The sequence below is a fragment of the Pan paniscus genome, chromosome 9, assembly GCF_029289425.2.
Source record: "Pan paniscus chromosome 9, NHGRI_mPanPan1-v2.0_pri, whole genome shotgun sequence".
Taxonomy (NCBI): domain Eukaryota; kingdom Metazoa; phylum Chordata; class Mammalia; order Primates; family Hominidae; genus Pan; species Pan paniscus.
Window position 1 is genome coordinate 125,785,387 of NC_073258.2, and position 984,307 is coordinate 126,769,693.

Here is a 984,307-nt window from a genome sequence, read left to right on the forward strand (position 1 = left end):
GACCTGCAGCCCGCCATGCCTGAGCCTCCCACCCGCTCCATGGGCTCCTGTGGGGCCCGAGCCTCCCCAACGAGTACCACCCCCTGCTCCACAGCACCCAGTCCCATCGACCACCCAAGGGCTGAGGAGTGCGAGCGCACGGCGCGGGACTGGCAGGCAGCTCCACCTGCAGCCCCGGTGCGGGATCCACTAGGTGAAGCCAGCTGGGCTCCTGAGTCTGGTGGGGACGTGGAGAGTCCTTATGTCCCGCTCAGGGATTGTAAACACACCAATCAGCACCCTGTGTTTAGCTCAAGGTTTGTGAGTGCACCAGTCGACACTCTGTATCTAGCTGCTCTGGTGGGGCCTCGGAGAACCTTTATATCTAGCTCAGGGATTGTAAATACACCCATCGGCACTGTGTATCTAGCTCAAGGTTTATAAACACACCAATCAGCACCCTGTGTTTAGCTCAAGGTTTGTGAGTGCACCAATCAACACTCTGTATCTAGCTGCTCTGGTGGGGCCTTGGAGAACCTGTGTGTCGAAGCTCTGTATCTAACTAATCTGATGGGGACGTGGAGAACCTTTGTATCTAGCTCAGGGATTGTAAACGCACCAATCAACGACCTGTCAAAACAGGCCACTTGGCTCTACCAATCAGCAGGATGTGGATGGGGCCAGATAAGAGAATAAAAGCAGGCTGCCCGAGCCAGCATTGGCAACTCGCTCGGGTTCCCTTCCACACTGTGGAAGCTTTGTTCTTTTGCTCTTTGCAATAAATCTTGCTACTGCTCACTCTTTGGGTCCACGCTGCTTTTATGAGCTGTAACACTCACCGCGAAGATCTGCAGCTTCACTCCTGAGCCCAGCGAGACCACGAGCCCACCGGGAAGAACGAACAACTCCAGACGTGCTGCCTTAAGAGCCGTAACACTCACTGTGAAGGTCTGCAGCTTCACTCTTGAGCCAGCGAGACCACGAACCCACCAGAAGGAAGAAACTCCGAACACATCTGAACATCAGAAGGAACAAACTCCAGACGTGCCACCTTAAGAGCTGTAACACTCACCGCGAGGGTCCGCGGCCTCATTCTTGAAGTCAGTGAGACCAAGAACCCACCAATTCCGGACACACCAGGACCACCAAGTGGGTAGGTTAAAGCTCATGACAGTGGGCACTCCTGAAGGGGATGCTCATGATATTGATGATGTGTGGGCAAACGGGGAGCTTAGAGCGCCACGCAAGATAAAAGCCTTGCATTTCCTGGGACGTTGTGGGCTGGTGCATTAGCCAGATACACACCCTTCCACACTGAAGCAGGCTGCACAGCGCCAATGGCAACAAACAAGGAAGGCTCCTCCTGCCTGCAGTCACTTCAGCTCTGAGCGCAGGAGTCAGCCAGGGGCCTCCAACTCCTCAGCCCACAGGGGCAAGAGCTATACTCTGGCCTTATGTTCAGCATTCAGGAAAGCTGCTCTCTGCTGCTCTTTGACATTGAGAATGAAATGAAATTAGTTATTCATTTAACTTCACATTTGGTCTCAATTAAGCTCAAAATGTTCTTCCTTAGAGATGCTCCAATAGCACTTGTAATTAAGGAGTTTAAGGAGAAGCTGTGTTGCTTCTATGAGCCACTAGATGGTGACCCAATCCCATCATACAGCCCAGGGTGGGCTGTGGTTCCATCCTGCTTCCCGGAAGAGAGACAGGAGCCAAGGCCTCTTGACTTTTCAGACTTTCAGCTTGCTTTGTGCTTCAGAGGGCAGGGGAAGAGGAATGGTTCTCTCAAGGTCTTCTCTTCCCCAGCTGCACTGCTTACTAACTTTAAGCCTGTTTCATCATCAGGAAAAGGGTGACATTATCTATCTCATAGGATTGGTATGAAGGGAGACACATACTCAACACACTCCTGCCCTTAAAGAACTTGTCTAGTTAGGGGATAAATAGGAAAACACACGGAGACAGTGACTCCAGGTGAGAGCTATGCTGTTCATTAGTCCAGCCATGCAGGAACACGGCTGGCAGAAGGGCGATTCCAGGGGCAACGGGAAGAGTCCTTCTTCCTTATGAAGGCAGAATTCTGAGGACTTGGATGACTCATTTGATAAGGTAGTGAGGGGTAATGGTAAAGGGAGGAAGTTAACATGAATACTTATCCAACTCCTAGGATGTTAGGCCTTAGAGACTGAAACTGAACAAATGGCATTGGCTCCTACCAGCAGGTAAGTGTGGCACTAGACACATGCAAAAGGCATTGTGCGAGCTCAGGGTCTGGCCTCAGAAATGAGGACTTAGGCTGTGGGTAGGGAGTTGGAAAAATTACTGAAGGTTGGGGGAACCCCAGCACTGAGATCGGCCTGTCTGCACCCATCTCCCAGGTCCCAGGTTACTGGCCCTGTTTGGGCAGCTCTGGGAGCAGCCTGTTCACCACAGGCCTGGTACCTGCCTTCTCCCTGGGCCTCAGCACTCACTCACACGCGGCTAATGTAGGAGCATTATGTTAATTAGTTATTCATTTAATTTAACTTCACATTTGGTCTCAATTAAGCTTAAAATGTTCTTCCTTATAGATGCTACAATAGCACTTGTAATTAAAAAGCAGTAACTCTTTGTGTTTCTCCCTTAGAGATCCACTGGGAGGCTGGGCGAGTGTGTGTGGGGTGGCTGGGGGAGGAGGAGGAGGAGGCAAGAGGCAAAGAAAAGAAAGGGAAAGAAGCTCTTGGTCGGTCCTAGCACCATGAGGCCACCACTAAGACTGAGGCTGGCAGGAGGAACTCAACACATCCTGGGTGTCTGAGTGGGGGTGGGAGAGTTGCTGTTGGGAATCCTGAGAAGTGACAAAGGAGCAGACCTCCTACTGAAAGGTGTGGGGGTAGGGAGGATGGCAGATGGGGGTGGAAGGAGGCAATGCTTAGGGGAGAAGGGGCCCTATATTCTGTGATAGGTACAATGTGCCCCCATAAGATGTCCACATCCTAATTTTCAGAACCAGTGAGTGTTACCTTACATGGCAAATGAGATTTTGTATATGTGATTAAGGATCTTGAGATGGAAAGACTGATGGGGTAGACCCAGTGGAATCACAGGGCTCCGGATGAATCACAGAGGGAGGCAGAAGTGTTGGGGATTGGCAGATGCTGCTCTGCTGACCTTGAAGACTGAGGAAGGGTCCACCAGCCAGGGGGACGGGGGCGGCCTCTAGAAGGTAGAAAAGGCAAGGAAATGGGTTCTCTCGAGGCTCCAAAGCCTTTCCTTTACCCCCTGAAACCCATTTCTGGTTTCTGACCTCCGGAGCGATAAATGTGAATTGTTCAAAACCAGTAAGTCTATGGCAATCTGTTACAACAGTAATAGGAAATTGATAATATTCCCAGTGTAAAACTGGGGTATGACCAATTTAACGGCAGGAAAATAACCACAGGCAAACAAAAGAAATCTCCAGAGCTTAAAACAAGTGAAGGGGCTGGCCTCATAGCATTTAGGCACAGCATAAGGGCTACTGTGTGACCACCTCACCCAAGAGTTCTCCGAGGGCAGGACTTGGACCAAATGCACAGACTATATCATCTCTGGCATGATGTGATGTAAACCATTAAAAACACACTTTCTCATTCTGTCTGTGGCACTGAGCCTGATTTCGATCCCAGCTCTCATTTCTTTGGTGGCAGGAAACTGAGAAAAGAGGGTAGGGGGGGTAGGGACTCAGAAATTTTTTTTTTTTTTTTTGCATAAACAGTCACCACCAATAATCTGCTAGGGACAGAGATCAAGTAGAAAACAAAACAAAAATTCCTGGTGTGTGGCTTTGATTCTGCCATTGGCACCTCTGAAAACTGGCCCAAGTCTCAACATTCCAGCTGGATGGTGCTTACAAGAGAGGTGGCAGTGTTCTCGAAACTTGAAAACATAGTCTACTAGCAGCTCAGCTGTTTAGTATCTCTGAGCAAGGGGACAACCAAAGTCTAACAGCAGAGACCTGCCAGAAACACTGGGCTAACGGGTGAAGCTATCTCTGAGGCCTGCGTGCCTGTTCACGCTTTTCCCCAGACTCCTGCTCAATTCCTAAGATTCTGGTTTTTCCACCAGACTCAGCTACTTTTCCTTCGTATTTCTGTCAAGTGGATTTGCACTGCCTGCCCTTGTCCCTCCTTTTCCTTCGAGTTTATCCTATGGAGCAACGCTCTATAACAGACAGTAGTCAGGCTCTTAGACTCTAGAGCCAAACTGCCTGACTTTGGATCCTGACTCCTGTTTACGCCTACCAGCCCGTGCCTGTTCCCCATCTGTGAAATGGGGATATTAAGAGTACCTACTTCATAGGGCCGATATGAGGGAGACATAATACTTACAACACACTTAGAAAAATGCCTAGCACGTGTTTGCTAAATGTAACAAAAATTGTTATTTTGACATGTGGAACCCTAGACTTATTTCCAAGTATTGGGATGGAACTAGAGATTAAAGGTTGAACTTTATGAACTATAAAATCTCTTCCAATCCTGAGTTCTTATGCTCCTATGAGGATAATCAACACTTTTCTAGATTCGTTTCCATACGGTTCTGATTCTCACATCTGGAAATTCATTTCTATGTAACAGCCAGATACTTAAAGGTTTAAGCAAAGGAATTATGATTGAATGTTTGTTATTCGTACTAAAATGATCATTAGAATCCTTTAATGAAACTTTTACCTTTTTGGATATGTGTTAGGAAAATGTCAGGTACAAATAGCTAAGAAACAGTATTAACCAATGTAAAAATAAGGAGTTACTTGAAAGTCAAAAGTGATCTTTCAACTATTTGAGAAATGAGATGTCAGGAATCCTGATGTCAAGTTGGAGCCCCACTTCTAATTAACTGTGAAACTTTTTAAATCCCTTGTCCTCTCTGCCTGTTTCTCATCTGTAAAATAATCACAGCAGGTTTCTTTACACATTGAGCAAAAAATAAACCAGAAACACTTCAACTGCAACAACCATGAAATAGAGTTGATACTAAAGTTTCTGTTAAATAACAGAACAAAAAATGGATTGCTTTATGTTAGAATAAAAACATTTAAAAATAAATTGGATGCCCTCCTTCCACGAAGGAGTGAGGAGGACAGTCTAGACACCTTACAGCCTAGTTCTTTGATGGGCTTACTCCACCAGGACTAGTGCTTTACACCCTACGGGCACACAATATATGCTGAATGAATGGCAGGATTCGAGAATGAATGGCTATGTACTCCCTAGTCCCTGGACATTGGTATGGTAATTCTGATGCAGTTTTACATTAAATTTACATTGTACACAAAGAATGGTAGCTTTACTTCCATTTTTATAAGTGAAAAATTTAAGGAACTTATCAACAAATTACCCATTGTGATCTCCATTGTGGGGATTGGGTGGTATCCTGCTAATTCAGCTTTTGTCAGGATACAATTTTAAGACGCTACGAAATAACCTATTTTCTTATATAGAAACCCAGATTTACTCTCCCTCTCCACCTTCTAAACAGTGGGGATCACCAGTCTGCCACAGGATCCCCTCTGAGTAGGGAACAGTATAGGAGGGAACATGTTCTAAGGCCACTGATCACAGAATGGTTCTGAACACTAAGATGACTTCTGTCTGTATTTAAGGAATGACCTCTGAGCCCTGTCTCCAAGAAGGCCATGAGCATACAGGGTACCATAACAGACATTGACTATAGGGTTATCCCATGCCAAACTCTCAGTGAAATTCATTTTGAGCCCTCTCAGCCTTCTACGTCTTATCCCAACCCCGCGGGGCTTTTTTTGCATAACTGCATTGAGTATGCAGGTAGAAAGAAATCTATCATTCATTTCACCACAGCTGGTAATTATAGACTCCAGGTCTGTAGACTGTAGGTCAAGTCAAGCTGAAATAAACTTTGCACAGGGATTTTTTTTTTTTCCTAAAGTCAGTCTTTAATATATAAGCCTTTCATTTACATCAGGCAAAAAAACAAAAATTAGAAAACAGTAGTATTAAGGATAGAATTTAGTTTCCAACCTTAATACACTTTCCTCCATCTAAATAGTCACCCAAAACCTCATAGTTATTATCCATTGATCTAATAGTTGAATAACTTTTGGGGGGAATAAAAAAGATGGATTCATGGTCAGGAACCTATAAGAGTTTTCCCGTTTACTTTTTTAGCAAGGCTCTCAGAAGAAGGTAACAATTGGCAGCTTGTGCTTGTTAGGAGCCAAGCTTCCACTTGGGCTGCAGGGAGACTCACAGAGTAGCACAATAGCATGAGGCCCCCAGCTTGTCTCAATTCCCTCAAGACTTATGCATTCTTTTTTCTCTCCCTCAATCTGCTTAGAGGATGTTTCTTCTTTTCTTACCTGTGTGCCCTAGGCCAGATTAGGAAACTATTTCCTTTGAAGTTTTCTGTACAAAGCCTTATCTGCAAAGTTTTTCCAAACTAAGATAAAGGAAATGGTTCAATGTAGGGATAACTATACCTGGCCCTCACCAGCCCATGACTCTCAATGGTTACCTGTTCTCTCTTCTTGGAATTTAGAGCTTAGTTGCCTGTGGGGTGGCAGGACTGGGTACCTTCTCTACCCTGAAAACAGAATTGAGGAGAGAAAGTGAAGGAACAGTGTGGCCTTAACCTACCTGAAGCTCTCAATCAGAGTTCCACAAAGCCTAGTGTGTTTTCTCTCTGAGACAAGCCCTGGGGCCTACCACACCTGGGTTTGCACACTGGCTGTTAGGTGAAGGTTGGGCAAGTCAGCTGATCTCTTTAAGCTTCCATTTTTTCTACTTTAAAGTGGGGATGATAAAAATGAGACCGTTGTAAAAATTAAATAAATTAAACCTCAAAGGAATTAGTGTGCTACTGGCATAGAGCACGTACTCCATCAGTGATCTCTTTCCAACTTGTTTTCTTGGTTCTTAATTTTAAGCCAGAAGATTCTTTTTCAAATGGCTCTAGGGAGTCAGGATCAGACTTCCAAAGTGGAACCTGACCAGAGCCCCTCCATTTAATGCAAATTTCATTTGGTCTGGGAGATCAGACAGGTATAGAGTTATATCTGATGTTGAGAATATACCTTCCTCACTAGCTTTGGAGAAAGGGCTACAAAGATGAAAAGTGAAGACACCCCAAAATGGACTCATGGTAATTAAATAAGGCACACACAGCCCACCACATCATGGAAGAAAAAAACCTACAGATACATGGCAAGACAAAAAACAATATTTCCATACCTTTCCTCTAATCCCAAGGAAACCTAAAAAACTTGATTAAAAAGCCATGGCCAAGAGTTCGAAGTGAAAGTCAGCCCTTTAGCTATTATTTATTGCTTTATTAGAGCAGAGGGAAGTGACACTCATTGCCTTCATAGAGCTCTGCAGAAATATATGCACGGAGTGGTCAATGACCAACATCTGAGTAAGTCTTCCAAATTATCACATTAAAATAACCTTTCAAATTTGAGTGCCTCTCCTTTGCAAACGACTGCAACCTCATAATGAAGAATTTTATATATTATCAAAAAGAACCAGAAGCCCTTGTGCTTTTTCCCCCAAAATCCACTTACTAAGGACTTGAGTGAAAATCCACTCTAAGCAGATCACTGTTACTATTTCCCTTTCAAAACAGTTGGAAATCCTAAGGTACGGGTACTAAGAAGATAGCAATATCCTTCTTAAGCTGGTAAGAATCTAGCCCCACAGGGACAATTTGGCAATCCTGTTTCTGGAAGCCAGGACTCAAGAGATTTGTCTTAGTGATGGACGGATACTCCTCTAACCTTAAGGCATGAGGGCTGTCAAAACAAGGCTCTGAATAGTGCCTTCCTGCTCATCAATGTCATCACAATGAAGGAGAGAACAGGTTTTCGTTTTCCTGAAGAGTGGTCAGTAGGAGTGCAGTGGTTTGGCATAGATCGGCTCCAGAACATAATGGATTAAAACCAAGAAGAGGCCTCCAAGGAAGATGGCACTAAGGAAAGCCAGCAGGACATAGCGGCCAATGAAAAAGTCATCCACAATCTGGAGAAAGAAAACATCAAAATGAAATTACTACCAGTTAGGCACCCTGGCTGGGTTAACCTGAACTCCATGACGAGTGGGCCAAGAGTTAGTTCATGTGTATAACTTCCAGTAACATCCTGCCCTGAGTCTCCTCTGTACATGAGAAAGAATCTTTTCCTCAACTCCCTGAGCAGGAGACACAAGTCAAGAAGGGATTAATGAGGGACAGGGAACAAATGGCTCAATTTAGGATGTTGGTAAACACTTTGAAGTCCCTGGATGAATTCTTTTATATTCTGAAATCTGTTATCTGAAAGAGTTAATGAGAAGCTTTTGCTTGGTCCTAGAAAGGCTCATTTTTGTTGTTGCTAAAATACATTTTATTACAGAGAATTTTAAACATACATAAAAATGCAATAGTATAATAAACTCCCATGTATCTAAGACCCAACCCCCAAAATCATCAATCCATTGCCATTTCAGGAGGGTTCATTTTCAAAATGAAAGGTGACTCTTTAAAGCTATCAGCGGAAGAGTCCCATGCCACGGGGAAGGGAAAATGGCCATTTACCTGAGATACTAAAACACTAAGAGGATAGGTAACTTGCCCCAAAGCAGACAGTGGGCTGCCTGGCCTTATACTTGAGGCCCCAAAGATGTTGGTCTTTGCTGACAAAACCCTATAATTGGTGTTGGCTCTACCCACTTGTCCACTGTCCCCTTCCAGAGCTCCACTCTCCCCAGATCCAAATGGTGGTACTTAAATTTGGGCAGGAAAAAGAAATTTAATCTATAGACCTAATGGAGCAACACCACCAACCAAGTGGCTGACTGACATTACAGAAACTTTGAAATCCCAGTACCTAGGAGAATCCAAAACAGCTGAAAGGCAATTGTGGCAGACAGAATAATGGCCCAAAGATATCCACATCCTAATCTCCAGAAATTGTGAATATGTTAGATTATATGTTAAAGGAGAATTAAGATTGCCAATCAGCTGCCCTTAAAACAAGGGGTATTAATCTGGATTATCCAATCCAGGTGGACCCAATCTAATCACAGGATCCTTCTAAGTTGAATAGGGAGGTGGGAGAGAGGGTCAGAGCAAGAGAGGTGAGGATGGAAGCATCAGTGAGGTGTGATGTCACTGGCTCTGAAGATGGAGGAAGGGGGCTGTCAGCCAAGGAATACGAGCAGCCTCTAGAAGCTGGAAAGGATAAGGAAATGGATTCTCCCCTAGAACTTCTGGAAAGGAATGCTGCCCTGCCAACCCCTTGGTTTTAGCCCAGTGAGACTGATGTTGGACTCTAACCTACAGAACTGTAAGATAATACATCTGTGTTGGGAGCCATTAGTTCACATAATTTGTTACAGCAGCAACAGAAAACTAACACAGCGGCCATACACAAAATATCTCTCAGACCCGAGCCCTAGTAGGATCACTGAGGTCCAAAGACACCTCAGCTGCTCCAGAGATTACCCCAACAGTCAACTTACAACAAAGGTCAGTTTGATAAAACAGCTTTAACATAACTTTGACCTTGGCTCCGGTACTGAACAAGTCTCTTGCGGGCCACATGTTTGCTCGTTCGACACGTTTCGCTTTTTAATTAGCCAATTAGCAGGCCTTGGGTGCAGAAGGCCCAGGCCATGTATTATTGATACAGCATTGAGCCAGGCTGCTGCAGAGGCCCGCTCTCAAAACCTGAAAATGAGAACTCCAATTCTGCCGGCCATGCTGACAAAAGTATTTTGCTCAAACCCCATTCTTGTCTCCTGGGTCTGAAACTCATATGACAGACAATCGAGGGATTGATTTCAAAAATGTGTTTGCTCTGTGCCCTTCTCCCGATGTTTACATCTGCAGCATCCAGAAATGTGGCAGCCCACATCACTCTCCCCCTTAAAAGACAAGGAAAGCAGCTGGGTGCGGTGGCTCACGTCTGTAATCCTAGCACTTTGGGAGGCTGAGGCGAGTGGATCACCTGAGGTCAGCAGTTTGAGACCAGCCTGGCCAACATGGTGAAACCCTATCTCTACCAAAAATACAAAAATTAGCTGGGTGTGGTGGCACATGCCTATAATCTCAGCTACTCGGGAGGCTGAGGCAGGAGAATTGCTTGAGTCCGGGAGACGGAGGTTGCAGTGTGCCGAGATCATGCCACTGCACTCCAGCCTGGCCGACAGAGCGAGACTGTCTCAAAAAAAAAAAAAAAAAAAAAAAAAGGCAAGTGAGGTGTGAATTTGCCCCTGGCTCACACATGTGGTACCCGCACCTCCAGAGTGTTTTCCAAATACTGACAACAAACTTGTGTCCATGGAAATAATTCCTTAAGTGTGTGTGGTAAAGTACTATTTCCCTTGGAGTTTAATTTCCTTCCTCTTGCCATAGTTAATCCTACAGTGTCCATTTTAGTTCAAAAGTTACACATATAATCTTGTGTACGGTTGTTGTCTAGTGTCAAAATGCTAACCCATGAGCTCTCTGGGACTGCCCTGAATATTCTGTTAAGTTCTCAACACTGAAGATTTTGAAGACGGACCTCAGCTTGAATCCCTGTTCTGCCTCTTGCTATGTGACCTTGGGCAAGTTACCTTAACCTCTGACAGACTCAGTGTTCTTACCTATAAAATGGGGATAATAATGGTACCTATGTCATACTACTTAGGGCTGTCCTGAGGTTTAAATGAGACAGTGCAAACGAAGTGTTTGGCACAGGACCTGGCACACAGAAATCCCTTAAGGAATGTTAGCTATTTTCATGACTATCACTTAAAACATCAAAATGAAGGTTGAGAGGAAAGCTGTGAGAAGGAGTAATGGGACAGAAAAGGTCAATGTCATTGTCAAGATCCCATGGGTCTGAGACCAGCCATGCATGGTAAAGCCATGGTAAAGAACTCCAGAGAAGGATTCTGAGAGAGATGATAAAAATCCATTTAAAGACGTGGGTGCTGGCAGGTATGGTCCCAGGCATGAGGACCAAAGAACTCCCAGAAGACTGTTCGGAAAATTCTAGCACATGCAGTTGGAGAAGCATGTCCTCAGCACCCTCAGGGCACCACATCAATTTCAGCCCAGGATCTGCGGTTAGGAGCCCAGGCTGCCAGGAATGGGAACACTTCATCTTGGGTGCAGGCCTGTGACTATCCCTATTTCATTTTCTTTTTTTTCTGTCCCCATGGTACGAGGTGGCTTTCCAACAGGCTGTTTTCAACTTGATGCAAACTGAAGATGAGACCAAATCAGGCAAATAACTGCCTGGTGGGGTTGTAGATGGAGTTCAGAGTAAGATTCTTTTCCTGAGTGAAGGGGCAGGGGAACTTAAAACTCCCTCTGAACTTTCCCCGTCATTGGTTGAACTTTACAATTCTGACATCTCAGGCAACCCGATGTCAGGGAACATCAAGGGCAGGACGGATGTGCAGACCAAGAGAAATAAGAATCACAGCTCAGGAGGCAAAACGAAAGCAACAGCTTTACCTTAACTTCCACCTCTGGGGCTGGGAATTCACCAGCTCGCGGGAAAAGCAACAGAACTGATGTGATGATCACAGCACCGAAGAATAAAAAAATGACAGAGAACCTGGGGTTGAAAAGACAAATTATTAAAAGCACTGTCTACAATTTCTTCTTTGATCAGTTAGGTCTGGACAGTCTCTTCCTTGGAGCCAATATTCTATGTTTCAGTCCCTTAACAATGTCCAGAGGCCTGCTGTCAACAACCTCTTCAACCCAAAGTCCTTCTTCCTAGACAGGTACCAGCTGGGTGCATTCCCATTTATTCTTGGTAATTCCCAATTCCTAGGAATGGAAATGTGTAGTTTTTATTTTTACTTCTGCCCAAAGTCATAATCAAGAAAAACCAAAGCATCCCCTCTCCACCTCCACTTCCATTGCTTTTAGAACAGAATACTTTAGAAAATTCTACAACTCTGCTTCATACTAACACTGTCTTGCCAGAGTGCAACTCTAGTGTTTTCAGAGTCGGTTTATGGCCTAACCCTGTTCTGAAGGCGATGCCTGATATAGAAAGCAGGCCCAACTCATCAAATGTTGCTTTCGTTTTCCTGGGTCCAGGGCTAGAGCCTCGGGGACTGGACCAAGCCTCTGCCATAAATCTGAACAATTCATAAACACATACAACCTCGAGAAACTCAATAAGCAGTGAAAGCAGAATTTCTTGCCACAGTTAGAACTCAAGAACACTACTTCCTTCTCCTCCCATCTCTGCTCCAGAGCATAAATAACACAGTTAGTGTTTATAAAAAGAGGTTAAAATGCAACTCATTCAAACTGCCAGTAATTACAAAACTGATCTCTTAAATTCTAAATGTTTAGTGAGCATCAGCGATTTTGCCTCTAATTGCTTTACCTAGGACTCCCAGCTGGACAGAATGCCTTACCTCGCCGCCCCGGAGGCTCTGGACAGCAGCACACACAGCAGCAGCACTGCCACCCAGAGCAGGGCTAAGATGAACACGCCCGCACCGACTCCGAGCACAGTGCCAGCCATCCCGCGGGGAGGCAGCGGCGGCCCCCCGCCCTGCGCGCCGCACGATCAAGTGTCCTCTGTGCTCCAGTGCCGCCTTCCTGTGACACACTCCCGTGAAAGCATTCAGACAAATACAGAAAGCCTAAACTCATTACAGGTTATTTTTTGATGATCAGTGTGTTGGGAGGATTACTCAGTACAGGTCATTAATTTTCAGAAATGTCCAGTCCCAGAGTCCCTTAATGGAAACTGGAAATTTAGAACCCAAAGCTTTTCTCTTTGGTGGGGACTGAGAGGGTGTTTTCCGCTCTGCGCTCAGAAGTTTTTTCTGAGTGTTTCCTTTCAAATTTGGTACCTGAGTTCGACTTTGACCTCTTCCCCCAGCCCACGGGAGAAAGCTGAACCCTCTCTGGATACAAAACCCTACCTAAGAACTGGTAGAAGACACCAGGGCATGGGAACTCCAGGGCCAAAGCAGAAGTTGAAGCTCTCAGGTTAAATCCATGGTGTGAGCTGTGACTCACCAGGCAATCGATCACAAGACAGAAAGTTCCCACTCTGTTGTCGAGTTCTTATTCAAGAGGACGAAAACTCTCAGTCCTTAAAGAAGAGGAACAGCCATCACTATTTTTGAACATTTACTGTGTGCTAAGTGCTGTACAAACATATCTCATTGAATCCCGGCGCAAAGCTTCTGAGAAAGGTATTACTATAGCCATGTTACAGAATGGGTAAGTGAGATATAAGGGCGATGGGGTATCTATTAGTTTCCTAATTAGCAGCTCAAAATAGAAATTTATTTTCTCACAGGCCAGCAATCCAAAATAAAGGTGTCAGCAGGGCTGTGCTCCCTCCAAAGGCTCTAGGGCAGGGGTCCCCAACCCCTGGGCCATGGACTGGTACTGGTCCATGGCCTTTTAGGAACTGGGCTGCACAGCAGGAGGTGAGCAGCAGGCAAGCCAGCCTTACCGCCTGAGCTTCGCCTCCTGTCCTATCAGTGGCAGCGGCATTAGGTTCTCACAGGAGCACGAACCCTATTGTGAATTGCATGTGCGAAGCATCTAGGTTGCAGGCTCCTTATGAGAATCTAATGCCTGAAGATCTGAGGTGGAACAGTTTCATCCGGAAACCACCCCCCTGCATCCCCCTGTGGAAAAATTGTCTTCCATGAAACCAGTCCCTGGTACCAAAAAGATTGGGGATGAGTGCTCTAGGGGAGAATCTTTCCCTGCCTCTTCCAGCTTCTGGTAGCTCCAGGCACCATTCACTGGCTTTTAACTCACAACTCCAGTCTCTGCCTCCATCTTCCCATGGCTTTCTCCTGTGTCTGTCTTCACCTTTTCTGTCTCTTATAACGGTACTTGTCATTGGATTTAGGGTCTGTACAAATAATCTAGTATTATCTTGAGATGCTTAACTTAATTAAATCTGCAAAGACCCTTTTGTCAAACAAGGTCATGGTCACAGATTCCAGGGGTGAGGATGTGGACATATATTTTTGGGGACCACCATTCAACTCACAGCAGAGGAACAGCACACCGCACTACCTCTCCTGGTTTTCCTTTTCAGCATCGGAGACAAGTCTTAAGCAAACACATTCCTCTAGGTTGCTGGTTTTCTTTACCCTTATGGTTTAAATACCACGAAAATATTAGCTATGAGAAGTTATAAAGTTATTGGAAAGGAGGGTCTAAGCATGAACTGCTAAAAAAAATACGTTTATTGAATCAACATTTATGATGTTCCCGCCATGTAAAGCACTGCGCTATAAGCTGGGGATGCCAAAGGTGAATAAGATATCTTCTGACAGAAGCTCAAGGTCTATTGGAGAACATTGTCCTGAAAACAAGTGTCCATATTACATTCTGATTAATGGTAAAAGCGAAGTGCAGTGGGAAATGCAATAGTGAGAGGGGCTTTACAAAGGAAGTACTCTGCACAGGCAAGTTTAGGAAAGAATCAGAGTGAAAAGATGACAGAGTGAGGGGAGATGGGACTTGGGGCCCACCTGCACGCCTAACTTCTCTGGGGAGCAGTCTGCCCTCATTAGGGCCATATAGGCGCCATCTCGGTCACTCTAACACGCCCGGGGTTTCCCCATCTCTGGGTCTTTGTACTTGCTGTTTCCACTGCCTGGAACTAGCCCTCAACCCCAAGCACTCCTGCTACTATTTGTAGGACTGGCTTTCCTCAGCCTTCTGATTTCTGCTTAAATGTCACTCTTCAGTGAGGTCTTCCCCGAGTGTCTTCTCTAAAGTAACCCCTCAAACACTGACTCTCCATCACTCTATTTCCTTCAGAGCATTTTTCACAAAACTAGTTAATATTTTCATTTATTTGTTTACAAGTTTATTTTCTGTCTGTCCAACTAGAATAGTAAACTCCACGAAGGCAGAGACCTGATATCTTTCTCACTGTGGTAACCCCAGTTCTTAGCACAGAGATTATGCACAACAAGCATCTGTGGGAGGAATAAATGACACAGTGCTAACAAGTCCACAAACATCAGGTGAGGGAGTGAAAGGATCATATGGAGTTTTAGAAAGATGACTGTAACCTCTGGTCAATATGCTGGATGGAAGTTAACAAGGGATGGAAGTTAACAAGGGAAGTGCCTCATACAACAGCAAACACATAAATGTTCAATAAAATAGAACAAGAAGAATTTAGTACACAGCAGAGCTCGAAAGCAATAAAGAAAAATCATTAAGTGCTATAAAAAAATGTAACTCAAGGCCTGAGCTGAGCCTAAAAGACTATGAGGGTCCTGGTGCCTGATACAAACCTTCAGGGTGATTCTCTTCAGGGCAGATAAGGTCTCAAGCCCACGATGGCAAAGAACTAGCAATGAGAACAATGCAGAAAGCTGGGCCCTCACAGGATTGACCAGTTTTTGAAATAGGGTCTAAATAATTTGCTACTGACTTAGTTGGAAGGAAGCTGGCTGAGTGCTTCAGGCCACAGGTCAAAAAACAACAGCCCAAGAGAAATCTGAATCCCCACCTCACATCACATCCATGTGTGAGATTCAATACTACCAATGTGATATGGGAATCCCAAATAGAAAGATTAACATGAAAACTAGACTAAAAGTGAGAACCCATTGGATCCCAGCAGAGACAAAACTAAACCCACAGGCTGGCATGCAAGACTCCCTCAAGAGTAAGTGTAAAACAAAGATGTTTTCAGACATACAAAGGGTGAAATGTAGTACACCTCTCAAGGATCCTCAGTGAAAGGGCTACTCAGAGACATACTTCAGCAAGAAGGAAAATGAACCAAGAAAGGAGGTATGAGATACAGGAAGCATGGTGAGAAAATTATTAAGAAATATTGACAGTAAAGATTTCTGTAATAATGACAATTTTTGAGGGGTTAAAAATCAGAAAGGACTAAATATTACTCAACAGTTATATGGTAGATGGAAAAGGATAGTTCAAAGTTAAAGCATTCTACAGTGATTTTGTTTTGGAGGAGGTATATGTTTTTTAAGCTAAGTACACAAGTTAAAAAAACATACAGGTAAACAGCAAGCAACAGAAATAGAAAAAATAGCTTCTATACTAGTAAAGTGAAAAAAAAAATAAAGAAAACAGAAAGTGGGGCAAGGGTCAGTGGGTGTGAGGTGGGTGGCAGAACAAAGAATACGCAAGGAAAATGGAAAATACAAAATAAGATTGTAAAAATAAACCCAAATACAACAGTAATCATAGTACATGGAAACATTATATTTGACTACTAAAAGAAATTCTCTTAGATTTTTCTTTTTAAAAATAGCTGTGTACAAAAGCTCTACAGAAAGTATAATGAGAGGCTGAAAATAAAGAGATTGAGAAAGACATGCAAAGCAAATATTAACAAGACAAAAACCAGGGAAGGAGGGAATAGGGAGATGGTGAATGAGTATAGAGTTTCAGTTTTGCAAGATGAAAGCATCTTGGAGCTCTGTTTCACAACACTGTGAATATACTTAACACTGCTGATCTGCACTCTTAAAAATGGTTAAGACAGAAAATTCTATGTTTTTTTGTTTTTGTTTTTGTTTTTTTATAAGCCACAGTTGAAAAAAAACCAAGTGAAACAAAATAAAATATAAGCTATGAAGCAATATTAGTACCAAGCAAAACAGATGTAAAGCTCTGAAAAATATTAAGAACAGTGACAAAAGGAACCATTCAGTAAAAAGATACAACCTGAAACAAATGTGAACCTAACAACAAAACCTCCAAATATATAAAGCCAAAACTGACAGAAGTACTACAATAAATGGATAAAACCACTAATTTAGCAGGAGATTTTAATATATGTCTCAGAAACTGATAGATCAAGCAGATAAAAAAAGAATAAACACTTGAGAAAGAGGATACCTGAATGAGAATAAATATGTAAAAAGGTGCTCAACTTCATTAGTCATCTGGAAATTGCAAATGAAAACCAAATTCAGTGCCTTCATATACCCACCAGAATGGCTAACATGAAAACAACAGACAACACCAAGTGTTGACAAAGATGTGGAGTAACTGGAACCCTCATATATGGCTGGCAAGGGCCATAATTTGTTAACCACTGCTTTGGAGACTATTGGCAGTATCTAATAAAGCTAAATATAAATGCATCCTACATCCAGCTCTTCTATTCTTGGGTGTATTCCCAACAGAAATGCACACCTAAATTAAAAAAAAAGACATTGCAGCCCTACCTGAAATAGCTAAAACCTTAAACAATCCAAATATCTGCCAATAGAGTGGATATAGTACTCTACAATCTATTCATTCATACAGTATATAAAGCATTATGTAGTATAAAGCAATGAGAATAGTATAAAGCAATGAGAAAGAACACACTACAACTATACTCAACAATGTGGATGAATTTCACAAATATTAAATGAAAAAAGCTAGAGGCTAAAGAGTTCATAGTATATGAGTCCATTTATATAATGTTCAAAACAGGTCAAACTAATTTTAGGGGCTGGAGGTCAGGCGTATGGTTGGCTTGTGAAACATAGTGACTGTAGGAGGTTCAGGGAGATGCTGATAAAATTCTGTTTCTTGATCTGGGTTTTGTTCACCTGGGTTTGTTCATACGGTGATGTTGTATCTAACCATGCACTTAGGATTTATATACTTTTCTGTATGTGTATTACCCTTCACTAAAATGTTTACAGAAAGAATATTAAGAGATGTATCAGCCCTGTGTAGTATATGGACCCTTATTTGGTCCTGATTCGAACGAAGCATTGCAAAAAACTTTTATGAAATGATTGGGGAAATCTGAAGAATATTCAGATATTTGATAATATTATGAAATTACTGTTTGTATTTTCAGTAAAAAACTATTAAAAAGATGATATTATTATATTGTTAAAAGATTATTTATGATAAAGATATATGCATACACACGTAGCACATTACAGATAACAGAAAAGGGTTTCTAGGAGCTTTCTATTACCTCAGTGAGAGGAGGTGAAGGGGCTGACATGAAACAAGACTGGTCATGAGCTAGTTGTTGAAGCTGGGTGATGAGTGTGTAGATGTTTGCTAGCCTATTTTCTATATTTCTGAATATATTTTAAACTTTCATAATAAAAAGATGTGGATATGTATATATATATCTGCATAAATATGAATATGAAAGATGAGTAAGATTTGTATAGCTAAAATTATAAAACTTTATTCAAAGACAAAAAAAAAAAAAAGAGAGAGAGAGAGGACCTGAATAAAGAAATAAAGCAGACCTGAACAGAGAAATAACCTGTGTTCCCGGATGGGATGGTTCAATTAAAAAATCTCAATTTTCCTTAACCTATAAATTCAATGCAATTCTAACCAAAGTCTAAAAACAATTTTTTGTGGAACTTGAAAACGGATCCTAAATTCATATGGAAGAGCAAAAACCCAAGAATAGCCAAAACAATTTTGAGAACTAGGATGGCAACTTGCCTTTCTTGTTACCAACTGCCGCAAGACACATTGAAAAACCAAAGTAATTAAAACAGTGTGATAGTGGCACAAAGACACATGGCCCAGTGGTATAAAATCAAGAACCCAGAAACAGATCCATGCATTTGTGAGAACTTCCTACAGCACAGAGTTGGCTTTATGATTCAATGGGTAAAGAACTTCATAGATAGTGTTGGGACAAATGATTCTCCAATAGGAAAAGAATAAAACTAGATCTCTATATAATATACAGAAGTCGATTTTAAATGGAAAGTAATTCGTAATGAAATAGCATATGTTTAAATATACAAATGTTCAGGCTGACTACACTAGAATACATAATGAAGTACAGTAGTCAGATGCTTGCACCTAAACTTAGAATCACCACGAATGCAAAAGCTTCAAATGCAGACTATGCAGGTGTGTTGTTCTGGCAACTCAAATACCACGAGCTGTGCTGCCTTCAGTTATGTGATTTGCTAGAGTGATGAATAACTCTTGTTAAAGTTCCAAACCACAAATAAGGATAATTTTCCTCTGATTTACATTAGAGTTGCATTCCTGGAAATTTTACTATATTAAACTGTGCCAAAAAATACATTATGTTTATACAAAAACCGGAGTTAGGCTCTACACTCAGGTAATTATAAATGAGTATCCTGTGGGATACTCAAAAGTTGCACAGGATGCAGGACAATTCTTCGTTGTGAGGACTGTCCCATACATTACAGAACATCCAGTATCCGCAGTCCTGATCTGTAAACCCCAGTAGTGCCTCCAATCAAAGAATAACAAAATACATCTTCACAAATTCCAAAATACCCTAAAACGGGCAGCAACATCTTCTTGGGGAACCACTGTTCTAGAAACACTCTTGCATAAAGAGACATGTACAAGGTGTTTATTGCAGCTTTGTTTACAATAGCAAAACATCAGGAAAAAACCTAAATGTCCATCAATCAGGGAACAGATACAATATTATATATTCATAATGAATACTTAAAATGAATGAAATTGATCTATATGTATTGATGTGAGTATATCTCAAAAACAATGTTGAGTGACAAAAACAAGTTGCAAAATGGAACCCACAGTATGATACTACTTGTATTTTTAAAATTAAATACAATCTAAACAGTAATATATATTGTTTCTGACGAACGTATATACAGCAAAAGTATAAAAACATGGGCATAAACGATATATGACAATTTCAAAAGACTATTTGCCTCTGCAGGGGGAGGAAGGAAAGGGAATGGGGTTAGGAGTGGAAATAAAAGGGATCTGAACTAAATCTGTGATGTTTTATTTCTTTAAAATAAAAAACTTGAGCTGGTGTGCCAAAATGTTAATATTTATTAATCTGATTGGTGGAACATAGATATTATACTACCCAATGTACTATTTTCTGTTTTTAAATTTTTCGTGATAATTTTTAATTTTTAAAAAGGTAATGGGCAGCAGGATGCATATGAATTGGGTGACCAGTTAGGAAACTATTGCAATTCTCCAGATAAGAGATGATGAGGGTCTGACCTCCAGTCTTAGCTGTGTCAAGGGAGAAGGTGTTAGAAATGACACAAGTTTCTAGCTTAGTTGACTGAGCTGATGGTACTGCTCTTAAGAAAACAACTATTTAAATTTAATTTGTGCTATTCTGGATATTACACAAATAACCCAGAAGACTTGGACCAACTCTAACAGTTAGAATAGAGGGCAAATGGTAGTTGAAGCTGGCTGGCACCATTAGAAATGTTGCCCTTCAATCCCCCTTAGTAGCTTAAGAGTTCGTGAGACATTGGATTTATATATGGTATGGCTTTAAAGTAATAAGATAAATATTCCCAAGCTCTTTTAAGAATGGAGCTCATAATTTTATAAGCAAACTATACATTTTCTTACTAAGCATAGAAAAGAAGGGCTGGGTATAGTATAGAGTGCTGCTATAGGGGAAGAGAGAACATCTAGTCATTTTTATCTTATTTAAATGTGAGAATAATATCTGTGATAATTTCCTATATTAGAATAGCTAAATTATTGTTATTGAGTACAATACAATAAAATATAAAAATGGGTTCATGCCATCATTAAACCTTCTTTGAGAAGTGATGGCTTGGCCAACCCGATTTCAAGGGTAAGTCCATTTACTTAATATCTGTGGCATTTAAAGCAGGTAGATTGGAGTGGAAAAAAAATAAATTTGAACAGTTCAGCAGCTGACAACAAAAGCAACTACAGGGCTAATGTTTTCCTTCTGTGCTCAATGCTGTGAGGTTTTTCTCTGAAAGAGTTTGTTCAAAACCTTTTAGATGTGTGTGTTCATTTAATGGTTGTTTCTACATACCCTTTCATCCAGCTGTCAGAGAAAATAGGAATAAATGGACTGATCCCTGCACAGGTAACCTAATGGATTAAAAATACGGTACTCATCACCAGGTTGATCATCATGAGCGAGAATACTAACTGCCATTATAAGATGACTTATAAGATGACTTACTATCTAAGACAAATGTGGATTCCTCAGAGGGTAATGTGGCCTAAGTGCTGCTGCTGGAGGGAGATATCTCACCCATCCCCCGATTTTCACACTGACTCAAGCCCTTGAAAACAACAGAAAACAGTGGGTTACAGGAGTGAAGTGCTCCTCTGGAAGAGTCCTTTTCACTTTGCTTTATAGCTGTTTTCCAAACCTTCAAAAATAACGGGGGGGGGGGGGTTACTTTCACACTTTTATGTTTCTACTTTAAACACTTCACTATCTTTTGAATTTTAAAATATTAGAATAACGCCTCTACCTTTGTAATTAGATAAAATGCAAGCCTGGGGAAAAAATCAGTTGCCAAGCTCCCAAAATGCCACCGATGTAGCATCTGCTCTTAACACGTTGATAGAAAAAGGAGGATCAGTAAACCTAGGTCTCTTCCTTGCATCCCTCTCCTGGACGGTGTTGTGGGTTGGAAGCGCTGCAGAGCCTCGGTCTATCCGCTCTCTGCATCTCACAGCACTGCAGCCTGGGAACACCCCACTTGAACTCTAAGCTTCTCCCCAACCCTGTTGCAGATTCAAACTGGCGACAGGAAAACAATGCCCCCCATGTCTCGTCTTCAGAATGTGCACCTGGCCACCTCCCAGGAGCTAGAGAGGGATTAAGGTCTCGGTCATAAGAGATCTGAATCAGGCACTGACACTTCCTTTTCTTAAGAGCATGAAACAAAACAGTCCTTCCTTCTCTACCTCCAATTAAGTATTTATTAGCCGGGCCTTGGGTCCAGATCAGCGGTAAGGGTGGTCTGCGAGGTCCGTGCACCGCCGTCCGCCCACGCCTTCTTCCAACCACCTCAGCCCGACCCTCCACTTTTCTCCCTTCCCCGCAGCCGCCCCGCTGTCCTCACCTCTGCCCTCTTCACCTGGATCCACTCTCCCCCAGGCTCTACTCACACCTCAGATTCCGGCGCGTTCCAGCCCACCGGGCTCTGGTTTACTTAGGGCGAATCACAAGTGGGCTTTCATTTAGGTGATTTAAGATTCACTAATCAGCGTTGCTCTTTCAACGGCCAACTTCTTCCTCATTAGCTTACGCCTAGCGCGGCTCCCGGCAACGCCGAGCGCGGTGGGTTGGCTCGTCACCCTTCGTTACGCCCTCCGATTGGTCGGTGCCTGTCGGCCTTTGGACCGACCTCATTTCGGTTGGGTAGCAGCGGTCCGAGCTGCACTCCCCGCCCCCCCGCTCCACTGTCAATCACACCATCTCTCCGTAACTCATTGGGCCATTGGTCAGTCTAGCCTGAGGGCGGGTTGTTGGGCGGAAGAGAGAGACTTCTTCCGGCCTCACTCGCTGTCACCATAGAGATTGCCCATCCAGGCAGCGAAGCAGCAGGGCCAGGCAGCTCAGATCTCGAACTCCAGAGAACTGTACAGTCATCTAGACATCAATGCCTTTTCCGGGGCCTGATGAACATCTCAATCCCCAACCCACTGGCTCGAGTGGGGCGCAAGATGTGGTGGACAAGTCAGCTCAGGCCTGGTCATTAAGTGTCCCCAACAACCCTCCTGGAGGGAACTGAGGACGAAGCACCAGTTGTAATAACGGCACGCTTCATTTATCTTTATCTCGACTTGTTTTATTTGGTATTCTTCCATTAGCCTTGCGAAACAGACAAAGGCAAGGATCATTCTACCCACGGGACAGACTGGGGAAGAGGCCCAGGGTCCATCAAGTAAACCCTCTGCCGCCAGGCTGCTGGAACTGGAGCTGGCCCACGCTATTGGCAGACTGCTGTTACCTAACTGTCAACTAAAGCTTGCCATGACTTTGCTTTGAGGCTATGGCCTGTTAGACCAAAAGATGCATCAATCAGGACAACCAAAGGAAGTAGGACAGAGGCTGCGTGCTCCACCACTGAATCAAGAAGGGGAAACAAACAATAATCAATACCAAATTGGAGAGCTGCACCGTTTGAACCCTTGACCTTAAACAAAATTTTAAGAAATATCATGAAGCAACCTATTCAATCTTAGAGCACTGAATCTCTGATTTAAGGAATTCTCCTGAATCACAGCTTTATGAACCAAAAAGAAGAAGATGCTTGAATTTCATCAACTGCACGTCTCAAATTTATTCAACTTTCGAGGCTTCATTTACAATCACATAAAGTAACCAATGATTTGTTGTGCATTTAGCAACTTAACATTACTTGGCCCAGTGAGAAGCTCTGTGGCTAAGAAATCCTTTATTTTGATGAATTCATTTCACTGGAACTGAGTGTTGACTGCAGCTATGTTCTGTTAGGAACTGCGAAGATATACAAGAAATGAGATGTGACTCCCATTTTAATAGCCTGTGGTTTTGTAATGTTAGGTCAGCAACACGTGAAACAACTAGGAAACACTTTAAAGCAAGATATAACAATGGGCCAACCCTATTGTACAATTAATTTCTCCAAAATATAATAATACTTCATATTTGCAGAACATTTTGTAGTTTCCAGAGCACTTCTTCCCTTGTATTATTTGGGGGATATTTTGTCATGGCTGGAATTAATGTGTGTGTCTTTATCATAGAGCTAGAACTAATGCTGGGTCCTAGCATATGAGTAGGAACAGGAAAGGTGGAACAGAATCCAGGGAGAGAAAGTAGTTTGAGCAAAGAGGCCAAGGCAAGAATGAGCACTGAGCATCTGGAGAATAATATGGAGACAAATGATGGAAAGTAATGTGTAGACAAGCTGGTCAGAACTGGCTCTGAGACCTTAATATTTTGGAGGAAAGTGGTCAAAAGTTCAAAGTTTGAGACTGGAAAAGTTAACTTCCTTACACATCTAATGATCATACTGGCTTCAGTTAAGCTATAAATTAAAAATGGGCATGGCTCAACAGAACTTGAGTCCTGTCCTCTCGCTTTTCTCCTTAGGCAGCATGAGCTTCACCATTTGCTTTACCACCTCCACCAACTACCAGTCCCTGCATTCCATCCAGCCACACAGCCACAGCGTCCAGTTCATCAGCAGCACAGCCAAAGTCTATGCAGGCCTCAGGGGCTTGGGCTCCCGGACCTCAGTGTCCTTCTCCACCAGCTTCTGGGGTGGCTGGGGGTCTGGAGGCCTGGCTGCAGGGATGCCAGGGGTCTGGAAGGAATGGGGTACATCCAGAATGAGAAGGATACCATGCAAGGCCTGAATGATTGCCTGGATTTCCTACCTGGACAGAGTGAGGACTCTGGTGACCAAGAGTCAGAGGCTGGTGAGCAAAATCTGAGAGCACTTGGAGAAGAAGAGACCCCAGGTCAGAGCCTGGGGGCATTACTTCATGACCATCAAGGACTTGAGGGCTCATATCTTTGCAAATTCTGTGGACAATGCTTGTGTTGTTCTACAGATTGACAATGCCCGTCTTGCTGCTGATGACTTTAGAGTCAAGGATAAGACGGAGCTGGTCATGTGCCTGTCTGTGGAGAGCAACGTCCGTGGGCTCCACAAGGTCACTGATGACACCAATGTCACTCGGCTACAGCTGGAGACAGAGATAGAGGCTCTCAAGGAGGAGCTGCTCTTCATGAAGAAGAACCAAGAGAAGGAAGTAAAAGGTCTACAAGCCCTGATTGCCAGCTCTGAGTTGACCATAGAGGTAAATGCCCCCAAATCTCAGGACCTCAGCAACATCATGGCAGACCTCCTGGCCCAGTATGATGAGCTGGCTCAGAAGAACTGAGAAGAGCTGGACAAGTACTGGTCCCAGAAGACTGAGGAACACACCACAGTGGTCACCACGCAGTCCACCAAAATAGGAGCTGCTGAGACAACATTCATGGAGCTGAGATGTATAGTTCAGTCCTAAGAGATCAACCTAGACTTAATGAGAAATCTGAAGGCCAGCCTGGAGAACAGCCTGAGGTGGGTGGAGGCCCGCTATGCCATGCAAATGGAGCAGCTCAGTGGGTCCGTGCTGCACCTAGATTCAGAGCTGGCACAGGCCCAGGCAGAGGGGCAGCGCCAGGCCCAGAAGTATGAGGCCCTGCTGAACATCAAGGTCAAGCAGGAGGCTGAGATTGCCGCTACTACTACTACTGCCGCCTGCTGGAAGATGGGGAGGACTTCAATTGTGGTGATGCCCTGGACAACAGCAACTCTATGCAAACCATCCAAAAGACTATCCAGGATAGCGGACGACAAAGTGGTGTCTGAGATCAACAACACCAAAGTTCTGAGGCGCTGAGCCAGCAGAAGCAGGGTACCCTTTGGGGAGCAGGAAGCCAATAAAAAGTTCAGAAGTCATTGGATGTCAAAAATAAATTGGTAAGTAAAAGAATGGACATGAATGAGGAGGTATTCCAAAGTTTTTTACGTCTTCCTGAATGGATATAATATATTAGGTTTTCTCTCTCTTAAGAGGGGATCCACCTCCCAAGTACTCCCCAAATGCACCCCTTAACTAGGAGCAGGGTGTTATTAATAGTTTTCTGATTAAATGATATCATATCCTCTCAATGAGATTTAGAGAAGTGCCGTCATCATAGTGCTTCATCTTTGCTGTCTCAGAATCAAAACTGTGTCCCTCACTCTAAAAAAGACCGATTATTTGATCATCTAATTTTTCCCTTTTAAAAAATTGCCTTCCCTGGCCGGGCATGGTGGCTCACGCCTGTAATCCCAGCACTTTGGGAGGCTGAGGCGGGATCACCTGAGGTCAGGAGTTTGAGACCAGCCTGGCCAACATGGTGAAACCCCGTCTCTACTAAAAATACAAAAATTAGCCGGACGTGGTGGTGCACACCTGTATTCCCAGCTACTGGGGAGGCCGAGGCAGGAGAATCTCTTGAACCCAGGAAGTGGAGGTTGCAGTGAGCCACGATGGCGCCACTGCACTCTAGCCTGGGCAACAGAGTGAAACTCCATCTGAAAAAAAAAAAAAGTCTTCCCCATGCCATGTTATACAGCACCTCTACGCCTTGCTCCACATCTCTTCTGTGTATGTATTCCTCATACTATACTTGTATAATGCACATAGGTGCCATATATGAATGCATGCCATTTTGTTAACTTATTTCCTTCTGTCATAGACAAACAAAATTCAAAGCAATAATGACAAAAACCAGTGTTTCATTTCCTCCTCAAATGTGTAAAATCACTCGTTATGCTGCCTAGTAGAGGGGAAGAGTACGAAGAGGCCACTGGGGTTAGCAAGGGCATGGAATGATTTCAAGAGAAGATATAAAGTTTTCTTGCTCATTTTATAGTTATCAAAACTTTTTCTGCCAGTGAGCCCTGAATTTTTTGTACACAATTTCTTGTGTGATTACATTAACATTTCTACAGGTCTGAAAATGTAGCAAAAACTGAAGTAATTGTTGGTTATTGGCTGAGGCTCAAAAACTACTAATTTTGCTAATTCTCAATTTTGCTAATTCAGAAACCAAGTAAACAAAAATATCCTCAACGACTGTTGTCAGTAGTTGAAGCCAAATTACTGACCTTCCAAGGCCACCCAGAATTATCACCATGATTTTCTGGATCATAATATTCATCTGATGTTATAGACCAATGGTTGCCAAACTATATGGCCTGTGGGCTTAATCTTAGCTTGTACAATCTGCAAGCTAAGAATGATATTTACATTTTTAAATGCTTGAAAAAAAACAAAAGAAGAAAAACACTTTGTGACATATGAAAATGATATCAAATTTAAATTTTGATTTCCATAAGTAAAATTTGACTGGAACCCAAGCATGCTCATTTGTTTATGTGTTGTTTATGTCTCCTTTTGCTTTATAACAGCAGAATTGAGTAGTTACCACAAAGACTATATGGCCCATAGCCTAAAATATTTACTATTAGGCCCTTTAAGTAAAAGTTTTAATTCTTACTACCTTAGAGATTCCTAATGAATAATGTCTGATAAACTGTTGGAATTGAAACAAACTTTGGAAATCATTTAGTGTTAATTTAAAGATCTCACATTGATAGAGCTATGTTACCTCTTGCCTAAAACCACGTAGTCAGTAGACGGAGGTGGTATTAATACTAGAACCCCAGTTACCCTGGTCTCAGGTTTTTTTCCTCCAGACTGCATTTTTCCTCATGTAGAGTTTATTTTATGATGGGATAGGTGTTACATAGGCTGGAAGCAAGGAGAATTCATCAAAATTTTTCCAAGTTTTGATCTCATGTCTCATTCCACAACTGCAGTGCGGCATGCATCAATTTACGAATCCTTGGGCTTTCATTATTTATTTCAGCTCATTTGAACTGCCTTCTGTTTTCCATTTTTCTTACTTCTCAGAAAGTATGTGGCCATCATAAAGAAACTTTCTCACTTTTATGCTCTTTCTCTCTTTCAAAAATTTTTTCTCTTTCTCCTTCTATAAAGGATTTTGGAGGTGACTGAATTTCTATTCCAGCCTAAAGTTCTTAAAGGAAGTGAGGATGGTTACAAAAACAGAGAGCACCTAGTTTTGACGCTGGAATCCACAATGGGCCATATATGTGGAGAGGAGAGGGAGTGTCCTAAATTGTGTGTGTAGTGTACATGAGCATATATGGGCTTTTCCAGGGAGAGTATTCATAGCTTACATAAGATCTGTAAGAGTCCATGACCCAAATAAGATTTGAAACTATAGATGTAAAGGAGATATATTTTGAGGAGAAAACCGCCCAGATGTGTGGTGGTGGAGATCGATCCAGGTTCCCAGGACTGTTGGACCTCACCCAATATGAGGGGAGAGCTCTCCGCCCACTTACATCAGCCCATCCAAGCCTTACCTTTTCTGCCACATATAGAGATGATAAAAATTCATCAGATTCACAGAATGATTGAACTCAGATGGTGATGAAATCTCAGTATAATTCTTTCCAAAGAAGGTTCTGATTAATAGAAACTGCAGAGGAACTAATTTTATGAAAATAGCAAATGGGATTGTTTCATTGAAGCAAGTGGGAGAGCAGGAGCTGATGCCAAGCAGGAAGATGCAAACAACCCCATTGTGTGGAGCTGACAGCTCCAATCTTGCCGCTTATTTATTAAATGTCTTTCCGCTGTAAATTATTAAGCCTGGATTTTGGGAGATGTGGGAGCTGACAGAATAAGACAATAGAACGGAAAGCAAACCTGGAAAGCTTCCTTCAGTTTTAATGCAGTATTGTACTTTCTGAAAAGCCTTTGCCCCCCTCTGGTGTTGGAGAAGGGGGAGGATTCTCTCTTTGGTGGGACTCAGAGATGGATAAGACAAGTAACAGACTTTTAATTTCTGAATTATTTGCCAGTTCTTGAATGGTTTTCAGAGAAATCAGAATGGTTTTCAGAGAAAATTCAACCTTTTGGCTCAACATCTGAGTGCCAGATATTTTGTCTATTCTCTGAAAGGGCTGTTTCAGACGAGGAGCTTGGTTTGCCTTAACATTATGAAGTGCCGAATTACATGTTTTAGGGTGCTCAGCGGCCAGAGGATTGGGTTCATTTGGCTTATTGTGTAGCTGAGAAGGTGTCTCACTGTGGGAAAGAGTTCTAAGGTCTATTTCTTTTTTTCTTTTATTTATTTATTTATTTATTTATTTATTTTTTTGAGATGGAGTCTTGCTCTGTGACCCAGGCTGGAGTGCAGTGGCATGATCTCAGCTCACTGCAACCTGTGCCTCCTGGGTTTAAGACATTCTCCTGCCTCAGCCTCCCAAGTAGCTGGGATTACAGGCACGCACCACCATGCCTGGCTAATTTTTGTATTTTTAGTAGAGACGGGGTTTTACCATGTTGGCCAGGCTGTTCTCGAACTCCTGACCTCAGGTGTTCCACCCACCTCGGCCTCCCAAAGTGCTGGGATTACAGGCGCGAGCCAATGCACCCGGCCCTAAGGTCTGTTTCTTAAGCTAAAGAGTAGGAAAAGACTGATGGACAGAGAGGGAGCTGAACTTTAAGCTTGGCATCATTTGAAAAGCTGGAGTTCTGGTAAATGGAAGAGTAGCTACTTTATGTGAATTTTAGGTTCAATTTTTAGTCCTCTGTTTTCCTGACAGCATAATGGAGGTCAGTGGGCCATATTTCTTGGCCAGGCACCAGGCAAGTAACAGTATGTGCATTAGTATGGATGCATAAGAGGAAGGCCCTTCATTCATTGTGTGTCCATTCATTTGACAAATATTTATTAAGTGTTACTGTGTGCTTTGAATTGTTCTGGAAAATGGGGATAAAGAATGAACAAAACCAAGTCCTGCTCTCATGGAACTCACATTCTAGTGGGAGAAGCCAGATAATCAACAAATAAATGTGTCAGCTATCTGCTGGTTTTCAGTGCTATGAAGAAGTAAAGTGAGGAAAAAGAACAAAGAGTGATGAAGGGGCATGTAGGGTGAGAGGGCACCATTTTACATAAGGTGGTCAAGGCAGACCTCTCTGATAAGGTGACATCTTAGCAGTGACCTGAAGGAAGTGAGTGAGCTGGTAGCTATTGGGGGAAGACCTAAGGGTTGAGCAGGCATAAGAGGCCCTGAGACAGGCAGGCACTGGGTGTACTCCAAGAACTGCAAAGTTGGGGGAGGATCTCCATAGAGGGCCCTGTGGGCCACTGAGGGAGCTTGAACTTTCTTCTGAGTAAGATGGGAAGTTGAAGGAGTTTTGAGCAATGGTGTGACAAGATCAGACTTACCAAAAACCAAAAAGAAAATGTAAAGCCCAATAACAGTTAATGCAGTCTATGGTCAGGGGGGCCTAATTCCCACAATACCAAGCCCTTGGATGATTCCTCCCCACCATGTGGAATGGGAAGGCTCATTTCAGTTCTCTGGAGGGCAGGCAGGATTTCTCTGTTATCTGTAAAATGACATCCTTTCCTGGAGAGTGCCAAGGGTGATGATAATCTGGGGTTAATGTCCCTTTGTTATATAGAATAGGAGGAGGATATAAAGCCATCAAACATCAAAAGAGAGAATCTGTCCCCATTGGCCCTGCCCAGCCGCTGGGTTTACCATCCAGGCATCTTTTCTAGGGAGCAGATATCAACTGGCTGGCCAGAGGAAGATTCTGTGGGTTCTGATCCCTTCGGCTCTTGCAAAGGAGAGGACCTATGCCTCAGAGGCAAAATACCAGGCAACAGTTAGGGGGATCTATATTGCAAACTCGGCTGGAGCCTGTAGAGAAACATTTGGTGGTGGGGGTTAGGAAACTCATGATACTTTATGGGAAAGTGTAAGAGTATTAGAAGAACCACAGGGTTCCTGTATCAGCAGATGTCTTGAGGCATCGTTACAGCCCAAGACAAGGCTGAGCCCGCACTTCCTTATGAAATTTGAAGTTCACTGTGCAGCTGGAAAGTATTCCCATTCAGGTGGGTTCACACCAATGACCACTTTCTATCTGTTCTATCCAACAGAAAGGTATTTCAGAACAAGGTCAAGCTGAAGCTGTGAGTAGTGTGACCACTGTTCTTGAGTTGTGAGTAAGAGGACATGGCCAGACTCAGAACTGGGAGATTTTAAAATATGGGGACAAATCTTATTTGAGCTCTCAGCTGCTCAAATTGAAAAGCTTTTTTACAGATCAGTGCTGTATTCTAGGACTGAAAGGCCAAATAATTGGGATGGAGATCTAAGAGCTAAATCAGGATTAGGAATAGAATATTCGCAGAAGCTCACAAATACCTAGGTGTGGCCCAGCTTGGGAGTGTAGTCTCACAAATATTCCACTTTTTCTTTCTTTTCTTTTTTTTTTTGGTGAGTGGCACTGTCCATAAGGAAGAGAAGAAGCCTTGAAGATTTCAGTTCTGGGACTTTCTGCCCCAGAACCCTGTTTTGCTAACCTCTGTGGCATCATGCCAAACAATTCTCAATGGAAAATATTGACATTATGAGTTTGCTACAAAAACTCAGAGACCCTGAAGGCAGTAGATGTGATTTAAATTAATAAATGATGATACATGGGCTCACTGCTTTGATTACATAGCCAGCGAGGCCCCCAGGTTGAGACAGTCAAGGGGCATTAGCCAGCATGTAAGCAGGGGACAGGGAGAAGAAAGGAGGGGAGTGACAAAGGGCAGGAGACTTGAGCAATGAAGAGAATGAAGCCAAACCCCCTAAAGAAAAAAGGAAGCCCAGTGTGCAGTACTTTAGGTGGTACATGGTTGAGAGGGATCGCCATGCCTTCAACTGGTCAAAATTTCCCACACCCTCTATTTCTGAAGGTCATTGCCCACTGGGTAGACTCCAGATTCTGCCTGATCCCTTGGTCATGTTTTGACCTAAGGAATAAAGGCCTGATGCAATTCACTTCAAAAGCTGAGCATTCTCCCATCCATCAGGCAGATTCTAGAAATGGGGGATAGGGAGATAAGACACAGCCCCTTTCTTCACATTGTTCACATTCCACTGTGTGATGCAAACAAGAAAAACCAAGAGGTAGCAAATTGAGGGTGCTTCCTAGGTACAAGGAGGAAACTAGAGGGCTTGGGGATGGCTTCCAAGGTGACATTTCCAAGGTGACACAGCCTCTCTGGATGAATGCATATTAGCCAAAGTGAGCAAGTGGGAAAAGGTTCCAGGCACAAGAAATAGCATGTGCCAACACTGAGTGGTGTGAGAGAGCATGGCAGAACAGGTGCTGGGCAAGCAGCGTGGAATGTGTTTGGTATGGGGTGTACTGGGGCTGAAAGCAGGGGAGGCAGTAGAGGCAGATGATCAGGCAGGAGGTCGTTGGGATCTGGATCACAACAGCTTAAATGATATGATAAGGAATTTAGACACTATCCTGCAGATTCTGTTGAGCCACTGAAAGATTTTACAAAGGAGGGTATTTATGCTTCATAAAACAAAACAAAACAACAAAAAACCTCTTTTTCCTTGAATCGCTTATCTAGTCTTTGACCTCTGCTTGAGCATGTTCAAGGTTGGGGAGCTCCCAACCCCCCAAAGCTGCCCACTTCACTGTTGGATGACCAGAAATTTTAGAAAGTTCTTTCTTACACTGAGCCAAACTCTGTCTCCTCACAATTCCTACTCTTCCTGTCTAGTTTTACCATTTGTAGCAACACATAAAAGGCCATTTAAAAATACATGAAAATGCCTCTCAAACCTTCCCTTAGTTTTCAGTTTTTCAAGTGTCCAGGTTTCCACAGAGCTCCCTCATTCTTTGTCTATTTCATGGTTTCTAGACTCCTTTACCATTCTGGTCACAGTTTTCTGGATGAACTGTGCTTTATTAATGTATCTTCCAGAATCTTGTGGTAGAATTGCTCATAATACTTTAAATCGGCCCTGAAAGGCAGGAAGTGCAGTGATGCTACTACGATGCTTCTTCTGAGCTGGACGCCTATGACCATTAGTGATTCCAATGTCCTTAGATTGTTACTGGTCACATCTCACTGCTTTTAAAGCTTTTGATTAACCAAAGCATCTAACTCTTCTGCACATTAGTTGCTGCCATGTCAAATCTCCACCATACTTGGTATGTGCCATTTATTTTTTAAATTTACATATAGGCCTTTACACTTAGTTAAATTTTACCTTGTCAGTTGGAGCCCAACATTTGAGGCAGTTAGACTCATTTTTCAAGTCTTATTTTTCTTTCCTATGATATCAGTATGTCTCATTTCACATCTGATAAAAATTCTTTGTATGTTTTAATCCAAGTCACTAATAAAAATGCTGCCTTGGATAGAACTTGGTAGCATTGGAGACTTCCTCCCAGTATGTGTTCAGGCAGCTTCAATTTTCCTAATGACGCACTGTACAACATTATTCACAATGTTGAAGATTTATTAAACATTCTGTTGAAATCCTGAGAGATTTATTAAATATTCTGTTTAAATGAAGTTACATCATATTTGCTATTTCCTCTCATTCACATCAATAAACATATATTGGTTGGTCTCCTATCTTCTAGGTTCTTTGTTAGGTGTTGTGGAAACAAAAATGACCAAGATATTAGTTTTGTCTTAAAGAGATGACATCTAGCAGAGGCGACAGACATATAAACACCAGATCCAAATTAATACAGGTATAGTTAATGTATGTGTTACCTCTAATTTGCATTAAAGGGATAGATATAGATGATAGATAGAAATATACAATATAATAGATAATGTAACATCTCATATGTATTATATTATACAGTAGCAGTATAAACAAAGTATATTGAAAACCTAGAGAAAGAGGAGATTAATTCTTCATTGTGCAGAAAGAGAAAGGAGGGCTTCACACAAAAAAGTGACATTTGACTGAGCCTTGAAAATACAGAGTTTTTTTTAGGCCGGGCATGGTGGCTCATGACTGTAATCCCAGCACTTTGGGAGGCGGGCGGATCATTTGAGGTCAAGAGTTCAAGACCAGCCTGGCCAACATAGTGAAACCCCGTCTCTACTAAAAACACAAAACAATGAGCCAGGTATGGTGGCATGTGCCTATAATCCCAGCTACTCAGAGGCTGAAGTATGATAATCGCTTGAACCCAGGAGGCAGAGGTTGCAGTGAGCTGAGATCACACCACTGCACTCCAGCCTGGGTGACAGGGTGAGACCCTGTCTCAAAAAAAAAAAAAAAAAAAAAGGGAAAGAAAAGAAAATACATAGGGTTTTTGTGAGATAAGTAGAGAATGGAGATAGGAAGAAATTCCAGAGTGGAGAAATAGGAGAAGCAAAGCATAGAAGAGTGAATGTCTTTGGCATGATTCAGAAATAGCAAATATTCTAGTGTGAGTTAAGTACCAGGTTCAGGGAAATGAGTGTCAAGAGCTGAAAAGTGTGTGAAGGGTCTTGAATGCTATGATAAGGAATTTTGGCTTTATTCTGTAGGTGAAGGGTTTAGCTAAGTCAGAAGTATTTAAGCAGGAGAGTAAATAACACAATCAGATTGATCAACTTCATAACTCTATTGCACAAGGAAATAAGTTCAATTTAGCAAAACTTATTCTTAGTGAATCCACTTTGGTTCTAGCATGAATTGACCACTAAACATCTGATTAACGAGTACGTCAAACTGTTTGTGTGTGTTTTGCCCTGCTATTATGTTTTTCCTGACTTTCACTTTGACCTGTTGGCCTCTTGGCTTTATTTTTCCCTTAGGCATCTGGGTTCTGCATTCCCTTGATTTATTTGTCCGCCCACAGCTTGCTCTGACCTTTATTATTTAACGTGTCCTCTGACTTTGGCTCACTTACTGGATTCTGAGCCACGGCAATTCCTTGACCTCAGTCCTGGATTTGCTTCTGCTTTGGAATTCCCACCTGATTTCAGTTGCCCAATTGTGCTGTGACCTCTGCATTCTGTCCTGCCTTGGATCTAACCTGGTCTCATCCTTTGTGTTGCTGTCTCTGCCTCAGTTCTTCTAGTCTAGCTCCCCAGCCCGCAAGTTATACACACTGTTTGCTCACCTGGGCTCCAGTACTGGCAATAAAATGTAACCTGTCCTTTCTAGAAGCTGTGGTGTGGTTGAAGAGATAGTGCTAACATGCAAGAAATTATAAATTCTAACTGATTGCCAAGTTGGACGTGCTAACTGAAAGTGTTATACGAACTTAGAGAAAAGACTGAACTGGGAAATTCAAGACCCTTAGGAGGAATGTTCCTTTCTAGGCAACTTCCTTTCTGAAAGGTTTTGCTATCTGGAGCACGGGCATTTCTTTGGAAGGAGAAAGGGAAATGTAAGGCAGGACTTCCTCTGGACTTTCCTATCATTGGTTCCAAAGCTGCCTATCTTTGAGGAGCTACCTTGTCGGTGCCACCTAGTGGCTGCTGCCACCAGAAATCCTACCCGCCTCAAGGAGAGAGCAATTTAACGCCATTTCCAACTTAAGCACCATATCTACAGGGCGTGAAATTAGTTCCAGCAAGCAGCAAATTTGCTGCTAATAAAAATATTTAGCGATTCACTTGTCTTTAAATCAGCAGCAGAATATTCTTTTACTTGCATCAGTGCTTGTTTCTCCCAATTCTAATATTTGATAATCAAGCTAGACGTGTTTAGCTAAAGTTATGAAACAGCAAGTTCTTCAGTTCTGCAAAAATTTTTTAGTTTCCTGAGCAAGAATTTTTATTTCCTTTTTTCTCTTTGTCAGAAATAGGCCTGGGTGTTCCTTGGATCATAGAGATGGAGCACTTCCACTGATTTCAGAGTCTTAGAAATAAGTTTTCATTCTCTTCTGTCTGCCAACATTAGCTCCTGAGTCACTGCATGTGGAGAATCTGGGATGTTACAGGAAGACATGATCTCTAGCTCATGTTTAGACACTTCTTTTTTTTTTTTTTTTTTTTTTTTTTGAGACAGGGTCTTGCACTGTCACCCAGGCTAGAGTGCAGTGGCGTGATCTCGGCTCACTGCAACCTCCGCCTCCCAGGTTCAAGCGATTCTCCTGCCTCAGCCTCCCAGGTAGCTGGGACTACAGGCATGTGCCACCACGCCAGGCTATAGACACTTCTTTACTCTGTCTCAGTGCCAAACTCATTTTAGTTCCTTTTCTGTGTCTTTTAGCGTCTACACCAGAGCAAGAGTTCTCTGAATCCCACAGAGGTATTGTAGAATGCTAAAACTACTTTTTCATTAAAGTCGACGAGTATTTATTGGGCACTTTCCATGTGCATCCATTGTTCTAGGTCCTGTTTGGGGTCAGAAGTGTTCCAAGAAGCCCAGCATGACAGCCAGATGAGAAACTGACATGGCAGATGACACCTCTTCTCCAGGTTGCTGGAACAGTGGGTCAGATAGACTTCTATATATTTTTCTTCTCCTTAAGGAGCTCATAGAAGGAACAAAGTGCATCGGACATTCTACCTTTCGTCAGTTTATTAGTCTAAGGGTCTCTGTTTGAACAGATCACTAGTTCCAAAGACCAAATAATCTTTCTTTCTTTCTTTTTTTTTTTTTTTTTTGAGATTGATTCTCCCTCTGTCGCCCAGGCTGGAGTGCAGTGGCACAATCTTGGCTCACTGCAACATTCCCCTCCCAGATTCAGGTGTTTCTCATGCCTCAGCCTCTGGAGTAGCTGGGATGACAGATGTGCACCACCACACCCAGCTAATTTTTCTATTTTTAGTGGCGAGGGGATTTTGCCATGTTGGCCAGGCTGTTCTTGAACTCCTGGCCTCAAGCAATCCACTTGCCTCTGCCTCCCAAAGTGCTGGGATTACAGGCATGAGCCACCATGCCTGGCCCCCAATAATCTTAAAAAAGAGTATAGTGGCCCCGTGGTAACTCTGTCTTCTGCCCCAGAACAGCCCTGGCTGGATTATCCTCCTGGTAGAAATCAATTTTGATCATCCTGGCAGGAAATCAGGATACAGGGCAGCTTCAGACAGGAGTACCACATCCTTCTCAGAAATCAACCAACATGAGATGCTGAGTGAAAGCTGGTCTCTTGGTTAAGAGACGGATGTAGGCAGGGCTGATAACAAGTAGTTAGAATCAAAGACTCAAACTAAACCTGCTAGCTAACACCAGCTTCACTGATGGAGATACCAGAGCGGGTAGGTTGCAGAGAGGTAACGACATTTGACAATGGTCAAGAGACCAACATGGAGGTTCTCATTGGAGTCTCCAAAATGGAGGCTCTCTTGTTGGAGCTACAATGGTTTGGGGATCAGAGCATCTGGGCTCTATTCTTGGCCTTTTCTCTCAAGTTCATGACTCTAATACAGCCCCTTCTCCCCTTTGGCATTAGTTTTCTCATCTATAAGAAGGGGTAATGAATTTTACTCCCCATCCCAGGTCCCCTTACTGCAGTATGAGAAGGGTGAGATAGGGACTATTTTAAAGGGCTGTGAGAGAGTCTCCAGAGAGGGCTGTGATGAACATCTGTATTCCTCATAGAATGGACAGCCCAGGAGGATGGTACATTTAAGTAAGACAAAGCAAGACTCTTCTAATGGTAAGGGATGTAAGACCAGTAAATTGGATCACGTGCCCTGGATGATATGTAATTCCCTCATAGTGCTCTAGCCTCAAAATCCCAAATATTGGTGAGGATCTCCCAAAGCTGCTAATGTCAAAAACTTTGATTTTACTGTAGTTAAAGTGATGGAAATCATTAGCTTTAAATTACTGGGGAAATATAAAAGATGATTTGAGGGGTAAGCTCTATCAATTATGTACTTAAGCAAGAACCAGACTCAAGATCAGGAAAAAATAAATAAATAAAACCAAATACGTTCATAATTAGAATAAAAATGTTCTCCAGTCCTGGTCCTGTCTTTCTCACATGTCCATATGTAATCAAAAAAGGCTTTCCAAGAGTGAATATCCAAGGAAACAAGTAACTTGGTGGATGCAGATTGAACCTAAGGCATCTAGGATGGAGCAGAGCAGAAGGCCACTGGGGAGCAGGGAACATAAGCAGCAGATAAAGGAGCTATGAGAAGAATTGGAGAGAAAGGAGGGAGCTGGCAGATGAAAGCCCTGGGGACTTCTGTGAGTCCCTTGACCCTAGAGGCAGAGCTGCCAGAGGCTGAAGAGAGGAACGAGGAGACCAGAGCAAGGGTGCAAGCTCTTTCTGCAGGGCAGCCTGGTCCATTGGCAGTCTCCCAGTTGCTTCTCATCTTAACGTCCTTTAGGTCAGTGGTTTGCTTCTCCATTTCCCATTCCAGCAGCTTTACCTTAGCCAGCTACCACACAGGCAAGAGATCACAAGCCTACAGCCCTCTTGCTGTCGGGTGCCAGAGTTGGGTCAAAAGTCATGCAGATTCTGTGGATGAATTAAGGTGTCTAATTCATGTATGTTTCTCAGTCATTTCTCTTGACAGCATGAATCATGGGCCAGTCATCAGGATTCCCAGAGTTCTCCTTGCACTGATGCACATGAAAGGTAGTGCCTTAGCAGCACCTCTGCAAAGTCCTGATAAACTCAATCCTAGGAGATTGGTAATTCCAAACCTAGGCTGAGCAGAGCACATGATCAAGGATCAGTAGTCAAAAAGGCCTTTATGGATGGAATGAATAGTGCTCAGAGGCATTCACTTATTCTGCCATCTCAGAAAGGGACATGGGTAATGCGTTGGTTCATAAAACAGGCTGGGCATTTGCAGAATTTCTAAGTGGTTAGATTGCTGATCTTCATTAAAACTAGTTGTCTCAGAGGTCATAGATCAAGTACTGTAGTTTTTCTTTAAGGAAAGCTTGGTCACCTCCCTGCTCCTTAGCATCAAGGATATGGATTATTGAAATCAAGACTGGATATTGTGTATGAAGGGGAGGAGATATGTGCAGTACGAGACTGTCAAAAAAAAAAAAAAGCCTCTGCTGGGACACAACACTCAAGAATGGGAAGGTCATTTGAAGAGTGTCAAAATGAGAAATAGAAGCAACTTTTAGAGGTCCCTTAAAGGCAGCAAGGCATCCTAATAATAATACAGGTACTCTTGTCCAACTGCTTCGGTTGGAATCCTGGCTCTACCCCTTACTGGCTGTGTGATTTTACTTTACCTCTCTGTGTTTCTGTTTCTTCATCTGGAAAACTAGAAAAAAGTTACCTACCTCAAAGCTTAGTTTAAGAAAGTAAATGTTAGATATTAACACCTTTAGTGATTGACCCATTGCAAATGTTTGCAAAGCTCCTCAAAATGAACCATTCTATTTATATAGGCTCTCTCTGCTTAGTGTAACTAGAAAACTTAAAAAAAAAAAACCAATTAGATTGACTACACATTTACACTATTTAAGCTTGAGGGACAGGCTATACAGCTGCTGGAAAATTGTACCTATTTCTCGTTGACTTTTAGTGAAATTCCCTTAATAATTGTTCATCTAAAGCATGGTTTCTCAACCTTGGCACTATTAACATGTTGGGCAGAATACTTCTTTGCTGCGGGGGTTTTTCTGTGTACAGTGATCTCTCCCTTAGTTGCAGAGGATATGGTCCAAGACCCCCAATGGATGCCTGAAGCCACAGACAGTACCAACCCCTATATATACTATGTTTTTTCAATCTGTTAACTAAGACGGCTACTAAGTGACTAATGGGGCAGCAGCAGATACAGCTAGATACACTGAAAAAAAGGATGATTCACGTCCCTGGCAGGATGGAGTGAGTTGGTGCAAGATTTCATCGTGCTACTCAGAACAGCTGGCAATTTAAAACTTTTGAATTGTTTATTTTTGGAATTTTTCTCTTAATATTTCTGGACCACAGTTGACCGTGGGTAATGGAAACTGTGGAAAGTAAAACTGGGGAAGGGAAGGCTCTACTGTATTTTGAATTGTAGGGTGTTTAGTAGACTCCCCGGCCTCTGCTTACCAGATACCATGTCCCTTCCTGACAACCAGACATGTCTCCAGACATTGCCAAACATCTCTTGGGGGCAGGCGGCAAAATCACCCCTGGTTGAGATGCACTATTTTCTTTCTTCTTCAAGCTTGCAATCTCACCTTCAGAAACCCACTTTCGGTTGATAATTATGTCTCCTGTTTTCCTTAAAAAGACGTCATCTGATCTAGGTTTTAAAAATATCCCTTTCTTACCATTCAAAATTCTTCCAGATAGTCACCCAACCCTTCCTCTTCTCCTTTAGTCTAGAATTGCCCTCTTTTTCAAGACGAATCACCGCACGTACATCTTTCCTTAAAGTCCATCCCAGCCATGCTGGCCGCCCGCTGTCAGTTACAGCGCTTCTCTGCTTCTTAGTCATCTGGCTTAGACACCATTTCCACTTTTTTTCCCAAACACCTTTAAGACCTTTAGTTATCTTCATGAAGCTACTAGCCTTTTTTTCCCTCCGTTTAATCATCATGTTTATCTGAAAACTAGACATCAACAACAGCTAGTCTTTGTGGAGCACTTACAATGTGCAGGCGTCGTCAGGGAGGTGCAGGCGCCTCAGCCCCCGTGGTATCTTGACTTCTGCGTTAACTGGCTTTCCACCCCTGCCCAGCACGGTTACTTTCTCAATGATCACCGAACCGCGCAATCCGACGGCCGTTTCTTGGTCTTCGCTTCTTTACCGTCTCTAAAGCTCTTAACACTGTTGAGCACCCTTTGGTTGAAACTGTTTCTTCCCTAGGATTTTAATTTCTCTGGGATTCAATTTAGTTAGCTGTAAGTTGGAGGATTTAATTTAAGTAAGTGATTTCTAAGACCTCCTTTGGTGCCTGAATCCTATACATTTAAAAGCCTCTTGGTTTCTGTTTGCCAGACAGCTGCGCTCAGAATACCCTACTTCAGAACCCCAGAGGCCCAGGAGAGGGGCGGGCAGAGGGGCGCCCCCGCCACCGGGCACTGCTGAGGTGACCTTTATCTAGATCTTCCGTGCAAGCCTCTAACATTCTCAAGCTTTGCTTTTTTCCCCAACCACTGTCATTATTCAAACACATGCTGAAAACGATAGAGTGATTTCTTTTGTTTATGTGTGTTTTATGCTTCCCTTTCCCTTGCTGTCCACGTAATCAGCCCCCAAATCCAGCTTCTTGAGCATGTCTGAACTCCATCTCCTGATTTTCATCTCCGGCAGCCATTATCCTAACCCAGGGCTCCTTATCACCCTTTTAAAATTAATTTTTACTTACAGCATTTAACTCCATATTTTCTAAAAAAAAATTCTGCTTCTAATTGTTGATTTCCACCCCCCAACTTTGATATTATTGTTACCTTCTTCCTCTGGAAGATGATAATTTAACTCTCTAACACATATGACACATACACACATATATATACACACATAACACATACACATATATACACGCATAACGCACACAACACACACATATATATGCACATATAAGAAACACATACATATATGCATATAACATGTAACACATTTATACACATATAACACATACACATATATGCATATAACACATATATAGGCACATGTACCTACACAACACATACACATATATACACATATAACACATACATACATACACATGCAATACATACACATATAATACATACTCATAATACATAAATACACATAACATACTTATATTCACACATAATACATACATATATGCATATAACACATACATATACACACATATAATAAATACATATATACTTATAAAACATACATGTATACACATGTAATACATATATACACATAATACGTGCATATATACAAATATACATAAATATATACACATAATACATACATATATACACTTATAATACATATATACACATATAACACATACATATATACACATAAAATACATACATATATAAACATATAACACACACACAGACATATATATATATATATATATATATGCTTCTCCCTCAATCCTCCTAATTTAGTTACTCTATAATTTTTGGTCAAATTGGTATTCAGTATTCATAGTATTGTGACTATGGAAATACTGCTTATAACTAAGTCATGTGGTATACCGTGATTACATTTCCTTTCTTGTATGTTTTCTTTTTTTTTTTTTTTAGTTGGTTCTTTGTTCATTTGCTTAGTTTTTTTATTTTTATTATACTTTAAGTTCTAGGGTACATGTGCACAATGCACAGGTTTCTTACATATGTATACATGTGCCATGTTGGTGTGCTGCACCCATTAACTCGTCATTTACATTAGGTATATCTCCTAATGCTATCCCTCCCCGCTCTCCCCACCCTACGACAGGCCCTGGTGTGTGATGTTCCCCTTCCTGTGTCCAAGTGTTCTCATTGTTCAATTCCCACCTATGAGTGAGAACATGCGGTGTTTGTTTTTTTGTCCTTGCAATGGTTTGCTGAGAATGATGGTTTCCAGCTTCATCTATGTCCCTACAAAGGACATGAATGCATCCTTTTTTATGGCTGCATAGTATTTCATGGTGTATATGTGCCACATTTTCTTAATCCAGTCTATCACTGATGGACATTTGGGTTGGTTCCAAGTCTTTGCTATTGTGAATAGTGCCACAGTAAACATACATGTACATGTGTCTTTATAGCAGCATGATTTATAATCCTTTGGGTATATACCCAGTAATGGGATGGCTGGGTCAAATGGTATTTCTAGTTCTAGTTCCTTGAGGAAATTGCCACACTGTCTTCCACAATGGTTGAACTAGTTTACAGTCCCACCAACAGCGTAAAAGTGTTCCTATTTCTCCACATCCTCTCCAGCACCTGTTGTTTCCTGACTTTTTAATGATCGCCATTCTAGCTGGTGTGAGATGGTATCTCATTGTGGTTTTGATTTGCATTTCTCTGATGGCCAGTGATGATGAGCATTTTTTCATGTGTCCGTTGGCTGCATAAATGTCTTCTTTTGAGAAGTGTCTGTTCATATCCTTCACCCACTTTTTGATGGGGTTGTTTTTTTCTTGTAAATTTGTTTGGACATTTCCAGTGAAGAGCTTACTTGCTCACCAGCTCACCCATTCTATTATTGCACAGGTCTGTTTGTTAGAAGGTCCTTTCCTATATGGCACTGAAATACCACTCTTGAAACTTCCAACTATTGACCCAAATTTTGACCTGTGATCTTCAAATTAAAATTTGAATCTCTCTTCCTTATGATAGCACATTTTACAATTGAATTAATGCTACTGTGTGCTCCCTGGATATTCTCTTCTTCTAGCAAAAAATCCCAAATTCCTTCAGTCATTTTTTATCTGGCATTGCAAATTGGATAATGTCCAAAATAACCACACTCCTACATTTAGGACCTTCTGTGATATGACTCCAACCTCCTATTATGACATCATCTCTCATCTTCTACTTTTGCCATGCACTCCAGACAAAAACTTGCCTTTTCTTGTCTTTGTTTACATCCTGTTCTCCTCCTGGGATACCCCTCTCATCTCTTCCTGCTAAAATCATTTCCATCAAAAGACAAGGGCTGATGATACATACCAAACTGTTACAGTAGTTACTTTGAGGGATGGAATGGGATGGGTGAAGGGGAATACTGATATCTCACTTTATATATTTTTTAAAAGGCAGTACAATTGTTGATGCTCTTATTTTTTATGCTGGTCAATGTATTTCCCAAATATAATAAAATTAACTTAAAAATCAACAACAAATACTAGCTCTCAGTTGCAATTTATTTCAAAAGCTGTAGGGCCCTGGAAGCCTTCTTTGATTCTTCCCTCTGGAGTGAATTTCCTTACTCTGACACCCAAAGCATCTGGGGAGTGACCTTCTTATTGCTGTCATCGCGCTACACTTTCATCGTAGGTATTATGTGCAAGCCTTCCCTTTCTAGCAGGCTGCAAGCTCCTGGAGACCAGAGATCGTCTTATGTATTGCGGAAGCCCCTGCCTTATGTGCTGCATAGCAGGAGCTCCATACATTTTTGTTGAAAGAGTGAGTCGGTGAGTTCGCATTATAATTTTTTTATGCTCCTTCAAACATGCTCCTCTATATTTCTTTAAATTAAGGAGAGAGAGAATTGTGGGCACTCCAGCCTGTGATGAGCCATTCCCATAGATCACTCGGCCTCTCCGGAGGGACTAGACTTCTCTCCGCAGCCTCGTCTTCTTCAGTGCCTGGGTGTGTGAGTTCACCGAGACTCTCAGAAACCCTGAAGAGGGTGAAGGACTCTGGAAGTGGGGTTGGGGCAGTGGAGAGGAGATGGGCTGAGTCAGGGCCCAAGAAAGTGAACATGTCTCCATCACAGAAGAATATGGAACCCATGACACCTGAGAGTGAGCAGAGGGGAGAGGCGGGATGCAGGGGGTGTGGAAGGCAGGGTCTGATGTCCAGCTCTGTGAGGCAGAACAAGCTGCACCCCAGATGTGAGGAGCTGGTCCCCACAAGTGTCGGAAAGTGCCAGTCCTGGCTCCTATGGCGCTGCAGCCAATAGCAAGACCAGGATCTCTGTCTGCTGAATCTTGGGCTGTTCCCTGCCTGAGGTGGAAACACGTTCTCTGTCTCTGTCTCTCTTTCTTGCACACACACATCCCAACACACACACCACTCTACCCCACCACACATACCCCACACCCTTTTGCTTCCTCCTTCCCTGGCTGGGCAGGATGGAACCATCTCTCACAGCTCCTTGCAGCAAGAATAGACTAGGGCCAAAGGAGAACCACCCCCTCAATCCCCTGATTCTTGAAGATGTCCCCAGTTACAAGGACAAAAAGCATGAGACCTTGATCATCACTTGTTTCCAAGTCTGTTACTTCATCACCACTGGCGTGTGGGCAGAAGATTAACTGACGTTGAGCTACAAATTGAACAAGGGAGGGACACCTTGCATATGGTCACAGGCAGATGTTATGTTTCCCATCTTTTTATTTTACATTTTAGACTCTGGGGGCACGTAATGGAGTTGATCATACTCCTCATTTGATGGTGTGTTGTCATCATTGTTGATAATTTTCTGAATTCTTGTTTTCCCGAGTTCTTATTTTCCCCATCCCATTTCTGTTCTCCTTTCCCCACTAAAGGCTCTCACTCTTGATGATTTAATGTGTCTTTTAGATGGGGCTCTCTGGAATCAAGTTCTGAGATGGGAGTGACATGCAGATTTATTTGTGAGTGCCCTCAGGAGATACACTTGCACGGAAATAAGGAAGGTCAGATTGCACTGGAGGGGAAGGGGATCCCCCTGTGGTTGCAGCTGAGCTGGGCCCTTCATTGTTTTTGCACACTGAAGCAAAGGGGATCAGTGTTTCATATCTTGGAATCAGCCAGTGACCACTGGCCTTTCCCTAGGAGAAGCATAACCTTAGGCGAAGCAGTTCCTTATGGCCGAGCAATTCCCCTTAGGGACACTGCCTTGCGCCTCAGTGCAAATATTCTCAGCAGCCAAGGACTCAGGTGGATGGGCCTGAAGCAGGGCTGCGGGTCAGCACCACCTCATCCACTGTAATGTCCTTCTGATCCACCTTCTTTAAGTTTATTCTTGAGATACGTATACTGCTGCTTTGTGTCTTTTAAAAAATTCCATAATTGGTATCATGCTATAAATTTATTCTCACTCCCCCTTCCTCCCAACTCTGATTTGGAGCCCTAGCCACGTTGCTGTACATGGATCTATCACATTTCTTCATACCACTGCACAGTGTTTCATCATTTCTGTTAACTGCAATTCACCCTTCCATTCCCCTGGTGAAGAGCACCCACGTTGCCACCAATACTTTGCTACCACTATTGGCAAGGGATGAACTTTTTTGTGCTTATGTGCCAGTTTCTCTAGGGCATATAAACCCACCAAGAGACAATGCTGGGTCATAGGCTATCTGCATTTCTCCTTCCACTACGTTCTACTACACGGTGCTCCTAAATAACTGCTCCGGCATTCACCTTCATCAGCTGTTCCTGGTGAACATCTTTGCTAGCACTCGGCATCATCAGGCTTTCTAATGTTTACTAATTTGTTAGATGTAAAGTGGGATCTTATTTTTGTTTTGCGTTTTTCATATTACTCATGAAATTAAGCATCACTTCAAATACTTATTAGGCTTTAAGACTTCCCTTTCTGTGAACTACCTAATCATATACTTTGCCCGTTTTTCTATTGTTTCCCGTCCTTTTTTTTTTTTTTTTTCCCTAATTTGTTGGGATTCCCTGAACAATTGCTAGTTGCAAATGTCTTCTTCCAGGCATTACCCATCTGTTAACTCTGTCGATGGTGTACTTCACTGAACAGAAATCCTTAATTTGGGTGTAAAATTCATCCATTTTTCTCTTTATGGTTTTGCTTTTGGATCTTGTTTAAAATATCTTTTCCTGCTTCAAGGTCACAATATACTATCATATATTTTCTTCTGTTAGTTTATGGCTTTGCCTTTCATATTTAGGTATTGAATCCATATAAGGTTTATTTTCATATCCAGTAATAAGATAGATATTTGAACTTATTTCATCACTTATAAAATACTTCATCTTTTCACCCTTTGATTTATGATGCCAGATTCACCATATGCCAGGTTTTCATGCACACCTAAGTCTATCTGGACTTGCACATTGTACCAGCCCGTTTATCTGTTCTGTGCCTACCACACTCTTTCAATAACTCTGTTATTGTGATATTTCTTAGTGTCTGGTATAGTCTGATCCTTTCTTTTGCTCTTCTTTTTTTTTTTTTTCTTAAAAAAAACTTAGCATTAGTTGACTTGTATTCTTCATCACCAATTTTTAAATGATTGTCAAATTCATCCCCCTCTACCCAGTCTACTGGGATTCTTATTGGAATGAATTAAATTTACATGCTATTTTGGGGGAATTGGCATTGTATAAAGTCATCCCTTTCATAATTATGAAAGATTCTTTCATTTATTCAGGTTTTCTTTTATGTCCACTAATAGGGTTTAAAATCTTTCTCCATAAAAAGTTATATATATTATTTCTTAGACTACTTCTCATATGCTTTACAATTTTGTTGCTATTGTAAATGATATGCTATTTTAGATTGAATCTTTAATTTGTCTTTACTTGTAAAAAAGGATTGTATTTCATTCTCTATTGGTAAGATAGTTTGATATTTCATGCACTAGGCTGTAGAATACCAAAATAACCCAATAGTTGAGCAGCCTCTTACCTTTTGATGTCAAAAAACCAACTACTCTGAAATTGCTGCTGCAGTCTGGGAATAACAAGTGTCTGAACTGCCTCCTAAGATGTCACTAATTTATGTTTCCATGCTATTTTTTCAAAACATGCTTACTTGGCACCAATGCACACCCCAGTCCTCTCCACTTCTGCTTCTGCTCCTTCAGAGAACTCAGCCCCTGAAACATCTGATTGAATTGTGCCTGCCTGAGTTTTACTTAAGTGGGTCCAACCTTGGATGCAAAACTGCTGATTAGAAAGTTGGGCCAGGCCAGAGCAGGAAAAACTGACAAGTGTCTTCCCCATTAAGTGATATCATTTCTGTTTCATTTCTCAAACTAACTCAGAAGGGGGTCCTGGGAGGCAAGAGAACAGAGGAAGCAGAGAGGGGGACTGGACAGAACAGAAAGGCCTATGACTAACACCTTCATGGAGCACGGATGGACAGACTGCCCAGCAGGGTCTCTGAGCTAAGCCAGGTACCAATGGGCTAAATACAGGTTCCTTCCTCTATCCTCTTCCTCCTTCTCCTCCCTGACGTCTTCTTAGGTTAACCATGATGGAGCTGACAGCTCTTTCATCTCAGTGAGTTCAAGCATGCAAATCCAAGAACAATCTGCCTCAAAGTAGACTGCTTACCCTTTATTATGATGTGATGGAAGAACACTTTTCTTAATGGTTTCTAAATGGTTAAACTTTTTGAAATAGTTATTCCACACCATTATCTTGTTTGATCTGGAGATAATGGGTGTGGAATAACTAGTTCAAAACTAAATTTTTTTTTTTTTTTTTAAGACAGGGTCTTGCTCTGTCGCCCAGGCTGGAGTGCAATGGCGTGACCTCAGCTCACTGTAACCTCCACTTTCGGGGTTCAAGTGATTCTCCTGCCTCAGCCTCTTGAATAGCTGGGACTATAGGCACTGGCCACCACGCTTGGCTAATTTTTGTATTTTTAGTAGAGATGGGGTTTTGTCGTGTTGGCCAAGCTAGTCCCAAACACCTGGCCTCAAATGATCCACCTGCCTCAGCCTCCCAAAGTGCTGGGATGACAGATGTGAGCCACCATGACAGGGCTATAATCCCTGTTTTCAAGTTGACACTGAGTAAGTCACAGCCTTGCCTATGCTACCTAGTGAATTATGTGAGGATTAGTCCCCTGGGCATTCGGACCTTCTGGCTGAGTTCTTCCAGCCTCCGATTGTTTCTCATATTTGATTAACGTTCACATCGTTTTTAAAAAAGGAAGAATATTTCCCCAGACATCTAATATTGACCTACATTATTTATATCATAGTGTAACCCAAAAAGTACAAACCAAAAATAGGTATAACTTCCCAATGTTTGTAGCTCCATTATAACTAAGAATTAATTGAATACTAACAAAATTCTAAAGCAAAAAATTTTTAAGTTAACCATATTAGTCCAATTTGAACCATTACGTTGTTTTCCTGAAACGAAAGCATTGCTGTGGATGGGCCTGTGGCCATGGCTGCTCTGTGGCAGGCTGTGCCTCCGTGGGCTCGCCATTCCTCCCTAGTCCAACTCCTGCAGAACCTTCGTTTCTCTAAAACACCGTGACACTGGTGGGCCTGCCCTTGCCACAGATACATCATTGAAGGGGTGAAGCTGCCTCTGTCTTTTGCCCTTTCAAAGTTCATTCCTTCCTAAGGAAAAGGCAATTAGCAATTCTTATTAAACCCAGCTTTCCTTCATGAACCATGGTGGAATTAACCCTTTGCATCATGGGACAGAATTAATCATTTCTAGATTTGGGATCTTTTTTTAAAAAGTGATCAGATATTCCTCTTTGGGCAGGGGGTGTAAAGGGGGAAGATAAATACTGAAGAATTCAATTTTGCTGTGTGAAGGCCTCGTCTCTGACAAGTAGTTAATCTATTTGTTGATACTGTGAGAGGAGAGGCTCCAGCAGGGAGAAAATTAAAAAACGCTCAGCGCCAGTTGCTACTCTGATGAATCTCATCCAATTATTTAACAGGACACTGCTTGCTGGGTGTACCTTTTTTTTATTGTTTTAATTTTATTTTGTTCTCTATTATGTGTCATATCATTATAAAAGTTTTCTGGATTAAGAAACCCTTTCAGTCTGCCCTTTTTCATTTGGCCACCATTGATTTTTTTTGCTTCTGTGTTCGTAACTGAGTTTGAAATTAATGTAGGATTATTATTGATTTATGTATTTATTTATTTTCTTTCCTCTTGGAATGTAGCATCTTAGAGGCTGGATTCTGAATAGAATTTGAAAGAGCATCCGCTGCAGGAGGAGAGTTTTAGGTTAGGGAAGTATTGTTCAGAGTTGTATGAACGGGGAAAGACTGGAGAAGAGTGTTAGTTACACTCCTCAGAAGGACTGAGGCAAGCTGCTCTCCCCGGGGAGAACATGCTTATTGGTTTAGTTTAGGCCTCGCTAGCCTCCAAGACTCGCGTGGATGTAGAAAAAAGGCAGTTTTTCCTCTGGGGGAGTCGCTCTGATCTTGCCGGATTCTGGTTCACTCCTAAAGGCACTGGCAGAGATGAAGTTTTGGCCAAGCTCCCCCATGGCCCAGTGTGCCTGCAAACGATGCTGCTCTCCTAACCCCAGCTACAGTTGGGACACACTGATCGGACCTGGGCATGGGTAAAGCTCCATGGTATGTTGTAAGTCACCGACCTCTGAGGTCTATAAGGGTTCCCTGGCCTCACCCAATTTGTGACATAAGCCTTGTGGTTATCACCCCAATCCCTTGGACCCAGGGATAGGGATGCCAGACAAAATACATGCTAGCCAGTCAAACTTGAATTTCAGATAAATGATGAATGATTTTCAAAATGTTAGTGTAGTGTATCCTGAAGATCGCAAGAGACAGATGTATGGCTCTGTTCCTCTCCACCCTGCTCTTCACACACACTCAGAGTCAGAGGCTTGCCCCCTGCTCCATTTTCCCTTGAAGCCTCTAACCTTCAGCAACCTTGATTCCTTCTTCCTTCAGTCTCCTTGCCTCCAGCCGGGAAGCCAGCCTCCCCGCTGCTCAGCACTGCTGCTGATGCTTACAGGCTAGGGGAAGGGTCCACGTGGAGGCCCTGGCCTCAGGCCCCCCGCCCCACTCCAGTTCTTGGCCCCAGCGCTGTTCTGTGTTTGAGGAGCCTGTGGGCCTTGGTCTCAGATCTTTCCACACTCCACCCCACCTTCACCCAGACAGCTGTCCCTTGGCCCGCCTGCGCACCTGCCGTGTGGTCTGGAACAGGGAGGGTGTTCCTGGTGAAAAGCCTTTGTGGGCTCTCTGAAAAGCCCAGGGTCAGGCAGAGACCCAGCATGGGTCCCAGTGCAGCCCCGCTGTGGTTGTGGAGAGGCTGTGTGGCCATTCTTTTGGCCGGTGGCCACTGCTTCTGGATTTCTTCATTCTCCTTCAGAGGGTCCCGTGAAGACCAAGGCATCGGCTGGTTTACCCTCACTGCTGCGTCCCTCCTTTCGCCCTCCTTCCCCACCTCAGCTACCATCTCCCTTCCTCTATCCGGGACAGGATGTAGGGTTTCCATTCCCTTGAACACACAGGTCACTGGGGCGGAGGGGAAGTCACCAAATTTAATTTAACAAAATCTTCACAACCCAACAGTTTCAGTGTAGTGTGTTCCTAAGGCGACAGAGGAACAGATAGAAGGGAGAAACGAGCGTGGGGAGAACCATTGTTATTTGGGAAAGAATTCAACCAGTTTTCACTCCCTTCCCCCTCCCCCCTGCTTTGGGCAGAATTCAGCTAGTTATTTTCCAATCCGGTTGTGTGTATAGACACACCACAGCTTCTTTGATCCCTGCCTTTCCTCCTAATAGACAAACTGCTGCCAAAGCTTCCAGCTTCTTTCTCCATGGTGACCAAGCCCCTCATTTCCATTTAATCTCAGCCTCCACCTCCCCTGTACCGCACCCCCTCCTTCATGTGGAGCTGGTTATTTCCTTTCTCTTCTCTCATTTCTCTCCCCTTCCCCCAGCAGTTCACAATCCTCTTCAAAGTTTCAGGAGTAAATATCAATGTGTCATGGTTCCTTCCTTTCTCCCCGACCTGCCTCTTTCTACTCTCTACCCCTTTTCTCTGGTGGCTCCCAAATCTTTGCTCTTCTTGGCTCTTCAAACACATTCCTCTTAGTTCCCCCTCAAACTCCCTTTCCTGCTCCAGTCTCTGGCCTAAGAGATGTGAAGATGCAGAGGAGGGAGGCAGGAGGGACGGGCCTCCCACTTCCCTACTTCCTTTCAGCAGACCCCTGAAGAAAAGAGGCGGAAGGAACTAGGAATGGGATGAATTGGGTCCTTGCCAAGGGGCCCTCCCTCCCCTCCCTCCTCTGTCTCTGGGCTCTGCCTGCACTCGGGTTCACGCGGGAGAAGATGAATCTGCAGCACCAGCCCCTGCCAGTCTCCCACAGCCAGGGTGGCCAAGCCCTCAGGGCTCTGCAGGACAATCCTCGGCGTCTGCTGCTGCTGCTGCTGCTGCTGCTGCTGCTGCTGCTGCTGGAACCTTCTCAGGGTGTCCTCTGCTGGCAGGCAGGCTTCGCACACAGGTGAGCAGAACTCACCACCAGTGAGAAAGCTGGCCGTCTCACACCTTGGCTAGTTTGTGAAACCCAACTCATTCCACCAATGTTGCTCATGGACTGGCTTTGGAAATTCCATTAATAGCTCCTCTCTGGCCTTGAAGCCTTGCTACCCTAATCCATCAATGACCATTTCACAACCGGGGAATGACATCTGTCCATGTACTCACTTTTTATGGTCCGGTCCTTTACAGCCTACACACATTCTTCCCAAAGATCTCTTACTTGGTCCTCATGATAATGAAATTCCAACTGTGCAGAGGGAAACTGAAGCTTGCAGAAATTAAATATATTCACCAAATATCTGAACAAAGAAGTCATCGGTGGAGCCAGGGCAAGAACCCAACTCATCCCATTCCTAGTTCCTTCCGCCTCCTTTCTTCAGGGGTCTGCTGGAAGGAAGTAGGGAAGCGGGAGGCCGCACACTCTGGCACAAGGCAAAGGGGTTAACAGGAGTGCGTTGACTTTAGTCCTTCTGCCAAGTCCCCTCACATCCAATTTACATTGTTATACAATGCTGATCTGTACCATTCTTGTTAATGTTTCTTTATAGATGTTTTAGTTATGTCTGTCCCATATGTGCGTCTGACTTTTTTCATAGAATCTGAGCTAGCTCCTTGCTGCACTACTACCCCGGGAATCAGAACAGGTTTCCGCATGCAGCTCTTTGGTGAGAGTGACTTAGGGCCCCTCGAGGGACATGAGAAAACGATTTCGATACCGTGAACACTGGGGCAGGTAGAAACCCAACTTATCCCAGCTTTTCCATCTTCCTGCCAGGCCCCGGCCGGGCTTCCCAGCCTCCTCGTTAGCCTCTGAAAAATTAAAGCCCCAATAATCAAATCAACCCTTGTAAATGCTCTGAAAGCCGCTCCAGAGCACCAAGGAGCCAGCAAACCCCAGACCCAAATCCATGTCAAATTTCATAGATATAATTTAAGCAGGGATCAAAACCCACACTAACCTAGTAACTAAGGCTGCTCAAAATGCACTTTATAGTCCATCTGCCTCTCTGCTTCAGGGAGTCTGTATTAAATTTATTGCAAAGTAAAACAAATAAACCCAGGCAAAGGCAAGATGGAAATCTGCATACTGTCAGAGAATTAGCAGCCCTCTCGGGTTAGGAAGGCTGCCTCTCAATTTGCATCTCTAAGGAGTTGTGACTGGGCTGGGGGGCTGGGATGGTCGGGGCAGGACGGAGACTCGGAGCAGGCCTGCCCCCTGCTGGCTGACTGTAGAACTACAACCCTCTGGCCGCGGTGGTGGGCTCTGCAGGGCTCGCCCCGCCAGCTTTTGAAAGACAATCTGCAGCTGAAATAAATGTTGAAAAGGTGTGGAATTGGAAGAGCAGGTAGTAGAAAGAGGGGAGGGAAGGGCTCTGTGGGGAAGAGATCCTCATTTCTGAACGTAAGGCTTGAGGAAGGAAGGCGGGAACTTGAAGTGGGTGGATATAGAGTTTCAGAGCTGTCTTTTCTGTTGTAGGAACAGGAGACTGCGGTGCATTTCTTGACTCCTCTTCCCCTTCTTTTCCTTCTCCCTTTCCCTTGCTCTCCATAATCACAAAACGCAGAAGACTGGAGTGCAGGCGGCAGGGGTCCTTGCATGGCACTGTTGGCTTTGCTGTGTGACCCTTGGAGAGAGCTGTGCCTGAGACCAGGGTGAGGCCTTGCTTGCAGGGTGGTGCTGGCGGGTTGGCGCCTGTGTGGCTGGAGACGGGGTGCTTCCTGAAATTCCGCTTCACCCCAGGCCTGGCCCTGCTCAGTCGGCTCACCTGTGGATAGAGAGGGCCTCTGAGGCTCCTTTCAGCATGAATATCTGAATTTGATGACTCTGGTTGAAGAGCTCAGGCATCAGTCACAGACTTTCCAGGGAAGCTCCCAGGATCCCCGATACTCTCCTAGGATATTCCCATCATACCCTTCAGCACTGGCTCCAGTGGTACCCTCTCTAGATTGAGGCTCCCCCTGACTTCTTTAGTCAGAGATGGGCTGTCTTCCTTGTACTCCTTTTATAGGTAGGTAGATGGTAGGTAGATAGGTAGACAGATAGATGTAGATATATTGATATACTTATAATCACGTTGTAATAATTTATTTATCAACCCCATGCCCTAGAATGCAAAGTCCTTGAGCTCCATGGACAAGGGGAAGGAGTAAGGCCTGGTGAGTGTCATGGCCAGTCTCAGTATCTACCCGCTCCCCAATTCCTGCTTTTCCCAGCCAGCACCCAAAACACAGTATGTGTCAAATGAACGAAAGAATGAATGAATAAAGAATAAAGTGGCAGGCCGGGCGCGGTGGCTCACACCTGTAATCCCAACACTTTGGGAGGCCGAGGCGGGTGGATCATGAGGTCAGGAGATCGAGACCATCCCGGCTAACATGGTGAAACCTCGTCTCTACTAAAAACATAAAAATTAGCTGGGCGTGTTCGCACGCACCTGTAGTCCCAGCGACTCAGGAGGCTGAGGCAGGAGAATCACTTGAACCTGGGAGGCTGAGGTTGCAGTAAGCCAAGATTGCACCACTGCACTCCAGCCTGGGTGACAGAGTGAGACTCCGTCTCAAAATAAATAAATAAATAAATAAAATAAAGTGGCAGAAGATGATGAAGTTTTGGCTGCACAGTTGAGCTAGAAACCTGGCTTTGCCCTTGGCTTCCTATTGTATCCCATATTCTTTGATTACCCCCATGATAGTCCTAGCTTGTCTACCTCCTGAGTGGTCCTCAAACTCATCTGCTTCTCCTCCTTTCCCTCAAGAGGCAGCCCCGCTAAGTGTGAACAGCAGAGAACATGGGATCAGGAAGACCTCAGTTCTAGTCCTGGCACCCATGCTTCACCTAGCCAGGGGAACCTAGCCAAGCCTCAGTTTCCATCTTTTTTTTTTTTTTTGGACAGCACAGCGTAGTGGTTAGGAGCATAGACACCCAAGCTAGACTGCCCGGGTTTTTTTTTTTTTTTTTTTTTTGAGACAGGGTCTCCCTCTGTCACCCAGGCTGGAGGGCCGTGGTGCAATCTTGGCTCACTGTAACCTCCACCTTCTAGGTTCAAGCGATTCTCCTGCCTCAGCCTCCCAAGTAGCTGAGACTACAGGCACCCACCACCACGCCTGGCTAATTTTTTGTATTTTGGTAGAGATTTCACCACGTTGCCCAGGATTGTCTCGAACTTCTGAGATCAGGCAGTCTCGGCCTCCCAAAGTGTTGGGATCACAGGCGTGCACCACTGCCCCCAGCCAACTGCCTGGGTTTTAATCCTGCCTCCTCCGTTTGTTAGCCAAGCGGCCCTGGGCAAGTGACTGTTTAATCTCTCTGTGCTTCAGTTTCCTCATCCATAAACTAGAATTAATAGAATCTACTTCATAGTGTTGTTGTGAGGATTAAAAGAGCTAATACACATAAAGCCCCTAAAACAACACCTGGTACATGGTTAGTATTAACTAACGCAATAAACACTAGCAATTATTAATAAAAAGCAATGGAATTTTACAGAACTGAAGGCAAGCACCAGAAGAGGCTTTGAAAGGTAAGGAGGGAGCTTATGGATGAACAAGCAAAGCATTTCCACAAGGAACACACGCAGTGATGCTGAGGAATGATGCAGCCAACCAGGTGCCAGGGAAAAGCTCACGACTTCTTGGAACCTGCAGAGCCCAAGTTGGCATTTTTTCCAGCAGAATCAGAAGCATCAATGAGGTGAGTCCGAAGTGTCGAAAAGTGGAGCAGCTTGTTCTCTGGGATCTTCAGGGTGTTTGCTTATGAAATGTCAGCCACGCTGGCTCCCCCGACCTCCTCAGCCTCATTCCACCCCCTCTTCATCTCACCCTCCAGGCTCCATCCATAAAGAAACGTGTTCAGCTCCTCTGACAGAACTTGCTCCTCTTCCCTCAGGGTCTTCACACGTGTGGGTGTCCTGCCCTGAGTACTCTTTCCTGTTTGCACCTGTTAATCCTCCCTTCAGGTCTATATTTGGATGGCAGGTTCTCTGGAAAACCTTCCATCCCCCTGTAGCCAGGGTGGGGCGGCCCTAATCTGCGCTCCCATAACACTGTGCCCTTCCCTGCTTACCCTTGTATCCGTCAGCTCCAGCTATGTAGCAAAATACCACAGACTGCGGGGCTTAAACAACAGACATTTATTTTCTTACAGTTCTGGAGGCTGGATGTTCAAGATCAACGTGTTAGCAAGGTTGGTTTCCGGGGAAGCCTCTCTGTTTGCTTGTAGGTGGCTGCCTTCTCCCTATGCCCTCCCATGACCTCTTTGTGCACAGGTTGGGAGAATGAGGAGGAGGGAATCTCTGTTTTTTTCTCTTTTTGTAAGGACACCAGTCCTATTGGATTAGACCCCCACCCTTGTAACTTTTTTAACCTTAATTACTTCCTTAAAGACCCTCTGTCTGCGGGACACGGTGGCTCACACCTGTAATCCTAGCACTTTGGGAGGCTGAGGCAGGCAGATCACTTGAGGTCAGGAGTTTGAGACCAGGCTGGCCAACCTGGTGAAACCCTGTCTCTACTAAAAACACAAAATTAGCCGGGTGTGATGGCGGGTGCCTGTAATCCCAACTACTCTGGAGGCTGAGACAGGAGAGTCACTTGAACCAGGGAGGTGGATGTTGCAGTGGGCCGAGATCACGCCATTGCACTCCAGCCTGGGCAACAAGAGTGAAACTCCATCTTAAAAAAAAAAAAAAAAAAAAGAAGCCTTATCCCTAAATACAGTCACATTAGTGGTTAAGGTTTCAACATATGAATCTGGTGGGGGGTGCAATTCAATCCATAACACCCCATTAGAAGATAAATTCCATGAGGGTAGGGCCTTGTCTATGGCTATGTGTTCCCCAGCACTGAGGCCTCACCCTGTCTCCTCATGATTCTCTAATTTCTACAGAACCTGCTCATAGCAAGGGTGCCATAAATATCTGTTGGGTGAATGAATGAATGAGTCAATTACTTGTGATGATAGCAGGAGTTTGGGAAACATAAGAACTCATAATCTAGTTTTAGGTTGTCTTTTTACAGAAGAGGAAACTGAGGCATGAGGATCCTTGCTAGTTCGTGGCAGAATGAGAGTTGGCAGTCAGATTCTCTGTCCCCCACCCCCCGCTACTCTGAGTCCATGCTTTTTTCATCTGGACCAAGAGTTGTCAGATAGCTGTATAAAACTGCCGGTTAAAAAAAAAATCCTTGTCCAGAGTTTCCTTAGACAAAAAAGTCTTTGGGCTGGGGGTAGTGGCTCATGCCTGTAATCCCAGCACTTTGGGAGGCCGAGGTGGGAGGATCACTGAGGTCAGGAGTTCGAGACCAGCCTGGCCAACATGGTGAAACCCCGTCTCTACTAAAAACACAAAAATTTGCTGGACGTGGTGGCGGGCACCTGTAATTCCAGCTACTGGGGAGGCTGAGGCAGAAGAATCACTTGAACCCGGGAGGCAGAGGTTGCAGTGAGCCAAGATCGCGCCATTGCACTCCAGCCTGGGTGACAGAGTGAGACTCCATCTCAAAAAAAAAAAAAAAAAGAAAAGAAAAAGAAAAAGAAAAAAGAAAGAAAAGTCTTTGGTTTTTCATTGACAAGCAAATGAAACTGTCTCTCTGAGGGTCTCCTCTCATCCTAGCAACTTAGTCTGCTAGGACTAAGCAATCTGTTAAGGCACTTGAAATGTGTGTCCTCCTTCCCCTCTCGTTAGAGGCCTGGAATTTGGTCTGGGTGAGGGCAGGGATTTCCTTGCCACAGGCTTTGATTCTGAGCTGACTACCCAGGTGTGCGGCTCTTTAGAGTCCTGCCTCTCTGCTAATGGGTTTTGTTAACTGTTTGTCATTTGCTTATGCAAATCTACCTCTTTCTGCATTAAAATGAACCCAATTATAAAGTGAAATTTCACAATTAAACCACTTAGTGAAGGACATTAAGCGACCAGAAGGAATTGATTTGTAAAAACTTCAGCGATAATTACCAAATGTTTCTGAAATGTGACTAAGTTCTAGGTTTTTCTTTAAACAAACACACATACTTGCACATTTTCATATATGTACTGCACAGACACTTGCACGTATTTTCACACACCTGGTTTCCATCTTCTCACTATGGGACTTGTTCTTGCTCCTTCTCTGGGTCTAAATTTTCCCCAAATAGAGGAAATTCCACCAGCCATCAGATCATGTCTGCAAAGTTCTTGGAAACCTTCCAAAAGAAATGGCCACTGGGCCGAGGAAGCTGGGCGGGGCGGGGGGCAGGAAAATAGAAGAAGGCATAGTGGTTTTAATAAAGTCTCTTGGCCACCTTGGTGATTGATTGATATATTTTGGCATTTGCTTCCCTGCTCTGCTGTAATCGATAGCAGTTGTAGGCCGAGGAGCAGGAAAGGGTGGGAACGTGGGATGGGGGCAGCATTGATTGATCTTTACGGGAAACAGCCTTGCCTGGTGATTGCAGTGCTGTGGCCACAAGAAACAGGACCTTGTGGTCCCAGGGAAAGGTGACTTTCCTTATACCCCCTCCCTCCCCTGCCAGGCAGGATGGCATGGCATCCAGAAACTTGGAGATGGATAAGGATACACTGGCATCCACCTAAAAAAATGAGCCATGCTGGTGTTTGGGAGAGCCAAAGTCACACTCACCTCTCCCCTCGCACCCTCAGTTTGAGCGCAGAAATCATAGTCTCCTGGGCTGCTGCAGGACAGGGTGGGAAGAGACTTTAAGGGTGAAGAGGTGATGAAATGCTTACGGGTTCCAGGTTACATCTATATCCAGGAATGACTCCAACTCACTTGGCAGCATGCTGCTGCTCAGACCGTATAATGTAGAGGTGACTTCAGCACAGACTCTGGACCCAGCTTGCCTGCATTCAAAGCCGGCCCTCCACTTACTGTGCGACCTTAGATGGGTTAACTCACCTTCCTTGTACCTTGATTCTCCCATCAGTAAAATGGAGATGACAACAGTACCTATTTCCTAGGGTTGCTGTGATAGTGATGAGAGTTAATGCATGCAAAGGACTTGGAAGGGCTCTGGCATAAAGGAAATGCTATGTATTAATATATGTTGCTATTATTATCTGATGGTGGTGAACACCCAGGCTGGCATCCATGATTTATGGGTGGAAACTTAAAGGCACAAGTTTCTCTAATCAAACAGGGTCATCACAGCCTTTGTCTTCTGGTGCTGAGAACGCAAGGCTCAGGACTTGGCATCTGCTAAATAATTCTCTCAGTGCATCAGCCTATTAGCTACAGGATTTCTCAACCCTTTTAGATTAATACTTTTTCCTCAAAGCTTTCAAAAATAGCAGAAAAATAGGAATAATTTGGATTGGGAATGATAGTTTCAGTGTCCAAGATGTACAATTAAGACAGATATTCATTCATTTAACAAACACCAAACTCCTACTAAGTGCAAGACAGTTTCAACTGATGTGATGGTTTCCATCCATGAACCTGAACTTAGTGCAGATACATTCAGATGTGTAATCACAACCCTCTGCAATGTCATAAGTAGTTTTCATGTAACTGGAGATCCCTCTGTCAGAGCAACATGCTCAAAATAGAAAATGGTTTAAGGAGCATTTGCCACATAACATTTTTATTGAAAACATATTCATTTTTGAAGTATAGTTGTATTTTCTTCTATTGACATGGGTGAATGTTTGGTTTTTAGAAATTCATTTTAGCACATGAAGTGACTTTGGGGCTTATTTTCTTTCTAATCATAGAGCTGGATGCCGTGACTAATGGCAGCTGGCAGATTGGCAAGTGAGTACCAAGGGACCCAGGTTGAGGGGTTCCATGACAGGCTCCTAAGAAGTGAGAACTGGAAGGAGCCCCAGGGATTATTGAGGTCATCCCTTTCATTCGAAGGCTGAGCCCAGGGTGGTGGGTATGGCTTTTCACAGCTGAATTGGAACCTGGGCCTCTTGATTCCGAGCATGGTGCTATTTCCCGTGCTGTGAGCCTGTTGTTGATGCCCTCCCAGCTCCGCAGCAGGCCCTTTGCCTTCTTCAAATTGCCTTCTGATCTTAGGTTCCTGTATCAGGCTAAGTTATTATCTGATAATCAGTTCAAGTCCATGAAGATGCTCTGAGTACTTGACTTGGTGCCAAGCATTGTGTTAGGGCCAGGATATCAAAATAAGATGTGAAACCTACAAGGAGACTGTGACAGACGGTATTAGTGTGCCCAATTGTTTGCTGCCTTGCCCTGTGAAAGGCTTATACTGATGTCAGACCTGGTCATGTGGCTTGCTTTGGCCAGTGAAATTTGAGCAGAAGCTTTCTCCTCAAAGCCTGAGCAGGAGGTTTCAGGGACATTTTGTGGTTCCACTGCATTTTCTCTTTTTTATCTTCTAGAAGAGCGGCATGCCCAGAATAGGGCCAGGCCTCTCTAGCTGGGTCCCACAATGAAGAGAAGACATGGAATGCCAGTGCCACAGCCGACGTGTAACATAATGAGAGATAAACCTTTGCATGGTGAGCTGCTGTGATTTTATGGTTGTTTATCCCACAGCATAACCAGCATAAGCTGATGGCCACAGAGAGAATCACAAATCAGTTGGAGAGATGGTTTATTTACAACCGAAACACAGGGTGATGGATGCTTTGCTAGATGCATCCACAGAAGATTCAAAAATAGGTGAAAAGAGGGAATAACTCTCTCTTTGGGAAGGAGGGTTCAGGAAGGGCTTTCTAGGAGAGGAGATAGATTGGAGGTGTTTAAAGCTTGAAGAGATGTCCACCACATTAGGTGATTAGAGCTTTATTTGTTGAAGCACTCTAATCAGAGAGACCAGCATGCACAGACATGAAATATCACAGCATATTTGAGAATTGCCTGTACCCTCCACAGCTGTAGGCCAGGGTCAGGATTCTTTATCTTCGTAGCCTACTGGCCTCCAACCACTGTGTCAGGTCCCCAAGGGGTATCTGCAGAAACGCGGATAAAGACGCATCGTTTATTTCGGTCAGAGCTTTGACCACAAATCCTCATCTGATCCCACAGCCTGAAAAGCTGAGCTGGGATGTGTGCATGTCATGTGGACTCTCTTATAAAAGTTTAATTTTTATTTATCAAAGAATATATATAGATAGTTTGGAAATCAACAGTGGCCTTGCCTCACCTCTCCACGCTCCCAAGTCCTGCCCCAAGGCAGTTACCATCAACTCTTACATCTCATTTCTTTTTTGTGTATATCGCTGTGTTTCTAAATAATATGCTTATATTGTTACTACTTAATTGACCAATTTTAGGAATTATGTATTGATTTACTGCCATGTAGAGAACTTAATTCTCTCATGGTGTTGTCTCCCAACTCCATCCTTGTTCTTCCCCTCCTCCTATCTCTTCAACATAAACTTACTCTTTAGTTCAATCACTATTTGATGTTTCTATGCTAATGACTATGCAAATATAATTTGCTACCAAGTCAAGTAGTACAATGTGACCTTGTGTCCTTTTTCATACAATCCATTGTTTTTCCTGGAATTTACTTTCTATGCATTCAGGCTCATCTGTTTTACTTTTTCCCCATATAGTAATCCCTCCAAGAATCTTGTGTTTTTCTGTTTCAACCTGGATTAGCTGCTTTATAGGAATGCTGTTTAACTGTCATCCAGAGGCTTCAATTTACCATAATTTTGAGTTTTTCCTTTATTGTCTTCCTGTGGTAAATACCCTATTTCCTGAATTCCATGTATTCTATGTTGCCCTATAGTCTAACTTTATTAAACCCCATCCTCCAATAACTTCCTAAGATAGGGTGCCTAGGAGGTCATTTTCTTGAGTCATTGAATATCTGAAAATATCTCTAGACTACTGTGATAGGTGACTGATAATTTATTTGGGTATCAAATTTTAGATTAAAGAACAGTTTCTTTCAGAATGTAAAAGGCATTTCTCTGATATCTTTTAACATCTGAGGTTGCTCTTTTTAAAAGTTTAATTTTTTTTTTTTTTTTTGAGACGGAGTCTCGCTCTGTCGCCCAGGCTGGAGTGCAGTGACGCGATCTCGGCTCACTGCAAGCTCTGCCTCCGGGTTCACGCCATTCTTTTGCCTCAGCCTCCCGAATAGCTGGGACTACAGGCGCCCACCACCACGCCCGGCTAATTTTTTGTATTTTTTAGTAGAGACAGAGTTTCACCATGTTAGCCAGGATGGTCTCGATCTCCTGACCTCGTAATCCGCCTGCCTCGGCCTCCCAAAGTGCTGGGATTACAGGCGTAAGCCACAGCGCCCGGCCAAAAGTTTGATGTTTTTATGCTCGTTTCTTTTACCTGTGTTTTAGGACTTTTAAAATGTTTTATGTTCTAAAATGTCATGATAATGAAGGTGGTGGGCATTGGTATATATCTTTTCTATTCTTTGTGCTGGGCTCATTAGGAGACTAATGTCTTTTTTTCTCTCCTATTATCCATCTCTACCATTTTGCTTCACTCTTTGAAAGATTTCTTCAACTTTATCTTCTAAACTTTATATTCAATTTTTGAAAAACTTTTAGTTATATTTTTAATTTCAAAGAGGCTTTTAAAATTAAAAATTTATCTTTTCATTGTAATCTCTTATTGTTTTATGAGTACATTTTTTCCTCTTTTTGAGAGTGTTTTTGAAGCATTACTGCTCTTTTGAAACTTTCTTTTATTCCTTGCAAGAGCTCTATTGCTCCATTCCTCCTCCTTTTTTTTTTTTTTTTCTGTTTTAGTTTCCCTTTTCCATGTTTGCAAATTTCTTTAAATATCTGGTGATCCTCTGTTTGTTCATATTTGAGAAAGAGGCACTAAAAGTTGATGTGGGGAGCTTGGGATGTAACTGGGCAGTTTGTTAACCAGTGGGCTTCCTATAGGTTATTGGGTCACAAGCCAACCTTTTTATTGAGGTGCCTTTGATACCAGTAACTGCAGTTCCCTCTGGGGCTCTTCAACCCTTGCAATCTACTGGCTCAGGTTGGTGGTATTGGGGAGTTGCTAGCAAGGCCGGGAAAAGGACAGAAGGGCACACAGTTGAGCATGCAGACCGCTCCCTAATTCTTTTCACTTTCCACCATACTTGGTGTTCCCAAATCCAGTATTGTTCTTATTCAGTTTTTTCAAAGAAAAAAGTTCATTTTCTGGAGACAGAGGAGACTGGCTGAGCGGCTGTGTGGGGTGCGTGGAGCCCTTTTTTAAAAACCGGCTTCCCACCATCGTCTGCTGTCCAGCCAGGAGCCTGACCCCAGGCCACTGAGCTTGGTGCCTCAGAGGGCTCCTCCACTCAGGGTTCTGCAGAGTCGCTCAGCCCCATCACAGGCTCTGGGCTTGTGACTTCTCTCTGTGGAGCCAGTTACCATTCTTCCTTCTTTGTTTTTTTCAGAAAAACAATGGTGGAACTCTCTCGTCCACTGTTTTTATGTTTATTCTTTCCTCTCCCATTCCTGTTGCCCTTGGTTATTACCTTTGCTGTTTCCAGAGGCTGAGCTGATAATTCACAGGCTTCTCTGGGATGATAGCCACAATGCCAGAGAAGAAGGTGGGGGGTGACCGGCGCCATTCTGCATGTCACAGCACTCTGGGCACTCCTCAGTCCCCCTGGCAGGCTCTTCTTCTTTGAGTTGTCCCTTCGGTATTGGTGTTCCTCAGGCTCCTGCCCCATATGGACTCTTGCACCTTTTGCATGAGCTGAAGCCTGGGGCAGGCCCAAGGTCTGCTCCCTGGCCCCTTTCTCTGAGCGCATGTCCTGTTGTTGGCTCCTGAATTAGACAGGAGGAGGCAGAGAAGACAGAGAAGGCAAAGCTGGATGGCACCAGCTGCTCAAGGACTCGGGGCCTCACCTCCTTCGGGCCCCACCTGGTGCTTGTCTGGCTTTTGGTTTCCATGACCCCAAACAGGAGGCGCTTCCAGTTTGGCCCAGTTACACCAGCCTCCTGAGAGGGCAGAGAGGTAGAAAATGCCCCTTTTCCTGGTCCAGTTCTGTTCACTGATTCCAAAATTAATCAGACACTGCTCTTGGTGTTGAAATCATACTTGTGAGCAAAGCAGACTGGATCTTACCTTCACGGAAGTTATAATCTAGTTTCAGAAAAGATAACAATAACAATAAAACAAAAACACTCTACTCCATTGTACAGTGGCCCCATTGGGGTCACTCTGCCATCTGTGTGTCCAGGTGTTTTTTATTTTTATTTATTTATTTATTTATTTTTGAGACAGGGTGTTGTCCTATCTCCCAGGCTGGAGTACAGTAGTATGATCATAGTTCACTGCAGCCTCAACCTCACAAGCTCAAGTGATCCTCCTGTCTCAGCCTCTCGAGTAGCTGGGACTACAGGTGCACACCAACATGTTTGGTTAATTTAAAAAAAATTTTTTTTGGTAGAGATGGGGCCTTGCTAAGTTGCCCAGGCTGCTCTTGAACTCCTGGCCTCAAGCAATCCTAAAGTCCTGGGATTATAGGCATAAACCACTGCTCCTGGCCCCATGTGGTTCTTATCCGATTCTTGAGCTCCTATTTCCTAAGACAGGAATGGGAGGAGTAGGGGAAGTCATGGAGGAAGCAGGGAGCTTTTGAGTAGGTGATCAGAACACACAACACTGTTTCATGCCTCCATGCCATTTCCACCTAGACGGACATTCCAGACGAGATCGGGTGCGTTCAGAGTGGGATGGCTGTAGACTGGACGTTTTGTTCCTTGTCATTTTGGCAAATTCCATTTATTCCTCGAAACTTCCATAATCCCTTCCTGTGCAGTCTTCCCTAACCCCCTTCCCTCTCAGCATTAACCCCACGCTCTTCTGTACTCCTTCCTTACTTTGTATAATCAACTGCTCCCTGAGGTAGGCCCTGCTTCAGGTGCTGAAGGTACCCCTTGAGCAGTATGTGGAGAACAAGCCAGAACTTTGGGGCCACACCCGTTCAGGTTGAGTCCCAGCTCCACCACATGCTAGCTTTGGCCACAAGCAAATGAATTAATCTCTCTGAGCCTCAATCTTCTCATCTGTGGAATAAGAATAGTGGAACCTATGATGAACCGCTTTGGCGGTGAAGTGACTGCAAAGCGCCCAGTGACAGCACGTAATTGGCACTCGAATGTTGGTTCCCTTTCTTTTCTCCCTTTAAGGAGTTCCCAGTCTGATGAGGGGAGAAAAGTAGACAAGTCAATAAATACAAGCATTTGTCATAGATGCTAAAGGTGATAAAGAAACGTGAAATAAGCAATCCTGAATTACAAGCATGGATTTATGAGTCTGCTGCACTAGACCGTGAGAGCCTCAAGAGCAGGGCCACATGATTCTGTTCTTTTCAGCCCTGTGCCCCTAGCACCTGGCGCAGCCTCTGGCACATAGTAGCTGCTCACTAAATGTCTGAGCAAATGAAATGGGAATGGCTCCTGTTTTACCTGATCACAGTCTGATGGCCAGAGCCTGCCCAGCTGTTCCTACTTCAGAGAAGGGAAAAGTATAATTTATCAGCCAGCTGGGATGAGAATCTTCGCTCCTCACTAGAGGCAAATTTTTCCAAACATTCTCACAGTCTGGGACATGAGCACTGCCCCACGCCTCTTGTATTGTGGGAATGAGGTACCAGAGATGAGGGGTGACTCGATTCATCCACTGTCCTCTTGTGAGACCAGCCTTTCTCGGTCTCTCTGAGCACCCAGACATGCAGACCTCCACCAGCTTATCTATCCTATTCAAATGAGTCTGTCTCCCAAGAACCAAACATTTTCTCTCCCTGGCCCTGGCTTGAAATGAAACAACTTAGCCCATAGACAGTTTTATGGTCCCTCGCCCTCCATTCCTCTTGTCGAGCTGCGCTGGTGAAAGCCCAGCCCAGCCTATGATTTATACAGCTCTCCCAGGCCCCTGTTGGATTCGGAGTCTGGAACAATAAGACAGGGCTATCCATCACCCCTCTGCTCATGTCTCTCTGGACTCATTGGGAAGCAAGGAGGGGTTGGTGGCAGAGAAGACAGCCTCAGGGGTCCTGCCCAGAGAGCATTTGTCACATTGATGGAATGCACGGGGCGGGGGTGTGGTGGGGACAGTGGAGGCTTTTTATTTCACCCTAAGCCTGCCCTGTGACAGCCAGGATGGAGTGAGCCTGGGACAGGGGTGAGAATACACCTGGGGGTGGGGGTTGGTGCAGGAAGAGAATTAGAGTTCAAAGGCTGATCCTGACTAAGGATGCTGCCCCCACACCTGCTCCAGCTCAGAATGCAGCAACTGCATGGGTCAAGACCAGCTTGCCCACCCTCCCTGTGCAGCATAGTCCCCAGTGTCAGCAGGCATGCCACACAGATAGGTGTTCACTCACTGACTACATCCCTTTTCCCCCTTAATCTCTCACCTGGCCTCGGGATCAAAGCCATTCAGAGAAGTCCTTACACACTGTGTGACTGTGTGCTTGTGTGTCCCTGTGACTGTGTACCTGTGTGACTCTGTGACTGTGTGGTTGTATGATAATGTGTCAGTGTTTCCATGTGACTTTGTGACTGTGTGTCTGTGTGACTTTGTTACTATGTGACTGTATGTTAGTGTTTCTGTGTGACCTTATGACTGTGTGTGTGATGACGTGTCAGTGTTTTCGTGTAACCTTGTGACTGTGTGACTGTGTCTGTGTTCTGTGTGAATGTGTGTCAGTGTGACTGTGTGTCTGTGTGACCATGTGACCATGTATCAGCGTCTCCACGTGACCTCGTGATTGTGTAGTGCTTCTGTATGGCTGTGTGTTTGTGTGACTATGTGTCTGTTTCTATGTGACCATGTGTCAGTGTGACTGTGTGTCTATGTGATTGTGTGACCATGTGATCATGTATCAGTGTTTCCATGTGAACTTGTGACTGTTTCTGTGTGACTGTGTCAGTGTGACTGTGTCTGTGTTTCTGTGTGACTGTGTTAGTATGATTGTGTGACTGCATGCCAAAGTGACTGTGTATCTATGTGACCATGTATCAACGTCTCCATGTCACCTTGTCACTGTGTAATGTTTCTGTGTGACTGGGTGTTTGTGAGACTATGTATCTGTGTTTCTATGTGACCATGTGTCAGTGTGACTGTAGGTCTATGTGATTTTGTGACTGTGTGATCATGTCAGTGTTTCCATGTGAACTTGTGACTGTGTTTCTGTGTGATTGTGTGTGTGACTGTGTTTGTGTGTCAGTGTGAACAGTCAGTGTGACTGTATTTCTATGTGATTGTATGACTGTGTGACCATGTGTCAGTGTCTCCAAGTGACCTCGTGACTGTGACTGTTTCTGTGTGACTGTTTGTGTGACTATGTGTCTGTTTCTGCATGACCATGTGTCATCGTGACTGTGTGTCTGTGTGATTGTGTGACTGTGTGATCATGTATCAGTGTTTCCATGTGAACTTGTGACTGTATTTCTGTGTGAACATGTGTCAGTGTGACTGTGACTGTGTTTCTGTGAGACCATGTGTCTATGTGATTGTGTGACTGTGTGACCATGTGTCAGTGTTTCCATGTGAACGTGTGACTGTGTTTCTGTGTGAACACGTGTCAGTGTGACTGTGTGTCTGTGTCCTAACAGTCCGTATGTGATGAGTGCATGCCATGCGTGTGTTTGCAGCTGCACACAGGTCCACAGGAGTCCAAGCAATAAGTAAGACCTTTCTGAGAGTCAGGGGGTTTACATTCTTGAGTGGGTGACCCAAGGGAAGCCATGACTTTGGCTTCTGTGAATAATTCAATGCTCTAAGACTGGGGCTGAAGAGATGCCACGCAGCCAGGAGGAAAGGAACTGGGACCCTGTACATGGTCTTCTGTGCTTTCTGACCTTGCTCACACAAGGCAGAGAGGAGGTTGATATGTGGTGATTGTAAACAACTTGAAATTGCCATTCTTTCTAGGAGTCCCCACCCTTTGGGTTGGGGAGCCCCTCCCAGGAAAAAAAATTGTGGTGGGGATGGGGCCCAGAGCTGTGAGAACAGCGAGTCCCTGTACCCCCACCTGTGCAGAGGGAAGGCTACGATGCATTGTCTGCCACTCTGGCAGGGTGCACATACCCTGGAGACAGCATTTTGGTTGTCAGGAAATTAGAGGCTTTGTTCAAAGCCAAGAAAAAAAAATTGATGCCCAAATCCAGGAGCTGAAGAAAAGAGAATTCCAGGGCTGTGGTGCGGTTGTGTCTTTGTTGTGTCTTTTTCTTTTAGTGCTGCTGAAGCAATAACATGTAATGACCTGAGCGTCACTGCCTTTCTGCTGCCAGCTGCCTCCAGCGCCTGGGAAGTTGGCTGACCTGAGGAGAAGCCAAGGGTGGCTAATGAGTCATTAAGAGTCTTTATCAAATTAGGATTATAATCCATCTCAACATGCAGAGGAAAATGTTTCAAATTATCTACTTTCTTAATTGCAACTCAAAGATTTGGCAGGAAATTATCATGAGAGATAATGTCTGGAAATTGATGGATTGTGCTGATGTGTGTCTAAGCTTCCCTAACTCTAATAGCTGGAGAATTCATACACACACACACACACACACACACACACACACACACACGTACATATGCTTACACTGACACTTTGTATACACAAACACCCCTGCTATCCATACTGGTTCAAGTTACTACCCAGGCAGACACACGCACACTCATGCACACACAGATTATGTCTGCATAGAAGGTCAAGAAATTTGCATTTATTAGTTAATTTGAATAGGCTGAGATTGTTACCAGATGCTGAGAGACTGAGAGATTGGGAAGGAGAAGGTAGGATATAAAAGAAACACTAAATCCTTGCCTTCATGAAGTTCAAAAGCTGCTTGAACTAATGTATACGTATTTGAAATTTAAGAACACGTACAAAGGAACATACAAATGTATACTACTATGATGGGAATGTGAACACATAAGCTCTGGGGATACAAGACATAGGTGTCCTGAATGAAGTAGTTTCTGGAGTGGATGAGTTTTGATTTGGGTGTGGACATTACTACTGGGTATTGTGAAAGTAGCCAATGGGAATAAAGGCAGAAAGAGACTTACTGAGTCTGTCAAAAGGACCACGCAGCCAAGCAGTGACACGACATATATGCAAAATCTCCGGAGATGGGTGAGGCTGGAAGAAAAACCCTGATTTGTGTTGAGAATCCAAGTGGACTCTTACTTGACTGTTAAATCGGGAGAGATTTGAACACCCTTTCCATGTCCCTCCTGCTAGGCCTCAGTATCTTTGCTGTAAAATATGGGTGTGAGCTGGAGGCAGAATTAGGCTTTTCCACATCTCTCATGGCCCCTGAAAACCTTAAAGATTTCTGGGAGTTCAGGGATTCTGATTTATTCGTCTTCATAGGCCAGTGCCTTCTATGTGCCTGGACAGCCTAGACGCTGAATGGGAACCAATGAGCTGGTAAGTTTCTTAGAGGCTATCAGTGTATGCATGCTGAATGAGTGAATCAGCGAATAAATGAATGGATGAGGGGGGCAAGGGAGTGAACGTTTATGCTTTATGAAGGACCAATTCAGAATGGTGGTTTGGAGTGTGGGTTCTGATGGCAGCCTGTCTGAGTTCACACCTGGCACAAGTTCCTTCACTTACCTAAGCCACATAGGGGTGCGGTGGAGATCTGATGAACAATGCATGTTTGGCACTCAGCATGGAGTCTGGCACCCAGCCAATAAGCAATACATATTAGCTATTATTATTGCTGTTGTTCTGTTTTGTTCTTCCTTGCTAAGTAAACTGTGGTCCCTATGCGAGGTAAGCTGGGGGTTTCTTGCTCCCTCATTTGGTCACTTTTCTTCACTGTCCTTTTCTAATGCAATAAGACGGGACCATCTTCTGCAGGGCATGTGGCCTTCACCCCTTCCCAGGGTTGTTGGTTGTTTCTCTGAGCCCTGCAGTCTGGCTGCCATGGGGCCCGGCTGCCAGAATACAGTTGGGAGCCCAGCCATGCAAAATCCTTAGCTCAGGAGGGCTTAGAGTTTGGATGCAGCATCAAAGGCAGCAAATGCTGATAGGGTTCCTCCCTGGGTACAGGGAGAAGAGGGTCCACTGGGTGAGCAGAAGGATGCAGATGGTTCTGTGTGAGGTGGTGGTGATGCGAGTGATGAGAATGGAGATGGTGCTGAAGGAGAGGATGATGGCAGCGGGAGTGACAGTTCTGATGGCGAGGAGGCTACTGAAAAGGAGATAGGAGACAAGGGGCTCAGGGATGGATCCTTCAGTCCAAATGGGAGAGGTGGTTTTTGTTTGGGGAGAATAATGCTTTCAAAACCCCATGTAACCCTGGGAAGGGGTTGTGGGCAGGGAGTTCTTAGCCACCTCTGCAGTCTGAGGGAGGCCCTGAATAGCCTAATGATCTCCTTTCATGCTGGTCCTCTGTGGGGTCGGCAGAAGCAGAAGAAATGGAAGAGCTGGAGAGCTGGAGTGATACATAATAAATAATAAAGGTTTCAGCATCCAAACATAGCTTCTATCAGAACAAAAACGAAGCCTGGAAGGGAGGCTTCAATAAATGGAATGCAAGTCACATAGTAATTTTAAATTTGCTAGTGGCCACACTGAAAAAGTAAAAAGAAACAGGTGAAGATATTTTTAATGACCTATTATATTTTTATTTAACTCCATGTATCCAAAATATTACTATCTTAATATGTAATACATATAAAATAATTCTTAATGAAATGTTTCACATTCTTTTTTATAGATGAAATCTTCTAAATTTATTACACACACAGCCCATCACAGTTAGGACTAGCCACCTTTCAAGCGCTCAGGGCCTGCATGTGGCTAGTGGCTGCTGTAGTGGACAGCACAGGTTTAAATCCTTCTTTCTCAAATTTTTTTGGCCAAACTTTTGGGATGGCATTTCCCAGAAATGGCTCTTTTTGGAAATCGTCATAACATTCTCTCTTCTCTTCCTAAATATAGTCTAAATATTCTCTCTTCCAATCTCTCTCTTTCTCAGTTCTTTCAAGCTGGCTGTGATCCTTCCCACCCCTTGCTAGAACCTAGAAAGAACTTTGAAATTACTCAGAAATCTTCTTTTTCCTTTCCTGCCACCCACAGATCCTCTTATCTGGAGCTAAGGCCAGGACAGCTCCCACCTGAGAGCTGGTATCTGTGTGTCTGTGTGTGTGTGTGTGTGTGTGTGTGTGTGTGGACTTGGGGTGGGGTGGGGAGATGCTTGGGATAAGTAAGGGATGGGGAGGAGACAGTGCTTGAAGAAACTTCCCTAAAGTGCATCAGTACCATAAAGAAGATGGGTTTTTAAAAAGCTTTGGGGATTATATTGCTCCTATATTAGAGGAGCTGGTTAAAGGCATGACCCAATTAATTGCCTATCGTGTGCCCAGAGGGCAGGCTTCATCCCCCTGCTTCAGAGGGTGGGAGTGGGATGAGGGAGCTGAGAGGCTTTCCCAGGGTCAAAAAAAAAGATCAGACATGGGCAAGGGGCCTGGACATCCCAGCTTTCAGCTCAGAGCAAAATCCTGGACCCGCACTCCCTTTTGGAGGATTTCTAGCATCTGAGTTTTTATACCTCTCAGGTCTCCCCTTGTCTGCCCACCCCTTTCTCCAAAGGATGTGCCCTTCCTGCATTATTTCATCAGGAACGGAGTCTTCCTCACTTGGCCCTGGCTCCCCCCACCACAGCCCCACCTGGATCCAGGGTCAGGAAGGAGGCCTTAGGTAGAGAGAAGAGTCCCCCTGCCCTCATTTCCTTGCTCCCATTATCCGTGTTGCAGCCCTCAGGGCCTGTGGCAGCTTTCTCTGTAAACAAAATCTCCCTTCCTCAGGCCAATTAAATAAGCACTATAATAAAGGCAAAGGCAAATGCAAAGCACTGGGCAGCCCTGGGTAAAGGGCTATTAAACCTAATGCTGCCATTCATTTATCGAAGAGCCTCCCATGTGCCAGGGACTGTGCTAAGCTCGTTAGATTTGTGATTTTATTTAATCCCCATGGTCTCATGAGTTGGATTCTATTATCATCCTCATTTCACAAACACAGAAACTGAGACTTGGCACTCACCAGTAATGTCCCAGATAGCTGGCCATTTCATTACAGGGTGGAGAGCTGAGCCAGGGCCTGGTGATTCCAGAGCTGGTGTTCTCTTTTGGGGGATCCAAGGATCCTTTGAAGAGAGGTGATGTTTCCATGAAAGCTTATAAGCAGATAGGATTCGGAAGGTAGGAAAAGGGGGAATGAAAACCCAGGGCTGAAGGAAGAGTGTGAGCAAGTACAGGAAGGGCCCAGAATCCAGAATGTACTCTGGGGCCCATGAGCTGGAGCAGGAGTGCTGGGTAGAATGGAAGTGCCCAAACCTCACAACTGCAGTGACTTTTAAAATACGGGCTCCAAGGCCTTTCTCCAGACTGATTTCTCTAGGGGTGGAACCTGGAACCCTGAATTATAAAGAAGTTCCCCGGGGGTTGGGGTGGGTGTTCTGATGCAGCAGGAAGCACTGGAAATCACTAGAAGGTGGAGTTGGGGAGGCGTTGGCAGGAATGGAGCAGATTAGCCTGAAAGGGGATCAGGGCCAGATGAGGACTAACGTGAAGACCTTGCTAAGTAAGGAGTGTGGCATTCAAGGTCCTTCTTTTTATTATAAGGCCCAGTAACTTTTTAGGCTAAATCTTATAAGCAATGGAAAGCTACTGATGATTTTCAGGAGAAACCAAGGTGTGATCCAACCTTTGTTATAGGAAGAACATCCTTGTGCAAGTGTATAGGAGGGATTGGAGATACTGGAGGCATTGAGACCAGTTAGAAAATTATCAAAATATTCCAGGTGACTAGTGATAAGTCTGTCAACTAGGACTGGAACAGTGATGGAGAAATAAGTTTCATTCAGTTCAATCCAACAAGCATTTCTTTAATATGTTTTCTGGATTGGGCACTGGACCAGGTTTTAGGGATCCTAAGATGAAATAAGATATTGTCCCCATCCTCAGGGAACTCGCAATCTATCAATATTCATTAAAAATAATTAAGTTGAGAGTGAAGGGAACTGTAGTTGGGTGGTATTATGGACTAAATTGTGTCCGCCACCCCAATTAATATGTTGACACCCTAACCCCCAATGTGACCGTATATGAAGACAGGGCCTTTAGGGGGCTTAAGCGAGGTCATAAGGGTAGGCCGCAATCCAACAGGACTGTCCTTATAAGACGAGGGAGAGACCACCAGAGCTGTCTCTCTGCCTGTGTACACAGAGGAGAGGCCACAGTGAGAAGGTGCCATCTACAAGCCAGGAGGAGAAGCCTCTCCAGAAACCAACTCTGCTGGCACCTTGATCTTGAACTTCCAGCCTCCACAACTGTGAGAAAATCAATGTCTCATGTTGAATCCATCCAGTGTGTGGCATTTTGTTGTGGCAGCTTAAGCAAACTAATACAGACAGGTCTTAAATTTTTGTTCATATTGTGACATTGGCAGAATTCAGTTGGGCCATTGATCACCCACATTGGAAGATTGGAGGAGGCAGCCTGGGCTGGTGTGGGCTGCTTATACCACAGACAAAGTGCAAGTAGAGTGAGAAGAGGGCCCAGAACCAAACAGGAACTCCAAAATTTAGGAGTGATAACTAGGATTTGTAGAAACTTCTTTTTGGTTATAATGTCAGTGTGTTGATGGCTTATGCAATACAACATGTATATTCCTCTCCATTCTCTTCATCATCCTCAGAGGGATGATGGGGAAGAAATTGTAGAGTGTCTGTAGTGAATTCTTAATTTCTACTCTATCCTTTCTCTACTCATTGACAGAGCCAAAACTGAGATGTGGAACTCATGGAATTTGACATATTGACAACTCATTTCTTCATTAAGTATTTACTAGCTTGTGTCTTCTGTTGATTCCTGTATTATTGCTACTTAATGTTTTACATATTGGCACTTTGTCTTCTTCAACAAATGAATGCTTCTTGAGGACAGGAGCCATAACCTGAGCCTCTTTGCTTCTGCTCTTTATTCTTAGTGCTAGCACACAGCAGAGCTTCTGGAGGGTGCAGGGAAAATATTTGCCTTCAGTGATTATAAAAATGATGGTTATATTTTGGATAATCATTTTTTAAGCTCTTGCAAATGACAAAAATAGTCAAAGCAAGATATATTTACTTAAAACTACGATGTGCAGTTTAAAGCACCAAAAAGGTATTAATGAAAATCATAGTATTTAAAGACTCCAAAAATTAATAGCTCATGGCAATGGATCTCCCATATCAGGAAAATGTTGGGCATTGATCTAGATTTCAGAAAACGAGGGGTGTGACAGGTGTAAATCAGTGATCCAAGGCTGTTGCCTGCGGTCCTATTTATGGCTCACTGACACCTCTCTGACGGGGTGAATTCAGCCTGATTTTCCCCTCTGACTCTGCAGGCTGTAGCAACTCACTGGGAGCCATGGGAAAGAGAGAAACTCCTCCCTCCAGGGGTCCTGGGCAGAGACAAATGGATCTCCCCTCCCCCTCCCTTATCTGAAGAGGGCTTCCCTCTGAGAGTTTATGGCAGCCTGACCTCCAGCCTCTGGGTTGGAGAATCTGGCCGCTTCTGTACCACATAAAAAGGGCAAGTGCATTCATTATTATTATATTATTATACAATGTATAATATATAATAGCGATTATGCTGTCAGCAGCCAGAGACTCTGACTGCAGATCAGAGGCTAGGGTGACATAAATCCACCTAGTGAAGTTTTTGGAGGTTCTGTGTGAAGGTGAGAGGATTCTATCTGTCTATAATGGGGGCTACCACTGAAGAGTTTCTCCCACAAGCAACGTTGGTGGGTGGATTTGAGGGTATTGGGAGGATCTGGACAAACAGTAGTGTGTGTATCTGGGATGTGATATAAGAAGGGTCTCAATTGCCTCCCCTGAGCCAGGCAATGCTAACAGCTCTCATCCTTGCCCATGACGGAGGCGGGTGAGTGGCGACCCAGAGGCCTGAGAAGAGCTCAGGGGCAGCCTTCGACTTCTTGGGTCAGATTCTTTACTGAAAACTCAGCGGCTGGGTTTCACTTTCTGCTTTCCCGCTTATGTCGGTGTCTTTGTCTGGGCTTCTTCCAGGCCCCCTGCCTGGCCTGGGGTCAGAGGATCAATGGCTGCCTGACTGGCTGAAAGGGCTCCTCTATGGGGAGCAAGAAGCAAACTTCCAGAGGCAGAAGGGGTTCTCTTGTCCCTTTTTGCGGAGGGCCATGTGCTAAGTTGAGGAAGCAAGCATGTGTGCTCCTGTGTGTGGCTCTTAGTAGGACTGTGATCTCTGCTGAGTGAATGGAGGCGCTTGTGGGTCTACACATGCCTGCTTTTGTCTTCCACTGTAGAGGGCATGTAAGGAACCCATTTCCTCCCTGATGTAGATGAAGCCACCCCAGCAGGCCCAGGCTGAAACAGCCCAGCTGGTCTTTCCCTTTATATGACTGCACCCCAGCCCCCAGAAATCTGGGAACTCACTGAGTTTCTTGAGGACTTTTTATTAGAATGAAAATAGCAGTGGCTTAGAACAGGCTTGCCTGACATTTGCAAAGAAGTGCTTTACTGACAAAGCCTATCCACTCTTTCCTCTCTCCCTCTGCCCCACCTTGAACCAGACACCCCGGGAAGCCCACAGCAGAAAAAGCTCTTGAGACCAGGAATAACTAACCAGAGTGTCATCTGAACACCTTTTCTGGGGCCAGGGTAATGAGAATTATTCAAATGCAATCATAAAAATGAGGCCAGCCAGGCAGGAAAAGGGGGAGGGGGAGTGCTGGTGGAAGGAAGGATTTCTTGCCCGTTTTAAGTTTCATCATTTCTGGGGAGTTCTCTTGGGGTCCACAGAAAATCTCACCTCATCTCGGTCCCCTCAGCACCGGTGATATCTTGGAACTCGGCCCCGGTTGTTCGCTAAGGAGGACTTGGCTTGGGGGCGGGAGGGTGCTCCAGAGTTCCTGGGGGTCCACCGCACTCCCCATCCGAGGCTCCTCGCGAGCGGAGCCGCTTCTCCAGGCCGCTCGCCTCCCCGCCGCAGGAGCAGGCCCGCGCCCGCCGCCCGAGAGCCTCCAGTAGAGGGAGACACTCCAGCGGCTCCTCCGACTTGGCAGCGGCCGGGCCGGGAGTGGGTGGGGGTGATGGGGGGTGGGGAGAAAAGGGGGAGTGGGGAGAGGGGAGGTGTGTGAAGGGGGGGTCCGGGGGGCGGGTCCCTGTGCCGCTGACGTCCCGAGCAGTGCTGGGAAGTATAGGCTGTGTTGTCACGCCGGTGTCAGTCTGATGAAGATTGGCATCAGGTAAGCTGTCATTCATTTCCATGTCAGAGACGCTTTTGCAGGCGGCGGCGGCGGCGCGGCGGCGGCTGCTGCTGCGGGCGGCTGCCTCAGAGCGCGTGTGTTTTATTCCAGTCCCCAAGCCAGAGTATTATTCATTGCGACAGGGCAAGGAGGAGAGAGGGAGAGAGGGAGGCAGCAGGGAGGAGAGAGAGGGAGGCAGCAGGGAGGAGGGAGGCAGGGAGCAGCGAGGGACGGCGGGAGCGTGCAGAGAGAAGCTGGGGAAGCGCCGGGAGAGCGCGGAGCGGAGCAGCGCGAGGGGCGGCGAGGCCGGGCACGGAGGCTGCGAGAGCCCCGCGGGCCGCCCGCTCCCCTGCCCGGCCAGCGCTCAGCCCCGCCGCCACCGCCGCCGCCGCCTCGCCGCGCTTGGGCCCGTGGCCGGCCGCGCATTGTCCTCGGGTGCAAGGAGCCGGGCTGCGGACTCGAATCGCCGCGGGCCCAACCCCGTAGCGGGCGGGCGGGGAGCTGTGCGCCAGGAGCGCCAGGGGACCCGAGAATAGGAACAGGCACGCCGGCCCGAGCCCGGGTGCAGAAGGCTCCCGGCCGGGCGCTCCGCGGGGAGAGGCTGGGAACCGCGGGCAGGCTCCAGGTTCTCTTTCTCCCGGCTTCGGGCGTCCTTGGGGCCGGCGCTTACTCGGCGCCACCAGCCTGGAGCTGCTTTCCAGCGGCTGGAGGCGGGAGCGGTCCCAGGCTGGGGCCAGGTGACCGGAGGAGTCGAGGAGCCGCGGCCGCGGCCTGGGGAGGCAGGGCGAATGAGGGTTTGCAGACGGATCAGTGGAGACAGGGGAACACCGGCGGGGTCCGGGAAGCCAGGATCCGAGGGTCTACACGCAGGGACCCTCACCCAGGGAGGAGCGAGAATGTGTAGGGTCACCGGCTTTCCATGATTGTTGGGGATCTCTGGTGAGGCGGGCGTAGGGGCCCGCGCGAGGCTTGGGAATCGGGAGCCCTTCTGGCTCGAGAACTAGGGGATGAGTTCGTAAAAGAGGGAACGGAAAGCGATCGAGAGCGGAGAGCTGAGGGGGATGGCGCAGGGTCCCGAATCTGCAGCTCAAAGTTTGCATTTCTTTCGGGTTAGGTGACGGGCTTTCCTGGCTCCCGATCCCCAGGAAGAAACGAGCGAAATGGGCCGTCCTTTCCCGGGGCTCTTCACGGGGGAGCCGGGGGTTTCCGCGCGATGGGGAGACTCGGGTTGGGAATTGAGGGGTAGGGGCTTGTGGATCGGCCTGAATTAGGGCTGGGTTTTAGGACCAGTCTAGAGTTTGGTTTATAGGATCCAGACTGTTTACGGAATCGGGATCGAAGGGCCGATAAGTAGTTTACACGCCGGCCAGAGCAGAGGGCTGGAGGTCGGAGTTGGGGGCTGGAGGAACGGGTGGCGTTTTTAGGATTCAGTAACAGGATCACAGCTTTTTCTTGTGGTGGAAGCTATTGGAATTTGGGGAGGGTCGCACGAGGGGTCCTGCAGCTCCGCGTGTGAAAAAGCGTTTAGGTAGGCGATGAAAGTAGTTGATCTGAGCCATGGCAGGCGAGCCCCGAATTTTTGCCGCTCCCCCCCGAAAGTGTTTCTTTAGGAGGAGAGGACTTGGGCCACACAGGACCCGGTCCTAAGAGAGCGATTCCGGGAAGCGGACAGATCGAAGAGACCTTCTGGGCGAAGCGGCAGGGCAGCCTCGCGGGGCTGGGAGTGGATCGGAGGACCCGACCCAGGCGGCTCGGAGTGCTCCAGGAGCCACCTGGGTCTGCGGGCGCAGCGCGGCGGGGCGGGAGCGGTGGCCCGCAGGGGCCGCGGCCTGCGATGAAGGCCGGGGGGCAGCGCTAGCAGCGAGGTGCCACAGTGGGCCGAGGAGTCTGGGCTGTGGCCCAGGGTAAGACCGGCTCAAACTCCAGTGCCCTGATTGGAGCCGCTTCCTGTGCTTACCCGCGCCGGACTGAGAAGCCCACAAACCCGGCCTTTGGTGCGCCCGGGGGAGGAGGAAGCTTGGAGTGCCCTACTGTCATCTCTCCTGTCCGGAGACTTCAGGATATTAGCTTTTCGGGTTTCAAATGCTCTATAACTGGTGGCAGCCAAAAGCTTCGCATTTTAGGCAGTTTAGACGATCCTCCCCGCCCCAAATCTGAGAATGATGGTGTTCAAACATAACACGGTGTATTACCCAAAGCCCCTGCCCTTGCCCTCCTGCTCTCTCTGCCGTTCTGGCCTTCGGAGGCCCCAGGACCTTGGTGGAAGCGGGGAGGGAGGGTCCCGTTTCTGGTCTCATAATCTCCCACTCGGGCTGCATCCCCATAGCTTGGGCCTAGCTGTGGGGTGTGGGGTGGGAAGGGGTCCCGACCAGGGAGGTAGGTTATTCTCTGGGCATCTAGAGAAAGAGTGTGTGTGGGGGGTGGGGGGGGGGAGGAGGGCATTGAGGGGAGGAAGATTTGAGATTTCCTCCTTTTAATATGAAACCCACCATCCCAGCCCCCTGCACCCCTGGCAGGGAGAGCCAGACAGCCCTTACAGGACACGGAAGACGCACGACCCACGACCCACGAGTGGCCTCGGCGGCCCGGGGCGCGGCGACTGCCGCCGTGGAGCTCCAAGGCTGTTGTTTTGTAGGCTTGGAATTCGTGAGAGCTCTCTCCCGCTGAGAGCCCGAGGGGGGAGGGAGCCGTGACCCCACGGAGACTCCCTGGTCACCGCCTCCCCTTTGTGAGCGGGAAAGGCTTGAAAGCCAAGAGAAAGAGAGGCTGCTCAGAATAAGGGGCAGGGGGTTACCGGAGGGAGATGGGCCCGACCACCGCTCACAGTAAAATGCCTCGTGCGAATTGCACTGAAGTATACCCAACTTGAGACTGGCTGTTTTATGATCCTCTCTGGGAGTTTACTGCTCTCTGCTTTTAAGTCTATAGATTGCTTTAAGTTAATGAAAGTGCTGCTTTCAAAAGGGGCTTTTATTGTGTGGCAGTGGCAAATCCAGTACCTCCCCTTTACTCTTCCAAAATGGGCCTGTTTAAAAAGAGGGAGCTTGCTGGAGTTCCCACATGGCAGAGCTTGGGGGAGGGCGCCATGTGACAATGAGAATTAATAAAAGTTAATGTCCAAGTGATTCTGAAAGACGAGTTTGCTTCTTTTCCAGTTCGGTTTCATCTGTTCATTCTCGTGTTGCCTTTAGGCTTTCACTGAGTCTGCCTTTAAATGTTGCTTGGTGCCTCCCCAGCATTGCTTTAGGTAGGCCTGACCCCTGTTCAGTTAAACCCAAACTGGATTTCAGGATTTCAGCCCAGCTGCCAATTCAAACTGCAACTAAAATATTTACTTGGGACTGGGGGAGGGGCTTTGCCTCACGTTTAGTAAGATAAATGTGTTTAAATGGCTGGGAACCTTGAGAAGGAACAAGGCAGGCTGTTTTTCAGTGCTTTTTGCTTTTTCAATCTGTTTGGCACAAAAGGTGAGATGACAAGGTTTTTGACTAGGTCCTAACACAGAAACTGCAGTGGGCTCAGGCTGTGGCTTTGACCGCATGTCATAACCATTTAAACTGTGGTTAGTTGTTCAAAGCTCAAAGCTTCTCCAAGCTGGGTTTCATTAACTCTACACCAGTTGCCTGGAAGTTCAGTAGCAATAAATTGTATAAACACATTTGAAGTAAGTTAGTGATGAAATAAGGAGAATTACTGTCTTGTGAGTGGAGAATCCTGAATTCATGGAGTTCTAGCTTAACTGGAAACATACCTCCTCTCCCTTGGCCTTGAAGTTTATGGGTGCACCAGAGTGTGTGTTAAATTTCTTTCTGCCATGTCCATCTTCAACCTGGGCTGTAACTCATTAGAGACCAAGGCATGCCTAGAAAGCAAAACGGCTGGATTTTAAAGGGGTCTCTATTAGCTTGGTTTAGGAATCAAACCAAACCGATTGACCTGACTTCTTTACCTTCCGTGAATCCAACATGCAACGTAAACAGCAGCAGAGCAGGGGAAAATTAGATGTTTAAATGTTAGAGGCTTAATAATACTGCGTTGTTAGCAATTGAATTTGTTTTTATTAAAGAAACAACCAATAAAATTTATAGGCTTCCAACATGTTGCAAGATTTCCTTGCTATTTATTTAGCTTCCCCCTCCCTACTTTCTGAAATTCTATCTCTAATCTCAGACTTTTGTTCCCGATTTATTTAATCTGCAGCACATTTTCTAAATTAGTTCGAGGAGGGTGAGAAAGGCTGTTATGAGTTTTCCTTTTTCCTACGCTGTGTGGCACAAGGACTGCGATGCTGTAAGATATATATAAACGTGTGATGCAATTGCTGGAGGTGACGGCATGTGAAGCCAAGTGTCTGGATCAAACAAAACGCAGATCCGAGTATGGAGAGGGTGAAAACGATGCTGCAGAGGAAAAACTGAGGAAGTTCTAATGGAAAATGAAATCATCATGAACCACCGTTAGCCTGAGTCTAGCCAACACACCATGCTTTGTATAAAACACTTCACGTGAGATCCGTGACTTATTGAAGACTGAATTATATTGAGAAGCAGAATTTAGAGGGAGGAGCTCCACGGGCTGGGTTCTATCCAGGCAGCATGGCCAGGATTGTTGCGATGGGGATCTGCTAATTTAATTAAATCTAATACCTGGTGGGAAAGGGAGGAAGGAGGAAGGGAAGTGGCGGGCAGATAATCCAGGTTGGCAGGTCAGCGTGCTGAGCTAGTGTTTAGGCTGAAATTTAGTGGCCTGGTCTCTTTTGACTCTGTTATTGCCAGGGCTGCGTGACTCCAGTGGGTCATCTAGCTTCTGGGCCTTGGTTTCTTCATCTGTAAAGTGGAATGTATCACACACAGTTCTCACTAGGGTGAGAGGATGGGCTTGGATCAAGCCCAGGCTGCGCTCTGAGTAAAGAAAATGGGAGATAGAGGCTTCTCAGCAGCAAAGTCACGTTCTTCAGTGTGTTTTCTTTCCTCGCCTGGCTCCAGGGCCTTCCCCACAACTCTCAGGAGTTCTTAGGCTATAGTAAAGGGGCTGAATTCCTGCCTTGCATTACATCCTAGAATTTGAAAGGCCTGCTGTGATTCCAAAAACCATCTACACTTTACCAAGAGGGGCAATTTTGGCTGAGTTGGGGGATCCAGCCCGCTTCTTCCAAATGGTGTTACCTGGAATAGCTTTCCTGCATCAGACGAATGCAGAATCTGACTTATCAGAAATGCAGCCCCTTCTCTTTATTCCACTGGGAAGGCCAGGCCTGAGCCCTGACTGGTGTGTGTGACATCTGGTCGGCTGAGGGGGTTGGGTGCTGGTCTGGAGCTAGCCACGGCCTGAACCTCTCTTAGCAGTCTCTGCTGGCAGATCAAAGCAGATTCTGGGCCAGAAAGCCCAAGAAGTTACACCCGGCACTTACACAAAACTGTGTGCGCGCTCATAGACTCCTTCTGTTCCGGTGTCTGATTTGTAAAAGCTAGCTCTGATCCTGGAGATGCGGCTCTGGTGGAATGCTTGTCTTTAATACTCCCTAGTCTTTGGGGATTCCTTGGGGTAATTTTTCCTCCTCATTTCCTTCTTAGCCAATCACAGGCAACATCTTAGTCTCCATTTTGATTGGGGGTGGGAGACAGGGCTGGGGGTTGAGGGAGCAACAGTTGGAGGGCACAGTCTTTCTACCTGAACTCCAGCTTTTCCTCCCGTCCAGAACCCCCAGGAGAGAGGGAGAAGCAAGCCCGGGACAGCTCAGCTCATCTCACGCAGTCAAGCAGAGCTTGAGAAGAGCTTGCTGCAAACGCGTTGTCTTCAAGGGGATCTGCTGTTTGGCTTGGATGCCTCACTGCAGGCCCGGCCTGCCTGGGTTTCTAATTACAAGAAGGACGTTTCTGCTAAGACCTATCTCACTAAAAACACATCCCTGTGTGTAATAAGAAACCCTAAACCAGGCAGGATATTTTAAAACTGAAGCAATGAAGATTAGATTAAGTCTCCACCAAACAGCTTCGTTCTTGTATTATTTTTGGCTGGAATGTGGAGAAAAGCAGCTGGCCCTGGGGCCCAGAGCAGACTCTGGAGAGTTCGGATAGGGCCGGGGTGGGTGGCGTAACTGTTAGTTCTCTGCTTAGTAGGAACGTGGCCAATTTGAGTACGGCTCAGTCAAGGCAGTGGGGGTGCCCAGTGGGGGAGGGGGGAGGCTGGGGTGGAGGAGGGGCCAGATCCAGATGGGCCAGAAAGCGGCCACAGAAGCAGCAGGTCACAGGGCACTGAGGCTTGTAAATCCTCCACCTCATTAGGACGTAGTCTTTTGTGTTCAACTTACATCTCTACTCACACCGCCATCCCAAATCTAGTAGAGAGGGAAAAAATAGTTGTTGAGGATTCTTGGAAATAGAACCCAGTAATCTGGCATCATGGGCAGGTGTCCTGCCTTGCTGGGGAGGGGCAGCATGGCATTCACCCATTCCCTTTGTTCTTCCATTCAGCAAATATTTATAGAGCATCTTCTGTGTCCCCGGCACAGTCCTAGGCATTGAGGAGACAGCAGCAAAAACAAAGCCAAGATATTGCCATGAAGCCTGTCCTCAAGGAGCTGCTTGTGGTGGGGGCAGTGTTGAGTATGGGCTTTATTTAGCATCAGGCAAAACTTCATTTAGAGCCTAGCCCTGCTCTTTACCTGTCATATGGATCTAGACAAGTTGCTTAACATCTTCGATCCAGTTACCCCATTTGTAAATTGGGAAGTAAAAGCACATAGCTCATAGGACTATTGAGGGGCATCTGTTAAGTCCCTAGCACAGTGTCTGGCACAGAGGAGAGGCTCAGTCATGGTTGACTCTCCTCTGTCATGTTATGTTGGAGCTGATGATCCAGTTGGAGGATTACCCCTTTCCCTTTCCTTTTGCTTCTCCAGAACCTGGCTTGGGCCCTTTTCCAGGTCACTGGCATCTTCAACCAGCATTGCACAAATAGCCAGTCAATGCTGTGGCCTGGTGCTGCCCGCTGTGCACAGCCCTGGCAGAGGCTGCAGTAGAAAACAGGTACACAGACCCTGAGGACACTTTGGGGATGAGGGGTGTCTGGGGTTAACAGTAGAGAGGGCACATACAACACACAGACATGAGAGATGATGGACAGAGAGGTGACATGGAAAAAGCCACCAACCAGGTGTTAACCACAGGAGGCAACAGTGGGGCAGGATGTGGAGTGACCAGGACGAGTGGAGTCACAGGGCAGACTTCTGGGAGGAAGGGAGCCTCTGCAGAGTGTTAGAGGAGGACTGGCTGAGCGGCTGGCCAGTGGGGGAATGAAACATGAGCCTCCTAGGTCATGGTGCTCTGCGCTGTCCTGGGGACTGCAAGGGAGCAGCCTGGACTAGAAGGAGGAGCTTAGCCCCCTCTACCTATCCCAGGTGGCCAGAAGTGGGCTGTCCCTGCCCCAGGAGCACCAGGTAAGGCCTTGTTGTTTGGGTCCAGTTTCCCTTACACACTGAGGGATTTCCGAGCAGACCTTTCCATGTTGGCTTCTCAATGGGTAGAACTTAGACCAATGAGTTGGTGCATGAGGCAAACAAATCACTTCACTCCTGGTTGCAACATGGCTTTCTTACCTAAGATCCCCTTTTTCCCTAAGCAGAGAGAGCAGAGACTATAGGCCCACATCCAGCCCTCTTCCGTCTCAGGAACCATGAAGCTGATTGATATCAGGGTGATCGGGATGGTGGAGAGAAAGGGGGGACTGGTAGTCTGAGCATGGTGGATTCCACTGTGGACTCAGCCACTGACTGACTGTGTGACCTTCAACAAGGGACTTACCTTCTCTGGATGTCAGCGTCCTCACTTATCCAATGAGGAGCTTGAACTTGCTCTCAGATGTCCCCTTCTACTCAAAGTTCCATGATTCCATATTTCCTCCCAATTGGATTGCTTCGTGGCTTTGTGGCTAGGCAATCATTAAAACCACCGCCACCACCACAAATCCAAGCAAAGAATCATGATGACATTCAACAGACTGCAGGGGCTTGGCCCCTGTGGTATAGAGTCTTAAGGACAGTGGGGGCCTAGGGGTTGGTTCTGACCCTTCTGATGGCCTGCCTGGGACAAATGGATGTTCCTAGCAATAGGGGATGGCTCCATGAGGCAGCAATTTCAGTCTGAAGACTCACTGGCTTCTTCATAAAAAGCAGCATTTACTTTTCTTGTTGAGACAGCGTGGGGCTAGGGGAAGGAATACAGGCTTTGGAGTCAGATTCTGGGTTCTGACCCTGGTTCTACTACAGCTAAGCAGTGTGCACATCACTTAACCCCTCTGAGCCTCCGTTTTCTTGGCTTTATAGGTGAGGATAATAATACTACCAAGCATATTTAAGACTGCTGTGAAAACTCTGGAAGAAAACATCTGTAAGTGGTTGGCACATGGCAAGCTCATGTTGAATAAATATTAGTCTTCTCTCCTAATAAAGCTCATTCTCACATGCCCTTGTGTGATCCTCTTAGCCTTGTGAAGCAGGTAAAATGGGCATTGTATCATTTTATAGGTAAGAGAAACTGGGGCTCAGAGAGTGGCTAAAGTGGCAGGTCCAGGAAGTGGGTGCAGATGTGTCTGTGTGTAGCAATGGAGCACATTATTTAGGGTAGCCCAGGCTTATCTTCTATGATGATGGTTCTTCCTTTAGCCTTCTGGAGACAACACAAGCCATTCCTGAGCTCTACCTATTCCTCTCCCAAGATCTTTCATAAAAGAACCAGCTAAACTCATCTCCTCCATTACTCGAATCTTTGGCAAATGCTGGGAAGAGCTACTGTTGTGAAAACCAAAGTCTAGAAGATCTGTTTTTTACTTCCACAAAGTCTTCAGTGTCAGGTGGGGCTGGGAGGGCCCGCACTAAGAGGCAGAGGTCGATTTAGGAGCAGGGGATATCGCATGGCTATGAGTGGGGGCGGCGAGGCTGCAGTGTGGCCTTGGTCTGCCAGCCCAGGTGTAAGCTGGACCCCTGGGTGGAAAGAATTCCCTCGGGGGCTCATGCCCGTGGTCATCAGCTCACAATCCAGACAGATGTCAAGCCGACAAACACCAAGGGGAGTTTAGCCCGTTAGTGGTAGCATCTGTCTAATTCCTATTAGGTAAGGGGAGGGCACAGTCTCTCTGGGTTCCAGTGTAGCACAATGGGTCTGTGCTGGAGTAGTGGCGAGTGAGCCCTACCCCAGAGCTTCCCCTCACGGTCCTCAGTCCACAGTGCATTGTTAAGGAATGGATGCTCCTCTGTTCCAAGTCCTGTGCTAGGTCTAAATGTGATGTGACCCCTCCTTCTGAGGAGCTGTCCTGCCTTCCTCCCAGGAGACCTTCCTCTGTGGAGATTGTCAGTTCTATCTCCACGTCCAGGGCAGGGAGACAGACGCCCAGAGAGTCAAGCGTATGCCCCGGGCCCAGGGGCGACAGGTGCTTGTTCTCATTCTCATTTCCTCCCTAAGAATCCACCTGTCAACAGGTGTGGCCTGAACCCACTATTTAATTAGTGCCCATTAGCATGCTGTGGGGAACACTCAGTGGCCTCATCCTCTAGGAGCTACATATTTTTGATGAGGAGACCAAACAAAACGCATGTGAAATTGAGAACAAGCTATGTGACCTTGACTCATCTCTTAGCTTCTCTGGATTTCAGAATCCTCATTTTATACAATGAGCAGGTTATCCTTGGCTCTCTTCAAGCCCCTTTCAAGTCTATTCTCCTACGACTGTCTGGGCTGTACATGCGAGGTCCATCAGGCACCATGAGTTTGTAGAAGGTGATAGGACACCAGAGAATACCTAGCCCAGCAGTGGGAAGGCTGTCTACCTGTAGGCAGGTGAGTGGGTGGGAAGATATATTGCAGAGGTAGCTGGCCTCATTTATTTGTCTGCAGGGGCCGGGAGAGTGCTTGTTGAGAGGGACCCTGCAGAGTCCCCCAGCTTCCAGGAGGGTCAGGGGGACAGAAATCAGGCAGGAGAGCCTGGCAGAGTGGGAACTCAAGACCGCTGCTCCCCTGTGGCCCAAATAGCGGTGGTGGAAGGAGCTCCTCTCCTGGCCCCTCTCCCACTCTGCCCCCCACCCACCGGCTCTGGGAGGAGACAACTGGTTTCATAGTAGGGCAGCGGTCCCCTGGGGCCCTCTTGACTTGTGAGACAGATTCTGGAGGAAAGCCAAGGAGCTCGAAAGGATTCCTCCAGCCTTCCCTGAAGCCTGTTTCCAAGGAACCTGACTTAGTCTCCGGCACTGGCATAGCACCCCTTGAGAAGTCACCTCCATTCATGAGAGCCTCTTAATGGCAGCAAGATGGGGGACTGCTAACTCCTGCTGACTTCTAGATTGTAGGGGGAGCCTCTTTCCAAGCTGGACATCTGGTCTCCTGGAATACTTTTCAAAGTCATTTCCACTGGGTTTGAGGAGAAGGAAGGAAGGAAGGAAGGAAGGAAGGAAGGAAGAAAGGAAGGAGAGCTTCAATCCCAGGCAGTCCTCCACGGAGCACCATTGGCTGCTGGCAGGGGTAATGGGAACTTCCCAGCATTTCTGCTGCACAGAGTCCTGGTTCTGGTGGCCCTGACCTGGCCGTGGTGGAACTGGGCTCTGGGGAGACAGGCTGCCACAGCTAGCTTGCAGGTAAAGGCAGAAGAAGGATGTTCCCTGAGCTCTGTGATTTCTAGGTAGCTGTGCAGGACCTCCAGCCTGAAGGCCACAGACGAGTGGAGGCTCCTTTGCTATGTGGTAGGCTCTGTGCTGAGCCCTGTGCTGGGGGCTGTCACCACTATTTTGTTGAGTCATAGCTGTAGACCCAAGAAGAAAAGTGAGGCTCAGAGAAGGTAAGAGAATTTGCCCAAGGTCACCCAGCTATAAGTGAGGCAGGCCAGTGTAGAACAAGCAACAGGTATGGGTGTGGGCCTTGGTAGAGCCCTCTGCTCACTGTGGGACCGTCAGAGCTGGCCTCACTTTCCCCATCAGTCAACTGGTGGCAATAACACCTACTGTCAGGGCTGTGGGGAAGATTAAGTGAGGTAATGTATGTGGATGTGTTATACATGTTGTATAAACATAAATGACAGCGCCTACACCGTGCCTTGCATGTAATACGTGGGGGAGAAAATTGGTTGGCACAGACTATATATTTCTTATTAGTTTAAAATAGAGTATACACACAAATTCACACGCCTTCTCATACTCACTCACAGCGTGATGACAGCCATGTTTGGGTGATTCAAAGCTGGCAGGGTGGCTTTCCATGACTTCCTTGTGGCTGGGGCAGGCGTGAGTTCCCCTGGGATTCCTGAGCGCCCGGTGGTTTTGCCAATTCAAGCTTAGAGTCAACCAACCGGAATTGGGGCCTCCAAAGTGCTCGTGGTTGTTCTCAAGTAGGTTTTCCCACCTAATCCAGTGTGGGAGGCTGTCAGGGGCCTGGGGTGAGGAGGGGGTTGGCCTCCGCCAGGTCCTGTTGGCTTGAAGCAGGCCTTGGCTCCCTCCTTGCTAGTCACATTCACTAGATAGATTTTTACTGAGTGTCTTCTCTGTGTCAGACCCTGCGGAGGCGCTAGGGATATGACCGTGAACTAGACAGATGGGTTCCTGCCGGGAGGGCTCACAGATCATGGGAGAGGAAGACGTTCAAGTTCCCTGGGTAATTAGTTAAACCACAAGAGCCACCCAGACGTCCAGGAAGCCGTGAGGGCCTCAACAGGGAGCATGACCTACTGTGGGGGTCTGGGAGGATCTTGGAGGACATCCTGGAGGAAGTGAGCTTTAAGCTAAGGCATGAAGGGAGACTTGCCGTGAACTAGGTAAGAGTAGGCGCATGAACTCTAGTCACCTTGGGCTGGCCTGGCCTGACCTCATGCTGAGTTTTGTCCCTCCTGTGGGGCCCTTTCTGGGGAGAGAGTTGACTAACCCCTTCTTCCCCAGCATCTTCTTTTCCATCCCAGGCAAGGACTGAACAAGGTGAGAGGAAGACAGCTGGGCACCAGGAGAATGCTGCCAGGGATTGTGCTCTCATCCGAGCTTCCCAGTCAGCTGCATCACAGAGCAGGATGCAATTCCCACATCCCCTGTCCCCCTCCTCTGCCATCCTATGCTCCTTGAGGACAGGTTTTCAGGGGAGCTTTAGAAAATGCAGGCATCCCTTCCGCATTCTTCCTACAGCCCCAGTTGGGGCCCTGGTGATAACCTTGCAATGTTCATGTTCACGTCTTACCTGAGTCTGATTTCTGGAAAGCCCTCGTGGGCAGCAGCTGTGACGGGGGTAGAAATGACTCAGCCCATTTTGCTCAGCACCAGCCACAGGGGGACTATATTTATTACAAAAAGTCTTTGGCAGATCTGGCCTCTTCCCCTACATGGGAGGGAGTCAACTTGACAATGTCTTTTGAGGACTTGGTGCAGTGACCAGGGCTGTATCTTCCCTTTGGAAACACTGAGGAAAATTTGTGAATATTTTGCAGTCTTGTAATTTGGAGGGGGGCAGTGAGGAGAGGCAGCAGGGGGAGGTTAGAGAGAGACTGATGGGCTTAAGTGACAAGGGCTATAAATCCACGGTTACACGGATACGAAAAGGAAAGCCAGTGGCCTCCTGCCTAGGGTTTGGGCATCCTCAGAGTTAGCAAAAGGTACCTGCTTTGGGGTCAGGCAGGCAGGGGTTAAAGCCCAGCTTCTGCTGCTTGCTGGCTATGTGATCCTGGGCAACTTCTTAACCTGTCTGAGCCTTAGTTTCTTCCCTTTTGTGAAATGAGAGTAGCAATGTCCCTGTGCAGGGGATTCAGTGAGGTAACAGCAAAGATCCTGCTCCAGTCCTGGCCTCAGAGGGTTCTCATATTCATGAGTTCCTTTCCCGTCACTTCCGTCTCTCTCCCCACAGTGCTGCATGGGACCCAGATACCCCTTCAGAGGCAGGAGGCATGAAGGAGTGCAAGCAGGGAAGGCTGTGGGCTGTGGGCCTCTCTGGGGAGCACAGCTAGAATGGCTGACTAAGGATCCTGAGCTGGCTGGGACAGCAATGTCAGAGCCTGGGGAGGCTTCGCAGAAGCAGGGGAAGCAGTGCTCTGGGTGTCTTGGAAGAACCAGACAGCATAGGTGGCATCAAGGAGGGCTGTGAAGCAGAGAATCTTTGTAATAGGGAGTAGGAAGGAAGGGAGGGAGAGAGGGAGGAAATGAACATTTATGAATTGTCTACTGTGTTTTGACATTGAGCGAGGTATTTTAATGCTCATTTTTTGATTTTATAAATTTAGAAGCATAGAATCTTCAAGTCAGAACATCTCAGAACTATAAAGGACACGTGAAACCATCCATCCATCCATCCATCCCAACCACTGTATTTTATATATGGGGAAACTGAAGCTCAGAGAAGGACAGTAACTTACCTAAGGTCACACAGGAAATCAGTGGCAGAGGGTTAGAAACTGCCCAGGGCACGTGGTGGCTTATGCCTGTAATCCCAGCACTTTGGGGAGCCGAGGTAGGCAGATCATCTCAGGTTGGGAGATCGAGACCAGCCTGACCAACATGGAGAAATCCTGTCTCTACTAAAAATACAAAATTAGCCAGGCATTGTGGCACATGCCTGTAATCCCAGCTACTTGGAAGGCTGAGGCAGGAGAATCGCTTGAACCCGGGAGGCGGAGGTTGCGGTGAGCCGAGATCGTGCCATTACACTCCAGCCTGGGCAGCAGAGCGAAACTCTGTCTCAAAAAAAAAAAAAAAGAAGAAAGAAAGAAAGGGAGAGAGAGAGAAGGAAGGAAGGAAGGAAAGAAAGAAAGAAAGAGAAAGGAAGGAAGAGAGAAAGAAAGAAAGAGGAAGAAACTGCCCAGGGCAGGGCAGTTGGGTCAGAGCAGAAAGAGCATAGACCTTAGAATCAAAGACTGGGCTTAACTACAGAAACATTTGTGATATGACCCAGGAAAACGTACCTCCTGAGCCTCAGTTCTCTTATCTGTAAGTTGGTACAGTAATTCTCAACTCAGGTGGCAGCCGGGACAATGAAAGGAGATAGCCCGTGTAAAGTGCACGGTGTGGTGTCGGGCTCGGAGGGCGCAGGTCCTTTCAAGCCTTGCCCTCTCCCGTGTGTTTCATGGCTCTGGCCACACCCGTAGAACCAACCAGTGAACCCTGTGTTTGTCCCACCGTGTGTCCCCTGGGCTCAATGAACAGAAGGCCTGAGGATTTATTCATTCTTTCATTCACTTATTCCTCAAGTATTTATTAGGTATCCTGAGCATGTGCCCAGCATTATCTTGGTGCCAAGGATATATAGGTGAGCAAACTCAGGTGGCTTCTATCCTGTTAGGGTTCACAGTTAGAAGGCGAACAGAGACGTTACTTTTAAAAATCACACGAATAAATGTGAGAATACGAGTGACATACGAGCTTTGAGGAGAAGAGCCTAACACTGTGGGAGCATTCTTCAACAGGAAGATTTTATCCGGAGAGAGCAGGGCAGGGCCTCCCTGGGGAGTGATGTTTGAGGTGAGCCTGAAGGGAGACACGGCAAAACTGAGAAAAGACGGGAGAAAAATCGCGTCCCAGGCAGGGGGAACATAGAGTTGAAGGCCCCCGGCAGGGAGGAAGGGCTGTGCCTGCAAGGGCTGACAGGCAGCTGGGGTGCTGGGGCAGAGTGGCTAGTCAGGTGCGAGTCATTGAGCTGTGCCTCAGAGGAGCTTGCGAGAGAACCCCTGGAGTCTGACTCTGAAGCAGGGCTGCACCTGTGGGGAGAGGTGGGTAAACCGAGTCTGAGATTCTGAAATGGAGACCAGGCCAACATTTGGCTATAGTCCTGGACAGAGAGACAGATGTTTCTAAGCCTCAGTTTTTCTGCCCCAAAATGAACATAATGACAATAAAAATTATAAATAGATTGCAGATCCATGATGGTGGGGGTGGAGGTAAAAATGAACAAATGCATTAGGTATTTTGCCCTCAGCATATATGTGAATGGCATCAAATTCATTGACGTTAAAGCTTAGATGATCTGGGTTTGTAATTGAATAAAGGCCAAAGTCATCCCCATGGCTGAATCTCCTCCTCCCCAATTCATGTCCTGTCACTGTCCTGCTCACTACACTCACACGGGCCTTCTAGACGCCCCTGTTGTAACTGAAACAGCCATGCACGCTCCTGCCTGAGGGCCCCTGCGTGTACTGGTCCTTCTGCCGGGAGCATCGTTCCCTAGATATCTGCGTGGCTTGCTAGCTTGCTTGCTTTTTCAGATTTCCCCTCCAATATCATCATCTCAATGAGGCTTTCCTCATTTCCCATCTAAAATGAAATCCCTTTTGTCCCCTCCCTGGCTCTCCCTTTCCGTCTTTATTTTTCTTTAGAGCGATTGTTGGATTCTGTCTCTTTTCTTCCCCCTCTGCTCTAATCCGGAATAGTACTTGGCTGTAGTAAAAACCCAGGCAATGTTTGTGGAATGAATGAATGAGTGAATGAATGGGGAGAGCTGTTTGTTCGTGAAATGATGTGTCAGGTTCATTCAAAGATGCTTTTTCCCTTACTCTGAAATTGACTCACGGAATGTCAGAATTGGAAGGAACTAAGTCATTGGTCTTTGAGCAACTCTCTCATTTAACAACTGAGTAAACAGAGGCCCAGGGAGGTACTTCAGGGGCTTGTGAAAGGTCACAGAGCTCGGAGCCAGAATGAGAACCAAAGCCTCTGGGATTTACTCCAGGACTCTTCACGAGGCTTTGGCTTTTTTGCATGACACAGCTCCTGGGGAAAAAGGGGGTTTGCTCTGTGGTCTCCAGCTTCCTGGTGTTCTGCTCCTGGGGCCACATGGCCTGAGGGGCTGGAATTTCACTCCAAGATCTCTGCTGCTGCTCCTTGGGCCACCTTGCGGGATGTTGGTAAAGGCAGCTATTGGCAACTGACAGGCAGACATACTTCTCTCCCACGAGGTAAAATGAATGTTTTCTGTCAAGGTCAATCCACAGGAAATGATTATTTAGTTCTGACTTGGTAGAGTCTGCCTAAGGTGGAGAATGCAAGAAGTATCAGATTCTAGTCCTGCACTTTAGGAACTTCCAGTTTAGCTAGGGAGACAATGCTTACTAACATCGATATTAACATTAAAATAATGCTAGCAAACATTAACTGGTGCTTACCACATACCAGTCACTGTTCTGAAAACTTTATGCCTATTAACTTATTCAGTTCTCACTATGACTCTATGGGGATGTTGCCATACCTCTTTCACATTTAAGTAACCTGAGGCACAGAGAGGTTTAGCAACTTGTTCAAAGCCACACGGCTAGTAAGAGGAGAAGCCAGGATTTAAACCCAGGTGGTCTCTCACCAGCACTCATCCTCTTATACATTAAGTGAAATAATAGCACAAGACAAGAATGTGAGATGCATTACGAGACAGTAGAGTGAGGTCAAGGGAGGAGGTTACACTGCAGGCTGGAGTAGTCTGGGATGGCTTCCTGGAGGAAGTGCTGCCTGAAGGAAGCAGAATGTTTGGATAGCAGGAGAGAGGCTTTGCCTTCTTGGTTTTCCATCCTTAGGTAGAAGGGAACAGTGGTTAGGAGTGTCCGATGAGGGACTTGTGGTAGGGAGGAGTCTCCTCCCTTAATACACGCATTTGGGAGCAACAGACCTGAACAAGGTCGTTTACCAGCTGCCCAGTGAGGGCTGGGAGCAGGACTTGGCACTGGCCTGGCCTCTGTCTCCCATAGAAATAGTTCCCCATGCGCTTGTGTCATGGGGGCTTTGCCTAGTTTGGGAGAGGAATCTCTTGGTGAGCCCCTCAGGATCTAGCCTTCTTAAATGTTTGGGAGATTCGGAGAAGATCCTCTAAATGGTCTCCAAGATGCCAAGATGGCTGCTCCATCTGTAAGCTGGGCCAGTAACCCCATACCATGGGGGTGCAATCAGCATTTCATGGCTCAATGTTTTTAAGGAATCTGGCCCATTTGGCTTCAGTTACAGATGACTTCCTTTCTCTGTCCACCTCCCGAAATCCCCAGTTCAACCCAGACTGGCTACCCTCAGTCTTAGCTTAGAGCTGGGACACAGAGGTTTCGTTGATTGTGTGACCTGGCTCTTTGGGGCTGCACTAGGGGACAGGCCTAAAGCTGCTCTCCTCAGCGGAGTTACTGATAATGTCCCTCAATTATGTTTGCATTCTAAAAATACATTTGCTTTCTTTTGGAGCCATAAAGCACAAAGAAGTCTCAGTTGGAGGTTGTCTAACCTCCCCAGTTTGCCCAGGATTGTAATGACTTTCACACTGAAAGTCTGTTTCTGGGGTCCCCCCAGTCCCAGGTAACCTGGGCAGGCAGTTGGTTGCCCTGTGAGTGAGGAGAGAGGGAGAGAATGTCATGGAACTGAAGGCTCATGCACCCACTAAAGGCTGTCCCATTGCTCCTTCTACGTGGCTGAATCCCCCAGAGATAGGCAGATAGATGTCTATGGAAGACCTAGCTGAAAGGTAAAGGGCTTTGGCTTTTGACAGACCAGGGTTCAAATCTCCCATTGGCTGTGTACTATCACCTTGACTTTGGCCAAATGTCTTAACTTGAGCCTCAGTGTCCTCATTTGTAAATGTGGGGACTGTGATAACTATGTCATGGTGCTGTTTTGGGACTTCAATGGCCCAAGGCAAATAAAGTACCTGGCATATTACAGATGTTACATACAACAGGCTCAGCCATCTGAGCCATTACATTTATTCCCAGTGTTGGGTTTGGATGGGAAGAAATAGCCTCTTTCTCTTAGGAAAGCTGGGTTGTGAAACTGGCCTCCCCAGCTCCTCCAAATTCATGGCTCCTGGCCCATTTCATAGCACTGTCCTGGCCTGCCAGCAGCTACAGAGAAGGGCCTGGAGAAGGACCCTTGGATTTTTTGTGGAGAGAGAGGTAAAGATAGGAGAACTGCTCCTGTCCCTGCCTTCAAGGCTGGGCTGAGGGCCAGAATCCTGGGGCTTTAAGTGTGTCTTTTTCCCCTTTCCCTGGCTTATTTGACTTTCTGGAAAATAGGAAGGCTCATTACTGTTTGGAATCAATGAAACTTGCAAGAGGGACCGTGGAGAGCCTCTGGTTTAATTTGGCCTTCTCTGAAATGAGGACCTTGACGCCCAGGGAGGTGGTAACTCATTCGAAGCTCCACTGCTGATCAGCACCCAGGCTTTCCCAGCTCCTAGCCCAGGGGACATCCTGGTTCAATAGGCTGGGGAAGTCCTTTAAGCTCCAAGGGACAAGGCACATGGTGGCTGTAGCATGCAATGAATCCTTTTTCTGACAGTAGCTTGCCTGCTTTGTGGATCGTTGGTGACACATATTAAATCCCTGGCCAGCTACCCTCTGCCACTGTAGCACACTCTCTGAGCCACCTCTCTCTAATGGAGAGTAAACTATGCTCATAAGACACTGACTCTTTTTTTATTAACTTTTTTTTTTGCATTGACTCTTTTAAATGGTCACACTAAACTAAGAAGATAAACACCATTTCTAAAGACATTCTAAAATTCACAAAGAGAGGTGATTTTTTTCAGAGAGAATATTTTTCTGGATTAGCCACTACAGTTGACCTTACTGAGCTGAGGGCATCAGCAGATTTCATGTGCTCAATGAATGGAGTGTTCATTCAGTGCCAGTGTGGTCAGGGAACGGTTACACCCAGAGTGGAGAACATGAATGGGCTATTACTCTGAGCAAATGTGATATGTTTCCTGTGGGGGTTTCTTCTGTTGCCTGTGGACCCTCCATTTGCCTCAAATACATTTTCAATTTATTTAGCACCCACTGTGTTCTAGCCACCATGGAGGGAGATAAAAGATGACAAGATTTGGTCTCTACATGAAGGAGCAGACAGTTTGAGTGGGGAGAGAAGCATGGAAACCATGGAAAGTTTAATGATATTGAAGGAGTTACATCACAATACCTGAGGGAGGGTCATCACAAGAGATGTTACAGGACAGAGAAGACTCATTGCCAAATGAGCGACACTAATAAGAGTGATGCTCTCAGAGGAAGGACAGACTGAGTGGACTGCAAGGATAGGGGAGACTTCTGGAAGAGGTGGATGGTGTGGCAGACCCTTGACACTCATTCCCCTTCAGCAGGCTTGGAATGAGGGGATGACTATCCCCATTTTCACATATGGCAAAGGCCCAAGCCACACAGCTGGTAAGTTGAGATTTGGAATCCGGACCCATCTGCATCCAAACTTTTTCCATTAGAAACCCTGTCTCCCATGAGCCAGGCTTTGAAGGTTGGGTGGGATTGAATAGATAGAGAGAGGGGAGCCATAAACAAGAGTGTGTGTAAGGAAGATAATGAGCAAAGACCCTACTGCGTGGTGGGGCATTGAGCCCACCAGTGTGGAAAGAAGAAAGCAGCGTGCTCTACGGGAGCATAGCCTGCAGTGCTGGGCTCCTTGCTGGGTAGAGGCTGGAGCCTCTGGAACCTGCCTGTGCTGACTGCCATTCCCTGCCCTCTCCTCAGAACCTCTTCTCACACCCAGGAGCCTCTGATTGCTTTCCTGGCCTTGTGTCTGAGGCTGGCTAGGCTGGCATCTGTCTCCCAAGAAGACCTATGTAAATCCTTAGTGGTAATAGCAATGACAGCAACACCATCCCGCATCTGTAGAATACTTTTCCACCTACACAGTCTTTATGCTTGAAACCAGAAACAAACCACGAAGAAAGACATCATGATGGGTAGGCAAGGTCCAGGGCTCAAGGGACTTCTGCTCAACCCTCAGAGGACAGGCCAAGGACAAGTGCCCCAGGCAGGTTACTCACTGTTTACCACTTTGTGTATGGTACCTGGCACATAATAGATGCTCAATAAACAAGCATTGAGTCCCACGCTGTTTGCAGGTACCTGATTCCAGCACCTCTGCAGAAAGCAAGCAGCATCCCTGACCATTGCCTCCTGGCATTTCTTCATTGTCCTCAGCCCTGCAGCTCTGTGCCCAGTGGCTCCATGCCTCAGCCCAAGTCGAGGCTGTTGCAAAACCTGTGTACATTTACAGTTACTGAGTTTGAGCTTGAAAGAAGTCTGGTTTCATTTGTTTGGTTGGGTTCTCTGAGTTCAATTCATTTTACATAAGAAATTACATAATTAATTACACTCTATCCTTTCTATTGTCCTTTTCTTGGTGGTAAAACATGCATAACATAAAATTTGCCATTTTAACCATTTTCAAGTGTGCAATTCAGTGGCATTACATTCACACAGTTGTGCAAACTTCACCATATATATTTCCAAAACATTTTATCACTTCAGACAGAAAGTCTGTACCTATTAAGCAATAACTCTGCTTTCTGCCCTGGTAACCTCTCATCCACTTTCTATCTCTATGAATTTGACTATATTATATATGCTTCATATAAGCAGAATCATAATTTATTTGTCCTTTTGTGTATGGTTGTTTCACTTAGCATAATGTTTTTAAGATTCATCTGTGCCATTAACATGTATCGGAATTTCATTCCTCTTTATAGATGAATAACATTTCATTGAATGTAGATACCACATTTTGTTCATCCATTCACTTGTTTATAGACATGTGGGTTGTTTCCACTTTCTGGCTATTGTGAGTAATGCTGCAAGTATTGCATATCAATACTTACATTGATATGCAAGTATCATTTGAGTCCCTGTTTTCAGTTCTTTTGGACATATACCTAGTAGAGGAATTGCGGGTCATATTCTAGGTAATTCTATGTTTAACTTTTTGAGGAACCACCAAACTGTTATCCACAACAGCTGCACTATTTTACATTCCCACCAGCAATGCACAAGAATCTCAATTTTTTACACATGCTGACCAACATTTGTTATTCTCTGTTTTTTTTTTTTAATTGTAGCCATTATAGTATCTCATTGTGAAGATAGAATGTGAAGTGGTATCTCGTTATGGTTTTGATTTTCATTTTCCTAATGTCAAATGATGTTGAATGTCTTTTCATTATTGGACATTTGTATATCTTTTTTGGAGAAACAGCTAGTCGAATTCTATGCCCATTTTTAAATTGGGTTGTTTATGTTTTTGTTGTTGAATTGTAGGACTTCGTTATATATTCTGGATATTAAACCCTTATCAGGGAAAATATGCAAATATTTTCTCTCATTCTGGAGGTTTCTTTTTTACTTCATGATAATGTCCTTTGGGACAGGCACAGTGGCTCATGTCTGTAATCCCAGAACTTTCAGAGGCTGAGGTAGGCAGATCACTTGAGCCCAGGAGTTTGAGACCAGTCTGGGCAACATGGTGAGACTCTGTCTCTACCAAAAAATAAAAAATTAGCTGGGCACAGTGGCATGTGCCTGTAGTCCCAGCTACTCAGTAGGTTGAGATGGGAGGATAGATTGAGCACAGGAGTTTATGGCTACAATGAGCTGTGATTGCACCACTGAACTCCAGCCTGAGTGGCAGAAAGAGACCTGGTCTCAAAAAAACAAACAAACAAAAATAAATAGATAATTGTCCTTTGATGCACAAAAGTTTTCAATTTTGATGAAGTCTAATTTATATATTTTTCTTTTGTTGCTTATGCTTTTGGTGACATAACTAAGAATCACTGTCAAATCCAAGGTCATGAAGATTTATCACTTTTATTTTCTTCTAAGAGTATCATAGCTTTAACTCTTATATTTAGGTTGTTGATCCATTTTGAGTTATTTTTGCATGGGGTGTGAGGTAGGGCTCCAACTTTATTCTATTGCATATGGAAATCAGTTTTCTCAACACCATTTATTGAAGAGATTGTTCTTTCCCCATTGAACGGACTTGCCACCCTTGCCAAAGATCAATGTGGCCATAGCTGTTTGGCTTTATTTCTGGATTCTTTACTCAATTCCACCAGTCTAAATGTCCATCCCCATACCAGTATCACGTTGTTTTGATTACTGTAGATTTACAGTAAAATTTAAAGTTGGGAAGTGTGAGATTTCCAACTTTATTCCTCTTTTTCAAGATTATTTTGGCTATTCAGGGCCCCTTGCAATTCCATTTGAAGTTGAGATTAACTTTTCCATTTTTTTTCAAGAGACTGTGGAATTCTGATCGGGATTTCTTTGAATCTGCAGATTGTTTGTTAGATGTATTGACATCTAAGCAATATTAAGTCTTTCTATCCATGAACATGGTATGTCTTTTCATTTCTTTAAATCTAATTTCAGCAATGTTTTGTAGTTTTCAGTATACAAGTCTTTCATCTCCTTGGTTAAATTTATTTCTAGATTTTAAAAAATATGCTATTTTAAACAGAATTGTATTTTTAATTTTCTCTTCAGCTTGTTCATTGCTGGTATATAGAAACACAAACGGTATACTTTGCTGAATGCTTATTAGTTCTAGTAACTTTCTTGTGGATTCTTTTGGATTTTCTATATACAGGGTCATGTCATCTATGAGTAGAAACAGTTTTACTTTTTCCTTTTCAATTTGGATGCCTTTTATTTCTTTTTTTTTTCCTAATTACTCTGGCTAGAACTTCCAGCCAATATTGAATAGCAGGTGAAAGAGGCATCCTGTCTTATTCCTGATCTTAGGAGGAAAGCTTTCTGTCTCACCACTGAGTATGATGTTAGCTGTCTACCGCCCTTTTGATAATGGGTCACTCCTAGCGGCCTGGGCCAGATGGGAATGGGGGCACCCATCTGATTTATTACCCAACAAATGGGTTTCTCCTGATGGAGAATCATATTTGGAGTCTTGCTCAGAGCAAATACCCACTAATCAGAAAATACCAATTTCATGGGAGCACTAATCACACTGTTAAAATGTCAGCTGAACTGAAACCCAAACATTTGTTAAGCTCCTACTATGTTGCAGGCACTTTTATTACCTCATTTGATTCTAAAACAGCCCTTGGAGACAAGCTTTTTATTATTACCACCCCCATTTTAGAGGGGAGGAAATGAATGCTAAGAGAGTGAGGTGATTCATACAGCTGGTAAGTGTTCATAGGAAGTTAGGTGTATGTGGTAAGTTTTCTGATTTGTGAGTGGACTTATTTTCTATCCAGTCATTCTCAAGGGGAGAAAGGACTACACTCCTTTGTGGAGTGAATCAGAACCTCCCTGGGGGTGGGTTGGAGGACTGGGGAAGGCTTTCTCAAAGGTACAGCACCTCTCAGCCTGTTCTGATAGATCATGTCTTCTGGAGTCTTTCACCCCATTAGAAATTCATTGCTGCAAGGATTCACTGTGACTGACAAGAGCTTGCTGCAACCTTCACGAGTGTGCCATGGTAAAAAGGTTGTGAGCCACTGCAAACTATAGCATCTTCTTTCTTTTGTGATGTTGGTGTTAACAGATGAGTCTGAGAGACAAGTAGAGTTGATTCTATCAGAAGGTTCCAAGAGGTAACTCTTTCTGAGGATTGGGAGCAAATTGTTTGCAGCTCAAGGAGAGCTTCTGGCCCAGCAACTTTTGTCCTATCGCAAACCCCCGTGCTGTTAACTCGGTAGTAATCAACACTCTCAGGGAGATTAGCTTTATCAAGTAACTGCAGCCACAGGTACTTGGATAATTCATAGCCAATGGTTAGTTTCTGCCTCAAATTTCTGGGTCGCTGGAGCTGTGTAAGATCCTATTCTGGACAGTGATATGAGACCCAGCTAGTGGCCTGTACATTCCTCCTCATGCGCCGCCTTTTCTTTTTCTTTTAAAGTGTGAGCATGAGCTGGGAACATAGTCCCCGTGAAAGGACGTGGCACCCTGCAGGAAAGTCCTGAGGTTTTCTGAGTCCCGTGCTGGTGCTAATTCCCAGTGTGGACAGGACAACGCAGGAGTTGCTGCTGATGGTCTGATGGAAGACACCTAAGCACAAAATTCCCAATCAACTTAGGGCAAGAGAAAGCTGTGTTTTTGCTCTCTTCGTATTTTGGGGTTGACTTTCCTCTTTCTTTTGTTCTCATCTGCTGTGCTATGGTCAGGAAGAGGGGTATAGGTGAGTTAAGTTCCCTGCTTCTTCCATCCAGCTTGGAGCAGGGTTCACTGAGTTTCCTCTGCCAGTCTGGCCATTCGGTGCCACATTTATGTTTTCAGCCCACATTGGAGTTATCGGTTCATGATGAGACTTTCTGGGCTGCAGATGGCCCAGGGGATAGGAACAAGCCCACCAAGAGATACTTCTCTTGAAATTCTAATTTTATATATATATATATATATATAACAAAACCAAGGAGAGAGGGGTAGCCCTGCCCCATCACCTTAACAATCAGTCCTCTTTAGATTAAACTCAGAAGGTCTTTGTTGTCTCAATTCAATTTACAATATCTGTGTAATAATTTAGATAAGATGCAGGTCTTCTCTTTAATGAAATAAACATCTGCTTGGCCATGCAACTGGAGCAAACTCCTTTCAGAAGCAAACTCCTTTCATCCTTCTTTCTCTGCACTCTATGCCACTTTCTTCCACCATCCTCCCACCTGTCCCTGTCAACTCCAAAATTTTTTCGGTCTTCTAGGCTTGAAATCTTGCAGTCCCTCTTTCCCCTCCCTCTCCTTCCTTCCCTGGTCTATATAATAACCATACATCCCTGCTTTCCCTGGATGGTTCTGGTTTAAATCTGTTGTCCTAGTATAACTGTTAATAGCTCTCTTTTCATTCTCTCTTTTTTTTTTGAGATGGAGTCTTGCTCCGTCACCAGGCTGGAGTGCAGTGGCGCGACCTTGGCTTGCTGCAACCTCCGCCTCCTGGGTTCAAGTGATTCTCCTGCCTCAGCCTCCCAAGCAGCTGGGACTACAGGTGCATGCCACCATGCCCAGCTAATTTTTTTATTTTTAGTAGAGATGGGGCTTCACCATGTTGGCCAGGATGGTCTCGATCTCTTGACCTTGTGATTGGCCCACCTCGGTTTCCCAAACTGCTGGGATTACAAGCATGAGCCACTGCACCCGGCCTTCTCTTTTCATTCTCAAAAGTGTCTCAATTTGGGCAATAAATTAAATGGTGAACCAAACTATCACCTATCAGAGGCTGAGGCTGTCCTCCTATCCGTGCCCAGCATGTCACCGCCTTCCCAGTGCCACTAGCCTAGCTGAGATGCTGTCACCTCTTGCTGGCTCACTGAGAGTGCCTTTTCTCTGACGTCCATACTTGTGCCACTTACTTCCGATTCGTTCTGCAGATCATGGCCTGATTAATTCTCTCAAAATACGGTACTCCGCTGCTCACCCTCTTGGTTCCTTATTTATGGGATACAAATCAAACATCTTAGTCTGGCACTTAAAACCCTTTACAGCCCAGCTTCTGCTTTGGTCTCCCTCTTTTGGTTTCTCAGCATGAAGTCTCATTTCCACTCTAATTGGTTGATACTATGTCCCCTGACCCTGCCCTGTGATGGCCACCTGTGAACATTTGCTCTCGAAGGTCCACTTACCTGGGCTCTCACTCTGGCCGTCACCACAGATGCAAATCCGTGCCTGCATCCTTCAAGCCCAGCAGGGATTCCCATCTTTTAAATACAGCACTCTGTGACCAGCCCACCCCTCAGCACTCTCTCCTCCTCTGAACTCCTTGGCCTAGAGCAATTATTGTCTGCACAATTCATTTGGCATCTAATCATGTACTGCCTCATGACTTTTCATATATTGTTTCTTGAACTAGGGCTGGAATTATTTGCTGCAATTTCACTTTTTGTTCTCATATGCCTGTCTCCACAGTGAAACTGCCGGTTCCTTGAGGACAGGAGCCGCATCTTTTTCATCTTTTCATTCCTTATGGCACCAAGTGCCTAGTAGGTATAACATAAATACTTTCCAGAAATTCTTAAGAGGTGTTCATTTAGGAATCTTGGGACTGGAAAGATCCTTATAATAACATAGCTTATACTCTTATTTTGTAGATAAACAACAACAAAAAAATGAAGAGACAAGAAGTCAAGAGACTTGCCCAAAGAGACCCAGCTAATGCAGATGGCAGAGGCAGGATTCAAGCACAGATCTTTTCATTCTAAGTCCAGGACACTCTCCAGTCACCACAGGCTACTGCCTGTGTGTTGATTTTATTTTGTGAGTGGGTTGCATTCATTTTCAAGGGTGTGTAGGAATTTAGAAAGCAGAATAAACCAAAGCGAGCAAGCCAGGAGTGGAGCACAGCCTCAGCAACGTCCAAGAGGTGCAAACTTGTGTGGCATAACTCTGGTGCCACAGCAATTAGGCCACCATAATTTCACTCTAAGAAAGTGGTGGGGGTGGCGGGTCAGGGAAGACCACAGTCCCATGATTTGGGGATTGAGCAGTAGATGTCACAGTGCAGTCACCTGCCAGTGCCTCCGGCGAGCATCTCATCACTAGATTCCACTGTTGGGAAGTTGTGGTGGGCATGTGTTTGGGGTGGGGTGCATGTTTTGGGTGGGGTGTGGAGTGGAGGTGGCCAGCTCAGGAGAGCTGGATGAGGACATAGGAAATGCCTTCTCAGAGGTGGCCGGGACATACTTGCTTTGGGTTGTGATGAAACCTGACTGCACTGGCGTTGAAAAGCGTCACTGGTAATGCTGTTATATATCCCCTTTCAACTTTAATAGGGTGTTGCAAAAACTACAAAAATACATATAACTAAAATCACATTTCACCGGAAGCTTGATCTCGAATCCCTTTCTACTGCTCCAGTGTGGTGCTTCGCGCTGTCAATAGAGCTGTTAAAACACAATGGAAAGTGGGTAATTGTGCATTATATGGCTTTTGTTTTCTGTGATGAAATATCGACATCTGAGCAGAGAGAGGGATTATTGTGGCACAGGGCACTGTGAAGAGATGTGAGGGGCAGGCTGGGGACTTGCGGTAGGGGGAGGGCTGAGGGCAGAGGTAGAGGGAGCGGGAATCTGGCTTCTATTCCAATTCCAGCAGATCTCTCTGAGTCTCGCTTTTTCTCACCATAAACGTGGGGAAATTCATACATCTCACTGATGTGAGGAGGCTCTGAGCTGGTCACTAGGGTTGGCAGAAGGCTCCAGGGTCCCGGCAGAGCCGTGCAAAGCCAGGGCAGAGCTACGCACTCATTCACAGGCGCTGCGGCTAAAGAATGTGTCTGAAGGCAGCTTGGGAAGATAAGGGCAAATTAAGTCAGGAAACAGGCACTGCAACTGTTTCCTGGGGAAAGCTGGGCCAGCGTCCATCCTGTGTCCTGCTGGCGGGAATTAATAAATGATGTCCTTTAACCTGACGCTGGGGGAGCCTGGCAGGAGCTAGGTCTGGGGAAGGTGGAGACCTGCAAAAGTGCCTTCTGCTTAGAGCGCACTTGTTCCTCCCACAAGTGATAACAACAATGAAATAGTAACAGCCACCCTTTATTGAGTGTGGGGTGGCAGGTGCTTACATGCATTTTCTTAATTCTTTCAGCAGCCCTGGAAGGGAGGTATTCGCCCATTTTCTGGATGGGGAACCCAGGCCAGGTGGGAGGACTGTCTGCCTTGTCCCCCAAGTCTCAGCCTCCCTGTTTCAGAGGCCACAGGGAGGAAAGGACATCTGGGTGGCACACAGGAAATCACGGCCAGCCAGGTCGAGGGGGCTTGGTTTTGCTTTTTTGAGGGAAAGAAATCAAAAGAAGCTGGCAGGGAAACCAGCTGTGAGCTCTCAGTGAGCGAGGGGCTGTTTGCATGCAGGGAAGACTGCCCTGAGGTGACCTGAAGGCAGTCCTGGGGTCATCTGGGCAGTCCCTCACCTCCACACAGGTGAACCACTTGCCGGGTGGGACCCTCAGGGTCACTTCTGTCAGCTGTGCAGCATTGTGGGCTCTGCCATTGAGTTTGAGGGACGACCTGTCTCTCTAGATAGATTACATTTGGTTTGCTCAGAAGGCATTTATAGCTTTATAAAGCTCTTAAATTGGCTCTTTTCCCCCCTCAAAACATTTCTCCAAGCTTACAAGGCCAGTTTTAGAATAGCAATTACCAGCTCCAATATCCCCCAGCAAACTCATGCTGTGCTGTTGTATATAAACTGCTTGGGACATTTGTAATGCTGCCACACAGCGTATCTGCGCGGCAGAAAGCCCCCTCTCTACCGAGGAATGCTGCAGAGGCCCTTTCTCGGCTCTAATTTATGGGCCACATAAAACTCTGTGAAGTTGCCCTGCATCTTTCTGAGGCAAAGTTGAGGTTTTTTACTGTTTCAAGCTGCTAATTTTTTCCATTTAAAGCGAGCCTTCTGTCCGTGCCAGTGTGCATGTGTGCATACAAGTTGGCCGCTTTAATTTATGTGCCTCTTTCTCTCTGTGTAAGGCTATAACTTACAAATGTCTGCATGAAATACAGAGCCACTCTTCCTATTACAAGAGGCATGGATGCTTTGTCCCATGCGCGGGATAACCTGGACCCCACCCTGCCTCAAACCCAGGGACAAAGTAACCTCAGTGCAGAGAGGGGCATTGACCTAGGAACAGGAGTTGATGGGACTCACCATGTGAAGTGTCCTCACCAGTGTCCTCACCAGTAAGACGTGGGGCTTGATGAGAGGCAGCACGGTGGGGGGCAGACATAGGAGGTTCAGAGCAGGGGATGAGGATTTAAGGATGGAATGGAGCACATTCCAGAAGTGCTGCCTTGGGCAAGCCATGTAAGCTTTCCAAGCCTCAGTTTCCCCATTTTCAGGATGGGGGTAGGGTTACAAATTTCTCCCCGCAGTGTTGTGGTACCAAGTGTGCTACTGACTGCAAAGGCCCTTCCTCAGCTAAGACAATATCGAAGGGCTGGTTGGGAGCTATTCCAAGCTCTGAGCTGCCGGGAGGGCCCCGTAGGAGGGGTAAAGACCAAGAGCAACGTGATGTCTTTGGGCTTTCCAAAGTCAAACCTAGATGCCTTTGTGCGAGCCCTTCCTCCCTGGTCTCTGCTGAGCCCTGTGTGGAGAGCGGTTGCGTAGCACAGGGCAGGAGAGCTCTGCACATGCTTCTCCTTTTCCAGTAGGGCCCTCTGGGCTGGAAAGAGCTGTCATCCCTTGCTAAGAGCAGTTGGCATCCCCTTCCCCACCCCAGGCCGGCTCCCATTGCAGCCTTTCTTGAGAGCAATAATCCTCTCCTGGTCTTTGCTGATGCTTCTCATCAGAAGATAACACAGCGAGTGTTTTCAGGGTCTCCTGAGAACCTAGAAGATATTGAGCAGGTGCTGGGGGATTCACAGGCAAGGAGGTTTGTAGCTCCCAGTCCCCCACCCCCACCCTGCTTCACAGGAGGGTCCTCACCCTGTGTCCTCACAGCAGGACCCTTATAGCTGGGGAACTTGGCCCTCCTGCCCCCGAGTTGGGATCACACTGGCTGACAGAGAGGGGCACTCAGCCTCTCCTGGGGTTCTGGTGAGCCCCCACTGCAGAGGACCCCAAAGGCCCACTCTTGCTTCAACGTCCCTTAGGCCTCATCCCTCCTTTTAAACTGCTTGCTGCTGCAGTGCTCCCACTTGGATATTTTGCCACGAATGTAAAATGTCATGAGTTAAAACAGACTCATTCAACACATTTTTAGTGATGGGAAAGATGCTGCCGTCCATTGAGCACCTACTATATGCCAGGCTGCAGGCAAGGTGCTGTGTATGCTCCAGCTAATTTAATTCTCACCACAAACCCTCCAGATAATAATAACTAACCTGTATGCAGCACTTCCAACATGCCAGTCATGACTTTGAGCTCTTTATGTAGGTCCTACCTTCCTGACGCTCTTAGGAGGCGGGCTCTATTGTTATCCTCTTTTGTATTATGGACGGGAAAACGGAGGCATGGAACGCTTAAGGAACCCATCCAACATCACACAACCAGGAGTTTGGGAAGATGGGACTAGCACCCAGGGAGTCTGTTTCCATGTCTGAACTCTTAACCACTCCACAAGAAACATGGCTTCTTCAAGGAGGGCATTCATTATGACCGTGTTTTAATTGTACCCCACCTAAACTTACCTTTAGATATAAACACTGATTCTCAGCCTAGAAAGAAGCTGAGTCAGAATTTGAACCCAGGCTGGTCTGCTTCAAAGCATCTGGTCTTTCTGTTGTGCCTTTATCCTCTTGCTTACTCGTTCAAGACACGTGTTTTCCTACCCTCAGTTCATAGTCTTTTAAGTAAGTAGGTGATATTATAAAACGAAAAGTTTTTAGGAACATGAGGATGGCTTGGAGCTGGGAGGCCTGGGAAGCAGGAGGAGGGGTGAAGACTTTCAGCAGTCGGCAGTGAGTGGGGAGGCGGGGAGGTCTTGGGGATGGTCGAGGGTCCTGGTTTGGGTCGAGGCCAAAAGAGGAGAGGTTTGAGAGCTGTTCTGAAGAACCGAAAGAACTGGTGATGGAGTAGGTATTGGAAATCTGGTTCAGGGGGAAATCTACACCCTGAAGACTCGGTGAGCTGACACACTACTCATGAAAATGAGAGTGAAGTTCTTGTGGGGCAAGGGTCTCCTTTTTACAACACTGAGTTTGAGATGCCAGGGAAATGGCCAGTGGGGCAGTCCCATCGGCAGATGGCAATGCCTGATAATTTCTCCAACTCCAACACTGGTTTTGAATGTCAGGGTTCTTAAAGTGTTTGTGCCATGGCCTCCTTGAGGATCTGATGAAATGATGAATTCTCTCCCAAGGAATATGTACATGCACACACACACACACACACACACACACAATTCATTGGCAATATCCCACACACAGAAACTCCAGGTTAAGGACACTGGGTTTACAGCCTCAGGCCGGTCCCCTCCCCCACCACTTAGGTGGCCTCTGGGTCTGCTTGGGAAGCTGGGGAACCAGCATTCTGCATGGCTTGCCTCTGTCTTTAGGCATTGGGCATGGGGATCTGTGTCAAGATCCTTAGAGGGGCGACTTTTGCACACAAAGCATGGAGCTGGCGACAGTACAGGTGGGATTTCCTCTTGGATCCTGAGCCTGCAGGATTGTCAGCATGCTCATTTTCCCAGAGCTTGCGTATTCCCGTGGCACCCGAGAAGGGGCTGTGAGGTCTGTGCATCTTTTCTCTCAGTCACTGACTCTTGTGCGTGCTGACTGTGTCTGGGGCTGGGCTGCACATTTTGCTGGTTTCTCTAGGGCTCCCTGAGGCCTATAGCTTAGGATAGGGCCTGAAACAAGGCCTGAGCCCGGGACACCATCTTCTGTTGAGCCCACTTTCTGTCCCCATACACCAGATCCCAAGTGGTTGGAAGCCTTTCCATCATGGGAGCTCCGAACATCCTCACCGAGAAGCTTCATGCTGTGTGTTGCTAACCAGACTTTTATGGGACAAGGGTGGAAGGGCCACTGTCACAGAGAGTGCTGGTATTCAGAGGCAGTGCAGGGGAGGAGGAAGATCTGAGAGCCATGAAGCCAAACCTGGGTCAAACCCTGCTCCAATTTCACCTGTGGCCTTGGGCAAGCTGCCTCACCTCTCTGGCCCTGAATTTCCTCATCATTAGAACAAAGGCATTGGACTCGATCATGTCCAATATCTCATCCTTGTTAATTTTCCATGATTCTAAGTATTGGTAGAGAACCACAGCTGTCCTGTAGTGGCTACAGGGAATGAAATATCCCTGATGATTAGTGAAGATAAAAGGGTCCTCTCCTCATGAACAGGGACCCTGGTGCTTTATACTTTGAGAAGAGGCCTTTGTAGTAGTGCCTGGTATGCGGGTATGAAGAAGGTACTTCCCTGGGATCACTGGATTTTACCCTATTGGGTAAAGCCATAAGCGATGTGGCTACTTAAATTTAAATGCATTAAATGAACTCACATCAGAAAGTCAGCTCCTCAGTCTCACTAGCCACATTTCACAGGGTCACCATCGCTGCAGAGAGTGCTGCTGCTGTTGGAGTCGGCCCCAGCCGGGACCCCTGCTTCTCTGAGGGGACAGAGATCTTGCTTAGTTGAGGCAGGTTGGTGTTTGGAGTAGTTGAGTGATGACTCTCATGGATACCTTGGTCCTGTGTAATTCATTGCATCTGAGATGGGAGGGAGCTGACATTTATTAATGAATTCAGCCACTGTGACCCTCAGAGTCATTTAATTACTGCCCAGGCTTAGAGGGTGGCTGAGCAGTGAACCCAGAGACTGCTGCTTCTGCCCCGGGACTGCCCACCCAGGTCCTCTCAGCCTCCCCACAAGGTCTTTGAAGCCAAGGATCAGGCCACCCCTACCCTGAGTGGGGATCTCTCTTTCTGAACTCCCACTTGCCTGGGGACCCACAGAAACCTATTATTCAGCCCAACAGCTGCCTAAGAGAGGCTCTGCCCCAGTCTTCGGTAGGAGTCCTCAGCTGCCTGTCAAGGCTCTCCTGGGGCCTTAGCTGGGAGGGTCCCATTCTGGGGACCCCATAACAACACAGCTCTGCCTCAGACCCCTTCCCTGCCCCAAAGCAGAGGCAAAAAAAAAAAACAAAAACAAACAAACAAAAAACACAGCTGAGGCTCTGGCAGGGCCACCGTAGGGGTTAGCTGGAGAGTCCCCAAGGGGAAGACACACATCCCCCAGGGTCCTGGCTACGGCTGCCGGTGCAGAGCTGGTGGGACTCCTGGAATGGCGTCCTGGTGATCTCAGGGTGGGTCATCTTGGTATCTGCTCCACTCTGCCCTTCACACAGACATGCTGCAGCCACCTCTTTGGGCCACAACTGCAGCCAGGGGTTGCAGATTAGAGACCCTAGGGAAGCTAATGGTCACTCCCTGCAAACCACACTAGCAGCATAATCCTTGTCCTTGCAGGACCAATGCAGGGAAGCAGCTGGGCTTTCAGGCAGCCCTCAGAGGCAAGGCCTTTGGTGGATAGAAGCTTGAAAAGGGCTGATGGTCCCTCGTCTGTGTTTCCCAGCACCACAGTCTGGGGTGGGCCTGGTAGCCCATCCTCTTGGGACTTGTTGGGGCTCTCACATCTACTGACCAGAAAAGAGAGCAGCAGAGGGATGAGTTGTGTCAGGAGCCCAGCATGGAATCCTCACATGGAGAAGTCAAATGTTCCACCATCATTTCTATAGCTGATTTTTCTCCCCCGAAGAAGACAAGGAATTTTGTGTCTAGATGGGTTGCTCCCATCTGCTTTTTGGATAGAAAGGCCAGAAGGCGAAGGTGGGGGTAGAGGGCGATACGACACCACACCCCATCAATCAGTTTCAGCCGCGGATCCCCTCTTTACCTGAGGGTAAGAAGGACGGTGCATGGGAACAATTTCTCCTTTTGAAACTTGCTTTCAGGTTCTCCTTCGATATCTTCATTCCCCTCCATGGTAGTGAGGTAATTTGAGTGTCTCACTATATTTTCCTTCAGTACAAGTGAATTTGGAAGACAGGCTTTTCACAGGGTAGTAAAATAATCAGTGCAGGCTCATTCTTACGTACACTTCCTCGAGTTTCCGACCTGTGATAACAGGGGCCTGCTCTAAGACAATCGGTGGTCCCAACACTATAGATCTGATCTATGGGCCCCTCAGACACGGATGCTCTCCCTTATTGCCACCCGCTTCTCCTCTGATTTTTTGTTCTTTTGCAGATTCTACTCCCTCACCTCTCCCTCACCTCTCTCCTCATCCGCCTCCTCCTCCTCCTCCTCCTCTTCTTTCTTCTTCTTCTTTTTTTTTTTTTTTTCTGAGACAGAGTATCACTCTTGTTTCCTAGGCTGGAGTGTGGTGGCACGATCTTGGCTCACTGCAACCTCCACCTCCCGGGTTGAAGCTATTCTCCTGTCTCAGCCTCCTATGTAGCTGGGGTTACAGGTACCCACTACTATGCCTGGCTAATTTTTGCATTTTTAGTAGAGACAGGGTTTTGTCATGTTGGCCAGGCTGATCTCAAACTCCTAGCCTCAAGTGATCTGCCCTCCTCGGCCTCCCAAAGTGCTGGGATTCCTGGCTTGAGCCCCCACGCCCAGCCTTCTTCCCTTTTTTTCTCCTCTTTGGTAGTTGATCTCACCTGTTGCCCCAGCCCAGCCCCAGGTGGTATGTTATTTCCCTTGTGCTCTGCTGACCAGCCCCAGTCCCTCTGAGAGCTCCCCAAGCTCCTAGACTGCTCTGAGGAGGTCAAAGAGCTTCAGTGAGGGGGAGAACGGCTGCTCCCACCATTGCCCAGGTACCCCCTTCTTGTGGCAAAACATTCCTCGGTTCTCACCTTCACTGAGGTCCAGATGCTCCTGCCAGCCCCGCACATGCATTCAGTGCTAATTAAATATATTATCCATCTGAGAAAAACCAACTCAGGAAGTTAAATCAGTTACTGCAAAAGAAAACAGTGTGGCATATTTCACTCTCCCAGGTCAGCAATGTGGGCTCATGGGTTGCTTAAGATTTCCTGGGTTGGCCAGGTGCTGTGGCTCGCACCCGTAATCCCAGTACTTTGGGAGGCCAAGGCCGGTGGATCACTTGAGGTCAGGGGTTCGAGACCAGCCTGGCCAACATGGTAAAACCCCATCTCTACTAAAAATACAAGGAAATTAGTCGGATGTGGTGGCAGGTGCCTGTAATACCAGCTACTCAGGAGGCTGAGGCAGGAGAAATCACTTGAACCCAGGCGGTGGAGGTTGCGGTGAGCCGAGATTGCACCACTTCACTCCAGCCTGAGTGACAAAGCAGAACTCTGTCTCAAAAGTACAAAACAAACAAACAAAACAAAACTTACTGGGTCTCTCATTGCTATGTGTATGGACTGGACGAGACAGAAGCAACATCCACTCATTGAATGAACCCTGGTCTTGGAGCCAGATCGCCTCAGTCCATCACCCACGGCCGAGAAGCTTGGGCAGGTGTCTCCTGTCCTCTGTGATTCCGCTTTCCCATCTATAGACAGTGACGCCAGTGGCCTCTTAGGGCTGTCTGTGCTAAGAGCACCTTGTCTTGCCTTCAGCGTACAATGTCAGAGCCTGGCTGCTGGCCTTTCCCCCAGATGGTAACCGGAGCAGGGACCAGAGGGCCCCACTGCCAAAGCATTTTGTTCTCCATGGTCACAGCCATTAGTCCCATGAAGAAATAAGGCAAAGGGATGAGCAGAGAGTCCCTCCCAAGGGTTAGAGGCAGGGGAGGGAGTAGAAAGGACCAGGCCAGCTTGATTTCCTCTCCCTACACCTTAACTTGTGCCTCCCCAACCTGCCCAATCTCACCGAATAGCAGCAGAATTCACCAAGTTTCTGCAGTCAAAAACCTGGGCACTGGCTTTGACTTTGACCCTTCCCTCGTTTCCTCGTAGCCCAGTGATAGGTTCTGTGAATTCCACCTGTCATGTAAGGTGTGAATCTTGGCCCAACCATGGCTCTCCATGCACCATGCCGCCCCCTGAGCCCAAGTCTCTGCCACCACTTGCCTGGCTCATTGCAGTGCCTCCCGCCGGTTCCCAACCTCCCCCTGGCCCTCCGTCTGTTCTCTACACTGAAGCCACAGCCATCACCCATGCCCATGTTTCTCCTGCACCAAGGCCACCACAGTCTGCAGTCACATATGTATTTATGTGATGTGGAGTTTATTGTCTGACTTGCCCATGAGACATGCTCCAGGAGGTCAAGGGCAGGGCCTAGGTTGACCGTCATTGCATCCCCAGTGCCCTTGATGAGGAACGGTTAAGCAACTGAGTGAATGACCCAGGCAGGGCCCTTGTTTCCTTGCTGTCTCTTGCTTCTTTTCCAAAGGGACTCCCCCTCTAGACCGTGTGATCCTCATGGGCAGGGGGTCTCTGCCTTTTGTACACTGCACATCGAGGGACTTGGTAAAGCTTTGGTGAATGAATCGTGAGTCTCTGAAGTAGAGAACTTGATGGGGATCCCTTAATGCAGACCACTGTCCTCAGATTCAGCCTGGGGCCACCTTCTCTGTGCCATCATTGCTCATTTTAGCTCCTTCTCACTGGTCTCCCAGGACCTTGGTTTCCATGAACCCTTTCTGACCTGAGAGCTTAGGCTGGGGCTGAACCCAGATTGCTGCTTGGTTATGGCCATTCTACCCCCAAGAGGAAGCAGGGTCTTCCTTTCCACTTTCCAGTGGGGTTTGGAAGCTAGAGGAGACATGCAGGGGCTCTGAGTGAAGCCCCCTCACTGCTGATGCCTAGAGCCTTTGGCCTGATGAGCTCTTCAGAACCTCTGTGACCTCTGGAACTGTATCCTTCCCAGATATTGCTTTCTTCCTTGGTAGAAAAAAAAAAAAGCAGCCTCCCTCCAAAGTTCTGGGGACTTCCAGACGATATGGAAAATGTCCACAAGGAGTGGCCACAGAAGAGCAGGTAAAGCCCTGGAGAGACAGTCAAGGCTGGCTGGAGAAGGTGCCTGGTGCTGTGTGATTTGCTGCCTGTGTCCCTTTCCGAGCTGGAGTTTCCACCTGTGAAAGGAAGATTGCGACACCTCTGCGGCTGCCAAGCTAAGGAGTATCTGACAGATTCACTGGAAGCAGGAAGTGTGCCAGCTGGAAAATGGTGATTTTTCATCCAACACCATCAGGAAAGCCCCAGACTTCACCCCCTCCCTCTCTCCTGTTATTAATGGCCATGTGGATCAAATTCCTCAGCCTTACTTCCTTCAAGGTTTTCTTCCAGAGCCTTATCTCAGGCACTCCTGGCTCCTTTTAGTTTCTTTCCTGCTGGGTAGGCATTTCCCCCAAGAGCCCAGCGAGTTTAGCATCAGCCCAGGTTGGGGAAGAATGTGGGCTCGGCTGGGAGGCTGGGGGTCACGAGCTGCCTTGTGGCTGCTCCTTGGGGTCTGGTGGAGCCCCAGCCTCTGGCTGTGACATACAGCCCCCTTCATGAAGCCAGACAGAATTAAGCCTTTTGTTTCCTGTTTGCTAGGCCGGCTTAAAGAAAACACAGAGGGTCCGTGCGGCTGGGGCTCCCAACAAGACGGCCTTTGTATTCATTTAATTAATCAGTTAGCTGAGGGGAAGGAGAGGGGGAAAGTTCATGTTATAAATACATGTTTTTCTTTGGCTTCCCCTCCTGCAAAAGACACAGCCTGAATGGCATCCCCAAGAGAGCCCCCCATCTCGCTGCAGACATGCTGAGGGCCAGGGGCCAGCCAGGCTGCAGCTGGGACCCTCCTTGCCCCTTTGCTTGCCCTGCCCCCTGCACCCCTCACCAAGGGGCCTTATCCCTGATGGCTGTGTGTCCTGGGGGAATGTTAATGCTGATGGGGTGGGCAAGGAGTGGTGACCACTGGCTTCTAGAGCCCATCCTTCCTCTTTACCTCTCCCCTCAGACCCCATACCCTCCAGGGATGAGGTGGCTGCACTGCCATGTGGGGGAAGTGTCTGTCCCCAAAGAGGTCTGGGCAGTTGGCAGGTGCACCGTGGAGAAGTCCAGGCACACAGAAGGGCTGAAACTGGCACCAAGGTGTCCAGGCCGACAGAGTGCTGAGCACTGGCAGGGGACACTGAGGGATGTCTGGCATCCTCCATCCCACCTTCCACTGGAGCCTCTGGAGTGCAGGGGGAGGAGCCGTGGAATGTGCTCTTAGGGCTCTGGGGAGGCTGTGGGTGGGGGGGGAGGGGTGAGTGCTCTGGGACAGATAATTTCATCACCCCTTCAGGCTCCACAGAGCATTTTTAAAGCTTTGTTTGATTATATTATTTAAGCAATTATTTTTTTCTTTTTAGAGATGGGCAAATTAACTCACTATTCTCCCACCTTTCCTCTCTACCCCCAGCTGCCAGGTATTTTTAGAGTTTAAAAAACCTTTCATTATGAGGTAAAATATTTGCAGTCCCTGAATATATGGCCCTCGGAATAGAATTTCACCGTGGTAAGTTTTTCCTTATGTGCTCTTCATTTTAATTCTTATTGGAATCTCTGGTATCTGGGGACCATGGTGCTAGGCCTTCTGACTATGCTGCTCAGAAAATCCCCAGATCTAACCAAGAGGTACAGAGTTCAGGCTAGGACCTCACCTCTGGCCTCTAAATATTTATTTATATGAGACAGGCTGGAGTGCAGTCAGCTGATCATGGCTCACTGCAGCCTCAACCAGCTGGGTCCAAGCAATCGTCCCGCCTCAGACTCGCGAGTAGCTCAGACCACAAGTGCACTAATTTAAAATTTTTTGGTAGAGACAAGACAAGGTCTCGCTATGTTGGCCAGGCTGGTCTTGAACTCCCGGGCTCAAGCGATCCTCCTGCCTGGCCTCCCAAGTATGGGGATTATAGGCATGAGCCACCATGCCTGACTTTGAATATTTATTTAACTTGCCTTGTCTGGACATCAGGACAATTACAAGTGGCTCCGCTTCCTTCCTGTAGGTCTCCCTTCCTTGGCCCTTCAGGGAAGGCGGCAGAGCCAGGCAATGGGCAGAGCTGTACAGTGTTCTTTGGGGACAGGACTGCAAGGCCTCAGTTTTTTCTCCCTCCTTGGAGGACATTCTTCCCCTCTCAACTACAGAAAGAGGTCCACAGTTTCAAACCACAAACCCAAATGCGCTCTCTCTAGGGGCTTTTGGGAGCAGAGTCAAGCCAGGCTGTGCCCTGGATAGGGTGGTATTCCACTAGCCAGCCAGCAAAATGCCTGGAGTCCTGGGTGCTTTGGGTCAGCAAACGATTCACTTTAACTCACTGCATGGTGCCTGGAGAGTGTGTCCGTGTGTGCCCATGTCCCCCGAAGCAATGGGTAAAACTCAGAGCTCCAGAATCTCTGTGTCATCTCTGGGGGAGTCTTGTGTTAGCTCATTCTTCCCAAGCTTCATTTCCCCAAACCACGCTTCACTTTCACCATCTGAGTAGAGAGAAGTACAAGCCTCTGTGTCCCTCTGCTCAGAGGGTGGGGCACCTTTGTTTGGGCCTCCTGGAATTGCCTTCCCCAGAGACGTGTGGAGAGGGGGAAGGCAGGGAGAGAGGTTCGACCTAGAAAGCAAATTTCCTTCTCAGAGCTGTTTGAATGCCAGAGACACCAGAGCGGGAAAGAATCCCAGTGACCAGGTGAACAGGGTGAGAAGCAAAGGCCTGCTCCTTTCCTGGAAGAGGAAGTGTAGTTCATGGCTTGGTGGCAAGTTGGGTAGCAGGGCCTTGGTTTTGGAGTTAAGTCTCCGGGGAGAAGGGGTGATTAAAGCTGTGTTTCTCAGATGTTAAGGTACAATACAAAGGAGCCAGCTGGGCACCGTGTTAAGATGCAGATTCTGATTCAGCAGGTCTGTGTGGGGCTGAGATTCTGTGTTGAACAGGCTCCTGGTGACATCAATGCTGCTGGTCCCTGGCCACACTGTGAGTGGCACATGGCTAGCGGATTTAGCAGTGCTGTGCTCGCTCAGTAAAAAGTCATCGATGGCCTGTCGCTCAAGCTCCCAGTTTAATCCCATTGTCACAGGTTGAACGACGCATCCCAGTTTGCCTGGGACTCTCCTGGTTTTATCCATGTGAGTTCTGGGGAAGTCGATGGCTCTAATTCCAGACCTCTCTTCCAAGCCTACCTGCCTTAAAGGAGCTCGCCTCCCATTTCAATTGTGAATTGGCCACATTCCCGGTCAGAGACAGCTCTTTGCAACATTCTAAGGTTTGCCTTCTATTGTCCTTCTCCTCCCTCTGCTGACTCCTTTTCTCCCGCTGTGATCCTCTCTCCCACTCCTCCAGGCCCGGCTGAATCTACCCCTTCCTTACCCTGCTCTGAGCTCCTGGGGTATACCTGTTCTTGGTGCTTAGCAGAGACTGTCTGGTGTGATTGGCTCTCAGAGAACACTGTACACATCTTACAAAACAAGACCGTACACTCCCAGAGGATGAGCACCATGTCTGATCTTTCCTTGTATCCCCATGGTGCATTGCGCACAGTGGTTGTTGACCCTTGGAAGGTAGGGACTCTTGCTGTTGCTGCTGTAGTCCCAGAACCCAGCATCGTGCTGAGCACAGGGCTTGTGTCCGTTACGTGTTCATTACATGTTACTCCTAGAAAGGAGTGAGTTAGAAGATGCTCCATACATATTTTAATCATGGATCCTTTTTGAGGTCTGAGTTCTTGGCATTTATTTTGTATCCATTCTGTGTCTATTTTGCTTATGTGTGTGGTACATAGTGGGGCTGGACATTCTTTTTAATGAAAGTGTATTGTTGGGTGTGGAGTCCCTTCCGGGGAGGTGGGTGGGGAGCGGGGGAGAGCTGGTGAAAGGCCAAGTCTGAACCCAGGCCCAGGTGGGCTCTTTCCCCACAACCATGTTCTTCATGCAGCACATTCCTCAGTGTCTAGCAGGCCAGGCAGGCAGCTTCTTGATCATGGAGGGCAAAGATACTTTTGGCATTTATGCATACTTTGTGGCCTCTGTTTCTGAATTCATAACTGTAACTCTGTATTTTATTACATCCAAGTAAAAATTCATTTCAAAGCCATCAGGTGACTCTCTTGCTAGGGGTGGAGCTAGGATAAGCAGAGACTGGGTTATAACCCTTTCAGCCCAAATATTCTATCTCTCTAAGTAGCCCCTGTTTTAAAATATGTCTCCCCGCTTCTCTCTCATGCCACGCCTTGCCCTAAACATATACTGCAGCCCAATCTCGACTTCCCCAGACTGTGTTAAATTAAATCACTGCACATTTATTGGGCACTTAAGATCTACAAGATACTTAAAAAGATGAAAATACACATGTAACCTAACCCCTAACTTCCATCTTCAAGGACTTTACCCTCTAAATAGAAAGGCAATTTATGAAAAGAAAAGTAACAATAAAAGTTAAATAATAATGAAGATTACAATGCAGGAGACATCACCTGATGGAACAAGATTAATTAATCACTGAATGAGTGGCACAGATTCTATGTGCTAAGGGAATTCCAGGAAGAAAGAGATGGCTGTGCACCGGGGTGATCTGGGATCTGAAATGACCGGGGCCTTGGTTGGGCTGGGATGGAGCTCAGCTCAGTGCATATTTATGGGGCACTCACTGTGTTCCAGGCACTGTGTCATACTCTGCAGGCGCACAGACAAAGGAGACAGAGTCCCCACCCTCGAGGAGCCTACTGTCTAGTGGGCGGTGGGGGGGAGAACCGAGAAGGAAACTTCAAGGGCAAGGGCTGTGGGCACACTGGAGAGGGATAGTCGGCTTGGGCTGATGCTGTTCAGGAGGTTGGCAGGAACCAGCCCTGGTGCCGTCTAACCTGACTTGAGCAGAGAGTAGTTAGGTCAAAATGTAGAGGAGGGGGTGTTAAGTAGAGAGATTACTCTGCACAAACGCGTGGAGGCATGAACCAGCGTGGTGTGTGTGCAAAAAGTGAGCAGGTCAGGATTCTGGTCCAAGGAGTGGCAAGAGATGAGTGCGAAAGCAGGCAGGGCCAGGTCACAGACAGCCTCAAATGCCTTGCTAAGGAGCGTAGAGTTCTTATCTAACCAGTGGGGTCCCCTGAAGAGGCAGCATGAAATAGCGGCTGAGAAGCAGCCAGGTGCCCTGCTTTGCTATTTGCGAGCTGGTGATCTTGAGCGAAAAACGTCATCTCTTGGTGCCTCAATTTCCTAATCTGTTATGAGGGCGAAATCACAGTACTTACCTCATTGAGGTGTTGTGAGGACTGAGCGAGCTAATCAGCATAACAAGCTAACAGCCGTCTTGGAGCAAAGACAGCGCTCAGTAAACTGCAGCCAGCATTAGCATGAAGGGATTTCAGGTGAGTGACTTAGACAGGTGGTGTTTTAGAAGGATCACGTTGGCAGTATAAGAAGGCTGGATGAACGTGGGCAAGACCAGGAAGCCAGTTAGAGACCTACTGCAGTACTGCAGGCAAGTGAGCCTGAGGGTCTGGGCTGAGGGGTGGTGCTGTGAGAGAGGGAGGGGCTGGGTTCCAGAACTAGGTAGAAGGAAAAATCTTCAGGTGGCGGGGGTGAGGGGGTGGGGGCCTGATCTGTATGTGGGAGAGTAAGAGAAAGGAGGGACTCCAGGGAGACTTCCAAGTTTTGACCTCATTCTAGGGGGGTGGTGGTTCAACAACTGCCACAGGAAACATAAGAGGAAAAATAGGTCTTCTGGAAGATTGATTCTTCTTCTCTCTCTCTCTTTCCCTTCCTCCCTTCCACCCTCCCTCCTCCCTTCCTTTCCTCCCTTCTTTGTTTTTCCTTTTTTCTTTTTCTGTCTTCTTTTCATCTTGAGTTCCAACATCTATGGAACATATAGCTGGAGACGTCTAGCAGGAAATTGAATACACACATTCAAGAATATGGCTGGAGACAGAAATGTGAGCACCGTTAGCCCATGACGGGTGCATAAGCTCTCCCAGGGAGCATGTGCAGAGCGGGAGGAGCAGTGGGCAAAAGCAGAATCCAGAGGAACACTGTGTTTAAAACATGATGCGAGAGAAACCACAAGGGACACAGAGAGGGTAGGAGAGTTAGGAGGAGAATCAGGAAAGGGTGGCATTACTGAACCAAAGGAGTAGAAAGCTTGGTGATGAGGATGAGAGTCAGCTGAAACAAGGACCAAAATATCCAGTAAGGGAAAGAGTAAGAGAGTATTCCTTCGCTTGTCGGCATGAAAGCTACTGGCACCTGGGGAGAGAGGTTTTAGTGGCAAGTCAGGGTGGAAGAGATTGGAGACGGGTATGGGTGGTTGGGAGGTGAGGAAGAGATGGGAATAAGCGTGTCAGGGGCGTGGCTGGCTGTGCCAAATGACTCTTGAATGGAGGAGGAGGCCTCTGGTTGTCAGCCATCAGTAAGCAAAGCTTACCTGTGGTCCTTGGATTGAAAACTGCCAGGGAGACTTAATTTAGTCATCCATTTTTTTAATTCAACAAATATTGATTGCATCACTACTGTGGATTTTAAAATGCACTGAATGGAATTCTGTAATGAATGTGTCTAATAGAGGAGATAGGACAAATGTAAGTAGCTGTAATGCAAAGATGAAAGGTATCTTAGGCAACATGCTATGAGTTTCGATGAGGAAACATTACTTCTCCCTGGGGTGACCAGGGGATGATTCATGGATGAGAATCACTTTTGAGCTGGGCTTGAAGGAGGAGTAGAGTTCTAATAGGTATCAGTGGAAAACAGGCATTCCAGCCGATAGAAGGGATATGCAAAGGCCCTGAGGCAGGTAAATTTGGAGCATAGTCATGGGACCTGAAATACACTAATTTACTGGGAGTGTGGCCACAGAACAGAGGTAGATTGTAAGTTGAGCCTGGAAAGTTAGATTGGGACCATGTCTTGGGAGGTTTTCTATGCCAGGTGAGGGAATTTGCACTTTTCTATAGCCCGCAAGGAGCCATTGCAAGTTTTTGATACAGGAGTAACAAGAGAAGACTTTGCACTAGAAAAAATCTTGCAGACACTAATGTGTAAGGCAGATCAGAGCAGAGAGGAGTGAGTTAGGAGACTAATGTGATGGTCTGGGAGTGAGAAGTAATGAAGGATTTAGCAAGCATGTTGGTAATGGGACAGGAGAAAGTGAATATGAGAGACATATGTGGAAATTGGGCCGGTTAGGGCTTAAAATGTGCCTGTGTGGGAATGTGTGGGGTCTGGGTTGTTTGCAGGTTAAGGTGAGAGGTAGAAGGGAGTTTGAATGGTCATGAGGGATAAATCAATAAGAATTCCAAGATTAGTACAGCTTGGGTGGTTGGAAGAAAAGGGTACCATTAACAGAAATAGTAAAGACTCAAAGATGAGCAGGTTCAGGGAGCGAGAGGGGACGCATGCTGCATTCTGTGGACGTGTTGAATGAAGGAGGGCTGCATCTGAGAAATGGCCACTTCTTGGGTGGATGGGAGTACTTGGCCACCTCAATGGCAGCTGCACTGGAGTTGTGGGGCCAGTATCCGGGTTTCAGGGTCTCAGGAGAGAACGGGAAGTGAGGAAGTGGCAGCTGTGAGCGCAAATCACTCTTTCACAAGTTTGGTGGTGAAAGGGAAGAGAGAGATGGGAGGAATATAATTCCAGAGGGCTAAGAAAATAATTTAAAAATTACATAATTCTTTAAATCCATCTTATGAATTACAAAGCACTTCAAATCTCTTGTCTTACCTAGTCCTCACAACACTTAAGGGAGTCAGGGTGGGGAGACTTTAAATCCACTTTACAGGTGAAGAAGCAAAGTCTCTGAAATAGGCAGGGCAAAGAAGTGTCACAGGTGAGATCCTGTATGCTGGGCCAGTGTTCTTTCCACTTCAGTATAATGACTATGGGTCTGGGTAGATTTTGCATGTTTGTAGATCAAGGCTGGTAGCCCAAGTAGGAGATTGAAGGTACACACACATACACTTGTGCGCACACACACACTCACAATTGATGGGCATCACTATGGGATGGAGGGTCAGAGACCAGGTGGGGTCAGCTTGGGAAGGAGAAGGAGGGTTTTGCTTTTGGGGTAGTAGGAAAGAAGAGGGAAGTTAAAGATATAGCATGCTGAGGAAGAAGGAAAGAAAATTAGGAAAACTCAGAAGGCACAGAACCAATAGCTACAGAAAACACAAATGAAAAAGTTGGAGAACATTCATAAAGCAACATGCTAACACACAGTAATAGATGGGGCAGGCTGGAGGGGGAGGAGGATGACAACAAGGGAGGGCTGCAAGATATAGATCAGAGCCATCTTTGTTGTGGAAAAACAAAGAGGCAAAAGGGCGCCTCTCCCAAGGCCCTGAAAATAGAAACCTCAAAAGCAGGAGGGAGTCGTGTCCTGTGCAACCCTCATACCCACCCTGGTGTCATTCTTCACTCCCACCCTCACCTCCACTTGGTCTCTGCTGCAGTTCTGGGCTGGTATTGCTCTTGTTTTATCACTGGTTCCAGAAGAAAGACCAGATCAGCACATGCTCGAGGTCAGAGGTGGCCCAGGATGCATGCTGACCATCACTGGAGGTGAAGCAAGGTAGTGGTGGTGTGGGGGACTGAGCCCTGGACAGGTCATCTCTCTGGCAGCAGGAGAATGAAGCTATGCAATAAAGGTTCTGCCAACCTCTGGCTGGAGAATAGAAGGACAGCTTCTTGTGCAGAAAGAGGATCCCACAGAGGTGACCTTTCCCTCTGAATCCTTTGATCTGGGAGTCCTGAAGAGTCCATCCCATGGGCCAGTGGTTCTTAGGAACTTATTGGCAGTCCTGAATTTTGCTCTTTGTGTCAGAGGGAGTCTGGCTAAAACCAAAGCCTCACTGACTGGAATTCCAGGAATCTGCCCTTCTCTCTTTGGGGATGTCATCTCGCCCTTTAGGGAAGGAGCCCATGCTTTTCTTCTGAGTCCAAAGCCTGCATTCAGGGCACAGGAAGGCAATGATGCCTTGAAGCTTCCTGCTCTTCCCTCTGCTGTGGGCACAAATGTGGATGCAGGTGCAGTGTTGGATGAGTGTGCACGGGGTGCAGCACAGCGAGGCCCTCCCTTCACTGCCTGTGGGAAGATGTGAAGAAGGTGCTCCCTCTGAGAAAACTCCGTGGTCTTTGGTTCAGAGTTTTCAGGGTCTCTGGCTATGGTTGCATTCACTTAGGGAGGTCAACTGTTTCTGTTCACCTGGGACTGAGGGGTTTCCTGGAACACAGGAATTTAGTGCTAAAACCCGGAAAGTTTCAGACACACCAAGACGAGTTGTCACCCTCACTGTCCCGCCTCCTACTTCTGGGAAAGTGCAGAGTTCAGGATCTTCAAATTCCACTGGGCAGAGTGTGAATTTTCTTCTGGAGTGATGTGTCCTTTACAGGGGTAAAAGGATAAACTGCACTGGGGCGTCCTGTTGTGTAGAAGTGGCTTCCGGATCTGGGTTGAAACCTCCTTTCTATATGTGCAAGTTTGAGTGAGTTACTTTATATTTCTGGGCCTCAGTGTCCTTATCCGTAACATGTGAATAATAATGTTAATCTTGAACGAAGGTTGTGTATGGAATGAATGAGACGATGCTTGTCGGTCAGGTGCCTAGCACAGTACTTAGAGAAGACAGTGAACGTCAGTTCCCCGATTCCTCCCTCTCCTTCCTTGCACTGGAGTAATTCCCATTCTGCAGATGGAGAGGGTGAGGCTGGTAAGCAGGGATAGTTTCCTCTGGGTCAAAATGACAGTCAGAAGCAGAGACCCCTCACAGACTTCTCACTCCCAACTGCAGCTTCCTACTTCGGACTAGGCAAGGGTTTCTCAATCTGGAACACTACCTGGAAGAGACAGGAGGATGTATTTTTATGTATTTCTTTATTTGTTCAGTCATTCATTCTACAAATACTTACTGAGTACCTACTATGTATCAGGCACTGTTCTGGGTGCTGAGAATACAACTGTTGACAACACATGTAAATATTCTGCCCTCATAAATTTTAGATCCTGGTTGGAGACATATAATAAACATCTATATAATATAATGTAAACTAATAATAATTGCTTTGAAGGGAAAACAAAGCAGATCTCTGGCAGAGAGCGACTGGGGCCTGGGCATTATTCTGTTGGGGTGGTCACGGAAGGCCTCTCTGAGCTGAGCCCTGGAAGAATGTGGCCTGGGTCTTCTGGGCCTGCCCTCCTGGCCCCTGCAGCTTCCAGCTCAGGCCCAGCTGCCCGGGGTGGAGCCGGCTGCTCGGGAGAGAGCTGGTGCCTGCTTTGGGCTGCAGGGGGAGGTGGGAATGCAGCTGTTTTTATCAGTTGTCCTTCCTTGGTGCTGACTCCTCTGCTGATCTGAGCTTTGGGAATGGGGGAGGAAGCCAAGCTGGAGAATCAGTATTGAGGGTCAGATTGCAGATGACAATGATGTAAACAGGCTGCCCTGCCCTACTTGGAGACACACTACATGTGGGGACAAGTCACGATGTATTTGGTTTCCTATATGGCTCTATTTCTTTGGCATTGCCTTTTCCTTTAAGAAAAAAAATACACCTCTGTTTGGATTGTATGCTAAATGATTTATGAACATTATTCTTCTCTGTTAGTTCTATCTGTAAGAGCTCCAGCCCTCGCAATCCTTTTCATGTTGATTAAGTACACTTGAAAGCAAGAGGAGACTGTCTGAAATTGCTTCACAATATAGACTCACGGCTTCTCTGGACCCAGGAGGGATTCCTCATCTTCCCTTTGAAAGAGTTCCTTTGCAGCTGGTTAAGCAGGAGATCAGTCTAGAAACATGTAACCAGTCTTATGTGTGCTGAACGAGGTAGAGGGGAGCATTCTTTCTGGAGCTGGTAATGGTGGATTTGAGATCCTGGAAATCTCCGGGCAGGAGTGTCCTCCAGGACTAATCCTTCTGGTCCTCTCCTCCCCACCCAGGTGTGGTTATACCTGACATTGTATCTGATGTGGCCCCGACAGGTCAACACTGGACAGAAGAATAGGAGGGGATTCTTTTTTTTTTTTTTTTTTTTTGAGACAGAGTCTTGCTCTGTTGCCCAGGGTGGAGTGCAGCGGCGTGATCACGGCTCACTGCAACCTCCGCCTCCAGGGTTCAAGCGATTCTAGGAGGGGATTCTTAAAGAGCCTGTCAGAGCTCGGTGTTGCCAGGGGACTACACTGAACAGGGAGGGAAGAGAGGAGAGGGAAAAGGAACTTCACAGCTGGCCTTTTTATATCCCTGGGCTGATAGGTGGTTACTGTGGAGAGGAGGCAGGATCCATGATCCATAGAGCCAGCCCCCGAGCTGGAGGTCCTCTTGACCGGTTCTACAGTTAGGACCAATGGCCTTCCCTAGTTGCTCCCACATCCTTTGTTTATTTGTTTGGTGGAGATCCTGTAGGTAGATGGCAATTAAGGGTCTAGGCTCAGAACTCACTTTGACTTGGCCCAGGTCAACCTGGGAAGTAAGACTTCAACGGGTTCCATGTCTACCCCATATGTAGGCTCTTGCACCACCATCTGACCCAGGGCTCTCTTCCCCAGATCTTTGGGTCAGAGATGAAATAGGACAATTTTCCCTGAACTCCTAGCCTCACCACTGAAATTGTGTGAAGTTGTCCTCTCTCTCGGCCTCCTTGGCCCACAGGCACTCCTCTGAGATGCCTTCAGCCCCTGTCTTCTAAATCCGGGCTCTAGAATTTTATTCTCCCCCATCTTCAAAATGCTATCATCCTTTGTGGCGTCCCTTTGTGTCTAAGCCCCAAGTTTCTTCACATCTGTCACCTCTCCCTGCCCTTTGTAGAGAGTGTGGAGCTCACGTCTGCATCAGACATTAGACAAGCCTTGGCTCTCATCTTACCTTTGTTGTTTATCTATGGGATGGCTTTGGATCCCTGACTCTCAGTTCCCTCATCTGTTAAATGGGAATAAGACCATTTGAGGAACAAATAAGATGCTGGTTTTGAAAAATGCTTTGTAAACTGTCAGTGCTCATTGTTTCCTCAGGACAAAAGATTTTGTTGTTGTTGTTATTTGAGACAGGATCTCTCACTCTGTCACCCAGGCTGGAGTACAGTGCACAATCAGGGCTCACTGAAGCCTCTGCCCCCTAGGCTCAAGTGCTTCTCCCACCTCAGCCTCCTGAGTACGTGGGACTACAGGCACATGCCACCATGCCCAGCTAATTTTTGTAATTTTTGTAAAGACAAGGCCTCCCTATGTTGCCCAGGCTGGTCTTGAACTCTTGGGCTCAAGTGATCTGCCCGCCGTGGCCTCCCAGAGTGCTGGGATTACAGGCGTGAGCCACTGTGCCTGGCCCAAAAGTTAAAAAAACACTTAAAATGTGAACATTTCAAATTCTACGGCAATTCTGGCCACATGTGATCTGGGAGGGGAGTGAGATGGTGCGCACAGAGGAAAAAAGCCCCAAACCACATATGTGGAAAGTAAAGACAAGGACTACCTGTGCCACCCCAACCTCAGTCCTCACAGAAGGAGGGCCAGGGAGGGGTTTCCAGCACCTACTGCTTGCCAGCTGCCCGGCTTGGCCTTTTGGCTCGGCTATCTCACTTCCTCACAAAAACCTGGAGATGATGTTATCTCCATGTGGGCAAATGATAGGAATGAGACCCAAAGAGGTTATGTCACTTGCCCAAGATCACAAAGTTAGCAAATTGTATCATGGGGAATCAAACTCAGTTCTGCCTGGCCCTAATGTCCACGCTGTGCCATCCCATGTCAGGACCCGCCTCTTGGAGGGTGGCTTGGAAGAGAGCTAGGCTGTCATCTGAGTGGGCTCCATGAGCGGCCACCTCCCAGCCCCACCTACCCTTGAACCTGAAATTCTACCATTCCCAGTTTGTTCCTCAGAGCTGGCATTTCCTCTTCTGATTCGCTCTTGCTCTCCCTCTTACTCCTTTTCTGTCCCCCTCTTTTGAATGCCCTACTCGGGAGGGGGTTGCTCTGGAGCATGGATTTGTGTTGTCAGCCCCTCTTCTTCCTGGCTAAGAGTGACAGCCAGAGTAAGAGGTCTAAATCATGTACCTGGGAGGATAGCTGATCCTGAAAAGGGAAAAAAGGAAAGGCTCCTCCACCTAAGACAAATCTTATCCCCTTCTGAGTTTTGCCTGGGCTGGCCCTGCCTGGGTGCAAGTTGAGCCATACCCTGGGCCAGCCTCTGAGGTCTGCGTCCTGCTGTCAGCACCCCCTAGTTAGCATCTGCACCATCAATCGGGCAACGCAGCCCCTGCCTGAGGGGTGGAGGGGATGGGGTGCAGCCTGTCCATCTCCTTGCCAACCCTTAGACACAGAGCTCTTCCCTCTCCACCCTCCTCTTTTTCTCTCTCTTCTCTCCCCTCCCCACCTTGATGTGGACAGCTCAGCCCCTCCAAGGCTTCTGTCCACTCCGAGAACCCCTCTCTATCCACAGTGGCTCAAAGGGCTTTTTGAGTGGGGAAGCAGGCAGCCTCTGGGCCTGGGAGGAGAGATAAAGGCGTGAGATCCCCCAGGGGCCTGTGGGGTCAGGGGCTGTGTATCTGGTGACTTCTGAATGCAAGCTCCAACAAAGAGAAATCTGTGATGGGAGAGCGTCCGCGAAGGAAATAAAATCTCCATGAAAACAAACTTTTGTTGGAAGCTTTCTCCTCTTGTTTTGGCAGCGTTGCTAGGTCCTGGGAGGGGAAGGCCGTGTCTTCCGGAGCAGTTGGGAGGTTCTCGGATTGTCCAAATATCAGCTTGCTGCAAGAAGGCTGTTCTTCCCCCACCAGGAAGACGGGGCTTAGGAGTTAGTGCAGTAATCATTGGTTTTCTAATCAAGGCTAGAATGGCTGAAAGAAAGGCTGGGGGCCATGGAGAGGGCTCAGGACTGTGAGTTAGGAGAATCAGCACTGTGTGTGTTACAGTTCCGTGACTCAGGCCAACCTGAGATCCCTTCGTGCCTTGCTTTTCTCGCCTGTAAAACGAGCATAACTTGCCCAAGGTCATTCAGCTAGAAAAGTAGGAGCAGGCCCAGGATATAAACTGCTATTTCCATGCTGGGGGCGGTGGCTCATGCCTGTAATCCCAGCACTTTGGGAGGCTTAAGCGAGCAGATCACCTGAGGTCAGGAGTTCAAGACCAGCCTGACCAACACGGCGAAACCCCATCTCTACTAAAAATACAAAAATTCGCCAGGCGTAGTGGCGTGCACCAGTAATCCCAGCTACTAGGGAAGCTGAAGCAGGAGAGTCACTTGAACCTGGGAGGCAGAGGTTGCAGTGAGCCAAGATCGTGCCATTGTACTCCAACCTGGGCGACAGAGCGAGACTCTGTCTCAAAATAAACTAACTAACTAACTATTTCCCATTACCCTCATAAGTGAAAAGCAGAGGCTGGAAGTGAAAGGGTCTTTGAAGACATCATAAGGCCCCAGGAGGACTGGATGATTACATCTTCTTCAGGGCTAGGTGGTCACTTACAGCGCTCAGTCCTTTATTCTCTGCATCTGGTTTTGCCAACATCAGAGAAGCCAGGGAATGGTTAAAGAAGGGCCTTGCAGTCCATGCTTGCTGCTGACTTGAATTGCTCAACTTCATTGCTTCTCTAGATTGATTTCAGAACACTAGGTCCTCAAAAGCTTTAAAGAATGCAGAAGATGAGGCTTACCCCAGCTGCGGAGATGTTTTTACATTAAACAACGATATCTATTTTTCACCTTGGGTCAGGTCCCGTGAGATTGTCTCTTTTTGTCCTGCTCAAGGAGAAAATCCTTAGCTACAGCTGTTGTCTACCAGGGCTCAGAGGACTGCAGAGCCATGAGTAGCCAGAGGACTAAGGCAGGGAGGGGTCCGAGCTGTGGTTTCGAGTCTGTCTGCTCCTGACAGGCCACGGTGTGACCCTGGGCCCCTCTCTGGGCCCCGTTTTCCTTCCCATAGACAGTGTCAGATGGGGTAAGTTGCTCTTGCCTCCACCCAGCAGGAAGAGGACAGATAAACTCAGGGCAGTCCTGGTAGGGGGGTGAGTCCCGGCAGGTGCTGAGGGGGCCTGAGAAACCCGCCTGGGGAGGCAGCGAGGCTGAGAACCCAGCCTGCCCCTTCTCCCCTCTTTCCCTTCCCACCCCTTTCCCTCTTCTTCAAAAGGGTTGCTCCTATGAGAAGGGGTGTGTGTTTTCCCCTGTGCTCTGGTCGTCTGTGAAAACTGAGAGACACCCGGGCAGAGGTGCCTTTCTCAGAGTTCTCTCTGCCCCAGCGCTCTGGATTTGGGAAGGCCTGTCCAGGGAAGCCCACTGCATTTCCGAAGGTGCTTCCTCCCTCCCTCCTCCCTCCTCCCCTCCACTGTCCCTTCAGCAGTCTGGCCAGGTCAGTCAGGGGCTAGTAACAGAGCTGGTACCACTGAGGTCACGTGGCTGGCCTGAGCAGCCTGCAACAGGGGACCTTGTTAAAGGCGTATTAATAGGTGAAGACTCCCACTGTTGACCACACGTGGAGTTCACATGGGGCATGTTCAGGTTCGGTGTGGCCAGGATGTGCATGTGCGTGAAAGTAGGCATGAGGCCAGGCTGTGAAAGTTTCCCCATCCCCTCAAAACACACACACACACACACACACACACACACACACACACACACACACAGTCTCTCTCTCTCACACACACAAAGTCACACCCAGTCATACACACAGAGTCACACTCACACACATGCATGAACACCCACCCATGGAGTCACACACACAGGCATGTGCACACACGACCCTCCAGACAACAGCACGCTGGTGATATGAGAGAAGCCTTTTCTAGGAGCTTCTCTCTCCACTCTTCCATCCCCTCCTTTCCCACTCCTGGATCTCTCTCCTTCCACACTCCTCTCTGGACACCTTATTAGGCTTAATCAGCAGGGATCACAAGTCCTAGATTTGCCAGACCAGCTCTCACTCCACGTAGTTTGCAGGCAACATGAGACAAGGAAAAGAACTCAGGCAGGAGCCCAGTGGGGCTGGGTTCAGATCTTCACACTTCCATGTAGCCAGGATCATGGCCATGGACATTCACACTAGGCAGTTGTTAACTCCTGTAAGCCTCACTGCAAGGCCAGCTACAAATACTTCCTTGCAGAGTTGTTGTGGGGAATGTGCATGGAAACAGGTAGAAGCCACCTAGCGCAGGCGGGCACACAGGAAGTGTCAGTGCACATCGGCTGTCTCCTCTGCGTGATTGCCCCATGAATATATTTTTGCTATGTGGTCCCCATACTGCTGTTTGAGCTGGAAAAGAGACCCACCCTAGGGAAGTGTTTGGGGTCTACTTTGCATGGACTTTTCCTCATTTACCTAGGGGGTGGTTTTGAGCCTAGGAGGGGGGAATATTACAGCTATCATTTACTGAGCAATTTCTATGTGAGATAATTACGCTCGTTTCATCTTCACAATGGCCTCCTGATCCCTCCATCACAAATAAGGAAACCGAATTGCAGTGAGGTTAAGTAATTTGTCTGAATTCATGAGCTAGTAAGTGGCTAGGAACCCAGCTCCTAACCTCAACTTTCTGTTGCACTGGATGATTTGCTGTAGCGCTGGGGACCCTGGCATGAGCCCATGCAGAGACAGACGGCCCTGTTTGATCTGGTGATTCAATGGGTCATCTCCTTCTCCTCTTAGAGCAGGCAGATTTGGATAGGGCCTTTCTTCTAGCTGCTCTTTAAAGTGATGTGGACTTGGGTGGGAGGGCTTTGGTTCTGAGGAGCTGGATGCAGGAGGCCTGAGGGGGCATCTGTGGGAACAAACAGGATGAAGGGGGGGCGCTCCATTCAGGTTTGCAAATGCCATGAATACCACCTCATGCTGGCCCCCGAGCTAAGTACTGGGGATGCAGAAGTGAATAAGACCTTGTCCCTGCCTTCAAGGAACTCATGGAGAAGTGAGTGGGGTGGGGGCTCGGCCATGTAAAAACATGCATGGACACTGGGGTTTGTGCAGCCGTAGAGAAGACTCTGGGTGCTGCGTGGCAGTGATGGGGCGGGGACAAGAACTTGTTCCAAAATTTGCTGGTAGGAGGTGGTGCCAGAATAGACCGTCCTGGGAATTAGACAGCAGAAAGAAGAAAAGGGAGCTCAGGGCAGGAGGGATAGGCTGAGCAAAAGCATGGAGGTGTGAGCAAGGCTGGGAGGTGTAGGCAGGGACAGGGTGAGAGCTAAGGCACTTGGATGGTATCTTGCAGGAGATGGGGAGCTAGTGCATGTATTTAGATGGGGAGTGGCGCTGTCAGGTTTATATTTTAGAGCATTGGCCTGAGCAGCAGTGCGCATGGATTAGAGGGGACCAGACCTTTGTAAGAAGAGCAGTCAAGATGTGTATCAGTTAGAAAGCCTTAGACTGTAAGTAGCAGCAAATCCAACCCCAAAAGGCTTAAAGAGTGAGGCATTTAGTTTCTTATGTGTTACAAAGTTCAGTACCAGGACTGCTCTAGGGTTGGAGAAATTCAGGGGCTCCATGACATCCACAAGCACCCAGGTTCTTTCTCTGTCATCGTCTGGATCTTAGCTCTGTTTTCCACCTGGCTTTCCTCTGGGTCACAAGATGGTAGTGGCAGTTCCAGGCATCACACCCATGTCCAGGCTGGCAATCAAAAAGGGTAAAGCATGTCAACTGCAAAAGTATAGGGAGCAGTGGGGGCTGCAGCCAGTGGGAGGGTGTTGGCTTTCAACCTGTTGGCATTCAAACTAAACATTTTTAAACTACCATCAAGAATTATAAGTAGCCCGGGCATGGTGGCTGTCACCTGTAATCCCAGCACTTAGGGAGGCCAAGGCAGGCAGATCACCTGAGGTTAGGAGTTCCAGACCAGCCTGGCTAACATGGTGAAACACTGTCTTTACTAATAATACAAAAAAAATTAGCTGGAGGTGGTGGCGCACACCTGTAATCCCAGCTACTTTGTAGGCTGAGGCAGGAGAATCTCTTGAACCTGGGAGGCAGAGGTTGCAGTAAGCCAAGATCATGCCATTGCATTCTAGCCTGGGCGACAAGAGTGAAACTCTATCTCAAAAAAAAAAAAAACAAAAAACAAAAAACAAAAAAAATGATAAGCAAAGCTAAGAGAAAATGACAACCTGCGGAAAAATTTTTACAACTGATATCACAGGGCTACACTCCCTAATATATGAAGAGCTCCTAAAAATTAACAACAACAAAAACACAACCCAATAGAAAAAATAATGGGCAAAGAATATGAACAGACTATTCACAGAAAAGAAAATATAAATAGCTTTTAATGTATGAGAGCATGATCAACCTTGCACATAGTAAGAGAACTGCAAATTAAAACTATCCTGGGATACCATTATTCATTTATCTTTTAAATGGGCAAAAAGCCAAAAAATTTGATATTGCATTCTATTGACAAGGCCCTGGGGAAACAGACTGTCTTATGGTGTAAATCTGCACAACCCCTTTGAAGGGCCATTTCGAATATCATCAAAATGATAAATCATATGCCTTTGACCCAGCAATTTCATGTTGGGGAAATGATCCTAAAGACGTTCTTGTACCTATAGGAAATGACATATGTCTAAGTACCTTCTCTGTAACATTATTTGTAATAGCAAAAGATTGGAAAGAACCCAAATATCCATCAATTGAAGACCAATTCATTAAATTATGGAATTTCCTGACAATGGAATACTATTCATTTAAAAAGAGAAATGAGAAAGTTTTCTTTGTACTGATAAAGATCTCCAAAATATGTGTAAAAAGGAAAAAAAATAACCCACCAAGTTAAAAAAAAAACTGTGTATAAAAAGGGGAAAACAAGAGTCTATATTTGTATTTGCTTGGACAGGTGGGAGACAGGAATGGGAGGGAAACATTGCAGTGTTTACCTTCTTACACTTTTTGATTTTTGAGCCATGTTCCATATTACCTTTTTAAAAGCAAAACAAAACACAACACAAAACACTGTGCAAATCCTACAAAATATCTGCGGCTGCGTTCTGCCGAGAGCGGCTGATTTCCAACCCCTGAGCTCCGAATTATAGAGTGGCAGTGGAGACAGAAGGGATAGATCTGAGAAGTCTTTTTTAGGCATGGAATCCCCACAGGTTGGGTGTGGGATTGAGGGAGAAGGCAGAGGCAGCATCGGAGATGGCTCCAGACATGGGTACCTGGTGGAAGATGCCACCATTGTGAGATGGGAAGGCTGGAGAGAAGCATGTTGGGGGAAAAGGAAACAATGGCAGGTCACTGGGGCAATCAGCCCTGGGGAATCATTTCACCTCTTGAACCCAGTCTCTGCAATTCTCCCATCATACCTTGCCTAGGATCCGGCCTTGTTCTATTTCTCCATCCATCCATCCATACACCAAAGCAGTATTTCTGACTACAAAAGCAGAGGGGATGTTCCTCCGAAGTTTCAAAGGCCAGCATCTGTAGCACTAGGGACAGGGTGGAGGCCCAACCAGTAGACACAACAGCAAAATCCTACATTCGCCACTGGGTCAGTACATCCCAGAGAGAGGGCAGGACTTTGTGTTCTGCTCCCATTTCTGTTCTAATTCTAATCCCAGCACTTTGGGAGGCCGAGGCGGGCAAATCACAGCCTGGCCCACATAGTGAAACCCCGACTCTACTAGAAATACAAAAAATCAGCTGGATGCAGTGGCAGGCACCTGTAATCCCAGCTACTTGGGAGGCAGAGGCAGGAGAATTGCTTGAACCTGGGAGGTGGAGGTTGCAGTGAGCCGAGATCGCGCCACTGCACTCCAGCCTGGGTGACAGAGTGAGACTCTGTCTAAAAAAAAAACAAAACAAAAATTGTCACCATCTAATTGGCTCTGCAACTGCTGCTGGAGTGGACTCTGGGGCTGTGAGCCTGGCACTGGGGCATCCCAGGAGATAGTAGACTAGTGTCCACCCAGGGGCACCTTGGTACTGGTGGCAGAGGGAGAGGTGGATGGGAAAGGGAAGCCAGGTGAGGGGAACTCTAGGCAAAATAAGCATGAAGTGTGTGGCATCCATGTGATAAGTGCAGTGTGTTTGGGGCACATTTACCCCCTTTGGTGAGAACAGCAGTCTGCTAAGCAGCCCACCCTGCTCCAGGCCCATCTGCAGAGTTGGGGGCCAGAATGAAAAATGGACCCGAGAGCTAACCGCAGCCACGCCGTTTAGTGTTGGAGGCGTATAAGTCAGTATGTGAGATACAGCCACACTCTTGGTTTTAGTTGTAGCTGGAAAGGATTAGAAGACAATTAATAAATCATATAGTGCCCTGAGTTTAAGTAGCTTGTTATTATGGGCTGCATATATTTATTACGCTTCACTGAGCAACACTGGCACATTTCCTTCGACTGTCACACAATTTGTATGCAATTTGTTTCAGTAGGTTTTTTTTTTTAAATGCACATATAAATTATTAACCTGCATTCTTCAGGGCAGATGGCTGGAATCCCTCCTCCTCCCCGACCACCCCCTGTGAGTCTCATAAAAACTTCCTGTCCCCAAAATGACAGTAGTGCCATGACCTACAGCCCACTGCCCGCCCGGGCTGTAGAAGAATCACTTGCTGTCGCCTGGTTGGGTACCTGAGGCAGAGACCTAACACAGTTAGGAAGAAATCAAATGCGTATTTTGGGGTGATTGGTGGTGCCTGGAGAGGAACTGTTGATGAGAATCATGCCTTTCAAAGCTGCAGTGAAAATAAATCAGAGGGACAAGGAGAATTGGCCCTTGAACAAAGCTGGGAACTTGTTGGCCTGGAAGCCAGAAGCACTTCAGACACTGATGGCCCCAAACTGTTCCTTGTCTGAATGAGGAAGCTGAGCCCACAGAGGGGTGACAACTGCCTTGGGGCCACGGTGATGGGTCCTTCCTCATCCTGAGCCACCCCCCTTGCTCTCTTCCAGTTGGGATTTTTTTCTGGGGCTGACACGGATGCCTTTCCTTCAACCTTTCTCTGAGGTGCACTGGGGGGATCTTCTCCACACTTTCTTCAGGTTTGAGGCTATGTTGTCTTTTTGTTTTTCTTGGTGGAGCAGTTTGATGTTTTTCATGTGATATTTTTAGTTGAACCCTGAATGATTATAGCCCCTTCTCACAAAAATTCTCACCTAAGTACCTAGGGACTGGGTTAAAGAACAGTCTGACTGGCTGGCCTCTGCTCTTTCCAGATGCCTTTTCTAACATCTATACAATGTGCATCTGTCAAGCACCTAATGTGTAATAGGTGCTCCTGGTGTGTGTGTGTCTGTGTGTGTGCATGCATGTGTATGTGTGTGTACGTGTGTGCGTGTGTATGTGTGTGCTGTGTATGTGTGTGTGTCTGTGTGTATGTGTGTGCGTATGTGTGTGTGTGCTGTGTCTGTGTGTGTGTCTGTGTGTGTGTCTGTGTATGTGTGTGTGTCTGTATGTGTGTGTGTGCATGTGTATGTGTGTGTACGTGTGTGCGTGTGTATGTGTGTGCTGTGTATGTGTGTGTGTCTGTGCATGTGTATGTGTGTGCGTGTGTGTGTGTGTGCGTATGCATGTGCTGTGTATGTGTGTGTGTGTGTGTGTGTGTGTGTTGCATCAAAAGGTGTCTCTGCTTTCATCTTGCTTTCTGCATTGTTGGGGTGACCCAGCAACTGGAGGAGTCCATGAATGTTGAGTGAATGAATGAGCCTAGTTAGGAGTGAATGCAAGCAGCTTCTGAACACACCAGACAACCTACAGGAAGAGCCCAGCAGCCTGGAACCACCAAGAAGGATTCTCGTCTGGGATTTTCTAGATGGCTAATGGTTTACTTCTTCAAGTACCCTGAGGATGTTGTAAATACTACAAGTGGACCTCCTCCCTGTCTTCTTAATTATCTGGAACATGATTGAGCCTCATTTAATGACACATTGGTTTGCCCTTTAACTCTCTCCTCGGCCAACCCTCCATACCTCAGTTTACCTTCTGGGGAAGCCCACACTCTTCCTCTTTTAGTCCTTTTTTTTTTGAGACAGAGTCTCACTCTGTCATCTAGGCTGGAATGCAATGGCGCAATCTTGGCTCACTGCAACCTCCGCCTCCCTGGTTTAAGTGATTCTCCTGCCTCAGCGTCCTGAGCAGCTGGGATTACAGGCACCCGCCACCACGCCCAGCTAACTTTTTCTATTTTTAGTAAAGATGAGTTTTGCCATTTTGGCCAGGCTGGTGTCAAACTCCTGAACTCATGTGATTCACCTGCCTCGGCCTCCCAAAGTCTTGGGATTACAGGCGTGAGCCACCACACCCAGCTCTCTTTTAATACTTCTAATCAGCTGAGGCTCAAGGTACCAGGTAACTTAGTCTGTTAGATATGTGTAAAACCAGAGTAACGAAGCCGTCAGTAAGGGCCTGAGAGTTTTCCTTTTGAACAAGTTTCATAAACTTTAATGCAAAGATTTCGTGGCATGTACTTTGACTTCCAGAAGATTAAAAAACAAAAACAACTGTCCTCTTTCCTCCAGTATTTTTATACTATGTTAGATCTATGAAGCTATTGAATAGCTAAATCACATGCTGGTGAGGAAGGCATTTTTGGCTTAGAAACGGTGACATTGCAGCTGGGAGGCTGTGAGTGAAGGCCACAAGGGTTGGTAAAGGCATGATATCTCCTAGTTGGCTTTCAAGAAGGTCACACTGAAAGTTCTCTGATTCAATTATTTTAAGCCACAAGAAGGCAATTTAGCAACAAGAAGGGCCTCTTGTTACTGGCGATCTTGCACATGAGTCTTGAGAAGGCAGCGGCTGCTGCAGCCTTGCTCACACAGCTTTTCCCCTTTGCCCCTGGACGCTGCTAGCTCTTCAGTCCGCCAGAAACACAGCTGCCTTTGTGTCTTCTACTGATGGATGTCTCAGGCGGACCTTCCTGCAGCCCAACAGAGGGCTCTTCCAGCAAGTCCTGCCTCAGCAGGGCCTTCCCTGGCCTCTCCATGCCTGGGGAGTCGCCCGGGCCAGCCCATCCAGCCGGTGCCACCCACAAGCTCTGTGGCTGGCAGGTGCCAGGTGGAGACTGTCAGCTGCTCAGGAGAGAGATTGTTCAGGGTAGTTACTGCTAGCAAGGGATCCCATTTTATCTACCTGCCATCAGAGTAATCTGTCCTCTGCTGGAGCCCCTCGGAGGAGCCATGCGCAGGTGAGGCAGGCAGATGGCCGTGCAGTCAGGGCGACTTGGGTTGGAGATTGAAGCTGCCGGCCTTGCCTGGGAGGCCGAGGCCTGTGCTGTGAACTCAGGAAATCTCCCGCCCCTTGCCTGTTTATGGTGAAATCAGGCCTCCCTCAGAAAGGCAGTTTTCCTACTCCGTTTGTTCTCAGATTGGTGTTACACCCAGGAGCCAAATTAGTGGCTAAGAACAATTGGAAACAAATGCTCTTTCAGCATCCTGCTGTGATCCCAGATCCAGGTGGAGACACCAGCCTCGGCTGCCTTCTCCACTGAGCCACCCCTCCGCAGAGAATCAGCATCCCAGAACCATTCAGCACAGCCAAACTCCCTCATAATCAGCCAGCACCGTACACATCTGCCTAACCTCAGTGAAACAAGCTGGAGCCCTGTTAAGTTATTTATGAAACAATATTCAGGACCGCCCCCCAGAGGCGAGTTAGGGAATAATGAATGGGAAGTGCCCGTGGTGCCCGTTGGAGAGGCCTGTGGCAGGCCTGCTGGAGTGGGGTCCATCTCCCTCCCCCAGGGTCTGGGTGCTGGGTGCTCCCTCCAATGGCCTTCGGATGGCTGCCTGGATGGCACCTTTTCTGAGATACCAATGACTGTTAGCTTGGCTTGGATTTGATAGTGAAATTCTTTCTACTCCCTCCAGCACTGGTCTGAGAAAGTGTGGCCTACCCTCAACATGCCGCTGTCTGGATGTGCCTGCCCCAAAGGGGAGTGAATAGAAGGTTCTGAAATGCCTGCTGGGGAGAACCCGTCCTGCAGGACCTATAGAGCTGCTGGATCATACTTAACTCCCTAGTCAACTGGTTGTCTGTCCCCTCATTAGACTGTGGGCTCCTTGAGGGCAGGGAACTGGAATTGTTGTTCGTCATTGATCCCCAGCCTAGTGAAGGGTCTGATGCTCAGAAAACATTTTGTAAATGAATGAAGGGAATTACTGGCATGACTTCCAATCCTGGACTTCTCTAAGTAAGTCTCCACCACTCTCTGAACTGTTTCTTCAAATGTGAAATGAGGAGGTCAAGAGAGATGATCTCTAAGAGTCTGCCCAGGTCCATCCATCTCACTTCTAGCACTGACCTCTGCACTGAGCTGCCCCAGACTCCACCTCCCCCACCCACTGCCTCTGGGCTGGCTTACTCCTGGAGGGCACAGCCCATGGTAGCAATGTCCCCTCTGGCCTGGCGACTCTGGCTTAGTCATTATGCAGGGTTTCCAGTCTGGGGCTGGCTCTCTGGTGCCAAATACTGTCCTCTGCCTATGCTGTTTTCCCCTGATGCATCTTCAGTCTGTCACTTTTCTCAGTCACACAGTTGAAAATTTCCTCCAAAGTAAAGTTGGATGCAAAATGAGGTCTTGTTAGCACAAAGAGATGCATGTGTTCTGCCCTGGGGTGCACCTCCTGGGTAGGCTGTATTTCTTTTTTTCTCTGAGCTAGACCCTTCTCCACAAGGGGAATTAAAGGCCTCTTCATTTCCAACCAAATGAGAAAAGCCCAGGGATCAACCTGTAGCCCATCCACATCCCTTCATCACACTGCCTTTGTTCAGGAAAGCAGAGGTGTGGCATCTTGCCTCCTCCTTTCTGCCTGCTGCAGAATTTCTCTTGCTTCCTGTGAACCAACAACAGCAATATTTACTTGCACAAGACACGTAATATTAACTTTTCAAAGTATGTAATTATTTCATTTCATTTTTACAATATGTCTGCTTTGCAGTCAAGGCAGGAATAGACATCTGGATTTATTTGACCCCTCCAAAGATTTATTGGTGTCTGGTCCAAGATTTCTTGGAATTTTAGGACTTTATGGCTGAATGTGAACCCAGTGAGTATCTTCTCCACTGATTTTTAACCTCTCAGGGGATGTGGATAGCCTTGAAATCTTGGTAAAATCTGTAAACCTCTCCCCAGAAAAACTTACACACAAATACTATTCTGGATAAAATTTCCAGGGATTTGTGGACTGCTACCACCTTAAGGTTCTTCTTGCTCTGGTACAGCCGCTGGGTTGAATAGATGAGGAAGTTGAGGCCCAGAGAGTTAGGGCAATGTGCACAGAGTCATAACACTATGAGGACAAGGGCCGTCTCCTAGGTCCTGTCTACACCCTTTCCAACACGCCAAACCATTACTGACTGCTGCATCACATTAGGTGCCCAAATCCTCTCATCTCTTTCTCTTCCTCCTATTCCCCTCTTCTTTTAGATTTCCTGCTTATCGTTTTATTGCTGTGGATATACTCCTAGATGGTACAACTAGGAGCGTAGATACTCTCCTACACTCCTAATTGGCCCCCTCTCCTACCCTCACCAGGTTTTTTTTTTTTCCTTTTTTTTTTTTAATCCTAAATCGTTGCTCATTTTTCCAGTGTCAGCCTTCTGGAGTTGCCTTCCCTGTTGCAGGCTGGCCCAGCTGTCCCATCCTCAGGAACACAGTCCCTCCTCCCTGGCAGCCTCTCCTCTGACTTCTCCCCGCTGGGGCTGGGAGGCTCTGGGTTCCTTGCTCTCTCTGTCAGGCCTTGGCTCCCTTATCCTCTCCTTGGACTGATGAGCTGCTCCTTCCCCTACTCCTAAAGATCTCAGGCTCTTTATTTTTTTATTATTCTTGATAGAAATTGGGAGATATTAGTGGTGGCATATATACGTATTTTTAAATTGTGGTAAAACATATATCACATAAAATTTGCCATCTTAAGCATTTTTAAGCACCCCTGATAGCTCTCAATGACACCCTGCGCTGGCTGTCCTGGAGTCACCTGGGGGAGGGAGGGAAGGGGTTGCTAGATGGTGCATGTCAGTAATTTGCCTTAGTGTTTGATGACATTAAGTATATTCACATTGTTGTGCAACCATCACTGCCATCCATCCACAGAACGCCTTTCCTCTTGCAAAACTGAAACTCCGTAGTCAGTAAGCAACAACTCCCCGGTCCCTCATCCTCCACCTCAGCCTCTGGAAACCACTAGTCTACTTTCTATCTCTGTGAGTTTGACACTCTCAGTACCTTGTACAGGTGGAACCATACAGTATTTGTCTTTTTGTGACTGGCTTATGTCACCTAGAATAGTATCCTCGAGGTTCATCCATGTTGTAGCATGTGTGAGAATTTCCTTCCTTCTTAAGGCTGAATCATATTCCATTGGATGTAGACGCATGCATGCCACATTGTGTCTGTCCACTCATCTGTTGATGGATACTGGGTTGCTCCCACTTTTGGCTGCTGTGAATAAAGCTGCCATGAACACAAGTGTACAAGTATCTGCTTCAGTCGCCACTTTTGCTTCCTTTGGGTTTATAGTATGTAAAAAGTGGAGGCATGTTTTTAAGGTGTCTTAATTATTTTCTGCTGTCCCTTAAGTCAATATTCATTTTCTTCATTAACGCCGTTTGAGCAACTACTGACCTCACTGGGTCTGTGGCACCTGCTGCAAAAGGCAGTTTCTCACAGAGCCCCGGAGGAGCCACAGAGAACAGAAGAGACTTTCTACCAGCCTTGAAAGGCTCAGGAGGCCCCCTGCTGCCTCCACTGCTGGTCCTAGCTGGAGCAAGGCTGGGTTAGACGAGGGTTAGAACCCAGCTCAGCCGTGTATCAGTGGCATGGCATGACCTTGGGTAGTGTACTGTTCCTCTCCCCTCCTTTACTTAAAAATCAGTTAAACAAAAAAGATACAATAGCCTTAACATTCTAGAGCAACTCAGTCCTGCACAACCTTCCATGATGACAGAAACGTGCTCCATCTGAGCCGTCCAGTATGACAGCCACTAGCTACATGTGCTGTTGAGCACTTGAAATGTGGTGAGTGAGAATGAGGACTGAATTTTACATTTCATTTCATTTTAATTAATTAGAATTTGAATTTTAAAAGTCACACGTGGCCATTGGCTACCTTATTGCACCATGCAGCTAGAGAGGATGAAAACGGGTGGCAGTCATGTAGTCCATAGAAGGAGCTCAGCAAGCCCAGTGTCTGGCACATAGTAAGCACTCAATAAATGTTTGCTATTATTAGGTCTTAGGTGTCTTGCTTTCCGGCCCACCACACCTGATGGTTTTCAATGACACCCCACACTGGCTGTCCCGGAGTCACCTGGGGGAGAGAGGGAAGGTGTTGTTGTATGGTCCATGTCAGTAATGAGCCTTGCACTGAATGTTTCTGGTCTGCTACTTTCCCTGGAGGGTCATGTGAGCCGGAGTGGTATGTGGCCTGCTTTGCAAGTGATTAACATGGTGTAAGCAATCTGCATAGAGAGAAAAAACCCTCGGTTGGTATTCCATTATTCTATTAGAGTTTCAGAGCCAGGATTAAGTGGACATGATTTCTTCCTATGGGCCATTAATTTTGTTTTATTGCTGGTCTGATGGCCATTACCCTTTTTTGCCAATGCATTCCCCCATTAGGTTTGTACAATTAACAAAATATGTGCTGTTAGGGCTTTGATAGGAGGAATGGGATGGAAATAAAAGGAGGGGGTGCAACCGCTACAGAGTTGGGGGTGGGGAAAGTGTCCACAATGAAGGGAAGCCTTCAGCACCTGCCTTCTGGCCACTGGCATTCCTGGGAAACTGCAGTAAGACCTTTCCCCAGCTCTTTCCCGACTAGGAGTGGAGGAGTTGCCCAGGTGAGAGGGAGAGACACTTGGTGGGTCCATGTGGGAGCGGTGTTGGCATTTCCTGGCCCTCCTCCTCCAGCCTGCAGCTGAGTACGGCACAGCTGAGAACATAATGCGACACCCCCACCACCCCCACACTATCACCTTGAACCCGATACTGCTCAGCAGGCAGCATGAGTCAGCCTCTAGGTGTCTGGCCCCGTGACGGGGGAGACTTCTGGGGCAACACCTGCCTTCTCTCTATGGGGCAAACAGGAGGACATGTGCCCAGTTAAAAGGAGGCGGCTGATACTCTACCTCATCCAATGATCGACATGTGGAAATGCAGAATTGGCACGTTTAGGTCATACAATTTCTGGAGAAAAGTTAGGAATCCAGATTTCTAAATGTGAAATTTTGCAAGGTTTAGATGTTGGCAGATATAAAAACACTGGACAGGCAAGAGTCAACCTTGGGGCTGGTAGTTGGCAACCTCTGCCAGTCAATAAGGAGTCGTGGAAGGGTACTAAAGGAGACATGGACAGATGAAAATTGTGTTTTAGGAAGATTCCCAGGGCAGGGTTGGTAGGGTGGATGCGCAAAAACAGTGTGAGGCTGGAGACAAGGAGAGTTGGGTTAATGACAATGGGATGGGTAGAAGAGCAGGGATGCTTGTGAGGGAGAATTAGTAAGTCTTGGGTCTTGGTGTTTTAGCACTACAGAGGATGTCCATGGGGCCAGGGGGGGCTTGCTTGTGAGCAGGCCCACCCTCATGCTCGAGGGTTTACCTCTGCTGAGACCAAGCCACTCTGTGAGCCCACACCACCCAGTGTATGTGAGTCTTCCCATCCCAGGCTTGGAGGGTAAATTGCTTGCTTCTGCCTGGTGTAGAAAGGTCGTAAGTATGTCCACTTCTTCCTCCCATATGGGATAAATATTAAGGTTAACCACCAGTGCCAGCATTCCTAAGATAACTTCATATTCATACCTATACTGACAGGTCCAGGCCCAAGAGTCGAGGCTTGGCCTGGGCAGGGCCTGAGGAGTGTCACAGAGGAAGCCTTTCCAGGTCCTTTGCAACTGGGTGCCCAGCACTGCCTGTGGCACAGGGGGCTGAGGACTAGTGTGGAATTAGCATCCAGGCCCAGTGGGCTTTGAGGAAGGCCGTGCAGTACCCTCAGTGCTGGATGCATAAGAGTCTCAGAGGCAACAAGTTAGCACTAGGTAATTATATCTATTTAATTACATAACTATTGTGTCATTTAGAGCCTGCTGGTCAGGGGCCACAGTGCCTGACTGACAACCTCATGGAACAAGTGTAAGCAACTGCAAAACATTGTCAGGTGATGAGGGTGCATGGGTGGAACAGAGCAGGGACTCAGTGAGATATGGTGGGAGCTGCAGATACGCTGTTGGAGGGACGAGTGGTCCATCAGGTGTTTGCTCCTGGAATGGCCTATCTCAATCAGATTTTTCCACCAAAGTTTTGTTTCTCTTCTGGAAGCTTGGCTTATAGGCCTACAGAGGGCTTTGCAGAGGACAGGAGCATCCAGAGAGACTCTTAGTGTTCAAGAAGGAGTTGTCACAATTTGGTCCTCATCCCCAAAGTCTGGCTTGGGCAAGAATAGGAAAACTTGTCATGGGCAGCAGGATGAATGCAGAAGTCCTCAGTCTTCTGGATTTGCCTCTCTTTTTCCTATTCAGTTGCAGCCATTTTTTAATTAAGTTATTAATATGTCCTAGGCATTGCACAAATGAGATGGTACATGCACCATCTTATTTAAAGGTGCTACTGTTAGCACACTTTTAAAGATGAGAAAATTGAGGTTCATAGAAGCTAAGGTTAGGTAAATGATGGGCCCTGGCTTAAACCTGAAACTGTTTGACTCCAGCATCTTTACTCTTAACCTCAATGATACACTGTGCTAGCAAGAGACTTAGTGCCCTCCCTGGAGGATTGGTTTGGGCAATCTCAGAGATTGTCAGATGGAGTTTTATTTTAAAGATCTGGTAGTTTAACTCTACCACTTTGCAGATGAGGAAACTGAGGCATACAGCGATTAAAGTTCCTTGTCCAAGACCAAACAGTAAGTTAATAACAGAGTCAGGGCATGAACCCATGTCTGGCTGACCCCCCGGTCTGGTGCTCTCTGTGTCAGACCTATGGCTTTGCTAAACCCCCAGCTCATCTTCCTCTTTAGCTGGATATGTTTCACAGATGCCTGCACGGCTATCCTTGAGGATGCAGAGACAAGTTCTATCATGCTACCTCCTATGGGAAGCTTTCTTCTATCCCTCTCCCCGCCTCTTTTCCAAATAAGCATGACCATTCAACTCCCTCCTCATTTACCATTTCATAAATTCCCTCATATCTACAAATGTGAATCGCCAATCTCATTTATGATTCCATTTTATTTTCACGATGAATAAGACAAGCCTGAGTTCAAATTCTGGTTGCATTATTGCATGGCTGAAAGCCTTTGCCATGATTATTTGCCTGTGAGGATCACAGACAGCTGGCTTTGGAAGGCCCTAAAAACATCAGGCACATGGATGGTTCCCCAACAGGCATCCATGGGGTAGTGCCAGTCCAGGAAGACTTTTTCAGTGGTGCATATTGATGAGTGAAACATAAGTACAGTGTGTAGAGATTGCATGTGCTTACACACACAGGTGTGTGTGTGGGGTGTGTGTGTGTGTGTGGAGAGAGAGAGAAAATGATGCTCCGCTTCTCAAAGGATGGCTCTTTATTGTGAGATTTTTGCACTCTTTATTTTGGGGGAGATGAATTATTTCATGAAATGATGGTGAGAGAAGACACTATTAATGTTTTATCAAAATACAAGTTTGTCAACACTATCAGCCTTCGAATGCTGTTCAACACTTTACTGATGGCTGAAACCCAAATCAGGGAAACATGCTTTGAGCAGCTTCTCACCCAGTGCATGATTCTCCTCTCAGTGTTGGGAGTTCACTACCTTCCAAGGAAGACTCGCTCATTTCTGGATGGTTCTCATTGCCAGAGAATTCTTTCTTATGTTTAACTGCAGATTGGCTTCCGCTAACATCTAAAGTTAGTCCTAATCCTATCCTCTAGAGCAACACAGTCCCTGTCTCACATAGTTTCTTCAAATATTTGGAGGACTACCATGTGGGAGAAGGATTGTATTGCTTTAGTCACTAGAGCAAGGACCAGTGGATAATTTTAGAAAGGGACAAGGAAGATACATCTCTAGTTTTTTCTACCATATCTTCTGCCTCATAGCCTCCTAATAATACTGAAAACAGCCACAACAGCAGAGATAGCTAACATTCAGCGAGTGCTTATTTTGTGTAAGGCAGCGTTCTACGAACCTTTCAGTATATTAAGTCATTCATCCTCACCACCACCCTCAGAGGAGGAGTTAGCATTAGCCCTATTTTATACATGAAAAACAGGCACAGGGGCATTAAGTAACTTGCCCACAGTCAAGCCAGAATCGAAACCTATCCAGTGTGATTCCAGAGCCTACCCTTTGAACCACTAGACTTCTAACCCACAATTTAACCACTAGACATCTTCTCTCTCCTCTCTTTCCTATTCATCATTGTCAAAGTTCCTAAAATATGATGCTAAAACTACATATAGAACTAATACAAACTGGTAAGTTCAGAATGGAGGAGATCATTCAACCCTCAGTTGGGTGCCATATGGCTATTACTGCAGCCTATGATCACATTTAGTGAGTTTGGCAACAATATCATATCCTGGGCTCATTTTGAGCTTGGATTTAAATCAAATAATCCAAGTCTTTTTTTTTTTTTCAAACTGGGTCATCCCATTATGGTTTTTTGTTTTTGTTTTGTTTTGTTTTGTTTTGCAATACTTTTTTTAATGTAAGAGTGGGATTTGGTATATACATTCCTGTCAAATCTTTTCTACAAGAGTCGGTGAAAAAAAGTGGGTTTGCATGTGGATGTAGGATATACTAATTTGATGGTTTAGAGTAATGAGATTGTGGGCATTTTTTTCTTTATTTTCAAAATTATTTCATTTGTAGTTGTCATGATGTTATTGTGCAAGAAATAAAAACTGGTAAAGGAAAAGTGAACTTTTAACTTTTGGCCTGTTCTTTCAGCTTGCTAAAAGTTTTATAACAATCTTGAATCTATCCCTCCAGTACAGTAACTGCTTTTCTCAGCTTTGCATCATGTGCACCTGAAAAGTTGGCCATATCTTCTTTCAAGTCACAGGTGTCTCAGACAGACAGTCCCACAGGGCATGGATAGAGCATACAGCTCCATGTAATTTAATCTAGAGACTTCATGTGCCAAGTTCGTATCATGCTCAGTAGTAATATGTAAGTAGTTTAGAATAACACAAGTTGGAACCCATTGCCAGCCAACGGTTGGTTCTGAGGTGCTGGTGGTGGAATGGTTGGAACCCATTGCCAGCCAAGGGTTGGTTCTGAGGTGCTGGAGGTCTCTGGTTGGAATGATGAGAGTCCACCATTCAACTTTTCAGCAGATATTTACTGAGAACCCAGCACAGGCCGGGCACTCTGCTAGGTTCTGGGGATATAAAGATGCAGAAGACATGGTCCTTTTCCTCAGTGGTTTGTAGTCCAGTGGTCTGGTTCCGCCTCTGAGGCACCTCCCTGAGCTATGAGCCTTGATCATGCAGGTGTAAGGAGACAGCCCCTGAGGAAATGACTTTGCCTTGAGGAAGTCATCATGAACAAGAGAGAAAATTTGGTTTCCTCAGCACTTCTCACTACACCCCATGCCTGAATCTTCTAACTGAAATTCCACCTTCTTCCAAAAAGGCTTGCTTGTCTTAATTAAAGGGAAAGTGCTAAAGACTGCAGGGACATGTGAGGGTTTACATTATGTCAAGTCCTTGTTGAACATCCTTCAGTGTCTCTGTGATCCCACAGGCTAGGCTGCCCTCTATTGCCTGACACCAAAACCCCTGGATGCTCTGGCCCCACCTTACTGAGCTGGCACTATTCTCTCCTCTAGTGTCTTTCAGGCAGGCCAGTCTCTGCGTCATCCCAGGACCCTCCATGCCCTTCTGCCCCTTGGCCCTTGCTTGGATAGCCGCCTTCTTTGGAATGCCTTCTCCCTCCCTCCCACCAGCCAATTCTTGTCTGTCCAGTCCGCCAAGATCCCATTCAAATTCCACCTCCTCATGAAAACTCCCTTGAGTGCCGCAACTCTTGCAGACTTCATGTCTCTGTGGAGAGAAAATAGGCATCGCTTCTGTACACTTTAGCACAACTTCATATACAGTCTGGCCTTATTGGGGGTTCTTGTATATGGGTGATCTCCCTTCCCCAGCAATGTGGAGGCAGTGCTTTTATAACAGGACAGCATGTGTAGATTACAGAGCAGACAACTGATAAATATGTGTTGACTGTTTTTATTTTTACAAAATTGTTTTATCTCAGAAAGAGAATTAAAAGCAGGCAGATTTTTTTATCTTTCCAGTCTTGCCCCATCATTCTTCTCTATGCACATTTTTCTTCCTGCCCAATTGGACTCTTCACCTTCACTTGCAAGTTCTCGTCTGCAGCAAGACTTTCATATTCCTGAGGTAGACAACAGGGTCAGCATTGTGGTTTGCTTGCCTTTTGCAGCCTTCCCTGTCTAGATTGCAAAGTTTCATAGGGGCCCTTCTGCTCTGTTCCCCTGCATGGGGTCTTCCAATAGGTAGGAGGCACCAGTAAATGATTATTACCTTGGTCAGCTCAGGGCACTTGACAACCATGAGGCTTTTTTCTCCTCTGGTAGTCCTATAGGGAAGGGGAATACAAGCCCTATGAAATGGAGGCATCAAGCAGGTAGAGGAGGGCATGAACCTCTCGCTCTGCCCTGATTAGGTCTCTAAACAATAATGGTTTTGCACGAGGAGTCTCTTGCTAGGAAGCTTTCTCACTCAGCACTGCGGGCACATGGCTGCCAGCCCTGGCCTTTTTCCTGAGCCAAACCCACCTCTGGGTTTACCCCCTTCCCCATCCTGGCTTTCACTTCTGCAGCATCTTACACAGTCTATAAAGATGTTTTCTTTCATTGGCAGGTGAAGTCTGGAGCAGGACTTCTGAGGCTTTCTATCCTCCATGCTGCTCACTAGAAAAGGGGCTGTGAACTGTAAGTAACTTTGATTGGCGTTTTCCATGCTGACTCAATAAGGTTAGGGGTTAAAGACCAGCCCTGAACCTGATCTTTAACAGCCATGCATTGTGCAAGAGAAACACTCAACAAAGAGCTAGTCAGAATGTAAAATACAGTGGAGCTCTAATTAGATTATGTCTGAATGTGACAAAGAGGCCCTGTAATATGACATCGTATTTAATTAGACTATATTGATTGTGCATTAAGGTGGACTTGATGTGTTACATGTGTCATGAGTGCCGGAGAAGGAAGCTCTTGAGTCTGCAAGGCCGACCCAGACCCCAGCCACTATCGCCTGTGGGCTAAGCCTGGAAGGCAATGAGAGGAGGAAGTGGCAACATCAGTCCTCAAACTGGGCCAAGTTTATAGCCTGCACTTGCTTTTACATCTGGTTATTTCTGGGGAGGCATGAGGGAGGAAAAAGGAAATGCTGCTGACCGCTTCCCTTCCATCAGCCCAGTAATAGCTTGACCTCTTAGGCTTATTTGCTCATATTGGTTCTCCCCACTTGGCAAAAGTCTACCCACCTGTGGGACCCGGCCTAAGTCCAGCCTCCTCTGCGGAGCCTTCCTTGGTAACGCCAGCTGGAAGCGATCTCTTCCCCTTCTGAAATTCCGCAGCATTCACACACGCTGCCCCTGCCTGTGTCCCCTGCCTCTGTCCCCACCTCTGGCTGTCACATAACCATAACCCTCTCCAGCAAGGCCGTGAGCTCCTGGGGGGTAAAGTCTGGGATTCCTACTTCTCAGTCTGCCCACTGCACACTCAGCCTAGTCGCTCTTTAGTAAGTGTTACCTGGATGACTGAGTTGCCCTGGGCAGGCATAGTTTCCCCACGCTGCTTATGGGGCTACCTGAGGCTGAGCTGTTGCTGCCGCGACTTTGATAGTACATTGGCTTCCAACCAGTCCATGGAATTATAAATGATTAACCGTTATCAGCGCACATCTTCACCTCTGTGTAAAAATAGATTGACTGTAATGAGTATTTGAATAAATCATAAGAATGGCCGCCCTGCGATCGGCTAACATCCTGCCGATGGCTGCCCGGTGAGTGAGCAGGGCGCCGGCCCTCCCGCCTAATGGCCTGCGATTCAGCGCCGGTCGCCTCTGTGATTGACGGGCCTGGGCTCCCAGGGCACCTCCTCTGCAGGCTTGCTCAGGAGCAGTCGGATCTCCAGGCTGGGGTGTTGGGGGAAGGGTACCTCCCTCCATCCTGTTCCAGGAAAGCCTGCCTAGGAGGTGGGGCGGGGGGTGGGCGGAGGGGCAGACTAGAAGATAATGACCTTTGTGAGAATCGATGTCTCCTCGCATCAGAGGTTAGAGGGACCTCATAAGTCAAGTATGAGGAGCAAGCTGAGCATGAACCTTAATGAGAGCTGAGAGCGTGGGGGGAAATAGGCCTGCGCATCCCCCCGATCCCTGAGGGCAGCCGGGCACCTGGCTCTGGCCACCACACCCAGGAAAGCTCCCTGGCAGGGACACAGCCTTGGGCCTACAGACAGGAAGCAGGAAACAGGTTTCTTCAGGTCCCAGGCCTCTGAAATGGAAAGATTCAAATGACCTTTCAGGGAGTGTTTACCAGGGTGGCCTCAGGCATGGGGAGCCTGCCTTTTGGAGAGAAAGGAAGAAGAGGAGAGGGGGAGGCAGGCTCAGGGTGATAGGGCCCAGTTGAGGAGGGAAGGGTCTAAAAGTCTGAAGTTTCAGAGACAAGGCCAGTGAGGGCTGGATTTGAGAGGGAAACAGCAAATATTCCAAGTTAATTCCAGTGGTGTCCCATTTCTAGGCTATGTAAAAAATCACCCATAACAGAATGGCTTAACATCATTTATTCTTCAGGTCAGGAATTCAGAAAGGGCGTGGTGGGGCAGCTTGTCTCTGTGCCACCAGGTGCCACCATGGAATCTCAGTGGGGGCAGCTCCAAAGCTGGTTGCTGGAATCATCCAAAGGCTTGCTCCCTCATCATTCTGGGCTTTGATGCTAGCTGTTGGCTGAGAGGTTGGCTGGACTGTCTTGGCCAGACCCATGTGACAGCTCCATGTAGCCTGAGCTTCCTCACAATATGGCGGCTTGATTCCAAGGGTGAGCATCTAAGAGACAGCAAAAGCCAAGTGGAAGCTGTGTTGCCTTTTATTACCTGCCCTTCAAAGGCAAGCAGCATCATAGCCACTGCATTCTCTCAACTTGGGCAGTTGCAAAGGTCCACCTAGGTTTAAGAGAAGGGAACATAAATACCCCCCTTCTCCATCTCTCCAAGGAGTATCAACATCACATTGAAAGAACAGGATGAAGAATAGGAATGTATCTTGTTGCAGTCGTCTTTAGAGAATACAGTCAACCACAATTTGTACTCATCAAGTTAGTGGTCTGGCACAGCACAGCCTCATCTATTGCCCAGAAATAATAAAAGGAACCCTTCTTTGGGGGTGATTTGTTCTCCCTAGAAAGACAGGCTAAAGAACCCCCTGCCTTAGATAAATTAAACTGTCCCTTAATTCACAGAATGTTTGAGTCGAAAGGGCCCTCGGAGGCCAGGCAAGGATTCCTTCCTGGGCAGGCCATGCTGGTGTTAGTAGGTCCTGCAGCTAGCAGAAACTTCGACCTCAGGGTCGATCTCAGCAAGAGTGAGTTGAGTCTGTTACCCACAGCTTCAAGTGTCAGGTCTGGAGGAGTCCTAGACTATGAGCCAGGACTCCACAAGCCTTGAGCCCTTCACTTACATCCAGGGCTCCCTGGACCTCCATCCCCATGGACTTCTAAGCTGGGGTAGGTTTCACACAAAGATTAGGATTTAAGATGCTACAAGGGTCTGTGCTGTAGCTGGGGAATTCTGGGCAGCCCTTCCTCTCTGACCTCACGTCCCCTGCTCTCCTTCCTTCCCCTCTGCCACATACTATGTCCTGAGGAGGCTGTGCCCTTCAAGAACTATAGTCTCTTTCCTTTGCCATTTTTCTGACCCGGATGCAGCTAAATCCTGGAAGAGGATCTGAATGTCCTGGGTGCCTTGTTGTGACTTAAGGGGATAGAAAAAAAGCCCAAGCAACCAAAGAGTAGAAACAACCAGCCCGTATCCCCAAAGGGCTGAGAGCTGAGAATGGCTAACACCAAAGGGGAGGGGGCAGGGGCGAGAGGGGTGAATGGACTTGGTCTTGATAAAAAGTGCTAGAGTTTGGAGGAAGAGTCTTGGATTCTTCCACTTATTGGGCACTTACTACATGCTAGGCATCATGCTAAGCACTTAGGGTGCATTTTCTCACTGAACCCTCACACTATGTTATGGGATGATGTTATTATCTCTATTACAGAAGAGGAGAGGAGGCTTAGAGAGCAAGAGGAATACCCTAGGAAGTAACAGAATTGAAATTCAACTGAGAACTCTCTATTCTTGAGACTTACACTATTTCCTTGTATGACACTCAGTTGACTCCTCTGTAAATGGAAATGTCTGATGGCATCATCCCCAATGCCACCATCATTTCTAAGATTCTAAATGTGCAGATAAGATTTTGGGAACTTGCTTAGATATATCTAAATGGGCCTACTTGATGGAGTAGAGTCTAGGTGAAAGTATGGAATGATTTCCTATTCTGTCCCCTTTTGTGAAACTTAGGTCAGGAAACTAACATTTAATTTGGGCACATGAAGGAAACAGATGGACACAAACATAAAGGTCATTTAGATTTTCAAGGCTCCAGCTTGGGAGAAGAATGTTGGATTTGAAGTACAAAGATCAGATTTGAAGCCCAGCCTTGGCACCCCTGTGATCCTGGGCACATCTCTTTGGCCTTTGGCTTCCTCATCTCTGGAATAGAAATGGGGTTGTATATACTTCCCAGGACTGCTATGAGGACTCACTGCGATCCAGCATGTGCAGGTACCTAGAGCCATTCTTGGCACACAATAGGTACTCACTAAGGCTCCAGCCATTCACTCGCCCAGTAAATAAATAAAAAGTGGAGTTGGAAAGAAAGGCTATTCCTTTCCATTGCTTCTGACAGAGACGGTCAAGAATCTTGCCTTTAACTGTACTCTCCATAAAAGTTCACTCATAAACTATTGATATTTTAATAATACACATTAGTGTCTTGCCCTTTGACAAATGAATATTGAATGAGCAATAAAGAGGCAAAACACTAGCCAGGTATACTGCTGCAGAGGAGCTAGGATCCTGGCTGGCTGTCCAAGGGAATGCCCGCTTTCCAGAGACCTTGTAACTCACCCTTCACCCCAGTGACCCCTAAGAAAACAGCTCTCAAAAACAGCTCAGAATCTAGCCAGCCTAGCCTGGCCTGAGTAGGGTTTGTCCTCATTTTTTATTTCAGTTGGCTGGAGGGGACTTGAAAGGAGAGAGAAAAGGTCATTAAAGAACCACTAAAAGGGTGAATGTTTTACCCCATGTGAAACACTTTGGATCTTCCCACTACCTTTGTGAAAGGTGGAGGTTTCTTCTTCACATGCTCTTTCCTCCGTAGATTGCATCTACAGACAGTCAGAGTGCCCACAAGAAATCAGGCAATGAGCGTAAAAACAACAGACTCGATCCACCCCGCTCGACCAGATCTTGATGGGAACCTATGCTCGAAGGGTGTGTGCTAAGGTTTATAAGGCAGAATTTCCTGCCTCTTCTGGCTTTGCAGCCAGCTCCATGGCCCCAGCCTCCAGGTTCTCATGGCCTCCATCTAGGCTGGTAGTCCTTGAGTGTGCAGAGGGCAGTGACAGGGGCTTTTAGTTGGTCCAGCTTAATTGGTGTGATTTAATGGCATTTCTGGAGGATTCGGATTCAGGCTTTCCGAGCTGCAAATCTGCTTTCTAAATGTAGAATTTTTGTGGAGTGGTAAAAAATAATGGTTGTTCTGTGATTCCTGCCTCCTGAGCTAGGAGATTGCAATTTACATTATGCAAATAGACGTTATGCAATCAAGGCACTTTAGCAGGAGTCTGGCGGCAGAGAGGCCGATTGATGAGATGCCGAGGTCTGCAGCCCCAACTGGAGGCGCCCTGGAAGAGTGAGATGGAGTGGGGAGGGGGTGGACCGGGCAGGGGAGGAGGCAAAGAGTCTGTTTCCCTGGCCCAAGGAGGCCGAGTGGAGCCGGCCCAGAGATGAACGCATCGGGGAGCTGCCAAGGCGACTCTCTCAATTAATGGCTTTGTTTAATCATACCCCCTGTCCAGAAGAGTATTGTCTTACGGATAATTTCGTTTGCCTAACGAGATTTTGCTAATTAAATCTCCTTTCAGTTGGTGTGACTATGCCTGCAGGAGAGGGGGCTATTTGGAGTCTTCTCCATAAACCTTTCTGGAGAGGAGCTGGGAAGGAGGGATGGGAGGGAGGAAAGAGAAGAGGTGGAAAGGGAGAGAGACCCTTTCCCGCTGCAAGCAGGGCAAGAGGCTTTGAGCAGAGTTTGGAAGCTGCAAGGTGGCTGCCACCACCCAAATCGCCTTTCTTCATCCACTGAAATGCAGTTCTAAATCCTTGTCCAGCCTGGAAGGATTTCCCTCTTTTTTCTTTCTCTGTGGTGCCTGTCACTTCCGCCATTACCCATTCTCAGGTCCTTCTCAAATCCTCAGAGGGAGAACCGGGAGGCTTATAAGAAGGTTCTGAAGGGGTTCCAAGTGCTGCCCCCAGTATCCCTGGCTGTGGGGGGGCTAGTGATGGTGTAGGGTCCCCTCCTCTTGCCTTTGCAGTTAGCCAGCCAAGCTGGCTCTTCAGAGAGGAAAAATTGCTCCAAAGCTAGCCATTTCTCCAGGGATAGTTGCATGGATCAAAGAGGAAAATACCTCATTAGACCCATTTATCATCAGAGCTAGCCAAGGAGAGCCTCCCGTATCTGGAGGAGCCTAGCGCTGTGCTTGCGATAGCTGGAGCCTAATTAATGCTGCTGTGATATGCGGCCATGCCATCCCCATGCTGGACCACCTCCAGTGGTTCTTTGCTATCCACAGGTTGAAGTTCAGCTTTCTTGGCCTGGCTGACCATGGGCTTCACAGTTCAACCCTGGTCTACTTTCCTAACTTCATCTCTCACCCTGCAGCTGCTCCCCATCCCTGTAAATACAGACACTCAGATACACAGGCACACTCCTATAGCTGAAACCCCAACTATGCCGGATTGCTCAATCTCCCCCAACAAATACTCTGTGTACTTTTATGCCTTGGTGCCTTTGCACATGCTGCTTATCTGGACTATCCTCAGCCTGGGCGGCCCTTGCTCATTTATCTCCTCTGTGACTTCCTCCTTACAGGACTTCCCAGCCTCCCCCATCCCTATGCTGCTGCGTTCCTTTGCCTGTAGACCATCACAAGACTCCAACACAATTATTAGTCTATCTATCCATGTAAACCATTGAACCCCATTCTTCTTTCAATACCAATACCTTGAATCGTTCCTGGTCATAACAGGCACCCTACAAGACTGATTAAGAGAAAGGAGGGGACTGGCGCGGTGGCTCATGCCTGTAATCCCAGCACTTTGGGAGGGCAAGGTGGGCAGATCACGAGGTCAGGAGTTCGAGACCAGACTGACCAACATGGTGAAACCCTGTCTCTACTAAAAATACGAAAATTAGCCAGGCGTGGTGGTGCATGCCTGTAATCCCAGTTACTCAGGAGGCTGAGGCAGGAGAATTGCTTGAACCCGGGAGGTGGAGGTTGCAGTGAGCTGAGATCATGCCACTGCACTCCAGCCTGGGTGACAGAGCAAGACTTCATCAAAAAACAACAACAAAACAAACAAACAAAAAAAGAGAGAGAGAGAGAGAAAGGATGAAGGATGAATGTATGATTCAAGGTGAAGAGGGTGGAGTGATGGAGAGGTACTCTCCAGTTAAGCCCCCAAGCTCCAGGATGGATGGTGAAGGTGGAGGGGGATGGTGGCGGGGAGCAGGAGACTGATTTCTGCTGACACCATGCAGAGGGAGCTGCCTATCCATTCATCACCTTCATTTCACAAGATGAGGAGGGGCACTTCATCTGTGGTTCCCCGTCTATGTGGGGGCCCTGTGCTTGGTGTGTCACTGTCTCATTTCGCACATGCTCACATGTGAGGTGGGTACTATTTTTGCAGAGGGAACTGAGGCTGGCCTGTTGTCATCGGAGGACAAGGCAGTGTTGGTCTGTAACTGGGCCCACTGGGGAACCCCAGGAGCATCTCCCTGTAGGGAGGTAAAAGCTCCTATACTTCCCAGTCTCCCCTCTTCATACCCCCACCTGCCCATCCACCCATCCATCCTTACTGGAAGCTAAGCCGCTCCGGGAGTTTGCCCTACTCTCTCTCCCCACGATGCCAGGGTTCATACATGTTCTAGGATGCCTGCATGTACCTGCCTGTGTCTGTCTGCATGTGCTGGGGGCCTGAGTGGTGCACAGGCCCTGAAGGGTGGCCTCTGGTTACTGGTTCTGGACTGCTGCCCAGCTGGTGGGGGGACATCAGGGGTGGAGGAGTCTGCATTCCATGCTGGGGATAGAGCAGCCCAGGGGAAATGGCTCAGGTCTTCCTGTGCAATGCGGGGCAGGGATGGGGGGAGGGCGGGTTGTATGTGAGTGTGCGAGCGAGGCAGTCTTTCAGGAGAGTGGCGGGTGTGTCCTTCTTGGCTCCTGAGTTTTAGTGCCCTGCTTGTTGTTCTTTGTCGGGGCACGTCTGTCCATGGCCTATCTCTTCATCTAGGCTTGCAATCATCCTCACGTCCCCATCATGCTCTGCTGAGCCTGCAGTGTTTCTAGGTACACAGTAGGTGCTCAACAAATGCTCACTGAATGCAATGGATAAGTAAAGGATTGAACAAGTGTGCATTTTGGTGTCAGACAGACTTGGGTTCTGTTATTTACTTAGCTGGGAACTTGGGATTTAATTTTCTCATCTAGAAAGCAAGAATAATAATATTTCCTATTTTTTCTTGAAGGGTTGTTGGTGGGGGATTAAAAGAGATATGTGAAAGTGTTTTATAAACTATAAAGCACTGCACAAATATAAGAGGTTATTACTATAATGGTTATCACACTTGAAGTGATCACTGTGTTTGAAAATTAGGGATTCTGTTTTCAGGAATGTAAAATCATCTAGGCCTGATTTGAACTCTGGGACTTGTAGAGCAATGGTTATAGGAACTGGTTCTAGATTCAGCCAACAGTGGGAGCTTTCAGGGCCTGGAGGCTCAGCCCAGAGGCCCTTGCCCTCTCCCCTTCCGGGTGGACTGTCCCTGGGGTGGGAGGATGAGTCTGAGAAAGTGGGCCACCTTCAGTTAAGCCACCTGTCCCCAAAGTGGGCCCATGGAAATCGTCTTCCCAAGTCTCTGCCATTGTCTGGACTCCATGTCTCGTTATCTTTGCATATGCTGTTCCCTCTGCCAAAGATGCTTTTCGCCCTTTTCTCCACTGATCTTTTCACCTCTTGTGCCATAGTTGCTGCACTCTTTCCAGGCACCCAGGTTACCAAGTTTACTGCCATGAGGGAGTCTATCACAGTATACCTGGGACTTTCTTTTTTTTTTTTTTTTTGAGATAGAGTCTCGCTCTGTCGCCCAGGCTGGAGTGCAGTGGCGTGATCTCAGCTCACTGCAAGCTCCGCCTCTTTGGTTCATGCCGTTCTCCTGCCTCAGCCTCCCGAGTAGCTGGGACTACAGGTGCCCGCCACCACGCCTGGCTAATTTTTTGTATTTTTAGTAGAGACGGGGTTTCACTGTGTTAGACAGGATGGTCTCGATCTCCTGACCTCGTAATCTGCCTGCCTTGGCCTCCCAAAGTGCTGGGATTGCAGGCGTGAGCCACCATGCCCAGCTGTACCTGGGACCCTTAAAGCCTGCCTCTCTTACCAGTGTGCACTGCCAGGGGAGGTACTGGGCTTCACTCATTGCTGGAGCCCCAGAGCCAAGTGGATGAATGGATGGAAGGATGAAAGATGAAGGGAAGGGTTGGAGCTTGGTAACTGCACAAGATTGGAGCTTCTGAAGCACCCTGAGCTACAGGGCAAGGCAAGGAAGAAGAAGCTGCAGAGAGATCAGTACTGCCTTGCAAAGCACCCCCACATTTCTGAGATATTTCCCAGCCAACCTCATGCTCCAAATGTCAGCAAGGCTGATCTTCCTTGGGGTCACAGGGTCTGGGGACCCCAGTCCCCTGTAGGTGGGTGTCTGGCCCTCAGCCAGCTGGGCAGTGAGGCCTACATGCTGGAGCTGCGTCCTGAGGATGGAGAGGCATCTGCCTGTTGCCGACCTCTAGAGGTGAGCAGTTCTCCACCTGGGGATGCAGACGCTGCCTCCCCTTATCCCCAACCCTTCCAGATCTGTCTCTTGGTGGGGTTGGCCCCAGCTGGCAAAGAATCTGCTATAAACCCTCCCAGGGACCTGGCTCCCTCGCCTTCCCCCTGAGTTGGAGGCATCTTGCGTCTTGCCTGCTCTAGGCCTTTCCCCACATTGCCCTCCCACTCCCAGCTCCAGGCAGCCTCAGCAAAGTGCCAGGGGGCTGGGAGGCTTTTCATTACCAAATGCACTGAACCTATTTGTGAGTGTTTTGCAAAGTGTTTAATCCAAGGTGTTCCCTCAATTAAATTAGTGCAAACATCTGTGTCCCACATCCACCTCCATTTGCATTCTGTGCCATTTATTACAGCGGGAAATTGGAAGGCACCTTAGGAATACTTAGGACTGAATTAGGCTAGGTTGGGGTGAGCATCTGGGGGAGGGCAGGGTGCTTGTGAGACTGGTCTAGAAAGTGGATCCTTTTCCAGGCTGGGACTTGTGAGGACCCATTTCCTGGTGCAGGAGACCACGCGGTAGGTGGTGTCTGGGCTTGAGACCACCTGGTCTCATGGGGGAGACTGGGTGAATTTAATTAATGCCGCCACTCCCCACCTGGGACCATGTACCTGCAGAGGCAGGAGAAGTTCACTGTTGCTGTTTTATAACTTTAAACCCAATTTTTAAAAAAGTGTATCAAGTGACCCATCTGGGACTCTCCCTGGGGGAGACCTTCCATGCTGGAAGGTGTGTGTTTTATCCTGAAACTACTCAGCGTTGGTGGCTGGCTGAGCATGGCTGGCAGCTTCTCTTCCCTTATGCCATGTGATCCCCATGACTGTCAAGTGTTATACTTTAGGAGTCCTACTAATATACCAGTCTAGGAGGCATCAGAGAATAGTTTCTGCTGTGTGACAGGCCTGTGCCAAGTGCTTCACATGCACTATCTGTGGTCACCCTCCACCAGCCCTCTGAGTCAGGACGAACCAGGGACTGGAGCTCAGAAAGGCCAAGCAACACATTCATGTTTCCACTGCTAAAAAGCAGAGCCACCGGGATTCAGACCTGGGTCTGCATGACGCCAAAGACTATGTGCTTTCCACTGCACTTGGAGGTCTCTCTCAAATGAAGCAATTGGACTTGGCTTTGAATCAGGAATGGTGCTGCCTCCCCCAAATCCTCTGACCAGCATGCCCTGGCCGGGTTGTACAGAGGCCCTGGTCCTAGCCTGCCCCCATTAGGATGGCTTATCCTGGGACTTCTGGGGACCTATGATGGGTAAGCTCAGGCTGCTGCTGACTCACCAGGAGAAGGGGAACCCTGGCTTCTGAGGGATGGGGCAGGGAGCAAAAGGAAAAGAAGTTTGAGGAGTGAAGGAGAGGCTCATAGGTGGCTGAAGGGACCTTAGTGGTTACTGAGTTTCTCAGTACTCAGTGAGGAAACTGAAATTCAGGCTGGTCTGGAAACTTAGGACTCCCAACTACTGGGAGGGAAGTGATGCCAAGGCCTGGGAAAGTCCCGGGGGGTTTTGTTTTGTTCTGTTTTTAAGGGTGAGTGCTATCTTTCTAGATGCAAAATGTAAAATAAGATTGGAGCAAGAAACCAGGGTGGAAAGGGGATAGGAGGCTACTGTGGACCCCAGACCTCAGGAAGAAGAACCTCACCAATTCCTGGGGTTCTACCTAGAGATGTCCAGGGAACAGGAAGAATAGCCAGGAGGTGTCTTCATCTGTTTTGTGCTACTGTAACAGAATACCTGAGATGGGATAATTTATAGTAAACAGGAATTTATTTCTCACAGTTCTGGAGCCTGGGAAGTCCAGGATTAAGGTGCTGGCATCTGGCAGAGGCCTTCTTGCTGTGTCGTAACATGGCAGGAGGCATCACATGGCAGAAGGACAAAAGAGAGGGCCAGAGAGAGACAGCAAGAGGGACTGGGACACATTCCTGCAATAACAAACCCACTCCCGTGATAAAGGTGGCACACTCATGACCTAAACACCTCTTGAAGGCCCTGCCTTCCAATATAGTCATAATGGCAATTAAATTTCAACATGAGTTTTGGAAGAGACAAATGTTCAAACCATAGCAGGAATATTCCTGGGACACGCTACTGGTGCTCATCTCTGCCTTCCCCTTCCCCGGTTTGCCCTGTGGTCTGGGCAGGACCACAGCATCTGGAGGAAGATGGTACAATGGAGGGACATTGAATTTGAGCTCAAATGTCTGCTCTCCCACTTCCTCCCTATGACCATGTCTTAGCCTTAGTTTCTCCATCTATTAAAGAATAATAATGATCTCACCCCACAGGATTGTTGGGAATATTAAGGGAAATGTTAGGCATGCTTGACCCTAGATGGGGACTCAAGACATCACTGTGCATTTTGCTTTTTCTTCCACAGCTCCTGTCTACTTTTCCCTCTTAGGCCCTGTGCTTTGATCCTGGGCATTAGGGAGGCTGTGGAGATGAGGATGGGCAACCCCTGCTTCAGCTCACCCTCCTCACTTTCCCATTCTCTCTCCTCCCTCTCTCATCAAAAGACTTTAATACATGCATCTCAGCATGTGGCACTGCCAGGGGCTTTACAAGAATAAATTGCTTATCCCAGCCCTTACTTCCTAGAAATGACAATCTACAATAAAAACGCATTTATTAAGCACTGGCTGTGTGTAGTACCCAGTGCTAGGCACAGCAGGGTTAGCCTGAAAACGACCCCCAGGGCCTCTTGTCTCCTCCCAGACCCCAACAGTTTCTGCTTTCTTTGGAATTGGCAGATCCCAGAACCATCTGCCTTTCCTGGCAGGATTTTGGGCTTCTGTACCCCTTTGTTCCTCTCTGCTTATCCACATGAGGTCCTCTTTGCCTCGAATGCCCTCTACACCCCATGTTTACCTGGTTGGAACCCAGTTTCCTGATGAGGAGTGCCTCTGTGACAACATCTGTGCTGGGCTCATCTTCCTTGAGCTCACAGTGCCCACTGAGCATCCTCCTGGGACTCTTCCTCACCCTGGGTTTCTATACTGTCTCTACCAGAGGTGCCTAGCTCTAGTGAAGGGCACTAGAGGCCAAAGTATGATGTCCTAGAGCCAGCACAGGCCCTGGGGTCATCTCTTCTGCCTTGTCTGCAGGGCAGATTATGCCCAGTCCCTCCACAGCAGAAGAGAATGCTGGGTTATTGGAATGCCTTCCCCTCTCGTTAGCCTTTTGCACTCAATAAATGCTTGTTTTGTTGGACAACTTCAGCAGCCTCCTTCACTGGCATGCTTGAAGAGAGGTTGTCAGAGCAGCAGCCTCCCTCTCTAGTTTCCAGGGTGTTCAGTCTGAGAGCCCTTCCATGTTTCTGTTACTTGCAATTCTAGTAAGGATTTGCTGTCTCCCCACCCAGCCTCAGGATATGGGATCTCCAGAGGTACGCAGGATAGGCAGAGAAGAATGACCCTTAATGTATTGCCCCTGTATCTTTGCCAAGGACATTTCCTTTTCCCAAAGTCTTTTTTTTGCTCTCCACATGGCCGAATTCTTCCCATCCCGCTAGCTCCTATCCACCTCTTCCACAAAGTCTTCTTAAGAAGATCCTTCAGGGGAAAGCAATTTCTTCCTCCCAGAGCCCCTGGCCTGAACCTCCTGCCACTGACCATCCCAGGTATGTCTGTGTCTGTCCTTTTCCCCTGGGCCATGTCAGTCCTCGGTCCATGGCTGATGCTTCTGTAGCCCTCACTCTGCCTGGCCTGGCTCTTGGCAAGTGCTGAATTTGCAATAGATGTTTCCCAAATGAACAAATGAACAGGACTATTTCTTGTTTGTCTCAGAGGGAGGTGTCTGGGTTTTTCTCTCATCCACTGCTTGGAGTTTTCTGCTCCAGGGTTCTAATGAACCTGAAGGCAATTTGTCACTAGTTACTGGAAACTAGATGTTATGGCCAGCAAAAGAAAAGCAGGTGTTAAATTCTGCTTGGTATACTGAGCAGACTGGAATTACTTTTGCACAGCAGCTCTGTCGGGTCCCAGGACACTGATACTCTACAGGCAAAGCCTCCAAAACAGAGTAAACAAGATGGGCCATTGGAATAAGAGAAGAAAGTCTTGCGACTTTACTTATTTGTATTTTTTTAAAATCTTATTTTACTTAGATTTCTATTTTTGAAATGTGTTTTATAAGACACATCATATACTGGTAGAGTAGTGTGGCTTATATACAATGTATATATTGTAACATATAATATAGATGTATTATATATAAGATATATGACATATATACAACACATACACATATATGATATGTGTTATATATAATACATGTTATGTATAACATGTTATATATACACATTATATATAACACATTTATATTATATGTTATAATATATACATTTTATACAAGCCACACTACTGTACCAGTGTATGGTGTGTCCTATATGATGGGTCTCACTATGTTGCCCAGGGTGGACTTGAATTGCCCTCAAGTGATCCTCCGTCCATATAACATATATAATATATATATATAACGTATATATATAACATATATAATATACATTATATAACGTATATACATGTATATATACATACATATATACATATAATATATGTATATATAACATACATAATATATTATATATAACATACATAATATATTACCTATATAATATAGTATATATAACCTATATATTATATATAATATATATAACACATATATACACACACACGTTTATATGTGTGCATCTTGAGGGTGATTATAAATTTTTACTGGTAGAGTTTTGTAAACATCTGGGGATCCTATTCCCCTGGGAATCTCCGGGTCTTAGGACATGGCAGGCACTTGCAAATATGTGTGGCTGGACTCATACTGATTTAAATGGATACTATGGGATACTAATGGATACTATTGGAGAATCTTTTAAAGTTTTAAAATTTGACTTTGATTTGGTCCTCAATGATTTACTTCTAAATAGTATAGCTAGAGAACCATGGTGCAGCAAATAAACAAGAATAGTCAGCCCTCTGTATCCATAGGTTCCACATCCATGAATTCAATCAACAGCAGATGAAAAATATTTGGAGAAAAGAAAAATGGATGGCTGCATCTTCACTGAGCATGTGCAGACTTTTTTCTTGTCACTATTTCCTTAACAATATAGTATTACAACTATTTACACAGCATTTGCATTGTATCAGGTATTATGGGTAATCTGGAGATGATTTAAAGTATATGGGAGAATATGTGTAGGTTATATGCAAATACAACACCATTTCATATCACGGATTCGAGTGTCCATGGATTTTGGTATCCAAGTGGGATCCTGGAACAAATCCCATGCAGATACCAAAAAACAACTGTATGTGCCTTCTGTGTACCAGGTTCTAAGATAGGAACTGGGGCGACAAAATTAAAATAAAAAATTTTTGGCTGCGCGCGGTGGCTTACGCCTGTAATCCCAGCACTTTGGGAGGCCAAGGTGGGTGGATCACCTCAGGTTGGGAGTTCAAGACCAACTTGATCAACATGGTGAAACCCCCATCTCTACTAAAAATATTAGCCAGGTGTGGTGGCGCATGCCTGCAAACCCAGCTACTCGGGAGGCTGAGGCAAGAGAATCGCTTGTACCCGGGAGGCAGAGGTTGCGGTGAGCAGAGATCACGCGGTTGCATTCCAGCCTGGGCAACAAGAGCAAAACTCTGTCTCAAAAAAAAAAAAAAACAATTTAGACATGGGAGTCTCACTATGTTGCCCAGGCTAGACTCGAACTCCTAGCCTCAAATGACCCTCCCACCTCAACCTCCTGAGTAGCTGGGACTACAGGTGCATGCCACCATGCCCAGCTTGGGGTGATAAATTTGAGGTCCTTCACCTCAAGTTACGTATATTTCTTTTTTTCAAAAACAAACAAAAATAACTAAACAAGAAATTTTTGTAATGTAAATTTTCAAACAGATTTCAAAAAAGAGAACAAGCAGTAGATCACGAACTCCATGTACTCATTACCCAGCTTCAGCAACTATCAGCCCTCCCTCTTCATTGGGGTTGTTTGGAAACAAGTCCCAGGCCTTGTATCATCTCCTCTGCAAGAGCTCCAGTGCGCACAGCCTTTTAGAGACAGGCACACTTCTCAACAAATGCTGTTGTGTTGCAGGAGCTGTGTCAGACCCCACTGGAAAGACCTGGGCCTAGAGCTAGTCTGGAGGGATCACTACTCCCTGAGGAAAGCAGAGAGAGGTCAGGAATGATTTTTATATCGAGGGTGTCTAGGCTGAGTCACTAGGCTTAACTTCTAGGCTCCTGTGTTGAAATTTCAGAATGACAGAGGTGACCTGCCAGATAAGGACTGAATATGAGAGGAAGACACACCTATCGGAGGAGACTGCAGGCTGTCACACAACATAGATGGAGCACTTACAGCTCTCACAGTCCGCCTCCCTTATCCCACAATGGGGAAACTTAGGCTCAGAAAGCTGAGGCCTCCTCCCCACAGCTGCACAACTGGAGATCGGCAGGGCAGAATGGGGCTGGGCCCAGGTTCCTCCTTCTGCCTCCCCTCAGCATATGGGGGACCCCTGGCCGTGCCAGGCTGGGCTTGCCTTTTTCACACACCCAGGTTTCTGTGGCTGGGAACAGCATAACGCTGATCGCCCAACAGGCTCTGGGCTGCGGGCGCCCCTCCACCCCCTGGCAGCTTCTGGAGGGGGCCAGCGGCCTGTAGCCCCCGAGTCATCACGGGAGGCATGTGACTTCTTCTTTCTTCCTGTACAAGTTGAGCACTTGCCACCCTGCTGTCTGTTTTTCCTTGCTAAGGTTCACTTCTAATTATGTTGATTTTCTTCATCCCACCCCCTCCTGGAAGCTTATTAGGTTGAATATTTTTATTTATTATCATTTCGCCCAACTCCTGCCAGCATTTCCAATTACTCTCCCCGCTTCCTTGTAATTGTCTTTCTGTAATGGCTCTGAAACAATTGCGCTAAATGAGGTGTCTCCTGGAAGATGAGAGTCTCACTTCATTAAAGGCTAATGTATTCTCAGCTCCAGCTCTGTGGGGCTAGCTTGGAAGGAAGACATTTAAACAGCTTCTTTTATTTTATAGGGAGCAACTTTTCAGCGACAAAGATGTCTGTGGGGTATATGTGTATGTGTGTGCGTTGCCTGGATTTTAATTTAAAGAAAGTTTATGAAATAGTGTAAGTCCCTTTATTGATGAGACTCTGTTCTCAGGGAGCTGAGATCTACACAGATGGGGTGCAGGGGAGCAAGAGGGGAAGGGGCAGTTGATTCTGAGGTCCGCCTGCCTTTCTGCTGGTTCCCAACCCATCCACTCTTCCTCCATTCCTGCTGGCTCAACCCCCAGATGGATTCATGCCTCCATCCTGTGTTTCTACCTCCTCATTATATGCTCAGATTCCAATGTGGTGATGGCCTCAGTGATGTTATTTTATATCAATCAAGTTTTTTTTTTTAGTTCATATATCCTGTCTCTTCATTGTTCATTCATTTGTTCTATTGTCATTCATTCAACACCTGTCCATTGCCCACTCTGTTCAGGCCTTATTCAGGTTAGAGATATGCCTTTTGGAGCTTATAGAACGGTAGCAAAGAGAGACAGCTGACAAGTAAGCAGGCACCTCTAGCACAATATGTTAAGTGCCTCCATCAGGCAAGGCCACAGCGCTCGTCAAGCGGTGAGGAGGGCACTTTGTGAAACCTTGTGGGATCAGGGCTGATACCTGAAGTGGCCAGGGAGTGAGTGGAAGTATTCCAGGCAGAGGGAGCTTGGTGAATCACATCCTGGTAGCCAGAGAGGGCTTGGCTGATGAGGTGAAATGCAAAATTTCCCACATTTCAGGAGCATCGTGTGGGACAAAGGCTGTGGGGAAAGCTGGGGCTGGAGACTCTGGAGAGTCTCGAAGGACGTGGAAGAGTTTTAAGCAGGAGATTGATTTGGCCAGATCTGCGTTTTGGAAAGGTGGCCCCTGCTTCAATATGTGGAATAGATTGGAGGAAGGCAAAAAAAGAAACAAGGCAAGGAGACCTTGCAGGAAGCTGTTGCCAGAGATTATGATGACCTGCCTGAAGCCAGAGGCAGTGGAGAGAGAGACCTGTGTACCTTTATGAGGTGTTTCAGATGGAGAAATGGCAGGCTCAGAAGGGGAGTGGTGGGAGGTAGAGGAGGCACCAAGGATGGGCTCTAGGTTTCTGGTTTGGGCAACTGGTGAATGTTGAGTGGTGGGGTCCTGAAAACGAGGACAAAGTGTGGTACCCAATGAGAGGTCCATGTAGCTCCCCCGGGCTGCGAGATGACCAGGCACAAATCCCAGCAGACGCTGGCCACCCTGGTCACTGTCACCACAGGACCTCTACCAACCCAGCCTTTGGGTTGGAGGTGGCATCAGGGTTGCAGGTGGCATCAGCTCACTCCTTCAGGGGGTCATAGACAGCTGCATCTGTCGAGTTCTTAAAACAGCTGGATGTTGTGAGCTGTCAGCTGAGCAGGTCACCGATTGGCTCCAACTTCTGTTCCAGGCAACACAACTCATACCAAGGCCTTCGGCTGTTCACCAGCAGCTCCCAGGGTCAAAGGCTACCTCTTCTAAGGGAGTTGTCATTGCACAGTCAAGAACAAGTAGGAAGGCCCTTCCTGATATGTTTGGGTTGGAAGTGAAGAATTTAAGTACAACCAAAAATATCTTTATGCTTCTGAGGCATTTGCTTAGGGTCCCTGGAAGCTTGCCCGCAACACTCGTGGTGATAGCAATAAAAATCGTAATAAAACTTTTTCACATTTATCAGGGCCTACTCTTGTCCCAGATACTCTCTGAAGCACTTGCATGATAGCCTCTCAGTCCTATCATGTAGATACTATCATTTTTTCTGTCATAAAGAGGAGGAAACAGAGGCACAGGGAGAAGTACGAAGGCTACTGGGCCTCCCCTGTGGCAGTTTCCTTCTCAGAATGAAAGAAGGAAGGAGAGAGTCCTGCTGGCCAGAGCCTGTTTGGGTGTGAGTGAGGAGGAGAGGAGGGTGGCTCAGCCCTGCCCTCCGCTTGCTGTTCTGCTGTTCCTCATGTGCACGTGTCCTTCAGGGTCCCGTGCAAATGCCACCGACGGTCCCAGGCAGAGCTAGGACTTTCTTCCTCCCTGGTTCCCAGACTTCATACATTTCTCAGTGATAGCACCGCTGATTTGTCGTGATTCCTTGGCATGGCTGTCACCTCATTTCTACCTTGGGTTTTCCCAAGGAAGGATCCTGGCTCACTCATCTCTATCACTGGCACCCAGCACAGAGCCTGGCACCTAGTAGGCTTTCTATGAATAAATAAATGCTATTAGGGAGGCCAGGATGCTCAGGAGGGACCCTGGAGGTCGGAGTCAAAGAGGACCCCCTGGTTCCCTTCATCACAGGAGCAGCCAGGCATCTAGATATGCCCCAGATTGGACTCAGCTCTTCCCAGGGACCCACTTGGTAATAAGGGGGTGGTTGTCAGGAACACAAATCTCTCTGCACTCTGGGGAAATGTGGGGGTTGGGATAAGTGCTCCTGCTGGGTGGGAGCATCGAAGGAAGCTGCGTCTGGCTGGATGTTTATCCTGATGAGGTGCTTATGTAACACCAGGCTTCCTCCAGCTCCTAGGGACTGAAGAGTGCGCACACCAAGGAAACAAACAAATGGAGATGCGAACCGCTTGTGCCATTAGACAACTGAAGGGAAGAGGTGTACACATCTGACGTCCTCAGCAAAAATTTAGCACCAGGGCAATTTCCAAACCGCTTTTTACAAAGAAAAAAATGTCTCTTTTTATATTCCAAGTGTAAAAACTCACCAGTGGCTTCCATCTCCCTGAATCTCAGATGGTGCACTGATGGCCATTTGCCAGGGCTGCAAAGGGGCGATGGGGTTCCTGGAGGTTCTACCCAGCCCACCTCCCTGCCATGGGGCTGGTGCCACCTCCTCAGCAGCTCCCACCTCACCCAGTGGGATCTGCCTGAGGGCAGCAAGGGGAGAAAAAAAGGGAACGCAGTCCCAGGTCTGAGCCAGGAGTCCTGGTCTTGAGGCCTGATCACTAAATGGCTGTGTGACCTTGGGCAAGTGGCTTACCATTCTGAGCCTCAGTTTCACATCTGTACAATGAAGAGAACAATCAGTTCTGACCCGCCTAACTCACTGGCTTGTTTTGAATACCTGTACCCTGCACAGGTTGTGTAGGGGATCACAACCGCATTGTGACACTACCTGTCATCCAAGCTGGGTCAAAGCTGAGCCCCATGTGCAGGTGAGTAACATGGCATCCCCTGCTTGCTCTAGCCAACCTTCTTTTCCTCCTGCTCCAGAGCTGAGCCCTGTTCCCACCTCACCTTCTGTAACATTGATGACGGTGTCCAGGTGAATTCTAAGTCTGAGGTCCCAAGGGGTTCTTGGAAACAGCAGATGGGGATGGCAAGTGGCCTGCACACTGCTGGACAGTGGATGGTTTAGGGTAAGAAGTCTTAGAATCCTGGAATGGAGCTAAGTGGAAAATCACTTTACGCACTTCTTAAACATGTGTTAAAGACTTACCACACACCCGGCATTGTGCTAGATATTGAGGATGCAACGCGAATGATACACAGTCCCTGTCCTTTCAGAGTTTGCTGTCTAGCAAGTATTCCAGATTAATGCCCATTTACCACCATTTTATAGATGAAAAAATAAGGCTGCCCAGGAGGGAAAGTGACTATCCTGGCCACATGGCTGGTTAGTGCCCTCAGCAGGATCAAAAATCGGCATTGTGAAGATGAGACGAGCGAATGCATACCTAGGACTCAGAGCCGTGCCTGGAACCACCCAGTGAGGGTTCTCTACATGTCTCCATGATATCTCCAGACTCCAGGAGCATTTCCGTGATGCCTCAAGACCCCTCATTGCCCTGAGCTCTAGCCTCGCTCATATCATGAGGTTGGGCATTTGAAATGAGCCCAGGCCACCCCCCGGGATGAGACTGACAAAGGCAGGACAGGGATGACAGTGGGTCCTGAGGCCCTTGACCCTGGCTCTTATGGGAGCAACCTGGGCATTTTGTTCCTTTATTCAACCAATGCTTATGGAGAGCTTGCCCCATGCCAGGCACTGGGGCTCATTGCTGAATGGCACCAACAAGGCCCCAGCCCTCAAGGAATTTCTGTGTTAGTGGGGAAGGGGATTGGACAATCAACTATAAATAAACAAATAAACCAGATATTTTCAGAATGAGACAAGAGCTGTCCAAGTCACATGCGGGGTGACGTACTAGAGAGTAACAGGGTGGTTGTTGGGAGGTGGGGGGCAAGGTGGGGGACGGGCTTTGTTCACTTCTGGAAGTCGCCCTGCCAAATGAGCAGGGTTCTGGAGAGACTCTGCCCAGCACCAACACACCAGAGTCTCCCAAGCTCAGCATTCCAAATAAAGGTAATCAATACTGAGATGGTCTCTACCCTTCCCAGCCCCTTGCCCACAGCTAGAAGTCATGCATCTAGTATAGGCTACCTCAGTTTTCACCAGTATCCCCTTGGAGGGCTCCATGACCTCCCTTCATCAAAATCTGGAATCAGGAGTAAAAGAAATACAGAAAGACCAGGCTGTTCCTCTGATGCTCCTCGGGCCTGAGTTCTCCAATCTCAGGAAATGAGGGAACTTAGCCTGCTGGGAAGACGGTGGGGATGGACTCCAGGCTGAAACGTCAGGGTGAAACTTCCAGAACTGAGAAGCCACAGAAAATATTTTATTCCAGGGCAGTGGCAATTGCTGGGGAGCTACAGCAGCCTCCCCATTCCATGAACAGGGGAAGACCCAAGACACAGTTTCCAAGGCACTTCAGGGCCCAACTAAACAAAGCCAGGAGCCTGCCTAGGACATCAGACAAGCAGAGATAAAAAGGGCTTCAGGGACTGGGTTTCTGTATGTGGGTGCCCACTGAGTCTGTCTCTTCAGAAGTCTTCAGAATCAAGTATCCTCCTTCCTCTGGGACTGTTCCCCACCACCCTAAACCCTGGGCAGGCACCTCAGGTGAAAACCAGGAAGAAGGGAGGTTTTCCTGACCAGGTAGTACCCACTCTGTGCATTTGGGGCCGGGGAAGGGCACCCAGACTCCATCCAGTGAGTTCCTGGTGCCACCAAGCCAGTGCTGGGGTTGCCAGGCCCCAGGTACACACTTATCTCTGGGGATTGGTGGTCAGCGGTGCCTCCCCCTGCCAGTCCTCATCCTTGAGCCCCTGAACCTCAGAGCTCCATTTTTGTTCACCAACCCCCTGACTTGGCAGCCCCCTGAGAGATACTTTTTTTCCAGATAGCCACTTCCTGGTTTCTCAGTAGATCAATCCTGCTGCTCTTCTCTGGCTCAGCTGCTGTAGTGGTTGCAGATTTCTTAGTAATGATCTTCCTCCAGGAGCAGGGGAGAGAGAGGCTTCTGCTTCTGTTGCAGCCGCCTCTGTCTCGGCTGCCAACATCAAAGCTTTCCTTGTGGCTTTGGTAGAATATTGAGAATTGCGAGATAATTAAGTTGCATTTCTGTGCATTGTTTACTGTTGCTCTCAACCAATCACTATTCCATAGGGGCTAATCTGTGTAGGGTTTTTTTTTTTTTTTTCCTTCTTCTTTGCAGTGCTTGTTTGTACCACATTCTTCATTATGCTTCAGTTACAATTTTAATTTTACTATTATTAAATCTTCCCCAAAGCTGTATTATTCTGTGCCTCTGAGCTGGAATTCCTGATTTGGGGACTGTTTGCATCTGGGCCTGTTCACAAATGATTGTTCTTGTTTACAAAAGAACATACATTAAAACTCAGCACTAGAGGAATCCCTGCTCCTTTTCCTCTTCGCTGTCCCCGGCTGGCTCACCTGCTTGTCGGAGGTAGGGGAGAGGGGAGAGGGGAAGCAGGAACCATCTGGTACTTTCTGAGATTGTGCTGTTGATAGAACATCTTCATGGCCTCCAATGGTCAAACCCGCCTCCGGTGGCCAAAGAAGCCAAGTGCAGGGGCTGGCCAGTGAGCTGGAGGCTGTTTTCAAGGCCTGCAGGATCCCAGTAGGATACCTCCATGTTTATTCCAGCAATGGTTAGGAGTACGGGCTTCGGAATCGAACAAATCTGGATTTGAAATCCAACTTCTTCATTTACTAAGAATCTGACATTGGGCAGTTAGTAACTTCTCTCAGCCTCAGTTTCCCTGCTGTAAAAATGAAGAAGCAGCAGCTGACGATCCTGCCCACAGGTAAGGATGAAAAGGGATGACGTTTTAGAACAGTGTCCACCACAGGGCAAGGACTTAGTGAAGGGTAGGTAAATTTAGGTTGCCCTTTTCATCGTCATTGTCACTCTACCATTCTGTCTCCTGTCTGTTTTGTTTCCATTTTGCTGCCCCTCTGAAGCTTGTCTGCTCACTTAGACTTTGCATGAGAGCTCGGAGGCTCAGGCCTCCCTCTGGTCTCATCATTAAGCCAGTGGCGTGGAGTAGGAAGCACTTTCCCTATAGCCTTAGTGACTGTTAACGGCAGGAATTTGTTAACCTGCCTTCCCAAGAAGGAAAAGTGGCAGGCTTCAGGGCACCTGAGCTTGCAGAAAGAATTCAGCCCTGCCCCAGTTGAAGATGGCCTTCCCTGGGGTTTTAGGACCCCAGAGCCAGCTGCCAGCCCCCTACTGCCTTATTTTCAGGTCCCAACCCTGGCAGAACCAGTGCAGCCGGTCACCAAAGCTTTCTTCCGCCACACCCACCCCAGCACCCCTGCAACCTCAGCTTCCTCATAGACTTTCCTTAGCTTCTTCCTGTCGCCCTGTCCCCTCAAGCACCACGCACACACTAAAACCATAACTTTTTCCCCCTCTTTCCCATTATCTCTAACCCATATACTCCGGGAAGTTTAATTTGTTCTCGGTAGTAATCACCATTAACTAGAAATTGTCTTTCTCTGTGTAAACACGTCATTAGTGAAGCTGGTTTTCTGCAGGGTCCAGATTTCATTTTTATTAAAATGAAACACTTTCAGGCACCTCACTGTGTCCAAGGAAAGAGAGTATAATTTTAACCCATTGGGTTGGCCACAGATAATTGGGCTGGCATTTGATTGGACGATTAGGGAAATATCTTCTTTGCATGCAGTATAATTTGCATTTTTTTCCCACTTATATGAAGCTAAGTCATGCTTTCGTACACAGGCAGTTTTAATGAGCATTATAAATCCTAATGAATATATTTTCATGTTCATTTTATTGGCTTGTTTTTATTACTAGAGGTCTGAAAAACAGGGCCAGAGAGGGAGCTGCAGAGGAAATGGCAGGGGAGAGAAGCACTGTGGCAGCCTTTTGCCCCCTCCCCTGCTGCCGCCCTGGCTGCCAGAGGGTGGATGACTGGCAGGGTGGGGTCACCCAAGTCCTCTTTAACCCAAACCAGAAGTTGCTTTGGGTCCCCTGGGGATGCAGAGAACATGTCTCTTGCCTCGGGGCCAGAGGAGCTCCTGCTGCAGCCTCAGCCTCAGCTCCAACAGTGACAGAAGCCGTGAAAACAGCAAACCCTAGTTCATCATGGTCTGCCATGGAAGAGGGAGTGAAGTATTTCTGCATAGTGTCGGACACATACTAGGATCTCAATGCAGATTAATCAAATGGAATCTGATTGAATTCTTCTTCACAAGGAGCCAGCCACCACATCCAGAGTATTCATTCTCGGTCATGACACTGAAAGGCAATTAACAAGTGTACAGAGAGTGAATTTTTCCTGGATGATTCAGGAGGTTCTTCAAAATCCTAGGGTCTTTGCACATCATTGTGAGTATCAATTCTCGGTCCCAGAGTTTTGCTTATCTCTAAAATGAGAGGATACATTCATTCATGCATTCATTCATTCACTCATTTAAGATGCATGTTGGACACCCACTATGTTCTAGACAGAGGCAGGACATACATAAGGTAATCCCTAAGATTCCTGCCAGCTCTGACAACTTTTTTTATTCTGTAATAAGTGACCAATAAAGTGAGATTTTTGTTCCAGTTTGTGGCTTTGGTTCTAAAATCACTCCCCGAGTGATTTTAGAGTTGGGTCTCTTTTCATTAGGCACCCTAAGTACCTCCGTTGTACCCTGGCCCCCCTGCATATCAGCAGTCCCAGGCATCCACACCACTGAGGCCTTTTATCCCTGCTCCCCACATGAGGCTGACCTGTGGACTTCCGCATGGCCCTTTACCTTTGCCTCCGGCTGAAGGGCATCCTTGGCATGTCTTCCTTTGGGATCCTGGGGATGGCCCACCTGCCTTGGCTTTGAAGGCCTGGCCCACACTGGGCCATGGGATCTGCTATGGGCAGGCTGGCTGGGAGTCTGCTATGGCTTCACACGTTGTCTACTTACTGACCTACTGCACCTCACCACACAGCCTGCTTTCGGTTGACTGTCCTAACCCCATCCTAACTCTGCCATCCCACCCCCATTCTTTTTTTTTTAATTCTTTTTTTTTTTTAAAGAGACAGGGCCTTGCTCTGTTGCCCAATCTGGAGTGCAGTGGCACAATCACAGCTCATTGTACCCTCCAGCTCCTGGGCTCAAGCGATCCTCCTGCCTCTCTCTCCCCAACAAGGACTACAAGCACGTCACCATGCCCAGCTATTTTTTGCTTGTTTGTTTTTTGTAGAGATGGGGTCTTGCTATGTTGCTCAGGCTGGTTTTGAATTCCTGGCCTCAAGTGATCCTCCTGCCTCAGCCTCCCAAAGTGCTGGGATTATAGGTGTGAGCCATCATGCCTGGCCCAATTTTTGTTTTATGGTTTGTTTGTCTGCTTGTTTTGTGAGATGAAGTCTCACTCTGTCACCCAGGCTGGAGTGTAGTGGCATAATCTCAGCTCACTGCAATCTCCACCTCCCAGGTTCAAGCGATTCTCCTGCCTCAGCCTCCTGAGTAGCTGGGACTACAGGCACGTGCCACCACATCCAGCTAATTTTTGTATTTTTAGTAGAGACGGGGTTTCACCATGTTGTCCAGGATGGTCTCAATCTCCTGACCTCGTGATCTGCCTACCTCGGCCTCCCAAAGTGCTGGGATTACAGACGTGAGCCACCATGCCCAGCCTGTTTTATGGTTTTTTTTAATCAGAAAGGTGATTGATGCTCACATAGGTTGGGAGTTTTGAGGATGTTTCAGAAGTTAATTCAAGTAAAGACGAGTTCTGTTGCCTTTGCCACCATCTCTTCAACATGGCAGCTCAGTGCTTGGGGGTGACGTCTCCCTAGTAGCTGCAGGCTTTCGTGAGTTGCATTTGGGAGGTCAGCCCTGTTTTCCATTAAGACTACATCTTCTGCCACCCCCACCTCTCCATGCACACACACGGCTGAGGACGTCTCGCTGTGGCCTTGAGGACAACTTTATGTTTTCCTGCTATACAAGAGATGTTGACTGAACAAACACCACATGCTAGATTCTGTGAGAAACAGGAGAAACTAGCAAAGAGGCCTTGTGGAGAAGTGGGAAGGAAGCTGGCCCACAGTGGAAGGCCTCAGTGAATTTCTGACTTTGCTACTTTCTGCTGTGTGGCCTCAGGTAAGCATCTCACCTTCCTGGGCCCCTTTTTCCCCATCTATAAAATGATAATAATAATTACCTATGGCACAGTAAATGATAGGGATTTAAATGAGATACTGATTGTGGTAATGACCTGGAAACTGTAAATGCTGGTCATTTTTCAGGTGGAATGTAACCAAGTTCCAAAGCGATTTGGATCGTGGGTCCTGGGTTATAGCCTATTTCTTGTCTTGGAAGGGCTGGTGAGGGGGAAAAGGGATGTTTGCTGTCAGGATGGGATGTTGCTGCTTCCTGGAGTCACATATTTATGTTATCTGTCTTTTCCAAAGAGGAGAAACAGAGAAAGGGCTCTGGCTAGAGTTCACCATTGGGATGGTTTCATAGATCTGGTTTCAACCTCACCACCACAGAAGACCATGATTGCCAAGCGAGTGCCTGCACTTTGCCTTAAGAAATGAGCTCAAGTTGAGGCAATGTGCAATTCAGGGTGCCCTGCAGCTAAGCACTGATTTGTCTCTGCTGCATGTGGTAGATCAGCCTTGTCTTCCTTTAAGACTGCAAACTTCTGGACAGGGGTCCTTGTGGAGACTTCTTCCACGTGCTCCCTCCTCTCCACCGCACTCCCAGTGGTGGGCTCAGGGTTGGTCATTTGTTCAAGAACTGCCTTTGAGTGACCTCACTGGCCAGAAGCAGGAACACCAGTGATACTCTCAGCAGGGCATCTCACCCCCAAGTCAAGGCTAAGTGTCTGCAACTGACCAGCTGGTCTTGCTTAAAAGGGAGAACATGGCCAGAGGGAGCAGAGCATCAGCTCCAATGCTGCTCTTTCCAATCTGCAAACACAATAGAATTAACTGGCCTGAGACACCAAATTTTTGTGGAAAAGGTGGTGTAAGTGCAAAAGCAATCTGCTGGCCCATTGCAGAGCCAGGTCTTAAATTACAGAGTGTAATGGTGTTGGCACATTCCGAACTGTTCCCTGAGTCCCTTGGCATTCCTGGAGCCAAGGCTTCACAGACAGAGCAACTTCCCAACAGCCCAGGAGGGTGCGGGGATGCAGAGCAGCCCTCCAGTCCCCTGCAACCAACTATTTTAGGGCAGCTGGAGGGGAAGAGCACTAAGAAGGGTGTTAATTCATTATGAGCCGTGATGGGGCACTGGAGGGGAGAAGTGGGCCCACCTGCTCACAAGACGCCTTTGGTGTCAGATCCAGCTCTAGATGAGGAAGGGCTGAAGAGTAGGGGCCAGACAGTGAGACAGTGGAGGCGGCGGTGGGGGGGGTGGTTCTTTATGCAGCTGCGTCTCCCCTTGGGCCGGAAGGAGTGATGACTCTGGAGAGGTGGGGACGAAGGTCAGAACAGACCATGAGGAATGAAAGGACACTTGTGTTCTTGCAGCCACGCGTGAGGATGGAGGACTGGTCAGGCACTCGGGGAGGGAGCGCTATCTCACCTCTCTGGCTGAGGGGGTGTTTGCTTAGCGTCCCGTCGCAGATTAGCCCACTTGAGTCTAGAAGTGCCACATCACGGTGGGAGGCGGGCTGGTGTGTTTGCGCTAGGTCACTCAGGGAGCTTGAGGCATTGTGGGATGGCAGGAGATGCCTCCCAGAAACCGATTTTAATGCCCGCTCCACCTTTGCCCTGCTCCCCAAGCAGCCCTCCCACCCTTCCTCCCTCCCTGTCCTTTCTCTACCCCACAGGCTTTGTCTGTGCAATCCTCTCTCTACCCCACAGGCTTTGTCTGTGCTGGGAGGGGCTCGGAACTAGCTGGGGGAGGGAGGCGATCTTGTCCTTTCTTTCCACTCGTTCTGGGCACCTCATCACCTCTCTCTTTTCTTTCTCTAACTTTCTCTGCCTCTCCTTACTTCTCTGTTTCCCTCTCCCATGCGTTCCCTCCTGCTCCCCTACTCACGTACCCTCCTTTTCCTCTCTGTGTCCCTCTTTCTATTTCTATGATCCGTTTCCTAGTGCTCCTTTTGTTCAGTCATCGGCGCCCCTCGCCCTCCCCGAGGTTGTGCCGGGAGTAATGCTGGTTAAATGCTGCTGTCTGCACGGGGCAGTCTCTGTAGTGTGTGCTGAATTGCTGCAGGGAGGGCCAAGAGCACAGCACAGAGGGCCAGAGCCAGTGGTGTGGTGCTTCTAGACTCAGTTGGGTGCCAGCCCTAGCTCTAGCATGCCCTGGTTGTGTGACTGGGGACCAATTCCTATTTTTCCTTGGGCCTCAGTTTCCCCAGAAATGCAATGGGGAGGACATTGCCCTACCCTTCAAGGACATGCCTCGGTTCATAAAGGAGACCTCCTCTCTCTAGAGCCAAGCTCCCCCACCGCACCCCCATCCTGCCAGGGCAGGCTCAGCTGCTCCCTTCCCGTCCCTAGCAGTGGGGGAGGCCGCATGAGGAGGAGCGGGGTGGGAGCAAATGGAGGGGATCTGCTGGCGGGCCTAGTTTAGGCAAACAGCAGGGACTGCTGGCGACGGCTCCAGCCCCCACTCCCGCGGTAACAGCTGCAGTCCAGCTGCTGGCATCCCTGCTGGGGGAGCGTGCTAAACCTCTCCGGGGTCAGCACTGTGGTATGTCGGTTTCCATAGCAACCAGCCAACGGGCCACTTTCTCAGAACAATTCCCCTACTCAGCCGGGTTCTGGACTTAGCTCAGCCCAAGGGCATGTGGCTGAGGAGCAGCGCGGGAGGGGGAGAGCTGCCGAGGGCCAGACTGGGCCCCACAGAACGTGGCTATCTCAGTCCGGTCTTCGCACGGAGGGCGTGGAGCCGAGGATGAGCCATGCAGACTCTTCTGGCGCTGGCTCTCCCTGGCCTCTCTCTGTGCCACGCCGCCCCCACCACCCGTCCACAGACTGCCCAGCTCGGCCCAGTTGGAAGAAGTGTCAGGTCTTTGTCTGAATCTGGAGAACAGCTGCCTTGGCTGGGTTCAGAGCTGGGAGGAGAAAGTCCTGGAATGGCGTGTAAGGGGGTGCGGGGAGGGGCTTTTCCTGGCTTCCTTCTCTGCACCCTTCCATCCAGCTCTTGCAGGACCATGGGAATCCCAGCGACCTCAGGGGATGGGGGGCTAATCAGTCCTCCCCCACATTTAGAGGGTGAGAGAGGATCACCTTTCTCAAGCCCCTACAGGAGTTAACTCCCTGAATCTGAGCAAGTTGGTGCCATCCCTGACACTGTTAGGAAAAGGGAATCCTTAGAGGTGAAGATCCATTATGGGAGCTACAAGGGACCTCCATCCATTTTCTGGATAAGGAACCGGGACCCCGTGGAAAATGGATGGTCTGGGGGCCAGGATGGGTAGAGGCAGAGGGCAGCTGCTTCCCAACCCCTCTCCTCCCCTGGGCTGAGCTCACCGTATGTCCCCAGGAAACTGGATGATGCTAGAGCTCCTTCCCCAGATCCCTTGGAATGCAGCTCAGGCTATGGTGGGCCTGGGGTCCTGGGGAGTTTGTCACTGGAAGGGATTTCATTTTCAGAAAGGAGCCACTTGCAAATTGGGAAACTGAGGTCAGGGATAGTGTCTCTTTAGGCCTAATAACTGCAGGACTGGATGTTAGGGCTGGGACTTGGCTTCCTGACAGGTCACCTGGTGGTCCCTGCTAAGACCTGGGAGGCGTAGAGCATTCTCGGGTGGGGTGGCGGGGCCGGGGGGCTGCCCAGCTGTCTTGATCTTCTACTCTGTGAAATTATCTCTCACTTTCAAGGGGCCTAGTTCTCCCTTCCCCACCCCCCATTCCTTTTACCCCCATCCCCTGAAAAGGAGGAGACAGATGTCCTTTCTTCCACACATCACAGCTGCAGCCAGACACAATTTCTCTAAGCCCTGGGAACAGGTGTGGAGTAGTTCTAAGCCCCCTAGGGATGTGGGGGACTCGAGAAGGCGGCCGATTTTAGAAGCTGCATGGGTTCCCATCCTCCCCTGGCCCCATCTGTGAAATGGGAGGACTGCTCTAGGTAAGCACTTCCCAGAGTGGGCTCTGGGGGCTTAAAGAAAGTTCCAAAGCTAAGCCAGCTTGGGAAAGCCTGTGTGAACACCTTGTCTTAAAGCAGTTACAGGGCTTATGGCCGGGCACGGTGGCTCAAGCCTGTAATCCCAGCACTCTGGGAGGCGAAGGCGGGCAGATCACGAGGTCAGAAGATCGAGACCATCCTGGCTAACACGGTGAAACCCCATCTCTACTAAAAATACAAAAATTAGCCAGGCGTGATGGTGGGCGCCTGTAGTCCCAGCTACTCGGGAGGCTGAGGCAGGAGATTGCCGTGAACCCAGGAAGTGGAGCTTGCAGTGGGCCGAGATCGCACCATTGCACTCCACCCTGAGCAACAGAGCGAGACTCTGTCTCAAAAAAAAAAAAAGTTACAGGGCTCATTACAAGTTTAAAGACTTTAACTTAGGGCTTCCTAAACATGTATGACCAAGGCAAGCTGATTTCTGATTCTATGAACAAACCTCCCTGGCAAACACTGGCCTCTGCAAGAGGTTCCAAGGCCCTTCTCTCTCCGAGGTTCCTCTTCAGCACCCAGGATGCTCACGCCACTTCCTGCCACACACCTGACCCACTCGTCCTTCAGTGGACGCATCCCTGACACTGTTCTCTGCCCCGTGGCCTCCGCTGCCGCCTCACCCTGCTGGCTGCTCAGTTGTGCTTGGGTTTTCTCCATCCCAGACCTTCAGAGAGCCCGAACAGAGGCAGGGGCAGTGCGGGGCTGTCACCCGGGTTTCTGAGGGGTCTAAGCCCCTCAGCTCAGCCCCCACGCCAATGGTCCCCAGAGGGTTGCGGGTCATCTGTGGCTTTTCCGCTTCACAGGGTTGGGTAAGGGCTCTAGAGCAAGGAGAGAAGAAAATTCTGGCCACCAAGGATCTCATCAGGAGGATCCTGAAGGGGGGAGCTTAAAGAGGAATAGGCGTTCGTCTCCTCACCTCACCGTCTAAACTCTCAGAGTAGTCACACCTCACATTCCGCAACCCTCAAACTTCCCAAAGGCCCTGAGTATGCATTACGCCCGCCCATCAGGAGACAGCTGTGGTGTGGTGGAAAGCGTGTCAGCCATGGAGGAAACCTGGGCCCCCAGCTCCATAACTGGCCAGGTCTCTGCCCCAAGGCAGGTCACTTCACCCCTATGCACACTTACCAAATTTCTCAAAGAAAGGAATAGTTCCTTTCTCACTGGGTTCTCATCAGAGTTGAATGATATGATAAATGTGACAACGGCTGGCATGGAAGAGTAGCTCAGAAAGCACAAGCAGAGAGGAATTCACCACCCCCTCCCCCGTCAGTGGTAAGATTTCTCTGATTTTAGGAGAGAGAAAACTGAGGCTCAGACAAGTTAAGTCACTTGCCCAAGGTCACACAGCCAGTCACCCCCAGTCCTTTGCCTTCCTGCTTTGCTTCATTTCCAAGAAGATGCCTCTGAGATGGGAGATGTTACACTGACTTTTGGGGGCATTTAGCCAGTGTGATGTCCTTGATTCTTGAACCTTTCATCCTCCCCACTAGTGAAATGCCTGCGAGACAGAGGCTGGAAGACAGCCCTGCTTTTTTGAAGGGGTGGGATTATGGATGTGTGGAGGCAGGAAGTGGGTATTAATTGTTGTGAAAATAACTTTTTAAAAATAAAAGTAGGCTTCTGCACTAAGACAATCTCATTTCAGTTTGCAAAGAGCTCCTCCCAGTAAGAAGGGAGAACGTTTTCTCCTTACCTCCTCGTTCCTGGCCACGCAGACCCTCGATAGGCCCTGCCACCATGTCCCTCTCACTCTGCGTGTGCAGCCACAGGATGCTGAGCTGCTGTCCTTGAGCCCTTTCCTTACAGCAGCAAAACCAATCCACATGCAAGGTCTGGAGGTCAGGACAGGACTCACGGCTTCCTCCCTACTTCCCACCCAGGTTCTAAAGTCATTTTACTTAGCACAAGGAAATGAGGAAAGAACAGGGGGAAATGAGGAGAAAGAACAAGCATGCCTATCATGCGCTCCACGTTGTGCTAGGGCCTTAGAAATGTGCCTTCGGCAAGCACTGTATCTCCCTTTTGATTTTTCTGTGGAAAAATCTCCCTTTTGATTTCTCTGAGACAGAGGCTGTTTAGAGGCCATGAGAGGGAGGGGTTTTGTCCTTGCTATGATTGTCTGTTTCCGTCACCAGCCAAAGCATGGACCCTGATCGGTATCTCCATTTGGCTAACTCACCTTCTCTTCTGCTATGTCCTTTCCTCCCTCCATCATTTGAAAATTTCACAACCTGTGAGGTTGGGAAGCATAGGTAGATGTTTGGTCAAGCTGGAACGACAGTTCTACCAAACTCCTCCCCCTATGCTCATGTGTGTGTTCCCGTACTCACGTGGATCTAAGTCCTGTCCCGGGATAGTGCTCGTATCTGGAGTGAATGGAAGGGTCGGGAAGGATGTGCTTGTCCTGAAGGCTTGTAGAGAGAGGAGCTTTCATGGCAGCTGCTCTTCCTGAGCTCATTCAGGTGTTCCCTCTGCCTGGCTGGGCCATCTCTTTCCTTGCCCTTTCAGTAAGAGGCTGTGGAATTATGTGAGGGAGAGGAAGAAGCTATTGCTTAGAGGGATTCTGCTCTCCAGGCCTTAAGCTGGGGTGCTTTCTAGCTCCGCTCTTCTCGTTTAAAGGGACGGCCTGACTCCAGCAGGTATCTGGAAGTAAAAACAACAAACAACCCCAAACATCTCCCAGCGCCAGACTGATAGCTCAGATTTCTACCACAGGTGAGATTTCCTGCTCATCTTTCTGATGGAGGAAGCCTGTGTGTGTGTGTATGCACGTGTGTGTGTGCACGTGTTGTGCATGTGTGCACGTGTGTGTGCGCATGTGTGTGTGTGTTTTCTCTGCTGATTTACAGGCACTTTTTGGGTTGATAGATCTGTGAGGAACAGTAGGAATGGAGTCAGGGAATTGTCTTCGATCAGAGGCCTGATGAGAACAAGGCGCTCATCAACACTGTTTAGGAAGGTGTTTTGTGCAGGAATTTGTGGCAAGTGATGGGAGGATGGTAGGGTGTGAGAAGAAGGGGGAAAATGCCACAGTATCTGACAACTTAAAACTCAGGGAGTCACCGAAATGTTGGGGCTTTGAGAAAACTTTGCCAACAACTCTCCTTTGAGGGTCTCTGGCCTGAGGTCACTGAGAATCTCAGGGAAAACAGGAGCAAGGACACAGCGGGCCCTCATGGGAGCAGATGCAGTCCTTTGGCCCACCTGCCCCTCCCTGCTCTCATCTCGGAAAACGTCGGCCCCCAACGCAGACAGGTCACTTGGAAACCAGGGAGTGGGGTTAAAAGCATCTCTCAACCCAATGTTCCCTTCCCCTTTCACATGCAGTATTTTGGGAACCACGTGCTGTAGAAGCTGCATTGTAACAGTGGAAACATTTTAATTAAATGGGGAGACCTTAGGTCTGTCACATGACCTGGGTGCTCTCCTGTATAAAATGAAGGCTGATAACAGCTCCTTGACCGCTTCACAGGACTCTGGGGTCAAACGTGGCATGGGAAAGTGCTTTGTAAGGGAATTCAGATGTATAAGCTGTTCTTAGTAGGAGAGCAGTTTGCTCACCTGCTTAATGCTGGGGTTGGGGCAGGGCTGAAGCTGGGAGCTGGTGTTGGTGACTTCGGGAAGTTAGCTCTCCCTTGCTTCCAAGTCAATCAGTGCTGGCTTTCAGTGATATTATTGAAAGCATATAAAGCTGGTCTGGTTGGCCTTAGAATAAAAGCTTCTGAAGGGCAGGGGGGCCTGGGGCTGTGTGTGACAGAAGTCTCTTGTTTCAAGAAGACATCAGTTCAGTGGTGGTATTCTGCCTGTCCCTGTGAGATCTGGGCTCGGACAAGCACTTTAAACCCACAAGTTGGCTGCATCATCTCTGAGAATTCCGTGACCCTTTCTGGGGTGGGGGCTGAGGAGGCCAGGAAATGGCTTTGGTCCCATTAGTCATTCTGGCGCCAGCAGCCCGACAGCAATGGCTTCTTATAGGGGAGTTGGGGGAGATGCCCATGGCGGGAGGGTGCCATGGGGATGGGGTGGAGGGCAAGGGGGGCTGCTGTTCTCATGCCCCTTTTTACCTAGATGCTGCCAAAGGTGGTCCCTGGAACAGTGACCACAAAGTGTCTCATGGGAGGAAGAAGGATGAAAGAGATGGGAATTCTTGTAAATTTTTAATCTGAAAAATAAAGAAAGTGTGAATTAGAATTAATGCAGGTATTAAATATTTAAACTTTCTGTACTCACTTTCATTTTTAACATATTCCTTCCTCAAAAACCTCGATAACGCTTGTCAGATTTGTTCTCAAGATGTCCCCCTCTCTCCACCTCCCCCCAGGCCCAGCCCCAAAGTGAGACCGCAGGTATTCATCATCCTGATGGAAATGCTCATTTTGTTTCTCCTACAGGAACCGTCTGATCTCTCTCTTTATATTTATGCTTTCTCTCTGTGGCAGTGTAAATAATTAATGCTGTTACAAACACATCCTATGCAAAATATATATTAGAAAAAATAACTCTTTAATTTGGCATGTCATTTAATTCCATTTTGTAATCATAGCACAGGGGCTACAATTAATGCCAGGGCTGAGGAATCCAGCCTGACTGCTGACACTGGCAGAGGCACGACCAAGTCTCCTAGACTGAGGCCCTCTTGGACTCTCAGCTGTTTCTTCTTTGTGTGCTTTTGGTTGATGGATGGAGATGGTACCCACTGTCCAGGGCGAGGCTGAGAGTGAGTCTGGAAATGAAACAGGAAACTCACTTCTATCTTCAATAGAATGGGGCAAGGGTGGTCCAGGTCTCTTCAAGTGCACTTGGTAGCATTCATCCAAAAGGATGCTGGGACATTTAGATGTAGGACATTTGGTACATCTTCACGGGGTGGGGGGCGGTTGTCCTTGGACTTTTGGGGAGTTCTCACAAGGATTGGCTTGGGGCACAGTAGCAAAGAGTTTCCTGGAAGTTGGGTTTTATGCATGCATTAATTTAACAAATATTTATTGAGTGCCTCATATGTGCCAGGTGTTGTTGTGGGCACTGGAGATACAACAGTGACTAAGACAAGAAATGAAGATGAAAATATCCAGTTTCTGAATATTCCACCATCGCCTCTGCTCATTCCTTTTTCCATTCAATGGTCTTTCTGGCTATCTTAAGGAATCCATCTATCAGAGCCATTGCCCCCTCAGGTTTTAAGAACTCTTGGCTAGTATTTGAATAACTCAGTGTTCCTGGATTTACCAATTCCTGTGAGTTTAGCACAACCTCGCAGATAAGATTGCAACTACCAGCAGCCCTCTCTCCCCTGGGAGGAATCCTACAAACCGAATGACTGGCATCGGCATTCCTTTCTCCTGGACTCCAGGTGTGGTCTTCCCTCTGCAGGTGGGTGAATGGCTCTTTTGGGAGACTGCAGGTCCTGCCATGACATGGTGTCTTACACTGCTGATCTTGCCTCTATGTGTCATCTCAAGGGCCCAGACCTGGGGCTGAAGCCTTGGAGGTTTGAATTTCAGCTTTCATGTGGCATTTGTCAGCCTTTCCCCCTATTGAATATCTTCTGTAATTGTCCCACGCCTGGCGCCATTCAGTGTGTGTTCCCAAGCTAAAAAGCCCTCATTCACTTGTGGCTCAGGCTCTCATTAATTCTTTCATGGGGTGGAGAATAATGAGGGGACAGCTAATGCACTCGAAAAAAAATTGATTTTGTAGTTAGCAATTTGCCACTCTTTGTTTGGAAAGCCAATGTGGACTCCTCAGCCTGTAATTCCACTGAGGAGAAAATTTAAACAATTGGCACCCAGGCCCCAGCCCACCTTCCCAGAGAGGCTCTGATGCACTCTGCGTTTCATGTTTCCCAGGATAGGGTGGCGGGAGGAAACTTGGAAATCATCACGAGCACCCTGCTCTTCTCCCCTGACTCAGGCTCCTGGACCAGGGCCTGTATCAGGCATGGGCTGATTCAGGAGGTGGAGATCTGTCTGACTTGAAAGGCCTATGGGAGGAGTTTCCAGGCATCTCAGAGGCTCTTGATTGGCTAGGACCAAAGATGCTGAACCTTAGCTGCCTTGGGGGGTGACACAAGAAGTTCTGCAGGACTAACCCCTGTGACTCAACTTCTGTGTCTTTCATGGGGGCTGATGATCCTGTCTGTGGATTTGGAGGGAAGATGTTTGAATGATTTCACAGTTCCCTGCCCCACCATCCCGTCCTCTCTGCTGGGATAGCCATGGGACTGAATTCTACCCAGACTCTAGTATATACTCTGGCCTTCCTTCTTAGGAAGGATTTAAGGAGCTCTGAGTTAGTTTTCAAACTTTGCTACAAGTCCAGCTTGGCCATTTTGCTCTGCTTTTAGAAAATGGGCTTTCATCTTAGTAAAACCAGATTTCCATTTGTACACCGTGTCAATCTGACAAGACACTCATAATCTCTTTCTGGACATCTCCATTGCTGAATTCTCCCTGAATACAGTGTTCCATGCTCTCCTTTCTTGAATAGACCTCCTCGCATAATTTGCACCGGGGTTTCTTCCCTACCTCCATCCCAAGGCAGAGTGCATATTTGGGTCAGCTCTCAGCCCCACTCCTGTCTTCATTTGTTCATTCAGTATTTGCCATGCTGGCACTGTATCAGAGCACTCTGCTCACTTGGTTTTCAGAGGAGTCTCAGTTCCTGTGTTCCAGAAGACACTGATTTCAGTTCTGTCTAGACCTTCAATGTGTGTCCTGTCATGAAAATAGCAGAGTTGAGGGAAGGAGAGCAGCAAATTGATGACTTTGCCAAGAAAAAAAAAATCCCCCAGGGTCCATAAGGAGCACTTCCTCCTTGGGCCTTGCTCCAGCTCATAGCCCAGATGTTTTTCCTGGCTCTGCTCAGCCCATGGTACCCAGAAATGATGTGACTCCATTTGGAGCCATTGATGAGCCAGACATACTGATGGGGAAGCCGCCTTTGCCCACCCCCGTGACAGATGCATCATCGAGTCCCTTGGCTCTGTTAATAAAACCTGCCCTTGCTTTCCTAATGCCCTGTGCCTGCAGTGGCAGGGCCATAGACCTCTCAACACTATAGCGACAAATCACAGAACACTATAAGCCCAGAGCCACTCGGTGCCTTTTATTAAACCTGACAAATATCCAATAACCCTGGCCTCATGCCTACTCTCCTACATCATTTGATAGAAATTGCATGGAGGCTTGGAGGGAAGTGTTTCAAATGGGAACTAGAGTTGGTAATGACAGTGCTCCTGGCTGCGAAGGGTCGTGGGGGTGTGAGGAAAGCTCTCCAGGTGTTTTTCCATAAGTCTGTCTCAGCATGACTGATCCTGGATCCTTAGGTAATTGATTCACTGGTGGAATGTCTGGCTCTCGATGAATCATGATAAATGGCATCTGTGAAGCTCTTTACCAATTGCTAAGCACAGGCACACATATTATCTCATTTAATGCTCACATCAACCCTGAGATGAATGCTCTTGTCCCAGTTTTACAATTGAGAGGACAGAGATGCAGAAGGTTTGACTTGTTAAGGTCACATGATTAATATGGGACAACTGGGGCCCAAGCTCAGATCTTGATTTTGTATCCCGTGTTCCTTTGACTTTCCATTTCCTTCCGTGCCCTCTCTCCCCTTCTCCCTCTGTAACATGGAGGATTTGGGCCTTGTTCTACCCAGGACCTGGAGTAAGGATTAAAGGGATGTTCTTTACGCTTTGATCGTGTCGAGTAAAGAGGGCACAGGGACAGCTCTCCCACTTCCTCCAAGAGGAACAGCCTCCTTCTTAGTGGGGTTTCCCCTTCTTTATTTTTCCCACGGACTCCCAGTGCCTTCAGCACAGGTCCTGGTGTGAACAGGAGAGGAGCAGCAATGAATCAGTGCTTTTTTGAAGCTGTTTTCCAGAAGTGAGAGAATTGACTTCTCCGCCTGCCTCACCACACCTTGTTTCAGGCAGTGACAGAAGCAGCGTTGAGCACTGACTGTCGGGTCTGGCCGAAGCGCAGGGAGAATGGCCTGCAAGGGGAGGCAGCCAAAGCCCCTACTGTCACTGCCCATCACTCAAGAGCTTAAGCAGCCAGCTTCCTGCACCAGTCTTGGGTTGAAGAAAATTTGCAGTCTGCCTGCCTAAAAGCCCGCCCAGTCCAGGGTGAGAGGCCGCTTGTCAGGCCCGGAGAGACTGGCTGTGCTGGTCAGGAAGGCAGCCTGTGAATGAGCACACTCCCCAGGCAGGCTCAGAGTTCAGGGATGGGTGTTTACCTTTGCAGCCCACTGTGCTTCTCGCCACTTGAAATTCTCCTAAGAACCCAGAGGAGCAGCTGAAAATATCCCAGGTTATATGAAAATGAATGAAGGCTCAGCAAACAGAGCCCAGCTTCTGAGCAAACAGCTGAAAAGGCAGGCGGCAAAACAAGAAAAGGGGAGAATGCAAAAGGAGGATGGGCAGATGGGAGAAGGAGGGAAGGTGGACCGAGGGGCAGGAGGAGGCGGATCAGAGCGAGGGCTCTGGCTTGTCTTCTGTCCTGGAGATGCCTCTGCTACCCACCTCCCTATGGGGTGAGGAAAGCAGTGCCAAGAAAAAGGTTCTCAACTTTGGGCTGGATGGAGAGACTTTTTGGGGAAAATGCCTTGTGGTTTTGTGAGTTCTATGGTATTTTTCTACAGTGAAGGGAAGTTGGAAGTGAGGGTAGGTCTGGGAACTTTGCCTTCCTAGGAGTTAGGAGGCCTGGGTTCCAGACCCAGCAGTCATGGTGTGACCTTGGGCAACACCCCATGTTTGTGAGTACAGTTTCCTTATTGGCAAAATGAGAAAGTTTGACTAGACCACGTCAGGGGGATCCTTTTAGCTCTAACATTCTATAGTTTTTGTTTTGTTTTGTTTTGTGTTTTGCTTTTACCGTAACTGACAAAGACTTGGATACATATCTGACTACTGTTGAGCTGTGCTAACCACCTTTGGAAGCTTATCTTCCGAGACACATGGACACGGATGGTCATGTGAGCAGGAACCAGCAGAATCAGGATCTTCTTGGATATTGTGAGTGAGGCCAGGCTGGGGCCAAAGACGTAGCTTCCTGCCAACAGTGGTGAAGGTGGTATCACACTGGCTCTGGAACCACAGGTTAGAGTTGGAGGACCTCGTATTTATTACTTAGTGTGTATTCTGTGTCTAAAGCTGGGCTAAGTACTTTGCATTTATTCTCTCATTTACTTTTATACCAATGCTTTGAGCTAAGGCTTATTATTATCCTACTCTTATGCCTCAGAGCAATAGAGTAACTTGCCCATGGTCACATAACCTAGATGTCACCCAGACCTGAATGATGCAGGGGGTCCACACTCCTAACCACTGCACCACACATACTTTCAGAACCTTATGGTGTCAGGGAAAGACATGATGAGCCTGAAGGGTAAGGGATATCGAGCTCCACATCCCAGCTCCCTGAGGGGTTGTGTTCCCTCCACAGAGCACAGAACGGAGTCCCTATATATGAATGCTTTGCCTCTGCGGTGCCAGCCCTGTGCAGAGGTGCCCTGCCAGCTCATATCAGACAGCAACTCATGAAACCGTGGCCTTTTGTTTGTTTTGTTTTTCACCTTTTATAGACTAGAGAACAAACTGTGCAGCAGCCATAGTGCCAAGAAGGCAGGCAAGGATGCGTGAACAAGGAACACACAGGGATGGAACATGTCGGCTGCAGCTAGGAGGACTTGACCTGAGGCTGGGGGCTGGAGCAGGCCCAGGCCAGGACGCTGGGCCATGGCCTTTGTCTACTCTCTTAGATGCTAAGCTTCCTCGTAAAATATTCTAGGACCTTGGAAGGCTGAATGACCACCTGTGAGGAATGTTGGAATAAATGGGAACTCTTGCTGTAGGTGGAAAGTCAGATCAGGGGCGGTAGGATAACACCCAACTCCAAGTTGCTGCACATCCATGTGCATCTATTATGTGCTGATTATGAGCCTAGTGTGGCAGCAGGCCCAGTCCCGGGGTGCAGAGATAAGTAAGACAGCACATCTAGCCATAAATTGCTTCCTTCAGGAAGGCAGTCAACAAATGCTAGATGCCTACTGTGTGCAAGGCTTTATTGTAGATTCAGAGAATAGTGCTGAACAAGACAAGGGTCCCTGCCATCAAGGATTTCATATTCTAAGTAGGGAGGAGTAGAGTGAATAAACAAGGAAGCAACCATGGAAATAAGAAAATGTTAGGTCCTGACGAATGCTGGGAAGAAGGTAAAGCAGGCTCTGGTGGGAGAGTGTCTGGGCTGGGTGTTGGGGAGGGCTCTCTGAGGATGGGATATTTGTACTGAACCTGATGGTTGAGAAAGTGACAGCCATGGGTAGATGGGAGGGAGAGCATCTCAAGCAGAAGGAAAAGCAAAAGCCAAGTCTCTGGGGTGGACCTGAGCCAGTGTGCATGGGGAATGAGTAGACAAGAGGGAGGTTGAAGAGAAAGGAGGTCAGGGAGGCAGAGAGTGTCTTAGGAGGCCACACAAAGGCATTTCGGTCTTACCTGTCTTGGATAAGCCATGAGGACTGTAACGGGGAGAGTGAAGAGAGCTGAGTGTGCTTTAGAAAGACCACTCTGGCGGCTGAGGGAGTAAAGGGGGCTGGTGGAGGCTTTGTTGGCTTAATCTTGGCCATGGCAGTGGAGATGGAGCAGAGTTGTGGGAGTCAGGTTGTTGAGGACTTCTTGATGGATTGAATGTAGTTGAGGAAAGGAAGGAACCAAGACTGATTTCTAAATTTTTGGCACCTGAATGGAGAGTTTTACTTAGATGGAGGAGACTTGGCAGAAGGGGGTGTAGGATCTGAGGGGAGAAATTAAGAGATCTGTTTTGAATATGCCAGGCTCAGGATGCCTTTGAGACACTGAAGTAGAGGTGTTGAGTAGACAGTTGAATACAGATGTCTGGGTGTCTGAAAAGAGGTTCAGTTGGAGATGGGGATGTGAGAGACCTGCGTGTGTAAGAAGGTCCTTAAAGCAATGGGGAAAGATCACATAGGGAGAGAGAAAGGATGCAGAAAGGGAGAGTGAAGGGGATGCTCCAGTATTTTTAGGAAATGCCAACAGAGGAGGCTGAGAAGGAGTGCTTGCGAAATACGGGAAAAACCAGAGGAGCGAAGTATCAGGGCCTGGAGGAGAAAGTTTTTTGAGATCAGCAATTGACCTGCTGTGCCAAATGCTGCTGGGAAGTCAAAATGAGGACAAAGAATTGACCATTTACTTTGGCAAGATATGGTCCTTAGTAATCTTGGTAATTAGTCATCAGTGGAGCGGTGGGTAATAAAGCCTGATTGGGGCGGGTTGAGGAGAGAATGGAAGATGGGAAAGGAGAGACAGTGAGTACAGATGACTCCTTTGAATAGATTTACTGTGAAGAGGAACTCCTAAAGAGGTGGAAAATGGAGGAGGGACTTGGGTCAAGGGAGAGTTTATTTAAAGGAGGATGATATGGAGGTATGTTTATATGCCAGTGGAAGTGATCCAGTTAAAGAGGGAGAAAAGTCCTTGAAATGGCACGAGAGAATGGGTTCAGAGCCCAGTGAAGGTATTGACCTTGGATGGGAGCCAGGACTCTTTTTCTATGGTAATTGCAGGATGGCATGGCCTGAGTATTTTAGTTCTGAGACAGACACAATAAAGGGCTTGTTGATGGGAAGATGGGGTAGTTCTCATCTTATAGAAATCTGTTTTCTGTATGAAATATACTGCAAGGTCATCAACTGAGAGTGGGGTGGGGAGGAAGTGTTGGAGACCTGGGGAGAGAAGGAAGTATGAGGTTTCCCCAGAGACTGGGAAATTGAATTTTCTAGGGAAATGTGGTAGTTTTTTCTGACAGTGTTGAGTGAGATTTGTGGTCATGTTTGAAGTGAGTCTAGTCAGCAAATTTGTATCATTTTTCTCCAGTAAGGTTCAGCTGCTCTGGTACAGGCCCTGAATAAGTGGGTAGGATACCAGGGCAGGAGTTCTGCTAGACTAAGACAATGCAAGGAGAGCTGCAAGAAGCCCAGGTGGTCAGCATGGCAGTAGCTGAAGTATTGGATAGTGGAATCAGAGCTGGGCAAAGAGGGAAGTGAACACATGCAGGGAGTGATGGAAACGGATCATGAAAAAATGTTTTTAATGAAGTAGGATTGGAGAATTGCTAGAGTAAGTAGGGGTGTCAGAGTAAGCTAGGGTGGCAATGGTCAGAAAGTGGGAAGTTGGCAATGTACATTTCGTGGGTGATTCAGTTAGTGGTGTGCCAAAATCTAGGAAACGGCCACGTGAGTGGAGCAAAAGCTCATGGGATGCCAATCACAGTGGGAAGAAAAAACAATAATAATAAAGGCTCATTGAAGCTAGGAAGGACAGCCAGCTAGAGGCCAGAGTATCAGACAGGTCATCTTCATGGATTTTGGAGTCTCCAATGATGCTGGCAGAAATAATAATGGAGAAGGGGTCAGCAACCCGAATGCTAAAGTCATCCATGAATGAGGGGGAATGTCCAGGAGGTTGGTAGACTGACAGCATTTCATACGTAGGAGGGGGCATGAGGTCTGATGACAGGTGCTTCAAGTAAGTGAGCTTGGGTTTTTGAAAGAAGAAAGAGAGATGGTTTAGAAGCTGCAGTGGGGTGCTCGCTTCAGCAGTAAACAGACCAAAACGGGTGTGACACAGAGAAGATTAGCTTGGCCCTGCACAAGGATGACACACAAATTCATGAAGCATTCCATATTTTGTATAAAAATACAATTAGATAGAAGGAATAAGTTCTAGTGTTCAATAGTACAGTAGGGAAATTATAGTTAACAATAAATTATTGTATATTTCAAAATAGCTAGAAGAGAAGAATTATAGCGTTCCCAACAGAAAGGAAAGATAAATGTTTGAGGTGATGGATATCCCAATTTTACACTGATTTGATCATTTCACATTGTGTATAGATATCAAAATCTTACATGTACCCCCCAAATATACAGCTATTATGTATCAGTGCAATTTTTTTTTAAAGAAATTAGCTGGGTGTAGTTGCTCATGCCTATAATCACAACACTTTGGGAGGCTGAGGCGGGAGGATCACTTGAGCTCAGAAATTTGAGACCAGCCTGGGCAACATGGCAAAACCCCATTTCTACAAAAATACAAAAAAAATTAGCCAGGTGTGGTGGCCCATGCCTATAGTCTCAGCTACTCAAGAGGCTGAGGTGGGAGGATCACTTGAGTCTAGGAGGTGGAGGCTGCAGTGAGCTGTGATTGCACCACTGCATGCCCACTTGGGTGACAGAGTGAGACCCTGTCTAAAAAAAAAAAAAAAACTGTAGTGGGAAGCAGGGAATACACACCCATCTCCCACTTCTGAAGTATATGAGACATAAGAGACAAAGCTATCCCCAACAGAAAGGGCTTCTGAGGAAACAGGTCCTCGTGGGGAAGTCTGGGTTTCCCCTAAAGCAAGAAAGTGAAGGAGCCAGTCAGAGAGACCAGGATCCCCAGAGGGCATGGCCAAAGGCAGTGGGAGCAGCCTGGCGCTGAGTGTCTACCCAGCAGTGCATCAGCTAGGACCCTCAGACTCCCGATGATGGCTCAGGCGAATGGGAAGTCTGATGAGTGTGGTCCTGGAGGGCACAGCAGTCTGGGACTGAGGGCCTTGGGATGGCCGGGTCTTGGCTTGCGACGGAGATGTGGTGCCTTCAGTTGAAGACCGAGGGAGGGGGCCGACTTGCTGGATTAGTACAATTGATGAGTGAATATCTGGGTGGTGGACACAGCCCATCCCGGAGGTGTTTGGTTGTTGGCATCCAGTAATGGCGGGTGAGAATCATATCACAGGGAATGTCAAAGTAAAAAAGGCATTTAGATATCCCTCGCCAGCTCTTATTTTTCAGATGAAGAAACTGAGGCCCAGAGAGGTACATAACTTGTCCAAGGTCATCAGGTCAATGAGTGGGATTAGAATTTATTCAGAACAGAGGCAGGCATAGAGTTTGTGGATGCTGCCAGCCTAAGGCTGGGTGGAGGTGCAGGAGGCTGGCGGATGTCCGTTTTCCCAGCCTGGCTGAGCCGGGAGACCACTGTGGTCTGGCTGTACCTATTCTGTCCTCGTGGTCACCATGTTTGCCCCCAACAGGGGCACGTGTCTGGCTTGGCGGGACTATTGGAAACCAGAGAGCTTAGATTCCGTCCCTGACATCCCTGCGGCACCTTGGTCAAGTGCCCTGGCTCGTCTGGTTTTCACATCTCCTCTGTGCTTGTGGGCATGCCTGTGTGGCAACATGTGGGTGCCATGGCCTGTGAACTGCAGTGAGCAAGGTTGTGCCTGGACCTCTCAGAACTGGGCCGTGGTATCTCCTGGAGGGGGCTTCTGTCTGACCGAATGATTGAATCATTTACCAAGTATCTACCCTGCACTCAGCCCTGCTTCCATGAAGCTCAAAACCTAGCGGGGAGCATCAGACTGGATCTGGAGACTCACAAGCTGATAAAGGAGACCCGAGAAGTATTTTAATTCACTGGCCTCACATGTCAGATGAGGAAAATGAGGCTATGGCAGCACCAGAGTAAGAGCTTTACCCCGGCTGTGAACTCCTGGTCTGAAGCTGTGGCTGGTATGCCTCACCTTGCCATTCAACTTGCAGTGTCTGCCCCGTGGCCCCAGCATCTGAGGGGCATCTGGTGGGCCCTGCCAGGCTTCTTCCTACAGAGCACCTCAGAAGCGGAATGCAGGGGAGTCCTGGCCCCGACTCCTAGGCCAACAGCCAGGTACCCAGTCTATGGTGGTATCTTGGGGCCCCTTTTGCCACCCAGAGTAGGATGCCACTGAATGTGGCCCCAGTGAGCTGGCTCCTGCCTTTCAGCCCTTCTCTCCTTTCAGCCTGTGCAAGTGTTAAATACAGCATCAAATTAAGCAAAATTAAATACATTTCCATGCAGCATTTTTCTCTTGACTAAATCAAACAATGCGGTTGCCATAGCAACAGCCTCTTCTGAAAAGGTCACCTGCAAGAAACTGTGTTTTAGGTACAACTCAAGGAGATTATGGGGGATTAACTCATTTTATACATATATATTAAATATATATTTTTTTCCTTTAAAGGAACTGTTATGAAGAAATAATATCCAACTGAGCTGGAAGATACCCACAGAAAAAATTTTAAGTCCCTGATAAAGGATTTTTTTTCCTTTTTTTTTTTTTTAACCAGCATGCAGTGGGGTGATATCTGAAATGGCGACTCTGTTTTTACTTGGCTTTAATTAAACCTCAGTCGGGGCTGAGAAATGTGGTGAAGCGAGATAATTGCACTATTCCCAGTACAGTTTTTAAACTCCGGCTTTGATATGCACCTCGTGACAGCGTGAACCTGCACCCAGACTCCTGGGGCTTCTTGAAGCTCAGCTTATAACCACCCCTCTCAACCTGTGTGCATCTGGGGAACAGTGTTGGGGACCTTGAATGGGAAGTGTAGGCTGGGGGAGATGGGAGCCCTGGTCATCTGCCCAGGGGCAAGGAGAGGCTGCACCTTCCCTAAAAAGTTCATGTCTGGCACTCAGGGGTTCTCCACTGGACTTGAGAATCCAAACTGTCAGGGAAGGATGAACACAGCCAGTCTACTCAGAAAGAGAATGGGGAGGTCTTCTCTAGCTTTTCCTGTGAGAGGGACTGGAATATCTCCAGGAAACCCTTACTGGGTTTGAGTGAAAGCAGGCAGCCTGGCGTGGGTTCCTTTGTGAGTGTCACAAGCAGGATGAGGGGCAATGCATGTTACCGTTCAGTGCTCTCCATCAAGAACCGGTGTGGAGATCCCCCAAGAAAGAGGCTGTAGTTTCCTACATGCACAGGGCCCTACACAGTTTGTCCAGCTTACCCAGCAATGGCACAGTCGTGGCAGGGCTCTGGTTGTCACGATGCCAGGGTGATGGACATCTGTGGCTGTGGTGTATAAGGAGTATGTCTGCCCGCTTCCCACTCACCCCCTAGTTCTGCCTGCTTTCCAGGAGGCCAAGAGTCTGAGGGTGTCCAGGTGGAGGTTTCAGATATATGGGGAAACAAGAAACTGGTGACCTGAGTGACCGTCCTGGCTTCCTGGGCACCAGATGAACAGCTTCTCTGGAACCAAAGGTGGATCACACTCCAAAGACAATCCAGAATTTTCTGGGCAGGGCTGACAGCTCTCGTGTCAGGGTTTCATGAGGCTCAGCTTTGTCTGGAGCTCAGGCCGCTTGCTAGGGCCATGCCTCCCCTCTGGGCCTGCAAGAGCTGGTGGCCAGTACCAGCTCAGAGCCACCTCAGGAGGAAAGAGATTGGACTCCTGGAACGTATATGCGTGGTATGGCCGTGTGTAGAGAAGGCCCAGCTAACACAAATACTCTTAGAAATGTTCCCTCAATGCCTTCCTGGTGGCTGACCTGCCATCATGTGGAATGTCTTTCCCTTTCTGTCCTCAGATCCCCAGACTCCAGGCTCTTCTCTTAATTTATCCCAGTGCTAGACAAGGTGGGCTTGTGTGGTGCAGCAAAGAGGGAGGAACTTGCATGATAGGCAGGCCTGGATTTGAATTCTGGCTGCCACTTACCCGTTGATTGCCTCTCTTTCCTTATTTATCAAATGGGGATAATAATAGCTACTGTCTTAAATAAGAGGTCCTCACAGGGTTCTTCTGAAGATTGAATGAAATGACCTGAGAGAATGTAGCCGGATAACACAGGTGCTCAATGGATGTTTGCTGAATACTGTATTTCAGGAACATGACTTTTGTACAAAACAAACCATGTGTTTCCTTTCCTGTAAAATCCTGCTTGCCAGCCGGGGCACAACCACAGAGCTTAAAGAAGGAACAGCAATTTCTAGCTCTAATCCCCTAATACAATCACTGGAGGTTTTCTTGAACTCTTAAGAAAAGCAAATCTACCGTTATCCAGGGAAGAATTTTATTTTTAGATCAACTCAGCCCTCTGAACTCACATGAACCCTTAAAAGAAGATCCCCAAGTGCCTGGAAAGACCTAGGAAAAGACCATCGTTCCAAGTGGAGAGGGCTGACATTCGAGTTACTCAAATCCGGCTTATTTCCCCTTTAGGACAAGGTGCAGCTGCTGCTGCCATGCCAGTGCTGTTGTGGTGTCTGTCACTGAGCAGGGCTTTAGCCATGCCGCTTTTCTTCTCTGGGGTGCCACTGCTCAGCTTGTCAGATAAGATCTCCCAAGTACCTTCAGAAGACACTTGGCAAAGAAAAGCTGTCTGTCAGCTCCAAGCCAGGGAGTGTTAGCGCATAAGCTTTGGAGTCAAACAAAATTGGGTTTGAAACTGACCTCTGCCCATTTCTAGCTGCTTGGCCTTGGGCTGGTTACTTCCTACTAAGAATCTTAGTTCCTGGCTGTAAAATGTGAATATTCTGTTTATCTCAGTGTCATTGACAGGTTTAAATGAGATAATACTCATAAAGTGTTCACCACCAGGACTGGCATGTCCCAGTCTCTCAATCTGTGGTGTCATGATTATATCGAGACCAGTGGGTGGCAGGCATCTGAGTCACCTGGAGGGCTTGTTAAAGCACAGATTGCTGGGCCCTCCCTCTGGGGTTTCTGATTCAATAGGTCTGAAACGGAGCCTTGGAATTTCCATTTCGAACACGTTCCCAGGTGATGCTGCTGGTATAGGGACCACACGTTGAAAAGCACTGGTCTCTGTCATCCAATGAGGGAAATATTTGACCAAGGTCCATGACATTTGAGCTTTATAGGTATCCGGCTTTGTTTACCAAAGCTTCCAAGTGGGTGTAGAGGACCAAATTTAGACTAGTGCTGTCCCGTAAAACGTTTTGCAATGATGGAATTGTTCTATGTCTGTGCTGGCCAATTTGGTAGTCACTATTCACATGTAGCAATTGAACACTTAAAATGTGTACAGCTGAAGGAATGAATTTTACATTTAAATTTCACATAGCCAGCCGGGCATGCTGGCCCATGCCTGTAATCCCAGCACTTTGGGGTGCTGAGGCGGGTGGATCACTTGAGGTCAGGAGTTCGAGACCAGCCAGGGCAACATGGCAAAACCCCATCTCTACTAAAAATACAAAAATTAGCCAGGTGTGGTGGCATGTGCCAATAATCCCAGCTACTCGGGAGGCTGAGGCAGGAGAATCGCTTGAGCTTGAGAGGCTGAGGTTGCCATGAACTGAAATCACACCACTGTACTCCAGCCTGGGCAACAGAAGGAGACTCCATCTCAAAAAATATATAAATAATAAAATAAAATAAAATAAAATAAATTCCATATAGCCACATGCAGCTAATGCCTACCATCAGATAGCACAGACAAGATTCTCACAGATAGGGCTTAGTGAAGGCATAACTATTAAACAGGGAAATGAATGGGTAAGTGGCTGACACCTCAAGAATGGAGGTTGGGGTCAAGACAAACATTGCAGCCACCTGCCCCTTCAGTGTGTTCCCTCTACCTGAGACCTTCTCTGGAGAATTTAGGAGCCAAGTTGAAGCTTCCTCCTCCTCTCCTGTACTTCAATATCTAGGTATACTGCTCTCTGGAAGAGGCAGAAATAATTGAAATATATGACGCGTAGGGTTTAAACATCCAAGTGGAATAAACAGTGATAGACCTCTTAGGGACAGTGGCAGGGTAGAGATGTGCCAGGGCCACGTCCTGTGTGTTTTCAGGATACAATAAAGTAAAGATGTTTGGAAGGAAGTAGAAATCAGAGAGCAGCGTGATTTGTTCTGGGTTGGAAGATGGAAGAACAGAAGTGTCACTTAAAAAGAAAACTTTTGACCCAAGACAAGACTAGGGACAATTTGAAAGAGGGGAACTCATTCCTCCTGGTGGTGGGGAGTGGGGAAGAAGGGAATCATGTTTGTGTCCAGGATAGAAAGGTGCTTGCTAATTCGAGGCATTTCTGAAGGTGGAAAATCAGTCAAGTATTATAATACTATTCAACAGTCACCCTGACAGTGTTTGCTCTAAAATGTCTCATCTCACACCGGGCCTACTTCGCTTGGGAAAGTGATATAACATGGCAATTAAGATCATTGGTTCTGAGAGTCACTAAGATGTGGCTCAAAATTAGCTGTGCCACTCACAAGCTGTAGGACCTCAGGCAAATGATGTAACCTCTCTAGCCTTGGTCTCTCCATCTGTAGATGGAAATAGTAACTGAACACACCTAAAGGGTTGTTTTGAGAATTAATGAGATAGTGGATCTCAAGTGCTTCATGTAATGCCTGGCACATGGCAAGAGCTTTGTAGCAGCCATCCTCTCTTATTACGGTGCATACACCACTGACTTCCCTCCTAGTCTCTGCAGCAAGTACCCCCGTGGGCTGTCCCATTAGGACAGTAGGAGGGCTCTGCCTCTGGGAGCCCTTCCCTGAGAGTATGAGAGTGTCTTATCCTGGACCCTTTGCCAAGGTAGAGGTGACCTCTCAGCCCGCTGCTCCTCAAGGGTGCGCCTTCACTCCACAACAACAACCAGGATAGATTGTGGTGCGTGTTAGCGCCAAGACACAAGAAATAGCATCGCCAGAGAACCAACTTAAGCCTGGCCTGATTTAGTACAGAGAAAATGACAGCTGCTGTGCTCGGCTGGCTTCCACCCAGCAGAAGGCTATTTTTTGCAAATAAAATGGTAAGTTGCTAATCAGAAAGATAAATTAAGAAGCATTAAGATAATGATGGTCTAATCACCGTCCACACAGAGAATTGCTAGAGTGAGTATCCAGGCTACCGAGTGCTTGAACGCATTTGGTGATTATTTGTATTATGAAGGGAATGATGAATTCCAGGCCTGGAATCAATTTAGCTTAGGAAACCCACAAGACCAGCCTCCTCAGAGAAAGGACACTAGGGACTTCTGGAGGTCATTGGGCCCCCCTGCTGTCCTCCACCCCCAGCTCTGAGCAGCCTTTCCCAAACCATTCTTGATTTCTGGCTGTTTCCCTACTGAGGTTCCCTGGCTTCTATGGGGGCACCTCTTGGTCCACCTTGTTGGATACCTAATAAGCTTCTGCTTGCTTGGGGACTGATTGAGTGGGAGGCTTTGTTCTACCTTGAGAGCAGCAGAAAGAGCCCCATCTGGGAGCAAGTTGCCACATAGCAGAGAAGGGGATCCGGGCTTCCCTGGCCCTTTCTGTGGGCCACTGGGCAGAAATGCTGTCCCATAGCATTGTGGTGCCTAAAGCAATCAAGCCATGGAGACTTGCTCTTCTTATCCTTTAGCTGAGAACTCAAGGCTAGGGGGGTGATTTGTCCAATATCACAGAGACAGAGCCTGAACCAGGACTCAGGCTGGTGCTCCTACACACAGTCTGCTGCTTTGAAAAGGGCTCTGGTGCTAAACTGAGAAGGAACGTTGGGAAAACACACCCCAGATTCCCAGTTCTCTGCTGAAGCTTCATTGAGAATAAGGATATTGAAGGGTATTAGACATGAAATAGAATAAACAGAGAAGGCACAGTTCATAGAGTCTTGACAGTTAGGTTAAAGAGTTTAGATCTGATCTAATATCGGGCTATACATCATTTAACTTCTCTTAAGCTTCAGGGTAGCCTCAGCTGTATCTTCATCTGTAAAATGGGGATCATAAATGGCCTAACCTCTAGATTTGCTATGAGGCTTAACTGAAAGCTGCATTTAAAATGCTGAGCTTCCTATCATTCCTATTACTGTGAGTAAATTCAGTAACAACAGTAGTAGAGGTGACTGCAGCTAGATTCTAGGCAGTGGTGTGCTGGAGCCAGCTGGTGCCAGCTTGCAAGAGCTGATTGTTAAATTTTCAGAAATTTTGCAAGCCAATGGTTAAACACAGCCATTATTAACATTAAATTACACAAATTTGCATTAAATAAATTCTATTAAAAACACAGGTAATAAATACTCCAAGCTCACGGCTTCCTAAGCACTTCACTACCATCCATGCCCTTGAGGCTCTTTCCATCACCTCTGTAGGGTGGAAATCCTGGGTGATGGTGTGCTGCTTTGTCACATTCAGCAACTTCACATTGGTAGCTTGAAACTGGCCATGGTGGGAATATTATTCCAGAAAGCCAGCTGTTAAATATTTACCAGCATAGTACTGGTCCTGGTGTGTAGGGCGTAAGTGAGAGACGGGGCAGTGTGAGGCTGCATGGAGGACCGTAAGAAAGGCCCCAGCTCAGGGTGGAACACAGAGTGCACACTCCGTTCATGACGGAGGTACTTGTGGATGCACGGGAGAAAGGAATGGGAAAAAAACAGATCTGGGGCCAGGGCATGGAGGCTCACAGGTAGCCTAAAAACAGCACAGTCGTAACTAAAGGAAATAAGAGGGCTTCACAAATTTGAATTCCTGAAAACTTGCATGTCAACAAAGGTTTAATAACTCAAATCATACCCTAAAGGTATTAGGAAGCTCTCACTGAAAAATCCCATGGTAAATAATATTGTAGAGAAAAGAATCCTTTTGGAACATAAACACTTCTTCTCCAACAAAGTGAATTTGGGGTAAAAATGGATTTTTGCCCAATTTCTTCAAAGTTTTGCTAGCCTACGTAAGCCTATTGTGCCTGATGTGGGCACAGTGCAACCTCTGTCCACCCCCTTGGCCCTATGCCACCCCTTCACCACCCACTGAGGTTGCAGGGAGAAGGGGTGCTGAGCCCTCCTCCCCACTGCCAGGCCTGGTGTCGCCTGCCGGGCCCTCCTGGCCCCCAGCTGTGTAGCCTGCTGGGCTGGGCGGAGCAATGGCCAAAGCTGTGATTTGCAGCCTGTTCTTCCTCCCTTGCCCCAAAGTTCATTGTGAATCTGGGCTTGGGTTCTGTCTGGGAGGGACATCTGCAGCCGTGGACCTTGGCCTCTTCTTGTTTCAGGGCCTGGCATTGCCGTTTGGCCAGAGTCTCCCAGGCCTGACTTGGTCAGAATGTGCAGGGAAGAACAGCGTATGTTGTGAGTGCGCAGGCAGCGTATGGCCTTAGGTTCTTCTTGGCCTTCTCAAGAGGGAAAGCGTTGCTGATCCTTTCACCCAGGAAAACATGTGCTGCACGTGGGATCCTGCAGCTCACTTGATCCTCCAGCTTCTGAGGTCTCTGATGCCTGTGAATTTGCCGCCTGAGGAGGCCTTTTTTGTCTCTGACCTTTCTCTTTCTCAGGCATTTGCTGTTGACAGTCTGATGACATTAATCCTCATTGGGTACATATTTTATTATCCCCATTTTGTAGATGAGGCAACTGAGGCACAAAGAGGTTCCTCAGCTTGCTTAGGGTTGTGTAGCTGGTAAGTGGTAGAACTGAGGCTCAGCTCTAGAGCTGTCTGACCCCAGAGCCCGGGCTGAACCACAACACCGTGCTGTTTAGAAGGTAGCCATTGGAAAGAAAAGTAGCAACCCTTTGGGGAGGATTCAGGTGAACCCCAGCTCCACTAGCCTGACTTAGCAAGTCTGGGAAACTCACAGCAAAGACCAAGCCCCTTCACAGAGCCACAGTGGCTGCAACCTGGGGAAAGGGCGTGCTAGCAGCCAAATGCTCTAAGGCCCTTATGGAAACAGAGCCTGACTCCTCTGTCCCATGTGGCGGGGAGGAAGGGGTGTCTAGGGCCTCACCATTTCCTCTTCCATCTTTAGCTGGGGCAGTCACTCCCTCCCAGCTCCTTCCAAAGCTTAGGCTACAGGCAGACCCTGGAGCAACACGTGGTGTTGGGCTAGTTCCCGGCTGAGTGGGTGGGGGAGGAAAGGGGCTGGAAATTCCTGAAGACTCAGTCTTCTGGGGAACAAATGAATCTTCTTCCTCCCAGGTCTCCTCGGCAGCTGCTGAGCTGCAGAATTTATGGAAGCCCTTCACGCTTTGTGACAGACTGCTAATGAAAGAGAGGCCAGGCTTCTGTGTCTGCCTTCTTTGGTTTCTAATTTGTCCAGGGATTCTATCCCCAAGTGGGGGCAAGCGACTTGGAAGCCAGGGGGGCCACACAGAGCCCTGCAGCCTGTCAGCAGGGCTTGGCTTGAAAGGCCCCTGCTGAGGGCCACCCAGGGGGCAGAGGGTTGCTCCCAGCTCCAAGTACCTGCCAGGGATGTGAAGCATGCTCTGGGATTAATGGGAACCAGATGGGCAGGACAGCCCCTCCACCTGGCCTCCACCGGAGAAATGCTCAGATTTCTGGCATTGTGCTGAAGCTTTTCTTAGGAGTTCTCTGAGACTGTTTTTTCGCTCCAGGCCACATGCCCGGGAACAGAAGCTGGGAGTCCTGGACCTTTCTGTCCAAATGAGAAGATGAGGAAATTAGGAGGGGCCTTAGAGCTTGTACCGTGTGAGGGTTCTCAACCCAGGCTGCACATGAGAATCAGTGGGGAGCTTTTGAAAACTACCTGGGCCTGAGCCTACCCGAGATCACTACATAAAAATCACTTGGGAAGGGGTCCAGGCGTTTTTTTTTAAAAGCCTCCCAGATGTTTGGATGTGCTGCCCAGGTTGAGAACCACTGAACTCTTCTCCATCACAAACACTTCCTGATTGAGGCTGTGGTGAGCCCGAGGTCACACAGTCAGAACAGAAGACCCCGTCTCCAGCTCCCAGCGACAGCTTGTTCTCCCACACGTTCTTTCGAGTCCTCATGGCCCATCGGCCCTGCAAAGTGCCAAGTAAAGATTGTAGTCACCCTTTTATGTCTGCCTTTCCAATTTTCCTGGCCAATTTGAGACCTTCCCGTCCTTGGAACCGGCAGAGTCACGTCTCCTGTAGGAAGCACTGCTGACCACCGCAGCGACTCTGGCTTCTCACATTGTGCACCATCCCCAGCCTTGCTACTCCAAGTGTGGCCTGAGGACCAGTGGGACCCGCATCATCGGAAAGATTGTGAGAAATGCCTTAGCATGTCTCCACTCAACCCAGACCCCCTGAATCTGAATCTGCATTTTAGTGAGATCCGCAGGTGCTTTGTACGTATTTCTTAGATGGAGAAGCACTGATATTTGTTGTGAAACACACACACGCTCTATCAGATTCATTTGTATAGATTCTGTCTCCATGGTAAAATTACCTGCTTCTTGAGAAAGGGGACCATATCTTATGTGTCTTGCACATAACATATAACAACATAGCACAGTGCAAAGCACATAGCAGGTGCCTTTTACCATTTCATTGGCCTGAGACAGTCTCTCCTAGGTGCTGCGGTGTAGAGATCTCCAGAGGATGGGCAGTGGCAGGAAATCCTCAGCCTTCAAGTGGAACCCATAGCAGACCGGGGCCCTGCTGACCAGGGGAAATCTCTTAGCTCCCAGGTGGGAGACTCCACAGTGGAATGAGACCCAAAATGGGGAGAAGGAGAGGAGCCTCCCCTCATGACTGACTCCATGCCACATGCTATAGTAGGATACTGCTCTCTTCCCACCTCCACCAGTGATCCGGGCAGACAATGCAACATTGTCCTTCAGTTTTCTCCAAAATGGGAATGACAGTGTCTACTCCACAAATCTTCTGAGGTCACTTTGAATTTTGGGCATCTAGAAGGTATTCAGTAAACGCTTTGAATGAGGATCAAGTGAGAACATGGATGCACTTTGCTACCTCTAGCCTTATGTATATATCAGGTCATTTTCTTATTCTTCCCTTTCCAGTTTTTTGGGTGAGCAAACAGACTTCACTCTCATCCCTGAGCTTTCATGCTCTGGGCCAGATTTGACCAAACAATTGCCCCTGGAGTTGCAGCTGGAGTCTCCATGGAGGAAGAGATCACTCCTAAAAACAAACAAACAAAAAACCAAATGTTACCCAGGCCAGAGCAGGGGTATAGCCCAGCCAAGACCTGATGGAAAAGGAGATAAAGGTGGGACAGAAGACTAGAGCCTTAAATCACTGTTCTAAAAAAAAATTGCTGCTCACCACTGGCGTGTCACTCGGTGCTCATTAGCTGTGTAAGCACCTTCACCGGAGGCCCTTGCAGCCTGGAGGCTTCATCCTTTGCCCAATAACTGTTAATCAGCCCACAGCAGCAGCACCAGCCCTTGAGGGCTGGGTCTTTCCTGGCAGCCACAATCTGTTTCTATTTCATCTAAAAAAAATAAAATGGATAGGATGTTGTATTCACTCCCACCCCCAGCATGAAAGAGTGGAGGATCAGAGCTCCTCCCCAGCCCCAGCCCTACCTCCTGATGAAAAATTAACCAGCTGCGCTGAGTGAATGAATCCCTAAAGGGGAATGAGGTCTCTGATGTAAGCTGGACTGGGTTCCGGGAGCTCCAAAATCCTCCTGGTCATTAATTCTCCAGCCCCTGGATCCTTGGAGCAGCCGCGGACAGGTGTTGCAGCATGCTAATTGGCTACCCCTCCCAAAGCCAGCTCTGCCCAGCTACTGGTGGAGCGGAGCCGGCCTTGGTCAGGTTTTTGATGTGATGCAAGTTCTGTGTGCTTTTGGGGAAATGGAGTGGCTTGAAGCACACTTTTTGTTTATTTCTGTCTCTCTCTACTCTTCTGTGGGCTTCCTGAAGACAGAGACTGAGGGTTTTTTACATCTGAATCAGAGTACCTTCTAGATCAGACACAGTAGTGACTATGATAAAGGAATGAATAAATGGGTGAGAGAGTGAAGGCTTGACCGTGATCCAAGAGTCTACTCCACAAGCTCGATTCAGGCCTTGGGACACCCTTCACTTGTTTATTCAGTCAATAAACATTCATTACGCAGCATGGTAATGAGGAGCATGCTGTTCATTCATTCTTTAGTCTCAGTCATACATTCATTCAACAAACACTGGGTCCTGGGCCTTGTCCTAGTGTCAGGAATAGAGATAAAATGCTCATTCTCTGCCCTCAGGATGCTCACAGTGTGGTGGAGAAATGGGTCAGTAACTTGAACGTAACAAGATGCCTTTGGTAACAGCCTTGAGAGTGGATGCCTGAGGTTCTGTGGGAGCCAGGGGAGGGTGCCCAGCTCCACTGAGGAGACAGAGCAGGGTGTCATATGGGGGATGCAGATATGACACCTGAGCTGACCCTAGAAGGATGAGTAGGGGTTAACCAGGAGAAGCTGATGGGAGAAGGGTGTTTCCAGCAGAAGGAGCTGAGACAGACGCAAGACTACACCCCGATACCATGTCATGCCAATGGCAGAGGCAGAGCACAAAGGGGGTCTCTTCCCACTTCTTGCCCTGAGCTGCCCCATTTTTCCCAGACCCAGCTCTGGCAGGCTGGTCCTGCAGAAAGAATAGGGGACAGGGTCACAAGACTTCAATCAATTGTCATTGCTCTCTGGGCCTCACTTTCCTCGCATGTAAAGTTGGAGGCAGATGAGTAGACCCTAAGAATCGGTGCTCCCCATGCTGCAGGTGTACAACGGTCCTTCTCCCAGCAGCTGGTTGAGTACCATGGGGAGTGGTATGGAAAGCCAGTCCCACTAGACTTTATTCTAATACTCCTCAGCTTGGACTCATCCCCTTCTTTCCAGTCCAGGCCGGGCAGGCAGGCTCGAGTGTGCTATGTGAGCTCCCAGGACCAAGGTGCACAGAACTCTGTCTCCTAGAGCACAGACTGAGTCATCTTCTTAAATCTTAGGCTAGCCACTGTGCAAAACAGCTTAGTGGTTCCTCCAAATTGAAACATAGAATTACCATTTGAGCCAGCAATTTCACTCCTACATATAATCCCCAAAGAATCAAAACTAGGGACACAAACAGATATTTGTACACCCATATTCATAGCATCATTACTCATGGTAGCCAAAAGGCAAAAGCACCTCAAGTACTCATCAACTGATGAATGGGTAAAGGAAATGAGGTCTATCCATACAGCGGAATATTACTCAACCATCAAAAGGAATAGAGTTTTGAAATATGCTATAGCATGGATGAACCTTAAAAACATATGTTAAGTGAAGGAGAACAGACAAAAAAGGACAAATATTGTATGATTCCACTTATATGAAATATCTAGAATAGACAAATTCATAGAGAAGAAAGTAGATTAAGGTTACTAAGGGCTTGGAGGAGGTAGAGATGGGGAATTATTGATTTAAAGGGTGCAGAGTTTCTGTTTGGGGTGATGGAAAAGTTTTGAGAAGAGATAGTGGTGATGACTGCATGATAGTCTGAATATAATTATGGCACTGAATTGTACATTTAATGGTTAAAATGGCATATTTTACGTCATGGACATGTTACCACAATTTTTAAAAATCCTAGGTTAGCTTGTGCAGAAGCCCTACCCATCATACTTCACCTAATAACCCCTCTCCAGTCCACCTCCCCGGCAGGCCTTTCTCCCCGGCTTAGGTCGTCTCTCAGCATTGAGTTCTGCCAGACTGGTGTGTTTCATTTTTGTTTTTATTTCCTGCATCTGCATCTGCTACCACCAGAATCTATTATTGCTCTCTGGGGCTTGTGCCCCTGACAGCGATTATTTGTACATGTAAATCAGAAAGTCGGGGACAAAGCTTTAATGACAGTCTTTCTGGAGTGGCAGTGGAAGCAGCAGGAGACAAGCCAGTGCCAGCCCTCAGTGGGTTCCCTCTGGTGTGATGCTGGGTGGGGTGGGAGTGAGGGGGCTGACCCTATCTGGTCCAGGTTCGGGAAATTCTTTCTGGAATTAATGTTGATTCTGGGTTCTGGGGGCGCTGCCTCTGTTTCCTTCAAAGGCAAGATCCATTTGTGTATCCTTGGCTCTTGCTACAAGGCTGGGTTCCTAGTGGGTGCTGCATTGAAGACTGATGGAACGGAGCAGGTCTAGCCATGTGTGGGAAGGCAGCTTTCACTCACGCGGCTGGCCGCAGCCACCCCTTCCTTTTTCTCTTCCCTTTGCTGTTTATCGGAAACGTTGTAGTCCTAGAGAGAAGGCTGAGGTTTCCCTCAGACCGTGTCCACATTGCCGTATACCTGAGAAGTGCTTGCCCTTAAAGAGAGGAAGTACCACCTTTCAAGACTGGAGATATTCATCCCCTCTTGATGTGCATGTACGGTATGGAAGTGGGGGTCTCGGAGAACCAGAAGCCACAAAGTGGGAGACGATGCGTGTTATTTGGCTTGGTGTTTTGCGGGGAGCGTCGCAGTCAGCCTGGACCACCTAACCTTGTTCACAGGCCAACCCCAAAGGGAAAAAGCAAGATGCCGGACAGCGTGGTAGAGTGTGCTGCTATTTATGTCAAAACCATACATGCTTGTATATGCATAGAATCTCCCTGGGAGGCAGACACACAAATTGTAACAGTCATTGCCTCTGGGGGTGGGGTGGACGAATGGGGGATTCAGGGTCAGAAGTAGACATATTTACACACACACACACACAAATACACACACACACAAATATATACATATATAATCCATACTGCTTAAATTCTGTACCATATGCTTTTAATTACTTAATCACAGAACAAATTGTAATTTTTTTAGGTAAACCCATGTATGTGGGCAGGTGGATGACTAATGGGGCAAGTGGGTGAAATGTAGCTCTCCCTACCTCTGATTTCTTTTAGTGTTTTTCAGAAGGAGTTTGGAGAAGCAGAGAGTGGCTCTCCTGTCCCTGGGGAGCTCACCACAGTGTTAGATGTTACTTGAATTTCTTTCTTGGGAAGAGATCTTCCTTTTTCAACAGTCTGTTTCCTTGTTCTTTGTCTGGCTTGACAGACACCCCAGGTCTTGCATCTGGCAGCCTTGCCATCTAACCCTCTGGGCATCTAAGTTGTTATTACTTGAGACTTTCCAGAAGACATCCCTGTTTGTCTTTTGCAAATCTTGTCTCTTTAAACTCAGGGAAGAATCAGGCCGCGTTGATGATCAGCCTCATGTGAAGTTCCTTTTATTTGGAGTAGTTGACACTAACACACACACTCACACACACCCACACACACCCACACATACACTCACATACTCACACAGACACGCTCACACACACACGCTCACACACACACACTCACACACACTCACACTCACACATACACTTTATCCCTGGAGAAATGGAACATCTCCCATCTCCCTCTTACCGCTTACTCAAATGTCTTCAAAATGGCTGTAGATATTACCTTTAATCTTATTTCTCCCAACATTGATTGAAGGAGGAAAAAAAATCCAGAATGCTTTGGAACAATTTTGAGCAATGAAAAACTGTTAGGAAGGAAGTCTCAACTGAACTCTGTTGTAGACTGCCACTAATGTTATAATAATATTTTACTCAAATAACAAAACTTCCTAATATCACTATTCTATTTAACTTGTCATTTCAGACTATTATTTCCATGTTAACCACAGGAAATTAACACATTAAGCAGAAACACAAATGATTCCTGCTTGAAGTTGTTTTTGATATTCCTGTTAAGGAAGCCATTGTTATTGTGTTTTCATTTCCACAAGTATTTAGGGGGTATCTCCTTTGGGACACCCAGAAGCCTGAGGTAAGCCCCCCCATCTTATGGAGCTTGGCGAAAAGGCATGAACCAGAGCTAGAGAAGACATTCTATAGCTAGGTGGCCAGAAGAGAGGTACAGAGAGGAACCCAATTCAGCATGAAAAGAAAGGAGAAGTCAGTACTGAGTAGAGAAGGTGGGAGAAGTCGGGCTTGGAGGAGAAAGGAGACCTTGGAATTGGGTTGTAGAGGATTTAGGGAGGCAGAGGTTAGGGGACAGGGTTGGGTGGAGAGGCGGCATGGCAGGGCATTTGCCGGTGAGTAGAAAACATGAGTCAACCCTCCACAGTGGAAAGATTCGTGTGCACAAGGACACTGTGGTGAGATGGAAAAGGTGTGGGCTTGGAAGTAAAAAAGGCCTGAGCATCAGCCCCCAGTCTGCTCCTCGCCAGCTCCGTGACTTCCAGTAGTCAGGCTTATGAAGAGTCCACTTCTTCATCTGCAATATGAACAGGTTAATATCTACTGTGCAAGGCGTTGTGCAGATTACATGAGATGAAAAACAGCACAAACTAGATGCCAACAATTGCTAGATCCCTTCACCACCTGCCTCGCATGGAGTATTGGGGCTCTCTGAGAGTGAAGGGTGAGGCATGACTGTGCAGAGGAGTAAACACCAGGCGGAGGAACTGGAACTCTGCCTTGTTAGACATGAGAACCCACTTGGAGTTTTTGAACAGGAAAGTGAACTAGTCAGGGTCATGCTTTAGCCGGGTCAGTTTGGTGGTGGCCTTCTGGAGGGCTGGCCAGACAGTGAAGCTAGAGGCAGGTCCACAGTGTGGTGCTGCAGACATTCAGCCGTGGGACATAAAGGAATATTTCATATATACACACACATCTATGAGAGGAGGAACAAACCAAAGATGAATCTCAGGCTTGGAAACAGAGTGCTAGAACAACCGTGATGCCCCTGACAACAATGAACAAGGTAGCATGAAAAGTTGAAGGAGGGGGAAGGTATTGGCACAGCTTGAACATGAGATGACAGCTGGACGTCCAAAGAAAATGTCCAGATGAGATCAAAGTCCTTGGGAGAGTGGTCAGCTCTAGGGATATATAGATTTGAGAGTCAAACATTCATGTGGATCAAATCCATGTATGTACACACGTGTGTGTGTGCATGTGTCCATACACATATATGCCTGTGCATGTGTGTGTGTGCCTGTGCGTGTGCACCACTCTCAGAGCCAGAGAGCGGAGTGAGGGCTCAGGAGCGGCCTTTGCTGGATTCCTGTGGTTGAAGGATGAGGGCACAGTGAACTGGAGGACACAGTGGGAGAGGAGGGAAGCAGCAAGGAAGCTTGGGGGTGTCACCAGAATAGGGTAGACCCTAGTGTCAGATGTGATCTTCAGTGAAAGGACAAGGAGGCCTGAGACAGGGTCACTGGATTTGGCAAGGATGTGGCCTTCGAAGAGGGCAGTTTCAGAACTGGGGCTCGCATGGACTGCCCCCATCCTGACCACCCATAGCCTTTCTCATCTGTATCGTTTCGGCATCTGCTGGTCTATTCCTTCATAGACGGCTATCTTCTGTCTTCCCTCCTTCTGTACCGCCGGTAGCTCGCCCCCGTTCAATATGTTAAAAGCTCTTCAAGAATGTTCTTCTGTTCTCTCTGCCCCACAGCACGTGGAAGGCAGCCTTTCCATCTCAGTAAAGGGCAAATCCATACTTCCAGTTGTTCCAGTTAAATAAGGTGGGGTCCCCCTGACTCCTCTCTTTCTCTCACACTCTCCACCCCTGGTGTCTTCAGAAACCTCGCCAGACTCAGCTTATTTCCTCTTCACTGTTTCCACCCTGGCCCCAGTCCCACTGTCTCCTGCCTGGATTATTGCAAGAGCCTCCCGACTTCTTCCCTTCTTCCCAGCCTTTTTTTTTTCCAGTCTGTGCTCAACCCAGCAGCCAGTTTCCATTTAAAATGAAAATCAGATCATGCCACTTCTGTGCTCAAAAGCCGCCAGTGTCTTTCCCTGTCATCGAGAATGAACACTCAAAGTCTACTCCATAGTCTGCCGGCTCTACCCAATACAGATCCCTGCCAGTTCAGCCACGTCTCCTGCTCACTCTGTTCCAGCTGCACTGGCCTCCTTGCTGTGCACTCAACACATGATCCCGCCTGGGACACTCTTCCTCCATGTGCCCACATTGGTCGCCTCAAGTCTCTGTTCAACTGTCATCTCATCATCAAGGTCACCTGATGACTACCTTACACGAAAGAGTGAGCCCCTCTCCCTCCCTGACTCCTGGTGCTCTTGATCCTTTTAATTCTGGCTTATTGTTCTCCATGCGTCTCATCTCCATCCAGCATGCTATGCATGTACTTATTTATTTATTTATTTTTATTTTTGGAGACAGAGTCTCGCTCTGTTGCCAGGCTGGAGTGCAATGGCGCGATCTTGCCTCACTGCAACCTCTGTCTCCTGGGTTCAAGCGATTCTCCTGCTTCAGCCTCCCAAGTAGCTGGGACTACAGGCATGCACCACCAAGCCCAGATAATTTTTGTATTTTTAGTAGACAAGGGGTTTCACCATGTTACCCAGGATGGTCTTGATCTCTTGATCATGTGATCCACCCGCCTCGGCCTCCCAAAGTGCTGGGATTACAGGGGCGAGCCATGGCACTCAGCGGTTTATTATCTATCTCACCCAACGAGAAGTTGTCCTATGAAGACAGGGAATTTGTTTTGTTCACTGCTTTAAACCCAGTGCCTACAACAATGCCTGGCACATAGCAGGTGATGAATAAATATGAGTTAATTGAAAGAGAAAAGAAACTAACATTTACAGGACGCTTACGTGCTAAGTTGTGCCATAGCATCTGCACTTATGTCATTTACTTTTCACAACGATCCATAGAGTATTATTCTTCCCATTATACAGATGAGGAAACTAATAAATAGAGATATAGAGCAATATTTACGTATTTAAACTGAGAGTTCAGAATGGAGGCAGATAGCAGGGAGTGAGTAGATCATTTGACTTCAATTTGTTCTCATTCACTGATCCATAAAATATTTATTCACCACCTGAGTATGTCAGGCCTTCTGCTAATTTCTGGGGATCTACAATTGAATAGAAAATAATTCTCAATCTCCAGTCTAGTGGTGGCAACAGCAGTTTAAACAAAAGCTTAGAGCCATGTGCAGTATACTAGAAGTAGGAACTCATTAGTCTGACAGCATGAGTAGGAAAGTGCTTCATTCTGGAGAAGTCAGAGAAGGCTTCCTGGAGGAGGTGACATTTGCGATGACTCTTTGCAAATGAGTGTTGTGCACTTAAGGAAATTGGCTGTTCCTGGAAGGATGAAGACTAAGCTCTTGTACCTGGTGTATGGGTCCTCCACCTTCCTCACCAGCCTCATCTATGGCCAGCCCTTCGTCATAAACACAGACTTCTCATTACATCCGGCATGCATTATGCTATTTCCTGCCCTTGCAAATGCTGTTTCCTCTGTCTGGAACACAGTCTCTCTCCCCGCACACTATTTTTATTCCTTGAGGCTCAGCTCAGCGTCATCTCCTCGCCAGGATGAGCCTGGTGCCCATCTTTGAGCCCCATATCACCCTTCCCATAGATTAGCTCATTGTCACATTTCCATAACTCCCTGCAAACCATAACCCTTCTGAGGACAGTCTTAATCACCTTTGTTCTTGCTGGTGGGTGACATCATGGGACCTGTCATATAATGAACAATGAACATACAACTGATGGCCCAAACTGAGCCTGTGCCAGAGAGGAAAAGAGGACTTTCGGAGCTTGGGAGGACCCAGGCACAGTGAGGGCACTGGGCAAGCAGTCGGTTGAGTAGGCCAGGCTGAATAAGCTGGAGTGAGAGCTCTGGGTCCCTCAGAAGGTGGCGTTAAGGAAACAGGCAGAGGCTGTTGGTTACCCCTGGGGCTGTGGAGGTTCAGACAGGGGTAGATGAAGGGCCTTGCATAGGATGCTCTTAAAGCTGGGCACTGGGAGACCTGGAAAAGTCAAGCATCCCACTGAGTGACAACCTTTGTGGACCACCTTGTGTATGCGTCACCAGGGATAGAGGCCCACACAGGATACCCTGGAAGCGGCGCGTTTGTCACAGGTTTGCAGGAGGCTTACCTGCTCCCTCCCTGAACACCTGGGCTGGCCACCCCTCGGCCTGGCCACCAGAGTGGAGGGCTTTCTAAAACTGGACTGAGCTCCAAAGCAACAGCCCTGACTCTGGGGTGGGTGAAGTAGAAACTCAGCCTCCCTCTGTGTTCCCTCAGCTCCCCAGGAGCATTTATTTAGCCTGAGCTGTGCACAGACAGGCCTCCAGGCCTCCAGGCCCCCAGTTCTGAGCAGCTGAAAGGCCAGCCCTTAGCACAGTACCAGGGAGCAGACAAATACTTGGGATGAATGAATGAATGAATTGATGGATGGATGGATGAATGAATGAATGAATGAAGCCTACAGTGCAAGGCTGTCAGAAGAAGCCAAACAGTGGCCTCAGACTTTGGCTCCTGACCTTGACATATTCCCGGGGTCTCCGCAACCCATGTGGCACACTTGTAGGGCAGGCCTTCTTCGTCCCTTTCTTGTTCTTACCTGACCATTGGTTATCTTGTCAGGAGTCCAAGAGACACCTGTCACCTTTCTCCAGATCATGCCCTGTGTTAGGCTATTCTTGCATTGCCATCGAGAAGTACCTAAGGCTGGGTAATTTATAAAGAAAGAGGTGTATTTGGCTCACAGTTCTGCAGGTTGTACAAGCATGGTGCCAGCATCTGCTTGGGTTTGGGGGAGGCCTCCGGGAGCTTTTACTCTTGGTGGAAGGCAAAGGGGGAGCAGGCATGTCACCTGGCAAGAGCAGGAGCAAGAGAGATCAGGGAGGTGCCACACACTTTTACACAAGCAGCTCTTGAGTGAACTACAGAGCAAGAAACTCACTCATTCCCATGGGGAGAGCACCAAGCCGTTCATGAGGAACCCACCTCCACGATCTGAACACCTCCCGCCCGGCCCCACCTCCAACACTGGGGTCACATTTCAGCATGAGATTTGGAGGGGACAAACATCCAAACTAGGTCACACTCTAAACCCAGCTGTAGTCTGAGTGTGTAACTCTGGTTGCCTGCCTCCCCTCCCTGGGCACATGACGAGAAGCCAGCTACATGAGCCTCTCAGCTCTCTCGGTGGAGAAATGGAGAGCTGACCGAGGCCAGGGAAGGGCGGGGTGGCAGAGGAAGCTGTGCTCTGCTGGGCATCAGGAGAGGTGGGTTTGGGCACTGGCAGCGCCACTACTCCTGACCTTAGACAAGCCATTAGCATCTCTGATCCTCAACATACTTGTTGGTTAAATGGGGTTAATTATATCTGCCATGTTGGTCTCAAAGATTGTTGGGAAAAATTAAAGGATGTGGAAGTGTTTCACAAACTGTGCTGGTAGATGCCTGAAGTTGTTTTCCTGGAGTCCTCCTTCTTACCCGATTTGGAGAGGGTGAGGGTTGGGGATATGTCTGGATCCCCTCGCATCCCCCCACCTGGCTGCTCTGTTTTCCTGAGCCTCGGTTCTGAGCCAGAAGCGACCGTGGGGCTTCCCAAAAGCTGTGGAATAAACCAAAAGCAGCCTGGTCTCTTCCTCATCTCGCCGTCTGTTTCTGAGACACCCTCTCTGCTGCCCCTCACGACAGGGCTGTGCTTGATAGAAGGTGAGCCTTAGGCCTGTGGGAGGATGACTCTCCTTCTCCACAAATGGTTGGCACATGGTTAGCCCTGGTTGGTTGTCCAGGGGTGGAGTCACCGGCCTGTCAACCAGCATCCTGCACCTGTCTGGCCTTCGGGGCCGTGTGAGCGGTTGGAGAGGGGACCAAGGAGCTGAAATGAGGGCTCCCATCCTGATTTTGGAGTAGCTTCTTTGGAGAGTCTGCTTTTGAAAGAGCAAAGGTGGCCGAGCCTAAGGCTGCAGACTTCTCTTTTTCTACCCTCTTTATCTCTCTTTTGACCCCTCCCTACCAGGCAATGACCACTACTACTACTAATAATAGCAATAGCAGCTGGCAGTTTTTGAATACTGTGCCTTGCACTGTGCTAAACACATTACATGTATTACTCTATTTAATCCTCTCTAGGGATATTAGTATCCCCATTTTACAGATGAGGCCATTGAGGCAGAGAGAGGTTAAGCAGCTTCCCACAGTTCTCCAGCTGGCAAGCAACAGAACCAAGATTTAAGCCCTGGCATTTTGGTTCCCAAGCCCAGACTCTTAATCACCATTACATGAAAAGGAGGAAAGGTGTGTGCGTGCACAGAGAGAGAGAAAAAGAGAGACAGACAGAGAGACAGAGAGAGACAGAAAGAGAGAGACAGAGACAGAGAAACAGAGAGAGACAGAGAAACAAAGAGACAGAGAGACAGAGAGAGAGTCGGGTGCAGGAGAGGGGAGGGAGGGCAAGTTGAAAATACCTGCTTCTGAAACTACATATTGTTTATCCCAATAAACTCTCCCCAGATCCCAACAGGCAGGGCCCTGCATTTTTTCCTCTATAGGGAAACCTGAAAGCTAAGCTCCCAGACTCAGGAAAAGCTACTTGGAGCCAGAACACATTACTTGGCACGTTGCAGGCATTTAATATTTTTTAGATGACTCAGAGGATGGATGGACAAATGAATACACTTCTGACCTAGGTGTCAGGAGAGGAGGTCTTAAGCTCTAGCGAGATTGCAGTGTGTGGCCCTGGGCAAGTCTTGTGCTCTATCCTCGTCCCCTCCTCCAGGAAATGAAAGTGCTGATAATAGATGCTTATCTCAGCCCCAGGCCAAAATGTGCTGTACAAGTTGAGAATCTGAGCTTGAAGGTGTCACTGGCTCTGCTAACTTCCAGGGCTCTGGGCTGGCTCTGGTTCAGGGAGCACTGTTTGGAGCTCAGATCAGATGCTGCCAATCCACTGCTGGGACTGCCTAGGAAAGGACTCCAGGCAGTGGGGACAGAAGGACAGACAGAAACTATCTGGGCCCACCCTGGACACCTCAGGTGTTCGAGATCCTCCAGCCCATATGCCCCGGGGGCAACTAAAGCCAGGCTGTCCTTTGCCTTGGATAGGACTCTACCCAAAGACTCTTGGGTAGAGACAGGGCCTCCCAAGCAGGGTAGACTTCTTCTGCTTGCAAGAAAGAGTGTAGTATCTGATTTCACTTCCCACAGCTGGCAGCATCAAATCGATATTTTTCCGTGGTGCAGACAGAGTAAAGAGAGAATAAAGTGTTGAATTGTTTGGCATTATCAAGGATTTCAGCTCCCCAGGACTCCTGCATAAAGAGATGGAAATTTTAGCTACCAGAGCCAAGAAACACACACAAGTATATGAATTTGTTACATATTATCTTTCCTTCTTCCAAACAGCCCTGGAAATGTCAAAAGATCATCTATTGTTTCATTAAAAATAAAAAATAAAAAAGAACAGTTTGGGTTTGGTGGACTCAGCTTGGGCACAAGGCAGGTGGTGCCAGGCCAGTGGAGAGGAGACAGAAGTGATTTTCCAGGACAACCTTCCAGAGGCAAAGCCATCTTTCTAATTCTCCCTTTCTGGGTGTTGATTTTGCAGATGTAATTTAAGCCAGGGAAAGCGTGCTCTTATACATTTGCCCAGACTCAGTCATTTTGGCCAACATTTACTAGGCACCTACTGTGTGCAAAGTTCGGGGCATGGTCCCTCTGGAGATCCCAGCGTGTGTTAACGATAGCATCGCTGCAAGGAGTTCAGGGCCAGTGCTTGTCTGACTGGGGCTAAGAGTGGCCATGGCATCTCAGACGCAGTTCGTCAGCTGCCTGGAGAATCCAGAGCCCATGGAGGGGCTATACTGCCTGGAGGAGGTCCAGAGAGGCCTCACAGAGAAGGGGACATCTGGGTGGGGCCTGGAAGGATGAGTGGACTCCCACAGAGGATGGGAGCTGCAGCATCGCAGGCAAAGAGAAGAACAGAGCAGGTGATGTAAATTGAAAGGCCACATTCAGCCTGGACCTAGAAGTTGGGCCTGGAGAGGTGGAGAGGACAGGAGCTTCCTCTCCAGCCATGCACTGACCAGCCATGATCTGACCAGCCCCTGACAATCAAGTGAGTGACTGAGGCCACGTCTAGTCCACGATCTGCTATGCACACTCTCCTCTGATGCTGATGGGTGCAATTTCCCACCTTCGGGCTGCACACTACCCCTCACAGCCTTTAGCCGGCTGGCCCAGCTCACCTGCTGCTGGACTCACAGGCTTCTAGAGAGGAAGCCAGCCTCTGGCTGTCAGGAAGCTCTCGGCCACCCCCATGTACTGGTGGGGCCATGCAGCCAAGGGGATTGAGTCAGGCCCTCCAGAGTATTGGGGGTGTTTAAAACAAGGCTGTCCCCAATTCCACCCTGTTGCCAGGAGTCATCAGCCCCATGTGCATCCCATACCTAACGGGGAAGCAGAGAGCAGGCCCTGCCGCCAGCCCTGAGCACCCAGTTTTGCCTCTTCTGGCTGGACACCCCTCAAAGGGAGGTGCTGTGTTCCCTCCTCCATGCCCTCTCCACCTCTTTTCCCACTACAGCCTCGGAGGGCAGAGAAAAGTCAGGGAATACCTGAGCTGGGAGAATCCCTGGAGGCGGCAGAAGCAGCCAGTGCAGTGGTGTGCAGCTCCACCCTAGCTCACTGCTCCACACAGTGGACCATCTCATGGCTAGTCTGTTCTTCCTTTTGCTTCCTGAGAGCTTAGGGCCCCAGCAGCCCCAGCCCTCTAGAAGGCCAGAAGCCACAGTGCCTCTATTCCTCCATGTCCCCAGGAGCTCTTCTTGCTGTTCCCATGCTGGGTGCTGAGAGCCAGGTGGGAAAATTCCCATCACACAGACCACTGTGTCTCCGCACCCTCCAAAACCTGACCCGCAGCTGGGACCCCAGGCCACAGAAATAAACATAACCTAAATCTCATACTTTTGAATTTTGCTTTTCAATTTTCATAGCCTTTTCACATTTATTTTTCTTATGGCCTCCAACCACCCTGAAGGGATGCAGGCAAGTGTTACGTCACCCTCACTTTTACAGATGAGCAAACGGGGGTACAGGCTGAGGAATGTGCCTGGGGCCACACAGCTAATTGCTGGCAGAGTCGGCACTGGGCCCAGTCTCCAAGCTTCTGGTCACAGCCCCAGCCCCCCTGCCACATTCCCAGGCAGGCCCCAGGCTCGGGAAAGGATGTGGGGTGCAGGGTGGGTCTGCATATGTGGATGGTGAGCTCTCCGGCGCTGCCTGGGCCTCTTCCCCTGTGGATCAGGGAGTTCAGACTCATGGCCTTGGAGATTCCTGTCAACCCCAATGTTCCCCAGCTCCGTGACTCCATCACACTTGCCCTCCTCCTTATCAGGAAACCCACCCTTCAACATTTCTCTTTCCACTTTTGGGAAATGCTGGCAGAAATGGAGGACAAACTGTATCAGCATTGTAGAACTGGAGAAGGAACTGGGCTTACACAGAGGAACAGGCACTATAAAGTAACATAAAAAAAGAGGGCACTCTCCCTTACCAGTGAAGGATGTGTCGTCTAAGGGGAGAGACAGGCTGCCAGGCAGTCCTATGTAGGCTAAGAAAATAGAGGGAGGCTTATGTTTCCATGTCCATTGCAAAACCATCTCCTTCCATCAGCAAACATTCTCTTCTCTGCTTCCCCCAGCTAGATGCATGGCCGGCCTGAGCTAGGAGGCAGTTACTGGGGCTTCCTCTAGGCCAACCTCAAAAGGCTTCTTTAGGAATGCAGGGATGTTGTTGGGATCTGGATGCCACAAAGGACGTGGTTGGCAGGGACCCTCTGATACCTGCAGGGAGCTTGGCCTGATGGATCCGGGAAACACCTCAGGGCCTCCATAGGAAAGGCTGTTGGTGGGGAGGGGGCTGCTTGGAAATGGATCCACTTGGGTAGACACCTAGAAGAGGTGATGTCCTGAACTGCAGCCCCAGCCCCAGGGGCCCATCTCGCCCAGCTCTGGCCCTGAAAAGACTTTCCATTCCCCTTCCCTGGAAACCCCCTCGCTTACGGGAAGCTGGGTGTTATCTTAAGGTCTATAAACGGCCTGCCTGCTTTTCCAGCTGGAGCTGTTCATTCAGAACAATTAGCATGCAGTTTGGAGCTGGATGGAACATATGGCAGAGGGGGTCCCCAGGAGCCAGCGTGTGGCAGCCTGAGAAGGAGGGGAGCAGCCTGAGAGGCACGGGAAGGGGCACGTGGGAAGGGGAGGGCTCCCAGCCTGCTGCCTGGTCCAGGTACAGCTGCTTTTAATCCTGGAGGGAACAGAACCAAGGGCTGGTGTGAATTCCTTATGCATCTCAGGTCACAGATGCATTAAACGTCCCCTAAATCAGCATTTTATATCAAGAGACTTGAAAAGCCCATAAGCCCTGAGCAATGTCCTTCTCTGGAGAGCTTCAGGGCAAATATCCAGGGGTCTGCACAGGATGCAGGTGGAGGTACTGAGGAACTAATGTCTCCCTAGACACTCTTGGGCATTCATTTATTCACTAAATATTGAGGGCCTACTATGTGCCAATTACTGTCCTGGGTATTAGAGATACATCTGTGAAGAAAACAAACCAAGATCCCTGCCCATGTGTAGCGTCAGACAATAAATGTAATACATAACTAAACTGTTGAGGGTGTTAGCAGGAGTTAGCCTCGTGAAGTCAGCCTATGAGGTAGTATTGTGATTTCCTCCTTACACGCAAGGAAATGAAAACCAAAAGAGTATCTAAAAAGCATGTTCAAGTTCTCCGAGCTAGTAAGTGGTGGGATCCGGATTCGAACCCATCTGGCCTAATGCCACGCACTCACCTCGTCTTGAAGATGGACAAGACACCCACCTGAGCAAGCTCCAGTTTACCACTCCAGATGATCTGGGTGGGCAGTAGAATCAGAGGCTCCAGAGCAGAAAGAGCTCTTAAGAGATTGCCACTCCGGCTTCAGCCTTTTACAGTGGAGTCACAACCTCTGGAGTTGTGTCTAGTGATGTGTGTAAGGTCACACAGCCAGGCAAACTATTATAGAACTGACACCTGGAGGCCTGACTTGCAGGCAAGGGTCCTTTCTACCCAACCACACTGACCTGCTTAGGGCTCTCAGCAAGACCACAAGTGGCTCTCTCAAAAGATCCAGCCTGCTGCGAACTCCCTGAACCCCTTCATGCTTCAGAGAGCACGCATACACCCTCCAGCACCCCCTACCTGCCCCAGATCAGAGGCACTTGCAGTCTAGACAGTGGCTGGTTCTTGGGCACCCCCACCCCAGGCAGTGATCCGGCATAGCTGGAGGGGAGCCACTCAGCGCACGGCACCCACTCCAGCTCACATTTTAATGTGCTCAAAGAAATGGCTGTAAACAGGTGTCAGGTGTCGTGCAGGGTCAGGAGCTAACCAGCGCCCTGTCTGGAAGAAAAATTGCAGTAACAGCATCGGGAACGACTGCAAAGGTGGAAGGGAGGAGAGAGAAGAGGCAAACCGACCGAAGTGTGGTGGTTATGACACTTAAATTGGATCCCAGGGCAGGTAAAGAGCAGAGCTATAAATCCAGCCTCCTGAAAGAATATTCCGGAGGCAGGAGACACAAGCTCACTTAAAATATGCCTGAGATGAGAACCAAAGATCGTTATTTTTGAGCAAGGATATAAAATGCTAAACACTGCCTTTATTAGTCCTTTTTAAAAGCCAGGTGTAAAATACTGCCATTCCCCAGATTGTGTTTTTCCTTTTTTTTTCTTTAATGGCAAAAATTAAAATCTCCTTAAGCCATTAGCCATCCCTCCCCAAGGTGAGCCCCAAAAGTGGCTCTACCAGGGGCCTCTCCCCTCACCCAGGAGGCATGGTGGCCATTCACCAAGTCTCTCACACCCCTTCCCACCCCTCCCTCCCCGCCACTGGCACTGAATACCTGCCCGGCGGCAGGTGGCTGAAAAGGCTGGGAAGTTTTATGGGTCTGCCTCAGTAGGCCCTGTCTCCCACCAGTTGCCAATTTGGTCGGTTGCTCCCCATTCACAAATACCTAACGCTAAAGATATTCCACCCACTGGAGCGCTGCCAGGGCAGCCCCCCACCCCCCAGGGAGCTCACTGATGCAGGTTTAGGTGCCATTGAAGTCCACGTCTACTCCCAGGCCCGCTTCTCCTGGGCTGGCTTTTCTTTCTGCCTTCCCACTCTGTCCTTTCTTTCTTTTTTCTTTTCTTTCCATCAATGGCTGGTACTACCAGAGAAAAAGTTCATAAAAATGTTATGTCCACCATAAAACCCCTAATGTGGCATTCTGCATGATCCATGCATTAACATTAACATTTCCCAGACAGTTATTGTGAGATAATGGTCCCAGCTATAATTCAGCTGTAACGTTCCTTCGAGCAAATGTTATGGAGGAATAAATGACTTGCCGAGTGTGCTGAGGCAGTGGGGGTGGAGGAGAGGTGAACAGCTTGAAAATGCAGACTCTGGACCCTAGAGACCCCGGCACAGCCGTGGAGGGGTCTGGGACTCATTCTAGGTCGGACCATGGGCTCTCTGGGGACTGAGAGACCAGGCCCCACTACCCCCTCCCCCATTTTCATTTCACACAAATTGCATCTTTCTTCCCAGGGTTGCATTTGGAGAATTTGCTGAGAGAATGGATTTAAGGCCACAGGGTTCCCAGTAGAGTTGAGAGGGTGAGGAGGAGCTTTGGCATCTTAACCAGCCTCTTCCTCCCCGTTTCTCCTTCTCTGTGGGCCCAGCACACTTTATACTCACCTCTGCTACAGCACTTCTCAGCTTGTCTTTTTGCTATTTGTTTTTCGTTTCTGTGTCCCTTGACATACCTGTGCCCTCCTTAAGAGCAGTTTGTACATCGTAGTCTTCTTGGTGACCTAGCACAAAGCAGATACTCATTTGTTGGAAATAAGGATGGATGAATGGACAGATGGACAGATGGACAGTTGTCTGAGTGACAACAGAAGAAAAAGTTACAGAAATGCAAGCAGACCAGAAGATGGACAGGACTTGACATTAACAATAAAGGGAGGCTGGGTGCGGTGGCTCACACCCATAATCCCAGCACCTTGGGAGGCAGAGGCAGGTGGATCACCAGCCTGGCCAACATGGTGAAACCCTGTGTCTACTGAAAATACAAAATTAGCCAGGTGTGGTGGTGCACACCTGTAATCCCCAGCTACTCAGGAGGCTGAGGCAGGAGAATCGCTTGAACCTGGGAGGTAGAGGATGCAGTGAGCCGAGATTGCACCATTGCACCCCAGCCTGTGCAAAAAGAGTGAAACTCTGTCTCAAAAAAACAAACTATAACAACAACAACAAAAAACAATAAAGGGGGACATACCCCAAAACATTTATGAAGTGAAATCATAAGTGTTCGATATGTCCCTTAGGGATCTGCCACTGTATTCACTTTACTCTTTAGGAAAAAGAGGCCTAGAGACGTTGGTGAACAGGCCAGGACTAGAACTCTGGGCCACCAATTTAATGCTCTACCAGCTGCCATCTTGCTGCTAATATGCAAAGCTAATCATATGTATGCAAAGAAACCCTTTCTACCCTCAAGGAGTTTGCTCCCTAGTGGAGGAAACACATCAGCACAAATGCAACTCACCATAGGCAAGGTAGATTGCAATGAGTGCTGCCATGGGAAATGTCTTCAATTTGGAAACACAAAATGTACTGCCAAGGCTAGGGGCCTTGATGGATGAGCAAGACCCAAAAAGGCAAACATCGAGGGGAGAGGAGGGAAAACATTTGAGACAGAGAAGGCAGTGTGGGCAAAGGCACAGAGATGATTGGAGACGAGAATTTCCCACAGATATTTAATTTGTGCAGTATCAGCTGGTGTTGAGCGTATGGTCCCGGGAGACCCTTGGCCACTTGGATGGCCTTCCTTAGAATGCGCCCTATTACTGCTTCTTGCTGCCCCTTCCTGCCAAGTTTCAGCTTATGGATCATGCCCTTGGCCACGATGGGTAGCTCCTTGGCTTATGTGTGGGCTGGGCCTGGCCAGCCTCAGCATTGCCCAGCCAGCTGCCTCGGAGCTCAGGAGGAACCACCCCCAAGAATGGCAGCACCCCCAACCCTAGGGCTTTCCTTTCCCACCTCTGCTCAGTCCTGCTCATGCTCTGGGGAAGACTCAGCGGGAGCTGCATTCCTCCAGACATGTCAGGAGAAGCACAAGAGAAGATGCTGGCTCTTTTCCAAATGCCACATGTCATGGCCACCATGATCTCTCCCAAGAGCAGCTCCCCGGAATGCAGGGCCAGATTTATTACACCAGCAAAGGAGATGGCGACCTCCACAATGTGTTCACAGGACTCGGGGGAGGCTTTGCCCCAATCAGAAATATCTTCCCCACTCAGGAGTTTCATAATAACCTAGAGCTGGAAGGGGCCGTGGAGGTCACCTGGTTTAACCTGCCGTGCTGTGATGGCATCTCTGATTAGAGAGGCTTTTCTTGTCTCCTAACAACTCCTGGTGATGGCAGCTCTCCCATTCTGGGTTGGTTCTCACTAGTAGGACTCCCTCACATAAAGGGGAAATTGGTCTCTCTGTCCCTTCCACCCTCTGTCCTAGTTCAGCACTCTCGCCTGCACAGTGTAAGACCAACCATCTTCTGCATGGTAGTTCTTTAAATATTGAAGGTAACAGTCATGTTCCTCCAAGATCTTCTGTTCTGGAAGTATGTACCTTTCTTAAGCATCCTAGCCTTCCTCCACAGATGCACTCCATGTTACCAATGTTCCTCTTATGGAGTAAACACGCTCCTCCTGTGTGGTCTGAACCATTGACTCCTTCATCTGGACACCAGTCTGCAGTCATCTTGTAGTCATTCAGCCTGAGATCACAATTACCTCTTCCTTTCTTTTCTTCCTTCCTTCCTTTCTTTCTTTCTTTCTTTCTTTCTTTCTTTCTTTCTTTCTTTCTTTCTTTCTCTCTCTCTCTTTCTTTCTTTCCCTCTCTCTCTTTCTTTCTTTCCTTCCTTCCTCTCTCTCTTTCTTCCTTCCTTCCTCTCTCTTCCTTCCTTCCTTCCTCTCTTTCTTCCTTCCTTCCTTGCACATCACAACACTGGTACCTACTGAATTTTCATTCCAACATCCCTTTATTTTTTTCCCACATGACATGCTTTCAAATTCCATCTCCCTCACCCATACAGTTTGCATTTTACTCTAACAGTACCAATTTTTTTTTTTTTTTTTTTTAGAGAAGTCTCACTCTGCTCGATCTCAGCTCACTGCAAACTCCACCTCCCAGGTTCAAACGATTCTCCCGCCTCTGCCTCCTAAGTAGCTGGGATTAAGGCACCGGCCACCAGGCCCGGGTAATTTTTGCATTTTTTAGTGGAGACAGGGTTTCACCATGTTGGCCAGGCTGATATCGAACTCCTGATCTCAGGTGATCTGCCCGCCTTGGCCTTCCAAAGTGCTGAAATTACAGGCGTGAGCGACTGCGCCCGGCCTCTAACAGTACCAATTTATATTTCTCTCTACTCAACATCATCTTCTTGCTTTCAGCCTGTAATTTCTGCCTCATGAGCTCTTTCTCAATCTTAATTCTCTCTGTAAACACATTAACTATTTCTTTCAGTGTGTGGAATGATCAGCACACCTTCCATAGTGTCATGCAAATCTTTGGCAAAAATTCTCAACAGTATAAAGCTGGTTACTTCAGCATGAAACAGCTCCTTCCAGACTGAATTCTACTAACCAACATTGATTGGAGACAATCACTCACCTAGCTAAAAACTCCTCCGGTTCCCCCATTCAAGCTACTCTTCTTCATCCTACCCAGAAGGATATCATGGAAGACTTTGTTGTACTGCTTACTGAAATCAAGATATTTTTCAGAATTTTCCTTATGCCAGCCTAAGAATTCTATGTGTGTGTGTTTTTTAAAGGGCAATAAAGTTAGTTTGACATGACTGGTTTTCAGTGAAGCCATTCTGGTTCTTGGTCATCTCTTCTTTCTTTCATAAATAATCCTATTAGGCCGGGCGCGGTGGCTCACACCTGTAATCCCAGCACTTTGGGAGGCTGAGGCGGGTGGATCACAAGGTCAGGAGTTCGAGACCAGCCTGAGCAACATGGTGAAACCACATCTCTACTAAAAATACAAAAATTAACCAGGCATGGTGGCGCATGCCTGTAATCCCAGCTACTCAGGAGGCTGAGGCAGGAGAATTGCTTGAACCCAGGAGGCGGAGGTTGCAGTGAGCCGAGATCCTACCACTGCACTCCAGCCTGTGAGATAGAGTGAGACTCTGTCTCAAAAAATAATAATAATAAAAATAATAATATATAAATAAATAATCCTATTTAGAATTTTCATTAACAAGTAATGCCAAACTTACTGTTACATAGCTTCCAGAACCCTGATGCTTGCCACTTTTTGAAAAGAGGGACAACTTTTGCCTCATTTCCATCTCTAAAAGCTATTTGTTTTCATCAGTTCACAAACAGCTAACAGTGGTTTTGCAATCCTGTTCTTTCCATACTCCAAGATATAATTTGCCATTGTCCACAGACTTGAGTTTATTTAAAGCTATGAGATGCTAGTTTACCATCTCCTCACCTATCTCAAACTTGAACCCTTTTAAAATCATCTTTCTGGTTTGATGATTGTTGTCCTTGAAAAAAACAAAGCCAAGTGGGAGTTCAATCGTTTGCTTTCCTTCTGTCGTCTGGTAACCTCATATGTCTGCCCCGGGATATAGCTGCCTCAATCCCTTATTTTTTTTCTTTCCATTTTGTTTCAAGTATTGCTTTTTAAGAGAACAGGGAGAGAATGTTTGTGGTATGGGGGAGTCTGGTGGGGGAAGGTGTTTTTAGACTCCAGTTCACTCTGGTCTTTGGCCTTCCTAGCACACTTCTAACAGGCCCAGCCTACTCTTTTTTGTTGCTTTTTACTCATCCATGCCTTGTTCCATCTTTTGTACATGTACTTCTAAATCATCACAGAACTCAGATTTGAAAATTCGGGCTAAGATGTGATGTCCATGATATTTCACATTCCCCATTAGAAAGACATGGGTTAGACCTTGCCCTCTTTTGCCAACACTCCTTAGAAATAGCATCAGCAAGGAAATCCAACCCCACCCATATTTGTTTGATCACCTCTTACGCCCAAGGCACAGTACTAGATACTGCGAGCGATACAAAAGGGAACAAGAATTGTCCCCGCCTTAGACACCATGGAGGAGGCAGACACACAAGTTGCTATAGCCCTAGGTAGAAGGGACAAGGGTTAGAATTCTGGTGTATGCAAAGTGCTATGAAAGCCCCCCAGAAGGAGAGCCCATGTCTGCCTGGGAAGATGCAAGAAAGAGACATGAAGGGAGGTGACATTTTAAGCAGTTGTGCATCAGAGATGCAGAGAAGGCTATAAATTCCTTATGGAGGGCACAAAGGTAAAGATGCAAGATGGTGTTTGGAGAACAGCAGACAGCTTTGTGTGGTGATTGTACGGTGGACTAGGGGTAGAACGTAGCCTCGAACAGTCATGTCAAGCTTCCTGTTCTACCCAGCGTCCTATCAAAGCCTTGAACACAGTGCCCTCAAATAAACTCATCAGCACCTCCTCCAAGCCTATTCTTCCTCTATGATCCTTAAAAAAACATTTTTTTTAAATTTTTGACATCACTGTCCTCCCAGTGAATTGAATACTGAGCTTAGAATCAAAACATCCGAATTTGCTCTTGAACCCGGGAGGTGGAGGTTACAGTGAGTGAGATCACACCACTGTACTCCAGCTTGGGTGACACAGTGAGACTCTGTCTCAAAAAAAAAAAAAAAAAAAAAAATCTGAATTTGGACCTCAGATCCAGCACTTTAGATTGGGCAAGTCCTTTAGGTTCTCTGAGCCTCTGTTTCTTCATCTGTAAAATGGGAAAAACAGTGCCTAACTTTCCTCCTACAAGGGGGAGTTATGATGATTAAATCAGAGCTAGATGAGGGCACTGCTTTGTAAGGGGTGGAGTGCTGTGTGCGGGTAAGAAGGTTGCTCAGTATGATCGGGTCCCCATATCTGTGCACCACACAGTAAAAAATTCTTTTGGATGAAACTGAAGTTTCTTGAAGCTCACTATCAAAAAAATGGCTGGTGGAGGGGAGGACCAGGAAGGCAAGAGGCAAAAGGAGAGTGTGGAGGCCACAGATCCAAGCCCATTTCAGTTGGGGCTGAAGCTGGCTGATTTTGAGACTCTCTTCAAAGCCGTCTGAGTTCACGCTGAGCACCAGGTTCTGTGGGAAGTCACCCTGCTGTGCCCCAGGAGAGCAGGCAGGCTGTGAGGTGAATCAGGAATATTCCATAAGGTGGTGTGTGGTGTGTTGAGGCAGGAGGGCCGGGGCAGCGGGTGCTGTGGCTCTGTGGATGACTGCAAGGGCAGACCCACCGCACCCTGCCTGCCACCCCCCGAGTGTCACGCACGGCAGGCACTCTGAGCACAGAGACAAAACCACCCACCTCGAGGAGCTCCATGGAATGGAGGAGACGCACGTGCCCATAATGCCAATTCAGCAGGCTCAGCAGCACCATACAGGTGTGCTCAGGTGATGGGAGCACAGAGGCAGAAATTACTGTCCGCCAGAGGGGCCAGGATGATCAGACAAGGTTTCCGAGGGAAGATACCCTGAGTTGAGCCTTAGGAATATGCAGTGGCACAAGTAGATAAGGTAGGAAAGGGCATTTTGAACAGAGAAAACAGCATTTAAAGATGAACAGAGGCATAAGGAAGGCCTTCGCTCGCGTGCAGTGTGAGAGGCAGGGGGGAGGCTGCAGAGGAGGCCAAGCCCACTGGAGGCCCATGTCATGCTATCGCCTTCCAAAGAGGGCAACAGGGAGCTTAGACAGCAGGGATGGGAAGCAGAGAGTACTTACGGTGCACTTAAGAAGAACTATCCGTGTGTCTTTGAAAGTAGAAGGTGAAAGAAGGGAGAAAGGGGAAAGAGAAGTCGAGGGCACCCCCAGGTTTGTTTCTTGAATGTCTGCAATGGCAGTGCCATTCATCCAAACTGAGGAACATGGAAGAAAGGAGCAGACGGAGGGTGGGCAGGAGGGAGCTGCTGGAGTCCCTAATGGGGCCTGGTGAGTTTGGGGAGGTTGCTGTGGGATATCCAGGTGACATCCTACCTCATTCAGTTCTGCATCTGAACTCTCCTGTCCCAGGTAGAATTTTCTCTTTCAACTGAATTGGGAGCACCTTGAGGGCAGAAACCAGGTCTGACTCATCTTTATTCCCCTCAAGGAGTTCCTGGAATCCTCACAGAGCTCCTGCTGGCTGTGAGCACTGCATGGACTTGCTAATGCCACTCCACTTCTTTACCTTGGTTTCATTTTGCACTTGAAGATAAAGCTCAAAGGACAGCATCCTGGAAAAGCACATGTACCCAGGAGGCAGACAGCCCTGGCCTGAGTCCTGTCCATGCCCTTTCCTAGCTGTGATATTCAGCACATCGCAGGGCCTCCTCAAATATATACTGTCTAACGTGGCAGCTGGTAGCCACAAGCCACGTGTATCTATTCAAATAAAAATAAAAATGAAATGAAATTAAACATTCAGTGACTGAGTCACACCAGGTTTGAGTCAAGTGCTCAGTAGCCACATGGTGTCCATGGTACTGGAAAATACAGACAGAGCATTTCCATCACCACAGAGAGTTCTATTGGAAAGTGCCGGGCTAGGATGCAATTGGATGTTAGTACTTACCGCACAGGATGGAGTGCAGCCCTGTGAGTTCTGTGTGTAAAGCACTGGGCACAATGCCAGGCACACAAGTGACCCCCAGTAAGCACTGGCCATTATTATACTGAATGAATTAGAGGAAATAGCTGAGGCCCTGGGCTGCCGTAGCAGCATCCAAGACTTCCTTGAGGATGCAGGGCTGCGGAGCCCTGTGGGTATGCAGAGGAGACCGGCCCTGACTCTGGGGAAAGTTGATGAAGGGGCTTCACCTTCCAGTTGGAGAATTTGGGCTTGGTGTCATGGTCAGCTCATCGTGAATCACCAAAGAGAGGCACCTGGGGGATTTCAGTGATCTCAGAGCACCTGCAGTGGGGTGCCCTCACTGTGACATCACTTGCTCGCAACGTCACCATGGCCAGTTTGGATCTGCTCTGGGTCCTGGGCGGCAGCAGATGGGTTGGGAGCCAGGGTGGGTCAGGGAGGGGAGCCCTTGCTCAGAAGTCCATCTGCATCTTAATGGTGGGGAAGACTCAGAGCTCGCGTCCAGATGGCCCCGCAGTTTCTCTTCCTGGGAGCATGCTGCTTCCCCGCATGCTTTTGCTCCTCTAGTGTGCTCTGCATGTCAGGGGCCAAATGGGCAGGATCCATCACTGACCTGCAGTCAGTGGGGAGAGGACAAGGCTTCGTACTTCAGCTCCCCCAGAGCCGGGCTAGATGCCCACAGCTGGGAGCAGAGGAGGCAGTGCAGCCCCCAGCTCTGGCTGTGCTGCAGAGAAGCTTCCCCTTAGCAGGGGCCATCCCAGAAACTCTCACCTTGCCTACTGCTTCCCCAGCCCTGCCCTGCCCTGCCCTGCCCTGCCCCCGAGAGGACAAAAAACCTGGCAGAGATGTTCCGATGAGGATGCTCCTTGGACCCAGCCCCGGGGCAGCCCTGGCTGGACACTGGATTACCCCTGAGCAGCAGCCTCCTTAAGGGAAAAGGAGACTATTCCTTTCCTGACTTTGGGTCAGGAAAGAGAGTTGGGGAAAGGAATTTCCATGCAGCAGAAGCCCCAGGCAGGCTGGGTTCTGGCCAGAGGCTCTCACTGCTCCCCTTTGTGGCCAGCAAGTCACGCCCCTCTGGTCTTCCCAACCAGGAGCCGGACAGAGTCCTCTCTAAGGCCCTCTCCGGCCCTTGGTTCTACCACAGGGTGGGCTGCAGTTACCCTCTGGCTGAAGCCTGCTCAGAGGGAGGCAGGAGGTTCACATGGGCCCACCCCTGCTCTCCACAGCATCCCCCTCTCCCCACCTCCTTCCTTTTCTCCTCCCTAGTAGGATAGATGGAGGCAGTGTGGAGAAATCCGAATAACTAATCAGAGTCCTCATTAACCCCCTGCCAGGATGCTCAAACATTCACTTTACTGTTTGTGAAGCAGGAAAAAAAAAAAAAAAAAAAAACACCTCTCTCTGCATTAAAATTGATGCATTATTAATCCTTGTGCTCCCAAACTGGTGGGCGGCTCTGCCTCCTGCCCGAGGCCCAGCCCATGGGGTCTGCTACCTTGGACCACTTGGACTTTCTATTATTTATTGGCCCAGTGCAGAGAGGCCTTCTTACAGGGAGTGGGCTTGGTGCCAGCACAGAGGCAGCTGTTTTGTTTTCTCCCTGGCCTGGCCGGTGGGAGGCCTTTGCTCAACCCCACCCCAGGGTGCAGCTGGCAGGCTGCCTTGCAGGGCTGGGAGGGCTGAGTGCATGGCAGCTAATGGTGTGTCTCTCACCAGATCTGAGGGCGTAGTGACCCGCTCCATGCTTCAGATGAGCCAGCCTGGGAGTGGGCAGCTTCTCAGTCCAGTGGTGGCTGGGCTAGAAAAGCCTTAGTGTTTGGCTCAAGTGCTGACTCTTTCTGCACACCCGAGACCACAGTGCCCCCATGGCCTCCCCAGTGCCACCCCCTACCCAGGGCTTAAAGCTGTCCTCTGGCTCTACACTACAAGCAGGTACCCTCACATTTACACCCCTTGTGTAAGAGCAGGAATCCACAAATATTTATCTTGTGCCTGACCTTGTAGCAGGAGCTGTGAGGATTCAAGGACATGTAAGGCACAGTCTCTGTCCTCAAGGAGACTGCGCTGGAGTGGAGGCAAAGATGTCCATACATAAGAGGACACCATGACAACAGCAAGGGAAGGATGGAGGACGGACCCAGGGAGTGCAAAAGGCTCCTTTGCGTTCTCATGGAGCCCACGATGGTGTGCGAAGGACGCATGGAGGGAATGAGACCCACTGTGAACCCCTCATTCCCAGCCAGTTGCTACTGACTCACCCCTCTTTAGTGGTCGTCCATCCACCTGCCCCAATATGGACTTATCCGCATCTGTTGCCTGTCTTGACCTGAGAACCTCCATCCAGTGCCGGGGCCTGTGTGAACTCTCTTATGTGGCCTTCTATGCACTGGGCCCCTAAAGACAGCTTTGCATGGAGAAGAAGCTGAAAGTGCAGGATAAGAAGAAAGAGGAATTTAATCCCTAGCTTCATCTTGAATTTCACTTACTGCATCGAGAAATGATCAGAGGTAGCCTTCCCAATCTTTGACTCAGTTCCTGAGGATGATCATTCCATTACAGGCATAAACTGGGAGACATCGCAGGTTGGATTCCAGACCACCACAATAAAGACAATATGGCAATAAAGCAAGTCACATGAATCTTTTGGTTTCCCCGGGCATATAAAAGTTATGTTTACACTATACCGCAGTCTATTAAGTGTGGAATAGCATTATGCCTTAAAAAACAACATACATACCTAATTTAAAAATACTTTATTGCTTAAAAAATGCTTATGATAATCTGAGCCTTCAGCAAGTCATAATTTTTTTGCTGCTGGAGGGTTTTGCCTCAGTGTTGATGGCTGCTGGCTGATTAGGAGGTTAGTTGCTGAAGGATGGGGTGGCTGTGGCAATTTCTTAAAATAAGACAACAATGAAGTTTGCTGTATTGACAGACTCACCCTCTCACAAAAGATTTCTCTGTAGCATGTGATGTTGTTTGATAGCATTTTACCCACAGTAGAACTTTTTTCAAACTTGGAGTCAATTCTCTCTAACTTTGCTGCTGCTTAATCAACCTAGTGTATGTGATATTCTAAATCCCTCGTTGTCAACAATGTGCACAGCATCTTCAACAGGAGGAGATTCCATCTCAGAAAACTGCATTCTTTGTTCATCCATAAGAAGCAATTTCTCATTCATTCAAGTTTGACCATGAGATTGCAGCAGTTCAGTCACATCTTCAGGCTCCACTTCTCATTCTAGTTCTCTTGCTATTTCCACCACACCTGCAGCTATTCCTCCCACTGAAATCTTGAACCCCTCAAAGTCATCTATAAGGCTTGAAATCAACTTCTTCTAAATCCCTGTTAATGTTGATATTTTGACCTCCTCCCATGAATCATGAATGCTCTTAATGGCACTAGAATGGTGAATCCTTTCCAGAAAGTTTTTAATTTTCTTTTCTCAGATCCACCAGAGGAATTGCTATCTATGGCAGCAAGAGCCTTAACAAAATGTACTCTTAAATAATAAGACATGAAAGTCAAAAGTATTCCTTGATCTGTGGGCTGCAGAATGGATGTTGTGTTAGCAGGCACTAAAACTACATTAATCTCCTTGTACATCTCCATCAGAGCTCTTGGGTAATCACGTGCATTGCCAATGACTGGTAACATTTTGAAAGGAATCTTTGTTTCTGAGCAGTAGGTCTCAACGTTGGACTTAAAATATTCAGTAAACCATGCGGTAAACAGATGAGCTGTCACCCAGGCTTTGTTGTTCCATTTATAGAGTGCAGGCAAAGCAGATTTAGCATCATTCTTAAGGGTCCTAGGACTTTTGGAATGGTAAATGAGCCCTGGCTTCAACTTAAAGTCACCAGCTGCATTGGCCAGTAATAAAAAAGTCAACCTGTTTTTTTGTGGATTTGAAGCCAGACATTGACTTCTCCTTTCTAGCTATGAAAGTCCTGGATGGCATATTCTTTCAACATAAGGCTATTTTGTCTACACTGAAAAAATTTGTTGTTTACTGTAGCCTTCATCAGTGATCTTAGCTAGGTCTTCTGGATAACTTGATGCAGCTTCTATAATACATCAGCACTTGCTGCTTCACCTTGCACTTTTATGTTATAGAGATAGTTTCTTTCTTTAAACCTCATAAACCAACCTCTGCTATCTTCCAACTTTTATTTTTTAATTTTTTTGGAGACAGAGTCTTGCTCTGTCACCCAGGCTGGAATACAATGGTGCAATCTCGACTCACTGCAACTTCTGCCCCCTGGGTTCAAGTGATTATCCTGCCTCAGCCTCCTCAGTAGCTGGGATTACAGGCACCCGCCGTCATGCCTAGCTAATTTTTTTTTTTTTTTTTGTATTTTTAGTAGAGACGAGGTTTTACCATGTTGCCCAGGTTGGTCTCAAACTCCTGACCTCAGGTGATCCACCCACCTTGGCCTCCAAAAGTGCTGGGATTACAGGTGTGAGCCACCGTGCCCTGCCCCAACTTTTCTTCTGCAGCTTTCTCACCTCTCTCAGCCTTCATAGAATTGAAGAGAGTTATGGCCTTGCTCTGGATTAGGCTTTGGCTTTAGAGAATGTTGTGTTTGGTTTGATCTTCTATCCAGACCATTCAAACGTTTACCATGTCAGCAATAAGACTGTCTCACTCACTTCTCTATCACGTGTTCACTGGAGTAGCACTTTAAACTTCTCTCAAGAACTTTTCCTTTGAATTCACAACTTGGCTGTTTGACACAAAGGCCTAACTTTTGCCCTATCTCAATGATATGGTTCGGCTCTTTGTCCCTACCCAAATCTCATTTCAAATTGTAATCCCTGCCTGTTGAGGGAGGGACCTGGTGGAGGTGATTAGATCATGAGTGAGTTTCCCCCATGCTGTTCTTGTGAAAGTGAGTGAGTTTTCATGAGATCTGATGGTTTATAAGTGTCTGGCGGTTCCTCTCACCCTTTTCTCCTGCTGTTATGTAAGACGTGCCTTGCTTCCCCTTCACCTTCCACCATGATTTTAAGTTTCCTGAGGCCTCCCCAGTCATGCTGAATTGTGAGTTGGTTAAACCTCTTTTGTTCATAAATTATCCAGTCTCAGGTATTTCTTTATAGCAATGTGAAAACAGACTAATACACTCAGTTTTTGACATGCCTCCCTCACTAAGCTTAATCATTTCTAACTTTTGATTTAAAGTGAGAAACATGGGACTCCTTTCACTAGAACACTTAGAGGTCACTGTAGGGTTATTAATTGACCTAATTTTAATATTGTTGTGCCTCACACACATGACATTTATTGATTAAGTTCACCATCTTATAGGGGTACATTTTATGGCACCCCAAAATAATTACAATAATAACATCAAAGATCACTCATCACAGATCACCATAACATATATAATAATGAAAAAGTCTGAAATATTGTGAGAATTACCAAAACGTGACACACAGACATGAAGTGAGTACCTGCTGTTGGAAAAATTGTACTGATAAACTTGCTCAATGCGGTGTTGCCATGAACCTTCAATTTGTAAAAAATGCAATATCTGCAAAGCACACCAAAGTGAAGCGCAATAAAATGAGATGTGTCTGTAATATTTTTAAGTGCTACCAGGTGCTGGGGTTTCAAGAGGAGCAAAACAAGCCTGGACTCTTGTCCACATGGAGTTTTATAGCCTAATGGAGAAAACAGGCATTACTCAAATAATCACATATAATATATAATTACAACATTAATTAAATTCTCAAACTGAATTAAGAAATGCATATAACAAAGGAGGCTTACCTGAGAGGTCACTGTAGCTCCCCTGAGGAAGTGACTCTTGAGTTGAGATGTGAAAGCAAAGCAGGAGAAAGAGCACCTTCCAGGAACATGGGTAGCTTGTGCAAAGGCCCTGTGGTGGGAAGAAGCATGGCTTGTTTGAGGGAACAAAGGCCTGGGTGGATGGAGGCCAAACAGCAAGCTAGATGAGGCTGGAAAGGTGGGAAGGGCCAGACTGACCTTCTAGACCATGGTAAAGATTTTGATGTTGATCTCAAGAACAGGAAAGCCATATTGTGCTTGAAACAAGGGAGGTATAACCATGTAATAGAATATTTGCACCTTCAAAAAGATCTTTCTAGCTGTTTAAAGGAAAACAGATGGAGAGTGTCAAGAATGTTAAATGGGTCCTCATATCCCTTGCTGTTTCCTGTCTCTCATTTTAGTGAGCAGAAGTCTATAGAATGTTCCGGTGCTTTATGAAAGGAGAGGCATATTTAAATTCTGGTTACCCAGTATTCAGTCTAAAGTGGGAATCTAGGAACCATAGAAATAAGCTATAGCCCTTGAATTAGCACCCCTCCTTTTCTAACACAGCAGAGATTCAGGAGGTTACGACCACTTTGATCATTATAGACCCAGGACTGAGATGTACATGGTACCCTGTAGAACAAGAGATACACCCTAGGATCAGTGAGACCAGATGTCAGGAGGGAAAGTAGGAGCTGAGAGGATGAATGGGCTGGGCTTGGAGGAACAGGAGGGTGGGCGGCAGGGGAGCCAGAGATGCAGAAAGGTGAGGTGACTCCTGGTGTTCCAGGTACTGAAATGCCCTGTCAAGCTAGGCATACAGGCTCCATGAGACACACACAAGCCTGCAACCTCCATTGGCTGCAAGCACCTCCTCCCCATTTAGCTAATGGCTCCTCTGTCCTCTGTTATTCCAGCTTGCTACTCTTAAAGAAACTGCTTGTGACTAGCTTCGGACCAGAGCCCTTCTTTCTTTCACCTCAACAAATATGAATCGATCACATTTGCTGTGTAAAGATGCTCTGAGGGTCAAAAAAATCCCCACACTGTCCTTGCCCTTAAGCGTGCTGCCTCCTGGAGGGAGGTGGATATGTAAACAGTTAACCCTTAGGAGGCAGGATGACAGAAGCACTCCATGCTGGCAACCACACAACCTGCTTTGCCTGGCATGGTCTCAGTTGCAACCTGTAGTTGCTGTGTAATTAGTCATTGTGCTCTCTTTCACTCTCAAAATTACTCCAGTTTGGATAATATATTGTGGGGTCATCCTAACAATGTGCCATGGCTGTAAAGAGCTATGAGCAATTCTTCGTAGCAATTCAGGAGGCATCACAGAATAAATAACATTTGAGCTGAGTTCTTGAGGAAGAGCTGTATTTCAACTATTAGAGTACGGAAAGAGGGCATCCCAGTCTTGGAACAAGCGAAGGCCTGGAGGTATCTAAAAGTGGAATCTGTATAGGAGAGGGTGAGTATAGTTTAACTATAACCCAGAGCAGAGATCAGCAAACTTTTTCTGTAAAATTTCGAACAGTAAATAGTTCAGGTCTTGTGTTGCAACTGCAATCATCCCTCGGTATCTGTGGGGGACTGATTTCAAGACCACCCACGGATACCAAAATTCACAGATGCTCAAGTCCCTTATATAAAATGGTGTAGTATTTGCATATAACCTACGCACATACTCCTGTATACTTTAAATCTCTAGATTACTTATAATACCTAATACAATGTAAATGCTATGTAAATAGTTGTCCTACTGTATTGTTTAGGGAATAATGACAAGAAAAATGTCGGCACATGTTCAGTACAGATTAAATTTTTTTCCCAAATATTTTCTATCTGCAGTTGATTGAATCAACAGATGTGGAACCCACAGATACGGAGGGCTGACCATGTTCAATGCTGTCATCACAGTGGGAAACAGCCATAGACAATAGTAAACAAATGGGCGTGGCTGTGTTCTAATAAAACTTTAATTACAAAAACAGGCAGCCTCAGGATTTGGCTTGTGAGTTTATGTCTTAGTCCTTTTGGGCTGCTGTCACAAAATACCTTAGACTGGGTAATGTATAAAACACTGGAATTTATTTCTCACAGTTCTGGAGATTTGAACTCTAAGATCAAGGCATCAGCAGATTCAGTGTTTAGTGAGGGCTCCTTTCTCATAGATGGGACCTTCTATATGTCCTCACACAGGGGTTGGGCAAAAGGAGCTCACTCGAGCCTTTTTTATAAGGGCACCAATCCCATTGATGAGGGCAGAGCCCTCATAAATTAATCACTTCCCAAAAGGCCCCATCTTTTAATAGCACCACAGTGGGGATCAGGTTTCCATGCAAATTTTGGAGAGGCACATTCAGACCATAGGGTGTGGTTTGCCAGACCCTGACCTAGCGTCCTTGAAGGAGAGTCATAGGCTAGAAGTTAGGTAGGAGCCATGTCATGAAAGTTCTCGAATACCTGCACTAAAGATGTGTCTTATTCAAAAAAAAATGTATATATATGTTTTTGAGCATAGGAATGGGTGATCTGAGGTCCTAGGGTTTATTGTCAGAGTTTAGAGTGTACTGGAGAAAAATGGGGAACAGCAGTGCAGAGAAAGACCGAGCTTTGGGAAGCATATCCAAGTGCCAGTAGCCATCCCTCCAGACTCTGCCCTTTTGTTCTACAGCCCCCTCCACTCCCTGTCCTCTTCATCATTATGACAGTGCTGAGGGACCTTGTCCTCTCTTATGCAGACACAGTCACAAGGTGCTGTCCTCTGCGTTTTCCATGAAGTGAAGCCCACTAATGACCACCTTCCCCGCCCCACCCAGGATGGCGCTGCTCTTGTGGGGGTTTAATCCTGATGAGCCCAGTGGCTCCTGGGCAGCATCACGCCCAGAACTCCCCATGGATGATGACACCCTCACTGCTGAATCACTGTGGCAGATGCTTGGCTGCAGAGCTGGAAGGGGGAGCAGTTAGTCATCTGCCATCACCCCTGTGTCCCCCAGATCCCCCAGAGTGTGCAGGTCACCTTTCCATTGAATATCCCAATAGATCAACTTGAGATTTCAATATTGATTATTTTTGAGACCTTAGCCGAGACAGTTAAGTCTCAGTTTTGCTTATTCTGTCTGTAAAATGGGTATATTGATACCAGCACTACCAACCTCACAAAGTTACAGTGAAGCATAAACAAAAAGTTAATGGATGGGATTGGACATGCTTTGGGTTGTATACATCATCTTGCAGATAACCCCAGTACATAAAGTCTTATTAACACTGGACCAAGGCAGAGCAAGGAGTCCCCTGATGCAGACCATGGTGGAAGGGACCATCTGGTCCTAACCTCACTTTGCAGATGGAGAAACTGAGGCCCAGAGCAGTGACGTGCTGATGCAGGAGAGTTATGGATGGAGGCCAGGTATCTTGGCTCCCAGTGCGTTTCCAGCATCCGTGAGTTTCTCGGTGCCAATTTTGTAAGTACAGGGATCCTGGGCTCTGCTTTGAGCCCAGGTCAAAATCACCATGGCTGGAAGGGAAGTCCTAACTTTCAGATGTCCTTTCAAATCCCAACTCTTCACAAACAGCCTAGGGAGAAAGCCATTTTAAATAAAATGCTTTTTACCATGCCTTCCACTTCTGAAATTCATTTCTCAGCAGTATCTGAATGAGAATTTTACAGACATTTCATTTCCCTTCCTTGTTGCCTTCCTTTGCTGTCCTCCAGGAGCTGGTTATGACTGAAACCTCTGCAAGGCACAAGGTGTAAATCTTCCCTGAGTGGGAGCTATGCCCCGGGGTGCAGGTCATCGGATTGGCACCATCTCCATAAGCGGTGTGGTCATCACAGGAGGAAATACAGCCCTGAGAAGGGCAGGGAGGCACAGAGAGATTAATTTCTTCAATGTCATGCTTCCTCTGCGTTCCTTAATAACGAAAATTTACATGTGTGGGGAAAATCGCAATTTCTCCTGGAAGGCATGGAAGGGAAAGTCAGAGAGAGCCTTCCGACTGTTTTGCAAGTGGGTGTGAGCCTAGGGCTCTGTATCCATCTGACCTGGAATCTTCTGGCTGCTTACTGTGTGTGGCATGACCCTGAACTGGAATCTGTGCCTTTGTGTGACTGTGACACTGTTTCTGGGGTTGTGTGTGTGTGTGTGTTGTCACTGCTGTCTTTGTGACTGTGTAGATCAATGTGTGTTTCTTTAAAAAAATATATATCTCATTTCCTGCATAAATTACTCCATGTAAAAGGCCATCCGGAGCTCAGTTCCTAGCATCCTTTTTCAATAAAGCAATATTATCAGAGCCTGGTCCCAAAACTAGTCCCAAGAGAGGCTTTTCCTAGATTCTTTGTCAAATGAAATGTCACCGACTCACCAAATGATGAGAAGAAGAATTCTTCTTGTTTATTTCCCAAGAGAGGCAGAACAGAAGCAGCTCACCCTCTTTATAGCTTTTCCTGGACTAGATAGGCAGGTGGACTCCACCCTTTCCCTTCACCCCTTAACCAGTTTTCTTTGGGCCAATCGCTTAACTTTCTAACCTCAGTTTTCCCTTTTTAAAAATAGGACTAATAATAACTACTTTCCAAAGTTGCTGCAAGGCTTAAATAATAAATTGGATAATATGGTTCTTCGTAAAGGAGATCAGCATGTGGTGTGTTATACACTCCACATGTCCTCTGCTGAATGTATACATGTATTTACTCCTTTATCCAGCAAATATGCTGAACACCTTATATGTACAAAATACATCTTAGGCTCTGGGGAGCTCTATAGGCTTGAGATTCCATTTAGGATTATATAATCAAGTGGGGTGGCAGAGTAGTACCCAGACGATCACAATGTGGCTGGCTAAGTGTGAAGAGAACTGTGCATAGGATGCTGTAAGTGGCTGGAACGGTCCTCGTGCAGCCTGTGGAGGATGCAGCAGCCCCCAGAGGGATGGATCAGGAGGGAATTGCTGAGCTGAGATGTGGCCGTGGAGATGGAAAGGAAGAAAATGTAGCTCACTCTATCTGGTGGCAGAGGCAAAAACAAACAGATTGTACCAAGATGCACTTACCTTCACCTGCTTCTGGAGAGAGCCATTGGAGCTGGGGAGCCTGCTTGGAACCCAGAGTCATCAAGCAGGCTGGCTTGGGGAGAGAGCAAGGACTCAGAGGCTGAGGGTCTGACCACTGGGGAAAGGGATGGGAAGGGAGGAGTGAGAGAAGGAGGCTAGGCTGAGTTTTGTAAGGAAAGTAGAGACAGGCAGGGCCTTGCAGAGATGTTCAATGTCAAAGTCTTCTGATGGGGCTGAAGGTTCCCCAAATAAGAAAATCCTGCTGGGCAAGTGAAAGGCTTTTTCTAAAGTCCCTTTCAAGTGGGCTGGTCTTAGCTGAATTAAAGCAGACATTTGCTTTTCATGATGCATTCCCAATTACCAATCTCTCCCCCAGGCCCCTTTCTCCAGAAAGAAAATTTGTGACTGGCCAAACTCTGCCCAGGTCTCTTGACTGCTTCTGGCATTCCTGCTTATCCATTCTTTCCCTCATTTAATAGATGCACGTTGATCCTGATGCTAGGCCAGGGCTGGAAGTGCAGGTGAGGAATACAGAGTCCCTGCTCTCTGGAAACTCAGAGCTTAGTGGGAGGGACACACCTAGGAACAGATAATTCAGTGACACAGCCTGGAGTTCATGGCTAAGGACTTTGGACTTTGTCTTGGAGATATGGTCCCAGGTATTAGGGGAGCAGAAAGGAAGGAATGACAGACACCCTGTATGGGGCTCAGTGGCCATGAGAGAAAATCTAACAGAGCCGAGTCTCAGAGGATGAGTAAGATTCTGCTAGATGAGATCTAAACAAGTTATTATTGCTATCATTGTCACTAATGACAATAGTCATCATTTATGAAAGGCTTAGTCTACGTCATTGCCAAGCCCTTTGCTAACTGCTAAGCATATCACACATCTAATGTAATACTATCAAATCCCAGGAAGCATCCTGTGAGTTGGGTATTACTGTAACCATTTTACAGAAGTAGGAAAACCGTGACTTATACAGCTAGGAAAACGGAAACCTAGGATTGGAATTCAAGGTTGTCTGACTTCACCTTTCCACCCATTGTATTCTCTCTCCCACATTCACTTAGTGTTACTGCAGGAAGTATGCAAAATAATACATAGTTTAGTCAACAGCTCTCAATTCAAGAACACATTGAAATATAAAGAACTGTAATACCTTTGGCAATGAATAATAATAACTAAGTAAGCAAACCATCAACTGAACTGGTTCAGCATTGATCTGATTTAATATTTTCTAGTAGCAGCTCCTCTTCATGTGACAGGAACAGTACTTTCCATGATCTCCATGGGTACAGTACTCACCTAGGTATGTATGGAAGGAATAAGAGAAATATGAAAGTCTCACAATCAAAAGCTTATGATGACATCGAGAGGAGATTAAGATTCACGCACAAAGCAGGGGCTCACAAAATTGAGTAAGATCAAGGGTCAGTAATAGGGTGAGGAGGGCAAGAGGCTGAGTTCATTCGGCTGCAGAAAGGCAGGACTTGAGCTAGTCTTTGTAGGTTGGATGGGACCTGGACAACAGAGGAAAGGGAAGCATGGCAGGTGGGCCAGGGAACTCACACAGGGGGTGTGCTTGGCTGTGAGGCAGTGGTAGCCTGGACTGGCTGGAGAAAAGGTTCAGATTTGAAAGTAGTGGGGGATTAGGTAAGATTGGTAGGGTCAGGCTGATTATGAAGGGGAAGAATGGAAGCCAAGAAATCTCAATTTTGTCTTTTAGGCCCTGGCAAGCCATTGTAGACTTTTGAGCAGAGGAGAAACACCATAAACAAGTCGATGAATTATTTTAGCTTCCAAAGAGCCCCTCTCTTTCTAGAGGATTGGCATCTGGTGTCTTTGAGATCAGCCTCATTGCCTTGGTGAAACTTGAGGCTTTCCCTGGGATGACAGTTGAATTTAACAGCCGATCAAGCATCATCAGGGAATGAGATCAGAGAATGTCACACTGTCAGGTCCAGCCCCTTGTTTATAGATGGCAATGGTGAAAACCAATAATGATGAGGAGGAAACAGAATTTAAACCGGTGGCATGCTTCATCCAACATCACAGAGCAAATGTGTGATGAAGCTGGTCCTGGCTGCCACACCTCCATAGCTCACCCCCGCCAGCAGGGAGGTGAAGCCTGAGGATTCACAAACATCAGCTGTTAGGGACTGCTGGCGTGTCCGTGTAGGCAAACCACACTTTCATCACTGCACTCATGGAAGAAGAGGCCCTTGGTGGGCTCCAGAGTGAGAACAGATGCTTTTTTAGGCTCTCGGGCCAACTGGGACAAAAAAGCTTGGTGTTTTATACTCCTGAGATAGATACCAGAGTGGGGGTAACCTTCCCAGAGTGGACAGGGGACAAGTCTTTGGTTTGGGTCTCTGGCCACAGATTCCAGAGGCTCGGTCTTCACTTATCCAACTCATCTGCAAAAAGCCTAAGCACAAGTTGGCAAAACAGGCAAAGGTGATCTGTGGGGAAGCCAGCCCATGTCCATAGATGGGTCCAGTAGAATGAACTTGGATAGGCAGAGAGAGGCCTGTGGGAGCTACAGTGCTGGAGGTGGGGAGGTCGTGAGGACAGAGGAACTTTCTCTTCAATGTGAAGCTCTTGCTTCCTTTCTTGTTCCCTGAACCATCCAGGTCATTGGGTCACACAGCCCCGTGTCTTCCCATCCTTCCATTTCTCTCTGACTTTCTGTCTGCATCTGTGGCTTGGCCCTGCCTGCTGTGCTGCTTATTAGCTTTCAGAGAGGAAGAGCTCTGCATGGTGACAAAAAGGAGATTGTTGGGTCCCTCTGCCTGCAATCTAGAAAGGGGCACACAGCTTGAGTGTGGAGGGCAAGAGGAGGGTTGGAGACTGGGAGGATGGCCGTGGCCATCAGGGGTCTCCTCCTCCCTGCAGTCCTGGCTCTCTGTCATGTGAGTGGTCCCCCTTGTGCTTGGTGGAATTGCTGGCAGTGACAGGAAGGAGATTACAGACTGTATTTATGCCTTGTAGCTTTCTGTAGGCTGTTGGGAAACAAATGGAACTCGGCAGTTGTCAGTTCTGGGAAGGAGAATTCCAAGTGTATTGTAGCCCTGAAGCAGTGCCCTGTGTGGGGGCATGCTGGTGTCACCTCTGATCGTCCTTCCTCTCTCAAATGTGTGTTTTATTCCCTGAGTGGAGAACAGGGTCAGCTTCTTTCCCTGATATTGGGGTGATTCCTCTCTGAGTTGTAGCTCCTCTGTGTCGTCTTGGGGTGGGGGCAGCAGAGGCTCAGCTAGAGCAGAAAGACAAGGAACACATGGCTATGGCAGGATGTCGGAGGGAGCCCTGGAACCCCAGCACCAGGAGGGACACAATGAAAGAGACAGAGGCTGGAGGCCACACCAGGCAGGCAGGGCTTCCTCCCCTCCCCAGCCCTGACCCTGGCCCTGAGCCCTGCTCTGGCCATTGTGGGATCTGGAGGCTGACAGTCAGAAGCAGCATCACACACACATTGTAGGTGGCAATTATTTCTTTACCTTCTATTTTGCCCACTAGACTGTAAACACCTAGAAGACAGGGAGAGAGCGGGGGAGAGAGAGAGAAAGAGAGAGAGTGAGTGAGAGAGAGAGAGAGAGTGAGTGAGAGAGAAAGAGAGACAGAGACAGAGACAGATAGTGTGTGTGTTGTGTCTTTGATGCCCAGGCCCCAGCACAAGGTAGATTCTTAATATATGGGGACTAAATTGAAGCAATTTGTACCTTCCCAGAACAGGGCAGGAGGGAGTAGTAAAAAGCTACCAAAGAACAGATCTGTCATTTACCAAGTCAGCCTCAGACACCCGGAAGAGGCTGATGTTAGCAAAGCTCCCAGGATTGGCCCACCCCACCACTCAGGGCACAGCCACCTCTGCCTCTCCTTCCGGGAGTGCAACATTAACTTAGCACTTACTACTGCAAGCACTCTCTTTGGATTGGTAAGAAATAGAAGGGCAAAGAGAAGCAGAGAGCTTGGGAGAACAAAATGTCTGGAGTCAGAAGACACACCACTTGCTGGCTGTTTTCTTAGGCAAGCCCTGTGCTTGACTTTCCTAAGCCTCATTTTCCACATCTACAAAATAAGAGCAACTACCTGGCAAGGGAAAGGCATCTCTCATACGCTGCTGATAGGATGTAAATGGGTGTGACCTTCCTGCAAGTAATTTGTAAAAATTCCTTAAGATGAACACACCTTTGGACTTGGCAATTCCACATCCAGAAACTTATCCTAAGAAAATGATCAAGTCTGGAGCAAGAGTCCACTGCAAGAAAAGTCATTATATGTTTATAATAGCAAAAACTGGAAATAATCTAAACAACAAATGTGAAGAATTTGTCTGAGTAATTATAGTATACCCATAAATGGAATGCCATAATCATTAAAATTATAATATATTTTCCTCCTACATGAAAAGGTGTTTATGATATGTTGGTAAATATAAAAGGCTATTTAGTGAACAGTATGAAAATATGATACTGCTTTTAAAAAAGAAGCATTTTACTCCAAATATTAACTGTAGCTTATATTTGTATTGTAGGATTGCTACTAACTTAACATTTTTCCTCTTATTTGTCTATTTTTTACAAGAAGCATTTGCTATTTTTTAAAGGTAACAAAATCATCATATTAAAATACCTACTTTTAAAGGTTGCTTTAAGAGTTAAAGAAGATATTACACATGAAAGTACTTTGTGAACTGAAAAAATTATACAGATTTAAGAAAGGACTTCTGCCCATGAGAAACTTATAGTTTGGAAGGAGATGAAAGATATCTAAGATAACCATAGCATGAGACAGGATGTGACTAGAGCTTTCAGAGAATGACAAGCAGCATGTTATTTGGAAGCACAGAGGAGGAAAAATTACTTCTGGCTGTGGAGGTAGCAGCCAGAATGTTTGCGTGAACACTGAGGAATGGTTCAGGTAGAAATATCTGATCAGACAGAAATATAGAATCGGGCATTGAGGGGAGTGGGAAGTTGTGGACAGGTTTGGAGAATGGCAAGTGTTGTGAGTGGTTGGAGAGTAGAGAGCCATGGTGCAGGGTGGAAGATGAGTCTAGAAAGGCAGTCGGGGCCAGCTGCTTTCTAGACAATGAGCAGATGTGTGTTGAAGGCCTTCTCTGAGCAGGAAGTCGTTGTACTTCTGGAGGACGTGGTGCCACAGCTGTAAGCCCATCACAGGTGTGAGGCACTCACGGCTGTGTCGGCAGTGCCTGGCATGGATGAGACCTTGAAGAGCATGAATGAAGTCACCTGTCCCAGTAGCTCTGCCTGGAAGCAGCAGTGCAGGGGTGCGCTGTGGGGCCGATGGTGGGAAGGAGGAGCATGGAGGGGAGAAGGGCCCTTTGTAGCTTGTGCAGCTGGGGATAGAAAGGAGGGAAGATATCTTCAGCCCTGATTGGAAGAGGATGAGAAGTGGGATAGTGATGGGGGAGTGAAGAGGAGATGAGGCTTGGAGGAGGGAGGAATCAAGCATATCTCCCAGGTTTGCTGCTGGGGTGGCCACAGAACTGGGAGTCGGTCACAGGGTTCACAGACGAGGTCACATGGAGGAGAAGCCTGGTGCAGGGAACAAGTTAGGAGTAACTGGACCACGATGACGCCTGTGAGCCGGTCCTGATCTCTTGGGCTCTTCCCAGGGGCTGCCCAGGGCAGGCAATGGCTGGTATCTCTTATTTCCTCTTGGGAGGAGCCTGGGGTGCAAAGAAGGGAGGGGTTTTTGTTTTAATCCACAGAGCTTTTGTTAATGGAAATTCACAAACCACCCTGCTTATCCTTGCTTCCTTCAGCTCATCCCACCTCCCAGCTCCCTTGGCTTCCTCTCTTCTGCCCCCAGGAATTCAAACCTCCCTCAGGATCCCGGATGCTGTCTCTCTGCCACCCTCACCTCCCAGCAGTGCACACACACAGACACACACACACATACACACACACACCAGAAGGGAGGTGAGAAAGTCTCATTGTTCAGGCAAATGTCTAAATTTCCACCACCCCACCACCACCACCCCTTGCAGCTCCCGGCCTGGGCCACTGTTTAGCTCCTCCTGTTGTCATGTCACTGGTTAATTACATTCTTTACTGAGGTGCAAATGTGTTTTTACAGGGAGAGTAAGATGGTGTTAACTAGGAAGGAACTGTTGATGTTAAAGATGCACTTACCTCTGGTGTAGGGCAGGCCCTCCTGGCCAGCGGGTTCTCCTGATGCTGCTCTGAAAGTGCCGCCCAGGCCTCAGAGCAGCCCCCTCCCCCGACCCTGCCATCCTGGCTCCAAGCACAGCCTCACTGAAGTCCAATTAGCAACTCATCCACAAGGAGAAATTGATGGGACTGTTTGAGGAGTGTCCGGCCAGACCTTATGGCCGTGCTGACCACCCAGCCTCCATTTGCCAATGCCATGGTCCATTTCAAATATTGAGAAACAAAATTAATTCACTTTAATCTAAAAATAAAAATAAGTCATGCAGCCAAAGCCAGCTTGAGGCCACAGGTTATCCTTCAATGCTAAGTGCTGCTTTAGGCCCATTCCCCTCCAACTCTTCCTCCCTGCTGCCCTGGACACCTCCCCACCCACCCTAACCCCTCAGTGTCTCTCCAGACCCCAGTCGAAGCCCGCTATCATTTGGATCTGCAACTTATCCACACGCCTGGCAAATCTACCACTGTCCCCCCTTCCTCTGAGTTTCCCCACAGCCTTAATACAAGATGTCAGCTGTGGTCTTCCCAGCACCGCAGAAATCACTCACAGGCACCTGTCCACACTTGGGGGAGAGAGCCGCAGGCACTCCTGGTTCAGGAAGCCAGATGGACAACAATAGGGCGTGTTCAACAGTGACCAGAGCGTGTTCAACAGTGACCAGGGCCTGGCTACAGTGGCTCCATGGGCCTCAGTGACCACATTGAGAGAGAGTTGAATGGCAAATACAGGAGAAATGGCTGCAAGGGAAATTACAGAATAGAGGACATCCTGGAGAGGCCTGGAGAGGGGAGAACACAGCCCGGAAGCCCCTCTTCTCTGACCACCCCTGCACTTCTTGCCTTCCCTGCTGAGAGCTGCTCTACCCTTTTTTGCAGGTGCTTTGGCTCTAGCAGACAGGAAGAAATTCTGGCCCAGCTGGAAGTAGAAAGAGGGGAGTGAGTCTCCTGAGGACCATCTCAGAGGCCCCGGGATCACCCAAACAGTAAGAAATGCTCTTCTGTCCTTTAACATACAGTTACACCCCCCAAGCAGGATATCTTTTCTTCTGAAGGCCTCTAGAACGAGCTCAGAACATGAGCTGACACTTAATGTGAACAACCTTGAAAGCCAATCATTGTGTGATTATTCTCATGTCTTCATGTCACCTCCTTAGCTCCTTGAGGAGGAGGGCTGGGCCTTATTCCTGTCTCTTTTCATCTATTCTGTGAACAATAAATGGTTCTGTGAACAATAAATGGTGGTTGATACAGATGGGTGGGGCCTTGCTTAGTATCAAGATGATGATCACGTTTGTACCGCCCTCTGGAGCAAACATTATCACCCATGAATGACCTGGTGGTGGCGGGGTGGGGTGGGGGGGTTCCTTAAAAATGCAGTTCCAGGACCCCAAAGCCAAAGCTTCTGATGCTTTGAGTCAGGATTAGGACTCAGGAACCTGCACCCCAAATCTTTCTGATGCATGGAAACTGCATTCCAGGTGTTTCTGATGAACTCTGAGAAATGGTTCTTTTGAACGTATAAAGCATTTTGAATAGAGAATCTCATTTAATCCTCTTATCTGATAGGGTTTTTTAAATCCCCTTAAGTAACTTCATGATCCCACAGACGTAAGTATCAATATAGGCAGGGATGTAGAAATCCAGTTATCCAAAACAACCCTTTTCTCTTTCCAGTATGCCATGATAAGGGCTGGATCTGTTATGGTGAGATTGGGCCCCAACTCCAAAGGACCTTGCCCAGGATTTTGTAAGTTTCCCTGATGTCTTAGGGCCACCATGATCTTACAGTTCATCAGTCTCCATTTTGGCAGCAGAAATCATCGCCAAATTCCTCACAAAGCTGGTTTCCCTGCAGAGAGGGAACGAGGGAGAGTTAATCACAAAGATGAATGTCCCTTTGCCCAGCTCTCCAAGCAGCTAGTTAGTCTATTTAGAGGACCACATGTCTGAGGACAGACTGGCAACAATGCTCGTCCTTCTCCCTGTCTGGGGAGCTCTGTGTTCTAGGTACAACGAGGGGTGGGTGGCACGGGAGAGCTGTGGCCCCTCGCGGTGGAAGCTGAGAGGAAGGTATCTATGCAGGTCAAGTCTTCGCTGAGTGTGGGTTGGGCGATGCCCGTTTCGGGGGCAAGTTGAGCCTTTTCAACATTTGGGGTCTGTGTAGCAGAGTGATGTCACAAGGAGTTCACTGTAGACAGCAGCTGTGGGCAGGGATTGAAGAAGATGGGAAGAAGGTACAAAAAGGGACAAGGGTTCTACACCTGGTGAATCCATGTGAAGTGTGCTGATGCCGAAGTTCAGTGGCTTTCTCTGGGACTGAGAATAGAACTGAGGCTCTTCCTGCTGAACTCTCCTGTAGAGTCCTATTTCTCTGCAGGCTGAGGCTGTGGATGCTGGAGTCCAAACAAGCCAGTCTGAGCCTGGGAGAATGGAGGTGTTCCTGCCATCACCTGCATGGTAGAATATGGGTAACAGGGTTGATGGACTGCTAATCCTGCTGTGAATTATGTCTTCCTGTAGAATGGAAGGCTTCCACAGATGGGGTAGAGGCAACCTCAAATATCACCCCTGACCTTTGCCCTCTCAGTCCCGAGACACACACACACATACACACACACACACACACACACACACACACACACACACACACACTAACCACTGAACCGTCTTGCCAAGTGAGTGGCAGTATGGTCTGTTCTAGGGACTAAATACAGTTGACACTATTGCTTGGATGGGTGCAACTGGCAAGGACAATTTTTGCAGCTAATGCTGGAAGTGTGGCAATCAGAGAAGCTGCCAGCTGTCTCACTTAAATTCTTAGCTCTCTCGCTCTCTTTTTTTAAAATCGTTTTGCTTACATAATCCACCCCCTTTTTATTTTCTAATTCTCTCCTTGCAAAGCTGGCACCAGAGGGGAAGGGCTGGGGTGGAGGGGGTAGCAATTACACATCGGTTTGGGGAGCATTTACATTTTGCAATTACAATTTAAAAATAAGTCTCGTTAATGATCTCCACGTGTAAACGACAAACCCTAACTGACATATATACTCTCCTGGGCCTGCCTGCCTCCCCCAGAGTCAGGGCTCAGTGGAGGCAGAGGTGCCTAGGAAGACATAGGAGGAGGCTGGGGGCCGGTGTCTGAGGGGTGGCAAGAGCAGGTCATATGCCTTTGAGGTTGGTACAGGACAGATTCAGGACTGAAACCTTGGAAATCAAGAGTTCTGGACTCCAGCTCCTTCTCTTCCCTGCACTCATGCTAGGTCCTAGCCCATCTTCTTCTGAGCCTGGTACTGTAGGAACTCTGCTAGGGAGAAAGGGAGCCCCAAATGCTGATATCCTCTGAGGTGGGGATTTTCAAAGTCCTGTTGGGCAAACATAAACCTTAGTTCTCAAGAGCCAGCCAGTGTACCTGGATAGTCATGGATTGGGTAAAGGAGCTGATTCCATACTCAGGGTTCAGGAAGGGAACAGCATTTGTTTTATTCCCATTTAGGAGAGACATATCTCCTCTTCTCAGTTGGTGAACACATAGTTATTGGAGTCCTCTGGTTCCTTGAGGAAACTTAGGCTTTGGAACCAGACCAACCTAGACTCCAATTCTAGCTCTGCCATTTGCTGCCTGTGAGATTTGGGGCAAGTTACGTAACTTAAGTTTTCTTTTTTTTTTTTTCTTTTCATTTTTTTGAGACAGGGTCTCACTCTGTCACCCAGGCTAGAGTGAGTGGCACAGTCTCAGCTCACTGCAACCTCTGCCTCCCAGGCCCAAGTGATCCTCCTGCCTCAGTCTCCTGAGTAGCTGGGGCAACAGGTGCACACCTCCATGCTGGACTGATTTTTGTGTTTTTTTTTTTTAAAGAGATAGTGTTTTCCCATGTTCTCTAGCCTGGTATCTAACTCCTGAGTCCAAGTAATCTGCCTGCCTCGGCCTCCCAAAGTGCTGTGATTACAGGCATGAGCCACTGCGCCCGGACACTTAAGTTTTCTTACCATCATTGTCTTTCTGTAATTGTGGTAATCATATTTACCTCATGGGGCTTCTGTGCAGATTAAATGAGAGAATGCACAAGAATGCACCTCACACAATGTCTGGTGCATCAGAAATGCTCAGAAAATGCCAGTTCCTGTGCAAGCCCCTCCCCTTGAGCCCCAAAGCGCCACCTTCTACTTTATTAAAACTGCTTCTTTCCCACTACCATGGACACTAGGGAAGGGCGATGTGGTCTGATTTGTGCAGGCCTCCCCTCAAAGTCAAGCCGTCTGCATTCTGAGCAGCTCCTGAACAGGCCCCCTCTGAACTCCCTGTAGGATTCTCTCTCTGCAGGCCATGGTTTCAGGCTCCCAGGTCAGCCTTCAGCTTGTCTGCTGTTTCCTGACTCTGGCTGTTCACAAAGCCCAGTTCTGTCTTTTCTGGACATCATAATCCAACCACATGACCTTTTATTGGCCACTGCCCCTCTCTGGGCCCCACATGTGTTCCTTCTCTGTGAATGAGGAAGGAGGACTAGAGGCTCTCCAAGGAGTCTTTCAGGCCTGACATCCTGTAGTCCTTGGATTCTCACTCCCCTCTCTGCTTCCCTCCACGAGATATTTGTGTAGAAAGCTGTTCATTTCTTGTGCAGTTTCATCCAGGCCAGTCTTTGGACTGAGCACTTATAGTCAAGAACTTAGAGTTGTTACTTGAAATATGCACAAAATAGTTCTTATCTACTGCAAAAAGAGGTATTAATTTTAAAAAATTAGCCAGGCATGGTGATGCACACCTGTAGTTCCAGCTACTCAGGAGGCTGAGGAGGGAGGATTGCTTGAGGCCAGTAGGTTGAGGCTGCAGTGAGCTATGATTGCTCCACTGTACTCCAGCCTGGGTGACAGAGGGAGACTCCTGTCTCTAAAAAACAAACAAGCAAGCAAATAAGAGGCATGCATCTTGCAAAGGGAAGAGGGCCCAAGCAGGCCAGATGGCCCAGGGCAGAGGACATGGAAGTGGGTGCGTGGTCAGAAAACTCCTTGAAGGTAGGGACTACATGTTACCGGTTTTGCTGTTTATTATAACACAGTTAAATGTTATGTTTTAAATATTGTTCTAAAAACTTGCTTTTTAAACATAGGTTATATGATTGATAGCTTTCTGGGTCAAAACAAATAGATCTACTCCATTACTTTTAACTGCTGCATAGTTTTCTATTATATAGATGCATAATTATTTATTTATTGTAGTTATTTTTTAAATTAGAAGTATGTGTGAGAGGAAAAAGCAAACAGTGTAAAAGATACAAAATAAAAACTCTCCCTTCCTACCCTCACCTCTCCCCACAAGGCTCATGATCCAAAGTCAACCACAACAGCTTCTGGCTTTAGTTATTTGATGGCCAACATTTATTATATTAGATAATATGCTTAAGCGCTTTTTTCTCAGTTTATCTATTTATCCATTAACTTTCTGCTATGAAAGTTGAGGAAATTAGCACACATCCTTCCCCTCCAATTTGTATTACTTTGATAAGTTTTTATCAAATTACATTTGATATTATCTATTTTTAGTTCATAGCATTACATGTACTATATAACATATATACACCATATATAATATATCCTATATATTAATATAAGTATAAATCTTCTAAATCTTAATAATGTAACATAATAGTAATAGACTAAATAACACATACCATATAGCATTATAGATACTATAAAGATTATGTATTATATAGTGTAGCACTACATATTATATATAATATATAATGTATACTCTGTAGTATATTCTCTATATAATATAGTATATAGCATTATATATCATACATAATACTGTATACTACATGATATATAATATATAATACTATACACTATATTATATAGTATACTATATAATATATGCAGTATTTTAAAATCACATATAATAAATATATTATAATATACATTATATAATATGTAATATTATATGTTAGTATATATAATCATATGAGGTATATTATGTGCTATGTACTATAATACATATGTATGCTATGTACTATAATATATAATTATATATGATATATAGGATCTATAGTATGCCATATACTTTTATACTGTATATAATATACTGTATATAGTACTACATATTATATTTTGCATAATAATAAGTTATCTATGATTTTTACATTGTTAAGATTTAGAAGATTTATACTGTTACATTGCTGTAGTTTACCTCTGCATTCTATAGGTGATTATAAGATGGAAATCTGTTTAAAAGCATTAAAACCACTGTGGGCATGGCAATGTATTCAACCACAGAACTAAGCAGTGTGAATGGCCTGTGGAAGGGTCGTTACAACGTGGCTGCTGTGGAAGAACCTTCTGAGCCCTGTGGTGTCATGACTGGTGCCCTGAGCAGCCACTCTTTCTTGTTCAGTGTTCTCTGCCTCTTCGGATTTCTTCGTTTGCTGGGCTACAACCTCTAGTTATTTTTTATATCAACGAGTGGGAAATAAACTCCAAGTTCTCACATGTCCAACACTGGCTTTGTCTTCATACTTGACTGATAATCGGACTGCGCTCAGAATCCCAGGTTCAAAACCTTTTTCTCCTAGAACTTGCTGACATGGCTGCACCATCTCCTTGTTTCCAATCTTGCAATGAGGATCCATGGGAACGTGTGGTTCTCTCTTCTTTTCCCATTAAAGTTCTGATTTCACCACGATGTGTTGGGGCTTGAGGTTTGCTTTCTGTTCTCCTTTCTTAGCGCTGGGATCTTTTAAGTCTGAAGTCACCTGTCTGCTTCAGCACAGGGAAATCTCCATTTTGCTACGTCTTCATTTCTTTTCCTTTGTCGTCTGTTTTCTCCTTCTGGGACATCCATTGCCCTGCACAGTGCCTGACACAGAATAGGTGCTCAGTAAATGAGGCCTGGATTTGCTACTTGGGACCCGGGTTCTAATTAGGGCCCTATCTCCAACTTGCTGCGTGGACTTGGGCAAGTTTCCTTATTTGTCTCGGGAAGAAGTCAGACCTCATGATGACTCAGGACCCTTCCACCTCTGTTGGTTGTCTGACAGTCTGCCCTAGTGCCTGGAGTTCCCACTGCTTCCAGAATTGGAGAAGAAGCGTTCATTTCCTGAGGAGTGAAGAAAAGGCTGAGGCTGGGTTTCAGGTCAGCCGCAGCAGCTGGCTTCTCACTGTGGACAGCTCCTTTGGACCCTCCATCTCCCCAGCATCCGCTCTCTGTCCCCCTTGGGGAGCTCTCTGCCTGACTTTCCCCACCATTCTGAAATGGGCTTCCTCACCTCCCTGTCTCCCTCTGCCCATCTTCCCTACTCCCCACACTTCCCCAGCTCACATGCACACAGCTTCTGCTAGTGAAATCATCCCTGACCGTGGCAAGTGCCTCATTAAGTGAGCTCTTTTTCTCACGTTTATGAACTGCAGGACAAAGAGACAGCAGACTGCTCTTCGCAGTGCCACAAAGCACAGGCTCTCACTGGAGACAGCCAGGCCCTAAACAGAGAAGAAAGCTCCGAGGGGGGCTGAAGACAGCAAGGATCGTCCCCAGCCCCAGGCAAACTTGTGCCCTTGGGGAGTCATCTTAGAAGAGTAGCCCCGTTTACTTCTCCTTCCCATCCCAGAGCCTGGCTCTGGGAGCAGACATCTCACATGCAGCACCCTGCCTGCTCCGATCAACCTACTCTGGACAGAACCTCCTGATCTGGAAGTAGAGACACTTTGTTCCTTTTCCCTGGACAGGCTTGACCCTGGAAGACCCAGACTAACAAATGCTCAGATCCCAGGGGATTAGTAACCGTTCTAAGCATCCTAATTGGTCCCTGAGGGCCAGAGTCCACTGTGCAAAATTGCCTTCTTCTCCTCCTCTTCTTCCACTCCCTGGTCCTTGCCCTAGCATGAGAGATGATGTCCATCTCACTGGAGAAAGAAGAGGGCAAATTGAAGGCATGATCTTGAACATCGAGACTACAAAGATTCTGTACTAAAGGCAGGACTCTTTCTTTCCACCCAGACCATAATGATAGGAAATGGGTTGCGTTGCGCAAGTCAGAATTAAGCTTCACTGCGAGTTATAATTTTCAGACCCATTCCTAGTATTCAAAGACTCTGCTGCTAATATGAAACACTCCTCCTCTGTGTCTGAGAGCAGCTGAAAGGGCCAGCACATGACTAAAGTTTTCCCTCTTAGGAGCCAGAAAACCACAGCCCCTTTCCAAGGCTGGAGGTTGAAGGGGACGGGACCTGGCAGAGAACAACCCGAGCCAGTGGGAGGTAGAACACAGCTCCGTCCTCGCACTTCTGTTTAATAGCTGCCTGCCTCAGAGGATGTGGGTAATAACCCTGCTGCTGGCTCACTGGCTGCCCATTCAGACTGCTGCCTGGAATCTCTCTGGGCTGAGAGCGGAAGAGAAGACTCTGAAGTGAACAGGAAGGGGCTTCTTTGGCAATCTTGGACTCAGGGAGATATGACAAGAGAGGGGATGCTCCCTAACGATGGGGTGCCCTGACTTGAAAACACTAATACTGCTCCACTGGACACGCTTTCCCAAGATACAGCCAGCTGCCTCTTAGCCTGTGCGTCATGGACAGATTTCATTCCAGAACAGGGACTTCTTTACAGCTGTGGGTGGTCCCTGGAAAGCCAAGGGTGTGTGGGGAAAGGCCAAGTGGAGACCGTCACAGAGAGCAGGCTGACTGCATGCCCCCTTCTACCCCACTTCACTCCTCCTGGGCCCCAGCAGGGCCCCTCAGTCCAGTATGACAAGACAGAGACACTGACAGAATCACAGTCAATGTGATTCAGAGCCCTGGCCCCAGAGCCGCCAAGAGCAGGGTGAGGCACAGACAGCCTGGCTTTCGTATGTGCCCCATGCGTTCCCGGAGCTCTGCTCCCAGACAGCTACGACACATTATCAGATTCCAATTATACATCGCCTTTGAGATGCAGTCTTCAGCCATACATTTCCATCATTTTGTGTTCTTTAATTTTGTTCCTTCTCCTCCTAATTGAACACACAGTCCAATGAGTCCACGATGAAGACTCAAGATTTGCCGTTTTCCATCTTCGTCTCAGTCGTATTATGTTTACGAGACCCCTACTTCTTATCGCTGGGATCAGCACTTTCATTTTCCCATCTCCCGCTCATTTTTATAAAATAATAAGAGCAAAATGCAATGAAATATTTAACAAAATGTGTACACACACTGCTGTAGCAGGATGACAGGGCTGATGGAAGGAACTTCCCCACCGTGGGAAGGCACAGAGTGTGTGTCCATTAACTGATGTACAAAAGCCCAGGCTCGGCAACACAGAAGACATTTAGTGGTGTCAGTATAACATGATGCTTGGAAAATCAGGGCATAGGAAAGTCAAAGGACAGCCAGTATTCGAGGGCCCAACTCTAAACTGGCAGCTTGGTTTTATAATCAGCCTCACCTTTTCTGCACTTCTCCAGTTTCTAGGAGTCTCAGTCCTTCCCTGCTATTTCCTGCCCTCACCCTGAGACTTCCAGTTAACCCTGCAGACTCTGGGATCAGACTGTGTGTAACATCGGGAAACTTCCTCAAAGCCCCAGTTTGCTCACCCACGAATGGGAACAACCGTAATGCTGACACCATCTGGTTGTTAAGAAAAAGAGACCAGGTGACCCGTATCTACTGTTAGTGTCATGCCTGGGGCACAGGGACGGCTCAGTAAGTGGCAGTTGTTATTAATTCTATATTATCATCTCACTCACATCCAAATTGGCTCCAGAAACTGACAAACTTATTCTCACTGTTGTGTAAATGGCTGCTGGGACTCAAAGGGTTGTACTTCTTGGATTGGCTTGTTTTACATTTTAAGAGCAAGCCAGGCCAGGCACGGTGGCTCCTGCCTGTAATCCCAGCACTTTGGGTGGCCGAGGTGGGTGGATCACAAGGCCAGGAGTTTGAGACCAGCCTGGCCAACATGGTGAAACTCCATCTCTACTAAAAATACAAAAATTAGCCAGGCGTGGTGGCAGGCACCTGTAGTCCCAGCTACTCCGGAGACTGAGGCAGGAGAATCGCTTGAACCCGGAAGGCAGAGGTTGCAGTGAGCCAAGATCACACCACTGCACTCCAGCCTGGGTGACACAGTAAGACTCCATCTCAAAAAAAAAAAAAAAAGTAAGCCGGCCAGGCACAGTGACTAATGTCTGTAATCCCAGAACTTTGGAAGGCCGAGGCAGGTGGATCACATCAAGAGACCGAGACCAGCCTGGCCAACATGGTGAAACCCCATCTTTACTAAAAATACAAAAATTAGCTGGGTGTGGTGGTGCATGCCTGTAGTCCCAGCTACTTGGGAGGCTGGGGCAGGAGAATCGCTTGAACCCGGGAGGCAGAGGTTGCAGTAAGCCGAGATCGTGCCACTGCACTGCACTCCAGCTTGGTGACAGAGCAAGATTCCGTCTCAAAAAAAAAAAGGAAAGAAAAAAAGGAGTTAAGCCAAAGAAATTAAACTATAACCATGTATATATATTGAGGCTCCATAAGGAGGTAGACTTTGTGCAGTCATATTGCATAGGCTGCCCCTTCTCCCCCAGTGAACATGCAAGGCAGAGCCATGATCTTGTCTGCTGGGGGAACAGGGGCCAGTGGGCAAGATGGGACATGCGGGTGAGGAGCAGATTTTCCATAACACAGAAACATGCATGATGATTGTTCCCGCCTTGATTTCCCATGTGTAGTCCTGGAGTGGAAGGGGAAGAAAGGCTTCATGGAACAGTAGGCTTTGGAGCCAAGTGTTGATGAAGGGAAGGGCATGGCTGTGAAATACAGAACACCTTGGTAGCAGACAAGAAACACAGCAAAAGGCACGAGAGCATCTTAGGTTGGGCGATGGAGGGAGTATCTGCTGGGGTGCGAGTCTGCGTGGCCGCGCCACGTCCTCTCACATCATGGCTGTCATCTTCCCTTCCCCAGGGCTGGCTTTTCTGAAGCTCAGGAACACAGAGCCAGTGTACCCGCCCTCCTTCCAAGGGGGTGGTGAGGACCAAGGGTGGGGCAGCCTGGCTGGGCAGCCTTTCCTCCTCTAGCTGATCCCATTGCCGTGGGCTCTATTTAGAGCTCTTGTTTCTTGTGAGCTCTGCCTGGGCCACCAGGAAGGTGCAGGAAGGGCACACGTTGGCTGGGTATGGGTGTCTCAGGAACTAGTGGCTTCTCAATGATAAATTGAATGCACAGAGCCACTTGCTTCCACAACTCTGACTCTTGACTTTTTTTTTTTTCCCTAAAGGCAAGTTTTAAAAATTGGACCAAGGTATCATCTAGCCAGAGGACACAGTACAGTCCTCAGAGAGAAAAGGGGCCTGGCTGACCCTTTTAGCTCCGCTGGCTCCAGGAGAATCTGAGGTTGCACCAGAGGTGGAATGCATAGGCTTCAGGGTCCCTCGCCTCCATGCCCTCCTTCCCCCACCAGCCCCTGCTCCAGCCACCCTGCTCACACCTTACATGGTCCTCATGCCTGCTTTCCTCCTCCCCCCAGCTCCCAGGGAGCTTCAGGGCCCTCCTGACTGCCTCAGAGAAGAGAGACTTATGAAAGGGAGGGAGCCCGAGAGGGCTGCCGGAGGTGGCTCTGCGCTTTTCCACCTGGGATCCCAGCGCTGGAGCTGTTTGTCTGTCTCTGTTGAGTTGTGGGTCTCAGGGGCCCGGCCTGTGTTGTTTTCTCAGCTCAGTGCCTGAGCAGCGGCTGCTGTCAGCTCTTGACAAATAATAATAAACCTGGGAATCAGGTTTGTCGAGGGGGACTTCAGTCCCAGGTTCATTTTTAGATCTGTTTCTCTGTGAGTGTGAGCAGACGAGAGAGCACATGATAGTGTCTCGGGGGAGGGGCGGGCCGGGGCTCCCGGGTGCCCTGACACTCCACCCTAGCCACCACCGTGGAGGAGCTGGAGGGCTCTCCACTGTCCCGATCCCTGGAGCTGCTTGCATGTTGAAAAAAAAAAGGAAAATAATTGAATAAAAGGCCTCAAGCTCTCTCCTTTCCCTGGGCCTCCCCACCTCTCCCACTCTTGTTGTTTGGCTAGAGATGGAGGGGCTGGAGAGGAAAACAAAAGGGCAGAATCCCCTCTCTAGGTTAGAAGGTTCCAAGGGGGCCACAGGCTGGGGGAGGGAGTTGGCTCAGAGCACCCCAGGGCAGCAGCTGTGGCCTCCCTCCCGCCTCCATTCCTGGGGGTGAACAATAGGGGGAGGGGCTCCTGGAATGGGAGAGGTACCCTAAGTTGAACATCACTGGCAAAAGCGGGACCCAGGTGTGGTGAGTGTGAGTTTTGGGGACACAATAGTCATGGCCTCTGGGGCAGAGCAGCACCCACTTTCCAGCAGACAGGACCCACCGCAGGTCATTGCAGCTATCCCCCTGCCTCCAGGTAGGAAAAGGTGCACACCACTTCTGTGAGCAGAATGCAAGGGCTGAGCTCCCCCTTCCAGCCAGCACGCTTTTTTTTTTTTTTCTGTTTTTTGTTTTATTTTGTTTAAAGGAACCAAAGGGGGAAAAATTGCCAAGTTGTAAAGTGCTTAAAGAGGAGATGAGAATCTTCATCAAAATGCTAAAAGCTGGAGGGGAGAGTAATGTGAGAACTCTTGCCTGCTATTTATGGGATTGATTCTCAGATCAAGAAGAAGCAAGCAGTTGGATGAAAGGAATTATTGTTAAGCTCCTCGGTAGGAAGATCTAATGGACAATTGCCGCTATCAGGGGGAATTAAATTGCTGTTTCAGTTTGTAAAATATATCAGCGGCTTTTTGAAGCCAGAAAAGGTGTGACAGCGAGGCAGGGAGGGCGGTGGGGCTCCAGCACTCTGGTTCCCGGTGTGGAGAGGTGGGAGCAAGACCAGGAAGAGGGCGCGGGAGCAGGGCGGGTGTTGCTCATCTGACTCTCCTGCTCCGTGTTGTGAAGCCCAGTTAAAAAAATAGCTGAACTGGGGACCCAAGGAGGAGAGACTGCAGGCCTGGGACTCTGGCTTCCGTGTGAGTCAGAGCGGCATGGCCGTCAGCAAAGGGCAGGACGGTGGGGCTCCTCTCTGGGAAACCTGGTCGGGCTGGAGTTCAAGGAAGGCAAGTCCTGTCCATGGAGGAGGGAGCGGCTGAGGAGGGTGATGGACCCAGTGCTGGGGCCTGTCCCCAAACACTGCTTTATCATGCTGCTTGTGTGCCCACTAATCCTCCCCATAGTGAACCATGGACACAGAGGGACCCGGCACCCTCTCCTCCAGGGTGGGTCTCTAATGTAAGCTTCTGCTCATCTCTAGGCTGGGGTCAGTGAGTGCATAAGTGATCTGTTGGCCCGACCACAGTGAGGACATATTGTTGCTCCAAATAAAGAACAAACAGTAAAATGGACTCGGGAGTGGAGACGGGAGAGGAGGTTTAGGCCCTCGGAAGTAGGACCACAGGCCATTAGGGGGAGGCCACGCTCCTTGGGATGGAAATTGGGGATTGGGTGGGAAGGGTCTCTGGATTTTCTGGTCTCACAGAAGGCTCTTACCATTTCCAAAGCATTCACTCCATGTGGCATTTAAGGGCTGAAGGAGGATTGAGGGAGAGAGATCTGCACATCTCTTAGGGAGTCAGAAGCAGGCAGTCCTAGCCAAAGCTCATGCTGGCTTCTGCTCTGTCCCCACTCTGTTCCCTGGACACCAGCATCGTGATATTAGGGCATGACCTGGCACCACCTCCCAAGTTGGCTTCCCAGAAGGGTGGCAAATGACAATTAGTATGGAGAGCTATGGGTGGCCAAAGCGTCTGCTTGTCTTGGTTGTCATCTTTGCCTCCCCACTGAGTATTCCAAGGAGGACCCGGAGGGGCAGTAGGGAAGCAGGTGTTCTGGCTGTGACATTCTGCAAGGACTTGGGCTCTGTGCCGGGTGCAGCGTGCCCTGGGACCTGGGTCATTGTGGAGTCGCGGCTTATTTTTGACCTCTTAGCTGGCCTTTAGGACACAGAGTGAACAAGGATGTGAGACCTGAGTGCAAATCCCACTCAGTTCCTCTGTACCTGCCCCTCCTTCAGTAACATAGATATGTACAACCTCCCTCCCTGGCTCCCAGACCCCACTCCAAGCCTGACCTCAGCAGACTGGAGGATCTCCATTTCCCCCCATCAGCCCCGGATCAGAAAGACAGGCAGAGAGCAGCACCCACTCAGCCCCACATTCCTGCTGCCTGAATCCTCAGGGTCCCCAGCTTCCTTTCAGCGCCCACAGTCCCTGGGGTGAAGAGGCAGGCGAGGGTGTTTGCTGTGCTGTGAGGTGGGGCAGGCTCTGGGGAGCTTGCCCCTCTTCCCAAATTCCTTAGTCCTCCCCTCCAGGAGCCTCCACTTCTCCCTCTTTTTGAAACATTTCAACACAACAACTGATTTGGAGGTGACAACCCCCTGCTCACATGGTCAAGCTTCCCAGCCCATGGTGCATCCTCTCTCTCCATTCTGTCCTCCTCTGCCACCACAAATTGACCTCACCCTTGTCACTGCTCAGTTCTCGGTGCCAACTCCATCCACCAAGCCTCAGGGACCACCGAGCTCTGGCAGACACCCCGCCTCCAGCTTGTCACTTGTAGCCCTTACTGGGTTTTGCAGAGAGACCTGCTGCATGTGTGTGTTTCTATGTGTGTGTGCTCGTGTGCACACACACGCCTTTGCTTCTTTAGATAAATCCACAGAGTCACATGAAATCAGTGACAGGTTGACACCGTTATTTCAAGATTCATCGCTATGAGTTGCCAGCAGAGGAGACCTAGCCAACTCCGTTCTACCAGCAACACTTTTTTTTTCCAGGCATAATTTATAGCACTGGGGTGAATTTGTTTCCAAAAGATGAATATCACACTATCAGCAACAGCTGCCTCTCATTTTTATTTGTTTTTAAATTTGACTCAAAGTCCAATTCTCCATACACATCCCAAGCTGCAAATCCTAAGGCGACTGATTACATGATTTAGTAAACAGGTTATATTATATAATGCAATTAAAGCGGGCCCTGCGACGCCACCTACAGGCCACTTCTGGGAAGGGAGCTGGGCCAGAGAAGATCATTTTGGACGCGGTGTTGGGGCTGAGGGAAAAAGAGACGGATTGCGCCAGGGTTGAGGAGGCTGCCCCAGAGGGAGATGTTGAAGCCAGCCAGGTTACTAATGCAGCTTTTCGGTCCCTCCTGCTGAGTTCACTGTGTTATTTCAGCCTCCTGCAAATCTGTCTAGACGTCAGAACCCAGGCCTGGGCAGCTGCTCAGAGGGGACGGCTTGGGGGTGGGGGTGGAGGGGTAACCTGGGGGCGTCTGGGCTGAAGGGATTGACAGCTCCTGGCTCACTGACCTCAGGGGCCTCCTTCCCACTCTCCAACTAGATGGGAGGAAGAGAAGTCGGGTGCTGGCTGGCCTTTAGAAAGAAGCTACAATCCAACCCTTTCCGTTCCATTCAACAAGCATGTGTGCAGTGCAAATCCTGGGCAAAGGCTTCCCGAATGTTCTGGGGAAATCCCTTCATTCTGCAGTCCGAGAGGGAAAGTGACTTGTACAGGTTACAGAATAAGTGGTAGATTCTACTGGATGTGGAATCCAGAATTTTTTTTACCCCAAGGCCAGGCTTAGATCATGGGAACTGAGAACTGAGGGGTGGCCCTGTGAATTCCCTCATCCAATCCCAAAGTTTACAGATGGGGAAATTGAGACCCAGACAGAGGATGGGACTTCCACAGCCCCTACTTGTCTCAAGGGAAGGAAAATCATGAACATGCTGCTTGTATGTGTCGGAGGACAGACAAGAAGCATTCCTAGGGGCCCTCATGAGTGCCTCTTGGCTGCTATGGAAGGAAGGGAGGAAGGAAGGAAGGAGGGAGGGAAGAAAGGAGGGAGGGAAGAAGGGAGGGAGGGAAGAAGGGACAGGAAGGGAGGAAGGAAAGGAGGATGGAAGGGGGGAAGGAAGGGAGGAAGGAGGGGAGGAGGTCAGGGGCCAGAAGGCAGGCAGACCCAGGGCCACCATCCCCTCCATCCCTCTCTCTGAACTCCAGCACTCTTCAGATGAACGGGGCTCTGGGCCTGAAGGATTCTAGCTTCTCCAAAGAGTTCTTCTAAGAGGGTAACATCACTGCAAAGCAATTCCTGGAGAGAAGGGACCCACTTCCCCGGGGCTGAGAAAGAAACTTGACCAGAGGGAGTGGGGGGAATGGCGTGAAGGAAGAAAACAGGACTGTCAGAGTCCAGGAGGGTGGGAGTGTCCCCTCACCCTTGTCCTTGTGCCAGCCATGGGCCCTGTCTCCAGTTTGGGGCAGGTGGGTGGGACAGTGAGGGGCCAAGCGAGCTGGCCCTACTTTCCCTATCCCCCATCAATTTGTCTCAGCTAGGGTCAGGGGCCAGGAACAAATGCTGTCAGGCCAGCTGGCCAGAGAGTTCCCAATTAGACTTTGTGTCTCATCCTTAAGGCCCTGAGCCCCCAACCCCGGCACACTGGCCCAATTACTGCCTGGCAGCATTAACCCCTTTGTGACCCAGGCCGTTAATGGAATGTTAATTGGTCTAATGGGTTTCATGTCAACAAGTCCTAATGAGCTCCTTCCTAATGAGCTTGGTATTTTTTTTCTGAGCCTGTTTGTCAACACACTGGATTTGGGGCTCCAGACTGCAGACCTGGTGGTGCAGGGCTGTGGGGGGCATGGGTTGAGGAGGCTGAGGGAGGTGGGTGCCCAGGACTGCCCATCCCATTTCCTAAAGGGGTGTGCTTTTATGACTTTGCGTCCACTGATCCTGCCTCGGTGGCTCCTGGGCTCTCTAAAATGGCATTTTAGTTTCTTCTGATGATATCAGAGACACAAATGATTTCTTCTTGGATGTCATTGTGGGGTCAAGTGTTGCATTAGAATTTTTCCCTCCTAGATGTCATATCATAAAGGTTTTCAGCACTGAACAAAACAAAACAAAACAAAACAAATCAAAAAGCAACCTTTCCCTGTGAGCCTGTTCGCGATGGGAAACCTCTCCATGGGAGATGTTCCTCATCTGTCCTTCACTTGCAGTCTTGACTGTGCCCCCTTGAATGCCCAGGTGTCTGGTGACAGAGCACTGGGGCCTCTGGACAGGGCCAAGCAGCCTCTCAGAATCCGTGACAAAAGCTCTGAAGCCCGGGGCTAGGTTTGCAGGGGCTCAGGCCTGCTGCTCCCCTCCCTCTCCCAAAGAAAATGCAAAAAGGGCAGGCTTCCCCCAAAGGGCCAGGACCCCCGCTGTGGCTCAAAGAGTTCCCCCACACCCCACTGCAAAGTCCCAGCCAAGTCACAGATAAGGCGAGTCAGATCCCCAAATTCCTCTCCAGGATGGTTGCACGTGGCCCCTCAGGAACCGGGGAAGTGCATGTGTGGGTGGAGAGGTGTGAGGAAAAGAGCCAGTTTCCGGACATGGGTGCAGGGTCTCCAGCAGCTGAGCTCCCGGAGTGTCAAGTTGCCGGAGGCTTCTGTGCCTGAGCAAGCAGAGAAGGAAACTTAAGCCTCTAATGAAAAGGCCTCCTGTTCTCTTGCAGGAGAAGCCCCCAGAGGGTAATGGGGCAGTGGCCTAGTGGCCTGTGGTGACCCCAAGGAGGGGGAGGGGCCAGGGCCATCTGGGTCCTCAGAATATTGTTCCTGTGTCTTCTTTCGACGCGGGTCTGGCCCTGCTCCGCAGCCTGGTGGGCTCAGGACTGAACAGTCTCCTCTCAGCCTCATGGGTGGTTGTCTCTGGGCACAGACTACTCTTAACCACCCCTCCTTACCCCCACACAGGGCAGCCCTCCTGCTGCTATAAATATTTCTGGGGACAGCGCCTCTAAAATGACCCTGCCTTCCATTCACTGGACAGTGAACAAAAGAATGTGAATGAAAGGCGCCTCTCTGTAGCCTATGCCCTCCTCGTTGAGCTTCCTTTGTTTTGCCTTCATTATGACTTTCTAATCCATGGAATGAGGTTACCAAAAGACCCAAGCCCGAGGTTAAAGAGAACTAGTTGCCCCTAAGAGGGGGAGAAAGCCCTCCTTCCTGAGGCGGCTCCCACCCTGACTCTGCCCCCAGGCTCCCTCTTCTGGAGGCTGCAGGCACTACGGTGCTATGGCCCTTCACTTTTTTCCTGGCGGATGAGCACCTGTGATCGATGCTCCCGGGAAGAGATCCCACCATCCTGGCCCTTGGGCCCTATCCAAAGTTGCCTTCTCTGCCAGAGTTCCAGGGAAGGCTATGTTTAATAGGCCCCTGAAACATTCCTATTTCCTTTATTTTTTCAGGGTCCAAAAAAGAGAAATTCCACCCACTTTAATATCTCAAAAGTCTTAATTCTGGAAGTTCCTTCTGATGTCTCAAAAAGTCTATATCTTACCCCACCCCCACCTTTTTCCCTCTGCAACCCTCACTCTGCTCTTGGCTCTCTGGGATGCTGACCACCACCCAGACAAAGATCCAGCTGTGAACAGAGGCCTTGGTTCCCCTGCCTGAAGAGAGAGGCTCCCCCAAAGCCCCCTCCTGCGTCCCTTTGCAAAAGGAAATTGGATCTCAGGGACCAGCGGTGTGTGAGATGGGCGAGGCCCTGCATGCTGTTGTGAAGATATCCTGGTAGTCCGTCTTCTGAAGGAGGCCAGGCGGGGGCGAGTGACAGGCGGTGAGGCCGACGGAACCGGCCTGAAGTCGGCATTTTTAGCACCGGGGGAGCCATCCCTCCCTGTGCATTCTCCACCCACCTCCACCTCATTTTCTTTCTTCCTTTAGGACCATGACCTCCCTCTCCTAGCCATGCCTCATTCATCTGTCCCACCACACTCCTCACACTGTTCTCTGCACAGAGTTGGTAGTTGGTACACATCTATTGAGTGAAACAGGCCTTTCCAGTGCTTTTTGCAGAAGGTCAAAGCATACTTGGTATCTTGGAGACTCAGGTCAGGTCAGAGTAGATCTTACTTCCACTTCCTGAAAAAGAACCAAAAGAATCACACACACACACACACACACACACACGGCCCTGGAGGCCAGCCCCTTTAGATGACAGCAGCTCCAAAGCACTCTCAAATTCCCACAGAATTCAGGTCTGTGAACATTTTGGAAGACCCTGGGAAGGGCCAGGCTGGAAGAGGATGAAGCCCCAGGTGCCTCAGGGAGAGGGGACGGAGGGTGTGAGTGCTGTGCTCACAAAGGTTTCTACACCAACAGTGCCCTCCACCCAGGAGAAGGACACGTCCTGCACTCCACAGAGGCTCTTAGCAACCTCCTACCCTACAGTGGACAGCCCTGTATCAGGCAACTAGCCTGTGGCTTCTAGATCTAAATATTTCAGAGCATCTACTGTAGCACAACAGCTCTCTGGACATTCTGTTTCCTTGGGTGGCACAGCCGGGCTGTCTCCACTTATGGCACCACATCCTACTTCAAGAGGAAATCTTGAGGCTTCATGGGGGCAGCTCGCCTGCTTACTGGTGATGGGGAAATGATGGGGGCAACAGTGGAGCAGACCCAGAGCTGGGAATCTGGAGGTGCTGCTTCCATCCCAGCTTCACTAACAAGTCCCCCAACCCCCGCCCTCCCATACACAAGTCACCCTTGGCCTCTGTCTTCTACCAGCCAAAGAGGCAGGTAGCCCATTTGGCTCTGATAGCTCTTCTGGTATCCCCACATTCCGGTGACCGTACTGAACCAAGACTGAGGAAAGTCCTCCTTAATAGGATATGCAGGCACATCTGTGGACACGCCCATAGTCACAAGCCCGAGCCTGGGAAAGTACAGGAGTAGACCGGCATTCCCTGCCTCTTTCCCTTCCCCAAGGCCTCCAGGCAGCCACCCTGGGGCTACAGTCTGAGGACGGGTCCAGGCCGTCCTCCGTCTCACAGTCTGAGGACGGGTGAGCCCTGGGGAGGGGCGAGCTTGGTGCTTGGGGACCCTGGAATCCCGTAGCTGGCCTGAGGCCCTCCTGCCCCTGTGCGCGCTGTGGCTGCTCCAGAAAGCCTGGGAAACAGCGGGGCCAGGAGCACCCTTATCAGGCTGGAACTCAGGGTCCTCTTGGGGAAGGAGGGGTATCCAAATGGCCTCCAGTCCCCCGGTGCTGCTACCAGGCAGGCCCCCTCCCTCTTCGTGCCCCCTCCCCACACGTACAAGAGGCCGGAGCTGATGCTGAACAAAGCGCCGCTGCAGGGGTACCGGTTGTTTTACATATGATTTGAATATTGTTTCTTTCAAGTCAAAATAGCACAGCAAGCCCCTCCCCACCCAGACCTCTTCCTTAGCTCTCATTTGTTGCCCTGAAGGGCGTGCAACCCTTGCTGCATCCAGCCGGCCCAGGTGGCCCAGCGGGGGACACAGGGAGCTGCTGGGTGCCCAGGGCGGGCCTGCTCAGCGGTGTTAACGGTGCGGCCCCCTTTCTCCTGCCCACAGGTCCTCCATGTGAATCAATCCCATGATGCAACATGCCTCCCCAGCCCCCGCTCTGACGATGATGGCCACGCAGAATGTCCCGCCCCCACCCTACCAGGACAGCCCACAGGTGAGTGCGCAGGGGCCGCTGCCTCCCACCACGGGGGAGGGAGTGTGGTGGCCTTAGAGCCCCAGCTGCAGGCTGGGACATTCCAGGGGCCGACGGGCTGAGCCAGGCCTCCCGCAATCACGTCCTGGTGGCACTCCGGGCTCTTTCCCGTCAGCCTGGGGAGCGAGAGCCCTGCAAACACAGACCCCGAGGGCAGTCACCAGGTTCAGACCCCAGGACCTAGGACTGGAAGCTAGATTAGTGGTCACAGTCCTGTCCTCCACCCCATCCATCAGACAGCAGACAAGCGCAGCCAAGCCCCTTTGCTGTGACTGGGGCAAAATCCACAGTGGGGGAGACCCAGGTACCAGATGTGAGCGGAACCGCCCTCTGAGTGTTTGAGAAACTTCACACTCAGAGGTTTCTGAGTGCCAGGCCCCCCATTCTCGGGTCACTTGGGCCCTTTTGTCCTCCTCTGCCTGCCTGTCGGGAGAATCTCTGTTCTCTTCAGAACTCTTCTGGGCTTCTACTTTTAAAAAGCCAAGATTCTTTCTGTACACCCCGCAACCCTTTCCTTCTGGTCCCCAGCTTCCATCCCTCAGATCAGACACAGCCGCCCCCCAAGATCTTCTGCGCTCCCCACCCCGATTGCCTCTCCTGCAACATGCCCCTCCTCAGCAGTGCCTTCTGGCTGTCTTCATGCTGCCTGCCCTTCTCCTCCTGGAAGCCTGCCCAGCTTGTGGGGGCTGCCCTCCTACATCCTCTAGACCAGCCGCTTTTCCTTTTTGCTTCCCCCAGGTGCTCCTCTTGTCCACCCTTGGTTCTTTGGAAACTTCGAGTTTTGTGTCTGTGCTTTCACAGAAGCCTTCATTCTCCGACCCTTCCCTTCACACTCTCCTGTCAATGTGAATTCAGTAATTATTTATTGGGCACCTGTGATGTGAAATGCACCCAGCTAGAATGTCCATCCACAAATTCGCCCATGTGCAGCAGGTGCCCGCTGGGTGCTGTGGGCAGGCTACCATCTGCACTCCTCCAGCAGCCACTCTCTGCCCTCCTCTGCCATCCCTCACTCATTGGCATTTTCAAACACAGTGGTTCTCATGGGCCACACGGAAGATTTGTGCAGCATGAAAGGGGTCTTAAGATGCAGATGCCAGGCTTGTGCTCACTATGGCCCTGATGCCTCCAGCCTAGTGGGAGCATATAGTAGCTGCTTTATACATCATTGTCATCCTCTGGGAGATTACCAGATGCTGTGGGGCTTCTTTCTAGCATACCCAGCATATGGAACACCTTTGCTCTGCCCTTGAAGGTCCAAAAGCCCTGGTCCTTCACCAATCTCTGAGCACGTGTCTACGGCCCCGCTCCCACATATCAAATCATATTACTTCCCCAGCTCTCCCAGCCTAACCCCATCCTCAGCGAGCCCTCTGCTCATGCCAGTAGCTTCCATGAATAAGCCACAGGGTTGAACTTGGCCTTTACATGGCTCTTGTATTTGAAAGCTTCCAGGCATCCAACACTATGTCAAGTCCCTTCCCTCTGTAGTTTCAGCTCCCGAGACAAAGTTCAGAAGGAGCCCTCAACTGATGGGAACCTTTTGCCTCCCAAGAAAGAAGTGAGAGAAGAAGCTAGGGGCCAGAATAGGGGCAAGATCATCCTTCTTTGATAGCAGCAGACCCATTCCCATTCCACTCAGCCAGCACACATCGATGCCCACATATCGATTAAGCGGTGGGAACGTGGGCTCCACTTGTTTTGTGACTGGATTCTCTCTCCAGAAGAATGGGGAACAGAGATGGAGACCCTTCCTGTATTTAGCAGATGGTAGCTGCCAAGGCCCACACCTCCATACCCAAGGCTCAAGGATAGACCAGGGCAGGGCTGAGAGGTCAGAGAACACTGTGTTGGCATGACTGATGAAGGCCGCTTCCCTCTCACCCACCCCTCCCTGTTTTGACTGCCTGGGGAGCTGGGAGAAGTTTTGGTTTGGCAGGGATTAGCCGGAGAGCTGCAGCAAGGGCCTGTGTTGAATGCTGATCCAGAAGCCTAATTTAATGATCAGCATACAGCTGGATTAATAAATCCCAGCTATCAAGGGATGGATGGAGGTGGGCTGCAGCCCTAAGGTGCTCAGCCCCCCAGAAGTCACCACTGAGCTGCTCTAGCCTTTGTGAGGAAGAAGGGAGTCTCCACTTCCATATCTAAGGTCTCAGACAGAAGCCAGACACAGGCACTGCCCAAAGGCTCTCCTCTCTGAGGATCCGCCAGAATGTCACCATTTAAAATCTTCACATTTAGAGCAAAGGAATAATTTGCCCTGGGGAAGCTGCCATCTATTTGTAACCCTGGCAATCCATTAGTGAAATGTCTGATGAGAAGCATCAGTGTCCATGGTGAACTGACCAGGTCAAGATGTCAGGGTCTTTACGGCCTTGACGAAGGCACTAGGCAATGCCCAAATTGCCATTGGCCTTCCCCAAGCTGAGCTGGTTCCCAAGGAAACTGAGCAGGATGTGGGGCTAAGGGAAAGGAGCTAGGGCAGGGGTGGAGTGGGAGGGATGGGGGAGCTGGGGGATGCCCCCAGAACAAAGGCTTCTGACTCTAGGGGGAAAGGCTGTTCTCTCCAGAGAGTGCTGGTATTTGAGGGCCTTCTGCCCACTCTTTCGGGCTTCTAGGAGGGGCTCCCTTGTAGGAACAGCTCTTCCGTGCATGCCTGGCTGCTGGTACTTTCTGCAAACTTGCATTGGACCCCTGACTTCTTCCCTTTATCTTTTCGAGATATGGACCCCAGCTTCCTAGGGGGAGACTGCTGCATTTCCCTTCAGAATGCTCATATCCCCAAGAACCAGCCGCTCTCTGAGACTCCACATCTTCAGGGAAGCAGGACCTGATGGGAACATGGGCCAGGCACACCAGGGAATCCTGTCCAAAACAGAGCTCTCAGGAAACAAGGCCCACTCCCTCCTCATTCCTTTAGGTCTAATCTCATTACTTTTGGGCCACGTATGACTTGTTTCCTCACAACCTGGGCAGCTGAGCACACCTCTCCGTCACCTCTTCAGAAACCCAGTTTCTTCCACAGGCAACAAATGGGCAGTCTCTGATATGAAGTCCCCCAAATGAAAAAGGAAGCGAGACGCAGAGCCCTTCCTCTGAGACCCATGCGATCGTTTTAATAATGTTCCCGTTGTGCTAAGGGCTAGCAATACCGAGCATAATCTATTCAAATGCACAGGAGAATCTCACTTTGGAAAATTAGGAATCTGCATTAAAAAATTCCCAAGCCCCGGACCTTCTTTATAATAAATTAGAATTTTTTTTCAAGGCAAGTTCTTAACTTGGCAATTTCATTTTTGAAGTTTGGGGAATAAAGTTATTAAAAATGAGGGAGGCTTTTTTTTCTTCCCATTTTAGTAGAGAAGCATTCACTGTTATGGCCTCGTGCTATTTGGGCATAAGCCAAGTGATACGATGGCTAAGCGGCTTCTAGCCCCTTAGTTCTGTTGCATTCCATCCTGGAGAAACTTTGTGATTGTTTGTAAGGCCGCCACACTCTCTGTTGATTGTGCACTGAAGGATGACTATATGTTTAGAAAGTGCAAAAGCGGGCTGGGCATGGTGGCTCATGCCTGTAATACCAGCACTTTGGGAGGCTGAGGTGAGCAGATTGCCTGAGGTCGGGAGTTCAAGACCAGCTTGGCCAACACGGTGAAACTCTGTCTCTACTAAAAATACAAAAAGTAGCCAGACATGGTGGCACATGCCTGTAGTCCCAGCTACTTGGGAGGCTGAGGCAAGGGAATGGCTTGAACCCGGGAGGCGGAGTTTGCAGTGAGCCAAGATTGCGCCACTGCACTCCAGCCTGGGTGACAGAGTGAGACTCTATCTCAAAAAAAAAAAGAAAAAAAAAAAAAAAGAAAGAAAGAAAGTGCAAAAGCAACAACCTAGTGGAACCCTCCCTGTGACCTACTTCCTCTTTCTGGTGGCTTCCTGCTAAATTCTGCCAGAGTAGCAGCGCCCTCTACTGTCTTAACTACAGGACCCCAATTCCAGCATGCTGTAACTGGGTCCTTGATGCAGACCCTCACTTTATGCCCTGAAGAGGTAGGGGTAAGTCACTGGGGTAGTGGAATTCTACAATGATTGCCTAATGACCAAACTGTCTCTAGAGAGACCTGGATGTGAACTAGGTGTGTGATCCTCAGTTCAGTGCGTTGTGTTGATTCCAACATCACCCCACTTCTGTTCTGTATCTCTGCCATAGTGGGCCTGGCTGTCAGCTGGACTTTCACAGCCCCCTCCTCCCACTGCCCCAAGAATCCCCACTGACCCTTCCATTTGCTACTATTTCTGTCCTCTCCTGCCTTGTTTAGAATCCCAGCAAGTGTCACTCCAGCCTCCCTCCCAGAATTTTCTTGGGAACACACAACCACCCCGTCACTCCTTCTGGGCAAATACCTCTCATTCATGTACTCTCAGAAATGTCACTCGAGACCTTCCTGTAACACCCATATGCAACATCACCCACCAAGCGAAGTTCTCACTTCTATAGCTCCATCAGCCACTCCGGGGAGCCATCCGGGTTCACTAGCAAAGGCAACCACTTCACTCCCCTCACCTTCCCACACAAAACACACTCTCACTATCAGCACCCCCCCTCCAACAACTTTTCCTCAAACACAGACACATACCTACTGTTCCACAAATATCTTTGCCCTTGGCTTATTAGCAAGACAAATATTGTATCTGGTCTATTTGAGTATGTAGTCAATGTTTAGTATGCTTCAGTCTGCGTGTCCCTGGCATGTCAGCTGCATGAGCATTGGACTAGAAAGCAGAAATCCTGGTAGATCCTAGTCTGACCCACTAGGCACAGCCCCTGTCAATGTGGAACTAAACTCAATGGATAGTTTAGGAACAAACTGATGGGTAGGTAGCTAGGGGCTTACGTAGCATGACTTGATGATAAGTGGCATTGAAAGGGTTTGGGAAGTTCACCAAGGATGCAGCCTCATTTTTGAACAGAGAGAGAAAAGACAGGCAGTTAGAACTCGTAGTTGAGGTCCGGTTTGTGAGGCTCACTTCGGAAGGAAGTCAAGTGTTTGCTTGGGGCCCCTTTGCAAAAGCTGCGTCCCTCCCATTCCCCTCACCCCGATCCTCCAGCATCCCTCAGAGTGGGGAGAATGGTGTCTGGGACTCCAGGACATGGCACTCAGAGATCTGGGGTCAAGACAACATTGTCTCACTTACCCTGCAAGAGGAAGGCTAAGGCTGGGCCAGCCACACTGAGGAAGCCAGACCTGTCTCTCTGGGCACCTTCTTTCCCTCCCTGTCCTAGCACCATCCCCACTCCAGGTGGGGCCAGGGGAGGCAGATATCCTGGGGAAGCTGGATGGGCTTTGATCAGTCATTAGGATCCCCATGCTGGTTTAATTAACTGGAGGCAAAAGGGGGTGGCTGGGGCCCCTGGCTGTGAATGGCCTCCATCCAGGCCACACAGCTGTGACAGGCAGAAGTGGGTTCAGATGTTTTCACACTCGCTTTACATTCCTCTCATCTCTTTAAGGGCTGGAGCCCCCTGCCTTGCAGGGCCCTCTGCTCAGCTGCCTGTGAAACACATTTGCTTTGCAGCAATAGAGTTAATTCAGCAGCTTTGAAAGTTCCCCTAAGCCTTTTCTGTGATGGTGATTGATGGCTCCCTCTGCCCCTGGGGGCAACACCCCAGGGACCATATGAGGACCCACCTTCCCTTGCTTCGACTCACCAAAACAGACTCTTCTCTTTCTTTTTTCTTTTCTGCTGGGCCTTTCTTCTCTTTGTGCGCAGTGACCTCTCTCTCTGCCTGCTTGGGCCACCCATGTCTTTAAGCTGAACATATCCCTGAACTCCAACTCACTCAAGACCTGGACTCTTCATTGTGTAAAAGGCAAAAACAACCTCCAGGTCCAACCGTGGGGCCTTTATGCCCATGTAGGAGATGGTGGGCTGTCAGCATGGCTTTAAACTTGGGAAGAAACACTCTACTGGCCTGGTCTGGGTATTTTATTTGATGAACTTACTATATTCTGATATTTACCAAAAACAGAGATTTTATTGTCTACTCCCTTGTCCCCAAGCAGAACGAATGAATGCCCTAAACAGCTACAAAAATAGTTAATGGCCCTGGGATACAAAGCCTAAAATAAATCAGGGGACAGGTGATCCAAGTCAGCAGCGGGTCTGGGGAGGACCTTACATGCTCTGCCTCCCTTTCGCACGCCGTTGGTCTTAGTTGGTCTTCAGAAAGCTTTGGTGTCTGTGCGGCCTGGCAGGAGGCAGGTGGGTGAGTTAGGGCCCCAGGATGCTTGCTGTTCTTGAAGTCTGTGGTCTGAAGAGGAGGATGGAATGACTCAATCTCGTAGAAATTCAGCAATCAGGACTTGTAATAAGAATTTGTATAATTATCAGCTCCACTGCTGATGAATTATACAAATTTAGGCAAGTAATTTCAGAGCTATTTCTTTCATCCACTTATCCATTTGATAAACATTGAGTGTGTCCTGTGGGCCATGCAGACATTGTGCTGTGTACTGGGGTGCAAAATCAACGGAGTTCCTGTCCTCTTGGAGCTTAAAGTCCATGTGGGGCCTTAGTTTCTGCATTCGTAAAATGAGAATAACTCTGCCCTCCCTGTCTCACGAGGCTGTTGAGAGTGTGGGAACAAAAAGTACAGTGGTGTTCCTCAGCCCCTTTTCACCCGCACCCCAACTTCATTCTTCACTCGATCACCTGCACATCTCCAGCAGCCCAGATGGGATTTAACCTTAATTACTTTTTATTAGGAACATAGTAGGCATGTCAAATAGGTTTTACCAGCTATGAACACCCCCTTACACACAGGCACACACAGAGATGTGCACACACAGGGATTCTGGCGTGCCCTCTGAAGGACCTATTGGAAATCACTGGTTTTGGACTATTACAAAAGGGAAGGATCTTCCAGAGGGAAGCGATGGGATGGGCAGGAGGCCATCAGTTCCCGGGAAAATGCACAAAGCTGGGAAGTGGAGTCCACAGCTTTCCTCTTCTTGGCCTCCTGTCAGTGACAGCCCAGGAAATACAGTTAGGGGCAGTGAATGTTCCATGAGTCACATTGTGTAAACCACCACTTACAAACCCTTTTAAAATTAATTAACTAACTGAAACCCCCATTGTACACCACTGAGCAACTCTTCTATGGTCTGTTCTGTCCACTTGGCCTGGGATCAGAATGGAGGTGACCGAGGCCTGCTGTTCCAAGAGCCTCTTTGAGCTACACTGGGCTGTCCGGCTCTGATGCCGGCCCTTCCTCTCCCTGGGCTAACTGGGTTGGGGAATATTTTGAGGGGCCTTCTTTGGCCTCTCCCAGGATTTGGGATCCCTGAGGCCTTTAACACATCACTCAGTCATTGCCTCCTTCTGGTCATCCTTCAGTCATTTAACACGTGGGAGTACACCACGGGCAGGCGTGGGAGCTGGGAGACCAGCCCGCTCATGAGACAGGCAAAGGGCCTGGTGTTGCCGGTGTTGGGGTCCGTTCAGATGAGGCAGGAGTCCAGTCTTCTGCGGCCTGGGGACGGAGGAGAAGCAGGAAAGGCTTCTTGGAAGAGTTGAAGCTGCAGCTGGGTGGGAGGCAGGTTGCAGGGGAGATGAGGACAGTCCCTGCTGAGGCAGCTGTGGGAGCAAATGCAGGAAGGTAGACACCATCGGAAAGGCAGGAAGGTGGACACCATCAGAAAGGCAGGAAAGTGGACACCATCGGAAAGGCAGGAAGGTGGACACCATCAGAAAGGCAGGAAGGTGGACACCATCAGGTGCGCTCAGGCAACCAAGGGTAGGTGTGAGGCGATAGGGTAAGGGGAGGAGGGCTGTGCAGGTGACAAGGCTGCGGATCCGTGAGCAGCTTTCAGTAGCTTTGAAAGTTCCCCTAAGCTTTTTCTGTGACTGTTAGCGAAGGGTCCCTCTGCCCCAGGGGCAACACCCCAGGGACCATATGGGGATCCACCCTTGCTTTGACTCATCAAAACAGACTCTTCTCTTTCTTTTTTGTTTTCTGCTGGGCCTTTCTTCTCTTTGTGCACCTTGACCGCTCTCTCTGCCTGCTTGAGCCACCCATATCTTTAAACTGGACATATCCCCATACTCCAACTCGCCTGAGCAGGCCCAGGTCTGGAGCGCCCTGGACTCTGTGCCCCCCAACAATGTTCATGTCCCCTGTTGCCTCCTACCTATTAAGGCCAGACTTGATGTTTACCAAGTGACCTCAAGCCCTGACCTCTTCCTGGGTCCTTGGCTTCTCTCCTGGTTGCCAGGAAACTGATCCCATACCTGGCTTGCCCCAAACTGGAGGGAGTGCCAGCCCTGCCGGGCCCGCCTGAAGCCTCAGTGGCCCCTTGAGGGCTAGGCCTGGGCAGCCCCAGGGGGCCAGAACACAAGGTTTTGGCAGCCTAAGGGGGCCCTCCTGGGGCTGGCTGGCACCTACTCTTCCATGTCAGGTGGAGGGCTCAGAAGAGGGGATGTCCTCTTAGGAGTGTCTGTGCTTTTTTTATATTTTTAGTAGAGATGGAGGTTCTCCGTGTTGGTCAGGCTGGTCTCGAACTCCCGACCTCAGGTGATCTGCCCACCTCGGCCTCCCAAAGTGCTGGGATTACAGGCGTGAGCCACCATGCCCGGTGTAATCCCAGCTATTCGGGAGGCTGAAGCAGGAGAATCGCCTGAATCCAGGAGGCAGAGGTTGCGGTGAGCCGAGATGGTGCCATTGCACTCCAGCCTGGGCAACAAGAGCGAAACTCCATCTCAAAAAAAAAAAAAGAAAAAGGAAAAAAAGGAGTGTCTGTGCTGAGAAGGTGAAGGCTTGGGTGTTCAGCGTTTTCAGAAAGAGGCCCTGTGGGAGGCGTGTGGGGGTTTAATAGTCATCACAAGCAAGACTGTATGCAGAGGAGTGGGGGCACTGGGGCCGGATCTGAACAGGGGGTGGGATTTGGATTTGATTCAGAGGAGAAGTCTAGCAAAAGGAAGCATTAGAATTGCTTAGAAACCAAGGTTTGTGGGGCATCTGCTGCTTGCAATGCACCCTCACATATGGTCTCACAGTAGCCCTGGGAAGAGATATTAATAGCTCCATTTTTACCTCATGGGGAAACTGAGGCTCAGAGGAACTGAGTCTTTGCCTTGGGCATGACACTCAATTCCAAGCTGGTAACGCATGATGTAACCTTCTGTGACACCAGGGGCCCCCTGTTCCTGCACTTGAACTCACACTTGCCTACCTCCCAGGGAATTTATGCAGAATGGGTTCCTTCAGCAGGGGTGGCACCCACACTGGTAGGACCCCCAGGGCAGCCCACATGAGAGAAACAACAGCAGCCAGCTCTCAGGGTGTGGGCTGTAGGCTGTGTGGATTATATTAACAATAACCGCCATATGCTGAATAGCTACTGAGGGCCAGCTACTTTGCATATAATTGTCTCATTTAATTCTGAACACCCTGTACCTTGAGTATAATTATTCCCATTTTATAGATGAGGACCCTGGTTGAAAAAGCTTGAGTAACTTGCCCAAATCACACAGGCAGGAGAGAGCCAAATACAAAGCAGAGATTCATCCCAGCACAGCGTGCTCTGTCCCATTGTCTCCAGCTCTGGGCTGGACACCCAGATCCCCCCAGTCAGTTATGTGGTCAGGAACTGTAGACTTCTCTTTTGTGAACTGAGGATTCAGGGTCAAGGAGGTAAATCTGCATCTAAAATGGTAGCATTCAATCAGACCTGCCCACTCCATACCAGTCATTCCTGATTCAACAGATAGTTCAGATACTCTCTCTACCAGACACTGAGGCTACGACAGTAAACAGAAAAGCCCTGGTCCTGCCCTCAAGGATCCTACAGTCTAGTGAGGGAGGGAGGCGAGTGAGCAGACAGGTCGCAGCAGCATGCTGAGGGCCACGCAGACCTGGGGCAGAGGAGCCTGGCCTGGTTCTGGATGCTCTGCCACCATCCACTGGAGGAGACAGCCATCCCCATCATGGCGGTGGGAGGTAGGAAGCACCTCGCCTATTTTTCAGATGAGAAACCTGAAACCCCAGAAGGTAAAGTTCCATCTTTAAGGCTGTAAGTGGTAAGAGTGGGATTCAAAACTAGTTCTATCTGAAACCCACGCTTCTGCTCTCCCCAACGCCAACCATCTTCTTTTTTTTATTTATTTTTTTGACTTTATTTATTTATTTTATTATACTTTAAGTTCTAGGGTACATGTGCACAATGTGCAGGTTTGTTACATATGTATACATGTGCCATGTTGGTGTGCTGCACCCATGAACTCATCATTTACATTACGTATATCTCCTAATGCTATCCCACCCCATCTTTTATGGGTGCTGGAAAGACCTTGGTATCAGCCCCACTTCTAAACCATCTGCTCCCACCTCCCATGAGCAAGAGAGGAAGTCTGAAGGGGAGTTGGCAGGAGGCAGCAGCTGAATGCAACTCGGGCCTCAGGGCTCCAGAAGGCTTGAAGCCCCTGCAGGCAGGTTTCCTGTGGGCTCTCGGCCTCCAGGCTCCTCGTAGCCTGGGAGGGAAGTTGACCCAGCAGTGAGCCACCTTTGATTAATAAACCAGCTGTGCCTTCCTACATGGGTTCCACATGGGAGAACTGTTTCTGGCATGATCATTGTTGGGAGAATGATTTGAACTCGTAGGGGAGAGGTTTGTTGAGGGAGAGGGACAAACTGGGACCAGCAGTGAGGATGGGGTGGACTAGATGGAGACTTAGAACACGTGCAGAGGGGGAGTGAAGTTTCATTCTAATTTGAGCCCCCCTACACCTCCTGCCTCTTTTTGCACAGAGAGGGGAAAATCTTCCCATTCTCCTCTTCAAAGAAAAGTAATTAAATGCTCCAATTCACATAGTGCGATTAGTCAGAAGGCCCTCTGTGGGCTTCTGTTTTCTCATCTGTGAAATGGAGATGATGATAACCTACTGCACAGGATTATTGTGAAACATGAAGGCCCACATGGTTTTTTTCTTTTTCTTTTTTTAGAGACAGGGTCTTGCTCTGTCTCCCAGGCTGGAGCACAGTGGTACGACCATAGTTCACAGCAGCCTCGACTTTCTAGACTCAAGCAATCCTCCTGCCTCAGCCTCTCAAGTAGCTGAGACTACAGGCACACACCACCGCATCCAGCCAATTTATTTTACTTTTTGCAGAGATGGGTTCTTGTTTTGTTGTCCAGGCTGGTCTTGAACTCCTGGCTTCAAGCAATCCTCCCACTTCAGCCTCCCAGAGCACTGAGATTACAGGCATGAGCCACTGCACCCAGCCCAGAAATATTTTATTAGCTTATTAGAACAAAACATGTCACTCTTCCCCTACAATTGGAAAAAGATGGTGCTTAACAGAAAAGAAGCATCTGTGGGGGCTTTGGGTATCAGTGAGGGCAAGTTACATGCTTCCCAGCACCCCTTAAAACACACCAGGGAGCATCTCCTACTCATTTTCATGAGTAGAAGGCCAGACTGCCAGCGTGGCTGGATCTCTCAGCCCCACCCAGATTTTACACACCTGCATATACATCTGACAACCCCTGACTCTTCCCACTCCTTTTTAGAATGGGAAAAGAAGGAACCTTCAAACCAAGAATCTGGGCAGGGTTTCCTTAGCTGCAAGCTTAAGGCAGAACTGTTTCTGGCTAGATGGCAGACAGAAGTCCAGTGGTTATAGCATCTACAGGAGGGATGTGCATGGAGGTGATGGCCCCAGGGTCTTTGCCCCAAGAAAGAACCCTAGGCCAAGAGAGGACATGGGAAGCGCAGAACCCGCTTCAGCCTCTCAAAGCACTGGGATTACAGGCGTGAGCCACTCACCCACCCCAGAAATATTTTATTAGCACGGGTGTAGGTGCTGGCACAATGTCACATCTCATAGGGCCTCCCCAGGCAATGCTGCCTCCTGCCCCATCAGTAGCCATTGTCTGGTTCTCTTGATTAATCTGCACAACCTGCAGATTGAGTATTATCTCCTGCATTTTACAGATTAGGAAACCAAAGAGATCAGGAAACTTGTCCCAAAACAAGTAGCTAATAACTGGCAGAGGAGCATCAAACCCAGGGCCAGATCCTCTGCTCTTCCCATTCTCTGAGGCTTTTCTGATCTCCCAGGCAGTTCTGAGGACATCGTTCAACCTTGCCTCTCCTCTGTGCCTTAGCTTCCCCTGGTTGAAAAGGGACAGTCCTCCATGCCTACACTAATGGCCTACCTGTCCCTGTCCCTGTCCCTAGCGGGCTGCCAAGGCAGGGTCTCCAGAGTGCTCTGAGGGCTCCTTGGGGAAAAGCTCCAAATCTGGAGTGGCCAGTTCTGAGACCAGCTGTGAATGCACCAAGTGGCCTCTTGGAGTGGGTAAGACGAGTTTCTTCCCGTGCCAGACCAAAAAGAATGGAAGAAAGCTACTTGGGGAAAAACTGAAATTAGAGGTGTGCTAGTAAATATTTAACAACTTGCTCTCTGGGAGTGGGGGTGGGGAGGGCAGGGGCAAGCCCTGATTTGCAGCATTTGCCAATTTCCATGGTGTAAATGCTCCCACCATGGCCAATTTCAAGCTCTCAATGTGATGTCAGCCAATTTGCAAAATTTCTGAACATTTAACAATTGGCTTTCACAGGCCAGAACAAGGCAGTTTCAGCCCACTGCTTAATAGCCATGCCCTGCCCCTGGTCCACACCTGAGCCTACTCTTTAGGCTGTGCTGCCCAGTAACTTCCCCCAAAGAAACTTACTTCAAGCTATCCCCATCCTCCTGGCTCCCAAGCCCTGTGGACAGCTGCAGGTCCTCTCCCTTTGAGCTCCAGTTCCTGGGAAGTGGATGTCTCTGGCTAGAAAAAGAAACCTATTTGGGGATAAACACTCATTCTTCAAACCTGCAGGAAATGCAGAGTTTGCTGACTTGGCCCCCATGAGCTATATAAATTTGAGTCATCGTCCTCCTCAGACCAGCTCTGCTGTCTTCTTTACATACTTCTGCCAGTCACAGCCTCTCAGCTGGGGCCTCTTGGAACACTGGCAAGTGACCACTTTTGATTTACATTTTATTCTGAGCTTCCCTCCAGGGCCTTCCCCCCACACCTTTCCCCAAAGTCCTGCCTAGGAGGGGGACTTCATCCTTCTTCATCCCTCTTCATCCCAAGAGCTCAGCTAACAGAAGCCGCTTGTGGATTCCTTCAAGGACACGAGGAAACTCACTCCTAGTGGGCAGAGCAGAGCACACTGCTCCCCCTACATGTCACCCTCAGACGAGCTGTGCAGATGTAGCTATGCCTTGCTTTATGGCAGAAGTACATTCCGGAAATCTCGTGTTTAATAATAACAACCTCTCCTCCATCTGTGAAGCGCTCTAGAGTTTCCAAAGCACTTTTACATACTACACGTCGTCAAATTCGAGCCTCACACCAGCGCTGTGTGGTGGGTGGTGATTATTAAAACACCCTCATGGTGTCTGAGCCTGTCAGAGTTGGAGGGGCTTCAGATATCATGTAACCCAGCCACCCAGCTGAAGCTCCCATCTTCTCCACGGTGGCCCAGCTGGTCAGTCCGACTCTGCTTGGCCTCTGCAGTGGCAGGAAATTCACCTGGAAAGGGAGGCAGCCCATTCCAGCCTTAAAGAGTTGGGGGATTGGAAAGGTATTATTTAGGTTGTCTCCTTGTTATAGATCAAATGCATTGCTTGTAGTTTGGCCCTTCGAGTCATACAGAACTGATATAATCAAATCTCCTCATTCGGATATTCAAAGGGTGCTCTCATGTTTCCCCTTCTCCCCCACCCCCCAAATCTTGCCTATATATCCCACTTTCCTTCAAATATTCCTCATACAATGAAGTACCGAACCCCTTTACCATCCTGGCCAACCCTACTTTGAATGTACTTTCATGTATTTGTTTAATCAGAGTGGTGCAAGACCAGAAGTCTCTGCATGCTGTGAGCAATGCCTCTGTTAATGCATCCTCAGCTAGCATTAGTTTAGGTTGGATTTTTTTTTTTGACAGACACTTTTGATATATTGAGCCAGCTGTCAACTAAAGCACGGCTACTAAGCCATGTCTCTCCTTCCCTGCACTTCAATATTGATTTTTCTTGGCCCAAATGTTAGAAGTGTTAAATTTTAACTTATTAGATGAAGAGTAATCTTATCAGATTTAGCCCCTTGCCAAAATCTGTAAAGATCTTTTGGATCCCTGTTTCACGGCATTCATAAATTTGTTGAGCATTTTTTTAGACGTTCTCTAAATCACCGATTAAAGTGCTGAATAAGAGGAAAAGGAGGAAGCATGAGACACTCTTTTGGAAACCTGCCCCAAACTGACATTTATCCTTTAATTGTCATCCCTTGGGTGTAGTTTTCTAATCCATGCAATTGTCCACCAGGCTGCATCTCTCCACATTTTCTGCCAGGCTATCATGGAAAATACCTTGCTGAGGTCACTTACATCATGTTTTCCTGATCTGCAAGCTTAATGGTCATGTCAGATCCACGAACTGAGCTTTCTGATAGCAATCTCTCATCTTTGTGACCCCAATGCCCAGCACGGTGCCTGGTACATGGCAGGGACTCAAGAAGTATCTGAAGAAATAATCAGTTGCATTAGTGAATGAAGGAATGAATCTGGCCCAGATAAGTGTGAAGATTACTGGGTTTTAGTTTTTTTCAGAATTCACTTTATTTCTCTATTTTGAAAATTGGAACAGCATTTGCTTCTGCTTTCTTTCTTACAGCACCTCCTTAATACTCATGAATTCCTAAAGGTCACCAATTTGCTTACTGATGAGAAAATAGGAGCTTAGGAAAGTTAAAGAATTTGCCCAAGGTCAAAGGCTAATAGGGGAAAACAGTAGGAATCAAGCAATTGTCTTCTGGCTTCCAGGCACCATGATGCTATGTCTAGCCTCTTACCCACTGAGATTGGAAAGGCTCCCCCAGATCAGCCAACAGCGGCAAGGGTATTTCTGCCTAATAAACGATACAATCTAGGAAAGCAGGTACATTTCTTTTATAGTCTCAACCTCATTCACCACCCATCATTCATCTATTCATTGATTCAACAAATACTTATTGAACACCTACTAGTGCCAGGCTATTCTGGGCCCTAGGAATACAACTGTTACAATCACTCCATGAGCTTACGTTTTAGCTGGGAGTGAAGAGAAAATCAATAAGCACATAAATATAGAATATGATCATGGTAAGGGCTATGAAGAAAAATAAAGCAAAAGGCAGAGGGGCTGTATGGTACTCCAAAGAGGTAGCATCTGAGTGGAGATCTAAATGAAGAGAAGATCTAAATGAAGACATGCAAATGTCTTGGGGATATATGTATCAGCAATGCTTGTATTCACAGACATATAATACTTTTTCTTCCAGAAAGCAGGGACCTAGATTCATATGATGAACTTTGCAACTATAAAATATCTGATTCTTTCAAGGCATATTCATTCATTTATTCACTCACTCATTTTCTCCGCAAGTATTTTTATGAAGCATCAAACCTTTTTACTAAGTATGTGCTAGTTGGAAGCTGGTGATGAAGGAGTGACCAAGGCCTCAGAGGAGAAGACAGATAAGTACATGAAGCCCAACACCACATGTGGGGAGAGCTACCATCGTGCTATGGACAGGGTGATGTAAGAGAACAGTTGAGGCTTATCATCATTCACACTTTTAGAGATTTCTTTGACTGAAGGAAATAAAAAAGCATGAAACTCCATAGTGATGGTTTAAAAAAAAATGTAAACCATTGAACCATTTCTTTAAACAAAACCTTAGATAGAAAATCTAATAGATAATATTAAAAGGAGTTGCTCTGGTTGGTACAAAATTGTCGGCCTCGGGACACCTTCAAAAATGTGTCACAGATTATGAAATCCCCTGCCCTAAATATTTGTTATGGCCAAGAACAAGAATCTGTTCATTGCCCACTAAAGTCTGCTTATCTTGAAGTGGCCAGGTAAACCAAATTTGGAGAGCCATTCAGTCATCCGTCAAAACCACTGAGACCATAGCCTGTGGCTTCCATTAAAGGGAATAAATAAACCTGTGTCCAAACGACAGCTGATTCAGCTCCTGTTTTCCTGCTTTTCAAAGTCATCAAATCAACTGTATGATGGGCCAAACGACTCATAAGCACAATTTAAAGGGTTCATCCTATTGTTTTTTTCTACTTCTGGGCAAGGGTTACCATATTTGCACTAAGAGTCATCTCTTTTCAGAGTGTGCTGGGCATCTCCTGGTTTTGGATGGCCTGAAATTGTTTTCTAGAACATGCTCATTTGAAGAAAGCCTGCTTTTCTTCCCACTGTAGCACACGTACGAATGGATGCTCATTGTGTGCTCACAGTTCTCTTGGCCTCTTGCTCTCCTCCGGGCACAGCACAGGCCAAGGCGGACCTCACACTACAGCCTGGAGACCAGCACCCTGGCCATGCTAACCCACCACCTCCCCTTTCTTCTCTCTGCAGATGACGGCAACCGCCCAGCCACCCTCCAAGGCCCAGGCTGTCCACATCTCTGCCCCCTCAGCTGCTGCCAGCACACCTGTGCCCAGTGCCCCCATCGACCCCCAGGCCCAGCTGGAGGCTGACAAGCGAGCTGTATACAGGTAGGAGACACTTCAGCTGTGTCTACAGCCCTCAACCAGCTTCAGGCCCAGCTCAGCTGTGAGGGATGAGAATGCAGGCCAAAGGGTGGGCTCGGCAGAGATGACGGCCAATAGCTATTCTCCCTTGGCCTCCTTCTCTCTCTACTCAATCCAGAAACCCCTCAGCTGTCCACAGTGACTCTAGCTTTCTGGAAATGTCTAGGGAAGGATATGGAGGCCTAGGCAGCACTTCCTATCTCAACCAGGGAAATGACCCCTAATGGGTATCAGAAACCCTCCGCTCAGCCAAACAGGCAGCTGCCTCAGGACCCTTTCCTCGCCCTGTGTCCTGTTGTTGCTTTCCCTCCATCAAGCCCACCAGAGCACTGGACCTCTGACCGCACCCTCTAGAACTTGGCAGTCCACAAACTTCAGGAGGCATGAAAATCACAAGGAGAGCTTGTTAAAACACACGGTTTTGGGCTTCATCCTCAAAGAGGACAAATCAGTAGATCAAGCTATAGGAAAAGGGATAGGCATTTTTTAAAGCATTCCAGGTGAATCTGATGCAGCTGGTTATTGGACCACACTTGGATTCATGGTAGTCTCTGTTTTTAAACAATAGGTATTGTGTGTGATTGTAGGTTCTGGCACTTTTCCCCAAGAAGGGGAGTTTGCTGAGGGCAGGCAGCTTGTTTCTTCTTGTTCTGCATCTGCCCCAAGCATCCAGGGCTGAGTCTTGAATGTTGCAGAGGGTGGGATGGGGCTCAGGGAAATGCCTGTCTCCTTGATGAACTCCCATTCTTGTACATAGTTGGGGAGGAAGATGCTGTCACCTGAGAACAGGCCTGAATGAGGCTCCTACAGGGACTTTAGTTATCATTAACCACTAAGAAGAGGTGCCCAAGTCTGCACTCAGTATTGAGGCTGGACCCTTGCTCATATTCCCTTGTGGGAGCTTCTATGTTCACATGCATCAGCAAGTGTGGCTCGCCTCTGGCTGGGCACACACTGCAGCAGGTGCGAATGCCAGTAACACGTGGAATGATTCACCCAAGACTAATGAATAGGAAGATTGATTTCTTTCTGAATCCTCCCCCACCACCCCAATGACAGTGCCTTTATGGTAATGGTGGTAATTAGGGCTGTTATTCTCATTCTCATTGGCATTATTTTTAGTTCCTCAGATAAGCCGAATGCCTCTAATACCAACAGTTGGGAGTCCAGAGCAGTGGCCTCTGACCACAGATCCTGGCACCAGGGGCCTCCCAGGCCCAGGAGAGGGACAAAACACAGCACCTGTGCCCTGCCCTGTGAAACACATAGGCTAGGCCCAGCTGCCTGCTGGTGGAGAGCTCTGGCTTGGGCCCCAAAGAACTCTAGGACCTGGTCACAGTACCTGTCAGGGAGACTCTAAGAAAGGTCAAGCTAGCCACCCCAGTGTGGGATGGACCTCCTTCCCTCTGCCCTTCCCTCTTTACAGTCTCTTATTGAATCCTTACTATTCCTATGTGGGGGGCTGTGCTAGACTCCAGCGGAAGGAGGGTCAATGTATAGTCTCTTCCCTCCATCTCTCCAGGCACCGATAGACGTACAAACAAGAAACCAGAGCTACGTGGTCAGAGCAACAGGGAAGGCTTCACAGAGGAGGCAATATTTGAGTTTGGTCCTAAAGGTTGAGTAAGAGACCCCACTAGGTGGAGAAATGGGGTAGGAGAGGACCTTCCAGGACCAGCCAGTGGCCAGAGAAGCTGGGAATGGGGAGATGAGACTGCACAGACACCTGTAATTAACCTGGGCAAGGTGCAGTGGGCTGTGCTTTTGTGGGGAGCATAAGGAGGGAAGGGAGTAGCGTGGCCTCTGAAAACTGCCCGACAGCCTGATGACATATGCTTGTCATACTCTATTTGGAGAATTGCTACTCAAAGTATGGCCTGTGGACTGGCAGCGTCATATCACCTGGGAGCAGATTAGAAATGCAGGCTCTTAAGGCTCACTCAGGCCTAAGGACTCAACCTGCATTTTCACAAGATCCCAGGGGATTCCTATGCATACTGAAGACTCACCTCGCAGCTGCTCAGACCCCTGGGGCAGGGGCGTGTAGTGAGCATAGATCATGGTCTAGAAAGCCCTCCAGATGAGTGGTGTAACGAATAGTTTTTGGAAACCTAGGTTTGAGTCCCACCTCCACTGTGTCCTAGCCTCTCTGAGTTTTCATGTCCCGATGGAACCTAAGCAGCAGACTTGATAAGAATCAATGAGATGGCCCATGGAGGCACCTGGCCCTGCGTCCGGCACCAAACAGAGGGTTTACTCGGTCCCACAATGAGACAGCCCATGGAGGCACCTGGCCCTGCATCCAGCACCAAACAGAGGGTTTACTCTGTCCCACCAATGGGAACCATGGGTTCCAAAGCCCTTCTTACAATCCCAGGCTCGTACCCTACCCAGGCCAACCTGCAGGAGAGGTGGGTCACCGCCCCCATGGGAGCCACCACATAGATGTCACTTGAAGAATGGCCTAGACCTTTCTGCAATTAACACTTCTTCCTATTCCCCTTCCCTCCTGGGCTTTATCTTCTCCCACCGGGCTGACCACCCGCAACCCTTGGTGTTTGCCCAAAGTATGTCTGCAGCTGTCTGACCTGGAAGAGGGAATCCCAGGCAAACGCGGCTGCCCCAGCACCTCAGGACACCGAGCTGACAGCAGCACCATGCTGGCTTCCCATCTCTCTAGTCCTGCTGCTGCCTCCTGGCCCAGCAGCCCCAGGGTTGTCTCCTACAACCACATCTCACCCATTAGTACCAGCCGCCCTCTCTGCAGCCATTGCCCCGGGATGACCAGGGAGGGAGCTCAGCCTCCTGTAGGGTCGGGTAATTTTAATTAGATTTGCCTGCCTGGGGCAGCCTGGCTGCTCCAAAGCACATCAGGGAGTCGGCATTTTATGTCAATAAATGTAACCAGACCCTTTCCATTCAGATGAGTGCCCCACACTGGCTTTTGGGAGCCCCCATCATGGCCCCTGCTAGAACCACAGATGAAGGAAGGGTGGGTGTGGCCCCTCCCTGCCTAGGACACTGCTGGGTGGCAGAGGGGCAGTGTGACAAAGGGGGGGGAGCCTGCCAGTGCCCGGGAGGTTTTATTTGTGTATGAGGATGTGTTAATGAAATGTACTGGTTCCCTTCTGATGTGGAAACTGTGGGGTGGGGGACGGAGGGCAGCGTCTGTCTTTAATTGGATCATACCAGAGCATCATCTGGACTAATCAGCAAAGCAACCAGGGGCTCCGGCTCAGATTAATGATTGCAGTCTAATCCGAGCAGATCCCATGATTGGATGCACATCGCGGGTAATTGTGTTTGTGGCCCAGGAGCAGCACTGAGAGGGGGTCCAAAGAGGGGAGGCCGGTGGAGTGAGGGACCACAGGTTTGGACCCAGCTCAGTTCTCTCCTCCCCCAGCCCCCACCTCAACCCTGGGGTTTTCTCCCAAAGAATTTCAAGCTTAGCTTGAACCACAACACCCACCCGCCCATGCTGGTGATGGGCCCGATGTTAGGGGCTGCCTAAATCAGGGGATTAGGTTGCCAGCGGCGCAGAGGCAGGGCCAAGAGGGTGAGGTTAATCCAGCTTTCCCTCCCCCTCCTCCCCTCCAGTCTCCTTCATTCCCCTTTGAAGTGAGTGGGTTCCCATGGAAACCATGGTGTCCTGAGGAGCGGAAGAGGGGCAGGAGCTAGGCCTGGCCAGGTGCTGGTGGGGGAGGAGTTGGCTTTGCGAAGACTGCTCTGCTAAGGTGTTGGCTCACTTCCCTAAGGCTGAAAGATTCTCTCCGAGAACCAGGGACGCGGAGGTGCTAAAGTTGTTGCCCATTACTGATAAGGAAAAGCTGGGCTGGAGGCATGAGCAGTGAGAAGACAGTGAGGGCAGTGGTGCTTTGCCTTTCCATTAAGAACCCAGAGAGTGGAGCTGCAGGTCAGGGATAGAGGGTGAGGTGGCTTCCGGACTCTGCCTGTCTCCTTTGTGTAATTACTCACAATTGAATTAACTGTGTTAGCATTTGTGTCAACCTTATTTCTGTTTCCCCTGCTATACCATTAACTCCAGAGGACAGGGTCTGCGTCTGTCTTGCTCATTGCTTTATCCCCAGCACCTTACATGATACCTTAGAGTCAGCAGCTTAGACGAAGTAGCTACTGCATCAAAGCTTGTTGGACGGCTTCATTAAATGGTTAGGGAGCACCCCATAAATATACCATAGTTCTAGGTTGATGTGCCGGCAAACGTCTCTCGAGGCGGGGAAGGGGAGCAGCTCCGATTCGTAGCATTTGCTGATCCCCGTGATGTAAATACTCATACCATGGCCCATCCCAAACCGCCCACCTGAGGGCACCAAGCAGTAGGGGAGACGTGAGGCTCTCGCTGCCTCAAAGCCCAAATCCCACCTAGGGAGCCAGGTTCCAGGCGCACAGTCTCTAGATTTACATGCATAAGCCCATCTTACAGGCCAGTTCTTTAGAATGGTGTTACTGATACTTTTAGCTGCAATCCTACATTCTTGGTCCTCACTGTCCTGTCTGGTCCACTCCTGGGTTCTAAATTTGAAATGTTCTCTCTTAATCAATGAACTCTTGGAACAGCACCTGGTGTGGATAGGTGTTTTATAAGTGTCTTCAGTGATGATTTTCCACCTGAATGCCAAGGCAGTCTGTCTCTTTCCATCTGCTTCAGCACAGCCCCACCTTCACTCCAAACTTCTCCATCTTTTCCAAGTGGCTTCCAAGCCTTTCCTGGTCTATCAGTGAATGATCTCCTTCCTCACAGCTCCAGAAACCCTGCTTCAAACCATTCTTCTGCCTCCTCTTTAGTTTCTTAGCTCTGAGAATCTTGCACTTTCCACACCATGTGTCTAGTTCGTTCTGTCAGTCTCATCTCCCACACGTCACAAGCTCAGAACTTCTACCCACATGGGACCACCAGAGAGCTCATGCTCAAGTCCAGCTCTAGTTCAATAAAAGCAATGTGAGCCCTGTTTATAATGCACTTGTTTCTGTCTCATGCAGACTGGATGGCAAAATCCACAGTTGTATGGGGAGGAACAGAGCAGGACAGTAGGCAGTGTTCAGATCACTCCCTTGAGACTATCCTAAAGGTCACGGAAGTTCCCGGCATGATCCTGACAGCCCTATAGCCAGAGGTGCAAATGCAGCCATGGCTCTGTGTTGGGCAGTGGGAAATAGAATCATGCTCTAGAAATAGACTTGGTGAGAACTAGCTTTGTCACCGTCGGCTAGCTCATCTCTCTGGGACTCTGTTTTCTCAACTATCAAAAAGAAAAATGATAATAGCTAGAATACAATAAGATAATAAATGGCATACAGATCAGTGTTCAGTAGACTAGGGTATTTTAAACAGAGGAGCCAGCATATGCTGCTTTGGCCCATTCAGGATGTGAAGTCTGGTACATTCTGGGGGACAGGATCGGGGTTACGAGCACAGCCTGGTTCACACTCTAGCTCCATCACTGGACACTAAAACTTTCTGTGCCTCAGTTTCCTTATCTGTAAAATGGGGCTAAAAATAGGACCATCTCCTCATCTAGATTGTCATGAGGTTTAAGTGAGATAACGCAGGTAATGTGCTTGGTAAAGAACCTGGCAGGTGGTCCACATTCTGTGGGTGTCAGCCACTGTTGGATGTATTGGTGTCAGGCAGGAGCTTGTGAGCCAGGAGGTAAATGCTGAGAGGCGGCGCAGCAAGAGGCAGGGCTGCCAAAGGTTTCCAGTCAAGTGGTCTTCACTCTACAATTCAATTAATTATGAACTGAGCTCCAGCATGCGTAAGGCATTGTGGTAAATTCGGAAAGGGGTCCTGTGCAGGGACAGAGGGAAAGATAGGCGTAGAAAGTAGCTGTGACATAAACTTGGCACACAGTATGGGCTCAAAAAAGTGTTTGTGGATTTGACCGCAGAGCTTCAGGCCTGCAGTGTAGCGTGGGAGAGTTGCACTGCTTTTCCCAAGGGAGGTGAGCCCCGAGAGAATGACAGCCACGCTACCAATCCTGGGGCTGGGCTGGTGGATGGGGCGGGAGGAATCTCTCCAGGTTTGAGGCTAGACAGATAGGCTGGGTCCTGTGTGACTGTCCTCTGTAGCAGCTGCCTGGTCAGGACCCTGGGAACTGGAACTTCCTAATGAAGTGTCTTTGAGAGAACTCTTCCACCCTGTGACCAAAGAGTGTTCTGGCTCCAGTGAAGTTGACCCTGGGGCTTAACCCTCTGCCTTCCCTGGCATTAGGCTTGGTCATTCCTGGAATGTGCTGGGTGAGGTGGCCTGAGAATGGTGTGGGAGACATGCAGCCATTCCAAGCAGAGAAGTTAGGACCGCATGCTTCGTGCCAGGGCCTCTGGACTACTAGGTGCTGTGGGCAGATGTTCCAGGCTGTGTCCTTGGCTGGGCTTTGTGGGATGGGGGTTCTTCTAGTGGATAGTCCCTGCTTTTTGAAGCAACTGGGTTCACTGGCACCTGAGGTAACATCTCAGCTGCTGACTATAGTCAGGGGGGTGATCCTGCTGGAGCTATAATCTGAAAAGTGAAACCATGCTCAGATTTCCTCTGTACCAGGCAAAGCCTATTCCCTGCCCTTTCTATGGCATCGTAAGGCCTCCCACGTCAAGCCCAGCCTTGCAACTGATGCTGACAGGCCCAGAGGCTGCAGCTGTCTTGCTCAGGGAGCAGGTGTGCTCAGGAGTGGTGGGTCGTGCTGCTTCCACGGCTCACCTGCCTGACCTAGGTAGAGCTCCATCATCCAGGGTCCCCGCCAAGACCAGAGATCCAGGAGTCCTGAAATCTGATGACTTTTATCCTCACAAGGTTATGTTAGGATTCAATGAGATAACCAATGCTAATAGCTGGCAGTGCTTGGCACACAGAAGGCTCTTGGTGAATGGTAGCTACATTCATGAAGAAGGACTACACCGGGTCTGTCCCCCTTACAAGAAGGAAGACAACCAGCAATTGGGCCTCCTGCTAGTGCAAATGACATGGGGTGGGGTGGGGTGGGGTGGGAGGAGAACAGAAAGCTGGGGCCATGAAGGTTCATATGGCCAGTGGCTTCTCACTGGGCCTGAGCTAAGCCAGCTTCCCCGTCTTTTAACCATAGTGCCACTTTCTGCTTTTCCCGGGCACTGATCCATTTCATGGTTGAGTGGAAAGAACCTGAACTGAAAATTTAGTCTGCATTCTGACTCTACCATCGGGCAAATCTTTAACTTCTTTAGATAAGCTTTCCTACCCCACAGGGTAGGCATCAGACGAGGAGAGGAGAGATCTGTAAAAATGTTAAGGCCTCTCCAAACACACACAAGTATTATTACAAGAGGAGGTGCTTTTGGAAACTCACCGGATAAAGCAGAGATTCCCTCATACAGCAACAGTCTCGTGGCTCCCAGGGTAATCCTGGCAGCTCAGTGCTTGGACCCCAGGATGTGTATGACTCAAGAACAGTAGAGAAAAGGGGGAAGGCGGATGAAGTGAGTTCAGTAACTGCTCACAAGTAGTACATGGGAGAGAGGGGAGAGCACACGATTTGGAGTTTGAATACCTGGATTTTAAATCTCAACTCAGTTACTGCATAGCCTGATGCGATCATTTAACCACACAGCACATCTGTTTGCTAATGAGTGAAATGGGAATGAGAAGCCCGTTGGGGTATCAAAATGCAATAAGCACATATAAGAGCACTTTACAAAGTGCCACTGAGTGTGTGTGGGTGTGTGTTTAGTCCTTGACTGTGACCAAGACAACGTGGTTAGGGCTCACCTCCTCACAGCATCTCTTCCCCTTGAAGTTCTTTCTCTAGGGGGACTGGCTGAATTTCTGGTGACTTGGTTGGAATCGCTGATCGCCTTTCACTAGCTGCCTAATTTCAGGAAGGACACTTGTCTTTTCTCTTTTGTTTATAACTTTTATTTTCAGTTCGGGGTGCAGGAGCAGGTTTGTTATATAGGTAAACTCGTGTCACGGGGGCTGTCGCACTTCTCTTTTCACTGCCAGAGTCACCTCGCCTTGTTCTGAAGGGGCTGGACGCGACATCCCCACCAGGTCTCATGTATCAGGCTCTTTGTATTTTTGCCCTCGCAGAGCAGTTTTAACTTTCACTGTGTTGAGATTTCACATAGATGCGTTTAATGTGCCGGGAGGAGTGTGTGCGTGCATGTGTCTGAAGGGAGGAGGGCTGAGCAGACTGCGACCTGCCCTGGGCCCCACACTTGCCGGGAATGGACCTGTCCACCCACCTGGGGGAGGAGAGCTGGGCTGGAGCCCAGGAGCTCTGACAGATGCAGCTCCAATTTAGCAACTCGAAGAAGTCCTCTCCAAGGCAACCCAGGCGAACACACCGCCCACTGGGCAGGACTAAAAATACACCCGCATGGTTTCAACGTCACACCTGAAGTAAAAATACATCCAACCAGGGGCCGCTGGCTCGCTCCCACCCCCCTCTGTTCTCTCCATCTGGTGCTTTCAAGGGGAGGAGAAGCAGAGGGCTGGACAAGCACCTTCCTCCCTACTCCCTCCCCTCCCTCTAAGACCTCACCACCCTCTCCGCAGGCAGCCCCCAGCAGAGCCCCAAAGAAGGCAGGTCCTTTCGTAGCAACTGTGACTAGAAGCTGCCAGATGGCAAAATCTGTTCCAAGTCCCCCTAGTATGGATGGATTCTGAGCCTGAAAGAACTTGAGGATTGTGTCTCAAAACCTTCATTCCGATAGTCATTGCTTACTCCACTCATTCATTCACTCATTCCCATTCACTGATTCGTCAAAAATGTATTGATCCTCTGCGGTGTGCCATATACTGTGCCTAACCCTTGGGAGTTCAGAGAGAGAGAAAATGTGGTCACTGACTGGAGGAGCCCACCATGCCGTGAGGAAGACCATCCTGTGCACAAACAATTGTGCTTAGTAGAGTTTAAGAAGTGTCATAAAATAAATAAAAATAAATTTCTATTGGCAGTCCTTTTTCGGTTAAAAGAAAATGAGGTTCGAAGTTCTGATAAATTGTAAGATGTCTCTCCCCCTCCTCTTTCTGGGCCTCTATTTGAATTGGCATGTGGGTTTGTTTTCCCAGCCAAATGAGTCAGTGGAGATGGGAATATAAATTTATTGGAGTGGATGGTGTCAGTGTTGCCCTGAATTTAAAAAGTGCCCACGCACCGTTCCAGGGAAATGGAGCAGGCATTAATTGATAGTTTACTAAGTGCCAGACACTCTCCATGTTTCTTCATTTAATTCTTACAGGAACCTGCATGGGAGGTGTTATCCTTGATGAAAGAGGACACTGAGGCTCCAAAAATTCAGTAACTTACCCAAAGTGTAGCTTATTTCAGACCACCCAGCTTCCCACCCTAAATTGTGAGTGAGGTCAAGGAAGAAACCCCTAGCATTTGCTGTGAGGGCTCGGAGGAGGCGATGGTTTCTCTTGCTGGAGAGACCCATGAGGGGAGCCTGCACAGAAGGCATGTTGGCCTGGATGCTGAGGTCGTTGGAGGGGACATGAAGAGACACAGGGGCAGGGAATTCAGGTGGAAGGAGCAGCAGGAAGAAAGTCATGGGCACACGAGAGCAAAGGGCAAAGATGGGCACAGGAAGGCACAGAAGTTTGCTTTCCACGGGCTGCTGAAGGACAGTAGTGACCATTCCAGGGACCAGGGTCCGCCTGCCCTCTCCTTCCAGCCACCACCTTTCTCTGCTGAGTCCTTTTACAGGGGTGTCCAATCTTTTGGCTTCCTTGAGCCACATTGGAAGAAGAATTGTCTTGAGCCACACATAAAATACACTAATACTAACAATAGCTGATGAGCAAAAACAAACAAACAAAACAACAAAACAACAACAAAAATGCAAAAGAAAAAATCTCATAATGTTTTAAGAAAGTTTACGAATTTGTGTTGGGTCACATTTAAAGCCGTTCTAGGCTCCATGCCACCCATGGGCCGCAGGCTGGACAAGCTTGATCTAGGAGAGATACTGAAAAGGGTCTGAGGCCACATGATGAAGAGCCTGGAGCGCCCATCTGCGAGCGCTGGCTTCATTTCACCATCATCCAGGAGAAAATTTACTGCCCTCCTCTGAAAGGGCACTTGTTGTGGACCATCTGCAGTGAACAGATGCCCCAGGAAGGGGTTAGGGGTCTGTTCGGGAAAGTGGTTTCTAGGATATTCTCTGGTTCTGAGATCCCAGTGGTCTCTGGCCTGGGCACTAAGAAATAAAGGCTCAAAACGCCAGTCCTCAGGCAGAGTTTCTGGAAAGGCGAGCTTTTGGCAGCTTGACAACCACTCACTGTGTGTCGGTAGGGCATATGTTGGTAGCCAGAGTGCCACCGATCCCTGCGTGCCCCACCTCACCCCCCCCCACTGGCCAACAGCCTTGTGTCCTCTGAGCAGTGGGACCCTGACCAGGCCTCTGGTCCTGCTGGCCCATGCCTGAAGATGTCCACCAAAAAATCTTGTTCTCCCATGCATTCCACCTCTGGATCATCCATCCTTGGCCCAACAGGAAGAGACAGAGGCTCTGTATCCCCTGTCTCCATTGGAAGAAGCAGCAGGGGTTCAGGGATGGGGTGGACACTGACCCTGGGCTTCCCTCTTCCCACCCCCAAGAGGGTGAGAATGGCTGTAAGGAAGGTGCGGAGGGAGCCGGGGGGCTCCAAGGTCAGTCACAGGAAAGGAGGTGGATGGCCCAGGCAGGCAGCCACACACTTGGCTGGACCCATAATTGAGGTCTGCAGTCCTGGCCAAGGTCACAAGGGAAGGGATGGCTGAGAGGCTTAGAAGGGACAGAGTGGCATGACTGTGAATCACAAAGTTTATCACCCAGAAAGAGAACTCAGCATTCACATCTCCCCTTGCCGGTGACCACCCTCGCCCCCGCTCATGGCTGGTGCTGTTTCTGTCTGCATATGCGCTCTCTGGCTCCCTTGTGTTTTGCATCTTCGCCTCTCCAAAGCTCTGTATTTTTGCTTTCTTTCTAACTTCTTTTCTGTCTCTGCTTCTGTTTCCACTCCTCCCCTAAGAAGGAAGAAATGGTTTTTTTTTTTAAACCCAGGTGGTCCAAAAAGAAAGAAAGAGAAATGAAAAATGATCCAACTACCTTTTTCTACTTTCTCTTTTTTTTTTTTTTTTTTGAGACAGCGCCTCAATCTGTCGCCCAGGCTGGAGTTCAGTGGCACGATGTCGGCTCACTGCGACCTCCACCTCCTGGGTTCAAGCAATTCTCCTGCCTCAGCCTCCCGAGTAGCTGGGATTAAAGGCACGTGCCACCATGCCTGGCTAATTTTTTGTATTTTTAGTAGAGACAGGGTTTCACCATGTTGACCAGGCTGGTCTCAAAATCCTGACCTAAGGTAATCCACCCGCCTCAGCCTCCCAAAGCGCTGGGGATTACAGGCGTGAGCCACTATGCCCAGCCAAGGACCCAGCCATCTTTTTTTGAGTCCTTTTAATAAAAAGAAATTAGCCACAGCCACATAGGGGAAGTTTAAGTTATATATGAGCATAAGAGTTACCAAGGAAGTTGCGGGGTCCATTCCTGAAGGCCTTTAAAAATGTTAGGGCAATCTGTCAGCCTGATTTATGTTAAGAATATCTGTCTTGAGATGGGGAGGAATATGTGGGCTTTGTTGAATCTTGCCTGCCCCATGATGCTCTCCAAAGCTTTGGTGTTGATTGAGGGGTCTCAGCCTCTCTGTTGCTAAGAGAGAGGGTGGTGCTAACCTCTGCACAGGGCTGCAGCCAACATACTGCCCTGTCTCTAATCGCCTCTCCCGGGGACAGCTGCACACACCTTGGCCTCAAACTGGGCATTCCAGACCGGCAAATTTGGGTGATGTAAAAAACACGAAGGCAGAAATGTCAGAAGTAATTAAACCCAACCATGGCTTAAACCCCTGTAGAAATCAACACATCCGGTTTAATCACCTTCTTAAGCTAGCACAAGACTGCAATTCTGTGGAGAGGGGTTCTTTATTTCTTTGGATCGTTAACAAGAACTGCATATCTTGAGTTTGATTTTAGTTCAGATGCTCCTGGGGAGAGATGATGAGGGTAGGGGGTGGGGGGTGGGATGGGGGACTCAGAAAAGAGAAAAGAAATAATAAAATGTTATTCGCGATCATCTCTTCTTCCCCTCTCCCTGAGCTGAGCTGCGTCTCCCTCCTGCCTGCCTTGTCCGCGCTCCTGGGGAAGGCGCCCGCCCTCCCAGCACCCAGGCGGAGGCGCAGGGCTGAATGTGCTAAATTAGGCCATTAGAGAAATTCATTTCTCTTTATTAGTCTGTGTCAAATCCTTTTTATTAGTGGCTGGAAACGACCTCTCTTCTGCAGTAAAATGTCATGCCAGTTCACTCCTTTTATTTGTTCTGCACTGACAAGGCTCAAACTCTCACTGAATTAGTGCAGAGAGATTTATTTCCTCCAAATTTTGAACGGCTTAAGAGAGATTGGGGTGGAGGGGGCGGTCGGGAGGGAGGCGACATAGGGGGAGAAGAGCAAAGAAGGTGTCTGGGAGGGAGAAGGTGAGCTCTTATGGAGGTCACATGTCCTCAGCTCTTTGGATATAAAGTCTAATGACCATTCCTCACATCCCACTCATCATCATCGACACTCGGCACTGGACACCAAGTGTCCACATCTCTGCTTCTAGCCCATGGAGGACGTGGACCCACAGTGGAAGATATCTGGACAGCGGGAAGAAGCACTCCTGAAAAACCATTTTGTAGTGGGACAAACTGAGGCTCAGGGAAGGCCAAAGTCTCTCCTCTAACTGGGAATCCTTCTCCCCACCCATCCCTGGCTCACACAGGGCCATTTGTATTGCAGGTGGCTTTGATGGCAGCTCTCATGGGCTCTGCCCTCAGGGTAGACCCCCAAGCCTGCAGCCGAGACTGCTGGGAAGAACTTTTCCAAAGTGGCTGCCAGCCTCCTCTCATGCTTTAGGGGGTGATGTTGGAGGGTAGCTTAGAAAATATAAGTTAGCCTTTAGGCAGGTACAGGCTGGGCACCTGGGGAAGGGGAGGTGACTCTCCCCTAACTGTGTTGGGAACAGCTTGCAAGAAGCCCAGGACCACGCCGCAGCCACAAAACCCACGGAGTCGCTGAGAAATGGAGCCTGTCTCTCAGTGGGCAGTGCAGTGTCTCAGGGATCCCCACGCATGAGGTAGAAGGTAGTGTCTGGGTTTATCAAGTGAGCCAGGTGGATGGAGCATGGGAGCCACAGGCGCCCCACTGACCATGACCATGGATCACAGGAAAAGCTGTGGGTGATCTCAGATGCTGTCTGAGCTCTGAGAGAGCAACAGGGCTCTGGGATGGGATGGGAGGAGCCAGACGCTGGAGCATGGGGAGGCTGGGGTAGGAGAAGAGAGGATCTGGGGGCTGACAGTACCCTGCCCTCCAACCCTGACTGCTCAGTCCTCAGGTTGCAGAGCAGCTGGAGAGAGGGTGCCAGGCCAGTACCTGTGAAGTCTGCCCTATGCTCCATAGACTCTTAGTTAACTTGGAGGGAAGGATGGGCAGCATGTTTCTTTCTTCTGAGACAGCAGGAGCCACAGAAGACACCCCCAGATATGCCCCCACATACATACACATAGCCATTCTGGGGAGATCTGACACCTGGAAGTGAAGGAGGTTTAGAAGACAGACCCTGGCTGTGGTTCTGCAGAGGAGGTGCATGTTCCCTGCTGTATGTGACAATGCCTCCCACCCCATCCCTGCAAGCCCAGCTCTGTCACGAGGCACCTCATGATCTGACTCCTGCTGCCTTTTCAACTTCATCTCCCTCCACTCCCCACCTGCCTACCTGGCTTCAGCCACACTCAGCTACATTTTGTTCCAGAAACACGCAAGCTCATTCCTGTCTCAAATGCTTTGCTTTTTCTCCTGCTGGAACGCCAATCCCTTAGCTCTTTGCGTGACTACGTCTCATCATCCGAGGCTTAACTTAAATGTCACCTCCGCAGACAGGCCCTCCCTGACCACTCTAAGAAAAGCTGCTCCTCTCTGCAGAAGCAAGGACAGAAGCAGAGGAGATCACCCTCCTCTCCCTACCCAAAGCCTAGTGCTAGTAGCTGGGGGACACAGTCGTGGCAGATCTCTCGTCCTTACCCCACATGCCACTCACACTGTGTACACAGAACACACCATCCCTGTACACATACACACGTATTGCATACAAACAGCACAGAGAACATGCACACTGTGCTCACAGCACACAAAATCGGCACCCCAGTTACATACACTACCCATCTGTGCTTATATACAGCATTAGCACAACACTGCGTGTGCACACAATGAAAACACACAGGACCCCAAACAACACTTGTTCTCATTGACAGCCTGCATATAACCTTGGTGCACACACATGCATATGCACGTGCACACACACACAAGCACACACACACTTTGTCCCCTCCCTCCAACTAACCAGTGAGAAAGGAATGTGCGGTGACCGCAGCTGCCACGGGGTTGCAGGGGGTTGCAGCGGGGGCCGCACCCCCACCACCTGGCACGATGCTGCGGATTATTAGTTCCTGGTAATTTAGTGCCCTTGTACAGAGTCGATTTGTGCCTTTCATTCCTAATTGATCTAGTGGCTGTTTAAATGGCAGCAGGCATCTGTTGAGAGTAGGGAGGTTCATAAGGCGCAATAATTCATAACACCGTCTGGAATTTGCCTTTCATGTCCCTCAGCTAAACCACTGCAGGGCTCTGCTTAAATTACAGCCACTGAGGCTTTCTTTGGTATTCCACTCAGGGCCAGGAGAATCTTGCATTAAACTGGGATCAGGTTAGATTAGACTATAATATGCTGCAGTATTAGTGGCTGCAAATGAAGACTTATACTGGAGTTTAACCCCTTCACCTGGTTTTCTCTTTGTCTTCAGCCGAATGGCTAAGCTAACCCATTGTTTTCCCTACCAGCTTCCTGGTAGATCTTTCTCAATGGATCTCCTGGCAATTTGGGGCAGCAAATAGGCCACCCTTAAATATTGACTCTTTTTTTCTGCAGACTGCACACCGAGTCTGCAGCCCTGGGGCCCAGCAGTTTAGGCATCGGCTTCCAAAACCAGGGTCAGGGACAGAGTGTGCAGGGACAGGCTCTGCCAAGCCCAGCAGCTCCTCTGGAGCAGGAATTTCTCTTTTTCTCCCCCACCACCCCTGAGTCTGAGTAGAAAGACTCATAAAATGCGAGTGTGAGTGTGGATGGGGGTACGCACTTTCTGTCTTTTTGTTCAAAATTGTTAGAATTCCAAGATGGACAGGCTCCTAGGGGTTCCCCCACCCACTTACAAATACCATATAAGCTAGATATTCAGTCCTTCTCTGTGTGCTCAGTCATGGTGTGCTGGAGGGGAGACCATTGCCTGTTTGCCTTACTTGTTGTATTCTCGGTAGGACGTGGTGGCTCACACCTGTAATCCCAGCACTTTGGGAGGCCAAGGCAGGCAGATCACTTGAGGTCACAAGTTTAGACCAGCCTGGCTAAAGTGGTGAAATCCCCTCTCTGCTAAAAAAAAAAAAAAAAAAAAAAAAAAAAAATTAGTCAGGCATGATGGCGGGCACCTGTATTCCCAGCTACTTGGGAGGCTGAGGCAAGAGGATCACTTGAACCCTGGAGGCAGAGGTTGCAGTGAGCCAAGATCATGCCACTGCACTCCAGCCTGGATGACACAGCAAGACTCTGTCAAAAAAACAAACAAACAAACAAACAAACAAAGACTTACTGTTTCAGTATGGTAGCCACTAGCCACATGTAACCTCTTAAATTTAAAGTAACTACAATGAAGTAAAATTAGAAGTTCAGAGTCCTAGTTAGAGTAGCCATATTTCAAGTATCCATTGGCCTCATGGGGTTAGTGGCTGCCATATGGGGCAGTGGAGATTGCAGAACATTCCCACCATTGCAGAAAGTTCTGTTGCACAGCACTGGCTAGACCATCCCCTTGGGCAGAAGCATGGGGGCCAGGTCCAGGTCCAACACACATTCCTCCTCCTTGCCCAGCAAATGGGACTACGTCAAAAAACAAAAAAACAAAACAAAACAAAAACTTACATTGCATAGTTCCAGGAGTCTGGGGAGACAGACCAGAGAGGGCTGTGCAGATGCATTTTTGGAACTGCAGTGGAAGGGAATGGGACTCTCTGGAGTCCAGTGTCAACAACCCATGCACTCACTTGCACACATACTGCAGAAATAAAGGTGCTGTGGACTTATACATGCAAATACGCCTACACACATAAAACATATATATTTACCAAATACTTTTTGAGATCCACATACATCTGACTAGACTTTGGACATATAGTGATAAATAAGGTGAGCTAGATTCCTTCCCTCATGTAGCTCACAGTCTAGTGAGGAAGGCAGACAATAAAACAAACAACTCAGGGACTATGAGTGTAGGTTTGGCGGTGAGGGAATGGGGGTCAGGAGTCAGAAAAGCTTTCAAGAGTTGCTGATCTCCAAGATAAAATCCATAGAGCCAGGCCGGGTGGTGGCTCACGCCTGTAATCCCAGCACTTTGGGAGGCTGAGACGGGCGGATCACGAGGTCAGGAGATCGAGACCATCCTGGCTAACATGGTGAAACCCCATCTCTACTAAAAATACAAAAATAAGCCAGGCGTGGTGGCGGAGGCCTGTAGTCCCAGATACTCAGGAGGCTGAGACAGGAGAATGGCGTGAACCCAGGGAGGGAGAGCTTGCAGTGAGCCGAGTTCAAGCCACTGCACTCCAGCCTGGGTGACAGAGCGAGACTCCGTCTCAAAAAAAACAAAAAGATCCATAGAGCCATTTAGGTAAACACTTTGGCTCACATCTAGATGTCATAGAACCCCCCGCCCCAACCACCACACATACCCTCTTCACTCATTGATTCCTTCATTCACCGAATATTTATTAAGTGTCTGCTATGAGCATGCATGCCATGGTCTTAGGGATATCAGGATCACTAAGTCAGGTAGAGTCTCAGAGGGAAACAGTGAGCAAATGATTTGCATCACGTAGTTATGTAAATAATCGTTGCATCATTGTGTGATGACCTAACGCACTGGGGTATCTGACCTAAACTGAGTCTACCAAGACTCAGGACAGGTGGACACATCTGCCCACCACGTGTGGATGAGTCTTCAGGCTCACGTATGTCTCCTGCATGCACTTGCAAGCACACAAGTGTTTGTGCACATCTGCCACCCTTAGCTGGCTCCAGAAAGCAAAGAATGGATCTATGACCTACCACGAATGTTCACATCCAGGACTTCTCTGGACACTCCCCACATTTCCTTCCTAGGCTGACTCTGAGCCAGAAATGGACACCTACTTCTTGGAAGGTTTATAATCCATCATCCCTCCCCAAATATTCATGCAGTTTATCTGACCAAAGAGAAAAAGTAGGAGACCAGTGGGTAGGGACAGAAGCCTCTTAAGCCCAGAAGCTGGAAGAGTGGACCCTCCTTGCCAAGGCACAAAGTGCTGCCATCTAGATTTACCACAGGGACAGGGGATGTTATCAAGGAGTGGGACCTTGGGAGAAGTGAGGGGAACGTGGGCAGGGGAGCCTGGTGGCTTCTGAGCACAGGTAGCAGCATGGTCTCTGTGTGTGCGCATGTGTGAGCTCTTGATGTCCCCGCAGGCACCCTCTTTTCCCGCTCCTGACGCTGCTGTTTGAGAAATGTGAACAGGCCACCCAGGGCTCTGAGTGCATCACCTCCGCCAGCTTTGATGTGGACATCGAGAACTTTGTCCACCAGCAGGAACAGGAGCACAAACCCTTCTTCAGCGATGACCCAGAACTGGACAATCTGGTAAAGACCCTCCACCCTCTACCCTGGCTAGAGTCTTCCTACCCTCTGACCCCCTTCAAAATGCCCTAGAAATGATCCTTTCATTAATTTACCAACAAAAGGTTTTGAGTGCCCACCATGAGTCATGCACTAGATGCACCAGTCTTGCAGCCAAGAACCATTTCTAAGTGCCTTAAACCAGGAGTTCCATGCACAGGCTTTGCTGCCAAAGTTCTGCCCATCTATGCCCAGGGTGGCACTAGCATCTTAGCACCCACCCTTTTACAGTGCAGACAGGAGGAAAGAAGGGTCGTAACAGCCAGAACATCTGGGGTAGCTGTTCTGAGTCCTGGCATGTTAGCAAATCTGTCTTGGGCAGTCCAGAGAGGAGCTAATAGTTGATGTGCTACTGTATGGAGGATGAAGGTATTAATGTGTTGGAGCACATTAATCGAGAGAAAGACCTGACATCGATGTGCTGAGGAGACCAGTGGAGGACCCGTTCATTCTGGGGACAGGGTAGATCAGCTTCCCAAGCCTAATTTGTCAACTAGAGCATAACTACAGTTTTATAAAAATACATATTTCTAGGCCACACCGCCTGGGAATTGTGATTCAGTGAGTTTGGTGGGAGCCTGTGAATCTGCATTTTAAAAAGTTTCCTGGGCAGTTGCAATTGTCATTAGGCTTGGTAACCACTGAGTTGGATGACATCTGAATTCTCATCTAGTTCTGGAAATTCCGTGGAGAGAGCAGTAGAGAGGTTGCTCTGTTTGTCCATTACTCTAACTAGTCATCTTGGAATTATTAACCACAATTCTTTATTTTTGTGGGTGGATTACCGAGGTTATGCACAGTGAATTTGGAAACTCTGTAAAAATTCTCCCCCACAAATTGATTAATGATAGTGCTGTCCTCTTGCATTTAGAGTTTAACTGGCACCTACTTCCAAAAGGGAAACAGAATTAGAAAAGAAAATGTGGTTCCAGAAAGGAAGAAGAAGAACACACACACACACACACACACACACACACTGCATCTGCAGGACAGGTGTAACTGGCTTTGGTATTCTGTGCTGTGAATTATCCACACCACCGCTTCTCTCAAGAGCTGAATATGTGACTGTATGGAGTCCAGAAGAGCTGCCAGGAGAGCCCACCCTGGCCAGAAGCTTTGTGAAGTGTCATGTTGGGTGGAGTGTTTGAAGAGCAGAGGAGGCCCTGCCAGAGGATAAGGGCTCGCTTGCTGTCGGGAGGGTCAGTGAAGGCATCTGAGAGCCCCAAAGCCACCTTTTCTCATCCTGGGGCATCCTTTTCCCTGGCTGGGATTGGCAGCCCGCTTCCCAGGAGGCAGGCCATTGTCTCTCAGGTCCCATGGGAAAGCTGCCCTGTGCAGGTGCTCCAGTTGCAGGCTGGTTTTGCTCTGCCCTGTGCTCCGGCTGATCAGAACCATAGACTGCAGTCGGGGAGCAGATCCTCACAACCTAGACCCATGGCAGCCGGGGGGCCAGGAGATGCCGCAGCCATTTCTGTAGGAGCTGGGATGGACCTGGGGGGCGGGGCCCACTCCCTTCATTTGACACAAAAAGAAACTGAGGCCTAAGTTGGTAAGGAAATATCAAAAAGTAAACTGGGTAGCTAATGTGAAATAACTTACCCCTTCTTAAGAGGGAGGAGTTCTGGGGGAACAAATTTCTCATGCCCTGCCCACCACCACCTGCCAGGTGAGCTCTGGAAGACCCACCAAGAACGGCCTCCCATCCTAGCTCAGCCTGGAAAACGCCCAGGTGGCCACTTCCATGCTCTCTCCTGGCCAACATGACGTAGGTTCCCCAGGGTTCTGTTCACTCAAAGAATCATATTTAGAATCAATCTAACAGAACTTGGTTGAGTGTCTGCCCCATGCCAGTCCTGACCCAGGGACGTGGTTGCTGTGGAAGCTGCCCTGGTGGCCCCATACTGCCAGCGTTCCCTGGTCTTCCATCTCAGGCACTGGGCTGGGAGTGTCCAGCCAGTGGAGCAATCCTTGGACATTCCATCTACTTGGGTGCACCTGATTTATCTAGTTGAGTTAGCCATGGTCAATGACTGGTTGATTGACTGGCTGATTATGTAAATGGAGATATTTGAAAGAGCGCTATCTGAGCCTCACCACTACTGTCTGTGTGATTTGGATGACTTAACTCCTTTGAAGCTCGGTTTCCTCATCTGTAGATCTAACACACCTATCTCGTGTGATGGTAATACAAAATTAATGAGATGGCGCTGGGAAATGGCCTTTAAAAATGCCTGACATCTGGAAGGTTAATCTCAAGTGCAGGGCCCCTCCGTCAAGGTGCTCCAGTTCCTCAACTTCATATCCTGGCCACCAAAGAGACCGTGCGGCCGGGACCCTGAAACTTGATGTGGGGAGTCAAGCAGTGCCCCTTGCCACCCCCACCCCTGGTCCTGTGTCAGGAAGCGGGAGGTAAAGAGGCCAACCACCGGAGCCATCATTAGAACAAGAATCATGTAGCCAGCACAGCCAAGATGCACATAATTAGAAATTAGAAAAAGGTCAGATCGTGTCATTATCAGCTCAATCAGCTGCCGAGTGCCACAGCCAGTTAATTTGGCATCTGTATTTTTTACAACCCCGCACACGTAGCCCAATGGACTGTAACTCTTTATCCGGACAGATATACTGCGCAGCCGAGCAGGGACATAAAATGAGAGACCCCAAGCAAATGAGCTGAGATAATTGAGAGATTTATTTTTTATATATATGTGTGTCAGGGCAGCTTTCCTTTGCCCTTGAATATTGACTTTCATAGGGATTGTCAGGAGGGCACTTGGGTCCCCAAAAACTTTGTCCCTTGGAAGTTCCTCTCTCCCCCAGGGTCCTCAAGCCCCAGCTGGGCCCTGCTTTCTCCCAGGCCCTGTAAGCCTGTGGTCTCCAGCCCCAACAAGCCCCCCATTTGAACTCAAATCCTCCCCATCCCCAGCTGGCCGCCCCCCTGTCCCCCAAGCAAGTTGCCCTGTACCACACTCCCCTGTGTCCCACAGTCACCCAGGGCTGATCCGAAGATCAGAGAGGTTCCCAGATTGTAGATTTCAGTGGGAACCTCCCTCCCTCCATTAGCCACCTGCTCCCACAGCACCCCTACCAGAGAAGAAACAGATTCATCAACCATTTGAGGTAAAAGCCCTAGGGAGGGCCAGGAACCGTGGCTCATGCCTGTAATCCTAGCACTTTGGGAGTCCAAGGCGGGCAGATCACATGAGGCTAGGAGTTCGAGACCAGCCTGGCCAACATGGCGAAACCTCGTCTCTACTAAAGATACAAAAATTAGCCAGGTGTGGTGGTACATGTCTGTGATCACAGCTCCTCAGGAGGCTGAGGCATGAGAATTGCTTAAGCCCAGTAGGCAGAGGTTGCAGTGAGCCGAGATCATGCCACTGCACTCCAGCCTGGGCAACAAAGTAAGACTCCATTTCAAAAACAAACAAACAAACAAAAAACCCTAGGGAGAAGCACGCCCTATCTCCTTTTATAGCCTGGGATGTAAGTTCACAGAAGGAAGTGACTTGCCAGGACCAGAACCCAGGTCAGCTGACTCCTGATCCTCCGCTCTGCCCACAACATCACACCACCACTCCTCCTTCACTTGCAAATAAAAGTGCCCCCGATATCTCTTTCCGTACACCCACACTCTACCTCCCCATTTCCAGGGGATGCGGGTGGCTTTCCACCCTCATGGTGGTCAAGCTGCAATGCCCCTGGCTGGCTCCCCTGGGAAAGGCCGGCTTCATCCTTCACTCCCTCCACTCCAATTCCCATAGTCGCAGGGGCTCACCAGGACGATTCCTAAGCTGGGCCCACAGATCCCCTCCTTGGGCCCACCAGCCTCTGACTGGCAGTTGGTAAAGTTTGTAAAATTTGCAAGTTCCCCAAAACCCTTTGAAAGGTAAAAGCTTTCTGTTTTATAAAATCTGATTTACGGGCCCCCGGTGCAGGGCCAAGGTTTTATATATTATGCAAGATTTCAAACCGTGGCTGTAAAACGTACGGTTTCAGTTTCATGCATGGAATTTTTTTATGTGTAAATTTTTTAACATTTATGGGGCACATTTTAATGAGACTCTGGTGTGGCTCGAGGGACAGATTACGGCTGCCTGACCGCAAAGCCAGCTCTAAAATAGGGCCCCCCAGGCCCCTGGGCCCACTCTGAAGAGGCAGAGCCAGAGGCCGGAGGCTGTGGATAAGGAGGCACCTGAAGGAATCAGGCCAGAGCTCTGGGCCCAGAGGCCTCAGGCCAGCGGCATTCAGAGACTTAGCCACTTTGGCCTTCAGTCCGGGCTCTCTTTGCCTAGACAGGAGCAGAAAATCCCACAGACACCAGGAAAGGGAAAGGAAATGGGAATCATCAACGCTAGTAATAATGAACATTTATAGGGCACTTACCAGGTGCTGGGTACCGTTCCAACTGTTTTACATATATTATCTTATTTAATCCTCTTTCTAAACCCACAAGGCACATGTTACTATTATCCCCATTTTAAGAGGAGGCAATTGAGGCAAGAGATGCAGTCACCATCATGCAGCTGGTCCATGGCCCAGGCAGGAATCAAATACAGTGCAAGACTCGCGCTCCGGTGACCACACCCGAAGCAGCTCTGGAGCTAATATCTTCTTCCATCTTTCTCTGGGCCAGGTCTTGTTTCTCATTTTCTTCTAGCTACATCTTATTTAACCCACAGTGCAACTCTGAGGAGTCACTATTATTATCTTATTTTCCAGGTGAGGAAACTACAGCTTAGAGATTATGTAAATTCTTCAGTGTCTCACCGTAGGCGGAAGACCCAAGACACCCAAGACCTAAAGCCCCGAGTGTCTTCTTTGCTGTTTAATTCTCACAAGAGCCCTATGAAGTAGTTGTTATTATCCCCATTTGACAGAGGAAGAAATCAAAGACTAAGAACCCCATAGCCAATAAATTACATAGCTGAGATTTGAACCAAGTGGCTCTAACTCCCGAAGCCCACCCTCCTTCCTCGGTACCACTTCTTTCCCAAATTCTGAGGCCATCAGAAGGAGAGTGCCAGGTTATTGACTCCAAAATGATTTGACTTGTCTTGCGTGATGGTTTCCACAAAATATTTGTTTTGTCCCCGAATCATCAGGCAGTTCTCCAATCACTGGTATTCACCTTTTTTTCATGTCCCATTTTTTGTTCTAGTGACCCCACACTTCCAAATGGTCAGGCCAAGCTGGCCTGGTCTGGAAAAATTCCTGATTAGATTTGAGCGTTGGCAGGCACAGTGACCCACAGGAAATATCATAGCACGTTAAGGAATGTGTGTTTATAAATTCCTTCTGTCCGTGAGGGAGAATAGTTCCAGCTTCCCAATTTGCAAAAAGGAAGGAGAGGGTGAAAGGAATGTGCCTGCAAAACAAAGATGCCTCCCTAATTCCTGCATGGAGCTGAATAGGTTCCGTAATCTCTGAGCCTCAATTTCCTTATCTCTAGGAGAGATAATATTGCCTGTGTCCCTGTGGTGATGAGACTCAAATGAGATAATGGAGAGAAAGCATTTTGTAGATTGTAAAGTGCTGTGTATACAAACGTTTTGAAAGGCAAGAAATTATTATTATCAAGTGGAAAGGCCACGATCCTACAAGAGAGGCAACACTGAGAGAGGCATTTGATGATGGAGGGAGGACCATACCACAGTGGTATGAGGAATTGACATTTCTTGAATGGCTACTATATGCCCAACACATTTGCATACATGATCTTATTCAGTTTTCACAACAACTCTGAAGTGTAGGTATTATTGTCATCCTAAATTTTGCAGATAAAGTTCAAACTACTTGTTCAAAATATCCAGGCAGAAAATAATCAGTGTGGGACATCAGACCACATGGCTTTATAGAAAATAAGAAACCCCATTTTTGTGTACTTTCCTGGGACTGTGAGACTCGTGTACAGTGGTAGGAGACTAAAATGTGAGGTTGCATTTGTTTTGCTTTTTTGATGCAGACTTCTTAGAAAAAGAGGGCTGAATCATTATTTTGAAAGAGAAGGGAGGGAAAGAAGCTGAAAGATGGAGCAACACCTGGGGAGACGAATTAAGGATGCATTCACCGCATTTGGTCGTGATGTTGAATTAAGTGGCATTGTTATTGCTCTAGAAGATTTGGAATAAATTTTCACATGACCCCGATCATTTAGAAAAATAGTTTAATAAATCAGAATTTTCTAACTTGGAGACAAAAATCCAAAATTGTAAACACAGGATAGAGGATGATTTACTAAACACAAATATGGGAGCAAAAAAGACCCTTGGAGTTACTATTTTTTCACTGGCTGGACGTAGAATAGCAGTAGAAAAGCCAATGGGATATCAGACATTATTAGAAGAGATTATTTGTACAACTTGCATGCATTTGGTTTACTGTGGTTTATAAAGCATGTTTACATCATTATCTCCTTTAGCCCCTTTCAAATCTTGTGAGTTAGAGATGAACGTTATCCCCATTTTACACGTAAAGAGACTGAGGCTCAGAGAAATCATGGAATTTGCCCAACAGCACCCAATTAACAGAGAGCGGGCTCGGACTCAAATCCAGGCTGCCTGACAATGAACCCACAGAGTTCCTGCCCTGCCAGGCAGCCCCCTAACATTGATAGTGTTGCCTACCTTTCTAATATTGAACAGGTCCTACATATTCATTGCCTCAGAATACCATTATGATTTACTCTACCTCCTTAAATCTTTAAACCAATTCCATTAGCCCATAAAAAAGTAATCCTTCAGCTGCACTTTATTAGACCAAAGGATAAGTCCACTTTTGGTCACTGTGCACCGGACCTGGTTTAAACATGCTGTGCGTGTATTTTATTTGAGCGAAGCTCTTCTGAGTATATTTTACTTTTGTTTTACTTACCTGTATTTTCTGATTTTATAAAGTATAAATTGGTTATATATTTAAAATAAATGAATAGGTAAGTGCACTTTTCTCTGTGTATGTGTGAATATATGTATGTGTGTGAGAAAGAAGGAAAAAAGGAAAGAAAGGAGGGAGGAAAGAAGGAAGGGGGAAGGGAAAGAGAAGAAAGATTTAAGGAATGACGATCATTTTTGTCTAGAAAAGAGAAAGTTAGGCCGGGCGCGGTGGCTCACGCCTGTAATCCCAGCACTTTGGGAGGCCAAGGCGGGCGGATCATGAGGTCAAGAGATCGAGACTATCCTGGGAAACACAGTGAAACCCTGTCTCTACTAAAAATACAAAAAAAAAAAAATTAGCCCGGCGTGGTGGCGGGCGTGGTCCCAGCTGCTTGGGAGGCTGAGGCAGGAGAATGGCGTGAACCAGGAGGTGGAGCTTGCAGTGAGTTGAGATCGCACCACTGCACTCCAGCCTGGGCGACAGAGCAAGACTCGTCTCAAAAAAAAAAAAAAAGAGAGAGAGAAGAGAAAGTTAATTGAACAACTTGTTCAAGTCAGATGCCTGGTCCAATATGTGGCATATAGTAAGACTCAATACTTGTTGAATGAATAAAATTAAATTAAAAAGAAGTTGTGTTGATAGAGGTCCTAGAAGTTCCTCGATGTTCTTGGTGCCTACAGAAGGCACTTTACATTAAGGCGGTAGAGATTTCGATTGAATATAAGGAAAGACTTCTAATCAGCAGACTGAGAGAATATGGAGAAGGTCCGAGGCAACAAGGTCATCGCCCAGTGACCGGGAGAGGCTGGAGGAGAAGATGCAGCCTGTGTCCTGATGAGTTTGGACTGTGCAGCCACCTAGAGGCTGGTCCAGGTCACCGTGTGGGGTTCATTCTAACACCATCAGGCGTGAATTGAGGGCAGAAGTCCTGGTAATGTTCAGAGAGTCAGAAAACGTAAGGGACCTGACAGTCCAGCCCTCTCCATGTGCACATGGAGAAGCAGGCACCTGTGTTGGTGAGGTGTTTGGACCCCGGGGGGCTGTGCCAGGAGTGAGAGATGGGAGATCAGAGCAGCTGAGAAAAGGCACATTACCAGGAAGGGTTCTGGAAATCCTAAACTTTGATGTCTCAAAAGCTATTTGGCTTCCTAGAACCCCGTACTTGCTGTCACTGAGCCACTTTCTCCCAAACCACGCACCCTTTATACTACCACTTCCTCTACCTACATAATCCTGAGAGTCCATATTGAAAGACAAGGCACACGGGTCGGGGGTGGGGCAACCTGGCTTCATGTCGCTCACCAGTTGTGTGACTCTAAGCAAGGAAACGTAATATTTTTGGATTTTATTTTCTTCAAATGCAAAATATGAGCAATAATGGTACCTACTTAATGAGATGGTTGTGTGGAATAAATAAGGCCTGGAATGGGCTTAACACAGTGCCTGAGACACAGTCTGAATAAGAAACGTTTGGGTATTATTCACAATCCAGCAACGCGTATGTGTTAAGTACCTTATCCTGTGCTCATTACACTGAGAGACATAGACCAAGATGTTCGTGGCCAAAGTCAAGTAGAACATTAGGCAAGAACAAATCTTTATTAAGTACTTAACTCCACTTTGGGGTCCAAATGATCCATTCTAAAGTCACCATTTTCCTCTTTGCTTAGGATGGTTCAGTCTCCCTCAATCTCAGCCCCACAGAGGTGGCACTTCTTAGGAGGAGACCTTGTGACTGAGCCCTGCATGACGACACACAATTGCTGCTTTCTGTCTTTGAGTGACACTTGGTCTAATTTAGTACTCCAAAAACCCTTAATTAGTTGAGCACAATCCCTGCTCATCAGACAAGCCACAAGCCCAGCCCAGGGAATGTGGGCTCCCCACTTGAAATGCCAATGAGGCTCAGAGAAGGGTGTAATGCTGGCTTCAAGCCACACTGCTCTACACACACCTCACAGTCACAATTCTGTGGGAGAGATTTCCTTCCTTGTTTCCATCCCTTTTTATATTGTCCAAACTCTCCTCTAGGCATCCAGGAGCTAGCCAAAAGCTAGGAGGGTGGGACTAAAAAGAGATCCCATATATTGCTTGCGTCAACATAAATGGATCTGGAAAAGCAACAAGCATCACCCGCTCCTAGCGGTTACATTTAATTTTGATATAAATGTAGATTCACATGCAGTTATAAGAACTCATACAGAGAGCTCCTGATTCACATCTTGTATAACCATAGCACAATTTCACAGCCAGGAACAATCCACCAACTGTATTCAGATTTCACCAGTTTTACGTGCCCTCGTGTGTGTGTGTGTGTGTACATGTAATTAGTTCTGTGCAATTTTATCATATACTTAGATCCACATAAAGATTGTTATAGCAAAGTACAGAACAGTTCCTCCCTCCCTCCTCCACTCTACCGCTGTCAACCACTAATCTGTCTTTCTGTCTTCCATCTCTATAATTTTGTCATTTCAAAAACGTTTTGTAAATGGCATCATATAGTATATAATCCTTTGAGACTGGCTTTTGTCTCTCAGGAAAATTCCCCTGCAATCTATCCACATTGTTGGGCATATCAATAGCTCGTTCTTTTTTATTGCTGAGTTATATTCCATGATATGGATGAATTACAGTTTCTTTATCCGTTCACCCATTGAAGTACATTTGGGTTGTTTCCGATTTTTGACTATTAGAAGTAAAGCTGCTTTGAACAATTTGTATACAGGTTTTTGTAAGAACATATGTTTTTATTTCTCTGGGATAAATGCCCAAGAGTACAATTGCTGGGTCATATGGTACGCACATATTTAGTTTTGTAAGAAATTGTCATACTGTTTTCCAGAGTGGCTGTACCATTTTACACTCTTAACAGCAATGTCTGAGTGTTCTAGTCTCCAGTTCCTCACCAGCATTTGGTGTTGTCATATTTATTTCTTTTATTTTAACCATACCAATAGGTGTGTAGTGATATCTCATTGTGGTTTTAATTTATATTTCCCTAGTGACTAATGACATTGAATATCTTCTCATGTGCTTATTTGCCATCTGTATATCCTCTTCAGTGAAATGTCTAATCATGTCTTATGACCATGTTCTAATTGGGTTGCTTGTTATTTTACTGTTTTGTTTTGAGAGTTCTTTATATATCCTAGATACAAGTCTTTTATCAGGTACTTGGTTTGCAAATATTCTCCTCCAGTATGTAGTCTTTTCCTCTTCTTCACAGGGTCTTTTGAAGAGTGAATATTTTTAATTTTGACAGCGTCCAGTTCCTCACTGGATCATCTTTTTTTTTTTTTTTTTTTTTTTTTTTGAGATGGTGTTGAGCTCTGTCGCCCAAGCTGGAGTGCAGTGGCTCGATCTCGGCTCACTGTAATGTCCACCTCCTAGGTTCAAGCGATTCTCCTGCCTCAGCCTCCCAAGTAGCTGGGACTTCAGGCATGCACAACCACCACTGGCTAATTTTTGTAATTTTAGTAGATATGGGGTTTTGCCATGTTGGCCAGGCTGGTCTCAAACTCCTGACCTCAAGTGATCCTCCTGCCTCAGTGTCCCAAAGTGCTGGGATTACAGGCATGAGCCACTGTGACCAGCCTGGATCACGCTTTTGGTGTCAACTCTAAGATCTCTTTGCCTCACCCTAGATCCTGAAGATTTTTTCCTGTTTTTTTTTAAGAGGTTTATAGTTTTCTGCCTTACATTTATGTCTTTGATCCATTTTGAGTTAATCTCATCTAAGGTATGAGGTTTAAATCAAGATTCAGTTTTTTTGCATGTGGATGTCTAATTATTCTAGCACCATTTGAACAACCCCCTGTTGAAAAGCAATTTGGCAATATTTATCATAATCCACAAGAACATTCATAGCTTTTTTTCCTGTCACTTCTGGGAATTCATCCTAAAGAATAATGCAGAAACTTTAAAAAAAAAAAAAAAAGCTATAAGCTTAGAAAATATTCACTGTAACATTTTTTATAAAATTGAAAAATTGGAAGTAATCTAAATACCTAACAATAGGAGACTGGTTAAGTATGGCACACACATGAAATAATATGCAACATTTAAAAATATATTTACTCAATAACTTTCACCCATTCAGCAAATGTTTACTCCGTATCCATATGTGTTGGTGCTGAAGATAACATGGTGAGCAAATTAGACATCATCCCTGCCTTCTCAAAGCTCATAGTCTAGAAGAGAGGATAGAGAAAACAATTCTGGCACTTAGAAAGATAGATTTGCTAAACTAGAGGGAAAAAACAGAAAACAAAATTGCATGCACAAGGTTATTGAAACTATGTTAAAATATACGGGTGCAGGAAAAAATCATCATTCTTTAGGGCGATTGGATCAAAGACAGGTTTTCTTCACCCTGCTTTCCATACCTTCCATAGTATTTTCTTTTTATGATAATAACAGCAGTAAAGAGCAAAGCTTCAATTGCTAAATAGCTTCTTGCCATGAAAAGGTTAGGAATGTCCATTTGAAGAGGCAGCAGGCTCCCGTACAGCAATCCAAAGGGCATGGAAAAGGCCACAGCAGACAGTGAGGTAGCTGGTGCCCAGCTAAGTCATGCTGGATTATTCAGTCCGTCAGCAAGTATCCACAGAGCGTCCACAAGGTAACCGGTATCCCATGAGGCACTCAGAATGCTTGTTTAAGAATAGACAGTCCCTGAGCTCTAGAGGCACTTATAAGAAATTCTGATCTCCTTCTTCCTCATGCTTGCCTGGTCCTTCACACCTCACAATGTGCTACCATGTATACGCCCTCATACAACACTCACAACAAACCTGTAAAGTTGTCAGAGAGAATCTAATTATCCCCATTTGTTAGCCACTAAGGCACAGAGAGCTTGAGCAACTTGCCCAAGCTCACACAGATAGTAAATGACAGGCCCGGGGCTTGGACCTGGCCTCCCATCGCTAAGGCCAATGCTGTTCTCAGAATACCACAACTGCCTCAAGAACAGCTGTGATAACAGAGGGCTCAGAGCAAAGGAATAATTAGCAGAGAGCCATCATTAGAACTGAAGTCATGGGTATGAGAAGGCACCGCCTACCACTTCTGGGCCTTTTGGCCAAGATCAAGTGTAGGAAGCATGAGCTACGTCAGGGGGTGGGCTCCCCTCCCCTGGGGTGGTGGGGGCTGGGGGTCCAGGCAGTGAGGGAAATGGGATGCAAACACCTGGGCTCACCTCTCCTCCCTCTCCACAGATGGTGAAGGCAATCCAGGTCCTGAGAATCCACCTGCTGGAGCTGGAGAAAGTCAATGAACTCTGCAAGGACTTTTGTAACCGTTACATCACCTGCCTCAAAACCAAGATGCACAGCGACAACCTGCTCAGGAATGATCTAGGGGGGCCCTACTCCCCCAACCAGCCCTCCATCAACCTTCACTCACAGGTAACACCCAGAGCTGGGTCCCATCTCTTAAGCCAGGCTCCTAAGCCCAGCTCTGGAGCCAGGCGTGGAGGAAGGTCCCCTGGTGACCTTCACTGGGTTAGACCCACTGGGTTCCTTTGCCATGAGGGCCCTCCTCTGATGCACTCTTCTTCATATCCATTAGGCCATCCCATCCCTTTTTTACACACAATCTGCCCTGCCAGGGCATTCGTATTCCCTTGAAAATGACCAGATCGGAGAGGGACAATGTCCAAAATCATTCCTGGCTTTCTGGCCCAAGGTATCCCCCAGAATGAGCACCAGAGCTAAGGAGATGGAAAGCTCTCCTGGAGGATGAGCTGGGACAGGCTTCTTAAGAGGCCGCGGCTTGCTGAGTCATCTGCGTTTCTGGGAAAGGGCACTTGGGGAAAGCAGTCATTCCCTGAATCCTGCCCACCTAATGGGTGAAGCCAGCTTCCCATGGGCCCGCTGCTCCCTAATCATTCTCCAGGCACTCACGCTACTCTGGCATCTCTGTCCCCCTAAGGTTCAGGGCCATGGTCAAGGTCACCTCAAACCACCCTGTTCCCAGGTTCCCCTGCCACCTCCTTCCTGAGACCTGGGAAATGCAGAAATGCTGACTACACGCTTTGGGCAAGAATGGGGTTTCCCCTCCAGGGCGGGATATTTTCCCCAAACCTACAAACCGAGAAAGCTGCCTGGCAATACCTTCCCGCCCAACTCACAGGCATCTGCATAAGCCACAGGCTTGAGATTTTGTTCCCCTTCCACTGAGCTCCTGAGTCCTGGAAGACACCTGGAGGGTCCCCAAGGAGTCCTCTGTAGCCTCTTCTCATTAAACGATCAGGCATGGGGATGCAGGTAAACTTTCTAGGAGTGAGTGCCGAGAGGTGCTGGAAGTAGTGCCAAAGAAAGGCTGTGCCGTTTTTGTCCCTAGACCCCTAAGGAACCACCCATGTACTCTATCTCCCCAGATTGGTGGAGTCAGGGGAGGGGACAGGCTGACTTCTAGAAGGCCAGCCTTGCTTTGCACATTTTGACAACAAGCACAAAAGATACACTCGGTATCAGATCCAACCCACCCCAGCGGGCTCTTTGTGAGACTCCGTAGTGAGTACTGCCCAGGACATAGGGCAAGAAGTTTACTTCCTCTTCCTCTCGCTTGAAATCACCAAGTCACTTTATTACAGATCTAAAAACACCCGCCCGGGCTTCTGCCTGCTAATATTCTCTTGAAATAGACTCATTCCTTCAGAGTCTTATTGTACTTTCCCTTATGATCAAAATTAGCAAGAAACTTGCATAAAAGAGGACAATAATTGCTCAACGAGCATCTCGTTTGTAATTTATTAGTTTCTATTATTGTGGGTTACCATGGTGACGCTGCGCAGTCCCGGTGATGGGAGAGATGCAAGATAGGAGCTGAGGAGGCTGTGAGGCCTCGCCAAATGGAGATGCACATTTTTATCAGTAATTTTCATGAAAATAATAAGTGAGGAGTTAATGAGATGGAAAGCCATCCTGTGGCTATTGTGAATTTTTTTTAAGTGTTGATCTAATTAGAATGCATCGGTCAGGAAAAGTAATGAGGATTTAGTGCCTCACAGAGATGTGAGGATCATATCAGAAAATTAGCACAAGTCTTTGGAAATAATCAGGTCCTTGGAGAGGCACTGGATTTCCCCTCCTGGGCCCTCCAACTCCACCTCGAGCTCTGGAGCTGGGGGTGCACCAGGGTAGGGGGGGAAGGAAGGAGGGGCAGAGGGCTTAGCAGCCACCTCAGCCCCCTCAGGGTTGGAGGTCTGAGACTGACAAGTTGGTTGGCAGAAACCAGTCGGTCACTGGAGAAGTGGGATTTGCAGAAAAGGATAACGCGGACTCTGGATGGTTAAGGTCTCAGAGATGCTGCCACCTGCAAAAATCAGTCCCCCTGGAGAATCCCGGCACTCAGCCTTCTGAGCTTTAAGGAAAGAGAGAAGAATTTTGATTCCTATCACTGGAAGCATCAGATCTCTGCCTGGAAGTGAAGCTGGCCCTGGGGTAGCCACTGCAGAAAGGCCATTGATCAGCTGGGAAAGAGGAATCAGACAATTGGGTGGTAGGTGTGGGGGAGGGGGTGATGCAAGCGAGGCACTGAGAAAGAGAAAAGACACTAGTGAGGTATTCCTACTTGGTATTACTCAAACTTGTCCCTGCATTTTCTCTGACTGCCACCACCTGCTTTGTTCTGGCTTCGGGGGTAAATACGGTGATTACACATAGGCTATGACAGGAGCTTCCTAACCTGCTCTCCTGCCTTCTCTGGCCATCCCTCAGCCCACCTGCACACTCATGCATCTCTTAAGCTTCTGCTGCTGGATTCATCTTTCTAACTTTGCTCATGTCATTCGCCTGCTCAGAAACCCTGCTTGCCATGCCCCTGGGGGTGGAAAGGAGGGCTTTCACATCTGTCCACCTGACATTCAAGGCCCTCCTAGGTCTGGCTTCAGCCTTCCCGGGTGGGCCAATCTGACTGTTCAAGGTGCTGTAACCATCACTCCATGCCTGTCTGTTCGGGTGACACCTCCCCCACAACCCCATCATCTCTGCACAACCAAACCCAGCTTCTTCCCCAAGGGTAGGAACAAGGCTGCTCACTCAGGAGGACTCCCTGATGCCCCATCCAGAATGGACGCTTCCTGCACTCCACTAACTGGTGGAGCTTGCTGAGCCATCGATATGGCAAAAGTCACTGTGACTTTATATTATAGATCCCTGTGTTCATCTCATTTTCCTATCCTAGATAACACTTTTTGAGCAGAGACAGTATTTTACATGTTTGAAATCACCAAATCACCTTATTATAGGCCAAAAACAGCCATTTCCAGCCTCTGCCTGCTGATAGTCTCTTGAAATAGACTCATCTCTTCAGAGTCCTAGTGTACTCTCCCTGTGACCCCAGCAGTGGCTACCACAAGGTCTTGTGCAAGAAAGATGGCCGGGAAGTATTTATTGAAAGAAATAATGGAATGAGAGAAAGAAAGTTGGGGGGGGGCAGGGGCAAGGGGAAGCCAAAGGAGGAAAGGAGAAATAGGAAGAAAAATAAAGGGAAAGAAAGCCAAATATGCAGGGTCAACATTCAGGAGGGAGGCAGAGACAGGCTGAAGAATTGGAGGAAAAGAGCAACAGAGAGAGACAGGGAGGCACACAAACCCAGGAAAAGGGAGACGATACTGAGAACGATGGGGCAGAAGGACAGACGGAGAGAGGAACGGCAGCAAGAGTGACAGCAAGTGAAAGGACAATGCGTGTGGCTCAGTGCGCAGCCAGGGTACAAGGAGGCGGGAAAGTCAGGAGGATGTGCTATGTGCTGCTCCTATTGTGTTACTCAAACTTGTCCCTGCATTTTCTCTGACTGCCACTGCCTGCTTTGCTCAGGCTTCGGGGATAAATACAGTAATTACACATAGGCTATGGCAGGAGCTTCCTAACCTGCTCTCCTGCCTTCTCTGGCCATCCCTCGGCCCACCTGCACACTCACACATCTCTTAAGCCTTCCCAGGACAGGCCCCTGTCATTGTTGCACTAAGGTAGGGGCGGGGTTTGCATGGGCTCTCCCAGGAAGGAGAGGCCCAGGGCTGCTAAGAATCGGGGACCAGAGACTTTCAGTGCAGGAGGCAGGTCTTGGGTTCAAGACACAGGAGCCTGTATGAGAGAGAGAAAAGGAGCTTGTGAGTGTGTGTGTGTGTATGTGTGTGCACACGCGGGCACATGCATTCGTCATGGTTCACCCTTAATCCCCCCGGCCTGAAATAGCCTCACTGAGCACCAGCCTGGCCTGGGGAGGGGTGTCTCCCCTCTGGAACATGATCCTCTGGATCAACATTCCAGCCGCCTGCCAGCTTTGTTGCAAACTGCTGGCTCATGGTTTTCCCTGTGTGCTAATCATCCAGCCTTGTGTTGCAAAGCGGGAGACATTTTTGTTTTCAACTTGGTACCCCCACTCCCAGATGCTATGCCGTGTCCTCCATCCAGATCGATGGGTTGAGCGTTTTCCTGCTCGGCCTTCGATTTCTCTGTGTGAGTCTTCTCTGCTGGACAAAGTGGAGATGGGAAGTAAGGGAGACTGTTCCACCAAGCAGGGGACTAAAGCAGACTTTCAAAGACCTGGGCCACAGCTAGATTTTCCCCCTCCCTAGGAACCCATCCTGTGCTGCAGGCACCCAATGACACCCAGGCTTCCTACTCCTCAGAGCCCAGGCTTCTTGTGGGGGCAGCATCCTCTGTAAGGAGACTGGTTCTAGACCCTACTCTGGGTTCTCCTGTCCTTCCTAGAGGGCGCAAATAGAACCATTCCACTAGAGAGACACCTCACTCAAGTATTAGTTTGACCTGAAATTCATCCTTTTTTCTCTGTGGAGATTTAAGCCTCAGCTCTATTCCAGGCAAATTGGATTGAATCATGGTTCTCATTCAATTGCCAAGCGTTTGGGGGGCACTCACTGTACGTTCTGTGCTCGGTCCTGTGAGAACAGACACAAGCCATTGTCCTAGAGGAGCTCCGAGTCTCAGGGAGAGAGAGCCATGAGTCACAATGAGGATCTAGATAAATCATGTCAGCCGTGAAATGCTCAGGGTCAAGGGTATAGAGGAAAGGAGCAGCCAAAGAGATGGGGAGAGGAGCTGCAGGCAGGGATTCTGGATTGGGTGATCCACATGTGTGGCTTGAGGTTGCCCCAGTCTCAACTCAGCATCCTTCATCCTTCCTCAGAGGGGGACCAAGTCCCAGACCCAGCCCTCACACCTTCATGGCCAGTTTGTTCCTGCTCCACAATAGGATAAACAAACCTCAGTACAGAGTGGAGAGGCCAACAGGAGGATTTTGCCCATTGTGATTGGAGAAGTTACAGATTCATTGGCCTTGGGAGGGCTTCCTCAGGGAGGTGGCATTTCAGGCAGGCTTGGTGAGAGTTGGTAGCCTATTTGGCAACCTTTATAAAGGTGAGTGTTTCCAATGTAGCAAGAAGTCTGAAAGAAGGCGAGAAACAGAGAGAGCCAATCAGAATCCCTAGAGAGGAGATGGGGTGAAGGGGGCTCATTCATTCACGCATCCTGCATCCATTCAGGCACCTCTGGAGCCTACTGAGTTCTGGGGATATAAAAAATGGACGCGACACAGTCCCAGGTCTCCAAGTGTAATGATGGAGTACCTTGAAGCCAAATGTGTGGGAGTTCTGTTTTGGGGCTGATAGTGGTGGCCGACTGCTAAAGACTTTAATGGTAGTGGAGAATGTAGGCAACAGGGTCAGGGCTGGAGACACGCTGGAGACAAATCAATTGAGCAGCCACATCTTGTATTGGTCCAAGAAGAGCTGGCAGAAGGAGGGGAGACGGTGAACATTTATTGAGCTCCCCTCTGTCTCAAACATGGTGTGTACTAGGTGCTTTCCACAGATTATCTAATTTACTCTTCATGAGAGGCTGCAAGGTACACATGATTTTCTCCATTTTACATCCAAGAAAAGAGAAGCTGAGAGAAGTGAAGACCTTGGCTCAAAGTCACACACCTAGCAAGTGCTGGAGTCCGGGATGGGCTACTCCAGAGCCCATGTTCTTCTTGCTACATGGGGATATGTTTTTGTGACACATGGGGAGAAGAATCAGGGGTCCTGGGACCTGGGTGGGGAGGGATGACCCTACCTAGCTATTGGTCAGGGGGTTAGGGACTACAGAGGAAGAAGCCAATTGCTACGAAGCAAGAATTTGGATTTGCTAGTAGACTGGAAGTAGGGAAATGAGAGGTACAAAGTTGAGGACATTCTGAGATGCTAGGCCCAGCTGCCAGATGCGGCTCTGCAGCTCTGCGCCTCCCCAGCAGAATAGGAAGGGGGCTAATCAATGCATCCCCACCTGGGAAGGGTGGCACTTGCCTATTGACCTCTAAGGAATTTTGGATTTTCCAGATTGGCAGGGGGCCGAAGGGGTAGGGGGCCATCACCTCACAGGACCCCAGAGGTTCTGCCCAGTGGCTAAGCATCCTGAGGACAGGACCAGGGAGAAGACTGGATGGGGCTGGGGTAGGGGGCGATCTGCCCTGGAAAGATCACTACTTAGATGGACAGGGGGCATCCCTAGACTGAAGTGGAATAAAATGAGCCACACTGCCTGTCACAGGCATTAAAGCTGTCTCTTCTGCCGGTTCCTCACCCCCAGCCCTGCAGCCGTGGAGCCCAGAGACCAGAGGGTGGCCTTTGCCGCCAGGCTAGTGAAACCTGAGTGCTTCTCCCGCCTGAGAAGGAATGTTCCTTAAGAGCAGCAGCTGCTGCTTGTCCCCACAGGCCAGAACTGCCTTTCCCTTGAGACCAAGGCCCCCAACAGGAGTGGAACAAGAACAGGATTAGGTGGCTTGTTTACATGTGCTTGGCTTTCCCGAGTTTGGGAATCTGGCTTTTCTTGGTCTGAGACAGGGCCCTGGCTCTGCCAGAACGGAGGGATGCTGCCTGGAAGGGGTGTCTGGGGACAGGGACCACCTCTCCACCCTCCTAAGGCACATTTGCGCGGGCACACACACAAACACACACACATCACACACACCACACCACACACAGGAATACACCCACAGCCTTAGGCCAAAGTCAGACCACACATGTATCTAGCATGTACCACGCACTTAACATTGCGCTAAGCAGTTTCGGGGAATTCAGAGAAAGACCCCTCTTTCCCTCAAAAAGCCTGCCACCAAGCTAGGGAAAGACGACGCCTGCATTCGAGAGAACCATTCTGTTGTGTCCAGTATGTAAGGCAGATGGGAGGCTTTGAAGAGTCCAGAGGACGGGCCGCGGCTGTGCCCTGGGGAGGTCAGGACAAGCTTTCCAGCAGAAAGGAGACGTTCAGAACCGACCCCCACCCGCCCCCAGCCCAGGCAGGGGAGCCACCAGCACGGGCCTTCTGGGAGGCTTTGGTGAGTGTGGTCTGAGCCAGTGGATCAGCAGAGACCTCTAGTGGCCAGGGGGAGGATGGCAGGTGGCTGGGGCTGGCTACACACTGCACCCCACTCCGGCCACCGACTCACCGTCACTCACCCTCCCACACAATCCTTAGGAAATGGCATGGGCTCTTTTACAATCCTCAGCTGGAAGGATCTTTGCCAGGCCCTCCCATTCATTCCCCTGTTTCACAGGCATCCAAGTAAGATAAAAATTCCATCTATTTCAAAACAGCTTAAACAGAAACTTTTCTGTCATTTATCTCCTTCACTCCTTCATGTCTTTGTCCCATTCTGGTTTCTTCCAGGAATTCCTTCCTTGAGTGGAAATGAAGTCTTCCTTGAGTCTCCCAGGGCAGCTCAAGCCCTTTCCCTATTAACAATGAAGCATGGTGGCTCACAGGGACAGACAGCTCTTCCTGGGCTGACGTGAGACCGCTGTGCATTCATGTGGGCCCCTGCACCCCCCACTTCCAAAAGTCATTCCACAGCTTCTCATCGTTTCTTAGTAAGGCCTTCCTTTGGAACAAGTCATCTTTCTGCTGTTCCAAATGCAATTCGGAGTAAAAGTCCCCTGGTGACCACTGAGGTCTGTGAAGAATGAGTGGCGGTCGCAGTTCCAGGGTGTTGTAGCTGGCCGAGAGGATGGTGCTCGGGAGGCACCAGTTCTCTGCCATTCCAAACCCAAAGCCCTGCCTTGCTCTGCCCCTCCTGAGAGGCTCTTGCTTCTGAGTCTCAATCAACAGCACACAAGGAACAGGAGTGGGGCCGCTTCCAGGGGTGCCCATGGAGCCCGGCGTGTTGGTTTTCATCTGATTCCCAGGCTTCAGGCAGTTTCCAGAGGCTTGGGGACACCACGGCTGTCTTCCTAGTGGAACAAAACAAACAGAATTCTTGGGCCGGATAACCAGCTCTCATCCCCAGGTTCCTGGATAATTCCAGCAGGGATGTGAGGCTCTGGGTGCTGAAAAAAGTAACTAGAACCGTACCAAACACTCTTCTCACTTCCATCTGGGTGCTAAGGAGCCTAGAGGGGAGCAACTCTGTTTGTGTCTAGACACAGTGGCATCTACCTGGGTTTGGAGTCTGATAAGCCCTGAGGGGAAGCTGTCAAAAAGCTAATAATACTGTGTGCTTAGCCAACATGTGCTCCCCACAGGGTTTCCACCGCTGCTCTGGAAGTTCCTTCCTCAGAAAAGAGAGTCAGACCCCCCTTGTCTCCATTCTACGACTCTAGAGACTAAGCCTCGACTGGAAATCGCAGCCAAGTGGAGTTGTGGGGCTAGTCAGAGACAATGCTTAGGATCCTGGGACTCGACCATTGCCCAGGAACATCTCAGACAGGGAGACATGTAGCAAGGTTTGCACAACTCTGCCTGCGTGCGCAGCCCCAGCTGAACCCCTTCCATTGCTACGTAAAGAACTCAAGTGGCTTGAAGGCTTCTAGGACAAGTTTTTAAATCCCAACTGTGCGACTCCCTAGTTGAGTGACCTTAGCCAAGGGAAGTGGGAAATAAATTATTGGATGGCTAAATGTGCCAGGCACTGTGCTTGCATTGGAGCCTGTCTGACCCCGAAGCACATATGCTCTCTCTGTGAGCACTCGTCCTACACTCAGAGCCAGAGGCCTTAGGCTGGAGGCACAGTTATTTGACTCTGGGAAGTCACTTCCATCCTCTCTGGACCTCAATCTCTCTTCAGGCAAATAGGACAGTCCTGCTGACCCCATGGGGTGATGGTGACATTAAAATGGAACAGTGTGTTGAAAGAATGCTCTCTCATACTCAGTGTGTACGATCTTTGGGACCTTCACAAGGAGGTTTTTAGAAATATAGATTGCTAGATGATGGGTGAGGGTCTTGACCCAGTGGCCCTGAGAATCTATGTCTAAAAAAAAAAAAAAAAAAAAAAAAAAAAGCACACTCAAGGCAGGTTTGTGAAGCAGCTCATGTTTACAGATGTAAGGGATGAATATCATTTCCCCAGACCTCCGGGATGCCAAAATTTTGCTTCCTCTTTCCTGCCCCACCTAAAACGTTGCCAGTCCCAGCCCTGCCCTTGGACTCTATCTCTGAAGGTTTTTATTTTATTCCTTCACTGATAGAATCTGGCTGCCTCTCAGCACCTTCCAGCCAAAGACCCAGGGAAGGGAGAGAAGGGTAGGAAAGAGAAGGCTCTGATCCAATGCATAAATTGCCCTTAGTTACCCAAATTGGGTAAATTGGCATGGAGGGTATCCAAGCCACAAGGTGGAGAAGCAGCCAGGGTCTGAGTAAGCAGACGAAGCATCCAGGTGGTGGCTCACCCTCTGCCTTTGGCTAGGAAACAATGTGTGTTGGTTGAATCCCAAGGGACACATCTTGTATTTATTTTACTGACCTTGCTTGTATTTTTCTAACCTTGTTGGGTACTTTTTTGGGGGTGAAGAAAGTCTGGGACAACCTTTTATGTTTGAAATTCTCAAATATCCCTACCAGAAGAGGCACAGGCTAGCATGGATGATTCCAAACAAGGGATTGAGAAGTCACTTCCACTGGTTTTAAGGTGAATGGCATGGAGGTACCCACTCCCCCATTAAATTTACCTTCAAGCCTGGTGTGGTGGCTCACGCCTGTAATCCCATGACTCAGGAGGCTCAGGTGGGAGGATTACATGACCCCAGAAGTTTGAGACAAGCCTGGGCAACAGAGCAAGACTCTCTACCCTGTCTCAAAAAACAAAACAAAAAAAAAAGTAAATTTACCTTCCGAGTTTGCTTCAGCTTCAAATATAATATCAGCACGGTTTACACACCATGAGAATGGTAGGCTGGGATGTTGGAACAAGGAGAACTCAAACTCAGAGCAGTCTCATCGCTGAAAACTCAGGCGTTGAGGGTCCTGGTGTCACATGCACTGTATACATAAGGAGATGAGGCCCACAGAAGGGTGGTGACGTGATTGCCTTTCCTCCAGTGCCCACGCTGCTTCTGGACTTCTGAGTTTTAGTTGTTTTTATCTGTTCACCTTGCCTGCAATGACGATTGGTTGACCTGCAGGATTCAAGGAGCATTTGCAGCCCAGAACCTGTGTAGGGGGCATTTGTGGGTGAAGGAGATCTGTGTTCTAGTCCTCTGGCTGCTAACCGGCTGTGTGGCCTTGGGAAGTCCCAGGCATCTCTAAACCTCAGTGCCTTATTTGTACTTCAGGGAGGGGAAATGTGTGGCTTCCAGGGGCTCTTCCAGTTTCTAGGCTTCTGCATGGCAGACTCCATTTTAGACTGCGACTGCATGAACAGAAAGGCCAAGAGCTCTGCTCAAAGTATAAACTTCACGGGCTAGGCGGCTCCCACGGGGCCCCAGGAAGGGGAAGCCAAGGCAAGAGCTGCCCCCTCTGTTCCCCAAGGTCACAGCAGCAGAGGTGAGCTCAGAATAGAAGCAAGGCCTCCATCGCCCCACCCGCCCGGAGGAGCCACACCAGGAGGCCCGTGCGGCAGGTGGGTGGGAGGAGGGCGTGCTTGGCTCCTCTCCTCCAGGCGCTGCTTATTTATAGGCAATACTCCTCCGGCTCTTGGGCCAGAGACAACCCAGGAGAGTAAAAAAGGCAGCTCTGGAGGAGACGCCAAGGGGGATTTAATCAGCTGAATCGAGTGAGATGTATAAATCAGTGCCGACTTCCACTTCCTGACAGGCTCTGCCAGGTTCTGTGTTGTCAGGGTCTGGGAGGAGATTCGTCATGGCTGTCCCCCGGGCTGTAACACTTTCCCTTCGTTGCTACAGGTAGGCAGTCACTGGCTCGAGGTTTCCTCCAAACACAGATTTCCGGGCTCAAAACCCTAGACTTGCCCTGGAGGCTGAAGACCCAAGCTTCTTCAAGTCCTAAAACAAAAACCAGGAAGCTGGGGCCTTCTTTTTTGCCCCATTTTGTCTATTTCCTTGACCATTTACCTGTCTCTAAATCCTTGCAGTTCACGCCTTACGATTCCAGCATTTGAGCATGGGAATGTCGCCTAAATGGCCATTGGACCTGTTAACTGGTTCAAGCCCCGTCTTCAGATGAGGAACCGTGGCTAGGAGGAGCTAAGAGACCCAGGCAGGCCTCCTGAGGCTCCCACACTTCACTCGCTGCCTTTTTTGTCTTCTCCAAACCTAGAGACCCTAACCTCTCCCACATCCTATTCCTTCCTCACAAATTCTCTCCAAGCACCCAGCCTCCCAGTGCAGGCTCCCCAGAAAGCAGGGAGGGCTCCACAGCAAGTCCAAGGACTTCTTTACCCAGCTGTTAACTAGGAATGGTGAGGGGAGCAGAGGGCCAGGAAAACATGTCTTACCTGCCTGGGCTAACGCAAAGAAAAGCGGCAAAAGTTCCGTGCTGGTCGGCAGTGTGGGGAGAGGAGAGTCTGTTTCCAGTGGAATCCTGTGGGCAGCCTGAGGAAGAGAACAGGATCGATGCCATGTGCCGAAGGTGGCTGAGGCTCATATGAGACACCCTTAGAAGACAGGTTATGGGAAGGCTAGGGCGGCTAGGGCGGCTTTCATTTGCTTATTTAACATGTATTTTAGTATCCTGAGCTAGGTGCTAAGGATACAAAGGTGAGAGCTGGAGGCTGCTCTGTGTGTGCAGCCTAGCGTGACAGGCCTGTGATGGAGGTGTGTGGAGAGCAGCCGGGGGACAGGAAAGCATCAGGAGACAAGCGTCGCTGAAGGATGAGCAGGTGCCGACCAGGTGAAGCCAGTTTCTTAGACCCGGCTGACAGTGGAATCACCTGGGGAGCTTTTAATAACCCGGAGCCCATTGAATATGATGGATCTGATCAAGAAAAAATCCAGAGCCCAGGACACACTCCTGAACAATTAAATGAGACTCTCTGAGATTGGAACCCAAGCATCATTACTGGAGATTTCAAAGTACAGCCAAGGAGGAGACCATGGGGTTATCAGATAATTTGTGCCTTAGGTTTTCAGGGCAATGGAATGGTTAAATGGGTGACTCTTTTTGTTTTTGTTTTTGTTTTTGTTTTTTTTAATTGAGCCTTCTTATTCACTCTTTCTAGGAAACCAAGAGAGTTGCCTTCTGGACCTGGGTCTGGGGAGGAGCTAGAAGGAGGGAGGGGGGCAGGCAGGAAGGGGAAAGGACAGAAGAGGACTCTGGGGCTGTAGGGTCTAAGCTCTCAGTGTCATTGTCACAAACCACGCCTCCCTCACTGCCAGGACCTCCTGCAGAATTCCCCCAATTCCATGTCTGGAGTCTCCAATAACCCCCAGGGGATTGTGGTCCCAGCCTCAGCGCTCCAGCAGGGCAACATCGCCATGACAACCGTCAACTCACAAGTTGTGTCAGGTCGGTGCAAAGACTGGGAAGGGTGATTGTGGGAATTCCCTGGGAGGAGAAAGGGTGGCCCCGAGGCGGTTCCAGGGGTGGGGGTTGTCCTCCACCGAGGGAGGGGCTCCCAGCTCAGTTTCTTGACTAAAGTTTTCTGTAAGTTTATAGACTGTGATGGTTTAGAACAAATTTGGGTCAAAATCTCATGAGCCCCTGAGAGGACCAAGTAAGGCTGTTGTCCCTTCCCCGAAGCACCTCCCACCAGAGGCTCTGCCCTAGGCTCTAGACACCATCCCCCACCCACCCATAAAGCAGAAAAGCCATAGCTTGCTACCCAAGGGCTCCAAGTAGAGGGTCTTTACACGTGAGTGCCAAATGAACTGGGAACCCTGCTTGCCCTCGCTCCTACCCACTCCCATGGCAGGGGACCCCAAAACTGGTTGTCTCCTCAGGTGGAGCCTTATACCAACCGGTTACCATGGTAACCTCCCAGGGTCAGGTGGTCACCCAAGCAATCCCCCAGGGAGCCATCCAGATCCAGAACACACAGGTGAGTTTGTGTAGGTGTGTGCACATGTGCATGGTGTGGGCTAGGGCACCTGTAATCGCTTCTTATCTGCCAGGCACTTTACACGGGTGACTCATTGAATCGTCATCATCCTCTAAGAGGTATCATTACCCCTACTTTACAGATAAGAAGCTGGGTCTTGGAAAGGTTTTATCAACTCCTGGGATTTTGCTGCCTCCCTCCTGGGGTTACATCAAAGGATCCTGCACTTCCTATTCCTGTCTGCAGACTGAGCCGCTGTGTCCCTCAGTGGTAGAGAGTGCACACACAAAGGAAGAGTAGAAAGATCGGAAGTCAGAGTCTGGGATCTGACATTAACTCTGGGATCTCTGATAAGTCACCTAACCTCTCTGAGCCTCAGACTTCTTATTGATAAAAGGGGGATTAATAGCAACTGCACACAGCCTAGCCAACCTACAGGGCTGCTGTGAGAATGAACCACAGCGATGGATAGGAAAGTGCTTTGCGAACTGTAAAGTACCACAGAAATGCTGATAACTACTTGACAGCTTATGGCAAATTCATATCTTCTCCTGTTCTCTCTGCATGGCCCTGTTTCCTCTGTCTTTCTCTCTCGCTCTCTCTCTCTCTCTCCCTCCCCCTCCCCCTTCCCCATCTCTTCCTCCTTGTCCTTCTTCCCTTCTCCCATCACCCAAGCCTCACCTCCACTCTCTGAGGGGCTGGCATGGGCTGAGAGGGAAAGGTGACCTCCCCAGGGCCCTAGGAATGAGCCGGGAAAGGGGCTGGCAGCCGAGCCTGCCGTCGCTATGGCAACAGGTCCCCAGCCACTGGCCTCACAGGCTGCTGATGCTGATTTTCTCTCCACGTGCCCTGAAGGTTAACCTTGACCTCACCTCCCTCCTGGACAATGAGGATAAGAAGTCCAAGAACAAACGAGGAGTCTTGCCCAAGCATGCCACCAATATAATGCGTTCTTGGCTCTTCCAGCATCTCATGGTGAGTGTGTGTGTCTTGGGGGTGTGGAGTCCCGGCATGGGGTATGAATAACCCACCGTGTGGGTACCAGACTCTGCTGTCGGCTCCAACCCCACAGACAGAGGGCGCGGCCTCGGGGAGAGCTCTCTGATAGGAATGACATCTGGAGTCCAGGCCAGGGGGGCTCAGGTGGGTCCTAAAGCTGGAGACCTTCTCTAGTACCTGCTGCTGTTGCTATCTGGAAAAAATGTGGCAACACATGGGGTAACAGGGACAAGCGCATGCTCAAGAGTCAAGTACTGGGCAGGTATGTCACACTGTTTCATGAACAGAGAGAGGGTCACTGTGGGGAGTGGGTGGTTTCTGGTCCAGAGCCCTCCCCCTGCCGCAGCCACGCTCACCGTGCCCCTCTCCCATGGAAGAATGTGTTGACTCTGCCAGGACTCCTGAGTCCTCCCCGCTGGGTGAGCCAAGCGCTGTGTGGTGGAGATGGGTGCCAAGGCTGGAATCCTGGCTCCTCATGTCACAGCTCAGCTCCAGGACACAGCACTATGTCTTTCATAAGCTGCAGCAGCTCCTTTTATAAAATGGCACACTACCTCGGGTTGCAGTGGAGTGTTACTGAAGTGCATACTGTGTGAAGGTTGCTGTGTGTTTGTGTGCAGCATTAGTTGCAAAAGACGAGCCTTTGGTGGAATGTCAGGAAAGACTTCAAAATTGCAATCTCCTAACACCACTTTCAAGGGCTGTGGCAGTAAATAAAGGCCAGTGACTGTGCTGAGTGTGTATGCGCTGGTGTGTGTGTGTTCTGGGGTGGGGAGGTAGATGCTGTGACCACGGGTGGGCTTCCATTAGTCTGCGAGCTCCTGCCCTGGCATGTCAGGACAGACAGACACAGATACAAGACAAATTCCAAGGGACTGAGGATCCATTGGCTGGAGAACTGTGGGAAGAACCAGGAGGAAGAGGAAATCCTTCTTCAGGGAGGAGAAAAATCAAATGGGCCATGGAAACTAATTAGTCCATCAACAGCCCTTTATCTGAAGTGGGAGAGCCTTCAGAAGCCATGGAGACCAGGCCTCAGTGGTTCTCAGACTTGAGTGGCAGCAGAAGACTGACTGGGTCTTGGGGGCTCTGATTTGGAAGTGCTGGACCTTCCTGTGCACCCAAGAGACTGGAAGGATTACCTCCTAGCAAGAGATGAGAGCCGGAGCTCGGCATCTCCCCAAAAGTGTTCCCTCGCCTCTGGGGGCGTGGGGCTGCCCCAGTGGTTTGCTGAGTGAGTACATTTTGAAAGCACTGACTAGTCTGAACACCTACAGTTTTCAGATGAGAAAGCTAATTTGGAGAGGAGGGGCTGGAATGCTGGAGTTAAGGTGAGGAAAGGAGGCTGGAGGGAACCCTGTGCCTAGGTGATGAGGCCAGAGGCCCCGCAGCAGGTCCAGCCTCAGGCCTCTAAGGAGCAGCTCTGATTCAGTGGCTGGAGTGCACAGGGGGAACGCCCAGGTCTCCTGCCTGTCTGGTTTTCCAAATTGCCTGAGAGCCAGGGGGCTCAGATGGACTCAGTGACCTGTGGGTCCAGTGTCCATGCCACAGCTCCCAGCCTACCTGTGGGAGGAAGGATGCATCTTCTGTGCACTGACCTGGCACAACCGAAATGAAAGCACCACCCTCTCCCAACTGCTCGTGGAGCTAAGTCGGGCTGCACTCATTGTGGTGGGTGACATACGATGCAGGGTCACGGGTGTGCTAGAAAGCTCATGGGCTTTTGAGGCAGCTGAACCTGGGTTCAAATCTCAGTGTTACCTTTTACCCTGCAACTTGGTCACACTCGCCTCTTAGGAAGACTGTGATGAAGTAATGAAAGATTGCCAGGACCCTGGCACACTGAATTGCTTAATAAATGCTCCCTTTCCTTCCCCACCTCCCACCCCCATGCGTTTTTGAAGACTGTTGTGAACATACCTACAACCTCACTTCTGAAGGGGGAGAAAGGCAAGAGGAGAGGGAGGAAGCTGCAAGGCAGATTCCCCTGCCCAGGAGCCCAGGTGTCCAGGCCAGCACCTGCTCACTGACTCCCATCACCCTATCTGTGGCCTTCCCCTTCACTGCTTTCCACTCCCCACTTGCAACTTACCCCTGGGAATCATTAGCCTGAGACTGGAGGGTCACCCATCTCTGTCCCTCCTGGTCATGCCTGACCTCTCACCTGGGACCTCAGTTCATGCCCCACCCTCTCATGGATCCTTCCTTGTGAGCCTCCCTGCAGAGCTCAGGGTCCTGTCTTTCCACTCCACGGTCACTTCCACCCAGACTTGGGAAGGCAGAGGAAGGGGAGGTGGAGAAGAGAGGAGGTAGTAGCTGAGCACAGAGTGAGGCAGGACCCAGGCTGTCATCTACAGAAAGCACCAGGGATAGGGTAGAGGACTTGCCGAAATGCATGAGGAGGGGCTTTCTGCCCACACTTTCCCACCCACCCCTGTTGCCCTCTCCAGCCTGGCAGTGTGCACAGGTGCAGGTGCCATTCATGACACGCTTAACATTGGCAGAGTCCTCCCCCAGTTCATCACAGTGGCCTCTAGAGAGGCAAGGGGAGTGGCCACTGGGCCTCTAAAGTCAGAGCTCAGAACTTTGGGACTGAAGGGAAGGAAGAGAATGAGAAGTCCAGGCTGCTCTAGGGAAACAAGCAGACTCAGCTGTCCTTGGCAGGCCACGCCTGGGCCACACAGCCATGCACATGTGGACACACCCTCCCCAAACCTCAGCTGCTTCAGGAAAGAGGCTATAAAGGCTCTCCATAACTAGGTACGGTAGAAAGAAGACGGGATTTGAAGCCAGACAGATCGAGGCATGAATTGAGGCTCTCCCACTAGCAGTGTGATTACCCTGATTCTATTTCTTTGAAAAAAAAAAAAAAAAAAGAAGCTAATACTTATTTCCCATGGTTGTGAAAATTCAATGAGAAAACGTATGTAAAGAGCCAGGCCTAGCACATAGCACTTAAGAAATAAGTTCCCTTTGAATTTTTTGGAACAATGGACCAAGAGCAAGTTTTGGAGGCTGAAGACCCAAAATTTGTGAATATTAATCAGAGGTAGATAGCTGATTTGTTGTTTTCATCTGTAACACCTACTGATTTTACTATCATTTGACCCTAAGAGTAATGGACAATACTGTGACTTACTCATTCTTTGGGTAGATGTGTGTGCCTCTCTTGCATCTCTGACTCTGTTGTAAATTTCTCAGAAATAAGGATCATACATTATATTCCTCTAGGAGCCCTACAGCATTAATTCCCAAGGTACGGAGCTTTATAGGATTTATGAGGTCTTGCACCCCAAAAGAGTTTCCATGGTGAAATAAGTTTGGGCCAATCTGAGTTATACAAAGTTTAGCTTTTTTTTTTTTTTTTTGGTGGCGGGGTACAGTCTCACTCTGTTGCCCAGGCTGGAATGCAGTGGCACGATCTTGGCTCACTGCAATCCCCACCTCCCAGGTTCAAGTTCAAGCGATTCTCCTGCCTCCGCTTCCCATGTAACTGGGATTACAGGCATCTACCACACATGCTTGGCTAATTTTTATATTTTTAGTAGAGGTGGGGTTTTACCATGTTGGCCAGTCTGGTCTCGAACTCAACCTCAAGTGATCTACCCACCTTGGCCTGCCATAGTGTATTTTTTTTTATTCTTACAGGACGAAGGGGCATGGTGAATTTGCAAGAGGGGTAAGGTTCGAAGCTTCTCCCAAACTTCTGTGAACACTTTACATCCCCCTTGGTGTTTTCACTGCTGCTCTGAGGAACAACTCTGAGACTGTAATTCTTGAAAAATGCAACTCTAGGGAGACACTGTGTCAGGCCAATAGGAGCTGCTCAGCTTTAGGAAAGAAAAGCGGAAAGCGTATGAAGTAAGGACAGACCTAAATATGCCATCGATGTTCTCACATCCAGTGCAGCTGGGACAAGTAATTTGTTGTTGATTGAAAAAATTAGTTTAAAAAAGAAACAACCATTCAAAAGAGATACTTTAATTTAAAAGATGGACATACCGTATACATTCATTTGCTAATCTTTTGATACAGGACTAAGGTCTTTTTCTAATTGTTAGTCATCTTCCTTGCATAAACCTCTCCTATACTGTAACATCTATAAATTCCACCTCAATAGAAAGTGGAATTACAACTTTGACGTTTGGGAACTAATCTGTCCACGCGATCTTTCCAGATTTTTATTATGTATTCCAATCCTTTATGTTTGTCTCATCTGATCCTAACTATTCAGCATTTGTAAGCAAATTTGGGCCTCAAGACTTTTGAAAGCTTTTTACTTATCAACAGCGACTCTTTTTGCACTCATATTTCATTGGTTTACAGAAGAGTTTGTTAAATTACAGAAACTTACATACTTTATTAATAATACATAGAATTGGCATAAACCAGTCTGCATACGAGCACTGCTGACTTTCAGATAAGCAGGTAGTGTGGCTAACAGACATTCTACAAAACAGCCTACTCATCTCAAGCATTCAGAGTGCTGCGGACAGCAGTTCTAATGATTTACAGAAGAAGTGGAAACAGCATTGATTAATCCACAAACTTTGCTAAATAGGGATTGGTTGTGAGAATGTCTGTAGTAAATACTGGTTCCTGTTGTCTTCTTTCCCTGGGGTATAAGTTTGTATTCTTTGGTTCCCTTTGTCCTATGTCTGGGGCTTCTTGTCATTTCTACTGTTCTGCAGCCCTGGCAGCCACAGGAAAGTATTCAGATGATAGAAGGCTCCTGAGATGGAGGTGAAATCCCAGAGCCTTTTTGCTGTTAGGCTGCAGTGAGATTGGGATGGTTTCATCCATTAGCTGCTCGCCTCTGAGTCCCTGAAGAATCCAGTGACATTTTCTTGCTCTTGCATTTGGCTGAAAGAGGCCACACTCCTGCTGGAAGCAATCATTCCATAGCAGACTCAGGTCGGCCGAGAACCCATGGCAGACAGTCCTCCTCTTGGAGGGTGGAGAGGTAGGCACTGTTCCCCATCCCCAGCTTCTACTCCACCCCTTCTGCTCCAGATCTTGGAGTCTTCCTGACCTGCCACGTGATTCTGCTCCTTTCCATCCCAAATATGACATCTGTCTGTGCTGCTGCCAGCCAAGCACATGAGCAGCTTTTCAGAATATGCTCTGTGTGCGGGGAGATCCTGGAGACCAGGCCCCAGCAGGCCCTGCCATCCACCAGAGGAGCCGCTTCTGCATTAGCCACTGCAGCGTGCCGGGTTCTGTACTAAACACTGTAACGCATCATCTCATTTAACCCACACAACCACCCTAGAAGGAGGTAATACGATTCGCCTCATTTTGCCAGTGACAAAACTGACACTCGAAGAAGGCAACACATTTCTCAAGGTCACACGGATGACAGGTGAAACAGGATTTGAACCCGGACCTATGCAACTGGAGGCTCTAATCTCTTACCCACCACTTTGACCCAAGAAACCACAGACATCTCTTGGCTCCCATGCAAAGTCTAGGTAAAGCAAAGGGGAACCCCAACACCCAGCGGAGGCGTGGAGCCCCGTCCTGGGAGAGGTGTAGAGATTTTATATGTCCAGTCCCGGTCTTCAGACCTCACAGCGATGCTGCCTTTGATGTCTCCCCCACCCCATTCATCACATTCAGAAGCCTGGCCTGGCATCCAGCTGCACTCTGCCATCCACCACCCCATCTTCCATTCAGCCACAAGGAGCTGAGGGCTCACTCCAGGGCCCTTCTATGAACTCTGCTGTGGTCACAAAAGCTGAGTGCACAAAAAACACCCAGGGCCTTCTCTGTGTGACTTTTTAAATAGAAACGTAATTCACGTACCATAAAATTTACCGTTTTAAACCGTGGAATTCAGTGGCTTTTAGTATCTTTACAGAGTTGTGCAATCATCACCACCATCTAATTCCAGAATATTTTCATCACCCCAAAAAGAAAGACTCTACCCATTAGCCATCACTCCCCAGCCCCTGGCAACCATGAATTCACTTTCTGCCTCTATGCGTTTGCCTATTCTGGACATTTCACCTAAATGGAATTGTGGGATTCTCATGTCTAGCTTCTTTTACTTAGGACAATGTATCAGTACTTCATTCCACGTTGTGGTTGAAGCATATTCCACGGTACAGATGTAGCACATTTTGTTTATTCATTTATCAGTTGATGGACTTTGGGGTTGCTTTCACTTCTTGGCTCATAAGTCCTGCTGCCATGACGGGTATACTCTGCATGATTCTGTGCCTGTTGTTCTCTTAGACTCTGTCAGATGCCCAGCTATCCTTCCCCCAGCCTGAGAACCTCACATGCCAGGCTCCTTCTGGCTGGGGGGAGGCAGAGCGGCTGTACCCCAGGAACAGCGGGTGCACTGCACAGAGCTCCTGGCCAAGGAGGGCACGTGGAGGTGAAGCCCAGCCAGTTGCCTCTGTGCCTCGGTGTTGCCTTTGGTCACTCCACATTCTTTGCATGCCTCGCTACCTCCCCTGCGCAGAGCATTGTGTTAAGTCTTGAAGGGATTACAGTCGGCCCTCTGTGTCTGTGAGTTCTGAATCCCTGGATTCAACCAACCTTGGATTGAAAATATATCTTTAAGTGGATGGTTGCATCTGTCCTGAACATGTATCACCTTTTTTCTTGTCATTATTCCCTAAACAACACAGTATAATAACTATTTATATAGCATTTACATTGTATTCATTATTGTAAGTAATCTGGAAATGTTTTAAAATATTTGGGAGGATGTTTGTAGGCTATATGGAAATACTATATCATGTTATATCAGGGACTTGAGCATCCATGAATTTTGGTATTCACCAGGGGTCCTGGAAACAGTCCCCCACGGATACTGGAGGTTGACTCTCTCTAGCTGTATCTCTGTCAAAGGCCCACCTACAGGACCCATCCACATGCCTGACATAGGAATGGCAATGTTGCTTAGAAACCACATAGCCTATGCAAAGGACATGGTTCCTGGGGCAGGACCTGGGTTGAGTTTTCACCACCCCCTCTACCTAGCTTGGCGAGCTTGGGTGATTGTTTGACCTTGTGAAGCCTCTGTTTCCCCTGCTGTAAAACAGGAGCCACAATATCCAGCTCATAGGTTGTTGTGAGAATAGAATAAGCCGATGGGCGTGAAGGTTCTTTGTCCCTATACAGGCACCGCTACTGCTGCAAATGCCTCCAGTCTCATTGAAAGTTCCCATAATTGGCCTTCCCTTGGAAAATGCTGAGAGAAACCACAAAACTTTTGGGGAACCTATGGAGGAAAGCAAGAACCCCTGAAAAAAAAACAACAAAAACAAGAAAACGGCTTAGGGAGACTGGCCCATTTTTGTTCCAGAATGTTTTGTCTGCTACCTTTTCCTTTAACTTCCTCATACTGTCTGAAATTCCACTTGCATACGTATTAAGGATTAACTTTTTAATGAAATTCCACCATTAGAGACCCATTTTAAACTATCCAATCCCTGTAAAAAGCAATGACTATGAAAGGCTGTGAGGCCATCATTTACTCACAGCTTAGTACGAATTCGTTCAAAAGCTTGCTTTACTATTCCCACTCAGCTAAGATCAGCTTCATGGGAAGAATGGGGCCAGGCACAGTGGTAATCCCAGCACTTTAGGAGGCCAAGGCGGGAGGATTGCTTGAGCCTGAGAGTTCGAGACCAGCCTGAGCAACATAGCGAGACCTCATCTGTTTAAAAAAAGAAAAAATTAAAAAAAAAAAAAAAAAGGCCGGGTGCAGTGGTTCACACCTGTAATCATGCCAGCACTTTGGGAGGCTGAGGTGGGTGGATAGCCTGAGTCTAAGAATTCGAGACCAGCCTGGGCAACATGGCAAAACCCTGTCTCTACTAAAAATACAAAAAAAATAGCCAGGCATGGTGGTGGGCACCTGTAGTCCCAGCTATTTGTGGGCCTGAGGTAGGAGGATCATTTGAGCCCAGGAGGTCAAGGCTGCAGTGAGCCCTGATTGTGCCACTGCACTCCAGTCTGGACAACAGAGTAAGACCCTGTTCCCTCCCCACCACATTTCCCCCCAAAAAAGCTGAGTTTTTTATTTAAAAAAAAAAAAGAATGGGGGCGGGCACGGTGGCTCACGCCTTTAATCCCAGCACTTTGGGAGGCCGAGGTGGGCGGATCATGAGGTCAGGAGATCGAGACCATCCTGGCTAACACGGTGAAACCCCACTCTACTAAAAATACAAAAAATTAGCCAGGCGTGGTGGCAGGCACCTGTAGTCCCAGCTACTTGGGAGGCTGAGGCAGGAGAATGGCATGAACCTGGGAGGTGGAGCTTGCAGTGAGCTGAGATTGCGCCACTGCACTCCAGCCTGGGTGACAGAGCAAGACTCCATCTCAAAAAAAAAAAAAAAAAAGAAGAATGCTAGTGCTTGTTGGTGGTAGAAGATGAAGGTTAAAATACTTTCTAACAGCGTTTTGAGGAGCCAAGCCAGAATGGGGTGCAGAGAAGTTTCTAGCAATTGTTCTCAACCTCTCTAAGCCTCTCTATCTTTTGAGAATCTGATGAAAGCTTATTTAGATCATTGTGAACATAGTTTCAGGGCATTTGACCCTGAAGTCGGGGGTCCCAGAGGCCTGAGATTCAGCATGCTGACTCTAGGGTGACACAGAACCCAGGGGCTTCTGAGAAAAGGAACTGGGGCATCGTGTCAATAGGGCACAAAAAGGAGACGCTGAAGGTTCACTTGCATCAATCATGGAGTCTTCCCCAGTCTACTTCTGACCCTGAAAGCAGAGAGCAGTCTCTCGCCTGTCCTTCCTAAAGCCCATGGACCCGTCCCGACTTGAACACAGATCTTTAACCAAAGTGGCTTTTAGGACTGGCCAGGAAAACTGCCTGTTTTTAGAATAACTTCTGTCTATGAAAAAAAAAACATGATTTAAGTTCCAAATAACATATCTCTTCACGAACACCCAAATTTCAGGTATGAGATGTGATTTCAGCACTAAGGGGTTGATCGTGTAATTGGGGAAATAAATGATAGACATAAGCCAGGAGAGGTCAACCCACGACGTAATCAAGTGCTATTATACAAGCATGGACACTCGAGCGGCTCAAGAGCCAGAAGAGTGTGTCCAGGCCCTAGAATCAGGTTGCAAAAGGTTCTTTGACAATCATCTTCAGAGGGGGCAGGCAGGATGGGGAGATGTTTCTTCCAGTGACCCTAACAGGAAGCATGTCATGTGAGGAGCGGCTGAGGGGTCTGGGGATATTTTGCCTGCAGAAAAGAAGACTCGGGCAGCCTGTTCCTTTATGGCAGCATGGTGTAGCGCAAGGAGCAAGGGCTTTGGAGGCAGATAGGCTTGAGTTGGTCCAAGCTCTAATTTTACTTACTGTGTGATCTGGAACAGGTTAATGAACTTCTCTGATATTGCTTTCCTCTTTATAAAATGGAGATAGAAATGCTACCTATGATGAATAGGATTGACAATATGTTAGAAAACACAGTGCCTGGCGGGTGGCCACGTGTTCAGCAGAAACGCCTTCCTACCCGTCAGAGCAAAGGGCTATGCACTGAACGATGGTGGCCTTGCAGGCCAGCATGTCACATTTTTTATGTCAGCACGCATAGAAAATGATAGTAAAGCCACCAGGCTGCTTACGCCCGGAGACCAGCCGGGGAGCCCTTGCTGCTCCAGACTCTGCAAACCACACCCGGGGCCAAGGACACCGCTGTCTGCACACTTATACCTTATTGGGGTATGCTGGCTGGAAAGCGCTGCCCTGTGGGAGAAGCTGGACACAGAGACCCTGAGAGCTCTGTGTAATCTTGAGATGTTGGTTAACAGGGTTTGGTTGGAGAATCTGGCATTCGGGCTGGGCCTTATGAAGGATGGCTAGGATTTAGGATTGGGTAGGAAGAGAAAAAGGAGGGGTCATTTTGGATGACAATTATCTCTTAGATAATCATCAATGCCACTATGATTCGTACTGGCCACAGGGAGTGACCCCTCGCTCCAAGTTGTTGTGGTCATCAAACCCTCTTCACCCCTTATTCTCACTCTTGAAGCCTGGGAACACTGTGGCCCCTTACCCCAGCCACAACTGTCTTCATTCTAGACACTGTACAGGCATCTGTGCCTGAACGCCTTTAGTGTACGGCTACCAGGAGGAAGGAGGTCAGGCCAGCTGGGTTCTTGGTTACATTTCTCTCTTTGTCCCAGAGAAATCTTAGACCTCAGACTCCTGCCTGTGGGGTGAGAGTGTTTTCTCCACCCATCCTTCGCTGTAGGGATCTAGAGAGAAGCTGCCCTCCAACTCCCCAGGAGTGATGTTTGACTGTCGGAGGCATCCCCTGGTGTAGCGCTGTCCCAGGGTGTGTGCCCTGCTGGCAATGAGTCCCCAGGGAAGGAAGAATTGGATTGATGCTTCTCCATCCAAGACTGAGCCTTGTCGACAACAGGCAAGTCAGCTGCAGGGTTGCATGGAGGCGCTGAAAAGGGAAGGTGTGCAGGAGACCCCTGGGTTGCACTGAGCCCCAGGACACCCCAGAGGGCTGCAGCTCTAAGAAAGTCCACCTGAAAAATGGCTGCAGGAGATTTACAACCTCACAGCATTCCCCAAGAAGCTTAAGACTCAGGTTAGGATAAAATGTCCCCATCATAGTACATGCAGGAAATAAAACCCATTTGAAAAAATGAGCGTATTTGTATGCTCACAGAAGGGGCTGCTGGGAGGCTCCTGCCATCTGCCAGGAAACAACCTGTGGCTTCTTCAGAGACACAGCCACATGTGTCAAGCTACAGACTTATTTTATTTGTTATTTATTTAACAAACACTCACAGAGTACACTAAGCACCGTTCTAAATAGCTTTCATATATTAACTCATTTACTGATACTGATCAGTTTAGCTACACACACACACACGTATACACATACATATATACGTATGTATGTACACATATATACTCATTTAATTCTTATAGCAACCTTGAAGCAGGTGGAATTATCTCTCCCATTTTACAGAAGAAGAAACTAAGTAATTTGCCCAAGGTCTCACGCTGGTTAGAGACAAGACAAGGATTCAAACCTGGGCAGTCTGACTCTAGAGTCCGTGTTCTCACCTACTTCTAACAGTACTGCCTCCACGTCTTCTTTGGAGAGGTGACCAGTGTGCCTTAATGGACTCTTAAGTACCCCCTTTTTCTCTTCCACATCCTCCCTGAATATATGTTCAACAATAATTGAAAAAGCAGCATTATTAGTGAGTAGAGCAACCTGCCTCTAGGTGGAGCTCCTGGGGGGTCCGATCACTGATGCTTTCCCCACTCACCTTTAACCTGCAGATGCCCACAGGAAATGGTGAGAAGTAGCAGTTACTCCGAAGGCCCCGTGTTCGTTCATTCAACAGATGCGTACTGAACACTTACTACATGCCACACATTTTTCCTTGGTGCTAGTGAGGTAGGGTTGAAAAGAAAGACACGGTCCCTTTTCTCAAAACACTTGCAGCCTGCCCCTTGGGGTGACAGGTAGCTACACAGATCCAAAGCCCCTGTAGTAGGAAGAATCCTAGATAGGGCAAGTGCTCAGAGCTCATAGAAGGGGCATCCGAGAGGGCTTCACTTATCAGGGATGGGGATGGGGAGGAGGTTAAGAAGGACCCATCTTGCTGGCATTGTGAAGCATAGATTGACACAGAAACCAGAGGGAAAGAGAATAGTTTTGAGATTGCAGGAAGGTGACGAATGGGACAGCAGTGTGTCTTCACAGTGGAAAACTACACAGCGATTAAAAGGAACAATTACAGTTAAACAGAGCCAGCATGGATGAATGATTCCATTTACATCAGGTTCAAAAACCTGATGTCAACTAGGCCATCATGTTTAGGATGTAACACAGATAGCAAAACTATAAAGAAAAGCAAGAAAGTGGTTACTGTAAAAGTCAGGAGATCTTTGGAGAGGTGTTTGGGGGGACAGAAGGGGGTTTGTGGGGTGCTGGTAGTATCCTATTTTTTTGACCTAGGGGTGGTTACATGGGTGTTTGCTTTTCTTTGTACTTTTCTGAGTGTTCACAGTTTTAAGGGGAGCAGGGATAAAAATGAGAGCAAAAATAAAAGAATGGAAAGCGTGAACAAGGGCAATGACTGCAGAAAGAGAAGTTTCTCGGGTGACTTATTGTGCTTCTCTTTATTCTAAAAGGCTTTTTTTTCTTCCATTTCAACATCTCTGAAATTGGGTACATCCCACCATCAGTGGCCTCTTAGATGTGATGGAATGTGGTCGTTTTGGGGCCCCCACCATCCTGGCTGCCTTCCTCTGGGTCTCTGGCCCTCCTAGAGTGGAACCACCCCAGAGTGGTGGCTGGCAGCAGCCCATGGCCCCACAGCTGTCAAGAGGGAGAGGAGGGGAAAAGCGTGTAGTGGACTCTGGTGCAGCGCTGCTGATGGCGGGAAACCTAATGGAAGCTCGCTGATCTGAATCAGCCTCCACGCCCCGCTCCACCAGCACCTCAGTGTCTATTGACACTGACAGGCTGCGGCTTCCCATCTGCTGTGTCCCTTGGTGAACTGGCTCACCTCGTGGTGAGATCTACATGGCTAGGAGGTGGAAGGACAATTGCCAATGGGCTGTGCATGAAAGAAATATCCAGGGACCTGTGAACCAGAACTGGCTTAGCTTCCTTCTGAACCAGCCCCTGGGCAGAACTCACTCTTTCAATTGAAAGATGCTTTTAGTATCAGTTTAGTCCAGAGGAGAGTTGCGTTATGGGGCTATAAAGGGAGGTATCAGAGAGAGATGGGAAAGAGTTGAGGTCAGATTTCAGCGGAACTTCCTGGTGGCAACTACAGTGCCCTGAGACACCTACTTGGTGTAAATACCATAATTCCCTTCTCTAGAGTCCTTGAGTATTCAACTAGATGATGCCGGGAGGCTTCAGTGCATCGCACAGAGCGCGTCAATGGAGCACACAGGCTTACCCTGCGCTATCTCATTAAATCATCCCCATGTCCAAGAGGTAGTCACTGTTTTGCTACTTCCATCTAAGGATGGAAGACATAAAACAAACAAAGGTCACTTGCGTGTGTCAAGGTCACACAATGTTAAGGGGTGGGTCAGGACTTGATCCCATCTCTGAAGGTCCTTTACTCCCTGGCAGCACTTCCCAGTCGTGTGGGGCTCCAGGTGTCCCTGAGAAGGCTCTGGCATCTTCTAGTCTGTTCTGTACCTCTTTTTCTTTTTCTTTTCCTTGCTTTTCATGAACTGTATATACTTCTTTTTCAAGGAAGGATTATCTACTTCCAGAGAGCTACTGTCTGGGCCCTTCTCTTCCAAATCCAGGGAGTTCCCTCCAATAGCGATCAGAGAGCAGCCACTGTGCCTTGATGGTTTGCCGTGATCTCATTTGATTCTTCTTCCCCTCCTTGGCCCCAAGCCTGGCCAGTTGTGCTAAAAGTAGCGCTGACCCAATCGTGGTCTGTCCAGAGGCCAGGACTATTTTGACTCTGTCCTCAGGAATCATGTGGTCTGAGGCATGTACGAGCTGGACTGCTCCCAAGACCACTCAGATGTGGTGCCAGGAATGTTCTGGCTGACACACCTGTCCCCAGAGCTGCTAAACGCTGCTACTTACCCCACAGCCCCACAGCGTGCGTCCTGAGATACTGGTTCCAGGAGGGATAGGTGGTGAGGACTTGCACCAGGCGGTGGTTAGGGGCTTTCTATCCTCATTCATAAGAGAACAACCAGCCAGTTTTGGGTGGCATTGCTTCTCATAGCTCCCCACTGGACTGGAGCATGTTAATCTATGTATTTGTGACATTCACTCAGAATGGGGGCCTGACAACAGAAGGCTCCTTAGAGACAGCAAACATTATTCTTCCAAGGAAGGCTGGAGGATTTCCTTCTCTGGAGGCCGTTAACAGTGGAAGAACTTTTCATCTTACTGGCTTAAATATAAGTCCCAGTGCAAGGCTCCTGCCTGGAACACCATCCTCTCCTCTACTAGACTGGCTTTGCCATTCTTCAAAGTCCAACTGAAATCCCCTTCCCTAAGGACTTTCTTCTTTTGTCACCAGAGGGGTACTTAGCACAGACTTCCCATTAATAAAGAGGCTTTTTCCTCCTTTTTTTCTTCCCATCTAGTCTGTGAGTTCTTAACTTCAGATACCTTTCACTTGCCAGCACCCAGGATGCGGCAGATGCCCAACAGTTGTGGGCTGGTGAACCGGCACAGCCAACACGGCCACTAGCTCTGCTCAAGAAACAAGTCTGCGTCTCCTTATTGTGCTAGTTCATTCCTCAGTTCACTACACAATCCTTCGACATTGGCCTCTTTGCCTGTCTGCACACTGTGCCTGGTCTGCACACTGGAAATAAACAATGTCTAATAAGATGGGGTCCCTGCCTGAGAGAAGCTCATGGCCTAGTGGGGGACACATATCTTGCCATCTAGTGGGCAAAAAGCAATCATTCAGAGGCCACGGTGACCAGCTTTGCCTCAGGGAGTCGGGAAGGGCCTTGCAGAGGCTGTGATCTGTGGCAGGCCCTCACAGAAGCTCAGAAAGGCATGCGAGGACAGGCAGGAGGAAGCGCGCTCCAGAGGAGGGCCAGCACGTGCGAAGGCATGGAGGCATGAAAGGCCCTTGCACCCAGGAAGGCCAAAAAATCACCATATTTTTGCTGCTTTTTGTCTACAGACCAGCTGGCTATGGACAGGGAGGCTGCTTGGCTCTTTCCCACAAATAGGGAGGTTGGAGCCAGGCACTAGGGCTTGACCCCAGAAGGTGTCAGAGCTCCCAGAGTCCTTGCCCCTCTGCCCCCTGGGGCCATCTGCACCCTCTCCTCCCATCCTCCCTCTGCTCCTTCCCAATTAGAATGAAAATTGGCTCCTGTAATGCTGATGTGCCTTCTTTCTTGTTAGAATCTTAATACTGTATGAATCACAAGTCCCAGCTGCCTTGGCATGGTGGTCAGGGTCAGAGGTTTGAATTAAAGCAACACATGGTCCTGATGGCTTCATCTGGGGGATGCTGAGGTAGGGGAGAGGCTGCTCCTCCTTTTCCACCGATAATGCGAGTACCACCAAGGCTGCTGACCGCAGCCTTTTCCCTCAGAAAGTTTTAAGCACCTTGTAACAACCCCTGATAATAAGAGTATTCGTACCTTTTATTGAGCATTTTACAAGTATAATTTCATTTATTTGTCAGATGACTTGCTGATGTGTAGTTAAGTGACGTGCCTGAGATTTCATAGCTAGTCATAATAGAGCCAGATTTTGAGACCTCCCATCTCGGGGACCTTGGACAGCTCAAGCACCACTTTCTAATACCACTCCAATCAAAAGGAATGATTTTAGCCTGAGGATGCTGGATGGCTTGATCTTCTGCCATAAGAGCCCCCAAACCTCCCCTAGCTTCCAGGACAAAACTCTGACTTATTCAGACGTTCGCCACACCTTAACTGCATGCCTGCTGGGTGCCAGGCACTGGGCTGTGGACTGAACAAGTCCTAGGGATGCATAGACTCAGCCATCCTGTGGCCTCCCTCCCAATGGGGTCACGACTCTCTTCCCACTGCCACCCAGAGCCTTCTCATTCCTTAATGTGACCTGTTCAGTCTTCCCCACCACTGCATTTCTCTCCTTCTTAGCCTCTACAGTGCTCATCACCCAAACCACAGCATCGAGTGCTGTGCTTTTGCTTTCCTTCACTCAGCAGGCATTTGTATGTCATTTGTATGTGGAAGGCACTGGGGATACATTCAGTATCCCAGTGCCGTCATGAAGCACAGTCTGAGAGAGGGAGACAGATGCGTAGTCAGTGCACGGGCTGCAGCATGCGGGGGACTGAGAGAGACACCTGCCCTGCTCTCTTTCTCACCTCCACTCAGTCCTATAAAGTGGCATCGTGAAGCAATGGAAGAAAGACTGGACCCAAATCGGAAGACCTGAGCTGGTGCTACCAGCTGGGGGACACTGGAGGAGTCATTCCATCTCTTCATCTGCAAAGTGGGAATAACAATACCTAACCTGCCTGCCTTTCAGAGTTTCAATGATGTGCTTTATTAAATAAAATGATGATTTTTTAATGAATAAAATGCATGAAAGCATTTTACAGGTTATAAAGCACTATACAAGTAGTACTTTTCTGTCTCCTAGCCATGCCTAGCATAAATCTGGGCACATAGTAGATATTCAATAAATAGCAGTTAACTTAAATTGATCCATTCACCCGCTTACCACCTTCTATGGGCGTTTGAGGCCATTGGAAACCCTAACACTGACAATGCCTGCCCTGCCTGCTGGAGGCGGCAGTGAGGATCAAATGAGAAGGATGTGCCTTGGAAGCTGTCAGTACTGAACCATCTTGGTCTTGGGAAACCTCCCTGGCTCCCCATTGTGGGGGCTTGGCTGAGGACTGGCCAGCCCGGGATGTGGAGTCTCGGGCATGGGGCAGCCTTCCTCCAAGCCCTAGGTCCATTCTCTGTGGGGAGCAAACATAACACTTCCCCAATTTTGGTTCCCAAACCACTCGGGCTGCCTGGCTCAGGATAGTGCCCATGGCGTGGGCACAGTACCTTGGGGGGGCCAGATCAGCATGTGCCCAGCCCTCACTAGTCTCCACCTCTCGTTTCAGCACCCCTACCCCACGGAGGACGAGAAGAGGCAGATCGCAGCCCAGACCAACCTCACCCTCCTGCAAGTAAATAACTGGTGAGTTTGCATCACCTGCACGCAGGCTCTCAGATCCGGGGGCCACCTTCTGGGCAGGGGAATGCGTAGCAGGGAAAAGAGACTCGAATGCCAGGATCTGCCTCAATCTCAGCCCGGCTACCATGCCAGTCCCCCCATTTAGGCTAGAAGCAGAAAGCAAGAATCAACACTGGCACCTGTGGCTTCATCTGCAGCTTCTCAGCGCCCTCTGCTGGGACATTGTGTCAGGCACATCCCTGGAAGCTTCTTGAGGAAGAGAAAACCCACGCCCACCTGAGCACCCAGCCCACCTGCACTTCAGAGACAGACAGGATTGCCCGCAGCTGTGCACTGGAGGCCAGTGGTCATCTGGTCTTCCCCACCCCCATGTGAACTGAGACTAAAACTAGCTGCAAAGCTGGGAGTGGGGAGAGGGAGGAGGAGTAGCCATTCTGACCCCACAGGGATCTCGGCTTTCCCAGTCTCTGTGCCTGGCTGGGCTGTCAGGGGAGCTCAGAGAGCAAGGTCTGGCTGGATGGAAGTAGACCCCAGAGTTGAGGGCCCTGATCCGAGCCGTGGCTCTCTGGAGAGAAGTCAGAGGTTAGTGCCTATGACTACCATGCTCTCCTCCTCCGTTCAGCCTGGAAGGTCTTGAGCAGGGATTTCTGACCCCCCATGCATTCTTCCCATATGACTTTGCAGTTACCAAGCCCCAGGAAATTTCATGAACTTCTCAGCCCCCAGGGCTCTCCTCCTTGCTGGGCTTTTACATCCGGGATGGGAACCCCGGTCTGCTCTGTGAAACGGAGTCTGAAGGCAGCTTCACCCTCCCTGCCCCCACCCCAAAGCCATGCAGGTGATGACTAACCAGGTCTTCACTTTACCTCTGGGCAGGTTCATCAATGCCCGGAGGCGCATCCTGCAGCCCATGCTTGATGCCAGCAACCCAGATCCTGCCCCCAAAGCCAAGAAGATCAAGTCTCAGCACCGGCCCACTCAAAGATTCTGGCCCAACTCCATCGCTGCGGGGGTGCTGCAGCAGCAGGGCAGTGCCCCAGGGACAAACCCCGATGGTAAGAACTGGGGCTGAGTGCACCCTAGACAAGGGCTGGGGGTGCTCCTGGAGCTTCTTCAGGCCAAGCCGTGCAAAGATTCAAGGGCTATCTCCTTACCTGGGCTCCCATCGCTGCCCTGCCACAGTGATTATCCCTCCCCAAAGCCCTAAAGAAGGGGATGTTTTTGTACATAATTTAACAGACCAGATGCACTCTCATAAAGAAAAGCGGGAGTTGGTGGTCACGCAAGTCAGTGACTGCTCAGCAGAGCCCCCCATGTCCGCACCCATCTGAGTTCCTTAGCACCAGTCAGTATCTGCACAGCTCTTCAGGAGCCAAGGCCATCTATAAATATCAAGGCAGGCAGCTGGCTCGTGAACAGGGGCCAGGAAGAGCTCTGTTTTCCCAGCCTCTCCATCACAGCCTCTATATACACTTTTCTAATTGCCAGTCGCCTAGTGCACAATGAATAATTCAATGAGCCAAGCATTTTATAGCTTGGCATATGAAGATAGCTCTGTATGGGGAGTGGAGCGTAGGTGTGCATGTGTGCACACATAACCTCATGCACACGTGTATGTGTATGGTTGCGCACAGGTTCCTTTGTGATGAGCCATCTTATGGGTTATGATGGGGAAAAAAAAAAACAGATTTAGGGGGCTGGACCAGCCTGGGAGAAAATTCCAACTCTGTCATCGCTGACAATGTCATCTTGAGCTAATGACTTAACTGTCTGAGACAGAATGGGGATAATAATACCTGCCTTACAGAATTGTTAGAAAGTCAAAAGTGGCCAACACATAAAAAAAATGCGCAGTGAACGGTGGCTGGGAGTGCTGCTTCCTGAGATGGGGCAGGGAGCAGCTGACTAGTGAATGGATGGGAGACTTCATACCAGGGCATTGTCCAGCTCAGGCTTGGACAGCTCTAAAAACAAGGAGTTCACTGCTCTATGAGCCAGTCCATTAAACCCTGTCCAACACAGAGGTGCTGGCCCTGACCAGCAGCCCCTGCCTCGTTCTGACCCTTGCTTTCTCTCGCAGGTTCCATCAACTTGGACAACCTGCAGTCCCTGTCCTCAGACAGTGCCACCATGGCCATGCAGCAGGCTATGATGGCTGCACACGATGACTCATTGGATGGGACAGAAGAAGAGGATGAGGATGAGATGGAAGAGGAGGAGGAGGAGGAGCTGGAGGAGGAGGTCGACGAGCTGCAGACGACAAATGTCAGCGACCTGGGCTTGGAACACAGTGACTCCCTGGAGTAGTCGGGCAGCCCAGATGGCACTGATCACTGAGCAGGAGAGGAGTGTCGCCGGGAGGCCTTCAGGGTGGGGGGGAAGGGGACACGGGCAGGAAGCACCGAGGGAGTTGGGCCCTAGCTTCCCCAAATCAGTAGCTTGAAGAAAGGCAAAGGAGACACCTGTTCCTTCCCAACCACCGAGCTTCAGTGAGGACCCCAGCCCCACTTCCCTGGAACTGCCGAGGACTCTGTTTGGCGGGGCCAGTGGAGCAGCCTGTATGGAAAGACAGGAGTGAGATCTGGACTCACCAAATCCCTGAGGACAGATGGCACCCATGGCCCCCACCCACGGAAGGACTTGAGTTGTTTACAAGCCCTGCACTGAGGCAGATTGGTGCTGTTCGCAGAGTAGGCCTTTGCCCGGGGGCAGACGTAGAAGGAAGGGGAGAGACAAAGGGGGACTGAGTTTCATCCCCAGAAGGTTCTCAGCTCCTTTGACAGACATTCAAGGGCAGGAGGGAGCCCCAAAGCATAACCAGTGGCCAGAGGAGTGGGAGGGCCTGAGGCATCACATCTTGCAGATCAGAATGGGATGGAATTCACCGGGCTCCAGCTCATCCCTCCAAGGCCCTGTCTCTGCGCACAGCAACCATGGACATGGGAGAAAGGGATGGGAGCCACAGTGCCCTTCACTCTCTCCTGGAAACCAATTGTAAGCTGGTGGGCTCAACCTGTGGGAGGTTAAGAGGAGTCCCTTCTGGGTTGACTCCAGGAGCCAAGGAGATGGCAGACCCTGGGCTAGGAATCATATCGAGGTGACTTTGAGGCCACAGCTGTCCCTAGGTGATCACAGAACTTAGCTCCTTTAACAACAGGACAATGGTGTTTTACCCTAGATGTTCCCACCCTCAGTGCTCCACACGCTCCATAGACCTTCAGAGAAGGTGAAACCAGGTTATCTGGGAATCTTTCCACCCCGCAGGTCGCCACGGCCATCGCTTTGCTCCCAGCCTGGCTCCATCAGCCTCCAGCTTCCTTTCTTCATTCTGTCCTTCAGGGAAGGCAGAAGAAACATTGGAAAGCATCTAGTCCAGTGGGAAGCCAGGGGTTGGAGAAGGTGCTACATCCCTCTTCCCATCAATATCCTAAATGTGGGGGAGGGCCCAGAGAATGGCACCCAAGAGCCTGCGGGGATGCCCATCCCACACACCCCACCCACCCTGCTGTTCTAACCCTGCTATCCACAGCCCTGGAGGAACTGGGGCTCCTGGAAGAAAGAGGAGGCTCTCCACTGTCCACCCTAACACATACCCTCCCACCCACCTTCCAGACCCCCTTGGTTGGCACCCTCTCCTCCAGTTCCTTCTCACCCCATGGCTGTGAATGACAGGTCACACGTGTGTTTTCCATTGGGTTTAATTTAATGGACGTGCAGTTTCATTTGTAAATTGTGCATTAGCCATCTCCTTCAGTGGCAGGATGTGAGTGGCTACCTGGCTCAACTGGAGGGGACCCTCGGGGCCCTCTGGGGCTTCCCCTCCCCCACCTGGTTGGGGTAGAGCAAAAGGATGGTCACTCTTCTGAGGTCTCCCTGAAATGAATGTATTTCTCCCCCAAAAGAGCTGATATTTAATGTTTTAATAAGGATTTTTGAGAAACAAATAACCTTATTTATAATCTGGGTGATCCAATCATTTTTTACTCCCTTTTGATGCCATACATAGAGGAAAGTCTAGCTTTTTTGGCGTGAGACTTTTGCAATGTGCAGTGGGATAAAATGCATTTCCTTTTCTGGTTCGTTTTTCTTGTTAACACGCGCACACAGACACACACACACACCGTTCCACTCACCACCTGGACAGGCGTCCCCCAGCACGGACACACTGGCACACAGGTGCCCACATCTCTTCCTCTCAGCCCCTCCACCTGCCTAATGTTATGCAACCTCCTTCTGATGTATCCACCAAACCAGTACTGAATGTGGCCGAGACGTTTTCAGTAAATCTTATTACCTACCGTAACCCTGGTGCACAATTCTCTTTCTGTGGTTGCTGTGGCAATCCTTTGCTCTTTTCACGGGACCCGAGGCCAGACAAAATTTGGAGGCCTCAGTATACACCTGACTACCCAGGGAAGGGGACAAGGTAGATGTGCGTCCTGCGTGAGCTCAGCTGCCCTGTCTGGGGAGGAAGAGCCAATTTCAGCACACTCACCTTGTGTGCGGCCAGTTGTAAGGCAGAGCTAGGGAGAGAAGGCAAGGAAGCTCTGCACTGCCCTCTCCTGACAGCTTCCCCGACCGCAGCGGAAGCTATGAATCTGGTCCCTCTTGTCCACCATACTCCACCTCCCTCAAAGGCTTTTGCTTTCCGTCTCCATTCTCGGCCTTGAATCCCAGAGGTCAGCACCATAATCCCCCAGGCAAGAAGAAACTCGGGCAGCTGATCTCCACACACAAGTGAGAGGCAGGCCTTCTTGTCAGCTCCAGATGAGAGGGTACCTTCTTTAGCCACACTTGCTGAGAGGTCTGGGGCATCTGTTTAGAAGCAGGAAGGGAGTGCCTTGTTCACATTCAGGAATGCTGGAGAGTTTGCACGTACTGGCAGATCACCCCATGGCCAGGTGGAAGATAGGGAAGCCAGTGGTTGGTTACACAGGCGAAGTGGGCTCTGACCAGCTCTGGTGGCGTTCCCTGCATCACTGCCCTCGGGGAGCCCAACCTCCCTCCCGCTCCTCACACCTGGAGAGAGTTCTGCAAACTCTACAGAAACCCCGCCTCTCTGGGTAGAGGAAGAAAATCTTAAGAACTGCAAGATGATTGGAACCTCACCTCCAGAGCTGGGAAGACAACAGTCCTCTAAGACAGTGGTTTCTAAGGAGCACACTGTTGAAAGATATGCTACCAAAAAAAAAAAAAAAAAATCCATGCCTAAATTAGCCTAAGATTAACTGCATATTCTATTTTGTTAGTAGAGTTTCATCATGCACATTATTATACTAAAGGCTCTGAAAACTCCTACAGGAAAGAAACCTGTTGAACTTTGTTTCAATTGTTCCCAGATTTGCTCCACCTCCCTTTTTTTCAAGTAATATCTATTCAAGTTATACCAATATTCCACAAAACACACTTTAGGGAACACTATTCTAAAGAAATTGCAGAGTAGCCTGTCCTACACTCTCCCTGCCAAGTTTTTCTATCAAGTTCTGCCAGCCATCTTTTCAACCACGCTGCCAACTGAAAGTGGGTTTCTTTTTTCTTTTTTTTTTTTTTTTGAGACGGAGTTTTGCTCTTGTTGCCCAGGCTGGAGGGCTGGAGTGCAATGGCACGATCTCGGCTCACCGCAACCTCTGCCTCCCGGGTTCAAGCGATTCTCCTGCCTCAGCCTTCCAAGTAGCTGGGATTACAGGCATGAATCAACACACCCTGCTAATTTTGTATTTTTAGTAGAGATGGGGTTTCTCCATGTTGGTCAAGCTGGTCTCGAACTCCGGACCTCAGGTGATCCACCTGCCTCGGCCTCCAAAATTGCTGGGATTACAGGTGCGAGCCACTGCGCCCGGCCTTTTAAAATTATTATTATTATTATTTATTTATTTATTTTTGAGACAGGGTTTCACTCCCATCACTCAGGCCGGAGTACCATGGCACAATTTCGGCTTACTGCAACCTCCGCCTCCCAGGTTCAAGTGATTATCCTGCCTTGGCCTCCTGAGTAGCTGGGACTACAGGCATGCACCACAAGGCCCAGCTAATGTTTTTGTTTTGTTTTGTGTTTGCAGAGATGGGGTTTTGTCATGTTGCCCAGGCTGGTCTCCAACTCCTGAGCTCAAGAGATCTGCCTGCCTCAGCAACCCGAAGTGCTGAGGTTACAGGCATGAGCTACCACTCCCGGCTGAAAAGGGGTTTCTGAAATCACTTGAGATGTAGGTAGTTGTACTTTTAGGAGCCAACAACCTCTCTCTGTGCATGACCCAAATGCTGCCCAACCCAAGGAAAAGACACGCCATAATCCCTGTGGAAATTCAAGAGATGGATGACAGGGCAAGGGGTAGGGGAAGGTTTCCTTTACCCAAAACAGAACTCTGATATCAGGGCTCTGGCAACTCTCAGACTGACTTCTGCCCCCCACCCCCCGACCCATCAGGAAAGACCTTTCAAGCTCAGAGATCCTGCTCATGGGAGTTGGTGGCCAGAGCTCAACTTACTTGACCGAGGATCCCCTCTCCTGCCTTGCATGGGGCCCCAGGAGGGCAATGACCACCACACTGCAGCCTGCTCCAATTCATTCCTGATGAGTCATTCATTATCTCAGCATGCATTTATCGAGCCCCGACTCTGTCCCAGGCACTGTTTTACAAGGATACACCTGTGGCTAACAAGGACAGAGTTCTTTACTTCAGGGAGTTTACATTCTACTAGAAACAACTGAGACTGGGCCAGGTACGGTGGCTCACACCTGTAATCCCAACCCTTTGGTTGTCCAAGGTGGAAGGATCACTGAGCCCAGGATTTTAAGACCAGTCTGGGAAACATAGTGAGACCCCTCCCCGCACCCGCCCGCATCTCTACTATTTTAAAATGAATATACATGAGAAAAAAGAAAAAGATTGAGACTGAAAGAGTGCTCGTAGCATCCTTGTAATGGCTATAACTATGATCTCATCCTTACCACAGAGAACTCAAACTTCTTCATTCAGAGTTGCAAAGCAGGAAGCTTTCAGCTCCACTGTGAGGTTCAGGTTAAGCTCAATTTTCAGACCTGTTTTGAGCCATATATTGTCGAAAAATTGTGTGCCAACTTTTAAAAGTTAGAAGGTTACACATTAAAAAATCAGATTCCTGGCTTCTCCTGAAAGATCGGGCAATCAGGCGACTTGGGACCTATATAATCCCACTTGGCCATGATTGAGTGTAGTTGAATTAACTGCTGCCCCCTAAGGCACGTTCTCTGTGTCATCAGGACATTTGCAGCCCCTGTGGTCTCCCCAACACGGAGGCTGAGGGTTCATTGCTCATTTACTATTGGCTGTCACTATTTGGGTGGCTGGTGGCTTAGTTAAGCTTCCCCCATGCCCTTTTTTTTAACCCCCTTTTGCTGTAATATCTAAGTGGTTGTTTTTAAGAAGGGAAATATTTATCTCTACGCATTAATCCATCAAGAGGATTGCTTGGCCTCTTGGGAGGCCAATTGGGAGGCCTGAGGTCAATTGAGCTTGACCAATTGGGAGGCCAAGGCGGGTGGATCATGAGGTCAGGAGTTTGAAACCAGCCTGGCTAACATGGTGAAACCCCGTCTGTACTAAAAATACAAAAATTAGCTGGGCGTAGAGGCGTGCACCTGTAATCCCAGCTACTCGGGAGGCTGAGGCAGGAGAATCACTTGAACCTGGGAGACGGAGGTTGCAGTGAGCCGAGATCATGCCATTGCACTCCAGCCTGGGTGACAGGGCGAGACTCCATCTCAAAAAAAAAAAAAAAGAGTAAGAAAACAAGATAGTCCAAGAGGGAGGGCCCTGCCTTTGGTACAAAATATTGGAGAGAATGTATTTGTTTGTGGGCATAAAAGTACTCCTACCTTTCATTGCAAAGTATACCTGTGTCTCGTATCCAGATATCTTCACTCATACATTTTCTGCCTACCTTGCCTCCCCAGGCAACAATGAGGCTAGAGGCATAAAAATCACCAGGGTTGCTTGTTATAGATACAATGTAGGTTCCACAACCGGTGTTTGCCCCAGATAGCTAGGCAAGATGCCCAAAGACTTGGAGGAGCATTGCTCTCAGAAAATAGTTTTCAATTGTCGGCCAGGCATGGTGGCTCATGCCCAGCACTTTGGGAGGCTGAGGCAGGCAGATCACTTGACGTCAGGAGTTTGAGACCAGCCTGGCCAACATGGTGAAACCCTGTCTCTACTAAAAATACAAAAATTACTCAAATGTGGTGGCATGCACCTGTAGTCCCAGGTACTCGGGAGGTTGGGGCATGAGAATCGCTTGAACTTGGGAGGCGGAGGTTGCAGTGAGCCGAGATAGCACCACTGCACTCCAGCCTGGGCAACAGAATGAGACTCTGTCTCAAAAATAAAAATTAAAAAAAAAAAGAAAATAATTTTCAATCATCTTTTGAAGCTCCTTGCTTTATAGCTGCTCCTTTAACTTCTTTTAGCCAGATGCACTACTACCCTCAAGCCAGTGATTCATTCAGTACAAATTCCCGGGTGCCCACTATGTGCCTGGTAACCTATGAGGGACAAAGGATGATGAATTTTGCAGAGCATCACAGACCAAGGGACTGAGCACCGAGGACTGACAGAATGGTGGTCACCTCACACGCTCCATTTCCACTTTGGCACCTTATTTCCATCCCACAGATGAGGCAGGTTTTATTATACCACTTTCCAGCGTATCTTATACTTTTTATTTCTCAGCCTCTCTCTGGGCCAATCTCATTTAGCCCCTTTGCAAATTAAATGCATCTCATTAAATCGAACCCATTTAGGACAATGCCCTTCAGGTGTGTGCATCTTAGTACATCTTTCATTTTAAGACAAGTGTTTGATTTATTTTTCATCTCATTACGCTCTTTAAAATTATGTGCATCTCATTACACTCAACGCACTGAGACAACTTCTTTCTGGTATAGACATTACACCCCGTATTATCAGGCAAGAATATGATTTTTTTTCATTTCATTACAAGCCTTACAATTTATGTACATCTCATTACAATCAGCCATTTAAGACAATTCCCTTCAGTTATGTGTATCTCATTATACCTTTTCATTTTCACATTTTTCTCATCTTATTATTCAGAGATTCTACTACAGGTGTGTATACCTCACATCCACCTGTTATTCCTGTGAATTTCTAGGTTCTAGAAATTCTAGCTGTTTCCAATGATTGCAAAATTTTTATTCTACCAAATTCATTTAAGGCCAGCTCTGCCCATCTGTGGACCTCCCCTGACCCCTTTGCACAGGAAAGAACACTGGGATCCCCTGGATGTAGTTGAGATTCTGCCCGTAACTTCCCCTTACACACAGGGACCATCTGAAGCAACTTCCCTCATGTGGATATTGAGGGGATTAGAGGAGACGGCACTAGGAGCCCCTTCGGTTGATAGTCCATGAAACGCTAGTCTTGTGGATGACAGCTTAGCAGCTTCTCAGCTTCTCCTGGGAATGCAGCTGCTCTCCTTGGAAGCCACCCACCCTGCTGGAGAAGCTGACATTGACATCATTGCCCAGCTTCCAACAGCCAGACAGCTTCACACGTCTGGCTTCCTTTTCGACTGGAGAACACTGTGAATCGTGTGGGGACACATTTTGGAAGGAGGTGAAATATTAAATAACTGCTCTGTTATGATAGAATCTTCCCCACCTCCCAACCCAATGGTGTCTTCATCTCTCCTCCAACCCCTAACCCAGGGCTTCTCAGCTGGAGTGCACTTTAGAATTGCTGAGCAAGCTTCAGTTACAGGCACCCAAGTTCTATTCTCCATCTACTGAATCAGAAACTCACAGGGTGCAGCACAGGTAGGTGCATTTTTAATAGCACCCCAGAGATTCTCAACCTGATTCCACAAAAGGACCTGCAGTGAGTCGCTCTGAGCGGAAAACACCTGATGCTCTCAGTATTGCTCGTCTCAGCTGAATTTGTATCTTAACAAGAATCCAAGCCTAGAGTTTAAAAAAAAAAAATCATTTCTCAGCCCTGAAAAGGGTACTGTGGGTCAGTAATCCCCAACTCACCCGTGCCATATAGGAACCCTGCCCACGGAACACTAAATTGTCATCTCCTGGCCAGGCACAGTGGGTCACACCTGTAATCCCAACACTTTGGGAAGCCGAGGCAGGAGGACTGCTTGAGCCCAGGAGTTTGAGACCAGCCTAGACAACATAGTGAGACACCCCCCCCAACCATATCTACAAAAATAAAAATAAAAATAAATATAGCCAGGCATGGTTGCCCGTGCCTGTAGTCCCAGCTACCCAGGAGGCTGAGGTGAGAGGACTGCTTGAGCCCGGGAGGCTGAGGCTGCAGTGAGCCATGATCATGCCACTGCACTCCAGCCTGGATGACAGAGCAAAACCCCGTCTCAAAAAAAAAAAAAGTCATTTCTCTTTACCTTACACTGCGCACTACCTCCCAGGGCAAAGAAGGCCAAGTTGTTACACAGAGCCAACTGATCCCTCCAACTTCCACCCAGTGATCTGAGCTCTGCCTTCTGCAGACAGAGGGAATATGTAGGAACCCTCCAAACTGCATACTTGTGGTCTTCAGGGCTTATGTAATTTGTAGCAGCAGCAGTTCAGGAGATCTGCAGGACCTTTCTCCAACCTCTTCAACTAATCCTCATGTTCCCACCTGTCTTGCCTATCCATAAAGCACAGGAGGCTTCCCTGAGCATGTCTGCAGTGGTCTGTGTGTTTTTCTTCTGTGAACCCACCCATCTCTTTGCCAGTGGAAATAGAGTCTGTTCTCTAAGCTCAAAAATAAATGTGACTTTTCACTATCCCTCCTCCACCCCTTCCCTTGAATGAACCTGCTGAGAAGCCAGAATACACTCCCACTCTTGCCACTTCACTTTGTCTTCTTGTCCAGATGTACTTGGAGGCCGCTAGTTCCAGAATCCGCAAGTACCAGGGCTCCCTGGGCTACCACTAAGCAGGATTTAATGAGCATAAAGGGTAGGTGTAAAGCTGGTTTTAGGCCAGGCATGGTGGCTCATGCCTGTAATCCCAGCACTTTGGGAGGCCAAGGCTGGTGGATCACTTGAGGTCAGGAGTTCGAAACCAGCCTGGCCAACATGATGAAACCCCGTCTCTACTAAAAATATTTTAAAAATTAGCAGGGCGTGGTAGCAAGCAGCTGGAATCCCACTTACTCAAAAGGCTGAGGCAGGAGAATCACTTGAACCTGGAGGCGGAGGTTGCAGTGAGCTGAGATCACACCATTGCACTCCAGCCTGGGCGACGAGTGAAACTCCAAAACCCCATCTCAGAAAAAGAAAAAAAAAAGCACGTTTTAGGGCAACAGGCTAGGCTGTACTTGTCTTGTTTTGATTTTGTTTTCGGGTTTTTTGTGCCTGTTGAATTGAAAAAATGGTCACGTCCCCAAGGCTAAAGACGCAACAGAACCAGCACTTTCTCTATGGTTTTCAAAGTTTACTAGGAAAAAATAAAAGTCACACTTCATTGAGCACGTAGCATATATGCTAGACACTAAAGATTATTTAAAACAACTGTGGGAGAATTACTAGTATTATTAATATTAGTATTCCCATTTTTTAAATGAGGAAACCAAGGCTTAGAGAAATTAAGTAATATTCTAAAAAATTATTTAGCTTAATATGTATCTAGAGCTGGATTTGAACTCCAGGCACAAAGCCCATGCTCCTTTTAGGAGATAAGCTGCCTCCCCAATCGTTGGCTGACCCAGGCTGGCCTTTGGAGTCAAGGAGAGAGGCCCCCTCTGTCCTCAAATCCCAAGAGGTGCTTGTATCCCTGCACCTGCCTATGCCTTTCTCCTCCAAGGTCCTGGATGAAACAGCATCCAAGGATGTGGGCTTCAAACCCCAGTCTGCTTCTCCCATAGCAGAGCACCTACTCTGTCACCCACCAGCTCCTGACTTGACCATCTGCATTTCGGGGAGAAGGAGCAGGACTCACGTCATCTGAACTTAAGAAAATCCTCTTCATACTATTCAAGTAGCTCTGCTATGGGAGGGGGTTAGAAAGCAACTCATGAAGGAGACGCTGCTGCTGGGATAAAGGAGGGGGCAGTAGCACCGCCGTTGGCACTGTTGGTGATGGTTGTGCAGATGTGTTTTGGAAATTGGTGTGTGTCAGGAAATGTTGAGTCCCAGTGACCTGTCGGTGATGACAGCTGATATCCAAACCTTCTCTCCTGATCTGTGCAGCTGATTCCTTTCCTTTCTTGCTTGGAAGGCAAGGCTAGGTTCTTAGGTTCTTAGCCTTGACTGCTGAGAGTAAGGGCAAAACAGGTTGGAAGATGGAAGAAGAAAGACAAAGGGAAGGAAGTTAATCCCTGAGAGACAGGCATAGAATGGGTCCCCAGGCAAGAGTCGGGGGAGTCAACGGAGAGCATAGGACAAGCCGGAAACCTTGGGATGTTGTCCGATCAGGCAACACTTTGGTAGGAAAAAATAAAACGATTCTGTTGAAGGAGGAGAGAGGAGAGGCAGAAGTGGAAATACACTGGACTGGAATAGAGACACCGGGCTCCTCCATAACTTGCTTCTTTGGTTCTGTGATTCATTTTCCTGTTCTCTGGGAGACTGGGAATGGAAGAGAGTGAGAAGCAGGACACAGGGGTAGAGAAAAGAGAAAGAGAGAAACTAGATGTGCATGTGTCTCTGGGGTTTTTCAGACAAAGCTATTATCAAAATGCCAACCAGCTCCTGCATGGCTAATTTGCATATTCCATGTTGTGCTCTTTGAAGCAGGATGAATATGCATGAGGGCTTGGGCGGGGTGCAGAGCTGCTGGGCTGTGGGCTAAGGTGGCTCATTGTTCTTTTCGAAGAAAGGCATTAGTAAGAAACCAAAGCACTTTCCCAGCGAGCAAAGTGGCCTCGGCTTCCCTTCCCTGATGAAGGGAAGAGAGCAAACCTCAGGCTCAGACAGAAACCCTAACGACCATTCTCTCATCCTCTCAAGGAAATAAATAATCAGGCACCATCAAGAACGCAAGTATCTCTTCTCCAAGAGTAGCATTTAATTACTTTCCACTCCACGCATACTAATTACGGAGGCTGACTGGGTGATGAGAGTCACCTCTCCTGGCTTCCCTGGAAACGAGGCTGCCACTCCCCATTTCTTGCTTCTGCTGCAAAGAAAGCTGGGCATCCTGGGGTGCTTTTTGCCTTTGACCTCTGGTGAGACCCCTATACCTCTCAGTGAGACCCCTATACCTCTCAGTGACCGGGCTGTGGTGGGAGTGCCTGGGACATAGTGGGTGCTCAAAAGAGGCTTGGGCATGGACTCGGTGAAGTCCATTAAGACTTGGGTTATAATTAACCCTAAGACACCTGGAGGACCAGGTCTTCTCATTAATGCTCTCCATCCCTTCTTCCCTGACCACCAGTGGAAGATAGTCATTCTCCAGACATTAGTCCAACAAGTATGAAAAGGGTTTATTTAACTTTAAAAATCCAATTTGTCCCACAAACTTAGGGTCACAAAATGCTCCCTTTGGGTTTTCTTTCTGAAGTATCACATTGGTCTCCTGAAGTAGAGATGAAAGGATAGAGACTGTTGGAATATTCCATTTGAAAAATAGTTTTTCCCGCATGACCATTTGTTTCAATTACACATAAATAAAGGCTGGCCTCTGGTGCCATGGTGTTTTCCTTTTTTTTTTTTTTTTTTTTTTTTTTGAGATAAAGTCTTGCTCTGTCACCCACGCTGGAGTGCAGTGGCACAATCTCAGCTCATTGCAACCTCCGCCTCCTGGGTTCAAGTGATTTTCCTGCCTCAGCCTCCCAAGTAAGCTGGGACTACAGGCGTGCACCACTACAGCTGGCTAATTTTTGTATTTTCAGTAGAGAGGGGGTTTCACCATCTTGCCAAGGCTGGTCTCAAACTCCTGACCTCAGGTGATCTGCCCACCTCGGCCTCCCAAAGTTCTGGGATTACAGGCCTGAGCCACCACGCCCGGCCCTGTGGTGGAGTTTTCTTACCAGAACTTGACCAGACTAGGCCTAGCAAAATCCTTTAATTGATGGAAACATACCTCATTTATAGGCTGTATTTGCCAGACAGACCTCTGACCTACCTAGGAGGGCTCCCTGCAGACCGTGGCTCTCTGGTACACTTTGCGGAGTGCGGACATCCTAGACAGGACTTGAGTTTTGCAATCAGGATTGACTCGGGCCTGAAAATCAGTTAATTCTTGGGACTCTTCCCTGAGGTTTCTACAATCCAGAAAGACCAGAAGAGGGAAAAGCTGAGGGAAGACAATTGGGTTCACCTGATAATCACACTAGCCACAAATTCCCTAGGTTCAGCATTGAAGAGTCAAGGATTCAGCAACTCTGAAAACCTAGGGCAGAGTTTCTCTAATCCTTGATGCAAATACAAGTTGCAGGGAGATTTAGCTTAATATGTAGTAGAGCTGCATTTGAACTCAAGGCACAAAACCCAGGCTCCTTTTAAGAGAAGAGCTGCCTCCCTTTTAAAGGGAAACCTTGTTAAAATGCAAATTCTGACTCAGTAGGCCTGATGTGGGGCCTGAGATTTTGCATTTCTAACAAGCTTCTAAGTGCGGTCAGTGCTGCTGGCCTGGAAAGCACACTTTGAATAGGAAGAACACAGGGAAGGGCAATGCAAAACCATGAGGAATTGATTTCATATTCCCCTTAAACTCCTGATAGACGGACAAACAAGAGAGAAAGGAGGAGCCACTGTTTTCAGCCTGCCCTGCTCACCTCCTCCTAGCCAGAGTGTATCCCCAACACTCGAGATTTATTTTTAACTGCCAGCAGCTTTGATTAGCTTGTCTCTGCCGCTTCAGACACCTGCTGGCAGGATAAATTGGGGGAAAGGAGTGGCTGACCCAGATCTGACAAATCCAAGGCAGGAAGAAAAGCTCTCAGGAATTCGCTGCTTCCCCTTTGCTGAGGCTGGTGAAAAACCCCGTCGCCGGCAGAGTGCTAAACATGCTAATGACCTCACACCACTAATGACCCTGGGCATGTTCAGCCTTAGCACCAGGAACTGCCGAACTGAATCCATGCCCTTTTATCACAGGACAAGTTGTCACTTCCATGCTCCTGTGGCAGCCGGGGCTCTATCTATGGAGAAGCTCTGCTCTGGGCAGATGCCTGGACTAGAGCTTTAGGCATTGCAGCAGTTTTCCTGGGGGGATAAGTCTCCGCCACCCCTAGCTAAGATTGCTAGTGTTCTGCTTCTGGAAAAGCAGAGGCCGAGCTAGGCGCGGTGACTCACGCCTATAATCTCAGCACTTTGGGAAGCCTAGGAGGGCAGATCGCCTGAGGTCGGGAGTTCGAGACCAACCTGACCAACGTGTAGAAACCTCGTCTCTACTAAAAATATAAAATTAGCTGGGTGTGGTGCTGCATGCCTGTAATCCCAGCTACTCGGGAGGCTGAGGCAGGAGAATCGCTTGAACGTGGGAGGCGGAGTTTGCGGCGAGCTGAGATAGCGCCATTGTACTCCAGCCTGAGCAACAAGAGTCAAACTCCGTCTGAAAAAAAAAAAGAAAAGCAGAGGCCCAGGAAGGGAGGCAGGGCACTGGGAGTGCCTTCTGTGTCCCCTAGATGGATTCTGTGGCCTTCTGTGGAGCTGCTGATGTGATAAAGTATGGCTTTCTCTGTGGCATGCTTAGTTCAAGCAGACACTAAACTCCTGGGAATCAATGGAAGTCTCACTGGATAAGAAACCTAAATGCCAGCCTGACTCTACCACTTCCTACACAGCCTTGGGCGAGCTACCGAACATCTCTGCTGCTTGGTTTCCTCCTCTGCAAAATCAGGATCATACTAGCACCTGTTTACACGTGGGGATGCTGTGATGTGTGCTAATGCGCGATGAAGCCAGTGCAGGCTACAGCAAGTGCCCAGTACAAGTTTTTGCTTTCAGAGGAGGATATGGGAATTGGCAGGCTCAATGTCTTTCAAGCCAGAAGATGGAAGCCAACAGAATTCAGATTGTGGTGAGATCGAGCCAGCATCCGGGATACGAGGAGACCTTCGCCTGCTGGTTGGTCAAGGCTGGCAGCTGCCTGCCATCAATACTGGAGACAGTGCGAGGAGTCAGAGCTGCTGTTCATGGAGGGCCGCGGGAAGGGCCAGGGACAGCACTGCCAAGTCAAAGGACACTGTTGCCAGGGGTCGTTGGGGACAAACAGGGAGTGGTGGTTTCGTCAAGTACAGGAAACAAGTTGCAGTCCCCTACGTTGGGAAAGCTCAGCAGAGCTGACTCCCCGCAGGCCCTGAGCCTCCAGGTCCCCGTGGATGGCCTGGGGAGGGTCTCCAGGGCCAGCCTGGCCATCCCACCAGGAGATCTGCAGCTGTGTGGCTCCTCCATGAGGTCCACTTTCTATCTGCTAATTGCACACTCTCACCCCCGTCTCACCCACTCTGACCAGCTCCTTTCTGCAGCCCCTGGTGCAGCTCCCTTGAATGTGGCTGAGCAGCAAAAACTGAGGTTGCAGAGGGTCTCCTTCTGCCTATGCTGTATGCAGCCCCACTGCGTCCCATGATCCCACCACGACCCACAACAGGGCATGCGCCCGGTCCCTAAACACAGCACTGGCTGCCACAGGCCACAGGCCGGCGTGTAAAGAATGCTATACAGCCCGTCTCTGGAGTCTGGAGCAGAGGGCTAATGGACATCACACTCCAAAGCACATGAAGAATATTAATTAAATGAAGGTTTTATTTCAAAATTAGTCTTAAGAGTATAAGCTGTTTTTGAGGGCTGGAGCCAGACTACATAATGAGCGGTGAAAGCGGCTGCCTTCCCCTCTCCTGACACCAGCAAGGGGGAGGCACCATCACCGGCCCTGCCCCATCATGCATCCAATGATTACTAGCACTAGAAGCCAACGGCAAAGGACCCCACGCGCTTGCTCGTGTTTAATCCGGGTTAAGCTATACACGTTTAAATACATGTCGGAGGTTACATGGTCTCATGCAGTCCCTGTGATGGAATGACTCTTGCTCAGTGACCTCCTGCAGCGAGGCTGCTCCAAAGGGCAAGGTTAGGTAGGGCAGAGCACTGCAACGAGAAGAAAGGAGGGGACAGCGGTCAGAACACAGTTGCAGGTCGGGACCTCCGAGCCCAGGATAGCCCTAGCTGAGAGCAGTCACACCAGCTCCTGAGTGGTGACAGCCCCCACTTAGTGCCTAGAATAAGGGAGAGACAATGGCAGGTGGTTGCTGGTTATAATAACTAAGCGTGTAGTCTCCGGGGCCTGAGTTCAAATCCTGGATCCAGCCATCACTAACTACATGACCTTAGGGAAATTAACTTCACCTTTCCATGCTTGTTTCTTCATCAGTACAATAGAACGTACCTGCGCCTACCCCGCAGGGTTGTTGAGAGGCACGTGGCAAGTGCTGAGTAAATATTAATCACTTGTACAAATTCAGTGACAACTCAGTGGCTCGTGAGGGGTAAAGTCTAGCCCTCCGACTACCAAATTTATATAACCTGTTTCTATAATCCTCCTTTGAGAACCTGCTTTGAGAAATGTGCTGCTCTTTTAAAATCTTTGAATCACAAACCCTTTCTATGGTTTTTTGTGTTTTGTTGTTGTTGTTTTGTTTTGTGGTTTTTTTTGTTTTTTTTTTTTTTTTGAGACAGGGTCTTGCTGTGTCACCCAGGCTGGAGTGCAGTGGTGTGATCACAGCCCCCACTGCAGTCTCAGCTCCTGGGTTCAAGTGATCCTCTCACCTCAGCCTCCTGAGTAGTTGAGACTACAGGCGCGCACCACTACACCTGGCTGATTTTTTTTTTTTAATTGAGACGCGGTCTCACCATGTTGCCCAGGCTGGACAAGTTATTTTTAATGTTTACTCTAAGTTCCTCCTGCTGAAATTTAAGATTAGTCCTTCTGATCCTTATAGAAACAATATATCTCAGGATTTCTTAGCTATAGATCCCACAAATATGGTCCCTCTGCAACTGTACATAGTTTTGTGTGCATGCAGGACAAAAAACAATAAAATAATAGATCTAGACAGTGAGCAATCCTCAAGGACTATTAACATCACAAAAGGAAAGACAATCAGACAATATATGTCACCCCATGGAAGTCTGGAAACCTATAACCACCTATAATGTAGTGCTTATCAAAAAATCGGAAGCTGTATCTGATCAGGCTTCCAGTTCTATCAGTTCACGGGCAATAAAGAAGACAGGAGAACATATTAAATTACACCATGGGGATGAAATTAGCAAAAATCCACAATGAGGAAATTCTATGGCACAAACAACCTAGTTTCTCCAACAAATGCATTTCAAGAAATGGAAGAGAGAAAGAAAAGGGGAACCTATATACATCAAAGAGATGTAAGAGACATATCATTATCTAATTGCAACCTACTGATCTTTATTGGCCCCTGATTCAAACAAATAAACTGAAAAATACTTTATGGGAAAAACAGGGAATACTGATTGGATAGTCAGTACTAAGAAACTCTTGGCTGGGCACAGTGGCTCATGCCTGTAATCCCAGCACTTTGGGAGGCCAAGGCGAGTGGATCACCTGAAGTCAGGAGTTTGAGACCAGCCTGGCCAACATGGTGAAACCCCGTCTCTACTAAAAATACAAAAATTAGTTCAGCATGGTGGCAGGCGCCTGTAATCCCAGCTACTTAGGAGGCTGAGGCAGGAGAATTGCTTGAATCCAGGAGGCGGAGGTTGTAGTGAGCTGAGATCGCGCCATTGCACTCCAGACTGGGTGACAGAGCGAGACTCCATCTCAAAAAAAAAAAAGAAACTCTTAATTTGTTTTAGTTGTGAAATGGTATTGTGGCTATGTTTTCCTCAGGAGTTCCTATGTTTTAGAAATGCATACTGAAATAGTTATGCATGAAAACTATGACAGAGATTTGCTTTAAAATAACATGGGAGGGGAGAAGTTGGGTAGAGGCGTAAATGAAATAAGCCTGGCCGAGACTTAGTAACTGTTGATGCCGGCTCATCAGTACCTGAGAGTGTATTATGCCATTTCCTCTACTCTTGTATGTACAACCAGTTTCCATAAGACAAGGTTAAAAAGTTATGAAAGGGTGTAGTCAATTATGTCTCCAGCTTCCTTTCAAGTGCTTGAAAAGTATTAAATTATCATCAGGCTTTGTTTTTCCCAACTAAATACTAAGTAGCCCAAACTCTGCAGAATTTTCACAATAAGTCCTTTGTTGGTTTGCTGCTCCAAAGAAAGTCACTCTGGTGACTCGGGGGTGATGGAATCTCCTCCTGCGGCCTCCTGGCAACACCCAAAGGGAAAACCTATTACTCCAAAGCCTCTCAATTGTCCCTGATTTCCCTGGGCCCTGCCTGGTCTGGTCTGGCATGGGCAAGCTGGGAAGGTTCCCTAACTGGAGCAGGAGCTCCAGAGAACCCCTTCTGCTCCAGGAGGCCTGGGGCTGCTCTTACCTTTTAAAATGTAGTCCGTTAGCAAAGTAGGCACCTTCTCATTATCCTCCTTCATGGCAAAGAGAACTAGGAAAGGAGAGAGAGAGAGGAACTAAGATACCATCTGGTCATGAGGTTCACTTCTAGGGCCACATGACCCACCAGCCCAGAGTGAGAGAGAAATGATTCAAAGGAACCAGACATTTATTGACTATTGAGCAAAAGTCTAGAAGGCTCTATCAAGGGTCAGCATTTCAGGGGCAAGGGCTAAAAAACTACCTATCCGGTACTATGTTCACTACCTGGGTGACAGGTTTAGTTTCAGTTGTAACCCAGACCTTGAGCCCAGGCATTCAAGACCAGCCTGGGCAACATGGCAGAACCTCATTTCTAATTTAAAAAAAAAAAAGATAGCTGGGTGTGGTGGCACACACCTGTAGTCCAAACTACTTGAGAGGCATCATGCAACATGCCCCCGTAACAAACCTGCACATGGTGATAGACGAGGACACAGCAAGAGCCACAGTGTTTGTCTCTAGGTAGTGGACCTACTGGTGACTTTCTTTTCTTTTTTATTTTTGAGACAGGATCTCGCCCTGCCACACAGGCTGAAGTGCAGTGGCGTGTTCTCAGCTCACTACAGCCTCAAACTCCTGGGTTCAAGTAATCCTCCCCCCTCAGCCTCCCAGGTAGCTGAGACTTACAGGCACGTGCCACCATGCCCAGCTAATTTTTTTTTTTTTTTTTTTTTAGTAAAGATGAGGTCTTGCCATGTTGCACAGGCTGGTCTTGAACTCCTGGGCTCAAGCAATCTTCCCCACTTGGCCTCCCAAAGTGACCTGTGATCATGCCACTGCACTCCAACCTGGGCAACAGAGTGAGACTCTGTCTCAAAAACAAGAAAAAGACCAGCCTGGACAACATAGCAAGACTCTGTCTCAAAAACAAGAAAAAGACCAGCCTGGACAACATAGCAAGACTTTGTCTCTACAAAAAAAAAAAAAAGAGGAAGAGGAAGAAAAGAAAAATAAGAGAGAGCTATATGTACAAGACATAGTTATCAGTGAAGAAAGAAGGTTACAGAACATTTATTAACTTTATAATTAAATGCTAATGTTCATAGAAAAAGAAATCTAGAACAATAATACATGAAACTGTTAAGTGGTTATCTCTGAGTGTAAGACAATAGGGGATGTTCTTTTCTATGCTGCATTTCTGTGGGGTCTGGCTTTTCTCAATGAGCATGTATTACTTTTGTAAGCCGAGAAAACACTAAAGATCAACTGGCACTGATAGCTAGGGTCAGAAGGCAGCTGCAACAGTGGGATTGCCACTTCATTTCGATATCCTTGTCCTCCTTTGATTACCTTGCCTAGTTTCAAGACAGGGTAATGAAACTTGAATCCAAGAATTAGGAGTGAGTGAGGAAGAAAATCCAATGGTGGCGTGAGTCAGCGGCCAGGTCCAGAAAAAGAGACTCAACCTGAGGCCATTGAGGGGTTGGTTTGTTTCTGTTTTATTTCTTCTGTATCTTTAGACATGTATTCATCTCAGCTTAAGTGGATTCTAGGGGGTCCTGGTTTCTTCTGGGTTTTTTTTTTTTTTTTTTTTGAGATGGAGTTTCACTCTTGTCATCCAGGCTGGAGTGCAGTGGTGCGATCTCAGCTCACTGCAACCTCCGCCTCCCAGGTTCAAGCGATTCTCCTGCCTCAGCCTCCCAAGTAGCTGGGATTACAGGCGTGCACCACCACATCTGGCTAATTTTTTGTATTTTTAGTAGAGACGGGGGTTTCACCATGTTGGCCAGGCTGGTCTCAAACTCCTGACCTCAGGTGATCCACCCGCCTCGGCCTCCCAAAGTGCTGGGATTACAGGCGTGAGCCACCATACTCGGCCTGTTTTATTTTTTTCTGCATTTTTAGACATGCCTTCATTTCAGCTTAGTTGTCAAGAACACTTTGCAACTGAGCATAAGCAGACTAAATGCCACACCACGAAGATCACATAAAAATACAATAATTGCTCTTGCCAATATGTATCTAAATTAATCTCCAAAATCTAAAATTTACAAGGATTGGCTAGTCGCAGGAGCTGGTCTTTGGCCTATGTACTTAGTTCAAAGAGTAGAAGAGAGAAGAGGCATTGTTCACAAATTCATATGAGGATCTTCCAAAAAAGAGAGGCTTCATAACCTGTAGGAGAATTGGTATTCAGAAAAGATGGCAGGTTTTTTTTCTAAAAGCAATAAAATGTTGGAAGGTAGTATATCCACATGATAGAAGAGATAGCCATAAAAAGAACATTAACAAAGTGTTAACTAATGTGACTAAAATCATGACACAAAATTTTATAGCCAGTATAATCTCAACTATATAGAAAAGATACAAAATATTAAGTCTGAAAAGCACCAAAATAGTAACCATAGTGGAGTGGACAATGAGTTATTTATTTTTCTTTGTTTGCTTTTCCTTATTTCCAAAGTAGTCTAAATGATGGATATACTCTAGCTATAATTTTTTTAATGAACTTAAAAAATGTAAACAAAACCACTCAAAATAGAAAAAAGTCTGTTTCTTAATTAAAATGAAAAGATTTCACACTGAATTCCTGAATGGGTATCTGCAACAAATTAATAGCTATTTATTTTTTTGAGCTATGATAGAATACTTTACATATATCAAAATTCATAATTTGTCCAAATTACTTTCCAAATGTAACTTGTGTGAAAACACAAACATCTATAAATGTCAGTTCATCTCTATTTTCTCCCTTAAAAAAAAAGAAACTTAGTGCATATTTATGCAAATAAAGGAGTTTACAATGAGTTAAGGACAAGTCACTGTACTTTGATTTTAAAATTCCTGATTCTCAAGGACACAGTGTCTATTGATGCAGGCATGATGTAGGCAGGATTTCTGTTTGCCAGAACCTCCTGCTTTCACTCTCCAAATTGATAAAAAATGAAACGTTTGGTCACCTTCAGCACCAGGCCCCAGCAGGTATCCATCCTCCTCAGCTGAACAGAAGCTCAACTTCCCTTCTCCTTGGGTATCCAGTAGCCCCGCACTGGCCCCTTCCCTCCAGAACAGGCTGCAGTGGGCGGGGCCTCGTTAGCTGTCACTCTCTGCAGGGCACGGTTGCCAAGGAAATGGAATTTCCCTCGTGATCCTCTGGGCCTGTCACCACATCTCAGCCTAGGATTTTTCTCGTCCTAAGAGGGCCAAGCTGGCACTGATGGCTAACACCATGTGCCCCCCAGCCCTTTGGGGGTCGTACTGTTTGATGTATATAAACAGTTACTGTCTACAAAAGGCTCTTTGTTACACACTGTTTTCCCTCATAGTTCAGAATGTTTATTAATATTTGACAATAGAGCAAAGTGGAGGAGAGGAGGCAGTCACTTCCTGGAAGGAAAGCTGGACTCTATTTTTTCCAGTCAGCCTTACCCCAACCAAGAAACCTTGCTTCTCATTAAAAATACAGCCAGACCCAGAGACCAGGCGCCCTGCTTCAAGGGGCACAAGTGCCGACCAGGCAACCTCAAGTTGCAGGGAGAGAGAGAACAGGGAGGCAGAGGATGCCAAGCCTTGGGAACTGCAGGGGAAAACAAAAAGTCCCCTGCACCAGCACCCCAACCTCTTCACCAGCTCATTTTTTCCCCCCCAGCAGGCCTCTTCCCTTATGGGAACCAGGAGAAAGAAAAAACAGCTCTGGTTATCACTGCAGAGTATTTTAATTTTACACTGTGCAGGAGGATGTGACGCAGTCATTTGGAGGGTATTTTGGCCCATGTAAACCTGCTTTGAGGAGTCTCGGGCCTGCGGCACGGAGGTACAACGTACAGGCAGGAAGGGAGAAAAAGGAGCCACTGATCTGGCTGAGAACAAGAGGAACTCACTGTTTGTCAGCATCTGCAGGTCTTCCACTGAGGGAGGAGAGGCTTTCTTCTCGTAAGGAATGACTGTGTTCAGATACTGCAAGACAAACAGCATGCAGAGGGCTTGAGACAGAAGACATGCTTCCTCTGGGTAGAGATTTAGCCTTTCTCTAAGACACACACTGCAAATCTGACCTTCTCTGAAACATTCATTGTCACTGGTACGTCACTGTTTCAGAACTTCTTACCCATCTTTAGGGAATGTCTCTTTAAAAGTAAGACTTTCCCACATTTCTCTCCATCCCAACTTCTAGATTTCTTCCTACACTACAAACTTCTCTGTTATTTAGGAATCCTGGGGAGCTTTTTCTCCTTCAGACTGAGAGCAGAGAATAAATCCAAGGGGATTATATTTTCTTATTCTTTGCAGTGCAATTTGAGAAGGAATTGTTTGTCTTTTGTCAAAAAAGATGTGCAAGAGAACCTCAACCCCGCCCAGGGTCTCTGATGTCAGATTTGCTCCCTCTGCTGGATGTCAGGTGCTCCTACAACAAAACCAGCATCAGGGCCTAGTGGGCTGTCAAAGGAGTCTCAAGGCAGCCTGAGGTGGTGAGTGCCAGAGCTCTAGATCAAACCTAAGAAGCTCACTTTTTTTTTTTTTTTTTTTTTTGAGACAGAGTCTCGCTCTGTCACCCAGGCTGGAGTGCAGTGGCTTGATCTCGGCTCACTGCAACCTCCACCTCCCGGGTTTAAGCGATTCTCCTGCCTCAGCCTCCCAAGTAGCTGGGATTACAGGTGCCTGCCACCACACCTGGCTAGTTTTGTATTTTTAGTAGAGATGAGGTTTCACCATGTTGGCCAGGCTGGTCTCGAATTCCTGACCTTGGGTGATTTGCCCGCCTCGGCCTCCCAAAGTGCTGGGATTACAGGCGTGAGCCACCGCACCCGGCCAGAAGCTCACATTTTAGTCTTGGCTCTGCCACTGCCAGTGTGTGTGGCTTTGGAAAAATGCCTTGAATCTCCAGGCCATAGTTCTCACTGCCATAAAACAAGAGGACTGGGATCGATGCTGCTAAAATCTCTTCCCCTTCTCTAGACTCTCTAGAATTCTAGAGTTCTAGAATTCTAGCACTTAGAATTCAGCTACAAATATGTTTAAAACATATCCACTTTCATGTACACTCATTCCACCATCTCAAACTTTCTGTTCACGCGCCAGCTATGTCTATTAGATTATACACTCCATGAGGACAGGGGTCAGGACTTTTCACCTTTGCACCTGAGGGCTTAACAACAGAGCTTAGCACATAGCAGGCGCTTGATAAAAGTTGTGAATGCTGTCTTAATAACCAGAAATGCAAGCTATGTCACAGGGAAATTACTGAGCCAACAAAAAGCCACAGCATGGATTACAACCAGAGCTGGGAAGCTGCAGAGGCAGTCTTAGTGGGAATGGCTTGGCAGGTGATCCAGTATGGTGGAAAGTTAACTAAACTCTAGGATGGGATCTATCATCAAATGGACTCCCTTTTAATGCATTTCATCCTTAAAACAACTTAATTCTTAGACCTACAAGCAGTGTTGAGTTTTAAGTCTTGCCCATGTCCTAGAACACTAGAGCTCAAAAAACAAAACAAAAAAAAAGTTTGCCTTTTAAAAAGATATTCTCTGTTCCTCCTTAAGAGGAGAAAAAAGTGTTAGGACCCCTAACCCCCTAAATAAATGCTGGGATAATTCTGGTGAGTCACTGTCCCCCTGCGTTGTTGGGGAGGCCAAGCTGCAGGAGTCTAGGAAGACAGCTTGGAGCAGGGAGACTACGCGTACCTGTTTGTCAGTTCCTGAGGAGCCAAAGGTCTGGCGGATGCCACTCTGCAGAATGTTGGAGATGCCTTCCATGCTGAAGCGCTGTGGGGGAGAGAGACACTCAAGAAGGGCAAATGCTTCTTGCTCCATTATCACCACACCCAGGGACCTCTCAGCTACCAGGCTGTCCCAGATAACGCCCCAGGGTTCTGTGACTAGACAGTAAGTGTAAGACATTGGCTTACAGAGACAGGCCAGAATTGAAGCCTGAGCTTTGCAAGAATAAACAGAGTCTCAAGAACTCTTATCTTAGTAAGTCCCTCAGGGCTACAAGACCCCTCTGCATCCCCCAGTTTTCCTCCTTTTATCCTCTATCATGCAAATAGAAAAATAAAGCAGTTCAGTCAAACTTAGATGAACCATGATGCAAAGATCTGAGGGGAAAACAAAATGTTCAGCTATCAGAAAAGGCTGTCTTAAAGCAACTGTCCTGATGGGGGAAGTTTTTTTCAAAATGTACATGCGGAGAACTAATTCCATAGGTCTGTGATAGAGCCTAGGGAAAGGCATTTTGAAAAAAACTCCTTAGATAATTCTACTGAGCTCCCCTGATTAAGAACCATGAGTGGCTGGGAGCAGTGGCTCACACCTGTAATCCCAGCACTTTGGGAGGCCGAGGCGGGCAGATCACGAGGTGAGGAGTTTGAGACCAGCCTGACCAATATGGTGAAACTCCGTCTCTACTAAAAATACAAAAATTAGCCAGGCGTGGTGGTGTGAACCTGTAATCCCGGCGACTCAGAAGGTTGAGACAGGAGAATGGCTTGAACCCGGGAAGCAGAGGTTGCAGTGAACCGAGATCGCACCACTGCACTCCAGCCTGGGCAACAGAGTGAGACTCCATCTCACCAAAAAAAAAAAAAAAAAAAAAAAAAAAATGAACCATGAGAACCACGAGTTTGGGTTAAATCCAAAAATAGAACAATAGAACAATAAGGCATCTGGGGCCAGGCACGGTGGCTCACGCCCGTAATCCCAACACTTTGGGAGGCCAAGATGGGCAAATCACCTGAGATCAGGAGTTTGAGACCAGCCTGGCCAACATGGTGAAACCCCATCTCTACTAAAAATACAAAAATAATCCAGGAGTGGTGGCATGAACCTGTAATCCCAGCTACTAGGGAGGCTGAGACAGGAGAATTGCTTGAGCCCAGGAGGCAGAGGTTGCAGTGAGCCGAGATGGTACCATCGCACTCCAGCCTGGGCAAAAGAGTGAGACTCTGTCTCAAAAAATAATAACAATAATAATAAGGCATCTGATCATTTTCAATCACTGAAACACCTTAGCACACCCTAAAGAGACCAGTCAGGACTGGAACCTGGGACACAAGGAGGGATTTGGACCCAGAATTCCGAGGCCCATCTCAAGACTCCCAACACGAAATACCCTCACTCCACTTTCTTTAAGGTCTTGCCTACAGAGAACACAAGCCAAATTCAATTATTTCCTAATGTTTACACACTGTCTTCCTGGGTTAGACTGTGAGCCCTTTGGGGGAGTGGAGGAGACAGGTGATATCTTCTCCCTTTCTGACCCCCTGTCTGTCACAGTGTGCTGCTCACCACCACTGCTCAGTAAACGTTGATGAGTCCCCTGCAGGGTTGGTAGGGCACTGAAACGGGCAGGGCTGGAGGTTGGAGGCACCCAGTCTTCCACCTGGTTGTTCACCTACCTTGAGAGGCATCTGGTTTCCCTTCTCTATCCGGCTGCTCTGCAGGCTCAGCCCTTTCTCTTTCCGCCTCTTTTTCATCAGTTCTCGCTGCTCCTTCTGCTTGTTCTGAACCTCAATAAGCACCGTGATAAAGGAGTTCTTCACTTCCTTCTCAAACTCCAGCTCGTCCCGGCGGGCCAGCTGCTGCACCAGCTCCTCCGAGAAGTCGCGGATGGCACCCTCCACCTGGTCCAGCAGCTCGGTCAGCTCAGACCCAGACATGTGCCTCAGCCCTGCAGGGGAAGACCGTCTCCCGCATAACACCTGCATCCACACCAGAGCCCGCTGGGGAGGCTCCTGGGGCCACCACCAATCAAGATGGGACTGCCCCTCAGAGGAGACCCCTTCCAACTCCTTAAAGATCCAAGAAAGACCTTCACAATTTAGGGGCACGCCAGGAAGGCCGGGGCCTGTGTACTGACTGCAGAAGAGAACACCCCTCTCAGGAAACAAAGGAGGAAGAAGAAACAGCCCACGAGGAAGTCTGTGGACTCTATTCTCAAAAATGGGGATGGACAGACAGATCCTTTGTTCCGTCTATTTTCTATCTGTGTCCATAAGATTCCTTGTGTGAAATGGGTCAAGAACTGGGGATGGAAAAGTGATGGGAGGGAGGTTTTTGTCATCCATACTGAAGAGCAATAGAGACGTTGGTGCTTATTCCCAAGAACTGATCAAGATATAGCATACGGCAACAACAACATAAAAGCCAACCATCTGAGCCCCTCTTTACATCTCCGGTCCTGTGTCGCAGCGCATATATTCAAAAATATGTGAAACCTGGAAGACTGGTGACTATGCATGAAAAAATAAAGCCTAGCGGGTTAGCATACGGCAGTCAGCTACTTTCAAAGGAAAGAAAAGGGAAGCTGAGATCATGGGAAACATATAACTTTAAGAAGTCTCCTAAGACTTCTTTCATTTAAAATAGATTTGGATATTTTATTCCAAATTTTTCCATTTACATATTATATATTTTCATAGTTGAGATTATACTTGTATACAGGTCTAAATCATGCTTTAAAACGTTATACACTTTAGGCCAGGAGCAGTGGCTCATGCCTGTAATCCCAGCACATTGGAAGGCCGAGATGTGCGGATCACCTGAGGTCAGGAGTTCGAAAACAGCCTGGCCAGCATGGTGAAACCCTGCCTCTACTAAAAATACAAAATTAGCCAGGCATGGTGGTGCCTGACTATAATTCCAGCTATTCGGCAGGGTGAGGCAGAAGAACCGCTTGAACCTGAGAGGCAGAGGTTGCAGTGAGCAGAGATCACACCACTGTACTCTAGCCTGGGCAACAAGAGCAAAACTCTATCTTAAAATAAAAATAAATAAATAAATAAAAAATTTATGCCCTTTAAGCATTTTCTGATTAAAAATTCTTTTAAACACTTAAAAAAAAAATTTTAGGCCAGGTGCAGTGGCTCACACCTGTAATCCCAGCACTTTGAGAGGCTGAGGCAGGTGGGCCACCTGAGGCCAGGAGTTCGAGACCAGCCTGGCCAACATGGTGAAACTCTGTTTCTACTTTAAAAAAAAAAAAAAAATATATATATATATACACACACACATATATATAATTTGAAAAAATAAAATATACTTGGGAAACATCTTTTAAAATGTGTCTCCATCTAATGGTATCTTTTTGCAGCAGGGGAAGAAGAATTAATTGATTGATTGGTTTTTAATTTTTAATTTTTGTGGGTACATAGGGGGTGTATGTGTTTATGGAGCACATGAGATGTTTTGATGCAGACATGCAATGCATAATAATCACATCATGGAGAATGAGGTATCCACTCCCTAAGGCATTTTTCCTTTATGTCACAAACAATCCAATTATACTCTTTTAGTTATTTTTAAATGTACAGCGTCTAATGGTGTCCTTCACTTTCACCTCAGAATCCATTTCCCTCTTCCTCTTTGTTTCTGCTTTGCCCGGATATTTGCTGACTTGGTTGGGCTTTCCCTTTATTCTGCTCTTTGGAGCTGCCCTCTCCCCCTTCTGTTTTTTTGCCATTTCACTCTGCATTTCAGCTGTTTTCACAAGTCTTTTGCTGAACGCGTCTATCTTTGGGACCTTTGTGTGGCTGGGAAAGGCCTGACAAGGGCAGTCGGGAATGCAGCGAGGCAGCCAAGTCCAGTTCAGCACCGAGCAGACTCTCTGCCGGCCACCTCCTGCCGCTGCTATTCAAAGCCAAAGTCTGACTTGCAGGACGCAGGCCTCCAGATTCTGCCTCTGCTTTCACCACTTCTAACCCGCAGTTGACCTTTGAACCCTGACTAACCCACCTTCTCCCTCCCCTGTTTCTAAGTTCCCATCTCCCCACGGGTGGATCGACTCCTAGGATGGGGCCCCTTCTGCAGCGTGGGCATTTGATACCCTACGGCTGATGAATTGTTCTGCCTTTGCTGTGTTACACTTTTTCATTTCATGCTTCATCCAGCCGTTTCTTGTGCACAGTCATAATTACTATAAACCTGTGTCAGAGAGTTAAGAGGATGGCCTCTGGAGTTAACCTACCTGGCTTCAAATGTTGGCTTCACCCCTTATGACTTCTGCATAGACTAAGCACAAATACAAATTTTAAATGAGAGGCTTGATTCTCCCCATTGAAAATAAGGGAAGAGATTTTCCTCTCCCCCACCTCCCTTTTCTTTCAGAATTTCTTCTACCTATCCTTTTCAATCTCTCAAAGATTTAGATTAAATCTTTAAAATAAACATATGTTACATTTACATTAAATTATTGTCATGGCTAAAATAAGCCTCTTGTCATTCTTATAATTCAGGAGGGTTTCTTCAAGGGCCTGGGGGTTACTGCTTTGAAATATAATCATCGGGCCAGGCGCAGTGGGTCATGCCTGTAATCCCAGCACTTTGGGAGGCCGAGGCAGTCGGATCACGAGGTCAAGAGTTCGAGACCACCTTGGCCAACATGTGAAACCTCATCTCTACTAAGAATACAAAAATTAGCCAGGCGTAGTGGTGCATGCCTGTAATCCCAGCTACTCGGGAGGATGAGGCAGGAGAACTGCTTGAACCTGGGAGGCGGAGGTTGCAGCGAGCAGAGATCATGCCACTACACTCCAGCCTGGGCAACAGAGCAAGACTCTGTCTCAAAAAAAAGAAGGAAAGAAAGAAAAGAAAAAGAAACATAATCATCTCTCATTGTTCTGAGCAGAGGGGGCTAACTCCCTTCCGACTCCAAATTGCAAAACCTACTCAATATAATGGGTTCCATTTATCCACTTAGCTACACAAGAGTGAGACTGCTTTCTGTCTTTGCAGTCTCTTTAGAGAGTTGTCTGTGATGTGGCTCCCATCCTGGTTTAGTGCTTATTCAATAATAAAATAGTTTTCTAGGCCGGGCATGGTGGCTCACGCCTGTAATCCCAGCACTTTGGGAGACCGAGGCAGGCGGATCACCTGAGGTCAGGAGTTTGAGAACAGCCTGGCCAACATGGAGAAACCCCATCTCTACTAAAAATACAAAAAGTAGCTGGGCATGGTGATGCATGCCTGTAATCCCGGCTACTCAGGGGGCTGAGGCAGGAGAATCGCGTGAAGCTGGGAGGCAGAGGTTGCAGTGAGCCAAGATCATGCCACTGCACTCTAGCCTGGGCGACAGAGCGAGATTCTATCTCTAAAAAATAAATAAATAAATAAAAATAGTAACAAAATAGTTTTCTTTCTCACCTGTCTTTGTGGAGAGGTTTTCTGAACAGGAAGGAAATCTCATTTCTAATCGTATTTCCCTAACAGTGGCCTTGGACAAGTCATGTAACCTCTGAAAGACTCAGTTAGCTTGATCCAAATGGGGTTGGTGTGGAGATGAAATGAGATTAGGCATAGAAAGTCTTAGAATAAGGCCAGGCACAGTGGCTCACACTTGTAATCCCAGCACTTTGGGAGGCTGAGGCAGGCAGATCACTTGAGGCCAGGAGTTTGAGACCAGCCTTGCCAACATGGCGAAACCTCGTCTCTACAAAAATACACAAATTAGCAGGGCGTGGTGGCACGTGCCTGTAGCCCCAACTACTCAGGAGGCTGAGGCTTGAGAATCACTTCAGCCTGGGAGGTGGAGGTTGCAGTGAGCTAAGACCATGCCGCTACACTCCAGCCTGGGTGACAGACAGAGAGAGACTCTGTCTCAAAAAAAAAAAGAAAGAAAGTCTTAGAATAAGGTCTGGCACATAGAAAGCACTTCAGAAATATGAGCTGTTACTATTATCTTTTTTATTCATTGATTTTATGGTAGCATCATTCATTGCTTTTATATAGTAGTTCAGATTTCTTCTGCTTATTCTGCCTTAGTCTTGTTCTTTGGTTAGTTTTAACATTTAAATTTTGCTCGACTACCTTGTTCTTTTCTCAAAAATGCAAACTTCTCTCCTGATGCCGAGTAAGAAAGGTATTGCTGACCACCTAGATCTGCAAGGCTCTGCTCTGAGGCAGTCAGGGTTCTATTAGCCATGTACAAAGCACACAGCCCAGAGCCTGGCCCCGAGCAGGTGCTTCCTCCTCGGCCAGCCCAGCGCCCAGGGCCCTCACCTTCGTAGGACCAGTTGTTGTTGAAGGTCTGTGTCAACGCCTGCATCTCCTGCAGGAGGACCGAGTCTGCCTGGGAGGAAGTTTCTCCTCCATCCTCTTCTTCCAGAACCTCGTCTTCTTCCTCAGGGTCTGGGGAGTTCTGCATCATTTCCTCAATCTCCTCAATTACCTGAAGAAGGTACACGAGAGAGTGCTAACTCTGTTCTCTGCTAGAGGGGCATTCTGGCTTGAATTTTGATCAGTTAAGGATGTTTCTAATTAGCTATCTGAAAATTTCTAAAGCAATATTGTTTTTAAATAAATACTGAATAATAAAAATAGTTCCAACTGAAGGCTTGCATACACTCTTTCTTTAATGTAAGGCACTCTTTAATGTAAAACCTCTTCCAAGAGCTCCTTTTAGATAAATGACTATTGGAAATAAGCTACTCTTTCAGGAAGCAAGGCAGAGCTGCCTGGAAGGAACATTTACTTCAATTTGCTGAGCTATTTCTAAGTGGGAAAATATTTCATTCACCCAACTTTAACACAAAACCCAGTCCATTAATTGACATAATACACGTGACTGTAAAAAATAGCATGCTCCTAGAACAACACAAAATGGGGAGGAAAACAACTATTTCTCCAGAATTCACCTAGACAGGAACTGAAGCTGCCCAGCAACAAGTGAAAATAGAGATAATGAAATAATAGAAGGATAGGTGGAGTCTAGAGAGCAGCAAATAGATAAGAAACCCAGCTCTAATCTAGACTATTGACAGGAGCCAGCTCCCAGAAGTGGAGGGAAAATTAGATATCTGCCAAAAGGAACAAAAGTGAATTACTAGCTGGGCATGGTGTCTCATGCCTGTAATCCCAGCACTTTGGGAAGCCGAGGCAGGTGGATCACTTGAGCTCAGGAATTCAAGACCAGCCTGAGCAACATGGCGAAACCCCATCTCTGCAAAAAGCAGAAAAATTAGCCACTTGTGGTGACGTGTGTCTGTAGTCCATGCTACTTGGGAGGTTGAGGTGGGAGGATGGCTTGAGCCCAAGAGGCAGAGGTTGCAGTGAACTGAGATTGGACCACTGGACTCCAGCCTGGGCAACAGAGCCAGATCCTGTTTCAACAACAACAACAACAAAAAGAGTGAATTACTTTGTACATTAATTATTTACAAATAAAGAAGACTGCTGCTGAAAGCAGGTCTTTAGATGAGTTTTGTCCCAACCTTCACCTTTGTCTGTTCTCCAGGGATGGACTAAGTCCCCGAGGCCAGCATTGTACTCTTTGAGGTGGTTTCTTCACAGTGGGCTGGACCAAAGGTAAGGGGTTTCAGGGTCTCCTCCTTTAGAATAATTTCCATTCTTCTTCCCAAACCTTTTCACCTCTACTCACAAACTTAGGAAATACCCAGTCTTTGACTACTGAAAGCCATTTTACAGAATGCAACCAAATAACACAAGTCCCTGTCAGGGTCTTATGGCTGAATGTCCTTTTCTCTAAGAGGAGTTATAATTGAGTTCATATCATTGAATTGTAGATCCTCCTACAAGTCACAAGAATAGCTATTAGCCCCTCTTTTTAAAAATCTGGTTCTCTTCAGTCTCCTAATCCTCACGTGTTTCAATTCCCACCTTTCTATCACAGATATGAAAAAGCACCGTTGCTGCTAAAAAGCACTTTCTGGCACCAAAGGCTGCCAGTGGAGCTTTGCAGAAAGACTTTGTGGAAACTTATGTAGTGTTTAGCTCAAAATAAGCACCCATAAATATTTGTTGACTAAAACATTGAATAAGGAATCCAGAAACTGAACATTATCCTCTCTAAGTAATAAATTATTAAAGCTATGATGATCTCAGTTGAATGCGAAGCACTCTATCTTTTTTCACAAAGTCGAAGTGGCTCTAAGACTCCTTTCGGAAGGCCCAAAATTTTGAGTGTTCTATGAAATGTAAGAAAATATCCACCACACAAAAGCCTCATCTGTCACTTCTCTTTTTGGGAAAACAGGTATTTGGGACCCTTGTTTGAGTGTCTTGACTCCAAGTACAACGAATTTCAATAAGAAGGCTTAGCAGGATTGTAGCTACTAAACACTATGCCTGTCTCTGGCTCCTATCAGAGACTGACCCCAACTATCCCAAGTGTCAAGAATGACATTCATGTTCACTGCAGGTGGGCAACCTGAGGCAGAAAGAGAGATGAAATCCCTTATCAAAAATACTCTGAGTTGGACAGGCACCGTGGCTCATGCCTGTAATCCCAGCACTTTGGGAGGCCAAGGCGGGTGGATTGCTTGAGTCCAGGAGTTTGAGACCAGCCTGGGCAGCATGGTGAAACCTCATCTCCACTAAAAGTACAAAAAATTAGCTGGGCATAGTGGTGCATGCCTGTAGTCCCAGCTACTTAGGGGCCTGAGGCGGGAGGATCGCTTGAGCCAAGGAGGTTGAGGCTACAGTGAACCCTGATTGTGCCACTGCACTCTGGCCTGGGTGACAAAGTGAGACCCTGTCTCAAAATGAAAAAAAAAAAAGGTCAGGCACGGTGGCTCATGCCTATAATCCCAGCACTTTGGGAGGTTGAAGTGGGCAGATCACTTGAGGTTAGGAGTTTGAGACCAGCCTGGCCAACATGGTGAAACCACATCTCTACCAAAAAATTTTTTATAAAAATTAGCCAGGCGTGGTGGTGCATGCCTGTAGTCCCAGCTACTCGGGAGGCTGAGGCAGGAGAATCACTTGAATCCGGGAGGCGGAGGTTGCAGTGAGCCAAGATCACGCCACTGCACTCCAGCCTGGGCAACAGAGCAAGACTCTGTCTCAAAAGTATATATATATAAAGAAAAAAAAGAAACAAAAAATACTCTGAGTCATGAGCACAGGCACCACATGACCACATATCTTTCTTCTGCCTTAAATGGATGTGGCAAGTGTGTTCTCTTGAACTTTTTCTCCATCAAAAGAACAAAAGGTCCCGATAACCTGGAGAGATACTTATACCTGATCTGCTGTGAGCAGAGGCTCCTCGTTGATACCGGAATCATTTTCACTCTTCTCATTGAACTCTTCCTCTTCTTTCTCATGGATCTGGAGAGGAGGTGGGGAGATGGAATTCTGGGTGACCATCAGCAGAAGTGGGATTGCCTCTAGTCTCGAGAATGGATGATACTAACTGGGAGGCCACTCCAGCCAGCTGCTGTCTAAACAGTGGAGCTGAAGAGATGTCCAGAGTTTCATCCAATTCCAAACGTATCTTTGCCCCATCACTAACTCCAGCATGCCAGAAATCCAGCATGCAGCACTGAATCCAACTTGGCAGGAAAAGACGACAGGGGAGTGGCCAGCACCATTCTGACTCAAAGGGGACAGCACCGTTTTTTAACCCACAGACAGGTCATCCTGGGGTGAACAAGGCGCCTTCTCCAGGTAAGTGACACTGCAGCCAACTGCAGCAAAGGTGCCCTGATTTTGTTAAGGAGTTCCAGCCTGGGGGGTTGTTTCCAGATTTCGTCTTACTAGGCGTTTTAAGGAATAGGTTGTTCTAGTCCAAATAATGATGACTTTCAGAATTTGATGAAATGCCTGTTACTGGAATCCAGGCGTGATGTCATAGCTGATGGCAGATGTAAGAAATCTGCATACGACATGCCACTGAATAACCTGACCACATGAACTAAACAACAACAAAACTACAAAAGAGAACCCCATTTATCTCATTTGCCCTGTGGCTCTATAATTCCATAATCCCAAGTAAGATCCTCAAAGTTCACAGCCATCAAAATTCTAGATGTTTAAATCTAACAAGATATTCAAAGCATATCTGGCTTAACTGACCATATCCCAAACTGCCATAGTCTGGCATTTACATTCAAGTCCCACAGAAAAGTTAATCACTAAACACCTAACAAGCTGTATGTCTAGAAGTCTGATTTGAACGTCATCCAAGGGGGAGGCAGGAGGTGTCTCTAGGAAATCTCTCTGCTGAGTCAGCCCCCATCCAGGAATGAATCCTCCTTGCGCTCCAGTAGCTGGCACACCGATTGGCCCCTTCCCTGGGGCTTGTATTCTGCCTTTTCTCACAGGAAACAGCCCAGCTCCAATCCAAGCAATAATGTCAGAGGTAGTCTATCCTCAGAAACTTCTCCCATCTTCTGTGAGCTTTGCCTTGGCAGACATCCCTAACAGAGCACATCACCTTTTATCTCCATTTGCTTAAAACCAGGACTATGTCATTAAAAAAGAAAAAAAAAATAAGCAAATATATCTCAAATGCCATCCGCACTCAACCTAGATATGGGGTAGGACAGGGAGGTAATGGAATCATCTGAAGGGCCCGGGTACCAGATGGTGACATCTATTTCCGCTGTCAAACCCATATGCTCCTCTCTCTGCCAAGTCCACCACCTGCGATAGCCTCGTGGTTTCCACCGCTCCCCACTATGCAGAACAAAACTCCTGGAGCTACACTTTGTTCACAACTACACTCATATGGAAGAACTTTCTTCAGGCCAGAAAATCCTGCAGTAGAAGTTAGCCCAAAATTAAGAGAACAAAGATACATTTTTTCCTCCAGACAAAAATTAGGGGAGAAAAAGGAAGAAATGTATCAATATGAACCCAGCCCAAGTTAGTGTGAGCCCAAGTTAGGCTCATCCTGGGAAACAGGGTTATTTTTCATAAGCATCTAACAGCAACTGTTAGTCTATAACCAGGATTTGGCAGGGGGTAGGGGGTGGTGGGCACTAAGTCTATATAAAAATGGCATGTTTACCTTTTCTGGAATGTGGCTGATTGTAGTGGGTTTAACTCCCTGACTGTTAATATTGCTTCTTTCAACTATATCATCTCCTCCCTCCCCAAGTTCCTCACTCCTTGGGGAGTTCCAGGAAGAAGGCAGGGAGGAAGCTTCTAGGGATAGATCCTTCTTGCTGCTCAAATGCTAATAAGCCTGGGCTGTGGCCAGAATGATGCACTAGTAGAGTTTCTCTCCCCTCCCCCTCTCAGGCACAAAGCCTCCAGGTCTGAATTGTCAGGCTTGGGAAAACAGAGATGGGAAAATCAATTATAAGCTTATGAAAGGTACTGTGAGTTCCTACTATTATGGGAACCATACTCATCCCTTATTTTCTTATTTCTCAGAAGTCTGCCACTAAAAAATAAAATAACAGGAGAGGCAGACACAAAATACAGCCAAGAAAACCCTGGCTCCTTCCCTCTATGTGCGGGTTACCCCCTAATCCTTGGGCTTCCCCACCTCCATCGTGCCCCAGCCTCTTCACCTCCCTCTCCAGCGTTTGATTCTGATCCTTTCACCCTTCCCACCCTCCCTAGGCCTGGTTCCCACATTTTCTGTCCATCCTGCCAGACTTTGCTCTGTTCCAACAGCATCCATCACTTCACAAGCCCTTGCCTCTTTACGGGCACTGTTTATAGACTCCCTCCCTCCCCTCCTTGACCAGGACAGTATCTTGTGCACAGGGTGGAGAGCTGGAGGGGAAACAATGACAGAGGAAGAAAGAAAGGTTTTTGGAAAATGACAGCCCTTGTGCAGATAAATACTCTTAATCCTAGCATAAGACACTGACATAGATATCGTGGTAGAGAGTTCCTTCAGTCCCTTGTGCAGCAGTGGGGAAGATACATGTCAAAAATAACTTCAGGCCAGGTCATTTAGGGCTGAATTTCTTTGTCAGCTAAAACTGCTAGTTGTTACCAGGTGTGGTGGCTCACACCTGTAATCCCAGCACTTTGGGAGGCCGAGATGAGAGGATTGCTTGAGTCCAGGAGTTCGAGACCAACCTGGGCAACATGGCAAGACTCCGTCTCTAAAAAAATAGAAAAATTAGTCAGGCGTGATGGCACACCTGTAGTCCCAACTACTCAGGAGGCTGAGGTGGGAGGATCAATTGAGCCATGGAGATGGAGGCTGCAGTGAGGCTGCAGTGAGCCGTGATTATGCCACTGCACTCCAGCCTGGATGACAAAGTGAGATCCTGTCTAAAAAAAAAAAAAAACACCTTGCTAGCTGTTTGGATACTATTGAAGTGAACTATGCTTTTCCAAGAAAAGTCATTCTTCCAAATGATTTATTCCCAGAATTGAGAAGATTTGAATCCAGAAAGGGGTCTGGCCATACCATTCAGCAAGCTGTTTCTTCCTCCTGCTTTTGGGAAGAGTGTGCCTCTAGGACTATAACATGAAAGCTTGAAACTTGAAAAGAAATGCAGAAAACTTTCCCCAAGGCCTATAACATTGCTAAATCTTGCTGCACAGTGACGTATTCTGAATGATGATTAAAATTATGTGGAGTCCTTGATTCCAATAATGACTATTAACCGGTGTATTTTATTAAAGTGTTTCAAATGACCCCATTCATAGAAAAGGTAATTTTTACAGCATATTTAGCCCTTTGCATAATATTTTCCTCCCCTTACCACTATTGTTTGACATGAGTGGTTGCCCCCCTGACAAAAATTAAGAGAACAAAGATACATTTTTACCTTCAGACAGAAAGTAAAAAAAAAAAAAAGAAATTCACCACAACTGTGTCCCATTTTTTTTTTTAGACACAGGATCTCGCTGTGTCACACAAGCTAGAATGCAGTGGCACAATCATGGCTCACTGCAGCCTCTAACTCCTTTGCTCGAGTGATCCTCCTGCCTCAGCCTCCCAAGTAGCTGGGACTACAGGCAGGTGCCACCACACCTGACTAAGATTTTTTTTGTTTTGAATTTTTTTAGAGATAGGGGTCTCACTGTGTTGCCCAGGCTGGTCTCAAACTCCTGGCCTCAAGCAATCCTCCCACCTCAGCCTCCCGAGTGGGATTACAGGTGTGAGCCACTGTGCCTGGTAACTATGTCCCTTTTAAGCTTATGAACAACCAGGAAACATCTGCGTGGATTAAGTCAATGGCTGTGCATTCCCATAGGGAGATGCACTAGGGCATGCAGCCAACACATATTTGTTGAAAGAATTAATGAACAATTGAAAAAGAGAGGACTGAGAGCAGTACTATCATCTAGATTCAGTCCACTTCCACAGGTAACTTAGCTATTTAGTCACCTGGAAAAGAGGAAGACGTGACTGGGCATGGTGTCTCATGCCTGTAATTCCAGCAATTTGGGAGGCCAGGGTGGGAGGGTCACTTGAGCCCAGCCTGGGCAACATAGTGAAACTCTGTCTCTACAAAAAAAATGAACAAAATTAGCCAGGCATGGTGGTGCACACCTGTAGTCCCAGCTACTCAGGAGACGGAGGTGGGAGGATTGCTTGAGCCAGGGAGGTGGAGGCTGTAGTGAGCCATGACTGTTGCCACTGTACTCTAGCCTGGGTGACATAGTGAGATCCTGTCTCAAAAATATGAAAGACATAATTCACTATCCTGGACTTCCGATTTCCTCTTATCCAGACAACCACTGTCTGCTATTAAATAAAGGTTATAAGGTAAAAGGGGACTGCGTTTTACATCACAGGAATAGAACAGATTGATTAATCAAAAGCCCCAATAAAAGTGGTAAATTGTGAAAAAAATAATAATGCCTCCTACAGACATATTAACTCAAGCAAATTATTTTGACCTAAAAATGTAAATGTACATTTATTTATTCACCAAGTTCCTAGTGTAGGACCAAGCTTACAATGAAACTCTGAGTAGAGTTTCACAGTCTCTCTCGCATCATCCACATAATAACTTCTTTTTTTTCTTTTTTTAAACAGAGTCTCACAATATCACCCAGGCTGGAGTCCAACGACATGATCAAAGTCCACTGCAGCCTCCCCTTCCTGGGCTCAGGCAATTCTTCCACCTCAGCCTCCCAAGTAGCTAGGAACATAGGTGCCCACCACCACTCACGGCAAACTTTTTCATTTTTTTGTAAAGATTGAGTCCAATGCTCCCTCTTTATCTTTACCCAGGCTGGCTTCTAACTCCTAGGCTCAAGTGATCTTCCTACTTCAGCCTCCCAAAGTGCTGTGCTTACAGGTGTGAGCCACCACACCCAGCCCATAACATAATTTTTAAAATGATTTCCTGTTTCCATTTCTTTACAGTAGAAGGTGGGTACACAGGAGATTGGGCACACATTTATCAGCCCTTCCTCCTCAAACCCTACTAAAATGAGAGTCAAGGGATCAAAAAAGAATAACCCAAAAGGGACAAAGTGAACAGGAGAAAAGACAACAGCAAGAGAAATGCCAGAAAACAGACGCCGGCCCAGCAGGCTCAGCAGGGTTAAACTTGGTGAGAGCAGGCTGCCCAAGGTAAAGGGGGTCACACAGCAGATGCTGAATGGCTTAGGAATTGCAGACCCCGAGGGGCAGCATGGCGGGGCTATGTAAGGAAGATTTGCTGGTATTCTTCATCAAGAATAATGAGACCCAAGTGTCTTCTTCCAACCCAGATAGAAAGGGACTGCATCCTCTCAGCTCAAAAGGACTGTAGACTTCACTCTGAGCAGGTTGAACTGGAGGTTCTGGACTCAGAGCACCAGGCCACCTAAAAGTAAGCGTGAGGGTTCTCACCGAAAACAGAGAGAGGATGTAAGACTCTACAGAATGACTCACCAGACAGACCTCTGGCCTCCTTCCCTGAGTAGGCTCCAAGGATATTGGCAGCTGGTTTATTCTGTCCATCAAGCCATTGGAGGACACTTCTCTATGGATGCTATAAGTCTACAAATACATGCCAACTGTCAAGATCTCCAAACAAGACGCATAGGTCCTTACTGGCACTGTGATCCAGCAGGAAACAAGCCCTGATCCCATAACCTTCTAGGGCCTCACTTTCTTTTTTTCCAAGGGTTTCCCTCTGTCACCTAGACTGAAGGGGAGTGGCTTGATCTCAGCTCACTGCAACCTCTGCCTCCCGGGCTCAAGAAATCCTCCCACCTCAGCCTCCTGAGTAGTTGGGACTACTGGCGCAGGCCACCATGCCCAACTAAGTTTTGTATTTTTTGTAGAGATGGGGAACTTGCCATGTTTCCTAGGCTGGTCTCAAACTCCTGAGCTCAAGCAATCCACCTGCCTCGGCCTCCTAAAGTGTTGAGATTACAGGTGTGAGCTATCACCAGCCATTTTTTTTAAATTAATGTTTTTAGAGACAGGGGCTTGCTCTGTTGCCCAGGCTGGTGTGAAATGGTGTAATCATAGCTCACTGTAGCCTCAAACTCCTAAGCTCAAGCGATTCTCTAGCCTCAGCCTCCCAAGTAGCTGGGACTACAGGTGCATGCCACCAGGCCCAGCTAATGCTTTTTTTTTTTTTTAACTTTTTGTAGAGACAGGGTCTCACTATGTTGGCCAGGCTGGTATTGAAAATTCTGGGCTCAAGTAATCCTCCTGCCTTGGCCTCCCAAGTAGTTGGGACTACAAGTGCACTCCATACCCTGGCTACCTTTTTGTTTTGTTTTTGTTTTTGTTTTTTGGTAGAGTTGTAGAGATGGGGCTGGTCACAAACTCCTAGGATCAAGGGATCCCCCTGCCTTGTCCTCCCAAAGTGCTAGGATTATAGGAGTAAACCACCATGCCTGGCCATAAAGCCTCACTTCTAAATATGAAAAGATGCTCAAGGATTGCCAGACATTTGAGAATAACCCCCAACATGAAAGATGAAAATGTATAGAGAAGGGAAATCAAAAGCAACAGAGAGAGCAGAAGAAACCTCTTCTAAGAAACTGCTATACCTGCCTTCAGAAGGATAACAGAACACCTTGCTTCCTCAAAATGTGTCCTATTTATCAGAATTAATTTAAAAACTACAAAGATGTACACTTACTAAGACCAGAAAAAAATTTTAAAAACACATAAATTCTGTAAAAACTGGAAAGGTCTCTTAGAAATTAAAGGTATGATAGAAAATTTAGACTTTTCCATTGAGCTGAAGTCTGAGAAAGTTCCCTGGAGAGTGAAACAAAATAAGCAGATAGAATTATGGGCGGGGAAAAATATTCAGAAGATCAGCTTCAGAATTCCAATACTTGAATAAAAGAAATTCTAGAAAGCAAAAACAGAAGAGATGGCCCCTTTCAGCCATGACAGAGTAACTGGTATTGGACTTACCCCTCCTACCATAAACAACTACAATCTGGACAAAATCTATGAGCCAATTGTTTTCAGGCACTGGACACAGGCAGTGCAAGGCTGTGTGTTTTGAAAGAAGGGGAAAACATGAAATAAATGAGATAAATAAATGAAGGCTAAAGGAATCTGTCACCTGTGGCTCTACACTAAAAGAAATGCTATAAAAAGTATTTTGGGTTGAAAGGAAATGATAGAAAATCAGAATCTTCAGGAAAAAATAAGGAATGCCAGAAATGATAAATATGTAGGTAAATATTTTTAAAAGTATCTTTTTTTTCCTTCTTTTGATTTTCTTAAAAGACAACTAACTGTCTAAAGCAAAAATAATAACTTTGTGTTGTGGAGTATATAATGTAGATTGAAATAAAATATATGACAATTACAGCACAAAAGATGGAAGGAATAGACTTTATACGGTGACAAATGTTTTACATTTTATGTAAAGTGTACAATATTAATTCTAAATGGACTATGATAACTTAATAATGTATAGTGTAATCCCTAGAGAAACCACTAAAGAAAAATACGACAAGGTATAGATAAAAATCCAACAGAAGACATAAGATGCAAAGCCAAAGAATATTTGATTAACCCAAAAGAAGACAAAAAGTGTGGAACAGAGGAACAACAAAACAGCAACAAAACCAGATGGGACAATCAGAAATGAAGACAATACACTCCAACACAAATTATCAATATTATGCCAAATGTCAATGGACTACACACTATGCAAATAAACTAAACACAATAATCAAGAAGCATAAATTGTCAGACTGAATATAAAAACAAGATCCAAGTATACGCTACCTGCGAAAACATACTTTAAATAAAAAGACAGAGATAGGCGGAAACTAAAAGAATTGAGATAGATACACACACACACACACACTTTGCAAACAGTATGCATAAGAAAGCTTAAGTGGCTACATTCATATCAAACAAAGTAGATTTTAAGATAAGTATTACAGAGAAAGAATGACATTTCATAATGATAAAAGGGTCAACTCTTCAGGGAGATGTACTCAGAGCTTCAAAATATATAAAACAAAAATCAACAGAACTAAAGAAATAGAAATAAATGCACAATAATGGTTGGAGATTTTAATAAACCTTTCTCATTAATTGATAGAATAAACAGACAAAAAATATCATTTGGAACACAGAGGAATTCAACAATACTATCAACCAAGTTAACCTGGTTGACATTTATAGCACATTACAACCAACAATTGCAGAATGTGCATCATTTCCAATGGCATATATTACATCCACTAAGACGTACCATATGCTGGACCCTAATCAGTCTGAACGTATTTTAAAAGATTTAAGTCATACAAAGTATGTTCTCTGACAAAATTAAATTAGAAATCAATTTTTAACAAGATAGCTATAAAACTTCCCAAGCACTTTGAAATTCAGCAGCAAACTTCCAAATAACCTATGGGTTAAAGAAGAAATTGCAAGAAAAAATTAGAAACTATGTTTTTAATTGAATGATGAAAACATACCCAATCAAAATATGTAGAATTCAGCTAAAACAGTGCTTAAAGGGAATTTTATAGCTTTAAGTTTTTTTAAGTTTAAAATATAATCAAATTTCCTACCTTAAGAAGCTAAAAAAACGAGGGCAAATTAAACTCCTACTAAGTAGAAGGAAGGAAGTAATAAAGCTAAGAGAGGGAATCAATAAACTAAAAAGTTAACAAACAAAGGAAATCAAAGAAATAAAAAGTGGTTCTCTGAAAAGATTAATAAAGGTGATAATCCCACAGACCAGCTGACAAGAGAGAGTGAGAGAGGGATGGAGGGAGAGAGATCACAAATTAACAATGTCAGGAATAAAAAAGGGAACATCACTATAAATCTTATAGACATTTTCAATAACAAAACAAAATTATAAACAAATGAATGGTCAATACATTCAATGATTAAATAGATAAATTCCTTGAGAAATGTAACTTACCAAACCTGACTCAGTAAAATTGAATTTGTAACTGAAAATCTTCCACAGAGAATACCCTAGGCCCAGATGCTTTCACTAGTATAGTCTATCAAACATTCAAGGAAGAAATAATACCAAGGTAATACAAATTCTTTCACAAAGTAGAGATAGAGAGGATAATTTCCAACTTATTTTATGACATTAGAACAAAATAAAATTTCAGAAAAAGAACATGATGCAAAAATCTCTAATAAAATATCAGCAAATCAAATCCCACATTATATAAAAAAGATAAAATATCATAACTAAGTGGGGTTTATTTTAAAATAAAATGCTGGTTTAATATTTGAAGACCAATTAATGTAATTCATCACATTAACATGATAAATTGATCTACATATATAAATTGGTCTGTAGATTCTACACAATCAAAGTCAAATTTCCAGCAAGGTTTTTTCCAAAAATTCATCTGCTGATTCCAAGATTTATATGGAAATGTAAATAACCTAAAATAACTAAAACAAATTTGGAAAGAAAAAAAAAGGACACAGTTGGAGAACTTATATTACTTTATTTCAAGACTTACCATAAAGCTACAGCAATCAATACAGTGTGGGATTGGCATAAAGATAGACACATTTTAAAATAAATTAGGGATGATAAAAACAGACACACACATATATATATCACTGAAACAGAAAAAAGAATTCAGAAGTAGATCCGCACATACGTGATCAATTGATTTTCAACAAAGATGCCAAAACAATTTAATGGGGAAGGGATAAGATTTTCGATGAATGGTACTGGAATAATTGAATAGCCATATGCAGAAAAATAAACCTTGAAGCCCAGCACTGTGGAGTGCCTCGGTAGTCCCAGCAATTTGGGAGGCTGAAGCAGGTGGATGGCTTGAGCCAAGGAGCTCAAGACCAACCTGGGAAACAGCACGACTTTATATCAAAAATTTTAAAAAATGAGCCCTGACCCTTACTCCATACTACATACAAAACTAATTTGAAGGCTGGGCACAGTGGCTCATACCTGTAATCCCAGCACTTTGGGAGGCCAAGACGGGTGGATCACTTGAGGTCAGGAGTTCAAGACCAGTCTGGCCAAAATAGTAGAACTCTGTCTCTACTAAAAATACAAAAATTAGCTGGGCATGGTTGCAGGCACCTGTAATCCCAGCTACTCAGGAGGCACAGACAGAAGAATTGCTTGAACCTGGGAGGTGGAGGCTGCAGTGAGCCAATATTGAGTCACTGCACTCCAGCCTGGGCAACAGAGCAAGACTCCATTTCAAAAAAAAAAAAAGAAAGAAAGAAACTGATTTGAGATGGATCATAGACCTAAATACAAGAGCTAAAATTATAAAACTTCTAGAAGAAAACTTAAGAAAAAAATCTTAGTGACCTTGGGTTTAACAAAGATTTCTTAAATACAACATAAACACAAAATATAAAAAGGAAAATATCAATAAATTGGACCTCATCACATTTAATTTTCCTTTTCTTTTTTTTTTTGAGATGGAGTCTCACTCTGTTGCCCAGACTGGAGTGCAATGGTGCAATCTCAACCCACCGCAACCTCTGCCTCCCGGGTTCAAGCAATTCTCTTGCTTCAGCCTCCTGAGTAGCTGGGATTACAGGCACGTGTCACCATGCCAGGCTAATTTTTTTTGTTTGTTTTTTTGTATTTTTAGTAGAGACAGGGTTTCACCGTGTCTCAATCTGCTGACCTCGTGATCCACCCGCCTTGGCCTCCCAAAGTGCTGGGATTACAGGCATGAGCTACCATGCCCGGCCTAATTTTTCTTTTTGAGAGGGGATGTCACTATGTTGCCCAGTCTGGTCTTTAACTCCTGGCCTCAAGCAATCTGCCCACCTCAGTCTCCCAAAATGCTGGCATTACAGGCTTGAGCCACCACACTCAGCCTTCATCACATTTAAAAAACATTTGCTCATCAAAAGATAATGTTAAGAAAATTAAAAGGCAACCTACAGACTAGGAGAAAATATTTGTAAAACATATATTCAACAAATAATTTTTATCTAGAATTTATAAGAAACGCTTATGGCCAAGCACGGTGGCTCATGCCTGTAATCCCAGCACTTTGGGAGGCCAAGGCAGGCGGATCACAAGGTCAGGAGTTCGAGACTAGCCTGACCAACATGGTGAAACCCCGTCTCTACTAAAAATACAAAAATTAGCCAGTCATGGTGGTGTGAATCTGTAATCCCAGCTACTCAGAAGGCTAAGGCAGGAGAATCACTTGAACCTGGGAGGCAGAGGTTGCAGTGAGCTGAGATTGCACCACTGCACTCCAGCCTGGGTGACAGAGCAAGACTCCAACTCAAAGAAAAAAAGAAACTCTTACGACTCAATACTAAGAACACAAACAATGTACTAAAAAAATGCACAAAAGATTTGAAGAGGCATTTCACCAAAGAAAACATACAGGCCGGGCACAGTCACGCCTGTAATCCCAGCACTTTGGGAGGCCGAGGCAGGTGGATCACTTGAGCTCAGGAATTCATCCTAGGCAACATGGCGAAATCGCTCTCTTCTAAAAATACAAAAATTAGCTGGGTGTGGAGGTGTGCACCTGTGGTCCCAGCTACTTGGGGAGCTGAGGTGTGAAGATTGCTTGAGCCCAGGAGGTGGAGGTTGCTGTGAGCTGAGATTGAGCCACTGCCCTCCAGACTGGGCAACACAGCAAGACCCTGTCTCAAAAATACACACACACACACACACACACACACACACATATTGTAAATAATCACTTGAAAAGATGCTCAATATTCTATGTCACTAGAGAAAAGCAAATTAGAACTGAAATAAAGTATCAATTTTGTTACTACCCATGAAGATGTCTAAATTTTAAAGATTGTCCATAACAAGTGTTAGTGAGAATATGGGACAATTACAGCTCTCAAACTGGGAAACAGTTTGGTAGTTCCTTAAAAATTTAGACATGGGAGTTAAATGATGAGAACAAATGGACACACAGAAGGGAACAATACACACTGGGCCCTATTGGAGGATGAAGGGTGGGAGGAGGGAGAGGATCAGGAAAAATAACTAATGGATACTAGGTTTAATACCTGGGTGATGAAATAACCTGAACAACAAACCCCCATGACACAATTTACCTATGTAACAAACCTGCACATGTACCCCTGAACTTAAAATAAAAGCTAAAAAAAAAAAAAGTTGAACATACACCTACCATATGACTCAGCCATTCCACACATAGGTTTTTATCCAAGAGAAATGGAAGCATATGTTCACACAAAGACCTACAGAAGAATGTTCACAGCAGCTTCATTTGAAATATGCAAAAAGTAGAATAAAAACTGTTCATCTATAAGCAAATGAATAAGCCACTGGTGATATATCCATACAACAGAATACTACTCAACAATAAAAAGAAATGAACTGTTGCTATACTTAAAAACATGGATGAATATCTAATTACATTGAGTTTAATAAGCCAGACAAAAGAAAATGTACATATTGCATGATTCCATTCATGCAAAATTCTAGAAAATGAAAACTAATCTACAATGACAGAAAGCAGATAAGTGGTTGCCCAGAGATTGGGTGGTGAGAGAGGGGGATGAGGAATATGTTGAATATCTTCATTGTGGTGATGGTTTCGCAGATATATGCAGATGTCAAAATTTACCGCATTGCTCACTTTAATATGTGCAGTTCATTATATGCCAATTACCTTTCAATTATGATATGGGGGGAAAAACAAAATAAAATAAAATGATAATATATCATGATGAAGTTGTGTATATCTCAAGAATGCATGGTCGAGTTGACATTTGCAAATTAATTTATGAAATTCATCACATTAACATCATAAAGGAGAAAAGCTATATAATCATCTCCACAGAGGCAGTGAACAGAAATAATAAATCTTCAGAAAAAATAATAAGAAAACGTCACAATTTAAAGTCATGAGCTTCTATGTTGAAAGGATTCACTGAGGATAACATAATGAAGGAAAAAAAGAAAACTTCATTCTAAAGCACATTATTGTAAAATTTCAAATGAGAAAGGAAAAGAACATCCTAAAAGCTTCCAGAGAGAACCAAAAAAGTCATATAATAAAGGAGCAGGAATCTAAAGATGGAGAACAGAGTCAGCCAAAAAAGAAGGACTGGGAATCAGAAGAGATTTGGGGTTTCTCAACACGACCTAATGCTAGAAGAGAACAAAGCCCTCAGAATGCTAAATAATAATATTCTTATATATCCTAAAAACCATTTCCTCTGTACCCCTTTCTCAAAAAGATGCTGAATAGTTTGGTTTGTTGTTGGGTTTTTTTTCACCAAAACAAGGAACTACATCTAGAAAGATTTTTAAAATATGGTAACCAGATGACAGGAGAGGAAGACAAAAGAATTCCCAGCATGAAGGGAAGGACGTTCTCCCGACAGCAGCTGTGCAGCTGATCTAGCAAATGACCAGACCAGTTTGTAGCAGAAAGATGAAAGGTACTAACTGGGATGTTTTCAAGAAAAAAACATGGAATTGACACAATATAGTATCTGATTTATTTAATCATTGTGTTATTTATACTTTTTAATTTTCTGAAAATTATGATTTTTAATATTTTAAAGACCTTTCTGATGGGGATAGACTGTACCTTCAAGATTAGCCAATTCTGGCTGGGTGCAGTGCCTCACACCTGTAATCCCAGCACTTTGGGAGGCCAAGGCAGGCGGCTCACTTGAGATCAGGAGTTCAAGACTAGCCTGGCCAACATGCAAAACCCTGTTTCTACCAAAAATACAACAACAACAACAAAAATTAGCTGGGCATCATGGCGCATTCCTGTAATTCCAGCTACTTGGGAGGGTGGGGCAGGAGAATTGCTTGAACCTGGGAGGTGGATGTTGCAGTGAGCCGAGATTGTGCCACTGCACTCCAGCCTGGGTGACAGAGTGTGACTCCATCACCAAAAAAAAAAAAAAAAAAAATTAGCCAATTCTTAGAGATAGCAAAGGGCTCAGCAAGCCTTCTATATGCAAACTAACCAAAGCCAAGCCCTGCCCCCTCTACCTGACCTCTACATCCCAGGAGGCAGAGTCCTCTTCCTTAGTCATCCCAGGGTCAGGTACTAGGCACTAAGGACCATCCCTAGTGTTTACAGCTTGCAGAAATTACTCAAACTAGCCAGTCCTAAACTGTTTACCCCATCTTGCCATTCCTGAGGCACTGGCCTGGCTCTCCCCTGGCTCCTTCTGCCTCCAGCGGACACTGGAGCTTCCCCATGTGGCCCCACATGGCCCCACTATAAAAGTGGAGCTTTATGCAAAAAAAAAAAAAAAAAAAAAAAGGCAGCTAAAAGAAATGCAAGCAGTTGCCTGTATGGAGTAGGGAAAGACAAGAAGGCAGGGGTCTACTGTTTTGGGTGGTTGTTTTGTCTTGCACTTACAGTGCATTACTTTCAAAGCATTAATTAACTTTTTAAACTATGAAGATGTGTTACTTTGATTTTAACAAAAAATGACACTCTTTGCAGTCACAATTCAATAGTTGGTATAATATTTAATTAAATTTCTTAGTGCAGTCACAAGGACAGCACAAACAGGTTTGGGAACAACTGATTCTTAAAAATGGACCACTTGGCCAGGTGTGGCGGCTCACACCTATAATCCCAGCACTTTGGGAGGCCAAGGCAGGTGGATCACCTGAGGTTGGGAGTTCAAGACCAGCTTGGGCAACATAGTGAAACCCCATCTCTACAAAAATACAAAAATTAGCTGAGCATGATGGCGCGTGCCTGTAATCCCAGCTACTCAGGAAACTGAGGCAGGAGAATTGCTTGAACCTGGGAGGCGGAGGTTGCAGTGAGCCAAGATCGCGCCATTGCACTCCAGCCTGGGCAACAGACAGAGACACCATCTCAAAAAAATTAAAAAAATTTTTTTAAATGGACCACTTAAGTGGAGGTGTGAGTGCTCACTAGAGAGAAGCATCACAGCTGTGCACATTCAGCATGCCAAGCACTTTTGGTCGTATGTTTTACAGAAGGAATACAGAGCACTGGTTAATCTGGTAAATCGTTTAAACTTAGGGCAGTTAATGGAGCTCCTACTGTAATTAATCCAGATAATAAAAGAGGATGAAATAAAACAGCCTTAATCCATCTACTTTTGCTACCCTGTCCTTTTCCCATGGGTTAGACAGAAGAAATACTACAAGGAACAGAGCTCAAGATCATCCTTCTCAGGGTCATTCAGTTTGCCCTGAAATATTAACCCTCTTGAGGGAAATCTGGAAATGAGGATAAATTAAAGCCCTTTTGAAGGGCAGGCTATCTTATATATCCTTTGGCTTAATTCACAAAATGAGTTGGAAAGGTGTCAAAAGAGATAACAAAGCAAAATCTGCCTTTTGTACCATGATGGACCTGATTTAATTTCAGTAACTAGATTTATTCCATTATTGCCTCCATCTTCTTTGCGGTTTGGGTAAGTACTAAGCATCATACCTGTAAGCATTACAAGAGAAAATGCACAGCCGAGAGTTCAAAACAGGACCTGAGACACAGCCTCCTATGTCTGTGCTGAGGAGGCTTGCAGGAAATCTTAGTCTCAAAGTCATCATCTCACTTGCTCCCGTCAATGAAGCCTTGAGGTTTTGAGTACCTTAGATTGCTAATTACTAGAAAAATGGAGAAGGATATATATGGCTACATTTTCAACAAATCAGTCAACTGCTGATCTCTTTGCTGTGCTATTTTGAGCAATAATCTACAAATATATTGCCGAGTAAGGGGAATCTGTTTCTTGCTCTTTTACTTGGACTCAATTCTGAAACACTTAGAAAGATTAGACCCATCCAACTCTATCACTTGCTGAGCCTGCAGGGCTGTGACAGCCCTTCCTGACGATAAATTGTCAAATTTCCTTCACAACTGAAACTAGAAAACCAAGTGAGGCAGAAATTTGCTTTTAACATAGAGCCATTAAATGATTTTATCTTTTGCTGTGCTCTGAATGTTTATGTCCCACCCCCCAAATTTATATGCTAAAATCCTAATGCCCAAAGTGATGGTATTAGACAGTGAGACCTTGTGGAGGTGATGATATCATGGAGGTGGGATGCCCACAAGTATCTTTCTAAAAGAGGCCCAAGGGAGCACTTTAGACCCTTCTGCCATGTGGGGACACAGTGAGAAGGTGCCGTCTGTGAACCAGAAAGCAGGTCCTCACCAGATATTGAATCTGCCAGTGCCTTGATCTTGGACTTCCCTGCCACCAGAGCTGTGAAAATCAACTTCTGTTGTTAATAAATTACTTAGTCTAACGTACCCTGTTACAGCAGCCCAAACTGACTAAGAAACCATTCCATATGTAGATTCAGATAGGAGGGGCAATTTGGATCTTCTGAAAGGTCACCCCCTTTATGGCCTTTGCAAATCAACTCAAAATAAATATCATCTTTATTTTTCAGAAGCCCCTAAGCTACTTTCTCCCTTGGAGTCAGTAACTCATGGAGTGTGACTGTGGTCCAGACACATAAACGTCCCCTTGGTTGAGTTTCATAAACAATTCTAGGCCAGCATGGTGGCTCACACCTGTAATCCCAACACTTTGAGAGTCCGAGTTGGGTGGATTGCTTGAGCTCAGGAGTTTGAAACCAGCCTTGGTAACATGGCAAAATCCCATCTCTACAAAAAATACAAAAATTAGCCGGGCATGGTGGCGTATGCCTGTAGTCCCAGCTACTCGGGGAGGGGGTGGTGGGTAAGGCTGGAGGATCACTTGAGCCCAGGAGGTCAAGGCTATAGTGAGCCGAGACTGTGCCACTGCACTCCAGCCTAGGCGACAGAGTGAGACCCTGTCTGAAAAAAAAAGAGAGACTTCTTCCCCACTGTGTGGCCACATTGCTAATATCTGGGCCCCACCTCTGGCCATTGTCAAGTGCAAGATCCATCAGCACTTGTTCTCAGCACTGTTTTTGTGGGCCTGAACTATTCATTTAAGATGAGAAAATCTAATTTTTTTAAACCATCATTATTTGAACCCAAGAGAAGCCCATGACAGTTTCCTCCTCTTATTTCCGCCCTGAACTATTCATTTAAGATGAGAAAACCTGATTTTTTTAAACCACCATTATTTGAACCCAAGGGAGGCCATGACAGTTTCCTCCTCTTATTTCAGGCCACTTTATTTTTCATGTTGTAGTACACAGGTTAGAAATATTGATAGTAATGGCAGGCTGGGTGTGGCGGCTCACGCCTGTAATCCCAGCACTTTGGAAGGCCAAGGTGGGCGGATCACAAGGTCAGGAGATCAAGACCATCCTGGCTAACACAGTGAAACTGCATCTCTACTAAAAATACAAAAAATTAGCCAGGCATAGTGGCATGCACCTGTAGTCCCAGCTACTCAGGATGCTGAGGCAGGAGACTCTCTTGAACCCAGGAGGCGAAGGTTGCAGTGAGCCGAGATCATGCCACTGCACTCCAGCCTGGGCAACAGAGCGAGACTCCATCTCAAAAAAAGAAAAAAAAAAAAGGAAAGTAATGGCAGAAAAAAAATTACTTTTGCACCAACCTAATAGAAGTGATCTGTGTTTCTGCTTTTCTATAGATGACCATTCCTATCATTTCGGATATACTGGATGTCTTCCTTACCTTATTTTTCACCCTCCTCTACAACTCCTTCCCAACAATAACTTTTTTTTTTTAATTGAACCTCCCAGGCTCAAGCAATCCTCCCACCTCAGTCTCCTGAGTAGCTGGGACCACAAGCATGCGCCACCATGCCTGGCTAATTTTTTGTATTTTTGGTAGAGATGGGGGTTTCACCACGTGGCCCAGGCTGGTCTTAAATTACTGAACTCAAGCAATCACCCACCTCGGTCTCCCAAAGCTGAGATTACAGGCATGAGCCTCCATCAACAATTTTGAGGAAGACTGTTGAGTTACTGAATGTTTTTCTAACTGGATTCCACATCTTCTCAAGCCCTGCTAAACCAGGGGCCCCGGAGAGGTACCTCAGTGTCAGAGCAGTTGCCATTCAGAGCCTCGATGTTTGGATCCCTCCAGTCTTCTGAGAGTGAAGGGATGTAATTGTCTGTCAGAGCATCCCAAACCCTGTAAACAAAGAGAAGCTCTCATTAACACACATCTGTGGCCTGGCCCCGCCTGGAGGAAGGAAGAGCTGGGCCGGGAGAGGAGAGAGGCTTCTGTGTGTGCCAGGCTGAGATCATCTGCCTTCCAGCATGCAGGGGCAAAGCAGCTTAAAAACTGAATCAGAGGCACATCCAGGGGAGAAAGTGCATGGAGCTTGGCCAGGGGCTTCGGTGTGAAATGTGTTTGCTTGAGGGAAGAGGAATTTCCTACCATTGAGATACAAATGGCAGCGTCTATAATCAAACCGCCTCTGGCTCTGAAAATAAATCTGCCCCTCATCCAAACAGCTCACATTTCTGAATCTAAGAGATGCCCATGTTTCTTTTCCTATGGGCAGAGAGAGAGAGAGAGAAAGAGAGAGAGAGAGAGAGAAAGGGAGAGAGAGAGAGAGGAACACAGAGACAGAGAGATCTGGGCAGTTTTTCTGGCTGAATCTCATTAAGATCAGAATCATTATCTAGTTTATAACCGTTTCAGTTTCAGAGGCCTACAATCTAAATGATCAGGAATTCCCTCCTTGACATCTAATGTAGGTAAGGGAATAATGCTTACTTACTTACTTACAGTGAGTGCTTACTTACTACCCAAAATGTTCTATCGAACCCACGGGTTGCAAGATCCTGCCCTCTAACAATGTAGAATCTAAATCCTGCATTGTGTCATTCCAACATCACGGACACTCTCAGGTAAATACTGTATATAAAAGAAACCAATAAATACACCTCTGTCTACACAATTTGTTTTTAGTGGGGAAAGATGGAGCTACATTTATTACATTTCTTTTTAAAATTCTGATATGTACATTATAAGAAAGGATTTCTACAATTCTTATTCCTTAACTTATTTCAGAAAGATTTCTTACAAAAAAAGAGGAGGGAGGTTGGGGAAAATTTCAAAGTCACAAACACACATCAGGAAGGTACATAAATTATTCAATACCAAGAGATTAATGTAAATCAGTAAACAAAGCCCTTAAGATAATGACCGCCATGGAAGCCAATGGCACCTGAATTAATATTAATGAGGCCGGGCGCGATGGCTCACGCCTGAAATCCAGCACTTTGGAAGGCCAAGATGGGCAGATCGCTTGACTCCAGGAGTTCAAGATGAGACTGGCCAACATGGTGAAACCCTGTCTCTACAAAAAATACAAAAATTAACCGGGCATGGTAGCATGGGCCTATAGTCCCAGCTACTTGAGAGGCTTGAAGTGGGAGGATAGCCTGATCCATGGGAAGAAACTTAGGAAGTCGAGGCTGCAGTGAGCCATGATTGTGTCACTGCTCTCCAGCCTGGGTGACAGAACAAGACACTGTCTCAAAAAAAAAAAAAAAAACTAAAATATTAGATAATGATAAATTAGGGCTCTATGCTGCACTCTCCTTCAGGTGCCTATGCATGTCAAACACAAATGATACCTGTGAGAACAAGATTTCCAAAATAAGCAAGTATGTATATATACACCAGGGCACAGACACTTGAAATCAGAAAGTAATGAGGGCACTATTAACTAAACAAAATGCCCATATATCACATCACATTCCTGATTTTGTTTGTATCAGGAATGCGATGTGATATATGGGTTTTAAAAGCAAAAAGACTTTCTTAGTGCACAATGCATATAATTGGTGATGGAACAAATAAAAGGAACCCAAGAAAACACAATGTAATGGCAGTGCTTGGGGCATCTGCTTATTCATTATTTTCCTACCATTACAAGAAAACACTTTGAAGAGAACTCATCAAGTACTCGTTAGCCACCTACTCAGCAGGATTTCAGAGCAGACTTCTTAAACCATGGGTGATACCCTAATCTCCATCAGGCACTATTAGAGCTGCATTAATCCAGGCTAATTCTAAATCCAAGTGCCATTAGCATTCTAGAGCCAAGAAGCAAATAAGATTTGCTTTCTCCAAGACAAAACTCCAAGGCACCACACCCGCTGGAAAGGTCACTGCAGGACTACTCTTTACATCACTGCATTACATTCTCTGCTGCAAGAATGAACATGCATACAGGCACTGACCTTCAGATTCGTCCCTGCAGGAAGTGCCCACAGAAATGAAATTCAGCAAAGCCCAAAATAGGCAGGAGCCTTTTGTATCTCTCCCAGGCTGGAGGGAAGCTGAGAACTTTAACGAACTACACATTTTCCAATGACCTTGAGACTATTTACATCCTTAAAGTGATAAGCAGGGGCTCTCTCGGGATCATTTAGAGTGCCCGCTTTTCTCATCTGAGCCTTTGCTGATAAGCTTTGAATTTTATCTTCTGATTCTACATTTTTAGCGACAATTCCCTAAACTTTTATCTTCTCAGGATTTCAAGCCATCCTCATTCTCTCTCATATTTTGCCCAGGTTTCCTTTTTCCTTGCTGACATACTTTTTATCCTTTGAAGTTTATAAACAAGCTTTAAGATAAAGCAGCTTTCTTCTCTTTATAATCAGTTGCATACCCTTTCCATACTTATCCAGTGCCCATTTAACAATAACAGTAGCAGTCAACACTTGCTGAGCACTTACTATGAGCCAGGTAGTACTCTAAACCGGATTCTAAACATGGATTAATTCATTCATTCTTCACAACAATTATACAAGGCAGATGCTAATGAGAAAAAATTGAAACATAGTGAATTTAATTCACTTGTCTCAGCTCACACTGCCAGTAATGGTAAAAGTGGGATTTGAACTTGGGCAGCACGGCTACAGAGCCCATATTCCTAACCACTTAACAATTCCAAGTCTTTATGAATTCTGTAATTGGCATCAGTATGGGCATCAGAATAACATACCAAGTTCCTAATCATAACCTAGGAGAGCAGTTTAGAAACTGGCTCTGCGTGAAAATTAGCTGGGCGTGGTGGCGCACACCTGTAATCTCAGCTACTTGGGAGGCTGAGGCAGGAGAATCACTTGAACCTGGGAGGCGGAGGTTGCAGTGAGCCGAGATGGCGCCATTGCACTCCATCCTGGGCAACAAGAGTGAAACTCTGTCTCAAAAAAAAAAAAAGAAGAAAAGAAAAAAAAAAAACAAACTGGCTCTGCGTGAGAAACCCGTACGTACGATGATCCTGAACACTGTGTTTTCATGGATCTACAGAAGGAGGAATGGCAAAGGTAGCAGGGGTGCATGGCCACTTTCTATGTAGATCTCCAGCCCAGGGAAGGGCACAAGGAAGGCACAGGCAGACGCTGGCAGCCAGCAGCCTCAGCAACAGAGGAGCCAATGCAGCCAGGGCAGGGGGAAACAGCTTTCTGTGAGGAAGAGAAAGGGAAGGGCTGTCTATCCCATTATATATCCCATCATAAGCAGGGTTCTTGGGAGTGTGCATCACCCCTTCTGTGAGTACCCGGAGGTGGACTGTAAAGTTTTACTTCCCTGAGAAGCATCCTGCTATTTACTCTTACCTTGGGGAAAGAAGACTTTGAAAGCTATCTCCTCTATCATTCATCAGAGAACTAAGATTAAACAGGTTGCCTCAGTTCCTATCATTATGCTGCCATGACACCTGAGATTCAATTTGCTCTCTCCATCCCTGTATAACAGAAAAGGCTTTTTCAGGTGCATATTTTATAGCTTGGGCTTAGGTGCCTGTAGAATTGACTTAAGTATCTTTCGCCACAGAGAGCAGGGGCTTTGGGAAAGGCTGCTGGCAGAGTATGAGCAAACCCAGTGGAGGAGGGTGGAGACTGGGGGGTGCCAGGACACGTGTACAAAGAACTCCAGGGCCTGAAACTGGCAACATAGCCATCAGGGTTCTCTCAGTCCTGATGCACACGTAAACCCTTATATACCTATTTCTGACAATATGGCAGGCAGCTTAAAGGGCTTATTAGAATTCTAACTTGCTGACATTTCCCTCAAGCCTGGCTACTTCCCTTGTCTAGTGTTTTGCTGGTGTGCAGTCATGCCAATATCCACACCCAAATGTGTATTAATTTGAGTACACTTTTGCACTTTATGTTTAGAAAGTAGAAATTAGTGGCTGGGCGTGGTGGCTCACGCCTGTAATCCTAGCACTTTGGGAGGCTGAGGTGGGTGGATTGCCTGAGCTCAGGAGTTCGAGACCAGCTTGGACAACATGGTGAAACCCCATGTCTACTAAAAGACAAAAAAAAAAAAAAATTAGTCCGGCGTGGCAGCGTTCGCCTGTAATCCCAGCTACTCAGGAGGCTGAGGCAGGAGAATTGCTTGAAACAAGGAAGCGGAGCTTGCAGCGAGCCGAGATCATGCCACTGCACTCCAGCCTGGGCGACAGAGTGAGACTCTGTCTCAAAAAGAAAGAAAGTAGAAATTATTAGCAGCACATTAATGCGTTTGCTCAACTTTCTAGATGTCCTCAAATGTTTAAATAGAATCAATACTATATCCGCTTTCTATAACCTCTAAAAAGAGAATTAAATTTTCTAAAAATCACAATTATGTGTAGTTTTCCCTAGCTGACTATTTGGTATTTACTTGTCTTCAACATGTAGTATATCTGATGACAGGCAGTTTATTGTGTGCACTTTATTTTTAACATCACCTATAACAATTCTATCTGAAGAAACAGCCATTGCATGGTTAGCCCCTCTGTCTTCAGGGTACTCGTAAGAGGGCTGATAGGGATCCCCAGTGACGTAGGAGGTAAGCTGAGGGCCGTCCATTTCCATTTTGTAGTGACCCCTAAGAGGCTGTGACCTCCAGGCCCAATCTCTTATGGCAAAGGAAGAGGGTGGTCACATATACACAAAGAAGAGATTCTGGGATATTTCTTGAATTCAAAACCAAAAAATGTGTATTCAAATCTGACTCTCCTTTAATGCCTAGAACTTCCATGCCCTGACAGATCAGAGATAAGTTGACAAATCTTAGCCAACTCCCCTCTTGGCTAAATAGTTCCAAATGAAGACTAAAGAAAGCTTCTAAGGGAATCACTACATTTGCTCTATGATTTGTGCTGTCTTTAAGGAGGCAGTTTAACCAAGTATTTCCCTGCTTTTGTTTTAAGCTTCTATTATTTACCTCTAACCCATCCACAGCACTTTTCACTCATTTGTGGATGAAACAGCCCTCTAAATACTAAATCGGAACAAGTTTATAACAATAACATTAGAGCTATGTTCAGGAGAAGTGTAGTCAGGTGAGATATTAAGTCACCCTTTTCCTTTACTTAGCCATAATTTCACAGTTGAAATATCTGGATAGTGTCTATGAAACAAAGTGTGTAACAGAATTCTGATTTTTATTTTAAATTATAAAGAGGGGTTAGAACTGAATGCCTAGAAAGTGTTGTGTTAATTTTTCTCTTCCCAGCTTCCTCCCGCTACACTGTCCCCAAATTATACTTTATCTCGAAGGAATTATTCAATCTTTGGTCTCTTAACTGAGGCAGTCAATGAGGCAGTCAAGTCAGAAAAATCAGGCTGAGGAGGCCAATAATCCCATGTGATGGTAATTAACATTGAGTGGCCTCTTCTAATGTGCTAGAAGACAGTAAGAATCTGCTCATTGGGCCTTCATCCTTAATGAGGCAGAGGAGGGGTTTTGATAGGGGGGAAATGATTTGTTGGAAGCAAAAGGAATGGGACGCATCTTGAAATGTCATTTTCAGAGCACCTGGGCATCCTGGGTGAGGTAAGAAATTAGGTTCTTTACAAGTCCTTAGCCTCACTTCATCAAGATCGAGCTCTGGAGGTTTCATAGATGAGGACCTACACAGTCAACCAGGGTTAAGTGACTTGCTCAAGGTCACACAGCGAGTTAGAGAGAGTACCAAAATTAGAATTCATAGTCTTTGTGTTTCTAGTTCATTGGCTGGTGCACTAGAACGAAAAAATATTCGGCATAATAAACCCCCAGAGCCATTCTTTTTTGACTTATAAATGTTGAGCAGATAACAGGCTCAGAATCTAAAAAGAATCTGTTTGAAACTTAAAATTTAAACACATAGCCCACAGCTATAGTACTAGTCAGCAGAATGAAATGTTCTCTGTGATCATACCTTCCGGCCAGCATTAATTAAAAAGAAAAGAAGGAAATGGTGTGGGCTTATAAATATATTACATGTACATACAAGGCTACTAGCTATTATCACTCATCTAGTTTATTTGATATTCAATATTTCATTCAAAAATATTATTTGCTCATTGCACTGTATTAGACAGTGGGGCTGTAAGAGTGAATAAGACAGATATTTGGCCCCTCTATGTGTAAAAGTAGAGTCTTATAGTAGTCATCAAATAAGCAACCCTCTCCCAAATACGGTCAGGTTCCAATCCTCTAGGACGTGCCTCTTACCCCATTATTTGTGGGCCATTCTTCCCACTCAAATCCACAAAAAGGGAAACAAAAGCACAGGTGCTTCAGACTTCCCTGACCTTTGACATTTCTTGTGTGATAGCTAAGGAATAATGGATGCATATTGTATCTCTGCAGGGAACTCATGTAGACAGTAGTCCCCCCTTATCTGTGGTTTTGCTTTCCCAGGGCTCGGTTATCTGCTGTACAGTACAATGAAATATTTTGAAAGAGAGAGAGAAAGAGAGACCACATTCACATAATTTTTATTACAATATATTGTTATAATTGCTCTATTTTGCTGTGAGCTGTTGTTAGTCTCTTACTGTGCCTAACTTATAAACTGAACTTTATCATATGTACGTACATACAGGAAAAAACATTAGGGTTTGGTACTAGCAGCGGTTTCAGGCATTAACTGGGGGTCTTAAAACATATCCCCCACCATGGGCCAGGTGTGGTGACTCACGCCTGTAATCCCAGCACTTTGGGAGGCCAAGGCGGGCAGATCACCAGGTCAGGAGTTCGAGACCAGCCTGGCCAACATGGTGAAACTCCCATCTCTACTCAAAATACAAAAATTAGTCGGGCGTGGTGGCGCACACCTGTAGTCCCAGCTACTCAGGAGGCTGAGGCAGGAGAATCGCTTGAACCTGGGAGGTGGAGGTTGCAGTGAGCCAAAATTGTGCCATTGCACTCCAGCCTGGGCGATAGAATGAAACTTCATCTCAAAAAAAACAAAAAAAACAAAACAAAAAAACACATCCCCTGAGGATAGTGGGGAACCACTGAATTTTTACTAAATGCCTAAAACATCCTTCTTTAATTTGTGTAACATATCACCCCCTTCTCTTTCTAGTCCCTCCTGAAAGAGTACTTTTCTCAGATCCCTTTTCTTGACTACTATTAAGACCCTAGAAAGTAGCTAGCAAGTGATACAAGGAATCTGCATACTCAAAGGCCACATCACCTAGTTTCCACCTTTACTTTGTCCAGGGTAGCCCCCTGTGCTCTCAGTTCAGTTTAGATGCTTTCTTATGTGGACATATCCTAACATCTGTAGATAACTCTCCAGGCCTGAGGGGCTGTCAAAAATTCGGGATTTTCAAAATTCTGGTGTTTCTTGAAGCAAATTAGTCCAATAACATAGATTCATCCATCATGGTTAATTAATTTTTTCTGGCCTTTATTTCTAATATCTCGCTGGATTTCCACTGATATAAAGAAAGCTTAAGATAGACAGACCCTGAAATTTACTGTGCTCCTGAAATTCCATTTTGTATCTAGGAAAACCTTCATTCCTCTAAGGTTTCAATTTAAGAAAGTTCTCCTCAGGGGACTGTAAAGGGACATATATAGAGCTATGACAGCAAGTACCAGGGCACTGCTCCGCTGGCAACACGAAAATGAAAGTAATAGGCCATAAACCTATAGACAGAAACTAGCACTATGTCAAGGAGACAAGGACTACAGGGCTCTCGACTGAAGCAGGAGAGGGCAATTAAGACTTCTTACTCCTCGTCCTGAAGGGTCTCCTCCTCCTCTTGGATCTGTAACTGGTTCTTCACGGGAGCTAGGTTCTCGGTCTTGGCGTTGTAGTTCCGAAAGCAGACATTGAGCTTCTCATCAAATTCATTTACGAGGTCCTCCATGGACTTGAAGCTGATTATTTCAGAAGAAAAATTCTCAAGCTCGGAGAGGGAGGGGTCCTCGAGATGGTGGGGAGATGAACCATAGAAACACTGGGGCTTCTCCTCCGGGTCCTCCGAGCAGGAGGGTCGAAGGTCCTCAAACTCTTCATCCAGACTCACCAGTGGGGCCTCCATTCTTGCTCAGCAGGAGAACAACAGCGACTTTCAGGATGAGTTTATCTAAAAGAAATGAACAGCCTAATGTGAGTTTAGACCAGGCTAATCTAAATAATAGAGTTAACTTTAGAGACACACCTGCTTCCAATTCCCTACTCCAAAAAACAAGGCACTGGTTAAGTACGAAGCTCCTGGACAAGATCGTCTAGGTTTGCATTCTGTTCTGTCCTACCAGCTGTGACCTTGGGCAAGTGATTAACTGCTCTGTGCTTCTTATTCTTCTCAAGACAGATATAATACTGAACCCACCTCAAAGGGCTGTTAGAAGACTAAAGGAGTAAACACAGGTGAGTGCTTAAAACAGTGCCTGGAAGATAATAAGTGCCAATATTATTGAATACTTTCTGTTGGTGTTTTAGTATTATTATTTTTATTACTATTACTATTACCACAGATCCATATCCTTAACTATGTGATCTGAAAGCTGAAGATTCTCCATGACTTGTTTGACAGCAAAATGTGACTTGATCTAAACTCATCTGGCAACTAAACATGACCCACATGAATATAAAGCTGTTCATGGCTTTAATTTATCCCATTTTGTGTGTTTTGCTGCAGAAATATTAACTTTTTAATTACAAAGATTGCTATCCCAGATCCCACTGGATGAAATGCGGAATGTACACTCTATTACTACTTTCCAAAATCTGAAATAATCTGAATTCCAAATGCCTGGCCCCAGGGGTTTTGGATAAGGGTTTGTATACCTAGATATTACTACCCTTATCAATAAATAGTAGAAACTAATAAAACATTGGCTGGATGTGGTGGCTCATGCTTGTAATCCCAGCACTTTGGGAGGTTGAGGTGGGAGGATCATTTGAGCTCACTCAGGAGTTCAAGACCAGCCTGGGCAACATAGTAAGGTCCCATCTCTATTTTTATTTTTTTTAAAAAACTAATAAAACATCAATAGAGACTTTCCAATAAATGCCTGAGTTGTTTTTGTTTCGTTTCGCTTTTGAGACATAGCTTCACTCTGTGGCCCAGGCTGGAGTGCAGTGGTGTGATCTCAGCTCACTGCAACCTACACCTCTGGGTTCCACCAATCCTCATGCCTTGGCCTCCCAAGTAGCTGCGTGTGCCACCACACCCAGCTAATTTTTGTATTATTAGTAGAGATGGGGTTTCACCATGTTGGCCAGGCTGGTCTCGAACTCCTGACCTCAGGTGATCTACCTGCCTCAGCCTCCCAAAGTTCTGGGATTACAGGCATGAGCCACCGTGCCCAGACAAGCACCCAAGGTTTTCCCACACATAGAGCATATGCCTAGGAGCAGAGGAATAGACTAAATGATCTATTATCCTGTATCCTGTAAGAAACAGACCCAACTACCCATGTGCTCCAAAGCCATACTCCATAACCATCTTGGGCACTGCACCCTGGAACGCTGCACACACAGAACTCCCTTCAGTTCCCACCAACTGTGGGACCTCTACCCCTCATCGGGCCGTCTTCATGCACTGCTTCCAACTGTGATTTATCCATCTGTGTGTACATCTGGGCCCCATTCAATTTTAACTTAAATTCCTCGAGGACACAGAAATCCTCTGGATATCTTCCCTGGCTCCAAATATACACTGCCTACCCTGTGGCTAGGCAGTCAATCAATATGTGCTCGTTGAAAAAATGATCTATCTCCCACATACAGTTTTCCATTTTCAGTTTCAGGCAGCACAAGCATTGCTGACTATCATACCCTTCTCTACACGCTCAACAGAAAGGCTACCAAGCTTTTCTCTTTGGTCTATAGAGTTATTGATATAGTTAGGTGCTCAAATTGGAGGCGCTTCCTGAGGGGAACCAGACAGCAAAATTCATGGATTTTGCCCTAGGAGTGCCCATTCTCCATCTCTACCTATAAAACTAAAACTCTAAATAAGCAAGGCAAAGGACATGCCAGGCAAGGACACTGCCAGTTTGTACCGGGATTTTGCTGGGATTAAGTTGATTACCATTGCTTTAAAACATATTTGGAGCATTTACAGTTTGCAAAGGCAACACGATAGGACCTTTGAATACAAAAATATATACAAGTAGTACCATATCTTGGAAAGAAGACAGGCTGGAGAGCCAACAGATCTGCCAATGGCTGGCTGAGTGACAAGCATCATTGGTCCTGATTTCCTCATTTGTTATAAGGAAGGTGTTGGTACAGAGTTAACATCTTTAGGAGTTATTTTTAATAAATCAATAATTTGAGTAATCATTTTGATTGAAGTAATATGTTTATTCAATCCAATATATCCAAAGTGTTACCACTTCAAAATGTAATCCACAAAAAAACTAATGAGGCAGTTTTTATTTTTTTTTATACTAAGCCCTTTGAAATCCAGTGTATATTTTCCATTTACAGTACATCTCACTTTGGACTAGCCACATTTCAAGTGCTCAACAGTCAAATGTGGCCTGTGGCTACCACAAGGGACAACACAGCTCTAAAGCAAACACAAGTAATTGCCAGTCAGGGGTTCTTCATCTTCAGTACATAGACCCCTGCGGGCTCTTTGAAGGTAACTATATTTCAATGAAATTGGTTTCCTTTACAAGACTAAGTATTTTATTTTATGCATTTAAAAACATTATTTGGAGAAGGAGCCCACAGGCTTCTCCATACCACCAAAGGAGGTCATAGTGCAAAAAAGAGGAAGAATCCCTGAGCAACAAAAAAGTGAGATTAGAAAAGATGGCAGAATGCAGTAGAGAGTAAAACAGTTTTCACAGCCCAGGGATTTGTGTTGATTAAGGCAGTACTCTGTGATGGCTAAGAGCATAGGCTTTGGGTTCCTGTCCTGGTCCTGTCACTCCTAGTTGGGAGACTTTGGGCAAGTTATCAACCTCACTGTGCCTCAATTTCATCATCTATAAAATGGAGTTTAAAACAGTGCTTCCCTTGAAGATTACTTTTTGGACTAAATGAGATCATCTTTGAAGTGTTAAGTACAATGTGCAGAATATAGAAAGCATCCAATAAATATCAATCATTCTAGAAAAATCAAAGCTGGGCACGGTGGCTCACACCTGTAATCCCAGCAACTGGAGAGGCTGAGGCAGGAGGATTGGTTGAGCCCATGAGTTTGAGGCTATAGTGAGCTATGATCACACTACTGTATGCCAGCCTGGGTGACAAAGTGAGACCCTATCTTTAAAAAAAAAAAAAGTTAAAAATAATTCTAGGAAAACCAGGATAGCTAACTTACATAGAAATGTGATGTGGGGGCTGGGCACAGTGGCTCATGCCTGTAATCCCAGCACTTTGGGAGGCTGAGGTGCGTGGATCACCTGAGGTCAGGAGTTCAAGACCAGCCTGGCCAACATGGCAAAACCCTGTCTCTACTAAAAATACAACAACAACAAAAAAAAATTAGCTGAGCATGGTGGCAGGTGCCTGTAATCCCAGCTACTTGGGAGGCTGAGGCAGGAGAATCGCTTGAGCCCAAGAGGCGGAGGTTGCAGTGAGCTGAGATCATGCCATTGCACTCCAGCCTGGGCAACAAGAGCGAAACTCCATCTCAAAAAAAAAAAAAATAGAAAGACAGAAAGAAAGAAAGAAAGAAAGAAAGAAAGAAAGAAAGAAAGAAAGAAAGAAAGAAAGAAAGAAGGAAAGAAAGAAAGAAATGTGATGTGGGAGTGCTTCAAGTAAAAGAAAAATTATCCCTGCCATGATATTCTCTGTGCAATGCTTCAATATGCTTATCAAACAAGAGAACTATTGCTGAAAGAATTTTAGCATCTTTTTTACTAAGGCTTCTTTTTTCAATTTATTTGTTCAAACGTTCCTGGATTGTGGGTTCCATTTTACAGAGATATGAAAGCCAATCAGATAGTGTTGCAGGTATTTACACTGCCTTTAAATTTGTACTTTTCTCTGGGAATGACAGGGGAGAAGCAGATGGTGACACCAGTGGGGTTTCTTATTTGAAATGACACAGTCTATATGATTAACCAGCAACAAGAGGCCAATCCAACTAGAATCTAGGACTAAGACTGAGTTTTGAGTGTTGGCAACAGGAAGAGTGTGCTGAAAGCACCTATCCTCAGCCCAGGCAGAGTGTAGAGAAAATGGATTCATCTAGAAAATTATAAAAGACGAAATGAATATCACAGCTCTAGGGTTCAGACACATGCTCATTTGAAACAGTCCATAATATAGACTGATTGTTTTTTGTCAACTCATTATCCAAGAGCCAAGAAGTGCTGCATGAATGACCATCTGGAGATGAAGTTAAAGTGAAAGCCAGTGCTGGGAAACTAGTCACTCAACACCCAAACTGAATCCAGCATTTGTGGAAAGACCTCAGGCTGTGGCACAGATGAGAGTCAGGCGTTCTGACGGGCCCCACTACAGCCTCCAGGAGGGCTCTGTGGATTGGGGTTGGCAGCACTTCCTTAGATGGTGGCCCTGCCTTCCTTCCTTTAGCCCACTTTCTTTCGCCCTCCTCTCTTCACGGAGTGCTTTCATCCTTCAACTAAAATGTCTGAAACAACCTTATTTTCCATCCTGGCAAGCTTGCACCATCCTCATTCATAGCTCATCTGGGAGCTTTCTTTTCCTTAAAGTAGGATTAATACAAGTGATAGCTTATTCCCTTTAGACTTCCAAGATCAAAAATAAATCCATACATACATGAAAATGGCAGAAAGAAGGAACCATGGGAGGGTCGCCTTTTCTTTTTCTCTTTACCACAGAACAGAGCGCAGGACTATAGTCTGATTGTCCTACAATCTATTCCATTTATTTTCACTCCCAATAGATGGTGTAATTTGGAAAAGAAAAGACACTCACGGGGCTTAACTGAGACCCAATAGGAAACGCATAAACGTCTCCCTGCAGCACAATGATGCACTCGCTGCATCTCGGGGCTGCGGTACAAATGCTCAGTCCCTGCTTTGCTGAGCTGACCCGAGTGGAGCGGAGCAGTGGAGATTTCACCACGCTAACCCCGCTGGGCCTCGGCACCTCCACACAAGCCCCATTCCATCTCCTTCTTCCCATCACTTGGTCCATAGATCAATTGATTCCGTGCCTCGTCCCCCATATCCGTCCCTAAAACCTACCCTGCACTGATCCACCTTCAGATTTCCCACTGCTCCTCCGCAGAACCCACCCAGTGTGCATGTTTGTGCACATTTTGACAGAAAAAGTACTTCGTTGCATATGGATCAGCAACCCCTTCGCGGTTCTGCTTGCTCCCCTCCCCCTCCTCCCGCTGCTCCATTCACCTCCATCTCAGATCCCCCTCCTCCCCCCAGTCCGGTGGGGTAAAGAAAGCCTCCTCCAGGCAGCACAATGGCTGGCACTCTGAGGAAGCCGGACTCATCCCGTGCAGGCCGCATACACACTCCACTGCCCTTCCGGCCAAACAAGCCCGGACACGGGAGAGGGATGAGAGTCGGGGATGCCTAGCGGCGGGGAGGGAAGGGATAGGCAAAAGGGAAGAAGAGCGGGCTGTGATACCCGCTCGACGCCGTCAAACACTGCTCCCCGCGCTCCAGAGCCCGGGGCCCACCCGACGGCAGCGCGCCCCGCCACCGCGCAGCCGCCCCGGTCCCTTCTCCCGCCCGTCTGTAGTAAAACAATCGCTCTCCCGGCGTCTGCGGCCGCTGCCAGCGGTTCTGACACTGCAGGAATGCGCGGTCTGGGGAAGGCTCCGCACTCTGGGGAGGGGCACGAGCGGGGTCGGGGGTAAGTTTTTAGGGACAAAGATGATCTTGGGGCGTTTACGGTGACTGGACCAGATAACGGTCCCGGGACGAGGTACCGACCCACTGCCCCAGCGCGATCGGGCGGCGTTCCCTTCTTCCCCCAGCCCCCATACCTCGCCGCCTGCCTTCACACGCGCGCACACACGCGGGCACACACACGCGGACACACACACACACACACACACACACACCAGGCCTGGCTGGAGGGCCGATGCTGAGATGATACTGGAAGTGCCCATCATCCCACATCTCCAGGGCCTGGCGCGGCGTCCCAGCTGCGCTCCCTGAAGGGCTGGGCAGGAAGGCGACGGCCTCCCGTTGTTCCTTTCTAATCCCAGAATGGGACCAGGTGAGGGGAGCTGCGGCGACCCCAGACCGTCCTGTCAGAGAATCCCGGGGCCTCCTTACCACCCCCACCAGACCCCACCCCCAGCAGTGAGTCGGGTCCTAACTAAAGTCGACCCCCGCGACGGCACCTGTGCGGGTCCTGGCGGAGGGAGGCGGATCCCGGGGCTCAGCCGGACACCCCCATCCACGGGCCGCGGGAGCGGCCGGAGCGCAGCGCAGCGCAGCGGACAGCCAGCCAGCCAGCCAGCCAGCCAGCGAGCGCTCCCCCCGCAGCTCCGGCGGCGCCCGGCTCCGCTCCCGCCTCCACCCCACCCTCTCCCCGCGCTCGTGCCCGGGCTCCGGGGGCGCGCCCGCGCTCGGGCACCCACCCAACTGGCACGCGCGGGAGCTGGACGTCATCCCCTCGTTAACATTCATAGCCTTCCTCCGAGCACGTGGGCTTGCCTTTATTAATATTTATGCATTTCTGTTTCTCTCCTCTTTAACATTGGCCTTTCTGCTTCCCTCATGAATATTCAGAAACTCCAAGATGAAAGCGTGCAATAACTACCAATATGGATACCTCGCAGGGCCTGACACTAGTTTCTGGATAAAATGCAGGCGATGGCTGCTGGCGGATGCCGGCAGACACACTCAAAGACCCTTTTGGACTTTCCGAGTTTCCCATTCTCCTCTACTGGAGGCTGAGGCGGGCAGGCCCAGCGACGTCTCCCAGCTCCAACTGGGTTCGGACCTCAAGCCAAAAATGAGGAGGCCGGCAGGAGAGCTTTTCTCGCCCAAAGATGCTGGGTGGGAGCCGGATCCAGCTGAAAAATCTGAGTGAGAAGGTTTCAGGCCCAGGAGGACTTGAGATAATACAGGAAAATTCAAGAGGCTGAAATGAGAAGGGTCCCTGGAGTCTTGTGAAAAATTATTAATTTATCTTGTCTACTGTGCATAGGCCTGTGCTTATAGAAGTTGTCAATAAAAAATCTAATAATTCATGAATACACACAACTAAGAGCACAAGAACTGTAATTATCGAAGGAAGGCACTGGAAAAAGCATGTCGGCTTGGAGAACCCCAAGTACTTTTGTCTGATGGCAAAGTACCTCTGGGCTGAACTGAGGACTTCAACTGGAAGGGGCAGGGAGCTTCTCTTTTGCTCGTTTATGCATTCATTCCACAGACATTTCAACCATGAGAAGGATGGAGACAGGAATAATGTCCCGATGAGATGAGAAGAAGCGTTGGCCTATTTGCCTTTGTGGGAGCAATAGACAGAGGGTGTCTTCCTGTAAGAAATCATAAGGCCAGGCACGGTGGCTCACACCTATAATCCCAACATGTTGGAAAGCTGAGGCAGGAGGATCACTTGAGGCCAGGAGTTCAAGACCAGCCTAGGCAACATAGTGAGACCCCATCTCTATAAAAAAAAAAAATTAGCCAGGCATGGTGGGCCCATCCTGGTAGCCCATCCTGGTAGCCCCAGCTACACTGGAGGATGAGGTGGGAGGATCGCTTGAGCCCAAGAGGTTGAAGCTGCACTCCAGCCTGGGCGACAGCAAGACCTTGTCTCAAAAGTAAATAAATAAATAAATAAATAAATCACAAAGAGTAGCTGGTTAAAAGATCCCTAGATCTCCTTTCTTGGGATCATGCCCAGTTTTGTGACCTTGGGTTAGTTAACTTCCCTGTGGCTCATTTCCTCATCTGTAAAATGAAGAAAATAATAGTGCCCGCCGGGCGCGGTGGCTCACGCCTGTAATCCCAGCACTTTGGGAGGCCGAGGCGGGCGGATCACGAGGTCAGGAGATCGAGACCATCCTGGCTAACACGGTGAAACCCCATCTCCACCAAAAATACAAAAAATTAGCTGTGCGTGGTGGCGGGCGCCTGTAGTCCCAATTACTCGGGAGGCTGAGAATGGCGTGCACCCAGGAGGCGGAGCTTGGAGTGAGCCGAGATTGCGCCACTGCACTCCAGCCTGGGTGACAGAGCGAGACTCCGTCTCAAAAAAAAAAAAGAAAGAAAATAATAGTGCCCCACTCTATTGTGGCCTGTTGTGGGATTAAAGGAGTGAATATGAGTAAAGTACTTCCAGGTTTATTAGAGGGCACTATACGTATGTATGTGTGTATATATACACACACACACACATATATATGTCATATATATGTCTCATATAGATGTCCCACATATATGTCTCATATAGATGTCCCACATATATCTCATATAGATGTCCCACATATATGTCTCATATAGATGTCCCACATATATGTCTCATATAGATGTCCCACATATATGTCTCATATAGATGTCCCACATATATGTCTCATATAGATGTCCCACATATGTCTCATATAGATGTCCCACATATATGTCTCATATAGATGTCCCACATATATGTCTCATATAGATGTCCCACATATATGTCTCATATAGATGTCCCATATATATGTCTCATATAGATGTCCCATATATATGTCTCATATAGATGTCCTATATATGTGTGTGTGTATATATATATATGTGTGTGTGTATATATATATGTGTGTGTGTATATATATATGTGTATATATATGTATATATATATGTCTTGGCTAATTTGAGGCCATCTTTTGTCTAGATCTTCAGAGCATGGGACAAACAGATTTGAGAGAAGCTTGTGAAGTACTGAAAGTGATAAAGAACTTGGTCTTGAGCTGGTGACCTTGTTAGTTATCCTCTCTGTACCTCAGTTTTCTCATCTGTAAAATGGAGATGCCAATATCTGCTGTTGGATGCCAATATCTACTACAAGGTTGTTGTTATGCATATTAAGTAATACAATGCATGCAAAATGCTTAGCACAGTGCCTGGCATATAATAAGCAACCAATTAGTGGATTCTGTGGTTATTTTTGTGAGGCTATGAAGAAACTGAAAGCTGAGGACAAGTAGCCTAGGCTAGGTACCTAGGATGAGAAATCCCTGAACATGAGCCCAGTTATTCTTCCAGCAAACACTTATTTTATTGTAGTAAGATATATATAACATAAAAATTACTATTTTAACCATTTTTAAGTGTACAATTCACTGGTATTAAACACATTCACATTGCTGTGTAACCACCACCACTATTCATCTACAGAAATTTTGTTATCCAAACAGAAACTCTGTATCCATTAAACACTAACTCCCCAGTACTCCCTTCCCCAGCCCCTGGTAACCACTATTCTAATTTTGTCTCTAAGAATTTGACTATTCTAAGTACCTCATGTAAGTGTAATTATACAATATTTGTTTTTTGTATCTGACTTATTTCACTTAGCACAATGTTTTCAAGGTTAATCTATGTTGCAACAATGTCAGAATTTCTTTTCTTTTTAAGGTAAATAATATTCCATGGTATGTATATACTACATTTTTTTTATCTATTCATCTGCCCATGGACATTTGGATTGTTTCCACCTTTTGGCTATTGTGAATAATGCTACTAATCTGTCATGGGATTAGAGTGAGAAAGAAAGAATAAAAAAATAATGCTGCTGTCAACATCGGTGTACAAATTCCAGCAAGCATTGGTTGCATTCCATGACCTAGGCTAGAAGCTGGGGAGCTAAAAATGAAGGCATGCTTTCAAGAGGTTCCATGTTTAGTATGTTGATTTCCAAACTCTGCTGCTTAGAACCTGCAGTGGATTGAATGGTATTTTCCTAAAATTTGTGTCTACTCAGAACCTCAGAATGTGACTTTTACAGATGTAATCAGTTATGATGAGGTCATACTAGATTCGGGTAGGCCCTAAATCCAATGACTGGTGTCCTTATAAGAAGAGGAGAGGAGGCTGGGCATGGTGGCTCACACCTGTAATCCTAGCACTTTGGGAGGTGAGTAGATCAACTGTGGTCAGGAGTTCGAGACCAGCCTGGACAACATGGCGAAACCCCATCTCTACTAAAAATTAAAAAAAAAAAAAAATTAGCAGGGTGTGGTGTCACATACCTATAATCCCAGCTACCTGGGAGGCTGAGGAAGGAGAATCGCTTGAACCGGGGAGGCGCAGGTTGCAGTGAGCTGAGATCATGCCACTGTACTCCAGCCCAGGTGACAAAGCAAGACTATGTCAAAAACAAAAACAAAAAATACAAGAGGAGAGCATGCACAGGAAAGGAGGCAGAGATTGGAGTAATTCAGGTACAAGCCAAATGACACCAAGGATTGCCAGGAACCACCCAAAGCTAGAATGAGGCAAGAAAAGATTCTTCCCCAGGACCTTCAGTAGGTAGCATGGCCCTGCTGACAGCTTGATTTTGGACTTCCAGCCTCTAGAACCATGAAACCATAAATTTCTATTTAAAGATCATTTGTTGTGGCAGGCCTAGGAAACTAATACAAATTTTGGTAGTAGAAAGTGGGATGCTGCTGTAACAAATACTTAAAAATGTGGAAGTGCCTTTGGAACATTGTAATGCAAAGAGGCTGGAAGAAGTTTGAGACACATGACAGAAAAAGCCTATATTGCCCCAAAGAGACTGTTGGTATAATTATGAATATTAAGGGCAATTCTAGTGAGGCTTCAGAAATGAGGAGACTGTAGAGAAAGTTTCTACGGTCATAGAGAATACATATATTATTATAGCAAAATAGGAATATGAATGTTAAAGGTGATTCTGGTAAGGTCTAAGATGGAAATGAGGAACTGTTGTTAGAAACTTAACAAAAGACAAACTGTGTTATAGAGTGGCAGAGAACTTGGCTGAATTTTGTCCTGCTCTTGGAAGGCAAGTAGAACTTGTAAGCGATGAACTTGTATATTTAGCCGAGATTTCCAGGCAAAGTGTAGGAGATTTGGCCAGGTTTCTCCTTGCTGCTTAGAGTAAAATGCAAGGAGGAATGATGGTGTGGATCCCTTTCACTCCTAAGTAGCAAGTTACACAGGAGACCAACATGGTTTCTGAGAATTTTATACCAACAGAAACACTGTCAGCCTGGAATGAAAAGGACGGAGATGAAATGAAGGACAAGTCTTAGACCTCTGAAATTCCACAGGCAGAAAATAGGCTGATGTACGTTCTTGGCAGCAAACATGGGTTATCCTTCAAGAAAAAGAAAGAATGACTCTTAGGATGGGGCCCACTGCCCTGGATCCAGAGGATGGAGCATCAAACCATAAGGGATTTTTCTCAGGCCTTGAAACCTAATGGAACTTCCCCTGCTGTTCTACAAGCTTGCTTTGGACTAATGACCCCCTGTTTTCCTTCCATTTTCTCTCTTTCAAAAATGTTTTTTTAATTTTTTTTGTGGAAATGGGGTCTCACTATGTTGCCCAGGCTGGTCTCAAACTCTTGGCCTCAAGGGATCCTCCCACGTCAACCTCCCAAAGGACTAAGATTATAGGGAAGAGCCACTGTGCCCAGCCCTCATTTTCTCCCTTCTGCAAGGGGAATGTCCATCCAATGTCTGCTCTACCACTCTATTTTGGAAACAAATCATTTGATTTCTAATTTCATAGGTCCACAATGGGAGAGGAATTTTGCCCCAGAATGTATCACACCTAGAGTTTCACCCATACCTGATTTAAATGATGAGATTTGGAACTTTTAGATTTTATATCTGTAATAGATGAGATTTAGATTTAGAGCTAATGCTGGAATGGGTTAAACCTTAGGAATGTTGGGATGTGACCAGGTACTGTGGCTCACGCCTGTAATCCCAGCACTGTGGAAGGCTGAGATGGGCAGATCACTTGAGGTCAGGAGTTCGAGACCAGCCTGGCCAACATGGTGAAACCCTGTCCCTACCAAAAATATAAAAAACTAACCTGGTGTGGTGGTGTGTGCCTGTAATCCCGGCTATTCGGGAGGCTGAGGCAGGAGAATTGCTTGAACCTAGGAGGCAGAGGTTGCAGTGAGCTGAGATTGAGCCGCTGTACTCCAGCCTGGACAACAGAGCGAGAGTCCCGTCTAAAAACAAAACAAAACAAAACAAAACAAACAAACAAAAACCCAGAATGTTGGGATGGGATTAATGTATTTTGCATGAGGAGTAGACATGAACTTTGGGGGAGCCACAGGGTAGATTGTAGTGGGATGGATAATGTTCCCCAAAAACACATGTCCACCCCAAACTTCAGTATATGACTTTATTTGGAAATAGGGCCTTTGCAGATGTAATTAGTTAAAATGAGACCATACTAGATTAGGGTGGTCTTGAAATCTAATTATTTGGCGTCATTGTTAAGGCAGTCCTAAAAAACTAGTACGGAACCCTAGAAAGAGTTAAGGATGTAACTCAATATTCAACATACTTTAATACCTCTTGTGTACAAAGCACTGTGCCAAAATTAACGATGCAGCAATGAAGAAAATAACTCATGCACTGGCACATGACTTAGCATATAGTATGTGCTCAATAAGTGCTGACTGTGTGTTATTAGGGGTTTCAGGGATCCTCCTTAGAGTTGATAGAACTATTCCCACCTCCCTATCCCTTCAATCAGACTTAGTCCAATTTTATTTTTATACATACTAAAAGTTTCTAGAGCTTTACAAAGTTTCAGCTGGGAGCAGTGGCTCATGCCTGTAATCCCTGAACCTTGGGAGGTCGAGGAGGGAGGATCACTCAAGCCCAGGAGTTTGAGACCAGCCTGAGCACCATGTTGAAATCTCATCTCTACTAAAAATTAAAAAGTAAAAATTAGCCAGGCATGGTGGTGCACTCCTGTAGTCCCAACTACTTTGGAGGCTAAGGTGGGAGGATCGCTTAAGCCCTCAGAGGCGGAGGTTGCAATGAGCTGAGATGGCTCCAGCCTGAGACACAGAACCAGACCCTGTCTCAAAAATAAATATCTAGCTGGGTGCGGTGGCTCACCCCTGTAATCCCAGCACTTTGGGAGGTCGAGGCTGGTGGATCTTCTGAGCTCAGGAATTCGAGACTAGCCAGGGCAACATAGTAAAACCTCATCTCTACCAAAAATAAAAATAAAAAGTTAGCCGGGCACGGTGTTGCACACCTGTGGTACCAGCTACTCGGGAGGCCGAGACAGGAGGATCGTTTGAGCCTGAGAAGTGGACACTGAAGTGAGCTGAGATTGCACCACTGCACTCCAACCTGGGTGACAGAGTGAAACTCCATCTCAAAAATAAATAAATAAATAAATAAATAAATAAATAATATACACTAAGGGAAAGTGTACACATAAAAAAAAGGAAAAAAAAATCCACATCCACAGAGAAGCTGATTATTTGATAGAATGACTTAGGCATTGAAATAAAAGATAGTGGACATTGAGTAAATGTTTGTCAAATGAATGAACCAAAACATCCAAAAGGAGATTTGGGCTCTGGGGTCTGAATAACTAAGTTTAAACCTTGATTCCAGCCGGGCGCAGTGGCTCACGACTGTAATCCCAGCACTTTGGGAGGCTGAGGCGGGCGGATCACGAGGTTAGGAGATCGAGACCATCCTGGCTAACACGGTGAAACCCCGTCTCTACTAAAAATACAAAAAATTAGCCAGGCGTGGTGGTGGGCACCTGTAGTCCCAGCTATTCGAGAGGCTGAGGCAGGAGAATGGCATGAACCCGGGAGGTGGAGCTTGCGGTGAGCAGAAATCGTGCCACTGCACTCCAGCCTGGGCGACAGAGCAAGACTGCATCTCAAAAAAACAAAAACAAAAACAAATAAACCTTGATTCCAGAGTCATTAGCTATGTTTCTTAGTTAACTTCTCTAATATTTTCTTTTGCTGGGGTTTTTGTGAGTGTTGAACCCCTTAGATACAAGCTGAGTGCCTTGAATCTAGTTAGTGCCTAATAATGAAACAAGCTACTATTTGCTAAGTAAGGAAAACTGAGGACTGGTGCCATGTAATCCCGGCACTTTGGGAGGCTGAGGCAGAAGGATTGCTTGAAGCCAGGAGTTGGAAACCAGACAGGGCAACAAAATAAGACCCCGTCTCTACCAAAAAAAAAGAAAAGGAAAGAAAGAGAGAAAGAAGCCTGGACAAAAAAAAAATGAGATCTCGTCTAAAACACACACACACACACACACACACACACGAAAGAAAAACTAAGGCTGAGTCATAGCTACAAACTGCTGCTTTTTGGGGATACAGAGTAAATCATTCTGGGAATCCCATCAACACCACTCTAGGGGCTGATTTCAAGGCATTTTGATTTACTTGATAATAGAATCAAAGAACTTTAGTACATATGGAGTATTTAAAGCTCATCTAGCCTGATCACCAACCTGATGCAGAAACCAATATCCCTCCCAGACTGGGAGAATAGAAACACACCTACAGTAATGAGAAAATTTACCTCATAGGGTCACCTAGTCCCTTTTTAAAAAATGGCTTTCAAGTCTGGAAATGGCTTTTTAAGATTAGAAATTCAGTGATAGTGTGCTATGTATTGTGGTTATTCTATTTGATCTTCCTTAGAAAGATCCTTCTTGATGAAGCCAGTTTTCCATGAGACTCTGGAAATGAGCTGCTGAGGCTTTATTCAAAACCTGTGTCAATCACAGTGCAGCAAATAAAGATGAGCTCATACCTACCAACATTTTAAGACTACTCTGTTTTTCTGTCACTGGTAGTTCTCAAACTCCAACACTTAATTCAAGCCTGTATTCATTTCCATCCTTAATATCCAGGGTTGATTAAACTCCCTGATTTGTTTCCACAAGGGAAATAGAATATTCCCCCAAGATTCAAAATCTATTCATAGCCACCCAGTCAGCAGGTAATTACTCCCTACCACATGCACTAAGAACAAGATCATATTACTTTCAAAGAGAATGGGCAGTAGTATAAAAATGGACAATAAATCAACTCCAAAAATAATTATACATTTCAGAATGCTCACCTCTGTTACCTGATAAAAACACAAAATACACAAACTAGTTGACAAATAGAGTAAATGAATGAGATCACTTAAGATACTGGGAATTTCAGGCTGAGGTAGGAAGATTGCTTCAGCCCAGTAGTTTGAGGCTGCAGTGTGCTATGGTCTTACCTGTGAATGCCTGCTCCACTCCAGCTTGGGCAACATAGTGAGACCTTGTCTTTAAATAGGAAAGGAAGGCTTGGCGTGGGGGTCGGCGGGGAGGGGAGGCTGGGAGTAGAGGGGAATGGAGGAGAGGAGAAAGGAGTGGAGGGACAAACTGGAAATTCCCATAAGTGCACCTTGTCAAAAAGAAAAAGAGGTAGAAAGGGCCAGGGGTGGTGGCTCATGCCTGTAGTCCCAGCACTTTGGGAGGCCGAAGCAGGAGGATTGCTTCAGCCCAGGAGTTTGATACCAGCCTGGGCAACACAGTGAGACTGCATCTCTATAAAAAGTTTTTTAAAAATAAAAAAAAGAAATATATATACCAAAAGAAGAGAAAGAGGAAGGAAGAAAAGAAGGAACTGGAAATTCCCATAAGTGCAAATATGTTAACAATTGTTTTTTCTACACAAGAAGAGAATTGGATATTTCAAAAAAGGAGACCCTCTGGAATCTGGTTGTTCAATAGAAAAAAGAAAAAAGAAAAGAGAACCACAAATTTTAATAGGAATAGAAAATGAGGTCCCCACTGTGGGAAGCTTTTAGACCTACAGTGGCCCAGGAAAAACAAGCAAACAAACGTATCATTAATCTTCAATTCTCTGTGGCTACCAAGTGATTCATCAGCACAGATCAGCATATGCCCTGGGTGAATGAGGGAAGGCATAGGCTATTATTGTCTCTTACTCTATAGGAAATAGAGCCCAGTCGACAGTGCCATGGTGGGGGGCAGAGGGCAGCACTCTTGAGATGGCTCAGCTCTGTGAGCTCACTTTTAAGTTAGATTTTTATTCTTCTTAAGACCCTCCAGTTCAAGCAGGGACTTTATCTCTGCAAACCCCTGAGGACTGACTCCCACTCCCCTCTATCTCAGACTAATCTTCTCTATTTTCTGCTATCCCCAGGATGCCCTGGTAATCAGAGTTGTGATTCAGAAGTGACCTTGAGGAAACAGAAATGCCAAAGAACATTAGCATTTCACTGCACTAGTCCAGCCACATAAAAATCACTTCACTACCAGCAAACCCCCAGGGCCCAGCAAGCCATGCAAATACTGCCCAGGGCCACCTCTGTCCTCTTTAAGGCCTCAACTTTGAGCCATGACTGCATTTTCAACCCTGTGAACATGATGAGCAAAGAACCCACATTATCCCCAAAGTCTCACTTCGCCAAGATTTAAATAAGCCAATCTCTTCTAGTTGTCACATTCTACGAGGTGAGAGCCTAATAACACAGAACACCAAGTCCCAAAGAAGAGGTGTGCTGAGCCAGGTTGCTCTGACAAAGATTCTTTGCTTGACAAATCTTTAGTCAGGCTCCTGAACCTTCCCCTAGGTCAATCTGTGCACTTCCTTATAAAATCCAGTTTCAGCAAGAACCGTGTGAAGTTTAGCAAGAACCCTCTACCCCCAATATCTGATCAGGGTCCTCATCCTCTATCATCCCCCAGGTGATGTCTGACCACCCTGGCCTATCTTCAGCAAAAATCCTGTTAGGTTGCTTTAGCCAGAATCCCCCTTATCCCTGATGTTTCCACCTAGTAATTTTTCATCCACTGATCCTTGTCCTGTTTTTGGCTATAAATTCCCACTTGTCCATCTATTTCAGAGTTGAGCCCAATCTTTGTTCCCCACTGCAGAATCCTATTGCAGTGGTCCCTACGCTTATTGCAGTGGTCCTCAGTAAAGTTTACTTTACTGTGCTTTAACAAGTATCATTGAGGCCGGGCGTGGTGGCTCACGCCTGTAATCCCAACACTTTGGGAGGCCGAGGCGGGCAGATCACGAGGTCAGGAGATCGAGACCATCCTGGCTAACATGGTGAAACCCTGTCTCTACTAAAAATACAAAAAACATTAGCCGGGCATGGTGGCGGGCGCCTGTAGTCCCAGCTACTTGGGAAGCTGAGGCAGGAGAATGGCGTGAACCCGCGAGGCGGAGCTTGCAGTGAGCCCAGATCGCGCCACTGCACTCCAGCCTGGGCGACAGAGCGAGACTCCGTCTCAAAAAAAAAAAAAAAAAACAAGTATCATTGAATAATTTTTTCTTCAACAGCTCCCTTAAGAATATATAAAGGAAGGGCTGGGCACAGTGGCTCATGCCTGTAAATCCCAGCACTTTGGGAGGCCGAGGTGGGTGGATCACAAGGTCAGCAGTTTGAGACCAGCCTGGCCAATATGGTGAAACCCCATCTCTACTAAAAATACAAAAAAAATTAGCCAGTCATGGTGGCACATGCCTGTAATCCCAGCTACTCAGGAGGCTGAGGCAGGAGAATTGCTTGAACTCGGGAAGCGGAGGTTGCAGTAAGCCGAAGTCACGCCATTGCACTCCAGCCTGGGCAACAGAGCGAGACTCCATCTCAAAAAAAAAAAAAAAACAAACAAACAAAAAACACCAATATATAGAGGAAATGGCCAGGTGTGGTGGCTCACACCTGTAATCCCAACACTTTCAGAGGCTGAGGAGGGCAGATCACCTAAGGTCAGGAGTTTGAGACCATCCTGGCCAACACAGTGAAAACCCGTCTCTACTAAAAATACAAAAATTAGCTGGGTGTGGGCACCTGTAATCTCAGCTACTCGGTAGGCTGAGACAGGAGAATCGCTTGAGCCCAAGAGGTGGAGGTTGCAGTGAACCGAGATTGCACCACTGCACTCCAGCCTGGGTGACAGAGCAAGACTCCATATCAAAAAAAAAAAAAAAAGACTATGTAGAGGAAATGATATCCTGAAAAACTCTTGACATGGTACGGCATTGAAACTGGGTTTTGGAAAGCTATGAGAGAAAAAAAATTCATTGTTGGATATTGATCAGATACCCAGGGGCACATGAGAAGTGAACTATGGAGTGCTTACCACTGTCTTAGAAAAGCCGTTGGTCAGAGAATGAACATAAAACCAAAAGCTTTGAGAGGCTTGGCATCTATGATCAAAGTCAGCTGATTTTGTAGATTGGCAGAGTCAAATAAATCCAGATTCTTTCCAGGGTAAGAATTTGTTCTTTGGGTATAATGCTTGGACATGAATGCAATGCAAAATGTATAAATCAAAGAAAGCTCATTCATGACCTATTAGAAAAGAAAAGATTATCCCAAAGTCTAATAGTGGCACCTTTGTTTATAGCTAAAAGAAATGAATAGAAATTATTCTTAAATCCTTTTGTAAACTTGTTTCGAACAGAAAAAAATTGATCCACATTAAGTAATCCAGGTCTCTACTACTTGCAAGACCAGAAAAAATTCCCAGTTTAGTGTTCCACATAATTGTGTGATTATGGCAGATCTAATATCTAGTGCATTAAAAGAGAGGAAAACTAAAGATAAGGGAGAAGAAGGAGAAGAATACATGACCTTGGTAACTGGGAAAAGCTCCACAGGCTAGGAGTCAGGAGTTTTGGACTTAAGTGTCAACTTTACCATTAGCTAGCTTTGTGACCAGGGAAAATTACTTAGGTTTTCTAAACCTCAATTTCCTCTGGTATAATATAAAGGGCTTACAATAAAATCCTTTCCTGGTTATAAAATTTCATGAATCTAAACTCTTTTCTTTAAAAACGGATCCCCAAACTGTCCCAATTTTGTTTAAATTGACCCCAAATTCATTCAGGTATCATAGATGGTTTTTTAATATCTTTGCCTTTGTTTTCCAATTTGTAGACTCCTATATATTTCATAGGGATATTGTGAGAATGTGAGACAAAACAATACTTAGTTGTACAAAATCCTAGATAGAAAGCAAAGAAAGTGAAATCTATGAATTAACTTCGGTTCCATTTTATTCAGAAATTTTCTCTAACCAAACCTCAATTGCTACTTAGTCATAAAAAGAAAAAGTTCATGACTTATATCCATTGGATATTCTTTAATTTCCCATTCTAGGATGCTGGGTTTGCCAAATAAAAATATGGGACACCCTGTTAAATTTGAATTTCAGATAAGTGATGAGTAATTTTTTTAAAATAAATATCACACAAATATTGCATAGGACAGATTCATACTAAAAATTACTCATTGTTTATATGTAATTCAAATATAACTTGGCATGCTGTATCTCTATTTTATCTGGTGTAGGGGTAAAGAAAATTTTTTCCTCCCCCTCTGAATGTTTGAGTCCTTAATTCTGCTGAAATAAACTGACAATAGACATATTAGCAGGAGAAAAAAAGCATACAAATTCAGTAATGTGTAAGTGTGCATGGGAGCCACAAAATATGAGATTCAAAGAAGGGCCAGATGGTTGAAGCTTAAATACCCTCTTCATAGAGGAGATGGAAGTGAGGGATGTAGGCAATTTTAGAAGAAGAAGAAATGAGTTTTTAGGAGCACTGAGTGGGCCCAAAGAGCAGACCATAGCCGAGCACAAAACTCCGCTGGGCTTTGTGAGAAGTGTCAACAAGTTACAGGAAGTTTGGGGCAGAACTGCACTGAGAACAAAGGCTATCTTATTATGCAGATAAAATATCTCAGATTAGCCCTTAGAAGAATAAGTAGAAGGAATAGGTGAAAAGTCTGTCAAAGGATGGTGTCCTGGGCATAGAAACTTTTACTTTTCTTTCCTTCAATACAAGTTAATCTTCTCTAGTTAATGTAAATCCCAGGAAGAGGGCCCAAGACAATTGCATTCCTTCTGGATGAACTCCCCTCAGTCAGATAGGGGAATTTCTTTTTTTTTTTTTTTTTTTTTTCTGAGACAGAGTCTCACTCTGTTGCCCAAGCTGGAGTGCTGTTGCGCCATCTCGGCTCACTGCAACCTCCACCTCTCTGGTTCAAGCAGTTCTCTGCCTCAGCCTCCCGAGTAGCTGGGATTATAGGTGCCTGCCATCACACCCTGCTAATTTTTGTATTTTTAGCAGAGACAGGGTTTCACCATGTTGGCCAAACTGGTCTTGAATTCCTGACCTCGTGATCGACCTGTCTCAGCCTCCCAAAGTGCTGGGATTACAGGTGTGAGCCACCACACCCAGCCTTTTTGTTTGTTTGTTTGTTTGTTTGTTTGTTTTTGTTTTTGTTTGAGACAGAGTTTTGCTCTTGTCACCCAGGCTGGAGTGCAATGTCCCGATCTCGGCTCACTGAAACCTCCACCTCCTGGATTCAAGCAATTCTCCTGCCTCAACCTCCTGAGTAGCTGGGGTTACAGGCATCTGCCACCACACCCAGCTAATTTTTGTATTTTTAGGAGAGATGGGGTTTCACCATGTTGGCCAGGCTGGTCTCAAACTCCTGACCTCAGGTGATCCACCCATCTCAGCCTCCCAAAGTGCTGGGATTACTGGTGTGAACCACCACACACGGCCAGATAAAGGAATTTCAGAGATGACCTCTCACTGCACTTCCTAAAGGAAAAGAAGGAAGGAGGAGGTCACAGAGAGAGCTTTGTTCTAAGTCTTATTTCTAAGACCTTTCAATCTCTTTTGTTCAAAGCACTCAGCCTGCCAAAGCTTCATATTTTGAGGTATCATTTTCTGAGCCCTAGCACTGGTAACACTTTACCTATCCTTACCTTGGTGGAGATATGCAATTCCCAAATAATTTGTGTCAGTGATAATTAATTAAGTTGTGTACTTTTTAGTATATATATTCTGTCTCTAAAAAAGTTTGACACATGGCCAGGTGCACTGGCTCATGCCTGTAGTCCCAACACTTTGGGAGGCCGAGGCAGGTGTGTCACTTAAGCTCAGGAATTTGAGATCAGCCTGTGTGACATGGCAAAACCCCATCTCTACAAAAAGAATACAAGAATTAGCTGAGTGTGGTGGTGCACACCCGTAGTTCCAGCTACTCAGGAGGCCGAGGTGGGAGGATCACTTGAGCCTGGGAGGCAGAGGTTGCAATGAGCTGAGATCACACCACCATACTCCCTCCTGGGTGACAGAGTGAGACCCTGTGTTAATTTAAAAAAAAAAAAAAGTTTAAAACAATGTTCCTGGCCAGGCACAGTGGCTCACGCCTGTAATCCCAGCACTTTGGGAGGCCAAGGCGGGTGGATCGCCTGAGGTCAGGAGTTTGAGACCAGCCTGGACAAAGTGGTGAAATCCCATCTTTACTAAAAATACTAAAATTAGCCAGGTGTGGTGGCAGGTGCCTGTAATTCCAGCTACTCGGGAAGCTGAGACAGAAAATTGCTTGAACCCAGGAGGCAGAGGTTGCAGTGAGCCAAGATCATGGCATTGCATTCCAGCTTGGGTGACAAGAGCAAGACTCCATCTACAAAAAAAAAAAAAAAGAATGTTTCTAAATGATATTTTAATTGTTCTTGAATAAGCCTGATTTTTATGTGCTGTTGTCTTTCTTCTCCCTCTCCTCCACACTTTAAGAGTATCTTCTGTGAGCATTTCAGAGTGTCACATCTGGATATCCCCTGAAACCAACTGCTCTATAGGGAGAGTGAAAATAGGAGTAAGAGGCCGGTACAGTGGCTCATGCCTGTAATCCCAGCATTTTGGGAGGCTGAGGCAGGTGGATCACAAGGTCAGGAATTTGAACCAACCTGGCCAATATGGTGAAAACCCATCTCTACTAAAAATATAAAAATTAGCTGGGTGTGGTGGCGGCCACCTGTAATCCCAGCTACTCAGGAAGCTAAGGCAGGAGAATCACTTGAAACCAGGAGGCAGAGTTTGCAGTGAGCCGAGATCACCCCACTGCACTCCAGCCTGGGTGACAGAGCAAGACTCTGTCTCAAAAAAAAAAAAAAAAAAGAAAAGAAAAGAAAATAGGAGGAAGAAAAAGGAAGGTGTAGCCAGCAGAAAATTTCTAAAGAAGTAATTGTTGTGGGACACAGAGGACTAGAGAGACTAGTATGGGTGAATACAAGAGGATATTTATTTTAAGGTACACAATGGCTCAGTGGATTCACATCTAAAAAGCTGAGCCAGTGCTTACCTTAAAATAAATATCCTCCTGTATTCACCCGTACTAGTCTCTCTAGTCCTCTGTGTCCCACAACATTTCTTGGAGAGCCAGCCAGGAGGAGTGGAGATGGCCAATTTACTGTCTCCTTTGCCTGTGGGGCTGGAACCCCAGGTCAAAGGAAACCTGTGACCCCAGGCGCCGCCGGGAGAACTTCAGCCCAGAAAGGAAATCAGCTCTCCCGTGACCCGGCACCCCTAACCAGCAGCACAACAAAACTTGAGAGGCTACAGGACAATTCCAGAAACAGTGTGCTTCAGGAACCACGGTAAAGTATTGAGTCCCAAGGCAGGACCTGTCCCATAAGGACAGAAGAGGAGCCTGATCATCTCCAGGGGTGTGACTATTAATCCGACCCAGAGGGGCTAGGGGCCGCGAGAGTGGCTCACCAATTGGGATGAAAACTCACACCCCAACTGACACAGGACATGAGAGTGGCTTGCAAAGTAGGTTAAGAAAAAGAAACTAGAGGTGGTGAGAGTGGCTCACCACTCCAACTGGAAACACAAGAACAAAAGAGCATCAGCTGCTCTTTTATATTTCCCATTCCTTTACCTGATCATATCATGTAGGCCATGAGGCCTGATAAATCATTAAATAAAACTTGATCAATACATACACACAAAAACGTGTTCACAAATTTACATAGCAGCTTTATTCATCATAACCAAAAAAGTTGAAACAACCTTTTGGGGGTCAGAAAATATGGCATTTTGAAATGCTGAGTACTTTGAACTAAAGAAGCAGCCTCTGGCAGAGTACAATGGCTCACACCTGTAATCCTAGCATTTTGGGAGGCCAAGGTGGGAAGAATTGTTTGAGCCCAGGAGCCTAAGACCAGCCTGGGCTACATAGTGAGATCCTGTCTCTACAAAAAAATTTAAAAATGGGCTGGACATGGTGGCACACACCTGTGGTCCCAGCTACCTGGGGGGCTGAGGTGAGAGAATCACTTGAGCCTGGGAGGGTGAAGCTGCAGCGAGCTGTAATGGTGCCACTGCACTCCAGCCTGGGTGACAGAGCAAGATCCTGTCTCAAAAAAACAAACAACAACAAAAAACAACAACAACAAAAAAAAAGCAAAACAAAATTTTTTAAAGGAAAGGGCCTCAGAACCAAGGTCTCTCTGACCTTTCCCTGCTTACTATGTCTTGATTCTCTTTTTCTCCCAAAGCATAGGGAAGCACTTTCTCTGACATTTCCTTTATCTGACTAAGAGAAATCCCTCCAGGAGAAATGAAGTGTCATGAACTCACTCCCTGGAATCTATATGATCTCTAAGAGAGGAGACTAAATGTCTCCACATCTAGGACATCATGCCCAGACTTTTCACCTATGCTTCTGAGAGCTACCTGAGAGACTTCTTCTGCATAATAAGACAACCTTTGCTTGCAGTGCTCTTCCTCCCCTCACTCTCCCATAGCTTGTTGCCACCACCCTCCAGGAGTCTTTAAGCTTCTAATTCTTTTTTTTTTTTTTTTTTTTTTGAGACAGGGTCTCACTCTGTTGCCTAGGTTGGGGTGCAGTGGGTGCAATTACAGCTCACTGTACTCACTGCAGCCTTGATCTCCCTGGTTCAAGTGATCCTCCTACCTCAGCCACCTGAGTAGCTGGGACTACAGGGGCATGCCATCACACCCAGCTAAGTTTTGCATTTTTTGGTAGAGATAGGGTTTTGCCACATTGGCCAGGCTGATCTGGAACTACTGGGCTCAAGCCATCCTCCCACCTCAGCTTCCCAAAGTGCTAGGATTACAGGTGTGAGCCACTGCGCCAAGCTAATTTTTTCTGTAGCTCACAATGCTATTTAAGCTTCAACCATCTGGCCCTGCTTTGTGTCTCATATTTTGTGGAACTCCTATACATATGCATGTAATAAATTTGTATGCCTTTTCTCCTGTTAATCCGTCTACTGTCAAGTTTATTCCAGAGATTATCGAGCCTTTAAAGGGTGGAAGGAGAGTTCCTTTCACTCCTACAAACCCAAATGTCCATCAAGGGATAAATGGATAAACAAATTGTGGTATATCCATGCAATGAAATGTCATTCAGCCATAAAAAGAACAAAATACTGATACAATGCTACAACAGAGATAAGCTTGAAAGCATTATGTTGAGTGAAAGACAGCAGACACAGAAAGGCACATGTTACGTAATTTCATGTACATGAAATGTCTACATAGTGTCAATTGAAGAAAATGATGAGACAAGTCTCAATCATTTTAGATTTATTTGCCAAAGTTAAGGACGCATCCTGGAGACAGGTCTATGCCTTTCTCTGAAGATGATTTTGAGGCTCCAAATTTAAGGGGGAAAGGGTGGGATATTGAGAAGCACACAGTTTTCACATAAGCAAAAGGGGCAAAGGAAAAATGTGGGGAATCTGCATTTTACATAAGATAACACAGACAAAATGGAGTAGGGGAAAAATCAGATATGCATTTGTGTCTGGCAGGCCTGCACCTGTAAAGATGACCTAACAATTTGCATCGCCACAGTGACGCTTTAACAGCTCACTGGGAATTTCCCCATATTTTGCCCACAAGGAAATTCCTGGTGAGCCTGCTAAAACGTCACTGTGGCGTGCAAATTGATAGGTCACCTTTACAGGTACAGGCCTGCCAGACACAAACGCATATCTGATTTTTGACTTTTCCCTTTGGCTAAATGACTCTGGGGTCCCAAAATGTAATTTCTTTTCACAATAGAAACATAAAGTAGATTGGTGGTTGCCAGGGGCTGTGGAGAGTGACTGCTAATGGATGTGTGGTTTCTTTAGTTTGGCAGGGTGTGTGTGTGGGGTTGGGGGGCGGGATGATGAAAATGCACTACAATTAAATTGTGGTAGATAGTAAAAGTAAGTAGTTATGTGATTGTTGCACAACTCTGTGACTATACTAAAAGCCACTGAATTGTGTAGTTTAAAAGGGTGGCTGGTTGGGCGTGGTGGCTCACGCCTGTAATCTCAGCACTTCGGGAGGCCGAGGCAGGCGGATCACCTGAGGTCGGGAGTTCAAGACCAGCCTGACCAACATGGAGAAACTCTGTCTCTACTAAAAATACAAAATTAGCCAAATGGGGTGGCACATGCCTGTAATCCCAGCTATTTGGGAGGATGAGACAGGAGAATCACTTGAACCTGGGAGGCGGAGGTTGCAGTGAGCCAAGATTGTGCCATTGCACTCCAGCCTGGGCAACAAGAGCAAAACTCCATCTCAAAAAAAAAAAAAAAAAAGGGTGGCTGGATGCTGTGGCTCATGCTTATAATCCCAGCACTTTGGAATGCCAAAGCAGGAAGATTGCTTAAATCCTGGAGTTCAAGACCAGACTGGCCAACATAGCAAGACCCCATCTCTACAAACAAGTTTTTTTTTAATTAGCTGGGTAGGGTGGCACACACCTGTGGCCCCAGCTACTTGGGAGACTAAGAAGGCAGGAGGATCACTTGACCCTAAGGGGTAGAGGCTGCAGTGAGTTATGATCACACCACTGCACTCTAGCCTGCACAGCAGAAAAGACCCTGTCTCTAAATAATAAATGAAAAGGTAAATTTTATGGTATGTGATTATATCTCAGTAAAGGTGTGATTTTTTAAAAAGTCAATGAATCTTAAACAAATAAGCAAACAAAAGCTTAGTCAGGTCTCAGGTGATGCTACAGTACTACCCAAACAGATTCATTTCTAAAAAGCAAGCAGCGTAACAAGAGCAGCCATTTATGTGCTTACTATGTAAGGAGCTTTACCTAACAATACTGTTTATTAAACTTTTCATCTCATTTTATTTGCACAATGACCTTATAAAGTATGTATGATTACCCTTTGTTTAGGAAAATGAGAAAACAGGCTCTCAGGGATGGGATAATTTGTTCAAGGCTCACACAGCTAAGAAGGGGTAAGGCAGGAGTTCTAACCCAGAGAGCCATCTGACTCCAAAGTTCAGGATAGCCACGTTCCCACTATGTCCATCAAAAAAACAAGAATGAGCCAGGCGCTGTGGCTCACGCCTGTAATCCCAGCACTTTGGGAGGCCGAGGCGAGCAGATTATCTGAGGTCAGGAGTTCGAGACCAGCCTGGCCACCATGGTGAAACCCTGTCTCTACTAAAAATACAAAAATTAGCTGGGCGTGGCAGCGGGCGCCTGTAATCCCAGCTACTCGGAGGCTGAGGCAGGAGAATCACTTGAACCTGGGAGGCCGAGGATGCAGTGAGCCGAGACTGCGCCACTGCACTCCAGCCTGGGTGACAGAGTGAGACTCCACTGCAAAAAAAAAAAAAATGCTGAGAAGGATTTTAGCTGAGTCTAAAACAAGTACTGGCAGGGCTCTGCTAACCACCCTGCTGCTCACTCCTTCTTCTGCAATAGTTATTTTTCCCTAATGGGTTTTTGTCTGTGTTGGAAGGAAGTCTTTTCTTCCACCAACTATGTTGTAGTGTGTGTTTGGGGCTTGGGGGACTGCAAATTAATTGATGATAGACAGATCCACAGAAGAAAAGACAAGGATTATTTACACATGCATGGGGGAGTACTCAGTAAAGGGTAATCCCTGGCAAAAATAGCCAGGGGTACGTGTGACTGCACCAGTTTAACAAAAGGGAATGGTGGTTAAGGCTTCAGTGGGAATGTATGGAAGATTCTATTGGGCTTTTTTATTCTGATGCTAATGTACAGTCTTCTTTCTGGCTGGAAGCTGAATTAGACCAAATCTGGGGATTCTCCCAAACCTGAAGGGGGGTTAATGGCACTTGTATTTTGGGAGGCTCTGCTTTAGTCAGATCAGGGAAGTCCAGATATGATTTCTATCTGCATCTGCTGTAGCTCAAATGTTTTCAGTTTAAAATAAACTTTTTATCTTTCTGAGGTTTTCTTGGTCCCTTCATTTGTTTGTTTCTGCTTTTACTATATTCCCAGACATTCTCAACATTATTGCAAAGATTTTTTTTTTTCTTGCTTAGGTGCTGCTTGGAAATGTCCTTGTCCCTAGATATCTTTAATAAAAGGTTCTTGGGCTCCAGAGCCCGAAAAAGCTCTGGGTGGTATTTTGCCTGCAACCAAAGCTTGACGTCAAAATTTGCACACGTGTTGTAGGATCATTTACTCTGTGTCTCCAGCCCCTACTCTTTTCTTGGTGTTCCTGGGTTATACTTCAGAACAGAAAAATATCAATAGGTTTAGATCTTAGTTCCACATTTGGCTCCCAGCCCTGCTCTAAGGCCCACCTCAGCTGAATTAAGGAGTGAGGTTTGAACTCATCAGGGGATTCTCCTTAGGGCCAGCTGCCCTCCTTTCCTCCTTTTTGTCTCCTCTGCAGGAAGGAAGGCTGCTTCCCCCTCCCCTATTCCTAAGGACTACTTCCCACCTCTTCCCTTCCCTCCACCCCCCCAGCTGCCTTTCTTATGGCTGCCAGGTTGCCATGCCAATAAGGTTCCCATGGTTACTAGGAAGAGCTGCTGCATTCCCACAGGCAGCTTTTATCTACCAAAAGAGAAAGGGAAACTAAATTGCTCCTAGGGAAAGAAAAAAAAAAGGGGGGGGCGGGGGAGGGGAGGGACAGAGTTGGTCTTAGCCCAGGAGATCCTGCAAAAGGGGTCTTGTTAACTCTGGTATCTCCAGGCTGGACCTTGAACTAAATCCTGCTGCATCTATTCAAGTTCTCCTTCCCCTAAACCTAGGGAGAGAGGCGCCTGGCACTAGTTCAAGTCCATTGTTTTGCCTAGTATGGGGTCCACATAGACACCACACTGTGAGCATCATGTTAATACATAAATACACTAATACATCTGTGCTCTTTGTCTATTAAGGAAACTGGCAAAATGCAAGGCATGCCCTGCTGCCTCCTCAGTTGGATATCTTGTCAGAGAAACTGCTTTTCTCCTGCTGGAGTTTCTTCCTGGGTAGACTATCTTAGGCCATGCCACTTTTTTTTTTTTAATTCAGTTCATTTTTCTCAAATATAAACAAATATATGTTAGTGTAAAATTAAAAAATAAAGTAGCCGGGCATGGTGGCTCACGCCTGTAATCCCAGCACTTTGGGAGGCCAAGGCAGGCGGATCATCTGAGGTCAGGAGTTTGAGACCAGCCTGGCCAACATGGTGAAACCCCGTCTCTACTAATAATATAAAAATTAGTTGGGCGTGGTGGCACATGCCTGTAATCCCAGCTACTCAGGAGGATGAGGCAGGAGAATCGCTTGAATCCAGGAGGTGGAGTTTGCAGTGAGACGAGATCACGCCGTTGCACTCCAGCCTCGGCCACAAGAGCAAAACTTCGTCTCCAAAATAAAAAATAAAATAAAATAAAATAAATAAGAAAAAAATCATTCACATTTCCAAAATCAAATTATTTATTTCCTCTTTTTAAAATATACAGTTTTTGTTGTTACTGGTTTGTCTCACATAGTTGTAGAACATCATTTTTGAAACACAGTTTCCTTTATTTGGAATTTTGTTATGTTGAACTTTCTGCTTTTATTAGCTGTCAATAAAAAATGGCAATTGGGCCAGGCACAGTGGCTCATGCCTGTAATCCCAACACTTTGGGAGATCAAAGTGTAAGGATTGCTTGAGCCCGAGAGTTCAAGACAAGCCTAAGCAAAATGGCAGAACCTTGTCTCTAAAAAAAAAAAACACAAAAATTAGCTGGGCATGGTGGCACACATCTGTAGTCCCAGCTACTCAGGAGGCTGAGGTGGGAGGATTGCTTGAGCCTGGGAGGTCGAGGCTGCAGTGAGCTGTGATCACACCACTGCACTCCAGCCTGGGCGACAGAGCTGGCTTTTGTCTCCAGAAAAAAAGAAAGCAATTTCTCAAAAAACGTATAGCATTATCACATAACTCAGCCATTCCACTCCTAGGTATAAATATACCCCTCCAAAATGAAAATATACATCCACAGAAAAATGTGTACATGAATGTTTATAACAGCATTATTCATAATAATAAAAAATGGAAACAAGACAAATATCCATCAACTGATTAATAAACAAAATATGGTGTAGTCATACAAAAGAATATTATTGAGCCAGAAAAAGGAATGAAGTACTGATACATGCTACAACATAGATGAACCTTGAAAACATTATGGAAGTGAAAGAAGGCAGAAATAAGGCAGACATAGAAGACCACAGAGACAGGATTGTTCCCTTGACTTTGACCCCCTTCATGGGTGGGAACTGGAGTGGCTGGTTTAACTCAGCCACCGCTGACCACTCCTTGTGAGAGGGAGCATGCAAGCAAGCGAGGGAACGAAGGCTGGAACCAGCCAGTCACTCCTCCCTAGCAGGAGCAGGCTCTGTACAAGCCCTACGGCAGCATCCAAGCCCCTACTCTCTCAGCATCTGAGTTCTTGTCTAGCATCCAGGAATAATCATCAGGTCACACAAATGGATTGAAGGGTAGTGTATGTGGAAGATTTTACTGGGCGATAAAGGTGGCAGTTTGCATCAGCCGCTTGCATCCCTCAGTGCTCAGCAGCTTGCATCCCCAACCACTTGCATCAGCCACTTGTGTTGCTCTGCCAGCTAATCTTTTTATGGGCACAGGATAGGGGTACTGCAGGCCAAAAAAGCAACATTTGGGTGGAAAAACAGGGTCAGCTTCTTCTTCTTAGGATGGAGGTTCCAGGCTTAAGAGTGGGGATTTAGCCAGGAGCCAAGCTATTCTGTGTCAATATAATTCTATTACATAAAATTGAAACTGCCTTTGCAAAGATTATGACAGTGAGAGAAGTCTAGCATGGCAAACTCCATCTTGCTTTTAGCCTCACAGACTGGCTGTTTTTGCTCATTTCTGGGCATAGGCCAAGTTAACCATGGGAGGAATTTAGTTTATAGTTTAACTTGGAAGCAAGGATGATAAGAGTCTCTCCCCAAAACTAATCCCTTCCTTGTTTGGGCCTTTGTAAAACTAATGAAAGGCCACAAGATTAGGATTATGGGAGGGGCCCAAAATCTGCTGCAATGTAGGTAAAGTTTCTATAATCCCTTACATCTCAGGAGTCATGTGGCCAGATGTTGAAAAATTTGTGACTTCCCCAATTGCTTCTATAGTCACTGTTGTAGAATCTTTTGAGATGTTTTTCAGACTGACACCACCTAGACTCCTGACTCATGACTCAACTGGTCCTGTGGCCCTCAACCCAATTGCCAACTCAGCACACAAAGGCCATTTTCCACACCCCTATGATTGCTTCCCCAACCAGTCATCAGCACCCATTCCCTAGCCCCCTGCCCACCAAACTATCCTTGAAAAACCATAACCTTTGAGCCTTCCAGGAAACTGGTTTGAGTAATAACTCTGTCTACCACATGGCTAGCCTAGTGTCAAACTCTTTCTTTACTACAATACCACAGTCTCAGTGAATTGGTTTTGTCTGTGTAGTAGGCAAGGTGACCCCATCAAGCAATTAAAAAATGTCCACAATAGGCATCTATAGAGAAAGTAGTGTTTGGGCCAGGTGTGGTAGCTCACACCTTTGTAATCCCAATACTTTGAGAAGCTGAGGCTACTGGATCACTTGAGGCCAGGAGTTTGAAACCAGCCTGGGCAACAAAGCAAGACCTTGTCTCTACAAAAAATTTTAAAAGTAGCTGGACATGATGGCATGTGCCTGGGGTCTCAGCTACTTGGGAGGCTGAGGTGAGAGTTGCCTGAGCCCTGGACTTGCAGGATGTAGTGAGGTATGATTACACCACTGCATTCCAGCATATGTGACAGACTGAGATCATGTCTAAAAATGAAATAAAATAAAGAGAAAGTAATGTTTGCCTAGGGCTGGGGGAGTGAGATAGGAATGGGAGCGATGGCTAATGGACACAGTCTATTTTGGAGGCAAAAAACATGATCTAAAATTAGATCATTAAAGGTATTTATGCATATTTTAAAAAATAAAATAAAACTAGATCATAGTGATAATTGCACAACTCTTTGAATATGCCAAAAACCATTGAATTATACATTAATTTTTTTTTTATTATTGTTTGTGGAAACAGGGTCTAACTATGTTACCCAGGCCAGTCTTAAACTCCTGGTCTCAAGGAATCCTTCTGCTTTCCAAAGTGCTGGGATTACAGGAGTGAACCACTGTCCCGGGCCTGAATTATACACTTTTAGTGGGTGAAATGTATAGAATGTGAATTATATCTCAATGAAGCTGTTTTGAAAAACTGAAAATAAAAAATTAAAAGGATGTATTTAGGTCTCAGCAAGTTATTGAACTCTAAACGCTCTAATAGCTTAATATGAAAAGTCAAACAAGTCCTATTAGACTGAACCTGTAATTAACTAAGGAGAAATTCCTTTAAGCCTTTTCCAATTCTTGGGCTCAGCAAATTCAGTCCAGAACCTTTATTTTTAATTCTGCCATGAATGTATTGCTTCTTTAATTTCCTGGATGTTGTCAAGATAAAGGGCGGGATAAGAGAGATTGCTTTCCTAAACATTCATGAAGAGGGAAATCCCCCAACATCACACCATTTGTCCTGGGAAAGCAATTACTTTTTGGCTTCAACTTCATCATATCTAAATGGGGACAATAATAAATATAAGTTCTACGCCAGACGTGGTGGCTCACGCCTATAATCCCAACACTTTGGGAGGCCAAGGTGGGCAGATCACCTGAGGTCAGGAGTTCGAGACCAGCTTGGCCAACATGGGGAAACCTCAAACCCCGTCTCTACTAAAATACAAAAGTTAGCCCAGCATGGTGGCACACGCCTGTAATCCCAGCTACCTGGGAGGCTGAGGCAGGAGAATTGCTTAAACCTGGGAGGCAGGGGCTGCAGTGAACCAAGATGGCACCACTGCACTCCAGGCTGGGCAACACAGCAAGACTCTGTCTCAAAAATAAATAAATAAATAACTTATGTTAGCATATGGAAGAAAACTTGGAATAGGCAAAAGAGATTAACTGGGTTTCTTCAGTGGAAAACAAGCCATTGTTTAGAGCAAACCTGAGGTATCAGCTACATGTGGTCTCTGTCACCAGCTCCTGGCACAGAACTCTCAAAACTCTTGGCATTTCCTAAATGATAGGAATGTCTTTTGTTTTTCATAACGAGTTCCTCACTATCTGTACAATAGTTCAATTTTACCTCCTTTGAAATTTATCCTTGTCAAGAGAGAAAATTACAACAAATTTAAATATCTCAATTAGGCTTATGCAATTCTATAATCAGACAACACATTAGTCCATAAAGTAGAATAAATGTTCCAATGAGTCGAGCAGAGGAGGTTCACTTTATAGACAGAATAAAGGGCTGAAGAAAGCAAAAACAAAGATCAAGGCCCAGTGCGCTGGCTCACACTTGTAATCTCAGCACTTTGGGAGGTCAAGGCAGGTGGATCACGAGGTCAAGAGATGGAGACCATCTTGGCCAACATGGTGAAACCCCATCACTACTAAAAATACGAAAAATTAGCTGGTCCTGGTGTCGCACGCCTGTGGTCCCAGCTACTGAGGAGGCTGAGGCAGGAGAATCGCTTGAACGTGGAAGGTGGAGGTTGCAGTGAGCCGAGATCACACCACTGCACTCCAGCCTGGTGACAAAGCGAGACTCTGTATAAATTAAAAAAAAAAAAGGGCCGGGTGCAGTGGCTCATGCCTGTAATCCCAGCACTTTGGGAGGCCGAGGCAGGCAGATCACAAGGTCAGGATATCGAGACCATCCTGGCTAACACAGTGAAACCCTGTCTCTACTAAAAAATATAAAAAATTAGCCGCGCGTAGTGGTGGCTGCCTGTAGTCCCAGCTACTCAGGAGGCTGAGGCAGTAGAATGGCCTGAACCTGGGAGATGGAGCTTGTAGTGAGTGGAGATTGCACCACTGCACTCCAGCCTGGGCAACAGAGCGAGACTCCGTCTCAAAAAAAAAAAAAAAAAAATGGGGAGTGGTCATTTCAAAGTTACTTTCCTTGTAAGGCAGGGACAGGGAGACAAAATAGAAAGATAATTGACTGGTTAACATCAGGTTACTTCACTTTACTCTTTTTTGTAAAAATTAAAACAGAGGGGGCCGGGCACAGTGCCTCATGCCTGTAATCCCAACACTTTGGGAGGCCAAGGCAGGTGGATCACCTGAGGTCAGGAGATCAAGACCATCCTGACCAACATGGAGAAACCCCGTTTCTACTAAAAATACAAAATTAGCCAGGGGTGGTGGCGCATGCCAGTAATCCCAGCTACTCAGGAGGCTGAGGCAGGAGAATCTATTGAACCCGGGAGGCGGAGGTTGTGGTGAGCTGAGATCACGACATTGCACTCCAGCCTGGGCAACAAGAGCGAAACTCTGTCTCAAAAAAAAAAAAAAAAAAAAAAAAAAAACCACAAAAAACAACAAACAAACAAACAAAACACACAGAGAACTTCATTATCATGCCCACTGAAGATGGAAACTGGAAACTGGCCTTCTGCTGGTGGTTCTCCTCCAGTATAAACTCAAGAATTTTTTAAAATTTTATTTTTTTAAATGAAACTGGCCTGTTGGGAAACTAGTCTGTAATTTTTTTCTCCCAGTTTCTCAAAAGACCAAATAACAAGTCAGTTTTGGTTTGGCAAGCTTAGATGACTTCATTTTAATTTTTAGTTTGGTCTACTGGGGCCTAGTGAAGGAATTTAGTCCAAAATGATAGCCTCCTATAATTTTTGTTTAACATCTTTTAACACTATTATCTTTCTGTTTCTGGTAAAAGAAGAAGGAGCACTTCTAGACCTTGACTTTTTCCAGTGCACTGCAAACCTTCTCAGTTAAATTGAGAGGGTAAACATTTATTTCAGTAAAGGTTTGAACATAGGCTCATTTTAGTTTTCAGCTATGCCTCTACATATCAAAAAGCACATCAAAAGAAATTTCCCTTTCAATGTTAGATATGGATAGTAATAACTATTTACATTTACTCAGTAATTTATATATTTCAGGCACCATTTTAAACATGTTATTTGCATTATTCCTATGAAGTGAATGCTGAGAACAGCAATCCTCTCCTCTTTCCCTCAGCCTGATCACTGAGAACCAAAACCATACTGGACTGCCTACAATAAAAAGACTCTGCTGAGCACAGAGGAGGTCTACAGGAAAAAAAAAAAAAAAAAAAGACTTTGCTACTTCACTGTCTTTATTAGCATTTCGTACTTTTCCTGACTTGCCCAAGCAAATGGTTAGATTCTGCATTACAGGAATTTCTCAAAAGACCCATCAACTCTTCAACAGTAAGCATCAAAAAAGCATCAATAGACAGCCTGCACCTTACAATTCTTTGAATTATATTATTTTGCAATAAAAGAGAATAAAGTGCTAATACATAATATAACATGCATGGACCATGAAAACATTATGCTAAGTGAAAGAAGCCAGCCACAAAGGACCATATATTGTGTGCAGAGGTGCACGCCTGTAATCCCAGCTACTTGGGAGGCTGAGGTACGAGAATCACTTGAGCCCAGAACTTTGAGCCCAACCAGAGCAAAATAGCTAGACCCTGTCTCTAATTTAAAAAAGAAAGTAGGGCCAGACGCATTGGCTCACGCCTGTAATCCCAGCACTTTGGGAGGCTGAAGTGGGCAGATCGCCTGAGGTCAGGAGTTTGAGACCAGCCTGGCCAATATGGTGAAACCCCGTCTCAACTAAAAATACAAAATAATTAGCTGGGCATGGTGGCACACACCTGTAATCCCAGCTACTCGGGAGGCTGAGGCAGGAGAATGGCTTGAACCCAGGAAGCTGAGGTTGCAGTGAGCTGAGACGACACCATTGCACTCCAGCCTGGGCAACAAGAATGAAACTCCATCTCAAAAAAAAGAAAGAAAGAAAGAAAGTAGATTAGTGGCTGCCTGGTGGTAGTGGTCGTGGGAAGAGTTTGGGTAAAGGGGGAGTGACTGCAAACGTATAGTGGGTTTCTTTTTGGCATGAAAAATATGTTCTCAAATTTGTTATAGCAATTGTTGCCCAACTCTGTGGATATACTAAAAACCACTGAATTGTATACTGTAGATGGGTGAATTGTATGGTATGTGAGTTACATCTCAAAGTTATTTTTTGAAAAAATATTCTTTAAATCCTTCTTAAGGCCGGGCATGGTGGCTCACACTTGTAATCCCAGCACTTTGGGAGGCTGAGGCAGGTGGATCACCTGAGGTCAGGAGTTCAAGCCCAGCCTGGCCAACATGGTAAAATCCCGTCTCTACAAAAATTAGCCAGGCATGATGGCAGGTGTCTGTAATCCCAGCTACTCGGGAGGCTAAGGCAGGAGAATTGCTTGAGCCCAGGAGGCAGAGGTTGCAGGGAGCCGAGATCACACCACTGCACTCCAGCCTGGGTGACAGAGCAAGACTCTGTCTCAAAAAAAAAAAAAAAAATCCTTCTTAAAATCCTTGCCTTGCTGTTTCCACCAATCCTAGACCATTGTATGGGACTCATAAAACAATATTCTAAAGTATGGTGCTGATATGGTTTGGCTTTGTGTCCCCACCCAAGTCTCATCTCAAACTGTAATCTCCATGTGTTGAGGGAGGGACCTGATGGGAGGTGATTAGATCATGGGGGCAGTTTCCTGCGTGCTTTTCTCAGATAGTGCGTGAGTTTTCACGAGATCTGATGGTTTAAAAGTGACAGTTTCCCCTGTGCTCGCTCTCTCTCTCCTGCCACCATGTAAAACGTGCCTTGCTTCCCCTTTGCCTTCCACCATGACTTCAAGTTTCCTGAGGCCTCTCAGCCATGTGGAACTATGAGTCAATTGAACCTCTTTCTTTATAAATTACCCATTCGCAGGTATTTCTTTATAGCAGTGTGAAAATGGACTAACACAGGTGCTTTGGTATGTTGAGCACTTTTGAATCAAAAGAAATTAGAAGATCTTAGAAGCTGCTTCTAACCTTCTCTTGTTCCTCCAGCCCCAAGCACAGAGAGGGATTCCCTCTGGAATTTCTTTACCTGAATAAGAACATTTCAACTTTTTTTTTTTTTTTTTTTTTTGAGACAAAGTCTCGCTCCATTGCCCAGGCTGGACTGCAGTGGCATGATCTCAGCTCACTGTAACCTATGACTCCTGAGTTTAAGCAATTCTTGTGCCTCAGCCTTCCAAGTAGCTGGGACCACAGCCACGCATCTCCATGCCTGGCTAATTTTTTGTATTTTTAGTAGAGACAGGGTTTTGCCATGTTTTCCAAGATGGTCTCAAACTCCTGGCCTGAAGTGATCCACCGCCTCGCCTCCCAAAGTTCTGGGATTACAGGCATGAGCCATCACACCTGGCCTGACTGAAGAAATTTCTATCCAAAAGAACTGCAATTGTTTTAAGACCTCCTATCCTAGGAATCTCATTAGATAACCAGGAAAGATTAACCACCAGAAGAAATTTCTATCCAAAAGGACTGCAATTGTTTTAAGACCTCCTAGCCTAGGAATCTCAACCAGGAAAGACTACCAGAAAAGCAAAGAGACTAAAAGTCCTCACCATGCCTACACAGACTTCTCCTCTATTCTTCTGAGGACAGCTCCAAGAGCTTACCTGAGAGGCATTATCTGCATAAGACAACCCTTGTTCACAGTGCAGTTCTGCCCCTCACCTTCCAAAAATTTGCCACCACCTCCCCCAGAACTCAGAGGAACTTTGTCCCAGACCATTGTCTGTTCTTTGGGCTCATTAAGTTTCACTGAAAATCATTTACCACCCCTCAAAATTATCTATACATCTTTTCCTCTCCCCTGTGAAGAGGATTTGCTTTTTTCTTTCCTTCTTTTTCTATTAATTTTAATTTTTAAGTTCCAGGGTACATGTACAGGATGTACAGGTTTGTTGCATAGGTAAATGTGTGCCACAGTGGTTTGCTGCACCTATCAACCTAGGTATTAAGCCCAGCATGCAACTTTTCTTATTTATTTATTTATTGAGACAGGATCTTGCTGTGTAGGCTGGTCTCCATTTCCTGGGCTCAAGGGATCCTCCTGCCTCAGCCTCTCAATTAGCTGAAACTACAGGTGTATACCACTGCACACCCCTGAAGAGGTTATTTAAGCCTCAACAATCTTGTCCTTGTTTGAGTCTCATATTTCGTATGACTCCCATTCTTATGCACATTAATAAATTTGTATGCCTTTTCTCATGTTAATCTATTGTCATTTAATTTCAGCAGAGTCAAACCTTTGTAGGGGTAGGGAAACATTCCCTCCACTCCTACAGTTGTGTTATGATTCCTACTCAACCCTTATCAAGTACCCTGTATTGAAAGAAATGCCTTAAACCAAACTTCTAATTCTCAATAAAAAAATTTTTAATATTCAGTGGCCAGTTACTGGATCAATAAATTTTGGTCTTACCTTCCCCTTCTGAGAATTCCCAAAGCTCTGTTCAGGTGGTGTTCTTCCTTACTATGGTAAACAGTAAACTCAGCATCATGCTATCAACAAATTGGGCTGGTAATGTTTGGGAAATGGCTATTAGTTTTGTTTTTTGATTTTTGTTTTTTTTTTTTTTTGAGATGGAGTCTCCGTTTGTCACCCAGGCTGGAGTGCGGTGGTGTGATCTCGGCTCACTGCAACCTCTGCCTCCCAGGTTCAAGCAATTCTCCTGCCTCAGCCTCCCAAGTAGCTGGGATTACAGGCATGCACCACCATGCCTGGCTCATTTTTGTATTTTTAGTAGAGACAGGGTTTCACCATGTTGGCCAGGCTGGTCTCGAACTGCTAACCTCGAGGGATCTCTCCACCTCGGCCTCCCAAAGTGCTGGGATTACAGGCTTGAGCCACTATCCCTGTCTTTGTTTTTTTTTTTTTTCGTTCTTTTTTTTTAAACTATGTTAAAATAGATATAACATAAAATTTTACCATTTTAACCAGTTTAAAATGTATATAGTTCAGTGGCATTAAGTACATCACATTGTTGTACAACCAGTGCTACTATCCATCTGCAGAACTTTTCATCATCCCCAACTGAAAATCTGTAGCTATTAAACAATAACATCCCATTACCCCCTTGCCCCAGCCCTGGGGACACCACCATTGTTCTTGCTGTCTCCATGAATTTGACTATTCTAGCTACCTTATATAAAAGGAGTCATACAGGGCTGGGCGCTGTGGCTCACGCCTGTAATCCCAGCACTTTGGGAGGCCGAGGCGGGCAGATCACGAGGTCAGGAGATCGAGACCATCCTGGCTAACATGGTGAAACCCCGTCTCTACTAAAAATACAAAAAATTAGCCAGGCGTGGTGGCAGGTGCCTGTAGTTCCAGCTACTTGGGAGGCTGAGGCAGGAGAATGGTGGGAACCCAGGAGGCGGAGCTTGCAGTGAACCGAGATCACGCCACTGCACTCCAGTTTGGGTGACAGAGCGAGACTCCATCTCAAAAAAATAAAGGAGTCATACAATATTTGTCCTTTTGTGTCCGGCTTCTTTCATTTAGCATAATATTTTCAAGGCTTATTCATATTGTAGCATGGATCAGAATTTCTTTTCCAATTCCTTTGAGGCTTTATGGGATACTGTGAAATATATATTTGGTTTTTGTCCCTGTCTCCTGTCATACAACTCCTAATATCCTTGGAACCTCCAAAGACATCAGTGTCTTTATGTATACTAATGAGTTGACTGGTGACTGGCAGGCCCTGGGTAACTTCGGGATGGGGGCTGGTCACTGGAAAGACCAAAGCATCATTAGAGGGTTGGGACTTTCAACCTCACCCCCAAACCTCTGGGAAGGGGTGGGGGTTGAAGGTCAAGTTGATCACTCACGGCCAATGATTTAATCAATCATGCCTACACAATGAAGCTTCGATAAAAACCCAGAACAGCTGGCTTCAGGGATGTTCTGGATAGCTAAATGCATGAAGGTTCCTGGAGGGTGCCATACCCAGAGAGGGCATGGAAGCACCATGTGCCTTCCCTCATAACTCACCCTATGCATCCCTTTATCTGTAACCTTTGTAATCTCTTTTACAATAAACTAGTAAATGTGTTTCCCTGAGTTCTGTGAGCTGCTTTAGCAAATAAATCAAACCCATTGAGAGTGTTTTGGGAAGCCCAATGTATTGCTGACTGGTCAGAAGCACAGGTAAAACAATATGGTGCTTACAATTGGCATCAGAAGTAGTGGGCAGTCTTGTGGGACTGAGCCCTCAACCGGTGGGATCTAATGCCATCTCCAGGTAGACAGCGTCAGAACTGAATTGAATTAGAGGATATTCAGCTGGTGTCAGCTGAAGACCCTGCTGCAGAACTAATTGATTGGTTGTTGGTGGGGAGAAATCTCTATTCATTTCTTGGTGATGAGAGATCACAGAAGTCTTTTATGGTATGATGTGAGAGCAGATGTGAAAACAGCAGATGAGAAAACAGTTTGCTTTTTCTACAGGCTGTAATTTCTTTAATAATATTAAAGGCTTTGGGCAGGCACAGTCCTCACATCTATAACCTCAGCACTTTGGGAGGCTGAGGCAGGAAAAATGCTTGAGGCGAGAAGTTCAAAACCAGCCTGGTCAACATAGAAAAACCCCATCTCTACAAAAGAAAAATTTAAAAATTAGGTGGAGGTGGTGGTGCACACCTCTAGTCCCAGCTACTCAGGAGGCTGAGGTGGTGGATTGCCTAAGCCGAGGAGGTCAATGCTCCAGTGAGCCATGATTCTTCCACTACACTCCAGTCTGTTTGACAGAGCAAGACTCTGTCTCTAAAAAAATAATAATAAAAAATAAAAATAAATTAAAGGCTTTAATTCCTTGAATAATATCCTATTGCATGTATGTGCCACATTTCATCTCTCTATTCATCGTTAGTGGACACTTGGGTTGTTTCCACATTTTGGCTGTTGTGAATAATGCTGCTACTATGAACAGACACAAATATCTGTTTGAATTCTTACTTTCACTTTTTTTGGGTATACACCTAAAAGTAGAATTGCTGGATCATAGGGTAATTCTATGTTTAATTTTTTGAGGAGGCACCATAGTGTTTTCTACAATAGCTTCTCCATTTTACCTTCCCACCAGCAATGTACATGGGTTCCAATTTCTCCACATCCATGTCAATGCTTGTCATTTTCTGTTTTGTTTTTGTTGTTGTCATTGTTGTTTATCTATATAGTAGCCATCCTAATGGGAGTGAAGTGGTAACTCATTGTGGTTTCAATTTGCATTTCTCTAATAATTAGTAGTGTTGAGCATCTTTTCATGTGTTTATTGGTCATTACTGAAGAAATGTCTATTCAAGTCATTTGACCGTTTTTTACTCTGGTTGTTTGGTTTTTGTTGTTAAGTTGTGAGAGTTCTTTATGTATTCTGGATAGTAACCCCTTACCAGACACATGATTTGCAAATATTTTCTCTCATTCCATAGGTTGTCTTTTCTGTTGATAGTGTCCTTTGATGCACAAGTCTTAAATTATCATGTAGTTCAATGTATCTTTTTTTTTTTTTTTGAGACAGTCTTGCTCTGTTGCCCAGGCTGGAGTGCAGTGGTGTGATCTCGGCTCACTGCAAGCTCCACCTTCCGGGTTCATGCCATTCTCCTGCCTCAGCCTCCCACGTAGCTGGGACTGCAGGTGCCCGCCACCATGCCTGGCTAATTTTTTTGTATTTTTTTAATAGAGATTGGGTAATTTATCTATTTTTGTTGTTGCTGCCTGTGCTTTTCATGTCTTATCTAAAAAATTATTGTAGAATCCTATGTCATGAAGTTTTTACTTTATGTTTTCTTCTTAGAGTTTTACAGTTTGAACTCTTAAATTTAGGTATTTGTTTCACTTTGACTTTTTTTTTTTCTTTTTGAGACAGGGTCTCATTCTGTCAACCAGGCTGGAGAGCAGTGGCACAAACTCAGCTCACTGCAACCTCCGCCTCCCTGGCTCAAGTGATCTTCCCACCTCAGCCTCAAGAGTTGCTGGGACTACAGGTGAACACCACCATGCCTGGCTAATTTGTGTGTGTGTGTGTGTGTGTGTGTGTGTGTGTGTGTGTGTGTGTGTGTGGAGATGGAGTTTCGCCATGTTTCCCAGGATGGTCTCGAATTCCTGAGCTCAAGCCATCCACCCACCTCAGCCTACCAAATTTCTGGGATTACAGGTGTGAGCCACTCCACCCGGCCTGACTTAATTTCTGTATATGGTGTAAAGTAGAGGTCCAGCTTCATTCTTTTGCATGTGGATATTCAGTTTTCCCAGCCTCATGTGTTGAAAAGACTGTTCTTACCCCATTGAATGGTCTTGGTACCTTGTTGAAAATCATCTGACTTTACATGCAAGGTTTATTTTCAGACTCTATTTTATTCCATTGGTCTATATATCTGTCTTTATGCTAGTACCATGAGAAGTCACTTTTTTTTTTTTTTTTTTTTTTTGAGATGATGTCTCGCTCTGTTGCCCAGGCTGGAGTACAGTGGCGCGATCTCAGCTGATTTTTGTAGTTTTAGTAGAGACGGGGTTTCGCCATGTTGGCCAGGCTGGTCTCAAACTCCTGACCTCAGGTGATCCGCACACCTTGGCCTCCCAAAGTGCTGGGATTACAGGCATGAGCCACTGCGCCCGGCCTAATTTTTTTTTCTTAAGACAGGATCTCGCTCTGTCACCCAGGCTGGAGTGCAATGGAGTGATCTCGGCTCACTGCAACCTCTGCTTCCTGGGTTCAAGCAATTCTCCTGCCTCAGCCTCCCAGGTAGCTGGGACCACAGGCATGCGCCACCACGCCTGGATAATTTGTGTGTGTGTGTGTGTGTATGTGTGTGTATTTTTAGTAGAGACGGTGTTTCACCATGTTGACCAGGCTGGTCTCGAACTCCTGACCTCAAATGATCTGCCTACATCCACCCGCCTTAGCCTCCCAAAGTGCTGGGATTACAGGCGTGAGACCGTGCCTGGCCTGAGAAGTCAGCTTTTAAAAGAGCCTTTTTTTACAGATGATAAAACCAAAACAAAGACAGGTTAACTAACTTATCCAAAGATATACATATAGTCAATAATTCAAGATTTTAACTTAGTAATCTGACACCAAACCACAGTTTTAACTACTACAAAAGAAAATGTGCCAAGTGTTTAAGCATAGAACTTCACTTGTGCAAAGTTATGAGTATGAATTTTACTGATATGTTTTGTTAAATGAAAGAACAAATATATAAAATAATATTTTAAATATATTTAAAATGTCAACATTATGACTTATACATTATTATTATTATTTTTTTTGAGACGGAGTCTCACTCTGTCACCCAGACTGGAGTGCAGTGGTGCAATCTCAGCTTACTGCAACCTTTGCCTCCTGGGTTCAAGCAATTCTCCTGTCTCAGTCTCCCGAGTAGCTGGGACTACAGGCACCCGCCACCACGCCCAGCTAATTTTTTTTTTTTTTTTTTTTTTTTAGTAGAGATGGGGTTTCACCATATTGGTCTGGCTGGTCTCAAACTCCTGACCTCAGGTGATCCACCCACGTCAGCCTCCCAAAGTGTTGGGATTATAAGCGTGAGCCACTGTGCCCAGCCGACTTATACATTTTAACTTGAATCACAGTATGCCCAAATCTATGTAATAATGATTTATATCGTAAAAAATCCCCACTCCTCACAACATTTTCAGGAAGATAGGTCTGTGTTTCCAATAATCTTCACCTTAACGGCCCATAGGCCCTTCAATTCAATCATATTTATACCTCAACTCATGATCTTTGGACTCCTCTGTTCTATTCTAGTCCATCTTTTCTTTAATTTTTGAAACACAAATCTGATCTCATTCTCTGATTCAAATGTTTTAATGTGAAGGTTAGAAAATGGCTAAATTGAGCTTGCAGAAATATTTTGTTTGACCTTCAGTTTTTCCAACATTGAAAAAATCAGGAGATTTCTTGCAAAAATCCTGATTCCTGGCCTCTCTTGAAGAATTTGGTTGTCTTGCAACATGTCCTGCGTTGCCATATGGCCGCAACTACTTGCATCTCCACCCAGTTAATCTGCTCTGGGGCCTACAAACATCTGACTTTACAGATAATGCTCTAAGGGTTCCTTGGGGCCTGCAGTACTGTCAGGACAAACTGGTTCCTTAGGCAGCAATGAGATTAGTGAACTAAATGTCCACATATCAACCTGAATGATCTTCAAAACACTGCTGAGTGAAAAAAAGTAAGAAACAAACTGAGACCTATAGCATAATTTATATAAATTAAAAATATATACATATTATAAAAGAGTTCACATTTCACGAGAAGATACTCCAATAAAATGGACATATATCACACACTTGGAACATTTTATAGTTAAGGACACAGAAAGGGAAGGGAGTATACTAGGAACTGAGAAGTGCCATTAACTCAATAAGCTGGAGCTGATATCCCCCAAAAAAGTGGGAAAAAAAGAAGTTAAAAACTTTTTTTTTGAGACAGAATCTTGCTCTGAATGAATAACATATTTTTCATTTTAGACATTGTAGTTTAAGTCTCTAATTCAATTTGGACCTTTAAAAACCTTCCAGTCTATTTAACTTGCTCATTTTTTCTCTACCTTATTAAACATATGAAATACAGTTAAAGTAACTCTTTTATGCCTTTAGTTATTATATCATTTGTGTCATTTACAGATCTGTTTCCATTGATTGATTATTCTCATTATATGTCATATTTTCCTGATTTTTCCATGTCTGGGCATTTTTGGTTGAATGTAAGATGCTCTGAATGTTTTCTTGTTGGGAGGTGGATATTTTTATATTTATATACATATTCTTGAGCTTTTTTTCAGGGATACAGTTAACTTGCTTGGAACACTTACTTTCAAGGATGGGGATGATGTTTAAACTTTGTTAGGCAGGACCAGAGCAGCCTTTATTACAGGACTAATTTTTCCCAGTCCTGAGGAAATACTCTTTTAGGAATTATTTTAAACAATATCATTTACTAATTATATATATATATATATATGTATATGTGTGTGTATGTCTATGTATATATATGCCAAGTGCAGTGGCTCATCCCTGTAATCCCAGAACTTTGGGAGGCTGAGGCAGGCAGATTGCTTGAGCCCAGGAGTACAAGACCAGCCTGGGCAACATAGTGAAGCTCTGTCTCCACAAAAAATACAAGAATTAGCTGAATATGGTGGCCCATGCCCACAGTCTCAGCAACTCGGGCTGCCAAGGTGGGAGGACTGCTTGAGTCTGGGAGGTCAAGGCTGCAGTCAGCCATTTCATGCCACTGCACTCCAGCCTGGGTGACAGAGTAAGACCCTGTTTAAATAATTATAATTGATGTATAAAATTATTATACATAATTATGATATATATATTTCCTTTCTGGCTTATGGAAATGCAAAATATTCCTAGCTCTTTGAGAAGTTTAGGAATTATTTCCTTGAATCATTTTAGTGTCTCTTCCTCAAACTAAGGTAGTTTCCTCATATGCTTACACTGATGTATACTCAACTGAAGACATGATCTTGGAGCTTCCACCCCTATCTCTGCACTCTTTCCTCTTCAGCATTCTGCCCTGCAAACTTAAGCCACCTTTGCCTCCCAAGACTCCCAATTCCATCTTGTAAATTCAGGGAGACTGCTAGGTTCCACCTGGGTTTCCACTCTCTGTGCTGTATCTTCCATACAGTAAGATGGGGCAGAAGTAGGGATCATCTCATTTGTTTCTCCCATCTCAGGGATCGCTGTCCTCTATCACCTGATGTCCAATATCTGAAAACTATTATTTCATGTATGTTGTCAGGTTTTTGTAGTTGTTTCCTGTAGGAGGGTAAATCTAGTCTCTGTTACTACATCTTGGCCAGAAGAAGAAGATACCCTCATATATAATTTAATTTGATTCTCAGCATTACTCTGGGGCAGATAATATTATTACAGATGAAGATCTGAAGCTTGGAGAAATTAAATAACCTTTCCTAGAGCCTTGCACAGTATATGATGCATGGGCACTAAAACAACATAAACCAAACCAAACCAAAACGAGAAACACAAAGCCTTCCTGATGGTAAGTAAAAGGGCAAATCAAGGATGATAACAAAAATCCTTTTACTCCAAGCACTTTACCCTTTCTGCATTTATCACCGCCTCAGAGCACTGTTGGACTACCTATGTAGCAAAGACATGGAGGGCTGGTTTAAAGTGTTAATGTCTGTGTTCCATCCCTGATATACTAAATCAAAATCTCTGCTGTCAATCCTTAGAATCTCCATTTCTAAATTCCCCACCCCTTGCCTTAAGAAATAGAAAAGACTCCACAGAACTTTTCATTTTATCCTCTCTCAAATCTCTTCAAGAATCTTCCTCTAGGTTATCATCCTGATTTCTTCAACTTTCCTTTGTTTCTGGATCTTTCCTTTTATAAAAATATTCTATTTTCTCCCATCTTAAAAACAGACTCTTGCAAAACCAAATGTAAATTCTAAGCCCCCCAACCAGTGGAATGGACCCCTCCTCTTGCTCAAGGGCATTCCAAAGTTCACCTGAAAAACTAGTCCAGGCCACGATGGGAAGGGGGGTTAAATATGCCTCATTGTACCCTCCTCCCTTTGAAATTCAGGGACAACTGACCAACATTAACATTAAGACACAGATCTTAAGACTGTCATCCTAAAACTGACATCAAACAGATTCTTTGTAACGATAAGACACTAAATGCCAAACTGACTCTATTATAGCATCACATAACAGATAGCAGGCCCTGAAAGAAATTGAAGTATTTTACCCTAAAATACATTTCTTTGACACATTTTGAAATGGCCCTGTAAAGCTGTCTCTCATGGGGACATCTGCATTCTGTACAGAATCCTCTTCCCTTTCCAGGTCCTTTTCCTGATCCAGGAGAGAATTAACCAAAAGTCTGGCACCTTTTTAAGTCTGATAAGAAACATTTACAATCTATTATCTCTGAAGCCTGCTGCCTGGGAGCTTCATCTGCATAAAAGGAATATTGATCTCCATGACCTTTTATCCTAACCCAGACACTTCATTCTATTGATTCCAGGTCTATAGATAAACTCTTTCAACCAATTGCCAAACAGAAAATCTTTGAATCCATCTATGACATGGAGGCTTCTTCCAACCCTGTCCCCCACCCCACCACTGCTTCTGCTTCCAGTAATCCTTCTGCTCTGGACCAAACCAATGTACATCTTACATATACTGATCGATGCTGTATATGTATATGCAAGACTCCATCTCAAAAAAAAAAAAGGTTAACAGGGAAATAACTTTAAATAATGACTATCACACACAGTGTTGTGAATAATCTAGATAAACTATTAAATAATCAAGTAAATGTAATGAAATAAATGCTTATAAACAAACTTGCCATATAATTTAGAATCTAAGGTTATTAATTGATATTAAGGATCTGGGTAATTTCCAATCCAACTTAAAAATTACAGAAAACCTTTTTTTTTTTTTTTTAAGATGGAGTCTCACTCTGTCACCCAGGCTGGAGTGCAGTGGTGTGATCTTGGTTCACTGCAAGCTCCACCTCCTGGGTTTACACCATTCTCCTGCCTCAGCCTCCTGAGTAGCTGGGACTACAGGTGCCCACCACCACGCCCGGCTAATTTTTTTTTTGCATTTTTAGTAGAGACAGGGTTTCACCATGTTAGCCAGGATGGTTTTGATCTCCTGACCTCGTGATCCACCCACCTCGGCCTCCCAAAGTGCTGGGATTACAGGCGTGAGCCACCATACCTGGCAGAAAACCTTTTTTTAATGTTCTTATAAAAGTTCAATATGTTTATTTAATTCAAAGCTTATTTAAGGGTTATGTGTAAAACAAGGTAAAAGGAAGCAGGAAATAAGAGATGTAAAGAAAATTATCAATATAAAGAGGCATTTTTTGTATTTAAGGCAAACAGGAAAGTAATTTTATATGAGAAAGAATCTTGCCTAGTGAATTTTTGTTCTAAAATAAAATGACTGGGTTGTTTAAGAAAGTGAAATATTTAGGACAAACCAGAAGGTCCAAGTATGTTGTGAATGGTCTAAGTTGTAATAAGGTTAGTAAAAAGGGAACTTATAAAAGTATTATGTGATTAATTGGTTTTAATTACAGAAAATTATAATAGTTTTTTAAAATTGAACTTTGGTATTTAAAAATATGCTAATACAAAATTAAATAATTGGTTAAAACAAGATTTTATTAAAATATTAACTTATACTTAATGCAAGAGGTTTTTAATTTTTAAATTCTATAATCTGTCTCTTTGAAATTCTTCAGATTAGTATCTCAAAAATTCAGGTCTTTCTCTTTTGAAAAGGCCTTCACCTTTTGTTGGCTCTTGTAACTTTTAATTATCTAAAGTAAGAGAGGAATTTTTTTAGACCACATGGCAATTAAACATCTTTTGGACCTGCCATTTGTATTCTGCATGCCTGTGATAGCTCTATTCTTATATGTGTCATGTGGAAGTGATAGTTCACTACTGTTAAATCAAGTTTAGCCTAAAGCTGTCTCCTCACATATTTTAAGTTTGGCCTAAGGGTTTTACTGTACATCATGAACTGCTGCAAGTGGAGGTGTAAGCAGACTGTAACCTACCTTGTGTCAATCACAGAGTTTCTGCCAATCAAATGTAGCCAACTGTTCAAACCATGTTCAAATAAGGCAAACACTGAGCTATAACCAATTCAGCTGTTTCTGTTCCTCACTTCCATTTTCTGTTCCTCACTTCCATTTTCTGTTCCTCACTTCCATTTTCTGTACACCACTTTCCTTTTTCTGTCAATAAATCTTTTTCACCATATGGCTGTGCTGGAGTCTGGGCCTACTCTGGGTCAGGAGACTGCCTAATTCACAAATTGTTTATTGTTCAATTAAATGTCTTTAAATTTAATTTGGCTGAAGTTTTTCTTTCATCAGATGGTGTCAGAAGTGGGATCTGAACTAGAGCCTCTAATGAGACCCCCAGGAGTGCTGAGTGACCAAGCAAGGTATCTGCTGGACCCATTGTGTTCGTTTCTCTCTCAGAGTAGTTGAGGATCATGGTAAGGTCTCCCTCAGATGCTGAAGCTCCACGGATTTGTTTTGAACTGAGTTTCTTTGAGCAAGTTTCTGATTTAATCTGGATTTGGAAGTTGTGATGGAAACTGGACTTGGTTCAGGATCAGATTGGATCTGGAATTAATCATCTTGGATCCAGTTAGAGGCCTCCTACATCTGACTGGGTCAGAAAGAAACTGGTAGTAAATGGCAATGTTGCAGGGGATGTAAAATTTGGCTTTTGGAAATTCTCATGGACTTTTGTGTACTACCCCTTTGTTTAATTTTTCATGTGCCATTATGTAGAAAAAAAATTGTCTAAGTTGATCAAGGGAACCTGAGAGCAAGGCCAATATTTGAGGTAAAAATGAGATCCTTAATTTCTTTTTCTCGGTTTTTGTTGTTGTTGTTTTGTTTTGTTTTGTTTTGTTTTTTGAGACAGAGTCTCACTTCATCAACCAGGCTGGAGTGCAGTGGCATGATCTTGGCTCACTGCAATCTTCACCTCCTGGGTTCAACAGATTATCGTGCCTCAGCCTCCCAAGTAGATGGGATTACAGGAGTGTGAAACAACACCAGGCTAATTTTTGTATTTTTAGAGGAGATGTGGATTTTGCCATGTTGGCCAGGCTGGTCTTGAACTCCTGGCTTCAAGTTATTTACCCACGTCAGCCTCCCAAAGTGCTGGGATTACAGGAATGAGCCACCACATCTGCCAAGATCTTTAATTTCTGAAGAACTGAGTTCCTTCCAGCTTAAACATGCATTAAGTATTATACCCTGGAAGCAGCAAAGTTTTACAGAAATGGCAAAATATTACTAAAGATAACTTACAGTGGAACGTTACAAATAAACAACACTGTACTGAAATGAATTTGAAAATAAGGGCTCCCAAATTAGTCTCATCTAGGGATGCCTATTGATGTACAAAAGCTTCTTTAAAAAATCAGTATTTTTATTAAAAACTTTATGAGGCTGGATGCAGTGACTCATGCCTGTAATCCCAGCACTTTGGGAAGCCTAGGTGGATGGATCACCTGAGGTAGGAGTTTAAGACCAGCCTGGCCAATAGGGCAAAACCCCATCTCTACTAAAAAACAAAAATTAGCCAAGCGTGATGGCGGGCACCTGTAGTCCCAGCTACTTGGGAGGCTGAGGCAGGAGAATCACTTGAACCCAGGGGGTGGAGGTTGCAATGAGCCAAGTTCATGCCACTGCACTCCAACCTGGGTGACAGAGTGAGACTCCATCTCAAAAAATAAAAATAAAAATAAATGAAGACTTTACGAAAGGTAAATAAAAAGCTTAAGCAACTAATTGATTTAAAAATTTAAATATGCTAAACTTTTGGTTTAGTTACTATCCCTATCCAAAGGAAATAGATTGCAGCACCAATTGGCTGACTTTGAGTAAGTAGTGAGGTACATTTTACCTCGGTAAAGGATAGGATTGGGTTTGAGGCCCAACTTAGGAAGATTAGAGTCCCTCATAAGATTTATGGGGTTAGAGGTCCCTCTCAGTAAAGTCCCTCTTGGTTAAAAATGGATTTGGCACTACAGAATGTTAACCACTATTCTCTTTGAATTTAATCTGCCTTGCACTACTTGCTGATAGCTGTGGGTGACAGGATTAGGTGTGTACAGGAACATGGGACTGCTTTAAGAGATCACTTTGCGACTGACAAGTGGCTGCCTGAACATTTGATTCAGTGTCACTGCAAGGGGTTGGCCTTTCTCTGGCCTCCCTGAGCTCCTAGTCTTCCTCACCTCAGCACAGGCAACGCTTTTCTCTCTCTTTCTCCTTTCCCTTTCCTCTCTTTTCTGTTACTCAGAGCAACCATCTTGCCCAGAGACCACATGTTGAAACTTCTATAATCAACTTTGAATGGATCAAAGATGACAGGGCCCAACCAGGGGCAAGTTTGAGCCCTGATAGTTCAATATCTGGTGCTAAGCAGAGTGGCTAATGTCTGTTTTGTCACATTAATTTTGCTCTGACCAGAATGGAAAGTGTTTATTTGGTAACCCCATGCAAGTTCTGGGCAGCACCTTGCAAAATTGAGCGGTGTTGCCTATGATTTCATGAAATGGAAAAAAGTAAGTTTCCTTTGTAATGTGGATTGGCCCCCAGGGCTATCGTGCAGCAAGCAGGGTGGCTAGGGCTGCTCAGGGAAAGGAAACTCAGAAGCCTGACATGCTGGCAAAAGGGTAAGAATTTTTTACCAGTCAGACTTCTGGCCTCTCTCTCTCTCTATGCAAACTGGTTGTAGGAATGGCAAAAATCACTGTCTCCTCTACAAAGTTGTAATTAATGAAAAAAAGGATTCATGAGGCTAGTCTTAAGCTGTGGCAAATCTGGTGTACTTTGTGCTTTGAATTTGTCTTTCTGCATTGTTTTGTCATAAGAAGTGGTATCATGTGATAGAATGCAGGCCTAGGACCCCCATAAACTTGCTGTTCAAGTTAGCCTGGTCAGTGACAAACTTTGCTGCTGGTCTCCAAAACAAACAAAAAAACTGGATGAGGTTTCCCCCTCATCTTGTTTTACGTCTTTAGGAGCTTGACCTTGTAACCACATGGCCATACTTTCTCTTGGTCTTTGCCATCCAGGGAACAGGAATTTTGGGGTTGGTGTCATAGTTAGCTCTAAGAATTATCTTGAAAAGTTAAAAACCATTGCAAGCTCAAAATGGACTGCTCTAGGCTCCTTGTGGGAAGAACAATGAAACCACCCAATGCTGTAGCTTAGCATCTAAGGCTTTGTCTTTTATAATGGCAGTCAGAGTTCAATTCCTGGCTTAGGGAATGAGTCCTGTTTGGTGTGATATCTGGTGTGAGTTTTGCCATTTATTGATTCTCTTCTTCTCCATGAACAACTTCTGACTTCCCATTTTGAATTTTCCTTTCTCTGAAAAGAAAAGGTTACCTTCGTTCAAAAGCCAGAAATATTTGCTGTTTGTTCTGGCTAGAGTTTCATAATAAGATATTTGGTTAAAAGTCAGCTTAGTTAAAAGCAGATAGTCAAGCTACAGGTATATTTAAAATGCCTTTATGGTTCTTCCTCTTCTTGATTCTTATTTTTCTGGGAAAAAAAGTTTTGTTTTTTATTTTCAGTCAACCGAATTGTATTTCTCCATTTTGTCTTCTTACCACTCTTGATGCACACATGAGGAGACCTAACATAACTTCTAACAGCCTAGGACCCCTGGGGAAAAATAGAGGAGGTGCCACAGACCCTGTTATGGGAAAAACTTGTTTTCCTCACGAAACCCCAGGAATTGAAAGCACATAGATCCCTCTCAAAATCTAAGGCTAAATATAGTTTTGGGGATGGCAAATGGCAGTTATGGGGAAATACTCGGCTCTTTGCATGTTTTGATCAGAGAAGCATGCTCTTGGCCATGTAGAAAGTATGGAAATGTCCCCACCTCCTACTGAGAGATAAGACTCCCATGGAGCTGGGCTGATCACAAAATGGGCTGATCAGCTTTGGGTTGCTTCGCAATGAAATGCAAAGTAAAACCATTGCTCTGGCTAGGCGTGGTGGCTCACCTCTGTAATCCCAGCACTCTGGGAGACTGAGACAGGTGGATCACTTCAGACCAGGAGTTCGAGATCAACATGGTGAACATAGTGAAACCCTGTCTCTACTAAAAATACAAAGAATTAGCCAGGCATGGTGGCGCACACCTGTAGTCTCAGCTGCTTGGGAGGCTGAGGCAGAAAAATCGTTTGAACTTGGGAGGTGGAGGTTGCAGTGAGCAGAGATTGCGTCGCTGCACGTCAGCCTAGGTGACAGAGTGAGACTCTGTCTCAGAATAACAACAACAACAACAAAAATCATTTACTGTCTTGTTCTATAGCATTTCTCTTTTGGGGATCTAGGATCCAGTATTGTTAGGAGTAGCGAATATCCAAGTAACTGGCAGCAGATCCAAATGAGTATGCAGAACCTAAATTCTTGCCTCTTCAAAGAAAGAATTTGACTGAGGGGCACAAGACAGAAAACGAGACTGAGGCAAGTTTCAGAGCAGGAGTGGAAGTTTATGAAAAAGTTTTAGAGGAGGAAAGAAAGAAAAGTACACTTGGAAGAGACCAAAGTGGGCACTTTGGAGGTCAAGTATTCCCTTTAACCTTGATCCTAGGACTTTATATACTGGTGAAGCAGCTACATTGTCTGGGGTACATACCCTGACAATGTACCCTGGGGTTTGTTGTCACACACTAGGGAAATTTAGGACTGTGTAAACAAGGTATGAGGCCAGTTCTCCCCATGGGGCTTTTATCAGCTCTGCAGGTACAGGTTGACTCCTTAAAGGGAAGCATACCCTTCCAGTCAAAGCCTTGATAAAATAACCAATTTTTCCAATTGTGTCCTGTCAAAAAATAAAAATGGATTCTTATTGCACCGATGCAAACAACTATATCACCATAAGTTGTTTGGCAATATAACTGCCAAACACACAGATAGTTTCCAAATTCTAGAGGAACCAGGCAGAGAGAAACAAACATGCTCCAAATTTTGTTCACAGAAGTATAACTTACTCAATTATTAAAGACCATAAATAGTTCAAAATCAGTTTCCTTGATGCTGAAAAACAAAACAAGGATCAGAAATATTCTAAGCAAAAGTCAAAAAGGTTGCTTTAACTTTCTGAGTGCAGTCCATTTAGTTAATTCATTTTGCTTAATATTGGTGAACATGTCAGTTCTTTACGAGTCCTGTACATTTTTTCTCGATTCCGATGTTACAATTTTCAAAGCTATTAGAAAACTGTATTTGAGAACACTGTTAAAGTCTTATAGCTTGGGCTGGATGTGGTGGCTCACACCTGTAATCCCAGCATTTTGGGAGGCTGAGGCAGGTGGATCACCTGAGATTGGGAGTTCAAGACCAGCCTGACCAATATGGAGAAACCCCGTCTCTACTAAAAGTACAAAATTAGCTGGGCGTGGTGGCGCATGCCAGTAATCCCAGCTACCTGGGAGGCTGAGGCAGGAGAATCACTTGAACTCGGGAGGCGGAGGCTGCAGTGAGCTGAGATTGTGCCATTGCACTCCAGCCTGGGCAACAAGAGAGAAACTCTGTCTCAAAAGAAAATAAAAAAACATAATAATAAAGTCTTATAGCTTGATTATAACCCATCTTTTGAGAAAGAACAAAGCAAGGCAACAATTGTCTGTGAATGACAAAATTTCCAGGGTAGTTGCAGTTAAATACATGACTGACAAAGAAGTTTAGTTATCTCCGTGGTTTATAAAAACTTTACCCTTAATTATGATTGATAGCATACACTTAGACATTAGAATTTTAGAAATTCCATACAATTTTGGAACATATATTGTTATTATTCACCAAAATATAACCTAAAGAAGATTAGACATCATTTTGGCAATCTCATGTGACTAAACATATCACATAATCCTGTTTACCACTTCTCTGGATGTTTCAGGGACCCTCTGAACCATCCAGAAAGTCAGACATCAAGAAAGACAATTTTGAAACTTGAAGTTTGATTTTGGGGTGCCTGTTAAACGTTAAAGGTTTAAAACACTTGATGTTATAAAATAGAATTCCAGATTTCCATAAATTATTTTACCAAAATGATAACTCAAAAGGCAAAAACCGTTCATTAGCCTTTACTATTGCACAAAAATCCTGTTCAAGGCCAAATTTTACCCTTGCATTACTTTATTAATGTTAATCCAAATTTATTTAAATGAAACCTTATAAAGGATTCCATCTAATCTTAACCAATTTGACCATAAGGTGAAATCTTTACAAATCCTTTATAACCCCTTTTTCTAAAGGGCAGATTAGTGTCTTAAGACAAACTTGCTGTGCTTTTATTTAAATGCTCAATTTATAAAAAGACCACATAATACCTTTTTGAATGTAGTTAATGTTTGCACATTTTTTGCAAGATTAATATTTACAATCTTTTCACAACTTACTTAAACCTTTAGCTGTATCATATAAAATTTAAGATAATCCCTCATCCCTGGGAAAATTTACATTTCCATGCTTTCTTATAATCTTTTACTAAAAGACATATTTTACTGTTTTTATATGCCTTGCATATAAAACTGTTTAGTGACCTTAAATACATGTTGCACTGTTAACTCTTAGCAACTTTTACTTTTGTTGAAAACTTAGTTAGTGAGCAATTTCAATCATGCACCAGGTGTGGAGCCTAGGATCCAGACAGAAGTGCAGATAAGGTTGGACTCTTTCCAGAGTCTAACTCCATGTATTCCAGCCCTTGCCTATCTGTAAAGCAGGGAGTATACAACCTTGGAACATTTAGCAAACCTAGCATCTGACCTTGTATGATTTAGACCACCTATTTGCTTTTTGATGACACCTGCATTTTATCAATAATCCCTAAGACTATTTTTATTTCTTTTTTTTGAGACAGAGTCTTGCTCTGTCACCCAGACTGGAGTGCAGTGGCACCATCTCAGCTCACTGCAACCTCCACCTCATTGGTTCAAGTGATTTTCCTGCCTCAGCCTCCCGAGTAGCTGAGGTTACAGGTGCCCGCCACCATGCCCAACTAATGTTTTTATTTTTAGTAGAGATGGGGTTTTGCCATGTTGGCCAGGCTGGTCTTGAACTCCTGACCTCAGGTGATCCATCCATCTCAGCCTCCCAAAGTGCTGGGATTACAGGCTTGAGCCACCGCGCCCAGCCTATTTTTATTTCTTAAAGATTAAAGTCATGTGAACTAAAAATATATTTGATTTAAGTGCTTATTTTCTTTTAGAGCCAGCTCTTTTTTACAGATATTACACACAACATATATATGCACAGACAGAAGAAGATTTAGCACTTGCAAGATTTTTCATTTGCCAGTTTCCTGATTAGATTACTGGCTTCAGGGTGGAGCCCTTGGAGGAACAGGGCAAGGCGACATGCATTTTTAGGGTCTAATAAGCAGGCACAGCTGATGGCAAAGACAGATCTCTAAAATTAAAGGATCCATTTTATACTGGACTTTGGATCCCCAAAAGGAGGGAAATACTATGAGAGAAGACAATGCGTGCTTCTACTGTGTATTTCATTGCAAGGCAACACAAAGCCAATTGGCTTATTTTGTAATCAGCCCATCCCCCATGGGAGTGTCATCTCTTAGTTGTGGGTGGGGATGTTTCCATATCTTTCAGGTGGCCAAGAGCATGCTTCTCTGATTTATAACTATTATTAGCCATCCCTTAAACTGTATTTCCTACCTAGTTATTACACACCAAAACTCTCTCCTAATGTGAAGTAATTTAATACCCCCAAAACTCAAAATTGTCAGATAACACAATGCAAAACACAACAGAACCTTTGATTTTAAGAGAGAACTATGTGCTTTTAATTCCTGGGGTTTCATGAGGAAAACAGAGGTTTTTTTCCCAAAATGGGGTCTGTGGTGCCTCCTCTGTTTTTCCCTAGGAGTCCCATGCTACCAGAAGTTATCTTAGGACCTCTCATGCATGCATTAAGAGTGGGAAGACAAAAAAAAAAAAATAGAGAAAAATAATTCAGTTGACTGAAAAGAAAAAAAAAAACAAAACCATTTTCCAAAAAAAACAAGATCCAAGAAGAGAAAAACATAAAGGCCTTTCAAATCTACCTATAAATTGAATATCCACTTTTAATTAACCTGGGCACTCTTTAAGAAAATCGTTTTAAATCCCTTGTTACTCAACTTTAACCATGCCAAGCAGTTAAGATTTTCAATTTTTGAACTTCACAAAATGTAACCTCACAGGTGAAACCAATGAGCCTTAATTAGGTTATGACTTAACCATGAGTATAAAAGGTATTTTCAAAAGGGTGATAAGGAGCTTTTGAAATTGTCATTGCAAAATTGTGACTGAGAAAGTGAAAGAGATCTGATCCAAACAGCTCCATTTTGCATCCAGCCCCCAAGTTGTCCTTGTCCATCCCAGGCATAGGCCAAACCAACTTTGGGAGGAGGCTGGTTTACAGTTTATAGTCTGAACCAAAGATGATAACAGCCCTTTCTTAAGATATACTTCCCTCTTGCCTGGGGACCGGACCAAGAACCTTGCCACAAGATTAGAAACCATGGCCTAGGAGTCACACAGCTGGAGGCTACACGATTTTGACCCTCCCCAAACTGCTCTCAAGATTGGTGCTTAAGATATTTTGTAAACCCTGCCCTTGATGGATCAGCTGGCACCACTCAGATTGACAAACTGGCTTATCTGATTTTGTGGCCCTCACCCAGGAATTGACTTAGTACAAGAATACAGCCACCATTGTAAAATGGCAGAGACTAAAACAAAGTATTGCCATGTGGTTACAGGTCATGTTCCCAAGGACATGAAACAAGATGGAGACTTGTAGCCTAGTTTGTTACTGACCATTTTGTTGTGCTGGCTTGAACAGCAGGCTTATGGGGTCCTGGGCCTGCATCCTAACCTAAGGTACCCTTTTCCTTTTGACAGAACCATACAGAAAGACTCACAAAGTACACCAGATTGACTACAGCTTAAGACCAACCTCACAAATCCTTTTTCATTAATTAAAACTTTACAGAGAATATAAACAATGATTCTTATTATGCTTTTTGCCAGTTTGCATAGGGAGAGAGAAGACAAAAGCTTGACTGGTTAAAAAAAAAAAAAAAAAACTTTTACCCTTTTGCCAGCATGTCAGGCTTCTGGGTTCCCTTCCTCCTAGCTCAACCCTAAGTCGAGCATTTTAAGGTTTGGGAAAGTCAGCTTTTCCCAGGTTGGAAGAACATTGTAAAAGAACCATTTTAAACTGTGAAAGAAGGAAAGATACCATAGAAAAGTCTAGGGGATCCAAATAGGGTTGTCAAGAGGTGCTGCCTCTCTTCCTATTAGGGATGGTGTTTCCCCTATTTCTTCACCTTTTCTATTGTCCCTTTTCCTTTTAGACCTACTATAGGAGACATATTGCTCATCTCCCAAATTTCTCTGCTGCCTACATAGCTGCCTGCTTCTCAGCTGTGGTTAGGGTTTGGCTTAGGAGCAGCACAACATCCCACTATGAGAGGACAAATACCTATTTTGGAAGTCTTCTATATACCTATCAGAGTCATCAGAAAATCAGCCTAAGTCTCCCTTTATTTGCTTAAGATCCTGTAATGAGAAGGGAACTTGAACGCTAGTAGCATCAGCTCCATTGGGCATTTCCTGTAGGGGGAAGACTGAAGCCAGGGGAGTGGGAAATTTTGGAGACGGTAGAGATGGAAGAGCTGGTGGTGTGGTTGGTGGTGGCTCCAGATAAGGGGGACTGGAAGGGCTGAGACACCCGATAGCTTCCTCAGATGGTTCCCCCAGAAGTTGCTTTTTTACTTTTGGGGAATTATTCTCTTTGGGCCTGCCAGATAAGATTGCTAAAAGAGCTGTGTTGATTTTAGAATGCTTGCAAAAGGTCTAGTAAAAAGGCCATGTCCTTGTGCAAAAGAAAATGAGCCACTTTTTCTTTAAAGTCTTAGGGTGAAAGGGGTCCCAGTGCTTCAGAATGCACTCCAGGGGAGTGCAGGTTGAAGATGGTACCCATCTAGAAAAAGAAGTGAGAAAAGGGCATCCCTTTAGTCTCCTTTCTTTTGGTGTGACCCAGGGTGGAGAGGAAGACAGTGGGGATGTCCCCTCCTGCTGTTTTCCGTCCATGATTTCTGGGTCCTGGCACATGCCACCCATGGTTGCAGGTATGACCCCCCAGCCATGGAAGAAGAGGAACTAAGCAACTAGGGCTAGTCACACTCACCCAAGTGGCTCTAGTCCTCTCCCTGGGATTTCCCTTTGACTTCCTAGACTTATGTGACAGGCCTGGCTCCCCTAAAAATGGACCTCAAGAAAAACTACGTAATAGTTGGACAAAGCCCCTTTAATGGAAGGGGCGTGTGAGATTGAACACTATATCCTGCTATTATGGCCCATGCTAAAGCATTTACCCTTAAAGAATGGTTCTGGTTAACTTCCAAACTTAAAATCCCCTCACTAATTAAGTACCATTCTAATTGGAGGCAGAATAGGTGCTGTAAAAGAACATAGGGACTAAATGGCCATTTTCCTGCTGAAGGGACAGTATCGAGACTAAAATTTGGCTTCAGAGTATATTTTACTCCTAGTTGTTGGAGGCAGAATTTTCCTGTTTACAGAAGCAGCATAAAGCCTGGTTTCTGGTAGAGGGGTGCACAAAGGGGAGAGAACTGGGAAGCTAGGGTGTTTCCATGAAGGACCAACAATATGCCTCATTGAGAGGATCCCTATTCCACTTGGGAGCACTGCTGACCTTGAAACACCATGCACTCTCTAGACTAGGGGCAGAGTGAGCTTGACATGCCATGTGCTCTCCAGACCAAGGGCAGAGAGTGACCTGGAAGTGTTATGTGCTCACCAGACAAAGGGCAGAGAGAGACTTGGGAATACCCTGTGCTCTCTAGACCGAGGGCAGAGAGTGATGCTCACTGTTGTGGGGGAACCTCTGTTCCTAGAAAATTACAAAGACACCTTCCCTTGAGCTGTATCCCCAGTTACTATGACATTCCCTGATCCTGCCAAACAAGATTACTTCCCTGAACTGTAAAACTTCCCACACATTGCATACACAGAGAAGATAAGCTATATGACCATTGTGGACAGGAAAAGAGGAAATTATGATAGGAAAGTTGGAGATCCTGTTACTGACACCCCATTGGGGTGGTCAGAGGCTGGGGTCCGTCCAGAAGCCTTTAGATAACACTGAGGGGTAGCTCCAGCCAGAAATCCTCAGTTGCTCCAGGACTTCTTCCAGCCCCATGTGATGGCTAAGTCCTCCACGAAAGGAAACTGGTTTAAACATGGCCAATACAGGCCAGGCACAGTGGCTCATGCCTGTAATCCCAGCACTTTGGGAGGCTGAGGCAGGTGGACCACCTGAGGTCAGGGGTTTGAGACCAGCCTGGCCAACATGGTGAAACCCCATCTCCAATAAAAACACAAAAATTAGTTGGGCATGGTGGCACACGCCTGTAATCCTAGCTACTTGGGAGGCTAAGGCAGGAAGAATCACTTGAACCTGGGAGGCGGAGGTTGCAGTGAACCGAGATCGCACCACTGCACTCCAGCCTAGGTGACAGAGCAAGACTCTGTCTCAAAAAAAAAAAAAAAGGTGGGGGGGGGCGGGCAATATGCCCAGCATCCTATGGATACTGGGGGATTCTCCATGTTCTCCACAGCAAGCCTGTCCCCCAAGTCTTCTAAGGCTGACAGCCACACTAATCATTTTTAAATGGCTAAAGGGGGCCCAGTATTTGGGTTGATTTAGTTCTAAAATGGAGGCTGAGAGCCTCAAAATGAAAGGACAGAGTTGGAGTCCACTCCTCTACTCACTCTTCTGATGAATGCTATACCTTGGTATCCCAGGCAAGGTCCCCATTATGAAGCAGCTACATTGTCTGGGTAATATAACCTGGGGTTCATTGTCGCCTGCCAGGGAAATTTAGGACATGGACACACACAAGGAGTTTAGGAACAGAGGTAGAAGAGAAAGAGAAACAGCTTCCTCTATAGAAGAAGGGGCCTTGAGTGGAAAAGACTAGGTAGCAGTCAATGTGTCGAGTTCTATAGTCCAGTTTGAGGAGGCAATTCTGATTTACCCAGGGCTCATAGATTGGTTTGATCAGGTATGATGTTTACACAGTGCATGGGGAAGGCTGTCGTCCCACCCTAATGTTTTTATACAAATGGGCTTTCTAGTTGATTAGTGCCATCTTGTCTGTTCCTTTACAGTACATGTGGCTGGAAGAGAAGGGACGATGGAGCCTCCGCCTTGAACATGTCTAGTCCTTAGTTCCTGCCTGCATTCACCCATGCAAGCTTCCATCTTGCAGGCTGCTCTTTGTTAGAAAATGATTTGCGGCTGCTCTTCATTAAAAAGAAAAGCCTTACTGAGGACTCCCATACCCTTCCTATCTGCCTAAGTGATTTCTTCTTAACTGCTGTATCACTGGCACACTTCTAGCCTTACACCACATTCCCTTCATTCTCTTTCCTTAGGGTGAGCTGCCCACATGCACGGTGCTCTCCTTAAACTTGGGAGGTAAGCTTGTGCGGTGTGTTTAAGAAGTTGTATACCTGGCTGGGCGCAGTGGCTCACACCTGTAATCTTAACACTTTGGGAGGCCGAGGCGGGCGGATCATGAGGTCAAGAGATGGAGACCATCCTGGCTAACATGGTGAAACCCTGTCTCTACTAAAAATAAAAAAATTAGCTGGGGGTGGTGGCATGTGCCTGTAGTCCCAGCTAAGGCAGAAGAATCGCTTGAATCCGGGAGGCGGAGGTTGCAGTGAGCCGAGATCCTGCCAATGCACTCCAGCCTGGGCCACAGAGCAAGGCTCCGTCTTAAAACAAATAAAAATAAAAGAAGTTGTACACCTGCCCACCTGAAGATTTCTTCCCTTTTCTGGTGAAATGCCCCTGGAAGGTCATACTTCACCATTTTATCTGATAATGCAGACGCCAAAGCTCACTCCCCCAATTCCTGGTATTTTATTGGAAGCTACTGATTACCAATATCTAGCATTTTTATCTATTGGGAAATTGTCTCTCCCTGGCCTCTGTGACCAATTATAATTTTTAGAGAGGCAGTGTGGCAACTGCCAAACCATCACCTGATCATCGCCTGACATTCCTGGTTGGGTGGAGGTGAGCCCTTTCCTGCCCTGCTCATGTCTGGCTAGCTACCTAATGTAACAGTATGAAAATGGGACCCTGAATTTTTTGGGATCTGTTTTGCTTTCCAGATGCTGTTTATTAGGCCCAAGAAACTACATGTTTTCCTAGCCCTGTTCCTCAGAGAACTGCATCCTGAAGCCAGTAATCTAATTAAGAAAATTAAAAACTGGCAAATGAAAACCCTTACAACTACTGGATCTTCTTCTGTGTAGTTATGTGTGTTATGTGTGTAACGTTTATGTTTGAAGGAGCTCTTGTTAATTAGCTTAGAAATAGCAAATGCTTAAATCAATTTTTTTTGGTCAGAGAATTAGAAAACTAATGCCTTTTATTTAGTTCATGTGACTTTAGTAAGCTTTGGGAAATAAAAAATTTTAAAGATTATTGGTCAAATAAAGACATTTGGTCTAAATTAGGCAGGTTAGATATTAGATTTGCTAAATTCTTTAAGGTAATAAACTGCTTCTTTAACTTTTGAAAATTGTTCAACTTACCTGCTTTGGAGCCATTAGATTCTAGGTGAGGCCTGGGGACATATGGAGTTAGCCATTCCCCCTGATTATGCTGGAAAGAGTCAGATGTTATGTGGACTTCTGTCTGGTGTCCTGGGCTCCACACCTAGTACATAATTACAATCGCTTACTTACCAGGTTTTTCACCAAAAAAAGAAAAAAGAAAAAAGAAAAATTGCTAAGAGTTAGCACTGTAACATGTAATTGAGACTTATGAAAAAAAAAACAGTTTTACTTGGAAGGTGTGTGAGGAAAACTGAAATGTGCTTTTAGTGAAAGATTACAAGAAGGCATGGGAATGTAAATTTTTGCCTAGTTTAGAGGGTTAAAGAATTGTTTTAAATTATGTAGGATAAAGCTAAAGGTTTGAGCAAGTTGTGCAAGGTTTGTGAAAAATTAATCTTGTAAAAGAAATTCTGTGTGTGAACATATTGGCTAAATTTAAATTGAACATTGGAATGAAAGCACAATAGGGTTTTCTGAGAGCATTGATCTGCTCTTTAACAATAATTCGTAAAGGGTTATAAAAGGTTTATGAGAATCTTACCTTGTGGTCAAATTGATTAAGACTGAATAGCTGTCCATTCTTTGCTAACGTTTGGCCGGGCGCGGTGGCTCATACCTGTAATCCCAGCACTTTGGGAGGCCGAGGCAGGCGGATCACAAGTTCAGGAGATCGAGACCATCCTGGCTAACATAGTGAAACCCCGTCTCTACTAAAAATACAAAAAGAAAAAATTAGCCAGGCGTGGTGGTGGGCGCCTGTAGTCCCAGCTACTCAGGAGGCTGAGGCAGGAGAATGGCGTGAACCTGGGAGGCGGAGGTTGCAGTGAGCCGACATCGTGCCACTGCACTCCAGCCTGGGCAACAGAGCAAGACTCTGTCTCAGAAAAAAAAAAAAAAAAAAGACTGAATAGATTTTTCTATAATGTTTTATTAAAAAATTGAGTTGACATTAATAGTACACTAACACAAGGATGAAATTTGGCTTTCTCTCTTGAACAAGATTTTCATGTAATATTAAAGGATAATGAAAGATTTTTGTTTGCCTTTTGAATAAACTACAGGAAAAACAAGGGAAAGACAAGAGACAGATTGTTTGGAAAGCTAAGTCTTCCCTCTATCAATTGGTAAAGGTTTTCGCTTTTTTTAAATTTTTGAGTCATCATTTTGACTAAATGAATGACTTATCATGCCCTGGAATCCTACTTTATAATATCAAGTGTTTTAAACCTTTAACATACTTGGCAGGCCTCCTGAAATCAAAGTTCATCTTCAAAATTGTCTTTCCTGACCTCTAATTCTGGGATACTACAGAGGGCCCCTGAAGCATCCAAAAGAGAGGTAAACAGGATTTTTTGACATGCTAAATTATATGGGAAGCATTTTTTTTTGTTTTGAGATGGAGTTTCGCTCTTGTTGCCCAGGCTGGAATGCAGTGGCATGATCTTGGCTCACCACAACCTCCAGCTCCCGGGTTCAAGCGATTCTCTTGCCTCAGTCTCCCAGGTAGCTGGGATTACAGGCATTAGCCACCACCCCCGGCCAATTTTGTATTTTTAGTACAGGCGGGGTTTCTCCATGTTGGTCAGGCTGGTCTCGAACTCCTGACCTCAGGTGATCCATCCATCTCGGCCTCCCAAAGTGCTGGGATTACAGGTGTGAGTCACCATGCCTGGCTGGGAAGCATCGTTAAAAAGAATAATAATGGGCTGGGCACAGTGGCTCACGCCTGTAGTCCCAGCACTTTGGAAGGCCGAGGCAGGTGGATCATGAGGTCAAGAGTTCAAGACCAGCCTGATCAACATGGTGAAAACCCGTCTCTACTAAAAATCCAAAAATTGGCCGGGCGTGATGGTGTGTGCCTGTAATGCCAGCTACTCAGGAGGCTGAGGCAGGTTAATCACATGAATCCAGGAGGTGGAGGTTGCAGTGAGCTGAGATCACGCCATTGCACTCCAGCCTGGGCAACAGAGCGAGACTCCATCTAAAAAAAAAGCTTAGCCTCCTTCAGGTTATACTTTAGTGAATGTTATTAATATTTGTTCCAAAATTGTATGGGATTTCTAAAATTCTAATATGTCTGAGTATATGTTATCAATCATAATTGTAGTTATTATGTTAAGCTATTCTAGACTACAGAAATAACCAAATTTCCTTGTTGATTTGTCTTTTACTATGACTATTTAAAGTAATTTCCAGTCCAGGCACAGAGGCTAATGCCTGTAATCCCAGCATTTTGAGAGACCGAGGCAGGCAGATCACCTGAGGCCAGGAGTTTGAGACCAGCCTGGCCAACATGGTGAAACCCTGTCTCTACCAAAATACAAAAGTTAGCTGGGTATGGTGGCAGGTGCCTGTAATCCCAGCTACTCAGGAGACTGAGGTAGGAGAATTGCTTGAACCCAGGAGGTGGAGGTTGCAGTGAGCCAAGATCATACCACTGCACTCCAGCCTGGAGAATACAGTAAGACTGTGTCTCAAAAATAAATATATAAAAGTAAAGTAATTTCCACAGTTAATTATCTAATTCAGATGCAGCTTCTGAAAACTTCACAAGTACACAAAAGCCTATAATATGATGTCTTTTAGGAAGTTCAGGAAAGGATGGAAAAGACCCTGAAAAGCACTTTTGAATACAGGTTTCTGACAACTTCATAATCATATCATTTAGACTGGGTGAGAATTCCTGGAACTGTAATGAAAGGACTGACTGGTTTATAAAACTGCTAACCAAAGTAGAACAAAAATTAATTGAATACCAAGAAAATACTTTGCCAGATTTTCATGCTAAATCAGCCAATACTAAAATTGTGTAGATACACAATGAACTCCATGGTCTAAGTCAAATTACTTATGATAACCCATCAGTTATTAGTGCTATGCTCCTAAATTGGAGAAACAACTGGTATTCAGGAAGACATATGTTCAATGTTAAGCATGGACTCATGGAAAACCGGGATGGCTGCCTTGTCTTTCCTGAGTCCTTAAAGCTCTTGTTATTAAAAGTTCTGCATTCCATGACTCATCACGGAAAAGATAAAATGATCCAAATTAAATATATATTGGTGTGGTGACTTCTAAATTGCTAAAATAGTTTATGACTAATGTTTCATTTGTCAAAGCCATATTCCTGGAAAGACGATCAAAGCTATAGGTACATTTTGCTATCTAACGGGCCACTTAAACATTTATAGAGGGATTTCATCCAATTATCTTCTTTTTACCTTGAGACAGTCTTACTCTGTCATCCAGGCTGGATTTCAGTGGCATGATCTCAGCTCACTGCAACCTCTGCCTCCTGGATTCAAGCAATTCTCCTGCCCGAACCTCCTAAGTAGCTGGGATTACAGGTGCCTGCCATCACGCCCAGCTAATTTTTGTATTTTTGGTAAAGATGGGGTTTCACCATCTTCACCATCACCATGTTGGCCAGGCTGGCCTCGAACTCCTGACATCAAGTGATCCACCCACCTTGGCCTCCCAAATTGCTGGGATTACAGGTGTGAGCCATCACACCTGGCCAATTGTCATTTTCAATTCACGTTTTCTAGTTGTATAAAAGCTTTCCTATGCAAGAGAGCTAATGTTATGATAGTAGATTATTATGCCATAGTGTATTTTGACAAGGTAAAGAAAGCGTTTTATGGTTCACTGACTGAGTACAATCAACCCCTTCATAATCTAGAACCTGAAGACTGGATCTTCTGAGAACATCAGAAAAACACTGCCCTTGCCATCTACACTGTAGCAAAACTTTGGGACCTTGAACTTTGGGTTCACAATCTCACAACCAAGAAGGGTCCCTCTACACTCTTGGAACTGTACACCCATTGGAACTCTTAAGGAAAAGCTAACCTGGGAAGTTTCTTCTAAGAAAATGGCATCCTTGATGTGGACAGCTTTTCCCAAGATCATGAATCAAGACTTCTCTACTATCATGAGATAGTAGAATATTTATCTTTGAATATTTTTCCCTTTGCTTATGCCTCTATAGACAATAGAGGTGAAAAGGGGGTCTGTTCTGTGCACTTATGGGGTATACTTTTATTTGTCAGGGATTTTGTAGCCAGCTTTATACACAGATAACCTTACATTTTGATAGATGAAAGATGAAGGCCCAACATAGGTTGAGAAACTTTAATGATACATACATTGCCTCACAGTCAGCCAGAAACAGAACATTGGTTCACTCCTCTTAACCCACATCATGGGTTAAAGAGAATATTGCCAGGAGGCCTTCACTCTTCTAGAAGGACATCATTTGTTAGGTCCTTTTTTCGACGGTTTGGAGTAAAAGAGGCAATGATTAGAAATGTATCCCTCATGATAGGCTCTATAGCAGATTCTGCTGTAAAGGCCATGGTTATGCAACAGACTTTAAATTCTCTTGTGAAAGTTATGCTAAATAATAGTATTGCTCTAGATTACTTACTGGCTAAACAGAAGTATCTGTGCACCTGCTGGCACTTGTGGTCTATGGAGAAATACCTCAAATGTACATTATAGAGATTCAGTTGCAGGAGATTAATTAAGAGACTGCTTAGTTACGTGAGTAGACTCTTTATCTAACTCATTCTTTGATCTATTTAGTTTTACGTGGTTTGGTTTATGGAGACCCTTGGTAAGGAGCATACTCCACACTCTTGGTGTTAGCCTCCTGATAGTCATAATAGTAGTCTCTCTGGTGTGCTGTATTCTCTCAAAGATTTTAAGTGTTTGCATGCAGCCATCTCTAGAATGTCAAATGGTCTCTCTTCAACTACAATTTCAAGAGCTGAAAGAAATGTCTGACCATAAGGACACTGTAACCTATAAGTGATATGCTGAGACCGGAAACCCAAAATGATGGTAACTGAGAGTGGTGCTAAGGCCCTAAGTTTTGGTCACACCCTCACCTAAGTAAGAACCTGACTGAAAGGGGGGAATTTTAAAACAACATTATGGGAGGCCATTGTTTTGGACTGAGCTCATGAACTAGGCCCCAGTGGACCAGACCAAACCAAAATGGAGTTACTTATGCTAAATGTGACATAATCAAACTAAGACTTTAAGAAAACACATAGGTTCTAGAGCAGACCAGGTTTTATTTTTCTCCTATAAACAGGATGTTCAGGCATAAGGAGGTACCCTCTACTCAGTCTTTGTTAAGGAGGTACCCTCTACTCAGTCTTTGTTACTTTACAAAACCTGCTGTTCTACTATTTCCCAGTGGGTTTCAAGACCAAATAAGTACACTTATGATGGTATTAGTGACATCAATGACTAAAGTTTTGGTCAATCTCTCAAAATTGAGAAGATGACCAAAAGTGGAGAATTGTTAAATCAAGATTAGCCTATGCATACTAAAGTAGGACAAGAAGAAAAAAAAGTTTAGCCTAAAGCTGCCTCCTTATATATTTTAAGTTGAACCTAAAGGTTTCTCTGTACATCGTGAACTATAACAAGTGGAGGTATAAACAGACCGTAGCCTACACTTGTGCCAATCACAAGGTTTTGGCCAATGAAATGTAGCCAATTTTTTGAACTGTGTTCAAATAAGGCAAACTCCAACCTGTAACCAATCCAGCTGTCTGTACCTCACTTTCGTTTTTTGTATGTCACTTTCCTTTTTCTGTCCATAAATCTTCTTCCACCATGTGGCTGCACTGAAGTCTCAGAGCCTACTCTGGCTCAGGAGGCTGCCCGATTCACAAATCATTCCTTGCTCAATTAAACTCCTTTAAATTTATTTCTGCTAAAGTTTTTCTTTTATCACTACCAAACTATATAAAAGAGCTAATCAATTGACTTAAAAGAAAAGAAATGCTTATCGGATTAGTAAACATTAGCTCAGACACTTTTAATTCACATGATCTTGGTAATCTTTGGTAAAATTAATTTGTTAAATTTAACCTCAAAACTGTCTCCAGTAATTTAAAATGTTTAAGTCATATTATGTTAAAACCTCGATTTTTTTTTCCATAGGAAATTTGGGTTACTAAATTAAAATGGAGCATAAAAAATGTTTTTGGCGAACTTTATAAAACACAAAGATAAGGATTTTGCAAAAAACAAAAAGCGTGTTTCTTTCTAGTTAAGAAACAATTGAAGAGTCACTTTAAGCTGAAGGAAAAAGTATACAAGTAAAAGTAATGGTTAAAAAAACAATTAAGGTCCGGGCGCGGTGGCTCACGCCTGTAATCCCAGCACTTTGGGAGGCTGAGGCGGGCGGATCACAAGGTCAGGAGATCGAGATCATCCTGGCTAACACGGTGAAACCCCGTCTCTACTAAAAATACAAAAAATTAGCCGGGCCTGGTGGCACATGCCTGTAGTCCCAGCTACTTGGGAGGCTGAGGCAGGAGAATCGCTTGAACCTGGGAGGCAGAGGTTGCAGTGAGCCGAGATTGCACCACTGCACTCCAGCCTGGGCGAAAGAGCGAGACTCTGTCTCAAAAAAAAAAAAAAAAAAAATTAAGACAGGGAAATAAGTTTATCTCTAAGACCTGTGGCTTCCAAGAAGATAGTTGATGTGGGTGAAAGGCAAAACCAAGTCAAAACCAGAGGATAGGCTGGGCACGGTGGCTCACATCTGTAATCCCAGCACTTTGGGAGGCCGAGGTGGGCGGATCACCAGGTCAGGAATTCAAGACTAGCCTGGCCATTATGGTGAAACCTCGTCTCTACTAAAAATAGAAAAATTAGCTGGGTGTGGTGGTGGGCGCCTGTAGACCCAGCTACTTGGGAGGCTGAGGCAGGAGACTCGCTTGAACCTGGGAGGTGGAGGTTGCAGTGAGCCAAGATCATGCCACTGCACTCCAGCCTGGGCGACAGAGCAAGACTCCATCTCAAAACAAAAAACAAAACAAACCCAGAGGGTATAACGTAAAGGAATGGTTCCATTTTGTAGATTGGTATCATCAGCTTCTTAAAAAATCTTTACTATAGTGGATTGTAAAAATAAACAATTTATGGACAAAATCCTTAATTTTAAATGCTACAGAATTGAAGAGCTTGTTTGGGTTAATGCAGAGCCCACAGCTCACTATTGAACAATCACTGATAAGTATATGTAATCTAAATGCACAGGAGGTTATTCCTGAAAGAATGATCATCTAGCAGACCAGATAAATGCCACTGTAAGGTCTGTTTGCCCTGTGAAGCGGACTACCCAGCTCTCCCTGTAAAATACCAAGTGAAGCACCCCAGATGAAGCAGTTATTGAATAATATGCTTCATATGAGAGCAATGACTGGCTTTATGATAACTGGGATATCCTCCCACTGAAGATGCCTATACCCAGGTCATGGGAAATTTGGGGGTTAAGAGGTCCCCTTTTACATAAGTTTCCCTCTTGCAAAATCATAGGACTGTTTGAGAAGCCTTATCAAATTTGCTGTTCCTGGCCAGGTGTGGTGGCTCAGGCCTGTAATCCCAGCACTTTAGGAGGACAAGGCGGTCAGATCACTTGAGGTCAGGAGTTTCAAACAAGACGTTTGTTTACCTTGGAAATGCCCTTCGTAAGCCAAACAGCTCATGAAAGCTGTCTATCAGGCACTGCAGAATATAGCAGCTCCTCACATACATAGTTAGAATCAGTCCTAGGGAGAAAGCGGCTCCCTGCTTATGAGTATCTCCTCCTTGTATCCCCAGGTGGCAAGATTTTATTTTATCATGGAACTCTTTTGGGCATCATTATTTCAGTTAGCATAGGGGTAGCTTCAGTTAACATTTCATAGCAAGGCAGTAAATGCACCTCAAGTGGAAATTCTCTAGTCCGGTAGTTGTCATTGGGAAGTACTTATAAGAGTTTTTTGTTTTGTTTTGTTTTTTGCCATTATCCCCAATAAACACTCCACAAAGGGCTATGAAGGGGATGATTTGTCCCAACTAGTACTCTAGCTTCTACCTGATACTTTGTGGGCTCAGGTGATTTTACTATTTCCCATTAACAGGTCCAACTAACACTTTTCAAAAGAGCAGCTTTACATGTCTTTGGTTTTATAGTACTAGATAGGGGAAGCATCCTCCAGCTAGATACAATACCCATTTTCATAAGATATTTAGGTAAAGAGATTACAACTATGTTACATAAACCCTGTTTAAACATCTTAAATTTCATAATTCTATTAACCTGTACATTTTTTGGTTCTACCCCCAGATGATTTTACCTTTCCTGGCAAAAAAAAAGGGCTTGAGTTCCCAGCAGGGAGTTGCATCTGTAAGACCCATGAGGAATGGCAGTTTTTTTTTTTTTTTTTTTTTTTTGAGACAGAGTCTCGCTCTAGTGCCCAGGCTGGAGTGCAGTGGCACAATCTCAGCTCACTGCAACCTCCACCTCCCAGGTTCAAGTGATTCTCCTGCATCAGCCTCCTGAGTAGCTGGGACTACAGGTGTGCACAACCACACCAGACTAATTTTTGTATTTTTAGAAGAGACAGGGTTTCACCATGTTGTTCAGGCTGGTCTCAAACTTCTGACCTCAGGTGATCCACCCGCCTCTGCCTCCCAAAGTGCTGGGATTACAGGCATGAGCCACCATAATGGCCAACACTTTCATTATTTTCTTTCTCTCTCTCTTTTTTTCTTTTAGCAACCACAGGCAAAACAAAGAGGAACACTACTTTAATAATGACAATACACAACCTAAATTTAAATGAGAAGACTTTTGTGATCCATAATGGAACACAAATATGGTAGAGGAAAGGGTGTGGAATCAGGCGTTAGACAAACCTGGTTGGAGTTTTTTTTCTTAATAGGACGGCATGGAATTTTTTTAAAAATCAGCTACAACAGCTACTCAGGAGGCTGAGGCAAGAGGATTGCTTAGGCCCAGGAGGTCAAGGCTTCAGTGAGCCATGATCATGCCACTGTACTCCAGCCTGAGTGTCAGAGTGAGACCCTGTCTCAAAAACAAAAAAAAATAGTGATAATTTTTCATTACAACACTTAAATTGTTGTTGAAATAATAAATATAAAAGGCTTGGTATAGTAGATGCTTAATAAATCATAGTATCTCTCTCTCCCAGAAGATTCCAAGGCTGGAAGCTAGGAGATCTGGCCCCTAATGATGCAGGATTTTTCTTGGCCCCTTTGACAAACTCATGGAAGGGGGCGCCTTGTCTACCAGGCCCACCACACTCAACCACTTGCGGGAGGGAGCACATGAGCGAGCAAGTTCAAGATCCAGCCAGCCACTCTGGGCACTGGCACAGGAGCAAGCTCTGTGTGGGGCCTGTGGCCAGACCAGGCATGTCGCCTCAAGAGGAACACTGCAGTGCCCAGGTGAAGGTGCCCATGACCCTGAAGCCTCAGAGCGGGTGTTACAGTGCTCCTTTAGTTTCATCATCCACAAACAGCAGTGTGTTAGTAGCTCAGTTGGCCCTTTGCCTTGTCACGTGGGGCAGCTGCCTTCCACTGGTGGGGGCAAAGGACCAGTGTGACAGCCTTTCTGGGTACCTGTACTTGGTGGGTCCCAAGCTCTTGTCCAGTGTCCAAGAAGAATGAGGTCACATGCAGGATTGAAGGATGGCGGGCCAGGTGCGGTGGCTCACGCCAGTAATCTCAACACTTTGAGAGCCTGAGGTGGGTGGATCACCTGAGGTCAGGAGTTTGAGATCAGCCTGCCCAACATGGTGAAACCCCATCTCTACTAAAAATACAAAAACTTAGCTGGGCGTGGTGGCAGGTGCCTATAATCCCAGCTACTTAGGAGGCTGAGGCAGGAGAATTGCTTGAACCCAGGAGGCATAGGTTGCAGTGAGCTGAGATTGCACCATTGCACTCCAGCCTGGGTGACAGAGCAAGACTCTGTCTCAAAAAAAAAAAAAAAAAAGAAGGATGTTGAGGGCAGAGAATTTTTTTGAGTGATGAAAACGAGTCTCAGCAGTGAGGGGAGCTGGAGAAGGGACAGGAAGGGCAGGTCGTCTTCCTCAAAGTCAGGCCGTCTCCCACTCTACTGACTAAGTCAGGGGTCTTTATAGGCACAGGATGGGGAGTATGTGCAGATTGGTTTGTGGCTATGCAAGAAAGGTTAAAGCAAAGACACCACTCAAAGGTGGGCACAACAGTGTAGAAAACCAATCAGGAAAGGGTAGGTATATGTAAAATAGGTGAAGGGTGGGGATCAATCAGAGGAAAACATGCAAGACAGGAAGACAAGTTCTCAATCTGGTCTGAGGACTTAACCTGTAGCTTGGCTTTCCAGCTTTAAACTGTTTTTGGCTTGGAGGTGGGGTTTCAATGGGGACCCGCCACTAACTGCCTAGGCATTTGGCTATCTCCTGTCGCTATCACTAGATCTAGTATTGTTATCATTTCACTAAATCATATATCCATACAGTTAAAAAACACCTTCATATATATACCATTTATTTCAGCAGCCTGTGTTAAAGAAACTAAGGTTTGGGCCAGGCGTGCTGGCTCACACCTGTAATCCCAGCACTTTGGGAGGCCAAGGTGGGTGGATCACGAGGTCAGAAGATCGAGACCATCCTGGCTAACATGGTGAAACCCCGTCTCTACTAAAAATACAAAAAATTAGCTGGGCGTGGTGGCGGGCACCTGTAGTCCCAGCTACTTGGGAGGCTGAGACAGGAGAATGGTGTGAACCCGGGAGGTGGAGCTTGCAGTGAGCCAAGATAGAGAGACTCTGTCTCAAAAAAAAAAAAAAAAAAAAAAAAAGAAACTAAGGTTCATAGCTTAACTGGAGGTCACGTCTTCTCAAAGTGCTCTGCCACAAACTTCCTCATTTGTGAAATTTGGAAAATAATATCCTCTACTTGTCCACAAATAGCATCTAATCATACCTAAGCATGTGAGAGCTCTTTAAAAATGCAAGGTATTAATTATTATTGGTTTTTATTTTAAATGTGGTTATACATGTTGAGATTTAAAAGATTTCCTCCCGGCCAGGCGCAGTGGCTCACGCCTGTAATCCCAGCACTTTGGGAGGCTGTAGGTGGGCGGACCGCGAGGTCAGGAGATCGAGACCATCCTGGCTAACACGGTGAAACCCCGTCTCTACTAAAAATACAAAAAAATTAGCCATGCTTGGTGGCAGGTGCCTGTAGTCCCAGCTACTCAGGAGGCTGAGGCAGGAGAATGGCGTGAACCCAGGGGGCGGAGCTTGCAGTGAGCCGAGATCGCGCCACTGCACTCCAGCCTGGGCGACAAAGACAGACTCCGTCTCAAAAAAAAAAAAAAAAAAAAAAAGATTTCCTCCCATGAAGTAAGCCAGAATAAACTCATACCTACTAAATTCTTTCTAAAATCTTTTCTTAATTGACACTCTTGAGAAAGAATAGAGCTTGGAGGAAGAGCTATTATTATAATTAATAGCACAATAATCAGTTTGTCATTAAACCACTTAGGTCTCTTTGTAACAAGATTTCTAAGCTTTAGTAGTTGGATTCCTTATTCTATTCTATTTTATATTGTTTTGTTTTGTTTTATTTTATTTTATTTTTCGAGACAGTCTAGCTGTGTCACCCAGGCTGAAGTGCAGTAGTGCGATCTCGGCTCACCGTAACCTCTGCCTCCTGAATTGAAGTTATTCTCATTCCTTAGCCGACCAAGTAGCTGGGACCACAGGCGTGTGCCACCATGCCCAGCTAATTTTTTGTATTTTTAGTAGAGACGGGATTTCACCATCTTGGCCAGGGTGGCCTCAAGTGATCTGCCCGCCTCAGCTTCCCAAAGTGCTGAGGTTACACGCATGAGCCACCGTGCCCAGCCACTTATTTTATTTCATTTTTTAAATTTATTATTATTATTATTATCATTATTATTTTGAGACTGAGTCTTGCTCAGTCGCCCAGGCAGGAGTGCAGTGGTGTGATCTCGGCTCACTGCAACCTTCATCTCCTGAGTTCAAGTAATTCTCCTGCCTCAGCCTCCTGAGTAGCTGGGACCACAGGCATGTACCACCACACCTGGCTAATTTTTGTTATTTTAGTAGAGATGGGGTTTCGCTATGTTGGCCAGGCTGGTCTTGAACTCCTGACCTCGTGATCTGCCTGCCTTGGCCTCCCAAAGTGCTGGGATTAAAGGCATCCTGTTACTAATTTCACAGGATTTTAGAAACGCAAGCAGCGTTGTGGAGTCAATGGGAGAGGGCAAAGAACAGGAGGAGAGATCTGTGAGAACGGGATCGGGGAGGAGGCGACGGGGAGGAGGCGACGCGGAGGAGGCGACGTGGAGGGGTGAGGGGTCCTCTCCGCCGCCAGGCGGAGTTGGGAGCCGGGCGATCCCGCACGCAGCGCGAGGCGGGACCCCGGACTGACTACATTTCCCAGTCTCCGTCGCTCCGCGCGGCCCACCCCTTCGGCTCTGGGCCCCGCCTCGTGGTGCCGGCTGGTTCTTCGCGCTCGCCCGACTTCCCAGCGGCCCCGTGCGGCCCGGGCATGCCCAGTGCGGGCGCAGCGGCCCCGGCCCTGGAAGCGCCCCGGCGGAGCTGGCCCGCGGTGGGCTAGGGGCAGGGCCGGAGCCGCGGCGGCGGAACTGCGGGTAGGTGCGGGCTCAGCCGAGCCAGGCCTCGGGGCCGCCGCGCCGCCCATTCTGAGTGGCAGGGACCGGGAGGGCAGGCAGGGCCCGAGCGTGGGTTGGTGGGGCTACCGGCGAGGACCCCTTATGGGAAGGGGCCGGAGGGAGCGGGACGGGGCCGGGCACATCCCCGGGCGAGGCTGCCCCAGGTGCGGCGCAGCTATCTTTAGCTCCCTGTGTGACCCGGAGCGTGCGTGATCCGCACCTCGCGTGATCCGTACCTCGTGCACAGTTGTGCCTAGGGAGACCAGTTTTCTGCCGAATTGCCTAGGAGCTGTGGGGAGATGGGCCTGAATGGACCCGTGGACTCAGAGGCAGCCCGTGGAGCCCCGTGGGAAGTGAAGATGTTTACCTTCCCTGTACCTGGAGTGGGCTACGACAGCTTCCTGTTTGCCGAGACTTGGGTTTAGTGACTTAGAAATAAAAGTGTCTCTCAGCAGATGCTTATTAGCTTCTAATGACTGTTGGGAATTTAATGGCATTTGTATTTCCAGGTTTGAGAGGTTATTTGTCCATGGGATGCTCGTGTTAAAACAAAAATCTTCATTGCAAAGCTTAAGTAAAAACAAGTATCGACCGAGGTAACGTTAGAACACCGGGTTCTGAGGTTCACTGTAGCTGCCATTCATTTGCTGTCAGTCTGGGCAAGTCATTTAACTTCTGAGACTGGGTTCTCTCACCTGTTAAATGAACCAGATGCATCTTCATCTGTCTAGCTCAGCTGTAGGATTCCCCCTGTGTCATTCAGTCTGTGTGTGTGTTCTCAAATTGTGGCAGGTTATTTTTCCCCATGCCTCAGCTATTTGTCAGACTGGGTAATTCACCAAATATTCCTGTAGGAAGGATGTTAGGATCTAAGTATAAAAGTGAAGTGATTTATCCTTCATAGGTCACTCTTAGGAGGTGTCCTGCCACTTGGTACATGCAGAAACCAGGTGTTAGCTGGCCAGGGATCAAATGACACAGCTGTTGTGGACTGAGACAGAATGTTTCAGGTTCCCTGTCAGTTCCCTGTGAGAAATCCAGGCCAAGTAATGGGCTTCCTTAAACCTCCAAGCTGGCTCACTTTGGTGGGGTTGTGTTTATATAGAATTTTAAGTTTTTTTCATGCTGTTGTGCCCTATTAGATGCAAGAAACCTATGAAGAAGTTTAGTACCCTTAATTTATAGATGAGCCAGTGGCAGGTTACAGGAGTGGATCTGTGAGTCTTTACAAACTAGTGTCGTGCATATCACTGAGCCTTTGCTAGTTATCTAGCTCAGCTGCCCTCACCTCAACCCTGAGAACATGTCTGTATGGCTGTACCTACGCGACTGGAACTCTGAGGTGTTTGTTTTCAGGAGGAAACAGTGGGAGTATTAACAGAAGTTTCTTACCCTAGAGACTTCTATCCAAAGTGAGCCTATCTGTGTAGGATTTGACCTAAGGAGCAGAGGGTATATACAATGTTGGGCAAATTGCCTTCCTACTGCCATATCCCCTGCTCTTCCAGTTCTGAATGGCATTAGTCCAGTTGGGTCAATGAGGAGCAGTTTGGTGAAGTGGTTAAAGGTCGGGGAAAGTGTGCTTATATTTTGAAATTTAAGGTTTGTACAAGCTGCTTGTGAAATTCTGTCTTTGTATTATGGTCATACCTCTTAAACTGAGAATACTACAACTTGATTGAGTGAGTGTTGAGAACTTTAGAATATCAGGTTCTTAAAAAATGCCTGAAAGTGGGTTTTCTATTCATCTTAGAAGTCACCACAGATTAAATGAGAGAATAGTATATTAATTACAGGTATTTCTCACATGAACTCTCAAGTTCTTAATTTTTGAAACTAGATATCCCATTCACCTGAGAAATAAAATGGGAAAGCCTTACTGTTTTAAAGACTGTTTATACATATGAACTTTTTTGAGGCCTAGTTTAAAATCCACTATTTATTGCATGTTTATTAAAATTGTATCTGTATATATTTAAAGTTAGAAAACAGAAAAGACCAGCCGGGCGTGGTGGCTCATGCCTGTAATCCTAGCACTTTGGGAGGCTGAGATGGATGGATCACCTGAGATCAGGAGTTTGAGATCAGCCTGGCCAACATGGCGAAACCCCATCTCTACTAAAAATACACAAAATTAGCTGGGCGTGGTGGCGGGTTCCTGTAATCTCAGCTACTCGGGAGGCTGAGGCAAGAGAATCACTTGAACCTGGGAGGTGGAGGTTGCAGTGAGCCGAGCCCAGTGTTGCACTCCAGCCTGGGCAACAAGAGCGAGACTCTGTCTCAAAAAATAAAATAAAATAAAAAAGACCTATTTGGAGGTTTTGGTACGCAATTTCATGTCATACCTTAAACTTTACTGTGCCCGAGGGCTCTGTATGACTGAAGCATGTATTTAGTAATTTTTGTAAGAACTTTTATCTTGCTCTTGTATTTTCATTCAAGTATTTGAAGGTATCCAGCAAACATAAAAATTGCTTAAGAAGATATTGAAATGTAATTATCTTCCATCTCCAAACCCTCAAAAGTGCTTAGAATGTGTAGGAGGTATAGTTAGGGGCATTGAGGCTCAGAGGAGGTTACTGGTCAAGAGCACATTGTAAAAATGTAAAATGTAAAAATGAGAGGGTGTAAAATGTAAAACCCCTTGTAAAAATGAAAGGGTGGTGAGTGTTTTCGGAAAAAAATAGGGATTTTAGGTTTCAGCTGTACAGGAATAGCTTCACTTGATTCACTCTATTAGTGCTAGAATCTACTGCTATCTTATTAGAGCTACAAGTATGTGAGGTCATCATGTGGAAATGTGCATGAAGTAACTTATCTTTAAAATAAATATTTGCCTCCATTATGTTCCATCTGTTTCCAGATCCTTCATGATGAGAGATTTGGGGACACTTCTCTCTCCTGTGTGTAGTTGATAGTTTGGTGGTGAAGAGATGGCTGACAGTGTCAAAACCTTTCTCCAGGACCTTGCCAGAGTGAGTACATCTTGTTTATAGGAATTCATCTCTCGGCCTTTTTTTTTTTTTTTTGCTGAAGGAACCATCTAGGAAATCCTTTAGGGTTTTTGGAACTTTTATCATATTTCTTGGGTTCTTTACATACAGATTGTTATTCTAGACCACACTACTCAAGAGATAGGTATTGTTCTACATCTTGCAGACAGTCTTGCAGGTGCTTGGAAGACCTCTTCAGTGGATGTCTCCAGTATTGGGACCCTAATCATCTTGGCTTCAGAGCTTTTTTTTTTTTTTTTTTTTAACTTTTTATTTTGGAATGTGTTTAGATTTACAGAAAAGTTATAAGGTAGTACAGAGAGTTCCTGTATGTCCTTCATCAGCTTCCCTTAATGTTAACATATAACCGTGGTATATTTGTCAACTAAGAAATGAACATTGGTTCAGTACTATCACCTAAACTAATTAATTCAGATTTAAATTAGAGAACCTATCTTTTTTTTTCCCCAATTTTTCATTTATTTAAAAATTTTTCTGTTAAAAGTAGAGACGAAGTTTTGGCATGTTGCCCAGGCTGGTCTCAAACTCCTGGGCTCAAGTGATCCACCCGCCTTGTCCTCCCAAAGTGCTGGGATTATAGGCGTGAGCCACTGCACCTGCCAGAACCTTTTTTCTCCCCATTCTACAAGCTGTGCACGTGAGGAGGATACTCTAGGAAAATGCCCTATAAAGATCTGGTTAGGACCCAGTCATCCAAATTACCAATAGCACAAAAGTCTGCTACTTTTAATGTATGTCTGAAGCCTAATAATGTCTCACTTGAAACCCCCTCTTATATTTCCACTAGCATAAAAGAGGCCAATTCTTGGAGTGGGGAGGTTCTTTCTTTAGTGGAAGAGTTTAAAAGGTTACCTTTATGGCCAGGGGAGGTGGCTCACAGCTGTAATCTCAGCACTTTGGGAGACCAAGGAGGGAGGATTGCTTGAGTCCGGGAGTATGAAGCAGTAGTGAACTATGATGGTACCAGTGCACTCTAGCAGGGCAAGAAAGTAAAAAGGTTATTACTTTTGAGTAAAAGAGGGAGGATTGAAAGAGTATCTTAGAAGGTCTAAAAAGACTATGCATATGATCTACTTTTTTTTTTTTTTTTTTTGACAGAGTCTCACTGTGTCGCCCAGGCTGGAGGGCAGTGGTGCAATCTCGGCTCACTGCAACCTCCACTTCTTGGGTTCCAGTGATTCTCCTGCCTCAACCTCCCAGGTAGCTGGGATTACAAGCACACACCACCACGCCTGGCTAATTTTTATATTTTTAGTAGAGACCGGGTTTCACCATGTTGGCCAGGCTGGTCTTGAACTCCTGACCTCAGGTGATCTGCCCACCTTAGCCTCCCAAAGTGCTAGGATTACAGGCATGAGCCACCGTGCCCAGCAGCATATGATCTACTTTTAACATCTTTACCTTGTTGTCTTGCCATTCACGTGCTGTAAAATTTCAACCCTCCCAGCCTGGCTAACACAGCAAAACCCCCTCTCTACTAAAAATACAAAAAAAATTTAGCCAGGCATGGTGCACATGCCTATAATCCCACCTACTCAGGAGGCTGAGGCAGGAGAATCGTTTGAACCTGGGAGGTAGAGGTTGCAATGAGCCGAGATCATGCCACTGCACTCCAGCCTGGGTGACAGAGCAAGACTCTGTTTAAAAAAAAAAAAAAATTCAACCCTGTGTTGGTTCTACAGTGTGCTATTTACATGTTTGTCTGCCCCACTGGACTGTAGATGTCTTAGAGGTGGGGATCCTATCATCCTAGCATGTACTAGGCCCTCAGCCATTTGAACTTAACTATCTTAGATAGTTGGAGTTTCCTGAGTTAAAAGCAAAATTAAGAGTAAAAATTACTCAGACAAAAAAAGATCAAAGGCACACCATGCCAATTTATGTTCCTGTTAACAGATAATACATCAACTTGCCCATTTCTCTGTATTCCAGCTATTATTTCTAAAATTCGTTTTGTCTGATAACAGTAGGCGAGAATGCTATCCATTCTTAAATCCAGCTTGGCCATTGCTTCCAGAATAACTTTTTCTGCCTTCTCATGAAGTTGAATGCCCCAGTGCTAACACTCTACTTGGGCCATACATCTGTTGTGGCACTTATTAAACTATGTGTGCTTGCTTCTGCAGCACCTGTACTAAAATTGGAACAATACAGAGATTACCATGGCTCCTGTGCATGACACACAAATTCATGAAATGTTTCATATTTAAAAACTTTTTTTAAAAAAACCTTTAATGTAATTTTTTGGTTTACTTGTGTGCTTTTCCTACTAAGCTATAAGCTTCTTGAGCATTTCTATATGACAATATATAGCTTATTGAAGATACTCAGTACGTGGGTGGGAGATGGATGCATGAGTGAATTCTTAGCCTTTGGGAGGCTTAGGCAGGAGGATTGCTTGAGGACAGGAGTATGAAACCAGCCTGATCAACATGGTGAGATCCCCATCGCTACAGAAGAAAAATTTAAAAGCCAGGTGTGGTGGTGCACATCTGTATTCATAGCTCTTTGGGAGGCTGAGGCAGGAGGATCATTTGAACCCAGGAGTTGGAGGCTGCAGTGAGCTATGATTGAGTCACTGCACTGTAGCCTGGGTGACAAAGCAAGACCCTGTCTCAAATAATAATAATAATAATAATGATAGCCTTTTCTATAGGGAATCAAAGACTCCATCTGGGGTATTTGTACCATCTCAAAGCTAGATGCTCGAATCCAGCAAAAGAGAGAGGAGCAGCGTCGAAGAAGGGCAAGTAGTGTCTTGGCACAGAGAAGAGCCCAGAGTATAGAGCGGAAGCAAGAGAGGTAAGGAGTGCATGCCTAATATCAAAATGTCCAAGGGAGGGAAGACCTTACATAGTGACTTGATGTTTCAGTACCATTTTATTTCTTTTGTGCTTTTTCCCAGAAAAATGTTGCAAGTGATTTCCCCCCCACAACATTGACTTAAACTAGGGTCTGACGATAATCCTTGCTAAAAATGTCATGGTGTTAAATCAGAAAGCTGAATAGAGAATCGCAAAATATTATTTGGTTTGATAGATACTTCTAGGGAAGCCTGTGTGGATTTATGTATTAATAGAAGAACCCTGGCCCCACACTTTCTCTTAATCTTTTCATCATCAGACTTTAGAAAATAAATTATTTTTCTTTTAAAAGCTGGTTCCATATATATACACATTTTTTTTTTTTTTTTTTTTTTTGAGACGGATTCTTGCCCTGTCACCAAGCTGTCACCTGAGATTGCCGTGGTGCAATCTCGGCTTACTGCAGCCTCTGCCTCCCAGGTCCAAGCAATTCTTCTGCCTCAGCGTCCCGGCTGGCTGGAAGTACAGGTGCGCACCACCACGCCTGGCTAATTTTTTATATTCTTTAGTGGAGACAGGGTTTTGCCATGTTGGCCAGGCTGGTCTCGAACTCCTGACCTCAGTTGATCGCCTAGCACGGCCTCCCAAAGTGTTAGGATTACAGCCGTGAGCCACTGCGCTTGACCATTTTTTTAGTCTTTTCTCATTGACTGACATTAGAACATTGGGAGAACATGAGGCACTGAAAAATAATATAGTACCCACAAAAGATAAGATATAAAATGAACTACTGAATGACAATTAGGAAATAATTTATGCTTTATAAACTAAATACATGTGATCTTTTCCAGTGAGCCACGTATTGTTAGTAGAATTTTCCAGTGTTGTGCTTGGAATGGTGGAGTGTTCTGGGTAAGTTCTTTAAATTCCAGGTGCCTTATAAGCATCTTCAGATTGTTGCTGGGTTGATAGCTATGAACTGTTTTCTTGAAACACTGAGACAAATAGTTTTCATCTGCTGATGTACACTTAGGAATATAACTCAGGAGTCTGTGCATCTGCAGAGATTTTATTCCCACTCAGGAAAGCACACTTATATGTAAGCAAACGTCACAGTTAGCCCTGAATATACACTTGAATTTTGTTTCTAAAATGACTCATTCACAAGTATTAGAGGTAGCAGTTTCTCTTGACACTGTCTAGACATTTTAAAATGCTAACAGCAACTATGGGGACTCGGGAAGGGCAGATACGGCTAGACAAGAACAAGGTTCTCCCTGCTTCTGCTTATAGTGATCAACAAGAATTAATTTGCATTGAAACCTATAGCAGAAAAGATTGCCTACCATTTACTGAGAATCCCAGTGCAGGCTTAACTGAAATTTGGGTACTTTGAAGAATGGATAAATATTTCCTTTGACTTAGAATTTAGAGTAATTCATCACATCTTAATCTAAACAATTCACAGATATTTTCAGATGTTAGCTTTAAATTTAATTAATATGTATTCCCGTGTACTTAGTACATGCCTGTATTTTGGCCTGAATACTACTTGAAATGTTCCTGTATGCCCCCAAAAGTTTCATTGTTTTATAGGCAATATCAAGTTTGTATCTCTCAATTGGAGTGTTGGGAAATAGAAATAGATCCAGTTTTGGTGCTTTTTCAGGCCTCCTGATTTATTTTATTTATTTATTTATTTGAGATGGAGTCTCGCTCTGTTGCTCAGGCTGGAGTGCAGTGGCGTGATCTTGGCTCACTGCAACCTCTGCCTCCTGGGTTCAAGCGATTCTCCTGCCTCAGCCTTCCCAGTAGCTGGGATTACAGGCGTGCACCACCACACCCGACCAATTGTTGTATTTTTAGTAGAGACGGGGTTTCACCATCTTGGCCAGGCTGGTCTCGAACTCCTGACCTCAAGTGATCTGCCTGCCTCGGCCTCCCAAAGTGAACCACCGCGCATGAGCCACCGCGCCCGGCCTAGGCCTCCTGATTTATAAAAGTCACTCCCATCTATAAAATCATTACACTAAAAATTGAAGCTCCTGTTTTAAAGACTGGATTTTGATGTTTGCCTTGTTGCTTCTTTTCTTTAGTTCAGTCTCCTCTTGTTTTATCGAGTCTTTATTCCTGTGCTTCAGTCGGTAACAGCCCGAATTATTGGTAAGTGTATACCCTGCTCCTTGTCTGTTGGGGACAGAGTGGGAGATGATGTTTCAGTCTCCCTCAGTTTACTGAACATTTCCTGTGTACCAGGAGCTTTTGCTGTTTCTTTTTTGTTGTTTTATTCTTTTTAAAAATTTATATTTCGTTATTCTCCTAGAGGCCCTTTAAGAATGGGTACTGTTATTCTATCCATTTTATGAATGAGGAAATGCAAGTTACCAAGGTTAAACCATTAGTAAGAGGCAAAGCTGAGATTTAAACCCAGATGGTATCCTGCAAATAGTGTACTGGTAATCACTGTGGCATCTCGTTACTATCATGTAAGCAGGTTTGTGTCAAGCAGCACATATCTATGGTTTCTTTGAATTGGAATTGTGGCCAGAATGTGGTGTGTCTATTATGAGTTAGACTCTTTGAGATAGGTATAGTGATGTGCTGGCAAGAACTAGAAAGATCCAGGAGGAGACAGAGAATAGTCACGAGATGGGGGTTCCGCATTTGGTCTTCTGGATTTCCATTTCTCCATTTCTAGTAACTCGTTTCCTCTTTCTTAGGTGACCCATCACTACATGGAGATGTTTGGTCGTGGCTGGAATTCTTCCTCACGTCAATTTTCAGTGCTCTTTGGGTGCTCCCCTTGTTTGTGCTTAGCAAAGTGGTGAATGCCATTTGGTTTCAGGTAGGTCCAGGGCAGAATGGAGCCTGGGTCCCGCAGCATGATTGGTTGACAGGTGACAAGTTTCAGCCTGTGAAGTTAGTGGGCATGTAGGGGGACCTGTTTTTCAGCCTTAATGTTTCTTGGCCAGGTAGCCAGTAGCTGATCTTTGTGTTCTTACAGAATGGAATTATTGTCTCAGCATCTCATTGGCAGGTGTCTGGTGCCTTTTCTTTTTCTTTTTTTTTTTTTTTTTGAGACAGTCTCACTCTGTCGCCCAGGCTGGAGTGCACTGCAACCTTTGCCTCCCGGGTTCAAGCAATTCTCCTGCTTCAGCCTTCCAAGTAGCTGGGACTACAGGCACGCGCCACCATGCCTGGCTAATTTTTTTTGTATTTTTATTAGTGACAGGGTTTCACCATGTTGGCCAGGCTGTCTCAAACTCCTGACCTGCTGATCTGCCTGCCTCAGCCTCCCAAAGTGCTGGGATTATAGGCGTGAGCCACGGCATAAGGCAGCAATCCTCCTACCTTAGCCTCCTGAGTAGCTGGGACTATAGGCACATGCCATCGTGCCCAGCTTATTTTTAAATAAGCCTTTTCTTAACTGGCAGCTCTAGTGGCAGACCAGTGGCCTTAGCTTTGGGGATGTATATCAAGGCCATTTAATTCATGTTTTGGTACACTTTCTCTGTTACAGGATATAGCTGACCTGGCATTTGAGGTATCAGGGAGGAAGCCTCACCCATTCCCTAGTGTCAGCAAAATAATTGCTGACATGCTCTTCAACCTTTTGCTGCAGGCTCTTTTCCTCATTCAGGTGAGACTGACCTTCTGGGCATATGGGCAGCTTTATTAAAAAGAAAAACTGTTTCACTAGAGAGAACTTCACAAAGACAGAGTATTATATTTATACAGAATATTATATATATGCTGGTGGGAGGTAATGATTTTTAAATCTTTTTTTCCCACGGAAATGAGAATTTTAAAATTACATTATAAAATTATAAGAAACATGAATTTACCTGCTTTTTTCTGCTACTCTGGTTATTCTCCAGTCCTGCCAGGTGGAAACTGTTTTTTTCTTTTTATAGTTATGCCTAATTTTTTTTTTTTTTTTTTTTAAAGAGACAGGGTCGGCTGGGCGCAGTAGTTCATGCCTGTGATCCCAGCACTTTGGGAGGCCGAGGTGGGCGGATCACCTAAGGTCAGGCATTTGAGACCAGCCTGGCCAACATGGTGAAACCCCATCTCTACTAAAAATACAAAAATTAGCTGCGCGTGGTGGCAACATGCTTGTAATCCCAGCTACTCGGGAAGCTGAGGCAGGAGAATCGCTTGAACCCAGGAGGCAGAGATTGTAGTGAGCCGAGATCGCCATTGCACTCCAGCCTGGGCGACAAGAGCAAAACTGTCTCAAAAATAAATAAATAAATAAAAGACAGGGTCTTATTTTGCCACCTAGGCTGGAGTACAGTGGCACAATCATACCTCACTGCAGCCTCAAACTCTGGGCTCAAGCAATCCTCCTGCCTTAGCCTCCTGAGTAGCTGGGACTACAGGCACATGCCATCATGCTCATTTTAAAAATCTTGTTGTAGAGACAGGGTCTCAGTATGTTGCCCAGTCTGGTCTTTAACTCCTGGCCTCAAGAGATCCTCCCACCTCATCCTCCCAAACTGTTGGGATTACAAGAATGAGTCACTGTGCCCACCCTGCACTCGGCCTTTTAGAAACTTGAGAAGCAGCTAGGAAGCTATCTCAGACAGTGATTGGAGAGTGGCAGGTGAATGGTGCTAGGTTTCCGAGGCTTTGGGATTAAGATTTTCCCTATTTGTTCTTCAGGGAATGTTTGTGAGTCTCTTTCCCATCCATCTTGTCGGTCAGCTGGTTAGTCTCCTGCATATGTCCCTTCTCTACTCACTGTACTGCTTTGAATATCGTTGGTTCAATAAAGGTAAGTCCATCTAAAGAAATCCAGAAAATGGAGGCCCAGTTTGGAAATGCTACTGCTAAGCAGACTTCTTAAACTACTCATAGTCAGGCTTTTGGCAAACAATCCTTTGAGGGAAGCAGCCTCATTGGCAAGAGGGAGCTTACCTTCGGCTTAGTGGGTTTAACTCTCAACTTTGGGGCTGGGGGATGTGGTAGTATGGCATTATCTTTTTGGTGCTTAACGTGGTATATCTCTTGACTGGGTTGTAAGATGGCATAAATGAGCATGAGTTGCTCTAAATTAGAGAAGTCAAATTGATGTCAGCATCTGGATCCTTTTGGGGGTGTTTTAGAAAGACCTTCAGATATTTACCAGGGTGTGCGTGGTTGAAAGAGGTTAACTGATACTTACAGGATGGCATCCTTTTGATTTGCTATCTTGCTTAGTTCCAGACTAATCCTGACAAAGGATGCTGGTGCTGAAATTCTTAATTCACTTAGCCTGTCAGCTTTGAAATTACGATTATGGAATTCTAAGAAACTTTGCATGCTTTATATCAGATTTGTACACTTCTAATTTATATGCTGTAGCTCTGTTCTAAATCTGTACCTAGGCTGGGTGTGGTGGCTCACACCTGTAATCCCAACACTTTGGGAGGCCAAGGTGGGTGGATCGCCTGAGGTCAGGAGTTCAAGACCAGCTTGGCCATATGGTGAAACCCTGTCTCTACTAAAAATACAAAAATTAGCTGGGCGAGGTGGCAGGCGCCTGTAATCCCAGCTACTTGGGAGGCTGAGGTGGGAGAATCGCTTGAAACCGGGAGGTGGAGGTTGCAGTGAGCTGAGATTGCACCACTGCACTCCCGCCTGGGCATCAAAGCAAGACTCCATCTCAAATAATAATAATAATAATAAAATCTGTACCTAAAACTCATGGTTTGTCTACCATAGTTACTTAGTCACTTGACTAAAAGGAAATATAATATCTAATTGTATTGGCTTTCTTGTTTTAGGAATTGAAATGCACCAGCGGTTGTCTAACATAGAAAGGAATTGGCCTTACTACTTTGGGTTTGGTTTGCCCTTGGCTTTTCTCACAGCAATGCAGTCCTCATATATTATCAGGTAATTTGGCTACAGGGATTTGAAGGACACTAGTAAAAATAAAAATTCATGAAGTCAGTGCCTTTTGTTTGCTTCATTCTGTTTCGCATTCTACATCATCATTTGTCCATCAGGAGACCTGCAGGGTATTTCTACATTTGTTAGCATGAAGATCTAGTCTGAATGTCCCTATATCCCATATTCTTTTTCTATGTTGCCTCCTGGAGCAATTATTCTTTTTTTTTTTTTTTTTGTTGAGACAGAGTCTCACTCTGTCGCCCAGGCTAGAGTGCAGTGGTGTAATCTCAGCTCACTGCAACCTCCGCCTCCTGGGTTTAACTGATTCTCCTGCCTCAGCCTCCCAAGTAGCTGGGATTACAGGCGCCCACCATCACGCCTAGCTAATTTTTGTGTTTTTAGTAGAGATGGGGTTTCACCATGTTGGCCAGGCTGGTCTTGAACTCCTGACATCGAGTGATCTACCCACCTTGGCCTCCCAAAGTGCTCAGATTATAGACATGAGCTACCATGCCCAGCCCTGCAGCAATGTTAAACATGCCCAGTGCTTAGAAAAATCTGTTCTTTTTGAAAGATGTGTTTGATGGGCTGGGTGCCACCGCTCACGCCTGTAATTCCAGCACTTTGGGAGGCTGAGGTGGGCAGATCACCTGAGGTCAGGAGTTCGAGACCAGCCTGGCCAACATGGTGAAATCCCATCTCTACTGAAACTACAAAAATTAGCCAGGCGTGGTGGCACACACCTGTAATCCCAGCTACTTGGGAGGCTGAGGCAGGAGAATCGCTTGAACACAGGAGGCAGAGGTTGCAGTGAGTTGAGATCTTGCCACTGTACTCCAGCCTGGGCAACAAGAACGCGACTCCATCTCAAAAAAAAAAAATGTTTGAAATATTGAGGTTTCATCAAGCCATAATGTTTACACTGGAAGCAAAAGAACTTGGAGCTTCTAATATCTTCTTCAAAGTCATGTCTGTTATGAAGGTGACTAATTATTTCTTTTTTTTTTTTTTTTAAACAGTGGCTGCCTTTTCTCTATCCTCTTTCCTTTATTCATTATCAGCGCCAATGAAGCAAAGACCCCTGGCAAAGCGTAGTAAGTATTAGCCAGTGATGAAATTTTTGCTGTGTAAAGGGTTGGGGCTGTAACACCAGTTATGTCAGTGAGGCTTTAAAAAAAAAAATTCTTACTGTAGGAAAATCTTAATATAAGGTTTAATGAGAGAGAAACACTTCTGGGATATAACCCAAACTTTCCTCCATGCATATATGCACATGAGTATATATATATTTCCAAAACCGATCCCATTATACATATTCAATTAGAGGGCTGTATGACCTGGCCACATGAGTTTATTGATAACAGTAGTAAAATATACTTTAAAATGAGTTTTTAGCAATAATAGTAGCATTCTAAAAGTTTTGTTACTTCAAAGAAAAGCTCAATTAATCTTTGATCAATTTTGGTTAAGTCAGTGTGGATACTTGTATTAGAGACTTAGGTCTGCTTTGGGTTTTTGTATGCTCTTGCTATACAGCACAGCTCACTGTTTATCTTAAGAGGAATATTTGACTTTCTTTTGAAACTCTTCTTCCTGCAACCACAGACAGCATATGATACCTTCAGACATAGCTTGAAGTCTGTACCCCGAAGTCAGCCATAGAAAAGTACTTCTCAAATCAAAGTTAATCTAAAATATAACTATTTCCTGTAAGAGCCACAATACTTCAACGCTGGTGACTGCATTACATTCATGGCAGCAGCAGGGCCCAATGCATTCTTTTTTTTTTTTGAGACGGAGTCTCGCTCTGTCACCCAAGCTGGAGTGCAGTGGCGTGATCTCGGCTCACTGCAACCTCCGCCTACCAGGTTCAAGCGATTCTCCTGCCTCAGCCTCCTGGGTAGCTGGGATTGCAGGCGCATGCTACCATGCCCTGCTAATTTTTTTCTCAAGTGATCCACCTGCTTCAGCCTCCCAAAGTGCTGGGATTACAGGTATGAGGCACCACGCCCGGCTCCAATGTATTCTTTAGTTGCCTGTTCCATCCATGTATCTAATATCTGTATTTCCTTGATCAAGTTTCATTTGTCTTGTCTTTCCCTGTGTAGTTTTAAATTTAATGTCAAGTTGTCAAACAACGGAAATAATTTTGAGTAACTGGGGAGCTAACAAGTTGGGTTTCTTGCCTTTTAGTCTCTTCCAGTTGCGCCTCTTCTCCTTGGTGGTCTTCTTAAGCAACAGACTCTTCCATAAGACAGTCTACCTGCAGTCGGCCCTGAGCAGCTCTACTTCTGCAGAGAAGTTCCCTTCACCGCATCCGTCGCCTGCCAAACTGAAGGCTGCTGCAGGTCACTGAGTTGCCTGCCATCCAAAGGGGATGGGCGGGATTGGAAGAAGCTGTGGCAGCTCTTTTCCCTGTTCACCTCCTCCCTGCCAGGGAAGGCAGGACCCACTCTGCCAAGGGCCCTCTGCATATTCCCTTCTCTCTGAGGAATTGAAATTTTTGTCTCTGGTGCACGTAAGGCAGAATGTTCCCTGACACCAGTGTGTGGATTTTTAACATCACCGTGAGTCTGAAAGGACCACAGGTTTTTCTGCAGCTATTTTCTAGCATTTGCCAGTCCCTGTGCCTGGACTGATTGGAACACTTTGTTTTTCTCCCTGTGCCATTTACCCTTCCACCTTTCCATCCTGCCTTCTACCACCCTTGGATGAATGGATTTTGTAATTCTAGCTGTTGTATTTTGTGAATTTGTTAATTTTGTTGTTTTTCTGTGAAACACATACATTGGATATGGGAGGTAAAGGAGTGTCCCAGTTGCTCCTGGTCACTCCCTTTATAGCCATTACTGTCTTGTTTCTTGTAACTCAGGTTAGGTTTTGGTCTCTCTTGCTCCACTGCAAAAAAAAAGCCTGAAGAGATGAGATAGGAGGAAAGACCTCACAGCCAGATCTGCTGGGTTTTGAGGAGTGATTTTCTTTCTTCCCCTTGAAGGGGAAAAAGCTATTTTCACTGGTACATTTAAAGTCCCCCAACTATGGGGAGGTACCAATTCTGGACAAGTGCCACTGCAACAACACTAAACCTGAACTTTTCAACTCCGTTGGTGGTGGGAGGCAGCGGGCAGAAATTTACTGTTGGCCACTGCCAGGTCTGTTTCATATTTCAAAGGAATATTGGGTGCTGCACATAGGAACTGAAGGGGTAAATGTATTAAACCTGTTATTGGTTGTTTTCCTGTCATTTTGAGAGACTAAATGTGGGGGGCAGATGTCAAAATACTTGTACAATTTTAAAATGTCACAATTAAACGTGAGCTGGTTTCCCACAAAGTGTCTAATGGTTGAATTTGCAAATCATGATCTCGAGAAATGTATTCATGGAATATAAGACTTTGTCTTGGATAATTTAGTTACAGTTTTGAGAAATTAGCCCTGAAAAATGTTCCCTGAGAAAGCCTGGATTATATGATTATAATCACATTTATATTTGGTAGAAGAGTCAGATTATTACTTGTTCTAAAGTCTATATGTATATCGCTACTGTATATTCATGAAGGGAGAAAGACCCTCCTAGATATTGGTGTATTGAGTATTAATCGAGGGAAGCCATTAAACATCTGGTTAACAGAGACCTTTACTATGTGCAAGATAAAATATGGAATTAAAAATTGTTGCTGGGGCCAGGCATGGTAACTGATGGCTGGGATTCCAGCACTTTGGCAGGGGCCAAGGCAGGAGGATCACTTGAGTCCAGGAGTTCGAGACCAGTCTGGGCAACATAGTAAAACCCCGTCTCTATTAACTATAAAAGAGGTTAGGCCGGGCATGGTGGCTCATGCCTGTAATCCCAGCACTTTAGGACGCTGGGGCGGGTGGATCACCTGAGGTTAGGGGTTCAAGACCAGCCTGGCCAGCATGGTGAAATCTCGTCTCTACTAAAAATACAAAAAATTAGCCAGGCATGGTGGCACACGCCTGTAATCCCAGCTGCTCAGAAGGCTGAGGCAGGAGAACTGCTTGAACCCAGGAGGCAGAGGTTGCAGTGAGCTGAGATCGTGCCATTGCACTCAAGCCTGGGCAAGAAGAGCAAAACTCCATCTCAAAAAAAAAAAAAAAAGGTTAAAAAAATTGTTGCTGGGAGTTGTAAACCAAGTTTGAAGGTTTATGTGGTTGATGGAGGGTTTTTAAATGGTGGGCATCTTGGAAGTGAACACTTTCCAGCTTGGGCAGAAAAAATTGTAAAAGACATGGTTTAAAGTAAGGTTTACTTCCAACATTCTCCTATGACATCTCTGGTCATTTAACAGTAGTATTGCAGACTACTTCCAGATTGCTATGGGTGTGGTTTGTAGAAGACTTCAGTATTTCATCAGCTTGTGATAAGTGATTGCCTTATTTAAGCTTAGTTTCTTAAAACTAAGTTTTAAAAGTAGGCTTAGTTATTTAAGCAGTCACATCTTTGCTTCCTGAAATTTATATTTGTACCATTTAGAAGCATCTCATAAACTATTGAAAAAAAAATAGAAACATCTCAGTTTGGTTTAAAAGGGTGAAGGAGACTGGGTGTGGTGGCTCAGGCCTGTAATCCCAGCACTTTGGGAGGCTCGAGGCAGGTGGATCATGAGGTCAGGAATCCAAGACCAGCCTGGCCAACATGGTGAAACCCTGTCTCTACTAAAAGTACAAAAATTAGCTGGGCATGGTGGTGTACACCTCTATTCCCAGCTACTTGGGAGGCTGAGGCAGGAGAATCACTTGAACCTGGGAGGTGAAGGTTGCAGTAAGCCAAGATCGCACCACCGCACACCAGCCTGGGTGACAGAGTGAGACTCTGTTTTGCGGGGGAAAAAAAGGGTGAGGGAAGTTGAGTGGATGAAGGTATATGATTTTTATCCCCAGCACTGTGCCTGGCTGTAGAAAATGTGTAAAGGTTTAAATGACTGGAAGTGAGGAATCTCCAGAGTTTTATTAGCACAGTTGAGCAGCCAAGCCTTTTGTATAAAGGCTAGATTAGGCATATCTGTGATAAGAGAAATGTGACCATCTCAAATGAGTTATATACACAAAGCAGTGTAAATTTTTCCTGCCTTTCATGAGGGTATTGTCACTGAGAGCAGTGATTAGGAAATGGGTCAAAAAGAGACTATATTTTTGCCAAGTTCAGAATACCTGTTTGAGGCAGACTAATAATTAGTAACCAAAAACAAGGGAGCTGACAAAACTAAAAATGAAAATTTGTTTGTTTTAATCACAAAACCAGTAGGATCCGAGAATTGTTCCCAGAAGCACTTTTCAAGGGATAGACATCACAGCTTGGACAGGTATATGTAATAGAAAACACAAGCCTTTTTATTCTATCTATAGAGCTGAGTTGTCTGCTACAGCAACTCTCAAAATTAGAAAGTAGATGCTTTAGATCTGAGTACGTTAAGTCTGCTAGAAACTTAAATGACACATTCATGTACTGATGTGTTAACTGCTCTGCACTTAATAAAAGGACAGCATCTATGAGAGAAAAGGCAACTACAGTTGTCCATTCACTGTCTCCTCATTTTCCACCCACAAATAGTACTTTATTTTCTGATTACAGCAGTAGTACGTTCATTCTGCTCCTTTATGTGTGTTTACCTCCATCATTGAGATTGCTCTGGTGAAGGTTATCTGTTCATCAGTAGTGGGGTGGAATAGATAGTTTAGCAGTCATCTCACCTTTTATTAACATATTCTGGGCTGGGTGCAGTGGCTCACGCCTGTAATTCTAGCACTTTGAGAGGCCGAGGCGGGCGGATTATGGGGTCAGGAGATCGAGGCCATCCTGGCTAACATGGTGAAACCCCGTCTCTACTAAAAATACAAAAAATTAGCTGGGCGAGGTGGCACGCGCCTGTGGTCCCAGCTACTCAGGAGTCTGAGACAGGAGAATCACTTGAACCTGCGAGGCAGAGGTTGCAGTGAGCCAAGATCGCACCACTGCACTCCAGCCTGGGCGACAGAGTGAGACTCCATCTCAAAAAAAAAAAAAAAAAACCGATATTCTGCCAAAGTTGTATAACCTACAGCAGTTAAAAGGAAGCTGACTTCAGGTCAGTGCAATTTACACCTTTGTAACAACGAGAGCCATACACCAGTACAAATTTTGGATGGACCTAAAATGAGTCTGCAGAACCACTGAAGGATCAAGTGAGGGAATTATGACTTAATCACGTAACAAGCATTTGAGCACCTTCTCTGTCAGGTACTGAGCAAGGGACTGGGGACTCAAGGGTGAACCAAAAAGATATGATTACTGCCTTCTAGGACCTGACAGTCCAGTGAGAGAGACTGACAAGCAAATGACTATGCAAAAATTTCAAGAATTACATGATCAGCTATTTTTCCATAGGTCTCAAAGCTGGATAAAACACTGGAATTCAGGGAATCTTTCAGTAAGATGAGCAATTAGCCCATATGTTCAGCCTCTCCTTGTACTCATTCTGATTTCAAATTTAAATATTCTGTAGTGCTTTGAGACCTAGAGAAAGAAAACAATGACCAATTAATCATTTAGGTAAGTTCCTCTAATCATTCCTCTTCACGAGGAATCAACATCGGAATCAGCTCTGCAGCTTTTCCAAAACACAAATAACAACACCTGGCTCTGGAGGAAATTTAAGTAATTATGGAAACAAAAGGTAATCTAAAAAATTCTAGTAACTATTTTCACAGAGATTTCAGAAGCTACTGCATCCATAAAGTAAGAACAGATTTGGCCGGGCGCGGTGGCTCACGCCTGTAATCCCAGCACTTTGGGAGGCCGAGGTGGGTGGATTGCTTGAACGCAGGAGTTTGAGACCAGCCTGGGCAACATGGTGAAACCCCGTCTCTACAAAAAAATACAAAAATTAGCCGTGGTGGCTCGCACCTGTGTTTTCCACTACTTGAGGGCTGAGGCAGGAGGATCCTTTGAGCCCACGAGGTTGAGGCTGCAGTGAGCTGAGATGGTGCCACTGCACTCCAGCCTGGGTGACAGATGAGACCTTGTCTCAAGGAAAAAAAAAAAAAAAAAGTGACACTGAAGAGGCTAAATTAGTGAACTGCAAGATAATATTGAGGAAATCTTCCAGAACATACAGCAAAAAGATCAAGAAAAAGTTAAGAATGGTAGAGGTATCCAAGAACCAGGAGATAAAACATTTGTCCAACAGCAACTTCAGAAAATGAGAATAGAAAAATGGAGATGAATAAAATCAAAGAACATTTCCTGAACTGATGATACAAATTGTAGTTTTCAGACTGAAAGGGCCTGCCAAATGTAAAGCAGAAAAAAATGAAAGAAGATGAAACACATAGATGAAATCTCTAAGGAAAGACAATTTATCAGAGAGGGAAATAGATTATCGATAAAGGAAAGTGACTCAGATTGGTGTCAGGTTTCTTAAGGCACAGTGGATCACGAACAATATAGTCACAGAGCCTTGAAAGTGTGCTTTTATGTGTCTGTGTGCATACGGGGTGGGGTGGGTGGGTCCCAATTTTGTTCCTAAAATTCTAAACCCAGCCATGCTATTAAGGACAAAATACAGATATTTTCTAACACGCAAAGGCAATGTTTGCTTCCATTCAGCCTTTCTAAAACACTTACTTGAAAAAAAATTCATCAAAAGTGAAAAATAAATCTAAGAAATAGCAAGATGTCTTATCAGATGATAATCTATAAAAAAAAAGAAAAAGAACTATGTCTTATTAAGACAAAACACCCAACCAAATAACATGAAACAGTGGAATCCAGAAGTGCATTCAGGGGAAATCCCAGTAATACAACTTTGCACACACATAGAAACGTGGTTTCTGGAGAGAACAGCTTGGAGAACACAGATACTATTACTCTGGTGTGCTACAGATGAGATGAAGGCATGAGTTTCGTTTGATTAATGATATACAAGAAAGGTAAACTGACACTTTAAGAAAAATGAAAAGCTCTACAAAAAAGTTCTAACTTCTACATCAAAACATTCCTTTTAAGCAACTGATGAAATAGTAAAAGCATTGTTTTCTGAAACAACCAGTTCAAAACTTTTGGACTTATAAATCAGGAGGGAGGAGGATTAACTGATACACTATAATTCATGTATAAACTGTAGGTTTATTTTCTTTTATTTTGAGACGAAGTTTCACTCTTGTTGCCTAGGCCAGAGTGCAATGGTGCAATCTCGGCTCACTGCAACCTGCGCCTCCCAGGTTCAAGAGATTCTCCTGCCTCAGCCTCCCGAGTTGCTGGGATCACAGACATGCGCCACCACACCCAGCTAATTTTGTGTTTTGAGTAGAGACAGGGTTTCTCCATGTTGGTCAGGCCGGTCCTGAACTCCTGACCTCAGGTGATCTGCCAGCCTTGGCTCCCCAAAGTGCTGGGATTACAGGCATGAGCCACCATGCCCGGCCTATTTATTATTTTATTTTAGAGACAGAGTCTTTCTTGCTCTGTTGCCCAGGCTGGAGTGAAGTGGCGTGATCATAGCTCATTGCCGCCTAACTTCTGGGCTCAAGCAATCCTCCTGCCTCAGCCTCCTCAGCAGTTGGGATTACAGGCCAGCACGACCATGTCCAGCTAATTTTTAAAAATTATTTTTGTAGACACTGCATCTCATCATGTTGCCCAGGCTGGTCTCCAACCCCCGGCCTCAAGCCATCCTCTCGCCTCAACCTCCCAAAGTGCTCGGATTACAATCTTGAGCCACGACACCTGGACCTCCAGGTTTGTTTATAATAATTATAAAGACTTTCCTATGAGTTTGTTTTCCTTTGATTTTATTCACAAATAAGCCTTTCCTCATGGACTGGTATCAAAGACTCATCCTAAAAATAGGATTAGATTTTCAAACTTTGTTTTTTGTTTTTTTTTTTTTTTTTTTTGAGACAGAATGTCCTTCTGTTGCCCAGGCTGGAGTGTGATGGCGCAATCTCAGCTCACTGCAACCTCCGCCTCCCTGGTTCAAGCGATTTCTCCTGCCTCAGCCTCCCGAGTAGCTGGGATTACAGGCACGTGCCATCAGGCCCGGCTAATTTTTGTATATTTAGTAGAGACGGGGGTTTCACCATGTTGGTCAGGCTGGTCTCGAACTCCTGACCTCATGATCCGCCCGCCTCGGCCTCCCAAAATGCTGGGATTACAGGCGTGAGCCACTGCACCCGGCCCCAAACTTTGTTCTTTAATAGTACATTTTGACTTGTGAAAAGGTTTACTTAATTTGATCACTTGGAAGCTTAAATGTATTCTAAGAAACACGTTTAATACTTTTTTTTTTTTTTTTTTTGGTGGCAGAGTCTTGCTCTGTTGTCCAGGCTGGAGTGCAATGGCGTGATCTCAGCTCACTGCAACCTCTGCCTCCTGGGTTGAAGCAATTCTACTGCCTCAGCCTCCTGAGTAGCTGAGATTACAGGAGCCCACCATCGTGCCTGGCCTACTTTGAAAAAAATTAATAAAAACTCTAACATCTTAATATTCTTTTTCTTTTTTTGAGATGGAGTTTCGTTCTTGCTGCCCAGACTGAAGTGTAATGGCGCGATCTTGGCTCACTGCAACCTCCAACTCCTGGGTTCAAGCGATTCTCCTGCCTCAGCCTCCCAAGTAGTTGGGATTACAGGATCCTGACACCAAGCCCAGCTAATTTTTGTATTTTTAGTAGAGATGGGGTTTCACCATGTTGGTGAGGCTGTTCTCAAACTCCTGACCTCAGGTGATTCACCCGCCTCGGCCTCCCAAAGTGCTGGGATTACAGGCGTGAGCCACCGCGACCGGCCTTAATATTCTTAGGTTAGTACTTAAAAAAAAAACAAAAGAAACTTGAACACAATCTTTCTAATTTTAATGCCCCCCTCCCCGCTTTTTTATTTTTAAAGAGAAAAAACTTCTTTTTGAGACGGAGTCCAGCTCTGTCGCCAGGCTGGAGTGCAGTGGCGCGATCTCGGCTCACTGCAACCTCCGACTCCCTGGTTCAAGTGACTCTGTGTCAGCCTCCCGAGTAGCTGGGATTACAGGCACGCGCCACCACGCCCAGCTAATTTTTCTATTTTTAGTAGAGACGGGTTTCACCATGTTGGCCAGGATGGTCTCTACCTCCTGACCTCGTGATCCGCCCGCCTTGGCCTCCCAAAGTGCTGGGATTACAGGGGTGAGCCACCGCGCCCGACCAAAACTCCTATTTTGAAGAAGCATTTACTCCAAGTTCTGTAATTCCTTCAGGCTCAGCTACAGTTTCCTTTTGTTAAAGTAAAATTACATCGAACACTTACTTACTATTAAAAACAAAACAAAAAAAAAGCAGATCTATTGAATCATAACGTCCTGGGGCGAGCCTGGTCATGTGAATTTTGAAAAAAATACATGTGATTCTGAAGCAGTGATTTAAATAATGACCTTTCAATAAATGGTGGGTTCCCTTCATGGGAGAATAGGAAACTGCGTGAGTGGCAGAGGCAACAAGTTCGAAGAGCTGCGGGACGTTCCCACTCTCTCTGGTGTAGCCTTGGCTCACCGAGGCGCGCAGGGAGTGGAAGTGCCTGAGGATAAAGGTGTATACGTGCGAGTCTGAGATGATGGAATTGCTGCTCAAACTTCGTCCCCTTCTCTGCCCTCAGCAAACTTATTGGGGGTCGGGGAGCGCGTGCGGTGCGAGAGAAGAGAGGCAAGTTAGGATAGGGAGAGCGGCTCTCCGGCCGGTATTTTAACAAAGGGCTGAACTGACTAAGCATGGCCGGGCTGCCTCCCGGTCTCCCGAGGAAGCCCGCTTGCTGCTGGGGAGGGCTGTGCCTCCGCGGCGGTGGCTGTCTCAGCTGGCTGTAGAGATGCTCCCAGCTTAGCCCCGACAACCCCTTTAGGCCTAGGCACGCTCTTTCACAAAACCAGGGGCTGTGAACTCTGTCAAGGTTCCCAGGTCCATCGCAGTTACCAGGGCACAGTAACAGCTCGAGTCAACTATCAGGCACATCCTGCAAAAGACGAACTGTCTGGACCAGTCCGCGTTTGAGTTTTAATTGAGAATAAATAGGTAGAAAATGCTTCCCTCCTCTCCTTTCACCTTGTATTAGGTAACCATTTCTACCTTAAAAAAGACGGAGACGAGCGGCTCCGCATTCCGAGTTACTGGGACTTGGAGCAAGGGCCTATTTCAGCGTAGTTTCCGCTTCTTGTCACATGACGGGAGTCAGTGGGCCGCGCCTTCCCACTGCGACTCCCCGTGGGTCCGCAAACCGACACGTCACTCCTCGGCCCTCAACCAAACTGCTTGGGGCACGTTCTTTCCGCGCTCTTGACTCCTACGCGCCGGCCTATGACAGCTCGGCGGGAGCATACAGACCCGCCTCTAGACTGCTAAGTGATAGCTGTAAAGACCAATTAAAAACTGGAATCGCGGCCCGGTTTACGCCTCCGGACTTGACAGACAGTTCCGGGATCCTATCGCTCTCCAGAAGCGTCCTATTGGCCTGGAGCCAGCCAACGGGGGAGCGGCCCGGGAGGCGGACCCGGCTTCTGCCAGGGTTGGGTGCGCCGCTGAACGGATGGCTGAGGGAGCCCCGCGGATCGTTTAGAAAAGCCGGCCAGGTGAGAAGGCCGTAGAACGTAACTTGAAAATCAGCGGCAGGTGCAGTCCATGGCGTTGATGGGGCTGAACGAAGTGCAGGAGGCAAAACCCTAAATGGGGGTGGAGAGCAGAGCTTAGGGCCTTGCAGAGGAGGGGGCGTGGGGCGTGGTGTGGGGGCTTCCTGGTTGGAAGGATGTGAAGGTCTGGGGAGGGAGGGTAAGGTGGGTCTTGAGAACAGAGCGTGGGAAAGACTGGGTCCTGGGACTAGTTATGGAGGGGAAGGCGCGTAGGATGCTGGGGTGATGAGTGTCCCGCGCTGAGGGGTATCAGAGGTGGTCAGTTCTTTGAGGGTGGGAAGAAGAGGGAGGTGGGACCCGCTGGAACGACCGGAAGGGAGAAGAGAGTAAAAGATTGTGAGAGGGTGTGGAAACGTGTGTAGGAAAACGGGGCTGGGGAAATTGCAGTCTGGGAAACTAGAGGCAGGGTGGCAGGAGATGCCACAGCTTGCAGGGCAAGCTCCTCAACTGAGGAGAGCAGGTTGGTAAGTGTTTTAAGAAAGGTGTCTTTGCTCTTATTTGCTTGGCGGTGTGCGAAAGTGACCAAAGAGCACGAGATGAAATCTCCCTTACGGCCCTGCCCTCAATAACTAGCTCGTTTACTCAGTTTTCAAGTAGAGATCCTAGCAGTCTCATTTTGGTGTGTGGCTCGTATCAACGCAGTGGTGTTAAGTTTGTTCCTATTTCAGGCATTCCAGAAAACAGCTGCAAACCCTGAGAGATATGGCTGGATTGTTGACCTCCTGGAGTAGTTAAGCCTTTATTTTTAGTTGCAAAGTAAGCTTTCCCTTTGGGACTATACTTAAACACATTTCTAAACTGCTCTTCTGGGACAGTTAATTATGGAAAACATGCTTGACTTCTCAGTGTTGGGGCTAGCATTCTATATGCCTTCCACCTAGTCCAGTGTTGTTGTTGTTGTTTTTCTCCTTTATTCCAATAATAGTGGGAAAAAAGATTCATGGAGGAGGATAGACAAACGTTTGTTAAGGGATACACAAGTACAACTAGATAGGAATAAATTCTAGTGTTCTATAGGATAACTATTATTAGGAGTATAATTAACAACAAAAATACACAATTTGTTGTATATTTTCAGATAGCTAGAAGAGTGGATTTTGAATATTCCTAAGACAAAAAAAATAAGGTGATGAATCTACTAATTATTTCCCGACTTGATCATTACACATTATATACATGTACCAAAATGTCACACTGTACTCCATAAATATGTACAATTATGTGTCAGTCAAAAAGAATAAAAGCAAAACATCTTGAATGATGTTGCATATCCTTTGTTATAGTCGTTATAACTTAGCTCTTGATCACCTTGTAATTTAAAAAAGTAGGTCTGGGCGTGGTAGCTCACGCCTGTAATCCCAGCACTTTGGGAGGCTGAGGTGGGCAGATCATGAGGTCAAGAGATCCAGACCACCCTGGCCAACATGGTGAAACCCCGTCTCTACTAAAAATACAAAAATTAGCTGGGCGTGGTGGCGCACACCTGTAGTCCCAGCTTCTCATGAGGCTGAGGCAGAAGAATCGCTTGAACCCAGGAGGTGGAGGTTGCAGTGAGCCAAGATGGCACCACTGCACTCTAGCCTGGCGACAGAGCAAGACTCCGTCTCAAAAAAAAAAAAAAAAAAAAAAGATAGTAGTACTGTCTTATACAAGAATAACTAACCTATGGTAGATTAATGCTATATTGCTATATAAATAATTCATATCTGTCATGTGATTTCCATTTTGAACTGCCTACAGATAGTGTCCCTCAACATTTTAATCTACTTTTTTTATCCCCCGACTCTTCTGCTTCAGTAGGAAAAATTCGTTTTCTTTCCCTCTAGATTATCATCTGATGCCATCAAACTGTCTGTGTAATTTAATCAGTCTCTTAAATCAGCATTGTCAGTTACAGAGAAGCCTTGAGACAGATGATTGGAAGCGGGTATAGATCTGAGCAGTCGTTACAGTCTGATATATGGGATGAGAGCACAGTGGATCTGTGTTTGTGTACCTCCTCCTCTTTTTGAGTGCATGATTGTACCTGCATTAGTTATCAGGTATGCTGTTAGTTGACCCGACAGCCCCATTGGGATTTGGAAAAGAAAAAAGTTTATAGCCATTCAGTTGAAGTTTAAATTTAGGGCTCGAAATTGTGTTGATTCAGTCGTGACTTCTATTTTTCCTCTTAATACCTTTCACTTTTTTTTTTTTTTTTTCCTTTTTAAAGAGAGGAGGTCTGGCTCTGTTGTCCAGGCTGGAGTGCAGTGGTGTGATCCTAGCTCACTGCAGCCTCCAACTCCTGCCTCGGCCTCCTAAGTAGCTGGGACTGCAGGTGCAGACCACCAAGCCTGCATAATTTTAAACAATTTTTTGTGGAGATGGGGTTTTGCTGTATTGCTCAGATTGGTCTTGAACTCCTGGCTTCAAGCGATCCTCCCTCCTTAGCCTCTGAAATTGCTGGGGCTTGCACTTCTGGTCTCAATGTTTATTTCCTGCTTCCCCCCCTCCGCCCCTGCCACCCCATACAGTCCTGCCTTTTCTTGAGTGCTCTCTTTCTCCATTTTATTATTTTTCAGTATTTCCAATCTTTCCTGTTTATTTTTTCATCTCTTCCTTGTGCTATACTATTGCTAATTGTGCTTATGTACTTGTTAGCTGTGAAGGAGTGGGAAATAGAATTATGGATGGTTTATTCTGACCACTCCATTTTAGTCTTGACACATAGACCTGACTTGTGCCTACTTCCTTGCAAGTTGATCATACTTTAGGCCAGGCTTGGATACTAGTATTAGCCTTGACCCTCTCTGGTGTTTTTGCTAGCTCCTACGTCCTTTATGATTCCCTCTCATCATAAAATATGAAAATTAAGTAAATTGAAGGTGTTCAATATCTTGTGGTCTTGACTTTTTCATTTTAGCTGATCGTCGTGTGTTGCCACCCATTCATGTCAAGATGACTAAGTTTGGATTTTTGCGATTGTCCTATGAGAAGCAGGACACACTTCTGAAGCTTCTCATTCTGTCAATGGCTGCTGTATTATGTGAGTGTGCATGTGAACCTCTCTTTCTTTGGGGATAGAAAGAAGAAAGTCTAGAAAAAAATTGAAAATTGCTATCTTAAAATGCCTTGTTCTTTTTAGCAGATTGTTACGTTTTTCCATTCCTCATTAGTATAATTTTATGAAGGCAAAATAAAAGGAATATAAAAGTCAGGGCTATGGGCCACATGTGGTGGTTCACGCCTGTAATCCCAGCACTTTGGGAGGCTGGGGTGGGTGGATCACTTGAGGCTGGGAGTTTGAGACCAGCCTGGCCAACATGATGAAACCCTGTCTCTACTAAAAATACAAAAACTAGTTGAGTGTGGTGGTGGATGCCTGTATTCCCAGCTAATTGGGAGGGTGAGGCACGAGAATCGCTGGAACCTGGGAGGCAGAGGTTGCAGTAAGCCGAGATTGCGCCACTGCACTCTAGCCTGGGCAACAGAGCAAGACTCTGTCTCAAAAAAAAGAGGGCTGTGATCATCTTTGAAAGGATGGGAAGCATGCTGTGCCAATTCTATTTTCTCATAGCGTTGAAAGTGATATTGGGGACCCTTGGATAACTGATTTTTGTAAAAGACAATTATCTTCAATTTAGATGCCTCCTATAGTATTTTTGAAAGTCTCTTGAGAGTTTACTCTGTATTTTAGATTTTCTGGCTCTTCATGAGTCCTAGGTGTAATTTTGCTTGCCATACCTATTACTTTGCTCCAAGGTTAAGGTTAGTTATGTGTGTATGGTGGGGGAGTCAGCGTATATAAAAGATGACCATGTAAGTTGAGTTTGGTATTAGTAGATGAATGTAATGTTATAGGCTTTTATAATTAGTTAACTGTGACCTATGAAAGTGGAAAATGTAGATGCCATTGTCAGGGGAAAGTAAACTTCTCTTGTTTCCTTTATGTGGGGAAAGATGGATAAAGACTTTATTCAGGGATTATTTTATATTTTCTGTGACCTCTCTACTGGATAATACTGTCTTCATTATAATACTATATCTGCTGTTCTTTCATGGCACATTACCAATAAAATATTAACTCTCTGGTTTTTGCAGCCTTCTCCACTCGTCTGTTTGCTGTCCTGAGATTTGAAAGTGTTATCCATGAGTTTGATCCGTGAGTACCTTTGCTTGATCTGGTATTATTTCCTTTGGGAGGCATTCAGGTTCATGGGTTTCAGATTCAAATTTCAGTCAGCTCTCAGTGATAGAGATGCGCTTTCAGTACATTTAAGGGAAAAAAAAACCTTAAATTCTTCGAAAGGAGATAATTATCTCCTTTTAAGACGTATGTGTTGGAGTCCAGCACAGTGGCTCACACCTGTAATCCCAGCACTTTGGGAGGCTGAGGTGGAGGGATCACTTGAGCTCAGGAGTTCAAGACCAGCCTGGGCAACATGGTGAAAACCCATCTCTACAAAAAAAAAAAAAAAAAAAGTATGTGTTGGAATTGACCAAGTAAGTCTCTGAAACTCAAAAAATGTGAGAGGCATTGCTAGTATGTCTGCCTATCACTTAAGATCTGGCTAGGCTAAGAGAATTCTGGCTGCCCAGTTTGGTAAAAGTTTGTGATGCAGATTGAAGGAAAGGGTCCTGGTGTGTATTCCAGGCTCAGAAGAGAATCACAAACAATGGACTTGAGATTCATGACATTTTGCTGTTTGTTTGTTTGTTTAGCAATTTATGTGATAGAAATTGGGCTTCTTAGTTAAATTCTAGGGCAATGAAAAAAACTCAAAAGTTATCAGTTTGATAAGGAATTTTGTTCATTAGATGAAAAAGATATAGTGGAATTCCTTAGTGGTATTAATAATAGTATTTACTAAGCATTCATTTTGTTCCAAGCACTAATTTACAGATTATCTCTAAATCCTTTCAGCAACCCTTTGAGATGTAGGTACTATTATTCCCTTCTTAGAAATGAGGAGACTCCACTGGGCACGGTGGCTCACGCCTGTAATCCCAGCACTGGGGGAGGCCAAGGCGGGCGGATCACAAGGTCAGGAGTTCGAGACCAGCCTGGCCAGCATAGTAAAACCCCATCTCTACTAAAAATACAAAAATTAGCTGGGCATGGTGGCATGTGCCCGTAATCCCAGCTACTCTAGAGACTGAGGCAGGAGAATCGCTTGAACGCAGGAGGTGGAGGTTGCAGTGAGCCAAGATCATGCCACTGCACTCCAGCCTGGGCTACAGAGCAAGGCGCCATCTCAAAAAAAAAAAGAAAAAGAAAAAAGAAATGAGGAGACTCAGGCTGGGAGTGGTTATCTAAGGTTGATTATTCAGTACCTGGAGGAACCGTGATTTGAATGTTGGTTTGTCTGACTCCAGAGACTGCAGTCACTGTGTTATATTGCCTAAAGTTAAGGCTTATAACAAATTTGGAGGGCCAAAATCATAGGTTCTTGAAATATTATTGGTATCTTAAAAATAGTATATTCAATCTTGTGGAGTATTGATTGAAAATGCCTGCATCTATTTGCAAATTTATAATTTTGTTTTGTGTAGATATTTGAAAGCATTTTGGAGGCATTACAAATAATTCTGTTTGGGGCCTCCCAAATTCAGTTTATATTTTTTCTCATGAATGAGGAGACATGTCCTTTTGTTTTTTCTTTTTTTGTTTGAGATTGGGTCTGACTGTCACCCAAGCTGAAGTGCAATGGAGTGATCACGGCTTATTGCAGCCTTGACTTGTGGGGCCTAAGTGATCCCCCCACCTCAGTTTCCCAAGTAGCTGGGACCACAGGCATGTGCCACCATACCTAGCTAATTTTTTAAAAATTTTTTGTAGAGATGGAGTCTCACTATGTTGCCCAGGCTGGTCTCAAACTCCTGGGCTCAAGCAATCCTCCCTCCTCAGCCTCCCAAAGTACTGGCATTACAGGCATGGGCTTCCATGCCCAGCCTACTTTTGTTTCTTGATCCCAATCTGTTAGGCTTCTTTCTCAGACCCTCTGAATGAGCAAATATTGATGTTAGATAATCAAGGAATGCAAGAGCATCTGCTTTGTCGTCAAGAGCTGTTAGGGACCATAAGGGACTTGACACTTCCTTTTGCAGAGGAGGAAACTGATTCCCAGAGTGGTGAATGCAGTCCAGACCTATTCCTACTAACTTATACTTCCTCTCTCACTCTGCCTCTCCTACTGGTAGGTAAAGGACACAATTCTGACACATATTGATGTCTGCAACCCTCATCTCTTCTGTTTCTGACGTCACCAAAATAACATCAGTGACAAACAGAAGGATAGAGATTTCTGCCATCTGTTGCTTCTGTTTACTTCAGCTTTCAAAACTTGACTGACCAAGGAGGAAATAGGGTTAGAGAGGTGGGCGGAGAGGACGGTTAGTCATGATTATCCATAGTAATTAAACTGTCTCTAGTTTGAGACTCTTTGTTTATTTTTGTCTGTCTGCCTTTTTTTTGGAAACAGGGTCTTGCTGTGTCACCCAGGCTGAAGTTCAGTGGCTCAATTATGGCTCATGCAGCCTCAACTTCCTGGGCTCAAGTGATCCTCCCACCTCAGCCTCCCGAGTAGCTGGGACTACAGGCACGCGCCACCACGCCTGGCTAATTTTTGTGTTTTTTGTAGATTGGGTCTTGTCATGTTACACAGGCTGGTCTCCAACTTCTGTGCTCAAGCGATCCATCCACCTCTGCCTCCCAAAGTGCTGGGATAACAGGCATGAACTACTACGCCAGCCTCTTATTTATTTTTATTTATCATTATTATTAATTTTTTTTGAGATGGAGTTTTGCTCTTGTTGCCCAGGCTGGAGTGCAATGGCACAATCTCAGCTCACCACAACCTCTGCCTCCCGGGTTCAAGCGATTCTCCTGCCTCAGCCTCCTAAGTAGCTAGGATTACAGGCATGCGCCACCACGCCTGGCTAATTTTGTATTTTTAGTAGAGACAGGGTTTCTCCATGTTGGTCAGGCTGGTCTCGGACTCCCGACCTCATGTGATCCACCTGCGTCGGCCTCCCAAAGTGCTGGGATTACAGGAGTGAGCCACTGCGCCTGGCCTTATTATTATTGTTATTTATTTTATTTTTTGAGACAGGGTCTTGCTCTGTCACCAGGCTGGAGTGCAATGGCATGATCAGGGCTCACTGAAGCTTCAAACTCCCTGGGCTCAGGTGATCCTCTTATTTCAGCCTCCTGAGTAGCTGGGACTACAGGCGTGTGCCACTAAGTCCTACTGATTTTTGTATTTTTTTTTAGAAACAGGGTCTCTCTATGTTGCCCAGGCTGATCTTGAACTCCTGAGCTCAAGTGATCCATCTGCCTTGGCCTACTAAAGTACTGGGATTACAGGTGTTATCTACCTCACCCAGCCTTATTTCTTTTTAAATAAGAAACTTAAGGACTTACATATTTTGGGCCTAAAGAACTATCTTTCCATTTAAAGCTCTTAAGCATTTTATATCAAATATTTTTCATGTTGTCTATGTATCTGTGTATCTTTTTATATTTTTTTTGAGAAAGGGTCTTGCTCTGTTGCCCAGTCTGGAGCACAGTGTTGTGATCATGGCTCACTGTAGCCTTGACCTCCTGGGCTCGAGCAGTCATCCCACTTCAACCTCCTGAGTGGCCGAGACTATAGGTGTGTGCCACCATGCCTGGCTAATTTTTAAAAAATGTTTTGTAGAGACAGAGTCTCACTGTGTTGCCCAGGCTGGTCTTGAACTGGGCTTAAGCGATCCTCTTGCCTCAGTCTTCCAAAGTGCCGGGCTTACAGGCATGAGCTGCCATGCCCGGCTGTAATCTATATTTTTATGCTTCTATATAGGTGACATAAGAAGCATTTTAGATAACCACATGAGTAGACCTTGTTAAAAGTTTAAACACTGATTAAGAAAGTTGTGTTATGAAGTAGGTTAAAATTTTTTCATCCTGCATATGATGGTATACCAACATCTTTAAAGATTCTCATCACTGGAAATTATTCATGTGTCTTTGTGTGCAGTATAGATTTTTAAAAATATGTTCCTGTCACTTAAAAGCCAGAATCTGGCCAGGCATAGTGGCTCACACCTGTAATCCAAGCACTTTGTGAGGCCGGGGCAGGTGGATCACCTGAGGTCAGGAGTTTGAGACCAGCCTGGCCAATATGGTGAAACCCTGCCTCTACTAAAAATACAAAAATTAGCTGGGCATTGTGGCGAGCGCCTGTAATCCCAGTTACTTTCAGAAGGCTGAGGCAGGAGAATGGCTTGAACTCCGTAGGCAGAGGTTGCAGTGAGCCGAGATCGTGCCATTGTGCTCCAGCCTGGGCAACAAGAGCGAAACTCTGTCTCAAAAAAAATAAATAAATAAGAAAGCCAAAATCTATTGTTGCCCACATCTAAGTGGCTTTGTCTTCATGGTGCTTGAATTCTCTGACTGGTCCTAATGCCTACCACATGTCAGCTTGTTGAAGTATCCCATTTGATTGCTTTGTTACAATGTTAGGCTCCAGTTTCATTTCCTTTTTATTTATTTATTTTTTTTCTGAGACGGAGTCTTGCTCTGTTGCCCAGGCTGGAGTGCAGTGGCGATCTCGGCTCACTGTAACCTCTGCCTCCAAGGTTCTAGCGATTCTCCTGCCTCAGCCTCCTGAGTAGCTGGGATTACAGGCACATACCACCATGCCCAGCTAATTTTTGTATTTTTAGTAGAGATGGGGTTTCACCATGTTCGTCAGGCCAGTCTCGAACTCCTGACCTTGTGATCCACCTGCCTCGGACTCCTAAAGTGCTGGGATTATAGGCATGAGCCACTGCACCCGGCTCATTTCCTTATGAGAAAAGCAGTGCTTTAGTTGAGACAAGCATGGAGATAGAAGTAAACAGATTTATGGTAGTGTAAAATGATTTTCATGGCATAATATTTGATGTTAAAGTGATTTTTCATTGAGTAATGCTGAATTTCTCAATGGTGTATCCTGAGGAGCAAAATTCACAAATTTACAACAAAGTTTATTTCTTGCTATAGGTACTTTAATTATCGGACTACCAGGTTCCTGGCTGAGGAGGGGTTTTATAAATTCCATAACTGGTTTGATGACCGAGCCTGGTACCCTTTGGGACGAATCATTGGAGGAACAATTTACCCAGGTGAGGAGACCAGATGTGTTGTTTTTTTTAAAAAAAAAACAGAAATATTTGTATGCTAGAGAACCAGTTTCTTTTCTTTCTAATAGCTTTGTCTTGTGACACTTGTAATTTCATCCTGATTACAGGTTCCTAAAAGTGCATCTTATATAAACAGGAGTACATTTGTAGTAGAGTGGAGATGGGTGGTTTTTATACATTCTAGACTTCTGATTGAATCCTTAGGAGAGAAATTTATAGGCTTACTGCAGTTGCTATGTTAATATTTCTGGTGATTTGTCAAGACTTACATAGTCACTTTATTGTATCTGGGATTTTCCCTTTCTTTTTCCCTTAAGTTCTGGTAAGACAACCTAATGGAGTTTCTTCTTCCTGTTACAGGTTTAATGATCACCTCTGCTGCAATCTACCATGTACTCCATTTTTTCCACATCACCATCGACATTCGGAATGTCTGTGTGTTCCTGGCCCCTCTCTTCTCCTCCTTCACCACCATCGTCACGTACCACCTTACCAAAGAGCTCAAGGTGAAGGATTTGGGGTGACAGGAGGCTTGGGAATGAATGTTATTGAGCCTCTCTAATCGATGCTGGAGGGTGGGGGACAGAGCCTTAGAAAGGCAGGGAGCCAGAAGGTGAAGACAGCTTTTACTGGGCCAAATTAATTGGGTTCACTCCAACCCCTTTCTGCAATATGTGTTTTTTTATCATTAGCAACTGTTTGTCCTTATGAGAGTACAGTTGAAAGTAAAATGTAAATTGCAACATAAAAAAACATTTAAAATGCAAAATGTGAGGTTTGGATTTTGAAGTCCTCACAATGTAAGGGAGAGGAAAAAAAAACTACATGAAACATTCCAAAACGGTTAGTTTTTCCTACCAGGAATGTACTCAGCAATTATTTGTTGATTAAAAAAAATTTTTTTTTTATTTTAAAATTCTTAAGCCATTTGGCTTCCGTAGTAGACTCCATAATGCTGACTCTGTTTTTCCAGGTTTCAGCATTGCTGACCTTGGCTCCCTGGGTGCTATTCTTAGTTTGTGCTGTGGTGTTAGAGAGATACCTGAGAGGTGATAAACTAGTAGGGGGTTTGGGAAGCCTGAATTTAGTTTGGAAAACTTTTTCATCCTTCTCCTTGCTGCCCTTTCCCAAATTTGACTCTTTCAACAGACAAGTCTTTACTTTTTTGGAATGTGGCTTTTATCTGTTGCTCCTTTCTCCTGAGCTCAAAGGGTGCCTGGTGATATTTAAGCTTTATTGCCTAAGCTCCTAGCATCTTCAGTTTAGGTAGATTATCACTTAGCTTTCTTGGCTTTTTAACTGAAATAATAATTTTCTTCCTTTGATTGTCCTTGCATGGCTTTTAGAGGTGTGACTGGTGTTCCAGTGATGTACAGATATTGTTAGGGGTAGAGACTTACGAGCTTGGGGAGATTGGTAGCCAAACAGCCCATTCTGGGACAGTATTGATCTTTGACATCTCACTTGATTTGTCTGTCCTCAGCATATGTGTTCTCAGTGTCAGGTTTGGTGTCATCATGGGGAATTGGTCATGAAGTTTTTAGCTTGCTTGTGCTGTGAGCATTTCTAGCATTTCTAACATCTCACATCTACCTTCGAAATTGTTGGACTGTTTTCTGGGCTCATTATAAACAGAATGGACTAGTGGATCCCCTATTCTTTCTCAGCATTGTATTGGTGTTAATGTCTTATTACCCTTTTTTTCTTACAGGATGCAGGGGCTGGGCTTCTTGCTGCTGCCATGATTGCTGTAGTTCCTGGATATATCTCCCGATCTGTGGCTGGCTCCTATGATAATGAAGGTAAGACTTTTAAAATGCTGAAGAAGATCATCTCACCTCATTATCCAACAGAGCTTCACAAAGTGCAGTCTATGGTTTAGCAATAATAAAAATGGTAACTGGGTGAGAAGATTAGAAATGGGCAGGAACGGATCTTGGACAAGCTCATGTTCTCTTCCCATCATCCTTTCCAGAAAGGTAGTTGGTAACTTTTCTTACAAGTCTTTGGTTCATCTCTGCACTCATAAAATAGTGAACTATTGTTTTAACATTATAATCATTTGCTTTATTTTCCTACATAAAGGGAGTAGATGTCCTTAAAATTTTAATGACTTATTGACTTATTCTCAATTCAACATACATTTGTTGAATGTTATTGGGAAAACATAGTATTAAGTGTTAGATAATGACTAAGATTACTTTGTGCATAATTATAAGAAATTAAAGAGATAGGTAATGAATAAGGTTATATTGGCCCATCATCTATTAAGGAAGATTAAAATGGACATGTAAAAATAATTCCAGTGACAGGAGATAGTACTATGTGCCATGATAAAAATTTGAACAGAGTACTTCAGGAATGTAGTGGAAGGAGAGATTTGGGGCTGAGCTTGGTGGCTCACGCCCTGTTATCCAGTACTTTTGGAGGCTGAGGTGGGTGGATCATTTGAGCTCAGGAGTTTGAGACCAGCCTGGGCAACCCTGTCACTATAAGAAATACAAAAATTAGCTGGGCATGGTAGTATGCACCTGTAGTCCCAGCTACTCTGGAGAATGAAGTGGGAGGATCGCTTGAGCCTGGGAGGTTGAGGCTGCGGTGAGCTGTGATTGCCACTGCACTTCAGCCTAGTAATAGAGCAAGACCCTGTTTTTGTTGTTGTTGTTGTTGTTTTTATTTTTATTTTTTTAAGAAAAAAAAGAAAGCAGACTGGAGAATCAAGGAAGGCTTTTTAGAAGTGGTTGAGGGTCAACTGGGTCCTGAAGTTGGGACTTCATTAGGCAGATATCAAGGAAAGGGGCAATTGGGGCATGAGTATTATATGTTAAGACGTAGAGGCAGGATGATGAATGATAGTATAAGATGTCTTTAGAACTATACTAGCAGGATGTTTAGTGCTTGGAAAGAATGATAATAATGGCCAATATTTACTTAATGTTTATTATATGCTAGGTACTCTTCTAAGTGCTTTACAGGCATTAATTATATTTGTTTTCAGAACACTTTTATGAAGTAGATACTATTACTTCTTACATGAAACTGAAACAAAAGGAAGTAAATAATTTGCCTAAAATTACACTATTACTTGGTAGTAGATCCAGGCAGTCTGTTCCAGAACAGTATTCTTAATGACTATACTAGCCTGGCCTGTTGTTGAATTTTTGGTGTGTCCTTTCTGCAGGGATTGCCATCTTTTGCATGCTACTCACCTACTACATGTGGATCAAGGCAGTAAAGACTGGTTCCATCTGTTGGGCAGCTAAGTGTGCCCTTGCTTATTTCTACATGGTAACTTTTTCTACATGTTTTCAATTTTTAAAGTTCTCTAAATACTGTATTTCCTATGGGTACTTATTGTTTGACCAACTTTCTTTTCTGGTAGGTTCCCCTAAATTTTTTTCTTTTCCAGTATATTTTTTCTGTTCATACTTACGTATACATGTAGACTTCCTTAATTGCTTCTACTTGCTCACATATCCCTAAATCCTCTGTGTGACCTTACAGTAGATTGCATTTAGATTAATTCTGAGGCTTGAGTCCCTCTCGTTATGTGATCATGACATCAGCAACCACAAGGGAGCAGGGGATTGAGTTACAGTGATGGGTTTGAACTTGATTTTATATTTTCTTTTTTAAAATATATTTTATTTTGTGTGACCTGTACATGTAAGGACTTGATTTTCCTGTTTAAAAAAAAAATCAGTTATTTGAACTCTTTAAGCCATTTGGCATAAATAAAGTTATAGTTACTGTAAGTGTTCTTTAAAAAGTCACAGGTGATATCCTACAATATAGTGGTGGTGGTCTGAGGAGGCATACTCAGAGGAACTGTTTTTTTCTATTCCATCATAGGTCTCGTCATGGGGAGGTTATGTGTTCCTGATCAACTTAATTCCTCTCCACGTCCTGGTGCTGATGCTCACAGGCCGTTTCTCTCACCGGATCTATGTGGCCTACTGTACTGTTTACTGCCTGGGCACTATACTTTCTATGCAGATCTCCTTTGTGGGTTTCCAGGTGAGCCCTTGACTGAGTAGGGTTTTCAGCTTCTACTTTTTCTATGCAGCCCCAACTAGACTGATTTATCTTAGATTCTGTTAGGAAGAGTACGACTTATTCACAGCCTTTATATTGAACTACTTGTGTTAGTTGAAGCAACAGAATTACTGGTCATTAAAGTTTGCATCCAGGAGTCTGCTAATATTTGCTCCGTGGAGTTTGAATTTCATGGCTCTTACTTTGGCTTTAAGTTTGTGGGAAGGGGAGGGATATTTAGTTGAGTTGAGTTTAGATGAGTGATCAAAGTTAAAATTTCCAGGCTTTTTAATGCAGATGACCCCATGTAGTAGCAGAGATTCCTGATCTTAATGGCATCTAATTGTAAGTGCTTCAGGAAGTAAAGCACAAACCTTTAACCACATTGCTCCACAGGGTTAACAGACAACTGTTAAAGAATAATGTGGTATGTTTGATTTCTCTTGTGAAATTATCATGAAAATGCAAACCTTATCTAGAGGTCAACAAGTATTTCTTTACTGATCACCTACTGCAGATTGTCCCCAACTTATGAAGTGTGACTTAGGATTTTTTGGCTTTAGAATGGTGTGAAAGTGATCTGCATTGAGTAGAAACCGTACTTCCAGTACCCATACAAGCATTCTGTTTTTCACTTTCAGTACAGTAGTCAATAAATTACATGAGATTCTCAACACTTTATTATAAAATAGGCTTTGTGCTAGATGATTTTGCCCAACTGTAGGCTAATGTTAAATGTTCTGAGCATGTTTAAGGTAGTCTACGCTAAGCTGTGATGTTCCATAGGCTAGGTATATTAAATGCATTTTCTACTTAAGATATTTTCAACTTAAAATGGGTTTGTGGGGTTGTAACCCAATCATAAGTTGAAAAGCATTTGTATATGCAGTTTGCTAATCACTTGAAAATGTTAAAAAGAATAAAAATACGGTCATAGTCCTTAAGGAAGTTTTGGTCTTCTTACAGGGAAAGAAATACGGGCAGCTGTCTATATCCGATAGGCTACAGTTCTGGAAGTGTGGTTCTTGAATCATCATCACTAGCAGCAGCAGCTAGAAACTTGTTAGAAATAAATGCAAATTCTAGAGCCCCAACACAGACCTACTGAATCAGAAACTCTGGAGGTGGGGCTCAGCAATCTGTGTTTCAACACTCCTACCTCCTTGGTGATTATGATGCCCACTAGCATTTGAGAACCACCAATCTAAGGCAAAGAATGATTAAGTGCTAGAAGAGAACTAATGTGATATGGAACATAGAGAGGAGTGATTGATTTCAGTTTGGCAGATTGGGAAGAGATGATATTTGAGTTGGACCTTGAATGATGAGAATTTTAGTGGATGGGAATTTGGGGAAAATTACAGTCTAGGCTAAGGAAATAACCTGAGCAAAAGCCAGAGATGTGATAATGATAGTGTATCTTATGCTTTAGGGGGCTGCAGATATTCTGTAGAAAATATGGCTGGTGAATTAAACCCTTCCCTAGATTGGCCCTGATTCCTTCGGGGCCTCAGAACTCATTTGACCATTTGGTTTGAACTAGATAAGAATAATGCAGGCCTGCACTGGACTTACTCATTTTTTTTTCCTTAGTATTAACACACATATCCTTTTACCTACAGCCTGTCCTTTCATCAGAGCACATGGCAGCCTTTGGGGTCTTTGGTCTCTGCCAGATCCATGCCTTTGTGGATTACCTGCGCAGCAAGTTGAATCCACAACAATTTGAAGTTCTTTTCCGGAGCGTCATCTCTCTGGTAGGCTTTGTCCTTCTCACCGTGGGAGCTCTCCTCATGCTGACAGGTAGGGAAGGCTCACAGCTTTTTTTTCTTTTTTCTTTTTTTTTAAGATGGAGTTTCGCTCTTGTTGCCCAGGCCGGAGTGCAGTGGTGCGATCTCGGCTCACTGCAACCTCCACCTCCCAGGTTCAAGCGATTCTCCTGCCTCAGCCTCCTGAGTAGCTGGGATTACAGGCGCCTGCCACCGCGCCCGCCACCACGCCCAGCCAATTTTGTATTTTTAGTAGAGACGGGGTTTCTCCATGTTTGTCAGGCTGGTCTGAAACTCCAGACCTCAGGTGATCCGCCCGCCTCGGCCTCCCAAATTGCTGGGATTACAGGCGTGAGCCACTGCACCCGGTCAGGCTCAGAGCTTTTACTATTAAATGCAGATGGGTACAGACATAGAGTAAACTCCAAAAGACAGGGTATTTTCTGAACACAAAAGATTATTTTTTTCTTATTTCTTTTTTCATCGGAAGCATGTACAATCCCACAATTTTACATTCAATCCACTTTTCAGCCCAGTGTTTGGATTCAGCATAGCAGAAAATGTCTTGTTGGAGCTGCTCTTAATCACACCTGGTGAAAGGACTATATCTTACCTTGTGAATCTTTCTCCTTTTTCTTTCTTTTTTTTTCTTTCCTATTGATTGGGTGGGAGAAGTCATTATATTGCTTACCATACCCTCCAAAGTGGCACTCATCTAATCCCATGGAAACTAAATCATGGCTGTTTAGTTAGTTGGAAAGCCAAATTTTCCTTCTTTTTCTCTACTTTGATTTCTCAGAGATGAATTTGATTTTGCTCAAGTCTATCTATTGACTAATTCAGAGCAGGACTTGAGGATATAGTTGATTTAATCTCTACAGTTGGCCTTGGTTTGACCAAATTTGGCCTAAAACCCTTTCAGGTAGCATTTCTGCCTCTGTTCTTCTCTCCAAGTTTATATACAGCCTGGCTTTATTCTGCTGGCAGTGCTGACAAAAGTACTCAGGTTTGAAAGGAAGGAGTGAAACTCTCTAAGTATTGGTGGCAATTAAGCAAAAACCTAATCCTTCTCTGTCACTGAGCATCTTATTAAAATGGGAAGTTGTGATTAATTTGGATCAGATGTTTGTTTGAAGAGTGTGTGTGGAATATTTATTGCCTCTTTGCTGCTAGGAAAAATATCTCCCTGGACGGGGCGTTTCTACTCACTGCTGGATCCTTCTTATGCTAAGAACAACATCCCCATCATTGCTTCTGTGTCTGAGCATCAGCCCACAACCTGGTCCTCATACTATTTTGACCTGCAGCTCCTCGTCTTCATGTTTCCAGGTATGTGGACTTGTGTTCTGAAATGGCCTTGTTCATAAGAATCACAATTTGATTCCAAATTTGCAAGCTACCCTCATTCGTGTTTTGTTTTTCTTTGCCTGTTTATGTTGTGTAATACAGAGGACGTCTAAGCAAATTTTCTCATGTATGAAGCTGAGCAGAAGTCAGAAGTTCAACAGTTGTAGATATTGGCAAGTTCAGCCTCACAGTTTTCTGTTCATTTGTCATTTGTGTTATAAGTTAAAATTTAACCGTAATTTTTACTCCAGTTTTGTTTTGTTTTGTTTGAGTACTTCTGTCGTACTCCTTCCCCTTTACCCTTGTTTTTCCTCTTGGAAGTATTGAAGTCCCATAATGAGTACTGCTGATTGTAAAGCCTCATCAATCTCTTATCTTCTGGCCAATCCAGATGTGTTTTAGAATTTACCGGTGTTAGTGGTCTTTTTCTCTTAAAAAATAACTTTTACCTTTTTTTTTTTGAGATAGAGTCTTGCTCTGTTGCCTAGGCTTCAGGGCAGTGGTACAATCTCAGCTTACTGCGGCCTGTGCCTCCTGGGCTCAAGCCATCCTTCCACCTCACCCTCCTGAGTAGCTGGGACTACAGGTGCACACCACCATGCCCGGCTAATTTTTGTATTTTTTTTGTAGAGATGGGGTTTTGCCATGTTGCCCAGGCTGGTCTTGAACTCATGGGCTCAAGCAGTCTGCTCACCTTGGCCTCCCATAGTGCTGGGATTACAGGCGTGAGCCACTGTGCCTGGCCAACTTTTACTTTTTTCTTACTGTGAAAGTAATTTGTGTATTGTAAAAATATATGTAAATAAATAGAAAAAGATGCTGGGCACAATGGCTCATGCCTATAATCCTAGCCAGTTAGGAGGCTGAGGTGAGAAGATCACTTAAGGTCAGGAATTTGAGATCAACCTGGGCAACACGGTGAGACCCACGTCTTAAAAAAACAACAACAGGCCTGGAATTGTAGTTCACATCAGTAATGCCAGCACTTTGGAAGGATGAGGTGGGAGGATTGCTTGAGGCGAGGAGTTCAAGACCAGCCTGGGCAATATAGCGAGACCCCTGTCTCTACTTAAAAAAATAATAATAATAATAATGCACGCACACACCCATACCCACACACACCCATACCCACACACACCCATACCCACACACACACACATACACACATATAAAATAAATAAAATTAGCTGGGCATGGTAGTGTGCACCTTTAGTCCCAGCTACTTGGAAGGCTGAGGTGGAAGGATTACTTGAGCCCGGGAGTTTGAGACCAGCCTCGGTTATACAGCAAGACCCCCATCTCAAAAAAGGTAAATATTCAGGAGTTCTCACTACCCATCTCTAGCCACTGTTAACATTTTGATGTATATTTATCAAATAAGAATGAGATCATAGTTTTTTCCCTGATTTTTTTCACTTCATAAAGAATCAAATTTCTCTGTTACTTAGTATTATTTTATAGAAATACTTAAAATGTATCATTTATTAGTTTTTTAAAGCACAGAGATGTGTCAAGATGTGTAAGAAGGCAAGTAGTACATAATCTCATGCAGCAATATTTTAATATATTCCATTTTATAAATATAGTATAATTAGCTCCTTGTTTTTGGACATTTGGGTTGTTTCTGATTTTTTTGCTACTTTAAAGTGTGCTGTAGTAAACATCTTTGCATGTTTCTATGATTGTTTTTTTAGGATAAATTCCTGGAAGTGGAATTGCTGGGTTAAATGTGTGGAATCATCCAGTCATATAATGAAGATACTTTACCTTGTAGGTTTCAACCTACAGGACTCAGCTGCTTATTTCTCCTTCCCTCTTTTGTAGTTGGCCTCTATTACTGCTTTAGCAACCTGTCTGATGCCCGGATTTTTATCATCATGTATGGTGTGACCAGCATGTACTTTTCAGCTGTAATGGTGAGGATGCCCTCAGTCTGGTAGACTTTTTCACTCTAATTCTGAGGTGCTTTTTTATCTGTCTGGCAGAATTCAGAAAGTACTGATGATTGTGCACATGCTTCCCTCTGAGCATTTGAGGGAATGAGTTGTAAGTTGTTGATCCTTTCCAGGAACGTATGGGACACTCATACATTCTGGTTGTGGGGTCCAACTTTCTTGGATTCGTAACTTTGTATTATAGAAGCATTTTTGCACTTTGTTGGATAATATGACCCTGGGTGTCTTAAAACGGGAGATGATATTTTTTTCTTGAAGGCGTGGGAGTATTACCCAGTGCTAGATTGTTAGAGGAGGGATTTGAATTTTTTTTTTTTTTTTTTTTTTTTTGAGACAGAGTTTCACTCTTGTTGCCCAGGCTGGAGAGCAGTGGCGTGGTCCCGGCTCACTGCAACTGCCGCCTGCTGGGTTCAAGCGATTCTCCTGCCTCAGCCCCCCAAATAGCTGGGATTACTGGCATGCACCACCATACCCAGCTAATTTTGTATTTTTAGTAGAGATGGGGTTTTCCATGTTCGTCAGGCTGATCTTGAACTCCCGACCTCAGGTGATCCACCCGCCTTGGCCTCCCAAAGTGCTGGGATTACAGGCGTGAGCCACTGAGAATACACACATTCTCTTATATACTTTAAATCATCTCTAGATTGTAATACTAATAACTAATACTAGGTAAATGGTTGTTAATACTGTATTGTTTAGGGAACAATGACAAGAAAAAAGAGAGGAGAGATTTTATATATTGTAGTAAAATAGTGTTTCTCATATTTTTTTGGTCTCAAACCACAGTTATGAAATATACTTTATATCATTATTCAAGACACACATACATATGTACATGCATATAATTGAAACAAAGTTTAAGAAATACATACTAATACTGCAACTGTTTCAAGTATTTTCTCTTTCACTTTTTGTGGAGGTCATGTTTGATGAAAACCCCTAAATTGATGTCTTGATCTACTAATAGGCTGAAATCTGTAAATTGTGGAACACTGATTAGACTGATCATGCTTCCTGTCTCTGTTAGGTGCGTCTAATGCTAGTGTTGGCACCTGTTATGTGCATTCTCTCTGGCATTGGAGTCTCCCAGGTGCTGTCCACATACATGAAGAATCTGGACATAAGTCGTCCAGACAAGAAGAGCAAGAAGCAACAGGATTCCACCTACCCTATTAAGAATGAAGTGAGAAGCAATGTTAAGAGTAGACTTGGGAAACTCTGTGTGTGTGTGTATGTGTGTATGTGGGCAGCGGGGGGTGGGAGGAGTAAAGTAGAGCACTGTCCTAGGTGGTCAGAATTAACTCATATAGCCTCTGACTTATTTTGATCAATCTCATCTATATGAATGTGTCTAAGAAGTTGTCCTGTGTTGTGTGAATTTAGTTTGGTTAACTACACAATTAATTCTTTTTCCTTGTTTAGGTGGCAAGTGGGATGATACTGGTCATGGCTTTCTTTCTCATCACCTACACCTTTCATTCAACCTGGGTGACCAGTGAGGCCTACTCTTCTCCGTCCATTGTACTATCTGCCCGTGGTGGGGATGGCAGTAGGATCATATTTGATGACTTCCGAGAAGCATATTATTGGCTTCGTCACAATACTCCAGAGGTGAAGATTTGGGAGGGGTGGGAATTGTGGGTTAGGGGCAAAGGGGAAGACATTTGATGTTACAGTGAATCATACAGCTTTTAGATGGGTGGAAAGCTTGGTGAAACTGGAACTTTGCAACTCTAGTCTTGAATGAGCCTTAAAGGTGAACCTCCATTCAATTCAGGGATCTTTTGTAGTTACTCTTACTAGTAATTATCTAGACTTTGCATGCACACTTTTACTGATATGATGATTTTAACATGAGGTAGAACATCCCAGTTATAAAAGAAGAAAAAAGTTATAGATAAATAATACATGTTCACTTTAGAAAAATCAGAAAATTGAATCAAGAAGATATAAATCTTGTGTAAAGTGATCACCTTATGATAACTGCTTTTAACATTTTAATTTATATCTTTTGAGAATCTGAAGTGATTTCCTTTACAATAACTATTAGGAATATCATTTCTGAGACAATTTGTTAGGAATAAAAACTTTTAAGAGTCTCTTAATTCTTGTCCATCGTATCATGTGATTTGAGTTTCCACCCCATCTTTATAGTAAGTGATTTTTGCAATTCTGTTAAAAGGTTATTTAAGAAAATTGTCTAACGACACTAGGCTATTGATGTGGCTACATTGTACAGTCTCCCACACCTCCCACCCCATTACGTTTGTATAAAGTGACCTGGGATGAAGTGTTGGGAATGTTGGTTTGTTATTTGTGCTGAGATTTTATAATTGTATATAAATGGAAGACCAGGTGCCAGGATTTATTTTCTGGTTTGACATGCATTACTTTGTGAAGAAATTGATTAGTTAGCCAGGTGTCACTTCTGTCAGACCAAAGATGCCTTCTCTGTTGCATTTGATTTTTAGAGACAGTGAGAAGCTTGTTATTTCCGTTTCCCATTCTACTTTCAGGATGCGAAGGTCATGTCCTGGTGGGATTATGGCTATCAGATTACAGCTATGGCAAACCGAACAATTTTAGTGGACAATAACACATGGAATAATACCCATATTTCTCGAGTAGGGCAGGTAAGATAAAGGGATCTTTGAGTGTTTGGTGTACAAGGTCTAATGGGAAATGTGTCTGCATGAGGGGATCATATGACTTGGGATTTTGCTCTGAGAATTGTACATTTGTTTTTCCAGGCAATGGCGTCCACAGAGGAAAAAGCCTATGAGATCATGAGGGAGCTCGATGTCAGCTATGTGCTGGTCATTTTTGGAGGCCTCACTGGGTATTCCTCTGATGGTAATATACTTGATTCTGTTTCTAGCTGCAGGACATAGATTCTAAGAAAACTAGATGAATATCCTAGTTTTCTGTACTTTTACTAATATTTTACTAAGATATTTTTCTTTCATGGGAAGTTCCTAAGTATTTGCAACTTGAGGTTTGGGTATTTTGATTTTTTTCTTTTTGTAACAAGAGGACATAAATGTAAACAATTCTTCTGTAGGTACAGCATGCTATATGATTGTCTAAGGCATAGAAGTAGTTCCACAACCAGTAATAAAACCAAGCTGAATATAAGGCTCATGACAATGAACTTAAGAATTAGCATTTTTTTAGTGGTTTTAAGCCATATAATCATTGACCAGCTTAGAAATGTTTTATATGGCCTGACAGCGTGTAAAAAAAGAGAACATTTTATATATATATAAAATATATATAAATAAAAGTGTGTGTAAAATGGAGGTTACCATGTGCCCTATGATTATTGGCACAAAGATTTTTAGAAGAAACATCCAAATATAGTTATCTGCCTTAAAAGTTAATGTAATGCCTGTTTACACTTTAAAAAGTTAAGCAGTTCACAGCCGGGTGTGGTGGCTCACACCTGTAATCCCAGCACTTTGGGAGGCCAAGGCGGGCGGATCACTTGAGGTCAGGAGTTCATGACCAGCCTGGGCAACATAGTGAAACCTTGTCTCTACAAAAATTAGCCAGGCGTAGTGGCACATGCCTGTAGTCTTAGCTACTCAGGAGGCTGAGGCAGGAGAATTGCTTGAACTCGGGAGGGAGAGGTTGCAGTGGGCTGAGATTGCGCCATTGGACTCCAGTCTGGGCAGCAGAGTGAAACTGTTTCAAAAAAAAAAGTTAAACAGTTCTGAAGGTTTATAATAAAAAGTGATAGTTCACTGCCCAAAAATCTAAGCCCCCTTAACATCAGTCCCCAGAAGCAATTATTCCTGCAGCTATTTCTTCTAGTACTTACATGCGTATTTCTAAATACTGTGTATACAGTTTCCCCTCCATATCTGTGGGTTCTGCATCTGTGGGTTCAACCAACCACAAATGGAAAATATTTGTGAAAAAAAATCATAATACAACAATAAAAATCATACAAATAAAAAATACAGTATAACAACTATTTACATAGCATCTACACTGTATTAGGTATTATAGGTAATCTAGACATGATTTAAAGTATATAGACAGATGTGCATAGGTTATATACAAATACTATACCATTTTATATGAGGGACTTGAGCATTTGTGAATTTTGATATTCTGGTGGGAGGGGATATATAAGTTAGACTTTTTATTTTTTAAAGAAGATAATATGATAACCATTAAAAAACAATGCAGAGGCCGGGTGCGATGGCTCATGCCTGTAATCCGAGCACTTTGGGAAGACTCTTGAGGTCAGGAGTTTGAGACCAGCCTGCCCAACATGATGAAACCCCGTCTCTACTAAAAAAATACAAAAATTAGCCACATGTGGTGGCACATACTTGTAATCTCAGCTACTTGGGAGGCTGAGGCCAGATAATCACTTGAACCCGGGCAGCAGAGGTTGCAGTGAGTTGAGATTGCGCCACTGCACCCCAGCCTGGGTGACAGAGCGAGACTCCATCTCAAAAAAAAAGAAGAAAGAAAAATGCAAAACACTGTTACTGTCTAGATCCATGAAAACATGTATGTGAAGATCATAAAAGAAGATAGTGTAGTTGTCCCTCTGTATCCATGGAGGATTGTTTCCAGGACACCCCCACCCCTATCCTCACCCCTCACCAGGATACCAGAATTTGTGGCTGCTCAGGTCCCTTATATAAAATGGTTTAGTATTTGTATATAATATACACACATTCTCTTATATACTTTAAATCATCTCTAGATGATAATACTAATCCCTAATACTAGGTAAATGGTTGTTAATACTGTATTGTTTAGGTAACAATGACAAGAAAAAAGTCTATCCATCTTCATTACAGATGCAGTCATCTGTTTTTTTGTTTTGTGAATATTTTTGATTAGAGGTTTGTTGAATTTATGGATGTCAAACCCACAGATATGGAAGGCCAACTGTTTTGGTTAATTTGTTACACTGAATTTATTTTTCAAGGTCAAATTATTCATTGGGCTTTACTAATAGGAGTTCTGTAACATTTGAGAGGCATAATAAAAATAAAAAAAGTTGGGCCTGGCCCAGCTTCTTTTTTTGTAGACAACCATATTTTTTGAACAATGGGCTGTCCTTGGTGCAGTTCCTATTATCATCATCATTATTGTTTTTGAGACAGAGTTTCACTTTGTCACCCAGGCTGGAGTTCAGTGGCACGATGTCTGCTCACTGCAGCCTCTGCTTCCCATGCTCAAGTGATCTTCCCACCTCAGCCTCCTGAGTAGCTGGGACTACAGGCACACACCACCATGCCTGGCCAATTTTTATACTTTTTGTAGAGATTGGGTTTCGCCACATTGCCCAGGCTGTTCTTGAACTCCTGTGCTCAAGTGATCCGCCCATCTCAGCCTCCCAAAGTGCTAGGATTACAGGTGTGAGCCATCACACCCAGCCATTCCTATTATTTTCACTCTTCCATTCATAGAGCTTATGAGGTTTTTGCTTCAGACATACCTGCCAGGCAGCTACAATACTATTGTTCTATCATAGCCGAGCTGATGTTCTGGGGGTTTATTTTTGTTCCTGTTTCTGGCGCTATGATCTAGGCAAGTCTCTGTGCCTCAGTTTCTCCATTTGTAATATGAAGATAAGAATGCAGACACTGAACGAAGATAGTAATATTATTCATTGGATGTTTACCATGTGACAAACAACTTACTAAATGCTTTACATGTTGTTACTCATAATAACAGCCCTATTGTTGTAGATACTCTTATTTTTCTAATTTGACAGATGAGAACACTGAAGCACAGAGAGGTTAAATAACTTGCCCAAGGTCACCCAGCTAGAATTGGCAGTGCTGGAATTCAAACTTAGGCAGTTTGGATCCAGAGTCTGTTCTTAACCACCGTGATATCCCCTCGAACTCTTTGCAGTAGTGCAATAGGAATCTTATCTTTTTTTATGCATTAGAAATATTTTTAATACTAACCATCCAGTGAAACATGTAGCAACTGATTTCCCTAAAGCCTGTGCAAGCAATACAGTAAATGATGAACCCTAAAAGAGATATCATGAGTTGATGATAGTGTCAATATTTATTAAGCATGGGAGTGTGTTTGACACAGAAATGTTGACTTGTCATATACATGCTTTGGAGGTCTATAATTTTGCAGCTGTTGGTCAAGAATGAGAACACTCATGTCTTGTCTACCTTTTTGGTAAAGCTACTACTCTTTAGATCAGTCGTGCCCACTGTCTAATAGAAATAACGGGAACCACGTTATCATTTTAAGCTTTATATTAGTCACATCAAACTAAGTATAAAGAAACAGGTGAAAGTAATTTTAATAATTTTAACTGAATAGTCATATCAAAACATTATTATTTAATTTAACACGTAACCAGTATACCCCCTTTTGGGGTTTGTTTTTTTTACTAACTTTTCAAAATCTAATGTGTATTTCATACTTACCTAGTGTGTATTTTATACTTACAGTACATCTTAATTTGGACTAGCCACATTTCAGCTGCTCAGCAGCTATATGTAGCTAATTGCTGCTATATTTGATAGCCTAGCCCTAGCTAATCTATAGGACCAATCTCAGTTGTGGCTTAAGTCTGGACTAGTAGCATAGGATTTCAGGAGTATAATAATTTCTCAGAAAAGTTGTATATTTTGACGAAAAATGCTTTGCCCGTATGTTGTCCTCACTATTTTTACAAATTAGAGTTAAATGATACCAATCCCCATTAAAAAAATGTTGAGGAATTTTCTTAGAAATACTAACCTGCTTTAACTCCAGCAACTTTTGTGATGCAGCAGTTCTTTTTTTTTTTCTCCTAGATATCAACAAGTTTCTTTGGATGGTCCGGATTGGAGGGAGCACAGATACAGGCAAACATATCAAGGAGAATGACTATTATACTCCAACTGGGGAGTTCCGTGTGGACCGTGAAGGTTCTCCAGTGCTGCTCAACTGCCTCATGTACAAGATGTGTTACTATCGCTTTGGACAGGTTTACACAGAAGCCAGTGAGTGACTCATAATAATATTAATAACAGTAGTAATAATAGTGATTACTAATACACAGTATTTTCCATATGCCAAGCACTAGTAAGTGCTTTGTGTCTGTTAACTCATTTAATCCTCACAGCAACCCAAAAGGCATATACTGATATTATTGTCATATTATCTTTATTTTTGTTGTTTGTATATTTTTTTGAGACAGGGTTTTTGCTCTGACACCCAGGCTGGAGTGCAGTGGTGCAATCATGGCTCACTGCAGCCTTGATTTCCTGGGCTGAAGGAGTCCTCCTGCTTCAGCCTCTTGAGTAGCTGGGACTAAGGTGCACACCATAATGCCTGGCTGTTTTTAAAACTTTTTGTAGAGATGAGGTCTCACTATGTTGTCAGGGCTGGTCTGGAACTCCTGAGCTCAAGCAATCTTCTTGTCATGGCCTCCTGAAGTACTGGGATTACAGACCTGAGCTACTGCACCTAGCTATTGTTATTTTTGTTTTGTTTTGTTTTGTTTTTTGAGATGAAGTCTTGTTCTGTTACCCAGGCTGGAGTGCAGTGGCACGATCTCGGCTCACTGCAACCTCCACCTCCCAGGTTCAAGCGATTCTCCTGCCTCAGCCTCCCGAGTAGCTAGAATTACAGGTGTGCTCTACCATCCCCAGCTAATTTTTTTTTTTTTTTTTTTTTTGTATTTTTATTAGAGACATTGTTTCACTATGTTGGCCAGGCTGGTCTCGAACTCCTGACCTCAAGTAATCCACCCACCTCGGCCTACCAAAGTGCTGGGATTACAGGCATGAGCCACCGCACCCAGCCTGTTATTTTATATATGAGGAAATTGAGGTACAAATAGGTTATTTAACTGCCTAGTGTCACATAACTAATGGCAGAGTCAGGATTCAAACTGACAAAGAGTGGCTCCAAATTCTGTGCTTTTGACCGTTACTTTTTATTGTCCTTAAGGGTATTACAGTGAAGACAGGAACAAAAGGGTAAGAAAGTGACTTTTCGTATCTTCTGATGACTACATTGAGAGTTATTTGATTAGGTTAAGTCTCTCCTTCTGACTTCAATTTCTTGATTCTGTACTAGGGAGAATTTCTGACATGAATGCAGGTCTTTGACTTCTGGTAGGCTTTTTTCTCTGATCCATGCAAGGGTTGCTAGTGTATTAGAGGCTCTGAATGACAATCCTCAGGAATAGAGGGCCTTGGAAGTCGGCTCCCTATGTCTGTCTTATCAGAGATAAGACATTGACTGGCAAGCATCATCTTGCATAGAACTTAAGTTAGGGTAACACTTGATTTGCCCTTACTACCTCATGCCCTTTTTTGCAGGCTCTACTCTCATCAAATTGCAGGCTGAGGAATAATCATCAATTAGTAGATGGTTTCCTGAATCCATATACTGTCTCTCTAGGAAATTAGCACTGTAGAAAGAAGTGTGTTCTTTTTCATCCCTCTCTAGAGCGTCCTCCAGGCTTTGACCGTGTCCGAAATGCTGAGATTGGGAATAAAGACTTTGAGCTTGATGTCCTGGAGGAAGCATATACCACAGAACATTGGCTGGTCAGGATATACAAGGTAAGCAGATGCTATACGTCTCAGAAAGCAACTTTTATTTTTGGAGATTGGTTTCAATGCTTATAAAATGGGACACATATTTCTCAAATAGGGAAATTTCTCATGACACCTGTGCTTGAAAAGTAGCTTGCAAACTCACTGAAAATTTTACTTATTTTAGATTGTTCTTAGAGAGTAGATGATCCCAGTCTGCCATCATTTTGGCGGTTGTTGCAGTGATACTTTTCCAGCTGGGGCTTGACTAAACCAGTTTCTGTGATTATCAGGCTCACGGGTGAGGAGAGTGCAGGAAATAGAGAAAAAGTTCACATGTTTATATTTAGCTACATTTTCTTCTCTCTCTGAAGAACTTAAGGTATATAGAGTCATATAGAACCACATAGGAGTATATCTCTCATATAAGAAAAGATTGAGAACCCTTGATCTATGTGGAGGGTAGATCAGTAATATTGGTCCTCACAGAGGTATTCCAAAAGGCTAAGCAGAGAGAATCTAGTCTCTAGTCAGTGCTTGTGTATTCACAGCCCTAAACCAGGCTGCAGAACCCAACATAATCCTGCCCACTCTGGGTGAATCCATTTTAGTAGAAAATTTCTCCAAAGTTGATCTGATTGTAAATATTAAACTGACATCTTTATGTTGCAGGTAAAGGACCTGGATAATCGAGGCTTGTCAAGGACATAAATGTCACGTCCAGCTCTGATATGCTTCGCACTGAGCACATCACATTTAGGACGTTGAAGATTTTTTTTTTTTTTTTTTTTTTAATATGCAGTTTGTAAGAACAAAACTGGATGGCATCAGAATTGTCTGGAAGTTTTGTCTTGGGCAGTATGGGCTGGGCCAAATGAAATGATTTTTATAATTCTAAACAGGTTACCAAATGAAATGTCATGGCTTTACTTTGGTCAATTAAAGGGGGGAATTTTTTTTTAAAATGTGCCTTATTTGTTTTGACTTATAACTGATTTGAGGGAGGCAAAAGCTATGCTAGGCTGCCAGAAGGACATAAGCAGACCTTGTCCATTCTCTTAGCTCCCTAAATTAGCCAAATAGAGACTTCTTTCTCAAATCAGGAAAACTATCAAAGACCAATTCAGATCCTACATTTACAGACAGTTTTGTCATAACCCTTTGCATTGCAGCACCTAGTACAATTCCTTGGAAACAGCGTGGCTCAATAAATTTTTATTGAATGAATAAATGTGGGACCAGAAGAGTGCTAGAAGAGTGCCTTTCTGGGCTACTATGTCTCTGTTCTCAATGTCTTTTATCCTTAGACGCTCTTTGACTTTATAAATCAGCAGTTTTGAAGACTCAAGACAAACAGTGAAATTATTGGTTTATCAATGGAGAGGAAGAAACTCTTCCAGCATTACATATAGAGCTTGATGGTCAGTAGGTGTTTTTGAATCAGCTTAAATATAATCATACATATCGATTTGAAGTGGAGCTCTTCAGTACTCTCACTTATTCATGACACAGGAATGACCCTTTACTCAAAACTCTTGTGGTTGTTCAGAGGTGAGCTTCTTTTTCCCTTAGTCTTAGCCTATGTGTTGCTATTGTATATTGTTACCAAGTTCAACTACCTAATTTTGAAGCTCTTTCCAAATAAGATACAAATTAAAAGGGGAAGCATTGCCAGTAACAGGTCCCTAGAGAGCAGTGCCAGCCTGCCTGCAAGAAAAGAGGAGAAACTTCTTAAAAAGTTTTAAGCCTGGGCAACATAAGGAGATTGTTTCTATGAAAAATAAAAATTAGCCAGGTATGGTGGTGTACACCTGTAGTCCCAGCTACTCGGGAAGATGAGATTGGAGGATCACTTGGGCCTGGGACGTTGAGGCTACAGTGAACTGTGATTGTGCCACTGTACTCCAGTCTGGGCGACAGTGAAATCTTGTCTAAACAAAAACAATTTAACTGGGAAGCACAGTGGTCCTTGAGGACATTTAATATCAGGACAAAGAGCCTATGAATATATCACTGATGTATATAAACCCTAAGGCGTTAATAAAAGCTAACTGTTTAGTGTTATCCATTTAAGGGAACAGGAGGAATTGCATAACTTTTAGATTAGTCATAGTGGTGCTCCTAAGGGATATGCTGTTGTATATTTGTATAGCCAGGGCACTTAGCCTTCCAAACCAATTTATATACCATGTTCTCCAACTGTGGGTGAGATTTAGCCTCAAGATTTGATTTACTATATGTAAGTACATTACTTGATTTCTATAAAGAATCTTTAGTGGAAGAGGTTATTCTGAATTATTTATCAATATGATTAATACCAGTTAGAAATTATTAATGATCTTCCTTTATACTATACATAGGATAACTTTTAACTTGTCGCTACAGTTGTTGCTCTGAGGATCTTAATTTTGTTACTTTCTAGGCTACATGAAGCTATCTTTTTAAAAAGTGTACTTTTCATTTTCACTGTTATTGTGTACTTAGCATAAAAAACTCAAATCTAGGCCAGGTGCAGTGGCTCATGCCTGTAATCCCAGCACTTTGGGAGGCTGAAGCATGCGGATCACTTGAGCCCAGGAGTTCAAGACCAGCCTGGGCAACATGGCAAAATCCCATCTCTACAAAAAATACAAAAACTAGCTGGGCATGGTGGCACGTGCCTGTAGTCCCAGCTACGTGGAAGGCTGAGGTGGGAAGATTCCTTGAGCCTGGGAGGTGGAGGTTGCAGTGAGCCAAGATCACGTGCACTCCAGCCTGGGAGACAGAGTGAGACACTGTCTTAAAAAAAATGAAACAAAAACTCAATTCTAAAAGGCAGTCATGCTGTTTTCTACTCCCTAGTGGCAACCACTTTAAACTCTGATTCTCACATTACTTACTTTCAATGCCATAAATAATTGCTTTATTTTTCTATGTTTGGTATTTCAATTTTAGGCATCATGTGTAGAATCTGTGGTAAGGAAACTGTAGAGTTAGCTTTTTCACCATCCCATTACTTCTGTAGACAGACATATTCATGCTATCTATTACAGTTTTTTGTTTTTGTTTTTGTTTTTTTGAGATGGAGTCTCGCTCCCTGTCGCCCAGACTGGAGTGCAGTGGCATGATCTTGGCTCACTGCAGCCTCCGCCTCCCAGTTTCAAGCAATTTTCCTTCCTCAGCCTCCCGAGTAGCTGGGATTATAGGCGTGTGCCACTACACCCAAGTCATTTTTGTACTTTTAGTAGAGATGGGGTTTTGCCATGTTGGCCAGGCTGGTCTAAAACTCCTGGCCTTAGGTGATCTGCCTGCCTTGGCCTCCCAAAGGTGCTGGGAGTACGGGTGTGAGCCATTGCACCCAGCCTATAGTTCTAATAGTTATTTTTCTATTATCATGATTCTATTTATTATTTGATTTAGTTCTATTATAGTTAAAATTTAGGTTAGATCTGTATTTTGCCTTATGGCTATTCACAACTAGGCCATGTAGTTTATTTACTATTACTACTTTTCCTGCATAACTTTTTTTTTTTTTTTGAGACGGAGTTTCGCTTTTGTTGCTCAGGCTGGAGTGCAGTGGTGCAATCTTCACTCACCACAACCTCTGCCTCCCGGGTTCAAGCGATTCTCCTGCCACGGCCTCCCGAGTAGGTGGGATTACAGGCATGTGCCACCACGCCCAGCTAATTTTGTATTTTTAGTAGAGACAGGGTTTCTCCATGTTGGTCAGGCTGGTCTCGAACTCCCGACGTCAGGTGATCTGCCCGCCTCGGCCTCCCAAAGTGCTGGGATTACAGAAATGAGCCACTGCACCCAGCCCACCTGCATAACTTAAGGGAGTTTTTTCATTTCTTTTTTGTACTTATCACTAATTTGTCCCCCAATTCTTCATTTTTGTCAACTTTTAATATGTTCAGACACATGAGGCATTTTCTTACATAAAGTCTTTATGTTCCATTTGGATTGGTTTACTCTCAAGGTTTGCTGCACACCTCTTGGGTTGATGTATCTTTTCATTGTCACATTGTGTGTTAATCTCCTGACTTCTTTCTTGATTTATCGCCTTTAAGTGCCTTTATGAGAAAATGTGTGTGAGAGATAAATTTCTTGAGAACTTTTCATGTCTCTTGTCATACTCCCATTGATAGGTTGACTGGGTACAGAATTCTAGATTGCGAATGGTTTTTCCTTAGGACTAGGAAGGCATTGACCCATTGTTTTCTATCTTCCATATGTTGAGAAATGTAATGCTATTCCAATTTTTTTTTTTTTTTTATGTATCTATTCCTTCTCACCTTCAACCCAGACCTCTTAGGATCTTCTCTTTATAATGTTTTGAAATTTTCCCAATGTTGTGTCTTTAGTGGGTCACCTATTGTGCTGAGCAGTTTGGAATTTTATGTATGGAAAGTCAAGTTCCTCAGTTCTGGAAAATATTCTGGCATTATATATGCAAGATATTAAGAGAGGAAAGAGGATAGAAATCCCAACCCTCTTTTTCTTTCTGAAAAATAGTTATTTGGATGGTGGACTTCCTGAATTTATCTCCTAATAGTCTTATATTTACTCTTCTGTTTACTTTTCTTCCTTCTCAGAGATTTCCTCAGCTTCGTTTTCTAATCTATCTATTTAAAATAGCTTTCTTTTTTTCTTCTATATTTTTAATGCTCAGAGGGGTTGGATTTTTGTTGTTGTTTGACTATTCCTTTGTTTTGATGTCTTTCATATTAAAGACTTTCTCAAATTCTTGCTAGTCTGCTCCTCTTTAAGACTGGGACCCTAGGCAGGGCGCAGTGGATCATGCCTGTAATCCCAGCACTTTGGGAGGCCGAGGCAGGCAGATCACTTGAGGCCAGGAGTTCGAGACCGGCCTGGCAACGTGGGAAAATTCTGTCTCTACTAAAAATACAAAAATTAGCTGGGTGTGGGGTACACACCCTGTAATCTCAGCTACTGGGGAGGCTGAGGCATGAGAATTGCTTGAACCCAGGAGGCGGAGGTTGCAGTGAGCAGACATCATGCCACTGCACTCCAACCTGGGAGACAGAGCAAGACTCTGTCTCAAAAAAAAAAAAAAAAAAAAGAGTGGGACCCAAAAAAGCTGATTGAAAGATCTGTTTGTAGGGGGTGTAGATGGGGATTAATAATGTGGGTTTCAATCTACTGTGATCTGGCTGGGCTGTTACATTGGGAAATCCGTGATACTGATTTTTAGATTTTTATCTTTTGCATAGGTAAGATTCCCTTGAGAAGGCTTGCATATTCTCTTAAGGATGTAAGCCAGGCAGTCAGCTTTCTGGGAGTAGAGTAGGGAAAGAAGTTTTAACAGGCTCAACCTTCAGTGGATAAAACTTAAACTTAATCCCTCCATTTTCAATAAGGTGCCCAAGCTTTTAACTGTGCCTAATGGTCTCCAGTTCACATACTGTGCATTTACCCTCTTAAATCTCGTACCAGCTTTGGGGAGGGACAGTTCCTTGGTTACATAGAAAGGGAAGGGATACAGGGATCTATTTGTTTTTTATGTAGCCTTTAAACCTACCCCTTTTAGCCCCATTTTTACCTCCACCTTCAGTTACCTGGTGTCACCAGTTCAACTTGAGCTTTTTCAGAGTTCTGTGATGTTAATTCTGCTTTCCATTGCTAGCTTTGGGATTCATCTTCATTACCTTTCATCTAAAGGCTTTCTGCTTTCCAAAATGTGTCTCATACTCTGTTCTTATGGGTTCTTTTAAATATTGGTATCCTTTACTATTAAAATATTTTAGTGGGCTTTCAGAAGAGAATAGAGGCTATTTCCATGTATTCTGTCTTTAACTGGTATTCTGCTGGAGTCTGTATATCTTATTTTTTTTTCAGGCTAAAAAGACTCCATCAGACACACAGGAAATTTGCAGGTCTTCCTCTTCGTATTCTTTGTTTTCAGCACACAGTGAGGAAACAACAGAAAATGGGATAAATGATATAAAAACTTGCTTTTATTTTTATACCAGGCCCTGTGGCTCGCTTCTGTAATCCCAGCGACTTGGGATGCTGAGGTAGGAGGATCACTTGAGCTCAGGAGTTCCAGGCTGCAGTGAGCTAAGACTGCCCAATTGCACTCCAGCCTGGGTGACAGAGCAACACACCCTGTCTCCAAAAACAACAAACTGTAAAAAGATTACATGAAGCCTAATCTGTGATGTCATGATTCAAAACTATACACATAAGCATTTTAAGAGTTTTTTCCTTGATTTTTGTTCCTGACTTTGCTTCTTTAAAAGAAATGTGTGTTTTTGTTGTTGGTTGTTTGTTTTTGAGACGGAGTCTTGCTCTGTTGCCCAGGCTGGAGTGCAGTGGCACAATCTCTGCTCACTGCAGCCTCTGCCTCCTGGGTAGCTGGGATTACAGGCACTCGCCATCGTGCCCGGCTAATTTTTGTATTTTTAGTAGAGACGGGGGTTTCACCATGTTGGCCAGGCTGGTCTTGAACTGCTGACCTCAGGTGATCCATCCGCCTCAGTTTCCCAAAGTGTTGGGATTACAGGCGTGAGCCACCAGGCCCCGGCCTTGAGTAACATTTTATACTTGTTTCACTTTACTATTATCATAATAGCCAGTTATGCTTAGTGTTTGTATGCGGCCCAGTCTTAAGGACTAAGAAAATATATATTTATATATATATAAAATATATACATATAAAAAACGTATGTTTTTTTCCTACGGAATCATGCTGTTGCCCAGGCTGGAGTGCAGTAGTGCTCACTAACCTCTAACTCCTGGACTCAAACGATTGTTCTGCTTAGGCCTCCCAAGTAGCTAGGGCTACAGGGCCACACCACCAAGCCCGACTAATTCCTAAATTTTTTTATTTGTAGAGATGGGGTCTCCCTATGTTCCCCAGGCTGGTCCTGAACTCCTGGCCTCAAGCCATTCTCCTGCCTCGCCTTCCCAAAGTGCTGGAATTACAGGCAGGAGCCACTGCGCCCGGCCAGTGCTGGAGAATGTAATGGAGATGATCCTGCCTATCCCTGAGTTCCAGTCTAGTTTACTGTCAGAGAATACTTATTTCCATTTTTCCTATTTTGTTCTTGAGTCTCTTTCCTCAGAATTTACTTTTCCACTTAAATGACGTACGCAGCTTTTAAATTTGCATTGTAAGATTTATTTTGGCTCTCCCCGCCTGTTTTTTGCACATTAAAAATGAAAAAGTTTGTAGAACTAAGCTAAGCAGATGGTCTTCCTGCAAAAAGACTGGGCTGAAGTAAAGCATTGTTTTGGAGCTGGTTCACAGAAAAAAGGCAAAACTGGTTATCCTGACTTCAAGCTCCACCATAAACTGCTCGCTTTCTCCGGGAAACTTGCCCCGCCACACACACTTGACGGCGTGGCCAGTCCTTTCGAAGCCTCTCGCTCCCAACACGGAGCTCCTCTCATTTCTTCACAGTCGGCTCTCAGCAGCTGCTGCTGGTTTCTCGGCTCCAGCACCACGGGTACCGCACTCTGAGGTTTACAAAGCACTCTGCTTCACCGACTGTGATCCTCACAGTCCTGTCCGGTGGCCTCACGCAGGTGGCGGTGCAGCCTTTCAGGCCCAGAGCGGCCAGGAGCGAAGCCCGCAGACCCGCCTGGAAGCGCAGCGCGGTCCGCCGCGCGCCCCTGAGGCTTGGAGGCCTGGGCTTCGCCCAGCAGCGCTCGAGCACCGCCCAGTCGAGCCTCACACCGGATGCCACTTCATATTTGGGCCCAGAGCTCAATTCGCGCCGATGCGGTCCGCCGTCCGCCGTCCTTAAATCTCTTCAGCCAGGATCTCTCCCCGACTGCAAAGCAGCCCTGGGCGGGAGCGGCAACATCTCCGCGTCAGTCTTTTGGAGCCGCCGACATTCAGAGGAGCAGGACACGGGAACGCGCGCTGTCTTGCTTTACGGCGCGGGTGCGCGAGTTTGCGGCAGCGTGACGCCCTCAAGTTTTGGCGGGAAAAGCGCTGCATTTGGATTCCTGCAGTGGTGGGCAAAGGACAGTCCGGTGAGGAAGGGCGGCCGGTAGAGTAGGGAAGGTTTCTAAAGAAGGAGTTCGGGGTCTAGATTAGTGAGGGAGGGCATGGTGGGAGAAAGTTAGCATTGACTAGCGCAGGGGATTGGAGAGACTCCTGCGGAGGGGCGGTTTCGGAGGGTGGAGGAATGGTACCAGGAGGTTCCCGTTGTGGGGGCGGGGGCAGGAGGGACTAACCCGCTGCTAGCTAAGAACCCCAAGGAAGAGTCCCAGCCCTTCCTTTCGCCTCTGGGGGCAGTTTGGCCCCGCCCCGGCCTTTGGGACGGGTGGGGCTGTGGATGGGGATGGGAATTGGAATTGAGCAATTGGGAGGAGGCGCTGCCGCAGGCGTCTTCTGCCCCATTCCGCTCCCTATATCCCCTTCCTCTCTTCCCCAGACCCCCACCTCTCCCTCCTCCTTCCCCAGTCGTTCGCCGGAAAGCATTTGTCTCCCACCTCTTCATAACAACAATTAATTTCCTCTGAGGCCTGAGGAGGGCAGAATTTCAACCTTCGGTGTGCGTGGGAGTGGCGATTGTGATTTACACGACAAAATGGTCAGGATTAGAATAGTTGTTCGTGGTTGAAAGACTTGGATAAATGTGGATGAGATAGAAGGGGAAGGCAAGAGCTGTTAATTTTCGTGGGGAATCCTGGGGAGAGGCGGGGCGCAGTGGCTTCACTGGTGATCTTACACTCTCCATCTTTTCTGGATTCCTGCCTTTTACAGCCGAGGTGCTCGGTGGAGTCATGGCAGTGCCCTTTGTGGAAGACTGGGACTTGGTGCAAACCCTGGGAGAAGGTGCCTATGGAGAGTGAGTTCTTTTAAGCTTGCCTTCGTTTTCTGAGTGCATATTCATTGTTTTGGAGTCTCACACTCTGGTGATTTAGAAAGTAGATGTTTGAGATCCAAGGGTTTTGGCAACTGAAGTTACACAGCCTTTTGCTAGGATTAAAAATTTTTACTTCCCTTTAAAAAAAAAAGTTTTCTTTGTAGAGAGCTGGAAGGGACACGAAGTTATTGTTTCCATGCCCACAAATTGCTTCTCAGGGTTTAAGCATTGCGGTTAATGAGCAAATGAGCAGACTCTGGAGATTGCCTGCCTGGTTTCAGATCCTTGCTCTATCACATACTGGTCATTGTTTGTGATCTTAGGCAAGCTTCTTAATGTCATTGTGTACCTCTCCTTCACTACCTTTAGGGTGGCAATAATCGCATCTACCCCATAGGAGCTTAGGACAGTCAGTTACACAAGCACATATAGTATGGGATTAATGCTCTTAAAAGTATATGAGTAGAACATGTATATATGTGATGTGGCTTAGAATTATCTCAATCTATTTTATGAAGCGTTTATTAAATGACTTGTGTGACAGCATAGTGACGTCTTTGGAGGGTTAGCTATTGTATTTCACATTTTAGAAAGGAGTAGTGTGTGTTGAGAACATAGCAGAAACCACTTCCTTGGTTTCTCCTTTGTGGAAAAAGTAATAGAGGTAAAATCGTTTTGGATGAGTCATGTTTAATCTTTGGAAGTTTTAGAAGAAATGGAATTCTGTAATGTTAAAACTCTTTTCCTTTTTAGAGTTCAACTTGCTGTGAATAGAGTAACTGAAGAAGCAGTCGCAGTGAAGATTGTAGATATGAAGCGTGCCGTAGACTGTCCAGAAAATATTAAGAAAGAGATCTGTATCAATAAAATGCTAAATCATGAAAATGTAGTAAAATTCTATGGTCACAGGAGAGAAGGCAATATCCAATATTTATTTCTGGAGTACTGTAGTGGAGGAGAGCTTTTTGACAGAATAGGTATGGAAGAAATTTAAGATAATTATTTTAAACAAGTTTGTAAATTTGTTTTTTAAATCTTGGGCATGCTATTTGGTCGTTGTCCTTTCAAAATTGCTCATGCAACTGTGAAATTGGAATAAATTATCTTAAAAAAATTTTTCCACCTGGTGTTAATAACATAAAAGCATATATAGAGTCAATGAAAGAAAACTTCTTTCCCAAGTTATATAAGTGATTTTGATTTAAGATTGGTGTCTTACAGAATTTAAGAGTGACAAACAAGTTTTATGGTACATCATAAATGCAGTGTATCCTAAATGCAATGTATTGCCTACACAATTTTTTCTTTGTAGACATTCTAGTTACATGAAATCATTGTATACATTTTATACATTTACAGATCTAAAATAGCATGCTGTTTCCTCTTGGTTTACATGAAATAATTGAGAATTTTCTAGGATTGCTTTTTGTATATTAAGTAAATTCTATGTTTGCTATTAATACTTAAACATTCTTTGTAGAATCAATGGATTGATATTTCAGAACACTGAGAAGTACATAAAATCTGGATCTAAATTTATAATTTAAATTTATAATTTAAAGCTATTGTATTAAATAAGTTTATCAGTTAAAAACTGATAAAGAGGTATTAGGATCTCCAGTGTGACTCAGGAGAGAGTTGAGGGTAAAAGAAATGGAGTTAATGAGAGAGATCAAAATATAAAAAGATAACTGATAAAAGAACTGATAAAAGAATTGGGGGGAATTTCAAGGTTACTAAATAAATCAGGGTTAGTATAAGAGGACGCAGAGGCTTTCAAGTCATGGCTTGCATTCTTGATTTGGATATTGGTTTTCTCTTTATAATTTTTCTGTGATGACTCCTTTTGCCACCTAACAGAGGTAAATGTGAGTTAAGCCCCATATGTGTTAGTGGACTCCTGAATCTTTTGTTGGCATTTGCTTCTGTTTGCCTAAGCACGTTCGTAAATGTCTAAGCTTCAAATTAAGAAGCTATGCGGTTGCTACCTGATTATATTTAGTCAATAAACTTACTTTCATATTTGTTTTAGAGCCAGACATAGGCATGCCTGAACCAGATGCTCAGAGATTCTTCCATCAACTCATGGCAGGGGTGGTAGGTATAGTTGTCTATTTCCCTTTTACTTAAAATTAGAGTGAATACATTACATTACCAAATTCTAGTGTGTTTCTCTCTGCATCCCTCTTAGGTTTATCTGCATGGTATTGGAATAACTCACAGGGATATTAAACCAGAAAATCTTCTGTTGGATGAAAGGGGTAAGTTTAGCGTTTTATCACTACCTAAAATAAAATAAAATAATTACCTAAATTATTTTAATTACCTAATTATTTTAATATAGCCATACAAGGCAAAATCAAGTCTTTTTGCATTACTGGAATTTCAAGACAAGATCTGAAAAATCAAGGAAATTTTGGAGACTTCGTATATTTGAAAATCACAAGTCTCATTTTGCAATACAAGTGCGGATCAGGTAGAGAAATCTGACCTAGGTGCAAGCCCAGCTCACTATATGTATAAGAATAATTTTTTTTTTTTTTGATACAGGCTCTCACTCTGTTGTCCAGTCTGGGGTGCACTGTATTATCACAGTTCACTGCAGCCTTGACCTCCTAGGCTCAAGCAATCCTACCATCTCAGCTTCCCGAGTAGCTAGGACCAACCACAGGCAGATGCCACCATGCCTGGCTAATTTTTAATTTTTTGAAGAGGTGGAGTCTTCCTGTGTTGCTCAGGCTAGTCTTGAACTCCTGGACTCAAGCAGTTTACCAGCCTTAGCCTCCCAGAGTGTTGGGATTATAGACGTGAGCCACCATGCCTGGCCAAGAATAGTTTAAAATAAGCCTTTAATGGATTAATAAAGGGAAGTTCCTGTGGAATACCCTGGACCTTAGTCTTGTCCTGTTCACTCTTTTTTTATGTATGACGTGGATAAATATGTAAGAAATTTAGTTATATTTTCTGAATGTCATCAAATTGAGAAGGATGGATAGCGAAAGCTTTAAGCTTACAGGGTCAGAATCAAAAAAGAAATGTCAGCTGTATGAGGCAGTAGTTTTTGTCTGGTTTAATGCTTTATTCTTAGTATTAGAATAGTGCTTCACAAATGGTCGGCTTTTTTTTTTTTTTTTTTTGAAACAGAGTCTTGCTGTGTTGCCCAGGCTGGAGTGTAGTGACATGATCTCGGCTCACTGTAACCTCTACCTCCCTGGTTCAGGTGATTCTTGTGCCTTAGGCCCCTGAGTAGCTGGGATTACAAGCCTGAGTCACCACACCTGGCTCATTTTTATATTTTTAGTAGAGATGAGGTTTTGTCATATTGGCCAGGCTGGTCTCAAGCTCCTGGCCTCAAGTGATCTGCCTCCCTTGGCCTCCCAGAGTGGTGCTGGGATTATAGGTGTGAGCCGCTGCACCCAGCCTATACATGCTTTTTTCTTATGTGCATATGGATTTTGCTTTTTACCCCTTTAAACTGAGTTTATATGACATAAAAATCTTTATTTTTATTTAAAACTTTAAAAATTCAGGTACACAAAAATTCTTATGTATGATATTATAATGAAATGTAAATATATGTATATCAACCCACCTGGTTTAAAAATACAACATTATTCGTATATAAGAATGCTCACAGTGGTGATGTTTTTAATATAGCAGAAAACTAACCCAAATGTCTGTCAACAATAAATTATGAAATGCATGGCTTTTCAAGCCATGTCACAAGCAGTGACACAAGCATGTCACAAGCAGTGACATGGATGAATTTCAGGTATATAATGATGTAGAGCAAAAAGAGACAGTTGCAAAAGAATTCATATGGTCTGATTCTGTTTATACAAAGTTCAAAAATATGTAAAACCTAGTATATTGTTCAAGTATGTAAACATGGAGAAAAAAACACGCAGAAAAGCAAGGGTATAATAAAACCAAATTCAGAATGGTCTAAGAAAGTAGGGGAGGGAATGTATTTAAGGAAGTATTGAAAGATTTCAAAGGAAATAGAGCATTGTTTTTCTAAAGTGAGTGGGTGTTTATTACATTGTTATTCTTTATATCTTGTATTAATATACAAGATATAATTCTTTGTTTCTATTTAATATTTAGGAGTCTTTTAAAAAAAGAAATGTTACCAGTATTTAATGTCCTCCTGTTTATTTCATCACAAATATATTCTTCCTTTGTTTTTCTAAGAGCTAAACACATTCCTACATTTAAATTTTATTATGTGCAGTTCTCTAACATAGCTGAGTATTATGTTGCAGACATAACAAAGTCCAAGGAATACTATAGTTATCCATTAGTATTTTAAGTGATTACTACTCATAAGTAATTTGAAACTCAATCTCAGTGGTTTGTCCAATAGTGTCATATTTAACTATTGAAAAGAATCTACTGGGTACAGTAGCTCATGCCTGTAATCCCAACACTTTGGGAGGCTGAGATGGGAAGATTGAGTGATACTAGAAGTTTGAGACCAGCCTAGACAACATAGACCGTGTCTTTATGAAAAATTAAAAAAAAAAATTAGCTAGACATGGTGGTGCACACCTGGAGTCCCAGCTACTTGGAAGGCTGAAGCAGGAGAATTGATCACTTCAGCCTAGGAGGTCAAGGCTGCAGTAAGCTGTGATCACATCACTACACTCTAGTCTGGGCAGCAGAGTGAGACACTTTCTCAAAAAAAAAAAAAAAAGGATAATCACAGTAGCTACCTCCTAAGTCAGATAGAGGTAAACATTTCATTGGTTTACATATTGTGTGAATGTACTTGATTTTTAAAGAAATCAGTCCCCTATTTTGAGACATTTAAGTTGTTTCTAACTTATAAAATAGGACAGTGATGACTTTTATCAATTTGTGTAAAAGGCCAATATAAAAATTGCGTCATGCTGTAATATTTTTTATGCTATAATATTTTTTATGCCATTAGCCTTTTTGTCCCACTTACGCACTATTTCATGTTAGTATGTATAGATATACCTTGTTGATTGTTTTCAAAACCTACCTCCACATTTTCCATTGTACAAATTTGGACATTTATTTACAAATAATATTGCTATGAATATTCTTATGTTTATGAATTTGTGGGATTATTTCTATGGATATAGAAGTGGGAATTGCTAGTTCAAAGAGTGAATGTTTCACAGTTTAGTATGTTTTGCCAAATTGCCCTCTGATAATAGAGGGCCTTTTCTAACTCTTAAGACTGGGTTACATTCCTTTGCTCTAAGATCCTATAGTGCTCTATATTTTTATAACCTTCATAACAGTTTTCTATTGTCAGTCTTCACTAATTTATCTGTTACCTGCATTGGCTGGCATAGTGTTTGTCACTAAGTTACAGTAGATATTCACTAAACATAAGTTAAGTCCTGCCTGCAGTTTTTGTGTGTTGAAGATGGGAAGTTAGGGTGGAAGTTGGGTCTTCTGATTTTTTTTTTTTTTTTTTTTGTACAGAGTTTGTCCTCTTTTTCTCAGACTCTCTACTTTGAAGAAAAAAATTACTGTGGTTTGTTGAATTTTGGTGTGTCTTCACATATTTTCTTCTGCCAACTGGGTTTGTTTGCTGCTGAGAAAGTTGTGCCTAACATATTACTGATGTTTCCTTCCTGCCCTCCACCCTACCTGATGAGGGGCCTTGCTTTACTTTCAGCTCAGGTTTAGAGTGCTCTTTTCCAGAAGGGCAGCCCCTTCTGACTCCAGCCTCTTTCTTTAATCTGGTCCAGACTGTTCTGTGTGTTGATAATACTTCTTTTAAGTTAATAGAAGAGGCGAGGCCTTTTTCTACTTTTAGCATAGATGATGATTTATTTTATTTTTTAAATTTCTTTTTGTCTATTTTGCTTATTTTAAGAGAAGTTCTACAAACCTTAAGTAACACCAGTGATTTTTTTTCAATAAAACTTAATTCCTGTAAGTATATCTATTTGCAAAACATTTTTATTCAGTGCCATCTTTTTTTCTTTTGGTTTAGATAACCTAAAAATCTCAGACTTTGGCTTGGCAACAGTATTTCGGTATAATAATCGTGAGCGTTTGTTGAACAAGATGTGTGGTACTTTACCATATGTTGCTCCAGAACTTCTGAAGAGAAGAGAATTTCATGCAGAACCAGTTGATGTTTGGTCCTGTGGAATAGTACTTACTGCAATGCTCGCTGGAGGTAAGAGCTATTTAATCATGGTAAAACTCCTATAAAAAGTGAGATTAGTTATACTGAAATAAATGAAATAAACCAAGGAATTCATGTTTATATAATAGTTTTTGTTTTCTTTTTTAAGAGACAGGGTCTCACTCTTGGCCAGACTGGAGTACAGTGAGCTATTATAGCTCACTGCAGCCTCAAACTTCTAGGCTCAAGCAATCCTCTGGCCTCACTCTTCCAAGTAGCTAGGACCAGTGGTGCCTGCCACAAGACATCTGGCTAAGTTTTAAAAATTCATTGTAGAGATGGGATCTTGCTGTGTTGTCCAGGCTGGTCTTAAACACCTGGTCTCAAGCAAGCCTTCTGTCTTGGTCTCCAAACTGTTAGGATTAAAGTAAAGACATGAGCCATGGTACCCAGCTTCTATAGTAGTATTTTAATAGTGTCTTGATCGGTTTGGTAACTGCTGTAACAAAGTATCATAGACTGCATAGCTCATAAACAGCAAATTTATTTCTCACAGTTCTGGAGGCTGAAAATATGAGATTAGGGGTACCAACCTGGTCATGTTTCAGTGAGGGCCCTCTTCCTGATTTGCAGATGGCTGTCTTGCTGTGCTCTCTCATGGTGGACAGCCAAGAGAGCAGAAGCAAGCTCTATTGTGGTTTTTTTTTTTTTTTTTTAGACCAGAGTCTTGCTCTGTCACCCACACTGGAGTGCAGTGATGTGATCTCAGCTCACTGCAACCTCTGCCTCCCAAGTTCTAGCAATTCTGTCCCAGGCTCCCAAGTAGCTGGGATTACAGGCATGCATCATCACACCTGGCTAATTTTTGTATTTTGAGTAGAGACAGGGTTTCACCATGTTGGCCAGACTGGTCTCAAACTCCTGACCTCAAGTGATCCCCCAACCTCAGCCTCCCAAAGTGCTGTTTTTTGGGTTTTTTGTTAAATGACCAGATGTTGTGAGATATTGTGTCTGGTTTTTGTGGTTTTTTTTGAGACAGGGTCTCATTCTATTGCCCAGGCTGGAGTGCAGTGGCACAATTCAAGGCTCACTGCAGCCTTGAGCTCCCAGGCTCAAGCGATCCTCCTGCCTCAGTCCCCTCAGTATCTGGGTCTACAGGCATGCACCACCACACCTGGCTAATTTTTTGTGGGTTTTTTTTCACAGACGGTCTCTCCATGTTACGTAGGCTGGTCTTAAACTCCTGGGCTCAAGTAATCTGCCTACCTAAGCCTCCGAAAGTGCTGGGATTATATAATTAGTGCCCTATAAAGATACAATATTGTCCGGGCACACAAGCCCTTATTAGACATTAATAAGCTCTTAATAAGAGCACTAATACCATTTTTTGAGTGGTCCCATCACCAGGACCTAATTACGTCTCAAAGGCCCCACCTCCGAATGCCATTGCATTATGAGTTAGGATATCAACATGACTTTTGAGGGGGATACAAATATTTAGCACATTGCAAATAGTAACTTATTTATAATCCCAAAGATTTTTTAAGATAAGGCATGCATAGTTATTAAATATCACAACACTTATCTCTCCTGTGAATCATGTAAACATTTGTGAAAACAAGACTAGGACAAGAAATGATTCATCTGTTTTTTGTTTTGTTTTGTTTTTTTGAGACAAAGTCTTGCTCTGTCGCCCAGGCTGCAGTGCAGCAGTGTGATCTTGGCTCACTGCAGCCTTGACCTCTTGGGTTCAAGTGATCCTCTCACTTTAGCCTCCTGAGGAACCAGGACTACAGATGCACACCATCACGCCCAGCTAATTTTATTTATTTTTTGTAGAGATGGGGTCTCACTATGTTGCCCAGGCTGGTCTTGAACTCCTGGGCTCAAGCAGTCCTTCTGCCTCAGCCTCCTAAAGTGCTGTGATTACAGGCGTGAGCTGCCATGCCTGTCCTGATTCATCTATCTTTGAAGTGCCTCTAAAGTTTCCAAGTTGGGATTCTTAGTGTGAAAACCATATTGAATTAATTCAAAGGAAAGTTTTCATGGATTTATATTATTATTTTTCCTTGAAATCTTTATAATAAGAACATTTAAAAAAACTGGGACTTGCTTTGTTTTTAGAATTGCCATGGGACCAACCCAGTGACAGCTGTCAGGAATATTCTGACTGGAAAGAAAAAAAAACATACCTCAACCCTTGGAAAAAAATCGATTCTGCTCCTCTAGGTAACTGAATTATCTTGAGTGAAAGAGTACCGATTTCTTGGATATGAAGTCTTGTGCTATTTGAATTTTTTCTTACTTTTTTTTTGTTTTAAACTTACAAATAATTCATGATCGTTGTAGATAAAATAGTAACTATAAGTAAAAATTAAGGAAAAAATAACTCTTTAGTCCCAGAACTCTGCAGTAGATTTTTAAAAATATTCTAGGGAGTGTATATTCAGAGCAACTTGAATCTGTGCTCTTAGATGGCTTTTTACTTAAAGTTTTCATATGTGCTATACTTTGTTGCAAATACACTCGTTTGTTGCTTAATTATAGGGATGCACTCTAACAAATGTTTCATTAGGTGGTTTCATCATTGTGTGAACATCATAGAGTATATTTACATAAATCTGGATAGTATAGCTTACTATAAATCTAGGCTATTTGGTATACCCTATTGATCTCAGGCTGCAAACCTGTACAGCGTGTTACTATACTGAGCACTGTAAGGAATTGTAACATAATGGTATTCGTGTATCTAAATATAGAAAAAGTATAGTAAAAATACAGTATTATAATCTAATGGGACTGTCTGTTATACGTGTGGTCCATTCCTGACTGAAACATCATTAATGTGGCCCATAAGTATGTAAAATGAATATATGTATATTATTTATATGTGTTTTTATACAAAATGAGATCACACTAATAATATTTTGTAACTGTTTTTGGTTTTAGTGCGCAGCGAACATTCTTCCATGACTATAATTGTAGGTCTACATCATTGTTTTAAAGGCTGTGATAATATTCTGCCATGTAGATATGCCTTACTTTACTCTTTTAATCACTTTGTTGGAGATTTTTCTAAATTTTCACAGATACAAAAGAGATATAAGTATCTGTGTAACTTAATCATGACACATACCCTTAAATTGTTCATTGAAATCCCCAGAAGCAAAATTGCAGGATCAAGGATGTAGTTTTTATTATTATGGCTTATCTTTTCAAATTGCTTCCCGAAAGTTTGAACCATTTCATCACAGTCTCATCAATTTACATTAAGAAAAAAAACTTTAAATCATAGTTTTTCATTTTTATTTTAAATTTAATACTAATGAAGTTGTATACCCTTTATGTATGTATTAGTTTTTTGTCTATTTTGCTCATTTTTGTCAAGGATATTGTTTTTCTTACCACTTTGAAGCTTTTTTTTTTTCCTTGATAACACATTGACCTTTGCACTTGTTACAAATACTTTTCACAATTTATCATTTATTTTCATTTTGTTTTGCTATATTGACATTCAAATCTATTATCTTGTCCTTTGTGGTCCCTGACTATAATTTCTTTGGAAAGGTCTTCTACCTCTACTATTTAAAAGTTCCCTATGTTTTCATTTAGTGTTTTTATGGCTTCATTTTTACATTTAAATCTTTGGTCCATTAGGAAATAATTTTCACATAGGAAGATACATGAATGTTTTCTCAAGAAAATCAAGATACCTTAGGATGGTTAGTTAGATTACTGTCTCTTAAAAAGTTATTGGTAAGTAAATGTTCATTATAAAACTGTGTGAATAAGGAGGTCACGTGAGAACATGACATTGAAGTAATGAAATTCGGTATTGAAAATGGATAAGAGGGGTTTCTGTATCTTTTTGTTAATCTTGTCACATGAGGAGAAACATTTCCATCTGGCTCTTGTTCTCAGTTGCAAACAGTTGAGAATCAGATCAGGGAAGACTACTCCAAGATACAGACAGCAGCAGAGAAAAACTGCATGAAATTAAAGCAGTAATTTAGTAGCTTTAATTCTTTCTCTTCCCCAGAAATAATATTTAGACATAAGTAGGCTAACAGAAAATGTGTTTCCTACTGCAGGCCATAGGCTTCTCTAACATGACTCTTTCATGAATGTTGTCTTAATGTTTGTTTTTAGCTCTGCTGCATAAAATCTTAGTTGAGAATCCATCAGCAAGAATTACCATTCCAGACATCAAAAAAGATAGATGGTACAACAAACCCCTCAAGAAAGGTAATGTCCTTAAACTACAAGTTTGTTTGTTTTTCTGTGGAAGAAAAGGTAATTGCAAATTTATTATCACAAGTCAACAACACATGATAGCTATGATCTCTGTCCTCATGGAGATTATAATGTCCAGTAGAAAAAAATACAGAAATAATTTTGTTTATTAATAATTATAAAGGGGAAAGTCAGGGTACTATAGCTAAGTGTTTGACCAAGTCTAAGGGACAGGGAAGACTTTTCTTCCTGAAGAAATTACATTAAATCTAAGATTTGAAGATTAAAGGGAAGCTAGGCAGGCAAAGTAAGTGGCAGATTTGATTCTGAACAGGGGGAGCAGTATTTGAAAAATCTTAGATTTTAGAAAGTCTGATGCTTTTGAGAAACTTGAAAGATCAGTATGGCACAAGCCGTGTCTGTTGTGTTCATCATTGTATCATCAGTGCTTTAGCACAGTATATGGTGCACCATAGGCACTCATGAAATATTTGTTGAGTGAGTGAACAGGGAAGTGGGAGAGGAAGAAAGGTTTGAGATGAGGCCAGAGAGGTTGCTAGTGGCCAATTTGTGGAAGAAGACCTTGTAAGCCATGTTAAGGATTTTGGGCTTTAACTTAAGACCACTGGGGAGACCTTTGAGAGATTTTAAGCAAGAATATGACATAGTCATATCTTTGGTTTAAAAATATTTCTCTGACTTCCTTATTTTTTTTTCCATTGTTTTTTATGAATAGGGAAAGATTCAGGGTGCTGTAGGTTTTTCTGCTAGTTGTCTAGAAGTGGGAGGCTGGTGGCTTGGAATAGGTTAGGGCAATGGTATTGGAGAAATGAGATGATTCCAAAGAAATTTAAGAACTAGTATTGATAGGACTGTTAGGCTGTGAATGGAAGGAGAGAGGACAATGACTAGAGATGATGAATGAAAAACATTCAGAGAGTTATTAATGTTTAACTCTGTCCTCATGGATAGAAAAGCATTAACGTTTAAACATTCACTCTTCTTTAATACCTCTCTGCATGTTTCTTCCTCCTTGTTCTAACTTAAAGTCCAATTCTCCCCTGAGGACACTGCTTCCTCTGAAGCGGTAGGTGTTTTCTTTCCCATACCCTCATGTCCTTTGATCTGGACGTGGTACAGGTATCCTCCTTATTCTACATTGTCACTTTCTCCCATCTTCCTGTATGTCTCTCCCCTCTAACTTTTGAACCCCAAATTAAAATTTCTGCCGTACTATCACAGTCTCCAAAATGACTCTTGATGTTATTTTCGTCATGATTCTTGGTGATTTAAATATTTATTTGGATCATCCTCCTGATATCCTGACTTCACTGTTTCTTGACCCTCTCTCCTATAGTGATGTTGTCTTTGAACACGCTGCACTAATCACCAGTATAATTTTTTCTGACTTCCTCCCTTAATATTCTAACTTAAACAGTCCTTTGTATCTGGACTTGCAATTAATTAATTCTATCTCTTCAGTCTCTTACCTGCTCCCTCTCTAGGTCCTTGATTTCATCTTTACCTCTCTTAAATCTTGAGGTTAGTCATTATAAATGACTGCTTTGCGTTCATCATCTTCAACTTCCTTGTCCCCTTCTCTCTTCATCACACTTAGTGGGTAAAACCCAGTAAGTAGTTTCTGGGTTTAATCTATAGTTTTCTACGTACTGCACACTTGTACCTGCACAACAGATTGCAGCAGGAGAAAAATACCCAAAAATGTTCACTTTAAATTCAGGATTACTAATCTCAAGTGGGCCCTTAATGCTTCCTGGCATTTGGCCTTCGTTTCCCCACATCTTTCTCTGTCCTGTTCTCCTAAATCACGTTTTTATAATACTTTTCTCCTTTTTTTTTTTTTTTGAGACAGGGTCTTGCACTCATCTAGGCTGGAGTGCAGTGGCGCCATCTCGGCTCACTTCAACCTCTGCCTCTCAGGTTCAAGCAATTCGATTCTCATGCCTTAGCCACCCGAGTAGCTGGGATTACAGGTGTGAACCACCACACCTGGCTAATTTTTATATTTTTAGTAGAGGTTTTGCCATGCTGGCCAGGCTGGTCTCAAACTCCTAGCTTCAAGTGATCCCCCTGCCTCAGCCTCCCAAAGTGCTGGGTTTATAGGTGTGAGCCACTGTGTCTGGTCCCTTAACTTTTATTATCTTCCTCTCCATCCTCACTCTCAGTTGTTCACTTTGCTTCCTGTGTCACTGGGAAATGAAAGCCACAAGAGAACTTAGGCAAGCTCCCACCACCATCTCCTCCATACTAACTGCCTCTATGCTCATGTATTCTCTTTCATCCTGTATTGCTGTAGATAAATTGCTCTGGATGTAAGCCAGGTCTTTCTCTTACCCACTCAAGGACTTTGTCTAGCAATTTTTCTCTCTCTCCTACATTATTAATTTTTCCTTCTCTACCGGATCTTTCTCATCAGCATATCTACATGCTTTTTCTCCCATTTTAAAATCAAATCATAATGGTAATAAAATTTCTCTTAACTCCACTTTTCCCTACCATTCCATCTTCTTCACAATTGAACATTCCTAAAATTGCTTCTCATTTCTAACACCTCAAAACTAGTTTTCAATTTCATCTGTTTTGTTGCCAAAAGTCACAGTGATTTTTGGAACGTGTAGCCAAGTTCAATGTAATAGTCCACTGTGGTCAACCGAGGTCTGAAAAGATTAAATGGAAAGTACCAGAAGTAAACAATTCATCAATTCATGGGTTTTGGCCGGGCGCGGTGGCTCACGCCTGTAATCCCAGCACTTTGGGAGGCCGAGGCGGGCAGATCATGAGGTTAGGAGATCGAGACCATCCTGGCTAACATGGTGAAACCCCGTCTCTACTAAAAATACAAAAAATTAGCCGGGCGAGGTGGCGGTCGCCTGTAGTCCCAGCTACTCGGGAGGCTGAGGCAAGAGAATGGCGTGAACCCCAGGGGGCGGAGCTTGCAGTGAGCCGAGATCGCGCCACTGCACTCCAGCCTGGGCGACAGCGAGACTCCGTCTCAAAAAAAAAAAAAAAAAAAAATTCATGGGTTTTATTTATTTATTTAATTTGAGACGGGATCTTGCTCTGTCGCCCAGACTGGAGTGCAGTGGCGTGGTCTCGACTTACTGAAACCTCTACCTCCTGAGCTTAAATGATCCTCCCATCTCAGCTTCCCGAGTAGCTGGGACTACAGGTGTGAGCCACTATGCCTGGCTAATTTTTGTATTTTTGGTAGAGATGAGGCTTCGCCATGTTGCCTAGGCTTTTCTACCAAAAATACAAAAATTAGCCAGGTGTGGTGGTTCACGCCTGTAATCCCAGCTGTTCTCAAACTCCTGGGCTTAAGCAATCCACCCACCCCGGCCTCCCAAAGTACTGGGATTATAGGCATGAGCCACAATGCCCTGCCATAGGTTTTAAATTGTATGCTGTTCTGAGTAGCATAATAAAATCTTGTGCTGTCCTACTTCATCTCACTTGGGACGTGAATCATTCCTTTTTCCAGTGTATTCACGTTCCATGTGCTACCTGCTTGTAACTCACTTAGTAGCTGTTTTGGTTATTAGATCCAAAGAACATATATAGGGTTTGGTACCATTTGTACTTTCAGGCATCCACTTGAACATATCCCTCCATGGATAAGGGGGGGTAGTCAGTTCTCAGACCTCTTGTTTTATCTCATCAGTATTTTATACAGTTGATCATGCCCTCCTCCTTTAAACACTTTCTTCATTTGGCTTCCAGGCATTACACTCTTCTGATTTTCGTCCTTCTCACTGGTCGCTCTTTTCAGTCTCTTTTGATGGTTTTTTTTCATCTGCTCAGCCTCCTACTATTGGAGTTCTCCAGGGCTGAATCTATGGATCTCCTTTGTTTTCTTCTCCACACTCACTCCATTAGTGATATTACTTGGTTTCATGGCTCTAAATAAAACTATATGTTGATAGTCACATTTATATCAACCTAGACCTTTCCTCTGAATTGCAAACTTACATGTCTTAACTGCCTTCTGAAATTTCACTTTAATGTTAAGAGGCATCTCACACTTGATGAATTCCAAACTGAGTTACTGATCTTTTCCTTTCAAACCCGTTCCTTTTCAAAGTCTTTCCCATGTTGGTTAATGGCAACTGCATTATTCTTATTATGCAGATCAGAAACTTTGGAATCATCCTTCATTTTTCTCATTCTCTTTTACTTCACATCCAGTACACCAGCTAATTCTGTTAACCTCTATCTTTAAAAAAATCTTAGAATCTGATTACCTTTTTTTTACCTCTACTGCTACCCTATCATTCCAAATTACCGTGATATCTTTCCAAAATGTTCTGATTTAAAAGTGAATTAGAATATATCACTATTCTACCCAAATTCTCCAATGCTTTAGTTCTCACCTGTAGTGTAAGCTAAAATCAGTTCATGACCTGTGAGTTCTTACACAATTTTGTTCCTTACATTACCTCTCCAACCTCAGTTCTGCTTTGCTCCCCCTTGGTCATACTGTTGTCTTCTTATTGTTCTCCAAGTGCTCTAGGCACACTTCTCCCTCACTGTTTTTGTAGTGACTGTTCCTATGCCTGAAAATGCTTTTTCCCATGGGACTTATTTGCATGTCTTATTCTCTCACTTTCTTTGGATATTGACTTCAGTGTCGTCTTTCCAATAAGCCTTTCCTGGCCATGCTATTTAAAATGGTATCCTCTTCCCTCTAACACATTTCTTAAATTTTTTAAATTTTTACTGTCTTGTGGACATACGCAATCCAACACATTTCTTCATTTTATTTTCCTTCATTGTACTTACCACCATTTAGCTTACTGATTTTTAACTGTATTTGTATTTATTTTATGTTATTTTGTCTCTCCCCAGTAGAACGTAGGATTTAAGAGGTCAAGAGTTTTTTTTCTATTTTGCTCACTGCTGAATACCTGATACCTAGAATAATGCCTGGCACAGAGTAGACCTAATAAAATATTTGAATGAGTGGATTAATAAATAAAAAGCAGGTTTAAAAAAAAACTTAAGCATGTTTAAGTGGTTTGGGTATGGATCCCGTAGAGAGGAAGAGGCTGACAGTCTAAGAGAAAGGAAATAAATAACAGAGGATCAAGATCCCTAAGGAGGTAGAAGGGTATGGGCTCCAGAGCACAAGTAGAGAGATGAACATTCGATAGGAGAATGGAAGGGATGAAAAGATGTATAATAATACAAATAACTTAGCTTTGGTAGGGATAAGTTGATGTAGTTTCTGTCTAATGGCTTTATTTTCTCTCTGAAATGGGAGGTGGTAGTATAGGTACTGGATGGTAGTCTTGGGAATTACAGAAAAGTGTAGTTTTGAAATGATCCTTGTGGAGAAAAGGAAAGGAAACTAGAGAAACAAATATTATCTGGCAATATTGAGGTTTGGCTAGGGATTGTAACCATAAATTTACAGTGGTGTCATTTTCCATATAATATTCTTCTTTATAAAGCTTTTCCAAGGAATCAAAGAATGTTGGCTATAGCAGATTCATAATGTTTATTGCTATTATCATAAATTATTTTTTATTTTAAAAAGTTCTAGTCCTTTAGCCAGGTCTGTCGTCTTCATAGAACATTGTTCTGTTACCCATAAAAGATGCCATTAAGATTGTGGCCTGGGCCGGGCGCGGTGGCTCACGCCTGTAATCCCAGCACTTTGGGAGGCTGAGGCAGGCGGATCACGAGGTCAGGAGATCAACACCATCCTGGCTAACATGGTGAAACCCCGTCTCTCCTAAAAATACGAAAAAAAAAAAAAAAAATTAGCTGGGCGTGGTGGCAGGCGCCTGTAGTCCCAGCTACTCAGGAGGCTGAGGCAGGAGAACGGCGTGAACCCCGGAGACAGAGCTTGTAGTGAGCCAAGATCGCGCCACTGCACTCCAGCCTGGGTGACAGAGCGAGACTACGTCTCAAAAAAAGAAAAAAAAAAGATTGTGGTCTGAGCATACTCCACACTTTGAACATGTCTACAGATCATACTTAGGTATTGTAAAATACCTAATTTGACAAATGAGTTTTAGTAATTTTATAACTTGGCCATATTTTTTAAAAAATATATAGGAAGACTTTGTTTTATATCTTACAAAAATTTTGTGTTAAATAAATAGATTTAGACATAGTTTTACTTCTTCAGGTTGCCAGTTGGGTTAATTTAAAAACATACTTGCATAGAAGACTTGAAAGCATTTGTATTTGTTTTCTTTTTTAGGGGCAAAAAGGCCCCGAGTCACTTCAGGTGGTGTGTCAGAGTCTCCCAGTGGATTTTCTAAGCACATTCAATCCAATTTGGACTTCTCTCCAGTAAACAGTGCTTCTAGGTAAGACTGATAAAGATTGAGTAGTTTTTGATTGTAGTATTCCCCATGAAGAATAATACATGTATGTGTTTTTTCATAATAATCGACATTAACATAATACTGTAAGCTTGAGAACTTTTGTGTGATATAAGAAAGGCCTGATAGATTTTATTTTATTAAATGTATGTTTCTTTCTGTCTTAATGCCTCAGTGAAGAAAATGTGAAGTACTCCAGTTCTCAGCCAGAACCCCGCACAGGTCTTTCCTTATGGGATACCAGCCCCTCATACATTGATAAATTGGTACAAGGGATCAGCTTTTCCCAGCCCACATGTCCTGATCATATGCTTTTGAATAGTCAGTTACTTGGCACCCCAGGATCCTCACAGGTGAGGGAATTTAATTTTTTTAAAGTAATGGCAGCTCTTTATTTTTTATTGTCTTAAAGTCCTTTTTTAATGTGTAAATCTTAGATATATAACTTTTAAATCACATGTATTTTTTTTTGGTCAAGGAAGAAAGAGAGGAGGGAGGCCTTCATGCAAAATAATTTTAAGTCTGACTAAATAGCTATGATATTACTGTCTTTAGTCCTAATGGATCTATTCATTTGTCTTCTGTTTGACATGTAGAACCCCTGGCAGCGGTTGGTCAAAAGAATGACACGATTCTTTACCAAATTGGATGCAGACAAATCTTATCAATGCCTGAAAGAGACTTGTGAGAAGTTGGGCTATCAATGGAAGAAAAGTTGTATGAATCAGGTGTGTTTCATTGATTTTCATTATACCTTTTCCTGAAGAAGAATTTAAATATTTGAGTAAAAGCTATCATTAGTATATTTTTTAAATATAGGCTGTGGCTCACACCTGTAATCCCAGCTTTTTGGGAGGCTTGGGTGTGCGGATCACCTGAGGTCAGGAGTTGGAGACCAGCCTGGCCAACATGGTAAAACCCTGTCTCTACTAAAAGAACAAAAATTAGCCGGCCTGGTGGTGCATGGCTGTAATCCCAGCTTCTCGGGAGGCTGAGGCACCAGAATTGCTTGAACCTGGAAGACAGAAGTTGCAGTGAGCCGAGATCCTGCCAGTGCACTCCTGCGTGGCCAACAGAGTGAGACTGTCTCAAACCAAACAAACATAAAAATACAAAGTAATTAGTTAATTTGAAAAAGAAACTAAGTAAAATGATCTTTACCTTAAGAAATAATACATTTTTTTGTTTTAAGTTTTGTTTATTTTTTAATTTTTAATTTTTAGCCACTGTGCCTGGGCTAAGAAATAATATTTCTTAAAAGACCTTTTTATTGTTATTAAAAATAATAGGGAGCTGGAATCATTATCTTCGTAAAAACTATGTATACTTAAACTGTAGACAATAACAGTTGACTGCCTACTATGAAAGACGAATACATTAGCAATCCCACACTTTCTCCCATCTCCCTTGATTGCACCCGTCAATTTTTATTGTTTATATTATTAGAGCATAGTTATAACATTGGTATTCTAAACTGTCTTTAAGGCTTTTCAAAAAAAATGTTAATGTCAATGAAAGACAAATAGGGGAGCTGTTCTATACTGAAGGAGACTAAAGAGGCCTGATAACTAAGTGCAAGTGCAATGCATGATCTTTCACTAGATCATGTATTTGAAAAAAACTATAACAGACATTATTGGAACAATTGGGGAAATTTGAATATGGACTGTATATTAATTAGGTAATGTTTTTGTATCAGCGTCAGATTTCTTGGGTGTGATAATACTGTGGTTTGTAGGAGAATGCCCTTGTTCAAAGGAGAACAAGTGTCAAAGCAAAGTTGAAGTGAAGTGATATTTTCATTCAGCTTAAAATTTAAAAAAATAAAGGGCAAACAACTACATAAAGGCAAATAAACACACACATATCTGGTAGATAAGGCCAATGAAGAGTATATGGTTATTTATTATACTCTTCTTTCAGTTTTTCTGTAGATTCGAGTTTTCAAAATTAAAAATTAGGGGGAACTGTTACTGTGTAGAAATCTGAGGTCAGCCTGATAGTCTTCTCACTCACATAGGTGATTCACTTTCTTTCAGGTAGACTCAGAGATAAAATTTGCATAACATAAGAACCGTCACTTTAACCATTTTAAAATGTAAAATGCAGTGCTTTTTAGTATTTTCACAAGGTTGTGCAACCATCGCCCCTAATTCCAGAACATTGCATCACCACAGAGGGAGAAAAACAAAACAAAAAACCTCTGTACCACCTAGAGTCACTCTTTATTCCTTTCTTGCTCCATTCCCCGGCAACCTCGAATCTACTTTCTGTCTTTAGGGATTGCCTTTTTGGACATTTTATGTAAATGGAATCATATAACATGTAGTCCTTTGGGTCTTTCTGCTTTCATTTAGCATAATGTTTTCAAGGTTCATAGCATTTATCAGTACTTTATTCCTTTTTATGGCTGAATAATATTCTATTGTGGGTATGTATTAAATTTTGTTTATCCATCCACTCATGGACATTTGGGTTGTTTCTACTTTTTCGTCATTATGAATAATACTGCTATGAACAATCTTGTACCAGTTTTTGTGTGACCATATGTTTTCAATTTCTTAGATATATATGGAGGAATAGAATTGTTGGAGCATATGGTAACTCTTCATTTAACTTTTTGAGAAACTGTGAAATGATTTTTCCAAAGCACCTGTACAATTTTATGTTCCCATCAGTAATGTAAGAGGGTTCCAATTTCTCTACAACCTTGCCAACACTTACTGCCTCCCCTTTTTTGCTATGGCCATCCTAGTGTGTATGAAGTGTTATCTCATTTTGCTTTTGATTTTCATTTCTCTAAAGACTAATGATCTTGAGCATATTCTTATATGCTTATTGGCCATTTCTTTATAACACTATCCGGATATTTTGTCCATGCTTTAACTGGCTTGTTTTTATTGCTGAGTTGTTAGAGTTCTTTTATATTCTGGACACTAGAACCTTGTCAGGTACCTGATTTGCAAATATTTTATCCCATTCTGTGGGAGAAAATTCCCCCATTCTTTTGTTTTCTTGTTAGTGTGGTTTGATGTACTCATTTAGATTTTGATGAATTCCAGTGGATCTATAATTTCTCTTTTGTTGCCTATGCTTTTAGTGTCAAATTTAAGAAACTGTTGCCTGATGTAAGATTGTAAAGATTTATACTTTATGCTTTCTTTTAGGAGTCCCAGCCTCCTAAGCAGCTGGGACTACAGTCTTAAAGTTTAGCTCTTACATTTAGGTCTTTGTCCATTTTGAGTTAATATTTGTATATAGTATGATGTAGGGTGCAAATTCAAATGTTTGTATGTGAATATTCAGATTCCAGCACCATTTGTTGAAGATATGTTTTCCTATTAGATGGTCTTGGCACCTTTGTTGAAAATAAACAGGTCATAGATGTATGGGTTTATTTCTGGACTCTCAATTCTTTTTTTTCCCTTTTATTTTTCTTCCCCCGTGGACTCAATTCTTTTATTTCATGGATCTATATGTCTGTGCTATGCCATTACCACACTATGTTGATTACTGTAGCTTTATAGTGAATTTTGACATTAGAAAGTATGAGTTGTCCAAGTTTGTTCTTTTTTTCAAGGTATTTTGGTTATTTGTGGCCCCTTGTTTTTCTGTCTTTTAGGATTATCTTATTTCTGCAAGAAAAAAATTTGGAATTTTAGAAGAGATTACATTGGGGAGTATTTCCATTTTAGTATATATTGAGTATTCTTTATTCAAGGTGCTTGGGACCAAAAGTTTTGTGAATTTTACATTTGTTTGGATTTTGGAATATTTGCATATGCATATTGAGATAACTTACAGATGGGACTCAAGTTGAAACATGAATAATTTTATTTATGCTTCATATATACCTGATACAGATAGCCTGAAGGTAATTTTATACAACGTTTTAAATAATTTTGTGCATGAAACAAAGTTTGTACATTGAACTATCAGAAAGCAAACCTGTCAGGTATGAAATTTTCAGTTTGTCACATGATGTCAGCACCTGAAAAGTTTTGGAGTTTGGAACATTTTGGATTTCAGATTTTAGATTAAGGATGCTAAACCTCTAATAGTAACTCTTCCAGTCCAATAACATGGGGCCTTTTTTTTTCCATTTTTTTAGGGTCTTTAATTTCTTTCAAGAATATTTTGTAGTTTTCAGTGTTCAAGTCTTGCACTTCCTAGGTTAAATGTAATCCTGTTTATTCTTTTTTTTTTTTATCCTGATGCTGATGTAAATGGAATTTTTTAAAATTTTATTTTCAAATTGTTCATTGCTATATACAAATGAATTTTGTATATTGATCTTGTATCCTGAAAATTTGCTGAATTCATTAACTCCAGTAGTTTTTTTGACAAATTCTTTAGGTTTTTTAATATATTAAGATCACATTATTTGGCAGGGCGTGGTGGCTCATGCCTGTAATCCCAGCACTTTGGGAGGCCGATGCAGGTGGATCGTGAGGTCAAGCGTTTGAGACCTGCCTGGCCCACATAGTGAAACCCCGTCTCTACTAAAAATACAAAAAATTAGCTGGGCGTGGTTGTGGGCACCGGTAATCCCAGCTACTCGGGAGGCTGAGGCCGGAGAATCGCTTGAACCTGGGAGGCGGAGGTTGCAGTGAGCCGAGATCGCGCCACTGCACTCCAGCCTGGGCGACAGATCAAGACTCCGTCTCAAAAAAAAAAAATTACATTGTTTATCAATAGAGATACAGGAAATTGTTTTACTTTTTTTTTTTTTTTTTTTAACCCAGATGCCTTTTAATTCTTTTTGTTTAGTTGTCCTGGCTAGGACTTCCAACATTATGTTGAACAGAAATAGAGTTTTTGTCTTGTTCTTGATCTTAGGGGAAAGTTTCGAGTCTTTCAGCATTAAGTATGATGTTAGCTGTGGGGTTTTTGTTTTTATGACGAAAGAGTATTGGATTTTGTCAAATGTTTTCTCTGTCTATTGAGATAATCATGTGGATTTTTTTCCCCTGTATTAATATAGCTTGACCTCCTGTGCCCAAGTGATCCTCTCATCTCAGCCTCCTAAGTAGCTGGGACTACAGGTGTACACTATCATACCCAGCTAACTTTTTAAAAATGTTTTTGTAGAGATGCAGTCTCTCTGTGTTTACCAGGCTGGCCTTGACCTTCTGGGCTCAAGTGATCCTCCTGAGTAGTGGGTACTACAGGTGTGCACCACCATGCCCAGCTAAATTGACAGTTTTCATCAGTCTGTTTATTTTGTCTAATGTTAGTATATCACATCAGCTCACCAGCTATCTTGTGTATTTTCCTTTTTTTAGATGGAGTCTCACTATGTTGCCTAGGCTAGACTGTAGTGGCTACTTACAGGCACGATCATAGTGCAATGCAGCCTCAAATTCCTGGGCTCAAGTGACCCTCCTGCCTTGGCCTCCCAAGTAGGTGGGACTGCAGGCATGTACCACCATACCCAGCTACCAGCTCTCTTTTGGTTATTGTTTCCATGGTCTATTTTTTTTTCCTTTTCCTTTTAACCTATTTGTGTCTTTGAATCTAAAGTGCCTTAGCCAGGTGTCATGGCTGACACCTGTAATTCCAGCACTTTAGGAGGCTAAGGTGGGCAGATCGCTTGAGGCCAGGAGTTTGAGACCAGCCTGGCCAACATGGTGAAACCCCCATCTCTACTAAAAATATTTTAAAAATTAGTTGGGCGTTGTGGTGTGCACCTGTAATGCCAGCTACTGGGGAGGCTTTAGGTGGGAGGATAGTCTGAGCCATGGGAGATCAAGGCTGCAGTGAGTCGTGATCTGATTGCATGACTGCTCTCCAGCCTGGGTGACAGAGCAAGACTGTCTCAAAAAAAAAAAAAAATCGCTTCTTAGCCTTTTGGCTAAGATCAAGTGTAGTATCTATTCCTATCAGTTTAAGTGCCTTAATTTCTCTTCCACTTTTTGGACAGGTAGTTTTGCTGGATATAGAATTCTTATTAGCTTTTGTCTTTCAGCACTTTGATTATGCCACTACTGCCTTCTAGCCTTTGTGGTTTCTGATGAGAAATCAGCTGTTAATCTTACTGAGGATCTCTTTTATGTGAGACGTTGCTGCTCTCTTGCTGCTTTTATGTTTCTCTGTTGACCACAGTTTGACTATGGTGTATCTTGGTGTGGATTTCTTTTTTCATTCTGTTTGGAGTTCATTGAGCTTCTTGGATATGTAAATTAATGTTTTTAATCACACTTGGGAAGTTTTTGGCCACTATTTCTTCAGATTTTTTTTTTTGGTATCTAACTCTCCTCTCCCTCTTGGACTCATTATGTTTATTGTTGGTATACTTGATGTGCCACAGTTCTTAGACTCTGTTCATTTTTCTTTATTCTTCTTTCTTTATGTTTCTCAGGGACAGTTTTGGTTGCTGTTTTTCCTTTATAAGGGCCATACTTTGTTTCCTTACATGCTTTGTAATTTTTTGTTGAAAACTGGACATATTGTGGCAATATGTGGCAACTCTAGAAGTCAGATTTTCCCCTCTTGCCAGTGTTTGTTACCGCTTGATGTAGTTGTTTGTTTTTTTTAGTGGTGTTTGTTTTTTTTTTTTTTTTTTTTTTTGAGATGGAGCTTTGCTCTTGTTGCCCAGGCTGGAGTGCAGTGGCGTGATCTTGGCTCACTGCAACCTCCACCTCCTGGCTTCAAGTGAGTCTCCTGCCTCAGCCTTCCAAGTATCTGGGACTACAGGCACCTGCCACTGTGCCTGGCTTTTTGTATTTTTATTAGAGATGGGGTTTCATCATGTTGGCCATGCTGGTCTCGAACTCCTGACCTCAGGTGATGCATCTGCCTCAGCCTCCAAAGTGCTGGGATTACAGGTGTGAGCCACCGTGCCCGGCCCTAGTGATTTTTCTTATATAATTTTTTAAAGTTGGTATTGTTTGTCATGCATGGCTGTACAATTTCTGTCCCATTAGTTTTAGTGGTCAGCTAATGATTGGACAGAGATTTCCTTAAATTCTGTATACCAAAAACAAAAAATCTGCAGAGTGTTCTGTATTTGTGTTGGGGCACACCTGCAATACTCAACCAAGAAGTTTACAACGTTGCTTCAGCCTTCGCTATCTGCTTGTGCAAAATGCAAAGTTAGGGCACATGTAGAGCTTAGGGGCCTTCTCAGCTCTTTCCTAAGCATATGTACTGCCCTGGTCATGGGTGTGTCTTTTTAGATTCCCAGGTATATGTTGGACCTTTTCAGAGTCCTATTCCCCAGAAACATCTCACTCCCTAACCTCTTCTTCCAAACTTCTTGGGTAGTCAGTTTGCACCAGTTGCTTTCATTGCTTCAGGCAACAGAGACTAAAGCATTTTCCTGTGAGTGTTTTCAGCAAACGCTACTCAGGAGCAGCTTTAGCACAAGGTGAGTTAGAGTTACAAAGGTGAAATAAAGACAAGCCTCTTTTTTTTTTTTTTTTGAGATGGAGTCTTGCACTGTTGCCCAGTCTGGAGTGCAATGGTGCGATCTCAGCCCACTGCAACCTCCGCATCCCGGGTTCAAGCGATTCTCCTGCCTCAGCCTCCCAAGTAGCTGGGATTACAGGCACCTGTCACCACACCCTACTAATTTTTGTATTTTTAGTACAGACAGGGTTTCACCATGTTGGTCAGGCTGGTCTTGAACTCCTGACCTCAGGTGATCCACCCACCTCGGCCTCCCCAAGTGTTGGGATTACAGGCATGAGCCACTGTGCCTGGCCAGGACAAGCCTTTTGATCAGGTCATTTTAGAGGGTCAGATCGGCTTAAGATAGTTTGTAAATGAGGTTTATTCTGCTCCCACCTGGACCTATACCTTAAATATGAACTGTTATTTTCAAGGCTGCTACTAAGTGAGGAGCAGGGGATAAACAGGGTAAGTTAAAATGCCAGAAAGCTCACTGTTCTTACTGCGTTTCACTTGTTTTGAATAAGTTGCTGCAAGCTTTTAGCTAGTTTACAATGTTCTGAAAAAGTTGATTCTGACAGGCTTTGGCAGGTTTTTAAAATTGCTTTTGTGGAGTAATGGACTTCTGGAGTTCTTTTCTCTGCCATTTTCACTGACATCACTCCTTGATTCACTCTCTCTCAGTTCTTGAAGTATTTTCTTTGTCTTTGAAGTTTAAGAGCTTAATTCAGATGTGTTGAGTTGAATATCTTGTATTAATTTTCCCAGAACATAGTGGGTTATTTCAGTGCTGCACAGTCGTGGTATAGTTGTGTGTTTTCATAGTTTCTTGAAGTAAGAATTATTACAAAAACTTTTGTAATTTGGGCTGTGTTTTTTTGGGCACATCTGCTGATCTTGCTCAGGCTTAACTCATCCAGCTGTAGTCATTTGATGTCTTTACTGTGGCGGGTGGTCTAAAACATCCTTACTCCCATATTTGGAGTCTTGGCACTGTCTGTTAGCTGAGTCTTTCTTTCCGCATCATTCAGCTAGGCTGAGCGTCTTTCCATGCCATAGGAACGTTCTAAAAGACTGAAAGTGGAAGTTGAAGGCCTCTCAAGACCTTTGCCATCTTCTAATTGCCGCTCTAGCTTTTCAGCCACAAGTCAGGCCTTTTTCTTTCTCACGTTTTAATAATCTTGTTTTTCCTCCCATTATGTTTTCATCTTCGATTGTTTCTTCTTTCAGTGGTATTTTGGTAAAAGACAGTTTTGTTGCTATGAGTTCATATACACTCAATCCCTAGGAGCTGCACCCCTGTTGATAGATTGGGCTGGGGACACACATACCCACTGGGAGAAGAGAGACTCTGGAATGAGTGAGATTATCAGCATACTTAATATTACTCCTGTTATGGAGGTAGCCAGCAGATTTTTTTAAATTGATACAATAATTGTAATGTATTCATGGGGTGTGTAGTGATGTTTTGATTCATATAATGTATAATGATCAGATCAGGATAATTAGCATATTCATAATCTCAAACATTGTGGGAATGGGAATGTTCAGTGATGGGAATGTTCAGTATCCTTCTAGCTATTTGAAACTCTATTATTGTTAAGTATAGTCATCCTACAGTGGTCTAGAACTTACTCCTATCTAGCTGTAATTTTGTATTCTTTCACGAATCTCTATCTTTCCCTTCCCTCTCCCCTTCCTAGACTCTAGTATCCTCTGTTCTGCCTTCTACTTCTATGAAATTAACAGTTTTTTTGTTTCCACATATGAGTGAGAACATGCGATGTTTAATTTTCTGTTCCTGGCTTATTTCACTTTACATAATGTCCTCCAGTTCCACCCATGTTGCTGCAAATGACAGGATTTCATTCCTTTATATGGCTGAGTAGTATTTCATTGTGTATATATATCATATTATCCTTATCTGTTTGCTTGGCTTTTTGTTTTGTTTTTTTGAGACAGGGTCTCGCTCTGTTGCCCATGCTAGAGTGCAGTGGCGCAATCATAGCTCACTGCAGCTTCAACCTCCTGGGCTCAAGTGACCCTTCTGCCTCAGCCCCCTGAGTAGCTGGGGCCCGCTAATTTTTTGGGAATTTTAGTAGAGATGAGGTATCGATATGTTGCCCAGCCTGGTCTCAAGCGATCCTTCTGCTTTGGCCTCCCAAAGTGCTGGATTACAGGCGTGAGCCACAGTGCCTGGCCTACACTCATCTGTTGTTGGATACCTAGGTTGATTCCATATCTTGGCTATTGTGAATAATGCTGTAGGGATGCAAATTTCTCTTCCATATAATTTCCTTTCCTTTGGATCAGTAGTGGGATTGCTGGAACATATAGGTAGTTTTATTTGTAGTTTTTTGAGAAATTTCTATTCTGTTCTTCATAGTGGGTTTACTAGTTTATTATCTACTCACCCATGTGGCTTAACCTTATTTTTGTTGCCTTAGGTTACTGTATCAACAACTGATAGGAGAAACAATAAACTCATTTTCAAAGTGAATTTGTTAGAAATGGATGATAAAATATTGGTTGACTTCCGGCTTTCTAAGGTATTTTTATGTTTTATTGTATTCTTTCTATGGAAATATTTCTATATGAATTTTTTTAATGGCATTATGTTTGTATATATGTGGCATTTGTAAATAGGTTACTTGCTTTTTTCATTTAATATTATGAGCATGTGTTTTCGTTATCTATTTTTCCCGAACATTGTTTTTTTCAAATGACATTTTCCTTATTATAAAAGTTTTTGCCAGGTGTGGTGGCTCATGCCTGTAATCCCAGCACTTTGGGAGTCCGAGACGGGTGGATCTCGAGGTCAGGAGTTTGAGACCAGCCTGGCCAACATAGTGAAACCCCATCTTTACTAAAAATACAAAAAATTAGCCAGGCGTGGTGGTGGGTGCCTGTAATCCCAGCTACTTGGGAGGCTGAAGCAGAGAATCATTTGAACCTGGGAGGCGGAGGTTGCAGTGAGCCGAGATGACGCCACTGCACTCCAGCCTGGGTGACAATACAAGAGACTCTGTCTCAAAAAAAAAAAATTTCTGCTTTTGTGAAAAATGTAGATAAGCAAAAAATGAGAAAATAAAAATAATTCTAAATTTTCAGTGATCACATTAATATTTCGAAGCATTTTAATATTTTTCTTGATTTATGTCTTTTAATAAAAATTATGATTTGTTACAAATATTTCATTATAATTTAATGAACCTTTACCAGTTATAATAATTCTGTGATTGCTATTTTATGCATAGATTTTTTTGTTCATATTTATGATGATTTCTTTAGAAATCATTGATTCTAAGATGATAGTATTACAGCCCTTGATATATAAAACCAAAATAACATTTTTCTCTATTTTCTGAGAGATCGTATGTGGCTCTAAAGAGGATTGGAGGGGTAGCTGCTGTGTTAGAGCATTTGCCGCCGTACTCTTTGTATTAGAGATTTGCTGCAATACTGTTTTTCAGATGCTTGCTACAGAATTAAATTAAGATCGTAGTATAATGAAATTCTTCTCATAACTAAATCTATTGATTTTGGTCAATAGTGTTATGACAACAAGACTTCAGTTTAGTTGTATAGCTTATCGTTAGTTTCCAAACCCTCACTGCCTATGGAATGTAATGACTTAGGTCCAGATATACCAACACCTGAAACAGATAGGATGCCATGTTTATCTGCTCTCTGAGCTCAGTGCAGTAGGAACAGTGATGGTCATGAAACCACATCAGAATTATTTGTGTAACAATTTTCTCTGCCAGGATATTTGGTCTTCATAAACAGACCTAAAAGAAAATGGTAGCTAGACATACCTAAAGATGTTTGTCTCTTGTTACCACTACAAAGAGATTGATTTTAGGACAGAATTTTGTTTTTGTTTTTGTTTTGACATAATTTTTTAATATTATTTCTAATATAGGGTGATGGATTGGAGTTCAAGAGACACTTCCTGAAGATTAAAGGGAAGCTGATTGATATTGTGAGCAGCCAGAAGGTTTGGCTTCCTGCCACATGATCGGACCATTGGCTCTGGGGAATCCTGGTGAATATAGTGCTGCTATGTTGACATTATTCTTCCTAGAGAAGATTATCCTGTCCTGCAAACTGCAAACAGTAGTTCCTGAAGTGTTCATTCCCCTGTTTATCCAAACATCTTCCAATTTATTTTGTTTGTTCGGCATACAAATAATACCTATATCTTAATTGTAAGCAAAACTTTGGGGAAAGGATGAATAGAATTCATTTGATTATTTCTTCATGTATGTTTAGTATCTGAATTTGAAACTCATCTGGTGGAAACCAAGTTTCAGGGGACATGAGTTTTCCAGCTTTTATACACACGTATCTCATTTTTATCAAAACATTTTGTTTAATCCAAAAAGTACATATTTCTTCCATGTTGATTTAATTATAAGATGAACCAATAAAGACATAATTCTTGTGACTTTTGGACAGTAGATTTATCAGTCTGTGAAGCGAAGCCAGCTTCAAAACATATCCCCAAGATTTGTACTTATATTTTCAAAAGGGCCTGGCCAGTTATATAAACCTGTTTTTGAATTATAATGATTAATTAAAATTGCAAGTAGGTGTTTTTTCCAGTGTAGTTAGTAAAATACTTGTATTTTACAGTGTTGCATAAACTCTAGTGCTTAACTAACTTTACTCTAAAAATTACTGTTGAACATCTTAAATATTTTTCTATATTTTCAACTTTCATAGCCATATTTTAACCTTTTCAACTTACTGGTGACCAAGCTTTTAGGTGATAAAGAATAAAAGAGGGAAGGGAAGAGTAAGGAAGCTATAAGAAAAATAGATCTGATTCTTTGTTCCTTTACCTATTAGACTTACAAAAACTTTGTTTTTCTAATAAAATTTGTATCAACTTTGGGGCATATTAGGTTGAGGCCTTGGCTCCTGCCTGTAGTCCCAGCTACTTAGGAGGCTGAGAGAGGAGGATCGCGTGAACCTGGAAGTTTGAGGCTGTAGTGAGGTATGATTGCACCAGTGCACTCCAGCTTGGATGACAGAGTAAGACCCTACCTCTAATAAAAATTTTTAAAATTGTAAAACATTATAAAATTAATCAGTTATTTTAATCTGAAGCCAAGAACATGTAGAATGTTATGATTAGAGTTTATCACATATTAATGTATACTGGCAAATTGTGTTACTGGAGTATACCCATAGGAGGAATAAATTCAAACCTGTTTTATTTATTTGAACCTATTTACGGTATGCTTAAGAATTGAGTCAGTATAAATTCTCAAATATGGGAGAAATTTTGTTCTTGAGAATTATCTGAGTCATTAATATTTTTCAAAAACAGCTCTCACTGACTTGAACCTCTTCTGTGAGCTCTAACCTTTTACCTACTTTACATTTCCACTTGAATGTCTAGTAGGCATCTGATGACCAAAAACACCTTTTGATTCCTGTCTCCAACCTGTTCCTCTCCTAGTTTTCTCCATCTCAGAAATGTTACTTCCTCTGCAAAGTCTTTCCCTGACTTATCTAAAATAATAACCTCCTCTGTTTGCTGAGGGAATTTGTATAGAATGGTGGGAAAATTTCAAGTTTCATATTTGGATTAGCTCTGACATTTATTTATCTGAGCACTGGTAATTGCCTCAGTAAAGACACTGATAATAAGTACCTTTTAGAGTTATTTTAATCTTTAATGCTTTAATGTGCAGGAAGAGTATAGTGTCCTGTTTTGCACAGAAAGGCATTCTGTAAATAATAAGTTGCCTTAATTTTCCTGTAATGTTCATTATATTGTTGTGGGAAGGTATTTACTCCTATTATTAAAAATAAAAATGTGTAAAATTTACTACCTGAAGATAACAGTTCAAATTTTGATGGAAAAATCAACCTATGCTTGTGTGTGTGTGTGTGTGTGTGTGTGTGTGTGTATGTGTGTGTGTGTGTAATGTGTACAGTGTGTGTGGTTGTTGAGATAAGCATAATTATATAAAAATACATAAAATATGTACACTTCAATGTGCAGTTGTAAAGTTAACATTCACTTAACCACAACTCAATTGTAGAAAGATCATTTACAGACCCTTAAGCACTTCCTATATGCAGTCTCCCAAACACAACCCACTTCTTTCCCCCAGAAATAATCACAAAATAGACTTTGGTGATAATCTTTTCCTTGGTGTGTTTTAGAGTGTTCTCAGCTATTTATGCAAATAATATCATTTAGTTTATGTATTTTTAATTAATATGGTTTTTATTAATGAACTTTATATACATTTTGCTGTATTTTTCATGTGTTGATTTTTTATAGCCATGCTTTTGTGCATATTGAATTCATTAATTTTAATTTTTATATAGGATGTATTTATGAACATCCCACTAACTATTCTGCTGCTAATTGATATTTGGATTGTGTACAGTTTGATGCTATTATAAAATTCTTCTAAGGACATTCTTGTACATGTTCATTTGTTTTGCTAGGTCCTAGAGTCTAAGGTATATATCCAGAAGAGGAATAGCTGGGTATTAGGATAGAATAATGACAAACTGTTTTCTAAAGTGATTGTACAAATTAGTGTTTCCATAGGAGAAAAGTGTACAGTTACTGGAAAAACAGTTTGGAATGATCTAAAGTATAAGAATGTTCATAGCAACAGAATGTATTTCTAGTATTCCAAATTTTCACCTACAGTTGGTGTGGTCAGTATAAGTTGTTGTTTTTGTTTTTGTTAATGTTTTTTTTTTCCTTTGAGACAGGGCCTCACTTTGCTGCCCAGGCTGGAGAGCAGTGGTACAAACATGACTCACTGCAGCCTTAGCCTTGCAGGCTCAAGCAATCCTCCTGCCTCAGCCTCCCAAGTAACTGGGACTACAGGCACATGCCACCACACCTGGCTAACTTTTGTATTTTTTGTAGAGACAGGGTCTCACCATGTTGCCCAGTCTGGTCTAGTCTGTTTTAACAAGTTGTTGCTGTGTAATGATATATGTGTGGTGTTAATTTGCTTGTTCCTAAGTTTAAACGAGGTAGAGCATTTTATGACATGCCTGTTCTAGTCTTTTGCTTATTTTTCTAATTGCCTTTTCTTTTTCTTAATAATTTCAGTTCTTCATATGTTCAGCATACTAGTCCTTTGTCAATTTACATGTATTGAATATATATACTCTCCCATTCTGTGGCTTATTGTTCCATTCTTCATGAACATTTGTAATTTTAATGTCCTATTTAGACCTTTCTTCTGTCTATTGTTTTATATTTTGTATTAAAGGAGTCATTCACTACTCCAAGATCATGAAGATTTTCTTGTATGTAATCATGTAATCTTCTTAAAAGCTTTATGGCTTTTGCTTTTTTTTTTTTTTTTTTTTTAAGAGTCTTGTTGTGTCTCCAAAGCTGGAGTGCAGTGGCACAATCACAGCTCACTGCAGCCTCAGCCTCCCTGGCCCAAGTGATCCTTCCACCTCAGCCTTCTGAGCTGGGACTATAGCCATGCACCACCATGCCCAGCAAATTTTTTATTTTTTGAAGAGACCAGATTTCACTGTGTTGCCGAGGCTGGTTTCGAATGCCTGGGCTCAAGTGATCATCCTGCCTTGGCCTCCCAGAGTGCTGGGATTACAGGTGTGAGCCACCATGCCTGCCTGGCCTGTTTTTTGGCTGATTTAGGTCTATAATTCATCTGAAATTGGCTTTTGTGTAGAATGTGAGGTAGAGATTAGGTTTCATTTTTTTCCTTCATATGGCTATCCAGTTTAGCACTGGTTATTGAAAAGATCATTATTTTTTTCACTAGTCTTCATTGATATCCAATCAAGTATTCAAATGTTTTAATTATTTTTTATACTTTGTATTGAATCAGATCCAAATAAAGTTTAAACATAATAATCGATTGATGTCTTTTAAGTTGCTTTTAGTCTGTAAGTTCCCTCTTTATTCCCTTTTTTTTCTCTTGCAGTTTATTGGTTGAAGAATCCAGCTGGTTTACTCTATGATTTTCTTAAGTCTAGATTTGTGGGTTTGATTGCTATGATAGTTTCAGATCTTTCTTCTATTTTCTGCATATCCTATAAATACATTCGAGATACTAGTCCTGTGTCAATTATATGTTGCATATAGGCATTTTATAAATTTCCTAAGTACCATTTTTCTTCATGCCACAAATTTTTATGTGTACTATTTTTGTTATCCAGCTCAAATTTTTTTTCTAATATTGTTATGACTTTTTTCTATATTTTTACATTGTAGTTCTCAGATCTTTATATGATATATTTTTTGATCCATAAATTATTTTGAATTATGTTTCTGAATTTCTAGGCCTTTGGGAATTGTTTTTATTTAAAAAATGTTTTTATTGAGATATTCACATACCTTAAAATTCACTTTTTAAAGTGTTGTGCTCCCTTTAAAGTACACTTCTGTGGTTTTTAGTATGTTCATGAAGTTATGCAACCATCACCACTCTCAAATTCTAAAACAATTTCATCCTTTCAGAAAGAACCTCCCTGCTCATTAGCAGTCACTCCCCACTTTTTCTTCCTCCAGTCTCTGGAAAATACTAACCTACTTTTTGTCTCTGTGGATTTGCTTATTCCAGATATTTCATATAAATAGAATTGGATAATACATGTGTGGCTTCTTTCACTTAATGGTTTCAAGATTCTCCATGTTGTAGCATGTATCAGGACTCCTTATGGCTGAATAATTTTCGTGTGTGTGTATGTATTGTACATTCTGTTCATTATGTGGACATTTTAGTTCTTTTTACTTCTTGGTTATTATGAATAAGGCTGCTGTGCACATTCTTTTACAGCTTGGTGTGTGTCCACAGATTTTCAGTTTTCTTGGGTATGTACCTAGAAGTAGAATTGCTTGATAGTGATAGTTTTTACAATTGTTGGGTACAGGCTTCTGTATATCTCCATGTAATTAACTGAGTTAATCATATTCAGATCTTACATATCTTTACTGCTTATACAGTGAATTACTAGAGAAGCATGTTAAAATTTACTATGATTTGGATTTGTGTATTTTTACTTGTGGTTCTCATTTTTTTTTTTTTTTTTTTAAGAGACAGGGTCTCATTATATTGCCTAGGCTACACTCAAGCTCCTAGGCTCAAGCGATCTTCCTGCCTCAGTCTCCCAACTAGCTGGGACTACAGGTATATGCCACCATGCCTGGCTAGGTTCTGTTAATTTTGCTTTATACATTTTGGGACTATTTCCTTAGGTTATATACTGATACATACTTGTCATATCTTCTTAGTGAATTAAACCATTTATTTATTTAGAAGTAACTTCTTTATAGATATAATACTTTTGCCTTAAATATTCTTTATCTGATATTAATCTAGCCCCACTTGCTTTCTTTTGGCTAATATTTATATGATTTTCATAAAGGATTTATTAACAAAAAAAAAAAAAGAAAAAGTTTGCATGGCATAACTTTTTTGAGATGGAGTTTCACTCTTGTTGCCCAGGCTGGAGTGAAATGGCACGATCTTGGCTCACTGCAACCTCCGCCTCCTGGGTTCAAGCGATTCTCCTGCCTCAGCCTCCCGAGTAGCTGGGGTTACAGGCATGCGCCACTACGCCTGGCTAATTTTTGTATTTTTGGTAGAGATGGGGTTTCTCCTGACCTCAGGTGATCAGCCCACCTCGTCCTCCCCAAGTGCTGGGATTACAGGCGTGAGCCACCGCGCCTGGCCTGGCATAACTTTTTATCTTTTTACTTTTACCTTTCTAAATCATGTAAAATGTCCCTCTTTTAATTATTTTTAAAATCCAATCTGACAGTATTTGTTTTTCAATGGACCATTTATTCCATTTGCTTTCACTGTAATTACTGATATATTTGGATTTATTTCTATCATCTTACTTTGGTTCCACTGGATTTGCATTCTTTTCTACCATTTTTTTTGCCTTAAAAAATTTTTTGTCTTGCTTAGTATTTTATTTTTGAGACAGGGTCTCACTCTGTCACCCAGGCTGGAGTGCAGTGGTACCATCTCAGCTCACTGCCACCTCTGCCTCCTGGGTGCAAGTGATTCTTGTGCTTCAGCCTCCCCAGTAGCTGGGATTATAGGTGTGTGCCATCATGTCTGGCTAATTTTTGTATTTTTAGTAGAGACAGGGTTTCACCATGTTGTCCAGGCTGGTCTCAAACTCTTGGCCTCAAGTTATCTGCCCGCCTTGGCCTCCTAAAGTACTGACATTACAGGCGTGAGCCACCACGCCCAACCTTGCTTAGTATTTTTAAAAAATCATTTTATTTATCCTCCTCTCCTAGTTTGGAATCTATATACTTATTTTTTTGAGGGTTACTCTAGCTATTACAATATGCATACTTGTTATAGTGTGAAGTCAGTCTCTTGTCCTCTTTCTGACAATCAAAGATCTTTACACTTTTTAATGTATATACAATTGTTGTCTATTTTGATAATATATATGTGTTTCTATGTAAATATATGTACATACATATCTTTGAAGAGATAGTAGATTTGCATGTAGTTGTAAGAGTTAATACTGAGACATCCTGTGCACCTTTCACTCAGTTTTCCCCACTGGTATCCAATAAAATAATATAACCAGGATATTGGCATTGATAAGGTCCAGATAGGACATTTCCATCAGCACCAGAATTCCTCATGATACCCTTTTATAGCAACATTCACTTTCCTCCCACTTCTGGCAACTACTAATCTTTTCTCTGTTCCTGTAATTTTGTCATTATAAGAATGGTATCTTAGCCTGTTTAGGCTTCTAGAACAAAAACACTGTAAACTGTGTGGCTTATAAACAACAAACATCTATTTCTAACAATTCTGGAGTCTGGGAAGTCTGAGTTCAAGGTGCCAGCAGATTCAGTGTCTGGTGAGGGCCTCTTCCCCATAGATGTCACCTTTTTACTGTGTCCCCACATAGTGGAAGGGGCAAAGCAGCTCTTTAGGGCCTCTTTTTTAAGGGCACTAATTCCATTCAGGAAGGTCCTTCCCCATAACCTAATCACTTCCCAAAGTCCCCACTTCCCAATACTATCACATTGGGAATTGGGTTTCAGTATATTAATTTGTCTGGAGGGGAATACAAGCATTCATACTACAGCAGTTACATAAATATCACATAGTATTGTACCTTTTGGAACTGGCTTTTTTCACTCAACATAATTCTCTGGACATTCATCCAGGTTGTTAGCCTGTATCAAGTTCATTCCTTTTTATTGCTATGTGGTATCCACGGTATTGTTTAACCATTCACCTGTTGAAGGACATCTTTGTTATATCTACTTTTTTGCTATTGTGACTAAAGCTGCTATAAATATCTACAGGCTTTTGTGTGAATATAGTCTTTATTTCTCTGGGATAAATGTACTGGAGTGGTACTACTCAATTATATGGTAGTCATATGTTTAGTTTTCGAGAAAACTGCCACTCATTTCCAGAATGGCTGTACCATTTTATATTCTCACCACCAATATATGAGTAATGCAGTTTCTTCACATCCTCATCAATGTTGTCACTATTTTTTGTTTTAGCCATTCTGATAGGTATGTAGTAATATCTCATTGTGAGTTGAATTTGCATTTCCCTAGTGGGTAATGATGTTGAACATCTTTTCATGTACTCATTTGTCATCTATGTATCTTTGGTGAAATATCTCTTCATGTCTTTTGTTCGTGTTCCAATTAGATTTGTTTACATTGAGTTTTTAAAGCTACTTATGTAGTCGAGATACTAGTCCTTTGTCAAATATGTCATTTGTAAAAAAAACAAATATGTCTCCCATTCTGTTGCTTATCTTTTCATACTGTTAACAGGGTGCTTTATAGGGCAGAAGTTTTTAATTTCAATGAAATCCAATCTATCAATTTTTTCTTATATGGATCATGTTTCTGTTGTCTATCCTAGAATAAGCCTAGATTCTGAAGATTTTTTCCAGTGTTTTTTCTTAAATTTTGACAGCTTAAGACTGAAGCATTTCAAATTAATTTTCGTACAGGTGTGAACCTTAGGTTGAATTTCATTTTTTTGCCTCTGAATCTTAAGTTGTTCCACCATTTGTTGAAAAGGCTATCTTTCCTCCACTGAATTGCTTTTTAAAATTTAATATTAGAGAGCAGTTTTTATTTTTATTTGTTTATTTTTACGTATTTTTCCTTTTAAGTTCCATGTAGATTCTGGATATTAGACCTTTGTTGAATACGTGGTTTGCAAATATTTTCTCCCTTTCCATAGATTGTCTCTTTGCTCTGTTGATAGTTTCTTTTGCCATGCAGAAGCTCTTTAGTTTAATTAGATATCATTTGTTAATTTTTGTTTTTGTTGCAATTGCTTTTGATGTCTTCATCATAAAATCTTTTCCAGGGCCTATGTCAAAATGGTGTTTCCTGGGTTATCTTCCAGGGTTTTTATAGTTTTAGTTTTACATTTAAGTCTTTAATCCATCTTGACTTGATTTTTGTTTGTGGTACAGGAAAGGAGTCCAGTTTCAGTCTTCTGCATATGGGTAGTCAGTTATCGCAGCATCATTTATTGAGTCCTTTTTCCATTGCTTGTTTGAATCCACTTTCCATTTGAGTGCTTTTCCCCTTGCTTGTTTTTGTCAACTTGGTCGAAGATCAGATGGTTGTAGGTGTGCAGCATTACTTCTGTGCTCTCTATTCTGTTCCACAAGTCTATGTGTCTGCTTTTTGTACTTAGCACTATGCTGTTTTGGTTACTGTAGCCTTGCAGTATAGTTTGAAGTGAGGTAGTATGATGCCTCCAGGATAATAGCCATTTCAACAGGAGAGATATCTCAATGTGGTAATATGCATTTCTCTGCTGATTAGTCATGTTGAACTTTTTTTTTTTTTTTTTTTTTGGAGACAGAGTCTCACTCTGTCGCCCAGGCTAGAGTACAATGGTGCGATCTCAGCTCACTGCAACCTCCACCTCCTGGGTTCAAGCAATTCTCCTACCTCAGCCTCCCAAGTAGCTGGGATTACAGGCACCCGCCACTACGCCTGGCTAATTTTTTGTATTTTTAGTAGAGACAGGGTTTTACCTTGTTGGCCAGGCTGGTCTCGAACTCCTGACCTCAAGTGATCCACCCATCTCAGCCTCCCCAAGTACTGGGATTACAGGTGTGAGCCACCATGCCTGGCCGAACATTTTTTCATATACCTATTGGCCATTTGTATGTCTTTTGAGAAATGTCTGTTCAGTTCTTTTGCCCATTTTAAAATCAGATTTGTTTTGTTTTATTTGCTATTGAGCTGTCTGAGTTTCATGTGAATTCTGGTTATTAATCCCTTGTCAGATGGATACTTTGCAAATATTTTCTCCCATTCTGTAGGTTGTCTCTTCATTCCGATTTTTTTTTGCTGTGCAGAAATGTTTTAACTTGATGTGATACTATGTCTGTTTTTGCTTTTGTTTCCTGTACTTGTGATGTCTTCCACAGAAAAACCTTTGCCCAGACCCGTGTCCTCTTAGTGTTTTCCAAATGTTTTCTTCTAGTAGTTTTATAGTTGCAGGTCCTACATTTAGACCTTTAATCCATTTTCAGTTGATTTTTGTGTGTGTGTATGGTGAAAGATACGGATCTAGTTTCATTCTTTTGCCTATGGATATCCAGTTTTTCTAGAATCATTTATTGAAGAGACTGTCCCCAGTGTAGGTTCTTGGCATCTTTGTTGAAAATGAGTTGGCTATAAAAATGTAGATTTATTTCTGGGTTCTCTATTCTGTTTCATTGGTCTACATGTGTATCTGTATTCCAGTATCGGTCTGTTTTGGTTACTATAGCTTTGTAGTATAATTTGGAGTCAGGTGGTATGATGTCTCCAGCTTTGTTTTTTTTTTTTTTTTTTTTTTTTTTGGTTTCTGTCCTTGATTCTATTGATGCTGATATGTCATGTTTATTGATTTGCATATGTTGAACTACCCTTACATCCCTAGGATTAATTCTACCTGATCATGGGGAAGATCTTTTTAATGTGTTTTTTGGATTCTGTTTTGTAGTATTTTGTTGACGGTTTTTGCATCTATATTTATCAGGGATATTGGTCTGGAATTTTCTTTTTATGTTACATCTTTGCCTGATTTTGGTATTATGGTAATGCTGGCCTAGTAAAATCAGTTTGATACTATTCCCTCCTCTTCACTTTTTTGAGTAGTTTGGGTAGAATTGATATTAGTTGTTCTTTAAACGTTTGATAGAATTCAACAGTGAATCATCAGGTCCTGAGCTTTTCTTTGATGGAAGACTTTTTATTACTACTTTGGTCTTGCTACTCATTATTGATATGTTCAGGTTTTCTATTTCTTTATGGTTCAATCTTGATAGGTTGTTTGTATCCAGGAATTTATCCATGTCTTCTAGCTTTTCCAATTTTTTGGCATATAATGTTCATGATAGTCTCTAATGATCTTTTGTGTTTCTGTGGTACCAGTTGTCATTTTTCCTTTTTCATCTCTGATTTTATTTATTTGGGTCTTCACTCCCTTTTTTTTTTTTTTTTTTTTTTTGTAGTCTAGGTAAAGATTTCTTGAATCTTGTTGATCTTTTCCAAAAAACAACTTTTTGTTTCATTTATCTTATTCACTTTTGTCTAAATTTATTTATTTCTACATTGATCTTTATTTCTTTGTTTCTATTAACTTTGGATTTGATTTTTTTAAAAAAATGTGGTTCTTTTAGTTCCTTGAGGTGCATTTTTAGGTTGTTTATTTTTTTTCTGTTTTTTTATGTAAGCATTTATTGCTACAGATTTCCTTTTTAGCACTATTTTTGCTGGATCCCATAGATTTTGATGTATGTCATGTTTCCATTTTCATTTGTTTTAAGAAATTTTTAATTTTACTTCTAATTTTTTTTTTCTTTTTACTTATTGGTCTTTCAGAAGCACATTGTTTAATTTTCATGTATTTGTACAACTTGCAAAGTTCCTCTTATTGATTTCTAGTTTTATTCCAGTGTGGTTGGGCAATATACTTGATATGATTTTGACTTTTTTGAATTTGTTGAGACTTGTTTTGTGGCTTCTCATATGGTCTGACTTGAAAAGTGTTCCATGTGTGATGACAAGAACATGTATTCTGCAGTAGTTGGATGAAATGTTCTATAAATGTCTGTTAGATCTGTTTGGTCTAAAGTGTAGTTTACCTCTGATGTTTCTTTGATGATCTGGATGATCCGTTCACTGCCAAAGTGGGTTGTTGAAGGCCCCTAATATTACTGTATTGCGGTCGGTCTCTTCCTTTAGATCTAGTAATATTTGCTTTATATATTTAGGTGCTATGGTGCTGGGTACATGTATATTTACTATTTTTATTTCTCTCGCTATATTGACCTCTTTAACAATCTATAAGGATGTTCTTTATTTCCTTTTACAGTTTTTGCTTAAAGTCTATTTGATATAAATACAGGTAATCCTGGTCTTTTTTGCTTTCTGTTTACTTGGCATATATTTTTCCAACCCTTCACTTTCAGTTTATATGTATCTTCGTAAAGTGAGTTTCTTGGGGCAGGATATAGTTGAATCTTGATTTCTTTTTTCAATCCATTCAGCCAACTTTTTTTGTTGTTGTTGTTGTTTTGTTTTTGTTTTTCGGTTTGTTTGTTTGTTTTTTTAAAGAAAAATTTACCTTTGTTATAGATTAAAGGGTACACATGCCGGTTTATTACATGGGATAATTTCACGATGCTGAGGCTTGGGGTCCCAGTGATCCTGTCACCAAGGCAGTAAGCATAGTACCCAACAGATGGTTCTTCAGTCCATTCCCCCATCTCTCTCTCTCCTTGCTATTGATCCCCACTGTCTATTGTTCTCATCTTTACATTCATGTATACTCCATGTTTAGCTTCCACTTATAAATGAGAACATGTTGTATTTGGTTTTGTCTTCTCGCATTAGGTCACTTAGTATAAAGGCCTCCTGCTCCATCCATGTTGCTGCAAAGGTCATTATTTCATTCTTTTTCATGGCTGTGTATTATTCCTTGTAAATGATTCCTCTCTATTGTAAATGAGATTGTGCTCTTGAATTGGTTCTCAGCTGGAACACTATTGGTTTATAAAAATGCTAGTGATTGTCGTACATTGATTTTGTCAATTCCAGGAGCCTTGTGTCAGATTCTTTAGGGTTTTTCATGTATGGACTCATATCATCAGTAAAGAGAGAGAGTTTGACTTCTTTTCCTATTTGAATCTCTTTCATTTCTTTTTCTTACCTCATTGCTCTGGCTAGGACTTCCAGTACTAAGTTTTTTGTTTTTGAGACAAAGTCTTGCTCTGTCACCCAGGCTGGAGGGCAGTGGCATGATCTCAGTTCACTCCAACCTCTGCCTCCTGGGTTCAAGCAATTCTTGTGTCTCAGCCTCCCAAGTAGCTGGAATTACAGGTGCATGCCACCACGCCCGGCTAATTTTTGTATTTTTGGTAGAGATGGGGTGTCACCATGTTGGCCAGGCTGGTCTCGATCTCCTGACCTCAAATGATCCACCCACATCAGCCTCCCAAAAAGTGCTGGGATTACAGGCATGAGCCACCACACCTGGCTGATTTTTAAAAGAGTTTCCAGTAAGTTTTAGTTACTATGTTCATTGTAAGGATTAGTCTAAATAATGTATCCCATCATTAAGTCTCAGTTGCTAGTATTTTTCCTCTAATTAATTCAGTATGTATTTCCTTAGAATAAAGGCCTTCTCACAGACAACCTGGTTTAGTTAACAGAAATGAGGGTATTTAACATCGATATAACACTATTGTCTAGTTCAAGGTCCGCATTCAAATTTTATCAGTCCTAATAATGTCTTTTATAAAAAAAAGTTTTTCCCCTTGCCTGTGTTCAAACCCAGATCATGCATGGTTTTCATGTCCCCTTAGTCTCCTTTCATTTGGAATAGTTCCTCGATGTTTATATTTCTTGACCTTGATACTTTAGAAAAATACAGACCAGCTATTTTGTATAATTTCCCTAAATTTTGTTTTATCTCATGTTCTCACATTACTGGGTTCAAGTTATGCATTTTCACAAGACCACTGTAGTGATGATGTATACTCAATTATTGATATTTGGATTTTTGCTGTTTTTTTTGTTTAACATTTTTATTTGACCCACCTAATTGTTGGGGGTTTTTTTATATTTCATTTTAATTTCTCATTTTTAATTAATTATTTATTTATTTTTGAGACAAGATCTGTTGTCTCAAAAACAGACCTTGTCTGTTGTCCAGGGTATAGTGCAGTAGCACAATCATAGCTCACTGCAGCCTCAAATCCCTGGGCTCAAGGAATTCTCCTGCCTTAGTCTCTGGGTAACTGGGACTATAGGCACATGTCACCATGCCCAGATAACTTTTTAAAAAATAGTTTTTAGAGAGGGGGTCTTGCTATGTTGCCCAGGCTGGTCTTGAACTTCAGGGCTTAAGCAATCCTCCCATGTCAGCCTCCTAAAGTTCTGAGATTACAGGTGTAAGCCACCGTCCCCAGCCTTCATTTTATTTATTAGCTTTTTAACTGTACCTTTCTGTATTTTTTTAAATTCTTTTTTCCAAGGATTATCATATCTTATCACAGTTTAAAGTTAATATTGTACTACTTCACTTAAAAATAAGAACCTTTCAAAAGTATAGGTCCACTTATCTCCTCATCCTTTGTGCTATTATTGTCACATGTATCTACTTACATTAAAAAAAAGTCTGTGCAGCCATGGCTTTTAAAATTCAGAAAAATAGTATGTATGTCTTAAATTTACCCACATCTTTACTATATCTGGGACTGTTCATTTCTCCCTGTAGGTCAGGGTTTCCACGTGGTATTGTTTCTCTTTAGCCTGAAGTTCTTTTAGCTTGTGTGCATCTACTGGTTGTGAATTCTCTTAGCTTTGGTTTATATGGAAATGTGTTACCTTCGCTTTTGAAGGGTTATTATCTTGGAGATAACATTCTGCTGACAGTATTTTCCCTTCATTACTTTGAAGTATCTCCTCTTGTTTTCTGCTCTCCATTGTTTCTGATGAGAAATCAGTCAACATTTGTATCAGTGTTCCACTATATGTAATGTATCTTTTCTTTAGACCAGTTTTGAATTTTTCTCTGTGAATTTCAGTAATTTGCTTATTATGTGCCTAGGTATATTTCTTTTTCTTTTCTTTTTTCCTTTTTTTTTTTTTTTTTTTTTTTGAGATGAAGTCTCGCTCTGTCGCCCAGGCTGGAGTACAGTGGTGCGATCTCGGCCCACTGCAACCTCCGCCTCCCGGGTTTAAGTGATTCTCCTGCCTCAGCCTTCCAAGTAGCTGGGATTATAGGTGCCCACCACCACGCCTGGCTAATTTTTGTATTTTTTTAGTAGAGACGGGATTTCACCATGTTGGCCAGGCTAGTCTTGAACTGCTGACCTCGTGATCCACCCGCCTCGGCCTCCCAAAGTGCTGGGATTACAGGCATGAGCCACTGTGCCCGACCATGCCTAGGCATATTTCTTTGTATTTATCCTCCCTTGAGTTTATTGAGCTTCCTAGATTTTATAAGTTTATGTTTTTCACCCAATTTGGCAAAATTTAGTTATTATTTATTTAAATGTCTTTTTCTGTCTCATCTCTTTCCTATTCTCAACTGCAATATCTTACATATTATTTGTTATGTTCCACAGTTCATTGAAGCTTTATTTTCTTTAATTCTTTTCCTGTGTTCTTCCGATTTGATAATTACTATTGATCTGTCTTCAAATTTGGTGACTAAACATGGTCTCCAATATGCTATTAAACCATGCAGGGATTTTTCTCAATTATTGCACTTCTTAGTACAGTAAATACAATAATTTCCAGTGGTTCATTTTTATAGTTTCAGTATCTGTGTAAGATTCATTGTCTGTTTATTCATATGGCACTATTTTCCTTTACATTCTTGAATGTATCTGTAATAGCTGTTTATTGCCTTTGTTCACTTTGTTCCAATATCTGTGATTCATATGGGGGTCAAGGTCTATAGACTGCTTTTTTTTCTTGGCTATGGGTCACAATTCCCTGCTTTTTCTATGTGTAATAATTTTTTATTACATAGTAGACATAGTAAATGAGGAATTGTAGAGATTCTGTACTCTTCTGTTCCTCTGAAGAGTATTGACTTTTGTTCTATTAGGTCTGTCTCCCTCAATGTGGACAGAAGCTAAAATCGCTGCCCTGTTTTTTCAGCTTTCAGATGTTATTGTTTTTGAGCCTCCTGGAGTCAGTGACCAGACAAGAATTTGGTCAGAGGTTATCCTCAAATTTAGGGGCTTCTCTGTGGCTGTCTTCTTTTCAGGAGTACCCCCTAATTTTGCAGCTGCTCTGCTAGGCCCAACCTATGTTCTCTGAAACCTCAAACCAGTGAGCCTGTGGCTTTTTGCCAGCCTGTGATGCATGGATTGAGAAGTACCCTGCAGCATAAGCTCACAAATCTCTCTTTTTATTGGTGACTTCTCTTCAGTTCCTTTGGAGGAGCTTTCAAATCTTTTTTTTATGTTTTGTCCAGAACATATAATTGTTACCTGTGAGAGGGTTACTTCAAATTATTCCACTGTAAATGGAAGCCAGAATTTTCCTACCCTTAAATTTTTTTTTTTAAGATGAGTCTCACTATGTTGCCCAGGCTGTCTTTGAACTCCTGGGCTCAAGTGATTATCCCACCTCAGCCTCCCAAGTAGGTAGGCCTATTGACATGAGCCATCATACCCAGTTAATTTTTTAACTTTTTGTAGAGACGGGGTCTTGCTGTGTTGCCCAAGCTGGTCTCAAATTATTTTCCTGCCTCAGCTTCCCAAAGCACTGGGATTACAGGTGTGAGCCATCATGCCTGGCTCCTTAAATTTTAACAACATATTTGAACTTACATTTTTCCCTCAACACCTATACCTAGTAGACTATTATTTATCTTCTCCCTTCAAAAAAAAAAAGTTATTAGTGTTGACAATGTTGGCAGGCTTTCATTTCCCTTCTGGCCAAGTTGAAAATTCATTTAGGATTTTAGTTCCTGCTTTGGGGATTTTATTTTTGTATACTGTTTTATCTAGGGGTATGAGTATAAGTTCAAAATAATTTTCCTTCAGAAGTTTGAAGATGTTCCATTTTCTTCCAGCTTACCATTATTGCCAGTGAAGAGCTTGTTAGCAGTATATTTTGGGGAAGGGGTCATGATGTGTATATATGTTGAAATTTTAAATTTTATGTACAGTAAAATTGACTTCTTGTTGTACTGTTCTAAGAGTTCTTAGAACCATTCTGGCTACTTTCATTGTGGTGGAAACAGCTCAGATTTAGATCTTGCAGATTTGGTTGTGGAATCTGCCTGTAGCTCTCTGTAGCTCTGTAACCTTGGTAAATTTGGAACAACATGGAGTATGAATAAAGAAAACATCTCTGTGTCACATTTCCTTATTTGCAAAAAAGGATGATGCCATCTTTCCTGTCTACCACTCTGGGATCTTTCCTGAGGATCAGATGAGACCGTGTATGTGAAAACACCTTGAAGAACATAACACTTATATGAGGGACTGTTTAGTATTTCCGTTTGCCCTCCTATCCTGTATAGATGATTCAGTAACATTGTGTGTGAAAAAAATGATTTAAGCATTATGAACTGCTGCAATATATAGCAAATAAGGAATCATTATACTATTATCATTACGGTAGTAGTGGACTACTGAAGACTAGAAACTCTCAAGAGCCAAAGAAGAGTTGAGTTTTTGTATGCCATAATAAATGGAAGAGTGTGTAGGGATGGAAAAGGGGGGGTGTCAGAAGTACCTGCACGTTTACACCCTGTAAAAGATTAATACCTACTTTGCATTCCTCTTTGTTGTCTCTGCCCTTGGAGACTCCTTTACTTTCATAAATATGGAATGCTTACAAAATGCACCCACTTTAGTGTCGGTGTGGAAGGAAGCTCATGTTGGCCCTGCAACTAGATTAATGGGGAAAAAAAAGGTCTGTCTTGAGCCTGTGTGCTTTAACCATGTGAAATTTATTGAAAAAAAAATCAGGAATATTGAGAGAGAGAGTTGGAGGAGGGAAGACAGGACAGAGAAGAATGGATAAAAGCATGAATAGAAGAAGAAAGATAGGATGTTTGAGCATCCTAATGCTCAGGCAGAGGCAGATGTGGTCAGTTGTTGACTGGGGAAGGAACTAAATATAAAATGAGCCAAATAGAGTGATGGAGGCTTTTTACTGCCTGAGTCAAAACAAGCAAGGGCCCAGGCTTCTAGATCTTATTGCAGAAAGATTGATTTCGACAGCATATAATTTGCATCCTGGTTCCATGGGAGAAGAGGTTCATAGTTGGGCACATGTTCTCACACCCTTGAACCATGAATTGGAGTTTTCCACCTGAAAGGAGCAGAGACAGACTAGTGAGCAGAAAGCTTCGTCCTCCAACCTTAGCCTTTATCTGTGATGCTCAGTGTCTCCATGCAGGATGGTCAAGACCTCCACTTGTCCATTATCCCTTCTCTTTCTCTTCTATTTGCTTCCTCTGGGACCTTGCCCCCCATCAGTTGTCCACTCCTTTCTTATATTGTCAGTCCGTTTCTATGGACTCCTTTTTTGGTTTACAAGGATGCTCAGGTTACCCCAAATTTAAAATACTTTCTCTTAATCGTGCTACTCCCCTAGCACTATCCTTCCTTTCCTTACAGCCTTCCCAGAGTCTGCCTATCCTCCTCACCTTGGCCCCTCACAGTCTGAATCATGACCCCACTATGCTGAAACCTCTCTCAAAAGTCATAGAGATCTACTCATCAAATTCTGCATCCTTTTCTTAGGACTTTTTTAACCTCTTTGCTTGCACATCATACTGTGGACTACACCCTTTCTTTTCTTTTCTTTTCTTTTGAGACAGTCTCGCTCTGTTGCCCAGGCTGGAGTGCAGTGGTGCAACCTCAGCTCACCGCAGCCTCCACCTCCCAGGTTCAAGCGATTGTCCTCCCTCAGCCTCCTGAGTAGCTGAGATTACAGGTGCACCACCACACCCGGCTAATTTTTGTAATTTTTATTAGAGACGGGGTTTCACCATGTTGGTCAGGCTGATCTCGATCTCCTGACCTTGTGATCCGCCCGCCTCAGCCTCCCAAAGCGCTGGGATTACAGGCGTGAGCCACTGCACCTGGCCTGAAACTACACCCTTTCTTGATACTCTCTGCTTCTGACAAGGTCTTCCCCACTGCTCATCTACTCCTCTGGATCCAATTATTTCTGCTCTCCCAAGTTGAACTGTCACATTACCAACTAACCGATGATCACCTCCATGCCAATATGCTAAGGGCATCTAAAACTTACTACGCCCAAAATGAAACTCATTACCTTCCTCCCCAAACCTGCTTGTTTTTGTGAGTTTCCTTTATATACTTCCTGTACCACTCCTTCAAAACCTCTGTCATCTCTGATTCTTCCCTTTGCTTTTTCCATCCAATTTGTTGTGAAGGTCTGTCAGTTCTACTTGCAATCTAGTTTGTTTCTGTCACTCGGTTTCCATTTATCAAACATTTGGCCGGGCACAGTGGCTCATGCCTGTAATCCTAGCACTTTGGGAGGCCGAGGCGGGTGGATCACTTGAGGCCAGGAGTTCAAGACCAGCCTGGCCAAAATGGTGAAACACTGTCCCTGCTAAAAATACAGAAATTAGCCAGGCAGGCGCTTGTGATCCCAGCTACTCAGGAGGGTGAGGCAGGAGAATCGCTGGGGGGCAGAGGTTGCAGTGAGCCGAGATCGCGCCACTGCACTACAGCCTGGGTGACAGCAAGACTCCATCTCAAAAAAAAAAAAAAATTAACGGACCTAGTAAGGAACTATGCTAGACTCTGGAGAATGCAAAGATTAATAACATCATTTGATGTCAAGACCTGAGAGAGATAAAAATAGCCAATTATTACATGAAATGGAAAAACCATGTTATATGCTATGCTGGCAAATAAATGATTAATTTTGGTATTTTGATTAAGGGGGGCATAGTATCAAGGAAATTCTTAGGAAGGAAGTGAGACTGAACTAAGCTATGAAGAATTGTTAGCATTTCGATTAGAAAGGAAAGGATAATTTCAGGCTGAAGCATAACTGGAGAAAACATGAAACTGTTCAGGAAATGGTGACTTGCGTAGCTGGAGTAAGTGTAGAGTGTAAACAGGGATGCAGAATGAGTGAAAAGACACGGGAGAGATGTTAATAAGTCTTTCCATCAGTCATTCCTATTACCTTTTACTGAAATATTACAATAGCCCTTTAACAGGTTCTCTTGTGTCCACTGTAACTTGCTTCTAAGGTAATCTTCCTGAAGAAGCGCTTTGACCAACCTGGATGGGCTACTGGCTCTGCCTTTTCCTAGTAACAGGTCTTTAGGCAAGCTCCTACTTTGTGAGGATTAAATGATAAAGGTATTTAAAAATGTATATCTTACTGTCTGGAAGCAATAAATAAGGGAGAACTGTTAAATTCAAACTCTTTTTAACTGACACTGAAGCTCTTGTATCAGCTGGCTCCAGTCAACCTTTCCAAGTTTATCTTCTATGTCTCTGCTCACCATCCTCAAAAAACTCTTTGCTCTTTTTCCTATTTACATCCTGCACTTTTCTGACTTTTGCTTTCATTCCCTGTCTCTGGAATACCCATCAACCATTGCTGTATGACTAAATCAGTATCTCTTTAATCTTGACTGCACATCGGAATTGTCTAGGAGCCTTTAAAAAAATACTGATGCCTGGATTCTATCCCCAGAGATCCTGGTTTAATTGCTTTGGTGCAGCCTGAACATTAGGATTTTTTAAAGCTGCTCAGGTGATTGTAATGTACAAACAAGATTGAGAACTCCTGGCCCAAATTGTAAATGTTCCCTCAAAGCATTTTCTGAATACCACCTTCTCCCCATACTTCTCTGCACCTCTAATCTTTCCTTTCCCTGAACTCTCTGCACTTTATACGTGCCTTTCTTAAGACACAATTTTCTCCCTTGTGATATTGTTTCTTATTTCTTACATTATAACATAATAATCTCTTTGTACACAGTTTATATTTGAGTCATCTTTCTGTAGGGGTTCATGGTATGTGTCATTAATGTTTTCCAAGTGATGGTGGATGAATGTCTGCATGTAGAAATAGGGAAATGACATTTCTAGTGAGGAAGAAGAAAAACTACAAGAGGAGTCAGGCAGTGTGGTTCCTGGGATGGAAATAACCAGTATCCCTTATTTTAGGGATGAGGAACTGAGAGTAAGGGTAAAGAGGTGTGGGAATATACTCAGACTGGTCTGGTAACCTGTGAACACAGACTTGTAGACAGTTGTTTATTAGTTTATCCATTCAATATTTACTAAATGCCTATCATATGCTTGACATTGTGCTAGGTCCCAGGAATATATAGCTATAGCTTACAGTCAATGTCCCAATGGCTCATGGGGCAATCAACACATTGCTTTAATGGGAAGAGACAGCTAGTCTCTCTGCCTTCTCTTAGGCCTAATGGGAAGGGCATCTATCTCTTCATCGGTACCTGGTGATAGAATAAAGAATTCTATTCTTTATTTTCTTTCTTTCTTTATTTTTTTTAGATGGAGTTTCACTCTTGTCTCCCAGGCTGGAGTACAATGGCACGATCTCAGTTTACTGCAACCTCCGCCTCCTAGGTTCAAGCGATTCTCCTGCCTCAGACTTCCAAGTAGCTGGGATAACAGGTGCCCACCACCACACCTGGCTAGTTTTTGTATTTTTAGTAGAGATGGGGTTTTATCATGTTGGCCAGGCTGATCTGGAACTCCTGACCTCAAGTGATCCACCTGCCTTGGCCTCCCAAAGTGCTGGGATTATAGGTGTGAGCCACCTCGCCTGGCAAGGGATTCTGTTCTTAGTCCTTGAAAAAATAAAGTTCTGAATCTTCAAGTTCCTTGATTCTTTCCTGGGCCCCTGTCACTCCAACTGCCCCCTACCAGAAGTAAGTTGATGTGTTCTCAGGCAGAAATTGCCTCATGAAGTCCCCATATACCTTCAAAGATCTTCTTTAACATGCACTGCTGGGAATTCTGAGTGATGCAGGTTCCCTCTCCACGAAGACATTTTCCTTGATCATTCATATAAGCACATGTGTAGCAATTTAATATTGTGCCTGAAAATTTAAGATAAGCCTGATTACATTTCCTTGTGGACCAGATGTGTAGCCTTGATTCACATCTGGGAGGGGTAATGGGCAATAGGTAGCATGGATACTACACATTTATTTCTTAGTTCTTTTTGGGGATCTGAGGGCCCTGTGTCTGACAGACCTGTGCCAGAGGAAATTCCTTCATTCTTCTTCATCTCTGACCCTCATTGCTGATGAATCCCAAATTTCTCTCTCTAATATTTTTACTCCAGTCCATATCTGCATTGACTTCCTGGGCATTTATCATTAGATACCCTTCTGTCATGTGACACCATAGGAGCAAAATGTATGTGTGATTTTCATCTCCCTTTTGTACTCCCCATCATACTCTCACCCACAAGGCACAAACACTTGGAGTCATATTTGACCGATTAATAAGCTATGTTAGAATGCTCTAACATTGCAAACCCTGTGAAGAGTCTGTGTCCTTCTCCATTTTCAAATTGACCTTATTGAAGGTCACTAACAGCACTATCTTTGAAATACTTCCATGTTGCCTCTTTTACTGTCTCTACTGCTAATCCCCCAGTTTGGGAAGCCTAAAGAAGTGGAAAGATTATGGGCTTTGAACAGTCCTAAGTTTGAATCCAAAGTTTGCCACTTTCTAGCCATGTGACATTGGACATATTACATTTGCCTCACTTCTTTCATCTGAAAATTTAGAATAATGATATTTAAACAATAGAGTGAAATGTGAACTATGTCTTGTAATAACTTGAGGCATCAAACTTTGGGTCTTGTTTTCTTTCCCAGAACAAACCCTTTTAATTAAGAGCCACAGACTAGCAGTTGTCCTAGGAACTCATTTCTGGATCTAAAAGAAAATAGCTTTACATTCCATGTTCAAACAAAAAGAACCACCAGCTGCACACATCTCTTTACAGAATTTGTAAAGTTATAGCATTCTAACATGGTTTAAGAGGCAGGGTTAGCATAAAGCTAATGAAGGTTAGTCTTCAGAACTCTGCACTTTCATGATCCCCTTCTAGGGAAGTCGGAAGGGCTGTGTATTCATAATTTCTTATGGAGAGTGACGTTGGAGGGGTACTGGCATTTTGTATTTGTTTTATTTTTCTTATAGAGGGCCCTCCATATTGTTTAGCTTTCAGGCTCCCACATGCCTCTTGGTATGATTGTGAAGAGAACTAGAGAGACTTTGAGAGAGCTGTTTGTGAAGTGTTAACAATTCTTTCTTCTGCACTCCTTCCCTAAAATTGGGTTTTCTTGATGTGTTCCCCATTTCCCACCTGAAGTCAATGACTGGCACCCATCCAAACGTGGCTCACCTGTAGATGTGCTTGAAATTGGTGCACCTGAAGCCTGTTCCCCTGAAGCGTGCTCACCTGAAGGCTGTTCACCCGAGGCCTGCTCACCAGAAGGCTCTTCACCGGAGGCACGTTCACCCGAAGGCTGTTCATCTGAAGGCTGTTCACCTGACTCAAGCTTACTCAAAGGCTGTTCTCCGGAGAGGTGTTCACCTGAAGGCTGTTCTCCTGAAGGCTGCTCACCTACAGTATGCTCACCTTCAGCATGTTCAGTCGCAGCGGGCTCACCTGAAGCATGCTCACTCTCAGCATGTTCTCCAGAAGTGTGCTCGGCCACAGTGTGCTCGCTTGAACCATGCTCACTGGAACCATGCTCACTTAAAGTGTTCAGGCCTGAAGAAGTCTCATATAAAGCCTCAGCATCAGAAGGGTTTTCAAGTGAAAAGAACTCACCTGGAAGTTGCTGAACTGAAGTTTGATGATCTATGGAGCCAGAAAGCTCATCAGGCTGACCTGATGTTCCTGGGATGGAGAAGGAACAGAAGAGAGTTGGTGAAGCTGACAGAGAGAATGGGATAAAGACTATCTTCCTATGGAGTTAGGCTAATGTTATGAGACTCCTAGGTTTCCTGTGGGCCTAGATTGGGCACCTGAAGACTGCAGATGTTGGGAAAAATCAACTAAGTATCCCAAAAGGCCATGGAGGACAGAAGTGTTTAGTGAAACAAACAGAGGCCACCTCTGGGATTGAAGGGAAGAATCTTAAGTTCCCCAATATTAAGAACTACTTAGGAGAATCCACTCATCCATGTACAAAAAACCCCTGAAGGAAAATGAATGTGCCTCCCTGACAAAGTCAGCATCAGGAAGTCAGGATACCATCCCTGATAGAATCAGAAGTTCGCCACCAACCCTCCCTCCCATTCCTCTATGGGTGAAAGACAAGAAGAGTAGAGATAGAAGAGGGAGAGAGAAAGCAAGTAGTTTTCAATACCTGAGTATTTGTAACCTAAATTAAGGGCGGAAGAGTTAACCTTTGGACAGGGATGACCAGTATGAGCCCACAAAAATTATCAGAAGGGATTAAGCCACCTGTATTTGGTAATGTCAAGTATTTTCTCACACTCAATCCCCAATCCATGTGGGTTGGGGATTCAGAGAGCAAAGTTGCTATAAGATATTAAGGTTAAAAAAAAAGTCTAGGCATATTTTATATATATATATATATATATATATAGACACACACACATATATGAATTGTATCCTTGTGACATACCATTTACATTCACTTCATGGAGTTGTCCTGAGTACTTAATAAGATAAATTGTGAAGTGCACCATTGCCTAGTACTCAATTTTATTTTTCTTTTCTTCCCACCTTACACTGGGAATTACAAAACTCTTACATGGGTATTTTTTTCTGGCCAGTCTCTTCTACCTTTAATCCATCTCTTTCTTTTTTTTTTTTGTTTCAAAAACAGAGTCTCACTCTGTTGCCCAGGCTGGAGTACAGTGGCACAGTCTTGGCTCACTGCAACCTCCGCCTCCCGGGTTCAAGTGATTCTCCTGCCTCTGCCTCCCGAGTAGCTGGGATTACAGGTGCATGCCACCATACCTGGCTAATTTTTGTATTTTTAATAGAGACGGGGGGTCTCACCATGTTGGCCAGGCTGGTCTTGAACTCCTGACCTCAAGTGATCCGCCTGCCTCAGCCTCCCAAAGTGCTGGGATTACAGGCATGAGCCACTGTGTCTGGCCAATCCATCTCATCATTGACTGTCAGACAAATATTCCTTAAGTATATTTTAAGTGAACAGAAGCACAAAACAGATAATTTGATTATTACTCTTTGATTAAACTGAGCCACCTAGAGGAGGACAAGTAGACTACAACAACCAAGTTATTTAATTCTAGCCAAAAGCTGAGAGGAATTATTGGATCTTTGAGGCTGAGGTAGTCTAAAACCCCAGAGTACTCAAAACTCTAAGAATCTTGGATAGATATATTTTCTTGGCACAGTGCAGTACTTACAATCAGTGACTTTCTAAATGACTAGGGTGAGAATATGTTGATAAAGGAAAGGTAAGATTTAGTAAAGCTTTTTGGAGGTTTTTATTTTTTAAACTTATTACATAAATACTATCTACTTGACTGGTTTTTCAATAATTAACACAAATTTTGATAAAGAGATGTTTCTGATATAGAAAGGAGACATGAAAAAGCATGCTAATTTCTTGATCTTATAGTTTATGACTCGTGTCACCATGTGACTGGCACATACTATCACCTGGTGGCTGTGTATCTACATTTTTGAGTCAACTTTTGAAGGTCTAACAAAGCAAAAAGCAAAACCTCTGACAGTCAACATTATAGAAAATACATTGTTATTTCACTAAAAGCTCAGAGCTCATGGCCTCTTTCTGCTGTAGGAGGCAGGAGGGAACACAGCACACCATGAATGGGGGATCCCAAAAGAAGAGATGATACAGAAAACCTGATTGATATAACACAGCCATGAAGAAGAGGCTTATGAAGTCTCTGGCCTATAGCTCTGTCGTGTTCTGAGGTTGTTTTCTGAACACATCACATCTTCCCATCTCCCATCTTTCCTTGGCACATTAACCACACAAGGATCCCTCACATTTAATTGGTGGGACAAACCTTCACTGGGCTTCTACAGAACCCCTAAGCCTACTTTTTCATCTCATGCAGCATCAGGTATAAATGTTGAGTGGCTAAAATAAGTAGAAACCAGACTGTGCCAAGCCAGTGGGACCCTCTGACTGTAAAGCTGTGACTAGAGAAATCAACTGGTTCAGGAGCTCTCCGAGTTGGACTTGTTTAGCTGCTCTTGATTCTGACTCAGATTGGTTTGGGTGACTGAGAGACTGGTCTTCCTTCTTCAAGGCCTGAAATGTCTTAAGGGAGACCCCTTTTGTATTTACCTGAAGCCTAGATCAAACACTCACCTCTGGCAGATCCAAGCAGATAAAGACTCATTAGCAAGAGAAACCTGTTCATCTGGATTTAGGAAAAGAGGGGACCCCAGTGTGGGCCACAGCTTCTTCACAGAGCTATGAAGCAAACTGCGAGCAAAAGCTCCCAGTGCTGAAGCAGAGCTTCTGGGAATTCTAGAACCTCAGAAGTAACCCATGTTTCTTCACAATGGGTTGAGCTCTGAGGTTCTTGTGTAGCCTGTTCAGGCAAGTTGGCCCTTAGCAACCCACTGCTTATTTCACTAGTGAAGACCAATGATTATTTCCTGTGTGCAGGGTGGTATGTTGGGGCTATCTGCCCTATCTTTAAAAAAAAAAAAAGGGAAAGTATTACCAAAAAGCACATATTTTTTGTAATAAAGTTTAAAAGATATCTACTCTCTTTTAAAAGTGTTTTTGACAATGAGATGTGATTGTTGATTGTTTTCTGTTTGGCTTTCTAAATCAGCCTTTCTTGGCTCTGATCTGTACCCTGGAAGGTTGACCTCTGTTGACTTTATCACCTGAATGCTGGCTGGATTTGGCTTCAGATTGGGTTTATACAGGATTGGAGGGGAGAAGAGAGAGAGAGAGAGGAAGAGGGAAGGGAGGAATGGGGAGAAAGGGAGCGAGATTGGAATATTTGTTCTTCCTATTCCCTTCCTGCCACAGTTGACACTGGCTGAGTCTACATGACAGAGCTTCTGTTGGGTGTCCTCTCTTCCATGGCTCCAGCTCTCATCCATACTATGGTAATATGTTTTTCTCCCCCTGCCCTCTTAGGCCTAGGGATGATAATGGTTTCCTGCTGTTACTAAAATCTGGATGCCCAAACTTATCTCTTTTTGTTTGTTTGTTTGTTTCCTTAACCTTGCCCACTTCTGTAAATAGTCTTTTCATACAGACCTTTATCAACATGGTTTTAGCAGGAAACAGGTGGCAAACTCAAATGGGTAACTGAGGAGAGTTTACACAGATATGGGCAGAGTAAAGAGATCAAGAGACAGTAGAAAGCTGCGTTTTGAGCTGCAACTTGGTAGCAAGGGGGTGGCCAAGCTGAGAAGATGGATGCAGTGAGGCATCCACCTGATATAAAACTAGAACTTATGGAGGATTGAGTGGCAAAGATCTGGTAGCTTCCATTTCTCGCTGCTTCTCTGCTCAGCTCTCTTGAACAACTTTTTTTATATACCACTGAATGCTAAATCTAGAATAGATGTACTTATTGTTACATTTTGAAAGGAAGGTGAGGGTTAAAGAAAGAGAGAGTGGCGGCTCTACATCAGATCCAGGCTTTCTGTCTAGCATAAGACCTACAGAGGTGGGGGACTAGCTTAATGCCAGTGCCCACTGCTTCGTACAGGTTGGGGTACTTGTAGGTATGAGCAGGACGGGTCTGGGCAGTATGGTTCCCATAATGAGGCATTTTGGCCCTTGTTCCCGCAGAATGTGATGCTGATGTTCCTTGGACTTTTTCCCAGCAGAGTGTGATAAAGTCAGGGAGGCAGTTGGACAGGCTGTTTCTAAGGGCCCAAACCCCCGTGGAATGCTTCACTTTAGCCAAGGTCTGCAAAATGGCGGGGGTCGGTGGGGGTTACGAAATGGTGCAGTTTGGACTAACACTTTATCACTGTTATAATTATTTGTTTCATGTTTGTACTCCCCATTGGACTCTAAGCTTGAACGCAGAGACCCTGTCTTGACTATTGTTGTAGTCCCAGTACCTAGCAGCATGCCTAAGCTTTTCCTGAAGGAAGGAAGGAATGAGTTACCTTTTGGGGCCTCTCTCTGCCTCATAGAGGAGAATTTATAGAGAATCATGTAAGAGAATCTATAGAAGAGAATCTGGGTTAAGGTTCTGGGTTAGTTGAAGACAGCAAGATCACCAGGGATCAAAAGTTACTTGACTTGAGTTAGAGGATAAAGCTAGGATTTCTGAGCCTCAGGCAGGTTCCTTTACAGTAGAGAAAGGTATGAAAGAGCATGCTATCAATAATTCTTTTCCTCCAGGATGAGTTTGGAAGAACAGCTATGAGCCTTGGGTCTGACTTTTGTTGATAGAAGCAGTGGAAATTAGTAGAAGGGAAGAGGTGCTATCTATTCCACCCTAACTTAGAACATAGAAAGACAGACAGTGGGCTCTGGAGAGCTGATGCTTTCAGCTGAAAACAATTGTTTTTAAAAATTCCCTATGTAAATTTGCTTCAAAATAACCTAAATGAGGGATTGTAGCAATGAATGGGGAAAGAAGATAAAATAAGACTGGACACAGTGGCTTGTGCCTGTGATCCTAGCACTTTGGAAGGCTGAGGCGGGCGGATCACCTGAGGTCAGGAGTTCAAGACCAGCCTGGCCAACATGGTGAAACCCCATCTCTACTAAAAATACAAAAAAATTAGTCAGGCATGGTGGCAGGCACCTGCAATTCCAGCTACTTGGGAGGCGAAGGCAGGAGAATCGCTTGAACCTGGGAGGTGGAGGTTTCAGTGAGCTGAGACTGTGCCATTGCATTCCAGCCTGGGCAACAAGAAAGAAACTCTGTCTCAAAAAAAAAAAAAAAGAAGAAGATAAAATAAGATTGGTCCTGTGTGCATGATTGTTGAAGCTGTGTGATGGGTACATGCGGGTACTCTCTACTTTGTATATGTTTGAAACTTTCTATACTGAAAATCTTCAGGGTGGAGGGCAGAAATACCTATTTGGAAAGCCTAGATAATCAATGCCTTGTTTAAAATAGCTTCAGGGGATGATGGAGAAGTCTTTTTAATATGTGTGTGCATTAAGACCTAGATAGGAGCTTAACTGCTCCCTATTATACAAGTATCCTACACCCAGGGCTGGCTTCCTGAGCAGGCGCATGGGCCCACACTCAAAAGGGCTCTGGTTTCTTGCTTTGCTGTCAATCTCTGGAAATTCTTCGTCACTTTCTAACAAAGGCGCCTCATTTTTGCGTTGCACTGGGTCCCACAAGTGCTGTCTCCAGTCCTGCCTAGATCTCATTTTCCAGTCCCCTTAGGAATATCACCGTCTGGTACTGGAAAGCTTTGGCCTCTGAAACCAGGTTGAGGAAGCTTTCTTTTAGGAGGAGCTGGGGCACACCTAAGTCCAGGCTGCTGGCTTCAAGCAGACATTCCTCCCCTTCTTGCACTCTTCCCTACTTGATAAATGTGTTCCCATATAAGTTTGTTGTGCCCTGATTTTTAGTAGAAGCCTTCTCAGAAACATCCCTTCCAACCTCTCCCTCTACTCCTTAGATTTCCTCAGGTTTGATGCTTTGCTAGAAGGACTTACAGAACTCAGGAAAGTGCTTTACTTATATTTACCAGATTATTCTAGAGGACACAGCACAGTAACAGCCACATGGAAGAAATACATAGGAAAGGTATGTGGCGGCAGGTGGGGTGGGGAGGTGGTTGGGTGCAGAGCTTCTGTGGCCTCTATGGGTGGGCCATTCTCCCAGCACATCAGTGTGTTCACCAACCCAGATGGTCTCTGAATCCTGTTTAGAGGGTTTTATGGAGGCTTCATTACATAGGCAAAATTGATGAAATCATTGGCCATTTGTGGAGGTGAACTTCTCAACCCTTGAATCATGGGATTGGTTTCTCTGATGACCAACCCGTACCCTGAAGCTACCTAGGCCCACTTAATGAATCATCTCATTAGCATAAAAAGACAGTTCCAAGGGTATTAGGATCCCTGTGCCAGGAACAGGAGCAAGGACCAAATAGATATTTTTATGATGTCACAAAGAAATTCCCAGGATTGCCATGAAGGAAGGCCTCAGCATGATTGCTGTGCAGCTGGGGTGGAGACAACCCTCCCAGATAAGGGCAGGAGAATGAATGGCCCAAAGTGGAAGTCTCCAGAGAAATAATAATATCTGATAGCTCCAATGACAGCCATGTACAAATGTGTACTGAGAAGCTCTTGGAAGGTGGGGAAGCTTAGCCAGAAGCATAAAATTAATTGAGCAAATGATAAGGTAATTATTACTTGTAGGAAAAAGAATATAAAATCATGTAATAAAAAATGTCATCCTAGTACTCATTTTATTTCACTTGTGAATACTATTTAAATATCTATCAGTCAGGGCCCACTTGCAGGACACAGGAGCTTGTCTGGTGAGTTACCTTCAGCAGAAAGGTATTAGGTTGGTGCAAAAGTAATTGCGGTTTTTGCCATTCTTTTTTCTTTTTTTTTAATGGCTGCCACCTCTATCACAGTCAGGAAAGTCACTGTAGAGTGTTAGGCAGCTTCCACAGGAACTGTTGGCTTCAGGAGGGCACCACTGTGTGAGCCAGGAATCAGGAGTGGGCTGCCACTAGGACTTCTAGCTGTATATGCACTCCACGCATGCTAGACGGGCATTGGCAAGACATGGTGTCTTGTTCCTCTTCTCTCACTATCATAAAGCTGGTACCTGGATCTAGAATGCTGCTTCTGCAAAAACAACCAACAAAATAAAACACAAAACACCTCACAAAATTCCAGCATATTCTCAAACATCGGAAAACTACAGACATAGCAGAAAGATTGTAATACCTAACCTTGTTTTAAGACTCTCCCTTAGCTACCTAACCTTGTTTCAATATGAATAGGCTCTCCCTTAGTTGAGAAAACCGGACGAGCACCATTTGGCTCCTTCATTTACAAGACATCAAGGACTCCTCACCCATCCCCTTCCTCAAGGAGTTAACTTGTGTAAGCTGACTCTCAAGGAGTTAACTTGTGTAAGCAGATCAAAGAGTCCAATTAACTGATAAGGTACTGTGGCAAGCAATGTCCATAGTTCCCAGGAATTCGCTCAAGAGATAGCACCATAAAGCCCCAGCATTTGTGTCCAGCAGAGTCCCCCCATACCTATCGCCTTGTGATAAATTTAAAGCCCCTGCTCCTGGAACTGTTTGTTTTCTTGTAACCATTCGTTTTTTTAACTTTTTGCATGTTTTAACTTCTGTAGAATTGCTACAATTAAGCACCCCCTCCCATCTCTAAACCAAAGTATAAAAGAAAATCAAGCCCCTTCTTCAGGGCCGAGAGAATTTCGAGCGTTAGCCGCCTCTCGGGCACCGGCTGATAAACGACTCCTGAATTCGGCTCAAAGTGTGGCGTTTCTCTCTAACTCGCTCAGGTACAACAAGATGACTCTCATTTCTGCATTCTTAATTAGTGAAATTTTAATCACACTGGCAAATGTAGTTCTTGGCTTTCCAGAAAGAAGAGCTATTAGAAGAGATTGGGGAAGATGTTGAGGGCTAATGCACCAAGGCCAGAACAACATAGCCCCCATCTCAAGGCCTTCACATTTACTGCTCCTTCTGCCTGGAGTCCTTCAGTGGCAAAAACTCTCCTTGATCTAACTTGAATCAGGCTCTCTTGAGTCCTCTGCCCCACTAGGCCCAACCTTTGGCTTGCCTTTCTCTCTGTTTGTAAAATCCACTTTGAGCAGGAATCCTGCTAAGTCAGTGCAGTGACAATCCCTGCCCTTGATATCTGATCACCTGAATATCTATCACCCTGGCTTGCCTTCAGCAAGAATTCTGTTGAGTCTAGCAAGAATCTTAGAAGTTTCCACATGGTAATGTCCCATCCACCGACCCCTACCCTGCTCCTTGACTGTAACACCCTTTCCTTGTGTTCAGATTACAGCCCAATCTCTCCCCACTGCAAGACCGCACTGCATTGGTCCCTATGCCTACAGTGATAGTTCCCCCTGAAACAAGTCATTGTCTTTAGCAAGTGTCCTGAATACTTGTTTTAACACCAGATACCAGCATGTCTTCCTCCCTCAGTCTCCTTAATTCGGTTCTCTGCTGAAATATCACTTCTCAGAGAAACCCTCTTAAAAAAGCACTCCCTGCCACTGTCTATTGTCTTAGCCTCCTTCAGTTTTCTTCATTGTTTTTATCATTACCTGGCAATATTTTATGTATCATTTTGATTTTTTATCTGTATGAGTGTCCTCTGTGTGTACACTACTCTGTCCCCAGAGTCTGGCATATCTTAGACACGAAATAGATGTCTGAAAGGACGACTAAGCATTGACTTATCCTGCACTGTGAATCAACTCTATTGAGAGCATGGAGGGAGTGGCGGGGGGATGTATAAAGGAGGGAAATTCTCATCTATCATCATAAGAAGTCCATCGATGGCCGGGTGCAGTGGCTCATGCCTGTAATTCCAGCACTTTGGTAGCCGAGGCAGGCGGATCACCTGAGGTTGGGAGTTCGAGACCAGCCTGACAAACATGGAGAAACCCTGTCTTTACTAAAAATGCAAAAAATTAGCCGGGTGTGGTGGCGCATGCCTGTAATCCCAGCTACTCTGGAGGCTGAGGCAGGAGAATCGCTTGAACCGTGGAGGCAGAGATTGCAGTGAGCTGAGATGGTGCCATGGCACTCCAGTCTGGGTGACAAGAGTGAAACTCCATCTCAAAAAAAAAAAAAAAAAGTCCATTGATAATGTCTAAGGTGAGTGAATCAGAAATAGTGATATAAACTGATTATTTCACGGAGGTAAATCCCAGAAGAATGGGCTGATTATGGCTGGGGAGTGTTGGGAATAGGCCCCCAAAATCTGACCATAAACTGGCCCCAAAAATGGCCATAAACAAAATCTCTGCAGCACTGTGACATGTTCATGATGGCCATGACACCCACGCTGGAAGGTTGTGGGTTTACCAGAATGAGGGTAAGGAACACCTGGCCCACCCAGGGCGGAAAACCACTTAAAGGCATTCTTAAACCACAAACAACAGTATGAGCGGTCTGTGCCTTAAGGACATGCTCCTGCTGCAGCTAACTAGCCAGACCCATCCCTTTATTTTGGCCCATCCATTTGTTTCCCATAAGGATACTTTTAGTTAATCTAAAATCTATAGAAACAATGCTTATCACTGGCTTGCTGTCAATAAATACGTAGGTAAATCTCTGTTCGAGGCTCTCAGCTCTGAAGGCTGTGAGACCCCTGATTTCCCACTCCACACCTCTGTATTTCTGTGTGTGTGTGTGTCTTTAATTCCTCTAGCTCCACTGGGTTAGAGTCTCCCCCACCGAGCTGGTGTCGGCAGGGGATGGTGATATAAACTGATTATTTCATAGAGGTAAATCCCAGAAGAATGAGCTGATTGTGGTTGGGGAGGGTGGGTGTGGGTGTTGGGTGGAGTGGATGGGAGATTGGGGGAGGATGGCCAAGCTTCTCAATAAGCAGCAGTCCATGCATGTGTGCTGTTACTTAACCACCTGAAATTCAGAGAAATCTGGACAAGCTTCAGAGAGGAGCTCCCATTCCATTAGCCTCTCGCAGTTTACATAGCAGAAATCCCTTCCTGACCTCCGCAGGCCCAGACCACTGGTCCATTCTGCATGAAATATCCCTTCCTGGAGGCAGGTGAAGCCCACACGGGCACCAGGAGGCCTCTCAAGTTTGTGCTGACTTGGAGCCAGAGCCACCAGAGAGGGAGGAGAACAGAAAGAGCAACCGTTGTGTCTCGCGCGCATCCCTCTGTGTGTTCCAGCACTGCCCCCGCTGATGCGGCTGCACTGGCACGGCGCCACCCTGGAAAGGCCACCATGCAGACTTGAATTGGAACCTGCTCTGAATGTTTCTGGCTATGTGACCTTGGAAAGAGAATCACCCTCTCTGAGCCTCCGTGGCCTCATTCGTAGAATTGAGATAATACCATTTCCATGTTTCAGACTTCTGAGGATGAAATGAGGCCATGTAGGTGAACACACTCAGCACAGTGCCTGGCACGAGGGAGGCATTCACAAAGTAGCCACTGAGTATGATTTTCCTTCCCTTGAGGGTTTCAGTTTTGCTGATATTATAATAACTGTTTAATTTGCTCCTTGTTCACATGGCACTTTAGAGTTTACCCTGTATATCAGTGATACTGCCAAGCATATATTGTCTCTATTTTACAGAGGAGATTCTGAGAAACTACATAGGATGTAATCCATTTATCTTGACTTGACATCCCATCATGCTCAGGAGTGCATGATTCTCCATGACTGATAATAATGTGTGTTGAACACATTCCAGGGCCACAGCTCCAGGGAGAATGACCAGGGCAGTGGCTGGGAGGGAGGAGGAGTCTGAACTCTGAGAACCTCTCCTCACAGGCCTGAGGCCAGCTCCTCACTGTGAGCCTCCTCCCACCGCTCCCCACCCTAACCTGAGCACACACCTGGCCCTCACAACCTCAGAGCTCAGGGCACAGGAGCGAGTGCCGTCTTCCCAGACCATGCGGGGGCCTCCACTGCTAAAACCCTGTTCAGGCAGCAACTTCTGCCAGAGACAGTGCTGTGTGAAAAGTGATAATTTCTTCATCTTCAGCTTAACATTTTATCCCCTTTTAACAAGCAAAGAAAGGATTAGAGAGATTCAATATCCTCTCCAGGACCATACAGTGAATAAGTGGTAGGTCTGAGATTCAAATACACAGACAGCTGACTTCAGAGCCTAAGGGATATTCTTGTTTAGATTTCTTTTTCAATTATGCCTTGTGGTCTCCTAGGGACAGAAAAACATTGTAAAACGAAGAAAAGGGAATACCTATTTACAGATAATGTTCATAGTAAGGCAGAATAGGATTCAGCATTGTAAGGGAGGTTAAAATGGAAACAGGAAATATTGGAGGCAAAGGTAGGAGAAAAGGGTATCGAATATTTTATGTAAAATTGCCATTGGGGTGGGACTACAGCAGTGGCTCTCCTCTGGGAGTGAATTCCCCTCCAGGGCACATTTGGCAGTGTCTGGAGAGATCATCAGTTGCACAAGTTGGGGATGAGCTGCCGTTGGAGTGTAATCCTGGAGGACTGGGTATAAGGTGAGGCCCATTTGGGGAGACTCTTGAATGCCACACCAAGGAGTTGCTGTTTCATCAGGTGGACCAGGAAAGTATTTTGAGCAGGAGAGTAAAATGATTGTAACTGTACTCTAGGAGGCCATACCCAGGCAGGCATAAGTGCTGCACTGCAGCTGAGAGAGTGAAGTGGTGATTACATCCAAGAACACAAAGGCCAAAAAATGGACGAGGCCGAATTCCATGGAAGAAGCTGCAGAGACATCAGGAAGAGCCAGAGGTGACGTCCTGAAAGGTTTCACTGCCAGTGCCTGTGCCACAGGATTGCCCTGAGAGACAGAAGCGTGCAGAGGCAGAAGGGACACATCAGGAGGCTGCACGCCACCAAGCTCAGCTCTCTGCATATGTGGAAGCTGCACTGCCACCCACCCTGCCCTCCACATCTGGCAAATATGTGCAGACAAACATTGCTAGGGAAAAATGTAGTGGGGGTTTTTGCTTGCTCCCCAATGCTTTCCAAGACAGCAGCTTTACCAAGTCATTGTGGATTCAATGTGTGATCAAATAAATTCTGTGATTCCTCCCATGGGAACACAGTCAGGGACACCATGATAAGGATCCTGCCGGTGGCCAGGTCTGTACACTAGCTGTGCAGAAGTGGCATGCTTGCGAGTGCACCTCAGGGAGTCACTGTCAGCTACCAGTGTCCTGACTCAGCCAAAGGCAAATGCAGAGGCTGCGTGTGCTCCAGCCACAGGTTGCAGTTCTTCACTCTTATCCTTACATCTACTAAAAATCAGAGCACAAAGAAACTTATCTAGGAAAAACTTATCGAGGAACATATTCATCAAGTAGGGAAGAGTGCAAGAAGAGGAAGAACTGCCTGCTTGGAGCCAGCAGCCTGGACTTAGGGGTGCCCTAGCTCTTCCTAAAAGGAAACTGCCTCAACCTGGTTTCAGAGGCCAAAGTTTTCCAACATCAGATGGTGATGCTCCTAAGGAGACTGGAAAATGAGATCTAGACAGGACTGGAGACAGTACTCGTGGGACCCAGTGCAGAGCAAAAACGAGGTGGCCCTTAGAACAAGGGGTGGTGTTTAGAAGGAAAACCAAAAGGAATAGTAGCCAGAATTCAAGAGCGTCAGATATTCTAAGAGGCAGTGAGGGGTTAGCATAGTCCAAGGACTTACAGGGGTCCGATCACACAAGGATGACCTTGGCCATCATTGACGACCTTGGTCAGAGCAAGTTCAGGTGAGAAGCAGAGGCAGAAGGCAGATGAGAGTGAATGAAAGAGTGAACAGAAAGGAAGTGGAGATGGCGAGTGTGGCCAGCTCTGTAAAGCAGCTTTAGGAGGAGAATGAGACGATGGTGTGGCAGCCATAGAGAGGGTAGAAGCAAGGACAGCTTTTTAAAGAAAACAAACAAACAAACAAAAAACCCCAATGATTTTGGCATGTTTTTAGGCAAGGATAAATTTCTCTCTTATGTTTTTCTTTCCTCAAATTAATACAGAATGTCTACATTATGAATTTGGGAATCTCTACTTTTATTCATCTTTTTATCACTTTTTGCACCTTTATTTTTTCCTTTAGCTTCTGTCTCTTCATCTGTTTATCACGTTTCATATTTCTCTTTTCTTTTTCATTCTTTCCCCTCTCTCTTCTTCCTCTTCACTCTCTCTATCTTTTAAAACAGGCGTTAATGTCAAAATAAAGGATATTTTTATTATTTATGTTATTATTAAATCCATTTTTTAAATTCCCATTTTAATTGTATATGCCTATAATTAGCTTATAACATTTTCTTTCTGATAAAAGCTTCAACAAGCATGTCTTTAATGCTCAGATTATTACATATGTTTTAATGGACTTTTAAAACATGAGAATGAGAAAGGAGAGAAATGTAAAGCAGATGAGTCTGTCTAGGTCAGGATCTGGTTAATTCTCCCTGTACCTACACAAAAGCACCAACCCAAACAGAAACAATAACCAAACTCAAATTCTTCAGCCTAAATGAGGAAATTCAGTCTGGTCCTAATCAAGAGAGACAGGGAAAGACCAAAAATGATAAAGGCAGGACCAATGAGTGGAATTTGTATTGTTTTAAAATGACTTTTATAATTTCTCCAACTTCAGTTGAACAATGAGAACACTTGGACACAGGGAGGGGACCATCACACACCGGGGCCTGCCGGAGGGTGGGGGGCAAGGGTAGGGAGGGCATTAGGACAAATACCTAATGCATGCAGGATTTAAAACCTAGACAATGCATTGACAGGTGCATTAAACCACCATGGCACATGTATACCTATGTAACAAACCTGCACATTCTGCACTTGTATCCCAGAATTTAACTAAAATAAAAAATGATAAAATATATAATTTCCCCAACTTCTCTGTTGAGCAAATTAAGACTTGGTCACTGCAGTGGATACATATCTTTACATATTTGTTGAAACTCAGAAAGCACAGCACCAACAGTGAACCTTAATGTAAACTCTGGTGATAATGATGTGTCAATATAGGTTCATCAGCTGTAACAAACAGAACTCTCTGGTGCAGGATGTTAATACTGGGGGAGGCTGTGCATGTGTGGGGGCAAAGGATATATGGGAACTCTCTGTATTTTCTGCCCAATTTTTCAGGGAACCTAAAACTGCTCTAAAAAATAAAACCACGTTTGTCACTGTAGACAATTTTAAAAATACATAACATTATGTATAAAAAGTTAACATAGGCCAGGCACAGAGGCTCACGCCTGTAATCCCGGCAGTCTGGGAGGCTGAGGCAGGCAGATCATGAGGTCAGGAGATCGAGACCATCCTGGCTAACACAGTGAAACCCCGTCTCTACTAAAAATACAAAAATAAAAACTTAGCCAGGCGTGGTGGCGGGCACCTGTGGTCCCAGCTACTCGGGAGGCTGAGGCAGGAGAATTATGTGAACTGGGGAGGCGGAGCTTTCCATGAGCCGAGATCACACCACTGCACTCCAGCCTGGGCAACAGAGCGAGACTCCGTCACAAAAAAAAAAGTTAACATAACCAGTAGCCTGTTAACTAGATTATAGGTTAACCTAATAACCTACTAATGAATATAAATATTTTGGTTTCCACACTTCCAGGCTAATTATCATGCACATAAGTGTATAACCATCTCCATCTGCCTGGGAAAGAGGGTTTTCTGGGATGTAGGACCTTCAGCGCCAAAGCCAGGAAAGTCCCAGAGACAACCGAGATGAGTTGGTCATCCTATTATAGTTTTATGTTGTATTCTATTTTCTAAAAAGATAATGAAAATGTAGTATTTGGCTTTTGAATGGCAATTTTTTCTTGGACCATCAGGTACCAAGGTGTTGCTGGGATCACAAATGAGCCAGCCAAGCTCCTTGACTGCTGACCACCACTCACAGACCACCACCCACCCAGGACTCATCGCCCAGGAGGAAGAGCAGAGCCACACTCAGTGCCAATAGCTTGTCCATCGTCCTCAGGAAGGAGGTCCTGGAAGCAGGCTGCCACTGAAAGGCCAGCTTTCCCAGGCTTTGGCTCTCTCCTAGCCCTGGGCAGGGGGCAGGGACCCACTGTCTGCAGAGCCGTTTTGCTATCAGCATCTTCTGACTCCCACTGCAGGAGTGTTACAGCCCCGTTGCACTTTCTGCAGAGTAAACACCCTAGTTTATGAAACTTTTTTTTCTGTTTTTTTAGGGCGGTGGGAGAACCTGAGGACAGGATCTCTGAAGGGATAGTAACATGGTGTACAGGAAGAATTGATGTTTGCTGGGAACCTGACACACTCCAAGCCTGAGGTCCCTGAGCAACTTCCCGCCTCACTCCATCCCTCCTTCTCCCCTACCCACTTACTCTCAGGTAGAGAGCAAGCCTCACACACAACCTGGGGAGAGTCCAGGCTGCAGTGCAAGGGCAGAGTAAAGGACTCCAGGCTGAAAACGCATCAAGTCGGGGAGCTCTACCTGCCTGAGGAAGAGCTCCTCCATCAGACCACACCTCCTGCCAAACAGACATACCTGGGGACCAGGTGAGCAGGTGATGGAAGAGGATACCATGTTTCCTGTTGAAACATGAATGGTACCTATCATGGTAAATCTATTCATCATCCCATATCATAGTATTCTCTATTCAGAAGCTGTCTGGACATGGAGAGTTATTCACTTGTCCTGTGGCCCGGGGCTGAGACAGTGACTGCTCAGGGTAGAACAAGAGTGCAAGGAAAAGTTGAGATGGGAGATAGCCGGCCTCTGTTTTAGGATGTGACAAATAAGGAATAAGGGACTTCATGAATGAGTGTGTGTGAATGGGAATGGGGTGGCATTGGGAGGAGCTGCTAAGAAAAGCAAAAGTTCATGAAAGAGAAAGGTGCCCCGTATTTAGGCTTCCTTTGATTCCCAGTTCCGATTTTAAATATGACTTTTTAAAGAGTGTTGTTAATAATAACATACAAGGATAATATGAAGAGTAGAAACAATAGTTATGGTGTCCCAGATCTGCTAAGAACCTTATGAACAATAGTCTCATATGTTTCTGATAATAGCCTTAGAATTTAAGTGTGGTTATTTTCTCTATTTCCTTGATGAGGAAATTAAGGAAAACGATTCAGTAACTCGTTGCCAGGGTTTCTTAGCCAATAAGTGCTGGCACCAGGCTTCAAACCCAGTCTCATCAGATTCTGAAGTGCGTGTTCCGGCCAAGGCACTCCCCTTGTGAGTCTCAGCCTAGATGCTTCACTGGAAGATCTGATGGGGGTTGGAGTGGGCCTGGAAGCTTGTGGTGGTTCTGAACACCCAGTGTCTTGAATGGTCAGAGGAGGTGGTTCCTGCACTGGGAGAGAGATTGTGCTTGATGATCTCTGAGTAGGCTGGCCACATAATACACCCTGGGGACTGAGACATAATGGGGAGGAAAAGGAGCTTTACTAATCATTAAGCTTGGACAAGGCCATAGACTAAGAATAAATCTAAGATTCATCAGGCCAAAATACGTGGCATTCCTCAAAGACCTCATGTCTTCATGGACCTCCCAATCTTCTTTTTTCTTGAATAGCCTGGACGCTCTGGGGTTTGGCATTATTCAGTCCTCCTAGACCATCTACACATATCTCCCACCATAAATGAAGCAGAGGTGTGGGGTGATGGTGTTCAGGGGCTCTGGAGTGTGGGTGATGGGGAGGAAGTGAGACTGCTTAGGAGTCTGGGGCACTATTCTGGGTATGGAAGTGATGATAACCCATGTGGGAAAGGTATGAAGGTTGTAGGTTCAGGTATGAAAGAATGACTATGAACTAAAGGGAATTGTGAGGAAAATACATACAGGTGGTCTTTGTTTTGCATGTGTCCCATATGCATGAATTTAAGTTACCATGGATTAGTTAAATGACACCAGCCCCTCAATAACATAGTTCAAATTTTGGTTACCATGGTATATGTATTATGGATAGTTACATAAAGATGACCTTTGCTACTAGCTCTTCGGTCCACAAATCAACATGTAAATAATTTATGCTTATCAATCAGTTATCAATCATGTCATTTCTTTCAAAGTCTGGCACTGTGCCTCTGTTCATTAGTTCACTCACAGACAACAAAGCATTTAGGTGTGTTGCTTCCTTGTCTCCAGGGAACATATTCACATGATTCAGGAACTCTCGGATAGACTGCATGATACCAAGAGTGCAAAGGGTAAAATGTTGGAAGCTGATCCAAACATAGAAAGAAGTATAGCAATCTATTCAGGGAGTGAATAAAATACCTAGGAATCCAACTTACAAGGGATGTGAAGGACCTCTTCAAGGAGAACTACAAACCACTGCTCAATGAAATAAAAGAGGACACAAACAAATGGAAGAAAATTCCATCCTCATGGATAGAAAGAATTAATATTGTGAAAATGGCCATACTGCCCAAGGTAATTTATAGATTCAATGCAATCCCTATCAAGTTACCAATGACTTTTTTCACAGAATTGGAAAAAACTACTTTAAAGTTCATATGGAACCAAAAAAGAGCCCGCATTCCCAAGACAATCCTAAGCAAAAATAACAAAGCTGGAAGCATCACACTACCTGACTTCCAACTATACTACAAGGCTACAGTAACCAAAACAGCATGGTACTGGTACCAAAACAGAGATATAAACCAATGGAACAGAATAGAGCCCTCGGAATCTGGGAGGCAGCCCCACATGATGCTCAGGGTAAATTTAATATATAAGTGGAGCTAATAATTTTGGTCTCTGTACATCAATTATGTTCTTATGCAATAGCAGTCATAAACTTTTCCTAGTGGAACCAAGCCCCATAAATGCATAAACCCAGGATTTTGTTTTACAACAAACAGCCAGGACAGAACATATACACCAGGCTAAATTGTTCCATTGGAAAGGACCCACCATGATCTTTTCCAGAGGAAACACCATTAGGATGTTCAATAAGCATAAATTTCCACTAGAAAATTTGACCAGATCCTTATTTTCTTTTTCTCAACCTCTCTTCCTATATTCTCCAGCTGATAGTATTTTTTTTTCCAAAATCACATTTTGTGTTATATTTGTTAATAACACATTCTTTAAGTCTGCAAAAATCATAGAGAGGTGTTAGTAAGTTGATGAGTCAAAGAAATTTATTCTTTGGCATCTGCAATAATTCGTTTGTATCCCATTTCCATTATTTTCTACACCGTCCACAGCCCCTTTTCTGGCACAATTATGATGGGGTGATGTAGGATTGGGAATCATGGGCACCCCTGGCATTCCTCAGCCACTGCGTGAGAGGCATATGCTGAGCATCCTGGTGATGGGGGTAACACAGCAAAGTGAGTCAGTTTGGGGTCTGGGTACAACATGGAACCACTCGTTCATGCACCTCACTCCTCCAGTGCTGCGGTGCAAGCCTGTCTTCCATGCACGGGGAACGGGAGCTCTCATGCATCATAGCTGTGCACTCAAGGTGTAGATTTCAGGCAGGCTTTCTGTCTATGGGAGCATGGGGGTTCTTGGCCCTTCCTCTCCAGCAGCTGCTTTCTGGTCCAGCAGACCATCCTGCATTAATTCACAGGTGGTATCATCCTTTGCCTACTAGTACATATCCTCTGAGTGCCTGCTCTGCCCACTCAGCACGTGCTGTGCAGAGTGCTCTGGTTCACTGAAGATCTGACTGTTAAGGTCTCTGCCATGAAGGGTTGTCTAAATGGAGGAGAGAGCCTGCCACCCCCACCTGGATTATTTTGTCTAGTGTCCAAGCTGGAAAGCCCTGGTCTTGTTCCATGCTCTTCCTCTCCTTGGCTAGATCTCAGGAGTGCTGAGTATCTAGAGGCTTGATTGTTTTTATCAAGCATGATGAATTAGCTAAAGACATTTTAGATAATATCAGTAGAAAATTATAATTTAAAAAAAGTGAAAAGTATTTTGTACTCTAAGTGTCTTACCTGTCACACCCTAGTCCAGGCCCTACAGGTAGTATGTGTGGAAATTCTGAGCCTTCCAGCCTAGTGCTAGAGCAGTAAGTGAGAGCCTCTATCTACATAAACCCAGCTTGATTCCAATTCCTCTGTGTTTCAACGACTGAAAAATAAGGGTATCAAAAGTAGCAGGAATTGTTTCTTACTTTGCAAAATAATCTATCACCTGTAAGGCCTCTGTTACTTTTGTTGTTTAGATAGCATTTGCTGTGTACTCGATGTGTTTATGATAGACAGAAGACATATCTTAAGTGACATATTGAATGGTAGTAGCAGATACAGATCCTGCTATATGGATAATACTGAATAAGTATTTGCTATTATGACTACTCCCAGCATTGCCAAAACCAATTCAGTAATGGGAGGGCCATGGTCCTGACTATAAGCTCAAACACAGAGAGGGTCGAAAGAAGAGTGAAAGGCCTGGACTTCACCTATGAGGAACAGGACGGGCTTCGGGGATGTCCTTTATTCTTGGCAGCTCCAAAGGGGCTGGCTCTGTGGAAATCTTTCCTGAGCCTGGACAGTGGTGAAACACCCACTGGCGAGTGTGTAAAAGGAAGCTTCTGCCCACAGCCTGGGAGCAGCTCAGTCCAGACTCTCCAGCCTGCTCTCATCTGCACACTGAAGCAGCCTGTCTTAGCCTTTCCGGAGCACTTAGCTGCCTGGTTCCAGCCACCCTGCTGTGTCTTTCTTACCTCCCAGACTGAGATGGACAAGTTCCCGCTCATGCTCCTGCTGCTGGGGGTTTTTCCTCTTGTGTTCTTCCAAGGTGTGAGTGAGGGTTTGGGCTGGCTGGGGCAGGAGGTGAGAACAGGGGCGAAGATAGCTGGCGAGCAGGCTGAAGATGATCTGGCCAGCATGGGAGGAGGTCAACACCAAGATTCTGGGATGATCTGACCAACAAGAATTGGAGGTGTCTCTCTGCTGTCCCCACCTCAACTCCTACCAGGGCAAGAGGTCAGGCCTCTTCCCGAGGTTTCACTCACTTGGGAAAATCAAGGCTGGTGTGTGTTTCTCAACATGGGGCGTTGAGGCTGTCTGGCTGGGATTATGTGGCAGAGCCAATGATTGCTCAAGGCTTTCTATATAGAAGCAACCTAGGGACAGTGGTCTAGTAGGTAGAAGTCACTGAAGGGCTTATCCTAAACCAATGTTTCCATAGCAAACATCCTGTACAAGCTTTCCATGGCAAGTTTCACTTAGATATGTTTGGATATCAGATACCTCTTTAGCAGGGTGTGGTGGGAAACTTTGTGAGAATGCCTCTCTTCCTTGAAGCCAGCACAGTCATTATGCCTCTTTCATTTCCCAAGAGATCATCAACCTCAGAGAAGTTGTATGTAGATGCTCTGACTGTGCTCTGCACAAAGGCACCACTGTCAAAGGGATACCTTTTCTTTTATTTTCAATAAAATTAAATCACTTTACCAAATCTCCAGCTCCTTAAGGAACTAATAGACAAAATCTGATGGGAACATCTCCACCTTCTAAGATTATGCTGGGAGATGTTCTTAGGGTTATTCTTTGCCCTTGAACTCCTGGGCCCTAATAGTGGCCTAGCCCACCTTGGTCTCAGCCCATTCAGCCCTGGGCACAGCCTTCACGTTTATTTTCTACAGGTGATGCCACAATGTGCATGGTGTGCAAGCTTTTTAAGAGAGGCCACTGTTTAATAGGCAAGGGCAACTGCACTGTGAACCATGGCTCTGGATGCAGAACCAGGGATTTCTTCATTTTTGCTGAGACAGGTAATGCTGTGAGCCAGTCTGAGAGAGCCTTGCTGGGTGGTGAATGCATTCGGGGACCAGACGTGGCATGGATGGGGAAGGTCTCCCCACTTTGAGGTAAAGTATTGTTTCTGGCACTAAATGTGAATGCCTGTCTTCCAGGTGGGTGGTTCTATAATCACACGGAATTGGACTGCTTAAATACATGTGCGCCTTCACATATGTATCTTATGACCTGAAGGTTTCAACCTTTTGCTGTAAAGATCAAGACTTCTGTAATAGAAATAAAGGACAATTAACGACCACGAAGACTGACTGACCACCACTTCCTTGGCAGTGGTGGTTTGCCCTTCACCTCTTTCTGTGCCAGTATCTCTGGTGTGCTCCCCCTCCCCACGTGCTCCTGCTGAGCCTGCAGGAGTGCCCTCCAAGTATCCCTCCTCACTTCTCTCCAGGCTACTGGCTCCATCCTTCTGACGCCAAATACTCTCAGTTCACCCTCTGATATTGTTGCGATGTTTGTCCCCTCTAAATCTCATGTTGAAATGTGATCCCCAATATTGGAGGTGAGGTCTGATGAAAGGTGTTTTGGTCATGGGAGCAGATTTCTCATGAATGGCTTGATGCCCTCCTCGTGGGAATGAGTGAGTTCTCACTCTATTAGTTGACATGAGAGCTGTGGTTTAAAGGAGCCTGGCACCTCCTCTCCTCTCTCTTGCTCTGTTTCTTACCATGTGGCACCCCTGCTCCCCCTTTGCCTTCTGCCATGAATAAAAGCTTTCTGAGGCCTCACCAGAAGCCAAGCAGATGCTGCTTCCATGTTTGTGCAGCCAGTATAGCCATGAGCCAAAATAAACCTTTTTTCCTTATAAATTACCCCGTCTCAGGTATTCCTTTATAACAATGCCAAATGGATTAACCCTCGCTTCATTCTCGTCTTCATTCACGTCTGCTCATCCCCAGCAGCCCTGTGTCGCTTGCATCTTCTCAGCCCTCACCATTCCTGCATTAGTTTGACTAACGGCCCAGTTTCCAGTACCAACAGCTTAGCAGTGACTGCAGAGAGCACAGAAAGGTAATGGGCTCCATTTCATACACCAGGAGGCAGAGGGGTCAGGGGAAAACTCAGGAAAACATGTCCACTTGGCAGAGGGACAGAGAGGGCTTAACGTCCAGGAAGGTATCAAGGCCTGGGGCAGACCAGTGGGGTCATCAGTTTTAGATGCCACCTACACACCCAGAACCTACTGATAGCCTCAGTTATGAGATGGAAAGAAGTCACCAGTGAGTTGAGTGAGAACAGGGGTGGATGAATCATAGACACTAGCGACCACCCAAATACAAAGGCAGTGAAGGTCTCTCTCCAAAAGATTGTTGAGTGGTGGTCAGAGAAGTAGCAGGGGAGCCAGCATTCAGCGGCATCACTGTCTGCTCGGACAACATGGAGTCTGGGGCAGAGCAGCCTCACTGGGGAAGTGGGACAGAAGCCACATTTCACTGGATGAGGAAAGAGGAGTCTGGGACAGGAGGAAATGGTGAGTAAGCGCAGCTCTTCCAAAAAGTGTAGGGAGAATGGAGAGAGTGGAGTCAAATTTTGTAAAGAAGAATGAGTGTAATATGTTTTTAGGCAAAAGAAGGTGTGTCTTCTCATTTTTCACATTCCTTTAATGTAAAATTTCTCTTGTTTTGGCTGTAGGAGTCTTTGTCATCATCTTATTATCTCTCTCAATGCATAGTTAAACATTTTTTCTCCCATTCTATAATTAATATATCCTGCTCGTTTTGTCTATCTCTTTCTGCTTCTTTTTCTTTTCATGTCTCTGCCCTTATCCATTTTTTTCTTTGTCTTTCTTTTTGCAGTTCATTTTGCAAAAATGGAATTATTATTTGCATTTTAAAATTACTGTTTCCCATTTAATATTTAAAACAAAGTAAATGGAGTATGTTATATTTCTGTTGAAAAGACTAACAAAAATAAATTTCATTCCTTTTCTGTGGCTTATGTTTAAAACTTTTTCCTAACTCATTAGAAAAATATTCTAAAGATCTACTTTTCTGTGAGAATGTCAAATTTAAATATTTTCCATAGAATTTTTTCTCAAAATTTGAGACGAGATAGGAGATGAAAGGAAAAGCAGGTTAGATGAGGCATTGTGAGGCATGCCCTAAGTCATAACTTTGTTAGTAAATGTTAAAATATCAGTAATAACCGTGACAGTATCCATGATAATAATCCTAATGCAAATATTCCAGCCTCAATTTATCTGGGTCTACTTATGCCTGGTCTCACCAGAAAAAAACCACAGATGGATCATGGTGATGAAGGCAGGGGCGAGAGCGCTTTTTATTGTTTTTTAAGTTGCCTTTTATCACCTCCCAGCCATTAGGATGGTTACTATCAAGAAGGCAGAAAACAACAAGCGTTGGGGAGGAGGTGGAGAGATAGGAACTCTTGTGCCCTGTTGGTGGAAATGGGAAATGGTGCAGCGGCTGTGGAAATCAGTGCAACGTTTCCTCAAAAAATTAAAAATAGAATGACCATATGATCCAACAATTCCAGTTCTGGGTGTATATCCCAAAGAATTGGAAGCAGGGTCTTGAAGAGATATTTGCACATGCATATTCATAATAGCCAAAAGAAGCCAGCAACCCAAGTGTCCACTGACAGATGGATGGATAAACAAAATGGGTTTCTATATCCTGTATAATTTTATTCAGCCTTAAAAAGGAATGAAATCCTACCACATGCTGCAGCATTATGCTAAGTGGAATAAATCAGCCACAAAAAGACAAATACTTTGTGATTCTACTGATATGAGATATCTAAAGTAGTCAAACTCATAAAAACAGAAAGTGTTAATAAAATGATGGTTGCTGGGGTTGGGAAAGGGCAAAAGGAGTGTTGTTGTTTACTAGGTATAGAGTTTCAATTTTGGACGATGAAAAACTTCTGGAGATTAGCTGTACAACAATATGAATAAACACTACTGAACTGTTTATTTAAAAATGGTTACAATGGTAAATTTTATGTGTTTTTTACTACAATTAAAAATTTTAGATACTCAGGGAAAATGGCAGATAAGAGGCAGGACTAACCACTTGGATGGACACAGCAGTAGGTGGAGAACCACACTGTGAACTTTTGCTCCAAGAACCACCATAGGAACACACCAGGAAAGCTGAGAGAATCCACAGGCCCTTTGAAAGAGGTAGATTGTTGCTGCAGGCTCCGTGGGACAGCTGAGGAACTGGGACAGCTTGCTTTCTCAGCTGGCAGGCTTGTAGCCTGGGGCAAGTTCTCAGACCTGCCCAGAGGCTGCCTGGAAATAAACTTAGTGCTGTGGGTTGGGGGGCGGGCACGGGGAAGTGAGACTGGCCTTTCAGGCTGCAGGCTGCAGGCTGCAGGGGAGCTGAGTGAGGCCTGTGGCTGGAGGCTTTCCCCCACTTTCCTGGTGACCTGTGTGACACAGCAGAGGCAGCTATAATCCCCCCGGAAACATAACTCCATTGGTCACCCCCATACCCCACAGCAGCCATAGCAAGCCCCATCCCAGAAGAGTCTGAGCTCAAACATGCCTAACTCTGCCCCCACCTGATGGTCTTTCTCTACCCACCCCGGTAGCTGAAGACAAAGGATAGCTCTATGGGAGCTCTATGGCCCTGCCCACCACCTAAGAAACCTGAATGCTTATCCAAAGGCAACCCTAGGGCAAACTTGTATCCTCCCTATGAAACTGCAGCTAATGCATTCTTGAAAGTGCCACCTTCTGGCTGGAGACCAACCAACACAAAACCAGTGCACTTATCAAAAATACAACCAACGACCCTCACAGAGTCCACTTCACTGCCCAGCTACCTCCACTGGAGGAGGTTTCTCCATGGCTGAGAGACCTGAAGATGGATCACATCATATGACTCTTTGCGGACACTCCCCAGTACCAGCCTGGTGCCTGGTAGCTCTGCTGGGTGGCTACATCCAGAAGGGAAATAACAAACACTGCAGCTTGGCTCTCAGGAAGCCACATCCCTAGGGGAAAGGGGAGAGTACCACATCAAGAAGGTCTTGAGAAACTGCCACAGCCCAGAAGAGGGTAAGGACACATGATGAGTAAAAACAATGTGTTGCCCTGGAAGAGAAAGACAACGTTAAGTAAGACACTAATGAAATCTGAATATGGTATAGAGTGTAGTTACTAATATCAGACAAATCAAAATTGGTTCATTTTTTGTGGACAAATAGACCATTTTAATGTAAGCTGTTAACAATAGGGGGCACTAATGGGGAGTACGAGGAAACTGAGCTATGTCTGAAATTTTTCTGTAAATGTAGAATTACTGTAAATTAAAAGTTGTTAAAAAAATTCAAAACAATTATTAAAGAGAGATATTATGGAGGAGGGGCCAAGATGGCTGAATAGCAACAGCTCTGATCTGCAGCACCCAGTGAGACCAACGCAGAAGGCAGATGATTTCCGCATTTCCAACTGAGGTACCCAGTTCATCTCACTGGGACTGGTTAGCCAGTGGGTCCAACACATGGAGCGCAAGCAGAAGCAGGGTGGGGCTTCGCTTCACCCAGGAAGTGCAAGGAGCTGGGGGACCTCCCTCCCCCAGCCAAGGGAAGCCATGAGGGACTGTGCTACCCAGCTAGGTTACTATGCTTTTCCCACAGTTTTTGCAATCTGCAGATCAGGGGATTCTTTCATGTGCCTACACCACCAGGGCCCTGGGTTTCAAGCACAAAACCTGGCGTCTGTTCAGGCAGACACCGAGCTATCTGCAGGAGTTTGTTTTTTTTTTTCATATCCCAGTGGCGCCTGGAACCCTAGCGAGATAGAACCATTTACTCCCCTGGAAAGGGGGCTGAAGCCAGGCAGCCAAGTGGTCTCACTCAGCGAGTCCCAATCCCCTGGAGCCCAGCAGGCTAAGAACCACTGGCTTGAAATTCTGTCTGCCATTACAGCAGTCTGAAGTCGACCTGAGATGATTGAGCTTGGTGAGTGGGAGGAGGGTCTACCATTACTGAGGCTTGAGTAGGCGGTTTTCCCCTGACAGTGCTAAGGAGGCTGGGAGGTCTGGACTGGGAGGAATTTACCACAGCCCTGCAAAGTGGCTGTGGCCAGACTGCTTCTCTAAATTCCTCCTCACTAGGCAGGGCATCCCTGAAGGAAAGGTAACAGCCCTAGTCAGGGGCGTACAGACAAAACCCCCATTTTCCTGGGACAGAGCACCTGGGGGAAGGGGTGGCTATGGGTGCAGCTAAAGCAGATTTAATCATTCCTGCCTGCTGGGTCTGAAGAGGGCAGCTGATCCTGACAAGGGGGATTCTGTCAGCACAGCACACCAGCTCTGCTAAGGGACCACACCAGCTCCTCGGGTGGGTCCCTGACCCCCATGCCCCCTGACTGGGAGAGACCTTCCAGCAGGGGTTAACAGACACCTCATACAGGAGAGCTCTGGCTGGCATCAGGCTGGTGCCCCTCTGGGACAAAGCTTCCAGAGGAAGGAGCAGGTAGCAATTTTTGCTGTTCTGCAGCCTCCACTGGTGATACTCAGGCGAACAGGGTCTGGAGTGGACCTCCAGCAAACTCCAGCAGACCTGCAGAAGAGAGGCCTGACTGTTAGAAGAAAAACTAACTAACAGAAAGAAACAACATCAACATCAGCATAAAGGACCCCCACACAAAAACCCCATCCAAAGGTCATCAGCCTCAAAGATCAAAGATAGATAAATCCACAAAGATGAGGAAAAACCATTGCAAAAACGCTGAAAATTCCAAACACCAGAATGCCTCTTCTCCTCCAAATGATTGCAACTCCTCTCCAGCAAGGGCACAAAACTGGATGGAGAATGAGATTGACAAATTGATAGAAGTAGGCTTCAGAAGGCGGGTAATAACAAACTCTGAGCTAAAGGAGGATGTTCTAACCCAATGCAAGGAAGCTAAGAACCTTGATAAAAGGTTATAGGAACTGCTAACTAGAATAACCAGTTTAGAGAGGAACATAAATGACCTGATGGAGCTGAAAAACACAGCACAAGAACTTTGTGAAGCATACACAAGCATCAATAGCTGAATTGATCAAGCAGAAAAAACGATATCAGAGATTGAAGATCACTGAAATAAGGCATGAAGACAAGATTAGAGAAAAAAGAAAAAAAAGGAAGAAACAAAGCCTCCAAGAAATATGGGATTATGTAAAAAGACCAAATCTATGATTCACTGGTGTACCTGAAAGTGACAGGGAGAATGGAACCAAGTTGGAAAACATACTTCAGGATATTATCCAGGAGAACTTCCCTAACATAGCAAATTGGGCCAATATTCAAATTCAGGAAATACAGAAAACACCACTAAGATACTCCTCAAGAAGAGCAACCCTAAGATGCACAATCATCAGATTCTCCAAAGTTGAAACAAAGGAAAAATTATTAAGGGCAGCCAGAGAGAAAGGTCAGGTTACCTACAAAGGGAGTCCCATCAGACTAACAGCAGATCTCTCTGCAGAAACCCTACAAGCCAGAAGAGAGTAGGGGCTAATATTCAATATTTTTAAAGAAAAAAATTTCAACCCAGAATTTCGTATCTAGCCAAACTAAGCTTCATAACTGAAGAAGAAATAAGATTTTTTGCAGACAAGCAAATGCTGAGAGATTTTGTCAGCACCAGGCCTGCCTTACAAGAGCTCCTGAAGGAAGCACTAAATATAGAAAGGAAAAACTGGTACCAGCCACTGCAAAAACACACCAAAATATAAAGACCAATGACACTATGAAGCAACTGCATCAACTAATGTGCAAAATAACCAGCTAGCATCATGATGACAGGATCAAATTCACACAAAACAATATTAACCTTAAATGTAAATGGACTAAATGCCCCAATTAAAAGACACAGACTGACAAATTGGAGAAACAGTCAAGACCCATCAGTGTGCTGTATTCAGGAGACCCATGTCACGTGCAAAGAAACACATAGGCTCAGAAGAAAGGGATGGAGGAATATTTACCAAGCAAATGGAAAGCAAAAAAAAAGCAGGGGTTGCAATCCTAGTCTCGGATAAAACAGATTTTAAACCAACAAAATCAAAAAAGACAAAGAAAGGCATTACATAATGGTAAAGGGATCCACGCAACAAGAAGAGTTAACTATCTAAATATATATGCACCCAATACAGGAGCACCCAGATTCATAAAACAAGTCCTTAGTTACCTACAAAGGGACTTAAACTCCCACACAATAATAGTGCGAGACTTTAACACCCCACTGTCAATATCAGACAGATCAATGAGACAGAAAATAAATAAGGATATTCAGGACTTGAACTCAGCTCTGGACCAAGTGGACCTAATAGACATCTACAGAACTCTCCACCCCAAATCAACAGAATATACATTGTTCTCAGGGCCACATAGCACTTATTCTAAAATTGACCACATAATTGGAAGTAAAACACTCCTCAGCAAATGCAAAAGAAAGGAAATCATAACAGTCTCTCAGACCACAGTGCAATCAAATTAGAACTCGGGATTAAGAAACTCACTCGAAACCACACAACTACATGCAAATTGAACAACTTGCTCCTGAATGACTGCTGCGTAAATAACAAAATTAAGGCAGAAATAAAGAAGTTCTTTGAAACCAATGAGAACAAAGAGAAAATGTACCAGAATCTCTGAGACACAGCTAAAGTAGTGTTAAGAGGAAAATATATAGCACTAAATGCCACATCAGAAAGCGGGAAATGTGTAAAATCGATGCCCTAACATCACAATTAAAAGAACTAGAGAAGCAAGAGCAAACAAATTCAAAAGCTAGCAGAAGACAAGAAATAACTAAGATCACAGCAGAACTGAAAAAGGTAAAGACATGAAAAACCCTTCAAAAAAATCAATGAAACCAGGAGCTGGGTTTTTGAAAAGATTAACAAAATAGATACACTGCTAGCTAGACTGATAAAGAAGAATAGAGAGAAGAATCAAATAGACAATAAAAAATGATAAAGGGGATATCACCACTGATCCCACAGGAATACAAACTACCATCAGAGAATACTATAAACACCTCTACACAAATAAACTAGAAAATCTAGAAGAAATGGATACATTCCTGGACACATATACCCTCCCAAGACTAAACCAGGAAGAAGTCAAATGCCTGAATAGACCAATAACAAGTTCTGAAATTGAGGCAGTAATTAATAGCCTACCAAACAAAAAAAGCACAGGAACAGATGGATTCACAGTTGAATTCTACCAGAGGTACAAAGAGGAGCTGATACCATTCCTTCTGAAACTATTCCAAACAATTGAAAAGGAGGGACTCCACCCTAACTCATGTTATGAGGCCAGCATCATCCTGATAACAAAACCTGGCAGAGACACAACAAAAAAAAGAAACTTTGAGGCCAATGTTTCTGATGAACATCGATGCAAAAATCCTCAATAAAATACTGACAAACCAAATCCAGCAGCACATCATAAAGCTTATCCACCATGATCAAGGTGGCATCAACCTTAGGATGCAAGGCTGGGTTCAACATACACAAATCAATAAATGTCATCCACCACATAAACAGAACCAATGACAAAAACCACATGATTATCTCAATAGGTGCATAAAAGGCCTTCGATAAAATTCAACATCCTTTCATGCTAAAAACTGTCAATAAACTAAGTATTTATGGAACATATCTCAAAATAATAAGAGCTGTTTATGACAAACCCATAGTCAATATCATACTGAATGGGCAAAAACTGGAAGCATTCCCTTTGAAAACCAGGACAAGCAAGGATGCCCTCTTTCACCACTCCTATTTAACATAGTATTGGAAGTTCTGGCCATGGCAATCATGCAAGAGAAAGAAATAAAGCATATTCGAATAGGAAGATAGGAGGTCAAATTGTCTTTGTTTGCAGATGACATGACTGTATATTTAGAAAACCCCATCATCTCAGCCCAAAAACTCCTTAAGCTTATAAGCAACCTCAGCAAAGTCTCAGGATACCAAATCAGTGTGCAAAAGTCACAAACATTCCTTTACATCAAAAATAGACAAGCAGAGAGTCAAATCATGAGTGAACTCCCATTCACAATTGCTACAAAGAGAACAAAATTCCTAGGAATACAACTTACATGGGAAGTTAAGAACCTCTTCAAGGAGAACTACAAACCACTGCACAAGAGAATAAGAGAGGACACAAACAAATGGAAAAATATCCCATGCTCATGGATAGCAAGAATCAATGTTGTGAAAATGGCCATACTGTCCTAAGTAATTTATAGATTCCATGCTATTCCCATCAAGCTACCATTGACTTTCTTGGCAAAATTAGAAAAAACTACTTTAAATTTCAGATGAAACCAAAAAAGACCCTGTATAGCTAAAACAATCCTAAGCAAAAAGAACAAAGATGGAGGCATCATGCTACCTGACTTCAAACTACACTACAAGGCTACAGTAACCAAAACAGCATGGTACTGCTACCAAAACAGATATATAGACCAATGGAACAGAACAGAGACTTCAGAAATAACACCACACATCTACAACCATCTGATCTTTGACAAACCTGACAAAAACAAGCAATGGGGAAAGGATTCTCTATTTAATAAATGGTGCTGGGAAAACTGGCTAACCACATGCAGAAAACAGAAACTGGACCCCTTCCTTGCATCTTATACAAAAATTAACTCAAGATGGATTAAAGACTTAAATGTAAAACCCAAAACCATAAAATCTCTGGAAGAAAACCTAGGCAATACCATTCAGGATACAGGCATGGACAAAGACTTCATGACTAAAACACTGAAAGCAATTGTAACAAAAGCCAATATTGACAAATGAGATCTAATCAAACTAAAAAGCTTATGCACAGTAAAAGAAACTATCATCAGAGTGAACAGGCAACCTACAGAATGGGAGAAAATTTTTGCAATCTATCCATCTGACAAAAGTCTAATATCCAGAATCTACTAGAAACTTAAAGAAATTTACAAGAAAAAAACAAACAACCCCATCAAAAAGCAGTTGAAGGGTATGAACAGACACTTCTCAAAAGAAGACATTTATATGGCCAATAAACATGAAAAAAAGCTCATCATAACTGGTCATTAGAGAAATGCAAATCAAAACCACAATGAGATACCATCTCATGCCAGTTAGAATGGCGATTATTAAAAATTCAGGAAACAACAGATGCTGGTGAGGCTGTGGAGAAATAGGAACGATTTTACACTGTTGGTGGGAGTGTAAATTAGTTCAACTATTGTAGAAGACAGTGTGGCAATTCCCCAAGGATCTAGAACCAGAAATAACATTTGACCCAGCAATCCAATGACTGGTTATATACCCAAAGGATTATTAATCATTCTACCATAAAGACATATGCACATATGAACTTAAATTAAAATAAAATAAAATAAGAAGATTTTTGAAGTCTGTTACTCATATAAGTAGAAATTACCTACAAGATGTGAGCAAATAAAATGCAGCAAGATATCAAAAATAACTCATGAGCAGCTATTTTTAATAGAAGAATTAAGTAATGTTCAGTATAACAAACTATCGATATAATTAATTACATTAATACATTTACACATAGCATGTCATAACGTGAATAGTTGTTGAAAATACATTTTATAAATATTTCTAATAAAAGTTTAAGTAAATTATAAGTAAATGTGAATAGAATAAAGCTATTTTAATATGAAACTGTGTTACCAAAATCCAAGAGCATAAGTTTTTTAAAATTTTTTATTTTTTTGTGGTAAGAACACTTAACATGAAATCTACATTTTTTTTTAATTATTATACTTTAAGTTTTAGGGTACATGTGCACAACGTGCAGGTTTGTTACATATGTATACATGTGCCATGTTGGTGTGCTGCACCCATTAACTTGTCATTTAGCATTAGGTATATCTCCTAATGCTATCCCTCCCCCCTCCCCCCACCCCCAACAGTCCCCAGTGTGTGATGTTCCCCTTCCTGTGTCCATGTGTTCTCATTGTTCAATTCTCACCTATGAGTGAGAACACGCAGTGTTTGGTTTTTTGTCCTTGCGATAGTTTGCTGAGAATGATGGTTTCCAGCTTCATCCATGTCCCTACAAAGGACATGAACTCATCATTTTTTATGGCTGCATAGTATTCCATGGTGTATATGTGCCACATTTTCTTAATCCAGTCTATCATTGTTGGACATTCGGGTTGGTTCCAAGTCTTTGCTATTGTGAATAGTGCCGCAATAAACATACGTGCGCATGTGTCTTTATAGCAGCATGATTTGTAATCCTTTGGGTATATACCCAGTAATGGGATGGCTGGGTCAAATGGCATTTCTAGTTCTAGATCCCTGAGGAATCGCCACACTGACTTCCACAATGGTTGAACTAGTTTACAGTCCCACCAACAGTGTAAAAGTGTTCCTATTTCTCCACATCCTCTCCAGCACCTGTTGTTTCCTGACTTTTTAATGATCGTCATTCTAACTGGCGTGAGATGGTATCTCATTGTGGTTTTGATTTGCATTTCTCTGATGGCCAGTGATGATGAGCATTTTTTCATGTGTTTTTTGGCTGCATAAATGTCTTCTTTTGAGAAGTGTCTATTCATATCCTTCGCTCACTTTTTGATGGGGTTTTTTGTTTTTTTCTTGTAAATTTGTTTGAGTTCATTGTAGATTCTGGATATTAGCCCTTTGTCAGATGAGTAGGTTGCAAAAATTTTCTCCCATTCTGTAGGTAGCCTGCTCACTCTGATGGTGGTTTCTTTTGCTGTGCAGAAGCTCTTTAGTTTAATTAGATCCCATTTGTCAATTTTGGCTTTTGTTGCCATTGCTTTTGGTGTTTTAGTCATGAAGTCCTTGCCCATGCCTATGTCCTGAATGGTATTGCCTAGGTTTTTTTCCAGGGTTTTTATGGTTTTAGGTCTAACGTTTAAGTCTTTAATCCATCTTGAATTAGTTTTTGTATAAGGTGTAAGGAAGGGATCCAGTTTCAGCTTTCTACATATGGCTAGCCAGTTTTCCCAGCACCATTTATTAAATAGGGAATCCTTTCCCCATTGCTTGTTTTTGTCAGGTTTGTCAAAGATCAGATAGTTGTAGATATGCGGCATTATTTCTGAGGGCTCTGTTCTGTTCCATTGGTCTATATCTCTGTTTTGGTACCAGTACCATGCTGTTTTGGTTACTGTAGCCTTGTAGTATTGCTTGAAGTAAGGTAGTGTGATGCCTCCAGCTTTGTTCTTTTGGCTTAGGATTGACTTGGCAATGTGGGCTCTTCTTTGGTTCCATATGAACTTTAAAGTAGTTTTTCCAGTTCTGTGAAGAAAGTCATTGGTGGCTTGATGGGGATGGCATTGAATCTATAAATTACCTTGGGCAGTATGGCCATTTTCACGATATTGATTCTTCCTACCCATGAGCATGGAATGTTCTTCCATTTGTTTGTGTCCTCTTTTATTTCATTGAGCAGTGGTTTGTAGTTCTCCTTGAAGAGGTCCTTCACATCCCTTGTAGGTTGGATTCCTAGGTATTTTTTTCTCTTTGAAGCAATTGTGAATGGGAGTTCACTCATGATTTGGCTCTCTGTCTGTTGTTGGTGTATAAGAATGCTTGTGATTTTTGCACATTGATATTGTATCCTGAGACTTTGCTGAAGTTGCTTATCAGCTTAAGGAGATTTTCGGCTGAGATGATGGGGTTTTCTAGATATACAATCATGTCATCTGCAAACAGGGACAATTTGACTTCCTCTTTTCCTAATTGAATGCCCTTTATTTCCTTCTCCTGCCTGACTGCCCTGGCCAGAACTTCCAACACTATGTTGAATAGGAGTGGTGAGAGAGGGCATCCCTGTCTTGTGCCAGTTTTCAAAGGGAATACTTCCAGTATTTGTCCATTCAGTATGATATTGACTATGGGTTTGTCATAGATAGCTCTTATTATTTTGAGATACGTCCCATCAATACCTAATTTATTGAGAGTTTTTAGCATGAAGCGTTGTTGAATTTTGCCAAAGGCCTTTTCTGCATCTATTGAGATAATCATGTGGTTTTTGTCTTTGGTTCTGTTCATATGCTGGATTACGTTTATTGATTTTCGTATGTTGAACCAGCCTTGCATCCCAGGGATGAAGCCCACTTGATCAGGGTGGATAAGCTTTTTGATGTGTTGCTGGATTTGGTTTGCCAGTATTTTATTGAGGATTTTTGCATCAATGTTCATCAAGGATATTGGTCTAAAATTCTCTTTTTTTGTTGTGTCTCTGCCAGGCTTTGGTATCAGGATGACGCTGGCCTCATAAAATGAGTTAGGGAGGATTCCCTCTTTTTCTATTGATTGGAATAGTTTCAGAAGGAATGGTACCAGCTCCTCTTTGTACCTCTGGTAGAATTCGGCTGTGAATCCATCTGGTCCTGGACTTTTTCTGGTTGGTAGGCTATTAATTATTGCATCAATTTCAGAGCCTGTTATTGGTGTATTCAGAGATTCAACTTCTTCCTGGTTTAGTCTTGGGAGAGTGTATGTGTTGAGGAATTTATCCATTTCTTCTAGATTTTCTAGTTTATTTGTGTAGAGGTGTTTATAGTATTCTCTGATGGTAGTTTGTATTTCTGTGGGATCGGTGGTGATATCCCCTTTGTCATTTTTTTTATTGCATCTATTTGATTTTTCTCTCTTTTCTTCTTTATTAGTCTTGCTAGCGGTCTATCAATTTTGTTGATCTTTTCAAAAAGTCAGCTCCTGGATTCATTGATTTTTTGAAGGGATTTTTATGTCTCTATCTCCTTCATTTCTGCTTTTATCTTAGTTATTTCTTGCCTTCTGCTAGCTTTTGAATGTGTTTGCTCTTGCTTCTCTAGTTCTTCTAATTGTGATATTAGGGTGTCAATTTTAGATCTTTCCTGCTTTCTCTTGTGGGCATTTAGTGCTATAAACTTCCCTGTACACACTGCTTTGAATGTGTCCCAGAGATTCTGGTATGTTGTGTCTTTGTTCTCATTGGTTTCAAAGAACATCTTTATTTCTGCCTTCATTTCATTATGTACCCAGTAGTCATTCAGGAGCAGGTTGTTCAGTTTCCATGTAGTTGAGTGGTTTTGAGTGAGTTTCTTAATCCTGAGTTCTAGTTTGATTGCACTGTGGTCTGAGAGACAGTTTGTTATAACTTGTGTTCTTTTACATTTGCTGAGGAGTGCTTTACTTCCAACTATGTGGTCAGTTTTGGAATACGTGTGGTGTGGTGCTGAAAAGAATGTATATTCTGTTGATTTGGGATGGAGAGTTCTGTAGATGTCTATTAGGTCCTCTTGGTGCAGAGCTGAGTTCAATTCCTGGATATCCATGTTAACTTTCTGTCTCGTTGATCTGTCTAATGTTGACAGTGGGGCGTTAAAGTCTCCCATTATTATTGTGTGGGAGTCTAAGTCTCTTTGTAAGTCACTAAGGACTTGCTTTATGAATCTGGGTGCTCCTGTATTGGGTGCATATATATTTAGGATAGTTAGTTCTTCTTGTTGAATTGATCCCTTTACCATTATGTAATGGCCTTCTTTGTCTCTTTTGATCTTTACTGGTTTAAAGTCTGTTTTATCAGAGACTAGGATTGCAACCCCTGCCTTTTTTTGTTTTCCATTTGCTTGGTAGATCTTCCTCCATCCCTTTATTTTGAGCCTATGTGTGTCTCTGCATGTGAGATGGGTTTCCTGAATACAGCACACTGATGGGTCTTGACTCTTTATCCAACTTTCCAGTCTGTGCCTTTTAATTGGAGCATTTATCCCATTTACATTTAAGGCTAGTATTGTTATGTGTGAAATTGACCCTGCCATTATGATGTTAGCTGGTTATTTTGCTCGTTATTTGATGCAGTTTCTTCCTAGCCTTGATGGTCTTTACAATTTGGCATGTTTTTGCAGTGGCTGGTACCAGTTGTTCCTTTCCATGTTTAGTGCTTCCTTCAGGAGCTCTTTTAGGGCAGGCCTGGTGGTGACAAAATCTCTCAGCATTTGCTTATATGTAAAGGATTTTATTTCTCCTTCACTTATGAAGCTTAGTTTGGCTGGATATGAAATTCTGTGTTGAAAATTCTTTTCTTTAAGAATGTTGAATATTGGCCCCCACTCTCTTCTGGCTTGTAGAGTTTCTGCCGAGAGATCTGCTGTTAGTCTGATGGGCTTCCCTTTGTGGGTAACCCGACCTTTCTCTCTGGCTGCCCTTAACATTTTTTTCTTCATTTCAATTTTCGTGAATCTGACAATTATGTGTCTTGGGGTTGCTCTTCTCGAGGGGTATCTTTGTGATGTTCTCTGTATTTCCTGAATTGGAATGTTGGCCTGCCTTGCTAGATTGGGGAAGTTCTCCTGGATAATATCCTGCAGAGTGTTTTCCAACTTGGTTCCATTCTCCCCATCACTTTAAGGTACACCAATTAGATGTAGATTTTGTCTTTTCACATAGTCCCATATTTCTTGGAGGCTTTGTTCATTTCTTTTTATTCTTTTTTCTCTAAACTTCTCTTCATGCTTCATTTCATTCATTTCATCTTCCATCGCTGATACGCTTTCTTCCAGCTGATCGCATCAGTTACTGAGGCTTGTGCATTCGTCACGTAGTTCTCATGCTGTGGTTTTCAGCTCCATCAGGTCCTTTAAGGACTTCTCTGCATTGGTTATTCTAGTTATCCATTCGCCTAATTTTTTTTCAAAGTTTTTAACTTCTTTGCCATTGGTTCAAACTTCCTCCTTTAGCTCAGAGTAGTTTGATTTTCTGAAGTCTTCTTCTCTCAACTCGTCAAAGTCATTCTCCATCTAGCTTTGTTCCGTTGGTGGTGAGGAGCTGCATTCTTTTGGAGGAGGAGAGCCGCTCTGATTTTTAGAGTTTCCAGTTTTTCTGCTCTGGTTTTTTGCCATCTTTGTGGTTTTATCTACCTTTGGTCTTTGATGATGGTGATGTACAGATGGGGTTTTGGTGTGGATGTCCTTTCTGTTTGTTAGTTTTCCTTCTAACAGTCAGGACCCTCAGCTGGGGTCTGTTGGAGTTTACTGGAGGTCCACTCCAGACCCTGTTGGCCTGGGTATCAGCAGCAGTAGCTGCAGAACAGCAGATATTGGTGAACCGCAAATGCTGCTGCCTGATCATTCCTCTGGAAGTTTTGTCTCAGAGGAGTACCCAGCCATGGGAGGTGTCAGTCTGTCCCTACTGGGGGGTGCCTCCCAGTTAGGCTGCTCGGGGGTCAGGGACCCACTTGAGGAGGCAGTCTGCCCGTTCTCGGATCTCCAGCTGCGTGCTGGGAGAACCACTACTCTCTTCAAAGCTGTCAGACGGGGACATTTAAGTCTGCAGAGGTTATTGCTGTTTTTGTTTATCTGTGCCCTGCTCCCAGAGGTGGAGCCTACAGAGGCAGGCAGGCCTCCTTGAGCTGTGGTGGGCTCCACCCAGTTCCAGCTTCCAGCCCTCTTTGTTTACCTACTCAAGCCTGGGCAAAGGTGGATGCCCCTCCCCCAGCCTGCTGCCCCCTTGCAGTTTGATCACAGACTGCTGTGCTAGCAATGAGCGAGGCTCCGTGGGTGTAGGACCCTCTGAGTCATGTGCGGGATATAATCTCCTGGTGTGCTGTTTGTTAAGCCCATTGGAAAAGCGCAGTATTAGGGTGGGAGTGACCCTATTTTCCAGGTGCCATCTGTCATCCCTTTCTTTGACTAGGAAAGGGAATTCCATGACCCCTTGTGCTTCCCGGGTGAGGTGATGCCTCACCCTGCTTCGGCTCACACACAGTGCACTGCACCCACTGTCCTGCACCCACTGTCCAGCACTCCCCAGTGAGATGAACCCGGTACCTCAGCTGGAAATGTAGAAATCGCCCGTCTTCTGCGTCGCTCACGCTGGGAGCTGTAGACTGGAGCTGTTCCTATTCGGCCATCTGGGCTCCGCCCATCAGGTTGTATTCTTATTGCTAATTTTTAAGACTTCTTTGTATATTTTGGATAACAATTCTTTATCAGATGTCTTTTGCAAATACATTCTCCCAGTCCTTGGCTCACCTTTTCATTCTCTTGACAATGTATCTTGCAGAGGAAAAATTTTTAATTTTAATGAAATCCAGTTTATCAATTATTCTTTAATGTATTGAGCCTTTGGTCTTTTATATAAAAAGTCATTTTATATAGCCAAACCCTATGTCATCTAGATTTTCTTCTATGTTATCTTCCAATGTTTTATAGTATTTCATTTTATATTTAGGTCTATGATCCATTTTGAGTTAATTAGGAAGAGTGTAAGGTTTGTGTCTATTTATTTATTTGGCATATGGTTGTAGAGTTGTATTCTACTTTTGACAATGCACTCAGAGTCCTTTTTAAAGTAAGCAAAAACCTATTATTCTAAAAATATCTCAAAGTGAAAATCAGTCCTAGATGATGGAAAGGCAAGGATTTAAATCTAGGCCCTCATAACTGAGTCTCAGTTTTATTCTCTTTTTCTGTGCTCTGTGAATTGATTCTCTTCACATATGACTAGTTTGTTATTTAATGTATTTAGTGCCTGTGCTGCTTTTGTTATCTCAGTAGACTTTTATAGTGTTTGGTAGTTTTTCTTTTATTCCTTGGCCCTGGAGATCAAGAAAGTCATGTTAAATGTCTGTACTGTGTCCAATATTTCTTGACAGGCCTGTACCTGAGCCATGTAGTCTTCACATCTCGACTCTTTTTTTAATTTTGAGGTTAGTTCTGACCTAGTGTGGGTGCTCTGAGAAATCACTCTCTGTCACAGTCCTGCATCCACAAAGGACTTTTTGCACCTAAGGAAGTGTTAATCTTCCTGAGGGGCTGATTGGGGGAAAGAAAGGAATGCTCTGTGACATTAGGTGTGGGTGGCATTTTTCAGTACAAGTTATCTAGTTACCCTCACGTGAGTGATCAGCACAGGAAATGGAGTGCTTCAGGAGGCTGGGAGAAAGGAGTCCATGGTTTCAGTGTTGGAGAATAGATGTGGATAAAGAAATCAGAGAATGCCAGCACATCCCAGAGACACTGGAGTGGCACTACTGTGCAAAATATCTTACCTATCCCTAGGTCACTAAGTCTTCATTCTTCTAGCAAAGCGAGAAAGAGCTAGGACGGAGACATATCCTCAAGTCTGATAGTGAATATGAGTTGTGGGGCAGAGGAACTAGAAAGTCCGATCCCAGAGAATAAAGGCATCAACAGCAAGATAATTAAAGTAGGGAACTGCTTTGGTGGCTCAAAGGGTCATTTTATATCGTAGCTGCTATCACCTCTGGAGGATTTAACCTTCTCTTAATATCCCATCTTCTATTCTTTAAATTTGACCATTTTTAAGACGTAACTCACCCCCACATTGTTGAGAAAATCCCCCTTGGATTTCCCTGTTTGTACTGGAGTCTCTGGTGAACACAGCTTGACTCTGCAGTGATCTCATCTTGATTTATCTATAATCTTTCCCCACTCTCTGCTTAAGTGGAAAATTGCTTTAGTGGAGAGAATATTTCTTTCATATCTCATGTTCAACTCCAGGCATAACTTGCCCCAGTAAGCTAGGCACTTAGTGTGCTGTCCACAAAAATCTGTTAACTTGAGAGTACCGTTCTTGTCACCTGTAGTTGTGGCAGCCTAGAGCAATGTCCTAGGGCAGGCAGGGGGGAAATAATGGGTAATGGAGGAGGGATGTGAAGTGTTGCAGTGAGTGGAAAGTTTAGATTTGTTCTTTTCTCTTCCTCTCCTGTCCCTACTGGTCAATATCCTTGGCTGAGTGCATTAGAAAGTGGCTGGAAGGCTGATCTTAGCAGACAATGCTCTACCACTAAGCAGCTCCAGTGCTACATGCTCTCTTACAGAACCAGCTTCAAGAATCAACTGAGGCAGAATGGAAAAACTACTGAAGCTGGGTCTCTTTCTGTTCTGCATAAAAATTGGTAAATCTGGCCGGCTGCGGTGGCTCAAGCCTGTAATCCCAGCACTTTGGGAAGCCGAGGCAGGCGGGTCACGAGGTCAGGAGATCGAGACCATCCTGGCCAACATGGAGAAACCCCATCTCTACTAAAAATACAAAAAATTAGCTGGGCATGGTGGTGCATGCCTGTGTGACTCCCAGCTACAGGCTGAGGTGGGGGAATCACTTGAACCGGGGAGGCGGAGGTTGCAGTGAGCTGAGATCACACCACTGCACTCCAGCCTGGTGACAGAGCAAGACTCTGTCTAAAAAAAAAAAAAAAGTAAATCTTTGAGAGATGGTTTGGCAATGGTTAACTTATCGGCCTAGGCTTAACCTTGGCATATATTTAAGCAGAGCCTATCTTTCCCCCATTCCCTTGGATTCTGTGAGCTCTAACTGTTCTCTGAGGAATGAAGTCCAGTTCCACACACAGAAGTCTGCAGCCCTGGTCATCTTGTTTCTTAAATCCTCTTACTCCGCTTGGGTCGTTCCCTAGCCCTTGGCCTTTACTAGAGATCCAATTTGATCTCTAAGCTTTATGTACCCCCCTAAATGATGGTTATTGTAGAGTGAGGTTTCAGGGGCTCCTGGTCAGCCAGAACTGTCCACCTCAGTCACACCCCTGAGGCTTCAGCCCAGGCTTTGATATCCATAGAAATGCCCTCTGCTCTCCATTTTATATGTAATTCCTGCAGCAAGCAAGAAAATGTAAGTTGAAGAGAGTGTTGAGTCTCCCTGCCTGCCAGGAAAGAATTAAGTGTCTCCCCAGTTCCTCCTGCTCAGGCTGAGGTTCTAAGATGTATTAATGCCTGGAACCAGGCCCAAGGGCAGAACATTAATAGAGTTCCCAAGAGATCTCTGCTGTCTTTGGGAAGCAGCAGTGATGCTTCCCTTCTCTACTCAACAGTTTTTCTTCTTGCAGCATTAGCTATATGGCTCAGTGAATGTGAATTCTACAGAAACGGGAATTGTTGGAGTAAGATGCAAACATGCGAAGTTCCTAATGGTTTCTGTGTGTCTATTAAAATATATTCTTTTTTAAGTCATGGTAAGTGTATTCTGTGATCAGGGGCTTCTGGTGGAGTATTGTGGAAGTTTTCTTTTTCAGGGGTCAAACCACCTTCCTTTAAGACAGAATACTGGATGCAGGGAGTGAATCTAGATCAGAAAGAAGGTTCTGAGCCTTGGATGGTGTCATCCTATTTTTGGGAACTCTAAAGTTGAGTCAAGGGTAGTGGGGTACTAGTGTACTGGGACTATTCCTCACCATTGTACTGATCTCATCATGAGTCACCTGAGCCCTACCCTCGGTGTTATTCCGGGCCTAAAGGCGCTTAAATCTTAGCATCTTTACATATGCTGTTTTTTCACAATGCGTCCTGGTGGCAACTGCTCCACTTGTATAATGCTGATTAAACTTCTGTCTCAGCTTAGAGTCACCGCCCTGAAAGCTTCCTTTGACCCTTCTCCTTATCCACATGACCCTCTCTCCCTGCACTCCCACAGGCTTCCTGCTATGTCCATCCCATAGCATCTACCATGGTGTGTTCTAATTGCCATCATTCCCTAATACCTGCTGCTTGAGAGCAGGAACTTGATGTTGCTCACCACCCTACACCGGTACTCTTTACTGCTGAGCCTGGAACTCAGGTTTTCAGCCTGTGTTTTGTGCCTGTCTGGCTGAGAGGGAGGGGCTGCTGTGCTGTCCATCTCTAGAACCGCATCTCACTTCCAAGTGTGTAATTTCCCAGCATTAGAGAGTCCTGGGAGAAGCAGCCATGATAGGATGTGGCTTCTTCGGGGTAGCAGGGCTGCTTTATGGCATTGTGTCTTCTATGGAAGTCCCCTGTCCTTTAAAATATTCATAGCTCATTGCAGACTTGGTTTTGGGGGAAACAAACCTGTTTCTTCTTTTCTCTTCCACAGGGAATATTCCGATGGGGATGGAGACTATGTGATGAGCTGTTGCCGTAATGATGAGACTCTGACTAAAGGCATAATACGGTGGATAACCTGTTGTAAAACACAGGATTTCTGCAATTCCTTCCCAAAGCCATAAGCAATTACATAGTGTGAGACTGGAGTCAAATTGTCTTGCCAACTCCTCCTTTTCCCCAGGCTTATCCCTGTTCTCCTCTTCAAGGTCTGTATTTATCTTGGACTAAAGCGTTCCTCAAGCATCACCTGGGGAAGTCAGTTCCCTTGACTTTGTCTGGCACACATCCCACACAACACATTTCCTTAAGCCTGTTCCCAACCGCCACCTCCAATAGTATGCATAGAACTGCTTCTGGGTTTCACAAATACCTTTGTGATGCAGAAGCAAGATGATAGCACAGACAAATGAACAAGGATGTTGTAGACACTTTGAGAAAAGAAGAGAGAATTGAGCCAAGGTGAAAGCGAGACATTTTTGGTAAGCTTTGTTGAGATACAATTTGTACATCGTATAATTCACCCATTTAAAATGTACAATTCAATGGTTTTTAGTATATTCACAGAGTTATGTAACTATCACCACAATCAATTTTAGAACATTTTCTCGCCCCAGTGAAACCCTGTATTCATTAGCAGTCAGACTCCATTTTTCTCCAAACTCTCTAGCCCTAGGAACTCACTAATTTACTTTCTGTTTCTATAGATTTACCTGTTCTGGACTCCTTATATGAATGGAATCATACAATACGTGATCTTTTATAACTTGCTTCTTGTACTAAGAAAAATGTTTTCAAGGTTCACCCATGTTGGTATTAGTTCCTTTTTATGGCCAAATAATATTCCATTGTATTTTATCTATGCATTGATCCATTGATAGTTATTTGGGTTATATTCAGTTTGGGGCTATAATGAATAATTCTCCTGTGAACATTTTCGTAATAGTGTTTGTGTGGACATGTTTTTTTTTTCCTCTCTCTCTTCAGTAAATACCTAGCAGTGGAATTGCAGAGTGATACAGCGATTGTATGTTTAACATTTTGGGGAACTGCCAAACTATTTCCAAAGTGCCTGTTCCATTTTACATTCTCCCTAACCAGACCTTTTACTCTAGTAGTTTTTTTCCCTAACTTCCCACTTCCCTTCCTTTCTACTTTGCTTTTTAGATTTTTTTTCTTTCTTTCTTCCTTCTCTTCATCCTGCCTCATTATCTCCCTCCCTGGCTTCCTCTCTTCTCTCCTTCTTCTCCTTTGTCCCCATTTTCTTCTCTTTAATTATCTTCCACATTCTTTTTCACCACCATTGTTCCTTATTCCTACTGAATATGTATTTTAATAAAAATTTTAGAGTATCATTGGAGACCTGGAAGTGAGGGTTGGTGAGTAGAGCTGGAGAACTTAGAGGTCCACATTAAAGGGCAAGACCATTTAATGTGTATTAGGTCGACCCCCACTGGGCCTGTGGAGAGGACTCTTGTGTTCATTATAAATATGTGGTCAGTAATAATGGGGCAAGACATCAATTTGGATTCATGTACTATGGTGCAGTAGTTGAGATCACAGGCTCTGGCTCAGGCTGCCTGCATTTAAGTCCAAAACGAAGCCCGCATTTTCTGGGAAAGCTCTGGCAAATTGGCCTGACCGTGTGCTTAGCCTACTTATATATAAAATCAGCTTAATATAAGATACTTACCTTTGGAATGTAATGGGGTTTACATGAGATAATCCATGAGAGTGCTTAGAAGAGTGTCTGGAACCTACTGTGTGCTCAGTAAGTGCCTGCTACAGTTATTTGTGGGAACAGAGTAGTGGGAGGTTAAAATAAGATATTGCTGAGGAAGGGATAGGCTGGACGAAAAACAGAGAAAACCCATGAGTAAAAATAAACAGTGCTTATCTTAGTATGGATTTTCCTCTATGACAGACAGTGACAAAAGGATTTGAGTGCAAGGTGGTGATCCTGGGAAATTGAAGCATAAGAAACTAATTGACTTGCCTAACTAAGGTCACACAGCTAGTGAGTGGCAGTGGTTATTTTGGAAAGCAAAAAGCCTGCCTCCAGAGATCACTGGCTTAAACATTACGCTGTGCTGCCTCTCACTTTGTGGGTGAAGGGGTGAGTTATGCTCATTCATCAATTCCCTCAGGAAGCTCTGATGTATACCAAGTGCGCAGTAGGCCCTCTTGGTCATTCAGAATACAGCAGCAGATGAGACATCACCTCTTTTCTCATGAGCTGTCTCAAGGGAAAGGGATGGTCTAAAGGGAATGACATACATCAAGAAAGCAGTGCAATCCCACATAAATGGTGCTAGATATGGGCACTTAGGGATGAGGAGCTAAAGGAGCAGCTCCCTTGAGTAGTCACACTAGATTTCAGAAACTCAGCCATCTTACTGTAATTCACCAAATCATCCAAATAAAGTTACCTAATGTCTACTTTGTGCACAGCACTGAGGGGGTGAGTGTTAGTAGCTTCCCCATAGGAAAAATAATAAATCTATATTGCATGCCTTTCTAGAGGAAGGAAGTGGCTACTCTTGCCACCTAGAAAGGAGGGTTATTCTGAATGCTCAGGTCAGTTGGGGCAGGGGCCAGAAAGAACAGTAATTTAACTGGGTTTTGAAGAAGTCAGAAGCCACAAAGCAAGAAGGAGCATTATAAGCCTAGGAAACAACATGTACCAGGGCAGTAAGGCATATTAAAGCTCACTCACTAGATGGCAGCAGGTGGATAAGAGTCAATCAGATAGAAATGGTAGAGGGAGTCCAGAAGATGAGCCTGCTCAGTTAGGTTGGGATAAGGTCCTGAAGGACTTGGCCATGCGCATCCTCTTTCCTCTCCCTCCTCTTTCTAACAATTTCTTCTCCCAACTCAAGCACAGCTCTGAAGTATTTCTCTCAGTGAATATGGATCTTCGGTGACAGATATTACAATGTTTCTCTGTAAGACATTTCACTCCTGCACTGGTGTGTGTGTTACACTTGCTTTTGATGCATCACGGTGCTCAACTCTAGCACATGGAACTACACATACATATTGGATAACACAACGGGTAATCATTGCCCAGGAATGTGGATGTACAACAAAGAATGGCCCCCTTAAAGCAAAGCCATTTATTCCCTCATAATGCCTCTCGATTATGAATATTGGTTGGTTAACAGGTCTTTTTTCCTGGAGAAGTGACTATGACAGTCCCTATGGAATTTGACTGGACACCTATTGATTGCTTTCATAGGCCCCATTTCCATTCACTCTTCCCAAGAGCCCCATATGTTTCCAGGGAGGCTGAGTCCACCTCAGGTTCCACAGGTGGAACAAGAGCTAAGATGTAGACAATCAGCCATCTTCTGGCCAAGAGATTTGTTTAGAGATGACTATGGGACTTAAGCTGATTAATGGAGAAAAATTCCAACATGAAGGTAGTCCCTCTTGGATGATGCTTTCTGCAGCTGCTGTAGCCATTTCACTACCGTTAAAGCATAGAGGTCAGAGGACTGCTCTTTTTCCAGGATGAAAGTGGAGCTGAGAGAGTCACAGCAAAATGAAGTCCCAGAGCTCCTGGACTAACCCAGCTCTGAAGTCCTCTATCCCTTTGATTTCTAGCATTGTCAGATAAAAAAATCCCCCAAATGTTTAATCCAGAATCTGATGGTTTTCTGTTATGTAAAACCATGGATTCTGTTTGATAAAGAAGTTGACTCAGAACATATTTTAGAAAGCAGATAGTACAGTCCCTTCTCAGTACTTGGGAGATTGGTTTCAGGACGCTGCATGAATACCAAAATCCACAGATGCTCAAGTCACCTACATAACCTATGCACTTCATACTTTAAATCCCCTAAATTACTTATAATACCTAATGCAATGTAAATGCTATGCAAATAGTTATGATGTTTGGTTTCTTGTTTGTATTATTTTTTATTGTTGTATTGTTATTTTGTTCTGAATATTTTCCATTTGTAGTTGATTGAATCTGCAACATGACCCTACAGATGCAGAGATTTGACTGTACATACCAAGGTAGCTCTTTGAAATTCCAAGAGGGGTCAATTTGAAAGCACTCTCCTATCTTCTTCTAGGCTTCTTAGATGTTACATTTCATCTTATTGATTTGACTTAACGTGCCTGCTTCACAGTATGTAGACTGTTTTTTTCTTTATGTATATGCTATATGCAGATATCACTAAATTATCAACCTCCTATTTAATGAAGATATAATTTATTAAAATAATATTTTTAAGAACAAGAATATTTTACCTCTTTAAAATACAATATGGAATAATAGATGTCCTTCTTTGAGAAAAGAACACATGGAATTTGAAAGAATCCCTTTTTCTAAAGGGAATAATATTTTAGTAAAATGGAAACTAAAGGAAATTACTTGGAATTTAAAACACTCTGTTCATTGTTCCTTAGATGCAGGTATAAGATTACACTTCAATTTCTGAAAAATGTTAAATAATCTCAAATAGTTATAACCTCAAAATTACATTAGTAATTGTAACTACTTGTAAGTACTTGTAATTACATCATTACAAGTAAATGAAGACTATTCTTCTATGTTCAGAATAAACTAAATATACAATTGAATTAATATTAAGAATCTTTGAGCCAGGCGCGATGGCTCACGCCTGTAATCCCAGCACTTTGGGAGGCCGAGGTGGGTGGATCACAATGTCAAGAGATCAAGACCATCCTGGCCAACATGGCGAAACCCCATGTCTACTAAAAATACAAAAATTAGCTGAGCATGGTGGCGTGCGCCTGTAGTCCCAGCTACTCAGGAGGCTGAGACAGGAGAATCGCTTGAACCCAGGAGGTGGAGGTTGCAGTGAGCCAAGATCATGCCACTGCACTCCAGCCTGGTGACAGAAGGAGACACTGTCTCAAAGAAAAAAAAAAAAAGAAAAAAGAAAAGAAAAAAGAATCTTTGGAGAAATATGGTGCCTTTAAGTTTTACTCACAATAACTGAATAGAACTAACATGTATCTCCATAGTGCTTCAAATTTTTATGGATTTCACAAGTAGCATTTCAGAAGAGATACCTATTAGTGAGATTATTAATAAATTTTATTTATAAACCTTGGTTCATGTTGTGTTTACATTTTCCCAGGTAACAACACAGGGATAGTAAATTTTACGTGTTCTTTATTTTAGTTTTGCTGCAACAATCTGAATTTTTTACATGATAAGTACACTGAGCTCATATCTCATGGTTTGCTTTTTGACAAGGTACTGTTGTCACAGATATAAAATATATGATCACTTTTAGAAGAAAAACCAACAAAACTACATAAGTGCCTTTACATTTATTATAAAATATTGGTTTGTAGATTTTTTTTCTCTGATGTCATTGTCTGGTCTTGACATCAGGGTGATGCTGGCCTTGTAGAATAAGTTAGAAGGTAGATGCTTTATTTTACTTTTGAAAGATTTTGAAAAATTTGTTTCATTTCTTCCTCACATTTTTATTAAAAGACACCCTGAAGCCAGAATTTTTCTTTGTGGAAACTTTTTTTTTTTTATTTTTTTGAGACAGGGTCTTACGCTGTCACCCAGGCTGGAGTGCAGTAGCATAATCTGGGCTCACTGCAGCCTCCACCTTCCCCATTCAAGCCATCCTTCTACCTCAGCCACCTGAGTAACTAAGCCTACAGGCGTGAACCACAATGCCTGACCAAAACTTTTTTTTTGTAGAGATATGAACATTTTAGAAAAGAAGATAATACATAGAGTTCCCACGCACCTTGCACTCAGCTTTCACTATTATAAACATCTTACATTAGCATAGTACATTTGTTAACAATTTATGAACCAATATTGGTACATCATTATGAAATAGAGTTAACAGTGTACTTGGATGTCCTTAGTTTTTACCGGATGGCTTTATTTTTGTAGTCCAGAATCTCATCCAGGATTCTACATTAAATATAGTTGTCATGTCTCCTTAGACTTCTCTTTGCTGTGACAGTTTCTCAGACCTTACTTGTTTTTTACGACCTTAACAGTTTTGAAGAATACTTGTCAAGTATTTTGTAGGATGTCCCTCCATTGGATATCCATTGTAGGATGTCCCTCGATTGGACACTTCTTCTGTTTTTGTGTCCTGCAACTACTCTTTCCTCATTATAAATTACCCCATTTCAGGTATTCTGTTACAGAAATGGACGGTAACAGAAGATGGACTGGACCTAAAACAACGTTGAACCCTGGGGGCCTTTCAATGTACCCCTTTCCTCTTCTCTTGGCTAATGTAATCTTTCAAACAACAGGAAATCATTTTTTCTAAGACTGTCCCTCTATCCCACATATGGATATAGTGTGTCAAATAAGTCCTCTCCCGCAGTTCAAGGGATTAGCAAATGATCAATTCTGCTCTCCTTTAGTGGCTCTAGTAAAGGGCCATAGGTGAAAAGTCAATGTCCTGTATTCTAGTGAAAATTCTTCCAAAGATTCTGCTATGGTCAAGAAGACCTTTGGTGTGAGCACCACAGTAAGTTACACTGCTTCCGTCTCATGTCCTCTAGTTCTGGATGGCCAAAGTCATTCCTCCATTAATTCTGATGCAGGTCTTTGAATAAAACTCTGAGAAATTAACACTAGAATGTTTTCTCCTAGAGGTATCATTATACCCACTTTACAGTTTTGGAAACTGAGGCTAAGTGATTTGCCAAGGTCAAAGTACTATGGAGCAAAACTGGGACTTGAACTTGGGCCTGTCTCAACAGTTCATGGAGCTATTAACTGTTGTTCCAGCACCTGCCATATGTAAAGCACCCAGCTCAGTGTTTCAGAAACAACAGGGACTCTTCCAGCATTTTTTCTATTTCCTCTTTTTTTTTTTTTCTGAAGCACATATATGACTCTCTGATGTCTGAGCAGATATCAGTAGGTTGAATATTGAGATATTCTGGAGTACTGTTTTTTACATGGAAAGCTATAGAGGCAGAAAAGTGTGCAAAAAACCCAGGGGTGTAACTGTTCATGAGAGCAATCCTAAAACTCAAGTACAAAGGACACTCAAGTACAAAGGATGACCCTGCTTTCCTTTTTAAAAGGGGGAGGAGAGAAGCATGTAGCTTACTGGTTAAGATCCCCTCATGAGCCAGGCATACCACCTTTGAATCCCTCTTAATAGCTCTGTAATCTTAGACAAGCAAGTAACTTGTCTAACGTTCAATTCCCTCAGTGGTAAAATGGAGGGGACAGTATCACCTCCATCAGGTTGTTTGGATGAGTAAATGAGTTATGATATGTAAAGCCATTACATTAGTTCCCGGCATGTAGCTAACATTACTAATCAGTGTACAATGGACGGGGGCAGAAGAGAGGCCCACTCCAGAATGTGAAACATGCTAGGAAATTGCCTGTGAACGTCTGGCAGCAGCATGAGAAGCAGGATCAAGCAGAATTGCGTAACAAGATTATGTTCCGGTGACAGAACCATATTTACAGTTTTAGCCAAGAGCTGAGTGCTTACTGTAGCCTCACCTGGCACTGTTGGGGCACCTTGCCCATCCTATGAGCTCCTTACAAGTTTGGGGATTAGGTACTATTATCCCCATGTATAAGTAATAAACTAAGACAATAACTGAAAGAGCTGAGATTTGGGCCACAGTCTAACTGGTTCTACTGCTTACACTCTTTACAATGCTGGATACCACTTTATAGGTAAGGCAGTAGTAGTAAAAGGCTTTGCACCCTGACTGCCTGTCTAAAAGAAAGTTGGGATGAAAATGCTAGTGATAAGATCATGCAGACTTACAAAAGAAGTGGCCTATCCTAGGACTCTGCCTTTTGAGGAAAAATACCTCTTCTGTTTTTGTGTTCTGCAACTACTCTTTCCCCTTTGGGCCCCTTGAACAGCTTTCCTCTTTAAGCCTCATTGCCAATACCCACTCCTCACTCCCAGCTTTTGCTCTTCTGTAAGAACCAGGTAAAGACCACTATCATGCCCCATATGCTAGAAGTTGGTCGTTTCCACAAGCATTTATTTCCTGGGAGAGAACTGGGGGTTCTTGAAGCAATGCCTAGAATGACAGAGAAAGGGCTGGCTACTGGATAAAATTCAGTGGGCTCAAACTCCTGGATTCCAAGGACCAGAACAATGGTAAGAAGGGACAATGCAGGAGCTGCTTGATAACAACAGCCAACATTTATAAGGTTATTGTATGTACATTATCTTGTTGTACACTTGTTCCCAACCATAAGCCCATGAGGAAGGCAATGTGATGGTCATTTTCAGCATGAGGAAGCAGAGGTCTGAGAAGGTTGGCTTGAGGGTTAGTGCTGGGTAACCACACCTCACAACCTGCTCAGTCTTAAACATAATTTGGGACCGAGGGACACATTGGAAATGAATGTGGACCTTTGAAGTAGTGTTTATTGCCTAGACACAGCCTAACACTACCCCAAGGTCAACTTTCTCTCCACCTCACACTATTTGTGGCAGACTCTCTGAGAAGCAGAGTAGAAAGAGGATGAGTGGGGAAAAATGCAACCTTCTTTACCCAGGAAAGAAGTAACTCAGCAGGAATCTTCTCAGAAGTCCAAGTCTGAGGCTTGACCAACTGCCTTTGAACTCAGGGCTAATAGGTCTGTGTCTGCAAACACCAGCCCTCAGTGATCAGAAACTCAGGAAACATCAGGGTCACCACATGAGAGGGACTCTTTCCTTTTCCAGCTCTTAGGGCTTCCTCTGGGCACCAGAAATTAGTGACATTTTCTTAAGCTGCCATTGTTAAGTAAGAAATTTGATAAACTAATTCATGATCTGGGGGTGACATCAGCAAGATGCTGACCAGAAACTTCTGGCACTCTTCCCCTCCACAAAAAAGAAAAAAAAATGTTTGGACTCAGGGTCCCCCAGGGAGTATTCTAAGCTACTTAATACATGTTTAGTGTGAATCTCAACATTCTAGGATTTTGTATTAGAAAACACAATACTGAAGGATGAAAATTGTTAACCCGAAGGGTGCCTCTGATGGTGGAGGGTCAGGCTGTGTGGCATCTGGGTCCAGTCATAAAATGTAATGGTAGTAATCATGATAAAATAGCGACCAGATATTAGACATTTATTATGTGTCAGGCACTATGCTACAGTTTACATGTCTTATTTAAAGATCATAACAGCATTATTATCCCCATTTTCAGATGAGAAACAGGCTTTTTGAACAAGTTTGAAATGCATATTCATATGGAGATTTAGAAAAAAGGCAGTCTGGATCTCAGAAGAGGATGTAGAGAGGAAGATGAACACGTGTGGGTCGTCAGCCTGTAGAGGGTATTTAGAGCTATGTGATGAGATAACTGGAGGAGATAATAGGGCAAAAAGGCCAAGGACTGAGCAAGTCATGTAAATTATATAGCCTCAGGTTTTTTGTACTATAAAGGAAAATTTTAAACCTGAAATTCAAGCCACCAGGTATTATTATAATTAACAGTGGTGGTGTTGTTATTGTTGTTTTGTACAACTTTTATGCATCTGCCTGCATAGATGCTGTGCCAAATAAGCACAGTGCTTTATGTCTGGTTTTCAGATTGTTGCCTATGCTCTGACTGAGCTGCCTGCTAAGAATCCTCCTGAATGAATGGAGTTAGATTTGTGCCTGCTGATTGGCTTCTGAGGAGCAGCTCGGAGGACGAGAGGGCATCAGAATGAATGAAGTGCCCAAAAGAGGGCCGCCATGCCAACACCTCATAAAGCCAGAGTGGTGACCCTGAATGGTGGGAGGTGGGCCAGGAGACAGAATGGTAAATGACTGGCAAGTAGCGAGAACCAAAAAATAACTTGACAATTAAAAACAAAACAAATCATAGTTCAAATTATGCCCCAATTGTACTTGTGATACTAAAATTTTGACTACTCCATCAATTTTGAAACTGTGGAGACCCACGTAATTCACAGGTGCCCAAGTGGAGAGTTTCCTTCAGAGTGCCTTTGGACATGCATCCTAGATCTCTATTTGGGGAAGAAGCTTTTCTGGGATGGGGATGGGAGTGTGGAAGTGTTGCCAAAAATTTCACTTTCTTACAGCATGTGTGAGCATGCAACCTTGGAAAATTTCTAAAACTTGGAGAAAAGGCTGTGTCCTTTTATAACCTTTGATTTTTATCATTTTGGCACAAGATTCAGCCTTTGAAATTATAAGAGTTTTTTTTTCTTAGTATTTTTACATCTTCTAAATGTCCTAGTACTCTTTCTTCTCCACCACCCTCCAAATGCTGCCAAGAGTTTTGGTGCCACATCGTTCCAGTGCGCCTTGTTGCCTCTTCTCACCCGACTGAGTTTTCACCTCTCATCTGCTGCCCATCTGCACTTTAATGATAAAAATCTACCTCAGCTCAAGGCCCCAAGAACATGATGTTCTATTCCCCTAACTCCATGCACTGAACCCAAGCTGTTCCTGGAACAATGGTCCCAGGCTTATCAGGACTACAAACCACTGAACTACTGTCTCCACAACCCACCTCCCACCCAGACTAGAGCTTCATGAAGCTCCCAGAAAGACCCACTACATTCTTGCCTGACCTTGAGAACAGGGATTCAATCTAACTTCCCTTGGCACTTTAGGTCATAGCCAGGGGAGATATTTCTTTCAGGGCCTCTTCTTCTTGGTTTTAGTTATACAACACTTCCTTCTGCAGTTTCATCATTTTATTCTTTTCTCTGAGCCTTTTTTCAAGTTTAGTGCTTAGAAAAAAATCTCCTTCCAGCTTCCAGTGCCGCCTTCTTTCATTCCTGCAAGCAGTTCCAGCATCCCAGCTTCTCCTTCCTGCACTCAGAGAAGCAGAACAAATTAGTTGTCTGCCTTTTGCCCTGCACAAACCCAAGGCTCACAGGACTCCATTTTAATTGATTCAATTCAGCAAATGCTTACATATTGAAAAAAGAATGGGCTCCAGGTGAGCAACATGGAGGCCATAACAAAAATAGCAATAGCAGGAATGGAGAGGAGAATGGTAGTAGTGATGTGATGAGTGCTGAATAGACTAGACTCTGTCACTGGTTGAATGTGGAACAAGGGAGGAAAAGGAGTCAAAGGTAATGCTGACTATATCCATATCACGGCTCTAGGCTAAGCTATGGGAACACAAAAGAGGAAATGGGTCAGAGGGGGCGTGCTGACAAAACAAACATTTATACCAAGATGTGAGGTGGAACAGAAGTTTTCTAAGCAAGGAAAGGAGTGGCAAAAGCATATGTAAAAGAGAGGGGCTTACTTAGGGAACTTAGAAAGGGTCTTCATTGTTGAAGCCTCTGGTGCAAGCTGAGTGGGACTGAATGCAAAGGCAGCAACTAGGTGAGAGCAGTACCCTACCCTCCAAGGAGCTTCCCCAGGATCTCCCCACTTTCCCCAAATGACCAGGGACTCAGCTGCCTTTCTTTTCTCCCTAGAATTCTACTGTCCACTGTATCTTTTGGAGATTTTTCTCCATTTATGCCCAGCCACAGAGTAGGCCACTAGGTTCTGTCTCGCTATTTGTACTTTTTGGTTTCAGGATTTTATTGTCAATCACTTCAAGCACAGAAATATTAAAGGGTTTTAAAAATCATACTAAGTTCTTATAATCCTTGATCTATGGAAACCAGCTCCCTTCTTTCCACATTTGGTCACTATAGCGCCATGGTTAGGAGTTAGACTAGTCTCTGTTTCAATTTGGATTCTCCACTGTCTACTTGTGAGAGATTGTGTGGGTTTTAACCTCTCTAGCATCAGTTTTCAACAGAAAAAAAAAATAACAGTATCTGTCAGACAACATCGTAAGTACAAAATTAGTACATGTAAGCTATTTAGTTGTTTTAAAATAGTATACCTTTTGAGGAGGGTTGGAAGTAACACCAGTGAAAAAAAACAAAAGAGGGAATTCCAGTAATCTCCACAAACACACACACAAACTCACACAAAATTTGTCAGAATCAACCTTATCAGAACTCTGGAAAATATCCAAAGATTTACATTAACCAAAAAAAATGATGAATCAGAATAAGATGACTTAAACACAGTAGGAAAGGTTTGCAGCATTTTTAAGTTAAACTTTGTTGAGCTTGCTCCCTGGCATAGTTGAAATCTTAAAGACAACAGCCTATATTCCTGGTCATCGGCTGGAAATTACCTGATTTCAGAGGGAACAAAGTTGATCTTGTTCCCAAAAAATTGTTTGTCTGTTTTGACTTGTCTGCTCTTGCCTTTATTTTACCTAATTTGTAACTCTCTCAGTGTGAAAAATCAGCTAAGTGGTGGCTTTCCTTGAAAACATTGAAAAGCAAATGAATGAGCTGCTGAAACCTTGGACAATGGAATAGAGTTGAGACAACAATAGACATGCCAAAAACCTCAGGGAAAACTCTGGGAAGAGAGTTACTTCAGTGAATAATGACTCTAGAAAGCTCTCAAGAATAATAGAAAATTACACACATGTTCAGAACAGGAATGACTTGAGAATATCTTGAGCTTTAACTTTTATCTGATCTTTAGGCTCAAGTAGGGAGTGAAGGCTAAGGCAGAGTTGACAAAATGGACTGGCTTAGCATTGAAAGAGTGCCCCAACACAGAGCCAATCTGCAAAGACTGGAAGAATTTTGTGTTTGTCTGCTTTTTATTTCAGGCATTTAAGGAACTTTTGGCAATTTGAGTATGGTGTGTAAGTGTAGATCTTTTTTTATTTTATTCTATCTGGAGTTCCTTGAGTTTCTAGAATATGAAGATTCATGTATTTTATCAAACTTCAGAGGTTTGGGGACTTTATTTTTTTCCAAATATTATTTTGCCCCTTTCTCTCTACTCTTTCTGGAATTTATTTCATGTGTATATTGGTGTGCTTCATGGTGTGTCACAGGTCTCTAAAGCTCTGTTCATTTTTTATGCTTTTTTTCTTTCTGCTCCTTACTCTGGATAATTTCAGTTGATCTATCTTTAAGTTTTATAATTCTTTATTCTACCTGCTCAAATATCTTGTTAAACCCCTCTAGTAAATTTATTTCAGTTATTGCACTTTTCAATTCCAGAATTTCAATTTGGCTCCTTTGTTATAATTTCTGTCCTTTATTTCTATTCTGTACTTGTTGACAAGTTGTTTTCCTAGTTTCCTTTAGTTCTTTATCTATTGTTTCCTTTGAGTCTTTAATCCAAAAAGAAAGATCTCAACTCAATAGCCTTACTTTCCATCTAAGAAACTAGAAAAAGCAAAGCAAACTAAACCTAAAAGAAGCAGAAAAAAGGAGGAATAGAGATTAGAATTGAAATAAACAAAATAGAGAATAGAAAACAGTAGAGAAAATCAATAAAACCAAAAGTTAGTTTAGGAATAAATCAACAAAACTGACAAACCTTTAGCTATTCTGACTAACAAAAAAAGAGAGAGAAATGTAAAATTCCTAAAATTAGAAATGATGAGGGGTATATTACTACTGGTCCTACTGAAATAAAAAGGACTATAAAGGAATACTGTCAACAACTATATGCAAACAAATTAGATAACCTAGGTAAAATGGACATGTTCCAAGAAACATAGAAACTATTACTGACTCAAGAAGAAATATACAATCTGAATAGAGCTATAACAAGTAAAAAGATTTAATTAATAATCAGAAACCTTTTTTCAAAGAAAAGTCCAGACACCAATGGCTTCATTAGTATACTCTACCAAATATTTAAAGATAAACACCAATCTTTCACAAACTTTTTCAATAAAAGAAGTGGAAGGAACACTTCTAAATTCATTCTATGAGGACAGCATTACCCTCAGATGGTCTGGCAAGTCTCATGTTGAACTGTTAGAGGTAGGGCCTTGTGGGAGGTGATTGGATTATGGGGGTAATTTCTAATAGTTTAGCACCATCCCCCTAGTGCTGTCTCCTGATAAAATTCTCATGTGATCTGGTTGTTTAAAAGTGTATAGCTCTTCCCCCTTCACAGTTCTTCTTCCTGTTCCCACCATGTAAGGTGTACCTCCTTCCTTTTCACCTTCCGCCATGATTGTAAGTTTCCTGAGGCCTCCACAGCCATGCTTCCTACACAGCCTGTGGAATCATGAGGCAACTAAGCCTCTTTTCTTTATAATTACTAGTCTCAGGCAGTTCTTTATAGCAATGCAAGAATGGGCTAATACACCCTGACACTCAAACTAGAAAAAAAATTAGAAGAAAATGAAACTATAAATCAATATAACTAATGACTATAGATATAAAAATTATCAACAAAATACTAGCAAACCAGACTTCAGTAAAATATATTTAGAAAGATCATATACCATGACCAAAGGGGATTTACCACATAAAGCTTAATTAAATATACAAATATTAATTAATGTAATACATGACTAGAATAATACATAAATAGAATATATGATTAGAGTAATAATAATAGACACATGAATATCTCGATAGAGAGTATTTGAGAAAATTCAACACCAACATCCTTTCACAATAAAAAAGTTATAAACCAGTAATAGAAGAAGAGAACTTCCCCAATATGATAAAGGGCATCTAGGAAAAACCCTCATCATATATAATGGGAAAGATTGAAAGTTTTTTCCCAGGATCTAGAACAAAATATGGATGTCCACAGTTTTCATTTCTATTTAACATTGTACTGGAGGTTCCAGCCAGGGCAATTAGGCAAGAAAAAAATAAAAGGCATCCAAATTTTAAAAGATAAAGTAAAACCATCTGTATTTAGAGATAACATAATCTTTTATATTGAAAATCCTAAGGCATTCACACAAAAAAACCATGAGAGCTAATAAATCAATTCAGCAAAGTTGAAGGATACAAGATTAACAGGCAAAAATTAATTATATTTCTATACACTAGCAATGAACAATCTGAGAATAAATTTTTAAAGAAATATCCAATTAATAAGCATCAAAAAGAATAAAATAGTTATGAATAATGTTAACAGAAGTACAAGACTTTTACACTGAAAGCTACAAGTCACTGAAAGAAATTAAAGCAGACAGAAATAAATGTAAATAAATTCTTTGTTCATGGATTGGAAGACTTAGCATTGTTAACATGGCAATATTCCCCAAAGCAATCTTGAGATTCAGTGCAATCCCTATCAAAACCTCAGTTTTTATTTTTGCAAAAATTGACAAACTGATACTAAAAATCATATGGAAATGCAAGGGCCTAGAATACCCAAAACAATCTGTCAAAAGGAGAGCAAATTTGAAGGACATACACTTTTCCAATTTAAAAATATAGTACAAAGCTACATATAGTAACAAAAATAGTGTGGTGCTAGCATATGAATAGACTTTTAGATCAATGGAATAGAATTGAGAGTCTAAAAATAAATCTTTATATTATAGTCAATTGACTTTTGAAAACGGTGTTAAGACCATTCAATAGGGAAAATAGTCTTTTTAACAAATGATGCGAGGGAAACTGGATATGCACATGGGAAGGAATAAAGTTGGACTCCTGCTTTACACTATACACAAAATTAAGTTAAAGTGGATCAAAGGCCTAAATCTAAGAACTGTAACTATAACATTACTAGAAGAAAATATAGGCATAAATATTCATGGCACTGGATTAGATAACGGCCTTAGTTATGACCCTGAAAGCACAGCAACAGTAATAACAAAAAATAGATAAAATATACTTCATCAAAATAAAAAACTCTAGTATTATACTTCAAAAGACACTATCAAGAAAATAGAAAACAAGTCACAGAATGGGAAAAAACATTTAGGTCCCGGAGAGCCTTTTCAAGGACTTCAACAGCAAGCCTGCCCCACAAATCCTGCCAGAAAGCCTGCCTAGAATCTCTGGAAAGGCTAACTGATAAAGGGCTTTCCCTGTCAAAATCAGTCTGTAAAAACTAGAATAGGTGCCTACTTCTTCAAACGTTCGGATTTCAACATATGGCCAAATGGATTATGAATAATCAAGGAAACATGACACTACCAAAACAATAAAATAAAATATCAGTAACTGAGCCTAAAGAAAAAGGGATCTACGAACTGCCAAAGAATTCAAACTAATTATCTTAAAGAAACTCAATGAGTGACAACAGGACAAAAATAGATACTAAATAGAATCAGAAAAATAATACATGAACAAAATTAGGAGTTCAACAAAGAGATAGAAACCCCTAAAAAAAAGAACCAAATACCTTCTAGAGCTAAAAACAGAATTACAGCATTACAAATTTTCACAGAAAGCTTTCACAGCAGAATCAATCCAGCAGAAGAATCAGTAAGCTTAAAGACAGGTTATTTGATATTACCTAGTCAGAGAAACAAAAAGAAAAAAGAATGAAAAAAAGTTTAGAAACCCTATGGGACTTATGGGATGCCACCAAGTAAACTGATATTATAGGAATTCCAGAGGAATGGAAAAAAAGAAATGAGCAGAAAGCTTATTTAAATAAACAATGACAGAAAATGTCCCAAATTCGAAGAGGAAAATGAACATTCAGATCCATGAAGCCCAAAAAATCAAAGTAATAGTAATCAAAACAGCACATTATTGCCATAAAAACAGACATTTAAATTGATGAAACAGAGTAGAGAGACCAGAAATAAATTCATGCATTTATAGTCAATTGATCTTTGACATAGGTGCCAAGAACACAAAACAGGGAAAGGACAGTCTCTTCAATAAATGGTGTTGGGAGAACCAGATATTCACATGCAGAAGTATAAATTGAACCCTTTCTTACACTATATATATTTTTAAAAACTCAAAATTCAGTAAAGACTTAATCATAAGACCTAAAACTGTAAAATTACCAGAAGAAATCAGAGGAAAAAATCTTGACACTGGTCTGGGCAATTAATTTTGTGTATGATCCTAAAAGTACAGGCAATAAAAATAGACAAATGAGATTGCACCAAATGAAAATGCTTATTTACTGCTAGGAAACAGCAGAGTAATGAGACAATCTACAAAATGGGAGAAAATATCTATAAAGCATTTATACCTGACAAGGAGTTAATATCCAAAGTTTACAAGGAACTCAACTCAATAGCAAGAAAACAAACAACCTAATTAAAAATGAGCAAAAGACCAGAATTGGTATTTCTCAAAAGAAGATATACGAATAACCAGAAAGTTATGAAAAAATGCTCAGCATCAGTAATCATCAGGGAAACGCCAATCAAAACAACAATGAGATATAACCTCACACTTTTATTAGAATTGCTATTATCAAAAAGACAAAAGGTAAGTTTTGGGGAGGATGTGGAGAAATGGGAACCCTTGTGCACTGTTAGTGGGAATATAAATTAGTATGCTCATAATGGAAAACACTATGGAGGTTACTCACAAAATTAAAATAGAACTACCATATGTTCCAGAAATCCCTCTTTTGGGTACATATTCAAAGGAAATGAAATCAGTTTCTCAAAGAGATATCTGCACTTTCATGTTTATTGCAGCATTATTCACAGTAGATGAACTATGAAATCAACATAACTGTCCATTGAAAGGTGAATGGACAAAGAAACCGTGAGGCACGTGCACACACACATACACACACAATGGAATACCCTTCAGCCTTAAAAAAAAGAAGAAAATTCTACCATTTGTGACAACATGAATGTATTTGAAGGATGTTATGCTAAATGAAGGAAGCCAGGCACAGAAAGACAAATACCACATGATCTCAATTATATGTGAAATCTTAAAAAGTTGAATTAATAGAAGTAGAGAGTAGAATGATAGTTACCAGAGGCTGGCACACTGAGGAGGAAAGGAATGGGGAGTTGTTGATTAAAGGGTACAAAGTTTCAAGTAAATAGGAGGAATAAGTTTTGAGATCTATTGCACAGCAAGGTGACTATATTCAACAATAATATTTTGTACATTTCAAAATAGCTAAGAGAGTAAATCTCAAATGTCTCGCTATAGAAAATAATAAGCAAGGTGATGTTAATTAGCTTGATTTGATCACCCCACATTGTATATATATTTCAAAACATCACATTGAACCCCACAAATGTATACAATTATGATTCATCAATTTAAAATAATATTAATAAAACATTAGTGTGAGGAAGGAGAAGGAAGAGAGAATATTAAAAATTACACTATGTTTTCAACTTCACATAAATAAGGAACAGGTAACTAGAAATAGTTGTGTATAAAATTGCAAACGCTTGTTTCTTGATACTACACTCAAGAATAATAAAACTTTTCTGACATGTACTAAAAAAAAGAAAAAATGTTAAGCAAAAAATAAAAATAAAGACATAACAGTGGACTTAGTACTGCATAAATGTTATTTATAGTTTTTTAAATTTACGTATGTTTTGTGTACTTCATATGTATTTGATATTTCTCAATGGAAAGAAGCACAAAATTAAAAGATATATGATAAGTTAGAGGTGTCAGTGGCTGGGACACTGCTACCCTTTGAACATGCCATGTTTTGTCAGTCTAATGAGTGTTTGTTGCTCCACACACTAGTTATAGAGGCACTATATGAACACTCTAGTACTGAAAGCCATGCTGATTCTTTATGGCCATTTGTTATTGCCACCACAGTGTGATTTTAATCCCTCTGTGTGAGGATGGAATGCTAATCAAAGCTTCAATAGAACAGAAGTTTGAACTCAAGTGACCTCATTCTTTTTTTCTCAAAACTGAAAATCTTCCCTAAGCTTCCATGATCAAAAAAGGAAAAAAATACTTATCTTTTCTATGGCTTGGAAGTTCTTCTCAGTGAGAATTCAGCACCTACAAGCAACATCATGACACTGCACTAGTGGCTACCAACACTCAACTTATTCTTTCTCTTTTTAAATTGTTTATTTGAGAAGCACAAAATGTATGTGGAGAATTTCCTAAAATATATATAAACAATGCAAGGAAAAATTATTAGACTCATGCACAAAACATTTTTGAAACAATTTTACTGAGGTAGAGATTACATATATTAAAATAAACGCATTTAAGTGTAGATTTCATTGAGTTTTGACAGTGTGCACAACTGTGTAACCACCACCATAATCAAGATATAGGACATTTCCATAATCTCAAAAAGCATCCTCATGCCCTTTGCAATCAACACCAAACCCAACTTCCATCCCCTGTAACCACTCCTCTACTTTCTGTCACTACGATAAATTTTGACTGCTACAGTATTTCAAACAAAGAGAATCAAGCACTTTTTGTGTGTATATTCTTTCCCTCAGTATAATGCTTTTACCCTAGAGGAAAGAAAACACATATTCCCACAAAAACCTAGAAAGGAATGTTCATAGTAACTTTCTTTGTAATATCCTCAAACTAGAAAGAACACAGATATTCCTCTAAGGGTGAAAGGGTAAACAAAGTGTGGTACATTCATACAATTGAATACTATTCAGCAATAAAAAAGAATGAACTATTGATACTTGCAACAATTGGATTGCTCTCAAGGCTATTATGCCAAATGAAAAAATCCACTTGCAGAGGATTGCATACTAAATGATTCCCTTTATGTGGTGATGGACAATTATGTATCCTGCTTTAGTGGTTTTACACAAACCTACACAATTGATAAAATTTCGTAGTAATATACACCAAAAAAAGTATATGTAAAACCGAAGAAACTCAAATAAGGTCCGTAGCTTAATAGTTAATAGTATTGTACCAAGGTCTATTTTCTGGTTTAGAAAATGTATTGATTTTTGAAGATGTTATCATTGGGAAAGCTGGATAAAAAAATACATAGAAGCTATTTTTTTGTAACTTCTTGCGATTTCAAAATAAACATTTCTGTAATAACTTGTTTGGTTTTTCTGGATCTTAGTTAGCTTTTTAAAATTATGTTATTTTCTTCTTGGAGAAGTCATACAGCTTGTATCAGATTGATTCCTAGCTACTTCATCTATTTTACACTCTATGGTTTTTAGAACTTTATTTTCTAACTTTTTTGCTAGACAATTCACTCTTTATTCCCTTTCATCTGGCTTCCCCTTCTCTCCTTTACTGTTCTTACTGTGGACATGAATGACCTCTATGTCTTCTATCACATTGTCACCTTCCAGGTTTCATTTTAATTGATGTCTTAGTAGAATTTGGCACTGAATTTGTGCATCATCCTTGATGTCTCTGGGTGATTTTTTTTATGAACCTCTTAAGTACCAAAGGTACTGGTGGCCCAAAGATAACACATCTGTGTCCCTCTGGATTCAATCAGAACAGCTAGACTAATGCTCATGCATTCAGGAAGATTGACAATGGAGGAAGATTCTTGGAGTTTGAGCTTGGTGAACTCCAGGCTGAAGCACTAAGGAAGTCTGCAGTGTAGGGACTCTGTGGGCCTGAGGAACCAAAGAAGATCACATTGGAAATCTTTTCTTTCTTCTCTACAGTAGTTCTTGAGTGGATACATTTTTCCTCCAGTCTTGATTAATTCAAACTAACATATCAATGCAACTTAACAATTATTTATTGATAGTACTTAGTCCCAATAAGTGCAAGTTTGTTAATGGCATTATTATTGCTTAATAATGTGTTTATTTCACTTTAGTGCAGAATAATATTTTCTCTGGACACACCATTCTATGTTGGCATATTAAAGATATCATCCCATAACATCTAGCCTCCTTCTTATTGAGAATTCAGCCATCAATCTAATGTTCTTTGGAATGTATTATGTCCTTTGTCCTCTGGTTGCTTTTAACATTTTATTATTTTCTTTGACTTTCTGAAATTTTACTATCATGCTGCATTTTTTGTTCTTCTTGCTTAGGGCTTTTTGGGCTTCTTGAATCTCTGGGCTGATGTTTTCCATCAGTACTGGAAAGTTCTCTATCATAATATTCATATAACTAAATACCATAATATTTTGCAAAAAAGTAAAGCTTTATACAAAAACATGAATAATTCCTAGAATGCATACTGTATGATTCCATTTACATCAATATTTAAAATAGGTGGCCAGGCGTGGTGTCTCATACCTGTAATCCCAGCACTTTGGGAGGCCGAGGTGGGTGGATCACCTGAGGTCAGGAGTTTGAGACCAGCCTGACTAATGTGGCGAAACCCTGTCTCTACTAAAAATACAAAAATTAGCTGGGTGTGGTGGCAGGCACCTGTAATCCCAGCTACTGTTGGCGGGGTAGAGGGGGAGCTGAGGCAGGAGAATTGCTTGAACCCGAGAGGTGGAGGTTGCAGTGAGCCAAGATCGTGCCACTGCATTCCAGCCTGGGCAACAGAGTGAGACTCCATCTCAAAAATAAAAAATAATAAAGCAGGCAAAAATATAGTGTGGTAAAACTACAAAAGAAAACAATGGTTAGAATTCATAAAAGAAAGAATAGTGTTTCCCACCAGACAAGGAAAAAAGAATGTATTTAGAGAGGACCACTTGGTGTGGGGAGTTTTCCGTGGTTTGAGCAATATTCAACTTTCTGACCTGGTTTGTAGTTACACAATTTGAATTAAAATAGTTTAAAATATTAATTTAAATCCTATGCCTTTTCTGGTATGTGAATTATATTTCACAAATATAAAAGTCCCACACCTATGCACACATACACACACACACAGGAAATAACAAGGGAGAAACTGCTTGGGCAAACTGGCCAGGGATAGCCTCTCTGAACACAGAAAGACCATTTTTATTGTCTGGAGAAAGACACTTCACAAGTTTGTAGCAAACTCACCAATATTGGCAGCTACATGCCTCCTTGGGTGCACTGGCAGTTTGAGAGGATGTCTCTGGGAGTGGCCTTCATGTACTTGTGAATTTACCATGCAAAGTAGGGGAGGAGTCCCTAATTTCTCCTTAGCTGAGGTCACCCTTAAAAAGAGTCTCCGGGGGATAGCTAGGTTTGTTGGTACAAAATATTAAAATCTAGGACTTGTATTTAATCTGCAAGCTACAATAGGAACAATAAATAAATTATTGGCTACTTCTTCATCTTGAATCCCAGACCTACCTCCCTGGTCACTTTAATGTCCAGGATATCTTCTCCAACCCTCAGTAAAATTGAAAGAAATTACCTGGGTAATTGTCAACATATTGAGAGATTCTGAGATTCACAGCAATTCTTAAGAGATGGAAAGTTTCATGGTAGCAAAGAACATACACAGAAAGGCTCCCCAGAATCATAATGGCTCCTAGAAACTTTCTTGGATCTGCCCATCTTGTCTGAATATTTCCTCCATCTTTAATGTCCCTCAAGAGGATAGAATGACTCTGATTTCATCTAGTTTGAGTCACCCAGAGCTATGCTGTTCACTTGCCTGAGGGAAAAGGAACAGGCTATTCTGATCTGACCATTCCTTCAAAGCCTGCCAGAGAAGAACTGTCCCCTCTCTGCACACTACTAGTATAAGTCCTGTGGTATTAGGGAAACTCCAGGGGCCTGGCCACTGGTGCTGCAGTAGAACCATAACTGTGGTTCATCTGGTTTACCCACCTCCTCATATGTAAGGTCCGCCTCAGCTGAGATGTCTTTCCTCAAATCCTGGTACTCATCCTCATCACTAACCCAGTTAACATATTCAAAATGATTATTACATAAAAACATCTCAGTTACCAATGAAACTCAGGATGTGTTGCTGTATCCCCTGTGAAGCGTAGATTTATTTCTTTTAAAATTAATAACTGATTGGAAGGTGAATTTCCATTCAAAAATCATCATTTTTTTATTTGCAGGATAACATTGGAGATGCAAACTAAAAGTTCTCAGCTATAATCTAAACATCTTCTAATCGCACACACAGAGACATAACTAAGTACCTCATCACTCTCAGAGATGAGGTATAAGCCAGGGCTTACTCTTCTGGACTAACTGAATCTCCAGAACTCTGTGTTAGAGGGAGGGGATCGTGAATAAAGGGCTTTACAAACTTCCATAGGGTTCAAAACAATAGGGCAAAAGGGATTTCTGAATACTTTCTGGGCACAGGTCTGGAATTTATGACATAAGAAGAATTTGGTTGTGGGGGGTCCCTTAAGGCAAAAAGTAAAAGGATTAGAGTCACAAAGAAAAGGAGCAGAGTGAGGCTCAGTAAGAAAATCAGGTATTAGGGCCTCAAGGCTAGGGAGTATTCATACATTTGAGGAGATGTTAGGGGTAAGTCGATAAAGGAGTTTAAATATAAGCAAGGAATACAGGTGGATCAGTACAAATCATTGGCTGGGAGGAGGAAATTTCTGCTGTAGGGGAAGTGGTATAATAATATTATAGAGGTGTAGTTAGGTAAGGAGACGTTTCCGACAGGGCAGAGGAAGAGAACGTTTCCTCCTTTCTCATGGGTGCCATTAGGCAAATAATTATGGGGTTCCTGGAAGGAAAGGAGGGGAGATCTCAAAAGGCAAGAGAAAGGAATGTAAAGATGCAAGGGAAGATGCTAAATTTCAGGGAAATGAGAGGAAGGAAAGGAAGACTTCTGTCCATGAATATGCTCAACACAAAAATCGATGCTGTCATGTGTGCATGTGTGTGCGTGTGTGTGAATACGCATGTGCATATGTGTGCACAAGTGTGTATGTAGTACATTAATACTTCATGGTGTTATTTTAAAACTTTATCAGGGTAGTCAGTGCCAGGTCAGGAGTTAGTATATAACTCTCTTCCTCTGTGCATGGAAATGCCAGTTTGATTTTTTGGCATGTGATAATAACCTCCAAAATATCATGGACGCAAAAATCTTTTTTATACATTACTCTTGCTGTCCCCAACCACTTCAGCCAACATCTTGCTTAGACCACCATCCCACTTGGCTGTAGACCTGCATTGTGCCCTGTTGCAATCTGCATCCTTCCAGTTGCTGCTCTTCTTCTCATATAGAGAAGATGCTTCTAGCAATACACGCTTTGCCCTAAGCATTGGCACAAGCTCTTTTGTCAGTTTCTCTACAATGACAATGAAGACTAAGCTGCAACGTTCATTACAATGCACTGAATGCATAGCAATAACTGAAGGAAATGAACAGAAAACTTAAAATGAGATACTAGATATGGCTGCTCTTAGAATCCACAGGTTCAATACCCTGGCCTGCCATCAAGTGAGAAGGATCAGCTTACCTCTCTCCAGACGAAGTAGTCTTAAATCTCTCTGTCCCAACTAAAGTCTAAGTTGCAGCCACCAGGAAGCCCCAAGAAAGGAAAACAGTTCCCTCCTCAGCTTTTTTCTTCTACCCTAGGGTCTGCTTCTTTCCAGGATGATTGACAGTGAGAAACTTTACTCTCCTCATGGGAACCCTCTGTATGCCTCTGAGCCTAACCTTTCTGTGCCCTCTCTTCTCCATTCCTAGAGGTATGTATTTTTTAAGTCTGTGTTCAGCCTTCTTTTTGCCTTTGTGCATTCCAATGATTTATACTTATGTATTCTCTCAGCTTTAATGAATGTCTTGTTGTAGATGACTCTCAATTCTACCCATCCAGCCCAGCTTTATCCTTGCATTCTCTTACAGTACAGTATAGTGAAAAGACCATAGAACCTGGCATCAAAAATCCTGAGTGGTAGAACTGGAATAAATCAGATTCAAGATTGACCTGGCCATTACCTCTCCCCACCAAGTTGCAAGGAAGAGAAATTACAGAGTCATTGATTTCCCTAGGAGCAGGTTATGCCTTCCAAGAACTTCCACAGAGTCCCCACCCCTAACCCTTCACAGGAAAGCCCAACCTTGCAGGTGTATAAATAGGCACTCTTGAAGCTTCATGCTGTAGCCTGGCCCTCCCTCTTTCCAAAATGGACAAGTCCCTCTTGCTGGAACTCCCCATCCTGCTCTGCTGCTTTAGGGGTGAGTCCCTAGGGTTGACAGCTGGTAAGAGTCCTGAATTTAGGAACAGGTGAGAGCACCCATGACAGAGGCCTTCTCATGGGAGTCCTATGGTAACTGAAGCATCATGAGCTTCTGCTCTAATGTTATGCCTTCTACCAGGGATATGTCATGTCCCCAGGACCTTAACTAAAACTCTTCTCCCTTCCTTTATGGGGGGAAATAGGTAGATTAGAGAGGAATTGAGTGGATTTTCATAGAAGCTTTGAGATGGGGTTTGGAAAATGAGGTCTGCAGACCGTGTATCTCTTTTTTTTTCAACAGCATTATCTGGATCACTTTCATTGAGAAATGATGCAGGTGAGTAGAAATAGATAAGTGGTATGAGAAGGGGAAGGTCTGAGGAGGAAAAGATGAGTGGGGTGAGGTGAGCACCAGGGGCTAAAAAAAACCAAAATACAAATAGACCTTGAGTTCCAACACTCAACAACCTCTTCCAGCAGGACAGAGCTGGGATGGGAGCTGATTTTAGGTTTGACAAAATAACATTAGCATCAACTGACAAGGTCAGGAGTGAGTGTCAGTGAAGGGCAAGGAAAAGGAAAAGGAGGAAGTGGAATGCTGGCTTTTCAGGTGTCGCTTGGCCAAATCTAAAGCGTGGCAACTTCAGGAATTTCAGGTTGTCCCCATTGTCAGATTCCAGGCACCCACAGGTTAAGAGTGCCACACAGAGTCAATTAAAAAGAAGGGAATGAAGCAAAAAAGCAGGTGCACTTATCTTTCTCCTCCAGGTCTGTGCTGCATCCTATAGGAATGGGTAGATGAATCTGAGAAGCCCCGAAGAGGTGAAGAGATTTAGAAGGAGAGAAGAGGTGCAGAGATGCCCAGTAGGTGACTAGGCATTAGGGGGACAGAGTGGGCCTGGAATGGTTCCAGTTTAAGAGTGCAGGATGGACCCTGAAGGGCAGACTATAAGAACCCAATACAAGAGTAAATCTCAGGCACATTTCAGATGTGTTTTCTTTCTCTTGCCAGTACAGTCAATGAAATAGTTGCTGTGAAAAACAATTTTCCTGGTAAGTATGAAGAGGACCTGTCTGATCACCTCAGTCTTGAAAATGTTTCACTTTTCCTTATTCCTCCACCTTTCTTTCCCCTCCCATTTTTCAGGCTAAAATTCCTGAGACCATAAACCTCAATCACTCTCTTGGCTTAGTGTATTTCCACAGTGGAAGATGTTCACGCTTGATGGGCTCTGGCAAAGCCCTGTGGCTCTAGGCAGACTTCTAACCCAAAAGGGGAGAGGGGTTCTTTCCTGGTACTGCCATCTTTTCTCACTTCTCTTTCCCCTCTCTCTGGCCAAGTGATAGAAATTGTTCAGTGTAGGATGTGCCACCTCCAGTTCCCAGGAGAAAAGTGCTCCAGAGGAAGAGGAATATGCACAGCAACAACAGAAGAGGCCTGCATGGTTGGAAGGATGTTCAAAAGTAAGTTGTGCATTGGGGAAAAGAAGAATGGGCAGAGGAAGTATACAGGGACATATCAGCCACGGGAGAGACCTTACTTTACTTTTACTATAGGCAGTCTCATACCTGGGATGGCTGATTCCTTCATCCCCATCATATGCCGTAATGAAAATTAGATGGAGGTGGCCACTAAGGAGGGTGGGGGCCTACAGCTAAGGGATTAGTATTTTGAGAAGCCTGAAGAAAACAGAGGAGAATAAATCAAGGTAAGAGACTAGGTGTAATCTATGCCCAATGGGTAACAGTGAGTTGTTGAGTTGTGGAGGGGGCTTTTGGTTCTTGTGCCTGTCTGGGCTTCCTTACGGATGGTTCTAAACTGTGGAAATAGAAGGGCCAGTGTCATCAGTAGACTCTGGCTGAATTGCCCTGGATGGTTAAGATGAGACATCATGATTTCTCGTTTTCCACCCTTTGTGCTAAATTATCTCTTGGCATTTATAACCCTCACTTGAACCAGTGTTAAGACTCTCAAGAGAAACACCCAGCTTTGGCAATCCCTGAATTACTGCTCTCCTTACTGCCCTACCCCAAATAATCATTTTAGACTGCTCCATCACTGCATTTCTTTTGGGAAGCCCCCCAGCTTGCAACATCTTCCAGTTCTTTACATTTGAATAACGGAGCTTTGAACTACACAAGGTTATTTCTACATGTTGGTGTGGTCTGGAGAAAAGTTTTTTTTGCAGAAGTTTCATGGCCAGGCTTCCTGATCTGTTTTTTCTCCCCTCCACAGGGGATGGTAATCCCTGGTTAACCTTCATGGGCTGCCTAAAGAACTGTGCTGATGTGAAAGGCATAAGGTGGAGTGTCTATTTGGTGAACTTCAGGTGCTGCAGGAGCCACGACCTGTGCAATGAAGACCTTTAGAAGTTAATGGTTCTTCTGTGACTCCAATTTCTGGGAGAGGTTGTTGCCTCAGCCTCTTCACATGACTTTCTAAAAAAAATCACACACACACACACATACACACACACACACACACACTACAGAAGAGGATTGCAAACACATGGCTCCATCTTCTGCACATGAAAGGAAAGTCCCTCTCCTTTTCTACAGTCTCTGTCACGCCCCTTAAAATAAGTAAATAAATAACCTTGAGAGCAAGAACAAGATCAATATATCCTGCAGGTTGCTACAAACTCTTGTGCTTTCACTGTATAGCCAGTTCATTCAGAAAAGGAGGAAAGGGTAGTTTAATTTCAAAAAAGAATCCCTTCCTCTTTCCTCTGCTGCTTTCCTTCCTTCTGTGGCAGGGTATTTTAATATATTTTTCAAATTTTTTTCCTTTCTATGTTATCCTTCTTATCCCACTCCAAAGAAAGCACATAACTGTGGCCTGAAGGGATGGGGAGTAGCAACATAAAAAGAAGTGGCTCAAGTCTTCTTGGAGTTTGTTCATGAATGCTGATCCCAGGGTGAGGAGAAGATTGGGACATAGAAAGGAAGCTGCATCAGAAACATGAACAGAGAAAGATTGTCTACCTTCTAGAATCAGATCTGTTTGGGGCAGGGGGTTAGAGAATAAAAGCAGGAGAAGTCTATGGGATTCTAGAGATAGTACCTGCATCCAGCTTCCCTGCCAAACTCACAAGGAGACATCAACCTCTAGACAGGGAACAGCTTCAGGATACTTCCAGGGGACAGAGCCACCAGCAGCAAAACAAATATTCCCATGCCTGGAGCATGGCATGGAGGAAGCTGAGAACTGTGGGGTCTGAGGAAGCCATTTGAGTCTGGCCACTAGACATCTCATCAGCCACTTGTGTGAAGAGATGCCCCATGACCCCAGATGCCTCTCCCACCCTTACCTCCATCTCACACACACTTGAGCTTTCCACTCTGTATAATTCTAACATCCTGGAGAAAAATGGCAGTTTGACCGAACATGTTCACAAGGGTAGAGGCTGATTTCTAACGAAACTTGTAGAATGAAGCCTGGAAAGAGTGACGAATTATATTATATTATATAAAAATAATAATACAAATATAAAGAAAGCTACCTTTCTTCTATACCCAAATTGTGTGTCCTTCTTTCTCTCTCCTCCAACCTCTTCCTAATTCCTTTAACAAACATGTATGCAAAGCATACTATGTTCCAGGTACTGCTAGACCCTAGTATGTATACAGCATCATAATCCCTACCCTCATGGAGCTTAGACTAATGGGAGAGACAGATCTTAAGTAAATAATAATAATAGCTTCCACTTATATGACAATTACTATATGAGAGGCACTGCTATAAACACTTTTTATTTTCTGACTCATTTACCCTTCACACAAACCTGAAAGTCATACTACTCTCCCAAGTGGGTCAGTCAGAAACCAAAAACAGCACCAGTTGTTTTTACAGAGACTTTAAAATTAAGAGCGGTTAACCAGGTATTGAAGGATACAAAAAGCCAAAGGGAGATATCGAGTTAACAAAGACAGAAATTGCAAGAAACAGCTAAAACCTGTAGGTCTAGGGAAACACAAGGAAAATGTTGGAGGTCCATACTTCTAAGGTCTAAGGTAATTAAGGTAATTAGACTAGACCTTAGAAGCGTGGGGGAAGGAAGTGCAGCTGGAGGATCTCTTGAGCCCAGGAATTCAAGGCTGCAGCGAGCTATGATTGTGCAGTGGCACTCCAGCCTGGGTGACGGAGGAAGATCCCATTTCTAAAATTAATTAATTAATTAACTAATTAATTAATTAACTTAAAACTGTGAGGGAGGGATCCCTTGGAACTGGAACCCAAACATCTCAGGAACAAAGGGCCTCCATGAATATAAAATGCATACCTCTAGGGAAGGGGTACTGTTCAGATGGTGCTGGTATCTCTGTGGGGCACCAGGAAGCTGGTTCTGAATGTGTTGGGGGGAAAACCATGGAACAAAACCAACTGTAGCTCTGAAGCCAACTGCCACTGCCCAGGTAAAAAGCTGTTGAGAGGAAGAGGAAGCAAACAGGAAAAGATGCATCCCTTGTCCAGCTTGCCAGTCTCCCTCCAGCACCCCCTATTGGCAGAATTTAACAAGGATCTAGCTTGCAAAAACCACCATCATAAAGCAGGGTATAGAAGTGTGAACTTAAAACTGACAGACAATCATTTAATAACCAGCTCAATCACGTCTTTGACCTTTCAACATCTGTACATACCTTTTTATATATGTTTGGACTCCACTGAACAAGAAAGGCAACTTTATGCTTTTGCCTAAAGAGATGCATTTATCCTCCATACAAGTAAAGATACTCTTATTTTTTCTTTAAATAAGGACACACAGTCCTAAAGTCATCTCTATCTCAGAGTGATATCCTAGATATTCTTTCCATGCAATGTTAAATACTCTTGAAATCCAATAAATTCCACCTGTCAATTACTGTCAATAATTTTTATGTAAAATAATAAAAGGGTAGAGGAAAACAAGAAGAAAATATGACAAGAAAGGAAAAAGATATGACTAGGTACCCAGTGTTTGTTTTTTTTTAACCGCTAATGAGGCTGCAAGCAATATTTATAACTTCCTTCTTCTGCTACCAATTCTACATTTTGTTTTCCACAACTAGAACCTCATTGGGTCAGCATTATCTATCTGCTGGGATGATGAAAATCTTCATTCGTGAAAGGTTCAAATTTTCAATGGCCTGTATTTTTTTTCAGTTTCAGAGCTTTATATTTACTGTTATTGGACAGGAAGAACAAGGTAGCACTTCAGAGAACTTCCTGTATTCCAGACACAGTCATCCTTACCCCATTGTGCAACAGCCATGCAATTCCCTTTTAATAATCGGGATCAGTTTTCTCAGCCTGTAGAATAACCTCTATGCTTATATTGTGGCATGGTGGCATCAGGAGCCCAAAATGGTCTTAGCATTCAAATCAACTAAAGTATTGTTTTATTCCCTAGTGGAAGCATTTCTCCCTTGGTAACTAAGACTTCCAAATGAACAAAAATCAAAGTTGCAGGAATGGGAGAATTTATTCCCACTTCTACATCTTGATTCTTGGACTTGTGTACTCTGACTATGGGAAAAACAGAATTATATATTAGTTGCTGATTCTGAGCATATACCGCATTCTAAGATATAATCTAATCTTTTCAGAGTGTTTGCCCCAACTTACAGTTAAATTGAGATTTCATTTGACCATTCATTCCATTATTCCATCAGGCTGGTTGCTTCTGATAATGGGGTGCATGGTAAGATAAATGATTTCCATGGGCATGAACATATTGCTATACTTCTTTGTGGTGAAATAAGTTTCTTGGATGGAAATAATTCTGTGTTTAAAACACGCTGATGGAGAATAAAGCATTCCCTAAGTCCACAATTAATGGTGGCGGCAGAAGCATTATTAACAGGAACATCCATATCCAAAAATATCTGTTTATTCCAGTGAGGATAAATTCTAACCGTGATGGAAGTCAAACTGTTAGCAACTAGCCATGAATTAATGTAGATCTGTCCAGACTCAATGGATGAGACACCCCTGATTGTGGTTTAATGCTTGGGGAGTCCACCTCCCACTTGTTGCCAGAATATCCATTTGTAAATGCCAGTTTCTCCTATCTCAAATCAGTTCATTATTAAACAGAAAACTAAGAGGCCATAGGTGTGCAATAGAAGAGAGGAGGCAATGGAGCAGAACTACCTGCTCATGCAACTAACTTGTGCCGTCCTGGCTGGCTTGAACCTGTTCTCTTGTTGGCTTCTTCTCCTTAGTGGCAGATTGCTATCTTACACGCCCAATCTATGGCTTCATGACCCAGAAAACACAGTTCATGATGGGAAGCTCAGGTATCATGATTACTTGATGACCCATTGTCAGAGAAACTGATTATAGAAGATTAAATTACTTGCCAAAGTCATATAAATAGAAAATGACAGAGGCAAGAGTCAAACTTAGGCTGTCTGTCTCAAGTCTTTACTCTTAATGATTATGCACAAATAACTAAGAAATAACTGTAACAGGTGTAGGAAAAAATACAGGGTAATAAAAGTAAGCAGAATACAATGCTAACTGGGGTCTTAGGAAAGCTCTTTCTAAAGTTACATTTAAGCTTAGAACCGTGGGCTAACCTATTTAGATCAGGGCAAGAGGGAAACGGTCGGGGGCAACCATGTACCAAAAGCACCTTCCTTCCAGGTAAAGGGAACAGGAGGTGCAAACCATCTGGGTAAAGAAGTTCCCTTCGTGACCGCTTCCTTTGAGTGTTCTTTCTTTTTTCTTGTGAATTCAATGATTCTCTTTAGCCTTTTGGAAATCATCATGGCCCATGTGTTTGTTGTTTTGTTTTGTTTTGCATGTTTGTTTGTTTTAAGGTACATCTGCCTTAGGTTTAAGATTCGGCCTTCTATTTTGGAGGATAGTAAACTCTCTCCTCATACACAGACTTACGAGATTATAAAAACAGAAGGCAGGCAGGGCGCGGTGGCTCACGACTGTAATCCCAGCACTTTGGGAGGCCGAGGCAGGCGGATCACCTGAGGTCAGGAGATCAAGACCAGCCTAGACAACATGGTGAAACCCCATCTCTACTAAAAATACAAAAATTAGCTGGGCACGGTGGCACGTGCCTATAGTTTTAGCTACTCAGGAGGCTGAGGCAGGAGAATTGCATGAACCTAGGAGGCGGAGGTTGCAGTGAGCCGAGATCATGCCTCTGCACTCCAGCCCGGGCAACAGAGCGAAACTCTGTCTCGAAAAAAACAAAACGAAACAAAAACAAAAAACAGAAGGCAGACTATTTGGCCCCCATGAGATGAAGATATAGCATGATCTCTGTCTCTCTCTTCTAAAGTCAGCCCTAGATAAGCTCTGAAACTGGGTTTCTATGAATCAACAAAACCATTAGAAGTTTGAGAAGTTCTGGCAGAAGGTGTTCAGTTGTCTGAAGCAGTGTGTTTGTGGCGGAGTTGGTGGAGGGGTGGTGGCATTGTTGGCCATAACCTCAGTGTATTAGAGAGCTGTTTAAATTCTGTGCTGACTTATCTTCTTCATCTCTGTGGGACTATATCACCTGTTACTTCAACACAGAAATTGGCATGGCCCAGACTATATTTTGGGGTCAAGAGTGCAGGGAATATTATCAGGTCAGAAGTTATTAGTCTGCTCATTTCAAAGCCCCAGGAGTTGTACATTATAATTTAGGAAAACTGCCTCATCCCAATGCTACTTCTCTTTAAGGGTTTAATGGTAAATCTCGAATAAATCAGTTGTTTGGTAATATGTATGCAAACGGGAGTTATTGACTATTTCATAGTCCCTGGAAACCATCTCTTTAAGGCTAATTACTTCCCCACTCTTTGAACTCACCAAGACTATTGGACTAGGATCTGGCCTTTCTAAAATCCATTATCAGGTGGAGATTTTGATAACCCTGGAGAAATAGAAATCCACAGACAAAAAATAATTATAAACTGAAGAGTACAATTATGCTCAAAAAAAGCACTAAATTAGTGTACTAAACAGTATGTACTAACTGAAGCCAAATTATTAGAAGTAGGAATTCAAAACAAGAATGAAAATATATTTAGAGATAATTAAAAGTACAAGTTGAAACAAAAATCATCAAAAAGAGGTAGGAGTATTTGATATAAAGTATAATCAATAAAGAACACAATAGATGGAATATTAAAATAGATCTTAAAAGATGAGCAAAGATAGGCAGTTGGAAGATCAGAATGAGGATATCTTCCAGAATACAGTAAGAAGGAAGAGGACTTAGATGGGAGATTTTTTATTATTGATTCAATTTCCTCACTATTCATATTTTCTGTTTCCTCATGATTCAGTTCTAGGAGGTTGGATTTTTTTTTTAAATTATTCATTTCCTCTGGCTTATCCAATATGCTAGTGTATAATTGTTTATAGTAGAGTCTTACTAACCTTTGCATTGCTGTAGTACCACTTGTAATGTCTCCTCTTTCATTTCTAATTTTATTTTTTTATCTCTCTCTTTTTCTTAGTCTAACCAAAGTTTTGTTGATTTTTTTATCTTTAAAACAAACTCAGTTTTATTGATTTTTTGGTATGTCTTTTCTGGTCTGTATTTTATTTATTACTGCTCTGATCTTTATTATTTCCTTCCTTCTACTAACTTTGGACTATGACCATAGAACAAAAAGTTCATAGAATACAAGTTAGAGAAATAGGAGAAAACATACACATATTGAATGTATGAATACCAAAGATAACGACAAATCTTTAAGCACATCTAGTGAGAAAGAGCCATTCATCTACCAAGGAAATTATGCATAAAGGGAGAAGAATGAAATGCCAAAGTTCAATACCTTAACAAGGAAACATAGAACATCTTCAGAAAAATAGTTATGTTTAAGTGTTATTTCTAGAGTAGCAAATTATTAGTCAAAATATCCAGTTTCATAGAAGACTGCAACAATCTTTGATGTCTTGGTATTTGAAAGACCCTTTTAGTAAGGAAAAAACATAAGTAGAAGATATATTTTTACACACTTCTCTGCCTGGATAGGAACATAAGAATGATATTTTGAATGTTCTCAATGTACCTATTTATCAGAACCTGCTTTATAACAGAAAATACTATGTGTTTTATGCAGTTGTAGAATATTTTCTCATTCTTATCTTTTTTAATCCTATTGGATTAATCTAATATTTATTATTTATCTTCCCTGATAGTTCTTAAATTATATATTCTTTAATAATGCTCTTAGTAGTCATAACTGAGGTTTTATAGTCTACCTTAAATTAGGGCATTTATCACCTAATTAGCAATATTAGAATCTTGTAAGAGTCTGACTCCAGGTTAGAAAAGAAATATTTTGGGTGGCTGGCAAGATGGCCGAATAAGAACAGCTCCGGTCTGCAGCTCCCAGCGAGACCAACGCAGAAGGTGGGTGATTTCTGCTTTTCCAACTGAGGTACCCAGTTCATCTCATTGGGAATGGTTAGACAGTGGGTGCAGCCCACGGAAGGCAAGCAGAAGCAGGGTGGGGCATCACCTCACCCAGGAAGCACAAGGGGCTGGGGAACTAGCTAAGGGAAGCCATGAGGGACTGTGTCTTGAGGGACTGTGCTATCTGGCCCAGATACTACACTTTTCCCATGGTTTTTGCAACCCACAGACCAGGAGATTCCCTTGGATGCCTACACCACCAGGGCTCTGGGTTTCAAGCACAAAACTGGGCAGCTGTTTGGGCAGACACCGAGTTAGCTGCAGGAGTTTTTTTTTGTACCTCAGTGGCACCTGGAACCCCAGTGAGACAGAACCATTCACTCCCCTGGAAAGGGGGCTGAAGCCAGGGAGCCAAGTGGTCTTGCTCAGCAGGTCCCACCCCCACAGAGCCCAGCAAGCTAAGTATCCACTGGCTCGGAATTCTCACTGCCAGCGCAGAAATCTGAAGTCGACCTGGTACACTCAAGGTTGGCGGGGAGGGGTGTCCGCCATTACTGAGGCTTGAGTAGGCAGTTTTCCCCACAGAGTGTAAACAAAGTCTCCAGGATTTCGGACCGGGTGGAACCCACTGCAGTGCAGCGAAGCCACTGTGGTCAGAAGTCTCTAGATTCCTCCTCATTGGACAGGGCATCTCTAAAAGAAAGGCAGCAGCCCCAGTCAGGGGCTTATAGATAAACTCCCACCTCCCTGGGACAGAGCACTGGGGGAAGGGGGGACGTGGGCACAGTTTCAGCAGACATAAATGTTCCTGCCTGCTGACTCTGAAGAGAGCAGTGGATCTCCCAGCACAGCATTCGAGCTCTGCTAAGGGACAGACTGTCTCCTCAAGTGGGTTCCTAACCCCCATGCCTCCTGACTGGGAGACACCTCCCAGCAGGGGTCGACAGACACTTTATACAGGAGAGCTCTGGCTGGCATCTGATGTGTGCCCCTCCGGGACAAAGCTTCCAGAGGAAGGAGCAGGCAGCAATCTTTGCTGTTCTGCAGCCTCTGCTGGTGATACCCAGGCAAACAGGGTCTGGAGTGGACCTCCAGCAAACTCCAGCAGACCTGGAGAAGAGGGGCCTGACTGTTAGAAGGAAAACTAACAAACAGAAAGCAATAACATCAACAAAAAGGAAGCCCACGCAAAAACCCCATCCAAAGGTCATCAGCATCAAAGATCAAAGGTAGATGAATTCACAAAGATGAGGAAAAACCAGCGCAAAAATGCTGAAAATTCCAAACACCAGAATGCCTCTTCTCTTCCAAAGGATTACAACTCCTCGCCAGCAAGGGCACAAAACTGGATGGATAATGAGTTTGATGAATTGACAGAATTATGCTTCAGAAGGTGGGTAATAACAAACTCCTCCAAGCTAAAGGAGCATGTTCTAACCCAATGCAAAAAAGCTAAGAAACTTGACAAAGTTTACAGGAACTGCTAATTAGAATAGCCAGTTTAGAGAAGAATATAAATGACCTGATGGAGCTGAAAAACACAGCACAAGAACTTCGTGAAGCATACACAGGTATCAATAGTCGAATCGATCAAGTGGAAGAAAGGATATCAGAGATTGAAGATCAACAGAATGAAATAAAGTGTGAAGACAAGATTAGAGAAAAAAGAATAAAAAACAAACAAACAAACAAACAAAGCCTCTAAAAAAATGTGGGACTATGTGAAAAGACCAAATCTATCATCGATTGCTGTACCTGAAAGTGATGGGGAGAATGGAACCACACTGGAAAACACACTTTAGGATATCCAGGAGAACTTCCCCAATCTAGCAAGACACGACAACATTCAAATTCAGGAAATGCAGAGAACACCATTAAGATACTCCTCAAGAAGAGCAACCCCAAAACACATAATTGTCAGATTCACCAAGGTTGAAATGAAGGAAAAAATGTTAAGGGCAGCCAGAGAGAAAGGTCAGGTTAACTACAGAGGGAAGCCCATCAGACTAACAGTGGATCTCTCTGCAGAAACCTTACAAGCCAGAAGAGAGTGGGGACCAATATTCAATACTCTTAAAGAAAAGAATTTACAACCCAGAATTTCATATCCAGCCAAACTAAGCTACATAAGCGAAGGAGAAATAAAATCCTTTACAGACAAGCAAATGATGAGGGATTTTGTCAACATCAGGCCTGCCTTACAAGAGCTCCTGAAGGAAGCACTAAATATACAAAGGAAAAACCGACACCAGCCACTGCAAAAACATACCAAAATATAAAGACTAATGACACTATGAAGAAACTGCATTAACTATTGTGCAAAATAACCAGCTAGCATCATGATGACAGGATCAAAATCACACATAACAATATTAACATTAAATGTAAGTGGGCTAAATGCCCCAATTAAAAGACACAGACTGGCAAATTGGATAAAGAGTCAAGACCCATCAGTGTGCTATATTCAGGAGACCCATATCACGTGCAAAGACATACATAGGCTCAAAATAAAGGGATGGAGGAATATTTACCAAGCAAATGGAAAACAAAATAAAGCAGGGATTGCAATCCTAGTCTGATAAAACAGTCTTTAAACCAACAAAGATTAAAAAAGACAAGGAAGGGCATTATATAAGGGTAAAGGGACCAATGCAACAAGAAGAGCTAACTATTCTAAATATATACACACCCAATACAGGAGCACCCAGATTCATAAAGCGAGTTCTTAGAGACCTACAAAGAGACTTAGACTCCCACACCATAATAGTGGGAGACTTTAACACCCCACTGTCAATATTAGACAGATCAACGAGACAGAAAATTAACAAAGATATTCAGGACTTGAACTCAGCTCTGGAACAAGTGAACTTCATAGACATCTGCAGAACTCGCCACCCCAAATCAACAGAATATACATTCTTCTCAGCACCATGTAGCACTTATTCTAAAATTGACCACATAATTGGAAGTAAAACACTCCTCAGCAAATGCACAAGGATGGAAATCATAACGAACAGCCTCTCAGAAAACAGTGCAATCAAATTAGAATTCAGGACTAAGAAACTCACTCAAAACCACACAACTACATGAAAATTGAACAACCTGCTCCTGAATGATTACTGCATAAATAACAAAATCAAGGCAGAAACAAATAAGTTCTTTGAAACCAATGAGAACAAAGACACAATATACCAGAATCTCTGGGACACAGCTAAAGCAGAGTTTAGAGGGAAATTTATAGCACTAAATGCCCACATCAGAAAGCTGAAAAGATCCAAAATTGGCACCATAACATCACAATTAAAATAACTAGAGAAGCAAGAGCAAAGAAATTCAAAGGCTAGCAGAAGACAAGAAATAACTACAATCGGAGCAGAACTGAAGGAGATAGAGACACGAACAACCCTTCAAAAAACCAATGAATCCAGGAGCTGGTTTTTTGAAAAGACTAACAAAATAGGTAGACCACTAGCTAGACTAATAGAGAAGAAAAGGGAGAAGAATCAAATAGACACAATAAAAAATGATAAAGGGGATATCACCACTGATCCCACAGAAACACAAACTACCATCAGAGAATACTATAAACACCTCTGTGCAAATAAACTAGAAAATCTAGAAAAAATAGATAAATTCCTGGACACATACACCCTCCCAACACTAAACCAGGAAGAAGTCGAATCCCTGAATAGACCAATAACAAGTTCTGAAATTGAGGCAGTAATTAATAGCCTACCAACCAAAAAAAGCCCAGGACCAGATGGATTCACAGATGAATTCTACCAGAGGTACAAAGAGGAGCTGGTACCATTCCTCCTGAAACTATTCCAAACAATTGAAAAGGAGGGACTCCACCCTAACTCATTTTATGAGGCCAGCATCATCCTGATGCCAAAACCTGGCAGAGACATAACAACAACAACAACAACAACAACAAAAAATTTCAGGCCAATATCCCTGATGAACATCAATGTGAAAATCCACAATAAAATACTGGCAAACTGAATCCAGCAGCACATCAAAAAGCTTATCCACCACGATCAAGTCAGCTTCATGTCTGGGATGCAAGACTGGTTCAACATATGCAAATCAATAAATATAATCCATTGCATGAACAGAACCAATGACAAAAACCACATGATTATCTCAATAGGTGTAGAAAAGGCCTTTGATAAAATTCAACACCACTTTATGCTAAAACACTCAATAAACTAGGTATCAATGGAATATATCTCAAAATAATAAGAGCTATTTATGACAAGCCCATAGCCAATGTCATACTGAATAGGCAAAAGCTGGAAGCATTTCCTTTGAAAACTAGCAAAGACAAGGATGACCTCTCTCACCACTCCTATTCAACATAGTATTGGATATACCGGCCAGGACGATCAGGCAGGAGAAAGATATAAAGCGTATTCAAATAGGAAGAGAGAAAGTCAAACTGTCTCTGTTTGCAGACGACATGATTGCATATTTAGAAAACCCCATTATCTCAGCCCCAAAACTCCTTAAGCTGATAAGCAACTTCAGCAATGTCTCAGGATACAAAATCAATGTGCAAAAATCACAGGCATTCCTATACACCAATAACAGACAGAGAGCCAAATCATGAGTGAACTCCCATTCACAATTGCTACAATGTGAATAAAATACCTAAGAACACAACTTAAAGGGATGTGAAGGACCTCTTCAAGGAGAACTACAAACCACTGCTCAAGGAAATAAGAGAGGACACAAACAAATGGAAAAACATTCCATGTTCATGGATAGGAAGAATCAATATCGCAAAAATGGCCATACCATCGAAAGTAATTTATAAATTCAATGCTATTCTCATCAAGCCACCATTGACTTTCTTCACAGAATTAGAAAAAACTGTGTGAAATTTCATATGGAACTAAAAAAGAGCCCGTATAGCCAAGACAATCCTAAGCAAAAAGAACAAAGCTGGAGGCATCATGCTACCTGACTTCAAACTATACTACAAGCCTACAGTAACCAAAACAGCATGGTACTGGTACCAAAACAGATATATAAACTAATGGAACAGAACAGAGACCTCAGAAATAACACCACACATCTACAACCATCCGATCTTTGACAAACCTGACAAAAACAAGCAATGGAGAAATGATTCCCTATTTAATAAATGGTGCTGGGAAAACTGGCTAGCCATATGCATAAAACAGAAACTGGACCCCTTCCTTACACCCCTTTATACAAAAATTAACTCAAGATGGATAAAAGACTTAAACATAAGACCTAAAACCATAAAAACTCTAGAATAAAACCTAGGTAATACCATTCAGGACATAGGCATAGGCAAAGACTTCATGACTAAAACACCAAAAGCAATTGCAACAAAAGCCAAAATTGACAAATTGGATCTAATTAAACTAAAGAGCTTCTGCACAGCAAAAGAAACTATCATCAGAGTGGGATGGTAAGGGTGGGAGGGTAAGAGTTGGAAGGGAAAGAGGGATAAAAGACTGCACACTGGGTACAGTGTACACTGCTTGTGTGATGGGAGCACCAAAACCTCAGAAATCACCACTAAAGAACTCATCCATGTAACCAAACACAATCTGTTCTCCATAAATCTATTGAAATAAAAAATCAAAATTAAAAAAATGTTGCCTTAGAGTCTATATTGTCTGATATTAGTATAGCCACTTCTGTCTTATTTTGATTACTATTTGCATTGAATATTTTTCCATTCTTTCCCTTTCAACCTGTGCATGTTCTTAGATCTAAAGCGAGTGTCTTATATACAGTGTGTGGTTGGGTCTTGTTTTTTAAATCCATTCTGCTAATCTATGTCTTTCAATTGTAGAGTTTAATCTTTTTACATGTAAAGAAAATACAGATAGGAAGGATTTACTTTTGCCATTTAATTTGTTTTCTGTTTTTTTTTTTTTTTTTTTTGCTGCTATAACAAAAAGCCACAGCCTGAGTAATATATCTTTTAAAAAAACTTATTTCTCACAGTTCTGAAGTCTAGGAATTCTAAGATCAAGGGGCCACATCTGGTGAGGGCATTCTTGCTGTGTCACATTATGATAAAAGGCATAACGTGGTGAGAAAGTGGGTGTGTGAGACAGAGAGGAAATCAAGGCACACTAATTCTTTTTATCAGGGGCCTATTCCTGGAATGACTAATCAACTTTTATGATAATGGTATTAATCTATTTGTGAGGGTAATGCCTTCATGATCTAATCCCCTTTTAGAGGCCTCACCTTCCAATACTGTTACATTGGCAAGTGAATTTCAAACATGGGTTTGGAGGAAACATTCAAACCATAGCATTCAGCACCTGGCCTCCAAAAAACTTATGTTCTTCTCACATACAAATTACATTCATTCCATCCTAATAGCCTCAAAAGTCTTAACTTGTCCCAGCACCAACTCAAAAAGCTAAAGCCCAGAATCTCATCTAAATCAGATAAGGATGATACTCAAGGCATGATCCAACCAGAGGCAAATACTCACCTGTGAGCTTGTGAGATTAACAAATTATGTGCTTCTAAAATACAATACTGGGACAGGCATAGGATAGTCATTCTCATTCCAAAGGGGAGAAATACAAAGACAGAAAGGGGTAACTGGTCCCCAATAAGTCCAAAACCCAACAGGGAAATTATTAAGTCTTAAAGTTGGAGAATAATCTCCTTTGACACCATTCTCGGCACACTGGGTTTGGGTTATCAAGACCTCAAACATCCCCTCCAGTATGGCTTTGCTGGGCTCAGTATACCCAGAAGCTTTCATAGATTGGACTCTCATGCCTGCAGCTCTCTCAGGCTGGTGTTGCATACTGACAGTGCTACAATTCTGTAGTCTTTGGTTGGCCCATTCCAAAGGCTTTTAAACTGGTATGAATTTAACTTCAATAACATACAATACCTCTACTCCTTTATAGTTCTGCCACTTTATGTTATTGATGTCATAAATTATATCTTTATGTATTGTGTACCAATGAACACAGATTTATAATTATTTTATGCATTTTGTTGTAATCTGTATAAAATAAAAAGTGGAGTTACAATCCAAAATTATAATAACATCAGTTTTGATATTTGTCTATGTATTTATCTTTACTAGACATCAGCATATTTCCATAAGGCTTCAAGTAACTCTCTAGCATACTTTTATTTCGACTTGAAGAACTTCTTTTAGAATTTATTATCTGGCAGGTCTAGTGGTAATAAACTCACTCAGCTTTTATTTATCTGAAAATTTCTTACTTTTTCCCTCACTTTTGAATAACAGTTTTATCAGATACAGAATTCTCAGTGGACAGTTTTTTCTTTCCACTCTTTAAATATACTACCCCACTGTCTTCTTGCCTGCAAAGTTTCTGATGAGAAATCCACAGATAATGTTACAGAGTATTTGTGTGTGTGTGCCAAGTTACATTTCTCTTGCTGCTTTCAAGAGTCTCTCTTTGTCTTTGGCTTTCAACAGTTTGATTATAATGTGTCTTAGTATGGATTTCTTTGGGTTAATCCTATATGGAGTTTATTGAGCTCCTGGATTGATAGATCCATGTCCTTGTCTCAGACCTGATCTTCTTCTAGCATCTCAGAGCAACTCCAGGACTTTGCTCTGACTGCTTGCCTGAATCCCCAAACTCCCCAAAACTCCTGACTCTTCATATCCTACTGTATGGCCAACTCACATCAGCCTGCTGACGAAGCCCCACTTACCCTCCTCCTAACTGCCCTCCAAACGTTCTGGCCTCAGACAGCCTTGAAGGTACCATGGAAGGCACTATTATGCATAAAATAGAGGAGTTAGGCATAGAAGCAATATAGTCAGATGCCTTTAATTTACAGAAGAAAGAGGACTCAATTATATCATCAACCTAAATCAAGGTGGAGGAAGACCCTGATTCATACGCTTTCAGTTATCAGGCCAGACACCATGTTGGCAGGTAAGTGAACCATGGAGTATGAATTGGGGGTCAGATACGAATTCTGAGTCATTTCCTTTCATTAGTTCAGTTCCTGCCACATGCCCAGCATAGGGCATAACTTACTGAACTCGGTGAAAGGAGCCCCATAGCCCTGCTCCTATGGCTTTGCCTCCCCCGAGTCACCAGGATGTCAGTCTCTGAGGGTGAGATGGCTTTCTTCTGAGTCCCTCCCGCCAGCCTTATTCCAGCTTGCCAGCCTCCTGCCTTCCACACCCTCAGTGTGATGGTAGCACACCACCTTTGGGAGTGATGAGCATAGGGATGGGGGATTCCTGCAAGCCACCCCCAAACAGCAGTTCTCGAGGAGTTTCCATGGCTGCAGCTTCAGCAGATCTCTCACTTGCCCTTCCCACTGCAGGCTGCTGGGACACTGACAAGTCAGGCTGGACAGGAGGGACTGGATGGTGTAGCTCCCTAGCTGTGACCTCTGCCTGTTCTCCCCTGCCTGAGAAAACCTTTGTGTAAAGCACATGAGAGTGATAATATTGACCTTTGGTTGACGTAAATTTATTATAAAAGTGCTTCAGAAAGAATAGGAAGTGGTACTACCGAACATGATATTGTGGGATCCATTGTCTCTATATTCCCAGACCAAGAGTGATCCAGGCAGGCACTCACCCTGTCTGCCAAAATTAAAAATGTTGTATGCTATGGCTGAGGACAGATCACTGAATACATTCTTTTTTCTTGTTTTCAACAGTAGCTCGGATCCCCTAGCCAGGGTAGATGTCAGAAATTTCAGGCTTCGAGAGCCACTCTCAGAGGTCACATGCCCAGTGAGGGCAGTGAGCTAGGGTCTACAGCTGATGCTCTGGTATGGGAAGGGAAAGAGCCTGGCGGTGGGGTGGCTGCAGGAGTGGCCTGATAAAGGTCAAATACCACTAAGGCTTAGATTTGGCTTGCATGTTGGAGTGGGCAGGAGATCAAGGACAGTTTCTTCTAGATGGCCTTTGGAGTCAGAGGCTCAGGTTCAGAGCAGACTATCTGGTTTTTCTTGGTGGGTGAGAAATTAGGACATTCACTGAGATTTACTGTTGAGATTCAGTGAGACTAGACTCTGATGTACAATTCTGGGTTGCCACCGACTGAGGAAATATCTAGAGAATGCATAGAGATTCCCAGAAGCTCAGGTGAAATGTCTAGAGAGGCTCTCCTAGTGTTTCTTTCCCGTTTCTAGAGTTCCCAACTCTTGGAGATTTGCTGACGACTCTGAAGTGCCCTTGTAGCTGTTCCAAACTTGTAGGAATAGGTAGTCTTCTGTAGGTTGTTGAGGAGTGAGGAGGTTGTGGAAAAAAGGAAGGAGGAAGCCTAGAGGGACTGGTCAGTGTTCCTGGGATATAACCTATTCTGCACCCAAGTCCAAGTCAGACAAAATTTCCCAAGCTGTAACACATTGTGACAGGAAATTTGTCACTCAGTTGTTTCCTGAGGCCTCAGATGGTGTAAACTCACAGATTACACTCTATTAGATGAGAAGGTCAAGAACTCCTTTACTTACACCACAGTGAGTGGAAGGAACCAGAAACCAGGCAAGAGAATGATAGAGAACGTCATGCTCAGAGGAAGGGAAGGGAAAGCAATGCCTGATACTGCCTGACTGATTATCTACCTTACTGATTTTCCTAATGATTACTGATCATCAGGAAATTCTTTGATTAACTGCTATCAAGATTTCTACTGCTTGCCCTCCAAGGGTCTCACATGCTGCTGCCATTACTGCCTCTGCCTCTCTTTTCCTGCCCTCTTTTACTAGCAGTGCCCTTGCTATCTTGTTCAATGAAGTCACTTCCTCGCTGAATCCTGGTTGTGGGGTAAAAGAGGTAGAAAACTGGCTAAGAATAGTTCCTTTATCTCTATGGGGAGGCCATTTAAGATTAGAAGTTTCTTATCATTTAGACATTCACTTGTCTGAATTTAAAGCAGGAACTTTGGGGGAGGTTTTCAATGCATCAGATAAGGAAATGACCTAGAAAACATTGCGCTGTGTTTCACAAAATTGTATGTATCTGGAAGAACAACCACCCTGCCACCCCATTTCCCTGCATATGCAGCAACACATACACAACCACGTCTCTGATTCCTCATTTATTTGGGGGATATAATAAAATGGAGTCCTCTTGCTATCCCTATTCAAACAGAGAGAATGACATAGAAATCTGTCTAAAATAGTAGTCTTCCCAACACAAAAAAAGAAAGAAAGAAAAAAGGTAGTAGATTCAAAACTTCAGCTCAGACTTTGTGAAGTCAATCATTGAGTATCAAATTACGGAGGTTTTGTTGCTTAAAAGTGTAGGACCCATGGCCTCATTCTTATGCCCCTGAACCTCTGGGCAGGCTTGAAGCAGGAGGATGAATAATTAGGACCAAGTAACATTAATTTCATCCTCATGGTTGATGGACTTATATTAGGTTCTAATTTACTCAGCAAAATATTTATCTCTGTAAATTGATGTTTGCATTTGGGATAAGCCAGTTTCCAACTGGATACCCCATGATGGAAGAGGCATTGTCTCACCTTGTATTGCTGGGAAGCTCTTATGAGGAACAGGAGTCCAAGAGCTGAAACCAATCCTTGCTCCTTGCACAATTTGGAGAGCTAAAGCCCATGCTAGCCTGTCCTCCTGAATAACATGCCCCCCACGTCTGCAGCAATGTTGATCAATTCCTTGCTTTGGAAGTAAAATTCCACGAGTTACTGAGTACCACTCTCAGACTTCTGGGAAGTAGACAGGCCTTACCTTATTCCTGGGTTCATTCCTTCAACAAGTATATATTGGATGCCTGCCACCTGCTAGGTATTGAGAAGTGGCTTGAGGTACTGAGAATACTACTTACAACAAAAGAGACAAGTGAAAACAATGGTGTTTTGAAGAAAGATACAGAGACTTGGGGATAGAGGAACAAAGCTAGGACCTGGGTTATATCCACAAGAGGACCACCTGAGATAGATTTCACTTTCCTTCTCTTTCCATTGGACTGTGGAGTCATATTGAATGCCTAGTTTGCATTTTAGTTCTGCCTATGCCAGCTGCTCAGTAAGTCTGATACATTTATACATCCCTGAATGATAGTATTGTTGGAAATAGAGAAGCTGGGCCCACCTAGTTAAATTCTTTACTGAGACCCATGTCATGGCAGCAGCATCATATTTGGGATAAAGCTCCTACAGTTTCTACTGTACCACTTATTAGACTTTACGAAAGTAACTTGACCTCCCTATGCTTCATAAGGTTGTAGAAAAAATAAAATGGGATAATGTGCATAAGTGGCTTAGGTCAGCACTTGGCACAAGAAAGTGCTCATTATCTATTTAATATTAAAACTATAATCATAATAAATTTTATTATATCAAGAAGGACAGTCGTTGAGTCCCAGGGAGTGACCTGTTGTAAATGAACGAGGGCTCGTGATAGAAATGAGATGTGCAGTTATAGCATTGAAGTGAATTATGAGCAAAATAAGACTAATCTTTTCCCTCAAATGTGCCTGCAAGAAGAGCACTTCGAAGGGGGAATTTTCAGGAAGTGTAGAAACTGAACTTGAAGAGGAGTATTTTGAACTGCTGCTGGACCAAACCCCTGAAACATACAGGCTTGTCCTCCCTTGAGGCAGAGGAGCAGCCAAGCGTAAGAAAGAGCCTGTAGGCCTGGCCCTAGATCCTTCCTGTGGGTTCAAAGCAGCTAATGCCTTGCAGTAGATGGCCAACACTTATCAGCCTGCGAATAGAAACCTGATTTCACAGATAGTATTGGAGAAAACATATTAACTTTCTGACCACCTCAGTAGAAAAAAAAAATCTTTGCTTATATGTAGAGGTTAAATAAGTTATTGCAGAGGCAATAACTTGGACCCAGGAAACATGGGAGCCCAGTTTGGGAATTCAGGACCCACTGGAGAAGACGTCCAAGGTTTTTAACAGTGAGACATTATTGTAGAAGCTTACATTTCATGAGATGCAAGAACAGTTCCCGGCAAATTCTCACTGTTAACACAGTTAATGTAACAAGAAGAAGAGAGAAGAAACACTATGTTGGTTTTGTAACAAAAAGACTCAAACTCTGTAAAATATTTGAAGAGATTTATTCTGAGCCAATTATGATGACCATGGCCCATGACACTGTCCTCAGGAAGTCCTGAGAACATGTATCCAAGGTGGTCGGGGTGCAGCTTGGTTTTATACATTTTAGGGAGACATGAGACTTCCATCAAATACATTTAAGAAATACAGTAGTTTGTTCCCAAAAGGCAGGACAGCTTAAAGTGGGGGCTTCCAGCTTATAGGTAGATTTAAAAATTTTATGGTTGACAATTGGTTAAGTTTATCTAAAGACCTGAGATCGATAGAAAGGAAATGTTTAGGTTAAGATAGAGGGTTGTGAAGACCAAGTTTTACTGTGCTGAGGAAGCGCTCATGAGACTTCAGAGGGAGTAGGTTGTAAAATGTTTCTTGTTGGGCTTAAAAGGGTGCCTGGCTCTTAGATGATTGTTTCCTGGGTCTGCAAAGAACGAAAAAGTGGGGGAAAGGGGATTCTCTACAGAAAATGGATTATTCCCACAAGAGACAACCTTGTTGCAGGGTAATTTGAAGATAATGGCAAGAAAATATATTCGGGGTTAAAATATTTTGATTCCCTTCTTATTTGTTATGTGACGTGCCAGAGTCAGTTTGGAAAGCAGGCCACAATATGTAGGGTTAAATAAAATCCCTCCTGTGAGACTTCACGGTTTATAGGGCACATTCCCCAGGCCCCTTAGCTAGGATTTGAGCAAGATAAAAAAATCAAATTCTCAGTTTGCAGGAAAGATAAGAAGCCTCTCAAGTTGGCATTCTGAACCCAAGCTCAGCCTTGTCAGGAGGCGCTGAAGTAGATCGGCCGAGCAGCCGAGGGCCTGCGGGCAGGACCTCAGAGGCTTCTGAGACTTGGAGAAGTTGTAACGGGGAAAGGTTTATTTTACTTTTGATGTGATTTTTCTCTTTTGTGTCCTACAGTAGCCATCCTGATGCTGGTATAACCTAGGTATCTCTCTGTTCAGGAGTGAAACAAGATTTGGTACAGAAAAAAATTAAAATAATACAGTAATAAACAGGGTTTGACATTTAAAATCTGATGACGCAACATGATTGCAGCCTCTTAAATTGGGGAATTATTTTGAGAAGGGGTTTTCCAAACTCCTTTTGTCTTTCATCTATTATATCAACAACTGAGCCTGAGGCACACATATCAAAAAACAGTCTCATGATTTAGAGGGGATACTTTCAGCCCATTAGTCTATGAAGCCTCAGTGGCTCTATGTTAGAAAGAGAGAATGGGAAGAGGGGAGATGAGAGAGTAAAGATAGCAGAATGTCAAAATTTCTCAACTGGTTGTGTCTGATAGGTGGAGAGAAAAGTCACTGTACTGACTGAGGAATTTATTCTGATTACAAGAATTGAAATTTCTATTACACAATGGGGGCAAGAAAGACAATATTTGAAAATCAGAGAATTCACTGGCTCCTTTGCCTAATAGTCCTGTTCATTAGAAAACTGTAACGATGGCCAGGCACGGTGGCTCACACCTGTAATCCCAGCACTTTGGGAGGCCGAGGCCGGTGGATCACGAAGTCAGGAGATCGAGATCATCCTGGCTAACACGGTGAAACCCCGTCTCTACTAAAAAATACAAAAGAAAATTAGCCGGGCCTGGTGGCGGGCGCGTGTAGTCCCAGCTACTCGGGAGGCTGAGGCAGGAGAATGGCGTGAACCCAGGAGGCAGAGCTTGCAGTGAGCCGAGATCGCGCCACTGCACTCCCGCCTGGGCGAGAGCGAGACTCTGTCTCAAAAAGAAAGAAGTAAACTGTAACGATGCAGTAAGACAAACTAACAAGCATTCCAATCCTGCACGGTATGCCCCCAGGTTGAGAACCCCGCCCAGCTAAGATGCTACAGAAGTAAGAGCATGGGATGGGAAGTGCAAGAGGGCCACTTTGACTGTCAGCTCAGACGTCACAGCCAGTTAAGGAAGTGGAGGCTGCAGCAAATATTTTTATATTGTTTAGTCATTTCATTTGCCTTCCTTGAACTCCATGGCTTTATAGCAAGAGCCCTGATGGTGGCTGCTTCATGGTCTTTTTGGTGACAGAATGATGAATTGCTACCACCTCTCAAGCATAGGATTGTAATGAGAATTTGTGCATTCTCTCACCCAGGTGAAGAAGAATGGATGCTCAGAGGCAAAATGGGTGGGGTGTGCTGGGTGTGCTGGCTTTCCTGCATTTACGCCTTTCACACCCATTCCCTACCCTTCTCCAGCCTGCTCTCTGCCCCATATCAAATATGGATTATATCACTGGGCCCCCAAAGCCTCTGGACTCTGTTTGAGCGACCAGTGGGAAGCTAATGCAGATCAGCAGAAGGAAATAGTGTGAGGTCACAGGCTTTGGTCTCCTGGTTCCCGCTGTAGGACATGGCTTCGGGCTGGCTGTGCTCCCAACAAAAAGTTGCTGCTCAACACACTTTCTTCCCAGTCCCAGCAACATCCTTTCTACCTCATCTCTTTAGGTTAAGGGTGGTGAAAATCCAACCTCCTCTTGCTCTGATCCCTCAGCTCTCCTTGTGGTTCCCTTATTCCCTGCATAACCCTGTGTGATTAGACCCTTCATAAAAAAAACTTGTTGAAATGCTAATTTAATGTGCCATCTGTTTCCTATTTGAACCCAAATAATACTAACATGTTTCTTGAGACTTTGGCTAAAACCTTGAGACAGCCAGGTGATACAGAAGAAGGTGTGCTGCCCAAGGTGGATGCTGCAAAGTACTGAAACAGGTGTTTTCAGGAGTTACGGGACCAATGCATAATGAGGGAGATTTGACCCGTGGGCTAGACTGTTTAACTGAAAAAGTGATGAGTATCTTAGGTTTGGTTACCTAGAAGCAGAATCTGAGATACGAATTCTAGTGCAAGTGATTCATTGAAAAAGTACTTTCAGGAATAACCTGTAAAGGAGTAAAGAAAGCGGAAGAGAGCAAGGGGAGAAACAAGGCACAAGCGTGGTTTCAGCTTAAGCATCAGGCTTAAGAGCATGCCAGGGGATAATTGACAGCACAGGCTCATCCCATCTCTAGGCAAAGGGGCAACCTCATGTGTCCCTGTATCAGTCATTTTTTTGTGTATCACCCACAACAAGAGGCATTTCTAGGCGAGGTGGATCCCCTGATCCAAGAGCAATTCTCAAGAGAAGGGTGTCACTGGTAGCTATTAGTAGCTAATATTTATAGCACTGCCAAGTAAAGAGGACCTGGACAGGGCTCCAGTTGCATCTATTAGAGTCTATACCTTATTCACTGAGATCAACTTGTTTCTCACAGTAAAAACTGCTCTATCAAGGCAGTTTCCCCAAATTAGCCAGAATTTCTTGAAAATGTTTTTAGAGGAGGGTTAATAGGAAGAACTACTCTCCACTGCTGCAGTTGGTCAAGGGGACATAAGGTATATTTATTACGTCCTTCCTCACCCACACCAGTCTCACTTCTGCTGGTCTAGGTGGCTTGACAGGTAGGATAACCCAGACCCTTATCCTTGAGGGGTCTGTGCTCCTGGTCTGTAAGAACTTATGAGACTACGGTGTTGTATTTTCCTATTCACATTTCACACTGGGCAGGAGAATAACAAGAGATGCCCCAGTGGGGCATGTTTATGAATATGTTTGCCTGAACACCAAACGTATTCCTTACTGCCTTCATATATAGTAGTAGTCTACCTTCTTGTGATGTTCAGGACCAATTACTTCTTCCAGCATAGTAACTGCTTTCTGTGTCTGTTAGTCTACTGGCACAGGGAGCTCAAATTGTCCAGGAGGCAGCCGTAGCTTTAAGTTTTGTGAGACACCTACTGAGTCACCTGATGAAAGGGTTTCTCCTCTGGACATCAGGACATCTAGAGGCACACGATGTCAAGCTACAGGGCAGCAAACACAAATCCCCCAAGTGGTTTCCCAAATGGATCTCCAAGCTTGTTGGTTTCCAAACTCACGTTTCTATCTGTCAGGGGCACTACACCATATAATGGCCATTGGCTTAATGTTCCTGGGTCTGAGAACTGGCTCGGGTATGAAAACTAGGCAAGGGATTATGACTTGTCATTCATCAGTTGAAGCCCATATTCTGCTCATTCATTTTTTATTTCTTTTGATCATATGTATTAAGCACTACTCTTGGAGGAGCACACAACTTGTTCCTAAGAAAACCAGGTTTTATTAGTTATCTCTGTAGAGTTCTAGGGGCCAGGATTCTATGGCTACCATCCAGTCTTGCTACCCATTACAGGAATTTTGCCTACCTCGAATCTGATGATTAAGTGCTGACACCTGGCTCTTCCTAGCTCGTGATCCTATCTTCCCCGTTCTTAGGGAGCCCAATTCTGTGGCAGCGCCTCTTTCCATCAGCTCCAGCCTACAGAGGAAAGTCACTAGTGATCTTCTCAATTATGCTGACAAATCCTTCACCTGCAGATTTTTACTTCCCTGATACAGGCCAGCAAGTATTGCTTCCAAACTTATATAAGTGATCTACTCTAACACGCTGAATTCTCTGAGCCTTTCGTTCCCCTCTTCCGCAATCTGACAAGGCAGTTTTTGCATTTCTACTTTATTTAATGTGGGCTGACACTTTTTGCAACTTGTCAAGAGCCATCCATCGGTGGATCAGGAACAATCAGTCTCCAGTGCACTTATCATGGGAAAGTGCCACATAAAAAAATTCTCCCTTATTTGGTTTCATATTCCATCCTTATCAATCCAGCACCCTCAGGATTTACTTCCAGGTATGTTCTCCCAGTTGTAGACAGAATATGTCAGGTAGGCTCTTCAGCTCCTTCAGTGTCAAATCCCTCTCCTCCCTTAAAAAGAGCAGCACTTCCCCAGTTGGTCTATGATGAGCTTTGACCCAATTCATTGCTCTGGTTGCCAGCAGAGAAAGTACGGGCAGATCCTGGGAAAGTCAGGCATTATCCTGTAAGACATTTTTGTGGTCTTTCCATGCTGTTCTAGCAAGAAGACTGCTATCTTCCTGCATGGTCACTGGGACAAAAGAAAAATTTCAGGGCTTAAGGAGTTAAGTATACCAATCCAGATATCCCCATTATCCCAAGCCTCAGAGTCACACTCCTTCCTTATGAGGGCCCTGACTTTGGCTCAGGAGACTTGTCTGGGCTAAGAATTTCATTCTCTCTAAAGTTCTCCAACCCTTACTGTTGAATGCCTTGCCTCATTATCAGCTGCAAGAAATGAAGGTATTTCTAAATGCTGCCAAGAAAGGCCTCTGACTCACACTTTGTTCTAAATTTTTGGATTAATAAATATGAGCCTGCCATTTTCTGTCTTTGGTGCTCCAATCATGCTTAGCAACAGCCATCCAATGCCACAATCCTTATCATCACTATCATCTCTGCATTTCTCAGGAGTCAGAGATACCCATGAGCAAATTCATCTTCCACCTCTTCTAAGTCCAAGTTCACCACAATTGAAAGTTTTAACAATCACACTGCTACCACATATCAGCAACGGTCAGTACTCCACCTACCACCATAGGGTACTCATTGACATTTAGCCAGTTGAACAATCCAATGCAATATTCCTTATTATGGCCTGCTTTTTGTGACCACTCCTGTTACCAACTGTCTTTGGCCAGGTTCCACAGAAGCAGAACTTGAGAAGAGGATTCTGGTGCAAATAATGCAGTGAGGAAGTGCTCTCAGGAGAAAACTATAAGGGAATGAGGCAAACAGTACAATGGGGTGATGCTTGAAGAAGATGTGATTCAGGTGAAGTCAGGCTTTGTCCAAAAGATAACTCTGGAACATAAATGACACTATACCCAGCCCCAACTTGTGCAAGTTAACCTCCCTTTTATTCACACATATCAGTCAACCATTGGCTGTGGGGCACCCTTGGGGAGAGGGCAAACCTTCCAGTCATTTCAAGTGAGAAGCTCCTCCTGTCTGAGAGCAATGCTCAGAAGAGCGCGGCCATGAGTTGTTAGCGGGAAAGAAGCAGAGTTTCTCAAGGGCTGGGCTGTCAGTAGCTGACTGCTTAGTCATAATTCAATAGGGATTTAATAACATGGAGGACAGTGAGAGAGTACATTTTTATGTAATTTTGTAAGAAGTAAGAACAAATTCATAATGTGTTAAAGTTATAACAATGGTTGCTAGATAAAGCAGAGGATGGCTACACACAGAAGGAAAGGAGACAGCTAGGCTCGACCATCCTTGCTTGTGTCTTCCAAGCCTCCTTCTAAAGTGATCTGTGAGGGCCACAGCCCCTGTGTAGCCATGTCCTCCACAACACAACCACATGGCCTTTCGCACTATAGCAGGCACCTGAGGCAAGTGCAGACAAATGTGTAGACTAGCAGTGGATCTACGAAAGTAACAACAAATAATGAGCTGGGACAATCAGATCATTTCTCCCATTTTTTTCAATTATTTATTTATGCATTCATCTTGTATTCATGGTAATTTATTTTAACCTTTGGGCTCATTTATTTTGTCATTCAAATTGATCCAGTTTGGGCCATGGGGAGATCTCTCAGTTTGTTCCTATTTCCCTCTGATATACTCCCTCAGATTTACAGGCTCATCTTCTCTTCATTTAATTTCCTGCCCCAGTCCTACAATCAGCCATTTCTCCAAGGACTTCTGATTTCTTTTTTTTTTTTTGAGAATGGTATTAGAAACCACAGTCTGGGTGCTAGGGGTACTCATTACTATTGTTGTTATTGTTATTTGACAGAGCAAGGAAATATATGTATGTATAATAACTCATAAGTATACATAAATATTTCTTTCTTTTATATACATATTTATAAATAATCTGTATTTATATTTAACTAAATATGAATTCATACTGATGTCTAATTCATTACCTCATTGATCATTCTAGCACCTTTCTCTTGCTTATCTGTAACTTCTAACTCCAACAGTGAGAAACCTGGATTCTCCCAGCCCCCATTCATTTGCTTAGGAGTTCAGTTACAGTGTACCTGTAGAGCAGTATCAGAATTATTAACCTATAACCTTGGGGAAAACAACTTTATCAACTAGAGTGCAGAGCTTGTGTACATTTTCTTTTGCCTTTAAGCTTACAGGCTCCACTCATTTACAAAGTTACTCAGATCAGAAACTTTTCCCCCAACTCAACTCAGAGAGATTGTTTCACACATTTGTAACAGTTACATCATTTTTGTCACATTCTGCATTCCTTCCTGGAATCCTCTGACTTCCTAAATGATTTTTTTTTAATTCTCATACATTGTTTCATTCTTTGTGCAGTAAAGTTCTATGGGGTTTGACAAGTGCATAGTGTCATGTATTTACTGGTATAGTATCATACAGAATAGATTCATCACCCTAAAAAATCTTTTATACTTTACCTATTCAATCCCTTTTTTCCTCTTAATCCACTGGCAGTCATTGATATTTTCACCAACCCTATACTTTGGTCTTTTACAAAATTGGAATCAGAGTACACATGTTCCCAGACTTACAATGATTTGACTTACAATTTTTTTAAACTTTAAGATGTGTGAAAGCAATAAGCATTCAGTAGAAGCCATACTTTAGTACCCATACAAGCATTCTGTTTTTTACTTTCAGTACAGTAGTCAATAAATTACATGAAATACTCAATTACATGAGATACTCAAAGCCAATTATAAAATTGGCTTTGTGTTAGATGCTTTTGCCCAACTATAGGCTAATGTAAACATCCTGAGCACATTTAAGGTAGGCTAGGCTAAGCTATGATGTTTGGAAGGTTAAGTGTTTTAAATGCATTTTCAGTTCACAATATTTTCAACTTGCAATTGTTATAACAGGATATAACCCCATCATAAGTTGAGGAGCATCTGTATGTAGCCTTTTCAGACTGGCTTCGTTAACTTAGCAATATTCATTTAAAAATGTATCCATGTCCTTTCATAGCTTGATAGATCATTTCTTTTCATCATTGAGTAGCATCCCACTGTTTGGATGTACCATAGATTACATATCCATTCACTTATTGATGGGCATCTTTATTGCTTCTAGTCTCAGGCAATTATGAATAAATATGATTTTAACATTTGTGTGCAGGTTTCTGTGTGGGCATAACTGTTCAAATTGGTTGAGTAAATATCTAAAGGCATGATTACTGAATGACATAGCAAGAGTATAATCACCTCTCTAAGAAACTACCAACTGTCTTCCAAAACAGCATTACCATTTTGCATTCCTGCCAGCAATAAATGAGATTTCCTATTGCTCTATATCCTTGACAAAAATTGCTACTGTGAGGGTTTTTTAAAATTTTTTTTATTTTGACCATTTAAAATGTATAGTTGCATAATATTGTTGTTTTAATTTGCAATTCCCTAGTGAGATATGATGTTAAGCATATTTTCATATGCTCATTTACTATCTGTATATCTTTTTCTATTCAGATTTTTTGGCCAATTTTTCTGGCCTTTATTTATTTATTTATTTATTTATTTATTTATTTATTTATTTTATTTTACTTTAAGTTCTGGGATACATGAAAGAAAGTGCAGCATACAGGTTTGTTACATAGGTATACATGTGCCATGGTGGTTTGCTGCACCCATCAACCCGTCATCTAGGGTGCAGTCAGCCTTATAAGGACAGAAACACCAGGGTTAGTGTGTATCCAAGGAAAATGTGCCACCTTGGCCACAGGTGTGCTCCAACATCAATGCTACTCAGTTTCTCTTCCTATCTGTTTCTGTGTCTTCTTCTTCTCTTCCCACCACTGTTACCCATATATGCTACCTTTCTCACACTTTCTGCATACTCATAACTTCCTTTTACACAGGGCACTCTGTTACTTGAACACTACCTTATGGTATCTATTTACATCCTATTATCTTCAACTACTACGCCACCTGCCACATTATCAGCATTTTGTTTTCTCAGTCCCATGAGAAGAACCTGACTAGCCATCCTTAAAAAAACACTCTGTTCCCAATCCAATCACCTAGTTCAACCATGTGCCCAAGGCTGCCTGGCCAGCCAGGGCAATGATAATTCAAGCCAATTCCACCCACAGCAAGTTATCTCTCAGATCTTAGTTTTTACCAGTTGAAATGCCCCCTGAAGTTTTCTTTGATGCTCATCCCTATGTCTGTTCAGTTTTTTTTTTTCTGCCCTGAGGTTCCCCCAAGAGCTCTATCAGAGAAAGACTTGGCCCATGCTGCCAACACACTGGGAAGCTGGGGTTAGCCCTCTCCAGAACCCATGGGCAGAAAAGGACAGTGCCAGAAAGTGTCAGGGCTAATCCAAAGAGAATTCCAACGGAGAGGAGTGTGTGTGTAGATGAGGATAGAGGATAGTCACAGAATTCTCAGTACAAATTGGAGATTATTATGGCCCAAGTGTTCACATTTTCATACAGGAGATAATAAATGACCAAGTCTGAGCTTATTCATGGCAGTATCACGTAAGGAGAGCAAAACCCCTCCCACCTGTTAGCGACAGGGATGTGCAAAGAGTGAGTCTAGTGCTCCATCATCAATAGGCTCCGCTGTCCGCACTGCGTCTCCTTATGCCTGCTTGTCTTTTCACTATGAGCTGGCTTTCTCACTCTCTACCAATGCATAGAAGAGGAGAGCAAAATTCAGGTTCAGGGAAGAGAAAAAGAGCGTAGCGGTTGAAAAAGAACCCAAAATCCAGGAGAGACGTAGAACTAAACTCCCTCAGGGAGGTTGCAGTAGTTACTATGATCACAACAGATGAGCTCTACCCTCTTCGTGAACCCCAAGAAGTTGATGTCCTCACAGCTGGTCATACACGACAGTTTTGAATAATGATACATGCTCTGCCCTGAGGAGGTAAAAGAGAGGAAATATGATCATAATGACCTCATTTCCTTTTACTGCGTTCCTAGGAGTAATCTGTTTTTGTGTCCTCACTAACCTTTCTCTAGGCCCAAATGAGTTCCAAAGCTGAGTCTGTTAATTGCTGACCCAGAGAGTAGATTTTATTCCCTGACAGGTAAGGGACATCAGCCTCTTTTTCACCCAATATGGTCTTAGGGAAAAGTCTGTCTTTGCCATCCCCTCAAGACCACCCCATACTCACCCATCCCATTCACCCACTCACGCTGAGGGCAAAAGAACACCACTGTTTCTCAGGGATGGTGGTGGTGATTTTCCAGTCACTCTATACTCCACATTACCTTTCCTTGTAAGGATGTAAAAGTTCTCAACTGCACAGGACTGTTTATGCTTCAGGGAGCAGGATGTCATGACACCATAGCATAACCCAAGATGATATTTTTTACATTCATAACACATTATTTCAGTCGCTGCCAGATACAAAAAGAGGTGCTTAGAGGATGCAGTCTTGAGAATATTCTCTGGGGCTGGGGGCTTCACTACAGGACCTTATTCTTGCCTAGTGGTTCCTAACATTTTTTGGACCATGGACTCTTGGTAATCTTGAGAAAGATAGGGATAATCATGCTGCGGTCCTCCCCATGTACACATTAATAAATTTGTACACATTTTCTCCAATTAAAAAAATCTTGTGAAAGATAACCTGTACAAACATAAATCAAACACTGTATATGATTTCAGGAGGTCAGGGTTCCCATGAAATTTATCCATGGACCTCCAGTAATGAACCCCTTATCTAGCCTGATGATTTTGCCGAGTAATGGGTAAAAGAAAGTAAAGTGGATCTTAGCCTCCTTACTCTAAGAAATGGACAAAACAGGTCTGGCAGGAGGCGAAACCCCTAGGATTCTATAATAAGAATGGATTACAGGGCTCTCTGAAGATGAAGGGAAGGTTTGCTCCTAAACATGTCACAAATTGCCTGTTTACCAAGGACTTCAGAGAAGCCATGATTGTACCTTTTATAGGGTCATGAAGTTCACCTGTGAAAAGAAGAAAAACCTTCCATGTTACAATCTCACATACATCTGCCACTGCCCCAAGAGCCAATTTTGAAAACTTTCTCTTCCCCTAGCATCTGTCCATCTCTTAACCAACCACCAGCTTCCCCTCTGTCTCCAGGACTTACCCCAATATGGGCAGAGCAGAAAGACTGTGCCCAGCAGAAAGAGAACAAGCATCCTGGAGCTTCTGTCAGGTGCAGCTTCCTGTGGAAGGAGCAAGTTGTTCTCTTGTGATCTGTCCTTGGGCTAGTCATCTAAATTATATAATCATAAAATTTCAGGGACAGGCAGTATGACAATGTTCTGAGCCAAACCACCATATCTGATTGCTGCACAGCATTCTAAAGAGGGTACTCACTTTGATTTTGTGCAAATCCTCTAATGAAAATGAAATGGTAATGTTCCTGATTCACCAGACCTGCTCCTACTTCAATATTGCAGAGTTTTAAAAAGTATTTTCAACTTTCATTTTAGATTCAGGGGGTACATGTGCAGGGTTGTTACAGGGGTATATGGCTTGATGCTGAGGTTTGGGGTACGAATGATCCCGTCACCCAGGTAGTGAACATAGCACCCAACAGTTATTCAGTCCTGCCCAGTCTCTCCTCACAATGTTGCAGGTTTTAATACATCTGGGAGGTGTTCTTTACATCTTCTTGTGTTTCATCCTCATTGAGCAATCTAACAGCAAGTCTTATCCATTCTACCTACTAACTTCTCACATGGGTTTATTATTCTCTGTTGCCACTGCCATTACCATAATCCAGTCTATTATCATGTCTTGCCTGGACCAAGCAATGGCCTTATTTCTGGCCTCCATGCTTCTCCCCTGCCCCTTCATAATCATTTCTTCATAAAGCAGTCAGAGAACAAGTCATAGATGCCACACCCCTGCTGAAAACACTCTGACGACTTTTTATTACCTTTGAAAGAAAATCCAGAGTTTTTATCATAGCCGGCAATGGCTTTGTCACTATGAGCAATGGCCTCCCCTCCAATCTCCTTTCTCTCCACATTTCCCTTGCTCACTCAGGTCTTTGCTCAAATGTCACTCCCTCAGACAGAGCAGCATTTTCTGCTTAATCTCTAGAAAATGACAGCCTTCATTTCCTACCTTTTTCCCTGTGGTATGTTTCATAGCAATTCTAATAAGCTGATCTTACATTCCTATTGGCTCAATTTTTTACTCCTCCACTAGAACAAAGCAAGGGGTTTCTTTGGTTTATCATGGCACACTTGGCATCTAGAGGCTGGGAACAAAGGAAATGCCCAACAAATATTTGTGGGAGGAATTAATAATGTTCTTCCCATATCCTGCCTTGCATCCCTCCAGTCCATTCTCCACAGAGCATCCAGCTTTATCAGATTGGTTTTTTGAACTATAATGAAGACAAGAAATGAGACTTTCTACATTCCAGCAAGGGTCCCAAGATAGTAGGTAGCAAGTGTTTCACATTTCAAAGTGAAATGCTATGCTACTTAGGCAGATTTACAAAGAAAATCAATGAAACTGTGTTTAATATCCTGGACTTGCTGCCCACCTGGAGGGTATAAATGAACAGTGAAGTGCCAGAAAATAAAATGGAAGGAGTTTCTATAGTCTAGGGTGAGGGTTACTTTTCTATATATGGCTCAAAAAACAGAACCATAAAAAAGATATGTTTACCTATATTTTTAAAAAATCTTCTACATAGATGGAAAACCAATCATTAATCCATAAGCAAAGACCAAATAACAAATAAACCATTAAAAATATTTGCAACTCATATCTCAGACTAAGGGCGAGTCTCCCTATTATACAAAGATATTTCAGAAATTGATTTTTAAAAGATTAACAATTCAAAGGGGAGAGATGCAGTCAATAATAATGTCATAGTTCACAGGAAAAAGAAACAGAAATGCTTCTTAAACACATGAAATATGGTGAACCTTGCTCCTAATTTTAGGATATTAGTTTTACTTAACAGATTTGCAATAATCAGAATTTGGTAACACAGCTGTGTTGGCAAGATGGAGTAAAATGAGCACTGTCATACATTGCTGATGGGGCTGTAACTTAATATATCAGTAAGGAATAAAATTAGACAATAGCTCGTCAATTTTATATCTTTCCTGCTTTCTCTTGTGGGCATTTAGTGCTATAAATTTCCCTCTACACACTGCTTTAAATGTGTCCCAGAGATTCTGGTATGTTGTGTCTTTGTTCTCATTCATTTCAAAGAACATCTTTATTTCTGCCTTCATTTCGTTATGTACCCAGTAGTCATTCAGGAGCAGGTTGTTCAGTTTCCTTGTAGTTGAGTGTTTTGAGTGAGTTTCTTAATCCTGAGTTCTAGTTTGATTGCACTGTGGTCTGAGAGACAGTTTGATATAACTTCTGTTCTTTTACATTTGCTGAGGTGTGCTTTACTTCCAACTATGTGGTCAATTTTGGAATAAGTGCGATGTGGTGCTGAGAAGAATGTGTATTCTGTTGATTTGGGGTGGAGAGTTCTGTAGATGTCTATTAGGTGTGCTTGGTGCAGAGCTGAGTTCAAGTCCTGGATATCCTTGTTAACCTTCTGTCTCATTGATCTGTCTAATGTTGACAGTGGGGTGTTAAAGTCTCCCATTATTATTGTGTGGGAGTCTAAGTCTCTTTGTAGGTCTCTAAGGACTTGCTTTATGAATCTGGGTGCTCCTGTATTGGGTGCATATATATTTAGGATAGTTATCTCTTCTTGTTGAATTGATCCCTTTACCATTATGTAATGGCCTTCTTTGTCTCTTGATCTTTGTTGGTTTAAAGTCTGTTTTATCAGAGACTAGAATTGCAACCCCTGCCTTTTTTGTTTTCCTTTTGCTTGGTAGATCTTTCTCCATCCTTTTATTTTGAGCCTACATGTGTCTCTGCTCGTGAGATGGGTCTCCTGAATACAGCACACTGATGGGTCTTGACTCTTTATCCAATTTGCCAGTCTGTGTCTTTTAATTGGAGCATTTAGCCCATTTACATTTAAGGTTAATATTGTATGTGTACATCACAATTGAAAGAACTGGGGAAGCAAGAGCAAACACATTCAAAAGCTAGCAGAAGGCAAGAAATAACTAAGATCAGAGCAGAACTGAAGGAGATAGAGACATAAAAATCCCTTTAAAAAATCAATGAATCCAGGAGCTGGTTTTTTGAAAAGACCAACAAAATTCATAGACCACTAGCAAGACTAATAAAGAAGAAAAGAGGGAAGAATCAAATAGATGCAATAAAAATTGATAAAGGGGATATCACCACCAATCCCACAGAAATACAAACTACCATCAGAGAATACTATAAACACCTCTACACAAATAAACTAGAAAATCTAGAAGAAATGGATAAATTCTTGGACACATACACCCTCCCAAAGACTAAATCAGGAAGAAGTTGAATCCCTGAATAGACCAATAACAGGTTCTGAAATTGAGGCAATAATTAATAGCCTACCAACCAAAAAAAGTCCGGAACCAGAGGGATTCACAGCTGAATTCTACCAGAGGTACAAAGAGGAGCTGGTGCCATTCCTTCTGAAACTATTCCAATCAATAGAAAAAGAGGGAATACTCCCTAACTCATTTTATGAGGCCAGCATCATCCTGATACCAAAGCCTGGCAGAGACACAACAAAAAAGAGAATTTTAGACCAATATCCCTGAGGAACATCGATGCAAAAATCCTCAATAAAATACTGGCAAACCGAATCCAGCAGCACATCAAAAAGCTTATCCACCACTATCAAGTTGGCTTCATCCCTGGGATGCAAGGCTGGTTCAACATACGCAAATCAAAAATGTAATCCAGCATATAAACAGCACCAAAGACAAAAACCACATGATTATCTCAATAGATGCAAAAAAGGCCTTTGACAAAATTCAACAGCCCTTCATGCTAAAAACTCTCAATCAACTAGGTATTGATGGGATGTACCACAAAATAATAAGAGCTATTTATGACAAACTCACAGCCAATATCATACTGAATGGGCAAAAACTGGAAGCATTTCCTTTGAAAACTGGCACAAGACTAGGATGCCCTCTCTCACCACTCCTATTCAACATAGTGTTGGAAGTTCTGGCCAGGGCAATCAGGCAGGAAAAAGAAATAAAGAGTATTCAATTAGGAAAAGAGGAAGTCAAATTGTCCCTGTTTGCAGATGACATGATTGTGTATTTAGAAAACCCAATCGTCTCAGCCCAAAATCTCTTTAAGCTGATAAGCAACTTCAGCAAAGTCTCAGGATACAAAATCAACGTGCAAAAATCACAAGCATTCCTATACACCAATAACAGACAAACAGAGAGCCAAATCATGAGTGAACTCCCATTCACAATTGCTTCAAAGAGAATAAAATACCTAGGAATCCAACTGACAAGGGATGTGAAGGACCCCTTCAAGGAGAACTACAAACCACTGCTCAACAAACTAAAAGAGGACACAAACAAATGGAAGAACATTCCATGCTCATGGGTAGGAAGAATCAATATTGTGAAAATGGCCATACTGCCCAAGGTAATTTATAGATTCAATGCCATCCCTATCAAGCTACCAATGACTTTCTTCACAGAATTGGAAAAAACTACTTTAAAGTTCATATGGAACCAAAAAAGAGCCCTCATTGCCAAGACAATCCTAAGCCAAAAGAACAAAGCTGGAGGCATCACACTACCTGACTTCAAATTATATTACAAGGCTACAGTAACCAAAACAGCATGGTGCTGGTACCAAAACAGAGATATAAACCAATGGAACAAAACAGAGCCCTCAGAAATAATATCACACATCTACAACCATCTGATCTTTGACAAACCTGACAAAAACAAGACATGGAGAAAGGATTCCCTATTTACTAAATGGTGCTGGGAAAACTGGCTAGCCATATGTAGAAAGCTGAAACTGGATCCCTTCCTTACACCTTATACAAAAATTAATTCAAGATGGATTAAAGACTTAAATGTTAGACCTAAAACTATAAAAGCCCTAGAAGAAAACCGAGGCAATACCATTCAGGACATAGGCATGGGCAAGGACTTCATGACTAAAACACCAAAAGCAATGGCAACAAAAGCCAAAATTGACAAATGGGATCTAATTAAACTAAAGAGCTTCTGCACAGCAAAAGAAACTATCATCAGAGTGAACAGGCAACCTACAGAATGGGAGAAAATTTTTGCAGTCTACTCATCTGACAAAGAATCTACAAAGAACTCAAACAAATGTACAAGAAAAAAACAAACAACCCCATCAAAAAGTGGGTGAAGGACATGAACAGACACTTCTCAAAAGAAGACATTTATGCAGCCAACAGACACATGAAAAAATGCTCATCATCACTGGCCATCAGAGAAATGCAAATCAAAAACACAATGAGATACCATCTCACACCAGTTAGAATGGCAATCATTAAAAAGTCAGGAAACAACAGGTGCTGGAGAGGATGTGGAGAAATAGGAACACTTTTACACTGTTGGTGGGACTGTAAACTAGTTCAACCATTGTGGAAGACAATGTGGAGATTCCTCAAGGATCTAGAACTAGAAATACCATTTGACCCAGCCATCCCATTACTGGGTATATACCCAAAGGATTATAAATCATGCTGCTATAAAGACACATGCACACGTATGTTTATTGCGGCACTATTCACAATAGCAAAGACTTGGAACCAACCCAAATGTCCAACAATGATAGACTGGATTAAGAAAATGTGGCACATATACACCATGGAATACTATGCAGCCATAAAAAAGGATGAGTTCATGTCCTTTGTAGGGACATGGATGAAGCTGGAAACCATCATTCTGAGCAAACTATCGCAAGGACAGAAAATCAAACACCGTACGTTCTCACTCATAGGTGGGAATTGAACAATGAGAACACTTGGACACAGGGTGGGGAACATCACACACCAGGGCCTGTTGTGGGGTGGGGAGAGAGGGGAGGGAGAGCATTAGGAGATATACCTAATGTAAATGACGAGTTAATGGGTGCAGCACACCAACATATATACATGGCACATGTATACATATGTAACAAATCTGCATGTTGTGCACATGTACCCTAGAACTTAAAGTACAATTTAAAAAATCAACTATTCTATTTAAGAAGGAAAGTGAATAATAAATTGTCCCTTTGTTGCCGTCCACAAACCATTTCTAACATAGATTACTAGAATTTGCTGATCACATGGAGCATCTTTCATTTAGCAAGCTAGTAAAATGTATAAGAAGCCACAAGAAAAGGGTTTTGTAAAACAGCAAAACTGTATTTCAAAATGTGCCATTTTTTTTTCAAATCGAGCTTTCTTATCAGGAAAATAACCCACATCCTGAGATGCATTTCTAGCACATGCAGAAATAAGATGCTCTTTCATTTTATCTGGCCTCACACTTCCATTCACAAGAATGTTTTCACAGAAATAAAACCAGGATGACCTTTGTGTCCTAACAAGTTCAAAGATGCAAATAAAATCATTTAATTCCTGATCTTTCACTTATTTCTGTTGGTAACAAAGTCTCAGGCACTGCTAATACTCATAGTTTGTTGACAATATTCAGTAGAAAAAGAAATTATTCACATCAATTAGAAGTTAATAAAAAATAAAAATATACATTTATCTATTAGAGTTCATGGACTCCATGAAACTAAGAGGACACTAGACCCATAATGGTAAACCTTGCTCAGGAATGGAGGTAAGGAGCTAACAAAAATCTGATACTTGCAAGTATAAAATCAGTCCATAAATGTTCTGAAAGAGCTTTTTGCAACTTTTTATTATTCATTGTGATTTTTCATCTGAAGCATCATATTAAGAGCAATGTGGTGAATGAAACGTGAATTTTTGTGACACTGATCTAGGCTTGAACCCCAGCTTTGCTCCTTGATATACACTTCACCACCATGTTGTCACCAGGGCTCCATGAGACAATCTACATAGAAGGGCCCAGCCTTGTGCATGGCACATAGTAAGCATTCAATACATGTTGGTTTTGTTTCTTTTTCCTTCACCTCACTCTCCACCAGCAACTGGAGGTAGGAAGGGCTGGATGTATACTCTAGCTGTTTTTCCTGGGCCCTGCAAGTAGGCACTCCTCCACCAGATATTTTTAAAGGGCCATTATCTCCTGCTCTGTTCCTCGTATACACTCTGAAAAACCAATGCTGCCCCTGGGAACCCAGGAACAAAGCAGCCTGATCCCTGACTCTATGCCAAAGTCCATTTCCCTAAAATAAAAGGCAGCACTTAGAAAGACAAGTTCACGGGACTGCTCATCTGTGCTATCACCAAGATCTCAGTCACCCACCCTGGAGCCAAGAGAGCCAAGAAAGACCATGAACATGAAGACACGATGTTCTCGTTCCTCCTCCTCACAGCAGAACAAAGAGCATCTATTCAGACTGGAGGGCTTTCTAGGCATGGGGGCACATCAATTTGGGTGCTGTGGCCAATGGCAGTGGCATCACAGATAGTGGTACCATGTGCCAAGCAGAGTGCTAGGAACTTCAGAATAACAGAACCTGCTACCCATTTTCATGACGTATGTCGTGGAACCACAGAATGTTAAAGTTCTAAAGGGCCCTTAAAATGATTAAAATCTGATATTACAGATAAATGATTTGCTGAAGACACAATGAGTTATCTAGTGATCAGGCACAGGTCTCCAGACTCTCAGGAAAATGCTATTTCCATTATGCCACACTACCTCTATTAATAGTTTCTAACACCTTCTTCTCTCCTACCCCATGATAAATGAAGAAAGAAATTATTTTCAAGAGAAAATGTGATGGATGAGGTACTGTGGGAGGCTGAGAAGTAGGTCAGAGGACTCCAACATTTGGGTAGAGTTGCAAAATTCTACAATCTTAACTGGAAATAATCAGTACAATGGAGATTCAAAACACAATTGGCCTTTCAGAAGGCACCTGCCAAGGAGAACCTTGAAGGAAGAAGAAAAAAACTCCACCGCAGTTTAACCTAGAATGTCTGCTTCTTTTGCTCTGATTCTAGTGCTGCTCCCTCTCTCTATTTTCTTATGTTTTATATTTACTTTTATAGATTCAGGGAGTGCATACACAGGCTTATGATATGGACAGATAGTCAAATGGTAAAGTTTGGGCATCTAGTGCACTCATCACCTGAAGAGTGAACATTATACCCAGCAGGTAATTTTTAAATAGAGGATAAAGCAGAGGAAACAAGTGACAAATGAAATACCCTAATAACTTGGTAAGCCCAGGCTCCAAAGGCTCAGAAGTTTGTCTTCTTGATAAGCCTGGGAATGTTCTCAAAAATGCTATCCAGTGTTCAACACCCTCTTCTAAAATATGGCAGAGTAGAAAACTAGATCCAAAGGCCTCACAACCTTACTCTCCATTCTGGAATCTATTATTTCAAAGGAACCAGCTCCCTCATGTGTAAGTCTCTAAGACTTCTTGCTCTCTTCTTAGGCAAAGGTGGGCTCCATATTCTGTTTGTTCATAGAGAAGAAACATTGTAAATTTTGTGACACTTAACATAAGATCATATTTTACCCAATCTTCATCTGATGTCTAAAAAATGTCAGACTCAATATATTTCAATGATCATATCATTCCTACAACTAAAGAACATGTTGTTAAATCAGTTTAATATGGAATACTTCTAGTATCTCTAACCAAGCACCATCAGCCATTGGGCTGGTGGTTTAGGAGACTTAGAATGCCAGGAGTGGTCATGGTTTTCTAGTACTTTACCCATAGTGAATCTTAACTGAGTTAGCTTTCATAAAGATAGACATCTAAATCATGAACAAAAAACTAGCCAGATTCAAAATATAAATTTGCTAAAGATCAAGTCATGGAATAATTCTAGAGAGGATTTAATGGCTCCACAAAGTAAACAGTTGCTGGCCTTGAAGGACAGATTTCTTGTAAGTAGAAGAGTTCTCGACTGAGAATCAAACGTTCTAGGTGGAAGGTCAAGCTTGGTCACAGACTATATATCTTTTCCTCTCTCACTCTCTGGTTTCTTACCCATAATGTGAGGAGCCAGGTGAGCTTGTCTGCCTTATTCATTGCTTGGTCTTACTCATGTAACTGTGTTGCATATACAATTTCTCAACAAATATTTGTTGAATGTATGAATAAATCTCAGAGAGGCATTGAATCACGGTGGTGAAACGTGGACTCTAGAATTAGGAAGTCATACTTTGAGTAACAGCACTATCTCACTGGATATGTGACCTGGGGTAAGCTTCTGGAACCTCAACAAGCCTCAGTTTCCTCCTCTTGAAATTGGGATAAGAATAATAATATCAAAAGTATATGTTTTTAAAAAAGGTTAGCTCCATGCAAACCTCAACATTTATTAATTTTCTTTTTTCTCTGCCTTGAGGAGGACAGCCAATGAACTTGAGCTCCAAGAGGAAACCTTGTGTGACAGGCTCTCCCTAGGCATGAATAATCACTAGCCTCTGACGAAGAAGAAAGTTTTCTCTCTGGAGCCTAAAGACCTGTGCTTGCAGCCCCTGGCTTCTTTTTCCTGCACAAGGGATTTCCGGGTCAGGATGAACAAACACTTCCTGTTCCTCTTCCTCCTTTACTGCCTCATTGTGGGTGAGTCCTGGACCTGAGGGGTATACTTGAGAGACAGGATCTAGGGAGCTCCAGGGAAACTACATGTGTAGCATGCGTCCATGCAGGGCTGAGCTTTGGCCACTTTTATGAGCCAGGGGAAGCCAGCCTCCAGAATGCTCCTCTGCCTTCCCTGACAACTCTTCCATCCTTTTCAGCCTCCTGCCATTCTCCTCCAGGTGGGTAGGCCTCTGTCCTGCCCTTTTAACTCATTTTCTCCCTCTGTCCCTACCATTCCCCATAATCCCAAGCCCTGGCAAGATTTTCCTTAGGACATCCTTTTTATTTGTAAACCTATATCCCATTTGTTGATGGAGCTGGTCAGTCTATAATGAATAATTTTCAGTTTATTTTAGGAGTGAACAATGGCTTTTGATACCCTTTTCAGAGACTTTATATTACAACAAGTAATTCTATGAGAGGAAGTACTGAATGCTCTGGAATCAGACAGATTTTTTTCATGGTTTGTAGTTACGGTCTCAAAATCTCTGTACCTTTGGTTGCTCATTCAAGAAATGGGGACAATTGTGCCTGCTTACAAGGCTTTTGTGAGGATTAAATCAGATGCAACTTGAGAGAACATGGCCCAAATGGGACGCTCAATCATTGCTACTTTCCTTTCTCATTCAGGTGCACTAGGGAAATTTTTTTAAATTAAACCTGTATTTTGAATAGCTCACCCCGCAGAACCTCATAAAAGTGTCACTTATGGTACTATTATTGATGATGCCTTTATGTAGATTAAGATTGAAGCTCAAAAGAACAGAATATATCACCTAACGATAGTAACAATAGCTTTGGTGAAATGTTTTAAAGCCCTCACCCTCCTTATCACACCCATATCTCTAGTAGGCCAGGCTAGCATTCATAGCACCATTTTTAAGCTAGAGAAGTCAATGACATGGAAGCTAACTTTTTGCTTAAAGTTATCCAGGTTAAAAGGGCTGAAGTTGGGGTCAGAATCCTTTGGTGACATTTTCTTTTTATTACTCTGAAATGAGGAGTTGATAAGAGCTCCAACTGTTTACCGCCTAAATACCCCAACCAGTAGCTCTTCATCTGCCTGCCCCCTCCACTATTCATTCCCCACCTCCATCTGAATATTTCTAACTCCATCCCAAGTCCCTGCTTTTGCCTAGTCTCACACCATCTCTATGCTCTCTCCAGCAGTGACATCACTTCAGTGCGTAACATGCCACCTTCGCACACGGACAGACCGCTGTAGAAGAGGCTTTGGTGTTTGTACTGCTCAGAAGGACGAGGCATGCATGCTCTTAAGGATTTACCAGCGTAAGTTAGAGGGTCAGGGAAGGTGTTGTAAGATTCTTAGAATTCTTAGGATAGTGTTTCAGCAATTTCACATCTCAAGAGAAGAACCAATGCAGAATGCCCCTGAGCACAGGTGGTAGCACAGGTCCCTGTGCATACAGACAGAAGATAATTTGGGTCAATGAGACAGGAGGGAGAACTTGGGGATTCTATATTTCCAAGAAAACTGACCAAACAGATTTTTTTTTGATAATCGACACATAACAATTGTTCATATTTATGAGTATATGTGATTTTTCATACAAGCCTTCAATGTGTAATGATCAAATCAGGGTAACTGGATATTCATCAACTCAAACGTTTATCATTTCTTTGTATTGAGAACATTCCATATGTTCTCTTCTAGCTATTTTGAAATATACAATAAAGAAAATATGGTATATACACACAATAGAATATTATTCAACCATAAAAATAAATGAAATTCTGTCCTTTGCAGAAACACAGGTGAGCCTGGAGGTCATTATATTAAATGAAATAAGCAGGCCCAGAAAGACAAATATCCCATGTTCTTAATCATGTATAGGAGCTAAAGAATAAGTTAATGTCATGGAGGTAGAGACTAGAGTGGTGGTTACCAAAGGCTGAGAAGAGTGGTGGAAGGAGAGGATGAAGACAGGCTGGTTAATGACTAAACAGATTTTGACTTTGAAGACACTAAATCACTAGTTGCTAATCTTCTAGCAAGAGAGAAAAATGAAGCAGCTACATAGAGTTGAGGATTTTCAGGGACCTCAGGCAAACAAGCCCTGCAGCTGATCAGTGGCCTCTGTATCTCCCTGCCTGGGTGCTTTTAGGGAGTATAAGCTGGGAAGCCATTCCTCAACCTACCCTGATTAAATTTTCACCAACAGAACTAGTGCTGGGTTTGACTCACCTTGGAGAGCTTAAATCAAATGCTTATTTTCTGTGGTTCTTTCCTATTTTAGGCAATACTCTCCAGATATCATACATGGTGTGTCAGAAATTCTGCAGAGACATGACATTTGATCTCAGGAATCGGACTTATGTTCATACATGCTGCAACTACAATTACTGTAACTTTAAACTCTAAGATGTTTGCCCTCCTGAGGTCTCGCTTTGGAATGTCCCCAATGTTGCTCATCCTTCACACTCTGCTGGCCCTTGCTTCCCTTCCGTGTCTGTCCTGACAATACCCCTGCCCTCTCATTAACCTAAGAAGACTAAACTAGTGTGATCCTTTCTGGTGTCTTCAGCTTGGCTTCTCCCTCAGTCAGAGAATAGTGGTTCTGAACAATGGATTTCTTCTATTATTGGGATTATTGGCATGGCCATATTCCAAGAAACCTGCCCCAAGAGTTCCTGTACAGTAAAATTTAAAGCAGGAACATTCTAGAATCTTAATTTGCTTAACTAGTTCAGGTACACTAGAAAGCCTTCAGCTAAAAATTCACAATATTTTTATCTAAAATTCCCATGTATCCGGAGAATGACTAAGCAGAAATAGCAATTAAATGGATGATGGATACTGAAGATTTTTCTCTACGGACACCAAGTTATTTCTACCAGCAGGCAGTGCCCACTTCAAATTCAACCATTGTGATTTTCTTGCCATTTACAAACTACATCCTTACACTGTTGTTAGGAGATAGCAAACAAGGATCTTCCCGGCCTCTGTGACATTCACCGAGCTCTCACACAGCCACTGCTACTCCTATCGAGATGTACATTCAAGGTACATCAGAACTCTCATTTCTTCCCCTTCCTTTCCTAAACCTTCTCTCTTCCTTTCCCCCTTTGCCATTCACCTTTACTATCACCTCCCACCTCCATTATCACCTCCCCATTGCCACACAACCTCTCCCTGTAGAGGCAGGAGGTCCTTCGAAGCTTTGCCCCATGCGTCAGATGGCACCTGAGGCATATAACCTAGGGTGGGCTGCCTTTCAGGATCCCTCATCAAAGGGAGTCAAACATAGTCAAGATACCATCTACCCTGTACAGCTTTCTTGAGACTTGGGGGCCTGGGTCAAAGAGATTTGTCTGTCGCTTGCTGCCCATCTTTAAGTAATAAACCGACTTCACATAACTTGTTGTGTGTTGGTGTGTTCTGTCTCATTGAACTCAGACAAATAGGTAACTAAAGCATGATGGACCTAAATAGTAGCCCAAGATATAGTGGGACTCCTGTTTCTGGTGATGGGCAGAGTGCTGATTACTGTTATTCTCCAGGAAGTGGGAGTCCTTGCTTGGGATTGGTAATTAGCATTGCACTTCTATATTCATGAAATAATTGTAACTGTTCTGGAACTTATTATAAGTGAAATCACACAGAAACTATTCACTTAAACCTGGTTTCTTTTACCCACCATAATACTGTTTTAATTTTTAAATTTTTAATTTTTGTAGGTACATAGTTGGTGTACGTATCTATGGGGTACCTGAGATATTCTGACAAAGGCATGCAAAGCACAATAATCACATCATGGAGAATGTCATTTATCCTTTGTGTTACAAACAATTCAAAAAACCATTTAATTATATTCTTTTTTTTTTTCTTTGAGACGGGCGGAGTCTGTCTCTATCGCGAGGCTAGAGTGCAGTGGCGCGATCTGGGCTCACTGCAAGCTCCGCCTCCCGGGTTCACGCCATTCTTCTGCCTCAGCCTCCCGAGTACCTGGGACTACAGGCGTCTGCCATCACGCCTGGCTAATTTTTCTATTTTTAGTAGAGACGGGGTTTCACCATGTTAGCCAGGATGGTCTCGATCTCCTGACCTTGTGATCCACCCGCCTCGGCCTCCCAAAGTGCTGGGATTACAGGCGTGAGTCACTGTGCCCTGCCAATTATATTCTTTCAGTTATTTTTAAATGCACAATTAAGTTATTATTAACTATAGTTGCCTGTTGTGCTATCAAATACTAAATATCATTCATCATTTTTATTTTTTTGTACCCAATAACCATCACAACCTCCCCTCCAGTCCCCCACTATCATTCCGAACCTCTAGTCACCATCCTTCTAATCTCTATGTTCATGATGAATTCAACTGTTTTGATTTTTAGATCCCACAAATAAGTGAGAACATGTGATGTTTGTCTTTCTCTGCCTGACTTGACTTAACATAATGACCTCCAGTTCCATTCATTGTTGTCATTGTTGCAAATGAATGGATCTCACTTTTTTTATGGCTAAATAGTACTCGCTTGTGTATATGTACCGCATTTTCTCTATCCATTTATCTATTGGTGGAAAATTAGCTTGTTTCCAAATTTTGGCTATTCGGAAGAGTGCTGCAACAGAGTGCAGATATCTCTTCAATGTGCTGATTTTCTCTCTTTTAAGTATATACCCAGCAGTGGGACTGCTGGATCATACGGTGGCTCTATTTTTAGTTTCTTGAGAAACCTCCAAACTGTTCTCCATAGTGGTTGTACTAATTTACATTCCCATCAACAGTGTGTGAGGGTTCCCTTTTCTCCACATCCATGCCAGCATTTGTTATTGTCTGTCTTTTGGATATAAGCCATTTTAACTGGGATAAGATATCTCATTGTAGTTTTGATTTGCATTTCTCTGATGATCAATGATGTTCAGAACACTTTCATATGTCTGTTTTCCATTTGCATGTCTTCTTCTGAGAAATGTCTATTCAAATCTTTTGCCCATTTTTGACTGGATTATTAGATTTCTTCCTATAAAGTTGTTTGAGCTCTGTATATATCCTGGTCATTATCGCTTCACTTTGTTAACTGTTTCCTTTGCTATGCAGAAGTTTACATTGATGTTTTCCCATTTGTCCATTTTTCCTTTGATTATCTGTGCTTATGTGGTATTGCTTAAGAAATTTTTGCCCGGAACAATGTCCTGGAGAGTTTCCTAAAAGTTTTCTTACATTCTTTTAATGGTTAAAGTTTTTAATCCATTTTGATTTGATTTGTGTATATGGTGAGAGGTAGTGGTCAAGTTTCATTCTTTTGCATATGGATATCCAGTTTTCCCAGCGCCATTTGTTGAAGAGTCTGTCTTTTCCCCAGTGTATGTTCTTGGCACCTTTGTCAAAAATAAGTTTGCTGTATGTGTGTGGATTTGTTTCTGAATTCTCTATTCTGTTCTATGTGTTCTATGTATTCTGTTCTATTCTGTTATAAGTCTATGTGTCTGTTTTTATGCCAGTACCATGCTGTTTTGGTGAGTATAGCTCTGTACTATAATTTGAAGTCAGGTAATGTGATTCCTCCAGTTTTGTTCTTTTTGTTCAGAATACCTTTGGATATTCTGGGTCTTCTGTGATTCCATGTAAATTTTAGTATTGTTTTTCTATTTTGGTAAAGAATGTCATTGGTATTTTGATAAAAATTGCATTGAATCTGTAGAATGTTTTGGGTAGTATGGACATTTTAACACTATTGATTCTTATAATTCATGAACATGAAATATAATTTAATTTTTTAATATCTTCTTCAATTTCTTTCATCAGTGTTTTATAATTTTTGTTGTAGAGATATTTCACTTCTTTGGTTAAGTTCATACCTAAGTATTTAATTTTTTTCTGTGGCTATTATAAATTGGATTTCTTTCTTGGTTCCTTTCTCAGAATGTTTGCTATTGGCATACATAAATGTTACTAATTTTTGAATGTGGATTTTGTATTCTGCAACTTTACTGAGTGTGTTTATCAGTTCTATTTTTCAGTGGAGTCTTTAGGTTTTTCTTACTATAAGATCATATCATCTGCAAACAAGGACAATTTGAATTCTTCCTTTCCAATTTGGATGCCCTTTATTTTCTTCTCTTGTCTGACTGCGCTAGCTAGAAATTCCAGTACTATGTTGAATAACAGAGGTGAAAATGGGCATTCTAGATCTAAGAGGAAAGACCTTCTGTTTTTTTTTTTATTTTTTATGATATTAGCTGTGGGTCTGTCATATATGGTTTTTATTATGTTGAGTTATTTTCATTCTGTACACAGTTTTTTGAGGGCTTTGAACATGAAGGGATGTTGAACTTTATTAGATGCTTTTTAGCATCAGTTGAAAACATCATATTTTTTTGTCCTTCATTCTGTGGATATGGTGTATCACACTGATTGATTTGCATATGTTGAACCATCCTTGCATCTCTAGGATAAATCCCACTTGGTCATGATGAATGATCCTTTTAATGTATTGTTGACTTAGGTTTGCTGGTATTTTGTTTGGGATATTTGCACCAATATTCATCAGTGATATTTACCCACAGTTTTATTTTTTTGATGTGTCTTTGTCTGGTTCTGGTATCAGGTAATACTGGCTTCGTAGAATAAGTTTGAAAGGATTCCCTTCTCCTGTTTCTCAGAATAGTTTGAGTAGAATTGACATTAGTTCTTCTTTAAATGTTTAGTAGAACTCAGCAGTACCACCATCAGGTCCTGGGCTTTTTTTAACTGAGTGACTCTTAATTACTGTTTTGGTCTTGTTACTTTTTACTGGTCTCTTCAGGTTTTGAATTTCTTCATGTTTGAATCTTTGCAGGTTGTATGTGCTTAGGAATTCGTTCATTTTCTCTAGATTTTCCAGTTTATTGGCATATAATTGCTCATAGTACCTACTAATGATCCTTGGAATTTCTCTGGTATCAGTTGTAATGTCTCCTTTTTCATCTCTAGTTTTAAGTATTTGGGTCTTCCCTCTTTTTTTTTTAGTCTGGATAAAGGTTTGTCAATTTTGTTTATCTTTTTTAAGAAACCAGCTTTTGGTTTCATTGATCTCTTGTATTGTTTTCCATCATTTCAAATTCATTTATTTCTGCTCTGATCATTATTTCTTTTCATCTACTAATTTTGAGCTTGGTTTGCTCTTGCTTTTCTAGTTCTTTAAGATGCATCATTAGGTCATTTATTTGAAGTTTTTTTCTTTTTTGATGCAGACACTTATAGCTGTAAGTTCACCTCTTAGTACTGCTTTCACTGTATTCCATAGGTTTTGGTATATTATCTTTCTATTATCATTTGTTTCAAGACATTTCTCAATTTCTCAATTTTTTCATTGATCCACTGGTCATTTGGGAGTATATTGTTTAATTTCCATGTGTTTGTATAGTTTTCAAAATTCCTCCCGTTATTGATTTCTAGTTTTATTCCTTTTTGCTCAGAGATGATGTTTGGCATTATTTCAACTTTTTTGAATGTTTTAAGACTTGTTTTGTGACCTACAATAGGACGTATCCTTGAGAATGATTCATGTGCTGAGGAGAAGAATGTGTATTCTGCACCTGTTGGATGATACGTTTTGTAAATATCTATTAGGTACATTTGTTCTATAGTGCAGATAAAGTCTGATGTTTCTTTGTTGATTTTCTGTTTTGATGATCTGTCCAATGCTGAAAGAGGGATGTTGAAGTATTCAGCTATGATTTTATTGAGATATTTTTCTTTAGCTCTAATAACATTTGCTTTATATATTTCATGCTCCAGGACTCTGTCTTGGTCTGTAAAGTCGTCACTAAAAAATCTGCATCCAGACATATTGGAGCTCCATTGTATGTGATTTCTTTCTTTTCTCTTGCTGCTTTTAAGATCCATGCTTTATCCTTGGACTTTGGGAATTTGGGTTAAATCCACTTAGTGTTCTATCACTTTCTTGTACTTCAATATTAATATCTTTCTCTAGGTTTGGGAAGTTCTCTGATATTATCCATTTGAATAAACTTTCTATCACTGTCTCTTTTTCTACCTCCTCTTTAAGGTCAATAACTCTTAGATTTGCCCTTTTGAGGTTGTCTTCTACATCTTATAGGCATGCTTCATTCTTTTTTTTTTTTTTTGCATTCTGAGCCCATGCTGCTTTATTGCTAAAAAATATATATACACAGGTGCAGAGTTTCCACCTCTTTTAACAGCTCCTTTTTACATCAAAGAATTCAGTTTCTTTTTCAAAACCCCCAAAGATGCATAGATTAAAAAGCAAGCTGCCTTTTGTAATACTTCAAATAATATTCAATGAAATTCTTTTTAACATTATACTCCAATGGTGCAATGGAGAATATGGAGGATAGCAAATAAACACAGTGAGCAACTCTTATTCTTACAAGGCAGTAAGTAAAGTATAATGTGAAGGACAGTCTAAGATAATCTTTCTGGTTATAATAGATGGGTGGTTTTAAGACAAGTGCCAAGACCGTTACTGTTTAATGATTGATGATAATGTATTACCAGGGTATCTTTCTTACTCCTTAGAGAAAAATACTTTTTCACTGATGGAATAACATATCATCACCAAAGGAGAAAAAAACCTGAAAACTGTCAGTAACTAAGATACCTATTCTGACTTTAAAGAAGGTATAGGAGTTCATGGAGAAATCCTTCTTTTTTATTCTTTTCTTCTTTTGTCCCCTCTGACTGTGAATTTTCAAATAGCTTGTCTTCAAGATTACTAATTCTTTCTTCTGTTTGATCAATTCTGCTATTAAGAGACTCTGATGCATTCTTTAAAATGTCCATTGCATTTTTCAACTCTAGAACTTCTAATTGATTTTTAAATTATTTCTCTCTTTGTTAAAGATGTCTAATAGAATTTTGAATTTCTTCTCTCTGTTATCTTGAATTTCTTTGAGTTTCCTCAAAACCACTATTATTTGGGAGAAACTGGCCAAACACAGTGGCTACAGGACCCATGCAAGTCTGAAAGCCAATAGGGCAGGCATTAAACCTTAAAGTTCCAAAACAATCTCCTTTGACTCCATGTCTCCCAAGGCCTTAGGCAGCTCTGACCCTGTGGCTTTGCAGGGTACAGCCCCCCTCCCAGCTGCTTTCACAAGCTGGTGTTGAGTGTCTATGGCTTTTCCAGGCACCGGTGCAAGTTGTCAGTGGATCTACCATTCTGGAGTGTGGAGGATGGTGGCCTTCTTCTCACAGCTCTATTAGGCAGTGCCCCAGTAGGGACTCTGTGTTGTGGCTCCAACTCCATATTTCCCCTCTGCATTGCCCTAGCAGAGGTTCTCCATGAGGGTTCCACCCCTGAAATACACCTCTGCCTGGACATCATGCATTTCCATATCTTCTCTGAAATCTAGGCAGAGGATCCCAAACCTCAATTCTTGACTTCTGTGCACCTGCCAGACCAACACCACGTGGAAGCTACCAAGGCTTAGGGCTTGAACCCTCTGAAGCCATGGCCCGAGCTGTAACTTGTCCCCTTTAGCCACAACTGGAGCAGCTGGGATGCAGTGCACACAGCAGGGGTCCCTAGACCCACCCCCAGGAAACTACTTTTCCCACCTAAGCCTCTGGGCCTGTGATGGGAGGGGCTGCCATGAAGGGTTCTTACATGCCCTGGAGACATTTTTCCCTTTGTCTTGGAGATTACCTTTTGGTTTCTCATTACTCATGCAAATTTCTGCAGCCAGATTGAATTTCTCCCCAGGATTTTTTTTTAATCACATCATCAGGTTGCCAATTTTCCAAACTTTTATGCTCTGCTTCCTCTTGAATGTTTTGCCACTTAGGAATTTCTTCAGCCAGATGCCCTAAATCATCTCTCTGAACTTCCAAGTTCCACAGATCTCTAGGGCAGAGGCACAATGCTGCCAGTTTCTTTGTATAGCAAGAGTGACTTTTACTCCAGTTCCCACAAGTTTCTCATCTCCATCTGAGACTACTTCAGCCTGGACTTTATTGTCCATATCCCTATCAGCATTTTGATCAAAGCCATTTAACAAGTCTCTAGGAAGTTCCAAACTTTCCCACATTTTCCTGCCTTCTTCTGAGCCCTCCAAACTGTTCTAAACTCTGCCTGTTACCCAATTCCAAAGTCGCTTCCACATTTTTGGGTATCTTTACAGCAATGCCTCACTACCTGGTACCAATTTACTGTGTTAGTCTGTTCTCATGCTGCTAATAAAGACATACCTGAGACTGGGTAATTTACAAAGGAAAGAGATTTAATTGACTCACAGTTCTGCAGGGCTGATCAGCCTCAGGAAACTTACAATCATGGCAGAAGGGGAAGCAAACAGGTTCTTCTTCTCCTTCTTTGTGTGGTGGCAACAAGGAAAAGTGCAGACTGAAGCGGGGAAAAAGCCCCTTATAAAACCATCAGACCTCAGGTTAACTCACTCACTATCATGAGAACAGCATGGAGGTAACTGCCCCCATGATTCAGTTACCTCCCACTGGGTACCTCCCACAACACGTGGTGATTATGAGAACTACAATTCAAGATAAGATTTCGGTGGAGACACAGCCAAACCATATCAGTCATGATCAATGATATTTTAATGTGTTGTTGAATTCAGTTTGCTAGTATTTTCTTGAAGTTTTTTTTAATAAATATTCATCAGATATGTGAGCCAGTAGTTTTGTTTTTCTGATATGTCTTTCTCTGGTTTGGTATTAGGATAATACTATCCTCATAGAATGAGTTTGGATGTATTCCCTCCTCCACTATTTTTTGGAATAGTTTGAGTAGGATTGGTATTAGTTCTTTAAATGTTTGGTAGAATTCAATAGTAAAAATGTTGATTTCATTACTTATTGGTCTGTTCAGGTTTTGGATTTCTTCTGATTCAATTTGGTTGGTTGTATGTATCTAGGAATTTGTCCATTTCTTGTAGAGTTTCCAATTTATTGGTATATAGTTCCTCCTATTAGCCACTGATGATCCTTTCATTCTCTGCAGTGTCAGTTCTAATGTCTTCTTTTTCATTTCCAATTTTATTTATTTGAATCTTCTCTCTTTTTTCTTAGTCTGACTAAAGGCTTGTCAATTTTGTTTAACTTTTCAAAAAAACCAACTTTTTGTTTCATGAATCTTTTGTATTTTTTAATTTCAATTTCATTTATTTCTACTCTGGTCTTTATTATTTCTCTTCTTCTGCTAATTTTGGGTTTGGTTTGCTCTTGTCTTTCTAATTCTTTAAGATGCATTGTTAGTTTGTTCATTTGAAGGTTTTTTAAAGGTAGGCACTTACAGCTATAAACTTCTGTCTTAGTACTGCTTTTGCTATATCCCATAGGTTTTGGTATATTGTGTTTCCATTCTATTTGTCTCAAGAAATTTTTCAATTTTCTTCTTAATTTCTTCATTGACCCACTGGTCATTTAGGTGCAATTCAGGAGCATATTGTTTAATTTCCATGTATTTGTATAGTTTCCAATGTTCCTCTTCTTACTGATTTCTAGTTTTATTCCATTATGGTCAGAGAAGATGCTTGCCATTATTTCATTTTTTAAAAATGTTTTATGGCTTGTTTTGGAACCTAACATATGATGAGAATGATCCATGTGCTGAGAAGATCAATGTGTATTCTGCAACTCTTGGATGAAGTGTTCTGTTAATATTTACTAGATTCGTTGGTCTGTAGTGCATATTAAGTCTTATGTTTCTTTGTTGATTTTCTATCTGGGAGATCTGTCCGGTGGTGAAAGTGGGGTGTTAAAGTCTGCAGTTATTATTGTATTGAAGTCTATCTCTCTTTTTAACTCTAATAATATTTCCTTTATATATCTGAGTGCTCCAGTGTTCCGTGTATACATATTTAAAATTATTATAGCCTCTTGCAGACTTGACCTCTTTATCATTATGTAGTGATATAATGATATCACTTCTTCTTTGCCTCTTCTAGTTTTTATCTTGAAATCTAACTTGTCTTATATAAGTACAGCAACTCCTGCTTTTTTTTGGTTTTCATTGGCATGGAATATCTTTTTTCATCTCTTCATTTTCAGTCTATGTGTGTCTCTGTAGGTGAGGTATGTTTCTTGCAGGCAACAGATCAATGAGTCTTGTATTTTCATCCACTCAGCCAGTCTGCGCCTTTTGATCAGAGAGTTTAGTCCATTTACATTCAATGTTATTATTGATAAGTAAGGACTTATTCCTGCCATTTTGTTATTTTTTTCTGGCTTTTTTTTGGTCTTCTCTTTATTCTTTATTTCCTTTCTGTCTTCCTCTAGTGAAGGTGACTTTCTCTGGTGATATGATTTAGTTTCTTTCTTGCTTTTTATATATTTTAGTTTCTATTTTGCTACACCTTTTCTTCTGATTTTTTTTGTGTTTTTTTTTTTTGTCTACTATTTTAAGTTGGGTGTATTGGTTATTTCTTTTTTCTTTTTATGTATATTTAATACTATGAATTTTTCACTGAAAAATGCCTTAGCTATATTTTATAATTTCTGATATTTTATGTTTCCCTATACTTGCTATTAAAAAATTCTGCATTTTTGTCTTAAATTTTTCTGTTGATGTAAGAGTTGCTAAATAGTATGTTGCTACATTTCCAGCTTGCAGTGCTTTTTTGGATTGGTTTTCAGCATCTAGTTTATTGCACTGTAGTAAGTGAATATTGCTTATGTTAATTCTATTTTTGGAAGTTATCAAGTATTTCTTTGAGGCATTGCAAAGGTTTCTCAAGTTCAGATATTTGAAAGAACCACCAGACTTCATAGAACACACTTATTCTCTGTGGAACATATAAATTCATAGAGCATACTTAATAAGGTCTTTATTTAAAGATAAAACACTGCAGCAAATGAAACAGTGCAGACAAATACTGGGAGATCTGAGAGAAATCCCATGCACAAATTCTGCAGTCCTTTTTTTGCACAGAGACTGCACTCTGTCTTTGGACTGTGCAATCACAATCTGTGTGGGGAATCTTGGTTTCAGGAAACATCAAAGAGTTACAACATTTCAGTCAGACAAGACGAATAAATTCCAGAGATCTATTGTACAGCATAGTAACTATTGCTAATGATAATGTATTTTATACTTACGAACTGCTAAAAGTAGACCTTAAATGTTCTAATGACAAAACATAACAAGTATATGAGGCAGATATGTTAATTTGATTTAACCATTTCACAATTTATATATATATCCAAATATCATATTGTACTATCTTCCTATCTTTCTTCATGATGTGATGATTTTTTGTAGTGATATGCCTTGATCCCTTTATCTTTTTCTCTGTGTGTGTGTTTGTGTGTGTGTGTGTGTGTGTGTGTGTATCTACTACAGACTTTTTCTTCCTGGTTACCACAAGGCTTACATAAAACATATTATCATTAGAACAGCCTATTTTAATCAGATGAAATCTGAACTAGCTGCATAAAAAAACTCTACACTTTACCTTCTTCTTCCCTCACATTATATTTTATTGATGCACAATTTACATCTTTTATATATTGTTTACTAATTAACAAATTATTGTACTTATAGTTGTTTTTAATGTCATTGTCTTTTAACTTTTTACTAGAGTTAAAACTGATTTATGCACTACCAATACAGTATTAAAGTATTCTGAATTTGACTATATTCTTACTTTTATAGTGAGATTTATACTCTCATATGTTTTTATGATGTTAGAATCCTTCTCTTTCAATTTAAGGCATTCTCTTTAGCACTTTTTCTAGGGCAGGTCTACTGGTGATAAACTCCCACAGCTTTTGTTTCTGGGAAAGTCTTTATCTCCCCTTCATTTCTGAAGGACAGTTTTGCTGAGTATAGTATCCTTGGTTGACAAGTATTTTTTTCTTTCAGCATTTTAAATATATCATCCCACTCTCTCCTGGCCTGCAAGTTTTCCACTGAGACTATCACTAATAGTCTTACAAAGGATCCCTTCTATATGATGAGTTTATTTTCTCTGAATGCTTTCAAAATTTTCTCTTTGTCTTTTACTTGAGAATTTGATTACAATGTGGTCATAGAAGGTTTTTTGTATTTAAACCTTTGTTCTTTGGGATTTGTGGATCTGATGTTCATTTACTTCTCCAGATTTGTGAAGCTTTCTATCATTATTTCTTTAAAAAAAAAAAAAAAAGGCTTTCCATCTTTTTCTCGTGCTCTGCTTTCTAGGACTCCCATAACATGTGAATTAATATCCTTGCCAGTGTCCTATATGTCCTGTAGGCTTTCTGCATTCTTTTTAATTCCTTTTTCTTTTTGTTTTTCTGATTAGGTAATTTCAAATGACCTGTCTTCAAGATTACCAATTATTTATTCAGCTTGATTGAGTCTGCTATTGAAGCTCTCAATTCAACTTTTTATTTCAGTCATTGTATTCTTCAGTTCTAGAATTTGTGTTTGGTTCTTTTTAAAGGTTTTTATCTCAGTTGAAATTCTCATCTTGTTCATGTATTGGGTTTTCCTGATTTTGTTTAGTTCTGTGTTCTCTTGTAACTCAGTTTTTTAAAGATAATGATTTTAAATTATTTGTCAGACAGTTCATAGATCTCCATTACTTTAGGTCATATACTGACACTTCTTTTTTTTCCCTTTGCTGGTGTTATTATTATTCTTTCATGATTCTTGTGGCCTTATGTTGGTGTTTGTACATTTGAAGAACTATGCACTTCTTCCAGTCTTTACAGACTGGCTTTGGCCAGTAAAGCCCTTTACCAGTTAACACATATAAGGATTCTAGGTATGCTGCCTGGCAGGGTCTATGAGCAGGCTTATTACATGAGTCCTCAGGAGAGCTGGTTGGTGCCTAGGTTAGCAAGTGGAAGATCTTGGTGCCGGGTTGGTGCCTGGGTTATCAAGTGGAAGATCTTAGTGCCTGAGTCCAAGAGAGCTGGCCTAACAATGAGGTGAGCCAGGTGCCTGGGTCCACAGGAATTGGCCTTGTCCTGAGTCTGCTGGCCTTATGCCAGGGTCCACTGGGGCATGCCCAGTGCCTGGGTCTACAGGCACGGGACTGGAGCCTAGGTTCATGGAGGCCATTCTAGCACTGGAGTGGGCAATAAGCCTAAGCCCATAGTGGTGGATCTAGGTTCTGATCTGAAGGTATCATCTTGAAATCTGGTCTGGAAGGGTGATCCTGGAGACTAGGTTCATGTGGACCAGTCCAGTGCTGAGGTCTCAAGTGGCCTTATACCCTGGATCCACTGAAGCAGGCCTGTAACTTGGTGCCACTGAAAGCTAGGGCTATAGGAGTCAGCCTGGCATTGGAGTGGACCTGGAGCCTGAGCCTGTGGGAGCTTGTATAGAGCCTGAGTCCACAGGGGCTAATATGGCATTGGGGCAAACCTGGAGCATGGGGTTGCAGGTGGTAGCCTGGAGTCTGGGTCTGCAGGGAGTAGCCTGAGTCCTGAGGCCACAAGGGAAAGTCTATAGTCTGGATGTTGGGGGACAGACTGATGGTTGGCTCTGTGGGTGCAAACCTGGAGCATAGGTCCATGGGGGCTGACCCAGAGCCTGAAGCCATGGAGGAGAGCCTGATACTGGGGTTGACGGGGGTAGGGGGAGTGGCTCATACAAGGTCTGCAGTGACACTGGGTGTTTATTTCACTCTCTTTACCCCATGCAGAGGGTATCTCTCTCCATGTTGTACTGCCTGGGCTTGGGGGAGGGGTGATATGGGTAATGCGAGACTATTCTTCCTACTCTCTTCAATCCATCTTTTCTTATTTGTGTACTCCACTAAGGTTCTATAATCTCTCACCTGAATTCCTTAGCTCTTGTCAAGGTGTTTTCATGGATGGATAGTTGTTTAAATTGATGCTTTTGCAAGTGGTGATCATTTGAGTGTCCTATATGGTCATCTTGCTAGTCACTTTTCCATTAGGTTCTTTTTAATACATTCTATTTCTCTGTTAAAATTATTTATATTTTCATTTTGCCCATTTTTTTCTCTCATTTAATATATCTTAGTAGTTATTTTAAAGTCATCATGTTATAATTTCAACATCTGGTCTGCTTCTATTACCTATTTTTTCCTGCTTCTTCATATGTCACATAAATTCTTATTATATTCCCAACATTGTAGAAAGCATTATCTTCCCCTAGAGAGAGCACACTCCTTTCTTTGTGAAGCGATACATGGAGGAATTCATCACCAAGATCACATCAGATTTGAGCAGGGTCAGGACTATTTTGAAGCTTTGGTTGGTTTAAGTTCAAAAAGTCTCTCTGTCTATGGGAAACCTGTTCTTCTATTAACTGTTAAAAGTCTTGGCAGATATCTTTAAAGTTCCTGTTCATCTCTGCTCCCCTTAGAAGGGGGTCTTCCTTTCTGGAATTTGAGTTTCTTTTTATTCTGAATCCACATACCTCTCATATCATTTTAAAATATTTGACTATTTATACAAAAAATTAGCTGGGCGTGGTGGTGTGTGCCTGTAATCTCAGTTACTCAGGAGGCTGAGGCAGAAGAATCATTTGAACACAGGAGGCAAAGGTTGCAGTGAGCCGAGATTGTGCCACCGCACTCCAGCCTGGTTGACAGAGCGAGAGTCTGTCTCAAAAACATAATAATAATAAATATTTGACTATTATTTTATCCACCTTTCTGGTTATTTCAAAGGCATGCATTGTTTCCAACAACTCTCCACATTATAACCCAGAGCCAGAAGTCACAGTATTCATTTCTGAAACGTTTTCTACAAGTATTTTCAAACATATCTCTTACAGTGTTTTTTTTTGTTTTCTAGCCATCTCCATTCTAAGCTTTTCTATATATTTTTCTCAAATTGTATTTAACACAGCCAAACTCTAAGCTAAATCATATACTTTAGATTGATTATAGTTTGATTGAAGAGTTACTGTTTCTAATACTACAAAGAATGTCTTTTTTCTGAACTACTTGCTTATGATACAAGTTAATAATACAATGCCTCATTATTTCTGAACTCTTTCCTATGTGTTCCCTAAAAACAGAGATATTTTTTCTTATAACCACAATACAATCATCACAATCACAAAATTAGTATTGACAAATTACTATCATGTAATCCACAGACCCCATCCAAGTTTTATCAATTTCCCAGTAATATTTTTCATAGCAAAATAATTCAATCTAGGATCATGATATTGCATTTATTTGCAAAGTCTCTTTAGTCTCCTCTAATCTGGAATAGGTTCACAGTCTTATTTTCATGGCTTTAATACTTTTAAAATTATAAGCTGGTATTTTATATAATTCCCCTCAAATTGGGCCTGCACAACATGTCCGCATGATTAGATACAGATAATAGCTCTTTGACAAAAATTTCGCCGAAGTGGTGCTGTGTTCTCAGTGCATTCTATCTAGGCGCACATAATTTTATCTCTTTACTAGTGATGTTAATTAATTACAATTAAAATTATTTATCTTCTATAAAATTACTCATTTTCCCTTTGTAATTGCTAACTATTTTCTGGTGAGGTTCTCAGACTTTGTGAATGTCCCAGTATCTTTCCATTTTCACCAACAAGTTTTATCACTTACTAGTTTTATCATCTGTTAACACTAATAAGTTAGTGATAATCTTAGCATTTTTGCCTGAATTAATGAATTATTTCTTAGCATTTTTGTCAGATGGTGATTTTCCAATTTCAATACTCCGTCAGTGTTTATTAGATGGAATCTAATTTATTAGCTGGCAATCTACTGTAAGGAAAAGTTTTCTCCTCTCCTTATTTACCTATTTGATTACATAAGTATAATCATTCCTATTTTGTTCAATGAGTCATATTGATCATTATAACATTTATTTTGATGCTCAATTTTGGCCAGAGTCCCTTTAAGCTTGATTCAATATCCTTTCAGCATTTCCACCATTCTTTGAACACTTCCTTATTTCAGCCCTGGCCTAAATATTCCAGGCTCATTTTGTATTTTCCCTGCAAGGAGCCCTACCTACTTCTTCTTAATGGGAAAGGATATTTAGAAACGAAAATACAGGTGCTAGGTGTGCCCATTGCTATTGTGGTGTTACTGCTCTATGTCCACTCCATGTTCAAAGCTAGATAATACATGTACATACAGAAACATTATATTCTCGGCCAGGTGCGGTGGCTCATGCCTGTAATCCCAGCACTTTGGGAGGCTGAGGTGGGTGGATCACAAGGTCAGGAGACCGAGACCATCCTGGCTAACACAGTGAAACCACGTCTCTACCAAAAATACAAAAAATTAGCCAGGCATGGTGGTGGGTGCCTGTAGTCCCAGCTACTCGGGAGGCTGAGGCAGGAGAATGGCATGAACCTGGGAGGTGGAGCTTGCAGTGAGCCGAGATCGCGCCACTGCACTCCAGCCTGGGCATCTCAAAAAAAAACAAAAAACAAAAAACAAAAAAAGAAACATTATATTCTCTGATAATCTCAGTCTTTATACCCAGCTCAATTTTGTTTCTACTAACAGTTCCTTTCTTCCTAAGGATCAAGCTCTATTTTGTGAAAGGAATTTTAGTGACATATTTCCATATATCTGAGATATCCAAGGGCTTGGGGAACCCTGGTTCCCTGATTTTGTCTATGGCATGTTCCCTTTGCTATCCTAGTGTTACATGTTTTTGTAAAAGGGTTTACAGAGCTTCATAAACTATACTGCTGCCTCCAATATGTCCTAATTGAAAGTTCAGAGTACTATGTTGATAGCTCTAAGCAAAGCCTTTTAAAATTAACCCAAGAATTCTAAGGCAGTCAACTTCAGCCTTCATGACTCACAGCCTCTTTTCAGTTGCTGTTCACAGCAATTGGGAGTTGTTTCCCCTGACTGAGGGCCAGGACGCAGGGTAACCTGGCATTAAAAACACAATATATAAGCAAATAGTACACTAAAAGCCCAGACTAATATATTTCATGTGACACAACTGCACTTGTATCCATAAATACACACACACACACAAATTTTTGCGATGGTGTCTCACTGTCACCCAGGCTGGAGTACAGTAGTACAATCACAACTCACTGCAGACTCAATCTCCTGGGCTCAAGCTATCCTTCCACCTCAGCCTCTCAAGTAGCTGGGACTACAGTGCATGCCATCATGCCCAGTTAATTTTTGTATTTTTTGTAGAGATCGGGCTTCATCATATTGTTCAGGTTGGTCTTTAACTCTTGAGCTCAAGCAATTCACCCGCCTTGGCCTCCCAAAGTGCTGGGATTACAGGCATGAGCCACCAGGCCCGGCCAAGAGAAAAAAAAAATAAGAAAAGTAAAAATAAAATTTTCAATTAATTATGGATCATTTAAATTATACACAGAGAAGGGCAGAGCAAGATGGTAGAAAAGAAGCCTACAGCATTTGTCCCTCTAGTAGGATCACCAAATTTTAACAACTACATGCACACAGAAAAGCACCATCACAAGAACAAAAATCAGGTTGTTCGAACAATCACAGTACCTGGTTTTAACTTTATATCACTGAAAGAGGCATTAGAGAGGGTAGAAGAGGCAGCCTTGAATTGCTGAAACTACCATTCTCCCATCCTCTGACAGTGGCCATGTAGCACAGAGAACCTGTGCACTTGGGGGAGTGAGATCGCAGCAACTGGGGGACTTCGCATTGAACTCAGTGCTGTCCTGTCACAGAGGAGAGTAAAGCCATGCTGGGCTTAGCCAGCACTTGTGTACAGAGGGAACAATTCGGACCAGCCATAGCCAGAGGGTAATCACCCATCCCAGAAGCTAGAACTTGAGTTTCTCCACAAGCCTTGTCACTCCAAGCCAAAGTGTTTTGGGGTCCTAGGCAAAACTGAAAGGCAGTCTAGGGACACAAGGACCGCACTTCCTAGGGAACTCTGGTGCTGGGCTGGGCTCAGAGCCAGTAAATACCATGAATCATTGCATTTTTAGAACCTACTGCCAGCATCTTCATTCTGTCCATTTAAACTAATTAATCAACCCTGCATGAAAGAATCTACTTTCTATTTCTCAAGATGTTAAAGTATAGTATTCATCCAAATATTATAAAATTTGGGAGAAATCTCATCATACATATATTGAAAATATTTTTAAATTTATTTGTAGATTTAAATATTTAATTCTACTTATATAAATACAACATTACACAAACTAATGAGCAGTCATAATCCTGGATATCAATAGGGATGAGACCAATCCTGGGATAATATTACATATGTGTGTATATAATTATAAGCTAAAAAAATACATATCATAGTGTCTGTAGAGTCTAATACATAGGATGGCTAAAATCATTTTTAGAACGTAAAACTAAAGTCAACCAATAATAATTCAGGGATTCATTATTGTTATTTCATAACATTATTTTTGTTAAGAAAACTACAGTGATGATCTCAAACTCTTATCTCTCCTTAACATTTTTTGTTACAGGGCTGTGCCAATCGATTAAAAACAATCAGCTTTTATCAATGAGTACGTAGAATACGAGGTGATATTTGAATATTTTTGAGGACTGGGCATCCCTCACATGCTGTCTTAATTCATTTTCTATCACTGCAACAGAACTGGGTAATTTATAGTGAACAGAAATGTATTCAGCTCATGGTTCTGGAGTTATCTTTGTTATTAATAATTTAATTGCACTCTGGTCTGAGAACACATGTCTATGTGATTTGAGGTCTTTGAAATTTATTGAGATTTTCTTTATGTCCCAAAATGTGGTCTGTTTTTGTGAGTATTCAGTGTGCACTTAGAAAAAAATGTGTCCTGCAGTTGCTAGATTCATATTTTAAATAAGTCAGTTTGGTCAACTTTCTAAGATATGGTCTTCAAAGCATCTGTATCCTTACTTTTTTATTGCTTATTTTATCTATTACTGAGAGAGCATGTAAAAATCTTCAAAAGATAAATTGTCTATTTCTCCTTTTAGTTCTGCCAATTTTTGCTTTTTATATTTTGAGGCTATGTTATTAGGTGCATGGAAGTTTAGAACTGTTATATATTTTTGATAAATTGATCTTTTTATCATCATGAATTACCCATATATTCATCTCTGGTAATGCTTTCAGCCTTTAATGTCTACAGTTTTGCTATGAATATAACTACCAGGTTTTATGATAGTGTTTATATACTGTATTTTTGCAGTCCACTTACATTCAACTTTGGTATCCTTATACTGTGTCTTATGTAAACAATATATGCTGTTTTTAAAGTTTTAGTCTGTCTCATATTTAAATTGGAATATTTAGCTTATTACTGATATATTCAAGTTTAAATATAACATATTAGTACTTATTATCTATTTATCATACTTATTTGGTGTTTACTGTTCTCTTCCTTCTTGCCTTTTTTTGGATTAAGTATCTTTTTTTTGTTATCCCAGTATCCCCCTTCTCTTTGCTTTGGAATTATCAAATATTTTACTATTTTTCCAATGGTTACTCTTGTTACTTTTCCAATGGTAACTCTCATATAAGTTAGTACTTTTACTGTATCTTGGATAATAAGAGGACCCCAAAATATCTTAACTCCATTTATTTTTCCAAGTAATATTATATTATATTATTGTCATGTATTTTATACATTTCAAACCCCACAGAACATTATTTTTATACATTAATATTCATGCAGATTTTTCTCATATTTATATTTCTTTAAATTTTTATAGAAATAAACACTGAACCATACATTCTTAATGAAATGAAATTTAGAGATTATTCAAAAATATTTTACTAATTTTTAAAACTTTCTACACAAAGCAATCACCATGTAAGTTTCATCTCTCAGTTGTGCAGTTGTTTTCATTTTCGTATGTCCTAGAAAATGTGAATCTTCTCCTTCCTTTGTAGGGGCAAGGCACACAGGATTTTACCTATAACTGGATATCTGCTTCAAAAGTGGTAGTGTTATAATTTCTTTTATCACATCTCTTAAAGCTGTAATTATAACTCGCTTACATCATTTGATTTTTTTATAAAAGGAATATTAAACAGTAAACGTTTCACATGAAGTTTACAGGTATCGAGTATTCTGTTTGCTGTAATAACCTGAACCTTATATTTCTGAGAAAAATACACATAGATCTTGAAGTTATATGCTTGAGATAGTTAAAATTACAATTAGTTATTTCTATTTTTATCAATAAATAGAAGAATTATGATAGTAATATTAAGAAGACTTAATATCTATAAAGGGAAATTTGACCAGGAGTCTCCTCTTATGATGGATTCATAGATGTTTTATGTTTTGGGTTCTTTTTGCTCCTTTGTATATTTCATGTTTTGAAAATAAGGATAGGTTTTTCTTTTCATGCTTCAAAAGCTAATAAAAGAATATAAAAAGGCATGGCACTAAACTACATCTAAACAAAGATGGCTTGGTTACTTGCAGTGTCAGAATTAAGTTTTTTTCCAAGGAGAATGTTTAGTGTTATTTCCAGACACAACATTGCTGGGAAATTTTTTATTTTTTTAATTTGTGGATACATAGCAGATGTATATATTTATGGATACATGAGATGTTTTGATACAGACATGCAATGAGTAATAACCACATCATGAAAACGGAGTATGTATCCCCTCAAGCATTAATCTTTTGTGTTACAAGCAATCCAATTATACTTTGTTTTTTTAAATATAAATTTAAATAATTATTGACTATAGTCACTCTGTTGTGCTATCAAACACTACGTCTTATTCATTCTTTCTAACTAGTTTTTATACCCATTAACCATTCCAACCTCCTCCCCAACAACCTATCTTTCCAAGCTTCTGGTAACCATCCTTCTACTCTCTATCTTCATGAGTTCAATTGTTTTGATTTTTAGATCCCACAAATAAGTGAGAACATGTAATGTTTGTCTTTCTGTGCCTGGCTTGTTTCGCTTAACATAATGATCTCCAGTTCTATCCATGTTGTTGCAAATGACAGGATCTCATTCTTTTTATGGATAAATATTACTCCACTGTGTATAAGTATCATATTTTCTTTATTCATTCATCTGTGGATGGACATTTAGGTTGCTTCCAGTGCTTGGCTATTATGAATAGTGCTGCAACAAACATGGGACTGCAGATATCTCTTTAATATACTGATTTCCTTTCTTTTGGGTATACACCCAGCAGTGGGATTCCTGGATCATATGGTAACCGTATTTTTAGTTTTTGAGGAAACTCCAAACTGTTCTTTATAGTGGTTGTAGTAATTTACATTCCCACCAACAGCATATGAGAGTTCCCTTTTCTCCACATCCTTGCCAGCATTTGTTATTGCCTGTCTTTTGCATATAAGCCATTTTAATTGGGGTGACATGATATCTTATTCTAGTTTTGATTTGCATTTCTCTGATGATCAATGATGTTGAGCAACTTTTTATATGCCTGTTTACCATTTCTGTCTTCTTTTGAGAAATGTCTATTCAAATATTTTGCCCATTTATTGATAGGATTATTAGGATTTTTCCCATATAATTGTTTGAGCTCTTTATATATTCTGGTTATTAATCCTTTGTCAGACCGGTAGTTTACAAATATTTTCTCCCATTCTGTAGTTGTCTTTTCACTTTGGTGACTGTTTCCTTTATTGTCCAGAAGCTTTTTACTTGATGTGATGCCATTTGTTTATTTTTGCTTTGCTTGCCTGTGCTTGTGGGGATTGTTCAAGAAATTTTTGCCCAGACCAGTGTCATGTAGACTTTCCCTGATATTTTCTTGTAGTAGTTTCATAGGTTGAGGTATTAGATTTAAGTCTTTAATCCATTTTGATTTGATTTTTGTATGTGGGGAGAGACTGGGGTCAGTTTCATTCTTCTGCATATGGATATCCAGTTTTCCCAGCACCATTTATTGAAGAGATTGCCTTTTCCCCAGTGTATGCTCTTGACAACTTTGTCAAAAATGAGTTTGCTGTAGGTGTGTGGATTTGTTTCTGGGCTCTCTATTCTGCTTCATTGATCTATGTGTCTATTTTTATGCCAGTACCATGCTGCTTTGGTGACTATAGCTCTGTAGTATAATTTGAAGTCAGGTAATATAATTTCTCCAGTTGTGTACTTTTCACTTAGCATAGCTTTGTCTACTCTTGGTCTTTTGTGGTCCCGTATAAATTTTAGGATTGTTTTCTCTGTTTCTCTGAAGAATGTCATTCATATTTCGATAGGGATTTAATTGAATCTGTAGATTCAGGGAATTTGTAGATTGCTTTGGGTAATACAGACACTTTAACAATATTGATTCTTACAATCCATCAACATGGAATATCTTACCTTTTTTTTGGTATCCTCTTCAATTTATTTCAACAATGTTTTATAGTTTTTATTATAGAGATTTTTCACTTCTTTGGTTAGGTCCCAGGTATCTAATTTTATTTGTGGCTATTGTAAATGGGATTATGCTCTTTATTTCTTTTTTAAATTGTTCACTTTTGGCATATAGAAGTGCTACTGACTTTAGTATGTTGATTCTTTATCCTGCAACTTTATCGAATTTGACAGTTCTAATAGTTCTTTGGTGGAGTCTTTAAGATTTTCTAAATATAAGATCATCTCATCTGCAAACAAGAATAATTTGACTTATTTCTTTCTAATTTGAATGTCCTTTATTTCTTTCTCTTCTCTGATTGTGCTAGCTAGGACTTTCACTACTATGTGGGATAACAGCGGTGAAAGTGGGCATCTTTGTCATGTTCCAGTTCTTAGAAAAAAGGCTTTCAGTTCTTCCCCATTCACTGTAATACTAGCTGTGGGTCTGTCTACAGCTTTCATTATGTCGAGGTATATTCATTCTATACACAGTTTTTTGAAGGTTTTTATTATAAAGGAATATTGAATTTTATCAAATGCATTTTCAGCATCAATTGAAATGACTGTGGTTTTTGTCCTTCATTCTGCTGATACGATGTACCACACTGGTTGATTTCCATATGTTGAACTATCCTTGCATCCCAGGAATAAATCCCTCTTGGTCATAATCAATGATGTTTTTAATGTGTTGTTTAATTTGTTTTTTCCAGTATTTTGTTGAAAACTTTTGCATCAATATTCATCAGAGTTATTGGCCTGTAGTTTTTTTTTTTTTTTCTTGATATGTCTTTGTCTGGTTCTGCTATCAGGGTAATTACTGGCCTCCCAGAATGACTTTGGAAGTATTCCATCCTCCTCTATTTTTGGGAATCATTTGAATGGATTGGTGTTAGCTCTTCTTTAAATGTTTGGTAGAATTCAGCAATGAAGCCAATCAGGTCCTGGGCTTTTCTTTCCCAGTAGATGTATTTTTTTACTGCTTTGATCTTTTTATTTGTTATTGGTCTGTTCAGGTTTTGGATTTCTTCATGGTTCAATCTTGGTAGGTTGCATGTGTCTAGGAATTTATCCATTTCCTCTAGATTTTCCAATTTGTTGGCATACAGTTGCTCATAGTAGCCACTAATGATCCTTGAAATTTCTGTGATATCAATGGTAATGTGTCCTTTTTATCTCTGATTTTGATTTAAGTCTTCTTTTTTTTTCTTTGTTAGTCTGGTTAAAGATTTGTCAATTTTATCTTTCCCCAAAACCAACTGTTTGTTTCATTGACCTTTTGTATTGTTTTCTTTATTTCAAATTTATTTATTCCTGCTCTGATCTTTTTTATTCTACTAATTTGGGGTTTGGTTTGCTCTTGCTTTTCTAGTTCTTTAAGATGCATTTTTAGGTTGTTTATTTGAAGTTTTCCTTCTTTTTTGACATAGGCACTTATAGCTAGACATTTCCCTCTTAGTACTGCTTTCACTGTATCCCACAGGTTGTGCTGTTTTGTGTTGTGTTTCCATTTCATTTATGTCAGAAAAGTTTCAATTTTCTTCTTAATTTCTTCATTGACCTACTGGTCATTCAGGAGCATATTGTTTAATTATTATGTATTTGTATATTTTCCAACATTCCTCTTATTTTTGTTTTTATTCCTTTGTGGTCAGAGAAGATGTTTGGTATTATTTCAATTTTTTAAAAAATGGTGTAAGACTTGTTTTGTAACCTACCATATAGTCTATCCTTGAGAATGGTCCATGTGCTGAGGAAAAGAATGTGTATTCTGCAACCATTGGATGAAATGTTCCCTAAATATTTATTAGGTCATATGGTCTCTAGTGCAGATTAAGTTTGATGTTTCTGTGTTGATTTTCTGTCTGGGAGATCTGTCCAATGCTGAAAGTGGAGTGTTGAAGTCTATTGTACTGGGGCCTCTCTCTCCCTTTAGCTCTAATATTATTTGCTTTATATATTTGGGTGTTCCAGTGTTGGTTGCATATGTATTTACAATCATTATATCCTCTTGCTGAATTGACCCCTTTATCATCATATAGTGACATTCTTTGTCTTTTCTTGCTGTTCTTGTCTTAAAATCTATTTTATCTGATACAAGTATAGCTACTCCTGCTCTTTTTTGGTTTCCATTGGCATGGAATAGCTTTTTCCATGCTTTTATTTCCCATCTTTGTGTGTCTTTACAAGGGAAATGTGTTTCTTGTGGGCAACAGATCATCAGGTCTTATTTTTTTAATCCATTCTGCCACTCTATGTCTTTTGATTGGGGAATGTAGTCTATTTACATTCAATGTTATTATTGATAAGTAAGGACTTACTCCTGCAGTTTTATTTGTTTTATGGTCTTCTCTTTCTTCTTTTCTTCCTGTCTTCCTTTTAGTGAAGGTGATTTCTCTGGTTACATGACTTAGTTTCTTGCTTTTTATCTTTTGTGTATCCATTGTATGTTTCTTGGTTTGTGCTTACCATGCAGCTTGCAAATACTATTTTATACCCCATTATTTTAAGCCAAAACAATTTAACACTGTTTGCCTAAGCAAAGAAATAAACAGGCAAAAAGAAATCTAAGTAAAACTCTATATCTTAACTTCATTACCCCCACTTTTTAACTTTTTGTTGTTTCTATTTATATCTTATTGTACTGTTTATGTCTTGAAAATTTGTTGTAGTTATTATTTTTGACTTGTTCATCTTTTTGTCTTTCTACTTAAAAACAGTTTATACACCATAATCCACATTATAATATTCTGTGTTTTTCTGTGTACTTACTGTTACCAGTGAGTTTTATGCCTTCGGGTGATTACATATTGCTTATTAACATCCTTTACTTTCTGATTGAAGAATTGCTTTTAGTGTTTCTTGTAGGACAGGTCTGGTGTTAATAAAATCCCTCAGCTTTTGTTCATTTGGGAAAATCTTTATTTCTCCATTATGTTTGAGGGATATACTCACCAGATATACTATTCTAGGGTAAAAGGTTTTTAATCCTCTCAGCACTTTAAATATCCCATGCCACTCACTCATGACCTATAAGGTTTCCACTGTAAAGTCTGCTGCCAAATGCATTGGATCCCCATTATATGTTACTTACTTTATTTTCTTGCTGCTTTTTGGATTCTTTCTTTACCCTTAACCTTTGGGAGTTTGATTACGAAATGCCCTGAGGTAGTCTTCTTTGGGTTAAATCTGTTCAGTGTTCTATAATCTTCTTGGACTTAGATATTTACATCTTTCTCTAGGTTTGGGAAATTCTCTGTTATTTTCCCTTTGAATAAACTTTCTACCCCTATCTCTTCCTGTACCTCTTCTTTAAGCCCAATAATTCTTAGATTTGCCCTTTTGAGGCTATTTTCTAGATCCTTTAGGCATGTTTCCTTGTTTTTTATTCTTTTTTCTTTTGTCTCCTCTTACTATGTACTTTCAAATAGCCTGTCTGTCTTCAGCTCACTAATTCTTTCTTCTGCTTGATCAATTCTGCTATTAAGAGACTCTGATACATTCTACAGTATACCAGTTGCATTTTTCAGCTCCAGTATTTCTACTTGATTCTGTTTAATTATTTCAATCCCTTTGTTAAATTTGGCTGATAGAATTCTGAATTTCTTCTCTGTGCTGTCTTGAATTTCTTTGAGTTTCTTCAAAAAAGCTATTTTAAATTCTCTGTATGAAAGGTCACATAACTCTGTTTCTCCAGGATTGGTCCTTAGTTTCTTACTTAGTTCATTTGAGGAGGTCATGTTTTCTTGGATGGCCTTAATGCTTGTAGATGTTCATTTGTCTCTGGGCATTGAAGAGTTAGGTATTTATTGTAGTCTTCTCAGTCTGGGCTAGTTTGCACCTGTCCTTCTTGCGAAAGCTTTCCAGATATTAGAAAGGACTTGGATATTGTTATCTAAGCTGTATCTGCTTTAGGAGGCATCCCAAGCACAGTACCACTTTGGTTTTTGCAGACTCGTAGAGGTTCTGCCTTGACGGTCTTGGATGAGACCCAGAAGAATTCTCTTTATTACTAGGCAGAGACTCTTGTTCTCTTCCCTTACTTTCTCCTAAACATACAAAGTCTCTCTGTGTGTGTTCTGAGCCACCTAGAGCTGGGGATGGAGTGACACAAGCACCCTTGTGGCCCTTGACACAAGACTGAGCTGAGTCAGACCTGAAGTTAGCACAGCACAGGGTCTTGTCCAAGGCCTGCTGTAACCACTCCGTGTCAAGCCTATGTTCACTCAAGGCCCTGGGCCTCTACAATCAGCAGGTGGCAAAACCAGCCAGGCCTGTGTTCTTCCCTTCATGGTGGCAAGTTCCCCCAGGCCACACATGGGTGCAAAGGTGACATCCAGGAGCCAGAGACTAGAGTCAAAAAATTTTAGAAGTCTATCTGGTATTCTATTGTCCTGTAGCTGACCTGTCACTCAGACCACAAGATGCAGTGCTTCCCACTCTTCTCTCCCCTTTCCAAAAGTAGAGGAGCCTTATCCTATTGCCACTAATGCTACAGGCCTGCAGTGAGTACTGCCAGCTACCATACATGTTACCTTAAGGTCCAAGAGCTCTTCAGTCAGCTCGTGGTGAATGCTGCCTGGCCTGGGACTCACCATTTAGGATACTGGGCTCCTCTCTGGCCCAAGGCAGGTCCAGCAATGCCATCCATGAGCCAAGTCCTGGAATTAGGGACCCCAAGAACCCACCTGATGCTCTACCCACCTGTGGCTGAGCTGGTACCAAAGGTGAAAGACAAAGTCCCGTTTACTTTTCCTTCTTTTCTCTAGTGGAAGGAGTCTCATGCTGGGAATTTTTACTAGCTTGAGTTATATGGAAATTCGAAAATGAAAGTAGGCCAAATTTTGTGTTCGTGTAGGATACATAATAACACCAACCACTGAAGTACCAAAGATTTCTTTCAATTCCTTGAATTGTTAACTTTTTTCTTCTACAGAATTCTCTCACAGAAATGTCAGCATCATTTTTGTTGATTTAATGACTAGATAATATCAAATATTGGTTGAGTAGTTACTCTATGCCAAGAAATTCCATGCATTATCTCAATTCATCCTCATAACAATCTTATGAGGTAGTTACTATTATCATTCTCATTTCTCATATAAGGAAAATGAGGCTTAGAAATATTTGTCAAGCAGCCCCGGGGGAATGTGGCAAGATGGCCGAATAGGAACAGCTCCAGTCTGCAGCTCCCAGTGAGACCAACACAGAAGGTGGATGATTTCAGCATTTTCAACTGGGGTAGCCAGTTCATCTCATTGGGACTGGTTAGGCAGTGGCTGCAGCTCATGGAGGGTGAGCAGAAGCAGGGTAGGGCGTCACTTCACCCAGGAAGTGCAAGGAGCCAGGGGACCTCCCTCCCTTAGCCAAGGAGAGCTGTGAGGGACTGTGCTACCCAGCTCAGATACTATGCTTTTCCCACAATTTTTGCAATCTGCAGATCAGGAGATTCCCTCATGTGCCTACACCACCAAGGCCCTGGGTTTGAGACACAAAACTGGGTGACTGTTTGGGCAGACACCGAGCCAGCTGCAGGAGTCTTTTTCATACCCCAGTGGTGTCTGGAACCCCAGCAAGACAGAACCATTCACTCCCCTGGAAAGAGGGTTGAAGCCAGGGAGCCAAGTGGTCTTGCTCAGCAGGTCCCACTCCCACAGAGCCCAGCAAGCTAAGAACCACTGGCTTGAAATTCTCACCGCCAGCACACCAGTCTGAAGTTGACCTGGGATGATTGAGCTTGGTGTGGGGAGAGGTGTCTGCCATTACTGAGGCTTTACTAGGCGATTTTCCTCTGACAGTACTAAGAAGGCTGAGAGGTTCAGACTGGACGGAATTCACCACAGCGTGGCAAAGCAGCGTAGCCAGACTGCCTCTCTAGATTCCTCCTCATTGGGCAAGTCATCTCTGAAAGAAAGGCAGCAGCCCCAGTCAGAAGCTTACAGATAAAACGTCCATCTTCCCTGGGGGAAGGGGAGGTGGTGGGAGTAGCTTCAGTGGACTTAAACTTTCCTGCCTGCCAGCTCTGAAGAGAGCAGCTGATCCTGACAAGGAGGATTCTCCCAGAACAGCACTCATGCTCTGCTGACAGACTACCTACCCAAGTGGGTCCCTGACCCCGGTGCCTCCTGACTGGGAGAAAGCTCCCAACAGGGATCAACACACACCTCATACAGGAGAGCTCTGGCTGGCATCAGGCTGGTGCTCCTCTGGGACAAAGCTTCCAGGGGAAGGAGCAGGCAGCAATCTTTGCTGTCCTGCAGCCTCCACTGGTAATACCCAGGCAAACATGGTGTGGAGCAGACCTCCAGCAAACTGCAGCAGACCTGCAGAAGAGGAGCTTGACTGTTAGAAGAAAAACTAACAAACAGAAAGGAATAACATCAACATCAACATAAAGGACCCCGATATAAAAACCCCATCCAAAGGTCATCAGCCTCAAAGATCAAAGGTAGATAAATCCACAAAGATGAGGAAAAACCAGCCCCAAAATGCTGAAAATTCCAAAAACTAGAATGCCTCTTCTCCTCCAAATGATCACAACTCCTCTCCAGCAAGGGCACAAAACTGGATGGAGAATGAGATTGACAAATTGATAGAAGTAGGCTTCAGAAGGTGGGTAATAACAAACTCTGAGCTAAAGGAGCATGTTCTAACCCAATGCAAGGAAGCTAAGAGCCTTGATAAAAGGTTACAGGAACTGCTAACTAGAATAACCAGTTTAGAGAGGAACATAAATGACCTGATGGAGCTGAAAAACACAGCACGTGAACTTTGTGAAGCATACACAAGTATCAATAGCCAAATTAATCAAGTGGAAGAATGAATATCAGACATTGAGAATCAACTTACTGAAATAATGCATGTAGACAAGATTAGAGAAAAAAGAATGAAAAGGAATGAACAAAGCCTCCCAGAAATATAGGACTATGTGAAAAGACCAAACCTATGATTGATTGGTGTACCTGAAAGTGACAGGGAGAATGGAATCAAGTTGGAAACCACACTCCAAGATATTATCTAGCAGAATTTCCCCAACCTAGCAAGGCAGGCCAACATTCAAATTCAGGAAATACAGAGAACACCACTAAGATACAACGCCAAGACACGTAATCATCAGATTCTCCAAGGTTGAAACAAAGGAAAAAATGTTAAGGGCAGCTAGAGAGAAAAGTCAGGTTACCTACAAAAGGAAGCCCATCAGACTAACAGTGGATCTCTCTACAGAAACCCTACAAGCCAGAAGAGAGTGGGGGCCAATATTCAACATTCTTAAAGAAAAGAATTTTCAATGTAGAATTTCATATCTAGCCAAACTAAGCTTCATACATGAAGGAGAAATTAAATCCTTTCCAGACAAGCAAATGCTGAGGGATTTTTATCACCACCAGGCCTGCCTTACAAGAGCTCCTGAAGGAAGCACTAAGTATGGAAAGGAGAAACTGGTAACAGCCACTGCAAAAACACACCAAAATATAAAGACCAATGACACTATAAAAAAACTGCATTAACTAATGTGCAAAATAACCAGCTAGCATCATGATGACAGGATTAAATTCACACGTAACAATATTAACGTTAAATGTAAACGGGCTAAATTTCCCAATTAAAAGACACAGACTGGCAAATTGGATAAAGAGTCAAGACCCATCAGTGTGCTGCATTCAGAAGAATTATCTCACGTAAAAAGACACACAAATAGGCTCAAAATAAAGGGGTGGAGGAATATTTACCAAGCAAATGGAAAGCAAAAAAAAAAGGTAGAGGTTGCTATCCTAGTCTCTGATAAAACAGACTTTAAACCAACAAAGATCAAGACAGACAAAGAAGGACGTTACATAATGGTAAAGGGATCAATGCAGCAAAAAGAGCTAACTATCATAAATATATATGCACCCAATACATAAGCACCCAGATTCATAAAACAAGTTCTTAGAGACCTACAAAGAGACTAAGACTCCCACATCATAATAGTAGGAGACTTTAACACCCCATTGTCAATATTAGAGAGATCAATGAGACAGAAAATTAAGGATATTCAGGACTTGAACTCAGCTCTGGACCAAGAGGACCTAATAGACATCTACAGAACTCTCCACCCCAGATCAACAGAATATACATTCTTCTCAGCACCACATAGCACATATTCTAAAATTGACCAAATAATTAGAAGTAAAACACCCTTCAGTAAATGTAAAAGAATAGAAATCATAACAAACAGTCTCTCAGACCAAAGTGCAATCAAATTAGAATTCAGGATTAAGAAACTCACTCAAAACCACACAACTACATGGAAACTGAAAAACTTGCTCCTGAATGACTACTGGATAATAACAAAATTAAGGCAGAACTCAAGAAGTTCTTTGAAACCAATCAGAACAAAGAGAGAACATACCAGAATCACTGGGACATGGCTAAAGCAGTGTTAAGAGGAAAATTTATAGCATTAAATGCTGACAACAGAAAGCTGGAAAGATCTTAAATCAACACCCAACATCACAATTAAAAGAACTAAAGAAGCAAGAGCAAACAAATTGAAAAGCTAGCAGAAAACAAGACATAACTATGATCAGAGCAGAACTGAAGGAGATAGAGACACGAAAAACCCATCAAAAAAATCAATGAATCCAGGAGCTGGGTTTTTGAAAAGATTAACAAAATAGATAGACCACTAGCTAGATTAATAAAGAAGAAAAGAGAGAAGAATCAAATAGACACAATAAAAACTGATAAAGGGGATATCACCACTGATCCCACTGAAATACAAACTATCATCAGAGAATACCATAAAAATCTCTAGGCAAATAAACTAGAAAATCTAGAAGAAATGGATAAATTCCTGGACACATACACCCTCCCAAGACTAAACCAGGAAGAAGTCAAATCCCTGAATAGACCAATAACAAGTTCTGAAATGGAGGCAGTAATTAGTAGCCTATCAAACAAAAAAAGCCCAGGACCAGACAAATTCACAGCCAACTTCTACCAGAGGTGCAAAGAGGAGCTGGTACCATTCCTTCTGAAACTATTCCAAATAATGGAAAAAGAGGGACTTCTCTCTAACTCATTTTATGAGGCCCACATCATCCTGATACCAAAACCTGGCAGAGACCCAACAAAAAAAGAAAATTTCAGGCCAACATCCCTGATAAACATCAATGTGAAAACCCTCAATAAATACTGTTAAACTGAATCCAGCAGCACATCAAAAAGCTTATCCACCACAATCAAGTCAGCTTCATCCCTGGGATGCAAGGCTGCTTCAACATTCGTAAATCAATAAACGTAATCCATCACATAAACAGAACCAATGATAAAAACCACGATTATCTCGACAGATGCAGAAAAGGTCTTCCATAAAATTCGACACCTCTTCATGCTAAAAACACTCAATAAACTAGGTACTGATGGAACATATCTCAAAATAATGAAAGCTATTTATGAAAAACCCATAGCCAATATCATACTGAATGGGCAAAAGGTGCAAGCATTTCCTTTGAAAACTGGCACAAGACAAGGATGCCCTCTCTCACCACTCCTATTCAACATAGTATTGGAAGTTCTGGGCAGGGCAATCAGGCAAGAGAAAGAAATAAGGAATATTCAAATAGGAAGAGAGGAAGTCAAATTGTCTCTGTTTGCAGATAACATGATTGTATATATAGAAAACCCCATCGTCTCAGCCCAAAAACTCCTTAAGCTGATAAGCAACCTCAGCAAAGTCTGAGGATATAAGATCAATGTGCAAAAATCACAAGCATTCCTATACACCAATAATAGACAAGCAGACAGCCAAATCATGAGTGAACTCCCACTCACAGTTGCTACAAAGAGACTAAAATACCTAGGAATCCAACTTACAAGGGATGTGAAGGACCTCTTCAAGGAGAACTACAAACCATTGCTCAAGGGAATAAGAGAGGACACAAACAAATGGAAAAATATTCCATGCTCATGGATAGGAAAAATCAATATCGTGAAAATGGCCATACTGCCCAAAGTAATTTATAGATTCCATGCTATTCCCATCAAGCTACCATTGACTTTCTTCACAGAATTTGAAAAAACTACTTTAAAGTTCATATGGAACCAAAAAAGAGCCTGTAAAGCCAAAACAATCCTAAGCAAAAAGAGTAAAGCTGGAGGCATCATGCTACTGACTTCAAACTATACTACAAGGCCACAGTATCCAAAATAGCATGGTACTGGTACAGAAACAGACACACAGACCAATGGAACAGATTAGAGAACTCAGAAACAAGACCACACATCTACAACCATCTGATCTTCAACAAACCTGACAAAAACAAGCAATGGGGAAAGGATTCCCTATTTAATAAATGATGCTGGGAGAACAAGCTAGCTATATGCAGAAAACTGAAACTGGACCCCTTCCTTACACCTTATACAAAAATTAACTCAAGATGGATTAATGAGTTAAACATAAAACCTAAAGTCATAAAAACCCTAGAAGAAAACTTAGGCAATACCATTCAAGACATAGGCATGGGCAAAGACTTCATGACTAAAACACCAAAAGCAATTGCAACAAAAGCCAAAATTGACAAATAGGATCTAATTAAACTAACGAGCTTCTGCACAGCAAAAGAAACTATCATCAGAGTGAACAGGCAACCTACAGAATGGGAGAAAATTTTTGCAATCTATCCATCTGACAAAGGGTTAATATCCAGAATCTACAAGGAACTTAAACAAATTTACAGGAAAAAAAAAACCATCAGAAAGTGGGCAAAAGATATGAACAGACACTTCTCAAAAGAAGACATTTATGCAGCCAACAAACATATGAAAAAAAGCTCATCATCACTGGTCATTAGAGAAATGCAAATCAAAACCACGATGAGGTACCATCTCACACCAGTTAGAATGCCGATTATTTAAAAGTCAGGAAACAACAGATGCTGGCGAGGCTGTGGAGGAATAGGAACACTTTTACACTGTTGGTGAGAGTGTAAATTAGTTCAATCATTGTGGAAGACAGTGTGGCGATTCCTCAAGGATCTAGTACCAGAAATACCACTTGACCCAGCAATCCCATTACTGGGTATATACCCAAAGGATTATAAATCATTCTACTGTAAAGATACATCCATACTTATGTTTACTGCTGCACTATTTACAATAGCAAAGACTTGGAACCAATCCAAATGCCCATCAATGATAGACTGGATAATGAAAATGTGGCGCATATACACCATGGAATACTATGCAGCTATAAAAAAGAATGAGTTCATGTCCTTTGCAGGGGCATGGATGAAGCTGGAAACCGTCATTCTCAGCAAACTAACACAGGAACAGAAAACCAAACACCACATGTTCTCACTCATAAGTGGGAGGTGAACAATGAGAACACATGGACACAGTGAGAGGAGCATCACATACTGGGGCCTGTCATGCAGTGGGGCACAAGGGGAGGGAGAGCATTAGGTATTTTTCCTAATGGCTTAAAACCTAGATGACGGGTTGATGGGTGCAGCAAACCACCATGGCACATGTATACCTATGTAACAAACCTGCACATTCTGCATATGTATCCCAGAACTTAAAGTAAAAAAAAAAAAAAAAAAAAAAGAAGCCCTATCAGATTAGGGCCCCACTCTTATGACATCATTTGACCTTGATTACCTACTTAAAAGCCATACCACCAAGTACAGTCATGTTGGGGTTAAGGGCTTCAGCACATGAATTTTGGAGGTACACAATTCAGTCCATAACAGAATGAATATTAAGTGGAATTATTGCTAATTTGTAAGGGATAATGTTAGCATTGTGGTGATGTAAGAAACATGTAATTTTTTTGAGATGTATTCTGAAGTATGTAGGAGTAAAATCAAATGATGTCTGAGGCTTTGCTTTTAAAAACTTTAGAAGAAAGGAAGGGAAAAAGAAAAGATGAGAAGGGAAAGGAAGGAAAGAAAAGGAAGGAAATCAGAGCATATATGCCCAACTCTTGATAATTGTTGAATCTTGGTAATGGGTATATTGTGGTTCATCATATCTCTTCACTTCTTCGTATGTTTGAAATTTTCTGTATTAAAACTTCTATCTTTTGTTCTGAAAAAAAAGAGAAAGATTTGCCTAAGGCTGAATAGCAATATTCAGTGATAAATTAGGACTTCAATCAAGCCTGTCTCTTCCTAAAGTTGAGGCACTTAACAACTATGCAACATTGCTACACAGAGAGTTACATGAAGTATTTTTTAACCTTTTGGTAAAATGTAACTGATTCTTAAAAAGAAGGAGGTGCTATAATTTTTCCACACAAATTATATGTGGCATATCCCAGATAAATGCTTTGGGTTAAGCAAAGTTTTAAATTGATTAACAGTAAATATTAGAATACCAATGGCTGGTTTATATACCTTCCTTTATTCCAAGACTTGAAGTTTTGAGTGGTGGTTGTTTAATAAATATTTAACCCTTCTTTTTATTCATCATTGTAGTAAATACTCTTGAATCCATCTATTTATATTTAAAATGTGTTTCTTTTTTTTAAGTTAGTAAATTTTGTTATATATATTTTGCCGCAATTAAAAATAAAAAAGAATTTGAAGGGAAATAATTTCAGCAAATAAAGTAAATGGAGTGGAAGGACATACAGAGAGCTGGTAATCAACAGGCATTAAGTCCAGCAAGATGAATAAGCTCTAGAGATCTGCTTAACGACATGGTACCTAAAGTGTGTTTCTTATAACCACTATATTGTTGGTTCTTGTGTTTTTATCCAATCGCACAAACTCTGCCTTTTAATTGGAGTGTTTAGACTATTTATATTTAATGTGATTATTGCTATTGTTGGATTTAAATCTATCATCTAGCTGTTCATTTTCTATTTGTACTTTTGTTTTTGTTCCCTTTTTCTTCTTTTAATATTTTCTTTTGTATTGATTATTTCTAATGATTCCATTTTATTTCCTTCATTGGATTATTAGGTATAACTCTTTGTTGTTATATTTTAGTGGTTGCTTTAAGTTTTATAAAACACAGGGCTTTTTCTTTGACTTACCACGGCCTACCTTTGTATTAATTATGTTTTTATTTTCTGTGTTTACTGATGCTTTGACATCTGTGGGCCTAACTGATCCTAGTCAGATTGTCCCGTCAGAGCAAACCAATGTCTAGAGATAGCAAACAACTTGTCTATGAGTTACACCTTCCATACGAAAACCAACCAATCCAAAGCTCATAACCCCAACCACCTCCTTTATCAACCTCTTGTACTCTGATTCACCATTTCTTTGCCCTGATCACCAAAGGGCCAGGTACCAGACAGCTAGAGACAGCCCTTACACTTCAGAACCTGCTAAATGATGCAAACTAGCCAATTCCAAGCCTACTTCCCTGCCCTGAATTGCTTTTCCCACAGAAACAATAAAGACTCCTGTCTATGTTTTCCCCTCGCTTCGTTTCCTGACCAATCCTGGTGCTTCTCTATGTGCCCCTCTATGTGCACCCCCTGCATGGTGTTCTGTGCCTCCTGCTTCTTGGTAACTACGAGCAAAATCTTTCTTCATGATAGTAATTTTTATATCTGCATGCCTTACCATATCTGAGTAAAACAAATTCTGGGTATATTTTTTAAGTAAGCTTCAAGTTATATTAATCATCACAAATATAGTAAAAGAACATTACAACATTCAACTTCCATTTCTCTTCTCCAGGCCTTGTGCTATTGTTGTCATATTTTACTTAAACATATTAAGAAATTTTATAATTCCTCATTATTTTTTGTTTTGAAAAGTTAACATTCTGTCAAAGAGATTTAAAACTAAGAAATAGTTGTTATATTTATCCATGTAGTTACTGTTTCTGATGCTATTCATTCTTTTGCACAGATCCAGATTTCAGCCTGATATCATTTTCTTTCTTCTTGAAAGACATCCTTTAACATTTCTTATAGAACAGGTCTACTGATGATGAATTTCCTTTGGATTTCATATTAGAAAAAGTCTTTATTTTACCTTCATTTTTTAAAAGATATTTTCTCTGGGTAAAGAATTCTAGGCTTACAGGTCACTTTTTTTTTTCAATACTTTGAAGATGTTGCTTTTCTGTCTTCTGACTAGCATTGTTCTCAACAAGAAATTTGTTGTCATCTTCATTCCACTGTATGTAATGTGCCTTTCCCTCTGGATGATATTAACACTTTTCTTTTCATCACTGTTTCAAGTAACTAGGTTACGATGTGCCTTGTTATGGTTTTCTTCATGTATCTTGTGTTTGGGGTTTTCTAAACTTCTTAAATCTGTGGGCTTATTGTTTTCCTCAAATTTGGAAGAATTTTGGCCATTATCTCTTCAAATATTTTTTTCTGTTCTTCCCTTTCTTTCCTTTTTTTCTAATTATATGTGTATTATTCCATTTGAAATTGTTCTGCAGTTCACCAATGCGCCGTTCATTTTTCCTGGTTTTTTCTTTGCTTCATTTTGAATAGTTTCCATTGCTATGTCTTCAAGTACATCAATAAGCATCCTCTCCCCAGCATCATTTCATCTCTCAGTCAACCACTCTGCCCACCTCTGTTTCCAGGAGTTATCTATAAGTGGACAGAGCTAAGCAACCATGCCCAGTAGGCACAGAGGTGCAAAACAAACATCCTGAGAGCTTTATCATGTGCAGCTCCCTGTGGCAGATGCTGGCTGTTCTCCCCATATGATCATTCTTGGGCTATTTATCACAGAATCATAAAATCCCATAGCCACTTACAATCCCCAAAACCAAGCCACCCTACCTGAGTTCTCCACAGCATTCCCAGGACAATGCTTACTTTAATCCTCCAGCTACTGAAAACTTACTACCCAAAGGCCTCCATTGTATCTTTTGTTCAAGTTATTATAAAAATCTCCCCAAAGTTGAGCTGAAGTCTCTGTCCCTATAATTTCCACTTATTAATTTACCAACTTTGTTATTCAAGGAACCATCATTGATCACATACTAAGTGCTAGACTCTCCATTAGTCTAAGACACTAATTGATGACCTCACAGAACTTGGAATCTAGTTTAAAAGACCACAAATACATCAACCACAGCTGGACACAGAGGCTTAAATGACAGGCATTCAAATTAAACTACCTGATCAGGTAAGGCTTCCTTGAAGAGGGAGTGGAAGAGCAGGACTTTGAAAGCTAGTGAGGAGTTAGCTAAATGAAGGAGTTGGGGAGGGTGCCAAGAGAACACAAAATATCAAAGCACAGATTTATCAAACAACCCAACAGACTGTTAGAAGAGCAGGTGTTTGCTATGGCCCAAATAAAGGGATAATAGGAATGTAGATGGGCAAGAAAGCCAGGCAAAGAAAGACATATCTTACCCATAAGAAGTGGTTGCTTATGGGTAAACAGAAGGGATGAAGGGGATGGTGCAATGATTGTGCCTCTGAGAATATGTATTAGGCTAAATAATGACCCCCAAGGATTTTTACATCTTAATTTCTGAAACCTGTGAATGTTACCTTATACACAGAAAGTGCTCTGAAGTTCTGATTAATTTAAGAATCTTGAGTTGGGGAGGTTATCTTGCATTATCTCAGTGGCCCTAAATGCAATCACAAATGTCCTTATAAGAAGGAAGCAGAGAATTTGATTATAGAAGAAAAACAGGCAATGTGATGATGAAAGCAGAGACTGGAGTGATATGCTTTGAAGATGGAGGAATGGGCAATAAGCCAAGGAATACAGGAGGCCACTAGAAGCTGAAAAAGTCAAGGAAACAGATTCTCTCTTCAGAGCCTACAGAAAGAACCAACTCTGCTGATACTTTGCTTTTAGCCCCATCAGACTTCTGGCCTCCAATACTTTAGGAGAATAAATTTGTGTTGTTTTAAACCACTAAATTTCTGATTTATTTATAGTAGCAATAGCAAACTAATACATAGTACTTAAGCCAAAAATTATAGAATTGAACTTCTCGTTTACTATGGTGCAGTTCCAGGAAATCAATAACAAAGGACTCCAAGGGTTGGGAAATACAGCAAAAAGCACACTTACCTGCCTCAGTGATGACTCTTAGAAAGGATATCTCCTTTTATCTCAAGTGTAAGTTTGCTATACACTGTCATGGGTTCAAACTCTCTGCTACCTGCTAGCTGTGTGGCCTTGAGTAAGTTACTGAACCATTCTGAGCTTATTATCTCATCTGTAAAAATGAGACAACTGTATGTATCTCACAGGGTTTCTGTAAAATAAAGGATATGAAAGGAGGAAAGGTGGGCAATCCATATTAAGATCCTAGAAAGTGCCAAGCACCAAATACCCAAGAAGAAGGACATGGCTGAAGTGGAAACTGGGAACATCTTAATGATGGTTATTTTGAAAGGAAATCCAGACCTGTTAGCTAGGGTAGATGTCAAAGGCTTCATCCAGCTGGTGCCATGCACAGACAAGGGCACCTGGGCAAGGAGAACAATGAGGCAATGGCTACAACTGGAATGAGGAGGGGGGAAGAGTGACCTTGGAGACAGCAGTTGAAAGGGTTACATTTTACCAAGAAGATTGAGATGTTTAAGGGGCAAAAATCAAGAAATCTTCTTCTAGAAGTTTTTTTCTAAATAAAACTGAAGGATATGGGATGAGGTTACAAATGGACTGTTTCCCTAAAGAGTAAAGAGCAAGGACATTATTTGAGACATATCTGAGAATAGTTGAGACATAGTTCTGGCTCTAATACTAGAAGAGCTAATGTTAAGAAAATATCCAGAAAATGTGTGGAGATCCCAAAAAGGACCTCACCCAAAAAAGTCTCTGGAGAAGCCCTTCTTGCATCTCTTCCTGCATCCCTAAACTTCTAATCTCCAAGAGATTTGCTGGGAACCTCCAAGAGCCTATCTAGATATTCCCAACACCCAGACATAGGAAATATTCAAGGTTTCCAAAGGGTGAAGATGACAGTGCTGGAAGTTAGAAGCCTAGGAGAACTGTGGTGTGGTGCTTAGGAGAAAAAACAACACTTGGCTGGGTGTGGTGGCTCATGCCTATAATCTTAGCACTTTGGGAGGCCGAGGCGGGTGGATCACCTGGGGTCAGGAGTTTGAGACAAGCCTGGCCAATGTGGCAAAACCCCGTCTGTATTAAAAATACAAAAATTAGCTGGGCGTGGTGGCAGGCACCTATAATCTCAGCTACTCAGGAGGCTGAGGCAAGAAAATCTCCTGAACCCGGTGGGTGGAGGTTGCAGTGAGTCAAGATTGCACCACTTCACTCCAGCCTGGGCGAAAGAGCAAAACTCCATCTCAAAGAAAAAGAAAAAGAAAAAGAAAAAGAAAAAACAACCCTTGCCCAAGCCTTAAACTGGGGAAATTTTTTTCAGTATTGGAGTAAGCTGTATCAGTACACCTCATATTACATAAAACTCTCTGGAAACCTTTGAATTCTGAGATTCATATGTCATCCCATTTTATAAGTCATTGTCCTAATGATGAATAAACACTCTTTCACTTAGTATGCATAAGAAATTTCCAGGGAACCAGAAATCTGATAGTATTGCTGTATTAGGCCATTTTGCATTGCTATAAAGAAATACTTGAGGCTAGTTAATTTATAAAGAAAAGAGGTTTTATTTTGGCTCATGGTTCTGCAGGCTGTAATGAAACATAGTGCCAGCATCCACTTCTGGAGAAGCCTTAGAAAGCTTACAATCATGGAAGAAGGCAAAGGGGGAGCCAGCATATCACAGGGCAAGAGAGGGAGCTGGAGAAAGGGAGGGGAGGTTCCAGGCTCTCTTAAACAACCGGGCCTCACATGAACTCATAGAGTAAGAATTCACTTATTACCACAAGGTCAACATCAAGCCATTCATGAGGGATCCTCTCCCATGACCTAATGCCTCCTACCAGACCTAACCTCTAATATTAGGAATCACACTTCAACATGAGATTTGTAGGGGACAAACATCCAAACAATATCATTCTGTCCCTGGCCCCTCAAATCTCATGTCCTTCTCACATTGCAAAATACAATCATCTATTCCCAACAGTTTCCCAAAGTCTTAATTTTTCCAGCATCACTCAAAAATGTAAAGTCCAAAATTTCATCTGATTCTCAAAGCAATTTCCTTCAATCTATGAGTTTATAAAATCAAACACAAGCTATTTACTTCCAAGATACAATGGTGGTACAGGCATTGAGTAAACATTCCCATTCCAAAAGGGAAAAACCAGCCAAAAGAAAAGGACAAGAGGCCCATCCAAGTCTGAAATCCAGCAAGGCAGTCATTAAATTTAAAAGTTCCAGAATAATTTCCTTTGGCTCCATGTCCCATATCCTGGGCATACTGATGTGAGAGGTGGGTTTGAGGCCTTGGGAAGATCTGCCCCTGTGGTTTTGCAAGGTGCAGCCTCTATGGCTATTCTCACAGATTGGAGTTGAGTAGCTGTGGCTTTTACAGGCTCAAGATGCAAGCTGCCAGTGGCTCTACCATTCTGGGGTCTGGAGGGTGGTGGCCCTTTTCCACAGCTCCACTAGGCTGCTCTCCAGTCGAGACTCTTGTGGGGGCTCCAATACCACATTTTCCCTTGGCACTGTCCTCGTAGATCCTCTCTGTGGGGGCTGTACCCTTGAAGCAGGCTTCTTCCTGAGCACCCAGGCTTTTCCATACATCCTCTGAAATTGAGGTGGAAGCTGCCAAGCCTCCTTCACTCTTGCATTCTGCACACCTGCAGGCTTAGCACCATGTGGAAGCTGCCAAAGCTTACAGCTTGAACCTTTCAGAGCAATGACCCAAGCTGTACCAGAGCCCCTTTGAGCTGAAGCTGGAGCTGGAGTGGCCAGGATGTGAAAGCAGTGTCCCAAGGCTGCACAGGGCAGAAGGGCCCTGGGCCTGGCCCCTGAAAACATTCTTTCCTCCTAGGTCTCTGAGTTTGTGATAAGAGGGGCTGCCTTGAAGATTTCTGAAATGTCTTCATGGCCTTTTTCCCATTGTCTTGGATATTATTAGCCAAGAGCTGTTATCCAGTAATATATTATTACATAATAATAGCTATTATTGGATAACAGCTCTTGGCTCCCTTTTAGTCATGCAAATATATCTAGCAAGTAGTTCCTCCATAGGCCACTGGAATTCCTCTCCTGAAAACATTCATTCCTTCTCTGCCACATATGAATTTTCCAAATTTTTATGCTCTACTTATCGTTTTTTTGTTTTGTTTTGTTTTGTTTTTTGACAGAGTCTCACTCTGTCACCAGGCTGGAGTGCAGTGGTGTGATCTCAGCTCACTGCAACCTCCAACTCCTGGGTTCAAGTGATTCTCCTGCCTCAGCCTCCCGAGTAGCTGGGACTACAGGTGTGCACCACACCCAGCTAATTTTTGTATTTTTAGTAGAGATGGGGTTTCACTATGTTGGCCAGAATGGTGTCAATCTCTTGACCTCATGATCCGCCCTCCTTGGCCTCCCAAAGTGCTGGGATTACAGGCTTGAGCCACTGTGCCCAGCCTCTACTTATCTTTTAAATGTAAGTTCCAACTTTAAGTTATTTCTTTCCTCCCATACATAATTGTGGGCTGTTAGAAGCAGCCATATCACATCCTGAACACTGTACTGCTTAGAAATGTCTTCTGCCAGATACCCTAGGTCATCATTCTTAAGTTCAGTCTTCCACAAATTCCCAGGCCATGGACACAATGCAGCCAAGCTCTTTGCTAAGGCATAGCAATGGTGACCTTTGCTCCAGTTCCAAATAGCTTCCTCATTTTTATCTGAGAACTCCTCAGCCTGGCCTTTGCTATCCATATTTCTATCAGTATTTTGGTCACAACCACATAACAAGTTTCTAAGAAATTCCAACATTCCCCCATTTTCCTGTCTTCTAAGCCCTCTAAATTCTTCCAACCTCTGCCCATTACCCAGTTCCCAAGCTTCTTCAACATTTTCAGGTATCTTTATAGCAACATCCCACTTCTCAGTATCGATTTTCTGTTAGTGCATTTTTGCATCGCTATAAAGATATACCAGAGACTAGGTAATTTGTAAAGAAGAGAGATTTAATTGGCTCACAGTTCTGCAGGCTGTACAGGAGGCATGGTGCTGGCATCTGCTCCTGGTGAGGGCCTCAGGGAGCTTGCAATCATGGTGGAAGGCAAAAAAGGAGTTGGTGTATTACATGGCAAGAATGGGAGCAAGAGAGAGAAGGGAACAACAGAGAGAAGGGAAGGGGAGGTTCCACACTCTTTTAAACAACCAGCTCTCGCTTGAACTACCAGAGCAAGAACTCACTCATTACAATGAGGATGGCACCAAGCAATTCATGAGGGATCTGCCCCCATGACCCAAACAGCTCCCACCATGCCCCACCTCCAACTTTATGGATTACATTTCAACATGAGATTTGGAGGGGACAAACATTCAAACCGTATCAATCACACACACACACACACACATGCAGACACATAGAGAAAAAAGGGTGAGTAGCGACTGTAGTCCCAGCTACACTGGAGGTTAAAGCAGGAGGATCGTGTAAACCAAAAAGTTTGAGGCTGCAATGAGCCCCTGCACTCCAGCCTGGGCAACAGAGTGAGACCCTGTCTCTTAAAAAAAAAAAGTGAGGACAAGACAGATATGGGGCAGGGAAGGCAGAGGGAGGATGGAGAGTCAGGGGTGGAAATCTAATTCAACTTTAGCCAGAAGCATTCCCTGACACTGCTCACCAGCCTGCACTTTCCACATTAGTACAGATTTATGGCTCCTTAAGAGAAGGGAGTGGGGAAAGGACGGTTCTGCCTCATGCCTTTATCAGGGACTCCTCCCTCCTTTCTATTTACTGGCTGTGATCGAACATCTAAGCTTTATAAAGCAAGCTAGTGGCTGCCCTTTCCAATACCTCACTCAGCACACCGTCTGTCACCCAAACAAGCATCCAATGAGGAAAATGAACACACTGCTCCTTGTGAGCTTATCTTTTCTCTACCTCAAAGAGGGTAAGTTTGAACAATGGGGGTGGAGGGAGGCAACTTAGGGGTGCTGTTCTCTAAACCTCTACTCTCCAAGTCTCACTCACATGCTCCAGCTGAGACCCAAAGACTCAGTACAATCTGAGTTTCAGGATGTCAGAGAGATCATATATAACACACTAATCCGGAAGAAAATGTACTGATTGCAGGGAAACAGGACAATTTTCCGACTTCATATTAATTGACTTTTCATCCATACTTATCTCATTTTGGACCCTTTCTTTCTTAATATACTTTTCTCCTTTATTCTCTCCTACACTCTCCTAGTTTTCCTTTCCTCTGGCTACTTCTCAGTGTATTTTGTAGGATTCTTTATTCTACCTGATCATTAAACACTGGGATATCTCAAGGCTTTATACTATCCACTCAGACCCTCCTCTATATCAACTTATCCACTTCCATGGCTTCAATTACAATCTATATGCTGAAAATGCCCAGTTTTATATCCTAGCCAGATTTCTATTCTGAGCTTCAGTCTTTCATCAACAAACACCTCCTACACTTGGAAGTCACCCTTGAAATCTCCCTCTCCCTTAACACTCACTAAAAATTAGTGAATGATTCCTATGCTTTCTACCTATTAAATGTGCTTCAAATATGATTATATTTCTACCTCATATTTCTATTTTGCTACCTTTTGACACTTAGTAAGAAATAATAAACCATAAAAGAATTTTAAGAAAATGTGACATAATTTGTTTGTAAGCTTAGAAATGAGAAAGGCCTTTCTAACTATGACTCAAAATCCAGAGCTCTTAAAAGAAAAACTGACAAATTTGACACATGAATATCAAAATATTCCTCATGGCAAAAATTAAAAATGCAACTCACATCAAACAAATGGCTAATATCCCTGATATGTAATGCCTCCTTTAAAAAAATCAAAAAGGAAAAGGCCAACAACCTAATAGAAAAATGGGCAAAGTATGTAGATAGTTCACACAAAAGAAAATGAAAATGGCTATTAAACATATAAAAAGTGCTCAATCTCACTCATACTAAGAAAAATGCAAATTAAAAGAACACTGATACACCATTTTTGACCTATCAGATTGTCAACATCCAGGAGTTTGATAAAATATTTGAGTATTAAAGTTGTGGTGAAACAAGAATTTTCCAAGCATTGATAGCAACAGAATAGTTACATCTCCTCTGGTGGGCAATTCAGCAATACCTATCAAAATTACAAAACTGTTTACTTTTTATCCAGCAATTCTGCTTGCATGAAATTATCTTACAGATATACTCCCACACAAATGAAATATGTTCAGCATTATTTATTGCAGCAGATATCAAAAAGTGCAAATAACTTAAATTCTCATAAGAGACTGGTTAATTAAAGCATGGTACAGCACTACAGTGGAATACTGTACACTTAGTATACATTATTCAAAAAATCAAAGTGCAGAGTATGTATAGTATACTACCAATTATGAAAAGGGGGTAAAAAGATACATGTGCATATTTATATTTGCTTGAATATACTGAAAATCAATCTAAAAGATATAAAAGAAATGAATAAAACTGGTTTCCTTTATTTGGCAGATGAAAACTGGATAACTAGCTGGCAAGAGTGGGAGATCAACTTTACACAACATTCTTTTTCTATTACTTACTATTTAGTCACATCAATGTATTACCTATTTTTAAATAATGCATTTTTAAAATGTTGAAATTGGAAATACTCAGGTTAAAGATCAAAGAGACAATTATTCGAAGAGCGTTATCAGTGTACTGCGCAGCCTGCTCCCAACTCCTCTGAGAGAGAGAAGCCTCATGAAAGTTGCTTCAGGGAGAAATTGATAGTGTCCTCTGGTGTTTGGAAGGCACGGTGAGCTTGAGGAACCTAAAGGTGCGAGGGAGCCTGAGGGTACAGCCCTGAAATGGTGGAACTGAAAGACAGCTGAGTTGCATTACATACAAGCAGGGAGGATGTGCATACATTCCCCTGGATCTGATCTGGGCCATGCCATATCAAGCAAGTCAGGCTTGAGCTGTTTAAAGTTCTATCCAAGAGCGCTGTCTGGAGGAAAAAGGTATTCTAGCAAGGTGTGGGCCACTACCTTCTTACAGCTGAGAGAAAATATAACCACCAGCTGCGGGAAATACACCACTCACGATACAGCAGTGGACTTGAATATTTTTTGTGGGGGAAATCCTGAAGAACCCGCAAATGTTCTCCTGACTCAAGGAACTCAAGAAAATGAGTTCTCCTGGCTCAAGAAAATGAGTCAGCTTTCATTAAACACAAAATCCAAGAGATTGGGTTTTAAGTAACTACCATAGACAAAAGATGACGGCACCAGAGCCAGTCCGATGACATCTTTCCTGTCCTTTACCTGTCCCCCTCCTTCTCACCAACTGAAATAGGTCAGAAACTATCACTCATAAGCCAGAGGTGAGTAGGAGGAAACCAAGAAGAGAAATAGAGAAAAAGTTAAAGCCACCCCCTCCTGCCCATTACAAACACCTAAGCAAGCCTGAGCTATGTGTCTGTGCTTACGTGTGTGTGTGTGGGTGGGTGTGCATGGGCATGCATACAGGGAGAGCGGGTTGTTGGTGAGAAACGTGGGCTTTTAATAGAGCTATTTTATTATTATTGCATGGCACTCAATGCATAAATTACTGAACCCAGATTATTCTTATGCCCGAAAGTGATGGCAAGGCTTTTTTTTTTTTTTTTTCTAAAAGTACATAGATAAGTTAGGAGCCTTGCCTGAAATTACCTGCAGGACTAGGAGAACTAGCTTTAGAAAGAATACTCAAATGGGTAGTGGGCAGAAAAATAAAATTATTTTCTGTTTGCCCCTTTTAAGTCCCATGTTGACCTGCTAGATAAATGTAAATAGGATCAGATCACTTCCTTGCTTAAAATTTTTCGATAAATTCCCATTGCTCATGGATCAAAAACCATACTCATGTCTTTGGCCTAGGAGGGCTCAGGAAGTTGAATCTCTGCTCACCTGACCAGCCATGTCTCATAGCACAACCCACTCCATTCTGTGCCCCGGTTACATTAGCATTTTTGTCCCTCAGCAGACAAGCTTCTTTTCACTGCTGTTCCCTCTGCCTGAAATGTTCTTCACTGTGCCCATACCACACCACCCACTTACCTGGCTGACTCTTATTTATCATCAGGCCTCACCTTACATCCCACTCCCCACAGAAACCTTCCTTGGCTCTCTAAAATACGTTAGTTCTTCCCTCTTAAATGCTCTCATTGCAAGTTTAACTATTTCTTGATATTATAATACAATTGTACATAATTTGGAGGGGTTGTTTAATGCCTGTCTCCCCAGCATGTATATAAACACTTGTTTATCTTTGCATTCCCAGCACCTAAAAAAATGTCCAGAATGTGGAACATGCTCAAAAACCAGCAACTAACATCATCCTTTCCCTCTAAATAAGAGGAAAACAGAAGGATGTTCACTCTCACCACTTCAATTCAACATTGTTGAGTGAAGGAAAAAATGAATAAACTTTAGGGTTATGCAAAGGCAATTGGATTTATCATTAAGAGGTCGTTAGCAACAAGAGAGTCTTGATGGAATAGTGAGAACGGAATTTAGAATGAAGAGATGCCACAAGACCATTCCCAAAATTGGACATAAATCAATAGCACTCAAGTCCTCCTGGGCTCCATATAAATTCGGATTCTATAACCTTGGAACGTCTGAGATGAAGATTGAAATAATCTACTTTCCCCATCATCACCATCACTTAGTCCTTAAATCTAAATTACCCATAGGCTCCAATGTCGTCTCCCTGCCCTGCATCTCCTCTCCTCTTACTTCCTGGTCACAGGGACTCCCAAATCACCTCTCTGTCTGCCTGGTTGCAGTTATTCCCTGAAAAAAGAGAAAGGCCAGACCAAGCCAGATGGAGCTATCAGAGGGTGTAATCTCAGACAGTCCACTCTAAACATGCCGTTTTCATTCCTACCTCTGTGTTCTCCCTCACTATGACTACCTATCTGGAACACCTTCTCTGCCCATCCCCTGCCCCCACCTCCCCAAGTTTAACCTACATCTCAAGAGCCAGCTCAAGTCTTTAGCTAAAGTATTCCCCTGCTTTTCCAGCCCACAGTAATCTGCCTGTTGCTATACTCTTAATTGGCATCACAGGGTTTATCTGGTTGACTATATATTATCTTTGCTGTTCTTTTATTATTTCACATGTTTATCTTGCCTTCAAATATAAATGGACCCTATTCAGGTCACAGAGACTGTGTCTTATCTTTTTTATCCACCTCCTAGCTTAACTTACAAAGCTAAATTAATCAGGAATTCCACAAATACCAGCTAATGGAGTGAGTGGACAGTATTGTCAATATGCAACCTCTTACTGATGCTGAAAACTCACTTTTCCATTGTCCCACAATCCAGCCTGAATATTCTATTCTCTCCACCCTGCAGTTATGGGTCTGAAGTGTAATACCTGCATATACACAGAAGGATGGAAGTGTATGGCAGGCCGAGGCACTTGCATTGCAAAAGAAAATGAGTTATGTTCAACAACAGCCTATTTCAGGGGTAAGTGGGGCTCATGAAGACTCCAAAATTGCCTGCAAGAACCATCACTCTTGCTAGTGCCTGGAATAAAGAACTCGATATCATTTAGCTCTGCTAGGAGGTAAGGCAAGGAATAAAAGAGGGGGCAAGAAGGGATAATTTCCAACTTCACACTGTAGGGTTTAGTATCCAGAGCCAGTTACGGTGGCGATTGGGAACATGAACCCAGGAGCCGGGAAGGAGACCCAGTGTTAAGTGCTATTCCTCTTGGTGGTGAGTTTTAGTAAGTCACTAGTAAGGCAATCTCCTCCAGCATTTATAACAGACTTCTTCATTTTTAGGAGACAAACATATGTACTCAACACATATGTGTAAGTATAAGTGCCGGGAAGAGGAGTCCTCCAAAAGAGGCCTGTTGAGAGTGACACTGTGCTGTGACAGAAACTTCTGTAATGTCTTCTAATGGAGCTTAGGAACTTGCAGAGGATCATCTGATCAAGATCCAGAATCAAGACCAACCAACATGAACTGTTTTATTTCCCACACCAAATTCCACACTGGCCTAAGATCCCAGAGAGAGCTGCAGGGGCTGTCCTCATTGCAATGAAGGGGCTCCCCACACCCCACCTCCACCACTAGATTCCTAAAATCATGAGCATTGAAACAAAGTCCTCCATGAGCTATGCTTATTCTTTTGTCTTCTACTCCTGATTTCTGATTTCTATCCCTTGTAGGCTAAATAATGGACCCCCAAATATTTCTACATCCTAATCTCTGGAACCTGTGAATGTTACCTTACATGGCAAAAGGGACTTTGAAAATGTGATTAAGGATCTTGAGAAGGGGAGGTTATCTTGCATTATCTGGGGGGGCCCTAAGTGGAATCAAAATGCAAAATGCAGTAAGATGCAAGTAAAGGGAGATATGACAAAGAAGAGGAAAAGATGATGTGATAATGGAAGCAGAGATTGGAGCCATGTGCTTTGAAGATGGAGGAATAGGCCATAAGCTAAAACTACGAGGCCACTAGAAGCTGAAAAAGTCAAGGAAATAGGTTCTCCCCTCAGAGCCTCCAGAAACCAGCCCTGCCGACACCTTGATTTAAGCCCTGTAAGATTCATTTTGGATGTCTGGCCTCCAGAACTCTAAGGGGGTGTTGTTTTCAGCCACAAAGTGTGTATTGTTTTAAGCCACTAAGTTTGCAATAATTTATTATAGCAGCAATGGGAAACTAATACAATCCAAATAAACTTCTAGGAATTCAAATCATTGGTAAGCCTGAGTACCCAGGGGCCAGTCTAGGTGACAACAGTATCCACCGCTCAGGGCTTACAGTGACCTGCAGGAAGAGAGGAATAACAGAGCACGTGCTGTGAATAAATGTGGAGATCAATTTGTGGATTTTAAACTTCATGACATGCTGCAGATAATCCTTTAGGTGTATCTGTGATAAATGGTGCCTTGCTATGTTCTGAAGCAATCAAACATGATGTCCTAATAGCTCAATTTATCAGTTCCTCATTAGCTTGTGTACTCACTGAAATTCTTTTAGCAGTTAATGTCCCTGTATTAGTCTGTTTTCATGCTGCTGATAAGCACATACCCACGACTGGGCAATTTACGAAAGAAAGGGGTTTATCGGACTTACAGTTCCACGTGGCTGGGGAAGCCTCACAATCATGGCAGAAGGTAAAAGGCATGTCTCACATAGTGACAGACAAGAGAAGAGAGATTGTGCAGGAAAACTCTCCCTTATAATAACCATCAGATCTTGTGAGACTTACTCACTATCACGAGAATAGCACAGGAAAAACCTGCCCCCATGATTCAATTACCTCCCACCGGTCCCTCCCACAACACGTGGGAATTCAAGATGAAATTTGGGTGGGGACACAGCCAAACCATATCAGTCCCCTTCTTAAAACTCTCCTCTCTTAGCTCCTATGACTGTACATTTGTAGTTCTCCCACCTCTCTGAAGAATCCTCTGTGAGGGTCTCTGGGGACTTTGTTTTGATTTGTTATTGTTTTTATATTCAGTCTTTAACCTATGTGAAGCCACCTTTGTAATATTGCCTTAAGTAAAGATCCAGTATTATTTTTCTCCATAGAATGAGTCAGATTTTTTAACACCATTGACTACAAAGTCTATCCTTTCTCCGTTCACTTGTGATACAATTTTTATCTTAATTATAAAGGAAAAAATCACTGTTTTCTCTACTATACTGTCTCACACACAACACTTCTGACACGAAATATGTGGGGTTTTCCACACCAACAAATTAACCAATCACCCAGTGCACACTGATTGAGTGCTCTAAAATTTAACTCAATTCTGACACTAATTGTCCAGAGTTAATTCAGACCCCACAGACAAAGGGCTCGGTCCCACAAACTGCCCCCCAACTGCAGATGCCAATCACAAATTGTGGGTCCTCAGGTTATGCACAACTTAGGTCCAAACTGGAAATTCCCACATTCCCCTCCTCAAGTGCAATAATTTGCTAGAACAGCTCACAAAACTGAGGAGATAATTTACGATTACAGATTTATTGCAAAGGATATATTAAAGGATACAGATGCACAGCCAGATGAAGGGGTACATAGGGCAAGGTCTGGAAGGGTCCTGAGCACAGAAGCTTCTGTCCTTGTGGAGTTTGGAATGCACCACCCTTCCAGCACACAGATGTGTTCTTGTTCATCATGCAGTAGCTCCAAAAACCCTTTTAATTAGTAATTTTTAATGGCGGTTTCATTGCATAGACATGATTGATTATTAATAAATGATTGGCCACTGGTGATTAATTCAGCCTCCAGTCCTCCCTTCTCCAGAGGTCGAGAGGGAGGGTGGAAAGTTCTAACCCTCTAATCACATGGTTGATTCCCTTGGCAACCAGCCCTTATTCTGTGATTATTTAAAGGCTTTCCAAAAATCACCTCAGTAATATAAAGTCAGGCATGGTTACAAGATTTGTTGTAAGACATGCAAATGCTTCATGAACCAAGGACAAAATACCAAATATTACAACACAAGATGCTATTGCTCTTATCACTTAGAAAATTACAAGGGTTTTAGGAGCTCTGTGCCAGGACATGGACAGAAAGACCAAAATATACAGTTTACCCTTAAACAACATGCGGGTTAGGAGTGCTAACCCCTGCAGAGTCAAAAATCCACATATAACTTTTGACTACCCAAAAACTTTACTAACAGCCTGCTATTGACTGGAAGCCTTACTGATAACATAAACAGCCAATTAATACTTATTTTGTACATTATAAGTACTATATACTATATTCTTACAATAAAGTAATCTAGAGAAAAGAAAATATTAAGAAAATCGTAAGAAACAAAGTACACTTACTATTCATTAAGTGGAAGTCATCTTCGTAGAGGTCTTCATCCTCATTGTCTTTACATTGACTAGGCTGAAGAGGAAGTGGAAAAGGAGGGGTTGGTCTTGCCATCTCATGGGTGGCAGAGGCAGAAGAATCCACATATAAGGAGACTCACAGAGTTCAACCCTGTGTTGTTCCAGTATCAATTTTGTATGTGTTATACCAAAGTATCATATACATACAAATATGTTTTGTGTGTGGCCATGTGTGTGCGTGTATATAAAACTTTCCATTCTAGGTCGGGCGCGGTGGCTCATGCCTGTAATCCCAGCAGGTTGGGAGGCAGAGGCAGGTGGATCATGAGGTCAGGAGATCGATACCATCGTGGCTAACACAGTGAAACCCCGTCTCTACTAAAAATACAAAAAATTACCCAGGCATGGTGGCGGGCACCTGTAGTCCCAGCTACTTGGGAGGCTGAGGCAGGAGAATGGCATGAACCGGGAGGCAGAGCTTGCAGTGAGCCAAGATCGCGCCACTGCACTCCGGCCTGGGCGACAGAGCAAGACTCCGTCTCAAAAACAAACAAACAAACAAACAAAAAAACAAAAAACCACTTTCCATTCTATTCCATTGTCTATTCATGCTATGGTCTGAATGTTTGTGTCCCACCAAAATTCATATGCAGAAACCTAATCCCCAGTGCAATAGCATTAAGAGGTAGGGCCCTTCAGAGATGATTATGTCATAAGGATGGGGCCCTAATGAATAGGATTGCTGTCCTTATGAAAGAGGCCAGAGAGAGCTTGTTTGCCCCTGCCACCATGTGAGGACACAGCAAGAAGGCATCATCTGGAAAGCAGAGGGTGAGCCCTCACCAAACATGTAATCTGTTTGTACTTTAATCTTAAGTTTCCCAGCCCTTAGAATTCTAAGCAATAAATGTATATTGTTTATAAATTACCCAGTATACGGTATTTTTCTGGTAGCAGCCCAAACACACTAAGACAATTTGTTTTCGAATGAATACTATGCTATTTTTTTTACTATAGTTTTGTAGAATGTCTTTAAATCTGCTAGGGAAATTTCCCTCATTGTGCCATTTCTTTGTCTGTTGGCTCTCAGTTCCATTCCTGCCCATTATTCCTCTTCTCTGAATTGCAGGAAATTCAAAATGAGCCTGTGGTTCTGGCTGTGGCAGCAGCAAGCAACTGCAGGAGACTGCCAGCTAACACAATAGCACCATATTCATGGCAGCTGTGGCAGCAAATCCAACAGCATCAGCAACTTCTGCTTCTGCAAAAATATAGGCTCCTGGCTTCCTGAAAAGTGGTGATGACAATATTACACAGGCAGTTTCAGCAGCAGGCTCTCCCTCGCCCCAGCTACCCCCCAGCACTTATGGACTCTAGATAATACCAAGTTCCCTTTGCTCCTGCAGCCCTAGGGGTGATAACAGCTTCTCACAGGTACTGTTCCCTGGGGAATAGCATTGTTCCCTTTTTGGCTCCTTCAACCTCTCAACACTTTTGTAACCATTTTGTTGTATTTACTTCCCCTTGCTTGAAAACCTAGAAATGTGAATGTTTCTTTTTTTTTTTTTCCATAGCTCTTGGGGTCCAAGTGGTTTTCAGTTACATGGATGAATCGTATATTGGTGAAGTCTGAGATTTTAGCATAACTGTCACCTGAGTAGTGTACGCTGCATCCACTATATAGTTTTTGGGGGTTTTTTTGTTTCGTTTTTGCTTGTTTGTTTGAGATGGAGTCTCTGTCGCCCATGCTGGAGTGCAATGGCATGATCTTGGCTCACCGCAACCTCCACCTCCTGGGTTCAAGTGATTCTCTTGCCTCAGCCTCCGAAGTAGCTGGGAATACAGGCGTGTGCCACCACATCTGGCTAATTTTTGTATTTTTAGTAGAGATGAGGTTTCACCATGTTGCCCAGGCTGGTCTTGAACTCCTGACCTCAGGTGATCTGCCCACCTCAGCCTCCCAAAGTGCTGGAATTACAGCCGTAAGCCAACGTACCAGGCCCAATATATAGTTTTATCCCTCGCCACCTCTCACCCTCCCCTCTTCGGAATCTCCAAAGTGCATTATACCATTATGTATGCCTTTGTGTCCCCATAGCTTAGCTCCCACTTACAAGTAAGAACATAACGGTATTTGGTTTTCCACTCCTGAGTTACTTCACTTAGAATAATGCCCTCCTGCTCTATCTAAGTTACTACAAAACACATTATTTCATTCCTTTTTATGCCTGAGTAGTATTCCATGGTGTATATATACATTTTCTTTAGACACTCATTGGTTGATGGGCACTTAGGTTGGTTCCATAACTTTGTAATTGTGCTGCAATAAACTAAACATATGTATACAGGTGTCTTTTTGATATTATGACTTCGAGAAAGGTTAATGTTTCTTAACTGGACTCTAATAGATGCATTCTTCTTAACTCTTCTTATTCAAGGTTGATTTTGATATTTGTGTGCATTTATTCTTCCACATAAATTTTAAATACATTTATTAAATGCAACAAAAGTGCAATTGAAAATTTATTGAGGTGAGTTGACATTTCATTCAAGAACATGAAACAATTCTCCATTTTTTCATATTATAATCAAAACCATTTATTAATCTTCAGATTTTCTCCATAAAGTTTTTGAGTATTTTTGGTTGAATTAATTTCTAGAAACTTTTCCATATGTGTTGTTGTGAATAGTAACTTAGCTTTTCATTATATCTTATGCTTCATTATTACTGATGCAGAGAAGTGCTATTAATTTTTATAAGTTGTAGGGGAGGTGCCAAGATGGCCCAGTAGAAACAGCTCCAGTCTGCGGCTCCCAGCAAGAAGAACGAAAGAGGGAGTGAATTCTGCATCTTCAGCTGAGGTACCCAGGTTCTCTCATTAGGACTGGCTAGGCAGTTGGCACGACCCACAGAGAGTGAGCAAAAGCAGGGTGGAGTGAGGGCCCACCCAGGAGCTGCATGGGGCAAAGGGAGCTCCTTCCCCCAGCCAAGGGAGGCAGTGAGTGATTGTGCTACCCCACCCAGGAAACCATGCTTTTCCCACAGATCTTTGCAACCCACAGATTAGGAGATCCCCTAGTGAGCCCATGTCACCAGGGCCTTGGGTCCAAAGTACAGAGCTGTGCAGACTCACAGCAACCGTTCAGGTCAGCAGCCACTTGGGCAGGCACTGAGATGCAGGAGTTTTGCATATTTTAGCTCCAGGAAATCCAGTGAGGCAGGAGATCTATCCACTCCTGTAGGAAAAGGGCTGAAGCCAGAGAGACAAGAGGCTCGCTCAGCAGGCTCCACTCTCACAGAACCCCACAAGCTAAGACTCACTGGCTTGGAAACCCTGCCAGTTAGGCCAGCAGGCTGGAAACTGCCTAAGACTACTGAGTTCCTGGCAGGGAGGGGTGACCACCATCACTGCAGCTCCAGTCAGCCATTTTCCCCTGCAAGTGCCAGAGAGACAGGGTGGTTTGGACTGGGCGGAGTTCCCCATAGCACAGTACAGTGGCTGTGACAGATCATGGCCAGGCTGCTTTTTTAAGTGGGACCCTGATCCATCCTTCCTCACCAGGCAGGGCCTCCCTATGGTAATTTCAGCATCTCCAGCCAGGGGGTTATAGACAGAACTCTGATCTCTCTGGGATGAGCCCCTAGTGGGAGGGGCACTGTGGTCTCCACAGATCAGCCATCTTAGTCTTTTCTACCTGCTAGCTCTGAAGAGTTAGGGCAGCCTGGGTAAGGAAGTTTTCCCCCAGTGCAGCACACCTGTTTTGCCAAGAGGCAGCCAGACTGCTGATTTAAGCAGGGCCCTAATCCTGTTATTCCAGACTGGGTGAGACCTCCCAACAGGGGCCTCCCTCCAGACACCTCATACAGGAGCATTCCAGCTGGCATCAGGTTGTTGCCCCTCTGGGAAGGAGCTCCCAGAGGAAGGAACAGGCAGCCATCTTTGCTGTTCTGCAGCCTCCACTGGTTATACCTCCAGGTGCAGGCGGGACCCAGGTGAATAGTGTCTGCAGTGGGCCCCCAGCAAACTGCAGCAGCCCTGGGGAAGGGGAGCCTGACTTCTAAAAGAAAAAAAACCAGAAAGCAACAACGACAACAAAATCAATGAAAAAGACCCCACAGAAACCCCAGCCAAAAGTCAGCAGCCTCAAAGACTGAAGGTAGATAAACCCATGAAGATGACAATCAATGCAAAAACACAGAAAACTCAAAAAGCCAGAGAGCCTCTTCTCCTCCAAATGATTCCAACACCTCTCCAGCAAGAGCACAGACCTGGCTGAGGCTGAGATGGATAAATTGATGGAAGTAGGCTTAAGAAGGTGGGTAATAACAAACTTCACTGAGCTAAAGGAGTATGTTTTAATCCAATGTAAAGAAGCTAAGAACCATGATAAAACATTACAGGAGCTGTTAACCAGAATAGCCAGTTTATAGAGGAACATAAATGACCTGATGGAGCTGAAAAACACAACACAAGAACTTCACAATGCAAACAGAAGTATCAATAGATGAACAGACCAAGCAGAAGAAAGAATATCAGAGCTTGAAGACTATCTTGCTGAAATAAGAGAGGCAGATAAGATTAGAGAAAAAAGAATAAAAAGAATGAACAAAACTTCTAAGAACTATGAGATTATGTAAAAAGACAAAACCTATGACTGACTGGGGTACCAAAAAGAGATGGGGAGAAAAGGGCCAAGTTGGAAAACACACTTCAGGATATCATCCAGAGAGAACTTCCCCAACCTAGCAAGGCAGGCCAATATTCTATCAGGAAATCCAGAGATGCCCAGTAAGATACTCCATGAGAAGATCAACCCCAAGACACATGATCGTCAGATTCGCCAAGGTCAAAATGAAGAAAAAGATTTTAAGGGCAGCAGAGAGAAAAGCCAGGTCACCTACAAAGGGAAGCCCATCAGACTAACAACAGACCTCTCAGCAGAAACCCTATAAGCCAGAAGAGATTGGGGGCCAATATTCAACATTCTTTAAAAAAAAAAAAATTTTCAACCCAGAATTTTATATCCAGCTAAACTAAGCTTCATAAGCAAAGGAGAAATACAATCCTGTTCAGACAACCAAATGCTGAGGGAATTTGTCACCACTAGGCCTGCTTTGCAAGAGCTCCTGAAGGAAGTACTAAATATGCAAAGGAAAAACCATTACCACCCACTACAAAAATGCAGACAAATGACACTATGAAGTAACTACATAAACAAGTCTGCAAAATAACCAGCTAGCATAATGATGACAGAATCAAATTCACTCATAACAATATTAACCTTAAATGTAAGTAGGCTAAATGCCCCCAATTAAAAGACACAAAATGGCAAACTGGATAAAGAGTCAAGACTCATTGATGTGCTGTATTCCAGAGACCCATCTCACATGCAAAGACACACACAGATTCAAAATAAAGGGATGGAAGAAAATTTACCAAGCAAATAGAAAACAACAAAAAAAGCAGGGGTTGCAAATTTACTGTAATAGTCCATTCTCGTGCTGCTAATAAAGGCATACCTGAGACTGGGTAATTTATTAGAAAAGAAGTTTAATTGACCCACAGTTCAGCATGACTGAGGAGCCCTCAGGAAACTTACAATCATGGCAGAAGGGGAAGAGACATGTCCTTCTTCACATGGTGGCAGGAGAAAAAAGAATGAGCGAAGAGGGAAAAACCCCTTATAAAACCATCAGATCTTACTCATTATCACAAGAACACCAGCATGGGGATAACCACCCCCATGATTCAATTACCTCCCACTGGATCCCTCCCACAACAGATGGGAATTATGGAAACTACAATTCAAGATGATGTTTGGGTGGGGACACAGCCAAATTATATCCCTTAGTTTCTGACAAAACAGACTTTAAACCAACAAAGATCAAAAAGGACAAAGAAGTGCATTACATAATGGTAAAAGGTTCAATTCAAGAAGAGCTAACTATCCTAAATATATATGCACTCAATACAGGAGCACCCAGATTCATACAAGAAGTTCTTCGAGACATACAAAGAGACTTAGACTCCCACACAATAATAGTGGGAGACTTTAACAACCCACTGTCAATAGTAGACAGATCACTGACACAGAAAATTAACAAAGTATTCAGGACTTGAACTCAGCTCTGGATCAAGTCGTCCTAATAGATACCTACAGAACTCTCTCTCTCTACACACACACACACACACACACACACACACACACACACACCAAAAAAAAAAAAAAAAACAGAATATACATTTTTCTAAGACACCCCATGACACTTACTCTAAAATTGATCACATAACTGGCAGTAAAACACTCCTCAGCAAATGCAAAAGAACTGAAATAATAATAAACAGTCTCTCAGACCACAGCACAATCAAATTAGAACTCAAGATTAAGAAATTCACTCAAAACCACACAACTACATGGAAATTGAACAATCTGCTCCTGAATGACTCCTGGGTAAATAATGAAATTAAGGCAGAAATCAAGAAGTTCTTTGAAACTAATGAGAAAAAAGACACAATGTACCAGAACCTCTGGGACACAGCTAAAGCAGTGTTATGGGGGGAATTTATAGCACTAAATGCCGACATCAAAAAGATAGAAAGATCTCACATCAACATCTTAACATCACGACTAAAAAAACTAGAGAACCAAGAGCAAAGAAACCCCAAAGCTAGCAGAAGACAAGAAATAACCAAGCTTAGAGTAGAATTTAAGAAGATAGAGACATAAAAACTTTTCAAAAGTCAACAAGTCCAGGAGCTGGTTTTGCAAAAAAAAAATAATAATAATAATAAAATACTGATAGCTAGACTAATAAGAAAAGAGAGAAGAATCAAACAGACACAATAAAAAATGTTAAAGGGAATATCACCACTGACCCCAGAGAAATATAAACAACCATCAGAGAATACTATAAACACCTCTATGCAAAAAACACTAGAAAATCTAGAAGAAATGAATAAATTCCTGGACACATACACTCTCCCAAGACTGAACCAGGAAGAAGCTGAATCCCTGAATAGACGAATAACAAGCTCTGAAATTGAGGCAGTAATTAATAGACTACCAACCAAAAAAACCCCAGGACCAGATGGATTTACAGCTGAATTCTACCAGAGGTAAAAAGAGGAGCTGTTACCATTTCTTCTGAAACTATTCCAAACAATTAAAAAGGAGCGAGTCCTCCTTAACTCATTTTATGAGGCCAGCACCATCCTGATACTGAAACCTGGCAGAGATACAACAAAAAAAGAAAACTTTAGGCCAATATCCCTGATAAACATTGATACCAAAATCCTCAAATACTGGCAAACTGAATCCAGCAGCACATCAAAAAGCTTATCCACAATGATCAAGTAGGTTTTATCCTCAGGATGCAATGCTGTTTCAACATACACAAATAAATAAAAGTAATTCATCACATAAACAGAACTAAAAACAAAAACCACATTATTATCTCAATAGATGCAGAAAAGGCCTTCAATAAAACTCAACATCGCTTCATGTTAAAAAATCTCAATAAACTAGGTATTGAAGGAACATACCTCAAAATAATAAAAGCCATTTATGACAAACTCACAGCCAATATCATACTGAATGGGCAAAAGCTGGAAGCATTCCCCTTGAAAACTGGCAAAAGACAAGGATACCCTCTCTTACCACTCGTATTCAACATAGTATTGGAAGTTCTGGCCAGGACAATCAGGCAAGAGAAATAAAGAGTATTCGAATAGGAAGAGAGGAAGTCAAATTGCCTTTGCAGATGACATGATTCTATATCTAGAAAACTCCATTGTTTCAACCTAAAAGCTTCTTAAGCTGAAAAGCAATTTCAGTAGTCTCAGGATACAAAACCAATGTGCAAAAATCACAAGCATTCCTATATACCAACAACAGAGAAGCAGAGAGCCAACATCACTGATCGTTAGAGAAATGCTAACCAAAACTACAATGAGATACCATATCATGCCAGTCAGCATGGCAATTACTAAAAAGTCAAGAAACAACAAATGCTGAAGAGGTTGCAAAGAAATAGGAACACTTTTACACTGTTGGTGGAAATGTAAATTAGTTCAACCATTGTGGAAGACAGTGTGGCAATTCCTCAAATATCTAGAACCAAAAATACCATTTGACACAGCAATCCCGTTACTGGCTATATACCCAAAGGAATATAAGTCATTCTATTATAAAGATACATGCACGCATATGTTCATTGCAGCACTATTCACAATAGCAAAGACATGGAATCAACCCAAATGCCCGTCAATGATAGACTGAATAAAGAAAATGTGGAACATACACACCATGAAATACTATGCAGCCATAAAAAGGAATGAGATCATGTCCTTTTCAAGGACATGAATGCAGCTGGAAGCCATTATCCTCAGCAAACTAATACAGAAACAGAAAACCAAACACTACATGCTGTCACTTATAAGTGGGAGCTGAACAATGAGAACATATGGGCTCAGGGAGGGGAACAACACACACTGGTACCTGTCAGGGGTTGGGGGTCTTGAGGAGGGAGATCATTAGGAAAAATGCCTAATGCATGCTGGGCTTAAGCCCAGGTGATGGGTTGGTAGGTGCAGTAAACCACCATGGCAGATGCTTACCTATGTAAAAAACCTGCACGTCCTGCACATGTATCCCAGAATTTAAAATAAAGTAAAATTTCAAAAAATATTGTAAGTTGATTTTATACCCAGTGTATTTGTCAGGGTTCTCTAGAGGGACAGAACTAATGAGTACATATATATATATATATATATATATATATATATATATTTAAAGGGGAGTTTATTAAGTATTAACTCACATGATCACAAGGTCCCACAATAGGCTGTCTGCAAGCTGAGGAGCAAGGAGAGCCAGTCTGAGTCCCAAAACTGAAGAACTTGGAGTCTGATATGTGAGGGCAGGAAGCATCCAGCACAGGAGAAAGATGTAGGCTGGGAGGCTAAGCCAGTCTACTCTTCACATTTTTCTGCCTGCTTTACATTCTAGCTGTGCTGGCAGCTGATTAGATGGTGCCTACCCAGAATAAGGGTGGGTCTGCCTTTCCCAGCCCACTGATTGAAATGTTAATCTCTTTTGGCAACACCCTCAGACACAACCAGGATCAATACTTTGCACCCTTCAATCCAATCAAGTTGATACTCAGTATTAACCATCACAACCAGCAACCTTTCTATATGGATTATCCTTATTTTCCCATATAAATGCTATATCATCTGCAAACTATTTAATCAGAACACCATTTCTTTTTCTTTTCTAAAATCACTGAAAAAAGCCACCTTTCCTTAGGGTTTGTGTATTTTCAAAGTTATTTTCCTTCATTATGCTGAAAAATTATATTGTAGTATTTTTGTATCCAGTGCTGCTGTTGACAATTCTGAATTGAATCTGATTTGTGTTTCTATGTAAATGCCTATTCCTTCTCTCTGAAAGCATTTGAAATTTTCCCTTCATCTCATGTTCTTTAATCTCACCAAACTGTGAGGAAGTGTAGGTTCTGCCTCATGTCTCCTGTTTTGCACTCTATGCACCCCTTCAATTTCACTTATTTCATTTTCTTTTTTGTTATTTTTATTTTGGGGAGTACACAGTAGGTGTATATAGTTACGGGGTATCTGAGATATTTTGATACACAAATACAACTTATAATAATCACATCAGGTTAAATGTAATATTCATCACCTTAAGCAATTACCCTTTGTGTTGCAAACAATCCAATTATACTGGTTTTTTTATTTTTAAATATAAAATTAATTTTTTTTTAGATGGAGTCTTGCTCTGTCACCCAGGATGGAGTGAAGTGGTGCAATCTCAGCTCACTGCAGCCTCCGCCTCTGGGTTCAAGTAATTCTCCTGCCTCAGCCTCCCAAGTAGCTGGGATTTCAGGTGTCCACCACCACCATGCCTGGCCTTTTTTTTTTTTTTTTTTTTTTGTAGAGACAGGGTTTCACCATGTTTGTCAGGCTTGAACTCCTGACCTCAAGTGATCCACCCACCTCAGCCTCCCAAAGTGCTGGGATTACAGGCGTGAGCCACCACACCCAGCCACATTATTTTTTTCTATATTCATCCTGATACGCTATCAAATAGTGGGTCTTATTCATTCTTTCTATTTTTTGTACCATTAACTATCTTCGTTTCCTCCACACCCACCTCCTGCCCCACTACCCTTCCCAGCTTCTGGTAACCATTCTTCTACTCTCTATCTCCATGAGTTCAATTGTTTTAATTTTTAGTTTCCACAAACAAATGGGAATATGTGAAGTTTGTCTTTCCATGCCTGGCTTATTTCACTTAACATAGTGACCTCCAGTTCCACCCATGTTGTTGCAAGTGAGAGGATCTCATTCTTTGTATGGCTGAATAGTACTCCATTGTGTATAGGCATCACATTTTCTTTAGCCATTCATCTGTTGATGGACACTTAGGTAGCTTCCAAATCTTGGCTATTGTGAACGGTGCTTCAATAAATACGAGAGTGCAGGTATCTATTCAATATACTGATTTACTTTCTTTTGGATATATTCCTAGGAGTTGACCCAGTTATGCTTGGATTAGGAGACTTAAGGCAGTTCCTATTATTCTCATGTGCTAAATAATAAATATAATATTCCGATGTCTTTATGATTAGTTGAGAATAATCAACAATTTATGAACATAGGTATGAGGATAAAATGGATCATATAGTAGCTCTACTTTTAGTTTTTTGAGGGACTACCAAACTCCATAGTGGTTGTACATTCCCATGAACAGTGTACAAGGGTTCCCTTTTCCCAATATCCTCACCAGCATTTGTTATTGTCTAACTTTTGGATAAAAGTTGTTTAAACAGAATGGGATGATATCTCATTGTAGTTTTGATTTGCATTTCTCTGGTGATCAACGATGTTGAGCACCTTTCATATGTCTGTTTCCCATTTGCATGTCTTATTTTTGAGAAATGGCTATTCAGATGTTTTATCCATTTTTAGATTATTATGTTTTTCCTTTAAAGTTGTTTGACCTCTTTGTATATTCTGGTTATTAATCCCTTGTCAGATGGGTAGTTTGCAAATATTTTCTCCCATTCTGTGGGTTGTCTCTTCACTTTGCTGATTGTGTCCTTTGCTGTCCAGAAGATTTTTAACTTGATATGATCCCATTTCTCCATTTTTTTTTTGTTTTGATTGCCTATGCTTGTGGGTTATTACTCAAGAAGTATTTCCTCAATACAATGTCCTGGAGAGTTTCCCCAATGTTTTCTTGTAGCAGTTTTACAGTTTCAGGTATTAGATTTAGGTCTTTAATCCATTTTTATTTGATTTTTGTATATGGCAAGAGATGGGCGTCTACTTTAATTTTTCCGCATATGGATATCGTTTCCACAAGACCATGTATTGAAAGACTGTCTTTTCCCCATTGCATGGTTCTTGACACCTTTATTAATAATGAGGTCACTGTAGGTGTGTGGATTTGTCTCTGGGTTCTCTATTCTGTTCCATTGGTGTATGTGTCTGTTTTTATATCAGTACCTTGCTGTTTTGGTGACTATAGCTCTATATTATAATTTGAAGTCAGGTAATGTGATTGCTCCAGTTTTGTTCTTTTTGTGCATGATAGCTTTGGATATTCTGGATCTTTTGTTGTTCTGTATAAATTTTAGGTTTTTTTATTTCTGTGAAGAACATCATTGATATTTTGATACAAATTGCATTGAATCTTTAGATTGTTTTGGTAGCATGGACATTTTAAAAATATTGATTCCTGCAATCCATGAACATGAAATATCTTTCTGGTTTTTGGTGTCTTCTTCAATTTCCTTCATTGGTGTTTTATAGTTTTTATTGTAGAAATCTTTCACTTCTTTTGTTAATTCCTAGGTATTTAATGTTTTCTGTGACTATTGTAAATAGGATTTCTTTCTCGGTTTCTTTTTCAGATTGTTCATTGTTGACATATAGCAATGCTACTGATTATTGTGTGTTGATTTTTTTTTATCCTGTAACTTCACGGAATTTTTTTATCAGTCCTAACAGGTTTTTGATGGAGTCTTTAGGTTTTCCAAATATAGGATTGTATAATCTGCAAACAAAGATAATTTGACTTCTTCCTTTCCAATCTGGATGTCCTTTCTTTCTCTTGTCTGATTGCTCTAGTTAGGACTTCCGGTACTATGTTGAATTATGGTGGTGAAAGTGAGCATCCTTGTCATGTTTCTGTACTTAGAGGAAAGGCTTTCAGGTTTTCCCCATTCAATATGATATTAGCTGTGGGTCTGTCATACATAGCTTTTATTATGTTGAGGTGCGTTCCTTAGATACCCAGTTTTTTTAAGGTTTTGTCATGAAAGGATGTTGAATTTTGTCAAATGCTTTTTCAGCATCAATTGAAATATCATCTGGTTTTTGTCCTTCATACTGTTGATGTGATGTAACACATTGATTGATTTATGTATGTTGAATTATCCTTGCATCCCAGGGATAAATCCCACTTGGTTATCAATGATATTTCTAACATGTTGGTGAATTCAGTTTGCTAGTATTTTGTTGGAGATTTTTCCATCAATATTCAACAGAGATGTTGCCCAGGAGTTTTCTGTTTTTGATGTGTCTTTGTCTGGTTGGGTAATGCTAACTAAAAATACAAAAATTAGCTGGGCATGGTGGCAGGAGCCTGTAGTCCCAGATACTTGGGACGCTGAGGTGGGAGAATGGCTTGAACTCAGGAGCGGAGGTTGCAGTGAGATTTTATCTCACAAAAAAAAAGGATTGGTGAGCCTGACAAGAGAACGTTTGAAATTATCCAATCAAAGAAAGAAACGGGGGAAAAAAATAAAGAAAAACAGTGAAGCAGACCGATGGAAATTATGGGACACCATAAACTTAACAAATCTTGACATAATAGGAGTTCCTGAAGGAAGAAGAGAGAAAAAATTTACAAAGCATATTTAAGAAAATAATGGATGAAAGTTTCCCAAATCTGATGAAAGGGGATATCATTCAGGTATAGGAAACTTGGAGATCACCATCAAATTCTACCCAAAGAGGAGAATCATAATAAGACATATCATAATCAAATTATCAAAACTTAAAGGAAAAGAAAGAATACTTAAAGCAGCAACAGATGAGAGACATATTACATTCAAGAGTGCCCCAATATGGATTTCAGTATATTTTTCAGCAGAAACCCTGCAGACCAGAAAAGAGTAGAATGATATATTCTACTGAAGTGCTGAAGGAAAAAGGCTGCTAATCAAGAATACTTCGCCTGACAAATCTGTCCTTCAAAAATAAGGGAAAAATTAAAACTTCCCCAGACAAACATAAAACGAGAGAATTCTTCACCACTAGGCTTACTTTACAGGAATTACTAATGGGAGTTCTTTAAGCTAAAACGAACAGCCATTAACTAAAAAAAAAAAAAAAAGGTAAAAAACCCATTGCTATAAGTAATAGAGCCATACTCAGAATTCTCTCACACTATAAAGGTGATGTATAAAGTAATTTTATTCCTACCATGAAAGTTAAGAGACAAAACTATTAAAAATAATTGTACCTACAAAAAAATTTTAAGGGATAAAAATTACCAAAAAAAGTAAATTTTGATATCAAAATCATAAAAGGTATGTGAACAGAATGAAAATATAGAGATTTTGCATGTGATTAAAGTTAAGTTGTTATTATCCTAAGGTTGCTTGCTATAAGGATAAGATATTTTGTGTAAGCTGCATGGTAATCGCAAAGCAAAAAACTGTAATAGTTGCATGACATATAAAAAGAAAGTATTCAAAGCATACCACAACAGAAAACCATCAAACCACAAAGGAAGACACCAAGAAAAGAAGAAAGAACCAAAAGACCTACAAAACAATCAGAAAACAATACTAAAATGATAGTAGCAAGTTGTTAACTGTCAATAACTACCTTGAACGTAAATGGATTAAATTATCCAATAAAAAGGCATACAGTGGCTGAATGGATTGAAAAAACAAGATTCAACTATATGCATGTAAGAGATTCACAGTGCTAGTATGGACGTACATAGATTGAGAGGGAATGAATGGAAAAAGGTATTCCACACAAAATGGAAATGAAAGAGAGTAAGGATAGCTATATGTAGACAGAATAAACATTAAGTCAAAAACTAGTTTTTAAAAAAGACACTCTCCTTATCTGGTAATAATAATTAATTAATTAGTTAAAAAGACAGAGGTCATTACATAATGATAAATGAATTCATTCACCAAGAGGATATATAAGTTGTAAATATATACAAACCCGACATCTGAGCACCTAAATACATAAAGCAATTATTAAATGATCTGAAGGGAGAGATCAACGGCAATACTATACTAGTATTGCATTTTCAACAATGAACAGATCATTTAGACAGAAAATCAATAATGAAACAACTGACTTGAATTACACTTTACACTAAATGGGCCTAACAGACATACAGAACATTCCACCTAATAGCAGCAGAATACACATTCTTCTCAAGCACACATAGAAAATTCTTCAGTGAAAATATGCTAGTCCACAAAACAAACTTTACCAAATTTAAGAAAATTGAAACCATACCAAGCATCTTTTCAGACCACAACAACAATAAAATAGAAATCAATCACGGAAGAAATATTGAAACACAACTATGTGGATATTAAACAACATGCTCCTGAACAACCAAAGGATCTCAAAAGAAATTTTAAAAAAATTAAAAAAAATACCTCAACACAAAAATGGAAACACAATGTATCAAAACTTATGGGATTCAGCAGAAACAGTCTTAAGAAAAAGATATATAATGGTAAATGCTTGCATTTAAGAATAATCCAGATAAACAATCAAATGTAACACCCCAAGGAAGTAGAGAAAGAAGAAGTAAGCCCAAAGGTGGTGCAAGTGTTTAACAAAGATCAAAGCAGAAATAAATGAAGTAGAGACTACAAAAACAATAGAAAAAAACAGGCAAGACTAAGAGATGGTTTTTTGGTTTTTGTTTTTTGAGATGGAGTCTCGCTCTGTTTCCCAGGCTGGAGTGCAGTGGTGCCATCTCTGCTCACTGCAAACTCCACCGCCAGGGTTCAAGCGATTCTCCTGCCTCAGCCTCTCGAGTAGCTGGGACTACAGGCATGTGCCACCACTCCTGGCTAATTTTTTGTATTTTTAGTAGAGACGGGGTTTCACCATGTTAGCCAGGATGGTCTTGATCTCCTGACCTCGTGATCTGCCTGCCTTGGCCTCCCAAAGTGCTGGGATTACAGGCGTGAGCCACTGTGCCTGGCCTAAGAAATTATTTTATAAAAAGATACATAATTTCAGCAGATTAAGAAAATCACTAGACTAACCAGGAAAAAAAGAAAAATTCAAATAAATAAGAAATGAAAGAGACACTGTAACTGATGCTACAGAAATACTAAGAATCAAAAGAAACTGCTATGAACAAACATATGCCAACAAATGGGATAATCCAGAAGAAATGAACAAATTCCTAGACAAATAAAACCTACCAAGACTGAATCAAGAAAAAATAGAAAATGTGAACAAATAAAGTAAGAAGTAAGATGTAAGGGTAAGAAGATCAAATTAGTAATAATAAAAGCATTTCATAGAAGCAAATTTCAAGACCAGAGAGTTTTACCACTGAATTTTACCAAATATTTGAAGAACTAACATCAGAACTAACATCTTCTCACACTCATCCAAAAAATCAAAGTGGAGAGAATACTTCCAAATTCACTTCATGAGGCCAGCATTACCCTGATACAAAATCCAGACAAGGACACTAGGAGAAAGGAAAATTACAGAAAATATCCCTGATGAATGCATATGCAAAAATTCTCAACCAAATATTAGCAAACTGAATTCAAGAAAACATTAAAAGAATTATTCACCATGATTAGGAGGAGGTTCCATGATGGCCGAATAGGAACAGCTCCAGTCTACAGCACCCACCGTGAGCGACGCAAAAGACGGGTGATTTCTGCATTTCCAACTGAGGTACAGGGTTCATCTCACTGGGGCTTGTCTGACAGTGGGCGCAGAACAGTGGCTGCAGCCCATGGAGCATGAGCCAAAGCAGGGCGAGGCATCGCCTCACCCAGAAGTGCAAGGGATCAGGGAATTCCCTTTCCTAGCCAAGGGAAGCCGTGAGAGACGGTACCTGGAAAATCAGGTCACTCCCACCCTAATACTGCGTACTGCGCTTTTCCAATGGTCTTAGCAAATGGCACACCAGGAGGTTATATCCCGCACCTGGCTCGGAGGGTCCTACGCCCATGGAGCCTCACTCACTGCCAGCACAGCAGTCTGAGATTGAACTGCAAGGTGGCAGCGAGGCTGGGGGAGGGGTGCCTGCCATTGCTGAGCCTTCAATAGGTAAACAAAGCGGCTGGGAAGCTCGAACTGGGTGGAGCCCACCGCAGCTCAAGGAGGCCTGCCTGTGTCTGTAGACTCCACCTCTGGGGGCAGGACATAGCTGAAAAAAAGGTTGCAGAAACTTCTGCAGACTTAAACGTCCCTGTCTGACAGCTTTGAAGAGAGTACTGGTTCTCCCAGCAGGGAGTTTGAGATCTGAGAACAGACAGACTGCCTCCTCAAGTGGGTCCCCCCAAGTAGCCTAACTGGGAGGCACCTCACAGTAGGCGCCAACTGACACCTCATATGGCCGGATGCCCCTCTGAGACAAAGCTTCCAGAGGAAGGATCAGGCAGCAACATGTGCCATTCTGCAATATTCACTGTTCTGCAGCCTCCACTGGTGGTGATCCCTAGGCAAACAGGGTCTCAAGTGGACCTCCAGCAAACTCCAACAGACCTGCAGTTGAGGGTCCTAACTGTTAGAAGGAAAACTAAAAAACAGAAAGGACATCCACACCAAAACCCCATCTGTACGTCACCATCATCAAAGACCAAAGGTAGATAAAACCACAAAGATGGGGAGAAACCAGAGCAGAAAAGCTGAAAATTCTAAAAATTGGGCACCTTTTCTCCTCCAAAGGAACGCAGCTCCTCACCAGCAACGGAACAAAGCTGGACAGAGAATGACTTTGACAAGTAGAGAGAAGAAGGCTTCAGACGATCAGTAATAACAAACTTCTCCAAGCTAAAGGAGGATGTTCGAACCCATCGCAAAGAAGCTAAAAACCTTGAAAAAAGATTAGACGAATGGCTAACTAGAATAAACAGCATAGAGAAGACCTTAAATGACCTGATGGAGCTGAAAACCATGGCATAAGAACTACGTGACACATGCACAAGCTTCAGTAGCTGATTTGATCAAGTGGAAGAAAGGGTATCAGTGATTGAAGATCAAATGAATGAAACGAAGTGAGAAGTTTACAGAAAAAAGAGGAAAAAGAAATGAACAAAGCCTCCAAGAAATATGGGACTATGTAAAAAGACCAAATCTACATCTGATTGGTGTACCCGAAAGTGATGGGGAGAATGGAACCAAGTTGGAAAACACTCTGCAGGATATTATCCAGGAGAACCTCCCCAACCTAGCAAGGCTGACCAACATTCAAATTCAGGAAATACAGAGAATGCCACAAAGATACTCCTCCAGAAGAGCAACTCCAAGACACATAATTGTCAGATTCACCAAAGTTGAAATGAAGGAAAAAATGTTACGGGCAGCCAGAGAGAAAGCTCAGGTTACCCACAAAGGGAAGCCTATCAGACTAACAGCAGATCTCTCGGCAGAAACTCCACAAGCCAGAAGAGAGTGAGGGCCAATATTCAATATTCTTAAAGAAAAGAATTTTCAACCCAGAATTTCATATTCAGCAAAACTAAGCTTCATAAGTGAAGGAGAAATAAAATGCTTTACAGACAAGCAAATGCTGAGAGATTTTGTCACCACCAGGCCTGCCTTACAAGAGCTCCTGAAAGAAGCACTAAACACAGAAAGGAACAACCTGTACCAGTCACTGCAAAAACATGCCAAATTGTAAAGACCATCAATGCTAGGAAGAAAATGCATCAACTAACGAGCAAAATAACCAGATAACATCATAATGACAGGATCAAATTCACACATAACAATATTAGCCTTAAATGTAAATGGGCTAAATGTCCGAATTAAAAGACACAGACTGGCAAATTGGACAGAGTCAAGACCCATAAGTGTGCTGTGTTCAAGAGACCCATCTCATGTGCAGAGACACACATAGGCTCAAAATAAAGGGATGGAGGAAGATCTACCAAGCAAATGGAAAACAAAAAAAAAGCAGGGGCTGCAATCCTAGTCTCTGATAAAACAGACTTTAAACCAACAAAGATCAAAAGAGACAAAGAAGGCCATTACATAATGGTAAAGGGATCAATTCAACAAGAAGAGATAACTATCCTAAATACATACGCACCCAATACAGGAGCACACAGATTCATAAAGCAAGTCCTTAGAGACCTACAAAGAGACTTAGACTCCCACACAATAATAATGGGAGACTTTAACACTCCACTGTCAACATTAGACAGATCACGAGACAGAAAGTTAACAAGGATACCCAGGAATTGAACTCAGCTCTGCACCAAGCAGACTTAATAGACATCTACAGAACTCTCCACCCCAAATCAACAGAATATACATTCTTCTCTGCACCTCATCGCACTTATTCCAAAGTTGACCACATAGTTGGAAGTAAAGCACTCCTCATCAAATGTAAAAGAACAGAAATTATAAAAAACTGTCTCTCAGACCACACTGCAATCAAACTAGAACTCAGGATTAAGAAATTCACTCAAAACTGCTCAATTACATGGAAACTGAACAACCTTCTTCTGAATGACTACTGGGTACGTAATGAAATAAAGGCAGAAATGAAGATGTTCTTTGAAATGAATGAGAACAAAGACACAACATACCAGAATCTCTGGGACATATTTAAAGCAGTGTGTAGAGGGAATTTTATATCACTAAATGCCCACAAGAGAAAGCAGGAAAGATCTAAAATTGACACCCTAACATCACAATTAAAAAAACTAGAGAAGCAAGAGCAAACGCATTCAAAAGCTAGCAGAAGGCAAGAAATAACTAAGATCAGAGCAGAACTGCAGGAGAGAGAGACACAAAAAACCCTTCAAAAAAATCAATGAATCCAGGAGCTGGTTTTTTGAAAAGATCAACAAAATTCATAGACCACTAGCAAGACTAATAAAGAAGGAAATAGAGAAGAATCAAATAAAAAATGATAAAGGGGATATCACCACCAATCCCACAGAAATACAAACTACCATCAGAGAACACTATAAACACCCTACACAAACTAGAAAATCTAGAAGAAATGGATAAATTCCTGGACATATACACCCTCCCAAGACTAAACCTGGAAGAAGTTGAATCTCTGAATAGACCAATAACAGGCTCTGAAATTGAGGCAATAATTAATAGCCTACCAACCAGAAAAAGTCCAGGACCAGACAGATTCACAGCCAAATTCTACCAGAGGTACAAAGAGGAGCTGGTACCATTCCTTCTGAAACCATTCCAATCAATAGAAAAAGAGGGAATACTCCCTAAGTCATTTTATGAGGCCAGCATCATCCTGATACCAAAGCCTGGCAGAGACACAACAAAAAAAGGAATTTTAGACCAATATCCCTGATGAACATCGATGCAAAAATCCTCAAAATACTGGCAAACCGAATCCAGCAGCACATCAAAAAGCTTATCCACCATGATCAAGTTGGCTTCATCCCTGGGATGCAAGGCTGGTTCAACATATGCAAATCAATAAATGTAATCCAGCATATAAACAGCACCAAAGACAAAAACCACATGATTATCTCAATAGAGGCAGAAAAGGCCTTCGACAAAATTCAACAGCCCTTCATGCTAAAAACTCTCAATCAACTAGGTATTGATGGGGCATATCTCAAAATAATAAGAGCTATTTATGACAAACCCACAGCCAATATCATACTGAATGGGTAAAAACTGGAAGCATACCCTTTGAAAACTGGCACAAGACATGGATGCCCTCTCTTACCACTCCTATTCAACATAGTGTTGGAAGTTCTGGCCAGGGCAATCAGGCAGGAGAAAGAAATAAAAGGTATTCAATTAGGAAAAGAGGAAGTCAAATTGTCCCTGTTTGCAGATGACATGATCGTATATTTAGAAAACCCCATCATCTCAGCCCAAAATCTCCATAAGCTGATAAGCAACTTCAGCAAAGTCTCAGGATACAAAATCAATGTGCAAAAATCACAAGCATTCCTATACACCAATAACAGACAAACAGAGAGCCAAATCATGAGTGAACTCCCATTCACAATTGCTTCAAAGAGAATAAAATACCTAGGAATCCAACTGACAAGGGATGTGAAGGACCTCTTCAAGAAGAACTACAAACCACTCCTCGACAAAATAAAAGAGGACACAAACAAATGGAAGAACATTCCATGCTCATGGACAGGAAGAATCAATACCCTGAAAATGGCCATACTGCCCAAGGTAATTTATAGATCCAATGCCATCCCCATCAAGCTACCAATGACTTTCTTCACAGAATTGGAAAAAACTACTTTAAAGTTCATATGGAACCAAAAAAGAGCCTGCATTGCCAAGACAATCCTAAGCCAAAAGAACAAAGCTGGAGGCATCATGCTACCTGACTTCAAACTATACTACAAGGCTACAGTAACCAAAACAGCATGGTACTTGTACCAAAGCAGAGATATAGACCAATGGAACAGAATAGAGCCCTCAGAAATAATACCACACATCTACAGCCATCTGATCTTTGACAAACCTGACAAAAACAAGAAATGGGGAAAGGATTCCCTATTTAATAAATGGTGCCGGGAAAACTAGCTAGCCATATGTAGAAAGCTGAAATTGGATCCCTTCCTTACACCTTATACAAAAATTAATTCAAGATGGATTAAAGACTTAAATGTTAGACCTAAAACCATAAAAACCCTAGAAGAAAACCTAGGCAATACCATTCAGGACATAGGCATAGGCAAGGACTTCATGACTAAAACACCAAAAGCAATGGCAACAAAAGCCAGAATTGACAAATGGGATCTAACTAAACTAAAGAGCTTCTGCACAGCAAAAGAAATTACCATCAGAGTGAACAGGCAACCTACAGAATAGGAGAAAAATTTTGCAATCTATTCATCTGACAAAGGACTAATATCTAGAATCTACAAAGAACTTACACAAATTTACTAGAAAAAATCAAACAACCCCATCAACAAGTGGGTGAAGGATATGAACAGACACTTCTCAAAAGAAGACATTTATGAAGCCAACAGACACATAAAAAATGCTCATCATCACTGGCTATTAGAGAAATGCAAATCAAAACCACAATGAGATACCATCTCACACCAGTTAGAATGGCCATCATTAAAAAGTCAGGAAACAACAGGTGCTGGAGAGGATGTGCAGAAATAGGAACACTTTTACACTGTTGGTGGGAGTGTAAACTAGTTCAACCATTGTGGAAGACAGTGTGGTGATTCCTCAAGGATCTAGACCTAGAAATACCATTTGACCCAGCCATTACTGGGTATATACCCAAAGGATTATAAATCATGCTGCTATAAAGACACATGCACACATGTGTTTATTGCAGCACTATCCACAATAGCAAAGACTTGGAACCAACCCAAATGTCCATCAGTGACGGACTGGATTAAGAAAATGTGGCACATATACACCATGGAATACTATGCAGCCATAAAAAAAGATGAGTTCATGTCCTTTGTAGGGACATGGATGAAGCTGGAAACCATCATTCTGAGCAAACTATTGCAAGGACAGGAAACCAAACACCACATGTTCTCACTCATAGGTGGGAATTTAGCAATGAGAACACTTGGACACCGGATGGGGAACATCACACACCCGGGCCTGTCGTGGGGTAGGGGGAGGGGGGAGGGAGAGCATTAGGAGATATACCTAATGTAAATGATGAGTTAATGGGTGCAGCACACCAATATGGCACATGTATACATATGTAACAAACCTGCACGTTGTGCACATGTACCCTAGAACTTAAAGTATAATTTAAAAAAAGAATTATTCACTATGATTAAGTAGGATTTATCCCAGAGAAGCAAGGATGAGTCAACATACACAAACCAATTAATGTAATACACCACATCAACAGAATGAAAGATAAAAATCCTATGATCATCTCAATAAATGCAGAAAACCATTCGACAAGATTTAACACCATTTCATCACAAAAACTCTCAACACATTAGACGTAGAGGGAATGGACCACAACACAATAAAGCCATATGTGACAAATCTGGAGCTACCATCATTCTCAATGGTGAAAAGTTTTAAGCTTTTCCTCCATGATTGGGTCAAAACAAGGATGCCCACTCTCACCATTTCCTTTCAACATGGTACTGGAATTTCTAGCAAAAGAAATTAGGCAAGAGAAAGAAGTAAAAGGCATCCTAATTTCTTTAAAAAAAAAAAAAAGGAAGAAGTGAAATTGTCTCTATTTGCTGATGACATAATTTTATATATGGGAAACTGTACAGATTCTACAAAAAATTCTACAGTTTGTAGAAACTGTACAGATTCTACAAAAGAACTAATACATGAATTCAACAAAGTTGCAAGATACAAAATCAACATACAAAAATCAGTAGCATTTCTATGTACTAAAAATGAACTATCTAAAAGAGAAATTAATGGAAAATAATCCTATTTAAAATAGCAACAAAAAATTAAATATGTAGGTGTAAGTTTAACCAAGGAAGTAAAAAATCTATATACTGGAAACTATAAAACACTGATGAAAGAAATTAAAGAAAACAAAAAAAGGAAATCTATCCCATATTCAGGGATTAGAAGTGTATTGTAGGCTGGGCGTGGTGGCTCACACCTGTAATCCCAGCACTTTGGGAGGCCAAGGCGGGCAGATCACAAGGTCAGGAGTTCGAGAACAGCCTGGCCAATATGGTGAAACCCCATCTCTACTAAAAATACAAAAATTAGCCAGGCGTGGTGGCAGGTGCCTGTAATCCCAGCTACTTGGGAGGCTGAAGTCTCCAAGGAACGCTAAGTTTCCTCCTTGTCGTGACAGACATGAAGTGAACTTAGTTTCAGGAGATGGAGGCTGGATGGCCCTCAGGGGCTGACCCATAGGGTGTCGAACTTTAGGATATAGCAGAGAGAGAGCTTGGCATGGCTTGTTATCCCAGGCTGTGGAATCCTGGAAAAGAGCTACCATACAGCCCATGCCTGGTCGACTGGAGGACCATCCTAGTGGAAAGGGGACAATCTGGGCCTCTGGCCTGCCGTGGGCACAAGCATAACAATTCCTTCTGTTTAAAGTGTGGACAGAATGCTTGATCCATTCCAACCAGGCATTAGCATCTTTATATCCTGTCTCAATTGCCAAAGTTTGTTTATTAGTTTTCTTACATACCAAGCAACTATCTGTAACTTGTTTGGCCAGGGTACAAATTCCTATACACCCATAACCTCTGAGAACTGCAACACACAAGGCCTGGGGTCCCCAGTGGGTCCCTTGATGTAGTTGGGATAAGATTTCCTTCATCATTTCTCTCTGGTCTGGCAATATCCATTTTCTGTCTGAATTCTCTTTAGTGCCTATTTTTATTAGTTTTTATTTTTCAGTGGAAGAGAAAATGGGGATTACGGTAGGAGGAGGAAGGTAGGGAGTTAAGTGGAAAATAGGCGCTTTAGAGGAGACAGCAGCCTGTTTGGCATGTGATCTGCTAGGTTATTTCTTTGACTTTCAAAAGAAAGGCCTTTCTGGTGTCCGGGAACATGGACAATAGCTATGTCTTCCAGCAACTGAAGGTTATTCAATACTTGGGTGATTAGCTCCTTGTGAACAAGGTCTTGACCTTCACTATTAATGAGACCTCATTCAGTCCAAATTTTTCCAAATGTATGAGCCACTCCAAAGGCATACTTAGAATCGGTATAGATGGTTCATTCCTGGTTCTGTAAGTACTTTAAGGCTTGGCTGAGTGCAAACAGCTCATATGTTTGAGCAGACCACTTATTAGGCAATTTTCCTCACTCTATTTCTACAAGAGTTTCTCCATCAATTACTGAATGCCCACTGTGTCTTTTTCCCTCAATCACCCAGGAGGAACCATCTATAAACAAGTGTCATCCTGTCCTGAAGGGAGTTTCTCCTAGGTCTGGTCAGACTTTTGTATGGTAATCAATTAAATCTAAACTCTTTAGATTTGGATCCCCTGTTAGGAAACCTGCTAGGTTAAGTGAATTATCAGTGGTTAATATTAAATCATCTTTTTCTAACAGAATGGCCTTATACATTAAGATTCTTGAGTCAGTAAGCCATCTCCCTGCCTTCTGGTTTAAGGCAGTTCTAACTTGGTGAGGCGTACTGTCAATTTTCCTCCAAAGGTTAACTTTCTACTTTCTTCAACTAATACTGCTGTAGCAGCAATGGACTGGATGCATTGAGGCCATCCACAAGTAACCAGATCTAAGACTTTTGGCAGAAAGGCCATGGGCTGCCGACAGCCTCTGTGATCTCGAGTAAGCACTCCTAATGCTACTCCATTGTTCACACTGACAAAAGGTGGAATGGCTTCTCTAGGGAAGGTAAGGCTAAAACAGGGGTGGTTATGAGTCTTTTTTCAGCTCTTCGACCTGATCAACTTCCTCAGGAGTCCACAGGGGATGGTCAGGCTTCTCCTGGGCAAGTTTTTGATATAACAGTTTACTGTATAGTGCATATGTGTCAATGCGTAAGCAGCAGTATCCAATTAACCCTAAAAATTTCCTGTGTTTTTGTTTAGTTTGAGGCAAGGGTAGGGGCACGATTCACTCAATTCATTCAGGCCCTATTCTTCACTTGCCTGCACTTATTAAGTGGCCTAAATATTTAACGTCAGGCTCTACATACTGAAGCTTTCCTTTTGAGACTCATAGCCCCTTGAACTGCAGATGGTTAAGAATATGTGTAGAGAAGTCAGTAACCTTCTTTAGATCTTCGCCAGATATAAGAATATCATCCATGTACTAGAGCAAGCATATTTGCTTTGGGATGACCACTTTTTCTAACACTTGTTCTAAAATTTGGCCAAAAAGATTAGGGGAGTCTGTCTTGGGGCAAGACTGTCCATCGAGGAGATGGACAAACAGAGGAGTGAGCAGCCCCTGAATCGACTAAAAAGGTGACAAGCTCATGTTTAGGTCCCACCTCCAAATTTATCAAGGGCTCCTGGTGGGACTCAAGATAAAAGAGACAGAGCCCCTGACCCCCCTATTCTTCCTCAAAAGTCATGAGTGGAAGGGCTTCTTTCTCCTTTCTTAGTTCGGGACATTCTCTCTTGAAGTGACCTGTTCTGCATTGGTAGCACCTATCTTACACTTCCTCCCTCTCAGTTCTGGGATTCTTTGACCTTGCTCCCCCACACCCTTTAGGGGGCCTGATAAACCCCTTGGTCTTAGTCCTCCAGATGGAGGCTGGGGTCCTTTAAAGGAGGGTTTGGACCTTTTATAGTTTCTGGCTCCCTGGAAGTTCTGTTTAAAAGTACATGGGTTTGGAGTCATCTGTTGGAAGGTGGATAACATAAGTTTTGTCTTTTGTTTCGCTTTTCTTTGTCTCTCCTCACATATATCTTTTGAACTTCCCTGAGAAGTTCACTTAGGGGCCAGTCTACCCAATTTTCTATCTTTTGTAATTTTTTTGAAATGTCTGACCAACTTTTAATGACAAATTGGAGTTTTAACATTCCTTGCCCAAGGGGATCATTCAAATTGAAGCCTGCATATTGTCTCATTTGCTCCTTCAGTCTGTCTAGGAATCTCATAGGCCCTTTATCCTTTTCCTATTGTATATCAAATGCTTTAGAAAGATTTTGGGTTCGGGGTACTGATTCCCGAATTCCTTTTATTATCATCTCTCTTAGGTCCTGCATGTTTTCCCGGTGATCTGCATTGTTATTGTCCCACCAGGTGTCTCGGGCAGGGAATTTCTGTTCCACAGTAGGAACGTTTTGACCAGAAGGATGCTCATGTTCCCAGACTACCATACCAGCCCTATGAATCCTACTCCTTTCTTCCCCTGAAAAAAGGATGCCCAAGATGGACATTAACTTGACCCAAGTATATAACTGAGGTCTTAAGAATTGATCAATTTGATCTGACACTCCATAAGGGTCATCTAGTGGTGGCTTAAGCTCCTTTTTTAAATTCTGGACTTCTGAACTGGTTAAGGGAGCATTTATAAAGCCAATGGCTCCCCCTCCTTTTGGTACCTCTTTTAAGGGAAAGAGAGTCAAGGCTGACTCCTTAGGTGTGGAGGGAAATGGGAAATTCTGATTATCTTTTTTACAATGTTCTACTTCACACTGGAGTCCTTTTAGAGAGGGGTATTTAGGTTGGGAGAGAACAGGCTCTTGGGATGGTAATTCCCAAGAGTCAGGGTTATAAGAAGGAGGGATAACGTGAACAGAAGAAGGATTTGGAATGGAATCTGAGGCAGCAGCAGCTGTCTGCGGGGAAAGATTGGGGACACTGAGCAGGCATAGATGGTCTAGGGGGTCCCATGAGCTGGAGTCTTTAGGCATGGGAACTGGCTCCTCTGACTTTTCATTTTGAAGTGCAAGATTGGGCTCTTCCCTAGTTGTTTTTAAGGAAAAAAGGACAGGTCCCTGCCTCCAACAAAGACCTGTTCTTCTTGAGAAACTGGACTTTTATCATTAACATATTGAATTAGAAGCTAGCACATTACATTCTCATTCCACCCAAACTTTGGCCAGAAGATTGAGGGTTTGAGGATAGGGCCCTGAGTCCAAATAAAACAACAATATTTTATCATTTGTTGTTTCTTCTTGTGTTTAGTCCCTTCATTATCCTTCCAGTATTTTAACATGAGATCTAGGGGGCTATCAAGGGGAATATCCTTATTACCATCTTTATCCTTCTTGCTCCTTGTCTTGCTTGGGGTATTTCCCACATTGGGTCCTGGTTAGGCTCAATCTCTCGTATTAAAGATGTCTCGCCTAGCCTTCTCTGGAGGCTTGCTGGGGCTATTAGACTCAATCGCTCATATTAGAGATGTCTCGCCTTTCCTTTAGCCCCACCTGCTGGAGGCTCCTTGCATTCACGCACACTTTCAACCCCCAGAATATCCCCACCACCAAGGAAGTATTTTGTTGTCCCTGCGACATTTCTTACCTTGGTCTGTGCACAGAGTTACCTGGTCGCAGTTGTATGTGAGGATCCTTTCCCCCAAGTCGCCAGCTGGTTTCTTTCTGCATTGCTGAGAGTCTGGGTTTATTCGTCACACTAGGTGGGTCTTGATTCCTTACCCCTGAGGCCACTGCAACAAGGCAGCGGGCATGCCTCCTCACGGGAGAGATATAGACCCTCCCCAGAAGAGAATGGGAATCCTGGACGAGCCCTCAAATTTGTATTTGTATTTCAGTGCTGCAAAAGAAACAGCACTCGAGCATAAATTTTCTCAGCAAGGCAATTTACTTCTGTAGAAGGGTGCATCTCACAGATGGAGCAATGGCAAGAGCACACCTGAACAAAGAAGGAGAAGGGGGTCTTATCCCTGATGCAGGTAGCCCCTACTGCTGTGTCGTTCCCCTGTTGGCAAGGGTTGAACCACACAGTCTAAGCTAATTCTGACTGGCTATTTTAAAGAGAGCAGGGTTATGAACCAGACTGGTGGGGTGAGCAGTTTTGGCGGGAAGGATGGTTACAGAACAGGTGACTAAAGGTGACTCAGGTCAAAGCAGGTGACCAGAGGTGACTCAGGACAGAGCAGGTGATCAGGAGTGACTCAGGGCAGAGCAGGTGAGCAGGGAAACAGATGTGAACTACTGATTAGAACTGGTGTAAAAGGTTGTTTACTGAAACTAGAGGCAAGGAGATGAGGAGAATGAGGAATTTAAACTTTAAAATGGAGAACAAAGAACTGAACATACTGACATACTGATCCTTTGAAGAGAAATTTAGAATTCACTGTATTTAACATCAGCAAACCAAATTCAACAACACACTGAAAAGATAATACACCACAATCAAGTGACTTTTATACCAGAAATGCATGAATGCTTCAACATTTGCAAATCAACAAATAAGATACATCACATAAACAGAATTAAGAACAAAAATCATATGATCATCTAATAGATGCTAAAAAAGCATTTGATAAAATTAAGCATCCCTTTATCATAAAAACCCTCACCAAACTAGGCATCAAAGGAACATACATCAAAATAATAAGAGTCACATATAATAAACTCATAGCCAACATCATACCAAATGGGAAAAAGTTGAAAGCATTCCCTCTAAGAACTGGAACAAGACAAAGTTGCCTACTTTCACCACTCTTATTCAACATGGTACTGGAAGTCCTCACCAAAGCAATCAGACAAGAGAAAAATATAAAAGACATCCAAATTAAAAAAGAGGAAGTCAAATTATCCCTGTTCACTGACGATATAATCTTATATTTGGAAAACCCTAAAGACTCCACCAAAAATCGCTTAGATTTGATAAATGAATTCAGTTAAAGTTTAAGGATACAAAATTAATGTACAGATATCAGCGCCATTTCTATACACCAGTAATGTTCTAGTCAAAGATATCAGTCAAAATAATATTAATAATTTTTTAAAGTAAAACCTTCTGCTCTAAAAAACATACTGTTAAGTATAAGAAAGGACAAACTATAGACTGAGAGAAAATATTTCCCAAAAAGGACTGAATATATTTCCTGACTATGTAATAAATTATATATTTATATATTTATATTTAATTTATAAAACTATTTTTATATAATGAATTATATATTTCTTGAATATATAATGAATTCTCATAACCTAATAACAATAAGACAAACACCACAAAAAATTGTATTTAAAGGGAATAATATAGGCGTTAAGAAATTATTTAGGCAGATAGTGAGGGTACAGGAGTCCTTGGTAAGGTTTTTCTTTTAATAGAAAGCAGCCCCCAAATCATTTCTTTTCTAACAGAAAGTAGCCTGAAAAATCAAGCTGCAAGCATAGATAAGCAAGCTGGAAACTTGCACAGGTGAATCCCGGCAGCTGTGCCAAAAGCCAGGTATATACAACAAATAGGTTTTCTTCTCCCTTCTCCTTGTCGCCATGTGTGCGGGTGTCATGGCACCGGCCAGGTGGAAACCACATCTGCCTAATAAAAGAAAGATTAGGGTGGGATGGCCAGCCTCTTTGTGGACTATGTAAATGGCACACTTGGTCCAACTAAATCCCTAGGCCCTATGTAAATCAGATACTGCCTCCTCAAGCCCTCTATAAAACCAGCCGCTTCCCACCGCAACCCGGGAGATCCCTTCGGAACCCCCTCCCTCTGCACAGGGGAGCTTTCCTCTTGTTTCTTTCACCTATTAAACTTTCTGCTCTTAAACCCATTCCGTGTGTGCCCACATCTTTGTTCTCCTTAGCGCGAGACAACGAACCTCAGTTATTTCCCCAGACAGACAACACCACTTCATTGTGGGGACTCGCCCAGGATCAGAATCAGAACAGAAGGTATATTCATCAGAGGGGTGAGTACAGGCGCAGAACTTAACTTTCAACTCTGTCCTTTCATTTGGAGGCTCTCGGCCTCCATCTTAAGTTCAAACACTGGGCATCCTATAGCCACCTAAATGCTAATAGGGCGGCCGCCATGCTGGAAGTCTCAGATGTTAGGCTTGCTTGGGAGAACATGGAGAACTTCTCAATACTCACGGATCATTGGGAATGTTGGCCATGCTTCTCGAACCAGTTTTCTCTCACGGAGGACCTAGCCGTCGTGTGGGGCTAGAAAAGGTCCTGAAGCAACTGAAGATTTCTCGCCAGGACTACACCCTGGTGTTATCTGAAGGCTTCTGGACTGACCCCGCCTCCAACTGCCCGGCTGGGTGTCCGCAACAGGATCTACAGCTGTCCTATCGCAAAATTTCCTCATTTCCTATCCGCAAATGCCATGTCTCCTATCCTCTCTGTGTATGCAGTGTTTGAGAATTTTTACAGTTCAGGAAAATAGTCCTGTTAGGAAAGATTAGCGAATGCCATAGTAACTGAGAATATAGCACAAGGGAATGCTGTTTTCTGTCATTTTCTAGGAGCAAAGAGCCTTTCTCAATAAGCATTTCTCCCTCTACCCTTCCTCTGGGAAGCGCACGGTATTTCTAGGTCAACGTCGCCACCTAGTGGAATAGGAATCCTCTCCATGAGGCACAGCGTTGGTCCATTGCTGTAACACTCGAGCCTCCCAATTCTCCTCCCTTTTTGCACCCCTATACTAGAGACCAGGCTTTATGCCCCTTCTGTGAATGCGAAAACTCTGCCTTCAACAATTAGGAGTAAAATGTCCTTCAAAGCCAAATTTTAGTTCTGATACTGTCCCATCAGCAGGAAAACAGCCATTAGGTCCCTACGTTCTTTTAAGGCACACATTCTGCCCCCAGTTAAAACAGTACTTAATTAGTAAGGAGATTTTAAATCCAGAAGTTCACCAGAACCATTCTCTAAGGGTAAACCATTCTCTAAACACCTGAGATTGGGTAATTTAGAAAGAAAACAGGTTTATTTAGCTCATGGTTCTGCAGGCTTGGAAGTTCAAGGACATGGCCACCCTGGCTTCTGGTGAGGGTGTCATAACATGGCAGACAAGGTCAAAAGAGAAGAGAACAGGTACAAAGAGAGAAAACCTGAAGAGCATCTGGGCTTTATAACAACCCACTCTTATGGGAACTAATCCATTCCTGTGTTGCCAGAGTGAGAATGCAAAGCCATTTCATGAGGGATCCACCCCCAAAACCCAAACACTTCCCACTAGGTCCCACAGCCCAACATCACCACATAGGGGATCAAATTTCAACATGAGTTTTGGTGGAGACAAACAAACCATATCCAAACCATATCCACCTTATACAAAAATTAACTCAGGATGGATCACAGACTTAAATATACAAAATGTAAAACTATATAAAACTTTTAGAAAAAAAGGAGAAAATTTTGGGGATTTGGAACTAAGTAAAGAGTTCTTAGACTTGCCACTAAATGTATGATCCATAAAAGGAAAAATTAATTAATTGGACTTAATAAATTTTAAAAGTTTTGCTTGGTGGAAGGCTCTATTAAGGGCATAAAAATACAACCTATAGACCAGGAGAACATATTTTCATACCACCTATTTGGCAAAAGACTAGTATCTAGAATATATAAAGAACTCTGAAAATTCAACATTAAAAAAATAAATAATACAACTGGAAAATTAGCAAAAGACATGAAAACAGTTCACTAAAGAGAATATTCAAATAACAAATGCATGAAAAGATTTTCAATATTATTAGCTACATTGAATTTAATGTAGATTAAAACCACAATGGAATGTTACTACATACCTAGAGGGTGGCTGAAATTAAAAACTGACAACACCAAATGCTGGTGAGGATGCACAAAAACTGCATCATTCATACACCACTGATGGGAATGTAAAATGTACATGAAAATAAATTAGTTTGGCAGTTTCTTTTAAAACTAAACATGCAACTACCATGTAGCCAGGCAACTGTACCCTTGAGCATTTATCCCAGAGAAATGAAAACATACTCACACAAAAATCTGTATGTGAATGTTTATAGTAACACTGTTCAAAATTGCAAAAAAAAAAAAAAAAATGGAAATAATCCAGATGTCCCCCAGCGGGTAAATGTTTAAACAAACTGTGATACATCCAAGCCATGGAATACTGCTCAACAATGGAAAAGAACAACAACCTGGATGAATCTCCAGATAATTTTTTGAGTGAAAAAAAAAAAAAATCCCAAAAAGTTCTGTACTCTATGATTCCATTTAAATAGGAAGTCAGGGTGGAAAGACATTGGGTGTGGATATAAAATGGCAACATGAGGGAACTTTGTTCTTTATCTTGACCTTATCAGTGTTAATATCCTTGTGTAATATTGCACTGTAGTTTTGCAAGACGTTACCAGTGGAGGTAATTGGATAAAGTGACAGAGGATCTCTTATTTCTAAAAATTTAAGAAGTAAATCAGATACAAAGAAATATGATGTAAAGAAAACCTCATTCACGAGTTCATGTCCTTTGCAGGGACATGGATGAAGCTGGAAACCATCAGCCTCAGCAAACTAACCCAAGAACAGAAAACCAAACACTGCATGTTCTCACTCATAAGTGAGAATTGAACAGTGAGAACACATGGACACAGGAAGGGGAACATCACACATGGGGGCCTGTCAGGGGGTGGGGGGCAAGGGGAGGGAGAGCATTAGGACAAATACCTAATGCATGAGGGGCTTAAAACCTAGATGACGGGTTGATAGGTGCAGCAAACCACCATGGCACATGAATACCTATGTAACAAACCTGCACATTCTGCATATGTATCCCAGAGCTTAAAGTAAAATTCAAAAAAAAAAAAAAAAAAAAAAAAGAAAAGAAATACAAGAAAACCTCATTCACAATCTGGCGTGTCTAATCTTCCTTTTATTTAAAATAGTTGATTCTCAATCCTGGATGTTGTAACTCCCACAGTAGACTTTTGGTGATGTCTAGAGACATTTTTGATGGTCACAATCGAAAGAGTGCTGCTGCATCTAGTGGGTAGAGGCCAGGAATGCTGCCAAACATCCTAAAATGCACAGAACAGCCCCCATAACAAAGAAGTATCAAGACAAGGCTGGGCGGGTGACTCACGCCTGTAATCCCAGCACTTTGGGAGGCCGAAGCAAGCGGATCATGAGGTCAGGAGATCAAGACCATCCTGGCTAACACAGTGAAACCCCGTCTCTACTAGAAATACAAAAAATTAGCCGGGCGTGGTGGCGGGTGCCTGTAGTCCCAGCTACTCGGGAGGCTGAGGCAGGAGAATGGCGTGAACCCGGGAGGCGGAGCTTTCAGTGAGCCAAGATTGCACCACTGCACTCCAGCCTGGGCGACAGAGTGAGACTCCATCTCAAAAATAAAATAAATTAAATTAAATTAAATTAAATTAAAAATAAAAAAAGAAGTATCAAGACAAAAACGTCAATAGTGCTGAGGTTGAGAAACCCTGATTTACAACATTAATATCTTTCACTCTGCATCAACATTTACAACATCTGTCCCTCCCAAATGAGGAATCTCATTGATTATTAGTAATTTCAGGACAGGAACTAAGTGAAATAAATTACTAAGTGAAAGGTAGTAACTAAATGTTCTTCTCCTGAGGGATCCCAAGGCTAAAATTACCAAAAATGAAAATAAAGCAAAATTAATTCAACCAAACTTGATTTTCATTGTACATGTGGCAATACTAGATGTTATGAATAACAACAAATATAAGACATATGGTGCCCCAAAAAGCTTAATATTCTTGAGAGAATAAGACACATATACTTGGAAAAGTAATAACAGTAAGGCAAATTATGAGTAAAAATGCTTAATATGTAAGTAAGAATAATTGAGAAAAATGAGTTGGCCTTTAAAAAATAGATTTAAGAAGAAAAGAATTTTAGAATGGAAGCAATTAACAATATCTCATTTAACTATTGATTTTGTAGGTGAAGTAGCTGAAACACAGACTGACTAACTTATCCAAATTATGAGAGCAAATTACTGAGACCAGAACTTTAGTCTCCTGATTCCTGATCCTTTGTTGCTGTTTCCTGTATAACACACTGCCTTTGTGATTGTTGGAAAGACATAAACAGAGAAGGCCGTGTATGACTATCAGTGGAAATGTACATCATCTCTTCATCATCATCTTCATGTAGCAATGCTAGATGTTGTGAATACTAGATGCTGATTCTCAATCCTGGATATGTTGACCTCACGGTGGACATTTGGTGATGTCTGGGGACATTTTTGATTGTCCATCATCATCAGAGCTGACATTTGAGTGTTTAGTAAACATACTGGTGAAGGGTTCACATTATGAAATATCAGAAAGTAAGATTGGAAAGGAATGAGCATCTCAAGAAGAAAAGATAAGACCAAACAGAATAGTAACAGTCTCGATCTAAATGTTGTAGATGTTAAATGACAAATAAAAGCAAGTGCTACAAAAATTTCAAAGATGGTCAGATTCCGATGGCTTAAGGGTAGTTAGGCAGGGCTTGGTAGAAGAGGTGAGTTGGAGCTGAGAATTCAAGAGCTCCACAGGATTTGGAAAGAGAGGAGAGGTCAATCTAGATAAAGAAGGCAGTATAGGGCACAGAGTTAAATAAACCAAGTGGCTTTCAGGACAGCGAAGAAACAAAACTAGCTAGAGTAGAGGACTTGAGTAGAGGGGAAATAAGACTGAAAAGGCACGATGGCTCCAGATTGTGCAGGAACCCAGGCAAACTGAATTTACTCTGGCAAAGAGAAGTCACTGCAAGTGCTTAAGCAGAATAACTTGATTAAAGTTTTAGGAAGATTCATCTGGCAATGACATAGGATGGATTGAGCCAAGAGAGATATAAGGGAAGGCAGGGAGCTATTCATCTAATAAGAGTAAGAATAAAGAATAACAATACTATACAATATCTATAATGTGTTTAGTTATTACTTGGTAGACACTGTGCTAACATGCACTTTTTAATTTAATTCTCACCACAACCCTACAAAGGAAATTGAATTAGTGAACATTTTTTCCCCTCCACTCTCACATACCACTCAACACAACACTTCCCACACCACATGTGTGGGAGTTATTTCCCCACACACCAAGCAATCAGCTCTGCAGTGGACATCAGCTGGGTGTCTTCTAGTTCAATTATGATTCTATATACTTGGAAATAGGGTCAAATCCCACAGGTTGAGGGCTCAGGCCCGCAAGAATTCCCCCCGCTTCAGATGCCAGTCACAAGTAGTAGACTGTCACCCATACTTCTGACTGACCAGCAATAAATTGGGAGCCCCTACAACCCCCTCCTTAGATTCAGTTAACTTGCTAGAGCAGCTTACAGAACTCAGGCAAACATTTTACTTACATCAACTCACTAATTACGGAGGATATTACAAAGGATACAGATGAACAGCCAGCTGGAAGAGGTACATAGGGCAAGGCATGTGAGGGGGGTATGAAGCTTCCATGCCCTCTCTGAGCATGCCACCCTCAAGGAACCTCTATATGTTCAGCTATTCAGAAGCTCCCCACAAGCTATCCTTTTAACTTTTTATGGAAACTTTATTACATAGGCATGACTGATTACACTGGTCATTGGTGATCAACTCAGTCTGCAGCCTCTCTCCCCTCCCTGGTGGCCGGGAGATGGGGCTGAAAGTCCCAACACTCATCATGCCTCGGTCTTTCTGGTGACCAGCCCCCATCCTGCAACCAGTCATCTCACTAGCATTCAAAAGCCACTCTTATCATTTAAGAGATTTCAAAGGTGAGATTTCTAGCCTGGGTGAGATGTCGTCCAGGCTAGAGTGCAGTGGTGTGATCATAGCTCACTACAGCCTCTACCTCCCATGCTCAAGTGTATTATCCCCATTTTATAAGTGAGAAAATTGAGTCAAAGAGATGCTAAGTAACTTGTCCTTGTCACAAACTAGGGAGTAGAGAAGGCAGAATTTGTACCTAGATAATATGACACCATAATATGAGCTTATATTCTGAACTATGCCATGTAAACAAAGTATGGGAGGCCACTGTTTGGACTAGCTTCCTGCACGAGGTTCCAAGAGATCAAACCAACCAGAATGAAGTCGTTCACATTAGGTGCCACATAATCAAACTGACCTCTGAAACAGTCCAGTTTTCCAAAAACAGAAGATTCATAGCAGCCAATCCGGAGTATGGATTACCTAAGCTAGCATGATGAGGATGTTCCCTGTTTTAACACTATAAGGAAAGAAATTTTGAACCGACCAATCTACTTTTTGTTCCATTTCTGCTTTCTTCTAACCTTTTCTGCCTATGAAGCCAAACTCCTCTGCTCACTTCATCTGAACACTCATTCTATTTTATAAAATGAGGTGTTGTTTGATTCTGGAATCACAAATAAAAGCCAATTTGAACTTGAAGCTAAATTTGCTGTAATCGTATCTTTTGATAGTCATGTCCTCCCATATTATTAAATGTGTTACTGAAAGAATCCAAGAATGAAATAATTAGGACTGAACTAGTAATTAGTAGCAAAAAGGAAATGGAAAGGAGAGAAATAAAGCTGAATAATGTAATGTTTGTTAGAAAAATGGGGATGAGAAAAAGTAAAAAATGCTTAAGTGTTGGGAGTGATTAATACCACAGATAGAAACAGGGGATTCGCAAGGTGAATCCAGAGAGGAAAGATGAGTAATAAAAATTTCAGATATTTGGGAGGCCGAGGCGGGCAGATCATGAGGTCAGGAGATTGAGACCATCCTGGATAACATGGTGAAACCCCGTCTCTACTAAAAACACAAAAAAATTAGCCAGGCGTGGTGGTGGGCACCTGCAGTCCCAGCTACTTAGGAGGCTGAGGCAGGAGAATGGCATGAACCCAAGAGGCAGAGTTTGCAGTGAGCTGAGATTGCGCCACTACACTCCAGCCTGGGCAACAGAGCAAGACTCTGTCTCAAAAAAAAAAAAAAAATTCAGATATGTTGCATTTGGGAAGATGAAAAGACATCTATGTAGAAATTCTAGAATACAGCTAAGGTAGATATTAGAAACTCAGGAAAGAGGTAAGGATTGGAAATACAGATTTTGAAATTACTCCACATAAAATGGATAGTGGAAGCAACAAAACCATTAAGCTCTCCAAGGTTTAAAAAAAAAAAAAAAACGGAAAGGATCAATACTTGGGGTACAGCAATAGTTGAGTGGCAGAAAAGAGGTGGGAGCAGAGCCAGGACAGGGTACTCTCAGAGTTCCACGAATGAGAGTTTCAAGAGAAGGCAGTGAACACACTTGGTATCACACAGGCTGCCTTCTTTCATTCTGCACTTTCTCCCTGGAAGACTTTGTTCTTACCCTTTACTTAAACTACATCCACCTATATGCAAATGAGTCATACATCCATATCTCCAGGCCATATGTTTCATCTAAGCTCCATGCTCAGTCCTCATTCTTTTTTACTTCTTAAAAGTAGGCTAAGTAACTTGTCCTTATCACAAACCAGGGAGTAGAGGAGGCAGAATTTGTGCCTAGATAATATGATACCATAATATGAGCTTATATTCTACCTACTTTTATCTCCACCTGGAAGTCTCCAGGATATCTCAAATTCTACATGCCCAAAATCTAACTCTGCCTCTCAAAACAGTTTTCTTCCTGTATTCCCTATCTCAGAAAACAGAATCCAGCTGCACAAACAGGAATCCTATGAATAATCCATGACCTGCTTCTCTTTCACATCCCAACCCCAGTCAATCCATTTCAAGTCATCATGAGTTCTAGCAACTAACTATCTCTATCCCCTTCTTGAAATCTCTGACTATTATCCTCCTAGCCTAAACTACCACAGTCTTCCACCTGGAATAATCCAACTATCTCCCACTTGGACTTCACATACAATCTTCTCCTCTTCAAATCCATTCTCCTCAGTGCTGCCAACAGATAATTTCAAATGCAAAACTGAATATGTAGCCCTTATCTGACTAATTAGCCATGCCCCAACCCTGCTTAAAACACTTCAGTTTCTATAGCTCTTATCAAATCTCTTGCCTTGGCCTACAGGACCTGCATGATTTGACCACTGCCTATCTCTCAGTCTCATCTCTACCATTATTTTCTTTGCTGGTCTTTCTGTTTCTTGACTCTTCCATTCTTATAGACCTTTGAGTATGCTTTTCCCGCTACCTAGCAAACTCCTTTCACCCTCTTCACTTCCCTCCACGTCCTTTCAACTACTTATCTTTCAATTCTTGGTTCAGTGACACTATGCCAAATCTTCCTATTATTAAATGTTCTCATTGAACCATTTGCCTTTCCTTAGCATTGAACACAACTGTAATTTTATAATACAGTTGCCTCTTGAACAACACAAGTTTGAACTTCACAGGTTCACTTGTACGTGAATTTTTTTCAACAAAAGGCAATTGAAAATGCAGTATTTGAGAGACATGAAACCTGGGTATACAGAGGGCCAACCTTTTCATATAAGTGGGTTCTGTAGGTCTAACTTTAGGACTTAAGTATGCATGGATTTTTGGTATATGTAGGGGCCCTGAAACCAATACCCAGATTATACTGAGGGACAACTGTAATTTGTGATTGTTTCATCAATGTCAATTTCTCCTATCAGACCAAAAGCTCCATAAGGGCAGAAATTGTGTCTTTTTATTCACTATCAAATCACGAAGACATAGCACACTACTTACCACAGGTGTTCATTAAATACTTGCAGAATTGATTATCAAATACTTTTTTAAATTTTTTATTTATTATTTTATTTATTTATTTATTTTTTTGGAGACAGAGTCTTGCTCTGCCGCCCAGGCTGGACTGCAGTGGCGCCATCTCCTCGGCTCACTGCAAGCTCCACCACCCAGGTTCACGCCATTCTCCTGCCTCAGCCTCCCGAGTAGGTGGGACTACAGGCGCTGGCCACCATGCCTGGCTAATTTTTTGTAGTTTTAGTAGAGACGGGGTTTCACCGTGTTAGCCAGGATGGTCTCGATCTCCTGACCTCATGATCCGCCCACCTCAGCCTTCCAAAGTGCTGGGATTACAGGCGTGAGCCAATGCGCCCCGCCTTTTTATCAAATACTTCTAAGAAGTAAAAAAGAATGAGGGCTGAGCAAGACGATTGGAGCTGACTACCAAGATCACTGGTGACCTTTGAAAGTACAGTTTGAATATACTGATGAGGGTAGAATCCAGAATGCAGGGACTTAAGGAGCAACTGAGCAAAGAAAATAGGGAAGAGAGGATGGACAAAAAGCCTGACAGAAGGGAGCAGCAGTCTCAAGGGAAAGCTGGCTATTTTCATTTTGTTATTCTTTATGCCATTATTGTTCTGCCTCCAATACTGAGAAGACTTAAACAGAGAAGAATTGAAAATATTAGGGACAGGATGTAATTAGTCAGACAAGGGAGGACTATAGTTGAAAAGTTTGTCTGAAAATGTCAACAAAGAGGTGAGGTAAGCAAAGATATCATAAAGGAGTGGTTAACTTGGCCGGGCGCGGTGGCTCACGCCTGTAATCCTCACACTTTGGGAGGCCAGCACTTTGGGAGGCCAAGGCGGGCAGATCACCTGAGGTTAGGAGTTCAAGATCAGCCTGGCCAACATGGCGAAACCCTGTCTCTATTAAAAATACCAAAATTAGCTGGGCATGGTGGCACGCGCCTGTAATACCAGCTATTCAGGAGGCTGAGGCAGGAGAATCACTTGAACCCGGGAGGCGGAGGCTGCAGTGAGTCGAGATCGTGCCACTGCACTCCAGCCTGGGCGACAAGAGCGAGACTCTGTCTCAAAAAAAAAAAAGAGTGGTTAACAAGCATGATGATACAACCAGTTGAAAGCAATATTTGAGTTCATAAAGAAGTTGATGAGTTGATAAACCAACAACACCTAATTGGGGAAAGCATAAGGAAGAGAGCTGTGTTGCAATCAAAAGGTAAGGAAGCCATGTTCAACTACACCGCTTAGATGTAATCAGCAAAATCCAGATTGTGGGAGATTGTACAGGGCCAATAACCTGGTTCCTTCAACAAATAAATTGCAAGGAAAAAAATGAGGGAGAAATTTAAAGAATAAAAGAAACTTAAAGAACATATGGATTTGACGTATCATGTGGATTTGACTGGATCCTGACCCAGTTAAGCAAACTTTAAAAAAAGAAAGACAAGTAGAAAATTGAACTCTGGATATCTGATGATAGTAAGAAAATATATTAACTACTTTAGGTGTGATAATAGTATTATGTTGGCCGGGCGCGGTGGCTCACGCCTGTAGTCCCAGCACTTTGGGAGGCCAAGGTGGGCGGATCACAAGGTCAGGAGATCGAGACCATCCTGGCTAACACGGTGAAACCCTGTCTCTACTAAAAATACAAAAAATTAGCTGGGTGCGGTGGCGGGTGCCTGTAGTCCCAGCTACTCCGGAGGCTGAGGCAGGAGAATAGCATGAACCCGGGAGGCGGAGCTTGCAGTGAGCTGAGATAGCGCCACTGCAGTCCGGCCTGGGTGAAAGAGTGAGACTCCGTCTCAAAAACAAACAAACAAACAAAAATAGTATTATGTTATGCTTTTAAAAGATCCTTTAATTTTTCAGAGATCATACTGAAATATTTAGATTTCAGATACTCAGTGTTTGCTTCAAAATAATACAAGACAAGGTATGTGGTGATATAGAAGCAACAAGACTGGTCATAAGTTAATCATTGCTGAATCTGGTATTGAGTTCACTGGGCTTCATTATGTATGTTTTTTTTAACATTTGTTTGAAATTTTCCATAACAAATTTTTAAGATGAGATTTGGTTTGCAGAGTAGGATTTTTCTCTATATACTGTATTTTAAGTGGTCATGGTTAAAGTTTCTTGTTTAAGGTTTGACCGGGGTTCAGTAGATTTCTGGGAACCACAAGCATTATTAAATCAGATCTAAGAAAAATTGGAGGACTAAGCAATCCACAAAAAAACCAGGGTTGGGTAGAACACAAGATACCACTTGCAATATGAAATATTCAGGAGTGGATCCTTCAAGTTGCTATGTATTAAACGTTTTCAAAGATCAAAATTTAATATAAAGGATAACAGAAACTAATTGGGGCTGCACACAGTGGCTTACGCTGGAAATCCCAGCACTTTGGGAGGTGGAGGCCGGCGGATCGCTTGAGGTCAGAGTTCAAGACTAGCCTGGCCAATATGATGAAACCCTGTCTCTACTAAAAATACAAAAATTAGCTGGGTGTGGTGGCACACGCCTGTAGTCCCAGCTACTCAGGAGACTGAGGCATGAAAATCATTTGAACCTGGGAGGTGGAGGTTGCAGTGAGCCAAGATCGTGCCACTGCACCCCAGCCTGGGCTACAGAGAGACTCTGTCTCAAAAAAAATTTTAAAAAAAAGAAAAAGAAACGAATTGGGGGATCCATAAGGAGTATGCTGATGTTCAAAGCTGGAAGAAAAATGATTCCATCTACTCTTTGGTTTCTAAGACAGATTGGAGATTCAAAGCCAAAGAAAAAGTCATGCTGGCATAAGATAAACCCTGAGCATATTAAATTTGCTCCTATGGAAAGAAAAGAATATATGCACTAAAACAAAGGTCCCCAACCCCCAGGCCACGGACAGGCACCTAGGAACCAGGCCGCAAGGCAGGGGGTAAGCCATAGGAGCTTCATCTGTTTGTACAGCCACTCCCCATCTGGCATTACTGCCTGAGCTCTGCCTTCCGTCGCATGAACAGGGGTGTTAGAGTCTCACAAGAGCGTGAACCCTATTGTGAACTGCACAAGCCAGGGATCTAGGTTGCATGCTCCTTATGAGAATCTAATGCCTGATGATCTGTCACTGTCTCCCATCACCCCCAGATGGGACCATCTAGTTGCAGAAAAACAAGCTCAGGGCTCCCACTGATTCTACATTACAGTGAGTTGCATAATTATTTCATTATATGTTACAATATAATAATATAAATAAAGTGCACAATAAATGTAATGCGCTTGAATCATCCCAAAACCATACCCCCTCTCTGAGCCATGGAAAAATTGTCTTCCAGGAAACCTGTCTCTAGTGCCAAAAAGGTTGGGACCGCTGCGGTAAAGGAGTGTTATGATATTGCAGATGTAGGGGCAGTCACTCAAATCTCCACAACCTATTTCTGTCATCTTCCCTCCTTTGTTCTTTCCATTTTCTTCCTCCCACAAATTCAAAGTGCCTTAGAGGTAGCACAAAGGCCCTGACGCAAAGAGGGAGAGTAAGAGACAATATGAAGTGTATGGAGGAAAAGGATTAAACATTTCTCCCCTCCCACTGAATCCTGGATTTAAGAAATGGTGTAAGATGAACTTGACAACTAGCACCTATTTGTTTAAGGTGGAAAATGCAATGCTCAGGACTCAGGACCAGTTGAGATAGGTTTGCTTGGTATTGACTAGGATATTGAACCCTGAGGGCCTCTCCTCTTGCTTTTACAGATCTCATCCTCAGCAATCCCCAAGCACTAGATTTTTTTTTTTTTTTTTTTTTTTACAGGTACAGATGCAAAAAGGGTTAAAACATCGGGTTTAAAAAAAAAATTAGCGGCTGGGCGCAGAGGCTCACAACTGTAATCCCAGCGCTTTGGGAGGCCGAGGGGGTAGAATCACCTGACCAACATGGTGAAACCCCATCTCTACTAAAAATACAAAATTAGCCGGGCATGGTGGTGCTCGCCCGTAATCCCAGCTGCTCGGGAGGCTGAGGCAGGAGAATCGCTTGAACCTGGGAGGCGGAGGTTACAGACAGCTGAGATCGCGCCACTACTCTCCAGCCTGGGCAACTGGGCAACAAGAGGGAAACTCCGTCTCAAAAAAAAAAAAAAAAAAAAGTTTAGAGTAACACCATGTGAAGGAGACAGGCACATTCCAAAAGAACACAAGTGCATGTTGGAGCAAGGCAGTCGGTGGCTGGAGCGCAGTTAGAGTAACGTGGGAGGAGCTGTGGAGACGCAGCCCAGGGGCACGCCAGGGCCCTGCACTCCATGCAGAGGAAAGGAAGAGCTCAGTGCGCCAGGGTTTCATACAGCCGCTCTGTCAGGCCCCAAGGAAACGTCTAGAGCGCACAGGCGGACTCACCCCAGACTGTTCGAACCGTCCCTGAGCGCCCGCCCTCGTCTCCCGGCACCACTGGCCCTGCAGCAGCCAGCTGAGAAGGGCGGAGGCTGATTCCAATGAAGTGGCAGAACGTTAGGCGGCCTCTCCAAAAAGCCAGCTATGTCGCCGTTAGCCAAGGTTTGAGGGTCTTCTCCTTCTCTTCGAGGGCCCAACCTCCCCTCCAGATTTAGTACACCAGAGGCGTCGCAGCAACGGCTGCTGCCTGCGCGCCTCAGCTAGGCGGGCTCGGATATTTTTAAGTCCGCATTGGAAATCCCGGGCATGCTCCCGCCGGCGGAGAAGGCCCAGACAAAATGTGCGCCAATCAGGATACAGACTTGGAGGACGTTTACCCTCAGGACCAATAAGAGGGAGGGCGGACCGGGCCAAGGGTGCCGGTTCGCTCTCTGGATTTAAACCTCCGCGGTCGGCGGTTAACCGCAGGCTCGGCGCGTGGGCCGGCAGTGCGCCTGCGCAGGTTACGCGAAAGCTAACAGAATCTGCGGTGCTCTGCTGGCGACTGGCAGGACGCGGTGCAGAGAGCGGACTTCCGCGACGCGGGTAAGCCGGGCGAAGGCCGGAAGCGGAGGGACGCGGGGACCTGGTGGCTGCCGGCCCACTGCGGCTGGAGCCCTCGCTCCTTTTCCCACCGTCGGGACGGTGCAGAGTGGCAGCTTCCCTCCGTGGATTCCAGGTCCTGCCTGGCGAGCCGTCCCCAACGTCTGCGTTCCTGAGGGAGGCGGCCGGGGCAGCGTGAGCTACAGGCGATGTGCACGGCGGGCCGCAGCCCCTGGAGGTCACGGTGTGCGCTGGCCGCCGCCGCGGTCTTTGCCCCGGTGGCCTTTCTGAGCTCCTGGGCCGCGCCCCTGGGACCAGGCGGAGGCCGGGGCGGCCCCAGGGCTGGAGGGGAGTCCCGAAGGCCGCTAGCGACCTGGGTCCAAGCCACGCCCACGGCCAGGCGTGGCGACTGCGAGCTTTGCCGTTGAAAGGCGGAGCGCGTCTTGTCGCCTTCTAGCTGCACCTTTTGTGGACTGCATCATGGAACCGTCCAAGGTGTTTGTCCACCCCGAGATGGAAATAAATCTTTTTTATTCTAAACAGTATACAATCTCACTAAGCAGGCAAAGAAAAACATTAAGATATCTTTTTAGATTGGTAAGATTTTTCAGTACCCCATTCTGCTGAGAGAGTGAAGAAATGAAAGCAAGCACCTTTATGGCCTGTGTGCTGGGGATAATCTGTTTTTCGAGAGGGCAGTTTGGCATTATAAATCAGAATTCAGGCCGGGCGCGGTGGCTCACGCCTGTTACCCCAGCACTTTGGGAGGCCGAGGTGGGCGGATCACGTGAGGTCAGGAGTTCGAGACCAGCCCGACCAATATGGTGAAACCTCGTCTCTACTAAAAATACAAAAATTGGCCGGGCTTGGTGGCGGGCGCCTGTAGTCCCAGCTCTTCGGGAGGCCGAGACAGGAGAATCTCTTGAACCCGGGAGGGAGAGGTTGCAGTGAGCCGAGATCGCGCCACTGCACTCCAGCCTGGGCGACCGAGCAAGACTCTGTCTAAAAAAAAAAAAAAAGAAAAGAAAAACATAAATCAGAATTCAAGTAGTACCATAACTTCTAAGTCATAATCCAATTCCAGGAATTTATTCCAAGGACATAAATCAGACAAGAATGCAAACATAGTATGTACATGTTTTTAGCAATCCGAGCAACATTTAGTACGTATAAAGAAGAAAGAAAATACTCGAAATTTCATCAGTCACAGATAACCATCAAAGAAAACACTGTTCACATTTAGGTTTACTTCAGATATATTCATAATATATACCTTATATTTATGTGATTTCCTTATAAAATGTGTTTTAAATAATTGCATGTTATGAATATAATAAAGTATGTTAATTTAAAAGAACATCAGTTAAGCAGATTATACGTTATTGAGTCAGTAATAAATTGGGAACACATTTCTCTGTCAGTGTCGATATGCATTACATTTTTAATGGATGCGTGGCGTTTCTTGCTATGGCTGTATTGTATCATATATTATTTAACCAGTCCCCTACTAATGTACATTTGTTTCCAGTCTCTTCATAATCATAAAATGGTATGGTAGTGGTCACTTGTATGTATACATGTTTGCATTCTTGTCCAATTTATGTCCTTGGAATAAATTCCTGGAAGTGGATTATGACTTAGAAGTTGTGGTACAGTTTAAATTCTGATTCATAATGCCAAACTGGGCCGGGCGCGGTGGCTCACACCTGTAATCCCAAGCACTTTGGGAGGCGGAGGCGGGCGGATCACTTGAGATTGGGAGTTTGAAACCAGCCTGGCCAACATGGTGAAACCACGTCTCTACTAAAAATAGAAGAAAAATTAGCCGGGCGTGGTGGCAGGTGCCTGTAATCCCAGCTACTCGGGAGGCTGAGGCAGGAGAATCGCTTGAACCTGAGAGGCAGAGGTTGCGGTGAGCCGAGATCAGGCCACCGCACTCCAGCCTGGGCGACAGAGAGAGACTCGTCTCAAAAAACAACAACAATAATAATAATGCCAAACTGCCCTCTGGAAAAACGGATTATCCCCAACACACAGGGCATAATAAGGATGCTTGTTTTTATTTCTTCACACACTTGCCAGCACTGGGTACTGAAAAAATCTTATCAATCTGAAATGATGTCTTAATGCTTTTATACACATTACTGAAATTGAACATGTTTTCTGTTTATTAATTTTTGTTGCTGTTTAGAAACAGACGTTGGCTTTGTGCCCAGGCTGGAGTGCAGTGGCCAGATCATAGCTCAGTGCAGCCTCAAACTCCAGGGTTCAAGCGGTCCTCTTGCTTCAGCCCCCATAGTACTGAGACTACAGGTTTATGCCACCACGCCTAGCTAATCTTTTTTCTTTTTTTTTGAGAGATGGGGGTCTTGCTGTGTTGCACAGGCTGGTCTTGAACTCCTTCACAGCCTCAAGCGATCCTCCCACCTCAGCCTCCAAAGTGCTGGAATTACAGGCATGAGCCACTGCGCCCAGCCTGTTTATTAGTTATTATTTGTTTGGTAAAGCATCTGTCTTTTCTCCCTTATCTTACTGATATGTGTACCCTTTAATAGCTTTCTAAGAGGAATTCAAATTACTGATTTTTAAACGTGTTGCAAGTATTTCTCCCAGTTTGTTGTCTCTTTTGCCTTCATTATGGTATTGTTTGCCTTTGTGGTAGGATGTTTTGTTTTGTTTTAATACTATGATTCTTTAAGCTGCTTGCTTACCTCCCCAGAGGTGGAGAAATTTGTTAGAACTCTGCAATAGCCTCCCTGTAGCAGTCTACTGACCCAGTCCCTTTATCTCATTTTAAAGTCTTTGCCCCTTCTACCCTTGAAATCCTTTTGATTGTAACTAGCTAACCCTAGGATGCTGAGTCACTAAGATTTTTGAAGAGAAGATATGGTTAGGTATTTCGGTCAATGTTGTCTGTGTTTACAGAATACAAGTTGCTCTAGCTTTTTTGTGAAAGTTTCCCTCTAAAGAGAAAGGATTGTTCGATCTTTTACATTAGAAAGAGAAGGAACTGACAGTTACCTATGGACCTTATTAAAGTTTCTATTTATTGTTTGCAAACATCATCTTCATATGTTCAAGGAAAAAAATAGGAGTGTGACAGTTGAAATGCAGAGGAAATAACACATTAATCACTGTATAGTAGGACACATGCCATTAAAAAAAAAAACTAACTCTTGGCTTTACTGCCAAAAATCCTCCTAGCCCGAGTCTCACAAATCGTTATTTATGTATAAATATATAAAAAGTGTCATTTAAATTTCACAACCTAAATAGTTCCTTTATTCTAACATTTATTTAGTCCTTACCATGGGTCAGAGACTTCGGATTTGTACAAATGCTGTCTAAGAGAGCAAGGACTTTTGCAAAGTTGCATTTGGGGGCTTCCCATTTGTTCCACCTGTGATGACTGTCTTGACTTTTTCTATGGCAACTACCAAAAATGTAGTCACTAAATTCTTACTCTTCTAGATTGGATAATATAATCTAGCCAGACTTGAAGGGATTTTACTTAAGATCTAAGACCCTGATCTTCTGATTCCTTTGCTTCTACACAGTATCCTAACAATGACTTATGGTTAGTGCATTTTGTTCCATGTATCACTGCTTCAGAGTTAATTTTTTTAAACTCTATTCTTCTTTTCTAGGTTTTTTTTTTTTTTACTTGAATGTAAATACCAATCAAGATACATTGGAATAAGGTAAGAAATTGAAAAAAAAAAAAAAAAAAAACTTTGGTTTGCACTTACATATTTAAGTTATTCCACCATGATCATTGATTACATGAAAAAGAGGATCTTTAAATCAAAATTAAAGGCCAAAGTAATTATATTTTAAGAATACTCAGGACATAATGAAGTGTTGACGGACTGGGTCCCAAAAAGCAGTGATAATGATTCAAATCCAGAAGACTTGGATCATACAATGGGCAATTTTGAATAAATCTTAAGTAATTTGTACCACTAATTCCCCATCTCTAAAATGGGGTATTTTCTGGTTCCCTGTCTGCTAGGATATAACAGCTATTATAATGTACTTTTTAGTACTACAGGGTCACCTCACCTTTTGTATGCTATTTTACTTCCTAAATCTGGAACTGTTTCAGTGAAGTCTATTTCTGTGGTCCACCCCCCTTCTGTAGCAATTATGCAGCATTAATTTATGATTTATATATTAGTATTGTTTTTAATTGTCCCATGTGTTATTTGCACTAGCAGCTTGAGGATAGAAAACATATTTGTATACCTGAAGTCTTGAACATGGGTAGGAAAAAACTAATTATTGGTTGGTAAGTAAAACTTTGGATCTCATAAACATGGTAGAATTGTAAATTAGAGGATCAGGGTCTTAGATCTTAAGTAAAATCTTTCAAGGTTGACTAGATTATACTATCCAATCTAGAAGAGTAAGAATTTAGTGACTACATAAGTCAAGACAGTCATCATAGGTAAAATAAACAAGAAGCCTTCAAATGTAAGTTTGCAAAATTACTCATTCTCTGAGGTGGCATTTGTAAAAATTCCAAATGTGGTGAACACTCGCTTTAGTAATGAAAATTATTATTGAGGAAGAAGGTCTGAGTTCAAACTTTGATGTTTATTATTTTTATGGTTGCAAAGGATAATGTATTTAAGACAACTCTGAGTTCTTTTGAATAAATACTGGTGTTCACAAGTAATATTTTGAGGATCACTTATTAACTTTGAGAACAAGCAAAGCCCCATCTCATTTTTCCTCTCTCAGTGTGGTACTACCAGCCACTCATTTTGCTCACATCTGAAACTTAGGAGTTATCCAGAAAGCCTCCCTAGTTTTGAACAGCATATTTATTCACTGAGTCCTGTTGTTTCTACTTTCTTAATCTTAAATTCATCTACTTCTGTCCATTTGCCTCACTAAAAATCTCTTCTAGGCCATTTTCATCATCTATTGCCTCCATTACTCCAGCAGCCCCCTAATTGGTCACAGTGCCTCCAATCTTGCCCTCTTCCCATCCACAGAATACTCAGAGCAATATTTTTGCCACACAATTCTATCGGGCATGTAAATTTTTTCAGTGGCCCTGCAAAATCTAAGCTTTTTAAGGAATGTCTTTGCTCTACAAATGTGACCTTTGCTTACCTTTTTAAACTATGTTCTTGTCACTCTCAAGCCGTACTAAAGAATTCAGCTGCCTGAATGCATATGTTGTCATCTCTAACCCTTTATACAAACTGGATCTTCTGCCTTAGACACATTTAAAGTGGTTCTTTATCCTCATTTTAACTGGCTCCCACTTGTTCTGCAAGATTTAGCTTTAATATCTCCTCTATAAGAACTTGCCTATAGTCACTAGCCCAAGGCTTGGCAAACACCATGGCCCATGAACTAAGAGTGCTTTTTAGATTTGTAAAGGATTGTAAAAACATGTATGCAATAGAGGCCATTTGTTGTTGACACAGCCTAAAACATTTACTCATTAATCCTTCACAGAAAACATTTACCAACCTCTGCACTAGATTTATATGCTTTGTAAGATAAGGTACTGTGCTTTATTCCAGGTAGGTAACTTTGTGCCTGGCATTAAACCAATTTATCCAATCTTTAATTAAATGAATTTAATATTCTTAAATTCTGTCTTAGAAAATAAGACACTCAGATGCAGCACTTTATGAAAATTCAGATGAGTAGTGAATATCTTATCTGCTTTGGAGAGAAAAACACAACAAATCAGATACTTGCAGGATTAGGCTTTAATGAATTTGAATACAAGGCACAGGTTTCCAGGTGTATATAAATACATCTCCATTTTACGACTGCTTTTTGCTTCTTTAATCGCTGAATCCTTTTGGACCGGGATAAGAGAATATTTGAAATTTCTTATTAAAGCAATAACTTCCTTAATAGGGCTTTAGTCTTTTTGCTTTTTTTTTTTTTTTTTAAGAGCTGATCATCTGAATTCCTAGTACTTGCAAGTAAATTTTTTTTTTTTCCTTTTCTGTCCACCTACCATTAGGTGGTTCCTAGATCCTGGCAAATTGTCTATGGTTAAATGATGCTTTTAATTTCTGTGTCAACACAGACCCTCTTCGTTGGTGTCTCCAAATTAGTATTCTCTTCCTCTAGTGTGTCATTACAGTCCCTTTTGGCTTTTGTTTCTTCCTCATGGAATAAATGTGGGTGCTCAATTCGTCCCCTACGTACAAAATGCTGGATCCGGGATTCCAGTCCTTGGCATTTAGGACGGTTCATGAGGGGCTTATATGTGCGCATCTTCACTCCTTCTACAAAGGCACTGGTCTGCTTTATGACAGAGGGCTTAACATTTCCCCATTCTGTCATTCCATCCATCTTTGGTCCTATTCCACAGGGTACTGGAACAGTGTCCAGTCCTTGTAGCATACTATACAACATGTGAGTTTTGACAGCATGATTAGCCCACAGCTGTTGTAGGTGGGTAATATTGAACTCCTGAGCCTCCTGGTCATAGATCCACTTGACATTTTCAAACTTACAGTCATATAAGACTAGAGGAAATTCTACAGCCATACTAGAGAAAAAGAGAAAAGAAAGTTTGAGAATACATAACATCCATCTAACAGTTCTTTAAAAACTAAGGGTTAGTTGCGTTAAGGGAGCCAGGTAGGGGGCCACCATTGATGTTAATATTGACTAATAGCTGAGAAAATATCTCACCATCCCTAACCTTGAACACCTTTATTACAATAATGAAAAATGCAACAAATCATAGATCAACCTGATCTATGTAAGGTAAATGTCAGTGCTAACAAGACATGGCTCCATCATACTGCTATAAAATTAAAAACAGCTGGTATTTTTTCCAAATTTGTTAATGGCATTGCAATTTTGTATAGTATGAGTAAAATTATTGGTATCTATCTCAGCCTGTTCTCAAAAGAAAAATCTTGACTATTCTTTCTTTCCTACCATTTTGGAAATAGGAAATTAGGAAAAATTCAGAAGTACAGTAGGATGACTACTCAGTGATATAAAACAAGCAAGATTTAATATGAATAGTTTGTTCATTTTAATTTTACCACATCCTAACAGTAATACCTCTTAACACAAATTCAGAAACAACAAAGATGTAGAAATTAATGTCTTTTTACTTAAGGAGGCTGGTCAAAACACCTGCCTCTTTACTCATGGGATAGAACAATGAGAGGAAATTAAAATATACTGCTCCCTCTTACATGTTCATAACATTCTACAATTCAGAGTAAAGCTTCATGAAGGCAGAATCAGTGACTTCGTTATTTAGACAGTTACGGTGGAGAGGAGGATATGCTATTTCTTTTTTTTTTTTTTTTAAGACAGTCTCCCTCTGTCACCCATGCTGGAATGCAGTGGTCCAATCTCAGCTCAGTGCAACCTCCGCCTCCTGGCTTCAAGCAATTCTTGTGCCTCAAGCGTCCTGAGTAGCTGGGACTACAGGCATGTGCCATTTATTTTTTATTTTTAACTCACCTATATTGAGGCTTTTGGGGATTTTTCTCTATATTCAGCAGCTCATCAATAATCTCTGGCTTCTCCATTCCTTGGCCAATCAGAAAGAGGATAGCCATCATACATCGGACTTGATGATAAAGGAATGCCTGGCCAGTCACTTCAAACTGACATAACTGGAAAGGTTCTTGCCATCTCCCCTCACCTGGGCTCTGGCCCACTAGCTGTACTTGAGCAGATAGAATAGTCCTCTGAAAATTAATCACACCGTTGGCTACATCCATTTTACACAAGTTCCTGAAATCATGGGTGCCAACATACTTCTGAGCTGCATAATCCATGGTTACAATATCTAAATCAGCACGAGGGAAAAAATAGCGGTAAGTCCGCTCAAGACAGCTGAACCTAGCACTGAAGCTTGGTTCTACAGGGGCCCAGGCCAATATACGGATGTCTGGAGGGAGTACCCGATTGAGAATGTGGGTATAACGGATCTCTTCAGCAGCAGCATTAGCCTCCTCTTTTACATTAAAGTCCTCGGAATCCCTGCCCCTTGGAAAATGAGAGCGAAGGTCAAGTGAGATCACCTGTGGAGTTAGACAAAGATACTGGGTTTTAGAGACACAAATAATCTCAGTACTCAGTGTGTCTACCTAGAATATCCTAGTATTGCTTGCTTTGAGAAACAGTGTATTGGCCCTTACCTGTCCAAAGGCACTAACTCCTTTATCTGTTCTCCCACATCGATGATAGTTGGATGTCTGTCTGCTTTCTACTAGTCGAGTCTTGGTTAGAGCTTCAAACAGTTTCTCTTCAATGGTATTATTTGTGTTTTCCTGACTAGCAAAGCCCTGGTATCCCCAGCCCATATAGGCTATTCTTAGGGCTACGTGTCTTCGGCCATGAGCACTGAAATCAAATGCACGCTTAGTTTTTCCAGCTCCTGATGAATTTTCTCTAATGTTTGAGTCCTCCTTATTTTTGGCCTGTTCCTTTTTAAGTCTTTGCACCTCTTGCTCCAGTTCTCGTACTCTTTTTAGGAGCTTCTCAGTCTGGTTTCTGTCTGTGTCATTATCAGCCATGATATGACAACCCCAGGAATAAACGAATCATACAGGTCTGCCCTGTCTGAAAAGAGAGCAAAGGGATACAACAGTTTCAATGCTAGTTCCTTTGATGATGTTCTAATGGTATATAAGATTTAATTTAATGCCCAAAGAATATACTTTTGCTTTTCCAGGGATACAAGCATTAGCTTTATTGTGGGTTGATCATCCACAGATAGCATTCTTTTCCATCCTGTCTGGCCAGTTCACAGAGGGAAAGAACTGTTTGTTATTCAGTTGTCATTATTAAGGTTTCATTAAAGCAGTCAAAATTCAGGGAGAATGTCTATAGATTTCATTTCTCTATCTTCACTGAATTGATTGAGGACTGATGTTACAGATTTTTTTCTCTAAAACATTTCCATTTGATTTCTCACTGTATTTGTTCAATTTGCTAGTCATAAGATTTCTTTATATGGGCTACTTTTATCTGCTCTGAGTTTCTATTGCTTTCCATTATCTCAAATAAATGACTTGTATGCTCCATCATCTAATATTCATTAGATGAATATTAGCTGGTGCAATAGAAGCTAGCCTAACTGAAGAAGCTTACCGATGGTTGTATTTCACATTGGAAGTAGAAGCTAGAGACAAGATTTTCTCACTTTAAGCAATTTTGATGGGAGAAAAAAAGGTAATTAAGCACTCTGACCCCTTTCTAAAGCTGAATTAAATGCATATTTTGATAAAAGATTTCTGTGCCTCTAATAGTTTAAAAAGTCAGTCTGATGTAATGTAGATGTCAGTGTAGAAATTCCTGTAATATTTCAATAATCTGAGGACAACTGTACTACATCCTTAAAATTGGGATGGTCCTAGACAATCTGTGACTGATGGTTACTTTAGTTAGAGAAGACCATCTCCACATCTGTTCTAAGGCCATGTTATCTAAGTGTAGGTAGCTTAGTTTTTTACTATGAGTTTCTGTATCTATAATAGATTAAAAGTTTAAATTGTAAAAAATGAAACTGAAAGTACTAGAAGAAAACATGGAATAACTTTTTTCTGAAATTCTGGAGTAGGAAAGGCATTTCTAAGCAAAACAGTCTAGAAACCCAGACACTAGAAAAAGATGTGACCTAAAAGGAAAAACTTCTGCCAGCAAAAAATAAAAGGCAAATGACAAACTGAGAAGAAAAAAATAAGTGATGGTAAAGTGCGACCTTCCTTAATATATATTTCATGAATATATACATCAGTTTTAATGAAAAAGTAAAAAAAAAAAATCCAGCAACCTGAGAGTCAAATGGGCAAAGACCAAGCATTTCAAACAAAAAGAAAAAAGCTTATAAAATTTTTTTTTAATTTTAAATGCTCAATTTTACTCAGCTGAGATAAATGCAAAAGGATATGAACTATTTTTCAAGGAAGTGACTGCAAAGACAAAGTTTGATAGTATACCACTTTGGAGAGGGAATAGAGACACAAGCTCTATTAATGTATGGTCAGTACAGCTTCTTTGGAGGTAAACATTTTGGCAACAGCTGTCAAAATTGAATATACACATACCTTTTGGCCCACCTCTCCCATGTCTAGAAATTTAATCCATTCATATGCTTGCACAAATAGATAAAAACTTGCAAGATACTCGTGTTAGCATCAGTAAACCTATAAACCTAAATTACACCAGTAACGGAATGGCTGACTAAATTTATGATACATTCATACATTGGAATTCCACGCAACATAAAATGAAGAATGTCGGCCTGTGCTGATATAGCTGGATAACCAAGATTATCTTTAAGGTTCAGAAGAGTTGTGTAGTATTGTCCTTTACGGTATTAAAAAAAAAATGTACATGTGAATATGGAAAATTTCTACATAAATCGTAAGAAATTGCCTTTGAGAGTAAAACTTGGTGGGGGAGGGAAAATCCTTGCTTAAAATTATCATGTGCATGTATTAGTTTTTCAGTTTAAAAAGAAAAATAGTGGGGACACAGGAAATAGTGGACAGTAGATACCTATCTCAGATCCAGTCAGGAAACTAGCATTGGGTATGTGGCTGATTGATGTGGATACCAAGTTATTTCAGACACTAGAATAAACAGATTTAGCTGGCAACTGAAGATGCATTAAAACTACCAAGACAGCTGGGCACGGTGGCTCACCCCTGTAATGGGAGGCCGAGGCGGGCGGGTTGCCTGAGGTCAGGAGTTTGAGACCAGCCTGGCTAACATGGTAAAACCCCATCTCTACTAAAAATTCAAAAATTAGCCAGGCGTGGTGGCCCACACCTGTAGTAGTCCAGTTACTCCGGAGTCTTAGACAGGATAATCGCTTGAACCCAGGAAGTGGAGGTTGTGCCAGCCTAGGTGACAGCAAGACTCCATCTCAAAAAAAAAAAATTATTAAAGCATAGAAATTACACGTATGCACGTATATACACATTATATGTGTGTGAGAGAACACAACACTGCTTTTGTGATTTTTTTTTTTTTTTTTAGATCAAATCACTCTTTTATGGTTAAAAGCAGGGACTCAGTCTGAAGCCAAACTGCTTGAGTTAGAATTTCAGCTCCACTACTTACTAGCTGAGTAACCTTGGGCAAGTTATTTAACTTCCCTGTGCCTCATGTTATTCATCTGTGAAAAGCAGATAATCCCACAGCTGAAAATTACATGAATCAATAAATGTAAAGTACATAGAACAATGGCAGGCACATAAAGTACTCCCTAAGTACCTGTTACATAATGTACATTAAGCAGTATGCCCCATATCATGTAGTTTCAAGCTTTTCTTATGCCAGAACTATACTGTCCTGTTTTAGGACCTGAAGGTGGCAAGACAGTAGAAAGCAGGAGTAAGAGTGGAAATGAAAGCAGGTAATAGATTCCCTAGAACTGAGTTAATGCCCCTCTAAACTGTTCTGATACTACCCTGTATTGAATTTATGATGGCCTTAGCCATTCTTTCTCCATTTGACTGCTATAAAAGGGAGATAAGGGAATGAGCAATTTATGAGCTGGGAATTTATTATCAGAAAACTGACCAATGTTATCTCTTGCAGAAGGTCCTACAGTGTAGGGGAAGCAATGGAAGAACTTCTACCTGATGGACAAATATGGGCTAATATGGATCCAGAAGAACGAATGTTGGCAGCTGCTACAGCTTTTACCCACATCTGTGCAGGGCAGGGTGAAGGAGATGTCAGGAGAGAAGCCCAATCTATCCAATATGATCCCTACAGTAAAGCTTCAGTAGCCCCAGGGAAGCGACCTGCTCTTCCTGTGCAACTACAGTACCCACATGTAGAAAGTAATGTCCCTTCAGAAACAGTCTCTGAGGCCTCCCAAAGACTCCGAAAGCCTTTGAAGAGAAAGGTGCTGCGCAGAAAGCCAGATGGGGAAGTATTAGTAACAGATGAGTCGATTATCAGTGAATCAGAATCTGGTACAGAAAATGATCAGGATCTCTGGGACTTAAGACAAAGGCTGATGAATGTACAGTTCCAGGAAGACAAGGAATCTTCATTTGATGTTTCACAAAAATTTAACCTACCACATGAATACCAAGGAATTTCTCAAGATCAGCTCATTTGCTCTCTACAAAGAGAAGGAATGGGCTCTCCAGCTTACGAACAAGACCTGATTGTTGCCAGCAGACCTAAGTCCTTTATTCTCCCAAAGCTGGACCAGTTAAGCCGAAACCGGGGCAAGACAGACCGGGTAGCCCGGTATTTTGAGTACAAACGGGACTGGGACTCAATACGTTTACCTGGTGAAGATCATAGGAAGGAATTACGCTGGGGTGTCCGAGAGCAGATGCTTTGTCGAGCAGAACCCCAATCCAAACCTCAGCATATATATGTCCCAAACAATTATCTAGTACCAACAGAGAAGAAAAGGTCTGCACTCCGTTGGGGTGTTCGTTGTGACCTTGCAAATGGTGTCATACCCAGGAAGCTTCCCTTCCCTCTTTCTCCTTCTTAAATCTTTTTAAACTTCTTTCACAGGATTGTTTGAGATAACCTAGCTCTTTATATCTTCCCTTTTAAATAGAAACAACTGTCTTGAAAAGCTCTTCGAAACATTTTATGGTAAGGACTTCACCTATCATTGGTCTTTCCTAGCTATATATCACATTGGTATCAGATGATACTTCCAAATTGCCACTCAAATCCAGCAATTGCAAGATAAATCATATCAGAGAAAGAACAACAGACCTGGTCTTTCTATTTTGTCAAATTAGTAAGGGCCCTTTGTGTCCTGTAACTTTTTTTACCTATCAGTATGAGTTGCTGTGCTTCAATGTGTGTTTTTTAAGTTGCTGGGCATTACACTTACCAATTAAAGAATTTTGGAAATTCATGAACTTGAACATTATTTCATGAAATACTTGCCTAAGATGATCTTGAACCTGGGCTATGATGAGAGCTGAAAAGAAGGAACAAAAACCTGCCTTTTACATAGTCCTAAAGGATGGGAGAGGTTAACAACATGGATAGCCTCATTACTAAAGGTGTACAACAAATCCAAGTAGCTTTAAAATACTTTTTAACAAATGCCCCAAAACAGTACCATATAACATACAGGATTCAAACTTGTTTTATTTCAGAATTATTTCATTAATATTTTGCCTGCCAGCTGTTATTTCTGGAATACCATTCTTTTTATAATTTGCCCCTGAGATTTTTGTAGGAATTATGCATCATTTGGAAGGGTATTCCTACTCCAGTAGAAATTCAAACTAGTAACATCTGGAATCAGATGCAAACATAAATACCAATATGAACCTAGCCTGTTTGGGTGCAGATCAAAATAGGAATTCTGCTCACCTTAAATTGTAATTTATCTGTTCTTGATATTTCTGACCCAACGGGGACCATCTAAAATCTGAAAGTTGTCAGTTTTAACACCAGAGGCCAGAAGAATGATAGCACAGTTTGCTTGTTCACAGAGAAAAAGCTCTAACATAAAGGTGAATGACCTTGACCGTTACTATCTGCGAAAATCATTTTCCCCGTAACATTTAAAGCCACATAATTCACACATTCACCCAGTTCTATTTGTTAGGCATTTGTCTGGAAAAGAAGTAATCAACGACTCAGGTACATGTAGGATATACTCACCGCAAAAAAGTAGAAACTGCAAACTGTCCACCAACAGTGGAATAGTAAATGTCTTTAAAGACATTAGAATATTAAATAGTCATTGGGAATCTTGGGAAAGTAATATGGGAAGGTGAAAATTAAGTGACATGAATGTATCATAAACTATACAGGATGATCTCCGTACACACAGGGAAAGATCAAAACCTAACTTGAGTAGTGGGATTAAAGGTAATTTGTATTTATACCTCGACTTTTTATGAGGTCAAAAATTACATGGTGATTTTAACATGCAAAACACTCCAGTGACTATTTGGATCTCAAAGTCCAACATTACCAAAGTCTCCAAAGTTCAACTCCCGTGCTAACTAAAGAACTAGGCCAGGGAGTGAGTCTAGTTGGTCATAAGGCAGATTTGTGGCAAAAACAGGACTTGGTACACTACAGTTCTTTTTCCAGCACACCTTACCCTAATTCAGGGTGAAGTGCAGGAGTTCCCAAGCAGACGTTTAAAGTAACACCCTGGCCAGGGCTGCGAAGTAACCACAGAGAGGGAATTCGTGTGTCCCCTAAGCACCAATTACAAACTAAAACGGCCATCACCAGATGTTCCATACATTGGGCCAGGCGCCGTGGCTCACGCCTGTCATCCCAACATTTTGAGAGGCCAAGACGGGGTGGTGGCGGGGGGGAGGGGGGTCGCTCGAAGCCAGGAGTTCGAGACCAACCTGGGCAACACAGCGAGACCGTGTGTTAATTAAAAAATTAAAAACTAGGCTGCCAAGATGGCGCACGCCTGCAGTCCCAGCTAGTTGGAGGCTGAGGTGGAAGGATCGCTTGAGCCCAGGAGGTAGAGGCTGCAGTGAGCAGTGATCACGCCACTTCACTCAGCCTGGGCGACAGTCTTTAAAAAAAAAAAAAAAAAAAGTCCTAATCTCAGGAACCAGTGGGTTAACACATAAATAGCATTCCTCTTGATAAACTTTATATTAATCCAAAGGGAAGAAGAGGGAGTACTGTCCAAAGGATTAGCAGACACGCACTATGATCACTAGAAAGCAATCGTGGTCTGTATGTAAGGCAATCCCCAAAATAATTTGAAAATTGCTGCCACAGCCTCCCACATACTCCTGGGTTCTCAACTTCTACTGTTTTATGAGCACCCAATTCTAAGTGGGGCAGCAGAGCACTTTTGTACTCCACAGTACAAGTACCACTGAAGCTCCCGTCACAACGGAATTAAAGACGACCCTACTGCGGCGAGTTTCCACCGAGAGCTCCAGAAAGTACCAGGCACAAAAGAAAAATACATGGTCTTAAGCGAGGTCTCATTTCCATACGGCAATGCTTTCCTGAAAAGACCAAAGTATGTGAAAGAGGGCAAAAAGAAGACAACAGACAACCGTTCAGCAGTGTGTCCATTTGTCCCTTCCCCTGTGGAACCCAGAAAGTAACCCACTCCAAAAATCCCACACTTACTTTCCGGCAGCCGGCCGCGCCGCGTTTCCGAGACAGGAAGCTGTCACTGTGCGTCTTCTGCGCACGCGCCCGAGCCCTCATGGGAGGTGTAGTCCAAGTTTGTGGGAAATGTAGTTCTGAGAACCGAGCTTGGTGCTAGAATCTACCTCAGGTTTTCTAGTCCAGCTACCGTTTCTCCACCCACAGGGCAGAATCTGGGCCTGTGGCAGGACAGCAATAAAAGGAGGAATTGTAGTGCTACGCTAAAATAATAGAAAAAAGGTAATTTTTCAAATTCTGCTATCCTTATACGAAAACTAAAAGATTGAAGATCTTGGCTCGATTTTATACCTAGTTAAATGAGAAGAAACTTACCATTGAGAGACAAAAACATTTACTATTAGAATTCAAATTAAAAGCTGAAATGAATATGATAATCTCAAAACAAACGACTAGGTGCCCTGAGAGTGACCGAACAGAGCGGGGAGCGTTGCTTCAGCACCACGGAGAGATCATGACTGCAGTTTTGTGTGGGTTTTTGTATTTTTGCCCCCAATTCCAGAAATGCTGATCAAAATCTCAAAATTACAATTAGAAAACTGGGGGGCGGGGGGGAGGTGGAATTTGGTTCTTTCGTCCAAATTGAGCGGTCATTAAATCATTAGTACCAGGGATCCAGGGATCTATACCGGATTATGCAAACGCATGTAGGACGTAGAGGTTATACCGAAAGGTAATGTTTTTAACAAGAGACCACATTTCAGAATAAAAGCTTTAAAAAGCCTATGTGGAATATCACAGGTATCTAGGGCAGGAACAGCAGTTAGAGCTTGAACAGTTCTGCTTCCTTTCCGCAACTGTGGCATTCGAGGTCATTCGTCATATCAAATTCATCAGATTTTGTCTCCACTTTCCTAACCAATTCGCTAACCTTTCTGACATCTTGTGATGTGGAGGCGGAAATTTCCAGGGAAACCGACACGGGGCGTAAAGCGCGGCGGGGAGTCCGGGGGGCTCCCGCCTGGAGGGCTGTGTGAGCGGCGGGCCGCGGGGCGGCGCGGGGGGCGCTCTCCACTCTGCGGAAGCTGCCCCCTCTGCCCTCCGGTCCGCGCCCTTTCGCCCCGCTCTCTGCCCTCCGCCCCGCTCTCTGCCCCCCGCCCCGCTCTCTGCCTTCCGCCCCTTCCGCGCGCCACCCAGCCTTCCAGCGCCTGCGCGCCGCACCGCGGTGGTCGCGGGCGCGGACGCGGACGCCTGCCCCCTAAGGAAGCCCATTGGCCAGCGGATGGGGCCAGCACCGCCTCGCGCCGGTGGTGGAAGCACGTGCTGGGGGCGGGAGCAGCAATCGCAGCCATGGCGTCGTTACTGTGGGGAGGCGACGCAGGGGCGGCGGAGAGCGAGCGGCTGAACAGCCACGTAACCGCCACCGAGCCGGGGGGCCACAGCCGCGGGGGTGGAGCTCCCACTCGCAGAGGGAGATCGGCTGGGAGGGGAGGGAGAGCCCGCGAGCGTTCGAAGTGGGGCGTCAGATGCTGGAGGGGAGATGCGGGAAGGGTTTGGAAGAGGGCCACAGAGGGAGACCCCGTCCCCACCCCCACGAGAGGCAAGACCTTTGGTTAGAAAGGGCAAAAATGACGACCCCTGGAAATCCAGGGTGGGAACGCAGCTGGTAGTCCCAGCTAGACCCCGAGTTTTCTACTCTGCCCATTTGCCCATTAAGCCTCACCTCGCTTCCATCCATTTGCCAGCGCACTTTCCTAGCCACCCTCTCCTTGTTGGTGCCGTGAGCCCCAAGTACTGCCCAACTCTAAACTAGAGGCCTAGGAAAGAGAAACTGCATGTACAGGGAATACAGAAAATCTCCAATTTTAGGGTAACTCATACAGGAAACCCAACCTTGAAAGGAATCTGCTGCTACCTAATATTGCAAAGGAAGCAATACCCGGGTGTCCTTCCCTGAATCCCTCCCAGCCCCTGTGGTAGGGAAGCACTGGGCTGCTTGAGGGCTTGCATCCTAATATTGGTTGAAATTTGTGTCTCTCAATAGTTTTCAAACCTCAGCCACCCCCAGAAGAACCTTTGGGGTATTAAGAGTACTGCAGTCCGAAACATAGGTGAGTGCTGTTAGGGCAAAGCAGAGCGACCTCAATGATTAAAAAGTATTGCTTTGCTTTCATCACGTCCCTGCCAAGTGAAACACCGCGGATTCATTAGTGTGACATTCAACACTCTCCATTACCTTCCCAATCGTTTCGTCCATTCCTCCATGAAATGACTCTTCTTGCCAGTAGACACTGAAGAGTCAGGAAGAAAAAATTGAATAGCATGCTTTACATTTCTGCTCAGCATTTGTCTTTACTTGTATTGTTTCTCTTCCATCCTTTCCAGATGGTTCTATTAATAACATCAATGAAGATGATGAAGAAGATGTAGGTAGGAGATGAATTCATTTGCATGTATCTACTAGCATTCTGTTTCCGTTTATAACTTTAATAGTGTGAGTGAATAATATAATCTCAATTGGAAAAGGCCTGTCTTTGCTTCTGTTTTCTTATAGTGACTATCAGGAGACACACTAAATTAGGAGTAAGGTGTATTTATTTAAAGGAAGTTGAAATGTAATATGCAGGGATTGGGTTCAGAACTTCCATCTGTCAAGGATTTGGTCTCATGGAGATGGACTTAGGCTACTTTGAAGTTAGAGGATGGTGAAGTAACAGAGCGTAAGAAACTGAATCCTCATAAAGAACGAATCCTCAGTGCTATATCATTCTTTCTGGAACCCTCTTTTAGAGGAAAAATGAGCGTAGGTGCAATTGCTTGGTATACAACCACTGAAAGAGAAAGAGCAACTTATTTGATGTCATTCAGGAAGCTTGATGTCCTCTTTTTTATTTTTGCTTTTCTAGTGGATTTGGCAGCTAATTCACTCTTAAACAAGTTAATCCATCAATCCTTAGTAGAATCCAGTCACCGTGTGGAAGTTTTACAGAAGGATCCCAGCTCTCCACTTTACTCAGTAAAGACATTTGAAGAGCTGCGGCTGTGAGTATTTTTACTCTTTTAATATGGGAAAAATGCTGAAAACCACAGAACAAACGCATCTGCTTATAGTAAAAACCATCAGGATCTCCTCTTTGTTTTCTGATATTCAATATTTTGTTTTTGTTATTTGAGACAGTCTCACTCTGTCCCCCAGGCTGGAGTGCAGTGATACGATCTCAGCTCACTGCTCTACCTTAGAGGTTCAAGCGATTCTCCTGCCTCAGCCTCCCGAGTAGCTGGGACTACAGGCATGCACCACCACGCCCAGTTAATTTTTAATATTCAGTATTAAAGTGAGATTTGTACATTTTCCATGCAATCAAAATATAGCTCAGGCCAGGCACAGTGGCTCATTCCTATAATCCCAACACTTGGGAGCTGAGGAAGGCAGATCGCCCGAGGGTCAGGAGCTTGAGACCAGCCTGGCCGACATGGGAAAACCCCCTCTCCACTAAAAATACAAAAAGTAGCCGGGCATGGTGGCGTGCACCTGTAATCCCAGCTATTCGGGAGGCTAAGGTAGGAGAATCGCCTGAACCCAGGAGGCAGAGGTTGCAGTGAGCCGAGACACCATTGCACTCCAGCCTGGGTGACAGAGTGAGACTCCGTCTCAAAAAAAAAAAAAAAAAAGGATATTCTAAAGAAGAACATTAGGATACTCAAGTTGCCTGGCAAATTGAGAACATTTTTGATAGTAAGATATTTTCATCCTGCAGTGCTCAGGGGGATAGATAGCTAAGCTAGGCACAGCCAGATTGCCCCTGTCCATATCAGAACCCAGATTCTGATGACCCAGACATCCGCCTTCACCCACTATAGATAAGTCACAAACTTTTACTTTCCTGATTATATTTTGTTTCAAATGATATTAAACTGAATAACTTTCCCAAATGGGTTTGCATTCCTTAGGGATTTATCATTTGACGCTAAAAAATGTATTTTTACAGAACGAGAAAAGCACTGAAACCTACTTATGTAAAGGGTAAAAATCCAAAATCCTAGTTCCCAGACATTTTCTAAATGGTAGAAGAAGCCTACCCATGATTTAAGATGGGCTACCAGTCCTCTACCAATTAAGCACACACAAATGTGCATGTCATTAAAAGTTGAAGTGTTGGCCGGGCGCGGTGGCTCACGCCTATAAGCCCAGCACTTTGGGAGGCCAAGGGGGGCGGATCACGAGGTCAGGAGATTGAGACCATCCTGGCTAACACAGTGAAACCCCATCTCTACTAAAAATACAAAAAATTAGCCAGGCGTGGTGGCGGGCGCCTGTAGTCCCAGCTACTCGGGAGGCTGAGGCAGGAGAATGGCGTGAACCCGGGAGGTGGAGCTTGCAGTGAGCTGAGGTCGCACCACTGCACTCCAGCCTGGGCGACAGAGCAAGACTCCGTCTCAAAAAAAAAAAAGTTGAAGTGTTGTAGTCCACTTGATTTATCCTCATTCTGGCATTTTTCTTAAGACCCTCAGGAAAGCTGCATTTTAAAATATTGCCTCAGAAGGATGGAGTAATATTGTGTCTTCTACTCCTAGAAAGAACTAATATAAGAATCACCTAAATAAAAATTTGTCTTCTCTGAAAATTACTGTTAAAAACGTCAATATCGTTCGTGAAAAGGAACAAAACAGTAAATGTCACTTAGTTTTCTGCTTAGGCAGAAAATATAACTCTCTTGGCAAGCAGATATATTCTTTTTATGCGATGAGTTTTTCCTTTTTTGCTTTGTTCAACAGAAGGTTTGACTTAAGGCCTTTACCACTGTCCTTCGCCTAGGCTTATGGCGTAGCTTATTATTTAGTGGTCCAGCTCTACAGGCGTGATTGTTTATGTTTGGAAGTTGAGGTATGAATGATCTATCTCCAAATACTAGTTTTAAAGCTCAGCTGCAAAGTGACTTAATTTAGAAATGCACCTTTCAGGTATGTATTTCTGATGCTACTGACCAACTATAATCTGTAAGTGTTTGATTTTTTTTTTTTGACAGAAAGGAAGAGTTACTAAAAGGAATCTATGCAATGGGATTTAATAGGCCATCTAAAATCCAAGAGATGGCTCTCCCTATGATGCTGGCACATCCGTGAGTTTCCAGGGTAGTGGTATTCTACTTGGTTATGTTTAGTTTCTTATTTTCAGTTTATGTCCACTCTCTTGTATTCAGTTTATGCCCAGTGGTCTTCTCTTTTCTACAGACCCCAGAACCTCATAGCACAGAGCCAGTCTGGAACAGGAAAGACAGCGGCATTTGTGTTGGCAATGTTAAGCAGAGTTAATGCCTTGGAATTGTTCCCACAGGTAAGGGAAGGCTGAGAGAAGACTGGGAATGCTTGCACTACCGGTGCTAATTTAGTAATAGGTGATATTCCTGTGCAATGATATGGTTACTATGGTGATGAAATATTTAGAAAAGACATGTTTTCATAAAATCATAGAGCATTGGGTAGCAGCATGGGACAGTGATGGAGAGGACAGGCTTTATAGTCTTGAGTGGTTTCAATGCTAGCCTCCCACTTACTAACTGAATGTTTTAGGCAAGTTAATAAATCTGAGTCTGTTAATCCTTGTCTGTAAAGATAGCATCTGTAAAGGAATGTATCATAGTTGATCTGTTCACCCTTAAATCCTAATACCTAGCACAGTGCCTGGCTTGTAGAAACCACTCATTAAACATTGAATAAAGTCATCATGTGGATTTAATGAATTAATTTACGTTTTTAGCACAGTGCCTGGCATAAATTAAGCATGCAATAATTATAGCCATCTAACTGCAGGACCAGAAGGTCAGGTAGTCCACCTCACTCTAGCAGAGGAGGAGGCTGATGCTTGGAGAGGGAAGTGTCTTTCTTGAGGTCCCCAGAGAGTGGCTGAGTCAAGACTGGCACTGGTACCCGATTTACCATTCTCCTAGTGTAGTTTCCACTCATGAAAAGTATCTGGTCGTCTCTCCCTATTTGCTTGACAAGCTGAGTACCCATATGCATTAAGTGCTGTGGGGAATACCAAGGCTCTCTCAGTAAGCCTCCACTCTGATCAGCCAGGTCAGCTATAGGTAAGGCATAGGAAATCTTACGCATTTTAGACAAGTTCAGTGAAATTTATGTTTAGGGTTTGATATTATCAATAAAAATTATGTAGGATAAGTTATGTTTGAGCACATTTTGAAAAATGTGTGGGAAAGATATTTTTAGCCCTTTGGCTATGTTTCCCTATCACAGATTCCTAATTGACACATATAAGTGCATTAGATATTACCGGTTTTTTCCATCAGCATCTTTATTCATCAGCAACCACCATTTTTATGGAGTATGGAATAACAGAGTTTGGGGGAATATTCTGCCTATTATGTATTATATTATGTTATATATATCATATTATGTATTGTAAAGATATAGCTAATATAAACAGATTGGATCAAGCAAGGAGTGTTCCCGAAATAGGCAGTCTTTTTTTTTTTTTTTTGACATGGAGTCTCACCCTGTCAACTAGGCTGGAGTGCAGTGGCATGATCTTGGCTCACTGCAACCTTTGCCCCACCGGGTTCAAGTGAGTCTCCTGCCTCAGCCTCCCGAGTAGCTGGGATTACAGGCACCCGCCATCACGCCTGGCTAATTTTTTTGTGTTTGTAGTAGAGATGGGGTTTTGCCATTTTGGCCAGGCTGGCCTCGAACTCCTGACTTCAGGTGATCCGCCCACCTCAGCCTCCCAAAGTGCTGGGATTACAGGTGTGAGCCACCGTGCCCAACCTCAAAAATAGACAGACTTTTAATAGCAAATGAGAGGCTATTGGATAGAGCTCAAACTGTAATTTGCCTTGCATTCATTGATTCCCAGCTTCCCTACATCCCATTCTTCCCCCTCCTATGCCTCCCCCACTCCAAAAAGGGTGACTAGTAACTTGTGTTTCTAAATAACCCTTTAGAGAGGAATATGTAAAAGGTAGCTGTTTCTCCATTCCTTGGCCCCTTCCCCTTCTCATACTCAACATTCACCTCAAATCTGTCAACTATTAAACTGTATCCAATTAAAATATTTCATTCAACCAAAACCTTCAATTTCCTTTCTGTGCCTCTCCCTGTACAAATTTTTATTGTAGTTGAAATTTGAAAGATGCCTGTAAGAACCTTTTTCCTCCCCTCTTCTCTCTCTATCCCACAGTGCCTCTGCCTAGCTCCTACTTATGAATTGGCTCTGCAAACTGGCCGTGTGGTTGAGCAGATGGGAAAATTCTGTGTGGATGTTCAAGTGATGTATGCCATTCGAGGGAATCGAAGTATGTACCAGTAAGCCAGTCCTGGCTGATTTTTCAAATCCTGGCTTCACCACTAATAAGCATTTTATATAACTTCTTGGCATTCTCATCTCTAAATGGGGGAAATAATACCACTCATGTCATAGAGTTGTTATTAGAATTGAGATGACGTTGGTAAAGCATTGTACACAATGCCTGGCACGTAGTAAGGACCCACTAAATGTTAGCCACATCATTTCCACATCCTGCAAGAGGATGCCTTTGTCCGTAATTCAACACTTGGTTGTTTTGTGCAGGACAGCTTTTATTTTTGGATTTTTCATTAAACTATTATAAGCTTATAATGGGGAAAAAACTTTAAAAGACAAAAAGATTAAAAGTGAAAGTTGTTCTTCATTGCCTTCCAGAAACGTAATCCCAAAGATCACATAGTAAACAGGCAAGCCTTTGTTTTTTGCTTTTTTTTTTTTTGAGCTCATACAAGCACATACAAATGCCCATATTTATATTTGTTTTCACTGAGTGTTTACAAAAATAGAAGGACTTTTTTTTCATACTGTTTGTTCCTTTGACTGGCTGCCCAATATTTCATGATTTATTTAATGTAACCTATTGATGGACATTTTGGTTGTTTTCTGTTTGGGGAAGTGCCATTTTTCACAGTTAAGAAAAAGTCAGAAATTTATCCTAAAAATTCTGCAGAATCAAAAACCACAATGACCCTCAGGGTTTCCACTTGGAAAATTATTACAAACTGTATTTTTGCTTATGAGTTTTATATTGCACTGCCCTGAACTGTGACCTGTTGGAGTTGTTTGCATCTGAAGGAGTGCTTAAAACCCTTTTCTCCCCAGTTCCCAGAGGCACCGACATCACTAAACAGATTATAATTGGCACTCCTGGGACTGTCCTAGATTGGTGTTTTAAACTAAAATTGATTGATTTGACTAAGATTCGTGTGTTTGTCCTGGATGAAGCAGATGTGATGATTGACACTCAAGGATTCTCAGATCATAGTATTCGTATTCAAAGGTAATCTTCAGAGTCTTCCTCTCTTCCTCAGCCTTCTGTCCAGATGGGGAATTTCATTTGTTTACTCCTCCACATTATCTTTATTGCTTAACTCCTCACCACCTTCACCTCTAAAATAAATTTGAGTTTTTACATTATTTTCACCAGTTCAAGGGTCTCTCAGACTGCTATAGTTTTCCAGCTTCTTCAGTTTGTAATCTTGCTTGAGTGCTTTACTTTGCAACACAGCTTACAGATGGACTCTATTAATATATAGTGCATCTGCACCAAATTTGCCAATATGTTCTATATTTTGGCCAAAATTCTAAAGAGGATCTGTTAAAGCCTAGTGAGAATACAATGGATAATTGAGTTAGAGTAGAGGACACAGTAATGTAGGATCAGGAGACTGGTAATCTAGTCCTGACTTTCCCCCTAATTTGTAAAAAGCCGTGTCATTTTCCTAGGCCTCTCTATCAGGATCACCTGAGGGATTTAAAACTACAGATTACCGGACGCAGCCTCAGACTTACTGAATGAGAGTTTCTGTAAGTGGGATTTAGGAATCTGTATCACGTATTTTTTAATGAAGTATTACATACTCAATGTTAAATTCAATTAGTATTGAAAGACTTGTAATGAAAAACAGTAACCCCTTGCTCCAACCTGAAGAGAATACTTCTCTTTTCTGATATTAACCTTCATACTTTTAAATAATATTTTCATACTGCTGTTCCTGCTGTATAGTCATTGTCAACTGATTTCCCATTATAGGAAGTGGGAATTGAGTTCTTTGAAAACACCACCCATTCTACCTTTCCTATCCCCCCGTCACCTCTCTGTAATTATGTCATGAATTAGGTTACAGTGACTGTCAGTATTGATATCATGTGACAGTGTAAGTATTGTTCACGCTGAGCCAAACAGCGTATTATTATAATTACAGTTGCCCCTCCGTATCCACAAGGGATTGGTTCCAGGACCCCTTGCACATGCCAAAATCTGTGGATGTTCAAGTCCCTGATGTAAAATGTTGTAGTATTTGCATGTAACTTATACACATCCTCTTGTGTACTTTAAATCATTTCTAGATTATTTATAATGACAAGAAAAAAGTCCATATACATTCAGTACGAGCACAATTTTTTCCAAATATTTTTGATCCACAGTTGTTTGAATCCACAGATGCAGAGCCCGCAGATACAGATGGCACTAATATAAAGGGCTGTTTTTCTTGTAAAGCTTTTTCTTCTAGAAGTAATCATTGCTTTTGCTTTTATTTTCATTTTGTTAGTATCACTGTGTAAGGATCTTTAATTTTTCCTTAGCTATTCTATCGTATGTGTCATATGTCTGTGATATCTCCAAATAGTAAAATAAAATTTAAAAATCCATCCATTTCTCAGCTGGGCACGGTGGCTCACGCCAGTAGTCCCAGTACTTTGGGAGGCCAAGATGGGCGGATCACAAGGCCAGGAGATTGAAACCATCCTGGCTAACACGGTGAAACCCCATCTCTACTAAAAATACAAAAAAATTAGCTGTGCGTGGTGGCAGGCTCCTGTAGTCCCACCTACTTGGGAGGCTGAGGCAGGAGAATGGCGTGAACCCAGGAGGCGGAGCTTGCAGTGAGCCGAGATCACACCACTGCACTACAGCCTGGGTGACAGAGCAAGACTCCATTTAAAAAAAAAAAAAAAAATCCATCCATTTCTCTTTTTTCCTGCCAATATTCCAAGCTCCCTCTCTCCAGCTTCAGTCTGGTAGATCTGCTGTACAGCTGTCATCATGGGTCTTTCCTTTGCTCACTTAAGTTTTAAATCTCCTATATCTTGGGTCGTTTTTCTTGGAGTACTTCCTCAGTATGCTGGAGTATATTTTCTAATGCCTTCCTGAAAAACAATATAAAAGAGATTCATTTTTCAGCCCTTACATGTCTGAAGATGTCCTTATTGTACCTGTAAATTTGATCTTTTGACTAATAGTTTGCCCGGATAGGAATCCTGTGTCATTCTCTCTCTCAATTCAGAGAAATGTTGAAAACAGAAAAGTTTTTAAAAATAACTTTAATATATAATTAATATCCTCAGCTTCCACTGTTGTTACTGAAAAGTTTAATGTCACCCTGATCTCCAAGCTTTTGTTTATGACCTTTTTTTTTTGTCTCGTGAGAAGCCTTTGGAGTCTTCTTTCTTTATGGTATTCTGAAACTTTTCAGTGACATACTTTGGTTCAGGTCTTTTTTCATTCATCATACTAGACACATACTGCACCCTTTCATTCTCAAAACCTGGGCCTGCCAGTTCTGGGAAAATTTCTTCAGTTATCTCTTTCCCCAAAGTGACCAGCTTTTTAGAGAGCCCATCTGGGACACAATCATAACAATCCAAAAAAAAAATGATATAAAATAGAAGAAATAATCATACACAGGGTTATTATTTTGTTGTGTGTTTCCTTCCATTTGTCATTAAAATAACACAGTCATTGAGCATTCCGTTTCTGTCTGTCTCAATCACACTGGTGGTGGTCTTCCTCTTCGTGCATTACAGATGCAGTATCTTCTGTTGTCTCTCTGAGAACATTAATTCTAGTATTTAAAAATTTTTTCTGTTTTAACATTGTGAATTATCCAAGTTTCCTTTTTGTTTGCTACAGCCTCTTTCACAGCAGAACGTTCCTCTTTATATGTGCTGACACTTGGCTAGCCTTTCATGATCTAGGGTGAGAAGCTACAATTCCAGTGGACAGCTCTGTGTGCATGGCTGGGGCTGTCACTTGGGAAGCCCTACTGTGTGACGATTGTCATCTGGAGGTCTTTAGGACTATGTAATGTCTCTGTTCTCTTTTCTGGGGGATAGACCCTTGGTTGCTGACATTCTGGGAGCAAGGCAGGGGAACAGGCTGAGAGGGCCGTCCCATTCGGTATGCATATTTTCACTTGATCTCCTCTTTTCAGCCATATGTTTTGCCCCCACTTTCTACTAAGGCTTGTATCCCCAAATCTGGAATTTCTGCACAGAATAAACATCTAATCTTCTGCTTCCACAGGCCTAGCTACCTAAAGTAGGGGGATCCACCTGCTGCTTATACGTATTTTCTGCCTCAGCCTTCCTATTTAAAATGATTTTCAGCAGAGATCAAAGGAGGTTCCCTTCTTGTCATCCCCTTACCAATAAGTTGGTTTGTTTTATATAATAGCAGATGAAAAATTCAAAACTCCAGGAAATATTTAGTAGTGAAAAAGGGCTTTCTTTTTTTCTGAGACGGAGTCTCACTGTGTCACCCAGGCTGGAGTGCAGTGGCGCCACCATGGCTTACTGCAACCTTTGCCTCCTGGGTTCAAGCAGTTCTCCTGCTTCAGCCTCAAGAGTAGCTGTAGCTGGGATCACAGGCACGCGCCACCACACCCAGCTAATTTTTGTACTTTTAGTAAAGATGGGGCTTCTCCATGTTGGCCAGTTTGTTTATGACCAAAAAATGGTCATAAACAAAAGCCTGGATATCCGGGTGACATTAAGTTCAAGGCCAGGTCTCAAGTTCCTGGCCTCAAGTGATCCACCCGCCTCAGGCTCCCAAAGTGCTGGGATTACAGGTGTGAGCCACCATGCGTGGCCCCAAAAAGGGCTTTCTAAGAAAGTCTCTTTTATTTTATACTCAAGAGAATATTAAGTAATAATTAGAGCATTTATGTTGGTTGATCAGCCGTCCATTGTTATAGTCTTCCTTCCATTTGCTTAAAACAGGTTAAACCAGTGATGTCCAACAGAAACTTAATACAAGCCACATGTATAATTTTAAATTTTCTAATAGCCACATCCAAAAAGAAAGAGATGAAATTAATAAATATATGTTATTTAACCCATTGTATCAAAATATCTCTTCAACAAGTTAATCAATATAAAAATTATTAATGACATATTTTACATTCTTTTTTCATACTAAGTCTTCAAAATCCAGTGTGTTCTACAGAACAGCCATGGTTTTCTTTCCTTATGTATTGTATACATTTTTTCTTTGTGAATAACAATCCAAACTCTTAAACTTTCACTAAGCTTCAAACTAGACTACTTCTCCACAATATTTATCCCAGTAAAATGGCCCAAGCCTTAGGATATAAATCCTTGTGCCATCTTTCTCCAGATGCAGGATCGTGACCCAGCAGGTGGCCAAGAGGCTCTAGCATGTGGAATGCAGAGTTTTCCTCATGTTTTCTAACATATGTCCTGTTTTCAGTTCTTTCCCCCTGATTCTCTGGTTCCTGGAGCTCACAGCTCCTAGACCTCCCGGTGGTTCTGAGGGAACAGTTAGCTGCGTTTTCATCAACTCTGTGTTCTGCAGTGCTCATGGTGTAGCTTCATCCACTTTCTCATTTACCACCCCTTCCGTCTTCCAAAAATGTATTTAGATAACTTATCCACCAGTTTCTTCTCTCCCATTCTCCACGTTTTTCGTGGATTCTTTTTATCTTTTTATGATCACATTAGTGGGATTTGGGCAGCTGAGAAGATAACACAGGTAGACGGTCTGACATCATTGACCAGAGGTCTATCGGATTGTTGTTTGATGATCGAGACCCTAGGCTTAAAATTGAGTTTGAGAATCACTGGACTATATGGTCTCTTTCACTCTCTTTTAGCACTAACAGTTTATTCCTCAAAGTGCTCTGTCTCCTTCTCAAAAGAGCCGATTTCCCTCTGGTCTCTCTCATTTATTTTGTTTTAAAAAGTTAACTTTTTATTGATATATGAAATATATACAGAGAAATACACCAATGATAAGTGTACCATTGAGTGATTTATCACCAGAAGCCATGCTCTTGTAACAGCAGCCCAGATGAAGGAATGAAATTTTACCAGCACCCTAGAATTTCCTTAATAACCCCTTTCTGCTCACTGGTCCCTCTCTTTTCCCAAGGATTAGCCTCTATCCTAACTGCTAACTCCGCAGATTTATTTCACCTGTTTTTTAACTTTATGTGAATCAGCCCTGTATTCATTCTGGGTTCAGAATGGGTACATTTCAGTCACTGTACTTTCCCCTGTTGCTCCCCTTTAATTTGTATCTAGTTCTTCCCATTCTGAATCAAGTTAGTTGTGGTTGTTCTTTCCCTCCCAAGATATATAATGCCTGCTGTCAAATAACTGGCTCTGTTTCCTTCATCTCCATTTACCTTTGTGTGAGATTATAACTATAAAGAGCATCTAGTCTACCCTTCTTGTGGCTGCGTGAGTCTGCCTCTCCTAAGGAGGAAGTTGGCATGAGAAACCTCAGACCCTCCAGAATATATACCTAAACTTTGCCCTACGCTTCACATTCTGTTTATATACTTTTCTAAATTCTTGGTGGCAAGGAGGGGCAGGACCTTGGCTATCTGCCTGGAGATACAGCTGGTCATTGCAGGCAGCACCTCACGTGGAACAGGGGTGCGTGCAGCGGCTGATGGCAGTGGCATGAAGTGCTTGAAGAAGAGTGATGGGATGGCAGCTTGGTGACAGCCTTCTCTCCTCTATCACAGAGCTCTACCCTCCGAATGCCAAATGCTCCTCTTTTCAGCAACCTTTGAGGACTCTGTGTGGCACTTTGCTGAGCGAATCATCCCTGACCCTAATGTTATCAAGTTACGCAAAGAGGAGCTCACACTGAACAACATCCGGCAATATTACGTGCTGTGTGAGCACAGGAAAGACAAATACCAAGCTCTGTGCAACATTTATGGCAGCATCACCATTGGTCAGGCCATCATCTTCTGCCAGGTACACTCTGTGGATGTGTCTTCATCGAGCCCAGATATGCCTACAGGCCGAGGTGGGGGACGACAATAAGTGCCCTAGAGCCAGGCACCATGTTCAGCACTTCTTGTGTGTCTCCAGTTTAATCTTCAGAACAGCTCTAAACAGAAATTACCTGTATTTTATGGGTGAAACGTAAAAAGGTTAAGTAATGGAATAGGATCTTCAAAGTGATGTTAAACACAGGGCCTTCTTTTAGAGGGACTGCTTCTAACGCTTCCCCATTTCAGCTTATGTTTATTGTACCTTGTACAGATACCCTTTATCAGGTGAAGGATGTTATTCACTATTAACAGCACCCCATTTTTATGTTTGTTTTTTGCTTTCTGACATTCTCATGTTCATGTTCATCTGTTGTATTTTCTCACTACCCCGTAAACACTTCAAGCTTCATGACAGCAGGGTCTCCTCTCTCTCATTCACTCCCATGTCCACTGCACTAGACCAGCACCTATCTGGCACGTGGACAGCACCAAAAACATATTTGTAGAATAAAAGAAAGCTCAGCTCTGCCACTGGCTAACCATGCAACCTTGGGCAAGTTACATAACATTTTTAAGCTTTGGGAGTTTTGTCTGTTTTTAATTTTTAATTTGTTTTATTTTTTATTTTTTTATTTTTTATTTTTTTGTGACAGAGTCTCGCTCTGTTGCCCAGGCTGGAGTGCAATGGCATGATCTCAGCTCACTGCAATCTCCGCCTCCTGGGTTCAAGCAATTCTCCTGCCTCAGCTTCCCGAGTAGCTGAGACTACAGGCGCCTGCCACCACACCTGGCTAATTTTTGTATTTTTTTAGTAGAGGTGGGGTTTCACCATGCTGGCCAGGCTGGTCTCGAACTCCCGACCTCAGGTGATCCACCCGCCTTGGCCTCCCAAAGTGCTGGGATTACAGGTGTGAGCCACCGCACCTGGCCTGTTTTTAATTTTTTAAATGAAATTAGGTTGCTACTTCATTAATTTGTTGTGAAAACACATGACCCTTACCATAATGCACATAAAGATTTCAGCCAGATGCCTGGCACATGGGAAGCAAGCACTCTTAGAGTGTCTGTTGTTGCCATTGTTACATGATATCATTTTGTCATCATAGCACATGTGAGGCAGATGTAGCACATTTATCTCCATTTCATGCGTGAGAAAGCCAGAGGTCTGACTGGTGGAGAGGATGTGAGGCTTAGAAACACAGGCAGAGGGAGGATGCCCTGCTACATTTTAAGGCCCTGGAGGACTGAGGGAGAGGTGAAGCTCAACTCCTCTGCAGCCCTCTCCCACCCCCACCCTGCATGCATGGTGTCACAAGCACAGCTAGGCTGCTTTGCTTAATCTTGGGGTGCTGTGTTGGGTTTTGCCTTTTTACATAGACTCGTCGAAACGCTAAGTGGTTGACCGTGGAGATGATACAGGATGGCCACCAGGTGTCTTTGTTAAGCGGGGAGCTGACCGTGGAGCAGCGAGCTTCCATCATTCAGAGGTTTCGGGATGGGAAAGAGAAGGTTCTCATAACAACTAATGTTTGCGCCCGAGGTGTGTGTTAAAAGTCAGGTCTTGAGTTCTAATTTGCATATGATAAAATGCATTCCTTTTAAGTGTACAGTTTTGCGAGTTTCGACAAACATGCAATCATGCAGCTATCACTGTCATCAAAATACAGAGCATCTCCATCTCCCCAGTTTCCTCACACTCCTTTTCAGCCAGTCTCCCTTTCCATCCCATGGCCCCTGGCAACTACTGATCAGATTTCTGTCTCCATATTTTTGGAGACACAGAATCAAATCATACTGTATATAGCCTTTGTGTAACTTCCTCCACCTGACATAATGCTCATAATACTACTAATGAATTTCATTAGTATTGTTACATGCACCAGCAGTTCATTTCCTTTTAATTGCTGATAGTATTCTATTGACAGTTCATCTGTTCACCAGTTGATGGACATTTGGATTGCTTTCAGTTTGTGGCTATATTTAACAAGGCAGTAACAAAAATTCATGTGCAGGTCTGTATTTAGAGATATGCTTTCGTTTCTCTTGGGTAAATATCTAAGAGCGGGGTTGTTGGGCCCTATGATAGGGGTGCGTTTAGCTTTATAAGAAGCTGTAAAACGCTTCCAGTTGCTCTGCATTCTTGCCAGCAATTGCTAACGTCACTCTTAATTTTAACCATTCTAGTGGCTGTATACTGGGATCTCATTGTGGTTTTAAGTTGCACTTCTCTGATAACTAATGATGTTGAGCATCTCTCTGGAGTTTCTAATCTTAAAAGTGTTGACTACTGGTGAAAAAATCCTTTTTTTTTTTTTTTTTTTCAAGAGAAGGGCCTTCCGGCTTTCTTCATCCCTCCTAAATCATTGCTTGCATCCCATACTCAAACCACATTTCCTACTTCATTCTTAGTTTAGCACAGAGAACTGACAACCTGCCATGCTAGGAGTGGATGCTGACTCTGCTCTTGGGAAAGGTATCCTGAAAAAAGGATGATGTCTCTATCCCTTAAGAGCTCACAGCCTAGGCTCTTGCCTCTCTACACTGGCACTATTCAACAGAGCTTTCTGCAGTGATGGAAATGTTCTATTCTGTGCTCTTCAGTGGGTAGCCACTAGCCGTATCAGCTCCTGAGCACTTGAAATGTGGCTAGTGTGATTGAGGAACTGAATTTTTAATTTTATTTAATTTAAATATAGCCACATGGTGCTAACATTTATCATATTGGACAGCGTAACCCTAGACCCTAGAGGAAGGAAGGCACAGAGAGCTCTAGGTCAAGGCACAGTACAAGGAGTGCAAGGATCCTGACCCGGACAGCTTGTTAATGTTGAGAAGGAAGGTACAGTGGGGAGGGGAAGTGCAGAAGTCTTCTGAGGCAGCCTTCAATCTGAAAGGGGTTTTGCAGGGGCGGGTGCGGTGGCTCACGCCTGTAATCCCAACACTTTGGGAGGCCGAGGCGGGTGGATTGCTTAAGGTCAGGAGTTCAAGACCAGCCTGACCAACATGGTGAAACCCCATCTCTACTAAAAATACAAAAATTAGCCAGCCATGGTGATGGGCACCTGTAATCCCAGCTACTCGGGAGGCTGAGACAGGAGAATCGCTTGAACCCGGGAGGCAGAGGTTGCAGTGAGCCAAGATCGTGCCACTGCACTCCAACCTGGATTACAGAGCGAGACTCCATCTCAAAAAAAAAAGAAAAAAGTTTTGCAGGAAGGGTAGCAGTTCAGTTGAATGAGAATTTACGTTTGTTCAGGAAATGGCCAGACCTTGACTGGAGTGTTGTATTTGAGAGTCAGGAGAGAAAGAGATGAGACTTTAGGTGGCTTGCGGTCTTGAATTGCTTGTACTTTTCCTGTACAATTTGGGCAGTGGGTTTTGAACATACGTGTGCTGGACATTGCTGTGGTGACCATCGTAGGAGAGATGAGAGGAGTAGGGGAAGAGAGTGGTGAGGAACCAGTCTGGAAGTTGTTGTAACCACTGAGGCAAGGGCTTAAACAGACCTGACCAGAACAGTAGCCATGAAATGGAGCAGAGCCAGAGCCCCATGATGGGTAAGCGGGTATGAGACTACGGGGCCTGCTGGGGACTTGGCACAGCAGGAGCAGAGAGGAGAGGGTGGCTCTGTGGGCTTGGTGAGTGCACCTCTCCACCACACACACACACACACACACACACGCACACGCCTTGTGTATATTTACATTTCTGTAGCATTCTCTATGGACACGCTCATCTAGCATCATAGACATCACAGCATGCAAGCAAACTTCCTAACCAAAGTACCTGTCTCAATTACATAAGCCCTGGTTGGATTTCTAAATTTTCTCTATAAATAGGAATTCCCTTGGCAGACGTGGTACTTGAATGGCCCGTGTACTGAGGAAAGCATTGCAGGACCCTACAGTGTTTTTCCTCTTCTAGGGATTGATGTGAAGCAGGTCACAATTGTTGTGAACTTTGATCTCCCTGTAAAACAAGGAGAGGAGCCGGACTATGAGACCTACCTCCACCGCATAGGGCGGACGGGGCGCTTTGGGAAAAAAGGCCTTGCCTTCAACATGATTGAAGTGGATGAGCTGCCCTCGCTCATGAAAATCCAGGACCACTTTAGTAAGTAGCACCACCCTCACAATATGAACTACAGACCTGCCGGTCTGACAGTGATGATGTGTGCTGGAGAGCTGGAGTCCAGGGGCTCATGAGAGTAGTAGAAGCAGAATGCATGAGCTGGAAGGCTTCTAATTCACAGGACCAGGGTTCTAATATGAGACAGATGATTAAATAATGCTTATATGGTAATTAAAAATTATTTTGATCAAACAGAATTAATATGAGCTCAGGCCGGGTGTGGTGGCTCACACCTGTAATCCCAGCACTTTGGGAGGCCGAGGTGGTCAGATCATGAGGTCAGGAAATCCAGACCATCCTGGCCAACGTGGTAAAACCCCATCTCTACTAACAATACAAAAATTAGCTGGGCGTGGTGGCACATGCCTGTAGTCTCAGCTGCTGGAGAGGCTGAGGCAGGAGGATCGCTTGAACCCAGGAGGCGGAGGTTGCAGTGAGCTGAGGTCGCACAACTGCACTCCAGCCTGGCGAAAGAGCGAGACTGCGTCTCAAAAAAATAAAATTTGAGCTCAGATTTACATGTTATAACTCATTCTGGAGTCAGAATTTCACATCTTGTGAAGGCAGAGCAGATTACAGAAGCAGATTTTCGTATCTTATAAAGAAATTCCCTAAGCAAAGTAGTAACATCCTTTAAGATTCTCTTCAGTTCTCCTCTTTTACTTACGCTTTTTCCCTCCTCTTGCCCACCCTCCCAAACAGGAAAGTCCTAAATTCTGAAGTCCGCGACCTTTCCTCCAGCCCCCCATCTAAACAAGGCAGGCTCTGATGATGGCCTGCTGGAACTCTGGACTGGCAGATTTCTCTGATGGAAACTCAAAAGGTCCCATGGTTCAAATTGTCCTGTGCCCCAAAGCCCATGGATGTGGCTGGGGAGCAGGGGAGAAGGAACACCTTCCAGGACAGTGGTACTTAACCTTGTAGAAAGCAATAAGCGCTGTCCCCAGGGAAGTGCACACAGGCACACACATGCCATTTGGAATATAATTTTCACAGGTTGGCAGACTGAGTGTAGCACATCCACCGACCTTTCAGGGAAGTAGGTTAAGTGCCCCTGTGTTAGGCTAACTGGGGAGGACAGGGTGAGGAAGATGCGTTAAGGCCACTGTCACTATGGTGAGCTCCTAAGGCCCTGGTCTCAGGAAGTGACTGCAGTAGAAGAGCCTCAGTCCCTCCCAGGCTCTCCTCACTTCCACTCTGGCCTTCTCTGCCCCAGCGTATCTAGATACATACATTCCATGGTCTGGTGCATTTGATGCTGTTTGAGTTAGTATTGGTCAGTGATTTTGGCACCCTTCCTTCCTTATGTTCCTATACCAAGGCTTTTTATACGAGGTATCACTGTCTTCAGAAATATGGATGGAATGAAGTTCCATTTAGACCCTGACATAAGACTAGTTCTGTTCTCTTTTGTTCTTTTAGACAGCAGTATTAAGCAACTCAACGCTGAAGACATGGATGAAATTGAAAAGATTGACTATTGAAGAAAGAACTTTATTGTTTGTGCAGTATCCTAGTTTATGTGAGAATGTCTCAGTGGGTTTTGAAGGTAGTTTTTTTATGTTGAGGCTTTTTCGACGTGAAACTGTCACAGATGGCAAAATGTCACAGTACTTAGTTTTAAGACATGAGGTCTTTTTGAAACCAAATTGATGTGAAGCTTGTGATCATTTTGAATAAAAAAAAAGGCAAGATTATTTCTTATTCTAATCTTTGTACAGGTAATGTCTCAATGTGGGCTGTGGGGGTGTTTTTGGATTTGGTTGATATAATCTGAGCAGATCGTGCCTCTTGGGAGCATCTTACTGTGTCACAAGAGGGCGGTAGAGCTTCGCTGATGTTGGAAGCGGAGCGAGTAGGAAAAAGCCCATGTCCTCAGACCTCACTCACAGGTGCCCTTTCCAGCCATTTATGCCTTTCCCCGCTCCCCGCCTTAAACTCCCCCATGCATGCACATGCATGTTCTTAAGTGAAAGTGCAGATGAAAACTTTTAAAAAGTGAAAGCATTTGAAAGAAAGAGTATTTTACTTCTTTAATGTTTCAAGGGACATACAGAATTTCAGAGTATTTTTCTATTTTGCTTCTCTTCAAATTAGAGAAGATTTACTCCCTCATCAGTTATTTCATAGTCTCTAAAAGTGTGGCTGTATTATGGGCATTTCTTAAAAGCAGTCAGGGGAGGGTAAAAAAACCCCACATACCCTATTAAAGAAGTAACATTTTAGAGAGCAAAAGTTTTTTGCTTTTAAGAATTTAAAGGTATGTCTGAGAATCCTGGACATTTTCCCACAAGGCCCATTGAGATACTTTTTAATTTTTCATATTTCCTACTCAAAAGTAAAGTGTAGTGAGCTTGAGAAGATGGGGTAAATGGAGAGTCCCCCAGAAAGCCGGAGCGGATCTTGTAACCAGAGCGCCGGTACCAGCTCTGTCACGGCACCAAACTGCACCAGTGGCTGCAGTGAGTGGCCCTGTCATCGGTGGGATGGTGGTTCCTGGCATATCTATTTTGATATTCCTCTTCCATGTCACCCTGCCAATGTTTTCTCCTGGAGAGCAGGGCTCAGAAATACATAAAAATCATCATGTGGCTGGGCACAGTGGCTCACACCTGTAATCCTAGCACTTTGGGAGGCCAAGGAGGGCGGATCACGAGGTCAGGAGTTAAGACCAGCCTTACCAACATGGTGAAACCCCTTCTCTACTAAAAATATAAAAATTAGCTGGGCGTGGTGGTACGCGTGCCTGTAATCCCAGCTACTCAGGAGGCTGACGCAGAAGAATCACTTGAACCCAGGAGGCCGAGATTGCAGTGAGCCGAGATCGTGCCACTGCACTCCAGCCTGGGCGACAGCGTGAGACTCTATCTCAAAAAAAACACGCTCCCTCATTTAGCAACAGATATTTATTGTATACCCTTTATGCTAAACACCAGGGAAAAGGAGGTGAGTGAGATACAACAGCCATGTTGGAATTCAGAGCCTAATGGCAGAGACCTAGAATAAGCCAGCATGATAACAGACTGTGCTAAAGCAAGCGGGCCCAGATCACTAGTGTAGCACAGAGGAGGGACCCTAACACCATCTAGGCTGGCTCCCAGAGGAGAGGACACTCAGGATCTCCTACAGGAAAGCAGGATGTATTCAACTGTGCCTTCTCAGCATGGACTTTGTACCACCCAGCAACTTTCTAACCTGAGTCTATGAGAGGAAGTGTTCCAGACCCAGCTTATCATAATTACCTGGAGAGCCCGGGGAAAAAAATACAGATTTTCTTCCCCATGCAGATGAAAGCAGACTCACTGAGGGCAGAGCCCAGAAATACCCACTTCCATAAGGGAGCCGCAAGTGCAGGTAGAGCAGTGGTAACAAAGACGGCCGTTCCAGCGGGAGACCCTCAGGCAGAGAGGCCCTCAGGGACAGAACTTGTAACACATGGAACTCCTGCTGCTCGGTGTCCATCCTGGTTCTCCTTATCCTACATCTGCCCTCCTCTCTGGACTGGAAGCTGGTGATCATTCTTGTCCACTCAATACCCCTAACACAGTGCCCAGTGCATTCTAAGTGCCCAAGGAACCTTTGTCTTTGTTGAGTAAATATTTTTTTCTTTTGCCACTTCCTCATTCACTAATAATTTTTTTTTTAGGTTTTCCATCCTAGTTTTGAACCCCAATTATATGGCACAGGATGAATGAGCCTGAGAAGTGTATCCAGATACTTTGTTCTCTTACTATTCGAGAATCGAGTTGGACCTTCCACCGTGCTCAGCTCAGCCTTGGGGTGTCCTAAATAAAACTTTACCACTTTCCTTTACAGTTCAAATCTCTGGTAAGATCTCCGCCAGTTACCCTCACAAATGTCCTCAGTAATTTTTGTTTGGCAGCTGTTCCCACGGGTCTGCATGAACCAGGTATTTTTCTGCGTTCCCTTTTGCCCCCTCCTCACGTCCCTTTGTCTCACCACCTAGGAGGCAGCAAAGCCATCCTGTGTCACAGCTGCATTAACACGAACTGGCTAGTTTGGTGAGTCAACAATCCAAAGGCTGTTTTTTGCAGGGTGCAGCTCCTGTCAGAGCTGTAAGCAATTTTCCCGTCTTCCTGCATGGCCTGGCCAAGGTCATCTCTCTCAGTGCCTGCCTGAGGACAGAGTAGATAGAGAGGCAAGGAAACACCAGGTGATTTCAGTGCAACTGTGAGCTGGGTTCATCAGCTGTATGTTTCTTGGCACCAAATACTAAACCAAATCCATTAAGTTTATCTTGGCCAGCTTAAGACTGTTAGCATATTGAAATTCATGATTACGTAGAGCAGGACTGTGATTTCCAGTGGGTGAGTGAACACCTCGCATGGAACACGGCTGCTATGATGTTAGGTGCTGGATCTAAGGCAACCATTAATAATAGGAAAGGCAAATAAGTTGGTCATAGTCTGGTAGGATGTGTGACAGCTGCTTTTCAAGAGACATTATTGCTTTTGGTCATGAGAAAGTGTTGATCCTCCTCAGCAAAGCTCGGTCACCATGAAAGCTGCTGGCGGTCTCTGCACATGTGACCAACAGTGGAAAATCTTAGGGGAGTGATGGGGGTGCTGGGTGGTGAGAGTACCTTTCCAGACAGCAGAGAGAGAGAGGCTGGTTGTGTCAAGCCTTGGCTTGGTTCCTGGTCCTCTGAGAGGCTCAGTCTCCTTCCTTTTGATTCAAGTCAGGACCTAGATTAGAAAGAGAACCCCTGCAGAGACAGTCCAGCTGTTGGGATGGGCCTGCACTTTGCTCTCTGAACCGGGGGGCATTACTATGTTCTCACCCACATTGTACAGACAGCCCATCATGCTCAGCCTTGCAGGAGGGTCTTCAGGAGCCCAGCCATCTGGCATATACTGCTTTTCCCAAGGGAGTAACAGAAAAGTCAGATCCTCTTCAATCCTAACCCTCTCACTTCAACTCTCCACTACTTCTGGGGAATAATGATGTATATCCAAGACCCTCATATCATATTAACCCACAGACTATGAAATCATCACAGTCTTGTTCTATGCTACAGGGAATACCAACTTTTTGCCCTAGAAAGAATCCAAGAGGCACTCAACCCCAACATTTTCTATACTTTTGCTAATCCGTGGCTGAGAGAATTTGACATTTTCCCTTCTCTTTTTTTTTTTTTTTTTTTGAGATGGAGTCTCACTGTGTTGCCCAGGCTGGAGTGCAGTGGCGTGATCTCGGCTCACTGCAAACTCTGCCTCCCCGGTTCAAGCAATTCTCCTGTCTCAGCCTCCCGAGTAGCTGGGGCTACAGGCACATGCCACCATGCCTGGCTTATTTTTGTATGTTATTTTAGTAGAGATGGGGTTTCACCGTATTGGTCAGGCTGGTCTCGAATTCGTGACCTCAGGTGATCCACACGCCTTGGCTTCCCAAAGTGCTGGGATTACAGGCATCAGCCACGGCGCCCAGCCTCCCCTTCTCATTTCTGTCTGCTGACTCCTCTTCCCGTTCTGCTGCTCACATCCGCAGGTTGATGTTTTCACCCTCGGGGTTCTGCCTTATCCCCTGCCACCCTCCTGTGCTGCCTGGGTCCCTCAGAAGGATGGGTCTGGACTTCCCACACCCTCCTTCGCTGCCCCTCACTGTGTTGCCTGGTGTCTGCCTGAAGAGATGCAGTTTGAGCCATTGGCTGGTTTCTCTTACTGCTTTGCAAACTATCAGTTTTAAATGTGGGTGGGGCTGAAGCACCATTCTCCATTTTTAATGTGGATTTTCCATCCCCCTTTAAACATTAAACTTTTAGATTCTTCTAGTGAAATACAGAAAACACACCTGAACTGGGATGATTCTTGGCTGAGAGATGTCCCACTGTGTTTGGCAAACCCACGGAGGGGCCCACGGGCCCATGTCTGGAACTGCCTGGCCCTCCTTTACCAGTTTATCAGCCTTCCATCTCTGCTGAGGTTAGAAACAGCCAGAGGCTCTGATACGATAAAGATGAGCTCTGAAGAGGGGCTCTCTCTCCCTCTTGTATTCAGAAGAACTGAAAGTTTTCATAAGTCTCTAGAGAAGCGTGGCAACTATCTGTAGCATTTTTCTTTGGGAATTAACCTTTGCCCATAATTATTTCTGTTCAGTAGAATAACCATGGGTTTCTCTATTCCAGTTTCTAGAATATAATTTTCATAAATGAGGATGGTCTCCTATTTTGAGCTTAATATTTTTCTGTTGCTAGAAAGAATGGTACTGCCTCACTCCAGTTCCGTAGTGTGTGATCATGGCTTGAAATCTCTGCTTTCTGTTATATTCGGAGGTAACATGTATACGTCATGTATAATGGCCTCAGGCATGATTTAGAAGGCACAGACTGAGCAGGCTGCTTTGTGAGGTGGTGAACTCCCCATTCATGAGAGCATTCAATCAATCAGAAGATGAATAGTTAATCAGATGCTGTAGTTCTGGTTCTTGAATAACCAGGAGTTTAGAATAAAATGATCTCGGAGACTCTGTCCATTCTAAGATACCATGTTTCCAGGACCCTACACACAATAGCTACACAGGTGGAGCAACATGAGTCTGAGAAGCTTTGCACAAAAGAAGATTGTTCTCCACAAATGAAAATGGGGTGGTTAACTTCTAATTGCACCCTGTCTTAGCGTTCAGATGCATTGGTTCCTTCCCCATGTGACCATCTCTTTATACCAAGCTTAGGCTGAATGTGGATTATTTTTAATTTAATGTTCATATTATAAAAGCAATGAAACAGCAAAGTAGAGCAAAATATCAACAATCCAATGACTTTATCATAAAAATTATCAGCTTGATATAGTCCTGTTCTTAATATAAACATCTGTGGTTAATTATAGTATTATATCTTTTTATTTGAAACATTCAAGTTTTTTTTTTCATGTTGCCACACAGTGTTTGGGATTATATTTTCAAAACAATAATTGACCAGATTGTCCTATCTAGTGAATATGCATATAGCTGACTTTGTTGAACATTTATAGGATGTCCATTTTTCCAAAGCTTTAATTATAAATCATGCTGCAGTAAATATCTTCTCGCCCAATATTCCGAATTATTTCTTAAGATTAGAGACATTAAGTGCGAGTACCAGGTCAAAAACTAGAAGCACTTTAACAGCATTTAACAGATTTTGTTAGAGCTACATTGCATTCAGTAGACTGGCTATACCAATATATAGTTGCACACCAAATTCACCTCTTACCAGCAAGGGATATTTTCATTTTAAAATTGCTTGGTAACTTTTCTGGTTTATGTTTCTCTTAGTACAAACAAGATTATATTTTTTAAAGTGGTTCATCATTTGAAAAGCATCTGTAGTGTTCTTTGCCCATTTATCTTGTGGGATGTTAATGTTTTCCTTGTCAAGTTGTGTGAAATATATGTGTGAATTTATTTTTCCAAATAAAATAAAGACATTAACCTTCTATTTTACTGACAACATATTGTCTATCTCAGTCTGACTGCATTTTAAAATGTGTTATAGTTGTTTCACACAAAGTTATTTAATTTTTTGTAATGAAATATATCAATAATTGATTGTCTACTGTTCTAGAATATTAGCACTGCTCTAGAAAACATGTTTAATTTTATTTTTAGTTATTGTGATTTTTATCTTTAAAAAGATACTCAGCTTTAGTCCATCTGTAATTTGTTCTGGTGTGAGGTATATCACTGAGAAACCTCTATTTCCTATTATTGTATCTTCCTTATCATATTAAATTTCTACATACCTGACACATAAAACAAGATTCTGAGTATCTACTTAATGCCAGTTTATTCTTGGGCCAACACCACAGTTTTATGTATTATTGTTATACAATGTGTTTTATTTTAAGGACTTGTTCCCCCTCTTGGCTATTTTCATTATCTCTCATATTTGAAAAAATGTCATTACTCAGTTTATTCCTCAAGATTAGTTTTAGATCCATTTAACCAATTTCCAAAAGTTCCTCTGATATTTTAGTTGATGGGATCCATTTGGCAGGAGTAATGTATTCAGTCCATACATTACTTTGTGGAGAATAGATTTCTTTACAGTTTTGAATCAAATGCTAGATCTTTCTTGTCTCAAAAAGGTCAGGAGATATGCTAGGAGCAAAGCCCCTTAGACACCTGAGCAAGAGGCTGTGCTAGCCGAGGGGAGAGGCAGGGAGGGTCGGCGCTGAGGTGGTCTCCAGGGGCGTGCCTGACGGAGGAGGACCTGGCAGCAAGCTCGGGCATTTCATTTCTATGCATCTCCATATGCCAACTTGTCTGCCAGGGGTCCGAATTCTGCCGGCAGAGTGAGTGCACGTGAGGGGAGGAAGCTTGGGCTCAAGTCCTGCCTGCCCATGAACCTGCTCTGTGGCCATGGACAAAGCCACATCACCTGCCTGGGCCCCACCTCCCCAGGACTCTTCCAGCTCTACAATCCTATTCCTCCCTGACACCACAGTGCTATCATGCTTCAGCCTTTGACAGGCCTACGTGGCTTGAAGATAGAGACCATTTGTAATGGACCTGGCTCTCTGTCAGGCCCAGCACCCAACCCAGTGCCTAGCACCCCCTAGATGTTCCACAACTATGGCACGAAGGAGGGAAGGAGGAAATTGTGTAACCCCAATTTGTAGTAGAGTTTTGTCTTAGCTAATGTGTTTTATAGTAGGGGTTCCCAACCCCCGGGTCACTGACCGGTACCGGGCTGCCCAGCAGGTTTGTGGCAGATGAGCGAGCGAAGCTTCATCTGTATTTACAGCCCCTCCCCATCACTCACATTACCACGTGAGCTCTGCCTCCTGTCAGATCAGCAGCGCCATTCGATTCCTATAGGAGCACAAAACCCTATCGTGAACTGTGCATGTGAGGGATCTTGGTTGCGCGCTCCTTATGAGAATCTAATGCTGATGATCTGTCGCTGTCTCCCATCACCCCAAGATAGGACCATCTAGTTGCAAAACAAGCAAGCTCAGGGCTCCCACTGATTCTACATTATGATGAGTTGTATAATTATTTCATTATATATTACAACGTAATAATAGAAATTAAAGTGCACAATAAATGCAATGCACCTGAATCATCCCGAAGCCATTCCCTCCACACCCCTGTCCGTGGAAAAGTTGTCTTCCACAAAACCAGTCCCTGGTGGCAGAAAGGCTGGGGATCTCTGTTTGAGAGCACTCTATCTCAAACTTTAACATAAATATGATCTCCTGGGGATCTCGTTAACCTGCAGATTTCTGGGTTACTAGGTCTGGGGTGGTGCTGCTACTAGTTTCCAGACCACACTTTGAGTAGCAAAGTTTTAGAACACGGATCTAGGTGAGGATTCTTGGCTGAAAAAAAGGAGAGTGGGGTTAGGGGGGCTAGAATCCTGGTCACAGTTATACTTTATGTGTACAGGCCAGGTGCAGGAGCTCATGCCTGTAATCCCAACACTTTGGGAGGCCAAGTCAGGTGGATCACCTGAGGTCAGGAGTTCGAGACCACCCTGGCCAACAAGGTGAAACCCCTTGTCTACTAAAAATACAAAAATTGGCTGGGCGTGGTGGCACATGCCTGTAGTCCTGTCTACTTGGGAGGCCGAGGCACGAGAATTGCTTGATCCCGGGAGGCAGAGGTTGCAGTGAGCCAAGATCACGCCACTGCACTCCAACTTGGGCAACAGAGTGAGACTTGGGTCTCAGAAAATAAAAAAATAAAAATAAAAGGTATGTGTATAGGCAAGAAACTTAGAAACACAAAGCCATTTGACAAATTATAGGGCTGATAAGCGTGTGGGTGACTTTCTTTCACGTGTTTGTTGCTATAAAGTGTTTGCAAAGAATAAAAACTGCAAAGAAAATCAGTGAAAGGGAAAAAAGCAGTTCATTCTCAGCCACACAGAGGCCATGTGGGGCACACCACTCGTTGCCTCTTACCTGAGCTGCTCTGCACTGCTGGAACAAGGTTTCTGGCTGGGAGGTTTTCAAAATGTTTTCAAACAGCCTGCTTGAGTTTGCTCCAGTTGAGAAGCATCTGAGGCTATGATCACAGCCAAGGGTGATATGTAACAAGCTGTCCCACCTCTGATGCAAATGAAGCCTGCAGAGATATAAGAAAAGCCTTCATTCCCCAGCCAGGGCTAACACACAGGCAGACCAGGTGACCAGTGACACCCTTGGCACCCACTAAGAGCGGTAAGAAAAATCAATGTAAAAGTTTGCCTTTCTTACAAAAGGAATTTTTATGAGGCCAAAGCGTTGACAAGTTTGTCAGTCCCAGAATCTGCTAACACCCTCCCGCTAGCCCCTTAGATTTTTTAGTACTTTTCCCCTCCTCATTTTTAGAGGGGAGGAAAAACCATCTTGAACAAGCAGAAAGTTTGATCCAAGGTGTTTGGCAGTGACTCTGAGCTCTAGGAAAGATTTATGTCTTCGTCCTCTGGCACTGCCTAGCGTTAGCTCACTTAAAACAACTGAATATATGAGTTCACTTTATCCTGTCAAAGTAGAACCTAGGGCGGCATGGTACCCAGCTGGGGTCCACGGGGACCCTGAGGCAATGCTCATGTCTCAGTCACTTATGCTGAGCTCAGCCATTTTTATGTCTGTCTGAGATCATTAAAATGAGGAGGGAAGGGAGCAGAAAGCCCTGTGGAATGAATGGTGTGATGGAAACACCACTAGACTCTAGAGGGCTCCGCCAAAAACATGGATTTAGGGGTTCACTTTAAACGCTGCATGTCTCCCATCGTCACCCCTCCCATTAGTAGTCCTTTGGACAGGAGCAAGACCAGTTGCTTGGAGTATGAGCTTCCTGGAGGGTGCCTCCAGAGAGGTTTCTCCATGCTGATGATCCCAAGAATATTTTAATTTTCCTTGTTAAGTCATTGGTTTTCTTTGCTGCTGCCCCACTACCATTAAGACTAGGCCCTGTGACGGGGCCTACTGCCCCTGAAAAAGGAACATGTATTCGGTCCTGGATGGATTCTCCAGGCCAGACCCAGGTCCACCCACCTCACATGGGCACGGGCTCAGGATTCGCCAAGCAGCTTTGATATTAACCTAAGACAGCAAGATTAGAAAAGGCACTGCTGCCCCACAGGACTGCACTGTGCCGCCTGAGCCCGGGGAGGCAGGGGAGCTGGGGGCCCAGGGTCTGTGCCTGCCCATCCGGGAGGACGGTTGTGGGACCCTCTGTTCCCCAGCCCAAGCCTGCTTCCCCTTCCGGAATCCTCAGGCTTCAGCCAGAGGGAGGGGTGGTTTCTGTCTTAAGGGTGGGGACCTGGGATTCTAATAGGCCCTCACAATTTCTTGGCATTTAAAAGTGACAGAGCCTGTCGCCTAGAATGAGAACAGTCCAAGGGCAAGGATTGTGCCCTCCTCCTGGGGAAGGATGGAAAGGAGGGAAGGAGCTAGTTAGTTGTTAGCTGATCCTCACACATCCTGAGAAACACTCATGGAAATGCAGTAATGCCATTTCATAAACAAGGAAGCTGAGAGGCTGCATCTGCCATCACACAGTGGAAGTGGAATTTGACTGGGGCCTGTCTGAATCCCATTCTTGGCCCTTTCCTGCATCAGCACTGCCCAAACCTCAGTCATTCCCGTAGCACCATCACCATCTTCGCCAGTCTTCATACTACACACAGCTACATGTATATGTAACTATATTCTTAAATCTACTGATTGTTTAAAAATATAACTAGTTTGATGTGCTAGTTGCATTTTTCCAATATGCATTAGAACAAATAAAAGAATTGTCCATCCACGTGTCACTAGCATGCTGCCCAAAGTGCATCTATCACACTAGAGCAGCGGTTCCCACAATGTGGTCCCCAGATCAGCAGCAGCAGCACAGCAGCACCTACGAACTTCTTAGAAATGCAAATTCTCAGGCCCCACCACAGACCTCACGAATCAGAAGCCCTTGGGGGTGGGGCTCAGCAATCTCCCCCTCAAACTCTTCTGTTATCCTGATGCTAGTAAATGTTCGCTTTGCTAGAGTGTTTGACCACTTAAGAGTCTCCTGGTCGTTTCACCTGTGTGCCCCCCAGCCCCTCCAGCCATGCCCTGCTCACCCCACCTCTGGGCCTTTGCCAGAGCCATTTGCCCCTCCTGGATTACTCTGATCTCCTCTTCTCACAGTGTCATTATGAGGACAGAGCACATGAAATCAGACTCAGCCTTTCATGGCTGAGTTCAGAAAGACAGTGATTATAATGTGATGAACATCTGCCTCAAGGAAAACACCTTGAAATTTACACATGAGCATGCAAAGTTGTCAGAGGTATTTGAACCAGAGCAACTCCGCCTCAAATAGGCGCTGGGTAAAATGAGGCTGAGACCTACTGGGCTTCATTCCCAGTTGGTTAAGGCATTCTAAGTCACAGGATGAGATAGGAGGTCGGCACAAGATACAGGTCATAAGATCTGATAAAACAGCTTGCAGTAAAGAAGTTGGTCAAAACCCACCAAAACCAAGATGGCCACAAGAGTGACCTCTGGTCGTCCTCGCTGCTACACTCCCATTAGCGCCATGACAGTTTACAAATGCCATGTCAGCATCAGGAAGTTACCCTATATGGTCTCAAAAGGCAAGGCATGAATAATCCACCCCTTGTTTAGCATATTATCAAGCAATAACCATAAAAATGGGCAACCAGCAGCCCTCAGGGCTGCTCTGTCTGTGGAGTAGCCATTCTTTTATTTCTTACTTTTTAAATAAACTTGCTTTTGCTTTGCACTTTGCTTTTCTTTCTTGCGTGAAATCCAAGAACGCTCTCTTGGGGTCTGGATCAGGACCTCTTTCCTGTAACAAAGTGGCAGTGCTTGCTTATTTTTCTGTGACTCCTTGGGCCAGGATTCAGAAATGATGGAAAGGACCTGGCAAATAAGTGAGTTCCACATTCCCTAGAGCCCTGCAGGTCCAATAGAACTTTCTGCAATGATGGCAGTGTTTCATACCCACACTGTGTTGGGAGACAATTCCCCATGGGTCTCATGCATTTCTACACATTTTTGATTTTTTTTAGACAGAATCTCACTCTGTCACTCAGGCTGGGGTGCAGTGGCACAATCTTGGCTCACTGCAACCTTCACCTCCTGAGTTCAAGCAATTCTCATGCCTCAGCCTTCTGAGTAGCTGGGATTACAGGTGCGCGCCACCATGCCCTGCTAATTTTTGTATTTTTGGTAGAGACGAGGTTGCACTATGTTGGTCAGGCTGGTCTTGAACTCCTGACCTCAAATGATCCGCCCTCCTCAGCCTCCCAAAGTGCTGGGACTACAAGTGTGAGCCGCTGTGCCCGGCCGCATTTCTACACATTTTGTAAGCAGAGGCACTGCCTTTGTTCTGGACACCTTTCAAGGATTTTTGTATTAATATGTAACCAGCAGTCTTGGAAGACAATGTCTTCCTCCAGCACATAGGGCAGATGCTTACTGCACATTGCAAAAGAACCAGGTTTCCTAAACTCAGGGTTCCTTTCTTGTACAGCAACCCACTGTATGTGTGGGTATCATTTGGCCTCATTCATGGTGCCCTGTGGCAATTGGAGCTCAGGAAACTGGAGCAAGAAAATACTGATACTCTGGTTACTGATATTGCTATAAATAATAAAGTTCTTTGTCTCTGACCCAGGAGTCTCATGTCTTCTGCCAGCATCCATGAAATGGTCAGACTAACTTGTTAGTTTGCAACTGTGGTAAAATATGCGACCCTTCATATTTCTTGTAGCATTGAGCACTTTAAATGTGGCTAGTGTGACCCAAAAAAATGAAATTTTAGTTTGATTTTAAATAACCACATGTGGCTAGAGGCTACCATATTGGACAGCACAGTTTAGAATGCTCAGGCATAAACTGGAATAGCCGCTGGTCAGGGATGCTGTAGAGGGGGCTGTAGGATTGACACTTAGGTGATTTCTAGGTTGTTTTCAATATTTCAGTTTTGATTCTGTAGCTCTAGGAAGAGTAGAATTATGGAGAGGCCAAGGGTAGAGAGATGCCCTGTCTTTTTATTACATCCAGAGAGGTTTACTGGTATTGTTGAGAGATGAAAGTAAAGCAAAATGGGGGCTGAGTTTGGAGACTGGAGATGAGGAGATGTTTCTAGCATAGAATGCAAGCCTTTTGAAGGAGGCTCGGAGGCCAGAGAGAATATATGGCCAGAGAAGATGAGCAAACCAGGGGTCCTTGAAGAATTTACTCAGCCCTGCCCTCCCCTCCTTCCTGCAGCCTGAGAACCTCCCCATCTCCTCCTGGCTGGCCCAAGTCTCCTTGGACCCTGCTCGGCTTCCCAGGCCTCTGCCCCTCTCACCTCCTGGCTTAGAACAATCTCCTCTTTGATTGCTGGCTCAGGCCCCGCTGACTGTCAGGTCATCTGTACCTAATCAGGGGCCTGAAGGATGATAAACGGGGCTTCTCATTTCAATAAAGTGTGTGCAGAATATTAGAAACAGCTGTGGGACTTGGCCGGCTGTGCCAGAACCTGTGGGGGCCTAGCATTTGGGGGAGGAGAGTCGAGACGGAGAACACCAGGGCAGAAGTCTGTTTAAAGGGTGCTTTGCCACCTAGGGCTGGCAAAGCCGGTAAGCTTAGTTCAACACCAGCCCCTGCCCGGAGCCCTAGGCCTGGACCAGCCTGGAGAGTGCTCTGCAGTTGGAGGACTCTGGGCGCGGCCAGGCAGGTCTGGATTACCCAGCAGGCGTTTATTTACCTTTATCGTCATTTATTTTACAAATACCACATAGATTTCTGTGCAGATTGCTTTTCTCACCTAACAAAACATTGTGAAAATCCCTCTAATTTATTCTCTTTTTTTAAAATCATAGTAAAATGCACATAAAATTTACAATCTTAGCCATTTTCAAGTATATAGTTCGGTAGTGTTAACTATATTCACATTGTTGTGCAACCCGTCTCCAGAACTTCTTCTCTTCCAAAACTGGAATTCTATATCCATTAAACAACTCCCCATTTCCCCTCCCTCTCTAGCCCCTGGTAGCCACCCTTCTACCTTCTGTCTCTGTGGTTTTGACTGCTCTAGGTATCTCACCTAAGTGGAATCCTAGAGCATTTGTCCTTCTGTAATGTATTGTTTTAAAAGTTGTATAACATTACATTACATGGGTATACATATATCATTCAATCAATACTAATGGTTTTGCCACTACAAAAAAATGCTATATTTTTGTATGCATATCCTCAAATATTAAAGCTTGCTTTTTATCCCTCATAGCATAATTTCCAAAAATTACATAGCTCAAAGAGATGTATATTTTTAGTTTTCATATATTTTACCAGGTCCCTTTCTCAAAAGTCTGGGGTAATTCACATATCCACCAGCTGTGATTAAGAGTGGTTTCTCCCTCATCTTCTCCAGCCCTAGGTGTGATCATTCTTATTAAGTTTTGCTATTCTGATAAATGAAAAGCAGTATCCCATCTCTAAAATTTGCATTTCCTTGACTATTAGTGAGGTTCAGCATCTTTCCATAAATGTATTATCCATTTGGATTTTCTCTTCCATGAATCACCTATTTCTATCTTTTGCCTATTTTTCTACTAGGTTATTTCTCTTTCTTATTGACAGACAGGATCTTTGTGTACCAGATATTAACTCATTATTGGTGGTACATATTGAAATATTTTCTCCAGTCTATAGTTTGTCTTTTGACTTTACATATAGTATCTTCTATCTTTGTTTTCTTTTTTTTTTTTTTTTTTGTCTTTTGTCTTTTGAGACAAAGTCTCACTCTGTTGCCCAGGCTAGAGTGCAGTGGTGCGATCATAGCTCACTGCAGCCTTGATCTCCTGGGTTCAAGCCATCCTCCTACCTCAGCCTCCCGAGTAGCTGGGACTACAGGCATGTGCCACCATACCCGGCTAATTTTTGAATTTTTTGTAGAGACGGGGTTTCGCCATGTTCCCCAGGCTGGTCTGGAACTCCTGAGCTCAAGCGATCTGCTCACCTTGGTCTCCCAAAGTGCTGGGATTACAGGTGTGAGCCACTGCACTCAGCGGTATCTTCTTTTTTTTTTTTTTTTTTTTTTTTGTGAGACGAAGTCTCACTCTGTTGGCCAGGCTGGAGTGCAGTGGCGAAATCTCAGCTCACTACAACCTCCACCTCCTGGGTTCAAGCAATTCTCCTGCCTCAGCCTCCTGAGTAGCCGTGACTACAGGCACGTGGCACCATGCCTGGCTAATTTTTGTATTTTTAGTAGAGATGGGGTTTCACTATGTTGGCCAGGCTGGTCTCAAACTCCTGACCTCATGATCCCAGCGGTATATTTTATCTTTCTAAAATTTAAGCTTCTTATGTCTCTCTTTTCATCTGTAGCTTCTGAATTTTCTACTTTATTTAGAAAAATCTCTTCAAACTCTAGATCATATATTCTAATATTTTTCCTCATGAAACTGTTTTAAATGTTACATTTAAATCTTTCGGATCTGAAATTTTGTTTTAATAACTTAATGAGGTAGAGGTCGTAACCTTTTTTTTCATTCAGACATAGAGTCAACTGTGCCTATACAATTTATTAAAGAAACCATAGTTTGAATCCACTGGTTTGAAATACCACCTTTATTGTACCCTATAATCCATACGCACAGGGATAAATTTCTGAACTTTGTTCTATTTCTGCCCTATGGGGCTATTTATCTTGTCCTGTACTTTTAATGTACGATTTGATCCCAGTAATTTTATAGTTTTCCTTAGGCCACTTGTAATATTTCTTTGCTGCTATTGTTTTCATCATTACCATTAAAAAATTCCTTCCAGCTATCAGAGCCTGTGAATGTCAGTAACTTCAAAACAGGCCAGAATAAAGCCAAGAAGGGGAGGGATGGGCCTGTCCCTTACCTGTCCATGTGCCTTTTCAGGAATCAGCTGAGGCAGTGGCCAGACAACGACATTAGGTGAGCACCCACTATGCATTCAGCATTGCTCTTACCACTAACGACAAGGCTGGAAGACCAGAACTTCCAGCAATGGGGTAACAAGGTTCTTATTTCTCAGCTCTGGACCTGTATCTTCTGCAGCCAGTTTTGCGATGTTGGGCTAGGACCCTACCAACTCCATTTCTGTTTTGCCAGTCACTAGAGGGAGGCTGCAGGCGGGACAGGAAGTGTGGACAGGCTCCTTCCTGTTTGCATCTGTGTGTTCCCTGTGAGGGCACCCCAGCAACATATCTTCACCCCAGGAACAGCAGGCCCCTCCTGGAGCAGCACCTGATCCAGTTTGCAGTGTTTCCAACACTTGCAGCTCCATCATCCACCCCACCCCAGCCCTGCATCCCTACCTGAGAGACCCCAGCACCAGCTGGCAGGTGCCCCTTCCGCACAGGTCTGGGTGCAGGAGTCCTTTCTTCACACCCGGAGACCCCAGCTCCTGCTGAGTTGAGCCCCCTCCTCAGATGTCTGGGTCACAGGCTCTGGAACCCTCCTTCAAAACTCTTCCTTAGGGTTCTCCAGCCCTGGAGTGGTAGCTGCTCCTGCAGGTGCAATCCCCATGAAACCTTACTCTTCTCTCTCCTTACCCTCTCCTTACCTAATTAACAACTTCATACCTCATTATCAGTTCCTTATGCTGAATTCTCTTTTCAAACTAACTGGTGTGGTTTCTGTCTCCTGATTGAACCCCAGCTGACACAGGTAATGAGGAATTGAAGTTTTCTGGGAAGTGAGGGCTGCCTCTCTTGGCCGCCCTGCTGAGAGCTCCCTTCCCTCCTCCATTCCCAGAATTATTTGGCTGCTGGTCGCCAAGGAGACGGCTGACAATTTCCAGTTGCCAAGCCTCACCCTGGAGCTCTACAGAGACATTATGGAAACTCCCCACTCCTTCCTGCTCCTCAGCCAGGGAACTTGGAGAATCTAGCCAGGTTGGGTGGAGGGCACTGGGAGGGGATAGAGAAGTGACAAGCCTGAAGATGGAGAGAGCAACTAGAAGTTTCCCTGGGCCCTGGCTTCCCCAACAGACCTCAAAAGTCTGGCCCACCCTTGAAGGCTAGGGCCGGCCTGGTGGGCATCCCCTGTGCTGGGTCCAGACAGACTCCTACCAGGGACCTCCAACCAGACCCTCAACTACAGAGAACTGTCCCTATATTGTCATTCCCGGCCTGGTAGCAGCACCATTGCCAGATGGGGCAGAACCCAGGAAGAGCCTGGGAACTGAAGGGCTAGGAGTCTTTCCTGGGGGAAGGAACTGCAGCTGTCCTGAGCACTTTGCTCATATCAGACAGCACTCAAATGCACTGAGGCCTAGTGTCACAGCCCGGGAAACAGCAACAACAGCAACGCTAATAATAATAATAGTAGTGGTGCAGTAGGTGTGACTCTTACTCTACAAACTTAGGTGCACAAAAATATCCATTTCTCTATTTCACTAAAATCAAGTAGAGTTGAGTGCATTCCTGGGGCTCCTGCCTTTTTCCAGTGTCCCACCAGAACCCGGGAGCTTATTGCTATGGTTTAAATGTGTCCCCAAAATTCAGGTGTTGCCAGTGTGGTAGTATTAAGAGATGGGGTCTCCAAGAGGTGGTTAGGCCACGAGGGCTCCTCCCCTGTGAATGGGAGTAGCTGCCCTTATAAAAGGGCTTGACAAAGGGAGTTTATCCCTTTTTGCCCTTCTGCCTTCCACTATGTGGGGACATGGCCTTCATCTCCTCTGGAAGATGCAGTGACAAGGCGCCATCTTGGAAGACAACAGCTCTCACCAGACACCGGACCTGCTGGAGCCCCGGTCTTGGACTTCCCAGCCTCCAGAACTGTGAGAAAATAAATTTCTGTTCTTTATAAATTACCCAGTCTCAGGTATTCTAGTATAGCCGCACAAATTGACTAAGAAACTTAGGAGGGATGAAACCAAGGGAAGGCCTCTAACTGCTGGTGCATCGTGGTGGTTGTTGGCCTGCTCATTGTCCAAGCTTTCTATGGACCTGTGCAGTCAGCAGTAGCTCTCCAGTCCTGTACGCTCTGGGGTCCTGGCCTGCTGTCTCCAGACTCTTCTTCTCCCAGGTACCTAGTGACCTCTGACCTGTCCCCAAACTCAGGGAAATCTCTTCCTCTCTGCTCTAACTGCCCCCAAAGGCACTCTCCTTTCTCCATCTCACCCCTTCCACCACCCGGCATACCTCACACAACTTTTACAAAATTAGGAAGATGTTAATGTACAGCCTCTTCCCTGCAAGAATCCCCATGGCAATGCAGGGCTAGAGGCCTGGTGAAAGCAGCTTCTGGTCTATTTTTGCGCAGTAGTTTAAGGTAAGCTAAAGACATCGGGACATCTCATTGCTGAGTGTTTTAGTATTCATTAAAAAACAGAAACATTGTCTTACATAATCAAAAAACTATTCTCACATGTAACAAAATTAATTTTCTAACTTTTTTTTTTTTTTTTGAGACTGAGTCTTTCTCTGTTGCCCAGGCTGGAGTATAGTGGCGCGGTCTCGGCTCACTACAACCTCCACCATTCAGGTACAAGTGATTCTTGTGGCTCAGCCTCCTGAGTAGCTGGGACTACAGGAACACGCCACCACACCCAACTAAGTTTTGTATTTTTAGTAGAGAGAGGGTTTCACCATATTGGCCAGGCTGGTCTCAAACTCCTGACCTCAAGTGATCTGCCCGCCTTGGCCTCCCAATGTGCTGGGATTACAGGCGAGAGCCACCGCGCCTGGCTTCTAATATTGTCTAATAAACAATTAGTCCCATTTCACAGAGGAAAAACTAAGACTTGAAGTGGGTGAGTAACTTGTTCATTGTCACTCAGGTAGTGGGAACAGAACCAAGATCTGAATCCTGATGTGATTCCAGCTCTCCTCTTTCTTCACATCTCTGCACAGCAGCTTATACGCTCTTACTAATCCACCATCCCGCTCTTACAACAGCCCTGAGCAGTGTCAGGGTGAGCATTGCAATCACATTTTTAACCAATCAGGAAACAGAAGCCATGAGTGTTTTGCTCCACGTGCCCAGGTAGGGCTGGTTGAGAAAGGGCTCCGGGAATGGAAAGCAGATGGAAGGAGGGTCAGCTCCCAGGTGAAGCTGGTGCCAGAAACTAGGCCTCCTTCCCTACGGCCCCAACAGGTGCTCTCCCAGCACTGTCACTGCCTCAGCCTTGGCCTGCGTCTGCCTCCCCTTCCTTCCTCTCCTGATCTGTTCACCTCCTGTTCCCAAGCCTTCCATCCAGGGCCTCCTTCATTTCCTCTCTAGTCTCTAAGGATCAGTTTACAAAGTGACTAGGCAGTGGCCCCTGCCTGTCCTCTGTCCCTGTTGTCCTCCTTCCTTAGCCGTGAACACAGCCGGGGACACGTTGCCTGTGGAGCCTCTAACCCATTTCCTCTGCAGCCCTCGGCTGGTCTCCTGCTGGGGTCCCGGAGGGCCGGGCTGGCCCGACAGCACACATGGAGAAGCCATTTCCTCCAGGAGCATCTGCTCCCCTCCTCAGCCCAGCTGTCCCTGTCCTTTCACATGCTGCTGCTCCAAAGCCCTGTGATTTCAGAATCGGGATTCAAAATGGTCACAAGGCAGGAGAGCTGGGTTAAAACCCACAGCACAAAAGGAGGGGCCTGTAGGTTGGCTCAGAGGTACAGGGATGTGGTGCGAGACAAGCGTCATCTGTCCCTGAGTTTACCAAGTACCCACGGTCTGGTGTAGCTGCTGCCCATGCACAGCGGAGGGTCCTGGAGAGGAGGCAGCTGCAGGCACCTGGCGCTTGTTCCAGCCGCACCACTGCCTCGTCCAAAGGCACAGGGAGACTCAGGGAGCCGCCGCTTCCTCTCAGGAGAGCCAGGTGTGCCCAGCCATCCTCAGGAGCCAGGGGAGGCCTCAAGGGGGCAGAGTAGCCAACATGCCCTGATACAGGATAAACGTTAGCTGAGGGGGATCCGTGAAACTCAGTAAATAACTGAGCTAGACTTTGAGCATTCTTGTCAGAAGAGAAGGGACTTAGCAGTTCCACAGGCCCCTGGCCAGACTGAGTGAGCCACAGTCTCAGAGTGGACAGGGACGAACCAGAGAATGTCCAAAGATGGGGAGCAACCTGGGGCACAGGAAATCAAGCCACGGGGAGAAAATAGGGGAGCATTTGAGCCCATTCATAAAATATGAATAGCAATGCTTTCTCATGGGGCTGTTGGGAACCCCTAACCCACGCCTGGTGTATGTAAGTGTACAACAAATGGTGACTAGTATTATTTATTTAGGTGGAGAAGGGAAGAGCAGCACACGCAGTTTCAAATAGTGAATGACTTTCATCTGGAAGTGGGGTTTGAGTAATTTTACAAAACTTCCATGAAAGAATTCCCCAAGGATAGAAGTGTCAGGGAAGCAGATTTTCATTCAACTTAAAGAGAAGGAGGGCGAGAGCTAACATTGATTCAATGTATCTGCGTGCCATGCTGGGTGCTTGTGAGGGGTTTAATACTGGTGGTTGTATGTCATTTGTCCAATAACTTGAAGAGGGAGTTATTATTATTTTCATTTCACAGATGATGGCCACAAGATGGAGACGGAGCGGGTTGCTCACCCAAGTTCATGCAGCGCCCATCTGACGTTCCCCCGGGAGGAGCTGCAGGGCCTTCTCTCGAGGAGGTGGCAGAGGGGCTTCCTGCGTGCAAAGGAAGGTCCCACCAGCCCTTTTGGAACCTCAGCCTGGTCCTCCAGAATTTCACCTCAAACTACTGGAGTCTAGGTCCTGAGTCCCTCCTTATAAGCCCCTCATTTCTGAGTTCAGCTACGAGGCCACTCCAGGGACTCCAGGTTGCCCCTTAGTCCACACAGTTGCCTGTCCTTCCCTCCAGGCTGATGTCAGCCCTGGGGGCCCAGGCAGGCTGGGGATGGAGGCCACGCAGTGAGGGTGGAGAGCACAGGCCCTGAGCAGGAGGGGACGATGAGAAGCAGGCACCAGAACCTGGGAATCCACAGCTTTACCTGCCCCAGGGCCCAGCTGCTGAGCTTGCACAGTGCAGAGCACAGCTCCAGGTGACCTCAGCTTGGCTGAAGCTCCTTGGGAAGAGGGGAAGGAGGGAAAGAGAGGATCTCTTGTCAGGCCTCCAACCCTGCCACCAGAGGATGGAAAAATCTGACCCCATCCCTGTGCCTTAAACTTAGACGCTCAAGAAACATTTGTTCAATTCATTGTTTACGTTCTTTGGTTAAGAGGTATAAGTAAGTTTAAGAGGCAGGAGCTATACATGCATAATCTCATGTGTTCCTCACAGGAAAACCATTGAAGGAAGAAATTGAAGCTTAGAGAAGTTCTGTAAGATGCTGAGGTCACACAGTAATAAAGAGATAAATGTGTGTTCTCATTACTGCACTTTCTTGTCTCTCAAAGCAAGGAACCAGCTCACCTTGTCTCTCCCAGCTCCTCACCTCCCAAGGCAGCAGGGACAGGAGCCCTGGGCCTGTTTTCCCATTCCAGACACATCTCTTCTCTTCCAGACAGGGGCTGTGGCTCTGCCATGGGGTTCCTGTTCTGGCAGAGCCAGGACACAGGATGGGGGTAGGCTTCACCTCTGTGATGGTCTGTTTTATGTGTCAACTTGGCTAGGTCATGGGGTACCCAGATATTTCAAACATCACTCTGGGTGTTTCGGGAGGGTGTTCTGGGGTGAGATGAACATTTGAATTGATAGAATCAGTAAAGAACATTGCCCTCCCCAACATGGGTGGGCCTCATGCAATCAGGTGACGGCCCGAACAGAACAAAAAGGCTGAGTAAGATGGAACTCCGCCTGCCTGACTGCCTGAACTGAACTGCGGTCTTTTCCTGCCTTCAGACTCAAACTGAAACCTCAGCTCTCCCTGGATCTCAAGCCTGTGGACAGCAGATCTTGGGATTTGTCAGCCTCCATAATCACATGACCCGATTCCTTATGATAAATCCCTTTCTGTATATACATACAGCCTCTTCGTTCTCTTTCTCTGGAGACCCCTGACTAATATACCCTCTCTCCCTGACTCTCCCTTCGAGGGTCCCCTTCCTAAGGGGAAAGAGCAGGTTGAGGAGCCCCACCTGACTTCCATGTTCCTGATGCCCCAGCTGAGAAAAGGCTGGGGGGCTGATAACGCAAGCAGCGTAGACTAACTCTGCATCAGCACAAGCTCTTGCCACTGCCAGAGGATCCTTTAAAGCTCCCCTGATTCACACGGCTAGAATTCTCCCGTTCTCTCCAGAGACAGGGGCCGGCCACCCTGAGGTGGAGAGTGCTGCCGGATCCCCACACTTTATTTCCATAGGAACCTCTAAGGGAGATCGGAGGAGATTCCCAGTCTGGGGAGTGGGGGAATCAAATGAGTGGCCCGTATGCACTGGTCACCAGGGGCAGTCAAACCTGACTCTCAGGGACCACCTGCCATTCTGCTCCATAGCTGAGTTAGGAGGGAATGGGGACTCGAGACCCTGAGGAAGGCATGGAAGGGCTTGGCCGTGGATCGAGTGAGGGTGGGATAGGGGTCTGTCCATACAGCCTCTTCATGCAGCCACTGTCCCAGGCAAGTGAGAAGCCAGAGTGCCACAGTGACATCTCTGGGCCCTGGAGGAGCCACCTGGAATTCAACTCTGACAGCTCCTGTCTTGGCTGAGCCTTGGAGAACCTGAAACCGGACATCAGATCCCCCTTCTCACTGGGGTTCAGGAATCTCATCCTCCGTCTAACCCTGCCACCAGAGGATGGAAAAATCTGACCCCCTCTCGGGCTGTCATTCAGAGACAGCTAGACAACAGGATATGCTCCAAGAGCTAGAGAGACAGAGAATTCAGAGAGCCCTGGACAGCAGGAATGCTGGGCTCCAGCCCAGCTCCGGGATCCAGACTTGATAGTTCAAATCTAGCTAGGAGCATGAATGGTGCACCTACTGCATGCTGGGCACTGTTCATCCGTGTGTGTGCATGAGCGCATGTGTGGACAGGCATGAATGAATGAATGATATCAAACACATATGTGTGCATGAATTATATCAAAGATTTGTAAAGTACATAAATAAATGTACAGCTTGAGGAACTGTAACCCTCACTCGACTCAAGGAACAGCACATTTCAGCACCCAAAAAGCACCCCCGTGTGCTAATTTAAGTCTTGTCATTTGATACTCTTTACAACAAAGAAGGTGTTATTATCCCACTTATCTGTGAGGAAGCTAGGGCCCAGGGAGGCTCGGAAACGTCCTCGCTTTTCAGTTTATCACCAACCCCAGCTGTTTGACTCCACAGCTCCTCCCGCCACTCCACCTAAAGGTTGTTTGAACCTCAAGGTCCCTGTGGTCGGGAGTCCTGTGTTGGGCAGGTAATTGGACCAGAAGAGTTTGGGGGCCTTTCTCAACTCTGTCCAGTGACTCTAATTTTACAATATCCTTTGAGCGAAAATGCAGGGAGCTCGTGGTCCTCTCCCCTGGGTCTGCCCCAGCCACGTCCTACCCTCCCCAATTCTGCATTATGGATGGAGTGAATCATCTGGTAAATAATTAACGAGTCATCGAGGCACTGAGGGTAACAGGAGAGCAGGGGTGGAGGCATGGGCAGGGCTAAAGTTGGCAACCTGAGCCAGACCACCATCCTCCCAGGGCTGGGCTCTGCTCTGGGTAGAAGGGGCCCACAGGTCAGGCAGGAGCCTCAGGTGGGCGGCCACCAGGGAGATGGGGCCATGGTGGGTCAGAGGGCCCAGCACAGCCCAGTCAGCCTCCTGCTGCTGATACACCTCTGCCTTCTGCACCTGAGGGCCTCAGGTGAGTGATACTCAGACCCCCCAGGGGGTTCATTTCCCACTCCCATCCCATTATTCCTGCCACTTCCTGGGGGATCCTCCTTTTGCACTCCATTCCATGAAGTCCGTTCAGTCATTCATCGGCTAGACATTTAACTAGCGTTCACTGAGCGACTACTATGTGCCACGTAGGTGAGAGCACTCTACTTAACCTTGAGAAGCTGGAGTCATCCTGAGAGCCACTGTGAGGTGGTAAGCCTAGGAGTGGTATGGTCAGATCCAGGTTTCAGAAAGCTCCCTGGTTTTGAGGGGGATTAGGGCAATCAGGAGATCATTGCCATAATCCAGGTGAGAGATGCTGGCATCTTGGGCCAAAGCAATGTCCATGGGGTTGGAAGAAATTGGTTTCTGGGTTACATATTTTTATTCTTTTTTTTTTTGAGATGGAGTCTTGCTGTCACCCAGGCTGGAGTGCAGTGGTGTGATCTCGGCTCACTGCAGCCTCTGCCTCCTGGGTTCAAGTGATTCTCCAGCCTCAGCCTACCAAGTAGCTGGGATTACAGGTGTGTGCCACCATGCCCAGCTAATTTTTGTATTTTTAGTAGAGCCAGGGTTTTGCCATGTTGGCCAGGCTGGTCTCAAACTCCTGACCTCAGGTGATCTGCCCGCCTCAGCCTCCCAGAGTGCTGGGATTACAGGCCTGAGCCACTGAGCCCGGCCCCAGGGACTTACTTTCATGCAAATTTGCTGAGGTCCTCAGCACTTCATGGCATGAGGCCCACCCTGGCCACATGTGAGGGGACAGCGGGGAACATGGTACTTGGGCTTAGGCTGGGGTTGAGGGCTGGGCCCTGAGCCGAGAACACCTGTTAAGTGACTTACTCCACAGGAACTACTTAATGGCTGGTCCCTGATAGACTGGGAACTCCATGAGAGCAGGGGTGGGGGGCTCATTTGTCCTTGTGACCCCGGCACTCTATGCTTAGTTGAACGAATGCTGGATGGGCTGATGCGGGCGGTGTCCTCTTTCCCTTGCTGCAATCAACTGGAACAGGGTGGGATGGAGCCCTGGGATCCTCCTGGAATCCTTACACAGGAACTCCAGACCCCGAGCCACCAGTGGCCAAGCAGATCTCCTTATCTCCAGGGTCACCATCGTCACGGGACTGATCATCAGACTGATCTTGGGGCGCTTGTTACAAATATGGATTCCTGGGCCCTGACCCCCTCACCACCACTGGGAGTGTCTGACTTGATAGTCTGGGGTGACGTCCACGAATCTGCCTTTTGGATGGTCTAGTGACCCATGAGGAGTGGGGATGTCTGCTCCAGTCCATTCTCTGACTTCAGTCAACCCCTCCTTCAGTGCATCCAAACAGGAAACCCGGAGGCTCCCACAGAAACTGTCTCTTGCCCACCAACTCCAGAAGTGCTTTTATGTGGTCTTCCTGAACCCTGCCTGGGCCGCTTGGGACTGCAGAACCAAAAAGAGAGGCTCCAGGCAAGGCAGGGAGTGCAGGAGAGCCCAGAAGTCCTGCTATGCCCCTTCTCTCCCCAGGCCAGCCCCACCCGACCCCCGAGGCCCCTGCAGAGGAGGTGGTGTCTGTCCAGGGAGTGCGAGGTGGCTCCGTGGAGCTGGCCTGTGGCTCAAGGCCTGCCCCGCTGCTGGTCCTCTGGAGCTTCACCCCCCTGGGCTCCCTGGTTCCCCGGCCTGTGGCCGTCACCGATGGAGCCATGTCCAAGGTGGAGGCCATCGCCTCGGCTCTGGGAGTCGTGAGTCTGAGGAACAGCAGCCTGGTGCTGGGGGAGCTTCACGAGGGTGCCCGTGGCCACTTCCTATGCCAGGTTCTGCACGTGGCTGGCGGCCAGCTCCACACTGCCTACTCCCACCTCACGCTGGCTGTGCTGGGTGAGGGCCTGGCCCCAGCTGCAGCTGGTCCGCGGGCTGCTTTGGATTTCTCTGGAAGTGTGCTGCCCATTCCCTTTGTGTGTGTGTGGGACCCAGGTTCTAAAGGGCGCCCCACTCCAGGGACTTTGGAAAGCTGGGGTGATGAGGAAGGGATGGTCAGGGTGGGTGGGCTGGTGAGTCCCCAGCCAGCAGGGGTGGGAGCGCTGGACACAGCTGGGCGTGTCCTGGGTCTGTAATAACACAGCGGGCCTCTCCCTCCTCTGGCCAGTGCCGGTGTCCAAGCCTCAAGTGCGACTGAGTAACCCGACCCCTGTGGAGGGAGCCTCCGTGGTGGCCACGTGTGCAGTGCGGGAGGGCACAGAGCCTGTGACCTTTGCCTGGCAGCATCGGGCATCCCGAGGCCTTGGAGAGGCCCTGGTGGGGGTCACTGAGCCACTATTCCAGCTGGACCCTGTCAACCGGACACACCTAGGCTGGTACATGTGCAGCGCCAGCAACTCCGTGAACAGGCTGAGCAGTGACGGGGCCTTCCTGGACGTCATTTGTGAGTCAGACTGTAGTGGGGGGGCTGTCAGGGCTGACACCCATCTCCCCATCCACACTCAGCCTTCCACACCTCAGAACTCCCCAAATCCCTCCACTGCAGGAGTGCCTCGCCCTCTAAAAGTCTCCAGCAGGCAAGAGTCACGGGGTGCTGTGCCCCTGGTGCCCACTGCAGCTCTAGTTCCAGGCTGTTAGCCTTATAAAGGTCAAGGACACCCTTTTCCAGGAAAACGTGCATACATTCATGCTTACAATTTCACTCACCATTTCACTGGCGGCCTGGAGAGTCTGCCTTTAGGTTGAGCCTGGAGGGCTCTCAGAAACCAACAGGACCCCAGGAGACAGGAGTGGGGCCACAGTGGGAGGAGAGGGCAGCAAGCCTGAAGTTAGAAGTCAGGAGCCCTGGGTGAAAGATGAAGGCCAGGGTGGCCTGGAGCTCGCTGTCCCACATGGCAGCCACGCATGCGTATCTTCGGTCACTTGAGATGGAGCCAGTCCAAACTGAGCTGTGCTGTAGGCATGGAAGGCACACTTGATTTTGAAGATTTAGTCCAAAAGAAAGAATGTAAAATATCCGTAACTTTTATATTGATTATATATTGAAATAACATTCTGGATATATTTGGTTAAATATATTCTTAAAGTAAAACACCTATTGGTGGTTTTTGTTTTCTGCTTGATCAGGTTCGGTCATTTTTACGTAAGATTTGGCTACTAGAAAATGTTATAAAAAAAAATCTGTGTCTGGCATCCGCCTATTGGACAGTGCTGGTCTTAGACGTTTTAAGGAGCGAGGACGAATGGCGTCCTATTTATCGGTCTTCACCGTGGCGGTTTGTGGAAATTGTGAACTGAGGACTGTTGAGGCAGGTGAGCAGGAGAGTTCTTGCGAAAGAGGCAGGAGCAGACTGGAAGTAGGCAAAGAATTCAGAACTCTTTTGGAGTCAGGGAGAGCTTCGAAGATGGTGACCCTGAGCTTGGAACGCAGGAGAGAGGGGAAGGTGGAGTCCAAGGAAGTGAAAGGAGGTGGCTGCTGGGATAGGACTCAGGACATCATCCCACGGTAGTATCTTACTTCTGCAGTCTACAGTGGCCGACTGTCTGCTTCCAAGAGCCCCTCAGTCTCAGGCACATGGGAAGCATTGGTCCCCTACCTCTCTTCTGCCCCACCTTGGCCCAACTCAGGAGTCCCTCCAGGAAGTGCCCACAGCCCAGGGTGCTCACCTCCACACATAAGCCCTGAGCACCCTGGACTGTGCCCATGGCCCCTGGACTCTGAGCTCTAAGAGGGCCTAGCCTTGGGGTGGACACGGGCCAGTGCATACTACATGCCCCTGGGATGGATGCTTACATTCAGAGGTGAGCATGTGCGTGAATGAAGGAATGAAGCTGGGGAGGTGTAACTGGCCTTCCTTGCTCTCCAGATGGTCCTGACAAGCCTGTGATCACCATGGAGCCGCTGGGACTCACTGAGGAGGGCTTCTGGGCCAGTGAGAGGGAAGAGGTGACCCTGAGCTGTCTGGCTGCCTCCAACCCACCTAGTCACTATGTGTGGCTCCGTGACCACACGCAAGTCCACACGGGGCCTACCTATGTCATCGCCAGAGCTGGCCGTGTCCACACAGGCCTGTACACCTGCCTGGCCCGCAACAGCTACCTGGACACCCGCACCCAGACTACTGTCCAGCTCACCATCTACTGTGAGTGTGGGGGTCGGGTGACGCCCAGACCTGTCCTGGGGACAACTCACGCTGGAGCCTTTGTGGGGCTGTTCTGGGGCAGACCCCGCCGTCCCGTGGAGAGGCGTGTGCCAAAGTTGCTCTTGTTGGAGGGAGGTCTCCAACCAAGTGGAGTTGGAGGCAGGGAAATAGGAGAAGAAAACTGTGGGAAGGGGAAGGGGAAGGGGAAGGGAGGGGGAAGCTACCGACACTACATAGCACCCCGCCACTAAGTGATTATTCCCATGGCCCTGCGGACTGAACTGAGGCACAGAGAAGGGCGATGGCAGTGAGGCAAGGTGTGCTGGCTCCTGGGTGCCCAGGGACAGAGACGAGAATGGGAGATAGGGCCTTCCATGGGGCCTCTGGGATTCCTTGGGGACTCCAAACTCCTGTACACTCGGTAACCTCCTGCCCCTGACCTGAGAGCTCAGCCTGTTCCTCACCAGCCCCTCAGAGAGACTCAATCTTTCCCCTAACCCACTTCTCCCTGCTCCCCTACCCACTGACACCCCTGGCCTCCAGACTCCCCTGCCTGGGCCTGGGGGCTGCAGGGCACTGGCAGTGGAGCCTGCTCCAGCCTCACCCACTTCCCCATCCAGATCTCCCTGAGGGACAGCCCTCCTGTGCAGTGCATCCCAGCCCTGAGGCTGTGACTCTGCTCTGTGCCTGGCCTGGGGGGCTTCCGCCTGCCCAACTGCAGTGGGAAGGGCCTCAGGGACCTGGCCCTACTGCCCCCAGCAACGTCACCTGGAGTCATGCAGCCGCCCAGCTCCCCAGTGGCAGCGTCTTCACCTGCACTGGCCAGCACCCAGCCCTGGCACCGCCTGCCCTCTGCACAGTCATGCTCTGTGAGTGGACACAGGAAACCCCAGGGCTCTGCCATTCCAGGCAGCGTGTGGGTAGAGGTCAGGGTAGAGGCGGGGGGCCTGGGATCTGGGTGGCGCTCCAGACCGCAGGCTCCAAAACACGCCATGTAACAAGGAGGTGGGCGGCACTCAGTCCCCATCTCCCATCTTTCCCATCCACACTGTGCTCTGTTCCCCTCACTTTGGGCTTGGAGCCCTGACACCTCCCCACTGTCCCTGCCTGCAGGGTCAGCAGGCTCTCACCGCCCTTACACTGCACTTCTACCGCTCTGACGCATGTTGGGCTTGAAACTTGCCTTCAGCATTCTCTCTGCCAAGTGTGCACTGAGAAACTCCCAGTCATCAGCCAAGACAGAGTCCAGATGTCATCCTGTCCTCTTTCCGGAAGCCCCAGGGAGTTTGTCTTTCTGTCTATATTCTAGCACACATCAAATCATAATAATTGTTTAATGTCTGTTCCCACCATTTCCCTGGCACATGATCAATAAATGATGAGTGTGTGAATGAGTGAGTGACAAAGTAATGAAGGAAGGAGGGAGTGAAGGAACAAATGAAGGAAGGGGGATAGGGTGGAACTGCCAAGCCCTTCCTCCTTCCACAGGGCCATACTGAGCCATCATTCTTTCCAGGGGAGCCTCTCGGGAGGCCTACCTGCTGGAGCACAGCCACAATGGGGGACCAGTTCATCATGCTGAGCTGCGAGTGGCCTGGCGGCGAGCCCCCTGCCACGCTGGGCTGGCTTGACGAACAGCAGCAGCCCCTGGGCGGCAGCAGCTCCTCGATGGCCGTTCACCTCCTGCAGGCCCAAGAAGATCTGGCTGGCAGAGAGTTCACCTGCCGGGGCACTCACCTGCTCAGGACCCCTGACCCCCACTGCCACCTCCAGCTGGGTGAGTAGGGGCTAGCGAGTTTGTTCTGGGGCTGGGACAGGAGGAGGAACCCTTTGGAATCAGGATAAAGAGATCTTAGGGGGTGGCTGGGCTGGCATGGAAAGTGAGTCAGTGCGGACGGGGAAGCTAGGAGGTAGGTAGGAGCTGAGCTCCCAGGGACTCAAGTTTTCTTTGATCCATAAAATGAGGGGGTTAGGCTAGGTCAGAGTTGTGTAATAAAAATATAATGTGAGCCATATATGTGATTTAAAATATTCTAGCAGCCACATTTAAAAAGAAGAAGAAACAAGTGAAACACTTCAGTTAACTCAATATATCCAGTATATCAACATGTAATAATACAAATTATTAATGAGATATTTTACATTCTTTTTTTATCTTGTCTCCAAAATCTGGTATATATACAATTACTGCACATCTCAATCTGGACTGGCCACATTTCAAGTTCCCATATTGACGTGGCTGGTCACTACAATATTGGATAGCACTGATCTAGATGAAGTGGAAATGCCAATTGCATAATCTTCACTTACATGGATTTGCATAAGAGAGGTGCCTGATTATATTAATATTTCAGAAGTCAGTTCTCTACCTCTCTTACTCTGTTTGGTTTTGGTCTGGTTCTTCCTTATCTTCATCTGGCCCTGCCAGTCTATTTACTGCAACCAGGAAAAAAGAATTAAATATCAAAGTAAAAAAAAAAATGTGAGAAAAGCAAACAGAGAAGCTGTCACATACAACAGTTCTCACAGAATGCTTTACCTCTTGGTCTCCACAGGCTTGGTAACTAGCATGTTCTCAGGGCTCTAAGGAGGCCTCAACCCCAAATATTTCCTTCCCTATTACTCGGTCTCAGGACCGGAAATTCCATCGTAGGAGATTCATTGACACCTGAGAGTCTGGGTCTTTAATAAGTCAGTCCATAAAATCTGAGCACCTGCTATGGTCCCAGCACTATGCCTGGAGCCAGCTGGGAGGCGGGGGGCCACTAGTGGGAGGGAGGCCAGGTGCTGGAAGGGGCCGTTCATGCAGAGACTAGTAAGGCAGGGCCCTGCCTGCAGGAGCCGAGGCTAGGGTGGGGCAGGGAAGGAGCAGGGAGGAACACTGCTGATTTTATCATATATTAGCGAGCCCTGGCGCACACTGTGACAGGAACTTGGCATAGAATGGGAACCTGAAGAGAAGGCAGACTGGCCCCAGACAAGCCTCATTGTCAACTCCGCAGCTCTCCCGCTCCATCTCCTCTCCATGCCTTCCAATGCTGGCCAGCACCTTGTCCCCAAGCCCTCCCACTAGCCAGCCTCATCCTCTCTGTCCCCGCAGAAGCCCCACAGCTGGACGTGGCTGAGCCCCGCGTGTCAGTGTTGGAGGGGGGAGAGGCCTGGCTGGAGTGCTCTCTCCGTGGGGGCACACCACCTGCCCAGCTCCTCTGGCTGGGGCCTCAACAACAAAAAGTGGACCCCGGCACTTCAGGATTCATGCTGCACCCTGAGGGTGCCCAGCTGCGCCTGGGCATCTACGATGCTGACCCGGCACACCACAGGGGCACCTACCAATGCGTGGCCCGCAACGCCGTGGGCAATAGCAGTCAGAGCGTGCTGCTGGAGGTCCTGAGTGAGTGAGGGGTCGAATGCGTGTGTGTGGTGAGGTGGGGGCTGGGAGACCAACAGCCACAGAGTGCTTTAAGTGGAAAGGCACAAGGATTCCCTCCTCCAAAATGTGGACGCTTGAGCTTCCTTGGGCATAGGCAGGACTCAGGAGATAGGTGGGCAACATGTACATGAATCTGGTGCACTCACGGCAAACAGAACGCCATGCAGGCAGGATCGCCTTTCATTTTATAGATGAAAAAAACTGATGGGACAAGACAGGGCTTCTCAGGTCCACAGACCCCAATCCAGTGCCTTGTCCACACTGCCAGGCTGTCTCTTGACAGGAGCAAATCTGGGGGCACAAGCTCACGTGGTTGTAGGTATACATGTGCCTTGTTTTGTCCCCACCCTCACCCAGGATATCCAGCTCCTCCCAATGTCACCATCAGCCGCCTGACCTACGGGAGGCACCGGAGAGAGGTGCAGCTTCAATGGGCCATCTTAGGACCCGGGAACCTGACGGGCTTCCTGGTGCAGCGGAAGGCCAGTGCCCTGGGCCCAGGAGCTGGGGCGTGGGAGACAGCAGCTAGTGACATCGAGCCAGAGAGCCGAGGACGGCGGCTGGGGGGCTTGGACCCTGGGGTCCTTTATGCCTTCCGCATCCTGGCTCTGAATCACCACACTGCAGGACATCCCTCTGAGGTGAAGATACCAGGTGCCAGCTAATGCCAGGGAGGGACCCACCTTTTCTCCAAAGCACTGGCCCCTGGTTCATCTTCCTCTTCACAGGGCATCCCCTCCTCTCTTCCTTTGCTCGCTTCCTAGTGAATTCTCCCGTCCCCAGCCCGTCCTCCTCTCCACTCTCCCCTCAGATAATCTCCACGACTCTTTCCTGTCCCTCCCTGGGGGGCTTGGGAGGCTCCAGGCTGAGGGTTAGGAACCCTAATTCATGTGATCAGAATAGAGAGGAAGGAAAAGGTGCTGGTGACTAAGAACAGGAGCCGACTCTGTGCCTCAGTCTCCCCTCCAGGGCTACAAGCAGGCTCTCAGCTTCCTGCTGCCCCCTCTCCATCCTGGGAATTCCTGATTTTACGGCACACTCCCCTTCAGCCCCAAGCCGCCAAGATAACCAACCTTTTGTCTTCTGCACCAGAAACAGGGGATTTGGCAGGAGAGTCAAACCCCAGAGCACTAGGCAGACAGAGCGCCGCCTTCCTTGGGAGAGACCTGATCTCCAGGATTCTCTGGGTCCCCATGTCAGCTGCAGGGGGAACTGGATGAGCAGGGCACCGCTTCTCCAGAACCCTAGTGGTTCCCTACGAGCCACTGTGGCCCAAGTTCTGCAGTGGCTCTAAACCATGGAACCTGTGCTCTCCCCTCCCAGCGGACCCCCCCTTCAGCGCCTACCCAGCGGTGTTGGGTGCAGCAGGCACAGGAATGGTGGTAGCAACGGTGGCCTCTCTACTGGTGTTCCAGTATGCTGCCCGGCACCCAGAGACTTTCCCCCGTGAGTGGGAATCGGAAGGGACGGGCTGCTTGACCCCACAGGGTGGCCAGGCCCTGACCTATCCAAAGGAGAGATGCAGCACTCCCGGGGGAGAAGAATCTAGGCTCTTCCTTAATTCAGACCCTCTCCCCCGTGCTAGATGTTGCCATTCAGGGCTCTAACCCCCAACCCAGGCACCTGGGGCCATCCCCTTCTGGGTTCCTGAGGCCCTAGTACAGAGCCCATTGGGAAAGAGAGGGCCATTCTCCTGGGATCTCTGCTGGGCTGGCCAAGTAATACTCCTTTTCTTTTCCTTCCTACAGGCCTGGGTCAATTGCTTGTTCCCACGTGAGTGTGGAACCCCAGTCATCCTGGGGGCCAGGGCTTTCCTCCAGTTGGAAAGGAAAGCGAGGGAAGTGAGTTGCCACTAACTTTACTCTCCCACTTCACTCTCAGGGAGCAAAGGCACCAACAGAGGGGTTCCAGAGAAGATGCTGAGGCACAGGCAGGTAAGCACTTTATCCAGAAAAAGACGACTCGTGTACAAGGAGACCAGTGCTGGGTGCTGAGGGTGATGCTTGGTCTCTCTTGAGCTCTGGGAACATTTGGACACTCCCAAAGCATCCCTCTGTTCTTTGCCCACATATGCTCTTCATAGGCCTTGAAACACCAACCACCACCCCAGGTTTGGATCCTGCACAAGAAACCACGGATTCTCCAGTGAATGTCACCATCACAGTGACTGCAACACCATAAGGCCCAAAGAGGAAGATGCAAATAGGCTTAGGGAGGGCAGGTGGGATTTGGGAAGAGCCCTTCTGTCAGACTTTGGTCATAAAACCAACGTAGCTAAGACACCAACTAGCACTTTCACTTAATACCCAGTCTTCACAACTGGTACAAGGCCCAGCTGCAGTGTCCCTAAGTGACATGGTTACAAGAGAAGCCCTGGCCCACCTTGTGGAAGACAGAGGTGGCAGGACAAGGAAGAGGACCCACAATGGGGAGACAGGGATCTCTGGGTGTCTGAGGGCAAGTGAAAGCCATGGTACTGGGAAGGATCTGTGGTGCGATAGAAGTATGAGCAAGCTAGCTGCTTCCAGAACAAAAGTCTGTGGATGGAGCAATTCCTAAATAAATCAGAGCTGATGTTCACGCCAATAGAGGGCTATTTCCATTGCGACTCCCACAGAGACAAGCTGATGGCTGGGTCCCAGGTTTGGCTAGTGGGAAGAAGCAAGGTGTGTAGGTGTGTGTTCCTTTGCTCAACCATAGCTTACAAACATCACTGACGCTGCAGTGGTCCGACTCCAGGAGTCGCAGCCCACAAGATACAGAGCAGAGGTACTGCAGATGTAGCTTCCGGCCCCCAGGCTGGGGGAGCTGGCCCACAGAGCACCGGGGCTGTTCCAGAGTCACAATGTCAGCTGCCAGCATGACTCACTAGCTCCAAGTGTGTGTGTCTGTGTGTGTGTGTGTGTCTGTAATCTGGGTGAAAACACAAATGAATGCTTGTTCAACTGACTAGAAGACTCGGGACTCCGAGCCGCCTCTGCAGGAGACACAGATGAGAAGAAACGGCAAGAAAGCCAACGGGGGACCCGCCAGCACAAGGGACGTGGCGCCTGAAAGGAGACAGAAAATTGAGAAACTTAAGAAGATTCTGTGGTTCTCACAGAGTTAGACTTTATTAGATAAGGGGTTTCGGCTACCCTCAAAGCTCTCAGGACTGGGGCTAGGGTTTAAGGAAGGCTTATTTAAATATGGGAAATAAAATACAAAAGGGCCACACCCGATGCAAAAGACTTTGCTGGCTTTCTGGTCAGACAAGCCTAGAGATGTGTATTTTCTTAGGGCAGTAAAACAAAACGTTTTCACAAGGAGGCTAAATTTCTATCCTGAAGTTCATAAACATGTGGCCCTAGGTTAATGGTAAAAATAGACAATGTGTGAGGCGGGACCGCTCCTCCTCATCCTCCCAAGCTCCTCTCCTACCCACCTCCCTTCCTTCCAAGGAAACGCAAAGTGGCCCCGAGGAGGTGGGCCTGCCTCCACATCGCCCCCAGGGTCAGGTATGTTCTCAGCCTCCCCTAAAACACTTGCCCAAGATCCTGCTCCTTCAGGGCCTTGATCTCTGCAGTCAGAACAGAGGGGTGTGCACAGGGGAGTTTCAGGGGAGGACAGGGGTGGGGGGTTCCAAAGAATTTCAGAGGAAGACAGTCGCCCACCCCAATCACAAACTATAAGCAGCGTTGTACAAACAGGGAGTATCCCCACCTTCAGGGGCTATGCTATATGAAAGCAGCCTTCTCTTTTAATATAAAATCATATCAACCAAATAAAACCTGCCAAAGCTACATCATTTAAAATATGTACAGTTTCACACACAATATTACAACTTTAAGGAAAATAAAACATACTTTTCAATATGATACAAAGCATGCATCTCAAAGTCATTACTTTAAAAGAGAGCAACACAGGTAAAATTCAATGATAAACTTCACTTCTTGGCAGTACTGTAGCTGGAATGAGATCTGTGGCATGATCAGCCCAAGATGGATGCATTGAGTCTTCATAGACTCATTCGACAAAAACAACACCCAGAAAGAAAGGCTTTTGCTAAGAACACTTCAAAAGGTTTAGAACATTGCAATGTAACTTGCACCCTGGCAGCACCTGTCACCAGACTGTCAGTGCAAAACTGAAAGAAAAACATTAAAAGGAGATCGTGAAATGATACAGTGGGAGCGGGGCAGTTTATGCTAAAACAATCACACAGAATTCTAGATGAGAAGGAACGTGAAGAGGCTTGACCAATTTCGTGATCACTGAGCACAGTAAAGATCAAATTTCCAGGTGGAGGTGGTAGACAGGGGGCGTCAAGGGGAGAAATGTGGACCTCTGGAAGACGAAGTCATAAGCAGAGCTCTGCCCGCGGAGGCCAGAGGGCAGCTTCTCCGGCTGCGGAGTTGGAGCCTCGGAGGAATTCCACGGCAGGGATAGATCGCAGCATACGGAACGGGACTGGTTCCATCCAAAGAGTGAACCGCAATGCTTTTGGAAAGCAGTATGGAAAAATGGGAGGAGCCCAGATTATGGCTCCAGATAAACTAGGTTCGGATTCAGGTCCCATGGCTCACTGAGTGACTTGGGGATTTTAATACCAACTTTGCAGATGAGTTGTGGGGGTTAAATGAGTTAACAGTAACAAGCACCGAGCACAGTGCCTGGTACACAGTAGTTATTCAACACGTGTTAGTGCTGTCTCCCACACTGTACCATGTCCTCTCATTTCCTGGTGAAGTGACATTAGGTAGGACTGTTTGGGTGCCTGTGCAGGGCAGAAAGGTTCAGAGCCAACTCACGCTTAGGGAGAACTCATACCGCCTAAATATAAAGGCAATTATATATATGTATATGTGTGTGTGTGTATATATATATATTTATATATTTCAATAAAGGCATTTTTTATAAATAAAATACAATAAAAAGAATAACACTTAAAACAGCGTTACTAATAATATAAATAAAGCAGTCCACAATGAGATTGTCCTAAAGGTAAAGCCATTTTCTCTTCCTCGTGGACAGATCCCATATTCAAACTCAATCTTTAAAAGCAGTTCATGACCTAAGGCTCATGCTAATACACCTGTTTCCTGAATCAAAATGGCTGTCTACGAACAATGACTCCCCAGTTTTCTAAAACTCCCTTTGTGACAGCATTGCTGTAACTTGATTGGCTAACACAGGGTATGTTTTCATATTCTGTGCGCTGGGACTTTGTCCTTTGCTAGTCACAGAAATAAGGGATGCAGCTATCCCCCTCCAGAGCTAACTGCATCTAAGCAACATGAAGAATAAATCCAGTATACTATAGGCACGGACATCTGGAATGTAGAACTTGGGTCTACAGCATCCCTAATATCCGACTAGGGAATTACATTCACTACATTCTACTGGAAGTAACTCTTGCATAGTGACCCAGCTTAAACAAGCACATTTTCACTAACAGTTCTATTATAAAATATATAGACATATGTAAGGGAATACTGATGCATTTATACAGAAAGTTGGTTAACACAGTATTATATTCTATTCCACTGCGATTTCTGGGAAACTAACATTTCTTCACTTCTGCTGGAATTGCTTGACTCTATAGAAAGAGAATAATTTTCTGTTTCTTTCCCCAAAGGGATGCACAATGCAAAAAGGAGCAGTGATCCTTGAAAGCTTGACTCAAGCTATGAAACACACTTACATAATTATTGTTTTTTAATGTGAAGAGCCTTCCAAAGGCAGCTGCAAATGTCCTTGTCACGCAGAGGCAGCCGTGGTCAGGAGCTCTGCTGACCAACGCTTTAGGTGCCTATTTACAAGGGTGACATTCTGAAAAAGGTATAGGGAAATTTCAGGAAAAAAAACAAAACAAAAAAAAAAAACAAAAAACAAACAAACAAAAAAAAACCCCTTTTCTTCCAAAGTAAGTCTTTTCTGACACTCACCCCTGCAGGCCGTTGCCTATGCTGGAGATGGGGGATGACTAGTTTCGGCGTCATGGCACCGTAAGCGTGTCCCTGTGCTAATCCAACAGATTGGAGAGCTCCCGCCAAGACAGGCTCCCTGCAGCCCTCCCCTTTCTTTCTTCTGAAAATGTGTATCTTTCTCTTCAAGCCACCATTTAATGTCTTATTTTGTTCCTACTCCGAGAAACAGTCAAAAAGAGCCCATAGTGGCCATTTTATAAATTAATGTAATTTTAAAGCAGTGGGACATGAGGCATTATTTGTCTCTCTGGCCTTGGTTCCTTTTCTGCATACTGCCGTAATTCATCAAGACCTTACACTCCACCACGTCCGTAACACTATGACTAGTGCCTAGCAAACTGAACATCACTCGTGCCCACGTGCAGATACAAAGTCAACAGGTCACATTACCAGTTTTGTGGAAGGCACTCTTGTAAAATCCGTCAGCCAGGTCTGTTATTATAAACATGGGTCACAACTGCAGTTGATTTCAAAGTGTTCTCAGAAAGTCTGATAACACAGGCCGGATGTGGTGGCTCACGCCTGTAATCCTCGCACTTTGGGAGGCGGAGGCGGGTGGATCACTTGAGGTCAGGAGTTCAAAACCAGCCTGAAACCTCGTCTCTAATAAAAATACAAGACAATTAGCTGGACGTGGCGGCAGGTGCCTGTAGTCCCAGCTACTCGGGAGGCTGAGGCGGGAGAATTGCTTGAACCCGGGAGGCGGAGGTTGCAGTGAGCCGAGATCGAGCCATTGCACTCCAGCCTGGGTGACAGCAAGACTCCATCTCAAAAAACAAAACAAAAAAAGTCTGAGAATACACTATTGAAAGACCATTTTCCACCTGAAAACCCAGCTGGTGGCAACCTTCAACTGGCCCCGGCATTCCCTCCTAGCCGAAGCAGCCAAGAGATGGGATCCTTTGCATGAGGAGCTCTTGCTGTCACTATAGCTGTTAGAAAACATGGAAGGACCCCTCTGCCCTCCAGGTGACTGAATACTATGCAAAACAGGGTTGTTTCCTAGCGAGGGGGAGGAAGGAATGGGGAAGAAAACATTTGAGGCATAAATAACACAAAAGGGCACACGTTTTAAGATACGTTCATATGACATGACTACTACAAAAAAATAAATAATGATTTTCTCTGATTTGAATTAAGGTCCTTCACACAGTTCGCTCCCAGGCCTGTTGTGTGCAGTTACCGGCTTGAAGTTGGAACATGACTGGTTGTTTGCATGTCCTCAGGTTTCCCGGGGCTGCTGAAGGACCTCTGTCGGGCTGTCTAAAGGAATGCCAGGCGGAGACCACGTTGTCTTTTCAGCACAGCCCTCGGGGACAGGTGGCAAAATAAGAGCATTCCAACTTACAATGTTGTTCTCTGTTTCTGAATGGGCACAGCTGTCTCCTGAAACACAGCAGGGTTTGGGAGCATTATCAAATGATAAAGACTGATTTTTACAAAGCAGTCTAAAAACTTCTTCACACTTTGAGCCAAGAGGAAAGAAAAATGAGCATAAATAGAACCTGGTTTGTGTTTGGTTTGAATTTGAGGGCGACAGAAGGTTTAAAAGGTTTAAAATAAAGTTGAGCTCTCATGAGAAGCTATACAATTCACCTGAGAAGTAAAGCAACCCCTTAAAAGCCCTAAAATAACCACCTGAAAGAAAGGTTACAACTCCAGAACCAACTCAAATCAAAAAGGGGCTCATGTTCACAAAATGCATTCTTCCAGCAAGTCTTCTGCTACCCTACGAATGAAATCAAAGCCTATTTCCAAACAGATTTTCCAAAGTGTGATGCGATTGACAGCCTGAGATGAAGGACATGAGTAATAACAGAATTTCAAAGAATCCTTCATCTTGAGTCCTATCTTTTCTTGAAGGACCCAGCACCCCACCCAGTCTCCCAAGAAATATGTAAACTAATCATAGAGGGGAAACTCTGAAAGCATCACCTTCCCATACACAGCTCTTAGCTAACTGAAGATGATCTGGAATCCTAAGGTTGATCATGCCTTCCTGACCTCTGCTGAACTCTGCTGGATCTTCTGCGCCATCAGAGCTGACGTCATTTACAATGTCCTGACAGCAGGTATGCTGAGTAGGGACTGGTTCCACATTGTCCTTGATGCTCTCCTCCGGCAACTGGCCACAATCAGGGACTGCGGAAGTCAGGCATACAGGCACCTTCACGTGACTGAGGGGCTTCATTTCCAAACCATCCTGAGGATAAGGTGCTACCACAGGGACCACAGGAAGAGGGCTGCTGCTGAAAGTGCTGTTGGTTTTGGTGAAACACCTGCAGAGGTTAAACCAAAAGAAACAGAATTGTGTCTAGAGGAACCAATAATTAAAATAAGCCTATTCTGAAATATTATTTGGTATTCTGTATTCACAGACTCTTAAGAAAGAGTGATGCTTAAAAACAACTAAATGATTCACTATGATTTGAAATACTGAGAATTTCAAAATGATAGTGAAAGTGCCATACAACAGGAGAATACACCAAAAGAATACTTAAGAATGCATCCTTATTCAATGTCCCAGCACACAGGCTTCCTTTGTCTTAGTCCACTGTCAGAAGTCATCTACTTCATTATTAACTGGCTCCCAAAAGTAGCACCCAGAAGGAAAAGGCCATTAGCTACTGGGAAGAATGAGAGAATAAAAGAGGAAGAGGAGGACAGGAAGCTAAGAAATGTATGGCCACACGAAAGAAACAACCTTAGGAAAGTTAACCAAAAACACACTGCTTTGAAATCAGATTATATGTTCCCCCTCATTCTTGGAGGAAACGCTATAAGGATTAGACATTCAAAATCTAGGAATTTTTAATTTTTCAACTTTTTTCTTCACAGAATTGCTGGAATTTATTACCACTGAGTATTTCACATCAATTCTGTTCTACTTTTACTTCCTGCCTTTATGTACAATGTGTGTTTTCTTTAATTTTTTTCTTTCTGTTCTTCAGACTGGACAATTTCTACTGATCTATCTTCTTGTCCATTAACTTGTGGTCTCCAACAGCTGTTAAGCTCAACTAGTAAATTTTCCATTTTAGTTATTGAGCTCTTTAGCTCTGGAATTTCCATTTGGTCTTTTGTACCGGCTCTGTTTATCAGCTGAAATTCCCTATATGTTCATTTATTATGTGTATACCTTCCTTTAAATCCTTGAACATATTTATAATGGCTGCTTAAAGTCATTATCTGCTAATTGTGACATCTGGGTCCATCTCAGAGTCTGTTTCTATTGACTTTTTTTCCCTTAAGTAATTATCACATTTTCCTGTTTCTTCACATATATAATAATTTTTTTTAAACTAGATTTTCCTTTTAATTTTCTGGCTGCTCTGTTAGCATCACACTCAGTTCTCTGATAGCTTCTGCTTGTATCCTTGCCCCAAGATTGGAGAATGCTTTCAGACAGAAACCCATAAACTCATAAATCTCACACATTTTATTTCAAGGGTAGACTCTTATTCAGTTTCTGCCTGCTTCTGCTTATTCTCCAATACTTTCAAATTATCCAGATTTTATCATTATTATCTGTTGATGATCAAGCTATTCCACCATTACTGGAAGTTGGAGCCTCAGAGACACTTTTTTTTCCCCCCTAAAATTGGGAGTAAGAAAAGTCTGGAGATGACATTGCACTGGGCTTTGATTTGGACATGTTAGGTAGGAAACACATAGGACTGACCAGTAGTATCCTGGAGCTAGATAATGTTAGGCAATGAAGATAAGAATTATTTGGATTTGCATCCTTTAAACATGGGCTGATATGTTTCTGGGGCAAAGAAAAATCAGTAAAAGTCTAATCAACTGTTGCTAGCAGTTACACTCGTTCAAGCTACTGAAAATACCAAATCTTAAGCACGAAGACAGATATGAACCTGAAAGAGAACAAGATATCTGTCAGCAAACCAAATCTTTAATTTAAATAACTCCAACTTTAGTTTCAAATAGAGAAATATACTCACTATATAGATAATTAAATTCAGAGACCAGTCACCTGGTAAGTAAAGTGTGACAAGTATTCATCTGTGCAGAATAATTTGAGTATGGTATTTTCTAATACGACTCTGATTTTAATGTTTAATTCTATAGCAAAAAAATGCCTGATTTAGATATAACCTATGTGTTTCCACACATGTCTTCAGTGAATAAATAGTGAAGAAAGCTCTGGTGCAGAAGGACGTTAACTGGAGCCACAATCAGAGCACTGGTCTAGATGTGTCATGACTACAGAAGAGTACAGCATTCCCAACTTACTCTCTTGTCTATTTTATTCAACCCTGAACTTATAGAAAAATTTTCTGGGTGCTGGTGAAGGTGAGCACTAATCTGAAACCCACTTAAAAATGTCCATGTGATCAGTGTCTTCCTTTCCTGCATTTTGTTCTTAGTCTCCCAATACTCAGGGAACCCTCAAGTCCCCCTGAATGTATTCAATGCATGGAATCTACAGACTCTAAACAGGGTGAAATGTGGGGCAAGGTTGGGGGGAGAAAAGCCTTTGTGAGTTCAAACTACTACTGCTGAGAATTTAATGATTATCCATCTATATAACTAACCTTATCTGAAAGAACCCTTTATTGAGAAAGCATTTGCTAAATACCTTCCTTAGGTCAGACATCGTGGTAGGCACTGAAAGAGTGAAGAGTGAAGCAGGAAGAGAGCAGAGAGGGCTTTTACAAAGACTGCAACTCAGGAGCAAATCATGTCAATCCCAGAATGACTTAAAGTGATCTGGCCTTTGTCCAACTGCCTGCCAAAGGCAGAAGTAAATCCTTTCTAGAGGGGAAAACATCTTCCAGAAACTCTGCAAGTTTGTATATCTGATGTGTACAATTCAATAAAAAGCCTGGTTACTGTGGCTCACACCTGTAATCCCGGCACTTTGGGAGGCCGAGGCAGGCGGATCACCTGACGTCGGGAGTTCGAGACAAGCCTGACCAACATGGAGAAACCGCGTCCCTACTAAAAAATACAAAAAATTAGCCAGGCGTGGTGGCGCATGCCTGTAATCCCAGCTACTCAGGAGGCTGAGGCAGGAGAACCGCTTGAACCCGAGAGGCAGAGGTTGGGGTGAGCCAAGATCATGCCATTGCACGCCAGCTTGGGCAAGAAGCGCGAAACTCCATCTCAAAAAAAAAAAAATTCGATAAAAAGTACTGGGCACATCAGGAGACAAGAACAAGAGAAAAACAAGTGATGCAGATAGTGAGTGAGCAAAGACTTTAAGAACTGGATGAATACATTCAATAAAGTAGATGACAAGAATTTTAACAGAGAACTAGAATCTAATAATAATAATCACTTGGAAATTCTGAAATTAACAGTAAAGTAACCGAACTTTAAGAACTCAAGACATGGGGATAAGAGCACGCTGGGCACAGGCGAACAGAGGATTGCTGACCATGAAGCACATCAGTTCCCACGACAAGGGATGGAAAATATGAAAGCAGCTGAAGGAACAGAGGAGGCACCGTATGGCGAAAAACTCTATATTTAACTAGAGTCCCTCTGCAGGGGGAAAAGAGAGAATGCAACAGAAGCCGCATTGGAGACATAGAAGCTAAGAGTTTTCTAAACCTGATGAAAGCTCAAGCTGCAGATCCAAGAAGCTCTGTGGACCCCAGGCAGAATACAAAGAAAATTACACCGATCAATGCCAATAATTAAATGGGTAGAAGCAAAATACAAAGACAAAATCAAAAAAGCAGCCAGAAGAAAAAGATGTATTACCTTGAAAGGGAACAACAATAGCTGTACAGGTGATTTTTCAACAGAAATGATGGAAGCAATAAAGTAACAGAATAAGGTCTTTAAAGTACAGAAAGACAGTAACTGCTAATTTAGAAGTCAATTAGAGGTTAAAAAAAAAAGAAAACCTTCAAAAAGGAAGACAAATTAAAGATATTCTTAGACAAAAAAGCTGGGAAAATCTGTCACCTTCAGTCTTGTACTACAAGAAATATTAAGGGAAGTTCTTCAAGTTGAAGGAAAATGACTAGCAACAGATTTAAAAAAAAAAGGAAATACAGAAAGGAATGAGTAGCAACAAAAAAGGAATGCAGGGAATTCTGAATAAATATGGATTGCAAAAGCAGTAATGTTAATACCTTAGAGGATTTTACATATTTTTAGAATACAAACATATGAAGAAAACAGCACAAAACACTGGAGGGGGAAATGGAGTTAAAATGTTCTAAAGTATTTGTATTGTCTGGAAAGTGGTAAAATCCTAATTCACATTAAACTCTAACTAATGTCATAATGGCTAGCACCAAGCACATAGAAAATGACACACAATAGGACCTCAAAAATGTTTTTAAAAAATGATAAACATTAGAACATCAGACTTTTTGCTTTTTTAATGATAGTAGTTATTTCTGTCCTAGTTCAATATTGATTCTGTGATCTGTAAGGTCCTTCTATTATCTGTCTGCTTCAAAGTTGTCTGACTTACACTTCAATCTCCTGGAGCAAAGGCAATGACAGTTCTCAGTGTCAGATACCTTAGGACACACAGCACAGTCAGGTACTTCATGAAATCCCTCAACAGTGATGGCCTAAAATACACTAAGTGATCTTCTGCCTTGATGTCGCATTGCTCTGCAAGAATCTGGAGGTAATAAAAAGCTACTAGAAACCTGTATTTTCTTTATGGGTCTCACTCTGTTGCCCAGGCTGGGTACGATCATGGCTCACTGCACCGTTGACCTCCCTGGCTCATGTGATCCTCCCACCTCAGCCTCCAGAGTAGCTGAGGCTATGAGAATAGGGCACTTCCCACATTCTAGGTAGAGACTAGTCCCAGTATATTCTTCCATATTGCATCAGACTCAATCAGACTACAGGCACGTGCTACCATTCCTGAAAAATTTTTAAATTTTTTTTGTAGAGAAGGGGGTCTCATTATGTTGCCCAGTCTGGTCTTGAACTCCTAGGCTCAGGCAATCTTCCTACCTCAGCCTCCTAAAGTGCTAGAATTACAGGTGTGGGCCACCACGCCTGGCTAAAACCTATATTTTAAAGATGGAGAAGTATCAGATCAGAAAGAAAAGTTTTCATTTAAAAGAAGTAAAATTAAGATGCAGGAAAAAAAACGCACATACACATATTTGCCAGAATTTGAAAACCTAGGACAGTTCCCTACAAAATATTAGAAATTAATAACCTGTTTATACAGATTGAACTTGAATGAACTCATAATGTTGATATAACAAAACAATGATGACTCGCCAGACAATGAGATACCCTTAAAGCCTTCCGCTTCCTTCTGTTTAATTTCTTTTTTTCTGCTCTTGTCTTTAATTTAAAGCCAAGTTACAGAATGAGATTTTTTAATGAAGTCTAAAGGCAGACTAATAGTTTGTAAAGTACTTCTGTCAGAGTGACAGTGAAGTTTTACGCGTGGGGCAGGACTGGAGGAGCGGGCGAGACAGAGGCACAAGGGCCAACCACAAGTGTGGTTATCAGCGTGTTGACACAGGTTTTATGGGGAGCTAACAGGCGTATGAAATACACACACTTCTTAAAGAAATTACAGATATTTAGCAAGAGAGAAGTACAATTTCCTATTACCTACTCTTTAGCATCTGTTTTTCAGATAAGTAAAACAGGAAATCACAGCAGTGTTTACTTTATTCTGAACTATGATCCTCAGTCACTAGAGTGGTGTTGACGGTAACATACTTGGGAGTTAGATCTGTAAAGCAACTGTGACCTGAATTTCAGCATCAACCACATTGATTTAAAATTTTCTAGTACACTGAATCTTAACTCATAATCATCAGTAATTAACCAATTAGCTAACCAAATGTAAATGATTCAGTTATATTACTTTTAGTTCAATTCCAGATGTCTACATGTGTCAGCATAAAAATGGCTTTAACTTAGGGGTTACATGTTGAGATACAGGCATAAAGAACACGGTCTGCTAAAAAGGAACATAGTCTGTTCTGAATATGACCAGACATGATATATGAAAACTATTACTATTATTATCATTGCGATGAAGTTTTGCTCTCATTGCCCAGGCTGGAGTGCAATGGCGTGATCTCAGCTCACTGCAACCTCTGCCTCCCAGGTTCAAGTGATTCTCCTGCCTCAGCCTCCCGAGTAGCTGGGATTACAGGCATGCGCCACCATGCCCAGCTAATTTTGTATTTTTAGTAGAGACAGGGTTTCTCCATGTTGGTCAGGCTGGTCTTGAACTCCCGACCTCAGGTGATCCGCCCGCCTTAGTCTCCCAAAGTGCTGGGATTACAGGCGTGAGCCACCACGCCTGGCCCGTGAAAACAAATATTTTACTAATAATGCTTTAGTTAAAATTTCCAAAGCAATTAGATGATCACAAAAATCATATCTGTACATATGTAAACTTAAGAGACAAATCTAAGGTAGTAAATAAGAAAACAGGACAAATGTCTGCAAACATATGACATTCAATAAAATGCTCTCACAATGCACATTTTACAGTTTATATAATGCAAATAGTTTGTAACTTCACTATCTTAGGCTTCTCAAATGGTCTTTCAAATGCAGTTATTACTGGCTTAAGGTGGAATAAAAGTTTTTACTGAGTTTTCTCTAGCTCAATGCAACTACTTTGTTTAATCTTAAGTTTAAAAACATTGAGTAAATGGAGCTCTATGCATCTTGCTACATACAAAAATCTAAGCTGTTTTGTAAAACCTCAGGTGGTCTGGGACCTGTTAGTTTACTAAGATACCTTTTAGTAACACAGGAAAGGCCTGTCTGACCAATCTGAAAGATAGGAAAATGACTCTATTGTGGTATCACAAAAAATAATAAAATATTCTTTAAGCAACACTCTGAATAGCAGACTAGGAAACAGAAGATTGGAAGAGTAGTGTAGGATTGTGCTTGGAAGAATATTCTTGTAAAACTATACAGCACCTCTGAAATATTTTCTAGAATGTATTCGAAGTATTCCACTTCTGATTACACAGTTGAATATTTGTTAAGCATGATTATGTACAGAATTACTCTGATTAGATGACTATATAATTTTTGCATTAAGTTTCCTCTTTTGATTATGCCTAGAGGGAAAGAACTATCCGTGAATTTCTTGGATGTGTGATACTTGTTCTCATGCATATATTCTTGAGACTTCGGAAATAGTTACATCTTGGTGGTAGTTTATGTTTGTTTTTTTTTTTTTTGAGACAGAGTCTTGCTCTGTCGCCAGGCTGGAGTGCAGTGGCGCGATCTCGACTCACCCGCAACCTCTGCCTCCCGGATTCAAGCAATTCTCCTGCCTCAGGCTCGAGAGTAGGTGAGATTACAGGCGCGCGCCACCACACCTGGCTGATTTTTGTATTTTTAGTAGAGATGGGGTTTCACCATGTTGGTCAGGATGGTCTCGAACTTCTGACCTCGTGATCTGCCTGCTTCAGTCTCCCAAAGTGCTGGGATTACAGACGTGAGCCACCGCACCCGGCCAGTAGTTTATGTTAAAATTCCACTCACCTCTGCTGTTTCCACTTGTCACTGTGTCATTTTGATGACCCAGCTCTTATTTTTGGGAGCTTATCAGTTACTACCTAAAGAACCCTGATGGCACCGCTCCAGGGCCACGGCCGTCTTCCCTTCTCGATATCTGCTCTGTTGGATGCTGCGATGACCGCAGCATTAGAGTGGGAGTTTCCTTTTGGGAATTAATCTATCAGCAGCTGTCACATAAAACATGACAGTAAATGTTGAGTGACAACAAATGACTGAGTGTATTCCTGAACATGGCAAGTTGACAGACACACATGAGCTTATAAAGAAAGACAAAAAGCTGGACTCCCTGACAACAGGCCCTAGGTCTCCATCTTAGAAGTACGAGACAGACTTGGGGAGAAATATAACTTCCCCAAAAGGAAAGCACTGATCAATTTTTAAAATTCAACACAGCACTCTGAATTTCTTAGGGAAACAGGGAGATTACCATAGATGGAAGAGAAGCTGAATGCCTGTTTTCTGCTGGAAGAAAAAGCTCAGGTGAACTGGACAACTTGTTGTTTTAATACTTAGCAAACCAACTGGGTAGATCAAACCTTAGGCCTGAAAGAACTGCTATGATAATTAATGTTCTCCGGTGGCTCAAGCCTGTAATCCCAGTACTTTGGGGGTCCAAGGCGGGCAGATCACAAGGTCAGGAGATCAAGACCATCCTGGCTAACACAGTGAAACCCCATCTCTACTAAAAATATAAAAAATTAGCTGGGTGTGGTGGCGGGCACTCGTAGTCCCAGCAACTCAGGAGGCTGAGGCAGGAGAATGGCATGAACCTGGGAGGTGGAGCTTGCAGTGAGCCGAGATCGCACCACTGCACTCCAGCCTGGGCGACACAGCGAGACTCTGTCTCAAAATAAATAAATAAATAAATAAATAAATAAATAAATAAATAAAATAATAATAATAATTAATGTTCTCATATTCATCTCTACATGTTGTTGTCATCAGAGGACATCTGACATCCACGGAGGGTTTCAAGTTGGTGAAAGAGCATTCCCAAATCCAACACACAGACTTTTAAGGTTGTCATTATACAAAACTCTGAAGTCCTTTGTAGTATCTTTGTTCTCTAAAGCACTGTTCCCAGTAGTTTTACTACTTCTCTTGACTATCAGCCATGTAACTTGTACTTTTTTTCCCAGATGAATTATATAATTTTTCCAAGCTGATTTTCGCTGGGAGACTTCCTGTCCATCTCCAGTCTCTCTACGACCCTTCAAGTTAATTTCTCATTCCTTCCTGATGGGATCTCTCAGTCCTTTCATCTGTGAATTTCATCAGTGTCCTCTCTACTCTCTCTTACAAATTATCAAGGCTGATGCTAAAAAAGCCCAGATTTAATGTCAATCCCTTTCCATTAAACTAGCCAAGCAACTAATAAGCCACATTTAATTACATATCCAGAACTGCATTACTGCCTTTTGAATTCAGGAGAAGAGAAGAGAAGGGTAGAAAGCTTTTGATGTTTTTTGATTAAAATCCATTTAACTCTTGAAATGCCCAAATGGCACAAGGATTTCTTGATTAGGTCTCTGGTGTAAGGAACTGGCTCTCTGCAAAGCTGCCTTAAATATGCTTCTTTCTAGGCGTTCATAGTGAGCTTTACTATTACTCTTAAAAACTGCAAAGGGGTCAGGCGCGGTAGCTCGCGCCTGTAATCTCAGAACATTGGGAGGCCGAGGCGGGCAGATCACATGAGGCCAGGAGTGCGAGACCAGCCTAGCCAACATGGCAAAACTCCGTCTCTACTAAAAATACAAAAAAATTAGCCAGCCATGGTGGCACACGCCTGTAATTCCAGCTACTAAGGAGGCTGAGGCATGAGAATCGCTTGAACCCAGGAAGCGGCGTTGCAGTGAGCCAAGACTACACCACTGCACTCCAGCCTGGGTACTGGAGTGAGACTCTGTCTCAAAAAAAACAAAAGAAAATCAAAAGAAACTAAAAAGGATTCAAGGTCATGGAACCCAGTGAGGCAAGCGGTCATTTACAGCATGTCACAAGAGCCCCAGAATCAACTACAACTTCCCCACAGATCTATACAGTGCACCCTCCCCTCACCTGCTCTCAACTTTTCACATCATACTCTCATTTACACAATAGAGGCAACGTTTTCCCTCCAGATGGTTATTACTAAAATAGATGGGTGATAAAAGGGGTCAAGGGTTGGCAATGTTTCTTAAAAGCTCACTCCAAGAAATATGCTTAAGTTTACAACTGAGAAGGCAGAGAAAAAAGAACCTGGAGTGGCAGGGCACAGGGCAGGTAAGAGTCCATACGGAAAAGGCCCCATGCAAGACTTCTCCAGTTCTCAGTATCTGTGGAATAAAGAAGGCGAATTGCAGAGGCACCACCAGATCTCAGAGGACAACTCCCCAGAAGTATACTGTGGAGTAGCAGCTCCTCTTCATCTCCTGCAGTGTTTTCTGCCTCAGTGACTGCGCCCAGACACCTAGACATCATCTTCAACTGCTTCCTCCACTGGCCTCTTCAACCAATTACTTGGTCTTTTTTTTTTTTTTTTAAATCCCTCAGACTCATTCAGACTCATCTCTTTCTAAATCCTAATTCTCTCAAAATTCTTCTCTTTCTCTCCCTACAACTATGCTAGTCTACTGTTTCTCATCTGGACTACTGCAACTGCCATCTAACTGGTCTCCAGGTATCCTCTCCTGCCCCATCCAATTTAGTCTCCAAACTGCATCCAGAGTGTTCTTTAAAAACCCGAATTCAGCTGGGCATGGTGGCTCATGCCTGTAACCCCAGCACTTTGGGAGGCCAAGACGGGTGGATCATGAGGTTAGGAGTTCAAGATCAGCCTGACTGACATGGTGAAACCCCATCTCTACTAAAAATACAAAAAATTAGCTGGGCGTGGTGGCGGGCACCTGTAATCCCAGCTACTTGGGAGGCTGAGGCAGAGAATTGCTTGAACCTGGGAGGTGGAGGTTGCAGTGAGCCAAGATCGTGCCACTGCACTCCAGCCTGGGCAACAGAGTGAGACTCCATCTCAGAAAACAAAAACAAAAACAAAAACAAAAACGAATTCCTGCTTAAAACCATCCACAGATGTGCCATGGCTCTGTGTGATCTGATTTCACTCACCTTTTAATTCTGACTCCTCCAGTTACTAGGTTTCTGCTATGCTGGCCTTCTTTAAGTTCTTTGAGGATTCAGGCATTCTGTTTTAGAGATTGTGTATAAATGGTCCCCTTTGCCTGGAAAGCTCTAAACCTATTTCCTTCCCTTAGACCTAATTTTATAAATCTACAGAGCTCAGCAAAATGCCACTTGCTTACAGAGGGCTTTCCTCTCTCCCACATTCTTTACTCTTCCTTTAAAGCATCCAGATTTAATTACATATTCATTTTTATTATTCACGTCATTTGTTTTTTTCTTTTGAGACAGAGTTTCGCTCTTGTCGCCCAGCCTGGAGTGCAGTGGCGTGATCTTGGCTCACTGCAACCTCTGCCTCCCGGGTTCAAGTGACTCTTCTGCTTCATCCTCCCGTGTAGCTGGCATTACAGACACTTGCCACCATGCCCAGCTAATTTTTGTATTTTTAGTAGAGATGGGGTTTCACCGCATTGGCCAGGTTGGTCTCAAACTCCTGACCTCAGGTGATCCGCCCGCCATAGCCTCCCAAAGTGCTGGGATTACAGGCGTGAGCCACTGCACCCCGCCGATTTATGTCATTTTCTTAAAAGATATGTCTCCCCTATTAAACTCTAAGCTCCACGCAGGCAGGAGCAATGCCTGTTATGCTCACTGCCATATCCCCAGTACCTAGTTTGGTGCTTGGCTCACTACAGACCTGCAGCAAACATTTGTAGGTAGGTAGGTAGGTAGGTAGGTAGGTAGGTAGGTAGGAAGGAAGGAAGGAAGGAAGGAAGGAAGGAAGGAAGGAAGGGAGGGAGGAAGGGAGGGAGGGAGGGAGGGAGGGAGGAAGGGAGGAAGGGAGGGAGGAAGGGAGGAAGGGAGGGAGGGAGGGAGGGAGGGAGGGAATTCTCTTTTTCTTTTTTACTCTCCTTATTTTATCATTCTCCTTTTCCCATCTCTGTTATTCTTTGAAGATGTATTAAGGCAGTAAGAAAAAACAACAAAAGATATGATGTCTTATAAAAAGAAAGTCTAATGACTTTAAATACATAAGAAATAAAAGCAAATAAATGCATCAAATAATTAAATATATAAAAATAATCAATCTGCCAAGGATATTGTCTCCTTTGGTGTCTCATCTGTTTTTAAGTTCTATTACTTGGATAGAACTTAAAATGGTCCTAAATCTGTATCACAGTTCCATTCTACCCCCTGAACCCAAGACCAGCATTTTCATCTTTCTCCTTAAGATATCAACTCATACTTCAACTCTAAAACCAAATTTATCACCTTTTCATGATGTATCATTTTATTAAGTTTCTTATTACTATGACTACCACCCAGATCATCCATGTTTGAAACTTCTTATGCATCTGGAATCTTCTGTTTTCCTAGATCCCTATCAGTCAATGGCCAAGTCCTGAAGACTCCATGTCTGCAGTCTCACTCATCCCTTCCTCTTCATCCCCATTCCCCATGTCTCACTGATCCCCTCCCTCCCTTCCCTCCTGTGCACCGCCATCTTTCATCCTGCCTGAGCATATCTCTGAACAGATCATTCCTGTTCTCAATAAGCTTTGCAACAATTATGATGCTGCTACCCCAGTGTTTCTCAACATTTAACGCATACCCACTTTTGATTAATATAAAAATTGCATACCCTTGTATACACAGACATTACAGACATAGAGATTTTTTTCTGTTCTTTAAATATAAAATTATAAAACTCAACGTGCTTCTTCAAACTCTACTCACTATATCCCTACCTCTGTCTGAGAATCACTATTGTTAGACTATGGACTCTCTGAAGGCAGGGCCTAGGCCAGTACCTAGTACATGACAGGCACTCAATAAAGGGCCTTGTTTATTAAATAAACTTGCTTATTTAATAAATAATATTTAATAGGACTATTATTAAGTAATAGTATTTAATAGGACTTGTTTATTAAATAAACTACTAAACCTTGACGTTCAGGGTTATCCACGATATAAACTCAGTCCAGTTGTCCAATTTCAATATCCTACTATTCTCTAGTTGCACTTCACAGCCGGTCAAATTATTCCAGCGGTTCTCAAAGCATGGTCCCAGGACCATGGGCATCAGTACCATCTGCGAACTCATTAGAAATGCAAATTCTCAGGCCCCACCCTAGACTTGCTGAATGGGAAACTCTGGTCTAAGAACAGGAGTAGGAGTAGAGCCTAGTAATGTGCGTTTTTATTAAGTGTTTCAAGTGATGCACGCTAAAGTTTGAGAACCACTGAAGTCGCCTATTCATTCTTATGTAAACATTGTCCTTTCTATGTCCATGACTGTTCTTACATTCCTTCTATGGGGAAACACCTCAGAACCTAGTCCAGAGCCTGGGTAGTGCTCAGTAAATGTTTGTTTTGTTTTGTTTTGTTTGACTGAACAGCCAAGAACCATATGAGGCCCACTTGATAGCCCTCATATAACTTAACTGAAATCACGCTTCTTTTTATGTTTACACTATTTCAGCTGACATTCAGAAATGCAAACTCATTCATAGTAACAATGTCGATATTCTAAAAGCATAAATTGACTATAATTTTCTATATTTTGAGAGTAAACCACGTATCATCTACCTTTCGGCATTCACAGCTTTTTACAAATTTTGTCATTTGTAAGATCTTAAGAGGAGATACCTGTTCTCAATTCCAAAGTGAAAAGACTTAAAATCTTTAAATTTAATAATTCAAATTTTCTAGAGCTGAAGGTAGGTACTTATTGATACTTATCTGTCCAATTATTGAGTGTCAAAATCATACAGTTGCTCCTGGGAGCCAGGTGAGACACTGGCTAACCTTGAAGGCAATGCAGGCAAGTAAAGACTTGCACTAAACAGGCAGATTCTCATGAGGAAGAAAATTGAAACCAGGAAGAAAAAGAATCTGGTGTTCCAAGCTGAAGAGAATTCACCTAAATTCCCAGATAACAGTAAAACCCACACACATGAAATGTAGTAAGTCATTAATTTGAAAATTAAGAGAAATACAATTGTTCATTGTCTTAAAGGAAAAAAAACTGTATAATAAAAACTTGAAAATACTAAAATACTACATACACACACAAATAGCCACAAAGCCAAGGTCATTTAAATGGCAGAGGTCATATAAGTCCTTCTAAGGAAATGGGATGTATTCTTGATATTAAGATGATACTTCATCAAAAAGACATGATTGGCAGGAAATTGCCAGAGACTACCGTCAGATTATGTTGGGAGCAATCTTATATTACCTAGGACAATTTTCCCCTTTTTAGTTAAGGAAATAGCTTCAGAAACATTACGTTACTTTCGCAAGATCACAGGTTTAAGCTATGTCACAGCCCAGGTCTACTTATTCTTAGACCAGAGATCCTGTCGTTATACCATTCTATTGTCCAGGAGAACCAAGATCTGCTGATGACCAAGAACCACAAAAGAAAACACGTTAAATTTTTAAGCAAGACGACTTGTAACTAAATCCATCTGATTACTCGCCAGGTACATGAACCATCTTTACCAGGTCTTTAGCATGTTGCCTAACAAACTATGGTAAAGTCCATGAAAAGCTCAAGACAAAAATGTGGTTTCAATGTTATGAACATTTTCAAAACCAGGGTCATATAGAATTTAAATACGTAACAAGCAAACCTTAGTACATAAAATAAGCAGATGGCTCTTTTATAGACACCCTGAAATGGGTTAAGTAAATGATAACAAACAATCTCCAAGAAGCTCTGTTGCTTTTGTTCTGCAACTCTCAAAACACAGGCTGAAACAATGTATTTTTAATTTGATGGTTGGCCTGATCCTTCTTCAAGTTCTGGTTTCAATAACTCCCAGAGACAACTCTTAACCTGTTAATCCATTTTAAATATATAGGTCAAACATCATTTCAATAATGAAATATCTAAACTCCCACCCATACTCCAGTTATTTTATGTACTAACTATGACATAATCTTTTTGGTTGTAGAGTTTTAGGACTGAGAAGGAAGGACTTTTGACACCATGTAATTCAATAACATCATTATGTAAAAGAAAGAACTAAGATTTCTGAAACAACTTTAATACAACAAAAAGCTTGGTAATCCTTGGGATTACTCTAGAGAGAGGTCGTAGGAAAGTGTGCCGAGTATCCTGTGTGTTAAATGCACACTGCTCTCCATATTTCTATCTTGTTTGAAATATTGTGAGTACATACCGCTTTTAAAATTAAAACACAAAATTCAAAGCAAGGGTTTGCTGCTTAATTTTCTTAAGATTTTAAGAATTAAAAAAAAACACTGGATAATCTGGTAGGAAAATTTCAGTAACATTACTTTGAAAAAAATTACTATATACAGAGGGGTCCCCCCTCCCCCCAACACTCAGAAACACTGTCATTCATCCTCATAACATCCCATAACATAGAGTAGGAAATAAAAGGTGAGAAAAGATAAAGTCTTTATAACAGAGAATGACTCTAATTTAAAATTTTCAAAAACATTAAGCCTTATAATAATATTTCAGTGACAAATAGAGCCTTTAAGATTGTATAGCTGAAGAAACCGAGGCACAAAAAGACAAAAATTAGAAAGCAGAGGCAAAAAATTAGTAACAGCTTTAAACTTAAGATTGCAAATCCTGAACTTTATATCCTAGGTAAAATTCCAAGAACTTCCTTTGCTGAAGGGAAAAATAAAAGGATGCATATGCCTTATTCACAACAGCTTGTGTGAATGTACTAAGATACATGTGAATAATGTATCTACATTATTAACATACCTATTGTTGTTTCGACAATTTCGGCAGTTAACACACTCCAGAGGGTCAATCTGAGGCACGGCCGTGTACATTCCACCACCCTGGACAGGAAGGAGTGTCAGAGAAAAAGAAAAGAAGAAGGAATGCTGAAGGTACTCACAGACCAGTAGCCAAATAATCACAAATACACATGAGCCATGTCAACCATAAATGGACACACAGTATATTCTAACCAACTCCCAGAGCAACGTCATTGTGAATATCACTGACCCATATTCACAAAGGAGTGAATGAGAGTTCTGCACTAGATTAAACTGTATTCCAAAAACTTCACTGCCATGTTTTCCTACGTATTTCTGTACTAGACAAAGGTAAATAAATGAAGGGAAAAGTTTAGTCACTTCCCTTCAAATCTAGTGGGCCAAAAATACATTATACATTATAGCTTCCATTCATTTTCCCTTTCTTGGCAGTCAGGGAAGAATTTCATGTGATGCCAGTTGGAGAAACAGGGTGTAAAACCTGTGTAGATGATGTCACATGATAAACTCATCTTCATTTTCCTGTAATTATTTCAATTAGGTCTGTTCACTTGACAACGCTAAGTTTTAAAGCATGCTATATTTTTCCAGATGGAGTAGATCTTCAGCCAGCAATGACCTGGAGGGGGTGTGTTAATATTTGGATGTTGCTTTTGGCGGAAACTGCCCAGCAATTAAGAAAAATGCCCAGATTAACACATACCTCATTGTAAAATGTTCACTTGACAGACAGCAAGGTTCTTCAAAAATGAAGTTAAAAATTAAACTAGCCTGATAGTCAGAGGCAGAATTCTGCTTTCAGAAGAAAAACAGCAGAACTGAATTTGCTAAAAGGTGGGAGAGGCTGTCACACTGCACCCAAACCCAAAGCAGGCCTTCAAGGTTAGGAAAAGTTCAGGCAATTGTTTTTACTAGAATACTTTCCATTTCCATTCATTTCATAACAGCAGCCAGAATCTAAGCAAACCAAAAGTCCTGAAAATTTCCTTCAGTGTTTCTGATCCAACCAGCAACAGGAATTATTAAGAACATATCGAGAGAAAGAACTCTCCTATACTATATTCCAACTGAGGGAAAACCTGAAAGGCTCAGAAAATGAAGTTCACAACCTGCAGGGTACCGTTGTGACTTAGGGATTCTCTGAATCCCTCAACACGTTGAAGTTAGTGCAATGATTTTTAGGGTCACTAACACTGTTAAAATTTCTCTATTTCCCCCACCCAGAAAAGTAAGAAAACGAATAGTTTAGAATCACAGATAACTTCTGACATTGTACACCAAATGGGGCACCTATTATTTAAATAGAAATTCATTGTTCAAAAAACCCAAGGTTCCGTGTTCAAACACTAAAGCAAACATGGGCCTTATGTTTTCTTCTTATGGAAACAGTGTGTGCTATTCAAACGTTAATGCTCTCTGCTTCAGTTTTCTTGGACAATGGTAGTACTTTGGACTAGGAATGGTGACCAGAAAAGTTTAGAAAGTCTGAATACATGCTGTATCTTTCCACACAAAATAGTGAAATCATGATTCTCTTTTAGTAATGAGATGCATTAAAGCAAATTAATATTTCTTCCACAACATACAAAAGCTAGGTCACATAAAAGCTATTCAATTTCTAGCTTTAAAATATGAGTATATATTAGTTTTGTTCTCCAAATAGATTTTAATAAATCTTTAATAAACTGAAGATGGGGGGAAAAAACCTCTAAGCTTCTTCAAATTGTAGCATATTGTGGGTCATGGTAAATTTATTTGTAATCAGAACAGTGACAAAAACTGAATGCTTAATTCCATCAATTAAACAAATTATCTATTTGATCAAAAGTAATATAGATGTGCATTCAAACAATGTCATAAATCAAACTTTCTAGTGCAGAGAACCCCACGTAAGTCTAAAATATGCTAGTCATTCTACTCCCATTTCAAAAATTAAACGCTATCAACTAGTTACCTCTGAAATAAGGTTGTCTTAAGGGTTTATCACTCTTTGTGTGGCTAAAGAATACTAACATCGTAAAATGTAAAAAGCTTACCAGCCACAACAACAAAACATATTGGGCAAAACAAACAAAAGAAGCCCATGAAAGGTCAGAAGTCACAACCCGGTGGCCTGCAGAGATGTTTGGCACGGCCTACGTATGTTTTCAAAAATTTGAATTAGGTGCCAGCATGTAAAAATCTGTCAATTTCACTTGGATTTACAGAGGTTCTGAAAAATCAGAAAGTTTGGCAACACTGCGCCCTCAGCCCATGACGACTGTAAGTGTCAAACCGCGGCTGTTTCCTGAAGACACTGTCTGTGCTCTCCAGGTGGCCATCGCCTCCAGTGCTACCATCTCACTCCCACAATTTCCTGATCTGCCTGACTCTTCAGCATTTGCATTTTCAAGACCCTGCTCTCGATAAATCAAATTTAAAGTATTTGGTATTTCCATTTCATCTAAAGAACAACTTCCAGTCTGTTCATTGCTGGTATTCCACTTTCAGTGTTAAATAATTTTAAAATGAAACTAAACTGATGAACGTAACTATTACCTGGCAATAGAAAACAACTTACAAAGACTACTCCGGATCAAAGGGCTGCCAGTGATCCATGCTGTTTCCATTCGAGGAAACTTGTGAGGTTTCTATACTGAACAAAGCCAAGCATGCTGTCCCTGTTCTGGTACTTGGCACCCTGAGGGACAGAGGGGCTTTTATTTATAGTTAGGTCTCTTACATTCACTAGATGATGAGGATGTTCAAAATCCACGTGTGTCCTGGTTAGAGAGTTGGTGTGCCCGGAGTAAAGCCCTCCATTTAGGCTCCCATTCACAATTCCATTGACTCCGTTGGGGACCTTATGGTGAAGGTGGGAATAGCCACTGCTGAGACCGCCATTGGTTAGGAAGCCTCCGTGAACATTTCCATTTATCTGACTTGCTCCTGAGAGAGTGGTGTAGTCCACCATCTGCCCATTCACATCTGATCCTTGGTAGAGATACCCTGGTGGGTCATATTCTGTTAAAAGAGAACAAAAAAGACACACACGCACACACACACGCACGCACACACACACGCGCACACACGCGCACACACACACGCACACACGCACGCGCACGCACACACGCACGCGCACGCACACACGCACGCACGCACACACGCACACACATGCACATACGCACACACGCACGCACACACACGCACACACACACGCGCACACACGCGCACACACACGCGCACGCACACACGCACGCGCACACACACATGCACACGCACGCACACACGCACGCACGCACACACGCACATACGCACACATGCACGCACACACACGCACGCACACGCACACACGCACACAGTAAGACACTAAAAAGGACAATCTTCTTGCTGAGAAGGTCTTACAGATAAAACCCCTACGAAACTACAAATAGACTAAAATAAAAACATTTTTAAAATGTTCACTTAAAGCCTACTTGTAAGACATGCTTTAATAAAGTTACTGCTATTATTTTCCATAGAGTGTAGAGATAGCTGTGAACTCTGAGTTAATTATGATTCTGTTAACGGGAAGAAAAATCACCTGGGGAGAAATTACTCAAAAGAGAATGAATATATTGGGCAAGCTGAAACTATCAGAGTACTGGCAATACTAGGAAAAAGTGCTTAAACTCCTATATATTATACTTCTAAGTGCTGAAAAAAACTGCATAAAATGACAACAAAAGACTAGCTTTAGGTGGGGTATTTCAAGTAGCAATAAACAACTCCGTTAAGTAAAAGGATGGACTTGTATATACAGTCACTGATCATTCATATAGCTCCTTAGTCATTACAGCCAATTTGGAAGGTGTGGAGTACCAAAGGCAAAAAGTGATTCTATTTTCTTTTCTTTTCTTTTTTTTTTTTTTTTTGAGATGGAGTTTCGCTCTTGTTGCCCAGGCTGGAGTGCAATGGCGCAATCTTGGCTCACTGCAACCTCTGCCTCCCGGGTTCAAGCAATTCTCCTGCTTCAACCTCCCAAGTAGCTTGTGCGTGCCACCACATCCGGCTAATTCTTTGTATTTTTAGTAGAGACAGGGTTTCACCGTGCTAGCCAGGTTGGTTTCGATCTCCTGACCTCGTGATCCGCCCACCTCGGCTTCCCAAAGTGCTATGATTACAGGCGTGAGCCACTCCGCCCAGCCTTCTATTTTCTTCTATTAAAAGCATACAAATGACTGCCTCAAAACTGATTTCCAGAGGCACATCTACCAGATATATTTAGAAAAAGTAAAGTATCTCTTAGAAACTAGAGTGTCCAAACTGTACAGGATTTGTTGTTGGAGTCTGGATAAATTCTTGGAAGGTAGGAGAGCTTGCCAAGGCTGGATTAGGTGTCCCTCCTTTCCTTAGCTGCCCGCATTACTGTGTGCTCTCGCCCAGGTGTGTAGTCTCAGTACACCTGCTTGTGGTCTCACTAAACTACACACTTTGAGAGGGCAGAGGTGGTGTTTATTTTATTTACCATTACATCTCCACTGTCCAGAACAGTGCCTGGTATACAGAAGACGATGATTATCTTTTGAATAAATGACTGAATGAACACCACCATGAGAATTTTCCATTTTTAAACATTATCAGGTCACAAAGTAGGATGACTTTAATCTGATTAATATGGCTGGGACGACCAGATTAATGTTCTCTTTTAATGATTCAACACGCACTCACACAATTAAAGGCAATGGCATTAAAACCATTTAGAAAATCAAATGATCACCATCCCTTTCAGATTAATACTTCTCTTTTCATGATTCAACACGCACTCACACAATTAAAGGCAATGGCATTAAAACCATTTAGAAAATCAAATGATCACCATCCCTTTCAGATTAATACTTCTCTTTTCATGATTCAACACGCACTCACACAATTAAAGACGATGGCATTAAAACCACTTAGAAAATCAAATGATCACCATCCCTTTCAGCCTGATGCAGCCACCATCTCTCCCCCTGTCTCTTGGAAGGCATCATTCAATACAAACAGAGTATTTTCTTCCCCCAGAACTGGTAACTAAAAGGGGAGCATGCGTGAGAACTGGCTAACAGCCACTGGAAGTGCCTGCTGGGGTCCTCCCTCACTTTTCTTTCATTTCCTTATTCTGGAGCCAAAGGGGAAACCAAAAAACTTCCTCCCACCAAAGACTAAACTCTCTGCTTGATTTGATTATCCTATTTTATAATAGCTGAGATAACAGGAAAAGTAGGACAGTGAGGTGAAGAGAACTGAAGGAAGAGAAAAGAGAAAGGGGGTTCTAGGTTACTTCACTGTTATTTCAAAGCAGGGCCATCATCGATGTTCAAGCACACGTATTCCTAGACACACTCCAGGGAGAGGATGCCATGCTGGAGCAGTCTTGAGTCCATCAGGTACAGAAACAGGGCTGCGTTATCCTCATCGGTGAAGTGTCATTCAGTGACAGTGACTTAGACAAGTTTTCACTACCTGCTTTCCATCATGGCTTTTCTATTCCCTGTTGACAAGCTCTGTACCAGTGTAAAGGTGTTCCTACAGCAATTCCAGAGCTCAGGCTTCAAATATGCGTCCTCTTTGGTGGTCCAACAAAGCCGGAGTTTCCCAGCAATAAGTCAGCTATTTACTTAGAGACCTGCTTAGTTTTGGCTTTGGTGTTTATGTCTGCTGGGCAATTTAATTTGATGCTCCACTTACTCTGGCTGACAGCTAGAACAGTTTTAAAGTCATCTCCTCTGAATGAAGAGTATCTAATGTGTTTCATACCATGACACTAATATACAACAGTGTTAGAAATCAATATTTATTCTGACAATATTTGTCTACCCATCTTTAGAAAAAGAGAAGGAAATATTTATGAGTGACTTACTTTGTATGGTATTCTGCTGGCGATTCTTCCACAGGCACATTGCAATGAAAACCATCAGAATGAGGACCATGACGCCCAGCACACAGCCAACGATCAGATATAACATGTCACTGCTTCTGGCAGGGCTGGTTGCAGGCCCCACATTTCCTCCACTTCCCAAAGAATTTGGAGGGGTACTCAAGTCTTTGACAGGATATTCAGAAGCTCCAGGAACACGTTTCACTAGTTGAAATATAAAGGAAAACATGATGTCAGAGTGAATACAGACTCCATGAAATGGTTTACTCTCTGAAGGAGGTCTGGTTAGGAATGCAAGCCAGCCTGTTTACTCTTGTTACTGAGATGACCTGACCACCAATGAGTCACAAAGAGGGCTCCAAAGTTTAAAAACTTGATGTGCCAAAGTTTTAGTCCACAAACTTTAGAGAAATCCTAAAGGCAAAGGAACATATGCACTTGGTCTAATCCAAACTGCTATATGATTATCTGCTTAACTGTACTTGGAGAAAACTCCCAGTGTTGAAATAAAAGTGTTTCCACTTAGGCCGGGCGTGGTGGCTCACGCCTGTAATCCCAGCACTTTGGGAGGCCGAGGTGAGCAGACTGTCTGAGCTCAGGAGTTTGCGAATGGCCTGAGCAACACAGGGAAACCCCGTGTCTACTAAAAATACAAAAATTAGCCAGGCGTGGCGGTGGGTGCCTGTAATCCCAGCTACTGGGGAGGCTGAGGCAGGAGAATTGCTTGAAGCCGGGAGAAGGAGGTTGCAGTGAGCCCAGATCACGCCACTGCACTTCAACCTGGACGACAGAGTGAGATTCTGTCTCAAAAAAAAAAAAAAAAGTATTTCTACTTATGGATGGAACAAAAACTCCTTTCTGTCAGATATACTTTGAGCTAAACAAGACTCAGGATTACATATTTTATGCTTCTACCATGTATATAAAATTCACTACCAATATTAGAAGTTATAGCTTTGGACTACTAGAAAAATGACATTCCAAAACCTCACACATAGTATTAAGCATTCCAAAAACAAAGACTTTGGAGCCCGTGTAGGTGCAGTACTTTTACCCGGTTCATCGGTATTCTGGGTAATAGCAATAACGAAAGCTAGTAACAGGTGGGACTCAAACCTCATTCTCTCATTCCCAAATCATATGTTCTTAAGTCTCTAAATGTCACAGAAAAGCAGTAGAGCAAAGTGGTTGGTGCCAGTCTCTGGAAGCACACAGCCTATGTTTACACCTCACCTCCACTTATCATTAGCTGTATGATTTTTACCTCCAAAACCTCAGTTTTTATTTATTTTTTATTTTTTGAGACAAAGTCTCACCCTGTCACCCAGGCTGGAGTGCAATGGTGTGATCTCAGCTCACTGCAGCCCCGTCTCCCAGGTTCCAGCGATTCTCCTGCCTCAGCCTCCCAGGTAGCTGGGATTACACACATGTGCCCCCACGCACGGATAATTTTTTTGATATTTTTAGTAGAGACAGGGTCTCAACATATTGGCCAGGCTGGTCTCAAACTCCTGATGACCTCAAGTGATCCGCCCGCCTTGGCCTCTCAAAGTGCTAGGATTACAGGCGTAAGCCACCGTGCCTAGCTAGTTTTTACATTTTGAAATGGGGATATTAGTAAGAGCTCTGTCAATTATCTAGTGGTAATGAAGGGTAAATGAGTTAAGCCATGGAAAGCACTTAGAGCCTGGCTCAGAGTGGTGGTCAATCAATTCTGCTGTTATTATTGCTTATTATACCGAATCTCCTGTTATGGTGCCAACAAACCACAGAAGCAAAGCAGCTTTTTAAAAATCTACTCAGTTGAACAGACACATGAAAAAATGCTCATCATCTCTGGTCATCAAAGAAATGCAAATCAAAACCACAATGAGATACCATCTCACACCAGTTAGAATGGCGATCATTAAAAAGTCAGCAAACAACAAGTGCTGGAGAGGATGTGGAGAAATAGGAACGCTTTTACACTGTTGGTGGAAGTGTAAACTAGTTCAACCATTCTGGAAGACAGTGTGGCGATTCCTCAAGGATCTAGAACTAGAATTACCATTTGACCCAGTCATCCCATTACTGGGTATATACCCAAAGGATTAAAAATCATTCTACTATAAAGACACATGCACACATATGTTTAATGCGGCACTATTCACAATAGCAAAGACTTGGAACTGACCCAAATGTCCACTAATGATAGACTGGATTAAGAAAATGTGGCACATATACACCATGGAATACTATGCAGCCATGAAAAAGGATGAGTTCATGTCCTTCGTAGCGACATGGATGAAGCTGGAAACCATCATTCTGAGCAAAACCAAACACTGTATGTTCTCACTCATAGGTGGGAATTGAACAATGAGAACCCTCGGACACAGGGCGGGGAACATCACACACTGGGGCCTGTCATGGGGGGAGGGGATGTGGGAGGGGTAGCATTAGGAATGATGAGTTAATGGGTATAGCAAACCAACACGGCACATGTATATGTATGTAACAAACCTGCACGTTGTGCACATGTACCCTAGAACTTAAAAGTATAATTTAAAAAAAAGAAGAAAAACCAGGAAAGAAAATTAAAAATAAAAATCTACTTGGCTGGGTGCAGTGGCTCACGCCTGTAGTCCCAGCACTTTGGGAGGCGGAGCTGGGCGGATAACGAGGTCAGGAGATAGAGACCATCCTGGCTAACATGGTAAAACCCCATCTCTACTAAAAATACAAAAAATTAGCCAGGCTTGGTGGCACGTGCCTGTAGTCCCAGCTACTCGGGAGGCTGAGGCAGGAGAATAACTTGAACCTGGGAGGCAGAGATTGCAGTGAGCCAAGATCACACCACTGCACTCCAGCCCTGGGCGACAGAGTGAGACTCCCATCTCAAAAAAAAAAAAAAAAAAAAATCTATTCAACAAACATTAACTTGGGGTTCAATTTTCTAGCAGCATCAACCACACAAAACAGAGCTGGGAATGAGAAAAGAAGTCATCTTTCAAGAGAAGGTGTTTTCTCTTATTGAAAGCTGGATGAATACTTGGCAGAGATGCTAAAGGAAATTTCTACTTGAGGTGGTATGTTAGATTATACAATTCTATGTCCTGGTCAACCCTAAAGAAAACAAAAGAGTTTCTGAGGCACAATGGATATTCCGTATCATATATTAAAGATCATGATTACTCCTAGGGAAGTCCATCAGGTTTAATCACTCTTTCTTTATTCTTAATTCATTTGTAATTCTACCAAGCTTCATGATCTGGTTTCCAACCCCTTGCTAAAGTTAAAAACTGAGGACAGATGGCTTGCATTGAAGGGTGAGTGAGATCCATTAACACTGATAGGAAGAGACAGCTAACAGCCTGAAAAAAGAAAGGTGAGATGAAAAACATAAAGAGAAGCCAAAGAACTAAAAGAAACATCACAGCAGTCTCTGATCTTCGGTGGGAAGGGAAAACGGCCAGGCTTCAGCGCCTCTGTCATCCCTGAAAACCTTCCTCAATTACTCAAGATAAAACTGTCATTGTTCACAAGAACCTACAGTCATTTTTTAAAGGTTGAAGTACACGTGAGATCTTCCATCTAAACAGGCTGGGAATTATGTAATATGTAATTACGTAAAAGTCATTCAATATGAATAGTTAACATTTCAAAGAAGTTTTTTGTTTTCCACTGACCTGAAAGTCTGTAGGTAGAACCTTTTCATTCCCTACTGATGTCAGAAAATGAGGTATACTATTGTAATCACAGCTATACTATTATACTATTATAAATAACAGTTATAATGTTTTATGTTTTGTCTGGCTAGATTCTTAAATGTCCTGGGGACAGAGATGATAAATTTCATTTTTATTTAACTTTACTCCAAGTATCCCATGAACACATCACAGCGTCTGGTCCAAAAAGGCACTCAAATATATGCTAAACAAATGAAATTCAAGGTAAGTCTAAAGATATGTGGATATATGTTTAAATATGGGCTTAAGATGTGAGTATTGCAGCAGAAACACACATGGTTTAGAGTTTAAAAGCTGGAACTAAGCCTTGGCTTATCATTCAATCTTTTGGAGCCTCCATTTCCTCATTTTTTAAAAACGTACTTTTTCATGTCCTCATTTTTAAAAAGGAATAATAAGATCACCTGTAGAGACCCTGATGGCTGCCCAGCTCACTCAACAGCCTTCTTTATCATGTTACGAGAGCTCCAATTTTGTTTGGGTGTCTACCTCAACCCCACAGAACTCTGGGATAAATCTGGTCAATGGTTTAGGGGCTGTGTGGGGCTGAATTGTGGCTAATGAGACTGGTGGGAAGATCTAGTAGAGGACGTTGGGGGAAATTTTCCTTGTTCCTGAAAATAGACACTGTCAGATATTATAACACTTTAAAGGTGATGCCCAGAACTGTGGCGAGCTATCAGCAGTGCTAGTCTTAGAGCCAAGGTGGCAATGGGAACATGCCAAACAGGAAAGACAGAAAAAAATGAACTTTTTTTTTTTTTTGAGACAAGGTCTCACTCTCTCGCCCAGACTGGAGTGCAGTGGCCCAATCTTGGCTCACCGCAACCTCTACCTCCCAGGCTCAAGCGATTCTCCTGTCTCAGCCTCCTGAATTAACAACGTTGGAGTTAGTTACCTACTTCTGGGCTGCTTATTTTTGGGATAACACATTTCCTCACTGTTGAAGCCTACTGAGAGGAGATTGTCGTGTTCCTTGCAGTTGACAGTATTCTCAAAGTTGTTGTGAAGATTAACTGAGACTGTGGACAAGTGGTTTTGCTCGTAAACATCTAATGAGCTATTTCTATTGTTCCCCTGTGGTGTCTTCTCTTCTTAAAGACGGCAACATTTGACAGTGAATCTACCTATGTAGGCAGAGTTGAGAATGTTCAATTTAGAATCAGCAACTGCTAATTCTAAACTTTACTACACTTAATTAAACAAGTAGATAGAAGTTACATATCTGTCATTCAAGAAACCACCTTAAACATATGTTGCACTTCTCCTTAATATTCTTAAACTTTTATTAGTATTCTCATTCTCACAGCAATCTAGAAAGTAGTCAACAAATATTTCTAATATCTTTGTAAAGAAAAACGGAAGGGTTCATGACCAGCCTGGGCAACACAGTGAGATGCCGTCTCTAAAAAAAATAAAATAAAATAAAAATAAAGAAAAGGGAAGGGAGGTGATTTACTTAGAGTCACACAGAAACTAATGAACAGGATTAATGATTATGTAAACTATTTTTTAGACAAGCATTCGAGCCCACATATTATACATTTGTTGGGACAGTCTAAGTGTATGCACCTAGAAAATGGTCCAAAGCAGAAACTTCCTTAGGCAAATACATCAATAGTCATGTCCAGGCACGGTGGCTCACGCCTGTAATCCTAGCACTTTGGGAAGCCCAGGTGGGTACATCACCTGAGGCCAGGAGTTCGAGACCAGCTTGGCCAACATGGTGAAACCCCATCTCTACTAAAATTACAAAAATTAGCCAGGCGTGGTGGTGCGCACCTGCAGTCCCAGCTACTTGGGAGGCTGAGTCATGAGAATTGCTTGAACCCAGGAGGTGGAGGTTGCAGCGAGTTGAGATTGTACCACTGCACTCCAGCCTGGGTGACAGAGTGAGACCGTGTCTCAAAACAAGACAAAACAAAACCCAGAATATATCAGTAGTCAGAAGCAGTAATCCAGGGTTGGAATTCTATCACTGTCCAGGGAAAAGCAAAAATTCTCCTACCTTTAGTCTCGCAGATCATCACATTGCTAAATTCACTTTCTCCTCCTTCATTGAAGCATTGCATTTTAATGTCATAGGAGGTTTCTGGCTGCAGGTGGCCAATCATGTGCCACTGCTTTGAACCTAAAAGGAAAAATAAAAGGCTTTACACATCATACAGCCTAAATGATAATGTCAATATAATTAGTTAATGTTTTCAGGATGAGGCTGGAGCAGCATCCACTACCATCTAGTAGTTTGTGCAATAAAAATGTACTTAATAGTAAGTATTTGACTAATGCACCACAGATAAACAGCATTTCTATTACACGGCATGAAAAAAAGGTAAAGAGAGGAGATAAACTGACTTAAAACTATATGTGTGTGTTGGCAATAATACTTGTTTCACTAAAAATAATTAGTGGGGAGTCTTTCATAAAATACATGTTAATTTCACACATAGGAAAGAAAGCCCAAGTCCTTTCATCCCTATCTTAACCCAGCAAGTCAATCCACCATGTTCCCCCCCACCAAAAAGCAACAGGACATTCGGGACCAGCAAAAGGTACACTACCCAGAGCAACTGACCAGTTACAAGAATGGCCTTAGCAAAGCTCTCAATTCCACTGTCATGGATGCAACATGAACTGACATATGACCGAATGCCTGAATAAACTGCTGAGGATCACCAAAAAGCAAAATCTACTCTGGGGAACTCTTGGCCGCCACCCCCACTCCTGCTTTTCTTTTGAGTCAAGATCTCCAAACCACACAAGTATCTCTAGTCGAATGATTCTGTTATCCGTGGCACACAGCCAACATTTCATTTAGAAACACTCCTAAACTGAACACTCCAGTAGAAATCACTCTTCATGTTGACTTCCATGGACCTGTGACAATCTTTCATAAGCAGGGACACTTTTGCCAGATTAAATTAACTCTTCAAGCACCCTTAATCCCTTGTGGAAACATCTCTTCAGACTGTCTCCACTGTTTCTTAGCAGCTCAAGTATACCCCCAACTGATTTAAGAATTAATTAAAGGGGGAGAAAAAAAGCAAAACAAAACCACACATGCAAGTTAAATCTACTTGGCTGACAGGACCAATATCGCCAGACTCCTTTCTAACTGAACACAGACAAAAATATTTCAATCTGAAAGTACAAGCCTCTTTTCAGGTCAACAGTACGAAACCCTTCACTTGTACAGACCCGCGTTTTTTAAGGAAGAAAATCTGCTTGTTTTAGGATCGTCTCTGAAAGGCTCAAAAGTGAGGAGTTCTACGCCCCATTTATAAATGTAAAAAGGACCCCCCAAAAGATGTTGACTCCAAAACTGGTTGAAAATGGAATAGATCTGTCTCTGAAATCCAAAGGCTTTCCAAAAAACTTCTTTTTTTGTAGCCTTGGGTCTTTCCCAACCCAGCCCTACACTCACCTACACTATAAATATTCTCTTGAATAATTACTACACTAGATTTGAAGTTTTCCTTTCATAGCATTCATAAAAATGGCATTAAACTAGGCTTCTGATATGTTACTAAGAAGAGAAAAATAGTTAAAATGATACATATCTTGTTAGATTAATATTCCATTGTTATAGTTATTCTTCCACTGGCTAAAATTATAGGAAATATCAGCAAAGAGAAATAATTTTACTGATCATTGATGAATAAGACAACTAAGTACATCATTAGGCTTAAAACTGACCAACCAGCACGTATCCTTTGATTAATAGGCAATTATTTTCCCAAAGGATATTTTAGAAAAGGTAAGGCTTTACCTCAGAGAGAAACCAAAACACTGACTTAAAGATCGGAATGACTGATATTTTACTTGGAATTGACTTAACTTTAGAAGATAAAAATATTCAACACCAAAACACGGGTGTGCTGGGAACATTTATAGTTTATCTAAATGTGGAACCTAATTCAGAAAATAGGACAGCTTAATTGTCCTTCTCTTACTGTACTCTTTTACAATTTGACTTTTAATTTTATTTTCAAAAGTTTAAATTTTGGGTCAATTCACAAGTAATCTAAAACTTAAAAAAAAAAACTTTAAGTACAAAGGATTAATACTTTTGTTCCTGTGATTTGGAGAACAGACCAATAGTTTCCAACTGCTACAAAAAGAATTTCAAATGCATAAACTTGAAAATATAGAATAAGCAAATTACACAGCATAGTGAAGTCCACTTAAACATCTAACTGCTCAGTATATTACATTTATAAACAAGTGCTCTGTGAACCTAAGGCAAAACTCACATTTGCAGACACTACTACTAGATATAAAAGCTTCTTAATTTCCAACTTCCATGCTCAATATGCATATTACAGAATTTTGTAAAAGCTCAAAGATTTGACTAGAGAATATAGTTGGAAAACTGTTTATTAGTGGATATTTCTAGAACATAGAACCAAGAAGGGTGATGATGATGAGACAGAGAAAAACAGAGAGACAAAGACAGATACTCATTTTATTTACATGTCTTGTTTAGAACCATTTTATGGCAAATATTTAGCCTCTGTCAAAAAATTCTTAAAATAAAATTCTGACGTCCCCACTGCCCTAAACCCAGTGAAATAAAAGGAAGACCTAGACAGGCCCCAAATGGAGGACAATCCCTATTAGGTTGGTGCAAAAGTAACTGCGGTCTTTGTCATTAAAAGTAATGGCAAAGACCGCAATTACTTTTTACTTTTGCACCAACCTAAATATTATCCTTCCATTTCTTTTTAAAAATAGGCTTTTTACTGGCATGAAGTATGCATACAGAAAAGTCCACATAACTGTACAGCTCAATGAATGTTCACAAGCTGGACATGCTCATGGTACCCGTACCTAAGTCAACAAAGAGAACACAGGAAAGCCCCCCACCCCAAACATCCCCTCATGCCCCTTCCAGGCTCTGCTTTCCCATGAGACAGCTACTATCGTGAGTCCTAAGAGCACAGAATAGTTTTGGCACTAAAAGTTATGGCAGAAAAGAAACAATCATTCCCTCATTCAAAAAATATTTATTGAGCACCTACTATGTGCTGAGCATTAAAAACTGGATCATAAATTTCTCATTATATTACAAAAGTCATTCCACTGGATAAATATGAAAAGGACTGCTACAGTATTTTAAGAAATGTGATACAGCATAATGTAATTTATTATAACACAAACTATATGCAGTATTTCACGTCAAGAAGTCATATGGAAAATAACCTTGGCCTATGGCAATTTTCTGACATAATTCACTAGGACATTCCTTATTTCAAAGAATCAGAATCTTGGAGTGCAAAAAAGACCTTGGAAAAAGCCTTCCTCCCAAAGCAAGAATCCCTTCCAAGATGTCACTGAGAAGCGGGCATTCAGCTTCTACTGAGCACTTCCAACATTAGGGAGTTTACGACTTTGTGGGGGAACCTATGCTAGAAATGCTACGTCAGAAAGTTCTTTCTTACGCTGCTTTCTTGCAACTTCCCCTCCCCCAACTGACTCAGCTCCTCTTCCACATAACAGTCCTTGAATATCTGAAGGCAGCTATCGTGTTGCCTCTGCTAGTCTTTTTCAACCTGAATATCGTTAGAGATTCCCTTGTTCTTTGTGGACTCCATTCATACATGAATTCAATCCTGGCCACCTCACCACTGCAGGGGCTGGACATAGCAGTGGGAGAAAAGGTCCTACGCTCACACGGGAGTTCACATCTAGCAGAGGAGACAGACTTTAAGCAAATAGTTTCAAACACACACACAGTCTCTGTCTCTCACACACACATGCGCGCATGCGTGCACACACACACACACACACACACACACACAAAACCACATGCTTAAACTTTGGTAACTGCTATGAAATAAACATAAAGGGTATGGTTAGAAACTACAGCAAGGTACCCTCTCATGCAAATGAGAGGAAGTCACCTGAGGGGAAGTTACGGGGAAGAGTTCACTCCCTGTAACTTGACCGTCAAACATTTTGAAAAGTGGGACAATTTTTCTGTGCACACAACTAGGTAAAGGCAACAGGGACTACCCTGTGCCAAGGTCCTGAGGCAAAAATGTCTCGGTGCACACAAGGAAACCGAAAGAAGGGCCAGAAAGGGAGAGATGCAAGAGACGTGGTGTAGGCAGGGGCCAGCCAGGTCAGGTGGGACCTTCAGGCCATAGGCAAAATTGTGGATTCTATTTAAATGCAGTAAAAAAAAAGCAGTTTCAACACCCTTCACCATCTTAGCTGTTTTCTTTCTTTTCTACATGCATTCCAATTTCTCAGCATCTCTACAAGTGAGCAAGATGCCTAAGACATCATCTTTCTAGGACAGACTCCAGTGAAAATGAGTGAGATAATATTTTTTTAAAGTAGCTAAACATTATAATGGATTTTTATACTCAGGTCACTGTTCATTTAAATGAAACAGAAATCAAAATTTTCTTTCAGATGAACTACTACTGATTAATCATATTTCCCCCAAATGTTTGTACAAGTTTCTGCAACCAGAATATAAGGTGCTGCATATATTAAGCGGGAAAAGGTGGCTTTCTTTGGGACAAATTCAACAGCAATAACACATACACCATTCCATTTTGTACTGTCTTAACTTGGGATGATGCATTTTATATTCATAAACCTTCTTTCTCCAAAGTGCCTTTACAGGGACTCCAGTGTGCCAGGGGACTTACCTTCTACAACATCCCTCTTGTAATCACTGTCATTGTCACTATCTGTTGGTCGGTAATAGATATAAAATCCTTGAATGGGAGTGTTATTGTTACTTGATGGAATGTACTAAAAAACAGAAGCAAAGACTTGTCAAAGAGAAAAATTAATGTAACCTTCTCATTCATTAAGGTTTCTTTATCTACTTGGTCACATTTTTCTAGGTTCATTTTGCAAACATACTAATAATGGCCATTTTTAATTTACTTCAAAGGTATTAAAAGCATTTAGCTTATTGCGAGGTTAAACAGAAATAAGGCAGTAAGTTTCCCTGGGTTCAAAAGCATAAAAGCACATTTGGTTCAAAATGAATCATGATGGCAATTAAGTTAACAACATTTGGATAAGAGCCGAGGAAACAATAATTTTCCTTTTAACCCTGCCCCTCCTCAAAATATGTGCTCTTATTTAGACAAATATTGGTGCCCTTGCACTTCCCCTCAATTAAAAGTTCAAATTTTGCTGTTTACTGTATTGTGTCATGAGAATATTAAATTGATTGTTAACATGATCAAACCACAAAATCTCATTCCGGAAGATGTTTACTGACCGTCCACTTTAGCATGATCTGAGTATCGCTGACAGCCTCTGTGTATGCAATGTGAGGTCCAGTTATTGGGCGGTTGGAAAAGCGATTGGGGAACCCAGCCACCTGATAAGGACGAGATGCTGAACTCCGAAAACTCTCACCATAATGGTTGATGGCAATGACCCTAAATTTGTATGTTGAACCTTTGAGGGAAAACAAAAACAAACAAACAACAACAACAAAAAACATAACTAAGAAAAGCTATAATAAGACAACTAAAGGCAGAATAGTCAAAATATGGCAATTGTGCTGAAGTACCTATCTATACTAAAGTATCTAAAGCCTGTATGGTAAATAGATTTCAACCCAATTGACAATCTCAATCAACTGGGAGTGGCTGCTCCGTGCATGGTGTTCAAGATCCCAAGACCTTCTTAGGAGTCACCAAGAAAGAGGACTGCAAAAGATTAATGACATCTCAGGGAAGAAGCAGGTAGAGAATAGGAAAGAGGACATTTGCTCTTTTCACCATCCTGTTCTAAGTCATACCCATCAATGACAGTATTAGTTGAACTATCTATCCCCAAAACTAGGTTCTTTTCACTTTAAAAGAAACAACTGAAGCGCGGTTTAATACGGTGAATACACTCATAAAGAGGCACTGTGTGGGCGGCCGCAGGTGTCATCTGGTTTCACTGCTAACAGGGTAAGAGTAAGAGGGAGCAGATTTAACTACTGTGGAAGGAATTGTTTGAATTAGACATTAGGACCTTTAAAAAATGTAGAGGATTGTGAATTTCTGAAAATCGGAACCTAAAGAATAAATTAAAATCCTAAAGCAAGTTTCCTGATAGCTCAAAAATAATTACTGAGCTTCTGAAGACAGTGTTTTCAATCTATGGAATGTTTCTTAGCTTCACCCACATTTAAAACTGATGCTTCTCCCAACTATACCTACATGATCCTATGCTGCGCATGTTGCTTGTTTTGACAGCCACAGGCATTTGCTACTAACGTACATTTAAAAGTCCTGAAAAAAACTGCCATGAAACCTAAACGAATGAAAGTACAGAAAGTTTATTTATGCTTTTTGTCTTTTATGGTTTAATTTCTCTCATATAGCCTCAAGATTCTTGTGGGGAGGGGAGGGTCCCTCTGCTGAAACAAAACTTAAAGAACAAATGCATGTTCATCACTGACTCATGTCCATAACACTAAGCACTGAGTGCTACAACCGCGCTGAAATTCAGCATCAGATCAAATAATTTTTGTCAAATAACAAGCAATTTTCCTCTTATTCAGTCACAGCAAAACACACACACACACACACAAGATGTACACCACAGTATTTCTAACTGTAAATAAACAGAAATAATCTAAAGCCCAGAAATAAAGAATAGGTAAGTGGATTATGGTATATTTATTTATATGAAAGGTAAATCTCTACTAAAAGTTGAGTTTGTGAAGAATTTTTAATGATACTGGAAAACATATACGATAAAATATGGGGAATATGGGATAATAAAACAATATTTATGGCACGATCCTGCGGTGGCTCACGCCTGTAATCCCAGCACTTTGGGAGGCTGAGGCAGGCAGATCACCTGAGGTCAGGAGTTTGAGACCAGCCTGACTAGCATGGTGAAACCCCATCCCTACTAAAAAATACAAAAATTAGCTGGGCGTAGTGGCAGGCACCTATAATCCCAGCTACTCGGGAGGCTGAGGCAGGAGAATCGCTTGAACACGGGAGGTGGAGGTTGCAGTGAGCCGAGATTTCGCCACTGCACTCCAGCGTGGGCGACAGAGGGAGACTCCATCTCAAAAAAAAAAAAAAGGCTAAGAAAAAATACAACGAAATATAAACAATGATTATCTCTGAATGGGTGAATTTTAGGTGACTTATTCTCTTCTTTATATTTTCTTTATTTTCACATTTTTATACAATAAGCATGAATACTTTAACAATTCGAAAAAAATATAAGACTACTAAAAATATGCATCTGCCAGGTGCTATGGCTCACACCTGTAATCCCAGCACTTTAGTAGGAGACCGAGGGCGGCAAATTGCATGAGCCCAGGAGTTCAAGACCAGCCTGGGCAACATGGCAAAACCCTGTCTGTACAAAAAACACAAAAATTAGCCAGGCACGGTGGTGAGTGCCTGTAGTCTCAGCTACTTGGGAGGCTGAGGTAAGCCATGATTATGCCACTGCACTCCAGCCTGGGCCAACAGAGTGAGACCCTGTCTCAAAATATATAAATATATGTATCTAAAGTTCACATCGATGGTAAAAGGAAACGTTTGAATATTACTACCTGGTTCTAAACTACGAACTTCCACTGAAAGTTTGGAAGGAGGGATGTCTTCAGCTGCCACCAGCCAATTGCTGGTCCTCATCCGTTTATATTCGACTTTGAAGGCAGTGATTGGAGAACCCCCATTTGCCCGAGGAATCCAAGTGACATAGACTGATGTCTCTGATGCAGTGGAGATGGTAGGCCGATCTGGTGCCTCTGGAACTAAACACGGAAACGTTCATTTCAATAACCCACCATGTCAGAGACAAGAATAACATAGTTAAATTAAAGGGATAAGTCCCAAACTTCATGTTATTAAAGGTTCTTCACCAAACTTTTTGCCAGAGTTTATAACATTTACAGCAGTCTTCCTGTCCTCTGTGAAAATCTAATGGGAATACAGGAAATAAAGAGAAAGTAAAATGATCTATAAATTTGATAATTAGCTCTGAAAAACTGAAAGCTAACAAGTATGATCATTTTGACCATGCTATTCAGATTCATGGCTGAAATAAAATGTAAGTATTATTTGGTGCTTCAAGTTTGATTGTGGTTAAAATTTATAATAAATTTTCATAATTATGTGTTATCTTATTTGAATGTTTTTCTTCATCTATCCAAGCTACACAAAATACACTCAGCAATCTACTAATTCTTATACTATTACTATTCCATATTATCTTAATACACCTCAAGGCTATAGGAAGGTTACTCCAAAATACAGACTATAAGTGGCAAATAGAGATAAAATCTGACTGATAAAATCAATACTGTTAATAAAGGGGAGAGAGAATGCTGCTCAGGATGAATACGGGAAGACAGGATATGTCATTAAACAAAAGTGCTAGCAGAAAACATGATCCACGTGAACATGTAGAAAAGGGGGTCAGGGAGCTAGGGTCTAGCAGTTTTCACTTAGCACTGCCAAGGAAAGGGAATGCCCTAACACACCAGGTAGATGGTCTAGACTCTGCAGGAGGTGAAAACATGAGGAGTAAGCTCATCAGCCATTGAAACCATGTATCTAACTCTTCTTGATGACCAAGTGATATGGCTTGGATACTTATTCCCTCCAAATCTCATGTTGAAAAGTGATCCCCAATGTTGGAGGTGGGGCCTGGTGAGAGGTGTCTGTGTCATGGGGGTGGTTCCCTCATGATGGCCTGGTGCCCTCCCCATGGTAGTAAGCAAGTTCTCGCTCTGTTGATTCACACGAGAGCTGGTGATGTAAAAGCATGTGGCGTCTCTCTTGCTTCCTTTCCCACCATGTGATGTGCCTGCTCTCGCTTCACCTTCACCTCCCACCATGACTGTAACCTGAGGCCTCACCGGAAGCCAAGTGATGCTGGTGCCATGCCTGCATAGCCTTTAGAACCATGAGCCAAATAAACCTCTTTTCTTTATAAATTACCCAGCCTCACGTATTCCTTTATAGCAACACAAACAGGCTAACACAACAAGCAATCTTGTGGTTGTAACTGGCTTCCCACTTGGTTCCTACAAGGAAAGAATGCTGACAGAAATAATCCGGTCTGTATGACAGTGACATTGCAAACTTGTAACTGCCATTCTGCTTTGCCTTGATCATCTGTGAACTGGATAGACATGAGCCTGTTTTTGAGAGACCAGTGATCTTTTGGCATGCTGACAATCAAGTTTCTAGAGCTGGAATGTGGAGGGCCAACTCTGGGCCATGGTGACGCTAGTTACTTTGAGAAAGCCACTAGGGAGCCCCATCTCTAGCCCATGCCATGCTCCTCAATTGAGCAACACCCTTCCACCTCAACATGTCTTCAACCCACCATACAAATACATAAGAAAGAAGAAAATAAAGTTGAATGTGGTATTTGTATGGAGAAAACTGTAGCATTTAAAAAAAATATATTGCTTAAGGGATAAAAGAGGAATGTATTCAAAGCAGGCAATGCTGAGTGATACTTACTGTATTCCTTTCAAGTTAGAAAGCAATGAAAACAGAATGAATAGTATGGTTAGTGAATCTTTTTTAATACTAGAAAAACCAAACAACTTCCTTATGTTGACTCGTCTGGAATCAAAACTCACCAAACACCACAGTTCAAATAGGAAAAAGAAAGTTATTGGGGAAAATGTCTGCACGGAAAATAATATCTTCCATATCTAAAAGAAATAGCATGTGACTGTTAACAAGGTAGAAAAGAAAGACGGCACTTGGCGTTAGAAACGGACTTGGGTAGCAAGCCGTTTCTCCACTTTCTGGATGATCTGAGGCATCGTGCATGGTTAACCTCCTCATGTGTCAGTTTCCTAATCTGTAAAACAGATGTGGAAATCTGTTCCTCATTAGGTTGTTTTGAATATTAAATAAATCTTTTCTTGTGGTTATCTCTTCTTGGACAACTCCAAACTCATGATTTCCAAAACTGAATCCATAATCTTCACCTAAAAACTCTTACTACTTATCTTGGTAAATGGTCTTCTGGCGCCCACACCCAATCCATCATCTTTCTCCTTCTCATTCAGTGTGGACTCCATTCCCTTAATCTCTCATACAGGTCCTCCCCTTCCTCCATCCACACTGTCACTCCCCTTATTTCTCTAGCCTTTTCTTTTGCTATTCCTCCCTTCTCCTTCTCTAAAATCCTTTGGGGTTCACTATAGCTTTCAAGGAAAGATTCAACTTTGAAGCATATCACACGAGGCATTCCCCACAGTAACCAGTCACACTAAATAAAATCTCTAACCTCTCAATCTCTAAACGTAATAGAACATGTCAGCCACTTGTCGAGACGTCTTTGCTGGAAACTCTTTTGCTGTTTCATCTGTCTGTATCGTCGTTCTCCTTTGAAGCTTAGCTTACGATGCAGAGAAGCCTCTCTTATCTACTCACCCTTGTCTACACTGAGTGACCGACTTAGATATTTCTCGTGAACCCATAACACCAAGGGTATAATCTCGAGCATAAGCAATCAAAATTGTTATCAGTTTGTCTATATTATCCACATATTGTTAATGGGTTTAGCTATTTATATCATCCACTATACTGTAATTTTTCTAAAAAAATAGAAACAGGATCTCACTCTGTCACCCAGGCTGGAGTGCAGTGGAACAATCATAGCTCACTGCAGCCTCAAATTCCTGGGCTCAAGCGATCTGCCTGCCTCAGCCTCCTGAGTAGCTAGGACTACAGGTGTACCCCACCACACATGGCTACTTTTTAAATTTTTTGTAGATACTGGGTCTCACTACGTTGCTCAAGCAGTTCTCAAACTCCTGGACTCAAGCGATCCTCCTGTCTCAGCCTCCCAAAGCACTAGTATTACAGGCGTGAGCCACTGTGCACCACCATGCTAGGCCTATATTGTAAACTTCTTAAAGGCAAGGATTATTTTATCTTTGCTGTTCCAGCATTTTATACAGTATCTGCCAGAGGGTGTGTAAAATAAATGATAAGGTTTTTGTTTTTCAGACATTACTTTTATTCACATGAAATTACTACTCATATATGTAATCTGCTTAAGGTAGCTGAAACGTGCCTCAAAGATAAGAGCACTCAAGTAAAAGAGATTCACGATATTGAAGATACAGACGTGCTTCGGAGGGAGTTCAAAGTGTTATAACCTGCTTTTGTCTGACATCAATTCATGGAAAACTGTAAAAATATGGAAGAGAAGTCTGAAAATTCTCAGAGCTTAGCAATGAAATTTTAAGTCTTCCCTAGATGTCCTGATGTTTTAGGACAATCACAAAAAGCACACCTGGTTATAAGTGTAGTGCTCATATAAGTGTGAAATTTAAATACTAAAAAAGTCTTTTGAAAATTATACAGCTAAGACCTTTAAAAACCATAAGATTAACTAGATATAGCAAAAAAAAAATAAAAACATGTAATCCTTCAGTAAAATAACTTACCACAGGTACCACTATACATTTTGATAAGTCACACACATGAAAAGTGAGATTTTCAGAGTTCAAAATATAAATGTCCTTCTCTTACTAGAGAAGAAACAGAAAACTTCCTTTTTCTCTTTTTTTTTGAGGTCTCACTCTGTCATCCAGGCTGGAGTGCGGTGGTGTGATCTCAGCTCACTACAACATCTTCCTCCCAGACTCAAGTGATCCTCCCACCTTGGCCTCCTGAGTAGCTGGGACTACAGGCGTGTGCCACCACACCCGGCTAATTTTTTTGAATTTTTAGTAGAGACAGGGTCTCCCCCTATGTTGCCCAGGCTAGTCTCAAACTCCTAGTCTCAGGTGATCTGCCCACCTCAGCCTCCCACAGTGCCTAGCCACAAAACTCCTTTCTTGAGTTCTAAAAACTTAGTACCAGAACATTTTGAGTCAGAGTTAATGAAGTTAAGTACTAATCATGACACTGAGATGCCAAAGTTTAAATATAGGACATTAAAATTGTTGAAATAGAACCTAAAAGACCTGTATGGTAAGACATGAAAATAAACAAACACCCTATTCCACCCCACCTCCCAAAATCTGAAGCAGGTCAGTTATATTTGTAAAGAAACAATAAAATATTCTTCTTTTTACCTCCACTGTGCCTAGAGGAATCTGTAAGTACCACTCCAAAATTGTTGTTTGCAGCCTCTGAAACAGCGGGATACTTAGGGATGCCCACGGGTGGAGAGGATGCCTGGGTGTTTTTTGATGATGCTGTTTTTTCTAGAAAGGTAAATAAACATATACAGTAACATAAGCATATATGTATGTAAAGTGGAAAAAAAGAGTACTGTGAAACTTACCTGGTATGTGGTTATACATTTATGAACTTATCAGACACAGCATCTAAATGTAAGACCTACTTCATAAATACTTAGCTGATCTGAGGAACTGACCAAAAATTACTTTTTTTTCTAGTATCTTTAAAGTAAAGCTAAAATATGTCTTTCTTCATTCTAACTTTACGTATGCAAAAAAATAGGTGAAAAAGCCAAATGACTAAGTGTTCAAACTATTAGTCCATTTTTCTTTTTACTGTATATATTTCTTAATTCTAAGCTACAAAACTCACCATTAAAGAGCTTCTGCTAAGTTTTCTAAGGAAAAGCGTCACATTGTTTTAATATTTCAAGAGGCAAAAAGTGAAATTGATTTGTTAAAAACTGAAATGCATGATTACTCAGTATTTATAGGTCAGACTCCATGAACACGTAATGACTGATTATGAAAATGAACTCAAGATACATTTAAAATAGAAAGTACTCGTTATTTTTCTGACCAGACTTAGTAATTAGATGAAAGGATCTTTTTCAAAAGCCACTAGTTGGTTTCTTCTCAATCTTCATACCTCCTTTTCGTTACAGGGCCATACTAAAATACTCTTCCACCCAGTTCCCTTCTCTACCCACTAACGTCTCTTTGTTCATTTACAGCCAAGCCACAATGGCATCTTTTTTTATCAAGCCTTCCCCAACAAGCCGCCCTGCAGAAAGAATATCCTTCCTTTGTGCTTCCCCAGCACTGTCCTTGGAAATCTCCTGTGGTACTTGGCATATTCTGGTCTCTTTGCCTACAATCCTGCCCACCTCCACACTATCCAGACTCCAGCCAGCTCAAATGTTCCAGCTCTTCTCAGCTCACTCAGAGGTAAAATCAAAGTCGTCCCAAGGTGGATGGCGTGCTGTGTGATGTGGACACCCCGTTGTTCCCTGGGATCTCTCCCCTACAGCCTCCTCACCCACGTTGCTCCCATCACAGCAGCCCCCTCATGTTCCTAGTGAACACCATGTACACCCAACCTTGGGCCCTGGCACTTGCTATCTCTGCTGGGAATGTTCTTTCTCTAGAGAGACACGTGGCTTTCTACTTCCCCTCCTTCATGTCTCTGCTCTGATGTCGACCGCTCATTGAGGACTTTTCTGGCCACCTGCTTAAACTGTTAACAACTCCTACCCCATATACTTCCTGTATCCACCCCCTAACTTATATCTCTGTTAACACCTTCTAATGTACTTATAACTTACGTGTAAGTCTCTCTCAACTAGAATGTAAGCTCTACAAGGCCACAAGTTTTGTCTATTTTGCTTCTTGCCTAACATGTAAAAGGCATTCAATAAATATTAGCTGAACTGAATACTGTCTTGTAGTTGGTATTAAGTTACACATCTTAGCTTTCTTATCAAAGTATAAGCTCTGTCGGGATGGATCTCATTTTGACCATCTTCATTTTCCCTATATCATCTATCCTCATTGCCTTGTATAACATAAGCTTTCAAAAACATCTGTGGAATATTCTATAGAATAGGACAATACAATCACGTAAATGTGACCCCAAAATGGAAGGGGGAGGCTATAATAGGGTCGTTTAGTGAATTTATATATAGGAATTTCTACTATTCAAAAGAATTCTGGTTGGGCACAGTGGCTCACGCCTATAATCCCAGCACTTTGGGAGGCTGAGGTGGATGGATCATGAGGTCAGGAGATCGAGACCATCCTGGCTAACACTGTGAAGCCCCGTCTCTACCAAAAATACAAAAAATTAGCCGGGCATGGTGGCACGCACCTGTAGTCACAGCTACTCGGGAGGCTGAGGCCGGAGAACTGCTTGAACCTGGGAGGCGGAGGTTGCAGTGAGCTGAGATTGTGCTACTGCACTCCAGCCTGCGTGACAGAGCAAGACTCCATCTCAAAAAAAATAAATTAATAATTTTCACTAATAAATTGACATCAGGGCAGCCAGCTCATTCCTCCAAAGGAAGCCCTCACTCACCTTTGCTGGTTCGGAAGGTAAGCATGGCAGGTTGGCCTTCACCTGCTGCGCTTCTTGCTACCATCAAGACTTCATAAAGACTAGATGGCTCCAGCTCAGCTAAATGGAGCTCATTTTCACTTCCTGGGACTCGAACCGTGTGCCAGCTTCCCAACATGCCAACCCCATCGTCCAGCTGCCCAAGAGAAAACACACCAGAAAAGAAAAGCAGGAGATGGAGGATAGGAAATCTTTTGGTCACATTTGATCAAAACTAGGATTCATTTAATTCTAGAAGAGTTTTAAGAAGTAATACAGCATGGTAAGTAAAAAAGACACAATACTTCTTCATATTAAGAAATAGAAGATCTGCTGCAAGAACACTGCAATTCTCACTGTAGAAAGACTCCTGGCTCTGCATCTGACCACTAATGTGTGGCCTCAAGCAAGTTACTGCCCTCCCAGACTCTGTTTCCTTTACTTGTAATGGAAACAATGCCTTCTTTCTTCCTGGGCTAATGAAGAATAAAATAAGTATAAAATAATAGGTATCATTGGTAATTATATAATACACATAATAGATACATGGTAAATTAAGACGATATTATATTATGTTATATGTATATGAATTATATAATTATGTATATTTCCAGCATTCTTGCTTCATGTCTTGACACTGTTCAATATGTGTTAGAGGAAATAAAAAGATCTAATCAGTTGTTTCTTGATTAATGGAACCAAGAAACAATATTGCATGGAGGTATTAGGGTAGATGAGATTACTAGCAAAACTTCTTCATCTAGAATCATTCATCAGGTTGGAAATAGTACATAAACCTTAAAATATCATCATATTAAAATATCATGTTATTTTTCCTAGTCATTAAAAACATTACCATTCAACAACGTATACTAAAATTTCTTGGACAAAGAAAATGATTTTAAATATGGAATGCATCCCTCCCATTTCATTCATTTACTGGTCTCATTAAACAGAGAGGAGCTTTTCCATTCTGCTCCAACACAAGCCCATGGGGAAAATGATATTTGAAGAGTTAACTGAGAGAGGCCCAAGGTTTACCACCAAAAATGACCTAACAATGTATGACTTTAATACAATTAAAAAGGCAACTTAAAGCTGGGCACAGTGGCTCATGCCTGTAATCCCAGCACTTTGGGAGGATTAGGTGGTGGATCACTTGAGGTCAGGAGTTCAAGACCAGTCTGGCTAATATGGCAAAACCCCATCTCTACTAAAAATACAAAAAAATTAGCCAGGTGTGGTAGTGCATGCCTGCAATCCCAGCTACTTGGGAGGCTAAGGCACGAGAATTGCTGGAACCCGGGAGGCAGCAGTTGCAGTGAGACGAGATCACACCACTGCACTGTAGCCTAAGTAACAGAGCAAAACCCTGTCTCAAAAAAAAAAAAAAAAAAAAAACTTGAAATGCAAACAATTGGCATAAATTATGCCAGAAACTCTGTTCAAACAGTTGTTTTTAATAAGAAACTGCTTTATTTGCTACATAAATGGTATTCTACTACCTTAGAGAGGGAAGGAATTTGTGTTTTAAAAGTGGTTATAGAGCTTTATGTTGAAGGGTTAAAACATTTGAATAAACATGTGAAGACATCATTGGGTTCCTAGAATTCCAATTTGGGGGGAAATTATACTTCATTCTCAGTGCTTTCCTAGGATTGGTAAATCCAGCATGACTGGGATCTCTCTGACAAACTCATCAGTCTGGAAAACTCTTGTTCTGTTTCCTGCCATTCTACAAATGAAAAGGCAACAGTATATGTTATACAAAGAACGTTCAGGTGTGAGCCGAGAAAGATGATAAACGACAAGACATTACCTTTCGATACTTCACAAAGTAAGCATTGATGGGCAGCCCACCATCCTTGCCTGCCCTCCACACCAGGTTGTACGTGTCTGGTGTGTGGGTCTGTGGGGGGCTCAGTATGATGGGGGCATCAGGAACAGAGATGCCGCTGGCATTTTTCTCTGGTGCTGATTCCACTGCACTGGGATGGACCTTCACCGGAAATGAGCTCAGTAACCCAGTTTCTGAACCATCTCTCTTACTTCTGTCATCATTCTGAGCAGCATCAGGAAGTGTGACTGTCTCTGCTTTTGTATTTGTTTCAAAAGGAACTGCAGGGAGAGAGAGAGGAGACAGCTTGAAGATACTCCTCATTTCATTGTCTTCTACCCAGTTTGTGACGTGACTGCCCTCACTTGTATTGTTAGCACAATTTGAGCCCCAGAAGTTAAAACGGGTAACACTGCCATTTATAATTCATGGAAATGTTTAACCTCTAATTGCAATCTTTTCTCATGGTGGAGCAAATGAATTACTTGAAAAACCAATTATATGATGCAATAGTGTAGCAGTTAAACGTTCTTATTTTTTCCTTGTTCTCTAAGAGTATTCTTTTTAGTAATAATCATTTGCTAGTTTAACCTCAGAAGATTTCAAGTTGGCCAGGCATGGTGGCTCACACCTGTAATCCCAGAACTTTGGGAGGCCGAGGCAGGGGAATCACTTGAGCCCAGCAGTTCAAGACCAGCCTGGGCAACATGGTGAAACCCCATCTCTACAAAAAACACCAAAATTACCCAGGCATGGTGGCGCATACCTGTAGTCCCAGCTACTTGGGAGGCTGAGGTGGGAGGATCACCTGAGCCTGGGAAGGTTGAGGCTGCAGTGAGCCATGATCGTGCCACTGCACTCCAGCCTGGGCAACAGGCCAGCTAACTTCTACCCAAGGGGATCCTGCAACTACACCTCTGAAAAAAATTTAAAAAGATAAAACAAGCAGGCAGCCTTAACACTTACTACTAACAGCATACAGAATATACAGAGGAAGATAAAAATAATTTATTTGCACTGAGAAAATAAATAGGTTGCATACAGTCAAAGATAATTACTGAGCACATATTATGTGCCAAGCATTGTACTATCTTATAAACATAATCTCATTTAATTCTCCAAACATTCTTAGGTAGATGGTAATACTCCCATGTTACAGTTGAAGAAATTAAGGTTCAGAGAGACTAAGTGAAGGCTGCCAGAAGAATGTTCATGGTGCTGCTGTGAAAAAAAAATAATAAGAAAGAACAATTTATGAAAACAAATATACTGCCAGCACAATAAAACCTAAGGAGTGACGGCTTGGTTTCTCTAAAGTGCTATTAATACTGGCAACAGAAAATTCTATTTTTCACTCCTTTTGTGGAGGAAGAGTGCAGAGCAAACAACGTACTACTTTTATTTCCAAAATGAAGTCAGATTCCTGGTAAAAGATGGGTGTGTTTTTGGGAGAAGGGCTGCACTGCAGTAGAGAACCAACAGAAAACAGGACTAACAGTGTAAGGTTAGTTCTCTGTTAGTTTAAAAGAGAGAAAGGGTGTCCCAGAAGCATCCTCCATCAGAGAAAACAAGAAGCTAGTGAGGAAATAATGTAGAAGAAAACTAATTAAGTTCACTGAGACAACTTCAAAATATTGCTCCTGGAACAGCAGTGTTTATCTAGTGAGTCAGACTGCGGACTGATGTTCAGGGTGTGATCTGGTGCCTGCTAATGCAGAGAGAAGGACTCAGCAAGTGGAGGTAATTAACTGTGGCTTGAGGTAGTGGAGAAGGACCTTTTTATCATTAGAAGTTTAGTGGATCCTCCGGGCAGTTTTCCACTGGGAAGTGGGATCTGGCTGTAAAAGAGTTTAAATACCACATGCCTCATACAGAAGCATGAGAAAAACGTTATGCTGCAGCTTCTCCACTGTCTGAGTATCAAAATTCCATTTCTGTAAGACTTAAGATGCAATGAGACCTCTCCAGAACTTTTATTAAAAGGGGGATTCAATTAACTTTCTTCTTCTGTTTCAATGATATAATCTGGGCACTTGGGAGATACACTCAATACAACTGAAAAGACCTTACCAGTACTTCCCCGGTGTTTTTGCATGTATTATCTCAACTTATCTTCAGAACTCTATGAAATGGGTAGAACAGGCATCTAGCATTTTTTAAGGTAGAATGTTTTTTGAATCGGAAAAGAGATTGATGCAACTATGGCAATGTAAATAAATTTAATGACTCTAAGTGGAAACTAATTAAACAGGGAGGGAGTACAACCATATCTGTCAAAGATGCTTCCACTGTGACCACTGCTGCCAGCAACTCACAACCCAAACTATTCAGGAAACCCACACCAACTCTCATTATAGTTTTAAAGAGTACCACACACTCTACAAATATTTGTACATCCAGGACCTCAAAAACCCAAAGTCTCTGGAAAAAACAAAAGGCTGGGGAGAGAGTTATCTCTCTCTCTAACCTAGCTTGCTCTCCCCTTTACAGTACAGTAGTCAAATGACTTGTCAGGATGCTAGAATTTCATAAGGCTCAGATTCCTATGCAAAGAAGTGAGTTGTCATGTATTGTTTTGAGTTTTAATAAACTCGGTTGGATCTTAATAATTATACTAGAAAAGTAAAAAAAGACAACGTAGGACCTCTTTGGTAGAATACAGCTGATGGGGTTGCCATACATAAAAGTAGTATTTATCAAGACATAAAATCCTGGAGCACAGGGGAATCTTAAAGATCTTCTAAAGTTAGTTCACATAACTTCAAAGGGCTTCCGATTTCTCATATTTAAGGTGAGGAAGTTAGACAAAATATCTAGTTTCATCAGCCATAAAACTATGACATCTGTCTCTCTACACCCTGTATTCACATAATCGCTTCAGCTAAATTCTACCCAAGGAGCTCCTGCAACTACACCTGTCATGCAGTTAACAATTTCGAGCAGAGCCACTCTTATTTTTGCCTAGAGGAATAGAAATATAAACACACACGCATATTCATTTATAGGTGCAAATTTATGTAACACTGAACTACTTTCTTCATTTAAGGATTCTTAATGTTTCTAAAATCAGTAACTATTTCTTCCTTCCCTTAACACTGCCACAAGAGATCACTGTAATTTAATAATAATTAGACAGTAACAATCATAACTTCATACTTAGCATCAACGGAGGGCTTTCTATTGCCAGACACCATTCTAAGCACTTACTATGCATTAACTCCTTGGATTCTCACATCAACCCTATGAGTGGGGCACCTTCACTATATCTGTTACACAGATGAGGAAACAGAACAGAGAAGTGCAGTGATTTGCCCTTGGGTTACAAAGCTGCTAAGTGGCAGAGCCAGGATTCTGACACAGCCCACATGCTCAGCCTCCACATCTCTCCCACCGCTAACATGCACAAGAGGATAAGGGGAAGTCCCTGGTCTCCACCACTTCTCCTCCGCCTCCAGCTTCATTCAGAGCAAGGGCGTCCTTGTTTGCACGTGAAGGGAAATCGTATGTGCACATACGAACTCTTTTTTATTTCAACCATCACTCCTCTGCCAAGGACCCCCTGTTGACCACTGCTCTGGCTAAGGGTGCCCACACACTGGTCATGTGGTCCAGACTGTGGTGGATGGGCCAGGGGAGAGGAACTGTGGGGACCAGACTGTGAACTCACTGAAGCAGGAAATGCTGGAGCCCCAGACCTGTCTAGAAGGAGGAACGTGGGCTCTGAGCTCAGCATAAGCACTGCTCCTCGACCCTATGGGCTCTTTAACCTGTGGGACCACGGCCCCAGGCAGAAGAGAGCCATGCTAAGCCCCTTAAAGCAGAGGCCAGGGTCAGAGACCTCAGTTACCCAAAACTAAAGGCAGTACTGCCTTTGATGTTGGGCCTCTCACAAGACAAATAAGATGACAATCTACACCCAACTGACTAGCTGTTGGGGAAAGCTGCCCTAAATGCCTACTGATGGAAGGTCTGAATTTGAATTAAGTCAAGTTTGAGTCCATTTCCATGAATATTAATAGTCTATATACCAGTACATCAAAAATCATACATAGTTTTTAAGTCATCACAAAAAATCAGTAAAATATGAAGAATTAATATTATACATCCCATTAGAAAATAACTTGGGATAAGACACAGGGAATATATACATACAGGTATTACTTAATAGTACCACAACTCTACATTCTCAATGAAGGCCAGTCCTTTAGACCCAATACTGTAGTTATCAAGGGCATAAAAAATGTCTGCAATATCATTTTCGGTAGCTTAGAAAACCAAAAGCATTAATCTCAAAGACAGGTTATATTCTGGGCCTGCTCCCAAATGAGGGCTTTCTGTATTGCACCTACAATCTTAACAAACACATCAGAAACAGAGACCAAAATTCATGTGATTCACATAAAGTGAAATACCAAGAAATACAGTTCTACATTTCACTGTCATCAGGAAAAAATATAGAGAGATTGCTGGATTCATTAAAATAACATATTTCAAATCACTTTATCTTCTATTATAAAAGGAAATTACTCAACTAAAAATAAATAATAATGGCAACTCACCAACCATGAGAGATGCTTCTGCCTGTGTGGTACCATGTTCATTTGTAGCTTCGCAGATGTATTTCCCCGCATGTTCCTGAGTCACAGCCTGAATATGGAGAGAGCTTGCACCAGCTTGGGACATGACGAAGTACACAGGCTCCAGGTTCAAGCCCTCAGGTCTTGATAACTGTGATTTTCGGGATTTCGATCTCAGGACTTGAGATGGATGGCTGGTTATCAATCCATGGCTGTCATACCAACGAATGACCGGAACCGGCAGCCCACTGGCATTGCAGGACAGAGTAACAAAGTCTCCGTCTGCAACCTTTGCACTTACTGGTGCCGTAATTATAACTGGCTTGAATCCACCGTCTATTAAAAAAGTAATTCACATATGAAAAATGAAGAACATTGTAGTACCTACGATGCAAAACAACTTCATCCTATCACGTAAATGTGGGAGTAATGATTAAAACCAAGATAGCTACCTCCTTATTAGTTCCCTTCTCAACTTTCACCAAGTAAGACTGTCAATAAATGGTAGAGTTGTTTCATAGCTGTGGGCTCCTAAACATTTCCTACGTAAATTTCCTGTCCTTCAGAAAGAAAGGAATATATATAAAGAAATCTTTTGAGAGTTTTCTGAAGGTACACTACACATATTTGACCACTGCAAATATAGAACATATGAGGTTGAAACCTCAGACCTTAACAGGAAAAATGTGTAAATAAGTATAAAAGTAGATAATTTTCCTTCAAGAAAATGGTCAATTTTGTGGGGTAGGGTGGGAAGGGAGGCAGGAATCTGATTATAAAAAGCGTGGGAGAAAAAAACCTGTTCTCAATAAAAGCTGATACTGATGATACCTGTATGTTTTTTCCCATAGGCATGAACAGAATTTTTGTTTCTAAATTAAAGTGGCACCAAATCTTTCCTTTTGATCCTGGTATTCTCTGGAGGTATTTTGAAGAGAGCTTACAATGGAATATTGATCAAAGTAAATGACATTTTCTCTAGCATGTCTGTCTTTTTCTCCAGTCCTCCTTCCCATGTCTGACAAAACCAACCAACAACTGATACCAGATTTCTGGATTTTTGCCAAGCTACTGAGTGTAAAATGCTATCTCACTGGTCAGAACATGTATTTTCCTGAGGACTAATGAGGCTGAACATCTTTGCATGTGATTATGTGACATTATTAATTTTCCTCCTCTGTGAAATGCCTTTGTCAGTTTTTCTATTGGGTCATGAATCTTTTCTGCAGTGATTCGGAGTTCTCTGTATATACTAGATTCTGTTCTTTTGTTTAGGTATGCATGTGACTAGTATCTCCTTCCTAATGTACTGCTTTTCTTTTCAGCTTTTAACAGTATCTATTAGGAAGATGTTTTCATTTCAATGTGGTCATCCTTTAAAATGAGCCTTTTAAAATGTCTTATTAAAAAGTTTTACCCACAGATCATACATTCTTCAATGTTTTCTTGAAAACTTTTTTCATCTCGTCTTTCATATTTAGATCTTTAATCCACTGAGAATGTATCTTTTATACAATGTGAGTAAGACCCTGAGTTTCACTTTTACCTCCATGCTGATAACAATTATCCCACATCAAAATGCGAAATGGGTCTCCTCCCTGCTGATCTGCAATGCCGGCTCAGTCAAGCCCTTACATGCAAATGTCTTTCTGAAAGTCTCTATCTTGTTCCAAGAGTCTATCTGTTTCTGTACCAATATAATATTTTCTTAATTACTACAGATATTTTAGATGTTTAAGGCAAGTCTCCCATGTTCTTTTTCTCCTTCCTTTAGAGTGTCTTTGCCATTCTTGGGCATTGGGTTATGCATATAAATTTTAGAATCAGTTTGTCAAGGTCCTTAAAATATTATGATGAGATTTTAATTTGAATTGCATAAATCCACAGAAAATTTTTAGACCAGATAACTATATAATACTGAATACAATATATAATATTGAGGAACTGATATCTCTTCCTATATAACTGGCTGTGCTTTACTGCTGTGATATAAAAAAGGTGGTTTTTAAATTATACTTTCTGTTTGTTGCTGGTATGCAGAAAGGCAACTGATTTTTTTTTTTTAAGAGACATAATCTCGCTCTGTCGCCCAGGCCGGAGTGCAGTAGTGCGATCTCAGCTCACTGCAACCTCCACCTCCCGGGTTCTAGAAATTCTCCTGCCTCAGCCTCCTGAGTAGCTGGGACTACAGGTTCACGCCGCCATGCCTGGCTTTTTTTTTTTTTTGTATTTTAGTAGAGACGGGGTTTCACTGTGTTGCCCAGGCTGGCCTCGAACTCCTGAGCTCAGGCAATCCACCCACCTCCACCTCCCAAAGTGCTAGGATTACAGGCGTGAGCCACCTCACCTGGCCAAGGCAACTGATTTTTGTTCATTGGTCTTCATCCATCCACCTTGCTAAATATTATTATTTATCATAATAGGTCATAATAGGACATGCAACAGCCATCATAATGGCCAGCAAACTATTTGGGATAGCCCATGTTGACAATCATATCCGGCTGTAAATTTACAATGATCTGGGTTCTTTCCTTCTTTTTCATGTCTTTCTGTGCTGGTTAGGATTTCCAGTATAATGATGGCCAGAAGAGATTTTCAAAGGGAGTGCTTCTTATATTTCACCATTAAATGCAATGTTTCCTGTAAGTCCTTGTTAGACACTCCTTATTAAGAAAGTTCAACTCTATTTCTACTTTTCTAAGTGTCTAACATGGATACTTAATTACGTCCAATGTTTTTCCATCTCTAGTGAGATAATCATACTGTTTTTCTCCTTTATTCAATAAATAGGGTGAATGACACTCTACATTTTCAAGTGGATTCCTGGGATAACTGTTCAGAAATGACATATTTTCTTTTTTACACTGTCCTGGCTTGCTAATATATTATTTAGGATATTTACACCTATGTTCATAAATGAGATTGGCCTTTGATTTTCCTTTCTTGCACCATCTTATTGTGGTTCTGGAATCAAGACTGGAGAGTTTCCATCTTTTCCTCTTCTCTGGAACACTTTGTACAATATCTGAAATGGTCTATCACTTTGAAGTTTGGTAGAACCTCCATAAAATCATCTGGCCCCTTATTTTCTTTGTGAGATTTTTAACTCCTAATTCAACTTCTTTCATAGGTGTAGGACTATTCAAGCTTATTTCTTTTCAGTCAGCATTCTAAGTTACATTCTTTCCTCAGAATTTGTCCATTTGTCTTTATTATAATTTTTTGTCACAAAATTTAGCTTAATCTTATTATCTTTAATTGCTGTAAGACTTGTATTTATAGCCCTCTTTTGTTCCTAATATTATTTGTACCTTCTTTCTTTTCTTTGGATCATTTTCCCCAAAGATGTGTCCATTTTCTTAGACTTTACAAAGGGCCAACCTCTATCTTTATTGATCCTCTGTATTTTATCTTTGTTTTATATTTAATTGATTTCTGCCCTTATTTTTATGATCTTTTTTTCTTTCTTTGAATCTATTCTGTTATCCTTTTACTTCACTCAGTAGTTTTTAGTCTTACTAATTTTCTTTTACAGCCACAGAAGGCTATAAATTTCCTTTTAAATTCCATTTGACTGTCTCTTACAAAACTGATCTGTAGCATTTTCATTATCATCCAGTTCAAAGTATTTTAAATTTCTATTATGATTTCTTTTTTTGATCCAACTATTGAGAAGTATAATTTTAAATGTCCAAATACATGCCAATTTTTAAAAATTGTTTTCATTATTAACTTCTAAATAACTTACACTATTGTCAGAACATTTGGTCCATATTATATTGATTTTCTGAAATTTAAAATATTTATAACTCATATCATAAACAATTGATTTCCCTAACAGATAAAGAACTCTTATAAATCAAGAAGAAAAAAGACCAACAACCTAATTTTTTCAATGAGCGAAAGACAAAGAACAGTCAATACACAGAAATGCAAATTTAAAGGGCTCAAAAACATGAAAAGAGGCCCAACTTTACCTGTAATAAAAGAAATATAGATTAAATGGTTCTCTTTTTTACCTATCAGATTGGCAAAGACTTTAAAAATTGACAATGCCCCATGTTGGTGAGGGTTTGAGGAAACAAGGAGAGTTAAGTATTGCTGGTGGGAGTGTACACTGGTAACGACTATGGAGAGTGATTCAGTAATCTCTACCAAAATTACCAACACAGATATGGTTTTATTCTGCAAGTTCATTTCTAGGAATTTCTTTTACAAATACTCACACAGGCGCAAAATAATCTTTGTAGAAGGGCATTCATTATAGAACTATTTGTAATAGCAAAAGATTAAAAACAACCATCAATAAGGTACTAGTCAAATTGTTACAACTACACAATCGACCACTAAGCAGCAACTTTTTAAAAAGGAATGAAAATACTTTTTATGTACCATATGAGAAGATATCCCAAGATGTTAAGTAAAAAATTTATGGTAAAGAATGCTACCACTATTTAGGTAAAAAAAACAAAAACAGGTATTGTTATAAAATGCACACACACTCTCTCATGTTGTGTGAAACCACTCATATGTGCACTACATACAAGGCTGCTCAAGAAACTGATAAAACTAATTATTTCTAAAGAGAGGAACTGACTGTCTAGGGAATAAGAGTAAGAGAGAGATTGTACCATATAGATTTTTAAAGTATGCAGAATCTGTTGAAATTTTTTTTAAAACTTTTTTTAATGAGCTTGATTAATAAGATTACTTCTTCATGGAAATGCCTACCTGTCACTAGTCAGGAACATGGAAAATGAACACCGTTCTTGTACGGTGCTAGGGTTATTTTCTTTTAGTAAAAATAATTTCATTTTTGACCACAACAAAAGCCCATCTGTAAAAGAAAAGTTCTTATGACTGGCATGACCTAAAAGCCTACCATTTTCAATTTCAAGTCTTCCAGTAGAGTGCATAAATCCAATCCCATTATCTGCTACACACTGATACATCCCAACATCTTCCACGGTAACCCCACTGATTTTCAGTCCGTTTCCTGCAGTTAGATGTCGTGCAGAAGGATGAATAGTCTGTGCATTGTGAAACCAGGTACAGTTGGGGGCTGGGTTGCCATGAACGTCACAGGTAAAGTGTACTGTGGCACCCAGAGACACTATCTGATCCTGTAGTCCTTTAGAAATGGAAGCATGTTCTGAAAATAAAACACACAAATTAAACTCTAGCCCTCAAAATGTACTTCTTAAATTATCACTCGAGTGATAAAAATCTTCTCTCTACCAATAACCAGTTGAAACAAAGTTGCATTGTTTATTCACATTCTTCTGTCTGCTGTGGTAATCAAAAAAAAAATTAGAAATGTTCCACTAATAGGATAAACCATATGTTGCTAATAAGATATAGTCTCCTTTCATAGATTACACCACCCACTTAACTCCCCACAACATACACGAATACACACATATATACAAATAGTTTCTAATCCTGGGCTTCTCTTAGCATTTATTTCAGGTGATTAGTTTGAAATACAGTAACAATTTCCCTGGATTTCACACTAAACAGAAGCCAAAACAGAAGATCATTTTACTCAGAGGTTAAATTATGTTTACGGTCAATTCAACTTTGAGGTTAGATGTATAACAGGTGAAAATAAAAAAACAAAACTTCCTTTAGGGATCCTTAAAGTCACTTATTACCCACAAGTGTATCATTTATCAGAATTTGTAGCCTCAGTCTAAATTATGCATATTAATCCAGTCCTAATCACTGAATTCCAAAGCCCACTTGTCATACACTTATGTTAATTCCAGTGTTGCTAACCTATAGCAGGCCATGGTTATAAATATTATAAATACATGCAAAGAGTTTACAAAAGTTTTATTCACTATGAAACCACTTTCCACCTAATTTTTTCATGAAAATCTGTTTCAATAAAGGAAAACATTTTCTGCGGCTACACATGATAGTGAGGTAGGTAGCTGGTTAGAAACAAAGGAATAGCTTTGAAATAAAGTATACATAGAAATGTGGGTGGAAATAATTCAATTTTATCACCCTGGCATTGGTAAGAGCACCCAAAAAAAGAAAATTAAATTAAATAGATTGATTTCTTTTTGAGATGACATTTTCTTTTTTGAGACAGGGTCTGGCTCTGTTGCCCAGACTGGAGTGCGGTGGCGTGATCTCAGCTCACTGCAACCTCCGCCTCCCGGGTTCAAACCACCCTCCCACCTCAGCCTCCCAAGTAGCTGGGATTACAAGCCTGTGCCACCACACCCAGCTAATTTTTGTATTTTGGGTAGAGATGGGGTTTCGCCATATTGCCCAAGATAGTGTTGGACTCCTGGGCTCAAGTATTCTGCCCTCCTCAGCCTCCCAAAGTGTGAGTTACCATGCCTGGCCGGACATTTTCTCATCAGTACTCTGTCTTAGTTACTACTACTGGATACTACACACAGATATAGGCTAGATTCTTCCATTCTCCTGATTTCCAGTTTTTTCCTCCATGTTATGAAGAAGGGAGAATAATCTCTATATTGTACAACGAGGTTGGGGGTGAGGTTCCCAAGAATATTCCATGCGAAATGCTCTATGCCACCCAGAAAAATGGCCTAATTCAGCAGTCCATTATAAAAATGAAACTTGTTCTGGCTAGGGTATAGATAGTTCTAGATACTCCCTATTTCAATTTCACAAATAGATCTTTCCTTCAGATATCAGTTAGACCAGAAAAATGGCTTCATTTGAAAAAAACTAAAAACTAACATCTTACCAAGTACATTAACCATGTAAGTCACATATTTTACATCTCCAGACTTGTTTCCCGCCACGCAGGAATAGTTTCCGGAGTCCGCCGGGTCAACGCTATCGGTGGCAAGATGAGAATACAACCTTCTCCAGTTGCTTCCTGGTGCAATGTCCTGCCCGTCCTTTAGCCAATACACCTGAGGAGCCGGGACCCCACTCACCACACACTCCAAGGTTACAGGGCTACGAGAAAGAACAGCTAATGCCTGTGAATGGGTGGGGTGAAGAATGTGAAAATCATCTGAAGAAGGACCTGGAAAAGGAAAGGAGATGAGAGATTATTAGTAAGTCTTCGCTTCTAATCTCTTGCTTAGCAAACCTGTGGGCATCACCATTTTCCCATGTATTCTTTATACTACAAGGTCCTATTTGGTGGTTAAATCCTTTTTAGTTGAGGATTAAAAGATTTTTGTGGTCCTTTAGGGCTACTTCTGAATTGGCAGTTTGAAAATGCAGAATTCCCAACAAGTTCAAAAGCCACGCCTCTGCTATGCTCTATTGGTGCTACCTCAACTCAACCGCCATAACCTAAAAATCAACAGTGATTTTCATTACATCTGAAAGAAAGAGGACAGACATATCTCTTTTTTTTTTCCAAAATTCACAGACATCAATTTAATGACCACTACTATAAAGCTGTATCTCCTCTATTTCTTCTTGTTCGAACAAAGGGCAAAATTCTCCACATGTATTCACTCTGTCACCTTGGCCGAAATTCCCTTCTGTAAGGTACATTTTTAAAGCATGTACAGAACTCTTCTATAATGCATTCATGTATTTACTTTTTTTTTTAAGACAGAGTCTCATTCTGTCACCCAGGCTGGAGTGCAGTGGCGCAATCTCAGCTCACTGCAACCTCTGCCTCCCACGTTCAAGCGATTCTACTGCCTCAGCCTCTCAAGTAGCTGGGACTACAGGCACGTGCTGCCACACCCAGCTAATTTTTGTATTTTTATTAGAGACAGGGTTTCACCGTGTTGGTCAGGCTGGTCTCAAACTCCTGACCTCAGGTGATCCACCTGCCTCAGCCTCCCAAAGTGCTGAGATCACAGGGGTGACCCACCACACCTAGCCTGTATTTACTTTTTTGGTAAGACTTTTTATGATAAACAAACAGGATTTGGAAAAAAAATGAACTATCATTGCCAACTTTTTATGAGGACTCTTCCTCTTCCAGTTACCAATATTCTCCCAAATACTTACGACTCACAAGGAGCTTTCGGCCAATAGGTTCAACTTTTAATTGATGTGTGACAGGATTATAAGCTGCACATTTGTATGATCCCTTGTCCTCTAAGGATACATTCAAAATCTGAAGATTTCCTGATGGAAGGATTAAGTAATTCTCTGAGGAAGGAAGGGAGTGCAGTTAGGCCTCTCCCTTTATGAAGGACACCACAGCACAACTAAAACTCACAAAGGTTGATCATTATGCTCTATTCCATCTTACTTTATTTTAGAGATGGGGGTCTCATTCTGTCACCCAGGCTGTAGTACAGTGGCAGAAGCATGGCTCGCTACAGCCTGGAACTCCTAGACTCAAGCGGTCCTCTCACCTAAGCCTCCCAAGTAGCTGGGACTACAGCTGCACGCCACCACACCCAGTTAATTTTTAAATTTTTTGTAGAGATGGGGGTCTCACTATATTGCCCAGGCTAGTCTTGAACTCCTGGCTTCAAGTGATCTTCCTGCCTCAACTTCCCAAAGTGCTGGGATTATAGGCGTGAGCCACCGGCCAGCCTGCGTTACATTTAGACATGAGATTAGCGGTAAAGAAGCAATCAAGGAAAATTTCTTCAATGAAGGAAAGGGAAAGTCAAGGCAGAATAGAAAAAAAAGTCTACAGAACTAGCATAGCAAACCAAACCCAGCAGAAGCATGTTAACGGTAGTGAATCTCAAAGCACAAGAAACATGCTTTGACTTTGGCAAACCTCTAGCTACAGCACTGGTCACATGGTGTTCCTGCACTGTCTAGTCATTCATTTTTTTTCCACAAATACATATTAAGGGGCTACTTTCTGCCAACAATGGCCAGGCACAAGTGCTACGGCAAGGAAAAGAGCAGACAAAAACCCTGCATGCATGCAGCCAGCATTCCAGTAGGGGTATGTGGGGAGGTCAGAGGAAAAGACAAACAATAATAAACTAACAGAAATATGAAGAACACAGTATCAGGTGTGATCAATTCTATAAAGAAAAGCAAAACTAAATAAAGGGGCCAGAGAGCACCAGGCATATTATTTTAGAAAGGACCATGAGGGCTATCTTTTCCAAGGAAGTGAAATCTGATGGGGGTCTGAAGGAACTGAGGGAGTGAGGCCTCAGGGTATGGGGCCATAATTATTTGTATATTGTAACCATTTGTTTTAGTCCTCTCCACTCATGCCTTCTTGTATCCACAGTTCGTCCCTAGCACACAGAGCTTAGAAGCAGCTTATTTAATGAACATTTGTTCTGTGTGTGCCACCGGCTTTTCACAAAAGGTCTCACCTGTGGAATGTTTCAGCCATTTTCCCCGGATTTTATAGCGCACCTCAGCTTTGGGGTTACTCTCCGGTACCCTGCAGCCAATGAAACCAGCACTTTTTTCTTCTGCTGTAATAACATGCTTTGTGGATGAACCAAAATCACCAAGAACTGAAATATATAAGGAAACAGATAAATAAATACATGCAAATTTGAATTCTTTTTCCCAAAGGAAATTTAAAAATTAGAAACAACATCTGCAGCATGGCCTTGTGCGGCAGCTGACCCCAGTCCAGAGGGCTGCATGATCTTTTCATCTCAGAAAGCAGCTGGGGCAAGCTACTCAGGAGGCTGAGGTGGGAGGATCGCTTGAGCCCAGGAGGTTCAGGCTGTGATGAGCCAAGATCGTGCCACTGCACTCCAGCCTGGGTAACAGAGTGAGACCCTGTCTCAAGAGAAAAAAAAAGAAAAAAAAGAAAAGAAAGCAGCTGGGGCAGATGTGCATGGTTGAGGGCTAAGACCTAAGTCACGGCACCCTTTTTCATAAGTCAATGCTTCTAGGGAATAAATATAAACTGCTCCTAAGACATCTAGAACCATAAAGCATAATTATTCCCATTCAGTCAAGATAAATCCTTTTCAATCCAGTGCCCCATCAAAACTCACTTTCCCTACGGATCTTTAATCTGTTTGTAGCTATTCACATTGCAATAAAATGATTTCTGGAATGAACCTAGGACATCAAAAAAATAAGGAAGGATATCATTATTTAGATTATCTGAATCTATTAACTTGGTCTCAATTCCTCTCAGTCTCAGTTCACTACGGACGGAGGCTGCAGGGGACTCTTTATGATCTCCAGGGCTCAAAGCACTCAGCAGCCTGCCACGAGGAATTCAGCCCTCCAGTGTGTGTCTTACAGCTGTCCATGGGTCACAGCTCTACAAAAACATTTACTCTTCTCAGTTATGACAAACTCACTACTCCTGGGGAATCCAGATTTGTTCTGTAAATAGGGGTGCCCTTACAAAGACGTTTTCCATTACTGGAAGCCATCACCGTTTGAAAGGCAGATGGCTCCAACTTACTAAGAAAAACCACGCATTCCAGATTTTCCGTAAGTTCAATACTCAACATTCCTTTCTTTACAGTTACTTTTTTCCTGCTTTTTAACCATGGCTTCAATGAAATACATTAAAATCACTCAGTAATCAAGGCAAATAAAACAATTAGATGTGAAAGAAAGACAAAGGACTCCAGGAAATAACTAACTGTCAGAGTAGACGACAGCTTTTGTTGTTAATGATATCATGGATTTCCAAGCACTCACAAAGAAATTGTTCAGAATTCACATTTTAAAAGTGTCCTTCCCTGGCAAAGCTGCAGAGATTATAAAGAAAAAAAAAACTGTCCTAACTGCGTAACTTTAAAAAAATTATTTCCATATCATTGTTACTGATGAGGACATGAGGCCAGGCTCACAGAGGTCTAAGTGCACTTCTACAATGTACTCACAGCAAGAGTCAAGGCTGAGATAAAAACTCGTATATGCTTTACACCAAAGCCCATGGTCTTTCCCCTCTTCAGAAATACAAGCACTAACAGTAATTTCAAGAAAACCCATACCTAACAGGGACAAAATTAAACTCACCTGCCGCAGATACTGTCGCAGGGCCACTCACAATGGCACCGATGCTATTGTTGGCAAGGCACTGGTAGTAACCCAAAAGAGAGGAGTTGAGAGAAAGAATTGTCAGAGTCCCCTGATGAATCTTAATATGTTCCAGGTTTCCATCCAATGTTTTTCCGTTATGCAGCCATGAGATACGAGTGGTCACAGGTTGAGCAGAACAATGCAGTACTACAGGTCCACCAAGTTTCTGTACAGCAGAGAGCGGCTCAGAAGTAAAATAAGGTGCCAAGTCTACAAGGGAATATTCCCCATATGCAAAGAAAGCAGGGGAGAAAAGAGGAGAGAGAAAGAAGATTACATTAAACACATTTCATCTGTATCTTTATAACTAAAGGCAATCTCTTATTTTATATATGTTATGGTTCTTGATGCTTGTAAAAGTTCTAGCAAAATTCTTATAAGCCCATTTGTTAGAAGTAAAAAAGAGCAACATGTTAGCCTAGGACTTAACAATTAGGGTACAAAAGACAAGAATGCTGATGATATAAATCAGATACAATACCAATCCTATTAATAAGAAATAGCAAAGTGCAGCTGGGCCCTGGGGCCCCCGCCTATAATACCAGCACTTTGGGAGGCCAAGGCGGGTGAATCCTTGAGCTCAGGAGATCAAGACCAACCTGGGCAACATGGCAAAACCCTGTCTCAATAAAAAATACAAAAATTAGCCAATGTGGTGGTGTACACCTGTAGTTCTTACTACTCCAGAGGCTGAGGTGGGAGGACTGCTTGAGCCCAGGAGGTGGAGGCTGCAGTGAGCCATGACTGCACCACTGCACTCCAGCCTGGGTGACAGTGGGAGACCCTGTTTCAAAAAAAAAAAGAAAGAAAGAAAGAAGGAAATGGCAAACAGCTCTTTTAATAAAGTGACTTGGAAGAACTGGAAGTTAAGAACCTGAAAAAGTGAAGATGACTTTCCAAATAAAAAGAATTCTCCCCTATTTTACCAACAGGATTTGATTTACGAGAGCAAGTTTTTCTACAAATGAGGGCTGTGGTACTTCCTTACTACTTCCCTTCAGTATAAAACAATGTTTAAGTTTTAAGAAAACAGAAATAGAAAGCTAGGAAGCCACAATTGAAATACAAAGGCTACCCTTTCTTAAACATAGGGCTTCGTATTTTTATTTGGGATTTGAAATGGTTTCGTCTGTTATTTCTATTACTCCAGGAACATGGGAAGGCGAGGGTGTTCTTGCACTGAAGTATCCATGCAGATCCTTCTGTTCCAACCCGAGAGTGGGAAGGGGGAAGAAATAGTTGTTAATTTTCTAGAATAAAATACTTAAGAGAAAAAAAATCAATAAATTGCTGAATCTACTTCTATAGAATATTTAATCAGAAATGAAGTTAAGGGGAAGTATCTTTTTTGGCTGAATCTGGGGTGGTTGTTTAGCAAAACAAAAGTAAAACCACAAAAGCAATTTTCCCCTTATTAAATTTAATACAGCTAATATAGTACTTTTAGCAGATATTAAAAATAAATAGTACTCAATGAATAAACATCACTGTATTTGTATCTACTTATATATTCATCTTTACCCAAGTCTAAAATAAAAAGAAACGCACGTGAACCATGTCTTAGGCATGGGGCTTACATACACATTTAACAACAAACACATTTATGCTTTTCAGTAACCCAAAGAGGTAGACAATAAATTAGGCAAGCTCATAAGAGAAAGTGGCAGACCTGGGATTTGAACCAAGTTCTCTCACTCCCAGTTGAACATAGTATCATGCTGATTCTAAAACTTCTCTTTAGTATATTTAGTCCGCATTTTATTCCTGTTCTTTCCAAATTCAGAAATTAGTGACATATCCCCTTATTTAAAAAAAGCATGATTGGAAAATATGTATTTTTTTTAAAAAATGAAAGGGATAAATTACAAGGGCCAGGACAGGAAGGCCTGCTAATGCCCAAAGCACTACCAAGAGATCCTTAAATTGCTTAATTTATCGAGTTTTTAAATCATGTAGTTGGTCAAACCAATCTTAGAAACATCTTTAGATAGCACCATTATCACAAAGCATTGAAGTACAAATTTATGTTTTATAGGATTAAGATGAGTAAAGGCCAAACCACCCCCTCCCCAATTCTACTCTTACCTGAACTCACAGAAGAGCACAGAATTATAAGAGTAACATACAGCAGTGTACATAAGGGTCCAAGATCCGGATGCATAGCGCCAGATTACAGAAGCAATCAGGACAGGCTTCCAGAGCAAAACCCAGGCCTTGGTTCACTAAAAAAGAAAAAGGAAAGAAAATCTAAACCATTGAAATCTTTCGTCTGAGCAGCTGGAGCTGTGAGCACAATGGCTGCCATCTATTTTGAAAGCTCTGTGTAGAGTACATCAAATACTAGGCACTTAATTATCCAGATCTTCCCAATTCACAGACTGATCTCTAGACACTAGAGCTAGAAGTTTTGCTCATTCTTCCAAGGTCCTAGGATATCTCCTACTACACAGAACTAATCACTCTGAATGAATACATTCAACTGTCTATAATGCATTTCTACTTACACATCTCACGAACATACAAAACTCAATGCAACCAACATGTATTCCTCTTTCACATCCCCTAAAATAGTAACTGTAAGGAAAACAACAAAATAATGGCTAACATTTACGGAGTGCTTACTATGTGCCAGACACCATTTCAGTGCTTTAATACACGAATTTAATCTTCACAACAACCCTGTGAGACAGGTACTACTGGTTTTTGTCCCTTTTTTCAGATGGAGGACTCCTGGCTCATGGATTGGTCAAGCACAGAGAATATCAAGGTCAGGCCTGTGTTGGGATTGGGCTTGGCACTATTGTGACAGTGGGATAAGCCAAGAAAAGGATAGTAATGGATGAAGCCAGAGAGGAAGGCTGGACCAGATCACATTCAGCTTTGAAGGCCATGGTAAAGATCGTGGGATTTATTCTAAATGCAAGAGCAAACCCTTAGAGGACATAGAAAAGGGGAATGATGTAATGTTATTTATGCTTTAAAAAGATCACTGGCTGAAGTGGAAAAGGGAGACTAAGCAGGACATACTGTAATCACCCTGGAGACAGATGAGGACACAGTGGTTACAGCAGTGAGTCAACCGTGGAGGTGGAGAAAAGTAGTTGGATTCAGAATATATTATAAAGGTCGACCCAACAGGACATGTCAAAGGCTTGGATATAGAGTGTGGGACACAGATGTGTGAAGGATACACTTGGGTTTTGGTGACACAAAATAAATAATAGCCCTGTTTACTGAAATGGGGAAGACTAGAGGAGAGACAGAAGAGAGGGTTCATCACTGGTTCTGTTTTGGCCAAGGTAAGTCTGAGCTATCTATTAGACATCCAACTACTACTGTCAAGTCAACAGTTGCATGTGTGAGTGTGGAGCTGTAGGAAGAAGTCAGAGCTGGAAATGTAGATCTTAAACGTATGAACGCCTTGGCACTAGATGAGCTCTAAGGAAAATATGTTTAGAGGACTGAGGAGAGGAGAAGAGATAAAACAGAAGAGCCTTGGAATACTCCAACCTTTAGAGATGGGAAGTAGCCAAGGACACTCAGCAGAGGTAGTGAATGAAACAGAAAGAAATCTATTTGTTCAGGGAGAATATAAGAAATATTTCTAGGCTGGGCACGGTGGCTCACATTTGTAATCCCAGCACTGGAAGGCGGATCACTTGAGGTCAGGAGTTTGAAACCAGCCTGGCCAACATGGTGAAACCCCGTTTCCACTAAAATTACAAAAATTAGCCGAGCCTGGTGGCATGCACCTGTAATCCCAGCTACTCGGGAGGCTGAGGCAGGAGAATCGCTTGAACCTGGAAGGTGGAGGTTGCAGTAAGCCAAGATTGTGCCACTGCATTCCAGGCTGGGCAACAGAGCCAGACTCCATATCAAAAAAATAAAAATAAATTTAAAAAATAAGAAAAAGAAATATTTCTAGAAGAAGAGTGTGATCAATGGTCTCAAACATCGATGAGAAGCAGAGTAAGATGAGACACCATCAGAAAGGACTACTGAAGGTCATTGGTGATACTGACAAGAGTGGTTTCAGTGGAGAAAAGACAAAAGCGTGATGGTGGTTCAGGGTAGAATGGGAAGACAGGAAACAGAAAGCAGACACAGACACTTCCTTCCAGGGTTCTGCTATACAAAGGCAGCAGAAAAACAGGGAGAATTGCTGAAGACAAATGGTAGTCAAGAGATGGTTTGTTTGTGGGGGGTGTGTGTGTGTGTATTTTACTATAGAGACAGTATAGCACATTTGGTAAAACTAAAAAAGTTTCACAAAACCCAGCACTGGCAAGAATGTGAGCAAAAATCATTATCATATATTGCTGGTGGAAACAAAATCAGTACATACTTTTTGGAGGCAGTCTGCTATTTCTATCAAAAATCATTTATGCAACAAATACTTATTGAATGCTTATCATATGCTAAGACTATCCTAGGAGGTGGGAATTGAGCAATTAAAAATGTATACATAAAAATAAGTAACAGACAAAAAATGTATACCATCTATTCAAGTAGGAGAGATGGACAATATAAAAGATAAATAAAACTAGTAAAACTAACAATGTCCACGCCATTCTCCAGATATGGCCAATTCTTTCTCTTCTATGCTACCTCTACACCTGGGACATGCGTTAACCACAGCACTCAATACTCTCTTATGTAACTTATCTGGTGACACAACTGTGACCTCTTTGAAGGCAACAATGACATCATATTTAGCTTTACAAAATTTTAGTGCCTAGCAGAAAGTAGCTTTTTCAAAAATGTTTCTTAAAATGAAAGGAATACAATAGAATGCAATTCCCAGAAGTACCTTAAGGACTAGTGTTTAATGAGAACTGCCATCTCATCTGAATTTAGTATATTCTAGCTATATTGTTTATTCCTTCACTCACTTATTCATTCATATGTATAATTTTAAAAATCAACAAAAAATACAGTAAGTGCCTACTATATGCCAGGCACTACGCTAGACTAGGCTACTATGTCTGCGAATCCTGCCCCATGTTCCTGCTTAGCCAGGGCTAGACACTGGACCTACGACTATAGAATACAACAAAATCTAATGACAGTGCTACATTAATGACATTTTAGAAATGAGAATTTTATGTGCATTTTCATTCATGCAAAGAAAGGTTAACGCTAACCATTAATAAAATTAGGTAGTAATACAGAGGAAGGCACCTTAAGTACAGCTTTTAATAAATCAAATAGTACCTCCCAGAATCTGCTCACCTTCTCTATGCCAAGTACTCTAAAATCTAAAAGGTGCAAACTCAAGTTTCTCTAGCTCGTGGATATCAGGTTATGAATCTGCTTTTCCAGTTTTTTCTTGCTGACCTCCTTTAAAAAGTGGGAGAGGGACTACTGGCAATGACTCAGCGGCAGAAGAGTCCAGCTGTGTGAAAACTTTTTTGGTTTATTTGAATTCTCACTTGGTTCAAGGGTAAGAACTGATACACCACTGGAAAGCAGTCAAGGCAAAGTAAACATTCAAATAACTTGTTAACAGGAGACATTTTCCTGAGAGAATGAGGACAAGAAGGATTGTTTCTTCCTTTTGCCAAATCTTTCAGCTATTTATTTATTAAAAAGCAGTGAAACAAATTTCAGAGTCAACTTTAACCCTAGTGCATGACCTACTCAGTGACTTTATAGTTGTCCTTGAAAGTTTCACAGCTCATTACAGCTACCTAAATATTATCACACAGGAATCTTCTTTATTAAGTCTATCTTTCTATTGGGTTACTCTCTACATGCTCTCAGTTGATTTTGGAAGTTGGAAAGAAACTATGGCCAGAAAAGGCATTTACTAAACACGTGTTGGCTTGGTTTACATGTACCCAAGGCAAGCCTGCTCAGTTTGTTAAAGAGCTGTGATAATGACAACAAGGATTTGGATTCTGCTGTTTTATGGAGTTGGGTAGCTCGACGTTAGAGTCAACAGCCAGTAACAGCACCCCAGGCCCAACCTCACAAATAAACATTACTGACCACACAAAGTTTAGATACGCAGAAATCACAGTATATCCATTAGTACTACTGGAAAATCTTTCCATGGTACGTCATTTTCAAAAGTACTATCTTTATCAAAAAAGAAACCCTTAATATTAGTGTTATGGTTATTTAACTAGTAAGTTATTAGAAAACCAAATATATAATTTATTCATATGTGTGTGTATATATACATGCAAATGCGTGTGTGTGTACTTAAGTTCCCCTACATTGCTCTGGCAAATAAACACAATTTTGTTTGACAAAGTTTACCATAACTAAACAGGTTTCTGCCATCTTCTTATTCACAAGTCAGCGGCCTTAATGTATAAGTCATTTTTCTCACCTACAGAAATTGACCTTGGCAAGGGAGACAATAACCCTAATTTCCTCTACATAGTTGTTATCCCATCCTCCTTATCTTTTCTTTCAATCTGGAAATAATGACCAGCAGAGAAAACAATCCATGATAAGGACAACCATCCTACTCTACACCACACATAACATGGGCACATTACTTGCCAAACGTGCTTAACCTCTGTTCTAGTGAACATAACATTCAAATCTCCTCACGTAAAAATTAAAAACAGAATTCTGATTTAAATCATGTCAGATAGAATAGAATTCTGACTTAAATCACACTGCCTTTTTTTTTTTTTTTTTTTTACTTTAGGGTTACTTTTATTTTGAATTTTTTTAAAGCACTCTATGTTGTCAACATAATGCCTGGTGATATTTTAAACAAAATATTCAAGTTTTCTTCGCATATTTGATATGTCGGTTTTATAAGAATTGCTAAATTTCTATGAATACTCATCTGAAAAAAGTACACATTCAATATAGAATGTGCAGAAAATACATAAATGTATAAAAAGGAAAGTAAACACGACAATCTTGCCACATATAGATAGCATGTCAACATTCTGATGCACTTCCTTCTCATCTTTTTCATATATGTGGTGTACGGTATTTACATAATTGTGATAATACATGTTAGGGTTTTAAATGCTTTAATTTATTATTTAGTGATCATTTTTCCTTATTAAAATTCCTTTTTTTTTTTTTTTGAGATGGAATCTTGCTGTCACCCAGGCTGGAGTGCAGTGGCGTGATCTTGGCTCACTGCAGCCTCCGCCTCCCAGGTTTAAGCGACTCTCTGCCTCAGCCTCCCAAGTAGCTGGGATTACAGGCACGTGCCAACATGCCTGGTTAATTTTTGTATTTTTAGTAGAGATCGGGTTTTGCCATGTTGGCCAGGTTGGTCTCGAACTCCTGGCCTCAAGTAATCTGCCTGCCTCAGCCTCCCAAAGTGCTAGGATTATAGGCATGAGCCACTGCTCCTGGCCCTTATTAAAATTCTTCATAAATAAAACTTTTAACAGCTGCGGAGAATTTATTTATTTATTTATTATGTCTTGTATTTTAGTCTACTTAACCATTCTCTTTTGGATAGTTAGGCTACATTTTTATATATGTGTATATGTATGTGTGTGTGTGTATATATATATATATGTTACTTTTTTGCTATTCTAGATAACACTCTATGAATATTTTGTCCATAAATCTTAAACCACTCTTCTAATTATGCCCTTAGGACATTTTTAGGAGTAGAATTATTGGATCAGGGAGTACAAACATTTTCAAGACTCTTAATACATATTGTCAAGTCGTGTTCCAAAAAGAGGCCCCCAATAGCCAACCCCATCCCTCACAACCAAAATTGGCACATGAAGGTAACTCCCCATCACTGACATATGGTTTAGATCCTCACAGTGTGGTAAGCAAAGTGTGGATACGAATCTTGACTTTGAGTAATGAACTAAAATACTTGCTAAGGCATAAAGCAACTTTCACTCTCTATTAGGGATTTTTTTAAACAATATTCTAAAGTTACATAAAAGTAACTGGAAAAAGAATGTAAGGCATGGGCATTGCAGGCCATATTCATCAAACCTTGTCAATCCTTGAACTTCCAATGACAAAAAACAATGTGGACACAAAATCTCTGCTTTTTACCCATAATCTATTATATAGTAGAATAAGGAGTTACTGTTGTTACACTGTGTGGTTTTAACTCATTACACGTATTTCTCAAAATAAATTTGTATGCAAAAACTGCTGCCACTCTAAGGGAATATTTGCTGACATTCAAAACAGTAAATTGCCATTCATTTCAAAACCGTATTCTCCCTTTCTTACTGCTTTTCTTGTCCATGTAACATATATATATACATGTATATATATATGTATGTATCTCTATTTCCCTAATCTACTAGAGGTAATAAAATCAGTGAAGAGGTTAGAATTTGAATTTGATTCCTTATGTGAAAAACAGAAGTGATGGGCTCATCGAACCCAGTGGTCTCAAATGGAATTAGCATGACCACGAGAAAGTTCTTCCCATCTCCTTCCCATCTTCATATAAAGCTAGTGGCCAACGTAATTCCATTCTTTTCACCGACATTCTGAGTGGGTGATTTGTCTGAGAAGATGCTTAGTGGTCCCTTTGCTCTCAGGAAAGCGCCTGAGTACAGTCTCTCCGGAAAAGATTGTAGAACATGCACACACACACACACACAAAATGCAGCTAAGTGTAGTAAAACCATTAAACCATCTACAAAGCAGGACAACTTATTGCTCAATGCTGTAAAAATCTCTGGAGGCTCCCCAGTCTCGTGTGGCACAAGTACTGCTCCCAAAGTCCAAATGTCACTAAACAACAGCTGGTGTTTCCTAAGTTATAGGGTTTTCTTTAAGCCTTTCTCCCACATCCACATAGAAGGCAATCTGTCCTATAAGCTCTACTTTATATGCCATGCCAAGCTTAGAGCATTTCTGTGGGCAGAGGGAAGCTAAAGGTATACCTCATCTTAGAATAAGAAAGGAAATACTTTCCTAACGTTTACTTAACTTATTGTTCAGGTTGTGAACTTATTGCTTTTATAACCCCTTTTCAACATGCTGCCAGAATAATCCTTTGGGAAAAGTCTTTCCTGAATTTCTAGATTTGATTACTTTGTTTTTGAAGCAACGCCTTTGCTTTCATAAGGATGATAAAGGCTGTCTTTCTGAATCATTCCTCTTCCTAGCCTCCTATTTCAAACTTTCTTGTAGTTTTCTTTCAAGCTTAGGAAATAACCGTGATTAATTTGTGAACAAAAACTTGGCTTTGAGATCAGTTATAGTTCTTCAAAATAGGAAATTATTTAAGTTAGATTCCGTTTTTTAAAAAGAATCTTATTCTGTATGAAACATGGTAATTTCCTTTTTTAAAACAATGATTCATCTCGATTTTCAAACAATCTATCTCAAAATATGCTATTGATCAACTAAGAAAAAATTATTTTCAGAACTACAAAGAAAAACAAAACATGTCTACTTAAAAATTCTTGATTAAGTACTATCAAGATTAGTGCAGTCCAATTTCAATTATGGAAGTCAAATACAGTATATACTGTTCTTTAACCCATTGGGCTACCTTGACCTTAACCACAGGCAACTTTAAATCTCCTGTCAGTTTTCTTCATTCTGAATATTTAATTTAACTAAGAAGTTAACATCATTTCCTACACAAACTTCTCAAATAACTCTGCTTTTCAAGTAAGTATTCATTCAATCAAACCATTTAATACATAGAACATCTACTTTGGGCAAGAACCTATGAGGGGTGCAAAGATATACCAAACTAAAGGAAACTGCTCAACTGAGAAAGAAGGGCATGAACATAATTATCTCCAGAATAAAGAAAAAAGTCTTAAATGCAATAAGAGAGTAAAAAGTATTGAAAGAGTTCAAAGCAGAGGAATTCATCTTTTATTCAGTAAATACTTGGTGCATCCTTACTATATACCAGGCACTGAGCTATCCTGGAAACTCAACCATGAATAAAAGAGACACAATGTCTGCCCACATGAGGCTTACAACCAGGTGAGGACACGTGACAAGTAAGGAAGCAATTAAAATACAGACTCGTCTAACATGGGAATGGCTCAGATAGCAACTTTTTGCAATAATGGCTCTTAGAAAGTTATTCCACTTTTTTAAAAACACAGCTTCGTTTTATTCAGTACAACTTTTCCGATCAGAAACTAAAGAAAAACACTCTAAAAAGTGATATTATAGCTTCAGGCAAAGCTGCACACACCAATTTATATAATACCACAGTTTTTAGACTTTACACCACGTCACGTAGAAAAAAGTGAATTGCTTGCTGTGTTTGGATGACCTCAAACATTGTGCTTTGTGTTCAGATGCCAACTGAGGGGGAGGACAGTGGGCATTCTCCTGATCTTCTGTGAGATTCCACTAATTAGTGAGATTCTACTAATCTTCTGTCTGCAGTGTGTGTGCACCATTTCCGCGAGTTGTGAAACACTCTTGTGTTGAGCTTTTGTTTTGCCATAAGGTGATTTTAAGTGCTTTTATTTTCTAAGCGCAGTTTGAATGCGAGGTAACTACGAGCCTTAAGACAACTTCCAGTGTCCAAAAATCCATTTCCTAACTCTACACCACCCGGGAAGGAATTGCTCACCATTCCTCTTGCACCAGCCTCAAGGCTTCTCTTCCTCCTTTGACAAGCAAATAAACTCAGTGCATTTTATTTAAGAACAAACTGGATCTATTTACTTTTAAAGTATCTTTTACCATCTCTACAAATGTGCTTTCACTGCTCCATTGACATGTTTTTCTGTCTGTGAAATCTGGCTATCTTGGATTGGGAGAGAACATATCATGACTCTTTCCATGAAAAGCAATAGACATGCTTTACACTAAAAGGCAGAATTTTTAGGAAATAAAGGTTTTCAGAGATTAAAGCAGTTACATGAGAAAGGGACAGGTAAGCAACAGAATAAAGCAAATACAGGTGCTCCAGGAAAAAGAGAAGGCTCACTTAACCTAGATTTGTACTTGGAGAGGTGAAGACTTCTCAGAGGAAACAACTGACTAGGTGAAATCAGATGGATACGTTTGGGGGATGGAGTAGAGGAAGGGAGGAAGAGAAGGAAGGAAGTATCTCAAGCAGAAGGAACAGTGTGTTTGTAGAATCAGAGTAAGGATGTCTGGGCTGGAAAATACAGTAAGGAGAGAAGGATAAGACACAGTGAGGGGAAAGCAACATAAATGAGCAGAAACAAGAGTGTAAAGAACAATATAAATCATATTAAAGTGTTTGGCTTTTATTCTGAGAGGAGGGGGTCAAAGGCCTTTAAGCAGGCAAGGACATGATCAGTCCCGTACCTTTGAAAAATCACTGACACTGCAATGTGGAAAACATTGAGGATAAGAGAAGTTAGAAGGCTATGGTGAGAGATACGGGGGCCTGTACTGGAGAAATATCACGGGATAAATTTGAAAGGTTTTTCAAAAATTTTTAAGACACGGTCATATTTAAAAGACGTAAGAGGCCAGGAGCGGTGCCATACACCTATAATCCCAGCACTCTGGGAGGCCAAGGTGGGTGGATCACTTGAGCACAGAAATTCCAAGACCAGCCTGGGCAACATAGGGAGATCCCATCTCTACCAAAAATACAAAAATTATCCAGGCGTGGTGGTGCACACCTGTAGTCCCAGCTACTTGGGAGGATGAGGTGGGAGGATCCCTGGAGCCCAGGAGGTTGAGGCTGCAGTGAGCTATGATCGCACCACTGTACTCCTAGCCTGGGTGACAGAGTGAGGCCCTGTGATCAACAGGACTTGGATAATGAATGAGTTGGACTGGAAAAGAATAGACCACTAGGACCTAGGACATCTTTGGAATCCATTCATCTGTCCACTGCTCTATGTCCCCACTGCTGTGACTGTAAATAAGGAATCGAGGCTGCTGTCCAGACTTCTGACTTAGACAAGTGAGTGAGTGGATGATGTGCATTTACTGAGATGGGAGCAGCAGGGTCTTCTGTGGTCTGCTGCTGCTGCTGTTTGAGGTGGTAGAGGGAATGGAGAGCGTCTGAAGGTGTGGAGATAACAAGAGGAGCTGGACGTAAGTGGGGTTCTAAGGAAGGTCGGGCAGGCAACCAGAAAGAAGCCTGAAGCTCTTAAGAGATTTGGGTCGCAGATGACACTCTGGTGGGCAACAGCAGACACACGGAACTATGGCTCAGGCTGAATCCCAAAACTACCATGCTTGAGGGGACAGGAACTCCTCATTCAAAATAAACCACACTATCAATACTACTAATGCAAAAGTTTTAAAACAAAAAAAAAGGAAAAGACAGAAATGATATTCCAAGGATGGAGTCAAACAGTCAGACTTTAAAAATGAGTTTCTTAATGTGATTTAATTTCACATTTCACACTGTTATACCTTTCCAAGGTACAACAGTGTAGGGTAATCAGACACATTCCTTCATGCTTACTAAAGGCTTTGATTAGGGACGGTCTTCATGCTGTCCACAGGGGTTCTCCCAAAATGAGAGTAACAGCTGGCACACACCTTCCATGATTCTACAGGAGGACAGGAGAGGCAAACAGAGTGCTACAAGTCTAGTCGCAACAAACATACTATCTAATAGCATGCTACTCTCTGGGGCGTATGGGGGTTCTTTTAGAAACTAAAGAATTTCTTAAAGCAGTCATGTGCAATTAACAATGATGTATCTTCTGACCTGCCGCATCGCTCCCAGTCCATAGGAGGAACATATAAATCTCATCAAAGTAAAGTTGCAGGATCTCAGACACCAAGGCCCCCTGCCAATCACTGGGAGTGCTCTCTTCCTGCCAGGATGAAGCCCCTGGGTGTGAAATGCAGCTTTCCATAGTACTCACTTTATAAGCACTTATTAATGATCGTGCAGTCATTCAGATCAACTTAAAAAAAAAAAAGTTCACACCTACAGACTTCGCAACCCTTCCCCCACTTCTCCCAAGTCTCAGTCGAGTCAGCCAAGCATACAAACGATCCTGCTGCCTGCGAAAGCATTTCCTTTCACCGTGGACTGCCAAAAGTAGAGGAAGAAAATGGAAGTGACTTGGAGTTACGGCACCAAAAAGGCCAAATGAGCAAAGAAATAATCAACTCCACATGAGCCACTTCAGCTCCAACACAATGAAAAGGGCCCAGGACGAACCCCAGGAAAGGTCACTGAGATCAAGGGTCACACGCAGAAAAAGGCAACAGTGAGGGGCTGCCAGCTGCAACAGGAATCAATGTGGTCCTAATTACACCAAAGGAGAGGTGGGAAAAGCTCAGTTAGGTTCTATTCACAATATTTGTGTGTTTAAAAAAAAGTCAAGTGTTCCTGTTCCACTCTCTTTGTAAGAGACTATTTCTTCCTGCCACTAGAGCACCGGAAGCCAAGAATTGTGAAGATAATCCTGGCATCCACAGTGGGTTGTACAGGAGCATTATAAATATTTAAAAGCATAGCTGCATACAAATGGTGAAATTCTAAAAAGCAGCGTGAGAGAGATTATTAAAAAGACAAAATACAGAAAATTTCAAGGGGATTATTTTGCAAGTCCCATGGAGTCAACACTTCCACAAATCCAGCACTTGGTAGCTTTTCAAGTTTGTCACTGGAATTGGCTTTATGGGGAAAAATAACCGTTATGGTAACCACAAAACAAATGCTAAAAGCTAAGTTTGCTAAGAACTAGCTATTGCAAAGATGCAGACACACATTTGACTAACTTCTGCTGGAGGATGAGCAGGAGGAATATGGAAACATTTGGAAAAGAGCCCCATATAGGTGTTAGGTAATATAATTAACGTAGTTGTTAACAGGTCCAGCGCTTTGCTTAGACCCTACTGACTTATGCACTGGACTAACCTAAGTATGAGAGTTTCCCTGGCAGTTACAAAAGACTCACCCTCATGGGGTTTGGCTTAGATTCCATTTCAATAACAAGGAAAAAATCCTCAAGGAGAAACTCATTTCCATGAAGTACATTATTCAAATATACACAGTCAAGCATTGAAAAGGCAGATAAGAAAAAAACAAATCTTGGAAAAGGATCTTTGCTGCAAATAAACTTGAATCAACGCTGGCTGAACACTGGGTCTCTGCCACAATGACTTTTACATTATCTTACCGTCAAGTTATGAGTTTCCTAGAGACCTAGAACATATTAATACTAGTTTCCAAGTACCTTATTCCATCTTTAAACTTGGCCACATAAAACAATGGAAGAAATCTAGATTTCTTATCAGCCCCTGCTTTGTTCAAACTGGTAATGGGAATTAGGTCAGACACAGCTTCATCAAAGCTGTCATCCTACCATGGAAGAGAGGCTGTGCATTGATAAAGGGGTTCTTCAAGCACATTCATAAGCTGACATACAAGTCAATCACAGATTACTATGCAGTTAGTACATAATTGGCACCAATTGACTGACAAGTCTAAAATTAAGTAAAAACACAAATTGGCCTATGTCAGGAAAACCTGCACCCTTGAAAACTTAAAATCAGTGCCAGGCAGTTAAAACCAAAGTAACCATCAGGATACAATGCCCTGATGAAACTAGAAAATAGAAAAACAAATCAATTAGGATCACAATATCTTTGTAAACATAACACAACATAGCATGAAGTTTTAGTCCAAGCAGAAAAGCCCGAGAAGTGGCCTTTGGCATCAGGTCCGGCCTGACTATCAAAAATAAAGCAAAGTTTGTTGGAACAACTCTGCTAGGCCACACATGCATGAAGCGGCAGTGGCCAGATTGTAACACAACACTGGCAGGATGGTCAAAGAAATAATTCACAGACACTGATACAGAAAAGGTACATACACACACATATAAATACACACATATGTATACATACTACTAAAAAAACACAGCCGCAGATAGACCCAACCTGGAACCCAGATAAAACTTATTCCAATGATGCTTCTCTGTGCAAAACATAATCCCTTATTAATTATTTTTGGTATCAATGTATAAAGCAGGCATGAATATTCTCATTATGATTACATCTGATTTTTAAACACATATAGTCTTAACTCCAACATTATGACCCAATTTATTCATTAATGACTATTTCCAAAAAATCAAGAACATCAGACACTTTCTTTAATGTACCACAAGCAATAAAGGTAATTTTAAAAGGACTCCACATTTCTTGACACAGTAACAGTAACAAGAGGTTAAATACGCAGTTTCCCAAGGTAACTGGCTTCTTTAAAGAAACAATTCTCATGTATAAGTTTTGGCATAGTTCTTAAGGCTTTTGTATTATACTATACTCATATTTCATAGTCAAACAATAACAGACCTTATGTTTACAGAATACATTTCTACCTGTATATACCCTTGTAGGCCTCACTCTTCTTTGAAGGACTTGTCATTGTTGACTTCTGTGCACAACATGAGGGTTTCTTTTGTTTTTAGTGAGTTTTCTTAAAACGTACAACTTTACTTATGTTTTTTTTTGAGACAGGGTCTCGCTCTGCTGCCCCGACTGGAGTGCAGTGGTGCGATCATGGCTCACTGCAACCTCTGCCTCCTGGGCTTAAGCGATCCTCTCACCTTAACCTCCCAAGTGGCTGGCACCACAGGCGCAAGCCATCACGCCCAGCTGATTCTTCCACTTTTTGTAGAGACAGGGTCTCACATGTTGCCCAAGCTTGTCTCAAACTCCTGGCCTCAATCGATCTGCCTGCCTCAGCCGCCCAAAGTGCTGGGATTACAGGCATGTGAGCCACCACACCCAGCCTACAACTTTATTCTTTCTATAACATCATATAACTAATTTGAGTCTGAGGATTATAAGAATGCTGGGGGATGGATCCTTAATTTTCTAAAATCTCTTCATTCAACCCATTTTCTTTCTTTCTTTTTTTTTTTTTTTTTTGGAAGATGGAGTCTCTCTCTGTTGCCCAGGCTGGAGTGCAGTGACACAATTATGGCTCACTGCAGCCTTGACCTCCCTGGGTTCAGGCGATCCTCCCACTTCAGCCTCCCGAGTAGTTGGACCACAGGTGTGCACCACCACGCTCGGCTAATTTTTGTATTTTTAGTAGAGATGGGTTTCACCATGTTGGCCAGGCTGGTCTTGAACTTCTGATCTCAAGGGATCTGCCCACCTTAGCCTCCCAAAGTGCTAGGATTACAGGCGTGACCCACTGCACCCAGCCCATTCAACCCATTTTCTAAGGACAGACTATGAGTGGGGTTGGAATCTACAACCTAACACTGCAAAGAGCAGTTTTTCATTCATTTATACAGCAAAAATATATTGAGTACCTATATTCAAAGTAGTTAGGGAACAAATATGGGTGGGGGATAAAGCAGAATAAAATAACAGAGACCCTGACCTCATTTCTTAAAACACTCAATCTCTGACATCTTCAACTCTTGTATAGCAATTCATAAGCAATTGAATTTAAAACTTTTTTGGTATAAAAAAGTTTCAAAACATGACAGGATCCCTAATTTTTTAAAACAATATATTTAAAACAAAATTATTAGTTGGTAGTCTAAATGGATGTATCTCCTTTTCCCAGAGAATGATAGGCAGAACACTTACTTAGTATGGCTTAGGTTCTGTCTGCAAAAGGAAAAAAAAACTCCACAGTTTTTTTCCAGCTTTGGAATTCTATGACAAATATTTACAACTGCTATGTGTAAATGAAAAAACACACAAACACTTAAAAGTTTATCTTACACTATAGTTTTGCCTCATCTATGGCAGGCTCCAAAAATGACTGCACTAAGAGGAAAGGGGGAAAAAACAGCAAAGATATCCAAAGTCAACAAAATTTCAGCTCTAAACATTTAAGTTCATCACTTCAGTTTGCAAGCAAAAAGACTGTTCATGTTCAGTCAAAAAAATCAAAAAGCTAAGTTAAAAAGAAAAAAAACAGTAGGAGACGTGAAGTTCAGTTTCATTCTAAGAACCTGGAGAGGCGGGCCTTTCACTTTATATTCAGGTAAAGAATTCGGAGAAATTTCCCTAGCCAACTTTACTTTGTGAACGTCAGAGCCACTGTCAAACAATCATTGAGGTATCTGTAGAATTCTGGAAAGACTGTCAGAAATATGTATACAGTAGAAGAGATAGGTCTTCTCATGAAGACTCAGTATTTATCTTAAAAAAAGAATCTCAGGCTTGACATGGTGGCTCACGCCTGCAATCCCAGCATTTAGGGGGGCCGAGGCAGGAGGATCACCTGAGGTCAGGAGTTCGAGACCAGCCTGGCCAACATGGTGAAAACGTGTCTCTACTAAAAATACAAAAATTAGCTGGGCATGGTGGCGGGCACCTGTAATCCCAGCTACTCGGGAGGCTGAGGCAGGCCAATCGCTTGAACCCAGGAGGCAGAGGTTGCAGTGAGCGGAGACTGTCCCACTGCACTCCAGCCTGGGCAACAGGAGCGAAACTCCGTCTCAAAATAAAAAAAAAAAAAAGAATCTCTGGTTATGAACAAAGAGCATTTCCAATTTGAAAACTATTTAGTTGCAAAGTGTTCCAAGAACTTACGTTTTCAGATGTTTCATAACTCCACATAAACATCTTTTTCTCTTCCTAGCTTCCCTGCCAACATAAGTAAGTACCTCAGGAGTAAAGGATCAGATGGCAAGTGTAGGTATTCCAAAACATAAGAAATGATTTTGTTGATTTAAATTACCTTCTTTGCTTGAACAGCCTCGGGGTGCAAATAAAACATACTACTAATTAAAAGAGCCAACAGTAGTACTAATAAAACATCAACAAAGCAGCTTTTATATAGACAGAGGCTTTTAGGTACTCGCCTCCTAACCTCAGTACATGGAACAATGAATGTGCCCCTAAAACGAAGAGAGCTATTTCCATTTCTGTCGGAGAAGAATAAAAAGCCAACTTAAGTCTATGGCTGGAGAGAGAGAACCCTACTTGATACTGAGGCATCACAAAAACTTGGGCATAAATCTTACAGGTGAAGAAGCATCTAGCATAAGAAACAGCACAGAAACCATTTTCCAAGACAGATAATTGTACATAGGTCATTTTACTCAATGGAAACTATAGCAATGGTTCCCAAACTTTGGGATTTTAATAAACAGAAAATTTACAAACAAAACAGCTGTATATCCTATGTAAGCTTTCCAAAATCTGCCCTAAAAACATTTTTAAAAAATTAGTCACTGCCATCTACTATTGGTATTTCATTAGAAAACAAAGTAGTAAGCAAGAAGTAATTTCAGTATAAATGCAGCTTAAGTCTTTTGGTTAGCTGCTTCTCATTTTACTCCAGACGAATATAAAACCTTCATTAAAGATCATGCTGGTTCAAAGATCAGTGTCAAAAAACAACCAATCTAGAGACTTAACGTTTTCACTGTCTTAAATCAGTAGGATTATACTACAACTGCTCACCACCACACATTTGGCTACGAAACAGGCTGAGTCATCTGTAAACGCAGGTATTCCTCAGCTCTTCATCCTCAGCGTCAGCCAATGGTCTCCCTAAAGCAGCATTATCACTCTTCTCAGCAGTGACAGGTTTCTGCCACTCAAAAAGACCCAATGTGTCCCAGAGTCCCATCCCTGTCTTCTTGATTAAGCTTCCCCTCCAAAATAAGCCGAACTCTTAGACCTTGCTGGGAAGCTGATGTCTCAGAGGCAGGACCCTTATCACAAGCAGCCCTACATTCCACTCGAAACCCCCCATTGCCCCCTTGCTCGCTCTCAGCACACTGCTCTCCAACATCATGTTTTAAAACTGTTTTCCTTCCGCACTTATGGCCTTCACTTTCATTTTAATCTGATTTCCCCTGTGTAAAAATCATAGCCAAGGAAGGGTCATGAACGGACAGAGCAGATGATCCTACCTGACTCACTATACTCGAATAAATAAATAAAGAAGTAAAAGAGCTAGACCAGCTTACTCACAGGTCACATACATGCAAAAAAGGTCTTTGGGAACAGAGGGCCGGGGGGTATATGGGATATCCCTGTACCTTCCACTCAGTTTTGCCGTGAATCTAAAATTGCTCTAAAAAATAACTTTTTAAAAAATTTCTAGAGGAACTAGATTAACCACTAGTTTGTCAGTTCCATGAGAAACGGGACCTTGTCTATTTTGCTCATCACTGTACAGACACCACCTGGGAAATACCTTGCACAAAATGAGTGCTTAGTAAATTGTGATAAATGAAAGAACTTACACTGTGAGAAACTCAGCAATGTTTTCTGGGAATTATGAAGTTACTTAACAACCACAATGACTTATGTTTTACTACAACAATTTTTAAAAAGTGATTATAGGATATATAATTAAAAATAGGTACTAAAGGCCGGGCGCGGTGGCTCACGCCTGTAATCCCAGCACTTTGGGAGGCCGAGGTGGGCGGATCACAAGGTCAGGAGATCGAGACCATCCTGGCTAACACGGTGAAACCCCGTCTCTACTAAAAATACAAAAAATTAGCCGGGCCTGGTGGCCGGCGCCTGTAGTCCCAGCTACTCGGGAGGCTGAGGCAGGAGAATGGCGTGAACCCGGGAGGCGGAGCTGGCAGTGAGCCGAGATGGTGCCACTGCACTCCAGCTTGGGCAACAGAGAAAGACTCCGTCTCAAAAAAAAAAAAAAAAAAAAAAAGGTACTAAAGTCAAGGCGACTAACCAAGAGCATGGTGCAGCGCTACAGTAAAAACATGGGCAGGCTGGGCACAGTGGCTCACGCCTGTAATCCCAGCACTTCAGGAGGCCGAGGCGGGCGGATCACAAGGTCAGGAGTTCCAGACCAGCCTGACCAACATGGTGAAAACCCGTCTCCACTAAAAACACAAAAATTAGCCGGGCGTGGTGGTGCACGCCTGTAATCCCAGCTACTCAGGAGGCTGAGGCAGGAGAATCACTTGAACCTGGGAGGCAGAGGAGGTTGCAGTGTGCCGAGATCGCGCCACTGCACTCCAGCCCGGGCGACAGAGTGAGACTGTCTAAAAAAAAAAAAAAAGGGCAAAAATTAAAATAGTTTAACAAAAGGGTCCCTTTAAACCTAAGGGAAAAAGACCACAAACAACACCAAAGGCACTATTATTTTGTTCACAAATAGAAATAGAAATGACTTGGTGGGCTGCAAAAACATTATGATCTTAAAAGCTCTAAAAGGCATATGACCAACTGTGGGTAAATGGAAATCTCTACATTTAGGATGCTCTAAGGATCTGTAGCCAAAACAAACACAACAGACTCTCTTCACACACTTATGACACAGATGGGCATTACTGGCTAAACTATCAGGTTTTTACTGAACATAGTTGGGCTTCCTACAACATATGAACTTCTGTATAGTCAAAATCACGTAATAGCAAACTATGTTAAAACAAAATTCTACCACATAATGCTAGTACTAAATAGGATAACTTCTTAGGATAAATTTTAAGTAGATTTTAACAGTATTGGACAAACTAACTGGGTCAAACCACAAATAGTTTAATAAATCTTCTTAAAACCATCAGGTCAATCTATCCCGCCTCTTGCCAACACTTTTTAAGTCTTAAATTTGGTAAATATGTAAGGAAAGTCAATACACTTTTTAAACAGTCTGCCACAATGCTAATTTAACCTACACATACACGTGAGGTTAATCCAGCTTGCATGTGAGTTGTTCCCTGTCAATATTAGGCAATATCAATTTGCTGATTTATTGTTTTTGAGACGGAGTTTCGCTCTTGTTGCCCAGGCTGGAGTGCAATGGCGTGATCTCGGCTCACCACAACTTCCGCCTCCCAGGTTCAAGCGATTCTCCTGCCTCAGCCTCCTGAGTAGCTGGAATTACAGGCATGAGCCACCACGCCCAGCTAATTTTGTATTTTTAGTAGAAACGGTGTTTCTCCATGTTGGTCAGGCTGGTCTCGAACTCCCGACCTTAGGTGATCTGCCTGCCTCGGCCTCCCAAAGTGCTGGGATTACAGGCGTGAGCCACCAAGCCTGGCCAATTTGCTGATTTATTTACATAAATTCATCTTCATACGCAATTATAAAATTAGGATTTTAAAATATTGTACAAGTACTTAAATCAGAGCTGCCCAAGAAAGACTCAACTGTTTTTAGTCGATAGTACTCATTTTTCTGCCTCAGCAGAGCAGTTATGCCACATTCCCAGTGGTAATTGTGGGTCACCTGTAAGTGGTAAGAAGGTGGGACACATGCAGTATGAAAAATCTTGCCAAATAATTCTGATAATCTAATCCACCCCAGCCTCTTGCTTCCACAAAGCAGACAAGAACTGGATTGTGCAGAAACATATTTTTTTTATGCATCCTACTGAACAAGTGGTTTATGAGATTATTCAAAGAATAATAACAGCTACCAATTATTAGGTTTATAACTACTAATTATTAAGTTTATGGTTCAAAGATTTTATTTATTTACTTTATTTTTATTTTTGAGACGGGAGTCTCGCTCTGCTGTCCAGGCTAGAGTGTAATGGCACAATCTCAGTTCACTACAACCTCCACCTCCCCAGTTCAAGTGATTCTCCTGCCTCAGCCTCCAAAGTAGCTGGGATTACAAGCACACGCTGCCATGCCTGGCTTTTTTGTATTTTAGTAGAGACCGGGTTTCACCGTGTTGCGAAGGCTGGTCTCGAACTCCTAAGCTCGGGCAATCCACCTGCCTCGGCCTCCCAAAGTGCTAGGATTACAGGCGTGAGCCACCTCGCCTGGCCGATTTTACATATATTATTGAGGCAGGAGAATAGGGTCTGGAGGCAGGGAACCTAAGGCTGTTTCACACCGACTTCCTAGAACTAAATTGAAAGGAAAATCCTAACTTTCGACACCTAAGTAACAAAAGAACCAGAGGCTACTCACTTTGACCTTTTCTGCATGGCAGGTGGGAAACTGGCTGTCCGCAACAAATCAGACTGATTGTGGGCTGAGTCTTCGTTTGCACAGAAGTATAACTTTGCAAAAAGCAACCAATCAGATGTTTGCACAGGAGTGTTACCTTTGTAACTTCACTTGGGCCTCTGGTTGGCTCCTTCCTGCAAACAATCAGACCGATTGCAGGCTACCACTTAACTGACATGAGATGAGCATGAAGTGGCCAACAGGAAACTTCTAGGGGGTATTTGAACCCAAGAAGATTCTGTATCCGGGCCCTTGAGCCGCTGCTTGGCCCACTCCCACACTGTGGAGTGTACTTTCGTTTTCAGTAAATCCCTACTTTCGTTCTTTTGTTGCTTCATTCTTTCTTTGCTTTGCTGGGCGTTTTGTCCAATCCTTTGTTCAAAATGCCCAGAACCTGGACAACTTGCAGTCAGGACCCTCTACCAGTGACATTGTTACCAATCCTCAAACAAACTTAAGGATAGGTATTATTTCCATTTTACAAATGAGAAAACAAAGAACACTCAGATAGCCTCCCCAAGGGACCACAGCAAATAAAGACAGGGTGAGGTTTGCACCCAGGGCAACCCCAGGCCTAAGCCTTCCCGCGCCATACACAGCTTCCTAAGCAAAAGAAAGGCCTTGAGTACACAGTTGCGCTTACATCCACTCACTTCAGTGTGAATCGATGGCCATGTGTCATTCTGGAAGATTCTCAAACTTACCAGGTTTTAGTTCTATTCTAATCTGCGGATGGATTTCAGGAGGTATGAAATTGACTGAAAAAAAAAAGGTCACTGTGGTTATGCATTGCTGATCAATAAATTATGGTGATAATTTGATCCAGCGAAGTCTGGAACATCAACCAAAGACAGGTCCCAAAATTTCAGTGCCCAGGTGCACTTGCATTTTTGGATCACAGAGATGACATCTGAAGGTCACATGACATTACAGAATGCTGTACAAACAAAGTTTGAAACAGGTAAAAAGAAACGTGGGAGATTTATCTTCCGGTTCATTGGCAGCACTGGTGTGCCAAACTTGAAAAGCACGACATAGGAAACGACCTTACACAAAGCAGGAACACACATATTGCACAGATCCCATGTTAATATGGTTCATCAACAAAAAGTAATTATTAATACATAACAAAAAGTTTTCATTGAATGGGTTTTCTTCATACTTTGGTATTATATATTGGGGTGTACTTTTAAAATGGCTGCCCTGCAAAATAATGGATTGTTAAAAACAAATTCACTGTTAACAGACTACGGTAAGATCTAGCAATGACACTGCTGGATATATATCCAAAAGAAAAGAAATCAGTATAATATATCAAAGGGATATCTGCATCCCCACGTTTATCACAGCACTATTCACAATTGCCAAAATATAGAATCAACCTAAGTGTCCATCAACGGATGAAAGGATAAAGAAAATGTAGTATATACACAAAATGGAATACTATTCAGCCATAAAAAGAATGAAATCTTGTCATTTGCAAAAACATGGATGGCATCAGAGGACATTATGATAAGTGAAATAAGCCAGGCACAGGAAGACAAATTTCACATGTTCTCATTCATATGTGGGAGCTAAAAATTTTTTAAAATTGAACTCAGGGAGACAGAGAATAGAATGATGGTTACCAGAGGCTCAGAAGGGCAGCAGGGAGGTGGGGATAAAGTGGGGATGGCTAGTGGGTACAAAAATAATTAGATAGAATGAATAAAATCTAGTATTCAGTATTACAACAGGGTGACTATAGTTAACAATAATTTATTGTATATTTTTAAATAACTAAAAGAGTGGAATTGAAATGTTCCTAACACAAAGAAAACCTAATTACCCTGATTTGATCATTACACACTGTTATGCCTTCATCAAAACATTACATGTACTACATAAACACATACAACTATTAGGTACCTATAATAATTTAAAATATATATATAGAGAGAGATGGAGTCTTGCTCTTTCGCCCAGGCTGGAGTGCAGTGGTGCAATCTCGGCTCACTGCAACCTCCGCCTCCAGGGTGCAAGCGATTCTCCTGCCTCAGCCTCCCGAGTAGCTGGGATTACAGGCACGCGCCACCATGTCCAGTTAATTTTTTTGTAGTTTTAGTAGAGACGGAGTTTCACCATGTTGGCCAGGATGGTCTCGATCTCTTGACCTCGTGATCCGACTGCCTCAGCCTCCCAAAATGCTGGGATTACAGGCGTGAGCCAGCGCGCCCGGCCAATAATTTAAAATGTTTAAAGCACTTAAATTTGTGGGAAAATTGTTAAAAAGAAAAAATAATGGTAACCATGCTTAATATCAAAAGAATCAAAAAACAAAGGAAATATAAAATAAACAAAAATAGTTCTCAATCATTAAACATAACAATAGCAATCTAAACGTTTTTAAAATATTATTTTAAATTTTTGAATTGTGTTGATTTTGGAGCCAGTATTTACTTTGGAAATTTGTTTTAGTTTTATAAGATGTTTCCATTTAGTTTATCTTATAAATAATTATATGAGATTAAAAATAAGAATTATTTAATCAACAATAGGATTTTATAATAATTTTTCCTTTTCAAAAAAGTCACACATTCGGCTGGGCACAGTGGCTCACCCCTGTAATCCCAGCACTTTGGAAGGCCCAGGTGGGCAGATCACCTGAGGTTGGGAGTTTGAGACCAGCCTGACCAACACAGAGAAACCCCATCTCTACTAAAAATACAAAATTAGCCGGGCGTGGTGGCAGGCACCTATAATTCCAGCTACTTCGGAGGCTGAGGCAGGATAATTGCTTAAATGTGGGAGGCAGAGGATGCGGTGAGCCGGGATCACGCCACTGCACTCCAGCCTGGGCAACGAGAGCGAAACTCCGTCTCAAAAACAAAAACAAAAAAAAGTCACATTCAAGGTTAAGTGCTAGCCCCTTTTTAGCAAAATACAGAATATTATCATCTCAATTAAGACATATTCACTGAAACGGCATTATAACTAGCCAAACATAGCTGTTTCCTTGATCACACATCTTCACAAATCTGGACTAAGAATGGTATTGGGATGGTAGGATAAGAATTGTAGTTTCAAATATAAGATTCCCATTCCCTAGAATCAAAAAAGTTATAAGAATCTTATAAATGCTACCCTAGCCATGAAGACCATTACCCTCATAAAATTCTATAAATGCAATGCAATAAGCTTCTCCTCTATTTTACGGGACCCACAGAGCATCGTAAAGTCCAGGCATTTCTAGAGCTGTGGTACAATGTTTTCTCCTGCATACATGTTCAATATCGCTACAAAAATTACTGTGCTGCTCTGAAGACCTGTAGACCAGTGACAAAAATTCAGTATTTAGACCAATCTGTGGGGTCAAAGAAAAGAATGAGATTCTCGAGACTTATCTAAATAATACTTTTTAAAAATATTTAAGACAAGCATCCACTTTCTGAAGCATTGTTACTGTCACTGCTGAAGACAGAAAGGCAAGAGCCAACTGAAAAAGGGCGACGGAGGCCCCCCTTGTCATTTTCCGATTCTACAACACCTTCTGGCTCCAGTTTTTTGGATCCCCCTCCATTACTAACTCCCAATCTTCAATGGCCACTTGAGGTCAACTTCCACTGTACTTACCCTGGCCAGCTAGAAACAAAACGGGAGTGTCTGGGTGGGGCTGACAGTGTGCACACTGGTCTATCTCCAGGCAAATCTCTGCTCTGGTGACCCCACTTCTACTCTATTTCTTTTTGTGAGGCACCTTGAGGATGGTACTTTATTGGTGGTTTTAATACTGCCAATCACAGTTAAGTGTTTATCTGCTCCAAACACATGTAAGCCCAAAAGAAAAGTAGGAAACCTGAAAGAACAGATGTAACAATCATGCTCAGTATTTAAGTATACATCTGAAAATTCTAGGAAGTAATGGGATTTCCCATCGATGACAACATTCATACTTTTGGGAGAAAACTATTACCAGAAAAGTTAGCAAAGAATTCTAACAATAGCTATCCCCTTGCTTTTAGCTATCCCTTGCTTCATACCTAGCCTAGTAAAGCTAGGTATGAAGTACATCTCTTATAAAAATCAGTGTTATTTACCTGGTATTAAACTGAAGAATATTTACATTGAGCTTCAGGAGATGGAGGGGGAAAGGGAGAGTAACAAAATTGAAAATTTAAAGCAAGAAAATCAAGATGGTGTTCAGCTGCTTGAAGATACGGGAATTTACCCAAACTTTCACCATTACATATTACAGCACTCCCCTAACTGCTCTCTTTCCCAGGAGCCATGTCCTCACCAACCCAAGCACATACAATCAATTCTAGTTCTTCCCACGGCAAGAGCTCCTTCAATTTTAATCCTACTCATTTGATTTTGATTTGACAGTCTCTCAGTAACCTGTACCACAATAATATCACATTTTGTCAATAAAAGCACTCCATCTCAAACAGAACAACAGGAACAGCAACAGCAACTGCTCGCATGCAGTAAGTACCTAGCAAGTGCCAATCACTAGCCCAAGCTATTGTGTCCTCATTTTGCCTGTAAAGACTAAATGGGATGATCCCATAGCCCCATGGACCACCATATAGAGATGGGGAAATCAAGGCACAGAGGGCTCACATCACTAGAATATGGTGGAGCCTGGCTTTGACTCCAGGCTCTCTGACTCCAGGACCTACCCTAGTCTAAACTGCTATAATACACTGCCCAAAAATGCCTAGGTTAAAGCTCCCATTTATGTAACACAAATTCATTCTAAATTCAATCATTTCATTTATCTACAAATTCCACATGCTACGTTTATATAAAATAAGGATGTGGATGTCTTTCAATCCCATATCTACTTCCAGAGAGTAGTACGTGAATGACATAAATGATAAAAATCAAGAAATGGTCTTCAGCCGTCATGGTGGCTCCTGCCTGTAATCCCAGCACTTTGGGAGGCTGAGGCAGGTGGATCACTTGAGGTCGGAAGTTCAAGACCAGCCTGGCCAACATGGAGAAACCTCGTCTTTACTAAAAATACAAAAATTAGCCAGGCATGGTGGCACACACCTGTAGTCCCAGCTACTCTAATTGGGAGGCTGAGGCATGAGAATCGCTTGAGCCCTGGGAGATGGAGTTTGCAGTGAGCCGACATCGCACCACTGCACTCCAGCCTGTGCAACAGAGTGAGACTCTGTCTCAAAAAAAAAAAAAAAAAGAAAAGAAATGGTCTTCTTCAGTTGGACTCAACAGTGTAGACTAATGATTTACAGTGTTGCCAAGAACACTTGGCACATTCCCATCACACACTGTATTAATCTGTTGGTAATGGGAATGAGATAAGGAACAATCGAGCAAAGAGGTCAGCAGCAACGTTCAACACCCCAGATATGCTATTACAATCATCCAAATCATATTTTATAGTTAGAAGGCAAAGCGTCAAAAATCCCTTAAGTTAAAGCCAAAGACTTCCAAATAATTCAATTTCATTAGAGAATGAAGAGGAAAATTTCCTGCAGGTTAAAAAATTCTACTACATAAAGAATATATAGCATCAAAGAAAACCATGTTAAGAAAGATACTAAGATATGAAGCAGGTTCTCTAAAATTTCAACAATTTAGTTATTTTTTTTTTCTTTTCTGAGATGGAGTTTCACTCCTGTTGCCCAGGCTGGAATGCAATGTGACAATCTCAGCTCACTGCCACCTATGCCTCCCAGGTTCAAGTGATTCTCCTGCCTCAACCTCCCAAGTAGCTGGGATTACAGGCATGCGCCACCACACCTGGCTAATTTTGTATTTTTAGTAGAGACGGAGTTTCTCCATGTTGGTCAGGCTGGTCTCGAACTCCCAATCTGAGGTGATCCGCCCGCCTCAGCCTTCCAAAATGCTGGGATTACAGGCGTGAGCCACCGCGCCCAGCCCAATTTAATTCTTTAAAAGCCAAGTTAACCTGCAGACCTGAAAAATTATTATTTTTAAGTCATTTAATTATAACCTAAAAAACAGCATACAAATTAATGCATATTGCTCACTATAGATAAAAATACTACAGACAGTTTATACTGGGCAATTAGAGGTCTGAACAAGTAGTCTTTCTTGTTCAATTTTTCTCTTTTCAAATTAAGAAAAGAAAAACTTACAGACAAGCATCATCAATCATTAAGAGGGCCTGGTTCTGATATTATATGAGCTCTGTCAACCTTAATCAAATTGCTTGACAGATCGTAGATAAGTAATGACTTGCTTAGGTTAAGCAAGGCCAGAGTTTTCCTTCTGTAGTATATACATCTCCAGAGTGAAAATAAACAGCCTCACACCTCTTACTGGGAGCTGCACTCCACTGCTATTACAACTCAGTCTTCATTTCAACAGAGGAGGAGGAACATCTATTTTTCTTTCCTTCCTTCTCAATATGGTCATCAAAAGTCATCAAAGCCATTTTTAAACTATCCCATTAAACAGTTAATAATTATTTTAACCTACACCAATTAGCTATCATTAAATGCCAAAACATTTGTTTTGGCCTGCATTACACAGTGATATAAAACAAAACAGAAATAGTTAACAACTGACAAAAGCAATACTAAAGGAATCACTTAAAACTGCAAAGCCTGAATTCATGTTGTAACACATCCAAGAAATTGAAAAACAAATTTTGTTTCAATATAATTGGTCCCATTTTGGGTGCAGGGGCACCATGGAACAACAGTTAAAATAAGAGAAAGAGCATCCCAATTCAGATTTTGTATTCATTCTATAACCAAGACACAAATAACGAACTAAAACATCCTCCTTGTTCACTTCTTTACATATAATTGGAAAGGGCTTTCATACTTCATATTCAGCCAGGATGTACTGTTAAAGAATTTCTAAGCATCCAAGTATTCTGCCTGCTCTAAAGAAAAGTGTTAAAAAGCAAGGATCCCAGTGGCTAGGGGAAAAGAAAACGAAATGACTTCTTTAGAAGAACTTTAGAAGAATGAGTTTAAAAATATAAGATACCAGGGAGTCAATTTTACCTTAGGCAAAAGGCGCTTCAATGTTTTCCACTAGGTCAATAGTATCTAGAATGCAGAGCTTGTGGTTTAGAAATGTCAAAGATCAAAAAAGCAAAAAAACAAAAAAAAGCACCCTTAGAATTTAGCTATTTTAATCTATTCCTAAATACATACAACTGTGCAATTATAACCTAAAATAAACCTAAAAAGAAAGACTAAAGTTCCAAATAACGCTTTTCTCCAACATGCGAAAGAGGTATTTTGAAGGACACCTAACTTTGAACTAGATTAAAACTTTTATATGATATCAATGCTCGATCATTTAGTCTTCATGATTTCCATTCTAACAAAGATTTTACAATCTCATACATTTCCTGTAAGTAGCAAACACACACACACACACACACACACAAACAAACAAAGTCTGTAAAATACTCCAAAATACAAAGGGCTCTATAAAAGTTATTTAAGAAATGATCATTATCAGAAACAGGAAAGGAGAAAATTATGCTGCATACAGAATAAAAAGAACCACAAAACAAGATTTGTAATTGCCGAAATACAAACTCCTCAGCAGGGGACCAAGGACAGGGTGTGCCGTGGCTCCTCCTAAGCCTGTCTGTGCACGCCACGCACAGCCTGGGTCAGGACTTTTCTTTCCCAATCCCCTGGAGCCTCCATTCTTATAGTCTGCAGGGCACACACACAGACGAGGGCCTGGCTCTGCAGAAAGCAATACTTCACTCCTCTGACACCGTATTACTGTTAAATTGCCCAAGTACACGTGCAGCATACACTCACTCTAGGTGAATCAGAAAAAGACACTAGTATTTCTCAGTGAATGAGAAAGAACCTTTACAAGCAAATGGGGACTTCGCCTACTCGATGTAAATTTTTTTTTTTCCAGAAAACTCATGTTTCAACATGAAGGAAAAAAAATCCTTAATTGCACAAATGAAAAACTCAAAAATCAGTTTCTCATTCTTGGTTGTTAAAGGCCTGTAGCATTTGAGATGTGGTGGCTGCTGCTCTGATTCCATGGCCAGCTGACACCTGTAATCACAATGAATTAAGTGTCCTGTATTCACGTACAGCTAAGGAAACGTGAATCTAACCAAGTGTTATAGTTTCTACTTTATAAGGGTAATCACTTCCTTATCTTTTCCCTAACAATCTACCTATCTGGGAAGACACACCCTAAAATAACAAGTAAAACACAGATAGTGTTTTCTTTAAGATAATTTTGGATATTACTTTCAAGGGGGGTGGAATGCATTAGCCTGGATTTACCAAGGTTCACATTTAGAAATCCACTTTGGGAGTTAGCTACAAGACTCCTATGAACATTACTAAGATGCATGCAGTCCAAACCCTGAGCTAACGTTTATCTGATACCACAAAATATTGATATGAAATCTCTGCACAAGCTGTATTGTATAATTAAAACCCCCACTGCACCTGCTGTCATAATAACAAATGCGAAATTATTGTAAGACCTAATCGCTGTAACAGTAGCTATTTTTTTCTTTTTTTCTTTTTTTTCCAGACAGAGTCTCGCTCTTGTTGCTCAGGCTGGAGTGCAATGGTGCAATCTTGGCTCCCTGCAACCTCTGCCTCCCGAGTTCAAGCGATTCTCCTGCCTCAGCCTCCCGAGTAGCTGGGATTACAGGCACCCACCACCACGCCCAGCTAATTTTTTGTATTTTTAGTAGAGACAGGGTTTCACGATGTTGGCCAGGCTGGTCTCGAACTCCTGACCTCAGGTGATCCACCCGCCTCAGCCTCCCAAAGTTCTGGGATTACAGGCATGAACCACCGCACCTGGCCAACAATAGCTCTTTTAAAATGCATCCTCAAACACAAAAGAAATAACAAATAACATCAATTGTGTTTGCTAGCCTAATAGGAGACCACAGTTAACAGTCAATCTCATAATGACTCAAAATTGGCTTTAGTTAGCCATGGGATTAAAACAAAACAAAACAAAACAAAACAAACTTTAGCTCTAAATGTATTATGAAAATTATACAAAAGACCTATATACAGTCAAAACATGATTACTGCAATTTCTTTTAAGAGGGAAACCCAACCAAAATATAAAATAATTTAAAACATGGTGACTAGAGCTTGGAATTGGGAACTCAGGGTAGAAATCTGATCTATTTATTTTTATTGTAACCTTAAAAAGGACTCATACTACAAAAAAGAAAGTATGCCTAATTTTCAATAAACAGAAATCAAACTACTGATTTAGAGATGAGAACAATTCTAATCAAATTATAATATGACTTGAAAATATGTTAAGTAGAGGTATACACACTCGACATTTGGTATCCACAGTTCCTCATCCACGGATTCAACCAACTACGGACCAAAAATATTCGGAAAATAAAAAAAAAAAATAATACAGGCCACGCATGGTGGCTCACGCCTGTAATCCTAGCACTTTGGGAGGACAAGGTGGGTGGATCACTTGAGGTTAGGAGTTCAAGACCAGCCTGGCCAACATGGCAAAACCCTGTCCCTACTAAAACTACAAAAATTAGCCGGGCATGGTGGCAGGTGCTTGTAATCCCAGCTACTTGGGAGGCTGAGGCAGGAGAACTGCTTGAACCTGGGAGGCAGAGGTTGCAGTGAGCCAAGATCACACCACTGCACTCCAGCCTGGGCAACAGAACAAGACTCCATCTCAAAAAAAAAAAAAAATTTTTTTAAATATACAGTATAACAGCTATTTACATAGCATTTAAACTGTGTTAGGTATTATAAGTAATCTAGAGATGATTTAAACAGGAAGATGTGCATAAGTTATATGCAAATACAGGGAACTTCAGCATCTAAGAATTTGGATAGCCACAGGCAATAGGGGGTGTCATGTCCTGGAATGGATCCCCCATGGATATTGAAGGACGACTGTATTCACAATTAGGTTTAAAATATGCTTTCACCCACCAGAACCAACTCAGCAGAACCTCACTATAATTCTTATTACTGTAGAAGAAAACCTGCCATTTCCTTTTGGATGAACATCCAAGATTTAATGGAAGAAACAATAAAATGACCCCATTTAAAAAGGCGATCACACAGTAAGATGCACCCAGGAGGTAAATCATGGGTACAACCTAGCAGTTAAGACTCTAATGTGGCCCTACTCAGGAGTTTAGTAATCTATTAAGAACTATAAAAATACCTCCTCCAGATTTAGTAGTCCCAAGGTTTACTGGAACTACTGCTCGGATGCTAGGACACCAAACCGAAATCCTGATAATGAGCTGTCGTTATATCATGGCCACATCTAGAAATCTAATTGTACAGTGAGAGTGCATAGGATGAAATGGGAAGGAGGAAACACTAAATCAAATCCAACCGCTCTGATCGGTAATCTGATATTATTTGACTGGTGTTTTTACACAGAGGGATAAATGGCACCTTTCCTGCAAAACTGTACTGTCACATACATAATCACATTCAGACATTCAGCCACATGATCATTTTATGAGCCAGTATCAGATGTTTTCAATACATTGCAAGCTATGTAATATCGAGCCAAATGGTGAGGTTTAACCCCATTTTATAAACGAGGATTCCCCATACCCACTCTCATACTCTCATAGTCACCAACAGGAGAGGGACAGTTAGAATGACGGAAACAGAGGTTACTGATAAACCCTATGTCCATTCCAGCTGAAACCACGCTCACTCCCTAATTGTTACTGCCTGTTATTCACTGTGTTGTTGTTTTGTTATACCCACACCCTAAGGCCAAAATCATGAAAAGAAGCCAAATTAAATGGGCAGGGAAAATGTCTTATCCCCAGCTTGCAATGCTATTTTTCTTTTTATTGGAATAAGAGACTGCCAAGTTCTGATGTCACTACAATAATTTCATGGCCTGATAAAAGCAGTATTTTATCCATTAAATATTCGTTCCCCTTGCCAATTTTACCTCTAACCAGGCAGTGTGTACAATTACTCACTGAACAGATACCAAACTATAGTAAAATAAAGAATTCTAATTACTTTTATTCTGATACTGTAAAAAGCCAGTAACTGTCAGAAATTTCCCTGGCAAGACACACAATCCTGAATATATTTTTTAGTACCTATATACCCAGGAGAACCCCTGCAAAATACAAAAAGACAAAACATGACATCAGCTCTCTGGGCACTGAATAATGTTGCACAGAACTACTATATACAAATATATAAAATTGTTAAATATTCAAAATATTTGACAAGGATTCCAGTCATAGCGTGATAATGCACGTCCCAGCATCTTCAATATGTAACTGTTTTTTTCTTTATCTAAAGCTTTCGTTTATCTTCATTACTTGAAGCTGTGGTATCACTCCCTGAACTTGAGAGTCATTGATGTCACTGAATTTTTACGAGCAAAATCGTGTGTTGAAATCATTCATGGATCTAGAGAAGATGGTTCAGCATCTTTCTACTCAGTGTGCTCCACCCAGCTCATCAGTATTATCTGGAAACTTGTTAGAAAGGAAGAATATTGGGCCCCACCCCAGACCTACTGAATCAGAATATGCAGTTGAACACACTCGCTCACCCAGAAATTCAAATGCACATTAATGCCATCCAGGATATCTGAGTGTTTAGTACTTGTTCAGCAGAGTGCAAAGAAAGGGGTGGGTGGGCCAATGGTACATAGGGGAAAATCACATTGTCCTTAAGGAATAATGCGGAGACCGACACGCATGCAATTATGATACCGTATCAGTGCCAGGAGAGATGCGTTTCCAGCCTGCGAGAAAGCATGGTATATTCACGGAAGGCAAAGTAGCCGGGATGGCAGAAGCTTCCAGTAGGCATATAACCCTGTATATCCAATTAAAGACCTGGGCTTCAATAAGTGAGCAATTCAGGGACTTTAAAGGATTTTAATGAAAGCAGTCACATGATCACATATTTACATTTCAGAAAGATCATTACTCAGGCAAAATGTAAGAAAAATCAATGATCTGGAAGGGGGCAAACCAAAACTGAAGACAAGGGGATGAGTCAGTAGCAGTTTAAGCAGGAGTTGCAAAGGCATTTTTTTCATCTCACATGCTGAATCTCCTCTGTCCCTCTCCCAAAGTTTGAGAAGGAGGATGGAGGGGTAAGGTAATGGTAACAGACAAGAGATAAGAAGGCCCACTTCTAAGCTACAGGGAGGATGGAATTGGTATGGATGGGCATACATAAATATAAAACAGTAAAAACTCAATATACTTTTCTGTTTTATAAAATGGAGAAAATATTATTTTGGTGATTCAGGATCCCACATTTCCTTCCATCATTTTAAATATCAATGATTAACATAAAGTACTATATTTACAGATACAAGATGTGTACATGGTTAAATATCTATGGATCCCAGAAAATATCTTGAACATGGTTTTGATACTTGGATACGTCGCTGATATCGGCCTTTCTCCTCCTATATGAGTTATTTATCTCTCTTGTAACTCAAGTTTAGAAAAGTTGCAGTGGAGGAGGGACAAGAGGGACATTTATTAATGTTTACATATAATTTGTTGTAGGAATAAATAACTGGGCCAACAAATGGCTTCAGATGTGTACCTACATAAAAAGGGAAGTATTATCATTTCTGATACCAATACACTTAGAATATTGAAAAAGTCCCTATTTAAGTAAGGAAGAAAGAATATCTGACATTTACTTGTTAGTGATAAACTAAGGATTACATTTAAAGTGAAAAGAGCCAGCAAGCTGAGGCAATCTCCAACTTTAAACTGGAGCTGGTTTAAAAAATGTATTTATCCAGTGGCCGTTTGTAACTTTTAACATATTTCCTACCTCCAAAATCATGTACGTGGTGGGTATGTAGCCTAGGCACACCATAAAAGCCTATTTCATGGAACCTCAGTCCTACAAATGCCTTAAAGGTTATTTGGTTCAATGTCGCACCCAAGGAAGAGATTCTTCCCACAGCAGCCTTTGCAAATGCCATTACAACACTTCCAGGAATCAGGAGTCCATGCCCCTTCCAAACAGCACTGCTTCACATGAGGCAGCTCTATTTGTTGGATAGTTCTTCTTTCTTCTGAAACATAATCTGCATCTTTGAGGACGCCTATAGATCAAAAGATGAATCATGTATCACTATTTCAACGCTCCCAACCCCCAATGAAATCCTGACCACGGACGGTCTGATTTAGGAAGAAAAGGGGACAATTTGCCCTTCTCCAGTACAGAGGAACCCATCCTGCATATGGCTGTATGTGAAGAATGGCCTTGTGTCAAGAGCTATGAATAGTCAGATTTAATAAAATTATAAATGTTGAAAACTACAATGTCTCCTGAGAGAAAAATGGCTAGTATTCAAGCAGAACACCCACAAAATCCTTAATCAACATTTCCAATAGCAGAAATACAAGCTATTAACCGCAGCCAAAGTCCCTTCCAAAATTTAAAACAAACAAACAAAAACCCTTCTGATTTCATCTACTGAATCATCTTGTCTGTCTGTGAAATAAATTTTATTTAGCATATTAGAGAATTTCAACAATACAAACAAATTCTGAATGTATAGGCATAGCCTGACCACAGTTGTTAATAGGTTAGTGGCCAAAACTCTTCTTCCTGATATAAGTGCTTGCTCCTGTTCCTCAAAATCTTCCTGCAGTATAACATCCTAGCTCCACTTTCTTCCTTTTATGGTGGACTTTTCTTTTTTCTTCAGAAAAGCGTTGTACTGTTTCATTTTAAACTCAAAGAATATTATACTAATGCTGGACTGGTGGTTACTTCTGTACAACGCTAAGTGTTGATTACGGCATTTAGTCCTAAGCATGAAGGATATAAGCTACCTTAGATGGTCCTTTTCCCCTATTTTGAGGCTCCCTCCTAAAAACACACACATAAAAATGAATACAGTTTTCAAAGTATTTGGTTTATGGAATTGTAACTGAAGGTAATTATACCTTCAAGTAGTGAATAAACCCAGTTCTGTGAATAAAAATGAGGTCATGGTTGTTTTCCTAAGATAGCCATTGGGATCTGATTTTCTAGTAATGTAGGAAGAAGTGTTATTTTCTTTTTTCCCCCAAAGACTGTGTATCCAATGTGCCAATAAAATGAATTATTATGAATTTCAAACCGCACAAAAGACTCTACAACAATTTACAAAGCATGAATTAGTACTGTATACATAAATAAATGTTATTCAATAACATGAATAAATCTCACAGGCTTATGTCTATTACAATGCTCATTATTGAGCAGTGCAAGAACTCCAACATAAGACTACATACTGTAGGAGTCCATGTTCATACGGTTCACGAACAGGCAAAACTCATCTATTCCAACTCTTCAGAATAGCTGCTGCCTGCTAGCAAGAGGGAGGGCTGCCTGGGATGGGCACCAGGGAGCTTTCTAAGGCCAAGGAAATGTTCTATATCTCCATCTGGGTACTGGTTACCACAGACATGTGCATATGTAACAATTCATCTAGCTGTTCACTTAGTATACATTAGCTGTACACTTGTGATATTACTATGTTACACCTCAACTGGAAAAAAATTACACACAATGTCCAAGTGCCTTCTAAGTTTCAGCTGCAAATTTAAGAAAGCTGTATTGTTTCACGTGCCCGCACTAATACTAGCTTCTGAGAAATACATGTACACTTACGTATACAGGAGGAGTTAATAAAAATAACAGCAGCTAACATTTACAGAGGTTTTACTATATGCCAAGTGCTTGACTTTCATTATCTCATTTAATCCCACAACAGTGGTAAGACATAATTTCTGTTATTATACCCATTTTACAGATAAAGACCCCCAAGGCTTAAGTCAAGATCATTGCCCAGGCTCACATAAATAACAAGAAGTGAGCTGGTCTAGAACAAGAATAGCTGAAAAGCAAGCTCTATGTCAGCGTCCAAATTCTCTGTTTGTATTAGGGTAATATAAAAATAAAATTGGCCTCACAGTTCCAAGTAACAAAACATAAACAAAATATGTAAGCTCAGTTCAGTAATATAACCCATATATTTTTTCTCGAGTAAGATGAAAGGCACATCAGTGGCTCTTAAGCACTGGAGTCCCTACTCACATTCCAACAGATATACAGCAGAACAAAATGTTCTTTGGGCTAGTTTTTTTATTCTCTCTGGCCATCAAAATATACCACACAGCAAAGCGACTAAACAGCTGTGAATGCGGACAGGCACAAACTGCAGTGTTTACTCCAATTCATTCAAGGGTCCTTTCAATCTGGCCATAGTAGTAGGAGAAATGCCCAGGATTAAGGTGGAAAAAAGCTAAACATATCTTCAAAAAGGCTTCTTTATTTTCTGAACACACTGTATTGTGAGGAGAACTTGGTAGAGGGCTACATGGGAGTAGGACGGAAAAGACTGTGCACTATTTACAACACGACTTTACTTGGAAACAAAATATATCAAATGAACCATCAAATATGCTACTGCATTCTGCATTAGCTGAAAACCAGGGGCATTGGAATTCACATTCTTGGTAGATGAAAACCAATTAACTACACCATCCACCATTCAGAACTGGTCTTCCTTGAAAAGTACACAAGAAACAAACTGGGCTAATATTCTGAAAAAAAGTTTGTGCCCAAACATTATTTGAGGCAGGGGAAAAGGGACTTGGGAAGGAAGACACACTAATGTTTCTCAAAAATTTTGCTCCAAAGATTTTACAGAATGTTTTTGGCAGATAGATTTTCATTTACTTGGCGCTGCTAGCAAGTCTGCAAAGTAATGCCTCAGAAACACTAGAAATGATACAATTCTTAAGAAGACAACAGAAAAGACATAATCTAAATTAGAATTCTATAATAATAATAATGTAACAGAAACAATCAAATTCTATCAAGAGTAAACTAAAATATGCCTATTAAAACAAGCATTTCATCACTGCAAAACCATTTGTTTCACATGAAGTCTGATTTTGCTCTCAGTTTGAAAGTTATTAAAACGATACATCAGCCTTTACAGGCAAGACCAAACAGTAAGATAATTTTACATATTTATCAAAAGATCATTCAAAGAAAACTTACCAAGTCTGCAACGTGTATATGCTTGTGCTTCGGAGGGAAAGCAGAGAAGCCACTTTCTGTACTTACACCGGAGTTCACTTCAGTGCGAAAAACACATCACTGTAGTCCTGCTTGTAATAAAGTCCGGACTAGCAATCTGCCTTTGGGTTGGGCTTTTCTCTTACAAGATAAGCTGTTAAGTCATGCCTTGATTTTAGATCTGCCAACATATGGAGTCTTCTAATGTAGCCTTCCCTCCACCCCCTCAACTCCCCCTGCCCGCATCCCCCCAATCCCCGCTCTGCTCCACTCCCTCTGCACACACACACATACACACATACAAAAAACGCACTGCAGGGCAGAAATTCCTCAGGTGCTCGCTAATGGAATTCCCAGGGTCTTGGAGCCGCTTCGGGGATCAAGAGATCTCATAGCCCCCGCTGGGGTAAGGAGCAGCGAGTCTGTTCCATTTAATCAAATACAGAATGAATTTTCAGCTCTATTCACTAGCTTGTCTCCAGGGCTCTCAAAAGGCACCAGGCAGCTAGAATCACACACATGTGGCTCTTTTAGGCAAGTATAATTAGCTTGATTTTAAAAAGCCACATTAATAATATCACCTCAGGACCATTATTCAGGAGACAGATGACAATGATACTGTATGTTTTAAGCCTGACAATGGGGGAAAGAGCACAAACAATGAGGGAAAACTTGAAGGATTAAAAAAAAAAAAAAACCAAGAAACCAGTTTTTCATTTAATTGTAATCCAATATTTTTCAAGTGACATTAAGAATATTCCATACACCATCCCTTATTTTTAACAAGAAAGAATCAAGTAAAGCCCTCCCCTGTGCTGCTGAAAGTGAGTTAGTGCCAAATACACAACCAAAGCTTATCACATGGAATGATTACATACAATATAAAAATTTAAGTAAAAATAAAACATTCTCGAATTCAAGTTCACGAAATTTCTTGAAAAAATTCCCCATTAAAAAATACTGTAAAAAAGCAAGTCCTTCAAATCAAAATATTTGGCAACCATACTCCAAATTCTGTTTCTAATCTAATTAGTTTGTATTAAGTTCATTTACTTAAAGGGGGGCTACCACGTATGCAGCTCATCTGCAGCTCCACTGTATTGTCTTACCCATACTTCTACATCATGCCATAGCTGATCACAAGGCGCTGGCTCATATCATTACACGTTAAAGCAACACATTTTTCAATTCATTATTTATTTTCTAACCCTTCCCTGATTTTTACTACGATAATATTTAATTCCTGAAATCATTTCCCTAGCATTTAACTTAGAAACAATCACCCATTTTTAGTCTAAACGTTCGTGAAAAAAAAAAATTCTACAGAAGGAAAATTTTACTTCAACTTACATTTCGACAAAACCATACATGAAATTGTCTACAAAGTCATGAAGGCAGATGGGCAAAGTGGGAAAATAAGAAGAAAGCCCAAGAAATAGTCAACAAATTTTTACCTGCTCTCTTTAGAACAAAGCCCTAGGACATTAGTTCCTATTCCTACCTACTGCCTTCAGCTGTATATACCCTGACGATCTGGAGGAGTAAGTCCTATCTTAAAGTGAACTTAATTCTTTTCCTGCAAAGTCAAACCACCTGCAAAGAAAGCAAGGCGTAAGCTAGATTTAGAAGCCAAGCTACACAAGCTAGATCAGTATCCAAGTCCTAAGGGTTCTTTGTACTCGAAGGCTTGAGAGTCAGAGCTGTTTAAGTACTTTGCACAGAAGAGGAGGCTGATGAGAACCATGGCAATCAATCAAAGCATCCCAAGTGAGTTATTACACAAACAACAGCACAGTACCTCTAGTAACTGATTCTCCTGGCTGACTAAACTATTCAAACAAAGACAGATTTCCCAAACACTGGGAAGTTTTTGCATGAAAGTTAAACAATATACATTTGTGTGTTTCTTAATAGAAATATAAATGTTTCTGTTCTACACACTGCCAAACACACACCCAGGGCACGTCTTTACAAAATGAAACAGGTTTTCTCCATCCTTCTCATATAACTTCAAGTATGAGGCAGTTCATTCCAACATGTGCATAACAGAGACTGCAGTATTTGGTGCTTCTCGGGTTCCGAAGAATGCTTTCTAGTTAAGCACTAATTTAAAATTTCCAGAAAATTTTTTGAAGGTTTTCTTTCATCTTATCTTAAAAGTTGAACTATCCCCAAATTTTCAGCTAAAAATAGACTGAGGGTGGGGGAGAACTATAAAATGTCATAGAATGTTTAGAATTATGCTGACAATAAACTCATTTCATTTTCTAACACCCTCCTCACCTTCCTCTCCTTGGAGACACTGTCCACTAGGTATGCCAAGTGTCAGTTGGGAATCTGAGGGTTATGTTATCAGCGCCGAAAGGAATCAGAATTCACTGACTTGGCGTCTTTCATCTTTACTAGCATAGGCCTGAAAATAAATCTCATGTGAGCTTTTAGTCCAACCTCCTGTTTTTCAAGGTGTCTGGTTTGGGACACAAAGGCTGACTTTCTGTTGATGAGGTTCTCTAAATTCTGGATTCCCACTGGAAAGCAGTCTGCCCTTAAAGCACCTGCCACCCTCTGTCGTCCTGATGAGGAAGGGCAGGCATTCTGGAAACAGCTCCTTTTGGAGAGCCTTCCACCTGATTTGGTGGGGTTAGGGAGAACAATGAAGGGAAGGGCAAGAGAGTCTATCTATCCCCCTCAGTGATTTATTGCTGAAATTCCTAGATGTGGAGAGAAAGCAACAAAGGTCTGGAAGCTGCCGACAGAAATAAATAGCGAGCTGTAATGTATTTAGCAAATGATAATGCAGTCCACAGAAGGCTTTACAGAGGAGAAGGAAAAATACACTCCCTGGGGCTGGGAAGTCACTGAGTCTTGTGAAGGCAGAGAAAGATACATTGTGCAGGAAACTTCTCTTGCTTCTCCCTACACATAAATCACTGTCTCTCGCGGGCGCTCTGCAGGGATGGAGATTGAGAGGCCAGGGACGCGGCTCCCTTGGGAAAACGCGCGGGCGCCCTAGCTCCCCGCTCTGCGGCATCTCACCTGCCCCCGAGGACCATCGTCAAGAAGAGGTTTCGTCTTGTCACTGACACCTCACCCCGCCTCCTCCCGCGAGGTGCCTCCGAGCCCCCGAGGACGCGGAACGCCGGGGCTCCACGCCGGGCAGGCATCAGCATCCAGACCCCGCACGCAGCCCTGGACCCCTACGCCCTCCGGGGAACGCCGGCCCGCCCGTCCCCGGGACCTCCCGTCCCCTAAGCCAAGGCCCCCCAAGCCCAGTGCCCGCGCGCCACCCCTCCCTCCGACCCTGCGGCGGGACCCCCGCCCCCGCACCTCTCCGCGGGGCTGGCTAAGCCTCCAGACCTCCTGCGCTGCAGCCGGCTCGGAAAGCCACCCCCAGGTCATCCCACCGCGCGCGCGCGGCGGCGGCTACGGTGGCGGCGGCTGCGATCCGAACGGGCCCCTCCATGCACCGCGCAGGGCAGAGGAGGGAACGGCGCCTCGCACGCCGGGGCGGGGGCGCTGGGCAGGGCGGGCGGGCGTGCGTGGTGTCCCGGGTCTCCTCGCACCTAGCCGCGCGAGCCGGGCTCCCGGGCTCAGGGGAGGGGAGCTGGGGGGCGGAGTCACCGGGGCGCGCCCCCGCGGCTGCGCTCCTCCCCGCCGGGGAGCGCGGGCACGTAACTCGGCGGGTGCTGGGCCGGCCCGGAGCACGCGAGCAGCGGGAGGAGGGACCGGGGAAAGACTGACGGAGGCGGGCCGTAGGGGCCGCCGCGCCCCGCCGGCCCGCACCCGGCCGGAGGGTGCGCGCGCAGCCTGCCAGATCAGCGGCGGGGGCACGGGACGTACCAAGTGACGGAGGGGGGCACGCTCTGGGCAGGACCCTCTCCTCGTCATTGACCTGCCTACTCTGCAAGAGAGTTACCCCAGAGGAGCATAGAAGAGGCTCTTCTTGGGTTTAGGACAGGTAAGGATGAGTTGCCTTACCAAGTCACGGAGATTCCCAGCATGCCTGCACTCACGCTCCCCTCACCTTTCATTCCCTTGGAGAGGCGGCTCTTCTGGCAGGTCTCCAAATGGTCGACTCTGTCCCCCGAGGCCCCGCCCTAGCCTCGCTCCGGCCCCGCCCCTCGCTCCGCCCCGCCCCGCCCCTCGCCTCTACCTAAGTTCTCTGAGCCGCCAATGGGTGCATCCCTTCTCCCGGTTCTTGCCTGGTCTCTCTTAGGGTTCCGGCGGCCCACCGCTTATACCTCCTTCTCCTTTCCACCACTTTCCATGTTTAGTTCCTTAGGCAGCTTCATCTGATTCCCCCACCACCACCCACCCGCCCTGCCTGCACATACACGCAAGCAGGTAGCAAAACTCAGGGGCTAGGAGAGGCGTGGTGTGTCCTGGTGGCCTTTGGCCCCAGAGTCTTTCCAACTCGTCCGTTGGACCTGCCCCAAGTTATCTGAACTCAATGAACTTCAGTTGTTCAAACAGAAAAAAGAAAAATAAATTTCTATTCAAAATGTTGCTGTGAAGCATAAATACGATACTTTGTGAAAAGCACCTGCCACTCAGTGGGCATTCAAGGACTGTAACTTCTTTATAAATTGTTATTATTAGCAGTTAGCTCTTTTTTCCCCATCATCATTACTTACTATTAGCTTAACTACAAAAGGAGCCCTAATAATAGTTAAGTTTATAAATACTCAGTACTGAACTTCAGGAGAAATATGCCAGTCCTCCCTTACCTTCTTACGTGAATTTTAAAAAGAAATGCTTTGAAAGTGTGGTATTGTTCAAGCAGGTTAGCTTTCTGCATTAGCTAGATTCAGGGTTTTTGTAAAGCCCCTGGAAAGAAAGTCAGTACAGGAGGGAAAAAAAAAAAAACACAACTTTTTTTTAAGACGGAGTCTCACTCTGTCGCCCAGGCTGGGGTGCTCTTGTTGCCCAGGCTGGAGTGCAATGGCGCGATCTTGGCTCACTGCAACCTCCGCCTCCCGAGTGCAAGCGATTCTCCTGCCTCAACCTCCCAAGTAGCTGGGATTACAGCACATGCCACCACACCCGGCTAATTTTTGTATTTTCAGTAGAAACGGGGTTTTGCCATGTTGGCCAGGCTGGTCTTGAACTCCTGACCTCAGATGATTCTCCCGCCTTGGCCTCCCAAAGTGCTGGGATTACAGGCGTGAGCCACCACAACCAGTCGGAAAAAAACTCTTAACTCTAGTTTGTCCTCCACTGTTCCATTGTTCACTTATGGAGACCAAGAATCTATACGTTATTAACAAGCTATGGTAAACGATTTTTCATTCGGCAAGTAAGACTTTGTATAGACGATTTAACTGAAATGAGAGTTTTGTGTGTATGTAATAGAAGTCTTGCAAATTTATTGTGGCTACAGAGAATTCCAGGTTCTTCTCCTGGGACATAATACACTTTGCGCACCTCCAGATCTCACAGTGCCATTTGAATTCACTATACCTACTGTTACTCATAGTCAGACTAAGAAAAAAATCACAATATTTGTTGATATTAATTACTTCCTCTCCCCCTTTTTTTGTAAAGCAGAGAAATCATTTCAGGTGTAAAACAGTTTTTCATTAATGAATCATTCATCCATTTGTTCAACATTAAGAAACAATGTGCAGTCCCAAGCTTCAAAGAGCTCACAGTCTAACTGTGATACAGACACACACGTGGGTAAGTACAAGGAGACATCTTCAGTGCAATGAACAGGGAGCTGTGTGAACACAAGGTCAGTATAGTATTAAGAGGTGATAGTATTAAGAGGTGGAGACTTTAGAAGCTGACTAAGTCATGAGGACCACCCTCATGAGCAAGATTCATGACCTTATAAAAGGGCTTCAAAGAGCTAGCTAGCCCCTTTTGTCCCTTCAGAAGAAGGGATGACACAGAGAGGTCATCATCTGTAAGGAGCAGGCACTTACCAGACCCTGAATCTGCAGGCACCTTGATCTTGGATTTCCCAACCTCCATAACTATGAGAAATAAATTTCTGTTGCTTAAAGAGTGCCCAATCTAAGGCATTTTGTTATAGCAGCAGAAACAGACCAAGACACTATGGGGCCTCCAACCACAGATGTCCACTATGTAGAGAACTCCAAGTGGAAATACGGATTTAAACGTCATCAGCATAAAGTAGTGTTTATACCATTAAAGTGGAAGCGATCTCTCAGGAATAATATGGAACCAGAAAGTTGTAGCCAAGGATGGATCTCTAAAACTCCAATAACTAAAGCCCCCAATTATCTTGATGGATTTGGAGCAAAGGCTGTTTACTGAACTCAAGGTATGGGACTTGAAAAGGATGCTTGAAGAAGGTGGTGAAGGTTTGGAATAGTCATTAGGAAAAATGAGAGCTGAAAAATGAAAGTAGAAAATCAATCAGAGAATTGATAAGTGATGCTGAGGGCCTGGCTGCGGTTGGAGACCATTAATGTATGGTGATGGAGCTTGCATGATTATGTGGTTTTCTCCATCAAAATTTAATCAGTCAGGTAGAAGGGGAAAAGCATAGCACCAACCCAATTTTGAAGTTTTTCTGGAAGTTGTACAAGAAGGAAAATAACACATGGTATTGGTAAGAAAATTTTTAAAACAGCAATCATAGAATCCAGGCAGTGGAAAAGGTGTAAGAGGTTTGAGAAGAATAATAGACTGGAAAAATTACAAATTAAAGAAAAGGAGATATGTATGAGATTAAAGAGCTGTTGTTACAGGATTGAGTAAGAAAGAACCAAGAAGTCTTTGGTAATAACCAGAGTTTACCATTTCAGAAGTAGAACAGTTCCAGGTAATGATTAGATCTAGTATGTTTACCGGTGCTGGTGGATGATGTGGATGATTTATGCCATCAGGGGACATATTGAAGGAACTGAGAGGCTGATAAATGAAATACCATGAGCCAAGTACTCAAGTCCTCAGGGATGAAGTGGGAAGGTTGTTAGATACTAAGTGACATTTAATACATTCCAGGCCTGAAGTGGGTGCTTTTATAATACTCAATACATGTTAAAATTGGTACTCCAAGGCCGGGCGCGATGGCTCACACCTGTAATCCCAGCACTTTGAGAGGCCGAGGCAGGCAGATCATGAGGTCAGGAGATCAAGACCATCCTGGCTGACATGGTGAAACCCCGTCTGTACTAAAAATACAAACAATCAGCCAGGCGTGATGGTGGGTGCCTATAGTCCCAGCTACTCGGGAGGCTGAGGCAGGAGAATGGCATGAACCCAGGAGGCGGAGCTTGCAGTAAGCCGAGATCCCATCACTGCACTCCAGCCTGGGTGACAGAGCGAGACGCCGTCTCAAAAACAAAAACAAAAATGGTTCTCCAAGAATAACATAATAGAATAACTAGAGTCCATAAACTTGTATCACATTCTGACTGTACCTTAGTTGATCTTGGTCAAATAACTTAAACTCTTGGAGTCTTGATTTCATCATTTGTAAAGTAGTAAATGACTTCATCATTTGTAAAGAGTAATAATACCTCATATAGAGTTGTTAATAGGACCTACTTCAGTGGTTTGCTAGGAGGATTAATTGAGATGATACACACAAAGCACTTAATACAGTGATTGGCAAGTAGCAAACACTGGATAAAAGTGTTTTTAACATAAATAAAAGCTATTTATAATAATAATAGTTAATGCTTATATAGTTCCTTCTGTGTGCCAAGTATTATTTTAAGCATTAGTCCCATATTACAAATGAGAAAACTGAGACATGAAGTGCCTTGACTATAGTCACACAGCTAGTCAGTGTCAGAGCTCATATTAAAACTCAGGTAATCTGTGTCTAGAGGCTGGACTCTTAATTATTACACATTAATGTCTCCCTACAATAATGGGAAGTATTTTTATTAATATCACTTCAAATAAATTGATCAGTTAAATTGATCTGTTCTTTTTTAGCACCATTTGCTCGCAGTGCCGCCTCCTGCTCCTCCTGCTGCCACTGCCGCCCTGAGTCACTGCCTGCGCAGCTCAGGCCTCCTGGCTTCCCATACCAGCCGCCGATATTTGGAGTTCTTATAACATGGCAGACACTGACAATCTGAACTCGATCGAGATTTGGATGATGTTGAAGAAGTACATGAAGAAGAAACTGGTGAAGAAACAAAAATCAAAGCACGTCAGCTAACTGTTCAGATAATGCAAAGTCCTCAGATTCTTGCAGTCCTTCAAGAAAGACTTGATGTTCTGGCAGAAACACCAACAGGATACATTGAAAGCCTGCCTAGGGTAGTTAAAAGACGAGTGAATGCTCTCAAAAACCCGCAAGTTAAATTAAATGTGCACAGATAGAAACCAAATCCTATGAGGAAGTTCACGATCTTGAAAGGAATATGCCGTTCTCTATCAGCCTCTATTTGATAAGCAATTTGAGATTATTAATGAAATTTATGAACCCACAGAAGAAGAATGTGAATGGTAACCAGATAAAGAAGATGAGATTTCAGAGGAGTTGAAAGAAAAGGCCAAGATCGAAGATGAGAAAAAGGATGAAGAAAAAGAAGACCCCAAAGAAATTCCTGAATTTTGGTTAACTGTTTCTAAGAATGTTGACTTGTTCAGTGATATGGTTCAACAACATGATGAACCTATTCTGAAACACTTGAAAGATACTAAAGTGAAGCCCTCAGATGCTGACCAGCCTATGAATTTTGTCTTAGAATTTCACTTTGAACCCAATGAATATTTTACAAATGAAATGCTGTCAAAGACATACAGGATGAGGTCAGAACCAGATGATTCTGATCCCTTTTCTTTTGATGGACCAGAAATTATGCATTGCACAGGGTGCCAGATAGATTGGAAAAAAGGAAAGAATGCCACTTTGAAAACCATTAAGAAGAAGCAGAAACACAAGGGAAGTGGGACAGTTCATACTGTGACTAACACAATTTCCAATGACTCTTTCTTTAATTTGTTTGCCCCTCCTGAAGTTCCTGAGAGTGGAGATCTGGATGATGATGCTGAAATCCTTGCACAGACTTCAAAATAGATCACTTTTTACGTGAGCGTATAATCCCAAGAGCAGTGTCATACTTTACTGGAGAAGCTATTGAAGTTGATGATGATGTTTATGATGAAGAAGGTGAAGAAGCGGATGAGGTAATGTTTACCAAATGAGCAAATAATTCTCTGGGTTTAACACATTGAGAAGCAAATTGAATGACTTATGTATTCCTTTGCTATCATCATTCTGCAATTTGGGATAAAAACATTTTGGAAAATATGATTTTAGAATTCTACAGCCAAACAGTGTATGTGTAAAGTTTCAATAAATAAACTGAAAAAAAGAAAAAACTTTGTTGAGCACCTTTTAAGTATAAAGCACAAAATTAAAGACATACAAGGAAATACCTGTATTAAAAACATCTTGGCTGGGTGTGGTAGCTCACAACTGTAATCCCGGCACTTTGAGAGGCCAAGGCAGATGGATTGCTTGAGCCCAGGAGTTCAAAACCAGCCTGTACAACATGGTGAAACTCTGTCTCTACAAAAATTATAAAAGATTAGCCGGGTGTAATGGCATGCACCTGTAGTACCAGCTAGTCAGGAAGCTGAGGTAGGAGGATCGCTTGAGCCCAGGACACAGAGGTTACAGTGAGCCAAGATCGCGCCTCTATGCTCCAGTCTGGATGACAGAGTGAGACCCTATCTCAAAAAAGAAAAACATCTTATGTGGCCTCATCAGACTCTCTTAGCCTCACCTGTCTCCAAGACCCTGCAGTGACCCACTCTGTGTCCCTTGCACCATTTCTAGGCACTGCAGAGCTTGAAATCTGGCTTCCCCAGGATCTGCTGAGAGGGCTAAGCAACACAACTCAAACATATAGTGTGAGGCCAGGCGTTTTGGCTCACGCCTGTAATCCTAATGCTGTGGAAGGCCAAGGTAGGTGGATTGCTTGAGCCCAGGAGTTCAAGACCAGCCTGCGCAATATTGAGAAACCCCATCTCTATTTAAAAAAAAAAAGAAGAAAGAAAGAAAGTGCAGTGTGTTATCTCCCCTATGTGAGGAGGGCATGGGAGCAGGGCAACAGATAAACTCCTCCCATCCTCTATCCATGGACTGCTCCAAGCATGGCTTGTCCACACTACTTGTCTGGAACCATCCCTCGTGGCCAAGCAGAAGCACCTACTGAGGGCTCAGCTGGGTCTTGTGTGACTTATCAAACGCAATGGCCTCATAACAACGCATCGCCTGCGTTTGTTTCCCAACTGTTTCTATCCTATTTCCCTTTTCCCTCATTCTCACCTGTGATTGACCAGACTCTGTTTATTAGAAACTCTTTGTTATAAACCTAAAGAGTTTATACTAAAGCTTTAGAAAGTTTAGGCCTATGTATATATAAAACAAGTAACAGTGCAAATCACTAGTTGATAAACACCAGATGAGAGGAATACAGCCAGGCACAAGTTTGAGGTCCAGCCTGAATGTTATTAACCACTTAATTTTCTTTATTTTCTGTGCCTCGGTTTTCTCATATATAAACTATAAATAGTGATAACGTGCGTTGCACTTTCATAGGTTGCTGATGGGAATGAAAAATGGTATGACCCCAGGGAAGAAAATTTGACAATATTTATCAAAATATAGCATGCTTTTACCCTTTGATCCTGCAGTCCCAGTCTGGAAATTTGTCCTACGGATACTCTTGCATTCATATGAAAAATCTATTCACTGCATTGTTGTTTATAGCAGATTAGAAAGAATCCAAGCGTCCACCATCAAGAACTACATCCACACAATGGAATACTGTGCCACTGAAAAAAGAAAAGGGAAGCTCTCAGGGAACTACGGTGGAGGGTACTCTAGAATATGTGTTAAATGGAAAAGAAAAGAGAAAGAAAGAGAGAGGCAGGTGCAGGACATCTTATGGGCAGTATTATGCTCTAATTTCTAAGAGGTAGAAAATAAGATTATGTATTTGTATTTACTGATTTTTTTGCATAAAGAACCACTAGAAGGAACCAAAGAAGACCTCTTTCCTTTTATTTATTTATTTATTTTTTTGAAGACAGGGTCTCCTTCTGTTGCCCAGGCTGGAATGCAGTGGCATGATCATGGCTCATTGCAGCCTCGACCTCCTGGGTTCAAGTGATCCTCCCATCTCAGCCTCCTGAGTAGCTGGGACTACAGGCACACGCTACCACACCCGGCTATTCAAAGAATATCTTTAAAAATGATTACTTATAGTGGAAGGTGGATAAGATACTTTTAAATTTATATCTTTTGGCTGGCCACAGCGGCGCATGCCTGTAATCCTAACACTTTGGGAGGCCGAAGAGGGTGGATCTCTTGAGCCCAGGAGTTTGAGACCAGCCTGGGAAACATGGCAAAATCCCATCTCTACAAAAAATACAAAATCAGCCAGGCATGGTGGTGTGTACCTATAGCCCCAGCTACTTGGGAGGCTGACATGGTCAAGGCAGCAGTGAGCCGAGATGGTGCCACTGCACTCCAATCTGGGTGACACAGTGAAACCCCATCTTAAAAAAAAAAAAGTGTAACTTTTTATACTGTCTTGATTTTTGAACCATGCAAATAGGCTACTTATCTAAAACAAACAAAAAATTTAATGGGAAATTAATACCTGCCCTTCAAGAGTTAAATGAGATAATGCATCACATTATCTGCAAGTACTCTGCACAGTACCTGACACAGAGTAGGGTCTCAGTAAATGGTAGCTTCAGAAATAACTTCCAACTGAAGCAGAGGAAGGAAGGCTTCAAGGAGGAAGGAAAGCTTAGCCTAAGTCTAGAGGCTGGGAAAGACTGAGAGAGAAGTAGAGAAGTGGGGACTATTGCCAAGGAGGGATTGGGAGAAGCAATGGGAGACAGTATTAGTAAGATAGGATGAGGCTGCATAGGAGAGGGTTTGAATGGTAAAATAAGAACTTGGGATTTTATTCTTTAGGTGATAATAACCATAATTAATCTTTACACTTATACTGTTATCTTACGGTTTATGAAACCTTAATTATAGATTCCCATCCAGAAGAAACTGAAATCTTATTGTCTAGAATTTGATACCAACTCAAATGAACATTATGAGCCTCTAGAATATTCTTGGACTAGAAATGATCTGACAGAGGTAGCAAATGTCAGAAAGTGCCCATTTAGCAACTGCAAGAGTGATCAAAGTTGATCATCACCAGGCTGACTTAGTCTGCTAAAGGCTTGCAAACTAAACAGCAATTTCATCTATTTCTCTCTTGGTTATGACTTTGGATTTTTATTTGGTCTTATTTACAGAGAAAAAAGCATTAATCAATTTAAAACCATAAAAAGGAAGGGAAACTGACTATCTAAAAGTCAATTTGTTTAACGCCTTTCTACTCTCTGCTAAAAGGACCAAAGTTCGAAACAACTAAACCCCCACAATGAGTTAGACCCAGAGGGCTAAACAATAACGTAAGTCAGTTGTCTCAATTTGGATGATTTCCAAATTTACACAACAAAGTTCTTGTTAAATATTCAGGAAGTTCCAATTATTTATGATGTAACTTGATATTGACATGGTATTAAATGACCTGACCATCCCCCAAGGCTTAGGAATTTTACATCTAATGACTGACTGCAGGATAACTCTCCTGACAAGGCTGGAAGGTTGGCAATCAACAATTTTCCTTTGCAATCTATTTTTTCTTTGAAAAAGAAATTCCAATAGGTTGACTGTATTCTCACTGTCTTGTACATTTCCTGAATTGTGTGCAAGAGGATTTCATGGAGAGAGGGATTTCTATGGCCTTTCTTATGCTGAACTGGCTAAGCTCCGGAGACTCACTGCCTAAACCCATTACACACAGATCACCTAACTCTGTTACTGGGTTTGTGATGCTAGATTGATTTACCCGTATACCAGGTCAGGAGAAAATGACTTTCCACATCTTCTTTGCACTAGCAAAGAATGTGGAGATCCTTTTACAGGAAAGAGAAAGGCCTGTACGGGAGCCCGGCGCTAAGCAGACACAATGCCACCTTCCCTGTCGTTAGGCTACGTGTGGCAAAGGAGCCCCTGTCTGCGATGTGAAAGAAAGCAAAGGGCCTGAAAGAGAATGGCAAGGAGTTGGAGATATTTGCAAAGGATAGGGAGCTAATGAATGAGTTATTGGAGGCTGGATGGTCTCATAGAAAAAAAACCAAGCGGAGAACTGGGGAACCTGTCCAGTAGAATTTATCCCAGCTCCCTCATTATCCTCCTGTCTGCGGTGTGGACTTGGGCCAATCACTAAGTCTCCGTGGTAGAATTTCTCTTTTTCCTCTCCAAAGGAAAAATGAACTACAGTCCGTCAAAGTCTCCAAGGGGCTGGCATTGTTAGAGTAAGTTCTGACCACTTTAACAGCTCTAGCGCAGGTTGGACCAACAAGATTTGGATAGAATGACTAGTCCCTGGAGGTAGGAGAGGTCTTCTGTTTGGGCCAGTTGTCCATAAAAGCTGTAGGAAGTTAGGCAAATTTCCTCGTCAGTAAAACAGGTGTAAATACACCATAAGTTGCCAGGTTGTTTTGAGGATTTAAGGTGTATAAAATGCACCTGGTACTGTGCTTGACTCATAATGGGCATCATTATTATTCATCATCTTGGTTTCCACACCTGCAGTTCCTTATCAGTTGTGAACGTTTCCTGTATCAGAAGCAAGGAATGCTGTGACAACTAACTTGCATCTTGGATAGATCACTTAACGTGCTTTGTGCATCAGTTTTCTCATCTAGGAAATAGTAATAGGTCTAGCAGTGGCTCAAGCCTATAATGCCAACTCTTTGGGGGAGCTGAGGCAGGAGGATTGCTTGAGGCCAGTAGTTTGAGACCTGCCTGGGCAACGTAGTGAAACCTTATCTTTACAAAGAATTTAAAAATTAGCCAGGCATGGTGGTGTGCACCTGTAGTCCCAGCTACTCAGGAGGCTAAGGCAGAAGGATCACTTAAGCCCAGGAGTTTAAGGTTACAGTGAGCCATGATTGCACCACTGCATTTCAGCCTAGGCAATGGAGTGAGACCCTGTCTCAAAAAAAAGAAAAAAAAAAAAAAAAGACCTTAATAGTACCTATTTTCTATATCTGTTCTGAGGATTAGGTGAAATAATGCATATAAAGTTCTTGGCCCAGACATAACCAACAATAACTAATTTTTATTATTTATTATACATATAACAAGTACATAATCAACAATAAAAATCCACTATTATTATTTTTCTCATCACCATCATCATCATTGTGGTAAAAATCATTGTGAATTCTACTCCTATAGGTCAAAATTTTCTCTTATTTTTTCAGTTGTTAGCAACTATCATGCATTAGCAGTGAAAGTTTGAACACACATGAATTACTGATTTGTAGTATCATCTATTACATATTAGTAATATGGAGAATATTTGTTCTACATATTGATACTTATTCATAAATGACATAGCTTTAGAAGATTTATAAGGATTAAGATAAGCTTGGCCCATGCTCAGCATTATATGAGTGCTTATCAACAAAATAAACACATACATACATATATTCAAAGAACAGGAACATCTCTTGAATCTCTATTACTAGCTTTGCTTTTACATTATCTAACCAAGTGTTTCCTCTTCTCTTGGTCAGTTAAAAGTACTGGCCCATCGCTTTGGCTTGCGCCTGTAATCCTAGCACTTTGGGAGGCTCAAGCAGGCTGATTACTTGAGCCCAAGAGTTTGAGACCAGCCTGGGCAATGTAGCAAGAACCCCATCTCTATTTATCTATTTAAAAAAAAGAAAAGAAAAAAAAATTAAGTACTTATAAATAGCATCGATGCTGATAGCCCTTAAAAGACATTGGTTCTGGGTCTGGCATGGTAGCTCATACCTATAATCCTAGCACTTTGAGAGGCCAAGGTGGGCAGATTACTTGAGGCCAGGAGTTCGAGACCAGCCTGGCCAACATGGCAAAACCCCGTCTCTACTAAAAATACAAAATTAGCCGGGTGTGGTGGCGCGCACCTGTAATCCCAGCTACTCAGGAGGCTGAGGCAGGAGAATCACTTGAACCCAGGAAGCAGAGGTCACAGTGAGCCGAGATCGTGCCACTGCACTCCAGGCTGGGCAACAGAGTGAGACTCCATCTCAAGAAAAATAAAAAATAAAAATAAAGACAATGGCTCTGCACTGAGCCCTCTGGAGTCAGGCTCCTGTGTCTTCCCTGAAATCATGTCCTCATGCTAGCCTCATGCTTCCCACTTTCCCTCTTCTGTGCTTCATCTTCTCTCTCCCCTTGGCCAGATCTTTGACCAGCTTATTTACTACCTGCCTGTTCCCCAGTTACTGTCTGTCCCATTCTGGGGGTTCTGGGAACCAAATTTCCTGGAAAAAATGGAAACCGCGTTACTGACTCTGCACCTCCATGTCAGCTGTACCCTTCCCTGGGGGCCAGAGAGAGGCTGGACCAAGGCATGGGCAGGAAGAGGACACCATGAGAAGAGTGTCTGGAACTCTGGCATCTTGGGGCAGAGGTAGGAGACTAAAGAAGCTAGTCGCTCCTGCCTTGGGCTGCTCTTCTGCAATGGTCTGAATGTTGGTGTTCCCCCCAAATTCATATGTCAGAACCTACTATTCAGTGTGATAGTGTTAAGACGTAGGGGCCTTTGGGATGTGATTAAGTCATGAAGTCTCCACCCTCACGAATAGGAGTAGAGGCTCAAGTGAGCTTTCTTTGCCCTTCTGCCATGTGAAGACACAGAAGGAGGTACCATCTTCGAAGCAGATCATTAGCCCTCACCCAACACCAAATCTGCTGGTGCTTTGATTGTAGACTTCCCAGCCTCCAGAACCGTGAGCAATGAATTCCCACTTTTTAGAAATTACCCAGTATAAGGTATTTTGTTGTAGCAGCTCTGATGGACTCAGACATCTCACAGTTGTTTGGATATAGACGTTGCATTCACATTTATGTCAGAAAAGGGGGGAAACCAAGTAGGGAGAGTACACACACAGAGGAATGAGATACCTGAATAAGGGAAGTTCACAGGGAAGGTGGCAGGGATGGAGAAAACTTAAACTTGGGGCCATTTCCCTTCCCCTTCAATCTATTCCTCGTGGACGTGCTGTTACAAAGTTGTTACCCACCCGCCAGGTGCGGTGGCTCACGCCTGTAATCCCTGCACTTTGGGAGCCCAAGGCGGGTGGATCACCTGAAGTCAGGATTTCAAGACCAGTCTGACCAACATGGTGAAACCCCCATCTCTACTAAATGCAAAAAAAAAAAAAAAAAAAAAATTAGCTGGGCATGGTGCGTGGTGGCGTACGCCTGTAATCTCAGCTACTTGGGAGGCTGAGGCAGGAGAATCGTTTGAACCCGGGAGGCGGAGGTTGCAGTGTGCCGAGATTGCACCACTGCACTCCAGCCTGGGCAACAAGAGTGAAACTCTGTCTCTCAAAACGAAACAAAACAAAAAAGTTGTTACCAACCATTCCTTGCTTCCTTGCAAAAAGGACTGCCTTCTTCAATGAGTGGAGTGGAATGGAGAAAAAGACAGCAATTTTCTCATGGTTTCTCCTGGTCATAACTGTAAACTGGCCATAGGCTTCTCTGCATGTTTTCAGACTGAAAAGACTTGAGTGAAGGACTTCAATCTAAGGTATGAATAATGGAGAAAAGCTTTAGAATTAGTTCTCTGTGGATCTAAGAGATCCCTATGCAGCAGCAGATTTTCAGATACTCTAGTAGGTCCCTGTATTTGGGGGATCTTGACTATTCATCTTTCAGCTCACAGCAGGCACTTGACTCTCTGTGCTACTAACACTTAAAGTCCAGCCACTTTTCACAGCTTGTCCCAAAGTCAGTAATTTCCCTGGTGACCAGCAAGGGCTCTAGGGGCTGAGAAGAGCAACTTATGACCTGTGTGAATGGTCCCAGAGTGGGAGGGGGCATGGGAAGACCTGCAGAAGGGCCTGCTCACATGTCTCCTCCTGTCCTTCTCAGACCCCCACCTGCGCTGAGGAACACCTCTTTTCCCACCCCTCTCTTCCATTCATGTAATGGATTCGTCAAATTGGCTGCACTGAGCCAATTAGCAGCCCAGCTTCTCCACTGCTCCTTCACAAAGGGCTTCCACCTTGATTAAAGGACTGTGCCTGAGGAGATGCTGTGCTCACAAATGCCAGAAGGAGGAGGCAATGGGGCCTTACCCTAGAGGGAGGAATGGAGTGGGGGTGTTGAGAACTAAGAAAGAAACTAAACCAACACAAAATGTTGGGACTTTGGAATCTTTTCCAGAGTGAGATAATTTTCTTTTTTTTTTTGAGACGGAGTCTTGCACCGTTGCCCAGGCTGGAGTGCAATGGCGCGATCTCCGCTCACTGTAATCTCCGCCTCCCGGGTTCAAGTGATTCTCCTGCCTCAGCCTCCCGAGTAGCTGGGATTACAGGCGCATGCTGCCACGTCCGCCTAATTTTTTGTGTTTTAGTAGAGACAGAATTTCACCATGTTGCCCAGGCTGGTCTCGAACTCCTGAGCTCAGACAATCCACCTGCCTCAGACTCCCAAAGTGCTGGGATTACAAGCATGAGCCACCACGCTCGGCCAATTTTCTTTTTTTTTTTTTACCAACCGTCAGGCTCCATGACTTTGGGGACTGTGTGTACCCTCTAGAGCTCGTGAGGCCCATCCCCTGCCTCCATGCATGAGGATGGCATAGAGAAGACTGGTCCTTATTCAACTCTTCCCTCTCACTTGTCAGTGTCTTGGCTCCTGACCACAAGGTATGGAATCTTTAGGGCCCCCTCCAGACACAGAATCCAGCTTTGTCATCCTCTAACACAGAAAACATTTCAGGACTTCTTTGGGATGTTCGACCCACCTGGATTTGTGTCCTGGAACCCTGCTACCTGTCTGCAGCAGGAAGTCAAACAGAAGGCAGCCATTCCCGTCTTCTCTATCAGCATTAGCAGCCACAGGTTAGAAATTCAGCCTGTGCTTTTCTCTAGGGCCTGCATCTGTGCAGACTTCTACCCTCAGGCTTCCCTACAAGATGCTCAGAAGGTGCTGAACAGAACACGCACTTGGAAAAATGACCGAAAGCACAAAGGCAAGGGAATGGATCACCTTCCCCTTTCTTCTTTCTATTCCCCTACATCTCTCTTTGACTTTAGAGCCCTAAAATTGCCATAGTTCTTAATTTTAGTCAACTTGCTACTAATTTTAAAGTATAAGAAAATTAGTTAATGACACTTATTAAGCACCTATTACGTGCAAGGTATTATCAAGCAAAATGTAGTGTTTTTACAGTTCCTTCTGTTTGCCTCATATTTTGCTGTTTTCCTGTGATGGTCAGTATATATTACCTCCCATCACACACCATGTTTTTTGAGCAGCCAGAGACCCAGGCAAATCAATAAATGTTTATCAAATTTCTTTTTTTTTTTTTTGAAAAAGAGTCTCGCTCCGTCGCCCAGGATGGAGTGCAGTGGCGCGATCTCAGCTCACTGCAATGTCCGCCTCCCAGGTTCAAGCTATTCTCCTGCCTCAGCCTCCCAAGTAGCTGGGACTACAGGCACCCACCACCATGACCAGCTACTTTTTTTTTGTATTTTTATTAGAGACGAGGTTTCACCATGTTAGCCAGGATGGTCTCTATCTCCTGACCTCGTGATCCGCCTGCCTCAGCCTCCCAAAGTGCTGGGATTACAGGCGTGAGCCACCACGCCCGGCCAAGTTTCTTCTATTTGTTACTAGCTTTGCACCTGTGGAAGAATACAATTGCATATCTGCCCTTGAGACCACTATGCTGTACAGTCTGTCAAATGTGTCTCCAAAACAATTAGAAACCATGCAAAGCAGCACATAAATAAATACTTATCTGCTATGATGGAGACTGAGGTTATGCTTTTTTTTTTTTTTCTTGACACAGAGTCTTGCTCTGTCACCCAGGCTGGAGTGCAATGGTGTGATCTCTGCTCGCTGCAGCCTCTGCCTCCTGGGTTCATGCGATTCTCCTGCCTCAGCCTCCCAAGTAGCTGCGATTATCATGCCTGTAATCCCGGCACTTTGGGAGGCCAAGGTGGGTGGATCACCTGAGGTCAGGAGTTCAAGACCAGCCTGGCCAACATAGAGAAACCCTGTCTACGAAAAATACAAAAATTAGCTGAGTATGGAGGTTATGCTTTTAAAGAGCAAGATGGAAATGGTTCTTGGGAAAATAACTACAGAAAGAGTTGGTTTCCTGGCCGGGTGCGGTGGCTCATGCCTGTAATCCCAGCGCTGTGGGAGGCTGAGGCGGGTAGATCACTTGAGGTCAGGAATTCCAGACCAGCCTGGCCAACATGGTGAAACCCCGTCTCTACTAAAAATGCAAAAATTAGCCGGGCGTGGTGGCGGGCACCTGTAATCCCAGCTACTCAGGAGGCTGAGGAAGGAGAATCACTGGAACCCAGGAGGCGGAGGTTGCAGTGAGCTGAGATCACGCCACTGCCCTCTAGCCTGGGCTACAGAATGAGACTCCGTCTCAAATTAAAAAAAAAGAAAAAAGAAAGAAAGAGTTGGTTTCCACTGTTTCAAGACTAACGGAAGAAACTGTTCTCATGAAGAATGGGAAGGACAACCTATAGACTCACAGGAAGCTAAGGGGTAGGGTGGGAACCTCGCCTGAGTTAAGAATAAGGAAACTAGGCAAGTTCCTCTCTGCAAAATGATGGTAACACTACTGCCTGCCTCATGGTGGTGAGGATTAGAACAGTGTCTTGCAAGTAGTAAGCTCAATGTCAGTGTTCACTACACTACTACTGTTTTCGTTCTTAGGTGAACTGTTTTACTTTGGGACTGGCTAGAGGTGGGGGTTGGGGGACTGGCTTATATTATGGTGTCTTAGGTTAGTGACTGAAACACACTGACAATCTTTGTTCCTGGCAAAGCAACACTATGCTCTCATTTCAATCCCACTTATAAATTCTGCAATGGAAAAAATGGAGCTGGCCCTTAGGGAACTCACTATAGGGGCCTGAGACTTGGGCCATGCTCTCACTAAACCCTCTGGCGGAAGACCTTCGGGCCACCCAGCCCCACCTGGAGGTGGAAGGTGATTAAATGGATGATCTCACCCGGTCCCTTTTGAGAGGGCCTGAGTCTGTGATCCTGTAAACAGACTCCTATGCATTGCAAACCATGGGCGTTTTTGTGGATTGTTCTTTGTTCAGAAAAAGCCAGAGCAGTTTTGAGAAGTCTGCAGAATGTTAGAGCTGTCACTTCTAAAGTAACGTAACGCTGTCTGTTACCCCACCTATCAGCAAAGCAAAGCAAGGTATATGTCTCCATGAGTCAGGGTTTATTTAATATTCACAACCCCGGCAGTTTTTTGACTGATGAAAATATTTTGCAAACAGAACCTGGTCCTGTTTTTCTCCTCACTCTTTCCCCCTGCCAAATGTAGAGTGAGAGGTTGGCAGAGGCAGTGCTAAACTAGTAGGGCTGAGGAGATACTATCTCCGTCTCCTTGTAACACAAAACATTTATTTTGCTGGGAGTGAACACAAAATTGAAAAGGGGCCAAGATTTCTGGGAGCAGGAGGTTTGGTTTTCCCCCTGGCTGGACTGCCTGGTTTGTTGACTTTCTGCCTTTGCCACCCCCTGAGCCACACACCAGCCTTACCTAAGACATAGACCATTACAAAGGCAGCTCTAGAAGCACCAGACTACCCCCACCCCAGCTCCAGGGGAGAGGACCAGCCATTATTCAGCAAAGGAGTCAGCCGTGAGTGACAAAGCCAGGCTTGGTGACTCCCTTCACCACTTGTTGCCTTGCCCTCAAGCTGTCTGTCCAGGGACCCAAAAGCCGAGTGATGGATGTCCCAAATGCAGACACCACTCGGAGACCCACCCGGCAGCTAGGCAGACATAGCAGGCACTTTGCTGAGGGCCTAACTCCCATGCTGCAGGATGACTGTATATCAAGATCTGTGATCACTGCGGAAGTCTCATTTTCCCAGACTTGGTTCCGCAGCTGTGCTGCCTTCAGATGCTGCCTTGGTTGAAATCCTGGCTCTTACTAGGTATGTGGCCATGGGCAGGTTATTTATCTTTCCCATGTTTCAATGTCCTTATCTTCAAAATAGGGATAATGATAGCACCTTTCTCCTAGGCTGCTGTGAGAATTAGACCAGCACGCTCATCATAGGTATTAGTTATGTGAGTACTATTACTGTCGAAGGTAAGGTAGGAGTATAGTTTCCTCTTATACTCTCAGCTTCACAGTGCCAGAGTCATTGACACCTGCTCTCAACTGCCTCGCTGTGCCCTCAACGCTCAGCCCTGGTGCCTCTGCCAGGGCTCTCTTCTCTGCATGAAGAGTCGCCTTCCCCTTACATCAGGGCTGGCTTTGTGTTGTCTCTGAAACTTCTTGGACTCACAAGCAACTTAGACCTTACCAGCGTGTTCTTTGGTCCTGCTTCTTACGTGGAACTGCCAGTATCAGTGTGCCACTGAGCCTCAGTCTGTTCCATGATTTGTTTATTTTTAAATTTTATTTTATTTTATTTTTAGAGACTGGGTCTCACTCTGTGGCCCAGGCTGGAGTGCAGTGGCATGATCATGGCTCACTGCAGCCTCAAACTCCTGATCTCAAGTGATCTGTCTGCCACAGCCTCGTGAGGAGCTAGGACCACAGGCACTCACCACCATGCCTGGCTAATTTTCTCTCTCGTTTTTATTTCTGTAGAAATGGGAGTCTGTGTTGCCCGGGCTGGTCTCAAATTCCTGGCCTCAAGTAATACTCCTGCCTCAGCATCCCAAGGCACTGGGATAACAGGCTTGAGCCACAGCGTGCCTGGCCTATTTAAAACCTTTTCTTTCAAGAAAACAGAAGTATCTTAGGGGATTTAGAACCATACTACTATGGTCCTGCTCCAGAAAATCTACTATCTCTTTATGTATTTTTTCATCTAACTCAGTTTTGTTGTGCATTGTTTAGGTCAGAGTTGTCTAAGCTCAGCACTATTGATATTTTGGGCCAGATAATTCCACGTGGTGGGGACTCTCTTGAGCAGTTGAGAATGTTCAGCAGCAGCCCTGGCCCTCCCCCCACTAGATGCCAGTAGCACCCACTCCTCTGGTTGTGGCAAAATATCTCTAGACATTGCCAGTGTCCTCTGGGGTAAGGTTGTCAGATTTAGCAAATAAATTTGATATCAAAATTAGCAAATATATTTGATATCAAAATATATTTTATCTGGCAGCCTTCCTCTGTGGGCAAAAATCACTCCAGGTTGGGAACCACGGGTTTAAATACCCTACACGTTCACATTCATTTACTCACATGATAACTGCGTCAGGTAGTTACTAGCAACCCATTCTAAAGATGAGGAAACTGAGTCTTGAAGAAGGAAAGTGGCTTGCCCACAGTCACCCAGGTCGATGGCTCATTTCAGTGCTCTTTCCATTTTATTACAGTGGCCCAACAGAGCTCAGCCTCTTGCAATATCTTTCTTGTTTATGAACATTCAGGAGGCTCCATTCCAACCCTTCTGGGCTGATGCTCTGATAATTGGGACATCGATTGTGTGAAGGGCCAAACTAGACATTGTCCTACAAACCTCTCCACCTCACACAGCTCTGAAAACGTTTCTTGGAGAGGAGGCAAAGGGAGAGGAAGGGAAAGGAACAGCAGGGGGTGCAGGGTCCCCACCTCCCACAGCTCCGCAGCCAAAGCCTGGAGAGACAAAAGGCAGTGCGGCGCAGGGGTGATTATTTCCCTTGCTCTATCACCCAGCTCAATGGGGCATTCTGGATGCCTGCCCTCCGATGCTCAGGGGCCTTATTAACAGACCTCAGCTGTTGCCCAAAGCCCTTACCTCACCCAAGAGGGCTCTATTTGCATGATAATGCCCTCTTTGGGGGAATTATTGCTTAATTAAAGAACAGCAATCACTTTAATTAGCATGTCTCCTTGCTCCCTGGTACTTTGCATGGATTCAAATGAGCTCCTCGTTAGGTATTGGCACTTGGACAAATCGAGGGCCTCTGGCTGGGAAGGGAGGCTCCCAGGGCAGGCAGCCCCAGCCGGGACCTCAATGGCGGGGAGGCCCAGCCCTGCCAAGAACACAACCCGGGCTTTGTGAAGGGAATGGCAGACAGGGCCTGGGCCAGCACCCTTTGAGGCCCACAACAGGGCACACAGGGGAGGGCCAGGCCCTGGAGGGTGGTGTTTGCAGGCGCCGGCCAAGGGCTTTCTCTTTGCCTCTGTCCGCTTGAGCTACACCCCCCTTTCAGCTCTTTTGCCATTGGCATTTAGCTGTGTTACACCATCCTCCTCCTCCCGTAAGAATGTTTGGAGCCTTTCTCTATCAGTCCCCGCTACACCCATGCGCACCTGGCTCAATCTCAGTGCCCCTCAGACTCTTCACTCCCAGTTTTGGCGTGCAGTTTTCTCTTCTAACTGGTAGTGTAGGAGGATAGCACATAAAACAAACAAGCAAACAAGAAAACACACCTGTCTTCATCCAGAGATGGTATCTCTCTCCCAGGGCAAGATCACCCTGCTCTTTAGCTTCTCTCCCCTGAGATCTCGAAAGAATCCAGGAACGACTCCACCCACAGACCCCTGAGCTGCATTTCCAGAAACAGGGGCCACTGTGGATTCTCACCACCACAACTCACCCTCCCCCAATCATTAATAAAACCTAGGTTATTTTGTGGGCCACCGAACTACTGCTTTCAGCACATGGAGTCCGACGCCGACCTAATTATACTTTGATATTTCTCTTGATCTCTGTTAGACTAGAGCAACTGGCTCCCCTCCGGGAAGAATCTTCTTCCTCTGCCTGGATGTCAGTGTACCTAAAATCACCTGACTTTTGTTCTCCTTCCTACCTCTGTCTCTCTCTCTTTCTCTCTGTCTCTCTATCTATCTCTTACACACACACACACACACACACACACACACTCCAAGGAGAAGGTAAAAATGTCTCTAGGTTTGTATTCAGGAGATCTGGTTTCCAGTCTAAGCTTAGCATCCAGGGAAGAAGTATCTTTCTCAACTCTTTTCTGGAGTTTTCAGGAAGAGAGTGAGAATAGCTCCGGGCTGCCACCCCAGAGAGACCCAAAGCAGCCCTGACTCAATCCAGGACCTTCCTCCACAGCCCCAGCAGGTGCACATTCAGTCTCTCAGGCAGCTCCAGCTCCAGCTCCCTCACCTCCAACCTCCCCCGCAACCCCAGTGAGCCAGCCTGGGGCTCCCCTATCTTTAGAGTCTCCGCTTTCCCTGTGTGAGAGGAGAATTCCACCAGAAGAGGAGGGAGCTGGGAGCTATGTCAAGGGCTCAAGCTGGAGAGCCGTGGAGGGGAGTGGAAGGGGGAGCCGGTGGTGGCGTCTGGGGAGAAAGGAACTCACTCCCCTCAGCATCATCCTGCAGAGAGAGTAACAACAAATCAGAGGTAAATCCACTTCCTGGCAGGAAGCTGAGCCTGAAACCAGATGAAGCCACAGTGGTTCAAAGGCAGAGTGACACTCAAACAAGAGAGCAGCCCTTAATCCCCCATAGAAAGATGAGAATGGCGCGCTCAGGCCCAGGAGGGAGACCGTGCGGCTTTGTGTAAGCAGGATTGAAAACACAGCCCTATTGAAAGGCTGGGACTTTGAGACACAGACCCTGAGGGGCAGTTGCCAAGTTGAAGGCAGCCCAAGGCTGCCAGCTTTCACCTCTTTAGTTCTGGGCTTGGCAGTAATGAGGTGAAGGGCCGGGACTTTTAACTGGCTAGGTCAAAAAGGTTTCCTTATTAGACAAACAGTGTGGGCTGGGGGTGGGGGGTGTATTGGTGTCTAAGCTTAGAACTGATAGCTTCCAGAAAAAGAGGCAGAGCCAGAGGTCTGTCTCCTCACACACCTGCCTCTCCTGCCGAGCCAGCCCCTGGCTCTTCACCTCTGTCCCAACCTGCTCCTGCCCATCCGCACCAGGCTTGAGGAGGTGTCAAGAGGGCCAGAAGAGGGCCCAGCGAGCTATGGAGTGACACAGAGGGGGCTGGGGAGGAAACTGCCCTGAGGCTGCTTCTTTTTTTTTTTGAGACAGAGTCTCATTCTGTTGCCCGGCTGGAGTTCAGTGGCATGATCTCGGCTCACAGCAACCTCTGCCTCCCAAGTTCAAGTGATTCTCCTGCCTTAGCCTCCTGAGTAGCTGGGACTACAGGCACGTGCCACCACGCCCAGCTAATTTTTGTGTTTTTAGTAGAGACAGGGTTTCCCCATGTTAGCCAGGATGGTCTCGAACTCCTGAACTTGTGATCCGCCCACCTCGGCCTCCCAAAGTGCTAGGATTACAGGCGTGAGTCACCGTGCCCGCCGGGGCTGCTTCTTGACCTATAGGTCAGTGCCCGTGATAAGGCAAACTTGGGGAGAACAGCCCTGTCCAGTGGGTAGACAGCCTGCAGCAGTGAGCGCCCCCTTTCCTGGGTGGTGGCAGAACAGCTCCGTGCGCAGCTGCTGTCCCCAGCACTGCCCTGGCATCAAAGGCCCACACCCTGCTTGTGTCTCTAAAGCTGTTTGTCAACCAGTGCTCTACAAAGACCTCAAGTTTAGAAGCTGGTGCCTGGGGGACCAAAAGACAGGGTGTGGGGGGTGGAGCGGAAGAGGATTCCCAAGCTGAGTGAAAGGATTTCCTATCCCCTCACTCACACATCTCAACCAGAGCAGCTTCTTTTTATTGACTTGCCATATCTTCCATGTAAGATTTCATCCAAGGAGACAATTACAGAACCCAGAGAGTTGAAAAAGCACTGTCCTACAAGGTGAGAAGGTGCTCTGGAGGGGAGACTCATACTTCTCTAGTTTCATAACAATATCTTTGCACAGTTAGCATCCAAATATAACTCATTAAAGAAGTGCTTCTTAAACACCTTATTCACATGGTCACTAGTTCCACAGAGTATTGGTGGCTTGCAAAGAGATGCATGCACTAAAGCAGGAGTAAGTCCAAATAAGAATGAATAACCAGGATCACAGAAAACATACATGAAATGAAATCAAGACTAGGGAAGAGAAACACACATACACGGGGGATAAAGTCCTGCATATTTGCTGTTATTGGACTCCAGATTGGCTTCTGAGCTTCCCTGAAGGCAAATCTGGAGAGGAAAAGAGAGGAAAAAAAGGAGACAGACAGACAGACAGATGTCTGGAATCTAATTCTCTTTACCAGAATGAAGGAAATATACCAGCGTGTCAGGCTAAGCAAAATTTTTTCCAGCTGTAAGTTTTAGAAGAAGTTTCTCACAATGAAATTCGTATAGGCAGTGCTGAGTAACAGGATTGGCAATGTCTTTAGTTGACACCCTACAGTAATAAGACTCCGTTGATGAGGGTACAAGATAAAATGGCCCAAAAGAATGGTCTTGTATCACTTTACTTTGATCTAAGCATAACCCATCCATTTTAGTTTGGGTTCCCCTAGAAGCAGACCTTGAGAAAGGGATTCAAATACAAGTCATTTGTTTGATCCCAGTAAACACTGGTAGGAGAGTGGGCAAGTGAGACAGGAAAGGAAAAAAGGCCCCCAAAAAGGTGTGTTACCAAGCTAGTTCCTACTAAGGGAATTAAAGCTCATCCCCACTGAGGAATTCTGGGAGTGTTGAACAGCCTCTGAATCATCCTACCTGAGGCGGGGAGGGAGCTGGGGCATATATACCAACTCCCATCAGTCACTGGTTGAGGGCTGCTTTAGGAGCATGAATTCCCCGGTGTGTCTGGTTTACCACATATGTGGGCAAAGCAGGCTGCAGCAGGCAAAGAAAGGCCTCAGGCAAGTGATATAGAAGCTGGCAGTCGGAATGTCAGCCAGCATGCCCCGAAATGGTACAGGCCAAGGAGGTGCCGACAGGATGCTGACAGCATCACATCAGCTTGGGGACCCATGGTGACACCCTAGCAGGAGCAGCCCCAGGACACAGAGGTTGCAGCGAGCCAAGATCGCGCCACCACACTCCAGCCTGGGCGACAGAGTGACACTCCATCTAAAAAAAAAAAAGAAAAAGAATGACATTCTGGTTTAGAGTTTTTATAATACATTTATAATTTAAAAATTTGGAAAATGTTTACAACGACATTTCTGGCAGGAAATACTTCCTGTGGACTTTGATTTTCATGGCAGTATCAAAATACGTGTTTTATATGTACATCAGCAACTAGGGATCTATACTCTTCATATGTGGTCCACTTCCTGGCCCCTTTGTCAAGGCCAATGAGAGGTGAGGAAAAAACCTCAATCTGGCCGGGTGCAGTGGCTCATGCCTGTAATCCCAGCACTTTGGGAGGCCGAGGCGGGCAGATCAC

The 984,307-nt window shown here is 43.7% G+C and overlaps 18 protein-coding genes, 1 non-coding gene and 4 pseudogenes across 96 annotated transcripts; 17 read left to right on the forward strand and 6 right to left on the reverse strand.

Moving 5' to 3' along the window:
• Positions 1–5,888: 5,888 nt before the first annotated feature.
• On the reverse strand, positions 5,889–22,094 carry TMEM218 (transmembrane protein 218). Of its 22 annotated transcripts, none has more exons than XM_034933983.3 (7): positions 21,807–21,973; positions 20,912–21,014; positions 20,759–20,817; positions 12,997–13,072; positions 12,384–12,570; positions 11,461–11,563; positions 5,889–7,994 (listed from the first exon to the last, which is right to left on the reverse strand). In XM_034933983.3, the coding sequence occupies exons 5-7, from the start codon at positions 12,491–12,493 to the stop codon at positions 7,860–7,862; spliced, it is 348 nt and encodes a 115-aa protein (XP_034789874.1). In that variant the 5' UTR covers positions 12,494–12,570; positions 12,997–13,072; positions 20,759–20,817; positions 20,912–21,014; positions 21,807–21,973; the 3' UTR covers positions 5,889–7,859. The 22 variants fall into 22 exon arrangements, with proteins under 22 accessions (XP_034789874.1, XP_063464370.1, XP_034789868.1 ...); XM_063608300.1 differs by having other exon boundaries at positions 12,900–13,072; XM_034933977.3 differs by having other exon boundaries at positions 12,384–12,580; positions 21,807–21,972.
• A 143-nt stretch (positions 22,095–22,237) lies between these two features.
• Positions 22,238–342,855, forward strand: PKNOX2 (PBX/knotted 1 homeobox 2). Of its 13 annotated transcripts, XM_055095038.2 has the most exons (19): positions 22,239–25,205; positions 35,477–35,579; positions 53,001–53,048; positions 54,379–54,582; positions 55,036–55,074; positions 58,595–58,634; positions 59,228–59,347; positions 144,921–144,991; positions 241,702–241,808; positions 261,186–261,294; positions 277,799–277,938; positions 295,593–295,764; positions 307,893–308,081; positions 320,234–320,363; positions 320,798–320,895; positions 321,751–321,870; positions 338,479–338,555; positions 339,429–339,607; positions 340,633–342,855. In XM_055095038.2, exons 10-19 carry the CDS (start codon positions 261,208–261,210, stop codon positions 340,857–340,859), a joined length of 1,419 nt encoding a protein of 472 aa, XP_054951013.1. In that variant the 5' UTR covers positions 22,239–25,205; positions 35,477–35,579; positions 53,001–53,048; positions 54,379–54,582; positions 55,036–55,074; positions 58,595–58,634; positions 59,228–59,347; positions 144,921–144,991; positions 241,702–241,808; positions 261,186–261,207; the 3' UTR covers positions 340,860–342,855. The 13 variants fall into 13 exon arrangements, with proteins under 13 accessions (XP_054951015.1, XP_054951017.1, XP_054951013.1 ...); XM_055095040.2 differs by lacking the exons at positions 35,477–35,579; positions 53,001–53,048; positions 55,036–55,074; positions 58,595–58,634 and having other exon boundaries at positions 22,238–25,205; XM_055095042.2 differs by lacking the exons at positions 35,477–35,579; positions 53,001–53,048; positions 55,036–55,074; positions 58,595–58,634; positions 59,228–59,347 and having other exon boundaries at positions 22,238–25,205.
• LOC117975065 (keratin, type I cytoskeletal 18-like) lies at positions 23,773–25,125 on the forward strand (annotated as a pseudogene).
• On the forward strand, positions 187,360–187,461 carry LOC112441236 (U6 spliceosomal RNA). Its single transcript, XR_003029180.1, has one exon. It is a non-coding gene; the product is annotated as a U6 spliceosomal RNA (small nuclear RNA).
• A 12,380-nt stretch (positions 342,856–355,235) lies between the features above and the next one.
• FEZ1 (fasciculation and elongation protein zeta 1) lies at positions 355,236–405,671 on the reverse strand. Of its 5 annotated transcripts, none has more exons than XM_014347024.5 (11): positions 405,465–405,665; positions 398,929–399,284; positions 390,993–391,092; positions 378,515–378,622; positions 372,952–373,038; positions 369,970–370,138; positions 365,373–365,644; positions 363,661–363,741; positions 361,858–361,933; positions 357,981–358,046; positions 355,236–355,595 (listed from the first exon to the last, which is right to left on the reverse strand). In XM_014347024.5, exons 2-11 carry the CDS (start codon positions 399,237–399,239, stop codon positions 355,579–355,581), a joined length of 1,287 nt encoding a protein of 428 aa, XP_014202510.4. In that variant the 5' UTR covers positions 399,240–399,284; positions 405,465–405,665; the 3' UTR covers positions 355,236–355,578. The 5 variants fall into 5 exon arrangements, with proteins under 5 accessions (XP_014202510.4, XP_014202511.4, XP_003819959.1 ...); XM_014347025.4 differs by having other exon boundaries at positions 405,180–405,655; XM_003819911.6 differs by lacking the exon at positions 378,515–378,622 and having other exon boundaries at positions 405,465–405,671.
• LOC100984457 (putative uncharacterized protein MGC39545) lies at positions 404,551–409,693 on the forward strand. Its single transcript, XM_003819920.5, has 2 exons — positions 404,551–404,968; positions 405,856–409,693. The coding sequence occupies exons 1-2, from the start codon at positions 404,682–404,684 to the stop codon at positions 406,157–406,159; spliced, it is 591 nt and encodes a 196-aa protein (XP_003819968.4). The 5' UTR covers positions 404,551–404,681; the 3' UTR covers positions 406,160–409,693.
• A 63,000-nt stretch (positions 409,694–472,693) lies between these two features.
• On the forward strand, positions 472,694–487,931 carry EI24 (EI24 autophagy associated transmembrane protein). Of its 9 annotated transcripts, none has more exons than XM_063608853.1 (12): positions 472,705–472,882; positions 475,767–475,878; positions 478,574–478,719; positions 479,121–479,249; positions 479,573–479,633; positions 480,818–480,884; positions 481,442–481,566; positions 482,242–482,361; positions 483,387–483,498; positions 485,618–485,692; positions 486,467–486,592; positions 486,792–487,931. In XM_063608853.1, exons 2-12 carry the CDS (start codon positions 475,837–475,839, stop codon positions 486,830–486,832), a joined length of 1,044 nt encoding a protein of 347 aa, XP_063464923.1. In that variant the 5' UTR covers positions 472,705–472,882; positions 475,767–475,836; the 3' UTR covers positions 486,833–487,931. The 9 variants fall into 9 exon arrangements, with proteins under 9 accessions (XP_003819964.1, XP_063464923.1, XP_063464926.1 ...); XM_063608854.1 differs by lacking the exon at positions 486,792–487,931 and adding an exon at positions 484,490–484,601 and having other exon boundaries at positions 472,720–472,882; XM_063608855.1 differs by lacking the exons at positions 486,467–486,592; positions 486,792–487,931 and adding exons at positions 484,490–484,601; positions 486,393–486,465 and having other exon boundaries at positions 472,720–472,882.
• LOC112441234 (U6 spliceosomal RNA) lies at positions 478,028–478,127 on the forward strand (annotated as a pseudogene).
• Positions 487,932–496,040: 8,109 nt separating the features above from the next.
• STT3A (STT3 oligosaccharyltransferase complex catalytic subunit A) lies at positions 496,041–524,306 on the forward strand. 10 transcript variants are annotated; one of them, XM_055095050.2, is made up of 20 exons: positions 496,088–496,182; positions 496,908–496,995; positions 498,066–498,281; positions 499,142–499,264; positions 500,320–500,380; positions 505,244–505,365; positions 505,744–505,889; positions 507,095–507,185; positions 508,565–508,671; positions 509,236–509,400; positions 511,041–511,221; positions 512,361–512,516; positions 514,359–514,450; positions 515,517–515,672; positions 515,912–516,100; positions 517,006–517,122; positions 517,240–517,342; positions 521,287–521,475; positions 522,932–523,047; positions 523,693–524,306. In XM_055095050.2, exons 4-20 carry the CDS (start codon positions 499,177–499,179, stop codon positions 523,729–523,731), a joined length of 2,118 nt encoding a protein of 705 aa, XP_054951025.1. In that variant the 5' UTR covers positions 496,088–496,182; positions 496,908–496,995; positions 498,066–498,281; positions 499,142–499,176; the 3' UTR covers positions 523,732–524,306. The 10 variants fall into 10 exon arrangements, with proteins under 10 accessions (XP_054951022.1, XP_003819957.1, XP_063464928.1 ...); XM_055095049.2 differs by having other exon boundaries at positions 496,168–496,222; XM_055095051.2 differs by lacking the exon at positions 496,908–496,995 and adding an exon at positions 497,318–497,365 and having other exon boundaries at positions 496,168–496,222.
• Positions 524,307–529,717: 5,411 nt separating this feature from the next.
• On the forward strand, positions 529,718–580,815 carry CHEK1 (checkpoint kinase 1). Of its 5 annotated transcripts, none has more exons than XR_010113505.1 (14): positions 529,718–531,003; positions 531,740–531,824; positions 532,596–532,819; positions 533,875–533,939; positions 534,034–534,103; positions 537,820–538,008; positions 540,082–540,186; positions 542,107–542,202; positions 548,420–548,528; positions 548,719–548,896; positions 549,140–549,271; positions 558,383–558,484; positions 559,861–560,975; positions 580,488–580,815. XR_010113505.1 is itself a non-coding variant. In XM_055095057.3 (14 exons), exons 2-13 carry the CDS (start codon positions 531,760–531,762, stop codon positions 559,954–559,956), a joined length of 1,431 nt encoding a protein of 476 aa, XP_054951032.1. In that variant the 5' UTR covers positions 530,938–531,003; positions 531,740–531,759; the 3' UTR covers positions 559,957–559,983; positions 560,846–561,786. The 5 variants fall into 5 exon arrangements, 4 of the variants coding, with proteins under 4 accessions (XP_054951032.1, XP_057155272.1, XP_063464933.1 ...); XM_055095057.3 differs by lacking the exon at positions 580,488–580,815 and having other exon boundaries at positions 530,938–531,003; positions 559,861–559,983; positions 560,846–561,786; XM_057299289.2 differs by lacking the exon at positions 529,718–531,003 and adding an exon at positions 531,178–531,566 and having other exon boundaries at positions 559,861–559,983.
• On the forward strand, positions 554,378–554,519 carry LOC112441331 (U2 spliceosomal RNA; annotated as a pseudogene).
• Positions 569,760–786,577, reverse strand: ACRV1 (acrosomal vesicle protein 1). Of its 4 annotated transcripts, none has more exons than XM_055095060.2 (5): positions 786,530–786,577; positions 743,847–743,910; positions 582,361–582,861; positions 580,919–581,038; positions 569,760–577,278 (listed from the first exon to the last, which is right to left on the reverse strand). In XM_055095060.2, exons 2-5 carry the CDS (start codon positions 743,851–743,853, stop codon positions 577,154–577,156), a joined length of 753 nt encoding a protein of 250 aa, XP_054951035.1. In that variant the 5' UTR covers positions 743,854–743,910; positions 786,530–786,577; the 3' UTR covers positions 569,760–577,153. The 4 variants fall into 4 exon arrangements, with proteins under 4 accessions (XP_054951035.1, XP_003819966.1, XP_008971581.1 ...); XM_003819918.5 differs by lacking the exons at positions 743,847–743,910; positions 786,530–786,577 and adding an exon at positions 585,308–588,825 and having other exon boundaries at positions 582,361–582,582; positions 582,793–582,861; XM_008973333.4 differs by lacking the exons at positions 743,847–743,910; positions 786,530–786,577 and adding an exon at positions 585,308–588,834 and having other exon boundaries at positions 582,418–582,861.
• Positions 648,847–652,447, forward strand: PATE1 (prostate and testis expressed 1). The gene is made up of 5 exons (XM_003819904.6): positions 648,847–648,924; positions 649,228–649,263; positions 649,944–649,979; positions 650,268–650,390; positions 651,163–652,447. The coding sequence occupies exons 1-5, from the start codon at positions 648,873–648,875 to the stop codon at positions 651,294–651,296; spliced, it is 381 nt and encodes a 126-aa protein (XP_003819952.1). The 5' UTR covers positions 648,847–648,872; the 3' UTR covers positions 651,297–652,447.
• Positions 674,905–682,218, reverse strand: PATE2 (prostate and testis expressed 2). The gene is made up of 4 exons (XM_003819905.5): positions 681,318–682,218; positions 681,148–681,171; positions 680,470–680,598; positions 674,905–680,114 (listed from the first exon to the last, which is right to left on the reverse strand). The coding sequence occupies exons 1-4, from the start codon at positions 681,367–681,369 to the stop codon at positions 679,978–679,980; spliced, it is 342 nt and encodes a 113-aa protein (XP_003819953.1). The 5' UTR covers positions 681,370–682,218; the 3' UTR covers positions 674,905–679,977.
• On the forward strand, positions 690,580–710,965 carry PATE3 (prostate and testis expressed 3). Its single transcript, XM_034934004.3, has 2 exons — positions 690,580–692,107; positions 693,076–710,965. The coding sequence occupies exons 1-2, from the start codon at positions 691,972–691,974 to the stop codon at positions 693,198–693,200; spliced, it is 261 nt and encodes an 86-aa protein (XP_034789895.1). The 5' UTR covers positions 690,580–691,971; the 3' UTR covers positions 693,201–710,965.
• Positions 735,785–742,591, forward strand: PATE4 (prostate and testis expressed 4). The gene is made up of 3 exons (XM_003819908.5): positions 735,785–735,935; positions 740,387–740,503; positions 740,824–742,591. Exons 1-3 carry the CDS (start codon positions 735,878–735,880, stop codon positions 740,943–740,945), a joined length of 297 nt encoding a protein of 98 aa, XP_003819956.1. The 5' UTR covers positions 735,785–735,877; the 3' UTR covers positions 740,946–742,591.
• LOC134731220 (uncharacterized) lies at positions 773,584–790,806 on the forward strand. Its single transcript, XM_063608331.1, has 3 exons — positions 773,584–773,829; positions 786,681–787,110; positions 790,754–790,806. Exons 1-3 carry the CDS (start codon positions 773,584–773,586, stop codon positions 790,771–790,773), a joined length of 696 nt encoding a protein of 231 aa, XP_063464401.1. The 3' UTR covers positions 790,774–790,806.
• On the forward strand, positions 777,958–799,967 carry HYLS1 (HYLS1 centriolar and ciliogenesis associated). Of its 3 annotated transcripts, none has more exons than XM_063608864.1 (3): positions 777,958–783,367; positions 790,753–790,806; positions 798,668–799,967. In XM_063608864.1, exon 3 carries the CDS (start codon positions 798,693–798,695, stop codon positions 799,587–799,589), a length of 897 nt encoding a protein of 298 aa, XP_063464934.1. In that variant the 5' UTR covers positions 777,958–783,367; positions 790,753–790,806; positions 798,668–798,692; the 3' UTR covers positions 799,590–799,967. The 3 variants fall into 3 exon arrangements, with proteins under 3 accessions (XP_063464934.1, XP_034789892.3, XP_008971584.3); XM_034934001.3 differs by lacking the exon at positions 777,958–783,367 and adding an exon at positions 786,561–787,108; XM_008973336.4 differs by lacking the exons at positions 777,958–783,367; positions 790,753–790,806 and adding an exon at positions 786,996–787,108.
• Positions 792,820–838,101, reverse strand: PUS3 (pseudouridine synthase 3). Of its 3 annotated transcripts, XM_055095056.2 has the most exons (7): positions 837,905–838,101; positions 837,638–837,829; positions 830,275–830,437; positions 802,187–802,386; positions 795,256–795,679; positions 794,573–795,138; positions 792,820–793,634 (listed from the first exon to the last, which is right to left on the reverse strand). In XM_055095056.2, the coding sequence occupies exons 5-7, from the start codon at positions 795,631–795,633 to the stop codon at positions 793,133–793,135; spliced, it is 1,446 nt and encodes a 481-aa protein (XP_054951031.2). In that variant the 5' UTR covers positions 795,634–795,679; positions 802,187–802,386; positions 830,275–830,437; positions 837,638–837,829; positions 837,905–838,101; the 3' UTR covers positions 792,820–793,132. The 3 variants fall into 3 exon arrangements, with proteins under 3 accessions (XP_054951031.2, XP_003819951.4, XP_063464932.1); XM_003819903.5 differs by having other exon boundaries at positions 837,638–838,089; XM_063608862.1 differs by lacking the exons at positions 830,275–830,437; positions 837,638–837,829; positions 837,905–838,101 and adding an exon at positions 799,944–800,033 and having other exon boundaries at positions 802,187–802,220.
• On the forward strand, positions 802,310–822,066 carry DDX25 (DEAD-box helicase 25). 6 transcript variants are annotated; one of them, XM_055095055.1, is made up of 12 exons: positions 802,429–802,447; positions 804,210–804,276; positions 804,551–804,595; positions 805,072–805,207; positions 807,193–807,285; positions 807,398–807,500; positions 809,361–809,475; positions 810,309–810,486; positions 815,981–816,218; positions 817,616–817,778; positions 820,163–820,351; positions 821,792–822,066. In XM_055095055.1, exons 5-12 carry the CDS (start codon positions 807,224–807,226, stop codon positions 821,851–821,853), a joined length of 1,110 nt encoding a protein of 369 aa, XP_054951030.1. In that variant the 5' UTR covers positions 802,429–802,447; positions 804,210–804,276; positions 804,551–804,595; positions 805,072–805,207; positions 807,193–807,223; the 3' UTR covers positions 821,854–822,066. The 6 variants fall into 6 exon arrangements, with proteins under 6 accessions (XP_034789889.1, XP_054951030.1, XP_034789888.1 ...); XM_034933997.3 differs by lacking the exon at positions 802,429–802,447 and adding an exon at positions 803,174–803,578 and having other exon boundaries at positions 821,072–822,066; XM_003819902.5 differs by lacking the exon at positions 802,429–802,447 and adding an exon at positions 803,174–803,578.
• Positions 838,102–843,793: 5,692 nt separating the features above from the next.
• VSIG10L2 (V-set and immunoglobulin domain containing 10 like 2) lies at positions 843,794–855,106 on the forward strand. Of its 2 annotated transcripts, XM_034934011.3 has the most exons (12): positions 844,709–845,062; positions 846,599–846,949; positions 847,218–847,493; positions 848,917–849,192; positions 849,813–850,061; positions 850,709–850,969; positions 852,293–852,583; positions 852,980–853,276; positions 853,946–854,068; positions 854,371–854,395; positions 854,504–854,556; positions 854,706–855,106. In XM_034934011.3, exons 1-12 carry the CDS (start codon positions 844,852–844,854, stop codon positions 854,801–854,803), a joined length of 2,511 nt encoding a protein of 836 aa, XP_034789902.3. In that variant the 5' UTR covers positions 844,709–844,851; the 3' UTR covers positions 854,804–855,106. The 2 variants fall into 2 exon arrangements, with proteins under 2 accessions (XP_057155274.1, XP_034789902.3); XM_057299291.2 differs by lacking the exons at positions 852,293–852,583; positions 852,980–853,276; positions 853,946–854,068; positions 854,371–854,395 and having other exon boundaries at positions 843,794–850,969.
• A 602-nt stretch (positions 855,107–855,708) lies between these two features.
• Positions 855,709–960,929, reverse strand: CDON (cell adhesion associated, oncogene regulated). 7 transcript variants are annotated; one of them, XM_063608867.1, is made up of 21 exons: positions 940,946–946,266; positions 940,176–940,253; positions 921,303–921,439; positions 919,155–919,427; positions 917,528–917,674; positions 916,239–916,382; positions 915,001–915,288; positions 913,153–913,422; positions 908,253–908,606; positions 903,676–903,974; positions 901,839–902,013; positions 899,657–899,788; positions 895,151–895,354; positions 892,853–893,034; positions 892,266–892,371; positions 887,612–887,734; positions 881,861–882,082; positions 878,720–879,000; positions 875,978–876,057; positions 860,596–860,870; positions 855,709–859,977 (listed from the first exon to the last, which is right to left on the reverse strand). In XM_063608867.1, the coding sequence occupies exons 3-21, from the start codon at positions 921,376–921,378 to the stop codon at positions 859,814–859,816; spliced, it is 3,795 nt and encodes a 1,264-aa protein (XP_063464937.1). In that variant the 5' UTR covers positions 921,379–921,439; positions 940,176–940,253; positions 940,946–946,266; the 3' UTR covers positions 855,709–859,813. The 7 variants fall into 7 exon arrangements, with proteins under 7 accessions (XP_063464937.1, XP_063464938.1, XP_034789900.2 ...); XM_063608868.1 differs by lacking the exons at positions 940,176–940,253; positions 940,946–946,266 and adding an exon at positions 960,382–960,929 and having other exon boundaries at positions 878,720–878,985; XM_034934009.3 differs by lacking the exons at positions 940,176–940,253; positions 940,946–946,266 and adding an exon at positions 960,352–960,929 and having other exon boundaries at positions 878,720–878,985.
• Positions 958,767–967,798, forward strand: LOC100970105 (nucleosome assembly protein 1-like 1; annotated as a pseudogene).
• Positions 967,799–984,307: the final 16,509 nt, after the last annotated feature.

What these genes read in the sequence shown, in the direction of transcription:
- PATE1 (XM_003819904.6), top strand. Translation starts at nt 648,873, where the DNA reads ATGGACAAGTCCCTCTTGCTGGAACTCCCCATCCTGCTCTGCTGCTTT. An exon ending in CCTGCTCTGCTGCTTTAGGG is followed by an intron (nt 648,925 to 649,227) that starts GTGAGTCCCTAG and finishes TTTTTTCAACAG; the next exon opens with CATTATCTGGATCACTTTCA. An exon ending in TTCATTGAGAAATGATGCAG is followed by an intron (nt 649,264 to 649,943) that starts GTGAGTAGAAAT and finishes TTGCCAGTACAG; the next exon opens with TCAATGAAATAGTTGCTGTG.
- PATE4 (XM_003819908.5), top strand. Translation starts at nt 735,878, where the DNA reads ATGAGGAAAATGAACACACTGCTCCTTGTGAGCTTATCTTTTCTCTAC. An exon ending in TTTTCTCTACCTCAAAGAGG is followed by an intron (nt 735,936 to 740,386) that starts GTAAGTTTGAAC and finishes TCCACCCTGCAG; the next exon opens with TTATGGGTCTGAAGTGTAAT. An exon ending in AACAACAGCCTATTTCAGGG is followed by an intron (nt 740,504 to 740,823) that starts GTAAGTGGGGCT and finishes CTTCATTTTTAG; the next exon opens with GAGACAAACATATGTACTCA.
- FEZ1 (XM_014347024.5), bottom strand. Translation starts at nt 399,239, where the DNA reads ATGGAGGCCCCACTGGTGAGTCTGGATGAAGAGTTTGAGGACCTTCGA. An exon ending in GGAGGCCAGAGGTCTGTCTG is followed by an intron (nt 373,039 to 378,514) that starts GTGAGTCATTCT and finishes CCTCCTCTCCAG; the next exon opens with ATCCATGAGAAAGAAGAGGA. An exon ending in CTCTGCTCACAGCAGATCAG is followed by an intron (nt 370,139 to 372,951) that starts GTATAAGTATCT and finishes TACCTTCTTCAG; the next exon opens with GTAATTGAGGAGATTGAGGA.
- VSIG10L2 (XM_034934011.3), top strand. Translation starts at nt 844,852, where the DNA reads ATGGGCAGGGCTAAAGTTGGCAACCTGAGCCAGACCACCATCCTCCCA. An exon ending in TCTGCACCTGAGGGCCTCAG is followed by an intron (nt 845,063 to 846,598) that starts GTGAGTGATACT and finishes TTCTCTCCCCAG; the next exon opens with GCCAGCCCCACCCGACCCCC. An exon ending in TGTCCAGCTCACCATCTACT is followed by an intron (nt 849,193 to 849,812) that starts GTGAGTGTGGGG and finishes TTCCCCATCCAG; the next exon opens with ATCTCCCTGAGGGACAGCCC.
- TMEM218 (XM_055095035.2), bottom strand. Translation starts at nt 12,493, where the DNA reads ATGGCTGGCACTGTGCTCGGAGTCGGTGCGGGCGTGTTCATCTTAGCC. An exon ending in AGAGCCTCCGGGGCGGCGAG is followed by an intron (nt 11,782 to 12,383) that starts GTAAGGCATTCT and finishes TTCCATTCCTAG; the next exon opens with GAATTGGGAATTACCAAGAA. An exon ending in CCCCAGAGGTGGAAGTTAAG is followed by an intron (nt 7,995 to 11,460) that starts GTAAAGCTGTTG and finishes TTCTTTCTCCAG; the next exon opens with ATTGTGGATGACTTTTTCAT.
- STT3A (XM_063608858.1), top strand. Translation starts at nt 499,177, where the DNA reads ATGACTAAGTTTGGATTTTTGCGATTGTCCTATGAGAAGCAGGACACA. An exon ending in TGGCTCCTATGATAATGAAG is followed by an intron (nt 507,186 to 508,564) that starts GTAAGACTTTTA and finishes TCCTTTCTGCAG; the next exon opens with GGATTGCCATCTTTTGCATG. An exon ending in TTCGTCACAATACTCCAGAG is followed by an intron (nt 516,101 to 517,005) that starts GTGAAGATTTGG and finishes TTCTACTTTCAG; the next exon opens with GATGCGAAGGTCATGTCCTG.
- CHEK1 (XM_055095057.3), top strand. Translation starts at nt 531,760, where the DNA reads ATGGCAGTGCCCTTTGTGGAAGACTGGGACTTGGTGCAAACCCTGGGA. An exon ending in CAACAAACCCCTCAAGAAAG is followed by an intron (nt 542,203 to 548,419) that starts GTAATGTCCTTA and finishes TTTCTTTTTTAG; the next exon opens with GGGCAAAAAGGCCCCGAGTC. An exon ending in TTGACTTCCGGCTTTCTAAG is followed by an intron (nt 558,485 to 559,860) that starts GTATTTTTATGT and finishes TTTCTAATATAG; the next exon opens with GGTGATGGATTGGAGTTCAA.
- LOC134731220 (XM_063608331.1), top strand. Translation starts at nt 773,584, where the DNA reads ATGTTGGCCATGCTTCTCGAACCAGTTTTCTCTCACGGAGGACCTAGC. An exon ending in ATGTCTCCTATCCTCTCTGT is followed by an intron (nt 773,830 to 786,680) that starts GTATGCAGTGTT and finishes TGTCGCCGTTAG; the next exon opens with CCAAGGTTTGAGGGTCTTCT. An exon ending in CGGACTTCCGCGACGCGGGT is followed by an intron (nt 787,111 to 790,753) that starts AAGCCGGGCGAA and finishes TTCTTTTCTAGG; the next exon opens with TTTTTTTTTTTTTTACTTGA.
- CDON (XM_063608866.1), bottom strand. Translation starts at nt 921,378, where the DNA reads ATGCATCCGGATCTTGGACCCTTATGTACACTGCTGTATGTTACTCTT. An exon ending in GTGCTCTTCTGTGAGTTCAG is followed by an intron (nt 919,428 to 921,302) that starts GTAAGAGTAGAA and finishes ATTCCCTTGTAG; the next exon opens with ACTTGGCACCTTATTTTACT. An exon ending in AATTGTCGAAACAACAATAG is followed by an intron (nt 860,871 to 875,977) that starts GTATGTTAATAA and finishes TAACCTCTGCAG; the next exon opens with GTGTTTCACCAAAACCAACA.
- PKNOX2 (XM_055095040.2), top strand. Translation starts at nt 261,208, where the DNA reads ATGATGCAACATGCCTCCCCAGCCCCCGCTCTGACGATGATGGCCACG. An exon ending in CCTACCAGGACAGCCCACAG is followed by an intron (nt 261,295 to 277,798) that starts GTGAGTGCGCAG and finishes TTCTCTCTGCAG; the next exon opens with ATGACGGCAACCGCCCAGCC. An exon ending in CTCCTGCAAGTAAATAACTG is followed by an intron (nt 338,556 to 339,428) that starts GTGAGTTTGCAT and finishes ACCTCTGGGCAG; the next exon opens with GTTCATCAATGCCCGGAGGC.
- LOC100984457 (XM_003819920.5), top strand. Translation starts at nt 404,682, where the DNA reads ATGCCTAGCGGCGGGGAGGGAAGGGATAGGCAAAAGGGAAGAAGAGCG. An exon ending in GGGCACGAGCGGGGTCGGGG is followed by an intron (nt 404,969 to 405,855) that starts GTAAGTTTTTAG and finishes ATGAATATTCAG; the next exon opens with AAACTCCAAGATGAAAGCGT.
- EI24 (XM_063608852.1), top strand. Translation starts at nt 475,837, where the DNA reads ATGGCTGACAGTGTCAAAACCTTTCTCCAGGACCTTGCCAGA. An exon ending in CCGGCTGGCTGGAAGTACAG is followed by an intron (nt 479,250 to 479,572) that starts GTGCGCACCACC and finishes GATCTTTTCCAG; the next exon opens with TGAGCCACGTATTGTTAGTA. An exon ending in TGAATGCCATTTGGTTTCAG is followed by an intron (nt 481,567 to 482,241) that starts GTAGGTCCAGGG and finishes TCTCTGTTACAG; the next exon opens with GATATAGCTGACCTGGCATT.
- DDX25 (XM_003819902.5), top strand. Translation starts at nt 803,516, where the DNA reads ATGGCGTCGTTACTGTGGGGAGGCGACGCAGGGGCGGCGGAGAGCGAG. An exon ending in GCGAGCGGCTGAACAGCCAC is followed by an intron (nt 803,579 to 804,209) that starts GTAACCGCCACC and finishes GTCTCTCAATAG; the next exon opens with TTTTCAAACCTCAGCCACCC. An exon ending in AACTAATGTTTGCGCCCGAG is followed by an intron (nt 817,779 to 820,162) that starts GTGTGTGTTAAA and finishes TTCCTCTTCTAG; the next exon opens with GGATTGATGTGAAGCAGGTC.
- HYLS1 (XM_063608864.1), top strand. Translation starts at nt 798,693, where the DNA reads ATGGAAGAACTTCTACCTGATGGACAAATATGGGCTAATATGGATCCA.
- PATE3 (XM_034934004.3), top strand. Translation starts at nt 691,972, where the DNA reads ATGCTCTCTCCAGCAGTGACATCACTTCAGTGCGTAACATGCCACCTT. An exon ending in GCTCTTAAGGATTTACCAGC is followed by an intron (nt 692,108 to 693,075) that starts GTAAGTTAGAGG and finishes TTCCTATTTTAG; the next exon opens with GCAATACTCTCCAGATATCA.
- PATE2 (XM_003819905.5), bottom strand. Translation starts at nt 681,369, where the DNA reads ATGCTTGTTCTCTTTCTGCTGGGCACAGTCTTTCTGCTCTGCCCATAT. An exon ending in TCTGCTCTGCCCATATTGGG is followed by an intron (nt 681,172 to 681,317) that starts GTAAGTCCTGGA and finishes TTCTTTTCACAG; the next exon opens with GTGAACTTCATGACCCTATA. An exon ending in ACTTCATGACCCTATAAAAG is followed by an intron (nt 680,599 to 681,147) that starts GTACAATCATGG and finishes TGTATCTGGCAG; the next exon opens with CGACTGAAATAATGTGTTAT.
- PUS3 (XM_055095056.2), bottom strand. Translation starts at nt 795,633, where the DNA reads ATGGCTGATAATGACACAGACAGAAACCAGACTGAGAAGCTCCTAAAA. An exon ending in GAGTTAGTGCCTTTGGACAG is followed by an intron (nt 795,139 to 795,255) that starts GTAAGGGCCAAT and finishes CTAACTCCACAG; the next exon opens with GTGATCTCACTTGACCTTCG. An exon ending in CCCCAAAAGCCTCAATATAG is followed by an intron (nt 793,635 to 794,572) that starts GTGAGTTAAAAA and finishes CTTTTTCTCTAG; the next exon opens with TATGGCTGTAGAATTTCCTC.
- ACRV1 (XM_008973332.4), bottom strand. Translation starts at nt 585,359, where the DNA reads ATGAACAGGTTTCTCTTGCTAATGAGTCTTTATCTGCTTGGATCTGCC. An exon ending in AATTTCAAGCACATCTACAG is followed by an intron (nt 581,039 to 582,360) that starts GTGAGCCACGTT and finishes TTAAATTTTCAG; the next exon opens with GCACAATATTAAATTGCTAC. An exon ending in GTTAAAGAAGATCTTTGAAG is followed by an intron (nt 577,279 to 580,918) that starts GTATATGGGGAC and finishes TGCTCCTTTCAG; the next exon opens with GTGGAAAACTCCAATTCATG.